The following is a 1,153,433-nucleotide window of genomic DNA, read 5'->3' as shown; positions in this document are numbered from 1 at the left end:
GACTGTGGTCAGGCAGGGCTAATTGGTTAGCCACACCTGCAGCCTGCAAAGGGGCTGCAGGTGTATACGTGGAAATCAAGCATCCAGAGGAAGAGAGAAGGAGCGCGACACAGGGAGCAAAGTGTGAGGAGGTAGCCGTGGTGGAACTGGAGCCGCACATGCCAGGATGCCGGCAAGAAACCCATTGGAGTTGGGGGACCTGATGCATATGGGCTGTGTGACTTCCCCAAGCCTGATAGCTTCCAGACCCCTGAGTGAACAGCAGGATCTGCAGTGGAGCCGGAGCAAAGAGGAAGCTGCCCATGTGCCGACCGAGGCACTGATGCTGCTGGTGTACAGAGAGAGGCACAAGGCAGGCGAGCTAGGCTCCTGCTGGTAAAGCACAGATGACCAGTGAGTGTCGGGAGGGCAAAGAGGTTCCGGGGCACTCCAAGAAGACCGCGAGGGAACACTGCTCTGCAATATGGAAACAATTATGTGTTTATTGAATATAGAACTAAAGAGAAACTTAACTTCGAACCATTACATGCTCATTGAATATCAAACTAAAGAGAAAGTTAATCATGAACAACTAAATGTTCATTGAATATCGAACAAAAGGGAAACTTAAACATGGAAACCAAAAGGAGCATACTGAATATGAATTGAATAGAACCTTAAATCTGAACAATAAAAGTGCACATTTTGAACACTGAACCAAATTAAACACATGTGGCACAACAATTTAATTTGAACATCAAAGTCAAGAGTATTAATAGGGGAAAAGAGCCAAAGAGAATGCAGTGTGAAAAGGCCACAGCTTGGCAGGAGGTTTGGGACACATGGTGGCAGGACCACGAGGCTAATAAGGAGAAGCCAAGGAAGTGCAGGAAGGCCCACAAAGCCAATAGGCCAAACCGTGGTCAATTCAGCCACGAAGACAATTTTAACGTGACCAAATCAGGCCAAACTTAAACCCCCCCACCGCCCCAATACACTCCGTCAACAACCCCCAACGTACCTTTTTGATGTCTGTTCATCTTCTGACCCTGCGGCGTCAGATCAGTCCCTCTTACGCGGTTCTTATCCGACACTGCAGGGTCCGCTTTTCTATTCTTTTTTCTTTTCATGTTCCCGTCCCCCGCTTCATAACCTCTGGAAACAGGGGACACCCATGTTGCCCCCAAAGGCCATCACTACCAAACATAGGGTGCGGTGGACACCCATGCAACCCTGGCTCTACATGTTTGGTAGTGATTACCCAACCTGATCGATTACAATCGATCGAATGGTACTGGACGAATTCGGACAGATTTACCATACGATCAATTGTAAACAATCAGTTTGGGTACTACCGTTTTTTTAAGACACTTTTCTTTGTAAAGACTATAACAAGTATAAGTGGCAGAATTGAAATCTTGGGGAAAGGAGCCCTGAGACTTACAAGAACCACACTTGTCTTGAGAGCAGAGTCTCAAGACCCCTTTTGCTTTTAGATTGTGTTACTTGAAACTTGGGGAAGGGAACCACAATGGTTGGTTCGGAACTATATCGCCTTGAACTGGGAAAAGGTAAACGTTGAGACTTTTTCATGGAACGTTCTTGTGCTTGGGGGAGGGGAGCTGAAAGTAAGCTGTGAGCTGGAAGAAGCTAGGAACTTTGAGTTGAACACTGTTTTCTTTGGCTTTGACATCCCTACACATTGGTTAATTGTAGTTGTGAGGGCAAGGATAGGTTTCAGACACAATCAGACTTTTAAGTTGAATTCTTTGATTCAGAATTACCTTAGTTTGGTTCAGGTAGAGAAATCCCACCTTAGCACAGGGCAAGGTAGGCCTTCAAAAACCCTGACATTTGAGTTAGTAAATATCTTTTGTTTGCACTTCAAGTCTGTTGTCTGTGTCGTACTTCATGGTACCTTCACAACTGCAAGACTTATCTTTGGCCTCAAGCCCAGGGACCGCATTGCTCCAGCCCTAAAATCTTTCCACTGGCTCCCAGTTGCTGCTAGTATCAAATTCAAGACCCTCTGCATCATACACAAGCTTTCTGGGGCCTGAGTCCCAGCAACATCCAACTCTCTCTCCCTAAATACCTCCCTACTAGAGCCTGTCAGTCTTCTAGCTCCGACTATCTGCAGATCAGACTTTTTCCAAGCAGAGGGTAGGGGGTAGATCTCTTTCCTTTGCAGGAGCCTCCCTCTGGAATGGCCTACCTGCCCCTCTTAGGCTTGAGCCGGATCTCCTTAAGTTCCGTAAGCTTCTAAAGACCCTCTTTCTTCCTTCCCTCTCCCCTTCCCTCTGCTGCTTTGTCTGCCTGCCTGGTTTCCCTCTGAGTCTTACAGGGCGCCAGGCCCTCCTCTCCCAGTCCACCCCTTTACCTCGTTCTCCACTGACCCCCCCCCATTCCTGCACTTGCCCTTTCACGCCCCCCACCCATGTACTAACCTGGCGGGGCCTGCACCCTTACTGAGCCTGGGCCAGCTCTGTCCTCGCACTTAGCATGTGGACCTTCCTTCCCTGCATTCTCTGCATTTCTCTGGCACGTGTCCTATCAGCCTTCCATAGCCCTCGGAAAGCCCAGGGGGCATCCAACCCCCTCAGCACTCCTTGAATTTCTCCATTCCTATCTGCACTTCCCTTCCCGTTACTGCACTTGCACGATTAGAATGTCACAAGGCCTAGCAGGACCGTTGTGGTTTATTTACTCCCCTGTTCCCTCCCCCTTTTGTTGTATCGGCGCCTTATAAATACCCAATAAATAAATAAATAAATGCATAAACTGATGAAACCAGGGAAAACCCCACCAAGATCAAATGTTTGCTGTTTTAGTGGAAACTGGAAACATGCCATTTCAATACCCACTGAATGCATGCTTTGTGCTTTGCATTTCGTGCATTTATTACCAGGAGTGGCCTGGAGGAGGGGTCTACAGGGATAAGAATCCCCTGATCAATGTTGTGTGCCAGTTCTTCTTAATCATCGGACAGGGTCACAAACCAGTCCTTCTTCTGTCCTTATCCCCTTGATCTTTCTGCAGCGTTTGATGCTGTTAACCACTCCAGTCTTATTTCTACCCTTTCCACTTGGTCTCTCTGGTTCTGTTCTTAAATGGTTTTACTCCTATCCCTCTCACCGCTCCTACTCAGGAACCTGGGTTGGCCAATCCTCTTCCGCCATCCCCTTCTTTATGGAGGGCCTCAAGGGTCTGTCCTTGGCCCTTTGATTTTCTCTCCTTATAAATCCTGCGTACTGCTCTCATTTCTTCTTTTAGAATCTCCTTTCACTTTTATGTTGACGACACCCAATTCTTTTTCTTTTTTTCCTCTTTCACTGTCACCCTTCACTCTACTGTCTCTAACTGCTAACTGCCCCTCTGGAGACCAAAATTGGATGACGGCATATTCCGTCGAAAACAGAGGTTTTATTTTTTCCTTCTACTACGATTCCTCCCACTATTCCCCCTTCGTCTCTTTCCCTCCCTCCTCCCTTCCTGTTAAGAGGTAAGGACATACACCATGGAGGCTCATAAAAGGTACAACAGTCCAAACCTTTATTTGAGTATGTGACAGGGTTCTTGGCAGCGACCTCCCAGCGGACCCATCCACCTAATCGACTTCCCTGGAACCTCTGCTCTACTTCAGACCACCCAGAGGTTCCAGGGTCTATGTGCTGGGACTCACTGTCACAATAACTATTTACACAGTAATTGCACACAATAGAACATCGTGTGCAATTACTACCATCTACGGTTCCGGAAGGACCTCAAAACCTTCCTCTTTGCTTCTGCTTTCTCTCTCCCTCTCCCCTGCTAATTCTTCACTGAATCTGCACCGAATCTGCAACTGGGCCACTCTCGCCGACCTCGGTCCTGGGCCCAGCCACTCTCCACTTGCACTGCCTCCCTGGCAACCCCTGCGCTGCGGGACTGTCTCTGTATCCCTACAGCCCCTGTTCACAGCACTTGTCTGCACTTACGTTGCACTTGCCACCAGCTGGCCCTTATTTATTTTATTCTACTTGCCTTGTACTGCACTTCCCCCTCCCCTCGCACTTTCTCCCTTCCCCATACCCCTGCACTTGCGCCATCTGAATGACACCTGGCCTAGTAGGATCGTTGTCTGTCTTCCCCTTGTTCCCCCCTCCCTGCCTCATCGCGCCTTGAAACACTTGAAACACTTGTGTATAGGCGCGTTACAAATGCCATATCATATCATATCATAACATCCGCAAGTAGAACATATATACATGAAATGCACTCCTAATACTTCCCTGGACCACCTCTGCTCACAACCTTGTGTAATCGTTGATCCTTCTCTCTCCTTCTCTCTGCATATCTCTTCTACCGCCCGATCCTGTCACTATATCCACCAGGTTGGGCCCTTTCTCTCCTTCCGTGCCACCAAGCCTCTTCTTTCCTACTTAGTCTTCTCTCGCATCGACTATTGATCAGCCCTTTCTTCTCAGCCTTCTCGTTCTGTCTATAATTCCTCTGTTTATCTCCCATTCTCTCTTTCCCCTCGATCTTCGATTACGCCCTCTCCACTCTCGATATCTCTTCTCCCTTTCAAATCTTATCTCCTTAATAACTTCCTCTCCATCGTCTTTAAACGCTTAGATGGTCTTGCCCCCCCTTGCCCCTCTTCACTTATCTCACTATAGTCTCCTCGCTGGGCTCTCTGTTCTCCGAATCAGTTCCTTCTCTGTCCATAAACCACCCTGTGCCTCCTCTCGCTTCTGCTCCTTTGCCTTACTTGCCCCAAGCAATGGAACGTTCTCCCTCTTTCTGCCCCTCTCTCTGTATCTTTCAAACCAATCTCAAAACCTAGTAGGGTCACTGTCTCTGTCTTCTTTCTGTTTCCCCTCCCTTTCCTCATTGCGCCTCGAAACACTTCTGTATAGGCGCATTATAAATGCCATATCATATCATATCGGGTGCTTTGCAATCATAGGGGGGATAACATGGTTAGGAAAGCAGAGAATAACCGTTCATCCTTCAGGGCCCAAAACTCCCAGGCTTCCTGCCTCCCTTCTCCTAAACCCTCACGCCGCTGCTGCACACTCTGGGATTAGCACAGCCTTTCTTCTACTTCACGCAGCCCACAGGTAGCTTTATCACACATTTAGGGAAAGGCGATCAATTGTTGTTTTTGCTTTTTCATTGAAATACAGAAAATAACAATTGGAGTCGGTCCTTTCCTTAAACCTGCAGTGAAGCTGATCTGTGCACTTTTAAAAATTAATCAAGGGAATGCAAGCCCACTGGCAACCAATGAGGAGGGGGAAACTACTGCTAAATCAAAATGCAGACTTATAGTAAAAGCCATACTTTTCGCATGCAGAAAATATTAGATTCCAATAACTTCATCCCCTGTGACTTTGGTGCTTTAACATGCCAGAGCACTAAAATCAGCTTTTTTGCATAGAATAGAGGGAAAATGTAAATGAATGACACACACATTCACATGTTTTAAACACTAAAAGACACACCCAGAATTAAAACAAAGTACACAATGAAAACAGGAAAACCCTAATTGTAGCCCCCTACCAGGCGCAATCTCGTGCCACTCCTTCTCTTTGCTTTGATCTTCTGCGAGCCTATCACAGGCGTGCTCCTCATTCTGTGGGTTTTATGCCTGGGCATTGTTGCTGAGCCACCTACTGGTCTCTGTTACCAGTAAGTGGACCTGGACTCCTAGACAAGAAATATGTAGTGTTTTTGATAAGGGATCCATGTCATTTCAACAAAGGACATTACTTCGAAAAAAAACTTCAGCGCCCCCTTCCTCTCCACTCCCACCCCCATCCCAATCCACTCACCGCCCCCTTTTACTCATTACCCCACAAACATATGTACATTTCAAAGTGTTTTGGAAGTCATTTCCGCAAAGTAAATTACATCGAAATCATTGTATCCGTGGAAACCACGGGATACCGTTGTTAGGCTTGCCAATTCCACCAATTCCGATTATCCTCACTACTGCCATGTTCCTTTAGGGGCTTTTAGGTTTTGGCCTCAACCGTTCTCGGCCCCAAGGCAGTAAGTCAGTCCTGTTACTCTGATGGCTCTCCACCTCAGGCCCTACAAACTCTTCCTCACTTTCACTGACCCGCACTCTATCATTTGGCCTTCTTTGCTTGACTAATGTAGGGTTTTCTTGGACCTCATTGTCCAGCCCATTGTTTTCCCACCTCCTCCTGACAATTATCTCTTTTGTCCTCCACTCCTCCTCCTTTCCTTTTTCCAAGTGGGTTCCTCCATTGCTCTACCTGGTGTCTCCCATCTCCAATGCCTCCCTTTCCTTGTTTATGGCTTCCTCCTTACACTTGATGGTTCCTGTACGCCTTCATCCTTCTACCTTCTTCCCTTCTTCCGCCTCCTACTCCTTCCACTTGATGGTTTCTGTACCTTTGCCTTCATCCTTTACGTTTTTCCCTCCTCCCTCCTTCTCCTCCTCCTCCTCATCTTGATGGTTCCTGACTCTTCATCTTCATTCTTCTCATTTCTTCCCTTCTCCTTCCACCTCCTCCTCCTTCTCTTGATGTTTCTTATCTCTTTGCCTTGCCTTCTTCATTCTAACTTATTCCCTCCTCCCGCCGCCTCCTCCTTTGTGCTTTTATCTTCATCGTTCTAACTTCTTCTCTCCTCCTTCCTCCTCCTTCCACTTGATGGGTCCTGTCTGTTTGCCTTCATCCTTCTAACGTGTCCCTTCCTCCTTCTGCCACCTCTTCCTTGTTTTGATGGTTCCTGTCTCTTTGCTTTCATCCTTCTCATTTCTTCCATTGTCCTCCCATCTACTCCTCCTTCTCTTGATGGTTCCTGTCTCTTTGCCTTCATCCTTCTAACTTCTCCTCTCCTCCTCCCGCCGCCTCCTCCTCCTTCGCTTGATGGTTCCTGTCTTTTGCCTTCATCCTTCTAACTTCTTTTCTCCTCCTCCCTCCGCCTTCCACTTGATGGTTCCTATCTCTTTGCCTTCATCCTTCTAACTTCTCCCTTCCTCCTCCAGCCTCCTCCTCCTTCCACTTGATGGGTCCTGTCTTTTTGCCTTCATCCTTCTAACTTCTTCCCTCCTCCACCCCCCTCTTCCTCTTGAGGGTTCCTGACTCTTTGCTTTCATCCTTCTCATTTCTTCCTGTCTCCTCCCATCTACTCCTCCTTCTCTTGGTGGTTCCTGTCTTTTTGCCTTCATTCTTCTAACTTCTTCCATCCTCCTCCCGCCTCTGCCTCCTTCCACTTGAAGGTTACTGTCTCTTTGTCTTCATCCTTCCAACTACTTCCTTCTTCCTCCCGCCTCATCCTGCTTCTCTTGATGGTTCTTGTCTTTTTGCCTTCATCCTTCTAACTTCTTCCCTCATGCTCCTCCTCCTTCTCTTGGTGGTCCCTATATATTTGCCTGCATCCTTCAAACTTCTTCTCCCCTCCTCCCGCCTCCTCCTCCTCTCGATGGTTCCTGTATTTTTGCCTTCTTTCTTCTAACTTCTTCTTCCCTCCTCCTGCCTCCTTCACCTCTTGATGGTGCCTGTATTTTTGCCTTCATGCTTCTAACTTCCTCTCTTCTCCTCCCCCCTCCTCCTTCTCTTGATGGTTCCTGTCACTTTGCCTTCATCCTTCTACCTTCTTGCCTCCTTATGCCACCTCTTCGACCTTCTCTTGATGGTTCATGTCCCTTCGCCTTCATCCATCTAACTTCTTGCCTCCTCCTCCCACCTCTTCCTCCTTCTCTTAATAGTTACTGTCTCTCTGCCTTCATCCTTTTAACTTCTTCCCTCCTCCTCCAGTTTCCTCTTCCTTCTCTTGATGATTCCTGTATTTTTGCCTTCATCCTTCTAACTTCTTCCCTTCTCCTTTCACTTCCTCCTCCTTCTCTTGATGGTTCCTATTTTATTGCCTTCATCCTTCTAACTTCTTCTCTCCTCCTCCCTCCTCCTTCTCTTGATGGTTCCCGTCTCTTTGCCTTCTTCCCTCTTCCTCCCACCTCCTCCTGCTTGTGACCTGATCGCCCAGGGTCTACTTCCTGGCCTCAGGCATGTTACTCCTCACACCAAGATCATCTCCTGTGTCTAGGGGCTCCAGCATGAGGGCCTTCTGGATCACCAGGACCACCTCCTGTGCTTTGTGTCTCCAGCATGAGGGCCTTCTGAATCGCCAGGGGCACCGCCTATGCCTAGAGCCCACAGTGGAAGGTTGTCAAGGGTTCCGCACACCCCCTTCTGTGCTTTGAGTCCCCGGCACAAGGGCCTTCTGGATCACCAGGATCACCTCCTGTGCTTCCAGTCCCCAGCATGAGGCCTTCTTAACCGCTGGGGGCACCACCTATGCCTAGAGCCCACAGTAGAAGGTTCTCAAGGGTTCCGCAGGCCACCTCCTGTGCTTCGAGTCCCCAGAATGAGGGTTTTCTGAATTGCCGGGAGCACCACCTATGCCTAGAGCCCACAGTAGAAGGTTCTCAAGGGTTCCGCAGACCCCCTTCTGTGCTTTGAGTCCCCAGCACAAGGGCCTTCTGGATCACCAGGACCACCTCCTGTGCTTTGAGTCCCCGGCACGAGGGCCTTCTGGATCACCAGTATCACCTCCTGTGCTTCCAGTCCCCAGCATGAGGGCCTTCTTAACCGCTGGGGGCACCGCCTATGCCTAAAGCCCACATTAGAAGGTTCTCAAGGGTTCCGCAGGCCACCTCCTGTGCTTCGAGTCCCCAGAATGAGGGCCTTCTGGATCACCAGGGCCACCTCCTGTGCTTCAAGTCCCCAGAATGAGGGCCTTCTGGATCACCAGGACCACCTCCTGTGCTTTGAGTCCCCAGCATATGGGTTTTTTGGGTCACCAGTACTACAATGTATGTTCCCAGGATGGTGCCCCATGGCTCACTAGGACAAAGACATTCTACCACCAGAGGCCCTGGTGTGAGGGCTCTGACTCTCCCAGGTGGAAGCACTCCCTGCAGTGATAAGCATCATGAAACATCAAAGTCCAGCCAAGACAGAATGCCTGTATAAAGCACAAGCCTAGGTGGGAGGCAATGGAGCGCTGTACATGGGGGGAGCACATGGGGTGCAGATAGGGACAGATGGAATGGGCAAGGGGATCAAGCAAGGGAGTTCTGCAGTGGGAGAGGTAGGGCTGAATGGACAGTCAGTGATTGGGAGATCTGCAAAATGGTCTGACATGAAGACGTAGAGACCTCTGTGAGAGGTAGAGACATCCCCTCAAATCGAACCAATAACCCCCACACCCAAGACCCTCTAAACCTGTCCTCCCTCTGTGAGAGGTAGAGACATCCCCTCAAATCGAACCAATAACCCTCCCACCCAAGACCCTCTAAACTCGTCCACCCTCTGTGAGAGGTAGAGACATCCCCTCAAATCGAACCAATAACCCCCCCAACCAAGACCCTCTAAACCCATCCACCCTCTGTGAGAGGTAGACACATCCCCTCAAATCGAACCAATAACCCTCCCACCCAAGACCCTCTAAACTCGTCCACCCTCTGTGAGAGGTAGAGACATCCCCTCAAATTGAACCAATAACCCTCCCACCCAAGACCCTCTAAACTCGTCCACACTCTGTGAGAGGTAGAGAACATTGTCGGGGTGATTCTCCCGGAGCCGGCAGAGCCGTCCACAGGCCTCTGGGCTGGGGAGGCCCCAACTCCTCCCGTGTACCCAAAAAGGAGTATGAGACACACACAAGAGGCAAGGAGGTTCTGCTGTTTATTACAACAATGGCAGGGACGGGTCTCGGATTGTATGCGTCCGATGAGACTCTCAATCTTAGTGGGGCTTGCAGGCCTTTTTTACGGTAGTATGACGCGCTACTCGCGTCACCTGGGAAAGTTAGCACAAAACCTATTGCCATTCAGGATTGGTTCCCCAAGTGGTAGGGTTAGTATAGGTAACATATGGAAAGAAATATTAGTGGATGACGATGGGTCAGGTGGTACACTTGGGTTGTCCCTTGCGGTTGTTAATTTAGAATTGTTACAGGGGGACCCTTGGTGATTGGTTAAGGGTAATGGCATCAGTAATAAGCCCCCCTGGATTCTGATTGGTTCTCCCGCGAGCCCCCAAGCCTGGGACCATCGTTGTTCCCAGCTCGCGGTGTACCTGTCATTAGTGCAACTATGTGTTTGTGCAGGCAACGGACAGGTCTGCTCATGGCTTGTGAGCGGGTCTTTCCCATCGCTGTAGGTGTCCATCTTGCCGCTTCGTTGTTGCAACCTGTGTCCCAGACGTGGGACCCTGGCGACTTTCTGTCTCTTGAGCTTGGCACTTTGTCAGTTCGGCTTGGTCACGTGTGTAGAGACCGTAGCTGGAGCAGAATTATGAGCATTAGATTTGTATTTCGTTTCTGTGGGCTTGGCATTTTACAGGTATAACCTTGGCGCTCTTGCGGCATGCAGGTTGCAACATTGTGGCCTTGGCTGTGAGCTCTCGCCGGGGACAGATGGAATGGGCAAGGGGATCAAGCAAGGGGGTTCTGCAGTGGGAGAGGTAGGGCTGAATGGACAGTCAGTGATTGGGAGATCTGCAAAATGGTCTGACATGAAGACGTAGAGACCTCTGTGAGAGGTAGAGACACCCCCTCAAATCGAACCAATAACCCCCACACCCAAGACCCGCTAAACCTGTCCTCCCTCTGTGAGAGGTAGAGACATCCCCTCAAATCGAACCAATAACCCTCCCACCCAAGACCCTCTAAACTCGTCCACCCTCTGTGAGAGGTAGAGACATCCCCTCAAATCGAACCAATAACCCCCCCAACCAAGACCCTCTAAACCCATCCACCATCTGTGAGAGGTAGACACATCCCCTCAAATCGAACCAATAACCCTCCCACCCAAGACCCTCTAAACTCGTCCACCCTCTGTGAGAGGTAGAGACATCCCCTCAAATTGAACCAATAACCCTCCCACCCAAGACCCTCTAAACTCGTCCACACTCTGTGAGAGGTAGAGAACATTGTAGGGGTGATTCTCCCGGAGCCGGCAGAGCCGTCCACAGGCCTCTGGGCTGGGGAGGCCCCAACTCCTCCCGTGTACCCAAAAAGGAGTATGAGACACACACAAGAGGCAAGGTGGTTCTGCTGTTTATTACAACAATGGCAGGGACGGGTCTCGGATTGTATGCGTCCGATGAGACTCTCAATCTTAGTGGGGCTTGCAGGCCCTTTTTACGGTAGTATGACGCGCTACTCGCGTCACCTGGGAAAGTTAGCACAAAACCTATTGCCATTCAGGATTGGTTCCCCAAGTGGTAGGGTTAGTATAGGTAACATATGGAAAGAAATATTAGTGGATGACGATGGGTCAGGTGGTACACTTGGGTTGTCCCTTGCGGTTGTTACTTTAGAATTGTTACAGGGGGACCCTTGGTGATTGGTTAAGGGTAATGGCGTCAGTAATAAGCCCCCCTGGATTCTGATTGGTTCTCCCGCGAGCCCCCAAGCCTGGGACCATCGTCGTTCCCAGCTTGCGGTGTACCTGTCATTAGCAACAATGTGCAACTATGTGTTTGTGCAGGCAACAGACAGGTCTGCTCATGGCTTGTGAGCGGGTCTTTCCCATCGCTGTAGGTGTCCATCTTGCCGCTTCGTTGTTGCAACCTGTGTCCCAGACGTGGGACCCTGGCGACTTTCTGTCTCTTGAGCTTGGCACTTTGTCAGTTCGGCTTGGTCACGTGTGGAGAGACCGTAGCTGGAGCTGAATTATGAGCATTAGATTTGTATTTCGTTTCTGTGGGCTTGGCATTTTACAGGTATAACCTTGGCGCTGGGCTTGCGGCATGCAGGTTGCAACATTGTGGCCTTGGCTGTGAGCTCTCGCCGGGGACTTGTTCTGCATGGTCAGCACTTGTACTCTTGTTCTGGGAGGATTTTCATTGCTAGGCTCCTGCCTGGGGACTCTTGCTTGCGGCCTACTGGAGCCTAGTTCATGGGTGGTGGTACATAATCCATAGTATGGAGGTCGCGGGTTGACAGGGTGTCACAAGCAGCATTAGATATACATGATGGTGTCGTCATAGGGGTGGGTGGCGGGAGAAGCGTCAGCAAGCATATACATGAGCTCTTCAGGCGTCTTGCGTTTCTGCGGTGCTGTAAAAAGGCCTATGTGAAAAATAACAATAATGCACGTCAGTGCGTGTGTCAGTCACCTATGTCATAGCACTGTGTATGCTCTTTGTGTAGGTCGGTGAGTGAGTGACCAGTGTGCATGGTGGCACGTGTGTTCTTGGCAGTTGGCTATGTCGTTATGGCATCTCTAACGTTGTGGATACTTGTGGCTGTTGCTCTAGCCGAGCTCATCCATGTCGCAGGCGTCGGCTTGAGCCGGGTGGGCTGGTGCCGGGCGTGCTGGTGGGAATACTCCTCTTATGTGTAAGTTTCTGAACCAGGGTATTTTGTCATCTGGTAAGTAGATGAACTCGTCTCATGGTGGGTGCCTGGGTCGTGATCCGCTAGGCCATGGTCTGGATGAGATTGGGGGGAGGGTATTGTCCCATTCTCCCACTTCAGTCCCCCCTCTGGTCGACTTGTCGACCACAAACTCTTCCTTTACATTATCTCCTTTCACTCTCCATACTTTAGTTATTCCAGCCAAGTGCCCATAATGGTTGACATGATCTTCAAATGACCAGTACATGTAAACGCAGCTGCCGCCCGGTCTGCAGTATACCCATCTTCCGATATAGCTCCTCGGGTTTCTTGGGTTCTCCACCTTCACAGATGGTGGATCCATGTAGTTGTCAAGAATCTGTTCGCGCAACCTCTCTCGTTCCTGTATTATCATGTCGGTGTGCTTGCCATCATCGGCCGGCAGTAAGGCGTGCATGCAGACCATCTCCATCATTTTGTCAGTTGTGCGTGCTTTTCTAGCTTTCCAGAACTTTATTACAATCAACACAGCTGCAGCTATTATACATCCTACTATTAGCTTCAGCCCATCTGACAGCCATGATGCCATCCATGACCATATGAACGAGAACCAGCTGGTATATTTCTTTACTCCTTTACTTTCATCCATCATTTTGGAGTGCATCAGGGGCAGTTGTGATACTGCCTCAGGAAGTGTTCCATTGTCTGCATCGTTAGCAGGGTTAAATGTGCAACATGATTGTCCTATTTTGGCACAAACCCCCCCTTCCATCACCGTGAGGAGGTCTAGCACATACCTGTTTTGTAGTGCTACCATTCATACCGCTCTCAGTTCTTCTTTTATGGCGTTAAATCCATTTACTGTCGAATTTAGTGTCATCATCAGCTACCATCTGGTGATCTGTAAGCATTTTGCATTTGCATATGCCTGTAGTCCTGGGTGTATTATGGATGAGAAGAACATTGCTGCTCTGCTAAATAGTCGGTGTTCTGGTGGGATTGAGGTGAGGGCTGTTTCCGATCTTCCCCACAGGTAGTTTCCTGTCAGTGGTTCCCCTTGTCTTTTAACTCTTGGCAAAACATTATTGTTGTTATCCTTGTTGCCTTCTTGTGATTGTGCATATCTTTTCCTCCTCTTGTTCCCTTCGTCCATCTTGGGGAAGTTGGCTATGTTGACATGTTTCTGAGGCAAAACCAGGGATGGCACATTGACATGTACCATAGTGCATATGCCATTCCATGATGGAGTCAAGGTGTGGTACGCCTTATCGCCGCAGGTCCAATAGTGGTCCATTAGAACTGCTGTGCCAGCACCCCCCTCAGGTATCTCTACCGTGCTTCCAACAGTTGGTGTTGTATCCCACATCCACATCACCTTTGTGTTGATAGCACAGTGTGGGTGCAGTCAGTGGTAGTATGATTATTGGATCTTCGTCCTTCTCCATCCACGTCAGCATCGGTACATATTTACCCCGCGTCGTCCAGCATCTGTCATTGTGCTCTTGTATGGTGGTAATATTTTCTCTTGTGATCATGTTGCTCCCAACCACTCCTATTTCCCATTCATTGTTCACATATATTTTTCCAGTTATTGTTATTAGCGGTCTTTCCCAGCACCCTTGTTCACCAGCAACTTCAGTTGCATACCAATCACACGGCAGGTATTGTAGCGTTAATTTCTTTGTTTCTCCTTTGTCGGGGCCATCCGTCATGTATCTGAAAGCTTCAGCATGTAGGCTTTGTTTATAGTAGCTCAAATAGGTTTTGAGAAAATTGTTTTCGTATGGATATGTGTCCCTTGTTTTCCATTGAAGTGTCACCACCGTCCCTTGGAATCGTCCTTTTGTTTGGAATAGTGCCAAATATATCAGGCATTGCACTGTTTTTGCTGGCACTTTGGTAGCCACAAATGTTCTTAATGCGCTCATAGCGGACGGGATCAACAAGCACACATAGCAGTTGTCCTCAGTTGTCTGCTTACCAATTTTGGTCATGTGCTGATACCACATGTTGGTCGAGACGTGTGCTGAATCGGTGAGATATGTGTCAATTCCCTTCTCTTCTCCATATGTGCTGCGTTTAACCCTATGTCCCTTACCTCTAGGGTTGCTTGTACCACCTGACATTCTGTTGCAGCTGTGGGGGGAGGTAGGTTAGTTTTGGGTGCAGCCATAATCTTTAAAGCATAGTTTTTCTGCCAGACAGAGGCAGCCAAGGGACTAGTGACAACCAACACACCTAAGATCTTTATTACAGTAGCTAATCTCACTGGCATTTTTGCTCTTACCTTTGCTGGGGTCCAGCAGCTTATTCTTGTGATGATAAAGATGCCCGCCTGAAAATTCTGAAGGTATGCGTTATTTCGGTTAGTGTTTTTAGTCAAGCTCTACCTATCAAATAGTCATTTAGTGCCCAGGTGAAAAGCTGCTCCCACGCTAATCTCAGTGACCTATTCCTCAGAGCCGGCAAGTGCTTGTGGAGATGGGGAAATGATTGTTCTATGGCCAAAACAAACGCAGTGTAGTACACGCGTATCCTTCTCCTTTTCAGATACTTTGGCCTCTTTATATGGTATACAAATTGGTGTGATAGGGCCTCGGGGGTGTTATCATCTGTGGGTAGCATTTACTTCTGGGCAGAACACGACCTTAGTTACTTCACCTTTTAAACAACACAGTAATGTACGGTACCTGCATGTGCGAGACAAAAGAAAAGATAACATACAAGTGTTTATATGTGTGTGTCTCATTCAAGTTTTTATACAATGTCCTTTATTCGGTGATGGCAGGGATGGGGCTGAGCGGGGCAGAGGTTTGTTTGCTTCAGGATCTCATGACCATGGGGTGAGCTACGAGCGATTGTCCAAAGTCTATGGTGGTGTTTGTGGCTGGGGAGGGGTCAGTGGCAGTGTCACAGTTGTCCTTTTTTGCAGTCGCTGTGTCTTTATCTGTCGCTGGCGTTGCTGATGCTGTTGTTTTTTCGGTGGCCCTGCCATCAACGCTAGGGCGGGTCTGGCCTTTGTAGGGCTTGACGTCATACAGGTGATTCCAACCTAGTTTGTCTTGTAGTTTAACGGCTCTAGGAGCCACTGCTTCTACCAAGTGGGGCCCCATAAATCTGGGGCTGTTCCGCTACCTGTTGAAATTGTGGAGGAGAACATTGTCTCCTTCCGCAATAGTCCACTCTTTTTGCTGCTCTAGTTGTTCATTTGTTGGGGGATAAAGGCGACACTAGTAATCAAGGAAGACACATATTGAGACATTTCATCAACAAAGACATTTGCAGTACTTTCATAATCTGTGAGGGCTCTTGATGTTGGCGTTAGTGGAAGGGCCATCTGGCGTCCAGTCACCACCTCTTGGGGAGTGAGGTGGTTATCAGACCCTGGCCTATTCCTCAGCTCGAATAGGGCCAAGGGAAGGCAGTACAGCCAGCTTCTCTTAGTTGTCTGCTGGATTTTGGCTATCTCCTCCTTTAGCAGGCCATTCAGGCGTTCACAGATTCCGTTAGCCTGTGGATGATATGCACATGCAAACTTGTGCAAACTTGTGCTTGATGCCCAGCAGAGCTGTGATGTGCTCAAACATTTCATGTGCAAAGTGCGGGCCATTATCCGACCACAGCACTTCGCAAACATCCCACCTGGGGAAGACCACCCTCACAAATAATTTAGCTGCTCTGAAAGCATCTGCGTGTGAGCAGGGTCCAGCCTCAAGCCACCTTGAAAATGGGCACACCACTACAATCATTTATCTTTGTCCTTGACATACGTTGATCATGTCAACGTAGTCAATGTGTAAGTGTAGGACTGGTTCTTCCAGCCGGGGTATAGTACCTTTTATCACTTGCAGCGTGTGACCGGCTGTAAACTGTTGACATGTTAGACAATTGCTGATAAAGTTTGCAACATGGGAATTTAACTTGGGACAGAACTATGCTTCTTTTATTTGCGCTGCAACCACTTCCTTGCCTGTGTGTGCCAGATGATGTAGCTGAGCCAGAGCTGTGTTCAACAGTGCCAGTGGCATAACCACCTTTCCTGTATTATTTTGATCCCACAGTGCATCTGTGAGACATGGTACACCCTCTTTTTACCCAAAGCTCCTTTTATGCCATTGGTGCAGCTGCCTGCAACTCCATTATCTGGGTTGCAGGGAGATGGGTGTACCCATCCTTCATCAACATCTGTCTTGCTATCAACCTCCCTCTGCCTCTCTCGGATTCTGGGGGGATCCACATTTCGCCAAACTATGCAGCATGTTTGGCATGTGCGTCTGCTGTTTCATTACCTTTCGAAATAGGGTCATCTCCTTTAGTGTGGGCCTGACACTTAACCAAATCTATTTCTTGAGGCTCGTTAATTACTTCAATCAATTCAGCCAGTAAAAGGGCATGTTGCACCGGTGTGCCATCAGCTCTTCTAAATCCCCTTCTTTGCCATTTTATTAATCCTGAGTGCACAGTTGATGTTACATAGGCACTGTCACAGTATATAGTCACTCTCTTGTCAAAGCTTTCTTTTAGTGCCAAAATTAGTGCTACCAATTCTGCTGCCTGAGCCGAATAATGCTGTGGTAGTTGGACACACTTCACTGGGACATACATCAAATCCTCCTTCATTCTAACCACTGCTGCTCCCGTTCTCCTTATCCCATCACTCTGATCAATAGTTGATGACCCATCAATGTACATTATCTCACCCCCTTTTAGGGCATCCCCCTCAACCTTCCTTATGCTGGAATACATTTCAAAAGCCTGTGTGCAATCATGGGTATAATCACCTTGCTCAACTACCTCTGCTATGAACCTAGCTGGGTTTACATTACTGCACCTGACGATTGTCATCTCTAGTTTCGATAGGATAATCTCATAACCCGATGCCTTCTGTGTGGTCAGGGTGGACTTGGGCTTGTTCAAAATTGCGAACAGTGCATGTTCCACAAATAGTGTGATGGGGCACCCATATTGATGATGATTTTTCCACCGCAAATGCTGCGGCTGCGAGACTCTGTTCGCAAAGGAAGTGACTTAACATGACAAGGTCCAAGTGGCCACTGTAGAAAGCTATTGGCTTGTGGCCCATGCTTGTTCTCTGAGTCAGTACTGCCTTCATCACAGCTGAGTCGCAATGTGAAAAAATGAAAAATTGGTGCTCATAGTTTGGAGTGGCAAGAACGGGCGCAGTGGATATGGCATGTTTCAACTCATTAAACGCCTCCTTCATTTCTCTTGTCCACCCCAACCTTTTGTCCCCTTTTTGCACTTCTCTTAGTGCTTCGAGCAGGGGTCCTATGTATGAACTGTAATCAAAAACCCATGCTCTGCAATAGTTGCATAGGCCCAGGAACTGCTGCAGTTCCCGCACTGTTTGTGGTTGTGGTGTGTTGGTTATTGCTTGTGCTCTCTGTGGGGCAATGTTTCTTCCATGCTGGGAAATGAGTTGGCCAATGTATAGTACCGGTTCCTGACAGTACTGTAACTTCTCCTTGTCCACCTTGTACCCCTTCTCAGCCAACACTGTCAGCATCTTTACTGAGTCTTCCCTGCACCTTTCTTCAGTGGTGCTGCAAATTATTATGTCATCAACATATTGCAGCACCGTGCTCTCCATTTCAATGTTTCCCAAATCCATTTGTATTACTCTGTTGAAGATGGAGGGGGACTCACAGTACCCTTGAGTCCCCCTCCCTTGAGGCAACCTTGGGTGCTTCCATTTTGTGTTCCTGTATGTGAAGCTTGTGAGGTCTTGTGAATCTGGGTGCAGAGGTAGCGAGAAAAAGGTGTTTTTGAGGTCAATTACGGTAAACCGTGATGCCTCTGCTGGTATTCCACACAGTATTGTGGCTGGGTTTGCGGCTATGGGGTACTCTGCCTCCACAATGTAGTTCAAGGGCCTAAGGTCCTGGATGAAACGCCAAGACCCTCCCTTCGCTTTTCGCACTGGGTACACAGCCGTGTTGCATGTTGATTCTGATGGTACCAATATGCCGTTGTTTATCAGGACTGTTATTGTTTCGTATATGCCCTCATCTGCCTCTTTTGATGGTGGGTACTGCTTCACCCTAGGTAATATTGCTCCTATTTCAACTTTATTTTCATTCCTCCAATGCTCTTTATGCAGCCCATGTTGTATGGACTGGTGATCCACAGTGATGCTGGAACTTTTGCCATGTCTTCCTCATAAAATGGTACTAGGGTAGGGGTAGGTGCTTCTAGTGCCACTGCCATCTTTAGGGCCACTTGCTTGTATGTCACTCTTAACCAGATGTCAACACTCATCATAAAGACAATCTCGCCTCCTTCTTTATCATCTGAGAAGAGCTCCTCATCTGATACCTTTGTGAGCCTGCACCCCTCAGCCAGTGCTATTACTGCTCTCCATGCCCTCCCTCCCTGTCTTGGGCATGAACCGCGATGTAATCTGCAGTTGCCATGATGCTCCCTATGCTCACTGAAATCACCTTCGCCTCTGGTTCGTTTGCTGGTGTCTCTGGTCTGAACAAATATGCTGCTGGCCTCCTCCAAATCTTGCCTTCAATCCCTGACATCCATACGAATGCTATGTCTGTTCCATATTGGAACATCTCTCCATCTACTGGCTCTGCTCGAGCTACTGTTTGGCCACAGTAAGCTTGCAGTATTTGTCGTGCTGTGAGCATGTTATTCCTGGTGTGGAGCAAATTATGCCATTCTCCATGAAGGAGATTTTCATGTTTAACCTGCTCATTATGTCCCTCCCAAGTATGTTTACTGGCGACTCCTTCGAGTACAGGAGCGGGACAGACATATAATTATCTCCTATAGATAAGGAGATGTTATCAGTAAAGGGAACCAACCCTCGAGCCCCAGAAAATCCTTGAGTGTGCATGGCCTCGCCTGACATCTTAAATGTACCCTCCCTTATGCAGAACCTAGTGGCCCCTGTGTCAACAAGAAAGGAACATTTTTTGTCACCTATCGCTACCTGTATGCGTGGTTCCTCCGCCCTATTAGGTGGTACCGATAGGATGGGACACATCAAGGACATCTGTGGGCTGTCCTATAGCGGGTACAGTCACTGGCCACCCCCCGTATAAGGGTTGTGCCCCAATATTGTCACCTTCCCCAATTGTGTCTGTTGTAGGGGTGCATCACTTGTTGATACTGCATTGTCCTGTATCTGCGTGAGCTGCTTGACTGGTTGCACTTGATGTTGTTGTGTTGGTATCGTGTGTTGTTGTGGTAGTGCGTATGTTTGTACCTGTGTCACTTGTTGCTGTGGTGGTACGTACGTTTGTATCTGTTGCTGCTGTGGCGAGGGTGTTTGCACTTGTATCTGCGGTTGCGGTTGTTGTAGTGGCACTTGTTGTTGTGGGGTGCACTGTTGTGTTCCTTGCTGTTGCTAGTATACTTGTTGCTCCACCATATGCCCTTGTTGCCACTGTTCCCCCCAAGCTGGTGGGGTGGGTCTAATCCTACATGTGCACGACATGTGCCCCACCATTCCACAAACCCAACATGTTGGTGGTTCTCTTGCCTGCATGGAAAGTTCCCCGTGTTATCCTGATACCGTTGTTGCCCATTTAGGTAGTGACCCCGGAACCCTCCTCCTTGTTGTTGTGCATGCTGGCCATACCCTCTCCCTCCCATCATTCCCCCCCTACCTCTGTAGCTGTTATAATATCCATTTCCCATTGGCATATATCCCCCCCTTCGGTTGCAGTGTTTAGTGGGGGTGGGGGCATTTGCTGTGTTACCATTTGTGCTGGCTGCTGAAGTTGTGCTACGTGTTGTTGTGCCGTGCCTTGTGCAAATATGGCCTGAGCAGGTGCTGGTGTTGCTACCACGGGCGCTGTCAATAATGCTCCTTCCATGGTGTATTTGGATAGTTTTCTCTGTACTAATTTAGCCTCCTCTGCCTTCCTATCTTCCTCCTTTTGCTTCAGCTTTTCCTGCCACATCCTACAGTGATATGCAATAGTTAGTTGTATTTCTGGTCAAGGCTTTACCTCCATCCCCACAATTTTCTTCAGCTGTCTCTGCACTGGTTCAGGGAGACCTTGTATCAGTATGTGGTAGAAGATGGCTAGTGTTTTATCCCACGGTTCCCTAGTTTCCAAGCGCCACTTCTCCTGAATCTCCTGGATGTAATCGACAGGAGCTTCATTCTCACACATTTTGCGTGACGTAATTGCCCCTATGTCAGACGTGTCTGGGTACTGGACCCTTAATGCCTGCCATAGTGCGTGCCTGAGTTGGCAAATGGTGCCCTGTCATGTGACGTGTCTGTTGTTGTAACCCCTGGGAAGCCTGCTCTTTTCCAGATGTCATCTGCAGCATCCCCTAGTATTGATATTAGGAGCCCTTTCACATCCCCTACCGCTAGTTTTTGTCCTGCGGTATGTTTCTCCATCTCATATATCCCTTTCCCAGCTCCACCACTTAGAGATGGGAGCCTGCACTTTATGTTTTCCTTATCGGCATGCTTCCATGGGACGTATTGTGGTCTGAGTGGTGGAGTGAGTGCACACCCAAATAGAGGAGATGTTTGAAAATATTATTTTGAAAACCACAGAGAGTGGTGTCGATACTTTTATGAGGTGCAGAGGAGGAAAAGAGGGTTTTGGCACAAAAACCCTATAGTAAATAAGAGCAGGGGAAGAGGACCCAGGGTTGGAGTCCTCCCGTCCCCTGCACACTCTAAGGCTACGCAACAAGGGCGTAGATTCTTAAGGATATAGTTTACAATATTCATTTTTAAGCACTCTTTAGAGAATTGATTCGACAATATTTATAACTTCAACAAGAGGAACAATGGTTTTTGTTTTTTAGGTGTTCAGGGATGAAGTGAGCACCTATTTATTTATACATAAAAATGTAGTGAAGACAGGAGAAATTACATAACAACATTATAATGTCAACATAATCAAAAGTTGATGGAAATTCCACTTTCAATGGCCTGACGCATTTCGAGGTGATACCTCTTCTTCAGAAGCCTCTGTGGATCTACTGTCTAGTCAAAATGCATTTAGGAAAAAAATCAACAGAAGGTATACTTGTAAGTTCGTCAACCAAATAAACAACAAGCAGCATTGCTTCATTCAAATTAAGTATCTACATGTAGTGTGTTAAACAGTGCAAACATTCAATTTAGTTTGACCAGAGTAACTATCTGGCCATGTTTTTTAAAATTCAAAACACTGTCTAGTATAATCCCGTGCACCTCTAACGGGAATCCAACCAAATAGAATATCAATAGTAATCTAAAATTGGAAGCCATAATGAAGGCTTCTAAAATTCAATTCAACAAATGAAACATATTCGAATTTAAGGACATATTCAACCAGTGTAAGTCTACTGTTAACCATGGTAAATACGAACTACACACCAAAAAAGTTTTTTTTTCACAAAGAGGATATTTTACATAAAAAATGCACTAACCTATTGAGGTTTAATGTTGTAGCAGGGAAGCCATCGTTGGCGAAAAATAAGTCCAAGGGGACATGCTTGCAGTGCCAAGACCTCGATTTAGGTGTTTTCTTGGTACAGAAAGGTACTTCAATACTTCTGGTAATCTCTGTGGATAGCAATGTTAATGCACGGGTCACTGTATGTGACTAAATATCTATTCACAAGTACAAGAATGCGTTCATTAGTGAGGAAATGACCATATACCTGCTGTAATTCGTGCGGTAGAGCACGCGGGTATGTTGCGGCAGGGTTCAATGTACGGCAGACGTGCAGGATTCCTCTGTGTTGCATCTAACGTTGCAGGAAGAACGGGTGCAGATAGATCTGGGAGCTCGTGAGTACGAATACTTTCTGTGGAGGACAGTGGGGTGCTAATGAGTATTCAAGACCATATGGATCATTGATCGCACTGTCAAAAACATGTACAGTATTCTATACATAGCGCGTACCTGTTCAGCCTCTATGTACATCCAGTTCTGCTTCGCTCTGCTCGTTGTTTGCACGGTGCCCATGGAAACGAGGGACCGTGTACAAACAGCCTAGTATTTGGCGGGCTCGATTCTGGGGGTAGGAATCAACAACGGACTAACCCGATGTTCGAGAAATGTGGCAGCCATCTTTAGCTATGTAAAGTGACCCAGTTAATAAAGGTGGTTACGTGTGTAAAATTCTGAAAGTCATCTTCTAACAACATAATCAAAATTCAATTAAGAGTAGCATAAGTTTGAACAATATAATGATAACAGCAGCGGTCGAAAAACAAATTTATTTTACCAAACATTTTCTACACATAGTGCTACTTATGCGTATGGCACTTCTGTATCATTCGAGTGTATCCAAACATCACAATATGTCAATTTACATCCCTTTATCTAATTTGCTGGACAATCTGATACATGGTACCAGATGTCCTCACATTCTTGGTTATGCACACTGTTTACTTGTTCAATATTACAAGTGGCAAATGTACATTGCTGTAAGTTTCATCATATACCAGGACTAACAGTTCTAAGTCCTAGCATGCAACAATGCATTAAAATATGCATAATATGTACCGTGGCGTGAAGAATGTTCTTCAATGGCTATGACCACATGATTAGTGCTGCTGATATATCAAATGTCTAGTTACTTCAATAGGGTGCCATTGTGATATTAATTATCCCATTCACTAGACAGTCAGTTGTGGGGACGTTGCTGCCCTCCCATATCCAAAAGCATAGTGAATTGTTGGTGCATAGTAGAGAGTGCAGGGTCTACAGGACAGAAATAACTAAAAAGTTAAAAGTATCTAAATGAAGCAGTTCAAGGATGTTTCCTCGTTGGGACCCCCTGGTATTTGGTGTCTAAAAGGTATATCCAATATTTTTCTCTTTGTGCCAATAGTCTCATGTAGTTGCCACCTCGCTGTGGTTTGCTTACAACTTCAACGACCTGGAATCTCAATTGACTGATGTTATGTTTTGCTTCCATAAAATGTCTGGCTACTGGTGATTTCTGGTTTTGGCACCGGATGGTGGACTTGTGCTCTGATATTCGTTCTTTCAAAGACCTCGTACTCTGTCCAATGTATAATTTGCCACAAGGGCATTTCAGAGCGTATATGACGCCTGCTGTTATACAGGTGGCGAAGCTTCTGATCTTTATCTTTTTGCCTGTTGATGGGTGAGAGATGGTATTACCCTTAATTACATTGTTGCAGTTGGTACAATTAAGACATGGAAAAGTACCCATTTTTTTTAGTCTGTAAAAGCATTTGTTTATCCTTATTTGGTCTTTCAGCTTTCACAAGTCTGTCCCTAAGTTTGCAGCCCCTTCTAAAGGCCCTCATTGGTACTCTTGGGAAGAGTTGTTTCAGGTGTTCATCACTTTGTAGTAAAGGCCAGTGCTTTCTTATAAATTTGCCAATCTGGAAACTTTGACAAGAATATTTGGAAATATGCATCAGTGGAGTAGAATTAGTTCTGGACTTAGGTGCTAAAAGGTCTTTCTGTGTTAGACGGTTCGATCTATCGTTGGCCTCGTGTAGAATGTCCTGAGGATATCCTCGTTTCTCAAATCGCTCAATTAGTTGAGTGCATTCACTGTCAAGGCCAGCTGGGTCTGATATGATTCTATTTAGTCTCAATATCTGACTGTAAGGGAGACTTTTTAGCATGGGTTTCGGGTATAAGCTGGTAAAGTGTCAGAGATTATTGGTATCTGTGGGTTTGTGGTAAATGGTGGTCACTACCTTTCCTTCATAGATCTTCAAGCTGACATCTAAAAAGTGGAGGTCTGGTTCTCCAACGTCCATCGTGAATTTGATTTTTGGGTGTACTGTGTTCATGTAGAGTAGAAACTCGTCCAATTCAGTTCTTGTGCCGCACCAGATTCCAAATATATCGTCTATGAATCGTTTCCACAGTATGATCTTACATGACCATATTTGATTATCTAAGACGTGTCTGTTTCAAATCTATACATAAAGGAGTTTGCATAGACAGGTGCCATAGCAGAGCCCATGGATGTGCCGGATATTTGATTGTAGAAGGTCTTTTGGAATCGAAAGTAGCTATTATGTAAGATGAGTTTAAGTAGTTCAATAATGAACTCTGGGTTACCTCGTATTTGTTCAGAGTTGGAGAGTAACCATTCCACAGCGTTAATGCCTTCATCGTGTGGTATAGAGGTATATAGACTGCATACATCCATACTGAATATGATGCAGTCGCTACTGATAGCCGAGATTTCTGCTAAACAGTTGAGGAAGTCTGTGGTGTCTTTGAGGTAGGTAGGAATTTCCTGGATTAAAGGCTGTAAAAGGCGGTCAACATAGATAGCTAGGGGATTGAAGATGCTCCCCGTTCCTGCAACTATGGGTCTTAATGGAGGTTTCTGATTCTCCTTATGGATTTTTGGAAGTCCATAGAATACTGGTGTTATCGGATGTTTATTAATGAGAAATTGACTGGTTTTAACACTTATCCAATCATTGTCGAGTGCATTGTCAATTAAGGTCTCGATAATGGTCTTTATACCCTGAAGGGGGTCGTCATTCAATCTACTGTAAATTGTCTGGTCGTTGAGTTGTTCGAGGCATTTAGTGGTGTAGTAATTCGTGTCCATGACTACTATGGCTCCACCCTTGTCTGCCGGTTTAATGGTGATATCTTCATCTTTTGCCAAGGTCTCAATGTGCTCAAGCAGACTATTCTTGATGTTGATCGGAGATAATTTGCGGTAGTTGATCCGTTTCAAGTCATTAAGTACATTTTTCTCAAATAAATCGAGTACAGGATTTTGGATAGGTGGATCGAACAGGCTCTTGGGTCGTAGTTCTAGATTGTCTTCAGGAGTGTCATCTTGTCCCAGATCATTTTCAAAAAACATCTTTAATCTAATCTTTCTCATAAGTCGGTGTAGACAGACATGCTCTTCAAACATAGATGTGTTACTTGTGGGTACGAATGATAGGCCCCGATTCAGAATAAACAGTTGGTCACTTGATAGATGTTTACTTGAAATATTCATCACTATGTTTTCAGTTACTTGTTTTTTGTTTTTTGTGGCCTTTTTACCTCTTCTGGTCTTTCTCTTAACCGATCTCTTAGGCCTAAAAAAGCCCCAGACGGTGTTGCTATTAGTCCCGTGTGTTGATCTATTGGTGTCTCTGCTCTGGCGTTCTCTATGTCACTCTGTGATGTTGTTGGTTGATGTCTTGAGGCTTGACTGATCGGATCTCCTATACTCCCACTGCTGCTATCGCTACCCGAATTGGGTGAATTTGGGTGTGGTGGTCTATTTCTGTTCTGGTTCCGGTGGTGGTAAAACTCTTGCCAGGTGTAGACGATGTTGTTCAAGTAGTCGAAGGTGTCTCTTTTGAACTTTCTTAGCTTTCTTTGTTCAATGTCCACCTTATAGTTATTTAGTTTTTCGTTAATGTCCTCCAGAAGACCTGTAAGTTCTTCCGCTGTTTTAAATTCCGATAGTTGCGTATTGTGGTCTGACCCCTCCCCTTTCTAGAAGTGGCATTAAGTTCCCCCCCTTCACTTCCCCTAATGCTCGTGGGGCTATGACAGTGTATTCGTCCTCTTCCTCCGTGTCATGTGATCCTATCAATATATCATTAAAGTTATCTGTTCTGTCGTCCCCTTCACTCCTCCTCCCTCTTATGTTACCCACGTGTTTCACTGCAGGCGTGCTCGTCCTGTCCTCCTGTCTGCGCCCCAGGAGATCTCTAAGTCTGTCGACATATGGAGTGTGAAGCTTTCAAGGAAAGACAATCTCCAGTCTGCTAGTCTTCCCCCCACTGTAACTGTCATTAAATCGATCAAGTTTGCCTCATTGCGTTCTCCTCCTTTAATGGTTGCCCCCAAGGTTGTAGGCACCTCTGAGTCCTGGCGAGTGTATGTTCTTACTTCATTCTCCGTTCTCCTATCTTCCTTCTCTTTTCCCTCATTTCTCAATATTTCACCCTGTATTTCCTCTCTCCTTTTGCGTAATTCTTCCATTACTTCGGCACTTACCTTTGCCAGTATTCTTTCGTCTTGTTCCCGTCTTCCCCATTTTGCCCCTCCTCTCTTCAATATGCTCTCTATTACTTTACCTTCGTCATACTTCCGTGTGCTTTCAGACAATATTTTATTTTTCCACATTTCCATTTCTTTTTCCTTTTCCTCCTCCTTCCGTTTCATTTCCTGCTGCTCCATTCGTGACACTCTTTCTGCGATTGCTTTCATTCTTTCCGCTTCTTTCTTTCTCTCCTCCAGTCTCTCCCTCATCCTCTCCTGCTCCTCCCTTCTCTCCTTTCTTTCCTTCTTTCTCCCCCGCGTTTCTTGCTCATACTGTCTAATCAGGTCACTTCGTACTTCTCTTAGTTCAGCCAACCTTTCCTCTAGCATCTCTTCCTCCACCTGTGACAGCCATCCTTCCTCTGTATTACTCACCTCAGTCCCTGTCAGTGTGTTTTCCATTCCCTCCTCTTTCGCTCTCCGCACCGCATCCTCTTCTTCTTCTGTTAGTGTCCCTCGGAGCTTTAGGAGTACCTGTGCTCTATCCACTCATCTGGTTCTATGCTTGCAAGTAGCTCCCCACTTTTCTTCCCTCCCCTGTACCAGCCTGTGTTGTGTTGAACTCCGGCACACCCTTTGCTGCCGCCGCCCCCCTCTGGTAGCTATCCTTAGGGGCGTAGGGTGGAGGGCTGTACGCGGGGTTCGAATAACCCTCAGCCGCTGTTAATTGTGGCCTAGCTGCTTCTCTTAATTCCGTCACTGTGTACAATCCTCCCTCCTCTTTTTTTACTACCTTCGCTAGAGGCATATCGTCTGTCCCTTCCTTATCCACCTTTACTTCTGGTACTGCAACCGGTCCTCCTTCCCCCTCCGTGCCCTCCTCCATACGTGGGGCATTGCTGCTCTCCTGCTCATGTCCCCATCTTCTTCCTTCACCTCCTTACCCTCCTTTGTCTCTTTGCTCCCCTTCTCCTCTGTTGCCCTTTCCATAGTAAACATCCCTGTTGCCCCTGGTCTCTATCCCTGGAACATCCTCCACAAGTTGAACATCTCGACATGATGAGCTAATTTCTTCCCTTTGTATGTGTTATGTATGTACGTCAACAGCGAGTGTTGGACGTATGGGTCGAAGCTGCCGTTAGGCGGCCCTGGTGTCATCATTTTGTTGTCTGTTCCTTGTGTCCAATCAATACTATACTTGATAAGTTTCTCCTTGTGGGGTGAAAGTGTCTTACAGATGTGTTGTAGGGGTGTAGTTAGAGTGTTTCCCCACTCCCCGGATCCTGACCCGTGAGACATTGCTAGGTTATATTTCAACTTCTTCGGTAACCACCTTCTTAACCTGGCCCCGTAATTGGGGATTTCCGACAGTCCGCTAAAAGGTAAGCCAGTGCAAATGTACAGTTCTTTTCCTCTACTTGTTTTTCCTTGTGTGTTTTTTTTTATATCACTCATATGGCCCCCTGCGGCCACGGTGCATGGAGCCCCCTGCGGCTGCTTGCCCTGTGTGACGTGCTAGTACAGCCGCCCCACCTTTCTTCTCCCCTTCTCAAACCTCTCCCTCCCCTTTTCAATCACCTTGCTCACGTGACCGGCATTCTCCGTGCGCGGGCACCTTTCCCCTTTCTGCCCTCCCCGTATCCAGGGGTGCCGGCGTTCTCTGTGTGCGGCCTCCCCACCTCTTCTACACCGCCCCCTCCGCGATACTTATTCCCTGGTCACCCCTTTTATCAACACGGTGTGGCTGCAGTGTCCTATGGAAGCCCTACGGGTGACGTCACCAACTTCTTCAACCTACTACCGGTAAGAACCTTTTATAACACTAGTGGAGCGCACAATATGTTTTATCCTCTGTCCCCCTCAAACGCACAGCTGTCCTCTCGCCTCGCCCAGAGCAAGGTATTCAACAAAAATTCTTATAATCGGACTGCACACGCTGCGTCGCCTCGCGTGTGATACGCCGCTCGCCAGGGGAGCTTAACCAGCCAATTATCTTCCGCACTTGGCAACAATCTGGCTACCTCCTACGGGAAAACGTCATCTACCTAACGAGCTTCAACCCTCAATTAGTAGGGATCCTCATCTACTCATTGATCTAAAATGCCAATTCATAGGAAAGCCACACCCCTTCCCTATAGGTGCTCACAATCTAGACGAACCAGTGCCTTCGAGTAACCGCACGTGGTGCCTTCTGGCTCCACCCACCCTGTTTCTGTGACGCAGTAGAAGACAGCCCTCGTGCCTGTCCCGCTACCGCTCACTTGTCGGTCAACACTTGTTAATCAAATCTTTACAACACACTGTAAAAACACCTCCCGCCGCCCTTATTACAGTTCCTCCCCCCTCCCTCACAATGTCACATTGCTTATTGGGTGTGTCATACTCACCAAGTTCCCTTGATGCGGGGCCGCTTGACTGCGTGCACCCCTCCAAGAGGGTCGCCACCTCCCCTCGTCTGGACCACGTCTGTACACTCACCAACCACGGGCGGGATACTTCTCAATCGGCTCCCGAGGGCCAATATCCGGATTGCGCTGTCCGATCTCACAGTTCTGCGATGGTCCTGTAGTCCTCAAAGGGGGCAACGGCAGAGGGGGCCGCGCTGCCGGGTCGCCTCGCTGAAAGGGCCTTGGAATGAAGTTCCCAGGAGATAGACCTCAAACAGATCTCAGCAGTGCCTCCAACCTGTCGGGGTGATTCTCCTGGGGCCGGCAGAGCCGTGCACAGGCCTCCGGGCTGGGTAGGCCCCAACTCCTCCCGTGTACCCAAAAGGAGTATGAGACACACACAAGAGGCAAGGTGGTTCTGCTGTTTATTATAACAACGGCAGGGATGGGTCTCGGATCGTACGCGTCTCAATCTTAGTGGGGCTTGCAGGCCCTTTTTACGGCAGTATGAAGCACTACTCGCGTCACCTGGGAAAGTTAGCACAAAACCTATCGCCACTCAGTATTGGTTCCCCGAGTGGTAGGGTTAGTATAGGTAACATATGGAAAGAAATATTAGTGGATGAGGATGGGTCAGGTGGTACACTTGGGTTGTCCCTTGCGGTTGTTACTTTAGAATTGTTACAGGGGGACCCTTGGTGATTGGTTAAGGGTAATGGCGTCAGTAATAAGCCCCCCTGGATTCTGATTGGTTCTCCCGCGAGCCCCCAAGCCTGGGACCATCGTCGTTCCCAGCTCGCGGTGTACCTGTCATTAGCAACAATGTGCAACTATGTGTTTGTGCAGGCAACGGACAGGTCTGCTCATGGCTTGTGAGCGGGTCTTTCCCATCGCTGTAGGTGTCCATCTTGCCGCTTCGTTGTTGCAACCTGTGTCCCAGACGTGGGACCCTGGCGACTTTCTGTCTCGTGAGCTAGTCACTTTGTCAGTTCGGCTTGGTCACGTGTGGAGAGACCGTAGCTGGAGCAGAATTATGAGCATGTTATGGGTGTCACAAGCAGCATTAGATATACATGATAATGTCGTCATGGGGGTGGGTGGCGGGAGAAGCGTCAGCAAGCATATACACAAGTTCTTCAGGCGTCTTGCATTTCTGCGGTGCTGTAAAAAGGCGCATGTGAAAAATAACAACGATGCATGTCAGTGGGTGTGTCAGTCACCTACATCATAGCACTGTGCATGTTCTTCGTGTAGATTGGTGTGTGAGTGACCAGTGTGCATGGTGGCACGTGTGTTCTTGGCAGGTGGCTATGTCATTATGCATCTCTAACGATGTGGATACTTGTGGCTGTTGTTCTAGTCGAGTTCATCCATGTCGCAGGCATCGGCTTGAGCCGGGCGGGTTGGTGCCGGGCATGCTGGTGGGCATACTCCTCTTATGTGTACGTTTCTGAACCATGGTATTTTGTCATCTGGTAAGTAGACAAACCCGTCTTGTGGTGGGTGCCTGGGTCGTGATCCTCTAGGCCATGGTCTGGATGAGATTGGGGGGAGGGTATTGTCCCATTCTCCCACTTCAACATCCCGTCAAATTGAACCAATAACCCCTGACACAAGACCCTCTAAACTTGCCCACCCTCTGTGAGAGGTAGAGACATCCCCTCAAATCGAACCAATAATCCCCCCACCCAAGACCCTCTAAACTCGTCCACCTTCTGTGAGAGGTAGAGACATCCCCTCAAATCGAACCAATAACCCCCGACCCAAGACCCTCTAAACCCGTCCACCCTCTGTGAGAGGTAGAGACATCCCCTCAAATCGAACCAATTACCCCCCCACCCAAGACCCTCTAAATGCGTCCACCCTCTGTGAGAGGTAGAGACATCCCCTCAAATCGAACCAATAACCCCTCCACCCAAGAACTTCTAAACTCGTCCACCTTCTGTGAGAGGTAGAGACACCCCCTCAAATCAAACCAATACCAATAACCCTCCCACCCAAAACCCTCTAAACTCGTCTACCTTCTGTGAGATGTAGAGACACCCCCTCAAATCACACCAATAACCCTCCCCACCCAAGACCCTCTAAACTCGTCCACCCTCTGTGAGAGGTAGAGACATCCCCTCAAATCAAACTAATAACCCCCCCACCCAAGACCCTCTAAACTCGTCCACCCTCCTAGCCAAACGAGCTACCTGACCCACCTCCTCTGCTTTCTAGATGTTCTGTTTCAAATAACACCCTGATCAGATATACATTCATGCAATACAACACACAGCGTGGGAAGAGGGACCCAGGAAGAGGGCCCCAGGAAGAGGGCTCCAGTCCGGTTATGAGAGGGTGAACCCTTTCTCAGTCCTGGAAGACAGGACCCCTCATTTCAGTCAAGGAAGAGGGTGATCCTTAGCATACGGAATGGAAGTCTCTGTGCTCATTATAGAGAGAGAGGGAGAGAAAGAGAGAGAGAGAGAAATAAAGAGAGAGAGAGAGAGAGAGAGAGAGAGAGAGAGAGAGAGAGAGAGAAAAAACATTGCTTGAGCTGAGACAGGAGACCCATAGCTCTGTACTGGGAAAGGGAGAAACCTCTGCCTTAGCCCAGGGAGAGGGAGAAACCTTTGCCTTCGCTTAGGAAGGAGATCCATAGCTCAGCCCAGGGAAAGAGAAAAACCTTTGCATTAGCTTAGGGAGGAGACCTAGGAAGGAGACCCATAGCTCAGCCCAGGGAGAGAGAGAAACCTTTGCCTTAGCTTAGGAAGGAGACTCATAGCTCAGCCCAGGGAGAGCGAGAAACATTTGCCTTAGCTTAGGAGCTCAGCCCAGGGAGGGAGAGAGAAACCTATGCCTTAGCTTAGGCAGGAGACCCATAGCTCAGCCCAGGGAGAGAGAGAAACCTTTGCTTTAGCTTAGGAAGGAGACCCATAGCTCAGCCCAGGGAGAGAGAGAAACCTTTGCCTTTGCTTAGGAAGGAGACCCTTACCTCAGCCCAGGGAGGGAGGGAAACCTTTGCCTTTGCTTAGGAAGGAGACCCTTAGATCAGTCCAGGGAGGGAGGGACACCTGTGCCTTCGCTTAGGAAGGAGACCCTTAGTTCAGCCCAGGGAGTGAGAGAAGCCTTTCCTCAGCCCAGAGAGAGAGAGAAACATTTGCCTTAGCTTAGGAAGGAGACCCTTAGCTCAGCCCAGGGAGGGAGGGACACATTTGCCTTCGCTTAGGAAGGAGACCCTTAGTTCAGCCCAGAGAGGGAGTACCCCTCAGCTGAGTCTAGGAAGGAAATCCTTAGCTCAGTCCAGGAAATGTGTAGCTCAGTCTATGAAGAGAGAACCTCAATAAGTTCCTAGGAGCAGACAGAGTGAGAGATCGATAAAGGCCCTCATCACATGTTTCTGTGTGGTACATTTTTGGCGGTAATTCTGTAACAGCACTTATTTAGGTGGTAAGTGAATTACTGGCAGCCTTACTGAACCACTGAATTCCATGTTTGGGGAAGTGGAGGATTTACCCCCAGCATAAAGCTTGCGGTACACCCCCCCTTACTTCCACACATCGGCAGAATTACAGCTCGCGGCAAACCCACACACATCCCCCTTGAGTCCTGTGGGCTATAAACATGGGGATTGTTGCCCTGATGGGCCTTTTAATCAACAGACAGGAGACCGGAGCTAGGGAACACGTCTTCTTTATTCAACCATTAACTTGGAACTTGCACGTTCCACCAACACTCCTCCATTTCCCCTTACATCACTGAACACTCCCCTCTTACTGTGGGTGCCTGTTGCCTTAAAGAGGCAGAGGCAGGTAACACCATCCCTGGCCAAAATGTTCACACTTCGGGGTTAACACTCTTCGACCAGCGAGTGGGCTTCCTAATCACACGCTGGGGTCTGGCACTCCCGGCGCCTGCTTCGCCCGGCTGCGACGTCTCAGCCACCACCAGCCTTCGCTGACCTGTCTCTCTAGGAGGAACACATAGGTCATCGCGTGGCTCCTTTGGTTCCGGGTCTGGTTCCGGCAGGAGCAGCTCACAGCTCTCTCGTCTCAGACGTCATTTGAACAGGGAGCTGTTTCTTGTGACTTCTCTATCTTCATTTTGGGCCGTCACCATCGACAGCAGCGCTTGGTGGTCCATAATGAGCGTACATTTTTTCCCAATAATAAAATTATGAAAATGTTTGCACGCCCAGACGGATGCCAGACTCTCCTTTTAGGCCTGTGAATACGCAGACTCAGGGGCAGACAAAGCTCTGCTTGTGTAGGCAACGATGTGTCTTGGGTGGGTGTCCGCGCAACTCGTCTGCACAAGATGGCCCCAAATCTGACAGGGCTGGCATCCGCAGTGATTTCAGTGTGCCAGCTGGGGTCAAAATAGGCCAGGCGGTGGGCCTCTTTGTCTGGCGCCATGCCGTCGGTGGAGAAAATGTGGGCAAAGAACTTTAGTTTGGATTTGCTGAACCGACACTTCTCAATATTGAGCGTCAGGCTGGCGTTCTGTATCGCTGTGCATGTGGCAAGCAGCACAGCGTTGTGTGCCTCTCTCGACGTGCCGTAAACAAGAATGTCATCGCTGTAATTCAGCGCCCCTTTAAAGGGTCTGATGATCTGCCTTATGGCCTCTTGGAAGATTTCCCCTGCTGACGAGATGCCAAAGTTTAAACGTCGGTAGCGAAATAGGCCTTCTTGAGTGGCAAATGTCGTGATGCCCCTTGACTCAATCAGGTCAAGCTTTGAGAACATCACTGATTTGTTGAGTTGTACAATCATATCTTCTATGCACGGGCCTGGGTGACGCTCCCTTTGGATGGCGGTGCTCGCCATCCTCATGTCCACGCATAGGCATAGTCGTCCTCCTTCTTTTGGCACAATGACTAGCAGGGACACCCACAGAGTCGTTCCCGTGGCTGGCACGATGATGCCATTGTTCAGTAGTTGGTCTAGTTTCCTGGAGACTGCCGCCTGGAGATGGAAACCGACCTGTCGGGTGTGCTGGGTAACGGGTCGCACCGATGGGTCGATGTGAAACTGGACAGCGGGACCCCACAGCTTTCCGCGTCCTGTGCACAGGTGGGGAAACTTTGCCAGACATCATCCTTGCTGATGAAATCATGAAGGACAAATGCATCAATCGTGCAGCAGTACCCTCCTGTCTGCAATCCTCCACAGAAAAGTGTATAATGTCACCTTCACAGAAGTGGATGTCGATAAGCCGCAGGCTCGAGGCTGTGTGGTAGTTTAGGAGGCACCGGCCTATCGTTGGGCCCCTAATGACGTGAATGGTGGTGTGCACCTTTAAACCTTTGTGGCGGAGCTGGCACTTGAAATGTCCGATGGCATGTAGGGGTAATGTCGTGCCCCACTGAAAAATTCTTGAGTAGGTGCTGTCGAGTGGTGGTTTGTCGGGGATTTTTAGGTATTCCTGTTCCCCCATGATGTTCACAGTAGCGCCAGAGTCTACCAAAAAATGTAAAAGCCTGTTGCCCATTTTGACTGTGATTCTCAGTGCTTCTCTATCTTCATGTATCAGGTTGACATACTCATCGTGAGGTGGTTGGTCGTATTGGAGGCATACTGGTAGGGCGTTGCTTGGCATGCGTCCTCATACTCCTGGTAGTCCCATGGGGGCTCCTTTTATTCATCCACCACGTCGGTGGGTTGTTCATGGTAGCCGTACTCTTGCGGGTAGTTAGGTGTGTGATGGTCTTCTAGGGCCGTGACGTAACGTTGTTGGTTGGAAATACCTGCCCTGGTAGGATTGGGGCTGTGGTGGCCGGTTGAACATCCTGTAGGGCAGCTGCAGCTTCGGGGTGAGGAACGGTCTCCCCTGAAAACTGATTGGAAATGTCCTTCCCTTCCGCAGTTCGCGCACCTCTGTGAGAGGGCCGGGCAAGAACCCTAGTGGGGAAATGCCATGCCGCACCTGTAGCACTATCGCTGTGGTCTTGGCCCCGGTGGGCCAGTCGGTCTGTGCGGCGTAGCCCCTCTCTCTACTGGACGATGGACTGTCTGCTGGACAGCAACAATGAGTTCAGCACTGTCATGCTTTGATGCTGGGGCGCCTATCATGGAGGCGGCTTGGACATCAACCCTTTCAAAAATGCTCACAAGTTTGCTGACTTCATCAATGGAAAGGAGTTTCTTGAGCAATTGCTTCTTGAGAGTGGGTGATAAGCAATCCTCAATGACTGGCAATCGGATGGCTTCATCAAGGGAGAATGCGTGAAATTGGCAGTGGGCCCCCTTGACCCTCAGGCGGGTAATGAACTCATCAACCGTCTCTTCCGCTCTCTGGGTGCATTGATTGAAAATATATCTCTTGTGGTCACTGTTCGGTTCAATCACAAGCTTCCTGTTCAGGGCGTCTATCAGGGATGTAAAATCTGGCTGGTCAGCTGCAGGAATGTCTTAACAATGGTCTTTATCTAGCTGCCCACTAAATTAATGAACATATCCTTCAGGTGGGGAGAGTCCCCTTCCACTGATGCTCTTACAAAGTGGTGGAAGTCTTCCATCCATTCCGTCCACCGGGGACCCTTGTCCGCCTGGGGAGTCATGGAAAAGGGGAGCGGCATGCGCAGCATAACTGCCTTGGCTCTGTGGACAGGAGGCGGCGAGGCCTGGTCAATCATGTTAGCTAAGGTGTCTTGCAACGCTGCAGATTAGGCCTGTGAGTATGCAGGTACTTGCTTGTTCTTAGAGTTTAAGGCGTGGGCACTTGAGGGGTGGTAGCGCAGCAATGTTAGTGGCGCCTAGCTTGTGTGCTTCTTTGCCACAGTCTCCTTGGTGTTGGAAACCAGGGCAGTTCCAGTTTGGAAGTCACGCAACAGTAGCTGGTAATCAGAGGAAACACCCTCCAGTGCTGTCCCCTTGGACAAACAACCCCGTAGGGCAAGCAGCGTACTCCTCGTGAGCTGCTGAACGTGTGTGGCATGTTTGTGGACGTTCGCTGGGCTCCAATGACTAGGGAAGTTTGGAATGTTGGGTCTACAACGTACGGGTCAGGGTCTGGGCTTGTGGGACGCACGTGCAGCGATGCGCTCTGTGGAGCGAAGGAGAGTCACCTTGCATCTGTAGGCGTCGCGTGAGGTGGGCCGCAGGAGCAATGGAAGGCGTTGGGTGAAGGAGCGTTGGTCTTCACGTGTGCGAGCAGTCTCGTGCATGCGGTCCTGGCAGCACGTGTGTCCTCGCATAGTGGAGTGCAGGAGCTGGAAGCGGAGCAAAAAGCTGCTGGTGGATTGCCGCGCGGCGCCCCACACGTGGGGTGACACCCGTCCCTGTCCATGCGGGTAAGGAAGCAAGAGCCAGCAGAATTGCTGGACACTGTGCCCGGGATTGGGTACTTCTGGCTCACGGAGGGATCGCCCGGCGGGCAAGCCGAGTACGCGGATTGCGTATCACGCTCGAAGGCGGACGCAGTGTGTTGGGATCACCAGCCGACAACTTAGCAGGAGCGCGGTGCGATCACCTGCTTGCAAGATTGGGCTCCGGTCTTTCGAAGACACCCTCGTCGCCAGTTGTTGCCCGGATGGGCCCTTTAATCAACAGACAGGAGACCGGAGCTAGGGAACACGTCTTCTTCATTCAACCATTAACTTGGAACTGGCACTTTCCACCAACACTCCTCCCTATCCCCTATCCCCTTACGTCATTGAACACTCCCCCTCTTACTGTGGGTGCCTGTTGCTTTAAAGAGGCAGAGGTAGGTAACAGGGATGAACTCTGCCTTACCACCACTGTAATCCAGCGTTACATGCAGGGGAGTGGGTGGCAGTGGCGGTAAGCCCATTGGGTGGGAGTCCCTGAGGAGAATGGCGGCATTGCCCCCACAGTCCAGCTGGAATGGCACCCTCCGCCTCGTGACTCGCCACCTGACTCTCGGTGGCAGCCTGAAGGGGAAACACGGGAGAGTTTGGCGTCACGAGCAAGTGGTGTGCTGGAGATGTTTACCAGAAAACAGAAGTGCAATGGGTACAGAAGGCCGAGGGCGCACAGCTCGGAAGAGATCACGTCAGTGCAGAGGAGCCATTGCATGCAGGGACTGTTTCACAACCAGTTTCCACAAAAGCAGCACAAAAGCAGGTTTGGTTTCTTGTGAGCCTACAAACAATGCAATACACCGTGCATTCTTACAACCCGCCACCCTGCTGATGACAGAAAATAGTCCTGCGATGGCCTGCAAGGACTCCTGGACCCCTCCCCACATAATGCCCCCCAGACCCTCCCTCCCACCCACTGCATAAGAGGCCGTGGGGCATCGCTGGGGCCAGTGTAGGCCTAGAAGCAGTGACGGGCGCCTGCCTGTCCTGGAGTGGTGATGGTGTATGAGTGAGATGAGAAGGCATAAGAGGCTGTGGGGCGTCACTGGGGCCAGTGTAGGCCTATAGAAGCAGTGACGGCCGCCCGCCTCTCCTTGAGTGGTGATGGGGCTTCAGGGACAGGCAGAGGCATAAGAGGCCGTGGGGCCAGAGGGAGCATAGTTGCTGCGATGGCCGCCTGCCTCTCCTTGAGTGGTGATGGCGCATGAGTGAGATGAGAAGGCATAAGATGCGTGGGGCTTCGCTGAGGCCAGTGTAGGCCTAGAAGCAGTGACAGGCGCCTGCCTGTCCTGGAGTGGTGATGGGGCTTGGACGAGAGGCAGAGGGGCATGAGAGGCCGTGGGGCATCGCTGGGGCCAGTGTAGGCCTAGATTACAAGCAGCGATGGCCCCGGCCTGCCCTTGAGTGCTGATGGCGCATGAGTGAGATGAGAAGGCATAAGAGGCCGTGGGGCGTCACTGGGGCCAGTGTAGACCTAGAAGCAGTGACGGCCGCCTGCCTCTCCTTGAGTGGTGATGGCGCATGAGTGAGAGGAGAAGGCATAAGAAGCTGTGGGGCGTCACTGGGGCCAGTGTAGGCCTAGATTAGACGCAGTGACGGCCGCCGGCCTCTCCTGGAGTGGTGATGGCGTAGGAGTGAGAGGAGAAGGCATAAGAGGCCGTGGGGCGTCACTGGGGCCAGTGTAGGCCTAGAAGCAGCGATGGCCCCGGCCTGCCCTTGAGTGCTGATGGCGCATGAGTGAGATGAGAAGGCATAAGAGGCCGTGGGGCGTCACTGGGGCCAGAGGGAGCATAGTTGCTGCGATGGCCGCCGGCCTGACCTTGACTGACGATGGCGCACAGAGTTGAAGGGTATCAGCAGTCACAGGCAGGCGCAGCAGGGATCCAGCTGAGGCCGGAAGTGTGTGTCTCTGTGTGTGTGTGTGTGTGTGTGTGTGTATGTGTGCACTCTCTACCCTCTTAAGAGGCCCCAGTCCAGTGTGGCTGAACATTGCACACCTTAAGCCTGTCCTTGAGCGGCCTATTGCAAAGTGCTGACAGGCCGGTCCGGCTAATGTGCTGCGTCACAGCCATTCCCTCAGCACTTCCTGCTCCGGGACTCATTAACCACACAGCAGTTCACTCATTCCCAGAGGTCGGCAGTACCAGACACAGTCATGCAGGGAGCGCGCTTTTTCATTAAGTTGGCCCTGCTGTGCATATGGCAGGAGCTTTCTTCTACCCCCGCCCCCTTAGCAGAGCTGAGGGGGTTGTGGGGCGCCCTTTGACAGCCTGTCTTCAGTGACGTGGCTGCAACTGTCCTCGTGCCACGCGTGGAGCCATAAGCCAGTCCTGGCTCTGCACTTGGCCTGCTGGATCTTGTAGTTTCGCGTTTCCTATTGTAGCTATGGGCTTCCAAGTCCCAGCATGCAAAGTGCATGGGCGTAATTTTAGGGGGGACAGGGGTGTTTGTCCCCCTCAACTTTCATGGCACACCATTTTGTCCCCATTCATTTGGCTGGGACACCTTTTCTTCAGATGTCATGTCCCACCCCAACTTTTTCAGCAAAGTTACTCCACTGGAAAAGTGAAACGGCAGGACTGGCACAAGCAGCCATGACATAGGGCGCTTGCCAGCTATGCAGGGATTCGGGTGGGATTCAGTCTCTAGGGGTGCCGACTGGATATGGGGGCTTAGCCCCTCATCCACAGAGCTGTTTATGGGGTACTCCGCCTGGTGCTTCTTCTCGGGCCGACTCGCTCAGGAATTGGGGAGCCACCGGAAAGTCTCTTCCAGCACCAAAGGCTACTGGTCATATGACAGGAGCTTCTCCATCCACTCCAGTGCTCCTGTGCAGGATCCACATCACTTATTGCAACTTTATGCAGTGGCTTTCCTATTAGTAGAAAAGGTATTTCATTTATTTATTTATTTATTTATTTACTTATTTATTTGTATTTAGTTCAAAAGAACGTTTACAAAATCAATAAATACACACTTACATAAACATAACTTTCAGTTTCTCAAACAACATATAACAATCAGGATAACATCCAATAATATACAGAGTTCATATAATAGAATTTGGTACTTAACTATAAAAAAGCCACGTAAAATGAGTAAACAAGTGCATATCATTCAAACTTGCATCACATGTTCACTTTTCAATTCTATTGATCATTACTTTGAGTATACAAGCAGTCTAGCATCATGTATGACGTAAAGGAATTAAAGGGTGGCACTCTACCCTTTGCTATCAAGAATCAGTGTGGTACCTCTTGGCCAACAGAACCTTCGAGCGGTTGTATCCAACTGGTTTTTTACGATACACCAGACTTATATGGGATGCCTCACATTCTGTGTTCAGGCAGTAGGCCCAGAACGCAAGGGTTTTCATGGAGTTGTAGTCAAGGGTGAGGTTGCCCAGACTGGCCATGTAAATGGGCCCCGTTTTACGCATTGAGTCAGCAAGTGCTTTGAGTTGTCCATTGGCCACCGCAGAGAGATCTCACGGGAGATGATTGGCGCGCAGCCATAGTCCAAACCCTCGCACATCAGGTCTGGGCATCGGAGAAGGTAGCGCTGGGGTTTCATAAACGTATGACTTATGGGAGCGGCTTGACCATAGTTCTGCAGCTTCTGGTAATACTCATAATTCATAATCCAGTCCCACTCGCTCCACCCACGAGAAGAAGCGTCTGTTCATGTTTTGAAATTTGAGCCACGCTGGAAATTGGGGACCCAATCGAGATTGTGGAAGAGGTTTTTTACCAATCTAATGAACCCACCTTAATTTCTAATATCATGTATTAGACAATAGTTAGCTCCAAACTTTCTAAGTAGGGGGCATAGCCCCCCTGTTCATTTAAGCGCCAGTGTTCTCAGCAACAGTAGTCCTAGTTCAAGTCAGATGAATTCTATGGACGTTGATGGCGGAAGACGCAGCACATATCGCCAAAAATTCCCCTCTAGTACCTTTAACCAGTCCAGATCATACAACTCAAGGGCCTCTAGTCCATATAAGACTACCGGGCAGAACCATTGCATAAATGCTATGTAGAGGGGTTGTAGGGTCTGGGGGAGACAGTTGAAGGCACTTTTACAGGAGAGAGTCATGCTGCCAACACTACAGCACTCCCATCTACTAACTTTATCTTAACCTGTAACTTAATAAAAAAAAAAGCTTCCTTTTGTACTGCACGTCTCCTGCCTCATCCTTACCTCCAGAACGACTCACCTGAATAATGATGACACTACATCCACCCCGGCAGGAAACGGAAGACACAGCCAATCAGGAGAGAGGACAAGAGCTGTGCCTTGATGGTTGGAGTCCTATTCTTAGCCCTTAACCTCAGGGCACAGAGCATTAATCGATCAGGTGGTATCGGCAGTGGTGTTGAGGAGAAGTGGGACTCCATCTTCATCTGTTTGGGCCTGGCAGACCTACAGCCAGGGCCCCTCCTACCTGCACCCCATCTAAGCTAAGGTAAGGTCATGTGTTTCACATGCTGCACTCAGCCCCCATAGTTACGCGTCCTCCAAACAGCCACTACTCACACATCTCACTCACTTGCTCCACCACACGCATACCCTTGCCACAAACGTCATGGGAAAGAGTAGGTTTCCCCCAACGTCTCCAGACTTCTCTGACGCCCTCATCCCCAGAAGCTGCATATTCAGGAGTCCTTGGGCTTGCCCACAAGACCTCTTGCACTAGATACCCGTAGAAAGCATCCTTGACTCAACTCGATGGAGACGGACAGTTCTCTCTGTCCCAATGTACAGACATATTCATCTTGTCCACGAGCATCCAGAGACCTACACAAGCTTCACCAAGAAAGTGAAAGGCCTGGAAACACTTGTGTACAGGCGCGTTATAAATGCCATATCATATCATATCATTGGTAGAAGAGCAACCACTCAAATAACATCTTCCTCTAAGAAGGCCGGCACTACCCAGGCGCCCACGCCATCAAGAACACCAAAGACGCCTTCTATGATATACTTGAAACTATGAACATAAAACAATGTACCCCCAAACCCACACCTCAAATGCAAAGCATTTGACCAGATACCCTCATCAATTTTCAAACTTTCACTGCCTTCATCGCCTACAATTCGAATTGACAGACCGCGCCACCGCGCCTCTCCACCTTAATCGCACCACCAGTGGAATGTGGATTAGCCGTCACTGACACTTTAAAAGCCCTATCAGGTGCTTAAGTATCAACCCTCCCTTTTAGGTTAGGTTGTAAAGAGCTTGGAAGCACCTGGGGTCTTTGGATCTAGCTAAAGAGATTTTGGGAAGAGCAATGGATGCTTGCAAAATGGCACAGACCTTCTGGCCATCGAAACCCTTTGCAGGTGGCCTGGACGGTGATCAAGGAGTCACACTTTAGTCTGAAGGACCCCCAAAATCAAGGGAAGGTGGGGCTAGATCAATTGACAGCAAGAAAAAGTCTGGCGGACATCACAAAAACAAGCAGATATGATTAGCATAAAAGTCCTCCACTCAGCTTGCAGAAAACTGACCACTGTGACCAAAGTCAGTTTCCACTCCTTAGTGATCTCCAAGGCATCCGATTAAAGCAGGGCCCTCTTCAAGGCCGTCCAATACCCGCATAATATGAGAAATGCAACACCACCAGTGAGCTCTTCACAGACAAGATAGACAAGATTAGATGATGCCCGAGACATCTTCAACCACGCCGCGGAGCGCTACCTTCCCCACTCCTCCAGGCACCATGCATCGCCCATTGATGGACTGTGTTCAGAGTCATCACCTTGGAAGACCTGACCAGCACATGCACCGTCTTCTAAGTCGACTCCTACGAAGACAACGCCCTTCCATCTACACAATGAAAGTAATCACTGACAAGCACTCTCCCTTCTTTAACACACCCTCAACACCTCCCTCGTGAAAGTCATCTTTCCTGACACCTGAGAGACCAGGCAGGTTTTTACCCTATTGAAGTAGCTTGCACTTGACCGTCGAAGTTCTGACTATCATTCAGTCACACAGCTCCATTGGCAGCTGGCATAGTCATCCAGTTATACTAAACACGTGTCTGGGGTTGCTGTTGGTACTCTTGTTCAGAGGAGAATTGGCTAGCATTTCTGTGCTGGGCTGCCCCCGTTGATGGGACAAATACTGATTTCCAAATGGATATTTCTCTTCTGTGAAGGGTGCAGTGAGCTAAAACGTGGTTATAGTCCCTCGTGAGTGGAAGAAATTGCATAGAACAGGGTATTTGACCCATGTTCGTTCTCAGTAGAGGGGCTCCTACACCCATGCTCAGTTATACGAAAGGACCACCGAACACGTCCTCCTTCAAGAAGACAATCCTCCTGAGATGCAGCCCAGAGATTGCCACTTTCCAGGTCTTTGATGACGTTCTTCAGATCCTTATCAAATGAGACCTATACCGTCCGGTTCTACTGCTTCAGAGGGTTCCGGCCAATCTGGCAGACAGACAATAGCTCAATGAAATGCAAACCAAAAATTCCTTAGACAGCAAAGGGTCCATCCTGGCCACACGGAACTTCAACCTCTGCATGGAGCCATGGAGGGAACTCTGTACATCCAGCTACACCAATGCGGACAAGACACAGCTCAATCTGAAGGTCAACTGACACCCGCCACGTGTTTTTCCCTCACACAAACCTGGACGGCAAGTGCCTGACTCAAGCTGAACTCAACAAGTGACATCCTTAAGATGAACCCCACAAAGACCCCATTCATCTTTCGTGGCAGCTCATCCAAACAACCCAGCCAAGTTCAAACCTAGCTATGCAAAATCCGGCTTGACTGATCCCCCCCCCGCCCTCCATCTTGTCACTGAGATGCACTACTGTTAGGAAAGATTTTTCTGACTTTAATTTTCCCTCTATATTATGGACCCCCCCAAACCTTTTGCTTTTGTTTCGCTATCCTGCACTGACTTTTTTTCAGTGGAGCACCGCTTCAGCTGCGCTCTCCTGGGCTTTTGCTCATTTGTTATGAGGAAACTGTCAGTACTGGGAAAGTATGTTTCCCTTTGTCTTCGACTATGTTGCCATTTCTTGGTAACTGTTTATCAGTGCACAAAGTACATTACTGCACCGTGCACTGGGGCCCTCTCGTTTTATGGCCTAGACACCCGCTAAGGAATTTTTGGCGAGTGGACAAGTGTGCCTATGATGTACTGTTGGCAGCAAATACTGTGATGGTATTTTTTCTACTTTTCAACGAACCAGACCGCGTTTACCATGGATGGCTCATGACTCTGGCCAGTGCCAAAAATGGCCATGCCACAAAGTCTTTTGTTCTGTCCTTTGGCCATCATGTGCCTTGGCCTTACCCCAGGTCGGGCTGACCCGGGCTTCCTTATTTGGGTACGAAATCTGTATCTTTCACGGGCTCCTGCATGTGTTAGTGCCCAGGAAGAGGGATCGGACTGTCTGGTCCCAATTCACACTACTGGAGCCAGGATGTCTGGTGTGCATGAATACATGAGGACCACCGTGGACCATGATTGGGCCACGACTGGCGTGCAAGGCAGCAGCTCTTCTATTGGTTGTCCAGATTCAATCACACACCGAACTTTGGATAAAAGAAGGGACCCTGCATCCATTCCAGGTCGATCTACAGTGTTTCATACTGAACTACGGAAGGAGACAAGTATCCTGTGAGCTGAAGCAGACCCGAGGACCCACGGGAGACAAGCTGGAATGTTTGGCACCCTGAGCATGCTACTATCCTGTTGGACCCCTGCTTTGTTGTCAACCTTAGAAGGCCTGCGAGGGCGATTCGACCCATTTGAGTAAAGGGAACAACTACTCTCGGCATCTCTTGATTTCCCTCCAAAAAGGGCCTTCTCGGATGTGTTCCTGGGCCGTCCAGTGAACTGACCAGCTGTGCCCAGGACATTGCGAAGGAGCGCAGCAGTTTTGAGTTGGGTCTGAAAACTTTGAAAATCCCTAGCTTATGGTTCTCAACGCTCTCCCGCCAAATTTCATAGGCCTAGCTTATCTGGGCCATGAATTAGGAGACTGTGTCATGCCACAAGCCTTTGCAGTCCCTGCATGACTGCATTGTGATAACAGTCATTGTCTGGGACTTTCCTGCCTTCTCTGCTGTGCCCTGAGTCCTGCTGCACCAGAATTTTCTTCATTCTCCCTTCGGTGTGGATGGAAGGGACAAACAGATCAGAGGCAAACGAAAGTGACGGGTGAGCAGCATGGAAAACATTGGTATGCGACATGTTTCACCCGTTGGGTGACAAACCCCCATGAACACTGGCTAGCCCCAACTTATAACCCTTAATCGACCAAAGATGTTACAAAGTCGAAAGTGGCCTGAATGCCACCCTATAATGCTATTATTGTTTACCACTGATGGGTCTCCTGCTGCGCTGCACATGCACGAAACAAATGAGTACTATAATGTCTGACAAGTGGCGAAAGTTGTTTGTTTCTTAATTTGTTTATTGTTGACACTGAAACGCTATTACAATGGTTTGAACACATTCAATAAGTTGTAAAAACGTTGATGTATGCACGACTGTATTTATATAAATGCCAATAAAAAAATGTTAAAATAAAATTCTTCATCCTCCCTTCGTGGACGGAGTTGGGGCTACTGTCCCATCACAAACTGGTGTCCTGTCCCGCAACACCTCGGAGCCAGATCCGAGAAGTAAAGGCAAAATTTACAACCTCAGATGACCTCGACTAAATTGGCATAGTTTGGTCTGGATTGAAGCAAGGGACGGTGAGTACATGCATAAGTTACCGGTGGCCCCGGGCACGTCCGTTTGTTTTTACGCACAAGGGTTCCTTGGAAAATCCTCTCTTTGACTGGGATAGTCCACGCTCCCTGGCCTGTTCCGAAAGTCGGGAACTGCTCTGTCTGCGAGGGCAGACCCTTCCCAGGCGGTTGGAACTTCTTCTATCCTCTTTAGGACCCTTACCTAACTTCCCCAGATTCTTGAAAAGGTACTGTTTTCACTTTACGCACAACCGCACGTTTTTACGCACTGCTGCACATTGAGCACAAGGCTCCCCACTTTGTCGGGTTGGACTGAATAAGTTAGGGTTTCCATCCTGAAGACTGCCTAATGCTATAAATCGTGTTAAGCCCCTTCTGTTGCGGGTTGTGGACGTTTTACTGACTTTATCGGATTAGGCTACAGTAGTTATGTAGATGTTACATAGTGATAAGCTTGTGTGGTAACTATTGCATTATTAGTTTGGTTATTCATGTCGTTTTATTGGGCGCACAATAAAAGTATATGTATTATTGATATACACCTGTCTAAGAGTATTCTGTGGTGTCTTTACTGTGTGTGCTCATTGTGGGCTTCTGATCACTCTCACCCCTCCTGGGACTTAGTCTTGACCGCTGCCAATGCTACCGTGATTGGTCTGGCTTGTCCTGGAGGTTCCCCTGTTCCACTAAACTAGGGTGGCCTCCTAAACATCTGCCTACCTGGTCAGAGTTTAGAGATCCATCCTAACAACTACACGTCAGCCTCTGCTTCAAGGGTCACATCTCCATCAAATCTCACCAAGCTGGGTAACATCTCACTCCCCTGTGCAAGATGAAGACCTACTTTCCTGCCTCAGCCTTCAGGACCAGTGTCAAAAATCCCTTAACTCGTCCCATTTTTTATCTCCATTCTCCGGCCATGTGCTTAGTAGAATGGTTTGTTCTGGGATTTTCTCCTATTCCGGTCCGGGTGAGTTTTTCTTCAAACAGGTTTTGGAAAGTGCTCCTGAGTCTCCCCCTTTCACCTAGGATCCCTTTCCAGTCTCAGTTTTGCTTCTGCTGACCCACTGTTGCCCAATTGTCTGTTTAGGTCTGGTGGGGTGGGTATTTCGTGCTTCAATAGCCAAGTCCATTCCCATTTTGGTGCACCATCCATTACTCTGGCTCCGGATTGGGTTTTTATTGGTTGGGCCTAGGTGCATTGTGGTACATGTAGTTTGCCATTTCCTTCCCTTGTTATTGTTCACTGGATCAGTGATACCTGCAAGACATATGAAGGCTCAGTTACTTGCAAGGGACCTGGCCCAGGACAGAGCTGAAAGTGAGTGTTTCACAGAGAGAGGCACCTATATGCCTGCACAGCTCCAGACACACTGGGGCACCCCTCTCCTTTGACAGGGTCTTTACGATGACCCTGCCACGCTATGCACCTATTACTAAAAGGAAATGTAAACCTTTGGCCATTCCTCCCTTTCTCTCGGACCTACAGTTCTCAGTCTCCTCCTTCATATCTGATGCCTCTTCCACTAACACTGCCTTCTCCAGCTTCAAACCGTACTATATGACTTATTCTCCTCTCAATTCCCACTGCTTACTTTCACCCCTAAGTCTCAGCTTCTTCAGCCATGGTTCACCCAATTCATACATGCTCTCTGAACAGACATCCGTAAGCTGCTGCGCAAATCGAGGTGTACACACTCGCATGAGGACCTTCAACTCTACCTCTCTGCCCTGAACTGAAAAGGCAATTCTGCCTAATCCTCATTGACTCTCACTCCAACCATCCTCGCCAGCTAAAGGGCACCCTAAACTCACTCTTCACTCCTCCTAAGTTTATGACTATCAACTACACTCTCACAGCTGATGACCTAGCTGATCCCTTTGCTACAAAAATGTCCACAATTATAGACTCTCTCCTGACCGTCCTCATACCCCCTCCCCCTACATTTTATAATCTGCCTACTCTACCATCATCCTGTGTCCCTATCTTGCACGCTAGTCACACTAATACTGATGAAGTATTATCTCTACTGATGAAGGCTAACCCAACTTGTGCCCCATCAGACCCTCTCGATCCCCAGGTAGTCAAGCCAATTGGCCCTTTAGTGGCCCCTCACCTCACTGAACTCTTCAACCTGGTCTTCGACTCTGCTTGCTTATCCCTCTATTTTCAAAATGGCCATGCTCAACCCTCGCCGAAAAAAGAAAGGGGCTGACCGGAAACTACTGGTGAACTTTTGCTTTGTGCCTCTCCTTCTGCACTACTCTAAAGGGCTCAAAAGGGATGTGTTCAGCCATTTTACACATTTCTTAGACATCCACAACCTTCGAGACAGACTTCCACTACTGTCACTCCACGAAACCTGCTCTCATTAATATCTCCAACTTCATCACCTCTGCTAAGCACTCCAACCTATCCTCTATCCTCATTCTCCTTGACCTGTCTGTCTGCTGCCTTTGACACAGTGCTGATCTCCTTAATACTGTTGTTCTGCTTGTGAATCGCGATTGAGCCCTTGCCTGGATTGAATCCCACCTTGCACCTCGTAGTTCTCTGTCTCCTGGAGCAACAACACCTCTCAGCACTGCTCAACTAACCCCTCTAACTGTTAGGGTCCGCTCCTTTTTATTCTTGGGGCACTAATCCACTCCTTTGGATTCTCATACCAACTCTTTATGGACAACACCAAAATCATCTTCTCTTTTCCTGAACTGTCCTCTGATCTCTCTATCAAAATGTCCAACTGTCTCTCTGCCATTAAATATTGGACGGCCTTGCACTCTCTGATATTAAACTCTACCAGAATAGAGGTGCTCTCTTCCTCTGCCTATCCAGTTCCCACCTAACACTCATCCCTACTCTTCTTCAGTTAGAAACCCCTGTGTCATCTATGACTCCTCTCATACCTTTTCTACTTTCATCTCCAAAACCACAACAGCGACCCGCCTCAACCTCCTAAGTATTAGTAAAATGAGGCACCTCCTTCCTTTCAACACGGCCAAGCATCTATTAACCACTCTTGTGCTCTCTAAACTGGACTACTGTGCCAGCATCGTCTTTGCTCTCCACAACTATGTTTCTGTCCTCTTTACAAGATCATTAACTACGCTACCAGAACTCTCTTTGAACTCCCTCACTTCCCACCTACCTCCTCCGCCCATCACCAGGGTGGAATGGACTATAGGGCAAGATTTTAATTCCTTCTCCTGGTTCACAAATCTATCCACGGTAAGGCACCACTATATCTATCCTCCTCTTTCCAACTCTACAAGCCTTCTTGTAATCTCTGCTTTGCCTGCTTGACTACCCTGGTGGCTCCTCTCCTTCCCTGTGCTTCCTCTCATCTGCCTTGTAGCTAACATTTTCCCTCGCCTCTAACCTGTCTCAGGCACATCCTAATAGCACTTCTTAAGTGGTCATTTAAAGTGTCAGCACCAGGCTGGCTCCCTTCCCTTGTTCTGCTGTGCAGAGGCCACTACTTATTATTTATTTAATTTGATATGATTGAAAATAATCAACCTTTCAAATATCACAACAGATAAAATCCAACACATCTATTACTGCACAGGCTAAAACATGCTAAAGGGGTGAAATAAAATATACAAATCATCAATTACAATACATCAATTAATTTATTCATTTATCAATTCATGAGTTCCTCAAATTAAATTCATCAACATTCTTAGTTCTACCTCAATTCATATATTCAAATTGTTAAAAAGAAATTCTAAGTAGCTAAAATCAAAGAGATCTACTGACACAAGAAAATCATCTAGCACATTCTTTCCTCCATAAGAGTAAGGTAATCTTTAAAATAATTTCACAGATAGAATTTTCTTTAGTGCAACCAACAATCAAGTGCTTCAATGTCTCAACTACTCCTTGGTTGTTACAGAAGCAACAGAGGCAGTACTTTTCCGGTAAACCGGTTCTTAAACCCAGCAGTTCCCTAGTATGCCGTAGATTAAGTCTCAATTTGAAGAAATGATGGCGACTCTTAGGACACAGGAATTTCATTAGGTATTTTGGTAGGTTACCACATTTTTGTGCTCATCCTTAAAATTCTTGAAGATCTCATATCACTTACATTAATTTATTGTTTGAATCCAATCCGCCTGCCAGTATTTCTTTTTAGTCTTATCTGGGAAATTTAGCAAGGTTTTCAAATCAATATCTGCTCATTTCAGATAGTCCAAACAATTGTGTTTCTACTTTGATAACATGTTTGCAGCATCAGTTTGTAAAATAGATTTCAAATTAGAAATAATTGAAGTGCAATTGGTCAGCCAACATTTCCTAAACAGGCGCAAAATCCACCAAAATATTACACCCCTTAAAGACAGCAAGCCATGTTTGAATCTAATGATCTGAATTGGAATAGCACCAGGGTGAAATAGTACTTTCTTCCAAAATAGGCCTTCATAATAGTTCCAATAAAAATGTTGGCTTATTACAATAGTTTCAGAACCATAAACCAGACTAGGGATCACCTTTTGTTTATAAAAAAAAAAGTGATCAGATGTATACATGAGAATTTACCAAATGATTTATAAATAATCAATGCCTGGCCAGAAAGTTTTGTTATTTTTTGTTTTAATTCCACCAAATACGGTAGGTCAAATCTCTTATCGTTAAAACAAATTCCCAGCTAACAATAATTATTGACTCTCAGTATCGGCTGTTCATATAAAGTCCATTTAAAATTAGGTTTCTTACCCCCAGTCTTAGGACATAACAATTAAAACATTGGATTTGTCCAAATTAAATGTAAGCCCATATATAGTAGCATATACCTCCAACTTGTCTAGCTGTTTTTCCCATCCAATCTGAGTTTGATCAACTAATACAAATCACCTGCATATAAAACGCTTGTGAGCACAAATGAGGATCCTTTTAGAGGGAAAGAACACACATTTTTCATTTCAATATTCAGGTACACCAAATATAGATTGAACAGGGGTTAAGTGACCATTATAATCCAGTGTAATCTGGGTGAAGGTATCCGCATATGAAGCCCTTATCATTCTCAGAAGATGTGGCGCATAACCCCATTTTGCCATCTTTCCCCATAACATTGATCTGTCTACTGAGTCAAAAGCTTGTTTAAAATCAATGAAAGCCAAGTAGATAGCTTGGCCAGGACAAAAGACCTTCTCCTTTAAAATTGGTAATGTAAACAGATTCACAAAGGTTCCCAAACCGGCCACAAAACCAGATTGACATATATCCATAGAGCCTGCATTCTGATTAACCCATTTCATGAGATCGGTCAATAGCACTTCACCTGGGGCATCCAATAAAGCTATTGGGGTGATAGTTTTTAGGGTCCAGACGGTCTCCTTTCTTATAGATAGTAATAATCGTTCATTTTTTCCAAGTAATGGGGAGAGTTCTGCTTTTTAACATATCAAGAAATAATAGTTCCAAGATATTCGCCCAGTCCCTAGGATGGGATTTAAACATTACATTAGTGAGAATATCTGGACCCGGAGCTCTTGAGTTACATAATCTGCTGATTATATTACAAATGTCCTCATTTTCAAAATCAAGGCACCATTCTCCCTGCTTTTCTACCATTCCACTGTTCCAGACAGTGTCTTCAATTGCAAAGAGATCAGTAAAATGATTTGTCCAAATACTCTCAGAAATTGGATTTAACTGTAAGGATATGTGTTTGACATTATTTGCATGGTTTAATAACTTCCAGATGTCAGTACTAGATTTATTTGAGATGGCTGCCATCATGGCTTCAGCATCTTTTTGCAAGAGCATACTTTATACCCCGTCTGCCAATTCCTGAATTTCTGTTTATCTTTTTTTAAATCAATTTGCCCTTTACTACCAGGGAAGATGCATCAAACCTTGCGGCTCAGAACGCAGACTCTGTTTTCCAGAATTTATGTCAGGGTAAAAAATATGTTTATGTACAAATAAAGGTCTAGTTGGTAAGTGATTTATCAGTACAAACAAGTTCAACACCCGTGTATAATCCCCCCTGCCATCAGAGAAGAGATCTACAGATGTTTACTTCAATTCAGCAGTGAGAATATTTAGGGAATGTTAATCCCATCTGAATCTATTTCTCCCTGAGTTCATCTCAAGATTTAAAGGGAGAACTTGATTCCTTTGACCCCCCCAGAATAGGGGGTAATACTCGTTCCGCTAAAAGGAGATCATTACCCTTATTGAAATGGCTCGAAATCCTGAAGTCACTAATCCATGAAAACATATTTGACGAGACAAAATGATAGTATGTAAGGCTAGAACGACCATCTCTACATCTAGGTTGGTCCAAGATATCTTTATAGGAAGCCCCATTTACAATGTTAAGGTCTCTTGTTTCCATTAAATCAAGTCAGAGCTTGGCATGTTGAGTTAAAGGGATATCATTTTGATCTAAACAGAGACAATTCATGTCTCCTGCAATGTTCACTGCCATAATCAAGGAATCAGAGGAGCAAAGATTTAAAAAATCAGCTACTGACTCCAAATAGGAGTCTGTGTTCACCAGAAGATTCCAATAGAGATTAATTAAAGCCAAGGTGGTTTCCCAATCACCTGGCTGTTTTCTCCATGATCATTTGGACAATTGTAGAAAGAAGTTTGGAGCGCACCATGGAGACAATGTTACTGGAAGGCCATTTGTACAGGCTGTCAAGAGACCCGCTATCAGTCTTCCTCACGCTCCTTTGATGGCAGGCAGGAAGGACACTGTAACCATCCAAAAGGGGTGAGGTTGTTAACCAGGTTTCTTGCAGGAAGAGGACATCCAGGGAACCTACAAGATTATCCTTCTCCATCAGGAGATGCCTGAAACCCCTTGTGTTCCATAAACCCATCCTAATCTTTAAATCCTCCTCTAAACCCTGATGTTAACACGCCTTTGGCTTATTCTGAAGGGATTTAGAAAGCCAAGACCAATCTACCATATTGATAGGGGGAACATTATTGGACTTAAACTCTACATGTCTATCAACTTCTTTAGTTCTAAGACACGTTATCATCCTTGAGGGAGCAAGAGATGGATTATGTGATTTAACTGCCACAATCTGTGTTCTAAGAGGCAAATCTTCTCTAAAAACTTCTGTGACTTCACATCCGCAAGGCAGAATGTATTTTCCAGCTTCCAAAATGACCTCTGCAATCACTCTTGATTAATTCTATCTAAAATCTCTTCCTCTACAAATTCTACAATTACACTACCTCCTGTGTGTATTGGTCACCAACTAGGAACCACATGAAACAAATTTCAGATGTTTGGCCTATTTAGGATCAAAACCTCTCCCCAATCGACTAATCGTTCCAACAACAAATATCTGCATGTGGAAGAACCTGGATGTTTTGGTATAGTGCCTTGATTTTATTGAGTTATGCTCTCTCTAGACCCTTCCGAAAATGAGGATCGTATTTTAGAATCACTGCTTAGCTTCCTAGGCTTTCTTTTTGTCTTGGGTCTCAAAGAGCCATTCAAATTAATCGAATTCCAAAAGCGAGATTGCTGATCCAAATAATCTGGCATACAAGAAGCTAATGAGCTCTATTACCTTGAAGCGTCTCTTGTGCTCGATGAAATGACCAATAAAAAACTCAGACCAAATAACTGTAAAGACTCCGAAAATATGGCAAAATAGTACTTTATTCTCAATTAAATAAAGCATTGCGAACTGGCAAAACAATGGACTGATGCTTGCACACTCACACATAAACTTGATTATACAGAGGTTATATACCCCAATAGGCATCATGTGTGATGTCATCCTACATGGTAAACTGCAAGGTCTATTGAGGGGGGTTAAGGAAACATATGCACCTATGCTATAAATAGGGGTTAGTACTTTATTGGTGGGCCCTTGGCTCTTCTGCATGCTTCAAACTACCTCTAAATACCTATAATACTGATTATAGAAGAGAAAATGGCAGTAGATTGCTCTAGGTAACATTGTATAGCAGGTTGCCCTTATAACCCTCTGAATGGTTGGCATTCTCACCCAACCTTTTTTCAGCTTGTTAGCAGCATGTAAGAGAAACGAAACCCAGGTGCCCGAGTCACGTTAGATTACTCGCCACTTTCCCAATTAATCTATCATCTCTCATCAGTCCAACCATAAGCCAAAGTTTACCATCTGCAGACGACCTTGTAGCTAGCTCGCTGTTCTGGGACATTTGAAGAACTGTAAGCACATCACTATCTCCATTTGAAGCTCAATGAATAGTCTTTGTTTTTGACTTCTAAATCACATGTGAAGAGACTGAAAATTTGTCAATTTCAACCTCTTATTTACTGCCATGTTATTTACTTATACTGGGTGTCATTGCTCCTCTTGGCCTCTAGAGGCTTGCTCACTCCTTCTTGTATAGACCTTATTCACTGTTAATTGTTCAACACTTGGCTCTTGCAAATTATTTCTTCTTCTTTAACCTAAGAGAAATATGTCTTACGTATATGGCTTATTCATCTGCCTTCCCTTGTGCCTTGCAATTACTCCTTAAAAAGCACCCTTGATCCCAGACCAACATAGACGCCTCTTTTTTTTGCACGCAAAGCTAATTCTCCAACGTCTCCTGACTCTGCACCCCTGGTCTGTCTCTGAGGTGGCTGGGTTGAGTTTTAACACGAGCCAACGTCCATCTTCCTTTCATGGCCGTTCTAGCCACGTTATATGTTGCTCTATAGCAAGCTTCTAGATATCTCATCTACCTTGTGTTACTGTGTATTTACACTTATCGGTCAGCAAATTATTTTATCTTCTTTTTATATATGATTACTTTGTCATTTAGTACATGTTTCTCTTGTCACTGCAGTTACATCGTTACTCTTAAGTATTTTCATACTGTGTCACATTGTCCTCGTATATCTTCTTCATGACATCACTCTGTCCTCATCAGATTTCACTCAACGCTTCATGGTGTCCAATGTTGCGTACTGACATCCTTCCACTCTTTCAGTACGAGGGTACATTCAGTATGGTTTCCTGAGTGCATATTGTCTCTCATACACTCAATGCAGTTTGGGGACAACACATGGGATCCCACATAGAGCTCTTCTCCTGCTGTTCCAATATGACGGCGGTGAGGGGTCAGGAGATAGGGGAAACACATCCACCTGATCCTCTACACTAACAGCTGGTGTGATCGAAGTCGTTTATCTTCCAAGGTTGACAAAACTTGAGAATGTGTCAGGTTTTGCTCCTTCTCCCGCCTTTGAGGAACATGCAGTGGAATAAGGTCCACAAGATCAGAAGAGTGAGATACAATAGATGGCAAAAGGGGGGGACACCTATTTCTTCTACTACATCTCCAGGTATGGAGTGAGCCGTAAAGTCTTCCTCTTCCAAAATCCAATCTGTAGCAGTTACATCAACATTTGCAGTAGCTCTGAATCTCATCTTGTTTTTTTATCCTTTTTTGATTTAGAGAGACCCGCCACAAACCCAGGTGAAGCCGGCGGCAGGGTTCAGGAACGCAAACATTGTCTAGAGCCAGTTTGATGTTTCCTGGCACCTTTTTGGTTTTTAGATTTCTATTTTTTTACAAATGGATAGAGAGTCTACCAGAGTTCTTTGAGAAAATTTTAAAAAGGGAGACCCGTGCAAGCTGTTCTTCCCCAGGATACTCCCTTAACACAACCCCAGCACTATCTTCCTCTATAGAAGCAGTCATTAAATCACAATGGACTATTGGAAGAGTCTCCCTTAACATGGCAGACGTAAACCCAACCACCATCGGGCTTCCAACCTGCTCTTTAGGAGGTGATCGCATAGAAACTGTTTGTGAGGCGGCCTCCACCATGGACACAGTTTTATTTGAAGTTAATAATAGAACCTAGGCTATCTATTTTGTTTTCCATGATCGAAAACCTTACACCGTGTGCATGAATGTACGAATGTCAGTGTTTGATTGTATAGTTTGCTTCGATCTGGCCGGGAGCATTGAAGGCATTGCGGTTTTCAGAGTGTAAGCATATGACATGCTCTCAACAATAGGAGTCAGATTTTCACTTACCAAATGGCTTCTTCACCAAAATCCTAGGACCCTGTATGCCCAGGAATTCATTTCTGGTTTCAAACACTGTTGCCACCGGCCCACCACCCATCAGCACTCACAGAGCACTCTCCGGGTGCGTGCCCGGCTCGCTACTTTTGTAGCTAGTCACCTGACGGGTAGGGAGAGCCAGGCGATTTACTGCAATGGAATCGAAACAGCGGCGTTTGACCCATTATAAATTTGCCGCAATAGAGTTTCCACAGTCCATCAGCAGAAGTGAAGATTGTAGAAATTCGAAAATGCAGCCACAAAATAGGTAATCCAGCAAGAAAGTAGTTCCAGCCAACAGCACTCACCGTGTTCGCACGCGCGGCTGCTCGCGGCTTGCTACTTTTGTAGCTAGTCCGCTGATGGGGGCGTGGCGGGACGATTTACTGCAATAGATTAGAAACAGCAGCATGTGACTCCTTAAAAATTGCAGCAATAGAGTTTCTAAAGTCCACCAAACAAATCACCAACAGCAGAAGTGAAGATTTTAGAAATTCGAAAATACATCCACAAAATAGGTAATCCAGCAAGAAAGTCGCTCCAGCCAACAGCACTCACAGAGCACTCTACACCTATCCTGGGATAATCTGCAGCCACTCAGCCTCTCCCTCCATTGCTTGATGTAAGATTTCATCCCGGATTTAAGGTGGGGCTGATTACAAGCTTATAGTCTCTTAGGAGACTTCAATGTTCCCATACCTCACTGCGGGAGTGGGCAGAGCCTCACATAGACCTCTTTAAAAAGTGTTACTTATCACCGACATGTTTGCCCTGCTTTTAGCTCTTCTGTGGGTGGGGGAGGGGGCATGGAATATGTTTGGGGAGTAATGAAGTTCAAGGCAGGGCTGATGTTACGCACCGTCAATTATAAACCCAAGCAAATCGCCCATTGGAGTTTGATGTATGCACCACCAAGCTGCCTGAGAGGGGGTAAGGCAGAGGGGGGCACCCAACGTCAATATCAACTAAGCCCCCACACATCTTCGCCCATCCCCAAAATCACCTATGAAAAAGGGGAGGGCGGGACCAATGGCACCAATGTAAGCTACTAGATGCTCTGCATAAAATAAAAGAGCATTTTGGGAACATAAGAATAGCCACAATTTTGTCATATTTGACAAATATGTCTGTGACAATGATTCAAGGCTGCATCCCTTCTGAGCACATGTCCCACACTGGCTGTGCTGCTCATTACGTTCGTGATAACACGCTAACAGTAACATGTTTACAAAGCTTGAGTCATATATGGCGATCTGGATAAGGCCTGAGGCGTTGGCTGGCCTCATGAGCTGGCAGAAGTCTCCTATGTGCCTTTCAGGCTTTTAACCAGCTCGCGGGCAGTTTTATTGAGACGTCGGTAAAGCAGGGCACAAGATGGCACGTTGTGTTATGCAAACTTCCTAAACAGACCAACAAACAATTATCTTACCCAAGATTGCAAATCACTGACAATTTTAGAAATGTTTGAAAATCTACTTTTTGCCAAATAACTGCCTGGCGTGGCGTCACTGCTGGTCCTGTGCCTCTCCAGGCTGCGTATATAGTGCCTTGTAGCACACATGAAACACAACAGGTATATATGTATATATATATATATATATATATATTTTCTTTTTCGTGGACATTTGTACGGCACCTATACACAGGTTTTCCAGGCGCGGCAAGACAAGATGGGGGTCAGGGTGGCATGGAAATCACAAAAGTACAGACAGCAAAGAAACTGTTATATTGGCCTTGTGACAATCCTACCGTGCACATGCATGACAAGGTGATAAGTGCAGGGGCTGGGGGTAGAGAGAGAAGTGCAGTTGCCTTCTCTCTCTCATAAGGGCAGAGAGAAAAAGCAGTTGCCAGCCCCCACCCATAAGGGTGGGGGCTGGCAACTGCTGGTTGGGGGAGAGGGAAGGAAGAGGAGAAGAGGAGAAGAAGAAACTCTTCAGAAGTTTCCTCGGGAACTCTATTAGATTCGGCTCAAGTCTGGGAGGGGGCTGTTCCAGAGAATGGTGCCAGCCGAGGAGAGGGATCTACCACCCACTCTCTGTTTGGAGAAATGTTTGACCTGCAGAGAGTTGGAGCCCGAAGACCGAAGGACTCTGGCCAGGAGGTATTTCGGGAGAGAGTTGAATGTGGTGCAGTCCCAGGCCCCAGACAGCCTTCTGGATGATGCAAAGGGTCTTGAATGTGATCATTGCAGTCACCGGGAGCCAGTGGAGGGATTTCAGCACTGGAGAGATTCGGGTCCTGGCCTTCAGGCCAAGGATAAATCTCGCAGTCCTGTTCTGGATTAGGTGGAGGGGCCAAAGGAAGGAAAGAGGAAGGTTGAAAAAGAAGCTCTTGCTGTAGTCCAGCCTAGAGAGAAACAGGGCTCTGGAGACAGTGAGCTTCTGGGGGAAGGCGAGGAAAGGAAGAATACCTCTGAGGAGGTGCAGCTGGAAATGGGACTTCTTGGCAAGGTCAGCGATGTGTGGAGAAAAGGAGAGAGTGGAGTCGAAGATGATCCCAAGGTTTTTTGCCTCACAAATGGGTGAGGGGAGAGTACCCAAGAAGGTTGTCTAGAGTGTGGGGGTGGAGGGAACAGGGAGCTGGTGTCCCAATGAGAAGGGTCTCTGTGTTACTGTAATAATGTAACACTGTGTAACAGATCGTGTTGGAGTGCTGTTCTGCGCCCGTGGCACTAGTTGCGCCTGATGAATACACGAGAGGCGTAGAAACATGCTGTAACTAGCTGTCCACGAGCAGCCAGCGGCAGCGGGAATCACGCACAGGCCACCTGCCGCAAAGCATTCCCCCCTGTATACTCCAGGGGCAAACCGGACTGGCCTATAGGGAAAGGGGAGGGAGAATACTCAAGTGGTCAGTGCATGACTGGCCTTTCTCTAGTCATTCTAGTTTCTCAAGGGGACCGGCCTGTGTCCCACGACACCCCATGGACCCCTGATGGTGGGGGAGGGGGGAGATTAGATCGTGCATTCCTACGCCACCCCCGCCTGAATACGGAATGGCTCATGCATTGAGTTAATAAGTTATTCCTCGTCCTCGGCCCCCCCCCCCCCCCTCTCCTTTAGTGCATTGTCTCTGTGCGTGTAGGGATTACAGAGCTGGGGAGCACCTGAGCGCTGCACGTGGGGGGATCACATCCTCAGCTAGAGCTCTCGTCTCGAGCCCCCAGCGCCTCGTGCCCCGCTGCAGGTGACTCCAGGCGCTGTAGTCCTGCCTGTTCTCCGGGAGACATGCTGGGTTAAAGATTGACCGCAGGGGCTCAGAGTGCAGCCGCCGCTGCTCGGGCGTGCCTGTGCGGTGACTTGAGGCGGCGCCTCCGCATTCCAGAGCCGGGGTCACCGAGTACCGGCTGGCTGGCGCGAGACATTCCTGCAGGAAGCCTAGCCCGGGATTGGAGGCCTGGGGGTGTTCTCCCTCCCGGGAAGCACTGGCAGTGCAGAACAGACTCCCGGATCGCTGGAGTGTGCGCATCGAGGCCCCTCCTGCACCCCAATATAGGCGTATAGGCTAAACTCTCCCACCCGAGGCCCCACCGAGACCGCCAGGGTGTGCACACACACTGCCCCTCCTGCACCCGGGGAGCGAGGGTGGATACTACACTAGCCCCCCCCACCCCCTGCACCCAGCTCACCAGTGTGTGTATACCAGGCCCCCCTGCACCCAGGGAGCCAGGGTGTATATAATAGGACCCCCTGCTCTGCACCCAGCTCACCAGTGTGGATATTACACCCCCACCCCCTGCACCCAGCTCACCAGCGTGGATATTACACAGCCCCCCTGCACCCAGCTCACCAGTGTGGATATTACACAGCCCCCGGCACCAAGCTCACCAGTGTGTGTATACCAGGCTCCCCCTGCACCCAGGGTGCAAGGGTGCATATAACAGGTTCTCCCTGCCCTGCACCCAGCTCACCAGCGTGGATATTACACCCCCACCCCCTGCACCCAGCTCACCAGCGTGGATATTACACAGCCCCCCTGCACCCAGCTCACCAGCGTGGATATTACACAGCCCCCCTGCACCCAGCTCACCAGCGTGGATATTACACAGCCCCCGGCACCAAGCTCACCAGTGTGTGTATACCAGGCTCCCCCTGCACCCAGGGTGCAAGGGTGCATATAACAGGTTCTCCCTGCCCTGCACCCAGCTCACCAGCGTGGATATTAGACAGCCCCATGCACCCAGCTCAGCAGTGTGTGTATAACAGGCTCCCCCTGCACCCGGTTCACGAGGGTGGATATTACACAGCCCCCGGCACCAAGCTCACCAGTGTGTGCATGACAGGCTCCCCCTGCACCCAGTTCGCGAGAGAAGATAGGGATAGAAGAGAAAGGAAGAGAGAAGAGGAGGAAGCACAAAGACTAAGGGACAAATGAATACAGAGATGAAGGGAAGAAGAGGAGAAAAGGGAAGGAGTAAGGAGAGCAGAACAAAGGCAAGAGGAAGAAAGATTTAGAAGGGAGGCGAGAAAGCAAACAGAATTAGATGAAGAAATAGTACAAGGGAGAAGACAGCGGGGTCTTGATACCAGTGTCATTCGTAAGGAACTAGTAAGGCCGAGCCCTGCAATATGAAGGGGTAGAACAGAAGAGTTCCTTCCAATAATGGAAGCAACGTCAGGAGCATCTAGAGTAGTATTGGAAGAAGAAAACGTCGATGCGGGAAGCATCCAGGAAAGGATTGTTACAGTCTCTCTAGAATTAAAGGAAGGTAGCAACTATGGAAGTCGAGGCAAGGGGGATCAATCCCTAGCATTTCAATCACGCAGTGAAGAAGATCTGTTCAGTCACAGACACGGAGCATTGTTCTTAAGCAGACTTAACCTAGACAAGGTGGAGGGGATGATAGGCAGACCAGATGGGGACAAGACATGTCAGACGAAGAAAGAGAGTCCCCCTCGAGGCAGGAGGAGGGAGGGCGTGCGCCCCCGAAGGAAGCTTGAAATTAGATAAAGAAGTCATATGGTCAGATCTGGAAGAACCTATGGATAGGATGCCAGATCCCATACCATATCCAGTACGTCCCCAAGGACGATCATATAGTGAGAAGGGAGAATCGCTGCCATATGTGAGCAGATTAAGGTCATTGATGGCAAGGAGGTGGACAGGCACAATCGTTCCTCCCACGGATAGACTAAAGATGGGAACCGACTGCAGGTTGGGGTTTACGCAGTTTCCTTTATTGGAAAAAGGGGGGGCAAGACCACAGTGTGTTCCATGGCCACAGATGGATAAGGATAATTTAAGGTGTAAGCTCCAGAGTTTGACTTCGGGCGCTGGGAAATGTCTTTAAGGGCATGTCAGTTTTACCATAACATAGTGAGCGAAAACCCAGCGGAGTGTAGCAGAAGGCTGTGCTCCACTGGCAAAAGTCAGGCTAGGCTTGTCAGACAACAGCAACAAGTTAGGGGGTACACAACTGGAGCGAAAATTACACATAAATGGAAATCTTTCCTAACACTCGCCCCTCCCCAGACTAAGGACAGGGGGAACTAATCCACCCCTGGATGAGTCTCATGTTCAGGTCGGTTAAACATTCTGGACAACCCATCAGCATTGCTATGTTGGACTCCTGGCCTATTCTCAATAGTGAAGTCAAAGCCTTGCAGGCTTATGGATCACCTAAGCAACTTTGGATTCTCTCCCTTCATGTTCATCAGCCACTTTAAGGGCTTATGGTCAGTTTGCACAGTGAAGTGGGTCCCATAGAGGTAGGGCCTCAGCTTCCTTAGGGCCCACACAACAGAGAAACTCTCTTTCTCTACTGTGGACTATCTGAGCTCTCTGTCCTTAAGCTGGCGACTAATGAAGCAAATCGAGTGTTCCTTACCCTTCTCGTCTACTTGTGATAGTGCAGCTCCTATCCCAGTGTCAGAGGCATCTGTCTGCACAATAAAAGGTCTTTGGTAATCAGGGGCCCTGAGAACAGGGGCCTGGCACAAGGAGTCTTTTAAGCCATTGAAGGCCTTCTCACAATCCTCAGACCAAGAGACCTTATTGGGTTTCTTTGGAGTTGTGAGAGCAGTCAGAGGGGCAGCTACGGTGCCATAGTCTGCCATAAAGTTTTGGTAATATCCTGTGAGGCCTAAAAAGGCTCTAACTTGGGTCTGAGTAGTCGGAGTAGGCCAGTCGTTTACGGCTTGTACCTTACTGGGTAGAGGCTGTATCCTCCCTCCACCTACTCCATGTCCAAGGTAGACCACTGATCCTTGTCCAATCTGGCACTTACCAGCCTTTATGGTCAAGTGGGCCTTCTGAAGAGCCTGCACCACAGTCCCAAGGTGTTTCACATGATCCTCCCAGGTGGCACTGAAAACTGTGATATCATCCAGATTACAAGACAGAACTCATCCAACCCATAAAGGACAAATCAGGTTTTGTGGCTCTTTTGGGAGGACGCTTTATCAGATCCCCCACCCTCTTTATGTTTGGACTTGTTCCCCTCCTCCTGCTTGCCAGGATGAGTCTTGTCCTTATGGGACACTCTGTGTGACACCCATAAATCTGCTGCAATGCCTAGCTTCTTAGTATATATCTCCTTACAGTCAGTGCTGCTTAAGCTCAGGGGAACACGATGCAAAAATATGTTCCAGCATGACAAGACATATCATACCCTCAAAGGTGGAGACCTTATAGCCTTCAACTCAGCCAGTCAAGTTCTTTAAGGAATCAGTAACATAAGACACCCAAGTGTTACCTTCTTTCTTTTTGTACTCTCTAAACCTCTTCAGGTATTGGGCAGGAGTCTTCCCAAACTTTAAGATCAGAGTCTGCTTCAAGTTTGCAAAGTGTACTCTATCAGCCTTTGACATCTCCATGATAGCACTGCAGCCAGAATGGGGTAGTCTGCTGAGCAGCCATGCAAACTTACCAGCATCCACAACCTCTTGGCCTTCACATGCAGACTCAAATGCAGTCAACCAGGCCATAATGTCATTGTACTCATCATATACATTGAGCAGATCCTTCGGAAACCTTGGAGGAGAGAGGACACAGACTCATGTCCAGATCCCTCGGGTGAGCCATTGGAAACTTGATGCTTGGCCAGATCCAACGGGTGATCCCTGCCCTTTTGTTTTTCTGCCTGCTCCACCTTCAGCTTAGCCATGTGGAATTCAAGCTCCTTCTGCTTAAACAGCAGCTCTTGCTTCTTGAATTCCAACATGGCCTCAGCATCAGAGCAAGCAGAGGAAACTCGGGACAACACATCATCCCTGTCATCATGGGGACCATGGACAAGTCCGGCGACAGAACTGTCAGTTCTGTCAGTGGGAGCAGCCTCAACCTTTTGCACTCTCATCTGATACTATGGCTAAGAGTTGGGAGTCTTGTCATTCCATGATCCTTTGGCTCATTTCACTCTTTGTACCTTGAGCAGGCAAGCCTCTCTCAGTACACATCATGCTCAATGTTTCTGACTTGGAAGCATTTAAGGTTATGTGTGTAACTGTGTCCCTATGATAAAATAGGTAATTTAGCTTTTACAGTACTTTACTACTAAGATCACTATGTGTCCTGGGTAGGGATAATCGGAAATGCCTTCACCAGTGTGCAACACTGGGTACCTACACCAATTCGTTAAGATGGATTTCTGAACCCTGACCTGACGGGCAGATGTTCAGAAGGCCAGCATAGTTTCTTGGAACAGGGTAACCTTCGGACAAGCCAGACCAATCAAGGTTGCATTGGCAGCGGCCAAACCGAGGTCTCAGGAGGGGTGAGGGTGATCGAAAGCTCACAATGAGCTCACACAGTGAAGGACACTACAAATTACTCCCAGTAAGGTGCATATCAAAAATATATATACATTTATTAAAGGCCTTTTAAATCAAACACAAGCCAAGATCAACAGTTATATTTAAACTAAAACCACACTACTATGGAACATATATACAGTTACACTGGCATGTGGTTGGGCAAAAACGGGGTCTCTTACAGGAGCTGTAGCAACTCAGGAAGGCGGGTGAGGCAGTGAAGAATAAGTTCCCAATATTCGAGGAGGGTCTCCCCAAGAGGGCAGAACATACTCAAAGAATTGGGAATAGCTCGATAGCGCAGGCTACCTCGATAAAGGTGAGTGGCCCTCAGGGGACACTTGTGCGTAAAAATGGACTGATGCACCAGGGGCCACCGGTAAGGGTTGCAGGTACTCACAGACTCAAGGCACACCCTGGACCAAACTTCGCCAGTCGAGTCCACTTTGGTTGCGGGTTCAAATGCTGCCAAAGTGCGGGTATGTGGCCTTCAGCACCTAGGTGTACAAAACTCGGCAGGAAAGTGCCTTCAGCCCGGTACTTATGATCTCCAGACTCTTAAGAGAGTTTACGCAAGACCGCAGCGGTAAGCAGGGCCAAGATCCTGCTCAAGCTGGTCAGTTCACTGGTTGGCCCAGCAACACTTCCAAAAAGGCTCACTAGCAGGTTAAGGTGGAGGTGCCGTGAGTAGTGGTTCCCACTATTCAAATGGTGCGAAGCCTTTGCAGATCTTCTAGTTCGATCAGACTCGACTCTGCTTCTTAGCTTCAGGATAGTTAAATCCTATCCTTTGTTTAGTGAGAACTCCAGAGATCGACATGGTATGGGTGTTTGGGGGCTTCTCTTATCCAGAATCTCCTTTGCGCCAAAATGAATAGGACCCAATGGGAGATCTGCTGACATACAATCACACCAGATGTGGACCAATCTCGGACCATGGTGGTCCCAGGCATTCACAGCACTCCAGACTCTCTGCCACCCAGGATGTGTATTGGAACCAGACAGTCCATCACACATCCTGGAGGCACACACACAATGCATGCAGAAGCCAGCGAAAGCTTGGCGTTTCACGGTTGAATGCATTACCAAATAAGGACTGACCTGGGTCCTGGGGAAGGCAAAGGGACAAGATGGCCAAAAGACAGGACAAAGGACCTTGTGGCATGGCCATTTTGGAGCCAGCCCACCTTCCTGTGCCAACCGCAATAAATGCAGTTCGCATTGCAAGAAAGGGTTAAAAATATGCTAAAGTAAAAGCTGCCATTAGCCCTGTTCATGGCACATATGTACTTCTACCAAATAATCCTTTCAGGGAGTCTAGGGCCTTTGAAAGCGATATAAAAACCCCAACGCACTGTATTGTAAGTTACATTGTGCACTGGTAACTTGTTGCAGAAAAGTTGCAACAATGGAAAGGACTAAGAGAAACAAAGTCTCCCAGTACTGACCATCTTAAGGGCATGCCAGTTTCCCCATAAAAAGTGAGCGAAAGCCCAGGAGTGCAGCAGAAGGCTGTGCTCCACTGGCAAAAATCAGACTATTTTATTTATTTATTTAGCACTTGTAGGGCGCCTAGGAGCGACTAGGAGTGTCAGACAACAACAAAAAGTTGGGGGGTTCACAACTGGAGAGAAAATTACACATAAATGGAAATCGTTCCTAACACCTATCATAACCCTTCATAGGTTTTTCTCATTTGCCACCTAGTGTGATATAAATGTGTTTTTATGTGAAATTTACGAGAGCTCGAGCGAACGTCCGTTGATGTGCGTTGAAACTCCCACTTCCTGTTTTAGACAATTGATAATAAAACAACAAAACCTTGCCATCTTTGAATTGGCTCGATTATTTGGTGTTGAGTAATTCTGCATCCCATCCATTACATGCCCATTACCCAAAGGGCTCTAAACTCATGTATATAACAGGTTGCCCCTGCACCCACATCACCAGCGTGGATATTACACGCCCCCCGCCCTGCACCCACATCACCAGCGTGGATATTACACAGCCCCCCTGCACCCAGCTCACCAGTGTGGATATTACATGCCCCCCGCCCTGCACCCAGATCACAAGCGTGGATATTACCCAGCCCCCCTGCACCCAGATCACCAGCATGGATATTACACAGCCCCCCTGCACCCAGATCACCAGCTTGGATATTACACAGCCCCCTGCACCAAGCTCACCAGTGTGGATATTACACAGCCCCCCTGCACCCAGATCACCAGTGTGGATATTACACGCCCCCCGCCCTGCACCCAGATCACAAGCGTGGATATTACCCAGCCCCCCTGCACCCAGATCACCAGCATGGATATTACACAGCCCCCTGCATCAAGCTCACCAGTGTGGATATTACACAGCCCCCCAGCACCCAGATCACCAGTGTGGATATTACACAGTCCCCCTGCACCCAGATAACCAACGTGGATATTACACGCCCCCCGCCCTGCACCCAGATCACAAGCGTGGATATTACCCAGCCCCCCTGCACCCAGATCACCAGCATGGATATTACACAGGCCCCCCTGCACCGAGATCACCAGCATGGATATTACACAGCCCCCCTGCACCCAGATCACCAGCGTGGATATTAGACAGCCCCCTGCACCAAGCTCACCAGCGTGGATATTACACGCCCCCCGCCCTGCACCCACATCACCAGCATGGATATTACCCAGCCCCCCTGCACCCAGATCACCAGCATGGATATTACACAGCCCCCCTGCACCCAGATCACCAGCTTGGATATTACACAGCCCCCTGCACCAAGCTCACCAGTGTGGATATTACACAGCCCCCCTGCACCCAGATCACCAGCATGGATATTACACAGCCCCCCTGCACCCAGATCACCAGCTTGGATATTACACAGCCCCCTGCACCAAGCTCACCAGTGTGGATATTACACAGCCCCCCTGCACCCAGATCACCAGTGTGGATATTACCCAGCCCCCCTGCACCCAGATCACCAGCATGGATATTACACAGGCCCTCCCTGCACCCAGATCACCAGCGTGGATATTACACAGCCGCCTGCACCAAGCTCACCAGTGTGGATATTACACAGCCCCCCTGCACCCAGCTCACCAGTGTGGATATTACACACCCCCCGCCCTGCACCCAGATCACAAGAGTGGATATTACCCAGCGCTTCTGCATCCAGATCTCCGGCATGGATATTACACAGGCCCCCTCTGCACCCAGATCACCAGCGTGGATATTACACAGCCCCCCTGCACCCAGTTCACCAGCGTGGATATTAGACAGCCCCCTGCACCAAGCTCACCAGTGTGGATATTACACAGTCCCCAGCACCCAGATCACCAGCGTGGATATTACACCCCCTGCACCCAGCTCACCAGTGTGGATATTACACAGCCCCCTGCACCAAGCTCACCAGTGTGGATATTACTCAGCCCCCCTGCACCCAGATCACCAGCGTGGATATTACACCCCCTGCACCCAGCTCACCAGTGTGGATATTACACAGCCCCCTGCACCTAGCTCAACAGCGTGGATATTACACAGCCCCCCTGCACCCAGCTCACCAGTGTGGATATTACACAGCCCCCCAGCACCCAGATCACCAGTGTGGATATTACACAGCCCCCTGCACCAAGCTCACCAGTGTGGATATTACACAGCCCCCCTGCACTCAGATCACCAGCGTGGATATTACACAGCCCCCCTGCACCCAGATCACCACTGTGGATATTACACCGCCCCCCTGCACCCAGCACAACAGCGTGGATATTACACAGCCCCCTGCACCCAGCTCAACAGCGTGGATATTACACAGCCCCCCTGCACCCAGATCACCAGCGTGGATATTACACCCCCTGCACCCAGCTCACCAGTGTGGATATTACACAGTCCCCTGCACCCAGATCACCAGTGTGGATATTACACAGCCCAGCTGCACCCAGATCACCAGTGTGGATATTACACAGCCCCCTGCACCCAGATCACCAGCGTGGATATTACATAGCCCCCCTGCACCCAGACCACCAGTGTGGATATTACACAGCCCCCTGCACCAAGCTCACCAGTGCGGATATTTCACAGCCCCCCTGCACCCAGATCACCAGTGTGGATATTACACAGCCCCCCTGCACCCAGATCACCAGTGTGGATATTACACAGCCCCCCTGCACCCAGATCACCAGCGTGGATATTACACAGCCCCCCTGCACCCAGCTCAACAGTGTGTGTATAACAGGTTCCCCCTGCCCTGCACCCAGCTCACCAATGTGGATATAACACAGCCCTCTCCCCCTGCACTGACATGACCAGGATGTGCAATGCAATCTGCCCCTGCACTGACATGACCAGGATGTGCAATGCAATCTCTCCCCCACACTGGCATGACCAGGATGTGCAATGCAATCTCTCCCCCGCACTGGCATGACCAGGATGTGCAATGCAATCTGCCCCTGCACTGACATGACCAGGATGTGCAATGCAATCTCTCCCCCGCACTGACATGACTGGGATGTGCAATGCAATCGCTCCCCTGCACTGGCATGACCAGGAGGTGCACTGCAATCTCTCCCTGCACTGACATGACCAGGAGGTGCACTGCAATCTCTCCCTGCACTGACATGACCAGGAGGTGCAATGCAATCTCTCCCCGCACTGACATGACCAGGAGGTGCACTGCAATCTCTCCCCGCACTGACATGACAAGGATGTGCAATGCAATCTCTCCCTGCACTGACATGACCAGGAGGTGCAATGCAATCTCTCCCCGCACTGACATGACCATGAGGTGCACTGCAATCTCTCCCCGCACTGACATGACCAGGAGGTGCAATGCAATCTCTCCCCGCACTGACATGACCAGGAGGTGCACTGCAATCTCTCCCCGCACTGACATGACCAGGAGGTGCACTGCAATCTCTCCCCGCACTGACATGACCAGGATGTGCAATGCAATCTCTCCCCGCACTGACATGACCAGGAGGTGCACTGCAATCTCTCCCCGCACTGACATGACCAGGAGGTGCACTGCAATCTCTCCCCGCACTGACATGACCAGGGTGTGCAATGCAATCTCTCCCCGCACTGACATGACCAGGAGGTGCACTGCAATCTCTCCCCGCACTGACATGACCAGGAGGTGCACTGCAATCTCTCCCCGCACTGACATGACCAGGATGTGCAATGCAATCTCTCCCTGCACTGACATGACCATGAGGTGCACTGCAATATCTCCCCGCACTGATATGACCAGGAGGTGCACTGCAATATCTCCCCGCACTGGCATGACCAGGAGGTGCAATGCAATCTCTCCCCGCACTGGCAGGACCAGGAGGTGCACTGCAATATCTCCCCGCACTGACATGACCAGGAGGTGCAGTGCAATCTCTCCCCGCACTGACAAGACCAGGAGGTGCAATGCAATCTCTCCCCGCACTGACATGACCAGGAGGTGCACTGCAATCTCTCCCCGCACTGACATGATGCAATCTCTCCCCGCACTGACATGACCAGGAGGTGCAATGCAATCTCTCCCCGCACTGACATGACCAGGAGGTGCACTGCAATATCTCCCTGCACTGACATGACCAGGAGGTGCACTGCAATCTCTCCCTGCACTGACATGACCAGGATGTGCAATGCAATCTCTCCCTGCACTGACATGACCATGAGGTGCACTGCAATCTCTCCCTGCACTGGCATGACCAGGAGGTGCAATGCAATCTCTCCCTGCACTGGCATGACCAGGAGGTGCAGTGCAATCTCTCCCCGCACTGGCATGACCAGGATGTGCAATGCAATCTCTCCCTGCACTGGCATGACCAGGAGGTGCAATGCAATCTCTCCCTGCACTGGCATGACCAGCATACCACTTTTTCCTTTGTAGAGCTCTCTGGCGCCAACTGAGGCCAGGTCAGCGCTTTATAGAACTACATAAAGAATAGTAAGTACATACAAATCTAAGATAACAATGTGTGTATATATGATACAGCCTCCGCCCCACCCCGGTCCCCAGGGTGTAGATTGCATCACCAGATATTCCCCGCCCCCCCAGCTCTCCATGGAGGAGATTCACCCGCAGGGCCTCCTCCAGGGCTTCCATCTTTAGAACATGTTTTACAGAGATGAATTCTTCTCACTCTGCCTTTGTCCCCACTTTTTCCTCCCCACTCCACTCTCATCCTTCTTGCCCCCTCACCCAAGGCTTGCAATCATGGGGTCCTCTTTCATAGCGACCTATGATGCAACAATTCATCACTACCACCACCTCTGCTGCTAACTCTCTCAACATTTGGAAAATGAATCCATGTATTAATCTACGAAAGCTCTAATCTGAACTCTCTTGCTCAGCAAACTCTACTGCTCATGCCTGCTCCTTGGTCTTCCTCTCTTTTCCTTTCTCCTTCTAGACAAAGTCCTCAACTTTGCTTCCGGCACTCTCTACAACCTACCTAGATCATCCTCCACATCTACCTTCCAACAAGATGCGGGTGCATTCCACCTGCACAAGCGTTCTCTTTCCAAGTTCCTTCTAGTCTGCAAAGCTGTCAAAGGCAGTCTTGCTCCTCAGCTGATGGTATCTCGGTCTTCTCACTATCCTGTTCCCTCCTCATCGGCACTCAACCTCTGTGTCTCGTACCTCCTCCTACTCACTATCCTGTTCACTCCTCATCAGCACTCAACCTCTGTGTCCCGTACCTCCTCCTACTCATTATCCTGTTCCCTCCTCATCGGCACTCAACCTCTGTGTCCCGTACCTCTTCCTACTCATTATCCTGTTCCCTCCTGATCGGCTCACAACCTCTGTGTCCCGTACCTCTTCCTACTCATTATCCTGTTCCCTCCTCATCCATACTCAACCTCTGTGTCCCGTACCTCCTCCTACTCACTATCCTGTTCCCTCCTCATCGGCTCACAACCTCTGTGCCCCGTACCTCTTCCTACTCATTATCCTGTTCCCTCCTCATCGGTACTCAACCTCTGTGTCCCGTACCTCCTCCTACTCACTATCCTGTTCCCTCCTCATCGGCACTCAACCTCTGTGTCCCGTACCTCCTCCTACTCATTATCCTGTTCCCTCCTCATCGGCACTCAACCTCTGTGTCCCGTACCTCCTCCTACTCACTATCCTGTTCCCTCCTCATCGGCTCACAACCTCGGTGCCCCGTACCTCTTCCTACTCATTATCCTGTTCCCTCCTCATCGGTACTCAACCTCTGTGTCCCGTACCTCTTCCTACTCATTATCCTGTTCCCTCCTCATCGGCACTCAACCTCTGTGTCCCATGCCTCCTCCTACTCACTATCCTGTTACCTCCTCATCACCACTCAACCTCTGTGTCCCGTACCTCTTGTCGGGGGGAAATTCTCCCAGGGCCGGCTGGGCCGTCCGCGGACCTCCGGGCAGGGAGGCCCCAACTCCTCCCGTATATCCCAAAAAGATAGAGTATGAGACACACGCAAGAAGCAAGGTGATTCTGCTGTTTATTAAACAAAACGGCAGGGATGGCCAAGGATCGTACGCGTCCGTCCTGACACTCTCTCGGCAGCGTGGGGCTCGCAGGCCCTTTTTACCTTAGCGTGACGCGCTACTTGCGTCACCTTAGCAAAATTAACAAAAAACCTATCGCCACTCTGGATTGGTTCCCCGAGTGGTAGGGTTAGTATAGCATACATATAGAAGACTTGGTTATTGGTCAAGGGTCAGTCAGGTGGTATACTTGGGTTGTCCCTTCAGATTGATACATAAAAATTGTTACATGAAGACCCCTGAGGATTGGTCAATGTGAATGGCGTCAATGATAAGGGTCCCATGTTCTGATTGGTTCACCCGCGAGCCCCCCAGTCTGGGACCATCGCTGTTCCCAGCTCGCGGTGCACCTGTCATTTGCAACAATGTTTCACTATGGGTATGTGCAGACAATGTGAGGACTTATTCATAAGCAGGAAGGCCGACTACTCCCACCGTCGCAGACGTCTGTTGAGTCGCTTAATTGTATCTGCCTGTGTCTTGAGACGGGGGATCCAGACGCCTTCTTCCTCCTGGGCTTGGCACCCTATCAAGTTCGGCTCGGTCACGTGAGGTAGGGACCGTGGTTGAGGCAGAATTCTGCATAATTAATATTATATTTTTCACTGTGTGCCGGGTTTATCTTGCAGGTGCGACCTTGGCGTCGGCTTGCGGTATGCAATTTTGCAACGTTGTGCCCTTGACTGTCTGCTTTCACTGGGCTCATTCTGCAGGGTCAGCAACCAAACCCTTGCTCATTCAATGTTCATGAAAGCTTTTGCTTGCGGCCTACTTGGGCCTGGTGCATAGGAGAAACCATTTAATGTAGGGCGCTGTAGGTTATGGTGTCGTGTTGTTCTATCTTCAGTATTGTGTCTTCGTTATATTCCTCATTATGGTACATGGTTTTAGAAGAAGCGTGAGCAAGCCTTTTTCATTATGCGTCTTGCGTTTCTGCATTTAAAAAGCCTTTGTTGAAAATAATAAAGATGCACGTCCGTGAGTATGTCCGTCGCCTACGTCATAGCACTGAGTATGTTCTTCGTGTGAATTGATGTGGGAGAGTCCGGTGTGTATGTTGCACGAGTGTGCTGACCGTTAGCTGGGTCGTCATGGCATCTCTAACGATGTGTTGATTTGGTGCTAGATGGTTTAGTCGAGTTCATCCATGCCGCAGGTGTCGGCATGTGCAGGGCAGGCTGGTGGGCATGCGGGTGGGCATGCGAGTGGGCACATTCGTATGTTCTTGTACCAGGGTATTTGGTCATCTGGGAGATGGGCAAACTCCTCTCGTGGCGGGTGTCTGGGCCGTGATCCTCTAGGCCATGGTTGAGAGGGGATTGGTGGGAGCCTTTTGGTCGCTTTTCCCACTTCAGTCCCCCCTCTGGTCGACTTGTCGACCACAAACATATCCTTTTCCTTATCTCCTCTTACTCTCCATATTTTAGTTACTCCTCCCAAATGTCCATAGTGGTTGACATGGTCTTCAAATGAGCAGTACATATATACACAGGTTCCTCCAGGTGTGCAGTATACCCATTTCCCTATGTAGCTCCTTGGGTTTCTTGGGTTCTCGATGTTCACAGATGGTGGGTCCAGGTGATTAGTGATGATCTGGTTGCGCAACCTCTCTCTCTCTTTTATTATGGGGCCTGCATGTTGGCCGTCATCTGCTGGCATCAAGGGGTGCATACCGACCATTTCGATCATCTCATCTGTGGTGCGTGCCTTCCGGGCCTTCCAAAACCTTATTAAGATAAGTGCAGCTCCAGCCAAAATAATGCATCCAACTATGATCTTCAGTCCGTCTGACAGCCAAGATGGCATCCATGACCATAGCGTCGAAAACCAGCTCTCGTCCTTTTTTACACCTTTACTTTCGTCCATCATTTTGGAGTGCATCTGGGCCAATTGTGATACTGCTTCTGCGAGTGTACCATTGTCAGCATCGTTAGCAGGAATGAATGTGCAGCATGATTGTCCTATCTTTGCGCAAACTCCTCCTTCCATTGCTGTGAGGAGGTCCAGTACATATCTGTTCTGTAGTGCAACCATTCTCACTGCTCGCAATTCCTCTTTTATTGCGTTGAATCCATTTACTGTAGAGTTAATTGTCATCATTAGATCCCACCTAGTTATCTGGAGCCATTTTGCGTTTGCGTAGGACTGCAGTCCAGGATGTATAATTGAGGAGAAGAACATAGCTGCTCTGCTGAATAGTCTGTGTTCTGGCGGGATTGAGGTGAGTGCTGTTTCCGACCTTCCCCACAGGTAATTTCCTGTCAGAGGTTCTCCTTGTCTTTTCCTTCTGTTCAGGACAGTGTTGTTGCCGTTGCGTCGGTTCTCTGGCCCTTTCCGAGGCTGTGCAGATCTCTTCTTCCTTTTGTTCCCTTCATCCATTTTGGGGAAGTTCGCCATATTCACATGTTTCTGGGGCACCACTAGTGATGGTACATTAACGTGTACTATTGTGCATACACCATTCCACAGAGGGGGCAGTGTGTGGTACGCCTTGTCTCCACAGGCCCAGTAATGGTCCATTACTACTGCTGTTCCTGCTCCCCCCTCAGGTAGCTCTGTCACACTTGCACAGTTGGTGTTGTATCCTACGTCTACTTCTCCTTTGTGTTGGTAGCATATCTTAGGTGCAGTCATCGGCAGTATCGTTATTGGGTCCTCATCCTTCTCTATCCATGTTAGCATGGGTATGTACTTGACCCAAGTCATCCAACATCTATTGTTGTGCTCTGCAATAGTTGTAGTATCTTCTCTCGTTACCATGTTGCTGCCAACCACTCCTATGTCCCATTTGTCACCCAGGTACACCTTTCCTGTTATTATTATCAGTGGTCTTTCCCAACATCCTTGTTTACCAGCAGCTTCAGTGGCGTACCAATCACATGGTAGGTACTGTAGTGTAACTTTCTTCGTTTCTCCTTTTTCAGGGCTGCTTGTTATGTATCTGAATGCTTCGGCATGTAAACTGGTCTTGTGGTAGCTCAAATAACTCTTAAGGAAGTTATTTTCGTACGGGTATGTGTCACGTGATTTCCATACCAGGTGTACCGTGTTCCCTTGAAACCTCCCGTTTTTTCCAACAGTGCCAGGTATATTATACATCGTGCTGTTTTTTCATCTATTTCCGTGGCAACAAAAGTTCCGGATGCACTCATGGCGTATGGGATCAATGAGCAGACGTAGCAGCCGTCTTCTGTTGTTTGTTTACCTATTTTGGTCATGTGTTGGTACCACATGTTGTTAGAGACGTGTGCTGAATTTTGTATGTAGTTGTCAATATCTTTATTCTCTGAATATGTGCTGCGTTTAACTCTATTACCCTTGTGTGGAATTTCGCTAGTACCACCTGGCGTAACACCTGTTGCAGCTGGGTGTGGGGGTATATTAGGTTTGGGAACAGCAAAAATATTGATAGCATAGTTGTACCGCCATATAGAGGCAGCCACAAACCCGGTGATCATCAAAATCCCTATCATCTTTATTACAGAGGCTAGTTTCACCGGCATTTTGCTCTTACCTTGCTGCAGTCCGGCAGCTAATTCTTGCGACGTTAAAGTTGCCCGCCTGAAAATTCTCAATATGCTTGTTATTAGTGTTAGTTGTTGTTTTCAAGCTCTCCCTATCAAGTAGTCGTTCAGTGCCCAGGCGAAGAGCTGTTCCCACGCCAATCTGAGCGATCTATCTCTTAGGACAGGCAAGTATGGCCGGATGTGGGGCATTGATTGCTCTATGGCCAAGAGGAGTGCTGTGTAGTAGACACGTACCCTCCTTCTTTTCAGGTGCTGTGACCTTTTTATGTAATAGACAAATTGGTGCAATAATTCTTCAGGGTAGTTATTGTCTGAGGGTATCTCTACTCCTCCTGGGCAGTGAACTTTGTTAGTTATCTGCTTTCTTAATAGTACAATAATACGACGTACCTGCATGTGCGAGAGAAAAAAAAGAGAACATTCACGTGTTTACATGTGTATGTGCAAAACAATGTCCTTCAGTTGAGTTATTATTGCAGTGGGTAGGGGGTCAATGGGCAGAGGGTTTGGGGTTCAACTGGTAGAGGTTTTTTTACTCTTTGAACGTGTGACCATGGGGTGAGCGGTGGTTGTCTTTGGGAAATCAGGGGGGTGGCATGGTATGGGGACACTTTGGCCGTTAGTTGCGGTAGAAGTCCCTTCCTCCGTTGGCGATGCTGTTGCTGCTCTTCCAATGGCCCTGTCAGTGACGCTAGGGCGGGTCTGGAGTTTGCAGATCTTTACGTTGTGCAGGTGATTCCAGGCACATTTGTCCTGTAGCTTTACCTCTCTCGTTGATACCTCCTCTACCAGGTGGGGGCCAGTGAAGCGTGGGCTGTTCCACTTTCTGTTGAAATTGCGGAGTAGTACGTGGTCGCCTTTGGCAATTTTGCACAGTTTTCTCTTTTCCAATTCTTGATCCGCATCTTCTTGTTGATCACTCTTAGACCTGCCCCGCGTGCGCTCGAGCTGTTGAGACACAAACACCACACTAGTAATCAAAGAAGACACATATTGGTACATTTCATCACCAAGGACATTTGCAGTGCTCTCATGGTCGGTAAATGCTCTTGATGTTGGCGTCAGAGGAAGGCGCATTTGGCGTCCGGTCAGCACCTCGTGAGGAGTGAGGTGGTGGTCGGAGCCTGGTCTATTCCTTAACTCAAATAGGGCTAGCGGAAGGCAATACAGCCAACTCTTCTTTGTTGTTTGCTGTATTTTTGCAATTGTCTCTTTTAATAGGCCATTCAGGCGTTCGCATATACCGTTGGCCTGCGGGTGATATGCACATGCAAATTTATGCTTGATGTTCAGTAAGGACGTGATATGCTGGAACATTTCATTGGCGAAATGCGGCCCGTAGTCTGACCGCAATATTTCGCACACTCCCCATCTGGGAAAGACCTCCCTTACTAGGAATTTAGCTGCTCGGAATGCATCTGGGTGTGAGCAGGGCCCTGCCTCGATCCACCTAGAGAATGGGCACACAACTACAATCATATACCTATTTCCTTGACATACGTTGATCATATCAACATAGTCAATATGGATGTGTCGGAAGGGTCCCTCTGGCCGGGGTATAGTACCTTTTATCACCTTCAGCGTGTGACCGGCCGTGAACTGTTGACATGTGAGACAATTGCTGACAAAATTTGACACATGGGAATTTAACTCGGGGCAGAACCAATCTTCCCTAATTCGTGCTGCTATTACTTCCTTGCCTGTGTGGGCTGGGTGGTGTAGTTGGCTCAGGGCGATGTTCAATAGTGCCAGTGGCATTACCCTTTTTCCAGTGCTACCCTGGCGCCATAGTGCGTCAGTTGGTGACATTGTACATCCTCTTTTTACCCATATTTCTTTTTCTGCCATGGGTGCAGCTGCTTGTAGCTCCATTATCTTTGTGGCTGGGAGATAGGTGTACCCTTCTCTCACTAATAGCTCCTTAGCTATTCCCCTCCCTCTCCCTCTCTCTGACTCTGGGGGGTTCCATACCTCGCCGAAATATGCAGCATACTTCGCGTGTGCGTCTGCTGCTGCATTCCCTTTTGAAATATGATCTTCTCCATTAGTGTGTGCGGTGCATTTTACCAAGGCTAATTCTTGGGGGTCATTTATTACTTCAATTAGTTCAGCTAATAAGAGGGCATGTTGTACTGGGGTGCCGTCAGCTCTCCTAAACCCTCTTCTCCTCCACTTGGACAACCCGGAATGGACAGTAGATGTGACATATGCACTGTCGGAATATATGGTCACTCGCTTGTCAAAACTTTCCTTCAATGCCAAGATCAGTGCGACCAATTCCGCTGCTTGGGCAGAGTAATGCTGTGGTAATTGTACGCACTTCATCGTCACACACACCGGCGCCTCTTTCATTTTCACCACTGCTGCCCCAGTTCTCCTAATCCCGTCACTTTGGTCAATCGTTGATGACCCATCAATGAACAAGAGATCACCTCCCTCTAGTGCATTCTCTTCAACCCTTCTGGTGCATGAATACATTTCAGTAATCTTTGTACAATCGTGTGCATAGTCTCCTTCCTCAATTGCCTCTGCTATAAACCTTGCAGGGTTGACTGTGCTGCATCTAACAATTGATAATTCAGCTCTAGATAATATAATCTCATAACCTGATGCCCTTTGCGTTGTTAGTGTGGACTTAGGCTTGTTCAATATTGCAAATAGTGCATGTTCCACAAACAGTGTGGTTGGGCACCCCATGGTGATTGCTGATGCTTTCTCTACCGCAAAGGCAGCTGCGGCGAGACCTTGTTCGCAAGGGAAATGACCTAGCATTACAGGGTCTAAGTGACCGCTGTAAAACGCTACTGGTTTGTAGCCCATGCTTGTTTTTTGAGCCAACACTGCTTTCATCACTGTTGAGTCGCAATGCGAAAATATGAAAAATTGTCGTTCATAATCTGGGGTGGCCAGTACTGGAGCGGTTGATATTGCATCTTTCAGTTCATCAAAAGCCTCTTTCATTTCCATTGTCCACCCCAACTTTTTCTCCCCTTTGTTAGCTTCTTTTAACCCCTCAAGTAGAGGTCCTATGTATGAGCTGTAATCAAACACCCATGCTCTGCAGTAGTTGCACAGGCCAAGGAACTGCTGTAGTTCTCTCACTGTTTGTGGCAATGGTGTTTTTAAAATTGCCTGTGCTCTTTGTGGTGCAATCTGTCTTCCATATTGGGATATGAGCTGTCCAATGTAAAGTACTTGTTCCTGACAGTATTGTAGCTTTTCCTTGTCTACCTTGTAACCCTTTTCAGCTAATGTTGTCAGCATCTTTAATGAGTCCTCTCTGCATCTTTTTTCATTTATGCTGCAAATGATTATGTCGTCAACATATTGTAACACTGTGCTTTCTACCTCAATGTTACCCAAATCCATCTGTATTACTCTGTTGAATATAGAGGGTGACTCGCAGTACCCTTGTGGCAATCTGGTGTGTTTCCACTTTGCGTTTCTGTAAGTGAAGCTTGTCAGATCTTGTGAGTCTGGGTGCAGTGGTATTGAGAAAAAGGCATTTTTAAGGTCGATCACTGTAAACGGTGATGCCTCTGCCGGAATGCCACACAATATTGTGGCCGGGTTTGCTCCTATTGGGTATTCTGCTTCCACTATATTGTTCAAGGGCCTGAGGTCCTGTATAAAGCACCAAGATCCACCTTTAGCCTTGCGTACTGGGTATAAAGCTGTGTTGCATGGGGATTCTGATGGGACGAATATGCCATTATTTATAAGGGCCGTTATTGTTTCACATATGCCCTCATCTGCCTCTTTTGATAGTGGGTACTGTTTGACTCTGGGGAGTATTGCACCTTTTTTCAGTTTTATTCTTACCCCCCTATGCTTTTTATGCACCCCACGTCATAGGGGCTAGTAGTCCATAATGATGTGGGTACTTTTGCCATATCCTCCTCAAAAAAAATAACTGGGGTGGACGTGGGTGCCTCAAGTGCCATTGCAATTTTCTGTGCCACTTGTTTGTATGTCACCCTTAACCATATTTCCACACTCATCATAAATACCATTTCACCTTCTTCCTTTTCACCTGAGAAGAGCACCTCATCTGACACCTGGGTAAGTCTACATCCCTCTGTTAGTGCTATCACTGCCCTCCACGCTCTTCCTTCTCTGTCTTGGGCATGCACTGCAATGTAATCAGCGGTTGCTATGATGCTCTCTATGTCCACCGAAATCACCTTTCCTTCTGGTTCGTTAGCTGGTGTTTCTGGTCTAAACAAGTAGGCTGCTGGCCTCCTCCAGATCTTTCCCTCTATCCCTGGCATCCATGCAAATGCCATGTCTGTCCCGTACTGGAACAGTTCACCATCTACTGGCTCAGCCCTAATCACTGTCTGTCCACAGTATGCCAGCATGATCTGTCGCGCCGTGAGCATGTTAATTCCTGGAGTGGAGCAAATTATGCCGTCCTCCGTAAAGGAGATCGTCATATTCAACCTGCTCATTATGTCCCTCCCCATTATATTTACTGGCGAGGCCCTGGAATATAAAAGTGGGACTGACATGTCATAATCCCCTATTGATAAGGGAATGTTATCAGTAAAGGGAACCGACCCCCTAGCCCCAGAGAATCCTTGGGTGTTCATGGCTTCACCTGACATCTTAAATTTACCTTCCCTTATGCAAGACCGGGTTGCCCCGGTGTCGACAAGGAATGATAATTTTTTGTCACCTATCGTTACCTCTATGCGTGGTTCCTCTGCATTATTAGGTGTTACCGACAGGATGGGACACACCAAGGTCGTCTGTGGGCTGTCCTATTGGGGGTATAATGATTGACCACTTCCCGTGTAAGGGTTGTGTCCCAGCACTGTCACCCTACCCAATTGTGTTTGCTGTAGTTGGGTATTGGTCGAGGTTATGTTATGGTCTTGTACTTGTGTAGGTGGCTGTACTTGCTGTGCTAGGGGTTGTTGTGTGATCGCTACCTGTTGTTGAGGCGGTAGGTATGTCTGTGGCTGTTGTTGTGTTACTAGTTGTTGCTGTCCATTTGCCTGTTGCAATGTCTGCTGTTGCTGGATGCCCTGCTGTTCCTGCGGGAGCTCTTGTTGTCCCTGTTCATTCCACAACGGTGTGCCTGGTCTCACTCTACACGTACGCGACATGTGGCCCACCAATCCACAAATCCAACACACCGGTGGTTCCCTGTTCTGCCATGGAAAGCTTCCTGTGTTGTCCTGATATGTTGGGTACCCGGTGGGGTAGGAATTCCTAAGGCCCACCACCTGTTGTTGTGTGTTAAATCCGTATCCTCTCCCTCTCATTACTCCTCCCCTTCCCCGGTTGTAATTATAATACCCAGCTCCTGGCATTGTGTATCCTCCTCCCATGTTAGTCGTGTATGGTTGTGGTGGCGGCATCTGTTGTGTTACAGTCTGCGATGATTGTATTTGGGAGGGGTCTTGTGCAGCCACTACCTGTGTGGGGCTTTGAGTTATTGTGGCAGGTGTAGTTATTAGTGCGCCTTCCATCGTGTATTTAGTGAGTTTCTTCTGTACTAGTTTAGCCTCTTCCGTTTTCCTATCCTCTTCCTTTTTTTTCATTTTTTTTTGCCATGTCCTGCAATGATGCACTATAGTCAGTTGTATTTCTGGCCATGCTTTTGCTTCCATCCCCACTACTTTCTTCAATTGTTTCTGGACTGCTTCTGGGAGCCCCTGTACTAGTATATGATAGAATATTGCTGGTGTTTTGTCCCATTGTTCTCTAGTTTCCATACGCCACTTCTCTTGAATTTCCTGGATATAATCAACAGGATCTTCGTTCTCACGCATCTTGCGCGAGGTAATAGCTCCTATGTCTGATGTGTCCGGATACTGTACCCTCAGTGCCTGCCATAATGCATGTCTGCAGTTTGCGAATGGTGCCCCATCGTGAGATGTGTTTGTTATTGTGACCGAGGGGAAGCCCGCTCTCTTCCAGATGTCATCCGCAGCATCCCCTAATATTGATATTAGAAGGCCCTTTACATCTCCCACTGCCAACTTCTGTCCTGTGGTGTGTTTTTCCATTTCATATATCCATTTACCCGCACCTCCACTTAATGATGGGAGTCTGCATTTTATATTTTCCTTGTCTGCATGCTTCCAAGGAACGTATTGTGGTCTAACCCCTCCCCTCTCTAGAAGAGGCATTAAGTTGTGTCCCGTTTTACCCCCTGGGTTCCACAAGATCGAGTCCTCACACCCCTCCTCTTCTTCCGTCTCTTCTACATCGTCATCTTCGTCCATATTTCTCCTGCTCTCCACTCTTTCTCCTCCACCACTTCCCCTTCTTTCATCATTTCCTTTATTTATTGTGGGCGTGTGTATTCGTTCACCCTGTCTGCGTCCAGGGAGGTCTCTAAGCCTTCCTGCATAGAGTGTCAGTTCTCTTGTGAAGGGCGCTAGTTTAGATGGGCATGTTGCACGTAATGAGCGTGGGGTGGTGGAGCATGCATGACGGGATGGTGACGGCGTGGCTTCACGTGTCTGCCCCTTCGGCATACCATGCTCCTCCTCCTCACTTCTCTGCAGTTCTTCATTTCTCCTGCAGATCCATGGTGAGTCTTTATTTGTCCGGGTGGTGTATAGTTTGTCTAGGCTTTCCCTTTCACTGTTTCTTCCTTCCTTCCCCATTTCTTCCTCTTCCTCACTACAAAAGTCATTCATAAATGGGGGGAAACTGTCTTTTTCCCCCCAATTGTTACTGTTTTTAAGTCTATTAGGTCCGTTCCTCCCTTTTCTTCTTTACTACTCGCTCCTCTTTGTGCCGATGTTGTTTCTACTTCTGTCCCTCTATATACCTTCCTCCTTACTTCACTCTCCCCCCTCCTATCTTCTCTTACCCCTTCTTCTCTCTCTGCTATTCCCCTACCAATTTCCTCTCTTTTCTTTTTTAATTCTTCCATTACTTCACAACTCATTTTTTCTATTATCTTTTCATCTTCTTTCTTCCTTTCCCATCTCTCCCTCTCCCTTTCTATTATACTCCCTATCATCCTCCCTTCTTCGTATTTCCTTGTCGTTTCTGACAGTAATCTCTTCTTCCATATTGCCATTTCTTTTTCTTTCTCCTCTTCCTCTTTTTTCCTGTCGCGCAGTACTGCTCTCGATACCCTTTCTGCCGCTGCCTTTAGCCTTTCGGCTTCTCTCCTTTGCTCCTCAGTTCGTTCTCTCATTTTACCCAACTCATTCTTACCTTCTTTCCTTTCCCGTGCTCTCTCTCTTTCCCCCCACTCTAGCTGCGTAATCAGTGCATTCTGTTCATCCCTTAATTCTGCTAATCGTTCCTCCAAAGTCTCTTCCTTTTTCCTTAACGGCTCTTCCCCCTTTCTTTTCCCCTCTTCCCTTCCATTTCACTCTCCCTGGCATTATCCTCTTCCATTTTCCTCACCACCTCCTTCTCTTCTCCTGTTAATGAACCTCGTAATTTTAATAATATCTGTGCAGCTACCCACTCGTCATTTCCTATGTCCGTAGTCTGCTCTACTTCGGTCCTCCCCTCCCCTACTATCATCTTCCCATGAGCTGACCCCGTTGTACTAGTCCGCTCCCCTCCCGTGTGGCCACCTGTAGCTGTATATGGAGGCGGGCTGTATGCTGGGTTCGAGTACCCCTCAGCCGCCCTTAATGGTTCTCTTGCTATTTCTCCTAGTTCTCTTAAAGGGTACAACCCCCCTCCCTCTGTTTTCAATACCTTCGCTAGAGGTATATCGTCGCTCTGTTCCTTTTTTATTTCATTTTCGGTTGAGTCGTCACTCTTTTCTCCTCCCTCTTGTCCTCTCCCCGTGTTCAGTTTTCCTTCATTTCCCTTCTCCCCGCTCTCTCTCTCCTCCTTAATCTCCTTCTCTCCTGTTGTTTCCCCTATAATGAACATTCCGTTTGGTCCTGGTCGGGACCCCTGGAACATCCTCCACAAGTTGAACACCTCCACGTGGTGCGTTAACTTCTTCCCCTTGTATGTATTGTGCAGATAGTTTAATAGTGAGTGTTGGGTATATGGATCAAAGCTACCATTAGGCGGCCATGGTGTCGTCATTTTGTTGTCTGTCCCCTGTGTCCATTCTATGCTGTACTTGATCAACTTCCATCTATGGGGTGATAGTGTTTTACATATGTGTTGCAGCAGGGTTGTGAGGGTGTTCCTCCACCCCACCGATCCTGTCCCCTATGACATAGTAGCCCTCCACTTGTTACCCTTCCCCTATTTGGTAGTGGTTATCTCACTAGTAGTTTACAATATATACAACCTTGTACCTTTACCTGGCCCCGTAAGTTTGGGGACTTGCGATAGTCCGCTAAGGAAAAATTAGTAAAATATAGTATTTACATGTTTATATTCTTTCTTTAGTTTCTTCCTTTATACAACGCCCTTACTGCCCCCTGTGGCCGGAGCGCACGCAGCCCCCTGCGGCTGCGTGCCCCTTGTGACGATCTTATACCGCCGTCCAATTTTCACTTGCTCCTCCTCCCTCCTCTACACTTGCCGTGGCCTGCGTTCTCCTCGCGCAGCCACATACCTCCTTTCGCCTTCCCCCGATCAACTCATTACCGTTTACCTCCGTTTCCACGCCCTTAACACAGCTCTCCTCCCCACCACTGAAAAATGGAAGATGCCTGGTTCTCGAGATGTCCTATGTAAGCCCTGCTGGTGACGTCACCGATCTCTTCAAACTATTGGTAAGTTCTTCATATATTCTTTAAGTCCAAAATACACTCGCAATCTACCCCCGTTAACCCCACAGCTGTCTTCCTGTCACTCCTGGAACAAGGTAATCAATAATATAATCGGACTGCGCACACTGCGTCGCCTCGCGTGTGATACGCCCCTCGACAGGAGGGCTTAACCAGCCAATTATCTTCCGTATTAGGCAACTATCTAGCTACCGCCTACAGGGAAACGTCATCTATCTATCGAGTTTCCTGCTCGAACAATAGGGATCCTCATCTACTCATTGATCAATAATTGCCAAATCGTAGGAAACCACACACACACACCCTTACACGTGGTCGCGACCTAGGCCAATCAGTTTCAACGAGCGGCCGCATGTGATGTTTTCGTGCTCCGCCCCCCTTTTCTCCCGTAACGTAGCGGACTGCTCTTGCACTCGTCCGGCTACCATTCATTTCATCGCCAACACTAAATTATCAAACCTTCGCCGCGCACCTGTGCAACACCTCCTGTATTCAATTCCTCCTCCCTCCCTCACAATTTCACATTGCTTGTTGGGCGTGGCATACTCACCAAGTTCTCTTGATGCGGGGCCGCTCGACTGCGTGCACCCCTCCAAGCGGCTCGCCACCTCCCCTCGTCTGGACTACGTCTGGACACTCGCCAACCGCGGGCGGGATTCTTCTCAACCGGCTCCCGAGGGCCACTATCCGGATTGCGCCGTCCGGTCTTCTCGCAGTTCCGCGATGGTCCTGTAGTCCTCAAAAGGGGGCAGCGGCAGAGGGGGCCGCACCGCCGGGCCTCCTCGCAACGGGAGTACTTGGAAAAATAAAAATAAAAGCGGACCTTAAACAGATCTCAGCAGTGCCTCCAACTTGTCGGGGGGAAATTCTCCCGGGGCCGGCTGGGCCGTCCGCGGACCTCCGGGCAGGGAGGCCCCAACTCCTCCCGTATACCCCAAAAAGATAGAGTATGAGACACACGCAAGAAGCAAGGTGATTCTGCTGTTTATTAAACAAAACGGCAGGGATGGCCAAGGATCGTACGCGTCCGTCCTGACACTCTCTCGGCAGCGTGGGGCTCGCAGGCCCTTTTTACCTTAGCGTGACGCGCTACTTGCGTCACCTTAGCAAAATTAACAAAAAACCTATCGCCACTCTGGATTGGTTCCCCGAGTGGTAGGGTTAGTATAGCATACATATAGAAGACTTGGTTATTGGTCAAGGGTCAGTCAGGTGGTATACTTGGGTTGTCCCTTCAGTTTGATACATAAAAATTGTTACATGAAGACCCCTGAGGATTGGTCAATGTGAATGGCGTCAATGATAAGGGTCCCATGTTCTGATTGGTTCACCCGCGAGCCCCCCAGTCTGGGACCATCGCTGTTCCCAGCTCGCGGTGCACCTGTCATTTGCAACAATGTTTCACTATGGGTATGTGCAGACAATGTGAGGACTTATTCATAAGCAGGAAGGCCGACTACTCCCACCGTCGCAGATGTCTGTTGAGTCGCTTAATTGTATCTGCCTGTGTCTTGAGACGGGGGGATCCAGACGCCTTCTTCCTCCTGGGCTTGGCACCCTATCAAGTTCGGCTCGGTCACGTGAGGTAGGGACCATGGTTGAGGCAGAATTCTGCACAATTAAAATTATATTTTTCACTGTGTGCCGGGTTTATCTTGCAGGTGCGACCTTGGCGTCGGCTTGCGGTATGCAAGTTTGCAACGTTGTGCCCTTGACTGTCTGCTTTCGCTGGGCTCATTCTGCAGGGTCAGCAACCGAACCCTTGCTCATTCAATGTTCATTTTGCTTGCGGCCTACTTGGGCCTGGTGCATAGGAGAAACCATTTAATGTAGGGCGCTGTAGGTTATGGTGTCGTGTTGTTCTATCTTCAGTATCGTGTCTTCGTTATATTCCTCATTATGGTACATGGTTTTAGAAGAAGCGTGAGCAAGCCTTTTTAGATAAGTTCATTATGCGTCTTGCGTTTCTGCATTTAAAAAGCCTATGTTGAAAATAATAAAGATGCACGTCCGTGAGTATGTCCGTCGCCTACGTCATAGCACTGAGTATGTTCTTCGTGTGAATTGATGTGGGAGAGTTCGGTATGTATGTTGCACGAGTGTGCTGACCGTTAGCTAGGTCGTCATGGCATCTCTAACGATGTGTTGATTTGGTGCTAGATGGTTTAGTCGAGTTCACCCATGCCGCAGGTGTCGGCATGTGCAGGGCAGGCTGGTGGGCATGCGGGTGGGCATGCGAGTGGGCACATTCGTATGTTCTTGTACCAGGGTATTTGGTCGTCTGGGAGATGGGCAAACTCCTCTCGTGGCGGGTGTCTGGGCCGTGATCCTCTAGGCCATGGTTGAGAGGGGATTGGTGGGAGCCTTTTGGTCGCTTTTCCCACTTCACTGTTCCTACTCATTATCCTGTTCCCTCATCGGTACTCAACCTCTGTGTCCCGTACCTCCTCCTACTCACTATCCTGTTCCCTCATCATCGGCACTCAACCTCTGTGTCCCGTACCTGCACCTACTCACTATCCTGTTCCCTCCTCATCGGCTCACAACCTCTGTGTCCCGTACCTCCTCCTACTCACTATCCTGTTCCCTCCTCATCGGCACTCAACCTCTGTGTCCCGTACCTCCTCCTACTCACTATCCTGTTCCCTTCTCATCGGCACTCAACCTCTGTGTCCCGTACCTCCTCCTACTCACTATCCTGTTCCCTTCTCATCGGCACTCAACCTCTGTGTCCCGCACCTCCTCCTACTCATTATCCCGTTCCCTCCTCGTCTGCACTCAACCTCTGTGCCCCATATCTCCTCCTACTCACTATAGTGTTCCCTCCACATCTGCACTCAACCACTGTGCCCCATATCTCCTCCTACTCACTATAGTGTTCCCTCAAAATCTGCACTCAACCACTGTGTCCCGTACCGCCTCCTACTCACTATACTGTTCCCTCCACCTCTGCACTTAGCCTCTGACCCACCACTGCCTCCAGTGTCACGTAATAAGGCCATTTTGGATATTTGTACAGCACTCCTCTTTAGTTGGAAACATTTGCCCCTCTGCGCTAATGTTACCTTTGTACGGATTTTTTGGGTTGTTCTGTCCCTGGTATAAATCCCACGTGTGTATAGGCGCGTTATAAATGCCATATCATTGCCATGGAAGGGAATGTCTCTGCCATCTGTCATGTGTTATTGTAAGTCATTTCTGATGGAAACTGACATCCCTGCTCTTGAAATAAGTGCCCATGGAAGCGAGAGGAATTGAGGGCCAGTGCTCGAGAGCTGGGGGTTCTCGGAGGCAGACGGATCTGCTCCTGGCTCCGCAAGTGGGTCAGAGGGAGGATGAGAACCGCCCCCCCTCTCCCTCCTGCCCCCCTCAGCCCTCAAAGAGTCTTCGTCAAAGGTCTCAGTGTGGATCTTTGGCCATGAGTCTGCCCTTCACTCGAAAATTGATCGCATGACCAAAACCTTGTACAGTCAAAGGGATTCTTTAATATGTGTTGTTTGCTAAAGTGTGGCCTGGGAGCTGGACAGCTCACCACATCTGAGCCGTGTGCACCGCGTGACTGCACCACTCGCCCGTGGTTAGCTCTCATTGAGAGCTAAGGACCAGTGGTTAAGCTGCTGATCAAACTGAGTAATGCACGCACCCTCGGGTCCGGGGGGGGGGGACTGGGGGGACTCTGGGAGAGCGTTGAAGCGGGCCCCAATTGAGGAGACCGCTTAGGAGGCCAGGAAATGGCAGAATTGAGAGCGCTTAAAAACAGACAGAATTGAGAGTCCTGAGACTCAAAGGGCAGCTTCCAAAAGGGAGAGACTTTCAAGTTTGTCCATGTATGTTATGAAAGAGAGACTAAAAATCCAAGGCCTCATCACAAGTTGGGCTGAGCGGTAAAAATGCAGCAGTAATGCCATTACCGCAACATTACCGCTCTGCCCAACTATGATTTGAGCGGAAAGTTGAGGATTTACCTCCAGCTCTGAGATGGGGGTAAATCTGCCGACCTTCCACTTATTTTTGGCACATTTACTGCAGCGCTGCGGTAATTGTGCCGAAAATGCCCCATTGGGTCCTATCGGCCCAATATAAATGGGTACTTACCGCCCCACTGCATCTTGGGATCTGGCGCTAATAGCGCTGGACCAAGTTGTGGTAACGCTAATAGCGTTGGGCGGTATCCCGGCAGATTTACCGCTGGGATATGGTCCACTCGTGATGAGGCCCCAAATATATTAGCCAAGAAGGCTACAAGACAGACCCATCAAAGGTGGGAGTGTGAGCAGGAGCTCACCCCCAAAATGTCCTGCCAGAAGAATATACCAGGCAGCTTTCAAGAAAAGCCATGGCAGGAGAGTAGGCCAGGCAGTTCCAAGTACAAGATTACAGGAAGCCCTGGTAGGAGAGTTCTACAGGCAAATGACAAGTGTGTATTATTCAAGAGAAGGCCTGGCAGGAGGGTATACCAGGCAGATGTAAACGTTTAAAGGAAATCTTGGTAGAGGAATACACCAGGCAAGTTGAAAGTCAGTAAAATCCAAGAAATAACCTGCAGACTGTGTTGGTTTAAGGAACTTGGGGAACAAATATCCTGGCAGGAGAGTATACCAGGTATCCTGACCATACTATGTAAACAAAATGCTGGTAGGGGAATACACCAGGTAAAATGGGAAGTGAATAAGATAGTGGAATCAGTCAGCCGGCTCTGTCGATTTAAAAGACTGGGAAACCCAAAATCTAACAGAAGAATGTATTAGATATAGTAACTGCATGGAAGTCAAAAGACCAAACAGTTCTGTAAAGTACCTACGGTGGTAAGTGGAGTACGATGAAGGGAAGCCTTGAGAAGGCTAGATCAGGACTACTTAAAGGCTGCAGTACAGAAGAAAGGTAGGACAGAAGCCTGGAAAGGGAAGGGAACCAGCTACCCCCTGGGACTAAATCTTCGAAAAACCTTCTGTTTTTGACAATTTTAACTTCTTTCGTATATAGTAAAGCTGTTGTCCCAAGGGTGACGGAAACCCAGGAAAAAGAAAACCATCTTTTAAAGCTAAGACATTTGAGAATTGCATGCAGAGAACATTTTGTTACTAAACTAAAAAGGGAACATCAAGAGTTAACGTTTGGAACCCAAGAAGACGACAAAGAATCCAGGGGAAGGGAAAACCCTCTGGATCAAGGAGATCTATTCTTGAGAAACTTCTTTTTGTGGAAATTATACATCTTTTTGTTTCTTTTTAACATGTACAAAACACTCAAGTCCAAAGACACAATCCTTTTCACTTTAGAATTCCTTTGTTTAGAATGTGGGGGTCAGAATAGTAATTTGGACACAGGATGGATTTGTTTTGGACATTCTGACACTGACAGATGCCTAGTTTTGAGTTTAGGTGGAGAAAATCCGCTAGTGCAGCACATTGGGGCCTTCTCCCAACCCTTTTTATGTTCTAATAAAAGTCTTTAATATGTCTGAGTTTTAATCCTGACTCTTTCCACTTGTTTCACTTTCACATACATACAGCAGCTTATACAGGCCACTGGCAGTCGGTGTGCCAGCTCCTGAATTAGACTGTGGCACACCACCTCCTAGTGGTGAGGGGCACCGCAGCTCCCGAGTCATAAGGGAGCTAGAATGGACCGAGCCTGGCAGTGGCCGTCTCGTATTCAACAAATGGGTCCAGGTCCCAAAACAACCTGCAATTTCATTAATACCAGCTTTAGCGTGTTCAACATCAGTAACAAGTACAAGACTGGAACACCACCTACAGGTGACAGGTGACACTGCAGTTCCTGTTTCAGGCTGCGTTATCCACCTCATATACATGAATACAGGTCCAGGTCCCAAGACAATCTGTGTCTGCACTGATACCAGCTTTGTTACCACCATCAGTTAACAAAGGCACGGTGGAATGTTGGAGAGAGGATTTCTCTGGCAGCGGGTTGCCCAGAGCGGCACCTTTTGACTCCTTACAGGAACCGTCGATGAGCAGGTTTATGCAAGAGGTGGTATGGGCAGGGCTGAGGGCCCTGTCCCGAAAGCTGGACTTCATCCAGGATTCGATTGCCTTTTACAAATACCAGAGGGCGATCAGGCCCAGATGAACCGCTGGCAGGGGGAAGGCTGCACCAGAAGGAAAAGGACCTGTAAGGCTGAGAGAGCCCTAACACCCTGGGTTCATCACAGGCAGGGCACCCCGTGGGCAAGCGTGCACGCTCTAAAGAGCGACAGCCACCGTCCAGAAGTCAGAGAAGGCATGGAGACATACCCTCCAGCTCGGAGGAAGAACAACAGGGCAGAGAGTCCTACGAATCATCGGACTATAGTGCGGAAAAAGATTGTCTTGTCTCCTTGAGCTCTGCGAGTGTGGACCATAGCGAGGACTAACCCTGCAAGAAGTGTAGGAAGAGCGTTAAGGACAGAAGGGAAGACTCCCGGACAACACTTTCGATCCGGATCTGTTAGTCCACTCAAGGTCTTCAGAATGAGAGCCCCCTAGCTAAAATTGTGAGCTACCTAAGTAGTCATCTGCGTACGCCTTTGAATAAAGAAGTCAGGAGTAGGCTCGAGGTGGAGTGCCTCAGGCCTTTGCTGGCAGATATGGTGGCGGGTGTTGCCAGAGGTCGACTCTAAGATGCCTACGTTCATGGCCAAATACAGCAGGGATCTCAAAAAATGGTCCTGGAGACCGTGCCAGAATAAACTCCTTGACACGGTGGCCCGGCTGACGAAGATTCTTCACTTGGTGGAGGAGGCCAAATAAAGCAACACCGTCGTAGACTCACTGGTATTAGCAGGGTGGGCCCAGAGAGTCATTTGCCTCATTGGACATGCAAATTGTGCAGTTGCGGTACAAAACCAGCCCCAGAGTTTTTGGTCAGACTGGCAGAGGCAGGGGTCGCTCAGCCAGCCAAGGACGGGGGCAGAGGCCTGTGAAGGCATCATGAAGTAGACACAGACAAGAGATGTATAGTTTTGGCTATAAACTTTTATAAAATGAAAATAAGGTTGGGAAAAAGGCCTAACTTGCCCTATTCTAAGGGGAATTTTCCCTACCTAACAAAAACTAAGGAAAGTCTGCGTCAGGATGTCCACATTAAAAGTTGTGTCTGTGTCCAAACCTAACCTGGTCCTCGCTTAATACTTGAAAAAATGTGCATGGGTTTAAATATCTAAATAATAAGTGTTTAATAACTGTTCAGAGCTTTTCCCAGCTCTGGGCTTGCAACAGGGTTCTGTTTCCCCACACTTCAAAACACTTCACAATGCAAAGGGATTCCCTTCCCCAAGCTTTCAAGTCTCTCAATTTCATCAAAACACAGTTCTCAGGGATAAGTTCCAGCTCCTCTAACTTGGTTACTTTTCACCGGTTTCACAAAGGTAGATTTCACAGAATTCACAAAGCAAAAGTTCCTTGACTTGAAAGGTTTCTCTGTTATTATTTGAGTGGCTTTTCTATAGGTATGTGTCCTCGGTCTAGGCACAGTTGTCAGACTACCCGGTCCACCCATTACAGGTCACGCAACCAATTCACATTACATGACACGTCACATTGGTTCCTTGTATACACAGCACCGCTGCTTTTCCACCTTTCGCCTGTTACTGCTTTCATGCATACATGTAGCGTTTGCCAATGTTCATTCTCTCAACTCATAAAGTTCTTTCAACGATTTAGAAAATGCTTTTTTCTGAAAAGTCCCCTTTCTATTTCTCATGGAGTCTTTAAATGGTTTCACAATTGCTCTTCAATATCTTCCCTTTAATTCGGTATTCCAAATGTAATTGTTTTTGTTCAAATTGGTATTCAAAAGTACTGGCTTTCATTCATATCAGTATTCAAAAACAAATGTCCTCACAGGTTTGAGCGCCCGTCTGCTGGACCCGGTGTCCCCCTTTTCTAGGCTGACTCACTGGTTGTTGGGCAGAGCGATAAAGTGAGGTTTCTGACCGCCATGATCCCTCTCTCTTTCCTTCCGCAGCGGCTCTCGTGGCTTCGCGTCTGCCACTGATGCGTCTCTTGCAGCTCGGGCTTCATTCCAAAGCTCTGCCTGGTCACGACTGCTTCCCCTCCGCAATCTGCCACGGCTTCCAGCTTCCCTCAGCTCTGCTTACCGCTACCTAGACTCTGCATCTGTCTGGTGGTCTCGAATGATTCATCTACCACGCTGCCTTCCTGTAAGGGTCTGCGCTCCTCCAGCAGTCCATGGACCTGCTGCCCCAGCTGATTACATCTTCTCTGTTCATATCCGTTTTAAACCTCCCATGATTAGTCCAAAAAAGATTAGACCGCTCACTACCTGTTTGGGAGTTCTGCATTGCTCTTGCTTGCCTCCTCCTCGCCCCACTACCTAACTAGTGTAGGTGATGGTGCTAGTCAATGGGAAAAGGATGCATTGATCTTGTTTGCCTCATCCTCGTCCCAGTACTTAACTGGTGAGTGTTAGTAGGAGACTCACTGAGACTATGGGGAAGGGAATGACAATAGCCTCCAAAGGCTTGGGAAGAGGAAAATTCATTATGAAAGGGAAAAGGGGATACCTCACCTCCTCTCCCCAAGTTACCTCCCCCCAGGTAGTTCTCCCTCGCATATCCACCCCCAGGGTCAGGACCCGGTAGCTTCAGCCTTTCCCTGGCACCTGGGTCGAAGCATTGCCAGAGAAAGGGATGAGGATACCCTCAGATTCCTCACCGGCCCTACAGCAGGAGCAGCTGCTGAATTCAGGAAGACAGGAAGCCAACACAGGTCAGAGCAAATCTGTGTATACCCAGCGCAACAGCGATTGCTCCCATTCCCGTAATAGACGGCAGGTAAGCAGCGCATCTGGGAATGTGGTGAGAAATTACCGGATATGCCTGAGTTCTGGAAGCAGAGCAGGGCTTTCAGCTGGAATCTTTTCAAGAACCCATTCAAGAGAGGCTGCAAAAACCCATTAATCCTGTCAGAGGTTAATGGACATGGAGGTCACAGAGATTCTAAGAAAACAAGCCATAAGGGCGGTCAACCAGGGGGCGCTAGGCTTCATAAGCAACCTCTTTCGAGTGAATAGGAAACAAAAAGTCAGGCCGGTTAATAATCTCAGAGCCCTCAATTCTTTCCTCATTTATCTGCATTTAAAGATGGAAGTGATCCATCTCCTGTGGGATATTCTACAGAAGGTAGATTGGCTGGCCTGTATAGACCTGCAGGATGCCTACCTAGCAGTGCCCATGTATGAGTCACACAGCAGTTCCTCAAATTCCTCTGGTAAGGTTGCAGTTGGGAATTCACTTGTCTCCCGTTCTGGTTGTCCTTGACTCCTTGGTGCATCACCAAGCTACTCAAAGCAGAAGTAACAAGACTACGTAAACAGAGAGGGAGACTAATCGTGTATCCCGACAATATATATCTGATAGTGCAGAACGTACAAGCTCAGGTGTCCAAAGTGACAAGGGTTCTGGAGGAACTAGGATTTCTCGTGAATTGGGACACATCCAAGATCAGGTCTTTGCAGAAGATATAGTTCCTGGAGTTCTTAAGAGACTCAGTTCAAGGGACTCTGAGTCTACGCTCTAGAAGGTCGACAATATCAAAAAGGAGATCAAGTCGGTCCTGTCCAAGGACCTGATATCCCTGAGGGAGCTAGTGAGGATAGTGGGCCACTTAGCATCCTCCATCCAAGTGATTTTCCCAGGGCCATCGCACCATTGTGCCCTGCAGCATCTAAAAATTCTGCATCTCAGGGAAGGATTATTGTATGAGCAACGAGTTCCAATGTCACAAGAGGTGAGGACGCAGTTGTCCTGGTGGGTCAAGCACATGGAGGCTTGGAATGGGAAGTCCATCTTCGGGTCCTCCCCAGATCTGGTGGTCGAGTCAGATGCCAGCTACAGAGGCTGGGGAGCCTGCTGTGAAGAGATCCTGAATGGGGACGCTGTTCCCCGGAGGAGTCGAAGCTTCACCTCAACTGCCTGCAGCTCCAGGCAGGCTCCTTTGCGATCAGGTATCTCACACAGGACAGAGTGCAATGTTGCATACTCTTGAGGTTGGACAACATATCGGCCATGCAGTACATCAACCGGCTAGGGAGAACGAGGTCCAGAATGTTAGCAGAACTGGCCAAGGATTACTGGAACTTCTTGGCTTGGACAAGGGCCTGAGCGTCACTGCAGAATATCTTCCCAGGCTAGCCAACCAAGTGGCAGATTGAAGCTCAAGGAATTCCAGAGACTGGCAGTTGAACAAATCAGTATTCCTCCAGTTGATGCAGTTGAGAGGCCTATGCAAAATGGATCTCTTTGCGTCCAGGCTACACCTCCAACTGGAGCATTTTTTCAGCTGGAGACCGGATACGGCAGCAGCTGCCACAGACGCCTTCCTGCAATGCTGGGGGCCACGCAAGGACTATGCATTTCCCCCCCTTTGCGATGATCCCAAGGACGCTGGCATGATGCCAGAAAGCAAAGCTAATTATGGGGATGCCAGCTTGGAGGAGCCAGGCTTAGTTCCCAGATCTCCTGGAGTTGTCTTGCAAAAGCCCAGTCCTTCTTCCAGATCTGGAGGACATGCTTCAGGATCCGGCAGAGCTCCCTCATCCCTTGGTCCTTCAGGGAATTCTAAGACTAGTATGTTGGTGATTTCAGGGGTGCCTGGAGAAAGCCAGGGCCTTCGGGAGAGGCTCATCGCCTTATTGGGGAGTCATTGGTCCCCTAGGACAACTAAATCTTACAGAGCAGCCTGAAGTAAATGGCACGGCTGGTGTTTGGCTAGGAATATACATCCCGCTACTGCAGATGTAAATCATGTGGTGAATTGACAGGAAGGCTTGGCCACGCAAGGCAAGGTGCATAGGACTGTAAATACGTTGAGATCTGCCATTTCTACAGGCCATGAATCTGTCTTGGGCGCGCTGATTGGGAAGCGCGCCTTGATTGCTAGGCTGCTCAGGGGTGTGAGAGCCATCCGTCTGCTGGCACCAAAGTATTTGCATTCATGGGATGTGAATGATGTCCTTCGTCTCTTTCTAAAGCTGGCCAGACAATGACGAGCTGACCAGAAAGGCTCTGTCATCAAAATTGGCAACGCTTTTATGTTTGCCAGCATGCAAGCGGGTGTGGGATGTAGGTGCCCTGGAGATAGACAGTAGGTCTTACTCTCTGGAAGGGGTTGCCTTGCACATCAATAGAAGAACCAAAGCAGCAATCAAAACTCTCCTCTTCTTTGCCTTCCTGGGCCAGCCCAAGCTTTGCCCGGTCAGGAGTCTGAAAATGTCTGAAGCTAAGACATGCGTTTCAGATGCATAGGAGAGAGCCGGGTATTCATTGCACTTCACAAGCCCTATCGGGCTGTGTACACAAGTACTTTAGCCATGTGGGTCAAATGGTCAGTGCAACAGTCAGGCATAGATATAACCTGTTTCAGAGCGCACTCCGCGTGAGCCTCTATGGCTTCTAAGGCCTTTGCCAGTGGATCCTGCCTGCAGGACAATCTGACAGCCACAGATTGGTCCAACGATTCTACGTTTAAGACTTTGTACTTCAAGCGGATAGATTAGGTAGCCTCGTTGGTGGTAAGTAAGCTTTGAACAAGCATAATACAAGCCTATGGTCTTGACATAGAATTCAGATTTTTGAGACTAACGTACAGGAAAGTCATGATTCTTTTAAAGACAAAGAGGGAAAGTATTATCCCACCCATGCAATCACTTATAAATAGAGTGTGCCATTCGATGCAAGGGCAGCGTAGCACGGCAGCAGAAAGCACTAGAAGCACGGCCAGAGGATCACGGTGCAAACAGTATTGTGATTGCCCACCTGAAGAATTGAACAGAGTCTGGTTTGTGTTTGTTGTCTATCACTCCAAGTGTGGAGGTTAAGCCAACAGGCTCCTGAGAGGTCTTACGGACGAGTGCAGAATCGAAACCAGCAGTATCCAGCAAACCAGAGAATTGTTTGTCGTCCCTAGTTCTGGTTATCCCGTTCCAGTCAGCATTCACGTTTTCGGTCATAAAGTTATAGAAGGCTGCAAGGGAGCAGCGAAAGAAAGAGGAAGGATTAGGAAGAACATGCGAGGCTATGGGCCATTAGCATCACGATTGGTGGATACTGTCACATGACAATACTTAGGAGTCATTCAAGTTTCAAAGCTTGAGAGACTACAGGTTTCAAGGATATGGTAGTTCTTTATTGAGTTTGTTGGTTAAAACTGTATTGGCTGTATTTGGTGCTCGAGTTTGTGAAGTAAGGAGAAAGCATAATACTTTGTCTCTACGTCTTTAATAGAATCATGACTTTCCTGTACGCTAGTCTAGAAAATCTGAATTGGCAAGCACAGAAAAGGACATTAAAGGCTCCATCATAAACATAAACTAGACACCATTGATCGGAATTGACAAGCACAATAGAAGAATGGATGCCAAAGTCAAAAATGGCAGGGTTTTAATAAATACGCCAGTTATATCTCCTTAAGATTGATAGGAAACTGGATGATCTAAAAATAGCAACTCAATACTTTGCATTAGAGAGACTACATTGGAGGTTTGAACCTGGAAACGTTATGTGGAAATATCAATATATTGATAAGGAAAGGAAAAAAAGAAATTTAAAATCCAATTATAATAATTAATATCACACACATTATGGACTATGATTTTTGAAATCAGGTTTCAGAAAGGATCTTGGACAGTCAAATGCTTGACTAACTGGATCCTAGTGAGACATTTGTCTAGACAATAAGACAGATCTTGAGTTCAAATCATGCTCTGGACCTACTTATCTCATTTGAATGTACAAGAAATCCATTATTTGGTGTATATTTGAACTCTCGATTTGCCAGTTGATAGCCTTGAAGAGGACCTCAGCGGTCGAAACATATGTTGGCTAAGGCAACTATGAGGCTAAAATAACCACACAAATTGGTTTAGGAAATACTAGTTGTGGTTGAACCATTATTGGGTTCAATACAATCCATAACAATTATTTGAAGATTGGAAATAGAAAGTGCTGAAAAATCAAAATTAGCTCTCATTATCATTATGAATTAAGTAGTGTGTTTAACAGATACTTAACAATGCCACATAAATTAATTGCACATTGGCGCACAAGATATATACTTACTTGGTTCCTATGTAATGTGGTTATGGGCATAACCGCATCACCAGCGCACACGCATCAATCGAAATATTCTTGGTATAATCTCCAATCTTGGCATAGTAAAATCTGTTTGGTTTTTGCCCATAGTTTTTTTCCCACCTAAACTCATATTTATTATTGTTGTTTATTAGTGCATATAAGTTATACTACTTTTGACACACAAAGAATACAAAAACGAAATCATTGAGAACAATTACAAAAATTAACAACAATAGCAGAACTATGAAAGATCAAGGTGGTAGAAATAATGAAGAGGCAGGGCAAGAAGGGGATCAAGGAGAGGAGGTGGTGAGAAACCCGTCCCTGCCACAAGAGGCAGTGAGGAGGAACAGACCAAGAAATAGACCAGATTTAATTATGGTAGTTCTAGATCAGAAGAATACTAAAGGGATAGAAAACAAAATAAATATGCAGATGCCTCTAATACATAAAGAAGTAGGGATAACGCAGTATGTGTCATGGCGTCAAATGGACAACAATAATTTGATTAAAGCTCTCCCCAGATTATAGACAAAGCTAGTAAATGGATATATGAATGTGAAAAACAAACAGCAGGGGTAGCCGTGGCACTAGGAGACTTTAAGAGTTTACTGGTCACCATAGCTGGGGACCAGGCTGGGGACATATGGGCAAGGGCTGGGGTAAGTCTTGTAGATAATGAACATGATGGAGCAGCCTTTGACGAGGTAAGGGGAAGGCTATGGAATGCCCTACGAAGGATGTACCCAGATACCCCTGACTTACATTCTTTAATGCAGTGCATAATGGGTGATGATGAGGACCCAGTTAGGTTTATTCTTAAGTTACAGGCAATGTGGAGAGAGAAGACAGTACCATTTTTCTACTTTATCGTAAAGACGAGACTACCAAAAGAGGTCCAGAAGGCACTAGATAAAATTGTGGGAATTGAAGCCAAAGGGTGGGCAGAGATACAAAGTATAATAGTGCACCATTGTAAGAGAATCAAGGAGCGGGACAGGGAGACAGCGCAGAATCGGCAAACAGGCGAGGCAAAACTAGTGGAAAGGAAACTAAATAAGGTTGTCGTTCAAGAACCAGTGAAGCCACCGGCTCAGGGGGAAGGACAGGAGACACTCAACAAATTGCGAATGCCACAATTGCGGCACTATGGGGTGAAGGAGGACAAGGACAATGGGGTGGGGGGCAGTACCTCAACCCAGAGTGGCAGTATGAAGGAGCACCAAGGGGAAGAGGAGGATTTCGAGGAGCAAGAGCAAGAGGCTTTGGGAGGATAGGGCCCCGGGGAGGAGGATTGGGACCATCACAGTGCTGGTATTGCGCAAAATGGGGGAATTTTGCAAGGAAGTGCAGGAACAGGCCAGAGATGAGATTTAATTATGGGCCATCACCTCCAGGGCAGGGATTCCAAGGGCCTCAAGGAAGGAGACAACAGCAATTTGGCTAGGGGGGGTCAAAATCAGTTCCCTTATGGAGCTGACAGGCAAGGGCAAAGTGGGCCACAACTACAGCAGGGCGAGGGAACACAGTTTAACAGGATGGCAGGGGGAACAGGCGCCCCATTCCAAGGAGTTGCAATGGTGGGGGTGGCCCTTTTTCATTCCCAGGACAAATACATATTCTGATTAGGACAGCCCACAGAAAGCATGTGCATGTCCAATCCTATTGATAACCGCAGACCCTGAAGAGGAGCCCTTCGTGGAGGTGAGAATAGGAAACAGGCAATTTATATTTATGGTAGATTCAGGTGCAACTAAATCATGCATCATGGAGGGGAACTTTCCATTATCAGGTAAAACTCTTTAGACGCAGGGATTCTCTGGGGCTATTTCTACAGTTCCATACACGGAGGAGCTGGAAATAAAAGTGGGAGGGGAGGTAGTACAAGCCCTTGTTATAGTCAGAGAGTTCCCCTGTGAACTTGTTGGGTAGGGATCTGCTCAGTAAAATAAATATAACTATTATTCACAGATCAAGGGGTAGTGTGTTCCACTCCGTGGGTGTGTGTAACTCAAGCAATGGTAATAATCAATGCAATAGCAAGGGAGTCAGTAGTACATGGGGTTCCTGTGGTCCTAGATATATATATTCTAATGGTATTAAGGTATTAGTAAATGCAGTGCCTCACATTGCAACAAAGTGTTGGCAAGTACCTACAGATTTTATTTTCCGACCCATGGTGCCAACCAAGATGTTAGCAGGGACAATAGTTTCATTAGATGTATAAGGACTGGTAGTATCAGACAAAAGAGATAGTCCTGATTGGAACAGACCAGGACGGGTGCGAGTGGCGCACAATATTATGTATAGACCCGACAGTACAATTAAAGGAAATGACGGATAAGGAGTTATTTGAGGACAGTGAGCAAAATGGGGAGATTATTTTGGGAATCTGCATCCCGTGTGATGTCATGGTGCAGTATAGGGAGGTACAGTGCCCTCTGATGGCAGTAGTAACTCAGATGTTTTTATTTTTGAGGAGGACATGGGATATGTGCCAGCATAATTATGGACTGTTAATCCACATCATGTTGGGTTACTGAGAGATGTGACCCCTGAACAGATCACATTGAGGTGAGGTGCCTAGCACAAATCATCCAGTATGTGGATGATCGGTTGGGATGCAGTGAAAATGAACATCAGTGCAGGAGGGATTCTGTTGCATTAATGTAATTGCTGGCTCACAAAAGGTACAAGGCAGATAAAAAGAAGCTATAATACAGCCAACTGGAGGGACTATACTTGGGACAACTCATTTTTGTAAAGGGGGAAAAAATAATTATCAAATAGGGCGGCGGAGGTACGCAACGCCCCTAGGCTCAGTACTGTGAAGGAAATGTACCAGTTTTTTGGGCTTATGTAATTATTGTAGGGCATGGGTCCTAGACTACGCATTATACACAAGTCTACTGTTACTAAGTCTCAGGGAAGGACAGATGCCTTACAAGTCCATTTGAATGGACTGACAAAATGACTAGACAATTTGAGGACTTAAACTATTTGCACAGCCCCTGTTTTAGCAACTCCGGATTACAAAGGCGTTGCCTGTTTTGCTTGATTCTTCTACCCTGCTCCCCCTGACCCACTCCAGCCTACTTCTGCAGGAGTCTGTCCTGATACATTCGGGTTTCATCATCACCGTCTTGTGGCCAATGCTGGATTTGAATTTTATGGACTTCATTGATTCACGGTGCATCAACTTTTCTCATGGTGGCCCTGAATCATGCTGTTCCCATCTTCATCTTGTATCCAGGATTACAACATTATGTGTTACTACTGACTTCTGCAATTGTATTCGCTCTCCCCTCTTGCTTCCCCACTCTTTTTGACTGTTTACTCTCTGTTCTCGCCTCCTCTCCCTTTCGCCCTTTTCCTATCTCCTCCCCTTACTTTCTTCTATGCACTTACTCTATCAGAATTGTCCCTGGACTTATTATGATAGCAACCTCATCTGCCTCCTCGGCCCTCCCCCTAATTGTTTTTTTCCTACCACCACTCCCCCCTCCAGCCCTATCTGTAATGTCGTCAGGCCTAGTACGATAGTCGCTTGTTTTGTTCCTCGCCTCCCTTTCTGCACCCCTCTCCCTCGCCTTTTGTTTTCTCCGGCTCTACCAGAAATGTCATCAGGCCTAGTACGGTAGTCACCTGTCTGTTTACATTTCCTTCCCACTCTCCACCTTTTTACATCCTTACTGTTCATGGCCTGTAAGAATGTCATTGTATTTGCCCTTGTTCCGTCTCTTGCCGTGAAGCACTTTGAAACACATTGTGTATAGGCACTATATAAATAAACTATCATATCATATATCATATCATACAGGAGTTTTATTTATTTTCCCACTTTGATGAATGGCTCATGCATTGACAGAAGTAGACATGTTATATGGTGATGGGTCATAAATAATTGACCAGGGGATGGGACGGAAGCACACAGGGGTGGTAGTGGGAAAACCATGGTAAAATGGGGGGAGAAATCGTGACCACCCCTGTAGAAAGCGAGACCATGGTTCCATACACAGCATTGCCCATATTACAACTGGACCATTATTATCTGGGGAACTGATCAGCCCCAGGTTTAAAGGTCCATATGAGGTGGTGTTCTTTACCCTCTCACTGTCCGTATGAAGGAGTTAGATATTGGGTGCATCTCTCGGATGTCCTAAGAGCACCTGAGACAAGGCAAAGTTTAGCAAGGGCATAGGATCCATGCCAGGGTGGTGTGCAGTGGCACACGCCTGCATTTTTCTTTTTTCTTTCTTTTTCCATTTTTTCTTGTTTTTTCTTATGTCAATTTTTATTTGATTTTTTGTTTTGAAAGGCCCAGGACCTGGTCGGCCCTGGTGGAAAAAGCGTCTTCCTCTTTCCCTCTCTCTCTCTCTCTCTCTCTCTCTCTCTCTCTCTCTGTCTCTCTCTCTCTCTCTCTCTCTCTCTCTCCCTCTCTCTGTCTCTCTCCCTCTCTATCTCTTTCCCTCTCTCTCTTTCTCTCTCCCTCGCTCTCTCTCTTTCTCTCTCCCTCCCTCTCTCCCTCTTTCCTTCCCTGTCTCCCTCCCTCTCTCGCTCTTCCTCTCTCGCTCTCTCTCTCTCTCTGTTTTGCTCTCTCTCTCTTTCTTTCTCTCTCTCTCTCTCACTGTCTTTCTCTCTCTTTCTTGATAACCTTTTTTCTCCTCTCCAGGAATAAGCAAAGATGGCTGACCGACCTCTCTGTTATGTAGGGATAATGATAATAAAGAGGTTATTTAGTCTAGAAATGTAGTATGATGATGTTTTGTATGGCACTGGTCATGGTTGTTGGGGTGGATGAAGGTATGTTTGTTATATGGGGTGGCCATATAAAGGGGGGGGGGTGCGTGGACAGTTGGAAAATAATGCCAGTATAAATATATGTATGAAACAAAAACACAATCACAAAATGTCTCACTTTTTGCCGGCCACCCCTACAGGTTTTTTTAGGCAAATGAAACAGGAAGTATGAATGACGTATGATTTATATAAGGGGCTGGGGTTTGACGCCATTTCTGACATCCAGCATTTAGAAAAATTGAATAGCTGGTACTTCGATATGCGCACTGCAGTAAGGAATGTAATCCATGAAAGCTGTTACGTGTGTGCACTTACCCTGCACGCATCAGGGGCTCCTAAGGTTTTTAGGTCCACATCCAGTCCTAACTAGAGGCACAATGCTGGGTACATCTTGCACTATGAAGGATAAAGGACACATGCCAGGCACAGAGCGTGCAGTTGAGGAGCATTGATCTAGACCCAGCGTTTATGCAATGGCAACACAAAATACCGCCAGTGTCTACAAGGAGGTTAGTCAAATGACAATGACAAATGTCAGTGCACCACAGTGATGTGCCTGGAAGATGGGCTGACCGAGTACAGCAGAGAAGCAAGATCCCAAATAGAGACTATGTGGGCGCAAATATGGTCCCAACACATCACAAGACTGACACAGATTGCAACAATGAAGAAGCCAATGCAAGTACATAGAGCCATAGACTCAATGAAGGAACAGTTCCTGGTGGCACAAACACACAGTGCAACCACACTCTTGTGATCCCTGGTATGACGAAAGGTACAGCAGCGGTGATGGATTACTACTGGGTTTGTGGCTGACAAGCCTACCTGCACCTCCTGCCATCTTGGAGGGACAAGTGTTCACTGGCTGTAAAGATGGACGGTGGGGGATGTTTGTACTTCTACTCTCTATATGGTAGAGGAGAGGCACAGAGGACCCCCGCCAAGATTCTCTATTATTGGTACGTGGTCGAGCAATCAAGGCCTAGCTTCTCAGGAGGTGATGCGGGCTGGTTCTTAAGTACAGTGTAGTCCCCAGGCCCCCACAAAGGAATGTCCTCACACTGTATCAGTTACAACACAGTCTTTATATAATTAATATTCAAAAGTATATACAATATCACGATAACTCACTTTGTACGCCGAAAATCAGCAATGGTAAATATATACAGTTCTAAAGTGGTACCACTAACGTTATTAAATCTCATTAAAGTGCATACGGTTAGAATGACACACAGATCAGAATAAAGAGGAAACCAGCAGTAGAGAGAGGAAGGAAAGCAAGGTGGTTGAGCAACGTGTAGAAGAAGAAAAATACAAGCCCAGTGTCACACACTCACCCTCACCCCTCAGTGCTCCTAGTGTTCCCCCTGCCCGTTCTCGCACCTCTACCCCTTCCCGTCCTCTTGCCCGGTTCCGGGACTCACTTGTGCTCTCCCCGAGTCCCCATGTGCCACCGCAACTGGTTCGACATGCTGCCTACTCGCGGAGACGCCCGTTCCATTGGCGTGTCCCTTGGCGATTGCGAGACCGGCTTCTTCCACGTCACATGACCAGCATCTCCCGCTCACGTGTTTCAAAGTTACGCTCACGTGATGCGGTTTCGACCCATGTGACCGGAAGGTAATAGGCAGCACCGGTATTTAAACAGCCGCATCGCAACACTTCGGTGCTTCACAGCTGTTTATTTGGACACCTGTTCGGCGCTACACTTATTCCTTCGGATTACTTGGACATTGACCTCGGATTACTCTACGGACTGTTATCGGATTTTCCCTGGCTTCTGGCTCTTGCTTCATTGGATTCCTTGTTACGATTCACTGACTGCCTCTTGGACATTCTACTTCCTTAATCCTTTGGTAGTACGTACTGCTCAGCTTCCTTGTCCGAATTCTGGCAGCAGGTGGGCCCGGCACACGGAGGTCAGTGACATCCACTGCCCTGCATAAGGAAACAGCCTTGCTGGGTCCCGGAACCTCCTCTATAGGTGCACCAGATACTCCACGGCCACTTATTGGTAAGATCGCTCCACTTCCTTGTTGTCTGGTTTGTTATTGCTGTCTTAGGCTTGTTACTTAACCAGTGCTTTCTTTACAGTGGTTCGGGGTTCCCAGAGGTCCACGGTTCCGGAAGATCATCTCCCACCTGTGGCCTCAAAGGTTGTACAGAGAGTGATTTAGATTCTCTCTGTGCGGCACTTGTGGACAGAGGACTCCTCTGACTACACAACAGACTGTGAAGCCATCCTGTCGTGTAGTCAATGGAGGGAGCCGCGGATGACCCCTTGGCCACTATGGTCCAAGCCATAACCGTGTTACTTACAGATATGGCCGCAGCAAACACTGCCATTCACCAATGTTTAGACAACATCCAAAGCACTAGACACCCCCTGCCTCCAGATGCTGAGTTTGGGGATGCTTCACCAGCGTCATCAGCCCCACACCCTGTCCAGCCTCCTGTTCCATCCCCTCCGAATCCCATGCCCGTGGTACTCCCCTCACCTTTTCCATTGGCTGCCCCCGAGAGGTTTCATGGGGATCCTATTAAGTTTAGAACTTTCTTGAATCAATGCAAATTGCATTTCTTGTGTAGGCCCCAAGCCTTTCCAGAATCAACCACTAAAGCAGCATTCACCCTCTCACATCTAGCCGGTACAGCCGCTGGCTGGGCTAACCCGCTCCTGGAAAATGATAACCCAGCACTTTATGATTTTGATGTACTGGCCACGGAAATGTCCCGGGTGTTCCACACTCGTCACAAGGTTCAGTTCCAAGATCTGGAACTTCTGGAACTGGGACAAGGGAGAGGATCCTTAATCGAGCATATAACAAAGTTCAATCAGCTTGCAGCCGAGACCTCATGGCCTGAAAGTAAAAAGGCTGTTGTGTTTTATAGAGGCCTAAACAACGCTATGAAGGATGCTCTTGCTGTTGTTCCCTCCTTGCCAACCTCTTACCAAGACTTAGTTGACTTAACCCTACAGTTGGACGCCAGGCGTTCTGAACGCAGGGCTGAGGCCGGTTTTGCTCATACGTCAAACCCATCTGTCACCCCTGCTACCTCCAACACCAGTCACAAACCCATGCAGATTGGGGGCATAAGGAGAAGGAGCCCGATCACACCCATAGAAAGGGAACGCAGGAGGGTGGACAATGCATGCTATTATTGCGGTGTAACTGGTCATTTCGTGAAGGAGTGTCCCCGCCGGCCAAAGCTCAAGTCTTCAGGTTTTTTCGCAGTGCTCGACCCTAGAACCGGGGGCTGGGTTGAGCGCTCCTTGTTACACCCCGAATCCTAGTCCTGCATTCGGTCGCGTCAGGCCCATACATGTACAGGCTATTCTTCAACCCACGCCTGATGTCTCACACCCGGTTACTATTATCATCGACTCGGAGGCCACGGGTAATTATATTGACATCGCGCTTGCTCAAACCCTGAAACTACCTCTGACCCTGAAACTAACTCTGCTAACTAAAACCAGGCCAGAACCAGTGCAGGCAGTCGATGGTACATCTCTGATTTCTGGGCCCATCAAACAGCAGACAACCCCTATGCTCCTGACCATACAGGCTATAGACAAGGAAACTCTGAGCTTTGATCTCATCTCAATGCCCCCGTTTGGCTTAATATTGGGGATACCTTGGCTCCAGGAGCACAATCCGTTAATAGATTGGAAAGCAGGTACTGTGCACTTCGAATCTGATCTCTGCCAACACTATTGTCTACCAGCAACCACTAGCAACAACACACCCGCTCAGGCTTTGGGGGCCATTGCTCACTTGACTATAGAGGATTCTACGATTTCCCCAACAGAACAGCATATAGTAGGACTGATCTCCACACTTGTTCCTACCCAATACCAGGATTACACAGGGGTGTTTGATCGAGGTTCATCTGAAGTACTTCCTCCACACCGTTCTTACGACTGCCCAATAGACTTAGTTCCAGGTAGTGCTATGCCCACAGGCCGGATTTAGTCTCTCTCTCCTACAGAAGACAGAGCCCTGAAGGATTACATCCAAAAGTCCCTCTGCCTAGGCCATATACGTCCTTCCACTTCTCCAGCAGCTAGCCCCATCTTCTTCGTCCCCAAAAAAGAGGGCGATTTGCGGCCTTGCGTGGACTATCGCCGGCTTAATGCCATCACAAAAAAGAACGCTACCCCATTCCTCTAATCACACCTCTGCTAGATCGCCTCACACACACAACTGTCTTCACTAAACTGGATCTCCGTGTTGCTTACAATGTAGTCCGTGTGCGCCCTGGAGACGAATGGAAGACCGCCTTTTGCCCCCGCTACGGGTTGTATGAATATACGGTCATGCACCGGCCACGTTCCAGAGATTCATGAATTACATCTTTTCCGATATCCTGGACGTGTTTGTCGTGGTCTATCTAGACGACATTTTGATTTTTTCCCAGAATATGAAGGATCACGTACAACATGTTTGGGAAGTGCTTTCTCGTCTACAAAGAGACTCCTTGTTTGCCAAACCCAAGAAGTGCCAGTTCCATGCAGATTCTGTGGAGTTTCTCGGTTTTCATATCACGTCCGGGGGGTTGGCCATGAATTCATCCAAGGTGCGGGCGGTGTTGGACTGGCCAGTCCCCAAAACCCTGAAGGCACTTCAGTCTTTTCTTGGCTTCGCTAATTTATATAGGCGTTTTATCTCTGGGTTCTCGTCTCTAGTGGCGCCCCTTACTTCTTTGACGAGTCCTTGCACTCTCTTCCTGTGGACAGATTCACACCAACGAGCCTTTGAGGCTCTCAAAACGGCCTTCACTACCGCCCCTATCCTACAACACCCGGACCCAGAACTACCATTCATCGTAGTGGCTGACGCCTCTTCCTTCGCTTTGGGTGCGGTTTTGTCACAGACCTGCTCTGCCACCGGTCGTCTTCACCCCGTGGCCTTTCACTCCCGCAAATTCACTGATGCCGAATCCCACTACACTGTGACCGAAAAAGAATTGCTAGCTGTCATGGATGCCTTCCGTGTTTGGCGACATCATCTCTTGGGTGCTAAGCATCGGGTCACGGTTTATTCGGATCATCAGAATCTGCAGGATCTAGCCTCCTTGAAATGCATCAACAGCAGGCAGGTCAGATGGCATGTATTCTTTGCGGCTTATGATTTTGTTATCAAGCATCGCTCGGGTTCAACCCACGGCAAGGCAGATGCATTGTCGTGTTCCCCTGGGAGGGTGGCCTTGCCGGTGTTTCCGGATACTCTTCTGGATGTCGGCAAGGTAGTTTGTTTGTGTACACCGACCTTACCTTTACTCGAAGCTGTTCGGAGCTGGGTCACACTACACCCAGACCAGTTGACCGAATGGGATCTTGTGATTCATGATGGACTACCCTTTGTTTCCGATCGCCTATTCTTGCCCACTGCAGATACCCGCAACATGGCCTTGGAGTGGTCCCACGATGCCCCTGTTCATGGACATCCCGGCCAGAAACGCACGTTGGCGTTACTGAAAAGATGGTGCTGGTGGCCGTCCATGAAGAGGGGCGTGGAATGTTATGTCAACACCTGTGCGGTTTGCGCACAATGTAAACATCGTAGGGGTCACCTGTGGGTCTCTTGCTTCCTTTACCTGTTCCTCCCAGGCCCTGGCACACCTTGACCATGGATTTCATCAACGATTTGCCCCGGGTCCAGGGCTTTGATACCTTGTGGGTGGTCATTGATTCCTTTTCTAAGATGGCTCGTTTTATTCCCTGCAAAGGCATTCCCTCCGCTCCTACACTGGCCAGGCTGTTTTTTGAGAAAGTTTTCTGTCTCTTCGGGCTTCCTTCGGTTCTCACCTCGGATAGGGGTTCCCAATTTACATCATGCTTTTGGCGTGCTCTGACCAAACTACTTGGTATGGATGTTCGCTTCTCCTCAGCATATTACCCCAAGATGGACGGCCAGACTGAGAGGCTCAACCAAACCTTGGAGCAGTTTCTACACTGTCTAACCTTGCAGATGCAAACATCCTGGTTGAGAGTGCTGCATCTCGCAGAGTTTGCATACAACAATGGTGTGCATTCCTCCACGGGTCTCTCCCCCTTCTACGTCCTGTATGGTCAGCAGCCCCGTATTCTACTCTTCACGGACCTACCATCCTCTGTCAACCCTGCTGCCGCTGCTTGTGTTAGGGACCTGTCCTCCATCCACGTGCAGGTCTTGACCCACCTCGTCGAGGCTCAAGCGTCCATGAAGGCACAGGCGGATAGGAAACGGGTGATGGCCCCGTTGTATTCCGTGGGGTCCCGTGTCTGGTTGTCTACTCGTCACTTAAGGCTGGTGGGTTCCCACAAGCTTTTGCCTCGTTTTGTAGGACCCTATGTAGTCACCGAGTTATCAATCCTGTGACCTACCGTCTTGCACTCCCGGGATCCTGGCGACTTCACCCAGTTTTCCATGTCTCCCTACTCAAGCCCTGTCCCGCTATTACGCGGCTTCGCGTCCCTGTGGCTCCGGTGCCTCTGTCTGACCCGGATGTGTTCGCGATCTCTGCTATCCTGGGTTCCCGTGTCTGTAGGGGTTGTCTTCAGTACCTTGTGGACTGGTCGGGGTATGGCCCGGAGGAAAGGTCCTGGGTCCCTGCTGTTGATGTCAATGCCCCCCGCCTGGTGGCACGGTTCCATAGGGACAATCCTTCATGCCCACGGGGTCGTGGGCCTTTGGGTGGGGTTCTGTCACACACTCACCCTCACCCCTCAGTGCTCCTAGTGTTCCCCCTGCCCGTTCTCGCACCTCTACCCCTTCCCGTCCTCTTGCCCGGTTCTGGGACTCACTTGTGGTCTCCCCGATTCCCCATGTGCCACCGTGCCTGGTTCGACATGCTACCTACTCGCAGAGACGCCTGTTCCATTTGCGTGTCCCTTGGCGATTGCGAGACAGGCTTCTTCCGCGTCACATGACCAGCATCTCCCGCTCACGTGTTTCTAAATTACACTCACGTGATGCGGTTTCGACTCATGTGACCGGAAGGTAATAGGCAGCGCCGGTATTTAAACAGCCGCATCGCAACACTTCGGTGCTTCACAGCTATTTATTTGGACACCTGTTCGGCGCTACACTTATTCCTTTGGATTACTTGGACATTGACCTCGGATTACTCTACGGACTGTTATCGGATATTCCCTGGCTTCTGGCTCTTGCTTCATTGGATTCCTTGTTACGATTCACGGACTGCCTCTTGGACATTCTACTTCCTTAATCCTTTGGTACTACGTTCTGCTCAGCTTCCTTGTCCGAATTCTGGCAGCAGGTGGGCCCGGCACACGCAGCTCAGTGACATCCACTGCCCTGCATAAGGAAACAGCCTTGCTGGGTCCCGGAACCTCCTCTGTAGGTGTACCAGATACTCCACGGCCACTTATTGGTAAGATCGTTCCACTTCCTTGTTGTCTGGTTTGTTATTGCTGTCTTAGGCTTGTTACTTAACCAGTGCTTTCTTTACAGTGGTTCGGGGTTCCCAGAGGTCCACGGTTCCGGAAGATCATCTCCCACCTGTGGCCTCAAAGGTTGTACAGAGAGTGATTTAGATTCTATCTGTGCGGCACTTGTGGACAGAGGACTCTTCTGACTACACGACAGTCAAGACACAACACCCAGTCCATATATTGTTCACACTAGACTTTCCATTAGTTCTGCAACCCCAAAGTACCTTGGCGTTGTAGCGTTCCTCGTCGGGGACTCAACGGCCCTTCTTGAGTGTCCTCCCTTTAAGGCAGGAGTCAAGGGTCGTCGAATGTCCAGCGGAGAACAGGTCGAGCTACGACGGTGAAGTGGCCGCATCGTTCCTAGCAGTGCTCATTGGTGGGGAAGCGTAAATGTCCTGCCAGGAAGATGCGTGTGGGGCACCTCGGTGTCGTTAGTTCTGGACCGCAAAGAGTTTGAAGAACTGTGGCCCAGCAAGGGCGTCGCGTTGTCGGCGTCTCTGTGGTCTTCGGGCGGCGGGAAACCCACCGGTGGATGCTCCTCGGCGCGTCGACGGTCAGGCCTTCTCCAGCAGGATACAGCGGCGATGATGCGGACAAGAGGTTCCTTGGATCAATGAAGTTCTTAGGCAAACGGGAGCACGGCGGATCCAGTCGGCGACGGCAGTCGTCGACAGTGGCGGACAACAGTCCGGGTGCTTTTCTTTGACGTTCCACAGCAGTCCCCGTATCGGGTCGGCAGCCTGTTGAAGGTCTGTCTACCAGGGAGCTTTGGCAAAGATCTGCTGGTGCACGAAGGTCCCTCGTAGCTCGGGAAGAGGGCGCCTTACCAGGTCCTCTCTGGGTCAGTCCTTGGCGACACAGCAGCTTTCAGATTGCGAAGGAGAGCACAGCAATTCTTCTCTTCCAGCAGGGCTTCAAGGTCAAGCGTCAGTGTCACTACAGTTACTCTTCGTAGTTTGGACTTCAGCTCTGAACACTTCTGAACACTTTTCCTAGCAGTGAGAGGTCCCCAGATATACTGTTGATCTCCCATTCATTCCGCTGGGTCACATTGAAGCATCCAATCACTACAAAGGGCATTCATGCAGGCAGGCAACCAATCGGCACACAGTGCATTCAGGCCATTCACTTCTCTCCAGATACTCACAACAAGTTATGTGTATTGGGACGAGTACCGAGCCATTCAACACTTCATACTGCATTCATACCGGTTTCGGGCAGGGCTGTCTCAGTCATTGTGTCAACCACCAGATACTAGACACCCACAACATAGAATGCATATTCGTTACACACTCCATTCACCCAGGTCCCACCCACAGGCGTACCCACAACATACGGTCGTTGGGAAGGCTCCAGCCAGTCTGGTCAGCACTTCCCCACACTACCATATATGGAAATTCCACCCAACAGCCAGTCAGGGGGAAGGGACAGAGGCAGGGCTTCCCGGGACTTCGGGAAGATCAAGGTAACAGGTGATGGAAGGCAAGAGGCCATGGGGGCCATTTTGTCTCCATCAGGAATCTACCGATTCCAATGACAGGGCCTGGGCATCCCAAAATGGAGGACGCTCAGGGCACCAGTCATTTCAGCACGGAGCTGCCACCAGCCCATACCCTGCTCTGTGGGCCACCCACAGGTGCCCAAAAACATACACTAGAGGCACAGGGTTGCACCCCTACCCATGGGTGCCATAAGGGTATCCCATGGGTCTGTTGACCAAACCATAAGAGAGAGCTGCACCGCCAGGAGTCCCACACAAACTCCTGTGTGGAAAACATGACAGAACACGATAAAAAGAAGTAAAGGACAAGGATACAGAGGCCCTGTCCCTCCGATGCATTTCCAGCATCACACTGGCCACCCTGCACTCAGTGCTACTAGTAATCCTGGAAGAACACCTGAAGGGAGAGGAAATGCCTGTCGAGATGCCAACAGCCACTCTAGCACCTAAAGAAGATTTCAACGGCGGGGAAGAAAGAAGAGATCGGTCTCAAAAGACTCTTCCACACTGTTCTTTTTGCTCAGCAGAGACTTTCTTTTTCATCTTTTTTGGCTCCTGGGGTACAAACAGCTGCTGCACTTTTCTACCCCTGGAGGTAGCTGAGAATGGGTCACTATCACACGTCATCAAGGCGGTGCACAATCTAGGTGTTCAAATGAAGAAAGAAGGTGGAGTTCAGAACACAGATTGGCTATCGCCTTTGATTGGGTCTCGCCATGGCTGGAGGCAGCAGTAAAACTACTGATTCCTGTGATAGTGCTCTTCTTGGTTCTTTTCTGTACGTGCCAATTGGGTCTCCGCTGATGTGTTCATATAGTCCCTAATAGTGCAAAGATGATGGTATCAATTGGGGGATCTAAAACACCTTGCCATACAATAAACACAAAAACTCAAGCTAATATTTCTGGGGTTGTAGATATGTCGGGTGGGGATGAGTTTGTTACTGTAGAAGTAACGAAAGGAGGGAATGTTGGGAAGGAGCTTAGTGCTTTTCCTTCATAACCCAAGTTTCCCAAGTGATTTAGAATTAGGCAAGACTTCTGTTAACTGTTTTCTAAGCACTACAAGAGTCCAGGGGGGGAGGAGGGTTACTAAATAAAGATAGTTAGGATTGAAATATAAGGCGCAAATAACTATTTAGGTGAATATATTTGTAAAATTGTTAGAATTGCTCAAAGCACACAGTGAATGCAGCCTGTGCTAAAAATAGGCTACAGGCATTGCGTCACCGAGGCTAGCTCTCGCAAGGGGCACACAGTGGCTGAGCCGCTGTCCCTGTCCATCACAAACCAATGGAGACTAAAAAAGATTCAGCACGACATACAACACTACTATGGGAAAACAGGGATTTTTTGTAGAAATTACTGGACCAGATAAAATATAATTTTATTGAGTGAAGTGTTGAGAGAATGGCAGGAAGATGTGTTTACGTATGAATGTTTATAACATAGCAAATGATGCTAAGTAAGAGCTACAATGTATTCCTGCACAGAGGAAAGCAGTATGTTAAAGTAGGTTGGTCTAAATGTAAACCTGCCCATGCAACACTGGACACCACAGCATCCCTTGTATGGCAAGAAGAACTGTTTTGGATGAGCTCTGCCGATATCCAGTGACCAAGTCAAGAGTATTTAAGCTCCAGGTCCAGCACCAGTCTTCAGGACCTGGGAACGGTTGAGGGACAGAATATACCACTCTGGAGCAGAGTCCTTTGCCCATCCTCACTTCTGTACAGATTAAATTTGTTATCTCTTGCAAGATAGACGCATGGCATTAAAATTCCCTAGAGCAGTGCATTTTCTCTGGTGTGAGCGTGATCAGGGGGTGCCCCAATGTATTTAAGGGGTACAAGTATGGCCTGTCTTTCAGGAGCCTGGGGTTATGCTCAGGGGAATACCCCAGGTGAGACGCAGTACTATACCAGGGACAACGGTGAGGAGGATGAAGTCCCTAAAACCTTTTTTGGTTATTCCACCTCTACCTCCCTTTCACCCAAAGAAGCTTCCGTAATAAAATCCAACCACCCCTACACCTCTGGTAAACCAACTAGGAACCCAAACCCTGCTACAGTCGAAAACCAATACTCCCAGAATCCTTGTTTTCCTGGTTTCTACCCCAAAACTCCCCATCCTTCTTCTCCACGTCCCTCTGATTATTCTTTCCTGAACTCCGAGTCTACTTTTTACAAAACACTACCATTCCCACAATCCCCCCTGTTCCTTTCACAATCATAATTGCAGTCATTCCTGTTTGTTTCACAAATCCTACTAATCACACCCTTTTGAGTTTTCCAAACACCCTCCTCTTCCGACACAAACAGTCTCTTACATTGTAAAAACCAATGAACAAATACTAGAACTGTTCACCTGACATGTCCCGACACAAGGGTCAGGCAGAGTCAAGCAATTAACCAGAATCACACACATCTGACGGCCCTTCCCTTTCCCCACAGGGATAAAAGGTGGAACACGAAAGCACAATACAAGCAAGGCAGACTGCATGACAAGACGGCTAACTCAGCACAGCAGTTCAAGAAGAGGAGAAAGACGTTACAAACTGAGAGGGTGACAAGGAGAGAAGCAACCTTGCCCTTTCCGAGCCAGGCCTGTGAACCATCCACAGAAGGAATCGTAAGACCGCGGAGAATAGCCAGAGTGTGTTGCAGCAGATGTCAACAGTACACAGGGCTCTCCTCCGCTGATAACCAAGCCGGGGAGAGACGCTTGCCACTGTGGTATTGGCCTTGACTCCAGAGACAAGAAAAGGCCAAGGGGTTCATCACAGCTGGTGAGTTGAGGGGAGAACCGATAAGGAACTGAACTGTGTTGAACAAAAGTAGCAAACGGCTAATTGAAGAAATACAAAGAAATGTGAATGTGAAATGGGAAAATCAGCTACAGAAGAGTCAGGTGCCAGGTGGGTGCTCACTCTGGAAATTCTGGGTGACTACCCTATTATTGAAACTACCATTACCAGAATGCCTTGGCAAAGGTGAGAAAGGCGAGAAAGGGGTCAAAGTGGTCATAAGGGGGTACAGACGAAGGTAAAGCTAAGGGAAGTGAATCCTGCACTGTGTGATTGGCAAAAGCTGACAAGAGTGAACCCGATGGATGCTGATGTAAAGGGCCAAAGCCTAAAACCCCCGATGAACAGTGTGTTAATAAAGTTGAACCCAACATAGGGTTGTCCACAGTGAACTATATAAAAGGACATTAAGATTTGTTAGTGCCATGAAATGAAATTGATGAAAGCCAAAGTGAACCTGACGGAGGGAGGCAAACATCTGAGAGGGATCTGAGCCCGGAAGAGGGGGATCCAGTTGGAGAGGGATCTGAGCCCAGAAGAGAGGGACCAAGGGGTTAGAAGCCATCACCCCGATACATGAAATACCACAAAGATTGTTTAAAATCTGTTGAATTCAAGCCATAGTAAACCCGACAGAGGGAAGCTGACATTTGAGATGGTTCTGAGAAGAATCATCACCCTAACAGAAATCAGAAATGAACTTTTGTTTATTATTTTGTACCTGTCAAGCCCTCGGCAGCAAGAAACTTAACCACTGATGGTCCTGATATCGATAAGAACTTTTGTGTGGATCTGAGCCCAGAAGAGGATGATCCAGGAGGGTGAAAAGTCATCACCCAAAGAACATTTGGAAAGGAACGTTTTGTTTCTTATTTGGAACATGTCAGGTCCTCGGAGGCAAGAGACTTTTTGTAGAAAACCACCGAAGGCCCTGAGAGTAGAACTGTTGGCTCGTGCTGGGAAAGCTCGAACGTTTGTTGTGCTCTGGAATCTCACCATGTCCCATGCTCAAAAAATGGGGAAAGGAGACTCACGGCTACCACATCCTGACTTATTATTTATCAACACTTCTTTCTTTTTTTGTGAATATTATCCCACACTCTTTTGTATTTAGTTGTAAGAATTGGCAATATGTTTTCCTTAGTATAGACTTTATTTATTTGACAAGACGCCACTAGGACAGCCTTATTTTTTATTTGATGGCCAAAGCTTGCTCCCATCTTAGATTTAGGTTTAGATTAGGTGTTTTTCCAACCTTCGTATACAGTTTAATAAACACCCATGAACTGTGATCACTTGTGTCTGTCTTCAATGTTGCCACCATCAGTTCCTTACAGTCTGTAAGAGGTGAATTAAGAAACAATTTAAAGCAGTGGTCATTCCTCCCTTGAAATCTGATTAATTTACGTACAAACACCCCATTTCAGCAGCCCAACTCTGGAGTTCCTGCAAAACTGAGCTTCCAAATATGTTACTAGTCAATTCCAAAAGAGAAATAGGCCTGTAGTTTTTAAGTAGCTTTCTGTCACTGTCTTATAAATTAAAATAATCAATGCCCCCCTCTAAGGCGGTGGTAGAGAATTTAGGGAAAGAATATTGGTAAATAATCCCCATAGGATTACTTTTCACAATACAAGCCTGCATCGATGGCAAGTCCACCCACATATAATCTTTCCCATTTACCTAACAATGGGGAAGCCTTGTGTTGGTACCAATCATTGAATATAATTCGGAAAAATGGTCTTCCCAAATTGAGGATGCAATGGGCTGAATATGAAGTTTACTTTTGGGTTCTGTAAGGAAGGCATGGTATCAACAGTAAGACAGAACACAAGTGACCACAGTTCAAGGGAGTTTATTGAACTTCAAAAAGGGTTTGAAAAACGCCTATCTAATCCTAAATCTACAGATGGGCGCAAGCTACGACCATCAAATAATAGTAATACAGTCCTAGTGGTGTTGTGCCAAAATAAAAGAGCCTTTACTAATAAACCTATTGCCAATCCTTACCTCTAAATACAAAAAGTGTGAGAAACAATGTTATGTAAAAGAAAGAAGTGCTCGAGAAATGATATGTCAGGATGTTCAGGACGTTGGCCTCCCTTTCCGTTTTTAACACCGGATAAGGCATTACACTTGAGCTTAGCACAGTCTATGGCTTCTCTAGCACGAGAGTGCAGTTCAATTATTAGCAGCAAGGCCTTTTTTTGCCCAAGTCTCTTTGCCTTCCAAAGTCTCTTCTTGCAGAGAGCCTGATGTGACAAACAAACAATAAATTCTTGCCTCTCAGAATTTCTCTGATTCACTATTCACCTCGGATCCCACTCAGCAAGTCTCCGCTCCCCTTTAATACCAACTTCGTAGGATTTTCATATGTCCAATTTCTCGGGTGCTTCACTATTTACCCCGGGTTCCCCTCAGCCAAGCTCAGATATGTTTTAACACAATGTTCAATCAGTCTCCCTCTGCCGGGCTCAGACCAATTTAATTTACTTTAACACAAACTTGCTTTATCCCAAAAGCTTTCAATTGATCTCCCTCGTTCTGGCTCGGACCAACTTTCTTTATTTTGTCATCAATTTTTCTAATTGATCTCCCTCGTTTGTGCTCGGACAAACTTTCTCTATTTTGTCATTAACTTTGCTTGGCAGTATCAACATCAAAGACGTTGGATTGTGCACAGGATTTTGCTTGACCCATCGCATGACCATTTCGATGTACAGTTCTTTGCCACTCTTTTACCTTTCTCAACTCTCAGTTGGCTACCTTACAGCAGTGGTCTTCAAACTTTTTTGGCTCGGGCCCCCCCTGTGCCAAGTTTGAGCAGGCCGGGCCCCCCCAAAAAGTGCCGGATGGACAGTATGTAGAAATCGCTATGAACATTTGCGTGCCGTCACTGCACCCTACTCCCAGTACAGACCTTGGGCTCTCCCCCACCCTACTCCCACCACTATCCCAGTGCTGTCCCCCATCCTGCTCCCACCACAGTCCCATAACACAAAAATACACACATCATACACATTTAAACAAAAAATAAATCGCCATAAACTTACCTTCTGCAGGGGTCTGCACGTGGTTGCTAAAATGCCCCGCTCCAGGTTGCTCTGCCCCTTATGTGTGAGGAGGCGCAGGAGCACCCCCTCGCACATACATACATGCAGTGCCCCAGCCAGCATTTCCAATGAGCTATGCAAGGCTGGCGAAGCAAAACACCCCCTGCGTTGCATGGCTCAGTGATCATGTGCGGCTGGGGAAATGAACTGTCAAAGGCAAACAGTGTTTCCCTTTGACAGTTCAGCCAGCCAGGGAGCACTCCCTCAGCTGGAAAAAGCAGCTGAGGGAGTGCTCAGTGTTTCACTGCGCTGGCTCCTCCATAATGGGTGAGGTGGCCAGTGGGTGGTCGCCTCCTCACCCATTATGGATGAGTCGGCAGGCTTGGACTGGCCTATAGGGCAATAGGGCGATGACTGTACCAAAAATGCAAAATGCTAGTGTAGGCCAATCAAAATGGGCCACTTTTTTGGCCAATGTGGGCCAGTTTGAGGAGTTGCTTCACTATGCAGCTAGTAGTTTTGACCATTGTTGCTGAATAAATATTCTTTAAATATCACAATTTGTTTACATTTGAATAAAAAACAACCCCTTGAGTACTATTCAAACAGTCTGTGACTAAAGGACTGAATATCCATTTGCAACTGCTGGCCATGTTTTCATTGGTGCCTAAGACCGTTTTATGGTCCATGTGAGCTTTTTTTTTTTTTTACACATTTCATGCTGGGCTCTGGCGCCCCCCCTAGGAGGCGGCCGCGCCCCTCCTGGAGGGGGCGCGCCCCACAGTTTGAAGACCTCTGCCTTACAGAGACCTTCAAATGAGCACACATGTGATGCCGGACCATTCTGCCAAAGATATTGTATCTTGGTTTCTAAGTTCAATCACTCATCTGTTCTTCAATTTTTACTCGCATTGATTTTCACATGCGTTTCATACACTGTTTGCTTTAGCGCTCACCATACAATGTTGCCTCTTGCAACCGTGGCTTCACCACAGACCAGTCTGGCATCAGTCTCCCCAACTCACCAGCTGTGTTGATTTCACTGCCACTGTTTTGTTGTAGGAGCCAAGGACAGTACCACGGTGGAAAGCGATTCTCCCTGCCTTGATTAGCGAAGCAGGAGGGCCCCAGGTACCTCAAACACACAATGCAGGATTCTTCAGGCTGGTTTCCTGGTCTTACGCCTTCTATTCTCAAGGGTTTGTGAAAGTAACAGCTCCTCGTCGAAAAGGTCAAGAGAACTTCCCGCCTTGCGATCCCCTTGTTTTGCAGTCTTTCTCTTGGTGTTAAACTGCCATCTTGGAACTGCTGCTTCCTTGTGTGTTTTGCCTTGCTTAGAGTGTGCTCTCGTGCTCCACTGTTTATCTGTGTGGGGGAGTGTAATGGAAGTCAGGTGTGTGTGATCGTCCGTAATTGCCTGTCCCTGTCTGACCATTGTGTTGGGACATGTCAGGTATACGGCTTGGGTGTTAGTCCATTTTCTCTCATAGTGAGCTGTCCCTGAGAATGTGTTTGTGTTTCTAAGTATCCTACCTGGTAGGATGGGGTAAAGGTGTTACTGGGGAGGGGGTACCACATCTCGCCACTCGGTGTCCCACTCCCCGAAGACCCTTCACCCTGTTGATCCTCCCGCACTGGTCCACCCCCAGGAACTGGATCCAAAAGCGATGGCCTTGTCCTGGCCCCCTGGATGACAGATCCCCAGGGACTAGCGGGTGAGACACCTTCTGGTTTCTCACAGTTTTGACACCTTAATAAGTCTCTAGAACGAGGATGAATCTTGTTTACTAACTGCACGTAACATAGGCTTCAGCCATATACAATTTGGATTTGGGTTTGAAGATCGAAGCTGAAATGTTCGAAGGAGAAAATACCGAAAGTTATTTTTCCAAAAATAACTTTTGGTCTTCTCTCCCCTGAATAATTCAGACTTTGCGCCTGCCCCCATCCCCTTAGTTACCTGTGGGCGGCACACCTCCTTATGTGCCGCCGGCGCCAACATCCCTCCGCAACGCCGGTTCCCTTCCCTTGCGTGTGTGAGAACTGGCGCTGCAGGGTCCGTTTTTCTTTTTTTTAATATATATTGTATTGAGTCAGGAGCGGGGGACAGCCCGCAACCCCCGCTGCCCTTCTTCACTGTAATGTTTTGTTTGGCATATTTGTTCGAATTTTTAGGCTACACAAGATTTTCGTATACACAAAATTCAGACAGACAAATATGCCATACAGTTCTTTTTCTGTCTTTTTGGACAATTCCTAAAATTTGGCCCAATACCCTTTGAGCCAATTTGTGTATGCTTGCTTCAGGACATTTACTTCCTTTCCAAAATGAGCCTCCGATTTATTAAGGCCTCTAATTAATTTTTGCAAGAGACGCTTCCTTTCACAAACCCCTTCGTTATCAGTATGCTTATGTGTTTTATGCCTCAAAGTAGCTAGACCCATCAGAAGTAGCTATTACAAGACCCTTAAATAGGTCTTGTACCACATACTCATAAGCAAAGGGGTCAAATACTGCATCCGTTCAAGTAGTATCGGCTCCTAATACAACGTTATTCAATCTGATTGCAATGCCAGGTTTCCATACCAATGCATTATTCCTTGGATTAACTTCCAAACATAAGTTCATCAGCTTTTCAAAGTTTTTCAATGCATCAATTTCAAAACTTAAAACAGGCAAACTATGATCACCCTTTTGTAGATTTAAAAGGTTAACATTCATACATACAAAATATAAATCATTGGACAAGAGTATATAGTCAAGGGTGGATTGAGCAAAACTATTGCACTGAGTTTATCATCAGCAAAGTTTCCATTTTCCACTGAGAGACCAACTCCTTGCTCTGGATTGTGATGATGCTGTTATTAATGGAGAAGCTGTTATATTCTGTGTTCAATTTAGATTTAGCCTGAGACGAGCCAAAGATCAGAAGCTTAGTCTTTCCTCCATTGAGGCACATCCAGTTTTCGGACATCCAAGACTCAATCAAGCTGTAAGCGTGAAGAAGTTTTGAGGAGTCTTGAGAAAAAACTCCACTTAGTTCCAGGACCAGCTGAGGGTCATCCGCATAGTTGGTACAAAAGAGGCCTGAATCCTCACGGAGTGTGCAAAGGTGTCTAACATATAAGTTAAACAACACTGGCAAGAGGCAGCCTCCCTGAGTCACACTGCATTGGATGGAGGTTGGGGGTGAGAAGGCATCGCCCCTGTGGATTCGGGACACACAATGTGCCGGGAACGACTGAAACCATTCAATTGCTTCCCTAGATCAGTTACCTATGAAACCGAGTGTATTCAGAAGACGCTGATGGTCGAGCAAGTCGAGAAAGCCACCGACAGATTGAGAAGAAGCAAAGGCCCGTCTTTAATTTTCCATAATACCTAGCATATGGGTTTGAAGGTCAATCAAGGTTGTTTCAGTACTGTACTGGCCTAAATCTGTATTGCCTGTTAAGCAGGTTGTTATTTGCTTCCACAAAGGATTGAAATTGTTGTGTTGCAACTTTGTCAAGGATTTTTAATAGAAAGTTGCAGTTTGTGATAGGACGAAGATTGGCCGGATCTATGGGATCACATCAATGTTTTTTTTAAAGGGGAGTAACTGTAACAGCCTTAATGGATGTGGCGACGTGATTGGCTCGAAAGGAGGAATTAACTAATCAGGTAAGAAAAGGAGCGAATAAGGTTCCATGCTCAAGGAGGACATTGGGCGTTAGAATATTTTCAGCACATGAAGTAGGTTTCATTGAGGAGAGTAATCTCTCCATGTCAGTGATTTAGATCGGTAATAGAGACTATTGTTGGAAATCATGGCAACCATGAGAGGGAAACAAATTTCCACTTGATCGAAGAGAAGTTTGGGCTATCGAGGTTTTGTCCCTGGCCTTGGTAATTTTAGCTTCAAAAGCTGCCTGGACCTCTGAGCAATCCAATGCTGTAGGTGCAGAAATAATGGATTGCATTTTTTGCTTCTCTGGGATTTAAGTATCTCGAAAAGTTTCCCGGGTTTATTTACTGCTTCATCAATCTGAGCATTAAAGAAGTTCTTTTTTGTTTCTACTATATTTTGTTTGTAGTGTTTGTCTTAAAGGAATTCAACTCAGGCGTGAACCACTTTTGATGCCCTAGATTGGCTCAAACTTCGATCATATCCTGAAAGGTATTAGTGTAGGAGTTAACTAGGAAATCTGCCAAGTCAGAATCAGATGTAGATGATACAATGGGGTGCTCAATGAAGTTGTACGTCGAGCATTCCTTATTCGCCATTTTGAAGAAACCTAAAAGCACGTTGAACAAACAAAGAGCGTCAGGATATGAGATGATCATTTCAAACCAGGTGATTAAAATTATTAGATATAGAGTGTGTAAGTCCAGCGACATTCATAGCAGAACCAGTAGAGAAGGAGGATGATGTACATGATTGCACAACGTATATTGAGTTTTATGATTATATTCCCCATGTTAAAGAAAACGCTCTAGGAGGGAGGGAAATTCTATCCATTGATGGGTCTTCAAAAATGTATCAAACAGGAGAAGGGCATACAGATCAGCAGTAGTGAAGTTAAAAAAGAAAGGTGAATTTGAAGTAGTGACAAGTGCAAGATTGCCTTCATAAAGTTCAGCACAGGCTGCAGAATTAGTGGTGCTTATTGTGCACTTCAGAAATATGAGGATGAGAATGTTACAGTGTACTCTGACTTCACCTATGTGATGTGCACAGTACAAGCAGGGTTATCACGCTGGAAAAGGAGGGGCTTACTCCGTGCAGACGTCACACAAGTGCAACATGCGCCGCTATTAGACAAACATATTATGGTACTAAAGCTCACATTGGCTATCGCCATGGTAAAGTGTGCAGCCCATACTAAGAGGGCAGACTTGATTTCTGGTGGTAATGAAGCCGCAGACATTGAAGTGAACAAAGCAGCATATTTTTGACAAATATTTCAAATTTTGCATAGAAAGTGTTAAGCAAATGTCAGAAAGATGTATGATGATGAAAGAAAGCTTTAAAATGTTATCCATTGTAGTTAATTGAGCTGCAAGGTCGAGCCCCACAAGAAGAACAGGATTCATGGAAAAGATGGGGGGATTGTTATCCCCACCTAGGCTATTTGGAGACAAGATAGTGCTGGAAAGCCAGTTATGCCTCTAGAACTAATGGTATTTATATTTTGTTGAGAGTTGCGCTGGATCAGCTTCCTTATCCTACGCACACAACCAGGGAGAATCTTGCTGCCATGGTCGCAGAAGACTGCTTTTCACCAAATTTATTAGAACACGTTGCACAGTTTATTGTGAACTACATTATCTGTCCGAAATTCCCAGTAGGGCATACTTTGCGAACAGTGAGAGGAGCAATACCCAGCCCCAATGGTCATTTTCAGCATCTGCATATAAATTATGTGGATATGTTGCAAACATTCAATTGTTATAGACATATGTTAGTAGTGGTGTGTTCTTTTTCCCCGATGAATTGAGGCATGTCCATGGCTGCCAAATATTTCATAGTTTTTTCATAGTTATTTCTAGGTTTTTCCTAGATGGGGTATATGTGAAGTCCTACAGTCTGATAATGGACCACATTTTTTTAAAGGAGATGTTTGAAAAAATCACTCTTCTATTAGGCATAAAGTATATGTTTTCATCTGCTTATCACCCACAGGTGAATGGTCCTTGTGAGCATTTAAATGCACTTCTTAAAGTGAGGATAGCCAAGATAAAGATGACTTTGAAGAAAGAATGGCTTTATTGCCAACCCCTGTCGTTATTTGCATTGAGAATACAGCCTGGCTCAGATCACCACCTGGCTCCACATGAGTTGGTGACTGGACGCCGCATGAGAGTACCCCTTGCTCTTCCCACTCTAATAGAAAGTGATGACCATAATGTAGCAAAAACATTGGGGGATGAGATGCATGATTATTTGACAAATATGACCGCAGGTGTTTTTTTAAATTTCGGAACAGATCAAAAATCGGTGGGACGGGTCGAAGAAGATTGAAGAAGACAGCAGCAGCCAAACGATCAACTCTATCAAACTATTAAAGCACAAAGTTTGTATCTAGGGGACCAAGTGCTTGTCAAGAACTTTGGCTGCACTTGGATTTAGGCCCGTTTTGAAGGACTGTAACTAGTAGAAGGTGTCACCCCCACTGCCGTGAAGATCCAAGTGGACAAGCTTGATTGCATCTTAGTGATGTAAAGCCTTACAAAGGAGAGACCCCCACCCCTCTGGCACCCGTTGACAGTGAAGCAAGAGAATGCAGTTCCGTGAATGCAGACTAGATCGGCTAGCAAGAGCCAACAAGAACAGATGAAATAAAAACAATGTAAACGTTCGGTCATTCCTAAGTTTCAAGGGGAACAAATACACATTTCAGTTTTCACAGAGCTAATCCTGCTAGGTAAAAGAGACAATGGGCCTCATTACGACCCTGGCGGAATGGGTTAACGGGTGCCGCAAATGGATGCGGACCCGTTAAACCCATTCCGCCTGATTACGAGGTCCCCTTGCGGGACCCGGTAAGGACGCCTGGTAAAACCAGGTAAAACCAGGCGTCATTACCGGGTCCCGCGAGGGGCCCCGGGAGCTAACAATGAGCCGGTCGTAATCGGCCCGTTGTTAGCTCCCTGGGCCCATTCCCATTGAGCTCTATGGAGGCTCGAATGGGAATGGGGAAGGTCCGGGCCCGGGTTCCCTGAGGGAGGAATTACCTGGCCCTCCAAACTCGGAATGGCCCGGTAATTCCCCATTCAGGGAACCCGGACCCGACCCAGTTTTGGAGGCAGCCATGCCGCCAATAGCAGCATGGCTACTGCCAAAGCCGTAATGAGGCCCAATGTTTTGAAAAAAGATCAAGAAAAAGAACGCACACAACACTTTATGCTGCCTATAACGTTGCACACATTCTTGTATATGGTTTTCACTTATATACTTTGATCCTATCCAGCTTTAGTGAGACTAAACGTTAATATGGTCACCTTTTTTGGAAATCCTAAGTGTCAGGTTTTACTGTTTATTTGTGGTTTGGTTTTGGAGTGGGTTCTGGTTGATTATGGGTGATTGGTTCAACTATTTGCATAATTAGGCTATTATCATATTTTATTTACCTTAACTCCTATTGTTCCCTAGGAGGGTTTCCCAAGCCATCATGGTGGTCTGGAGGCAGGGACCTGATTGGATGGGAACATTCTGCATGAGGATTGGAGGTTGAGTGATCTTGGAAGCAGTATGAACATTCTAAACTGCCTTTCATCTTCCACCTTGATTCAGGAAGGTCCTCTTTATGAAGTTCTCTTATGTAATTCCTTTCAAGCACCCTTTAAAAAATCCAATTTGTAAAGAAAGCAAATCCTTGAGCTGAGCTATGTGGGACAAGACATGCAGAGACACTGGTGGGAGCGCTGCGCTCCAGTTCCTAGAGAAAGACTGTTACAGAGACTTTGATCTTCATAAAAGAAGCCAGAGACAATTATTTTCAGATCAGCTCTAATTGGAAGTGTTTGGTTTGATAGTTTAGGTATTACGTTAGGAAGTATGAGCTAAGGATTCATTCTATGACTTTCACTGTATTTACAAATTTAAACATTTCCTTTTTATAACGTATCAATATTTGAATGTGCGCAATCAATTTGGAAAGAGACAATTCAGGCAAAGATACAATTCTGTGGGAAGTGTTCAATTAATGTTTCATTTGAATAGGAATACTACGTACGCAGCTAGAGACTGAGCGCCGCTCTCGATAGGAATTTTATAAGTTATCTGGTTGAGCGCACATAGCTTTTGGGCATACTTGTGAAGTTCAGACGCTTCTCTAAAAGCGTCTGCGCACGATCTGTGTTTTGAAAGGAACTGATTGTGCGTGCACAGGAGTGGGGAGTTAGTGACTCTCTCCATTGGTTCTTGTGTGCGCAGCGGTAATTCATTTTTGAGACCGCTGTGCACATGCGCAGAGATCAGTGAATCTCTTTATTAGTTTTCATGCGCATAGCCGTGAGGAGGCCGCAGCATGCATGTGCGAAGATGTGTCTTTGTAACATAGTTACAGTAGCATTACTTTTATTTCTTTAAGCGCTGAACAGTAATTTTTGGACATGAAAAGTTTTAAAACAATTTAGTTATAATATATTTCTTCAGTTCCTCTCAATATTCTCATTTGAAACTTTCACTGAAAAGCTTAAAATTCACAAGTAGAATGGAACAAACCACTTCAGTACAGGTTGATTCTTCTAAATGCAAGTGAGAAGATACAATTGAATTGTGCAGAAGAAAGAGACTTCAATACCACTTCCAGTACAGAGTATTTCTTCTTAAGCTAGTGGGAAGCAACAATTGAGTGGTGCAGAAGGCAAAGATTTTTATAAACCTCAAGGAATGTAATTCTGCGAATAAGAGGCATTTTCCCTTTGAACAAATTTTAGTTGTTAATTGGAATTGGTGAACTCAATTCTGGAGACAAGGTTCAGTGAAGATTCAACAAGGGAGGAGAAACTAATTCTTAAACGTCTTCCAGAGTTTCAGGAAGACATCACAGGTACTGATGTATTTAACTGTAAAGGGATTGGGAGGAACCTAAATGATTCAGAGAATGTTAATCTCTTGCTTTCTCATTCTCTGCAGGTGGAGCTCGGCTGGTTGAGAGTGAAGGAGAGCGACCTGTGTTCTGTTTTTATTTTATCCACTTTCCCCTTTCCCCTGGGGTTATAGAGACTTCTGCTGTCTAATACCAAGCAGTTGCCTACGCATCCTGGGGGGACTGTGGGGCTCAGCAGCTCCTGCGGATCAAGATTCAGGACCGGTCACTAAAACAGCCCTCAGTATTCGCAGGATCATCATTGCAATACTATTACAATTTCTTTTATTAAAAAAGTGTGGTTATAAAGAATGACAAGAACAACACGTTGATTAAAAGAAAATGGCGATCTTCAATTTTGTGAGAAACACATTGCTAGCAAGAAGACCGATTAATATGCAGAATGCAGTACGACGCATTAATTATTTTGCAATATTTCTTTCAGCCACGTTTTGTACAATGTGTAGTGTTTACTTCTTTATTCTTATAGCATTTCGTCAAATGATGGTTTACAATATAGATGAAGTGTCTAACGTGAGACAGCTGTTTCTATCCCTAACAAAAGAACGCATGATATTTTCTCTGATATTTCCAAACAAATTAATGGACTTAAGAGGGATGCTGGAGAAGATTATCAGGATATAAATACATACCTTGATAATTCAGCCCATTTAAAAAATAACATGCAGTATCAGCACATGAGTGAGGTGGGGAGAAGAACGTCAGATGAGAGCTGCTATGTGTGTTCTCTCATCCCTTATACCATGAGCACAGCCAGAACATTTACAGCAAGAGAAATACCTACACATGATGGGAAGTGTCTCCACCATCTAGCAGCATGCATGACAAGAGGACAATTTGAAGGGAAGTGGGCAACCCTATGATGGATGTCAAAGAGAACGTTCCCATATGAAGATGCCTACCTAAAAAAAGCAGAAGATGATAAAGGACCCGAGATGGAAGAGCAGAACGCTCCTGTACTCAATTAGTGGTTTGACTGGAAGACAGCGAGGATTGTTGAAAAAAAGAGACTAGATTGTGCTGACACATGGGGAACACCGGGATTGCCAGGATGCTGGGAGAGACCTCAGCTATTGGTATAGGGAGAAGTAGCCACCAGTACAGGATGGGAAGAGGGAATGCAGTGCACACCTATTGATTACAGCACCAGTAAAGATAGTGCAAATAGTAAATAATAATAATAATAAATGACAGATGCCTTAAGGAATGAGCCAAGTATTCGAAGTTACTAACATCGGTTGAAGATGAAGCAGAACCGGTATCCACACTGCCAATGAAGAATGTGACACTGTGTTTCAGAAACAGTGGCCTGACCAAAGTTGGAGAAAATAAAGGATGCATGCAAATAATTGATGTGCCAGGAAGGAAAGGAGGAAGTGCCGTGTTGATGGGCCGCTATTGGGCCTGTGGATCAAAAGCTACATATACACTGTGGATGAATATGTTCTATAGTGATAATACATGTTCCTGCGTTGGTGATCTCCCAAAGTGATCTCCACATCACCGACTTTCCGTAAATGGATGCACACCAAAGGAAGAAGAGGTCGCTCAACCCCACCCGACAGAAGAGAGAGAACTATTTTTCGGCAAAATCAATAGAGGCTTACTACGACATTCCAAATGAGCACAAATAGTTTGATAGGACATCAGTGATATTTACAGCCAGGAATTCAGACTGCAGCAAATGCCAAGTGGGTACAAATTACCAGATGGAACCTGCTACAAATGATTAATACAACAGTGAAAGCATTTAATGCAAAGACAGCGAAGAAAGCTGTTGGGATGAAGATAAAGATTGATGTGAATGAAGTGGCTAAGGAGCACACATAGACCGAAAACACCACCCGTGAGCACCTGAGAGAAAGTACCATGGCACCCCCAGGAATGAAGTTTCAGTATCCTAAGCACCATAGGAACGATGTGAGACGTTGGGTGTTCTATTCACCGACTGGGGAATGCTGATCTATGACCTGGAGTGTGGATGAACAAATAAAGAATGCAGGTGACCGGAGGGGGTGATAAAGATATGGATTTCGAAGGAATCACAGTGTGAAGAAAAGGTGAAGAAAATTGAGGAGGTGGCCAAGGAATCAACCAGAGGGGGGAATGTAGAGAGGCAGATGTACATGTCATTTATAGAGCCCACCCCCTCACCTCTGCATATTGGACGAACAGCATGAAAACACTGTGCATGACACCTGGTTTCATCCCAATACCACATCGAAGGTATGAGAGACGTTGTGCACTTAGACAACTGTATCGAATGTATTCCCGAACTGATGTGGTAGACAGGAGCCTGCAGACACCACTGGACATAGAAGAACTCTAAGTAAAGTCTGACAAGTGTGAAGTGCCGCCATGAAGAAGAGAAGATACGTGGGCGCATTAAACCTGATGTATAGTTTCTAGAGAATGAAGATCTGATTAAAGTGATTAAGTAAATTATATGCGAAGATGAAGAAAACCATATACACTAAGAAGATAAGTAACAGGAGATGCAGTAGATGTATATACATAGAAGTGCAAGGTAGATAAGACAATGCAGAAGCTTGCTAAAGTAGGAAATATAACATAAGTAAAGCAGCCTTGTCGAGAAAATGGACATCGGCACTGTATAATAGTAAATGAGAAGCCTCAAGAAGAGAGACCAAGGCTTCAGAGCTGCCAGGTGCTGGAATACAGATTTATGCAATAACAAAGGATGTTTGCTTGGCTCAGAATCAAGGATGTTGCAGAAAGAAGCAACTACAGGGCACAAAAGGAGTTGAAGAGTATAAGCCATGTACACAACACATATTTCTCTTAGATTAAGTAAAGGCGTGAACAATTGTGAGTGCCAAGTATTGAACAATTAAAGATGTAGAAAGCACATGCAAGATGGAGCAAACAGGTCTCCAGCGGCTGAGGAGAGTAATAGCGCCCAATATAATTGAATCAAATAGCATTAAATAAAAGGACAGAATGGGAAAAATCATGGTCTCTTCACACGTGGTGTAAGACCAGAAGACAAGGCCTATTCATAAAGCTCCAGACAAAGATTGCAATGTACCTTCACTCCCTTTAAAGTTCTGAGGAGGAGAACATGCAGCATGGTCAACTACAAAGAAGAAGCCCTGGCTTAGGGCCTAACTGATGAGTGATGGTAGGCTAATAAACTAAGGAGGGCAGTTGTCTGACATTGTTCCCATGAACCTGGGTTTCGTTGCTTACGTGCTGCTAACAAGCCGAATGTCCAAGGTTGGAAGAGAGTGACAACCAATCGGTATCCCTACATATTATCCCACTAAAAATATTGCCGTACATATGGTTGTTTGTCTCGCCATAGGCAATATTTTTGTGGGGGATCATTTGTGGGAGCGGGGGTTGCAATGGTGCCCCCCGCTCATTTCAAAATAATGCAGGGGTTGCAGGGGTGTCCCCCGCAGGGTCCATGGCTCAATATCGGTGCAAAAATATGGCGATATTTTTGTATCTCAATATTTTTGCAGGGATATTAACACCTGGAACCCAACCAATCATGAGGGCTTATGTAATGGTGGACCATACATTGTTGCAGAAGCCTATCCGCTTCTGTTGTTATGCTATTATCAGTATTTTACATAGTAAGAGGTTATTCAAGGGGCAGCCAATGATGATACTAACACTTATATAAAATATAGGTAGATATGTTCCCTTAACCAATCCCTCCAGTCGGTAGGTTTTTACTGTTTGCCAAGTAGGATGACATCATAGCTGATGTACATTAAGGTATAAAACCGTTTGCATAATTGAAATGCGTTGAGAGTATGTGAGCTACAATCTGTTTGTTCACCAGGGTTCCCTACTTTATTGATAATAAAGTCGTATTTTGCCATATTCTTTGAGTCTGTCTGGTAATTTAGGCCTGAGATCATTTATTTTGGTAATCCCATTCAGTACTTGCAACGCTCCAGGTGCTACAGCACAGCCCTATAGTCTATTTATCCATGACAATTTGATCAACTGGATGTCATCCCTATCAGTGTCTAGCTGTAGCATTTTGATTCCCACATTATTTTAAGCACACACAGCAGACCTACATAGGGTTGTCCCTGCATACCCTTTTATGCTTTCACGCAACAGGTTAGGAAACCATCCATTATATAAGTGTGAACTGTCCAGGTTTCCTGGAGACAAATTAACGTACCATAAGAATCTCATGTGTATGTACCTTTTGAGGTTCATCCGTGAAGTGTATTTAAAATAGAGCACCAAATCATGAGTGGGGCATGCTTTTTCAGAGCTTGAATCCAGTACCCTCCGTTCTTCTCCAAGCGAAGGAATACTACTGATTTTGAATTAACAACTCTGGAGACTCTTAAGCAACATCAGCTCAGCTGGAATGATACACTGGTTTATAAAGGTAACGGTCCGCAGCACATCAAAGCCCAATTGTAGCACTGTCTCAGCTTCCGCTAGCACCACATTTTTCACCATGCTGGAGTAAAAATAGAGTTTAACTAAACATCATTTTTCTTCCGTGAGAAGTTCCACCTGGGCTATATCTTCACCCTCATCGTTTGTGGCCTTTACCTCTTTTTCTTCGTATATGGCCTTTTAAAAAAAAGATCTTAGAGCTACCACCCGCTTAATCTGTACAGTGGGGCCGGAAAGCTCCCCCGGGGAATCTGAGAAGGGTGACAAAGGATGGGAGCTAAGTTTCTTCAAAAGGGAGGCTTTCTCTCTTCTTTCCTCCAAAGTTAGAAAAGGGGGGACATGGCCACCAACCCCCATTGAGGGGCCAGCCTCCAAAAGCACATTAGAAATATCATGACCCACCGCGTCATCTGTTTCCTGCAGATCGTGTGGCCGCGGCTTCCCCACCACACCATCCACTGCAACCGTCATACCTCCCAGGGAAACCTGAGACCTGGGAGAAAGATCGGAGCCAAAGGTCTCAAAGCAAGAGGCTTAGAAGCTACACTTTTGGCAAAACCTGAGGAGGGTGGCTTAATGTCAAACCTGGGGATGTAGACTCCTTGGACAAATGCACAAAAGGAAACTCAGTAACGTCAAGGACTTCCAAATGCTCTTGGAGTAAATGACTGGCAAATCTATCACATCACTATCTGAATAAGTTGCAAGGTCACTTATATTTAAATCTTCCGGCGCTTCAAAGTTCGGTTTCAGAAAGGCTTTGATGGAGCCCCTTTTTGTGGGAGAGGGCCACTTCAGAAGATGTTTTGATTTGCATATAGCCTTTCTTGGGGGTAATGGAGATGTCTGACTCGCGGTTTCTTTACCCATTTATGCGGCCCGGTGGCCATAAAAGCACGCACCATCTAAAACCAAAGAGGGATGCTACAACAGGCTCTGAGACTTGATATTCCTTAAGAATTTACGGGACCTTTTTCCCCACTGTTTTGAAAGGTTGTTGATGTTCTTAGTTTTCTTGCTTGTTAAATAACATACCACTGTTGTGTTAGTGCTTTGTCGTTTTCGGGACTAAAAGATACAGGTACAGCAACAGACAAGGGTTGTGCTGCGATAGTCGAAAGTGTAGAAATAGTTGTAACTGAGTGCGACTTTTCGACCCCCAATTCCACTACCCTCACTTCAGCAACTTCAGCAGTGCTAACGTGAACTTCTTCTTGTACATCAGTACGCTTACCCCGTCTAGTGCCCAGCGGCTTCTGCACCGAACCGTCAATAAAACACTCAAAAATTCCAATTTTGCAGCCATATAATTGAGTGTAGAGCGCTGCTCATGGAACTCATCCAAAATATTTTCTTAAGAATTTGCCAATTCAGAGAGGGTAGAGTTTAAATCATGCAATGCAGACCCTGGCGTAGGTGGTGGTTCTTTAGTCAAGGATCCCAAAAAGTAAGAACCTCCGGACTAACCGGGGGCGGGACCAGAGACGAGGCTCCATCAGAAGATCCTGTTTTACATGTATCGCCCAAGAACAAAGAGAGTGATCAAGACACATTTGTATCAGGTATGCTTCTGAAGAAAAAGATATTCTACGATCAGCAGGTTGCAAATTGTCAGATGCCACTTGGAGACCTAAAACAGGAGATATGCAGTCCAAAGAGTTACTGTGTTATGTAAGTATATTTAGGATTGTTTTATCAGTCAAGGAGATTTTGTCCATTGTCAAAATCTTATGATGCAAAAGAGAGCTCAACGGTCCAACACCCTGTGCACTCAAACAAAGCAAAGGCTCCAGCTGCGTCGATTCAGCAGCACACAATGCAGCTGATTTTTGAGTAATAACATCTTTGTGTGTCACAATGCTTTAGCTTTGATCTGCATGGAATAAGAGTTAATTTGCTGAGTTAAAAACGCCAAGGAGAAAATGTATCCAATTTCATACAAGTACCTAAATAATTAAACTTAACTGGAGGTGTACTAGTCACCACCATGTATCCAGTCCCACAGCAACAGAGCCCACGGACCACGGCACACTCCCACCACGCCGGTTACGCCGCTACTAAGCTCGCAGTGGGGAGTAATTGGTCTTGATTACAATAATAGTGTCTATTAAATCAATACCGACTTCAGTCAACTTCAGTCTTTTCACAATTGTTCCACCAAGCCACTGGATATATATTGTCAAATGTCCTTGTGCGGGGAAGGAGGAAGACCAATAGTGCTTACTGTTTACTCTCGCAGCGCAGCTTTTCTGTGTTTGGGCAGCACTCAAGTTGGCAGACCAGCAGCTCCACTCACGAAAGACTCCACGCCGCGCTCTGCGCAGAAAAGGAGCAGTGTTAGGCAATGCTGTGTTTCTGAGACCAAGGGTTCACCTCCAATAATAGAAGTAGCAAAGTTACTGCACAGGATCCACTGCAGACCAGCAGCACCACTCACGACCCACTCCCCGCCGCAATAAAGAAGGACTATAAAGTTTCAGTTATAAACTAGACACTATAGACCGGAATTGACAAGCAAAATAGAAGGACTTTAAAGGCTTATCCATAAACTAGATGCTCTTGACCAGAATTGGCAAGCACAACAGAAGAAGGACTTTAAAAGTCTCAGCCATAAACTATATGCCCTTAACGGGAATTGAAAAGAACAATAGAAAAAGGACTTTAAATGCTAAGCCATAAACTAGATGCCCTTGACCAGAATTGGCAAGCAAAACAGAAGAAGGAATTTAAAGTTTAAAGTCTCAGCCATAAACCACACACAATTGACCAGAATTGGCAAGCATACAGAAGAAAGGACATATCCAAGATTTCTTCTGTGGCATTTGTGGTATCTCAAACCTCTTATTAGGAGACATTCAGTGTTTAATTTGTGTGGGGGGGCTTGCAAGGGCTCAGCCCTGGCACTTATTTCTGAGTCGCTGCACTTATTGCTGATTCCAGCTTGATTATGTTGTGGTATTTTGGCAACTTTATTATTTTAACTGGCAGTCAGTCAGTCATAGTAATATAACCCGAACAGTGTGCACTGGCCAGGGTTCTGCGTGGGGGCGAGTTCATTGTTATTCATTAACCTTATGACCCAGGTTGGCTACTAATCCATTTTCATGAATATCAATGAGTTGGACGGTGACAATGCTGGGTACTGATGCGGGTCATGCCCACACACTGCTCCACCCTGCCTGCATGACATTGCTGAAAATTCTCTACTGTAATAGCCATCAGGGTGGGTTGCCAACAAATGGACAGTGACAAGCCAGCAGCTCCAACACAAGGGCCTGGTCAGTGAAAAGGCCAATATCCAAGAGGAGTTCCTGTCGTGAGTCACAACTTATAATCTTGCTACAGTGGGTGAAAGGCAAGTTCATCAGGAATGCTTTTACCTGCATTTGTCCATCAATTTACTGTAGGTGCAAAGTCTATTTTTGCAGTGCAAAGTTACTTGCATTGCCAAGAAACACTCTGAATCACAGATCGGTGCAAAGTGTATTTTTGCAGTGCAGAGTGACTTTGCACTGCCAAGAAACACTCTGAATCACAGAGCGGTGCAAAGTGTATTTTTACGGTGCAGAGTGACTTTGTACTGGTGCAAAGTGACTTTGCATTGCCAACAAACACCCTGATTCACAGAGCAGTGCAAAGTGTGACCTTGCACTGGTGCTTAAAGTTCCATGACTCAGGCCCCTGGTTTATTTCAAGACACAACTAATGTTATGGTGATTGATATCTGTAAATCGCACAGTTGGTCTATCACACTCTAACCGGTGGGAGTTGCAGCTTTAACCACAAATATGTTGACACAGTATGGAGCAGCCATGGGTGGTGTCAACAGTGGGTGGGCCGTTGCCCACCCTAATGGGTAACAAGCATGCTAGAAAATATGTGGGCCCTGGCATATCTTTCCGCATAGTGCTGGCGAGCAGGGGTGTTGCTAGGTCTGAAAAAGAACCAGGGCTATGCCAATGTCGGGTCTGTCGGGACGCAGGGCTAGCTAGCCTTTTGGTTGTAGCCCATGAGCTTCTATCCGTGGCTACAAACAAAAGACCCAGGGCTATAGCCCCCTCAGCCCCCACTCGCCCCTAGCAACGCCTTTGCTGGCGAGCCCAAATGATGGCCCTTTCTGATGGGGATGCTACTGGGCACGGGGTGTGTTTTTATCAGTTCCATGGCTTCTTCTGCTGACCCCCAACCATGACTCTGTTCAGCTTCTAGCCCCCGCTCTGCATCAGACAGAATCCTCGAACACTTTGCACACTGTCTCGCACCTCTTTGTACAGTTGTATTTGTTGGCACACTTATTGGCAGCAACAAGAGATGCTTCTGTTGACACTCTCTGCTTTGCACCTCATCTTTCCCTGCACTCACCCCATATAACAAAAGCTCTCTGGTCCCCCTGACTTTCCCACTCTTCCCCTTTCCCACTCTTCTTGGCCCCCTTTACTTTTCACCACTCAGAACATGCAGGGACGTCTTTTGGGGGCTGCTAGGGGTCGCAGCCGCAGCCCCTGCTGTCTCCCTTGCTACCCCCGCGGTCTCCCTTGCTACCTCTTATTTATTTTATTTTAAAAAAATCTGGCTGCAACCAGTGGTCAGTGGGTATTTGTCAAGGTCCATTGGGCAGGGGAACATGGTACCATACCATCTGGTGGTCACAACTGAAAGACCTTGGTAATATGGGCCTGTACACACCGATATTAACACTACATTTGGTGATGAAATCTATATCATATTGCACTGATATTGTAACCATATTTTTCTTAGTGTACTGAGGAACAATGCTATGTGACGCACTTCCTGTTTTGTCAAGGGGTGAAACGTTGAGTGCCATCACTTCCTGTCATGTCACTTGGGGGGCGATGTCACCAGAGGTCAAGGGTCATGTGATATCACGTCCGCTACCCCTGCCATTTTGGAGAACATGGTCTGGGCGCCACCTGGGGCTGGAATACAGTTTGCCTCTCCACGGTCATCGCTTTACCACTGGCTCGGACACGCACCAAGAATTATCTCAGGCACCTTTGGTCGCAAATGACAATGCATTCCTTTTGTGACTGAGTCTTTGAGTAGTACATGAGGAGGGGGTTGGTAACATGAGTTGCAAATTGTGCATTTTAAAGAATATTTGTTCAGTAGCAGAGTGAAGCAGCTAGCATTGAGCCACGTTACTGGTGCTCACTCACACGGTGGGTGGGCCTCCACTCTCCACGTCCGGCATCGCCCTCCTGCCCTGTAGGACAGTCTGGGCCTGCTTTAAAACCACTACGGCAGTGACGTGCACAGCATCAAAGACAAATAACATCACGTGCCGTAAAACGAGGAGGACGTGGGGGGCTCTTTCACAGAGGCGTTTGGCGCAGACGTCCATGTTGTGATAAAGCAGGGCCCCTGACCCCCCCATGTCTGCGCCACCCCTTCCACGTGTTGCTGCCCTCTCCGTCCTGCCCTTGAAGCTGAACTTCCGGCGCCCATGTCGTCGTGCCTTCACAATAGGGCCTTTCTTCAGAGCCGCTCATTTATAGATTTTGCTGGAAGCATTTTCGGGAGAGAAGCGGCTGTTATGACAACAGATAATATTCACTAGGCCTGTAACAAGAGAGTACATTCAGCAGGCAGAGGGTTAACTGCAAAGACAACACTTTTCTGCGGTTGTTCCAAATCTACTGAGTAAACCTGTTTGGGCAGTGTCTCTGATCCAGCAAATGCACCTCTCCAACCCAGCACCAGCGCGAGGCGCTGAGCAGGGCTCATGTTCATGCACCAGAAAATGCACCTCTCAAACCTACCACCCAACAAGCGCCAAGGCGCAGAGAAGGCCTAATGCCCCAGCGCCAGCCAATGCACCTCGGAAACCTACCACCAGCGCTAGGACACAGACAAGGGCTCCTGTCCCAGTGCCAGACAATGCACCTCTTAAACCTACCACCAGCGCCAACCAATGCACCTCTCAAACCTACCACCAGCGCCAGGACACAGAGAAGGGCTCATGTCCCAGCACCAGTCAATGCACCTCGGAAACCTACCACCAGCGCTAGGACACAGACAAGGGCTCCTGTCCCAGCGCCAGCCAATGCACCTCTTAAACCTACCACCAGCGCCAACCAATGCACCTCTCAAACCTACCACCAGCGCCAGGACACAGAGAAGGGCTCATGTCCCAGCGCCAGTCAATGCACCTCGGAAACCTACCACCAGCGCTAGGACACAGACAAGGGCTCCTGTCCCAGCGCCAGACAATGCACCTCTTAAACCTACCACCAGCGCCAACCAATGCAGCTCTCAAACCTACCACCAGCGCCAAGGTGCAGAGAAGGCCTAATGTCCCAGCGCCAGCCAATGCACCTCTCAAACCTACCACCAGCGCCAAGGCGCAGAGAAGGCCTAATGTCCCAGAGCCAGCCAATGCACCTCGGAAACCTACCACCAGCGCTAGGACACAGACAAGGGCTCCTGTCCCAGCGCCAGCCAATGCACCTCTTAAACCTACCACAAGCGCCAAGGCGCAGAGAAGGGCTAATGTCCCAGCGCCAGTCAATGCACCTCTTAAACCTACCACCAGCGCCAACCAATGCACCTCTCAAACCTACCACCAGCGCCAAGGCACAGAGAAGGCCTAATGTCCCAGCGCCAGCCAATGCACCTCAGAAACCTACCACCAGCGCTAGGACACAGACAAGGGCTCCTGTCCCAGTGCCAGCCAATGCACCTCTTAAACCTACCACCAGCGCCAAGGCGCAGAGAAGGGCTAATGTCCCAGCGCCAGTCAATGCACCTCTTAAACCTACCACCAGCGCCAACCAATGCACCTCTCAAACCTACCACCAGCGCCAGGACACAGAGAAGGCCTAATGTCCCAGAGCCAGCCAATGCACCTCGGAAACCTACCACCAGTGCTAGGACACAGACAAGGGCTCCTGTCCCAGCGCCAGCCAATGCACCTCTTAAACCTACCACCAGCGCCAAGGCACAGAGCAGGGCTAATGTCCCAGCGCCAGTCAATGCACCTCTTAAACCTACCACCAGCGCCAACCAATGCACCTCTCAAACCTACCACCAGCGCCAGGACACAGAGAAGGACTAATGTCCCAGTGCCAGTCAATGCACCTCTTAAACCTACCACCAGCGCCAACCAATGCACCTCTCAAACCTACCACCAGCGCCAGTCAATCCACCTCTCAAACCTACCACCAGCGCCAGGACACAGAGAAGAGCTCATTTCATGTCACAGCGCATGCCAATGCACCTCTCAAGCCTACCACCGGCGCCAAGACGCCAAGATGGCCTAGTAAATGGACTGCTCAAAGCTAGAACCAGAGCAAGGACCCAAGAAGCCCTAGTGTCTCTGCACCAGTAAACGTACCACGCAAATCAGGCAACATGATACTTAGAAGGCCGTGTGTTACTTACTACGCAAGAGCGTGCACTTCTCAAAACTACACCTCTGTCAAGACATTGAGAAGACTAGTGTCCCTGCACCAGGAAATGCACCACTCAAACCAAGAACCTGCGTCAAGATGCTAAGAAAACATAGTGGCTCTGCACCAGGAAAGGCACCACTCAAACCAAAGGCCTTCACCAAAAAGGTAAGACGGCTGAGTGCCCCTACACCAGGAAATGTTTCGCTGAAGCCAATGACGAGCCCCAAGATGCCAAGAAGGCTGCCACTTAGGTCTGACTAAAGGGCACAAAGCCGCTGACACCAGAATTCAATTGCCACATGTCATTGGTTTGCAGAGCCAAAACAGAGGGCATGAAATTCAAGTAGGAGAACTGACTCAAAGAAAGGTCTTGCACAAAGTTCTCTGCTTGGGTCCGTCTTGCCCAGAGCCCAATGTCCTCTTAAATACCCTGGTCTTTGCCTTTGTGTTGAGGGTTCCCAAGCTTCCTAAACCCAGTGCCATGGAGCCCCAGGCAAAGGCCTTCCTGGGCCCTGATGTCCTATTCTTGGAAAAGTGTCAGGTTCCCTTCCATGGATCCACTCTCCATAGAGGCAGGAAATAGAATTGATGGACCCTCCATTACTTGACTACCTCCCTTCTCCAAGGACCCCCTCACCTCTGGGCGTCTGCCCATCTCAGTAAACCTGTTCTAGTCTCCCTAACCTTCAGCAGCGTTACATCATCTTGTTCCTCTACCCACTGCTAGTGTCTTCTCTGGGTCGATCTGGCCCACTGGATCCTCCTTATTCCTAATATCTCATTAGGGATGGCTGCTCTCCTCCCTCCATCTTGGGCCATGCCATGCTATCTCCCCCTCTAGTGCCAAGGGCTCACTACACTCTCCAACCTCCTCCACATGATAGTACATTTCACTCTCTCCACCCTTGTTAATACAACTCTCCAGTCACACTTCTCCTTATCCAATTACCTTTCCCTTCCTCTCCGGGTCCACATAATATTTCTTTCCAAATGGGAACCTTTATTCTCCTATATAACTATCTATAGATGGAAATGTTCCTCCTTCAATATAACTCTCTATGGTTGGTAACCTTCCCCCTCCAATATAACTCTCTACGGTTGGTAACCTTCCTCCTCCAATATAACTCTCTATTTATGTTAACCGTCCCCCTCCAATATAACTCTCTTTTGGGTGGTAACCTTCCCCCTCCAATATAACTCTCTCCAGATGGTAACCTTCCCCCTCCAATATAACTCTCTCTGGTTGGTAAACTTTCTCCTCCAATATGGGGGGCGTGGCTAAGCGGCCGTGCAGTAGGACACGTTGCTGAGGAGTTCAGATGTGATCCGGCACAAGATCCTGTTCACCTACAGACGTTGGGATATCCGCTGCCCACCTGGTGAGAACCTGGAGAGAAATCAGATGGTGGATCGAGAGGCAAACCGCCGGAGAAGACATCGCCCTGAAGAAACAAAATGGCGGGCGTGAGAAGCTAGAGCCGCAGAGGGACCCCTTCCACGCAGCGTACTGTAAGCTGAGAACACAGGTGGAGAGCCAGTGAACGGACCCATGCGACCAACGAGAGGAGTGGCAGACACCGGCAGCGAGCGGACAAACGTGGCCAGAAGAAGATGGACGGTGAGGAGGAGCCCAGGATGCGGCCACGGAGACCGCAGCAAAGAAGAACTCTGGGTGCCTGCGCTGGCCCAGCCCATCAAGTCCGGCACTGAGGCGGAGCGCGCAGAGGTTGCTCGGGGTGAGGCGCCCCCCTCCCCAGCCTGGTAGACGGGGCCGCTCTGCGGCAGGGATCGGACGCGGGAGCGGTACATAAGTGAAACCGGAGGTGAGACCGGGCATGGCGGGGGAGGCAGAGGGCGCAGAGCGGGAACGCATTGACTTTTTAAATACCGATGCCGGACCCTGAAGCAGCATAACAATATTGGGCGACTGGGAGCACAACTACAGCCCGAAAAGAAGAGACTCCATCAGTGGCCCGAGTTGCAGCTCCCACTCAGCAAGGGAAAGGCGCCAGGGCCACAGCTCTCACCAAAAGGGCTGAACCACACCGGCCTGAATAAGACACGCAGTGGGGGCGATGACAAACACGTGAGTGGACCTCCATATGTGAGGCAAGGGAGTGGCGCATATCTGGACATTTCAGCAGGAGAAGCCCCATAAGAACACAAGATTGCAGTGAGGGGAACACACATAGGATAAAAATCCCTTGAAGGCACTCAAGGAACTGCAGCAATACAGACAGACGGGCCCAGTGAAGGGACATATATCAGCAGCCTGAGTTCCTAACAGAATCACGAGACACCCATACCACGAGGCGAGAAGTCATTAAAGGAGTACACATATCAAGGATCTGTACACACGTGAAAGGGGGAATGCAATTGGGTGGAGGAACCGAAAGCAACACCGAGTGGGACATAGCCAGACCTGGCACCAGCAATTTACACCGAGGACAGAACCCGGTCCCACACAGACCCGAACAGCAGGCAGTACTGTAACAATTAGGTACTCACGAATGTCCGGAAACAGCAGAGGTGTAGAATTGGCTTTGAAGTATATAGGTAATTCCCCCAAAGTGTTCAGAGGCCAGAAAACTGGACTCAGTGCACCCCGGGGGCAGTACCCTTGGGAAACCCTCGTGGGGAAGAAAACCCAATTGTGTCTCGTAGAGGATGGTGTCTCCCGAGTAGCAGTGGAAGAATGGTAAGTTCTGCAGGCTGAGGGAGGAACGGTTCCAGGAATCCGCTCGGTGAGAAGGAGTCGAGCAGCAACGTGGAAGGAAGACCGGTCGTGCTCAATGCTGTAGAAAAGGAGTAAAGGTAAGGAAGGAAACGAGGAAAGAAGTAGCGTAGAAAAGAAACCGCACGCGAGTCACGGGGAAGGAAAGCAAGAAGAGTAACAGGGAAAACGGAAGGTAAGGAAAAGGTAGAATAAGTCGAGACGGAGCTCAGATAGAGTGCGCAGAGCGCAGAATAGAGGAGAAGAGGCTTAGAAAAGCCTCAACGGAAGTACTGCAGAAAGTTTAGAAAAGCACCAGCGCAACAGCGAGGTGAAGCGAACAGAAGCGACGCGTCTTGCCCGACCACAGAGAGGAAGATATAGAACTGGCAGACGCGGTCGCCATGTTGGAAACAACTAGAACGGTAATCGTGGTGTGGCAATAGCACTGATAAGCCGCCATCTTGAGTTCCATTGTTGGTATCTTGAATGACTCATTCTCCATTTCCGCCAAGCGTGTCGAGCTGAATTCCTGACAGTATGCCCTCCCCGTGGGGTAATTGGTCCAGGTTTCCAGGGGTGAGAGCGATGGAATTTGTTTACGAGTTTGGAGGCATGAACTGATGAAGCATTTTCCCAAGTCCTGTCTGATGGATTGTATCCTTTCCAATCGATTAGATATTGCAACTTTCCGTGATAGTATCTGGAGTCGCATATTGCTGCTACTTCGTACTCAGGACCCTCTTGAGTATCCACTGGAGGGGGAGTATGATTGAAGCCCCTATTGAACCTATCCGGTATCTGTGTCTTGAGTTGAGAGACATGAAAAACATTATGAATTCGGTGCCAGGATGCTGGGAGACGGATTTTATATGCTACCTTTCCGATGGCCTCAATAATGGGAAATGGTCCAAAATACTTGGGTGATAGTTTCAATGGTACCAAATGTTTAGGAAGGTATTTAGAGGAGAGCCATACTAGATCTTTAGTTTTGTAAGTTGGTTCCTGTGAGCGTTTCTTGTCAGCTTGTTGTTTTACCCGGTCTCTGGTTTCAGAAAGGGTAGCAAGGGCTGTAGCATGCCCTTTCTGGATGTCGGAGACTAATTCATCTACCGCTGGGATTTTGGTGGATCGAGGAGTTACGGTAGGGAAACTGGATGGATGGAATCCATATGTGCATAAAAAAGGTGTCATTTTGATGGCTGTGTGAAAGGAATTATTATATGCGAATTCAGCATATGGTAGAAGAAGGCTCCAGTTGTCTTGAGCAGCTGACACAAAGCAACGCAGATACTGTTCTAAGGATTGATTTAATCTCTCCGTTTGCCCATTGGATTGTGGGTGATACCCAGAGGTGAGGTTTCTTTGTATACCTAAGGTTTTGCATAGTATTTTCCAGAAGGAGGAAACATATTGTGAACCTCTGTCAGATATGATGTATTTTGGAAGTCCATGGAGACGGAAGATAGTTTGTAAAAAACAGGATGCCATCATAGCTGCTGAAGGTAATCGGCTCATGGGAATGAAATGTGCTAGTTTGGTCAAAGTATCTATAGTCACCATGATGGTTGTATTGTTTGAAGAATGTGGTAAATCTACAATAAAATCTGTAGATATGCACTCCCATGGTTGAGTGGGAAGCTTAGGTTGTACCAACTGCCCTGTAGGCAGATGTCTAGGAACCTTAGATTGCTGGCAGATGGAGCAAGAGGAAACATAATCCTTGATGTCTTGTGTAACTCCAGGCCACCAAAAGTGTCTATTGATGAGTTCCAAGGTGGTTTTGATTCCTCTATGTCCTGCGACTTTATGGTCATGGCACATATGTAATACTCTCTTTCTTGATATACCTTCAGGTATGTATAGTTGGTTAGCTCGAAAGTAAAGTCCATCTTCCATTCTCAGGTCATGATCACTGATTTCTTTCTGATTCAGTTCTTGGCATTGTTTTCGTATAGTTTGAAAATAAGAGGATACATAGTATAGAAAAGTGGCGTGTGACCACATCTTTTCCGGGAGGAATGACAAAGTATTGTGTTAACTTCTGGAAAGAGCATCAGCGATTTGATTATTGGTTCCCGGTATGTAAGTAAGGACGAAGTCATAGGATGGAAAAAAATATGCCCACCGAGCTTATCGACTGTTTTGGCACTCCATGTTCTGTAACACTCTCAAGTTCCTGTGATCTGTACGAATTTGAACAGGATGTTGAGCCCCTAAAAGGAGGTGTCTCCATTCCTGGCAACTCCTTTTTATAGCTAAGAGTTCTTTTTCAAGTACGGTATAATTGCGTTCTGATTCTGTCAGGGATTTTGACATGTAGGCAATCGGATGTTCGATCTTTTCTTTCGAAACTTGCTTGAGTACTCCTCCTATGGCTGAATCCGAAGCATCGGTTTCCAATATAAAAGGTTTTGTCTGATCTGGTAACCGTAAAATCGGTGCTGTAGAGAAGGCTATTTTGAGACCTTCAAAGGCTTTCTGAGCGGTTGAATTCCACTCAAAAGATCTTCCTTTTTGAAGAAGAAGAGTGAAGGGTTTGATAATTCTAGAAAAATTTGGAATACATTTTCGGTAGAAGTTAGTGAACCCTAAGAACCGCTGTACCTCCTTTACGTTCTGAGGAGGTTTCCATTTGTAGATGGCTTCTACCTTCCTTGGATCCATGGCAGCTCCTTCTGCAGATAAAATGAAACCCAAATAGGGGATACTGGGTAGATGGAATGAGCATTTTTCAATTTTGGCAAACAATCGATTTTGATGAAGCCGTTCTAGAACTTCAGAGACATGGATAATATGTTCTTGCAGATTGTTAGAAAAAATGAGGATGTCGTCCAAGTATACGATTAGGGTATGAAGGAGTAAATCCGCAAATATGTGATCTACAAAACGTTGAAAGACTGAAGGGGCATTTGCTAGCCCAAAAGGCATCACCCGATACTCGTAATGTCCGAAAGGCGTGCAGAAAGCTGTTTTCCATTCATCTCCACTTTTAATTCTGATCAGATGATATGCCCCTCTAAGGTCGAGTTTTGTAAAGATAGTTGCGCCTCGGACAGCTTCCAGAATGTCCTGGATAAGGGGCAGTGGGTATCGATCTTTGTATGTAACTTTGTTTAGGCCTCTATAATCGATGCAAGGACGGAGCTCTTTACAATCTTTTTTGGGTATAAAGAAAAGTGAAGCACCTGCAGAACTTTTAGACTCTGTGATGAGACCATGACGCAAGTTAGTTTGTAGGTATTCTTTTAAGGCAACTTTCTCGGGAATAGAGAGAGTGTACATGCGACCAAAGGGTACTTGCGCATCTGGTAGTAAATCGATAGAACAATCGTCCTTTCTGTGGGGTGGTAATTCCTTGTATTCATCATTTGAGAAAACAGAGCTGTACTTGTGGTAACATTCCGGCAGTAGATTCAGGTTGGATATGGTAGATAATACCGGGTTTTTGTCCGGGGATGCAGTTGTAGTATACAAGCCCACCACTCCTTTGGGTAGGCAAGAATGCAAGTAGTGTTCGGAACCCAAAAACAATGTTCCTGCAGTCTAATTGATGAATGGGTTATGTTTTAACAAGCCATGGGAGACCCAGTATAAGTGGATAATGAGCGGCTTTTATCAAATCGAATGATAACTCTTCTTCATGTGTAGAAATCTTCATGGTGAGAAAAGTTGTGTTTTCTTTAATGGGTCCTGGTGATAAAGGATTTCCATCTACTCCTTCCACTGGCAACTCAGGGTTTTAGCCACCCGAGGTATGTTGTTTCTGAATGCCCATTCGGAATCCATAAACAATCCTGCTGCACCACAATCTACTAAGGCGGGTATTTGTTGGATGTGCTTGTCGAGAAATTGTAGAGACGCATTGATTACCACCATCTTATGGTGAGTTGAGGTTGTTTCCTGGGAACTTTGTACCAAAGACCCATTCATGGTTCCCTTCATGGGTGGGAGTTGTCGTTTCCCTGACGTCTAGGAGTAGTCAGGTGACAATCTTTTAGAACATGTTTATCGGAACCACAATACATGCATAATCCTAATGTTCTTCTTCTTTGTCTTTCTTCCGGTGTTAATGGTCCACGAGCTACTCCCAATTGCATAGGTTCCCTGGATTCTTGGTTCTTACTGGTCCTAGGAATATCCGACTTGTAAGGTCCTAGCAGTGGACGTGATTTCCCTTTCTTTCTTTCTAGATTTCTTTCTTGTATCCGGTAATCCAACTGGAGTACTAATGTAACCATTTCCGCAAAATAATGAGGTCTAGGAACTCTAGAGACTTCATCTTTAAGTTCTTCACATAGATTCCGGCAAAATATGGTCATGCCGTCTCATTGGCTAATTGTTTAAACTGTGTGATGAAAGTTAGGATATCACTGTTCCCTTGCTTCATATCCAATAGATTTTCTTGTGCTGAAACCACTAATTCTTTTCTCCCAAACATGGCTTGCAGACTGTTGGTAAATCCTGCGTAGGAATCCATTAGCTGATTGTTGGTGGTGACTAGTGGTGTAGCCCAGGCCGGCGAGATTAGATATCAGAAAACTTACTTTAGCTCTATCGTTTGGAAAAAACGACGCTTTCAAAGTGATTTGCACCAAACAAGAGTCCAATAATTCTTTTAGTCTTTTAGGGTTGCCATCGTATTTTCCCATGGGTAATGATCCTGGAGGGATTTCTGACCTGTTTCCAACCATTTGTCTCAACGTAGCATTTTCGTTTCTTAACGTCTGTACTTCAGTATTGAGACTCTGCATGGCTGCCATTACTTGTTGCATCTGCTGTTCCATCTTTTGTTTCCTTTTTGGGCGTCGCTTTCTGTAACAATTAGGTACTCACGAATGTCCGGAAACAGCAGAGGTGTAGAATTGGCTCTGAAGTATATAGGTAATTCCCCCAAAGTGTTCAGAGGCCAGAAAACTGGACTCAGTGCACCCCGGGGGCAGTACCCTTGGGAAACCCTCGTGGGGAAGAAAACCCAATTGTGTCTCGTAGAGGATGGTGTCTCCCGAGTAGCTGTGGAAGAATGGTAAGTACTGCAGGCTGAGGGAGGAACGGTTCCAGGAATCCGCTCGGTGAGAAGGAGTCGAGCAGCAATGTAGTGGAAGCCCGAGTACAGGAGGCTGAGGAAGGAACGGTTCCAGGAATCCGCTTGGTGAGAAGGAGTCGAGCAGCAACGTGGAAGGAAGACCGGTCGTGCTCAATGCTGTAGAAAAGGAGTAAAGGTAAGGAAGGAAACGAGGAAAGAAGTAGCGTAGAAAAGAAACCGCACACGAGTGCACAGGGAAGGAAAGCAAGAAGAGTAACAGGGAAAACGGAAGGTAAGGAAAAGGTAGAATAAGTCAAGACGGAGCTCAGATAGAGTGTGCAGAGCGCAGAATAGAGGAGAAGAGGCTTAGAAAAGCCTCAACGGAAGTACTGCAGAAAGTTTAGAAAAGCACCAGCGCAACAGCGAGGTGAAGCGAACAGAAGCGACGCGTCTTGCCCGACCATAGAGAGGAAGATATAGAATGGGCAGACGCGGTCGCCATGTTGGAAACAACTAGAACGGTAATCGTGGTGTGGCAATAGCGCTGATAAGCCGCCATCTTGAGTTCCATTGTTGGTATCTTGAATGACTCATTCTCCATTTCCGCCAAGCGTGTCGAGCTGAATTCCTGACAAGTACCAGAGGAGAGCCAGAAGAGGGCGGCATCTTGGGCAGGCTTAGAAATAATGCCAAACAGGAAAACGGAAGGGAAAACTAAGCAAGTTAGTATGGACACCTTCACCAAGACACCCGGGAATAAGCAGTCGACCCTATCAGACACGGCAATGGCTGTGACTAACACCTCACATCAGGCAGAAAGTGTGAATGAAGGACCGATCCTGGAAGCGATTGCCTCTCTGAAAGCATCCCTTGAAAACAAGATGGACACAGCAATAGGAGCCTTAAAAGAAAACAAATTGGTCACAGTTATGGTGGATGTGGGCCTCCTTTGCCAGAACGCAAGGAATTTGACAGATAGGGTAACGGCAACGGAACAGCAGGTGCAACAAAATACGGCAGGGGTCGCTGTAACGCAGACACAAATGTCAGAAGTACTGCAGAGAGTCAAGATCCTAGAAAGGAGAGTGGAGGATGGAGAGGAGAGGGCGAGAAGGAACAACATCCGCATAATCGGACTTCCAGAGGGTGAGGAAGGCAACAACCCCACGGAATACGTCGAAAATATGCTGCTCTAGGAGATTGGAGCCGGTACACTATCCCAGGGCTTTGTGGTGGAGAGAGCACACAGAGCCCTAACTAGAAGACCCCAGCCGGGTGCCCCCCCCTGAGGGCGATGATCGCCGGGATCATGACCTTTAAGGATAGAGAAAAGATACTAACATTCTCAAGGGGGCTGGGGGTGATCATTAGAAACTCCTCCAGGATCACCATATACCCAGACTACACGGCCATGGTCTAAAAACAGAGGGCACAGTTCGGCCCAACAAAGGAACGTCTCAGCGCCAGGACACAGAGAAAGGCTAATGTCCCAGCGCCAGTCAATGCACCTCTTAAACCTACCACCAGCGCCAATCAATGCACCTCTTAAACCTACCACCAGCGCCAACCAATGCACCTCTCAAACCTACCACCAGCGCCAGTCAATCCACCTCTCAAACCTACCACCGGCGCCAAGACGCCAAGATGGCCTAGTAAATGGACTGCTCAAAGCTAGAACCAGGGCAAGGACCCAAGAAGCCCTAGTGTCTCTGCACCAGTAAACGTACCACGCAAATCAGGCAACATGATACTTAGAAGGCCGTGTGTTACTTACTACGCAAGAGCGTGCACTTCTCAAAACTACACCGTTGTCAAGACATTGAGAAGACTAGTGTCCCTGCACCAGGAAATGCACCACTCAAACCAAGAACCTGCGTCAACATGCTAAGAAAACATAGTGGCTCTGCACCAGGAAAGGCACCACTCAAACCAAAGGCCTGCACCAAAAAGTCAGGGGGAAGGGACAGAGGCAGGGCTTCCCGGGGCTTCGGGAAGATCAGGGTAACATGTGATGGAAGGCAAGAGGCCGTGGGGGCCATTTTGTCTCCATCAGGAATCTACCGATTCCAATGACAGGGCCGGGGCATTCCAAAATGGAGGATGCTCAGGGCACCAGTCATTTCAGCACAGAGCTGCCACCAGCCCGTACCCTGCTCTGTGGGTCACACACAGGTGCCCAAAAACATACACTAGGGGCACAGCGTTGTACCCCTACCCATGGGTGCATGCTCCTGTTCCCTGCCAAACTCAAGGTGATACACCATGGCAAAACATGCTTCTTTGACTCCACCAATGAGGCCCATAGGTGGATGGACTCAAAAGGCATCCCCCAGGTGAGGCAGAGAAACGCCAATAACGACGGAAATCGACCCCAATGAGACAAAGTAAGAATAGCCAGGAACAAGGATGTCAAGCATTCCATAAGTAACAAATCCAGAAGAAAAGTACAAGGGAGCGATCAGCTCCCGTCTAGCTGAGTTGGCCAAGAGAAGCGGAGCCCCCGCATTGAGCGAACTGCTAGTTCGGATGTCAGTTTTGAGGTATCACGCTGCGGCAAGCCAGCCCCCCCTGAGGGGGCACAATGAGAGAAGCAGCGAGGCCCGAGCAGGGGGAGGGTGGCTGGGCCTTCGTTTTTCAGTTTTTGTTTGGGTTAAGGACTTTGACTGGTGTGAATGGGCGGCATATGGCACAGGCAGCGGAAGGAACAACACAAGAGACAACAAGGAAATTCAAGTACAAAGCGACTGGAGAAACATAAAGCAAAGAGCCTGGGGTAACAATCGCAGTTATACTCGAAAGAGATTTCCCGTAAGAAGGGCTCCAAGAGACAACCGTATCTGGAATTCACGGGGCAGTGAACAAGGACATGGCTGTGGGATAACGGAGCCAGAACGAAATAAGAGCGCATGGGGCTAGACGAACTAACAATAGCAACCTGGAACGTGAGAGGACGTAATGCGTATGTTAAGAGGCTCAGGGTCTACGCCTGGCTGAACCGGATGAAGATCAAGATAGCGATGCTGCAGGAGACTCACCTGACATCAGAAAGATATGCCAAAGTAGACAAGAAATGGGAAGGGCAAACATACAGCGCCACGTATTCGAACTATGCATGAGGGTATTAATGTGGATCGCCCCAGGGGTCCCATTCCAGCTACTTAAGCAGGAGACCGACCCAGAGGGGAGACTGTTACTAGTGCATGGTATGCTGGAAAACAGAGAGGTATGCCTGGTTAACACCTATGCCCCAAACCACGATGCAACGGATTTCTTCAAGAATTTCAGCACCTAAACTGGCCCAGTACAGAGAGGCGACGCTCATTTGGGCCGGTGACTTCAACTGCACCATGAACCTGCTCCTCGACAGGTCGGATGACAAGTACAGGAAGCCAGCACCCCCAGCCAAGGAGCTACATAGGACCCTTGATCGACTGCAGCTGGTGGACATCTGGAGGCAGGTACATGGAGAGCGGAGAGGCTACACACACTATAGTGCACCACACGGAACATTCACACGTATAGATTATATATTCACAGGCAGGGAATCTATGGAAGATTTTACGGGGATTACCAATAAAGCACATACACTTTCTGACCACGCCCCAATATTGGCGACTGTAAAGACCGGAGGGGGGGGGTCTGCACTTCCGCTCTCTATATGGTAGAGGGGAGGCACAGAGACCCCTGCCAAGATTCTCTATTATGGTAACATAGTCGAGCAATCAAGGCCCAGCTTCTCAGGCGGTGATTCAGGCTGGTTCTTAAGTACAGTGTAGTCCCCAAGCCCCCACAAAGGAATGTCCACACACTGTATCGGTTAAAACACAGTCTTTATATAATTAATATTTAAGGTCATATACACAATCATGATAATTCACTTGTACTCCGAAAATCAATGTACAATTCTAAAGTGGTACCACTAACGTTATTAGTTCTTATTCAAATGCATACGGTCAGAATGACACACAGATCAAAATAAAGAGGAAACCAGCAGTAGAGAGAGGAAGGAAAGCAGGATGGTTGAGTAATAGGCAGAATACTGGTAACTACCGTTAAACACAGCTCTGTGTGGAGATCCCCCCACCTGGGCAACCTGTAGAAGAAAGATACAAGCCCAGTCCATATATTGTTCACCCTTAGACTTCCCAATAGTTCTGCAACCCCAAAGTACCTTTGTATCGACAACCCTTCTTGAGTGTCCTCCCTTTCAGGCAGGAGTCACGGGTCGTTGAACGTCCGACTGAGAACAGGTCGAGCTACGACGGTGAAGTGGCCGCGTCGTTTCTAGCGGTGCTCGTTGACGGGGAAACGTAAACATCCTGCCAGGAAGAGGCGTGCAGGGCATCTCGGTGTCGATAGTTCTGGACTGCAAAGAGTTGAAGAACCGTGGCCCAGCAAGGGCGTCGAGTGGTCGGCGTCTCTGTGGTCTATGGGTGGTGGGAAACCCACCGGTGGATGCTCCTCAGCACGTCAACGGTCAGGCCTTCTCCAGCAGGATACAGCGGCAACGATGCGGACGAGAGCGTCCTTGGATCAATTATGTTTCTTAGGCAATGGGAGTATGGCGGCTCCAGTCGGCGACGGCGGTCGTTGGCAGTAGCGGACAACAGTCCGGGCGCTTCTCCTTGGAGTTCCGCAGCAGTCCCTGTATCGGGTCGGTAGCCTGTCGAAGGTCTGTCTACCAGGGAGCTTAGGCAAAGATCAGCTGTGCACGATGGTCCCTCGTAGCTCAGGAAGAGGGCACCTTACCAGGTCCTCTCTGGGTCAGTTCTTGAAGCACAGCAGCTTTCAGATTGCGAAGGAGAGCAACAGCAATTTTTCTCATCCAGCAGGGCTCAAGGTTAAGCTTCACTCCAGTTACTCGTCGTAGTGGACTTCAGCTTCTGAACATGTTTCCTAGCAGTGAGAGGTCCCCAGATATACTGTTGATCTCCCATTCATTCCGCTGGGTCTCACTCAAGCATCCAATCACGACTACAGGCATTCATGCAGGCAGGCAGCCAATCAGGCACACAAGGTATTCAGGCCATTCACTTCTCTCCAGACACTCACAACAAGTTATGTGTATTGGGACAAGTACCGAGCCATTCAACACTCCAAGCTGCATTCATACCAGTTTCGGGCAGGGCTGTCTCAACCATTGTGTCAAACACCAAATACTAGACAGTCACAACATAGAATGTATATTCGTCACACACTCCATTCACCCAGGTCCCACCCACAGGCGTACCCACAACATACAGTTGTTGAGAAGGCTCCAGCCAGTCTTGTCGGCACTTCCCCACACAACCATATACGGAACTTCCAACCAACAGCCAGTCAGGGGGAAGGGACAGAGGCAGGGCTTCCCAGGACTTCGGGAAGATCAGGGTAACAGGTGATGGAAGGCAAGAGGCCATGGGGGCCATTTTGTCTCCATCATGAATCTACCGATTCCAATGACAGGGCCTGGGCATCCCAAAATGGAGGATGCTCAGGGCACCAGTCATTTCAGCACGGAGCTGCCACCAGCCCGTACCCTGCTCTGTGGGTCACACACAGGTGCCCAAAAACATACACTAGGGGCACAGGATTGTACCCCTACCCATGGGTGCCATAAGGGTATCCCATGGGTCTGTTCACCAAACCAAAAGAGAGAGAGCTGCACCGCCAGGAGTCCCACATGAACTCCAGCGCAGAAAACACAACAGAACACACGATAAAAAGCAGTAAAGGACAAGGATACGGAGGCCCTGTCCCTCCGATGAATTTCCAGCATCATAGCGACATGGGCACATACCCATAGGAAAGCCCCGATACCAACATGGCGAATCTGGGCAGAGGCCCTGGGGGAGGGTGAGTTTGAGGGACACCTCCAAGAGACGATAGAGGACTACTTTGAGCATAATGAGGGCAGCGTTGAAAGTAATGCCATATTACGGGACGCGTTCAAAGTAGTGATAAGAGGGGTGGCGATAGGCAAAACTGGGGGACTAACAGAAGCAGCCACGAAAGAGCTCAGTGAACTCGAGAGGGAGATAGAATCAGGGGAACGACGGGCAGAGATAGCGGGAGAGGAACCTAGGGAGCTGGTGGAGTTGAGAACAAAATGTATGATACTTTGGAAAAAATTAGGGAGACTGAACTACGGGAGGTATTTACAGTGGCTACATGTGGAAGGGGACAAACCCAGCAGGCTTCTAGCATGGCTTACTAAGCAAGAAAGTAAAAAAGACCCTATAACAGTGCTGAAAGATCACACTGGGACAGAGATTAGAAACCAGGAGCACATTAATAACCTATTTGCCCGCTTTTACGAGCAACTGTATGCCCCTAGGTAGAGGTAGACCCAGAGGACATAGTGGACGCTCTGGCAGAAATAAGGCTACCAAAACTAGAAGAAGAACAGGCTCAGTTATTGGATGCACCCCTCACGGTGGAAGAAATAGAGAGTGTGATCACCGAGCTTCCCACCAGTAAATCCCTGGGTCCAGACAGACTCCCAGGGAAGTTCTATATGACATTTAAGAGCACCAATTCCCCGAAATTACTTGAGACATATCAAAGTGCATACGAGAATATACTACTGCCGACTAGTATGTCGGAATCAATAATTGTCCCGATCCTTAAACCAGGGAAATCGCCCATGAAATGCACCTCCTATAGGCCGATTTCCCTCATCAACCTGGACGCCAAAATACTAACGGCGATCCTAGCCAACCACTTAAAACAAGTAGTACCCACGCTGATCCATCCAGACCAGACGGGCTACCTCCCGGGACAGAATATGTCATGGAATCTCCATAGATTACACCACATGATAGAGAAGACAAATCAAAGACAGGGCAAGAGCGCAATAGTGTGCCTGGACGCATTCAAACCTTCGACTCTGTACGCTGGGAGTGGCTGATGAGTGGATGGATTAGACTGTTATACAAAGACCCCAGAGCAAGGGTGAAAACAGGACGATTCATCTCAAAAGATTGGAGAATACACAGGGGAAGCAAACAGGGATGTCCACTGTCGCCAATGTTGTATATCTTGGCTCTGGAACCGCTGGCGGTCTTTCTCAGAGCAGAATATGGGGACACTAGGATAGACATAGATGGAGTGCTCCACCAAATTTCGTTATACGCAGATGACATGCTGTTATTTGTAAAGAACCCGGCCACGAGCCTACCCTGCCTCTTAGAGGCGATCAGGGCATATACCAGACTCTCAGGTATAGCAATCAACAAAGAGAAGTCCCTGATCTTCCCCCTGGCAGATTTAAAGCGGGTCCCCCCGGATAGCCTCCCGGATCTGGGCCTGATATGGGCACCATGCTCCTTCAAATACTTGGGTATAGAAATACATCACAACACCGCTGACACCCATAAAACCAACACACAGGCTGCCCTGGAAAAAACACAGAAGTCAATGGCCTTCTGGGGAACACTTCCGCCTGGGGATGATGGGGAAAGCAGCCCTCCTGAAAATTGTGGTATTACCACGCCTACTATACCACTTCATAAACATTCCATACACCATTCCCAATGCCTTTTTCACCAAACTAAACAAGATAACACGGAACTTCTTATGGGGGTGAGGTAGAAACAGGATCCCTGCAGAGAGACTATGAAGAGAGACTATGAAGAAGGAGGTATCAGACTACCAGACTTCGAAAAGTACTATTTAGCGAGGCAGTTGCAATTTGTAGTCAAGTGACTGGGGGAGGACGAAACAATAGACACAATCATCTTTCAGCCAGCACTGAAGCTATATTACTTGAGAGAAATACCATGGCTTGACAAACCTCTACTCAAGACCCTACCGAACATGCTCAACCTCGCAGTAGGGCTATGAAACAGGGTGTGGAGACTCCAAGGGACAAAAGATCCATCCTCGGCACAAATCCCTTTAGCGGGTCTTTTAGGTGGGGACACAAATACACTAGCAGTTTATCGAGCGCAGTGGGAAGCCAACGGCGTAGCACAAATTAGGGACCTGAGGAGAGAGGAAAGGTGGGCGGACTTCCAAGAGATGGTGGAAGATCATGATATACATGAGGGCCAATTCATCTTATACAACAGCATAATACTGAACATTAAGAAAAGATGGCCAGAATGGACAGGCCATGATGATGAGATAACAACACTAGACGCATGGTACGATATATCAGAGGGAACACACACAACCTCCAGGCTATACGAACAATTGTTAAGAGCAGACAATCCACAGGGGCCAGACACAAGACAGCGCTGGAAGGAGGAACTTCAGAGGCCCTTCAGCGACCAAGAATGGACCAGGGTGCTAAAATACCCAAAGAAAGTGTCCAGAAACGCAAGGTTCAGACAGACACAGCTATACACGACACACAGAGCATACCTTACACCCAAAAGGATGAACAGGATGCAGATGGGGAACCAAAATAGGTGCCCCCGCTGCTCAGCAGATGAAGCCGACATGGTACATATGTTTTGGACCTGCCCAGGGATACAGGCCTTTAGGTATAAGATCAGAACCATGATAGCACAGAGTGGACTCCAAATTAAGGTGGAGCACCCTGAGAAGTACCTACTGGGCCTCTTCTCGAGAGGAAGCAGACATGAGTCACACATAGCGAAAATGAAAGACCTAATATGTATATTGGCCAAAAGGAGAATAGCAATGACAAAGTCAAGGGAGGGTCCGAACATAGAATCATGGTGGTCAGATCTCCAGAAGTGGGCACTGGCAGAAACCGCAGTGTGGATAAGAGCAGTGAAGAGAGGGGAAGGCGAAACGGTGCAAAAACTAACCACATGGAATTCCCTGTTGCAGGATCTGTTCAGACACGGGGAGGAGGGAGACAGTGAAGACCCCATGAGAACAGAGGACCAATAAGCAAAGGTAGAAAGGCTGTGCACAAAACCCTGGAGTAAAACAATGTAAGCACAAGACTCCGTAATTGCCCAAACATTGCCCAAACTGTTATGGTGATGTCTTAGGATAGTCTTCTATTATTGTGCTGAGTGGAACTCTGGTGAGAGATGCTATGACATGATGCTATAACATGCAAGTTCTGGAGCATTACTTGTAGAATGTTATTGCTTGACTAACCAGTCAGTTGATGACACACTGAGGAGATGGTTGGGGGTCTCTACTACCCAGTCTTCCTTGTAAGCAATAAACCATCTGTCTAACTTATATTGCGTGGTTCTTTGCTTCTACATATGGTGATGAGGATGGGATCGCTGTAATACTGTCTAGCTACGGAGCGACGACTGCAGCAGATTTTGTTTTTGAGGATTTGAGAGCCCCAACCACGAGGCCTGCTGAGGAGAAGCTGCCCCACTCCTCGCAAATCCCGTATGAGAAGAGACGCTCCTGCACTCATCTGAGTCTACCAGGAGGTATTCAGAGTGTAGATTCGGGCTGGTGTCTCCCTTTCTGGCGGTGGCTTGGTGAGATCCGCACTATCGCCTGAATTTCGTTCGTGGCAGCGTCCCCACACGCAATCCGCGTGTGAGTGTGCTGAGCGCCAGTTCCTGTGCTTGATCGTAGTCATTTTTGGGAAGAAGGTGTGCGGCGAGCACGATGGAAAGACACCGTTGTTGAGTCCGTAAAGAGTCACGTGCCCCATCACGTGTGCAGAAGGAAGGTCAGGAAGCAAATCTTATCGTTTATATCCGCCCAAGGCCACTTGTGGAAGGCGGCAACGTGGGATAGCCGTTGTGTATCAAAATATTGCTATCCAAAAGAATTCGGGACTTGCATATGGAGTTATTACTGAGGTGAGCATCAAGTAAGGAGTCTTCTTTGCTCTGTGGATTTGTGCGTGCCTTTCGGAAGTTTTGCAGACAGCATGGCTTTGTCAGGAATCCTGGGACCCCAAATGTTCCTACCTTCTCCTGGCCCTCCAAGAATCAAATGGGGGCCCTGGAAGAGAGGCTTCCTACATTATGTCAAGGCCACCTGTGGCAATGGTATGTCAGTAGAACGGAAGGTATCTATGCTCATGCATCTTCTGGGTTATGAGGGGCAGCGAATCTTTGAAACCTTGCCTAATTTGAGTGAATTGGATGTTGAAGAAGGTATGAATGAGTTTGATGCAGCATTGGCAAAACTAGACAAACATTTCGAGGCAAAAATAAGTACTGTGTTAGAACGCTATCATTTCGGCATGAGAACACAGCATGAGGGTGAGAGGGTAGAAGAATACATTACTGCTCTGAGACATTTATCGCTGAACTGCAAAGTTGGTGAAAGCTTAGATGAACATATTAGAGATCAATTCATGCTGCACTGTTCTAATGACAAGATTCGGAAAGAAGTGTGGCTAAAAGATGACCCTTGCCTTGATGAAGTTGTCGCTATTGCAAAAAGAATTGAACATACTTTGCTATGTGTGTCCAAGTTAGCTACAAAAGAATCCAAAGTTATTCAACAGGTTGAAGTTCTAAAAGTGGGAGACAAAAAGAGGGATGCTGTCAAAGACCAAATAAAACAGAAACGTAAAACGTCCAAACGTGGTGACTTGTACCAAGGGAAGGGTGGAAATGCAGCCCAGACAGCAAATAAGTTTACCCAAAAAGAAAATATTCCAGGGGGAAAAAGGAGAGAGGAACGACTGTGTTTTCGGTGTGGAAGTGCCCGTCACCTACCTACCTCCCCCATATGTCCTGCGAGAAGGGCGAACTGCAACATTTGTAAAAGATGGGGGCATTTTGAAAATTGCTGTAGTAATTACAATATTGGTGCTGGTAGGAGTATTATGTTTGTCGAGGAGGCTGATGATCCATCGTCAGATGATTGTGAGGTTTCAGAAAACGAAACTGTTACTGTGAACATGGTTAAATGTTCTGAAGTTGATGAGTGTGATCACCCTACTGGCTGGATTGAAGTGAATGGATGCCAGGTCAAAATGCTTGCAGACTCTTGCTCCAAAATCACTTTGATGTCTAAGGCTGTTTTTGAAAATGTTCAGGGTGGTAAGATAGATGATTTAAGCCCGTTGGACAAGACGCCTGGGGGCTATAATGGTGGGAAAATCAATGTATTAGGATGTTGTTTGGCAACATTCAAGTTTAAGGATAGAGTTACGTATGGCAAATTGTATGTCACCAAGAAGGGTGAGACATTGTTGGGATGGAAAGAGCAAAGGGGATTATGTATTAAGCTAGATCCCAATAACAATGAAGACTGGGTAGTAGAGACCCCCAGCCATCTCCTCGGTGTATCATCAACTGACTGGTTAGTCAAGCAATAACATTCTACAAGTAATGCTCCAGAACTTACATGTCATAGCATCATGTCATAGCATCTCTCACCAGAGTTCCACTCAGCACAATAATAGAAGACTATACTAAGACATCACCATAACACCCCCCCTCCCTTAATGAAATAAAAAAAACTATATACAAATATTTTAACTGATACCCACAAAAAAGAAAAATGTTAAAAAGATTGAAAGTTAATATATATGCATTGCATTTTTAATAACCTGAGAGAACATATATATACATTTCATCTCCTCACCTTGGTTACCCTTGATAAGTTCCACACCTGACCACTTTCAATCTTCCAGTCTTCCTTGTAAGCAATAAACCATATATCTAACTTATATTGCGTGGTTCTTTGCTTCTACACAAACAAATGTGTCAGACACGAACAATATAGTCGCTGGATAGTTCCGGGACAGTAGATCAATGATAAAATCTGTGAGAAGTGCCAAAATGCCAGTTATGTTATGTGTGTTTGCATGTTATGTATTTGGTGTTGTAAGAAAAATAATAAAAACATTTTAAAAAAAATGTCTCCTCCAATATAACTCTCTCCAGATGGTATCCTTCCTCCTATTTAACTCTCTCCAAATGTTAACCTTCCTCCTCCAATATGACTCTCTCCAGATGATAACCTTCCTCCTCCAATATAACTCTCTCCAGATGGTAACCTTCCTCCTCCAATATAACTCTCTCCAAATGTTAACCTTCCTCCTATATAACTCTCTCCAGATGGTAGCCTCCCTCCTCCAATATAACTCTCTCCAGGTGATAACCTTTCCCCAATATAACTCTCTCCAGATGGTAACATGTCTCAAATATAACTCTCTCCAAATGGTAACCTTCCTCTTCCAATGTAACTCTCTCTGGTTGGTAACCGTCCTCCTCCAATATAACTCTCTCCAGATGGTAACCTTCCTCCTCCAATATAACTCTCTCCAAATGTTAACCTTCCTCCTATATAACTCTCTCCAGATGGTAGCCTCCCTCCTCCAATATAACTCTTTCCAGGTGATAACTTTTCCCCAATATAACTCTCTCCAGATGGTAACATGTCTCCAATATAGCTCTCTCCAAATGGTAACCTTCCTTCTCCAATATAACTCTCTCCAGATGGTAACCTTCCTCCTCCAATATAACTCTCTCCAAATGTTAACCTTCCTCCTATATAACTCTCTCCAGATGGTAGCCTCCCTCCTCCAATATAACTCTCTCCAGGTGATAACTTTTCCCCAATATAACTCTCTCCAGATGGTAACATGTCTCCAATATAACTCTCTCCAAATGGTAACCTTCCTCTTCCAATGTAACTCTCTCTGGTTGGTAACCGTCCTCCTCCAATATTACTCTCTCCAGATGGTAACCTTCCTCCTTGTTAACTCTCTCCAAATGTTAACCTTCCTCCAATATAACTCTCTCCAGATGGTAACATTTCTCCAATATAACTCTCTCCAAATGTTAACCTTCTTCTCTCAATATAAACCTCTCCAGATGATAACCCTCCTCCTCCTCCAATATGACTCTCTCCAGATGGTAACCTTCCTACTCCAATATAACTCGCTATGGATGGTAACTGTCCCCACCCAATATAACTCTGGGTAGTAACCTTCCCCATCCAATAAAACTCTCCCCAGATGGTAAATTTCTTCCTCCTATTTAACTCTCTCCAAATATTAACCTTCCCCCTCCAATATAACTCTCTGCAGACGGTAACCATCCTCCTCCAATATAACTCTCTCCAGATGGTAACCTTCTTCCTCCAATATAACTCTCTCCAGATGGTAACTTTCCTCCTACTATATAACTCTCTCCAGATGGTAACCTTCCTCCTCCAATATAACTCTCTCCAAATGTTAACCTTCTTCCTATATAACACTCTCAAGATGGTAATCTTCCTCCTCCAATATAACTCTCTCCAAATGTTAACCTTCTTCCTATATAACTCTCTCCAGATGGTAACCTTCCTTCTCCAATATAACTCTTTCGAAATGTTATCCTTCTTCCTATATAACACTCTCAAGATGGTAACCTTCCTCCTCCAATTTAACTCTCTCCATATGTTAACCTTCCTCCTATATAATTCTCTCCAGATGGTACCCTTCCTTCTCCAATATAGCTCTATCCAAATGTTAACCTTCCTCTTATATAACTCTCTCCAGACGGTAACCTTTCTCCTTCAATATACCTCTCTCCAGATGGTAACCTTCCTCCTCCAATTTAACTCTCTCCAAATGTTAACCTTCCTCCTCCAATATAGCTCTCTCCAGATAGTAACGTTCCTCCTTCTATATAATTCTCTCCAGATGTTAACCTTCCTACTCCGATATACCTCGCTATGGATGGTAACTATCCCCATCCAATATAGCTCTGGGTAGTAACCTTCCCCCTCCGATAAAACTCTCCCCAGATGGTAAATGTCTACCTCCTATTTAACTCTCTCCAAATATTAACCTTCCCCCTCCAATATAGCTCTCTGCAGACGGTAACCATCCTCCTCCAATATAACTGTCTCCAGAAGGTAACCTTCTTCCTCCAATATAACTCTCTCCAGATGGTAATCTTCTTCCTCCAATATAACTCTCTCCAGATGGTAACCTTCCTCCTACTATATAACACTCTCCAGATGGTAACCTTCCTCCTCCAATATAACTCTCTCTAGATGGTAACCTATCTCCTATTTAACTAACTCTCTCTAAATGTTAACCTTCCTCCTCCACTATAACTCTCTCCAGATGGTAACCTTCCTCCTCCAATATAACTCTCTCCAAATGTTAACCTTCCTCCTATATAACTCTCTCCAGATGGTAACCTTCCTCCTTCAATATATCTCTCTCCAGATGGTAACCTTCCTCCTCCAATATAAATCTCTCCAAATGTAAACCTTCCTCCTATATAACTCTCTCCAGATGGTAACCTTCCTCCTTCAATATATCTCTCTCCAGATGGTAACCTTCCTCCTCCAATTTAACTCTCTCCAAATGTTAACCTTCCTCCTATATAACTCTCTCCAGATGGCACCCTTCCTTCTCCAATATAGCTCTATCCAAATGTTAACCTTCCTCTTATATAACTCTCTCCAGATGGTAGTCTCCCTCCTCCAATATAACTCTCTCCAAATGTTAACCTTCCTCCTATATAACTCTCTCCAGATTGTAGCCTCCCTCCTCCAATATAACTCTCTCCAGGTGATAACTTTTCTCCAATATAACTCTCTCTAAATGGTAACTTTTCTCCAATATAACTTTCTCCGAATGTTAACCTTCCTCCTCTATTATAACTCTCTCCAGATGGTAACATTTCTCCAACATAAATCTCTCCAGATGGTAACCTTCCTCCTCCAATGCAACTCTCTCCAGATAGTAACCTTCCTCCTAGTTAACTCTCTCCAAATGTTAACCTTCCTCCTCCAATATAACTCTCTCCTGATGGTAACCTTCCTCCTCCAGTATAACTCTCTCTGGATGGTAACCGTCCTCATCCAATATAACTCTCTCCAGGTGGTAACCTTCTACCTCCAATATACTTCTCTACAGATGGTAACCTTCCTCCTCCAATATAACTCCCTCTGGATGGTAATTTTTCTCAAATGTACCTCTCTCCAAATGTTAACCTTCCTCCTAAATAGCTCTCTCCAGATGGTAACCTCCCTCCTCTAATATAAATCTCTCCAGATGGTAACCTTCTTCCTCCAATATAATTCTCTCCAAATGTTAACCTTCCTCCTATATAACTCTCTCCTCTCTCTCCTTCCTCCTATAATATGACTCTCTCCAAACGCTAACCTTCCACCTATATAACTCTCTCCAGATTGTAACCTCCCTCCTCCAATATAACTCTCTCCAGGTGATAACTTATCTCCAATATAACTCTCTCCAAATTATAACTTTTCTCGAATATACCCCCTCCAAATGTTAACCACCCTCCTCTAATATAACTGTCTCCAGATGGTAACCTTCCTCCTCCAATGTTACATTCTCCAGATGGTAACCTTCCTCCTCCAATATAAATCTCTCCGGCTGGCAACCTCCCTCCTGCAATATAGCACTCTCTGGTTCGTAACCTTCCTCCTCCAATGTAACTCTCTCCAGATGGTAACCTTGCTTCTCCAATATAGTTCTCTCTGGTTGGTAACCTTCCTCCTCCAATATAACTCTCTCCAAATGTTAACCTTCCTCCTATATAACTCTCTCCAGATGGTACCCTTCCTTCTCCAATATAGCTCTCTCCAAATGTTAACCTTCCTCTTATATAACTCTCTCCAGATGGTAGCCTCCCTCCTCCAATATAACTCTCTCCAAATGTTAACCTTCCTCCAATATAACTCTCTCCAGATTGTAGCCTCCCTCCTCCAATATAACTCTCTCCAAGTGATAACTTATCTCCAATATAACTCTCTCCAAATTATAACTTTTCTCCAATATACCCCTCTCCAAATACTAACCATCCTCCTCTAATATAAATCTCCAGATGGTAACGTTTCTCCAATATAACTGTCTCCAGATGGTAACCTTCCTCCTCCAATGTTACATTCTCCAGATGGTAACCTTCCTCCTCCAATATAACTCTCTCCAGCTGGCAACCTCCCTCCTGCAATATAGCACTCTCTGGTTGGTAACATTCCTCTTTCAATGTAACTCTCTCCAGATGGTAACCTTCCTTCTCCAATATAGTTCTCTCTGGTTGGTCACCTTTCTCCTCCAATATAACTCTCTCCAGATGGTAACCTTCCTCCTCCAATATAACTCTCTCCAAATGTTAACCTTCCTCCTATATAACTCTCTCCAGATGGTAACCTTCCTCCTTCAATATATCTCTCTCCAGATGGTAACCTTCCTCCTCCAATTTAACTCTCTCCCAATGTTAACCTTCCTCCTATATAACTCTCTCCAGATGGTACCCTTTCTTCTCCAATATAGCTCTCTCCAAATGGTAACCTTCCTCTTATATAACTCTCTCCAGATGGTAGCCTCCCTCCTCCAATATAACTCTCTCCACATGTTAACCTTCCTCCTATATAACTCTCTCCATATTGTAGCCTCCCTCCTCCAATATAACTCTCTCCAGGTGATAACCTTTCTCCAATATAACTCTCTCCAGATGGTAACATTTCTCCAACATAAATCTCTCCAGATGGTAACCTTCCTCCTCCAATGTAACTATCTCCGGTTGGTAACCTTCCTCCTCCAATGTAACTATCTCTGGTTGGTAACCTTCCTCCTCCAATGTAACTCTCTCCGGATAGTAACCTTCCTCCTAGTTAACTCTCTCCAAATGTTAACCTTCCTCCTCCAATATAACTCTCTCCAGATGGTAACCTTCTACCTCCAATATAACTCTCTACAGATGGCAACCTTCATCCTCCAATATAACTCCCTCTGGATGGTAATTTTTCTCAAATGTAACTCTCTCCAAATGTTAACCTTCCTCCTAAATAGCTCTCTCCAGATAGTAACCTCCCTCCTCTAATATAAATCTCTCCAGATGGTAACCTTCATCCTCCAATATAACTCTCTCCAAATGTTAACCTTCCTCCTATATAACTCTCTCCAAATGGTAACCTTCCTCCTATAATATGACTCTCTCCAAACGCTAACCTTCCACCTATATAACTCTCTCCAGATTGTAACCTCCCTCCTCCAATATAACTCTCTCCAGGTGATAAATTATCTCCAATATAACTCTCTCCAAATTATAACTTTTCTCCAATATACCCCTCTCCAAATGTTAACCATCCTCCTCTAATATAACTCTCCAGGTGGTAATGTTTCTCCAATATAACTGTCTCCAGATGGTAACCTTCCTCCTCCAATGTTACATTCTCCAGATGGCAACCTTCCTCCTCCAATATAACTCTCTCCGGCTGGCAACCTCCCACCTGCAATATAGCACTCTCTGGTTGGTAACCTTCCTCTTCCAATGTAACTCTCTCCAGATGGTAACCTTCCTTCTCCAATATAGTTCACTCTGGTTGGTCACCTTCCTCCTCCATTGTAACTGTTTCCAGATGGCAACCTTCCTCCTCCAATATAACTGTCTCCGGCTGGCAAATTTCCTCCTCCAATATAACTCTGGGTAGTAACCTTCCCCCTCCGATAAAACTCTCCCCAGATGGTAAATGTCTACCTCCTATTTAACTCTCTCCAAATATTAAACTTCCCCCTCCAATATAGCTCTCTGCAGACGGTAACCATCCTCCTCCAATATAACTCTCTCCAGATGGTAACCGTCTTCCTCCAATATAACTCTCTCCAGATGGTAACCTTCTTCCTCCAATATAACTCTCTCCAGATGGTAACCTTCCTCCTACTATATAACTCTCTCCAGATGGTAACCTTCCTCCTCCAATATAACTCTCTCTAGATGGTAACCAATCTCCTATTTAACTAACTCTCTCTAAATGTTAACCTTCCTCCTCCACTATAACTCTCTCCAGATGGTAACCTTCCTTCTCCAATATAACTCTCTCCAAATGTTAACCTTCTTCCTATATAACACTCTCAAGATGGTAACCTTCTTCCTCCAATATAACTCTCTCCAAATGTTAACCTTCTTCCTATATAACTCTCTCCAGATGGTAACCTTCCTCCTTCAATATATCTCTCTCCAGATGGTAAACGTCCTCCTCCAATTTAACTCTCTCCAAATGTTAACCTTCCTCCTATATAACTCTCTCCAGATGGTACCCTTCCTTCTCCAATATAGCTCTATCCAAATGTTAACCTTCCTCTTATATAACTCTCTCCAGATGGTATTCTCCCTCCTCCAATATAACTCTCTCCAAATGTTAACCTTCCTCCTATATAACTCTCTCCAGATTGTAGCCTCCTCCTCTAATATAACTCTCTCCAGGTGATAACATTTCTCCAATATAACTCTCTCTAAATGGTACCTTTTCTCCAATATAACTTTCTCCGAATGTTAACCTTCCTCCTCTATTATAACTCTCTCCAGATGGTAACATTTCTCCAACATAAATCTCTCCAGATGGTAACCTTCACCCTCCAATGCAACTCTCTCCAGATAGTAACCTTCCTCCTAGTTAACTCTCTCCAAATGTTAACCTTCCTCCTCCAATATAACTCTCTCCTGATGGTAACCTTCCTCCTCCAGTATAACTCTCTCTGGATGGTAACCTTCCTCCTCCAATATAACTCTCTCCAGGTGGTAACCTTCTACCTCCAATATACTTCTCTACAGATGGTAATCTTCCTCTTCCAACATAACTCCCACTGGATGGTAATTTTTCTCAAATGTACCTCTCTCCAAATGTTAACCTTCCTCCTAAATAGCTCTCTCAGATGGTAACCTCCCTCCTCTAATATAAATCTCTCCAGATGGTAACCTTCCTCCTCCAATATAACTCTCTCCAAATGTTAACCTTCCTCCTATATAACTCTCTCCTCTCTCTCCCTCCTCCTATAATATGACTCTCGCCAAACGCTAACCTTCCACCTATATAACTCTCTCCAGATTGTAACCTCCCTCCTCCAATATAACTCTCTCAAGGTGATAACTTATCTCCAATATAACTCTCTCCAAATTATAACTTTTCTCCAATATACCCCTCTCCAAATGTTAACCATCCTCCTCTAATATAACTGTCTCCAGATGGTAACCTTCCTCCTCCAATGTTACATTCTCCAGATGGGACACTTCCTCCTCCAATGTTACATTCTCCAGATGGTAACCTTCCTCCTCCAATATAACTCTCTCCGGCTGGCACCTCCCTCCTGCAATATAGCACTCTCTGGTTGGTAACCTTCCTCCTCCAATGTAACTCTCTCCAGATGGTAACCTTCCTTCTCCAATATAGTTCTCTCTGGTTGGTCTCCTTCCTCGACCAATATAACTCTTTCCAGATGGTAACCTTCCTCCTCCAATATAACTCTCTCCAAATGTTAACCTTCCTCCTATATAACTCTCTCCAGATGGTAACCTTGCTTCTTCAATATATCTCTCTCCAGATGGTAACCTTCCTCCTCCAATTTAACTCTCTCCAAATGTTAACCTTCCTCCTATATAACTCTCTCCAGATGGTACCCTTCCTTCTCCAATATAGCTCTCTCCAAATGTTAATCTTCCTCTTATATAACTCTCTCCAGATTGTAGCCTCCCTCCTCCAATATAACTCTCTCCAAATGTTAACCTTCCTCCAATATAACTCTCTCCAGATTGTAGCCTCCCTCCTCTAACATAGCTCTCTCTGGTGATAACATATCTCCAATATAACTCTCTCCAAATTATAACTTTTCTCCAATATACCCCTCTCCAAATGTTAACCATCCTCCTCTAATATAACTCTCCAGATGGTAACGTTTCTCCAATATAACTGTCTCCAGATGGTAACCTTCCTCCTCCAATGTTACATTCTCCAGATGGTAACCTTCCTCCTCCAATATAACTCTCTCCAGCTGGCAACCTCCCTCCTGCAATATAGCACTCTCTGGTTGGTAACCTTCCTCCTCCAATGTAACTCTCTCCAGATGGTAACCTTCCTTCTCCAATATAGTTCTCTCTGGTTGGTCACCTTTCTCCTCCAATATAACTCTCTCCAGATGGTAACCTTCCTCCTCCAATATAACTCTCTCCAAATGTTAACCTTCCTCCTATATAACTCTCTCCAGATGGTAACCTTCCTCCTTCAATATATCTCTCTCCAGATGGTAAACTTCCTCCTCCAATTTAACTCTCTCCAAATGTTAACCTTCCTCCTATATAACTCTCTCCAGATGGTACCCTTCCTTCTCCAATATAGCTCTCTCCAAATGTTAATCTTCCTCTTATATAACTCTCTCCAGATTGTAGCCTCCCTCCTCCAATATAACTCTCTCCAAATGTTAACCTTCCTCCAATATAACTCTCTCCAGATTGTAGCCTCCCTCCTCTAACATAGCTCTCTCCAGGTGATAACATATCTCCAATATAACTCTCTCCAAATTATAACTTTTCTCCAATATACCCCTCTCCAAATGTTAACCATCCTCCTCTAATATAACTCTCCAGATGGTAACGTTTCTCCAATATAACTGTCTCCAGATGGTAACCTTCCTCCTCCAATGTTACATTCTCCAGATGGTAACCTTCCTCCTCCAATATAACTCTCTCCAGCTGGCAACCTCCCTCCTGCAATATAGCACTCTCTGGTTGGTAACCTTCCTCCTCCAATGTAACTCTCTCCAGATGGTAACCTTCCTTCTCCAATATAGTTCTCTCTGGTTGGTCACCTTTCTCCTCCAATATAACTCTCTCCAGATGGTAACCTTCCTCCTCCAATATAACTCTCTCCAAATGTTAACCTTCCTCCTTTATAACTCTCTCCAGATGGTACCCTTCCTTCTCCAATATAGCTCTATCCAAATGTTAACCTTCCTCCTATATAACTCTCTCCAGATGGTAACCTTCCTCCTCCAATTTAACTCTCTCCAAATGTTAACCTTCCTCCTTTATAACTCTCTCCAGATGGTACCCTTCCTTCTCCAATATAGCTCTATCCAAATGTTAACCTTCCTCTTATATAACTCTCTCCAGATGGTAGTCTCCCTCCTCCAATATAACTCTCTCCAAATGTTAACCTTCCTCCTATATAACTCTCTCCAGATTGTAGCCTCCTCCTCCAATATAACTCTCTCCAGGTGATTACATTTCTCCAATATAACTCTCTCTAAATGGTACCTTTTCTCCAATATAACTTTCTCCGAATGTTAACCGTCCTCCTCTATTATAACTCTCTCCAGATGGTAACATTTCTCCAACATAAATCTCTCCAGATGGTAACCTTCCTCCTCCAATGCAACTCTCTCCAGATAGTAACCTTCCTCCTAGTTAACTCTCTACAAATGTTAACCTTCCTCCTCCAATATAACTCTCTCCTGATGGTAACCTTCCTCCTCCAGTATAACTCTCTCTGGATGGTAACCTTCCTCCTCCAATATAACTCTCTCCAGGTGGTAACCTTCTACCTCCAATATACTTCTCTACAGATGGTAATCTTCCTCCTCCAACATAACTCCCACTGGATGGTAATTTTTCTCAAATGTACCTCTCTCCAAATGTTAACCTTCCTCCTAAATAGCTCTCTCCAGATGGTAACCTCCCTCCTCTAATATAAATCTCTCCAAATGTTAACCTTCCTCCTATATAACTCTCTCCTCTCTCTCCCTCCTCCTATAATATGACTCTCGCCAAACGCTAACCTTCCACCTATATAACTCTCTCCAGATTGTAACCGCCCTCCTCCAATATAACTCTCTCCAGGTGATAACTTATCTCCAATATAACTCTCTCCAAATTATAACTTTTCTCCAATATACCCCTCTCCAAATGTTAACCATCCTCCTCTAATATAACTGTCTCCAGATGGTAACCTTCCTCCTCCAATGTTACATTCTCCAGATGGGACACTTCCTCCTCCAATGTTACATTCTCCAGATGGTAACCTTCCTCCTCCAATATAACTCTCTCCGGCTGGCAACCTCCCTCCTGCAATATAGCACTCTCTGGTTGGTAACCTTCCTCCTCCAATGTAACTCTCTCCAGATGGTAACCTTCCTTCTCCAATATAGTTCTCTCTGGTTGGTCACCTTCCTACTCCAATATAACTCTTTCCAGATGGTAACCTTCCTCCTCCAATATAACTCTCTCCAAATGTTAACCTTCCTCCTATATAACTCTCTCCAGATGGTAACCTTCCTTCTTCAATATATCTCTCCAGATGGTAACCTTCCTCCTCCAATTTAACTTTCTCCAAATGTTAACCTTCCTCCTATATAACTCTCTCCAGATGGTACCCTTCCTTCTCCAATATAGCTCTCTCCAAATGTTAATCTTCCTCTTATATAACTCTCTCCAGATTGTAGCCTCCCTCCTCCAATATAACTCTCTCCAAATGTTAACCTTCCTCCAATATAACTCTCTCCAGATTGTAGCCTCCCTCCTCTAACATAACTCTCTCCAGGTGATAACTTATCTCCAATTTAACTCTCTCCAAATTATAACTTTTCTCCAATATACCCCTCTCCAAATGTTAACCATCCTCCTCTAATATAACTCTCCAGATGGTAACGTTTCTCCAATATAACTGTCTCCAGATGGTAACCTTCCTCCTCCAATGTTACATTCTCCAGATGGTAACCTTCCTCCTCCAATATCACTCTCTCCAGCTGGCAACCTCCCTCCTGCAATATAGCACTCTCTGGTTGGTAACCTTCCTCCTCCAATGTAACTCTCTCCAGATGGTAACCTTCCTTCTCCAATATAGTTCTCTCTGGTTGGTCACCTTTCTCCTCCAATATAACTCTCTCCAGATGGTAACCTTCCTGCTCCAATATAACTCTCTCCAAATGTTAACCTTCCTCCTATATAACTCTCTCCAGATGGTAACCTTCCTCCTTCAATAAATCTCTCTCCAGATGGTAACCTTCCTCCTCCAATTTAACTCTCTCCAAATGTTAACCTTCCTCCTATATAACTCTCTCCAGATGGTACCCTTCCTTCTTCAATATAGCTCTCTCCAAATGTTAACCTTCCTCTTATATAACTCTCTCCAGATGGTAGCCTCCCTCCTCCAATATAACTCTCTCCAAATGTTAACCTTCCTCCTATATAACTCTCTCCAGATTGTAGCCTCCCTCCTCCAATAGAACTCTCTCCAGGTGATAACATTTCTCCAATATAACTCTCTCCAGATGGTAACATTTCTCCAACATAAATCTCTCCAGATGGTAACCTTCTTCCTCCAATGTAACTATCTCCGGTTGGTAACCTTCCTCCTCCAATGTAACTATCTCTGGTTGGTAACCTTCCTCCTCCAATGTAACTCTCCAGATAGTAACCTTCCTCCTAGTTAACTCTCTCCAAATGTTAACCTTCCTCCTCCAATATAACTCTCTCCAGATGGTAACCTTCTACCTCCAATATAACTCTCTACAGATGGCAACCTTCCTCCTCCAATATAACTCCCTCTGGATGGTAATTTTTCTCAAATGTAACTCTCTCCAAATGTTAACCTTCCTCCTAAATAGCTCTCTCCAGATGGTAACCTCCCTCCTCTAATATAAATCTCTCCAGATGGTAATCTTCATCCTCCAATGTAACTCTCTCCAAATGTTAACCTTCCTCCTATATAACTCTCTCCAAATGGTAACCTTCCTCCTATTATATGACTCTCTCCAAACGCTAACCTTCCACCTATATAACTCTCTCCAGATTGTAACCTCCCTCCTCCAATATAACTCTCTCCAGGTGATAAATTATCTCCAATATAACTCTCTCCAAATGATAACTTTTCTCCAATATACCCCTCTCCAAATGTTAACCATCCTCCTCTAACATAACTCTCCAGGTGGAAATGTTTCTCCAATATAACTGTCTCCAGATGGTAACCTTCCTCCTCCAATGTTACATTCTCCAGATGGTAACCTTCCTCCAATATAACTCTCTCCGGCTGGCAACCTCCCACCTGCAATATAGCACTCTCTGGTTGGTAACCTTCCTCCTCCAATGTAACTCTCTCCAGATGGTAACCTTCCTTCTCCAATATAGTTCGCTCTGGTTGGTCACCTTCCTTCTCCAATGCAACTCTTTCCAGATGGCAACCTTCCTCCTCCAATATAACTGTCTCCGGCTGGCAAATTTCCTCCTCCAATATAACTCTGGGTAGTAACCTTCCCCCTCCGATAAAACTCTCCCCAGATGGTAAATGTCTACCTCCTATTTAACGCTCTCCAAATATTAACCATCCCCCTCCATTATAGCTCTCTGCAGACGGTAACCATCCTCCTCCAATATAACTCTCTCCAGATGGTAACCTTCTTCCTCCAATATAACACTCTCCAGAGGGTAACCTTCTTCCTCCAATATAACTCTCTCCAGATGGTAACCTTCCTCCTACTATATAACTCTCTCCAGATGGTAACCTTCCTCCTCCAATGTAACTCTCTCCAGATGGTAACCTTCCTTCTCCAATATAGTTCTCTCTGGTTGGTCACCTTCCTCCTCCAATATAACTCTTTCCAGATGATAACCTTCCTCCTCCAATATAACTCTCTCCAAATGTTAACCTTCCTCCTATATAACTCCCTCCAGATGGTAACCTTCCTTCTTCAATATATCTCTCTCCAGATGGTAACCTTCCTCCTCTAATTTAACTCTCTCCAAATGTTAACCTTCCTCCTATTTAACTCTCTCCAGATGGTACCCTTCCTTCTCCAATAAAGCTCTCTCCAAATGTTAACCTTCCTCTTATATAACTCTCTCCAGATGGTAGCCTCCCTCCTCCAATATAACTCTCTCCAAATGTTAACCTTCCTCCAATATAACTTTCTCCAGATTGTAGCCTCCCTCCTCCAATATAACTCTCTCCAGGTGATAACTTATCTCCAATATAACTCTCTCCAAATGTTAACCATCCTCCTCTAATATAACTCTCCAGATGGTAACGTTTCTCCAATATAACTGTCTCCAGATGGTAACCTTCCTCCTCCAATGTTACATTCTCCAGATGGTAACCTTCCTCCTCCAATATAACTCTCTCCAGCTGGCAACCTCCCTCCTGCAATATAGCACTCTCTGGTTGGTAACCTTCCTCCTCCAATGTAACTCTCTCCAGATGGTAACCTTCCTTCTCCAATATAGTTCTCTCTGGTTGGTCACCTTTCTCCTCCAATATAACTCTCTCCAGATGGTAACCTTCCTCCTCCAATATAACTCACTCCAAATGTTAACCTTCCTCCTATATAACTCTCTCCAGATGGTAACCTTCCTCCTTCAATATATCTCTCTCCAGATGGTAACCTTCCTCCTCCAATTTAACTCTCTCCAAATGTTAACCTTCCTCCTATATAACTCTCTCCAGATGGTACCCTTCCTTCTCCAATATAGCTCTCGCCAAATGTTAACCTTCCTCTTATATAACTCTCTCCAGATGGTAGCCTCCCTCCTCCAATATAACTCTCTCTACATGTTAACCTTCCTCCTATATAACTCTCTCCAGATTGTAGCCTCCCTCTTCCAATATAACTCTCTCCAGGTGATAACCTTTCTCCAATATAACTCTCTCCAGATGGTAACATTTCTCCAACATAAATCTCTCCAGATGGTAACCTTCCTCCTCCAATGTAACTATCTCTGGTTGATAACCTTCCTCCTCCAATGTAACTCTCTCCAGATTTTAACCTTCCTCCTAGTTAACTCTCTCCAAATGTTAACCTTCCTCCTCCAATATAACTCTCTCCAGATGGTAACCTTCTACCTCCAATATAACTCTCTACATATGGCAACCTTCCTCCTCCAATATAACTCCCTCTGGATGGTAATTTTTCTCAAATGTAACTCTCTCCAAATGTTAACCTTCCTCCTATATAACTCTCTCCAAATGGTAACCTTCCTCCTATAATATGACTCTCTCCAAACGCTAACCTTCCACCTATATAACTCTCTCCAGATTGTAACCTCCCTCCTCCAATATAACTCTCTCCAGGTGATAAATTATCTCCAATATAACTCTCTCCAAATTATAACTTTTATCCAATATACCCCTCTCCAAATGTTAACCATCCTCCTCTAATATAACTCTCCAGGTGGTAATGTTTCTCCAATATAACTGTCTCCAGATGGTAACCTTCCTCCTCCAATGTTACATTCTCCAGATGGTAACCTTCCTCCTCCAATATAACTCTCTCCGGCTGGCAACCTCCCACCTGCAATATAGCACTCTCTGGTTGGTAACCTTTCTCCTCCAATGTAACTCTCTCCAGATGGTAACCTTGCGTCTCCAATATAGTTCGCTCTGGTTGGTCACCTTCCTCCTCCAATGTAACTCTTTCCAGATGGCAACCTTCCTCCTCCAATATAACTGTCTCGGGCTGGCAAATTTCCTCCTCCAATATAACTCTGGGTAGTAACCTTCCCCCTCCGATAAAACTCTCACCAGATGGTAAATGTCTACCTCCTATTTAACTCTCTCCAAATATTAACCTTCCCCCTCCAATATAGCTCTCTGCAGACGGTAACCATCCTCCTCCAATATAACACTCTCCAGATGGTAACCTTCTTCCTCCAATATAACTCTCTCCAGATGGTACCTTCTTCCTCCAATATAACTCTCTCCAGATGGTAACCTTCCTCCTACTATATAACTCTCTCAAGATGGTAACCTTCCTCCTCCAATATAACTCTCTCTAGATGGTAACCTATCTCCAATTTAACTAACTCTCTCTAAATGTTAACCTTCCTCCTCCACTATAACTCTCTCCAGATGGTAACCTTCCTTCTCCAATATAACTCTCTCCAAATGTTAACCTTCTTCCTATATAACACTCTCAAGATGGTAACTTTCTTCCTCCAATATAACTCTCTCCAAATGTTAACCTTCTTCCTATATAACTCTCTCCAGATGGTAACCTTCCTCCTCCAATATAACTGCCTCTGGATGGTAATTTTTCTCAAATGTACCTCTCTCCAAATGTTAACCTTCCTCCTAAATAGCTCTCTCCAGATGGTAACCTCCCTACTCTAATATAATTCTCTCCAGATGGTAACCTTCCTCCTCCAATATAACTCTCTCCAAATGTTAACCTTCCTCCTATATAACTCTCTCCTCTCTCTCCTTCCTCCTATAATATGACTCTCTCCAAACGCTAACCTTCCACCTATATAACTCTCTCCAGATTGTAACCTCCCTCCTCCAATATAACTCTCTCCAAGTGATAACTTATATCCAATATAACTCTCTCCAAATTATAACTTTTCTCCAATATACCCCTCTCCAAATGTTAACCATCCTCCTCTAATATAACTCTCCAGGTGGTAATGTTTCTCCAATATAACTGTCTCCAGATGGTAACCTTCCTCCTCCAATGTTACATTCTCCAGATGGTAACCTTCTTCCTCCAATATAACTCTCTCCGGCTGGCAACCTCCCACCTGCAATATAGCACTCTCTGGTTGGTAACCTTCCTCCTCCAATGTAACTCTCTCCAGATGGTAACCTTGCGTCTCCAATATAACTCTCTCCAGATTGTAGCCTCCCTCCTCTAACATAACTCTCTCCAGGTGATAACTTATCTCCAATATAACTCTCTCCAAATGTTAACCTTCCTCCAATATAACTCTCTCCAGATTGTAGCCTCCCTCCTCCAATATAACTCTCTCCAGGTGATAACTTATCTCCAATATAACTCTCTCCAAATTATAACTTTTCTTCAATATACCCCTCTCCAAATGTTAACCATCTTCCTCTAATATAACTGTCTCCAGATGGTAACCTTCCTCCTCCAATGTTACATTCTCCAGATGGAACCCTTCCTCCTCCAATGTTACATTCTCCAGATGGTAACCTTCCTCCTCCAATATAACTCTCTCCGGGTGGCAACCTCCCTCCTGCAATATAGCACTCTCTGGTTGGTAGCCTTCCTCCTCCAATGTAACCCTCTCCAGATGGTAACCTTCCTCCTCCAATTTAACTCTCTCCAAATGTTAACCTTCCTCCTATATATCTCTCTCCAGATGGTACCCTTCCTCCTCCAATGTAACTCTCTCCAGATGGTAACCTTCCTTCTCCAATATAGTTCTCTCTGGTTGGTCACCTTCCTCCTCCAGTATAACTCTTTCCAGATGGTAACCTTCCTCCTCCAATATAACTCTCTCCAAATGTTAACCTTCCTCCTATATAACTCCCTCCAGATGGTAACCTTCCTCCTCCAATTTAACTCTCTCCAAATGTTAACCTTCCTCCTATATAACTCTCTCCAGATGGTAACCTTCCTCCTCCAATGTAACTCTCTCCAGATGGTAACCTTCCTTCTCCAATATAGTTCTCTCTGGTTGGTCACCTTCCTCCTCCAATATAACTCTTTCCAGATGGTGACCTTCCTCCTCCAATATAACTCTCTCCAAATGTTAACCTTCCTCCTATATAACTCCCTCCAGATGGTAACCTTCCTTCTTCAATATATCTCTCTCCAGATGGTAATCTTCCTCCTCTAATTTAACTCTCTCCAAATGTTAACCTTCCTCCTATATAACTCTCTCCAGATGGTACCCTTCCTTCTCCAATATAGCTCTCTCCAAATGTTAACCTTCCTCTTATATAACTCTCTCCAGATGGTAGCCTCCCTCCTCCAATATAACTCTCTCCAAATGTTAACCTTCCTCCAATATAACTTTCTCCAGATTTTAGCCTCCCTCCTCCAATATAACTCTCTCCAGGTGATAACTTATCTCCAATATAACTCTCTCCAAATTATAACTTTTCTCCAATATACCCCTCTCCAAATGTTAACCATCCTCCTCTAATATAACTCTCCAGATGGTAACGTTTCTCCAATATAACTGTCTCCAGATGGTAACCTTCCTCCTCCAATGTTACATTCTCCAGATGGTAACCTTCCTCCTCCAATATAACTCTCTCCAGCTGGCAACCTCCCTCCTGCAATATAGCACTCTCTGGTTGGTAACCTTCCTCCTCCAATGTAACTCTCTCCAGATGGTAACCTTCCTTCTCCAATATAGTTCTCTCTGGTTGGTCACCTTTCTCCTCCAATATAACTCTCTCCAGATGGTAACCTTCCTCCTCCAATATAACTCACTCCAAATGTTAACCTTCCTCCTATATAACTCTCTCCAGATGGTAACCTTCCTCCTTCAATATATCTCTCTCCAGATGGTAACCTTCCTCCTCCAATTTAACTCTCTCCAAATGTTAACCTTCCTCCTATATAACTCTCTCCAGATGGTACCCTTCCTTCTCCAATATAGCTCTCGCCAAATGTTAACCTTCCTCTTATATAACTCTCTCCAGATGGTAGCCTCCCTCCTCCAATATAACTCTCTCTACATGTTAACCTTCCTCCTATATAACTCTCTCCAGATTGTAGCCTCCCTCCTCCAATATAACTCTCTCCAGGTGATAACTTTTCTCCAATATAACTCTCTCCAGATGGTAACATTTCTCCAACATAAATCTCTCCAGATGGTAACCTTCCTCCTCCAATGTAACTATCTCTGGTTGGTAACCTTCCTCCTCCAATGTAACTCTCTCCAGATAGTAACCTTCCTCCTAGTTAACTGTCTCCAAATGTTAACCTTCCTCCTCCAATATAACTCTCTCCAGATGGTTACCTTCTACCTCCAATATAACTCTCTCCAAATGTTAACTTTCCTCCTCCAATTTAACTCTCTCCAAATGTTAACCTTCCTCCTATATAACTCTCTCCAGATGGTACCCTTCCTTCTCCAATATAGCTCTCTCCAAATGTTAACCTTCCTCTTATATAACTCTATTCCAGATGGTAGGCTCCCTCCTCCAATATAACTCTCTCCAAATGTTAACCTTCCTCCTATATAACTCTCTCCAGATTGTAGCCTCCCTCCTCCAATATAACTCTCTCCAGGTGATAACGTTTCTCGAATATAACTCTCTCCAGATGGTAACATTTCTCCAACATAAATCTCTCCAGATGGTAACCTTCCTCCTCCAATGTAACTATCTCTGGTTGGTAACCTTCCTCCTCTAATATAATTCTCTCCAGATGGCAACCTTCCTCCTCCAATATAACTCTCTCCAAATGTTAACCTTCCTCCTATATAACTCTCTCCTCTCTCTCCTTCCTCCTATAATATGACTCTCTCCAAACGCTAACCTTCCACCTATATAACTCTCTCCAGATTGTAACCTCCCTCCTCCAATATAACTCTCTCCAAGTGATAACTTATATCCAATATAACTCTCTCCAAATTATAACTTTTCTCCAATATACCCCTCTCCAAATGTTAACCATCCTCCTCTAATATAACTCTCCAGGTGGTAATGTTTCTCCAATATAACTGTCTCCAGATGGTAACCTTCCTCCTCCAATGTTACATTCTCCAGATGGTAACCTTCTTCCTCCAATATAACTCTCTCCGGCTGGCAACCTCCCACCTGCAATATAGCACTCTCTGGTTGGTAACCTTCCTCCTCCAATGTAACTCTCTCCAGATGGTAACCTTGCGTCTCCAATATAACTCTCTCCAGATTGTAGCCTCCCTCCTCTAACATAACTCTCTCCAGGTGATAACTTATCTCCAATATAACTCTCTCCAAATGTTAACCTTCCTCCAATATAACTCTCTCCAGATTGTAGCCTCCCTCCTCCAATATAACTCTCTCCAGGTGATAACTTATCTCCAATATAACTCTCTCCAAATTATAACTTTTCTTCAATATACCCCTCTCCAAATGTTAACCATCTTCCTCTAATATAACTGTCTCCAGATGGTAACCTTCCTCCTCCAATGTTACATTCTCCAGATGGAACCCTTCCTCCTCCAATGTTACATTCTCCAGATGGTAACCTTCCTCCTCCAATATAACTCTCTCCGGCTGGCAACCTCCCTCCTGCAATATAGCACTCTCTGGTTGGTAGCCTTCCTCCTCCAATGTAACCCTCTCCAGATGGTAACCTTCCTCCTCCAATTTAACTCTCTCCAAATGTTAACCTTCCTCCTATATATCTCTCTCCAGATGGTACCCTTCCTTCTCCAATATAGCTCTCTCCAAATGTTAACCTTCCTCTTATATAACTCTCTCCAGATGGTAGCCTCCCTCCTCCAATGTAACTCTCTCCAGATGGTAACCTTCCTTCTCCAATATAGTTCTCTCTGGTTGGTCACCTTCCTCCTCCAATATAACTCTTTCCAGATGGTAACCTTCCTCCTCCAATATAACTCTCTCCAAATGTTAACCTTCCTCCTATATAACTCCCTCCAGATGGTAACCTTCCTCCTCCAATTTAACTCTCTCCAAATGTTAACCTTCCTCCTATATAACTCTCTCCAGATGGTAACCTTCCTCCTCCAATGTAACTCTCTCCAGATGGTAACCTTCCTTCTCCAATATAGTTCTCTCTGGTTGGTCACCTTCCTCCTCCAATATAACTCTTTCCAGATGGTAACCTTCCTCCTCCAATATAACTCTCTCCAAATGTTAACCTTCCTCCTATATAACTCCCTCCAGATGGTAACCTTCCTTCTTCAATATATCTCTCTCCAGATGGTAATCTTCCTCCTCTAATTTAACTCTCTCCAAATGTTAACCTTCCTCCTATATAACTCTCTCCAGATGGTACCCTTCCTTCTCCAATATAGCTCTCTCCAAATGTTAACCTTCCTCTTATATAACTCTCTCCAGATGGTAGCCTCCCTCCTCCAATATAACTCTCTCCAAATGTTAACCTTCCTCCAATATAACTTTCTCCAGATTTTAGCCTCCCTCCTCCAATATAACTCTCTCCAGGTGATAACTTATCTCCAATATAACTCTCTCCAAATTATAACTTTTCTCCAATATACCCCTCTCCAAATGTTAACCATCCTCCTCTAATATAACTCTCCAGATGGTAACGTTTCTCCAATATAACTGTCTCCAGATGGTAACCTTCCTCCTCCAATGTTACATTCTCCAGATGGTAACCTTCCTCCTCCAATATAACTCTCTCCAGCTGGCAACCTCCCTCCTGCAATATAGCACTCTCTGGTTGGTAACCTTCCTCCTCCAATGTAACTCTCTCCAGATGGTAACCTTCCTTCTCCAATATAGTTCTCTCTGGTTGGTCACCTTTCTCCTCCAATATAACTCTCTCCAGATGGTAACCTTCCTCCTCCAATATAACTCACTCCAAATGTTAACCTTCCTCCTATATAACTCTCTCCAGATGGTAACCTTCCTCCTTCAATATATCTCTCTCCAGATGGTAACCTTCCTCCTCCAATTTAACTCTCTCCAAATGTTAACCTTCCTCCTATATAACTCTCTCCAGATGGTACCCTTCCTTCTCCAATATAGCTCTCGCCAAATGTTAACCTTCCTCTTATATAACTCTCTCCAGATGGTAGCCTCCCTCCTCCAATATAACTCTCTCTACATGTTAACCTTCCTCCTATATAACTCTCTCCAGATTGTAGCCTCCCTCCTCCAATATAACTCTCTCCAGGTGATAACTTTTCTCCAATATAACTCTCTCCAGATGGTAACATTTCTCCAACATAAATCTCTCCAGATGGTAACCTTCCTCCTCCAATGTAACTATCTCTGGTTGGTAACCTTCCTCCTCCAATGTAACTCTCTCCAGATAGTAACCTTCCTCCTAGTTAACTGTCTCCAAATGTTAACCTTCCTCCTCCAATATAACTCTCTCCAGATGGTAACCTTCTACCTCCAATATAACTCTCTCCAAATGTTAACTTTCCTCCTCCAATTTAACTCTCTCCAAATGTTAACCTTCCTCCTATATAACTCTCTCCAGATGGTACCCTTCCTTCTCCAATATAGCTCTCTCCAAATGTTAACCTTCCTCTTATATAACTCTATTCCAGATGGTAGGCTCCCTCCTCCAATATAACTCTCTCCAAATGTTAACCTTCCTCCTATATAACTCTCTCCAGATTGTAGCCTCCCTCCTCCAATATAACTCTCTCCAGGTGATAACGTTTCTCGAATATAACTCTCTCCAGATGGTAACATTTCTCCAACATAAATCTCTCCAGATGGTAACCTTCCTCCTCCAATGTAACTATCTCTGGTTGGTAACCTTCCTCCTCCAATTTAACTATCTCTGGTTGGTAACCTTCCTCCTCCAATGTAACTCTCTCCAGATAGTAACCTTCCTCCTAGTTAACTCTCTCCAAATGTTAACCTTCCTCCTCCAATATAACTCTCTCCAGATGGTAACCTTCTACCTCCAATATAACTCTCTACAGATGGAAACCTTCTCCTCCAATATAACTCCCTCTGGATGGTAATTTTTCTCAAATGTAACTCTCTCCAAATGTTAACCTTCCTCCTAAATAGCTCTCTCCAGATGGTAACCTCCCTCCTCTAATATAAATCTCTCCAGATGGTAACCTTCATCCTCCAATATAACTCTCTCCAAATATTAACCTTCCTCCTATATAACTCTCTCCAAATGGTAACCTTCCTCCTATAATATGACTCTCTCCAAACTCTAACCTTCCACCTATATAACTCTCTCCAGATTGTAACCTCCCTCCTCCAATATAACTCTCTCCAGGTGATAAATTATCTCCAATATAACTCTCTCCAAATTATAACTTTTCTCCAATATACCCCTCTCCAAATGTTAACCATCCTCCTCTAATATAACTCTCCAGGTGGTACTGTTTCTCCAATATAACTGTCTCCAGATGCTAACCTTCCTCCTCCAATGTTACATTCTCCAGATGGTAACCTTCCTCCTCCAATATAACTCTCTCCGGCTGGCAACCTCCCACCTGCAATATAGCACTCTCTGGTTGGTAACCTTCCTCCTCCAATGTAACTCTCTCCAGATGGTAACCTTCCTTCTCCAATATAGTTTGCGCTGGTTGGTCACCTTCCTCCTCCAATGTAACTCTTTCCAGATGGCAACCTTCCTCCTCCAATATAACTGTCTCCGGCTGGCATATTTCCTCCTCCAATATAACTCTCTATGGTTGGTAACTTTCCTCCTCCAATGTAACTCTCCCCAGAGGGTAACCTTCCTCCTCCAATATAACTCTCTCCAGGTGGTAACCTTCTACCTCCAATATACTTCTCTACAGATGGTAACCTTCCTCCTCCAATATAACTCCCTCTGGATGGTAATTTTTCTCAAATGTACCTCTCTCCAAATGTTAACCTTCCTCCTAAATAGCTCTCTCCAGATGGTAACCTCCCTCCTCTAATATAAATCTCTCCAGATGGTAACCTTCCTCCTCCAATATAACTCTCTCCAAATGTTAACCTTCCTCCTATATAACTCTCTCCTCTCTCTCCTTCCTCCTATAATATGACCCTCTCCAAACGCTAACCTTCCACCTATATAACTCTCTCCAGATTGTAACCGCCCTCCTCCAATATAACTCTCTCCAGGTGATAACTTATCTCCAATATAACTCTCTCCAAATTATAACTTTTCTCCAATATACCCCTCTCCAAATGTTAACCATCCTCCTCTAATATAACTGTCTCCAGATGGTAACCTTCCTCCTCCAATGTTACATTCTCCAGATGGGACACTTCCTCCTCCAATGTTACATTCTCCAGATGGTAACCTTCCTCCTCCAATATAACTCTCTCCGGCTGGCAACCTCCCTCCTGCAATATAGCACTCTCTGGTTGGTAACCTTCCTCCTCCAATGTAACTCTCTCCAGATGGTAACCTTCCTTCTCCAATATAGTTCTCTCTGGTTGGTCACCTTCCTACTCCAATATAACTCTTTCCAGATGGTAACCTTCCTCCTCCAATATAACTCTCTCCAAATGTTAACCTTCCTCCTATATAACTCTCTCCAGATGGTAACCTTCCTTTTTCAATATATCTCTCTCCAGATGGTAACCTTCCTCCTCCAATTTAACTTTCTCCAAATGTTAACCTTCCTCCTATATAACTCTCTCCAGATGGTACCCTTCCTTCTCCAATATAGCTCTCTCCAAATGTTAATCTTCCTCTTATATAACTCTCTCCAGATTGTAGCCTCCCTCCTCCAATATAACTCTCTCCAAATGTTAACCTTCCTCCAATATAACTCTCTCCAGATTGTAGCCTCCCTCCTCTAACATAACTCTCTCCAGGTGATAACTTATCTCCAATTTAACTCTCTCCAAATTATAACTTTTCTCCAATATACCCCTCTCCAAATGTTAACCATCCTCCTCTAATATAACTCTCCAGATGGTAACGTTTCTCCAATATAACTGTCTCCAGATGGTAACCTTCCTCCTCCAATGTTACATTCTCCAGATGGTAACCGTCCTCCTCCAATATCACTCTTTCCAGCTGGCAACCTCCCTCCTGCAATATAGCACTCTCTGGTTGGTAACCTTCCTCCTCCAATGTAACTCTCTCCAGATGGTAACCTTCCTTCTCCAATATAGTTCTCTCTGGTTGGTCACCTTTCTCCTCCAATATAACTCTCTCCAGATGGTAACCTTCCTGCTCCAATATAACTCTCTCCAAATGTTAACCTTCCTCCTATATAACTCTCTCCAGATGGTAACCTTCCTCCTTCAATAAATCTCTCTCCAGATGGTAACCTTCCTCCTCCAATTTAACTCTCTCCAAATGTTAACCTTCCTCCTATATAACTCTCTCCAGATGGTACCCTTCCTTCTTCAATATAGCTCTCTCCAAATGTTAACCTTCCTCTTATATAACTCTCTCCAGATGGTAGCCTCCCTCCTCCAATATAACTCTCTCCAAATGTTAACCTTCCTCCTATATAACTCTCTCCAGATTGTAGCCTCCCTCCTCCAATAGAACTCTCTCCAGGTGATAACATTTCTCCAATATAACTCTCTCCAGATGGTAACATTTCTCCAACATAAATCTCTCCAGATGGTAACCTTCTTCCTCCAATGTAACTATCTCCGGTTGGTAACCTTCCTCCTCCAATGTAACTATCTCTGGTTGGTAACCTTCCTCCTCCAATGTAACTCTCCAGATAGTAACCTTCCTCCTAGTTAACTCTCTCCAAATGTTAACCTTCCTCCTCCAATATAACTCTCTCCAGATGGTAACCTTCTACCTCCAATATAACTCTCTACAGATGGCAACCTTCCTCCTCCAATATAACTCCCTCTGGATGGTAATTTTTCTCAAATGTAACTCTCTCCAAATGTTAACCTTCCTCCTAAATAGCTCTCTCCAGATGGTAACCTCCCTCCTCTAATATAAATCTCTCCAGATGGTAATCTTCATCCTCCAATGTAACTCTCTCCAGATTGTAACCTCCCTCCTCCAATATAACTCTCTCCAGGTGATAAATTATCTCCAATATAACTCTCTCCAAATGATAACTTTTCTCCAATATACCCCTCTCCAAATGTTAACCATCCTCCTCTAATATAACTCTCCAGGTGGTAATGTTTCTCCAATATAACTGTCTCCAGATGGTAACCTTCCTCCTCCAATGTTACATTCTCCAGATGGTAACCTTCCTCCAATATAACTCTCTCCGGCTGGCAACCTCCCACCTGCAATATAGCACTCTCTGGTTGGTAACCTTCCTCCTCCAATGTAACTCTCTCCAGATGGTAACCTTCCTTCTCCAATATAGTTCGCTCTGGTTGGTCACCTTCCTTCTCCAATGCAACTCTTTCCAGATGGCAACCTTCCTCCTCCAATATAACTGTCTCCGGCTGGCAAATTTCCTCCTCCAATATAACTCTGGGTAGTAACCTTCCCCCTCCGATAAAACTCTCCCCAGATGGTAAATGTCTACCTCCTATTTAACTCTCTCCAAATATTAACCATCCCCCTCCATTATAGCTCTCTGCAGACGGTAACCATCCTCCTCCAATATAACTCTCTCCAGATGGTAACCTTCTTCCTCCAATATAACACTCTCCAGAGGGTAACCTTCTTCCTCCAATATAACTCTCTCCAGATGGTAACCTTCCTCCTACTATATAACTCTCTCCAGATGGTAACCTTCCTCCTCCAATGTAACTCTCTCCAGATGGTAACCTTCCTTCTCCAATATAGTTCTCTCTGGTTGGTCACCTTCCTCCTCCAATATAACTCTTTCCAGATGATAACCTTCCTCCTCCAATATAACTCTCTCCAAATGTTAACCTTCCTCCTATATAACTCCCTCCAGATGGTAACCTTCCTTCTTCAATATATCTCTCTCCAGATGGTAACCTTCCTCCTCTAATTTAACTCTCTCCAAATGTTAACCTTCCTCCTATTTAACTCTCTCCAGATGGTACCCTTCCTTCTCCAATAAAGCTCTCTCCAAATGTTAACCTTCCTCTTATATAACTCTCTCCAGATGGTAGCCTCCCTCCTCCAATATAACTCTCTCCAAATGTTAACCTTCCTCCAATATACCTTTCTCCAGATTGTAGCCTCCCTCCTCCAATATAACTCTCTCCAGGTGATAACTTATCTCCAATATAACTCTCTCCAAATGTCAACCATCCTCCTCTAATATAACTCTCCAGATGGTAACGTTTCTCCAATATAACTGTCTCCAGATGGTAACCTTCCTCCTCCAATGTTACATTCTCCAGATGGTAACCTTCCTCCTCCAATATAACTCTCTCCAGCTGGCAACCTCCCTCCTGCAATATAGCACTCTCTGGTTGGTAACCTTCCTCCTCCAATGTAACTCTCTCCAGATGGTAACCTTCCTTCTCCAATATAGTTCTCTCTGGTTGGTCACCTTTCTCCTCCAATATAACTCTCTCCAGATGGTAACCTTCCTCCTCCAATATAACTCACTCCAAATGTTAACCTTCCTCCTATATAACTCTCTCCAGATGGTAACCTTCCTCCTTCAATATATCTCTCTCCAGATGGTAACCTTCCTCCTCCAATTTAACTCTCTCCAAATGTTAACCTTCCTCCTATATAACTCTCTCCAGATGGTACCCTTCCTTCTCCAATATAGCTCTCGCCAAATGTTAACCTTCCTCTTATATAACTCTCTCCAGATGGTAGCCTCCCTCCTCCAATATAACTCTCTCTACATGTTAACCTTCCTCCTATATAACTCTCTCCAGATTGTAGCCTCCCTCCTCCAATATAACTCTCTCCAGGTGATAACCTTTCTCCAATATAACTCTCTCCAGATGGTAACATTTCTCCAACATAAATCTCTCCAGATGGTAACCTTCCTCCTCCAATGTAACTATCTCTGGTTGATAACCTTCCTCCTCCAATGTAACTCTCTCCAGATTTTAACCTTCCTCCTAGTTAACTCTCTCCAAATGTTAACCTTCCTCCTCCAATATAACTCTCTCCAGATGGTAACCTTCTACCTCCAATATAACTCTCTACATATGGCAACCTTCCTCCTCCAATATAACTCCCTCTGGATGGTAATTTTTCTCAAATGTAACTCTCTCCAAATGTTAACCTTCCTCCTATATAACTCTCTCCAAATGGTAACCTTCCTCCTATAATATGACTCTCTCCAAACGCTAACCTTCCACCTATATAACTCTCTCCAGATTGTAACCTCCCTCCTCCAATATAACTCTCTCCAGGTGATAAATTATCTCCAATATAACTCTCTCCAAATTATAACTTTTATCCAATATACCCCTCTCCAAATGTTAACCATCCTCCTCTAATATAACTCTCCAGGTGGTAATGTTTCTCCAATATAACTGTCTCCAGATGGTAACCTTCCTCCTCCAATGTTACATTCTCCAGATGGTAACCTTCCTCCTCCAATATAACTCTCTCCGGCTGGCAACCTCCCACCTGCAATATAGCACTCTCTGGTTGGTAACCTTTCTCCTCCAATGTAACTCTCTCCAGATGGTAACCTTGCGTCTCCAATATAGTTCGCTCTGGTTGGTCACCTTCCTCCTCCAATGTAACTCTTTCCAGATGGCAACCTTCCTCCTCCAATATAACTGTCTCGGGCTGGCAAATTTCCTCCTCCAATATAACTCTGGGTAGTAACCTTCCCCCTCCGATAAAACTCTCACCAGATGGTAAATGTCTACCTCCTATTTAACTCTCTCCAAATATTAACCTTCCCCCTCCAATATAGCTCTCTGCAGACGGTAACCATCCTCCTCCAATATAACACTCTCCAGATGGTAACCTTCTTCCTCCAATATAACTCTCTCCAGATGGTAACCTTCTTCCTCCAATATAACTCTCTCCAGATGGTAACCTTCCTCCTACTATATAACTCTCTCAAGATGGTAACCTTCCTCCTCCAATATAACTCTCTCTAGATGGTAACCTATCTCCAATTTAACTAACTCTCTCTAAATGTTAACCTTCCTCCTCCACTATAACTCTCTCCAGATGGTAACCTTCCTTCTCCAATATAACTCTCTCCAAATGTTAACCTTCTTCCTATATAACACTCTCAAGATGGTAACTTTCTTCCTCCAATATAACTCTCTCCAAATGTTAACCTTCTTCCTATATAACTCTCTCCAGATGGTAACCTTCCTCCTCCAATATAACTGCCTCTGGATGGTAATTTTTCTCAAATGTACCTCTCTCCAAATGTTAACCTTCCTCCTAAATAGCTCTCTCCAGATGGTAACCTCCCTACTCTAATATAATTCTCTCCAGATGGTAACCTTCCTCCTCCAATATAACTCTCTCCAAATGTTAACCTTCCTCCTATATAACTCTCTCCTCTCTCTCCTTCCTCCTATAATATGACTCTCTCCAAACGCTAACCTTCCACCTATATAACTCTCTCCAGATTGTAACCTCCCTCCTCCAATATAACTCTCTCCAAGTGATAACTTATATCCAATATAACTCTCTCCAAATTATAACTTTTCTCCAATATACCCCTCTCCAAATGTTAACCATCCTCCTCTAATATACCTCTCCAGGTGGTAATGTTTCTCCAATATAACTGTCTCCAGATGGTAACCTTCCTCCTCCAATGTTACATTCTCCAGATGGTAACCTTCTTCCTCCAATATAACTCTCTCCGGCTGGCAACCTCCCACCTGCAATATAGCACTCTCTGGTTGGTAACCTTCCTCCTCCAATGTAACTCTCTCCAGATGGTAACCTTGCGTCTCCAATATAACTCTCTCCAGATTGTAGCCTCCCTCCTCTAACATAACTCTCTCCAGGTGATAACTTATCTCCAATATAACTCTCTCCAAATGTTAACCTTCCTCCAATATAACTCTCTCCAGATTGTAGCCTCCCTCCTCCAATATAACTCTCTCCAGGTGATAACTTATCTCCAATATAACTCTCTCCAAATTATAACTTTTCTTCAATATACCCCTCTCCAAATGTTAACCATCTTCCTCTAATATAACTGTCTCCAGATGGTAACCTTCCTCCTCCAATGTTACATTCTCCAGATGGAACCCTTCCTCCTCCAATGTTACATTCTCCAGATGGTAACCTTCCTCCTCCAATATAACTCTCTCCGGCTGGCAACCTCCCTCCTGCAATATAGCACTCTCTGGTTGGTAGCCTTCCTCCTCCAATGTAACCCTCTCCAGATGGTAACCTTCCTCCTCCAATTTAACTCTCTCCAAATGTTAACCTTCCTCCTATATATCTCTCTCCAGATGGTACCCTTCCTTCTCCAATATAGCTCTCTCCAAATGTTAACCTTCCTCTTATATAACTCTCTCCAGATGGTAGCCTCCCTCCTCCAATGTAACTCTCTCCAGATGGTAACCTTCCTTCTCCAATATAGTTCTCTCTGGTTGGTCACCTTCCTCCTCCAATATAACTCTTTCCAGATGGTAACCTTCCTCCTCCAATATAACTCTCTCCAAATGTTAACCTTCCTCCTATATAACTCCCTCCAGATGGTAACCTTCCTCCTCCAATTTAACTCTCTCCAAATGTTAACCTTCCTCCTATATAACTCTCTCCAGATGGTAACCTTCCTCCTCCAATGTAACTCTCTCCAGATGGTAACCTTCCTTCTCCAATATAGTTCTCTCTGGTTGGTCACCTTCCTCCTCCAATATAACTCTTTCCAGATGGTAACCTTCCTCCTCCAATATAACTCTCTCCAAATGTTAACCTTCCTCCTATATAACTCCCTCCAGATGGTAACCTTCCTTCTTCAATATATCTCTCTCCAGATGGTAATCTTCCTCCTCTAATTTAACTCTCTCCAAATGTTAACCTTCCTCCTATATAACTCTCTCCAGATGGTACCCTTCCTTCTCCAATATAGCTCTCTCCAAATGTTAACCTTCCTCTTATATAACTCTCTCCAGATGGTAGCCTCCCTCCTCCAATATAACTCTCTCCAAATGTTAACCTTCCTCCAATATAACTTTCTCCAGATTGTAGCCTCCCTCCTCCAATATAACTCTCTCCAGGTGATAACTTATCTCCAATATAACTCTCTCCAAATTATAACTTTTCTCCAATATACCCCTCTCCAAATGTTAACCATCCTCCTCTAATATAACTCTCCAGATGGTAACGTTTCTCCAATATAACTGTCTCCAGATGGTAACCTTCCTCCTCCAATGTTACATTCTCCAGATGGTAACCTTCCTCCTCCAATATAACTCTCTCCAGCTGGCAACCTCCCTCCTGCAATATAGCACTCTCTGGTTGGTAACCTTCCTCCTCCAATGTAACTCTCTCCAGATGGTAACCTTCCTTCTCCAATATAGTTCTCTCTGGTTGGTCACCTTTCTCCTCCAATATAACTCTCTCCAGATGGTAACCTTCCTCCTCCAATATAACTCACTCCAAATGTTAACCTTCCTCCTATATAACTCTCTCCAGATGGTAACCTTCCTCCTTCAATATATCTCTCTCCAGATGGTAACCTTCCTCCTCCAATTTAACTCTCTCCAAATGTTAACCTTCCTCCTATATAACTCTCTCCAGATGGTACCCTTCCTTCTCTAATATAGCTCTCGCCAAATGTTAACCTTCCTCTTATATAACTCTCTCCAGATGGTAGCCTCCCTCCTCCAATATAACTCTCTCTACATGTTAACCTTCCTCCTATATAACTCTCTCCAGATTGTAGCCTCCCTCCTCCAATATAACTCTCTCCAGGTGATAACTTTTCTCCAATATAACTCTCTCCAGATGGTAACATTTCTCCAACATAAATCTCTCCAGATGGTAACCTTCCTCCTCCAATGTAACTATCTCTGGTTGGTAACCTTCCTCCTAGTTAACTGTCTCCAAATGTTAACCTTCCTCCTCCAATATAACTCTCTCCAGATGGTAACCTTCTACCTCCAATATAACTCTCTCCAAATGTTAACTTTCCTCCTCCAATTTAACTCTCTCCAAATGTTAACCTTCCTCCTATATAACTCTCTCCAGATGGTACCCTTCCTTCTCCAATATAGCTCTCTCCAAATGTTAACCTTCCTCTTATATAACTCTATTCCAGATGGTAGGCTCCCTCCTCCAATATAACTCTCTCCAAATGTTAACCTTCCTCCTATATAACCCTCTCCAGATTGTAGCCTCCCTCCTCCAATATAACTCTCTCCAGGTGATAACGTTTCTCGAATATAACTCTCTCCAGATGGTAACATTTCTCCAACATAAATCTCTCCAGATGGTAACCTTCCTCCTCCAATGTAACTATCTCTGGTTGGTAACCTTCCTCCTCCAATTTAACTATCTCTGGTTGGTAACCTTCCTCCTCCAATGTAACTCTCTCCAGATAGTAACCTTCCTCCTAGTTAACTCTCTCCAAATGTTAACCTTCCTCCTCCAATATAACTCTCTCCAGATGGTAACCTTCTACCTCCAATATAACTCTCTACAGATGGAAACCTTCTTCCTCCAATATAACTCCCTCTGGATGGTAATTTTTCTCAAATGTAACTCTCTCCAAATGTTAACCTTCCTCCTAAATAGCTCTCTCCAGATGGTAACCTCCCTCCTCTAATATAAATCTCTCCAGATGGTAACCTTCATCCTCCAATATAACTCTCTCCAAATATTAACCTTCCTCCTATATAACTCTCTCCAAATGGTAACCTTCCTCCTATAATATGACTCTCTCCAAACGCTAACCTTCCACCTATATAACTCTCTCCAGATTGTAACCTCCCTCCTCCAATATAACTCTCTCCAGGTGATAAATTATCTCCAATATAACTCTCTCCAAATTATAACTTTTCTCCAATATACCCCTCTCCAAATGTTAACCATCCTCCTCTAATATAACTCTCCAGGTGGTAATGTTTCTCCAATATAACTGTCTCCAGATGGTAACCTTCCTCCTCCAATGTTACATTCTCCAGATGGTAACCTTCCTCCTCCAATATAACTCTCTCCGGCTGGCAACCTCCCACCCGCAATATAGCACTCTCTGGTTGGTAACCTTCCTCGTCCAATGTAACTCTCTCCAGATGGTAACCTTCCTTCTCCAATATAGTTTGCGCTGGTTGGTCACCTTCCTCCTCCAATGTAACTCTTTCCAGATGGCAACCTTCCTCCTCCAATATAACTGTCTCCGGCTGGCATATTTCCTCCTCCAATATAACTCTCTATGGTTGGTAACTTTCCTCCTCCAATGTAACTCTCCCCAGAGGGTAACCTTCCTCCTCCAATATAACTCTCTCCAGGTGGTAACCTTCTACCTCCAATATACTTCTCTACAGATGGTAACCTTCCTCCTCCAATATAACTCCCTCTGGATGGTAATTTTTCTCAAATGTACCTCTCTCCAAATGTTAACCTTCCTCCTAAATAGCTCTCTCCAGATGGTAACCTCCCTCCTCTAATATAAATCTCTCCAGATGGTAACCTTCCTCCTCCAATATAACTCTCTCCAAATGTTAACCTTCCTCCCATATAACTCTCTCCTCTCTCTCCTTCCTCCTATAATATGACCCTCTCCAAACGCTAACCTTCCACCTATATAACTCTCTCCAGATTGTAACCTCCCTCCTCCAATATAACTCTCTCCAGGTGATAACTTATCTCCAATATAACTCTCTCCAAATTATAACTTTTCTCCAATATACCCCTCTCCAAATGTTAACCATCCTCCCCTAATATAACTCTCCAGATGGTAACGTTTCTCCAATATAACTGTCTCCAGATGGTAACCTTCCTCCTCCAATGTTACATTCTCCAGATGGTAACCTTCCTCCTCCAATATAACTCTCTCCGGCTGGCAACCTCCCTCCTGCAATATAGCACTCTCTGGTTGGTAACCTTCCTCCTCCAATGTAACTCTCTCCAGATGGTAACCTTCCTTCTCCAATATAGTTCTCTCTGGTTGGTCACCTTCCTCCTCCAATATAACTTTTTCCAGATGGTAACCTTCCTCCTCCAATATAACTCTCTCCAAATGTTAACCTTCCTCCTATATAACTCTCTCCAGATGGTAATCTTCCTTCTTCAATATATCTCTCTCCAGATGGTACCCTTCCTTCTCCAATATAGCTCTCTCCAAATGTTAACCTTCCTCTTATATAACTCTCTCCAGATTGTAGCCTCCCTCCTCCAATATAACTCTCTCCAAATGTTAACCTTCCTCCAATATAACCCTCTCCAGATTGTAGCCTCCCTCCTCCAATATAACTCTCTCCAGGTGATAACTTATCTCCAATATAACTCTCGCCAAATTATAACTTTTCTCCAATATACCCCTCTCCAAATGTTAACCATCCTCCTCTAACTTAACTCTCCAGATGATAACGTTTCTCCAATATAACTGTCTCCAGATGGTAACCTTCCTCCTCCAATGTTACATTCTCCAGATGGTAACCTTCCTCCTCCAATATAAGTCTCTCCAGCTGGCAACCTCCCTCCTGCAATATAGCACTCTCTGGTTGGTAACCTTCCTCCTCCAATGTAACGCTCTCCAGATGGTAACCTTCCTTCTCCAATATAGTTCTCTCTGGTTGGTCACCTTTCTCCTCCAATATAACTCTCTCCAGATGGTAACCTTCCTCCTCCAATATAACTCTCTCCAAATGTTAACCTTCCTCCTATATAACTCTCTCCAGATGGTAACCTTCCTCCTTCAATATATCTCTCTCCAGATGTTAACCTTCCTCCTATATAACTCTCTCCAGATTGTAGCCTCCCTCCTCCAATATAACTCTCTCCAGATGGTAACATTTCTCCAACATAAATCTCTCCAGATGGTAACCTTCCTCCTCCAATGCAACTATCTCCGGTTGGTAACCTTCCTCCTCCAATGTAACTATCTCTGGTTGGTAACCTTCCTCCTCCAATGTAACTCTCTCCAGATAGTACCCTTCCTCCTAGTTAACTCTCTCCAAATGTTAACCTTCCTCCTCCAATATAACTCTCTCCAGATGGTAACCTTCTACCTCCAATATAACTCTCTCCAAATATTAACCTTCCTTCTCCAATTTAACGCTCTCCAAATGTTAACCTTCCTCCTATATAACTCTCTCCAGATGGTACCCTTCCTTCTCCAATATAGCTCTCTCCAAATGTTAACCTTCCTCTTATATAACTCTCTCCAGATGGTAGTCTCCCTTCTCCAATTTAACTCTCTCCAAATGTTAACCTTCCTCCTATATAACTCTCTCCAGATTGTAGCCTCCCTCCTCCAATATAACTCTCTCCAGGTGATAACGTTTCTCCAATATAACTCTCTCCAGATGGTAACAGTTCTCCAACATAAATCTCTCCAGATGGTAACCTTCCTCCTCCAATGTAACTATCTCCGGTTGGTAACCTTCCTCCTCCAATGTAACTATCTCTGGTTGGTAACCTTCCTCCTCCAATGTAACTCTCTCCAGATAGTAACCTTCCTCCTAGTTAACTCTCTCCAAATGTTAACCTTCCTCCTCCAATATAACTCTCTCCAGATGGTAACCTTCTACCTCCAATATAACTCTCTACAGATGGTAACCTTCTACCTCCAATATAACTCTCTACAGATGGCAACCTTCTTCCTCCAATATAACTCCCTCTGGATGGTAATTTTTCTCAAATGTAACTCTCTCCAAATGTTAACCTTCCTCCTAAATAGCTCTCTCCAGATGGTAACCTCCCTCCTCTAATATAAATCTCTCCAGATGGTAACCTTCATCCTCCAATATAACTCTCTCCAAATGTTAACCTTCCTCCTATATAACTCTCTCCAAATGGTAACCTTCCTCCTATAATATGACTCTCTCCAAACGCTAACCTTCCACCTATATAACTCTCTCCAGATTGTAACCTCCCTCCTCCAATATAACTCTCTCTAGTTGATAAATTATCTCCAATATAACTCTCTCCAAATTATAACTTTTCTCCAATATACCCCTCTCCAAATCTTAACCATCCTCCTCTAATATAACTCTCCAGGTGGTAATGTTTCTCCAATATAACTGTCTCCAGATGGTAACCTTCCTCCTCCAATGTTACATTCTCCAGATGGTAACCTTCCTCCTCCAATATAACTCTCTCCGGCTGGCAACCTCCCACCTGCAATATAGCACTCTCTGGTTGGTAACCTTCCTCCTCCAATGTAACTATCTCTTGATAATAATATCTCCCCTTCTGGAATCGCCAATCGTAATAATGCTTTTGCTACAACCTCTAGCCTGACACACCTCACATACCTTCTTCCCAATAAACATTTCACACACCAATTCTCTGCAAACAGCCTCCTGCACTTACTACCAGGGATGTCATTTGGGGGTCGGCCTGTGACCCCTGTGGTCTCCCTTGCTACCCCTAACAAATGGAAGCTTATGGGCTGTGGCCAACACCATGTGGCTCTTTGTTTCTGGAGTGGCTGGCTTTCTTGTTCAGGCCTATTTAAAAAAAAAAAAAAAACAGGGGGTTCCACAAGTGTAACACTTTGAGCAGTGACCCCAAATAAGAAAGAATGGGAATAGCAAATAATTTGTCTTTCTGGAATTCGATACAATAATTGCTAGACTCATTAAGGGTTTATTTTAGGGACACTTCTGGGGTCGAGTTACTGATATAGTCTGTTCTTAAACACCTCAAATTCACAATGCATACATAAACGTCAAAAAAGCATTTAGAGTAGAATAAGCATCGATTTCGAACTATGTATTTTGCTTTTCACAAGTTGAAGTTATAGCATCTTTTTTCCTGCTGTTGTCTCTGTTACGATCATCACAAGATATTCCATCTCGGTGTCATCGGTCACTTGCAAAATCCTTGTGCCTAAAAGCTTGTGTACAGTGTAGAAAGGTTTGACCATAGCACATCAAGTGGCCCTCGATTTCGTTGTGCCAGAATGAATGCTTTGTTGTAATGTATCTTTCCCATCTCCCTGGCATGCTGTTCAGGAAGTTTGTTTGCCTGTATGAGGTAACGAGTGTCCAGAGAACGGGATGCTACTTCCCTGCGCTACTCTAAATTCTTTAATACACAGTTATGAACCCTGCCAATGGTATGTATTTTGCCAACCTCTGAAGCCTGGAAAGTAGATCAACGCAGGCTTGACATGTGGCCAACTTTGCACCAGATCTGCAGATGAACTGGCCTGCTGTTAAATCTCAGTTACCAGTTTAATGGTATCCACTACAGAGTGTAATTTGCTTTCTCACTTTGAGAACATTCATACTTGTAATTGCTAATTTTATCATTAGCTATAGTCGGTGTGTTCAGTGCTTGCTGCTGTGATGTCTGTGTGATCTGCAGGTTGCAGGTTCAAATCCCGACAAGACCAACTCGCGCTTTCATCCTTCAGAAGTTGATAAATGAGTACCAACATGGGTTGGGTGATATTGTATATATATATATTTTATATATAAAGCGCTTAAGTCTAAGCGCTATATAATACATCATTATCACGTGGCCTTGGACGCCTGCTTGCATTTACAGTAATTTGGTAATATGGGCCTATATACACTAATATTAACGATACATATGGTGGTCCATTCTTGTATGAAATGTTTATCACATTATAGTGATATCGTAACCATATTTTTCGCAGTGTACTTGGGGAATAATGCTATGTGATGCCACTTCCTGTTTTGTCAAGGGTGAAAGGCTGTGTTCCATCGCTTCCCCTGATGTCACTTTGTAGTGGGTCAAATTACATTACTTCCTGCAATGTCATCAAAGGTCAAGGGCCGGGTGATGTCACTTCCATTTCCCCTGGCATTTTGGTGAAATTACATCCCTGGCTCCTACTCGAGCAGCACCCCTGATTGACTGAGCAGGTTTGTTTTCATTGTCTGATCTGTCCTCCCCTTGTGCGATGCCTTGGGATTGAGACCGCACCCTTGACTGCGATGGGGATTGGCTTATGATTGGCTAGGGTTCTGGTCAGGACACTCGCTATCTTGGATTTTACTGGGACCCTGCATCTGTTGCTCGGGACTGTCCTGACAGAGTTCCTTCTTCCAACTTTTGAGCAAGATTTACGAACATCCTTTTGTGAGATGTGGAATCGTATTCTATTAAGAAAAGGCTGTTTGCATCTTCTGTCGGGACTTGTACGTCAACCGCTGTCTCTGCACCTTGGAGTAATTCCTGGCATCTCTCCAGACACTGAGAAGGCCTAGTGTCCCTGCACCGGGAGAAGCAATGCTCAAACCTATCACCTGCTCTAAGACACTGAGAATGCCTAGTGTCCCTGCACCGGGAGGTGCAATGCTCAAACCTAGCACCTGCTCGAAGACACCAAGAAGGTCTAGTGTCCCTGCACCGGGAGATGCAATGCTCAAACCTAGCACCTGCTCCAAGACACTGAGAATGCCTAGTGTCCCTGCACCAGGAGGTGCAATGCTCAAACCTAGCACCTGCTCGAAGACACCAAGAAGGTCTAGTGTCCCTGCACCGGGAGATGCAATGCTCAAACCTAGCACCTGCTCTAAGACACTGAGAATGCCTAGTGTCCCTGCACCAGGGGATGCAATGCTCAAACCTAGCACCTGTGCCAAGATGCCAAGAAGGCCTAATGTCCCTATACCGAAAGATGCAATGCTCAAACCTAGCACCTGCTGCAAGACACCAAGAAGGCCTAATGTCCCTGCACCGAAAGATGCAATGCTCAAAACTAGCACCTGTGCCAAGACACCAAGAAGGTCTAGTGCCCCTACACCGGGAGATGCAATGCTCAAACCTAGCACCTGGTGCAAGACACCAAGAAGGCCTAATGTCCCTGCACCGGAAGATGCAATGCTCAAACCTAGCACCTGCTCTAAGACACTGAGAATGCCTAGTGTCCCTGCACCGAGAGATGCAATACTCAAACCTAGCACCTGCTCCAAGACACCAAGATGGCCTAGTGTCCCTGCACCGGGAGATGCAATGTTCAAACCTAGCACCTGTGCCAAGATGCCAAGAAGGCCTAATGTCCCTGCACCGCGAGATGCAATGCTCAGACCTAGCACCTGCTCCAAGACACCAAGAAGGCCTAATGTCCCTGCACCGGGAGATGCAATGCTCAAACCTAGCACTTGTGCCAAGGCACCAAGAAGGCCTAGTGTCCCTGCACCAGGAGATGCAATGCTCAAACCTAGCACCTACTCCAAGACACCCAGAAGGCCTAGTGTCCCTGCACCGGGAGATGCAATGCTCAAACCTAGCACCTGCCCCAAGAACCCGAGAAGGCCTAGTGTCCCTGCCCCGGGAGATGCAATGCTCAAACCTAGCACCTGCCCCAAAACACCAAGGAGGCCTAGTGTCCCTGGACTGGGAGATGCAATGCTCAGACCTAGCACCTGCCCCAAGAACCCAAGAACGCCTAGTGTCCCTGCCCCGGGAGATGCAATGCTCAAACCTAGCGCCTGTTCCAAGACACTGAGAAGGCCTAGTGTCCCTGCACCAGGAGAGGCAATGCTCACACCTAGCACCTGTGCCAAGATGCCGAGAAGGACGAGTGCCTCTGCACCGAGAGATGCAATGCTCAAACCTAGCACCTGTGCCAAGAAACCGAGAAGACCTAATGTCCCTGCACCGGAAGATGCAATGCTCAAACCTAACGCCTGCTCCAAGATCCCAAGAAGGCCTAGTGTCCCTGCACTGGGAGATTCAATGCTCAAACCTAGCACCTGCTCTAAGACACCAAGAAGGCCTAGTGTCCCTGCACCGGGAGATGCAATGCTCACACCTAGCACCTGTGCCAAGATGCTGAGAAGGCCTAGTGTCCCTGCAGCGGCAGATGCAATACTCAAACCTAGCACCTGCTCCAAGACACTGAGAAGGCCTAATGTCCCTGCACCAGGAGATGCAATGCTCAAACCTAGCACCTGCTCCAAGACACCGAGAAGGCCTAGTGTCCCTGCACCAGGAGATGCAATGCTCAAACCTAGCACCTGCTCTAAGACACCAAAAAGGCCTGCACCGGGAGATGCAATACTCAAACCTAGCACCTACGCCAAGATGCAGAAAGGCCTAGGGTCCCTGCAGCAGGAGGTGCAATGCTCAAACCTAGCGCCTGCTCCAAGACACCAAGAAGGCCTGGTGTCCCTGCACCGGGAGATGCAATGCTCAAACCTAGCACCTGCTCCAAGACATCAAGAAGGCCTAGGGTCCCTGCAGCAGAAGGTGCAATGCTCAAACCTAGCACCTGCTCAAAGACACTGAGAAGGCCTAGTGTCCCTGCACCAGGAGATGCAATGCTCAAACCTAGCACCTACTCCAAGACACCAAGAAGGCCTAGTGTCCCTGCGTGGGGGATGCAATGCTCAAACCTAGCACTTGTTCTAAGACACCAAGAAGGCCTAGTGTCCCTGCACTGGGAAATGCAATGCTCAAACGTAGCACCTGTGCCAAGACATCAAGAAGGCCTAGGGTCCCTGCACCGGGAGATGCAATGCTCAAACCTAGCACCTGTTCTAAGACACCAGGAAGGCCTAGAGTCTCTGCACCGGGAGATGCAATGCTCAAACCTAGCACCTGCTCCAAGACACAAAGAAGGTCTAGTGTCCCTGCAGCGGGAGATGGAATGCTCAAACCTAGCACCTGTGCCAAGACATCAAGAAGGCCTAGGGTCCATGCACTGGGAGATGCAATGCTCAAACCTAGCACCTGCTCCAAGACACCAAGAAGACCTAATGTCCCTGCACCGGGAGGTGCAATGCTCACACATAGTACCTGTGCCAAGGTCCCAGGAAGGCCTAGTGTCCCTGCAGCAGGAGATGCAATGCAATGCTCAGACCTAGCACCTGCTCCAAGACACCAAGAAGGCCTAGTGTCCCTGCACCGGGAGATTCAATGCTCAAACCGAGCACCTGCTCCAAGACACCAAGAAGGCCTGATGTCCCTGCACCTGGAGATGCAATGCTCAGACCTAGGGCCTACTCCAAGATCACAAGAAGGCCTAGTGTCCCTGCACGGGGGATGCAATGCTCAAACCTAGCACCTGTTCTACGACACCAAGAAGGCCTCGTGCCCCTGCACCGGGAGATGCAATGCTCAAACCTAGCACCTGTGCCAAGGTCCCAAGAAGGCCAAGTGTCCCTGCACCAGGAGATGCAATACTCAAACCTAGCACCTGTGCCAAGGTCCCAAGAAGGCCTTGTGCCCCTGCACTGGGAGAAGCAATGCTCAGACCTAGCACCTGCTCCAAGACACCAAGAAGGCCTAATGTCCCTGCACCGGGAGGTGCAATGCTCAAACCTAGCACCTGTTCCAAGACACCAAGAAGGCCTAGTGTCCCTGCACCTGGAGATGCATTGCTCAGACCTAGCACCTGCTCCAATACAATGAGAAAGCCTAGTGTCCCTGCAGCAGGAGTTGCAATGCTCAAACCTAGTGCCTGCTCCAAGACATCAAGAGGCCTAGTGTCCCTGTACCAGGAGATGCAATGCTCAGACCTAGCACCTGCTCCAAGACGCTGAGAAGGCCTAATGTCCCTGCACCGGGAGATACAATGCTCAAACCTAGCACCTGCTCCAAGACGGTGAGAAGGCCTAATGTCTCTGCAGCAGGAGATGCAATGATCAAACCTAGCACCTGCTCCAAGACACCAAGAAGGCCTAGTGTCCCTGCACCGGGAGATGCAATGCTCACACCTAGCACCTGTGCCAAGACACCAAAAAGGTCTAGTGTCCCTGCACCGGGAGATGCAATGCTCAAACCTTGCACCTGCTCCAAGACACCAAGAAGGCCTAGTGTCCCTGCACCAGGGGATGCAATGCTCAAACCTAGCACCTGCTCCAAGACACCAAGACGGCCTAATGTCCCTGCACCGGGAGATGCAATGCTCAAACCTAGCACCTGTTCCAAGACACCAAGAAGGCCTAGTGTCCCTGCACCTGGAGATGCATTGCTCAGACCTAGCACCTGCTCCAAGACAATGAGAAGGCCTAGTGTCCCTGCAGCAGGAGTTGCAATGCTCAAACCTAGCGCCTGCTCCAAGACATCAAGAGGCCTAGTGTCCCTGTACCAGGAGATGCAATGCTCAGAACTAGCACCTGCTCCAAGACACCAAGAAGGCCTAGTGTCCCCGTACTAGGAGATGCAATGCTCAGACCTAGCACCTGCTCCAAGACAGTGAGAAGGCCTAGTGTCCCTGCAGCAGGAGTTGCAATGCTCAAACCTAGTACCTGCTCCAAGACACCAAGAAGGCCAAGTGTCCCTGCACCAGGAGATGCAATGCTCAAACCTAGCACCTGTGCCAAGACACCAAGAAGACCTAGTGTCCCTGCACTGGGAGATACAATGCTCAAACCTAGCACCTACTCCAAGACACCAAGAATGCCTAGTGTCTCTGCAGCAGGAGATGCAGTGATCAAACCTAGCACCTGCTCCAAGACACCAAGAAGACGTATTGTCCCTGCACCGGGAGGTGCAATGCTCAAACCTAGCACCTGCTCCAAGACACCAAGAAGGCCTAGTGTCCCTGCACCAGGAAATGCAATGCTCAAACCTAGCACCTGCTCCAAGACACCAAGAAGGCCTAGTGTCCCTGCACTGGTTGATGCAATGCTCAAACCTAGCATCTGTGCCAAGATGCTGATAAGGCCTAGTGTCCATGCCCCGGGAGATGCAATGCTCAGACCTAGTGCCTGCTCGAAGACACCAAGAAGGCCTAGTGTCTCTGCAGCAGGAGATGCAATGCTCAAACCTAGCACCTGCTCCAAGACAGTAAGAAGGCCTAGTGTCCCTGCACAGGAGATGCAATGCTCAAACCTAGCGCCTACTCCAAGACACCAAGAAGGCCTAGTGAGCCTGCACCGGGAGATGCAATGCTCAGACCTAGCACCTACTCCAAGACACCAAGAAGGCCTAGTGTGCCTGCACCGGGAGATGCAATGCTCAAACCTAGCGCCTGCTCCAAGACACCAAGATGGCTTAGTGTGCCTGCACCGGGAGATGCAATGCTCAAACCTAGCACCTGTGCCAAGACACCAAGAAGGCCTTGTGACCTTGCACCGGAAGATAGAATGCTCAAACCTAGCACCTGTGCCAAGACACCAAGAAGGCCTTGTGACCTTGCACCGGGAGATGCAATGCTCAAACCTAGCGCCTGCTCCAAGACATCAAGAGGCCTAGTGTCCCTGCACCGGGAGATGCAATGCTCAAACCTAGCGCCTGCTCCAAGACATCAAGAGGCCTAGTGTCCCTGGACCGGGAGATGCAATGCTCAAACCTAGCACCTACGCCAAGACACCAAGAAGGCCTTGTGACCCTGCACCGGAAGATGCAATGCTCAAACCTAGCACCTGCTCCAAGACATCAAGAGGCCTAGTGTCCCTGCACCGGGAGATGCAATGCTCAAACCTAGCGCCTGCTCCAAGACATCAAGAGGCCTAGTGTCCCTGCACCGGGAGATGCAATGCTCAAACCTAGCACCTGTGCCAAGACACCAAGAAGGTCTAGTGTCCCTACACCGGGCGATGCAATGCTCAAACCTAGTGCCTGCTCCAAGACATCAAGAGGCCTAGTGTCCCTGCACCGGGCGATGCAATGCTCAAACCTAGCACCTGTGCCAAGATCCCGAGAAGGCCTAATGTCCCTGCACCTGGAGAAGTACCAAGAGCACCAAGTCCGTGTGCAAGAATTCCAAAAGCCCTACTACCCCTGGACACAGGGGGCACTCCTTGCACCCGTCACTGAGAAGTTCCTGTGTCACTGTGCCATGAGTGGCCTGTTCATACCAAGTGCCCCTGGCACGATGCAGAGGTGGCAGAGAGTTCCTGAGGTAGCTGGAGCCCTGCTCAAGCCAAGTGCCTACATGAAGCTGTGGAGAAACCTAGGTCAAATGTTGTGGACTACGACCCCCATGGTTCCCGTCCACTGACTGGCTAAGGCTGATGGGAGCTGTAGTTCAAAAAGCTTCTGGAGAGACAAAGGTTGCAAACCTCTGGCTCGGGATCTTTGTGTCTATTAGTCCTGTTCCCCTTGAGTGTAAGAGCTCAGTACATACTGTTTATTTATGCAGTGTAACAGAGGGCGTGTAATATCCTGCGCGCGCTCGTAGGCGCGTTCCACGGCGTGAACGTGTGATGTCATGAGAATAATAGAGTGAGTGTTATGTGGGAATCGGTTGATGTTGTGCACAATGTCCCTATTAAAGCACTGACGTAATCAACACCGGCCGGCACCCTGGTGAGGCCTGTGTGTCAATATTTAATGGGCACTCAAAGTGCCTCCTGTGGGCGCCCGTGTGAGCACGAATCTTTGCCACTCTGCAGCAACTGTTACAAAGTAAAGGGGGAGGGGGTAAAGAATGATGACTGCTCGCTGAGGCCTCTTCCGGGCTGAAAGTAAATGCCAGGCCATTGCTTTGCAGTTCTATTGTGTGCTGTGTGGTGCAGTGCTTAGTGTGCTGCTGGACCATGCACTCCTTTCCCTTCGCGCTTTAGATCAATGCGCAGGACACCCTATTTATAAAGGTGAGCTGTGCCTACCACGCCTAGCCAGCCCCCTGGCAGACATTGCCGTCAGATCCACGTGGCTGCCGGGAGCACATTTCACAGTGACAGGCCCTTAAAAAGACTCACCCTTGAGCAATATTCGAAAATGGAAGACACATTCCTGTTCCTGTTTGGGAGATAGAAATGCAAGTGAAAAAGAGGTGGTTCACACCGTGGCTGCGCCACTTTATGAAAACTTCTGAACAGGTCTGAACCGCCACTCTCCTGCTTTGCGCATCGCACTGAACCGTTCTGAAAAAAAGCGCAGGTGAACGCGTCTCCTTCCTGCAGGTTTCAACATGCGTGCCATCTGTATCTTAGGGGTGTGCTGAAATGCCCCTGGATTTACCCAGCTGCTGTAAATGCTTGAAAGAGGGCATCTGAATGTGCCTTTGCGAATTCTGGGCTTTATTTAGAGCACATGTGAAGGTGGCGCAGTATCGCATCCCATCGCATGCTCCAATTAGTTTTTTCGGTGTCACTCCCTATACGCCTTGCAATATTCCATGCTCCCGGAGTCTATTAAGCATAGTGATTTGGTAGTTCACACTGCATTGCATTTTAAGCCTTATTCTGGTAATTGAGTAAGGTCCAGTAGAGCGCTCGGGGGGACCACCTCACCAGTCCCACAGAGATGCGCAGTGTGATAGCTGAATGGTGAGCAGTGATGGAGAGACCAAGAAGCTGGAGACAGAAATCTTACAAGAGGGGAGCACGCTAGAATGAACCGCCGGATGTCAACACCAAGCCACTCACAAACAGCTGGACCGAGAAAGAGCACTTCAGTAACAATTGTGAACGAGGAACGGAAGGCCGGACCTACACCGGAGGTGAGAAGTGGAGAACCGGCTGGAGGGAGAGAGTCAAACCCCTTGAAGAACAATACTGGTGGCGGTGAGCAGATAGGATGCAAGGTGACGAAGCAGCTGCGAGAAATGATGGCGACCTTTGAACCTGACCCAAAGGAACAGATACAAGAAGTGGAGAGAGGGTGAACTTGTAAACCTGAGAGACCAACGACATACCAATCAACTGTTTGAGTTTCCAAAGTGGTCAGAACGAAAAAAAGGTAGATGTGTATGGAAATGAAGTATAGGTAGTGAGGCAAAGACGTGTCCCAGATGTTGGCTTTCCTCTTTATGGGGCCAGTGATCTTCTTCTTTGCCTCAGCGTCTCGTGGGAGGTTAACATTTTGGAGCTGGATCTTGGGTCTGTGATTGAGGGGCATGATTATGAAAGGATTGGTGAAGTCATCGACAAAGCCTGTTGGTTCCTGGTGGTACGTCAGTAAGATAGGCCATTGGCTGGTAGGAATTGAAGGGACAGTGGTGGGACAGGAGGTCAAAGGAACTGATAGGTGCTGTTTCTTGGTCCACTAAAAGGTATATCCGTCTGCTAGTTGTGAGGGGTCAGCAATGCGAGGCAGAAAACTGATGATTATTCAAAACACAATTTTATTAGGATGAAAATAATAGTAAATGTCTCACGATCCCAACTCTGCTGAGGATTTCCCTGCCTAACAAAACTACACAGAGGATGTCTGGCCTGCACACGTAAATTACAATACAACGAAAAATATATGGCAATTCAATCAACGTAAATCAAGATGGATAGAGTTTCTTGTGAACCTTTTCAGTAGCCCGGGGGAACTCTCTTTCCCAGGACTCAAGGTTAGCTCCGCTCCACTTTTCAACAAATGAAAAAGAAGGGCATCCATGTAAGTAGCAAAGTCTTAATTCAGTTCTTGAAATTCCAGTAGCAAGATAACCAAAGTTCCAACAACTGTGAGAAACCTGAGGGTGTCCTCACGTCTTTTCCCCCTGGATCCTCCTCTCGGGTGGCCAGGGAAAGGCCATCCCTTTTGGATCCCGACCGTGGCAGTGGATATGCGAGGAAGGATCACCTGGGTGGAGGAGACTTGGGGAGCGTGGAGAGGACGTCGTTAGGTGAGACATGGTATCCTCCATGTCCGTTTTGTAATGAACCCTCTATCTCTCAAGCCTTTGTAGGCTATTGTCAACACTTTCCCTGTTCTATACCCAAAAAGTCACCAAGAAACACCAGCTTAATGCTGGGACGAGGAAGAGACCAACTAGGAAGGCACCTCCACATTTTGGTAATACAAACACATATCAGCCTCAGCTGTGTACTGGGATGAGGAGGAGGACAGCACGAGTAAGGAAGAACTACCGTTCCTATGGTGAGCGTCGTAGTCTTTCCTGGACTCATTATGGTGGAGTCAGCTGTGGAGGAAGTGAAACGGACAGCTACGTGCAAGCAGACCTCTCCAGATCACCGGTGTGGCAAGCAGAGTGCTCAGGATCCTTTCACAAATGCAGAGTTTATGCAGCAGGAAGAGAAGCGTGAGGATGCTGGAAGCCGGCAACAGACCGCAAGAGGGAGACCGGCACAGCCGAGTGTAGCGGTCAGAAGAATACAGAGCTGCTGGTGGGGCATCGTAGGGTGAGCAGAACCACAAGAAGCCGCTGGAAGAAAGAGCATGGGTCCGAACAGGAAGGAGAAACCCTGTGGCAGCCCAGGACCTCGCAGAAGAGCAGCAAGATTCAACCGGTGAGTGAAACCAGAAGGAGGAACACCAGGCTGGCCGGCACCTATGACAATCAGGCAATGAACATTGTTTTACAATGAAATGAAAGTAGAATAAGTACTTTTGTATACCGAATGAAGTAAAAAGCAAAACAAGTACTTTTGAATACTGAATGAACTGAACGCAGAATAAGTACTTTTTCAATATCAAATGAAGTCAAAAGCAAACATAAGCACTTGTGATTGCCGAACAGAGCAGATGCAACTTTTAAGTATTCTTGAACACTGAGCAGAGTTAAAGAAAGATTGGGAATCTGCCTGATACAAGGATCTGTGTATTCGATGAGCAAACAATTATTGGCAACAGCCAAGCACATTCAAGCTGGTTATATGAGAAACCAAGTATTGCCAGCAGCCAGGAGAGTGCAAGGAAGTGTTACAAGTACATGGTGGCTAAACTAGCCACAACACAGTGTCAGAAGACTGTGACACAGATGAATGAATCAAGCATCATTGTCAAGTTGAAACAGTGGCATAGTGTTAATGGAAAAGAAGCCAAGAAGCGGTAATGGTTGCGTGCCTTGTGATGGGTGGACTGTGTGGTCTGACAACTGTGCCTACCTAGACCAAGTGCACCTCTGTGTGGAAGAGCCACTGAAAACCCTTATAAACAAGCTTGTGTTTTACAACAACCTGTTATGTGTATTGTAGTCAAGGAACTGACTTATCTATGTGAGCTGTTGAAAAGTGCCAATCTCCTGAAAGCTCAGATGTGTCATGGGGAATTGTGTTGCTTTAAAAGCTAGAAGCTTTAAACTCTTGGGGAAGGGAACACCTGTGCCTTTTGAACTATTTTGAACTTGGGGAAGGGGAAGCTGATTACAAGCCATGAGCTGGAAGAAGCTAGGAACTTTACTTTGAACACTATTTATTTTGATGTGGACATCCCTACACATTGTATACAGTCAGACGTTAGGGCAAGTATAGGTTTTGGACACAGACAGACTTTTATGTTGGACTTACACAACAGAGTTCTTCTTCCTGCAGAAATACCGAATTTCCACTTCCTCAGAAAAACATCAATGTTATTTCCAGCCACGATGCTTATTCGCCACTTTCCAGAAGACTTGATACAGTTCAAAAGAAATTCAACTTCTAGAAGGTTAGTGGAACATGAGTCTTGGTTAACAGTACTTATGCTTCTGTTAAAAATTGGTATACAACCACAGCTTCAGTACTTTATGGTACAGCCACAGTTTTCAGTACCTTGTGATACAACCACCACTTCAGTAGTAGGCTTCACCGTATAAGTATATTTGTCAGGATGACTTCACAGTGCTACTGCTACTTCCACTTCAACAACTTCACTTCTGCTGTAGTTTACCAGGAAGACATTCTCCTTTGCCTCATAGCATTCCACTTTCTTGGGTCACAGAAAGTTTGCCTCCACTGACAATCAGATATACTCAAGACAGACTTTGACAAGACTCCCTTCATGGGACGTCAATACTTTCAAGTAGGCAAGGCACTCTTCCTCTGAATGACTCTTCAAAAAGGGCAGCCTCTTTGCCTCTTTTGCCTGTCTGCCAAAACAACAACCCAGGTTTGCCTTTATGACCCACTTCTCACCCACAGTCCTTGGCAGATTGGACCATCTTTTTATAATTTTTTTTATTGTGCATGTTAGTCAACCTTTTCGACTTTTTACACAAACATAAAAAAACATAAAAGAATCATCGTACAAAATATTTCAATAAAAACTTCTAAAACCCACAACACAGCGCGAGGAATAGAAAAAAATGAAAAGAAAAACACAAACAAACAATCAACAGAGGTTAAGAAAAAAGATAAGAAGGGACATCCAAAATATTTCATCAACCAGATAATCAAACCTTTTAGCCACATACTCAAATTTTACCACAATCAGTTACCCAATAACTTGGACCATCTTTATGAACAGCAAGTTCCCCTTCCCCAACTATACCTTCACTTTCTCTGCCAACTGTCAGCCAAAACAATTTTTTTTTAAAGAATGTTTATTGATTTTAGTTAAACAACAAAAGAACAACCAAACCAAATTTACAGTGGATGCATAACTTGCTGACAATTACTGTGACTGTTTTTGCTTTTGAACCCCCTTGTCCTCCCGTACCTCCACACTCTCCTCACCTGAACTTCCTGAGTTGTCTGTGTCTAGTAGATTTCGCCGGCTTAGGTAGTCTCTTCCCTTTTTTGGTGGCACTTGCCTGTCTCGGAGCAAAGCCACAGTGACCGCTGACTGGACAGCCGTCCTGGTACTCCTCTTCCGAGAGCAAGCCGGAAAACAGGGAAAAACCCACACAGGGGAAAAAACCCTTAGTGGGGAGATCGTAGGCAGGTAAGCAGGCGAAAGTCCAAGGCAGAACTTGCAGGCAGGAAGATGTGCAGAAATCCACCGGAAGGATAACCACCAAGGAATATCCGACGAGGAAAAAACTCCGGTAGCTGAGGAGATTACTGCGGGAGAGTTGAGGAATCCCTGCGAGGTAGGGAACAGGCAGCCGAGGAGGGAATGGTACCGCAGAACCACTGGGCCCCGGAGAACACGTCCCAGAGAGAAAGAGAAAGTATGAAGGGAAAAACTGGAGGACCGCTAGCGGAGAGGGAAGCGGCAAAGGGGAAAGACAAAGCCCGCCGCCGAAGCAGCGACCGAGAGGGGGAAGGAGAGAACACAGAGATCGCCGCAGGATCAGCGAGAGAAAAAGGAAGAGGGGAGATCCACTGCCGGAGGTGATGGCAGAGAGAAAGAAGAAAAGTAGAAAACAGTTCCGCTAGGAGAGCGAAAACAAGCCGGCACCAAGATCCGCTGCAGGAGCCGAAGCGGGCAGAGGATAACAGGAGGAGCCACAAAACAGAGCAAAGGAACTAGGGTAACTGGAGCGAGAACCAGCAAGGTTGAAACGCAGCGACTGCCGAGAGGAAGGAGAATATAACTCCCGGCAGACCTGCGCCCGGCCAATAGGCCTAGCCCAGAAACAAAGAAGGGACTGTAATCCCTATCTGCCGGTTCGCAGTCTCCAACGTGGAAGGAGCCGTAAACCGCGGTAGCGATTTCGGATGACAGTATGCCCTCCTCCCCACCTAGCCGCCCCGGGCTTCCCTGGGTAACGGCGGTGAAATTGGGCTAGCAGTCTTGGTGCATGAACCTGAGAAGCCCTTTCCCATGAGTCCTCCGACTCAGGGTAGACCTTCCAGGACAGAAGGTATTCGAGACGCCCACGATAAAACCTGGAATCGCGGACACGAGATACCTCATACTCATCCGACTCCGGAGAACGTGCCAGAGCAGACTTAGGAATGGGTCTGTGGTGAAGGTCAGGATTGTATGGCTTGAGAAGAGAGGAATGAAAAACAGGGTGAATGCGGCGAAGAGTGAACGGAAGCCGGAGACGATAAGCCACTGGATTCACCTTTGAGAGAATGGGAAAAGGTCCCAGAAATCGAGGAGATAATTTCGAAGGCCGTGTCCATCTGGGCAAAAGCCGGGTGGATAGCCACACCTGATCACCGGGCTCCCAGGCCGGACAATCTTTGCGGTGTCGATCGGCACAGGATTTCGTCTGTTGACAGCTGGCTTCCAGACTCCGGATAGCGGAAGCCTGGGCATCCTTGATGTTTCCTAAGACTTCTTCCGCTGCCGGGGAGTTGGTGTACCCGGGAACATCTGGAAACACAGAACGGGGGTGAACCCCATAAGTACAGAAGAAAGGAGAGAGTCCGGTGGCGGAATGCCTGGTGTTGTTATAAGAGAACTCAGCAGTCGGAAGTAATGAGACCCAGTTGTCCTGTTGTTGGGTGACGTAGCACCGTAAGTATTTCTCCAGAGTAGCGTTGAGGCGTTCCGTCTGACCATTAGATTCCGGGTGAAAACCCGAAGACAGAGCCCTTTCAATGCCCAACTGGTTGCACAAGGCAGTCCAAAATCTAGAGATGTACTGGCTTCCCCGATCAGAAATTATCTTATCGGGAAGACCATACAGCTTGAAGACGTCCCGAGAAAAACCTCTGCCATTTTGGCAGCAGTGGGCAGACCTGGAAGAGGGGAGAAGTGCGCCAGCTTGGAAGAAGCATCAACCGTAACCATGATGCAAGTACAGGCTTCAGAGACTGGTAGGTCAACGATGAAATCAGTGGAGATCAATCCCCATGGACGAACAGGAAGTTCTACCTGAGTCAACAGACCCAATGGTTTTCCCAGGCGATATTTGGCTCTGGCACAAATCAGAAAGGCTTTGACATACTCATAGGTTTCCTTCTTCGCGTTTGGCCAAAGAAAAGTTCTAGAGAGGGGCTCAAGAGTGTTATCGGCTCCTCTATGTCCGGCAGAGCGAGAGTCATGACTTCACTTCAGGATCTTAGTGCGTAGGCGACCTGCAGGAATGTACAATCTTCTTTTGTAGAAAAGCCAGCCCCCTTTTTGTTGAAAAGGAGAGGTAGGGCGTAAGGGCATTCGAGGCATTTCCTGAACTAGGGCTGTCTTAACCTCTTGAAGGAAAGAACCGATGAAAGCCAAAATCTGATTGCGGTTAAACATGGACTCATTACTGATAGCAGTGTGCTCTTTAGTGGAATCCTTGCGGGACAAGGCATCTGCCAAACTGTTCTGGGATCCAGGGATATACGTGACTTGGAACTCAAACTGTGCAAAAAGGTGTGCCCACCTAGCCTGCCTGGAATTTGAACACTCCAACTCTTGTAGAACCTTGAGATTCTTGTGATCGGTTCTGATCAGAAATTGATGTCTGGCTCCTAATAGCAGATGTCGCCACTCTTCACAGGCAAGTTTCATGGCCAGTAGTTCCTTTTCTAGCACCGAATAGTTGAGTTGACTGGAAGAAAGAGTTTTTGACAAATACGCCACCGGATGTTCTATACCCTGCATGGCCTGAAGAAGAAGGGCTCCTACCGCAACCGCTGAAGCGTCCGTTTCCATGGATAAATGGTCGTGTTTGATCTGGGTGCTGAAGAATGGGAGCAGAACAGAAAAGGCTTTTAAGATAACAGAAACTCTTTCCGGCCTCATCCGACCAGGAAAACGGGAATGCCTCCTTCTTGAGTAGTCGCGTAATGGGGTACACCACATCAGAAAAATTAGCGATAAATCGTCGATAGTAGTTTGCTAGTCCCAAGAATCTTTGGACCTCCCGAACAGAAGTAGGGGCCGGCCAGTCGAGAATGGCTTCAACCTTGGTCTGATCCATGGCAACCCCTTCTTCGGAAAGGACGAATCTGAGATAATGTACTGAGGATACTGCGAATTTGCATTTCTCGGCCTTGACTAGCAACTGGTTCTCCTGGAGCCGAGACAAAAGTTGAGTGACGTGTTTGACATGTTCCTTCATGTTCGGGGAAAAAACCAGGATGTCGTCAAGGTAGATTATGACTGAGACCGACAGTAGATCCGAGAACATCCTGTCCATGAATCTCTGGAACGCCACTGGTGCATTCACCAATCCGAACGGCATCACCCTAAAATCATAAAGACCGTATGGGGTGCGAAAGGCCGTTTTCCATTCGTCCCCTTCGGTTATGCGAAGCAGATGATATGCATTCCTGAGATCTAACTTGGTGAAAATCCGAGCTCCTTGCACCACTTCGATGATGTCGGTTATGAGTGGCATGGGATACCGATCACGGACTGTCACCTTGTTTAGACCCCGGTAGTCAATACAGGGTCTGAGATCGGTGGTGTCTTACTTTTTGATGAAGAATAGAGATGCACCGGCGGGAGACTTTGAAGGGCGGATAAGCCCATTCTCCAGATTTGTGTCCAAATAGCTCCTTAGTACCTTCTTTTCTGACTGGGTAAGCGAGAACATTCGTCCAAATGGAACCAGAGCATTGGGTTCGAGATCAATCGAGCAGTCTTCTGGCCGATGGGGAGGTAGTCGAGCGTGAAGGTTCTCTTGGAATACCTCAGAATATTCAGCACAAAAATTGGGGAGAGTGTGAATCCCCACATGATCATTGGAGAGAACCCTAACAGACTGTTGATCTTCCCTAGCTTCTGACGGAAGACAGTTGGCAGTACAGTAGGGGGAACAAAAGCTCAGTTGGTTTTCGGTCCAGTTGATGCGAGGGTTGTGCCTGCGAAGCCAAGGAATACCTAAAATGATGGGGAAATGAGCGGCCCTAATGATGTCGAATTGCAGGACCTCCGTGTGTCGATTGATGACCAAAGAAAGCTGCTCTGTGGTATGAGTGATAAGTCCGGAAGATAAAGGTGTACCGTCGACTCCTTCCACCTTCTGACCTTCCTTCCGGGATATCCGTGTTAGACCCATCTTATCTGCCCACAGAGTGTCCACGAAGTTTCCTGCCGCTCCGCAATCCAGTAAGGCCAGTGTTTCCACCGGTATACCCTTGAGGAGCAGGTGGACTGATAAAACCATCAGTCTGGAATCATCTTAAGATTCTGATGCCGACACTGAAAGAGTCACGTAGGGACGATGAAGAAGATCTGAATTCCCCCGGACACCGGTCCCTATTGGCGCCGAGGGTAATCGTTTCCCGCCTTCTTCTCCGGCAATTCAGAGCAGTCTTTGAGGACATGTTGGTCGGAACCGCAATAAGCGCACAGTCCTTTCTCTCTTCTTCGTCGTCTTTCGGCAGAAGACAGAGGTGCTCTTGTGGCGCCGATTTGCATCGGTTCGTCAGCTGGGTTGGAAGAGAAGCGCCCAGAGGAAGAGTGTGAAGGGGGGTCCACTGGAATTCCCGATCCTTTTTGTTTCCGGCGTTCTGTCCTTCTCTCTTGGAGACGGAACTCGATGTGTAGAGCAGCAGCGAGTAGATCAGAAAAAGTGGGAGAGCGGGGAGATCTGGCTAACTCATCCTTGATCTCCTCTCTCAGACCCCTCCTGAAAATAGCATACTGCGCCTGTTCGGGCCACCCAGCCCCTGCCGCCAGTGTCTTGATGGATGAGATGTATGTCAATACATCTAGAGTACCTTGTCTTACATCAAGCAAATCTTCACACGCGGTAAAGGATAATTCAGGGCGTTCAAAGGTCTGTTTTAATAAGTTCTGAAACCCAGAGAAGTCCTGCAGGATGACATTACCACTTGTCACCAATGGAGTGGCCCAGGTCAAAGCGTTCCCCGGCATATTGGAGATAAGAAACCCCACTCTGGCCTGGTCCGTTGAAAAAGTGTGAGGTCTGAAGGTGAAGAAGATGGTACAGGCCTCCAGGAATTCCTTCACTCTCTTAGGTGAACCATCGAACTTTCCTGAAGAAAGAGCCAAAGGGGGTAGTTCTGGAGCGTGGGAGGGTTCCCTGGCTGCTACCATCTGTTTAAGGAGGGCGTTCTCGGTCTTAACACCCTGTAATTCCAGCGACATTGCTTGGAAAGCCTTCCATAGCTCCTGGACTTGTTCTTCAGCTGACATCTTGATAACTCTTGGCGTTTCAATCTGTGACTGTTTGTGCTTTTGAACTCCCTTGTCCTCCCGTACCTCCACACTCTCCTCACCTGAACTTCCTGAGTTGTCTGTGTCTAGTAGATTCCGCCGGCTTAGGTAGTCTCTTCCCTTTTTTGGTGGCACTTGCCTGTCTCGGAGCAAAGCCACAGTGACCGCTGACTGGACAGCCGTCCTGGTACTCCTCTTCCGAGAGCAAGCCGGAAAACAGGGAAAAACCCACACAGGGGAAAAAACCCTTAGTGAGGAGATCGTAGGCAGGTAAGCAGGCGAAAGTCCAAGGCAGAACTTGCGGGCAGGAAGATGTGCAGAAATCCGCCGGAAGGATAACCACCAAGGAATATCCGAGGAGGAAAAAACTCTGGTAGCTGAGGAGATTACTGCAGGAGAGTTGAGGAATCCCTACGAGGTAGGGAACAGGCAGCCGAGGAGGCAATGGTACCGCAGAACCACTGGGCCCCGGAGAACACGGCCCAGAGAGAAAGAGAAAGTATGAAGGGAAAAACTGGAGGACCGCTAGCAGAGAGGGAAGCGGCAAAGGGGAAAGACAAAGCCCGCCGCCAAAGCAGCGACCGAGAGGGGGAAGGAGAGAACACAGAGATCGCAGCAGGATCAGCGAGAGAAAAAGGAAGAGGGGAGATCCAGTGCCGGAGGTGATGGCAGAGAGAAAGAAGATAAGTAGAAAACAGTTTCGCTAGGAGAGCGAAAACAAGCCGGCACCAAGATCCGCTGAAGGAGCCGAAGCGGGCAGAGGATAACAGGAGGAGCCACAAAACAGAGCGAAGGAACCAGGGTAACTGGAGCGAGAACCAGCGAGGTTGAAATGCAGCGACTGCCAGGAGGAAGGAGAATATAACTCCGGGCAGACCTGCGCCCGGCCAATAGGCCTAGCCCAGAAACAAAGAAGGGACTGCAATCCCTATCTGCCGGTTCGCAGTCTCCAACGTGGAAGGAGCCGACAACCGCGGTAGTGATTGCGGATGACAATTACACCTCATTGTTATATTCCGCCCACTGTATTTCCCGTCCCTCCCCCCTCCCGAGCCTACATTCCCACATTACTAGTCTCCACCTCTTGCGGTGGGGAATCCTCTTCCGCCATGCTCATTGAGTCGTCATCACTTGGTCCATCATACTAGGGCCCAAATAGTTCTGCTATCAGTTGTCCCCAACCCAATAGGGTTCCAGCTTCTCCTTCCACGTCCCCTTTACACGGTTCCTGCCATGCCACTGTTTCTGCCTCCGCCCACTTCTGCAAGTCCCTCCACCATGTCTCCACTTTGGGCCTATGACATGATTTCCAGCCCATTGCAATCCTTCTCTTTGCCAGGACATACGCTAGATATTTTAATTTACTTATATGTTTGAGCTTTCGCGGTCTGGGGAACCCTCCCAACAAACAGGCCCACATGGTATCCACCTTCATACAGATCCCCTTGTCTTCCATTTTCTGTGCTATGTCCCCCCAATATCTCGCTATCAGCGGGCATGCCCAGAACATATGCACCATACCTGCATTTTCCTCATTACATTTTGGGCACACTTGGCTTCCGGTGTTTTTAAATTTAGCTATCTGTAGTGGCGTCAGGTATGCTCTGTGAGTTATATACAGCTGTATCTGCTGCAGCCTAGCATTTCTCGATACTTTTTTATGATATCCTTGTGCCCTCTCCCACATCCCATCACTCATTGGGTCCCCTACTTCTTCTTTCCAGTCCAGTCTAAGTTGCACCACCTCCTTGCCCACTCGCGTCATTATCATCTCATACACTCTAGACGTTTCGTGCCCCCCTTCCGCTATATCATATATCATATCCAGTGTGGTGTCCGGTTCCTCTGCAAGTTCCACCTCGGACCAGGTAGCTTTAATTCGTTGCACCATCCCATGATACGTAATATATTGCCCAGCACTCAACCCCGTTTGTTCCACCAGCTCCTCGAATTCCAGTATTTTCCCCTCCTGCCACACATCCCCCATCGTTGCTATACCCACCGGTTCCCAGTGCTTCCTAATCATTAACCTTAATTGCTTTCCTGTTCCCGCCACTGTAACCAGTGGGATCTGCGAGGAGCACAGGGATGGCTTGTCCATCATCCGGCATGCCCTTTGCCACATTTCCCACCCAAGACCCAACATCCTTGGGCGACCTCCCAGCTCCCGCTTGGGCAACCATATCATCTCTTTCGGGAAATATGGGGCACAGTCCCCTTGATGCAGCCCATGTTCTAAGGTAGGCTCTTCGGAGAGCCATTTGGCTATATATTGTAATTGGCTCGCTATATAATAGACTTCCCAGTTTGGTAGTTTGATGCCTCCTTTCTCATGCAGATTTTGTAATTTCCACAGGGCTACCCTGGTCCTCATCCCGTGCCACAGAAATTTCCTACATATGCTGTCCAACCTAGTAAAGAATTTCCGAGGTATGGAGTATGGGATGTTCGCCAAGCAATGCAACAGTCTGGGTAATGCCACCATCTTGAGCATCGCCCCTCGCCCCATCATTCCCAAAGGGAGTTTCGCCCAGAACTTCATGCTATTCTCCAGTTTCTTCGCCGTTCTTTCCGTGTTATGCCTGTGTTCGGCTTCTACCGTATGGTATATGTCTATTCCGAGATATCTGAAGGTTGTGACCTCCCACGGTATCTGTAAAACCGGCAGCTTCTCCACCGGGAGCCCCCCATATCTTCCCAGCGGAAACACACAGGACTTACTTGGGTTCACAGCTATACCTGATAGTTCTGCAAACCTCCCCATCACTTCCAGTATATATTGGAGGTTCTCTTCTGGATAACACAAATACAACAACATGTCATCTGCATATAATGAAATCAAATGTGATGTCTCCCCGACAACAATACCTATTGCATCATACTGCTGCCTTAAGTAGATTACCAGAGGTTCCAACGCTAGGATATACAGCATGGGGGACCATGGGCATCCCTGTCTGGTACCTCTACCCAGTTGCCACCTTTCAGAGATCACAGTACCCGTCTTCACTCTCGCTAGTGGTGCACTATATAATAGATCTACCCAATGAAGATATCCTGGCCCCATACCGTAGTTGGCTAGGGTCGCCTTTAACCAGGGCCATCTGACAGAGTCAAATGCCTTGATCGCATCCAGTGATACTATCGCCATCTCGCCTGTATCCCCTTCCGTATGTTCTACCACCCGATGGAGTCACCTCAAATTATTCAAGATGTTTCTATTCGGGACATATCCTGTCTGATCGGGATGTATTAACTTATTGATGACCTTCTTTAGTCTATTTGCCAAGACCGCTGTTAGAATCTTACTGTCTTGGTTCAACATTGACAGAGGCCTATAGGATCCACAGTCACTACCAGGCTTATTGGGCTTGGGAAGTGGTATGATAACCGCTTCACGCAAAGATTCCGGTAGCTTCCCAGCTTCATATGCTTCGTTAAGCATCTCCAGCAGCGGGGGGAGTACCTCTGTTTTATATGCCTTATAAAATTTGCTGGGGAGTCCATCGGTTCCCAGGGTTTTACACGTGGGCAGCTGCTTCACCACTTCCTCTAGTTCCTCCAGGGTGATTGGAGCGTCTAACTCCTCCCTCTCCTCTGCGCTAATCTTGGGTAGTCCAATATCTTCCAGTATGTCCCCTAGTTCCTTTCTGTCGCTCTCCGTCTCGTCCTCATACAAACGTCTATAATATTCTGCAAATTCCTGATTGATCCCCTCTTGTGTATCCACTACGTTACCATTGTCTTTCACTATTGTTCTAATTGGGGGCCTAGGGGTCTCGTTTATAAAGAGCCACGCCAGGACTCTCCCTGGTTTATCTCCTTCAGCATGTTGTCTCTCTATATACTTTTTATAGTTGAGATTGCATAACCTCTCCCAATATCCTGCACATTTCTGCTGCAGGCCCAGTGCCATTTCTGTATCTGCCTTAGTGTTACTGCCCCGTTCCAGCAACTTTTCTAGTTCCTTTTCAGAGTCCTGCAATTCAGCCAGAATCCCATTCTGCAGCCCTTTAGACTTGGCTATGGCAATTCCCCTCACTACTACTTTAGAGGCTTCCCAGAGCGTGCCCGCTGTCTTGACACTGCCAGTGTTTATCTCAAAGTAACGTATTATTTCCTCTCGCATATCCTTCCTAAATACACTATCTTTGAGCGCTTCTGCACGCAATCGCCATGTGGGTATCCTTCTCCTTGGGGGTCGATATTGCCACACTAGCATCAGTGGCGAGTGGTCCGAGAGGACTCTGGCTTTATATTCCGGCTGCGGTATTTCAGTCATTAGTTCCTGCGTGACAAACACCCTCATTACGACCCTGGCGGAATTCGGAAAACGATGGCGGAAATGCAATACCGCCATCGAATAGCGCTCGGTGCGACTATGACCCGTCACCGCAAAGTACGAAGCCATTAGCGACACCGTAGTGAACGGCAACGCTAACTGCACCAAGCACGCGCGCGCGCCATGCCAAACCGTAAACACCACCATGGCGCAAGGGTACGCTAATTCCGACCCTAGCGGACATGTACCTAACGCCATCAAGCATGGCGGAATGTACCATTCCGCCATGGTGAGAAGTACGGCATCGCGAATCAACCGTAAACGGCCCCACTGAGTGCCTGTACACCGCTCCCTGCCCACAAAGTACAACTCCCCGTAGGTGCAATGAAGTCACAATGCAACCAGTGAAATGTACAAGTCACCCATGCATGCCAACGAACAAAAGAAACACAAGAGGGGCCAATGGGAGCTGCAGGGCACAGATGGCACGGATACAGAAGCCAATCCAATGGACATGACCACAGTCCCCCCCCCCCAAGAAACGCACGCAAACACAGGCACCTGTGACCAGCAATATTCCGAAAATCACATCATTCCACCAGTCCACCTGGCTGACCGGCATCTGTTACACAAAACCCAATCCCCCGCCCCTGAGCATGACAACATTCAAACAGTCATATTGGCAGCCCCCATCCCTGACCTCACTGGGCTTCGTAGGCAAACGCGCCCAGTACAGTACCACGCAACTAAACTCCGAAGCTGGAACCCAATGCAGATCTCCTCCCAATACATCGCTCCCCAAATAGGAATATGCCACATCACTTGCAAAGAAGAACGCTACACGGGCCAAATCAGAATAGAAATTTAATGCACAACAAAATCACCAAGCCCATACAGCCATTAGGCCATGAACTCCAAAACACATTTCACCATTGTGGGCTGCATCCGCAAGAAATGACCAGCCACTACTTGTGTGACGCCCTGTTCCATCATGGTACACAGAGCCACATTCACGTACGAAAAGGCAACATGGAAGCGCACAGAACCGCAGGGCCGTCCCAATGGGGAGGCACTAGTCCAGCTGAAAGGCCGAAATGTTGCTCCGAGCCACCAGTACTGCGTAAGGGCATGTGGCCCATTGGCGATCGTCCCATAAGATCGTGCTCCACTGATTAACACGAAGCAGCAGGTGTCGGGAGTAAAAGCCATCTGCAGGAGTGGCATACAGATGGCAGTGGCAAAAGGGGAGGAGATACCTGTCAACCAAAAGAAAAGAAAAAGAATAGAATGGCCATCAGAACTACATTCGAACAACTCACTTCAATGATCACACTAAATCCACAGCCATATGCATGCTAGCCCACTCCAAAGGATCATCACCACCCAAAAACCACTTGCGACTCATAACTATCTATATCGAGGTGTAAACACCATCACAAACGAGTGTACCTGTGCATGCGTCTGTCAAAACAGAATCCATCAGATGGGATTGGTAACGTGCATGGACACAAGTGTCTGAGGGCGCGTCGAGACAGGGAGGGCTCAACAAGGCCAGATAGACGATGGTCCCACTATGGCAGCCCTGCATCACATAGCGCAGGGGAGGCGGATAGATTCCAAGAAGCCCTGTACATGGCAAACTCTGTATCAAATCACCTGCCCATGCATCCATTCATCATTCCCTCATCCCGGGATAAAAACGCCTGAATATTTACTCACATAACATTAGAAATATCCATTGAGTCTGTGCGTTATGCAGCCTGCAAAATCCACAGTGCCCCAGCCCGTAATTCCAGTGTAGTGAAGTAACATGTATTTGGGAACGTCCGGCCTCATCGCCCACGTCGCTATTGCGCATCCCAAACCATTCATATCAATCATTGCATCCTCGCCATGGCCCCTGTCTCAAGGACATTGAACAATAGAACGTTATATTTGCAGTCAGACCTGTGGGCATTTCCTCGCCGCTAGCTGAAAACCGAAAGCGCCGCCCTTCGAATTCCTCATTTGCAACATCACGTCGAAGAGGCATCTGTGGCCGTTTGAAATCACTAATTAATCCATCTAGTGCGGCTGTGTGTGAAAATGGCAACTGCCTTCACCCACAAATGGGACGCCCCGCCCGTCGTTGCAACTCGGTACAGTGATGCATGAGGGCCCACCGTTACTCGAGTACTACGTACCACTGACCCTTCACAAGTCTGTTCGCGACTGCACAGATAGTATGTGAAACAATGGGACCACAGCAGAATGAACATATCAACCAATGTTACACGGCCATCGGGTACAAATACATGATTGCAATAGCAAGATGCCATTCCTCGAATTGCAGCGTTGTGTGCGGGACGTGCTCGGCCAAAGGGGAGAGCAGTTTGCACAGGTGGAATGAATCACCACAGGTGGAGGCCATACAGCCTGAAAACACATAAATTGCACACCCAGTCTCCTCCCACAACCACACCCACTCCGAAATGCTACCGGCAGGACTCGCGATGTTGGCCCTGGGGGACCTGATAGCACTGCAAGTACTCCAACTCCAAGAAGAAGACGAACACCAACTACAACCGGCCGCACGGAGGAGACGCAGGAGGAGGAGGAGGGCAAGGCAGGGCCAGCAAGGGCCGCCAGCACAGCCACTACCACCACGCAGGCAGCCCGCAATCCCACGCCTCCGAGCACACCCGTTCAACCTCACTGATGAGCAGATCCACACCCTCTACCGTCTGGACCGGGACACCATAGCCGCCATTGTGGACATGACACAGGCTGACCTTGTCAGCATGATAGATAGCCCAACCGCCATCCCACCCCTACTGAAGGTGGTGTCTGTACTCCACTTCCTGGCCACAGGCACCTACCAGCACACAGTCGGACAGTTGCATGGCATTTCTCAGCCACTGTTCTCACGGACACTATTGCAAGTGCTCGATGCCCTCCTGCAGCACGCAGACGACTACATCTCTCTACCACGCTCGGAGCAGGAAATTACCAACACAAAGTGGGATTCCATGCACTTGCCGGCATACCGGGTTGCATTGGTGCCATCGACTGCACCCATGTGGAATTGGTCGTCCCACATGCCATGGAGGCCCAGTACCGCAACCGAAAACAATTTCATTCCCTGAATGTACAAATGGTGTGTGACTCCAACAGGATCATTACACATTGTTGTGCCCGATTCCCTGGATCAACCCATGATTCTATGGTCTTGAGGAACTCTACAATACCACGCTACATGGAGCGACACGCAGGGAACAGATCCTGGCTACTCGGTGAGTCTCATTACATGCATGATAATGTGGGGTATGTGATTCGGCAATGACCTGGCAGGAAGGGGGGGGGGTGCGTACGTAGCAATGGCATTCCACATCATACGTTTATCGTCCACATACAGGTGATGCTGGATATCCACTGAAGAGATGGCTCCTCACACCAGTCCGGAACCCACGGGACCAGCATGAGGAGGACTACAACCATGCCCACTCACGTACCCGTGTAGTCATTGAACAGGCATTCGGCCTACTGAAGGGTCGTTTCCGCTGCCTCAGCAGGTCTGGCGGGGCACTCCTGTACCGCCATGAGAAGGTTGCAAAGATGGTGATGGCATGTGTCATGCTCCACAACATGTGCGTACGTAGAAATGTGCCCATGCCCCCTGACGCAGAACTGCAAGCACCTGATGATGGTCATGATGAGGGTGGGGATGTGGCAGCACCTCAAGGAGTCTGCGAGGCACCGGAGGGCCGTGGCATTCGTCAGCATCTCATTGATGCATGCTTCTAGCACTCACGCCTGGTGGCTGATACATGGACACGGGACTCGTGGCACTGTGTGTGTCTGGGACATGCACAATATGGACTGTACGCCTATGATGGCCTAGTACACAAAGATCAATGTCCACACATCTCATTGGTTGATCGTGCACTGTTTATGGCATATGTGATATCATGTTGAACACCCTATCGACCCGCCACCCAAGTGAGCCCAACACACCCCCTCCACCCTCCTACCTCCCCCCCGAACACCAGTGTCCAAAGATGCTCATTGTCAGTGGGCAGTCGTTATTGCAAGCCCCCTCTGCGGGTATCAGGGGCACCCCTGCCTGTGGAGCGCAGGTTCCTCCCAGATCTACGTTGGGGGCTGCCCTGGACGGAACTTGCAACGGATGATGTCTCTGCCTGCTCACGTCCATGCATGTCCCTAAGGGTTTGCGAGAGCTCAGTGAGCACACGGCGCACTGCGGCAAGTTCGGCACATACGTCTTTGGACGTCGCATGCAGTTCCCCCCTCAGGCTCTCAGTGCTTCTCTCCATTTGTGCCCTTAGTGTCTCTGTACCTCTCTCCATTTCTGCCCTAAGTGTCTCAGTTGATGTTTCTATGTCTGCCTTAGTGCCCCCACATTCATCGGCATGGTCCTTGAGGAGCGTGGCCAGTTGCTGCTGTTGCACGATTAACTGGTCGAGGGACTGTTGCCTCTGCTGGGCCATGGCCATTTGCGGGGGTGTCACAGAGGGGCTGTTGACCTCATGTTGCCTTGCCACAGGGCTTGTGGGGGATGGCCAGTCGTCGTCTTGTGGGTGCCCCTGCGTGGTATCCTCATGTTGTACGGGATGGGACAGACAGGGGGATTGGGACAGGTCATGGATGGATCTGACTTCGACATCCCCGTCTTCTGTGTCGGAGCATGCTGCCATCAATGGGGTGTCACCTATGGTGCTGCTGCCACCAGAGGCAGTGCCTTCTGTGGCATCCGTTGGGGGGACCTGTGGTGGTGGTGTTGTGGGCATGCTGGCTGCTGGGGTGCCTGTTGATGTTCCCTCCTCTGTGTTGCCACCTGATTTGTGCTGCTGCCGTGTCTTGATGCGTGCAGCTGAGGTGGAGGGTCTTTGGCCGTTGGTCTTGGCCCTCTTTGCAGGTGTGCTGGTAGGGGTGTCCTGATGCTCGTCGTTTGGATCGGACCCTGTGGTGGAGTAAAGGAGGGCGAGGGTTATTGATGGGTCTGTGGGAATTGGAATGGCATTGTATCACATGCATTGGGGTGGTACCTGAGGGTGATTTGGGTCGGGGCCTTGGAGGTGCTTTCATTTGTGTGTGGAGTGAGGGTGCAGTTGTTTGGCAGCCTGCAGTTAGGGTGTGCCTGCTGCACGTGTAGTGCGTGTTTTAGGGGTTTTTAATTAATTATGTATTTATTGTGGGTTTTAACGTGCGCTATCAGGCCGATGTGTGTGGACGTTCTCCTGGACATGTGTTTCTGTTGCACTATGTGGACACATGGTACTTCACATGAATGGACTTTGTGGATTTGCACTCCTTTCTCCATCCCTCCGACTCCCTCTATGCTCTCCATTCCGATGGTGGAGGCACAGATTTCTTCCCAGGGGGTCAACTTGATGGGTGATTCAGGACCTCCCCCGGTGGCTGTGGCAATGTTGCGGTTGGCAGAGAGTATGCTGCGGACGCGTATCCGCAGGTCGTCCCATCGCTTTCTGCATTGCTGTGGGTTGCGGGGTGCGGTCCCCACCGCACTTACCTGCTGTGCCACCAGAGCCCATATGGCCTTCTTGTTTGCAAGTGCCGTCCTGGTCATTTGCGTGGAGAAGACGACGGCTGCATTCTCCTGGAGGGTCTCTGTTAGCACGGTGAGTTCCTCACGGGAGAAGTGGACCTGCCGCTTGCGGTCGCACGCTTTCTTCGCTACTTTTCCCATTTTTCTTGGTTTCGCTAGGGTGGATGACGGGTTGGGGTGTGTCTCAGGGTAGTGTTTTTGGTGGTTGTGTGGTTTTAGTGGTTTTATAGGTGTACGGCGGGATGTTTCCCGTTCCGGGCCCATGTTTTTACTTCCATTTCCGGTCACCGTACTTTCCGGTAGGCGCACACTGCGGTGTCCGCTGTGATGGGTGGCGGTATTGCACCTAGGGCGCCGTACGGCGGCGGTGTGGGCCGTTTTGGGGTCATTTCCGCCATCGCGGACTTTGCACTTCCGCCATGCCGTGGTGCTCGTGCCCGATGGGTCGGAATGGGCCGCACTTTGCTCCTTCGTGCAATGGCGGAAACGCTATTTACGCTGTGGCGGTCCGGTCAGTCACTTTCCGCCAGGGTCGTAATGAGGGCCATAGTCTAGTCTAGTATATAGGCCCTGTGGGGCTGCATAATGTGAAACATGTCTATCCTGCGGATGGCGTGACCTCCATGCATCTATCAGCCCAAATTCCGCCAACAGTACATGCAGTGCCTTTGCATCCGGGGTGGGTCTGTCCACTTTAGTGTCTGATCTATCTAGACTGGAGTTCAATACACAATTGAAATGCCCCCCCCACAATACCGCCCCCCCCACGCTACCACTGAGTTTACCATACAGTGTCCTAAAATACTCCGCCGTGTCCTGGTTCGGGACATAAGTATTTACAATGCAGATCTCTCTATTTTCCACCAGCCCCTTCATAACCACCATCCTGCCATTTGCCTCTACCACGGAGCTCAGCAACTGGAACGGGACATGTGGGGCTACCCATGTAATTACCCCTCTCGCATAGGCAGAATACGCTGCCCCTACTACTGTCCCTCTCCACTTCTTCCGTATCACTTCCAGTTTATCCTGCGTTAAATGAGTTTCTTGTAACAAGGCTATGTCCATTCTCTCTCTGCGCAGGTACATCATAACCTTGTTCCGTTTCAAATAACTGTTGAGCCCTCTGATGTTCCAAGTGACTATCGTAAGGTCTCCCATGGTGCGTCTTGCTTTCCCTGGGGCGTAGGCTCCCCCATAACTCCTCCCCAACTACAACACACCACTGCATACAACCCCTTCCCTCCCCCCTCCCCACCGTACCCCAACCCCAACAAATGCCGAGCTCCATCCCTGGATCTCAGGCTCCCCCGTGTTTAGGCCTACCCTGGATCCCCAGGTTAAGACCCCAGCAGGGTGTCACAGCACTATCGGCGACCTAACTAAACACTAAATGGGGGTACGAAGATTGGCCCTGCAAGGCTCCCTAACAAAGCAATAGTCACAGTGTTCACGGATCATATTTCCCCCGCCTGGCAATACCCTTCAACGGGCTACTTCAGTTACTATAATCAAGTCCCATAGTCTGAAGTCCTGATACCCCCCAGTGTCCCCTTTGCTCGTTACTTATCTTCTACTCCTCCTTCTCCCTTCTGCGTGTCCGACTCCTGGGGGCAACCCAGCGTGTCGAGCCATCCCATAGCATCTTCCGGAGTTTCAAAAAAGAAGGTCCTGTTCTTGTGGAAGACTTTCAGCTTTGCCGGGTATAACAACATGTACTTGTGGCCCGCCTCTCGTAGTCTCCTCTTGACCATCCCAAAGTTCATACGGCTCCGCTGCACCATCAGAGTATAATCCGGGTATGCAGGTATTTTTGCTGTTCCTCTTTGTATCGTTCCACCCTTACGGAAATGTTCCAGGATTCTTTCCCGATCCCGATAGTTAAGGATCTTAGCAATCACCGGTCTGGGTGGGTTGCCCGGCGGTGGCTTCCTCGTTAAAGCCCTATGCGCTCTTTCCACAGAGAACCCCTGGGACAAGGCTCCCCCAGCTATCTCCTGCAGCAGCATAGATTCGATAAACTCTGTGGGGTTGTGACCCTCTGCTCCCTCCGGCAAACCAACGATGCGGATATTGTTCCTCCGGGCACGTCCTTCCGCCTCCTCCACCCTATTCTGTAAATTGCCCACGTGCTGCACCAGGGCGTGAAGTTCCAATTTGTGTGCAACACAGTCCGCTGTGTTCGGGCCCACTTCCTTCTCCAGGCTCTCAGTGCGCTCCGCCAGATACCTGACATCTTGTCGGAGAAGATTCAAGTCCTCTTGCACCGCCCCGACTTTGAGCTCCAGCGCTGTTTTAAGTTCTGTCACAGCCAGTTCAAGCTTGGTTTCCCAGGCTATCTTCAGGTCAGCGATCGCAGCAAGGACCTCCTGGTTCGTGCTCGTGGCGGCCACGCTCCCAACAGGGGCCCTGTCCTTACTCCTGGCCCCTTCCGGGCCGGGAGGTGTCCTGGCATACTCATCCAGTGTGGGCTGCTTGCCCTTCAGCCTTGGAGGTTTGTTTGACATGGCGCTGCAACCAGGATTCGTAGGCTGGCCCCAACTCTTGGGGCTTCTGACCCCAGCGGAGGCAAACCTCTGCTATTGCCCGGGCCTAGGGGGCCACCCAGGAGCACCCCAAAGCTACCCCCTGGGTGTAGGAATGGATTGTGTCCACCCACGTACCCGCTTGAATCTCACCTCCACGCTTCCTCACAAGCTGAATGGGCACTTTGCTTATTTGTCTGGCACAACCGCTTATTTTGATGCCCAATCAATGGGGCACTAGCCGTTCATTGTCCGGTCCAATCCCTTCCCTGTACCATCAGAGGCAGTCTGCAGTAGCCCTAGCGCCGGCCGCCTACCATCACGGGCTGTTCTCCGAGCCCGCACAAGATGGCGGAGACTGCCGGAGACACCGCATGGGGGCTGCAACGTCCTCCCAGTGGTGCGCGGATGCACACACGGCCCTTTCCGCGGCCGTCCACATCAATGTAGAAACCTTTGGAGTTCGTTGCGAGGTCCGCCATGCTCGCAAGCACGGCCGGGCCCTAGTGCCAGCCGCTCAGCTTCACGGGCTGTTCTCCGAGCCTGCACAAGTCAGCGGAGGCTACCGGAGACACAGCGTAAAATGTAATGTCACCCTAGAGGTGCGCCGATGCGCACACGGCCTGCTCCGCGGCCGTCCACCCACAGTATGCCCGTATCCCTTAGGGCCCTTTGTTCCACGCGGCCACCATTTTGTCCATGCCAGTCCGCGGCTCTGGGGGCTTATCACTCTCAAATCTGCTGTTCCCGGGGCTGCATGGATCTCGCGTCTTCAGCAATTGTTGCCTGTGCCTTCATAAGCGGATGCTTATGTTCGTGGCATCAGAGGGTTCCTGTAACTGCACTTTTTCATTGGATAAATGAAGGATCTCCGGGAGCTCTCCCACTGGCACGTCTCTTCACATGGCCTTCAAGCCACGCCCCTGTCAGCCAAACAATTACCCCAAACGCCTTGGTGCCACTCTCTTGGCTTCTGGTACTGCTTGTACTTTAATGTCTTAAGCAAGATTATACTTCGATTGGCCTTACAGTATGGATAGGGTTGCGTTCTGGCTCTGATAAAGACTGCTTTCAGCGTCAAATAGGGAAATTATCTTGGCTTAGGCAATGCTTGCTCTTTCTCTTCAGCCGCATATGCAATGATACAATGTTTAACCACTTGACTTCTTACACAAGTGATTGTTCGTGTGAATAAATTAATAAAGCATTAGATTACAGTAGTCCTTTGGAATTCAAAATTAGGCACTCTCAACCACTTCTTAATAGGTTTTACAAAGGTTAGAGGTTCAACAATGTCTTTTGCAATGTTATTCTGTATAATGGAAGACATGCAACCACTTCTTATGAGCTTTAAGGGTTTAAAAATGATCTTTGTAACATTTACTCTTCACGCGAGTGAAATATGAATTACTCGTTCACACAGGAATGCTACTTTCCCATTGTCCCTTGGTTTAAAGACTTCAACAAACACTTCCGCTCGCTTTAACTCATACGTGAGTGAATATTGGAACTGAATACTGTTGCCAGCAATGTTTGCGCAAGGAATCAGAACACCAGGTTTGACTCACCGGCTTCGGGGCTCCTTGTTCTGTGGATTGCCCAACTTCTGTGAATTTGTGCACAACTTCTACTGCTTGTGGCTTCACAGGGACTCGCACCCTTCCTCGCTGAAGGTGTCTTCGGTCCAGCCACTTGGTTTTGGAGCCCCTCTTGCTCCTGAGACCAGCAATTCACCAACAACTCCTCGCTTTGGTCTCCCACACGGCTTGTGCACAGCATTCATGGCAATCAGGCTCACATGGGGAAAGACAGACTCCCTGCATGTCTTCCGCTGCGCAACCTCTGCATTTCAGAGTTTGGGAAACAGGACCGTCTCAGTACAAACAGTTGAAATCTGCTGCATCCACATTCCGGCGTCCCTTTGGTTCTCCCACGTCTGCTTGATTTGCCGGTACCTTGTCTTCTTCCTTCTGTCTCTTCTGCTACATCGTTCACTCCAGCCACAGCTCCAGCTCCCTCTCATTGCCTGCGCCCAAGGGGGTATTTTATGCCTCCTAGGTGCCTTCAGGTGTAGGCTGTTAGGCTAAATTGCCTGACTACTGCCACAGCATGCCACTGCAGCCCTCTTCCTCGTCCCAGTACTTATGGGATTATGGGGAAAGTTAAACATGGGGCTTCCCAGTCTTCCCTGCCTATTCCCCCCCTAACCCATGTGATCCTCCTGCAGTACACCAACCCCAGGGCCGAGATCAGGAAGCATCTGCTTTTCCCTGGCCACATGAAAAGGATCCCAGGCCGGGTTTCTGGAAGGAATTATCATTAATTAATCACATAGTTTTGAGCAACAGATGATGAGTTTGTGTTTTCTGGGGTTCTATTTTGTACATCCTCCTTCACCCCTATCCTCCTTCACCCCTATCCTTTTCTTGCATTAACTGTATTAAAGTTAAGAAATAGAAACATTTTAAATGTATCAAAAGTCACACACAGCATAGTGCCATTTCACAATTGTCAATGTAGGTTACTCCCCCACCCCACCTTTTTCTATGCTCTGACCAGATCCACATCACATGGCGAGTCATAGCCGCTAACGAATGGTATCAGGCTGTTCCTTTCCAGGGAACATTAACGCAATTTTCTTAGTCTATGAAATGTTAGGTCCTTAATATAATATACTCCAGAATGTTTCCCACAATGTAATGAATGTGCGCAGTGGGTTTCGTGATTCATAAGTGAGTCCTTCTCTTAATAATAATGACCAGTCCTTTTTCCACCGTACCAGGTGACTGGGGAGCTCTTCCTCTCGTTCAGAAGTATCTATGCCTTTGCATTTCCCCATTCCTTTCTTCTGTAGGGTTCTACTTTTGGTGACTGTTAGGTTGTATTACATTAGGGCATGAGGGATGGTTGGAATGTTGCCTCGATCTCCTGACAGTTTGTACATTTCAGAAACTAGCACATGCATATTGTAATAAAACCAATAAAGGTTTCACTGAAATTCTGGAGGCCACCAGGGGGCGCACAGGCGATGGCTGCCTGAAGACGCTGCTCCCGCCGAAGCTGTGCTGCGACGAGGGATTGAGCCCCCCCCTCAACCCCCCTGTGGGATGAGCATGGTCCACTGAGGCAGCGAGCCCCTGGGGCCCCCCGACCGATAGAGCGACGCCGGAGGACCCCCGGGTGCCGGAGATCGAGGCCCCGCGGCCTAACGAAAGGAGCTACGAACAGCCTGAACGCCGTTTGGGCAACGCGAAGGGACGCGGCACACCGAGGCCGCAGGAGCTGCCGGGGCGAACATCCTCTCCCTCCAGCCCCGCTCACGGGCGCATCGGAGCAGTACCGGAGGACCCGCTAGTGGAGGCCCGCGTTGCTGGGGTACGGCACCTGTGCGACGCGGTACCCCTCCCCCCGGGTGGAAGAGCTCTACACCGCGGACCCGGGCCCGTTGACAGTGAGGACGCCCATCCGGCCTGGGTCCCGAGTGCCGGATAGAGCAACTGGGGCACCGGGACCCCACCCCAGGGACCCCGGGGAAGATCCCCGGATTGGGGACAGAGCGGATTTGACACGGGGGGGCGGCCGGAAGGATACCCCAGCTGCTGGGTTCTCATCCCCCCAGGCCCTCCTAAGGGGGCAATTATAGAAGGGGAAAAAACCCCGGACACACGGCACGACAAGGAATTGAAGGGGAAGAGGCCCCGAACACAGACTACACACAGGTGGTGGCCCCTGGGTCCCGTTCCCAGGGTGAGTGCCCACCTGGAGGTGAAGCTGGCAGGGACCACGGTCAGCCGGTACAGACAGACGCGCCTCGGGTGCTGAACCTCCCCCTTCACCAGGGGGAACATTCGGAAGCCCCACCAGGGCAGGATCCAGCACGAACTGTTGCACCCCTCCCACCACAGGAGCAGCAGGGGGACCCGGACGATCTCAGGCCAACAGAAAAGGGTGTGTGGCCCCCACTTGAGGCTGGTGGGGCGTGTGCCTGCCCAAAGGCTGTCCACAGGAAGCGATCTGCCCGGAGGAAGAGAGGGCGAACTCCCAACTTGGTCCCCTCACCTGGTCCCCGGGCGGTGCTGGCCGGACGGCAGGGAGGGGGGTCCCGGTGAGCTGGCGAAACACGCTCCAAGAATACCGCTACCAGGAGAACGGAGGAGAGAACCGTGGCCCGGGCCGAATGAGTGAGATGGCCCGGTCGGAGACCTCGCCCCCACCCACCCTCACAATGGAAAAGGGTTTTGCCTCGGTCCTGCAGGAGATCAGGGACATGCAGGCGGACATTGCCCAGAAGATGGAAAAAATGGACCAAAGGGTGGACAAGGTAGAGGACAGCCTCTTACAACTAGAGTCAAACCAATCGTCATCAGGGGCCCAAGAGATGGAAATAGCCATGAGACTGTCCGCTTTAGAGAAGAGGGACGAGGAGCGGGCCAGGCAAATGGACGATTTTGAAAATAGCGAACGGAGGAACAATCTCAGAATCTTTGGGGTTCCGGAGACGGAGGGAGAAACGGAGAGAGACCTAGCCCGGGTGGTGAGAGACATCATCACCCTCCTCTTCTCAGGTGAGATGACAACAGAACCAACGTTTGACCGGGTCCACAGAGCGGGAGGCAGAGTGGGTGGCCCCCGGTCTATCTTGGTCCGGTTCCACTATTACACGGAAAAAGCAAAGGTGCTGGAGGAGGCCAGGAAGGCCCGGGAGATAACATACAACAATGCACAGGTGACCATTTTCCAGGACCTCTCCTCGTATATGCTGGCCAAACGCAGGATGTGTCGCCCCCTGACACAGTTGCTAAAGGGAAAGGGAGTGTGCTACAGATGGGGGTACCCCTTCTCCCTCACGTTCGAGTACATGGGTCAGCGGATGACCCTGGTCACGGAGGAGGACATAAAGGGGGCCATCCAAGAATACGTGATGGAGCCGACCCTGCGGAGGGAACCCACAGGGATGGCCGTGGAAGGCGCTAGAGGGTGCAGACCACAGGGAGTGAGGAGAACGAAGACCGGCACTCGGAAATTTAAAAAGTTGAACCCGCCATCCCCGGCGACAGATAGGGGGGAAATGACCCTGAGTACGGAGAAGTGGGCCGGCCCGGCCCACAGGGGTCAGGGAGTTGAAAACCAATGTGGAAGTGAAGAAAGAACTCAGGGAACCGGGCAAGAAGCTCTGATCGTGGACGAAGAGGACTAACCCGGCCCCTAGACGAGTCGGCATCAGGGACCACGGGGTCCATGAACACACAGGGTCCCCTTGAACAGCAAGTATGCGGGGGACGCTGGGGAGGGGGGTTCGGGGGGTGCTCAAAGAAGAGTGAATTTTGGCATCAGCCCAGCTGGAGGCGGTAGGCAGGTGGTCCGGCCAGTTACCAGTAATGGTGGGACTATTTGGCTGGATGCCGGGGTGGGGGGAGGGGGTTGAAGGTACAGTTGGGGTTGTTAAATTCGAAGGGGGGACCAGGGGGCCGTTGGGGGGAAGTTCAAGGCCCGCCTGGGGGGAGGGGGGAGGGGGTAAAGGGGAACCAATCACAACCCAAACAGAGCCGAAAGGGAACGATGCTGGGAGGGTACTAAACGACAATAAGGAGAATCCGGACAATGGCTGATGACCTGCCTGCCCTGGGCGTGGGGTCCCTGAATGTGCAGGGGCTAAACACCCCAACCAAGAGGTCCTTAATCTGTAGAGAATTTAGGAGAGCAAGACATGACCTCCTCTTTCTCCAAGAAACACATTGGGCTCAGGGGAAGGAGCCAAGATTGCGGTGGGGGGGGGATCGGGGAGGTGCTCAGTGCTTCGCACAGAACCAAGAAAAGGGGGGTGGCCCTTTTGCTAGCAAGTGATGTTGGCTTTCAAGTAGATGCCAAGTTGAAGGATCCGAGGGCCGATACCTGCAGGTGAGGGGCTCCCTGCGGGGCTCCCCTCTGACTCTCGCGGTGGTCTATGGCCCCAACGAAGGCCAGGCGCAATTCTGGGAAGAGGTGAAGGACAGATTGAAGCTTTTTGTCCAGGGGATGATGTTGGTGGGGGGGGGACTTCAATATGGTCATAGACCCAGCGGCTGATAGGAAACGCCTGGGGCCTCAGCCCACCAGGGTTGCGGATGAAGCCATGGCCCGAACCTTCCAGAGGATCAACATGGAGCTGGGTCTGGTGGACACTGTACCGAGTCCCAGGACGGGACTCCCCTCTTTCACATACTATTCAGCTATACACGAATCATACTCCCGAATAGATTACATTTTAGTTGACAAGCCCCTGCTTCCATATGTCTCTGGCCACAGGGTTGACCTGGTCCCTTGGTCTGATCACGACCTGGTCCGTGTCACCATAGCGGGGGGATGGCTGTGTGGCCGTAAAGGGCGATGGAAATGCAACGACTCCCTGTTGAAGGACGAAGCCCAGGCCCAAGAGGTCCTGGACGCCATCACAGAGTATTTTGAGTTAAATGACAATGGCGAGGTGGGCACGCACGTGCTGTGGGATGCCTTCAAGGTGACCATGCGGGGGGTCCTCATTAAGTTGGGAGCTCAGAGAAAAAGGGAGAGAGAAGCCCAGGAAAGGTCCCTAAGAGATAAAATAGCCTAGCTCCAACCGGGCGGCCCCCCTGAGGAGCCCCTAGAGAGGGAGCGGGTGGCAGCCTTGGAAGACTATAAGCTCCAGCTGAAAGATTTCCTGCTGCACAAGACAGAACGTAGTCTTCAACTGGTGAGACAAAGTACTATGAGAAGGGGGATAGAGCAGACAGGATCCTGGCCTGGAAGCTAAGGGAGGTCCAGAGAAGCAGGACGGTGAAGGCAGTGAGGAACGAACAGGGGTCATTAGACCGTGGTACCCCAGAGATAGGAGTGGCCTTCTGCCGTTATTATGAACAGCTATACTCGTCTGAGTGCGATGGGGATGACACACAGATTGAGGGCTTCCTGGACTCCATCCGGGTCCCGACCTTGTCAGGCAAAATGGCAGAGGGCCTGGAGGGCCAGGTGATGGAGGAAGAGGTGGAGCATGTGATTAGCGGGATGAAGGTGGGGACGGCCCCCGGTGAGGACCGCTTCTCAGTATATTTTTGTAAAAGGTTCCGGACCACCCTAGCTCCTCACTTGGTAAGGATGTTTAACGCGGTGTTAGACGGGGGCACTCTGCCGGACACCATGATGAGGGCCATAATAGTGGTTCTGCCCAAAGAGGTTAAAGATCCCACCGACTGCTCCTCCTACCGCCCGATATCCCTTCTCAATATAGATGTCAAGATCCTGGCCAAGGTGGTGGGAAGACGGATGGAAGGGATAATGTCCAAGCTGGTTCACAGGGATCAAGTGGGATTCATAGGGGACAGGCAGGGCTCAGATAACATTAGGAAGACGATAGACCTAATCCATCATGCCCAGGAATCAGACCTCGAGACAAGCCTGCTTTCCCTCGACTCCGAGAAAGCTTTCGACAGGGTGGAATGGAGATACATGGAACTTCTCCTCCGAAAAATGCGTTTCGGGCACACATTAGGAACTGGTTATCCGCCCTATACAGAGCCCCAACGGCAAGAGTGCAGGTGAATGGAGAACTGTCCGGATCATTTCCCCTCATGCGTGGGACACAACAGGGATGCCCACTCTCCCCTTTGATATATGTCCTAACGATGAAGCCCCTGGCCATACCGGTGCGTGTCCACCCCGACATTAAAGGGATCCAAAGAGGCGAAGTGGAATTCAAGCTCTCCCTGTTCGCCGATGACATCCTGGCATACTTGGTGGAGCCCAGCTCCTCGCTCCCCCCCTCCTGTCCCTAATGGCGACCTGTGGGCAGTTCTCAGGGCTTAAAATAAATACTTCAAAGTCAGTACTACTCCCTATGAGGCTCCGGGGCTGGACCACTTAGATAGCCACAGGGGGATTGCGGTGGGGAAGGACTCCATTAGATACTTGGGGTTGCTCCTCACCAGAGACCTTGCAGATTTGGCCCCAGCGAATTATGGCCCCATAATGACAGGGATTACATCGGACCTGAGGAGGTGGGGCGGAATGATCCTATCCTGGTATGGGCGCATGACGGCGGTAAGAATGAACATTCTGCCGAGACTGCTGTACCTTTTTACAGCTCTCCCAACGGGAGTCCCCGACCAAACACTTTGGGACCTACAGAAGGCAGTACGGGAATTCATATGGCAGGGGAGGACCCCGAGGATAGGGAGGGCCACTCTAACGTTACCCAGGTAGGAGGGTGATTTCGGGCTGCCGGACTTCCTACTTTACTACCGGGCCGCCCAGCTGCACGTCCTTTTGGAACACATGAAGGAGGGGATGGGCACCTACTGGTCATACCTAGAGGACATGGACACCCACCCTCTAAAAGTGCGTGACCTCCTGTGGATGCTGCGTAAGTTCATCCCGAGCAGGCTGAAGACCCATCCAACCCTGGGAGTACTCAGGTCAATCTGGAAGGAGGGGCCCACAACCGCTCACCTCACTTCATGGCCCTCCCCGATGTCCTCGCTCTGGGGCCACCCGCTCAAACTTGGGAGCAGGGGTTTCAGGAACGCTCAATCTTGGTCGGACGGGGGACTGGAATGGGCAGGGCAACTGTTCAAGGAGGGCGAGTTCCTTGACTACGAGGAGTTGTGTGGGTTTCTCGGGCGGGGGTCCCTCTCAGTTTTCGAATACCTGTGCCTAAAGGGCGTTCTCAGTGACCAGACATGGGGCCAGAACCTGCGGAGACAGCTGATCCCCTTCGAAGAGTTGTTAGACACGGCAACAACAAGGAAGGGGGCAGTGTCCAAGATGTACCAAATTTTGAATACCGTAAACTTGGAGAGGAGGAGGGGATTTTGCGGGTTTTGGAATGACTTGGCAGGAGAGGTTCTCTCAGAGGACGCATGGTCCAGGATATTCAAAATAGCATTCCATGGTCCCGGGGTTTGATGGTGATTTTAACTCAATTCTCACAATGTACCCGGTTTGTTATATTGAAAAATGCTAATAAAACCAAAGTTAAAAAAATTAAAAAAGGTTTCACTGAAATTCAATGCCAACCTACATAATGCCTTAGAAATATCATGCATCTGGGAGGCTAGAACATGCCTGAGGCTAACTTTCACAACATAGACATTATAGACACAGTAACTCCTGTTGCCAAAGGAATAGAATGAGGACTTTTAGAGGGAAATGGTTCTGGTGGGCACTGCAACATTATCACTATCTGCATGAATGTGCGGCGACAGGTTCATGTTCTATAAAGCCGCAGGCCTTGCAAACTCCTTACAATCCCACTAAACCAGCGGGTTGACAAACTTAGTTCACTCACTGTCACAGGTGGCCTCAAGACCACACCAACTCACAGAGAAGGCTCAAGGGATTTTATTGAAGGTTTTGCAAAGGGGCTTTCTAAGGGCCATCCCACTCTCTCTCTTGTCTCCCCTAAACCCAACGTCCCTAAAACCCGGGATTGTCACTAGAAATCTGTAATAACACTTACTATCTAATAATGCCTGGCTGATTGTGATGGTCTAAAGGCAAACACCTTCTCCCGCTATCTCCCTCTGGGATGTCCTAGATGAATCCTATCCAGGGGTCTCTCAAGAATAAAAATGTGTTTCCAACGGGGCTAAGTGCCTTTCAAATACTTGGGCCCCACTTGCCCTTTCCTCTTATGCCCTTCACCCTGAGCGTCTCGGTCTCTATCCCTTGCCTTCCTCCTACTCTCTTCCCTTCTACTTCACCCGCAGTCTCTCCCTCACAGATTCTATTTTGTCCCGACAATGTTCCTTTCTCTTTACTACTCACCACTGTTATCCCCTTCCAGTACTCCACTACATTTCCCTTCCACTACTCTCTATTACATGCTCCTTCCACTACTCTCTACTACACTCCGCCATAACTACCCTCTGCTGCGTGCTCCTCCTGCTGCACTACTCTCTACTACACTCCTCCCACTCCGCCATAACTACCCTCTGCTGCGTGCTCCTCCTGCTGCACTACTCTCTACTACACTCCTCCCACTCCGCCATAACTACCCTCTGCTGCGTGCTCCTCCTGCTACACTACTCTCTACTACACTCCTCCCACTCCGCCATAACTACCCTCTGCTGCGTGCTCCTCCTGCTGCACTACTCTCTACTACACTCCTCCCACTCCGCCATAACTACCCTCTGCTGCGTGCTCCTCCTGCTGCACTACTCTCTACTACACTCCTCCCACTCCGCCATAACTACCCTCTGCTACGTGCTCCTCCTGCTGCACTACACGCTACTACATTCCCAGTGGCAGAGGCAGCTTTGAACGTAAGGGCGGGCGGATGGCCCCCGAGGGGGCACTAAGATTCAAAGTGATTCATGGGCGAGTCCTCAAGGGGTGGTGAATGTTTTCAGTATAGCAACGTAAATATTTCCTCACATAAGAGCGAGTAAACAAGTGCAGCGAGGGTGCCTAAAATATTTAAGTGCTTCGAGGGGATCCCCCCGAGAATGTTTTTTAACTAATGTACCCAAATGATGGATTTTGAAGCACATTTTTTAAGAAAGATTGGATCAAAAGCAATAGAATCTACAATTGGTTCTCTAGCAAAAGGCATGAAAATGTCATGATTCGCGCCCAGTCATGTTTGGTGAATACCTTTGGTGGAGGGGCCCAAATGTTTACTCAAATTAGTGCAAGGGAGCCCAAAATAATGAAGCGCTCAGGGGGAGTGTCCACTGCCGTAAGACATTTGTTGCTGAAATGATCCCTTTTGTAGCACGATTCTGGAGAAAATGGGGTAAACAGCTATGCAATTTACAATTGGTTCTCTGGGGAAACACATGAAAGAAACCTGTAATTGGCATGACTCACAGCCAGTCATGTCTGGTGAATATTTTCTCTAGGAATGTTTTTCAGACTGGTGTCCTCTGAGCCCTCCAGCTTCGAGAGACTAAGCACATCATCCTACCACGTTTTCTCTGCATTCCCCAATTCTTTCCCTTTGGCTTCTTCGTGGGAGATGTGCTCCAGGACATCATAAGGCCATGGTAGATCAAGGAGATATCAACTCAAGATCCCTAATCTTCTGCTCAAACCATTTTCTGGATTCCCTAATGGCCCAGGGAGAGTGGTAACATCTTCGTCATCACATGCACGCGTAGCAGTGCAGCTTAGCCTGTTTGTTCTGTTTGCACTGATTTGCACCAGTCATTTCTAAACATCCCATACATTGAGGAAATGGGAGGCTTGCCTGCTGCTCCCAGTCCCAGATGCAAATCAAGCAACTGTGTTGAATCCCACAATGTTGTCATTGCTTCCGAAGTGGGAGCCCCTTCCCATGAAGCAAGGGTGGTGAGGCCATTACCCGATAGTTCCCCTGGGTGTCGTACTCAGCAGGTGCATCTCTTGGGAGGGAAGCCCTCCATTGGACCAGTGATGACCACATCAGGAGAACGCGGTACCCCCGCCAAGCACATGACCCTGGTACTCCTTTCCACACTTACCTCACCTTTTCTTCACCTTCTTCCTCTTTAAACCTACCCTAATACCCTATGTACTTTTCAAAGGCAGTCCAGATTGAGAGTACTAAGACGAGGAGGGAATGCGGAGTAATACTGAGTAACCATTGGAACCCTCTTCAACAGTCTAGTGGTTCACGAACAGCGATTGGAGAAAACAAGATGAAAACCAAAGAAGGACTTGAAAAGCCATCAAGCCCTCCCTGGAGGAACCACAAAAGCCAGAGTGAGCCCGATGTGCAGGCGGGTGCTGACAGGGATGCTGAGAGGAAGTAGAGAGGGTCCGGGCCGGTCCAGGACGTGGGGACCTTGCGGCCTGTGAGCAGATCAAGACTTCAGATGCCCCAGAGAACCGGGGACCTGCGAGAGTGCAGAAATACACTCTCCCTTAAAGAAAGAAGACTGTGGAGCCGCCGCAGGGAAAAGGAAGCTCTGGAGAGTTACCGGAGAGCTACAAACGAGCCCAGCTGCCTCGAGAGAGCCACGGCACTCACACAAGCCACACCACAAGGTACACGGGTAACACAAAAGGCTCTGAAAGCTCAAGGAGGTGGTTGCAAGGCTGGGAAAGGAGGGCCTGGCACCCTAACAAAGTGGAAGGAAAGTGAGAACATACATGGACTTGTACTAAGGCTTGGCAGGCGAGTAGAACAGGTCTGTGGGACTGGGACTTGCACCATAATAAAGAGAATTGGAAGGTAGTGGAAAACCCACACAATACTTGGCAGGTTAGTGAACCATGTCTGTATGACCCACTACCATCCAGCAGCTCTTCTTCGTCGCAGTACTTGGTAAGAGGGCACCGGGTCTGCACCCAAGGGTCAAGGACCCACTACAGCTTGGAAAGAGCATCCAGGCTGTTTTTCTTCAGTACAGTACCCGGCTAGAGAAAGCCAAGGCGGCCAACCAGGCCTGGGACCCCAAGGAAGTAGTCAGATTCTTCAGAACTGTCTTTTGTCCTCTGGAAATCTCCTTTTGATTTAGTTAGCTTAGTGTGTAAGGGACTTTTACTTTGAACATTCTTACACTAGTTATTAAACCTGGGGCAGGGAAACCCCTCTTAGAGTTCCGGTGAGATAGGGTTTTCTTTTTCTTTTTACTCTTGAATAAATGTTTATAGCAAACAATATGACCCCTCCATGCCAGAGTCTTACTTCTGCACCCTAACACAATCCGCTTACTTCAGTTAGCTTAAACAATATATTGGGGATGTGGTGGCTGATCAAGAACGGTGTGTAGATCAAGTAGATGGGCCACCATCTGATGCATGCTCCACTTCTATGGGATGTGGTGGCTGATCCAGAACGGTGTGCTAGCCCATGGGCCACCATCTGATGCATGCTCCACTTCTACGGGATGTGGTGGCTGATCCAGTATGGTGTGCTAGTCCTTGGGCCACCATCTGATGCATGCTCCACTTCTATGGGATGTGGTGGCTGATCATGAACGGTGTGCTGGTCCGCAGGCCACCATCTGATGCATGCTCCACTTCTTCGGGATGTGGTGGCTGATCAAGAACGGTGTGCTAGTCCATGGGCCACCATCTGATGCATACTCCACTTCTATGGGATGTGGCGGCTGATCAAGAACGGTGTATTAGTCCATGGTCCACCATCTGATGCATGCACCACTTCTATGGGATGTGGTGGCTGATCAAGAACGGTGTGCTGGTCCACGGGTCACTATCTGATGCATGCTCCACTTCTATGGGATGTGGCGGCTGATCAAGAACGGTGTATTAGTCCATGGTCCACCATCTGATGCATGCTCCACTTCTATGGGATGTGGTGGCTGATCAAGAACGATGTGCTCGTCCATGGGCCACCATCTGATGCATGCTCCACTTCTATGGGATGTGGCGGCTAATCCAGAATGGTGTGCTACACCATGGGCCACCATCTGATGCATGCTCCACTTCTATGGGATGTGGCGGCTGATCAAGAACGGTGTATTAGTCCATGGTCCACCATCTGATGCATGCTCCACTTCTATGGGATGTGGTGGCTGATCCAGAACGGTGTGCTAGTCCATGGGCCACCATCTGATGCATGCTCCACTTCTTCGGGATGTGGTGGCTGATCCAGAACGGTGTGCTAGTCCATGGGCCACCATCTGATGCATGCTCCACTTCTATGGGATGTGGTGGCTGATCCAGAACGGTGTGCTAGTCCATGGGCCACCATCTGATGCATGCTCCACTTCTTCGGGATGTGGTGGCTGATCCAGAACGGTGTGCTAGTCCATGGGCCACCATCTGATGCATGCTCCACTTCTATGGGATGTGGCGGCTGATCAAGAACGGTGTGCTGGTCCGTAGGCAACCATCTGATGCATGCTCCACTTCTATGGGATGTGGTGGCTGATCAAGAACGGTGTGCTGGTCCGTCGGCCACCATCTGATGCATGCTTCACTTCTATGGGATGTGTCAGCTGATCAAGAACAGTGTGCTAGTCCATGGGCCACCATCTGATGCATGCTCCACTTCTTCGGGATGTGGTGGCTGATCCAGTACGGTGTGCTAGTCCATGGGCCACCATCTGATGCATGCTCCACTTCTATGGGATGTGGTGGCTGATCCAGAACGGTGTGCTAGTCCATGGGCCACCATCTGATGCATGCTCCACTTCTATGGGATGTGGCGGCTGATCAAGAACGGTGTGCTGGTCCGTAGGCCACCATCTGATGCATGCTCCACTTCTATGGGATGTGGCGGCTGATCAAGAACGGTGTGCTGGTCCGTAGGCCACCATCTGATGCATGCTCCACTTCTATGGGATGTGGTGGCTGATCAAGAACGGTGTGCTGGTCCGTAGGCCACCATCTGATGCATGCTTCACTTCTATGGGATGTGTCGGCTGATCAAGAACAGTGTGCTAGTCCATGGGCCACCATCTGATGCATGCTCCACATCTATGGGATGTGGTGGCTGATCAAGAACAGTGTGCTAGTCCATGGCCCACCATCTGATGCATGCTCCACTTCTTCCGGATGTGGTGGCTGATCCAGAATGGTGTGCTAGTCCATGGGCCACCATCTGATGCATGCTCCACTTCTATGGGATGTGGCGGCTGATCATGAATGGTGTGCTGGTCCGTAGGCCACCATCTGATGCATGCTCCACTTCTATGGGATGTGGTGGCTGATCACGAACGGTGTGCTGGTCCGTAGGCCACCATCTGATGCATGCTTCACTTCTATGGGATGTGGTGGCTGATCCAGAACGGTGTGCTAGTCCATGGTCTACCATCTGATGCATGCTCCACTTCTATTTAGATAATGCTGATAACTGCTGCAAACCCATGGTATTCAACAGGTAGTGTGGGGGCTCATTTGCAGGATTGGAGGGAGCAAGGGTGTGGGCTCCACATGTAGGAAAGAGTAGGTATCAGCACCTGATCTACAGGTGTGTACAGGGCTTGCTTCTCCTGAAATGCGCCTCTAACTCCTCAACCCAACTCTATGATTATTACTAAACATTAGCAACTTGGGACAGTGTGTCGCAAAGCCGAGGGGGGTTTCAATGAGACACGTATAATCAGAGAGTAACGTGAAGGGGTTTTATTTGTAAACAAAAGGATTCAGCTCATAGAAATAAAAGGATGCATTTTCATTGGGCTACAAACAGGGCAAACGAACAGGGCAGTTTTTTTACACGGGTTGGAAACCAGGCAAACTAATGCCAGGCTCTCCTTGGGGCAAAACAATACAAATAAACAGCTAGCTTCTTTTCAAGTTGAAAAAAGTAACCAAGAAGTCACTCATTATTACCTGTCTCAAAATCAGGGTCCCCCAGCCTTGCAATCCACAGGGGATAACAGTCGCTCACAGTCTGAGGTGGTTCGTCCACCAGTTTTCTGTTTAGCATGGTCTTCTCCTTTACTGCCGCTTAATCAGGTGAGTCAAGGGGTAGCACCCTGACGTGCTCCAGAGATGGGGTTGGTCACTCACAGGAGGGTGAGCATCACCAGACATAACCTGGTTGTTTCCTGCCTTGTTTTTAGCAGGTTACCTGTGGTCCTGGAAGGAGGGCCTTCCGCCTCTAATTCCGAGGCTCAATGATTACTCCCCAAAAGCTGCTGTGGCTCCTTCCACCTACATCTTGTACGTGGGAATTCCTCCTCTCCTCTGCTTCCACCTTCTCTACTATGGAACTATGGACTCGCGTTGCCTCGTCAGTGTTCCACCACATGCGTGCGCCTCCTCCCACCCCAATGGTTTGCCAGATGTAGGGGGTATCTCTGGGACCTCGTCTCACTGTCTCAACCTGTCTAGGTTTCTTGCTGTCCATCTCCTTCATTAATACATATGCTCATTCTCCTCCCCTCAACTTGAGGTCTGTCTCTCCCTACCCTCTGGGGTCTCGCTCATCCTGACCTCTAGAGAATTTCCCCCTTTTACCACTGGGGGTTATCTCTCCCACAACCTCTCAGGTCTGGCTCGCGTTAACCTTTGGGTGTCTGTCTCTTCAACCTCTAGGGTTCCTCTTCCGGTTCACTGGCGTATCACTTTCCTCAACCTGTGGGAAATCTCTGTCCTCTGCTAGCACAACCCCTGTGGTATCTTTATCACCAAACCCTGGGGTGTGTTTTTCCCCACCCTACAGAGAGATCACTCTAACCAACCCCTGAGGTGTCTCTCGCCCCAACTGCTGGAGTCTTCCTCTCATCTACCTCCCTCCAATATCCTTTTCCTCCCCCTTCCTTCTCCCAGGTCACTTACCCTGCTCCCCTCTTCCAATCCCATGCTCTCCTCTCCTCCAGCTTCCTCCAAAGCACTCTCTTTCTCACCTACGGTATGCGCCTTCTCCTTTTCTCTGATCTCACCAAGCTCCTTTATTGCCAGTTTCCTCTTTTTGCTTTTCCTACTCTCTGAGCCCAGCGTTGGGGTGTGGTTCTTGTGCTGTGCTATAAGTTTCAGGTGTGGATATTTAGGGCTTAGGGTTTGTTATGGGGCCAGGTCCCAACCTGTGTAGAACTTCCTCTGTGTCCAACTCTTTTAGCCTGACTCTTCCTGTCTGCTGACTGAGTCTTCTCAGAGTCGGTTCGCCATCTTGGATTTACAGACTGTGCATAGAGTCAGAGTGAATTGTCTGGCGGTACCCAGCCCCTTTGCTCTTTCTATCCCAAACCCTAGAGCAGGGCAGGGCACTTCCTCATGAGTGGTAGATGGTGTGGTTTATATTTCAGAACAGGGTCCAATGCCATTTTCCTACAGGTCCAAAAGTGTGTAAATGAACATGCCTCTGCTTGAGAAGGGATTTCCGGACTTCCAACAATAGCTGCACGCAAAACCATAAAAAAAAAAAACAAAGGAGCGCTTTTGTGGAAACACCAAAACATGCAGTGGTTTGTACAGCCTCTAATTATTTTGGAAAATGACTTATGGGCGTGCACTGTTTACTAGTAATAGATTACTCTAAGCAAGGCCTCCCTCGGGCGCCATAGGTGCTGCTCTGGGCCACTCTTTAGGGCAGTTGCTCAATCCCAGATGCCTTATGATATGTTGGGCTGCGCTGTTCACTGGTCTCACAGAGCCAGCGGTGCTCTACCAGCGACCGCGCTGGATACCCTCAAAATGTCTTCTGGGGTTAGTGCAGGAACTCCACACTCATGCTGCCAAGTTATACGTCCGCGTCATAGATGCGGGGGCACCCCACAACTTCCACCTGCATAAGGCAGCGGATGAGCCAGTGGCAGGGCATTTTAGAAATAATGCAGTGTGAGCCCCAGCCAGCACTGCTGATGGCATTTGCCTCTGCTGTCTTCTGTGATCTGCATGATGGCCCATTGGGAGGAGACATTCTGGCCAAGTTTGCGGTAGGATCTCAGGGCGCATATATTCCTAGGGTTACCATCCCAGTGCCGAGAGAAAGAGCCCACTTTCCATGAGGCCCAACTGAGCTGCCATCTTGGTACCAGGCTCGCGTTCATCTCTACCACCCACCAAAGAGCTAAATCCAGCAAAAATCACTAGGCAACCTATGACTTTAATGGTCTTTTTGTGGGAAGGAAGGATTCAGCCCCCAATAGAGACCAACATCTGGGTTTCAGCCTGGCGGTATCCAGTCAATATACCAGATCTTTGCAGTTATACTACAGAACTCCAAGCAGTCACATCCACTCATTATTGCAGCTGGCCATGCTCCCGTCTTCTGTCGGGCAGAGGACTTGGAGTGAACAGGCTCTTTATCAGTTGGCCAATAAAACACTCTGAGAAATCTACATATGTTGTGGACTTGACTTATTTTGCATCTTGATTACAGCGTTGTTTGTTGTATTAAGGGGGTCAGAGGTCATCAAGGATGTATGTAGAGGAAGATATGATATGATATGATAGGTTATTTATAACGCGCTTAATACCCAGAGGTTTCTAAATGCGGAACCAGGGATCGAAAGTGTGTTGCTCCATGTTGTCTTGCTTCCCAGGCAAGCATGTTGCCCCTGTGCTATCCTCCTGAGTGAGGAAGGTTTCTTTGATGGGAGTAGATCTATGGGCATTGAGATACAGTGTTTTCTCAGTGGTTGGGCTGTATGTTATTGTGAGGGTGTTGAGTCTTGGTAGATATCACTACCCTTAATGGGCAAGCAATAAGGCGGGAGTAAGCCACCAGGGAGGAACACAACGATACTCCGGCTAGGACTAGCAATGTCAGCCTTCCCTCCTGCCTCTCCCCTTACCTTTAGTGGTGGGTATACCTGATATAGGATGAGAAGTGTGGAAAGCCTACATACCCAATACTGCAACGGCAAAGTAGCAGAGAGATGCAGGCTAGATGCATGGAACAGTAGAGGAATGCATCCACAGTCTGAAATGGGGCCAATCGTGGAGAGACAATCACGGGTTCCACCTGATTCGAGGTCACAAGGAACAGCAACTCCAACAAACAACTCAAAACAAAGACAGTTTCCAACAGTCCAACCATCAAAGCCAATCCGAAAAACAAGGGAGTCCAGAAACAAAGAGCCTGTCCAAGGATATGAATCTGAGGTAGAAAATGAGGAAATCCAACCTAGGGAAACCGCAGACACGGCTCGCAGCGACAAACATCAGCTGTTCAGCGGTGCTCAGTGGTCTTGGAGGGCCTATATGCTTCTGCTTCTTTTTTTATTTTTATTTTAAATTTTCTTTAAAAGTTGTTTATAGTTTATAAATACAAATAAAACTTTTACAACATATCTTTTCAACATAAAATTAAAACAATTAATTTGTGTCCATTTCATATTCAGAAAAAATGACATCCTTTGTTCTATTGTCTTCCTCTTAACATCAACTATACACTTCTTTTCAGAGTATTTTGTCCAGAACTGTTTTACCACTCTCCCTATTAAAACCACCGTAGATACAATGCACAATTTTGACTCATTCAAACTTCCCATATTATATCATCATCCTACCTACAATGCAAAAAATATAGATTTTATTATACTCTATCTGGACTATTATTCATATTTTCAAAACCCATTAGTTCATTTTTCCTTAAAATGTCTACCTCGATTTTCAAGAGGATACGTGCCAACACCAAGATCAACCGCATACTGTTACCATACATACATCTTTCCCAAAACGTACATCTTGATATGTCTGTTTCCTGTGGTGCATACGTTCCCAATAATTTCCTTATATCCTCTTCAAAGTACACACAGTAAACTACTAGATGTTTCAAGGTTTGAGGCTGTGTTCCACATAAACAAAAGCAAAAACATACATTTCCTCTGCCAGCTTTGACCTGATGCCAGCTTTGAATGCCTTCTAATGTGTGGAACTGATTCAGCTTGAATCGCAGATATACATTTCTGACTCTGTTACAGGGACATTTGTTTAAATATTACAATCGCAATTCTCTCTTCCTTGATCGTGAGTCGTACTCAACATAGGTTTTACATGTTTTATTAAGGTCTATTGGAAAAGGCCTGTCCCGATCATATAGATTGCGCTAGATTTTTTGGTAAACCTAACATTAGGTCTCCAATAGAGGAATCAATATTATCTAAGATTTCGTTGATGTGATTTTTGAACCTTTCCATAGATTTAAGAGAACCCTCGCTTATTAACACATTAAGATCATTATGCTTCTGCTTCTACAAAGCTAGGGTCTTCACTGTGATGCTGGAAATGTATTGGAGGGGCAGGGCCTCCATGTCCTTGTCCTGTATTCCTTTTATCATGTGTGTTCTGTGTTATTTTCTGCACAGGAGTCCATGTGGGTCTCCTGGCAGGGCAGCTATTCCTCATTTTGGTTGTGGCGAACAGACCCTTGGGATACCCTTATGGCACCCATGGGTGGGGTTACAACCCTGTACCCCTAGTGTATGTTTTTGGGTACCTGTGTGTGGCCCACAGAGCAGTTTATGGGCTGGTGGAAGCTCCATGCTGAATTTGACAGGTGCTCTGAGAATCCTCCATTTTGTGATACCCAGGCCCTGCCATTGGAATCAGTTGATTCCTGATGGGAGACATGATGGCCACTGTGGCCTCTTGCTTTCCATTGCCTGTTACCTTGTTTTCCCAAGGTCCTGTGAAACCCTGATTCTGTCCCTTCCCCTGACTGGCTGTTGGGTGGAAGTTTCATATATGGTATTGTGGGGAAGTCCAGGCCAGACTGGCTGGAGCCTTCTCAATGAGTGTATGTTGTGGGTACACCCTTGGGGTGGGACCTGGGTGAATGGAGTGTGTGACCAATATACATTTTCTGTTATGCGTGTCTGGTTTCTAGTGTGTGAGACAATGAATGAGACCTGCCCAAAACTGGTATGAATGCAGTGTGGAGTGCTGAATGGCTGGGTGTCCCAATCTAAATTCCTTGTTGTGAGTGTCTGGATGAAGAAGAATGGCCTCAATGCACTGTGAACCTGATTGGCTGCCTGCCTGCTGAATGCCCTTCTGAATGATTGGCTGCCTAAGCCTGGCTCAGTAGTATGAATGAGAGACAGAACAGTATATCTGGGGACCTCTCACCTACTGGAATTGTTCAGAAGCTGAAGTCTAAACTTGATGCTTAACCTTGAATCCCAGCTGGAAGAAGAAGGCTTTGGCTGCTGCTTTCCTTCGACGCAATCCGAAAGCTGTTGTGTCTCTAAGAACTGATCCAAGAGAGGATCTGGCTAGGAGACCTCTTCCCAAGCTACGAGGGAACATTGTGCACCAGCTAACCTTCACCAAGGCTCCCTGGAGGTCAGTTCTCGAAAGGCTACTGACCGGAGACGAGGACCACAGAGGAATCTGAAGTGAAGCACCAGGGCGACCATCACCGCTGACTGAGGTTCGAAGGACCGCTGTAACCTCGTTGACCGGAGCCGCAACGCTCCATTGTCTAAGACACTTTGAAATCAACGACTCCCTTGTTCATCACCGTCAACTGCCTTGTCCTGCCGGAGAAAGTTGAGTTTGCAGACGAACCAAGAAGAATCCACCGGTGGGTTTCCCGCCACCCAAAGTCTACAAAGATACAGACGAAGATCCGAAAGCCAGCCGGGGTCGAGTCCCGATCGTCAGTGCCAAAGCTGATGACCGGACGCCCATGCTGGGCCTACGTTCTTCATTAAGTACTCTTTGCAGCAACAAACTCTCATTCATCGAGGTGTACCTCAAGCCTCATCTTCGCAGGACGTCCACGGCCACGATCAATCGCCAACAAGCAACGCAAGGCTGAAGCTGCTGCCTTGACGCCATTGTTCACCTTTTCCTTGAGGGATCCCGATGATCCGTGGCTCCTGCCTTAAAGGGAGTTCACTCAAGAAGGATCCGTCCACGACTCATCGAAGAATTCTGCTAAACCAGGTACATTGGGGTAGTAGAACATTTTTAGAAGGGAACAAGACTCTGCTAAACACTATATATGTATTTATTTTTTCTTTTTTTAATTGTAAACTTTAGTTTATTACAAACTTTATTTTACAGTTCATTGTATTTTTTTCCTTGTTTCTCTCTCCCTTTTTGTACAATTCATCTTAACACATACTATTACCTCCTAAAATTGAAACCAAGACTACCAAGATGGCCGCCGGCGCAGGGAGACACGCTTGAGTCTCACTCCTGCCGGGCCGCTAAAAAGCATCTCATAAAAGCTGATGATCCGATCGACCAACCTCTAGATTTCCATGCTGACTGCCTGCAGAGTCTCCCTGTGCTGAGGAGAAGGGAAAATGGCCTGCGGCGCAGACGGAGGAGAGGCGAAGAGAAGTGCTGTGACAAGGGCGTCCCTCCCCCTCCAAGGGCCGCTGCTGAGCCGCGCCGCTGACAGAAGTGACGGGGAGCATAGGAGGAGGCCGCAACGGGGAGCCCAGCAGAGTGGTGCGCACGGATCGGTGCCCGCCAGCGGGGCACAGCCCATCTCCCATCTGAGGTGCGGAGATCCCGCGGCTGCTCCGGCGCCCACCAGACAGAGCCTGGGCAGCTCGAGCACCGCGGATGGAAGACGCCGAACTTCGAGCTCGTGTAGAGAGGCACTCCGGGGACGGGCGCCGGAGGTGGGCGCAGAAGGTGAGCGGCTCCCCCCCTCCCCAGTGCCCCCAGCGCACAGAAGGCAAAGGGGAGGCGATATCAGGCACGGGACACCCCCCCCCACCAGCAAATACATAAGGCCTACAGCCATACCTGGGGAGAGACTCCCCCCTCTAAATCAATCAGCAAGGCCACAGACAGTGGGGGAAGGGGGGGAAGCACCAAAGAAGCATAAGGGAAGGACATCTGGAACAGAAAGCAAAGGACCCCTCCTTCCAGAACCACAGCCCCCAGGTCCAAGGGGCAGGAGAGGCAGTAAGTACCCTCTCCACTCGAGGCAATAAAGTCTGTCCCCCCTCCATAGCTCCTTCCCATCACAGCTGGAGGAGGGCAGTAAAGACAAGAACCCGAGGGCATTACAGAGACGTCCAATAAGGCGCCCAACATCATAAGGGGACCACGACACTACGGCTATGTCAAAGGCAAAGGGGAAAGGGGGCTCAAGCCAACCAAAACCACAAACTACCAAACAAGATGCTAACTTGATTCAAATGTGGTCATCTGATACCCCAGTAAACACCATGGGAAAGACACTGGAAGACCCCACAGCTGACAACATTTCCCCCAACATATGCAACCTCCCTCCCTCAAGGGATGACATGCATGCATGGTTTGTGGAGCTGCAAGACGAATTTATGTCTACGGTGCAAGACCAATTCACCACGATGAGGAATGACATGAAGCAGGTAGTCCAAGAGCTGAAGCTAGATGTGGCTAAACTGGAAGGAAGGACAGACACGCTCGAGAGAATTGTTCAAAACGCAGAAGAAGAAGCAATGCAAAACAGTGAGACGCAGGAGCACCTGGTGCGACTGACCCACAACCTTGAGATCCAATGCGAGGATTTAGAAAACTGATCCCACAGATCCAATATCCGCATTAAGAACATGCCAGAGTCGGATTTGGACAAAGATCTCAAAAATGCGGTCCGGGAAGTGTTTAGAGACATTGGAGAGGCGCAAGATGGGAATTCCATTGGGATTGACAGAGTGCACAGAGTGGGCCCAAAAAGAACGGGTGCCCCAGGGGAAAGACCTAGAGATGTGCTGGTAGCCCTCTCATCGTACCCGCAAAAAGAACAAATCTTAAGGAGGGCGAGGCAGGTGGACCACATTAGGATGAATGGGGTAGATATCCATCTATACCAGGACCTGGCTTCAGTCACACTACTAAAAAGGAGAGAGATGGCCCCACTGGTAAAGGAGCTGATGGCAAAGGAAATAAGGTACAAATGGACGTTTCCGTTTGGACTGCTGTTCGAGTGGGAAGGCAAGCAAAGAAGAGTGACAACCTGTGAAGAAGGGCTCCACATTATGGACCTGCAAGTAGAGGGGCAGAAAGCAGGGGCGGCAAGGCAAGGGGTGAACTTCACAAGAGGCGGAGAGGATGGGAAGAGGTACGGCAAAAAAAGAAACAAAATGGTAGGGGAGGCTCCAAGAAGACAACAGGGGACTAGAGGGAAAACGCAGCCAAGAGGGAATCTTAGGGGACAGAATCAAACTACAGAAGGCAGGAGAGATGAACACTGAAGGTCGATCGGAGGACGCAATACCCAGCGGCCTGGCAGGGGACCAGGACCTGGTACACAGTAAGGACTGAGGGGAATGCGGGGTTTAGGATCCCCTGCAAAGTTTAGCCCGAGTTCACTGAGGGCAGGGAGCAATAGGCTCAACGCCCAAGAATCCTTAGGTACCCGGGCCCTCCTCGGGATCATAGTTTGGTTCAAAGTCACGAGTTGGGGGGAGTTGGGGAGTTTGGGGGGAGGGCGGGGTGGGGAACTCTGGAAGGAAGTAGGGCTCACTACACTCGGGATCTTAGGGCACCCAATCCGGGCTAACGAAATGGGGAAACTAAGAATTTTATCATACAACCTAAGGGGCCTGAACTCTCCAGTGAAGAGGAAAAAGTTAGAGAGCATGCTCAGGAGGGAGAAAGAGGACATCCTGCTGCTCCAAGAAACAAACATAAGAGCCCAGGATAAAAAGAAAGTATATATCAGAGGGTACAAGATATGGGCACAATCTAATGCCATGGATAAAAGGGCTGGGGTGCTGATAGCAATAAAAGGGGGAGCGGACGCAGCTCTCATAGTCAAGCAAACTGATAGAGAAGGGAGGTTTGCATTTGCCAACTTTACGCTAGACGGTAGCCGGTTAACCCTGGCAGCAGTATATGCACCCAACACGGGCCAAGAAGGCTTTTTGCGGGATACGATGGGGAAGCTAGAAGGTTTTGCAAAAGGAGAGGTAATACTAGGGGGAGATCTAAATTTAGCCTGGCATCCACAGTTGGATAGGAGAACAGGGGGTCCCCATCATCAGGGGGCACCATCCAAACAACTCAAGCAAAAGATGGACCCGATGGCGCTATGTGATGTATGGAGGGAATTGAAGGGCCAAAACGGTGGATTCGCATATTATTCACATGTGTACAACACAATGTCGAGAATCGACTACTTCTGGGTGTCAGTGGGGCTGATGGGCAAAATTCAAGGAATGGAAATAGGCCCCATAGGGTTGTCCGATCACGCCCCGCCATGGTTGGAAATGCAGACCCCAGGGAAGGGGGGAGGACTCTGGCGGTGGAGGTTGCCACAAGATCTTCTCACAGACCCGGTAACGGGAGAAGCGATAAAGGATAAAATCGTAGTATACTTTGCACAAAACAATACAAGGGATGTCCCCCTGGGAACAGTATGGGAAGCTTTTAAATCAGCGATCTGTGGACACATGATAGCACTGAAAGCCTCTAAGGACAAGCAGAGGCACTGCTGGGAAAGAGAACTTGAAAAGAAAGTAGTGGACATCCAAGAGGAACTAATGACTCACCCCACCAGAAGTCTCAAGAAAGCTTTGAGACATGCACATGGGCAACTAGAAATGTTGCGCAACAAAAAGGCAGAGAAATCCCTCCTCTATCTCAAACAACGATTCTACATCAAAGCCAATAAAGCAGACAGACTCCTAGCAAGACAACTCTGCGCAAAACAAAAATCAATGACCATCATAAACATCAAAAATGCACAAGGAGAAACACAAACGCGCACCAAAGACATAGGGGAGGCCTTTAAGGCATTTTACAAAAGTTGTACGCTACGGAGGGCCCAGATGAAGGCAATCAAAACAGGTTCCTACAACCCCTCCCCATCCCAAAAATATCTGAGGAAGACAAACTGGCACTGGAGACCCGGATAAGTGAAGAGGAGGTGGAGAGGGCAATTGCGGGACTCCCAAACAACAAAGCACCCGGCCCAGATGGCTTCACGGCCCCCTTTTATAAAAAATATGCTGGCATACTCACCCCAGTTCTGACTAGGCTGTTAAACACCTTCAAAGAAAGCGGAAACGTTACTCCGTCCATGAATGAAGCCAAGGTTCTGTTGTTCCATAAATCAGGTAAAGATCCCTCCCTCCCTGGCTCATATCGTCCAATTGCTTTGATAAATTTGGACTCTAAGATTTACTCCACGATTCTGGCCACTAGGTTATCCCCGCTATTGCCTACCCTAATAAACACTGACCTATCAGGTTTTATTCCGGGCAGGCAAACGCATGACAATCTAAGAAGACTAATACACCTAGTCCAAAAGATTGGCATCACAAACACAACAGCAATCCTGCTTTCATTAGACGTCGAAAAGGCTTTTGACCGGGTCGAGTGGTCGATACTTTTTAAAACACTGAGGCACATGGGATTTGGAGATCAATACATTAATATGGTTAGAGCCAATTACAACTCCCCATCAATAAGAATAGCAATTAACGGTGAGGTCACGGACAGGGCAAAGATAACAAGCAGAACCAAACAGGGATTCCCCCTTTCCCCCCTCCTATATGCCATTTTTCTGGAGCCACTACTGATTAGAATCAGGGAATCCACTCAGATAAGGGAGATTGAAATGGCAGGTAGACAACACAAGGTAATAGCCTATGCACACACAATGTTGTTGGCCCTAGAAGACCTGGGGAGGACCCTTCCACAAACTATAAAAGAACTGTAGGCTTTTGGGGCGATGTCTGGCCTTAATATAAACAAGAAGAAATCGGAGATACTGAAGTTGGCTGGGGAGAGAAAAGCACTGGAAAGGGAGGCAGCAGCTCTAGGTTTAAAAATTGCTGATGTGGGTATCAAGTACCTGGGTATAACCCTCACACACAAGGTGAACTTGCTATATAAGGGAAACTATCCTCCGCTCTTGGAGCGAGTGAAGAGGGATTTGGAACAATGGTGCCCTTTAATGGTCTCATGGTGGGGTAGAATCCAATTGGTAAAAATTACTCTTCTCCCCCGGTTACTGTACTGCTTTCATGCTCTCCAAATATCAATTCCTAAATCATTCTTCAAGGCATTGTCAAAAGCAATCTCGTCCTACATTTGGAAGAGGAAACCCCCAAGGGTCGCCAGAGCCATCCTCAAGGCACCTATTAGAGCAGGGGGAATGTCCCTCCCACACTTCAGAAAATATTATCAAGCAGCGCAATTATGGGTGCTGAAGGAATGGCTGGGTAACGAACGATGTGGGTAACACAAGACAGGGCGGTCGCCAGAACTCCGTTAGAGGACGTTCTATGGAAACCTAAACAACATAGACACCCAAATCTTCGCATCAGAGAGGTCATGAAATCAACACTGGAAGCTTGGGATGAACAAACACGGAAGGGCGTCATGACCACAGTGGTAGCGCCCTTCACACCAATTTGTAGGAACCTCCAGTTCCCGCCAGGAATGGAGCGTGGGGCCTTTGAGAAGTGGGAAGTTGCAGGGTGCAGGAAAATAGGGGAAATGTTCCAGGACAAAGAAATAAGATCATTCAAAGAGTGCAAAACCTAGTTGAACCTCACAGAGGCGGATAGGTACAAATATGAGCTGCTCAAACATTGGCTGGTGACACCAGAGGTCATTAGAGCGGCTACAAGGGACTTAACTCCATTTGAAAGGTACCTTCTAACCAGCTCCGGATCCAAGAAATGAATCTCCTCTCTCTATAACTTCATCAACACACTAGATGAAGAAGTCAAATGGGCCTACATGATCAGATGGGAGAGAACACTTGGGTAAGAGATTTCTAAACAGCAGTGGGTGGAGTTGTGGACAAGCATACCAAAAATGACCCGGGCAGCGCACACCAGGGAAATGTGGCAAAAAATTTGCCCAATGGCACTACACACCCGAAAGGCTCAGCACTATGTATCTGGAATCCTCCGATCGCTGCTGGAGGGGTTGCTCAGAGGCAGGTACGTAGAAGCACATCTGGTGGGACTGCCAAGGGGTCAAAGGATTTTGGTCTGAAGTGAAGGCAGAGATGAAAAAGATGTTCCAAGAGGTGGAACAACTGGGGGAGAAAGTATGGCTATGTGGAATGAAAGACCAACAGGCCAAGAATTATAATAGGGTGCAATGGAGGAGTTTCATGGGCCTGGTCCTAGCGGCTTGGGCGACTATTGCCCAAAACTGGAAAAAGCGAGACCCACCTCAACTTTACGCATGGCTGCAGAAGGTCTGGTCTCAAATGACCATGGAAAAGATAACACATATCTTACAGGGCTCGAACGAATCCTTCACGAAGGAATGGGGGTGGGGGTTTTGGAATACCTACAATCAGCAGCAATTATTCAGAGTAGCTTCGTCATGTTTTAACAGCAACATTTCCTTAGTCAGAAGCAAATTCAGGCGGAGCCTTACATACTGGTCTCGATGATATCGAGATGGAAATTATTTGATTTACACCTTGTGCTTCATTCACCGTCTAAACCCAAACTGGATATAAGATTTACTCTTGTGTTATTAGTGTTGATCCAGTCGGAGTTTAAGATTTTTTTACTTGCTGCGCACAGATTGACTTGGAGTGTCTGGATATTTGTTCCAGTGTACGCAAGGTAAGCGAGAATTTTTTCTGTCCACTCTTTCAGCAGTCCCTGTTAGGGTTTTTCTGAAGACGATTTTAGTATTTGGTATGGAGTTGCTAATCACCTCATTGACATTTTTCGCATCAATGATAATGATTTCCATAATACTGTAGAAAATAAGGACTGTAGTCCTAATTCATACCGGATGGCGGCAATTGATACATTGTTTGGTAGTTGAAGTACCTTGCGCCAGAAGTGCCTTTCCAACAAATTCCAGGTCGCTTTCTCGATGTTGAAGCCCGCTCCGCTACCAAAAGTTATTGCAGCCACTACCTTTTGTCGGTAGAACATAATCACTGGTATGAGTGTGAATTTTCCAAAGGCGGAGTGTAGTTTTGCGCCTTGCAACTTTAAGTTCTTCATTTTCATCTTTAAATCCTCCATCCACTGCCATTTTCTTATGGACTTGTTGAACAGGATACCTAGATATCTGATGTTATCTGTTCTTTCGAGTTCTTTCCCTCCTGTAAACCATTTTTAATTTCTGCCTTTTTCCCAAGGTTTGAACCAAAGATGACAATTTTTGATTTTTCAACATTTATTTCCAATTCATTTCTTCGTAAATAGAGCACTAGGCCATTTAGCAATGCTGTAGTCCAATTTGAGTTGGATCAACAAGCACCAAGTCATCGGCGTATACTGCCCAACTTATCTGGTGACTGTTTATTTTGGCTGGGAAGCAGCAGCTTTCTAGAAGCACTACCGGTAGATCGGTGATGTATAGTTTAAATAATAATGCTGCTAATGGACAGCCTTGTTTGACGCCTCGTTCAGTTGTTATTTTGTCTGTCAACTCACCTTCAGCGTTGATCCTCACTCGAATTGATGTTGAGTGAAGTTGTTGAATTGCCTGTAGTAGGTCTAAGGGGCAGCCCCAGTTCATTAGTGTGCCCCATAAGATGTTTCTGTTCACACTGTCGAATGCTTGACGTAGATCGACAAACGCCAAAAACAGATTAAAACTATATGGACTGGGCTTGTCAGTATATCTTATTTACAGGTTGCCCAGGTGCGGGGATCCTCACGCAGAACTGTTTCTTGTGGTAGGGACCCAGTATTTTGCCAATTGTCTAACCCAACTTGTTTTCCTCCCATGTCTGGTGTTGGTTCACAGTGCTATTAGACTTGTATTTAATTTAAACTGTCAGCAGTTGGTTCATTTTAAAGGAGTCAAGAGTGAATTGTGGTACCACATAGATATTGTACATATTTATCATTTTAGTATTGCTCAAGCACAAAGTGTGTTATTGTGATTGTATATATTCTAAACCTTATTTATATAAATAACTGTGTTATCACTAACATAGTGTGTGGACATTCCTTTGTGGGGGCTTGGGGACTTCACTGTACTTATGAACCAGCCTGTATCACCTGCTGAGAGCTAAGCCTTGATTGCTCGTCCATTGCTACCAACAATAGAGAATCTTGGTTGGGGTGCTATGTGCTTCTACTCCGCAATATAGATGGCAGGGGTACAGATAGCACCCCCCCGGCCTTTCCACTGGTGGCAGCGGTGGGATGCTGATGGTTTTAAGAATGCGTCTGTAACCTTGCCACTTACAAAATATCCGCACTTTGTTGAAATTGAGGTTTAGTTGTGTACTAAGATAACTACATTACGAGCAATGGAACCTATTTCAAATGGTAAATTGACTAGGATGAGCTTAGAGGCCAGGGAGTTAGACTTTGAAGAGAAGTCTAGGGCTGAGCTGATATCTGTCAGAAGCTCCCTTCTTTCTCACCTTTTTATCCTTGTTGGCGTTCTTCCGGGATGTGGCTTCTTTCTTTTTCACAGACCGTGACTTGTATAAGCGGGAACGCGAGCCCTCGGGTTCCAGCGTGGAAGCCGCCTGCCAAGCCGGTAGCGTTCGAATATCCAGGAACAATGGTGATTAATCCAGGAAGGAGAATACGAAAGGTAAGGAATAGACGGGGGGGTTCCAGGAGTTAAGGAAGATAGAAAGCACGATACACAGGGAGCGAACTCAAACACGTCTAGTAACTCGTAGGGGTAGAGTTGAGACGCGCAGAGCCGCGGGGGTGTGCCGGTTTTCTAGGAAGCTGGCGAGTACACACAAAGGCTAGACCGCTGCAGTTCTGTGTCGGCGGCCATTTTGGATGGGTTGCAGAGTTAATGTCGCGGTGCATCCAGCACCATGAAGTCCAGAAGGGTCGAACCCGGCCATTCATGACAGCATGCCTCCTCCTGTGCCCAGATCTGCCTGGTTTGCCTGGGTGTATTCGATGAAACCTTTGCAGTAGACGAGGAGCATTCATGTTAGAAACTGGTTCCAGTGTACGCTCACTAGGGGGATTTCCTTTCCACTCCACCAAGTATTGTAATTGACCTTGGCCCTCATTACGACCCTGGCGGAAAGTGACTGACCGGACCGCCACAGCGTAAATAGCGTTTCCGCCATTGCACGATGGAGCAAAGTGCGGCCCATTCCGACCCATCGGGCACGAGCACCACGCCATGGCGGAAGTGCAAAGTCCGCGATGGCGGAAATGACCCCAAAACGGCCCACACCGCCGCCGTACGGCGCCCTAGGTGCAATACCGCCACCCATCTTAGCGGACACCGCACTGAGCGCCAACCGGAAAGTACGGTGACCGTAAATATACGGAAACGGAAGTAAAAACATGGGCCCGGAACGGGAAACATCACGCCGTACACCTATAAAACCACAAAATCCACACAACCACTAAAAACACTACCCTGAGACACATCCCAACCCGTCATCCACCCTAGTGTAACCAAGAAAAATGGGAAAAGTAGCGAAGAAAGCGTGCGACCGCAAGCGGCAGGTCCACTTCTCCCGTGAGGAACTCACCGTGCTCACAGAGACCCTCCAGGAGAATGCTGCCGCCGTCTTCTCCACGCAAATGACCAGGACGGCACTTGCGAACAAGAAGGCCATATGGGCCCTGGTGGCACAGCGGGTAAGTGCGGTGGGGACCGCACCCCGCAACCCACAGCAATGCAGAAAGCGATGGGACGACCTGCGGATACGCGTCCGTAGCATACTTTCTGCCAACCGCAACATTGCCACAGCCACCGGGGGAGGATCGGAATCACCCATCAAGTTGACCCCCTGGGAAGAAATCTGTGCCTCCACCATTGGAATGGAGAGTATAGAGGGAGTCGGAGGGATGGAGAAAGGAGTGCAGACATCCGAAGAATCCGGTAGGTGGCCCAAATAAAACCATGCCAAATCCACAATGTCCAATCATGTGAATCACCATAGCGCAACAGTAACACATGTCCAGGAGAACGTCCACACACATTGGCCTGACAGCGCACTTTAAAACTCACAATAAATACATAAATAATTAAAAACCCCAAAAACACCCTCTACACGTGCAGCAGGCACACCCTAACTGCAGGCTGCCAAACAACTGCACCCTCACTCCACACACAAATGAAAGCACCTCCAAGGCCCCGACCCAAATCACCCTCAGGTACCACCCCAATGCATGTGATACATTGCCATTCCAATTCCCACAGACCCATTAATAACGCTCGCCCTCCTTTACTCCACCACAGGGTCCGATCCAAACGACGAGCTTCAGGACACCCCTACCAGCACACCTGCAAAGAGGGCCAAGACCAACGGCCAAAGACCCTCCACCTCAGCTGCACGCATCAAGACACGGCAGCAGCACAAATCAAGTGGCAGCACAGAGGAGGGAACTCCAACAGGCACCCCAGCAGCCAGCATGCCCACAACAGCACCACCACAGGTCCCCCCAATGGATGCCACAGAAGGCACTGCCTCTGGTGGCAGCAGCACCATAGGTGACACTCCATTAATGGCAGCATGCTCCGACACAGAAGACGGGGATGTCGAAGTCAGATCCATCCATGACCTGTCCCAATCCCCCTGTCTGTTCCATCCCGTACACCATGAGGATACCACGCAGGGGCACCCACAAGACGACGACTGGCCATCCCCCACAAGCCCTGTGGCAGGGCAACATGAGGCGAACAGCCACTCTGTGACACCACCGCAAATGGCCATGGCCCAGCAGAGGCAACAGTCCCTCGACCAGTTAATCGTGCAACAGCAGCAACTGGCCACGCTCCTCAAGGACCATGCCGATGAATGTGGGGGCACTAAGGCAGACATAGAAACATCAACTGAGACACTTAGGGCAGAAATGGAGAGAAGTACAGAGACACTAAGGGCACAAATGGAGAGTAGCACCGAGAGCCTGAGAGTCCAAATGGAGAGTAGCACCGAGAGCCTGAGAGTCCAAATGGAGAGAAGCACCGAGAGCCTGAGGGGGGAACTGCATGCGACGTCCAAAGACGTATGTGCCGAACTTGCCGCAGTGCGCCGTGTGCTCACTGAGCTCTCACAAACCCTTAGGGACATGCATGGACGTGAGCAGGCAGAGACATCATCCGTTGCAAGTTCCGTCCAGGGCAGCCCCCAACGTAGATCTGGGAGGAACCTGCGCTCCACAGGCAGGGGTGCCCCTGATACCCGCAGAGGGGGCTTGCAATAGCGACTGCCCACTGACAATGAGCATCTTTGGACACTGGTGTTCGGGGGGGAGGTAGGAGGGTGGAGGGGGGGTGTTGGGCTCACTTGGGTGGCGGGTTGATAGGGTGTTCAACATGATATCACATATGCCATAAACAATGCACGATCAACCAATGAGATGTGTGGACATTGATCTTTGTGTACGAGGCCATCATAGGCGTACAGTCCATATTGTGCATGTACCAGACACACACAGTGCCACGAGTCCCGTGTCCATGTATCAGCCACCAGGCGTGAGTGCTAGAAGCATGCATCTATGAGATGCTGACGGATGTCACGGCCCTCCTGTGCCTCGCAGACTCCTTGAGGTGCTGCCACATCCCCACCCTCATCATGACCATCTTCAGGTGCTTGCAGTTCTGCGTCAGGGGGCATGGGCACATTTCTACGTACGCACATGTTGTGTAGCATGACACATGCCATCACCATCTTTGCAACCTTCACATGGCGGTACAGGAGTGCCCCGCCAGACCTGCTGAGGCACCGGAAACGAGTCTTCAGTAGGCCGAATGCCTGTTCAATGACTACACGGGTACGTGAGTGGGCATGGTTGTAGTCCTCCTCATGCTGGTCCCGTGGGTTCCGGACTGGTGTGAGGAGCCATCTCTTCAGTGGATATCCGGCATCACCTGTATGTGGACGATAAACGAATAATGTGGAATGCCATTGCTACGTACGCACCCCCCCCCCTTCCTGCCAGGTCATTGCCGCATCACATACCCCACATCAGCATGCATGAAATGAGACTCACCGAGTAGCCAGGATCTGTTCCCTGCGTGTCGCTCCATGTAGCGTGGTATTGTTGAGTTCCTCAAGACCATAGAATCATGGGTTGATCCAGGGAATCGGGCACAACAATGTGTAATGATTCTGTTGGAGTCACACACCATTTGTACATTCAGTGAATGAAATTGTTTTCGGTTGCGGTACTGGGCCTCCATGGCATGTGGGACGACCAATTCCACATGGGTGCAGTCGATGGCACCAATGCAACCCGGTATGCCGGCAAGTGCATGGAATCCCACTTTTGTGTTGGTAATTTCCTGCTCCGAGCGTGGTAGAGAGATGTAGTCGTCTGCGTGCTTCAGGAGGGCATCGAGCACTTGCAATAGTGTCCGTGAGAACAGTGGCTGTGAGATGCCATGCAACTGTCCGACTGTGTGCTGGTAGGTGCCTGTGGCCAGGAAGTGGAGTACAGACACCACCTTCAGTAGGGGTGGGATGGCGGTTGGGCTATCTATCATGCTGACAAGGTCAGCCTGTGTCATGTCCACAATGGCGGCTATGGTGTCCCGGTCCAAACGGTAGAGGGTGTGGATCTGCTCATCAGTGAGGTTGAACGGATGTGCTCGGAGGCGTGGGATTGCGGGCTGCCTGCGTGGTGGTAGTGGCTGTGCTGGCGGCCCTTGCTGGCCCTGCCTTGCCCTCCTCCTCCTCCTGCGTCTCCTCCGTGCGGCCGGTTGTAGTTGGTGTTCGTCTTCTTCTTGGAGTTGGAGTACTTGCAGTGCTATCAGGTCCCCCAGGGCCAACATCGCGAGTCCTGCCGGTAGCATTTCGGAGTGGGTGTGGTTGTGGGAGGAGACTGGGTGTGCTATTTATGTGTTTTCAGGCTGTATGGCCTCCACCTGTGGTGATTCATTCCACCTGTGCAAGCTGCTCTCCCCTTTGGGTGAGCACGTCCCGCACACAACGCTGCAATTCGAGGAATGGCATCTTGCTATTACAATCATGTATTTGTACCCGATGGCAGTGTAACATTGGTTGATATGTTCATTCGGCTATGGTCCCATTGTTTCACATACTATCTTAGCAGTCGCGAACAGACTTGTGAAGGGTCAGTGGAACGTAGTACTCGAGTAACGGTGGACCCTCATGCATCACTGTACCGAGTTTCAACGACGGGCGGGGCGTCCCATTTGTGAGTGAAGGCAGTTGCCATTTACACACACAGCCGCACTAGATGGATTAATTTGTGATTTCAAGCGGCCACAGATGCCTTTTCGACGTGATGTTGCAAATGAGGAATTCGAAGGGCGGCGCTTTCGGTTTTCAGCTAGCGGCGAGGAGATGCCCACAGGTCTGACTGCAAATATAACGTTCTATTGTTCAATGTCCTTGGGACAGGGGCCATGGCGAGGATGCAATGATTGATATGAATAGTTTGGGATGCGCAATAGCGAAGTGGACGATGAGGCCGGACGTTCCCAAATACATGTTACTTCACAACACTGGAATTACGGGCTGGGGCACAGTGGATTATGCAGGCTGCATAACGCACAGACTCAATGGAATTTTCACATGTTATGTGAGTATGGAAACAGGCGTTATCATTACGGGATGAGGGAATGATGAATGGATGCATGGACAGATGATTTGATACAGAGTTTGCCATGTACAGGGCTTCTTGGGATCTGTCCGCCTCCCCTGCGCTATGTGATGCAGGGCTGCCATAGTGGGACCATCGTCTATCTGGCCTTGTTGAGCCCTCCCTGTCTCGACGCGCCTTCAGACACTTGTGTCCATGCACGTTACCAATCCCATCTGATGGATTCTGTTTTAACAGACGCATGCACAGGTACACTCGTTTGTGATGGTGTTTTCACCTCAATATAGATAGTTATGAGTCGCAAGTGGTTTTTGGGTGGTGATGATCCTTTGGAGTGGGCTAGCATGCATATGGCTGTGGATTTGGTGTGATCATTGAAGTGAGTAATTCAAATGTAGTTCTGATGGCCATTCTATTCTTTTTCTTTTCATTTGGTTGACAGGTATCTCCTCCCCTTTTGCCACTGCCATCTGTATGCCACTCCTGCAGATGGATTTTACTCCCGACACCTGCTGCTTCGTGTTAATCAGTGGAGCAGCATTACGATCTTATGGGACGATCGCCAATGGGCCACATGCCCTTACGCAGTACTAGTGGCTCGGAGCAACATTTCGGCCTTTCAGCTGGACTAGCTGGACTGGGTCGGCCCTGCGGTTCTGGGCGCTTCCATGTTGCCTTTTCGTACGAGAATGTGGCCCTGTGTACCATGAAGGAACAGGGCGTCACACAAGAAGTAGCTGGTCATTTATTGCGGATGCAGCCCACAATGGTGAAATGTGTTTTGGAGTTCATGGCCTAATGGCTGTATGGGCTTGGTGAATTTGTTGTGCATTAAATTTCTATTCTGATATGGGCCGTGTAGCGTTCTTCTTTGCAAGTGATGTGGCATATTCCTATTTGGGGAGCGATGTATTGTGAGGAGATCTGCATTGGTTTCCAGCTTCGGAGTATAGTTGCGTGGTACTGTGCTGGGCGCGTTTGCCTACGAAGCCCAGTGAGGTCAGGGATAAGGGCTGCCAATATGACTGTTTGAATGATGTCATGCTCAGGGGCGGGGGATTAGGTTTTGTGTAACAGATGCCGGTCAGCCAGGTGGATTGGTGGAATGATGTGATTTTCTGAATATTGCTGGTCACAGGTGCCTGTGTTTGCGTGCGTTTCTTGGTGGGAGACTGAGGTCATGTCCATTGGAATAGCTTCTGTATTCGTGCCATCTGTGCCCTGCAGCTCCCATTGGCCCCTCTTGAGATTCTTTTGTTCGTTGGCATGCATGGGTGACTTGTACATTTCACTGGTTGCATTGTGACTTCATTGCACCTACGGGGAGTTGTACAATGTGGCCAGGGAGCGGTGTACAGGCACTCAGTGGGGCCGTTTACGGTTGATTCGCGATGCCGTACTTCTCACCATGGCGGAATGGTACTTTCCGCCGTGCTTGATGGCGTTAGGTGCATGTCCGCTAGGGTCAGAATTCGCGTACCGTTGCGCCATGGTGGTATTTACGGTTTGGCATGGCGCGCGCGCGTGTACTTGGTGCAGTTAGCGTTGGCGTTCACTACGGTGTCGCTAATGGCATCGTACTCTGCGGTGATGGGTCATAATCGCACCGAGCGCTATTCGATGGCGGTATTGCATTTCCGCCATCGTTTTTCGATTTCCGCCAGGGTCGTAATGAGGGCCCTTGTCTATACCTGGAATCACATTTCCTAGAGACCTCGAATTCGACTTGATCGTTGATGAGCACAGGATTAGGTATAGGAACTGTTTGATTGGATTGTACATATGGCTTCAATAAGGAGGTGTGAAAGACCGGATGAATTCTTTTCCAGGAGTCTGGTAGCTGAAGTCGATATGCCACTGGGTTAATGATTTCTTTGATGGTGAAGGGTCCGCAATACTTGGGAGCCAGTTTGTTAGGCCGTAGATGTCGAGGAAGGAGTCTGGAGAATAGCCAGACTTCGTCCCCTATTGAATAAGAAGGGCTAGGTCTTTGCTTAGCGTCTGCATATCGTTTAACAGCTACACTGGCCATTTCCAAATATTCTTTAGCATCCTTGTGAATGTTCACCAACTTTTGAATCCAGGAATCTACTGCTGGTACCGGGGTAGGATGTGGCAAAATAGATGGTAGAGCCGAAGGATGGAATCCTTGACTGCAGAAAAAAGGGCTTGTCTTGATGGCCGAATGGTCTGAATTGTCGTAAGTGAATTCAGCTACCGGAATCAATAGTGACCAATCATCCTGGACCTTGCTAGCAAAACAGCAGAGATATTGCTCTAAAGTCTGGTTGGTTCTTTCTGTGATTCTGTTGGTTTGAGGATGATACCCTGAAGACAATGCTCGCTAAATACCTAGTATTTGACAGAGGTATTTCCAGAACTGGGATATGTACTGGGGACCTCTGTCGGAGATGATCTTGGATGGTAATCCATGAAGTCTGAATATGTGTTCAATAAATATCCCGGCAAGTTCAAGTGAAGAGGGCAATTTGAACAGTGGTGTGAAATGAGCTGTATGGGTAAACAAGCCAATTGTAACCATTATGGTTGTATATCCCCTGGATGGTGGTAATTCCACAATAAAATCTGAAGCGATGAACTCCCAAGGACGTGTTGGTAATGTAGGTTGACGCAGAAGACCGGCAGGTTTTCTATTATTGTGTTTGTTTTGATTGCACACGGCACAGGATTGAATGTAGTCCTTTATGTCAGTGGTCATTCTTGGCCACCAAAATTGTCTCTGTATGAGCTGAAGGGTAGTAGTGATGTCTCGATGTCCTGAATGAAAGGTATCATGACAGAGGTTTGTGACTTTATTTCTCAGTCCTTGGGTAGGGATGACCAGTTGTTGATCCTTGAAGAGATAACCATCCTTTGTATTCAAGTTCCAATGATTATTCTGGGTGTATTCCTTCCAGAGATCTGAGGTAGAAGTGTGGGCATGGATGTCTTCCAGGAGGCAATTAGCTTGTACCACAAACAGAGTTTTTGGAAACATCTTGGGAAATGCCCTGACCTCCACAGATTCATAGTCAGGACGTCTGGACAGGGCATCGGCAACAATGTTATTGATTCCAGGAAGGTGGTTGTCCCGGCTGGAAGATTCTGTTGACTCCCGTTCCTCCCCACTCTCCTCACCTGATTCAAAATCATCTGGTTGCAGTTGCCTGTGAGAGCGGTATTCCTTCTTCTTTTTGTGTAGAACGTGTCTGTCTCGAGAGGAAGCCACAGTGAGCGCTAAAGTACAGCAAACCTGGGGCCCCCTTCCCGAGACCAGACAGTGCGAAGGGAAAAAGCCTGTTCAGGCAGAAAAAACCCTCCGAGGAGTGCAGCGGCTTGAGAGGATCCGGAGCAAGCAGTTGTAGTGGAGTTCCTGAGGCAGGTAGCTGATGGGAGCAGGCGAAGCCAGACATCCAAAGTAGAGAAGGACCCGGAGAGAAAGAGAGCCACCGGAAAGGGTACCAGCGGAGAAAACTACTCCAGAACAACAGGAACCAGGGCGGCTGGATGACAGCGCAGCCAAAGGTAAGGCAGAGAAGGCGGGCGCGGAAGACAGCGCACCGAAAGAGGACGCCAGCAAGAAGGTAAGGAGAAAGCGGAAAGAAGAGGCGAGGTGAGGAAAGGGAGAGAGAGGGAAAGGTAGTCCGATGGAGGCGGACCAAAGGTACAGAGAGGTGACCGTGGCGGTCGAGGCTGGAAATAACTAGCGTGTAAACCCAAAGAAGCGAGCTAGCGCAGTAAAGGGGGTTGCAACGCGGCGATCGCTGGAAGAGGAGGAAAGAAATACTTCCCAGCGGCGCCATGTTGGAAAACCACTAGACCGTAGGGTGCGTAAAGGAGAAATCACGTAGCGGAACCTCCGCTCGCCCTTCCAGCGCGTAACCGCCAACGCGGGTATATACGCCAAGCAGGACGGCAAATGACAGTGTGCCCCCTCCTAGAGCGTAGGACCCCCGGCTTAGAGGGGAAGCGGGCATGAAACTGAGCCAACAACCGAGGGGCATGAATGTTGGAAGCCGGTTCCCACGAGTCCTCCGACCTAGGGTAACCCTTCCAGGACACGAAATACTCCAACCTACCACGGTAGTGGCGGGAGTCACGTAAAGAGGAGACCTCGTACTCCATAGAGGAATCCACCTGAGGAAAAGGCTGGTCGGGAACAGCTCTCTGGTGGACGTCCGGAATGAAAGGTTTAAGAAGCGAGGCATGGAAGACAGGATGAATGCGGCTGAGGTAAGAAGGTAGTTTAAGTCGAAAGGTAACAGGATTTATCTTGGAAAGAATGGGAAAAGGACCCAAAAAGCGAGGAGAGAGTTTAGAAGGGCGAACCCATTGCGGCAAGAATCTGGTGGACAGACAGACCTTGTCCTGTTCTTTCCATTCAGGGCAAGGCCTACGATGTTTGTCCGCTTGGGTCTTGTTGTATTGATGGCTCTTCTCCAAGCACCTTCTGGCAGTGACGTGTGCATCAGAAACCGACAGCAGAACCTCTTCAGCCGTCGGGGAATTGGTGGGCGACGGAATGTAGGGAAGAAGAGGTCTTGGGTGTACCCCATAGGTACCAAAGAAAGGAGAGAGTCCAATGGCTGTATGAAATGAGTTATTATAAGTAAACTCCGCCGTAGGAAGCAAAGAAACCCAATTGTCTTGAAGACGATTGCTGTAGCATCTAAGGTACTGTTCCAGTGTGGCGTTAAGGCACTCAGTTTGACCGTTAGTCTGTGGGTGGAAACCAGACGACAGGGCACGTTCCATACCAAGGCGAGAACAAAGAGCCTTCCAAAACTTCGAAACGAATTGGCTGCCACGATCAGAGATGATCTTGTCAGGGAGACCATGAAGACGGAAAATATCCTGGGCGAAAACCGCAGCCATCTCAGTTGCGGTAGGAAGACCAGGTAATGGGGAAAAATGAGCCAGTTTGGTCATGGTGTCAACTGTAACCATAATACATGTGCAGGAGTTGGAAACAGGTAGTTCTACGATGAAATCTGTAGAAATCAGACCCCAAGGATGAGAGGGTACCTCAGGTTGGGTGAGAAGACCCAAAGGTCTGCCCGTTATGGACTTAGTCATGGCACAAACCGGGCAACTGAGTATGTATTCCTCTACATCCTTCTTGTGTTCTGGCCAAAAAAAAGAACGAGTAATAGATTCTGTGGTATTAAACTTCCCACGATGACCTGCAGTGAGTGAATCATGACACCAATTTATGATCTTGAGACGTAGTGGACCGGGAGGTATATATAACCGATGGTTGAGGTATAGCAAACCCTCCTTCTTGGTGTAGGATGTCTCTCCTCTGGGTAGTGGAACAGTACCTTCTGAAGCAACACCAGCTCGAACCTCTTCCAAAAAGGTTTTGGCAACCGTTAGGATCCTATTCCTGTGGAACATCGGCTCTGGGGTATGTCTTTTCTCCTCACATTTGGGACCTTTCCGAGAGAGTGCATCCGCAAGAGTATTGTTGGTACCAGGCAGGTAGGTAATTTGCAGATCATATTGGGCAAAGAAATATGCCCAGCGAGCCTGCCTGGAGTTGACACACTCCATATTCTGAAGGACCTTGAGATTCTTATGGTCCGTTCTGATGATAACGGTCTGCCTTGCTCCCATCAGTAGATGTCGCCAAGTCTCACATGCTTGTTTAATAGCCAGCAATTCTTTTTCCAGTACGGAGTAGTTGAGTTGGCTGGGAGTCAACGTCTTAGAGAGGTAGCAAATGGGGTGCTCCCGTTCCTCGAACACTTGTAGCAGAACAGCTCCAATGGCCATGGCCGAGGCGTCGGTCTCGACGATGAACTGTCTGCTCTGGTCGGGATGGCGCAGAATGGGAGCAGTACAAAAGAGGTTCTTGAGATCGTGAAAACTCTGTTCTGCTTCGGAAGTCCAGCGAAAGGGATTCTTGACCTTCTTGAGTAAAGAAGTAATACGAAGGACTGCTTCAGAGAAGTTTGGGATGAATGAGCGATAGAAATTAGAGAGCCCAAGAAACCTTTGGACTTCTTTGATCGATGTCGGGGAAGGCCAGTCCAGAATAGCTGCTACCTTGCTGGGATCCATGGAGATACCTCTTTCAGAAAGGTGATACCCTAGATAGGGCACTGAAGTAGCAGCAAAAACACACTTCTCCGGTTTGACAAGAAGTTGGTTGTCTTTAAGCCTTTCCAGAACTTGTTGGACATGGTTTTTGTGATCCTCTAGATTGCCGAAATATATCAGGATGTCGTCCAGGTATATGATCATGGAGACAGACAATAAGTCCGAAAACATCCGATCCATAAACCGTTGAAAAACAGCAGGAGCATTCACCAAACCAAAGGGCATGACTCGGTACTCAAATAAGCCGAAAGGAGTGCGAAAAGCGGTCTTCCATTCATCTCCTTTGGCGATGCGTAACAAATGATATGCATTTCTGAGGTCTAGTTTGGTGAACCATCGTGCACCTTGAACAGCTTCAATGATTTCATGTATTAATGGCATAGGATATCGATCCCGGATGGTAACCTTGTTGAGGCCTCGGTAATCGATACAAGGGCGCAAGTCAGTAGAGTCCCTCTTCTTGACAAAGAACAAAGAAGCTCCGGCAGGAGACTTGGAAGGTTGAATGAGCCCATTCTGAACATTGGCATCAAGATAATCTCTTAGAACCTTTCTTTCGGCTTGAGTTAAAGAGAACATCCTACAGAAGGGAACCAAAGCATTTGGTTCTAAGTCTATGGTACAATCTTCTGGCCTATGGGGAGGTAAGGTCGCTGGCTTTCTTTCGACGAACACCTCCAAGTAAGGGGAACAGTACAGAGGTAGAGCATGAACCCCAGCCAGCTGTTTGGTAGACCCCGTAACAATCTGAGGAATACCGTCGTCAGAAAAACAGTTGAGCTTGCAGTAGGAGGAACAAAATTGTAGTTGATTGTCCGCCCAATTGACATGAGGGTTATGCTTTCTGAGCCATGTGATGCCAAGAATAACCGGAAAATGGGCAGTTCGAATAATGTCAAACCGGATAGTCTCGGAATGTTGAAATATGGTAACCGATAGGTCCTCGATGGTGTGAGTAATGGGTCCTGAAGAGAGAGGAGAACCGTTGACCCCTTCTACCTTTTGATCTTCTTTGCGAGGCAGGGTGCGGAGACCCATTCTTTTGGTCCAGATGATGTCGACAAAGTTCCCGGCGGCCCCGCAGTCCAGAAGTGCGAGACACTCAACTGCTCTGCCGTTGACCTTTATAATAACAGGTAGAACCATAAGCCTGGAATCCTCAGGGATGTAAGGAGCCGAAATAGAGAGAGAAACATAGGGACTGGTGGATGATTCTGAAGTCCCTCGGAACCAGGTCCCTACTGGCGCCGAGGGAAACCGTTTCCCTGACGTTTCTGAGAAAGTTCAGTACATTCCTTGAGGAGATGTTGATCCGACCCACAGTAGGTTCCTTCTTCTTCTTTCAGCCGCGGAAAGAGGTCCTCTAGTAGATCCAATCTGCATGGGTTTGTCTGAAGTATGTGAAGGAGAGGAGGAGACGGTGGAGGATGAGGTGGAATCAGAAAAATGAACAGTTGTTCGTTGTTTTCGGCGTTCTGACCGTCGCTCCTGTAGTCTATATTCAATCTGTGAGGCTGCGGAAAGCAGATCCGGAAAAGAAGGCGGCCTGGATGCTCTGGCGAGTTCGTCCTTAATCTCCTCCTGGAGGCCTCGCCGGAATATGGCAAATTGTGCCTGTCCAGACCACCCAGCGCCCAAAGCCAATTTCTTGAACTCTGAAATGTAGGATAGAACATCCGATGACCCTTGTCGGATATCCAACAGGTCCTCGCAGGCGGTGTAAGTAAGTTCGGGCCTCTCAAAGGTTTGCTTCAACAGGGTCTGAAAACCAGCAAAATCGTGTAAGATGGGATTAGCCCCGGTAACCAGCGGAGTAACCCATGCCAGGGCATTGCCGGTCATGTTCGATATCATGATCCCGATCTTTGTCTGGTCGGTGGCAAACAGCCGGGGCCTGAAAGTAAAATATGTTAAGCAGGCCTCCAAAAACTCTTTGATTTTTTTAGGAGTTCCATCGAACTTTCCTGCCGAAAGAGCCATGACAGGAAGTTCTGGGGATTGTGGTTCACGGGCAGTAATCATCTGTTTCAAGACCACATTCTCTGCCTTAACAGTTTGTAACTCTTGGGACATTCCCTGAATGGCCTTCCATAGTTCTTGTATCTGCTCTTCTGCCGACATTTCTTCTGAATGGCGTTGCAATCTGTCCCGGCTGGAAGATTCTGTTGACTCCCGTTCCTCCCCACTCTCCTCACCTGATTCAAAATCCTCTGGTTGCAGTTGCCTGTGAGAGCGGTAGTCCTTCTCCTTTTTGTTTGTGTAGAACGTGTCTGTCTCTAGAGGAAGCCACAGTGAGCGCTAAAGTATAGCAAACCTGGGGCCCCCTTCCCGAGACCAGACAGTGCGAAGGGAAAAAGCCTGTTCAGGCAGAAAAAACCCTCCGAGGAGTGCAGCGGCTTGAGAGGATCCGGAGCAAGCAGTTGTAGTGGAGTTCTTGAGGCAGGTAGCTGATGGGAGCAGGCGAAGCCGGACATCCAAAGGAGAGAAGGACCCGGAGAGAAAGAGAGCCACCGGAAAGGGTACCAGCGGAGAAAACTACTCCAGAGCAACAGGAACCAGGGCGGCTGGATGACAGCGCAGCCAAAGGTAAGGCAGAGAAGGCGGGCGCGGAAGACAGTGCACCGAAAGAGGACACCAGCAAGAAGGTAAGGAGAAAGCGGAAAGAAGAGGCGAGGCGAGGAAAGGGAGAGAGAGGGAAAGGTAGTCCGATGGAGGCGGACCAAAGGTACAGAGAGGTGACCGTGGCGGTCGAGGCTGGAAATAACTAGCGTGTAAACCCAAAGAAGCGAGCTAGCGCAGTAAAGGGGGTTGCAACGCGGCGATCGCTGGAAGAGGAGGAAAGAAATACTTCCCAGCGGCGCCATGTTGGAAAACCACTAGACCGTAGGGTGCGTAAAGGAGAAATCACGTAGCGGAACCTCGCTCGCCCTTCCAGCGCGTAACCGCCAACGCGGATATATACGCCAAGCAGGACGGCGAATGACAGTGGTTGATCTGAAACTGGTACTGCGCAAAAAAGAAGGCCCAACTGCCTGACGACTGTTTCTGCACTCCAGGGATTGTAATACTTGTAAGTTCCAATGATCTGTTCGTACTTGCACTGGATATTTAGCTCCCAGGAGTAAATGACGCCAATCAGTGAATGCTTGTCGGATGGCCAAAAGCTCCTTCTCCAGGACCGAGTAATGGCATTCACTTCGGGTCAAGGTATGGGATAGGTAGGCAATTGGATGTTCCATCTTGTCCTCAAATTCTTGTTTTAGGACTGCCCCAATAGCATAGTCGGAAGCATCGGTTTCCACCAGGAAAATTCAATGTATGTCGGGTTGGGCTAGGATAGGACCTTCAGTGAACTTCCTTTTTAGATGTTGGAAGGCCTTCTCTTGTTCTGTAGACCAAACAAATGGTATATCCTTCTTTAAAAGTGCCATGATGGGTTGTACAATTGCAGAAAATGTAGGAATTAATTTTCTGTAAAAGTTTGCAAGTCCCAAGAAGGATTGTATTTGCTTCACAGCGGTAGGCGCCGGCCATGAAAGTATGGAGTCTATCTTGCCAGCGTCCATTCCAATTCCTTTGGGACTGAGTACAAAACCCAGGTAGTGAACGGTTTGGGTATGGAATAAAAAACTTTCAGGTTTGGCCAGGAGTTTGTTTTCTCGTAATCGCTGTAGAACTGCCTTAACATGCTCTTCATGAATCTGAGGGTCTTTAGAATAAATCAATATGTCATCCAGGTATACGATAACAAAAAGGAGCAACATATCCGAGAACACTCTGTCCATGAATCGTTGGAATACCGCAGGAGCGTTGGTAAGACCGAAGGGCATGACCAAATACTCGAAGTGGCCAAAAGGAGTTCTAAAGGCCGTCTTCCATTCATCACCCTCCTTAATTCTAATGAGATGGTAAGCACCCCTAAGGTCGAGTTTGGTGAATATAACAGCTCCTCGAACAGCCTCCAGAATATCTGAAATGAGTGGTAATGGATAACGGTCCTTGAGGGTATATTATTTAAGACCACGGTAATCCAAACAAGGTCATAACTCCTTTGTGTTTTTCATGGGAACGAAAAACAAGGATGCACCTGCGGGAGACTGTGAAGTCCGGATGGTTCCATTTGCTAAATTGGTATCCAGGTACTCACGTAAGGCCTTCTTTTCAGGCTCGGATAATATAAACATTCTCCAAAATGGAATCACAGTGGAAGGGTCTGCTTCAATGGCGCAATCCTCAGGTCTGTGGGGCGGAAGAGCTTGAACAATGTCTGTTGAAAACACATCAGAAAATGCCTGGTAAGTTTCTGGTACTTGGATAATGTTGGACACGCTTAAGGAGGGTGGTTCATGGTTCTGAGAGTTTACTAGAGGGATCCGGGATGTGTCCTGACATAAACAGTGTGACATACAATACTCAGAGCCAAGGAACAAGGTACCTGCTGTCCAGTTGATGTAAGGGTTGTGCCTCTGTAACCAGGGCATGCCTAGTACCATGCGATAGTGGGCAGCCTTTATGATGTCAAACCGTATTCTTTCCCGGTGGTTGTTTATTGATAATTGTAGTTCCTTTGTCTGGTGAGTAATAGGACCTGAAGACAAAGGTCTTCTGTCGATTCCTTCCACAGGTTGAATCACTTCTTTGAGCTCTCTCGGAATCCCATGAGCGGTGGCCCATTCATGATCAATGAAAATCCCCATGGCACCGCAGTCCACGAGAGCCAGGATGGGAAAGGATTCATTCTCTGTAGATGTCAGTACAGTTTGTAGAAGTACTAAGGTGTTCTGTCCAGGAGTATTCAAGGAAGGAATGGATGCGGAGCAGGCATCTCTCTCCCGAAGCTGTGCTCCGTTTAGGATCGGGAGCTGGCATTTCCCGAACGCCGGTGTGGAGCTATAGGACATTCTCTGACCAAATGTTTGTCAGAGGCACAGTACATGCAGAGACCAGTATCGAATCTGCGGAGCCTTTCTTGTGGAGAAATTGGTCCCCTAAAGGCACCTAGTTGCATGGGTTCCGGATCAGGGGTTCCTGGAGCAACGATCTCTTTGGTAGTTAAGTATTCCGTAGTTGTCTTTGGGGAGGTATTTACCTTTCTTTTTTCAGCCTTTCTTTCCTGGATCCTGAAATCTATCTGCAAGGAAAGATCCATAAGGTCCTGAAAAGTTGCTGGACGAGCCACTCTGGCTAGCTCATCCTTAACCTCATCGTTTAAACCTCTTCTAAAGAGCGTGAAACTGGCTTCTTGCAACCAATCTGCTTCTTTGGCTAGCTGCTTGAAGCGAGTGACATAAGAGAGCATGTCCTGACTCCCTTGTTTAAATTCAAGAAGTCTTTCTTGTGCGCTGTAGATGAGCTCAGGTCGATCGAACATGGCTTTTAGGGCATCCACAAATCCTTCGTAGTCATCCAAAAGCTGATCTCCAGAATTAACCAAGGGAGTAGCCCAGGTTAATGCATTACCCGTTAAGTGGGATATCATGAATCCAACCTTTGCTCGTGGTGTTGAAAAATAGCAGGGTTTGAAAGTGACGTGCACTAAGCATGAATCAAGGAAGGAACGTAGGGACCTAGAATATCCATCATACTTATCCACAACTCCGCCAAGCAGAACGCTTTCCTTGACTGCGGAATCCCGGGATAGGACCAGCTGTTTTAAAGCTGCATTTTTGGCCTTAAGATTTTGAACCTCGGTAGTTAATTCCTGCATACCTCTCATGAGGTCTTGGACTGCCGCTTCCATATCAATTTCTGTATCAGGTTCTGGGCGTCTCAATCTGTCAGAAGCTCCCTTCTTTCTCACCTTTTTATCCTTGTTGGCGTTCCTCCAGGACGTGGCTTCTTTCTTTTTCACCGACCGTGACTTGTATAAACTGGAATGCGAGTCCTCGGTTTCCAGTCCGGAAGCCGGCTGCCAAGCCGGTAGCATTAGAATATCCAGGAACAATGGCGATTAATCCAGGAAGGAGGATACGAAAGGTAAGGAATAGAAGGGTGTGGGGGTTCCAGGAGTTAAGGAAGATAGAAAGCACGATGCACAGGGAGCAAACTCAAACACGTCTAGAAACTCGTAGGGGTAGAGTTGAGACGCGCGGAGCCGCGGAGGCGTGCCGGTTTTCTAGGAAGCTGGCGAGTGCACGCAAAGGCTAGACCGCCGCAGTTCTGTGTCGGCGGCCATTTTGGATGGGTTGCAGAGTTAATGCCGCTGTGCATCAAGGACCATAAAGTCCAGAAGGGTCGGACCTGGCCATTTATGACAATAGCTACCCTGGTGGATTACCAGACTTAATGCAGGGGGGGACGCAACTATTGAGGAACCTGCCCCTGGGGTTGTTATTGAATCTGTTTCTGGGAATGCCACCACTCCTGCTGCCTCTATTGCGAAAACCCAGCAATGTTTCTTCACTGAATTCCTTGGAACTTGAATTATTGAGGATGAAATTGGCCTTTGAATATAAAAAGTTGGAAACTGAAGCTGAAATTAAGAAAGAAGAGTTGGCACAGCAAGTGATCCTCAACAATAGGGATCTTAAACTCAAAGACAGGAATCTTGAACTTAAAATCAAGGACACTGAATGTCAGAGAATCCAGCTAGAGAAAGCTAGAGTGGAGACTTCAGCCAAACCCGTTGAGAGTGTCAGGTACCCTGCCAAGAGGTTTATGAAAGATTTGGTTGGTGTGTATGTGGAGGGTTCTGATATCCTCCAATGGATTGAAGGGTTTGAGATGGCTTGTGGAATCCATGATGTTGATAAAAGAGATCAGGCTAAGTTTTTGTTAAGTAGAGTGCCTGAGACTGGTTATGGACTTTATTCTGAAACTGAGTATGGAAGAAAGGGGTCAGTATGAGTGCATGAAATCTGCTTTGATTAACAAGTTTGGCAAGACACCTACCCAATTGTCACGCTCACCTGAGTCTCTGCAGGAGCGATGGAGTCCACCGGTTCCAGTCCCAGTTTCTACTCCACCCGGGGTTGTGGGATGGCTACCTCTTAGTTTAGTATGGGGGGCTCTCCATCCTGCATCTGCAGGGGCGTTAAGGTCCTAAGTTCTGTGGCAGTTGCTTTACTCAGCACTGGGTTTGATTGCTGTCAACTGCTGTACTGCAGTGTATTGAAACTGCTGTCTGGTTGCTGCGAGAAGTCCGCTGTAGGGCGAGTGCAGCTGGTCTGGGAAAATGTCCTGATCCTTAAGATTGCCGCCCACCAGGTACGTGCCCCTAGAACCCAGTTACTGCACTCGTTTCCTCTGAGCTGTGGGAGAGGCAGGTGATACCAGATGATTCACTGGATTGTGCCGATTCTTGCCAGGTAAGTACGGTAAATATTGAGGTACCCAGTTCCCTCACTGGGTCTGTTGTGTGGACGATGCAGGTATGGTTTGTTAATTGTGAGCGAAGGTTGGGGCATGCAACCCATGAAAAAGTTCTCTAACCTGTTGCTCTTGTCCCCTTCGGCAGGTATCCGGGAGTTGCCGCGGTGCCGGATGGAGGGAGACACCGAAAAGAGAGGCAAAGCAGGAGCGATTCAGAGGTTTGCGCATCAAGGCAAGATCAGCTGGTGAACCCGGAGTTGTTGTTTCTGCGAGCGGGCCGCTGGAAAAGAAAGTATGAAGGTGCGGTTGCTTTGCAGCGATCTTCCTTCTTCTTTCCTCTCTTCTTTAGATGCCGGGAGTTTGTGTAGAGAACGCGTGCCTTGTCGGGGAGCGGGAGTTGTGAGAATGCTGGCTGAAGACACAGGAGCCCGGGACAGGTAAGCGTGTGCCAGAGGCTTACAGAATGCACACGAAGCACAGACTGATCTCCGGGGGTGGCTTATAAAGGTAGCCATGCTCAGAGACTAGAATGTGCAGCACAGTATTGAACTGGCCTATAAAGATCCATGTTGGATGAACAGGAAGTGTCATTCTATCTAACTGACGCAGTGGTTTCCATGGGGTGAAAAGATGGTAAGCTATTTCTGGCTCGCCAAGCCCTCACCCATACTGCTCCCACCTGCCTTCCCCTCCTGCACCATGAATTAGGAATGGAAGGGGCTTGGATGTGGAATCCAGGCCTGCAACCATGACAGTCCTCCCTCTCAAGGCCCCACCCAATGGTGTGTTCACTGGACTTGGTTTGCTGGGATTGTCTTGATGGAATTTGTGCAATAACTGGGGGGCATGGATGTTTTCACTTGGTTCCCATGACCTATCCTGGGGTCCATATCCCTTCCAATCCACTAGGTAGTACAGTGTTTTCCTCACAACTTTGGAATCTAGTATTCGCTTGACCTCATACTCTGGTTCATCTCCCTCTACTACTCTGGGAGCAGGAGGTGTCAGTATTCTAGTCCCAGGGTACACACTTTTTAGTAGGGAGACATGGAATACCGGGTGTATGCGCTTCTGCGGTGGCAACGCCAACCTCATGGCTACAGGGGTGATCACAGCCTCAATTGTGAATGGACCTAAGAACTTGGGTTGGAGTTTTTTGGCCCCTTTCAATGTGATGTACTTTGATGCTAACCATACGGAATCCCCTGCCTGGTAGTACAGGGCTTCTTTTCGGTGACGATCGGCATATCTTTTCTGTATTGCTTTAGCCGTCTTTAAATGTTCCACTGCATCTTTGGCTGTCTGAGTAATGCGTTCATGAAGGGTCTTGATGGCTGGCATTTCGATGTTCTCTGGTGGGTCATATGCAGAGGTCCGCGGGTTGCACCCATACAGAGTGTAGAAAGGAGTCATCTGTGTGGAGGCGTGCATTGAGTTATTATAAGCATATTCGGCCATCCACAGGATTTCCACCCAAGAGTGCTCTGTTTGGTGCAAAAGGCAACAGAGGTACTTCTCCAGAGTTTGGTTTGTGCGCTCTGTCTGTCCATCAGTTTGTGGATGATGGCTAGTGGACAATCAGATCTCTACTCCAGCCAAGGTGCAGCATTTCCTCCAGAACCACGACACAAACTGACTGCTCGTGTCAGAAATTACTACGGACGGGAACCTGTGTAATTTCACTATGTTATTGAAGAAGATTTGAGCCAAGGCCTTGGCCAACGGGATACCTTTTAAGGCTATGAAATGAGCCATCTTGGTAAACAGATCGACCGCCACTAGGATGGTGTTAAACCCGGAGCTGGGAGACAGGTCAGTGACCAAATCCATCGAAACGGTGTGCCAGGGCGTAGGTGGTAACGCTAGTGGTTGTAATAGGCCGGCTGGTCTTTGCCTCGAGGCCTTGTTCTGGGCACACGTCCCACATGAGTTGACGAATTCGGTGGTGTCTTGTCGCCAAGTTGACCACCAGTATGATCTTTCAATTTTTTCCGAAGTCTTTGCAACTCCGGGGTGCCCTTCTATGAGGGAGTTGTGATAATTTGTGAGTATTTTTTCCTGCGGAGCACGTGTTGGGAGGTAAAGGCAGTCTCAGTGATATGGTAGACCGTCTTTGATGGAAAAGCGGGTTCCTTTCTTGCTCCACGTCAGTAGTTCCTTTGAGGGCAGTCTATCTTTTATCTTTTTCTTGAATGCCTTCCACGAAGAGGACTCACCCCCGCAGAGACCTAGGATTTTATCGCCTGGGATGATGTCTACTGGTCGGAAATGTTGTAGGCGTGTTCCCCCTTGCCAATATGTGACAATGCGTCTGCCTTGCCATTTTTAACTCCGGGTCGGTAAGTGATCACAAAATCATACTCTGACAGAAACAGAGCCCAGCGTCGCTGTCGGGACGACTGGGCTTTCGCCGAGCGCAAGTACTGAAGGTTCCAGTGGTCAGTTATGATTGTGATTGTATGCTTGGCTCCGAGTAAGTAATGTCTCCATTCCTTGAGGGCCTCTTTGATCGCTAGCAGTTCCTTATCCGTGACTGCATAATTCAGTTCTGCAGGGGAAAACTTCTTCGGCCAGAACGCCACTGGGTGTAGGTGACCGGTGTAGGGATTCCGTTGGGACAGGACTGCCCCCATAGCAACGCTTGAAGCATCAGTCTCAACGATGTAAGGAAGCTCTGGTTGTGGATGTTGTAATACAGGGGCGGAAGTGCATTTGTCCTTTAGGGCATGAATAGCCTCTTCTGCTGCAGGGGTCCATTCAAATTTTCGATGCTTGCGTAGGAGGGAAGTAATAGGATGTACCATGTGCGTAAAACCAGGTATGAAGCGTCAATAAAAGTTTGAAAAGCTGAGAAAACTCTGCACTCCTTTTCTTTTTTTTATTGTGAAAATTGTTTTAGTTGATAAATCAACTTTTTCAATTATAGTACATAAAATCTCACATCATCAGTACATTGTTACATTAGAATCAAATAGATTTTGTAAAAAAAAAGATATATATATCTCATACATTAAAAATCCATTCCAGTGATGTTTAAGAGCAAATCAAATCCAGAAACAAGTCATATAATCGTCGGAAACCTATTTAAACTAATTATGTATCATTGAGTGCATAAGCTCCTACTAAGATTGAAAATCGTGATCCACAGTAAAAATATAGCAACAATTAAAAGAATTCAATACATTTCCAATTTCAGTTCCCTTAAGAATTTAACAGTGTCAATGTTTAGTGAGTTTTTAGTGGCATTAAAAACTTCATTCCACATTTGGTCTCTACTTAAAATTTCTCAGTATTTAAAATGCTTAAATAAATACATTCTTCTTAGGTCAACCAATTTATCACACTCCGGTATTAAATGGTAGGTGGTCTCTTCTTTCTCTGGTAGGTTGCAGTATCTACATGTAGACGTTGTTAATTTGTTTTTAGAGTACAGAGCGATTTTACTTTTAGTTGATAATAAATGTAATCTAAATCGAAAAAAAGAATCTGCGTACGCCCTGTCAGGAAAGACTTGTATATATTTGGGTACCTCACTTAATAGTTTAATTAGGAAGGCTCCTGCATTAAATGCTACATACTGTGAAAATGTTTCACTTGTAATGATCGAATCATACCTATATAGCTTAAGATTGGGTTTGTGAGGAAGTACCAAAAGTTCATCCAAGGGAATACTCGACTCTTTTCATAGGTTTTCACACTCGTCTTTCCATTTCGAAAGTACGCACCGTTTTTTAGTTTCCATCATTTCCTTAATAATTGGGAAAAGATTTCTTGAGGAATCTGAAGCAAGGAGTATTTTCCTATATAATAGTAGGATGGACCACAAGACCACTGACCTCATGGAAGTCAGGCCCAGTTCATAGCGAATTATTGAAATCGGGTGTCATGAACCGTTGTCTGCGTCTCTTGTGGACTTCCTGGTCCCTGACCCATAGGGGATTGAATACAGTGATCCTTCCAACATGGCCGCTTGAAACGGAATGCTCCTGGCTAGTCTCTACGCTCCACGCTGCACGCTTTACAAAACAGACACGCCCCGCGGCTCTGCGCGGCTCAACGCTACCGCTTGTTGTAGTCGGACGTGTGTTGCCGGAGTTCATTCGAGGCTCTCTTTTGATTCCTTGTTTCAGGTTCCTTGAAACCCCTGTCCTTCTTCCCAATCCACTACCTTACCTCTGATCTTCCTGGATTTCTTCCGCGCTCGGGTCACGCATTCCGTGCCTCCGAGTGCAAACTTCATTCCTTCCTGGTATCCACCCTGGACTTCTGAACGCTCCCGGAAGTTGGATAGCGAACCTCACGCTGGAATCCGAGGACCAGCGTTCGGGTTTGTACAAATCCCGGACTGTGAGAAAGAAGACATCACAGAAGGTCGCAAGCAAACAACAAAAGCAGGTGAGAAGGGGAGAGACTTATGACATCGGGCAATTTAGTGGGACAGGTAAAATAGCTATCCAATAAATTCCTTCCAGGTAATCCCAGTTAATCTGCTTGTTCAGGATTTTAGTCTGGCTGCCATAGGTAATTATGGGGATAACCTTCTGCAGATAAAACATTTGTGTGGGAATCAAGGAAAATGCCCCATACTTTCTTTGTAAAACCTTAGCCTGGATTGCTAAAAATGTCATTCTTGTGACAAGCTCTTCTTTATATGGTTTATCAGCAACATCAGAGCTAATATTCATTCCTAAATATTTGTATTGTTCAATTCGGACAAGCACATTTTTGGATAGGAACCTATTAAATGTAATAATGGCTTTCTTTGTCGATTGGGGAAATATTAGGGTGTTTGATTTTTTAGTGTTAATTTCAAGATGATTTACTTCGGCATAGCTAGATAGAGCCGTTTACTTCCTCTGGAGGCCTATAGGAGTATTATCAAACAGAACAAGATCATCTGCATATAATAAATATGGAATGTGCAGAGACCCAAGATGTGGAGAGAAGGTTCGAGAATTAATTAAGATTTTTAAAAAGTCACTAATATAGAAATTAAAAAGAATTGAGGCAAAAGGGCATCCCTGTTTCAATCCGAATTGGTTTTAATCGAGTTGGATAAAAGCCCGTCTAGGAGGGCAATGGGACGATAATTTATTGGATTAAGTCTATCGCCCATTTTAAAAATCAGAATTATAAACGCCTGTTGCCAAGAAGGGGGAATTTTCTTGGATTTTATAACATTTTTAAAAACAGAGATAAGGGTCTCAGCCCATGCCTCTGGATTAGTTTTAAGTATCGCATTGGTCAGCATGTCAGGGACGTGGGCTCTCGAGTTGCTCAATTTTTTAATTATTATTGTTATATCCAAAGTATCAAATTGGAGGGCTGACAGATTGGGCGTGCCACTGCTTTTAATAATTAGTTTCTCCGAGGTCTTCATGAGGACTTTTTGATAGTGGTTTGTCCAATTAATTTGATCTATATTGTTTAAATGTGTGGATCTATGGGCATTTGAAGTTGAATTATTTATTACCTTGCATATTTCTCCTGTAGATTTCGTTAATAGGCCTTTGAACATTAGTTCTTCTCAAGGTCACTACCAGATGATGGTCACTGGCTGCGGTAGGAATAATTTGAAAGCCAGTTATCAAAGTACTTCTTTTATTTGATGTAAATACGTAATTTAAAGTCGAATGAGATATACCTCTAAACCAAGTCAGTCTGGGGGGGATGTCATTGGCAAAAGTACAATTTATCATGAAAAATTGCCTAATCTTCATTATAGATAACCATTTTGCTGCCCTCAAATTGCTAGTTGCTTCAGAGGTCTGACACAGTTTCATGTTAAAATCGCCTATGATTATTGTATTCGCAATATTCGGATCAAGAAGACTTTGGTCTAGAACTTGTTCAATTTTGTCCATAAATTGCAGGGCTGTCAGAGAGGCCAGATTCCAATAGACATTTATGATCATCGTCATTGGGAAAAATGGATGATTAGGATTAGAGGGGCATATAATTACTGGTTGGAACCCTGAGTCTGGACTCTTCCAAGGAGTGATAGATAACTGCGAATCAAATCTTGCGGCTATTAGCAGGCCAGCAGCTGGTCTACCCTTGGAGGCTACGGAAGCAGGAATTGCAACAACTAGATGGTCTGGCCAGACAGGAGTCATTGTCATCCAATTTTCCTGAAGAATGACAAGATCATATTTATTAAGTAGCATGGGTCTAGAGGCTAGTAAATGTGAGATCCCGCGAGTATTCCATGACTATGGTACATTGGCGAAGATCAAGATTAAGTGGCTACGATTTTTATTGTTCAAGGTCTCTAGCATGGGATACCCACGACTATTTGGACTCCTTGGTCTGGGGCGGATTTCGTGAGCTTGTGCTGCAATTGCAACAGAGAGGATTCTCTACAGTCACGCCCGTTTGTTGCTTTGGAAGATGGGACGATAGTCGGGGTTCCTGTATCAAATGTTTCATAAGGATGGCTTCTAACAGAAGACCTTTCTGCAGAAGTAATTGCCTTTTCTGCCAGAGATAATTTTTTATTATTAATGAAGAGATCTTTATTTCTACAATGTCTTGGTGGGCTGGAATGGGATAAGCTACCCCATTAATATCTGACGAGTTGATATGTTTTAGTTGTGGAATAACATGAAATATGGTTAACAGTGTCTCTCTGTTCAGGAATGGGTCAGAGTAGACTCTATCAATCATAGTGAGTCTCAAGGTTTCATCCTTTAAATTCTCTGGTAACCATTCAACATCAGCATTCAGTGCTTTGTCTTGCGATAGAGATGAGACATCTTCGTGATTCGCTAGAGTTGCAGCCTGAATTTTACTTATATCCACTATGCCAGGGGCTGGAATATAATTTCCAGTAACAGGAGCAGATAATTCTACTTTCAATGGAGAACCTATAGAGAATGGTGATCATCTCACAAGTTTTTTTTCTGTTCTGTTCCAAGGTCATGAATGAATTAGAATCCTCATCCAAATTCACACAGAATATAGGGTTTCATAAGGCAGGTTGGTTCTTGCCATGGTGAAGACTATGATGTATTGTATATAGTATCGGGATATTATTATTCGAGTATACAGATAGATTCAAAAGATCTTCTTTAGATGGGGGCATGTTCTTAGCATCAGAAACATTCAACATTGCAGTGTTCCTTATACCAGGCATATTTGAATGAATTTCCTTACCTTCAAGTGACGACACGCCAACCGTGGGGGGGCCAGATTCTGAAGAAAGGACATCGGGAGTAACCGACTTTTCCTCTACAGGTAGAGTAATGTTGGCTACAAATCCTTTCATTTTTTATTTAGTTTTTTTGTTCGTATTTGAAATAATTTGATTTTTTCTTTTTTTTCTTTTATTGTTTTCAGATGGAGAGCCATCTTGGTCATCATCAATTTTGGTTATTCTTTTTGTATTCCTCTAACGTTTCCTTCTCTTATTCTGAGACGGACGGTAGAAAATGTCATATAGAGGATTAACCGCTTTCGACTGTTCCAGATCACTATGGGCGTCAACATTGTTTTTGTCAGTACTGTCAGAAGACGTACTAGACGAAGTGGGAGAAACAGAATTGGAATTTATAGCCTCAGATTGAGGGGCAATCCCATCAGGTATGTCGTCACCTAAGGTAGGGAGCCTAGTAGCAGGCGTCACAGTAGCAGACATGGGTAGTAAAGGCTCTGTTTGTAGCATAATTGGGAGAGTAAGGACCAACCAATCAAGTTTATTAATGGGAGCTGCTAGCAACCCTTCATGTGAGGTTGTTTGCGAGCAGAGGCGTAGGCAGGGTAGGGCCTGAGGGGCAAGGCCCACCCTAAATCTGTAAATGCCCACTCAGCAGCGCTGTGTGGGTATTTACAGATATTTTTGTCAGTGCAGTGGGCCCAACTACATTAGCATCAGGCCCCATTTGCTAGACAATCCTGGCTATGCCTCTGCTAGCGAGTCAAGCAGTTCAAAGAGTTTTGTTAGGGTAAAAATCGAAGTATTAATAGCAGTAAGTGCGGAATCCAAGGCTGGATTAATTATTGAAGGAAAACCAAAGGAAGGACAGGGCATGGGTTTGGGGAAAGATATAGCGGCAGAGACTCCAGATCCCTGGGAGTCAGGGGAAGATATAATATCGTTGGGACAATCTGTGGGAAAGAGCTCAGGGGAATTGGATAGTCTCGGGTGTCTTAACTCGCACATCATACCTTTTTTGTCATCTTTAGGGAGATTTTGATCTGCAACTGCAAGCTCAGCCTAGGTGGATTGGGCAACCGGGCGATGCAGAGTGACTGTTCCAGCTTTCATGTTGGAATCAAGAGGGACAAGGGAAGAGATTTCTTTCAATTTGTCTGCTCTATTTAGAATCTGGGAATACAGAAATGTCTGTGGGTGCGAAGGAATCCCCGGGTGCGAATCCTGATAGGACAGTGGAATGAAGCTAGGGGTGTAAAAACTTCCCTCACCTGGTGAAGCAGCTTGATCAATTAGACACTCCTGAATAGTTTTATCAGAGATGCAGAGGGGAGACCAGTCTTCTGTCGGCATAGAAGCGCAACCATTATTTATTACCAAATTAGATGATGATGAGGAATGAGCAAGACTGTGGCCTTACTCCTTAGACGCAGACAATTTAACTGAGCTTAGCCTTGGGGCGCCGTCGACAAAGGGAGGCAGCTGGAGCCCTGGGCGGATGTGAACAGGGAAGCGTGGAGCATAACAGGGAGGGGGAAAGGCATTTCTGAGGTGAGCCTAATCATGGTTTCTCAGAGGAGAAGAGATGAAGGACACCCTGAAGCTACTGAAAGGATTGTTATATTTATCCCGACAGCAAAGGGCCAGATAACGTTACGTGAATAGTGCGTATAATGCGCAGAAAGTAAGAATCACGTCCGCCTGTTGCAACAGTGTTCAGAGGTCAAGTGAGTTTTAATGTAGGAAACAAGCTCAGGCAACAGGTGAAATCTATAAAAAACTTAACAAAAAGAGAACAAAAATATTGGAGAGAATAGAGCGCTAGACAGCTGACAGTACTTGTGTGTACTTGCTGTGGTGCACGCTCGGGACCTTGTTTATATCGCCACGTAGCAGGGTGGGCGTGGCCAAACGGGTAGCAGTCACTGGGGCACACGTTGAATCCGATGAGTTCAGTCAGCGTAGGGGCACCGCCTCCAGTAGAACAGCTGACAGTACTTGTACTTGTGTGCACTCCTTTTAGGGACGTGGGTGATGGCAAGGTGAGAATAGCCTCCACTTTCCTGTTGTCCATTCTGATGCCCTGTGGAGACAGCACAAATCCTAAAAACTCCACTTCGGTGACATGGAAGGAGAATTCTTCTAGCTTGGCATACAAGTGGTTTTCACATAACTTGCAGAGGACTGCCTGTACATGTGACACGTGTTCCTGTAGGGTGGGCTAGTAGATGAGGGTGTCGTAAATGTACAATACAGCACACACATCTAGTCGGACATCGTTCATGAAGTTTTAGAATGCCGCCAGCGCATTACATAGCCCAAACGGCATCACACGGTATTCGTTTAGACCATACCTGGTGCGAAACGCGGTCTTCCATTCATCGCCCTCCTTTACGCGCACCAGGTGGTAAGGCCCTCTGAGGTCCAATTTTATGAAAACTTGTGCTTGTCTTACTTGATCAAGTAGTACAGGGATCAGGGGTAACGGGTACCTGTTCTTCACTGTAACTTGGTTTAGCGCTCGGTAATCAATGTATGTTCTTAGGTCCCCATTCTTCAGGGATACAAAGAAGAGGGGGGAGGCCACGGACGACTTGGATGGGCGGATGAAGCCATTCGCAAGGTATTGGTCTAGATAGTTCTTCAGATGAGCGTTCTCCCCTTCCGTCAGGGTGTGAATCTGGCTGCAAGGGAGTTTTGCCCCTGGTACCAAGTCAATTTGGCAGTCATAGGAACGATGCAGGGGCAACCTGTTAGCTTGTTCTTTGGTGAACACATCTTAGAACTCCTGGTATTCGATAGGCAGGGCTCCCAGTAATCCCAATACCGGCGCTGTCTTAGGGGATGCAAGTAGTGGATGTTTCGATGAATGGCCCGTCCCATAACAGTGGCTGCATTCCTTGGGAAAAGTTAACGTTCAGTCACGCCAATCTATTAGTGGGTGTGCTTCTCGAGCCAGGGTATGCCAAAGATCATCTGCAATTACGGAGCTGAGATGAGGTCAAACGAGATATCCTCCTTAAGTCTGTCTTGACAGAGCAAGGTGGCCTTTGATGTGCATTGGGTTACAGGGCCAGAGAGTAGCTGAGTTCCGTCTACAGCGGTTACATTGTCTATGGTAGCCTTTGAGCAAACTGGTAATCTAATCCTGCCTGCCGTTTCCAAGTCCATTTAGTTTCCGACGGCCCCACTATCCACAAATGTTTAGAGAGCGCGCATCTTGGAAGGCTGTTTGTTGATCTATGATAATCACTGGGATGGCAAAGTGTGAGGTCAGGTGGATCTTTGCTGTGCTCGACAAACCGACCTCTATGTCTGCCGAGCATTGGAGTTTTCCACCTCAGTTGCTTCTTTGCCCCCATTCATAGCTCCAACAGTCTTTCGAGGGGGCTTAGCCGGACAGTTACAGAGGAAATGGCCAGATTGGCCTCAATACAGGCATAACTTCTGTTGTCGTCTTCTGTCTTGCTCTGCCTTGGTGAGTGGCCCTAGGACACCGCCCAGTTGCATGGGTTTGGGGTGCGTTTCTGCGGGCTGATGAACAGGCGCCTCCTTGGGTTGTACGTAGAACGTTCTGCCCTCAGAACGGGTGCAGTCGGCTTTTCGGGTTCGTAGTCGATGATCGAGCTGGATGGCTAAGTCAATGTATTCTGCACAACCCTCCGGGGGGTTGACTACTTGTGCCAGAACGTCCTTGAGCTCTCCACTCCTCGCAGGCCCATGTAGAACAAGGTAGTTCACTTCTACTCGGGCCAGTTCGGCTCGACTACCAGGTGGTTAAATGTTGCCACATAAACCAGGAGGTCCTGGCTGCCCTGCCGGAGGGATAACAGCTTGTCATCCAAGGCCTGTCCTTGCGTACGGCGGGCAAAGAGCTTCTCTAGCTCACACTGGAACCCAGCGTAATTTCGGAGCAAGGGGTCATCCCTATTTACTAGTGGTACCGACCAATCTGCAGCATGGCCCCTCAAATACGATAACACAAAGGCCACTTTTGACTGGTCTGTTGGGAACAACCCCGGTTTGCACAGAAAATGTAAGCGACACTGGTTCATGAAGGTCCCATATTTCTTCGGGTCTCCCATGAACCTCTCCGGTGGCGCCAGCAGAATGTTGCCTGGGATGACTAACTGTACTGGAATGATGGGCTGAGGTTGTAGTGTTGGTGTTGACGTGGCCCCACCTGGCACGGGCTAGACCTGCCTGGGTCTGTAGTAGTTGACGGGCTATCTGTCGGTTTTGTCCCTATTTACCACCAACTCACGCCTCAGTGTGTTTGTCTCTGCACAGGCTGCATGTACCTCCGCCCGCAATTCCCCCAATAACTGTGGCAGCTAATCTACTTCCAAGGTCTCCATCGCTCAGGCAGAGGGGTTTAAGGAAGGCTTTGTGTTCTGTCACGCTCACCTGAGTCTCCGCAGGAGCGATGGAGTCCACCGGTTCCAGCCCCAGTCTCTACTCCACCCGGGGTTGTGGGAAGGCTACCTTTTAGTTTAGTATGGTGGGCTCTCCATCCTGCATCTACAGGAGCGCTAAGGTCGAAAGTTCTGTGGCAGTTGCTTTACTCAGCGCAGTGTTTGATTGCTATCAACTGCTGTACTGCGGTGTATTGAACTGCTGTCGGGTTGCGGCGAGACGTCTGCTGTAGGGTGAGTGTAGCTGGTCTGGGAAAATGTCCTTGTCCTTAAGACTACCACCCACCATGTATGTGTCCCTGGAACCCAGTTACTGCACTGGTTTCCTCTGAGCTGTGGGAGAGGCAGGTGATACCAGTTGATTCACAGGATTGTGCCGATTCTTGCCAGGTAAGTACAGTAAATACTGAGGTACCCAGTTCCCTCACTGGGTCTGATGTGTGGACGATGCAGGTATAGTTTGTTAATTGTGAGCGAAGGTTGGGGCACGCAACGTGTGAAAAAGTTCTCTAACCTGTTGCTCTTGTCCCTTCTGTAGGTATACGGGAGTTGCTGCAGTGCCGGATGGAGGGAGACGCCGAAAAGAGAGGCGAAGCGGGACCGACTCGGAGGTTCGCGCATCATGGCGAGATCAGCTAGTGAACCTGGAGTTGTTGTTTCTGCGAGCGGCCTGCTGGAAAAGTAAGTATGAAGGTGCAGGTGCTTTGCAGCGATCTTCTTTCATCTTTCCTCTCTTCTTTAGATGCCAGGAGTTTGTGTAGCAAATGTGTGCCTTGTAGGGCAGTGGGAGTTGTGAGAATGCTGGCTGAAGACACAGTAGCCCGGGACAGTTAAGCGTGTGCCAGAGCTTACAGAATGCACACGAAGCACGGACTGATCTCTAGGTGTGGCTTATAAAGGCAGCCATGTTCAGAGACTAGAATGTGAAGCACAGTTCTGAACTGGCCTATAAAGATGCATGTTGGAGGAATAGGAAGTGTCATCCTATCTAACTGGCGCAGAGATTTCCATGGGGTGAAAAGATGGTAACATATTTCTGGCTCGCCAAGCCCTTACCCATACTGCTCCTGCCTGCTTTCCCCTCCTGCACCATGAATTAGGAATGGAAGGGGCTTGGATGTGAAATCCAGGCCTGCACCCATGACACCAATACCTTAAAAGGTTCAGGGAATATAAGAAAAGAGAGAATGTGTCTTGGATTGACTGGGTGAGTGCTGCATATATGAACATGATGGGGTGCATTGATGGTTACAAGGTGAAAAACTTTGTTGAATTGTCCCACCTTTGGTTATTTGAGCATTTTTCGGAAGCCTGTTCATCAGAGCTGTGTCAGTATGTTGCTATCCAGAACATTTTAGATCCCTTTAAGCTGGCTAGGCTGGCTGACAAGTGGGTCTCCAAGTGTGTGTACCCAAAGGAACCCAGTGGGAAGGACATGCACAAAGAAAAGGGGGCCTCGCAGAAGTCTGAGGAGTCCCAAAAGCAGTCACAGTCAGGTAGATCTAAACCTTCCTCTTCTGAGACCCAAAAATCTAGTGGGGGTGAATCCGATGTGGGTGGGAGTAGGAGTAGTGGTCATCCTGCTGCTGTAAAGCAGGCTCCTAGTGTCTCCAGTACCGTACCCCGCATTCCTGAGCACTTGTTCTGACTGTGGTGCTCTGGACCACAAGAAGGGTGACTCCAAGTGTAAAGCTAAGGAACTTCGAGTCCAGCGCTCTCAGCCTGACCTACCCTTGTTTCATGCCTGAGGTGGAGGCCACTGTCCTTCCCTCCTCTAGCCTTCTACTGGTTTGAGAGACACTGGGGCGAGTATGACCATGGTGGACAGGACCCTGCTCATGCCAGAGGACTATGTAGGTGCTCCGCTGAGAATGACCAGCTTAGTTGGTGGGCCTCCCAAGTTATCTCCTGTTGCCCTAGTCACCATCACAATTGCAGACAAGACAGCAAAGCTTCCTTTCCTGATCAGGTCAATGTACCTGCTAACATTTTGTTGGGGAATGGTCTAGTGGAGTTGGAGTTGATCTCTGATAGTCTACCCCTGACTACTGCTGCAGTCACTAGGTCGCTGGTAACACCGGCTCAGACTGCGAGTCAGGTACCCAAGCCCAAAGGGAGACCCAAGGCAAGAAGGAAGAGCAAGAAGGCCTCCTCTGCGGAGGGGGCTCCTTCTCTTCCTGCTGCTTCAGCAGCACCCCCTGGGATTAATGCTCTGGACGGGCTGGGTCTAGTAGTTACCCGAGACTCAACTCCTGAGGGAGAAGAGCCAGAAGACCCTCCTGCGGGAGAGGTGCTCAACCCAGAGGATCATCCTAACCGTCAATGCCTGCTAGCTGAAGGGGGGCCCTCTCGGGGTGACTTCTGTAAGGGTCAGAGAGAGTGCAACTCTCTTGAGGGTCTGAGGAAACAGGCCCAGGCCCGAGCACAAGGCGAAGTGCCTAGGTAATTCCGGATTTATTGGAAGGGTGAGCTCCTTTGTAGTGAGCCCACTAAGCCTGAACCTGGTGCCCGCAAGAGGTTAGTGGTAACCCAGGTTTACAGGCCCTTCCTACTGCAGTTGGCGCATGAGGTGCCCTTAGCTGGTCATCGTGGGACCAAGAAGACTAAGCAGATGCTCTCTGCACATTTCTACTGGCCCCGGATGGGAGTAGAAGTGGAGTCCCACTGCAAGACCTGCCCCACTTGTCAGTTGTCTGGCAACACTGGAGGCAGTGTCATTGCCCCACTGCAGACTTTGTCCGTGGTTGGAACACCATTTGAGAGGATTGGCATCAACATTGTTGGTCCCCTTGACCCTCCTACTTCAGGTGGACACCTGCTCATCCTGGTCCTAGTCAATCATGCCACAAGGTACCCTGAGGCTATACCCCTTCGGACCATTGCGGCCAAGGTGGTTCCCAGGGCTCTCCTGGGCATTTTCACCAGAGTTGGATTCCCTAAAGAGGTGGTCTCTGACAGAGGATCCAACTTCTGTGGAAAGATTGTGTAGTAACCTACAAGTTCTCTACCTCCTACCATCCCCAGACCAATAGTCTGATTGAGAGATTTAATAAAACTCTAAAGGGCATGCTTTGGAAGAGCCCCTAAGGAAGACATGGGATCTCCTCCTGCAATGCCTGCTATTCGCTTACAGAGAGGTACCTCAAGAGGGTGTTGGTTTCAGCCGCTTTTAGCTCGTCTTTGGACATCCCGTGAGGGGGCCCCTTGCCTTGATCAGAGAAGGTTTAGAAGCCACCCCTCCAGGTCCTATCAAGCAAGTGGGGGACTATGTGTTAGGCCTCAGACGGAGGATGCCACAGATGAGGGCCCAGGTGACAGCAAATCTTAAGGCCAGCCAGGAATTGAACAAATACTGGCATGACCTTAAAGTATCACAAGTGGATTGGACTCCAGGACAGGGGATCCTTGTGATGGAGCCTACCAAGCCTCGAGCTTTGGCAGATAAGTGGACTGGACTCTTCAGGAAAATCTCCAAGATGGGCGAAGTCAATTATCTGGTTGACATGGGTGTCCCTGGGTTAGCCCCTCAGGTATTCCACGTCAACAGGCTCAAGCCTTTCCACAGGCGAGCAGAAGTCTCATGCCTGTTGTTAGCTTCAGAGCAAGAGGAAGATGAGAGTGTGGCCCTTCCTGATTTTCTGCATAGCAACCCTGAGGATGGCTCAATGGAGAGAGTGCATCTCTCTCCAGATCTGACACCAGAGCAGCAGAGGGCCTGCAGGGCTTTGCTCTGGCAGTATGCCCCTCTGTTCTCACTGACACCAGGCCTCACCCCATGGTGCAGGCACGAAATTGACACTGGTGACAGTTTACCTGTCAAAAGCATGTGCTACCGAATGTAAGACACTGTGAAGAACCACATCCAGGCTGAGGTCGCCAAGATGTTGGATCTGGGTGTTATTGAACCCTCAACCAATCCCTGGTCCAGTCAAGTGGTCCTTGTCCCCAACGCAAGTTCCCAGGCAGGTACCAAGGATTGGCAGTTCTGTGTGGACTACAGTGGGGCCAATGCCGTCAGCAAAACTGACACACACCCATTGCCCAGGGCTGATGAGCTCATGGACACCAGAGGTGTTGCCAAATTTGTGAGCACTTTTGACCTTACCTCAGGCTATTGACAAATAGCTCTGATGGACCATGCCAAGGAAAAGACTGCGTTCTCAACACCTGAGGGACTCTACCAGTTTACAGTCATGCCTTTTGCGTTGAAAAACGCACCTGCCACTTTCCAAAGATTAGTCAACCATGTGCTCAGTGGGCTGGATGCCTTTTGTGTGGCCTACTTAGACAACATTGCTGTCAACAGTTCCACCAGGGAAGAGCATTTGGATAAGGTGTTGCAGGCCTTGAAATGGGCTAACCTCACTATCAAGGCCACCAAGTGCCAGATAGCTCAGGGGAAAGTCACGTATCTTGGTCATGAGGTAGGAGGGGGTTGAATCCAACCCCTCACCTGTAAGGTACAGGGTGTACATGACTGGGAGACTTCCACTACTCAAACCCAGGTGAGAGCCTTTTTGGGCCTCACTGGGTATTAAAGCAACTTCATGGCGGACTATGGAACCATAGCTGCCCCTCTAACAGCTCTGACTTCACCCAAGCAACCGAGGAAGGTTAATTGGACGGAAGACTGTCACAGGGCCTTTAGTGGCTTGAAGGAAAGTCTGTGTAAGGCACCTGTGTTGTGTGTGCCTTACCACAGCAAACCCTTTATCGTCCAGACGGATGCCAGAGACACGAGAACTGGAGATGTCTTGTCTCAGTTAGATGACATAGGGAGGGAACATCCTATCATATTCATGAGTAGGCAACTCAAGGGTAGAGAACGTAGGTGGGCTACTGTTGAAAAAGAATGTTTTAGCATAGTTTGTAGCCTTAGGCGTTTTAGGCCCTACCTTAAAATGGCTTATGCAGATGAAGGGTGAAAACCCGAAACTGCTCAGGTGGTCCATTAGCCTGCAAGGGCTAGGCTTCACCATTGAGCATAGGCCAGGGAAGACCCATGATAATGCAGATGGCCTTTCCAGAAGGTATGTTGACCGTCTTGATGAGGGTATCAATCTCGTTGGAGATTAGACCACCCTAACCTCAGTATGGGGGGGCGACTGTGATGCTGGAAATGCATTGGAGGGACAGGGCCTCCATGTCCTTGTCCTGTACTCCTTTTATCATGTGTGTTCTGTATTATTTTCTGCACAGGAGTCCATGTGGGACTCCTGGCAGGGCAGCTATTCCTCTTTTTGGTTGTGGTGAACAGACCCTTAGGATACCATTATGGCACCCATGGCTGGGATTGCACCCCTGTATCCCTAGTGTATGTTTTTGGGCACCTGCGTGTGGCCCACAGAGCAGGGTATGGGCTGGTGGCAGCTCCATGCTGAATTTGACAGGTGCTCTGAGAACCCTCCATTTTGGGATACCCAGGCCCTGCCATTGGAATCAGTTGATTCCTGATGGGAGACAAAAAGGCCGCTGTGGCCTCTTGCTTTCCATAGCCTGTTACCTTGTTATTCCAAAGTCCTGGGAAACCCTGATTCTGTCCCTTCCCCTGACTGGTTGTTGGGTGGAAGTTCCATATATGGTATTGTGGGGACGTTAAGGCCAGACTGGCTGGAGGCTTCCCAATGACTGTATGTTGTGAGTATACGCTTGGGGTGGGACCTGGGTGAATGGAGGGTGTGACCAATATACATTTCCTGTTATGGATGTCTGGTTTCTAGTGTGTGACAAAATGAAGACAGCCCTGCCCAAAACTGGTATGAGTGCTGAATGGCTGGGTGCTTGTCCCAATCCACATTCCTTGTTGTGAGTGTCTGGATGGAGAAGAATGGCCTGAATGAACTGTGAGCCTGATTGGCTGCCTGCCCGCTGAATGACCGTCTGAATGATTGGCTGCCTGAGCCTGGCTCAGCAGTGTGAATGAGAGACAGAACAGTATATCTGGGGACCTCTCACTTACTGGAATTGTTCATAAGCTTAAATTGAAACTTGATGCTTGACCTTGAAGCCCAGATGGAAGAAGACGGCTTTGGCTGCTGCTTTCCTTCGACACAATCCGAAAGCTGATGTGTCTCCAAGAACTGATCCAAAGAGGACCTGGGTTGGAGACCTCTTCCCGAGCTACGAGGGAACATCATGCACCAGTTAACCTACACTAAGGCTCCCTGGAAGTCAGTCCTCAAAAGGCTGCCGACCGGAGATGGGGAACGCTAAGGAATCTGAAGTGAAGCGCCAGGACGTCAAGGCCATCGATGACTATCATCCTTCGACTGAGGTTTGGAGGACCGCTGTAACCTCTTTGACCGGAGCCGCAACGCTCCATTGCCTAAGACACTTTGAAATCAAGGACTCCCTTGCTCATCACCGTCGACCGCTTTGTCCCGCCGGAGAAAGTTGAGGTCCCTGACGAACTAAGGAGAATCTGCCGGTGGGTTTCCCGCCACCCAAAGTCCACAAAGATGCCGAAGATCTGAAAGCCAGCCGGGGTTGAGTTGATGCCAATGACCCGACCCCTTGCTGGACCTACGTTCTTCCTTAAGTACTCTTTGCAGCAACAAACTCTCGTCATCTAGGGGTACGGCACGGCTCACCTTCGCATGACGTCCATGATCGATCGCCGACGAGCACCGCAAGGCCGAAGCTGCTGCCTCGACAACATTGTTCACCTTTTCCTCAAGGAATCTCGATGATCTGTGGCTCCTGCCGTAAAGGGAGTTTACTCAAGGAGGATCTGTCGATGACCTAACGAAGAACTCTGATAAACCAGGTACATAGGGGTAGTAGAACAATTTTTGGAAGGGAACAAGACCCTGCTAAACACTATATGGACTGGGCTTGTCAGTATATCTTATTTACAGGTTGCCCAGGAGGAGGGATCCTCACACAGAACTGTGTCTTGTGGCAGGGACCCGGTATTCTGCCAATTGTCTAACCCAACTTGTTTTCCTCCCAAGTCTGGTATTGGTTCACAGTGCTATTAGACTTGTATATCATTTAAACTGTCAGCAGTTGGCGCATTTTAAATGAGTCAAGAGTGAATTGTGGTACCACATAGATATTGTACACATTTATCATTTTAGTATTGCCCGAGCACAAAGTGTGTTATTGTGATTCTATACATTCTGAACCTTATTTATATAAAAAAAAACTGTGTTATCACTAATATAGTTTGTGGACATTCCTTTGTGGGGTCGTGGGGACTACACTGTACTTAAGAACCAGCTTGCATCCCCTCCTGAGAGCTAAGCCTTGATTGCTCCTCCATTGCTACCAACAATAGAGTATCTTGGCTGGGATGCTCTGTGCTTCTAATCTGCCATATAGAGGGCAGGAGTACAGATAACCCCTCTCCAGTCTTTACACTCGCACTGCACCATTGGTGTAGAGCACACATAGTGCGATGACGTGCACCCCATGGAATTGTTGAGCTTATAGTGTTGCTGGCATCTTTCCAGCAAATGCCTAGGTAAGTGGCATCCATTCCATGGTGTGCAACGCTGGATTGCCCGTTGCAACCTAACTGGTACCCCCCTTGAAAGCCTGCAGTTCCGGCAGGCAATTGGGGTGCAAGGCATGGAATTGACACACCAATACAGGGCAAGGACATGCATAGCTGGTTCCCAAATCCTGAGTAACCGGCCTCTACGAGGACGTTAATCCAAAATCTCATGGACCTCATACTACCCCACCATACCGTGTCAGGCGCTGGACAAGCAGGGAGACAGGTGTTTTTATACCAGAGTTTGCGAAGGGAAGCAAGAAAAAACAGGGTGTATTTTCCAACATTTAGTGAACCTGAGCTTACATGTAACAGGAGTGATCACAAAGAGGATGATATAATGCCTGATAAACTGTGGATGCCTAATAAACCGTGGCAGTAGTTTTCGGTGTCTGGTTATATGTAGATAGAGAGTGGCCAACCAAACACAATCCCGGTGCTTGTAAACTGAAGCAGCCTGTTGCTTAGAACGGGCATGTGCCTGTTCCAGGTGTGACTGAACTGCCTTGTGTAACTCCTTGAGAATCCGAACCCGGGCGTCAGCTGCCATCCTCAGAGGTAAGGCACTTAAGGAAAGTGCGCTATGGTTTTGGCCGAATAATGTGAAACAAGGCGAATGCTCTGCCGTGCTGTGTGGGGCATTCTTATAGGCAAATTCAGCTGCCACTAACAGTGAGACCCACGAGTATTAGACAACACAGGTATCGGTCAATGGTCTGGTTCACACGTTCCGTCTGACCATCCGTCTTTGGGTGATAGCACGAAGAAAAACAGACATCAGATCCTACCAAAACCGGGACGTAATGTGGGGACATGTGTCTGAGACAATGACAAAAGGGCAGAATATGTTGGCGAACAGGTCAGCAAGAACAGGTGCTGATGGTATCACTTGGCATGGAAAGAATAGTGCCAGCTTAATGAAATAGTCGACAATCACTAGAATGGTGTCCTGCTTTGTACCGGGGGCAGCTGAACTATAAAAGACATTTCCCAATAGTGTTTCTGAGGAACAGGCAACCGGTACCTGGCCACCAACACCAGCTTTGAAGTAAAGTCAGCATTATCATTTGGTCTGTGTGTGCTGTGATTTTCTCATCATTGCACCAACACATTGCCTGTGTCTGTAGAGATTCTGTAGCTAGGTATAACCTTTCCTATTGAGCAGGAAGGCTGTGAATTATCGACAGGTTCAGGGATGTTCCATTTTCAGGATGCCTTCTGGTCCATTCTTTCAGGTCATTCAACATAATATGTGATGGTGCACAGAGGCACACCACACGTTCCGGCAAAATGACTGGAGTAGCTGCAATGGGATCGCTGGTGTTACCAAAATGTTGTGAGAGAGCATCAGCTTTTCCATGCATGGACCCGGGTCAGTAGGTCAGGACCTAGTTGGACATGGAAAAAACGGATACAATCGACTTCACTCCATTTGGAACAGACCATAGCGGCAAGGGCAGTAAAGTTCCTATGGTCAGTGAAAATTGTTACTTTGTGTTTGGCACCTAAAATGTGATGCCACTACGCTCGAGAAAAAGCCCTGATAGCTCAGAACTCCTGTTCAGTTGCTGTGTAGTTCTGTACAGCATGGGTTAGCTTCCGCCACCAAACGGCTACAGGGTGTGGAACCTGGGTTTTGGGACAACATTGTAACAAGACGGCACCTATCGCTAAAGGTTCTTCCGGGTCAGGATGCTGAAGAACCAGGGCTGAGGTGAAGGCCTGCTTAAGGCAATCAAAAGCCTACCTATCTCCAGGGCTTCTTGGGTATGGATGCATGAATGTTGTAATTTCATTCTTCCAGTCTTGGCGTACAGTAGGCCTTTTCTCTGTCTTTTATCCTTTTCCCCCTTCTAATCTCCCCATCCCCACCCATGCCCGCAATCTTGGCCTCCACATTGACTCCTCCCTCTGCTTCCCCAACCACATCTCTCTAACCTCTCGTGCCTGTTGGCACCACCTCTTCAACATCCGCAAGATCCGCTCCTCTCTCACCTTCCACGCTTCAAAACTCTTAATCTGCTCCCTTATTTTCTCCCACCGCTTCTACTGCTCCTCTCTCCTCTTTGGACTCCCTGTCTCTCATCTGACTCCCCTAAAATCCATCAACCACTCCTCTATCCGTACTCTAAGTCTTCTTGGCCCTCGAGATTCTATTACTACATCACTCTCTCAACTCGGCTGGCTCCCCTTGCTCTCACAACTAAAATTTCAATTCCTCTCTCTTGTCTACAAATCTCTCCATGATCTCGCCTCCCTATCTCTATTTGGTCCTCTCATTTTACTCTCCTTCCCGCCTTCTCCGCTCAGCTGATCTCTACCTACTAACTGTTCCCCCAGTTCCTTGTGCCTCCTCACGCTTCTGCTCCTTTCAACTCTTGCCCCCCCTTCACTGGAACTCCCTACCTCTTTCTGTCCGCTCCTCCACTACCTACTCATCCTTCCGCTCCTCTCTCAAGCCCTTCTTCTACACTCCCCCCTGACCCGCCTTCCCTACTTCTCTCCCCCCCAAGTCCCCTGACCCCCTTCCCTTCCCCTCACTCCTTCCCCCTCCTTCCGCTGACCTCATATCTGACATTGAAACCACCAGGAGGCGTAGGAGGTCACCAGGGGGCTCATTCCCTTCCCTTCCCATCCCTCCTTCCCCCCCTCCTGCTGACCTCAAATAAGACATTGAAACCTTCCTTACCTACCTCCTCTCCCATCCCCCCTCTCTTCCCTCCTTTTAAGTAAATTGTTCTGCATACTGTATCACTGGTTTGTTTCATGTTTGTAAATATGCTTCTTCCATTATTGTACCTTGTTGATATACAGTAAAGCGCTTTGGATTAAAGCGCTATAAAAACTCAATAAACATAAACATCCTGTGGACCCTCAAGTGAAGCATCGTCGGGAAGGAAAGCAGTGCTATTATCCTCAGCAGTTACACATACCAAATGATAATCTAAATAAGCTACAGTGCATTTCAGCAAACTGCGTAACATTATTGTAGGGGTCTATAGTTCCCCAAACCTGCCTATAACCACTACAGAGGAGGTATTGGCCACAGTACACAGGTCTGATGCTCTCTTTTGGAGTAAGAGATAATGTGATATAATTCAGGGCATGGCTGCGGAGATGGTAGGGGGTGCCAACAGCCGCTAACCTTTACTGGCTCCAGATAGCTCACAACTCTGGCTAAATTGCACTGGCAGACCAGCTCTCCTGTGCTGCACAGACCCATCAGGAACTGGAGGCAGGATCAGACCACTGGTAATATTGGGCACATGACCACTGTACATGGCTTATGGTGACAGTTGCAGCATTATGAGTTGAACCTGTTATATAATGGCTTTACCCAAAAATGTGGGGGTGTACCAAGGTGTGCGATGCTTCCTGAAGCTAGGTCTGTGATCAATAAATACCCCAACAATGATGGCTGTGACTGAGCACGAGGTTGCATGTAGATGGATTTGGAATATTCCTAGCTAACCATGAAGTATGAGGGGGATGTAAAATGAAGAGACCTTTTGGATTTATCAATGTGTATCTTTGTTTTGGCTCATGACATTTGTTTTCCTTTCAGGTTTCGAGTCCTGTTGCTATTGTTTATCTGACATACTCGAGTGTCTCTTATCCAGTCAGCTTCTTTCCTGTCAGATGTCAATGTTTTGGCTCTAGTTGCCATTGTTATCTGAAAGGATTCACAGGGCTGCGGCCAGTTAAGTTCTTATCAGGATTTGGTTGGATGTTTTTGCTGCTGGTTATGTTTTGAAGATTGGGTGATTTGATTCTTATGAATATAATTATTCTATCAGTTGTTTTTCTATCACGATTCATTGTTTTGCATTCCGTTGTTGAATTTTTTCTGTCATGGTTTTGAGTTTTCACTCCCCTTGGGGTTGGTTCTCGTGTCATGGGTCATTGCTTTGGTGTTTTGTCAATGTAAGGATTTTCTCCTCCGACTACACAATTATGACTCCTCTAAGTGCAGAGTTTTTCATGTCAAGATTTTCTATCTTGGCACCCATCAGTGTTCAATTTCATGCTCTCAGGATGTGGCATTTTGATCCCTTGGGATGTTCATTATTATGCAAGAAATCTGTGTTCTTGTTCCTATCAGTGTTCTTTTTTGTGTCAAGATGTAGTGTTTAATAGCCTGTATGTATAGGGTTGTTTTTGCGGTCTATAATGTATTCTGACTCCCGTCAGAATGTGGTGCTTGTCATTTTTTACTGTGTTTTGTCTGCTTTAGATGTTTATTTGATCTATCTACCATATTTTTCCTTTATCGTGCATTTTTTGTGCCTTTCCATATTGGTTTTCCTGTAAGATTCAATATTTTGGCTCCTGACTCCTTTAAGCGTTTTGGCGTCTGACACGGTTTAATTTCTGCAATGTTCCAATTTCAATGCAGCTTTCAGTATTTTGGTAACTGTTGGTTTTCCATCTTTCGGTTCCTGTGAGGGTGTTCTGACAATCAGTGTTCTCCACCTCCACCTTCCCCGCCAGAACAGGTCTACAAAATCAGACATATCCTTCCTCCTGACAACTTCTGCACTGCAGTCAAAGCACTGGTTCTCAACAAGTTGGGCTATGGACATGATCTCCTCACTGGACTTCCCAACAACACACTTGCCGGCCTGCAAGCCATACAAAACGCAGCAGCCAAACTCATCCACATCACCCCCGCTCTTGCCCAGCTCCACTGGCTCCTCTTGCCCCAGAGAATGCCTTGAAAGGGCTCTGCAATGTATTCAAAGCCATCCACCTCAAAACTCCATCTTACCTTCATGACAAATTCAGACCCATCATCCACAAATACCAGAAAAGCCAGCCACCACCTACACACGTGCGTGCCCCCCGGTCGCCTAGCAACGAGTTATTTTAAACTCGAACTTCCGCCGGCAGGCGGAATAGCCGGCGGCCAGTCAAAGGCCAGTACAAGGCCCTGTTTTGCCCCTGTAGGAGCCACTCGAGCTCCAGAAGTGGCGCGGGCAGGAGCCCCCACCAGCAGCCACCCACGCGCTCCAACTCCTGGAGGCATCGCAGCGACCGCAACAACGACCGCGACCGCAACGGGCCATCCCTCCCACCCAGGCTGGGAGGTGCAACTACCTGCCCTGCCAGGGCCCCTCCATCTGCCCACACTGCCCCCACATGAAGACAAGCACCGGTGACCCATCTGGGCACGCACCGCACCGCGCCGACATTTCCTTCCTGAAACAAAATGTCGGGCGCGATGCGGCATGAAATCGAGGCTCGGCTTCCCCCGGTCGCCTAGCAACGAGTTATTTTAAACTCGAACTTCCGCCGGCAGGCGGAATAGCCGGCGGCCAGTCAAAGGCCAGTACAAGGCCCTGTTTTGCCCCTGTTTAGCGCATGTGAGCGCAATACCAAACCTACATCCCGACCAAACATTCTGCTGTGTTGGAGAATCCAGTACAGAGTCGAGACCTTTCCTTGAGGGAGCAAGAAGGTTTCCTGACGGACCCCACTGAAAAAGAGACTAAATCTAACCAAGGAACAGCCTCCGCTATACCGAGGAGGACGCAGTACTCTCCACTTGCATTGTCTGGACTCAACCCACTGTGAGTAAAGCATAACACCCTAGTCGCTTAGTCTACCATACGTCCTCTTGTAAATGTCTACGGCTTACTGCTAGTATAAACATACAAACTCGGTGAATTCACTCTTGCTAACCACTTGTTACTTATGTGCACTAGGCTATTGCTACTGCTCTCATGTAACATATCGCGCCGCGCCTCACTAATGCCACCGCAACTGTGTTGTGCCCTCTGGTCGCTCATAGACCACAGTAATTGTGTTGTGCCCTTTGGTCGCTCATAGACCACAGTAGTTATATTGTGCACTCTGGTCGCCCATAGACCACAGTAATTGTGTTGTGCCCTTTGGTCGCTCATAGACCACAGTAATTGTGTTGTGCCCTCTGGTCGCTCATAGACCACAGTAATTGTGTTGTACCCTTTGGTCGCTCACAGACCACAGTAATTGTGTTGTGCCCTTTGGTCGCTCATAGACCACAGTAATTGTGTTGTGCCCTTTGATCGCTCATAGACCACAGTAATTGTGTTGTGCCCTCTGGTCGCTCATAGACCACAGTAATTGTGTTGTGCCCTTTGGTCGCTCATAGACCACAGTAGTTATATTGTGCCCTCTGGTCGCCCATAGACCACAGTAATTGTGTTGTGCCCTTTGGTCGCTCATCGACCACAGTAATTGTGTTGTGCCCTTTGGTCGCTCATAGACCACAGTAATTGTGTTGCCCATGTCCATATATACACCATACTGCCATCTGTCTGCGCCCTAGGATCACTACAACTTAACACCATATGCCTGACCTCACACACTAGATAACAACATAGCAGACCTAGCAGCTACTCTGCCTGCACTCTACCCAAAACTATAACTCTAGCCATCATTCTAGATACAGGATGCTCACACATTATACAATGCTCCTTATACTATCCTATCTAGTATACCTGGCCTCCTCACTCGCCCCTTGGGAACGTCTCACCATGTCGCCCCCTACAGCAACCACAACACAACGATCCACTACACAATGTAACATAGCTGACAGAAACCTAAGACTACGAGCAAGACTACCCAGAATCTTTGATCCACTCATCAAATACGGAACTAATACCATTCGAGCCAAAAAGGAACCCACTCGCAAACCATTCACCCATAACTACATTAAGTATAATAACTACCAAACAAACAAAGAAACAAATGCCCCTCCTAATGCCGCAATAAATACTGCTACACACCCTAACCACACACCGAAAATCAAAGGAGCCTTAATAAACGCTAGATCCTTAGTCGCCCACGCCATAGAAATATCTGAAATTATCTTGACAGAAGACTACGACTTCCTAGCCATTACAGAAACTTGGCTGCATGAGGCATCTGGCCCAGCACTATCCGTAGCTGTGCCCAACAATTATACTATCCTCAGATCGGATAGGCGCGGAGCTCGAGGTGGCGGACTAGCCATCATCGTCAAAACTAAACTCGGGATGAGACTCACCCCCTCACCAACCATTGAATCTTGTGAGATAATGTCCACCAAGACACCCACAGCTAACTCACAAACTCTTAACCTTCACTTGATATACAGACCTCCAGGTCCTATCAAGAACTTCATAGAAGACTTAACTACCATCCTATCAGAAAACCTCAAAGATACTACTCAATCAATACTACTAGGTGACCTCAATATTGGCTTTAATGATATCAACGACTTACAAGCCACAGCAGCTTCCAACACCCTAACAGAACTGGGTTACACACAAAGAGTGCTTGAGCCCACCCATATCAAAGGGAGAACCCTTGATTGGATTGCTGACCACAACTGCAATATAGCCAATCTCTCCATCTCACCCCAAATCTGGTCAGATCACCATCTAATTTCATTCTCCTTGGACACTACCACCCCCAAACTACAACAACCGTGTGCACCTCCTGCACTTACCAGAAACAAAAAAAACATGACATTAGACAAACTACTCCCCGGCATCATGCCCACTCTGGACGCTCTACCTGACAACCTTAACCCTAACAGCCTAGTGGAAGAATTTAACAACATCATGAACAAAACCCTTGACGACATCGCACCACTCAAGCTCAGAAACAGCAAGCCAAAGAGCCACCTGAACAACTGGTTCACCCCCCTCTTAAAAAATCTAAGACTAGAAAAAAGGAAATGGGAAAATACGTGGAAAACTAACCCCAGTCCAGAAAATAAACTGAAACTAGTCAACATCTCTTCTCATTATAAAAAAGAAATCATCCTAGCTAAACAAGAGACCTACAATAACAGAATCACACAAGCCAAATCAAGTACAAAAGAACTGTTCGCCATACTCAGAGAACTGGAAAACCCAATAACACCTCAAGATAACTGTCTCAAAGACAAAAAGTGGTGCTCTGAAATCCAGCAAGCCCTCTCTAACAAAGTCCGAAACCTCCAAAAGAAAATAGAACTAAAACGCGAGACCTTAGCACCCAATGTATTACCGCCTATTAAGACACTTCCTAACTCCAAACCCACTACGCAATTCCACTTCTCCAAAGTCTCCATACTAGAAGTAGAGAAAGCAATACTCGGTCTAAAACCGTCCAACTGCAAAGGAGACTTATGTCCAGCACAACTCATCAAAGATGCCGCACGAGATCTAGCACCATTTATCACTAAGTTAATTAATGCCTCCTTTACCACAGGCATTATCCCCAGTAACTTAAAAGAGTCCTGGGTGCTCCCACTCTTAAAAAAGGCTACTCTAGACCCCACTATACCCACTAATTATAGACCTATTACTACGGTTCCGTTCCTCTTGAAGATACTGGACAAGGTGGCATACATCCAAATCCAGAACTTCCTGGAACAAAACCAATTATTAGGCTCCCGACAATCTGGCTTCCGCCCTCTACACGGCACAGAAACTGCACTGATTGACCTGAAAGCCCAAATAGACAAAGTACGAGATTCTGGAAAACCAGCACTCCTCCTGCTACTAGACCTATCGGCCGCTTTTGATTTAGTGGACCATAAAGTCCTATGTAACCACCTAGATTCAGCAGCACACTTCTCCACTGAGGCTATAGCATGGATACAATCCTTCCTTAGTGACCGCACCATGAGGGTTTTCTCACCTGCAGCAGCGGCAGACCCCATCCCTATTACCTGCGGTGTGCCACAGGGATCATGCGTTTCACCAACACTATATAACATATTCACTAAGCCCCTGTTTGATGATTTGGACCATCTGGGTATCACGTATACTAACTATGCTGACGATACCCAGATCCTCCTCCCACTCACAGGGGTTTACGAAAAAGATCTAGCTATGGTGAACAAAATATACAGCATCGTTCAGGCATGGATGGCAACCCATGGCCTATGCCTGAACGATGATAAAACTGAGCTTCTTATCCTAGGCACCGCACCCCTCATCAATAAACTAAGTACAAATTACTCTTCCTTTACCATAGATGGGAACTGCATACAAGTTGCCAAAGAAGTTAAAACATTAGGGATCTACCTTGATTCTACCTTATCATTCTCCAAACAGGTAAACTCCCTAGCTTCCTCAACAGCCTACACATGCAAGCTCATTAGAGCAGGGAAACAATTCCTTTCTCAGCACAGTTGTCTAACACTAGCCAGAGGCCTTATCATCTCTAAACTAGATTATTGTAACGCACTATACATAGGAGCCACTAAATCCATCATCAACAAAATCCAGATACAGCAAAATAAGGCCCTCCGAGCAGCATTGAACATCCCCAGGAGAGAACACATTACAGCAATAAGAAGGAAACACAAATGGCTCTCCACCCATGAGAAAATCAGACTCAAAACTGCATCTCTCACACACAAATCTCTACATAACAAAGCCCCTCAATACCTAAAGGACAGATTCACTAGATCACACCCCACAAGACAAACCAGACTTGCCTACACCAATCGTCTACAAGTACCACGCTTTAAACTGACCACTATAGGCGGAGCTAGCTTCCCAGTCAAAGCTGCTCAATTGTGGAACGAATTACCCACTACCGCAAGGCTAGAATGCTCTTTTTCCAAATTCAGGCAAATTGTAATTAACTGGCTAACGACAGTAACTGCTAAATTGAACCTATGATAATGCTTACGCCTGTTTGCTACACAGCATTTGCACCATACGATTGTAAACTTGTATTGTAAACTTGCACCTGTAACTGGTAATTTCTGTAACTTGTAACTGTAACCTGTAACTTATGCTCTAAGCTGTACATATTCTTACTTTCTGCGCCCTTATACCCCAGGGTCCGGTGCGCATAATAAATACTAAACAAACAAACAAACACATCCAACTCTGCATACTCACATGCACACATAAACAAGCATTTACTCACTGGGCACACAGGGCACAGAACACCTTACCTATCCATATATGCACTGCATCCTCTATCACCACTTTCAGAAAGAGACTCACAACCCCACAAATCTTATCCCCTCCACTGCTATAGCTTGTCTAGCCTCATCTTCCTATCCTTTTCTGAAAACATTTAATTTTTTGCTCCTTTTCAATATTTGAACCACGTAAGGCGCTCCAAGACCCTCTGGGTAGGGACAGTGCTAAACAAAAATTCAAAGAAATATCCTAATCTTAATATCCTGAAAGCATTTTTGTAACTTCTATTTCACTGCCCACCTTTTCAACCCGTTAACCCTGTAAGGGGCTCTGAGACCCTCTGGGTAGGGCCAGCGCTGAACAAAAATGTTCCGGCTCCTGACTGTTTATTTTCTAGGTTAATTGTTGATTATCATGCCATTGTGACAGTTGCTTTTTTCCTGTAAATATTAATTATTCTGCTTTTGTCCATATACTTTTGGTGCAGCACAGTGTTGGCTTTTCTTAGTATTTAGTGTTGTGGCATTGCTTTATTTTTTGGAGTTCTTTTGGCTTCTATTAGTGGTTTCTGGCAGATTTGGTGTTTTGGCTCTTGCCAGTGATAGTTGTGATATCCGATTCCACTTTCTAGACCATGGCAGTGAGTGTTTCCCCGTCAGATGCAATGTTTTGACTCCTCTCTCTGCTGGTTTACGTGTCAGATTTGGTGGTCTTTTGGTCCTGGTGTTTTGGTTCCTGTTGGTGTTGGCAACCCAGTCAGATTAAGTGTTTCGGTTACTGTCAGTGTCTGTTCCCCTAACAGATTCAGTGGGCCTCATTAAAAGTTGGCGAGTGCAGAATTAACATGCCCATTATTGTTTCCGCGCCGGCCAACTACAAGTTTGCCAGCGACGTGGCAGAATGACCTCCAGCATTCCGCCAAATTGCTGGCAAAAATCACCAGTATTACAGACGTCTGTTATACCGGCAAACTCCCCATTTCATGGAGTAAATGGGGAGTCTACCGGTACTTGTAATCTGGTGGACCTTTCACCGGACAGGGCAGGTAATACAGTTTGCCGGTATTCTGGTGGATTTACCACCAGAATACTAGTAAACATGTAATGAGCCCCATCGTCTTTGCTCCTCTCAAGAGTTGGTTTTCCTGTCAAAATCTATGTTTTGGTGCCTTTTGGTGTCGAATTCCCTATCAGATTTGATGTCTTTGCTTCTGTCGGAGTTAGTTTCCCTGTCAGATTGGGTGTATCATTTCATGTCAGTGTCAACTCCCCCATCAGATTCATTGTTTTTGCTTGTTTTCCTGATAGGATCTGTATTTTGGCATCTGTAGCTGTTGGTTGTAGATTCAATGTTTAAAGTCCCGTTAGTGTTGAAGGCCCTGTCAGATTCATTGTTTTGGTTCCTGTCATAGTAGGTTTCCCGATCATGATGTGCATTTTGGTTCCTGTAAATGTTGGTTGCCCTGTCAGATTTGGTGTCTGGGTTCCTGTCATAGTTGGTTTTCCTGATTAGGAACTGCATTTTGGTTCCTGTGGATGTTGGTTGCCCTGTCAGATTTGGTGTTTGGGTTCCTGTCATAGTTGGTTTTCCCGATCAGGATGTGCATTTTGGTTCCAGTGGATGTTGGTTGCCCTGTAATATTTGGTGTTTTGTTTCCTGTCAGTTGGTTTGCTGATCAGGATCTGCATTTTGGTTCCTGTGGATGTTGGTTGCCCTGTCAGATTTGGCGTTTGGGTTCCTGTCATAGTTGATTTGCTGATCAGGATCTGCATTTTGGTTCCTGTGGATGTTGGTTGCCCTGTCAGATTTGGTGTTTTGGTTCCTGTCATAGTTGGTTTTCCCGATCAGGATCTGCATTTTGGTTCCTGTGGATGTTGGTTGCCCCGTTATATTTGGTGTATTGGTTCCTGCCATAGTTGGTTTGCTGATCAGGATCTGCATTTTGGGTCCTGTAGATGTTGGTTGCCCTGTCAGATTTGGTGTTTGGGAGCTTTCATAGTTGGTTTTCCCGATCAGGATCTGCATTTTGGTTCCTGTGGATGTTGGTTGCCCTGTCATATTTGGTGTATTGGTTCCTGCCATAGTTGGTTTGCTGATCAGGATCTGCATTTTCGTTCCTGTGGATGTTGGTTGCCCTGTCATATTCGGTGTATTGGTTCCTGTCATAGTCGGTTTGCTGATCAGGATGTGCATTTTAGTTTCTGTGGATGTTGGTTGCCCTGTCAGATTTGGTGTTTGGGTTCCTGTCATGGTTGGTTTTCCAGACCAGGATGTGTATTTTGGTTCCTGTGGATGTTGGTTGCCCTGCCAGATTTGGTGTTTTGGCTCCTGTTAGTGTTGAATGCCATGTCAGATTTGGTGTTTGGGTTCCTGTCATAGTTGGTTTTCCCAATCAGGAACTGCATTTTGGTTCCTGTGGGTGTTGGTTGCCCTGTCAGATTTGGTGTTTGGGTTCCTGTCATAGTTGGTTTTCCAGACCAGGATGTGTATTTTGGTTCCTGTGGATGTTGGTTGCCCTGTCAGATTTGGTGTTTGGGTTCCTGTCATAGTTGGTTTTCCCGATCAGGATCTGCATTTTGGTTCCGTGGATGTTGATTGCCCTGTCAGATTTGGTTATTGGTTCCTGTCATAGTTGGTTTGCTGATCAGGATCTGCATTTTGGTTCCTGTGGATGTTGGTTGCCCTGTCAGATTTGGTGTATTGGTTCCTGTCATAGTTGGTTTGCTGATCAGGATCTGCATTTTGGTTCCTGTGGATGTTGGTTGCCCTGTCAGATTTGGTGTATTGGTTCCTGTCGTAGTTTGTTTGCGGATCAGGATTTGCATTTTGGTTCCTGTGGATGTTGGTTGCCCTGTCAAATCTGGCGTATTGGTTCCTGTCATAGTTGGTTTGCTGATCAGGATCTGCATTTTGATTCCTGTGGATGTTGGTTGCCCTGTCAGATTTGGTGTTTTGGTTCCTGTCATAGTTGGTTTTCCCGATCAGGATCTGCATTTTGGTTCCTGTGGATGTTGGTTGCCCTGTCAGATTTGGTGTTTTGGTTCCTGTCATAGTTGGTTTTCCCGATCAAGATGTGCATTTTGGTTCCTGTGGGTGTTGGTTGTCCTGTCAGATTTGGTGTATTGGTTTCCGTCATAGTTGGGTTTGGGTTCCTGTCATAGTTGGTTTTCCAGACCAGGATGTGTATTTTGGTTCCTGTGGGTGTTGGTTGCCCTGTCAGATTTGGTGTTTTGGTTCCTGTCATAGTTCGTTTTCCCGATCAGGATCTGCATTTTGGTTCCTGTGGATGTTGGTTGCTCTGTCAGATTTGGTGTTTTGGTTCCTGTCATAGTTGGTTTTCCCGATCAGGATCTGCATTTTGGTTCCTGTGGATATTGGTTGCTCTGTCAGATTTGGTGTTTTGGTTCCTGTCATAGTTGGTTTTCCCGATCAGGATCTGCATTTTGGTTCCTGTGGATGTTGGTTGCCCTGTCAGATTTGGTGTATTGGTTCCTGTCATAGTTGGTTTTCCCGATCGGGATGTGCATTTTGGTTCCTGTGGATATTGGTTGCCCTGTCAGATTTGGCGTTTGGGTTCCTGTCATAGTTGGTTTGCTGATCAGGATCTGCATTTTGGTTCCTGTGGATGTTGGTTGCCCTGTCAGATTTGGTGTTTTGGTTCCTGTCATAGTTGGTTTTCACGATCAGGATTTGCATTTTGGTTCCTGTGGATGTTGGTTGCCCTGTCAAATCTGGCGTATTGGTTCCTGTCATAGTTGGTTTGCTGATCAGGATCTGCATTTTGATTCCTCTGGATGTTGGTTGCCCTGTCAGATTTGGTGTTTTGGTTCCTGTCATAGTTGGTTTTCCCGATCAGGATCTGCATTTTGGTTCCTGTGGATGTTGGTTGCCCTGTCAGATTTGGTGTTTTGGTTCCTGTCATAGTTGGTTTTCCCGATCAAGATGTGCATTTTGGTTCCTGTGGGTGTTGGTTGTCCTGTCAGATTTGGTGTATTGGTTTCCATCATAGTTGGTTTTCCCGATCAGGATGTGCATTTTGGTTCCTGTGGATATTGGTTGCCCTGTCAGATTTGGTGTTTTGGTTCCTGTCATAGTTGGTTTTCCAGACCAGGATGTGTATTTTGGTTCCTGTGGGTGTTGGTTGCCCTGTCAGATTTGGTGTTTTGGTTCCTGTCATAGTTTGTTTTCCCGATCAGGATCTGCATTTTGGTTCCTGTGGATGTTGGTTCCTCTGTCAGATTTGGTGTTTTGGTTCCTGTCATAGTTGGTTTTCCCGATCAGGATCTGCATTTTGGTTCCTGTGGATATTGGTTGCCCTGTCAGATTTGGCGTTTGGGTTCCTGTCATAGTTGGTTTGCTGATCAGGATCTGCATTTTGGTTCCTGTGGATGTTGGTTGCCCTGTCAGATTTGGTGTTTTGGTTCCTGTCATAGTTGGTTTTCCCGATCAGGATCTGCATTTTGGTTCCTGTGGATGTTGGTTGCCCCGTCAGATTTGGTGTATTGGTTCCTGTCATAGTTAGTTTTCCCGATCGGGATGTGCATTTTGGTTCCTGTGGATATTGGTTGCCCTGTCAGATTTGGCGTTTGGGTTCCTGTCATAGTTGGTTTGCTGATCAGGATCTGCATTTTGGTTCCTGTGGATGTTGGTTGCCCTGTCAGATTTGGTGTTTTGGTTCCTGTCATAGTTGGTTTTCCCGATCAGGATCTGCATTTTGGTTCCTGTGGATGTTGGTTGCCCTGTCAGATTTGGTGTATTGGTTCCTGTCATAGTTGGTTTTCCCGATCGGGATGTGCATTTTGGTTCCTGTGGATATTGGTTGCCCTGTCAGATTTGGCGTTTGGGTTCCTGTCATAGTTGGTTTGCTGATCAGGATCTGCATTTTGGTTCCTGTGGATGTTGGTTGCCCTGTCAGATTTGGTGTTTTGGTTCCTGTCATAGTTGGTTTTCCCGATCAGGATGTGCATTTTGTTTCCAGTGGGTGTTGGTTGCCCTGTCAGATTTGGTGTTTTGGTTCCTGTCATAGTTGGTTTTCCCGATCAGGATGTGCATTTTGGTTCCTGTGGATGTTGGTTGCCCTGTCAGATTTGGTGTTTTGGTTCCTGTCATAGTTGGTTTTCCCGATCAGGATGTGCATTTTGGTTCCTGTGGATGTTGGTTGCCCTGTCAGATTTGGTGTTTTGGTTCCTGTCATAGTTGGTTTTCCCGATCAGGATGTGCATTTTGGTTCCTGTGGATGTTGGTTGCCCTGTCAGATTTGGTGTTTTGGTTCCTGTCATAGTTGGTTTTCCCGATCAGGATGTGCATTTTGGTTCCTGTGGGTGTTGGTTGCCCTGTCAGATTTGGTGTTTTGGTTCCTGTCATAGTTGGTTTTCCCGATCAGGATGTGCATTTTGGTTCCAGTGGGTGTTGGTTGCCCTGTCAGATTTGGTGTTTTGGTTCCTGTCATAGTTGGTTTTCCCGATCAGGATGTGCATTTTGGTTCCTGTGGGTGTTGGTTGCCCTGTCAGATTTGGTGTTTTGGTTCCTGTCATAGTTGGTTTTCCGGATCAGGATGTGCATTTTGGTTCCTGTGGGTGTTGGTTGCCCTGTCATATTTCGTGTTTTGGTTCCTGTCATAGTTGGCTTTCCCTATCAGGATGTGCATTTTGTTTGCCCTGTCAGATTTGGTGTTTGGGTTCCCGTTAGTGTTGAATGTTGGTTCCTTTCAGGGGTGATTTCCCGGCCAGGTTGTGTTTTTGTTTGCCGGCTATATTCGGGGTATTGGTTTCCTGTCGCAGTCGGTGATTTTGATGCTCTCTGGGAGTTGTCAGCGGCGTGTCGGTTGCTGCCCGTTAATTGCCGTTTCGGGCAACTGTCGATGGCGGGAGCGGCTCGGGCTGCTGAGGGGAAAGTCTCCCTTCAAAGTGCGGAGGCGGTTGGGCACTTGGAGCTTCTCCTCAGGGGTTCCTGTGGGGGAGCGGTTGGGCGCTTGCAGCTTCTCCTCAGGGGGTCCTGTGGGGGAGCGGTTGGGCGCTTGCAGCTTCTCCTCAGGGGGTCCTGTGGGGGAGCGGTTTGGCGCGTGCAGCTTCTCCTAAGGGAGCGGTTGGGCACGTGCAGCTTCTCCTCAGGGGGTCCCGTGGGGAGCGGTTGGGCGCTTGCAGCTTCTCCTCAGGGGGTCCTGTGGGGGAGCGGTTGGGCGCGTGCAGCTTCTCCTCAGGGAGCGGTTGGGCACGTGCAGCTTCTCCTCAGGGGGTCCCGGAGGGGAGCGGTTGGGCGCATGCAGCTTCTCATCAGGGAGCGGTTGGGCGCGTGCAGCTTCTCCTCAGGGGGTCCGGAGGGGAGCGGTTGGGCGCGTGCAGCTTCTCCTCAGGGGGTCCTGTGGGGAGCGGTTGGGCACTTTGAGCTTCTCCTCAGGGGGTCCGGAGGGGAGCAGTTGGGCCTTGCAGCTTCTCCTCAGGGGGTCCTGTGGGGGAGCGGTTGGGCGCGTGCAGCTTCTCATCAGGGAGCGGTTGGGCGCGTGCAGCTTCTATTCAGGGAGCGGTTGGGCGCGTGCAGCTTCTCCTCAGGGGGTCCTGTGGGGGAGCGGTTGGGCACGTGCAGCTTCTCCTCAGGGGGTCCGGAGGGGAGCAGTTGGGCGCTTGCAGCTTCTCCTCAGGGGATCCGGAGGGGAGCGGTTGGGCGCGTGCAGCTTCTCCTCAGGGAGCGGTTGGGCGCGTGCAGCTTCTCCTCAGGGAGCGGTTGGGCGCGTGCAGCTTCTCCTCAGGGGGTCCTGTGGGGGAGCGGTTGGGCACGTGCAGCTTCTCCTCAGGGGGTCCGGAGGGGAGCAGTTGGGCGCTTGCAGCTTCTCCTCAGGGGGTCCGGAGGGGAGCGGTTGGGCGCGTGCAGCTTCTCCTCAGGGAGCGGTTGGGCGCGTGCAGCTTCTCCTCAGGGGGTCCTGTGGGGGAGCGGTTGGGCGCGTGCAGCTTCTCATCAGGGAGCGGTTGGGCACGTGCAGCTTCTCCTCAGGGGGTCCAGAGGGGAGCGGTTGGGCGCGTGCAGCTTCTATTCAGGGAGCGGTTGGGCGCGTGCAGCTTCTCCTCAGGGGGTCCTGTGGGGGAACTGTTGGGCAGGTGCAGCTTCTCCTCAGGGGGTCCGGAGGGGAGCAGTTGGGCGCTTGCAGCTTCTCCTCAGGGGGTCCGGAGGGGAGCGGTTGGGCGCATGCAGCTTCTCCTCAGGGAGCGGTTGGGCACGTGCAGCTTCTCCTCAGGGGGTCCGGAGGGAAGCGGTTGGGCACGTGCAGCTTCTCCTCAGGGAGCGGTTGGGCACGTGCAGCTTCTCCTCAGGGGGTCCGGAGGGGAGCGGTTGGGCGCGTGCAGCTTCTCCTCAGGGAGCGGTTGGGCGCGTGCAGCTTCTCCTCAGGGGGTCCGGAGGGGAGCGGTTGGGCGCGTGCAGCTTCTCCTCGGGGGGTCCGGAGGGGAGCGGTTGGGCGCGTGCAGCTTCTCCTCAGGGAGCGGTTGGGCACGTGCAGCTTCTCCTCAGGGGGTCCTGTGGGGAGCGGTTGGGCACTTTGAGCTTCTCCTCAGGGGGTCCGGAGGGGAGAGGTTGGGCGCTTGCAGCTTCTCCTCAGGGAGCGGTTGGGCGCGTGCATCTTCTCCTCAGGGAGCGGTTGGGCGCGTGCAGCTTCTCCTCAGGGAGCGGTTGGGCGCGTGCAGCTTCTCCTCAGGGGGTCCTGTGGGGAAGCGGTTGGGCGCGTGCAGCTTCTCCTCAGGGGTCCGGAGGGGAGCAGTTGGGCGTGTGCAGCTTCTCCTCAGGGGTCCGGAGGGGAGCAGTTGGGCGCGTGCAGCTTCTCCTCAGGGGGTCCTGTGGGGGAGCAGTTGGGCGAGTGCAGCTTCTCCTCAGGGGGTCCTGTGGGGAAGCGGTTGGGCGCGTGCAGCTTCTCCTCAGGGGTCCGGAGGGGAGCAGTTGGGCGCGTACAGCTTCTCCTCAGGGAGCGGTTGGGCGCGTGCATCTTCTCCTCAGGGAGCGGTTGGGCGCGTGCAGCTTCTCCTCAGGGAGCGGTTGGGCGCGTGCAGCTTCTCCTCAGGGGGTCCTGTGGGGAAGCGGTTGGGCGCGTGCAGCTTCTCCTCAGGGGTCCGGAGGGGAGCAGTTGGGCGCGTGCAGCTTCTCCTCGGGGGGTCCGGAGGGGAGCGGTTGGGCGCGTGCAGCTTCTCCTCAGGGGGCGGTTGGGCACGTGCAGCTTCTCCTCAGGGGGTCCTGTGGGGAGCGGTTGGGCACTTTGAGCTTCTCCTCAGGGGGTCCGGAGGGGAGAGGTTGGGCGCTTGCAGCTTCTCCTCAGGGAGCGGTTGGGCGCGTGCAGCTTCTCCTCAGGGAGCGGTTGGGCGCGTGCAGCTTCTCCTCAGGGGTCCGGAGGGGAGCAGTTGGGCGCGTGCAGCTTCTCCTCAGGGGTCCGGAGGGGAGCAGTTGGGCGCGTGCAGCTTCTCCTCAGGGGGTCCTGTGGGGGAGCAGTTGGGCGCGTGCAGCTTCTCCTCAGGGGGTCCTGTGGGGAAGCGGTTGGGCGCGTGCAGCTTCTCCTCAGGGGTCCGGAGGGGAGCAGTTGGGCGCGTGCAGCTTCTCCTCAGGGGTCCGGAGGGGAGCAGTTGGGCGCGTGCAGCTTCTCCTCGGGGGTCCGGAGGGGAGCGGTTGGGCGCGTGCAGCTTCTCCTCAGGGGGCGGTTGGGCACGTGCAGCTTCTCCTCAGGGGGTCCTGTGGGGAGCGGTTGGGCACTTTGAGCTTCTCCTCAGGGGGTCCGGAGGGGAGAGGTTGGGCGCTTGCAGCTTCTCCTCAGGGAGCGGTTGGGCGCGTGCAGCTTCTCCTCAGGGAGCGGTTGGGCGCGTGCAGCTTCTCCTCAGGGGTCCGGAGGGGAGCAGTTGGGCGCGTGCAGCTTCTCCTCAGGGGTCCGGAGGGGAGCAGTTGGGCGCGTGCAGCTTCTCCTCAGGGGGTCCTGTGGGGGAGCAGTTGGGCGCGTACAGCTTCTCCTCAGGGGGTCCTGTGGGGAAGCGGTTGGGCGCGTGCAGCTTCTCCTCAGGGGTCCGGAGGGGAGCAGTTGGGCGCGTGCAGCTTCTCCTCAGGGGTCCGTAGGGGAGCAGTTGGGCGCGTGCAGCTTCTCCTCAGGGAGCAGTTGGGCGCGTGCATCTTCTCCTCAGGGAGCGGTTGGGCGCGTGCAGCTTCTCCTCAGGGAGCGGTTGGGCGCGTGCAGCTTCTCCTCAGGGGGTCCGGAGGGGAGCAGTTGGGCGCGTGCAGCTTCTCCTCAGGGGGTCCTGTGGGGGAGCGGTTGGGCGCGCGCAGCTTCTCATCAGGGGGTCCTGTGGGGAGCGGTTGGGCGCTTGCAGCTTCTCCTCAGGGGGTCCTGTGGGGGAGCGGTTGGGCGCGTGCAGCTTCTCCTCAGGGGGTCCGGAGGGGAGAGGTTGGGCGCTTGCAGCTTCTCCTCAGGGAGCGGTTGGGCGCGTGCAGCTTCTCCTCAGGGGGTCCTGTGGGGGAGCGGTTGGGCGCGTGCAGCTTCTCCTCAGGGAGCGGTTGGGCGCGTGCATCTTCTCCTCAGGGAGCGGTTGGGCGCGTGCAGCTTCTCCTCAGGGAGCGGTTGGGCGCGTGCAGCTTCTCCTCAGGAGGTCCTGTGGGGAAGCGGTTGGGCGCGTGCAGCTTCTCCTCAGGGGGTCCGGAGGGGAGCAGTTGGGCGCGTGCAGCTTCTCCTCAGGGGGTCCTGTGGGGAAGCGGTTGGGCGCGTGCAGCTTCTCCTCAGGGGGTCCGGAGGGGAGCAGTTGGGCGCGTGCAGCTTCTCCTCAGGGGGTCCTGTGGGGGAGCGGTTGGGCGCGTGCAGCTTCTCCTCAGGAGGTGCTTGGCGAGGGCACGTGGAGCTTCTCAGGCATTGCTGGGGGGCGCTTAGAGCTTCTCCTCAGGGATTGCTGCGGGGGGCGGTGGGCGCGGGTCTTCTCCTCAGAGGGCGGCAGTCTAGTGTCGGCGGCGGCGGGAAGAGGCCTCTCGCGGGCCTGGCTTTTCACCTGCGCGGCTCGGCCTCTCCCCGCCGCCAGGCTGGCGCAGGCCTCCCGCCTCCCGCCTCCCCCTGCGTCACCGAGCGCCCTCACACCTGTGCGGCTCCTGGGGGCGAGTCTCCTCACCTCGCCGGGCGGGAGGCGGGCAGCGGCCCAGCCCCGGAGGCGGGCCAGACTCCACGGCCTCCCCCTCCCCCTCGGGGCGGACTCAGGTTCTCCTAGGCCGGCCGCCTGACTTCCCTCCCTCCCTCCGCACCTGCACGGCTCAGCCTCTCCCCAGCCAGCCAGCCAGCCAGCCAGCGGGCGGGCCAGAGCGGGAATGCGGAAGAGGCTCCGGGGGCAGAGCTCGGGTCGCCAGTGACTCACGAGCTCCAGCGGAGGCAGGCACCAGGCACCGGGCCGGCATTCAGCGAACGGCTCCGGGGGCGGCGGCGGCGGGAGTGGAGGCAGGACCGGCGGGAGCCGGAGCAGAGCGCACGCCCGAGGGTGGTAGCCCCCAATACTGAGGATCGCCCCCATCGCTCAGGATCTCACTGCAGCCCTGGCTATGACGCCCCGTACGTGAGGATCTCGCGAAGCGCCTGAGAGTAACCCCCAATACTGAGGATCGCACTCCATCCCTGCCTATGACACCCCCTGGATGAGGATCTCGCACAGCGCCTGAGGGTAACCCCCAATACTGAGGATCGCACCCCATCCCTGGCAATGACACCCTCTGGATGAGGATCTCGCACAGCGCCTGAGGGTAACCCCCAATACTGAGGATCGCACTCCATCCCTGCCTATGACACCCCCTGGATGAGGATCTCGCACAGCGCCTGAGGGTAACCCCCAATACTGAGGATCGCACCCCATCCCTGGCTATGACACCCTCTGGATGAGGATCTCGCACAGCGCCTGAGGGTAACCCCCAATACTGAGGATCGCACTCCATCCCTGGCTATGCTACCCCGTGCATGAGGATCTCGCACAGCGCCTGAGGGTAACCCCCAATACTGAGGATCGCACTCCATCCCTGGCTATGCCACCCCGTGCATGAGGATCTCGCACAACGCCTGAGGGTAACCCCCAATACTGAGGATCGCACCCCATCCCTGCCTATGCCACCCCGTGCATGAGGATCTCGCACAGCGCCTGAGGGTAACCCCCCAATACTGAGGATCGCACCCCATCCCTGCCTATGACACCCCCTAGATGAGGATCTCGCACAGCGACTGAGGGTAACCCCCCAATACTGAGGATCGCACCCCATCCCTCAGGATCTCACTGCCTATACCACCCTGTGGATAAGGATCTCGCACAGCGCCTGAGGAGGGCAACACCCCGTCGTTAAGGATTTCACTCATCAGTGAGGACCCAGCCACATCTCCTCCGGTTATTTCACCCTGTCCCTGAGGATTCCGCTCATTCCGCCAAGGATCTCCTCCCACGCCCGTGGGATCCTTCTTGTGTCTTGGATAAACCCCTTCCATAAGTGCGCTTGGGAATCTCGTTTCCCCTCTGATCCCGGCATTGCTGTCTTCTCTCTGGGTGACATATGCTCATGTGGAGCGAATTGCAATCTTGGGGATCCTATTACAGCTCCTTTCTGTGAGGAGTCAGTCACAGCATATCTCTACAGGGATCATATTATATGGATTTGGATAAGTTGAGTTGCATGACCAACTATGGGAATTTCCAATGGAATGCTTCATGCCGAAAATTCATAGTCAAGAAACTAGGAATTGGCTTGCAATCAACTAAGTAACACCTGCAAACAACAGGCACGTACACATCCCATCCGAAACCCACTTCTGAGACCCACCACGTTCCTGGACCCACGCCAAACAACATTGAACAAGAATCTTCTAATAGCACATCTAGAAACTCTTCCAAATGTAGTATACCAGTCAGCCACATCCTGTATAAGATTCCATCCATACCCAGCCTGACCCAAGGCCCCATCCTTCCTAGTACATATTCACCTCCAGACCCATCCTGTTTCATCTCATCCATTCCCACCTCAAACCAGAACCTTCCTTTGACTATTCTTGGCCCATACTCGCCTCCAGAGTATCGTATTCCTTAAGCTTCTCCAGACAACCACATTTCAGATCTACACAGACCCCTCCCCACAACTTTAACTTTATTCCGATCAGGCTACACCTGCTGAATTATCTGACCAATAGATTACTTTCATGTCCAACCTCAAAACTGCAAAGAAAGCCCCAACCTTGATCTGGATAGAGCACCTACAACCCATTGCAGATGTGCTCATCTGTGACTCCTTCAACTCCAAGTTGCAGCACCCTAACCAACAGTAGACCCTTTTGCACAACTGTTCTTCCTCATCCCTCCTGAATCAGACATCTCGTGCATCACACCATGATCCCTCCTGTTCACCAATGCTGACTTGCAAACTCTCTCTAAGTGCCCAGTGGACCACTACGTGTCGTGTCTGTTTTGAGCCCTTCTGGTTCTCTCAGGACACTTCTCACAAATACAGGTCCTCTTTGCCACTCCCAGAACCTATGCTCTTTGGTTTCCTTTGAGTTCGCACTTGGGTACTTCCGGGCTACCTGTGTGGTCTCGCTTAGTCCTGCTCCCTGTGCCAAAATGGAAACAACTTCTACCCTCTTCCTATGAGCAGGTCTCTTACATCGTCTTAGCACCACACTAACTCTTGCTTTCCATGTCGGAGCAGACCTCCACAGCTGGCCCTGTAGTTGAGGAGTCTGGGAACATGCCCCCAGGGCCTGCTGTGGATGAGGGTGAGCTGCCGGCCCCCAAGAAAAAGAAGGCCAGTACACTTCGTCGGGCCTTCAGTTGGCTCCGTGGACGTAGGAAGAAGAAAAAGGGCGATGGAGAGGCAACAAAAGCCAAGAAGCAGGAGGATAAAGCTAAAGCCAAAGCAAAGAGCAAAGGTAAGGAACAAGTGCTTGACAGGTTATCCTATCTCCAGTTCTGCTCTTCTCCAACTTTGGGAACACTACCTCCTCCCCACCACCCCTTTCTGCGGGTGTCCCTCATTGATCAGGCCTGGACCCACTTCTCTTTACCCTAGATACCGTGTCATTTGGCAAAATTGTTTCTTCTTTTGGCTTTAACTATTAGCTCTTCGCTGACAATGTTCTTCTCTGTTCCTCCCTTCCCATCCTGCAAGCTCCAAACGCAGAATCAACTGCCCAACTGCCATCCGCCACTGGATGGCTTTACTCTGCCCCATGCTAAACTCTTTCAAGACGGAAGTCCTTTTTCACCCTGCCTCCTTACCACCTCTTCTCTTGTGACCTCTTGACCCCCCTCGCCCATGGCTAGCAACTTAAGGATTATCTTTCAGAGCGAACTGGAACTCTACCAGTTCATCAGTGCCACTGAAGACAGACCCCTACTCCTATATATTTGAATAATCTGTCCACACTTCACACACCTCTTAACTAAAATGCTAAGCTCTACTCTTGTGCTCAGCAGGCTGGACTACTGCACAAGCCTACTTTTAGGCTCATCTATCCACTCTTTTGCTCCCCTCAACAAAGTCCTCAACTTTGTGACACTCGCCCTTTTAAACCTACCCTGATCCAACCCCACCACGGCTTGTCATTACCACGCTTACTGTCTGGCTATTCGTGCAGAAATCCTCTCTTTAAATTCCCGCAATTTATCTATAAATCCATCCATAGTCTTTCCCCCATTACCTCACCAAAATCGCTGCACTCTCCCTCTCAAACTCTTCACTCCTCGACTCTTCATAAACTATGCTGCATCCCACCCCCAAACCATCAAAGCCACCTGTGCAGTGGAACTCTTAAACCCAAGAAAACTCCACTTTCTAGCAATGGAATGAGTACCCCAAACACCTCCAATCTTAAAACCCAACCCACCTCTTCTGCAGTCTGCTCCCAGACTACGCTATGTAATTTGCAAATCTGTGAATATTCGTCTTAGGCTTCCATTGTTGAAAGGGGTTAATGTCCTCCGGTCCATGTCCGTGGTTTCTGTTCCTATCCCTACCCCTTTACCACCAGGCATATGTCCTTCAATGCAACAGTGTTCTTATGTAAGGCACCTTAATCTGGGATAGCCTCTGCGCTGTTATTGTTGGATTTGTAAGTAATTTTTATTCAAAATTACATTCTGTTCTTAAATATAAAATCCATACAAAAGTGACCTGTACAGAAATCTTGCTACTTCCAACAAGTCCTTCAAGCATCCCACAACAAGGGACACTTCTGTTTGCCAAGCAAATGCACATGGTCCTCCCACTCGCTTTGGTGTGTAAAAGCATGGACCATTGGAAAGTTGGTGCGGATTGAGTCCTAAGGGGAGGGCAGGTAATGGTGTTTAGTTGAGGTGGTCCAAGGGACGTGTCTCCAAGTCTAGCCTCCGAGAGACAAATCCGCACCTTTTTCAGGATGTTCACGCAAAATAAGTTTGAATACAAGGAATCGAAATGTGAATTATCTTCATAGTCAATGGTTAGCCTCAAAACTCATTGTGAGTGTTGCTTTCGACGACTAATATTAGAGGCCCCTGGTCAATGGTGGGAAACTGGCTTTCTGGGACACCTACTTCAGTGTAGAGTTGTCTTCATGCAACTGATCTACCAGGAATTCATGAAGCAAAGGAAGAGGACGTCAGACTCCTATTTATTTGCTTAAGCCCTCACTCCAGGGGATGTATTTTTCTTAGACTCTGTCTTGGAGACCCAGCCAGTCCCCTGGTCACTGGGATCTAGTGGGAGATACACAACTTAATTCTGCAGGGCGTCTCATGTGGACTTCTGTTCCAAATTGCAGAGTGAGCAAGATTTGCTCCAAAGACATTTTTCCCACGGCTTTCCCTGAAGGACCATAATCTAACCCCTCCCAGATTGTCATGTCCCCTTCCTGTGGGATCCGCCGATTTGTCCTGCCTTTCAAAGTGGATCCATGCATTGGCTATCCCCTGGTGTCTGTTCCAAATACAGCCATACTCGGCCAATATCCGTGCTCTTTGTACCTTTTCCTAGTACTATGCTAGAACGCCCTGTTCTCTTCAGAGACAGTGCACTTGTTTGCAGAACCCAAGAGCCTTTTAAGCAGAGGAACCAGGATGCAGGCACATTGCCCGTTATTGCTGGGTCTACAAATGGCGCTAGTGGTCACAATGGATGTCAACACAGGCACAAAGAAGGTTTTCTCCCATGTTGGCCTTTTCTATTCTTTGGCAAGGCCTTTGAAAACGTGGGCCTCCGCGTACAGATCCGTCTTCCCTAAAAGTTAGGGCAGCGCCCTGCCTGGGGCATGGCGGGCCAGGCAGCTGCCTAGGGCACCCTGCCATTAGGCCCCCACCACGCCAGCTCGGGGGGAGTCTTTCATGGTTTCCCACAAGCTGGCGTGGTGGGAGAAGGTGCGGCAGGCGCCCTATTGACATTAAATGCGCTCTGCTCTTGGGAGCCTATTGAAAAATGTGACTCCTGCTGCATGAACAGGGGTGCGTGAGGGGAGGGGTGCCACATTTTTGATTTGCTGCCTGGGGCGCTGCGGCCTCAATGCCGGCCTTGAGATGGGGCATTCTCGTTCAGTAATGTCTGCTAGTCGGAGTCAAAGGTCATGCATTCTAATCTAGAATGGAATCTTCCTTATGGCCACAGATCCATGTGAGATAAATGTAGTGGCAACTACTTTTTCTCCCAACTTGATTCAAGCGTTTTTATTTATTCCCCTGAATGGCACAGTCCTTCACATTGTTTGTCGCCTTGGGTAGGGCAGAGCACAGTCAGCCTCCACCCTTGCATGATAAGGAAGGCACGTTTACTGGTGCCCAGGGAAAGGCATTCTGCCAAGTATCGTTTTTGGCATTGAGACAGGCTACTGACTAGGATACCTCGATATGTGACCTGTAGATTCATAAAAGGAGTATTTTGCTTGCCTCGTTTCGGGGGAATCGATCAGATGCTCAGTGCAACAGGCAACCACGTGGAACAGCGACCTGATGAATGTCCTTTATGTCACTATGAGTTGAAGGTATGACGAATGATTACTCTGGCCCTGGGGTGGTTCTTTCTGATATCGGCCAGGTGCCCTACTGTAAGTGCTTCACATGGGAACAGCAAATCTGTGTTTCCGTACCATGCTGGACCTTCAGTATTTTAACCGCTCTTGGAGCATTTCAAGATGGTCGACCTGGTGCATATCTTAAAAATACTATGGCATTTATCCTGGCACCATTGATCTCCAGGAGGCCATTTTCAATATCCCTATAAGCAGTGTGAATAGTTTGAAATTGCAAGCTGCTAGCAAGGAATACATTAAACTTGCCCCTAGCATGACTGTACACGCACACAACATACCGTTTCTCCCTCACCAAGAGTGACCATTAATTTGCAGCTGGCAAGTGCTTATTTTGTGGCCCGGCTGTCAGATCCTTTCACCGCAGGTCCCTAGAATTGGCTGCGCCACTGTAGAGATTTTATTGGGCCCTCCGAGTAGGGCATCAGTTTACCGCTAGTTGATTTGAAGGATGCCACATGTGGCTAAGCCTCATTGCGAGGAAGTGACCACTAGGCACCTTCACTTTTAGTGGCTTCTCGAGGACAGGTAGGAGTTGTCTGGTAAGGTGGAGGTGACAGTAAGTTTTGTGTGCTATTGCTTTCATCTAGGGAAGGAAAGTTAGATTATCATCGAAGATCACCCAAAGTGTTGTTGATGCAAATCTGCTTGGTGCTGCTTTTCCATTGGAAAATTCCAGGATTACATGTACCTATTTCTTCCAGAATCGCTTAGTGATGGAAGAGGAATGATTCTTCTCTCCCAGAACAGGCTTCATCTTGAGGCCCGTCTGCAGTCGGTAGGTCACATCGTAGGACTGAATAGTTTTGCTGTGGTGATCCCAGTGTGGGAAACAGGCTACATCCTTTCCCCAGTTTGCCCGTTCTCTACTTCAGTTTTTGGAAGTGCTGAAAATCTATTTCTGTAATTTTCCTTATTGGTGTGGGGGCTGAGTGATTGTTGCCTTTCCTTTCTGGGGAAGATTTTCCTTCCGGGGTTGGTAGTGCCATGCCATACTCCATATGCAGCGGAGATGCTTCTTTTATTGATGGTTAAAATGGGCATCCCCCTAATGAGTTCATGTTTTTGTTGTTTTATGATGTGATTTATATTTTGTCATCAATTGCGCTATTTCTTTTTGTACTATTAATTTTAATGTGTTATGTTGCTTTCAAGCACATTTTGCTGTTCATGTATAATAATAGTGATGAAAAGGTAATAGAACAAGTTGTTCATGGTTCTCTGCTGGATCCTTCAGTTCATTGGGACGGCCAGCGGGCCCAGCAGTGGGATGGAGGTTGGGTCATGCAAGTGGATTCAAATGTTTAAGGACAAGGTCCCTTATGGGGGTTCTATCTGGGAAGCAATATTATCAGGGAATGGTTATGCTGTGACCACCTTGGAGGCAAACAGTCTGGAGCAGAAATTCTCTGCATGCTGAACTGTGTAGCTTCCAGATGAGTCTGGGATTGATATTTTTTCCCCGGAGTAGTCTTCTTGGTGCCCGAGTTATACCTCGTATATGGAAAGAGGTCGATCATCTTCTGCAGAGAGTATCCAAGTTCAGTGGTTGGCTTCGTTTTTGGTACCTTTCCGCCCATATCTGCAGAGTGGCTTCTAGTTTGTACAAGAGCTCGTCTGGATGTTAACTTTGGCAAACGTACTGTAGCACAACCCGAGTTTCGTTTAAGATGTAGTGAACCTGTTTGAATGACCCCGCCCTTGACCAGCTCCGGATTGCAATAGCCCTTCCCTTCGCTTACTGAGCTCGCTGCTTAAATAAGCTTTGTTGATATGATATGATAGGTTATTTATAACGCACTTAATACCCAGAGGTTTCTAAGCGCGGACCCAGGGATCGAACCTGTGGTGCTCCATGTCGTCTTGCTTCCAAGGCAAGCATGTTGCCCCTGAGCTACCATTCTATCACATGGGCCTTTCACACATGCCTTTATCCAGCTAGCAAAAAAAGACTCTAGGTTTCTTTTGGGTCCTATCAAAAAATCCATCCTGTGGCAGGATTCAAATGAGGTCGACAGGTAGTGCTGATGGAGTTGCCTGGAGGATCCAGGGAAATCAATTACCTGACATCTGTAGCAGACATTAAAAGTAATTCATCCATAAAGTAGTTTATTGTTACAGGTGTGAAGAACAGCTGATCTTGCACCATTCAACCTCTAGGTAGCGCTTTCTTCAAGGGACAACTGCTGGCCCTTGTTAGCGAGCGTATGCCTCTTCCAGAGACCTTGTCTAAGAGCTATAGTGGCTGCTTCTTCTGGGGGGGTGTGTGAGGGGTATGGAGAAGAGTGGGTGCTTCCATATGGGAAATCTGCAAATCACGTTGTGTAAATTCAAAAAGATGTAGAGGTTTCAGAAATGAGACTGGTAAGCGTGCAGATGTTTGTAGTGATGTAAAGTTAGTAAGACTGGGGGTATCCTTTTGTAAGTGAGTGAAGGGTGTAGGCAGCCAGAAAGTTCGAGCTGGATGATTACTGTATTTTATTTGTCTTGATTAAAACTGCTGAAAGAGCCAATCAAATAAACACCTCTCACAAGAAGAACCTCTTTCCTTCAAACCCATTGCTTTGTCGTCCTGAAACCGGCACAAGTATAGGGTGAACGCACGTGGACAGATTCCCTTTCGATGTGTTTAGAGAGGGCACTGAGTCCTTGATATACCTGCTGCGAGAGGAACGCAAGTTGACCCATTAGAAGTATAGGCCTGTGGAGCCAAGCTCTCCCCTGGATCCGGCAAAATATGTCTGTTTCTCTGATCCGGGAAAACCATTTACACCATGCAAGGGTGTTTTGATGTTTTTAGCAGCGTAATGCGAACAATATTCATGAAGTGCAGCTATTTCACAAGTTCATGACTTTGGGATCGGATGTAAAGATTCTTTGAATGCTATGATTCAAATAAAACATCATTGCATTTTTAAAATTCAAAATAAAATAAATGTCTTCAACAATAAAGTTAATACGTATTATCATTAGCAACATTTGTGGATTAAGTAGCGGCGATTGACATTATTGTTGAATTCATGAGAATAAATTGTTGTTCTAAGTCATCTGCTATCTTTTCCCCATGGTACAATTAAGTCTCCACAAACAGAGCAGCTAAATAATTCATAGTGGCTATTCTGAGAGTAATACTTGATGTACATAAAATCGTGCCACACAAACTCATGGTCACAAGTGCTAAAGTACTCCAGATGTTTCGAAAAGTATTTCACCCTGAGTGTAATGACCGCTGGGCATTGTATAATTAAATGTCGCAAGGTTTTCAGGTTTTATTCTCTATAGCTTTGATGAAGAGTTGTAAGTTGCTCTGTATGTAGGGCACATTTTGAACAGGTAGAAGGTAGCGTTGGTGAGGTATCTTTTAGCAGCTTCACATGTTGTTTGGATGGATCTTGAGAAATTATGAAGCCAAATGCAAATAGCTCAATTTTGGCTCTCCAGAGAGTGTTTTAAAACTACTCCCGATGGAATCCATAACATTACAATGGATAGATCGGTCTCACTAAGAAATTCAACCTGATTTATGTCCATAGATGTAATATCCTCCAATAAAGGTATCTCTTGAAAGATATTAATGATGCTAGACCTGCTCATGTCAAAGGACTCGTACGGGTCTGCTCGACATTTCATTATCAAAGAATGATGTAACATATTTATCTTGTTCTTGCTAGAGTGTGCGTTGCCTTGATTATCATGTATGTTGGTCTGTGCAAAGGAGAGTTTGTTAGTTGAGATTGTGCTTTGATTTTTATTGACTGCCATCACGTTTGATGAGGGCATATTGGGGCAAAGTCGTTGCACAGTATTTTATAATTATGCTCATGGTCAGTTCGATGCAGAGTCAAAGTTGGTGCGAGTGATGTTGAGTGAAATTTTAGAATTGGGTCTGTTTTTTGCTGGAATTGTCCTGACAAGTAAAGGTCCACTGCTTTCCTTATTTCAGTGTGACCCTGTTCTAATGACATAATGTATGCTGGTAGAGCAGTTAAATCAATTGAGGGTCTGATCTTGAGACCACCTTCCTTGTTTACAGCTAAAGAAGGGGCCTTTGTGGCTGATTGCTCTGATAATACTAATATCAGATCATCTAGGGGTGGGTACTCTAAACATGTTGACTTCTTCTGCAAAATTGGTTGTTTTGCTTCTTTCGTCAGTTTCTTATATTTCTTGGTAATGGCTAAAGAAGTATTTACTTTGTGTTTTTGAGCTAAGATAACAGCTCGTATAAACTGCGTAGAGCTGGTTCTAGCTTTCAAAGGGCAAGATTTAAAAATGTTTGGCTTTTTCTGCTGAGTCAATTGTAATGCAGTTTCTGTTGTGATCTTTGATTGCTTTCGCCTCTTTTTGTTAGAGGTGAATATGTCAAAGGGCTGTGGTGTACCAAAATCCTTGTTGGTGTTTAGGTGAAAGGATTTGGTAAATTGAGAGTCCGAGACTACAAGTATAGGACGATCAACTTCTGGAATCTCAACTGGACGAATAACTTTCGCAATAATAGGTAAGACCATTATTGTTTGAAACATTGTATTCTAACTGAATAGACTGACCTGAGCAGAGATGATGGTCTTGTTGTTCGCGATCTTTAGCGTGAGATCGATTGATTGGCTTGTCTTTTTGATCGTCGTTTAACCAGTTCACTATTTGCTGGATTTGAAGTGACTGTTGGGAAATGTTAGTGTCCAATGTTTCAAATAGTTTATTTAAACAAATAATGGTCATGTTCACGGATGTTAAAGTAATTTCCACCATGTTGCTTGATATCTGATAACTTCTTGATGGAATAATCGGTCTACGAGGAGTAGGATTAACATGTGATTCAGACAGTGAAGACATTTCGGGCGAGTCATGATTAAACAAGATCGGAGATTGTATTAGGTTTGGTTCACCATCAGAGTCTCGTAAACTGGCATGAATAGATATAGCAGGTGAGAGATCATCGACATCAATCCTTACTGCTTCCTTTCCAGGAGCCGCCTTTACATTGCTTGATGTCATAGTATTCGGACTAGTTGCTAATAAAGTCTGATCGGATATCATTTTTTGCAAGGCTTTAGGCAAAGTGGGCACTAAGGGAGGAACAGAAGATAGCCACTCCGTTTCACTGTTAAGAGAACAACCCTGACTTGGGACATGTTTGGCAGCCACTCGTGCATTGCGTTCAGTATGATGAATGAAATCCTCCATGCCTGGAGGCTGGGCGGGAAATGGTGTCGTTCTGTCAGGCGTGGGAGTCAGTTGTTGTGTGACTAAAGCAATCATCGGTTCGTTTGGGGTTTTTTCTAAGCTGATGTTAGATGTCTCCGTTGATTTGGGGAGAGGTAAGCGACAAAAACCTCGAATGTCAGCTGTCCCACAGTTGCGTGCCTGAGAGATGACTGGGGTCAGAACGGTCGCTTTTCTCAAGACCCGCCTAGAGCATGGGCTCGGGTTGGCTTCTGTTTTCAATGCTGAGATATGAGATTCCATATTAGATTTTAGAGTGTACATTTTTGCCGGCACGTGATAAAAGAAAAACAAAGAAACGCCCAGGAGCCTAGATGGAAGTATGGTAATAAACTAACCTCGGTTATGTAATATGCGGAATGAAGAGTTAGGTACCGGGAAGTAACCCACCACTCGCTGCTTGCACGATACTGACGGAGCGGCAAATTGGTACTTCCCAGGTATTTCCTGGTTTTTAAATTATAGCTGGCGTCAAGAAGGGGGCGGGAGCAATAAGATTGAAGGTTTTAAACAGTAAACCAAATGGTAAGAACACTGCAAATATCCACAATATTGACGGAGCGGCAAAGCAGTACTTCCTGGTATACTTTGCTTGCAACATCATATAATATGATATGGCATTTATAACGCGTCTGTACACAAGTGTTTCAAGGCGCGACGAGGCAAGAAGGGAGGAGGAACAGAGGGAAGACAGACAACGATCCTACTAGGCCAGGTGCCACTCAGATCGCACAAGTGCATGGGAAAGGGGGATGGGGGAAAGTGCGGGGGGGCAAGGGGGAGAAAACAGTGCAGTACATGGGGATAATAGAATAAATAACAATAAGTAAAGTCTGGCCAGCAGGTGGCAAGGGTAAAGGGTAAGTGCAGGCGTCAGGTGTCAAGTGCTGGTAGTGGGACTGTTGGGATACAGAAAACTATCCCCAAGTGCAGGGGTTTCCAGGAAGGCAGTGCAGGTGTGCGACTGGCGGGGGAGGGGACCTGGGCACGAGATCAGAGGGTGCCCAGGTAACCAGTGCAGTTTGAGTTTAAGCCAGGGAGACAGCAGGGGAGAGGAGGAGAAAAAGCAGAAGCAAAGAGAAAGGTTTTGAGGTGCTTCCAGAACCGGAGATGATTCCCTTCAAGTTTCAGGGGGTGGGGCGAAGAAAGAGATCTACCACCAACTTGTTGCTTGGAGAAGCGACTGGCCCTGAGGGAGTTGGAGGCGGATGAGCAAAGCGCTCGAGAAGGAAGAGGGAGTTGAACGTATTAAGGCCCCAGGCACCAAAAGGCCTTGTGGACGATGCAGAGGGGTTTGAACTTAATCCTCGCAGCCACTGGGAGCCAGTGCAGAGATTTCAGTCCTGGAGAGATACGATCCCTGGGCTTGAGGCCAAGGACAAGTCTCGCAGTCCTGTTCTGGATGAGTTGCAGAGGGCAGAGTAGAAGCAGGCAGATTTAGAAAGAGGCTGTTGCAAAAGTCCAGCCTCGAGAGAACCAGAGCTCTGGAGACAGCAAGCTTTTGGGGGAAGGAGAGGAAAGGAAGAATACCTTTGAGGAGGTGCAGCTGGTAGTGTGACTTCTTAGACTCTCCACCTCTCTTGGGTTATTTTCCAGGTGTCAATTAATCTCCTGAAATGGAAATGTTTTATTGTGGGTGGGTGTTTAGATAAATTCTTGCATTCGTCCGCATCCTCCCTACCCTCCCCTTACCCCACCGGCGGGATCACAGTTAATAATGCATATTTCCAGCACTGATATTTAGGCAATAACCCATGCTGCATTGGTGCCCTACTGGCTGGCCACGACTCGCACCCCAAATTAATAAGCCTGGGCAATGCAAGGTTCTTGAAAGAGGGCTACGGGCCGTTAACATCTGGTATAGCTGACGGAGCTGTGCTTTATTCCCATTAAAGTCACCAGATAAGGTCCAGAGTGGAAAGTGGAGGCTTCTGCCTTTTCTTTATTTTTTTCCCTTTGGACAACGGACACGTCTTGTAGCAGGAGGGTAAGATGTTTCTTCTGTCAAAAAAGGCCTGCAGTGGAAATGTCTGTGTTCTTGCAGAGTTCCTTCTGTTTATCCATGTCGGGGGGTGTCGGGAGAAAGGTTGGTAAGTGCAAAAATGAGGTCAAGGGGGGAGGCAACAGGGGGCAGGAGGAAGATGTACCTGGAGACTTGGGCGGGCGGTGGATCAGGGGGGGAAGCACGAAGGCAAATGGCTGCTAGTGAGTGGGAGGAGTTTCTGACAACCAACATGGACCACAGGATTTCACTGGTAAATAAAGTCTGCATTTCGAGCCAGCTGATTGGCTGGCACCTCCACCACGGCGCAGCTTCTAATGGCTATGTTGAACTACAAGTAGCATTTCTGCATAAAAAAATAACTTACAAGCTGCTGTTGCTGTGGTCAGGAAAGGCCCCCACAATCAAGCAGGGTTTCTGTTGTGTGCGCCATACTTTTGACTGGGGGTGCAGCAAATTGGGCGAGATCGTACAATTTCATATATATTCAGTATAGTTAAATGTGAACGGGATATGTTACTTTTTGGTTAAACTGATACATATTAGCTTTTCACGCACGTAGAAAGACAAATGCTAAAACCGCCAAATGAAATATGAACGAGATTCAGACATAATATGCAATGAAGTGCTTAGAAGCAGGCAATGCAGAGTTTTTATAATGCAAATGCGAGAAGGGGGGGCTGTCCTGCAAGAATCCACTATAAAGGAAAGATGGTATTTATTAAATATGCATGCACACTGAGAAAACATTTAAAGGGGATTTATAAATCTACATGTAGTGGGATTTTTATAAACCGATTAAAGCACGGCAGTCAGGGGTTGACTTTGAGAAACTGATTCTGCAGAGTTTCAAAGGTTAGAGGATGGGTGAAAAAGTAACTACGACCTAAGCGATGGTCCACTCTACTGAAGTAGCTGGCCATAGTATTTAGGGTCGGATAAATATCGCAGAAAGTAGATGTAATCTCTTGAATGCAGGGGAGCTTGACAAAGGGTTTTCGCTATTTGTTTTTGACCAGCAGTAAAACCTGGGGTGAGTTGATTCTCGAGGCTAGTAACTGAAACCCAGGAGTTTCAATTGTATTCTCAAGATGTGCTGTGTGTGATAAAATGGCAGTTATTTATATTAGAATGTTGCAATGGAGACAGGGAATCGGGGGATGAGATAGTTGAACTGAGGTTAAAAGGGGTGAGAGGGGAAGGTGGAAGGAGGTGATAAGAGTGTCCGGGAGGGGAGTGGAGAAGAAGAGATGTCAAGGAGACACGAAAAGAGGACTAGGTGGGGATGGAACGGATAGAGAGAGGAGGGGAGTTCAGTGGAGTGAATTGAGGTTCCTTCTCAGCCCTTTAAGATAGGTTAGCAATATAGATAGATGAAGGATGTAGAGGTTACTCAGACATCAATAATAGACACAACACCGGTACTTGGCAAAAGATACTGTTGTTATCTCAATTATCTAAAACGGGGAGTACAACAGACATCAACAGACATCCCCCATGAACTCTCTCAAGACTTCTCAACATAGTTCATAAAACATTACATTCTTATAGTGAAAAATCGTCATGACGTTTAACCTGCGTATTACTAACGTCATCCTACAAAAACCTAATGGTGAGTGTGATAGGTTCTACAAGGATCATCTAGGTATACAATCCATACTAGTCTAGGGCAGTGGAATTATGTGATAGGTCTCTTAACATCAGGTGGGTCAACTAAGCCCTTCCCTAAAATATGTCACTACAAACGTCACTAAATATACAACGTCTAATTGGTTACATAACTATAGGATCCCTGCTCATGCGGTCCACTATCATTGGTTACTTTCCAACCTCCGTCAGTGCCTTCTCAACCCACGTTGGCACGACGCAGGCTGAATATCCAGGTTCAGATGAGCTAGTCTTAACAATAGCTTCACACCAATTAACATATCCATCCATCATCACCTCAGTGGTCCACTGTCAATTAGGGTTTGAACTCGGCCTTGAACATGTTCTTTGCTCCGGGGAATTCAGGGGAATGAAGGCACGATCTGCCTTTGTGCGTAGGTGTGACCATCATGTTCTTCACACGATTTGCATCCAATGTCAGCTCACTTCAATTTGATAATGCATTGGCTTCTTGGCTCATCCAACCGTGCCTTTCTGAGTTTCCTCCTGTAATTCACTTGTTTTCTAACTGTGACAAATGAAAAACCTTGGTCTTCCCTCCTTTTGCTCAGCACTGCTATTATACGTAGTGGGAGCACCCATCCTTTACTGACTCCAAAATATATATGTGTATGGTTGTATGTACATGTTGGCGCATGCCGCAATCTATTCACTATAAAGCTAGCCTTTTAAGAATACTTCATCTGCTTGCGTTTATTTGCATGTATACACTTGTAAAATAGCTTGATCTCTCCCTTATGGCTGCAGCATACATTTCTTCATCTTGATCCCAAGATGTCCTCAGTATTGATACTTTTGTTATGATGTCGACATCACCATTCTTCTTCATCATTAATTTTCTCTGCTTCGTCAGGGATTTCATTCAGACGCCCATCATATTGTCTCGTATGCAGGTATGGTTTCCTCCATGGGAACCTTACCTCCCAGATTTTTCTAGGTATTGGTACCTTTACTGGAACTGCACGTGTTTCCCCCTCTGGGACCCAACATACAGGTGCTGCGGGTAAGATGGATGAGGTGGGGGTACTTGGCTCCTTCTCTACATAGTTCTCGCTAAAAAGAATAACTTGTTTACTCAGCCTTCCTCAAATTGCTTGAAGTAATTATGCGAACCATGTGCAATTAATAGTTAAGGTTAAAGGGCATAGGCCAGTTATTACTAGTAATAAATTATGTTTGCATACAATGTTTAACTGGTTGATGATTTTGTGGCCTACCACAGACAAATCCTAACAGGAGGTTTGTTCTGCACATGAGCTGAAGATGGTAGTTAAGATTACGGCTACCAATGAGAGTGTAGGAATTGGAGAAAGATGGGATTTCTTTGAAGAAGTTTTGTCTTATCAAATGTGGGGGGTGGATTGTAATGAAGTATCTGGGAATGTTTTAACTGTTGCAAAAATGTATCAACTGATGTGGTACGTGGAGACTTGGGTTAGTTTGGCTCCTCAGCACCATCCAACTGCTCCCTGGACGATTGTACAATGAACTTGCTTTATGTACAAAACATGCACTCATTCCCTAGGTGGTGGGCCCGCTTAGGTTGAGGTAATTAGGGATACGCCTGCCCCCACGCTGCTTTAGAGTGTGGCTTTAAGTCTTTCAAACAGGGGGGCAGATCAAGAGATCTCAAGTTGCTTGTTGTTTGTAAGTTGTTCAGCTGCAGTAATCCTGATGGCAACTGTCTCATTACTTTGTATTACAGTCCTTGTAGGGCTGCAGTTATAAAGGGCAAATAACACCTGTACATTATGTGAACTGAATATTATGAGTTAGAGGCCAGGATGTGTAGAACACTACTTTAGGGCTTTACATACTTTCCAAAAATCACTGTGATTGATCAAGCAGGACAATGTGAGAAAAGTAGGTAGTACTTTATCCACATTATTCATTTTTTGGGACTTCATGTCTTCTTCAGCAGCTGCTATACATTCAGATTACTTCCTCAGAGCAGAAGAAAAAACATGCTATTGCCATTTATGGGAATGTATTCCGCTGGTCCGGTACACCTCAATTCTCTTGCAATGTCCGTTATTGCCCTGCTGTGACTCTACTTCCTCAAATGTAATTTCTTGTGGTCTTACGCATTCCATATTCTACTACTTTTTTTTGGACATGAGTCTTGCCTTCATATGCTGTGAAGTTCAGTCTCCTAGTCCCGGTGTTGTTACCAGATGCATTAATTGTCTTGATATGCAGTGAAGTTCGGTCTCCTTGTCCCAGTGTTGATATCGGATGCGTTTATTGTTGTTTTAGCAGCGAAGAACGGTCCCTTTGTCCTGGTGTTGATATCGGATGCAAGCAGTGTCTTCATATGCAGTGAAGTTCGGTTAACTTGTCCCGGTGTTGATATCAGATGCATTAATCGGCTTCATATGCAGTGAAGTTCGGTCACCTTGTCCTGGTGTTGGTAACCAGATGCATTCATTGTCTATGTTTATGTTTATTGTGTTTATATAGAGCTTTACGCCAAAGCGCTTTACATTATAACAGGATACAATAAAAAACAGTAGAAGCAATTACAAAATATGAATCAAACCAGTAATACAGCAAGTAGAACAATTTTGCCAGATAAACGACGGGGGAATGAAGTGGGAAACAGGAAGAGGAATAAGCTGAGGAGGAGGAGAGGGGACTTAAGAGGAATGGAGCAGGGAGAGAGAGGAAAGAAGAGGAGGGTTAAAGGGAAGAGAGGGGAAGGTGGAAAGAGGGGATAAGAGTGTCAGGGAGGGGAGTGGAGAAGAAGAGATTTCAAGGAGACACGAAAGGAGGAATAGGTGGGGATGGAACGGATAGAGAGAGGAAGGGAGTTCCAGTGGAGTTGGGCAAGGAGCTGAAAGGAGCGAAAAAGAGAGGAGGCGCATGGGGATGGGGACACAGAGAGAAGGAAGAGACCTGCAGATCGGAGAGAGCGGGAGGGAGTGTATAATGAAATGAGAGAGGATAGATATGGGGGAGCACGATCGTGAAGAGATTTAAAGACAAGACAGAGGAAGTGGAATTTGAGTTGGGAATGAAAGGAAAGCCAGCCAACATGAGAGAGCGAGGAGGAGATGGAGTTGTGAGGAGAGAGAAGACGGAGGGTACGAATGGCAGATTGGTAGAGGGATTTGAGCGTGGCAAGATGGGAAGCAGGGAGTCCAAAGAGGAGAGAAGAGCAGTAGAAAAGACAAGTCTTTTTTTCTTCATATGCAGTGTGGTTTGGTCTCCTTTCACAGGTATCACCAGATGTATACATCAAGTCCCTCGTCGTGTTCTTGTGAGACCATGGGCAAGCATCCATGCCCATTCGCATGCACGTGAATCTAGTGATCCAGAGAGTTGTTATAATTGCCACTGCCCTTCCTGAAGCATTTGGTCAGACTGTAGTTCAATTATTTTCTCATTGACCAGTACCCTTTGACCTGCTCTATAGTCGGCCATGAGTCCCTGATGCGCGAAATGTGTGATGCAAGGTCCTTCCCACTCTTCTAGGTGGGACTGAAAACTGATCTAAATGTGTTCCCTCATGTGAGAGGGTCATAACCCTGTCGGAAAGGAGCAGGGAACCCTACCGACCTCATGTTAGAGGACTACCACAGGGTATACCAATACTCCTGGCGCAACACAATTGGTATAACTGGGCTCCAGCCCCCTCTCCCGTGAAATAATTGCACATTCATGAAGGGACCTGCTGATTTTCAGAACTATCATGAGCAGGACAAAATGTAGACGATAAACTGAGTCTGGGTCTGCAACTGCTTTCCTTTCTAAGGTGTGACTGTTTAGGCAGTTGGCACTACAATGGGGCATTTCAAACTGAGGGCCAACTGTCGGATCAAGTCCTAAAAAAAATATGGGGGACTTATTAATATGCCAATTGAATGTGGCGTCACCAGAAATTGGAATATCAAGGAGCCCTTCAAAAAAAGTGGGGGACTCGGTCCACCTGCGTGTACCCTTGACTTGAGCCTTGCCCCTCTGCAGCGCCAATTAACTAGCAAATCGTGTCTGCTTCAAGACAAAGGAAGCAACGCATTAAGGCCCCCTTTTTAAAGTTTAGTTTATACCCATGATGTCCGCTGCCTGGACAAATGAAAAAAAGGTCTTGGTTTTATGTGGCTATTAAAAGTTCTCATCAGGTACCAGCAAGCCGGAAGTTTGTGACGAACATTCTCTAGACCAGGTGACTTTCTTTTGCACAATTTCTTTTAGAACAGGGATCTTGTTTATTGCATAGCATGTGCTAAATGTATACGTGAAAAATGTATGTACGCTTTTTACACGGCTCATACTAAGGCAGAGACATTTAAGCTAGCCTTACATTTTCATGCTGGTACATATGATTTGGATGCTTATGGAATCTGACTGCCTTTTTTTATTGAGTTATCAAACAAAATGGGTACAGAGCAACTTCCAGAGTGATCCCCGTCCCCCCCACCTCCCGTGTGAAGTGCCACCGCCCCCTTCATCCATTAATCTCCAGCCATTTCCCCCAGATTTGCTCGTGTTTGTGGGGGCAACCTCTGTCTATATACACCTGTTGCTCCATCTCACCACAATGGTCCATTCCCTCCAGCCAGGTTGGAAACCTCTGGGCTGTCCCGCTTCCCCAGTTCACAGCAATGACTCTCCCGACCACTATCAATGCAGTCCTTAGCAGGCAGAGCTCCTTGCTGGTGAAGTCTGTTTCCCCCCATTTATGTAGTAAACAAAACCTTGGACAGTTTGGTATTGGTTTCCCCACTGCCTCCCCCACCGATTCCTGTACCCAAGTCCATGTAGTATGGAGAAAGGTGCCTGCGTCCTCCCCGCACCTAAGGCAATTGGGATCCATTGCCCCCCCCCCCATCCTGTGGAGCCTAACCATGGCGAAGTATGCCCTGCGTGTGAACTTAAACTGAACCAGTCTTAATTTACTAGAGATCCCAGCTTCCCTTGCCGAGCCCAACAACCCCACCCAGTCCTTCTCCTCAATTGCTCCCAAGTCCCCTTTCCCAATGTTCCTTCAGTGTACTCATGGGAGTGGTGGCAAAGGTGTTGATCGCCTGATAAATTGTGGTGACCACTTTTTGTATTTTTGTATTTGTTTATTATTTGTTTGTCGCACCAAACCCTGTGGTAACTGGGCGCTTAAGAAACTTGGTGGTTACATACAGAAGTGCAATACATTCATGTTACAGTCAAATATAAAAAAACAGAGAGGGACCCTGGTTACAGGTGGGCCCGGTATGAGATCAAAGGCATAGAGTTTGGTATGATATATAAATGATTAACAGATCATAAGTCATGACAGACAAGAGTAGCAAATCATAAATAAGCAGTGGTAAGTTTACGTGGTGAGGTCTCTTAGTGGAGAGACTTCTTGCTCAGCCAATTTTTTATGTTGGCTTTAAAGGTGAGGAAGGAAGGTTCCTGTCTGAGGGGGATGGGAATGGAATTCCAGCATTTGGCGGCATGTACTGGGAAGCTAGCTCCGCCGGCTGTTTTTAGATTGAATCTTGGTACCATCAGGTTGTGGGAATGAGATGATCTGGTAGTGCGTGTAGGTTGGTGTTTTCAAAATTTTTCCACCAGGTATTACGGAGCTGAGTTTGTGAGGCATTTGTGTATGATGGCCAAGGTGCATAGTGTGATTCTGTCATGGATGGGTAGCCAATTGGCTTTCTGTCTGTGAGAGATGTGGCAGGATCTGGGAAGGTTGAGGGCTGTTCTCAGAGAGTTATTCTGAAGTATCTGGAGTTTATTACTTTCTCTGGCGGTTTAACATCTAACAGATTAGCCTCCAACGGGGACTGCGCAGGGATGTCTCACTCCTTCCTACCCTCATGACTGAAGGCATGGTGTAGCCGCGGTATGTGAATTGCTTGTTAATGCCCATCCCTTGGGAAGCCTGCAAGCAGCAGAAGGGGACCAAGCGTTTGTGTTCAATGATGTGTTTCGTTTGTTGCACACCTGCTGCATCCCACCTGGGTGGATAGCCTAATTTCCTCACTTTGGGGAGGTCTTTGTTCCCTCAAATGTACGCTTCCCTTGTCACCAACCCCCCCGTCCCATCGCCCCTAGGGCTGCCGTCCACATCTCTGTCGTGCAGATGCCAGGCGGTGGCAGTACCACCCTCCTCGGGTGCCCAAAGAGCAGAAGTGCTGGTGGGCAGTTGCCCATAGTATGTTTCTGCACCTGGATATGTGAGCCCCCTGGTCGTCGTATACCTATTAGTTCACGAGCACTACCTGTGAGGCCCAGTAATATTTCCTGACATCCGGTAGCCCTATTCCACCCCCCAACCCTCCCCGAACGATCTGACCAGGGTGGACAGTGCCACTCTTGGCGTCTTATTGCCCCATATCACCGCTCTCTGAATTCCTTCAATGGTTTGGAATGTTTTGGCCGGGATCGTCACAGGCGTATTCTGGGGGACGTGTAGCATCCTCGGGAGAGTCACATCTTGAATAAATGTGCTCGCCCCAGCCTCAGTAATAGGAGGGTGTTGTAATGAAGGATGTCTGTCTTTGCTCTAGCCAGTAGCGGCTCCAGATTGTTCCGGAGCAAGGTGCATTATTCCTGGCCTTCACCTGAGCTTATGTGGTTCCCCAGGCATTTGATCGTCCCCTGAGCCACTGTTGGAGGACAGTCGTGTGACACCGCCTCCACCCCTCCCCTCACCCCGGCAACAGTTCTGATTTATCCCAGTTCACCTGTAGGCCACTGAAGTCCCCGAATTCCCATATTAGTCCATTAACCACGGGCCTGATACCCTGGGCTCCCCCAAATAGATAAGAATGTCAGCTTAGAGGGAAATCTGGTACTCCCTCTGCCGACCATCGGAATACCCTGATTCCGGAGTCTCTCCTTATCCTGGCCGCCAGGGGCTCCACTGCCATTGGGAACAGTAGAGGGAAAGCGGGCATCCCTGCCTAGTACCCCTTTGTAGCAGGAATTCCCGGGGTGCTCCCAGTTCACCCAACTCTGGCCGTTAACCCCATGTACAATAATTTCACCAGCTCTGGAAGTTCCAGATGACGCCCATCTTGTGTAGTACTGCCCACAGAAAACCCCATCGGATGAAGTCGAAGGCCTTTTCTGAATCTAAAGCCATTGGGGCGTGCGGCCAGTACAGCCTATTTGCCATTCCCAAAGCGTTATGTACTCTGCGGAGGTTCATCCTTGTGGCCCTTCCTTGTAGGAAGACTGTTGACCAGCACCTTAGCCAGAATTTTGGATTCTCCAGTGAGTAGGGAGATGGGCCTATAGGTCTCACAGCTCTCTGGGGGGAAGAAGTTCCTTCTCTTGTGAATTACCACTATATTGGCCTGGAGCAGGTCCTCTGGCAGCTGTCCAGCTTCCCGGCTACCCCAGAACATCCCTAACATGGCCTTGCGTGTGTGCAGTTGCCCAATTGCGAGCTGTATCTCCTCATCAGTCGGTTCTACCTCCAGGGCCGCCCTCTCTCTGTCCCCTGCCAAGGGCAGATTAATTGCCTCTAGGTAGGCCACGTCTCTTTTTTTTATTTCCCACCCTGCTCTCCGTACAGGGTCTGATAATACCTTGCAAAGAATGTCCGCTGCTTATGTTAGAGTGTTCCCTGTGTCGTCCCGGATTTCGCTGACCCACCGGTTCCCTTCATCCCTCCACTTCAAACAGGCTAGCATCCTTCCACATAAATCCCCCATCTCGTACATTCTGGGTTTCCTTTCCCAGAAGGCCGCCCTAGCTTCATCCCTATCCAACATGCAGAGTCATAGGATGCTCCTGATCATGGGCCTCCTACCGTCTCTGTGGGGTGTTCCACTTGGGCTGCTTCGGCCGCCTCTTCCTCCCGTTCCGCCATCTGTAGCCCCCTGAGCTGCTCATGATGCCCCACCACCGAAGAGATCTCTCCCTGCATCACAATCTTATAGGCCTCCCAGAGTACCAAGGGGCTATCCACTGATGTACAATATTCCTCGGATGCCTGAGCAATCCGTTCCGCTATTTCGGGGTTGCGTAACTGGGGTTGGTTCCCTCTTCCCTCCACCGTTACTACCAGAGGAGAATGGTCTGAGTTGCCCCGTGGTCTTGAGAACCCTTCTTATATTAGTGGATGGTACTAAGAGGTAATCGATTCTCGAGAAAGAGTTGTGCATTCGAATAGAAAGAAAATCCCCTCGTTGCCAGATGTAGCTCCCGCCAGGCGTCCCATAGTCCCAGTGTTTCTGCGAAGGCGTGACACCTCGTGTGGGGTCTACCCAACCCTCCAGTGTATGATGACATGCCCCACTCGACTGAGATTGTTTAGTTGAAGTTGCCCCCCAATATCGTAAGGTCCCCTGCATGGGTTGTCAGCAGGGATTGCACGCATGTCTGTCTCGGCATGTAGGTAGGAGGGGGGGCATATATCGAGACTAAGCATACTGCATACTGTCTCCCCACGCAATCAACCCGTGACCATCAGGTACCTCCCACCCTCATCCCGCACCACCTTCTCTACAACCATGGGGAAGGACTTCCTCACCAGTATAGCTACCCCTCTGGACCTCGTATAAACCCTGCATGTTCCACCACTGCAAACTTAGACCGTCCCAGAAAAGCACAGTTCGACCCCCAGCAAATGTGCTTCTTGCGTGAACACTATGTCTGCTCTATGCGCGGTAAGGAAGTTGGAGGCTAACCTCTGCTTTGACTTTGCCTAACAGCCTTTTGACATCTGCTCTCTTTCTCCTCTGCCCCCGCACTTGCCTGCCTTACTTGTGCCGCTTCCTGCGCGCTTGTCACCATTACTTGTGGAGCGGATCTCCAGTCCAATTCCCTGATGGGCTCCTGGTTAAATGTATCTGTGCTGTCAGGGCTTCCCCTCTCGTGTGTCCTTGCCAGCTACACTCCGGGGGGCCCTCCTTCTTTCACTGCTAGGGGGGCCTGGTGTGGGCCGTGCCTGTCTAGTGTGTGTTGGTTTTCATGTTTAGGGCCTTTCGCCAGTTGAATGTATTACAAGTTGTTTATATCATCCAGCAGGGGGCTGGAATCTCGGCCAGATGGATCATTAAAGTCTTGCAGTACAATACCTAATCCCCTGCACTATCGTGAGTGGGGGTTTAGATTCTATTAAAGACAAGGAGGCGAGTATTATGCCAACAATCTTTACTACTGACATAAATAGCAGCAAGAAAAAATGTTTTGTTCAACATTAACTTTTTCATTTAACAAAAGAAAAACACATCTCATCAGACACAGTGGAATAACCCAATCCAAGATGGAGGTTAGTCAACAGTCTATTATCCAATCAGGATGAACTCACACCCATAAATGTCCCCCCGCCAAGGGCAGATTAATTGCCTCTAGGTAGGCCACGTCTCTATATTTAGAAGTATACCCAATTGCATTTAGAAGTTGCGCCCAATAGCCTCTCTGAGAAATTGAATTTATAATTGTTCCCACTTACATTTAGAAGTGTACCCAACTGCATTTAGAAGTGTACCCAAATACATTTAAAAGTGTACCCAATTGCATTTAGAAATTACGCCCAATAGCATCTCTGAGAAAGTTGAATTTAGAATTGTTGCCACTTGCATTTAGAAGTGTACCCAATTGCATTTAGAAGTTGCGCCCAATAGCCTCTCTGAGAAATTGAATTTAGAATTGTTCCCACTTACATTTAGAAGTGTACCCAACTGCATTTAGAAGTGTACCCAATTACATTTAAAAGTGTACCCAATTGCATTTAGAAATTATGCCCAATAGCATCTCTGAGAAAGTTGAATTTAGAATTGTTGCCACTTGCATTTAGAAGTGTACCCAATTGCATTGAAGTTGCGCCCAATAGCCTCTCTGAGAAAGTTGAATTTAGAATTGTTGCCACTTGCATTTAGAAGTGTACCCAATTGCATTGAAGTTGCGCCCAATAGCCTCTCTGAGAAAGTTGAATTTAGAATTGTTGCCACCTGAATTTAGAAGTGTTCCCAATTGCATTTAGAACTGTACCCAATTACATTTAGAAGCTGCGCCCAATAGCCTCTCTGAGAAAGTTGAATTTAGAATTGTTGCCACTTGCATTTAGAAGTGTACCCAATTGCATTTAGAAGTGTACCCAATTGCATCTAGAAGTTGCGCCCAACAGACATTGAGAAAGTTGAATTTAGAATTGTTCCCACTTGCATTTAGAAGTTGCACCCAATAGCCTCTCTGAGAAAGTTGAATTTAGAATTGTTCCCACTTGCATTTAGAAGCATACCAAATTGCAGTTAGAAGTATACCCAATTGCTTAGAAGCACCAATTAGTCTTTGACTAGTTGAACCTAGAAGTGAGCCTAAACGCGTGAGTCACCGATCCTAGAACTACAATCAGAAAACCCTCCCAAATCAACCCAAAGCTCACACCAATCATGAGCGCACCAACTCCACCAGTGCCTGTCAGAAACGACTCCTGTGGACCTCCTCCACTCTCCGATCTGCCTTCCATCCCGCCCCCCCCTCCCAAGACAACCCACCCTCCTCCGCAATCCCTGCCATCACCCTCTCCAAACACCAAGCCAGGGGGGCACGATGGCGTGCCACTCACCCCAAGACCACTCATTCCCTGAACCACACCGCCACTCACCCCAAGGAGTATGGAGAGCAGTGGAATGTGGGGAGCGGAGGAGTGTGGGGAGCGGAGGAGTGTGGGGAGCGGAGGAGTGTGGGGAGCGGAGGAGTGTGGGGAGCGGATATATGTCAAGAGCGGATGAATGTAGAGAGCAGATGAGCGCGTAGACAAACAAAAGTACAAGCGCGGGGTAGACTGGAGTGCATGCGCAAGTAGGACAGGAGTGCATACGTATGGAACACATGAAGAACATACGTGAAGCACACTGGAAAATGAAGGACAGACTTGAGCACGCAAGGTGAACCAGAGTACATGAATATGTCGAGCAGACATGAATGTGTATGACAACCTTGAACACCTGAAATGAAAATGCATAGAACGGACCTGCCCGCACGAAACTGCGTGACATACATAATCTGTTTTGGAATGCAGGGAACACCTGAAGAACATACATCAAACCACATCCCACGCTTACTCTCTCCCTTACACCACCACTCAACTAGAACACAGAGATACTATGACACCATTCGGTATAACTGTTCTCATATCTACATCTCCCGCTCACTCCACATCACTCTAAGTAATCATTGCTGGTTTCACACCCCCAGCCAGGTGTTCTCCTCAGGCCTAACGCAGCCACACTTGTTCTGGATAATGCCGGCCAGAGCGAACACATACTCCTGATCTCTCAACCACCACACCTACCGCTAAGAAGCAGCTACCACTTGAATTCCACACCAGCTGCACACATACCTGGTGCGCACACGCACTTTTTTGGACTCTCTCTACTGACCCGAACTTCGGTTCCCAAGGGCGTTCAACCCACCAGCGCCTTCAGACCATACCAATGGTATATAAGGCGCTATATAATTGCAAAATAACATAACATAACATTTACTTGAACAGCAACTCCTCTTCTGAAGCTGCAATGACGCTTGAACAGCAAACATAACATGACCAAGTCTAACCAAAGAACAATCCAGCCATCATCTAGGCGTAGACTCCGAAGATCCTCCACCGATGAAATCTCCCAAGGTAATCAACCCGAAGCTGAAAAAGGAGACAGATGTTAAAAAACTGGGTGTGGGCTAATACTCGCCTCCTTGTCTTTAATAGAATCTAAACCCCCACTCACGATAGTGCGCGGGATTAGGTATTCTATGGCATGACAAGGAGGCTCATATTATGCAAGTTTAAAGCCCTTGCATCACATTGAAAACCACATGATCAATCCGTTTATGATAAAACGTCCTAAAGGTAGATTCCCTGGACCAGTCAGCTGCTTTAAGGATTTGCTCCAACCCTCCCCCAAGGAGAGCGGCCTTAGAGGCCATGGCGCCCCTAACTGAATGAGCTCCAAAGGAAGAGATGTCAATACCAGACTCTTGCATCGCCCATCGAACCCACCTAGCCAGGGTAGCTGAAGACACTGCCTTATAAGGCCTACGATAGGAAATAAGCAGCTGAGAGGTACCTGGGGGACGAAAATCCACAGTTCTATCTTCAAAACATTTCCAACAATGGACCACACATAACTTATCATTTTCAGGAAATGCCGATATGAAACAGGAGAAATCATACATTTAGTTCACCTAGTAATAAAAACGGTTACTCCCTGTGGCGAGAAGATCTTATTGTCCACATCCAGCGCTCTAATATCAGATACTCTCTTAATAGAGACCAGGCACAAAAGCATTCTTAACTTTGAAAAAAGCTTTTGTAGGGATCATTCCTGATTAGGAGGCCACGATGCAAACATATGCAGAACCTTATTAACATCCCCCAAAACTGAATATCTAGGTTTAGGGGGAACCTTAACCCTAATTGATTTGAGAACTTTCCTGACCAAGAAATGTTTACCCACTGGTTCTCTCTTAACCAGGACATGGCCAGCCGAAATCGCTGACCTAAACCCATTAATTGTACGATATGCTTTACCTGCCTTTAACAATTCTACCAGAAAATGTACTATGTCTACAGGAGGGGCAAAAAACGGGATCGAGGTGTCTAACCAAACAGCAGCTAACCCAGCGGCTCCATGCTGATGAATATCCTGCCTTGGTGGAGGCTGCCCAGGAATCCTTGATGACCCCAATAGAGTCCTGCGAAAGACCTCTGAAGCACCAGGAAGTGCTGAAATCTTCCAAGCCATAAGTGAAAGATGTCCCTGAAGGACCAGGTTGTGAGGGTGACCCAACGGGTCCGTCAGGAGCTGGGGATGAGACGGCAATAGGCGAGGAAAGTCCACTGCCAGCTCTAGGAGAGCGGGGAACCAATCCTGAGAAGGCCAGAAAGGGGTCACCATTACCAAGGAGGTTCGCTGCCTGCGTAGGTGACCCAGAGCCCTGGCTATCATGGCGAAAGGAGGGAACGCATAGGGAAGCGGGTCTGACCAATCTTGGAGAAACGCATCGGTGGCCAGAGCCCGAGGGTCCGGTCTCCAACTGTAAAACCGAGGAACCTGACAATTGAGCCGGGAGGCAAAAAGGTCCATGTGAATGGGACCCCAAAGAGACTGAATCAATGCAAATACACTCCTGTCCAGCATCCAGTCGCTGCTGTCCTGAAGGTGACGGGAATTCCAATCTGCCACAGAATTGCTTATCCCTGGAAGGTACTCTGCTTGAAGCAGAATATTTCTGTCCAGGCAATATTGCCAGAACTCCCTTGCCAAATCCGCTAGAGCCTTCGAGCGGGCCCCCCCCCAGGTGGTTGATGTAACGAACCACCGACACATTGTCCATCCGAAGAAGGACACAGCAATTGCCCTGACCGTTGAGCAGATTCTTGACCGCGAAGGAACCCGCTAGTAATTCTAGGCAGTTTATATGAAGAAGACTCTCCTGTTCCGACCATTTCCCCCCTGTAGAAATCTGACCTATTCTGGCCCCCCAACCAGATCTGCTGGGGTCTGACTCGAGAACCACATCCGGAGAAGGCCCAAAAATCGCTTTGCCATTCCAGGCATTCATATGCTTGAGCCACCAGACCAGTTCCAATCTGGCCTCCGGACCCAGTCTCACCTTTTGAGCATAAGACGGGCTCCTGCGCAGGTGCCTTCCCTTGAGATGTTGAAGCGCCCTGTAATGCAGGGGAGCTGGAAAAATAGCCTGAATAGAGGCTGACAACATCCCTACTACACTTACTAGCTGTCGAAGGGAAACCGCTCCCAGCCGGAGGATGAGGCGGATTTCTTTCCGAATTTTCAAAAGCCTTGCGTCTGGGAGAAGAAGGATGCACTCTTTGGAATCGATATCAAAGTCCAGAAATTGGATACACTGAGTAGGACAAAATATGGACTTTTTTGCATTTAGAACAAACCATAAATCCTGCAACAGGGAGATCGTCATATTCAATTGACCCTGTAGAACCCGGAGATCCTGAGCTAGGAGAAGAATGTCGTCCAGATAAATTATACTCCTGATCCCCTTCGACCTGAGAAAAGCCATCACCGGTTTCATCAGTTTGGTGAAACACCACGGGGCTGATGACAGGCCGAACGGGAGAGAGGCAAATTGCCAAAGGCGACACCCCCAATGGAACTGAAGGAACTCCTGGTGAGGGGGAAACACCGGGACTACTAGATATGCATCTTTGAGATCTAACTTGACCATCCAATCCCCGGGAATCAGAGTATCCCTCAGAAGATGAATGCCCTCCATTTTGAAATGATGATAAACCACAAAGGAATTGAGGGCTCTGAGATTTATCACCGGACGAAATCCTTCCTCGGGCTTCGGGACCAGAAAAACCGTACTGAGGAATTGGGAAGCTTTGAAAGTGGGCGGGACCACTGCACCTTTGAAAAACAGATCTTGGATCTCCGCATCCACCAACCTCTGCTTCTCTTGACTGAACACCAGAGGTGGAGGGTGAAAGAGTTGACAGGGAGGGGAGTAAAACTCTATCTGAAACCCTCGAACCGTCTGTAACACCCAAGGGTCTACCGTGAGATTTTTCCAATGATGAAGAAATCGTACCAATCTGCCCCCCAAACCTTTGTGGGAAGAAACCCTTATGAGACGAGATAATACCTGGAGCGGATCTCCCTCTACTCGAACCTCTGCCATTCCGACCTCTCCATTGATTTCCTCTCTGGGGATAGAAGGTTGTCTGCGCTCCTCGAGCAGAGGAAGAATGATGGGCCCCTCTAGAGGCGTATTGCTGAGATCTGGCAGAGCCCCTGAATGAGGAACGGCCAGAGGAGCAGGCTCTTCCTCTTCCGGCCTTATCAAAAATTCGGGGTGCAAAAACCTTTCTGATATTCGTTTGGGCCTTGTCTAAGGCCGTGAATGTATGTACGCAGGCTGATAGGTCCTTTATAAATTTATCACCAAAAAGGTTCCCCTGAGCTTTGGGACCAGCCTCCCCCTCCGCCATATCTTGAAGTTTGGGATCAATGCGCCTTAGAAGTGCCTTGCGCCTTTCTTTGGAAATACTGGAGTTAGCATTGCCAAGCAGGTAAATGGAGCACTGTACCCAGCCTCTGAGCGCTTCAACATCAATTTGCGACTCATGCATAGCCGCTTCTTCTGCCATTTCAAAAATTTGGGTCAAGGACCCTAAAATGTCTAGAAGTTTATTCTGACGGGTCTTAAGAGCTCCATCTACACCCTTCTTAGGATCTTTACCCCTCTGGGACAGAAAGGCCACCATGGATTGATCAATGCTGGGGGTCACACCTTGTCCGGGATAACAGGATGAGGGCATTCTGAACGAAGCTTACTCCTATCTTCATTGGGGAGAGCCCTCCTAATCCAATGGTGAAGGAAAGAGGACACTGCTTCAGAGGGACGCCACTCAGCCGACCTAGGGTGCTGAATTAGGGCAGGATCAAAAAACGGGGCCCCACTGTCATCTAACAATTGTTCTTCCACAGATTGTGACTTTCCCGTAACAGAAACCTTTCTTTTTCTCCTCTTAGGAGGTGAATCGGAATCCTGTGAGGACTCGGGGGAAGATAAAGGGGTAGAAGTCCCCCTAATAGGGGCGGAAGACTGGGACACCCCCTCACCAAACTTACGTTTTAGGGATCTAACCGGGGAATCCTGGGAAGAGGGGGGAACTCAAAACTGGGCTGATTTGCCCTTGTAAATGCTTAGTTTTTGACGTGCACTTGCTGGGGGCCGTAGAAGGTCCCTGAAGAGGACCCGGATGAAAATCCGTTATCTTATTAATGAGCCTGTCAAAGGCTGAGGCGAGGGTAGAATTTAAATTCCCCAGAGCCAAATCCATGGAATCCTTTATAGCCCTCGAGACTGACAGGGGTGGGACTATTGAGGCTTCCCCAAACCCCCTCATTACACTCTCCTCGCTGGGCCTATCTGTTTTCTTCGAAGCCACCCTAACCTGGGTACTGGCATCCACGGAAGGAACTCCATCAGTCCCCTTATTAGACTGCATTTTGAAAAAACAAAGCACAGAAAAAAAACACTCACACCCCCAAGTGCACTATGACTAATTTGAAAGCCAAGCAGGCCTGACAAAAATACCACCAAAACTATGTGGAAACATTATAATGTGCATAAATACATATAAATAAATGACCAGCCGATGCAGGCAGAATCGGGGTATAAACAGGCACCACTCAGAGGGACTGTTAATGTCCTCACAACCTCGCGTGAGCAACGCGGAACAGGGAACACGTGGGTGCCTGAGGCAGAAGCAGTGCGAGCGACGCCGAGCAGGCGAACGCTGCAGTCATAAATCAGCCTCCTTCACACGAGGCGTGACCGCGTAACACTTCCGAACGCTCGGAAGCCAGCTGACAGGATTGAATAAAATACAAAACACGCGCCGAGCAGGCGCGAACAATGACCGCTGGGGGAGCACGAGCAGCGCCGCCTCAGCACAGCCCTCGTCGAGCAGACGAGGCTATGAAGCAATGTGGGGGGGGAATAGCGAGGCGGGCAGCTGCACAAAAGGGGGCCGATTCGAGGCGTGACCAAGGCGGTTTAGTAGAACGCCTCACGCCGAGCGGCCACCCCAAGAAATAAAATGACAACGAACGAACGCTAATTGCAAATGTATCCACAAACACAATTAACCCAAGTAACAATGTAACACTAAACACCCTTTACATAAAAAAAGGACGAGCGTGTAACAAAGGACTTATCTTGTGCGTCAGCAGCAAAGAAAGACGAGTTGCTGTTCAAGTAAAGGACATTTATGGGTGTGGGTTCATCCTGATTGGATAATGGACTGTTGACTAACCTCCATCTTGGATTGGGTTATTTCACTGTGTTTGAGATTTGTGTTTTTCTTTTGTTAAATGAAAAAGTTAATGTTGAACAAAAATGTTTTTCTTGCTGCTATTTATGTCAGTAGTAAAGATTGTTGGCATAATATGAGCCTCCTTGTTGTGCCATAGAATTAAATGCAGAGGCTTTGCCGTGGTTGTGGCCACCATTTTGTCTGTTTATCTGAATGCAGCCTGATTTTTGGTGGCCTGTAGTTAGACCAAGCGTGTTTATGATTATAAGTTGAGATAACAAATTTCGCTAGTCCACTCTGTTTGCCCCTCCAGGGGGGTGAGGGGGAGCTTCTCCAGCTGCCTCCTCCCCTCCTCTGTGGTTCACTCGGTGTCTCTCTGCCCTCTGCCTTAATTGGGCCTGTAGGTCTGTGGTGGGGGCCCCTCCAGCACCTTCAGGCACTGCTGTAGTAGGGGTCTCCCCCCACTCCTCCACCACCCCTGCTGCTGTGCAAGATCGCTGATGGGTCTGGGCCGCTAACATTTGTTGCCAGTCTGCCCTATGTGCCAATCCCTGCAGTTCCAAGCTGGTCTTCAGTCACCTGCCGGCAGGGACCCGCTGCCCCTTGCTGCCGAACCTGGTCCTCCTTTGCACTCAGGTAGCCTACCAGTCGGGCCCACTGCAATCTTGCTCTGTGAAGGGGGGGCGAGGAGGCCATTCGTAACCTGGCTACACCCTCCTCCTCCCCTGAGACTGCCAGTGCAGCCCTCCTCCTCTTCAGCCGCTGATAACAGCTGCCATTTTTCTGCCACGGCCGCTGGTCACATAGCAGGGATTTCTCTCCGGGATTACAGTTGCCGCACACTTTCTGGGGACGGACTCCACTCAGTTGTTCCTGCACTGCTCCCCGCTGCAGTAGTTTGCAGTCTGGGGGCTCGGTATGACCCCGCCAATGGCCTGCCAGAGTAGAGCAAGGCAAGAAGCAGACTACTCCATTCCGCTGCGCACAGCGCCCCTGACTGCTTTTTAAACCAGCTAAAAGCAGGCCGATTCCAAAGAAATCCATTGCAAACACGGCCAGCCGTGCATACATGGCAAGTGGTACTTGTTCAATTTGTACTACTAAGTGAACAATCTAAGGCCTACAGGCGATTGCGTCTGAATTTACACCTTCATTTTGCACTTCATAGTGTAAATGGCTAAAGTTGCATGCAGGGGACCTGTTTCCACTTAAGGGCAAACGTGACGGGTCCCCTCTGTGCAATGTACAGTTTTAAGTATAAGGACCCCTTGTATTAAAGTGCTGAAAGTGCAGTGCTGTACAATGGGACATTTTAAAGGCTATCATTATTTTGCATTCTAGGACATGTAATTGTCCATTCAGGATATGAAAATGAAAGGTACAATGATATTATTTTGGCTTAATATTTATAGGTATTTACATATTATCAGTTTCTTTTTTATGGAATGTGTGTATTGTTCAACTAAACACTATAAAACAGTATTACTGTAGGCCTAGAAAGCCAAAACCTAAATATGTGTACCTAGTAGAGCTCAGAAGGTATTGGTGAAGTGCATAATGTGTAGAGGGGGTTATAATCCCAGGTTCACTGATTGAACAAAATATTGTATTGTAGTAGTCGATTATATAGTGCCTTTTCCCATTTATATGGCCTCAAAGTGCTTTGTGGTAGGAACGCCTTCTGGCCGAAGTCCAGGTATGGGAAAGTTAACATGCGTGTGTGTATTTCGCCAAGATTAGGATTTAGGAGGGCTGGCTAGGCTCCAGTAAGCAACCCAAGAGGTCAGGCACATGGGCGGGTGCTGAGGGAGGTCACGAAGAGCGATAGTGCAGGAGACTCGATTTGTACCCAGCTAGACCGACTTTGTCGTAGGTTGTTGCTGTATTCTAATGGAAGAGGTGTTGAGGCAAGTCTGGTTTTTCAGTGCGAGGCGGCCATTTGACCAGCTAGACCAAATCTTTCGTAGTCATAGCTGCATTCTAGAGCGCGTGTATAGATAGCCGTGCCTGCGGCAGATGTCCACCCAAGTAGTGCGTTTATACATACCTTAAGCTCGGATGCAGCTTATCTTGGATGTCGCTGTGTCATCCGATCATCTTCGGGCAAGAGAAAGCCAGGTACCTTTTTTGTAAACCTTTCTAGGCATTATGATGGACAGGCTACCCTTAAGTCTACCAAGTGCACTAGACTGGTTTTCCTAGAACATCTTCTAGGTGGGACAGACAGGCTACCTTAGAAACTAGGATAATGGGATTCTCAGAGAGCAATAGACAGGTTACCTTTATAGTCTCACTACATATCTTCCACGTTCTACAAACGCTAACCAAAGCAGTCTAATAAGCGCAATATCAAGGATACCTGCAAGTAACCACTGTGTGTTGCAATGGCTAACTTAAGCAGTTGTAAGTGCAATGGATGGTTACCAACATATATCTTCGAGCGTCATGTGCGGGCTAAACATTGTGGGTGTAAATGCTCCAAGAGTACCACATGCGTTAACCTGCATGCGCTTCTTCTAGCTGCAATGCCAGGCCACCTGCATTTCTAGGTACAACACCATGGCTCTCCATACAGGTATTGTAAGCAAGCTAATATCAAACTGTCGGGTCCAGTACCAGGGGCTAGGAGCAGTGACAAGCTATCCGGACAGATTTTCTGTAGCACAGTCGAGCAATCTCAATACATCATCTTCATGCAATTTACAGTCTGTCCTCAAAGGGCTTTAGGCCGGTTCTCCCTATGATCCTCCGAGTGCTGGGGACAGGACATCATCCTTAACATCTGCATGAATGGACAGGCTAACAAAACCATTCCTACCTTGGCTCCCCCATCCCCTCCTGAAAAAATCCCATCTAGGGGTAACACCCTTCCCACCTCAACAATCCATCTAAGTGTAACTCATTTCCTACCCCCAAAATCCATCTAAGTGCAGTACATAGATATCTCCCAACACATCTAACTGACTACAATGAAAGAACCACCCAGATTCAACTTTGGCAGAATAGTGAAAACCAGTTACACAAATGGGCTGGATGGGAAAATGCACCTAGGTTGCAGATACACAGCAGTTGGAAAATGCACCAAGATTTGGGATTCACAGCAGTTGGAAAATGTACCTAGATTTAAAATGTACTTAGATATAACAATGCACAGTCAACCACAACATCCTGATTACTCATCTCCACGAGACCCTTGCATCAATCGGGCTCTGGCGTGGCTGACCTCCTTCCTCCTGGACCGACCTTCCCAGGTTCAGTTTGGGTCCTTTCTCTCCACCATTTCTCTCTACACATTCCCCAGGGCTCTATCCTCTCTCCCCTGGCTCTTCAATGTCTATCTGCCCCCTTTGGCCATCCTGATCTCTATCTTTTCCTCTAACCTTGGCCTCCTCTTCGTTCATCCCTGTCTGTCTGTCAGCTATTCAGGCATGGTGTGCCTCTAACGATCTCTACCTTAATATCAGTAAGACGGAGATCCTTCTCATTGAGACCCTTGCTCCCACGTTTCCTCTATCACTCTGACCCTCGTTTGACCCTCTGCTCTCACCCTCTTATGAAGAAAAAAAACCTTGGGGTCATGTCCTACTCCACTCTCCTTCTCTCAACACATCACGAACCTTGCCAAGTGTAAGGAACTCACGGTGGCAACAGTAAAGACAGACACAAGTGATCACAGTTGAAGGGTGTTTATTGATGGGTGAGATAAACGCCTAATCTAAACCTAAATCTAAGATGGGAGCAAGCTATGACCATCAAATTATAATAAGGCAGTCCTAGTGGCGTCTTGTCAAATAAAAAGGGCCTATACTAAAAGAAACTATTTCCAGTCCTTACCGCTATGTTACAAAAAGAGTATGGGATAATGCTCACCAGAAAAGAAGGAAGTGTTCACAAAAAATGATATGTCTGGATGGTATGGCTGCGTCTCCCTTCCCCACGTTTCAAGCACAGGACAAGGAAGGACTTCTGAGCACAGCACACTCCTGGGCCTCGCCAGCATGAGGTTCACAGTTCAAGTTCAACGATATAGAAACCTTCAGAGGCGAAGTCACTTTTCTACAAAGTCTTTTGCCTTAGAAGATTTATTGCACCAAAACAACAAACCAAGAAAATGTCCCTAGGTTATCTTGCACCATGGGCGATTGCTCTTCGCTTCTTGGATCTCCCTCCGCCAGACTGGGATCCTTCTTGCAACTTGGGCCTCTCTACGTCGGGTTAACTACAGCTTTTCAAATGCAGCTTGCAATTTTCTAGAGTTTGAAGACTGTGGACAACCCTCAGCCGGGTTCCCTCTTGTCAGTCACACAGTTCAACTTGCTTAATCACAGTACAGGATTCACTCTCGTTGGCTCTCCCCTTGGCATCCTTCAGTCGGGTTCATATAGCCGCTCTAACACACTGTTCACAGTTTACTCTGCTTTATCTCAACCTGTCAACTTGGGCCTCCCTCTGTCAGGTTCACTATGGCCTTTCTTTAACAGAGTTCATGGACCTTTAACACAGTTCACATGTTGCTCATTTTCATTAGAAAGCGTGGGTTTCCTTCTCTTCGCTTTCTTTCGGCATCCCTCTGTCGGGTTTCACACTTGCCTTATTTCACAATGTTCACAATCTTTCTTAGAAAGCAAGGGGGTTCCATTCCCACTAGCTTTCTCTCGACATCCTTCTGTCGGGTTCCCACTTGCCTTAGTTTACACCTTTACGACAATTCGGAAAGCTGGGGGGGTTCTCTTCCCCTAGCTTTCCCTTGGCAACGGGTTAGAAACTTTCAATTGTACAAAGGATTTGACGTGATTTGACGTGACCCTTGTAGGACCACTCTGACACTTCGCGCCTCCCTCAGTTCCTCGCGTTCATAATGTTGCTACTTGCAACCTTTGAACCTTGAACTCAACACAGTTTGGTTCGCTATCAGCTCCTTCTGACTCGCGGGCTGTGCGAAACCCATTGGCTTATCTTTGCCTCTGGAGTCAAGGACGGTTTCACGGTAGCCAGCGTGCCTAGCTGCCTGGGTTATCAATGCGGGAGGCCCCCGTGCACCGTTGACATCTGCTACTCCTCCCGTCAGCTGTACATCCCTGTCTTATGTTTTCTCTTCAGAGGCTTTGCGGGTCTGGGCTGAAAAGGGCAAGCGCATCTCCCTCCTTGTCCTTTCAGGTCTTACCGCCTTTCGTCTCCCTTTAAACTGTCATCCTAAATTAGCTGCTTCCTCGTGCGGTTGTCCTTGTACGAAGGGTGCTTTCGTGCTCTGCTTTTATCCCTTTGGGGAAGGTAAAGGGCCATCAGTTGTGCGTGGTTATTGTCAATTACCTGACTCTGCCTGACCCGTGTGTTGGGACATGTCAGGTAAACAGCTCTGGTGTTAGTCCGTTGTCTGTTACGGTGTAAGAAAGTGTTCCTGTCAGAAAATGGGGTGGGAGGGTAGAGCTTCTAAGAATCCTACAGTGTAGGATGGGGAAAAGGTGTTACAAGGAAGAGGGTACCGTCTTTCATCCGTTGGTGTCCCACTTCCACTCCCCGAAGACCCCTCATCCAGGTGATGCTCCCCCACTGGTCCACTCCTAGGAACTGGATCCAATAGCGATGGCCGTGTCCTGGCCACCTGGATGACATATCCCGAGGGTCTAGTAAGTGAGACACCTTCAGGTTTCTCACACAAGCAGGCCCATTTCCAAGCTGTTCCTCCTCTGAGGTATTTTCCTTTTTCTCACCTTCCCCCAGAAGCTCACTGTCTCCAGAGCACTGGTTTATTTCTAGACTGGACTACTGCAACAGCCTCTTTCTCAATCTTCCTATCCCTAACCTTCGCCCTCTTCAACTCATCCAGAACAAGACCACAAGACTTATCCTTGGCCTCAAGCTCAGGGACCACATCTCTCTGGCCCTGAAATCCCTCCACTGGCTCCCGGTGGCTGCAAGGGTCAAGTTTAAGAGCCTCTGCATCTTTCACAAGGCTTTCTGGAGCCGTGGCCCTCACTACCTTCAACTCTCTCATCCCAAGTACCTTCCTCCTAGAGCCCTTTGCTCGTCTACTTCTAACTCTGTTGGTGAGTAGCTTCGTCAAGCAGGGAATGGGAGGTAGATCTCTCTCCTCTGCAGGTGCCTACCTCTGGAATGGCCTCCCTGTCTCTCTCCGCCTTGAGCTGGAGCTCCTTAAGTTCTGGAGGCTACTCAAGACCTCCCTTTTCATCTCTTCTTTCTTGCTCCCTCTCCCCTGCTAAACGTCCCTTGCTCTTGTACCGTCTGCTGACTGGCTGCTTGGTGTCCTCTGAGTCTTACAGGACATCAGCCCCCCCCCTGACCAGTGCCCCTGCACTTGCCGCCTGGCCCATCTTGCACTGCTGCTTGGCTAAGCTTGCACTACCGGGCAGGGATTGCCCTCCTGTAGTTCCAGCCTTCCTTGCACTTAACTCAGGGCCCTGCTGCTCTGGGTGCACTTCTCCCTTAACTCTCCCCCCTGCACTTCTTGTTGCGCACTTGCATGATCTCAATGACACGAGGCCTAGTAAGATCGTTGTCTTGTCCTTCCTTTGTTCGCCCCTCCCTTGCCTTGTTGCGCCTTGAAAAACTTGTGTATAGGCGCATGATAAATAACCAATCAATCAAGTGTAATGAAAGACCACTAAGATTAAACTTTGGCAGTGCAATGAGAAACCAGTTATGCAATTGGCAAGTTGCGTGTAGGTATAAGATAACTGGATATGCAGTAATAGCTGTACTCCCCACCCACACCACACTTTATCAGTCGCTGTTGGATGTCTGTGTTAGGTGTCCAAGGCGATCACGGGCAAACAGTGTGCGGCTGCTTAGTAAGGAGCTGCCCTTTGCCTTGTGTCCCTTAGCAGATGGCTTCCCGGGCAAGGATGCCCTGGCATCCTCTGCAAAGAGGGCTGCATACTGGTGCAAACACCAATCCAGAGCAAGAGGGCGGGAACAGGACAGGGGTGGGAGTGATATATGATATGATAGTTTATTTATATAGCGCCTATACACAATGGACCTCATTCCAAGCATGGCGGTCTGCGAACTATGGTACCGGTAAGCATGCCAGTACGGTAGTTCCCAGGCTGCCATACTACGGGCTGTGCTCGCGGGTGCCTGACAGCCCGCCAGGTTTTTCCTGGCAGGCTGACCGGCACCCGCGAGCACAGCACGTCGGATGCACCGGCACAACTCTGCATGTGCCGGTACATCCGACATTCCCATCCCCGTTCATCCCTATGGGGCAGAATGGGGATGAGGAGGCCCTTGATTCCGGCACCTGAAAATGGGCAAGTACCGGGTCCACCTAACTCTGCATGACCAGGTTCTTGCCCATTCACTGGTACCGGGAAAAAATGCAACTCTGGCAGCAGCTGTGCCGTTTTTAACGGCACGGCTACCGCCAGAGTTGTAATGAGACCCAATATGTTTCAAAGCTCTTCAAGGCAAGGGAGGAAACAAGTGAAAATACAATGACATTCTTACAGGCCATGAACAGTAAGGATGTGAAATTAACTATCGTACTCGGCCTGACGACATTTCAGATAGTGCAAGAGCTAAGACATAGATAAGGAGGGGAGGGGGAGAGTGGGAAGGAAATGGAAACAGACAGGTGACTACAGTACTAGGCCTGACAACATTTCTGGTAGAGCCTGAGAAAAACAAAAGGTGAGGGAGAGGAGTGCAGAAAGGGAGGGGCGGCACAAAACAAGCGACTATCGTACTAGGCCTGACAACGCTTCAGATAGTGCTGGGGGGGGGACAAATAAGGGGAGGGGAAGGGAGACAGACGAGGTTGCTATCATACTAGGTCCAGTGACAATTCTTATAGAGTAAGTGCATAGAAGAAAGTAAAAGGGGAGGAGATAGGAAAATGGAGAGGAGAGAACAGAGACTAAGCAGTCAAAAAGTGTGGAGAAGCAAGAGGGGAGAGCAAATACAATTGCAGAAGTCAGTAGTAACACATAATGCTGCAAGCCAGGATACAAGATGAAGATGGGAATGGCATAATTGGGGGGGAAGGAGGCTTGAAAGAGCACCGGTGGCGCTGTGAAAAGAAATACTAACCAGCCGAAAGAAAGACTTCCCAAAGCATAGAGGGCCTTACCAGGTGATCGCCCTCTCGCATGTCAGAGCGCAGTCAGAATGCCCTAAAGTAAAATGGCTGTTGGAGGCGGTATGCCTATTTTAGGACGCTAAAAGGCAGACTTGTTTTTTTGATGCAAATTTAATCAAATGTGTTTTTAAAATGGACAGTGTGTTGGAATGGAAGTGTGTCCATTTTCAGAGCAGGCTGCTGTGTTTATCTATGTTGTGGATGCTGCTCTCCATAAGGACAACTGCACGCACTGAAGATGTGGACACTGCCGTGTGCAGGCTCAGGAGAGAGGGTTTCACTTAATTGAAAAGGACAGACCTTCCATGATATAAATAGGCGATCATATTTATCCTGTACCTGGATCTCAACGAGATCTCAAATTCTGCCTGTATGCCTGGAAATCCAAGCAGAGCACCAAAGAAATGATTCTCAAATACCCAAATTCCACGTGTGCCTAATTAAAAATCCAGTTCCTTACATCGAAATGTCCACCAACTATTAATCTATTCTAGGCCCCGATTTTAAGCAGGCCAGTAAGTGGGTCAAATTGAGCATTCTATTTACCGAGCGCCTCATTTTAAGCGCCATTCTGAAACCGAACACATTGGCGCATGGCGAGCCCGCTCTGCCTGCCTTGCATCCGCTTCCAGGTGTAAAACAATTATATTTAAGGTCCACTCTCTTGCCTTCAGTGCCTTCTAGCAGCAAACGCCCTTAAATAGTCAGAGCCGCCCGTTAGGTAGCATCCCGATTTCAACAAATAGTTGTGTAATATCCGAGAAGTTCTGTGTTTCAGGGAGGGAGTCCTTGTATTTCACACCAGGCACCCTTGTCCCACACCTGATAAGCTTGCCTTGTTTACTGAAGTGTGCAATCGCACTGTGACTAAACTGGAGAACGTCGATCCCTTGGAAGTGATAAAGTTCACACTATTAAAGAAAAGACTAGCTTAAAGTGGGGCTGAGTTCATGATTTCGGCGGAAGAAAACGCTGTCTCATTCTCTCCTCTATTAATGGTATCCAAGTCCACCACCTAGAATTGTGTTATTGTTGCAGTGACATTCCCTCCGTTGCCATAGTACTTATTTTTTTAATGATATACAGTTTATAAAACCTTTTCACCAGCACAACATATACATAAAACATCTAAAATATATATATATATAAGTTCTTTTGAGCCAAGTCACACATTCCACAGCGCCAACTAGTAGCCATCGTTGGAAGTTTACCTCCAATTCTGAGCAACATCAGCAAGGCATTGTGGGTATGCAAAGTAACTGAAAGTAAACCCCTTTGACAATTTCCTGGAGAAAGGGTTTGCATTTCAGTTAAGTTGCATACCCACAATGCCTTGCTGTGGTGTATCAGAATTTTAGGCGAACTTCCAACGATGGGTACTAGGTGGCGTTGTGGAATGTGTGACTTGGCTCAAATGAACTTTACTATTTTCCCATTTCAGGTGAAAGGTTATTTTTCAAACCTTTTTTAAACCCACCATAGCTTTCTTGGTGTTCTGTGTGTGCTTGTGTGGGAAAATGTATTAGAGCCAAGTCATATATACAAAATTAAAACATTGTGTAAATATCCCGAATATACGGTTTTGGACATAGTAGGACCAGACCTACTCGAGGTGCACAAAGAGATGGTCGCAGGTGGTAGCATGCCTCAGTCTATGAGAGAAAGTATCATCACGCTCTTGTACAAACGGAAGGGAGAGAAGTGTGACCTCAAGAACTGGCGGCCCATCTCTCTCCTAAACGTGGACTACAAGATTCTGGCAAAGACAATGGCGACTAGACTCAGGGGTGCTATCGGTGAGATTGTCCACCCCGACCAGACCTGTGGGGTCCCTGGACGTAGGGTCGCTGACAGCCTCGCCCTGATCAGGGACACAATCCAGTATGTCACGGACCGCGCTTGTGTGCCTTGACCAGGAGAAGGCCTTCGACCGTGTCTCCCATGAGTTCATGGACAGGGTCCTCAAAGGGTTTGGGCTGGGGGAATTCTTCTGCAGTTATGTTGGAGTAATGTATAAAGACATATATTCAGTTCAGTCATGGTGAATGGTTGGAAAACAGACCCCTTTCCAGTAAAGTCTGGGGTTAGGCAGGGCTGTCCTCTCTCACCCCCTCTGTTTGTTTGCATTATAGAGCTCTTGGCAGAGTACATCCGGAATAACCCAGACATCAGAGGCATCCCGGCACCAGGAGACGCGAGAAGAGAGGTGAAGTGTTGGCTTTACATGGATGACGTCACCCTCTTCTGTGCAGACAGTCAATCGGTGTCAGAGCTTCTGAGGACCTGCGAAGACTTTGGCCAGGCATCGGCGCAAAGATAAATGCAGCAAAATCCCAAACCATGCTGTTTGGACAATGGGATAGCAACCAGGAGCCCCTTCCCTTCCCAATCGAGAAGGATTTCATCAAGATCCTTGGGGTCTGGTATGGGAAGGAGGGGGCAGCGCTGAAAAGCTGGAAGGAACGCCTGGCCAAGGACAAACAGAAACTGGGTCTCTGGAGTCTCCGCAAACTGAGCATGGAAGGGAAAGCTCTGGTGCTGATAAATGATGCGCTGCCTGTCCTGCAGTATGTGGCCCAAGCGTGGCCTCTCCCAGCCAGTGAGGCGCGGTCCATCAACGCTATGGTCTTCCACTTTGTCTGGGGCTCAAAGATGGACGGAGTTAAGAGATAATCCATGTACAAGGAACCGCGCAAAGGAGGGAAAGGAATCCCGGACCTCCCTACAAGACTGCGGGCCTGCTTCGCCTGCACCTGCGTCAGGATTTCCCTGGGCAACGGCAACAAGACCCACTCAGCCTACCTCCTTTTCCGCTTCTTCCTCACACCAACATGGAGGAGGCTGGGCTGGGATAAGTGGGAAAACACGGCCGCGTACAACTGGACGCTCCCTTGGTACTACAGGGAGATGGAAAAGTTAATCGCAGATTTTGGCCTTCAGGGGGTGGTGCCTGCATTGTGGAACCCGAGGACAATCCACAACCTGATCAGGACCCAAGACACCACAGACCCCATTGAGGACCTGCCAGCGGCCACAGTTACCCAGGTGTGGGAAAATGTGGCATCAAACAAACTCCTGAACATTCACAAGGACATTGCCTGGCTGACGGTGAGGGGGGCACTATCTGTGCGAGCATTCATGAATAGGCGGGGCCTCTGCCCACACAGGAGCTGCCCAAGGGGGTGCCCGGCAGAGGAAACAGCGTACCACCTCTTCTGGGCATGCCCCTTTGCGAGGAAACTGCGCAGGGCCCTGAACACTGAGTTGAGTGCTCACATCCCGCCCCAAGACATGATACACCAGTCTGTGCTGTATGGACTCTTTGCACAGACCCACACAGTAGAGGCAATCCAGAACTGCTGGAGGATCCTGTGCTGCCTGAAGGACATTCTCCTCTACGCAAGGAAACGCCTGGTCCTCATTGATGAGCTGCTGACAACCGAGGCCTGCCGCAGGATGGTCCACGGCCTGCTAAGAGACTACGAAATCAAAGACAGCCTGGAAGATGGGGGACCTGAGTAAAACCCCCAGCCCAGGCAATCACCCAAAAAAAGAACTCTTAGCCTACTCAGGCAAAAACACGAACATTGTGTAAACCACAGACTCTGAAAAGAAAATATATATGTACCCACCCAAATGCCCAAAGTAAAATTGAAACCACCCCTTCTGCTTTGAGGGCGGAATGTAATTGCCACAAAATTCAGTACAAAAAAGAAGGTGGGTGAGGCGCGCACTCCCGGTCCTGGTCAATTAAACCTGTTGCAAAAAATAGGTAGCTGGGTCACATCCCAAAATGGACAAATATTCACAGGGTTAGATCCCTTCTGCTGAAAATCAGGTACTCAGTATTAACAGGGTTAGATCCCTTGCTGCAAATCAGGTAGTCAGTAATAACAGGGTTAGATCCCTCAGCTGCAGTTCTGTGGTCTGTGGTTGTTCTCCTCCTAGCGCTTTCTTATCTCAAATAATCATCAGGGAGGCTGTTAAGCAGGTGTGTCTAATTAGACTCAAAGGATTCTGGTAGCTGTAGTGAAAAAAGTTTTTTTTCTGTTCAGGTTGCCAGCAACCGACACCCCTCCAAAGCACAAGTCCTTCTCAAATTTGGGGGAGGGGAGAGAACCATCTTTATGATTCTCCAAAGTGGGGCACAGTCACCCCGTGGCGCTGCCTCTGGAGCCCGGGACTCCCATAGCATTCAGTACAAAAAAGAAGGTGGGTGAGGCGCGCACTCCCGGTCCTGGTCAATTAAACCTGTTGCAAAAAATAGGTAGCTGGGTCACATCCCAAAATGGACAAATATTCACAGGGTTAGATCCCTTCTGCTGAAAATCAGGTACTAAGTATTAACAGGGTTAGATCCCTTGCTGCAAATCAGGTAGTCAGTATTAACAGGGTTAGATCCCTTGCTGCAAATCAGGTAGTCAGTAATAACAGGGTTAGATCCCTCAGCTGCAGTTCTGTGGTCTGTGGTTGTTCTCCTCCTAGCGCTTTCTTATCTCAAATAATCATCAGGGAGGCTGTTAAGCAGGTGTGTCTAATTAGACTCAAAGGATTCTGGTAGCTGTAGTGAAAAAAGTTTTTTTTTCTGTTCAGGTTGCCAGCAACCGACACCCCTCCAAAGCACAAGTCCTTCCCAAATTTGGGGGAGGGGAGAGAACCATCTTTATGATTCTCCAAAGTGGGGCACAGTCACCCCGTGGCGCTGCCTCTGGAGCCCGGGACTCCCATAGCATACTGAATGCCACGGGGTGACTGTGTCGGTTGCTGGTCACCTGAACAGAAAAAAACGTTTTCACTACAGCTACCAGAATCCTTTGAGTCTAATTAGACACACCTGCTCAACAGCCTCCCTGATGATTATTTGAGATAAGAAAGCGCTAGGAGGAGAACAACTACAGACCACAGAACTGCAGCTGAGGGACTTAACCCTGTTATTACTGAGTACCTGATTTGCAGCAAGGGATCTAACCCTGTTATTACTGAGTACCTGATTTGCAGCAGAAGGGATCTAACCCTGTGAATATTTGTCCATTTTGGGATGTGACCCAGCTACTTATTATATATTTTTTGCAACAGGTTCAATTGACCAGGACCGGGAGTGCGCGCCTCACCCACCTTCTTTTTTGTACTGAATGCTATGGGAGTCCCGGGCTCCAGAGGCAGCGCCACGGGGTGACTGTGCCCCACTTTGGAGAATCATAAAGATGGTTCTCTCCCCTCCCCCAAATTTGGGAAGGACTTGTGCTTTGGAGGGGTGTCGGTTGCTGGTCACCTGAACAGAAAAAAACGTTTTCACTACAGCTACCAGAATCCTTTGAGTCTAATTAGACACACCTGCTCAACAGCCTCCCTGATGATTATTTGAGATAAGAAAGCGCTAGGAGGAGAACAACTACAGACCACAGAACTGCAGCTGAGGGATTTAACCCTGTTATTACTGAGTACCTGATTTGCAGCAAGGGATCTAACCCTGTTATTACTGAGTACCTGATTTGCAGCAGAAGGGATCTAACCCTGTGAATATTTGTCCATTTTGGGATTTGACCCAGCTACTTATTATATATTTTTTGCAACAGGTTCAATTGACCAGGACCGGGAGTGCGCGCCTCACCCACCTTCTTTTTTGTACTAATTGCCACAAAAGTCTTATTATTGAATTGAATTTATTACCCTTGGATCATCTTTAAGCACTTAATAAAGATATTTTTACAAAAAAAAAAATATACGGTTTTCAAAGTTGTAAAATCATTACCTAATACTCATTAATACTCTAGCTCGTTTTCATAGAAAGCTGTGTGGTCAGCCTCAATACTCCATTTAGGGAGCACCATTACAATGGAAAGGAGATTACCATTGTTTATGCCCATCGTAACAATGTTCCCCTAAACGTTCATGTACAATCTTTTAAGAATCTCACAAGTGCTAGCTAGTATTAAAAAGGTAGAGTGCCCTTCCAACAGACTGTCCCAAAAAGCCTCCTGATCTACCATACTAGAGCTATACACAAATTTACTAAAGATTTGGATTCTCCATCCTGACTTTTTTTTGCAATTTGATGTTTCAAAGTTTCTAGATTTGGGGGCTCTAAACATAAACGGCACCCAAGATTTTCTTTTGCAATTACCCCTTATATGTCCCCACCGATCCATTGTACCCAATAAATTGAAGCGAATACACAAATAAATGTAATGTATAATCCTATTGGGTTAGCGGAGGTGTACAGTAGCACCTGGAGCGTTCTTTATACGCAGAATGGAATTACCATAAAAAATAGTCTTGAACCCAAATAACCGGAAAGTTTCAAGGAATATGGCAAAATACTACTTTCTTATCAGTTTAATAAAGTAGGGCAATCTGGCGAACAACGAATTGCAGTCCACACACTCGCAATGTAGGTTACTGAAAGGCTTTATACTCTGTGTGTCAGCTATGACGTCACCCTACATGGATAGGTTTAGGGATTGGTTAGGGGAACATATCTATTTACAGAGTCTATCAGTGCTAGTTACTTTATTGGCTGTTCCTTCTCTGGTAGACAAGTCTGAAACGTCCGTCTAACTACGTATAATAGAGATTATAACAGTAGCGGATTGGGTCATGCAACATTGTATGCTCATCGTTCCATAGGCCCTCGGGAGAGGTTGGCATCCTCTCCCAACCTTGGGCACTCGGCTCCTTGACAGCACGGACTACTACCCACTTGCCCAATTAGTCCATCATCACTCATCAGTCAGGCCGTCGGCCAAGGTCTCTTCTTTGTTGTTGACCTTGCAGGCTGTTCGCATCTCTGGGACTTTTAAGGGAGTGAAGGTACACCACTATCTTCGCCTGGAGCTTAATGAAAATGCCTTGTTTTTGAGTTCTGAATCACGTGTGAGGGGACCGCGATTTTGTCCTTTCGCCCTCCTATTTAGTGCTATTTGATTCAATTATCTTGGGTGTCGTTACTCCTCGTGGCCTCTGGAGACGTGGTTGCTCTGTCTTACATAGACTTTTCTGCATCTTTTATTGTGAATACATGGCACTCTAAGAGAAATATGTCCTGCGTTAGTTGCTTATCCTCGTTAACGCCCCTTGAACCTTTCAGTAGCTTCTTGCTGTGGCGTCTTTCATCTCTGGCCAACAGCTTATTCTTTGTTCATGCACGGATTTGTATTTCCAGCCTCTGTCAGCATTGCTGCTCTGGTCCCTCTGCTTCGAGCTCTTTGCTTACTATCCTTGAGAGCTGGCGTCCATCTTTTCAACATGTCTGATTCACCCGTTTTATGTTTTCTACTGCAGCAAACTTCTATATTGCTCTTTTACCTTGCATTTCTGCGTGTAGACGTACACTACTCATCTGTTACTTGTCTTATATATATATATATATATATATATATATATATATATATATATATATATATATATATATATATTCTTACTTGTATGTATGTTTACTCTTGTTTTTGTTTCTTTAGTTACTTCTTCATTCTAAAGTATTCTTATATCGTTTCGGTGCGTCATTGTATCTTCTCATGAAATCACCTTGCTTCTGTCAGATCTTCTTTACAACTCCTCAATATTCAGTGGTGCCTGCAAATCTCCTGCTACCACCTCAGCACAAGGGTACATTCGATACGGTTGCCTGAGTGCATAACGTCTCTCATACACTCGATGTGGTATTGGGATACCTAGTGTCATGCACAGTGTCTTCCTGTCACTCATCCAATATGACCGAGGTGAGGCTGTGGAGGCTATCAGTGACGTACACGTCTGCTCCTCTCTTTACAGAATATATAGCAGGGAAGGGATCCAAACCTATTTCATATTTGATGCCCTGCCCAATTTTTATAGAATAATTTGTGTCTGTTAACCTCCCAATCATGTAATCTGAATGTATATTTTACGAGAACAATATCTATTAGAAACACTTCACATTTACTTACAAAATTCGATAAGAAAGGGGAATCTTTGTTCGTAAGGACCATATTGAAATCTACATGAAGTTTTTCGTGGTGGATTTAAAAGTTTATAATAAATTAGTAACTTATTCCACTTTTTTTTTAAATAACATATTTTATTGGTTTTGCATAAAACATACAACAGACCCTTTAGGGGTCCAAAGCTTATCAACAAACAAGAGACAGTAGATTCAAACGATTCATTCATGATACATGTTACAAAACATACTCTGCATTGACACTTTCAGGTTGTACCCTGTCCAGTATTCGGGTCAAAAGGCTTATATGGCATCCTCCCAACGCTGCCAAATTTTTTCTGCTTTCTCCGGGCAACCACTAGCCCTATACACTGTGTTCTATCGCAATGCATATCTGCACGTCTGTGACCCATTGTTCAACTTGTGGCAGCTCTGCGGACCCCCATGATTTTGCGATGTTCCTCTTAATTACTGCAGTAGCGGTCGAGAAGCACAGCCTCTCATATCGGGACATATCTCCTTCACCCTCTGCTCCAAACAGCATTATTTTGGGGTCTCTAGGGATCGACTGCCTCAAAACATTCAACAGAACATCACAGCATTGCTGCCAGAAATGGCGTATATGCGGGCATTCCCATAGTATATGGAAACATTTTCCCTCTTCACTTCAACATCGCAAACAATTGGGTTCTGCCACTTTGCCCCAGCTTTACAGGGCCACCCTTGGGTAGTAGATTCTGTGCAGTCTCTTTAGTTGCACCAGCCGCAGCCTAGCAGAGATATCAGTCTCTCGTGGATACATTAGGATCTTAATCCAGTCTTCTGGCATAATATCTCTCACATCCCTCTCCCATTTTGTTTTCAGGCTCAACAGTTCAGGGGTAGCAAAGGAGGTGATAGCACTGTACATGACCTAGTGACTTTAGCATCAACTCGTTCCACAACTATGTTACGTTCTATCTGGGTACAGTCTGGCATGTTGGCTAGGGCTGGTAAGTGCTGCTGTAATGCATGTCAAAGCTGTGTGTAGTGGTACCTCTCCGTTGTTGGGAGATTAAACGTCGATGTTAGGTCCTCAAAGTCTTTAATATTTCCCACTGCTATCACATCTCTCACTTTATCTATACCACATGCTACCATTGGCCACTTAGGCAGCTTATTTACCTCAGGGGGTTCCCGTTCTCCCACAATGGTTGCACTGGTGTAACTTTCTTCTCCCAGCCTATGAAAGCATGGGTCTCTGCCCAGATTCGAGGTGTTTGTGACAGCATCATTCGGGGGAGTGGCGTGGGCAGTTTTGGGTATAACCTTATATCAGGTGATGCCCTAACGTGTGGTAGCGTTGCATCAGCGTGCAGTGCGTCATTGACCACCGACATTTGGGTAGCCAAATAGTACGTCTGCAGCCAGGGCAGACCAATAGCACCCTCCCATATGGATCTTTGCAGTGTTCGAAGTGCAATTCTCGGGTGCCCTCCGCCCCATAAGAGGGGCAAACGATTGCGAAACCCAGCCATTCACCCTAATTTCCGCCATCGGGAGGCTATAAAGCAGTTGGACCCAGCTCAGAAAATGTTCACCAAATCCCATCCTGCGCATGATCTCCCAGAGTGCCTCCCAATATATGAAGTCGAACGCCTTTTTGAAATCAATTGCGAGCAGCGCTAGTGGGTCATCTAGGGTCTGGGCACGTTCTAGCGCTATGTGTCGTCTACGTATATTCATTCTCGTGGACCTATCGGGCATAAAGCCGCATTGTTCTGGGTGAATCAGGGATGTTAAGACCCTCTGCAGTCGCATCGCTAATATTTTAGCTAGTATTTTTGCCTCGCTGTTAATAACATTAAGCTGCATTTATCCGGGGGTTTGTCTGCCTTGGGTATCACTATTGTAGTGGCCTTTCTGAGGTCGGAGGCAAACTCCCCAGTATCTTGGCCTGGCTATACATAATAAGGAGATGTGGGGCCAGTTCGTTACCACATATTTTTTTTTTCCAGGTCTCAATAGGGAAGCTATTTGGACCCGATGTTTTCCCAGCTTGGAGCTGCGCCATGGCCGACAGCACTTCCTCCTCTGTGATTTCTGCCTCTAAGGTAGTGTTTTGTACATCGTTTAGAGCGGGAAGAGTGATCGTCCATCTTGTCCAGTATGGACGGAACGACGCAGGAGGGATATTAGCTACTCGGTACAGTTTATCGTAATACCTTGCGAATCCTTCTGCAATATCCGCATCCGTTACGAGCGGGTCAGCATCATCTGGATTAATCACTCTTATCTGACTATGGCCCTCGTCTCGACGCTCCAACCACGCTAACGTCTTCCCTGCCCTGTCTCCGGTTTCATAGATTTTGGCACGTATCGCGTTGTGGGCCTGTCTAGCATTGTCTACTACCACGTTTTGAAATTGTTTTTGAGCCAGGGCTCTATACGTGTCCGGCTGATCCCAGGAAAGATGGGCTTCCTCCGCCGTCTGACATTCTTCTCCTCCTCCTGCGATTTTTTTTTTTTTTAAAGTGCGCTTTCTTTTTTGCAGCGGTCCAGGAGATAATCTCTCCCCAGAGCACCAGTTTGTAAGCTTTCCAGAGTGTTGCTGGGTTGTCCACTGACCCTTCATTTAATTCAAAGTATGTGGTAGCTTGCATGCGTTCAATTAGCTCCTGAGAGCCTAGATAGTAGCTATTCAATCGCCATACCGGTGGAGGCATTGGCTTTGATGTTTCAATCACCATGAAGAGGGGAGAGTGGTCTGATATGCCTCTCGGGAGAGGTTGCTGTGTGTATCACAGGAGCCGGTAGAAAAAAAGTCTAAACGTGACAAAGAGGTGTGTACTCCAGAGTGATATGAGTGTTCTCTTTTCGTCGGGTGTAGATCTCGCCACACATCCCGAAGTCCAAACGCTTCAGCATATGTGGCCAGTTTAGTACGGGCGTTGGGGTCTCTACTGCATATCTGTGTGCGATCCAATGTCACGTCAACAACCTCATTAAAGTCCCCCCCCCCATAATCGGGATATCCGCCGTGTCATTAACTAGTATCGGAGATATGTTGTGTATTAGTGTGGCCAGCGATGTAGGTGGAGAGTAGATCGCCATCAGGGAGATTGTTTTATCCCACAATGTGCCCATGAAATATGTGAACCTGCTTCCAGTGTCTTGTATTACTTTCGCTAGGCTTAGAGGGAGCCTCTTGTGCACTAGTACGTGCACCCCTCTGGAGCAGGGGACACGGCTCGTTAGTTCTTCCACGTCTTGCTGCCCCTTGGCTCGTCCGTTGCTCCCTGACGCGGTACCTCGGCACACTCACTGCGGAGAGGCGCGGTCCTCGCGCCACACAGATTCACCTTGCGGTAAGCGCCGGGCATCTCCTCTGTCTCCCGGACTCTCAGCACTCTCAAAGGATCGCTGCTCCCTTCAGTTGGTTCGGGGCTGCACCTCCTGCAATCTTCGTGCCCGCATCCCAGTGTTTAGCACCATAGGCTCGCCTCGCGCCTAGCAGCCATTTTGTCTTCCTCTGCCTGCTGCTCCTCGAGTCGCTCCGACAGCTGGGGTTCAGACCAGGGACATCGTACAGCTCGCCAGCTTTCCCCAGACGTGCCCCACAAGTTCATCCATTGGCATGGTTGTCTTTAGGTGGTTTTACCATGGTCAGCAGGGTATTTTATCAGGATGTTTGCTGCGGTCGCAGGAGCCACCGAGGCTCTCATCTGGATCTTTTGGCAGTTAGCCACGCCCCCCCACTTAACAATGGCTTCCAGGATTGTAGCCCCAATTCCATACATATCAAATTTAATGGGGAATTACTTTGAAGCCCTTGGGTGTTACATATCACTTAATTTGACAGACCAAAATCTAGTCTCACCAGCCAGTCACTTCACCCGCGATCATAGCATAGAAAGCTAACCTTAATTTCCGGCTTGTTGCTACCAGTCTCAAATTGCCTGGGCCATTCGGAGCACTACCCCAGATAAGAACGAGTGAAACTCTTTGCTATGCCCAGCTATGCTCTGCTATTATTCTCTCCTTTTCACTATATTATGGAGCTAGGGGACTAACGCTGGGCAGGGCAAGGATGCTTTGTTGCAATTTTGATGTCTGTAGATCTGAAAAGATAAGCCTGTCGGTAGAGTGTACGTTTTAGCTATTTTGTTGCTTGTCTAGAGCAGTGGTAAACTTGCGTTCCAGGATGCTCATGTAAATTTTGTGTGATTGATAGTGGTGTCGGTCAGAGTGGTGTTTAGAGTATGGAGAGTTGTGTTGGTGATTCTGTGGTGGATTAGTGTGTTTGGGGACATTTAGTGTAGACCTTTATCTTCGGTTTGTGTATGTTCCATTATGTAACTTGTGGTGTTTTGCACCGATCGTTGTGGGTCGATGTGTTGTTAGGCATTGAAATGCTATGTAAGGTGACACTGTGCCATGATGGAGATTCAGTGACCCAGAATAGAGAAAACTAGACAGTTGAGGCTCCCTTGTTTTCTTATGCTGGGGGAGTCCTTGTGGAGGTCGAGAGAGCCATAGGTACTGCCTTAGTCTCGCTCCCTTGTTTTCTGATACTTCTGGAGACTAGGGACACGTGGGTTATGCTGGGGGGATTCCTTGTGGAGATCGAGAGAGCCATAGGTACTGCCTTAGTCTCGCTGCCTTGTTTTCTGATACTTCTGGGGACTAGGGACACGTGGGTTATGCTGGGGGGAGTCCTTGTGGAGATCGAGAGAGCCATAGGTACTGCCTTAGTCTCGCTCCCTTGTTTTCTGGTACTTCTGGGGACTAGGGACACGTGGGTTATGCTAGGGGGAGTCCTTGTGGAGATCGAGAGAGCCATAGGTACTGCCTTAGTCTCGCTCCCTTGTTTTCCGATACTTCCGGGGACTATGGACACGTGGGTTATCTTGGGAGGGGTGCGGGGGAGTCCTGTGGAGATCGAGAGAGCCATAGGTACTGCCTTAGTCTCGCTCCCTTGTTTTCTGATACTTCTGGAGACTAGGGACACGTGGGTTATGCTGGGGGAGTCCTTGTGGAGATCTAGAGAGCCATAGGTACTGCCTTAGTCTCGCTCCCTTGCTTTCCGATACTTCCGGGGACTAGGGACATGTGGGTTATCCTGGGGGGGGGTGCAGGGGAGTCCTTGTGGAGATCGAGAGAGCCATAGGTACTGCCTTAGTCTCGCTCCCTTGTTTTCTGATACTTCTGGGGACTAGGGACACGTGGGTTATGCTGTGGGGAAACCTTGTGGAGATCGAGAGAGCCATAGGTACTGCCTTAGTCTCGCTCCCTTGCTTTCCGACACTTCTGGGGACTAGGGACACATGGGTTATCCTGGGGGGGGTGCGGGGGAGTCCTTGTGGAGATCGAGAGAGCCATAGGTACTGCCTTAGTCTCGCTCCCTTGCTTTCCGACACTTCCGGGGACTAGGGACACTTGGGTTATGCTGTGTGGGGGAGTACTTGTGCAGATCGAGAGAGCCATAGGTACTGCCTTAGTCTCGCTCCCTTGTTTTCTGATACTTCTGGGGACTAGGGACACGTGGGTTATGCTGGGGGGAGTCCTTGTGGAGATCGAGAGAGCCATAGGTACTGCCTTAGTCTCGCTCCCTTGTTTTCTGATACTTCTGGGGACTAGGGACACGTGGGTTATGCTGGGGGGAGTCCTTGTGGAGATCGAGAGAGCCATAGGTACTGCCTTAGTCTCGGCTGCTTGCTTTCCGATACTTCTGGGGACTAGGGACACGTGGGTTATGCTGGGGGAGTCCTTGTGGAGATCTAGAGAGCCATAGGTACTGCCTTAGTCTCGGCTCCCTTGCTTTCCGACACTTCCGGGGACTAGGGACACGTGGGTTATGCTGGGGGGGAGTCCTTGTAGAGATCGAGAGAGCCATAGGTACTGCCTTAGTCTCGGCTCCCTTGCTTTCCGACACTTCTGGGGACTAGGGACACATGGGTTATGCTGGGCGGCGGGGGGGAAGTCCTTTTGGATTCCGAGAGAGCCATCAGTACTGCCCTAGTCTCGCTCATACCAGTTTCCCTGATGAATGCATTTCATAATTATGAAACGCAATAAAGCTGCTTTTTCTGTGGATTATTGAGGCCATCTGTGCCACGCCACAATCACTCTTTCAAGTGATATTAAACCAGTGATATGAAGGGTTGTCATGCTGACTGAGGAGGCTCCCAACCTTGTGGTGCTAATGACACCACCTTGGTGAAAGATACGGACTGTCCTGCAATGTTGGTTTCCGGGTAAAGTTTTCAGAAGTGGGATGAGTGAGAGGGTGTTTGTAGAGATGCCTGGATGCTCAAGTGGTGCGTTTAGGGGAGTTGAAGGTCCTCTCCCCTCCACCCCTGCTAATCTATGCTCATATCATTGGCAAGAAGCCAGAAACCTCCGCCTTTTTAGAACCTGCCTCCATGAATAGTGCATTGGAAATAGCTCCGGGGTTGATGGCGGGTTCGGCCAGACTGATCTGAAAATTCTCGAACTGTTGAATTGCTTGGCTGCCCCCCCCACAGGTAAGAACAATTCTGACTTATTTTCAGGAGAGAGAAGGAAGCTATAGGCGGGGGTGGGGAGGCTGCATCCCATGCATAAGACTGAAAAAGCAGCCGGGGTAAGGGTGGTTACAATCCCTCCTATGATTTGCCCCCTTAAAGGGGAACTACAGTCCTTTATCTTTCGAAAATACCAGCTAAACTTCTAAAGACAGTAGGCTTGAATTATTTAACTCAAGGTTAATTCCTCAAGATATGTGCAGCGTGGATTGTGATTCCAGGTTAGCGTGTTGCAAGGAGATGCATCTGCGAGGCCAGGCACTATATCCAGGCATACTGCGGGTCTGGGACACCAGGGCAAGGTGCACGGGTCTCCTCGAGGAGAAACCAAAGACAATACTTTAAAAAGACCAGACGTCTTATTTTATGTTATAAAGTTTTATAAAGGTTGAGAACCTTGAGTCTGATGAAACCCACCACATGCGCTGAAAATGCCACCCCCACCCCAAAACTCATCTTGGAAAATGCCAAAATCTTTGCCTCCCCTCTAACCAAGATGTTGAACGCTTCTTTTCGTGACAGTCATGTATGTCCCAGAAAGCATTAAATCAGTCACTGTCACGCCATTAGCAGAGAAAACTGGACCTGGGTCAAAGAGATCCTAGTAACCTAAGACTGATAACAAACTGCAATGTTTTGCTTAAAGTACTCTATAGGATAGCCTCCGCCCAACTTCAGACATATGAGGAAGCTAACAATGAACTACATGGGCAGCAATCTGGATTTTACAGCTCATAGTACTGAAACAGCAATGCTGGACCTTCAGTCACACATGTTAAGCATTGTGGAAAAGGGGAACACCGGTCTCCTTGTACTGCTCGACCTCAGTGCCGCTTTCGATCTTCTAGACCACAATCCATTTAAGATCGCACTAGCGAAGGTCGTTAATTGCTCCCCAGAAGCAATCCGCTGGCTAATTTCCTTGTCGGATAGAAAATCCAGGGTCCATAGGGGCAATAACTTCTCATTTGAGGAGACTATTCGCTGTGGTGTGCGTCAAGAAGCTCGCTTGTTCCCACTGCTCTTTAATCTGTATATCGGATTCCTATGCTTTGTACTAGACAAATTGGGAGCCTTTTTCACCAACTACGCCAACGACACCCAGCTAGTGGTGGAATTGAGCGGGGACTACGCACAGGACAGCATTGGGGTGGAGGGAATCTACAAATCCATTGCGAATTGGATGAACAACAACTGGCTGTGTTTAAATGCAAAAAAGACAGAGTTGATGGTCTTTTGCTCTAACTATGCCAGGGCCAAACTTAATAACCTATATCAATCCTTTCTCATAAATGACTCCCAAATTAAGGTGGTAGACAAAGTAAAAATACTAGGAATGTACATGGATGCAACCTTGAGCGCAGAAGCTCATGTCCTGCAACTAAATAAGAACTGTTCATACCATCTTTGGCTCCTTAGAACAATCCGCCCCTACCTGAGCGAAACCAACTGCGTGACAATAGCCAGAGCTACCATCCTATCAAGGTTGGATTATGGCAATGCCCTTATGCTGGGAGCAAATAAGGGCCATATTGCCAAATGCCAAACAATCCAAAATAATGTGGTCAGGATCAAAAAAAGGAAAACGAGGAACAAATCTGTGACAACAGAAGGAGCCTAAACTGGTTAGCCGTCGAGGAAAGAATCCCATTCAAGGCTCTAACGCTGACAGACACATGCATTCACGGGAAGACCCCATCCTACCTCAAAAGCAAACTGGTCACCGATGTACCAAGACCGGCACTTAAGTCTGACTCAAAAGGCCAAATCGAGATAGCCAGATTCAAGAAAGCTAACGGATTGGGCAAAGCATTCCACATCAAAGCAGCCACGCTGTGGAATAATCTGCCCACTGCCATAAGGCTAGAACAGAAATATACAAGCTTCTGGAAAAAACTCGAGACCTACATCTTCAAATAAAACCCTTGGCCCGAGTGGCACATGCCCCAAAATTACATACTTGAGCGTCTCATCTCGGGATATTTGACTATTTGTCTTCATGTCAGTGCCCTGATGCTAGCGAGCTTTTGGCGATATATGAACAAATAAATAAAGCGTTCATAGGACCGAAGGCATCTTGGCACTAAGACATCAACACAGCTAACTGGTCCAGGATGTTTTCAGAAGAGAAGCATTTTAAAAAGCCACCTAACTTACAAATGGTACGGAGTAGATCTCCGAGCTGGTGGGAGCATATTCCAGAGTTTGGCGGCTGCCACAGAAAAGGCACGACGGCCCACTTAAGAAAGATGGATCCTAGGGACAGAGATTAAACCGGAACTGCCTTAGCGAAGGGCTCGGGTAGGGAGGTAAGGAGGGAATTTATCCCAAACATAGTCTGCCCCCATCGGATAGATGGACCGATGAACGAGACAGAGGGCCTGAAATTCTATGTGTCTGGGCACCATAAGGGTTGTTAGTGGCCATATTCTGCAACAACTGCAACTGGTGGGTAAACCCCACTGGCTGAACAAAGAACAAGGAGTTACAGTAGTCTATACGGCTCAGCACCTGTGAGGCCACCCCCAGTGATCTAAGTTGGCATGGCAAAAAGGGTAAGACCCTGCGCAGGATCCTCAGATGAAAATGGCGTGGTTTACACACTGCTCCAACCTGAGCAACCATCGACAAAGTATATGATGGAGTAACCCAAGATTTTTAACGGTCGACACAGAGAGAGTGAAATCGCCTAGTGCAGAAGGCCATAAAGATGGTGTCCAGAGAGCCGGTTTTAGGTGGGAACCCACCACCAAAACCTTGGTTTGACATGCTTGGATCGACTGCTGCTCGAGTTAACCATGGCAAGCTGCCATTTCGGCTTCTGCAGTGCTCTGCTTCAATAGCTAATAGTGTTCAAAGGCACCCAGTGCAGTTGGAAACCATGCCAGCAGAGATGAAAAAGCTGGGTGCCGTCTCTGACTCATTTCCTCCTGCAAAGTCAAACTTGGGTGGACACACACGAGCACAGTGAATGCCTAAGGGCAACTCCAAGTACATACAGTGTGCTCTTTTCTACCCAAACAAGTCTAGGAGGCCAGTACATCGCTACATGTCTGCAGGCCGCTCAGAGATGTGTGACATACATGCCAACGTGGCACATCCCTTTCGGAAGATGCAATGCTAGTCCTGGTTTTTACTTTGCATTCTGGGACTTGTAGGCCTGAATCTACTCTTTATAAATGCTGGTCTACAAGTCCCAGACTGTAAAGTAAAGCTAAGGTTGGACTACTATCTCCCTAATGGAATGGGGCATGTTGACATGGGTTCCATGTAATTTCATCGCGGTTTTTTGTTTCTCGAAAAAAAACATCAAATTTTGGGGTTGGGGGGAGGTCCCTGCATTCGATGGTTTTTTTCGAAAAAAATTCAGGGTAAAACATCCCGCGACGAAAGGACGTGCAGAGTAGTGAGCAAGGGCAGGACGTGGTCCCATTATAGCAGGTGTATGCTGTGGTCCTAGTACAGCAACTCTTGGACGATGGAGTGAACAGGTGCAGGCAGTGGTCCTAGTAAAGCCAGCCACTTGCAGAGGATGGTGTGAGCAGGTGTAGGCCGTGGTTCTAATACAGCCACCCATTTATAGATGATGGTGTGAGCAGGTGCAGGCCGTGGTCCGAGTACAGCCAGCCATCGCAGATGATGGACTCGGGGGTGGTCCGAGTACAGCCAGCCACTCGCAGATGATGGACTCAGGGGGTGGTCCGAGTACAGCCAGCCACTCGCAGATGATGGACTCAGTTGGTGGTACTAGTACAGCCAGCCACTCGCAGATAAAGGTGTGATCAGGTGCAGGCCGTGGTCATAGTACAGCCAGCCACTTGGATGATGGTGTGAGCAGGTGCAGACCGTGGTCCGAGTACAGCCAGCCATTCGCAGATGATGGACTCAGGGGGTGGTCCGAGTACAGCCAGCCACTCGCAGATGATGGACTCAGTTGGTGGTACTAGTACAGCCAGCCACTCGCAGATGAAGGTGTGATCAGGTGCAGGCCGTGGTCATAGTACAGCCAGCCACTTGGATGATGGCGTGAGCAGGTGCAGGAGGTGGTCCTAGTACAGCCAGCCACTCACAAATGATGGCGTGAGCAGGTGCAGGCTGTGGTCCTAGTACAGCCAGCCAATCGCAGATGATTGCGTGAGCAGGTGCAGCCCGTGGCCCTAGTACAGCCAGCCCCTTATAGATGATGGATTGAGCAGGTGCAGGCCGTGGTCTTAGTACAGCCAGCCCCTTATAGATGATGGATTGAGCAGGTGCAGGCCGTGGTCCTAGTACAGCCAGCCACTCGCAGATGATAGTGTGAGCAGGTGCAGGCTGTGGTCCTAGTTCAGCCACTCTTAGATGATGGAGTGAGGGGGTGGTCCGAGTACAGCCAACTACTTGCAGATGATGGTGTGAGCAGGTGCAGGCGGTGGTCCTAGTACAACCAGCCACTTATAGATGATCGTGTGAGCAGGTGCAGGGTATGATCCAAGTACATCCAGCCACTTATAGATGATGGTGTGAGCAGGTGCAGGCCGTGGTCCTAGTACAGCCAACCATCGCAGATGATGGCGTGAGCAGGTGCAGGCCTTGGTCCTAGTACAGCCAGCCACTCGCAGATGATGGTGTGAGCAGGTGCAGGTGGGGGTCCTAGTACAGCCAGCCAATCGCAGATGATGGTGTGAGCAGGTGCAGGCCGTGGTCCTAGTTCAGCCACTCTTAGATAATGGAGTGAGGGGGTGGTCCGAGTGCAGCCAGCCACTCGCAGATGATGGTGTAAACAGGTGCAGGCCGTAGTCCTAGTACAACCAGCCACTTGCAGATGATGCTGTGAGCAGGTGCAGGCCGTGGTCCTAGTACAGCCAGCCACTCGCAGATGATGGTGTGAGCAGGTGCAGGCCGTGGTCCTAGTACAGCCAGCCACTCGCAGATGCTGGTGTGAGCAGGTGCAGGCCGTGGTCCTAGTACAGCCAGCCACTCGCAGATGATGGTGTGAGCAGGTGCAGGCCACGGTCTTAGTACAGCCAGCCACTCCCAGATGATGGTGTGAGCAGGTGCAGGGTGTGGTCCTAGTACAGCCAGCCACTCGCAGATGGTGTGAGCAGGTGCAGGCGGTGGTCCTAGTACAGCCAGCCACTCGCAGATGATGGCGTGAGCAGGTGCAGGTTGTGGTCCTATTACAGCCAGCCACTCGCAGATGATGGTGTGAGCAGGTGCAGGCTGTGGTCCTGGTACAGCCAGCCACTCGCAGATGATGGTGTGAGCAGGTGCAGGCTGTGGTCCTGGTACAGCCAGCCACTTGCAGATGATGGTGTGAGTAGGTGCAGGGTGTGGTCCTAGTACAGCCAGCCACTCGTAGATGATGGTGTGAGCAGGTGCAGGCCGTGGTCCTAGTACAGCTAGCCACTCGCAGATGATGGCGTGAGAAGGTGCAGGCCGTGGTCCTATTACAGCCAGCCACTCGCAGATGATGGTGTGAGCAGGTGCAGGCCGTGGTCCTAGTACAGCCAGCCACTCGCAGATGATGGCGTGAGAAGGTGCAGGCTGTGGTCCTATTACAGCCAGCCACTCGCAGATGATGGCGTGTGCAGGTGCAGGCCGTGGTCCTAGTACAGCCAGCCACTCGCAGATGATGGCGTGAGCAGGTGCAGGCCGTGGTCCTAGTACAGCCAGCCTCTTATAGATGATGGTGTGAGCAGGTGCAGGCCGTGGTCCTAGTACAGCCAGCCACTCGCAGATGATGGCGTGAGCAGGTGCAGGCCGTGGTCCTAGTACAGCCAGCCACTCGCAGATGATGTCGTGAGCAGGTGCAGGCTGTGGTCCTAGTACAGCCAGCCACTCGCAGATGATGGCGTGAGCAGGTGCAGGCCGTGGTCCTAGTACAGCCAGCCTCTTATAGATGATGGTGTGAGCAGGTGCAGGCCGTGGTCCTAGTACAGCCAGCCTCTTATAGATGATGGCGTGAGCAGGTGCAGGCCGTGGTCTTAGTACAGCCAGCCACTCGCAGATGATGGTGTGAGCAGGTGCAGGCTGTGGTCCTAGTTCAGCCACTCTTAGATGATGGAGTGAGGGGGTGGTCAGAGTGCAGCCAGCCACTCGCAGATGATGGTGTGAGCAGGTGCAGGCCGTAGTCCTAGTACAACCAGCCACTCACAGATGATGGTGTGAGCAGGTGCAGGCCTTGGTCCTAGTACAGCCAGCCACTCGCAGATGATGGTGTGAGCAGGTGCAGGCTGTGGTCCTAGTACAGCCAGCCTCTTATAGATGATGGCGTGAGCAGGTGCAGGCCGTGGTCCTAGTACAGCCAGCCACTCGCAGATGATGGCGTGAGCAGGGGCAGGCCGTGGTCCTAGTACAGCCATCCTCTTATAGATGATGGCGTGAGCAGGTGCAGGCTGTGGTCCTAGTACAGCCAGCCTCTTATAGAAGATGGCGTGAGCAGGTGCAGGCTGTGGTCCTAGTACAGCCAGCCACTCGCAGATGATGGCGTGAGCAGGTGCAGGCCGTGGTCCTAGTACAGCCAGCCTCTTATAGATGATGGCGTGAGCAGGTGCAGGCCGTGGTCCTAGTACAGCCAGCCACTCACAGATGATGGTGTGAGCAGGTGCAGGCCGTGGTCCTAGTACAGCCAGCCTCGTATAGATGATGGCGTGAGCAGGTGCAGGCCGTGGTCCTAGTACAGCCAGCCACTCGCAGATGATGGTGTGAGCAGGTGCAGGCCGTGGTCCTAGTACAGCCAGCCACTCGCAGATGATGGTGTGAGCAGGTGCAAGCTGTGGTCCTAGTACAGCCAGCCTCTTATAGATGATGGCGCGAGCAGGTGCAGGTTGTGGTCCTAGTACAGCCAGCCACTCGCAGATGATGGTGTGAGCAGGTGCAGGCTGTGGTCCTAGTACAGCCAGCCACTCGCAGATGATGGTGTGAGCAGGTGCAGGCCGTGGTCCTAGTACAGCCAGCCACTCACAGATGATGGTGTGAGAAGGTGCAGGGCGTGGTCCTAGTACAACCAGCCACTCACAGATGATGGTGTGAGCAGGTGCAGGCTGTGGCCCTAGTACAGCCAGCCTCTTATAGATGATGGCGTAAGCAGGTGCAGGCCGTGGTCCTAGTACAGCCAGCCACTCGCAGATGATGGCGTGAGCAGGGGCAGGCCGTGGTCCTAGTACAGCCAGCCTCTTATAGATGATGGCGTGAGCAGGTGCAGGCTGTGGTCCTAGTACAGCCAGCCTCTTATAAAAGATGGCGTGAGCAGGTGCAGGCTGTGGTCCTAGTACAGCCAGCCACTCGCAGATGATGGCGTGAGCAGGTACAGCATGTGGTCCTAGTACAGCCAGCCTCTTATAGATGATGGCGTGAGCAGGTGCAGGCCGTGGTCCTTGTACAGCTAGCCACTCGCAGATGATGGTGTGAGCAGGTGCAGGCCGTGGTCCTAGTACAGCCAGCCTCTTATAGATGATGGCGTGAGCAGGTGCTGGCCGTGGTCCTAGTACAGCCAGTCACTCGCAGAAGATGGTGTGAGCAGGTGCAGGCCGTGGTCCTAGTACAGCCAGCCAATCGCAGATGATGGTGTGAGCAGGTGCAGGCTGTGGTCCTAGTACAGCCAGCCTCTTATAGATGATGGCGTGAGCAGGTGCAGGTTGTGGTCTTAGTACAGCCAGCCACTCGCAGATGATGGCGTGTGCAGGTGCAGGCCGTGGTCCTAGTACAGCCAGCCACTCGCAGATGATGGCGTGTGCAGGTGCAGGCCGTGGTCCTAGTACAGCCAGCCACTCGCAGATGATGGCGTGAGCAGGTGCAGGCCGTGGTCCTAGTACAGCCAGCCACTCGCAGATGATGGTGTGAGCAGGTGCAGGCCGTGGTCCTAGTACAGCCAGCCACTCGCAGATGATGGTGTGAGCAGGGGCAGGCCGTGGTCCTAGTACAGCCAGCCACTCGCAGATGATGGCGTGAGAAGGTGCAGGGCGTGGTTCCAGTGCAGCCTGCCACTCGCAGATGATGGTGTGAGCAGGTGCAGGCCGTGGTCCTAGTACAGCCAGCCACTCGCAGATGATGGCGTGTGCAGGTGCAGGCCGTGGTCCTAGTACAGCCAGCCTCTTATAGATGATGGCGTGAGCAGGTGCAGGCCGTGGTCCTATTACAGCCAGCCGCAGATGATGGTGTGAGCAGGTGCAGGCCGTGGTCCTAGTACAGCCAGCCATCGCAGATGATGGTGTGAGCAGGTGCAGGCAGGGGTCCTAGTACAGCCAGCCAATCGCAGATGATGGTGTGAGCAGGTGCAGGCCGTGGTCCTAGTTCAGCCACTCTTAGATGATGGAGTGAGGGGGTCTTCCGAGTGCAGCCAGCCACTCGCAGATGATGGTGTGAGCAGGTGCAGGCTGTAGTCCTAGTACAACCAGCCACTCGCAGATGATGGTGTGAGCAGGTGCAGGCTGTGATCCTAGTACAGCCAGCCACTCGTAGATGATGGTGTGAGCAGGTGCAGGCCGTGGTCCTAGTACAGCCAGCCACTCGCAGATGATGGTGTGAGCAGGTGCAGGCTGTGGTCCTAGTACAGCCAGCCTCTTATAGATGATGGCGTGAGCAGGTGCAGGCTGTGGTCCTAGTACAGCCAGCCTCTTATAGATGATGGCGTGAGCAGGTGCAGGTTGTGGTCCTAGTACAGCCAGCCACTCGCAGATGATGGTGTGAGCAGGTGCAGGCTGTGGTCCTAGTACAGCCAGCCACTCGCAGATGATGGTGTGAGCAGGTGCAGGCCGTGGTCCTAGTACAGCCAGTCACTCGCAGATGATGGTGTGAGCAGGTGCATGCTGTGGTCCTAGTACAGCCAGCCTCTTATAGATGATGGCGTGAGCAGGTGCAGGTTGTGGTCCTAGTACAGCCAGCCACTCGCAGATGATGGTGTGAGCAGGTGCAGGATGTGGTCCTAGTACAGCCAGCCACTCGCAGTTGATGGTGTGAGCAGGTGCAGGCCGTGGTCCTAGTACAGCCAGTCACTCGCAGATGATGGTGTGAGCAGGTGCATGCTGTGGTCCTAGTACAGCCAGCCACTCGTAGATGATGGTGTGAGACGGTGCAGGCCGTGGTTCCATCCAGTACAGCCCCTCTCAGGCTGCTGTCCTATTGCAGGCCCCCTTAGATGGAAGGGGAAGTATCGGCCTTGGTCCTATCGGAGACCCTCATAGCTGGATGGATAGGTGCAGTGTCACAGATTACCTTCGATCCACAGTCAAGGATGATGGGGTTACAGTGACTAAAGGTTAAGCGAAAAAATGTTTTAATTAAGTTGGGAAGATTGAAACTAGGGGGTCCCTACGGCTCCCTCGACCCCCCATGGGCTCCTTCCACTAGTGCTTTAAGTGGGTTGAGAACTTGAGGCGGGGGCTCTCATTTTGGGGCGTGGCTTAAGTGATTGGCGTGGTCTAAGAACTGATGTGTGTGTGTGTGTGTGGCCTAAAAAACACAAGAACACGGAACATGCAGCAACCATGTGAAGTGCACAGGCATTGCCTGCCCTCAGCCCGCATTACAGAATATTTTTTAATAACGCATGCAAAGTGCGTTTATTGTTTTAGACTCCAGTCTCAGTTTGTCTCCCCACGTGCTCCACCTCCATACCATCCAACAAAACACAGGAGAGGTGTGGTCCTGCAGCACCATCCAGGATTGCAAAACACAGGAGGGGTGTGGTCCTGCAGCACCATCCAGGATTGCAAAACACAGGAGGGGTGTGGTCCTGCAGCACCACCCAGGATTGCCAAACACAGGAGGGGTGTGGTCCTGCACCACCACCCAGGATTGCAAAACACAGGAGGGGTGTGGTCCTGCACCACCACCCAGGATTGCAAAACACAGGAGCGGTGTGGTCCTGCAGCACCACCCAGGATTGCAAAACACAGGAGGGGTGTGGTCCTGCAGCACCATCCAGGATTGCAAAACACAGGAGGGGTGTGGTCCTGCAGCACCACCCAGGATTGCCAAACACAGGAGGGGTGTGGTCCTGCACCACCACCCAGGATTGCAAAACACAGGAGGGGTGTGGTCCTGCACCACCACCCAGGATTGCAAAACACAGGAGCGGTGTGGTCCTGCAGCACCATCCAGGATTGCAAAACACAGGAGCGGTGTGGTCCTGCAGCACCATCCAGGATTGCTTTATTTCTGGTTCAGGGGCTACATCCCTGCAAGGGAAAACGTTCCCGTCTCTTCCCTCTCAAGCCAGGGGCTGCTACAACTGAGACACACAAGTACTATCCCAAAGAAGTAGAACCGAAAGACCTACAGCAACTCCCTCCTACCTACAGTAACACTCCAGATGGATGGTGGCCGCCCAGACGTACCCTTGACTTGAACCTTAAAATCAGCACAAGGCCCAAACCAATGAAAGCAACCTCTCCATTCTCCAAGCCAGCAACCCTCGTTCCAAAGTCCGGGACCTGGTAAACCATCATGACTCACTTGCCCTCTTCTAGTCTAGCCCCCCACCACCCGCGTTTTGGCTTTGAACAACTCGTTTTATATAGAGCACTTGAAAAGTACCAAATCAAAATACAGTTCTCTAGCACATATTTAAATACTGTTTTCAGCCACACAATGGGATGTTTTTAAATTGCTGTTGAGCTGGGAAAAAGCGCATCTGGCCATCGTGCGTCTGGCATCTAAAGGGGCCGGCTCAGCTAACTGAACTTGCCTTTGCTGTTTCTCGGTGGTGGCAGCAGGACCAAGCCGGGATTCCATTTAATAATGGCGCTGGACCCGCCGCAGGCCAATTTATCCGGTCTATGGCAGCGAGGGGATGCAACTTCCTATTCCGGTCCATTACACACCTTCCAAGGCTTTCAGTGCCTGTCCGGAGCCCGTCTGAGACCTGCATGAAACCAATGCCAGAACCCCTGCCCCCCCGCCTACCAAGCTGAATCCGTTGCTAAGAAGATGTCCCCTGACGCCCGACTGTAGCACCAAGCGTTATCAACCACCGGCTGTTAATCCCGCCACTTGTGTGCACATATCCGATTTGCTCTAATACAGCGGTATGTGCTAGCTACTAGTAAGTGCCTGTAATTTACGACCACACCCTGCCTCACACGCAGATGAACATTTTCCTTTGTTTAGTGTAACTGTGCATACCAGTTCCTGAACGCTCATCCGCGGCACCTTTTGAATCAAAAACAACTCGAACCTACCCTCCACCGGTACAAGCTTAGAGCTACTAGCGTACCCTACTACAGGTGAACCTTGCATATAACGCCTAAACTGTATGATATGACACAACCTAGCGGGTCTCGTTTCTAAAACTGACATAAAAGGCGCCTATTGTGCATTATATTTACAAATTGAAACCAGACGGTGCCTCAACTGCATTATACTGTACTATTCACTGTGCATTATTTCTAGAAAACGAACTAGCCTACAGTGCCTGGTTGGTCTATACTCTCTGCTTATTGTGCTCTATTTTTGAAAAACCGAAACTAGCTTATTGTGCCTCAACTGCCTTATACACTATTGCTCTCTGTGCATCAGTTAAAAATCGAATCTAGCCCATTTTGCCTCTCGTCGCAGTCTACTTCTCCTGCTTACTGTACCGTATCTCTCTAAACTTGATTCTAGCCGCCTGTATCTTACTGCAAATATGACTATGAGAACCACCCTTCAAACCTCGCTAGCAATTACTATTATAATAATTATCTACCAGACCACCCTCACCAACTGCCTCACAGCAGGCCCCCCTAACTGCGACCATGGCCAGCATCAGATCCTTACCATGCTCAGTCATAGAAAGGAACAACAAACTTTGAGCTAGGTTACCCCGCCTCCACGAACGAGCATCCCACCTAATCTGGACCACTATCCAAACAATAGCCGCTCCAAATCCAAATTACCCCACTATCCTGATAAACTAGCCCCAACTACAATGCAGAAACTAGCCAAAACTAAATCTAGCCTACCTAAATCCACAAACACCCGTACCCTTGTCAACCTCGTCAACCGTAACATGGCCCTAATAAACGCCAGATCTATGGTAGCACATGCCACAGACATAGCCAACCTAATCACCTTAAATAACCTCAATCTCTTAGCAGTCACTGAGTCATGGCTACATGACGCAGCAGGCCCAGCCCTTGCTCTAGCGGTCCCGGAAAACTACCAAATCCTCAGATCGGACAGAACCAACGCTAGAGGAGGAGGTATCGCATTCATTGCCAAAACACAACTAGCAATTGGGCTAATACCATCACCTCCAATTACATCCTGTGAAATTCTCACAGCGAAAATACTAATATCTAACTCTAAGACACTAACAATCTATCTAGTGTACAGGCCTCCAGAACCCATTGGATCCTTCGAGGATGACATCTCAAGTAACCTCTCCAACAATACAAAAGAAACCTCTGAGGTACTTGTAGAGAATGTTATTTATAGAACGCTGGGGCACGCGAACCAATCTCCTTGTTTTCGTACGGAGCTTGGTTCGCGTGACCCAGTGTACCGTTGGACCAGTTGAAGTGTAGAAGGGCACGGCGGGCCCCTTTCCATAATAAACTTATCTGCCTTCAGCTCACCCTGCCTCCGCCTGAATTCTTACATTGGCGACGAGGACGAGGGGGCCTGCCACGGAACACAGACGGCCGCGGCGAGCGAGAAGGAAACTCGCAGTCGTTGTGAGAGGCCGCCCACAGCACCACCCCAGCCCCTCCCTGCAAACGGGCCTCGCCAGCGTGGAAGGCTGGATGCCCAGGGCTGGGTGGAGCGGCAGCGCTGGTGAAGCTGCCGGACCAGCATCCGGGACCCTGTGCCTTCAGCTCACCCTGCCTCCGCCTGAATTCTTACAGTACTCCTACTGGGGGACTTCAACCTTGGTTTTAATGACCACAAAGACACCAACGCCAAAGCTATCGCCAGTATGCTCCTAGAACAAGGATTTACCCAAAAAGTGAATCAACCAACACACACAAAAGGCAGAACCCTCGCCTGGGCGGCTGAAATTGTAACCTCTCCATTAACTCTACCTCCCCACTACCTTGGACAGATCACCATCTGATTGCCTTTACTATGGCAATAGACAAACAGCCACAAACGACTACGATCATAGCCCCTCCTCAACCTACCAGGAACAAAACAAATATCACAGTGGACAGGCTTCTACCACTCATCCTGCCTTCACTGAATCTATTATCGTCATCCTCTGACCCCAACATAATAGTTGACACCTATAATACAACTATGTCCAAAGACTTGAACTCCATCGCACCTCTCAAAATAGGCAAAAGCAAACCACAAGCACATCTAAACACTTGGTTCACCCCAAATTTAAAAGTACTTGGGCAAAAAAAAGAAAATTGGAAGTCTTATGGTGCCACACCCCATCAGTAGAAAATAAAACAAACCTGGCCAAATTTGCTGACCACTACAAAAAAGAAATAATCTGCACAAAGAAAGACCTTTACAACGACAGGATTGCTAAGGCCAGCTCCAACACAAAGGAGCTCTTTAACATACTATGAGAAATTGAGGCTCCCGTCCCCCAGCTGACAACATAACTAAAGACAAAATCTGGTGTACCAACATACAGAATGCTTTTGCCAATACAATTGTACTCCTTCAAGGAAAGATTGCAAACAAGAAATCCTCTCTTACCACACAAGATGCTCACACTCTGACCCCCAAAATACCAACTAACAAACCAGATCAATTTAAATTCTCAAAAGTCTCTATCCTTGAAGTGGAGAAAATAATTTTTTCCCTGAAACCATCTAGATGCCAGGGCGACAACTGCCTCCAAAATTAATCAAAGACACAGCTAGAGACCTGTCACCATTTATCTCCAAACTCATTAATGCATCATTTTCAACCAGTACTGTCCCAAGAAATTTGATTGAAAGAATCTTGGGTCTTACCGTTACTGAAAAAACAAACATTAGATCCAGCCCTTCCAACAAACTACAGGCCCATTACGACTGTGCCTTTCCTTCTGAAGATACTTGACAGAGCAGCGTACCTTCAGATAAAACAATATCTGGAAACAAATCATCTCCTCAGCACCCGCCAATCAGGTTTCAGGCCACAACACGGCACTGAAACTGCACTGATTGACTTAAAAACACAAATTGAGGAACTTGCAGACAAAGGGAAAACTGCCATGCTACTCCTTGTTGACCTGTCAGCCGCCTTTGACTTGGTGGACCACGAAGTCCTTTAACACCTTGCCTCGGCGTCTCACTTTTTTAAAGACGCAGTAGCATGGGTACAATCATTCCTTAACAACAGAACCATGCAAGTCTTCTTCCCCTCAGACTCAACAGACCCAAACCCCATAACATGCGGCGTTCCACAAGGCTCTTGCGTCTTGCCCACCATGTACAACATCTTCACAAAGTCATTGTTCGACAAATTGGATGTCACCTACACTAACAATGCAGATGACACCCAGATCCCAGATTTCGGGCAATTACATCACTGATGCGGCTCTTCTGAACAAAATGTACCTCCTCATTCAGGCATGGATGGCCACCCATGGCCTCTGCCTGAATGACGACAAGACTGACCTTCTAATACTAGGAACCACGGCCAACCTCAAAAAACTTAACGATTACTCCTCTTTCAACATTGATGGTAATTCTATCATGGTTGTAAGGGAAGTAAAAACTCTTGGATTCTACCTTGCCTCCACGCTAACCATGAGCAAACAAGTCCATTCCTTAGTGCCCACATCATCATATACCTGCATATTAATCGGGGTCTGCGGACCCTACTTCTCCTCAGCCAGCTGCATCCCCCTAGCAAATGCCCTCATACTTTCAAGATTGGATTACTGCAATGCCCTATGCCTCTTTTTATTAATTGTGGTGCGACAACTTTCAGGCATCCCTTTCTCTTCTTTGAAGAGATGCAACAATCGCCACACTCTTAACCGTGGGCGTCCCCCTCTCCCTACTCGACAGACGACCCTACAGCAAGCAAAGGCATGTTTTCTTTAGGCTGAGTCACTCGTGCATATGAGAGAAATCGGATTGGGATGATTTATGATTTGTCTCGTATTCGCGAGAGGCATCATGAAGTAAAAACACCTTCTTGGGCTTGTAGCAACCTGATCAGCTCGGGCTAATAGGGGACTTTAAGGAGCCCTGGCAGCACCCCATCCTAGAATCAATTTTTGGATACTGCCAGGCCTCCGCCGGGCTAGCACCGGCACACTTTAAGCCTTGCAGATCCCCACAGATGGGTAGGTGCAGGCCGTGATCCTATTACTGAACTCTTAGTCCAGTGGTCTTCAGAATGTGGGGCTGCACAGGGCAAAGCTCTTTAAAATAAGATCACAGTGACTGTTTTTAATGGAAAATGAAAGCATCCAATAGAAAATGTAAGCATTTATGGCTTGTGAGGGGGGACCAAGGAATAATAATTTTACACAAAGGGGCTCAGCACAAAAAAGTTTGAATAACACTGCCTTAGACGGATGGGCAGGTGCCAACCGTGGTATGTGTGTGCAGGGTGCAGGGTGCATATGAGGAATTAGAGCATCCGCATGGCGGGTGTGCACTCACCTGGGCTTTTTTGATGTTTTTGTAGAAATTGAATGATGGGAGATCAACCTCGGAAAATATGTGGGGCTAATCCGCACACATTTTCCTATGCTCACCGCACAACAAAGACATAGTCACGTGTACTCTGGGTGGACGCAGCCTACAGGCGCAGTCCTCCTGTCATGTTCAGTTGGAATGTGACAGCCAGGAGAACATGAAAGCAGCAAGAGGAGGAGAGCAACACTTTCCTCATGCCATGGCCAGCCTAATTAAATTTCAAAGGCTCCATGGATCCGCCCTATCCTTTGTCCGCCTGCTGGTGGCAGTGCATACTGATGAGTTAATTGAAGCAGGCCTGCGGGAGGCCTGCTCGTGGACTGACAAATGACTGGATACCCAACACCCTTTTGATATGCATCAGACTTGAAGTCAGCTCCCGCCCTTATACGAACGAAGAGCATTGAATGTCATGTCTGGGACAACTGTTTACAGTGGCAATCCCCGCAGGGGGACCTCATTCCGGAAGGTACAAGTATGTGATTTGATGGAGACAGAAAGTCTGTTCTCGCCATAACTTCAAGGGAGATCGCGCTTTGATCAGGAGCCACAGAGAGCTCAGTTAACCAGAGAAACACTTTGATCCACAACAGACAGTAAGATGGGTGGGACTTAAAAGTACATGTTTTCACCCCTTTACCTTTCCTGTTGCAAAGCACTCTGGTTATGACCTCGCGCATAATAGAATATTTTTGGTGGGGACCCAGGATTGGTTCATTAAGGTAGGCTTAGCCTGAAACAATCACTGGGGCCCATTTGGCTTTAAAAGAGGGTTGAGCCCTATCTTTTGGCAGATCATCCGATGACTTTGAAAGGAGTAAGAAAGAGGACTCATTTGAACCCTGGTTGAAGGTGCAGCCTGCCTTATAGCTTCTGCCAGGGAAGGAAGGCCAGGCTTTCCAAGACGGAAGCAAGATTGCTCCCCTAAACATCTCCCAGGGAACAGAGAGAGATACGGACCTCGGAGGACCCGTCCAGCAGATCCAGAACCGGTACCCAGCCAGCACACAGCGTGCCCTGTTAGGTTCTGCCATCAAGCTTCCTAGGTGGGAAGTGCAGGAAAGTCCTTGAACAAAGGACAAGGCCGTTGCCTGCAACCACTCTCCTCAGCTTTGGGCCGTCCGCCTTAAAGGACGAAACAAACTCTGCGAAGGAGCTAGATGGAGTGCCTGGACGAGCATCAACCAGCGTCCATCTTTTAAGGACGTTTCCATGGCAGTCGAGCCCTCGAACCGTGACAGGCTGCACCACTGACTGTTGTCATGCTGCAGTCACTAAAGCTGTCCGTGACACCTTGACCAGCGTTCCAGATCCACCCACCAGCACAGAGACAACGAATCTTGACCCAGAGCTGCCGTGTAGGCCAGCCTACAGCTTTCCGTCCAGCCTTGCTTGCCGAACTGCCTGCTGCCTGATACCCGCACCTGTCTCCCGTCTTGAACTCTGTCGCAGTTGCTGCAGAGCATCCTGGAACCGACTTGACCCTGTCGAGCATCATGATCATGTCAAGCACCAGGTACATTGTGGTTCTGTCCCCCTCGTCCTTCTCCAAAGGCCCCTAGTGACATTTACGACCCCTTGCTCCCTTGGTGCTAAAACCAAATAACTATGAACAGTTAGGACTGATTGCTTTACCGACTACCCTCATGTCAGTATCCAGAGTGCATCCCTTTCCTTCGTGAAATTGTCTGTCCTCTGTGTTCCTTTACAGGGTGGGTTGTATTATGTAGTGTGCTAGAACTGTCTGTTCATACAACTTTGAACGGACAGTCCCTTTTATCATTGGGTAATAATTGTATTTTCGCTTTGTTGCAACTAACCAACCGTCCACGACTTTGCGCCGATAAGCCTGCCGCTCCGTCCACGTTACCAAAATTGGACAAGGACGTTTATAATTTACTTGTGCTTCCAACCTGTTCGGATCCTGTCTGGTGTACTAGAGGTGTGGGGCTGATTGATGGTTTAGAAATCAATATTCATCCCTGAACCACTGGTGCCCCGGAAGTTGATTCGTCACAGTGTACCTGCAGTGTTAAGGGCCCTGCACATGCAGTCGTTGATGTACTTGGGAAGAAGGTGTGGGGTGTGTGCCTCCACGGACATAGTGTGTGTATAGGGAACACCTGCAGTGTTAATTAAGGGCCCTGCACATGCAGTTTGTGATCTACTTGGGGGGGGGGGGGAGAGGGGAGTAAGGGGAAGGTGTGGGGTGTGCCGCCTTAGCCCTGCCCAGAGCCCTCCAGAGGTCGAGGTACCCGGGGGAGAATGATGTGCGCTTGTGTACGGCCCTGAGCCTTGTATACGTGCGTGTGTGTCGTGTGTGACGTGCCTGGTGCCCACATGGATGCAGATTATAAAGGATGGTCCCTTTGGTTTCCTCGGGGGTGATTCGGCCTGCGTGGGGCTCCCTGCCACGTCTTTGGCGCATAGCGTGCCCTGGGTGGAGCCCTGTAAGTGCCATGCATTAGCAGCGCTGATTACAGCTTCCGTGGCTCCGCGCTCAACGCTCATCTGACTCGGAGCAGTGCAATCCGGCGATCCCCGAGCTCCAACTGCCCCCACTATGCTCGGCCCGGATGATGCTTTGCTCCTCCACGCATCTACCCCACTCTCTCTGTAAGGAAGGAAAGGTCCAGAGACTGCTTGGGGCCCCCTCCTGTATATTCCTCACCCTCTGTAAAGGCTGGCATGGCCCATAAAAAGCATTAAACCCCCCCCCCCTCCGAATCTCCCCAGCCCTTCTAAGGTATCTCCCCCACACTCTGTAAGGTAGGGAAGAGTTCAGAGAAAGCTTAAGGGCCTCATCTCCTCCTCACCCCCCAACCCCCCCCCGTCTCCCATCCCTATAGGGGGAGAAGGGCCCGAGAATGCTTAGGGTGATCTGCTGCTCTCCCATCCCTATAGGGGGTGAAGGGCCCGAGAATGCTTAGGGTGATCTGCTGCTCTCCCACCACCTGTAAAGGCGGGAAGGGGCCAGAGAATGCTTAGGGTGATCTGCTGCTCTCCCACCACCTGTAAAGGCGGGAAGGGCCCAGAGAATGCTTAGGGTGATCTGCTGCTCTCCCACCACCTGTAAAGGCGGGAAGGGCCCGGAGAATGCTTAGGGTGATCTGCTGCTCTCCCACCACCTGTAAAGGCGGGAAGGGCCCCGGAGAATGCTTGGGGTGATCTGCTGCTCTCCCACCACCTGTAAAGGCGGGAAGGGGCCCGGAGAATGCTTAGGGTGATCTGCTGCTCTCCCAACACCTGTAAAGGCGGGAAGGGCCCGGAGAATGCTTAGGGTGATCTGCTGCTCTCCCAACACCTGTAAAGGCGGGAAGGGCCCGGAGAATGCTTAGGGTGATCTGCTTCTCTCCCACCACCTGTAAAGGCGGGAAGGGCCCGGAGAATGCTTAGGGTGATCTGCTGCTCTCCCACCACCTGTAAAGGCGGGAAGGGGCCCGGAGAATGCTTAGGGTGATCTGCTGCTCTCCCACCACCTGTAAAGGCGGGAAGGGCCCGGAGAATGCTTAGGGTGATCTGCTGCTCTCCCACCACCTGTAAAGGCGGGAAGGGCCCGGAGAATGCTTAGGGTGATATGCTGCTCTCTTACCTCCTGTAAAGGCGGGAAGGGCACAGAGAATGCTTGGGGTGATCTGCTGCTCTCCCACCACCTGTAAAGGCGGGAAGAGCCCAGAGAATTTTTATCCCCCCCTGATTCTCCTGCACCCATGCTTGGACTCCCCTGTATCTCATTCCACCTGCTGTACAGATGGAAGGGCCCAAATAATGTTTGGAACTGTCCAGTATCTCCCCCACTCTCTGTAAGGGGGGAATGGCACAGAGAATGCTCATCACCCATGCCCCTCCTCCACCCCCAGAATCCCCCCGCTCTCTGCAAGGAGGGAAGGGCCCAGAGAATGCTTGGGAGCCTCCAGCATCCCCCCACCCCCTGTAAGGAGGAAGGGTCCAGAGAATGCTTAGGCCCCTACTGATTCTGCTCCACTCTTTACAAGGGGGTGGAAGGGCCCAGAGAAGGCTTGGGACCCACTAGTATCTCTTGCCATCCTCTGTAAGGGGTGAAAGGACCAAGAGACTAGTTAGGGTCACTGCTGTATTTAGCTTCTCCTCCCGACTAGGCCAAAACATGTGTATGGGGTTGCTGGTGGCACTCTTGTTCAAGGGAGGTTTGCCAGGCATTTCGGTGCTGGACTGCCCTTGAGGACCGGACAAAGACTGATATGCAAATGGATATTGCTCCTTTGTGAAAGCACAGTGAGCAAAACGCGATGGCTGCGGACTCTCAATTTGGGGAAAAAACACAGAACCGGTTATCATGCCATGTTCTTTCTAGAGAGGGGCGTCTGCTACCTTTTTTGTATTTCTAACTGGGTATGTCGGTTACTTACTTCAACTGGTTATTAGAACAAACGCCCCACGCACACACCTCTTTCCTCGTGCCTGCCGGCCTCAGTACTTTTGATTTGATAGACATGTTCAAGAAATGTTAATAATCGTTTGAATTAAAGGAGCATACCTTTTAATCCAAGAGAGCAATACATTTATGCTTGTGGAGCATGCTTTGTCCCCAGAAGTCTGTGATTGTATTTAACAGTAATCGGTGGTAACTCGCTACACTCGTTCACCATACAATGATAATGACGGTTACTCGTGGAACAAAGCATTCACTCTAGGCCTCAAACGCTATTTTGCAAAGTCTCTTACACCATAGCCTGCAGCTTGTCTCAGCTGACTTCAACCCATTCTTATTCAAGCCTTAATTCCTTCTTTTATACTTGTCTTGCAGACTGCACACTTGCATAAACACTGCAACAAAAGTAAGCTTTTGGGGCGAATGCATGGGTGATGGTGAGAAAAGAGCATGTGTGTTTGAACACGTTTGCCATTTAAAACACTAGATGTTGAGAAATGTGCAGACGCGCACCTTTTGTTGTTGCAGTAGGATAAAAGTTCACTTGAACGCGTCGACCAATAGATAATCGCGGCTCGCCGCCTGCAGCACCTAGAGTGTGATTGCTCACATCTAAGGGAACATAAAGCAATATTCCAGGTACCCAAATCAAAGCACATCACGGGTCGGCAGGTGACGCCAAACGGTCAAGCTAAACGCATTCAGCATTAGAAACCTGCGTGTAAACCGAAACCAAATAAGTTAACTAAGAATGCCAACAGGTGAAAACGCCTTTCCAATGCGTATTTAAAACGTGCATTTACTCATTGAGAGACTGCACAACTGTGTGCAACATGCGCAAAAATAACTTCAAAGCAAGAGAGGGTATGGAGACGCAATGAAGTAGATCCAGGAAAAGCAAAAAAGATCATTCAAGCAGAAGCTTCACCACACACGGTGCCACGGGCTAGGGGTGGCCCAGCCTCCTTGGCAAGAGAGGGGATAAAAAGAACCCGGAAGGCTAAAGCACTGGCGCAAGCCACAGAAGGTACACAGCAAAGGTTCACCACACACGGTGCCACGGGCTAGGGGTGGCCCAGCCTCCTTGGCAAGAGAGGGGATAAAAAGAACCCGGAAGGCTAAAGCACTGGCGCAAGCCACAGAAGGTACACAGCAAAGGTTCACCACACACGGTGCCACGGGCTAGGGGTGGCCCAGCCTCCTTGGCAAGAGAGGGGATGAAAAGAACCCGGAAGGCTAAAGCACTGGCTCAAGCCACAGAAGGTACACAGCAAAGATTCACCACACACGGTGCCACGGGCTAGGGGGTGGCTCAGCCTCCTTGGCAAGAGGGGATGAAAAGAACCCGGAAGGCTAAGCACTGGCTCAAGCCACAGAAGGTACACAGCAAAGGTTCACCACACACGGTGCCACGGGCTAGGGGTGGCCCAGCCTCCTTGGCAAGAGAGGGGATGAAAAGAACCCGGAAGGCTAAAGCACTGGCGCAAGCCACAGAAGGTACACAGCAAAGGTTCAGCACACACGGTGCCACGGGCTAGGGGTGGCCCAGCCTCCTTGGCAAGAGAGGGGATGAAAAGAACCCGGAAGGCTAAAGCACTGGCTCAAGCCACAGAAGGTACACAGCAAAGGTTCACCACACACGGTGCCACGGGCTAGGGGGTGGCTCAGCCTCCTTGGCAAGAGGGGATGAAAAGAACCCGGAAGGCTAAGCACTGGCTCAAGCCACAGAAGGTACACAGCAAAGGTTCACCACACACGGTGCCACGGGCTAGGGGTGGCCCAGCCTCCTTGGCAAGAGAGGGGATGAAAAGAACCCGGAAGGCTAAAGCACTGGCGCAAGCCACAGAAGGTACACAGCAAAGGTTCAGCACACACGGTGCCACGGGCTAGGGGTGGCCCAGCCTCCTTGGCAAGAGAGGGGATGAAAAGAACCCGGAAGGCTAAAGCACTGGCTCAAGCCACAGAAGGTACACAGCAAAGGTTCACCACACACGGTGCCACGGGCTAGGGGTGGCCCAGCCTCCTTGGCAAGAGAGGGGATGAAAAGAACCCGGAAGGCTAAAGCACTGGCGCAAGCCACCGAAGGCACACAGCAAATAAACGCACCTCTCTTCCAAAAATACAAATCTGCAATAAAATGCAGTCTGACAACCAGAGAGGGTCCGCTTATGTGTGAGCAACTGCCAATAGCACATAACCTATCGGCCCCCACCAACGTGCCCCAAAAGGGTACCTATACTATGACTCGAACCAGATACAAGTTTAGCAGTACAGGCTGGCAAATTAAAGGGGGCTGGGGAAAGGTTTTTTTTTAACCGGAAGCTCGCCTGCAAGAGGCTGCTTTCGGACCCCATCAGCAAAAGAGGATGGGGAAGATACCACCGCTGGTTAAACAAGCCAAACACCCTTCCCACCCCCAATAAATACATTGCACAAAAATACGTATGTAAACGACCTCTTTCGCACACAGCTCGCTCGTGTTTCCAGGCGCGGCACCGGAGCAGCACTGCTCTGCCTGGTTTCAGATGGGCTGCCTTGCATTAAGGGAGATCCGGAGTCCCAGCACTCACTCCTGCCGCAGCACTCACTCGCAACCGGTATGGCTGAGCATGCGAGCACCGAGGATTCCGTTGGATTTGAGATCCCACCGCACACACCTCACTCTTGTTTCCAGGCATGGCACCGGAGCAACACTGCTCTGCTCACCGAGCCTCAGTAGGCCAGCACCCATTTCCAAGGACACTATTAAGCCGCTACTATGTCCAGTTGTTCCACAGTGCACCTGGGCCTCTTTTCCTTTGCTTCCCTTCCAGGCTAGCCATAAAGTCACAGCCACATAGCCACATAGCCCTGGCACACGATCCAGAAGCCCCCACAGAGGTGTTCCAGCGAGGAATCCTCTTCTCCCCCAGACTAAACATTTCCATTACCCGGCTCCGTCTAGCAAATAAATGCGCTCCCATGGCTGGGACTGGAAAATACAGGAAACAAAATGTCTTACTTAGAGAAACGCACACTGCACAGCCAATCAAGTGCTCCTTACATCAAAAACATTTGACCAATCCCCCACAAGTCACTAGATGTACATTTTCAATGCCATTTCCAAACAAAACATACTATTACACTACACTCTTTATTTTTTTTATAAAATGTGTAACATAACTTGAAAGCTACTAAAAATATATTTTAAAGCATCAATCAAGTCAATTAACTTTGTGTGCTTAGAAGTGTGCCCAATAGCCTCTCTGTTAAAGTTGAATTTAGAAATGTGCCCAATAGCCTCTCTGTGAAAAGTAGAATTTAGAAGTGTCCCCAATAGCCTCTCTGTGAAAGTAGAATTTAGAAATGTGCCCAATAGCCTCTGTGAAAAGTTGAACCTAGTAGTGTCCCCAATAGCCTTTTGTGAAAACTGACTTTAGAAGTGTGCCCAATAGCCTCTTTGTGAAAGTTGGATTTAGAAGTGTTCCCAATAGCCTCTTTAGAACATTTTAGAAAACATTCGAATGACCATATAACCCACCATATGCCTACTCTCTCGTTTACACCACCACTCAACTAGAACACAGAGATACTATGACACCATTCGGTATAACTGTTCTCATACCAACATCCGTCACATACTCCACATCACTCTATGTAAACACTGCTGGTTACACACCCCCAGCCAGGCGTTCTCCTCAGGCCTAACGCAGCCACATCCGGTCTGGATAAATCCTGCCAGAACGAACACATACTCCTGACCCCTCAACCACCACACCTACCGCTAAGAAGCAGCTATTACACGAATACCGCACAAGCTGCACACATACATGGTGCCCACACGCACCTTTGACTCTCTCTACTCCCTCTACTGATCTGAACTTCGGTTCCCAAGGGCGTTCAACCTACCAGCGCCTTCAGACCATACCAATGGTATATAAGGCGCTATATAAATGCAAAATAACAAATGACTTTAACAGATGGCAGCCACAATTTGGGAAGTATAAATGGCTGACAAATTCACTACACAGTAGAAATTCACCCGAACAATGCAAAAAGAGATTTGGTGTGAGGGGAAATGGGTGGTAATGGGTGGAAATTCCTATACATTTCACTTGGTAATGGGTATTAAACGGGTAGGACACATGGCCAAACTACATAAATCCATCCCCCTATGCCACTTGCATTGAAAAGAATTACAAATCTATATTTAAAGCCCCTATTTCAAGCTCTTATGTTAAAGCTCTTATTTTAATGACAATAGTTTTGGCTCCATAGGTAGCGCTTTCAGTGCCACCTATACGCCAAATCTAAAAAGGGGGACAGGTTAAAAGTTTTACTATAGGGCAATAATGCTTTTGGACGCTGATGGGCAACTTTTTGCGGCCGCGATTTTGAGGAAATTGGAAGAATGGGAGAAGGATAATGGTATACTGAGTAAATACCACAGGTTTTCGCAGGGACGTAGGAACTGATTGCAACACCTTTCTTGTGTCCTGTATTCAAGGTATAGCCTGGACTAGTAATGAGACACCAATCAATGCATCCGCTTTGTATCTTACAATGACCTTCGATTTTGTTGTTGGTAACCTGTTATGGGAAAAGCTCTGTGACTGCCCCCCCCCTCAGGTTTGCTTTAATTCTGATCTATTTACATAAAAATTCCAACCACCATTCAAGTATGACTAAATATTGATGGAATGATGTCAAGAGAAGTCCGTACCTGTTCGGGCCTAAGGCAGGGGAGTTTGTTTATGTTTATTATTTGATAATGCGCACAAAACCCAAGGGTGCAAGGTTACTTAAGCTTAGGTTACATACATACGGAGTACAGTGCATACAAGTCAATACAAGCAATAGAGATGAGAGATAGCAGGTTACAATGTTAGGAGTACATGTATACAGTGAAGTAGGACGGTAAAGGCAAAATAGTCATAGAACCGGATTTCAGGGGTATCACAATAGTTAGGTGCGACGAAAATTACTTGTCGTTGGACCAGAGCCAGGTTTTGACCTTTCTTCTAAAGCTGGAATAAGATGGGGTTGCTCTGAATGCAGTGGGCAATGCATTCCAAGCCTGGGCAGCTCTAACAGGGAAGCTAGCTCCTCCCGCTTTGGATCGTTTAAATCTAGGAGTTTCTAGCAGGAAATGATTAGTAGCTCTAGTGTAGTGACTGGACGATTTTCTGGTCAGTCTAGCCGAAATGTAGGGGGGTGCAGTGTTGTTGATCCCTTTGTGTGTGAGAGATAGTGTCTTGAGAAGGACTCTATCGCTAATTTTTAGCCAGTGGTGATCTTTCCTGATGTTGGAAATATGAGCTCTACGTGGTATGTCGAGGGCTGCTCTGAGAGCGTTATTTTGAAGGATTTGCATTTTATTAATGATAGTTTTATTGGCTCCTGCATAGAGGGCATTACAGTAGTCCAACTTTGACATTACTAGTGCGTTAGCTAGCGTAATGCGTTAGTTTTGGAGAGGTAAGGTCTACAGGTCCTGATTAATTTACAGGTGTACGCTTGTAGAGGATGCCAAGGTATTAACTTGTTTTTTGAGGGATAGAGTGGAGTCAAGGTAAAAGCCTAGTGTTTTTACCTCAGTTGCTACTTTGGTTGTGTTACCATCTATGTTGAAATTGCGATAGTTGGCACTGAGTTTTTTTAGAGTAGAGTCGGAACCCAAAATCAGTATCTCAGTTTTATCGACATTTAGGCAGAGGCCATGGGAGGCCATCCATGCCTGAATGAGGAGGTATATTTTGTTTACTAAGGCTGTGTCTTCGACAAAGTTGCCTGATAGCGGTATGAGAATCTGCGTATCGTCCGCATAATTAGTATAGGTTACCCCTAATCTGTCAAGTTTGTCGAAAAGTGGCTTAGTAAAGATATCATACATTGTTGGGGAGACACATGAGCCTTGTGGGACACCACAAGTGATATGGATTGAGTCTGCTGCAGCTACAGGGGAGAACACTCTCATTGTACGGTTAGCTAGGAAGGATTGTACCCATGCTATAGCTTCACTTGAGAAATGGGCGGCAGACGCTAAGTGGTTGCATAATACTGCATGATCCACCAGGTCGAAGGCCGCTGATAGGTCAAGGAGGAGGAGCATAGCTGTTCTACCATTATCCTTCAACTCGTCGATTTGTGTCTTGAGGTCGATTAGGGCCGTTTCAGTACTGTGAAGTGGTCTGAAGCCAGATTGTCGTGAACCTAATAGTTGGTGTGACTCCAGATAGTTTTGAATCTGGAGGTAAGCTACTCTATCGATGATTTTAAGGAGAAAAGGGACCGTAGTAATGGGCCTGTAGTTAGTGGGGATTGCTGGGTCCAGTGTCTGTTTTTTTAGTAGGGGCAGTACCCAGGATTCTTTGAGGTTTGTGGGTACGGTACTCGTATTGAAGGAGGCATTGATTATTTTCGAGATGAAAGGAGCTAAATCTAGCTGCATCCTTGATGACTTGCGCAGGCCAACTGTCGCCTTGGCAGTTTGATGGTTTGAGAGATAGAATAACCTTTTCAGTTTCCAGTATAGTGATGTTAGTAAACCTGAAGGGTTTACCATTGTTTTGGGTGGGAGTGGGTATCTCTTTCATTGGGGTAGTATGAGTTCCACTAGAGCTCAAGGCGGCTTTTTTCTTAGCAATTTTAGATTGACTGGTTGTGATTTTATTGGCTAGGGCATTTTGAATGCTAGTGCACCAAAGTTTGTCCTTGGAGACATTGTCTGTAGGGGCAATAGGGTTTTCCAGTTCCTGGAGAATAGTGAAGAGTTCTTTGGAGTTCGAGTTGGCTTTACTGATTCTTTCATTGAATGAATCTTTTTTTTGTTTGAATTATTTCCTTCTTGTAACTTTTGGCAAAGTTGGCAAGTGTAGTTTTATTGTCAGCAGAAGGGGTGTGCCTCCAGATAGCGTGAAGTTTGCGTTTTTGGATACGCATTTCCTTGAGTTGGGGGGTGAACCATGAGTTAAGATGAGCTTCGCGTTTACTTTTATGGGATTTGATTGGGGCGATCAAGTCCAGGGCTTTGGTCATGGAGTTGTTAAATGACTCAACTAACTCGCTAGGGTTAGATTCACTGGAACTGGCAGTGATAGCTGGTAGGAGTAGTGGGAGAAGTTTTTCAACCGTGATTTCTTTTTTGCTTCTTGTTGGTTTGGGGGGTGCTATTTTGTTCTTATTGGGTTTAGGAGGTTCTATGTTGGCTGTAAAGCATATAAGATAGTGGTCCGTCCATATTTGAGGTAGAATGCTAGAGATAGTGATGTCACAATTATGATTGGCTATCCAGTCTAGTGTGCGTCCTTTTATGTGTGTGGGAACTAAAACCATTTGGGTAATGTCATGATTGACTAAAATGGATTGGATAGATTGGGCTTGTTTGTCCTCAACGTCGTTAAAGCCCAGGTTAAAGTCTCCTAGTAGGAGGAGCTGGGTGGAGTCTTTAATACTATTGGTAAGGAGACTGGATAGGTCTTCTTCAAAGTTACGTAATGGGCCTGGGGGTCTGTACACTAAGAGTATCGTTAATGTGCAATTATTGGAAATCGGTATTTTAGCCGAGAGTAGTTTGCATGATGTAATTGCTGGGTGTGGGGTAAGTCTAGCAGCTAAATGTGTTTTGGTTATGATGGCCAGGCCACCACCTCTAATATTGGGCCGATCGACTCTTAAGATATTGTAATTGTCCGGTATGGCGGTCATGAGGGCAGGGCCAGCTGCGTCATGGAGCCAGGTTTCAGAAACAGCAAGGATATCTAAGTTGTTAATAGCCAGTAAGTCAGCTATTTCAGTGTTGTGTGCTAAAATGGACCTAGCATTAATAAGGGCTCCTGATAAAGTAGGAGTTATGGTGGGGTCTTTGACAGATCTTCGACTGGGGTGGTTAGGTCTCCTCTGTTTGTGATATGGGTCCCTTTTCTTGGTCACTTTTCTTTTTTTATTTATATGTGGCTGATATTGGTGAGACTTTGGAGAAGGTGGCCTTTGTGAGTCCTAGATTTGGGAAATTGTGTATAACATGGCCTGCATGTGCGGATGATTTTATATTTTTGAGAGAACCCCCAATAGGGCTTCAGCGTCTTTTGTACCTTTTAAGTAGATGGAGAATTTATTTGAAAATGAATCCAGCAAAATCGAAAAATTATTACATTCTGTAAAACTAAGAAAAAAAGTAGTGCATGTTGACAGGGAAAATTTGGAAACTATATCGTCAATTTTGTATTTGGGTGTCCCAATGTTGGCTAACCCTAATAAAATGTTTTTAAGAGATTGGCTAAAAAAAAAAAAACTTTACTCTTAGCATGACAAATTAGCGCAGCAGATGGAAAACTTGGCAAATTATTACTATTACCAGTGCTAACATTTTACAGTGGAAAAGTAATCCCTAAATTATTATATGCTTTGGAAGTACTTCCCTTTCGGCTATCAGACAAGGTGCTATATTATGAGTCTCTAATCTAGAGGAAAGTACTTTCTTTTTTTTACCCCTGTGTATTGCAATGGAAGTTATACACTATGAGTTGGGTATGGTATCCTTACAGAGTATTATTGAGTGGCGACGTGTGTCACTATATCTGAAATTCGTATGTTCTCCTGATGACACTTTATATAACCACCTAGGTAAATTGGTTGGAGACATAGGTGGTGGCTTTCTAAGATCCCTTGCAGATTATTGTGTGAATATAATGGAAAATGTAGCAATACATGAAGAGTTACTGATTCGTGATCCGACTTGAGTAAAAAATACAATTGCTCAAAATGACTGGCTATCCGTGTGAAATCAAATAGGGGAAGATTCCTTATATGCCAGAGTGTGTATTGCGCATGAAAGGTGTGGGGTGGTCGAGAATTGGGTTTTAAAATTTCCGGATCAGGCTTGGCGCAATATGTATATAAGATTCCGTATGAATGTCATTAATACAAATTAAATTATGTGCATACGACAAGGTCTGCCAAAACAATTGGCTTTTGTAGATTTTGTAAAAATCTTTATTACTGAGGATCTGAAACATGTAATGTTGTATTGCACTGAATTGGAAACATATCGTATCAGGTTGTTTGGTAAATCTGTACATAATTTGGCTTTGGTGGATGGAGAGAATTTGTGGGTATACATGTGGGGGGGGGTTTCATCTGTTTCTACGTCTATTGCGATTGTTCATTACATGCATTTTTTATGTGATGTATTATTGATAAATTGAAAATGTTACTTAGGACATTTTTTATTTAGGTCCTCTTTTAATGTAATGTGATATGAATTGTTTTTGCGGAACCTTTTCTGTTTTTATTGTAAAGGTTTAATTTAAACCATATACAATAAATAGAGTATATATTAATAGGAGGTGGATATCTAATTTTGACAGGTTTGTCTTGAATATTTAGTATATATTGACACCTTATAAATGATCAAATTACTTTTGTTATTTATTGATAATCTCCTATCTATTTAGAGAACGCCTGAATTTAGAGAGTCAATCTTTCTGGTAAGGGATTACCTTGCAACATGTTGAAGTTATCGTGTTAAACAAAGTTGAATTTTGTTATTTACGTTTAGTACAATTCATGAACGAGCTGTTAGACTGTAGTTCGAATTAGAACACATTGGGCCTCATTACACGGACGGCGGTAAGGGTTAACGGTCACCGTTAATGGCAACGGTGACCGTTAACCCTTACCGGCGTACTACGAGGTCCCTTAGCGGGTTGGTGCTTTAACGCCTGCTTTTTGCAGGCGTTAAAAACCAACCCGCTAAGGGACCTCGGAGCTAATTACGGCACTGCAAAATTGCGGTGCCGTAATTAGCGCCTTCCCCATTCCCATAGAGCCCTATGGGGCAGAAATGGGAATGGGGAAGGGCAATGGCGGAAGGGGGATTTACCGCCCCACCGACCTTGGAATGGGGCCGTAAATCCCCTTACCGCCAAGGCGGTGCTGGTAATTTACCGGCATGGTCCAGGGTGCTAATAGCACCCTGGATCACCGCCTTCCGTGTAATGAGGCCCATTCTCTTGAATTAACTCAGATTCATGGGTGTGTTTCAATTGCCGATTTAATATTGAGTGTACTTTGAACAGAGACTATTTGATTTGTATTTTGATTTTTTTTTTACACATGAAAGATTACTATGTAATTATTACTGTATTGAACAGTATCATTAAGTGTCAATACATTATTTAAGGTTCATGGAATAATTGTTTTCAATTTTTTTCCGAAGAGGCTTGTCTTGTACGTGAGTGCAACATTACTCCCTTAGATTTCACAGGCGGATTTGTTTATTTCAAACCCAGAAGCTTCCCATACTGCTATGATCCCCACAACAGAGGATTCACTTAATGTGCTTCTACCCAGGATTCAGGGGCTTGGGGTGTATTTGTTGAGCAGCACCACACTACATGCAGTGATGGATCATGTCGCCCAAAGTCATTATTAGCTGCATTTCAGGACCAGGCCATCACAACAGGCATTCGGTAATCCGAGAAATGGGCCATGGATACCAGTTCCCTGATCAGGTCATACAGAGCAGTTCACCCCAGAGGCTGACTTTGTTGCCGAAGAATGTACTTGGTGCTTCTGAGAATAAAGGGAATTCAGAGGGGTGGTCCGCCTGCCTTCAAGCAAAGCTTCTGCTTAGGTCCAGTGCCTGTCTGCTTTCCTACCCTAGCTAAAAAGCTGCTACTTGGTGTAGCTAGGTCAGCACCCCAGAAACATGCAATAAAGCTTACCAGGTAAATGCCTAAAGCTGGTATTTACCTCTACTATCATAGAAGACTCTATGTAGAGGCAAACACTGAGGGCCCTCAGACGGAGGCTGCTTGAGCACCCTAGGTCCAGCTCAGGGTGTCTACTTCACCCCGAGGCATACTAGCACCCCTTTGCAGATGTCTCCACCCCTAGGCACACTAGCACCCCCTTTACAGATGTTTCCTTCACCCTTGGGCACACTAGTACCACATTTACAGGCATCTCCTTCACCCCTGGGCACACTAGTAGGTCCTTTCCAGGCGTCTCCTTCACCCCTGTGTACACTAGCACCTCCTTTAGGGGTGTCTCCTTCACCCCTGGGCACACCAGCACCCCCTTTCCCGATGTCTCCTTCATTCCCGGGCACACCAGCACGCCCTTTCCAGATGTCTCCTTCATTCCTGGGCATACTAGCATTACCTCTAACAACAGCAACTCTTTCACCCTTGGGGACCTCGTTTGTTCAAAGCCTAATCTGGAAATAACCCAATAATCTCAGAACTACCCAGGGACTGTTTTAAAGCATCTGGACAGAACCACAATGGTTCTGATGCGGACACTCTGTACAGAACATTACATTCTAGTCGGATATTGGCCCATTGTTGCACAGCAGAAGGCCAGTCCTGCCTCTTATTAGTTTTTGTCTTGTAAGATTTTTCACCCGGGTATATGTTTCTGCTGTGTACTATCTATAGAAAGATGAAATAGCTATTCCTTCTTAAATAAACCCGTCTGACTGGAAGTTGCTTATTTTATTTTTTGCTGCATTTCACGCTACCTGCGTTACAACTCGGCCTTGTACTAAGCAAGGAGGCTGAGTCCCTTATTTCCTAAACAAGTGATTTAGTATAATTGCTAGGCTGTTGGGGTTCTCGGCACCACCTCTAGAACTACGGGACCAAACCTCCACCCCAGTTCTGACATACCTTACAGAGGGTGAAGGGCCTTCAGGGTACAACATTGCTGGGAGCTATTTAGCTCCCGATTATAGCCTAGTTGAGCCTGGTTAGCTTGACATGAACTGCTACCAGGAGCTACTTTGGTCTCCTAGCTCATCTGGTGCCATACACACACAGAATGATGTCCAATAGGCATGTACTTGGGAGCGTGCGCATAATGGACCCATGGGGTACATTTCAAACATAATGGATCCTATATAATCAATAAAGTTATGTTTTGCATGTCATGAGGATTTTCGATTTACAGCACACTATGTACTAGATCCTTGTTCCCAAGAGGTAGCTTTTGCTTACTCTTGGATGCCAGATACCCACCCATGAGATGCTCGAACTCCTGCTAATCAAATCCTTATTTCGATCCCTGGCCTTGTAGGGGTTTTGGGGGTTCAGAATTGACCCAGAGGAACAAGTGTTGAACCATCTTTTGTTTACAAGAGGCTTGAGGGGTACAGAGGATCCCTGGACCTGCCTCTTTGTGCAGGGGGGATCCTGTAACACCCAGAGGAACCCTTCTTGATCCATATTCCCTTTGTTGGAGATGGATGGGGCCCAGAGGATGCATCGATCCTTCTTTGATTTGACCTTTCCATTTTAGGGAGTACGGTGCCTGGAGGAGGTTTTGGACCCGTGAGATCAGCCCCGTGAGATCAGCCACTCACAGGAGGGGGTGAAAGATCCAGGGTTCCTATTGGATTTAACATCTGATGCCCCCACCCCCCGCACTAATGATGAGGCATGCAAAGGACCCATTGGAGCCCTCATGAGGTCTTGTAGAAGGTCTAGAACACCATTGATCCCTGCTCGCATGGGGTGAAATGCTCAAAGGTTAATTGGACCCCTGCCAGATGCCCCCCTAACTCTTGGTGAGGCATGGGAATGACCCATTGGCAAACTCCTGGGGCTGCCTCCCTCCTGTAGGAGGTGACGGGCCAGAACACCCATTGGATCCCTGCTTGCACAGGGTGAAAGAAAAAGGTTCATTGGACCCCTGCCAGACGCCCCCTCACTCCTGGTGGGGGTGGGGTGGTGGAAATGACTGATCCCTGCTTGCACGGGGTGAAAGGCTCAAAGGTTAATTGGACCCCTGCCAGATGCCCCCCTAACTCTTGGTGATGTATGGAAATGACCCATTGGCAAACTCCTGGGGCTGCCTCCCTCCTGTGGGAGGTGACGGGCCAGAACACCCATTGCACGGTGTGAAAGGAAAAGGTTCATTGGACCACTGCCAGATGACCCCTCACTCATGGTGGGGGGGAGGTGTAAATGACTGATCCCTGGCGCACGGGCTGAAAGGCTTAAATGTTGCATTGGACCCCTGGCAGACGCCCCCTCACTCCCGGTGAGCGCTCGGACTGACCCATTGGAGCGCTCCTGGGGCCGCCTCCCTCCTGGAGGTAATGGGCCAGAACACCCATTGGATCCCTGCTTGCACAGGGCGAAAGGCTCAAAAAAGCTTAATTGGACCCCTGCCAGATGCCCCCCTAACTCTTGGTGAGGGCTGGCATGAGCGCTCCTGGGGCCGACGCCCACCTGTAGGTGCCGGGCCAGAACACCCATTGGATCCCTTCTTTCACGGGGTGAAAGGCAAAGGTTCATTGGCCTCCTGCCAGATGCCCCCACACTCCTGGTGGGGGGGGGGGGCTGGAAAAGACTGATCCCTGCTTACACGGGGTGAAAGGCTCCAGGGTTCATTGGAGCCCTGCCAGACGCCCCCCCACTCTCCCCCCTGAGGGCTGGGAATGACCCATTGGAGCGCTCCTGGGGCCGCCTCCCTCCTGTAGATGATGGGCCAGAACACCCATTATATCCCTGCTTACAAGGGGCGAAAGGCTCAAAAAAGGTTGCATTGGATCCCTGGCAGGTGCCCCCTCACTCCTAGTGGGGGGTGTGACGGACCCATTGGACTGCTCCTGGGGTTTCCTCCCTCCTTATAAAGGTTCGGAGCCCAGAGAACCCACCAGATCCCCGTGCAGAGGAGAAATGGCACAAGACCCGTTGCCTTCTTGGCATATCGAAGCGCTGCCGGATCCGGCCTCAGCCTGGCAGAAGACGTGGAGCCCTGGATCGGCCTGCTCCCTGCCTGTTCTTGGCAGGTTGCCAGGCTGGGCCTAGTGTGAGGCCGCGTGTGCGAGCCGTCTCCTTCCTGCCACGCCCAAGGCCTGCGATAGCCGAGCTGCGGGAGGAAGGACATCCGGCCCAATCCTACCTAACTGCCCGCCCGCCTCTGTAGGGGTCCATCCCTTGTGTATGGCAACACCTGCCTGCCAGCAGGTATTGTATGCAGCTGGTGACTGGTATACAGAGTACTTGAAATCCCTCTCGCCCAGTCTGTTGTATGTAGGCTGCCCCTTGGCTCCTATTAGGTGTCGCTTTAGCACCAACTTGGGTTGGGATGACGCATGTAAATATGTTCTATGTACAGTGCTTAGGCGTAAGTGCTACATGAAGAACAAATCATTACCTAGAAGCTGAAACTCTTGCATTGGAGTACCGATCCGGGGAAATGGCATATGAGGAGGGACACACAGCTTGTAGGTGGTGTTTGGTTATTTGCCCACCCATCGACTTGCCATGTCCATTTCTGCCTCTGCCCCCCCAAAACATCTCATGGGAAGTCTTGGAGCTCACTTTAATCACTTTAAGGAACGGGGCAGTGGCGGAGGCTAATGTAGTTGGGCCCACCGCAGTGACATTAACATCTGTAAATGCCAACACAGCACGGCTGAGTGGGCATTTACAGATTTTGGGTGGCCTTGCCCACTCAGGCCCTACCCTGTCTACGCCTCTGGAACGGGGGCAGTGGTGCTGAGAATGGAGAAGTATGCTGGGGACCAGAGAAAGGAATGGGGCAGTGGTGTTGAGAAAGCAAAGGTATGCTGGAGAACGGGTAAGGAATGGGGGAAGTAGTGCCGAAAAAGTAAAGGTATGCAGAGACCAGGCAAAAGAACGGGGACAGTGGTGCTGAAAAGGGAAAGGTTTGCTGGGGACCATGGAAAGAAATGGGGCAGTGGTAGTGGCAAAGTAAGAGTGAAACGTGAGACCAAACACTGACATGAAGGCACCATTGTTGCTAGGACAGCAGCGGAAATCTGGAGACCTTAGCCAAGCATAAGAGAATTGTTTCGAGAAAGCAATCTTCGCTCTCAGCACCAGAAGCTGCCATTGAAAGTACAGAACACTGAGAAAGCAGGAGACTAGGAACAGATGCAGTATTACTAGTACTGAGATTCCAAGCCTGCGGCTCTAGACATGGCACTGTGTCATTGGTAGCTATAAATCTACAGGAAAGCCCCGGACTCGGGACAAACTGTGAACCATAAGGAGAAAGCAAAGGGGGGGGTAGACCCCATGAACAGGGTGCTAACCGCAAAAAAGCAAAGGGGAAATCTGGAGACCAGGCATACCACATGGCACGCATACTGAGAAAGCAGAGGGAAACCAGGAGACAGGAGACATACACTGCACAGTACTAGGAACGAAGCAAAGGGGAAAGCTGGAGACCCGGCATATCACATGGCATGCATACTGAGAAAGTAATGCGGAACCTGGAGACCAGAGACACACCCCGCACAGTCCTAGGAACAAAGCAAAGGGGAAAGCTGGAGACCATGGACATTCACAGGGCAGCAATAGTGACAAAGTAAGAGGAAAGCTGGAGACCAGGCGTATCACAGGGAACGCATACTGAGAAAGCAGAGGGAAACCAGGAGACATACACTGCACAGTACTAGGAACGAAGCAAAGGGGAAAGCTGGAGACCCGGCATATCACATGGCATGCATACTGAGAAAGGAATGCGGATCCTGGAGACCAGAGACATACCCCGCACAGTCCTAGGAACGAAGCAAATGGGAAAGCTGGATACCCTGGACATGCACAGGGCAGGAATAGTGACAAAGTAAGAGGAAAGCTGGAGACCAGGCGTATCACAGGGAACGCATACTGAGAAAATTTGAAAAACCCAAGGGTATTCTCGCAAGCAAACCTCGAGGATGGCTTCATTCAGGTGGCCAAAGGAAGCTTGACATGCTCAGATCCCAGCCGTGGGGGCGAAAGAGCAAAAGGGAATCTGCTCTGGAGATTGCCCCAGGCGAGACACAGTATTACACCAGGGAATGAGATGAGGAAGACCAGGTCCACAAAGCTTTTATGGGCTGTATCAACTCGACGTCCCTTCCATCCGATAAACTTCCTTTTCTAGAATCCATCATCCCCTCCGCCAATGATGAATCCATTACACACCCCGCTGGCTTCAGAAACCATCTTTTCCAAAAACCCTGTTTTTCTGTTCCCAGTCATTCTTCTTCCAGTGCCTCTGATTATTTTCTGCACTCCCAACCTGCTCAGGTAAAATACTCTAGTTCCCACAACCCCTCCTTGTTTATTTCACGATCCTAGCTATTGACGTTTATCCAGCAAACCCTACCAATCCTGTCCCTCTGATTGTCACTTTCTGAAATGCCAGTCGAAAGTAACCCACAATTACAATTTCCGCCATCCCCTATGTTCTGTTCAAAATTCTGGTCATTCTTGTCCATTTAAAAAACCCTCCAAAACCTACCCTTCTGAGAACATCCCAAACCTAAATATGAAGGATAGGATCCTCATACAACACCTTTCCCGTCTGACTCTGTAGGATGTTCTGACATTCAAACTTCCCCCTTTTCTGACACAAACACCTTTTATGCATCCAAGACAACAGACTTGTAATAACACTGTGTACCTGACATGTCCCAACCCGAGGGTCAGGCAAAGTCAGACAATTGACTTAAAACCTACACACCTGACGGCCCTTCCTTTTCCCTACAGGGATAAAAGGTGGAGCAAGAGAGCGCAGTACGAGAAAGAAGAGTACAGCAGACAGCACGACGAGACGGCTACCATGCAGCAGTTCAAAGGAAGGCGGCAGGAATCAAGAGGGTGGCTAGGAGAGAAGTGACCTTGCCCTTTTCGTCCCAGGATCACAGTACCTTTGTGGAAGAGAGCCTAAGACCGCAAACAATAGCACAAGTGTCCTTCAGCAGATGTCAACGGTACACTGAGCAAACCTATGCTGATAGGCAGGAGCGAGGGAAGGTCCTGCGCCCGTGGTACCGGCCTTGACTCCTGAAAGGCAACAGCCAAGTGGTTCGACACAGCCGGTGAGTCGAGGGGGGGAAACTGATAAGATCCGGGCTGTGATGAGTGGGCATCACAAAGTGGCAAGTTTTGAACCAAAGGTGATGAACTTTGAATGAACTGTTAAAAGTGTGAAGGGGAGACCAGCTACAGATGGAAAGCGGCACCAGTTGGGTGCTAACTCGAGAGACTCTGGTCGAGCCCCATATGAGAGAAACTAAAAGAACCAGGATGGCCGGTGAAATAGGTCAAAGTGGTCATGCAGAAGGTCAAGCAAAATGTCAGTACAATCGAAAGACTTTGATCTCCCAGCACTCTGAAAGAAAGGTAAGTGAATCACAGTGATATTGGACAAAAAAAGAATATGAAGTAAAGAGGGGTCCGAGCCCGACCCTGGGTGATCAGGGGCGAAGCCATCCCCCAAGAAAGATATTGAGAAATTGAGGGAGAAGAAATCTCACAATAGGAAAGAGGGGTCCGAGCCCAACCGAGGGAGATCCAGGGGTGAAGCTGTCACCCAAAGTTGATTGATAAAGGAACTGTGATACATTTTGGAATATGATTGAGAAGGATCAGCACCCAGAAGAGGGGGACCCAGGGGTGAAACCATCACCCAGCGAAAATTAGAAAATAACTTTCATTTGTTAAAGGAACATTTGTTTTTTGTTGTTTGAACACGTCAGGTCCTTGAAGGCAAGAGACTTTCAAGTGAAACAACACTTGGCCATCGATGGCCCTTATAACTGAAAGCTCGAGGGTTAAAAGCTGAACTATCATCTTGTGCTAGAAAAGCAAGAGAGTGTGTTCTTAGAGCTGCCATTGGAACTGTTGTCTCGTGCTGGAGAAGCCTGAGACTGCACTGTGCTTCAAGCTCCCATCTTGCCCCGTGTCCAAAATGTGGGAAATGGAGACCCAGGCTACTGCATCCTGGCATATTATTTAAGAACACTTCTTTCTTTTTTTGAGATCTATCCCACACCCCTTTTTGTATTAGTTGTGAGGTTTGGCAATATGTTTGTTTTTGTATTTGTATTTTATTTACAGAGCGCAGCCTTGCCCTGAGGCATCTGGGCGCGTGGTTACAAGAAAGTGGTTACAAGCAGGCATAGTATGTTACACCAGTGACATAGTCTAAGTCAGGATAATACAAAAGGCTTAACATAGCTTAAAAATACGATACATGATAAACATAAAAAGGGGACTGAAGCTGGAGTCGGAAAGAAAATTAAAGGTGAGCTGTGCTGAAGTAGTTGGGTTTGGTGCCTATGAAGAGCGTGTAGTAGGCTCATCAAGCTTGTGAAGCCAAAGTTTGTTTTTGTTTTTGAAGGAGAGGAACGTGGGTTCTGCTCTGAGCGTAGCAGTGTAGTGTTTCTTAGTATATGCCCTTTTTTGTTTTGGCACGATGCCACTAGGACTGCCTTATTTTTCATTTGTTGGTTGACGCTTGCTCCCATTTTAGACTTATGCTTAGATTAGGCGTTTTTCCAACCTACATACCGAATTCATTGTTCAATAAACAACCTTGAACTGTGATCACGTGTGTCTGTCTTACTTGTTGTCACCATGAGTTTCTCACAGAAAGCAAAGGGAAACCTGGAGACTAGAGACATATGCAGCAGCGTATTAGGAACAAAGCAAAGAGGAACGCTGGTGACCCGGCATATCACATGGTACGCATACTGAGAAAGCAGAGGGAAACCTGGGGCCAAGAGACATACACTGCACAGCACTAGGAACGAAGCAAAGGGGAAAGCTGGAGACCATAGACATGCACAGGGCATAATAGTGACAACGAAAGGAGCAAGCTGGAGACCCGGCATTTCACAGGAAACGCGTACTGACCTAGAGACCAAAGACAGACATACTACACAGTACTACGGGAACTCTGACGCCCCCGGGCAGAGAAAAGGATCGGTAGTATTGAGACATTTGGATGAAGGCTGGGCCCCAGGGACGGACAAAATAGCACAGAGAAAGCAATACAGAACTGGAGACCAGAAATGTACGCACAGCAGTACTATTGATCTGTGTGGCAGATGGGACATGGACAGCAGTGATGGACGTGGCCGGCCATCGAGCAATCTGGCTCCAGTCAAGGAAATAATTAGTGACTCCATTAACTGCACAGGATCAAAGAGGGCCTAGTGCAGGGCTAGGGTGGTTGCTCATCACAGGTCATGTCAGATTTCGGAACAGGTGAGATTTCGGAACAGGTGAGGCGTTCATTGTTTGCCTTCATTATCTGAATGGGCTTTTAATATGGAAGTCCAGACACACTCTAACGATGCCCTGCCGCTCCAGAGTACTGAGTAGTCCCATACCTTGGAGTATATTAGCAGTTCCCTACTACTACTAAGAACCGTCAGTTCTCAAGAAAGAAGTACGCTTTCTCTAAGTAGAGTGCTCACCCTAGGCATCGATGATTGTGCCACCTTCCTATCAAGGCTAACAATGGAATAAATGAAATCCAACCATGTACCTCTAATATGTGACTCTAGTTCTAATCCTGCTTAAAACCATTTCAGTATTTGTTCTTTGTCTATTCAGAGGGAAATGCCATTTCTAGTGTTGTGGCGAACCAGAAGTAGTCTGACAGCTTTCAAGGGTTTTCATTTAGAATGAAAAGAAAACCTTATCTAGCCCTGCCGCTATATGTGAAGTTCCCTGCTTAGCAAACTAAAACTGTTTTGTGCTCGTCAGGTGTCCTAAAAAAAATAGTCCTTTATTCAAATCCTATTCCGATAACTGCCCCTGCCACTTAGGAAACCTTAACAAAAAATGGAAGCCGGAGCAATAGTCTCTGTCCTTGGCAGTTGCCTTGCCCAATGGTTTGTATCTCTCTCCAAACAGAAGGATTACAAGTTTATCAAGTTCGGGATCTCTTTCCAAACAAGGTTTTAAAGGAAAGTTTGTCAAAGTTCATCAATTTATTGTAGCACAGTCCCCCGCCTCTCTGTAGGTTCTGCATAGCCCCTTTTTAAGTCTTTAGATATACTTCTTACGGTTTCCTCTTCCTCAGGAAAGACAAGGTTTTCGTAACACAACTACATCTGTTTCGACTTGGTACCCATCAATGATTCTGTTTTATTCTTGAGCACTTGAGCCTTCCAGCTGCTCTCCCCCTCGATTCTGTGCGTTATCTTTGGGCTTTATTGGACTCCCCAAGTCGTCTGACAGGCTTGTTTTATCTTGTCTTTGATAGGTCATTTGAACTCCCAGTTAGGCCCCACTTGCCAAGGCCCCTGGCGAGGGTCTTGCTGAGCGGGTTTACCTCCGTAGCCTGAAAGGGGGTGGCTCCACACTGGGCAGAAGGGACGACTTGTCCAGATTTGGTATAGTGTGTATCATTTTTAGTGAAAAGAAGGAGAAACATCTGAATAATATAAAGATGTTTTCCTATGATGGTCAACCTGTTTCTGCAAATTAGTTATGTTGCATTCTTCAGGACCATGCAAGATTTTTCTCTGGTTCCACTTTCTTCCGCTTACTTCTACTATTTGGTAAACCTCTTTATTTCTCTGAATTTCCCCAATTCCTTTTTCTGGCTGTATTTTGCATGTTTGTTTGTTTATTTATTTGGTAATGCGCACCAAACCCTTAGGTAGATGGGCGCAGCAGTTACAAGGATACTTGAAGCTTAGTTGCAGAATACAGATAGGTACATACATCATAGAAACATATTACATATTTACAATTTGGTTGGGTATGCGCAATACATAGTCGATACATTGATCAGGCAAATGGGAACTGATATATATACACAAACGCAGGTTTATACAAAGATCCAATGTCCAGCTGATATTGGTTATCATTGGTTCGCAGCCAGGTCTGCAAATTTCGCCTGAAGCTAGAATATGGTTGTTCCACTCTGATGTGAGTGGGCAACGCATTCCAGGAAAAAGCAGCTTTGACAGGGAAGCTCGTTCCACCTGCTTTGGAAAGTCTGAAACTAGGAATTTCTAGGCAGCGGTGGTTGGAGGCTCTGGTGTGGTAAGTTGGTATTTTTCTGGTCAGTCTGGCAGAGAGATGAGGGGGAGCAGCGTTATTGAGACTTTTGAAGGAGAGGGATGCCATTTTGAGAAGTATCCCGTCACTAATTTTTAACCAATGCTGGTCTCTTCTATGGTTGGAGATATGTTCACGTCGTGGTATATCCAAGGCTCCTCTCAACGCATTATTTTGTAATGTTTGAATTTTATTAATGATACTTTTGTTAGCGCCGGCATATAAAGCATTACAATAGTCTAGTTTAGACATTATTAATGCATTGGCAAGTTTAATGCAGCTGGGTTTGCATAGAAAGGGTCTACAGGCCCTAATTAATTTACAAGTATAGGCTGTAGATGAGGCCATGGAACTAACTTGTTTTTCTTAGTGCTATTGTGAAATCCAAGTAAAAACCTAGTGTTTTTACCAGAGTGACTACTTTAATAACGTTGCCATCAATGGTAAAAGCAGTGTAGTTGGGGCTTCATTTTTTTAGGTTGGAGTCATAACCCAGGATCAAGATCTCGGTTTTGTCGTCATTCAGGCAGAGTCCATGTGAGGCCATCCATGCCTGAATGATGAGGTATAGACTGTTTACCAGCGCTGTATCTTCGACAAAGTTGCCCGAGAGGGGAATGAGGATCTGAGTGTCGTCAGCATAGTTAGTATATGTGACGCCCAATCGGTCAAGTTTGTCAAAGAGAGGCTTGGTAAAGATGTTATACATTGTCGGTGAGACTCATGAACCTAGTGGAGCACCACAGGATAAAAGGATTGGGTCCGCTGAGGCTGATGGGGCGAACACTCTTATCGTACGGTTGGCTAGGAAGGATTCAACCCAAGCTATAGCATCACTCGAGAAGTGTGCTGCTGATGCTAGATGTTCGCATAACACTGCGTGATCACCAGATCAAAGGCTGCCGAGAGGTCGAGGAGGAGTAGCTTAGCTGTTTTCTCTTTAACCTTCAACTCATCGATTTGTGTTTTTAAGTCAATTAACACCGTTTCAGTCCCATGTTGTGGTCTGAATCCAGATTGGCGTGATCCTAGTAGGTGGTTTGCCTCCAAGTAAGTTTGAATTTGGAGGTAGGCTACTCTGTCAATAATTTTGAGGAGGAAGGGAACCGTTGTTCTAGGTCTATAGTTGGTGGCGTTGGACTGGTCAAGTGTCTGTTTTTTAAGAACTCTTTACACATTTTGTATACTTTTGAATCACAACTAGGTTGGCCAGCTTTTCTGTTTCTTATTTTGCATTTTTAAGGGTAGTGGCCAAAGCCTCCTTTTCTTGCTTTCGGTCTGGCCGGGTCATCTTTCAGGTCCACTTTGGAGTTCCTCATTGGGGCTTTGCCGAACAGAAAAGGGCACTGAAAGTGGCAGCATGTTCATGGGTATTGGAATTGGAGATATTGCCATGGTATTGGGGGTGAGGGGTAGCAAGTTGCAACTCATAGTTGCAAATGGCATTCTAATATGTGCTGGGAGTGATTGTATGATGGTGTTTTCTGGGTGGTGGTATGTTCAGGGGTACTCTTGGGTGTTCAGGGCGGTATATTCAGGGGTACTGGAAGGGAATGTCTGGGCTTAGGTGTTGTTCTGGGTGGTAGCTAATAGCTGCTATGAGTGATGGTATGGTAACAGGTGTAGTTGGTGGTATATTCAGGGGTACTGGAAGGGGAGGTATTGTATTGGATGTTCTGGGTGGTATGTTCAGGGGTACTGGAAGGGAGGTATTGTCTTTGGTGTTCTGGGTGGTAGCTAATAGCGGCTATGAATAATGGTATGGTAATGTGTGTTCTGGGTGGTGGTATGTTCAGGGGTACTGGAAGGGGAGGTATTGTCTTGGGTGTTCTGGGTGGTGGTATGTTCAGGGGTACTGGAAGGAAATGTATGGTCTTGGGTGTTCTGGGTGGTAGCTGATAGTTCCAAATGGTGTTCCAGTAATAGATGCTGGGAGTGATGGTATGATCATGGTTGGTGGGGGTGGCAGTCTGAGCTTAGGTGTCTGGTGGAATGCTTGCTATCCCGAGAGTGTGCCCAATGAGATGCAAGTTTCTGAACCCCACACCTGTGGAATGGCCAGCAATCCCACATCTCCACCCTGCAAATCACTTCTACTAATGCGCTTTCTGCTCCATACTGCCCTACCTTCTTTTCATATCCCATCTTTCTTTTTGTTTGTTTATAGATTTGTAGTGCGCAACCCGGTACCCGAGGGCTTAAGGGCACAGACAAGGAGACAAACGCCACAAAGAACATAATCTAAAGAAACTGAGGGGCTCACGCACTAGCATGAGTAGATTATATCGGTGGGCAACGTAAACTAGAATAGTAGGGCCTCAAGTAAATTCGATAATTCTAATATCTGGTGGCAGGGCATTCCATGCTGCTGGAGCTGTGATACTGAATGCTCCATTCAAGGTTTTGGCCGACTTGCAACGAGGGATGTTTAAGATGTTTGTATTATTTGATCTAAGTGATCTTGTGTGTTTTCTTTTTAATTGCTTCCATTAAATATAGAGGTATTGGACCTTTAAGGCATTTATGAATAAAAAGAATCAACCTGAAACGTACTTGTGCCTGCACTGGTAGCCAATGAAGGCTTCTTCTGGCATCTGAGACTTGATCCCTCCGCCCAAGTTCTTTCACCGCTCTCACCTCTGCATTCTGAATAACCTGGAGACGGCGGAGGTCACTTTGTGCAATAACCACGAAGAGACAGTAGCCATAGTCCAATTTAGAGCCAATAATGGCTCTAACTAGGATCTCTGCATTCTTCTCGGAAATGAATGGGCGAAGATACCTGAGCAGTTTTATGAAGTATGACGAAGATGGAAATAAGCTGTTAACCTGGGCCTTCATGGTCAGATTCTTGACCAGGTAAACGGCCAGCGTCTTGACTTTCGTCATAACCTCCATCGTGCAATTATCTAAACTAAAGTCTTTATATGATGGATCAAGTTTGGCCAATCTTGAATTAGTCCCGACTAACAGAAGTTCAGTTTTTGAACTGTTCAAAACCATGCCATTCATAACCATCCAAGTTTGAATGGCTCTTCCACATCTCTATCACCGAGGCTGTTCACTCATCTTTGAGCCCCCATGGTCGCTGATTCTAGTACCCATGCATGTCCCCCTTGCATGTGAGGCCCCTCCCCTATCCTCGAATGACAGTGGCAGCCCCAGGGTTAACTGTCGTGGAACTTGTATGTCATACCATGGTAACCTACTTTTCATCCCTCTCTGATCACTTGCCTCTTCTACCCCCTATTCCCACCTCGGTGGCAATGCCCCTTGCCTATCAATGGTTCCCCAGGAGTTGCTCGTCATGTTCCCTGCTCGGGAGCCCTTCGCTTCTTCACCGTTGTCCCTTTTGGCATGTTATCTGCTGGCTGTAGATCCCAAATACCGCTCATAGTTCCCAAACGTGTTGTGGTATGCCAGAAAAAGGACTCGGACCAGAGGATGTACGTTTCAAGGGTTTTTATTTAAATAAAAGAAAATGCCTCCATATCCTTATTGCTAGAAGGAGATTCCTTACCTACTAAACTAAGGTGCTCGTTATTGGTCAAAAGAAAAGCCAAAACAGTCCTCTATCCATACATGTCCACTAACTGACCCTACCACTTAATAAAATCGAACAGAAAAGATTGAGTACCCTGTACTCGCGAGTTTCTTCATATAGTTTCTCTTAAGTGTTCCAGGCTTTTCCCTGGATGGTCTTGCCATTCTACTTCACTGTCAATCACTCACTGGTTTCCAAATGTTCTTTAAGGAATGTTTTAAACACAAAAAAGTCTTCTCTGGGGAAAACAAAATGCTTCAAAGTTCGTAGTTGAAGGGATATTTTCTCTATCCTTTTCCTCCACATATCTGGATTCTTTAGTATCCTCAAAACCGGAGTATTTGTGTAGTTCCCACTTAACTGCGTTTCTTTGGAAATTGATTACTGCCCTGGGTTGTATGGTTAATATTAGTCTCTTTTCCTCCCCACTAGTTTTCTCTCTTTTCCAAGCCTTCAAGACCCAGGCAACCTGCGTACCTTGATACTTGAAGGGACTCTCCTGAGCGGTTACCCACGGCTTCTAATCCTTCTCACTCGTATGCGAACGGTTGTGGCTTTCCGTTCCTCTGGACACCCTTGCTCCCCTTTCCTTTCTCATCTGAAGCGCGGAGGTTCTTTTGCTTCTGCAGCTCAGCACAGTATTAGTAGCCTCTTAGCGAGCAATGAGATCACTCCGCTCTCCTTCCCTGGCTTTGGCAGTTGTTTGCGGGCTCTTGGCCCACCACGTTCAGATTGTGGTTGTATCTCCAGGTAGGTGTTGGCTTGGCTCGCCAGTTTCTCTCTGCTCAGCCTTCACTTGATAATTGCACAGCAGTGTCAGTCCCTGCTGCCCGCACCCTTCTCGACCACCACTGGCTCCGCACAGCTCTTCCTCTCGCTGGCGTGGCTACGTCAGTGCTTTGCCTCCGAGTGTGCTCTCTCCTCCTCCATTCTAGCATCTCCAGCACTTTGTGTTCATATCTGAAACGAACGGGGAGGTTTGTTCACCACAAGATGTAGAATGCAAAGAAAGTTCCACTTTTTTCAAAGTACTAGTGGTTTAGTTCATATCAGCTGTGTTCTCATACACGCAGACAATAGTATTTCTGTGGGGAGTTTAACACAGGGAATGGAAGTCCTTGTCCCCTACAGAGAAGTCACGCCCAGTGAGGTCCCACTTTCCCAAAACCCTATGGAGGGTTTCGCTTAGCGGGCTCACCACCCTAGCCTCTAAGTGGGTATGTTGGGGAGAATGTTCATTTCTATGCCGATTCCCTTTAACCTTAGAGACCCCCAGCTATTTTGCTGGACTCTGGGCTTTTTAATTTTTACTCCTGAGTGAGTGGGACCTTTTTCTCCCTCGTGTATTTTTTCTGACTAGGATTTTTGTGTGGTTTTTTAAAAAATATGTTTATTTTAAACAAGGCAGGAAACAAATACAGTAGTACATTACTTTGGCCGTCCAGGCCTCATCAGTCACTTACGAGCATTCTATCCCTCCTTCTCGCCCCCATCCCCATCCCGAACACCCGTCTGGATTACACTCCCGAGGTTGGCGCTCCTTCCCCTCCCCCTCATGCCTCGCCCCCCTTATCGGAAGTGTCGCCACTGTCCAGAAACCGTTTGGCTCGTTGGGGCTTGTAGGTGAGAGCCGGGAATTTTTGGTCATAGTCAAGAAAAGGACCCAAATGTTTTGGAATCGGTGAAGAGTCCCTGCCTTCGCCGCTGTCACCTTTTCCGTGATGAGGATATCCCACATTTTGGTCCACCATAGGGGCAGGAGCGGTCCCTCTTTAGTTTTCCAGGAGTGGGCGACTGTTATCCTTCCTGCTAGAAGGCATTGGGACATGAGCTTGGCTTTGGGCCCTGACCTCGAATATATTCCCGGAATAGGAGCACCTAGCAAGACAGGTTCAGGCTCTAGGAGGAGCGTCGTTTGAGTGATATCTTCAATAATATTCAGGCATTGTTTCCAGAATTGTTGGGCTTGTGGGCATGTCCACCACATGTGGAAGAAGGACCCCGTGTGTCCACATTGTCTCCAGCATGCCGGGTCCAGGGAATTGTTTATGTGGTGGAGCCTCAGTGGGGGGGTAATATCAGCGTAACAATATTTTAGAGGCACATTCCCTGTTGGCGATGCAGGCTCCGGAGGAGTGTGCTTGGGACCATAGGTCTAACCAGGTCTGGTCTTCTATGGGATGGCCCAGGTTCGCCTCCCACTGCGCCATGGCGCAGGTTTTAGAGGTGAGTTAGTCTCCCTGGAAGGGTTTGTATTGGGCTGAGATTTTACCTCGGGCCGGGAGGTCCAACATGGTTAGTTCCAGAGCTGTGGGTGGGCGGACTGCTGCGAGACGGGTTTGTGGGTGGGAGCACCAGTGACGAAGCTGGATATAGGAAAACCTGTCGGCCTCATGCAGATGAAAGTGTCCTTTCATTGTGTAAACGTGCGGGGCTCCCCCCCTTCAAACAATTGCCCCAAAGACTCCAGGCCCCCTGCGATTCAGTTCTTAAAGTTCCCAGGGTTCATACCCGGAGAAAAGATAGGATTAAGAAAGATTGGCGATGAGGGGCTCAGCCCTCTGGGAACCCCTTTTTTCCTTAGTGCTTTATGCCATGCGTCCACAGTGTGTCTGGTGGCCAGCAGTAGCCTCTCTGGCTGTCGCATAGGGGGTGGAATGTGCGGAAGGAAGCGCAGGGGGAGGGCAAGGCGAGACTGTTCGAGTTCGACCCATCTACGTCGGTCAGAGGACACCCGCCAAGCCTGGGTGATTGCCAATTGTGCTGCCATCTGGTATCCCTGTAGGTCGGGTACTCCCAGGCCGCCCAGCCTGGTGTTCCCCAGCATTGTTTTCAGGGGGATTCTGGGTTTTTTCCCCCGCCAGATAAAGCGCAGCACATTCCTCTGGAGGTCCCGAAGAGCCGGGGGTAGGATAGGCACCGGAAGCGAGGAGCAGGCATACAGGAATCTGGGGAGAAGGTTCATTTTACAGGCGGTTATACGGCCCATTAATGAGATTTCCTGCAATTTCCACTGCTTCAGGTCATCTGCTAGTTTCTTAAAAAGAGGGGGCAAATGTACGCGGTAGACCTCCTTTGGGTTTGCCGGGATTTGGACCCCAAGGTAGGGGATCGTCTTGGTTTTCCACTGAATGGGACAAAGCGGGGTCAGGGTTGCCTTTTCCAACGGGGTCAAGCCTATCCCTAGAGCTGTGGATTTGTTGAAATTAATAGTGAAACCGGCGACTCTTCCATAGTCTTTTATCTCAGCCAGGGCGTGTTCCAGTGAGAGGGAAGGCTGTGAGATGGTGAGTAGGACGTCATCCGCATATAAGGCCACTTTATGTTAGGAGGATCAACCTGGAACCCCCTGATAGTCATTTAATCTAATCCTTTGGGCAAAGGGTTCCATAACCAGGGCGAATAAGAGTGGAGATAGGGGACATCCCTGCCTGGTTCCGCTGGTTAGAGGGATTGGGGGGGAAAGGGAGCCGTTAACTCTTAAGAGGGTCTTTGGGGATCTGTAATTCGCCAGGACCATGGTTCGAAACTCCGATCTGAAGCCAAAAGCCTCCAGAGTGAGATTCATAAAGGTCCAGTCCACTTTATCGAACGCCTTGGTGGCGTCGAGGGCTAGCAATGCCAGGCCTTGGGAGTTACGGTTGGCCAGGTCTATTAGGTCTAGTGTTCTGCGAATGTTGTTGCTTGTTGCTCTGTTTCTGATGAATGCGGTCTGGTCTGGGTGGATTATGTCGGGCAGGATGCGAGAAACATGCATTGCCAGGACCTTCGAGTAGATGTTAGCATCGATATTCAGCAGTGCAGTAGGTCATAGAAGAGGCTGGATTTGCTGGGTCCCCCCCAGGTTTAGGCAGGAGGATTGTAATAGATTCCTGCATGGAGGGGGTTATCGTGCCTGTGCTCCGGAAAGAGTTAAAGAGGTTCACCAATGGTGGTGGCAGTTGGTGCCTGAAGAGTTTGTAAAATCTGGTGGTGTATCCGTCTGGTCCGGGGGCTCTGGGTTTGAGGGTGTTTTTTTGACCTCTTCTGCCGAGATTGGGGCATCTAGAGTATTTCGGGCTGAAAGCTTCAGCTAGGGAAGGGCGGCCTTTTGTAGGTATGCAGTCTGCTCCTGTTGGTTGCACGGCTGCGCAGACATTTCTTGTACAAGGTGTTCGGCTGCTAAGCGCAGTTTCTCCGGCTCCGAGTATTGGGTTGTACCCTGAGGATCACGCAGACCGATGATGGTGGTGTTCTTTTTGATTTTGGCAAGCTATGCTACCATTAGCTTGTTTGCTTTGTTGTTCCTGACATAATAAAACTGTTTGGTTTTCGCTAGGTGTGCCGTGTGCTCGGCATAGTGCGCCTCAATTTTCATCCGCGCCGTTCGGAGCGCTTGTTGTATTTTGGGGGACCAACCTTTTTCTTTGTGCCTAGCATCCACTTCCCGGAGGGCTTCCTCGAGAGCCATGCGGGTCTGCCTTCTGCTTCTATGATATGTCACCCCAGGTGCCATCAGTTCTCCCTGGATGACTGCCTTCATGGCATCCAAGGTATTGGCCGGGGAGGTGTCCTCGATGGGGTTTTCCTGGAAGAAGTTCGAAATTGATGTCGCTATGGCGTCCCTGATCGACATATCATCCAGCAATGGGTCATACAGTGACCATCTGCGGCAGGCAGTGGGGGTAGAGTCATGGGCGCGGTATTCCAGGGTTACCGGGGCGTGGTCTGACAGTATTCTTGATCCAGTGGACACCTCATTCGTGAAGGCCAGGACCTACGGTGATGTCAGCAAGAGGTCAATCCTTGTGAAAGTTCTGTGGACGTAAGAGTAAAAGGTGAAATCTGTTTCCGAGGGGTGCAGCACCCGCCATGAGACGACCACCTCCAGGGCCCTGAATAGTCGTAGCAGACCCAAGGGCCAGGGTGGTGTCTTCGGAGGAGGCCGGGTGTGACTTGTCCCTCGAGGGGTCTGGCACTCCATTGAAGTCCCCACCCAACGAAGGGAATCAGAGCGGAGGACAGGGCTTCGTAGAATGCGACCTGTCCCGTGCTCGGGGCATAGACCGAAATGAAGGTGTATAGCTGGTTCAGCAGGAGACAGTTCACTGCCACAAATCATCCCTATGGGCAGAGTTTAGTGTCCAGCACATGGGGGTTCAGTCCCTTCTTAAAGAGGACTGCTGTGCCTCCTTTCTTGTTGCCTCCTGAGGCAATGAATTGTTGGGAGTGTAGGCGCCCGAAGTCTGCTGGCAACAGGTGGGTTTCCTGGAGCAGGGCCACTGCTGCTTCCTCGTCCTGAAGCTTCTGTAGAATAGATTTGCGTTTGGGGGGGAGGGGGGAGTTCAGCCCCCTGACATTGGGGGAGACGATTCTCAGAGTGCTATGATCCCGAGTAGGGGGGGGGGGGTCTCTGGAGGGTTCATGTGAGAGGTATAGGTTGGGTTGAGGCCAGCCATTGCTCGAATCGGTAGGAATGATCATTATCCTGCTCTTGGGTTTTTAGTCCCCGCCTCCAACGGGGAGGTGGGTGTTAACTAACGGGGGGGACGGCGTTGTGAGGCCGGTGCCACCCCAGGCCAACTGGGCCAAATAACAGAAGTCAGCCAACGTGGCTGAAACTTGTGGCCAGTCTATGGCTGGCATTCCAAGGATCTGTAGGTGTAACCTACCTTGGAAGTGGGCAGGAGCCGTGGGGGGGCCGCTTCGGTGGATGTATGATGGTCTTTTGCGGAGGTACAGTGTATGGCGTTACCCCAGGGTCAAGGGGAACCGGGGCCAAAGAGGAACGGAGTCGCGTTAGGTCGGGCTCTGAATGTTCGCTTCCCGGCCTCCTATTTGTGCGCCATCTTGCAGTGTACGGTCATTTCCTCCTTCTGTCCCTCGGGACTCTCGTCCACGTGTTTTTGTTTTTCTTTTGGTGGGGGTACTGGAGTCCCTTCGGCGACGCCCCTGGACGCCCCCGGACGCCCCCGGAGAGGTCATCCTGGGTGAGGGTGGGCACAGTATTTGTGCGGCATCCTCCAGGTGGGTAATTCTTCGTAGGGTGCCTTTGTAGGAAAATTGTAATGCTGTTGGGAAGAGCCACCTGTAGCGGACTCATTGGCCCTGAAGAAAGAGAGCCAATGGACGGAGAGATCTTCTTTTTTGCAGGGTGAGAAGGGAAAGGTCCTGGTAAATTTGGAGTGGGGATCCTTGAAAAGTTATTTCGTTTCGGGTGCGGGAAATTGATGCAATGGCCTCTTTGGTGGTGAAAAAGTGCACTCTGGTGATAACGTCGGGAGGAGAATCTGACTCCACTCCACGGCGCGGGCGTAACCTGTGGGTGCGGTCCAGTAGAAGTTGGGCCTTGTCTAAGTCTGGAAGAAATCCCCGAGATATTCAGTTAGTTTTTTTCGGTCCGGGACCGAGGCGGGAACACCTCGAATTTGTAGATTATTGCGCAGAGCTCGATTTTCGAGGTCCTCCTGTTTGAATTCCAGGATTTTACATCTGTTTTGTAATGCTGTGATGGACTGCTGGATTCCATCTATATCCGTGGCGTGGTCCTGGGCCTGGTCCTCAACCTCCCCCAGTCTTTGTTCTGCCTCTGTTACTCTATGGTCTGTGTTCTAATTTTGATGAGAGCGCAGTCATACAGGACCGAAATTCAGCTTTAATGTCAGCCATAAAGGCCAGTAAATCGCTTCTGGTTGTGAGGTGTTCCTTACCCTCCTGGTCCGCCTGTGTGGTACAGCCGGGTGGCTCTTGTTTCCTCCCCTTATCCGCTGCCAGCAGCATTGTGGCAATGTCTGTATTTTTCGTGAGTTTTGGTTGTTTTGACATGATGCCCCTTTCTCTGGACAGGCAACGGAGTATGGGGAATCGCTGAATGGGCCGGGGCGCCCCAGGAATAGTGCTGGAAGTCTTTAGAGGCCAAGAGTCCACAGGCCGTAGTGGGATGTAAACGGGCGAGGGCCTCACAGGTCTTGGGGACAAGGAAAAGGCGTACCACACTGCAGGCGGGAATGGGAGATCTCGGGGGTGCCCTGATCATGGGCGCTGGGAAACCAAGACTCATGTGCGGGTCACAGAGGTGAGAAAGGTGGAGGGGGGGCGGATCCCCTCCCCCGGTGCTGCAGGTCGTCCGGGAGTGTCCCAGGATGGGGGGCGCCCCAGGAGTGGTATTTAGGTGCCAGGTGCCCCAAGGGAGCCTGTTGGGTCTGCAGAGTCCAAGGAAGGCCAGCGTTATGACGCTTTGTGATTGGGGCAGAGTGCCCTTACCGGGGTGCATGTGTGTTACGTTGCGGGGTGCCGGTTCATCCACATCGGTTCCCCTGACGGTTGTACTCCTCTCTCCAAAGGCTGTGGGAAAAAAAGGGGGGAGAGGGTTCCCCTCGCCCCACGTCGCTGCAGGCAGTCAGTTGGCTTGTGGGTGGGCCAGGGCGCCTCATGAGATGGTGGGGGGATACTGCCCCACAGCTGTTTCCGGGTGCAGGGAGGCCTTAGGTTCAGGCGGGAATCGTGTTCGGGGTTGGGTGCCCTCGATTGCTGCAAGCGGAGCGGCTCCCGCGTGGTGTGCAGCGCGATGGTGAAGACCGCTGGCCTCGGGCTCCAGCCCCCTTGTAGCCGCCGCTGCCCCCGATCCAAGTGGGCTCCCGGAGGGAGGCTGCCGGCCCCAGCGATGGAAGCCCCACAGCCGTTTCTGGATGCAGGTCGGCCCCGGCTTCAGGCGGGGGGGAATCTTGATGGGGGCTGGATGCCCTCCGCTGCTGCCGGTGAGGCTGGCCCCGCGGGGCACGCAGCACGACGGTAAGTCTAAAATGCAGGCTTTCGGCTTTCGAGTCGCTGCCGCCGTCTCCGACCGGAGCAGACTCTCACGAGTGGCAGCCGGACCCGCGGTGCGGATCCGGCCTGCTGAGCGTCCCGGCCGGGCGCCGTCGAGCCCCTGAAGCGACGCTCAAGGAAAGACAGCAGGCGGGGAGCAGGGCAGCATGGCACCAGAGTCTTCTGCAGAGTCGATGTAACGGCAGATGCCCTGCTCACCGTGTGGTGGGTGGGGGCAGCGCCCGTGGGATCTCTGTGCACGCCGTCCGTAGGCAGCAGGTCCCCTCTGGTCGTGTGGGATGTAGGACCCCGTGAAGCTGTTGGGCCATGGGATGTTGGGTCTCATCTGCTCCTCGCGCTGTTGCTGCTCCTCCCCCTCCTCACCGGGACGCCCATATGCCATCTTGGGGCCTCCGAGGCCAGCGGGCCGATTCCTCGTGCATCAGTTTCGGGGCTCAGGAGGTGCGATGGCTATACATTTTTAGCCCCCAATGTGTCTGGGGTGTTCCGACAGCGGCAGCCCCGCATTCCACTTCTCGTACCCCGCGGGAACCGCCTAATTTTCCATACCACAGCATGCTCCCCGCGGAGGCTGTTAGAAGAGCGGCCACATCGATGGCGCTCTTGGCCACGCCCCGGATTTTTGTGTGTTACTCTTTTATGGAGTCTGATAAACTCCATAGGCATCTGCTTTTGCATAGTGACGCACAGCACCTTTTGTGCAGTGCCACTAAGAAGTCCCCTGGACTTCTTAAGGTTTAACTACATTTTCTTGGGTGAACTACTGTTCCCAAGAATAGTAGGATGACCTCTGTCTTACTTAACTTTACTTTATGGGTCCAGCACACACCACTCTTACCTCCGCTGCAGTGCTGCACCCAAGGGTGACCATTTTCTCAAAATGGCCCCTGTCTTCTTTTTTTGCCATTTCTTTTTAGTTTGCTTCTTTCTGGGCTTTTACTTAGTTGTTTGCATCAGGTTTCAGTCCTTTGTGTAGTTTGCCTTTGGTGGGCTTCAGCCCTGAAGCCTGCCCAGGCTCCAGTGTGTCTGGAAATGCAGGAAGTCAGGGAGGGTCCCGAAACTTCCCTGTCCTTTGTCTTTAGGTGTGCCTGAGTGACACCAGTTCCAGTTGGAGGACAGCCACCCTGATGTGTGATTGACAGCCTAGGGCTGTGAATGAATGGGAACTTGCTTAAAAAGTGAGCGTTTTGGGACTAAGAGCTGAGTCAACCACTGGAGGACAACATCCGAAGCAGAAGATGAGAGGAGACACCAGCAGCACCCGCATGGACCGCGAGTTGCCCAGTGAAGCCCTGCAGCTGATGACTTCCTCCCCTTGGCTGGTGGGGCCAACTAGCCACGAGACAAACTCTATTTTGGCTCAGCCCCCAACTTGCTGCAACTTTCCAAGGATGCAGAAGCCCAATACCCGGGGTACCTCGAACACTTGGGAGTGCATTGGCGTCCGAATCCCTCCAGATCTTCGTGGGCATCCAGAGGACCCTAAAGAAGCAAGAAATCTGCATCCAGAGTCCCCTCACCAGAGTCCAGGATGGAGGGATCAAGGAAATCCTAATCAGAGTTTTTCATTCTTCTTTGGTGCTGAGAAAAAGGTACCAAAACCACAAAGAGCCGCTGAATCAACAGAAATCCATTGCTGCAGAGTCCCTCTCTCTCGGGTGCTGCCGCAGGAGCCCGCCAGACGTCCTCCCTTTAGTCGCCACGACCAAGGACTAGGAACAAGGGTCTACTGCATTGCATTGAGAAGGCAACCAGCTGGAACACTCTTCATTTTCAAGATACTGTGGAGCTTAGGGTATTTAATCCTTTTGCCATTTGGGGTGCTTCCTATCTTTGGCAGTGCGCTTTAACCATAAACTAAGTTCACCTCAACTTACCTGCATTGGCCTTACAGCTTGTGCTTTCTAAAGGTGACACCACTTGAGTTGCTGTGATTACTCTTTTGAACACTGACCATGTAAGAACATTGTTCTAAGAAGAAGAGCATCAGACCTTTGACTTTGTTCATTGACTTTGGCTGTCCTGGCTCCCTAAAGGCCTCCTTCTGAACCTATTGGCTTTGGCAGTGCTTGTTCCCTCACAGGTTTTAAATGTTTAACACTTTAATTCTGGGATAAGAGCTGCCTGTATCCCTTAGGGGGAATTTAACTGTACTTATAACCGATCAGTCTGTTCTGATCCAACCCTAACCTATCCTTCCTTAAAAACTCAATATTGCAAATGTGATAATATATAAATGCTATAGTGACCTCAAATGATGTCCCCTCCGGGTGCTGGAACATGTGTAACATATGCATGAATTATTCACCTGCTGTATTGTTCACTTTTTTAATTGAATCCTACCTTGGGATTAATGTTCCAGCTAATTACTGATTTTTAAAAGAATGCTTTAATTATCTTTGTGTATAAATAAATCTATATTTATTATATAACTTTGTGTTTAATTGGATACTTCTGTTTACTGGTTTCATTGCACAGCTCTACAGCTCACATTGCCCCTCTTAAAATAAGCTTGGCTGCTCAGTCATACTACCAACTTGTGTAGTACAGGCCTATATTAAAAGGTGGGTTACCTAATACCAAGTGATAAGTCTTGTGTAATCCCACGCCAGTCGGACTGCACTAATTCTTACCTAACAGGGTGGCTCCCCCTAAGGGAGAAGGGATGAAACCCTGGATTTGCCACATACCTCTCTCGTTAAGCGAGAGGCCTCCCCTTTGGCAGTAAGAGAAAAACGGCTGAGAAAATCCATGTTTCCTTGTTCTTTTTCCTTCCGATGTTCTACTGAAAAACAAAAGGGTTGTAGGCCCAAGAACCGCCTCATAACTCAGGCCTTGGAATCCTTTTGCAGACTCATTCAGGTTAGAGGGAAATGATCGGTCACCAGCCGAAATCTTCTTCCAGTTATATGATAGCAAAGACTGACTATCGGCAATTTGCTCACCAAAGGTTCCATTTCTATAGTTGTACAGGATTGTTCCCTTGGGAATAAATTCCTGTTTGTAAACAAGACTGGGTGTTCTAGTCCATCATGCTCCTGAGAAAGTGCTGCCCCCAAGCCCACGGTGGAAGCGTCTTGTCTGCAGTAAAAATTCCTGGTTAAAGTCTGGCATTTTTAACACGGGTTCCTGGCAGAGGAGTATCTGCTTCAACCCTTCAAAACTTTACTGGTCCTCCTTCCTCTACGTACGGTCTTGGGGTTGAGAGTTCTTTAGTTCATCTGTGAGACCAGCAGCTAGGGTGGAGTAGTTGGGGATGAGTCTACGATAATATACGGCTAGCCCCAGGAAGGCTCTTAAGATCCCGTCTGGTCTTGGGAAGGGGGGGTGGCTTGTATGGCTTTCACCTTCTCGGGTTTCAGGTTGAATTAGGCCATTCCCTACAAAGTATCCGAGATACTTTACTGTCGATTCTAAAAGTGGCATTTTCGGGGGGTTTACCCTCAGACCTGCTTTCCTCAGGGCACGAGTGACCTCCTGTTCGTGCTGCATGTGTTCTGGCCATGTATTACTATGGCTAGCAAGGTCGTCGAGGTAAGCTCCTGCGAAGTCGGAGTAAGGTTTTGGTACTCTGTCCATTAACCTTGGAAAGTGGCAGGTGCCACGTGTAAGGATTTAGAACTGAGACAAGCCCTGTGTTCTGGTAAAAGCTGTCTTCTCTTCATCTGCTGTGTTTAGCAGGACTTGCCAGTAATCCATTGTTCAATCTAGGGTGCCTATGTATTGAGCTGGCCCCAGTTTCTCTATAAATGTGTCTATGCGTGGCATCAGGTAATTATCGAAGCTTGAGATCGAGTTGAGCTTTCGAAAGTCTATGCAAAACCTCCAGCTCTCATCCGTTTTTGCTACTAAAACCATTGAAGAGGACCAAAGTGTATCTGCGGGTTCTATAATATCTGCCTTCAGCATGGAGACGGGTTCCTCCTTGATAATCTGCCTCTGATATTCGGTATGGCTTTAAGTTTACTATTTGACACGGAGGGATATGGATGAAGTGAAAGAAATGACATACCCGACCGGGCTCTTTGGAAAAGAGCTCCAGAAATTGGACTAGTAAGTTGCAGAGATCTTCTTTCTGCTGAAGGGGCACATTACTAGGGATGAGAGCGTTCCCTTTCTTGGACTGTCAGAGTACCATAGTGATCATAGTCTTTTCTACTCTGATCAACATTCCATCTTTTCAACAGGTTCGCATGGTATATTTGGCCTTTCTGCTGCCGACCTGGCTGAGCGCTCAAATAGTTTAGGGGACCTTTCTTTTCCAAAACTTTGTAGAGGCCATGCCATTTTGATATCATTTTATTCTTAGAGGTTGGCAGCCACACTAGCAGAGTCTCCAACTGAGAATGAGCGAGTTACAGTCAGTCTATCATGCAGTGCGTTTTGGTGTCCCTAGGCTTTACTGAGCTGACATTGAACAATTTCCCGGATGGTCTTCATATGAGCTTTTAGCTTTTGGGCTGTCTGATAGGTGGGCAAGGTAGCTTCTGGCCAAGTCTCCTTCGGCATATCTAAGACATCCTGAGGATCTCTCCCATATAATAACTCTAAGGGTGAATATCCTGGGGACGCATGGGGAATGTTCCTAATGGCGAAGAGCATCAATGGAATCCTATCCCAGTTATGGCCATCTGCCTCTACTAGTTTGTGAGGATTCTTTTGAGAGTCTGATTAAAACGCTCCACAGACCCATCTGTCTACCGGCGATACCCTGTGGTGCGTAAGGTCTTCATTTTCAGGATTTCCTTCACCTCTTGCATGAGTTTTGACATGAATGTACTGTCTTAATCGCTGAGGATCTATTTAGGGAAAGAAAAGGGAGTAGTTGTTCGAGGATTTGTTGATTGGTATTATTCCTCAATGGAAATGCTTCAGGATACAGACTAGCGTAGTCAACTATAACCAATATAAATGTTTTTCCCAGTTTGGATGTCTCCAAGGGTCCTAAAATGTGCATCCCTTTACGGGAGAAGGGAATCTAAATTTCGAAGGGATTGTGTCCTCCGACGTATTCCTTATCTTAGATATCTCTTTCCAGCTTTGCTGGCCTCGGAAATTTTTTCTCTCTAGAGGGCGCTGCGCGTTGACGTCCGCCGAGTCGATGTCCCTCGACAGCTGCCATGTCGACGTCATCCTGCCTATAAAGGCCGCGCGCAGCGTCCGTTGCTCAGTTCCGTTTTTCCGCGCTTACTCAGTGCCTCGGAATATCGTTGCTCAGTTTCGTAGAGAATTATTCCATTTTCCTCAAGATATTCGATCCATACTCGGTGGCTTCCTCGTCTGAACCGACGACCCCTCGGTCCGGCTTTAAAAAATGCAGAGACTGTGGTGTTTGGGAGCTGAACACCATTGTTCGGAGTGCGAGGACTGTATGTCCATGTCAGCTAAGGCCCTGAAGGAGCGTAGGGGGAAGCTGGAAAAAGGTAAGACTTCTAAAGCTTCTTCTTCCTCGACGAAGTCGAGACATTCGTCTCCTCGTCACCATTCGCGCTCCAGGTCTCGAAGCGGGTCCCATCACTCCTCGAGATTGAAGCACTCGAAAAGGAGACGCCGAAGATCCCCTTCTTCGTCCTCCTCTTCCTCTGTTTCACCTAAGAGAATCCCTTGCCCCACGAAACATAGTTCCCGGGCTGAATGGGAGGAATTTCGAAAAAATATGATGAGCGTCTTCGAGAAAGCGGCCTCGACCCCCTCGAAGACTGCCGAGAGCGATGCTCTGGTCGAAAGACCCGAAGGTCCAAAACGCCGCGAGTCGCAGCACCCGGCGAAGGAAGCTTCTCGAGCGCGTCACGAACCCTCGAGTAAAGCAAAGACCTCGAATCCTTCTTCGAAGGTTCCGTTGACGGCGCCGACGAAGGTTCTGTCGACGCCGAGGTCGGTGTCTGCCGAAGGGACCTTCGACACACGGGTCTGTCGACTCAACGCCATCCTCGACACCGGCGTCGACGCCAAGGAAAGTCACGGATGCGGCGCACCCAGTGGCTATTCCTAGGTCTTCGATGACGATGTCGTCGAGATTGTCGATATCCTCAAGCAGAATTCCAATTCTATCGAGGACCTCGAGGCCTCCACCTTTGTTTTCGACGCCACGTTCGAAGCCTTCGGCGTCGACGACATCAACGTTTTCGAGGCCGATTACAACAAGTTTGGCACCCTCTGCCTTGGAGATGGGTTTCACACCCTTTGTGAGTTCAGACCAATTGAGAACAATGTCCTCAATTATGGAAGAGGGAGAACTGTCTGACCAAGAAGAGACATTTGTGTTGCAGGGATCTGCAACCCCAGTTCAAGAGGAGTTATTCTCAGAGGAACGCAGATTAAAGGAACTCCATGATTCTTTACATGAGGCAAGTGGTTTAGACACTTCCCCAGAGGTGGAGTTCGCTAGGCCAGACCCGGGGGAGCATGCTGAGACCCCTTATAGGGCCTTAATGCCCAGGATTACAGAATTTATGGGGTGGCCAACACCTTCACAGGCTTTCCAACAGGATGAGCTCACGGATATTCTTGATAAAGGTCCACAGGAGGATCCTGTAGTACCTTTTCATAAAGCTCTTCAAAGAAAAATAATGACGAACTGGGAAACCCCAAATGTCGTCCCGGCAGTAAATTAAAAAACTGTCTACTAAATATAGGGTATCTTCTGCAGACCCTGAGTTTTTGTCCAAACACCCATCCCCAGAAAGTCTGGTGGTACAGGCAGCATCTTCTACTGACATCAAGACTGCTTACCCTACCGTCCCACAGGACAGGGACGATAAAAAATACGATGCTATGGCTAAGAAAGTCTTTTCGGCATTAGCATGGCGTTAAAATCTATTAATGCTACTTGCACCCTTGCTAGATTTAGCCATACACTTTGGGAGTGTGCTTCTACAGCGGCTGACTGCATCCCGGAGGGAGAAGAAAGGGAGGCGTTCCTAAATATCATAAAGGACGATAAAGTCGCTATGTGCGAATCCCTCCAGACGGGCATTGATTCGGCTGACAGTATCAGCAGAGCAATGGCGGCAAGTACAACAACCAGGAGATTTGCTTGGTTGAGAAAGTCTGGTTTTGCCCCAGATGTGCCAACCAGGCTCTTGAACATGCCATTTGATGGCTCTTCTTTGTTTGGGAAAAAGGCGGATGACAGTTTAGAAAAACTGCAAACATCAAAGGCAGCAGCAAAATCCCTAGGCACTGCAATCCGTCAGACACCTTTTCGTCCCACAGGAACCTCTGCGAGAGGCAAGTCCTTTCGCTTCTACTCTGCATTCGGAAGAGGTAGAGGACGACCGGTTCAAAGGGGACAAAGAAGAACTACCCGAGGTGGACGGGGTAGATATTCAAAAGCCGCAGCAACAGCAGATGCCTCTTTACCATCGGCATCTGCATCAGCCGCCCCAAGACCACTCTGAGGACTTCCCTCACAAGACACCTGTAGGAGGCAGGTTAACTCAACATCTGGCGGAATGGCAGGCTATCACGTCAGATACTTGGGCATTGGAGACAGTTGCACAAGGTTACTGCCTGCCTCTCCTACGCATACCTCAGAGTCATCCACCGGGGATCAGCTCTCAAAAAGCTCCAGATCCGCTCCTCTTGCAGGAAATTTTAGACCTGCTAGAGAAAGGTGCCATAGAACCGGTACCTGTAGCGGAGAGGAACAAGGGCTGGTACTCCCCTTACTTTCTCATACCAAAGAAAGACGGAGGACTGAGACCCATCTTGGACTTGCGAGAATTGAACAAATTCCTCAGGAAAGACATTCAAGATGGTAACTCTCTCTCAGATCCTTCAGGCCCTTCAGTTCCAGGACTGGTTGGTATCTCTGGACCTTCAGGACGCTTATTTCCATGTGCCAATCCATCTCAAACACAGGAAATACCTGAGGTTCGCAATTGGCAACTCTCATTATCAATTTCAAGTGATGCCATTTGGGCTGACCTCTGCCTCGAGGGTCTTCACCAAGTTAATATCGGTAGCGGCTGCAAGTCTAAGGAGGGAAGGGATTCACGTCTACCCCTACCTGGACGATTGGTTGATCAGAGCTGTATCTTCGGAACAAGCTCAGATCCAGCTAGATCATGTTTGCCACTCCCTTCACAGACTGGGCTTCTCCCTCAATTTAAAGAAGTCACAAATTATACCATCGCAGAGACTCCAGTTCATCGGCGCGATCTTGGACACTTCCCTGGGAAAAGCCTCGCCACCAGAGGTGAGGGCTCAAGATATTCTACAGATGGTCACCAAATTTCAAAATGCCCAACGTCTCCCAGCCTTCGACTTTTTGAGGTTGCTAGGCCTCATGGCATCCTGCATTTTCCTAGTGCCAGAGGCTCGCCTGAGAATGAGATCTCTCCAGTGGGCACTGAGAACTCAGTGGTCACAATTCTCAGGGAGAATGATAGATCTTCTTTAGGTTCCCGACAGGGTGGCTCGAGACCTTCAGTGGTGGGCCTGTCAGGAGAACATTCTGAAAGGAGAGCAGTTTTGGCAACCTTGGCCGGAGATAACAGTAGTCACGGATGCCTCACTCACGGGGTGGGGAGCCCACGCCAATGACTTGACCATCAGCGGTCGTTGTTCTCCATCGGAGTCCAGACTACATATCAACCTGTTAGAGCTGAGGGCCATCAAACTTGCTCTGAAGGCTTTTCTGCCATCTGTACAAGGAAAGAATGTCCTGATAATGACGGACAACACAGTGGCCATGCATTACCTCAACAAAAGAGGAGGCGTAGGATCACTACCTCTGTGCAGAGAGGCGATGCAGCTCTGGTTTTGGGCAATCCAAGAAGGAATCTCTCTATCGGCAGTTCACCTAGCCGGAGAGAAGAACTTGACAGCGGACGCTCTGAGCAGGCAGAGCACAGTCTCCCACGAGTGGGAACTAGCTCAGGAAGTCCTTCAAGAGATCTTCGCCCTTTGGGGAACTCCTCAGGTGGATCTGTTCGCCACCAGTGTCAACAGGAAGTGCGATCTGTTCTGTTCAAGGGAATTTCCACCGAGAGGAGCTCTGGGAGACGCGTTCATAGTGGACTGGGAGTTTCCACTCCTGTACGCGTTTCCACCGGTCCCTGTCATTCCTCAAATGATCAGGAGGTTGAGAAGATTCCGGAACACCATGATCCTAATTGCCCCGGATTGGGCCAGGAGAACGTGGTACCCGGACCTTCTAGACTTGTCCATCTGCCCTCCAATTCGACTTCCACTCAGAATCTGCTCTCACAGAAGGGAGGTCAGGTTCTCCATCCGGACATCAAAACCCTCAACCTTCACGCTTGGCTTCTGAAAGGCTGAGGTACAAGGATTGGGACCTCCCTGATGACGTTATGGAGGTGTTGCTTTCGGCAAGAAGGCCAGCAACAAAATCTTTATACCTCTGCTGTTGGAACAGATTTTGCAGCTGGTGTAGGGAAAAGAATATTGATCCCTTTTCATGTGGTACACCAATGGTTTTGTCCTTCCTACTTTATTTAGCGAATTCAGGCCTTCAAGTTGGCACCATCAAGGGCTATCTCGCAGCACTATCCATCTTTAAGCGCACTGCGGAAGAACCATCCTATTTCAAGTTACCCTTGGTAATACAGTTTCTAAAGGGGTTAACTAACGTTTATCCCCCAAGACCATTCCAGGTTCCCCTATGGGATTTAAATTTAGTCCTAACTTTCCTGATGGGCACACCTTTCGAACCACTCCACTCTTGTTCGTTAAGATTTCTTACCCTTAAGACTGTTTTATTAGTAGCACTTACATCTGCTAGAAGGGTGAGCGAGTTACACGCTCTTTCTTGTAAACCCCCTCATACAATCTTTCACAAAGACAAAGTTGTTCTGCAAGTGAAGCCTAATTTCCTCCCAAAGGTGGTTTCTGGATTTCATATCACACAGAAGATTACCCTTCCATCTTTCTATCCTCCTCCCCATCCGGGGAAAGAGGAAGAGAGGTTACACAGGCTGGACCCAAGAAGGGCTTTAAGTTTTTACATTAGTAGACTGGCTAGAATAAGACAAGCAGACCAGCTGTTTGTAGGCTACGCAGGTCACAAGCTGGGGCTACCGATAACTAAGCAGACCATTTCCAGATGGATTATTTTAGCCATTTTGGAATGTTATAAACTGGCAGGAAAAGAGCCCCCTCAAAATCTTAGGGCTCATTGGACCAGAGGTATCGCAGCTTCATCGGCCCTCAAAAGAGGAGTGCCGGTTCGAGACATTTGTGCGGCTGCCACATGGTCGTCCGTCCATACCTTTACACGGTTTTACAACTTGGGATTCCTCCTCCAGTCACGAAACTAGGTTTGGAAGGGCAGTATTGCACTCTATTCATCAATAAAAGGAAGCATGAAGTCAGTACTCCCACCTCCAATAACAGAATACTGCTATGGGAGCCTATCTAAGATAAGGAATACGTCGGAGGACACAATCCCTTCGAAGAACAAGTTACTTCTTACCCTGTAACGTTCTTTCGATGGGATGTTCCTCCGACGTATTCCTTATCGACCCTCCCATCCATCCCCGCAGTACTACTTCCCTTGTTGTTGCAGCTTACGCTCCTTCAGGGTGATTAGTTGAGTCCAGAAAGAATTATTGTGGGCTACAAAACGGAACTGAGCAACGGACGCTGCGCGCGACCTTTATAGGCAGGATGACGTCGACACGGCGCCTGTCGAGGGACATCGACTCGGCGGACGTCGACGCGCAGCGCCCTCTAGAGAAAAAAAAATTCCGAGGCCAGCAAAGCTGGAAAGAGATATCTAAGATAAGGAATACGTCGGAGGAACATCCCATCGAAAGAACATTACAAGGTAAGAAGTAACTTGTTCAATCGGTAGTAGTTGTAACATGCCTGGGGGTATCCTGAGTATGGACCGTTTTTTGGCAGATATCACATGTGGCCACATATTTTTTTTATGCCCAAATATACCCCTGGCCAATAGAATCGGGACACCACCTCACTTTGGGTCTTCGCTGTCCCCTGGTGAGTGGCAGTCAGATGTGAGTTTGCCAATTCTAGATCCATCCGGTGATGACTCTGAGGGACTACAATTTAGGTTCTGGGTAGACCATTCTCTTGGTATCCATTCGATAAAGTAGCCCATTTGTGATAAAGGTGAAAGGCGCGGCCGGACTGGCTGCGGCCTTTGTCTTCAGAAATGATCCTCTCAAGGGCTTCAGTAAGGACAGGGTCTTTTCTTTAGGCAAAGGCTAAGTCGGGGAATGGGAAAAGATCGTCACCTACTGACCCACCAGTGCTCACGGATATTGTGTCTGCCTCTCCAAAGCCTAGGGACCCTCTTGCAGTGTCGGTTAATCCTTCCACCTCCTGGGGAATTGGGAGGATAGCTTGCTGTAGGATTCCCTGGGCTACTGCGTCCCTGACTTTAACCACATATGGCTCAGGTCCATGATTATGTAGAATGATTTGTATTCCCCCCCCCCCCGATAATCGGGGTCTATTATCCCTGCTGCGACATCTAATGAGTGTCGCCAGGCTAGGCCCAATTTACTTGCTAGTTGAATATAGGTTCCAGCAGGTGGGGAAATGCTCACACCTGTCGGTATTAAGCGGCGTTCGCAAGGATGTATGTGGACCTCGACACTAAACCGGTCGAATCATATGGATTGGCCAGTAGCCTGAGTGGCAATTTTGGCAGTCGGCTGTACATGCCGAACTTTCATGGATTCCATCCTTGTGTCAGGTGGTACGGATCCCACTTCTAACATCATATGTGGTATGCCAGAAGAAGGACTCGGACCAGAGGATGTACGTTTGAAGGGTTTTGATTTAACTTAAAAAAAGGCCCCACTATCCCTATTAGTAGAGGGAGATTCCGTACCTAATAAACTAAACTAAGGTGTTCGACCTCAGTCAAAAGAAAAGCCAAAACAGTACTCTGTCCAAACCTGTCCACTAACAAAACCTAACAGATCAGATTGAGTACCCTGTACTCATGGGTCTCTTCATATAGTTTCTCTAAGTGCTCCAGGCTTTTTTTTCCCTTTACAATGTTCAAATGGTCTCAAAGTTCTGCTTCAATGTCAATCACTCACTGATTTCCAAATGTTCTTTTATCTTTTTATATGTATTGTATAGGTTTGTAAAAACCTTATAGAAACAAAGACAAAGCTCAATAAAAACATTAATTTGACCAAATGAAATGGAAACATCAGGAAAGTTGATCTAAGTGGGGGTTGGAAGGTTATGTAGGTTTGCTAGTGTGGAAAGTGTTGATCTGAGTGGGGGTTGGAAGGTTATGTAGGTTTGCTAGTGTGGAAAGTGTTGATCTGAGTGGGGGTTGGAAGGTTATGTGGGTTTGCTAGTGTGGAAAGTGTTGATCTGAGTGGGGGTTGGAAGGTTATGTAGGTTTGCTAGTGTGGAGAGTGTTGATCTGAGTGGGGGTTGGAAGGTTATGTAGGTTTGCTAGTGTGCAAAGTGTTGATCTGAGTGGGGGTTGGAAGGTTATGTAGGTTTGCTAGTGTGGAAAGTGTTGATCTGAGTGGGGGTTGGAAGGTTATGTAGGTTTGCTAGTGTGGAAAGTGTTGATCTGAGTGGGGGTTGGAAGGTTATGCAGGTTTGCTAGTGTGGTGTTGGGCCGCTTGGCCTTAGGCATATTGGAGAGGTTGAGGTTACCCATTATGATGGCAGGAACATCAGCTGGAAGCGTTTGGACCAAGAGCTCAGGATCAGAGGAAAAAGGTTGAGGCGTGGGTAGTAGATGAGGATAGTAAGAGGAGTGGAAACACGGAGGGGAGGGGTACCGCTGGTGTGTCCTTGCGAGTAATGAAAACAATGCTGCAGTCTTCTTTTTCTTTGCGAGAGCAGGCGAGGCAGAGAAGGTGGTGTGCGGGGCTGCATCGGCAGTGGAGTCCTTAACAAGAGTTTGGGGTGTTGGGATTCTAAATGATTAGTGAGAAAGCAATCTGTATGCAGAGGGAGGGTCATTAGAGTAAGTGGGGGGGTAGAGCGGTATAGGAGGGAGGCAGCTCGGCTCGGGTGGATGTGATAGGGAGAACCGTTCTGTATGAAGGATGATGGATGAGGGGACTGGGTGGACCAGGGTTGGGGGAGGCAGAGGGAAAGAACGTCGGTAATGGGAATGTTTGCGCTCTGAACACTTGTGTATAAGCGCATAATAAATAAATAAATAAATTAGCGGAGCTAGAGGCGAGGTAGAGGCAGTCATCGGCAGTCCGCGGTCATGTCTGCGGTCCATGACCCGCCGCCGCCGCCAACAGTGAAACACCTCGCTTCCAGTGAAAGATTTACCTTTACACTTCAAGACTCGCAAGCTTTGCAAAAAGTGCCTTTAGATTCCACACCAGAGCAAAGACTCCTTAGAAGCAATTTTAAAATCCCTGATGTGACGACGACGGCAAAGCCACCTGGTGCGAAACCAAAAGTCTCAAGGATTATAACGCTGACTCCGGTGGCTAGTGGAACCCCTGGCAGCACCACGCTACCCCGGGAAACATGCTTTGACTTTGACTTGGAAAACCCTTATAGTAACCAGCCACCTCGCCTTTCCTCGGGGTCTTTAATGGAGCGGGCTGGCAACATTACAAAGGCTACCAAAGCAGACGATTTTCTACCTAATCCACCTAATCCTCGGCTCGACGTAAAAAACCAAGAGGCACTTACCTTGGAGGCCCGCGCAACACCGGCTGAGAGGGGCGGCGATGGGGATGGCTGTGCGGATCCGTCGGATCGCCGGGCTGCGGGTTCTCGTGCGGCCTCCTTGCTGTCTCCCTCGGTGGGCCCTGTTTTCCCCTCCCCTTCCCGTGCTGACGCTCAGTCTGTCCAGCCTCACCGCCTGGCCACGGCGAGAGGTGCGGTCTCTACGGCGGTCGGAGGACCGCCGGAGCCTGCACCTGTGCTCGCGGGCTGGGTGATCGGCCGGGAGGGGGCGGAGCATGAGGGTTCCCAGTCAGGCGACGGAGGCACTGCCAGGAGCGAGATCATGGAGATCATGGACACAGAGGTTCAGACGCGGGGAAGGCTGCGAACGCCTTCGCCCCCTGGTGGCTCCCCGCCTCTTGCAGCGGCAGCACTTGCTATAGCTGACGTGCAAATGATCGATCTAACAGACCCCGGTAAGAGTCCGCAAAAAACTATGGAAATGTACGACATGCATCGGTCTCCGGTTTCAATTCTAGCCCAAATCCATGCCACCAATGAATCTTCCCCTACAAAGACCCAAAAGAATGAAAATAAGATTGACACTCATTCAGGTCCCAAAAATCCTTCGGTGCATGGTACTTTCAGACCCCTTAATGCCAATGCTGCGATGGAACACATCGAGGAAATAGTGGAAGAACTGCCCCTGGAACTTCTAACACCGAAAGCAATCGCTAAGACATCATATCGTGAGGACCAACCAAAAAAAACAATAAACCTTAAAAAATATTTTAAAAAAAGATGCAGGAAAAAAAGGCTTGCCCCGTCCACTGCCATCATCAGCGTTAAAAGATTTCTTTAAAAAACAATGCAAAAGAAAATTGGACGAAGTCAACGAATTATCGGACGCTGAAATTTTGGAAGCAATTCAAGACCTTCCCCCGGCCACTAAAGCAAGAAAAACTTCCTTGTTTGTCAAAAAAACAATGGATCCTCTAGATACCACCAAAAAAGATCTACACTTAGACAACTCTCAAAATAAAAAAACTACCTCCTGTAAAATCCAAAGTAGGAATTATTCAAACAAACGTAAATGCAAGCACCCAAAACCCTATTTTTAATCTAGGGAAACCAGCGGAAATACAAGTACTAATGTCGACTAACTTAGGTCAAATGGAGGCATTAAAAAATACCAAAGCTCCTATATCTTTGAATGAAAAAGATCAAACTGGTGGTTTACACCCCCAACCCATCGACCGATCTCCGGAAAAAAATCTCGACAATGGAAAGGCTCTTCCCTCTTGTCGAGATCTATCCAATCAACATCTTTTGGAGCCACAATCAGAGTCGCAGCCGTCGAGGGAGAAACAAACACAAAAAAACCAAGATCAATTCACTCAAACTGATGAATGTACATCCTCTTCGGAACAACCTTCATCCCTATCCCCACGTCCTCGCTCACCACCAAGGAATATGAGGCTTAGCGAAATAATTCCCCCTAATTCAAAGGACTCTCCCTCAAAAAAAAACGATCTAGCAACCATTATGTCGGCGATTACAATATCTTTGGCTCCCTTTGGGAAGCTCTACGAAAATATAAATGATTCACTAAAGGACAGCACCACGGTGTCGGCAATGATGCATACAAAATTGATTTTCGTAGAAGGATTCATCACCGCCTTGGAGCAAACTAACAAGATTCATAGAGAAACCTGGGATTCAAAGTTATCAATCTTGGAAGAAAAATTGAGGTTGTTACAAACTACAAATCCCGGAAAAAGTTCTCTGGCTGAGAAAGAAGGTTCGATTTCACCGCAAATACATCCTACAAAAATAGCCCCGCTTTTTGTTAACGAAAAATCCAATTTTTCTCACAGAAAAGCTAACCCACCTAAAACAGGGTCGGCAAAAATAAATCCTAAAAAAATGTCATCTTTACCTTGCTCCCAACCTCTCCTGAAGTTAACAAAAACTTCATTACCAGACTGTTCCGAAAGCCACATTGAATCCACAACAGAGCAAACATCACTCGCCAAGGAACCTCCCAAACAGACCAAAACCAAAATAATAGACAAGGAAATGGAATACGAAAATGGTCTCACTGACCTAGTCCAGCCCATTCAATCGCCTCGCTCTGTTGAGGAGTTCATCTGTCAAAGTTCATTGATAGACGTTTCTCAGCATGATGACTCATTAGAAATCTTTGAACCTGATACTACGAAGGGAGAACAGCCATCCCGATAAAACCAGATCCCCACCAAAAAAGGAAGAAAGAAATTTACCTACACTTAGCCACGCGGGCAAAGGTGTAACAGATGTAAAACAGGTGGGGGATTTGAGTATTGATCAATTGTATGAAAAATTAAAATCTACCAACTCTTCCGTCTCAAACAGATCCCGCCCGAACAAGGAAAAACTGGCTAAATCTATACATCAACAGGAAACCTTTGTAAGAGCCAATGAAAAGACTCTAGACTCAGTGCGGCTCTTCAAGATTGAACAAAAATCAGCTGAGGATCACTATACGATCTTGAACAGGAGAACCGTCCTTAAAATTTTGAAAACGGTCGACATACTAAACTCTTTGAAATCTGATGATTTCGTCCTCATTGAGCCGTATCCTAGAAATAACCAAGCAAAGGCCTACCTTCACATCAGGAACTCAGCTCTTCTAGCTGTCCCACAAGAGGCTTACGCAAAGGTGGCACAAGAAGGTTTTATCCTTTCGGAGATTACGCCGCAAAAAACCATCAAGAGTCAGTTGGAAAACACTGAAACCCTGGCAGCAAAAATAAAAACACATAGATATAAATCACAGACGGAGGATCTTTACAGATCAAAAAGACGGGAACGTACACCGTCCCGCTGGGAAAAACCAGCTTCCCACGAATCTAGAACGTCGAGGCCAGCACAATCAAGATCCGCCCATTCAAGGCATTATCGATACGTAAATGAAGGAAAGGCGGACAGAAAAGACCTAAAATACTGGAACGATCACAGAAGATCAACCCCACCACCAGATACAGCGCGCCGACGAAACCAACGACCTGCTTCTCCAGCAGACAGTCCACGAGTCAAACAAGATGCCGTCCAGTCTGCTTCACATCGGCACGGCACAGCCATAAAGGATACGTGGTCTTGGCTGCGTAATGCTTTTAATCCGGGACATAAGAAATAGCAGCAAACAAGGGAAGTCTCCCATTCCCATCGGCGACCCGACCTCACAAACCAAGATCAAATAAACGACAGAATATCTATAGCGTCCTGGAATACGAGAGGCCATACGCATCTTACTAAGATCGGCAGCTACAATCTGGGAACCCATGATATCATTTGCCTCCAGGAAACGTGGCTCTTGAACAAACCGGCACTTGACGGCTACACGATTGCGATCTCGCCGGCGCTACAGGGCCCCTTTGGCAGACCGTCCTCGGGCCTCCTAACAGCCATCCGGTCTGGATCCAATCTTCAACTTCTTAAGATAATTGCAGCCACCTATGCCTTTTTGGGAGTGCTTGTAAGAATAACCCACGGAAACGACGCTGAGATTTGGGCAATTGTCAATACATACTGGAACCCTCAAAGAATGTCCACTGACAAATTTTGTGATGAAGCCACAAAGATCATCGACGGAATTATGATAGAACACAAACCTCTTCCTCATCTGTGGTGATCTGAACTGCAATTGCCAAAAAGAATCTGAGTCAACGCCCGCAGCTAAAAGAGGTTCGAAGTGGCTCGACCTAATGAACTCCAAAAATCTACGCAATGCGGCAAACTCGACAAACCATTCCATAATTCCTACTTGGGAGCGGGATCAATCGTCAGCAACTCTGGACTATATTTTTGTTGCAGAAAATATCGATGCAAGTATTACGACCTTTGAAGTAATCAGAACGGAAAAAAGCGATCACAACCTGCTACATCTTATATGTAGAACGAAGAGAGGAGTCCAGCAATTTTACACCACAAAACTTGAATCAAACGCCCAACGTTCTCGTTTGCGTATGACGGCAAACGACGTCAAATACCTGAGCAAGGAATATGAAGCACTCACTAGAGATACCGAAGCAAACGAAGAAACATCTAAGAGCAGCTACATTCCGTTACTTTTGCAATTTAAAAAACCTGGGAAAAAAGTGACCAACAGACCTGAAAATGTAAACCACACTTATAACAGGGCCTTAGTGCTTAGACGGCGTAATTTAAGGAAACTAAAAAAAGAGGCATTGATGATGAACTCTATTAACATATGGGAGGTATACCAAACAGAGCTCAGATCTTATAGACAGTGGCTTAGAAGTAATAGAGCTTCACTCTATCAAGCCGATGCAGAACGCATGATGACAACTATGGCCAACAAAAGATCAAGGGAATTTTGGAAACTGATTAACGACATGAATCATCATTCGAACTCGTTAATGACAAACGCTGTGCCGGAAGAAAGCTGGTTCAAACATTTCTATAAACTATTTGATTACCCTCCTTCTGATATTGAGAGGGTACACCGGCCATTTAAATCTAAAGCCAACTGGGTGGACCTATCCGATATAGATGACATAAAGGCAATCATCACGAAATTGAAACCTTCACGGGCCCCGGGACCGGACGGGCTGGCAAACACCGATCTGAAGCAACATCCAGAAGAATGGTCAGCAGTCCTGAGCCTGATTTTCAATCACTGCATAGAACGAAGGATAATCCCCAGCTCCTGGACGCGAGCTATTATCGTTCCGATATTCAAAAAGGGTATGAGGGAAGATCCCTCTAACTACCGCCCAATTGCCTTACTGGACGTAATTGGAAAAGTCTTCGCCACCTGTTTGTTGAAACATTTTCGGAACTGGACAACAAAATCTCCGGCCATGGACATACTGCATACAGGTTTCCAAAAAAATGCCAGCACTGCAGTTAACGTAATGATTCTTAACATCTTAAAAGAAAAAGTTCTACGTGGTTCGCCGAAAATCTACCTTGCATTTGTCGACCTGTCCCAAGCTTTTGACAGAGTAGACAGAGACAAACTGTGGGCCAAGCTGAACAAGTGGAAGTGCCCCAACCAGATTCTCGATCCCATCAGGGCTTTGCACACGGATACTGAAATATCGGTCAGGCTAAACAACAATGGCCTACTCTCCAACCCAATAACTTCAAACCGAGGAGTCAAACAAGGCTGTCCCTTGGCTCCAGCCCTCTTTATCTCTTTTCTTGGAGACTTTCAAACAACACAAAATTCTATCAGATCGTTTCCTCCAAAAATAGGAACTACTACGATTCCGAGACTCCTGTATGCAGATGATCTTATTATTCTAGATCAGACGAAGGTGGGTCTCCAACGTCAACTGGATAACTTGCAAAAATATATGGGAAAAAACAACCTGGAGATAAATAACAATAAAACGAAAATTCTGATCCTCCAAAAGCAATGACGCAAGAAAAAAGATTTGTTAAAGTGGGCGTTGAACCAATCACAAATTGAAGTAGTATCCTCATTTAAATATCTGGGAATAACCATCGACAGCTCAAAAAAATCTCTCAGTATGCAAAAAATTCTGTGGACCAAAACCAAAAACTTAACAGCCCAATTACATGCAGTGGACAGAAAGTACGGTAAATTCAGTCTTCTCCCTGCAATTCAATTCTACAGATCCAAAATAGTCCCAGCATTGACATACGGCATGGACGCGAACCTCTCCATTCCAGCGACCCTTTGGGTTAAGCTAGAAGGCTTTATTTGGAGAACAACTTTAGGTCTGCCAAAATCAACAGCTATGGCGCCGATAAGACGTGAACTTGGGCTGCTCTCTTTGGAGGCGGTTGTTGCACAGTCCGCGATTCAGTTTTATAGAAAACTGCGGAACAAAGACAGCTTGGAAATATACAAAGTGATTTCTGAAGAAATATCAAAGGGAACTAACAAATCCCTCATCGATTGGGCAGAGAAACAAAAGCATACGCTACAAGAAATAGCCTGCTCAGAAGAGGAGCTAATTCAGAATCCAATGCGAATAAAATCAAAAATGGAATGGCTAGATTGGATAAGGACAAATGACAGCGCAATTGCGAATAAGCTACTAGTCCATCTGTCGCCAATCCGCAACAAACTGAAACAACCAATGGAGTATTGTCTGAAATACCCGAACAAACGTTATATGAGAACTCTACTTAAAGCCCGCATAAACGTTCTGCCGACACAAGAAGTCTTGGCAATTCGGTTCGTATCAAAAGAAAAATCTTGCAGACTCTGTAAAGATCCTAAAACAACAGAAACCATTAAACATCTTTTGATGGCGTGTCCATCTATTGATTACGAAAGAGAAGCCTTCCTTGGACACATAGTCAAATCATCTTCCTATGTTATTGACTATAATACATGGTGGAACCGTCTGATTACGGGTGCGAAAACAAGCTGGTTAATAACTGCATCCACACTAATAGATATTGCTTTGGAGAAAATTCGGCTAACACAAGAAACTGAAACTGAAAGTGTTTGATCCTTATGTCGTTGCGGTTTGAACATTTCTTTAGACATAGGAGATGGTTGACTAATCTCTGTAGTAGATGACTAACTAAGAAAGTTCCTGTTCGACTTTTGTAAAAATCTAATTTTGATTATATACAAATAAAAAATAAAAATAAAAAAAAATAAAAATTATCATCCAATCAACTGCTGCTAGAGGATTGGGGTATAAGGGCATTAACAATGGGTATGTTGCAAGTGGAAAAGAAAATAAGTAGGGCAGGCGGGGCGGGAAAGAAAGGGTGGACCCGAGGGCTAAATCAAGCCATAGAGGAGACCGGGCCACAGACGGACCGCTTCCGTCACTCCTGTTGAGGAACCTCCTCGGGGAACCATTTATGACTGGCATTTTTTTCTGGTGGCCCGCTATCGGCAATGCTCGCATAACGTTTAGCACACATTTGTCTGTGGTGCTTGAACGTACGTGATATGTTGCCGAGTAGCAATAATGCTCTCGGATATTGCAGTCGATGGTGTGCAGTCTTGGAATAGTTATTATTCGCTTTTCGGGGCTACCCGTTTGGCACATGCTTGGCACATGGCCCGAGGAAGTGCACCATTTGGCAATTTGTTTCCTTCCAAACACCAATGATCTTAAGGGGGGATCCCAGCACCTATGGACTAGCTTGTTCCTAGCAGTATGGCGCCGCTATTGAAAGCCATGTGCTTGAAAGGTCACCCAGCAGCCAGTAGCACCTGAGAGCTGGCACCTTCCCCGCCCGGCCACGAGAGGGCAGTGGCGATCCATGCTCCGAGCACCTTGCACACCTCTAGGCAGTGCACTTTCCTGGCACCGAAATGTTGGCACCTGGAAGCCGCGCTGTGGGACACAGGGTGGCAGTGTCGCACTGCAGGCGCGTACAGCTGTTACATGTGGTGGGGCCCGCTGGGAGAGATGCATGAAGCATACGAGAAGGTGCAAGTTGTGCATGTGTATATTGTTTAATTAATGTAGCCCAAACCACCAACTGAAATCTCCCACGATGCTTTTAGGTGTTCTTGTTACCCAGCCCAAAGGGGCTTCATTTATCGACCTGTCGGTCTCCCTCCTGGCGTTATTTATAGCTGCATGCTTTATAATAAACCTTTACTATATACAAAACTACGCACACACCAAGTGAGGAGACGCATCATCTATCATCATCACCACCTCCACCACAACTCATCTGAAGTTGATACCATATTCTGCACACACAAAAGATAACCGGCATTACATTCAGACAGCAGCCACTGAACCCGCTGAGCTATTCAACCGTATACACGGTGTAAACTGGAGCGTCTGGGCTCATGGGGGCGGGGCTGCGAGTGAAGGTGGGGTTTCTGTTCCTTCTCAAGCTTCAGGTAGAACTTGTCTGAGACTTGTGTGAGGGGGGGGGTTATTCCATAGGTGGGAGACCCGTCTCCTGCCCTGTTTTACAGGCCTTGAGATGATGTCCACGTTCAGGGCATTTAGGTTGTGGGCAGGCGAGTCTCTCCAAGATGTGAAGATCAAGCTTTGATTGGGTAAAAGAGATGACATCAGTCAGGGCGCTCCAGGAACTCCATTGGCTGAGAGCAGAATTATTTCTTAGGTAGACTGACTGTATGGCCCCGAGAGAGTGCCATTTCAGGTGTGCACCCTAACTTCATCATAGATAAAACGATCACTACCCTGAGCTCACTTGGCCGTTTGAGCTTTCTCTGTCCAGGCCTCCGAGACCTGGCCCTCCCTCCTGTGTTCCAGCCGATGCACCTTGCTAAGCTGTTACAGTACAATCCGTCTGCAGAGGTGCCTGTGGTTCCGTGTGAGCCCGCCTGCAGCAGGGACTCGTGATACCCAGTGAGTCAGCCTGCCACCGTGTGTTTGCAGAAGGTGGTGGACTTTGACATGGGCCCCGCATACACTGTGAGACAGCAGTGGCAGTTTAAGGCAAACGGCTCAGTGGACAAACATGACACAGGGCCCCGGTGGGCGTGTCATGGAGGCGGAGCCTAGAGTTGGCGGGGTTGCGCAATGATGAACTTTAGGGACAAATGCTACTAAGTAGCGTTTTTTATAGTTTCCTGTGTTGGTGTTGGTGTGGGTGGGGGCTGGGTCCTGTCTCTAGTTAAAGACAGCTGGGCCTCCTCGCAAGATTTGCTGTCACTGGTGGTAATATTAAAAGATCCAGCCTGAAGCTAATGTTGGAAATTATAGGGTTCAAGGTAATGGAAAGGGACGTTACAGGAGATGCTATCACGGGATAATTCCTACAGCATGCAGAACCATTTTGTGCATGTCCCCAGTGTTCTTACCCAACACCCTTGAAATGTCAGTGAACACCACAGACTTAAAGGAGTTCACCCTTTAATCTCAAAACATATTGGGGTTACCTTTTTTGTTGGTGCTGCTTGTGGCTCTTGAAAGACCCCTTAACCCCAACCCACCTCCTCCATATCCACAGGGCCCTGCTGCAGTGCATGGAAATGGGGAGGTGATACGGTTAGGATAGTGAGGGAGAAAAGTAGAGACAGGGCAGGTAACATAAACCCCGATGCGACAGGAGAGTGCAGAATGAAGGAGGCCAGAATTGCGAGGGAGAGCTTGAGAGGGAGGGAAGATCGGAAATAAAGTGATTGAACAGAGCCAGGTGAGGGTGAATGGGTACAGAGAATGAACAAGGGCAGGAGAACGGGGCAATAGTTAATAAGGCACATGAATGAGAGGAAATGAAGGGTGCAGGGAAATAGAGAGCAGGGGGCTCAGGAGTGTAAGGAGAATGGGAATAATGGAGGTCTAAAGAGTCGGGGAGAAATGAAGAGTGAGGGAGGGCGGCAGAGAAGAGAGGCACGTGAGCGAGGAACGGGCAGTGGAAGGGCTGCAATGCAAAGGCAACTGGTGAGACTTGGCTAAAACAAGGGAGGGAAAAACAGTGTAGGAAGGCATGTGAGGATGATAATATCAGCAACGCGTTGAAGAGAGCGGTATCTTTATAACAAAGAACCGTTGGCATAAATGCAGAAAGAAAAGGCGAGCAGAGGATTAAGGGAATCGGGCAAGAACAGAGGATGACCGTGTTCAAAAAGAGCAGGAAAGAGTGGGATAGTAGAGAGGAAATTTCTAGTAAGAAAAAAGGAGGGCAAAAAAACAGCTGTATGGGAGAAAATGGAAGTAGGAGGGGAAGGAGTAAAAGGGGCATATATTTGTGATGCGAGGTGGGTAGGTGCTTGACATCACTGCCCACATATACGCAGTCACAGCTGCATCACCAGTTCTGAAAGCTCCCATGCCCGCACCACCCATTCCAATGCCTCCCCTCAATTCAACTTCCAAGACATGACAGAATCAGAGGTCTTCTCATTCCTCCAAACCATCAGACCCTCCAACTGCAAAGGAGCCGTCAGTCCAGCACAAGCCATCAAGGACTGCGCACCATCCTAGCCCGATCATCACGGCATTCATCAATGCCTCTTTTCGCACCGGCTCCGTCCCACTGGGCCTAAAGGAAGTGTGAGCCCCCCTGGACTCCGCCTGCCCAGGCAACTACAGGCCCATTACTACGGTACCCTTTCTACTGAAAATACTGGATAACGCAGCCTACCTGGGTGTCTTCTTAGAACCTGACGTGACCATGAACAGGCAGGTTAATGCCATAGCCTCCACGTCAGCCTACCACTCCAAGCTCATCAATGCAGTCAGACCTCTCCTAGCCCAACAAAATTGCCTAACCATCGCCAGGGCCATCATTGGATCAAGGCTCAACTACTGCAATGCCCTATTCATAGGCACTTATGCCAAGAATGTGGCAAACTCCAAATTGTTAAAACAATGCGCTCAGAGCCGCCATGGGTCTCTTGCGTAAAGAACACCTCTTAGAGCTCAGGAGACAGGTCCACTGGCTTCCGTTTAAACAAAGGATCATCTTCAAAGCCCTAGCTCTGACTCACAAGGGTCTCCATAACCTCGCTCTTCCCTATTTAGCACAGAGAATTATCAAACCCTCTGGTAGGCAGAATCCTGTGCAGTTCCCTTAGGGCGCACTACACAAGATTAGGACTACAGGTGAGAGCAATAAATCCCCTTTGGTATCAGTCTGTACCACAAAGATTTAGTTGGTAGCTGTGGCTGAGCAGTCAGACTTATCTCAAGAGGGAGATGAGCAGTATTCAGGGTTTACACAATAGGCCTTCAGTACTATGGCACAAGAAAACACTGACCAAAGCTTTGTATTAAAACGTAGTTATATATTTATTTTATACACTTCTAATAAAACACATGTATCACAGTCATCAAGCAAGTTAAATTAAGTCAAGGGAAAAATATACACACCCCCAAGTTAAATTGTAGACCAAGTGAACCAGAGTGAAAACTGAGTAAAACGGCACAGTGACAACTATCCACAAGGGCTCCTCCAACAATTCCTCACAAGTGAGGGAAAGCACAAGTTATATAGAAATAGGTTCTTACACAGCCTAGCAACACTTACCATCAGTTTGTGAACCAGTTTAAGCAAGGCCGTGCATCAGTATAAGCAATACTTAAATGAAAACTGAGCAAAATGGCATTTCACAAGGTTTAAAAATGGGAATAAAAGGGTAGTTAAAAGAAATGGGTGCACCACACAGTTCTAGATGAGAATCGATCTAAAGAAGGCAGATCTAACAAATGTAGCCAGAGTCAATAGGCCTGTGCCAAAGTCAGTGGCACAGGGCAAGGGCCCAGGAGCAAAATGCTCTTGTAGCTGCAGTCAAGTCTTTGGTTAACAAAGTTGAAAAGGTGGATGCAGAATTTGAAAAGACAATGTTAGGAGAGAGGGGCGGCCTTCCCAACAGGTAGGTAAAGGATTTAAAACACCTTTAGTGCTACCGCAAAGAAAGGACGGCCTGGCGGAACAATGTACCTTTAAATGAAGAAGTGGCTCCTGCGGTGGCGGTTGTTCCTGGTAGTTCCTGCAGTTCGGGTGATCCAGCAGAGGAAGAGAGGCTCTTGTCGTGGAGGAAGGTTCGAGTTACTGCACTACCCAGGGATGAAACCAGCCGCAGTGCTGCCCGACGAATAAAAGGTACGCTCCTTTAAATCGCGGTCCGGGTGGACTGGTGCCTGGCTATCTGGCCTCCGAGTACAGGGTACGTGAGATTCGACCAAGGCAGGTCCGGGGAGGCAATTGGCAAACTGGTTGGCCACACCAGCTCAAGGGAAGAAGGCTCTTGCAGGTGAAGATCTTCTCTCGTCGTGTGGAGAAAAGTGGTGAGACGCTGCAGCAGGGCTTCATCGGTGGTTCAGTCGTTGCAGATGTCTTTGGCTTCTCTCCTCTTCGGCTTCTTAGTTCCAGTGGCGACGTCTTGCTCTTCCAGTCCTCAGGACCCTGCTTTTATGCAAAAAGTGCCCCATTCATACAGCCTAGCTGTCACTCACACAGTGGAGTGGTCATCTTGGTGGGAGACCCTCCAGCCTATCAGGATAGAGTGTGACATGGGTTGCTGAGGCAACCCTGTCCAGGGGTCCTACTCCCCTCCCACACAATGGACCCACCTCAGACTCGGTGGCACCGAAAGGAGGGCTTCTTGGCAGAAGCCCGCCAAAAGGACGAACAAAGGATCCCGACCTGGGTTAGGAGTTTAGAGAAAGACACGAGAAAGAAGTTATATTAAAGTTCTGGCAAATAAAACCTACCGGAGTAAAGTTAATATTAAAATGCACCGGCGGTATGTTAGAGGCTGTCAGAAAAAGTGGTAGCCTCGAACAATGGGTAAATCCCATAGGGAAATATTCGCGGTCGAATATTTATGGTAGTAACCACTGCCACCAGCCAGAAACTTTTGAGAGAGGGACTGTACGGTACTCTCTCGAAAATGAACATAGATGAAAAACTATTAACCCCTTCCAATACCTCCATAGTAAGATGGGTTGTACTGGTTTAGTTAATAGGATTTGACTAGTAAAGTCAATGGGGACTTTACATGCCCTGGGAGACAGTAGTCAGTCCCAGGGTATGGAGTCTATGTTTGGGGGTCGCTACGAAACCCCTGTGTCACTGCACTGAGGGTGCTGTTTAACACATGTGAATAAAGATGGTTCCTATGGAGTTGAGAAAGATCCCATAGGCATTAAACACAAAAATAGCCTAGAACACACATAGCAAATATGCCTAAGAGTGGGAAAAAGAGTCTCACTCTTAGCAGGTAAAAAGAAACAAACCCTTCAAATCCAGCAAAGCTGCTCGGGGACTCCATAGGTAAGGGAAATTAGCCATAGAATGAGAATTCTCCCTAACACTCTCTGCCTCCAAACCATCCAGATCTCAATACACTAACCTGCTATCCGTCCCTGGAACTCGCAAAGCCCGTGCAGGTGGCTCTAGCTTCCCTTCAGTCGCACCCACTCTGTGGAATGCCCTCCCGCCACACCTCAGGCTCATTGACTCTCACTCAGCGTTTCACAAAGCAGTCAAAACGAACCTCTTTGTCTGATGTATTTTGTGTTGTAATCCTGTACGCTCAAAAAACATGCAACCCTGTATCATGAACAAGTTCTCTCATGGGCGGCTTCAGTGTAACCCTTAAGTAAGCCTGCTTTAGCTCTGATACAGCGCCTCGATTCCTGCGGGCTGCTAGTGCGCTCCACAAATATAAATACATTAAATAAATAAATGTAGATGTAAACAATTAAAATGCAGCTCCTTATATAAGAATGTATGCTCCACCAGCACCCCCAGTTTCAGCTTTGTGTCACCCTGATTTCAGTAAACCGGTTAGAAGTTGATGATCCAGACACAGGCGCCTGTGTAAGGACTGTTGTCCCTTCGAAGATGCAATTGTTGGGTGATAGTAAATGGGAGGGGAGTATAATGCTGTGTACTATGATTATAAATGGGAGGGGAGTATAATGCTGTGTACTATAATGGCTCAAGCAGATTACCTCATATTGAATTCTCCTTCACTGTGAATACCTTTATTTAAACCAAGTGATATTGTGTTTAGGTCCACATTCCTTTGCAGGCTGCTACTGCAATTGTGTGTTCAAGGTAGTGAAAATAAAGCTACACATTTATTTTAGCTTGACCTATTTCTGTAACAAAGTATGCAATGTCAGGTTGGTTTATTATGTGATTTGTGTACTTTTCAAGGCCTTGATGGAAAAACAAATGATTTCCTTTTTGGAAATCCAAACATTAAAAAAAATATGTAATGATAATGATGCCTTAATCGAAAGCGCTTTACAGAGCACATATTTACATACAATATCACCCAACCGAAATTGGTACTCATTTATCGACCTCGGAAGGATGAAAGGCTGATTTGTCCTTGCCGGGATTCGAACCAGCGACCTGCAGATCACGCCCAGATCGCAGCAGCGAGCGCTCAACCCGTTGAGCTATCTTACCGGCTATTACTATGTTTTACCTATTGCTGGGAAGATATGTAGTCAAGTGCTCAAATCACAGCCTGGGTCCAAATACTTATTTCCCCACTCTAACAAAATGTTTGATCCTGGCCAAATCATTTAATCTCAGGGTGCTTAATCTGTTGACATTGGGTGTCGAGAGAAATTAGTTTGCTTGCAATTTTTGCCATGAAGAAAACCCCTCATGGTTTTACTAAGCTATTGAATTGTATATTTATAATAGTGAATATGAATATATTGTACAGCATATGATTCTCTTGGCTTACAGATGAAATGTTCTTTCACTGTCTTTATCAAAGGTATCCTAGAGTCCTGAAGAATGGTGTCACCACTTGTAATGTTATTTACTGTGATGTCGCTACTGATCATGTCAATCCATAAGTTGCAAATTAGGGTTCTGTATTTATTTTGCTTGACCGGCCCGGAAGACAAATCAGAACATATCAGTGCCTTGAACGCCTAACAGTCCCACAGTGTTGTGAATTTGTTGTGCTGTGTATGGGTTCAAGAGCCCCAGGGAGATGGGCCCACACAGCGTCCCCTATTTTGGCTGTCTTGCTGCACAGCAACCTGTTTCTTTCATGGCATTAAATGTGTATTTTGACTTGTGTGCATGTTACAGGCTGGCCTTTTCTGGCTGCTGTCACCTTAACTCGGTATTCAAACTTTTTTCATACCAAGCCCCTTTGTTTTAGGGGGGCAAAGGATGTCCAGGGGGGCGGGGGGCAGGCTCTTTAAAATATAAGCAGATTTTCTACTGCTGATATTTTATATTAAAAGCAGTCACCTTAATCCTTTTTTATATTAAAAACATTAATCTTAATCTTATTGTAAAGAGGCTGCCCGGACATCCTTCGGACCCTAGTTTGAAGACCACAGCTTTAACTGAAGACTTTAAATGTGTGCTTGGCAGCAGGTTACAGATTTCCTTTGATAACATCCAGCAGTGTTTACACCTCTTTGCCTTTACTCTAAGTTCATTTGCGTTAGCACCTTGCTGACAGAGAAATTACTAACTTTTCAGTGTCAGTTTAGTGTTTCAGCTCGCCACTGGCTGCATGCCCCATGAGAATAAAGTACATTCTTTTGTATCCATTATTATTTAAGCAACCCAGGGGTGCCACAGACTGTGTCCTCCCCTCCTAACTGCAGGCAACAGGGGGCGCAATCATATTGAAATGGGCCCCACCCCGAGCCCTGACAAATGTTTAGCGGGGCCCTGTGAGCGAGCGCGAAAGTTGCTCTTTGTTGTTCCAATGTGCCTGACTGCCAGCAAGGAGGGAGAAGGGTGTGTGTTGCGGCTGGTGTGATGAGATTGGAAGGTGTCTGACCAGGACACAGTTGCCTTTTGTCTGTCAGCCGAGTGCTACATTTGCCTCTGTGAGACAGCCTGCCTGCCTTACCTCTGCAGAGGTGGACCCACGATATGCTGTGGGACAGCCTACCTGATCTCTCCAGAGGGAGGTGGATCCGGACCAAGACCCAGCATCCAATGTAAGGCAGCCTGCCTGATGTCTGCAGAGGAGGACCCATGATACGCTGTGAGGCAGCCTACCTGATATCTTCATAGGTGGACTGGTGGTTTACTGTGAGCCAGCCACCCTGATCTCTCCAGTGGGAGCTGGGCCCAGACCCAGGATGCACTGTAAGGCAGCCTGCCTGATGTCTGCAGAGCAGAGCCCAGCATACGCTGTAAGGCAGCCTGCCTGATGTATGCAGAGGTGGACCCATGGTACGCTCTGAGGCAGCCTGCCTGATGTCTGCAGAGGTGGACCCATGGTACGCTGTGAGGCAGCCTACCTACCTACCAGCAAGGAGCTGGCCAATCCTGCTGCAGCCTCTACCTCTCCTGTCCCCTCTCAAGCTCTCTGCACAGCCTTGGCTTCCCATTTCATCTAAAAAAAAGCAGGACATCCTGTCCCACCCTCTCTACCTCTGGCCTTCCTGAAGCCATCCCTCCTCCTCCCTTCTCTCCCTTTCCTTTGTTCACCCCTGACAAGGGTTTCTAGACAAGTCCGATCTATGAAAGTCTCGTCAAAACAGGTTCTTCCCTGTTCTTCCAAAACCATCAAGGACCACATTGACACCCTCGCTCCAGCCTTGGCGGACTTCTGCAACCACTCTTTTCCACTGGAACCTTCCCTTCCCACCTGAAGCACTCCCTTGTGCACGCTCTTCTCAAGAAACTCTCAGCTGACCCCTCCTGTCTGGCTAACTATCGCCCGATCTCCATTACTCCTTTCCTGGGCAAACTCTTGGAAAAGCTGGCCATCTCCCAGCTTGATGTTCACACTGAATCTGTTGGTTGTCTCCATGACCATCAGTCTGAACTGCTCTCCTGAACATCCATGAAGACCTGCTTACTAACCTGGAAGCGAACCACCCCTCTGTCCTCATCTTACTCGATCCCTCTTCTGCCTTTGATACGGTCAACCATGCCATCCTGCTCAACCGGCTGCGTGATAACCTGGGTATCACCGATCAGGCCCTGGCCTAGCTGACCTCTTTCCTGTCTGACCGACCCAGCCAGGTCCAACTTGGGTCCTTCCTCTATCTTAATCACTGCCTGTGGTGTACTCCAGGGGGTCTAATCTTTTTCCTTGGCTGTTCAACCAATACCTGGAACCTCTTGCCCAACGCATAGCTGCACTCTGTCCATCTTTCGGTGCTATGCGGATAAGACTCACAGCTCGCTGTCAGGCTCCCCTCAGCTGGTGCCTCACCCTCTCTCATCCCAGATTGTCTCTCCAAGAGTGGTGTGCCACCAATGATCTCTGCCTTAAAGCCAATAATAGCGATCCTCCTCATCGGCTCACCTGCACATTCCATTCCTGTCACTCTCTGGCCACCCACCCTGGGCCCTGTTCCTGCTTCCACCTGTGAGGCTAAGGACCTCGGGGTCATCTGCAACTCCACCCTCTCCTTCGCTCCTTACATCTCTGACGTCTCTAAGAAGTAAAACTACCAGCTGCACCTCCTCCGAAGTATTTTTCCTTTCCTCACCTTCCCCCGGAAGCTCACACTGTGTGCAGAGCTCTGGTTCTCTCTTGGCTGGACTACTGCAACAGCCTCTTTATAAATCTACCTGCCTCTACTCGCCGTCCTCTACAACTCATCCAGAACAGGACTGCAAGACTTGTCCTTGGCCTCAATCCCAGGGATCGGATCTATCCAGCCCTGAAATCTCTCCATTGGCTCCAGTGGTGGCAAGGATCAAGTTCAAGACCCTCTGCATTGTCCACAAGGCCTTCTGGGTCCTGGGACCACAAAACCTCTAACTCTGTCTTCGGAAATATCTTCCTACTCAAGCTCTTCAGTCTTCCTCCTCCAACTCCCTCAGGGTCGGTCGCTTCTCCAAGAAACGAGTTGGTGGTAGATCTTTCTTCGGCTGGCGCCTTCCACTGGAACAGCTTCTCTGAAACTTGAGCAGAACCCTCTCTGGTTTGGAAGCATCTCAAGACCTTCCTCTTTGCTTTTGCCTTCTCTCTGCACTGGTCACCTGGCTACCCTCTGAACTTGGGCCCAGGTCCTTGCCCATCCAGTTGCACACCCGCACTGCCTCCATGCATCCCCTGCACCGTGGTCTGTATCTGTAACCCTACAGGCCATTTCCTGCACTTATTGACACCTGTTGTCTGCACTTTTAACACTCGCACTTGCCACCTGTTGGCTGCACTACTTGTATTGATTCCATGACCTGCACTTGCCCATCCTTCCTCCCACCGCGGGACTTCTCTGCTCCCCTGCACTTGCGCGATATCGATGTCTCTAGGCCTAGTAAGATCTAAGTACGTTTTTTGTCCTCCCTCTGTTCCCCTCGTCGCTCCTTGAAACACCTGTGTACAGGCACGTTATGAATTCCATATCATATATCTTGTTTGAAGAGGTGGACCCATGGTACCCTTTGAGGCAGCCTGCCTGATGTCTGCCGAGGTGGATCCATGGTACCCTGTGAGGCAGCCTGCCTGATGTCTGCAGAGGTGGACCCATGGTACCCTGTGAGGCAGCCTGCCTGATGTCTGCAGAGGTGGACCCATGGTACCCTGTGAGGCAGCCTGCCTGATGTCTGCAGAGGTGGACCCATGGTACCCTGTGAGGCAGCCTGCCTGCCTGATGTCTGCCGAGGTGGACCCATGGTACCCTGTGAGGCAGCCTGCCTGATATCTGCAGAGGTGGACCCATGGTACCCTGTGAGGCAGTCTGCCTGATGTCTGCCGAGGTGGACTCATGGTACCCTGTGAGGCAGCCTATCTTATGTCTGCAGAGGAGAACCCAACATACGATGTGAGGCAGCCTACCTGATGTCTGCAGAGGAGGACCAAGCATATGCTGTGAGGCAGCCTGCCTGATGTCTGCAGAGCAGGACACGGCATACGCTGAGAGGCAGCTTGCCTGATGTCTGCAGAGCAGGACACAGCAAACGCTGTGATGCAGCCTACCTGATATCTTCAGAGGTGGACCGGTGGTTTACTGTGTGGAGGCCTGCCTGATATCTCCAGCGGGAGGTGGACCCAGCATACGCTGTGAGGCAGCCTGCCCGATATCTCCAGAGGTGGACCAGTGGTTTACTGTGAGCCAGCCAGCCTGATCTCTCCAGCGGGAGGTGGACCCAGACCCCGGATTCACTGTAAGGCAGCCTGCCTGATGCCTGCAGAGATGGGCCCATGGTACCCTGTGAGGCAGCCTATGTGATGTCTGCAGAGCAGGAACCAGCATACGCTGTAAGGCAGCCTGCCTGCTATCTCCAGCGGAGGTGGACCGGGCATACACTGTATGGCAGCCTGCCTAATATCTCCAGAGGGAGATGGTGTTAGGAAGGGGCGTGGCCTACCAATGCACAAGTCACCTTGGTGAGCAACGTGTACTTTTGCTAAGAGTCGGGCCATTGGTAGCTGAACTAGGCTGAGTTTAAGGTGCCTCTTGTCTTCGCTCACTGATGGTTGAGCATACTGGGCTCATTCCGGTCATCAGTGGTTGGACAGAGCTGGGCTGACGAGTGCTGTGCTGGAGTGCCTGATACTTTAACTAGCTGTGCTCAGAACGCCCCCTTTCTCTGCTGGTCCTTTACGGTTGTAGGCCTGTCTCGGGAATTGCCATAAGTCGCTGATAATTTAGCAGGCCGCTGCGAGACTGCCAGATTGATGGGCAAGCTCCAAAGACTCCACTTGATCTCCATGTAGATTCTGAAGACAGAGGGTTTCAAGAATACGTGGTTCACCTTTTGCTAGCGAGGCATAACTGTGGACAGCATGGGTGTAATTTTAGGGAGGGCAAGGGTGTGTGTCACCTTCCCTAACTTTTGTGGCACACCATTTTGTCCCAATCCTTTGGCAGGGGCCCCCTTTCATTTAGATGTCCTGTCCCCCCAACATATTCAGCAAAATGACTCTGCTGGTGGATAGGCTGACCGAGATTACAGCAATAATATGGCTGTAGCCTCAATACTACGTATATGGGGTGCAAAATAGTGTCAAATGTATAATCTTTTAGTCACAGAAAAATTACCTTTTATTTTAGGAAACCTACAACTATTAAATGGCAATGGAATTGAGTGGGTGTGTGTGGGACATTTCTTAAAGTAATGGCAAAAATAGCATGTACTGGAGCATTTTACTCCCGTGCCCTGAGCTTATTACCACTGACCGCGATTAGAATAGTGCATAGCCGAGCTGGAGACTAGGAATCCTTGAGGCAGTCCTGGCCAGTGGGAAGGGCAGCTGTTATGGCACTGGTGGGGGCTTTGGCACAGCCTAGCCATGATTCTGCAACTATTGGCCAATAGAGTCAATGTACGAAAGGCGGCACAGCAGAGTGTAGGTTCATGGTTCAAGTGGCATGCCCTTAAGAATCTCGGTCATAGGGAGGGCGCTTATGAAAAAGGTGGCAGTCTGGGTTTCCACCAGGCACTACTCGCACCACGTCTTCAAATGAGGTGTTTGGAGGAGTGCTTGTAAGGATCCCAAAGCTCATGTCTCTACTCTCTCTCTCTTTGTTAAGAGGAAGCGACAGCCCCATCAAGGCCACCAAGAAGACTAGCTGCAAACACATAGAATATGGAGGTCTACTGCAGTCTGCCTTTATTGTGATAAAAAGGCTGAAGGCATGAGAAAACAAAGCCGAACTGAAGCCCGGCACACGTGTTTGTGGCGAGGGAATAAGGAATCGATTAACTTGAGTGGCATCCCACGTGGAGGAGACGCGCCTTATCCCATCACCAACAGCCTTTAAACAAGACCTTGACCAACGATGGGGAGAGGACACCTGCAACTACCAACCACTGTAGAGCTGGAAAAACACAGAAGGTCCAACAATCCCCAGACAACCACGTCCACACCAACGTGCTGGTCCCGATATCCCCATATGCCCAGCAGAACTCAGCGTACAAGGCACCATCATGGTGCCAATTTCACCGAGCACCCTACTGGTCCTGTATCCAGGCATGACCAGGCTCTGCACGACTGGCCCTTATACAGCAAGGAGATGTAGCGACTGTGGCTTCTCGGAGGGGACCCCAAAAGACAGTGCTGCTAGGTAGAATCAGTGGCGTCTCTGGATCAGAGTGCTCTTGAAGCATCTGTTTGGTAAGAGATTCTGGATTGGACTCGAGCTCTTTGAGAGGCAGGGAATTTTCCTCAGGGTCCGATATCCACAAGCCGAGACTAATTTATATCAGGGGGCTGGCAGTCTAGTAATGGAAGAGAACTATCCTCTCTCCTAGAGAAGTAGGGTGTGTTGCTACCTCTGAATCGACTCTGCAGTCTCCAGGAAGCGTCAACCTCAGACATATTGCCAAGTAGCGCTTCGTAGAGAGCAGACACGCAGTCAGCTCGCCTTTCAGTGACAGGAAAACTACTTTTACAGGGATGTTCAAAGTGGATCTACAGTAGCAACTGTGACTAATTGCAGATATTCGTCCCTTCTCCCCAAACGGCAGCCTCTCCCTGTGAGGCTAGGGAGACGAACCCGCTCCACAAGACCCTCCCTAAGCGGTCGAGGCAAGTGGGACCTCACCTGGGAGAGACTCCCCCATTGGAGAAAATGACTCTTGTTCCTGTGTGGAACTCCCTAGACCACCTATCACAGCCGCATACATGGGACTGTCTCCTGTAAAGAATAGTGTGGCATCCTTACATTTGACTGAAGGCAATGTAAAAAGACAGGAAGGTCTCTTTAACTAGGACGAGTCAAAGCAACAGAGATGAAGGAGAGGGCTGTGCACAGGGGAAGCCCCCAACATCATCACGCCTTGTGGAAGTGGAGCTGATGACAGTAGCGAAGCATGATCATTTCAACAAGCTGCAGAGCGCCAATGCAAGACGCAGGAGTGCCAGCATCTGCAACTGCGAGGAGAGCATTATGAGGAGTAAGAGAACCAAGGAACCTGGTGGTGCCATGACCACACTTGCAGCGTGGTGGGCAGGACACCCGAACAACGGCACTGAGACTACCGACCCTGGAAACGTGAGTAGCTTCCGATCGACAGTCCCCGAACATGGCAGTAACCCGACTATGAATGGAGAGCCAGCGAATGGAAGCAGCGAGAAACCACACTGAAGTGAGAGACGAGGCCTGCAACCTTCCCCTGCATACAGAGAGGTACCGTGGGAACTGGGAAAAGCTGGAGGCTGCCGGGGCATCATTCCACCCGAGAAGAAACTTGTCCTAGTACTAATAACGAGAAATTGAATAGAAGTCTGTGTAACCAGAATTGTAAAAACACGAGAAAGCAAGTAAGAAATAACCTGTTGGAAAAGGCGGATATCTTTTGAAGGGTGAAGCTCGTCCCATTCCTGTGAATGAGATATCATTAAAGAGAACAGTTAACCAGAGAGGTGAAAAGCAAAAGAGATCTGACCAACCCAGGTTGGGAACCAACAGACTTGCAACAAATCCCTGGGAGGACGGGAAGCTACCCTATGCCATCAGATTGAAGGCTGGAGAAAGCACCACCTAGAAGCATCTAAGGAAAGACAAGAAATAAAGATGTCAAGGGAACAAGGTAAGAGAAGATGGCCTTAGAAATTGAATCCTTGACGAGAACAGTTTAAAAGGGAAACAAAATATTTCCAAATCCGGAAAGCCTGAAGTAAAAGACTGGGAAGAGTCTAATATGATAACAAGTGATAACAAGAGGGTGAGGCACTATTTGAAGGACATTTATTTTAAACCTAGGACCACAGAAAGCACGAAACCCAAGAGTATTCTTGAAGAACTACAAGAGCTGATTACAGATATTTCCCAGAGAAAGGTTACATTAAGAAATATATGTAACGTAGAAAAACATAGAAAGAGACGATCAGAAGAGAAGAAAAGACATGGGGAAGAAAAGACATTCTATTGGTCTATATCATTTAGTTATAAATATGTGTAGGGTATTCCCTCTAGCAGTAGGGAAGGTTAGGCCTTATTTTTATAATTTCAATAGAGATAACTGTTACTGACGAATTGAGGGAATTCGTCCCTTCTTCCAAGGCCCCTGGCCCTCCCATGAGGCTAGGGAGGTGAGCGCGCTTTGCAACACCCTGCCTAGGGGTTGAAGCAAGTGGGACCTCACCGGGAAAGACTCCCTCTTTGGGGACAAAGACTCCTGTTGCCTTGAGGAACTTTCTGATGGCGTATATGGTCTTATACAATACACCAAACTGTTGTCAAAGTCATGAAGATAACATGAAGTTATATTATGAACGACAAGAAAAGAAAGATATCCCTTTTAATTCAAGTATCCAATGGACTACAACAAAGAGGCTGAAAAGGGCTGCGAGACCAACAAGTTACAAAGAAGAGGCTGAGAGATCACGAAGACCCGAGAGACTAGAGGAAAGCTCCATGTGCGTAATGGAGCAAAAGAACTTGGGTCTCTGGGAGAACGCAGCACCAACGTGTGACCGAGTCGCTTCAGCACGGAACCAGAAACTCTGAGCAACCGGCATGCGAGAGCGAAAGAAAACCAAGCAAGGCAGAGGAGAAAGAGCAGTGGTGGCATGACCACAGAATCAGAGTCGTGGGCAATTTGCCCGTACAACAGCGCCAAGACCATCCAGGGGAGTAAGCAGCTCCCAGTCTGAGACACAATCCCTTTGACGTCCCAAAAATGAGAATGGCACATCCAGTAGGCGTCGTGGAGAGAAAGTCATGGGGTGGCGAGGGGAAGGAAAGCAAATCCAAGTGCCTGCAGGTACTGCCGACGTTGCCCCGGAACTCAAAAGGTAAAACGGGAAAAGGGAATACCGGCAAACCAAGCAGGACTCATAATTAAGCGATACTTGTCCCAGTACTAATGGGAAAAGTATTGGAAATAATCCAGTGAAACAGAACTGTTTGAGTGAGATAAGAAGAAATATGGAAACCGTAGAGTGGGAAACAAATACAAGTGGAGGCTTATCCCTTTGGGAAAAAAAGGCACAGCCCACCTAGATCTCAAAGACCGAGTGCACCAGAAGCGAGACATTTAAGGAGAACAAACGTTTAAAGCCAGGAAGCCCAAACTCATACGTGAAACGGCGCCCTGGGAGTGGAGAAATGTAATGGGAACTTGAGATACTATAAAAGAGAGAAGAAGAGTGTAATAGAGATTCAGGAACCCTGCAATGGGGAGAAAAGGAACCTATATAGACTTAAGCTGACCAGGAAGAATAAGGACCAGCGAAACACCAGTCCCTTAAAAGAACTGCAGAACTTGATACAGTGGAGGGCAAGGGACTATTTGCATATAGTCTACTGAAAGGAGCAAGGGAGTGAGAAGAAACGTATGAGAAAACACAAGCAACAAGAGAAGGGAGTCCTTATGACCTTAGTTATTGATAATAGTGGTAGGGTCAGATAGCTTGGATTTTGCCAGAGGACAGATTTGTTTTTGGACATTCATCCAGACTGACGAGCACCTTTGTTAGAAAGATAGACCGGGAATACCCCATAGTTATAGGGAGAGAGGCCTTATTTTACATTAAATAAACGGCCCAGTAAGTACATGCCTTTACAGTGTATGTGTCCTTCTGATCCTCTGTATAACCTAGAATGACATCAGCGTGTCGGAATCTTTCTTCCAACTCGCCACACAACCTACAGTGAACTGGCCCCTGTCTTTGGTACTCGCTAAATTTTCAGAGAAAAGGGCACACCAAGAGGCGGGGTTCCCCTCAGCAGTAACTCTTGTAATATTTACATCCAAATGTTTTCTTAGAGGTCTATGGGAGTTTGTCAGGGTAGAGTGGTCTGCCCGCTCTTCCATCCTTCTGGACACGTAAAATGGTTGACCCGCCCACCAAACTCTGCTTCTGTACTAGACACATCTGTACGCAGTGGGATCGTAATGCACAACCACTAGCTGGAGGAAAAAGCACCAAATGGAGAACAAAACGTCTGTCCGCAGAAATCAGTCGTCACTGTTAGATTGTTCACAGTCTGGTGCAGTGGCGGTTGTAGGTCAAAGTTTCGAATACAAGGGATCGAATTACCAAAGGGTCGAATCAAAAGGACCAAAAACCAAAAGGTCGAATTTTTTTTGTTTTTACATTTTTTTTGGGGGGTGGGGGAGGTTCCCCCAAGCCCCCTTTTTTGTGGTAAAAACTACTTTTTTTTCCAAAAACGGAAACCCAAAAAAAACCTATTTAACAAAAAAAACATTCGACCCTTTTGTTTTCAGTCAAATTGACTCTCACCTTTGGCATTCAATCCTTTTGAATTCTGTACTTTAACTGGACACCTGCAGTGGCGTTGCTAGGGTGGGTCCAGGGGGGGCACGGGCCCCTCCTCTAAAATCCCATGACCCCTCTTGTGCCCACCCCTTGGGCTACTCTCTCTGCAGTGCTGCCAGTTTCTCGGGCCGAGCTTCCAGCTTTGCTGAGGGAAGCAGGGGGCTCGGTGATCTAATATGCTGTCCTCCTTTCCCCAGCTGTCACACAAATCCACCAATTCATACACAAAATCTCCTCTGGATGTTATTCATGTTATTTGTTAAGGTATACAGCAACAGAAAATGGTGTCATGAGGACATCTGCTACTCGTCATTGATTGACAAGGGCAGTAGCTTGTCCTGTGAGATGTGACAATGTGAAGTGCTACAAAAAAGGAAACCATTTCTGTGTTTCTCACACAGCGATGTTATGTTAATAAGTTAATCCATTTTAAAATAAAGATTAATTGTGTTGGACAATTAGATTGCTAATTCTATATATATTGGAGCACGAACTGCAAAGCCAATTGCAGTTACTGTGGAGCAGACACTTTATCCGTAACTCCCTGTGTTGGTCTGACTGAATTGCTTGCACCTGCGGAGGAGGGCTTACTTCATTAAGGTTTTGGTGCTGCACAAAGTGTGCCATGCGAAGTGCAGCTCCAAGTGCCGTTATTGAGGCGAGGACACTTGTTTTTTGTCTTATGTTGTTGGTCTGACTAAATTGCTTGCAACTATTGGAGGTGTGGTTGATCGCTGCTATAGCGTGCACACTGACGCAGACTGTGCTCCTCTAGTTCACATCCCCTCTGGATATTCTCAGTGCTCTTGCTTCATTTGCCCTATAAAATGTCCACACAATGACACTGCTGAGAAAGGAACCCACAGCCCCTATTGCGAACTGTACAGACTACCAGAAAAGCACTTGCAGCCAGATGCGAGATGCACAAAAAGGCATTGCGAACCGTGGGTATTATTGGCACACTTTGCCCCTTACAGCAGATGCGATCGGGACACAATATGGACACTGTACCATTTCAAAGTGCATAAAATGGCAGTTTTCCATTACCAGCCGATGACCACAAGCAACATCTGAACAAATTGCTCATGAAGGCCCAAAACCAGGAGTGAACTTAACTGGTGCTGTGTGTGTGCTTTTAGAATAAAAATGACCCATAGCATTTCTTAACACAGAAACATTAAGAACGTCTTGTCCAAAAGAATGGTCTCTTAAATGGGCCATCACTGGTAAATCGCTCCCATGATAAGCTGTCATTAAGGCCCCTCCCCACCCCTGTGCCCCCCCGCAGCGCCTGATTCTGCGAGGGGGTATTTGTCTTTAGAGAGTCAGAGTAGGACTGGGCGATATATATCGAGTTTTGGAGATACATGGATATATATTTTCAATATGGATATAGGATGAGACAATATCGTTAACAAGATATATACATGTGTCCAACAGAATTGCTTGCTGTATAAATGCATGATTGTTACCTCCCGCTGGCCCTTTGGACTACTTTGCCTGCGTCAATTTGGGGAACGCATACACATTGTCCCCTACTTTTGTCTGTGGCCCCCTCTGTGCCCCCTTACATTTGATTCCTGGAGACACCACTGCTTTGGTGGAGGATGTAAAACCACCTCTACCTGTGGTGTTCCCAAGGGGTCTAACCGCTCTCCCTGGCTGTTCAACCAATACCTGGCACCTCTCGCCCACTGCATTGCCGTTCTCTGCTCCAACTTTCAGTGCTATGCGGATGACACTCGGCTCGTTTTCAGGCTCCCTGCTGCCATCTCCACTCCTTCTCTTATCTCCTACTGTCTGTCTGCTATCCAGGAGTGGTGAGCCGCCAACGATCTCTGCCTTAATGCCAGTAAGACTGAGATTCTCCTCAACGGCACACCTGCATTCTCCTTTCCTGTCACTCTCTGGCTGGCCTCCCTTGGCCCTCTTCCTGCTCCCACTTGTGAGGCTAAGAACCTCGGGGTCTTCTTCGACTCCACACACTCCTTTTCTCCTCACATCTCTGACATCTGTAAGAAGTCACACTACCAGCATCACCTCCTCAGAGGTATTCTTCCTTTCCTCTCCTTCCCCCAGAAGCTCTCAGTCTCCAAAGCTCTGGTTCTCTATAGGCTGGACTATTGCAACAGCCTCTTTTTAAATCTGCCTGCTTCTACTCTCTGCCCTGTGCAACTCATCCAGAACAGGACTGTGAGACTTGTCCTTGACCTCAAGCCCTGGGATCGTATCTCTCCAGCACTGAAATCTCTGCATTGGCTCCCAGTGGCTGCAAGGATTAAGTTCAAGACCCTCTGCATTGTCCACAAGGCCGCCTGGGGCCTGGGTTCTCAATACCTCCAACTCTCTCTTCGTAAATACCTTCATACTCGAGCTCTTTGCTCCTCCAACTCCCTCAGGGTCAGTCACTTCTCCAAGAAACGAGCTGGTGGTAGATCTTTCTTCAGCTGGGTCCTCCCTCTGGAACAGCCTCCTTGCCTCTCTGAAACTCGAGGAGAACCATCTCCGGTTCTGGAAGCACCTCAAAACCTTCCTCTTTGCTTCTGCCTTCTCTCTTCCTCTCCCCTGCTGAATTCCTGATACTGCACTGGTCACCAGGCTACCCTCTGAACTTGGGCCCAGGTCCCTGTCCATCCATTTGCACACCTGCACTGCCTCCTGGCATCCCCTGCACTGTGGTCTGTATCTGTAACCCTACAGTCCATTTCCTGCACTTATTGACATCTGTTGTCTGCACTTTTAACACTCGCACTTGCCACCTGTTGGCTGCTCTACTTGTATTGATTCTGCACTGGTCACCTGGCTACCCTCTGATTTCGGCCAGGTCCTTACCCACCCAGTTGCACACGCGCACTGCCTCCCGGCAACCCTTGCACTTGGGTCTTATACACTTACTCTTGCACCCTGCCACCTGCACTTCATGTTATTGTGATCCCATGTACAGCACTGCCCCCTCCCCCTGGCGTGTTCAGAACGTTACTGAAGCAAAAGCGTGTGCCTTTAGTCCCAAGAAAATGAAAGTGAGCCAGTTGTCCCCACCAGGCCTCTGCCGAGGTTCCTCTACTCTATCAGGACAAGTGGTGTGTGTACATCTCTAACCTGCAGCACCACCGAGGCGTGCCACTGGCGGAGCCCCGCCCCCACGCTGTCACTCTTCTACCTGACGCCGGGGGACACGCCCCCTCCGCAGGGACAGCAGCTCTCCGCTTGCTGCTGCAGGATGGGGGCGTGTGTGCGCTGCTTCAGACCCCGCCCCTCCGCAGGGACAGGTCTCCGCTTGCGGCTGCTGGATGGGGTCGTGTTCCCGCTGCTTCAGACCCCGCCCCTCCGCAGGGACAGGTCTCCGCTTGCTGCTGCTGGATGGGGGCGTGTGTGCGCTGCTTCAGACCCCGCCCCTCTGCATCTCTCCGCTTGCTGCTGCTGGATGGGGTCGTGTTCCCGCTGCTTCAGACCCCGCCCCTCCGCAGGGACGGGTCTCCGCTTGCGGCTGCTGGATGGGGGCGTGTCTCTGTTGCTTCAGACCCCGCCCCCTTGTCGGGGACCGCTCTTGCGTAGACTGGTTGGGGGGCGTGTCCCTATAGCTTGGAGGTGTTGCAGGCGTGGCCTTCGACCCCGCCCTGTTAGCATGGTGCCCCGCCTTGGCCCCGCCCACACTGGGCGGGGCGCACTGGGGGAGCTCACAGGTTGTTGCTGCCGAGCCGCTCGGGCCCAGGTAGTGCAGGCGCTGCCCCCCGCGCCATGTGAGAGCCCCCCCCCCCCACCATGGGCAATGCCCAGCGCAAGAGGAGGAGCCCGGAGCCCTGGGGGGGCTTTTGGTTCTTCGGGAGGAGGAAGCCAGGTAAGCTGTGCCCTCGGCTCACCTGAGCCCCTTCTAGAGCCCTCCCCCATTACTGGGCCTGGGGGAGCAGGGGCCCGCGGGGCTCCGGTCCTAGAGCCCGAGTTCTGTAAAGGCTACGGGGAGGAGTTTGGGCCCCTGCATCAGATTTACAGCCCCCCCCCGTGCTACCCACTTCCAGGCCTGTTAACTGTTTCTAGTCCTGCCCCTCCCACGTCGTCTTAGCCCCTGCAATGAATTCTCAGCCCCCCGTTTCCAGTACTACTATTGGCTCTGTCCGCTCCCATCACGCCCCCCACGCCCTTTTTCCACTCACACCCGTTTGATCGTGTCCGTCTGCACCTCTATCTCACTCTACCTTCTGGGCCCCCAACTAGGGAACCCTGCCACCCGCAGCAAAAACCAGTTTCTAAGTGTGCTAATATCTTCTGACTGCCACTCCCCTCAAATCTGGGTAGCGGTACCCCCTGGAAATGCACAAGTTGGTTCCCCTGCCCCCATCTCTGAGCCACACTATCAAACCCTCGAGCCCCAACTTCCTCATTCGCCTGTTGGCCGCTCTCTGCTTCTGCCTGTAAGCGGTTAATGAATTATTTCAGGGGCCGGGGTGACCTTCAGGGAGTTCTGAAATTCTCTGGACGACGGGCACATTAGGCCCTGGTAACCCAGATCCTGGGAGAGGAGGGGGGAGGTCGTGTGTCCTCTGCCTGCGAGTTCCTTGCACCTAGTGTAGCTTTTCCCAGGGAAAGGGTGGCACGGGTTTGCCCAGGTGCTGCGATGGAAAGGAAGTGGCAGAAACCTGCTGCCCCCGAGTGCGTGCACTGCTGGACATTGGCGGGTATCCTCTCGGGTCATCTCACGGCTACCTTGGCTGAGGCGGGTAGAGTGGCAGGGTCTGGCAGGAGGGCCAGTGCTTCCTTCCTCCGCGGGACTCCCCCCAGCTCATCGTCTTCCCCAATCACCTGCACGCAGCTGGTGCCTGGGCTTGTCGGCTGCAATCTTTCGGGATGACTCAAAGCTGAGCAGGTGATGCCAGATCCGCAAGCTCTGCAGAAAGCGCCCCGAGCCTCGCTGGCTGCCAGAGAGCATAGCCTGGCATGTCCGTCCTGGCACACAGTCCAGTGTCTGGCAGCATAGCCTGGCATGTCCGTCCTGGCACACAGTCCAGTGTCTGCCATGAGTGCATAGCCTGGCAGGTCGTCCTGGCACACCAGTATCTGGCAGGGCATCGGTGTCTGCCAGAGAGCATAGCCTGGCATGTCCGTCCTGGTACACAGTCCAGTATCTGGCAGGGCATCGGTGTCTGCCAGAGAGCCTAGCCTGGCTTGTCCGTCCTGGCACACAGTCCAGTGTCTGCCATGAGCGCATAGCCTGGCAGGTCCGTCCTGGCACACAGTCCAGTATATGGCAGCATCGCTGGCTGCCTGACAGCTTAGCCTGGCATGTCCGTCCTGGCACACAGTCCAGTATCTGGCAGCATCGCTGACTGCCAGACAGCATAGCCTGGCAGGTCCGTCCTGGCACACAGTCCAGTATCTGGCACAGTCCAGTATCTGGCACAGTCCAGTGTCTGCATGCCTCCCTTGTAGCTGGGCTTTAAGTGGGCCATGGACAGACGGGGCAGAGTCTGAGGTAGGGCGCTGGCAGGGCTCCCTAAACTCCCCAGGGAGCCCCAGGCGATCAGGCCACCAGAAGCCAAGGCCGTTTTGTATCGAAAGCCTGAATCTCTCTCCCATAAGCAAGAGCTTTAGGCTGCTTTACCAAAACATGCCTGCACTTCTAGCCTCCGTCTTTCCCTTTGCTTCTTAATGGTGGTGCCGACTCCCGCCAGGCATGCCTTTAACTGAGATGCAGGGATCGTCACCCCCGCACCTCGGGTGAGAGGGCGATGATCGCTGCAAAGGGATGCCTAGCCGGATGCCTCCTTTACGAGCCTCTTCTAAATGTCGCATGCCACTGAGTCTCTCTGCAAAACCTTGGTATCTGTCCCCCTGAAGGACAAAGATGCCTGCAGGCCCAGACTGGCCCATCCTGCCAGCCGGGCCCTGTCTCAGGAGCATGCTCTGCTGTGCTCATAAACCAAAGGAGCACATGATTTCATGTTCTATCACCTTGGCCAACTCGCCCAAATGTCACCCTTCATTTTCAATAGTTATGCCCGTTATTGGCCCACTTTCCTTTAAAATGTACTATGTGCGATAAGTGACAACAGCAGGCCACGAAACGTTAACTTGCCTGTAGCCACTGGTGGCGATGAATGGCGGGCCATGTACGGGCGGCCATCTGGCATTCACAAACCATGGCAGGCGACTTGTATGCCCACCTAGGAGCACACGGGCGTCGCAGTGTGCTCTGCAGTCATTGCGCTGCACTCATCTTATGGCGCCTTCCAGTCCGACCCTTCTTTCTGGTTGGGTGTAGCAGTGGGTTGGTGCATGCTGGTTTGTGCCTGTGTGTGATCGTACAGTTGTTTTCCCTGGTTATTTTGTGTCCACCCGCAATTTGTTTTTGTTTATTTACTGTTTTAAACGCGAACTTGTGGACTATGGTAAAGGGTTAACGTTTCCTGCCTTCTGGGGCCTGCTTAATGACATGACACCTGGGCTGTGATAGGATGCGCTTTGCCCTAGGACACAGTGTGGTCTAGAGTGGTTTTGTAGCAGGTGGAATTGGCAGTGGGCAGCACCAGTGACAAAACAAGCATTGGCAATGCAAACAGTTTGGGCTTTTGTGTAGGCATGGGAAAGGCACTTCCCAGACACACGGCTGTAGTGGTATTATTTATTTATTGCGATTCTGGTTGAAACCAGTCCACCTTACTCAAACTATATAAAGATTTGCAACAATCAATACAATGTATTAACCCCGATATAAATGAACTTTAAGCATACACAAACCAGAAGAAAAAACAGGAAAACACATCACATTATTACCAGAGAATTATCTAAATATCACTCTTAAGATAGACCCATATAAGTCCAAATTCTATTGTCCAAATTCTATTCCACCTAAAACCTAAAGTGCAGAGTCCCTGAAAAGGAAATGCTTAAAGAAATCATACTGTACCACATATTATACCAGTTAGAAATGTAATTTTTTTTTATTGAGTTTTAATCAAAAAGATTTTTTTAATTTTACAAGGGTCTTTTTCTCAGGTCAGAACCATGCGTTTTTTTAAGAAGTTCCATTGTCCAGTCCTTTTGGCCCCTGGCTAACTCTTCCGCTGACATGTTGATGTCGTTGTTTGGTCTGATCTAAGGTCCATCTTTAAGTGTTTCAATGTCCCCCCTCTGGGGTTTTTGTTGGATCTGCTCCCTCTGTCGGTAAGTGGGGGATCATTTTGAAGGCTAATTCTATTAATTTCACCGTTGTTAATGTCCATCTTGTTGTCTCTCCTGAGATTAACCTGTTCCACACTGTCTGTTCATCTAGCGTTACTGCCCCTTGTAAACAGGATTGAAGATGTTTATCTCTGTGTTGGTGTGCTTTAGGACATCTTAACACTAGATGTTTCAGTGTTTCCACTTGCTCTTTATCTTTACTTAGGCAACGGCTGTTGTCTGTCGTCGGGGCCCGAATTGCAAATGTAATTTCAATATTGCCAACCTTAACTGCCCTCTGGGCAAAATACGCACTGAAGAATCGAACACACAGGCTGATATGTATTAAAACGCTCCATCCTTTGCTAGTCAAGGGATTGATAACTTTGCAGATCGTCTCCACTCCCCTCCCCTCTCTGTAAGTATATGGTGCCTTTAATTGGCTATTGATGGTAGTAGGAGCAGACTGGTGTCAGTACCCGGACATCTAAAAGCAGTGCCTGGCATACACCTAGTACTTCTACACAAGCCACAACGGTTAGCTTTGCCCATTCTTGTTTTTAACAGGTCGCCAGTGAATGGCTTATAAATTAAGTGGCTGCAGGCAAACCCGGTTAAGACATTTTTTATTACACCAGTATCTCGTTGACGGCTCCAATTAAGTCATTAAATCCCGTTAGACAGCTTTGAGAAAAGACTGGCAGGCACTGCCAATGCACAGTTTGATGGTACTGCTTAATAAACCTAGCTCAGAGTTCCCATGAGGAGGTGTTTTGGGCAGGGAGGGGCAGGAATTGGGTGGGAATGGGCAGTGCATGCGTGGCGTCCCTTCCCATAGTCCATTTCTCCCTATCTGTACTCCAGTGCAATAGTTTCCGCGTATAGTGGGGGCCTGAAGCGCCCCCTAATAGCATAGCTCAAAATAAACACACATCTGACAGCTGAGCTCGGACTCCTGGTGACTGCCGTTCTCCATGTTGGCTGTCGGGAGGTCGCCGGAGTCAACGGGACCCAAATATTGCTGCAGCCTATAGTGACCCTGCACGGGATAGCCGCTGTCGCGTGGCCCCTGTTTATTGGAACCAGGGGCCGGGAACACAGATGGAGGCCACCTCAGCCATGGGGTTGGAGGGGAGTGCTGTCCGCCGCCTCCGGTAGCTCGTCGATCCAGCCCTGATAGGCTGATTGTGCTGGGCTTCCAAGCCCCTACCCAGGCCGTTTCCTGTTCCTCAGGCTTAATAAGTTGACTTCTGGGATCAACCTGCGTTTGTACGCCCTCCTAGGGACATTCTTAGGCAGCCTTGCAACCTCGGCCCCAGACCAGGTGGTTCTGCACTGGCCCCCATGCGTGTCTAGAAACGTATATCCAGGTTACCTGCTGGGCTCTCGCTACCTGCAAGTCCTTGCATGGAGGTGAGCATCATTAGGTCCACCCTCGCCACTGCCTTAGTTGCATGGATTGTGTCATTATTGCATGTGTTTCAATGCACGAATCCGAATAAATGTACGTGACTGAGTTGTAAGTGCTTTCCCCCTCACCTCCAGTGGCTCTATCACAGGGTTCCCCCGAAAGCAAGGGGGATATATTTATTCAATTGACTTTGTGCACCCCCCATAAGCGAGCGAAACTGTGAGCTTGTACGGGCTGTTTTCATTGTGTCCAACTGAAGAGAGCTCGGTCTTCTTTGAAAGGCATCATTTCCACATTTGTAGGCAGGGTTCACAGAGATGCGACCCTTGCCGTATCGCATGACCGCGCCGCGGAATCCTCTCCAGAACTGATGTGTAGGTGGGTTTTGGTGCATGTCTTGGTCTTAAATTCCAGTTTTTTTGAAACAAGTGGGGAGGCGTCCTGCCACTTACTTTAGGCCCATTTACCTATATGGTAAAGGCTGAATTTCTTTGCATGCTAGTTATGACAGTGGTTATATTATTTAGCTGACTGTCATAGGTTTTCTAAAAAGATGAGCAAGAGATAGACCCTTATGGAAATGCATCATAGCATACTTTTATTATTCTGCTAGTGCTAGTAGGTACACAACATATTTTATGCTTTTAAAGTTTTTTCAAAGATATATGTAGAAGATGCTATTTCATAATATGCATCTTAAATCAGAGTACATTCATTTTGTTTTACAAATGCATTGGAAAAAAGAGTGAGTGACAAATATGGTTGTGACAAACATTCAACAAATGCACTAAAAGAGTGTAACAAATGTGGTATACAAAATCACCATTAATATTGTTTGTTCGTGTCTTGAATAGAACATATATACAAGACTGTATGGTGTTTGTAAGCTCTAGAGGAGACAGGGACCTAGTCGTTGGTCAACGTCAGGAATCAAATCAGATTATGAGACGGGACTGTGGGAATGTAGCCCACAAAGTTATGTGGCCCCGTGACGTTTCGGCAATGAGCCTTCTTCTTGGGCCTCGACTTGGTCTCCCCTGTGTGTGGAGAAAAGGAGGGAAAAAATAAAAAAGATTCTAAGTAAAATTCAAGGGCAGACTTACTACAGAGTACATCTAAAAAGAAAGATGAATCTGAAGGTTGTTTGACCTGCATGCATTAAACATTAATCAGGACCAATATAGGTACAACAATGGAGTTGTCCTGGTGCTTGCTGGACACTTAGGTACTAACCTGAAAAAATACAGGGTTCTAAAGGTGGCTTCACGGAGATGGAGGCGGGGAATACTGTTAGACTCTCCAACATCAGGTATCTGGTAATTCGAGAGTTGTACGTGGATTTTGTGGTTACTACAAATACTGGAAGGGAAACAAGGAGACAGAAAAAGTGTCTCTCAGTCATGTGTTGGGATTTAACATACACTGGCTGCTGTGAAAAATAAGTAGACAGAGTAACCATGCAGTACCTGGGGTATCTTGGTGTTAAGCCTGCAGAAGCTGTTGAGCTGAGTTCTACGGGGAGGCAGTCCTCTATACACGATGCCTTGGTATTAGATATCAGGATTTGGAAGGGCAGTCACACATCCGGTAACAGGGTGCTGTGGACAGCTGTGGGCCGTTCTTTTGATTTATTGGATTACCCTGTTAAAAATAGGACGGCAACTGATTAGTGGAGGTGGCGAAGTACGAGAAATCCACACGTGCGACTGAAAGCGCACGTTTATTGCACAGCCCGTGTGTTCTGGTTGCTGGTGAGGATCAGCTAGTGGGGCCAGGAATATAGGGTCAGAATTTGACGTTCCTGATCCCCACATGGTCTAACTGCCATGGGTCTCTCACCTGCGGTGTATGGCGCTGTGATGTTTCATCTGGCCGGGGGGCTGCTGCTACGGATGCGGCGGCTCGCGTAGCTGCATACAAAAGGAAAGAAGCTGTAACTCTATCTAAACAGTGCGCATGTGCAGGGAACCTCTGTTGTAGTCTCTGCGCATGGAAAGGGAGAGAAAGCTGTAACCCTATCTTTGCAGTGCGCTTGCGCAGGGAACCTCTGTTTTAGTCTCTGTGCATGCGTACTTTGTGCGGTGTCTATGAGTTGTCATGGCACCCGTAAAGGAACTAGCTACTGTACGCTTGGCCGTGACCCCTCGTACCGTCTTAGGTTGTGTATTTGGACCGTGTGTGCGGGTAGGTACTAATGGGGGCTGGACATCCTACTTCTTAGATGTTGTTTTGACGTCTCATGGTTCATAGAACGGAGGAAAAAAGGAAAAGAGGCAGGGTAATGGACACATTGGGAGTGTGAAGCAACGAAAAATGAGAAGTGTTCACAGGGACGGGTGCATGTGTAATGAGGGATACACGTTAAAGAGTCAAAGGCGTAATTAGATTGGCTGGTACCACATATAAACGAGGTGACAATAAGATATACAGTGTTCAAAGTAAAACACAAATTTGGTGGAAACAAAGTCACAACTCATTTAGATAGACATTATTCTTGTAGTCGCATATTGTTAATATTTATCACAAAGTGCAAATATGTATAGAGCCCCTGGGTAGTTGTTGGTAGCCTAATAGACACTTCGAGATATATGTCAGCACTTCTGGAAAATACCTTCCCTTGTGGGATGATTCTGTGTGCGAAGTTGGGACTGCCAGCCAGTGATTGAATTTCTCTTACTGTGACTTTGTTTTTGGCGCTTAATTCTTGGATTTTCCACATGAGTTCTGCTACTTTGGTTTGTGGGATTCTGCATACACTTTCTGTAGAGTCTATCTCTATTCCCAGAAAGATAATGCTGGTGGATGGCTTGGTTGTCTTCTCTGGTGCCAAGGGGATGCCCCATTGGGCGGCCATCCCTTCTAACTCTGCCAGAGCCCTCTTGCATTCTCCTACATCTGATGGTCCTGTTACCATGAAATCGTCAAGCTAATGGACTACCTTGGCCCCTGGTAGTTGTTTCTTAAATACCCATTGAAAACTGACCTGCTCAAATAGGGCGCAAGACACTGCGCACCCATGGGGGGGAGGCATCTGTCGACATAAAATGAATTTTTGAAGGTAAAGCCTAGCCATTGCTGTGAATCTGGGTGGACTGGTAGGAGACTGAAAGCGGATTCAGTGTCCAGTTTGGCCATCAGGGCGTTCCTACCACAGTCCTGTATCAGTCTCACTGCTTCCTGGAAAGGTGTGTAGGAAACTGCAGATTCAGTGTGTGGGATGCCGTTGTTCAGTGATTGTCCTTTTGGGAAGGACAGGTGGTGAATTAACCTCATTTTACCAAGTTCTTTTTTGGGGCTGTAGCATGCGTTTCTCACACACAGTGCAGCAGTATTCCTTGTTACCAAGAGTAAAACATTGTGCTAATTCAATCCCCATTTCTTAACAAATAGTTCATTAAACAAAGTTAAAAGAACGTAACGCATGGCCAGGCGTTTCCCTGCAGCGTTGATCTGGAATGCTGCCGTGTTAAAGTGGGAGGGTTTTTAGGGATCAATGCATCACTTTTTCCACTTTCATTTACATAGTAATTGCAGAATTGATTAAAAAAGAATCTATTATACGTATATTTTATTTTTATTTATTTACATTTATAAAGCGCACACCAGCCCTTGGGCATCTTGGCGCTGTAACAGAAGTCTTACTTAGTTGCATAAATGCTTGCAAAACATACATGTTGCCTAACCCCATGTTGCAGGGCGGCGGCATACTTAGTAACATAAGAGCTTGCAAAAAACGTACATGTTGCCAAAGCCCCATGTTGCAGGGTGGCAGCAGTTTACAAATGCAGAGAGTCACTTTAGGTGACACAAACATGTTCCCTAATCCCATGTTTCAGGGTGGCAGCAGTTTACAAATGCAGAGAGTCACTTTAGGTGACACAAACATGTTCCCTAATCCCATGTTTCAGGGTGGCAGCAGCATACAAATGCATAAGGTCATTTTAGGTGGTACAAACATGTTCCCTAACCCATGTTGCAGGGCGGTAGCAGCATACAAATGCATAAGGTAATTTTAGGTGGCACAAACATGTTGCCTAACCCCATGTTGCAGGGCGGTAGCAGCATACAAATGCAGAAAGTCTGTTTAGGCGGGCATGGCTTAGAGGAGAGTGAAAAGGGGGAGGACAGCGAGAGTGAGGGTGGGGGGCACACAGAGCATCACTTGCTACCAGGGGTGGGGTGGGAGGCACACAAAACATCAAAGGCGACCAGGGGGGCACACAGAACATGACAGGCGACCTGGGGGGTGGGTCGGGGGCACACACATCATCACAGGCGACCAGTGGGGGCTCACCTCACGATCCGGGTAACGACCAGGGAAACAGACCGGGGCCTTGGAAAGTGGGCCTTGTGAGGAGGCCGGTGGTCACCTGCCGGCGTTACGATTGGGCATTTTCAACAGTGGAATGGCCAATCACGACACAGCAGCTGTTGTAGTAGGAAGTCTAGAGGGGAGAGCAGATTGCAGGCAGCCATCATAGAAGGTGTTAGAGGAACAAAGGCAGAAGTATATCGTGGCAAGCATGGTCATGCCCATGGCGCGCACTCGCTGTGCACACTGTTAACAACATGTAGTTGGAAAGGCAGTGCGCGCCATACAAAAAAACTGGGAGAATCACCAGCTGCCATCTAGCTCCAAACGGAGCCTACCTTTTATCCACAATGCAGGCTGCAGCCCCCGATGTAAGGTGGCCTCCTAGTGGTGTCGGCGGCGGTCCCACAAAGGACGAGGTAGAAGGGAGGGTCCGGTAGAGGAGAGGAAGGCAGTGAGGGAACAGGGAAACGCAGGGGCCTTAGAAAGTGGGATGTTTATAAAGAAAAATAAGGAGTCTCTGCATATAATGGTTACTCGGCACATGATGACTTACCTCACCATCCAGTGCTAACAGCTGACACAACCTATGAAAAGGCATATAACAGCAGCGCCTGGCAAGCCAATGCAGAGGCCAGAAACTTCCCTCATGCCTGTATTGGTAGCTGCTGTTGCTTGACGGATAAATCCAATCCATATATTGCCATATGGTTTCCCATGTGCCGCAGCACCGTAATCTGCATGTAACACAGGTTCTGATTTTTCCAAAGCTAGTGACGCAGGCACACCTCTGCCCACTCTCCTCACCCACTGCTTCATATAAATGGGCTGAAACCTACCCAAAGCTAGTGACGCGGCCACATCTCTGCCCGCTGCTTCATTCCCACTCTTTCATACAAATATGCTGACACCTCTCCAATGTTAGTTTCGGAGGCACACCTCTGCCCGTTCACCCACTGCTTCATTCTCACTGCTTCATATTAATTAATGGGTTAAAACCTATCCAAAGCTAGTGAAGCGGGCACACCTCTGCCCACTCTCCTCACCCACTGCTTCATATAAATGGGCTGAAACCTATCCAAAGATCGTGACGCGGGCACACCTCTGCCCGCTCTTCTCAACTGCTGCTTCATACAAATGTACTGAAACCTAGCCATGGCTAGTGAAGCGGGCACACCTCTGCCCACTCTCCTCACCCACTGCTTCATATAAATGGGCTGAAACCTATCCAAAAATCGTGACGAGGTCACACCTCTGCCCGCTCTTCTCAACTACTGCTTCATTCCCACTGCTTCATATGGGCTGAATGCTAGTGAAGCGGGCCCACCTCTAGGTACACCTCACCGGTTAGCAGATTATACAGTAGACGGCGTGTATTTCGTTCATGTCTGTCCGGGGTACTTGACTTTCTACTGCTTTTCCTTGACTTCCATTTCAAAGGTCTGGCGGATGGTTCTAGCACTGGTCCAGTCGCTGCTAACTCGGGATTGGGGCACCTTTGGAAATGGGTACGGCCAAGCTTCAAAATGTGTACTCACAATTAGCGACGGATGAGTGACTCTTGGCGAGTAAGAAATGGGGTGCTTTGGGCATGTAGAGATATCGGCGGTTTATTGACTTTTTTGCAGAATGCACCTGAGACAAGTGGGCCATTCTGAACTTTTGTGAAGTCCATGGCCCCGTGCTCGTGAACAGTCTCCTTCCCTCTGAAAATAATTGTATTTTTAGCTAGAGTCTCCTCTTAACTTTGCTGCCTTGGAAAGAGGCGCTCTTTGCCCAGAGGCCTCTGGGGTCCTCGTATCGGTTGCTCAAAACAGAGGTGCTACTGATGGTTGATGTTATCCTTCTACTGCGGGTCACTTGTCGGTACCATCTTGTAAGCCTTTTATTCAAGCTGTGTCTTTCTCATCCGTTGTGGACCGTTTCTTGAGATCCGTGGTTATGTGGTCCTTGTATCGGCGATTCAGTCAGGGGCATCCTTAGTCATTATGATCGGCCGGGCGTTTGTTCTACTCGGATGCTTGATGTTCTCCTTCTACTGCGGGTCACTCGTTGGTACCATCTTGTAAGCCTTTTTTTTCAAACCTGTGGCTTTCTCACCCGTTATGGATCGTATCTTGAAATCCGTGGTTATGTGGTCCTTGTATCGGCTATTCAGTCCAGGGCAGTCTTAGTCATTATGATCGTCTGGAGGCTGTGCTTCTTGGATGGTTGATGTTCTTCTACTGCGGGTCACTTGTCGGTACGGTACCATCTTGTAAGCCTTTTATTCAAAGCTGTGGCTTTCTCACCTGTTGTGAACCGTATCTTGAGATCCGTGGTTGTTATGTGGTCCTTGTATCGGCTATTCAGTCCAGGGCATTCTTAGTCATTATGATCTGCCGAGCGTTTGTTCTACTCGGATGCTTGACGTTCTCCTTCTACTACGGGCCACTTGTCGGTACCATCTTGTAAGCCTTTTATTCGAAGCTGTGGTTTTCTCACCCGGTGTGGACTGTATCTTAAGATCCCTGGTTGCTTCGCGATCTCCTTATTGAAGGTTCTCCACTGAGTTCTTCTGCTAATTCCGGCTTGGAAAGTCTACTCAGCTGCTTGCATAAAGAAGGTACAGGGGCTTGAAGGCCATTGCGTGATTCGAGGAGTAGCAGTTGCGAGCCAGACAATTCATGGGTAGGGCAGAGACAAGTCAAGGGTATGGCTTGGGTGTAAGTGTCCAAATCGAGCTACATCAGCAAAGGAAGGCCTGTGTAAGGCCTGATTTTAAATATTTCAGAGATCACAGGTGTACGTTTTGAGGGGTGGGGGGGTGCTGACAACCTTTGAGGGGGGGCTTAGAAGACCGCTTAAAGGGGTGTTCTAAATTGTCCCTCAATGTCTGTTAGGTGTGTCTACAAACATTGGCTGAACTGTGCCCTTAAGTAACTATTGCCCCACCGTCGTTCCCCTACACACCCCATCATGTGCGTGCCGCTCAGCAGTGTCTGCATGTGGCGCAGCTCCACACTACAAAGCACTACCCCCTTACTCCTACGTACCGTCCCCTTTCCTCCATACTCATGGGACATCTCTCCGTCCTGTGGGACGGGACCGGAGCACTTTGTAAAAAGCATCAACATTTTTTCCAAAAATGTGTCCTTCCTCTCTTTCTTGCGCGGGGCCCGGCATGCGCCGTAACCCCGCCCACCTTGGCTCCGCATCGCCCATCAGTCCTTTTCTCTGCTCGATCGGGGGCGAACGCACTTGCATCCTCGGAAGTTTTTCTTCACTTTTTTCCTCTCTGGCTCTCGCTAGCGTTAGTTTACTGGTCTGTCTGTCGTTCAAGCTAGACTTTCCTGATTGTTCATCGTGTCACTGTTGCTTCGCGAGGGCAGATCCCCATCCTCTTTGTTTAGAGTGTTTGGGTCCGGATCACTGTTGGGACTCCTGTTTTTACTGTGATTCCCTTTCGGTCTGGGCACATCAACGTCGGTTGGAGCGGTGGGAGGGGGTGTTCCGACGAACTCCTCCTTCACATTTTCAGGCGTTCATCGACGAGAAGAAGAAACGCCCGGTAAATTCTTTACTTTTCAGAGCACCCTGACCGGGGGATACCTTCCTGGGTTCCTCTCGGTCCGGGAGGGGCGTTGATCGCTCTGTTACCGGGGTTCGCCCTGAGGTGCCCGTTGGGCCTAATAATTGTACCACAGTTTTCTCTGAGGGTCTCCGTAAGGGGCATGTGAATACCGGAATACGCTCCAAGGCCCCTCCTGTGGGGGCTGTTTGTAGACCCAGTTCTACTAAGTCGTGTGGCACCGGAGCTCGCTCTGCGGCCTCTCTGTCGGCTTCCCTCAAAGATAAGACCGGGGTTCGCCCCGAGGCCTTGGCTGGGCTTGTTGTTACCGAACAGATGTTCGAGGCCCACGCAGATAAGGCTTTTACCGGACCTGGGTCCGAGGTCCCTCGTTCAGAGGCTAAAGCTACCAACAGTTCTGAGAGGCCGGTCAAGGCTTTGTTGGTGAAAGCTGTCGCTCACCGTTCCCGCTCTTGTGGTGACACCAGACCTGTTGAGGGGGCAAAGAAGCAAAGTTCTTCTTTTACCGGCAGTGCCGAGGTCCTTCCTTCGAAGGCTCAGTTGGCGGTTGGTATGTCACAAAAACATTCCAGGCCTCATAGTACCGGCTCTGCCGAGGTTCCTTATGTTAAGGCTAAGGTTAAGACCCCTGATCCATCGAAGGGGACCCCTGCCTCACTACCTCACGTGCCACAGTTCCCCTCAGATGAGGACAAAATGGTGCCTGTTCCTGCCACGACCACGGCGGCCATTTTAGGTGCTACCCCTACAACTACGCCATCGGCTTCTGGTGTAGGGCTTGGTCCCTTGGGTGGACCTAAGGTCCCTTGTGCGCATCCTTACCGGCCGGTTTATGGTTGGAACGCCCGGATGCCTCTTCCGCACAATGTTTCGTTGCACGCGGGGGCGGCACCTTTGATTTATGTGGTTACGTCAGTGGAGGGGCCGGTGTGGCACCCTTCCCCGCTACGTCCTTGGATTTGTCCACCTCATGAGAGGCCTCCTCAGGTTCCGAAACAGTCTCCGGAGGACGCCTTTTTCGGTAAATTTCAAGCGCTTATGCGCACCGAACCCATGAGGGAATATTTCAAAGGGCTTTTCACGGAGATATGTCCACCTACGCCTTCGGCTCCACCCGTTCCTCCGGTGGTTCCGCCGGGGCCTCCCTTGCCCGTGGTGCCTCCCCCAGCTCTTCCGCCTTTGCCTCCATTGTCCCCAGTGGACAAGGCAGTGCCTGACACGGCCCAGCAGGATCCTGAGCTGTCAGATGACCCTCAAGGCGATCAGGACAACAAGGACCTTCCCCGCTCTATCAGAGCTTTTCATGACCGGGTACTGGACATGAGTTTCTTAGATGTGCCGGTGCCCGAGGCACCCGCTCTGCAGGAGGGCGTGCTTTCTGGGGCGTTCACCCTGTCTCCCTTGGAGCGTACCGGCCTGTTCCTGCAGAAGGATGTTCTGGCCGAGGTCCGAAGAGTCTGGGAAAAGGCACACTCTGACTTTTTGTCAATAAGAAGATTGACGCGAGGTACAGGCTACATTCTTCGGAAGAGGTGGCTCTGTCGTCTTGTCTGCCTCCGTCCTCCACAGTGGTGGCTGCGGCCACTTTGCAATCCAGACCTGCAGCATCCTCTTCCACGATGGCTACTCAGGTCCTGGGTAAGGAGGACAAGCTCCTTGACTCCCTAGGGAGGAAAATCTTTGCCAACTCGGCCTTGCAGCTCAGGCAGGCCAATGCTGAGTTGATATTAGCGGGGGCTAATATGTGGATGTGGAAAGGTCTGTCGGAGTTTGAGGAGCACATCCCGGTCGAGAAGTTGGAAGACTTCAAGGGTGGCCTATCCGATGCCAGGGTCTTGGCCCAGGAGTTCCTGGAGTCTGCGGCTCATCACATAGACACCTCAGCTCGGGGCCTTATGCTGTGGGTTGATACCTCACGGCAGGCGTGGCTGCATGCCACAACATTTTCAAAAGAAGTGCAGGACAAGGTGTTGGACCTTCCGTTCGATGGTAAGGAGCTCTTTCATTCTACAACAGATGTAGAGCTCACCAAGACGAAGGATAGCACTCGGACAGCTAAGTCATTGTCTGTCCTAGTTAAGGCTCCTTTCAAAACCCAGAGACTGTTGTCAAAAAGTTTACCCTCCTCTGGCTTTAGAGGCTTTCTCGCAGAGTGGATACTCCTGTGGGGAATAACCACCGTAGGCAACAACGGACGTGGTTTTTCTCCCGCTCTTCAGCCTCCTCCTCAGGTGGCACCGCCACCGATAAACCTACTAAATGAGGGTTTTCCGCGCTCGCACGAGACCCCGGTGGGAGGACGCATTGCGTCTCATTGGGAGGCGTGGCAGACCATCACAGAAGACAGATGGGTCTTGTCAGTCGCTCGAGCGGGCTTCCGCTTACCTCTACCCCCTACCCCACCCCGCAACCCTCCTTTTCAGCTGTCGGGCTCGCCCTTCCTCAAATTCGACGTTCTGAAACTTCTGGACCTCAGTGCTGTGGAACCCGTTCCCCTCTGGGTTCGAGGGGCGGGGTTCTACTCCCGGCTGTTTATGGTGCCCAAACCCAACCAGGCTGGCCTGCGCACCATCCTAGACCTTTCGCAGTTCAATCTTTTCCTACCCCAAGAGAAATTCAAAATGATTACGCCCAACCAGATACGCTCCTCCTTGCAGACGGGCGACTGGCTCAGCGTTGTGGATCTTCAGGACACGTACATGCAAATCCTGATTTGGAACCCACACAAAAGATATCTCCGCTTCTCTTTGGGAGAGGAGCACTTCCAGTTTCGAGTGCTTCTTTTTGGCCTCAGCTCGGCGCTGCGTGTCTTTAAAAAGATGATGTCGGTGATTGCGGCCTATCTTCGTCTCCAGGGTATCCATGTGTATCCGTATTTGGATGACTGGCTCTTAAGCAGCTCTTGTCCGCTAGCAGCAGCGGGCAATCTCCAGTCTCTCCTTCAGCTCCTGTTCCATCTTGGGCTGTCGGTGAACTGGCAGAAATCTTCCATGATGGTCTCGCAGGACCTGATTTTCCTGGGTTTTCGCTGGAACACGATCGACTGCAGAGTGTACCTGACCGGGTACAGAATGGCGGATCTGTTAGCCACGTGTCAGATGTTTGCACAGTCAGAGAGCATATCGGCCTGGTGGTTCCAGAGGCTTCTGGGCCTCATGGCCTCGTGTGTGCTGGCTCTTCCTCTTGCTCGTCTCAAGATGAGACGGACCCAGATGGCTCTTCGGAGTTCCTGGCGTCAGGCTGTGGACCCGGATTCCAAGCGGATAATGATTCTGGATTCCATGAGTGGACCTGGACTGGTGGTCATCTCTCCGCAACCTGTCGGTGGGTGCGGGGTTTCAGGACCCAGCCCCCACGGTGACGATCACGACAGACTCCTCCCTTCTGGGGTGGGGTGCGACGTTAGATCTTCTTCAGGTCCCAGACCTCTGGTCACCTCAGGACAATCTCCTGCACATTAATCATTCGGAGCTTCTGGCGATCTTTCTGGTGCTCAAGGCGTTCAGACCGCTCATTGCCAACAAGGTGGTCCGCATACGCACAGACAGTGTTTTGTCAATGTATTACATCAGCAAGCAAGGGGAACAAAGTCTTCCCCCCGCCCCCTCGTGGACCTGTCTATCCAGATATGGGAGTGGGCCGTGCTTCATGGTGTCTGGCTGCTTGCAGTACACATCCCGGGCCAGCTGAATGTCACAGCGGATGCCCTCAGCCGGCGGACAGTGGTCAGCTACGAGTGGGAGTTGAAGGCGGAGGTCCTCTCATGGATTTTCTCGCTTTGGGGCACACTGGAGGTGGACCTCTTTGCTACGGCTGGGAGCCTCCTCTCTGGAGGATGCTCTCAAGATTCCATGGCACAACATGAGAGCTTACGCCTTCCCGCCTCTGCCTCTAGTTCACTGGGCAATTTGGAAGTTGAAGAATTCGGTGAACTGTTCCCTTCTACTCATAGCCCCGTGGTGGCCGGCCAGGTTTTGGTTCTCGGAGCTTCAACACCTGTCGGTGTATCCGCCGATCAGGTTACAAGTAACTCCCGATCTTCTTCACCAAGGGGAACAGCAGCTGTGGCACCCCTCCCCTCAATCGCTCATCTTGGTGGCATGGTGCCTGAGTTCAAGTCTTTAGAGCATCTGAATTTGTCTACGGATAACATGCGTATTATCCAGGCAGCCAGGGAACCCTCGACCAGATCTCAGTACAAGAGTAAATGGCTCAGGTTCTGTCATTGGTGTTTGGAGAAGAAGTTGGATCCAAGGGTGGCCACGGTTGACACAGTGCTGTCCTTCGTGTCCTCCCTAGCAGAGTCAGGGGTTCATGTTCTGTCATGCAGGACTTATCTCTCAGCGGTTTTCGCTTATCTTTCTACAGACCAGTGTTCTTATTCCCTGACTAACCCAGTGGTGAAGAGGCATTTTTCTGGCTTGACACGCCTCTACCCTCCGGTTCGTAATCCGCACCCGTCGTGGGACCTAAATGTGGTCCTGACGGCGCTGTGCCATAAACCCTTTGAACCAATGGCTACTGTGGACCTCAACTACTTGTCATGGAAAGTGTCCTTTTTGGTCGCCGTTACGTCAGCAAGGAGAGTGAGTGAGCTCCAGGCATTGTCGGTGGAGCATCCTTTCTTGGTCTTTCACAAGGACAAGGTAGTCCTTCGGACAAACCCGGCCTTTCTGCAGAAGGTTGTGACCGAATTCCATCTGAATCAGTCGATTTCCCTGCCGGTCTTTTTTCCGAACCCTGCCTCTGAGGTTGAGAGGGTTCTACACTGTCTTGATGTCCGAAGAGCTCTTAAGTTCTACCTGGACAGGACTTCCGAGCTTAGGAGTTCTTCTCAACTTTTTGTGACCTTCGGTAACCCTCAGGGCAAGCAGGCGTCTAAGGCAACTATTTCTCGGTGGATCGTCGCCTGCATCACAGAGTCTTTCACTGTCCAAGGGCTGAAACCTCCTAAGGGTATTCATGCACACCTGGTGCGGGTCAAAGCAGCAGCGGTTGCTTTTCAGAAATATGTCCCCTGGGAGTCCATCGCTAGGGCAGCTACTTGGGCCTCCCCATCTGCTTTCTGTAAGCATTATTGTCGCGACATGAGCTCAAGGGCTGACGCTTAGTTTGGTCAGGCTGTGCTGAAGAACCTGTTTCAGTGAGGGGTATTTCCATCCACCCGTAGTTCCTGTAAGGAGTGCTTGGGAATCTCCCATAAGTATGGAGGAAAGGGGATGGGACGTAGGAGTATAACCAGGTTACTCACCGTAGTGACCACCTTACTCCTAGTCCATAGTCCCCTTTCCTCCATACGCCCGCCCGCCGTCCCCTCTAATAAGGTTCCTCTGTTATTGCTAATGGGTCTTTGACCTGGCAATTGAAAAGGACTGATGGGCGATGCGTGGGGCGGAGCCAAGGTGGGCGGGGTTACGGCCGTGTGCCGGGCCCCGCGCAAGAAAGAGAGGAAGGACACATTTTTGGAAAAAATGTGGATGCTTTTTACAAAGTGCTTCGGTCCCGTCCCAAAGCCGGATAGATGTCCCATAAGTATGGAGGAAAGGGGACTATGGACTAGGAGTAAGGTGGTCACTACGGTGAGTAACCTGGTAATTCTCATCCTCACTAGAGAGACGCAGCAGGGGATGAGCTGGCTCGCAGGCCCTGGCTTCTTTTGGCACATGCCATTTTTGCTATCTTTAAGAATGCTGGTAGTTTGTAGACATCAGACTCTTCCTTCGGCTGGAAACCTCCCTCTGGAACCTCCTCCCTGCCTCTCTGAAACTTGAGGAGAACCTTATCATATCATATCAAGTACCATAGTGCAATATGAAGTGAGCCTGAAAACCAGGACTGCCTGTTTATTCCACACTGGATGTACGCTGTTATCGCCCGCAGGCATCTTGGTGGTGTAAACGTAGACCTACCAGGATAACCCTGACCCCTCTACTCCCCTCCCCCCCCAAAGCTGTTGCCAAGTTTTTGCTTTCTTCCCCCTACCCCCCCCTGCTGTTGCCACGTTTGTGCTTTCTCTCTGGTGGTGAAAATATGCTGCTACAGTTTTTTGGGCAATAAGTTGGTGATAGGGCATACACTGCCACCTGCTTTCATCATGGTTTTACACGGGCTTGCAACGTGTGCATGTTCTGAAGGATATGTGCAGTGCCGCAAAAGTGAGCCCCTTTCCCTGTATTTACCCGTCAAGCACCACGGGTCTAGCGAGCATTAGAGTGTAAAGAAAGTGTTTACTTTGTGTGTGTGTGTGTGTGTGTGTGGCACAGTAATTGCTCTCTGCGTGAGTTGTGCCTAACGCTGCAGAGCAGACTTGGCACCAGTGGCGGCTCAGAAGTAGGGCGCAGACTCTTGTAAGACTTCAAGTGTGTGTTTATTATAGAAAATGATAATGCCCACCACTCCCTATTCCTATCTGGTGTTCCCTACCTAACAAACTCGCTAAGGTGCTCGTCGGTCGTCACGGTCTGTTTTAGGAGTCTGTCTACCGTCCAAACAGGCCCTAACTGACCCTACCGCTATAACCACTAAAGGCCTTCTCCTGCGGGTTTTGCCTCTTGGAAACTTCTGTTCAATAGTTTATTTTCATATAGTCACTTGCGGTCTCTTTGATTGTTTCATACAGTTCTCTCAGTACTTCACTATGCCTTTGCTTTCTCTCCGTATGAGTCTCCTTGACCCGAGACTGATATTTTCTCGCTTGTCAATGATTTCTGTTTGCTTGCTATTTCTCTCTTTAGTTCTACCACAAATTGTTATTCATTCCTTTCCCCAGGGTTAGGTCATCCAACCTTTGTGAGTCTCTATTGAGATATATTTAATTTTTGGATTGTTCATGACTTTCGCTCTCTGGGTTATTTTGGTCTTTTAACACAGAACTCAGTTCGGCCTTCTTTTCAGGCTTTTCAAATATACTTTCACTCTCTTCCTTAATGACACCTTCTTTACTTTGACTGTGACGAATAGAAATACTTCTATAACGATTATCATCCACTTCTCTTACTTTTTGTGGTGTACTCTCGGTATCTCTACTGTGTTGAGTATGACTAGTCCCATAATGATTCTCGGTCTCCCTCTTGGGTCACCAATTTTCCCCGTTACCTGATACTCTCTTTGATAACGTCACCAGGGTTTCTCTTCGTTCGGGTTCGGCTCTGTCCTTCGGCCTTCCTGCTTTGTTTCTCCTTTCAATATCACTTACTCTGTGGCTATCTCTTGGGTTGCCTTCCGGTATTTCGGGTACTGGGACATTACGCAGTTCCAACCAAATAGTAGTTTTAGCGGAGTTGCAAGGACTGCCAGTCCGCCACAGTATCTTCGTGGTCACGCTGCGCCTTGCTGCTTTTCGCTCTCTCCAGCTTCCAGGGCGTCCCGCTTCCAGCTCTCGGTTTTTGGCCTGGCAGCCGGTTTGTAACTCGTGTGCTTCCCAGTCTCCTCCCCTTTCAGGTGCAGCGTAGCTGTGGGCCTTCCCCAGCGTAGCTGTGTCTCTCTCCCCTCGTCTTCCTCATTCATCCTCCTCATCTAATCTAAATGTAGTTTCACATTTTAAAGGGATATTCACATTTTCTGTTTTACAGTAACATATACTTGTTCCTACTTCATATAAGTCTTTTCAGGCTACGTCTTAAGAGATAATGTTGGGAGGATCTTTAGGGAGTTGCTCACAGGAACGAGAGTCCTTGTTCCAACACAGGGGTCTTTCCCAGTGAGGTCCTGCTTCCCTCTACCTTTTGGGAGTTACCGAATGGGCTCACCTCCCCAGCCTCTCAGAGTGCAGGGGGGGGGGGGGGCTCCCCCTTTCGGAGAAGTGACAAATTCATGCGTTTCATCACATACCTTGCACTGGTGTGCGGAGGGCTCCCTGATCACATGGTTTCAAATGAAGGGTGTTCATTGGGAACATGTCTGCATCTGCACGACCCACAGACAAACGAAAGCAAAATGCTGGGGCGCACAGTGAAATGCATGGGAAACGTTTGGGCTGGCGTGCACAGCAGAGAGCCCTTTCTTCCAAGTGACCTGGTTTTGTACACATGGTAGCACGTGGTGAAGTTAGGAGAGGTCCTGCATTGCCTCTTTTTGCCTGGACCAGCAGCTGTCCTAAGTCCAGGGCTCCTCGGTGTACAGGCATGAGAAGTGACACTGAGGCACCTGGCTAGACCGATGGAATAAAAACCCATTACCTTGCTCTCAGTCACACTCCAGATGAAAAATCCCATTGGCTGATGTGGATGTATAGTCAAAATGATGCCAGACTTGGCACTGTACACAAGGCGGACTAGCATTTTGAAATGGCTGCAAGGAGACATGTAGCACATAATTTGCCCTCATCCATAGCAACCACCCGTCAACTGCATAACCACCAAACAGCTTTCGCCCATTAACCACCAGCCAGAATCTTTATAACTGAGTCATTGTCGGAAGGTGGTGTGCCGCCGAAGTTTCGTACCTGATTTGGTGTGGTGATCCGTTCCAGACGTGTTGCTTTGGCGATGCAGGGTATCTGCTTCACAAAACCCCCCAAGGAATCTGGTACTTGGTTTGCCAACCCAACTCCCCACACCACGTAAGACCTCCCCTGTATTTTCGTGGTGTGAGGACAGTCCGAACAGTGACAGGGGAGGCACTGGTAGGAATGATGGCGTGTGGGCAGGGTTTGCCTGACTGCTGGTCCAGTAATAAGGGTGGTGGTAGCAGGAGTGTGAGCAGGGTTTGCCTGGCTGCTGATCCAGTAATAAAGGGGGGGTAGCAGCAGCAGTGTGGGCAGGGTTTCTCTGGGTGCTGGTGCAGCAATAAGGGCAGTAGTAGCTGGAGTGTGGGCACGGTTTGGCTGTGTGTCAATGCAGTAATAAGGGTGGTAGCTGCTGCAGTGTGGGTAGGGTTTGGCTGGGTGCCAATGCAGTAATAAGGGTGGTAGCAGGCTTGTGGGCAGATCTTCCATGGACGATGATTCCGTAATAATGGTGGTAGCTGCAGCAGTGTGTGCAGGGTGTGCCTGGGTGTCAATGCAGTAATAATGGTGGTAGCTGCAGCATTGTGTGCAGGGCTTGCCTGGCTGCTGATCCAGTAGTAGGGTTGGTTGCAGCAGGAGTGCGAGCAGGGTGTGCCTGGGTGTCAATGCAGTAATAATGGTGGTAGCTGCAGCATTGTGTGCAGGGTTTGCCTGGCTGCTGATGCAGTAATAAAGATGGTAGCAGCAGGCGTGTGGGCAGGAGTTGGCTGTGTGTCAATGCAGTAATACGGGTGGTAGCTGCAGGAGTGTGGGCAGAGTTTCCCTGGGTGTCAATGCAGTAATAAGGGTGGAAGCAGCAGGAATGTGGGTAGGGTTTGCCTGAGTGTCAATGCAGTAAAAAGGGTGGTTGCTGCAGAAGTGTGTGCAGGGTCTGCCTGGCTGCTGACGCAGTAATAAGGCTGGTAGCAGCAGCACTGTGGCAGGGTTTGCCTGGTTGTCAACGCAATAATAAGGATGGTAGCAGAAGGAGTGTGTGCAGGGTTTGGCTGGGCACCAATGCAGGAATAAGTGTTCTCGCAGGAGGAGTGTGTGCAGGGGTTGCCTGGCTGCTGATGCAGTAATACGGGTGGTAGCAGCAGGAGTGTGGGCAGGGTGTGCCTGGGTGCTGATCTAGTAATATGGGTGGTAGCTGCAGTGTGGGCAGGGTTGGCCTGGGTTTCAATGCAGTAATAAGGGTGGTAGCAGTAGCAGCAGGGTGTGCAGGGATTGCCTGGCTTCTGATGCAGTAATAAGGGTGGTAGCAGCAGGAGTGTGGGCAGGGTGTGCCAGGGCGCTGAGGCAATAATAAGGGTGGTAGCAGCAGGAGTGTGGGCAGGGTGTGCCTGGGTGCTGATCCAGTAATATGGGTGGTAGCTGCAGTGTGGGCAGGGTTGGCCTGGGTGTCAATGCAGTAATAAGGGTGGTAGCTGTAGCAGCAGGATGTGCCTGGTTGTCAATATAGTAATATTGGTGGTAGCTGCAGTAGTGTGGGCAGGGTTTGGCTGGCTGCTGATCCATTAATAAGGGTGGTAGCAGCAGGAGTGTGGGCAGGGTGTGCCAGGGTGCCAATGCAGTAATAAGGGTGGTGGTAGCAGTGTGGGCAGGGTTTGGCTGGGTGTCCACGCAGTAATAAGGGCGGTGGTAGCAGCAGGAGTGTGGGGAAGGTGTGCCTGGATGCTGATGCGGTCATAAGGGTGGTAGCAGGAGTGTGGCCAGTGTTCTCTGGGTGCTGATGCAGCAATAAGTGTGATAGCAGCAGGAGTCTGGGCAGGGTTTGCCTGACTGCTGATCCAGTAATAAGTGTGGTGGTAGCAGGAGTGCGGGCAGCGTGCGCCTGAGTGTCGATGCAGTATTAAGGGTGGTAGCAGCAGGCGCGTGGGAAGGGTGTGCCTGGCTGTCAATGCAGTAATAATGGTGGTAGCAGCAGGAGTGTAGGCAGGGTTTGCCTGGCTGCTGATCCAGTATTAAGGGTGGTAGCAGCAGGAGTGTGGGCAGGGTTTGCCCGGGCGCTGACGCAGTAATAAGGGTGGAAGCTGCAGCAGTGTGTGCAGGGTTTGCCTGGGTGCTGATCTAGTAAAAAGGGTGGTAGCTGCAGCTGTGTGGGTAGGGTTGGCCTGGGTGTCAATGCAGTAATAAAGGCGGTAGTAGCAGGAGTGTGGGCACGGTTTGGCTGGGTGTCAATGCAGTAATAAGGATGGTTGCTGCAGCAGTGTGGGCAGAGTTTGCCTGACTGCTGATCCAGTAATAAGGATAGTAGCAGCAGGAGTGTTGGCAGGGGTTGGCTGTGTGTCAATGCAGTAATACGGATGGTAGCAGCAGGAGTGTGGGTAGGGTGAGCCTGGGTGCCAATGCAGTAATAAGGGTGGTAGCTGCAGAAGTGTGGGCAGGGTTTGCCTGGGTGTCAATGCAGTAATGAGGGTGGTAGCAGAAGGAGTGTGGGAAGGGTTTGGCTAGGCACCGATGCAGTAATAAGGGTGGTAGCAGCAGGAGTGTGGGCAGGGTTTGCCTGGAAGCCGATAACGGCAACGGTGAGGTATTGGATCAGGTGGAAGCCTGGAAATCCTGCTCACATATTTGTGTGGTTCCTCCCTCCTCTCCATGGAAACCGGATGGAAACCACAGGGACTGGATTTGTATTGTGTCACTTCAGCATTTTCCAGTCTGATGAAATCTACAGGGCGAGGGGAAGGGTCACTGGACCAGCAGTCGCTCAGCACAAAAACAACCCTCTCTGTACTGTCAAGCTACGTTTGCCCTCTGGCACAGTGCAGTGTACCTTGCCACCAGGGGACTTGTACAGCAGCATCCATTACCAGGCACAGTGCAGCATACCTTGCGGTCCCAGGCCCAGCACAGCCACCTTTCCACTCGGGCACAGTACACCGATGCCGAGTTCCTTCTCATCTGCTAGATAGGCTGAGTAGTGTGGGTTCACTTTGCTGCTCTTACCATATCCCTACTTAAGTAATAAATTACAGACAACTTATGTGTATGGAAAAATTGTAGGCGTAGGCATTTTATTTTCTTACAGAAAATCCAACATAACACAAAACATTATATAGCCATATGCTTTTGGGCACATTGTGTCCAGATCCGAAGCAGCTCAAGGCTCCTTCTGAGTCCTTGTTATCCCTGAGCCTTCGTTCCTGGGCACATGCCGCCTACGACGTCTCTTGGACCATGTACCGAAAGAGTACTCGGCGTTCTTTTCTTCTGCCTGCTCCTTCTTTTCTTGGACCGTGTACCGAAAGAGTACTCGGCGTTCTTACTTCCGCTTTGCTCCTTATTTTCGTACCGTGTACCGAGAGAGTACTCGGCGTCCTGGCTCCTGCCTGCACCCCCACTTCTTCCGTTTCTCTTGTAGGGTGGGTTGGGTGGCAACGTTTTTCCTTTCCCTTCTCCAGGTACCAAGAGCCTACCCGAGAGAGGTGAGCTCTTACCTGGTTTGTGCCGCCTCTCCTTTTCCCAGACTTACTTATACCCCCCCGGCCTTTTGTTCCTTCCTGGGGGCGGCCGGGTTACCCCCTGACCTCCTGCTGTTATATTTCGCACCTTCCCAGGTGCCATTTCCTGCCCTTCCTGGGCTTTTGTTTCTTGTGGCGCCATTCGGACGCCCCTCCCTACGCTTTTGCGCCGTTTTCCCCCCACCCCGCGCCTAAACTCCCAGACCCTCTATCGTCCCGCATTTCATGCGGCCCGGGGCCTGGGTCATAGGCTGAGTAGTGTGGGTTCACTTTGCTGCTCTTACCATGTCCCTACCTAAGTAATAAATTACAGACAACTTATGTGTATGGAAAAATTGTAGGCCGTAGGCATTTTATTTTCTTACAGAAAATTCAACATAACAAAAACATTACATAGCCATATGCTTTTGGGCACATTGTGTCCAGATCCGAAGCAGCTCAAGGCTCCTTCTGAGTCCTTGTTATCCCTGAGCCTTCGTTGCTGGGCACATGCCGCCACACCTGAGTGGGTGTTCCTTACGCCCGCTCAGGTCCCCCCCAAAAGCCCCCTACCTACAGCCTCTTGCCTGAAGTGCCCTAAAAATGTTGTCGGAAAAAACCCCCATCCCAACCTTTGATAGGTGCCACTCCATCTTGGTGAAACATGTCTGGGTTGTTCCGGTGTAAGCCATGTCTTATGAAATGCAATCCTGTACTCTTGCAGTACTTCTCTACTGATTTATTTAGTTTCTTTCTCGCTATCTCAATTGTGTGCCTCTTTTGTGCCCCGTGCCAGATCCTTCTGGGTATTATTTCTGACATAAAAATCTCTGTCTTCCACCAGCTGCGGGCTATGCTATGCAGTGACTCGCAGATATTTCTTTGCAATTTGCCCCTGTTCGTGCTCACCAGATCGTTCCCCCCTAAATGTATAACCAGGTACTCAGGGGGGGGGGCTGGTGTGGGGGGATGGGGTGGGGGGGGTTTCCCTGAAACCTGTTAGGTCCGATAGCCTTTCGTGGATGTCCTCCCAGTGCATCCCCGGGAGGCCCCACCATGACGTAATTGTGTTCCTGAAATGTAATCCTTGTTTCACCTCTTCCAGCCACCTGCCTGCCCGGGTCACAAAAGAATGCCCCACTATCCAGGCCGATTTGTAGGGTCCGACCTCTGTGGAAACGGGGGAGATAAGTGTCATATCAGTTCCTCCCTTATGTATTTCTTAAAACATTGTGACTTCCATCCCCCAATTCGTCTCACCCCCTTTGCTCCCAGGCCCCCCGCCGACGCAGAGGTTGCTGCCCCTATCCTGAAAGAGTGTGTCCCAAACTCGGCTGGATCCTATCCCGCTTTCGCCACCGCTTGTTTCAATACCGCCTGAAACTGGTGCCTACTGAGCGCGCTGCCGTCCCTATGGATCAATAACTGCCCGTCGACTTCTGGTCGCAGATCTAAAAATTCCCTGGTGATGCATCTGGAACAGTGGTCCTTCCCTTTGATGCAATTGAGATCTATCGCTCTCCCCCTCCTCCCTTGGTCTGTCTTAGATTTCCTTAGCATTATCGACATCCCCTTGATACCCATACTAATGTCTTTCCTTGCCAGGCCGTCTCCTGCCACCGTATTCTTGGCCACCAGTTTCCCTATTCTGAAAGCCCCATAATAAGCTAACGCAAATGCTGCCCTGAACAGCGCAGTTTCGTATGTGCTGCTGCATGTATCTTGCAGTACTTTCAGTAAAATTATCAACTTCCCAAAATTGACCGGCCTTCTGCTATCAGGTTTCTTCCCTTCTAACTTCGCCCATCCCCTCATAGCATATTTTATCTTAATGCTGTCAGTCGGGTCCGGTATGCCCGCCACTTTTGTGGTATATGCCACCGCCGCCAGGTGCGCTGCTGCCCAGCTTTTTTTTTTTTTACCTTTGGCAAATGCTCCTTCAAGAAATTCACAGATTTTTTCCGTTGATATTTTTTCCACCTCTTTTACACCTGTTTCCAACAACACATCTTTTACATGCTTTGCGTACTGCTTACCCGTCTTGTATGTCAGGGCATTTCTGGTCAGCTTGTCGATGACCCTTTCCTTTTTCCGCTCTTCTCCCACCTCTTTTGAGTCGACCTTGAGGCCAACCATGCTTTCCTTTCTAGTGCCTCCAATGGGACCCATGCCTTCCGCAGTGTGGGCGTTCTTTCCTGGTCGGCGTCCGGTCTCTGCTCCCTGAATCTCTCCCACTGAAAACGAGAGATTGCATCAGCCACCACATTTTCCTCCCCTGCGATATGCCTCGCCTTTATGCATGTATTTAATTTTAGGCTTTCCAGTGTGATTGCCCTCATCAATTCCAATACTATACTGCATGACGCACTTCCCTTGTTTAACACATGCACTACTGCCATGTTGTCTGACCATACCGCCAACTCCTTGTTGCCTAGCTCCTTCCCCCAAGCGCATAGCGCAACCCATATCGGGAAGAGCTCCAGCAGCGTTATGTTCTTTGTCCATTCCGCCACCTGCCATGATTTTGGCCACTTGTCTGCACACCATTTTTTCCCCAGTATTGCTCCAAAACCAAAGCCACCTGCTGCGTCAGTGAACAACACCCTTTTACCTTCCTCGTTCACTGGTGAGCGCCATATCACTGTTCCCCTGAAGTTTTCCAGAAAGTCTGCCCATACTTCTAGATCTCTCCTGATTCCCCCTCCTAGCCTGACCCTGTGGTGCCCTTTGGTAGCACCCCTTGTTTTCAGCTCGATCCTTCTCTGGAACACCTTCCCCTGCGGTATGACTCTTCCTGCGAAGTTCAGCTTCCCTGCCAGCGCTTGCAATTCCCTCACTGTTGCTTTGGTTCTTCCTCGTAGTTCCTGTATTGTCTTGAGCAGCTCCGTCACTTTGTCCTCTGGGATCCGACACCTCCCCTTGTTCGAGTCGATCTCTATACCTAGGAATTGTATAACCTGTGTTGGTCCCGTCGTTTTCTCCTTTGCCAGAGGAATACCCCACTCACTCGTTATTTCTACGAATTTGTCCAGTGTTGCCTTGCACATGTCTGCACCTTTGGGGCCGACGAATAAAAAATCGTCTAGGTAATGCACCATCATGGACTCCCTCATCTCTTGTGCCACCGCCCATTGTAAAAATGAACTCCCCCTCTCGAAATATGCGCATGAGATGGCACACCCCATTGGGAGGCATTTGTCGATGAAGTATTCCCCCTCCCAATGCATACATAGCCATTTTTGTGATCTGCTGTTGACTGGCAACAGGCGAAATGCCGATTTAATGTCTGCTTTCGCCATCCATGCCCCTTACCCTGCTTTTCTGACCAATTCCACTGCCTCTTCGAAATCTGTATATGTTACTGTCGCTTCGCTCTGAGCGATGCTGTCGTTCACCGATGCCCCCGGAGGGTAGGACAGGTGGTGTATCAACCTGTATTCCCCCTCTTCTTTTTTTGGCACCAGCCCTAGCGGGGAGCACAAGAATTCTTCGAATGGTAGGGCCATGAATGGGCCCTCCACCCTCCCCATTTCTACTTCCTTCCTGATCTTACTGGTCACTATCTCCCTGTTTTCGACTGCTGATTTTAGATTCCTAGGAATGTCTTGTGCTCCTTGCCCGGTGAACGGGATGTTAAAACCCTCCTTAAAGCCTTGCCTGATCTGTTCTGCCGCTTCTTGGTCGGGGTATTTTCAGAGCCACCTTTCCATTCTCTCGATCTTTACCGGTGTGGCCCCTTTCCTGCCCCAGCTCTTATTTCTGCGTCTCGTCTCTTCTGCTGCTCGTAGCTGCGGCCCTTGTGCACTTGGAGCTGCTGTGGTCACCCTTGCATCTCTCGCACTTGTGGCTGAATTTGCACTTCCATCCCCAGCTGCATGGTACTCCTTTTTCAAAGCTCCTGCATTGCCCTGGTTCCGCTCGAACCGTGCCCGTGCTCCCACTGCCCCCACCCTGTGTTGTCGGGGGCAGGCTGCTCTGCCATCCTCTCTGCGGCCCGTAATTTCTGCTCCGAAAGCTCTGTTCCCTATTCCTGTCGTAGCTGGAGTCGTACTTTCTGCTACTGGATCTATAATCTGTCTTGTAATCGTTCTGCCAGTACTGCCTTCTCTGCTGTCCCCCTGTGTTCCGCTCCCTGGAATCCCATTTTTCTTTCAGCACATTAAAAATGTAGAGGTTAAAGTTTTCCTCGTCCCAGCCCATATCCGGAAAGCAGTCCATCTCCTTTCTGAACTCATGGTCGTACTCCAGCCATGCGTCCCCACCAAATGCTGCGTGGACCTTCAGCACCCTCTGTTGATAAGCAACTAACGCTACCCCGTCTTCCGGGAATTTCTGTAATATGATTGTCGACATTATGGTGAAGGCCGACATCCAATTATCGAAGTTCCTTACTACTGGCCCCTTTTTGAGTAAGCTTTTTTCATCCTCTTTCATGTCTTCGACTGCTACATTCATCCCCCTTTTTTGGCAATCTAATAATGTAAATATATCGATCAACTCTTTTCTCCAAATGTTTTCCTTTACTTTATCATTTATGTACCAGGCCATCGCTTTCATTGACCTGCCCTGTGCGTCTTTACCCATGGTTGGCCTGCCATATTTCGTCATGAGTGGTGCCTCATTTTCTACCGCTGCCCCCGGCGGTGTGGCCCCTGCCCCTATGTTTGGCCCTACGGTCGCAATTTGTAGTGTCGCTACAATTGGCGCTTCTTGGGGCACCGGAACTTTCTTAGGCTCATCTGGTGCCCCCTGTGGGGTAGGGACCGGGGCCTCTCTGGGTTCTATCCCTGCCCCCCCTACCCCACTCCGCTTTTCCTTGCTCACCACTCCTCTCCATTTTACCTAAGCCTTCGTCCTCACTGCTGGATTCTTCTGATGAATCTCCCAGCCATTCCTCCCTGCTTTTCTTCCCCCGTCTGCTCTTTTTGTCGTTGGTTCTGGGCGACTTACCCGAAACCGTGACGCAATTTTTTAACATCTTTACTATTTTATTCCCCACATTATTATTCACAGTACCTTTCTTTTTATCTTTCCTCTTTCTCTTGGTCGTTGTCTCTGTCTGTTCCTTTGTTCTTTCTGATTCCGCTCTCCCCCTCTTCTGTCCTTGTGGCACTTCGTCTTCGCTGCTGCTGTGTTCGATGAACAGCAGGGGGGATGTTGCCTTCGTTCTTTCTTCTTTCTGCATTACTTCTAGCACCCATTGAGCTCCATACTCCTTCTCCGCCTTTCTTGCCCATTCTGAGAATTCTCGGGCCCTCTTCGCTCTTCCATACGCCATCCTTCTCGTCTGAATTCTGTCGGTCACGCTTCCGTTTGGCAACAGGTATCCCTCTCTCTCGCTCCGGTGCCGTTTCTGTTGCCGCGGTAGTCTCAAGCGTCTAGCGATGTAGAAAATGCATGAACCCGCAAGAGCTCGGTTTATAGAAGGGTAGAAAGCGCGTGAGCCCGCAAGATCAAACGTTTTTCCTTTCCCTTCTCCAGGTACCAAGAGCCTACCCGAGAGAGGTGAGTCTTACCTGGTTTGTGCCGCCTCTCCTTTTCCCAGACTTACTTATACCCCCCCCCGGCCTTTTGTTCCTTCCTGGGGGCGGCCGGGTTACCCCCTGACCTCCTGCTGTTATATTTCGCACCTTCCCAGGTGCCGTTTCCTGCCCTTCCTGGGCTTTTGTTTCTTGTGGCGCCATTCGGACGCCCCTCCCTACGCTTTTGCGCCGTTTTCCCCCCACCCCACGTTAAACTCCCAGACCCTCTATCGTCCCGCATTTCATGCGGCCCGGGGCCTGGGTCACAGCCCTCGGGCAGAGTGCAGCCACGCTGCCCCTCTCAGGCGTTCCCTCGCGGGCACAGTATAGCGAGTAGCGGCTTCTCATTTTTTAATTGGAGGAGGGACGCAAATGCTTGCCCCGAAAATGCAGGAGCGACCAAGTGTAGCGAGAGAAACCGAACCAATGAAGGAGCTGCACCACCAAGATTTTTTTGTTTGAAATAATAGGTTGAAATGGTGCATTTTACAGCACTTTCGGTGAAATAATGGTTTAAAAGATAGTTTGCGCATGAAAAAACCCTGTAGATGAGTCACCAGAGGGCACAAGAGCATTTTCATCATGGCTTTTCCCACATATGCCAGGAAAAAAAAGAAATGCTCATGCTGGGTGTGCCCACACATGTATATGCAGGCTGCAAACATATATGCGATTATTGCCAGTAAAAAATGCCATGCCACAGAAAGAAAGTATATCCAGACTGGTTATCCCAGTATTGCTTATTCCGCCACAATACTACTACTCCACCCCATCTTTTACTCGCACTTCCATTTCACATTCACTCCCTGCCCATCCTCTCCTAACACACTTGCCACTCTTTCGCACACTCTCACAGAACCAATTGCACCCAAACTTTCCAGAAAAGGCTAAAACTGCTCTTATTTGAACAAATAACTTCCTTACTCCCCATGAATATATCTGCGCCCCTTCATATTTGCTAGCCTCTCATTGTTTGTTAGCATTGTCTGTCTGTGGTCTTTCGTTATATGGGCGCCCTGATGCCTGCAGGCTACGGCACGTTATAAGTGCAACATAACATAACTCACTAATCAATTCTTCACCTGCTTCAAAAATGGCCTCTGCAATCCACTCCACCGTCTTTCCTCTTGCTGATCTCTTGGTCTGCCACCTCCACCGACCTTAACCTACAATCCACAACTGCCTGCTGCCTCTTCTAGCCCCCTTCTTATCTCCTTATTGACTTGGGTCAGAGAACCAATCTAGCCGTATCTTCTCCGGCCGGGAGCAACTGGAGTTACAGAGTGGGTTGAGCCCCACTCCTTTTTTCCACACTGGCCTCAGTACTGCAGGAATGGCAGCCCACACTGCAAAGTGTTTATGTCCGTGTTTAGGGACCACAGTGCAGTCCCCCTTATGGTTAGCCTAGTCTGTTGCTCTGTTTCTTGTTGCAGGTGGTCTTAGGGGGCTGCCTTCCGCTCTTCTTCTAGCATCCTGAGGTTGGCGTGCGGTGCACCGCTACATGTACTGCTGCATAAGAGCTCAGGTTCCAGTCTATCTTTCTTTCCCTGCCACAGGGCTTATTTTACTCTGCTCCCACAGGTTGGCTGTAGGGGAAATCTCCCTCTCCCTCAGGATTCTCCATGTGGGGCGCTGCTGGTTCTTGGACTTGTGGGAGGTTGCTTTCCCGGTTTGTTTGTTTTCTGAAATGAAAAGGAAAACATTTGGGGTCATAGGCATGAGGTGATGCAGTTTGGTATGACCTATGGGGAGGGGACAGGAATTTGGGGCCCTCTCAATGGTCATAATCCCCCTGTGGGGTAGGGTTGTCGCCCCAGACTGAGGGGGTTCCCTTCCCCTCTTGACAGCGTCAGGGTAGTGATCTTGTCAGTTAGCGTGGAGCAGGTAACAGTACAGCGGTGGTGCTCAGTGTTTAATGAATGAGGGTTGTAAAAGTGGTAGTTGAGCATTCAGCTGCATGGTGTGAGGAGTCGGGAATGATACCCGGAGCCAGTGGCTTCATGATTTTGGCCATAACGCCTCTCTGTCCCTGCTCTAAGAGGTATTTTCCCTATCGAAACAAAACAATTGGGTCAGTCTTTTGTCCGAATATACGAAACAACCAGTCCTGTGTCCAAAGTCCTATTCTGACCCTCACATTCTAAAATCGGCTTTAAGATGAAAGGGAAATGTCTCTGGCCTTAAAGTGTTCAAATGTTCAAAAGAAGAAATGTTTAATTCCTCACAAAAGTTCCAGGTAGATACGGTTCACTTATCAGAAGGGTAATTCCCTTCCCCTTCACTCAATAGCAGTTCCTTGAGTTTCTTTGAATCAACAGAATTAGTATAGAAGTAACTGGATTGCCAATCTGAACCTTAGTGGACTGCCTGGTGTACTCTCCTGCCAGGAATGTTCCACTCCTGTATATGTTTCACTCGCACTCCTCGGTTATCTCTTGTCAGGATTTTCTCATGTAATCTTGTTTCATATATTGTCTGGTTTGATCTTGCCTGGCACACACTCTTGCTGGGGCTTGTCTTATATGTAAACACGTCTGATTTGCGAATGACTGATAAACCTCTCCTGCCAGGGATTTATTTGTATGCAAACCACTATAATCATATACTTGTTCTCATTCATAGGTGACTTGAAATGCCTGGTATACTCCCCTTACAGGACTTTCTTTACTTGCAAAACATTTGTAAACGTGTCAGTCTCTTATTATATTTTTGTGTTTCTTTAAGACATATGGCACCCTTCGATATGTTTCATTTATATCATTTACTGGTACCATGGACGGTATGCCCCGGTATCCCCCCATCCTTTTGGCAGACACACTGGGTTTCTTAGCGGGAATTGGCTTTTGTGTAGTGAACCGGCAACGGGCTGTCGGCGCCAGCTTGCTTCTTTCAGGTTTGCTGCCTCTGCCTTGTAGTTCCCATTCTCCTCGTGGCTCTTGCTTGTCTGCTGCACGTTCCCCTGGGCTCCAGTAGCACAGAGGCTCTCCGGTAAAGCTGCATACCAGGAAGCCGTCCTTCCTGCTCTGGCATTCCTGCTTCTTACCAAGCTCGGCAGTGTGGTTCCTTTCTTGAGCCGTTTGGCTCCTAGGACCTCGGTTCCACATGGCAGTTCCTTGGTCGGCACCGAGGAGGTAGGAGTTCTCCTGGCAGGCTCTTCTGTCCCGCATACCAGTATGCGCTTGCCACAATTGGAGCGCAGCATGTGTTCCCGGTCTTTCATGATCTTCATTACCTGGCTTCTCTTCCTCGTGGCAGTATTTCCAGCATTAGATAAAGTAGAGTAAGCTTGTGATAACTTACAGGTAGAGTCTGGGCTAGTGTCTTCAGTGGTTTTAGATAGTAAACTTGACGACTTGTATGCAGAGATTGTAATGGTATTTCCAGTGGTTTTAAATGGTAAGTTAGGTTTTAGCTAAATCGGTGGAGACAGTTATTGAGTTATCTGGGGTGTAATCCTCGGTACTTCCGGCCTCTTCATTCATCTTAGTGGCCTGCATATTCTCCCTAGTGCCAGAGGTCTTCACACTGTGGGACGCGCCCACCCAGGGGGGCGTGACCGCATCCGAGGGGGGGGGGCGCGAGAGCCCAGCATGAAAATTTGTATTTTTTTTATTTATTTTTTTTAAGATTGAGGATATGAGCAGGGGCAGCTTGCATCGTCGGACTGGACCAGTCTCCGGTACCAATGAAAAAGTTGCCCACAGTTGCAAATGGATATTCATTCCTTTAGGCACAGACTCCGAGGGGGTGCTTTTTGTTAAAATGTAAGCAAATTGGGATATTTAAAGACTGTTTATTCAGCAACAATGATCAAAACTTCTAGCTGCATAGTAAAGTAACTCATCAAACTGGCCCACATTGGCTATAAAAAGTGCCCCTTTTTGACTGGCCTACACTAGCATTTTGCATTTTTGGTACAGGCATTGCCCTATAGGCCAGTCCGAGCCTGGCAACTCATCCATAATGGGCGAGGGGGCGTTCACCCAGTAGCCCCCTCAATCATTATGGAGGAGACGAGGAGCCAGCCCAGTGAAACACTGAGCACTCCCTCAGCTGCTTTTTCCAGCTGAGGGAGCACTCCTGGGCTGGCTGAACTGTCAAAGGGAAACACTGTTTCCCTTTGACAGCTCAGTTCCCCAGCCGCACATGCTCACTTAGCCATGCAAGGCTGGGGGCGTTTTGCTTCGCCACCCTTGCATAGCTCATTGGAAATGCTGGCAGGGGCACTGCATGTCTGTGCAAGGGGGAGCTCCTGCGCCTCTTTGCGCATACGGACAGAGCAACCTGGAGTGGGGCATTTCAGGTCCCTGCAGAAGGTACGTTTATGTTAATTTTTTCTTTTAAATATGTTTATGGATGCGTGTATGCTTGTGTTATGAGTGAGTGTTTGGGGATGGGTGCTTGTATGTTTAAGTGATTGCTGTGTGAAGATGTGTGTGTGTGTGTGTGTGTGTGTGTGTGTTTGTTTTGTCCATTGAGCTGATTTTGGCAAGTGGGGGTAGAGGGGAGAAGGAGGATTGTACAACAAAGGCATTTTAAAAAGGACTTTGTTGCACAATCCCCCTACCCACCTGCCAAAATCAGCTCTCCTTCTGAGGCGTTATGGAGTCCAGGGGACAGGGATTGTATTTTTTTAATCCATCATAGATGTCCAGTAAAAAATACCATGCTTTCCCTCTTGACCCCCCAGCGTCAATTGCAAACTTTTTGGCTTTTTACCCATTTTCTTTTAAAGTATGCTCTAAAATGCACCATTTTAAACCCATTATTAAAAAAAAATGAAAGGGGGGAACCCCCCCAAACCCATCTTGATTGATTCGGTCTCCCTTGCTGTGCTCGGTTGCTATGGCATTTCTGTGGGAAATATTTATGCCCCTCCACTTAAAAAATTCACCAGCTCCCACTGGCCCTCGGACTGTGTTGGGAACTGGGTAGGGGGGGACCAGGGACTGTGATTGGAGGGAGCTCTGGATAGTGGTGGGAGAAGGGAGGGGAGAGCCCAGGGTCTGTGATGGGGTGGGTGGGAAGAGCCGAGGGACTGGGTAGGAGTGGGATGAGGGAGCCCAGCAGCTATACTGGTGGAGGAGCCCAGGGACTATAGTGGGGTGCAGTGACGGCACACAATTGTTCATAGCCATTTGTACATACTGTCCATTTGGTATTTTGGGGGGTGGGGGGGCGGCCTGCCCAAATTTTGCTCCGGGGGGGGGCGGCCCAGGGCAAAAAAGTTTGAAGACCACTGCCCTAGTGGGTGTTTGGAGATTAAACATTCCAACCCTACACTGAGGTGGGAAATGAGGAAAGCAACATACCATTAAGGCATGGGGAACTGGGGAAGCACCCTTTAAAGAAAAAACAGGATATGCGATTTCCTTCTTCACTGATGTCATCGGGTTTCTCTGGGTTACCTCCCCCAGGTGGTCCTCCCTCATATAGCCGCCACCAGGATCAGGGAAAGAAGCCATGACTTCCTTGGATTCATCACAATGGGTTCGGAGGAATGCAGGGGGATCGGGGCGAGTCTCCATATTATGGGGATTAGACTGGGACCCCTCGATTATTGGTTCTTTTCTGACGTTCTTATGGCCTGATTTGGTGACTTTGCTTGGCAGGCAGGAGGGAGCGTGGATGGTGACTGGCAGGAATCCGAATGCAGGACTATATAAGGACGTGCTTTTTTTGTTATTAACTTTTTCTGGGCTTTTGAGTGCCTAGAATCCAGTATTGGCGGGCGTTTCATTTCACACCTTCTCCCATATGTGCACAAGCTCTGTCCGGGTTCCGTGTCTACGTTCTGGCTCTTCTGGCACCTTGCAGATCAGACAGCCGAAATGTGACAGCTGGCTTATTTACCTGAGGCGGTACTCTGATGCCACACTCGTCACTACAGGAGTGGACATTGCCTGCAAAGACAGACTTTGTGCCAGTCCCAGAGAAGAACTCTCACCGAGTAATTAGAGCGGGGCGGTCTAGCAACATGCATCATTCTCTGGCCGGAAGCGCTACCTGTAAGACCTCGTGGTACAGACCCCCTCAGCTGGGCGGTTCAAGAGGAAGCCCGAGGGGCCTTTATGTCAACCACTCACTCTTCTTTATCAACCCCATGCTTCAATGAATGGCCACAATGACTGTGAGCAAATGCGTCCACAGGCTGCGAGTCCACATAATACACCTTCACCACTGCCAAGAGGAATCCTTGGGAGCTAGGCCTTGCTCCTGACCCAAACCGGCCTGTAGGTCAACGGGGCAACGCCCCAGTGCCAGCCCATGATTTTAGGATGGGCCCGTTTTTTTTTACCGAATGGACCACTTTTTTGGTCACAGTAGGCCAGGTTCATAAGTTACTGCGCTAGTTTTAACCTCTGTGGCCGAGCACATGTTCTCACATGCATTCATTCCAGCATATTTTACCCCATAACACCCTCTTGAATAGCGTTCTGTTTCTTCTGGATAGTAATGAACTGTAAGGTGCGGTTGTGGGTCACTTTTTCATTTGTACCTGGACTGTTGTTATGCCCCAGTCCCCGACCCTGCCTTTCCCACAATGGTGGACCTGGAGGCCATTTCATGGGGTGGGCGAGCTGCCCCGCAGGACGTCCAAGGCTTTAATGCAAGTCTTTACCACTGGTTCGGAGCAACTTTGCATTCTATTTCTATCTATTTTATTTATTAACCGTATACTACAGTCAGAAAGACCCCCAATCGCATAGCATGTAAAATTGTCAGTATATGATTGCAGAACTTTACCATCTAAAAGTTACATTCATTCCCTTCCATAAAAATACCCCACACGTCACATTGATTCATAAAAATAGTGACATTCCCATGGGATCTCTAATAAGAGTTACGTATTTCGCAGTCAACCAGGAGATGCTTGGTGCATCCAATGCAATGAGCCCCACGCAGTCTATGGAGGCAAGGAGCCTGCCAGCTCCAACTCTGATCGTGTTATGAGCTGGAAAAGCTTTCATGTAAGCAGGTAATCCCTGAATAAAATGCCCACGATTTACTTTAGTAGCCAACCTAATTGTCAGCCTACTTGTCGTAGTCCCACATCCAGGATCCAAGATTTCGCCAAGGATTTCACTCTCTCGAAGTAATCGGCCTTGGAGGTGTCGCACATTTTACAGTAGGCAACCCACAGTCTTTTTAATAAAATGTTCGTATGCGTTTATACCATCCTATTCTTATATGCCACAGTCGTTGCAAGGGACTGTAATCAAAATTCAAGATGTATGTATCCCACAGGACTAGACAGGCATTCTAAACAACGAGTTAGAGTTTTCCCCTTCATTCGTTCGAGCTCCCTACTGAAATTGTGAGCCCAGATCTCGGCCCCATACAATAACAATTGAAGTATTTTAGTTCTATACAGCATTGGCAGACCGCATTGAGTAGGCTGCTGGTCACGTTACCAGGCCCTGCCATCAGAGACGTTGCTAGGGAGGGGGGGGCGCTAAGGGGGCTATAGCCCCTGGCCTTTTGGTTGTAGCCCTGGATTAGAATCTCAGGACTACAACCAAAAGGCTAGCTATCCCCCAGTCCCGACAGTTCTGACATTAGCGTAGCCCCGGGTCTTTTCCAGACCCAGCAAAAAACCCATGCCTGCCACTCAGTTGCACCGCCCACGTCCAGTTTACGAACCCTCCATGTCTCTACGTAAGGACTCTAGGGCAGCTGCAGGCATACAGCATTGAGTATGCTGCATGAGAAAACCTGAGGGTATCCTCATTCCTACTCCCCCTGGATCCTATTCTCAGGTTGCCAGGGAAAGGCCATCACTATTGAATCCCAACCCTGGAGGTGAAGAAGCGAGGGAGGATCACCTGGGTGGAGGGTCCTTGGGGATTGGGAGTGGGGTGCCCACAGGCGAGACATGGTATCCCCCTTTCCCTGTTGAGGACAAACCTAACCCTCCCCCAGCCTTTATAGGCTACTGTGAAACAGCTCCCCTCATTTCCCCACATTTAACCTCTAACAGTACTGGGACGAGGAAGAGGCAACAAAGTAATGAACACTCAGACTTTTTTTCACCACTTTGGTACTGGGACGAGGAAGATGCCTACAAATTACTGTGAGGGTCAGGCATGTCCCTTTAACTATGGTCCGGTAAGTCTAATTGTGAGTCCACACCGCCAACCTGTTGAGTGGTTGTAGGTGTATAAAGAGAGACCAGTGGAACTGCAGAAGGAGCAACAGGGAGGCCTGTGCAGGAGCGATTAGCATGGGACCCATGACGTCAGGAGGCAGCCATGGTGGGGCCTTTGTCGAAGCCAGGACGCTGGTCGATGCCCAGAGGACCTGTGGTTTCCCAGGCCAATTGGCCCATTAGGATGCCACGGGCGTGGGATCCTCTGTATTGGGATGCGAGTAGCAACACCTGCGAGCAAGCAGGAAAGAAGGGATGCCGTCCTCATCCATGCAGAGGAGGCGAGGCTGCCAGTGTATGCAGGAGAGCACCCGGAGTGTGTGCGGGGCTCGCAAAGGCTGGCCTGCCGACTCGAGAAGCAGGAAGAAAGCGGCAGGAGCTGCCGGAGTGGATGCCGAGGACCGGTGCTTGTCTGCAAAGCCACTTGGAGCCGGGGCACGTCTAAGGGGCTGCGAATAAGTAACGCAGATCCGTCTGGTGCTTATTGAATGCTGAACGGAATGAAAACTCGAAAAATAACGGAAGTATACATATTGAATACCGAGTTGAATGAAAACTCGAAACCAAGATATATGAAGCATATGGAATATTGGACTGAAGAATGCTTTCTGGGCAAAGCTGATAACAGATAAAACCAAGAGAGAAAGTGCCCATTTTAAAGCAGCCTACAGAAAACAGCACAAGTGTGAAAGAGTGTAACAAAAGGTGGGGTATGAACCAGATCTCCACAAAGTTAACTTTCTCGGAGAATACAGTGTGGCAAGGCCAAAGACTTGCAAGAGATGTATGACACGCTGTGGCAAAGCCAAGCGTCTAACTTGGAGATGCTAGGAAAGTGTGAAAGTGCCCATAAACTCAACAGGCGGAGACTTGACAAGTGAATGTGAACCTGTACACAGAGCACAGTACAGAATAACTTGTGTCGGCTGGAGAGCCTAGGGCTCCTGGTTTCGTGACGAGAGTTGGGTGGAAACTGCACCTAGACCAGTGAGCCCTAAATTGTAAAAGCTAAAGACATTGTGAAATAAATCAAGGAGAAGCACTGTAAGTGAACTGGTGATGCCATCCAGCAGGAGGGCCAGGTTGACCAAGAGTTGTGTTGAAAAACTGGAACAAATACCAGCTGTTACGTTGAAGTCTTGGGGAAGGGAACCCTGAAACATGATGAATTTCAAATGCTATCTTGAGGACTGAGCCTCAAGACCCCTTTTTTTTGTACTTTGTTGCCTGAAGCTTCGGGAAGGGAACACCGAGGATTGTGTGGAACTGCATTACATTGAATTTGGGAAAGGTAATCTTAACATTTTTGTGAGACTGTCTTGAACTTGGGGAAGGGGAGCCGAAAAGGAAGCTAAAAGCTGGACGAAGCTCAGAACTTTGTTGATCACAATTTCTTTCATTATTGACATCCCTACACATTGTTTAGCTTAAGTTGTGAGGGCATGAATAGGTTTTGGACGCAGACTTTTAAGTTGAACTCTTTGACTCAGACTTTCCTTAGTTTTGTTCAGGTAGGGAAATCCCACCTTAGCATAGAGCAATTTAGGCCTTGGAACATCCTGCCATTTAATTTAATAAATCATTTTGCTTTGAACTTTGAATCTGTTGTGTGTGTCTTGCTTCATGATGGCTTCATAGCTGCTGGTCACGGGATCAGGCCCTGCCACTCAGTTGCTCCGCCCACCTCCAGTTTTCACGCCTTCCAAGCCTCTACTTAAGCACTTTAGACCAGCTGCAGGCATACAGCATGGAGTAGGCTGCTGGTCACGTGTCCAGGCCCTGCCACTCAGTTGCTCCGCCCACTACCTATTCAGTCCTCTTTAGGCGTCCTCATTGCTGCACCCCTATCAAAGGACGGTCGATGACGAGGACCTCACCTGTTTGTGCATGTTAGGCCCAAGGGCCTGGCCTGCTAAACTGTATTTCACCTACAAACGAATCGCTACTACTGCTACGCACCAAAAAATATCCCAATGTGTATCCTCCCTCCACAGCCAAATCCCCACTCCCACTAGGGTTCGACTGGCCAAGTGCCCAGGGTAGGCCCAGCAAGTTACCTGAGCAAACCTCATCAATATTGCCCTTGCTCCATCCAACACCCACTGACCACATGCCCTCTCACATTGAACAATGCTCGCTCAGCAGCTGCTCACGCTGCGGAGATCACTGACCTCATCTCGTACAACAACCTTGATGCCCTGTTCATCACTGAAATATGGTTTAACCCATCCTCTCCACATGTTTTCGATGTCCTCCTACTGCAAGGCTAATGCATCCAAAATGCCGACCGGCCAGGAGGCGGAGTGGAAATCATTCACAGGAGCAATTGGCCGTGCTCCATGACCCACTCTCCCAGAACAAGCTCATTTGAATCACTCGCCTGCTGGTTCCCTCTATCGCACAAGGAATCCATCACCTTCCACCTCATCTACAAACCACCTCATAGGAGTGACTCTCTTATTGTATAAATCTCCAACGTACTCTCCTCTGCAACATTAGCACATAATAGTAATGTCTTTCTTGGTGATTTTAACATCCCTGAGTCACAGGCTGACAACCACACCAGCAGCACGCTTTTCACACTGACCATTTCAATGGACCTTAAGCAAATTGTGCTGTCCCCCACGCACAACAAAGGCAGCACCCTTGCACCACCTGTGCAAACCCTAGCCCACTTGACTGGTCTGACTACGCCACCATCCCATTATCAGTCACCCACTCGATTAGATCTCATAAAGGTCAGGCTAAACGCCCCATCACTCAACACCGCTCCTTCAAAACCTTCCTGGTCAATGAGCTCGACGTCATCTTTGCAGACTTCCCCACCACAGGGAATGCCTCGGGCCTCCAGGAATTCTAGAGCAACTCTGCTATGAAACCGGTGGACACTCGTGCCCCCCTAAAATCCAGCCATGCTAAAACCGAGACATCCGCCTCGTGGTACACCCCCAAGCTAACCTCCAACAAATGTTCAATCAGAGCCCTAGAGAAACAGTGGCACAAACACCATAACTCGGGAGATCTCACCAACCTAAAATCACTATACACAAACCGCAGGATTCTGATTACTGAGGCAAGAGTTGCTTACTATTCTACTACCATTGAGGCAGCCTCCACAGGAGCAAAGCCCTCTTTGAAGTAGGAAATCATTGTACCAAACTCTCACCCAGCCCTGAGGTACCAACAACTCATCAAATCAACCTCTCACAGCATTAGCATTCCCTGCACCCCGCCTTCAAGACTGAATTCTCTTCTCTCTTTCCCCCAGATCTCCTAAAAATGATTGCCTCCTTCAAACTTACTCTTACTATATAATTCTGGCCTCCGTCATTAAATAGTGTTGGGCCTAAAATCCAGCCCTGTTTAACCTCACGCCCATTGGGAATCCAGTTTGTGGCATGGCCCTTGCTATTTTAACCCTTGTATCACTATAGAGTAACAGTATCATGGATAGTAATCCACTAGCGAATTTCCAAGATATCAATTTCCTCCATAGTAACTGCCTGTTGATGGTGTCAAACGCTACCCTAAAATCTACATACGCTGCATAAACCGGCCATTGACAAACATTCCATGAGTGTTCTCCTGAAGAGATCAAATTATGGAGGGTGCCAGAATGTTTCCTGAAACTGATTTGGTTGAATGCAAGTACATTGTTGTTCTCTATCCAATGTCTAATTTCCTTCAGGAAAAAGATGGCGAAAATCTTTGCTGGAATATCCAACATAGCGAGTAACCGGTAATTACCAGGCTCCTGCCGGCTGCCTTTCTTCTGGATTGGGATCCTGGTATGCCTCCTACACTACCAATACAGCTAAGCAGTCTCTGGAATGCAGTCAACCATAACTCGTGATTCCTTTTAATGAATGTGTTACATGAGCCATCTGGGCCAGCTGGCTTTGAACGTTTTAAATTCTTTATCGGCTTAATAAAGCCAGACACAGATGCTACCCATTCCCAACTCCTAGGCGAATGCCACCCTGCAACTTCAGCGTCCAGCGCCAGTATTACCAGCCACTCTGCATTGGAAGCACTGTTCATGTTACCTCCTCTTGCCCAACACTGGCTATCTTCATTATTTAGCAAATGGCCCGCCAGTTGCAGCCACTTCTCATTTTTCTTCCATCTTAAATATTCTCTTATTTTGTCTCAAGATCCACCATACTGGTGTTAACCGTTTATTACGTAAAATGGCTTTTATGTGCACTCGGACTTGTGGTTTGGCCTGCTGGATAATGTATGAAATTGCCTTGCTGCCTGCATTGTCTTCGAGTAGGGGTCTGTTCTCGACTTGTTTTAATGACTTCCCTACAAGTGGCAAAAGGTTTAATCGCGAACACATCATCCCAATGACCACCCGTACTGCCAGTGCCGCTGCATCTGCTTTGCCCAGATTACTGCATTTCCACATAATCCGGTTCTTCCCTTCACGGATAGTTACACAACTGATATTATCCTCGTCGAGTAAACTTTGCTCCTTTTCTAATACTATACATTCGGTAAGTGGTCGCTCTCTTCTCTTTTCTGATCGTCAAGGACATGTCCATCACCGTTTCAAAAGCGGCTCTGTGCAGAATATGTAATCAACCTGCAGCACCAAAATCATACAAATATATAAATCTTCCAGGAGACCACCGTCTACACTATAATGAGCAGAACCCCGAAAATTCCATGAACATACTAAATCATTCTGAGTCTGCTCCTAAAAGAATTTGGGAAAGCATTGAGCAACCATTGCCAGTAACCATCCACTCCCATTTCCCTCTTCACTGTTCAGTTCACCATTATTTTGCCCTCTACACCTTTCTGATCAATTAACCAAACACCCTCCCCCTCAGAAGCTAGTTTTATCATCCTTTGTCTCAACTTCCCATTTTCCCTCCTGTATCTTTCATATTTGTTTGTCGGTAGCATTACCATTCTACAAAAATATCCCTTTTTGAATAGCTCTTCCTCATAATGCAAAATTAACTGAAAGATGTTTTCAGATACGCAGAAAACCTGCAGGTTGCTAGATTTACCTCCTCCATCTGATGCACTATTTTAAAATTCTCAGACGTTATTACCCGTAACGGCACAATACTCCTTAGGATCTGCAGCAAAATGGAGCGGTTAATCGGAGGGTGCTGGCGGAAGAGGACACTGCCTGTATCTGCAGGGTTTTTGGATAATGGACACTGGCAAGCTTTTGTGACTTTAGTACAGGCTCTGCTATTCCTTCCACTGGTGGTCTGATACGCATCCTCGTTTTGTCCTCTTCTGATTATTTCTGGGTTGTCCCGGCCTGTTAAATCAATAAAGGCTTAGCAAGTTTTGGTGCATCTTCCACTGTGTGTCCCATTTACTATTTGAAGTCCGTGAAACAAAGGTTCTAACCCCTCCAACACTACTTCTCCTTCCTCCAACATCCTTCTCTTTATTGCTCGGTCTTACCACACTGCTGTCTCGAGGTTTCCTGATTGCCCTGTCCCTTGAAAAGGGAGCATATATCGTTACGGCAGTTCCTTACTTTTGGAGTGCCATCGCAATGTCTCTACTCAGCCCTTCCTCACTTCATTTTATTCTGTACTCTTATTGCTTTTGCATAACCTTCTCAGCCTCACTTTCTCCACTGCAACTTGTTTTTCACCAGACTGAGTTCCCTCAGCTATGTCCTAGTCCGATATAGGACCAGACCATAGTGACCCTTTTCGTTTTTAGGAATTGTGACTCTTCTGGGCTCCACAATCACTAAATCTGTCTTTTTCTTCAACTTGTTATTACTATACATTGCAGCTTGTCTTACTACTTTTCTTAGTCCTCACCTTTTTTCCTTCTACGGACCACATTCTTCCAAACTCTCGGGGAATTTTAATAATTTCACTGACCTCCGCCTCCCACTACGGGAGATTCCTGATCCGATGGTCGCCCTTCTTATGGCGCTTTCCTTCCATATTAACATCCACACATCACTCGGACACTCCAACATAACACACCTGCCCTGCCTGACTGACTTCCCTACCCGCCCATGGATGTCTATCCATCCATTTAGAGCATAGATAATTTAGCGATGTTTTGACTTCTTCTTCCATTATATCTTTCATCTGGTCTGTGCTCTTAGAGAAAAGTAAAAAAACATATCCAAACCAGTGCTGGTGACACCCCTAAGCAAGCGGACATTTCTAAAGTGACCCAGCGTCATGGGGGTTGTATTGAGATGTAGCCTGGCACCCCAGGTCCAGCAAGCTCTTACAGAACCCATGCTGACTGGAACTGGTTTAGATGCACAACATTGGTCTGTCACTATAACCAGTGCCCCATTGGGGCTTTCCTTCCTATAGAAAGAAACACTGCGAGGTCCTCTTGGTCTGCAGGTTCCCCTGTGCCTTTTTGTGGTGCCCGTCCCACGTAGACTGTGTCTGCTATACAAGGATAGTAAAGGTCTCCACAGGATTAAGGGCGGCTCCACCAAGACTGGTTCCCACCAACATTAGAGGTGTAGCATTTGCAGTGCCTGGGCCGTTAAGAAATTCCACCCCACCTTTCTGGACTCCCTCTTGTTGATATTGTGAGTCCCATCATTGGAGCCAACATTCCCTGCTGCAATGCATTGTGTGGGATGCACGCAACCGCCATAGTGAAAACTGCAAATACTTGAAAGCCAAATTGCCTGATGCATGTCCCAGCACTCCAACCTTATGTAGACTGCATTGGCTTCCAGTTCAAGCCTGCATCACTTTTAAGATCTGTGATGGTCCATACATGCATTTATCACACCCACACCCACTCCCACTCCCTCCTTCCCTGCAGCTCTCTGGCCGGCCTCTCTTGGCCGTCTTCCTGCTCCTACCTGCAAGGCAAAAAACCTCGGGGTCATCTTTGACTCCACACTCTCCTTCTCTCCTCACATTTCTGACGTTTCTAAGAAGTCACACTACCAGCTGCACCTCCTCAGAGGTATCCTTCCTTTCCTCTCCTTCCCCCAGAAGCTCACTGTCTCCAGAGCCCTGGTTTTCTCGAAGCTGGACTACTGTAACAGCCTCTATCTAAATCTGCCTGCCTCTACTCTCCGCCCTCTGCAACTCATCCAGAACAGGACTGCGAGACTTGTCCTTGGCCTCAAGCCCAGGGACCGTATCTCTCCAGGACTGAAATCGCTACACTGGCTCCCTTTGGCTGCGAGGATTAAGTTCAAAACCCTCTGCATTGTCCACAAGGCCTTCTGGGGCCTGGGGCCAAATTACCTTCAACTCTCCCTTCCTAAATATCTTCCTTCTCGAGCACTTCGCTCTTCCGCCTACAACTCCCTCAGGGTCAGCCGCTTCTCCAAGCAACAAGTTGGGGGGAGATCTCTCTCCGCAGCAGGGGCCTCCCTCTGGAACATCCTTCCTGCCTCCCTGAAACTTGAGGAGAACCATCTCCGGTTCCGGAAGCACCTCAAAACCTTCCTCTTTGCTTCTGCTTTCTCTCTCCCTCGCTAAATCACTGAAACTGTACTGAATCAGCAACTGGGCCACTCACCAATCTCAGTCCTTGGCCCAGCCACTCTCCCCTGCACTGCCTTCCTGGCAACCCCTGCACTGCGGGACAGTCTCTGTATCCCTACAGCCCCCCTTCCCAGCACTTGTCTGCACTTATCTTGCACTTGCCACCAGCTGGCCCTTATTATTTATCTTGTTCATTACTAACCCTGTACTGCACTTTCCCCTCTCCCTTTCCCCCTTGCACTTTTCCCGTCCCCCCCTACCAATGCACTTGCGCGATCTGAATGACACCTGGCCTAGTAGGATCGTTGTCTGTCTCCCCTTGTTCCCCGCTCCCTGCCTCGTCGCGCCTTGAAACACTTGTGTATAGGCGTATTACAAATGCCATATCATATCATATATCTGCCAACTCCTTTCATTGTAGTCTAGAATTCCATTGTGTGCTCCAACAAGACATCGGTGGTCCGCAGATTCCCTTCCTTTAGTAATTCCAAGGTGCAGTCTTAAATCGGCAGGAGGCAGAACCTTCTCTGCTCAGGGACCTGGTATCTGGAATTCCTTGTCTGTTGAGCTGCGAACTACAATCTGGGGGAGTTCTAGCGGTAAGCAGAGCCTAAAGTGGGAAAAGTGTGGGTGAAAGTGTTATAGAGGGACTGAAGTTGGAGAGTGGGACAGAGAGAGTGGTATGGAGAGCCTGAAATGGGGGCGTGGAAGTGGTACGGAGTGCCTGAAGTGGGGGCATGGTGGTGGTATGGACGGTCTTAAGTGGCGGAGTGAGACTGGTATGGATTGCCTGAATGGCATTGAAGTGCTTTGGTGGGACCTGAAGTGGGGGCATGGAAGTGGTATGGGGGACCTGAAGTGTGGTGTCGTGAGAGTGGTATGGAGGGCCTGAAGTGGGGGCGTGAGTGGCATGGAGGGCCTGAAGTGGGGCCGTGAGAGTGGCATGGAGGGCCTGAAGTGGGGGCGTGAGTGGCATGGAGGGCCTGAAGTGGGGGCGTGAGTGGTATGGAGGGCCTGAAGTGGGGGCGTGAGTGGTACGGAGGGCCTGAAGTGGGGGCGTGAGAGTGGTACGGAGGGCCTGAAGTGGGGGCGTGAGAGTGGTACAGAGGGCCTGAAGTGGGGGCGTGAGAGTGGTACAGAGGGACTGAAGTGGGGGCGTGAGAGTGGTACAGGGGGTCTGAAGTGGGGGCGTGAGAGTGGTATGGAGGGCCTGAAGTGGGGACGTGAGAGTGGTATGGAGGGCCTGAAGTGGGGACGTGAGAGTGGTACGGAGGGCCTGAAGTGGTTGCGTGAGAATGGCACAGAGGGCCTGAAGTGGGGGTGTGAGAGTGGTACAGAGGGTCTGAAGTGGGGACGTGAGAGTGGTACGGAGGGCCTGAAGTGGGTGCGTGAGAATGGCATGGAGGGCCTGAAGTGGGGGTGTGAGAGTAGTACAGAGGGTCTGAAGTGGGGGCGTGAGTGTGGTACGAAGGGCCTGAAGAGGGGGCGTGAGAATGGCATGGAGGGCGTGAGAGTGGCATGGAGGGCCAAAAGTGGGGGTGTGAGAGTGGTAAGGAGGTCTGAAGTGGGGGAGTGAGTGGTACAGAGGGTCTGAAGTGGGGGCATGAGAGTGGTACGGAAGGCCTGAAGTGGGGGCGTGAGAGTGGTACAGAGGGCCTGAAGTGGGGCCGTGAGACTGGCATGGAGGGCCTGAAGTGTGAGCGTGGCATGGAGGGCCGAAAGTGGGGGCGTGAGAGTGGTACGGAGGGTCTGAAGTGGGGGCGTGAGAGTGGTACGGAGGGCCTGAAGTGGGGGACTGAGAGTGGCATGGATGGCCTGAAGTGGGGGATTGAGAGTGGTACAGAGGGTCTGAAATGGGGGAGTGAGAGTGGCATGGAGGGGTGTTGCCAGGTCTGGAAAAGACCCGGGGCTACGCCGATGTCGGAACTGTCGGGACTGGGGGCTAGCTAGCCTTTTGGTTGTAGATCCTGAGATTCTGTCCGGGGCTACAACCAAAAGACATGGGGCTATAGCCCCCTCCCACCACACACCCCCTTCTAGCAACGCCTCTGGTGGCAGGGAAGGCCGGAAGTGGGGGCGAGAGAGTGGTACGGAGGGTCTGAAGTGGGGGCGTGAGAGTGGTACGGAGGGTCTGAAGTGGGGGCGTGGGAGTGGTACGAAGGGCCTGAAGTGGGAAGAGTGTGGGTGGTGTCGGGTGGGTTGCACTGGGAGAGAGGGTACGTGGCCTTAATGGGAGCCTCGTGCAATGTACGGAACGGGTTCTTGGCGACTGTAAAGTTTCCTTCTGAGAAAGGAGACTGGCTGGGATTTGAATAGATTTCTGTACCTGCGCTCTTGGCTTGACGCTTTGGGGTTGGTATGTGTCCTTCTGCATATTTATGTCTTTCTATATTTGAAGTGTGTGTTTAGTGGGTCGGGGTGCACTTCTAAGAAGTTACTCCCAACTGACAAAGCCAGCAAACGAGCCGGGAAACCCCATCTATATGTATGTATGTATGTATGTATGTATGTATGTATGGAATGTATGAAGGGGACACCAGCTGATACACGGCGCTTGCACCCAGGGGTTACACGTAGCATGCAGGGGTCGCAGGGGAGGGAGCAGCCAGTTAGAAGAACCCTGCTCCTTGGGTTTTATTGGCGGTCTGCCGCTTCTGCCTTCACTTGCTCCTCACCCAGGGCCTGGGGGACGTCTGGGCTGTGCTGTGCTGTGCACTGACTGTCCTGGGACTTGGCGGCTGGTGGGTCTGACCTCTGCCCCTTATTACAGACCCTGCCTCCTTATTATTATTACTACACTGGGGAACGGAGGGGACACCAGGACTCCAGCTGCTCTGCTGTTGGACACAGGTTGCTCCATGCTCATGGGAAGCGGCGTGTGCAGTGGATCGCTGGCTCCTCGATCAGCCAGTCGACCCAGAGATCTGCTCTGATCTTATTCTGCTGAGCCATACTTCTCTGAGCAGTGCCAGGGGACGGAGTTTTGGGACCCTCTATACAAAACATTTCGGTTTTAATAACTGGATAGAAACTGCCATAATGGTACTAACTGCCCATTAATGATAGCAGAGGCAAAATGGAGCGAGTACCTGGACATTTAATAGCTGTGCCTGGCAAATACTTATGCACAAGCCAAAACGGTTGGTTTTGCCAATGTTTTTTTTTTTTAAAACGGGGCTTCAATGAAGGACACACACATTGCTTATAAAAGTGGCTGAAGGTAGACCTGCTTAAGACATTTTTATTACACCAGTAGCACGTTTACAGCTCCAACTAAGCCATGACCTCTCGGAAGAGTGCTTTGAAATAACAAAGTCAGGCACTTGAGTGTAAAGGATGATCTCACGGCTTGGGCATGCTAGCTCAAAGCGTTCCCAGGAGGAGGTGTTTTGGGCGGAGAGGGGCAGGAAGTGGGTGGGAATGGCCATGGGCAGTCAGTGGTGAGCAAATAACCACGTTGAACAGTTCGAGATGCCAAGAGTTTGTAAAGATTGTCAAATGGAAGGAAAAGTTATAAGAGGGAGGGAAGAAAGAACAAATCTTCGTGGAGGAAAAGGGTTCACCCCTTATCCGGCTGGTCAGACGGAGAGAATGACCAAGTGTGCACAGTACCGTATTCCGTTGTAGAAAAGCTGGTGCCACGGCAGTTGTTCCTGGTAGTTCCTGCAGAGTCATGGTTCCTGCAGCTTCAGTCATGGGTACAAGAAGGACGACGTCTGGAGCGATGTGCACTACCCAGAGATGAGGCCAGCAGCAGCGAGAAAGACAACGATGAATAAAAGGTGTGCTCCTTTAAATCAGGAGAGGGCTCTTCTGATGGCTATCCGGACCACTACAGCACAGCAGTGATTTTCACCCAGGAGAGGATTCTCTGACTGAAGAAAAGACGAGCTGGTTGATCCCACCAGTTCTCAAGGGAAGAAGACTCCGGACTGGATCTTCTCTTAGTTGTTGAAGGGGTAGATAGCTCAGGACTGCAGCAGGGCTTCACCGGGACTCAGGGTTGCAGCAGCCGTCTTCTTCTCCGCACCTCTTCGGTTCCTTGTAGTTCCAGAGGCGACTCTGCTTTCTACCTCAAGAGTCCTGCCTTTTATGCCAAAATCCCCCATTCACACAGCCTGGCTCTCAATCACTCAGCAGGGGGGTTGTCCACCCTGGACAACCACCTCAGCCAATCAACACAAAGTGCGATTTGGGTCTCCAAGGAGACCCTGTGCAGGGGGTGACTACACCCTACCCTCACATTCAGCCCATCTAGACACCCAGACGCCAAAGGAGGGCTTCTGGTCAGAAGCCTGCCAACGGTCGGCGAACAAAGGAGGCAAACCTGGTTTGCCGCACAAAGAAAGTCCCAAGAAGGATGTTAACAAAAAGAAATGGCAATTAAACCCAACCGGATCCGTAATAAAAAGTATTTGGGATAGCAGGTTTAAAGTTCGAGGCTACTAAAATGGCCTAAAACAATGCCACGTTATGTAATATAATTGCGGTAGGAAAATTAGGGTAGATACCACTGCCACCAGCCAAGTCTTAATGTTAAGGGACCGAAACAATGCCCCAAGAGGTACAGATACAAAGGGCTAAGAATTAACCCTTTCCAATACTCCATGTAAGATGGGGTGTACTGGATCGGTGGTTAAATGACTATGTAAAGTTAATGGCAACTTTACCCTTTTCTGGGGGACAGTAGTCAGCCCCAGAAATGGAGTCAGTGGGCAGTCTAAAAGACAACCCTGTGTCACTGCACTGAAGGTGCTGTGTAACACACCAAGAGTGGGGCTACTAATGTGGTGTACTCCAGAGTCCACAATCACAAAAACCGATGAAATACACATGGCAAAACACAGGTAATAGTGGGGGAAAAGCTCACACTCTTGCCAAGTGGAAAAAAATAAACTCCAGAAATCCAGCAAAGCTGCTGAGAGACTCACTAGGTAAGGGAAATTAGCCATAGAATGAGAATTCTCCCTAACATCTGTGTAGGCGGGTTGCAGTGCCTTAGGTTTTAATGGGAGTATGGGCTCTGCATGGAATGACTGATGCAGGAGAATGTCATATGGATAGTAAAACCTGGGTCCAATGAAGCAGCAGAAAGTAACAGGGAGCTGAAGGTTAGAATCCCCCAGGATGCTCTGTGGACCCCAGCCTATGTAAACAGAACTGAGCGGCGCAGAGGACCCAGGGAAACCCTCTGGGGCATAGAACCCTGAAGTCCTGATTGTAGATCAAGGTATCTTGAGGTGATGGTGTCCAGGTATGTTGCGTGCAGTCTGGAATTTCCCCTAAACTTCAAATAGAGCTGTAGTGCAACGGTTCCCATATGGGAAAATCTGGAAGGACTGTAACGTTGTGCTAAAAAACAGTAATAGAGACAGTTTAGTTTGAGAATAGGAAAGGAGAATAGGTAATGAGAAGTCGAGCGGGAATTAACCTGTGTAGGGGTCTCTGGATTGCTCAAAGGACAGAAATGGCAGATTGAGCTCGAAGCCCCAGACACTTGTGCTTGCTAGGATTCTCACAGAAAGTACGTGCAGGCTGTAATTATAGGATACGTTGGTATGATTCGCAAGGCTTGTCGAACCAAATATGAAGATGAACCACTAGCGCCTACCCCAAAACGGACGAGACGGGTCCCGCCTGCGAATGGAAGGCATAAACAACTTTGGGGAGTATGACTGATCGGAAGCAGCCGGTCAAACTTAGAGCGAGGAAAGTACCAGTCGGAAGGCTAGGTAGTGTGTATTTGTTCTAAGCCGCCGGCAGAGGATTCGGAGGAGTAGCGTCTGAGAAAGGAGTAGCGACGGGTCCAGCCGCGGGCATCCACCGTAGATATTCCGGATGCACAGGCCGCTGTAGTGAAAAACCGCTGGTGACAAGTGCGTGTGCACTACTGAAAGAAGGGAACAAAGAGGCGGCCATCTTGGGAGCGTCATACTGTAGACAAGACCCATGGCTAGCACCCACACGGAGCAGCCGCAACCAGCGCCTGCAACGGTTCATGACCAAGAAGGCTCCATACATGGCTCTGTACTGGGTCTTTGCATTTGAGTCCCGGGTGCCCTGTGTAGGTGGGTTGCAGGACTTTGGTTTCTGCATGGGATGGCTGATACAAGAGAGCACCAGACATGACGGCGCTGGGTTTTTGCATTTGAGGCCTGGGTGCACAGGTGGGTTGCAATGTCCTAGATTTTGATGGGACTCTGGGTTCTGCATGGGATGGCTAATTCAGGGAGTTCCAGACATGACTGTGCGCTGGGTCTTTCCATTTGAGCCCCGGGTGCCCTGTGCATGTGGGTTGCAATGTCCTAGATTATGATGGGACTTTGGGTTCTGCATGGGATGGCTGATGCTTGGAGTGCCAGATATGACTCTGCGCTCGTTCCTTGCTTTTGAGGCATGGGTGCCCTGGATAGACGGGTTGCAGTGTCCTAGATTTTGATGGGACTCTGGGTTCTGCATGGGATGGCTTATGCAGGAGAGCTGCGGATATGACGCTGCGCTGGGTCTTTGCATTTGAGCCCCGGGTGCTTTGCACAGGTGGGTTGCAATGTCCTACATTTTGATGAGACTCTGGGCTCTGCATGGGATTTCGGTATCAGGAATATCATTACCCAACAGACATGTGACAGGGATGGAGTCTTTCACCGCTACACAGCGCTGAGTCGTTTCACCTTGGCAGCTAAATTCTATCGCCAAGGGGCCCTTACTCTTTCCGTCAAACCCACCGATGCAACAATCAGGCCCATCAATATACTAGCCTGGATGTACCCACTGCCGGGTGACAGCCGCGGTGCCTGGAACCGCAGGAGTTTTGTGTCCATTGATATACACATGTCCTAGAAAGAGTTGAGTATTATTGGGAACTGGATCTCTTCTGTAGATTCAGTACCGTTCCCACTCAATGTAACCAATCCACATTCGGCCACTCCCAGCCTAGTGGGACGTCCTCCTCTAAGAGGCCCACACTAATGATGGCCTCTTCCACAAGTCCAACATTCACTATTGCTTGCTTGGGTAAGCCCTTGCAAGCAGGATACCCTTTCCTATGGGCCAGATCCTTACATACGAAACAGCTTTTGGGTGGTGATAACGTAGGTGTCCCAGTGTTAGGGGTGCCTGTGCTCCTCTTTTTATTGTGCATGGCTGAACTAGAGTTGTAGGATTTCCCTTCATTCTTTTGGGGACCTGACTTCGAATAGGATTGGGTTGGTCCCGTCCTTGTTTACTTTTTTGTTTGCTGATTTCTCTTCCGGTTTGTTCTCGCCTGAGCCTTTTTCTGGACTTGAGTACTCAGAAACCTGTCAGCAGCCTTTGCATGCTCTCTAGGGTCTGTGATAGTCTTGTCGACAAGATGCTGGTGTAGGTCAACCTCACAATGTTTCAATACATGCTCACACACAATCAAATTGTACATCCCTTTAAATGTGCCAACTTTGTTATCAGTCACCCACCCGCTTAGATATTTCAACAAGTATGTGAACGCTTCAAATGGCTGTCCACTTTTCTTTCTGAACTCTCTGAAGCTCTTCAGATACTGTTCTGGGATTTTACAGAACTTTCTGAGGAGGGTCGCCTTCATGCTCTTATAAAGGGGCCTTTCCTCAGGAGTTAACTGAAGAATTGCGTCAGTCCATGGTGTCGGTAAGCGACTCATCAGGGCTGCACCCCACAGTACCTAGTCCACCTCCTGTAGCTAGAAGGCCAGCTCGAGTGCTTCAAACCAGTCAAAAATATCCTTACCCACTTCATGAGCCTGCACTAGGTCTTTGGGAATGTGTCGCCAGAGCTTATCCCGGGCACTCTGGTTTGGGCCACTACTGCTGCTTTCGCTAAAGGTAGATCTGTTGGCCGCCTTCTCTTCAAGCGCCAGTTTGCAAAGCTCTATGGTGACCTTGTCCCGCTGTTTCTGTTCGTGTAGTGCTGGTCTCTTCTCCTCGAGCAGGAGCGTTCTAGCCGCTACCTCAATAACAGCTGGAACAATTACTGGGCCACTTAACTGTCTTGAGGCCTGGGACCTGCGGGATGCCGCACTAGCCCCTGTCCTCACTGACCCTCTCGAGGGTTGAGAATCCATATTTGCCCCCAAGCGGGATAATTGGTGAGAAACACTGCTCATGTGGTTGTCCCCCCGGAAGATCTTGTCCGTTCGGGTACACAGTGCCTAGCCCATCCCCTGCGGTCTTCTCCCCAACCGCCATCGCTTCTAACCAAGCTTGGAGGCTGGTCAGAAACTCTGGTTTATTAACCATAGTGCTGTGGGGAAGTCCCCTCTCTTAACTTAAGACGTGCAGGACATTTTAGGTCATGCCTTTTACAGTCTCCACATCGAGATCCATGACTATTACTAATACCTAGGAGTGACTAAACATTGCCTACAACAGTACTTTTATCGTTGGTGACTAAGCTGTGTGCAAGGTTCCAACTGATTCCCACCTGTGCCGCCAATGTGGCGAATCAACTTCTGAGGGAACCAGTGGTCCAAGGAGGAATATCGGTTTCTAAACCATCAATCAGCTCCACACATCTAGTACACGAGAAGGGATCAGAACAGATTGCAAACACAAGTAAATAATAAACCTCCATTTCCAATTTTGGGAACGTGGACACAGGCTTATCTGCAAGGTTGTGGATCTTTAGTTAATTGCAATACAGCGAAAATGCAATTATTACCCAGTGACAAAAAGGGACTGTCCAGTCATAGTTGTCTAAAAATATTTACTTTATTATTATTACAACAGACAGTTCTAGAACACTATAAAATACAGCCCACCCTGTAAAGGAAGACAGAAGGTCAGACAGTTTCACAAAGGAAAGGGATGCACTCTTGATACCGACAGAAGGGTAGTCGGTAAAGCAGTCAGTCTTAACTGTTCAAGGTTATTTGGGTTCAGCACCAAGGGAGCAAGTGGGCCGTTAATGTCACTAGGGGCCTTCGGAGAAGGGCCAGGGGGGCAGAACCACAATGTACCTGGTGCTTGAGATGTTCTTGATGCTCGACAGGGCTGAGTCGGCTCCAGGGCGCTTTGCAGCTCCTGCGACAGAGTTGAAGATGGGAGACAGCTGCAGGTATCAGGTTGCAGGCAGTTCGGCAACCGAGGCTGAACGGACGGCTGCAGGCTGGGCTACACGGCCGCTCAGGGTCAAGAATCGTTGTCTCTGTGCTGGTTGGCTGATCTGGAACGCTGGTCAAGGTGCCTCGGATGGCTTCAGTGACTGCAGCCTGACAACAGTTAGTGGTGCAGATGGTCGCAGTTCGAGGGCTCGACTGCCTGGAAAATGTCCTTAAAAGATGAATGCTGGTGGATGCTTGTTGTGGCACTCCTAGCTTCTTTGTAGGACTTGTGTCGTCCTTTTAAGGTGGACTGCCCAAAGCTGAGGAAAGTGTTTGCAGGCAACAGCCTTGTCCTTTGTACAGAGAGATTCTGGCACTTCCCATCTAGGAAGCTTGCTGGCAGAACCTAGCGGGGCATGCTGCATGCTGGCTGGGTACCCGTTCTGGAGCTGCTGGATGGGTCCTCTGAGTTCAGTATTGTAAGGAAGGCATGGTATCAACAGTAAGACGGACACAAGTGACCACAGTTCAAGGGTGTTTAACGAACGTCACAAAAGGGTTTGAAAACATCCATCTAATCCTAAATCTAAAGATGGGAGCAAGCTACGACCATCAAATAATAATAACGCAGTCCTAGTGGTGTCTTGTCAAAATAAAAGGGCCTATACTAATAAACCTATTGCCAAACCTCACCTCTAAATACAAATGGTGCGGCAAACAATGTTATGTAAAAGAAAGAAGTGTTCAAGAAATGATATGTCAGGATGTTCAGGCCGTTGGCCTCCCTTCCGCACATTTTCAGCACGGGACAAGGCGGTACACTCGAGTTTAGCACAGTCTCTGGCTTCTCTGGCACGAGGGTGTAGTTAAAACCTTATCATCGCAACCTTCTCTGCCAAAGTCTCTTTGCCTTTCAAAGCCTCTTTCTTCAGAGGGCCAGATGCGACAAATAAACAATACGTTAGTTTTCCTCTCGCAATTTCACACATACTCAATTTCTCAGGTGATTCACCATTAATCTCAGATTCCCCTCAGCCAGGCTTAGATCCCCTTTTTACAAAATTAGTAGAATTTCCATGTGTCCAATTTCTCGGGTGATTCACGGTTCACCCCGGATCCCCCTTGGCTGGTCTCGGATCCATTTTAACAAAATGTTCTATCAGTCTCCCTCTGTCTGGCTCAAACCAGTGCAATTCACTTCAACATAAACTTGCTTTTTCCTAAAAGCTTTCAATTAATCTCCCTCGTTGGGCTTGGACCAACTTTCTCTATTTTGTCATCAACTTGTCAGCGTCATCATCGAAGACGTATGATTGTGCAATGGATTTTACTTGACCCGTCGCAGGACCACTTTGATGCACAGTTCTTTGCCACTCTTTCACCTTTCTCAGCTCTTAGTTGGATAATTTACAGAGACTTTCGAATGGGCATGCACGCAGTGCCGGATCACTCTGTCAAAGGTATTGTATCTTGGTTTTAAAGTTCAATCACTCATCTGTTGTTCAACTTCACTCGCATTGGTTATAACATGCGTTTTAACACACTGTTCGTTTCACCATTCACCATACAAAGTTTCTGCTTGCACCCTTGGCTTCAAGACAGACAAGTCTGGTATCAGTCTCCCCTACTCACCTGCTGTGCTCTTTTCACTGGCACTGCTTTTTTGCAGGAGCCAAGGACAGTACCACGGCGGCAAGCCATTCTCCCTGCCTTGATTATCGACGCGGGAGGGCCACGAATACCTCTGACACACAATGCGGGATTCTTCAGCCTCGTTTTCTGTTCTTACATTTTCTATTCTCGAGAGTTCATGAAAGTAACGATTCATTGTCAAAAAGGTCAAGGGCACTTCCCTCCTTGCGATCCCCTTCTGTTTTGCCGTCTTTCTCCTCATGATAAACTGCCATCTTAGAACTGCTGCTTCCTCGTGTGTTTTGCCTTGCTCAGTGTTCTCTCGTGCTCTGCCTTTTATCCGTGCGGGGTAATGTAACGGAAGTTAGGTGTGTGTGAGGGTCAGTAATTGCCTGACCGTGCTTGACTATTGTATAGGGACATGTCAGGTATATGGCTCGGGTATTAGTTTGTTTTGTCTCATAGCAAGCTATCTGTGAGAAAATGTTTGTGCTGTGGGGTGCGGGGGGTCTTTTGAGTTCTAATTATCCTACCTGGTGTAGGATGGGGTAAAGGTGTTACAGGGATGGGGATACCGCGTCTCGCCATCCGGTGTCCCTCTCTCACTCCCCAAAGACCCCTCACCCAAGTGATCCTCCCGCAACTGGTCCAACTCCAGAAACTGATACAAAAGCGATGGCCGTGTCCAGGCCACCTGGATTACAGATCCCCGGGGACTAGTAGGTTAAACACTTTCAGGTTTCTCACAGTGTCTCCCTCTGTTCCCTGGGGGGAGATGATTAGGGAAGGGTTCTTGCTTCCCTCTTGGAAATCCTGGCCTTCCTTCACTAGCTTAATCTGTAAGGCAGTCTGTACCTTCAGCCAGTGTCCAAGTGAGTTTTTCTTCTTACTCCTTTCAAAGTCGTCGGATGATCTGCCAAAAGAGGGGCTCAAACCTCTTTTAAAGCCAAATCAGTGATTGGTGCAGGCTAAGCCTACCTTAATAAACCAATCCTGGGTCTCCACCAAAAATCTTGTTATGCGTGAGGTCATGATCGGAGTGATTTTCAACAGGAAATGTAAAGGTGTGACAAAATGTAAAGGTGTGACAAAATGTATTAATAAGTCCCACCCATCTTCCTGTCTTGTGGATCAAAGGGTCTCTCTGGTTAATTGAGCTCCCTGTGGCTCCTGATCAAAGCCCAGGTCTCCCTTGAAGTTATGGCGAGAACAGACTGTCCGTACTTGTACCTTCTTCAATGGGGTCCCCATGCAGGCATGACCACTGTAAACAGTTGTCTCAGACATGACATTCACTACCCTTCATACTAAGGGGTGCGTGCTGACTTCAAGATGACACAGATGCATATCAAAAGGGTGTTGGGTTTCCTGTCTCCTTTGTCAGTCCTGCCACCAGGCCTCCCTGCAGGCTTGCTTCAATTAACTCATCAGTATGCTCTGCCACCAGCAGGCAGGCAAAGGATAGGGTGGATCCATGGAGCCTTTGAGATTTAATTAGGCTGGCCATGGCTAGAGGAAGGTGTTGCCCTCCTCTTGCTGCATTCATGTACTCCTGGCTGTCACATTCCAACTGAACATGATGGGAGGACTGCGCCTGTAGGCTGTGTCCACCCAGAGTATTGATACTGAAATTTAATTTCTATTGCGCTCGTACACAAGTGTTTCAGAGCACGACAAGGCAAGGAAGGGGAACAGGGGAGAACAAAAACAGCGATCTTACTAGGCCCACTGACATTGAGAACACGCAAGTTCATGGGAGAGGGGGTGGGGAAAAGTGCATGGAAGGGGGGAGAAGTGGAAAGTGCGAAACAGATAAATAACAATAAATAAATAATAAAGGCAACAAACAGTGGTAGTGCAGCCAGCAATTTGCAAGTGCTAGGTTAAAGGCAGCAGACGGGGTAGGTCTGATTAGTGCAGGAAGAAAAAGGGGGGGGCTGTATGGGTACAGATATAGACCCCAATGCAAGGGGTGGCCCGGAGGCAGTGCAGGAGGGTGGCGGGGTGAGCTGGTACCTGGGCCCAGAGGACAGAGGGTGGCCAGGTGCATGGTGCCAAAAGAGAACAGATCAGCAGGGGAGAGGGGGAGCGAAGGCAGACGAAAAGAGGAAGGTCTTGAGGTTCTTCCAGAACTGGAGATGGTGCTCCTCAAGTTTTAGAGTGGCAGGTAGGCTGTTCCAGAGGGAGGCCCCAGCCGAAGACCGAGATCTACACCCAGCTCATTTCTTTGAAAAACGACTGACCCTGAGGGAGTTAGAGGTAGAGGAGCGAAGAGCTCGAGAGGGGAGGTATTTGCGGAGGGATAGCTGAAGGTATTTTGGACCCAGGCCGCAGAAAGCCTTGTGGCAATGCAGAGGGTTTTGAATTTAATCCTTGCATCCACTGGGAGCCAATGGGGAGATTTAGGAGCTGGAGAGATACGATCCCAGGGCTTGAAGCCAAGGACAGGTCTTGCAGTCCTGTTCTGGATTAGTTGCAGAGGGCGGAGAGTAGAGGCAGGTAGATTTAGAAAGAGGCTGTTACAATAGTCCAACAAAGAGAGAACCAGAGCTTGGGATACCATGAGCTTCTGGGGGAAGGAGAGGAATGGCAGAGTACCTCTGAGGAGGTGCAGTCGGAAATTTGACTTTTTAGAGACCTCAGAGATGTGGGCGGAGAAGGAAAGGGTGGAGTCAAAGATGACCCTGAGGTTCTTAGCCTCGCAGGTGGGGGTAGGAAGAGGGCCAAGGGAGGCCAGCCAGAGAGTGAGGGTAAAGGATAGTGAAGGTGTGCCGATGAGGAGGATCTCCGTCTTGCTGGCATTCAGACAAAGATCATTGGCGGCACACCAATCTTGAATGGCAGTTAGGCAATCGGAGATGAGAGAGGGAGAGGAGGTGGCAGAGGGCAGCCTGAAAATGAGTTGTCATCAGCGTAGCACTGGAAATTTGAGCAGAAAGTGGCAATGCAGTGGGCGAGAGTTGCCACGTATTGGTTGAAAAGCCAGGGTGAGAGGTTAGACACCTGAGGAACACCACAGGTAGATAGGAAGATAGATGAAAGGAAGGACCCAAGTTGGACCTGGGAGGGTCGATCTGAGAGGAAAGAGGTCAGCCAGGCCAGAGCCTGATCAGTTTTCACGGAGACGGTTGAGCAGGAAGGTATGGTTGACCGTGTCGAAGGCAGAAAAGAGATCGAGGAGGATGAGGACAGAGGGAATGTTAGAGTCAAGGTTGGAGAGCAAATCTTCACGGATGTTCAGGAGAGCAGTTTCCTTGCTTCTGGCAGCTCTGAAGCCAGACTGGTGGTCATGGAGACAGCCAACACAATTAAAATGAAGGTTAAGCTGAGAGATGGCCAACTTTTCCAGGAGTTTGCCCAGAAAGGGAGTAATGGAAATTGGGCGATAGTTAGCTGGACAAGAAGGATCAGCTGTGGGTTTCGTGAGAAGAGGATGCACAAGGGAGTGCTTCAGAGGGGAGGGGAAGGATCCTGAGGCAAAGGAGTGGTTGCAAAAATCAGCGAGGGTGTCAATGTGGTCCTTGATGATTTTAGAGGAACAGGGATGAACCTGTTTTGACGAGGCTTTCATAGATCGGACTTGTCTAGCGACCTCGTCAGGGGAGAAAAAAGTAAAGGACGAGCAGGATGGTGGGGAGGTGGCTAAAGGAGGGTCAGCAAGCACAGATGGAGAGGGGAGAGGAGGGGTGAGGGTGGAGAGAGTGGACAGGATGTACTGGGTTTTTGAAATGAAGTGAGAGGCAAGGGCATTGCAAAGAGCCTGGGAGGCAACAGGAGAGGTAGAGACTGCAGCAGTGTTGGCCAGCTCCTTGCAGATTTTAAAGAGTTCGGCCGAGTTGTTAGATGCTGCAGAGACACGAGCTTGAATGTGGACTCTCTTCTTGGTGAGGACAGAGAGTCGGTTTTGCCTTTGTAGCAGGCGACAGGCCAGTTTGTCAGTGGATGAACAGGAAGTCCTCCAGTTCCTCTCAGCCGCCCTACACTTACGTTTAAGTGTAGCTAGGTCAGAGTCATACCAGGAATTGCACTTGGCTTTGGACTTCAAACGGATCCTCATGACAGGGGCAAGAGCATCACGAGTATCAGAAATTGAAGAGTAGAGCAGAGACAGGGCGGTGTCGGGATGTGAGCCAGCTAAAGGTGGAGGGGGGGGGAGAGAAAGTGGCGGCAAAAGCCTCAACTGACACACGCTTCATGGGCCAGATGTCCGAAAAGGTAGGTGGCAGTGTTGGGGTAGGCTTGGCTTGGGGGGGAAGAGGGAGAGGGAGAGATGAGAGGAGGGAGTGATCGCCCCAGGAGAGAGGAGTGGTCAGAGGGATGGAGATGGAGAGGGAGAGGTCAGAGGAGATCAAGACATTGAGTGTGTGCCCTGCAGAGTGAGTCAGGCCAGAGGGGAGGATGGACAGGGAGAGGGAGTCACAGAGGTCACGGAAGAGTACAGAGGACGAACAAGGAGAGTCTAAATGTATATTGAGGTCACGGAGGAGGAGGAGTTGAGTGGTAGAGGCCAAGAGGGAGGAGGAGAGGTCTGCCCATTCGGAGGGAAATGAGGTGATTTGACCAAGAGGCCGGTAGATGGTAGCCACAGTAAGAGAATGGGTAGGCGAGAGAGAAAGCCTACAGACAAGGCATTCGAAAGAGGAGTAGGTCTGAGGGGGAATGATAGTGGCAAGAATCCACTCAGGAAAAATCATGGCTACCCCCCCCCACACCGGACCGGGAGGACCTGGGTGCTGAGAGGATCTTGTAGCCATCAGAGAGGAGAGTGTCAAAGCTTGTGACAGAGCTGCCCGTGAACCATGTCTCAGTAAGACCAAGGACATCAAGGTCTAGTTCTTCAAGGAGGTGGCAGGTGTCAGAGGAGTGTTTGACAGCAGAGCGAGAGTTGAGAGTGGCAATATGAAGAAGGTTGTCAGCCTTAAAGACCTTCCGGGGAGGGGTGCAGATCAGAGGTACGCCCTGCGGAGGAGAAAGAGCCCGAGGAGGAGGAGGAGCAGAAGGAGGAGGAGGAGGAGAGAGACGGCAAGGTAGCCAAGGGGGTAGAGGAGGGGACAGCAGGAGATGAGAGGAAATTGATGAGGCGCAGGAAGCGCCTATCAAAGATGAGGAGATTGGCCTGAGGGCCTTGGACCATGACAGTGCCATTTAGGTAGACATTAATAATGACTTTAGAGGAGTCGAAGGAAGCCATGAGAACTTCCCAGCGAGTGCCACTATTAATGGGAGAAGAGGAGATGGGGCAGAGCACGGAGACCATATGAGGAGTCCATAGATCTGGCGAAGGAACGACAAAGAGGATGTTGGTAAGGGTCTGTCTGGCGGAGGCATTGGAGTAGGTGTCAGCAATAGGGAGACCAGGGTTGGAGGCAAAGATCTCCTTTTTTTTTTTTTTTTTTTAAAGTTTATTGATTTTTCAACACAAACAAAAATACAAACCAAACCGTAGTGCAATTAACAATATTACAATAAAGCATTTAATCATTAGTGCGCACTACCTCCCTGATCCCTCCCCCCTCGCGAGCCAGTTTCCATGTCACATTCCGTATCTGCCGCACATGAGCGGGCCTCGTTGTCATCCGACCCTCCCGAAGCCATCCCTGTCCCAAATATGCAAGATATCAAAGTCCTCCATGCCATCAAAGAGGCCAGTTCCTCCTCCCAAGACATACAACTCGCCTCCTGCCACACTGCTGTCTCGGCCTCCGCCCATTTCTGTAGGTCATTCCACCACACCTCAACCCGTGGCTTGCTACATTTTTTCCAGCCCATGGCTATTCTCCGTTTGGCCAGCACATACGCCAAGTCTTTCAGTTTACACACATGTTTCTGCTTCCTAGGTCTGGAAAACCCACCCAGCAGGCATGCCCAGGCGGTGTCTATGGCAAGCGTGACCCCTTTCTCTCCTAGCTTGCGTGCCACCTCCCTCCAGAACCCCTCGATCACTGGGCATGCCCAGAACATATGCGTCATGTCCGCATTTTCTTCGTCGCATTTAGGGCACGCCTGTCTGCCCGCATTCCGAATTTGGATATCCGCAGTGGGGTCATATACGCTCTGTGCGTGACATATAGCTGTACCTGCTGCAGTCTGGCATTTCGAGATACTTTCCTGTGATATCTTAGAGCCCGTTCCCACATCCCATCTCCCATCTGGGTCCCCACCTCGCACTCCCATTCCAATCGTAGGCCTGTCAATTCCTTCCCAACCTTCAACATCACCATCTCATACAGCCTAGAGATCTCATGTCCCCCTTCCGTCGTGTCGTATATCCCTTCCAGCGTAACCTCCGATTCGTCTGCCAAGGTAAATTCAGGCCATAGTTCCCGAATTTTCCTCCCCAATCTGTGGTATGTTACATATTGGCCACCATGTAATCCAACCTCCCCGCTAAGTTCCTCAAACGCTCTGATGGCACCCTCCTGCCACACATCACCCAATGTCACCAACCCCACCGATTCCCAATAGGTCCTAATAATCCCCCTCAGCTGTCCGTCTACCCCCGCCAGGGCAACCAGTGGAATCTGCGGAGAACACGGGAGTGGGTCTCCCATCAGTTTGCATGCTCGTCTCCACACCTTCCATCCCAGCCTCACCATCGCCGGGTACTTTCTCGTAACAGTCTCGGGCAACCAAATGACTTCCTTCAGGAAAAATGGGGCACAATCATGCCCGAATAATCTAAGTTCTGGGGTCTCTTCGTCGGAAAGCCATTTGGATACAAACTGTAGTTGGCTCGCTATGTAGTAAGCCTCAAAGTTTGGGAGTCTAACTCCCCCTTTTTCATGAGAGTTCTGCAACTTCCAGAGTGCCACTCTGTTTCGAGTGCCATGCCACAGGAACTCTCTGCAAACCCCATTTATTTTAGCAAAAAAACCCTTAGGGATCATGTATGGGATGTTACTAAAGTAGTGTAGCAGCCTAGGCAGAACCACCATTTTAATCATTGCTCCACGCCCCATCATCGCCAGGGGCAACTTCTGCCAGAAACTCATGCATGCGCGTATCTTCTCAACAGCCATCTCAGTGTTACACTTATGTTCTTTCTCTACCGTGTGGTAGACATCTATTCCCAGGTAACGAAACGTGTTAACTGCCCAGGGCACCTGTAGCACCGGCAGCCTCTCTATGGGGACACCCCTATAGCAGCCCAATGGGAAAATGTTCGACTTCTGGGGGTTGACCGCTATGCCTGACAACCTCGCATATCTCCCCATCACGTCCAGGATATACTGTAAATTCTCCTCCGGGTGACTCAGGTACAATAACAAGTCGTCCGCATACAGGGATATCAGATGCTTTTCCCTCCCAATCTCAATACCCACGATGTCGTACTGCTGCCGCAGGTACAGTGCCAGGGGTTCCAGGGCCAGGATATACAGCATCGGGGACCAAGGACACCCCTGTCTAGTGCCTCTGCTGAGTTGCCATCTCTCGGATATGATTGCCCCCGTCCGGACCCTGGCCAGTGGAGCACTATACAGCAGCTCCGCCCATCTAACGTATCCTGGACCCAGTCCGTATTCTCTCAAGGCCGTCAGCAGCCACCCCCAATTAACCGAATCGAAGGCCTTTACAGCATCCAACGACACTATCGCCATTTCCTCGTCGCTAATGGATCCCATCTCTATCACCCGGTGGAGGCGTCTGTGGTTTTGGGTAATATTCCTCCCCGGGACATACCCTGTTTGGTCCGGGTGTACTAGTTTGCCTATCACCCTCCGCAGTCTGTTTGCCAGGACAGCCGTTAGTATCTTGCTGTCCTGATTCAGCATAGATACTGGCCTGTACGACCCACAACTATGCCCGGGTTTATTGGGCTTAGGGAGCGGTACAATGACCGCCTCTCTGAGCGATTCCGGCAACCTCCCCGTCTCGAACGCCTCATTGAGCATATCAAGCATCGGGGGGAGCACTTCCGCTCCAAAGGTTTTGTAAAATTCGCTGGGCAGGCCGTCCGTCCCTGGGGTCTTGCTAGTGGGTAGTTGCCGGACAACCGCCTCCAACTCTTCCAATGTTATCGGGGCATCTAATTCCTCTCTTTCTTCCGAGCTTATCCTGGGCAGCCCAATATCTTGCAGGGTCTCCAGCATATCCTCCCGGTCACCGCCACCCGGATCCCCGTACAATTCCCTATAGTAATTCACAAATTGTTCGTTTATGCCCTCTTGGGTATCTATCTGCTTCCCATCCTCTCTAGTAATCGTCCTAATCGGGGGTCTCGGGGTTTCTTTCTTATATAGCCATGCCAGGAGACGGCCCGTTTTGTCTCCTCCCCGTGTTGTCTCTCAATATATTTTTTATAGTTTAGGTTACAGAGCCTCCCCCAATGTTCCGTACACTGCTGTTGCAGTTTAAGCACCAGCTCGTTGTCTATGGGCTCGCTCTTCAACGCCCGTTCCAACTCGCTTTCTGCCCTCTGTAAATCAACCAGGACCCCATTCTGCAAGCCTTTCGATTTGGCAATCGCCACCCCTCGCATCACAACCTTAAAAGCCTCCCACAGAGTTCCCGCCGAATCAACGCTGCCAGTATTGATATCGAAATAACTGGCTATTTCCTCCCGCATATCTTCCCTGAAAACCTGGTCTTTAAGCGCCTCTGCGCGCAGACGCCACATCGGGATCCGCGCTCTGGGGCGGCCATATTGCCAACCCACCACCAATGGCGAGTGGTCCGATAGGACCCTCGCTTTATATTCCGCCCTGGACACCTCTATCAAGACATCCGATGTGGCAAAGATATAATCAAGCCTGGTGTGCAACTGCTGCGGGGCCGAGTAGTGTGAGTACTGTCTCACATTGGGGTGCTTAGTCCTCCACACATCCTCGAGCTCGAAGTCTCGCAGCAGCGTCCGCAGCGCCCGGGCTGCCGGGGCGGGCCTAGTCACTTTATCGTCGGATCTGTCCATCCCCGGATCCAACACACAGTTAAAATCCCCTCCCCAGAACACTGCACTCCCAACACACCGGCTCAGGCTGGCACTCATAGTCCGATAGTACTCTGCCGTGCCCTGGTTCGGGGCATACGTGTTCACTACACACATCTCTTTATTCTCGATTGTCCCTCTTACCATAGCCAGGCGCCCCTCAGTATCCAAGATTTCCTGCCTCAGTTGAAACGGGACATGTGGCGCCACCCAGATCAGTACACCTCTGGCATAAGCCGAGTACGTGGATCCCACCACCGTTCCACCCCACTTTTTCTTCACCAGCTCCAGTTTATCTCGGGTCAAATGCGTTTCTTGCAACAATGCGATGTCTATCTTTTGCCTTCTCAAGTATAGCATGACTTTATTCCGTTTTAGATAGCTATTGAGACCCCTGACGTTCCATGTTAGCAATTTTAGCTCCCCCATAATTCACTGGTATCCTGCCCACTCCCCCCCAACCCACCCCGCTCATCCGTGCCGTCCAGATATCTCATCCAAAATGTACTCCCAGGGCTCGCGGTCAAACTTAAACTCCCCAACGCTATGTACACCCCAACTTTCCCCACACCCCCCATTCCCCCCACCCGTCCCCCCAACACCCTCCCCAACTGTTGCCCAGCTCCACCTCGGGAACTCAGGCCCCCCCACATCTAGTTCTGGCTGTTACACACAGAGCCCAGTAGGGTAAAGTCGCCCTAACGGCCACTTAACTAAAAAACACTAAATGGGGGTGAATGGACTAGCCCCGAAAGGCTCCTTCGTATAACCACAGGTACGGTGCAAACAGTGCATTGATCATTCAGTTCCAGGCCCGACCTCCCCGGCCATAACAGTAACTATATTCAAGTCCCATAGTCTCTGGCTGCACTCTTTATCGTCGTAGCGCACTTAACTCTTATTGCCACCTTCATCAGTCTGGACCTCCGGCTCCTGGGGGCTGCCTTGCATGTCCAACCAACCCATGGCTTCCTCAGGCGACTCGAAAAACAAGGATCTGTTGTTGTGGATCACCTTCAATTTGGCCGGGTAGAGGAGCATATACTTCTTCCCCGCCTCTCTAAGTCTCCTTTTGACCGCTGCAAAGTTCATCCGACTCCTCTGCACCATCATGGTGTAGTCTGGGTAGGCCGTTATGGTGGCCTCCCCCCTCTTGATGGTTCCTCCTTTGCGAAAATGCTCCAAAATCCTCTCTCTGTCTCGGTAGTTAAGGATTTTGGCTATCATTGGCCTGGGCGGACCGCCCGGCGGAGGCCTCCTGGCCAATGCTCTATGCGCTCGCTCCACCGCAAAACCCTGCGACAGCGCACCCCCAGTGATCTCTTGGAGCAACATATTCTCAATGAAGTCCGTGGGGTTGTGACCCTCCAATCCTTCCGGGATGCCCACTACACGGATATTATTCCTCCGGGCACGCCCTTCTGCTTCTTCGGCCCTGTTCTCCAGGTTGCGCACTTTCTGTTCCAAGACATGCAGGTCGGCCTTGTGTGAGGCGCAATCTACCGTGTTGGCGCTCCCCTCCTTTTCCAGGCTCTCTGTGCGCTCCGACAGAGTCCTCACATCTTGTCGAAGTAGGTTCACCTCCTCCCGAACTTCTCCCACTTTGAGGTCAAGCACTGTTTTCAGGTCCGCCACCACCATTTCGAGCTTGGCTTCCCAAGCGGTTTTCAAATCCGCTTTCAATTCTGCGAGCGCAACTAACACGTCCTGATTTGGGCTAGCGGCGGCCATGCCGCCTGCAGATGGCTTCTCCTTGCTCCGAGCACTTTCTGGGCCTGGTGGTGTCTTGGTAAACTCATCCAATGTGGGTTGTTTCACTTTCTGTCTGACGGATTTATTCGCCATTCCACCACCACTGTATGTCGCGGGCCCGTACACTCCCGCCTCACCCCCACCCCGGGAGAGAGGAGCCCACCTTCCGCTCGCAATGGAGCGAGTCGCTTCACCCGCACCAAGTGTACCTCCGCAGCCACTCCTTCCGCCACTCGACTGGGTCCCTACCAGCGAGTTCCTACACAGTGTGGGCCCTCCGTCCCAAGGCTGCCGCGTGACCAGCACGCGATACTCCGGCACCTAAGGTGGATGGTCCGTTTCACTGGTCAGCTCGGGTGGGTCCTAGTGCCGACCGCTGACCGTCACTGTCCAAAGCCTGTGATAAGTAATCGGTGCCCACCGAGACTCGCCGGTTCTCTCCCAGAGGCCATTCTCACACTTCACAGCTTACTTTGCCACCGATCACTACGAGAATGCCTCTTCTTCGCCCCGCATGTATCTCCTCCGTTGTCCGGCATGGCCGCCATTTTCCCTCCGTCCGGGCCGTGACTCCCGGATCTTCGATCGCAATTTTCTGTTGTTGCCGGGCTTACGAAGGATTCAGCTCCTCAATATTTATGCAGCATACATTCATGGATGGGTTCCTTCGTTCCTGACTCGCGAAAGTTAGTCTCAATGCACTTTTACACAGGATAAATGCAGGATCTTCAGGAGCTCTTCCAGGAGCGCGTCCTCTCACATGGCTTCCAAGCCACGCCCCAAAGATCTCCTTTTTGAACTTCTTCCTACCAGACTTGGTGAGAAGGGAAGGATAGTCAATGGAGATGCAGTTGGAAAAGATAGGAGAAACAGAAAGCGCCAGGGGGGTGGAAGCGAGGAGAGGATAGAGGAACTGGGGGGGCTAAGGCAGGTAGGTGTGGGACAAAAGAGAGTGGTGAGGTCACTGGGCTGGCATGTTACAAAGAAGTATCAGTATACAAGCAAAATACAAAGAATTTTGCAATGGGCAGCAAGATTTGACTTTAGCGCAAACCAAAAACAGCAGGATTTGACTTTTCAATCTTGGAATCAGATGTTAGCAAGGGGTTATAGGAAGCACTGCGCATCAGGATGACAACATGGGAGTAACAAGCAGAAAGAACAGGGATAGTCAAAGGCGGTAGGAGTGAGCCCATAAGGGGGGAACTAACCGAGAGTTCTGGAGGAGGCAAAGTCAAGGCAGTCCGGATTTCAGAGAGGAGTGAGGTGGCAGCATCATTGTGGTTAAGGTGCAGGGAGGACCCCTATTAGCGTTCCTGTGTTTGATGTGCGGTGAGCATAGTAAAATGTGTGCAGATTAGCCCTACACATTTTCCGAGGTTGATCTCCCATCATTTAATTTCTTTAAAAATGTCAATAAAAGTCCAGGCGATTGCACGTCCGCCGTGTGGATGGTCGAATTCCTCACAGCTGTGCTGTGTAGTAGTGCTAGGGCTGTACTGGGTGTCTGGCAGACCTGGGCTGTGCTGGGAGCTGGGGGTCTGGCTGGTGGGTCTGGGTACTTGTTTGTGTCTAGACTTCAGCCACAGTAGAAGCAGGTGGTGCCTTCTCTGTGATCACGAAAGTGTTTGGAGGTCGATGCTGGGATAAAACTCCAACACTATCGCCCCCCCCTCTCCCAGATTCCAGCGCCCTCCCCCCCCAGCTCGCTTGCCCCTTCAGGCAGGTGACCCAGACCCCTCTGTGTGCCCCTTCCCAGTTTCTCTGTACCCGTTTATGTTCCTGTATCTGTCCTCTTCCCCCAACATTACTTGCCCTCGTGTCCCTCTCTGCCCACTTTCCCTCTCTGTCCCTCCCTCTACCCCCTCTCTTGGCGATCCCTCCCCTCTTTGTGGTCCCTTTCCACCCCTCGTCTGCCTCATTTATTCTCTGCCTCCCTCTGTGCCCCCCCCCCCCCTCAACACCCTTCCCACCTCGTTGTACCCACGTGCCCTCTGCGCCCCCTCCTCTGCTTGCTCGAGGGCCTGCCTGCCTTTTCCGGTCTTCGCCCCCCCCCCACACACATGTTGGCACTGGGCGCCCCCACGCGGATTCCCCTACCTCCTGCCGTTGCCTGGAGGGAGGGAGGGGCGGGGGCGGGGGAGGCGTGTCCTGCTCTCAATGGAGAGACCGCTGTGGGCCGGGACGGGACGGTGCAGCACCTGCCGCCTCTTGGAGCCCCCCTCACCAACTCCCTTTCTCTGCCTTTGTGCTCCATCTTCCGCTGGTGCCCCCCTCCATCTGTCTCCCCACCCCCTCCTCACCCTTCGCACTGGTCAGGCATCCCCACTCTGTGGCCCTGGGTCCCCCTGTGAGAGGCCGAGTAGCCCCCTGGCACCACAGTCCTGGCGATGAGAAGGACGGTTGCAGGCTGACCTCGGTAGCAGGATGGCCACCCCCTGATCACGGGGCGCAGCTCACGGCCGGGACATGGTGGTGTTCATGGGCAGGAAGCTTGCCTCGCTGTTTGCCGCCTTTAAGAGAAGGGGTGAGTACCAGGGCCATGCGGGGGTCTGTACCAGGCCGGTAATGTAGGCAGGTGGACACGGTGACTTTGAGCCGAGTGATGGAGCTGTGGGTATGGGAGGCAGGCGGGGAGGCCGGATTCAGTGCGATGCTGTGCTCTGTGGTAGAGAAGTGGGAGGCAGGATTCAGTGTGATTCTGGGCTTCGGACTGGAGCAGTGGGAGGCAGGATTCAGTGTGATTCTGGGCTCTGTGGTAGAGAAGTGGGAGGAGGCAGGATTCAGTGCGATTCTGGGATCTGCTGTAGTGCAGTGGAGGCAGAATTCAGTGTGATTCTGTGCTGGGGCAGTGGCAGGAAAGATTCAGTGAGATTCTGGGCTCTGCTGGAGCAGTGGGGGCAGGATTCAGTGTCATTATGGGCTCTGCTGGAGCAGTGGCGGGCATGATTCAGTGTGATTCTGGGCTCTGTGCTAGAGCAGTGGCAAGCAGGATTCAGTGAGATGATGGGCTTTGCTGGAGCAGTGGGTGGCAGGATTCAGTGAGATTCTGGGCTCTGCTGGAGCAGTGGCAGGCAGGATTCTGTGCGATTCTGGGCTCCGTGTTGGAGCAGTGGGAGGCAGGATTCGGTGCCATTCTGGGCTCTGTGCTGGAGCAGTGGGTGGCATGGTTCAGTGTGATTCTGGGCTCTACTGGAGCAGTGGAAGGCAGGATTCAGCGCAATTATGGGCTCTGCTGGAGCAGTGGGAGGTATGGTTTAGTGCCATTATGGTCTCTGCTGGAGCAGTGGGAGGCAGGATTCCGTGTGATTCTGGTTTCTGGACTGGAGCAGTGTCAGGCAGGATTCAGTGTGATTCTGGGTTCTGCTTGAGCAGTAGCAGGCAGGATTCGATGTGATTCCGGGCTCTGCTGGAGCAGAGGGGCGGGGGCAGGATTCAGTGCGATTGTGGGTTCTGCTGTAGCAGTGGGAGGCAGGATTCAGTGTGATTCTGGGCTCTGCTGGAGCAGTGGGAGGAAGAATTCAGTGTGATTCCGGGCTCTGTGAGCAGTGGGAGGCAGGATTCAGTGTGATTCGGGGCTCCGTGCTAGAGCAGTGGGAGGCAGGATTTAGTGTGATTCTAGGCTCTGGCGGAGCAGTGGCAGGCAGGATTCAGTGTGATGCTTGGGCTCTGTGCTTGAGCAGTGTTAGGCAGGATTCAGTGTGATGCCTTGGGCTCTGTGCTAGAGCAGTGCGAGGCAGGATTCAGTGCCATTCTGGGCTCAGTGTTTGAGCAGTGGAAGGCAGGATTCCGTGCGATGCTGGACTCTGTGCTGGAGCAGTAGGCGGCAGGATTCGGTGCCATTCTGGGCTCTGTGCTGGAGCAGTGGCAGGCAGGATTCAGTGAGATTCTGGACTCTGCTAGAGCAGTGGGCGGCATGGTTCAGTATGATTCTGGGCTCTGCTGGCGCAGTGAGGGGGCATGATTCAGTATTCATTATGGGCTCTGCTGGAGCAGTGGTAGGCTGGATTCAGTGTGATTCTGGGATCTGCTGGAGCAGTGGGGGGCAGGATTCAGTGTGATTCTGGGCTTGTTAGGCAGAATCCTGTGCAGTGCCCTTAGGGACCACTACACACAATTAAGACTACAAGTGGTAATACAAATTCACCTTTGGTACAAGCCTGTACTACACTGTTAAAGTGGTAGCAGTAGTGGAGCAGCCAGACTTCTTTCAAGAGTAAATGAGCAGTAGCAGAGAATACACAAAGGACCACAATTACTGGGACTCAAGCAAACACTGACTCAAGGTTTCAGGTAAAAAATAGAAGTACATTTATTTTTAAACCATCTGTTATAAAACACAACACATCTATAAATTCGAAACCACACGTAAAATACACTACACAACCAATTCCACTTCTTCCAGCAAATTCAAGGTAAGTACATTAGGATTTGACAGACCGGTGTTGCGATACTAACGCGTACCCGCGGATAGAAATGCTCACGAAGTTAAAACACACTTTGTACTTAAGAATTTCCAACAAGGGAAAAGTGAATAAAATCATAAGCAATACTTTTTCAAGGCAAGGAGACTCGAGGACTTATTCAAAGAAACAGATTCAAGTCAATAGGCCTGCGCCAGTGTCAATGGAGCAGATTCTCAGTTGCCGAGGATCACACGTTGAACAGTTCGAGATTCGAGGTGCCAAGAGTTCGTAAAGATTGTCAAATGGAAGGAAAAGTTATAAGAGGGAGGGACGAAAGTACAAATCTTCGTGGAGGAAAAGGGTTCACCCCAATTCCGGCTGGTCAGATGGAGAGAATGACCAAGTGTGCACAGTACTTATTCCGTTGGAGAAAAGCTGGTGCCACGGCAGTTCCTGGTAGTTCCTGTTCCTGCAGACTCACGGTTCCTGCGGCTTCAGTCGTGGGGACAAGGACGACGACGTCTGGAGCGATCTGCACTACCCAGGGATGAGGCCAGCAGCAGCAAAAAAAGACAACGATGAATAAAAGGTGCGCTCCTTTAAATCAGGAGAGGGCTCTTCTGATGGCTACCCGGACCACTACAGCATAGCAGTGATTTCGACCCAGGAGAGGATTCTCTGACTGAAGAGAAGACGAGCTGGTTGATCCCACCAGTCCTCAAGGGAAGAAGACTCCGGACTGGATCTTCTTAGTCGTTGAAGGGGTAGATAGCTCAGGACTGCAGCAGGGCTTCACCGGGACTCGGGGTTGCAGCAGCCGTCTTCTTCTCCGCTTCTCTTCGGTTCCTTGTAGTTCCAGAGGTAACTCTGCTTTCTAGCTCAAGAGTCCTGCCTTTTATGCCAAAATCCCCCATTCACATAGCCTGGCTGTCAATCACTCAGCAGGGGGTTGTCCAGCCCGGACAACCACCTCAGCCAATCAACACAAAGTGTGACTTGGGTCTCAAGGAGACCCTGTGCAGGGGGTGACTACACCCCGCCCTCACATTCAGCCCACCCAGACGCCAAAGGAGGGCTTCTGGTCAGAAGTCTGCCAAAGTTCGTCGAAGACCCAAGAAGGATGTCAACAAAAAGAAATGGCGATTAAACCCAACCGGAGCCGAAATAAAAAGTATTTGGGCTAGCGGGTTTAAAGTTCAAGGCTACTAAATTAGCCTAAAACAATACCACGTTATGTAATATTATTGCGGTAGGAAAATTAGGGTACATACCACTGCCACCAGCCAAGTCTTAATGTTAAGGGAGCGAAACAATGCTCAAAGAGGTACAGTTAAAAAGAGCCAAGAATTAACCCTTTCCAATACTCCATGTAAGGTGGGGTGTACTGGATCTGTGGTTAAATGACTATGTAAAGTTGGTGGCAACTTTACCCTTTTCTGGGGGACAGTAGTCAGCCCCAGAAATGGAGTCGGTGGGAAGTCTAAAAGACAACCCTGTGTCACTGCACTGAAGGTGCTGTGTAATACACAAGAGTGGGGCTACTGAAGTGGTGTACTCCAGAATCCACAATCACAAAAACAGAAGAAATGCACATGACAAAACACAGGTAAGAGCGGGGGAAAAGCTCACACTCTTACCAAGTGGAAAAAATAAACTCCAGAAATCCAGCAAAGCTGCTGAGAGACTCACTAGGTAAGGGAAATTAGCCATAGAGTGAGAATTCTCCCTAACAGGGCTCTGCTGGAGCAGTGGGAGGCAGGATTCAGTGTGATTGAGTTGTGCCAGGCAGCAATATCACGTTCGGCATAAGACGCATGTTCGGAGTCATGGAGGCACTAGATCCCTCGCACCAAGCGGTGGCTGTCCTATTGGACGTCGAAAAGGCATTTGATTCCATTGAATGGTCATTTCTCTTTGCGATTCTTCAGAGACTGGGCCTCAGCAAACGGTTCCTCCAACTAACAGCCCCATTGTATAATCAACCCCGCTCCCACATCATCCTAGGAAAAACCAGATCAATGGAAATCAATCTCCAGAGAGGAACAAGGCAGGGGTGCCCACTTTCCGCCCTGCTCTTCGCACTGGTGATGGAGCCCCTTGCCTCGGATCTTCGAGCTAGGCATATACAAAGGGGTCTGTCCTTCGGTCCCCATAAATTAATAATCTCACTATACGCAGATGACATCGCTCTTTATATACGAGACCCGACAACAAACCTAAATCCAGTAATTCGTGATATAATCAAATTCGGCAACTTCTCCGGCTTAAAGATCAACCACAGTAAGTCAGTCATATTCCCACTCACCCCAGAGTCCCATAAATTCCAAGACGATTATGGCTTCAAATGGGAATGCACAAATGTGCGCTACCTGGGCATTCACTTAGCCAGAGACCACCAGACCCTGTTCCAAGATAACTACGGCAAAGTAATTCAGTCACTACAGGGGAAAGTAGACATATGGAAATCATTGACACTCACCCCATGGGGCCGAGTATCGCTGGTGAAAATGGTGATACTCCCCAAACTTATCTATCTATTCGTAAACCTCCCTCTACTAGTACCCCAAAAACAGCTCCAGCATCTGAGGAGCATGATCCTGGAACTACTCTGGGCGGGCAAACCAGCCAGAATAGCCTACAAGTCACTAATGTAGCCAGTAAAAAAAGGCGGAATGGCACTCCCCGATGTGGAACGCTATTACTGGGCAGCACAAGCCTAATTCCTTGGGCATTGGTACGCTACACAATTCATTTGTCCCCGTGTCCAACTGGAGCGTGCCTTGGTATCCCCAAATTTGCTCAGCAGCTATTTTAGGCACGACACAAACCCTGCACCAATCCCTAAACCCGGTACTCTCCACAATTGCTATATTGAAAAAAATAGCGCTAAAATGTCAAATTCAAACCAGGTTCTCTCCCTTACTCCCGGTAAAATTAATTCCCGGTGTCCCACTGACCGCAGAGAAAGTCTACCTGAATTGGGTGGACAAGCTACAATTCAAAAATATAGGCGATCTCTTCAAAACGCGCGGGGCCTCCACCGCCCTTGATACGTTCATCTACTTCTGCCTCAGAGGCACCCTACAAACCTCACTACCCTTGTTTCCCCAACAACCCGAGACTTGGCAACTACTCCTCGGGGTCATCCAATCACAAGGGGAGGGTAAGCCGGTCTCAATACTATATAAAACCCTCATACCCGACAACAGCCAAAGTGAGATGGGAGAGAGCCCTCCAGACCTCATTTTCAGACAAAGATTTGGACTATATTCTAGCACAAACTCAGAAGGTATCACTAAACACAAGATACAAACTAATCCATTTAAAATTCATTAACCAGGCATACCATACCGCTGCCAGAATCCACCAATACCATCCCTCGACCCGCCCACAGTGTGGCCGCTGTGGTACACCATCAGCAGACTTCCTCCATCTCGCATGGGGCTGCCCACCAATACAGCATTTCTGGGAATCAATATTGGAAAAGACGGCTGCAATAGTAGACATACCCATTGAACCCGACCCCAAGGTCACTCTATTGGGACTCATCAAACACCTTCCCCCCACAACGCGTAACCTAGGAAGGCTACTGCTACTGTTGGCACACAGAAGAATAGCAATGTCTTGGGGAAAGGGACCCACACTGACTACACAGCAGTGGCTGAAAGACATAGCATACTGTCAGGACACGGAAACAAACTTCATCAAGCTATTGCCCCAGCACACCCGACATCTGGGGCCCATATATCGGTTATTTGTTGTCCACTGAAGGCAGTGACGTGCAACCCCAGAACCCCGAAAGAGTCTCACAGACGCGTGTCCCAACACGACCAATGCAACCAACCGCGGACTATTACTATCTCAGGCTCGTGTCTGATCCGGTGGGTTGGGGGCGGGAGAAGGGGAGGCGGGATCAGAAGCACAGTTACTTCCATGTATGTTATGTTTTCGTTTTTCTTTCCAATTTGTAAATACCAAAAATACATTTTTTTTAAAAAAGGATTCAGTGTGATCCTGGGCTCTGGACTGGAGCAGTGGCAGGCATGATTCAGTGTGATTCTGGGCTGTGCTGGAGCAGTGGCAGGCAGGATTCAGTGTGATTCTGGGCTCTGCTGGAGCAGTGGGAGGCAGGGTTCAGTGTGATTCTCGGTTCTGCTGGAGTAGTGGGAGGCAGTATTCAGTGTGATTCTCGGTTCTGCTGGAGTAGTGGGAGGCAGTATTCAGTGTGATTCTGGGCTCTGTGCTGGGGCAGTGGCAGGCAGGATTCAGTGTGCGTATGGGCTCAGGAGGAGAGTGTGGACCAGTGGGAGAGAGCATGACTCGTCGATGGGGTAGTGTAGTCGGAGGCAGGATTCAGTGAGGATAGGCTCAGGAGGAGAAGTGGACCAGTGGGAGAGAGCATGACTCGGCGGTGGGGCAGTGTAGTCGGGGGCAGGATTCAGTGAGGATGGGCTCAGGAGAGTGAACCAGTGGGAGAGAGCATGGCTCGGTGGTGGGGCAGTGTAGTTGGAGGCAGGATTCAGTGAGGATAGGCTCAGGAGGAGAGTGGACCAGTGGGAGAGAGCATGACTCGTCGATGGGGCAGTGTAGTCGGAGGCAGGATTCAGTGAGGATAGGCTCAGGAGGAGAGTGGACCAGTGGGAGAGAGCATGACTCGGCGGTGGGGCAGTGTAGTCAGAGGCAGGATTCAGTGAGAATGGGCTCAGGGGAGAGTGAACCAGTGGGAGAGAGCATGGCTCGGTGTTGGGGCAGTGTAGTCGGAGGCAGGATTCAGTGAGCGGATGGGCTGGTGAGGTGTGTGGACAAGTGGGAGGGAAGCATGACTCGGCGGTGCAGCAGTGTAGTCGGAGGCAGGATTCAGTGAGAGGATGGGCTAAGGGGGAGAATGAACCAGTGGGGGAGAGCATGGCTCGGCGGTGGAGCAGTGTAGTCGGAGGCAGGATTCAGTGTGAGGATGGGCTCAGGAGGAGAGTGGACCAGTGGGGGGGGAGCATGGCTCGGCGGTGCGGTGGGGCAATGTGCTGCCTTTCTCTGTGGCTTTATCACTGTTTTTGCTCATCTCGAAGATGAGTCTTTCATGTCGATCAATTCCATTCCCTTTCTCCATTGACGTCAGACGCCCGATTGTTGTGAAAGAGCAGCATTCGAAATTAAGAATTGATGAACAGGAGCTAAAACCAGCTCCTGGGAGTCGGGTATAATGCAGTGGGCACCGAACAGGAGCTTCCGCTGGGCATCCAGGAGCGAGATCACAGTGCGCTGCAAATCTAACTTGCCACGTTCATGCTCACTTTAGCATTTTGACCATTATGTGTGTCCGCTGTATTTAAATGTCTGCTAAACCGTGTTATAATAATTCTTGATTAACATTTTGAAATACTGAAAGTTAATGTCACATGTGCATGTTTGTAAGGCACCAGTTGGCCTGGGGAGTCGCACGTTGCTCCTGGTCGCTGTTGCTTTCAAGCCAATCGGGCTCCCCTAGGGTCGAAACAGTAGTTAAACAACTCCCAGCTATTTCGAACCCTAAAGAGATAATGTTTCAGTGCAGTGTAAGCCCCACATTCTGGGGCAGTGTTGGGCGCCCAGGCGGTGACGTCGAGGGCTTGGGGCCGTTACTCCCCAAAGCTGCAGGGTTTGACGATCTTCTGGTGTGACTGTTTCATTTGGTGAATTAAAGGATTGCCCTGATAGTGGACATGTGGGGCTGTGACCGCTCATGGACGGGAAGATCAGTCCATTTAAAGATGGCCGCCTGGATGTGCATTGGGGGCCTTCATGTTATGCAAGGTGGTGAACAGGGGGCGCCAGCACTTTGGCGAAGGCTGGGTGCAGGTGCAGGAATCCAGAGCCAAGTGCACGGCAGAAAAGCAATCAGGTAACCTCACACGCCGGGCGTCGGTCCAGCGCTCCAGCATGCTGATTGGCTGGCACCCTTGCGCCAGGTACTTATGTGACTGAGGCTGTTGCTGCCAGGCGTGCCACAGGGATCGAACCTCGGAACCCTTCCTGCTCAACCTCTTCACCAACGACATCCCGACAGATCTCCACAAGACCGACCTGGCGCTGTATGCAGACGATGTTGCAGCCATCTCCCAGTCATTCAGCGAAAAGGAAGTGACAAAGAACCTGCAAGCTTCATTGGATACCATCGCAACGTGGTACAGCGACTGGCGGATAGAACTCAGCAAGACAACTGCAACACTGTTCTCCAGAAAGAAGATCAAGGAGCACCTACACATCAGCCTCAACGGGGAGACCATCAAATGGGAGAGCAGCAGCCGCTACCTCAGCGTGACCCTGGACAGCAAACAACTGGGAAAGCCACATCGAGAACACTCAGCAGAAGGCAACAGGAAAGATGAGTGCACTGTACCCACTCCTGAAGACCAAGTCATGCCCCTCCGGACAAAGATCAACGTCTACAAGGCGATCATCAGACCAACCCTGATGTATGCCTCCCCAGCGTGGATGACTTTCCATGAGCGACACTGGAAGAGTCTTCAGATAGTCCAGAACAAGGCCCTGCGGATATCGTCTGGAGCTCCAATCTTCACAAGGATAGCAGACCTTCACAGAGACCTAGACATCGAGATGTTGGACGAACATCTAGCGAAGCTGAGTAAGAACTTCTGCCAAGGACTGGATCAGAACCCAAAGAGTCACTGCCACCACTGCAAACCCCTTCGACCGCTACCCGTGGCCCATCACTGGAAAGACCCTGTGAAACCAGCCCTATTGTGACAAGACCACACAGACCAAGAAGAATACAAACCCACGACTACATACTCAACCCGAGAAGGTTGAGTAATGAGGCTCAAGCCTCGGTATCCAAAATCAGAGCTGATGGATAAAAATCTGTCAGCAAGAAGAACAACAAGCGCTGCCAGTTGTAACATTAGCAATCGCGAGCTGCTCGCCCCCCACTTGTCAAGACAATATCCTGTTGTAGCCCCTCCACCCCCCTTGGCTAAATAACTGAGGCCAGACCAGTTTTCCTCATTTGTGGCATAACAAGGACGCAGTTTATTTATACACGTTTCACACTATCACATTACATATTACAATCTCAGTCTGCAGCACCTTTCTGTTTACACCTTCTTTGGCAACCCCCTTTTCACTTTTCTCTGTCCATTCATTTATTTCCAGTCAGCTCTTTTATTGATCCATTGGTTTCCAGCATACTTAGACCACCACTCCCCGAACCTTGCCTCGATCTGGGCAACACTTATTGGCTGGTGTCACCAATGGGCTGCAGGGAGTTGCATTATGCTTTTCATTTTCCACCAGCCCAAGTTATACGCTGACTACCACAGGGGTTCCCCTCCTCTTTATACCTTACGGCCGCTCGCCCTGTTAGGTTACCGGGGAGCCATTGACCCTTGGTCCTTTTAAACTTCAGGTTAGTTTAAGCATTGCTCGATCGCCTGAGTTACCGCCAAAGCAAAAAGGGTTTGCCGTCCCCACTTCAAAAACCCCTCCCTCCCCGTGACCCTAGGAATAATTCCTGACCACGTCCCTTCTCCTTCGTCTGCGCTCTCTGCTTGGGGACATGCTGCTCCTGACTCCCACACTGGGCAGTCGTGTGGTCTCCGCCGCATATGCTGCCCGCATGCCTGCACTTGCACTTGGCACCCCATATGCAGTTCCCTTTCTCAGATTTCCAGCAGGAGGTGTCCCTCCCCAATCTGTTGTCCCTCTCGCCATTCTGATAACTCCCGTCCCCGCAATCCGGGGATTGACTCCTCCCTGGCCCCTGTGCCTCCACCAGCATGCTCCTGCACCTATTGCTCGATATCATTTTATGAATGTATACTGACACATTCTTGTCGTCCCAGTTCATGCTGGGAAACATCAGAATCGTCAACCTAAAGCCCTCATCGTGTCTGAGCCAAGCGTCCCCCATACTCCTCCTGTGCCTCGTGAATGCGCTGCTCGTATATGATGAGCACAGCCGCGTCACCTAGAAACTTTTACACCATGATGAAGGTGTACCTCCTAAAGGCATAAATCAATTCATAATGTTCCTTTCCTTCTTCACTCTCTTCCTATCATCCTTCCTGTCGTCCTCCTTCTTGGCCTCTTTTACTATGTCCAGCCCCACCTGCTCTTGTTCGAGCGAAGTAAATATGTTGATGAACACCTTGCTTCAAATTCTTTCCCAGACCTCTAGTGACATGTGCCACACTAGGCCCGCTTTCCTTGTAGTCATGGGTGTACACCCTGGGACCCTGCTGACCCCCACTGCTGAAACAAGCAGGTCTACCAGCCTTTCACGCCCTTGGTTGACCATTTTTTTGAGCCTCCAGGCCTCCCCAGGCAAGCCTGCAGGTAGGAGACTGGCTACCACCCTTGTTCCCTGTTCACCCCTATTTAGGATTGGGGTTGCACCCCCTTCCCACAGCGACAGCTGAGTAGGTGTTGCTGGGCTCCTCGCCTTCATCTCACCGCCCCCCATGGCTGCACCATTATTAATTATAATTATTATTGCTTCCCCCTATGGCGGGCCTGCCTTGCTCCCCAAGCTTGTGTTCCTCTCCACATTTCACCCGGCCTGCAACACATAATGATCCCTTCCAAATTTCTACATGATCAAACCACCTGCTGTCATGTAAACCCCTCGGCACTCTTTCCACATGCATCTCTAACAATTTTACGATCCTCTCCCCCAAAGTGTTCTGCTTTGCCACCACCGTTAAGGCCCCTAGCGGCTTCTTAGCCCTGGAGTTCGCCTTCTGCCCTGGCCGAGTCTGTGTCCCCATTAGCTTCTGCCGCATTCCGAGATGACTTCCTGGATCTCTGTGGTATCTTGGGTGCTGGTGGGTCGCTATCTTCCGCGCCTTTCCTCTTTAGAGCTGCGTTCGTTCTCTCTGTCATTTCTGAGTACTCCCCCCAGTTCTTCACTTCCCTTCTCCTTGAGCTCTGGGTCCGGGGGGGAGGGGAAGTGGGCAGGGATGTCTGGCACATAAACCTCATCCTCAATATTGTCTGGCATCACCACAGTCTTTTTCTCATCTTAGCTAAGCCAGTCCACGCCTCTGTCCTTTGCTGCTGCTCTGATTCTCCTTACTAGGTCCACCATCTCTTCCGGACTTTTCATTCTCCCTTCTCTTCTTTGATCTTTATTGCGATATTCCTGCACACAATTCATGCCCGTTTCCCCCAAACAGGCCGCTGCTCACTCCCCTCCAAGCGCGGTCCTGCTTTTGTTTTTGCTGTCCCTGTATGCTGGTACCTAGTGTCTGTTGCTTGCAGCTCCTCTCAGTATTTATGCAAGCACCTAGCAATCGCTTATTTATCCTTTTCCCCAAAGTACTGCGACGAGGAAGATGAATGGCCTTGAAGATGAGGCACCCAGGTTATTTGTGTCCCAACAAAAAAATGGCCGCCACCGAGCCCCCATGTGGTAGTCCTTCTTCTGTTTCGTTTACTTCTACACCAATCTTCCATGATGGGCACCACGTTCTGTTCCTTGTTCCTCTTTCATCTCCTCCGCAGCATTCCAATAGTCCCTTATCCATTTACAAAGATGTCTGCCATGTAGGGCCACGCTCATGTGGCCTTTCCTCTAACCTCACTGATGGCTGGGCTCTCCTCGGGACCCTCCATTGTGCCCTTAATTCCTGGCTCGCTCCTAGGATGGCACCTCACTCCCGCTCCCCTTTTGCTTCCCTGCAAGTGCGGCAGTGGCCACTGCCATGTCTGCTGCCTGCCACTCACCCGCTGGACAGTGTTGTAATGTGTGTTTTGCTCTAAGTGGAATTTTACCTTGTAGAATTCCACTCTTGCTCTGATGTCTGTTCATGGTTCTACATTCTACAGGGATCCGTTGATGAGTTGAAGTGAAGAGGTGTTGTGTAGGCTGAGCTCTGCTGGGCCCAGGCTGGTTACTAATAAAAGATCTTCACTTACCTGCAGTGCCGCTTGGCCGCCCAGCAGTTGCCTGCATTCCTCTTCCTGCGGCCTGCTTCCTCGGGGGACGGCTTGTCCTGCGCCGCTGCCAGTTCCTGGTGTTTGGCAGAGTGTCTGCGGCCGAGGTGGTGCGCAGGGCCCATGAGGAGGGCAGCCCTCCTGCTGACACAGTCCGCGTCGAGCAAGTTGTTTCCTGATCGGGTGAAGAGGCACGTCCAGCTTATCCTGCCTCTTCATCCCGCGTGCAGTTGCGCACATTCCCAGTCGGCTGCGGCGCCAGAGAGGCCGGACTTTCACCTTCCCTTCGCTGAGGAGAGGAGGTTCCTCCACGCACGTCGGCACTGGGAGCCGACTTGCTTACAGCCTGCGCTCCCCAGCCGGGGTCGAGCGCGGGGCCTCCGCTGCTCGAAGGATTCAAGGTGAGGAGGGAGAGGGCTCTCTGCTCACCGCTGCATACTGCTCCAGTGCGGTGAGCGGGGGGGAGGGGCCCGGGGAAGCAGAGCAATCGGCTCTGTGTGCCTGCCGGTCCCCGTTTTGATACTGGATGCCTACGCCAGCCGGAAGGGGGAGGCGTTTGAACGCGTGGACAGCTCACCCCCTATCCGCACGCAGTGCTATCAAGGGGGCGTTCCCTCCAGGGAAGAGTGGGAAAGTTAACCCCGTATGAACACTCGAGGGGTTTTGTGACTGTGTTGAGCTCCAAGGTGCTGCAGAATTTTACTGTAGTGCTCATAGCACGTTTTTGTTTGAAGAGTGACATTCAGGGATTGGTTGCTTCTTGCCAAGCACAGGAGCAATGTTATAAAGTGGATGTTGGCTAGCTACAAACCCTGATCCAGCCCCTCCTCAACATGCAGCACAACAATGCACATCCTCCGCCTGCATTTCTGGCCAGTCCTGGTGAACCGGAAATTGTATGGGACTTGTGGGTAGACACCTTCAAGGTGTACCTCAGGGCTGCAGGTGGCGCAAAGTTTACGGATGATGAGAAGGAAGCGGCTTTACTCAATTGTTTGGGAACTGAAGGTCTCAGGTTGTTCAGGCATCTTCCCGGCCCCAATGTGCATGCTGCCCCCGGAGAAGGCAATGAGGGTGGTGATGCTGTACCAGGAGTGGTGCTTGCTTATGAAACAGCTTTGGGCAAGTTGGAAGCGCGATTTGGCAAGAGGGCCAACGTTGTACTTGAGAGGTACCATTTCTTCTCGAGAGCTCAGGGCTCCTGCGAGGGAATAGATGCATGTGTGACTGCCCTGCGCACTTTGATAGCAACATGAAAGTTCACTGGTACTATTGATGAGTATATATGTGATCAAGCTATGATGCGGACGTGTGATGTACGCGTCAGGGAGAGACTATGGATTGAAAAAGATCCACCCCTGGAAAAGGTCATTGAGATAGCCCGTGCAATTGAAGAATCCAGGAAGAGTGTAAGAGAAGTGGCAGATAAGGGGGAAGCTGTGCATACTGTGATTCCCCGCAGAACTGTTGATGCCAAAGCAAGGAACAAGGACAGCAGGGTGATGTTCAAGGGAACTGTGCAGGAGATGCGGTTGGCGTGGACACGTGGCAGGCGCAAAAGAATGTCCTGCTGCCAATGTGGAATGTAGGAGATGTAAAACCAAGGGACATTATGCCCGCATGTGCAGGGGTGCTGCGTCCACTAAGGAGTCTGTGAAAATGGTGGACACTAATGATGATGATGAAGAGGAGGTGACAATAGTGGGGTACATGGGTTGTTCAGACAAGGATAATGGTGGTACGTCTGAAGGATCATTGTTGAGCGTGGGGAACTGCAAGAAGATGGCTTTGGCAGCGCTCATGGTCAGTGGTGTCCCTATGGAGTTGATGGTAGACACAGGGTCTCCATACACAATGATATCCCCTGAACTATATGTGTCCAAGTTCCACAAGAAAGTGTTTGATCTGTCTTCTTCTGATATAAACCCGTGTGCTTATGGGCGAGTACCCATCAAGGTTCTAGGGTTCGAGTGGGCCAATATTGAGTTTGAGGGCCGGGTGGCTAGGGGAAAGTTGTATGTGGCTCACAAAGGTGACCCTGTTGTAGGGTGGGACGAACAAGCTGCCCTGGAGTTAGAAATAAGACCAGGGAAGCCAGTCCCTGTGATGAGTGTGAGTAAGGGTAAAAAGGGTGCTGTGTTGCCTATGGGTCTCACGGCGGAAGTTCTGGAAAGCAAGTTTCCCTCAGTTTTTACTTCTAAGTTGGGCAAGTTGAAAGTTTTGCGCACAAGATAGTTCTCAAGAGAGGTTCTGTGCCTGTTGTCCATAAAGTCAGGAGGATTCCGATTATGGCTTGTGATGCTTTGAAGGAAGAGCTTGCCAAACTCAAAGAGTCTGGGGGTCATTGAGGAAGTGGAGAGCTTGGAATGGCTGGCCCCAGGTTTCTGGCATGAAAAGGTGATGGGGGGGCACGAGGATGTGCGTAGATCTCAGGGATCTTAATTCAAGCATATGGGTTGACAGAGACCCCCTGCCCAATATCAATGAGATGCTTTCCTTAGTGTATGGTGCATCCTGTTTTTCTACGTTTGACCTGTCGTCTGCTTATCATCAGATAGACCTGCATGTTGAATCCCGCCCCCTTACATCCTTTGTTACCCCTTTTGGCGCATTCCGTTTTTGTAGGATGCCCTTCGGATTGGCCTCTGCTTCAGCAGTTTTTCAGAGGGCAATGCAGAAACTTTTTGCAGGCATTCGATGGGTGGAATGTTTCCAAGATGACATTCTGGTGTGGAGTAAATCTCAACTTGAGCATGATTCTAGGGTTCTTGAGGTGATGAATATCTTGAAGGGTAGCGGTCTCACTGTCAAACTTAGCAAATGTAAAGTGGGTGTTCCCAGCGTGACTTAGCTGGGTCATTCTCTGGGTGTCAAGGGTATTCATCCTAAGAGTGAATTGGTGAAGGCGTTGAATGACGCACCACCCCCAGCAAACAAAGACCATGTTAAGATCGTTCATGGGTCTTGCAGAGTATTACAGTAGGTTTGTGCCTTCGTATGCCGACATAACTGTTGGTATGAGGTCATTACTGAAGAAAGGTGTGCATTTCGCATGGTCTGATCAGTGTCAAACGGAATTTCTCAGGTCGAAAGAGGAGATTGAGCAGGCCCCATCCTTGAGTTCCTTTTCTCCGGTCAGGAAAACTTTTCTTACCGTTGACGCGAGTGAGTATGGCATAGGTGCTGTGTTGGAGCAAAGATTGGATGGCCAACTTCGGCCCATTGCCTTTGCATCCAGAGTGCTCAGAGAAGCTGAGGGTAGGTACGCCGTCATAGAGAGGGAAGCTCTTGCTGCTGTGTGGGCTTCTAAATATTTTAGAACCTTTCTGTGGGGAATTGAGTACACCCTTCATACTGACCATAAGCCGCTGGTACATGTTTTGACGACGAAGGCGTTGTCTCATGCATCTTCAAGGATCATGAGATGGATGGCCGACATGACAGAGTTCAATTTCAAGGTTGAGGATGTCCCGGTGTGAGGAATGCGGTGGCGGATTGCCTATCGCGTTTTCCGAGTACTGGTAGTGCTGAAGAGGTCCAGGGAGTGGTGGGGAGCGATTGTACCTTGGTTGCTAGTGTAGTGCCCGCTGTGTCGGAACCAGAATGGAGCGCAGAATGTGCGGCTGATCCTGAGTTGGTTGAAATTAGGACGGCACTCAGGAGTGGTGGTGTTAGTACAGCATTGTCCAAGCTTTAGAGTCATGTGTGGCAGGAATTATCTGAAGGTCCATGGGGTGTGGCTAGAGGTCTGAGGTTAGTTTCTCCTCGTTCCCTTAGGGGGAAGCTTGTCGGTTTGGCCCATGAGAGGCATTTAGGCAGGTCCATGACTAAAATGAGGCTTAGAGAGGATTATTGATGGCCCAGAATGGACGCTGATGTGGAGGATGTGGTGAAGGATTGTGCGACCTGTTCTGCCAATGATAAAAGCAAAGCTCCTGCTCCCCAACCTATTTATCCTGTGGAGATGCCCCGTGAGGTATGGTCCAAGGTGGCGCTTGATCTAATGGGGCCCATGGACTCATTGGGGGGTGGTCTGAGGTTTGTTGTGGTTATGGTGGCCTATACGTCGAGATGGGTCGAGGCCACTGGCTTGTCTACGGTTACAGCCGAGAAACTTGTGGAGTTCCCCTCTGCAGTGTTTGACAGGGAAGGTGTGCCTGCCGGCTTAGTGACCGATAATGGGTCTCAGTTTGTGTCACATTACATGCAAAAAATTTTGGATGATCTAGGTATACGTCATCATAAAGTTGCGTTGTATAATCCACAGGCCAACGGTCTGGTAGAACACATGAATCGTTTTGTCAAGGGGGCCAGTCAGTTGGCCATTGCCAATGGTCTTCTGTGGGGAAGAGTGGTGTCGGAGTCGCTCAAGGCTTACAGGCTGACTCCTTCTCTTTCCACTGGTCATTCTCCTTTCGAGTTGATGCGGGGGAGGAAGCCCGGCTCCAAGTTGAGGGTCCGGGCGCTGGGTGGTGGTGTCCAGTCGCAGGTGGATATGCAAGGGGTTTTGGATCGAGTGCGGGGTAGACGGCAGCGGTTTTTGAAGGAGCAACTGGCCCGTAGGAAGCCCTTGCCAGTGAGGATTGGTGATTGGGTGTAGATCAAGAATCCCAGGTTTGTGGCACAGGGACTCAGCAGGTATATGCAACCACAAGTGGTCGTCAAGTGTGGTCGTGGTTACGTGAAACTCGATGATGGGTCCAGATGAAGTCTCAGGTTGTGTGGTAGTGGTAGATAAAGACAAAGTGGATTCTGCTGGTGGTGTGTCGAGGGAACCCGGTTGCGGTGTAAATGATGCTGGGGCGGTGTGTGGAGGCACGTCAAATTGCTCTTCTCACCTAGTGAGGGGCAAGTTGACTTCCAGCCCACGGATGTCCAGGAGGATGAGGTGCCTTCCATTCCTGTTCATGACCTTGATACCACCGAGAGTCCGGTGGGTGAATGTGATGAGGGGGTGTCCGCTACTGGGGGCGGCTGAGTCTGTCCAGGGTAATGCCTGTTCTGTCAGGGAGAGGAAGGTTCCCTCCAAGTACAAAGATTGACTTGGGAGCCATAGTTCGTTAGCATTTGTTCTGCCTTTGCCCTTTTCCATATTCTTCAGGTGAGATCTGCGGTTGGTGTGTGTGTGCTTGTGTGTGTGTATGTTTGAGCGTGTGTGTATGTGATTGGTGTGGATGGATTTGTGTCTGTTGTTGGGTAAAGGGGGGGAGAAGTGTTGTAATGTGTGTTTTGCTCTGAGTGGAATTCTACCGTGTAGAATTCCACCCTTGCTCTGATGTCATGTTTACATCTGTTCATGGTTCTACATTCTACAGGAAGCCGTTGATGAGTTGAAGTGAAGAGGTGTTGTGTAGGCTTAGCACTGCTGGGCTCAGGCTGGTTACTAATAAAGGATCTTCACTTACCTGCAGTGTATGCTTCCTTATTACAGACTGCTCCCTTGCTGGTATGCCGCACTGTTTTGCTGTCCACTCTGCAGCCGACTCACGCTGCCCCCTCGGCTGGAGGCGTAGCTCGCTGATCACTGCTGCCATTTCAATCCTTACTTCCTTCGTGTGGACACTCCTATTCCCCTTGATTGCAGCCTCTCTGTCCCGACGGACTGCCTGACTGGCTGGAGTTGTCACGTTTTATTACACGGCACACGCCAGATCGGGAACTCCTACAATGTATTTGGAGCACAATAAAGCGCTTTTCATTTTGAATGTACTGCAGATTCTTTTGAGTAGCCCTCCAACCCGTCTTGCACCCAACCTCCACAAACACCCCGTGTCACAATGGCCCAAGAACCAGGCCGGTGTGTGTATTAAGATATTTCATTATTTATTATTCAATGTAAATGAGGATAATTAAAATACAACATCCACCAAAAGTGTGGCAACACAAATTCAATATCATATCTAGAGCGACCAAGTGGAAATGGGCTGTTACATTTGCTTTTGTTATAATGACAAAACAGGAAAATACAATCAGGTTTAAATAGACTGTTTTACACTCGCTTTTGTTTTAATGACAAAACAGGAAAATAACAATTCCATGCAAAGTGATAGCACCAACAACTAAGGACTCCCCCCGGCAACAAATGCTCCTCCACCCAAACATCCATTAAACTTGTTTCCTTTGAATGGAAGGAAATGAAATGGAAATCGGATTTGGGGTGAAACCCACCACCACAAGATGGGAAGCCAGCAAAGAAAGGGAAGACCCATTTTTGGAGCAAAATGGAAGAATGGGATTTTGATGGAACGGAATAGAAGAACATTTGTATTGCTTACACTTAGGAGATAGACAATGTTTTAGAGAATACTAATCAGCACACCGGGGCAAAATAGAAATGAAGTAGGAAAATCAGGTTTGAGAAAAAACAAATGCAAAGGGAAAATACGGTGGAAAATGGAAATTAGTTTATACTGGGGCTTACAATGACAGGCAGCTCAGGGAAGAGGTTTAGCTTACAATAGGAAAATCGGTTTTCATTGACAAGGACAGAGGCACATAACCGGTAGACTTCTAGGCAACGGGATTGATCACAATGGGAAAACGGTTTGGGTTTAATAGGACAGATACAAATAGGAATTTGTTCGGTAATGCACACAATACACAGACAAATTCTTTTGAGGCAACACTTTAATGAAAATAACAATTAAATAAAAACACCAGGAACAAGATGTTTGATTTCGAATTGCACAATTTTGAACCGTGAATTTCAATGGGGGAATTAATTGATTTAATTAAAATAAATACTGAGGATTTACACAGACAACTGAAGTTTTTCAACGGAGATATGCTAACATAGACATGCAAACAAGAGAATCTTCTTAGGGGAGATGACTGAATTACACTGGCAATTTGGGATTTTCAATGGGAAATATTGGATGTACCACTACAAAAATGAAGGGATTATGCAATTTAGGACTGGGATTATATGCTATTTACAAAGCAAGCCTTGGTTTAGGATTCAGGGATGCCAGCTGGACCTCAGGACACTGGACAGATGGGACAAGGGGTCTGGTCACTCCACTCTCAAAGATGGTAAGGTTTCCGCAGCCTTCTCCCCGTCCTCCTTCTCCTGTCTCCCCATTGTTTGTGTGTCTTGAGTTCTAGTACAGTCCCCTTTATATAGCAGAAATGACATCACTAATTTTACAATCTAGGGGGAGTACCCTGTTTATCCATGCTGCTCGGATAGGACAGTTACCATCCCTCTATCCGCCCCCTGTCAGGATTGGTACAGGAGAGGAGAGCACAGTCTGTCTGTTTCCATTTATGACCCTCCTTTGTTCTCATTACAACATTTTGGCAAAAACGAGTTATATATCATAACTTCATATTATCAGCCACTGCCATATAAAACAGATATTTGGTTAGCTGGTCATGGGGAATTAGATAAGCTGATCACCAAATCCGTACGGTGTAGCATGGCCATGTGGCACATTTTTTCATTTTCATAAAATGTACAACAGTTATGAATTTACAAATGATCAAGAATGTCACATTCGTCACATGTTCAGATCAGTCATAAAACAAGTCTAACTGGCCATTACAGTTCCCAGAGTCCCAGGCAAATGCATTTTATATCCTTAAAACCGCATTGGAAATCTCATGAAAAATGGCATGAAATGGAAATAAATCCTTATTCTGATGGCTGTGCAAAATGCCTAAGAATGAAATTGTCTTTTATATGAATGATGAGTGTGCCTGTCAGCAAATGGGCTGGCTGCCCCATCCCCCACATCCATGTGTTCCCCTGGGTCAGCCTGTGACCAGACGGTTTTTTATGAGTCCCTTTTAAATTGGCAGTTTGCTCTTTGAAGTGGGTGCTACAATGAATCTCCTTGTCATGCCTCAGCCACATTTTGCTTTCTTTGAAATCTCTGGGTCATGCCATCATGTATGCAGAATTTGGAATGTTGACGCCCTCAGCAGCATCACATTTTATTGTTGGATTGTCAGACGATAGGTGTGATGTCCAGCAGGATGTGGGGCTTGTCAGGGTCAAGTTCCTGCCTCAGCCCGAACCGTTTTTTCCTGAAGTAAGTGTCTCTTCAAAGGTGCCTGGAGTTTTGTGGGTGAAACATAGACATTTGCTTTGGTCACCTCCCCCACCCCCCATCTTCTGTTTGGCTTCCCTGACATTATCTGTGAGAGCAGTGATATTGTTTTCCCTTGTGGCTTTCAAAGCTGTTTTTATTTGGAACTACATGTGCAGGCCGTTTTTGCTTTTAATGTTTAAAAACCCTGGTTTGCAGGTCACAGGATGCTTTGATTTCTCCTTCTTGGGTGACCTTAGATTGCTGCTTGTCCATAGATGAGGATCAGTAGGCCCCTTTCAACATGGTTTTTTAATTTGACATGAACAAAAAGCAAAACATGGAAAGCAAAAGCCGTTTTTGGTTGTAGTGTATAACTTCTTGCTATTCATGTAAAATGAAAGCAAAGCGGGCCATTTTTGGTTGCAGTGTGGACATTCTTGCCACTCATGTGACAGGGAAGGCAAACAGGGCTGTTTTTGGTAGCAGTGTTTAAATGCAGCTGTTAAGGTGAAAGGGACTACTGTTTGGGGCCTTTAAATGCACCCCACAAATCCCCCCTTCCTTTTCCATGACTCTTTGTTGGGGAAGAGCAGGGTAGAGGGGGGGGGTTCCCTTCGGTGTAATTTTCCTTCATCAGGGAGTGGGCACTCCAGCATCCCCTTCCATATTTGGGTTGGAGGGTGTGCCCCCCCCTTTCTTCCCTCCCTTCCAGGTCCCCAGGGGTTCTCCTCTCTAGGCTGGAATTTAAGGATGTTAGTTCTCTAATAGAAGATAAAGTTTCACAATTTTTTACCCAAATTTATCTTAATTTTTTTTCTTCATTTGTACAATAACACCAAGTAAATTACTTGAGATAGTAATATATATATATATTTCTGTCTGTTTTTTCATCCTTACTTTTCATTCTTCAGATTGTTCCTCTGCTCAACTCTCATTTGGCTCATCAATCGGTCGCAAACCTTGTCTGGGATGACAGCTTTTCAACTGATTGATGTGGACCCATTTTTCTTCTGTCTGTTCTCCCTTGGGGATGCAGATCTTATAGGCGACAGGTGAGAATTTGTCTACAATTTCAAAGAGGCCACACCAAGAGGGAAGGAATTTCCGCTCCTTGGTCTGGTTCCTCTAAAAATTGTACAAGTAGACCCTGTCTCATAATTGATATTCTTTTTTAGTGGTCTTTAAATCGTAGTGGGTTTTTATCCCCTCTGCCACTTTTATTTCCAGATTCTACTGAGCATACGCAAAAGCAGGGGTTTTCTCAGATTCTCAATATATTCATGTGTCGTGGACGCGTTAATCAGGGTCTGCTCTTGTGTTCTGAGGAGCAGATGCTGGGTAGCACCATTTTACGTGCAGTCATTAGCTCGAATGGAGACATTTTGGTCGCAGATGATGGTGTAGACCTGATGGCCATCAGGACAAGCGGTAGTCGGATGTTGCAACTAGCCCCAGAGTCCACCACAAACTTCTTAAGAGAATGCTCACAATCGTTTAATTGTACCGCTCAACTCCCCCACTCGAGGCTAGGTGGTAGGCAATATGGAGTTTTCTCTTTACCCCAAGTATCTCCCACATCTGTGTCATCACCTCGCAGGTGAAGTTACTTCCTCGGTCCGACTCAATCCTTTGTGGAAGGCTGAAACGCGAGAAGATGTGGTTGATCATCAGGGTAGCTGCTGTTTCTGCCTTGCAATTTGGGGCCGGGCGACATTCCACCCATTTGGTAAACAAGCATGTTACTGTTAACATGTACTTGTTTCCTCTAGAGGAGCGAATCACGGGCCCGATGCAATCTACTTGTAAATTTGACCAAGGCAGTGTCATCCCCCTTTTCTGTAGGGGAGATCGGCGTGTGAGAGAACTTCGCTGAAATTGTGCACGCACAAGACACCCCTTCAAGTATTGGTCAAGGTCCTGCCTTGTGTGGCCAGTATGCGACCCCTCGCAAGATTTCCAAAGCAGTATGAAACCCTGATTGCCGGCTGTGGCCACGTCATGGCCGTGACTCAACATCATGCTTCGTAATGAGGTAGGTACCACCCACTGGTCACATCCAGAGATGGATCTCTGTACCAACAAACCGTCTTGGATTGAGAACATTTTGGGAAACTTCATCAACACCCGAGATCCTCTTTCCCGATGTAATTGGCTTCGGTCAGAGGAATATTCACGGGGTCTTCAATGTGTTGATATGATAAAATTTCCCAATTATCGGATCCCCTTTTTGTACTGTGATCAAATCAGCATCTGGGGTCTCCTTACTCCACTGGGCAGTTGCGAGGTCATTTTGGGCAAGTGTTTGAGACCTGGTGACAGCAGCGACCTGGATTTACCCCAACAGGGACTCGATCTTGAGGAGATTCCCATGGATGGCTCCAGTTTTGGCCAACTGGTCAGCCAGGTAATTTCCGATTTTGTTTGTTCCCTCTATTCTGGAATGACCCTTGATCGTCTTCCAGTAGATGGTCATCTCATTAGAGGTGACCAGATCATCAATGGATTGTATTAGTTTTCCATGCTTGAGTGGTTTGTTTGCTCACAGCATGCCTCAGGTTTTCCAATTAATCAGGTGCTCCACGAACCCGTTCCGGACATAATCTGAATCCCTGTCTATGACCAGTTTGTGGAGTCGGTGTTGCACAGCAGTGAGGATGGCCTGATGAACTGCCATCAACTCCGCCACCTGACTATTTCGGGGACCAATCTTGCACCCGGCGGAAGGCTCCGTGACATCATTCAACCAGGTATTCTCAACGCCGGCCACCAGTTCCCTTTCCCCGTTATTATCAACATGGTAGGAGCACCCGTCCACATAAATTGTGGGCATCCGCTGGCACGGCTCTTCTTCATAGACTTTGTGCGGGCAATTCAGGTACGCCTCCATGTTGTCTTGTGTCTCGAGACTTTCGTCCTCGAGACAATTTTCTCGAGCACTATCATGCAAGCCAGCCAAACCTTGCGCGAGGGGACTCTTCTTGTTTTGGCCATATCTGACCTCCACAGGAAAGTTTTGCATGGACAGAATTCAGGAAGTAATTCTGAAATTGCTCACATTCCCTGCCCGGATTCTGTCACTTTGGAGGTATTGCAAAGGCTGGTGAGGAGTCTCGAGGATGATGTGCTCCCCCAGGAGGAACATGCGGTAATTTTTCAATGCCCACACCGTTGCCACGAGTGTCTTCTCACAATCGTAACATTTTTCCTCCAAAGAGGATAAAGTCTTACTCGTATAGGAGATTACTTTATTGACCTTGTCATGCTTCTGGTATAATGCTGCTGTTAAGCACTTATTTGAGAACCCCTTCTCCAAGAAGAGCTCCTTGTTTTTGACGGGGTAAACTAGACAAGGCGCTTGTGAGAGGCTTCTTTTCAGTTGTTCACTGCCTCTGCTTGTTCTGGACCCTACGCCCACTTGACCCTGGCCTTTAGTAAATGGACCAAGGGTCTTGTGACCTCTGCATAGTCTTCTATGAACTTTCTACTGTAATTAGTCAGTCCAAGATGGCTTCTCAGTTCACGCAGAGTTGTGGGTTCTTTCAGTTTTAGTAATGCTTCCACCTTTTTTGCCTGGGGACAGAGGCCCTCAGGGGTGATTTCATGCCCTAAAAAGCTCACGCAGGTGTTACACCACTGCGCCTTCTGGAAGGACCGTTTTGCTCCGGCTTCCTTCAACTGGGTCAGAAAATAGTGGATTTCTGCTATATGTTCCTCCACAGTTGGGCTTTCAATTAGGACATCAACTACATAGGCCATGTTTCCCCTGTCACCCAAGTCGGGCATGGCCTTGTGAAGAAACATTTTAAATTAATTCCCTGAGGGAGTTTGGGTCCACGTGTACTGCTGCCCCCAAAGGTAAAGGCCAGCTTGTACTGGTCTTCCCTACTCACGGGTACTGTCCAGTATCCATTGGTCAGGTCAGTGGCGGTATACACCATTGACCCATGGATCTGGGCCAGTACCTGGTCAATGTAGGGACAAGGCCCTCAGGACATGTGGACCTATTTGTTCAACTTCCTAAGGTCTGCGCATATCTCCATTGGCCATTAGGTTTTAGTATCCCCAGTACCGGATTAATGGTACTGTGGACTGGACGAATGATCCCACGGGACTCAAAGTTCTTTATGATTTCAGTGAGTGACTTCATGGATGCGAGGGGCAACCGATATTACTTCACGAATACGGGAGTCATCCCAGGGTCCGTGGGTATGGATGTAGAATGTATCTTGGTGCGACCACAGTCGAAAAGTCCACCGCAAAGATTTCTTGGAAATCTAGAAACACCTGCTTCAGCTTTTGCTTTTGCTCCTCGATCTCACAGGCATCAGCGAGGGTGACCCATTCCTCAACCATCTGCCTGAATCCTGGAAAGACCTCAGGTTTTGCAATCTCTGCGCTATCCTCCAAGATCTCTGGTTATGGTGTTGGTCTGGACAAGAGGTTTCAGGTAGGAGAGGCAGTCGCTGTGGACCTGAAATACTATCTCATCCTTCCTGATATCACAGGTCACCCCCCCCCCCACGTAAGGTCATTCCCACTCCTGGACTGAGACAAAAGATCTCAAGCCTATGCCACAATACTTTTCGTTCAGGACATTGTGGCATAACCAACACTCTCCATCTAATACAAAGACAGTTTTGGTGGCCAAAGATGAAGGATGATGTCAAGATCCATATCCAAACATGTGCAGTCTGCAATCAGAACAAAAATGATAACAAAAAACCAGCAGGTCTCCTGCTCCAACCAACAATACCAAGAAGACCTTGGGAAATCATTGCCACAGATTTTCTCGTGGAACTACCCTCTTCCACGAGCTACACAACTATAATGGTTACCATTGATTTGTTCACTCATATGGTCCATTTTACACCTTTATACAAACTGCCATCCTCATCTGAACTTGCTGGAATTTTCCTGGAACACATATTCCGGCTTAATGGGCTACCATCCAAGATCATTTCTGACCGGGGACCCCAGTACATATCCCAGTTCTGGAAACAGTTATGTCGTATACTGGGGATCCAACGTGCCTTGTCTTCAGGTTATCACCCACAGACCAATGGATCCACTGAACGAGTAAACCAAACCCTGGAACAGTATCTTCGTTGCTTTGTCACCAAGGTACAGGATGATTGGTCACTTTTAATACCTGTGGCTGATTTCGCATACAACAATTCGGATCATTCAGCTATCAAAACCAGTCCTTTCTTCTGCAGTCAAGGATTTCATCCTTCAGTTCTACCGTCCATTCTTCCACACCCTACCCCAGTACCTGCGGTTGATTCCTGGATTGAAACACAAATTAATGGGCACGAAGAAGCTAAGGAACACCTTGAAAAGGCCCGAAGAGACGTTAAATATTATGCAGACTCCAAAAGAAGACCTGGGCCTTCCTATTCAGTAGGCGATAAAGTCTGGTTATCTTCAAAACTCCTTCCCCGTCACCTTCGACCAAATAAATTGGCTCCCAGGTATTACGGGCCCTTTTCTATAGAAGAAATAGTCAACCCAGTGGCCATTCGACTTCGACTACCAGAATCGTGGAAAAGGATCCATCCAGTCTTCCACACCTCTCTGTTAAAACCATATGTTCAGCCCTCTCGAACTGCTCCAAGATCTACCCCAGTGATTGTCAATGACCAACTCGAATATGAGGTCTCCAGAATCTGTGACTCTAGGTACCGATGAGGTCAATTACAATATTTGGTCGAGTGGAAAGGCTACCCTCCCAGTGAGCGCACTTGGGAACCCGTGTCAAACATGAATGCCCCCAGGCTGATTCGAAGATACCATCTTATCCATCCAGGCAAAACCGGAGGACCTGGGCTTCAGAGGAGGCATACTGTCATGAACAGTCGCCTACGTCCTTTCTGGACTTCGTGCCTGAAACATAGGGGATTGAATACAGTAATCCTTCCAACATGGCCACCGGACACGGAACGCTGTTTGCCAGTCCTTGCGCTCCACTAAACAGACACGCCCCCGCTGCTCTGCGCGTCTCAACGCAACCGCTTGCTGTAGTTGGACGTGTGTTGCCGGAGTTCGCTTGGGGCGTTCATCTGCATCCTGTTTCCCGTTCCTTGAATTCCCCCTTCCTTCCTTTCCTCAAAACTTACCTTCGAACTTCCTGGATTTCTTCGAGCTCGGACATTGCTCCTTCCTGGTCTCTGTCCTGGACATCTGAACGTATCCTGGAGTTGGATTGTCATCCTCACGCTGGAATCCGAAGATCAGCGCACTGGTCTATACAAATCCCGGACCGTGCGAAAGAAGTCACCAAAGAAGGTCTCGAGCAAACAACAAATACAGGTGAGAAGGGGAGAGACTTGTGACAGTGGCAAGGAGTAGGAATATAGGGGGAGAAATTTGATTTGGGGTGAAGCCTACCACCACAAGATGGGTAGCCAGCAAAGATAGGGAAGACCTGTTTCTGGAGCAAAGTGGAAGAATGGGATTTTGATTATTTCTCACAAGAACAACATTTTGTATTGCTTACACTAAGGAGATAGGCAAAGTTTTGGAGAATACTAATCAGCACACAAGAGCAAAATAGAAATTAAGTAGGAAAATCGGTTTTGATAAAAAACAAATGCCAAGGGAAAATACGGTGGGAAATGGAAATTCGTTTACACTGGGGTTTACAATGACAGGCAGCTCAGGGAAGAGGTTTAGCTTACAATAGGAAAATCAGTTTTCAGTGACAAGGACAGAGGCACATAACATGGAGACTTCTAAGCAAAGGGATTGCTCACAATGGGAACAACGGTTTGGGTTTAATAGGACAGATGCAAATAGGAGTTTGTTTGGTAATGCACACAATACACAGACAAATTCACGGACACAGAGAATAATTCTTTTGAGGCAACACTTTAATGACTATAACATTTAAATAAAAACACCAGTAACAAGATGGTTGATTTTGAATTGCAACAATCGGGGAATTTGTTGATTTATTAAAAAAAAAACTAAGGATTTACACAGACAACTGAGAGGTTTTTCAAAGGAGATATGCTAACATACACAGGCAAACAGATTCTTCTATGGGGAGATGACTGAATTGCACTGGCAATTTGGGGTTTTCAATGGGAAATATTGGATGTACTACTACAAAAATGAAGGGCTTATGCAATTTATGGCTGTGGTTATATGCTATTTACAAAACAAACCTTGGTTTAGGATTCAGGAAAGCCAGCTGGATCTCAGAACACTCTGGACAGATAGGGCAAGGAGTCTGGTCACTCCACTCGCAAAGATGGTAAGGTTTCAGCAGCCTTCTCTCTGTCCTCCTCCTGTCTCCCTGATTTTTGTTAGTCTTGAGGCCTAGTACAGTCCCCCTTATATAGCAGAAATGACATCACAAATTTTACATTGTAGGGAGAGTACCTTGTAATTATCCCTGCCGCTCGGATAGGAAAGTTACCATTCCTCCCACCCCCCCACCCCCCGTCCGGATTGGTTCAGGGAAGGAGAGCACCATCTGTCTGTTTCCATTTATTACCCTCCTTTGTTCTCATTACAACTTTTTGGCAAAAACGAGTTATATATCATAACTTCATAATACCAGCCACTGCCATATGAAACAGATATTTGATTTTAGCTGGTTGTGCGGAATTAGATAAGCCGATCGCCAAATCCGTACGATTTAGCATGGCCATGTGGCACATTTTTGTCATTTTCATAAAATGTACAACAGTTGTGAATCTGCAAATGATCAAGAATGTTCCTAATTCCATTTTCCATCTTTTCACCAACTGTCACGTTTGTCACATGTTCAGATCAGCCAGGCAACTAGTTTAACTGGCCATTGCAGTTCCCAGAGTCCCAGGTAAATGCAATTTCTATCCTTAAAACTGCCTGGAAATCACATGAAAAATGACATCAAATGGAAATAAATCCTTAGTCTGATGGCTGTGCAAAATGCCTAAGAATGAAATTGTCTTTTATATGAATGATGAGTGTGCCTGTAGCGAATGGGCTGGCTGCCTCATCCCCCACATCCATCTGTTCCCCTGGGTCAGCCTGTGACCAGAGGTTTTTTTAATGAGTCCCTTTGAGATTGGCAGTTTGCTCTTTGAAGTGGGTGCAAGAATGACTCACCTTCTTGTCATGCTTCAGCCACATTTTGCCTTCTTTGAAATCTCTGGTCTCATGCCATCATGTCTGCAGAATAGGGAATGTTGACGCCCTCAGCAGCATCACATTTTATTGCAGGATTGTTAGAAGATAGATGTGATATCCAGCAGGATGTGGGGCTTGTCAGGGTGAAGTTCCTGCCTCAGCCCGAACTGGTTTTTCCTGACGTGCCTCTTCAAAGGTGACTGGAGTTTTGTGGGTGGAACATAGACACTTGCTTTGGTCACTCCCGGACCCCACCTCCTGTTCTGCTTCCCTGACATTTTCTGTGAGAACAGTGATCTCTTTTTCCATTGTGGCTTTTAAAGCCGTTTTTGCAACTACTATTGCAGGCCATTTTGCTTTTAATATTTTAAAAATCCTGTTTTTCAGGTCACAGGATGCTTTCATTTCTCCTTCTTGGGCGACCTTAGATTGCTGCTTGTCCATAGATGATAATGGGTAGGCCCCTTTCCACATGGTTCTTTAATTTGACATGAACAAAAAGAAAAAAACAGCCAGTTTTTGGTTGCAGTGTTTAAAGGACTGCTGTTCCTGTGAAAGGGAAAGCAAAAGCTGTATTTTGTTGTAGTGTATAACTTCTTGCCATTCATGTGAAATAAAAGCAAAGCGGGGTCGTTTTTGGTTGCAGTGTTTCAATGCTGCTGTTCAGGTGAAATGGACTTCTGTTTGGGGCTTTTAAATGCACCCCACAGAGACGCACGGTTGGTCCTCTCCACAAGTGTCTTCCTCCACAGATGGGCAAGCATATGGTGAATTACTCCTATGGGTGTATGGTGGGCTGATTGATTTGCTATGACCTCTGTTATCCCCCGCATTCAAGACTCAGGACAACACAACACTGATCCTGCTGCAGGTTGAGAGGATGCGCAAAGAGGCTGCACCCCGTGCGCAAGTACCATATTTAGGGGCCATGGTATATGGCCCCACTTTTGTCCTGCCCTTGCCTTACTAGTGAGGCATCAGGCGGGGTCGGGGTGGCGGCGAGGGGGCTCGGACCCTCCGCCCTGTTATGCCTTGTCGCTTCAAGCCCCTTTGGGGCAGCACCATGTTCTTCTAGTTCGAAGGATGGACATCGGCTGCTTGACTAGTGGAATACGTCATCAGGTTGCCACTGCTGGCTCCTGTTAGGGAGAATTCTCATAAATGTGCTAATTCCCTTCACCTTTTTGCTGGATTTTTGAGGACTTGGTTTTCTTACCTGGAAAGAGTGGGAGCCTTTTTTCCCCACTCTTTCATGTATTTTGATGTGTGTTTTACCCTTGTGTTCTTTGATTATGGAGTTTTAGATAACTCCATAAGCATCATCTTTTCATGTGAGTGACACAGGGATGTCTTTTAGACTTCCCAAAGGTTTAAATACCTTCTCTGGGATAAACTACTGTTTCCCAGAGAATGCAAAGTGAAATTGACTTTACTAGTCTTTCCAAATTCCTAGAGCCAGCACACCCCATCTTACAATGGAATGCTGGAGGGGTTACATAGTATCCCCTGTGTCTAAATCCTCATGTGGCAATCAAATGCTACCCTTTCAAATCGAAAAAGGCTGGTGGCAGTGGTTTTACAATGAACTACCATGATTTTACCCGACCGCGAACACCGGTAGCTAAAAATCGCGGGAGCCAAGTTTTTCAAGATGGTGCCTTAAGCCTGTTTGTTTAAACGGGTCCCGGTCTTCTTTTTTTGCCATTTCTATTTGGAAAGGTCCTTCCAGTGTGTGTCTCTGCGTGCCAAACCAGGTTTGGTCCCTTTGCTCGTCTGCCTTTGGCGGGCTTCAGGACTGCCTCTGGCGTCTGAGAGTGGGGAGGGCAAAAAGTGAGGGAGGTGCCCGAAACTCCCTGTGCTTAGTCTCCTAGGAGACCCAAATGCACTCTGGCGTAATTGGCTGGCTGACCGTCCGGCAAGGACAGCCACCCTGCTGAGTGAGTGGCAGCTAGGCTGGAATGAAAGGGAGAAAACTGTTTAAAAGGCGAGTCTCTAGGACTGGAAAGCAGAGTTGACAACTGGAACGAAAGAACCGAAGACGAGCTGGAAGAGGACGGCTGCTGCAACTCCTGGACCTTTGGTTTGGCCGGTGAAGCCCTGCTGCAGGTCCGAATTAAGCTCCTTCAATGACGCCTTCTTCTTTTGAGTTGGTGGGACCAATCAACTTATAAGACACCTGGATACCATTCTCAAGGCTGGTTAGGATTTACCAGGGAGAGGGACACCAGTTTGTGTTCTTGAATCTACAGCTACTGGAACTGAAGTGACTCCATCTTGTTTGCTTTCTTCAACGATCCTGTGCAGTGCAGGAGTCCCCCGACGTCCTCCCTCTTGTCCCCACGACTGAGGCTCAGGAATAGCGAGATCTGCAGGACCTGCCAGGAACCACGACTTCAGCAACATTTGTTTATTCATGCAAAGGTACTGTGCCAACCCGACTGAGAGAACGCCACTCTCGCAGTGAAAGTTCGTGAAACTTTCCCAACTTGCAGGCCTAATCAGTTTGTGACCCGACAAATTATTCTTTTTCGTCTTGACTACTTCAGAGAACTTTGCAAAGCCTTTACCGTTTGATACCAGTTCTGCTCTTTCCTATCCAGAACACTAACCCATTGACTTTGGCATGGCCTATTGACTTGAATGTAACTCTTCTGGTGAACTGAAACTATCTGAATTGCCTAGGAAGTATATGTGATATATTCTAATTACTTTTGTCCGTTTTGCTCACTGCTAAGTAACTGAACTGCCATTTGGCTCCTATTTCAGGGGAGCTCAAACTGTCTCAAAAGCTTAGAGTTGTGTGTTGAAGTGTATGGTATATAATATTAAGTTGCCTCCTTCTAGTGAAATGTTTTCTAAATGATTGATGTAATAAATTACTAAGTGTTTTTACCAAGAAACCTTGATTATAAGTGTCTACTTGAACCACTGTGATTGAAAGTTCTCTGTGCAACTACTTGTACTGCTCCCATTCATTCGTGAGATAAGCCTGGCTGCTCAGCTCGCTACCAAAAACTGTATGCTACAGACTTATACGAAAGGTTGGTTTTGCTTACACCTGTAGTCCTAATTGTGTGTAGTGGTCCCAGAGGGTACTGCCTGCAAATCTGCCTAACAGCTCCGAAGGCCACTGCCTACTTTGACCACCCGAGGGCACGTGTGTACGTTGGCTCGTGAAGTGTTCACCCTTTCAGGACACGTGCTTTTAAAGGTATTGGAAAGAGTTTTCACTGGTTGATGGCAGGGGACAAGTCATGGAGACAGCTGGTCAATGTGCCGGATCCTGCCGCATCCCGGCATCAGATGTCTGGCCGGATATGGGACCCGGCCTGCTTCAGCCCTGTCAAGGCTTTACCCAATCCCCCCCTCGAACCTCCCCCTGCTCCTCTGCCCAGCCCTCATTCTTGCATTTCGGCTCCATTTTCATTACAGGAGTAGACATACCCCCAGCTCCACCTTGAATATAAGCAGCGACCAGCCTAACCCATCCCCATCCCCAGGCCAAACACATTTTAGAGCACTTGTTTTTTTATAAGGAATTGTAAAAAGTAATTTGACTAACAACCAGTTTTCAATACAGAACATCTCAGCAACGGTCTCTCAAACTGCTGAGCTACCCTGCTATTTTTCTACTGTAGTGTGTCTATGGACCCCCTTAGTGTGCTAAAATTAACTGCATTACCATCTGTATTTTGGGTGCACCACTGTCATAGAAGTGATTTAAAGTGGAATTGATGTGGAGTTTGGAAAGAAGCAGCATGAAGGACATTGTCCCATTTTTAAACTATTAAATAACATTTCCTTTGAGCAGAGTCCAACTGCCAGCTTCGCCTCTTTGGAACTATGCCCCTTCAGAACTGCTATCCTTCGTCCAAAATCCATCTCCTGTGGGATCCCCCTTTACATTTTTTCCATTAATAAACTCATGACATGTATGGAAATGAAACTAGATGGGTGACTAAAAGCGATTGGACGTTTGCATAGTTTTGGTGTTTTGACCAGAAGAACCTTTAACCAAGAGAAGGGAGAGCAGAGCCTCCCTTATTGGCCGACAGAACCTTCATGGCTGCAATTACTAGTGCGGTGGTGATAATGCATTCATTCATGTGGCTGCGTTCTGATCTTGAGATGTGCTCATGGCGGGTGCTACCAATTCATATGGAATTCCCTGCCAGCCCGCAGAGGTGGGGGGGTCACAAAAGGCGAGCAGGACAATGAAGCTCCCTACCCCTACCCCGAGCCATAGCAGAGAAGAGAAATGAAGGGTTGCCCTGGCATGCAGTGAATTGGTACATAAGCCACTGGAATGCATTCTGAGAGGAGTCCATTAGAGGCGAGGGACAGCTCTGGGGGGCCACCTTTCCATTACATGGCCTGTATGCAGAGATCGTCGGGCACCTTACGCACCTGCTGCCAGACCTTCCTGCGCTGCCCAGGTGTCTTCAAGTGATGCCCACTTGCTCCGTAGGCCATGAGCAGCCAGAATTCATTCCTGGACGGGAAATCTGGGAAGGACTGTGGGCGATCTTCCATGAGGCTCCAAGGGAAACAAGGCCCTGTACTAGGCCTGCTAGTAACTTTATGGGGATGGTAATCGTGGTGTGGGAGATCGGATTCCTCTCGGCCAGAGGATGGGATTGAATCCGCATAATCCAGCTGGCTCTGCCGTTCTCAACTAGGGCTGCAGTTACCTGTCCTTTTGAACGAGGGCAGCAGTGTAATCTTTGCTTCAGAAGGGTTGTGGAGCCTGCCTTGCCTGTTTACGTTTTCAGGGATATGTTGGGAATTGTCGGCCTTTTCCTGAACTTGGTGCCGCTATCTTGTTTGATTTCTTGGGGTGTTGGTGAAGTGCCACATGGCACCTTCTAGCTGCTATGCAGCCCTTGTTGCCATTTTACAGAACAGAGTGATGTGAGGACGGGGACACAGCCTGTGTGTGTTTAGATTTTTATCCAGGTAGCCATGCTAATCTCTAGGACCATTCCCACTCGCTACCTGCCACTTTTACAGCAATATCTTTGTGCTGTATATGGCCTGCCGGTGTTATTTCTAAGCGGCCTTCTGAGAGTTAATGGTTTAATTGGTACTATACATACTCCTGGTATAATAACATTTCCCAACAAAGTGTTCCTTTCAACCACTTGATTTATAAGCAAGGTGTGCCCTCGCACCTGTTCCTTACACCTATATCCTGCTACAAAACAGTATTGGATAAGCCAACAGTTGTGGCTTGCATATAGGTGTGGGTAGGCATGTCAGTGCCTGGTACATTATGCGCCTAGGTACTTGCGCCATTTACCAGTTATCTTCTGGACGGGTTTGTGCCATTATGTCAGTGCCTGGCAAATGCCTATCCCATGCCTATGCAAGGCTTTGGCCTTCTCTCTTACGATGGCTAATTCAGCTTGCACGATTTGCTTTTTTGTCGTTGTCTTGCACAAATGTATGTCCTCCACACGGAACCACAAACAGTATCCTGGTACAACACAGAAGTAAAACTGCTTGCATATTCCTTGGCCCCACTCATCTTACCCAGCACCTCTTTCAGATCACCCAGAGTGCCTGGAGGCCCTGGAAATGCTAGCGGTGTGTGCTATAAATCCCAGTAACATAGCATAGCATGTCCATGTTTTCTACCTATGCTTTGAGCACCTCCAACTGTTGAACAGATCACCGGTAATGAGCGGTTATTGAAGGAAATATTTAGGGTGGCAGCAGAAAACAATGGGGAGTGGCGGGGGTGACAGGGCTGGATGCCCGGCGACTGGGCAACCACACACGCGAAGGTCTTTAGAAAATGTGGGGGAAGAGGCAGAGGAGTCCTCCATGCCACCACTGCCGGCGTACGCAGAGTTGCCCTCCAGTACACGTGGGGAGTAGTAGGAAATATCATTGGGAGGGGGCAGAGGGGCTACTGATGACCTGCACCTCTATTTGCATATATGAACCCTTCTGGCACTCGATTGGAGTCAATGGGAGTGGCGCTGCAGGGGCAGGACAAGGGCATGCATCATACTTTGGCACAGTGCCCAAAGGGAATGTCAGCCACTGACCTGGTAGTACAAGAGGAAAAGCTGTGTACTTTTCCTTTTAGTGAAGTAGTCTTGTGAGCATCAGGTCTTGAAATGGTTTCAGTGTCCGCAAACTGTATTTTAGAGTTTTTCCGTTTATATAATGAGTATATTTTGTTTGTGTCACTGAGTTTAGTGTTCTGTGAGCTTAAATCTAAAACGCTCCTTACAAGGTGAATGTAAATGCACCATTTGCTACGGCTACAGTCAGTGTCGGCTGCTGGAGCAGTGTGAGACTATGATATGATATTTTTATTTTTTGTTTATTGGAATTTATAAAGCGAACAGCGGCCCTGAGGCATCGTGGTGCTGTTACAGTATATTCACTTAGATACAGCTTAAAACAGACTCCTCAGACCGGGTTGAGGAGGTTAAACAACAATAACGCAGTAGGGATGTTGCATGGTTACAGAGGAACAACATTCAAGTACAGTCTGGTTGAATAACTTGGTTTTTAGCACCTTTCTGAACGTCATGATATGATATGATATGGTTTATTTATATAGCGCATATAAACAATGTGTTTCAAAAGGCTTGGCCAGCTGCTGGAGCCAGTGTGAGATTATGCCCATGGCCAGCTGATGGAGAAGGGTTTGGCTGTGCTATGTGTAAAGTGATGGGGGAAGTTGTTGTTTAGATTTTTCCCTCATACTGCTGCCATGTGCATGGTCTTCAAGCGCCCTGGCAGATCTGGAAGAGAGTGGGTGAGTTTGATTAGTTGGAAATTGAGGGAAAGGCAAGATGGCAGTGCTTTGTGTTGTTGCAGATCAGGAGTACCCTGAGAGCTGCCTGTTTGTTGACTTTCTAGGTGAGCAGTGTGATTTAAGGCTTTGGGCCTCATTACAACCCTGGCGTTAAGGGGTTAACGGCGCCGTAAAAGGCTGCTGCGCCGTTAAACCCTTAACGCCAGATTTACACTTTAACGCCTGCTTTTTGCAGGCGTTAAAGTCCAACCCGCTAAGGGACCTTGGTGCTAATTACGGCTCCGTAATTTACGGTGCCGTAATTAGCGCCTTCCCCATTCCCATTGAGCCCTATGGGCCAAAAATGGGAATGGGAAAGGGGCCATGGTGAATGGGGATTTACCGCAATAGCACCATGGTCCAACGCCAGGGTTGTAATGAGGCCCTTTGTGTCTATTGAGTAGGTATTGTGTGTTGGCCAGGGATCGTGGGCCTTGTGTGGGCATGTATTGGCCAGTGGCTGAGTCTGTTGGTTGTAGTTAGAGGTGTGAATTTGTGTTGTTCGAAGTTTGGCGATAGGTATTTATTGAAGCTGTGTACAAGTATCTGGGTTGTTTTTTTGGTAAACGGTAGGGAGTGTTGTTGGTGTTTACCAGAGTGCCTCCAAAAGATTGGTCTTGCTGTCCATTGCTTTAGCTTTATGGTGAGGGGTGGGTGAAGATGCCCTGTGTTCAGGTCTAGCTATTCTGGGAGTCTGGGAAGTTTTTCCTCTGATGGTTTTGGTAGTGCTTCAATGTGATGTCTTCTAGTCTTTACAGGTTCCTGACCAGTGTCATGTGGTGGTCTGGGCGTACGGGCAGGAGCCGGAACGGCATTCCCTTAGCGTAGGCCTGCATATGAAAGGTGAACTATTGAGGCGTCTCGTTTCCAGTTGGGTGTAGATTAAAAATTGTTATCCAATTAAGAGCCAGGTTTTTAGAATTTTCCTGTTTTTCAGAAACTCCTGTAGGGTGCGTTTCAGTTTTTGGCCACCATAGTGGAAAAGGTGGCGCCTCCATGTAATAGTCTGGCGTTTCTTGATCTTCTGTTTCTGGTTGGTTGCTAGAGTGAGATTTTGTTTTGGATGAACTCTGCTCCTTAACCTTCAAGTGCTCTGTGGGTGATGCAGACGGCCTTGATATGTGCGCAGGGAGTTTTCGGTAACTCTGGTACCTGATTGAGCTGTTCCCAGCTCCGGTCTGGAATTCACTGACCGCCCAATCAGGAGTTTAAGGGATGTGAGCTGGATGCTCCCAGTCAACCTCTTAGTTGTGGATTCTGTTTCTCCCGACCCCAATATGTTGTCCTATATAGGTTATGGAAGTGTTAGGCCCGTTTTTATGCCAGGTGATGGGGCAGTGTTAGGCTGGGCTCTGTGTGAGGGGATGGGACAAGCATTGGACTGGGCTCTGTGTGAGGTGACAATGAAGTGTTCGGCTGGGCTCTGTGTGAGATGACTGGGAAGTGTGTGCCAAATCAACTTCTGGGGCCCCAGTGCTCCAGGGATGAATATCGTTTCTGAACCATCAATTGACCCCACACCTCTAGTACACCAGAAGGGATCCGAACATATTGGAAACACAAGTAATTATAAACCTCCTTGTCCAATTTTGGTAACATGGACTGAACGGCAGGCTTATCTCTGCAATGTCGTGGATCGTTGGTTAGTTGCAACACAGCGAAAATACAATTATTGCCCAACGATAAAAGGGACTGTCCAGTCAAGGTTGTATAAAAATATCTACTTTATTATTATTACAACAGACAGTTCTTACACACTACAAAATGCAACCCACCCTGTAAAGGAACACAGAGGACAGATGGTTTCACAAAGGAAAGGGATGCACTCTGGATACTGACAGGAGGGTAGCCGGTAAAGCAATCGGTCTCCACTGTTCAAGGTTTCAGCACCAAGGGAGCAAGGGGTCGTAAATGTCACTAGGGACCTCCAGAGCTGGGTACCGGTTCTGGAGCTGCTGCACATGTCCTCTGAGTTTGGTTTCTGTTCCCTGGGAGATGTTATGGGGAGGAAGCTTGCTTCCTTCTTGGGAATACTGGCCTTCCTTCACTGGCAGAAGCTGTAAGGCAGACTATACCTTCAGCCAGGGTCCAAATGAGTCCTTCTTACTCCTTTCAAAGACATCTGATGATCTGTCAAAAAAGGGGCTCAACCCTCTTGTAAAGCCAAATTGGCCCCAGTGATTGGTGCAGGCTACGCCTACCTTAATGAACCAATCCTGGGTCACTACCAAAAATCTTCTGTTATGCGTGAGGTCATAACCAGAGTGCTTTGCAGCAGGAAAGGAAGGGGTGACAACATATACGACTAAGTCCCACCCATCTTCTTGTCTGTTGTGGATCAGTGTCTATGGGTAATTGAGCTCTCTGGCTCCTGATCAAAGCACATGTCTCCCTTGAAGGTTGTGATGAGAACATATTTTCGTCTCCATCAAATCACTTACTTCCCTCTGAAAGGGGGTCCCCTTGCAGGGGTTGCCTACTGTAAGCAGTTGTCCCAGACATGACGTTCCCTGCCAATCATACAGAGGGGTGGGAGCCAGCTTCAAGCTGACACATTTCATGTCAAAAAGGGGTTGAGGTTTCCTGCCCTTTGTTAGTTCTGTGACCAGTCCTCTTTGCAGGCCTGCTTCTATTAACTCATCTATATGCGGTGCCACCACCCAGAACTACAATGGGCTGGGCGGATCCATGGAGCCATTGATATTCAATTCGGCTGGCCATGGCAGGAGGAAGGTGTTGCCCTCCTCCTCTTGATGGTTTTCATGTACTCCTGTCACATTCCAACGGAATGTGGCGGGGAGGACTGCCCCTGTAGGCTGTGTGTCCCCAGAATATACTTGACTAAGTCTTTGTTGTGCGGCGAGCATAGAACAATGTGTGCGGATTAGCCCCACACATTTTCCAAGGTTATTCTCCCATCATTCAATTTCTTAAATTTTAAAAAAGCTCAGGTGAGTGCACACTGCCCGTGCAGATGGTCAAATTCCTCACAAAATGTTAGACTAGGCTCTTTGCGAGGTGATGGTTCAAGTGTTCGGCAGGGCACTGTTTGAGGTGATGGGGAAGTGTTAGGCTGTGCTCTTTGCGAGATGATGGGACAAGCGTGGGAGTGGGCTCTTTGTCAGGTGACAGGGATGTGTTAGACTAGGGTCTGTGTGGGGTGGTGGTGGGAGGAATTATTAGGCTGGGCTCTGTGTGAGGTGGTGGGGTAGGTGGTAGGCAGGGCACTTTTTGAGGTGATGGAGCAGTGTTAGGCTGTGCTCTGTGTGAAGCGATGGGGCTTTGATAGGCCAGACTCTGTCACAGGTAGTGGGGCAGTGGTAGGTTGGACTCTGTCATGTGATGGGGCACTTGGGCTGGGGGGTGTGGGTTTGTGTGTGTGTGTGTGTGTCTGTCTGTTATGTGATAGGAAAGACTTAGGCTCCGGTTTGTGTAAGGGGATGGGCGGTGTTAGACTGGTGTGTGTGGTGTTAGGATGGGGTGGGTGGCTGGGGGTTTTCTGTGTCAGATGATGGGGCAGTTTTGGGTTGGCGTGTGAAGCAGTGGGGCTGTGTTAGGCTGCTGTGTGTGTCTGGTGAAGAGATAGTGTTCGGCTGGGCTCTGTGTGAGGTGATGGGGCAGTGTTAGGTTGGTGAGCATAAGGTGGTGGGGCAGTGTTATGCTGCGTGTGGCAGGTTGTCAAGTAGTGTTGAGCTCTGTGTGTGGGGAACAGGGGGTGGAGCAGCGTAAAGCTGTGCTGTGTGTATGCGTGCGGGGTAGTGGGGGAGGTGTTAGGCTGGGCTTTGTGCTAGGAGATGGGTGAAGTGTTGGGCAGAACACTGTAAGGTGATGTGATGGACCAGTGTCAGCTGATGGGGCATTGTTAGTCTGCTGTATGTCAGGTGAAGAGACAGTGTTAGGCTGGGCTTTGTGTGGTGATGGGGTAGTGCTGAGCTTGGTTCTGTGACGGGTAGTGGGGCAGTGGTAGGCTGGATTCCGAGGTGATGGGGCAGTTAGGATTGTGTGTGTGGTAATGGAACAGTGTTCAGGTAAACTCTGTCAAGCAAGTGGGCAATGTCCTGCTGGTGATGGGCAGTGTCAGGCTGGGGGGCGGGTGTGTGTGTGTGTGTGTGTGTGTGTGTGTGTGTGTGTGTGTGTGTGTTTTTGCATGTCAGGTGATGGGGCAGTGTTAGCTTGTTGTGTGTGTCAGGTGATGGGACGGACAGTGTTAGGCTTGAACCTGTCTGAGGTGATGGGGCACTGTCCGGTAATGGGTAGTGTTAGTCTGAGCTCTGTGACAGGTAATGAGGCAGTGTTAGGCTGGTGTGACACACAGTGTGTGTGGGGCTGGTGGTGGGGCAGTGTGTTAGGCAAGATTGTATGCAGTACCCTGTGGGAGATTGCACCAGCCTTGCCCTCTTGGCAATAGTTAACACAACCTTTGGTATAAGCATGTACTATACAAGTTGGTTGAGTGACTGAGCAGCCAGGTTTATCTCAAGAGGGGTCAATGTGAGCTGTAGGGGAGTTTCACAGAGATTCACAGTGACAAGTATCCAAATATACACTTGCACTCAAGGTTTCTTGATTAAACAATTATTTAACAGTCCGTTTGAATAAGCCTTCTTTCGAAGGGAGCAAATATATATGAAACACAGAAATATACTTCAAAATACACACTCTGTTTCTTTAAATCAGTAAATACCCATTTGGGATGACACACAGATTCTTCCTACACCCTGAGGTGACTTAAATAACTAGGACACTATGGACATTAATATATCACTTGTACATTTAGAGCAATACTGAGGTTAATTTCAAAAGAAGTTGTTCAGGGAATAAAACAGTGGTTAACAAATATTCTTAAGCAGGTAGGTGCATTTTGAACCCTCTAATGCAAAGTAAATTAACCCTTTCCGGGGGAAAGGCAAAGCACAAAGTCAGAGGTAAGAAAAGTCTTTCAGGTAGCCAGGCCAGCCAATGTTAGTTGAGCAAGTCTAGGTGAGCTGAAGCACTTCTTGCAGGTAGATAAAGTCTTGCACAATGTTTTAGAAGTTTATGTATAAAAATGATATCACTGTAGGGCCACAAGCTGGGAGGCTTGTGAAGGGCAAAAGCTGCAAGCAACTCTGCAAGAGCAACCAAGACAAGTCTCAACTGAGAACTAGTAAGGCTACACAACAAGAGGTATGTCCCCTTAGTTTTACAGTACATTTGGTTGGAAGAAATTGGTTCCAGCTGGCTTCTGCTCCTGTGTAGGTCTGAAGATCCTGTTGTTCCTGGGCCTCATTTGTGGGTACAAGAGGGAGGACGTCTGGGGACTCCTGCACTACGAATTGAAGATCGCCAGCAGCAATGGGAAAACTTCAGATCAGCTGCACTTCGCAGTTTCAGCTTCTCGCGACCCTCGCAAATAGCACCACTGCGGTTCTCGGATGCCTTAATGGGATTTTCTCGCATCTGGGGTCCAGCACTCCGTTGAGGTAGCTCAGGCTTGGTTAGTCCTGCTTTATGGGAGTCCGGAGGATCTTCCTGGAGCTTGTGTACGACTTTCGATTTTGGTGTTCCTCTCCCTGGCAATCGGTTCCTGCAGCAGCAGTGGAAGCACAGCCAGCTCCGAGAGGATTTCCAGATGAGCTTGTCTTGGGGTCGATTGGTCCCACCAACCCAAGGGGAGAAGTCGTCCTTTGCAGGTCTTCTATAGTCGAGGCGAATCGGAGCTTCAGCACTGCAGCAGGGCTTCACTGGGCAAACCAACGGTCCAGGAGTTGCAGCAGGCGTCTCTTCCAAGTTCTTCTTCGGATTCCTTCGTCCAGTGGTCTCTCCCTTCATTCGCAGCCTGGTTGTCAATCACACAGCAGGGTGGCTGTACTCCAAGAACAGCCCTCCAGCCAATCACCCTTGGGTGCATTCCTGTAACCAAGGAGACTAATCACAGGGAGTTTTGGGCACCTCCCTCACTTCATGCCCTGTCAGACACGCTGGAGCCAGAGGCGGGCTTCACCAGTGAATCCCGCCAAAGACTAAACGAACAAAGGGACCAAAACTGGTTTGGTGCGCAGAGTAAATCTCAAGAAGGACCATTCCAACAAGAAATTGTGAAAAAAGATCAGGGCCATTTTGACAACATGGACTCCCTGGGGTACTTTACTGCAGCTGCAATTGCAGCCTGCAGTTTAAACACAATGGTAGGAAAAAGTGAACCACTGCCACCAGCCATTAATTGTAGAAAGGGTAACATACAAATGTTACATGAGAAACTAGACAAAGGGGATACTAAGTAAACCCTCCAGCACCCTATTGTAAGATAGTGTGTAGTGAGTCTAGAAAGTAACACAATGTAAGTAACGTCAATTTCATGTCACTGCTCTTGGAAAGAGTAGTTTCACCAAGAGAAGGTATTTAAACCTTTGGGACATCTAAGAGACTTCCCTGTGCCACTGCATAGTCATAAGAAACCGAGTCCAAATCACATAAAAATACATGAGAGAGTGGGGAAAAAGGTCTCTCTCTTAAATCCAGCAAAAAGAGCTGGGGGTCTCTAAGGTGAAGGGAATTGGCACATTTCTGAGAATTCTCCCTAACAGTGTTAGGCTAGGGTGTGAGACAATTGGACACAAAAACGTGTGTGTGTGTCAGAAGGTGGGGCAGCGCAAGGCTGTGGGGTATGTGTGTGTCAGGTGATGGGGCAGTGTTAGGCTGGGCTCTGAGGTGATGGGCAGGGTTAGGGTGGGATGTGTGTGTGTGTGATGGATGGGGCAGTATTAGGGTGGGTGTGTGTCAGGTGCTGGACAATGTTGGGTGGTGGTGGGGCAGTGTAAGGGTGGGTGTGTCTGGTGATGAGACATGAGGCACTGTTCAGAATAGAGATTCAAATAATAGAGGGTCTCTTCTGAATAGCTGGAAACAAGACTGTAGAGAGGTGCTGAATAATTACACGACCTGGTACATCGTGAAAAATCCAGAAAAAGTAAAAAATCATATTAGGAGGCGAAACTTGATTGGGATCCAAGCTTGAAGATTAACATATAAAACCGCCCTTAAATTAGAGTTGGACAACAGATCTGTTAACCAAGTTCCAAGGTACCTTTCGAAATTTCCAAGTCCCAAGTAAAGGGATTTATTCATGAGATCGAGGGTAAAAATCTTACCAACAAAAGAGGTATTAAACAATAGAGGTACTGCAAGGTTCATGGGGTCATTGAATCAATAAAACATCTAATGATAGAATGTCCCGAACTGATCTCATTGAGAATGAAGCACCTGTCTGACTTTGGAAATCATTTCAAGAATGGTTGAATATGCTCTTAATAGGGAAAAACCAGTCAATGATGTTTGCGGCTTTGAAATGTATGGACATTGTTTTAATGATGTTGCTAACTTTGTAACTACTTATCCACTGTTTGTAATGAATTGGATGGAAATAGTGTAATGATGAGGCGGAGACGGATGAAAGTAAGATTTCTTAGTAGTTTATTTCTTAAGAGCCCGCCGGCAAAACCGCTCCTTATCCCTCTCTGTATCAACCGTCATTCCCGTCATGCAAACTCCAGTCTCCAATAATAACAGAGCGGCAGGAGTTCGCGTGACAACGCGCGCGGCTCAGCACACGCAATAATTGCTAATCTCTACATATCTTCCCCCTTTGGAAGAAAAATGAACATTTCACACACAAAACTTACATAAGAACGTATTTTGTCAATGAGAAAAAATATCAGGATATAAATGCTAAAGTAAACTGTGAAACAAATCTAAGATAAGGTATTTCATATAACACTGCTGTATAACAATTTGACGTAGTCTTTCAACCAGATGGGTTGAGACCTCAATCTGCCTGGCTTCTTGATTTTGTCCTCATTCCACTCAGCTTTCTTCTCACACTCATCTCTACCACGATTCTCTACCTTCCCTTCTCTCTCATTCACTCCATGCACTTTCGCAATTCTTCCTTTAGACCACACTTCTCCACCTTCCAAAATTACTACAGACTTCTTTGCTGCAGATATCTTCTTAGGCCCCAAGTATTTACTCTCTAAGCATTTGTTCACCAACCTGGTGTTCTTCACATACACTCTCTCCCCTACTCTCCACTCACGTTCCTTCATTTTCTCCCAAACATTGAAATATGCTATATTCCTTTCTTGGCTGGCATTTATGAGTCTCATTATCTGTGCTCTATCCACTTGAACCACCTTGGCCACACCTAACCAACCCGGACACAATTTTTTTCCTGGTTCCCTCCCTTTGAGGGATACAAACGGTGACACTCCTGTCACCGAATTTGGTGGTGTTACATAACTCCATGTCATTACATTCAAAACCTCTCTCCATGGTTGTTTCCCTATCATTGCCAATTGTAAACCTTCTTTCAACCAACGGTTTACCCTCTCGACAAGACCATTCGCTCTAGGATGATGCAATGCCGTTTTGATGTGTCTTATACTGTAACTACCAAGACATTTTTTCATAGCTTCTGACACAAATTGAACACCTTTGTCCGATGCCAGTTCAGTTGGAACTCCTTCTCTAAGAAATATCTTTTCCAGAAATGCTATCAACTCTCCTGCGGTGACTTTTGACCGCTTCCCACTCAACCCATTTTGAATGATAATCAACAAGTACAAACAAAAATCTTAGACCCCCACCTAACCCTCTTATAGGCCCCATGATATCCACTGCAACTTTGGACCAAGGTTGAATAGGAACAGAATTGGGAACCAATGGGGTCTCACGCACTACTTTGGTCTTGTCACTCGCTTGACATAACATACAATCCTTCACCCATCCCTCAGTCATTTTGTCAATCTTAGTCCACCAATAATCTTTTCGCAGTTTCCTTTTCATGGCACCCTCACCAGGGTGACCCTCATGAGCCAGTTCTAACAGATTACATCTGACCGACTCTGGAGGAACAAACCACCTCCCTCTCCTCAGTTTATTCTCATAAATGTTCAATTCCTCTTTGAGTTTCCACCAAACATCAAATTTTCTCTCCAAAGTTTTCTTTTGAGGCCATCCCTTCAGAGTCCACTCTTTAACCAACTTAAGTTCCAAATCAGATTCTTCTCCTTTTGACCACATCTCTTCGCTAATTGCACCCAAAACTTCAGCCACAACTGATTCCTGAATTTCGCTCTCACCCACATTAACAGTATTGTTCTCCATGGGTAGCCTGGAGAGGCAGTCTGACACTACATTTTTTTTTCCCGGCAGAAAACTCATCTCAAAATGATATGCTTGTAATCCCAATCCCCATTTGCTTATCCTGGGAGAACCTAAAGCCCACCTTCCACTCTCAAATGATTGTACTAGAGGCTTGTGGTCAGATCTAACCGTAAAACGTCTGCCCCACAAAAAATATTTAAAGTGCGTGATGGTCCAGAACATGGCTAACGTCTCTCTTTCGATGACGGAGTATTTACTCTCTGCTGTCTTCAATGCCCTGGATGCAAAAGCAATTACCCTTTCGTCATTTCCTACACCATATTGTATTAATGTCGCTCCTAGTCCCTACACACTAGCATCTACCACGAATACTGTTTTATCTGATTAATCGAATTTTCCAATCGAGGAAGCTGCGCTAATTGCATCCTTAAATGCTGTACTACACTCCGAGGACCATTCAAATCTGGCACCTTTTTTCAACAACATTCTTAATGGGCTAGAGACCATCGCAAAATCTTTAACAAATTTATGATAGTATTCAGCAAGGCCCAAAAAGGACCTCACTTGATCCTTATTGGAAGGTACAGGTGTGCTTTTTACCGCTTCTACCAAACTTTTCTTAGGTCTCACTCCACATTTATCAATTTCGTGTCCAAGATATTCCACTCTATCAACTCCTATTTTACATTTCTCTCTCCTTGCTGTCAAACCCACATCAGACATTCTGCTCAACACTCTCGACAACATCTCATCATGTTCAGTTACAGTGTTTGCATATATAAGTACATCATCCTGGAATTTCATGATGTTCTCTATCCCTTCCAATATGGTATCCATCACTCCCTGAAACACAGAGGCTGCAGAAGCAAGCCCAAATGGCATTCTGCAATATTTGAAAGATCCAAAGGGCGTTATGAACGCTGTGAGATGCTGGCAGTCTTCCTTCAAAGGAATCTGGTGATATGCGTGAGAAAGTTTGATCACCGAAAAAACTTTAGCTCTTAAGTGTTGATAATGTATCTCCAATTATTGGTAAGGGATGCCTGTCAATCAGAATCTTCCTATTGATGTCTCTCATGTCTACACAAAGCCTTATTTGTCCATTGGGCTTCATTGCCACCACAATAGGAGACAAACATTCTGAATTCTCACTTTGTTCTATGATACCCTTCTGTAACAAAGTCTCAATTTCCGCCTTTAATTTTTCTCTCAAGTCATGGAGTACAGGTCTTACTTTATGTACTCGTGGTATTGCACCAGCTTTCATTCGTATTTCATGCTCAAATGCTTTAAGCATCCCCAACCCTAGTTGGAATACCTCCGGATATTTATTTTCCCACTTGTCATTAACTTCTGCAACAGTTACTGGCTCCTCCTCATTTGCTTGTATACGTATAACCAGTTTGTTGCTCACTCCACCATAACAGGGAGGATCCTTCTTGTGTCACACATGCCTGACTCACAACTTCTTCCTTTGTACTCGACAGTTGCCTGGAAGCTTCCTAAAATCTCAATTCTCACATTGCCATATGCATATGGTTCTATGCTGTGCTGTTTAAGATCACTGATTGAGCCCTGCAGACAGTTCTCATAAGTCTTTTTGGATACTAAAGTCCAAGGTGAGCAACTATCCACCTTAAGCGTGACAACTCTTCCATTTATCATGAATACATCAGTAGGAGAATTCCCTTTGTTTGATACTTCCGCTATCGCCAACACATGTTTCGTTTGTAAGTTTTGATGTAGACTTTCACTTTCTTCCTGTTCTGGCACCCTTATCCCTGGTTCAATATAGTGCACTTGATTTGAACCCCTGCATACTCTAGCAAAATGCCCTTTCTTATTGCATTTCAAACACGAAACATTTCTTGCAGGGCAAAATGCGCTTGTGGAGATATGCCGATTGCTGCCACACTTGTAGCACTTGGTCTCTTTATTCATATTGGTTCTTTTGACTCCTCTCACAGCTGCCACTTCACCTTCTTGTTTTTCTCCTTTTATGGTCGCCATGTACTTATGAGTTTGCTCCATCCTCTGGCAGTCTCCACCGCCACCTCCAGAGATGCATCTTTTGTCAACAATCTCTCCTGTATGTTCAAGTTACTAGTGCATCTTACTAACTGATCTCGTATCAATGAGTCTGTTAATTGACCAAATTCACATGTGTGACTCAAAGACCTCAATGCCGCAATAACATTCTCCACTGGTTCACTGGGATCCTGTGTCCTCTGGAAAAACTCGTCTCTCGAACGTTATGTTTTTCTTTGCTTCAAAATGAATTTCCAGTTTTTTTTTCTGCCAAGGTATACTGATCCACCTCACCTTGGCCTTCTTGAGGAGGTTGTGGGAGACCATCATATACACTGCGACCCTCCGTGCCCAAATTGTGTAGAAGTATTGCTTCTTTTCTGGACGCAGCAAATTTATCCCCTCCAATTGCCTCTGAGTAAGTGTCAAATAGTTTCTTCCACCTGTCCCATCTTATTGGTGGGACACCAGGTTCCATCAAGAAAGGTGGAGGCGAGGCCATGCTAGCTGCTGCCATGTTTGTGAAGCTCTGGCAACCCTAGTTTCCACTCAAATAAAAAGATGATTATGTTGCTCTGTATGTTATTTCTACAATTTTGGAGCAGTGCAGACAATATAGTGAGATTTTTCTCTTTTCTTTTTCCACTGTGTTTCTGGCACAACTCTAACTCTTTTTTCTGTGAAAAACTGCAAACTCCTACTCTCGGTTCAAATCCAAAAAGAGAGCCTCTGTTTATTTACTTTTTCTCTTTCATGTGGCAATTGGGCATGTTTTGTCCCTGGTCATGGGCGTGTCAAAAGAGGCGAGGCAACGTAATATTGAGCAGCGCCGCCGCAATCACTCTCTTCCCGATCGGTCTGCTCTCCTCCCCGCTCCCCCTGCACTCCTCCTCACCTGTCAGCTGTCGGAGGACGGGGAGCGGGGCGGGGTTCTTGAAGTCGCTGCCAGCCGTGAGTGAGCCGTTAGCAGGCTCTGCCGGCACCTCACACTGTGCTCTCTCCCAGTCAGAGACACAGGAGGCGCCGGAGCTCACCAAAGTGTGGCCTTGCAGGGGATCATGCTCCGTCGCGGGCTCTCTGTGCGTTCTTTTCCCTTGTCGCCAATTGTAATGATGAGGCGGAGACGGATGAAAGTAAGTTTACTTAGTTTATTTCTTAAGAGCCCGCTGGCACAACCGCTCCTTATCCCTCTCTCTATCAACTGTCACTCCCGTCACGCGAACTCCAGTCTCCAATAATAACAGAAAGGCACGCGCAGCTCAGCACACGCAATAATTGCTAAATCTCTAGAAATAGGTTTTCTTCATTTTATTTTTTATGAAAGGTTTGTAATAAACCAAGCCATAATAATAAAAAATGTTTTATTTAAAAGTTGTGCTCCGAGACAGAGAGGCATTGTTAGGTTGCGTGTGCTTAAACAAAAATGAGAGCCTGCTGCTGCAGGTTGATACCTAGATGGTTAACTGATTCAAAACCTTATTGTATCAACCAATGATTTAAATAATGATTCAATCAAAACAAAGTTATTTAAGTGCCGGAAAACACACACAGACTGATGACCGATGTTCATAAAACATAGAAATGTTGTTTTACTTATTTATATCTCTGAGAAAAGATGATACATAGCATTTCAAAATGTATAGGCCAGATTGTAAACTTAAATGCTCAACACATATCTAGCATTGTAGATATACGTCTACAGTATTGAGTATACTGTAGTCGCCCACAAGTAAAAGTAGAGCGGATGGGTACATTTTGAAAGGTGCAAGAGACCCAGTGCTGAAACGGATGTGAAGACCTAGAGCTGGCCGTCACAGAATACCAAAGAGGAAAAGATACATTCATTTGATTCGAACGGACCGTGTCCTCAGTCCTGCCGTTCAAAGGTATATTTTAATCTCAATTTTTAACGAAAAAACACAAAAAGCTATCTATTTAGAGACAGAATGACCCTATTTGAATGGCAGATCATAGTAGCATTGCCTAGACCATAGTCCAACACATTGTGTGCGTCTTTCTATACATTTGGAAAAACCAGTTGTTGAATGTGAACAAGACCCTTCCTAATTTGACTATGTTTCAATGCTGTTTTCTCAGCTTTGGAAGTGTATGCCAGAAAGGGTCTGCCAACGCAACAAGGGGCAGACACATGACAGAAGAAGGAAACTTACGCTGGTTGCAGAGTTGGTCCAACAACAGGACCACATATGAGCCCCGGGAGGTTGCGTTCCGCGGCAATGTAGTAGTGCGGTCTGCTTTCATCAAGGCGTAATTTGAAGACCCTATGGAGTACATATATAAATGAAAACAGTATTAGGGCTGCATGTATATTCTGGCACCTCGAGATACAAAGCTCAGACACAAGTTATGAATATTGATATAATTGTTGGCAAACATCAGAGCCGCTCAAGGTAAAATAGGCTTACCAAGAGAGTCTGTGATCCCCCATCTTCACAGGTGGAGCATGACGGGGAAAGGTTTCGCCGTAGCTGCCGGGCCCAGGTCCAATGGGGATGGAAAGGGATCTGGTGCTCCAATGGATATTTCTTAGTGTTCCAAAAAAGTGAAGACGGCGTCCAGCCTGACTCGAGCTTCGGGCTGTAAAAGGAGAGGGGATAATATTGATGCAGCTGAAGGCACTACTCGTGTCCTAAGAGGCCGTGCAGAGCGGCGGACAAAGTAATTGAATTCCCAAGAAAAGTCTTACCTGAACGAGATGGGGGAATGGAGGGATAGAACAAGTCGGCGTCTGGCGATCTGAAAAGGGCGCTTGACTGCTTGCTGTCTAAAACTTTGTCATAAGCGCTGCTTGGATGTCCAAACTGGTATGGGCACGGGTCAAGCGTGAAGAGGACACACGAGAGAAAGGAAGCATGGATGCGGATTAGTGAATAAGAAATCACGCGCTTGTCGATCTGTGGTGTGTGCAGAGAAAAGTCGGATTATAGATCGTGTGCTGTCTGACTTACCCAGGTAACGTAGTATTTATTCAAGTGTAGCCTGGCAAAGTAGGTCACATTCCAGACAGAAGTCCTGGAGTTCTAAGTGAAACCGCCCAGTAATGGCGCTGGAAATAGGAGAGCCGGTGCCGTAAGAAAACGGCGCGCCTGCTTCGACGGAAATGAAGCTTTTGCGTTGTCCGGGAGACCTAGGGCACCCTTCGGCATTCTTAGGAGACGGCATGAAACTCGGCGGCCGAGGCACAGGGTGTGTCAGTGTAGAGCCAAAACCCTTCACGGTACTGTGGCGGACTACGCCGAAAAAAGATGAATTATGCTACAGAAACAACCCTGAGTTGCGCAGGGTGTGCAATTTCAAGGCAATGTGTTGCTTGGATGGTCCAAAACATGTGGTTTACTTTGGCAAACTGCGCCGAAAGTCGTCAATTGTGCAGCAGGAATAGCCCTAAGATTGTCCGGGGGGTGGGGGTGTAAATGCTCGAAGGAAAACCTCTATCTTAACTGACCCGTGTAGTTAGTGTTGGGATGAAACACTTTCCGAGGTGGCCATTACCCGGACGCGGGCACCCCCAGTTGAAGTAGCTTACTGGGTAATAGACAGGGTTGTATTGGAGGGGAACATATCCCGCAAAAAGCTCCCCATATTACTTTGTATCCCTGTTCTGTAGGGGGTGGTGGAATAGTCCAGAAGAATATGGAAGTCACACGCACGAGAAACGAGATGTGTGCAAGGAATATTATTGGCTCTGACAGAGTGGTAGTGTAGGGGAGAGTATACCCCATGCCCGATGGCTAGAAGCTGGAAAACTTGGTGTACTTAGGGTCATGTCATTAAAACCTATGTGGGGAGGGTGGGTAGAAACTGCTCATTCAGGCCATGGTTAAATGTATCCAGCCTATGTATCCACCTACATTTCGAGGTCCAGTAGGTGTCCTTGTATGTTGGGACCCGCCCTGACTCTCAAGTACCCACCATATCAAATCATTGGGTGTATGGCGGCCTTTAGGTAATGTTCCACAAGACGAGAGGACACATTTTTGCATCTAATCCTCGATCGGTGTTCTGAGATTCTAATGCTTACGCTACGCATAGTCTGACCCACATAACGTAGCCCGCACGGGCACTCAATGCAATAGACAACCTGGTTTGATTTGCAATTCGTTAGATGTTTCAAAGTCTAGATTGCTTGTCCGATTGAACATTTTGGAATTTTCTTTGTGCATTGACGCACAGAGCACGAACCACATGGGTGGTGCCCTGTTATAGTGTGGAGGTTCCACAACCCTACCCGGGGGGGCCTCTTTGATGAATAGGGAATGAACCAGGTGCTCCTTTAGATTCTGTGACCTTTTGAAAGCAAAGCGTGGCTTCGATTCTTCTGGTATTTTCAAGCTGGCCAAAGGCCAATATTTGCGGATACGTTTTTTAATTTAAAAAGTGTGAGGGCCATCAGTGATAACACACAAGTCTATCTTTCTTCTCCTGTTGTTGACCCTCTTGTGGAGTAAGTAACAGGTCGCGGTTCGCAAATCTGGCCCTTTTTCGGACTGTGATTATACATTTTTTCGGGTAACCACAGTGGCGTAGTCTCTCGCGAGGAATGAGGCATTTTGGTAGATGTGCAATTCCTCCGTATTGTAAATTCTTCTTTATATGGTTAGGATGATTGCTCGTGTACTGTAGAAGGGTGTTGCGATCAGTCGATTTCCGAAAGAGATTACATGTGAGTTTGCCATCATGGTAACTGATCTTAAGGTCTAAAAAGTGTATAGTGGAGTTGTTGTAGTCCATAGTGAATTGTATGTCTGTATTGCAAGTATTCAACCAGGTGAAGAATGCTTTTAGGGAATCTTCATTGCCCTCCCAAATGAAAATGACATCATCAATCTAACGTCGCCACTGGTATTCATCAGCCAGGGGTTGAGTTCACTCGAAATGTACTTTTTTTCAAATGTAACCATATATTGGGCCTCATTACGAGTTGGGAGGTAGCCATGCCCTTAATAAGGGCATGGCTGTCTCCAAACTCTGGTCCGGGTCCATGGTCCCTGAATGGGGAAATACCGGGCCATTCCAACTTTGGAGGGCCCGGTATTTCCCCATTCAGGGAACCCGGACCCGGACCTTCCCCATTCCCATTTGAGTCCCCATAGGGCTCAATGGGAATGGGGAGGGAGCTAACAACGGGCCCGTTAATAACGGGCCTGTTAGCTCCCTGGTCCCCTCGCGGGACCCGCAAAGGACGTCTGGTCTGACCAGACGTCCAGAGCGGGTCCCGCAAGGGGACCGTGTAATAGGACGGAATGGGTTTAACAGCACCGGCAGCTCTACCGGCACCGTTAAACCCATTCCGCCAGGGTCGTAATGAGGCCCATAGAATTGCTAAACTTGGGGCGAAGGAGGTGCCATAGCCGTCCCTTCGGTTTGCAAGTAGTACTGGTTATCAAATACGGATCTTTTTTTGCAAAAGCCCAGGTTCATCAACTCCATGATGAATGAGGGGGGACGTGTGATTGTAAATTGGTCTCTGTAAGGTGTTTGTAGACACAGTCAATGGCGGCCAGCTGAGGACTACTAGGTATTGGGTTGTAGGGTCGAAGTCAAGATTTTCAAAGAATTGTATACCTGTAGTGTCCCTGAGATAGGAATCTGTCATCATGCTTATGGGTTTCAGAAAGAAATCCACGAACTTGCACAGGGGTTCCAATGAGGAACCGCAACCTGAGACTGTGTCTTCCTGGTGGATGTAGGGCATCCTTGTGTATTTTGGGTAGAGCGTACAGACACAGGGTTCTACCTTGTGATGTAGTAAGAAAAGCTGCCTCTTTGTCAGTGATCAAACCGCGTTCTGAAGCGAAGGACACTATTTCTGAGATTTCAAGTTGCATCTCCTTAGTTGGATCTTTTCTGAGGTGGGTATAGCTTTCTCTGTCATTCAATAGAAGCATAACCATACTTTTATATTGATTAGTGGTCATGATGACAATTCCTCCCCCTTTCATCAGCTGGTTTAATTGCCAGATCCCAGTTTGCTGATAATTGTTTTAAGGAATCGCTCTCCCCTCCTTAGCGATATTCTGATGTATTCTCAGTTTTTCACTCCTGAGTTTCTTAATATCTCTCAGGATGCATCGCTCAAAGGTTAGTAGGTCACTAGTGATTTGGTTGTCAGAGGGGTTGAAGGAGGATTTCGGATGCAGCCCAGTGTCGGGTTCAGTTTCACCTTCCACCCTATCTTCAAAAAACGTACGCAGCCTAACTGCGTAATACACGCTGTATCTCTAGCTCCGTATTGTAACAATCTGTGCGTATGGTGGGCTCAAAGGAAAGTCCTTTCGACAGAACCGAGACCTGAGCTGGCGCGAGGTCTGCTTGGGCTAAATTGAAAATCGGCAGGTGTGTCTCCCCGGTGATGGGGCGGTGTTGGTGTTGGTGTGTGTGTGTGTGTGTGTTTGTGTCAGGTGACAGGGCTCTGTTTGGTGGTTGGACAGTGTTAGGCTCTGTGTGAGGTGATGGGGCAGTGTAAGGCTGGTGTGTGTGTCAGGTGATGGAGCAGTGTTAGGCTGGTGTGTGTTTGGTGGTTGGACAGAATTAGGCTCTGTGTGAGGTTATGGGACAGTGTTAGGCTGTGCTTTGAGACAGGTGATGAGGCAGTGTTGGACTGCTGTGTGTGTATGTCAGGTGGTCTGGTCGTGTGTGTGTCTCAGGTGGTGGGGCAGTGTAGGGCTGTGATGAGTGTGTGTCTGGTGATGGGACAGTGTTGGTGTGTGTGTGTGTGTCAGGTAATGGGCAGTGTTAGGCTGGGCTCTGAGACAGGTAATGAGGCGGTGTCTAAGGGGTCGAGGGCAAGATTGTTGGATTAGGATGAACCTGCTACTTCATTGTGCTGGAGGTGTAAACGCCACCATTGTAGATGTTTAATTTGCTCAGAAGAATGGCCATATTGCATTTCCTGGTATTTCACCAACTCTTTAAAACAGAAAAAAGTATTTGAACTTGAGAAAACACTTCCATTCCTGCGGTGGAGGGTTTTTTGGGGGTTGTGGGTGGGTGTGGATTGGAGGAAATCCTATTTCCCTCCGTGGTTTTTAAGGAAATGAAATGTTATCTTTATTCCTTTGTATCGTTTGTCCTGTGGCTCTCAAAAGGGATGGTTTTATTATTTTAACTTCAAAGGTGCGGCGGGGCCGAGAGGCTGTTTTCATCCTTGCCGAATAGAGGGTGAAAGCCGAGTCTGCACGGGCAGGAAGGGCAGGAAGGGGTGTCCAGGTTCTACATTTATGCCTAGTAGACACCACCCTCGACTCAGACGAGAGCTGCCGATTCTGGCAGCAGGCTGGGAGGGACTCGTCGCAAATGGAAAGGTTGGCAAGCCCTCATCTGTATCGCTTAGGTTCTTGTTGGTACTGGTAGCCTGTGGGGGCCTTTGTCTTTCTTCTGCAGCAGTGTGTACGGACGTGCCTTGCGGCGGCTTCTTGTTTTCCAGGTTCATGCACCCTTTTGCTGGATGTTGGGTGGCACAGAATGTGTATACTTGTGGGATGGGAAATTGGCGCCACTAGATTAGGTCTTCCTGCAGCCGTCTGGTAAATCGATCACCAATTGGCACCATTGGTAAACTAGGTCTTGCTGTGTTATTTGTGATCCAGTCTTGCATCATGAAAGCCATCTGGGAAATATATCACCAATTGGCACCATTGGTAAGCTAGGTCTTGCTGTGTTATTTGTGATGCCATCTGGTTAATTGATCACCAATTGACACCAGGCGTGAAGTCCACATCTTGCCTTTCCACCGAAGACCCAAGGGGAGGACCTTTTCAGACTCTTGCCATAAGGTAAATGGATTGGCCAGCAGTGCTGGAGCTTTTCAATGGGCAGATTAGTTCAGACTTCCTGGGAGAGAGCAGAGAGGGGCTACTTTTCTGGAAATTGCAGCCTTTTGGTTTTGTGTCGATTGTGGAGGGCAGATGTTTTGGGGCTCTCGGAATTGTTGACTATTTTGCTACTAAACCTGCAACCCACTAAAGGACTTTTTAGGTTTAGTGTGATGTAAACCAAGTAATTCGTTTCTTGTTGCGACTTATAACTAAATTAGCAGGTAAAGTAATGTAAGTAATTGAGTAGCCACAAACACCAGAAATTCTGTTGTAGAACATTAGTTGTGTCAATGAGTTTACCTGGTTGAGCTGCAGTGACTTACCTCACATTCTGTAGGTGCCTGTGCAATGTTCTCTGGAATGGAGGAGGTATGAGGTTCTCGAGAGGATGGTTCCGGAAGGGGCTGCAGCGGTCTGGAAGGATGATCGACATTTATACAATAAAGAACATCTTCATTTACAATAGGGGCTCTGGTGTATCATAGCGTTTTATGTAAGTGTTTGGTTGTGATGGATAATGTTTTTCCCTTTTTTGAAACCCTCTGAATGTTCATCCAGGCATCTCCTGATTCCATAAGAATGCCGGATGTCTGGGTGCTTGTCTCCAGTGGATAATGCGAGTTGTAGGCGACGGGCAGTGGGAATTGCAATAGTGAGGATGCGTTCTTGTCGAAATCATGCAGCTGATGGAAGATAGCATACGTGTCTAGTTTCCTTCAGTTATCCCCGCTGACTCATAGACTTACTGTAGAGGGGAGACTGGAGACATGATCAGCCTTCCTGGTGCATATTTTCACATCCTAATATGGTCTCCACATCGAATAGTTCTCCAATTTAAAGGGGACTGGAGAACATTACCAATACAATATTGTTGTCATATTAATGACTGATACAACAGTGTTTCCCAAAGTGATTGACACAATGGTGGTCTGTATGCCTTTTATCACCTGGAGAGGAAGGCAACGCCCCCAAAAGGTTCTTTTTTACGGCCATGTCACCCACCTTGGGACTCAGTCGCTGCTTCAATAACTACAACAGGAGAGCGGGACAATGTTTTCATCCACCTGTTGAGCAGAGGATAAACAGGGACTACAGTGGCAAGCAAAGTGAACTCACAGAACCCGTTACCCCAAGGGCTGTTTGTGAAAGCAAAACCAGTGGCAGAGTGCCCACGATAAAGATGTGAGTTGTGCCTGCTGAGTGGGGAAGGGTGCCATCAGCTGGAAACCAGTGTACCAATGGTGAGAATGTTGCACCACATGGAAGCCAAGTGACCTGCAAGTGAAAAACCTGCTTGTACAGATGAGGGTCGTAGCGAAATCCAGAGAAAGAGGCAGACAAAATACAAATACAGGGTCTGGAAGTAAGAGTGAGCACCTTCATACAAAATGCAGTAGAGCGTTAAGAAGTCGTTTGTTAAATGGTGCCTGCTGTGAGAAAGTCAGAAAGCCCAAATCTAATAGAAACGTGATTTATTGATTATGACCCTTGTAAGGAAGGCATGGTATTAACAGTAAGACAGACACAAGTGACCACAGTTCAAGGGTATTTATTGAACTTCAACAAGGGTTTGAAAAACACCTATCTAACCCTAAATCTACAGATGGGAGCAAGCTACGATCATCAAATAATAACGCAGTCCTAGTGGTGTCTTGTCAAAATAAAAGGGCCTATACTAATAAAACATATTGCCAATCCTTACCTCTAAATACAAATAGTGTGGGAAACAATGTTACAAAAGCAGTGTACACAAGATGATATGTCAGGATATTCAGGCCGTTGGCCTCCCTTGCCCACGTTTTCAGCACCGGACAATGTGGTACACTGGAGCTTAGCACAGTTTCGGGCTTCTCTAGCACGATGGTGCAGTTCAAACAGCATCAGGGCCTTCTGTGCCCAAGTCTCTTTGCCTTCCAAAGCCTCATTTTACAGAGGGCCTGATGCGAGGAACAAACAATACGTTATTTTCTTCTTGGAACTTCACACATACTCCGTTTCTCAGGTGACTCACTATTCACCTCGGATCCCCCTCAGCCAGGCTCATATCCCCTCTAATACAAATTTTGAAGGATTTTCGTGTGCCCAATTTCTCGGGTGATTCACTATCCACCCCGAATCCCCCTCAGCCAGGTTCATATCTGTTTTAACACTATGTTCAATCACTCTCCCTCAGCCAGCTCGGACCAATTCACTTTAACACAAACTTGCTTTATCCCAAAAGCTTTCAATTGATCTCCCTCGTTTGGGCTCGGACCAACTTTCTCTATTTTGTCGTACACTTGTTCATTTGATCTCCCTTGTGCGGGCTCCGACCAACTTTGTCTATTTTGTTATCAACTTGTTTGGCAGTATTAACATAAAGCACTTTCGATTGTGCACAGGATTTTGCCCCACCAGTCACAGGACCACTTTGATGTACAGTTCTTTGCCACTCTTTCACCTCTCTCTGCTCTGTTGGATACCTTACAGAGACCTTCGAATGAGCACACACGAAGTGCCGGACCACTCTTGTCAAGTATATCGTATCTTGGTTTCAAAGTTCAAAAGTTCAATCACTCATCTGTTGTTCAATTTTTACTCGCATTGGTTATCACCTGCATTTCATATACTGTTCGCTTAAGCGTTCACCATACAATGTTGCCGCTTGCAACCTTGGCTTCAACAGAGACCGGTCTGGCATCAGTCTCCCCAACTCACCGGCTGTGCTGGTGCTGCTCTATTGTAGGAGCAAGGACAGTACCACGGCGGCAAACGGTTCTCCCTGCCTTGACTATCAATGCAGCAGGGCTGTGGTACCTCCGACACACAATGCAGGATTCTTCAGCCTTGTTTCCTGGTCTTACGCTTTCTATTCTTAAGGGTTTGTGAAATTAACAGTTCCTCATCGAAAAGCTCAAGAGCACTTTCCTCCTCTTACTCCCTTCTGTTTTGCCGTCTTTCTCCTTGTGTTAAACTGCCATCTTGGAACTGCTGCTTCCTTGTGTGCTTCACCTTGCTCAAGGTGTGCTCTCGTGCTCTGTCTTTTATCCGTGTGGGGAAGTGTAATGGAATTCAGGTATGTGTGATGGTCAGTAATTGCCTGACCCAGCCTGACCATTGTATTGGGTGATGTGAGTTATACGGCTCGAATGTTAGTCCGTTTTCTCTCATAGCGATCCGTCCGGTTTTTTGAGTAGGGGGATGACCCAAGCGTCCTTCATGTTGTCAGGGACGATGCCTGTGTTGAAAGAAAAGAGTTTATAAGGGCGTTGATGAAAGGTGCTAATTCGTGGGTGGCCTCTTTAATGATGGGGGCTGTGCAAGTGTCACCCTGGCAATTGGAGGGTTTGAGTTTGCTGATGATGTTTTCAACCTCTGTAATACTTAGTGGTGAAAAGCTGAAGGGTTCAAGGGAGTGCAGAGGAGAAGCCGTTTTTCCGAATGGGATGCTGTACTGAGAATTGGTAAGACTATTTTATTTGGCATTGATTTTATCTTGTAGTGTGGCGATTTTGTCGAAGAGCGCTTTTTGAATATTGGAACACCAACTACTGTCTTTACTGCAGGTGTCAGGTGGGGCTGCCGGTGATTCTAGTTCTTTCAAGAATTTTAAACAGCTCTTTGGTGTTGGATTCTGCTTGCAGAATACACTTGTCTTTTTTGGCAAGGAATATTGCCTCTTTGTAATTGAGGGATGTTATGATAAGACAGTCTTTATTAGCATCAGAGGGATGGCTTTTCCAGCGGGCCTCCGTGTTTCTCTTTTCCTTGCGTAGTACTCTCAAGTGTGCTGTAAACCAGGTTTAAGTTTCCGCAATTTGATTGGGGCAATAGAGTTCATGGCTTTAAGTATGGTTTTATTGAAGGTGTCGACTAGGACTGTAGGGTCCGTGCATGCCACTGAGGCATTATTTAGTATAGGTAGAATAAGAGGGAGTAGTTTCTCCCTAGTTATGTCCCTTTTGTTTCTCGTGCTAATGGGAGGTGCGATGTTCTGTTTAGAACATTGGTTCGTGGCTTTGATGTTAAAGGTAATTGTGTGATGGTCAGACCAGTCACAAGGTGTGATCGACGCTGAGTCAATGATGCAATTCAGATCGACCAGCCAGTCAAGGGTTCTCCCCATGTTGTGAGTGGGTTCCTGGATATGATGGGAGAAGCTCAGATTAGTTAAAGTACTGGCAATGTCTGATGCCTTATGGTCATTAGGATCTTGGAAGCTGAGATTGAAATCCCCTAGTAGGATACCTTGTGAATTAGGTTTAGTGTTAGCTGCTAGGAGGGATGAGATGTCATCTGCAAAGGTGGAGACCGGTCCTGGGGGTCTATATATGAGGTGCATGGTGATGGTTTGGTTAGGTGAGATAGGTAATTTGACAGACAGTAACTCTGCAAAGTCGAAGCACGCAAGCCTGTGCTCTTTAATGAGTCCCGTATGTTTGTCCATGTATAGGTTATTTGGCGTTTATACTGCGAGTGTCACCAATGTAGTGGTCTTAAAGCACTGAGTTTTTGTCCGTGGCTGAGAGAAATGTGACCCCGTCCAGGGTGTTAAACCAGGCTCAAGTCTGTGAAGGAGGCCACAAAGTTGACCAGTAACAGGGAAAGAGGGTGACGCGGGACAATGGGCCGAGGAACACAACATGGATGTGAAACAAGGAAGACTGGCAGAGAAGGGAGAACAGCGCGAGAGAACTTGCTGCGAAAGGACAAAGTGGTGCAGAAAGCAAAGAGGGCACAGCAGAGCACGGAACATGCCAAGCAGCAAAGGAATCGGGTGGAACATTGGCCCTGATAAAAGGTTAATGCATCCTAGAAGTTACAACCCATTCAGCCTCATATTCAAAAGCACATCCCTGGAGATGCCCAAGACGCTCTCAGAAGTATGGGACCTGGACACACTCAGATGAAGAACAGGACGCGGCACACTGTACACCCAAAGAGCCCCACCTGCCTTTAATCTGCATATTAAAAAGCAGAATTAACCTGGGACAACGGGCATCTTGATATTCAAAATCTAGCCAAAATGTTCTTCAGCATGGCAGCACCAATTTGAGTGCCTAGCTCTGAAGCCAACACCTGGCACGTGCTGCTAACGAAGCGCCAGATGCAGCTCATGGAGCCGCGGCCTTGGATCTCTCTGCATGCACCTGCATGCCTTCCAGAGAAGGCGCTTCCCATTGGGTTAGCCTTGCTAATGCATATAGACGCTTCCAAAGCCTCTTCCTCAATAGAATCGATCCAGGCATGAAGGGAAGGACTTGCAGCTCCAACACACGGGCGAACCCTCAGCTAAAGGGAATCTGTCCAATCCAGGATCACCTTTCAGGAAAGCACTGAATGCCTAGTCAAGTAAGATGGCACCGAGAGGCCCATTGGCATTTTATGCCAGCCAGCAACTCGCGCACCCAGAATATACTCGCTCATTAAGCCTCACTCAATCATCCAGGAAATGCCATTTCATAATGCAAGGCACGTAATGACCCTCCCTCTCACCGAAGTCAGCTGACCTCATCTCAGATGCCTCGTAGGTTGGGCCTACTGAAGTCAGCTGACCTCATCTCAGATGCCTCGGAGGTTGGGCCTACTGAAGTCGGCTGACCTCATCTCCGATGCCTCGGAGGTTGGGCCTACTGAAGTCAGCTGACCTCATCTCAGATGCCTCGGAGGTTGGGGCTACTGAAGTCGCTGACCTCATCTCAGATGCCTCAGTGGTTGGGCCTTTAAGTGCGCTTCTGAAAGGATGTACGTCTTCCTTGGCAAAAGTACTATTTTAATGACAAGTTATTCTTCTGATTGGTTGGACAGACTGGGTGAATATGCGGATGCCTCCATGTTTGGGTGCTACACTTTTACACCAGGTGCTTCAAGGATCCTGGAGAGGTAGCGCTTCTTCCTACTCACAGGGGTAGTGGGAACATTCTGACACCCTTTTATTTGCTCCCTGTATTTCCTTCAAAAACCTATGTTGAAGCCACCAAGGTGCCCACCTCCTCTGGCATCTTTGGCCTGGTGCAACAGTTGTTCTTCTGGGCTCAAATCTGGTTGGCCTATGCTTTGCTGCTTTCTTGGCTTGACCTGGCAGGCACAGCTGTCTCGGGTATGGTTCTCCTGGCCCTGAAGGTAACTAGATCCAATGCCTTTGTGTGTTTGTGGCTTGGCAGACCTCGCTCTCCTGGCCCCACAGCATTGCTAGCCTGGATTGCTTTGGGAACCTGCTCACAGGGCCAGACGGTGGTGCCTGTACATACAGCACCATACACTAGGGGGTGAGAGTCGACAATTTTTGAATCCTTCCCTCCAGGAAGGACGACGTGACATCCCGCACTGCCTGTGCGATTCAGCGTTCAATAGCAGTTGTAGGCTCGAGGGCGATTCCTACACTCAGATGAGGAGTCCCCGGACATTGTATCCCATTGGGACCACTACCCGCCACACGCCATCTGCCCTCCTTTGACACCCTAGACTAATATGCGCATTTTCCTGCGCACTTCCTTTGAAATCCCTTTCCGTGATTCGTGCTCGCCGGGAGGACTTTCGCAACAGGTGCAGTGACCCTGGGATCTACGTGTGTGACAGGAGAAGGGGACACTAAGCTCTCGTGACAAGTTTTTCCCTTCCCCACTAGGTTACCACTAGGTTACCACTCTTGCCCTGAAGAAGGCGGCCATTTTGCATTATCTTGCCGCCAAAATGCTATAGTGCCAAGGGGGCATGTACCAGCTCAGTCTGTCCCAGTGTACGGCTTAAGACAGCTTCCAACTATGAACTATTTTTGGCCTCCTGTAGCGTTGGCTTAAAACTGCAGGTGCCCACAGTATTTGAGCCAGATGTGAACTTTATTTTCTCTTGTAAGAGTTTCCGGACATATTTCCTGTGTGACTCCCATATGAACTCCTGATGTAAAATACAGGAGACTGTAACTCTAGGTGCCTTCAAACCTTGAGTCAGGCTTAAATTGTACATATTTGAAGAATTTTCAGATCTTCCCTCTTTTCTCCCTGACCCTCATACTAACTCCTGATTTTCTTTGATCAATGGATAGGAGAGCAAACAAACCAAATGATAGTGTCTATTGGCGCACATTGTGATTAGGTGCTGGATTATTATTATTTTTTTTTTAATCACCTTTATGAACCATTTCAACTGAGTGCTATAGTACCTCTGTAGCATTGACTACAAAATAGTAATGGTTCTCCCTCTGAGGATTTGGTGGCTGTTTTTCAGCCATGTTATTTCTCACTTCAGCTTATTCAATTGTTTCAAGTGGACAGCCTTCCTTATGTGCGTTTTCCTTTGCCTCCAACTGATTCATTGGTTATGCTTATTTCCACTACTTCTATATGAACTATCTGAGATTGTTTTAATCACTCTTTAACTGTGTCCGGCATTCATATTTACTTATTGTCACAGTTATTAATGTTTTGTTGATGTCTTTACCCAAATTGCTACAATATGACCAACATTAAGCTAATATTATAAACTTCTTTTTTAATCGATTTGGCCTTCTGTGCACTTCCTTCTTGGTACCTCAGAATCAGTGACTAGATCATTTTTGGATTAGAATGGGGTGACCAGAATAGGCTCTAAATGATTAGCCTTGCTACCTTCACCCTGGGTTAGCAGCGCCTTCTTTTTCTGCTGTAGATTTTTCGCTAGCCTGGATTGGGCCGGTATGTCCTACTAGCCTTGGTCAATATCGTGTTCCTGGTGTCACAGGTTCGGCAGGTCTGGGTCTCGAGTTAGCCAATTCAGCGGGTCTAGTTCTCCAGTGACCCAGTAGTCTGGCCAGCCTAGGCCTGGCAGGCCTCGGCATTCCGAGACTTGCCTGGGTAGCATTCACCCTTCAGTGTCCCCTTACCCCAGCTTTGGTTGGCCACTCCCATTCCATCCTCTATGGTCTGGTCGGCCTAGGCCTGGCAGGCTATCTATCCCCATGGCGCACACTTCTGACCTAGCTAGGGGAGTTATATGGGTTGGGGGCTGACAGGAGGTAATGGAAGCAGATCACTGCCCCCAGTTGCATTGGCGCTGGGATGGCAGTGTGGTGACGTACACTCCCTCCCGCCCCCCCGCTGGGGTGCACGCCGGCACTGAGGGGCGGCCCAGGAGATCCAGTATGTTCGCCCTCCCGGGCCAGTGCCATGGAGCGCTGAATGGCTGGCTGCATGGTTCGCCTTTATTTCACCCGGACTCGGTAGAATGGCGCCCTGGATGCACGCCATTTCCTGTCTGTGTTATTCTGAGAGGTCAGGGAAAGTGGGGGTCACCCTGGCACGGCCGGGCCCGGCACCCGTCCAGGTCTTTGATTTCGCCTCCCTGCTCCAGGGGTGGGGGCAGGAGGGCCGTTGGCTGGTTTCTGTGTGTTCAGCAGGTGCGTTATCTGCTGTCATGTGAGCCGCCCTGGGGAGCTTTCGCTTATTCAGTGACTCGGGCCTTTAAAGGCACAGTAACCCTGTGTAGAGCCCCCGCCCCCTCCCTTTATGGAAGCCTTTTAGGGAGGCCCTACCGTTCTGGAAGCAGTTTACAGTGAGGGACACCTGTGCGGCCATCACCTTCCCATAAGAACATCCTCACTCCCACCCCCCCATTCTAAGAAACAGAAATGGAGACCAGGGTGTTCTCATCCCTGGGAGCTTTCTGCACCCCCAGAATTTAGGACAGGGGTGTGCAACCTGCGGCTATTGCAACTCCCATGATTCCAACATTGAATCTGCTAACTGCAATCTAAAACGATAACGTGATTATAACGAATTGAGAAATAACGAATGCAACTTGACCGGGAAAACAAATTAATTATTTTATTTAATTGGAAGGGGGGGTTTAGGGGGAGCACCGCCCGAATCCCCCGTTTATCCATGCTTCTAACCACACCCCATCCACCCACACCTTTTAACCCCTTACCCCCTATATATGTAGCATTCGGTATATTTTTCGGTAAATTTGCATTCGTTATTTTCTATTCGATAGAATAGCTGCATACCGTCCAAAACCTTTGCAGAGCCAAAGGTTGCCACCCCCCGCACTTGGGTATTGAGGGGTGTTGCCAGTCAGCTCATTGGCCCCTCTCTGACAACCTTCCCTGCCCCTCTCTGCCTTCTATTCCCTGCTGCCCTCTGCCCGTCATTCCCTGCTGCCCTCTGATCGCCATTCCCTGCCCCTCTTTTCCCGCCCCCACTCTGCGTGCTTGTCCCTGGCCCCCCTGCCTGCCTTTTCCTGCCCTTCTGTCTGGTCTTCGTTATCCCTTTGCTTGCCTTTTCTTGCTCCCTTTTGCACACTGCCTCTTTAGAACGCACAAAAAAACCACGCACAAGCTTGCCAGGGGTTTGGGGGAAGCAAAATAATATGTCACATTCACTCCTTTCTTTCCCTCATTCACTGGAACACCTTTTAAAATGGTGTGCTATAAATTCACACTTTCTTTCATAAGGTGAGGACGTCATGTGACAGTACTACCCTTCACCAGACCCTGTACTATTTTCCTATTTTTATTTTCATGGCCGCACCACACACTCCTTAGTCCCGCCCCAAATATTGCTTTGTTGTAACCCACCAATTTCCTATTCCACTTAAAGCACTGGCCACCTACCCTCGCTGGCATGCATGAGAAGGGCCACCTTCATGCATACGCAGAAAGACTGATTGATTCACGTGATCCTTTCACAAAATGAAGTGACCGTGTTGTGACCCATGATCACTCATCCCTTCTATAAATGTTCTATTCATACACATTTTGCAGGCCGGGTGGTTGGACAGATTCCTTGTAAAGCTTTGTTGGGGCCTTGATGGATCAAGTAGCTTTCAGCACTTGCAGGATATGATGAGGGTTCCAACATAGCCTCTATCCTAATTCTCCTTGACCTTTCTGCTGCCTCAGTCTTATCTCCTTTAATACTCTCTCTCTTGGGATTCGCTATCAAGCCCTTGCCTGGATTTAATCCTACCTTGCACCTCGCCAGTTCTGTCTCCTGGAGCAACAACAACTCTCAGCTCACTCCTCTAACTGTTGGTGTTCCACAAGGCTCTGTCTTAGGTCCGCACCTCTTTACACTATACACCTCTGCTCTTGGGGCACTAATCTCCTCCTTTTCGGTTCTCGTAAAGTCTTTCCAAATCTTCTCTTTTCCTAAACGCTCCTCTGATCTCTCTATCAAAATTTCCAACAGTCTCTCTGCCATTAAATATTGGATGGGTTTGCACTCTTTAAGCATTCATACCAGATCCGGCGGGCTGGATCCGGTGTTATCAGCCCGGGGCCTGAGTTAAAGGCCCGAGCGTAGTATGGCATTTAATGAGGGCCCCCGGGCTGATAACACCCAACCCGAAAAGCCAAAGAGGGTATGAACACTATTAGCACCCCAGGTTGCCAATCTGGTAACCTGGGATTGAGAGCATAAGTATTTTGATTGAATGAATGGGACACATCATAGTGTCCTGTTGGTTCAAACAAAATACTTTAGGAAGATGGCCATCACGTAGCTGGAAGACGGGGCTTCATACAGCGCTCCTGTTCCTTTTCCATGCGGCCAGCGCGGACAGTGGGAGAAGGCAGCACAGAAATCGGTTGAGTGGGTCTGGGGGATTAATAGAAGGGAGTGTGGAGGGTAGATGATGATGATGATGATGATGATGATGGGGGGGGGGGGAAGCAGCCAGCAGGTTGCTCAGACTGTTGACTTAGATCGGTAGATTCAGCCCCTCCCAGTGGTGCTAGTTGATGTTAAACTTAACCCAAAACAGAGGTGCTCTTCTTCCCTGCCAAATACTCTCTGAATCTCTTCCCCTGCCTATCCAGTTCCCACCTGACCTCCCCCCCACTCTTTTTCATCTAGAAATTCTATGTCCCTTCTCACCCTTCTCTACTTCTAATCTCCAAACCTGCAACAGCAGGTCGTCTCAACCTTCTAAATATTAGGAAAATCGGGCATCTCTTAGCATCTCTTAGCCACTCTTGTCTTCTCTAAACTGCACTACTGTGCCAGCATCCTTTTTGGTCTCCCCAACTATGCTTTCTGTCCTCTCTACAAGAACATTAACTTCACTACCAGGACTGTCTTTGAATTTCCCTCACTTCACACCAATTTCCCGGTACCGTCACCAGGCTGGATGGCTGACAATGCAAAACAAGGCCAGATTTACATGTCTTCTCCTGGTTCACAAATCTATCCATGGCAAGGCACCACTGTACCTATCTTCCTCACCCAACTCTACAAGCCTTCACATAATCTCTGCTCTGCCTCCTTGACCACCCTTGTGGCACCTCTCCCTCCCTGTACTTCCTCTCGCTTCCACTCTCTCTCGTCTTGCTCCATTTGCATGGAATTCTCTATCCCTGGACATCTGCAAAACAGTCTACACCGATTTGTTCAAAACCAAACTAACGACTTATCTCCTTGCCTCAGAGATACCCTCGTAATCTACCTCTCATCTGCCATCCAGCTAACCTTTTTCCCTCGCCTCCAACCTGCCTATGTGCCTAACTTTCTCTGCCTCCACGCTACCACTTAATCCATCATGGTTGAATCCCTAACACAGCTGGCTGTACCGCCTACCTGCACTTAAAATATTTCCAATAATGGTTATCCTTAATCTATGTAAATCCACCAATGTAATGTCCATGGTGTCTATTCAATTTACTCGCCTCCACAACCTGGTCAGACTGTCACTGAAACTCACCTCATTGTAAGAATTTCACTGGTTCCTGTCAAATCTGATTTTCTTCTCAATTGCACATTCTTTTGTGTTCAAAAGTGAAGCGCTATATCCAAACACTATTTCTTAGGATCATAAATGATTCTTATCTCAATAGCCCCCGAGGTTGATGAGGCCACAATTTCTAAACACTGGTGGCTGAACTTCTTTGGGAACAGTCTGCTTGCCTAGAAGACTTTTAAACATTTTAAAGGTTCCTGAAATAAGAATCAGTTAACTTCCAATGAATGGCTCCGGTAGCCACAGGTAACCGACTATGGATTTACAGGGAGCTGGCTAAACGTACATCATGCAGGGAAATGGGCACCGGACAGAGAAATGGTTGAACCACTACAATGGACACCAACGTCAAGAATTCTGCCAAATATGATATAAGGCATTTATAACACGCCTATACACAAGTTTTTCAAGGCGCAACAAGGCAAGGGAGGGGGAACAGAGGGAAGACCGAGACAACAATCTTACTAGGCCAGGTGACATTCAGATCGCGCAAGGGCAGGGCAGGGCAGGGGTGGGGGGAGCCGTAATGGTGCAGGGGCAAGGGGGTAGTGCATAGGATAATCCATCAAATAAATAAAGACAATAAATAGAAGTGTGGCCAGCTGGTGGCAAGTGTAAGTGCAGACATCAGGTGTCAAGCGCTGGTAGGGGGCTGTAGGCATACAGAACAGTCCCCAAGTGCAAGGGTTGCCAGGGGGGCAGCGCAGGTGTGCAAATGGCGGGGAGGGGACCTGGGCCAGAGATAAGAGGGTAGCCAGGTAACCAGTGCAGTTTCAGTTTCAGCCAGGAGAAAAGCAGGGGAGAGGAGTAGAGGAAGCAAAAGCAAAGAGGAAGGTCTTGGGGTGCTTCCGGGACCTGAGATGGTTCTCCTCAAGTTTCAGAGAAGTAGGGAGGCTGTTCCAGAGGGAAGCCCCAGCAGAAGAAAAAGATCTACCACCATCTTGTTGCTTGGAGGAGCGACTGACCCTGAGGGAGTTGGAGGCGGATGAGCGAAGAGCTCGAGAAGGAAGATATTTAGGAAGAGAGAATTGAAGGTATTTAGGCCCTAGGCCCCAGAAGGCCTTGTGGACAATGCAGAGGGTTTTGAACTTAATCCTCGACGCCACTGGGAGCCAGTGCAGAGATTTAAGTCCTGTAGAGATACAATCCCTGGGCTTGAGGCCAAGGACAAGTCTCGCAGTCCTGTTTTGGATGAGTTGCAGAGGGCGGAGAGGAGAGGCAGGCAGTGTTGCAGTAGTCCAGCCTAGAGAGAACCAGAGCTCTGGAGACCGTGAGCTTCTGGGGGAAGGAGAGGAAAGGAAGTATACCTCTGAGGAGGTGCTTCTGGTAGTGTGACTTCTTAGAGATGTCAGAGATGTGAGGGGAGAAGGAGAGTGTGGAGTCGAAGAGGACCCCAAGGTTTTTATCCTCACAGGTGGGAGCAGGAAGAGGCCCAAGAGAGGCCGGCCAGAGAGTGACAGGAAAGGAGGGATCCGATGAGAAGAATCTCCGTCTTCGTGGCATTAAGGCAGAGATCATTGGCGACACACCACTCCAAAGATGTGGGAAGAGCCCCCGATCGTGCTTAACACCACACAAAAGCTTCTGCTGGGGTAAAAAAGATAAACCAGGTACCCCTTGTGATGGGAATGTTCCTGAATACCGCACCAGCTGCACACATACCCGGTGCTCACACACACACCTTTGACTCTCTCTACTAATCTGAACTTCGGTTCCCAAGGGTGTTCAACCTATCAGCACCTTCAGACCATACCAATGGTATATAAGGCGCTATATAAATGCAAAATAACATAACATAACATAAAATCCGTATAAATTGTCGTTTTCCAGGGACTTGAAAAATAAATCACTTTCTTAAGGTTTTGTAAACTACGAATCCCCAAAAATAGTGTGACCACATCCAACTACCACCCCAGTAACCCACAAGATGAAGGAATGAGTCTGGGTAGAGAAGCTCATCCATACTCTGTTATACACACACACACAACAGTATCAGAGTTGCAACCCAAGCTCTGGAGGCCATCTCCAAAGGGAGTGAGGGGAGTCATCTTGACAAGGTGCCCCTCCTGGTAAAGATATGGGCTTCTGATCCCACCAGTTTTACTGCCTCAAGCGCAGCTTATGCAACACAAGTCCAACTCTGTTGACTGCTCCGCACAGTGACCGCAGGAACAGTCTAAGGCTTTGCACTTGTTGTCGTTCCCACTGTTTACACCTTTAATAGTGTGCTTTTTAAGGAGACACCAGGAACCTGCGGAGGGATGACATCGTCCCCTCTGTAGAGTCCTTTCAGCTCCTCCATACAATCGTACCAGGAAACTGCTGAGAAATCGCAACCAAACGTTGACCTCTATTGTATGTCCCTTTCAGCCGCTCTACGGCAGAAACCTGCAGAAATCTCGCTCCCTCCCCCTCCCACGTTTAGCACTTTTTGTTCCTCTGCACAGGGATAGTGGTATCCTTCTGAGGGATCTCACCTGGTCTTTCATCAAAACTCTATTTCAAATGGATTGTGTCCTCCCACGTATTCCTTATCTTTGATATTTCCAATATCCAGCTTGCTGCCTCTGAAAAAATGTTTCAGTAAAGGGCGCTGTGCGTCAAAGTCTGGTCGAGTCGATATCCACTGGAGGCCTCCATCACAATGTCACCGCAGGTATAAGTAGCACTCGCAGCGCCCGTTGGCCTTAGTTCAGTTTTCCCCCGTGCTTCACAGCTTCGGTAACATAACTCTTTAGTTCCTAGTCAGAAAATTCTTCGCGTTTTCGATGCAATATGGCATCTTGATCAGCGTCGTCTACTCCTCGGTTCAGTTTAAAAAAAGTGCCGGGACTGCAGTGCATGAGACGGACCCGCACAGTATCTGCCTGTGGTGTTTAGGGTCAAACCATCCCTATTCAGAGTCCGAGGACTGCTTGTCGATGATGGCCAAGGTCTTGAGAGAACGTAGAGGGAAAATGGAGAGACGTAAGCCTTTAAAATCCCCTTCTACTCCGTCTAAACTTAAATCATCAAACGAGTCTAGACCGACGTCTCCTCGTCAAAAAAGATTCAGAAGTGGTTTGCACCATTCCTTGTCTTCTAGGCATGGGAAAAAGAAGCGTCATAGGTCGCCGTCCACTTCGTAATCCAGTTCGCCCGAGCAGGTTGCTTTCCCTTCAAAATCTAATACCCCAGCTCAGTGGGAGGAATTTTGACTGTATGATGAAGGTGTTCAAGAATGCGGTCTTGCCCCCCTCCAAAACACCAAGAGGCGATGCACCAGTTGAAAGGCGTAGGAAGCATAAGAGCCGTACATCTTTGGACCCTGCCATTGAACCTCCTCAAACGATCACATCCCTCGAATCGAGCAAAAGCCTCCTCTAACCATAAAAAATAGACGTCCCTGACGCCGAAGGAAATCCATACGGCAAGCCAGATATGTGCGCCTTCGGCGCTGCGTTCAAAGGAGAAGCCAGCGACGCCTCGAGTGTAGACCTCCCCAACGCTGTATGTGCCAATACCTTGGACATTATCGTCAAAGACCTCAACGCTTACGTCCAAGCCATCGACGGCATCGTCGAAACCCTCAAAGCCATTGACAATTGTGTCGAGGCCATCGATGTCAACATCGACGATTTCACCATTGTCGGCTCCCATTATGACTGCTATAACGCCTTCATCATTTGAGAGGACATATACACCACAACCTCGTTCAGAGTATTTTAAAAACACACTCTTCAATTTATGAAGACGCAGAGGAGTCCTCTGGTGAAGAAAGGCCATTTGGGCTCCAATATGGGACACCTTCTGTACCGGATGAACTCGTATCTGAAGAGTCTCTCATGAAAAACCAGCAGGAATGTCTTCATGAGGCGAGTGGTATTGACACGTCTCCTGAAGTTGATTTTGGTAAGGCAGACCCAGGAGATCATGCCAAAGTGAAGTAAAGACAACTCATGACAAGGGTCATGGAGTATATGGGATGGTTCAGACCCACGCCTGTTTTCGAACAGGACGATTTAACAGACATACTGGAGAAAGGACCACAGGAGGACCCAATTGTCCCATTTCATCAAGCTTTGCAGAGAAGGGTGGCTTCCAATTGGTAAACACCCAAGGTTGTCCCGACCATACATAAGAAGCTTATAGCCAAATACAGAGCTTCTAGTTCTGACCCTCTGTACCTCTCAAAGCATCCTACACCAGAAAGCCTGGTAGTGCAGGCAGACACTTCTTCAGGAAGACACAATGCCTATCACACAATACCGCAGGACAGGGATGATAAACGCTATTATTCAATGGTGAAGAAGGTTTTCTTGGCCGGCAGTATGGCTTTAAAATCTGCCAATGCCACGTGCACGCTAGCAAGATTTACCCACACACTTTGGGAATGTGTTTCTATGGCGGCTGACCATATCGCGACGGGGAGGAGCGAGACGGGTTCCTTAACCTTGTCAAGGACGCTACGTGCAAGTCCCTCCAGACTGGTCTCGACTTTGTTGACCGCATCAGCAGAGCCATGGTGGCTAGTACGGTAATTCGCAGATTTGCTTGGTTGTGGAGCCCCAGACGTACAGTCCAGGCTTCTCAACATGCCCTTTGATGGCATGCATCTATTTGGAAATAAAGCTGATGAAAGTTTGGAGAAGCTGCAAACTTCCAAGTCGGTGGCTAAATCCCTTGGCGCTGCGATAAGGCAAACTCCACACCGGCCCACAGGTGTGCCCTAGCGGGGTAGGTCCTTTCGCTATTACTCTGCATTCGGAAGAAGCAGAGGACAGTCAGCTCAAAGAGGACATAAAAAAATTCCCCTGTGGTGGACGGGGGAGAGGTACTAAGACCGCAACAGCAGCGGCTGCCTTACCTTCAGCCACTGCGTCAGCCACCCCAAAACCTCTCTGAGGTCTTCCTACCCAAGACTGCAGTAGGAGGCAGGTTATCACAGCATCTGACAGAATGGCAGGCTATTACTTCAGATGGTTGTGCATTGGAAACAGTTGCCCAAGGTTACTGTCTACCTTTCCTGCAAAAACCTCAGTCATCCACTTCGGAACAACTCTTTGAAAGTTCCAGATTGGCGCCTTATGCAGGAAATTTTAACCATGCTAGGGAAAGGTGGAACAAGGATTGGTACTCCCCATATTTTCTAAAGAAGCGCGGAGGATTGAGACCCATCTTAGACTTGAGACTTGAACAAGTTCCTCAGGAAGGATAAGTTCAAGATGGTAACGCTTTCTCAGATCCTTCAGGCCCTCCTGCTGCAGGATTGGATGGTATCATTGGACCTTCAGGATGCTTATTTTCATGTGCCGATCCATCTCAAGCAAAGAAAATACCTGAGGTTCGTTGTTGGCAGTTTCGGGTTCTGCCATTTGGGCTGACCTCCGCCCGAGGGTTTTCACCAAGCTAGCGGCGGTAGTGGCAGCGAGTCTCAGGAGGGGGGGGGGGATTCAAGTCTACCCCTACCTGGACGATTGGTTGATGAGGGCCAGTTCCTCAGAACAAGCCCTGGAACATCTTCACCTGTCACTCCCTTCACAGTCTGGGCTTCTCCCTCAACTTCAAGAAGTCCCACATGATACCATCACAAAGACTCCAATTTATCAGAGCAGTCCTGGACGCATCCCTGGGGAAAAGCCTCTACACCAGAGGTGAGGGCTCAAGACTTTCAGCAGATGGTGACAAAATTCCAGAATGCCTAGCGTCTATCGGCCTTCAATTTTCTGAGGTTGCTCGGCCTCATGACATCCTGCATTTTCCTGGTGCCAGAGTCTTGTCTGAGAATGTGATCTCTCCAGTGGGCTCTCAGTAGCCCGTGGTCACAATTCTCTGGAAGGATGTCCGCTCTCCTACAAATCCCAAACAGTCACACTGGATCTTCAGTGGTGGGCCTGTCGGGAGAACATCTTGAAAGGAGAACCGTTTTGGAAACCATGGCCGGAGATAACAGTAGTGACGGACGCCTCACTCATGGGGTGGGGAGCACATGTGAATGATTTGACCACCAGTGGTCGTTGGTCTCCATCAGAGTCCAAACTACATATCCTTTTTGAGCTGATGGCAATCAGACTAGCTCTGAAGGCCTTCATGCCATCTGTACGGGGAAGGAATGTCCTGATAATGACGCACAACCAGTGGCCATGTACTACCTCAACAAAAGAGGAGGTGTAGGGTCACTACCACTGTGCAGAGAGGCAATGCAGCTCTGGTTCTGGGCAATACAAGAAGGAATTTCTCTGTCGACAGTTCACCTAGCAACACGACGGCAGATGCACTTAGCAGGCAGACCACAGTCTCCCACGAGTGGGAAGTAGCTCAGGAAGTCCTTCTGGAGATCTTCACCCTTTGAGGAACCCCTCAAGTGGATCTGTTTGCGACCACCCGTGCCAACAGGAAGTGCGAACTGTACTGTTCAAGGGAATTTCCTCCCGAGAGGAGCTCTAGGAGACCCATTTGTGGTGGACTGGGATTTGCCACTCCTATATGCGTTTCCTCCAATCCCTGTCATTCCACTCGTTATCTGGAGGTTCAGGAAATCCATGATCCTAATTGCCCCAGACTGGGCAAGGAGGACGTGGTACCCGGACCTTTTAGACATGTCCATATGTCCTCCGATTCGTCTTCCACAAAGAGAGAATCTTCTCTCATGAGAGGAGGGGCGGGTTCTCCATCTGGATATCGGGACTCTCAGCTTTCACGCATGGTTTCTGAAAGGCTGAGATACAAGGATTAGGACCTCCCTGGACGACGTAGTGGAGGTGTTGCTTTTGGCCAGAAGGCCAGTAACCAAATCTTTATACCGCTGCCGCAAGTTCTGCTGCTTGTGTAGAGATAAGAATGTTGATCCCTTCTTATACAATACACCGATGGTTTTATCTTTTCTATTAAGTCTTGCAAATCTGGGACTCCAGATTGGTACCATCAAGGGATACCTAGCAGCGCTTTCTATTTTTAAGTGCACTTTAGAGTAAGTCTCCTATTTTAAAATTCCTCTGATACTACAGATCTTAAAGGGTTTAACTAACGTTTACCCTCCTACCCCATTCCAAGCCCCCTCTGAGATCTCAACTTGGTTTTGAACTTTTAGGTGGGCGCTCCTTTTGAACCGCTACATTCTTGACCATTAAGACTTCGTACTTTGAAAAACGTATTCTTTGTGGCAGTTACATTAGCCCGAAGGGTGAGTGAGCTACATCCATTATCCTATAAGCCTCCTCATACTGTTTTTTACAATGACAGAGTGGTACTAAAGGTGAAGCCTACCTTTTCTCCCCAGGGTCGTTTCTGAGTTTCACATTACTCAGAAGATAACATTACTTTCTTTTTATCCTCCACCTCATCCGGGGAAAGAGGAAGAGATACTTCACAGACTCGACCCTAGGCGCCCACTGAGCTTCTACATTTCTAGATTGGCGAAACTGCAGCAGGTTGACCAGTTATTTGTGGGCTATGCAGGCCACAAATTGGTCTAGCCATCACCAAGCAAACTATCTCCAGATGGATATTTGTAACTACATCGGAATGTTACAGACTAGCAGGCAAAGACCCTCCAGAACATCTGAGGGCTTATTCGACCAGTGGTGTTGCAACTTCGTCTGCTTTGCAGAGGGGAGTTCCAATAAAGGACATATGTGCAGCTGCCACATGGTCGTCTGTGCACACCTTTACTAAATGCTACAGTCTAGATTCCCCCACAAGCCATGATTCTGCTTTTGGGAAAGCAGTATTGCACTCTGTGCATACGTGAGCACGTTAATTTTTACTCCCTCCTCCAAATTAAGTAAACTGCTTTGGGGGTGTATCAAAAATAAGGAATACTTGTGAGGACACAATCCATTCGAAGAACAAGTTACTTACCAATGATAACGTTCTTTCGACTGGATGTTCCTCCCACATATTCCTTATCGCCCCTCACAACCTTCCCCGCAGTAAAACCTCTCTTGCGATTGCAGTCTACGTTCTCTCAGGGGGAGTAACCGTTGGACACAAGGCAGTATTCTGTGCGTGCTACTTATACCTGTGGTGACGTCGACATCGTGATGGAGGCCTCCGAGGGACATCGACTCGACCAGACTTCGATGCACAGCGCCCTCTACTGAAAAAATAATTTCTGAGGCAGCAGGCTGGATATTGGAAATATCAAAGATCAGGAATACGTGGAAGGAACATCCAGTCGAAAGAACGTTACCATTGGTAAGTAACTTGTTGATCCTATTTAACTGCTCTGTACAATCTCATCAGGAACTTGCTGTGAAGTTGCACCTGGACATTGGGCTCCCCGTAGAGCCCTTTCAGCCACTCCACAGAGTGACATCAGGCATCTATTGAGAGATTGCCCTTTGATTGCACTTTAGCTCTTCCACGCAGGGACTCCACGGTCATGTTGAGGGATCTCACCCAGATATATAGCCTTACTGCTGAACTCTGAGCAGCTTCTAATGGCGATACCTGGAAACTACCAACAGATCTCTCCCAGACATCTTCCCTTCTGTCTAACTTTCTGTAGCTCAGTTTGACGATAACCGCAATATTCTGAGTCGATTCCGCCCGGTTATCCCTTCTGTACTGGACTCTCAGCAGCTCCTTATGACATCTCAGCCTGCTTAGGGATCTTTCCTCGATATCTCCCCTTCTGTATTGGAGTTTCAGCAGCTCCTTATGACAACAACTGGAACCTGATGAGGAATCTACCCTTCTGTATTTGGCTCTTAGCTGCTCCTTGTGACATCTGAGCCTGCTGAGGGATCTCTCCTTGATATCTACCATGGCGAGTCCGCAGAAGGACACATACTCTCAGAGGACATGATTGAAATGAAATAGAAGTCCTACCTTTCCCTGTGTCTGTCGGTGGTCCCTGTCTATTTTAATAGCTAAGGTACTTGTCTGTCAGTCAGGAAGGTCCAAAAGAAACCATTCAGCTGTCCAAAACTAGCCTAACTAACCCTACCACTAAGAAAAACTAACTTGAGTCAGGAGAATGACTCCCTTATCCTGAGTTTACTGCTAGTACCAGTCTTAATTCGCAAATAGTCTCTTGTGACTTCTTTTATTAGTCTCTTGTATTCGCCTATTGGGATGTTGCACTTCCTTTCTTTACCTTGGTTCCCTTTTGTCTCTCTCTTGGTTGGTTTAGGCTTTTGATCATAAACCTGCTTGTACCCTTCTGAGGGAATATAGTTTTCTTGGATCCGTCTGGTTTGTGTCTGGTAAATGTCTGTAGGCTCTGATTCTTCACTCACTCTCCGTCTTTAAAATGATTTTCTTTTAGTTGAATTCAGGGTGGCACTTTGTTCTCCCCCTTTCACAGGGTACTTTATCCCACCGGTTCTCTCTTATATGTGCAGGTCCTTATCAAGGTTTTTCATTTGACTTGTGATGTTCATTTTTGCTTAGCTGCTAGGTTAACTCTGTTTCATATATGTTACTGTGATAAGTTAACTCTGGGTTATAATCATTCTCTCTTGATTTACAGTCTTGGTGTTAATTTGTTTTTACAGTAAAATCTATTCGAGGGGATTGGGTCCTCCGACGTATTCCATATCTTTGACAGTAATCACCAGAGCTGTGCTGCTTCGGAAAATCTTTCTGCGTCGATGACGTTGATACGCCGTCTTCGAGGACCTCCGCCGACGTCACCGGATGTTAGAAGTAGGACGCACGACGCCCGTAGCCTCAGTTCTGATTTTTCTGCGAACGTGTTAGCTTCGGAGATCTCGGCGCGCCTCGACTCTTTGGAGTTTCTGTTCTTTCGGTTCTTCGAACCTGTTAGTTTGTGAAGTTTATCGGGATGTCTTCCTCTTCTTCCACCCCGCGTCCGGGCTTCAAGAAGTGTGGGGACTGCAGGTCCAATATGTCGGTGACGGACTCGCACAACGCCTTCCTCTGGTGCCTCGGGGAGGCCCACAACACGGATGATTCTGTCGACTGCCAGTCGCTTACGTGCAAGGCCCTGCAGGAGCGTAAGAAGAAGAAGAAGCGGTCGGTCGGTAAGGTGTCCAAGCCCTGGAAATCAAGGTCCACTGGGCTTTCGACGGACTATTCGAGGGGCGACTCTCCGCATCGTCGTCGTAAGTCTAGGGGGTCTCTGTCCCGGAGTGGGTCCCGCCACTCCTCTGCCTCTTTGAGGCACTCACGGAAGTGCCATCATCGGTCGCTTTCCTCGTCCGAGGACTCCGCCTGTCGGTGGGTTTCTTATCCCACCAAGCATGCGACTCCGGAGGAATGGGCTTCCTTTCGGTATGAAAATGTTGGTGATTCTTTAATCGCAGGGCACCGGTTTGTCCGCGCCTCCGAGTGGGGTCGGGCGTGACCGTACTAGAGACACCGCTCGTATGCCTTTGGGCTCGGGTGGTCGGCACGATTCAAGGGAAAGGTCCCGCTCGGACAAGGGGAATCATTCTAGTCACGCCCGTTCCAGGTCCCGGTCCTTGACGCGCTTGAGACTGTGTGCACCTGTGAAGTCTTCGGAGAAGACGTCAACGCCTATGGCGCCGAGGTCGTCGAGGGACTCTCTCGAGGCTTCGCCTCCGAGGAAGTCGTCGACGCCATCGGCGCCCAGTCTGTCGAAGGACACACTCGGGGCTCCGCCCTCGAGGCCTGTGTCGAAGCTGTCAATGCTGTCGGGGCCGCGCTCGACGTCGACGCCGATTCACTCGACACCTTTCGAGGCTGTTTTGTCGGAGGTACCCCGTGGCACGGTGGAACCCCCTAGAAAGGCTATGGCCAAGGCAAAGAATGTCTTTGTCCCCTATTCTGTGCCCACTTTCCACCATCTGGAATATATTTCTGAGGTGGATGAGGGTTCTGAAGATGGGTTGGTTCCTATTTCGGTGCCAGACGAGATTATCTCTGGTCATAGCCAGATTGAAGACCTGCGTCAGTCACTGCACAACGCCAGTGGTCTGGACACCTCTCCGGAGGTGGAGTTCTGTAGGCCTGAGCCTGGCACCCATGCCGAGTCCTCGTACAGGCGCCTGATGTCGAGGGTCACCGAGTACTTGAGTTGGTCTGCTCCACCAGGGGATTTTCTGCAGGATGACCTGACGGATATCCTCGACCAAGGTCCACCAAATGACCCAGTACTGCCATTCCATATGGCTCTGCAAAGAAGGGTGGCAGCGGCTTGGACTGCTCCGAAGAGTTTCCCGGCAGTGGGCAAGTCTTTGCCGCGAAAATACCGCCCAGCCAGTAGCGACCCCTGCTACTTGACCACGCACCCCACTCCGGAGAGTTTGGTGATGCAGGCGGATACGGCCCCAGCAAAGCAGGCGTCGTATCCTACCATCCCTCCTGATAGGGACGACAAGCGTTTTGATGGTTGGGCAAAGAAAGTGTTTTCTTCAGTGGGGTATGGCTCTTCAGGCAGCCAACTCTGTATGTGCCTTGTCACGTTTCACGCACACTCTGTGGAACTGTTTCCTTAGTGGCTGAACATATCCCCGAAGGGGACGAACGGGATGGTTTTCTTGCTTTGATACAGGATGCCATGTGTGAGGCCGTTCAGTCGGGTCTGGACATGGCACCTTGCGTCAGCCGGTCCATGGCTGCGAGCACCGTAATACGCAGGTTTGCGTGGTTGCGGAAGTCGGGGTTTGCTCCTGATATGCAAGCCCGGCTCCTCAACATGGCCTTTGATGGTGTACATCTTTTTGGCAGCAAGGCTGACGAGAGCCTTGAGAGGTTGTAGACCTCAAAAGCTGCAGCGAAGTCGTTGAGCACTGCAGTTCGACAACCTCTGCCTTTTCGTCCTAGGGGACAGCAATGGAGGGGAGGTTCCTTTCGTTATTACTCATCCTTTAGTAAAGCGAGAGGAGCTGCTAGTCAAAGGGGCCACCGTAGGAGTGCCAGAGGTGGAAAACAAGGTACACAAAGGTGCCAAGGCCGCTCGGGCAGTTGCCTCTTTGCCCTCAGGCAACGCCGCAGCCGCTTCAGCTCAGTCATGAGGCCATGTCCCATGGTTTGCCGGTTGGGGGAAGGCTGGCGCAGCATCTTGTAGAATGGCGTGCCATTACTTCAGATGTGTGGGTTCTGGAGATCATAGCCCACGGTTACTGTCTTCCCTTTCGGCAGAGGCCTCACGACAATCCATCAGGGAATCTCTCTTTGAAGAGTCCGGATCCGCTCCTTGCGCAGGAAATTCAAGCCCTGCTGGAGAGAGGCGCCATAGAACTGGTGCCTGTAGCGGAAAGGAACAAGGGATGGTATTCCCCTTATTTTTGTATTTCAAAGAAAGACGGGGGATTGAGACCCATCATGGACTTACACGGTTTGAACAGACTCCTCAAGAAGGACAAGTTCAAGATGGTTACTCTTTCTCAAGTCCTACAGGCCCTTCAACTTCAGGACTGGTTGGTGTCTCTCGACCTCAAGGACGCTTATTTTCATGTGCCGATCCATCCAAAGAACAAGAAGTACCTGAGGTTCGCGGTTGGTGACTCGCACTTTCAGTTTTGGGTCCTGCCGTTCGGTTTGACCGTCACCTGCCACTCCCTCCACAAGCTGGGCTTCTCCCTCAACTTAAAGAAGTCCCACTTGACGCCAACTCAGCGGCTCCAATACATCAGAGCAGTGCTAGACACGTCCCTGGGGCAGTGTTTTCCTCCCCAGGTGAGGGCTAATCAAATTCAGCAGATGGTGCACAAGTTTCAACATGCCCAGAGTCTCCCAGCGTTCGAGTTCTTGAGGTTGCTCAGCCTCATGGCATCCTGCATTCTTCTGGTGCCAGAGGCTCGACTGCGGATGAGAGCTTTGCAGTGGGCACTCAAGATGCAGTGGTCACAATCCTCCTGCAGGATGTCGGACCCCGTTCAGGTGCCACCCTCGGTCGCCTAGGACCTTGTGTGGTGGGCCATCGAAGGCAATCTGATGAAGGGGGCTCTGTTTTGGCTTCCCTGGCCAGAGGTGACGATCGTGACAGACGCATCCCTCACGGATGAGGAGCTCATGCCAACGAGTTGACAGTCAGCGGTCGGTGGTCTGTCGGAGTCCAGACTCTATATCAATCTGTTGGAGCTGAGGGCCGTCAGGCTTGCCCTGAAGGCTTTTCTGCCGACTGTGCGAGGAAAGACTATCCTGATCCTGACGGACAACACAGTGGCCATGCACTACCTCAACAAAAAGGTGGGGCATGGTCACTTCCTCTGTGCAGGGAGGCGATGCAGCTCTGGTTCTGGGCAATCCCGCAGGAGATTTCGGTCTCGGCAGTTCATCTGGCCGGAGACGAAAACGAGACGGCGGACGCTATGAGCAGGCAGAGTGCGATCTCTCATGAATGGGAGTTGGCTCAGGAGATTCTCCTGGAGATCTTTGCCCTTTGGGGGGACCCCTCAGGTGGATCTCTTCGCCTCCGGTGTCAACCGGAAGTGCGAAAGGTTCTGCTCGCGGGAATTTCCTCCAAGAGGAGCCTTAGGAAACGCGTTCGTGGTGGAGTGGTCATTCCCACTGGTGTACGCGTTTCCTCCAGTCCCCGTCATCCCGCAAGTGCTGCGCAGTTTACGGAGGTACGGATCCCGGATGATCCATATTGCTCCGGCATGGGCCAAGAGGACGTGGTACTCGGACCTTCTCGACTTGTCCAACTGCCCTCCACGTCGTCTTCCCTACCGAGACGATGTGCTCTCACGGGAGGGGGGGGTCAGGTTCTCCATCCAGAGGTCAGATCCCTCAACCTTCACGCTTGGCTTCTGAAAGGTTGAGGTATAAGGATTGGGACCTCCCTGAAGACGTGATGGAGGTGTTGCTTTCGGCCAGACGGCCGGCAACAAAGTCCCTGTACCGTTGCCGTTGGAGAAAGTTCTGCGACTGGTGCAGGGTTAAGAATGTGGATCCTTTTTCATGTGACATTCCTGTGGTTCTGTCTGCAAGGGCCTGCAAGAGGGTACCGTTAAAGGATACCTGGTGGCTCTGTATTAAAAGGATTCTCTCTTGATGCACAGTTTTTGTATCCATTTAAGTTCAAAGCCAACTCTATTCCATTTGTTCTACTGAGACGAGTTGGCTGTATGGTATATTGATTCACCGGAGTCTCCCTGTACCTCCTGTTCACCCGGTTATTTTCTTTCCTGGCGGGTAACGTCATTGGAGGGTTTCGCTCTCTAGGTCTCTCCTCCTTACTGGGTGCCTCAGACGCCATCTTCTCTCCGGTGTTCGCGTTCTAGCTCTTTGCCTTTTTCGTGGTGCCGCCATCCTTGACTGAGCTCACGGACACACTGTTCTACTCTGCTGTCGGCAGTCTGTGATGTTCCTCGGACCAAGGGTTGACCACAGGTTTGCTCCCGTGGTCTCCCCACCACCTCTGTTTCGTCTTGGGCTCCTGCCCTCTTGATTTCTCATGTCTCTGGATTGCTGTGACTCTGGTGTCCCGAATAGCTCCTTCAAGCGAGTTTGAAACTCGCAGGTTTCTGGCTCTCCACTCTCGTTCTCTGTAGTGTAGCTTGGGATCTCCCATAGCCTACGCTTGTGTTCCTCTAGTCTCCTGCTCGTTTCCCACTCCTTGGCAACACGTCCTTTAACATCCTCGTCTCAGTAAAGTGGATGTCCTGATTTAAAGGGAAACCACCTTTACTCCCAATAGCGATATCCTTTTGGAGTTTATTCATCGCAGTCTTGACAATTCATGTTTACTTATGTTTTAACACATCCCATGTAGGCCATGGTATGACTAGCTTGAGGGAATTCCTCGTGGAAACTGGAGTCATTGTCCCCAAAAGGGGATTCTCTCCTGATGAGGTCCCACTTGCCTCTACCACTAGGGAGGGTATTGTGGAGTGGGCTCCCCTCCGTAGCCTCACAGGAAGGAGCTCCACCTTTGGGGGAAGGGAGGAATTCACTTGATTCGTCACACTACGCTTCTGTATTCGACTCTCAGCAGCTCCTAATGATGTCACTTGGAACCTTATGAGGGATCTCACCGGATATCTCCCCTTCTGTATTGGACTCTCAGCAGCTCCTTATGACGACACCTGGTGCCTGCAGAGGGATCTTGCCCGGATATCTCCCCTTCTGTATTGGACTCTTGGCAGCTTCTTGTGACTATACCTGGTGCCTGCTGAGGGATCTCTACTGGATTTCTACCCTTCTGGATTGGACTCTTGGCAGCTTCTTGTGACGACACCTGGTGCCTGCTGAGGGATCTTGCCCGGATATCTCCCCTTCTGTATTGGGCTCTCAGTAGTTCCTTAAGATGACACCTGTTGCCTGCTGAGTGATCTTGCCCGGATATCTACCCTTCTGTATTGTACTTCTTGACAGCTCCTTGTGACGACACCTGGTGCCTGCTGAGGGATCTCTAGCGGATATCTCCCCTTGTGTATTGGGCTCTCAGTAGTTCCTTAAGATGACACCTGGTGCCTGCTGAGTGATCTTGCCCGGATATCTCCCCTTCTGTATTGGACTCCCGGCAGCTCCTTGTAACACCTGGTGCATGCTGAGGGATCTTGCCCGGATATCTCCCCTTCTGTATTGGACTCTTGGCAGCTTCTTGTGACTATACCTGGTGCCTGCTGAGGGATCTCTACTGGATTTCTACCCTTCTGGATTGGACTCTTGGCAGCTTCTTGTGACGACACCTGGTGCCTGCTGAGGGATCTCTAGCGGATATCTCCCCTTGTGTATTGGGCTCTCAGTAGTTCCTTAAGATGACACCTGGTGCCTGCTGAGTGATCTTGCCCGGATATCTCCCCTTCTGTATTGGACTCCCGGCAGCTCCTTGTAACACCTGGTGCATGCTGAGGGATCTTGCCTGGATATCTCCCCATGTGTACTGGACTCTCGGCAGCTCCTTATGACACCTGGTGCCTGCTGAGGAATCTTGCCTGGATATCTCCCCATGTGTACTGGACTCTCAGCAGCTCCTTATGACGCCAGCTGGAAGCTTCTAAGGCATCTCACTTGGATATCAATTCCTCTGTGTAATGCCTTCAGTGGCCCAGCATGGTTGTACCAGGAACCTGCTAAGGAATGGCACTTGCGCTTTCCCCATCGCTGGTCATATTCCATCTCTCTGCACCATGCCTTTTCTCTCGTCTTGTGCCATCTCGGCTGTTCCGAGATGGTGTTGCTTTCTGGAATGGCCACAAGCAGTGAATCTGTGTTGGAAATGTAGCCGGCTGCAGGTTTTTAATGCAAGACCTTATTTGCTGCTCAGCTTCACCTTTTGGTAGCCTCCAAGGATGGGACCAGGAGTACTTCCTTCTTTTTAGAGGGGTCTCCCTGCTATGTCTTGGTGGTCTCTGCTCAGCCCTGCCAAAGGCTTCCTATTCAGCTCTCGCAATTGCTTTTTACCTGGCAGTGTGAACGAATTAAAGGAACAGGTTCTCCTATATATTACACGAGTGTGGAGGGGGAGAGGGCCTCCATGAGTACCATGAATTATTTCTGACTCATTGGACCCTCTGCACGTCTACATATTATGACAAGCTGTCTTGCTTTAACTGTTTCCTTGGTGTAATGTAAAGTGGTCTTGTAGCGCCATACTGTGTGCTTTGTTAGCCTTCGTATACTGTCCCCAGAGAAAAAGAGCCAGGGCAGGAGGCGCTAGTTTCCCCTACCTTGCCTCCCTACACTGGAACGCCCTTCTCACTCAGTGCCTTCTGCAAAGCCATAAAAACCACTCTCTTCACCTGCTCGACACCACAGTCCCCGGGGACTACTCACCACAGCTCTTGATAAACTTGCAAAAGTAACTGCAACTAGCTGACTGTATTCATTTGCTACTATTGTAAAATATGTAAAACATGCATTCTGCACCTCCCTGCAACTAACCTCCCTACAAGTAACGGTGCCACGATGCCCATGGGCTGTTTGTGCACTATACAAATGTAAAAATAAATAAATAAAATATACGTGGCTCTATCAGAAAGAGGGGAGGTTTTATTAGTCCGTTGGCCTCAAAGACAGATGTCAATCCTGCACTGTTGATGGGCGCAGGTCAGAAGTCCTGGATATTGGACTATCATTCTGATAGTATGGGTTTGGCAAACACTCTTAAGAGAATGTTGGGGGAGAGCCCACGATCATATGAGTGTTGGTCACCTGCGATGGGGCTAAAGAGGGGAGTTTGGTCATCGTCCTATTCGTGTTGACGTGCTAACGGCTAGGGCAGCAAACAATGAGGTGATGGGGTCCGGGACCAGAATCCCTGCTAATTTCTCCAAGAGATCTACCATAGTATCTTCCACAGGCTTTAAACCCTGTGCACCTAGTGTCCATGGCAACAGGGCAAAATGAATCCCGCCACCCCCAGCCACCACCACTGGTCCCCCACTCACAGTGTTGGGGTCAGCGCGTAACCTCAATTTCAGAATGATGCTAAAATCCTGCAGGGGGTTCTTCTGATGACGTGATGAGCAGGGAGTGTGGCTTCTTCCACAAAGCTGCAAATGGCATCCCTGGTTCGAGGGTGGCTGCCGTGGCTGCAGGAAGGCGATTAGAAGCATGCAGCCCAATAACACTTCCATCTGCAAGTTGCTGCATCTCTGGCACGTTGCCATGTCATGATCCCTGCCCAAGCTGAGTGGAAAGCTTTGTGCAACTGGTAAAGACAGAAACCAGGGCATCCCATTTGGAGGGCTGCCTTCCAGGCATGGGGAGGTAGTGGTGTCGGGGATTATTCTACGCTCTCGCTGTGGGGTCTCCTGGAGCCAGGAAGGCGCCCTTTCTGGGGCGAGGAGGGGCAGACTGTTTTATATCCTCCCTGTTGTGTATGATTTCTAGGGGGAAGTGTCAACGTTGTGTGTGTTGGGCCTCTTGCCAGACAGTGAAGTACACTTTATTTGACCACTCGCAGTCTGATCAAAATCATGTTATGATAATGATAAAAATCAGCCATCCATAAAAACATGAATGCACAGTACTCCCCTAAAACCGGGACACACGTCAAAGTACCAAGCGGGTGGTTGGCGTCCAACCCGGGGGGTGTTTGTAAAATTTAAAAAAATAAAATTGAAATACTTGAAGGGAGCAGGGCTGCGACTGGGATTCGAACTCCTGTTATACAATTGGCCTATCATGAGGCACTGAAATGTCTCATATTGCCATTCTGCTATACACGACATATTTTGTTATTGACTCTGGGAACTAAAAGGTGCGTACCTTTTTATAGTTTGTCAGCAGTAGAATAGGACAATATATCCCATTGGCGAATGTTTACTTGTCCTGTGCAGTTGAATGAAATCTGCATATCTAACTCGCGAATGTTTCTAGTTATGACGTCAGGTCCATATGGCCATACCAGAGTCGCCCACTTTTTGGGGGACTCGAGCCTGAACTATGTATTTACAATAATTGACTGGAAACGCCACCTATACGCCGTAACTATTGCATTAGAGTACAGAGGGGGAGAAATGACATATGAGGAGGGATACACAGCTTGTAGGTTTGTGGTTATGTAGCCACCCATTGGCTGCCCTTGCCACGCTAATCCCTATAGCCATTGCCACCCAGTTCATGCCCCTGCCCGCCCAAAACACCTCCTCACGGGAACTCTTTGAGCTTGTTTTATTCAAGCCTTACCATCAAACTGTGCACGGAAGTGCCTGTTGGTGTTTTCTCAAAGCTGTCTAATGAGAGTTAATGACTTAATTGGTGTTGTAAACACACTACTGGTGTAGTAAAAATGTCTTGATGGGTCTGCCTTCAGCCACTCGATTTATAAGCACTACCTGTGTCCTTCAGTAAAGTCCTGTTAAAAAAAAGCACTGACAAAGCCAACAGTTTTGGTTTGTGTATACATATTTGGCACTGCTATTAGATGCCCAAATATTCCACCCTTTTGGACCTGCTACCATCAATGGCCAGTTAATACCACTATGGCAGTGCCTGGCAAGTGCCTTTCTCATGCCTACATAAAATCCAAGCTGTTGGCATTGCCAATCCCCCCGCGCTCTACTGAAAAACGCAGATCTAAAGTGAAATTTGGCAGAGAACAAGAAGGGCCAGCGCGCCAGCAATTCACCGGACCATTGATTCTGGCCCCTATGCCTGGAGGCAGAGTATGAGACCATTGCTTGTGGCCCCTATCCTTGGAGGCAGAGTATGAGACCATTGCTTCTGGCCCCTATCCCTGGAGGCAGAGTATGAGACCATTGCTTCCGGCCCACCCCTGGAGGCGGAGTATGAGACCATTGCTTCTGGCCCATCCCTGGAGGCGGAGTATGAGACCATTGCTTCTGGCCCATCCCTGGAGGCGGAGTATGAGACCATTGCTTCTGGCCCATCCCTGGAGGCGGAGTATGAGATCATTGCTTCTGGCCCATCCCTGGAGGCGGAGTATGAGACCATTGCTTCTGGCCCATCCCTGGAGGCGGAGTATGAGACCATTGCTTCTGGCCCCTATCCCTGGAGGCAGAGTATGAGACCATTGCTTCTGGCCCCTATCCCTGGAGGTAGAGTATGAGACCATTGCTTCTGGCCCCTATCCCTGGAGGCAGAGTATGAGACCATTGCTTCTGGCCCCTATCCCTGGAGGCAGAGTATGAGACCATTGCTTCTGGCCCCTATCCCTGGAGGCAGAGTATGAGACCATTGCTTCTGGCCCCTATCCCTGGAGGCAGAGTATGAGACCATTGCTTCTGGCCCCTATCCCTGGAGGCAGAGTATGAGACCATTGCTTCTGGCCCCTATCCCTGGAGGCAGAGTATGAGACCATTGCTTCTGGCCCATCCCTGGAGGCAGAGTACGAGCAAGCGCTCTGGTAGTTATGGAGGCTCCAGGGCTATGTCCTTCAGAAGGCAGATTCTCATCGCAGGTCTAGACCTCGCATCCAACAGCCGAAAATGAGCTCCACAAATCCACGTGCTTGTGCATATCCTTGGAGACCTCGCCTGGGATAAGGACCCTTTCCCAACTTGGGGCCCTCGCTTTGTTTTGGACACTAACTCCCTCGGCCATGACCTCTTCCTCAGTCTGTAATGCCAGCACCCCAGAGCGACTGTATAACATCAGGTGTGGCCGGGCGCTCTGCTCTAGGGGAACTGGGTGGGGAGGGGGCTGATGTGTGTCACTCTGGGGCTCAGCTGTTGCTTAGACCGTATACACTGCTCTGATCCTGGGGTGTAGCATGGCCTGGCCTGGAAGTCCCAGGCTTGCCCTGAACTTTCCTCGCTTAATGGGCCAGGGTCTGCCAGTACGTTGGCAGCTGCTCTCTGGACACTGGATTGGGCCACTGCTTTTGGTAAACTATGTGGCCATTGTGTACATTTGCCCAGAGTGGGTAGATCTTTTGGCAAGTGCTGGGCCGATCATTCATTTGGATTCAGGGGGCATACCAGAACAGGAAGGGACTGGCACAGGACGTGATGCCCTCCCAGGCTGCGAAGCTTGGAAAGCCACACTGTCACATCGGGGGCCAGAGTACAGAAACGTTGCACTAGATCAACGTTTGCCCTCATGCAGAAGACATTGGGGCCCCATTAGAGAACCTTTGCAACATGACCAGTGCACTTTTGTTGGGTATTAGCAGTAGGGTAAAGTTTGCTCTTTGACAAAAAAATGATTCTCTCGATGCTCTTCCGCTTTAGGGCAATGTCTTCCCTAGTGCTAGTAGCGTGCATAATTGCCTTTGCACTGGTGCACGGTGTCTGTGATCTGCCCCCTGCTGCTCCTATGCGTCTTCCATCAGTATTTGGACGGTCGTTCGTGCAGTGAGAATAGAGTCTGCACGACCTTGGGGTTCCAGATCGGATCAGGAACGGCAGACAAAGGGGCATGTTTTTGTTGCGGTTTGTCCTTGGGGTGGGACAGGAGGCCCGGCCATGACATGGAGCTCACAGAGGGAGGAGAAAACCGCAAACCCAGCTCCAGCCTGGACCGCAAGCGCGCGAATGTGTTTAGCAAACACGCAGGAATCTGTTTATGCGCCACACCCTCTTGCTGGGGTTTGCATTTAACTCTGCACATGCTGCCTTCCCAGCAGTGCCAGGCCGGTCTCTTCTGATGGCGTGTCTGAGGGCCCCAGAAGTGTAGGCCCGTGGGCTCTGCTGCTTGCAATGCACCGTCTAGACTTGGAATGGGATGAACGGGCACCACAAGAATCCATCTAAACCACGGGATGGAGCCATGTAGTGGTGGCCCCTAGCTGCCTGCTCCTCCCTGGCCCTTGCTGGCTGCTCCTCCCTGGCCCTTGCTGGCTGCTCCTCCCTGGCCCTTGCTGGCTGCTCCTCCCTGGCCCTTGCTGGCTGCTCCTCCCTGGCCCTTGCTGGCTGGCTGCTCCTCCCTGGCCCTTGCTGGCTGCTCCTCCCTGGCCCTTGCTGGCTGGCTGCCTGCTCCTCCCTGGCCCTTGCTGGCTGGCTGCCTGCTCCTCCCTGGCCCTTGCTGGCTGGCTGCCTGCTCCTCCCTGGCCCTTGCTGGCTGGCTGCCTGCTCCTCCCTGGCCCTTGGCTGGCTGCCTGCTCCTCCCTGGCCCTTGGCTGGCTGCCTGCTCCTCCCTGGCCCTTGGCCGGCTGCCTGCTCCTCCCTGGCCCTTGGCCGGCTGCCTGCTCCTCCCTGGCCCTTGGCCGACTGCCTGCTCCTCCCTGGCCCTTGGCCGGCTGCCTTCTCCTCCCTGGCCCTTGTCAGCTGCCTGCTCCTCCCTTCCTTGCCGGCTGCCTGCCTGCTTCTCCCTGGCCCTTGACAGCTGCCTGCGTGCTCCTCCCTGGCCCTTGCCGGCTGCCTGCTCCTCGCCGACTGCCTGCTCCTCCCTGGCCCTTGCCGGCTGGCTGCCTGCTCCCCCCTGGCACTTGCCAGCTGGCTGCCTGATCCCCCCTGGCACTTGCCAGCTGGCTGCATGTTCCCTGCCTGCTCCCCTGGCCCTTGCTGGCTGCCTGCTCCCCCCTGGCCCTTGCTAGCTGCCTGCTCCCCCCTGGCCCTTGCTGGCTGCCTGCTCCCCCCTGGCCCTTGCTGGCTGCCTGCTCCCCCCTGGCCCTTGCTGGCTGCCTGCTCCCCCCTGGCCCTTGCTGGCGGGCTGGCTGCTCCCCCCTGGCCCTTGCTGGCAGGCTGGCTGCTCCTCCCTGGCCCTTGCTGGCGGGCTGGCTGCTCCTCCCTGGCCCTTGCTGGCGGCTTGGCTGCTCCTCCCTGGCCCTTGCTGGCTGGCTGGCTGCTCCTCCCTAGCGGGCTGCTCCTCCCTGGCTGCTCTTCCCTGGCCCTTGCTGGCTGGCTGCTCCTCCCTGGCCCTTGCTGGCTGGCTGCTCCTCCCTGGCCCTTGCTGGCTGGCTGCTCCTCCCTGGCCCTTGCTGGCTGGCTGCTCCTCCCTGGCCTTTGCTGGCTGGCTGCTCCACCCTGGCCCTTGCTGGCTGGCTGCTCCACCCTGGCCCTTCCTGGCGGGCTGCCTGCTCCTCCCTGGCCCTTGCTGGCGGGCTGCCTGCTCCTCCCTGGCCCTTGCTGGCGGGCTGCCTGCTCCTCCCTGGCCCTTGCTGGCGGGCTGCCTGGCCCTTGCTGGTGGGCTGCCTGCTCCTCCCTGGCCCTTGCTGGTGGGCTGCCTGCTCCTCCCTGGCCCTTGCTGGCGGGCTGGCTGCTCCTCCCTGGCCCTTGCTGGCGGGCTGGCTGCTCCTCCCTGGCCCTTGCTGGCGGGCTGGCTGCTCCTCCCTGGCCCTTGCTGGCGGGCTGGCTGCTCCTCCCTGGCCCTTGCTGGCGGGCTGGCTGCTCCTCTCTGGCCCTTGCTGGCGGGCTGCCTGCTCCTCCCTGGCCCTTGCTGGCGGGCTGCCTGGTCCTTGCGGGTGGGCTGCCTGCTCCTCCCTGGCCCTTGCTGGCGGGCTGCCTGCTCCTCCATGGCCCTTGCTGGCGGGCTGCCTGCTCCTCCCTGGCCCTTGCTGGCGGGCTGGCTGCTCCTCTCTGGCCCTTGCTGGCGGGCTGGCTGCTCCTCCCTGGCCCTTGCTGGCAGGCTGGCTGCTCCTCCCTGGCCCTTGCTGGCAGGCTGGCTGCTCCTCCCTGGCCCTTGCTGGCTGGCTGGCTGCTCATCCCTGGCCCTTGCTGGCTGGCTGGCTGCTCCTCCCTGGCTGGCTGCTCCTCCCTGGCCCTTGCTGGCTGCTCCTCCCTGGCCCTTGCTGGCTGCTCCTCCCTGGCCCTTGCTGGCTGGCTGGCTGCTCCTCCCTGGCCCTTGCTGGCTGGCTGCTCCTCCCTGGCCCTTGCTGGCTGGCTGGTCCTCCATGGCCCTTGCTGGCTGGCTGGCTGGTCCTCCCTGGCCCTTGCTGGCTGCTCCTCCCTGGCCCTTGCTGGCTGGCTGCTCCTCCCTGGCCCTTGATGGCTGGCTGGTCCTCCCAGGCCCTTGCTGGCTGGCTGCTCCTCCCTTGCCCTTGCTGGCGGGCTGGCTGCTCCTCCCTGGCGCTTGCTGGCGGGCTGGCTGCTCCTCCCTGGCCCTTGCTGGCTGCTCCTCCCGGGCCCTTGCTGGCTGCTCCTCCCGGGCCAGTTTGCAGCAGCGAGAAAAGAGGCGATCCTGCTGCACAATCTGGGAACCGAAGGCAGAAGTGTCTATGATGGATTACCTGATCTTCCACAGCAAGGCCAGGGAGAGGTGGACCAATATTCCATGGCAGAAAAGAAGTTGGAAGTTCATTTCGAAGCCAAGAAAAATATAACATTTGAGAGACACAAGTTCTTCCAAAGAGTACAAGATCTGCAAGAGCCGGTGGAGAACTTCATTGCAGCGTTGAGGTCTCTTAGTCATACGTGTGAATTTGGGCTGCTCACTGACTCTCTTATAAGGGACCAATTTGTTTGTTGCACAAATAACATAAAGGTACAAGAGAGGCTACTATCTAAAGATGCATCGCTGGAGTCGGCCATAGACATGGCAAGGAGTATGGAACAGACCCATAAATATATGACCACTATGAAGGGAGACAAGTCGGAAGGAGAAGTGGCTGCTGTGAAGGGATTTCGCAAGGGAGTCTCCAACAAGGAAATTAAGTGTTACAAGTGCGGTAGTAACCGTCATATTTCCACAAGCATGTTTTGTCCAGTAAGAAATATCTTGTCTAAAATGCAAAAAGAAAGGGCATTTCGCGAGAGTTTGTCGCGAATCAGGGACAGTGCAGAGCATTGAAGCAGGTGGAAGGATGTCGGAACAAAGTGAGGATCTGGAAATGGGAAAGAGCAACCAAACAAAGGATGTATTGGAAGTAGCAGAGGTCTCAAGCAAGGGAGGTGCACCTACAGATGTATTCATGGTCGATGGAAGGGTGGTGACAATGAAGGTGGACAGTTGCTCACCATGGACATTGATGTCAAAGGCGACATTCCTGAGTTGCATGCAAGGAGACGTGACAAAATGGAAGAAGCACAACATAGAACCGTATGCGTATGGAAACGTTAGAATTGGAATTTTAGGGATGTTCCAGGCTTCCATCAAGTATAAAGGGAGGAGCTGCGAAGCAGAGGTGTACGTCACCAAAGAAGGTTCTTCACTCCTGGGATGGGAAGAACAGTGGAAGTTGGGAATTAGAATACAGGCGACGCGGAGAGACCAGTTGATGTAGCTGAACTGAAGGATAAACGGGAAAAGGAGTATCCCATGGTGTTTCAGGAGGAACTAGGGACGTTGAAAGGTTTTGAACATGAAATTCAACTAAAGGCAGGGGCCAGTCCGAAAGTGCACAGGGTGAGGCCGGTACCTCATGGATTGAATGAGAAACTCAAAGATGAAGTGGAGTCGTTACTCCAAAGGGGAATAATAGAGAAGAGTGCAAGTTCGGAATGGCTATCGCCGGTAGTAGTAGCAGCTAAGGCCAATGGAGACATTAGGCTATGTGTGGATCTGAGAGATCTGAACAGGAACATATTAGTGGATAGACATCCTCTACCAATAATAGGTGACCAGCTATCAGTACTGAACAATGCCAAAGTGTTTTCGGTTATTGATCTCTCACAAGCTTACCATCAGATTCCGCTGAAGGAGGACAGCATTTATCACAGTGTTTGGTTCATTTAAATACTACAGGATGCCATTTGGGCTTGCGTCCGCGGCAGCCGTATTCTAAAGGGTCATGGAGACGATGTTGAGTGGAGTAAAGAACATTATTGTGTTCCAGGACGATGTGTTGATATATGCTATTTCTACTGAAGAACATGATGAAGTGTTGAGACATGTGTTAAGCAGATTGAGTGAGGCAGGGTTGACGGTGAAGAGGAGCAAGTGTAAGATTGCGGTACACAGTGTGGAGTATCTGGGACATGAGATAGATGAGCAAGGGGTGAGACCTAAAAAGAACTTGGTCGAAGCAGTGAGATGTGCACCCGTACCCAAAGATAAAGAGCAGGTGAAATCATTTTTAGGTTTGGCCGAATATTATCATAGGTTTGTAAAGGATTTTGCCAAAGTATCAGTGCCCCTCAGAATGTTACTCAAAAAAGGAGTGAAGTTTGAATGGTCTACAGAATGTGATGTGGCTTTTGAGTGCATTAAGCAAGCAGTGGGTGAAGCACCATCCATAGGTAGATTTGACCCTAAGGACAAGACTGTTTTGGTAGTAGATGCGAGCATGTTGGGACTGGGCGCGACGTTAGTGCAGTACAACAGGGACAATACTGAGAGAGTGATAGCATTTGCGTCTAGGACGCTGAGAGGGGCAGAGAGCAAATACTCAGTCATTGAAAGAGAAACGTTGCCCATGTTTTGGGCAGTAAATCATGTTATCTTCTTCTTGTGGGGAAGAAGATTTGTGGTCAGATCGGACCACAAACCCATGGTTCAGATGTTTGAGAGTGGCAGATGGGCCATGGGTTCTCCAAGAATAAGCAGGTGGGGTCTGGGGCTCCAGAACTTTAACTTTGATGTGAGCTATTTGCAAGGGAAGCGGAATGTTGTGGCAGACAGCCTTTCCAGACTACCTCTCAGGGGTGAACCTATGGAGGACAGAGAGACAGAGGAGGAGTTAGTAGTAGCGGAGGTACAAAGTGCGGTCAGTAAGGAGGAATGGGCAAAAGAAGAAAATTCTGATAATGATCTCAAGCTAGTCAAAAGTTGGACGGTGAGGGGGTGGCCAGAAAGAAAAAACTTGGATTGTAAGTTCAATACAAATGAGTTAAACCTATGTGAGGATAGGTTAAGGAGAGGGAGGTGCATTGTTCCTCCTCATTCCCTTAGGTCGGTACTAGTTGAGCTGGCTCATCAGGGGCATCCTGGAGAAGCGGCTATGAAGAGGAAATTGAGGCAGAATTATTGGTGGCCGGGAATTGACAGGTGTGCGGAAAGGTATGTCAAGGATTGTATAATTTGCCAAACGAGTGACAAATGCAGAGTGGTGAGAGATGTGGTACCGGACCAGCCGTGGAGCAAGTTAGCAGTGGACATAATGGGTCCTGTAGCGGGTCTGGGAGATGGTTTGACGTTTGTGTTTGTCGTAGTGGATTTTCATTCCAAATGGTTTGAGTGGGAAGCTGTAAAGGAGGTCACGGCAAGGGAGTTGATTGGATTCTTGGAAAAAGTATTTCTTAAGGAGGGGGTGCCAGTTGAAATTGTGTCGGATAATGGGGTGCAATTTGTGTCTGGGGCAATGAAGAAGTTTCTTGCGGGATACAGTATAAAACACACAAGGACTGCTCTGTATAATCCTAAAGCCAATGGACTTGTTGAAAGAGTTAACAGGTACATAAAAGTGGGCCTGCAGATGGCCATGAAATCGAGGCAACCATGGAGGGAAGTATTAAGGATGCTGACATGGAATTATGTCACTACGCCACATTCTGTGACAGGAGTATCTCCATTTGTTTCGATGAAGGGAAGGGAGCCTGGGACAAGGCTTTGTCCAGGATGGCAAGGAATGGCCAAAGTGGTTAATGTTGATCGGAATCAGATTATGAAACTTATAGCATTGAGTCAGGAAAGAAATGAGGAACTGTTTGATGACAGGATGAGAGTGAAAAAACGTGAATGGAAGGTTGGAGAAAAAGTATATGTCAAAAATCCTAGACTAGTGAACAAGTGTGTGTAAAGTAGATTTCTAGGTCCAAAGAAGATATGTGCAGTAAAAGGTAATGTGGTTTTTCTGGAAGGTGGTGAAGTTTGGTCGAAAGGAAGGTTGGCGAGGGCGGGTGATGGGGAAAGGAGTGAATGTGAGGAACAGTTGAGGAAGGTGGAGGAGGATAATCCTAAATTGAATGAGAAGATGAAAGGAGGGGTGCCGGATGAGAACATGGAAAATACAGGTGGGAAGGTCAGAGAAGATGACCTTCAAAGGTCAAAGAGGATTCTTCACATAGGGCTAGGTCTAAGCCGGTGAGGGATTACGAAACTTGACTCTGAAGTGCTCACGTCATGTGTAAGAAATCCATTATGTAAATGGACACTGAGGTTTCTCAGGTCATGTGCAAGCTGTGCATTACTGTCGACTTTCTATTATGTCCAGTTCAGACAATTTTTTGCTGATTAACTTTTCTGAATTGTTGTTAAGTTTTACATTACTGTTATAAGCATTATTGAAAGTATATTTGCCCTGTTTGGGGGGGAGATGTGTAGAGAATGTTAAGTGTCTCGCAGCGGTCGCGCATGCTCTCGTGTTATCCTTTGGAATGAGAGTCGCGTGACCGCAGCGGACAGCGGCAGTTGGGGAGAAAATGAAACCAAGCTCGGAGTGAGGAGGGCGACCGGCGAGCTCCGTTATAATAAACTACTTACCTGTTCCATCGGTGTGGCCTCCCTTCTTCACTGCTCCTCCCTGGCCCTTGCTGGCTAGCTGCTCCTCCCTGGCTGGCTGCTCCTCCCTGGCCCTTGCTGGCTGGCTGGCTGCTCCTCCCTGGCCCTTGCCGGCTGGCTGCTCCTCCCTGTCCATTGCTGGTTGCTACTCCCCCTAGCCCCAGCTCCCCTCTGGCCCTTTGGCAGCCGCTCCTCCCTGGCCCATGGCTATCACTCCTCCCTGGCCCACCGCTACTCCCTGACTGCCGCTCCTCCCTGGCCCGTGGCTGCTCCTAGGCCTTGCTCTGATCATTCTTGTTCCCAGGTGCATTCTGGTCATTGATGATTTCACGCCCCTCAGCTGTTCTCTGCTCCTCAGGGGTTTGGTGGTGTGGCAGGCGGGTGGGGGATGGGGGGCTGCGTGCCTGCTCCCTGGTCAGCTGGTACTAGAAGCGCATAGGCAGTGTCATTGTGTAGTTTCTGTTGCTGTTCCTTGTCTATGTTCTTGGTAGTTAATTTGAAGTTGCCTGAGAAACTTGTTTTTATGATCTCTTTGGACGGCAGTTGACTCTTCTTTTTTTTGTTGCAGCTGCCATCAAGACCGAGGAAGACAAGAGGCATGCAGCACAGCACAAGAGCGGGGACCGGCAGCAGGAGAACGTCTTCTTCCCAAGTACCCGCCCGCCCGACCTGGAGGAGCTTCACAACCAGGCAGCCGAGGGGCTCAAGTCTAAGCAGAATCAAGGTACAGTCACGAGAACCCTGGCACCCTATGCCATCACAGATACGGACGGGCTGCATATACACACATGTGCATGCACGTGGCCTCGCCCTCTGCCAGATGGAGGTGTGCATGTGCGCTGCACAGCTTGCGCGGTTTCTTGTATTTTTTTCATCTGTTCTTCACTCGTCCTCCAGCACTCAGGGATGCTTTGGCTTCCCTCGACTATGCACCCTGTGCATGCTGCCAGAGGCAGGTACACGTCACGGTTACCCATTGACTGTGTCTGGAGTGCTTGGTTCCGTAGCACGAGGGTGGGGCACTGCTTGTGATACACCTTGTCGTTTCGCGTGCTCACTCTCCGCCTTCAACCTTGGGAACTGTCTTCTCCAGGCCCTTTGAGTGCATATTTCCTCTGGTGACCAATTCAATGCCAATTACATCGATAGATATGACTATACTGCTTGCTTTTTTCTATGCCATACATGCCGTAAATCAGAGCAGCTCCAGCATTGTTCCTTAGCCCATGGTAGTCTAAAGTATTCAGCTCCTATGGTACTATTAGATCCCTTTAGTCACCTTGCTGACTCCATTTCAGCTAGCCCTTACCACTAGTAGCCTTTTCATACTAATGACCCTAGCATAATTCATAAGGTGCACAGTCATGCATATGTTACTACATCCTATAGCCTACACCTTATTCTGCCTTATGACTACGTGTATGTCCTCTGCGGCCTCCATTAGAAGTAGTCACCTACTGCCTACAATGTATCTTTGCTCCACTCCCAGAATGCCAAGTGTCCGCATATCCATGGCACCAAGCCTACCCTCATCGAACCACATACCACCTATAGGTTTCCTACCTCCCTGTCTGCAAACAACACCAAAAGCGACACTCATCACACTTCTGAGTCTGCCCCCCTCAGACCTTCCACTTCCACTAGGCTCTCCACAGCCCTATCTACCGACGACTCTTAATCTCTCACCACCCGTACCAACACCCACAGACAACCTTACTTGCTTCACACCGACCCTAAGGTATAGTCAACCTATCTTAACACATACAACCAACCTCCCATGCTCAATAAAATACAGGAATTCTCAGGCTCCAGATTCACTCTATTGCACACCTCGCCTATTCCCAAACACACCGCCAATGCAGCCAACTCTTCAAAGAAATCTTTAGTTAATGCACCTACGCCCAAACGCAGCCCCTCACAATCAAATGTAAATTGGACAACTCCCCCTCCTCGATCAAAGGTGCTCTCATCAATGCTAGATCATTGCCAGCCCATGCGTTAGACATTGCTGACTACATAACATCACATGACCTCGACCTTCTAGCTATTACTGAGACTTGGCTACAATGCTGCATCTGGACACCCACACCCCCTCTTCTCTTGCTATCCCTGACAAATACTCGGGGGTATCGCCTTTATTTTTAAAACATCACTTGGCCTAAGGATAATTGCAAACCAAACCTTGCCCTCAGCAGAATTATCCATTAAGCTACCAATCTCACCATCTTGCACAATCGCCATCCATCTTATCTATAGACCCCCCCCGCCCGGCCCCACTTCCACATTCGAAGACGATATATCTCTCCGACTATCGACCAACATCAAGACAAAATCCCGACTTATCCTTATGGGTAATCTGAATCAAGACTTTCAGGACCCCAAACACCTAAAGGCACATGTCCTTGCTAACACTATAACAGAACTTGGATTCCTACACCGCAGAACCCTAGACTGGTTAGCTGACCTCAATTGCAACATACATATCCTGTCCAATACACCATCCGCGTGGTCAGACAATCACCTTATCTCTTTCATCATAAAAGAAGAAAAACCAGCCCAACCAACAGAATCTTGCCCCTCCTATGAGAACTAGAAATAAACACAATAAAACAGTGAAGAAACTATTGCCTCTACTTGAACCTATTATCAACTTCTCAACGTCACTCACGGATCCCACTGCCTTAGTCGACCTTTATAATCACACTCTACTCAATGCCATTAACACAATAGCTCCATTAAAACTGCGCACATCTAAACCAAGGGTGCACTTAAACTCTTGGTACACCCCGCACCTCAGATCCCTACGGAAACTGAAAAGAAACTCAGAAGCATTTTGGAGGATTCTCCATTCAACAGCTAACAAGGATCATTTCTTACTAGCTTACCTCAACTATAAAGAAGCTATTATCCAAGCCAAAAAAGACAATTACGACTGCATCACCAAAGCCAGATCTAGCAGCAAGGAACTTTTCAACATCCTCAACGAACTAGAATCGCCTGCCCCACCACCAGACACATGTACTCAGAAAGCATTAAAAGATAACATCTCAATGCTTCAAAGTAAAATAGAATGAAGAAATCTCTCCATCTCCAACGCATCCTCCACACTTAAGCCCACTACTCCAGACCAGAATACCCACACCCAATTTAACCTCTGCCCCTATCCATTAAAGAGGTTGAGGACATTATCACGAAACAAAAACCTTCCAATTGCCAGGAAGATATCTGCCCGTCTCCTATCATTAAAGAGGCAGCGAAAGAACTCACCCCCTTCATCACATCCCTTATCAATGCATCTTTCAAATCCAGTATTGTACCCAATAACCTAAAAGATGCCTGGTACTTCCGCTTTTAAAAAAAAAGCCAACGCTAGACCCAACCAATCCCTACAATTATAGACTTATTACCACAGTACCTTTTCTGTTGAAAATACTGGATCGAGCAGCTTATTTGCAGATTCAACCTCTTGACTCCCATAATCTTCTTGGTCTTAGATAATCAGGGTTTAGACCTAGACACAGGACTGAAAATGCGCTAATTGACCTTAAAACGCAAATCCAAGCCCTCAAAGACCAAGGCAAAATGGCCCTTCTCTTGCTACTAGACCTGTCGGCAGCATTCGACCATGTCGACCACAAAGTCCTCTGCAACCATCTAACGCCTGCTGCATTTTCAGATAAAGCCAAGGCCTGGATCCAGTCTTTCCTTAATAATAGCTCCATGAGGGTCTTTGCACATTCAGACTCCACGGAACCAACACCGGTCCCTTGCTGTGTCCCCCAAGGATCATACGTGTCACCAACACCATATAATGTGTTAACAAAGCCACTGTTTGATGACCTTGATCATCTGGGTGTCACCTATACCAATTACGCTGATGACACCCAGATACTCATTCCTATCACTGGCGACTATGCTTAGGACAGCAAAACACTCAATGACATCTACCTCATCAAACAAGCCTGGATGGCCAAGCATGGACTCTGTCTTAATGATAAGACAGAGTTGCTCCTCCTTGTTTCCCTAGCAAACCTGAACAAACTAGATGAACAATTTACCTCCTTCAACATTGATGGTAACTTAATCAAAATCTTTAAGGATGTAAAAACCCTAGGCATTTACATAGATTCTGCTCTCTCATTAACAAGACAAACCAATGCAATTGCCTCCTCATCGGCCTATACTTTCGAACTAATTACTGCCTGCATACTATTCATAACTACGGCAAACTGCGTCACAATAGCCAGAGCTTTAGTCCTGTCAAAACCTATTGCACTGCACTATATCTAGGAACCACCAAAGGAACCTAAACAAAATGAAAGTCATCCAAAACAACGCCATCCGATCAGCCATGAATATCCTGAGATCTCAGCACAGCTCTGACATCAGACGCAACCTGAACTGGCTCTCCGTCAAGCATAGAATTGCATTTAAATCCCTGTCACTCACTCACAAGTATCTCTCCGATCTTGCGCCTAAACACTTGACCAACAGTCTTGTACGCAACATACCAGCCCCCCCCCCCCCCCCCCGCCCCCACTAGAACTGCTCAGACACACTGCCTTAAGATCCCCAGGTTCAATCTACAAAGAGCAGGAGGGACTAGTTTCACTGTTCTAGCTCAAAAAGTTGGAACGCCCTCCCCTTAACACTAAGATCAGAGCCTGCCTACCATTTGTTCAGAAAAAACGTAAAGTTATGGCTACTCGAGCAATAATGTAGCAACTCATCATGACATTGCCCGCCCTGAACTGCTATACTCTTATACTGCAACTGTCATTTGTATAGACCCACATATAACTAACTATTGTAAATATTTAATTTAGTTAGGCAAGCCCTACCTGTCAATTCTACTGTTCGCGTGCAACACCTCTGTTTAAATTTAACTGCATATATGTAATATTGTATATTGTAAAATGAGTGTTTTGTAACTATGCAACTTGTAAGATAAGCGCCCAGATGCCTCAGGGCTAGGTGCGCTCTACAAATAAATGAACTAAACTGAGTTCCTGACAGCAAAGAATTGACTGGAGATAAGTGATTCACACCCCCCCCCTCTCTATACCCTCCAGTCTGGGGATTCCTTTCTCGGAGTCCCTGTGTCTGGGAGGGTTTCAGAAACCCTTGACCTCCCAGAGGTTCCTCCGAGGATTCCCTTTCAGGGGCTAATTCCGCGGGAGACACCAAGGTTTCCCTGTCAGAGGCTACTTTTGGGCAGTGATCCGAGTATCTGCATTCTGGAGCAAAGTTTGAACAGTGACCCAAGGATCCCTCAAAGAGGCCTGTTCCTCCAAGGGGGTTGCGGCAGAGATCTGTTCCGGTACGGCCGAGGTTCCCTGCAAGGCTCACAAGCGCAGATATGGCAATGCTCTCACAAGATGGTGGTTGATGCCAAAAGTCATGAAATGGGGACCACCACAAATGTCTTCCAACTCAATTGTTGCCTCGGCTTTCGGGCCTGTGTTCTGTGCCCGCTTAGCATAAGTGTGCTAACCCTTTTGCTCTGAGGGTTTTGTTGCCAGTCCCAAGAGGCTGTTGCTTCCTCCAACACTTTACCTACCCCCACCTCATCCTCCATCATGGTGTTCTCTGACTTGTGGCTTTGAGGGTACACAGGGCACTCCTGGGTTCCGGGCTTTGAGGGTACACAGGGCACTCCTGGGTTCCGGCCTGTCAGTCAACCTTGTCGCCAGTGCCGACTCTGCCTTTCCAGACCCAGAGACCTGCTTTTTATGTAGTTTTCCCCCATTCACACAGCCTGGCTGTCAATCACACAGCAGGGTAGCTGTCCCGCTGGGGCAATCACCACAGCCAATCATTTCAGAGTGTGACATGGGTCTCCAAGGAGTCCCTGTGCAGGAAGTCCTAATCCCCTCCCTCACATCTTGCCCCCTACCCCCAAGACATATAGGCACCTAAGGAGGGCTTCCGCGTAGAAGCCCACAAAAAGACGGTGAACAAAGGAACCAAACCTGGTTTGGCGCGCAGAGTAAAACATGAGACAGAAAAAACAGAAAAAATGGCGAATAAACCCAGCCGGAACCGTAATAAAACATATATGGTCTAGCGGGTTTAAGTTCGAGGCTACCAAGATAGCCTAAAACAATACCAAGGTTATTTAAGATCACTGCGGTAGGAAAAATAGGGTAGTTACAACTGCCACCAGCCAAGTCTTGATGAAAAGGGAGCGAAACAATGCTCCAAGAGAAACAGACAAAAAGGGATAAGTATTAACCCTTTCCAGTACTCCATGTAAGATATTTTGTGCTGGGTCTGTGGTTTTACAGAGGCTAATAAAGTTAATGGCAAGTTTATATGTTCTGGGAGACAGTAGTCAGTCCCAGAAAATGGAGTCTGAGTTGGGAAGTCTAAAAGACAACCCTGTGTCACTGCACTGAAGGTGCTGTGTAACACACAGTAAAAAGATGTCTGTGGAGTAGGTGAGGCTCCACAGTCTGTGAACACAAAAATGTTAAACACACACAGCAAAACACAGGTAAGAGTGGGAAAAAAAGGCTCACACTCTTACCAGGCGAAAAAATTAATCCTAGAAATCCAGCAAAGCTGTTGAGGGACTCAGTAGGTAAGGGAAATTAGCCATTCTGGAGAATTCTCCCTAACACATTCCAACCTATCCTCCCTCCCGAGCTTCCCTGATGCAGCTCATAACACTTTCTTTAGCATCCGAGGACCTAAAGGTCCTGAATCTCCTGGACATCAAGCCTGTGGAGAGGGAAAGTTTATTTTTCTAGGCTGTTAACAGTGCAGAAGAACAGCCAGGCAGGTCTGCACACCATCCAGAGCCGCTCCTCCTTCTAAACTTTCCTAACCTTGGAATGGTTCACCATGATTAGACCGGTGCGAGTCCGATATGCCTGATATCAGTGAAATTGGGTCTGTCCAGTGAATCTGAGGGATTCCTACCTGCATGAACTCGTTGCAACTGCTACATTTGGGATCCTCCTCATTTATTTATGATTTATAAAACGCAAACTATGGCCCGAGAGCCTCAAGGCTCTCACTAGGGCTTTCTGACAGAGAAGTCTTTGGACATTTTCAGGAATTTAATGTCTTTTTTGACTATTTCGTCAACCGCAGATTGGTGGTTCCAGAAGCTGCTGGGCCTCCTGGTATCCTGCATCCTGAGCTTGCCCAAAGCTAGGCTCAAGATGAGGAGCCAGCTTTACCTAACATATGTATGAGCTCAGTCATCTCACCCTCTTGTGGTGTGGCAGAAGCCACCGCACCCCCTTTCCTTAAATCCAGATCTAGGATGATGGAGCGATCGTGCCAATCCTATGAGGGGAGGTAAGTTCTCACACCCTCTCCCCTCCTGGACTAGCTCTATAGGTTCGTCCCTGGTGGGCTGGGCACCGACTCCGGACAATCCATGCATGTACGATTTATGGCATTCAGACCAACACTTACTCCATATCAACACCCTGGAACTACAGGCTATTTGCAATGCCTTTCTGTCCATCATTAAGAAGGATTGTGTTCCGTTTCTCACATACAATACAACCACATGTTTTATTTGGATAGCGGTTTCGCCAGCTCTTAGCTCTAGCAGATGAGCTGTGAGAGTTGGCCATCAAACATAACACAAGCTCCCCACCTTCCGGGGGGAGCAGAAGATAGAAGTGATGCCCTCAGCAAGCTGGAGATCACAGTCCATGTGTGGGAACTTCATACAGACGTGGTGCAGGACATTTGCGAGGTGGAGTCCCCCTCCGGGGGACCCCTTTGTGATTACCAGAAATACAAGGTGTCCCCACAGGGTAGCCACAGGAACTCAATAGGAGATGTTCCTTTATGCAACACCCACACCTCCCTCATCCGCAAGGTACTCTGGATATTCAGGGAGTCCGGGCCTTGCTCGATGATTCTGGTGGCGCCTCTGTGGCCAGCCAGATTCTGATTTTCAGACCTGAAGACCCTCGCTCATTCCTCTCCTGACCAGTTTCCCCTCAGGCCACACCTTTGTCTCCAGGGGCAAGAAGGATTTGGCAGCCCCCACTTCAATCTCTTCAGCCTGATTCCTGAGGGGGTGATCCTGGGGCATCTGTGGTTGTCCAGAGGAATCTTGAAGGTTATCGCTGCTGTTCTCCCACCCTCTACAAGGGCACAGAATGAGTAAATGAACCCTTTGTTTTGCCAATGATGTCTCAACATGCGGATAATTCCTATGTCATGAGGCCTGGACCCAGGTCCTGTCATGATGCCTACCTCCAAGGAGCCAGGTCCGACCCAGCAACCCCAGAGGCAGGCATCATTTCCCCCGGGGGAGTGCCAGCGGGCCCAAGCTGGGGCCCTTTGGACTCAGTCCTGGCGCCTTAGGCGCCAGGCTCATGTTGGACCTCGGTCCTGGCGCCTTAGGCGCCAGGCTCATAAAGCTAGACATGTGTTCAAGTGTTTTAATGTGCACTTACCTGATGCAGACCATGCTGCCACATCCAGGCCCTCTTGAGGCCTGAATAGGAACTACTTTACCTGTGGGACTACTTTCCACCCGGGTGTGGTCCGGGAAGGATACATACCTGATTGGAGGAAGGATACACACTTGGAACCTCTTCCAAAGCTATTTAAACCACACCCGATCAGCAACTCACGCTTCGCGTTTTTCTGCTCCTCGCAGCTGGACGCTCACCGTGTCAGCTCCTGCATCTGGACTTCAGCCACGCCTGTCAGCATCCTGGGTCACCTGCAAAGGGAGACAAGAGACCTACCAGCTAATCTGCACCACAGAGACATCACCGACGATCCTGAAAGGGAAGACATCATTTTTAAAAGCATTTCGTTACGATCGCTGCAGCGCTGCATTTCACTCACCTTTCCTGGGTTCCTCCATCTTCAGCAGCGATCATCCGGATACACAGCCACTTCCCAGAGCCTAGAGCAAAAGACAAGAATAAGAGGTGAGAGAAGGAAGGGAATAGGAAAAGCTCAGTTTCCTTCTAAGACTTACCTGTTGGGTCATTCCCATTTCATTTCGGGTCTTGCTGCTTCCAAGCAGGACCCCGGCCCCTATGGGGAAAAAAGACAAAGACATTAGGTGAGCGAATGCAAAAACATTACCTGAGCGCTCATCTAGGATTTACCAGATTTTTACTGGAACTGCACGTTTCACTTCGGGTCGGCGCCATATCTCCGGCATTCCGAACCCCGGCCCCTATGGGGAAAAGACATCAACATCAGCGCTTTGTTGCAAGAAGTCTCCAAAGGAATCTTCATTCATCACCTGAAAAAAGACAATGAACATTATTATTTAAAGCTTGAACTTTTGAACTTGCATCAGAACTTTTACAGCGCCTTACCAGTATAATCAAGCTTACCTGAACTCCCATCCAACCTCAATCCGGTGAAGTAACTGGGTTCAATGCGCCCCTGCGTCAGAAGCAGGATGGAGAGCTCGTCCTTTCAGACCCTAAGGTGAGACTTCACAGGGAATCGTGGAAGGGTATCGTGGAGGGTTGGAAGAGAGTGGGAGGCTTGAGCATAACTCAGTCAGTAGGTAATACTCCCTTTTCACGCACAGGGGAATATTCCTGCGAGCCGAAGAAGCCAGAGTAGAGGGCCCTTCCTGTCCATCTTCAGAGTCCTGCGCTTCACCATTGAAGAAGCATCAGCACTCGAAGCCAGACCTGCGCCTCCGTGGGAATCAGGTGAGCGTTACAGAACGCGAAGCCTACCCACAATTTCCCACCCGGGCGCTATGGAGACTTCCGAGACTGACCAGCTGGCCCAGCTTTTGGGGGAATTACGGGCAGAGGTGCGCTCAGCCCGCCAGGAGACTAACGCTTTCAAAAGAGAACTGATCTTATCTAAGGAAAGAACTGATGACCTAGCCAAAAGGTTATTACAGGCCCAGGCAGGGCACACTCCTTTACCTAATTCCGGAGACATTTCCACATCAATGGGTTTGAGTAACCCGGTACAAATTAATCTACCTGGACACATGCCTTTGGCCCCGCCTGAACGTTTTGCGGGGGATCCCAAGAAATATGCCGTCTTTATGAACCAATGTCGTTTACACTTTCTATGCAGACCCGGAGCCTTCCCTAACGACCAGACCAAGGTAGCCTTTATACTATCTTACCTCAGTGGCAGTGCTGCCGATTGGTCTATTCCATTGGTAAATCAGGATGATCCCATTCTCCAGAATTTTCAGGGCTTCCAGGCCAGCATGGAAAGATTGTTCGCTCGACACTCTCAAGGACAGGCCCTTGATAACAAACTGCTATCCTTACGACAAGGTAATCAGGATCTTCTGTCCTACATAGCCACCTTTAACAGACTGGTTGTGGAAACTGGATGGCCAGAAAGCAAAAGGATCACATTGTTTCATCGAGGCCTGCGCGGAGAGCTTAAGGATGTTCTAGCTCAGATAGTAAACCCACCCCAGGTCTGCGCAGACTACATTGACTTGGTGGTTCAACTTGATCACAGACTTCAAAATAGAAAAGCAGATCGGTTCAAGTATGAAAACCGCGCACCGATCAAAACCCACGCTACCTCCAAGAGTACCGACGTATCTGAACCTATGCAAATCGGTGGTGTTAAAGGACCTTTAACGCAGAAAGAACGAGAGAGAAGGCGGCAAATGCAACTTTGTCTGTATTGCGGGACTTCCGGTCACTTTCTTCGAAATTGTCCAGTTAAACCACTTAAGAAGGTGGTTGGAGCTACTGATAATGAATTAGAGACACCTGATTCGGGAAACGACCTAGCCCGGCAAGCGTAGGGGTCCGCTTGCCGAGCTTGAAAACTAACTCTTTGACCTCGCATTTCGTCATGCCAATGGTGCTCGTGGACCCAAAACAGCCTCAGCAGTTGCATGCTATAAAAGCATACATCGTCAGTGGAGCTATTGGAAATTACATAGACCGTGAATTGGCTTCCAGGATTAAGCTTCCTCTCCGCCCGAAAGTAACCCAAGATGTCATTACTACAGTAGATGGAACCGAAATAGCCTCAGGGCCTGTAACGCATTCCACTGTTGAAGTGACACTGGTGGGTCAGGATGGACATCGGGAAGCAATCGTGTTTGATGTGATCAAGGCCCCACAATTTCAAGTAATTCTTGGAATTCCTTGGTTAGAAACACATAATCCCAGAATTGACTGGCGAGCAAAGAAGATAAATTTTCCTGATTGTGAACCAACTTGTTATCCAAGAAATCCAGCTATGGGTCTAGCCACAGCAACTTCCACCCCTGTACAGCTACCGTCTGAATACCAAGAATTCCAAGACGTTTTTCAGAAAGAACAGGCTATCACGTTACCTCCCCATAGGTCTTACGATTGCCAGATCGATCTGGTACCCAATGCTCAACTACCTTGTAGTAGGATTTATGCTCTTACGGAACCTGAGAACCTGCATTTGCGTCAGTATTTAGATCAGTACCTAGCCAATGGTTTTATTCGCCCGTCCAAGTCTCCTGTCTCTTCAGCTCTGTTCTTCGTGCCAAAAAAAGAAGGCGACCTTAGAACGTGTATAGACTATCGCGCCCTAAATCAAATAACGATTAAGAATCGTTATCCTCTGCCCTTGATCCCTGAGCTTATCGACCAGGTGAAAGACGTTTGTGTGTACACCAAGTTAGATCTCCGAGGAGCTGATCACCTGGTGCGCATAAAAGAAGGCGACGAATGGAAGACTGCATTCCGCACCAAATTTGGGCTCTTCGAATATCAGGTGATGCCCTTCGGTTTGTGCAATGCACCTGCCGCCTTTCAGTACTTTATGAATGATGTTCTTCGGGAACTTATCGATGTCTGCGTCATTGTTTACATTGACGACATCCTGGTGTACTCTTCTTCAGAATCTGATCACAGAAAACATGTTAGGGCAGTTCTTGAGAAACTGCGCCAGCACAGACTATTTGCAAAACTCGAAAAATGCGTTTTTCATACCACAGAAGTTGAGTTTCTCGGATTTATCCTGACACCTCAAGGAGTCCGAATGGAATTGCGAAAGGTGGACGCCATCCTCAAATGGCCATCTCCAAGCTCGGTGAAGGGAGTTCAGAGCATGCTCGGCTTTGCCAATTTCTATCGAAGATTCATCCCAGAATTTTCCCGAACAGTCCAACCCATCACCGCTCTCCTAAAGAAAAACAAACGCTTCGAATGGACTCTTGAGGCCGAACAAGCCTTCCAGGACCTGAAAACCAAATTCACCTCTGCACCTGTATTGAAGCACCCGCACCCAGATCTCCTGTACATAGTGGAAACCGATGCTTCCAGTTCGGCCATGGGAGCTGTCCTGTCGCAAAGAGACCCAAAAACTAACCAACTACACCCAGTGGCCTTTTGGTCCAGAAAATGTTCTCCTCCTGAAATCAACTACGCAATTACCGATAAAGAGTTACTGGCCATCAAATCTGCTTTCAAGGCTTGGCGTCACTACCTTCTCGGGGCAAGACACACCATCACCGTAATTACGGACCACAGAAACTTACAGTATTTAAAGACGGCCAAAGCTCAATCTTCACGACAACTCCGATGGGCTCTATTCTTTGCAGAATTTGATTTTGTAATTACCTATCGCCCTGGCTGCAAGAATGGAAAAGTAGACGCCTTATCCCGGATTGGCATGGAAGAACCTAATTCGAGCTTAGAACATGTGCCCATCATACCTGAGCAAAGAATCATAGGCTTAACTTCATTGCAATCTATTGAGGATATCCAAACGCAAGTAAAACAACTTCTAGACTCTTCAACCTTACTGGAATGGAGTCAAAAGGGTCCTCATTACACCGTTAAGGATGACCTACCCTACTTCCAGGAGCGGTTGTTTCTGCCAAGTAAAGAATTGCAAGAACTTGTTATTGCCCATCATCATGAATCTTTAATGGAAGGACACCCTGGTATCGCTAAAACGGAGGAACAAATCAAACGCCACTTCTGGTGGCCTTCTTGGAGAAAAGACATAAAGTCTTTTGTACTGTCTTGTGGAATTTGCGCCCAAAACAAGGCTCAAAAGAAAAGGCCAGCCGGCCTACTTCAACCCTTGGATATTCCACCGGCACCATGGCACACCCTGTCAATGGACTTTATAACAGATCTGCCTCCTTGTGCTGGTTACAGCACAATCCTTGTAATTGTGGACCTATTCTCCAAAATGGCCCACTTTATCTCTTTAAAGGGTTTGCCTTCAGCTTCCACCTTGGCCAAGGAATTCCTGGAGAATATAGTTCACATACATGGTTTCCCTTCCATTTTAGTATCGGATCGTGGAAGTCAATTTATCTCACATTTTTGGAAGAAGTGTTGCCAACTAGCACAAATAGATGTGCGGTTATCCACCAGCCACCACCCCCAGACCGACGGACAAACCGAGAGAACCAATCAGACTCTCGAGCAATATCTTCGGTGCATGTTACACCAATCCGAGTTAAATTGGAAAGACATCCTTTGGATTGCAGAATATGCATACAACAATTCAGTGCATTCTGGAACCGGACAAACCCCCTTTTATACTTTGTATGGTCACCATCCTCGGACCTCTGATCTAGATCCACCTCTGACCCTGGAAATGCCTGCAGTAAATCATCTGCATTCCACAATAACCCGAGCCTTCAAAGAAGCTGCAACTCATTTACAGCAAGCCAAGAAAAAGTATAAAGAAAACGCTGATTTGCACCGAAGTAAAACTCCTCCTTACCAAGTAGGAGACCAGGTATGGCTAGCAACTAAACATTTACCCCTCAAGGGCCCGCGAACCTTCAATCCCAGATTCATAGGACCTTATCCCATCAAAGCTATAATCAACCCAGTGGCCTTTAAACTGGATCTACCGTCCAACATGCGTATTCATCCAGTTTTTCATTCATCACTTTTGAAGCCAGTACAACCAGGAACCCGATTGTCCAAGCCTCCAGATCCAGTTCAAATGGAAGGGGAATTAGAATTCGAAGTTAAAGACATTTTAGACTCCAAGGTGGTAAAGTCGAAACTCTTCTATCTTGTTGACTGGAAGGGATATGGACCTCAGGAGAGATCGTGGGAGCCTAGTAACCATGTCCACGCACCTCGATTAGTACAACGGTTTCACCGGAGATTTCCGAACAAGCCCAAACCCCCGGAGGGAAGAACCTTGGGAGGGGCCTTGAGGGGGGGTACTGTCATGATGCCTACCTCCAAGGAGCTAGGTCCGACCCAGCAACCCCAGAGGCAGGCATCATTTCCCCCAGGGGAGTGCCAGCGGGCCCAAGCTGGGGCCCTTTGGACTCAGTCCTGGCGCCTTAGGCGCCAGGCTCATGTTGGACCTCTGTCCTGGCGCCTTAGGCGCCAGGCTCATAAAGCTAGACATGTGTTCAAGTGTTTTAATGTGCACTTACCTGATGCAGACCATGCTGCCACATCCAGGCCCTCTTGAGGCCTGAATAGGAACTACTTTACCTGTGGGACTACTTTCCACCCGGGTGTGGTCGGGGAAGGATACATACCTGATCGGAGGAAGGATACACACTTGGAACTTCTTCCAAAGCTATTTAAACCACACCCGATCAGCAACTCACGCTTCGCGTTGTTCTGCTCCTCGCAGCTGGACGCTCACCGTGTCAGCTCCTGCATCTGGACTTCAGCCACGCCTGTCAGCATCCTGGGTCACCTGCAAAGGGAGACAAGAGACCTACCAGCTAATCTGCACCACGGAGACATCACCGACGATCCTGAAAGGGAAGACATCATTTTTAAAAGCATTTCGTTACGATCGCTGCAGCGCTGCATTTCACTCACCTTTCCTGGGTTCCTCCATCTTCAGCAGCGATCATCCGGATACCCAGCCACTTCCCAGAGCCTAGAGAAAAAGACAAGAATAAGAGGTGAGAGAAGGAAGGGAATAGGAAAAGCTCAGTTTCCTTCTAAGACTTACGTGTTGGGTCATTCCCATTTAATTTCGGGTCTTGCTGCTTCCAAGCAGGACCCCGGCTCCTATGGGGAAAAAAGACAAAGACATTAGATGAGCGAATGCAAAAACATTACCTGAGCGCTCATCTAGGACTTACCAGATCTTTACTGGAACTGCACGTTTCACTTCGGGTCTGCGCCATATCTCCGGCATTCCGAACCCCGGCCCCTATGGGGAAAAGACATCAACATCAGCGCTTTGTTGCAAGAAGTCTCCAAAGGAATCTTCATTCATCACCTGAAAAAAGACAATGAACATTATTATTTAAAGCTTGAACTTTTGAACTTGCAACAGAACTTTTACAGCACCATACCAGTATAATCAAGCTTACCTGAACTCCCATCCAACCTCAATCTAGTGAAGTAACTGGGTTCAACGCGCCCCTGCGTCAGAAGCAGGATGGAGTGCTCGTCCTTTCAGACCCTAAGGTGAGACTTCACTGGGAATCGTGGAAGGGTATCGTGGAGGGTTGGAAGAGAGTGGGAGGCTTGAGCATAACTCAGTCAGTAGGTAATACTCCCTTTTCACGCACAGGGGAATATTCCTGCGAGCCGAAGAAGCCAGAGTAGAGGGCCCTTCCTGTCCATCTTCAGAGTCCTGCGCTTCACCATTGAAGAAGCATCAGCACTCGAAGCCAGACCTGCGCCTCCGTGGGAATCAGGTGAGCGTTACAGGTCCCTCATTCATTTCGGATTTGGCATCTTCGGGGAATGAGGTGTCAGTGGAATCCTGCCTTACATACCTGTTAGTGGTTGTGGGCTACAAGAGCATGGAAGGAGGATCCTTCTATCTATCCAACACAGTAGTGAAACAGCATTTTAAGTTCTTCAAGCGACTTTCTGCCGGTGAGAAGCCCTCGTGCCTCTCGAGACCTCAAGATAGTACTCACTGCTCTGGCATCGCACCTTTTGAGCTTATGGCTACAGTGGGCTGGAACCTGGTTGCCTGGCAGACTTTGTTGTGGCGGATACCTCAGCTTGAAAGGTCATTGAACTGCAGGATCTGTCTAGTTGAACCTTTAATTACTTTTCACAAGGGCAACATTTCCACATTAATTAAGCTATCTCCGGAGGCCACTAGAAGGCGCTGGGAAGAGTGCGACCATCTAACCGAGCTTCGACACCTCCTTCTCCTTACTCAGCAGAAGAAAGCAGGGGTCGAGCCATCGGATGATGCCTCCATAAGGATCCATATTGCATCCTGCATTCGCAGTGCAGGCCAATGTAGTGCGGGCAGGCCCAGACGTAGTGCATGGAGGCGGGCATGCACAGGCAGTCCAGTGCAGAGCCCTGGGGAAGCTACCTCACCGCCCAGACCCATGCACACATTGGGCCGCTCGCAAGGAGCGCAGACTCGGCAAGTAGGACTTGCGAGCCCCAGATGGCAGTGACCGATGGGGCGCTGACAGGGCATGCCCCGGGGAGCAGCCCGGTGAGTAGAATGGAAGGCAGAGAAGTCCAGGGAGGTGAGTGAGTCTGTGCTGCAGTGTAAGCTCAAGGTTGTGGGGCTAAGCTGCCGCTCCAGCTGATGGACGGAGCGGTGGCTTTAAGAATATGAACAGCACTTTAAGGCATGATTCACTGTGCTTCCCACATGCTTCCCAGAGAAATGCATTTATGAGGTAAACTATATTATTTATAGGTTTATCTGGCGGCAGGGTAAGAGGACAAGGGTGGGGTGAAAGATTCTAATTTTACCCAAAGACGAAAGAGGCTTTGGTTTCCAAGACTTTTAAAACTATTAGAAGGCTGCCCAGCTTGGAGATATGTTAGAACATATGATCGATGATATGAGGACCTATTGGTCTTACATGGAGGATTGTGCCACCCACCCAAGGGAGGTTGAAGATCTATTATGAATGCCTTGAAAGTGGACCCCTCAGGAGATTCAGAGACACCCTACTTTGGGGGTTGTATGCGACCTTTGGAGGGATAGCAGGGTAAATAAAAAAAAATAGTCAAGTTGGCCGTCCCCTTTGAGTTGCTTATGGGACCCTCTGCTTGAGTGAGGCCAACTAGGAATGAGAGTAACTCAAAAATGGTCAGATTCAGGATTCAAAAGAGTGAGTCAACTCCTTTGTGAGGAGGAATTTAAGGGCTGTGATGAAGTGTAGGACATGCTGGGTAATGACTACGCGCACAGCTTGAATCCTGAATGAGCGAGCAACCCATTTGCTGTGTAATAGAGGACTCCCCACAAACAAGGAACTAGGGAGCCTGCACGTGTGTTAACATTAGTGTCTGGAGAAATGGAAATGGGGGGTGTCGGGGTCTTTCACTATGACACATGAATGCAAAGGTGTTTGCCTGATTCGAGAGATGCTGAGCCAGATACCGGAGTACACGGAAGATAATGACAGAGGTATCGGACGGGGAAATCCAGCAGTCCTGCAAGGGCTGCACATGAACTGTCATCTTAAAGCTTGGCAGAGCGGGGGTTGGCATGTATGGAGTGAGCTTCAGTCTGGAGGCGGTGCCTGTGCGACATATCATGGTGTCTGTCAAAGTCTGTATTTTGGACGTTTAGTACACCTTTGTAAATTCCCCTGGGAGACCTTGGACACTGGAGTGGTTAGGGTTCTGAAATCAAACTTCACACAGAAACCACGTGAAGAGTGGAGTTCATCCACCACCTTTTGTAATTGATATGGTAGGAAGGCCTCAAGCAGACAGGACCCAGGCTTCCCGCCAGGTTGCCCCCTTCTCTGAAATGCCATCGACTTCTTTATCATAAGTTATAAAAGCAATTTCCCTCCAGCCGAGCAAGAATCTGGGACTTTCCATGTAAGTGTTTGTGAGCAGGATATCCATTCTCTGCACTACTGTACACACCTTCTGCAACCATTCCACCCAAGAGGTGTTGGCCAATCCGTCATTCTAGCACAGTAGTCTTCAAACTGTGGGGGATGCCCGACAGATGTCCATAGAGGCTGAGGGGGAGGGAAGTGAGGCCCTTTTAGAAAGGAATTTTGGGCCTATTTCTAATGGAAAATGTAAGCATTTAATAGAAAGTATAAGCAGTTATACCAATATTTGTTGACTAAGGGGACGGTGTGCTCTGTATAAAAAGTTTTGAATACCACTGTTCTAGCACAAATGCATTAGGCCTGGCTTACATCCATGCAACCCTCCTGCCCGAATTGTGTTCCATGCTCTATAAAATAGTTCAAAGTAGGGGCGTGCCTAATGGAAGATTAACAAACTCCCCTATTATGCAGTGCCAGTATTCTTTCTAGACACTCTCCCAGATTACCAACTCACCTCTGCTAATATTACGGTCCTGCTAACTCCACATCTAGCGACAGGTGGGGGCACAGGAAACATACAAGTCATGGAGAGAATAGCAGGATTGAAGGCCACTCGTGCACAGTAGCAAATGCACCTTCTTTTAACAGTTTTAAAGGAAGCTTGAAATCCTGCTACATGTGTGAGCAGTCCCAAGTAGTGGGGTCCCTATACAGGTCATTCACATCCTAGCCTGTTTACAAAAGCGTGACTGGTTTGCATACCTCACAAGTAACAGGTGTAGGTGCAACCGTCTTTGCTCTAGTCTTACTCTTCATCATTTGCACTTTCTTAGAATCCAGGGTTTGCGCTCCCATGACAGCAATGGCTGTATTCTGGCCTTGCACATCTGACGCACAAAGGCGATCCCAAAACCATTGTGACTCTGGTCTTCCTGCATTTTTCAAATAGCGAAGACTGGTCTCTTGGGTGAAATGTCTGCCTGAATGCCCAGTTTCCTGGATACTTACTTCTCTCCCTCCAGAGGCACGTGCCTGCATAGATGGATGTAATCCCGGATGCTCCGTTCCCTCGCTCCAGGGACAGTCGCCAGCTTCTGGCATTCTGAATGCTCGTTCACTCCTTCCTAGGGCAAAGTGCCTGCATGGATGGCTGTAATCTTGTGGAGGCCGTTCTCTCCCTCCTTGGGGACACATGCTTGAATACCTTGGGTATCCTGAATGCTCCAGTGTCTTCCTCCTGGGGGAAGCATTGCTTGAATGCCTGGTATACGGGATGCTCCATTGTCTTCCTCCTAGTGGAAGCATTGCTTGTATACTTGGGTTATCTTGGATTCCCCATTCTCTCACCCCTTGGGAAAGCACCTACTTCAGTGCCTCAGGTATCCTGGATGCTCCATTGTCTTCCTCCTGGGGGAAGCATTGCTTGAATGCATGGTATCCTGGATGCTGTGTTCTCCCCCTCAGGGATATTCACCTGTTTGAATGCCTGGTATCCTGGATGCTACGTTCTATCCCTCTTGGGGGAACTGTAAGGAAGGCATGGTATCAAACAGTGAAGACAGACACAAATGATCACAGTTAAAGGGTGTTTATTGAACTTAAATGGGTTGGTTGAACGCCTATCTAAACCTAAATCCAAGGATGGCAGCATGCTACGACCATCAAATAATAATAATGCAGTCCCAGTGGAGTCTTTTTAAAAATTAAAGGGCCTATATTAATAAACCTATTGCCAATTCTTCTAAGTACAAATGGTGTGGGACAACAATGTGTGCAAGAAGAAAAGTGATATGTCGGGATATTTGAGCAGTTGGCGTCCCTTCCCCACGTTTTCAGCACGGCACGCTTGAGCTTCGCACACACTCTGGCTTCTCTGACACAACGATATATTGCAAAGCATAGTTATCAGGGCCTTCTGTGCCAAAGCCTCTTTCCAAATAAGTCTCTTATTGTAGGCATGACGTAACAAAACAAGCACCAACGTTCCTTTCTTATCAGGATTTTCACATTCACTTTCTTGGGTCCACTGTTCACCTTGGATCTCCCCCTTTCAGGTTTAGACCCCTTTTAGCATAATGTTCACAATTGATCTCCCTCATTCGGGCTCGGACCCCTCAACCACAATGTTCACAATGGGTCTCCTTCGTTCGGGCTCGGACCTCTTGAACACAATGTTCACAATTTGGTCTCCCTCGTTTGGGCTCAGACTTCTTTGTATCACAAAATCGAAGACTTTCGATTGTGCGATGGATTTCTTCTTAAGCCATCGCAGCACCACGTAGATTCACTTAATTCCTCATTCTCCTTCTTTTACCTTTGCTTCTGCCACTTCTTGGCTGGATACCTCAGAGACCTTCGATTGCGCACACTCGCGGTGCCGGACCACTATGTTAATGGTATTGTATCTTTCTTCGTTCTTTCACCCTCTTCAGGTGAGGCCAGGGACGCATTCCCGTTTCGCACAGGCCGGCGCACCTTCGTGGGACACCTTCCGTCCTAAGCAGATTCAAAATCTGCACTGCGCACTATAAATCACTGTGAGCTGCATGGAGACGGCGTTTCAGAAAATCATTTGTATTGCATTTGAAATTCGCTATTTGGTTCCGGACTCCATTTGCCTCCATGAGGCAGTTGCCTTTACATGATGGCCGCCCGAAAATCTGCCCTCGAAACCACAGCCCTCTGCAGGCTAGATTTGCTGTGATTGGCTCCCTGAATCCTCTTTAGCCAATCACCTACGCCGCCAGGCGAACGCCGGCCCACCCACTAAGGCTGACCAACAAGGCAGCCCTGTCCTGAGCCTGTCCAGAGTCGACAGAGGCCGGGCCAGGAACTCTGCATCTTTCAGCCTTGTCCATCCTAGTCTGTGTCTAACGCTGCCCACCTCTGAACTGATCCGGGTAAGCATTAACTTGCGCTCTTATTGATTGACTTGCATCAGCTTGATCCCAGTTGTGCGACACGTAACTGGCGTTCAGTAACCAATAAGTACTTTTCTGAAACATGTGTTTCCCCCCCACTCCTAGTCGCCTTGTGGTCTCCCCAGGCCTACCCTTATCACAGTTTGCCCGCGCTTACTGCCCCAAACCAGTACCGTTGTGTCTGTATGTTTGCCAATGATCCGCACTAATAATGTTTATGCTGCCAACATTGCTTTATACTATCGCTTAATGCTGGCTTACTACTGTTCGCCCACCCTACTGCATTAGCCCCGTTACATTGAATTGTTGTGCCCTGGTACTTGACTCCCACTCGCAAGTAGTTCCGACCTTAGTGATCCGCTTCACAGGAGTTTACCCTTTGCTTCTTAACCAGCAGCATGCTCTAAATGCTTGGTACTTTATAATCCCTTGTGTCTTGCTCGTCAGGACGTCGCATTGCTCACTATTGTCCAGGCTGAATGTTAGCTTGCACCATCACCTCTACCTCATTACAGCATATTTGTAACACCATTCGGGTGCCTACGACTTCCGTGGCAAATATATTGATTGCCCCAGTAGCCTAACCGCACAGATACAACTGTCTTAGCCTACCTTGTAATTTGCGCTAGCCTGCACCAAACTGTATTTCGGTCAGTGTGCCCCTCTATACCTCTGCCCACTTCTGAACACCACCGATACCGAATAAATTCACATGGTTGTCAACACTATTAATATGATTGCATATATTGATTGCATGTACTGCCCTGTGCCTGCCTAATGCTGCCCAGTGCTGCCTATGATTGCATATATTACCAGTGCTGTTCCAATGTTGACTCTATGACTGCACGTACCGCATGCACTGCCGCCCAAATCCGATCTTGTCACCTATGTCACGCTCACGTTGACAGTAACTACTAGATGCCAAATAGGCACCCTCACTAACTCTCTGGCACCTTGTATTAGAAGCACTGCACCTCCCCACGGCCAAGATCCACCCACTTATTAACCTTACCCAGATATTCCCTGCCAGCTATCTACTCGCTAGACCCTTGACTCTACCTTCTGCCACTACCTTGGAGTCCTATCTCCCATGATGGCCCCCCCTAAGAGGAGCCACATTGACCATGGCAACGCTTAGCCATCCCTGATAACTATAACATCATTCGTGCCGACAGAAAAAGGAGGAGGTGTGGCAATCATTGCTAAATCTAACCTAAACATCAGAGAAGCATCTAACACAGCCCTTCCTTCAGCCGAACTCCTATCCATCAAACTTCCATTATCGAACACCCAAACCATTCTCCTACACATTGTATACAGACCACCAGGCCCCCTATCCACCTTTGAAGAGGATATCGCTCTCTTGCTCACCACTAACACTAAACCCAAGTCACAAATTATCATCATGGGTGATTTCAACCTGGGACTCAATGACCCGAATGACAATCAAGCTACCTCTCTCAATTACACCATTACTCAACTAGGCCTCACTCAACACATTAACAATCCAACACATACAAAAGGAAGATCCTTAGACTGGCTAGCAGATGCCAACTGCAACCTCTCACTGACACACATCACACTGTGTGCTTGGACCGACCATCACCTTCTCATTACCCAGAACTGCTCCCAAAACGACACCACCCTCCAGGACACCACAAATAATTTCCAGAAACAATCGCAACATCACCATAGAAAACCTTAGACCACTCATTATGCCCATCACTAAAGCCAACCTTCCCACTCAGAACGACAACCCCTCCACCTTGGTAGACCTTTACAACAACACGCTGGAACTAGCCCTCTACCAGAGAGCTCCACTCAAACAACGTAAAGCCAAACCCATGGCCCATACCAACAAATGGTTCTCAGCAGAACTAAATGTTCTCCGCAACATCAAAAGAACTGTGGAATCGGGGGTCGCTGTTGAGCAGCCGACAAGATGGCTGCCTAGCTCTTTGGCTCCGAGCACTGCCGCTCCATATTTGAAGACATCTGCGGTCAGCCACTCCTTTACGCCTACATTCCCGTCCCCCTGCCTAGCTAATATTTAGGGCTACGTGCCAATGAAATCTGGGCACGAATCGGACCTCTGAAGCCGATAAACGGCTCGTTTGGCTTACCTCGGTTGCGGGCCAGGCCCTCGAGGCTACAGAGACATGCGTTGGCCCCGTGTGACCTCTGCCTGTGCCACCCTCCCGCTGTGGCCTGGTTCGTCCGCCTGCCCAATCCACTTGCTGCAACTGCCTGATCTGGCTGCCCGGTGACCTGTGCCGTGTGTGTTACGCACAATCCGTCTTCCAGACCGGATGCGCCGCGGGTTGGGCTGCCTCTGCGCTGAGAACGGCGCTTACATCCTGGAGCTGCTGATTGCCTCGGTTCGCACTGGCCTGTGCCCCCACGCTATTACCAAGGCCGCTCGGCAGCGCTATGCCTTGGCCCTCATCTGGATGAGCCTGGAGCCGAGGGAGCCCCCAATCATCCCACGCCCACTCCACCCTGCTGCTGCTGATACAACACGTCCCCTAGCCCTCTGGGTCGTGTGGGTGCATTTGTGGGACTGCGTGTGCCACCCGTTCGCTGCGGGCGGCTCCTAGGGGCCCCCCCCCGAGGATCCAGCTACTCGTGGCTTGAGCTGCAGGCCGCGCTACAGGTGAGGAGCTGGAGGGGCTGCTGCATGTTGACCTCCACTGCCCCCTCTCACCTAACTGCTGCCGGCCATCCCCTAGCGGAAGCAGATCTCTGTGGTTCTGCAGCCCTGAGACACTACCAATGCACACTTACTTTGTTCCAGTCACCATGTCTGTGCCCTGGGTGTCTAGTCAAATGGTCGACAGACAAATGGTCGATTTTTTTTTTTTTAATTTATATATATATTTTTTAGGTTTCGTTTAGGGAAAAAAAGGGGTTTTTAGCAAAAACCCTCCCCACCAAAAAATGTGAAAAAAAACCATTTGACCTGTCGACCTTTTGGTGTCGACCATTTGTCCTGTCGGCCATTTATTTTCGACCAAATGACCTAGAACCTGTGCCCTGATGTACTACTGTTGAGTGTCGCCCCGGCAGGCCTTTGTTTGCCTCTCTGGCACTGCCTCCATTGATCCCTGGCTGCAGGCAAAATAAGCTCTCGCACAACAGAGCTGCGGCCCATGGCTGGTTAATTAACAAAGGGGCTGCTCTAAACCAGGGGTGGCCGCCCTACTACAATGCCCTCTCCTTCATACCATATTCGCCTTCTAACCCAGCATTTCTGCACAGGCGTGGCTCTGTGATACCACTTGACATTGTTCGTACTATACCAAATCAACAATAATTGAAAACGGTTGCTCGCTGTACAAGCTTCTCTGACCTTGTGCTCTCATTGCCCACCCTGCTTGCCGCATTGACTCTGGGGCCTGCCCATAGATTGGTCACATTCACCGTGGTGGAACTATCCTAGCAGCATATCCACACCCACACCCCCCTGACGCCGGTGGCCTTTCCGCCCCGCCTAAAATTGTCTATGCGAATGTTGCGACTACTGATCTGCTCCACTAACCTGTGTCTCCCCAACTGAGGTGCTTGTGGTGGGTCTTCCCCCTTACCTCTACACCACGCGGCCTCCTGGGTTAAAATACTCGTACGAGATCCTGCTCGGAGCACTGAGCGCTCAGATATCGTCCTCTACGATGTCCAACAGATCCAGGAATACCAATAAAACCAGGGCCATGGACAAATTCGCTAAGGTCACCCCGAGGTCTGACTCGGCCCACACATCAGGCGATCAAGTGGACAACACGCTCCCTGCAGAGGCACCTGTCACAGACCTGACGGTGATGATGGAATCAATGGCTAGAAACTTTGCAGCCTTCCATGAAAAGCTTGACAACATTAACGCTAAAGTGGCGTTACTCAGAGCCAAACTAGATCAGCAGGGAACGAGAATCACAGAGGCTGAAAACAGGATTGGAACCAATGAAGACAATATAGCCACACTCCAGGGCACTGTGTCCACTCTGGTCACTGACATGAAGGCGGTCAAAGCCAAATGTGATGATCTCAAATCCAGATCACGTAGAAATAATATACGTATTGTTGCAGCCCCAGAGAATGCACTGGAGGGCCGGTTTGAACTGGCAGGTGAGAACCTTTTGAAAGATCTACTGGGCAATCCTGACATGTCCCCCTTTTTCACCATCGAAAGGGACCATAGAGCGCTGTCGCCGCGGCCCAAACCGGGAGACTTCCCAAGGCCCATTATTGCGAAGATTCTGAGCTTAAAAGATCGTGACCAGATTCTCCGCCTTGCATGGGAAAGGGGAGATCTTAGAATGGAATCGCAAGTGATCAGAATGTTCCCTGACTTTTCAACAGGGGTGCAGCAGGAACGTCGCCAATTTCTCGGAGTGAAGAAACTCCTCAGAGAGAGGAACATCCCTTATGCCATACTATTCCCCGCATGCCTGAAGTTCACATTCAACAACAAACTGTATTTTTTTACGGTGCCATCTGAAGCTGTGAAATTCATAGAAGCACACCTACCCCTACAACCTCCTGATGACGACCTCATGGGCAATGATTGAACTCTAAACTTGGCCCGTACCCTCTAAATGCTATACTTGTATGTGGACCAAAAATCTCACCAGTCATTGGTCACACCTACGATTAACTACGCTTCTGTATTCACCCTGATACATAGCTCTACTATACACATCTCACCTAGCATCCTGGAGATACGCACCACGGAGCTAATGCAATACTAGCCCGTTTATCCTTTCACACTTACTGTTTATTGTTGTAAGGACCCAGACATGGGGAACCACACAACCCAGGAATATGGAAAGGGGACCTACGGGCTGGAAAAAGAATCAAACGCGACCTGTATGATAGGCGAGTGGTGGGAACACACAGGCAAACTCAACCTACTCCGTACAGAGGATCTAAATGAGTGGGAGAGCACAAGATCAGTGATTGGTAAGAACCCCGAACAGCCGACCATGGATCAGCCCGCAGAGACAAGGTTACCGAAACGTCCTCGCGAGGACGAAAACCCCGACTCCACGGGCCGAGAGACAGAGAGCTGTGTCCAGCCGGGAAGGACCCGCCTCGCCAGAGCGACACTGAAGGCAAGACGGAAGGGTAGCCGTCCCCGCTGGAACGAAGCCCCCAAGTTCTCGGAGCGAGAAGCAGAACACCGAGTCCAGCTGGGGAAGACTCGCCTTGTCAAAGCGGCACTGACGACCAGCGGGAGGGAGGAAGGAAACTGTAGCCGCGATGAGAAGCTGACTACAACCGGCCACCGGATGGAAGAAGCCCAGTCTCCGCATGGAGAGGCGGTCTGCGTGTATTACAACCGCGAGCAGGACACCAACCACGTGTCCCGCAGACTGGAGGAAGCCGATCCGCTTCCGCAAAGACAAAGACCCACAAGGGGAGTTCTATTACCGGGGATACATAGCCCGAACATGGAGGCAACCAAAACAGCAGACACTTACCTTGGCGGCAGCAGGACATCCAGGGGAACAGGGTCAGGGAAGAACACGGAGGGTGGCTCACAAGGAAAAGGGGGCGGGGCCTATGGGGGTTTTTATGCTCCAAGACAGGAAGTAGACCCTGATTGGCCCATTCTTACCTGCCTATATAAAGAGCCAAATAGTTGGAAGATGGGTGCTCATTCTTGTTCTCCTTGCAGAACCGATCAGACCTGGATTCCGGAACGACGGGAAGAACCTGGGCGTATGAGGACTAATTGGAAGAAGATTGTCAGAGGTCCTTATAGCGTACCCTACAAGAAAACACAGGAAAACGTTTGCTCCACAAAAAGAACACCCAGAAGGACTCTGGGAAAATAATTTAATTTTGCTAACCTGCATTATTTGGTTAAATCTGAATAAAGACCAACATTTTTTTCCCTTTAACCGCCTATTTTGCCTCGTCTAAAATGCAATGCTCTAATGTTTCGTCGGCAGGCCTCCATCTCCCACTTAAAGATACAGGGCCATGCACTACATGACTGCTAAGACTGCTTGTTTTGTAACGGAACAGTTATGGTTCATATGCAAATCCTGGTTTCCCACTCAGAAAGGCAGGGGCATGCACTATATGACCGCCAACACTGCTCGTTTTGTAACGGAACCAATTGGTTCCAAGCGTGCTAGTGCACGGCAATGGCGCACCCCACTGCGATTGTACTGTTCTTGGATACACCTTTGTTGGGCTTTTGGACAGGTTGTGCCAAGTTGGGGACGGCTCAGCTGTGTACAGTTAAGGGTGGGTGATGTTCACACTGCTAATCTCGGGTTGGTGGTGAGGGTGGTGGGTGGGAATGGGGTGTTACTCAAAAAAGGCACACTAGGTTTCACAGCACGCGCATTGAAGGGCCATGAGTGCACTTTCAACTCTAATTCTGGGAGCTCACACTATTGCTGGGCCTGGGATGTTCACTAAAACATGTAATATGGGATTAGATATCTGTCACTGAAATGTCTACCGTCATAATGTCCTGGAACATCCGGGGATTAAGCAGTCACACCAAGGCCCGTAAGATCATGGCCTATGCTAATAGGCATAGCTGCAAGGTACTATTTCTACAGGAGACACACTCCAATGGTCACATGCCAAGCACCATTGCCCCGTCATGGGGCCCCGCTAGATTCTTCACTTCCTATTCTACCCAATCCAGGGGCGTCCTCACGATGATCCATAAATCAATTAAATGTATACTGCATAAAAGCTACATAGGACGCTACGTTCTACTGCACTGCACACTGGTTAACAAAGAATACCTACTTGTCAATACCTACTGCCCCAACGTAGACTCTCCTGAGTTCTTTGACACTGTAACCGCCATACTGCTAGGCTATGTAGGAATTCAGGTTATATGGGGTGGAGACCTGAACCTTATTCTAGACACTGTTCTGGACAGAACTGGCACTGCTACCTGAGCCCTGTCCAGTGCTGCACGCAGGCTACACGGCCACATACGGACACTTAACATCTGTGATGTCTGGAGGACGCTACACCCCCACAGACGGGAGTACACTTATTACTCGTCCATGCATGACAGTTAATCCAGGATAGACCTGTTCTTTGTGTCGAGTGAAATCATGGGCAGGGTGGAGGGGTCCTGGATCCTACCTCGCACATTGTCAGACCATGCTCCAATTACATTATCTGTAGGGCTAGGAATACCCTCCCGACATTCAGCACCTGGCGCTTTAATTCTGAGGCCCTCAAAGATATTGTGTTCAAGGCCGAAATTCTGGCGGACATCGAATCTTTCTTTGAGCACAACTCTCTTCAGGGCACATCAGCTGCGGTTAGGTGGGATGCCTTCAAAGTGTATATTAGGGGAATGTCTATTTCCCAGGAGGCTGGGGTACTGAAAGCAATCGGAGCCGCCCTCGGCCGCTCCGAAGCCAAACTGAAGCAATTGGAGCTGCAATGCTCCACTGGTGCTGACCCCGCTATACTCGCCCAAATCAGCGATGAACTCCAGGCATACAACGCACTTGCTACCAACGAAGTCCAATACTTAAGCCGCCCACAGGCCACCAGGAAATATGGTGAGGGGGACAGACCGGGGAAAACGTTAGCGACACTAGTAAGAAGGGAATCTTGCCGGACTCAGATTACCTCCATCAAAGATCAACATGGCAACACACAGTGGGCGGACCAACAAATCTTAGATATATTCACCGAGTTTTACAGGTCCCTCTACTCCCACCTGCCGAACAACACCTGCGTGAGCTGCTTGACCAGATCCCTACTACAGAAATCTCCCCTCCTACGGGACCAGCTGGACTCCCCAATCGCATTAGACGAGATAGTAGCGGACATCTCGGACTTGCCCAAAGGTAAGGCGCCGGGCCCTGACTGGCTCACCACCGAATTCTACGAAGAGCACATCGCCATACTAGCCCCCAGGCTGCTTGAGGTCTGGGACGAAGCACTCTGTGTCTCTATCCTTCCCCCTTCCATGCGTGAAGCTGTCATCACGGTGTTGCTCAAGCCTGGTAAACCCGACGACGAATGCATGTCTTATAGACCTCTCTCCCTCATGAACCTTGACACAAAAATCTTTGCAAAGATCATAGCGATTCGCTTTCTGCCCATTATGCCATATTTAGTCCATGAAGACCAGACAGTCTTCGTCCCTGGTAGGTCCACCTCCCACAATATCAGGAGATTGTTTAATGTTATGTTCCGTATAGACCAGGACGTCCAAGCTGTAGCGGTCACGTCGGACGCTCAGAAGGCCTTCGATATGGTCTCTTGGAGCTGTATGTGGCTGGTGCTGGAGACAATGGGCGTCGGCCCAAACATGATTGGGTTCATCAAATTACTATACACCTCCCCTGTGGCGCGAGTAAGAGCTAATTCATTGACATCTGACCTTTTCACACTCTCCAGGGGTACCCGACAGGGACGCCCCTTCTCCCTGATTCTTTTTGCACTAGCAATAGAGCCGATGGCGGATTATGTCCGTGCACGCCACGCCCGTAAGGGAATAAGACAGAAAGATGACCCCGAAATTATATCCCTATTTGCGGACGATGTTCTACTATACATCAGAGATCCCACAACCCATCTTGACCCTATACTGAGAGATATCACTCGCATCGGCACTTACTCCGGATTCTCAATTAACTATTCAAAGTCTGAGATCTTCCCGCTTACTAAATCTACTCAACAACCCACCACCGAATACCCCCTTCGTTGGTCCCCGGATGGTGTCAGATATTTGGGTGTGCAGATATCCCTAACCAAATCCACCCTGCTTGCTGATAATTACTCGGCGGGAGCACAAACAGTTGAGACTAAGATCTCACGGTGGCGCACTCTTCCCTTATCCATGGCTGGCCGGCTTTCCCTCATTAAAATGATTCTGCTCCCCAAGCTCCTTTACACTTTCAGCAACCTACCCGTATGGCCTGGGAGGGAATACTTCGCTAAACTACACACATTATGTGCACAGTTCCTATGGCATTCTGGTGCAGCGCACAAGAAGTGGACTGACATGGTGCTTCTATACAAACAAGGGGGACTCACAGCTCCGGATCTGACACTTTATTGGACTGTGGCCCAGGCCCAACACGCCACTCATTGGTACCCTGGCTCTCCAGCGCGTCCGCACGTCAAATTGGAGCGGCTAGCAGCCACTGGCACCAACATAATGTCCCTTATACTGTATCAGCATTATACACCTGACTCTCCTATTGATCAAATCAACACGACCATTCATGGCGAGATGCATGATGAGTCCGTCCCATACTATAAATGGCTCCCTGTGTGGGCCTTCCCTGGCCTGGAACCCACCTATGACACTGCTCTGGCCGACACTGGGGGGCATTGAGATATCAGGCGTTGTCTGACTTCTACCCCGAAGGCAGGTTCATTGACCACCAAATTATGGAAACGGGGGCACACCAGATCCGCCTTAGAGATCCTCCATTATTATAGACTCCGGGCTGCGTTCCACACTAAATGGCCCTCATTCCTAGATGAGCCCCCAGATAATCCGGCGATCGCATATATTGCTAACTCTGGTGGCACTCGTGGCGTCGTCTCCTCATTATATAAGATCCTACAGGACACTACCACGACCCCAGCTCTCAGGGCATGCGATGAATGGGCAGCTGAACTGGGCCTAGAAATATCCGACAAGGTCTGGGGGGAAATGTGCCTACACACAAAAAAAGTCTCCCTCAATTTCCGCCACCGCGCCATGCAGTACAAACTTCTAAGCAGGCTTTATTATACCCCACACAGGACCTCGAGGTTTACCCGCACCACGTTGCACCCCTGCCCTCGTTGCGGGGCGCAAGAAGCTGATCACTTACATATGTTTTGGACCTGTAATGGACTGTCTGAATTTTGGGAAAGCCTTTTGAAAACACTCACTGTAATTACTGAAACTGTGGTTGACCCTGATCCTTTAGCAGTTCTGATTGGGGCTTGGAGAACGAATGATACTAGACGCCTGGCTAAATTTCTGAACATAAGTTGTATGATAGCCAAAAAATGTATACTCCAGAGTTGGAAAAGCCACCCCCCGGTCTTTCAGAAATGGCTGCGCTTGCTCACTTGGTCACGAAACTGTGAGGAAGAATACCTGACCATGCTCCCCGCCCACTTTCGCCCCAAGAACATCTGGGTTGAATTCAACACTTATCTCAACAATCAAAGTGAGGGTACACCCAAGTCTGGCTTGTCCCCTGCCCCATCAGGGACTACTCCTACATCATGAAGCCTTATATCCTCTCTGGTGACGCTCTGATGCAATTGCTGTGATTAATGTACTGTGATCAATGTGTTGCTCCACGATATACCTGTTATATACATTTGTTGCCTTAATGTCTGTGCCTTTGTGAACCTCTGCCGTCAAAAATAAAAGTTAAAAAAAAAAGTACTGCGGAATCTAGCTGGAGAAAAGCTCATTCTCTCTCACAAAAGACCATTTCGAAGGGATCGTGTCCTCCGACGTATTCCTCATCTTAGATATCTCCTTCCAGCTCTGCTGGCCTCGGGAAATTTTTCTCTAGAGGGCGCTGCGCGTCGACGTCCTCCGAGTCGATGTCCCTCGACAGCCGCCGTATCGACGTCGACGTCATCCTGCCTATAAAGGCCGTGCGCAGCGTCTGTTGCTCAGTTCCGTTTTTCCGCGCTTACTCAGTGCCTCGGAATACCGTTGCTCAGTTTTTTGTCAGGATTTAATCTATTTACCTCGAGTTATTCGATCCGTACTCGATGGCTTCTTCGTCGGAACCGACAACTCCTCGATCCGGCTTCAAAAAATGCTGAGATTGTGGGAATAGGATGTCACTGACTGACCCTCACAGAGTTTGTCTGTGGTGTTTGGGAGCTGAACACCATTGTTCGGAGTGCGAGGACTGTATGTCCATGACAGCTAAGGCCCTGAAGGAGCGTAGGGGGAAGCTGGAGAAAGGTAAGACTTTTAAAGCTTCTTCTTCGTCGACGAAGTCGAGACATTCGTCTCCTCGTCACCGTTTGCGTTCCAGGTCTCGGAGTGGGTCCCATCACTCCTCGAGATCGAAGCACTCGAAGAGGAGACGTCGAAGATCCCCTTCTCTGTCTTCCTCTTCCTCTGTTTCACCAAAAAGAATCCCTTGCCCCACGAAACATAGTTCCCGGGCTGATTGGGAGGAATTCCGCAAAAAATGATGAGCGTCTTCGAGAAAGCGGCCTTGACCCCCTCGAAGACTGCCGAGAGCGATGCTCTGGTTGAAAGACCCGAAGGTCAAAAACGCCGCGAGTCGCAGTACCCGGTGAAGGAAACCTCTCGAGCGCGTCTCGAACCCTCGAGTAGGTCTATGACCTCCAAACCTTCCTCGAAGGTGCCGTCGACAAAGGTTCCGTCGACGCCGTCGACAAAGGTTCCGTCGACGCCGAGGTCGGTGTCTTCGACGCCGTTGTCGAAGGGACCTTCGACACATGGGTCTGTCGACTCGACGCCAGCTTCGACACCGGCGTCGACGCCAAGAAAAGTCACGGTCACGACACACCCAGTGACTATCCCCAGGTCCTCGATGTCGATGGCTTCGAGATTGTCGAGTAGAATCCCAATTCTGTCGAGGTCATCGAGGCCTCCGCCTTTGTTTTCGACGCCACGCTCGAAGCCTTCGACGTCGGCGTCAACGACATCAACGTTTTCGAGGCCGATTATGACAAGTTCGGCATCCTCTGCCTTGGAAATGGGATTTACACCCTTTATGAGTTCAGAACAATTGAGAACTATGTCCTCAATTATGGAAGAGGGTGAATTGTCTGAACAGGATGGCGCATTTGAGTTGCAAGGACCTGTAACCCCAATTAGAGAGGAATTTTCCTCTGAAGAACGCAGGTTAAAGGATCTTCATGATTCCTTACATGAGGCAAGTGGGTTAGACACTTCCCCTGAGGTGGAGTTTGCTAGGCCAGACCCGGGGGAGCATGCTGAAACCCCCTATAGAGCCTTAATGGCCAGGATCACAGAGTTTATGGGGTGGTCTGCACCTTCACAATCTTTCCAACAAGATAACCTTACGGATATTCTTGACAAGGGCCCAGAGGAGGATCCTGTGGTGCCTTTTCATAAAGCTCTTCAGAGGAAGATTATGACGAACTGGGAAACCCCAGATGTCGTCCTGGCAGTAAATAAAAAACTGTCTACAAAATATAGGGTATCCTCTAGAGACCCGGAGTTTTTGTCAAAACGCCCATCCCCAGAAAGTCTGGTGGTACAGGCAGCATCTTCTACCGATGTCAAGACGGCTTATCCTACCGTCCCACAGGACAGGGACGATAAAAATATGATGCTATGGCAAAGAAAGTTTTTTTCGGCATGTAGCATGGCGTTAAAATCTGTTAATGCTACTTGCACCCTTGCTAGATTCAGCCATACACTTTGTGAGTGTGCTTCTACAGCGGCTGACTGCATCCCGGAGGGAGAAGAAAGGGAGGCGGTCCTGAATATCATACAGGATGGTAAAGACGCTATGTGCGAATCCCTCCAGATGGGCATTGATTCGGCTGACAGTATCAGCAGAGCAATGGCAGCAAGTACAACAACCAGGAGATTCGCTTGGTTGAGAAAGTCTGGTTTTGCCCCTGATGTGCAAGCCAGGCTCTTGAACATGCCATTCGATGGCTCTTCTTTGTTCGGGAAAAAGGCGGATGACAGTTTAGAGAAACTGCAAACTTCAAAAGCAGCAGCAAAATCCCTAGGCGCTGCAATCCGTCAGACACCTTTTCGTCCCACAGGAACCTCTGCGAGGGGCAAGTCCTTTCGCTTCTACTCCGCATTCGGAAGAGGTAGAGGACGTCCAGCTCAAAGGGGACAAAGAAGAACTACCCGAGGTGGACGGGGTACATATTCAAAAGCCGCAGCAACAGCAGGTGCCTCTTTACCATCGGCATCCGCATCAGCCGCTCCAAAACCACTCTGAGGACTTCCCTCACAGGACACCTGTTAGAGGCAGGTTGACTCAACATCTGGTGGAATGGCAGGCTATCACGTCAGATGCTTGGGCATTGGAAACAGTTGCCCAAGGTTACTGCCTGCCTCTCCTACGCATACCTCAGAGTCATCCACCGGGGATCAGCTCTCAGAAAGCTCCAGATCCGCTCCTGTTACAGGAAATTTTCGACCAGCTAGAGAAAGGTGCCATAGAACCGGTACCTGTAGCGGAGAGGAACAAGGGCTGGTACTCCCCTTATTTTCTCATTCCAAAGAAAGACTGAGGACTGAGACCCATCTTCGACTTGCGAGAATTGAACAAATTCCTCAGGAAAGACAAATTCAAGATGGTCACTCTTTCTCAGATCCTCCAGGCCCTTCAGTTCCAGGACTGGTTGGTATCTCTGGACCTTCAGGATGCTTATTTCCATGTGCCTATCCATCTCAAACACAGGAAATACCTGAGGTTCGCAATTGGCAACTCTCACTATCAATTTCGAGTGCTGCCATTTGGGCTGACCTCCGCCCCGAGGGTCTTCACCAAGTTAATGTCGGTAGTGGCGCCAAGTCTAAGGAGGGAAGGGATTCACGTCTACCCCTACCTGGACGATTGGTTGAACAGGGCTGTCTCTTCGGAACAAGCTCAGATCCAGCTAAATCACGTGTGCCACTCCCTTCACAGACTGGGCTTCTCCCTCAATTTAAAGAAGTCACAAATGATACCATCACAGAGACTCCAGTTCATAGGAGCGATCCTGGACACTTCCCTGGGAAAAGCCTCGCCACCAGAGGTGAGGGCTCAAGATATTCTACAGATGGTTACCAAGTTCCAGGATGCTCAACGTCTCCCGGCCTTCGACTTTTTGAGGTTGCTAGGCCTCATGGCATCCTGCATTTTCCTAGTGCCAGAGGCTCGCCTGAGAATGAGATCCCTCTAGTAGGCACTGAGGACTCAGTGGTCACAATTCTCAGGGAGAATGACAGATCTTCTTCAGGTTCCCGACAGGGTGGCTCGAGACCGTCAGTGGTGGGCCTGTCAGGAGAACATTCTGAAAGGAGAACAGTTTTGGCAACCCTGGCCCGAGATAACAGTAGTCACGGATGCCTCACTCACGGGGTGGAGAGCCCACACCAACGACTTGACCATCAGCGGTCGTTGGCCTCCATCGGAGTCCAGACTACATATCAACCTGTTAGAGCTGAGAGCCATCAGACTTGCGCTGAAGGCGTTCCTGCCAGCTGTACAGGGGAAAAACGTCCTGATAATGACGGACAACACGGTGGCCATGCATTACCTCAACAAAAGAGGAGGCGTAGGATCACTACCCCTGTGCAGAGAGGCGATGCAGCTCTGGTTTTTGGCAATCCAAGAAGGAATCTCTCCATCAGCAGTTCACCTAGCCGGAGAGAAGAACTTGACAGCGGACGCTCTGAGCAGGCAGAGCACAGTCTCCCACGAGTGGGAACTAGCTCAGGAAGTCCTTCAAGAGATCTTCGCCCTTTGGGGAACCCCTCAGGTGGATATGTTCGCCACCAGCGTCAACAGGAAATGCGATCTGTTCTGCTCAAGGGAATTTCCCCCGAGAGGAGCTCTGGGAGACGTGTTCATAGTGGACTGGGAGTTTCCGCTTCTGTACGCGTTCCCACCGGTCCCTGTCATTCCTCAAATGATCAGGAGGTTGAGAAGATTCCGGAGAATCATGATCCTAATTGCCCCGGATTGGGCCAGGAGAACGTGGTACCCGGACCTTCTAGACTTGTCCATCTGCCCTTCCACTCAGAGAGAACCTACTCTCACAGAAGGGAGGTCAGGTTCTCCATCCAGACATCAAAACCCTCAACCTTCACGCTTGGCTTCTGAAAGGTTGAGGTACAAGGATTGGGACCTCCCTGATGATGTTATGGAGGTGTTGCTTTCGGCAAGGAGGCCAGCAACAAAGTCTTTATACCGCTGCCGTTGGAACAGATTTTGCAGCTGGTGTGGAGAACAGAATATCGACCCTTTTTCATGTGGTACACCAATGGTTTTGTCCTTCCTTCTATATTTGGCGAATTCAGGCCTTCAAGTTGGCACCATTAAGGGCTATCTCGCAGCGCTAGCCATCTTTAAGCGCACTGCGGAAGAACCATCCTATTTCAAGTTACCCTTGGTAATACCGTTTCTAAAGGGGTTAACCAATGTTTATCCCCCAAGACCATTCCAAGTTCCACTATGGGATTTAAACTTAGTACTAACTTTCCTGATGGGCACACCTTTCGAACCACTCCATTCTTGTTCGCTAAGGTTCCTTACCCTTAAAACTGTTTTATTAATAGCACTTACATCTGCTAGAAGGGTGAGCGAATTACAAGCTCTTTCTTGTAAACCCCCTCACACAATATTTCACAAAGACAAAGTTGTCCTGCAAGTGAAGCCTAATTTCCTCCCAAAGGTGGTTTCTAAATTCCATATCACTCAGAGGATTACCCTACCATCTTTCTATCCTCCTCCTCATCCGGGGAAAGAGGAAGAGAGGTTACACAGGCTAGACCCTAGAAGGGCTTTACGTTTTTACATCATTAGACTAGCCAGGATAAAACAGGCAGACCAGCTGTTTGTAGGTTACACAGGTCACAAGCTGGGGTTACCAATAACTAAGCAGACCATTTCCAGATGGATCATTCTAGCCATTCTGGAATGTTATAAACTGGCAAGGAAAGAGCCCCCTCAAAACCTTAGGGCCCATTCGACCAGAGGTATTGCAGCTTCATCGGCCCTCAAAAGAGGCGTGCCGGTTAAAAATATCTGTGCGGCAGCTACATGGTCGTCTGTCCATACCTTTACACGATTTTACAATTTGGATTCCTCCTCCAGTCAAGAGACTAGGTTTGGAAGGGCTGTACTGCATTCTATTCATCAATAGAAGACAGCGTGAAGTCAGTACTCACTCCTCCAATAATAGAATACTGCTATGGGAGCCTATCTAAGATGAGGAATACGTCGGAGGACACAATCCCTTCGAAGAACAAGTAACTTCTTACCTTGTAACGTTCTTTCGACGGGATGTTCCTCCGACGTATTCCTCATCGACCCTCCCATCCATCCCCGCAGTTCTACTTCCCTTGTTGTTGCACCTTACACTCCTTCAGGGTGATTAGTCTAGTCCAGAAAGTATTATTGTGGGCTACAAAACGGAACTGAGCAACGGACGCTGCGCGCGGCCTTTATAGACAGGATGACGTCGATACGGCGACTGTCGAGGGACATCGACTCGGAGGACGTCGACGCGCAGCGCCCTCTAGAGAAAGATTTTCCGGGGCCAGCAGAGCTGGAAGGAGATATCTAAGATGAGGAATACGTCGGAGGAACATCCAGTCGTAACTTGTTCTTCTCTACAGCTGCCTCCACCTACAAATCTGCTATCTTAAACACCAAAAAAGAGATTTACAACACGAGAATACTCAGTGCCAAACATGGTACAAAAAAATTATTCTCTATACTTGGAGAACTTGCATCACAATTACCACCCACAGAGGACTGTAATAAGGACAAGGCCTTGTGCAATAATATCCAACTAGCCCTCTCTAACAAAATCGCCCTTCTACAAGCAAAGATCGAAGCCAAAAAAGCCAACCTTGCCGCTAAAGACAACCTCAATGGTAAAGAAGACCTCACCATTCCCAACTGCCCCCCTTTCCACTTCTCCCAGTCACTGAGGAGGAAGTAGTTAAGATAATCGCTAGCCTTAAACCATCCAATTGTAAAGGTGACTTGTACCCTGCCTCCGTCGTCAAGGACAGAGCCAAAGACCTAGCTCCTCTCATCACCTCACTGATCAATTCTTCCTTCAAGAATTCAGTGGTCCCCAACAACCTCAAAGAAGCATGGGTTCTCCCCCTTTTCAAAAAACCTATCACAATGGTCTCTTTTCTCCTCAAAATATTAGACAGAGTAGCCTACCTCCAAATACAACAACATTTGGAAGAAAATAACCTCCTAGACCTGTGACAATCCGGCTTTAGACCTAGGCACGGGGCAGAAACCGCCCTCCTGGATCTAAAAATCCAAATGGACGAAGCCAAAGACGAGGGCAATCTGGCCATTTTGCTCCTGTTGGATCTCTCCGCTGCCTTCGATCTGGTTGACCACCAGATCCTTACTCAACACCTCTGTTCGACTGCTGCATTCTCCCAGAATGCCACCAATTGGATTCAGTCATTTCTTTCTGACAGGTCGACTAGGGTCTTCGCCCCTTCAGCGGCTGCTGACCCTATCCCAATCCAATGTGGAGTCACCCAAGATTCCTGCATCTCTCCCACACTCTACAACATCTTCACTAAGCTTCTCTTCGACCGTCTTGACGATCTGGGTGTCAGCTACACCAATTACGCTGATGACACCCAGGTCCTCGTCACACTCACTGGTTGCTATGAAGAAGATGTTGCAAAGCTAAACGAAATCTACCTAGAAATTCAAGCCTGGATGGCCGCACACAGTCTCTGCTTCAATGACAATAAAACAGAACTGCTTATTGTAGGATCCTAGGTCCGCCTCAATAAATTGGACTCCAGGTACCAATCATTCACCATTGATGGCAACATTAGAAAAGTTTCCAAAGAGGTCAAAACACTAGGTGTGTATCTCGACTCCACTCTATCGCTGAAAAAACAAATAAAGGCCACCATCTCATCTACCACCTACACCAATAAACTTATCAATGCCTGCAGACCTTTTTTATCCTCCTCCAGCTGTCTCACCTTATCCAGAGCACAGATATTGTCTAAATTAGACTATTTAACACACTCTTCCTGGGCACCATGACAAAAAATCTGAACAGACTCCAGTTTCTACAAAACAATGCCTTAAGATGCGCTCTTAACCTCCCGCGTAAGCCTCACATCTCCACGGCCAGCAAAGAAGTCCACTGGCTCCCCATCCGTGACAAGTTAAGTTAAGAACCCTTGTCATCACACACAAATGCCTGTCACTGTCTGCCCCACACTACCTATCTGACAAATTCTCTAGACACAGCACCTCCACAGCACCTACTAGAACTAGAGATCCCCAAATTCAATATATAAACAGCAGGAGGCTCCAGTTTCCCTGTTCTTGCAGCTCAATGTTGGAAACACTCCCTCTTGCAAACAGATTGGAAGCTTCCTTCTGGCCATTCAGAGCTATGGTGAAATCCTGGCTCTCTGCCTAACACTTTGCTACTTACTTACGCACCATCCTTGTCTCCTCACTCTACCAATTTGTACTGTACGACTTAACCATACTTTGAAACGGAGCACCATGTAACCCGGTCCTTCACTCTCTATTGTATTTGCTTCTCTCACTGTACCCCTCTTTGTACCATTGAATGTATGTAACCTTTTTGTTTCGCGCAACGCTATGTAACTATGTTGTCCACATGATTATGCGTCCAGCTACCTGAAGGTTCGGCCGCGCTCTATAAATAAATAAACAAATTAAACTAAACATCCATCAGCAATTTAAGCTTTCCTCACGTATTTCATCATGCGCGTTACCAATCCTCATTCTTCGCTCTTTATACAATGTTGCCGCTTGTAACCTTGACTTCAACACAGACCGGTCTTGCATCGGTCTCCCCAACTCACCGGCTGTGTTGATCTCTCTGGCGCTGCTTTGATCTTGAAGCCAAGGACGGTATCACAGCGGCTGTTGCTCCTTCCCCGACTCGATCAGCCATGCAGGATCGCCCCGGGTATCTCCGACACACAATGCAGGATTCTTCAGTCTGATTTCCTGGCCTTACGCTTTTCAATCTGAAGCATTTAGCAAGTCAAGGTTTCTTGCCGGAAAGGTCAAGGGTATCGCCCTTCTAGTTTTGCCGTCTTTCTCCTCTCGTCCAGCTGCCATCTGGAAAACGCTATTCCTTTGTGTGTTTTGTCCCGCTCAGAGTGTGCTCTCGTGCTCTGCCTTTTATCCGTTGGGAAATTTATTGGAAGTAGGGTGTGAGTGGTTACCAGTAATTGCCTGATCTTGCCTGACCGTAGGAATGGGACATATTGGGTACAATGCTCGGGTGCGAGTGTATTTTCTCCTAGAGCGGGCTGTCCATGTGAAAGTGTTGGTGAAGGAAAATGGGGAGGGGAGATGAAGATCCCAAGTACCCTAACGGGTAGGATGGGGTAAAGGTGTTACAGGGAATGGGATACTGTGTCTTGTCATCAGGCATCCCACTCCCCGAAGAACCCCCCCCCACCCAGGTGATGCTCTCTCACTGGTGCACCCCCAGGAACCAAGTCCAAAACCGATGGCCGTCTCCTGGCCACCTGGATGACAGATCCCCAGAGACTAGCGGGTCAGACACCTTCTGGTTTCTCACAGAAGCACCTGCTTGAATGCAGCTTGTATCCTAGATGCTCTGATCACTCCCTTCAGGGGGAAGTATTGTGAATGCCTGGTATCCTGGAAGCTGCATTCCCTCCCTCCCCCCAGGGGTAAGCATCTGCTTGAATGCCTGGTATCCTGGATGCTGCATTCCTTCCCTCCAGAGGTTAGCATCTGCTTGAATACCTGGTATCCGGGATGCTGCGTGCTCTACCTCAGGGGTTCTAAGCGCCTGTATGTATTTTCAACAACAAAAATATATGAGGAATTATTCAGCACCAGGAAAAAGAAACCCTATTTTGACTCTTCTACCAAAACCAAACGTGGCAAGAGAGGAGGAATCAAACGCAAACATAGAAGAAAAAACAAGAGTACAGACCAGATCTCAGACCCCATTACCCCAACGGAAGACCTAGTCATCAACCTTTCAAATTTGGAACTAACGACACCACTAATTCAAGCACTCAATAAAGGACTCACCTTTTGTCCAGATCGTAATTATGATTATTTCAACACAGTAGTTGATCTCCACAGTTTTTGTAGAAAACTCAAACTAAAAAAATATTTTGCAAATATGGAAATCAAAAGACACACCACTGAAACAACACCAGTACCATCGGAATTAACAGTCAAACATGTGGAACTGACAGTCGATCTTCTTAACATCAATGATGAGACAGATCCCTATACTAAGGAGAAGTTCATGGAAGAACAAAATATACCATTGGGATTAGCACAAGAAACCAAACTTAAAGAAAAATCCAAGTTCACACCAATCTTACCTCCAGAAAATGTTATTGATACTTTCTGCAAAGTAGTTCAAAAAGAACTCAGAGACATCTACATCAACAATAAAATGAACCAACATGCAAAACTCAAGATAAGGAATAATCTCACACCCAACCAAACTCAAGCATTAAACAATCTCAAGAACAATCCTGAGATTACCATAAAATCATCAGACAAAGGTGGAAACATTGTGCTACTCAACACAGAAGACTATATACACATGGCACTCACCCATCTAAAAGATCATAAATGTTACGAAACAATCAAAGAAAACCCATTCATCAAAATCAGCGAACAATGGAAAACCATGAGCAGTCATTGGAAAGACTTGGAACTACTTAATGAAGATGAATACCGATATGTGATCACAACTAATCCGATTACTCCAACAATATATTTTCTACCTAAGATTCATAAGAAATACATCAACCTACCAACAAGCAGACCAATCATCAATGGTATTGGATCAATCACAGAACACATTTCAGAATATATAGATCATCAGCTTCAACCATTAGCAAATTCATTGGCATCATACATCAGAGACACCACGCACATTATCCAATTGATCGACAATATACCTTGGAATGACAACTATTGGCTAGTAACAATGGATGTAACAGCACTTTATACAAGTATCTTGCATGAAAAAGGACTTCTAACCACAGAATACTTCTTGAAAACACGATCTATATCTCTCAACGACCACAACAATATGATTTTAGAAATGTTGCAATTTACCCTTGAAAACAATATTTTCATCTTTAACAACATTCTTTATCGACAAATACAAGGCACAGCCATGGGAGCAAAATATGCGCCATCATATGCCAATCTCTACATGGGACATTTTGAGATAGAATTTGCCTGGCAACATCAATCATTCACACACCTAAACAACATAATTTTTTGGGCCAGATACATTGATGACATCTTTTTGATTTGGAACGGACCATTAACAGCATTTAAAGATTATTTCAACTATCTAAATCACAACACCTATAATTTGAAACTAACCACAGAATACAGTCAAACTTCAATCAACTTTTTGGACATCACCTTCTATATCGATAACAATACCATCTGCACAACACTGTACACTAAACCTACATCTGTTAACAGTCTACTACATGCCTCAAGCAGCCACCCCAAACACATCATCTACAATATACCCTATGGTGAAATACTAAGGGTCAAAAGAAACTGTTCAAAAATTGATGATTTCAAACAGAAAGTGACATCCACAATGAGCAAATTCATCTCAAGAGGATACCCAAACAAACTTATCAAAAACAGCTATCAGAAATCTTCAACTAGGACCAGACAATCGTTGTTACAAGTAAGACCTAAAATCGACAAAACTGTGATCGATCCACACAGAACCATCAATTTTACCACGAACTATAGTTCTAACAATTCAATCATTCGGAAAATTCTTAGCAAATACTGGAACATCCTCAAATCAGATTCTGACCTTACAACGATCCTGGAAGTCAAACCCACCATCACTTTCAAGAAAGCAAGCAATCTCAAAAAAATGCTCAGTCCGTCACATTTTGAATTGAAATATCCTGATGAAAAATCCACTACACAAACAATGTGGCTTCAAAAACCTATCAAAGGCTATTACAAATGTGGTCAATGCTCCATGTGCCAATATGCAGAAAATGGTAAAACAACCGTCATCAAACCCAATGGCACCAACTTCACCATACAACAGCTGATCAACTGCAATAGTCAATTTGTTATATATATCATTCAGTGCGCATGTAAAAAATTATACATTGGGAGCACGATCAGAAAACTCAAGACAAGAATCAGTGAACATATCAGGGCCATTACCAACAGAGATACAAGATCACCAATAGCCAATCATTTCACAGAATCACATCATCCTTCTCAGATCAGTCAGATAAAATTCTACGGAATAGTAAAATTGAAACCGGCCCCAAGAGGAGGGAATCTACAATTAAGACTTCGACAACAAGAAGCAAGATGGATTTGTATGATGGACACTTGCCATACAGGTCTTAACACAGACCAGGAGATATGTCATTTTTTGTAAATCATAATAAGAGATATTTACCTCTATATTACTTTGTAAATCTTGCAACAAATATAAGACTACAGGAACACTAGAATTGGATCGAGCAAATATGGCGCTCTTAAAAAGATAAACAACCATTAGATACGTGCGCGTGACGTCATTACGTGATGCAACGTGCGAATGACGTCATTCCGCACGCGACACACGCATGACGTCACTCCGCACGCGACTCTATGTGAAACCCATTCACAACATGTGGAGTTCATCGACCACATCAGACAGTATCGAGAGAGCGGGGAAAACACCGTTCACATGGTAAGCAAGGCCTTTTTACAACTATTTACAATTCTTAAGAAAACTTGGTATTTAGACTAACTTCGTTGCTTCGAACAGTCTTTAAGCTCAAAGTCCGCACAAGTAAATTTAGATACAAAACCAAACCGCACTGTTCCAAGGCAACATATGAGTTCATTTACATTGTCACAATCCAGGAATCAGAACTTTTGAAGTATAACGAATAAGGATGATTATGACTAGATCTTTTTGGAAAGTACCTTTGACCCAGAGATACAAATATAATACTAGATGCTCTTCACTCTTTCAGACCAAACCGGATGGAATTAATAATATTACCTACATCAAAGGAACCATCATATACATGAACAAGATTTGATATTTAGTTGTAAGTATCTTACTCAACATTGACTGTATAAACGCCAACATAAGACACTCTGCTCAAAATTGCCCATTTTTCTCTTTATTCCCACCTTTTTCCTCTCAGATCTTTCCATTTGCCTATCTACCTACAAATTCCTCCTGAAGAACCGCCATAAACCATGTGGCGGAGAAACACGTGTTGAGGACAATATGACCTAGTGAATTAAACTAGGGCTTCGCGAGGATAATATTACCTAGTGAATCAAACTAGGGCTCCGCAATTTTCGAGCAACAACGTGAAGACAACATTGATTAAACTTTGAACCAATTCAAATTGAGGCCAATACTGCCTAGTGAATTAAACTAGGGCTTCGTAACTTTCTAGTGACAACGTGGGATACAGCAACTTAGTGAATACAACTAAAAACTTAGAACCAATTTAAATTTTGAATTCCTTTGTCTCTCCATCAACCCAAATGCCGAGTAAATTATACTAAGGCTTTGCAACTTTCAAGTGACAACGTGGGACACAACAACTTAGTGAACTCAACGAAAAACTTTAAACCAATTTAATTTTTTGCATTCTTTTGTCTTCCCATCAACTTATATGTTATGTTCAAGAAGTAAAAAGGAATCCCCATCTGTTTACAGCACAATTGAATTCTCAATAAAAATGACAAATGAAACCTAAAAACGAGAAAGTCTTTATATTATAACATTTAATTTTGGAGAAGCGCTAGAGGAGGGCTTCTTTTCGTTTTAAGCGCCTGTATGGATGGCTGTATTTCTGGATGCCCCATTGTCTTCCTCCTGGGGGAAGCACCTGCTTTAATACTCAATATCCCGGATACTGCGTTCTCTCCTTTCTGGTTAAAGTGCAGGTCTTGGTGCTATGACCACTTCCTTTCTGCAGCTACGACTTTGCGGAAAAGCACTGTGGAAAGATTTTGTCACAATTGGTGATTCTTGGACTGAGGGTGTCCAATGAACTTGGTCTCAAGAGACGTTTTCATGATACCTCAACTTGCCAGTACTTGCGACGGCCAGAGATGCCCTACATAAACTTCTGTCATTACTTCAAGGAAGGAGTGCCATCTTCTCCACCAAAACACAGCACATCGTTGAGTGTGTGTTTTTCTAAAAGATGCTAGGTATGTTTGGTTGGCCATCGAGGGTCAATATTACGCCCGTGGGCCTTTTTCATTGGTATCGCGTGAACTGAGACTCAAAGCACAAGAGTTACAGGACAACGTTCCAAGCAGTACCTCTGTAGTCAAGGGGACAGCAGATAAAGCTACATTGCGATACTATGCCTCCAAGAGAAACAAATCACCCTTAGATTGGCCCATGACTGAAACAATAGGAGCGTTTCTGAAATACTATCAAGTGCTTAAAAGGGGAAGGGATTGATCTCATGAGAGATACTGTTTAGCTCAATAAATCCCACCCCTAGCAATAAAAAGTAAATGAACAAACCTGCTGAAGCTTTACTGTATGAATAAGTCTAGCTCCTGGACAGTAAAGATGATGCTTGTGGGAGAAGGGCAACAGGAACATGCCAAGAAGGGGTCAGAGTGGGGAGGGAGAAGAGGTCGGCACACCAGGGAGTGTGGAAGCGGATCCCCAGTCCACCTAAAAGGAAAAGCAGCCAGAGGTTCAGTGAGAATAGGAAGGGTGGATGTGTTCTAGAGCGTGGAAGAAAAGATAGCAAATTTGACGGAAAAAGAGAAGCACAAGGAAACTTTAAAATAGAAGGGGGGAATGGGGAAAGTGCTGTAACACCCCAAAAAAAAGGAAAGCATTACATTTCGAGCAATGCACCGTTGAAGGGTGTTGGTGAAGCCTGCGTAACCATCTAACCTTTTCAGTTGTTCGTACAAAGAATTTAGACCAGACCTCTTCAAGATATTATTGGAGGCAGAGCAGTGAGGACTAACTGCAGGAGGAAGGAGGGCTGATGGTGTACAATTTAGTCCACTGTGACAAATCGTGGAGATTCGTTCCTTCTCCCCAAGGGCAATGGTCTCATACAGCCCCAAAGCGAAAATGTCAAGGCCGTGCAGCAAACTCCTCCTCCTCCTAAGACCAATAGGGAGTTGCAAGCCTTTCTGAGGCTGACCCGATGTTACACAGGTTCATACCTAATTACTCGAGCATAGCAGCGAATCTCACTGACAAGCTGAAAAATGCCCAACCTCAGAAACATTGATGGAACCTGGAAGATCAAGCCAGTTTCGAGGGGTTGAAGAAAATATTATGCAGTGAACCCGTGTTGAAAATGCCTGATTTTAACAAAGACTTTATTCTTCAGACCGATGCCTCCAGAACAGGAATAGGTGCTGTTCTATCAATGATGGTATTGAACATCCAGTGTTGTATACAAGTCGGAGGTTCTAATACCCTGCAAGGGGGAGGATGCAGGCAATTGGGCATTTATGAACCCTATGAACGGAGGCCAGATCCTGTGTGGAGTATTTCTAAACCCTGAAGGGAGAGGACGCAGGCAATGGGGGCATTTATGAATGGTGCACCAGGATGCCAGAATACGTGAGGAGTTTTTCTAACCCCTGTGACGGTGAGGTCCCAGGCAGTGAGGGTATTTTCTAACTCTTCAGTGGTGGAAGGGACGTAGGCAGTAATTATCATTAATCTTTTATAACATGCTTAATACCAGAGATTGGCTTCTAAGGGCAAGATCAGGATTCTAACCTGTTGCGCTGTGTCGTTTTACCTCCAAGACAAACACATTGCCTCTGAGCTATCCCTCCTCGCCAGTAGGAAGCCCATCTAAGCATTTTACTGTAGAGCAAAGTTATGCCACCATCTAACTTGAGGCCCTGGTAATAAAATGGGCGATCACCCATCTAAAGTATTACTTGACTGGTTGGGAATTTAGGTTGGTCACTGATCACTCTCCATTAACCTCGATGAGTATAAGAAAAGACATCAACGCCCAAATTATGAGATGGTTCTTAGATTTTCAGCCGTTTTCTTTTGCTGTCCAACATCAAAAGCGACACGAACAAGGAAATGTGGATTTCTTAAGCCGGTTTCAAGACCACAAAGAAGGGGAAGCCACATACTTGAGAGGGGAGGGTATATGACGAATCGCAGGAATTTGTCCCTTTTCCCCAACGGAGTTAACCCCCCCCCCACACCCCTGGAGGCTAGGGAGGTGAAACCACTCCTCAATACCTCCCTTAGGGGTAGAGGCAAGCGGGACCTCACCTCCCTTTGGGTACAAGGACTCCCATTGTCAGCAGGAACTCCCTAGAAGACCCTTGAAAGTAACACCAGTATATCTACCTGATGACAAAACCTCTGAAGAACAAGTTGAAGGGTGTAACTGCCAACCTGAAACAGAAAATGTTTCATTATATTTCATTTCTACTGGGACGAAGAGGAGACCTTTTGGAGGAAGAGGGAACCAAGTATAGAAGGAGAAAAAAGAATGGCTCCCTACGCAGGGAAGCCCCCCAGCTACGTCATCTCAGGGGGGGGGGGAGTCTGGGGAAGCAAAAACACAGCCAGTGAAGTTCAGAGTGAGTCACATGCTGACTGCAAGCAGCAGAGACGAGATGTGCAGCATACTGCAGTTGCGCAGAGCCATGGGTGGCTGTCAGAAGTGCTATGGTTGGTAGCAAACGGCCCAGCAGGAAGGAAAACGGATGCAAAGTGTCTTGAAGAGATAAGAGAGTGAACAGTACAGAGTGGTGGCGTGGCCACAGGGACTCTGTAGTGGACCAGGAATCCAACCAACAACGCAGATACCATCTCTGTAGAGGGGGTTTGCGAAGAGTGGAAACCCTAAGTACCAAACCGCCCATCTGGAAGAAGCAAGGAAACAGAACCTGGTTGAGGTTTGCGAGATGAGAGAGGAAAAGAAGGCAATCCTGAATCTGTGAAGAACCCTGGGACGTTAACCCTCACCACGAAAGGTAAAAATGTAACCGGACACCCGTGTTAAGCATTGTGAATCATTACTGGATTGCTTCGACTCGTCACAGTCATGAGAGTAATGGCATTATAAGAGTGAATGAGAATCCTCAATATAGTCAAGAAAGAGAAAACTGTACAAACAGTACAAGGTCTTAAAGACAGACCAGGGTCAGTCATACAAGACAACTGTGATAACAAAACAAACTTTGGGAAAGTGCGTCAGTAACCTGAGAGTGGAAGGTTCAAGGCAACTGAACTATTAAGATAGATTCCTGAGGGAGACAGTAGCAGCTTTGCAAAGGAGCTAAGGGCCAGAGAGAAGAATCAGTCAGTCTATGGAATGTAAGGGATAGAAGTACAAGCATGAACTGATAGAAGCGACTACTAGAGATTATCTGAAGACCGTTTATTGAAGAGTGATTAACCATCAAGTCAGGAAACCTCATGAGAAGAGAAACCTTCTCTGTCTAAGTTGTTAAGAACGGTGGGAGGGTTCGATAGGATAGAGCTGGACAGTGGACCGTTCTTTTAGACATTCACCGACGACTACCCTAGTTAGTTTTGTGAGGTAGGAAAGCCTTTCAGAATGGGGAAAGATATGCTTTCGGTTATTCTTTCATAAAATAATGAGTGGAATGTCTAATCTGAGTCCATGTGCTCCTCCTAACCTACCACAGCGTCAACCAATGAAAATACTGACCCTGGCATACCGAAATATACACTTTATTATTAAATTACTCAAAGACTGCCTATCAGGTAAATGCAAATACTTGGAGCAACACACATGCCCGTATTCAGAGTGTTTTCCTATGGGGTTTTGCCATTATAAACCACTTCTGTGAATTAGGCCCACAGTGAATGTAAAACAAAATAGTAAACGCCAATCAAGACTCTATCCATGACTAGCCTAACATGTAAGCCCACTAATGCACAAGGAGTGTGACGACTCGGGAAAACCTAGATTCTGGAACGCATAGTAATGCCGTCACAGAACTGGGCATCATCCAATCAATGTAAGACTGAGGGACTGGGAGGAAAGCATGCCTAGCAACATAAAGCCAGAAGCCACCTAAAGTCTCATAGGCAGAGTGTAAAGCAAAACTTTAAAGATGCATATCGGTGGCCGTAGCATAAATTTGAATCTTTGGTCTAGAACTAGAGTGACTCAAGGGGGCGGGGGGCACTCGGGAAACATGTCCTGAGGGAGGTGAGTACCTCAAGAGTAACTTTGGGAGAGTTTGATTGAAGTTTAAAAGAGTCCCCCATTAGATTAAACTATTAGTCCCAGTTCTAATGTACAAGTACAGAGATGGCGGCTACCAGCCCCAGGCGATGCCAGAGGAGACCCTCAAGAAGAGCTCAAATGCCAGGTTCAAGACCTAGTAGCACCAGGAAGATATGCAGCCCAGCACAATTTAGACCAGTTAGGTCTGTGGCAAAGCGCAGTTTGAGGACACCTGCAGAGATCTTCGAACACAGACAAGGGGGACCCCTGGTTGTAAGTATCACGAATAACCCACCAAACAAGGGAGCATGGGTAAGAACTCAGTCTTGGTTTGTTTTATTTTTTTATTGTTTAAAGCGCAGACCTAGCTCAAGAGCAGCAAGCACAGCACAAGGTTTGAGTAGCCAGCGTTTGGGCTGGCAAATGTTAACAGTAGCCCAGTACTGCGAGTTTCGTTCTGTGCATCCATTGGATGGTTTCCCCAAAATATGGCTCAGGTAGGAGGAAACCACCCAGTGAATGCAGCGCTTCTTTACAGGATCCTGTCATCCAGGGATGCACCATCGACCAATGACTTCCCAGGTGTCAGAAAACAACCAAAAATGTCCTACACTGCAGTGGGACCCACAAGGCAGAACTTAGAGCAATGGCAAGGGTAGCTCCACAGCAGCATAGGAACTCAACCAAGCAGGTTCAGTGGCTTGGATGAGAAAGGTACGCAGCCAGCCTGCAGAACTCAGCCTCAAAAACAAGACGGTTGAGGCGACCCAAGACAACCCAAACCCACAGGAGAGATGCGTTGGGGACCGTACACCTTGCAAAGCGTCCCGCATCAAGGGAGACGACCAAAGCTGTAAAACAGGAAGACCATGGTAAAAGGGCCCAGAAAAGTTCCCAAGTCCCAGGGCAGCACACAAGGAGGACCAGGTGGAAGAATATAGGCTAGAAAACCAAAGGGAAAAAGCAAAAGGTTTCGGGGTCTCTAAACTGAGACAGCAGACTCCCCAAAAGGAAACTCTGCCCTAAAAAATGGGTAAGGAAAAAGGGAAATTAAAATAGGTGCCGTAATACCCGAAAATCAGCATAAAACCAAGCAGTGCGCCAGGAGCAATATAGTCACATTGCTGTTTCGCTTTTTTGACTTCTCGCGTTCGGGCCAGCTAATTATGGTAAGTTGTATATTTGGGGAATAATACCACATTGGCAGAAGCACGTTTGCCTGTAATCTCCTCTCCTTCACCTTCCCAGGTCCGCTAGTCGAGTTACCCACAGGGTGGACATCTTGCCTAAAAAGATGGCAAAGCAGGTACAGCCTGCTCGACTACTCACAGACGCTTCGAACACCCACTTACTTGGTGCATGTTTTAAGGTATTGTGATTCGCACTGTTAACCCCAGTCTGCAATGCTTTTTGCAACCTGTTTAGTTCTCTGGCTTTTACAAGCTACAGTGTGTTCTAACATGACTTCCATCAAGGATTGAAATTGCATACCCTAACATATGGGCCTGCGTTCAAGCCTATGCGTACACCCGTTTTGATGTGGAAAATGCTAATGCTAGAAGAATACATGCCCGGTACAGCCCGAACCTTCCAGAAGGTGCTCCTTTTTATTAGCTGTTAGGAGAAAAATAACCCTACTATATCTAAAAATGGCCTTTTCTATTTCTGATTTTAACTTGGATCAGTCTCTTTTTTCACTTTATTGCTCGTGCTGTGCAATCCACTGATACTAACCCTGCCAAGAGCTCTCGGTGCTTCCAGGATGGCACACAGATTGGGACATAGTCCCCTTTGCATGTATACTTGAGTTGTAAAGGTACAGGGTTTCTAAATGTTATTGATTGGATTGTTTCTTCTCTTATGATTTGTTACCAATAGGTCAGCTGCCATTTGCCTCGCAATTATTTCAGGAGGCCTTTGAGGCTTTTTTATGGTCCTTTTCCTCTTACTGAGACTTGCCACTTTGCCACATGGTGCTCCGTGGCACCTCTTACAGGCACCTTTACTAGCCTGTAGGTGATTGTCTAATGTGGAAAGGGTGAGTGACTGAGACACAAGTGAGCTTGCCTATCCTCAGAAACTGGCAGCACCAATAGCTTCATTAATCACATTGAGGAGGACTACTTAACTAACTATGTAGAGTAATTATGCGATTGCAAACTGCCTTAGATGTATCAACCTGGCTTTGGACAGTGGAAATAAACTATTCTTGGTATGTTTCATAAATGTCCGACCATCCCAGGGCTGTAACTCAGATGGGCTTCATAGAGCTCAATCACTCTTTAGATGGGTTCATAAACACCCCTACTGGTGAGGGGGGGATAGCTCCGAGGCAATGTCTTTGTCTTGGAGGTAAGACAACACAGCGCAACACAAGTTAGAATCCTAATCTTGCCCTTAGAAACCAACCTCTGGTATTAAGCATGTTCTAAAAGATTAATGATAATTACTGCCTACGTCCCTTCTGCCACTGCAGAGTTAGAAAATACCCTCACTGCCTGGGTCCTCACCGTCACAGGGGTTAGAAAAACTCATCACGTATTCTGGCATCCTGGTGCACCATTCATAAATGCCCCCATTGCCCGCGTCCTCTCCCATCAGGGTTTAGAAATACTCACATGGGCTCTGGCCTCCGTTCATAGGGTTCATAAATGCCCCCATTGCCTGCGTCCTCCCCCTCGCAGGGTTTACAAATACTCCACACGGGCTCTGGCCTCCGTTCATAGGGTTCATAAATGCCCCCATTGCCTGCGTCCTCCCCCTCGCAGGGTTTACAAATACTCCACACGGGCTCTGGCCTCCGTTCATAGGGTTCATAAATGCCCCCATTGCCTGCGTCCTCCCCCTCGCAGGGTATTAGAAATACTCCTCACAGGCTCTGGCCTCAGTTCATAGGGTTCATAACCGCCCTTGTTGCCTCTGTCCTCCCCTAGCAGGGGTATTAGAAATACTCCTCACAGGCTCTGGCCTCCGGTCATAAGGTTCATGACCACCCTCGTTGCTTGGTCCTCCCCTAGCAGGGTATTAGAAATACTCCCCACTGGCTCTGGCCTCCGGTCATAGGGTTCATAACCGCCTCGTTGCTCGGTCCTCCCCTAGCAGGGTATTAGAAATACTCCTCACAGGCTCTGGCCTCAGTTCATAGGGTTCATAACCGCCCTTGTTGCCTCTGTCCTCCCCTAGCAGGGGTATTAGAAATACTCCTCACAGGCTCTGGCCTCCGGTCATAAGGTTCATGACCACCCTCGTTGCTTGGTCCTCCCCTAGCAGGGTATTAGAAATACTCCCCACTGGCTCTGGCCTCCGGTCATAGGGTTCATAACCGCCTCGTTGCTCGGTCCTCCCCTAGCAGGATATTAGAAATACTCCTCACCGGCTCTGGCCTCCGTTCATAGGGTTCATATATGCCATCATTGCCTGGGTCCACCCACTTGCAGGGTTTAGAACTACTCCCCACATACTCTGGTCTCCTTTCGCAGGGTATATAAATGCCATTATTGCTTGGGTCCTCCCCATCGCAGGGTATTAGAAATACTCCTCACAGACTTTGACCTCCTGCCGCAGGGTGCATAAGTACCCCTCACTGCCTCAGCTATCGCCCTCATAGATTTCCGAAGAGACATCTGCTACTTTATCTCTCTCCTTCACAGGATGTAGAAATATCAACTACTGCCTCATTCCTCACCCATGCTATTTTGTAATAAACCTCACTGCTGTGGATACTTGTCAGCTGTTTAATGTCTTTTGTGCTCATGAAGGGCAGCAAAAAACATTATGTGGGTGGAATTATCTGGTTATGAAGCATGCATGATGCTGGAATTATGTCACCTGTGTCCTTTTACTTTCAGAAAAACACAAACATCATAAGAATGGCAAGGATGACATGGACACCAACAGCATTATGGTGAGTGTGATTGAAGCAGTGAGGGCTTAGTTGATGCACCATGATGTCAGTGTACACAGTGCTCACCTCATCCCCTCTTTTACTTTTTCCCCTGGAGTTGTTTCCCAGTGTCCCTGGTGCTCTTTCTTGGACCTTGGACATGAAATGGCACACGCTCTTCTTGCACTTGTTTTCTGTCTCATTCTTTTGCCATTGCCGCACTTGCTCAGTATTGTCCCCCTTGGTCTGTCTGTGTCTTTCACCCCTCCCTCTGCCCCCTCCTTTCTGTGCCTGGGACACCCCACCTCAGTCTCTGTGTGTCTCTTCCAGTCCCCTCTGTCTGTGCCATGCCCCCTCCCCCGGTATTACCCCTCGCTCCCCATTGGTCTCCGTTTGTCAGTCCCATCTCGCCCTCTCAGTGTGTGTTCCTCGTGCCCCATGCCCTCCTTGGCCTCAGCCTGTGTCTCGCTCTCTCTCTCTCTCGTGTCTCACTCTCTCTTTCGCTGTCACTTGTTCACTCTTTGTCACTCGGCCTTGCTCAATTGCTCGTTCTTGCTTCCTCTTTCTCTATTGATCGATCTTTGTTTTTAACACTCTTTCTCCTATGCCCCGTCCCCTTTCCTACATACTTCTGGGTCATTCTGTCATATGGGATGGGACTGGAGTGTTTTTTGTAGCATCACACAAAAAATGTCATTTTATTTTTGCGCCGGTCTGGTACATAGCTCGCCACACCAAGCCCAGCTTCCTGGCCCCAACCTTCAGTCCTTTTCTCCATGGGATAGCGATCAGATCCTTTCTTTTCTCTGTCTTTAATTACTCCTACGTCCCGTCCCCTTTCCTCCATACTTATGGGACATTCCTCCGTCCTGTGGGACGGGACCGGAGCACTTTGTAAAAAGCATCATGTTTTTCAAAAGTGTGTCCCTCCTCTCTTTACGCGGGTTACTGCACCTGGCCGTAACCCTGCCCTTCTTAGCTCCACCCAGCGCATCGCCCATCAGTTCTTTTCTCCGCTCACTCGGGAGTGTACGCACTTGCATCTTCGGAAGATTTTTTTCTTCCAGTTCCTCCTCTCTTACTCTGGTTTAGCGGTTGCGTGGTAGTCTGTCTATGCCGTTTCAGCTAGACTTTCCAAATTGTTGTTGTTGTCAGCGACGATTCGCTAGAGTGGTACCCATCCTCTGTGCTTAGTGTTTGGGTCCAGATCACTGCTGGGACTCATGCTTTTATTGCAACTCCCTTTCGGTGCGGGCACCTCAACATCGTTTGGAGCGGTGGGAGGAGGTGTTTCAACGTACTCCCACTGTGCTTTTTCAAACTTTCATCGACGAAAAAAAGAAACGCCCGGTGAGTTCTTTACTTGTTAGAGCACCCAGGCCGAGGGACTCCTTCTCGGGGTCTTCCCGGTCCGGAAGGAGCGTCCAAAGCTCTATTACCGGGGCTAGCCCTGATGTGCCTTCCAGGCCTAAAGATTCTACAGAGTTTTCTCCGAGGGCATCCGTAAGGGGCCTATTGACACCGGATTGCATTCCGAGGCCCCTCCTGTGGGGGCTGTTTGTGTGCCTAGTTCTACTGAGGCATCGGGTACTGGAGCTTGCTTCGTATTTGTATTTGTATGTATTTATTTGTATAGCGCAAACCAGGCCCGGAGGCTACCGGGCGCATATCTTGAAAGCAATGGTTACATAAATTGCATACAGTGATTATATAACAGTCAATAAATATAGCATAGAAGTAGGCATAGGTAAGTAGTGCAGCGATACATGGTTTGTCGAATAGTACATCCATACATAGGTTATTGCATCACGTTTTAGAATGTAGCTTGGGCATTGGTAGTGACAAGCCAACATTTGGCTCTGTGTTTGAATAGGTTGAAGGAGGGGAGGTTTCTGATAGTCAAGGGGACAGTGTTCCACAATTTAGCTGCCAGGACTGGGAAGCTAAATCCACCAGCTGTTTGGAGCTTGTATCTAGGTATCAGTAGGCTCTGGTTCAGGGTAGATCTAAGTGAGCGAGCTGGGGTGTAAAGCGTGAAACGTGTGGAGAGATAAGTGGGGGCCAGGTTATTCATGCATTTGTAGGTTAGGGCAAGCGATTTTAGTGAGATACTTTGGGTGATTGACAACCAATGAAGGTTCTTCCTGGTATCCGAAATGTGTGCAGATCTGGGTATGTTGAGGGCTGCCCTGATGGCGTTATTTTGTATGATCTGGAGCTTGTCTAGGTTACCCTGATTAGTGCCCTGGTACAGTGCATTGCAGTAGTCCAGTTTGGACATGACCAGGGTCCTAGCAAGGGTAGTACAGTTGTGCGTGGAAAGAAAAGGACGACATGCTGTGATCAGCTTGCAGGTATAGGCGGCGGCGACCACAACTGCATCTGTTTGTCTGTGAAGGGAGAGGGTGGAATCGAGGTAGATTCCCAACATTTTGGTATCTTTGGAGACTTTATTAGATTTCCATCGATGTTAAAGGAACTGAACATAGGGTTCAGCTTGTTTAGTCTTTGCTGAGTGCCTAGGATGAGGAGCTCTGTCTTGTCATCATTGAGACAGAGCTCATGTTGGGCCATCCATGTTTGAATGACATGTAAACGTCATTTAAGGCTTTTGAATCTACTGTGTAATCACCCGTGATGGGGATGAGTATCTGGGTGTCATCAGCATAGTTTGTGTAGGTGACACCCAGATAGTCAAGCACATCAAATAAGGGTTTAGTAAATACATTATAGAGGGCAGGGGATACACACAAACCTTGGGGGACTCCACAAGGGACTGGTGCGGGGTCAGCTGCGGAGGTGGGCGAGAATACCCTCATCTGTCTGTTATCCAAGACGGATTGAATCCAGTTTGTGGCCATGTCAGAAAAGTGAGCTGCAGTTTTCCGGTGGTGACAGAGGATTTGGTGATTAACCAAATCGAAGGCAGCCGATAAGTCTAAGAGTAGTAAGAGGGCTAGTTTCCCTTTGTCTTTGAGATCCTCGATTTGGGTTTTGAGATCGAGGAGGGCAGTCTCCGTGCCGTGCTTCGGTCTGAAGCCGATTGTCTCGTGCCTAGTAGGTTGTTTGATTCCAGATAGTTCTGTATCTGGAGGTAGGCTGCTCTATCTAGGATTTTTAGCAGAAATGGGACCGTTGTGATGGGCCTGTAATTGGTTGGAGCCTCTGGGTCTAAGGTGGTTTTTTTTAGGAGTGGAATGACCCAAGCATCCTTCAGGTTATTGGGGACCACTCCCGATTGAAAGGAAGCATTAATAAAAGTGGTGATAAAAGGGGCGAGGTCATGAGCCGAATCCTTAATGATCGTGGCTGGACAAGCGTCCCCTTGGCAGTTCGAAGGTTTTAAGTTGCAAATGATTTTTTCAACCTCCAGAACGGAGAGCGGTGTGAAGCTGAACGGCACCGGGGAGTCAGGGGTAGTTATTTTAGGTGGCCTGGTATTGCTAAATATAGGGGTGTGGAGGGTATTTTGTTTGGCGTTGATTTTGGATTGGAAGGTGGATATTTTGTTAAGAAGGGCGTTTTGTATATTGTTGCACCAGGTGCTGTCCTTGGTGCACGTGTCCGGGGTGGGTGAGGGAGATTCTAACTCTTTGAGGATTTTGAATAATTCTCTAGTGTTAGATTCTGCCTGGGATATTCGTGAATTGTATGTCTCCTTTTTGGCTTGTAGTATGGCCTCCTTATAATTAAGAGAGGTAATCAGAAGGGAGGCTTTATTAGTTGCGCTAGGGTGACTTTTCCAAAGGGCTTCGGCCTTGCGCTTTTCTTTGCGCAGAGCGTTGAGCTGCGGGGTGAACCAGGAGTTCAGGTGGGACTGTTGTTTGGCTTTGCGGATCTTTAGTGGAGCTATGCTCTCAATGGCAATGGTCATTAGGCTTTTATAAGTGTCTACTAAGGCAGTAGGGTCCTTATCTTTGTGCTGTGCAGCAAGAGTGTTCAGACAAGGGAGGATGAGAGGAAGGAATTTCTCCCTGGTGATATCTTTTTTATTTCTGGTAGGTATAGCGGGGGCTATGGTAGGTGTGGGCTGGGGGTTGGTGGCTGGTAGGAGGAAGGTAATAACATGGTCGGACCAGGCGCAGGCATCGTTAGAAGTGACATTGCTGTTACAGTTGAGGTTGGCTAGCCAGTCGAGCGTTCTACCTTTGATGTGTGTGGGGTCACGAATGCGCTGCTGGAAGCCTAGGTTGGAGAGGGTGGTGTCTACTTCAGCGGCCATGTGGTCCTTGGGATCTGAGAGGCCTAGGTTGAGGTCGCCTAGTAGCAATATCTGAGAGTTGGGCTTAGTGTTAGTCGACAGGGTGGAGGCAACATCATCAATGAAAGAGCCCAGTGGGCCTGGAGGTCTGTATATAAGGTTGAGTGTTGCTGTATTGGTAGGGGAGAGCGATAGTTTCACTGAGAGAGATTCTGCAGAACTAAGTTGTGTGTGGGGAGCAGCTCTCATAACGATTTTGTCACTATGTATAAAAGCTCTCGAGGTCTCCTTGGTTGGAGCTTCCCGTAAAATCACCGGGGTACCCCCTGAGACCTTGGTTGAGGTTGTTGACTAAGAACGGAAGTTCGATGTCCCTCTTGAGGATGCTTTTACTAGACTGGGTCCGAGACCCGTCATTTAGAGGCTAAGGTGACCAACAGTGAGAGGCCTGATAAGGTCTTGTCGGTGAGGAGTGTTCCTCATCGTTCATGCTCTTGCGGAAACCCCAGTTCTGTTGAGGGTGCATGGAGTGAGGTTTTGGACCGTAATCCCTCCGTTACCGGCAGTGCCGAGGTCCTTCATTTGAAGGCTAGTTTGGCTGTTACGATGTCACAGAAACATTCTAGACCACACAGTTCCGGCTTGGCCGAGGTTCCTTGTGTTAAGGCTAAAATGAAGACCCCTGACCCACCTGTGGGGCCCCTGCTTCACTTCCACACGTGTCACAGTTTTCCTCAGGTGCCGACAAACTGGCGGCCGTTCCCGCCAAGACCACGGCGGCCATTTTGGATACAACCCTTACAACTACGCCATCGGCCCTAGGTGTAGGGGGTGCTTTTTCAGGTGAACATCAGTTTCTTTGTGCACATCCGTTTCGTCCAGTTTGACTGGAACGCTTGGATGCCTCTACCGCACAATGTCTTGCTTCCTGCGGCATCAGCGCCCTTGTTTTATGTAGACAATGGTGGGGAAGGGCCCTCTTGGCAACCCTCTACCTTAGGCCCCTGGAATTACTCTGCTCACGAGAGGCCTCCTCCTGTCACACCTAAATCATTGGCGGAGGATGCCTTTTTCGGCAAGTTTCAAAAACTGATGCATTCCGACCCCATGAAGGAGTACTTTCGAGGCTTGTTCAGGGAGATCTGCCCGTCTGCGCCGGCGGTCCCAGCTGTGGTGCCTGTGCCTCCGTCGGCGCCGCCTTTACCGGATGGGCCTCCCCCAACTCTTCCAGCCCTGCCTCAATTGTCCCCAGTGGACAAGGCTATTGTGGTGCCGCATGTGACTCCACCTGATCAGGATCTGTCGGAGCTTTTCATGACCGGGTGCTGGACATGATGTGTCTGTTAAATGTTCCAGTACCTGAGTCACACGCTCCGCAGGAGGCTGTACTTTCGGGGGCATTCACCTTATCTCCTTCGGAGCGTACCGGCTTGTTCTGGCAGAAGGACATTTTGGCCGAGGTCCGTAAAGTTTGGGAGAAGCCACATTCTGGACTGTTTGTCAACAAGAAGATTGACGTGCGTTACAGGCTCCATTCTTCGGAAGAGGTGGCCTTAGCGTTGTCTGCCCCCCTCCTCCACGGTAGTGGCGGCAGCCACTTTGCAATCCAGACATGCGTCATCCTCTTCTTCGACGCCTACACAGGTTCCGGCACAAGAGGATAAGCTTCTTGACTCCCTTGGGAGGAAGATTTTCGCTAACTCAGCTCTGCAGCTGCGTCAAGCCAATGCAGAACTGGTGTTAGCGGGGGCGAATATGAAAATGTGGAAAGGTCTGTCGGAGTTTGAGGAGTTTATTCCCGCTGAAAAGTTGGACGGACGCCAGGGTCTTGGCACATGATCTCCTGGAGGCTGCGGAGCACCACGTCGACACCTCGGCCCAGGGCCTTATGCTTGGTGTGGATACCTCTCATCAAGCTTGGCTGCATGCCACCAAGTTCTCCAAGGAGTTGCACGATAAGGTTTTGGACCTGCCTTTTCATGGCAAGGAGCTTTTTCACTCTACAACATATGTGGAGCTGACCAAAACTAAGGACAGCACTCAGACCGCCAAGTCCTTGTCTGTCCTGGTTAAACCTTCTTTCAGGACACAGAGATCGTTGTCAAACCCTCAGCCTTCCTCTGGTTTCAGGGGTTTTTTAGATCGGAAATCCTGCAAGCTGACACCCCTTTGGGAAATTCCCGCCAAAGGCAGCAACGGAATAGTTTTTTCTCCCGCTCCTTAGCCTCCTCCTCAGGGTCAGGTGGTGCTGCCACCGACAAACCAACAAAATTAGGGTTTTCTGCGCTTGCACGAGACTGCGGTGGGAGGACGCATTGTGTCTCATTGGGAGGCGTGGCAGACAATCACCGAGGACCGTTGGGTCTTGTCAGTCGCTCGGGCGGGCTTCCACTTACCCCTTCCCACTACCCCACCCATCAATCCTCCGTTCCAGCAGTCGGGTCGCCCTCCCTCAGAGCCGAGATTCAGAAGTTAGTGGATCTCAGGGCGGTGGAACCCGTTCCTCTAGGGGAGCGAGGGGAGGGCTTCTATTCCCGGCTGTTTACGGTGCCCAAACCCAAGCAGTCTGGCCTGCGCACCATCCTAGACCTTTCCCAGTTCAATCTCTCTCTACCCCAAGAGAAGAAATTCAAGATGATCACGCCCTGTCAGATAAAGTCCTCCTTACAGAAGGGCGACAGGCTCAGCGTGGTGGACCTCCAGGATGCGTATATGCATATCCTGATCTGGAATCGGCATCAGAGATACCTATGGTTTTCTGTGGGGGAGGAGCACTTTCAATTCCGAGTGCTCCCTTGTGGCCTCAGCTCGGCACTGCGTGTCTTTACGAAGATGATGTTGGTTATCGCAGCTTATCTTCGGCTACAGGGTGTCCATGTGTATCTGTATTTGGATGATTGGCTGCTGTGCAGTCTTTGTCCGCTGAAAGCCTCAAGCAATCTTCAGTCTCTCCTCCAGCTCCTGTTTAACCTTGGGCTGTTGGTGAACTGGCAGAAATCTTCCATGATGGTCTCTCAGGACCTGACTTTCCTGGGTTTTTGTTGGAACATGATCGACTGCAGAGTTTACCTGACCGGGGACAGAATGGCGGATCTGTTGACCACGTGTCAGATGTTTGCGCAGTTGGAGATCATGTCAGCCTGGTGGTTCCAGAGGCTTCTGGGCCTTATGGCTTTGTGTGTATTGGCTCTTCGCCTTGCTCGACTCAAGATGAGGCGGACGCAGATGGCTCTTCGGAAGTTCTTGGCGTCAGGCTGTAGATTCGGACTCCAAGATCATATCGATTCCGGCTTTCATGAGAATGGACCTGGTGGGGTGGTCGTCTCTCAGCAACCTATTGGTGGGTGCAGGTTTCCAGGACCCCGCTTAGATGGTGACTATCACGACGGACTCCACCCTTCAGGGGTGGGGTGCGACGTTGGATCTGCTTCAGGTCTCCGACCTCTGGTCTCCACAAGACAAGTTCCTTCTGGCGATTTTCCTGGCGCTCAAGGCGTTCAGGCCAGTCATTGCCAACAAAAAGGTTTGTGTCCGCACGGACAATGTGGTGTCCATGTTTTACATCAACAAGCAGAGGGGCACCAAGTCTCCTCCTCTTGTGGATCTGGCCATTCAGATTTGGGAATGGGCGGTTCAGCATGGTGTCTGGCTGGTGGCACATCCCGGACCAGCTGAACGTCACGGCAGATGCCCTCAGCCGACAAACAATGGTCAGCTACGAGTGGGAATTGAAAGCGGAGGTCCTCTTGCAGATATTCCTGTGTTAGGGCACTCCGGAAGTGGACCTCTTTGCGACATCGGCAAACAAGAAACTTCTCTGTATGCCTCCAGAAACGGGCTGGGAGCTTCCTCTCTGGTAAATGCTCTCAAGATTCCATGGCACAACATGAGGGCCTATGCTTTCCTGCCTCTGATTCATCGGACGATTTGCAAGCTGAAGAACACAGTCAATTGTTCTCTTCTGCTCATAGCTCTGTGGTGGCCGGCCAGGTTGTGGTTTTCAGAGCTTCAACATCTGTCGGTGTGTGCTCCGATCCGGCTTCTGCTAGTTCCCAATCTCCTTCACCAGAGAGATCGACAGCTGTGGTACCCCTCCCCACAATCGTTCAGCTTGGCGGCATGGTGCCTGAGTTCAGATCTTTAGAACATCTCAACCTGTCTGCTGACAACATGCGCATAATTCAGGCAGCCAGGAATCCTTCGTCGAGGTCGCAGTATAAGAGCAAGTGCTTCGGTTCTGTCACTGGTGCTTAGCCAAACAATTGGACCCCAGGGTGGCTACTATTGACACAGTGTTGTCCTTCGTCTCTCATCTTGCATAGTCGGGCATTCATGTCCTGCCATGTAGGACTTATGTTTCGGCCGTGGCCGCCTACCTATCCATGGACCAGTGCTCTTTCTCACTGTCAAACCCAGTGATTAAATGGCATTTTGCGGGTCTTATGCGTCTCTTCCCTCCTGTTTGCAAACCGCATCCGACGTGCGATCTGAACATGGTTCTTACAGCCTTGAGGCCTAAACCTTTCAAACCAATGGCTACGGTAGGTCTTAAGCACCTTTCTTGGAAGGTGGCTTTCTTGGTCGCCGTTACCTTGGCAAGGCGAGTGAGTGAGCTCGAAGTTTTGTCGGTGGAACATCCCTTCTTAGTTTTCCACAAGGATAAGGTTGTCCTTAGGACGAATCCTTCTTTCCTACCAAAGGTGGTTTCCGATTTCCATCTAAATCAGTCAATCTCGCTGCCTGTCTTCTTTCCAAACCCGGCTTCGGAAGCTGAGAGGGTTTTGCATTGCTTGGATGTTAGAAGAGCTCTTAAGTTCTATCTAGACAGAACCTCTGAATTTAGGAGTTCTTTTCAACCTTTGGTAACCTTTGGTAACCCGCAAGGCAAGCAGGCCTCCAAAGCGACTATCTCCAGATGGATTGCTGCCTGTATTACGGAGTCTTACACTGTTCAGGGTCTACAGCCTCCTAAAGGGATTCATGCACATCTGGTACTGGGCAGGGCAGCTGCTGTTGCCTTTCAAAAGTATGTCCCCTGGGAGACCATTGTGAAAGCGGCTACTTGGGCCTCCCCATCGGCTTTTTGTAAACATTACTGCTTGAACTTGAGCTCCAGATCTGATGCTCAGTTTGGGCAGGCTGTGCTGAAAAACCTTTTCCAGTAAGGGTTTCCATCCACCCGTAGTTCCTGTGAGGAGTGCTTGGGAATCTCCCGTAAGTATGGAGGAAAGGGGACGGGACGTAGGCGTATAACCAGGTTACTCACCGTAGTGACCACCTTATTCCTAGTCCATATTCCTCTTTCCTCCATACGCCCGCCGTCCCATCTAATAAGGTTCCTCTATTATTGCTTAAAGGTCTCTGATTTGGCGATAGAAAAGGGCTGATGGGCGATGCGCTGGGCGGAGCTAAGTAGGGCGGGGTTACGGCCTCTTGCGGTACCCCGCGTAAAAAGAGAGGAAGGACACATTTTTGAAAAATGTGATGCTTTTTACAAAGTGCTTCGGTCCCGTCCCACAGGATGGAGGAATGTCCCATAAGTATGGAGGAAAGGGGACTATCGACTAGGAGTAAGGTGGTCACTACGGTGAGTAACCTGGTTATTTTTCTTTTCCCTCGTCTCAGGCATTGCAGTTGTTTTCTCACTGTCTATGCTGGGGCAAAACAACTTTGCTTCTTTTCTTTCTTGCAGGCGTAACAATGCAGCGTATACGTACACGCTATAGATAGCAGAGTTCAAAGTGCCAGCCTCTGCATTGCCAAGTAGCCAGAGGAAGTTCAGGGAGGACAACTGTAGTCTTGACATGCAGGAGAAAATACCAAACTCCAGAAATATAGTCTGAATGGGGGTCCGTGTGGGGAGCCAGAACAGCCTCTTGAAGAGAGGGAATTCCAGGTTTGCCATTCCCACCGTGTTGCCAGCCTGCCACAGTATGGTGCCATACATCAAGATGTGGCTGATCTTTGCAAGGAATAATTTGACTAGAATCCCCAGGGAGTATCCTCCACCCAAGCGAGCAATTGTTCCCAGGGCCCCCAAAATACGGGAACACCTAATTCTGGTGTTATCTAGGTGGCAGCTGCCATGTAGGCCCTCATCAAATAGGACACCCAGATATTTGTACTCTTGGACTAACTATAGCCTTTCCTCCTCCAAGTGCCAAGGGATGATGGTCTTTTTTTGGCCAAATGGGTTGAATACCATAATCTGGGTTTTACAGATGTTAATCGCCAGTTCCAGTGAGTCAGAGTAAGACTTCAAAACCTACAAAGAAGCCTGGAGGCCAATAGGAGTGAGGTCCAACAAAATGATGTCATCAGCAAACCACATCCATTGAAGGGGAGGGTCACCCAACTTGGGGGAAATCGAGATAGTATTCTCCAGCGCTGCACCCATATCAGCAGGTATAGGTTGAACAAGAGAGGGGCCAGTCTACAACCTAGTTTCAGGCCACGAGACGTAGGGATCCAGGGGGTAGTGCTGCCCAACTGATCCAACCAGACTTTGACCCGAGTACCAGAGTGGAGGTGTATAATCATGGCCATTAGACCTGCCGGGATTTTCCAAGCTGAGAGTTTACACCAGAATTGTTGCGATTGACAAAATCAAAAGCCGCGCTGTAGTCTATCAACGTTGTATAGACCGTATACTTTAGTGAATCAAGCGTGCTGGAGAACGGTCTGTAGGACAAGACAGTTAATCATGGTACTGAGGCCCTTTTGGAAGCCAGTTTGGTTAAGCTTAAGGTTGGCTGCTACCGCCCAAGCCCAAGGAGAATACGGGCACATTTTTAGAGGAAGCATCTAGCATTGCAAGGAGCTGATAATTACCCGGATTTACACGGGCCCTCTTCTTCCAAACAGGCACACTGATGCCATTGCACCAAGAAGGTGGGATAACCTGAGCTTCTCCAATCCACCGAAAGTGGCAGTCCAGAGCGATAGCCCAATGGTCCGCATCCCTCTTAATGATCGTACTACAAATACCCTCAGGGCCAGGGGCCCTGGAGGACTTGCTGCCAAGAATGATCTTATAGATACCATTCTGATTGAGGAGGTGCTGCCATCGGCCCAAAGTTCAACAGCTGGCAAACGTACCTACCACTCCTCCACCCAGGGTGTTAGCGATGTAATCGACCCAACCATTAGCAGGTACGCCAAGCAATGCGCGTGCTGGTTGATAAGACATCAATTGCCCTCCAACAGTCAAGCAAACTTTCTTTAAATTTTTTTTATTGAAACTTCAGCGCAGCGAACCTGTTGGGAAGCCAACAAGTCGCCAAGCTTTTGTTACAACACATCGTCATATGTGCCTTGTTATCCATTACAGTGTCAAAGAAAATAAAACAATCAGTAATCCAGCATATAAAGTTGTATCATGTCATCGTATTAATAACAATTTAAGAGTTCCATACAACATCATTTTTCAGTTAAATTTAGAGAGTCCAAGAAGTTCACAATTGCGCAGGTCAACTTAATGTCATGTCCGGCAACCGCATAAGACCACCAATTTTGATTGTCCGATTCAACAGTGGTAAGGTCTCCTAAGTGATGCAGTCGACATAAGGTTAACGCATGGCATCCGGTAATTAGATGTTCGATAGATTCGATTTGAAGGTTGCAGAATCTGCAAAGATTGCCATTTGCTTCGTTAATGTGTCGTAGAAATTACATTTCCCTGGTATTTAATGCATTCAAACACAGCCTCAAGAATTGGTCACGATGATGTCGCGAGGGGCAAGTTACCAAGTAGCGACAATAAGCATTGAGTTTGTGTATGCCTAATCCCGATCTCAAGAATGTAGACTTCGTTTTCAGCAGATCGTAATTCTGGATTCAACACCAACGGTCAAATTTCTTTTTTACGCACTGAGGTTGGCTGAGCAAGTCAGCTATGTTCAAATCAGCATTGTTTAGAGTGGCTTCCAGTAATTGCTGCCAGTCTCCAAGAAGGCCCGGTCGCCCACAGCCTGGACAATTTTCAAAAAGTTGGTATGACAGAGGCAGTGGGTGCAGCTTCATCTTTCGTAGCACCATTATTGATTTCCACATGACGCAACTATGTATTGAATTTATTGATAATTCATATTGAAGAGACACCATTGAAATGTACAAGGGTAGATGCAATACCCGACGCCAAAATAAGCCTTCAAGCTTCTGCTAGAATAGGGCATCATTGTTCCAGCCTGATTCAGATCCAAACGTAATAGCAGGTATTACCTTTTGAATGTAAAAAATTAGTACCGGTTCAAGAGTAAATTTGTCATATTGCTTATTTATTTTTGAGGCTTGAATACTGAATTGAATCATCCGATTTGTGAGGTCCAACTTCCAGTGATGTTCATTGATAGAAGTGTTGAAAGTTATTCCAAGGTATCAAATTGAATTCACAGAACTCAAAGAGATTCCATTGGTTTTCTAGGAGAAGGATTTATTTTTTCTGGAACCACCAGCACCAATGGTCACGATCTTTGTTTTACCTGTATTTAATTCAAGATCATTCCTATTAAGATACTCACACAGACTTGTTAGCAAACATTGAAGACCAATCGGTGTAAGATCTACTAGGACGAGATCGTCCGCATAAGTTATGCAGCGAATTTCGATGTTTATCTTTGGCGAGAAACATCTGACAGCTTCCAGATGTTTCGGAAGGTCAGAAATAAACAATTTGAAAAGTTCGGCTGCCAGGGGACATCCCTGTTTCACTCCCTTGTTGGAAAAGATTTTCTTCGATAGGTCTCCTTGATTATTTAAACGAATCTGGATGGAAGTTTTAGAATGCAGCGCCTTGATTGGTTGGAGCAACTTTTGAGGACAGTTCCAGTTTGACAATTTCTGCCAGAGCTTGACATGATTGACACTGTCAAACGCTCCTCGCAGATCGATGAATGCCAGATGTAGTCGCCATTTTGCTTTTAGGGTTTCTGATTTCAATATGTTTAAGATCAGTAGGTTAACCTGAACTCCAACTCCTTTAGTAAAGCCAGTTTGACGAACGTCTTAGATTTCATCTCGCATGGACCACTGTGCAAGTCGTTGACGTAGAAAAGAGACAAATAACTTGCCTATCGTATCTAACAGAGCAATCGGGCGATAGTTGTCGGGATCCGCCAGATTGCCTTTCTAATATATAGGTACGATGATGGCTTCGCGCCACGATTCAGGAATAGTCCTTGATGAGGATAGTGAACAAAACAAGGCTTCTATGAAGACTGACCATTGCGTTTTGTTTTGTTTTAGCATTGTGTTGGATATCATGTCCGGACCAGCAGCGTGTGAATTCTTCAGAGCGTGTATTGCAATTTTGATGTCATCTAGCTGGATTTCCAAATCCCATGGGTCCACGTTATCAGGTGGATCAGGCGGTCCTTCACTCAAGGGAGTACTAAGTATTTTCACAAAGTGAGTCTCCCATGTGACTGCATCAATTGCATTTAGCACAGAAGATGAATGACGCAAATTTCCTGTGTTCAGAATCCTCCAAATTTCACGTGAATTTTTAGTAAGCAACTGTTTCATCATTAGTTCTGCTTTGTCTTGTTCAATAATCATTTTTGCAGACTTTAGCCAGTTACGATAAGTTTGGCGTCGTGCTCGAATTGCACTTTCAAGATTGTTGTCGCAAAAGCTAGTGAGGGATGACTTTTTCATAGCTCTTATATCACAACGCATCTCCCTTTTTGTTGTAGTTTGTAGTGACGATGTGAGATGCTTGTGGGAGATTCCCATCACTCTGTCTGCAGATTTGACAATGATAAAATTGACTAAAAGTGGTGCATACTCAACCGACTGTCCTTCCTTCTGATTGAATAATTGCTGACTCAACAAATGAATTTGAGTCTTTCATCCGAAGAGGGTGTCCCCCTGCATTCACTGATAACGGAAGGGCACACTGCCTTGCACATTGTGACCATTCCAAAATACAAGAGAAGCACAAAAGGTTGTGATCACTGTCAGGCATCTTGCGAACTTCGAGCTTCAGTTCTTGGGCAAAAAAGGTTTGGGATACCCAGAAATAGTCAATAATGGAACTTGATTTTTGGTTCGACCACGTTGCACATATTGGTTGGTCACCTTTCACGTTACCGTTAACCATTTGACAGTTTCTGTTTTGCAAAGCCAAGCTCCACATTTGGCCTCTAACGTTTACCTCGTCGATCGGTAGTTGCAAAAAGTGCTTTGATTTGTGGTCGATTTTTGAACCAGGAGCAATTTAGATCGCCACAACATATGATCGTGATATTCAAATACGAGGTTATAACTTCATCTATCATACATGTGACCGAGTTTAGGAAGGCCTTAGTGCATATTTTTTCCGGATTCCAATATCCATTTATAATTAGCAGATGTTTCCTTGTAGATATATTGACATCATCAGACCGCATCAAAACCATCTGGATTTGGACAGCAAGAAGTCACAATTGACCACCAGGTATTGATTTTTACTAGGGTTAACAGACCAGATGATGGTCTCCCTTGTTCGTTTTTAATAGCTGGATTCATTACAATGACAAAGCCGTCTTTTGTAGGTACCTCGCTTAACCAGGTTTCCTGGAGACATATTACGAACACATTTCCCATTGGAACATCAAACCTGTTAAAAAGATGGCTGAATCCCCTTGTATTCCACGACAAGAATTCACATGTTTGATCGCATGTGACTTGTTGTGGCTACTTGGTGGATGCTTTATTCTTCCAAATGTCATTGGTGTAGGAAGTACTCCTTTGGGAAGTCGTATTTGATTGACCAAGATTAGCGGAAACTTTCATAGCTTTGCGTAGTTCGCAAAGCAAATTGTTGGAGGAAGCAAAGTAGACCAAATTACGCCAACGGGCAGATTCAGTAGAATATCGGTGGAACTTAACCCACGAGCGATAGGTACTCTTGGCTTTATTGAACTTGTGAGCGCGCACAGAAGATCCAATTGCATTCCCATAATAAGGCGCAGTTCAAGGTAGTTCAAGGCACAAGGCCTTCCTCTGGACCGCCCCAGCGTCATCGTAGGGATGGTGGTGAGGTGGCAGTAATATAGCAGGCTGCTTGGTAATTGGTTTGGATTTGTTAAAGATAGAGGATACAGAAGCCTCCATCATTTCGCCAAAGTCCTCAAGCACCATATCTGGGTAATCCTCAAGGCACTCAGTAGCACCTGTCCCCCAACGCTCAGCAAAGAGGCGTAGGCCATGGCGCAAGCGTGCAGAGAACTTGTCCAGTCGGTGCTCAGTACAAGAGATGCAATTGATGGTAGAGTTGTCCCAAAGGGCTCCAGTGCTCACAGGCACAACACAACACAACACAGTGTGAAACTAGTTGTTAGCACGAGGGGCAGATGATCACTCTCTAAGCGAGGATAAAAACCCATATCCAGGACCACACAAAGGTCAGTTAACAGAAACCCAAAGTCCAGGATACTACTGTCATATGGGATGGGACTGGAGTGGTTTTTGTACCACCGCACAAAAAAAATTTCATTTTATTTTCCCACAGGTCTGGCACATGCCCACAGGCTCGCCACACCAAGCCCAGATTCCAGGCCCAACCTTCAGTCCTTTTCTCCATGGGATCATGATCAGGTCCTTTTTTTTTTCTCTGTCATTAATTTCTTTCTCCCCTCATCTCGGGTATTGCAGTTGTTTTCTCATTGTCTATGCCAGGGCAAAAAAACATTGCTTCTTGTTTTTCTTGCAGGCGTAACTTCATCGTCGGATCCTTCACTCCGTTTGGAGTGCTTGGGGCCTGACCACTGGTGGCACCAGTGGTCAAAGTGAGCGGGAGTGGTGCTCCTGTACTTTTTTAAATTACCTTTTACAGCTCCTATACTTTTATTTTAAAAAGAAACCATTCCGGAATGGTTTCGTTTTAAAATAAAAGTGTAGGAAGAAGTTGAAACTTGCACTTTCAATGCACTGCATTGAACGTTCCCCTAAACAGCAGGTGCAAGTGTTTGGGGGTGTGTATTGTGTGTGGGAGGGGACGTGGGGATGGGGTTTGTGGGGAGTGCGTGCAGGCCAACAGGGAACATAGTTCCACTACTTCTTTTCGTACACTTCGACCACTGGGTGGCACGCATGCTTCTTCTGTGATGCCCTCCCAGTTGACGGCTTCTATGCCGACAGGATGTCTTTCTTCATCCAACATCATAGCACTTTTAGTCCAGGAGAAGACGCTACGACTGGTATAAGTGACCTTCTTTACAGAGTACCGCCAAACCAGAGGTGGATCTCCAGTCACAGGAGGGGTTGTTTAGGTCCTAGTACTAACAGGACTAGTCCTGAGGCCTTCAAAATGGAGGCTGTTTTGAATGCTGGCGCATGCTCCTAGGTTTCCCATTCAGGGGTTATACCCAACACCGGGCATGCTCAGAGGTTCCCTGCTCAGGACCTAATCCACACACTGCAAGACCAAGGTACCCCCGCCGGGAGTTCATTTCAGTTAAGTCTCCTCAGAGGATCCCTCAGTGAGGTCTAATTGCTTTACCAGCTGCACTGAGGTTCCTCACCAAGGGGCTAAAACTACGGGGACTTACCCTGATGCTCCCTCACTGAGGGCTAAATCTATTACTGATGCAGCTGAGGTTACCTCGAACAGGCATCATTTCACCAAGGTGCAGTCTTTCGGACCAATTTTAGGCATTGACATCACACAGCGCACCTACGGAGGTAATTGTGGTGATGCAGTTTGAATTGTAGCAGCCTGCGAATAGGCGTTCCACGTTCCCACTCAGAATGGAACACGCTGCCTCCTCCATTGCTTCCACCTCTTCAGTAATTGCCTCTACAGAGACATGCCCGACGTCCACGCCTAGCGCTTCTTGAGGCCGCAATACTTTTATACCTAGGGTACAATGGTCGGCACCGACTCGCATGTCCGTGCCACTTTTTTTTTATTTTTTTTTTTAGCAATTTCTTTATAGAATTTTTGAACAGTTGAACAGCTTATTACATTACCCGCCCCTCCTCCCCATCCCTTCCATTCAGGGTGCCATTATAACACAGCCCATTCCTATCGCATTCCACTTGGCAGTTGATCACTGTCATCAGTTTCTTTCCTTGTCCTTGCTTATCTCAAAAGTAATTCACGGGGGTTTCAGGTCCTGAGTGGACGTGAGTTCGTTCAGTACCTATCCCAGTCCATTACCACAGTGTCCTCCCCCTTTGGATCACTGTGTATGTTCAGATAATCTACCTCCGCCATGCCCCATCTACGCACATCTTATAGCCCTTGCCTTAATGATGGGCCTGCTAGTCCCTTCAGCGCCATTGCTATTCGTCGTTTGGCCAATATCAACAGAAATGTCATGATTTGATTACTCGTTTTGCATCTCTTTGACCCGGGTAAAAGTCCCCATAAACATACCTCGTATTTGCATTCATATCTACTTCCCAGCAGAGGGTTCAGTCGCTCCTTCACTGCCCTCCATTATTTAGGAATAACTGGGCATTCGCAAATCATGTGCCAGAATCCAGCCTGGTACCCTCCCACCCCCACACCTCGGGCAAGCATGGGGCACGGTTTGGTTTATTGCATGCATCGTTTCGGGTGTTAGGTACGACCTGAGCAGATAATAAAATTGGGTCAGTTGAAATTGCGCAATCCTAGAAGCCTTTCTGACTTGCTCCTACATTTGGTGTAGGGACCCATATACCGGTGACACCTTCCCCGAGGTTGAGTAGCGTTTGCATTAGTGGGTGTTCTTCCGGTATGCCATCCCATAGTGCTGCCAGGCATCTAACCACATTTGCATACGTGAGAAAGTGTCCACTTGCTACCTGGTACGTGTGCCTCCATTCCTCAAATGTCAGCAAATTACCCCCCTCAAATAGATCCTCTAACGTGGCACAATGCCGGTCCCTCAATGTCCCAAGTCCTATGCTTCTTAACGCTGTCTGGTGGCATCGAACCCAATGGGTAAGTCTCTGCTATACAGTCTTTTGACCCGCATCTTACCTAGTAGTTTGCCCCATATTGCCTGTACCACCCATAAGATATTAGTGTCCCCTTTGCCTCCTGTCTGTCCCCCCAGCAGTTCTATACCCTGCCTTTCCTGTGGTATTCTGCCAAGCAGCCCTATCGCCTCTCCTCCCGGACCGGAGTACCAGTGAGCTATTGCCTGTAATTGTGCTGCCATAAAATAAAGTTCGAAGTCCGACATGTTAAGCCCCCCTGTTCCTCCCACCTGCGCCGCAACGTGTAATGCCACCCGGGTATGCCCTGTATTCCATAGCAGTTCCCCCTCTGTCCTATCCAACATTTTAAAGAAAATTCTCTTGATGACATACTGGATTGTTGTGAAGAAGTACAGGAGCCTCGGGAGGACTACCATTTTACACAATGCCACTCTACCCATCAGTGAGAGGGGTAACTTCTTCCAAAACTGTACCGCATCCCCTATGCGGGAAAGTGCCCCTCCCCCCCGTGTATTCTGTAAAAATGTCTCCTCCACGTTGTGAAAGATCCTTATTCCCACGTATGTGAACAATTCCCACTCCCAATGGAGCCCCCAATCTGGGAGGGAGTCCCCCCACTGTGCCCTGACCGTGCAATCGGAAATAGCAGTGACTTTTCCTTGATCACTTGAAATTCTGACATCGTACGGAAACTGTCTAAGAATCACTGGCATGTTTTCCTGTGGATTATCCACGTACAATAGGATGTCATCAGCATAAAGCGAGATCTTGTGAACCACCCACTCCCCCGCCCCCTCCCCAGATCCCTGTTTCTGGAATATACATCCTAAAATACCTTGCCAACGGTTCTAGCACCAAGGCGAATATAATCAGGGATACCGGGCAGCCCTGTCGTGTACACCGCTCTAGTGTCCACCCCAGCGATACCCATACCCCTGTTTTGACCCTGGCTGTCAGGCCATTATACAGCAGACCTAGCCATTTCAAGATCCCTTCCCCAAACCCACACGTTTCCAATACTTTAAACAGCCATGGCCGTTCAAGTGAATCGATGGCCTTGACAACATCCTTCTCTATCTCTCCCTACCACATTATCTCTGCTATTCTATGTGGACTTGTGCATGTCAAGGAAAGCATGGCGACCAATGTCGACTGAGTCTTGGTCCAGGCTTTGGTGCCTCAAAGACCAGTGTCTCAACCACAGCCCAGAACCAACCAATAGTCGCAAGACTTCTTTTTTTCCAGGTTCCAGGCACTAATGAATTCTGATCCTAAAAACCTCAGGAACCAGTGAAGCCTGCTGGCACACCTTCACCTCCACAGCCTCCTGAATCACCGGAAGTGCCTCGGGCTCCACATTCACCTCATCCCGATACTACCCTGGATATAAAGGCACCTGCATGGCAACCCATGGAGCACCAGAAGAACCGCCAGTGAAAGATGAGGAGGAGGAGATTCCTTCCCCTGTGAGGGCTTATGGATCTGCTGGGGATCCCCCATTCTGGAGCCTCCACCATCTGAGGTTGGAGTTCTGGCAGGGGCCATCTCCATAAAACATCAGCAAGATCAGGCTTGAGCTTGCAAAAAGATGTCCTGGCCGAGGCAAGAAAAATGTGAGTTCAACCACATTCCATATCGCCTACAAATATTGACGCAAAGTGACAGCTGCTGCAGTCCGAGGAAGTAACCTCAGCCTCTTCATCAGCCATCAACTTCAGTGGTTGTTGGTGCAAATATGTTTTTGGAATCAGCTTCCTCCTTTTCCTCCTAGTTTCAAATTCTCAGTTGGAAGGACCATGCACTTGCAGTTCTGGGGGTGGGGTTTGGGGGGGGGGGGGGGTCTTCACCAACTCTGCATTCCAGCAAAGGTAGGCTAATGCTATTTCTATTTTGGCAGCCGTGAATCGAAGACTATGGGCGGACGTTTCAGAGTCTGAGAGGTTTATGCCCACATTTAGAGCAGTCCAAATGCAGCTTTGCAGATGCAAGAACCACTGCACAGGATCTGCTGCAGGTGGCCCCCCAACATGTTGATAGCTCTTTGAGGGGGGTAGCAATTGCTAGGGACACCTTTTAGACAAATGTGGTTTCACACTACGAAGTTCACAAAAGAAGTGGAAGATGAGGTTTTCCACCTCCCATTTGATTAGATAGATTAATTTCACAGAACGGATGAGTAGCTTACTAAAAATAAAGCAAGCACTCTTGCCATCAAATCCTTATTTGTCTTAACCAAGCAGCTCTGGGTTGGAGTCACGTTCCTGATCTTCTCAGGATTCAGTAGGTTCCAGGAGTATAAGGTGATGCAGCAAGACAGGTCACACAAAGGAATGAGCAGCAGAAGACATCAGGAAGGAGTTTTCTCTCCCTCCGAAGCCTCACCCGCCATCTCAGCACCTGGCAAGTCCTCTAAGTGGTGGTGCTGCTCTAGCCCACAGGACTCCGGGTTGGAGGAGTAGGAGGGTGGGGGGGGGGTCTTTCCTTGCACATTGTGGCCTGGCGGACCATGACCTCCGATCCTTGGATGTTATCGGTAGCCAGCAGAGGATTCCGACTTCCCCTCCCGCCATCCATCCATTCTTGCCGTCTCTTAAACAATTTGGAGTCTCCCTCCCTGAGGCAGGAAATCTCAAAGCTCATTGAGACGAGCCATCAAGGAAGTGCTGAATTCAGAAATAGTCCAGGACTTCTACTCCATCTTTTTACAGTGACAAAATCAAACCAGATAGGCCTATGCACCATCCTGGATTTGGCAGACTTCAATCTGTCTTTACCCCTACAAAAGTTCAAGATGATCATTCCGACACAGATCCAGTCTGCTCTTGAGAAGCAAGACTAGATCTGTGCAGTGGATCTACGGGATGAGTACCTATACATACCGATTAGGCCTCCACATTGAAAATTCATGAGGTTTTCTGTGGTAGAATTCCACTATCGGTATGGGGTCTTCCCATCTGCTCTAATTTCAGCACTATGGGTGGGGACTGTTGCAGCCTTCCTTCGTCTCCAGGGCTACTGTGGATACCCATACTCGGATGACTGGCTGCTGATGGCCCAGTCCCCAGCGTTAGTGGATGTGCAGCTCTGCTATCTTCCTGATTTGCTCTTCGATCTGGGTTTATCAGTAAACTGGGAGAAGTCCTCTTTGTTGGCCTCACAATTCCTGATCTTTATAGTACTTCTCTGCGATTCTTGACTATCCAGGATCTTCCCTATGATAGAAAGGGTCAAAGACATTCAGAGCATATGTTTGTTATTTCTCAGCTTCGACAGCAGTAGTGCCTGATGGTTTGAGACTGCTGAGCCTCATGGCATCATGTGTACAGGTGGTTCTCCTGGCCAGGTTAAAGATGCGCAGAGTCCAACTTGTGCTGCAACAGTCTTGGTCTCATGCTTCAGACCCTCAATCACAACAAATGCTGATTCTCTGGAGTTGGATTAGGATTTGATTTGGTGGTCCAACCATCAACATCTAGCGCAAGGAGTTCCCTTCCGAGACCCCCTCCCCAAACACGGTCATCGTGGCACATTCCTCCCTGTTAGGTTGGGGGCGACCACTGAAGACTTTCCTCCCCAATATTCAGAACAAGTCTGTGTCAATAAGAACAGACAACTTAGTCACGATGTTCTACATCAATAAACAAGGTGTAACCAGATCATCTCAGCTCATCCTTCTGGCTTTGCAGATATGAGAGGGGGCCATCCATCATGCTATATGGCAAGAAGCGCTTCATCTACCTGGGAGGACGATAAAGACAGAGGCGGGTCAATTGAACTGCTTAGCGTAAGCCAACCTCAAATGGCTATTGCATGGTAGGGTGGTATTGACCCTGTTCACCATGTGGGGGGGTTTTCCTCAAGTGGATCTCCTTGACACAATTTTGAACAAACCGTCCTCTATATGCATTCAGAGGGAGTATGGGAGACAAGCTCTCTCTCTAGGGGTCTCCCTGGAGATCTTGTGGGACGAAAATGGCTTACACCTCTCCTCCTCTACCACTGATTCACAGAGCCCTTTGGAAATTCTGTGAAACAACATCATGCTCCCTCATTTTTGTCGCTCCAAGGTGGTCGCCAAGGTTTTGGTTATCTGATCTGTTGACCCTATCCAGGGGGTCTCTGATCTCCCTCCCGGAACTGCTGGACTTGCTATCTCAGGAGGAGGGGGAAGATCCAGCATCCCCGCCCATGATAGTTCAATTTAGCAGTTTGGTACCTGAGCTCAGGCCCCAATGCCATTTGGGACTTTCAGAGGATGCAAATGAAAGATTCCACCAGAACACAATACAAAATGAAGTGGCTCAGATTCTGCCACTGGAATTTTGACAAACGGGATAATCTGCTCACTGCCTCATTGGACTATGTGCTTTCCTTTATTTTGAGCCTGGCCGCCTCTAGTAATAAGGCAGAAACATGCAGAACATATCTATCGGTGCTAGGAGCATACCTCATATGGGATGAACAATGTTTCTCAATCTTGAATCCAGCGGTGAAACAACATTTTGATGGCTTGTCGACTTTTGCCTACGGTTAAGCCCCCACATCCCAAATGGGATCTGAATGTGGTTATCGCTGCACTGTCAGAAACCATTTGAACCAGCAACATCAGACCGAAGACTGGTTTCCTGGAAAGCCGCTTTCCTGGTGGGGATTCCGTCAGCCAGAAGGGTAAGCGAGCTTCAGGCTCTAGCCTCTGATGAACCCTTTGCAGTCTTTCATTGTGACATGGTGGTTCTACACACTCGCCCATCCATCATCCTCCTGAAGGTAGTGTTGGAGTTCCATATTAACCAGGAGATGTATTGCTTCCCAACCCGGGCTAATGAGCCTGAAAGTCCTTCACTCATTGGACGTTGGAAGGGCCCTAAAGTTGTATTTGACTTGAGCCAAATACTACAGAAAATCCTACCAATTGTTTATAACCTTTGAGGGAGCAAATAACTCCTACCTCTAAGGCGACTATTTCCAGATGGATTGTGGTGTGTATCTTAGGGAACTACACATAGCAGAAATGACCACAGCCTAGCAGTCTTCATACTCAACGAGTCTCAGCAGAGGCGGCTGTGATTGTTTTTCAAAAACACATCCCCTTGGACTATCTGCTTCCCTGTTGGCCTTCTGCAAGCACTACTGTCTAGACAGACGTTTGATGACAGATACTCAGTTTGAATAGGTAGTTCTTAGGAACCTCCTTAAAATGGGAATAAGACCTTTCAGCCATATGGACATGTGCTACTCTACCCCTAGTCCATAGTCCCCTTTCAAATGGATTGTGTCCTCCAATGTATTCCTCATCTTTGATATCTCTAATATCCAGCTTCAGCTACTTCGGAATGAAAATTCGGCGGAGTGCGCTGCGCGTCGATGCAGTGGACTCCATATCCCTTGGGGCCTCTGTTCCGAGGATTATGTCATCGAAGGCATATATAGCACGCGCAGCGCCCGTTGGCTCCAGTTCCGTTTCCTGAGTAAGCTTACGCTTTGTGAACTACGACGCGCTTGTGAAATATCCTCAAGTATCACAAATTGTCTTCGTCTTCGGCACCGTCAACACCGAAGACCGGGTCTGAAAAGTGCCAAGACTGAGATGTCAAGATGTCGCTGACGGATCCGCATCGAGTATGCTTGCGGTGTCTCGGTGGGGAGCACAAGACCTCGGCCTTTAAAGTGTCAATCGATGACCGAAAAAGCTCTGAGTTGAGCGTATGGGGAAATTGGCGTTAGGTAGACTCCCTAAGAAATCCCCTTCGACTACCCCGCTGAAAAAGCTTTCTTCCAATGAAGCAAGAGGCGGCTCTCCTCGATGAAAAATGGCAACACGGTCCAGGTCATGGAGTGGCTCCCACCAGTCCCCGTCGAGGAAGTTGAAGAAAAGGCAACACAAATCGCCTACTTCAACATCCTTGTCCGACTCCTCTCCTGAGAGGACTATATCTTGTCCTACTAAGGCCTCCACTCCAGCTGAATGGGAATCATTCAGGCAAGAAATGTTTACAATTTTCGAGGGCCAGAAACCCCTGAAGCAAGTAGGCCATGCTCCTACTGCGCCTTCTGAAGCCGGTAAGGAAAGGGCTCTAGCCAAATCCTGCACGCCCTTGAGCACGTGACAAAGGCCAGATTCCCGTTGAGAGCCATCGAGGCCTTGTCACGGTGAAAAATCGAGGAATCCTTCGAGCCAAAAGGCAAGTCGATGTCGAGGTCATCGACACCAGCGGCACCATCAAAGCCACTGGTGCCATCGACGTCAAAACCGTCTTCATCAAAGTCATCGACGACTCCATGGGCATCTGGCTCGAAGCCTTCGACGCCTCTACCTGAAATACAGAAAACCTTCACTCCTTTACCATGGAAGGATTTCTTTAAGTCGCTCACTTCTATTTATGAGCACAATGAGCCGTCTGATAATAATCGTGCGCCCTTTGGTTTGCAGTATGGCACACCAAATTTCCCTGATAGTTTCATATCAGAAGAATCCAAGTTGAGAGACCTGCATGAAAATTTACAGACAGCCAGTGGAGTGGACACGTCACCAGAATTGGAATTTGGAAAGCCTGAATCAGATGAGCACGCAGATGCCTTTTACAGGCAGTTAATGACTAAGGTAGTGCATTATCTGGGATGGAGTAGACCTTTCCTCTGATTTGAACAGGATGACCTCACAGATATCCTGTACAAAGGTCCTCAAAGAGATCCTATCCTTCCCTTTCATTTCGCTCTTCAAAAGAGAGTAATTGCTAATCGGGAATTACCATCAAGTCTGGCAGTAAATAAGAACCTGACAAAGAAATACTGACCTTCAGGCAGTGATTCCAGCTACTTGTCAAAACACCCTACCCCAGAAAGTCTGATGGTGCAGGCAGGCACCGCTATCTCCAAGCAAGCTGCTTATCCGATCATCCCACCGGATCGGGATGATAAGAGGGTAGATGACTGGTCAAGGAAAGTATTTCCTTCTGGGAGCATGGCTCTTAAATCGGCCAACTCCACATGTGCCCTTCCGAAATTCACGTACTCTATTGGACTGTCTTTCCATGGCGGCTGAGCATATTCCCGAAGGGGAGGAAAGAGTGTTCTTGGCCATTGTAAAAGATGGCAAAGAGGCCATGTGCAAGTCTCTTCAGTCGGGTCTGGATTCTGCTGACAGCGTAAGCAGAACCATGGCGGCAAGCACCGTAATACGCAGATTTGCGTGCTTAAGGAAGTCTGGTTTTGCACTGGACGTGCAGTCTAGACTCCTTAACATGCCTTTTGACGGGTCTCATCTTTTTGGCAGCAAGGCTGACAAAAGGCTTGAGAAGCTGTAGACCTCGAAGGCGGCAGCCAAGTCTTTAGGTGCCGCTATTAAGCAGCCTCTGCCTTTTCACTCCAGTGGAACATCTTGGAGGGGTAGATCCTTTCGCTACTCCTCATCAGTTGGATGAGCGAGAAGGATGGCTGGTCAGAGAGGCTAAGGAAATGTCCCTTGTAGTGGGCGAGGGAGAGGTGCAAAACCTGCTAAGGCAGCAGCATCTTTACCAACAGCCGCTGCTTCAGCAGCTTCAAAACCTCTGAGGTCTTGACTCGCGACACTGCAGTGGGAGGCAGACTGTCTCAGCATCTGAAAGAATGGCGAGACATTACTTCGGATGCTTGGGCACTACAAACCACAGCCCAAGGATGTTGCCTCCCCTTCATTCAGAGACCTCCGAACCATCCACCGGGGAGTCATTTATTTAAGGTTCCAGATCTGTTCCTTTTGCAGGAAATTTTGAGCCTGCAAGAGAAAGGTGCTCTAGAGCCAGTACCTGTAATGGAGAGGAACAAAGGATGGTATTCTCCATATGTCCTAATCCCCAAGAAGGACGGAAGACTGAGACCCATCTTGGACTTGAGATACTTGAACAAGTCCCTAAGGAAGAACAAGTTCAAGATGGTCACACTTTCTCAAATCCTTGAGGCCCTCCAGCTCCAGGATTGGATGGTGTCATTGGACCTTCAGGGTGCTTATTTTCATGTGCTAATGCATCTCCAACACAGAAAGTACCAGAGGTTCGCCATTGGCGGTACTCGTTATCAGTATCGAGTTCTGCCGTTCAGGCTGACCTCTGCCCCGAGGGTATTCACCAAACTGATGGCGGTGGTGGCAGCAAGTCTCAGGAGAGGGGTTATTCACGTCTACACCTACCTGGACGATTGGCTGATCAGGGTGCGTTATTCCAAACAAGTCCTGGATAATCTGTGTCACCTGCTACACTCTCCACAGACTGGACTGCTCCCTCAATTACAAGAAGTCCCACATGATACCATCTCAAAAGCTCCAGTTCATCGGGGCTTTACTGGATACATCCTTGGTAAAGACCTTGCCACCCGAGGTGAGGGCTCAAGACATACTGCAATTGTTCACTAAATTTCAGAGTGCCCAGCATCTCCCGGCCTTTGACTTTTTGAGGTTGCTCGGCCTCATGGCATCCTGCATTTTTCTGGTTTCAGAAGCTCGCCTGAGAATGATATCTCTTCAATGGGCTCCCAGGACACAATGGTCTCAGTTCTCGTCAGACCTATTTCAGGTTCCAAGCAGGGTCGCACATGGTAGCCTGCGGTGGGCCTGCAAGGACAACATTCTGAAGGGAGAACCCTTTTGGCAATGATGGCCAGAGATAACAGTAGTGACAGACACCTTACTCACGTAATGGGGAGCCCACGCCAACGATCTGACAATCGGCGGTTGTTGCTCTCTACTGGAGTCCAAACTATATATCAATCTTTTGGAGCTGAGAGCAATCAGACTTGTGCTGAAGGCTTTTCTGCCCTCTGTATGGGTAAAGAATGTCCTGATAATGATGGACAACACAGTGGCCATGTACTACCTCAACAAGAGAGGAGGTGTAGGGTCACTACCACTGTGCAGAGAGGCAACACAGCTCTGGTACTGGGCAGTTGAAGAAAGCATCTCCCTGTCGGCAGCTCACCTAGCCAGGGAGGAGAACACGACGGCGGATGCTCTGAGCAGGCAGAGCAGTGTCTCCCATGAGTGGGAACTAGCTCAGGAAGTCCTTCAAGAAATCTACACCCATTTGGGCAACCACTCAAGTGTATATGTTCATGACCAGTGCCAACCAGAAATGCGAACTGTATGCTCCAGGGAATTTCCCACAAGAGGAGCTCTAGAAAATGCATTCGTAGTGGACTGGGAGTTTCCACTCCTGTACGCGTTTCCTCCAGTCCCCGTCATTCCTCACGTATAGGGAGGTTAAGAAAGTTCAGGAAATCCATGATCCTAATTGCTCCGGATTGGGCCAGGAGGATGTGCTACCAAGACCTTCTGGACATGTCCATCTGCCCTCCAATACGTCTTCCACAAAGAGAGGAACTTCTCTTGCGAGATGAGGGTTGGGTTCTCCATCCAGAGGTCAATACACTCAGCCTTCACGTACGGTTTCTGAGAGGCTGAGGTATAAGGATTGCACCTCCCGGATGGCGTAATGGAGATTTTGCTTTCGTCCAGAAGGCCAGCAACAAAGTCTTTGTACCGCTGCCGTTGGAACACATTCTGCAGTTGGTGCAGAGACAAGAATGTGGACTCTTTGCTATGCAAGACACCTGAGGTGTTATCCTTTCTATTGTATTTAGTCAATCTGGGGCTCCAAGTTGGGACCATTAAAGGTTATTTGGATGCGCTTTCTATCTTCAAGCGCTCGTCTGAGGAAACTTCATATTTTAAGATGCACTTGGTGGTACAATTTACGAAAGGACTCACTAATGTTCCCTCCAACTCCTATTCCCATTTTGGACCTTAATCTTGTGTTAAAGTTTCTTATGTGTGCACCATTTCAACTGCTCCATTCATGTCCTTTAAGGGTACTAACACTCAAAACCATCTTGTTGGTAGCAATAACATCAGCCCGTAGAATGAGTGAGTTGCAGGCACTATCATCTAAACCACAGTTTACAGTACTTCAGAAGGACACAGGCTCGACTCATGAAGGGCTCTGATTTCTACATTTCAAGGTTGTCAAATTTTCATCTGGATGACCAACTATTTATAGGATACACAGGTCATAGGCTGGGACATGCTGTAACAAACAGTCCTTGTGTAGATGGATTAATCTATTTATTTCCAAATGCTAGAGGGTGCCTGGCAGGGATCCCCCAGAATGCTTGACAGCCATTTTCACTAGGTGCATGCCTACTTCTTCTGCTTTGGTGTTCCTATTAAAAACTTGTGAGGCAGCCACTTGGTCTACAATTCACACTTTTACTAAGCATTACTGCCTTGATTCCACGTTAAGCCAGGATGAAAGCTTTGGAAAGGCAGTCCCTCATTCCATTCATGGAAACCATTGATGATAAAATTCTTACGCCCTACTCCAAAATTAATAATGCTTTGGGAGTCTATCAAAGATAGGTGGAAGGACACAATCCATTCGAAGAACGAGATACTTACCCCGGATAACGTTCTTTCGACTGGATGTTCCTCCCACGTGTTCCTCATCACCCCTCCCAGCACGCCCCTTAGTGGAATTTCCCATGTTATTGCAGCTTATGCTTCTTCAGAGTCTAGTACGGTAAAATCCGCTTTTATGCTTGTAGTTCTACTTGAGAATGACACAAAAAAACTAAACTGAACTCAACAGGCGCTGCACGTGCTAAATATGCTTTCATGACATCATCCTTGAGACAGAGGCCGTCGAGGGACATCGAGTCTACTGCATTGACGCACAGCGCCCTCTGGCAAAAAAAAACATAGGAGGAATATCCAGTCGAAAGAACGTTACCAGGGGTAAGTTACTTGTTTTTCTTCCATATGCATCACCCTTAAATGCTTTAGCTTTCAGTCAGGAGCCAGCCTAGATGGTTTAAAAAGGACTAACGGGTGGGGCCCAGAGGTGGGGTTTAGGGTGGTGAAGACTTTGGCCGTACACGTGCCCAGCCACATAAAAATAAAAGGATGACACTTTTTTTGCTACCAAAAATACTTCGGTCCTGTCCCTTCCTATAAGACAGAATGTCACAGAAGTATGGTGGAAAAGGGACTATGGACTTGGAGTACAATAGTGGTTACGGTGAGGAGCTTTTTCTTCGTCACTTCATCTCTTTCTCGCTCGCTCACCTCGCTTTTTCTGACTCACTCTTTCTTTCTTGCACTTTGTCGCTCCTTCCTCTGGCACACGCACCCTTTCTCTCATTTTCTCTTTCCCATCTCCTTTACAGATCCGTCCTTTCACATTGTGTGCTTTTTGAGAAAGTGTTGATCACTCAGCCTTGTTAAGTCTTTCTCTTTCCCGTTCAATGAGCTATTCCTTCACAGCCTCTTTAATTTTGTCTGCCTTTCTGAAATGTAAAATAATTGCTCTTTCCCCATAGTAAGGCTCTGACAGAACGCACTACCCCACTCAGCCTCTGAAAGATTTGCTCCTGCTCTCCAGCACTCACCGTACACTCATGCTTCATGCTCGTAGAAAATCTGGATATATCTCGACCCTAGGCAGAGACTTTCTAATGGTACTCCTTTTGCCCCCAATAGTCCTCACCTGTGCTGCTTGTTCCTGCCGATGAGGATGACGTCGGCTTCCGCAGTCGGTCTCTGTCATGTGCTACGGAACACACCTCTGAAGATACGTTATCCATTCGCTCGGAGATGATTCAGCGTACAGGTACTACACAGATCCCTCCCAAATCCACAGCTCTGCTTCTATTCCATGACTTAATGACACTTGTGTATGCTATCTGACTTTCATGGTGCCGCTCCTATCCTGTTACATTAGGTTACGGGCCCTCAAATAGAGATCTCGGTCATGGGTTGTGTGTAGGCATTGGAGGGGTCTTTCTCCATGGAGGTATAGGATGGGGCTATGTGGGCTTTGACGGTTGCATCTCTCCTCCAACGGCATATCATTCTAATCCTAGTCAGAATTTAAGGTAGGTTGGTAATTAAGTGTTTGTTATTTTTGCCCCACATAAAAACCAATTCTTGGACAAGGGATTCTGTGTGAACTTTGAGGGAGGGGGTGTCTATTGCCTGTCCGATTACATGAATTTAAAGGCTCTCAATCTGAGCCCTGGCGTCGAGGTCCTTCTGTCCTAATACATAAAGAAATATTTCTTCATCCTGGGATGTTCACTGATATACATAAACTTTGAATATCTTGCCCATGTTTGGAATCCTGCAACCCTTACAAATAAATAACCATTAAAATACATGTACACCTGCCTGGTATAATGATTTCTATCTTCCAAATGTTACTCCATAAAAGAAAAGCAGTTGTTCTCAACCGCTTTTCTGCAACTCTTCTCATGGTAAGCTAAAGAAAACCGAGCCTGCTAGGCAGTCGTAATGAGCAGGTAATGAAGTCCCTCACACTTTAACCCATCACTCTCTGCACTGGCACTTGTGCTGGGAAAAGTGAACCTCTGAGCACATTTTTATTTCTCTCACTGTAACCCAAGCTTCTAAGTGATGATGGGAGGTTGTGTGTAAATGAATGTAAGTTACCCAGATGATGAACTGCATTTAAAAGTTATAACTATTACTTCTTCTTTATCTTGGTTTCTTCATAAACATTGCCTAGAACACCAGGCTCACTCCCTCATCAGCAGGAGCACAGTAACAATAAACTCCCCATAATGAACAAACCACTTATGCACACCCTCAAAAGAACACCAGCGTTTCTAATGGAGGGGAGGGAAATCTAGTCCAACAGATTCTGTAGAGAAGCGTGCCCTACACATCCAGGTCTAGAAAGTGATAACCAGAGAAGGTCAGGACTGACTGACTAGCAGGTGGCAGCCTTGCAGATTTCTGTCAAAGTAGTTATTCTCAAGAACTCCACATTAGCCACTTGTCCAGTGAGAGACCCATTTGCATTCTACTATTGATCTTTAATACAATTAGGTTCTTTTTTGATTTTCCATGTATAGGAGAATTTTCTCTCCAATGTTAACAACCGTTGTAGGATTCCATGCATAAGCAAATATATTCCATTTTTATCAAATCAATAAAGATAACCAGGATGCAGAATTGAATTTACAGGTAACTAACTATTCCATTCCCAACCTAAACTCTGAGATAAGGGGCTCTGTGTGCAGGTCTCAGTGCCCATATATGGGTTTTGCTTTTTTAAAGGATTTTTGCTTTTGGTTTCAAAATTATCTGGTTTGGGAAAGTTAATGTTTTATGTCTTTGGATCTATACATGGTTTTGTGTTATTTGGGTTTGTGTATTGCGTTTATGGCGGTCAGTTCTCCATTCGACTTGAATATGGGCATAGTCCTGTTTTTATTTGAAGGGTCCCACCTTATTCCTCCGTTCTTGAGTTTTGCAAATGCTTTCCCGTTTAACTCCGGAGGTTCTTGAAGGCTCTGGTTTTAGATCCTTATTGTAGAAGGTTCTCCGAGGCGTAAAAGGTTTTCTGAAGCCGAGTTTCCCCAAAATGTGCAAATTTTTATAAATCCTCAAAATAAATTTCAGTGGTTTTCTGTCGGTGCATTCCTTAAACTTGCGTGGTATTTTGAGGTCTTCGCTCTCTCCAGGAAAGAGGATAAGGACTAATATCTGAGGTTGTTAAGGTTTTTTCCTGCTTCATGTGAATGTTGGTTGGATTTTCATTAGTTCTTAAGGTAACTCAATGGGTTGAGTAGTCCCTGCTGAGATCTGTGATCTGCAAGTCTCGGGTTTGAATCCCAGCAAGTACAACTCTGCTGTCTATCTTTCCAAGATTGATAAATGGCTACCCATTTGTGTGGGATAATGCTTGCGGTATACTTCAGGTGAGAGTTTCAGATTGGTCTCTGTGGTTGCAAAGGTGAATGTTTGTGGCAGTCTCAGGAGTTTCATGAAGACTTGCTTCAGCGCTGGGCTTGGAAACAGCTTTGTTTCTGTTTGTAAAGTTTGTGAACATTCCTTCAGTTCTTTAGGCTTCAGGTGGTTATTGGTTCCTCTATGTGCTTTTTTAGCGTCCTACGTTTTATATATTTTTGGTTTAGGCAATGTTTACTTTCTTATGGGTATTCGCAGGTTCCACCTTCAGACCTCATGATGCTGCCAAGAAACCGTCAGAGCGAACGGGAAAGAGGAGGAAAGAACGACGGACAACGGTTGTTGGCGTCCCTCAGCACATCCAGAAGGAACTGGGTAAGAACTGCTAGAGTTACCTATGAATTATGGGGTATCCTGGATTTCTGTTCCGTGGATGTGGGCTGAGGGCAGCGTCTGTTAGGACAGTTTTTCTGAATTCCAACTAAGGGCTTAGTAAAACAATACAACTCCACTCTTAGTATAAGGCTGTACCACCTGATTATTTGGTAGCGTAGACTGAGCAGCCATGCTTAATTTAGGAGGGAGAGAGGGCTGTAGGAAGGTACAAAGAACTTGTAGCATACCAAGTGTTCAACAGAATAAATTACAAATATTATAAAAAATAATGACTTATTATAAATACAGTTAGGCCAAGTTAAGCCTTGGGGTAAGTACTTTGTCTTAGAGTCATAAACACATTGTAAAAACACAACACAATGCTTGAAGGTACACTGACCAAAGCATAAACCTTCTTCAGAATAACTAACAGTAATTCTAGGGAGGTCAGACCTTATCATACACGTTTAGTATAGGCCACACATATTCATGGGCAGTAAAACCATAAGTTACTTTCAGATTACCTTACAGTAAATCCAGGGTAGTAGACCCTGTCAGACATGCAGTGACACTCAGTTAAGGAATCACTTAGTACACCAACCCTGTTATCAGGATACTTTTCTGAATGGTGGAACACAGATTCAAGAAACAGTATAAACCTATAACTGCATTGAGGATAACACTCAGTTATACCTGGTGAGTAAGACCTTTGGATGTAATATACAATTATTGTTGCTTTTCAGATCCGTGGAACACAGACTAAGGTCAGCCATAACGCTTTAACTTATTTTAGGATGGCACACAGCTATTCAATGTAAGTAAAACCCAAGGCAGACTTATTAAAGAGGCCCAGTTGGTAAACTTATACACTAATATTCTGAAAGAAATAGTTGAGAAGCCAACACTATTGCTTTTTGGAAAGATGCATAACTAATTCACAGGTGAGTAAAATAACCTTGCATATACTTTTCAGAATGGCAGAACACATTCAAGGTAAGTAAGAACATTTGTAACTGCTCACTCTGAGGGGCAGTTACCAACCAACTCTTTCACAAGTAAGTTACTTTTAAAACACTTGCTATACTTTTCAAGGCAGAATCCTTTTCTTATCCAGTCCCGCCCCAATCTTTTGCATGAGTTCTCTCAGATGCAGAAGAGGGACCCTAGTGGTCTAGGAGCCCGCTGTAGGCAGGGTGAGATAGGGTTCAGTTGTAGTTCCTCAGGAAGTCTCTTACAATTAAGTAATTCACTTTAGAGTTAGTTCAGGTCCAGGGACTTCAAAAAAGACACCCTAGGCGGATTCCAGCACTGGGCCTGTGTGAACTGGATGAGACGACTCCCAATCACAGAAAACACCCCAAAGCTGCACAGGAATCACAAAAGCTTAGGATAAGTAAATACCCCAGCCAACACAGTACCTCAGCACAGAAGGAGGAGTTTGCAGCGGGAGAGACTTCAGGATCTGCAGCCAAAAACCCGGTCAATGAATTCCTTGTCATGAAGACTGAAGACAGAACACTGGAAGGGATCAAAAGGAAAAGGCTCAATGCAAGAATTTCTTCACGGCTGATTGCAGCTCTGTGGTTTTGGCACCCTTTTCAGGATCCAGGAGGAGATTGAATATCGCTGGTCGGGTTCTCGTTTCTAATCTGGTCCAACACTCTGTTGAGGGGACTTAAATCGTTTCTCTGGAGAGCCAGGAGGAGACCACTAAAGTTTAAGCTCGATTCGGAATTAGGAAGACCATGCACTGCATAATGACTAGAGGTCCCAGGGTATTTGAGTATTGCAGCCCCGCAAGGTCGTAGCATGACGTGGGTTGGCTCAACATGCAGGTCATCTTGAGTCTAGTGGATCTCCCTGGGCTCTGGGTCGTCCTTTTTGGGATTCTCAGGTCGATTGGAAGGAAGGGTTACAGCAGGTTGTGGCTACACAGCAGGCTCTCTGGAAATCGCTACGGCCGTCGTTTCTTCATCGTCCTCTTTGGTTTCAGCTCCAGTGGTCGACTTGTCAGAAGCTTCCAGGTTGGGAGTATTTAACAGAAACTAAAGCACAACTTCTGCAATCTCTGCCTGCGTTTTACAATAAAAGGGGTGGTCTGGCTGTCCAATCAGGACAGCCCGCCCCCCATTGAGAATGGGCTCCTTTCAGGCAAGGTGAAAGACAAAGGGCTGCAGAGGTTTGGACTCCTCTCTCGCTTCCTGCCTTCTCGGACACACCGGAGCCTGGGCAGGGAATCTAAAGGATTCCTGCCGAAGACAAAACTTCCACTGAGGTAGTTCCCACCTCGAATGGCAGGGGAAGACCTCAGAAACAAGCAAGCACAAAAGAAATGGCGAAAAAAGGAGCCCCCCATTTTTGAAAAATGGTGGCTCTTCTGTGCATTACTAAGGCCGAATTAACAGCCTGCGAGCAATAAAGACTAAAAGTCATGAAGATAAAACCACTGCCACCAGCCTTTCATGTAAACTTAAAATTGTAGCAAATTTTCGTACCAAAATGAACTTGTTTTGAATTTGAATTTTACAAAATGTTACCAGGTAAGTAAGAAAGGGGAAACATTGTACCCCCGGCAATCCACATAAGGTGGGGTGTGCTGGCTCACTTGTATAAAATGTAAAGGGGATGAGAGGGTGCTAGAGAGCCAACCAAGATGGCGGCTCCCCTGTAAGCTCTCGTCTACCTCCCATATGAATCCTGTTTAATTGCGGCAATCCTGAGGCGAAATCCCCAAATACGCAAGAATTACAGTATTCCAGTGCGGCACTTCATCCCTGCCGAAAATCCGGAGCAAATCGGACTCGCCTTCCGCAAGATTTCTGCAGCGTAGTACAGGCCGCACAATTGCGAGCCGCGGACTCAACTGCGAGAGCTGCCGGGTCCAGCAGCAGCAGGGAGGAGGCACCGGTGGGCAGCACTGCTGGAGTTGGCCCGCTGCGTGCAACCCTCCACGAGCTGCGGTGCCTCGCAGCACCAAGCGGCTCCGCAGCTTCCGCCCGCGCCAATCCGCACACAGCCTGTCATCCTGAGCGCACGGAGGAGACGCGCGGGACGGCGGTGGCACTTCCCCGGCCTTGCGGAGAAGCTACAAGGTCCGTGCCCACACTCAGCACATAGAGGCACACAAAGCAAACAGGAAAATAAGCCAACACCACTAAGCAAGGCTGGCAAAAAGGGGAACACCCTGCGGAGGTCCCCGCTCCCCGAGGCACTTCCGCCGTTTCAGCTAAGCGACGGGCCATAAAGACACTTCACGCAACCCGGTCCAGGCCCCTCCTAGTGTGGCACGCAGCGGCAAAAATCTTCTTGCTTAACACCAGAAGCCAGCGCAACCCCCACAGGGATAAGAACCTGTTCTAAAGACGGACAGCTACTAAATACCACCAGTCCCCCATGTGAAATTGTCCCAGCACAACTGCACTGCGGCCCATCAACGGTGCACGCTTTGCCAGCGCCCCACAGGGCACACGCAGTAACCGGACACATCCGCAAGTGCTGACACATCTAATCCTTCCTGTCCCATGTACAAGGCATAAAACGCAAAAAACTGGCGTTCCGTCCATGCCTCTGACAGCACAGGGCAAACAGCCGAACGGCACCCACATATCCGCCAAGGCCAAGATGGGGAAGACGGACAAGTCCCAGAGAAAACTCAACATTGATGCGGGCCCAGCACCAAAAACGCCCAGATCGGATAACCGCCCAGAATCCCCAACTAATCCCTCAGAGGAAGAACACCCGCAACAACCAGACAGGGAGATCTTAATGGACCTAAAAGCAGGGCTAGGCGGCATAGACAGCAAGATGGACTCGCTCTCGTCCAAGGCGACCTGCTGCAACACTGCCTCGATAAACACAGCGACAGGTTAGACTCCGTTGAACAAAGGGTCTCTGATCTGGACGACGGCGCATCAGTACTCGCCACCCGAGTCTCCATGCTTGAGGGCCAAATGAAAACTGTTCTGGCTAAAAATGAGGACTTGGAAGGTCGCTCCAGTTGAAATAATATAAGGATAGTCGGAGTCAGGGAGCAACAGCTACCAAACAAAATGGAGGAGCACATCGAGAAACTATGCACTGAGCTATTTTGCCCCACTGTTCTGTTGCAATTATTCGTAGTGGAAAGAGCCCACAGGATCCCTGCAACCAGACCCATCCCGGGGACACCCCCCCCCCGCCCGATCATAGCTAAGCTCTTAAGCTATAAGGACAGGGACACGATTTTAAGAATGGCAAGAGAGAAGGGCAAACTCCACTACGACGGAGACGACATTCAGTTTTATCCGGACTTTTCTCCATCAGTCCAAGCCCAAAGGAGGTTGTTCACCCATGTTAAAGACAGGCTGTGCGACCACCAAATCACTTACACGGACAATCCCCACCAAATCACATGCGAAACTACGCATTCAACATGAGAGAAATACACATTTCTTCAACTCCCCCGAGGAAGCCACACTGTTCCTCGACAGGCTGGGATGTAAACCCGCAAACCAAAAGGCCGGATCTGCAAGAAGAGAAAGGGCGGGGAGAATCCCGCCTTGATGAACACCCGTAGCATTGATCCAAAGCAATATGGAAACGAGCCATCAGGTCAATCTTCGCAACTGGGAGGTGGGGGCCTAAGTCTTGGAAGGCCACCTGTGCCCCGTGCACAGCACGTTTTGTGTTCTAGTTGGGGGGGGGGGTTCCAAACGGACAAGTTGGGGGTTGTCCGTGTAAGGAAAGTTGTTATAATGTTGTTGCTGTTCAAAGTGTGCGCATGCACTGCTGCCCAGCCACCGGCCTCGCCCTGGGCCCCGCGGCCGCCCCCGCACACCTTCATGTCTAAAGAAGATCCCATACGTCGCAGTAGGCCCACGCACCGGGACATCACCAAGGAGAAATCTACCGCTACACCCTTAAACGGGTTCCATATAAACCACCATCGTGCCAATTCAAAGTAGCAACCTGGAACATTAGAGGGGCAATATCCCAGCCAAGACACCTAAGATCCTGCAACTGCTCAGACGGCACAAGATAGAGGTGGCAATGATTCAAGAGACCCACCTTCTGCCTCAAAATGAACACCTCTGGGCCTGCAATTGGGGATGCCACCGTTACTTCTCTTCTTACTCATCCTACGCCAGGGGAGTCGCAATCCTCATTCACTCTTCGCTGTGTTTTCGCTTGATCAAAACAGAAAGGGACAACGATGGAAGAGCACTCCTGGTACAGGAGATTGTGGAGGGAGAGGAGGTGGTATTCATCAATTCCTACGCCCCTAACACAGGCGGCGCAAACAATTTCAACTGGGTGCTGTACCGCCTAGCGCAAGTGCGCAATGTAACAATAATCTGGGGAGGTGACCTGAATACACATCTCGACCCACAGAAAGATGAGTCACAGCCAACAACAACAGCGAACCCATCCAAGGCCAGCCTACAAGTGCAAGAGATCTGCAAAGCATTCGACCTATCTGATATATGGAGAAACCAGAACTGGGAAATCAGAGACTACACATATCACTCAAGCGTCCATAATACAAGTTCTCGTATCGATTACCTGCTAGACTCCGCACACAGCAATTGGCAATGGGGCAGCTGCCAGATACTCCCCAAAACATTCTCGGTTCACGCCACTGTAATACTCGAATGTTGCCTACCGGCTACCAGACCACGGCCTCCCCACTGGCGCTTTAAACCCAGATCACTTGCGGATCAAGTATTTGCTACAGAACTACGCAAGGAAATCAGCACCTTCCGTGAAATTAACCAGGGGACTGTCAACTCTGCAGGGGCGCTGTGGGAGTCACTCAAATGCTATGTAAGGGGCGTCTGTCTGTCTAAGGAAAACAGAATTCTGAAACTAATCTGACGAGAACTAGGCGCCAGCGAAACTCACCTGAAAGGCCTGGAAAATCAGCAAGCCATCACTAATTCGGACCACATCCAGGCAATGTTGAAAGAAGAACTTCTCAACTTCAGAAACCTTTCTAGGCCACAATCACAAAATTGGACAATATGGCGAAGGCCAGAAACCTGGAGCTCTCCTTGCACGTCTCATAGCTGCAGACAGGAAACCAACAAGGGTGGATAGTATCCGATCACTGCAGGGAAATATACTACATAAAGAAGAAGACATAGTCGAAGTGTTCAGAGCATTCTACCAAGAGCTATATAGTGCCAGGCACCCAACAGAGACAGAGGCGATTCAGAACTATCTCAACGACACAGAACTGTACTAGCTGGAGAGGGAACTCCGCGAGCCACTGAACGACCCCATCACACTAGATGAGATCCAAGAAGCAATAAAAAGTCTACTGCCATCCAAAGCCCCAGGACCCGACGGGTTAACCGGCAAGTTCTAAAAATAATTCCACCCCAGTCATAGCCCCACTCCTCCTAAATGTCTTCGAAGAAGCGATTGAATCCGGCATCCTCCCACAAACACTAAGGGAAGCCAACGTAATTCTCCTGCACAAAAAAGACAAACCTTCCGAAGAATGTAAATCCTATCGCCCAATATCACTAATCTTGATAATAAAATCCTGGCAAAGATTCTCGCAAACAGACTACTCCCACTAATGCCCGCTTTGGTACTTGCAGATCAGGCAGGATTTGTGCCTGGCCCAAACACAACATTTGGGATATGTAGAATGTTCAGGGTTCTGGCAGCAGGCAGTAGCAGTGCTGCTGGATGCCGAAAAAGCGTTTGATTCCGTCGAGAGGCCCTTCTTGTTTGCTGTGTTGCAGCAGCTCGGACTCGGGAAACAGCACATCAAGCTGGTCTCCCTTCTCTACAATCAACCCCAATCAGCAATCACCTTTGTGTCGACTCGGTCGGCATATATAAATCTCCAACGTGGCACCAGGCAGGGATGCCCATTATCCGCCATGATATTCGCCCTAGTGATAGAGCCCCTAGCGGCTGGCCTCCGAGAACGCCAAATTCGGAGAGGGCTCAAAATAGGACCTCACCATTTGATAATATCCCTCTATGCCGACGACATAGTTCTGCACATGCAAAACCCCAGCGAAAACCTCAACCCGAGCATGCGTGAAATAATAGTTTGGGTTGGTATCGGGGTTGAAAATTAATCAAACCAAATCAATCGTATTCCCCTTCAACACTAAGACCAGAATATTTAAAGATGATTTCAACTTTCATTGGGAAAAAGCTCACGGCCCATACCTGGGAATCCTGATGTCCCTGAACCACCAGGACATATTCAAAGACAACTACGAAAGCACACTGAGAACACTAAGGGAAAGGGTGAACAGATGGAAAACTCTCCAGCTCACCCTCTGGGGAAGAGCCTCGTTGGTGAAGATGGTAATTCTCCCCAAACTTCTGTATCTATTCTCCAACATCCCTATCTTGTTGTCACGTCGCTTCCTGGGAAATCTGAGAAGTCTGGTTCTAGACCTCATCTGGGCAGGCAAACCCGCAAGGGTGGCATACACGTCCCTGGTACTCCCTGTCACAAAGGGCGGCCTAGCGCTACCCGATTTGCAACGGTACTACTGGGCGGCCCAAGCCCAGTTTCTCAGTCACTAGTATGACTGAGAAACTGCGTGTATGCGCACAAATGTATCAACCTATCTGCACCCTCATACCTGTCTGACATCCTAGTCAGATCTCGCTCCTCCAGACCAACTAGGCAATGCCACTCCAACCAGCTCAGGGTCCCACGCATCAAACGAGCTAGAGCAGGGGGAATAAGCTTCCCTTACATTGCCCCTAAGCTATGGAACGCTCACCTAGCACACTCAGAGCAGAAACTTCTCTCATTGCCTTCCGAAAACAGCTGAAAGCCACCTTGTTTAACTAATTCCTCTTCCTCTAGTTCGCTACGCTCTCCTCTTCTATCCCCTCTCCTCTCTTCCTCTCCTGTAGCTATTTCTCGTTCTCTTGCAACTAAGTAAGCTATTTCTCGTTCTCTTGCAACTAAGTAATGATTTCAATGTATGCACAACTAGCCATTTCTCATAGCTGCAATCTTCTCCTGCAACTAATTAATGACTTCAATGTATGTACAACAAATCATATCTGTAACAAGCTCCACGATGCCCCCTGGGCTGCATGTGCGCTAAACAAATGCAAATAAATAAATATGAGCCCCAGTTCGTAAGATCACATGTACAGGTTGAACGGGCATTGGCCTCCCCAACCTGCTGAGGGCCGTGATCATCAGTAAACAGGCCGTGCTACACTTGACACTGAACATAGTGCAATCCACATACACAATATGGTGGAAAATGGCCCAAAGGTATAAGATACAGTTCAGATACTCGCCTCTACTCCCCGTCAAATTCATCCCTGGGGTTCCACTTACTGCTGAAAAAGTGTTCCTAAACTGGGGAGACAAATGCAAAATAAGTACACTAGGCGACCTTTTCATACAAGAAACCTTCATAACACCCCAGCAAGCGAAGGAGAAAGGTTGCTCCCTAGATATTTTCAAATACTTTAGAGTTTGATGTACCCTACAAGACCTCATCCCATCGTTCCCACAACAACCACCCACTTGGCAGCTTTTGCACGGAGTAATTCAGTCACAAGGGGTGGGCACATTGGTCTCATCTCTCTACAAAAGCCTGCTCATGGACACACTGCCATCAAATCCCAAAACAAAAGCAAGATGGGAAACATTGCTACAAACGCCCATCCCAGACGAGGACTGGGATTACATACTTCAACAGACTCAAAAGTGGCACCTAACTCACGCTTCAAACAAATTCACTTCAATTTTCTGCACCAAACATATTACACCCCCAAAAAGAGAAACAGACATCACCCTGAGTCAAACGCATCATGTGACCGATGTGGGACACCCGACGCTAACTTTCTGCACCTAGCGTGGAGCTGCCCGACGGTGGCCAAATTCTGGTCAGATGTACTTGATGAAACCGAAGCAATAATCAGCGAGGGGATGGAGCACGTCCCAATGGTGGCGCTCCTAGGGTTGACGAAATCCTTATCTCCAGTTAGAAAACTAGCAAGCGTACTATAGGTACTGGCGCGTAGAAGAACAGCCATGGCATGGGGACAGGGTCCATCCCCTACTCTAGCGAGCTAGAGAAGAGACATTCTCTATTGCCAAGAAACAGAAACAGAATTCATAAAGACACTGCCCCTCCATGCGAGGCCCCCGGACATTTGGGACCCATATATCTCATACTTCCTCTCCAACGCCGTCTCCACTGAGTCACCAGCTCAGTCACCACAAACTGCACCCCAGAGGACTAAAACTCAATAGAAGCTCGCTGCATAATGGGACTGATGGAGCGAAATGTACACGTCGGGGTGCGGGGGGTGGGGGGGAAGGCGGCAAGTTAGCAGCCCACTGTTTGGGCTTGTTATGTATGCATGTTCCACCAAAATGCAAAAATAAAGTTTAAAAAAAATAATAATTTAAAGGGGATGAAATTCACTCTTTACTACTTGGGAACAGTAGTTCACACCCCAGTACATGAAAGAGAAATTAACAGGGGAGCCCAAAGGGACAAACCAGCCTAAGCCCAAAAGTTGTAGGAAACTAGAACTTGAACCATACACTATGGAGAGTCATAAAAAGGTCACACATAAAAAGGGTAAAGGACTAGGTGCGGGGGAAAAAGATTCCCCCTCACCTAGGGACAAGGTAAAATAGTTACCTAGTTAAAGCAAAAGGTTTTGGGTTTGACACAGGTCAGGAAGATTTTTCTGAGCTATGACAAGGTTACCTAAAGCGTCTGCTACTGTATAATTGGGCAGAGTGCTGTGGTGATTAGGGGGGTTAAACTGCATTTCTGGATGGAGAAACAGGGACTTGTCATAGGTTGAAATTTCTGGGTTTTACATGCAACCACAGAGATCCTGACACAGCTGTCTTCTCTGGTGTGCTTGGGTGAAGCCATCTCTTAGGCATTTGAGGTTTGTTCATGGAAGCACCAGCTGCATTGCTACTCCCATAAAACCACATGTTTTTGGGTGTGTTTGGTGACTATGTTGGGGAGCATGGCACCAGGAGGGCACCTCGGCTCTCCTGGTCTGCAGGGAGGCTGCTGCCCAATTACATACATTGCTTACCTGTGCTCCGCAGAGTGCTAGCGGAGGTTGGTACGCCTTAAGGAGAAAAGTACATTTGTGACACAGCTACAGTGGAAGGATCCAAGTATGGGCCTGAAAAGAAATGCTGTGGCCCTGGGATGCTGCAGTGCTATGAGCACAGAAGGATTTTTGTGGACATGATGGGACTGGTTAAAGTGTAGTCCTGTAGGGTACATAGTGTTCCCCAGATGCCCAATGCTGTCCCAAGGCATGGAGGAGTGTGCAGCCCAGGAAAGCAGACCCTCCTGGGCTTTGGAGACAGGGCTGTGAGCTACCTGAAGGCATTGAGGTTCCCCTTCCTAGTCCATGCCCCTACTTGATCTGGGAGATCTTACCTCTGAAGACTTGATCAATGCTGAGTTATATTTACCCTGTTCATAAAATGCCTATATCCAAGAGGAAGTGGACCAAATGAAAGTGAGATGCCTGCGGTTGCCCATAACTGAAGTTCCATGAAGAAATGTGTGAGGCACTATATCCATAAAGGATTATCTCAGTACCTTGTCCCTTGGAGCAGGAAGAAATGAACAGGCCGCTATATCCCTGAAGGGTGAACTCAGTAACTTGTCCCTTGGAGCAGGAAGAATGAGCAAGACGCTATATCCCTAAAGGATTAACTCAGTACCTTGTCCCTTGAAGCAGGAAAAAAGTAGCGAGGCACTATCCCTGAAGGATGAACTCAGTACCTTGTCCCTTGGAGCAGGAAGAAATGAGTGAGGCGCTATATCCCTGAAGGATGAACTCAGTACCTTGCCCCTAAAGCAGGAATAATTGAGCAAGGCACTATATTCCTGAAGGATACACTCAGTACCTTGTCCCTTGGAGCAGGAATGAGCGAGGCGCTATACTCCTGGATGATAAGATAGCAAGCTGTATACTATACCACCATGACTGAATTGGGCAACGCAGCATGGTGTTAGGTGCCGGATCCCTGAGACTATTTGGGACAAAGAAAGGAGGTTCAGGATCCCTGCGGCTATTTAAGACAAAGAAAGGAGCTGGGTGCCATCTCCCTGTGTTGAGAGAAGAGATCCTCAGGGAGACGAGACCAGTATCATTTCTAGAAAGAGAACCCTGAAAAACGGATCCTCCTTTTGGGCATTCCAAGATTAGAAGCTGCTTCGTTTGGTCCTGGATAAACCTATAGGTCACATAAGCATGTATTCTTTATGCACTCCTGATCCAATAGAAGAATTGAGAAACCTACTACAAGGTCATACATCATGGATAATGGGAGGACCCCAGCAAACACAGTAGACTAAACATCCAGTAATGGGCATATAAATATTATAACCCAGGACACAGAAGAGAGATTTTCAACACTAACAGGAGAGATTTCCATTTTTACCAGCAACCATGCAAATATTTTATCCTGTACCCTGCACCATTTTGGAGAGCTGTGTGAAGAGTCGGGAATGACCGTCGGACACAATTTAGACATGGTTTTGGCTAAAGACCTTTATTGATTAAATAAAAGGGGTTGGGAAAATGCCTTGCTGTCCCTGTACTAGAGGTGTTTCCCTACCTACACTTAAAACTAAGGATCTATTGGTGTCAGAATGTCCAAAACAAAACCTTCCTGTGTCCAAAGTACTTTTCTGACCCTCACAAGGATAATGTATTTGGCCTCCAGTGTTTCAAAAGGTTTCATAAAGGAATAAATAACTCTAATATAAAGTCTCTCAAGGATATTGTTCCTTATTCCAGAGGGTGTCTCCCTTCCCCTGGATTATTCACAATTTTATGACAATAATAGTTCTCATCTTTTCTCTTGTTCAATATCAGTCACGTATGTTTTTATATTTTGGGGTTGTCACGATACCTCGAATACTTTCTTGCTATGGTTTCTCGGTTTCCCAATACTCGCACACTTGCGATTGCCTGGTATACTTTCCTACCAGAGCTTCTTGTATTTGCACACTTGTTGTTCCTCTATATTCACACACTTGTAATTGCCTGTCGTACTCTTCTGCTAGGACCTCTCGACTTCGCACACTTGTAATTGCCTGGTATATTCACCGACCAGGGCTTCTTGTTTCTACACACTTGCTTGCTCCTAGTGTTCCCGCATGGAATATTTTTTGCGTCGTCCTCTGCTGCTCACTGCAAGAGCTGGTTGGCTCCAAAATTCCCTTTTCGGGTTATTCGGCAACACAGAGAGCTACAGGACTATTCCTCCCCCCACCCCCTTATCCTCACCCCCCCATCAGTCTGCCATTTCTTCTGGTGATCTTCTTTTAAACATCTCGGGCACAGATGTATGCTCACAACAACTAGAGCATTTCCTGTGCTCAGGGCTTTCTCTGCTCTGCATTCCTCCATGCCTCTTCCTTGCTGTAATTGAAGGTGTGTCTGGCAGTAGTAGTTTCTTTTTACTAACTTGCATGTAAATAGTGGAGGAATGGTTTTATCATATTCTGAGGGCAAGTCAAGGTTTGAGAATGGCTCTGGAGATTTGATTGAGGGAAATTCTGCACTCTCCCTCAGGGAAGCAGCAGGGAAGGAACCACAATAGGCCATTAAGATGTTGTGCATGGGAGATTCATCCTGCTTTGGGAAAGGGGGATACCATGTCTCATCCGTGGACACCACCACTCACTCCCGACGGTTGTCTCCCCTCATGCGATCCTCCCACATTTAGCCTCCCCGGGGGCAGAATCAGGTAGTGGCTCCCGTCCCCTGGCCACATGGGGGAGGTCACCGCGGGAAATGAAGTAATTATGCCATCTGATTGATTACAGCTGTGTCTCATGAGTTCCAGGGGGGCCATTGCACTGTGATAATTTAAGCCCTTGCTCCCTCAGTTCTTGAAATTGAACGCCTTGATTTTACAACATGCTTTTGTGCCATATACCAGACCAGGGTCCAGTGTGGCCTTCCAAACCCGGTTTATGTTCCAGGTTTTGAATGCATCATGGTCTATATTCTGCAGTCCTAGAAGGAGACTGCCAGGAGCCCCCTCCTTCTTACCCATCCAGGAAGGAACGAATGGCAAACAGTAAAATCATCCTTGGGTCTACCCGACTGTGAAGAACGCTTGCATTTGGGTTGTTGAGTAAAGCTGCACCCTCACCTGCCCATGCTGGTCATTCACCTACCTTCATATTTCTCAGTCTTCACATGGGTGCCTGCATGCTGGTACACTCAACAGACCTCCTCAGCAGCAAACCACAAAAGGGATTCAAATCTAGAATTCTGCCCATCTCTGGGGTGGCCTCCATACTGCAACCACCTGGGGGTTTCCCTCAACTTCTTGCTTTCTTTATTTATTGTACGATATTCCTTATAACATGCTTTTCATACATAAAAGAGAATACAAAATACAATGCTAAAAACAAGAAAATTATATAAATTCATACAATACAGTAAAAGAACAATTTCATAACACTAGAATAAAATCTCACAATTCGTAACACAACCTACTTCAACATACAATTTTCATTTATAACAGAGGATAAAAAGTGTATAGCAGCAATACAAAGAGAAGGGGAGGGATCGCATAACAAACGTTGCCATAGGATATTAGACAAGAAATCGCAAACACGCGATTACGTAACTGATCCAATTCCTTACATCCAACAAACAAATGTTCTAAAGTTTCCACCTCTTTTTGGCAAAGGCAACATAACCATACATTTTTTATTTTATTGTGACTGTTTTTTTCAAAGTTTTCACAAGTTAAAATCCATATCTAAAGTCATCAATGACATGGGCAATTCATCCTAACACATGATCACATAAAAATATTAAAACAGCAGACAATCCAGAGGGGCCTTAATGCAAAAGCACATTCTTTAATGGGGGGGCCCTGGGGTGACTCATGTAAGGTGTTAACAAAACCATTACCTAAAGTGGTAGGTGTATTACCCTGAGAAGCCTGGGGTAATATGATAGAAGAAGCTGAGGAAACCTCAGGCGGGTCCCCCGCTTGAAATCTATGTAATTAAACCTCCTCTTTAGAATCCTCAACCCCAAAGGAGGCTCGCCTAGGACCAAGGGATGGCTGTACTCGTTTAGCCAGCTCAGTAGAAATGGGTGGAGACCAAATGGAAACATCTCAAATAAGATCTGCTATAGGACAGTCTAGAATATCGTCGGGATCTAAATGTTCCCATGATTCAGACTGTATATTCATCACACCAGCATCCAAAAGTGTGGACCCCTCTAAATTCACAGCTGCCATAAGTAAGTCATCAGATGTACTTGAAGTCCGCATAGAAGGTGAAACCATAGTACCAATGGAAGAAGTTAAAGGCTGGTTTGCACGTCCACCTTGAACAGTGTCTCCCACATCTTCTTGGTGAACAGACAATTTCGGGGATAGAGTACTTGTGGACAAGCTTCGCTTTATAGTCAAAAAGCCAGTCAATGTTGTCTGCATCTTTTCTTTGCTGACTAGCGTTGGGGAAGTAAGAAAATAACATCATTGGTTTGTTCCTTAACTTCCCACTCCTTAAATCATAAACCATTCAACTCCCAGTAGAGTCAAACCCACCACCCAGCGTGTAGCAGGGAACGCCTGTTAAGATGGATTTCTACACTCTGACCTGGTGGGCAGACGGTTAGGAGGCCACCCTAGTTTAGTGGACATGGGGAACCTTCTGGACAAGCCAGACCAATCAGGTTAGCTTGAGGGCAGTCAAGACTAAGTCTCAGGAGGGCCGAGAGTGATCGGAAGCCCACAATGAGCGCACACAGTAACGAGCCACAGATTACTTAGACAGGTGTATATCAAAAATACATATACATTTATTATAGGCCTTATAATCAAACCCGAATAACCACAGTAATAGGAAACAATTACCACACAAGCGTATCACTATATTACATATATACAATTGCTTTTAGCCTAATGCAAGATGGGGGGGCGGGCCTTAAACAGTCTAACGCTACGAAGTGTGGAGCCTTGCGCTCAAACGTACAGCAGTGCGTTTACAGCGGGCAGTCATGATCAAGAGCGAAAACGGTACCTTTTCAGGGTGCTGTAGCAGTTCAGGAAGGGGCTTGAGGTGATGAAGAATAAGGTCCCTTTATTCGAGGAGGGTCTAACTTTGCAGGCAGGGCGACCGTTGACGTTTGGAAATAGCTGGGGAGCGCAGGCTAGCCCTGCCAAAGTGAGGATCTTTTAAGGGATTCTTGTGTGTAAAAATGTATCAGTTGTGCTAGGGGCCACCGGTAAGTGAAGCACGGCCTTTTTGGCACTGTCCACTGTCTGGGACCAAACGCGGTATGGTGCGATAAGTAGAAGAAAAAATACCAGTAAACTGCTGCCACCAGTTTGTCCTAGGCACACTTGTATAACCACCTTAGAGGGTGTCTAGGGCCATAAAATGAAAAAGACCCCTCTGTGCGGTACCGTAAGGTACTTGGTGCACAGATAAAAAGTTACCAAGAAATGGCAACATAGTCAAAGACTAGGGGAAACATAGCTTCTCCAGCATGGGGTCTGGCATGGATTCACATGCTCATGAATATTCCCCGTCGTCAGGACGGGAATCCTCGGTATAGAAAAAAATCAGTATCAGTTTCGTTTCTGATCTGTCTTTCTTAGTAGTAACCAATCACTGGTCTCTGGGTCATACTGCCCCCAGCCAATGACTGCCCTCTCCCTAAGCCCCGCCTCCGGCAGCCATCCTCAGATTTTTACCGCACGTTCAAGTGTTGGGAGTCCTCGTGCTGTAGCTCTCGAGCTTTTGCTGCGTTTTCGCGTTTTTTCAGGAGATTTTTCTCATTTTTCGGTTAAATAGAGCCTCAAGCTCCACCGTTTCTACATCCGATCAACGGGGATCCATTTTGGAGTTTTCTACGCCCCTCAAGGGTGAAGATTTCGTCGAGTTAAGCTTTTGGAGGATTCCAGAAGTTCCAAGGCCTACCCCGGACATGGCCCAGGAGAAAGGAAGCTTGACGCCCGGGAAGCTGTTCAGGACCTGCCCTGGATGCCAGCTTCAGAATGTTTTCAAGGAGGACGAGCATTCGTTATGCCTCTACTGTCTCCATGAGGACAAGACGCACAAGGAGAAGGACTGTGGGCCTCATTAGGACCCAGGCGGTAAGGGGTTTACGCCGGCGTAAACCATGGCGCCCCTTACCGCCTGAGTACGAGTTCCCTTAGCGCCATGGTGATTTTAACGCCTGCTTTTAGCAGGCGTTAAAATCCATGGCGCTAAGGGACCTTGTTGTTAATTACGCCACCGTAATTTACGGTGGCGTAATTAACGGCTTCCCCACTCCCATTATGCCCTATGGGGCCAGAAATGGGAATGGGGAAGGGTAAATGGGGATTGGGGACTTACCGCCCCGCCAACCTCGGAATGGGGCGGTAAGTCCGCCAACCCCCATGGCGGAGTTGGCAGCTTAGCGCCATGGACCATGGTGCTAATAGCGCCATGGTCCTCCGCCAAGGTCCTAATGAGGGCCTGTGCGTTTTGTGGGAACATGTCGGAGCGGACCATGAAGGATCGCCACCTCCGTCTCTCCAACTGGCTGGAAGGGAAGAGCCCGTCAGGCGAGAAGAAGAAAAAGAAGTCCGAGTGGTCTTCTAAATCCTGTGAGGGTGCCCCGGCGACGGGGGCCCAACAAAAGGCTAAGCACCGCGAGTCCGCGGGCACCAGGAGCGCCGAACGGTCGGGCTCCTTGGTTGCCAGGCAGGGCGCATCCTCCCCAGCACCATCAATCACGAGCCAACGCTCTGGCTCGGGTAAGAGGAAGTCCGAGAACCCGGCAAAGCTTCTGGAGAGGCCCCGGTCGATCTCGAAGATTCCGGCAGAGGAGGAGCAAGGCTCGGACCCTCCCCCCAAGGTGAAGGCCCCAGGCGTCCAGAAGGTGACGATGGCCTTAATTCACCCTGCTAAGACCTCGATTGAGGATGTCGCCGCGGCCCTGGCTCAGCCTGTGGAGGCTACACCAGTGGAGGCGCCCTCAGGACCCAGAGTCTCCCTGCCACCGCGGAGGGAGTCGTCTTTCAGGCCCATTGAGAAGACCCCCACAAAGTCCTCGTTGGAAAAGGTGGGGGAGGGGCTGGTGGCCATCGTGGATACGGACACGACTTCTGAAGAAGAGCTCATCGAAGTCGTGGAAGAAGCCCAGCCCATCGGGAGGGATCCCGACGAGGGTGACGACGAGAGCGACGGTGTCGCCGACAAGGCTCCTCAAGAGCCCTCGCGCCCGTCGTTTCCGGCGCCGCAGGACACCTCGGCGGCTATTTTGTCAGCGATTCAGTCCTTATGCTCGGAGATAAGGACAAGGTTGCCCCTTCCCCCGACGGAGGTACCTGAGCCAGACCCGATGGGGGAACCGGAGCCAGGACCTTCGGAGAGTCCACCGCATAAGAGGAGGAGGACGCCTCCTACGCCACCTCCCCCAATTCTGCGGCATGTTCTGCCTTCCCCCCGTTCTACTACCCACGGGGATGATACAGGCACGGACACGGCTACGACAGGTACAGATGACGACGGAGGCGACGACGGGACGTGTCCCCCGTCGCCCCCTGCTCGGGCGTCCCCGCCCGACGAGTTTGGATCCTTTCATGCCATGATTTACAGGGCATCCGAGCTTTTTCAGCTCTGCCCAGAAGAAAAGAAGAAAGAAGGGTTCCTTTACCAACGGCGCGAGGCTAAAAGGAAGACTGTCCTCGCCGCACCGCTTCTTGATGACATCTGGGATGAGGGGCTCGCCCGCCTCAAGAACCCTGCCACGGCGCCGGCAAAGAGGGACCGGTACGAGAAGAAGTACCGGGTCCCCGACGCTGCCCCCTTGTGCCTTCGGGCACAACCTACCCTGGATTCAGTCGTCTCGGCGGCGGCAAAGAAGAAAGCTGGGGGGCATCGGCCTCGACATCAACTTCCCCGCCGGACGGCGAGGTCAGGAAGTTGGACACAATGGGACGACGGATCATCTCATCCGCAGCAACGACTATCAAGGCAGCCAACACCCTGGCTATCGTAGCCCGCTACGACAGGGAGTTGTGGTTCAAAATCGCCCCTCTGTTAGACTTCCTTCCGGGCGCCAAAAGGGCTGAGGCCCTTGAAATCCTACAGGAGGGGGAGATTGCTTCGGACCAAGCCATCACGGTGTCAACGGACATCGCCGACACCGGTTTCCGTCAGTTGGGCAACGGTGTTTGCTTGAGACGACGAGGATGGCTCAAGGCCACGGATTTCCGCCAGGACGTACAAACCAAGGTTTTGGACATGCCCTTCGACGGGAACAACCTGTTTGGGAAGGCGGTTGATGAGTCCCTTCAGGCCATCAAGACAGACACAGAGACTGCCCGGGCACTGGGAGTGCTCCAACAACGACGGCCGTCCTTTCGGAGCTCCGGAGGCAGACAAGGTGCCTCCAAGGGATCCGGCAATGGCTCCTCCACTTACCGCCAAGCGGCAAGATCTTCGTCCCAGGAAGCCTACAGGGGACGCGGCAAGTCAGGTGGTGCCCGTCGTCGTCGACAAGGAGGTCAAGGAGGCAAGGCGGCCTCCAAACAAGATTGAACCGACCGTGGGGTCGGGCCACCGCCGAAGCACCCCGGTGGGAGGCCGGCTGGCGAGGTTCGTCAGCGTGTGGGAGTCCATCTCCACCGACCGTTGGGTGCTGGACGCCCTGGCCCAAGGGCACGCCCTCGAGTTTCAGAAGAAGTGCCCTCGCGTTCCACCTGTGGCCAGGAAGGAAAATCACGTCCCTCAACTACTGTTGGAAGTAAGGGCGATGCTCAAGAAGGGTGCCATCGAGCTCGTCCCAAAGAGGCTTCGGGGCTCCGGAGTTTACTCAAGGTACTTCCTCGTAAAAAAGAAGACGGGAGGATGGCGCCCCATCCTGGACCGACGACGACAGTACATCAAGGCACAGAAGTTACGTATGGTCACCCTCCAGCATGTGCTGGGACAGCTGGAGGAGGGCGATTTCCTGTCATCGTTGGACTTGGAGGATGCGTACTTCCACATCCCCATTCTAAAAAGACACCGAAAGTTCTTCAGGTTCATGGTCCAAGGGCGGCACTACCAGTTCAAGGCCCTCCCGTTCGGATTGAAGTCGGCACCCAGGGTGTTCACCAAGTGCCTCGCACCGGTGGCGGCGCGGCTGTGCCTACAGGGGATCCACGTCTACCCCTACCTGGACGACTGGCTCATCCGGGCAAGGACAAGGGAGCTCGCCGTGGAGCATACTGCGAAGACAGTCCAGCTGCTCACGGACCTGGGATTCTCCATCAACTTTCCAAAATCCCACCTGCTTCCGTCGCAAGTCGCCCTGTTTCTGGGAGCCAAGCTCGACACAGTGGCGCGGCTGGCCTCGCCGTCGGAGGAAAGGACCAGGACCATTCTGGGCAAGGTGCAGCGTCTGCTGGCCACGGACATGGCCAGGGTAAGATCTATCAAGTCCCTCCTCAGGATGATGTCCTCCTGCATTTATCTGGTGCGCCTTTGCAGGCTTCGGATGAGACCCTTACAGGAGTTCCTCGACGCCCGCTGGATCCAGTCGACAGGCGATCCGGTGGTGGGGTACCCGCTCCCATCTGTCGGCGGGCACAGACTTTCAGACCCCAGCTCACCAGGTGACGGTGACGACGGACGCCTCCCTGGAAGGTTGGGGAGCACACTCCGGAGATCTTCACGCGAGAGGCCTTTGGCACCCGGAGGAGAAGTCTCTCCACATCAACATCTTGGAGCTCTGGGCAGTGTTCTGGGCCCTCACGTCCTTTCTTCCGTCCCTCAAGGGCAAGGTGGTGAGGATCTTCACCGACAACACCACCACGATGTTCTACATCCCGAAGCAGGGCGGGACCAGGTCCCCGGCCCTATCCAAGGAAGCCCAGGATCTGTGGCATTGGGCCGTCGCCCAAGGGATGTTTCTGGTGCCTCTTCATCTGGCAGGAATAAAAAACACGATCGCCGACTCACTCAGCAGGGAGCTGCGCTCGTGCCCCGAGTGGGAACTACGCCAGGATCAAGTGGATCGACTCTTCCGACGATGGGGCGAACCCCAAATCGATCTCTTCGCAACGGCGACGAATTCCAAGTGCCGGAGGTTCGCCAGCAGGTTCCCCCAGCTGAGGAGCATGGGCGATGCTTTCTCGTTCCCCTGGGACGGCCTTTTTCTTTATGCGTTCCCTCCGCTGCCGTTGCTGCTCCGGCTCATCAACCAGCTCAAGAGGTCCCGGTGCAGGATGATCCTCGTCGCACCGGCGTGGCCGAGGCAGATCTGGTTCCCTGACCTTCTGGACTTGTCAACGTCCCCACCAGTCAAGCTGCCGACAGACGCAGACCTTCTCTCCAGAGAAGGAGGCGCCATTCTTCACCACAACCCAGAGTCACTGAACTTGCAGGCCTGGCTCCTGCAGCACTAGAGTTTGGAGGGTACGACATCCCGGCCGACTGCAGAGAGGTTCTTGCAAAGGCCAGGGCGTCCACAACTCTCAAGTGCTACGGACATAAATAGAAGAGGTTCTCCAGCATGGGGTCTGGCATGGATTCACATGCTCATGAATATTCCCCGTCGTCGGGCTGGGAATCCTCGGTAAAGAAAAAACCAGTATCAGTTTCGTTTCTGATCTGTCTTTCGTAGTAATATCCAATCACTGGTCTCTGCGTCATACTGACCACAGCCAATGACTGCCCTCTACCTAAGCACCGCCTCTGGCAGCCATCTTCAGATTTTTACCGCACGTTCATGTGTTGGGATCCTCGTGCTATTGCTCTCGAGCGTTAGTGCTATTTTTTCACGTTTTTTCTCAAAAAACTTCTTGTTTTCGGTCAAAAGAGCCTCAAGCTCCACCGACTCTCCATCCGATCAACGGGGACCCGTGTCGGATTCGTCTGCGCCCCTCAAGGGTGAAGATTTCGTCGAGCTACACTTTTGGAGGACTCCAGAAGTTTCTCAGGCCCGGACATGGCCCAGGAGAAGGGATGCTCGACGCCCGGAAAGCTGTTCAGGGTCTGCCCTGGATGCCAGCTGCAGAACGTCTTTAAGGAGGACGAACACTCCTTTTGTCTCTACTGCTTACATGAGGACAAGACGCACGTGGAGAAGGACTGTGCGTTTTGCGGCAACATGTCGGAGCGGACCATGAAGGACCGCCATCAAAGTCTCGCCAACTGGCTGGAAGGGAAGAGCCCGTCAGGCGAGAAGAAGAAGAAGAAATCCGAGCGGTCTTCTAAGACCTTTGAGGACGCCCCGGCGACGGGGGTCCAACACAAGGCAAAGCACAGCGAGTCCGCTGGCACCGGGAGCGCCGAACGGTCGGGCTCTACGGGCGCCAGGCAGGGCGCACCCTCCCCGGCACCGTCAACCACGAGCCAACGCTCTGGGTCGGGTAAGAGGAAGGCCGAGCACCCGGCGAAGCTCCTGGAGAGGCCCCGGTCGAGCTCGAAGGCCCCATCGGAGGGGGAGCGAGGCAGTGTCCCCCCCCCCTCAAGGATAAGGCGGTGAGCGCACCTAAGGTGGTGAAGGCCTTAATCCATCCGGCCAAGCCCTCTATCGAAACTTTCGCGGCGGCCCTGGCTCAGCCTGTGGGGGCTACACCAGTGGTGGCGACCTCGGGGCTCAGAGTCTCCCTGCCACCTCGGAGGGAGTCCTCTTTTGTGCCCATCGATAGGGCCCCCGTGAAATCCCCCGTGGGGAAGAAAAAGGGGGGGCAGGGCGTCGTCGTAGATTCGGCTTCAACCTCGGAGGAGGAGCTGGTCGAAGTCTTAAGCCACGGCCTCGGCGTGGAAGAAGACTGGCCCGTCGGGATGGATCCCGACGCAGGCGACGACGACGACATCGAGGGTACCGACGGGGCCCCTGATCGCCCGTCGGATTCCCCTCTGCCAGCGCCGCGAGACAGCTCGGCGGCCATTTTGTTGGCTATACAGTCCTTATGCTCAGAGATAAGGACGAGACTACCGTTGCCGACGGAACCTCTCCCGTCGGGGGACCCAGAACCGGGACCTTCTGGTGTTCCCCCTACCAAGAAAAGAAGGATCCACCCTCCGCCTCCTTTTCAGCCGTCGCGCCCCTTCCAGCCCTTTTCCCCGTCCACCCGAGGGGATGATACGGGGACTGACACGGCAGCGACGGGTACGGACGACGAGGTATACGACGAGGATGTACCGTCGTCGCCTCCCACCAGGGCTTCTCCGCCCGACGAGATTGGATCGTTCCACTCCATGATCACCAGGGCATCCGAGCTTTTCCAACTCTGCCCTGAGGAGAAGAAGAAGGAAGGTTTCCTTTATCAGCGGCGCGAGGCCAAGAGGAAGACGGTCCTCTCAGTGCCTCTATTGGACGACATTTGGGATGAGGGCCTCACCCTCCTCAAAAACCCTTCCACGACGCCAGCTAGAAGGGACCGGTACGAGAAGAAGTACCGGGTCCCGGACACGGCCCCCCTGTGCCTCCGGGCGCAGCCTACCCCGGACTCCGTCGTCTCCGCGGCGGCCAGGAAAAAAGCGGGGGGGGGTGCGGCCTCCACATCGACTTCCCCACCGGACGGCGAGGGAAAGAAATTGGACGCTATGGGACGCAGAGTCGTCTCGTCTGCGGCGACGACGATTAAAGCGGCCAACGCCTTGGCTATCGTGGCCCGCTACGACAGGGAGCTCTGGTACAAACTGGCTCCCCTACTGGACTTCTTGCCGGACGACAAGAGGGCAGAGGCCCTGGAGATCCTGCAGGAAGGTGAGGTGGCTTCGGACCACGCCATTACCGTTGCGACGGACATCGCCGACACCGGGTTCCGCCAGTTGGGCAACGGCGTTTGCCTTAGGCGGCGTGGATGGCTCAAGGCTACGGACTTCCGTCAAGACGTTCAGACCAGAGTCCTGGACATGCCCTTCGATGGGAACAACCTGTTTGGGGAAAACAGTGGACGATTCCCTTCAGGCCATTAAAGCGGACACCGAGACGGCCCGGGCCCTTGGAGTTCTGCAACAACGACGGACGCCCTTTCGGAGCAGCGGAGGCAAGGGCGCCTCCAAAAGTTCAGGCGGCGGTTTCTCCACCTACCGTCAAGCGGCCCGCTCGTCGGCTCAGGAGGCCTACAGAGGACGAGGCAAGTCTGGCGGACCCCGCCGTCGTCGCCAAGGAGGTCAAGGCGGCAAAGCCTCGTCGAAGCAGGATTGAACCGACCGTGGGGTCGGGCCCCCACCGAAGCACCCCGGTGGGACGCCGGCTGGCGAGATTCGTCAGCGTGTGGGAGTCCATCTCCACCGACCGTTGGGTGCTGGACGCCTTGGCCCGGGGCCACGCGCTCGAATTTCAAAGAAGGTGTCCGCGCGTCCCCCCCGTGGCCAGGAAAGAACTTCACGTCCCTCAACTTCTCCTGGAGGTAAAGGCGATGCTGAGGAAGGGCGCCATCGAACTCGTCCCAAAGAGACTTCGGGGCTCCGGAGTTTACTCGAGATACTTCCTCGTGAAGAAGAAGACGGGGGGATGGCGCCCCATCCTGGACCTGCGACGTCTGAACAAGTTCATCAAGGCGCAAAAGTTCCGGATGGTCACCCTCCAGCACGTCCTGGGTCAGCTGGAGGAAGGAGACTTCCTGTCGTCGTTGGATTTGGAGGATGCCTACTTCCATATTCCCATCCTAAAGGGGCACCGAAAATTCCTCAGGTTTGTGGTCCAAGGGCGTCACTACCAGTTCAAAGCCCTCCCCTTCGGACTACGGTCGGCCCCCAGGGTATTCACCAAGTGCCTTGCACCGGTGGCGGCGCAGCTGCGCCGCGAGGGGATCCACGTCTACCCCTACCTGGACGACTGGCTCATCCGAGCCAAGTCGAGGGAGCTCGCCCTGGATCACACGGCAAGGACCGTCCGACTTCTCACGGACCTGGGATTCTCCGTGAACTACGCCAAGTCTCACCTGGTACCCGCGCAAAACGCACTGTTTCTGGGAGCGAAGCTCGACACAGTGTCTCTTCTGGCCTCCCCGTCGGAGGAAAGGACCAGGTCCATCCTGGGCAAGGTACAGCGGATGTTGGTTTCCGACGCGGCCAAGGTGAGGTCCATCAAGTCCCTCCTCGGAATGATGTCTTCCTGCATCTACCTCATTCCCATGTGCAGGCTCCGGATGCGCCCGTTGCAGGAGTTCCTGGACGCGCGCTGGATCCAAACGACGGGCAGCTTCGAGGAGAGGATCACACTCGACGAGAGTTTCCGCCGAGCAGTCCGGTGGTGGGGCAACCGCACGCATCTGACGGCGGGCATGGACTTCCAGACCCCAGATCACCAGGAGACAGTGACCACCGATGCCTCCCTGGAAGGGTGGGGAGCGCACACCGAAAATCTGCACGCGAGAGGCCTTTGGCTCCCGACGGAGAAGTCCCTCCATATCAACGTCCTGGAGCTCCGTGCAGTGTTCTGGGCCCTCAGGTCCTTCCTTCCGTCCCTCAAGGGCAAGGTGGTGAGGATCTTCACCGACAACACCACCACCATGTTTTACATCAGGAAACAGGGCGGAACCAGGTCCCCAGCGCTGTCCAAGGAGGCACAGGACCTGTGGCATTGGGCCGTCGCCCAAAGGATGTTTCTGGTGCCGTTTCATCTGGCAGGGATAAAAAACACCATCGCCGACTCACTCAGCAGGGAGCTGCGCTCGTGCCACGAGTGGGAACTACGGCAGGATCTAGTGGATCGCCTCTTCCGACGGTGGGGCACACCCCAGATCGACCTGTTCGCGACGGCGATGAACTCCAAGTGCCGAAGGTTCGCCAGCAGGTTTCCCCAGGCGAGGAGCATGGGCGATGCCTTCTCGTTCCCCTGGGAGGGCCTGTTCCTCTACGCGTTCCCTCCTTTGCCACTGCTAATCCGGCTCGTCAACCAGCTCAAGAGGTCACAGTGCAGGATGATCCTCGTCGCACCTGCGTGGCCGAGGCAGATATGGTTCCCGGACCTTCTGGACTTGTCAGCGTCCCCGCCAATCAAGCTGCCGGTGGACGCGGATCTTCTCTCCAGGGAAGGAGGCGCCATCCTCCACCACGACCCGAAATCGCTGAACTTGCAGGCCTGGCTCCTGCAGCGCTAGAGTTTGGAGGATACGACATACCGGCCGACTGCAGAGAGGTTCTTGCAAAGGCCAGGGCGTCCTCGACTCTTAAATGCTACGGACACAAATGGAAGAGGTTCTCTGTCTGGTGCCACGCACAGAAGATTAACCCTCTACGGATTACGGCTCCCCAGGTACTGCCGTACCTGCTGACGCTGGCCAAAGCTGGACTGGCACACGCGTCCATCAAGATTCATCTTGCTGCGATCTCCCGATACACCAGAACCACGGGCCGGACGTCCTTGTGGTCTCATCGTCTGGTGAAAGAGTTCATGAAGGGACTGTTCAGATCGTTCCCGCCGGTGAAGGCTCCGGCCCCGGCGTGGGAGCTCAACGTGGTGCTGACCAAGCTCATGGGACCTCCGTTCGAGCCTCTGCACTCGGCCCCGTTGAAGTTTCTGTCGTGGAAAGCAGCGTTTCTTGTGGCCATCACCTCCGCACGACGGGTGGGAGAGATCCAGGCCCTTTCATGCAAGGCCCCGTACTTGACTTTTCACGACACGAGGGTAGTGCTCAGGACGCACCCCTCCTTCATGCCCAAGGTACCGTCGGACTTCCATCTCAACGAACCCTTGGTGTTGCCTGTGTTCTTCCCGTCGCCTTCGTCGCCGGCTGAGAGGACTTTGCACTCGCTGGATGTGGCTAGAGCGCTGAAGTTCTACGTGGACCGCACGAAGTGTTTTCGGAAGACGTCACAACTCTTTGTGAACTTTGGACCTGTCAATCAGGGGAAGGCTCTCTCGAAGGCTTCCATTTCCAGATGGCTCTCCGGCTGTATCATGTACTGTCATCGGTTGGCAAACCGACCGCTGCCTGGCCGTCCGAGAGCCCATTCCACCAGAGCGATCGCAGCTACCACGGCGTTCCTTTCTGGTGTGCCCCTGCTGGACATATGCAGGGCTGCTACGTGGAGGTCGACGCACACCTTCACGAAATTCTACTGCGTCGATCGGGATTCCAGGGAGGAGTCCAGGGTCGGCCAAGCAGTGCTGCGCAACCTGTTCGCCTGAGGTGAGCCTGGTGAGGAGGTAAGATGCTTAATGTTGAGTTGGATGTACTGCTTAATGTTGAGCCTTTGCCACCTCCCGTGGTTGTGCATGTGTGTACTGCTATGTATTCTTTATTCATGAGCATGTGAATCCATGCCAGACTCCATGCTGGAGAAGGAACAAGTTACTTACCTGTAACTGTTGTTCTCCAGCATGGGTCTGGCATGGATTCACATGCGAACCCTCCCGCCTACCCCTCTGCGGCTCTTCACTTGGTCATACTGCCACTTCACGTGCTTCCAAATCTGAAGATGGCTGCCAGAGGCGGTGCTTAGGTAGAGGGCAGTCATTGGCTGTGGTCAGTATGACGCAGAGACCAGTGATTGGATATTACTACGAAAGACAGATCAGAAACGAAACTGATACTGGTTTTTTCTTTACCGAGGATTCCCAGCCTGACGACGGGGAATATTCATGAGCATGTGAATCCATGCCAGACCCATGCTGGAGAACAACAGTTACAGGTAAGTAACTTGTTCCTTCTCTGTCTGGTGCCGTGCACAGAAGATTAACCCTCTGCGGATTACGGCCCCTCAAGTACTGCCGTACCTACTGTCGCTGGCCAAAGCTGGACTGGCTCACGCCTCCATCAAAATACATCTGGCTGCAATCTCCCGATATACCAGGACGATGGGACGGGCGTCCTTGAGGTCTCATCGCCTGGTGAAAGAATTCATGAAGGGACTATTCCGATCATTCCCGCCGGTGAAGGCTCCTGCCCCGGCGTGGGAGCTTAATGTGGTGCTGACCAAGCTCATGGGGGCCCCATTCGAGCCTATGCATTCGGCGCCTTTGAAGTTCCTGTCATGGAAGACCGCTTTCCTTGTGGCCATCACCTCTGCACGACGAGTGGGAGAGATCCAGGCCCTATCTTGCAAGCCTCCATACTTGACTTTTCATGACACGAGGGTGGTATGAGGACACACCCATCCTTTATGCCCAAGGTGCCGTCGGACTTCCACCTCAACAAGCCCTTGGTGTTGCCAGTTTTCTTCCCGTCGCCTTCGTCGCCGGCTGAGAGGACTTTGCACTCGCTGGATGTAGCTGGAGCGCTGAAGTTCTACGTGGACCGCACGAAGAGTTTTCGGAAGACGTCACAGCTGTTTGTGAACTTTGGGACTGTGAATCAAGGGAAGGCTCTCTCGAAGACTTCCATTTCCAGATGGCTCTCCGGCTGCATCATGCACTATCACCGGTTGGCAAACCGACAGCTGCCCGGCCGTCCGAGAGCCCGTTCGACCAGAGCGATTGCTGCTACCACGGCGTTCCTGTCTGGTGTGCCCCTGCTGGACATCTGCAGGGCTGCGACGTGGAGGTCGACGCACACCTTCACAAGATTCTACTGCGTCGATCGGGACTCCAGGGAGGAGTCCAGGGTCGGCCAAGCAGTGCTGCGCAACCTGTTCGCCTAAGGTGAGCCTGGTGAGAAGGTAAGAGTTGCTTAATGTTGAGTTGTTGTATTGCTTAATGTTGAGCCTGTTGCCACCTCCCGTGGTTGTGCATGTGAGTACTGCTATGTATTCTCTTATTCATGAGCATGTGAATCCATGCCAGACCCCATGCTGGAGCAGGAACAAGTTACTTACCTGGAACTGTTGTTCTCCAGCATGGGTCTGGCATGGATTCACATGCGAACCCTCCCGCCTACCCCTCTGCGGCTCTTCACTTGGTCATACTGCCACTTTACGTGCTACCAAATCTGAGGATGGTGCCGGCGGCGGGGCTTAGGGAGAGGGCAGTCATTGGCTGGGGGCAGTATGACCCAGAGACCAGTGATTGGTTACTACTAAGAAAGACAGATCAGAAACGAAAATTATACTGATTTTTTTCTATACTGAGGATTCCCGGCCTGACGGGGAATATTCATGAGCATGTGAATCCATGCCAGACCCATGCTGGAGAACAACAGTTACAGGTTAGTAACTTGTTCCTTTCCAGTACTGACAATCTGAAGGACATGTCAGTTTCCTCATAACAAATGAGCAAAAGCCCAGGGGCGTGCAGCTGAAGGCTGTGCTCCACTAGAAAAAGTCAGGTTAGGTCAGACAAACAGCAAAATATTTGGGGGTCCATAAAATGGGGGGAAAATTAAACTTCGAGAAATCTTTCTGAACACTGCCTGACTGATTTAAGGGGCATGCTGAGGCCCATGCCCCTCCCCCATGATGCACGCTGTGTGGAAAACGGCTGTAACTGTAGACCAGTACTTACAAGAGCTATAATAGGGACACAGCAACACGTACAGTGACAAGGAGCAAGGAGTAGAGATGAATATTTTAAAAGTCCACACTCTGCCGGGACAGCGAGAAAGCACTTGCCCTCAAGCACTCTTCCGAATGGATCTAACAATGACCAGGATATACAGATACACCAGAACACTCTTGCAACACTCTTGCTTTATTTGGTTTTATTACACAAGGTCACAGAGAAGGCTTAAAGATTGCTTCCTAAGATTAGAAGTCACTGACCCATTCCACCCTGTTTGACTTCTACCCCCACTTCTTAGTAACCATTGTAGGGTCACATGGTATCTCACAGGTATAGTCAAGCAGTTGTATCGCCTCAGGAAGACTCCTCGTGGATCCTTTATGCACAGATTGGAGTTTTCATATATTGGACCATGCGCTTTCGTCTAAGCTCTTAAGATTTGGTGCAGCCCTGGGGGGCTGTGCTCGCATGGCTTACAATAGCAGTCTCTATATCAGCCCAAGTTTTACTAGGAACACTTTTATGTAATCTGTAGACGAGAACAGCATTTTTATTCTCGTTTCTGGGTCTGTTTCCATGTCAGCTTTGTAATGTTGCCTACTTCTAACCCCACCCAGCGTCGCACTCTTGCTGCATGCCGTCAATGCATCTCTCTCTCAGCTTTGAATGTGCCTGATAACTTGTTATGGGAGGAGGCAAACATGGGGCTGGGCAGTTTCCCTGGGTTATGTTGCTTATCTTCATGATCTCCATTATCAGCCACTGATGCAAAGATCCGTTCGATTGATTCCAGGCATCAGGCAGTGACTAGAATATCGTGCCCTGTGGGGAGGGAGGGCTTTCTCTCCCAGAGACCCTGATGAGGCAGAAGGCCGCCTGTTGCCTGGGCACTGCTTCAATTCTGATGGCATTTGAAGACTTGTTCCCATCCTGGCGCAAGTGTAGCCCCCCCCCTTCCCTAAACACCTCCCTACAACTTTAGTCTCTCAACCTACGTTTACACTGTACAAAACCCAGATAAAAATAAGTTGATGCTTTCCTGCCGAGGACAGGAAGCATGGCCTCATTGCTGCACTTTTTTCCTTTCCAACCTCTCAGATCCTTCTGCCAGCCCAGGACAGATCATTGCCCCTCCTATGGCTTCAAGGTGTCTTCCAAGGTGGACCATGGCACCTCTTGGGTCTGCATGATGGGCCATCCTGGTTGCACGTAGTATCTGCCAGGGAAGATCTGCCAACCCATGACCGACCATTGCCCCTCCTCAGGCTGTATTTTCTCTTGCATTCCAGACCGAGCTATAGGTGTCACTGGGTTTGCATTATGTCTTGCAGGGCAATTCATGACACGTCTTTGGGCTATATCGCCATCCTCAGTCCGTCAGGCAAAACTGGCTATGGCCTCTCCCGGGTTTGGAAGGAGGCTTGCCCAGGTTGGACCAGAGCATATGCTGGGTCTGCCTGGTGCTTGCAGGCCCAGGATGGGTTGTGCCCATCCCGGGTCTGCCTGCTGTCTGCAATTTTAGGACATATGATGGCCCCTATTAGGTCTGCATATCATCTACCTTGACTGACCATTGCCCCTCTACTTGAGGTCTGCCAGGATTAGCTTGCTGTTGTCCCTCCTGGGTATGAATGGTGTCGGCCAGGACTATCCATTACCCCGCATGGGTCTGCCTGGTGTCTGCCCATGGTGGTCCATCACCGGGATCTCTTGCATGGCCTACGAGTATGTGCAAAGCCCTTCAGAGTCCGCCTTTCAGTCTTTAGAAGGATTCCACTAGATGCATGTTCTTCTTGGCGCACACCCCAATGAGGCTGCTCTGGGAGATTATCACCTCCCCTGGCAATACCTTAGCTTGCCAAGTCTCTCTTACGCAATCCCCCCCAGTACCCATCAAGGCGATCATGTGCAGACAAGGGCCGAGCACAGTACAAGTTCTCTGTCATGGATCCAAAGCACTTCAGCTGCACTTACCATTGCATAAGGGGTTCATAGCGAGACTCGCGCTCACAAAGTCATCTTCGCCACATGGGACCCATCGAAGCGATGCATGCATACTTTATCTGGTGGGGGGATTTTCTCTGCGCTGCAGTGGTCATCTTGAGTGCCTTTTACTCGAGTGGCAACTGGCAGTGTCTGTGCTTAAATGTTAACAGATGTTTGTACCCTGCAGATCATCAGTTTGAATTGTGTCAGGGCCTTCTCAGCCTTTCCCAATTCTCAGACTAATAAAATAAGGGCCATTGATTTGGAAAGGACTTTGAATATTTTAGTAGTAACTGCTTAATAATGTCCTTTGTCATAGCCACATTTTAGAATATTTTCCCTGGACTCAAACTGCAAATATTTCTGTTTTTGAATTGCCAATATGCATCTTTTCAGGCTCTTTGCAACCCGCAATGTATTTCAGCAGTTGAGCATCACTCTCCCCCCACCTCGCAGAAATATCCTGTTCATGAGTGTCTTTGTGTGTATTTGAAGGTTTGTGCTTGTGCTATTGATTTCCACAGGCGTCCACAGTCTGCCTCAATCCTTGATTTGATCAACAGAGACCTTCTGACAATAGGAGGCTGCCATAAGTCATGACAAACCTGAGCCCCGGCTAGGGGCACACTTGACATGGGCATGCTTGCGTTCATAGAAATGGGGCAAGGTCATGATTGGCAAAAAAGTTGTGTTTGGAGAAGGCTTCCAATTGAAACAATCAATTTTTCCTACTTTTGGTTCCACAGTCACCCAGAATTCCGGGGCTCCCAAGGCATTGATGTGCTTATCGGCCGGCATTGGTAGATGTGTTCATTTGGCTTTTGCAGGCACATTACGTCATGATTTTGAACTGGCTAGCTTGGGCTCCATGACACCTACGGAATCACCTGAACTCTATAAAGCTGGTCTTGGTAGCCTAGCACCAGAAGACTGGGTGGATCGCTTGGTCTTCAAGATCTAGCAAATCGGAGCATATGAAGTATCTGCAGGTGGGACTTTGGTAGGCACAAGATATGGCCGCCCATAAAGTAACGAAGGAAAGGCTCAAAGGGGCCATTTGCTGAGATGGTCCTCAAGCTGAAAGAATACCAACGGAAAGGGCTCCGATATAAGAGACCAATGTAGGTAAGAAAGGGAACCGCTATAGCAGTCTCTTAGTAGACTATGGGTGGGTCAAGTTTACAGAGCCAGGGAGTGAGTAGCACTTGGTGAGTATTTGCTGTCCTCCTGCTTAAGCGTTTAAGTGGGGGGAAGCAGATCCCTAGGGCAGATTCTTAATAATTCGTCATCCTCCAGGGAGAATACCTAACTCTGGTAAACACATGTGCTTAAAGCTACATGGGAGCTGCCTACCATTGTGAACTATCTATTTGCTGATATGCTCACAGACATCACCCCTGTGCTATATACCTACATGGGAGCCACAATACTGGGACCAGGCTCGCCATGCAGAAGGCTTCCAAAGTCCTTCATTAGGTATTGGACGAACTACATCTGCTGGATTTCTGGAGGATGAAACCTAGGGGAACTAGGGTGAATGCTGAATTACACTGGTCCTAGAGCAGGATTGATCTGAACCTGTGCAACTGCATACGATCCCTCAATGTATCTCTCGGGTCATGTCTTGGTGGGGTTTCCTTTGACTAGGGTCCGATGGCCAAAGAGAACACTGGGGGTGATTCCTTCATCCAGTGGATACTCAAATGGTACAATGCATTACTGACCCAGACCGGAGATGGTGTTAACTCCTCCCCCATTCTGCCACAGGGCACATTAAAGGCAGATTAATTTCCCATTCCCTATTCACCAAATACAATGACAGTAAAGTCCTGTCAAATGCACAACCTGGCAGTCTTCCTTGACAGTTAACTCCTGACGGGGAATGGGGAGAATGGGGTGAATTCCCATTCAGCTAAGAGGAACTCCAAATGGTCCTCGGGGTGTCTCGCTGGCGAATGCTCTGGAACCAGATGCCTACCCAAAGGATTACCAGAAGATGCTTATTAGACCCTCGTGCTCTTTTAGTAGATGACTCGATTTATTCTGAGTACACCACTTCCTGGAGAGTGGACACGTGTGCTACTACAACAGTATTTTCAAAAGCAGGAATACCAGTGTAGAGGTCCGTTTCGTACCAGCCTGTCTTCCTCTTAAGTATTGATTACAGAATGTACACAAACCTAATAGTCAATTGGTTGAATAGCAAGTTCACTTCCCTAACCCACTTCGATTAATAGGGGTTTAAAGAGGAGGCTATGGGCTAGGATAATGCACAACGGACCATGCACCACCCAAACCTTGGTCACCTCTATATCCAAACAGGTGCTTGTTCTGTGTCTGGATGAAGAGAAGGCCTTTGACATGGTGGGGAGGCCATGCCTTTTGTGGGCACTGAGCAGAATTAACCCCCCAACTGCTCCTTCTCTGATAGGATGAGGTGACTGGAAGTGGGACCCTCTTCCTGCGTGACTGGATATTTTTAGAGTAGTTTGCACCATGGAGGGGGGGGGCATGCAGGGTTGCTCTCTGCCCCCCTTCTATTTGTGACTGCCATTGAACCCCTTGCAGATGCTATCTGGGAGGATCCAGGGTAGTGAGTCTATTCACCTCTGGCGTTGAGAACACAATCTCTTTGCTGACAACAGTCACCTCTGTGTATTGCAACTGAAGACCATGCTCCCAGTCGTAGACTAAATCATTGCAGCACTAGACCGAAGGACTAGGGCTACGAGGATCAACAAGCTTTGCTTCCTGGAACACAAAAGGCTTTCACCATTTGATTGAAAAGTTAAATAAAGAAATTCTAACTGCAGATATTATCTGCATTCAAGAGTGCTGGCTTCAAGAACAGCCATACATACATGAAGGAACTTGTTACTTGAATAAAGCTCTCAAAGGAAAAAAGGCAGACCTTCTGCAGGCTTATTAACTATCATAAAGAATACATATGGTGGAAATGTAATTCGCACGATCCACCCCTCACCATTGATACAAATAATAATTCTGCAACAAGAACCAAAAGGAAGTGACACACAAAAAGAAAAAATACACTAATCATTTGTAACCTATACTGGAATGCAAAAGCAAAAGACGGCCAAATATTCTTGGAATTACTAACCAACCACATAGACTAATTGAGGTGAGAATACAATAACCCGGCATTAATTCTGTGTGATGATCTAAACATCATCTGTGGAAAAATCAAAAATTCACAGCCAAATACGTCCAGTTACAATCGACAAAAACAATCAAGAGCAAGAGAATGGCAGATGGAAATGGAGAACCGTGATCTCTTGCAAGTAAATGGTAATGTCCAAGGAGACCTAGAAGGACAAACCTACATGGTCATCACATAATTCATGCGCAACATTAGACTACTTTTTTGTTGATCGAGAAATTTTTGGCAGAATAATCTCCCTAAAAATCATACCAACAAAAAGTAGCGATCATAAAATTCTAATCCTCACATGCTCAGACCCAGCAACAGTGCATAAAAGGGATGTGGTACCAAGGAGTACTTGGCCTACTGAAGTTAGTGCAAATGAGGGGCGAAACAGACTGAGATTAACAACACAAGTGATTCCCATGCTAACAAATTCAATAAACAAATGGGCAACCTCAACAGGAAAAGATGTGGAGTGGAGTATGAATCTTGTCTCAGAATCTTTAAAGTGACCACCGAAACAAATAGAAGAACCACAAAAATCAGGGCGCATGACTTCAATACTGATATAGCGGAAAAAAAAACGACAGCTGGCTAGAGATTTAAGAGCCTTGAAAAAACAGAATATGATGACATGCAAACAAAAAGAAAATAATTGAAAAAGGTTATCGAAATTGGGTTAAATCCCATAGAGCCCTATTATTTCAAAAAGACTCTGAACATATGCTAATGGCGATTCGAAATAAAAATGCAAAATATTTATGGACATTGCTAAACCAAAAAGGAAATCAACAAAGTGAGGAACAACTTAACCCTATACATGAAACAACGTGGGAACAATACTTTCAAGAAAAATATAATCGCGAGCTTGCAACAGATCGACTGCCCCAAGATTTCAGAAAGGAAAAAGATTGGGACATTAAATTCAACTTAAGTGAAATTTTGGTATTGATCACAAAAGCAAGCAGATCGAGAGCCCCAGGGCCGGATAGCCTCAAGAATGAAATCTTAAAGCAAGCACCAGAGGTATGGGCACACATGTGCTTTGTACTATTTACACGAATAGTAAAAATGGGTCATATCCCAGAATCCTGGACAACATCTATTATTCCGATCCATAAAAAAGGAGACAGAGCCTGTCTGGAGAACTATCGTCCAATATCCTTGCTGGACGTTTTAGGCAAACTCTTTGCTGGCATACTCTTAAAAAGATTAAAGGAATGGCTACAAAGATCTGGCAACTTCGATCATAGACAAGCGGGTTTTGTAGAAAACGTAGACTGCAGTCGAAACCTTCTAATTTTCAACCTTCTAAAAGCAAAGACCATTCGTGAAAATCAAAAACTGTTTATTGCCTCAATAGACATGGCGGCAGCTTTTGACAGAGTAGACCGCCAAATTCTCTGAACCAAAATGAAAGAAAAAGATTGTCCACCAGACCCGATAGAAGCCATCAAAACTCTCCACACAAATACATTGATGCGAGTGAGACTGGACCAAAAGGGAAACCTAACGAAGGCAATAGCAACAAATTGTGGGCCAAAACAAGGATGCCCACTAGCGTCCATACTCTATAACTTCTATATTTTAGAAGTAAAGGACTGCTTGGAACCACCAAGAGCGTGCTGGCCTAAAATGGGAGAAATGAAAATTGGTCATCTCTTATATGCTGACGATCTCATAGTGATGGACAAAACTCAAATGGGTCTACAGAAAAAACTGGAAGCTCTAATTACACCTCTAAAAGAAATCAAACAAAAAATCAATCCAGAAAAATCAGTCATAATGATCATTAAAAAAGCAGGTCCTGCAAGTAAAAAAGCTTTTAGATGGCACATAGAGAATGACCCAATAACCGTACAAAATATAAAATATCTGGGAGCAATTGTAAGTGCCAACTGGAGTGACCAACCGTGGATTGAGCATTTGCAGAGGAAAATGGATCAACTAACAGCACAGGCATTAATATTGAAAAGAAAGTTTTGTAAATTTTCTATGCGCCCGATTGTGGAATTCTATAATGCAGAAGTCATCCCCACTGTAACATATGCTGGCCCTTGGGAAACATGGGGTAAACTTGAATCCAGATTCTGGCGTAAATTGCTGAAAATTCCCATATGTGTTCCGATAAGCATTATACAACATGAGCTGGGATTGTACTCAATGCAAGTCTGAATCGTCTGGAAAACATTGGCCACCTACAGAGAAATAACTCTGGAAAATTGTCCACCTCAATACCAAATATTGAATAAGGAAGCAGGAAAAATGCCCTTCTGGCCACTGGATGAATGGAAAGTGAAATGAAATGAGCTGTTGCAAAACTTAAAAGTTACGACAGAAGCCCTTCTGAAACACCCGAAGAGGGTAAAATTACTCTTATTATCAATTGACTGGGCAGAAACAGAGTGTGCAGGAGTAGCTTCGAACTATCATACCTTATCTGATAAGATAACTAGATGCCCACAGTTATTGCCTGGAGACCTAGAAAAAAGCGCCAATCGGAATCATAGAGACTTAATAATGCGCTTTCGTCTGAACATTTTAAGAACAAAGATCAACCTGTTCAGATATGGCCTGGCAAAGGAAAAACTATGTAGACTATGCAAACAAGAAGAAGAATCGTCTCGACACTTAATGCTGTTTTGCCCTGAATTTAGATATGAAAGGGGTTGTTTATTACTACCAATACTGTCACCATCATGCGATCTGGATCCTGATTTATGGTGGTCAGCTCTATATGATGACCCAATTAAGAAAACCATCAAAGGCTTGGGTATTTTCCTGGAATCTATGCTAAAGAGACTGGAAGGGAATTAAGACCATTATTAACAAGGAATATCGAAAACACATAGCCAAACCTGGACTGAAACCAACGTAAAACCAAGAAAGAAGAAATAGGAGAGGTTTGGCTTGTGCAGGGGGAGGAGGGAAAATTGTACATAAGCAAAAGCTTGTATTTTTTGTACTCCGAATGCTTTAAATAAAAAATAACAAATAAATTGCAGCACAAGTTATGGTAATAAACGTTTGAGGATAAAACAGATGTTCAGAATTGAAGACTGTGAGGGGTGCAGATGCCTACTCTGCCAGATAAGAGGCTCTTCAAATTAGAGCTCAGAAATCTCTCCATAAAATATCTAGAAGCAAGCATTGTGGCTCAGGAGCAGAGGTTGTTTTCAGAATACTAAAAAATCCAAAATGACCTGCACAAGCAAAGCCTGTTTCTCCACTCCACCAGAGGCTGAATTAAAGTAATCAAAATGAATGCACTTCCAAGTATTTTCTACTCGTTCTGTCCCACTCTTGTGCTAAGGCTATAGAGAATTGGACAAGTCTTCAAAGTATACATGGGATGGAAAGAAACCAGAAAAAACAAGCACCCAACACTCCTCAAGGCATTGAAGGTTGGTGAGAGGGCCTCATGTCTTCCAGGCCACCACCTTTACTAAGAAGCAGCACAATTGCATTATGCGGCGAGATGAGTGAGGGGGTCAAGGGAAAGGCATGGCAGTCAACATCAGAGCCCTCCCTTTTGCCAGTCTTGTAGAACAAAAGGGTCACGTGCAAAACCGTATAGCAATAAGTCTACCACACTTGGAGGTTGGCGCAGCATAGTGCGTAAAGGGGCATTCCAAAACGTGGCTCCACTAATGGGAAAACCTGACTTGAATGAGAACTCGAATTATAAGATTCTGGATCAGGGGGCTCACAAGGCCTTCAAACATACCGCACATGATGGCAGACAGCGTGGTCAAGACTTTGGAGGTTTAAGCAAGGAATTTAGTCTGCATTGCACCTCTTTATACAAATCCCACCAACTTCAACATTTAATCCAGGCTATATCAACTATAACACCCCCACCACTATTGATGCTCATAGATAATGTGTTTATACAGGTTTGGTGACCAGAAATGTGGCTTCCCACCGGGCTCGGCTACAAGACGAGAAGGGTCCACTCCAGCTGCTCAGACAGCACAGGTGTGAGAAACCAGGTGTCTCACCCTCTAGTCCCTCTCCCTCATGTGGCTAGGGCACGGCCATCGCCTTTGGATCCCAACCCTGAGGGTGGACCAGAGCGGGAGGATCACCTGCGTGAGGGGGCCGTGGGAGTGTGATACCGGAGGGTGAGACGCGGTATCCCTCCCTCTGTAACACCTTTTTCCCATCCTACCAACAAGCATACATGGGAACTCCACCTCCTTTCCCCCTTTCCCTACACGAACACTTTCACACCGACATCCATCTCTGGGAGAAAACGGACATCCGAGCAGTACACCGGACAGGTCACACTACAATGGTCAAGCGAGGTCGGGCAATTACTGGTGATTACTCACATCTGACTCCCATTAAACTTCCACACACGGATAAAAGGCAGAGCACGAAAGCACACTCTGAGCGAGGCAAAGCACACGAGGAGACAGCAGTTTCGAAATCGGCAGCTGAACGACTGGAGAAAGACTGCAGACCACGAAGGGTTCGCAAGGAGGGAAATACCCTTGACCTTTTTCGCAAGAAACAATTACTCTCAAGAAACCATTGACAGTGAAAGCGGAAGGCCAGGAAACCAGGCTGAAGAATCCATTGTGTGTCGGAGATATCGGAGGCACTCCCACGTAACTGAGCAAGGTAGGGAAGAGCAGCAGCTGCCGTAGTATCGTACTTGGCTCCAAGAACAAAGTAGAGCCAGAGAGATCAACACAGCTGGTGAGTTGGGGAGACCAATGCAAGACCAGTCTGTATTGAAATCAAGGTTGCAAGCAGCAACTGTGTATAGTGACCGCAGGAACGCACATTGTTAAACGCGTATGATGAAAGATGCTTCGAAAAGCAATTTGAATGAACTCGAGGCAACCTTCTCTCCACGTTGGTGGGCGTTCCAATGCAAAGTGAAATCCAGGTATTTTCTGGCCCTAGCAATAAACAGCAAAATGGATATGTCTTTTTTAGGAGAACATGGTTGCAGGGGTGCTATTCACTAGGCACGCAGCTTTAGGCAAAGTGGTTCAGAAACATTTGAGGTGGTTGGAAGGATGACGCTGAATTTAACAGATAATTTCAAGATACCACAGCCACAGCATTTAAATTCATTACAGTGGTGGGTGACACAGGAATCACCCACCACAGAGATGGGGTGGGAGGGCAGCGATTAAAGAACTTGGAGACATTGAGCATATTATGCACGAAGTCCATCTTAATCAGTCCCTGTTTGTAGACCAGTGAGGAACAAGTCACTGTAGGGAAGACCTCTGACAGACGGGGAATTATCACATGTTTAATTCCTTGGACGTCTGCCTCGTCCAGCGGGCACAGGGGAGCCATTCTGCCTCGTCCAGCTTACAGAGGAGTAGCACAGTGGAGCGCTTACGCCTCGTCCAGCAGGCCTAGAGTAGCAGCACTGGGACACCCTTCCACCTCGTCCAGTAGGTACAGAGGTCTAGCGCAGAGAAGCCCTTCCACCTCGTCCAGCTGGCACAAAAGAGTAGCACTGGGAAGCCTGTCTGCCTCGTCCAGCAGACACAGAAGAGTAGCACCGGGGAGCCTTTCCTGCTCGTCCAGCGGGCCCAGAGGTGTAGCACAGGGAAGCCTTTGCAATCATTTTGAGATTCTTGAAATGAACTGTAAGTTCCAAAAAATAATAATCTTTCTCATTTTTTGAAGTTGTGGACTGGTAGTCTCCTTTTGATTTATATTTCAAATGTGTTCAGTGTTGGGGTCATATCACTAATGTGTTACTCGAAAAAGGAGGTCTTTCGAGGGGCACTTAGAAAGCTGAAATGTGGTTTTCAAGGATACTAGAATCAGGAATTTAGGAACATAACGATGATAAGAGAGTTTTACATAAGAAATGTCTGCGATAGTGATTCTAGCATGAACCCCTAGAGCCCCTCATGCACTCTGGGTACTAATCTCATGAAACGCGCCTCCAGGCGAGGGAGCAGATCTCCACCCGGCCCACCTGAAGCTTCTGGCCTCCACGGCACAGCACTCTGGCAACTAACATTTTTCTGCAGCACAACTCCTGTTCTGACCCAAATCCCTTGCCGGGCGCCTCTACAATGCAGGGCAGAGTTGCAGGGTAATGCCACCTGAGGAGGACAGATTCTGAGATTGTAGGCGGCGGTAACAGTTGCCTTTCCGGGTGTGGAGGCCATGGCTGGTGCGACAGGACAGATGCACTTCTCAACAATTGCAGAGTGGCATGGGCAATGCTCTGTACAGCGTATGGGCACACATGGAGGGCTCCACTGAGTAAAATCTAGCACAGCTGGCCATTCGTCCAGTAGTGACCCGGTAAATGTAATAGCCATGAGTGTCTACGGTTACCCGGAAGAAGTTATTTCATGTTCTGGGTCACTTGAGATCCCCTATACGCTAACTTTTTACTGCCTCGTGTTGCTCTGAAGGGTCATATAACCTGGCCTTAAATGAGGGTAGCGCTGCAGCAGAGGGTCGGTGGGTCCCCGCCAGAGCTCAGATAAGGCAGGGGCCACCAGGAATCCATTGTCTGGAGCAGGGTAGTAGGCTCGGCTCGGCTCGTGCCGTGGTGGGTAGTTGCACCTGCGCTGTGCTCCGCCTGGCCACTGCCCTGCAGACCCAGCCGCTTGTCCAACCTCTGGTAGATGGGGGCCCTGGATCTTGCACGCTTTCCGCTCCCAGCTTTGCGAAGCCTTCTTAGCAGCGCATCTCAAGGGGGTGGGTGGCCTCTCCTCTGCGGCGTCTTTCCAGCTGTGCACCGCCCACGTGCACTGCTGTGTTCCTCTCCGGCCACACCCCACTTGCTGAATCATATGCAGCGGCTCATCGGTGGCCCATGCTTGCATGTGCTGTGGACGCTGGCGCCAGTGCACGGGGCGTTTTGGAAATTGAGTTTTCAGTCTCTTCTGAGGAACGTGTTCTCCTTCTTTTGTGTAACTGGGGGCTTAATGGCGGAAAGCCTCTTTCTGGCTCGTCTGGATACACTTTCGTCTCCGAAAAGTCTGGACCACGATGTCATCTTTGGCTGCCCAGAGGCCCATGGGGTAAGAGTATGACGTCCGTCGGAGCGTCTGAAAACCTTGACACAAGGGCGGGAACATAGAGCCGGCGGGCCAGGCTTTTAGAGAGTGAATGGGAAGAGGGGATGTGTTCTGGACTGCGGAAGTTCCCACTGATAGCGGTAAGTGACTGAGTGCCCCGCCTCTCTCCCAGTCATCGAGGAATGAATGCTCCCTGCGTGGCTGGGTCTGGGGGACACATGGTTTTCTTCCTAGACTAGCCTCGACTCACCTGAGTTGCTGGTGAATTGCGACTGCTTTCCTATTCTGGGTCCACCCGACTTTCCATGCCCCATGGCTCTGGGCACAAGGGAAAGCTGTTTTCTGCATTGCCCTCCTCTCCCCAGGGTGCTGTGGGAGGCAACTTCCTGTCTTACTGCCTCTTTACTCTGTGAGCTCTGTGCCCTCTGACTGTGGAGGCCAATGGTTTGACTTCAGGCCCTTTACTCTGTGTACTTTGGGCTCCCCGCCCCTAGGCCGGCCTGATCTGTCACTGTGTCTCTATTGCTTGACTGCGGGTAACTGGCCCTATACCCGACTCCTGTACCCTATGCAGTGACCGGTCTACACCACCGTGTACTCGCCCCCACCTCGCTGAGCACTTTACTCTGTATCCACTTCCCTTAGTGCAAAGTGATGGATACTGCAGCCATGCTTAGTCTGGGCAAAATGACCAGCCCAGGATTCCCAGGAGCCATTGCATGGCTAGAGCCTTACCTCACACTCCTCTCCACCCCCTCAAACATGGCTTCTGAACTCCATGCACACTCCGCTCCGGCTCCCTTTGCATTCTGCTACACGCCCGACCTGTGATCAGAGCCGCCCTCTGGATCCTTTTCCTATAACCCCCCAATCGCACCTCTTTCTCACCTGTCCCCCGGCCTCTCCCTGGGCATGCTCCGGCTCAGTCAGTCATGTGCTGCCATTGTAAGGCACCCGCTTACGGGCGTCCCTGGCCACAGTGAGGCTCTTCAAATGCACCTCATCCAGCACCATTAGCTAATAAATGCAACATTTCCGGAAGAAGACCCTACAATAGAGAGTGCAGCGAACCCCCGTTGTCTTCTACAGAACATCTCCTTCATGGCACCCGACATCATGCCAGGCACATGACGCCTCCGTGCTTCCTGGAACGTGTCCCAGTGACGGGCGTCCTGGTAGCCTTGTGGGCCCTTTGCTTTGTTTATGGTTCTCCTGCTGGAATGTTCAGGACAGGGAATGACCCATTTGGACACATTGAAAGGGGCCTGTAGGTCAATCATAATTCTGCGACAATTTAGGGATAACAGTCTAAGAGAGAATGTGACCCACCCCCATTCTCTAATGGTGGGGCCCGGTCGTTCTGCCCTTTCCCCAAAGGTGGGGGCATGTCTGGTCTGCACTTTCTCCAAATGTAGGGCCCGTCAAGTCTGCCCTTTCCCCAAAGGGAGGCCCGCCCGGTCTGCCCTTTTGGACCCGTCCGGTCTGCTCTTTCCCCAACGGGGGGCCCCGTCCGGTCTGCCCTTGCCCCAATGGGGTCCCCATCTGGTCTGCCCTTGCCCCAAAGATGGGACCGGTCCAGATTGCCCTTTCCCCAAAAGTAGGGCCCGTCCGGACAGCCCTTTCCCCAAAGGTAGGGCCCGTCCGGTCAGCCCTTTCCCCAAAGGTAGGGCCCGTCCGGTCAGCCCTTTCCCCAAAGGTAGGGCCCGTCCAGTCAGCCCTTTCCCCAAAGGTAGGGCCCGTCCGGTCAGCCCTTTCCCCAAAGGTAGGGCCCGTCCGGTCTGCCCTTTCGCGAAATGTATAGCCCGCCCGGTCTCCCCTTTTCCCAAAGGTGGGACCCATGGGGATTGCCCTTTCCCCAAAGGTTGGGCCCGTCCAGTCTACACCCTTCCCCAAAGGGGGGGCCCTGGCTGGTCTGCACCTTTCCCCAAAGGGGGGCCCTGGCTGGTCTGCACCTTTCCCCAAAGGGGGGGGCCTGGCTGGTCTGCACCTTTCCCCAAAGGGGGACCCTGGCTGGTCTGCACCTTTCCCCAAAGGGGGGGGGGGCCTGGCTGGTCTGCACCTTTCCCCAAAGGGGGGGGGGCCTGGCTGGTCTGCACCTTTCCCCAAAGGGGGCCCTGGATGGTCTGCACCTTTCCCCAAAGGGGGGCCCTGGCTGGCACCTTTCCCCAAAAGAGGGGCTTCCCATCTGGCCTGCACCTTTCCCCAAAGGGGGGGGCCTGGCTGGTCTGCACCTTTCCCCAAAGGGGGGGGGCCCTGGCTGGTCTGCACCTTTCCCCAAAGGGGGGGGGCCTGGCTGGTCTGCACCTTTCCCCAAAGGGGGGGGGGGGCTGTCTGGTCTGCACCTTTCCCCAAAGGGGGCCCTGGATGGTCTGCACCTTTCCCCAAAGGGGGGCCCTGGCTGGCACCTTTCCCCAAAAGAGGGGCTTCCCATCTGGTCTGCACCTTTCCCCAAAGGGGGCCCCATCTGGTCTGCACCTTTCCCCAAAGGGGGGCCCCATCTGGTCTGCACCTTTCCCCAAAGGGGGGCCCCATCTGGTCTGCACCTTTCCCCAAAGGGGGGGCCCCCAGTCTGGTCTGCACCTTTCCCCAAATATAGGGCCCGTCCGGTCTCCCCTTTCTACAAATATAGGGCCCGTCCGGTCTCCCCTTTCTACAAATATAGGGCCCGTCCGGTCAGCCCTTTCCCCAAAAGTGGGACCCGTCCAGATTGCCCTTTCCCCAAAGGTGGGACCCGTCCAGATTGCCCTTTCCCCAAAGTTAGGGCCCAACCGGTCTCCCAATTCCCCAGAGGTGAGACTCGCTTGGGCTTCCTTTTCTCCAAATATAGGGCCCGTCCAGTCTCCCCTTTCCCCAAAGGTGGGGCCTGTCCGGACTGACCTTTCCCCAAAGGTGGGGCCTGTCCGGACTGACCTTTCCCCAAAGGTGGGGCCTGTCCGGTCTGCCCTTTCTCCAAAGGAAAGAAGGGCCCCCCATCAGGGGTGGAGCCAGCATCAACATTTTGGGGGGGGCTGGATGGCAGTTTTGAAAAGTTAGTGAGACGGGACATTAAACCTATTGGGCTACTGATTACCCCCCTAACCTCCCCGTCCTACCGCCCCCTCCCCAAGTCCAGGAGGCTGAGGAGATTTCCCTTTGGCCCATTAGATCCGTCTTTCACTCCTCCTCACCAGAGGCGCAGCCATGATTCTGTAACAAGTGGGGCCTGGAGCTCATGTAGTAGGGCCACACTAAGAAGAGCCTGTAGAAGGAAGAGGGCTTGTTTGCCCCCAGCCAATGCACAGGAGTGAGAGTAGTGAGCGAGGGCGAACCAATCAAGGGGGGTGGGGAGTTCTTCCCTTTAGAAAAAAAAACGTGTTTAATTAATGCGTTTAAATAGTGAATTTTTCAGTACACTTTCTATGATAAATTAGGTAAACAGCCACACAGTTTACAATCGGTTTTGTAGGGTAAGACATTAAAAGCCCATTAGATGCCAAGCCACCAACAATGCACAGGAGCATTTTCACAATGCCTTTGCCCACTATATGCCAGGACTCAGCAAGTGTAAAAAAGCATGTTCATATCGATTGTGCTCACACATGTCCATTCTGGTGCACCGATATATGCCACTATTCCAACATAGGAAAATACTCCTGTTTGCTTTGTCCATAATGCCAGTAAGGATACTATAAGAAAGCATGTTTATGCCGGCTCTGCCAATACATGCCAGTATCCCCGTGTAATAACATTAATGCCAGTGAAAAAAAGCCATGCCGCAGTAAGAAAACCTATCCTTGCTGGCTACACAAATCCCCCACCACCCAGAGAAGAACTCTCATCATGATGTATTTTCTCCCTAACGCCAGTACAAGATGTCATGCCACAGTAAAAACAAAACATTGCCTTGCAGGCTGCACAAATGCCCCCACCCAATGTAAGAATACCTATGTTGCCTTTGGCATTGACACCAGTAATGAACTGCAATGCCACAGTAAGAAAACCTGCTCTTGCTGGCTAGCCGGTAAGATAGCTCAGCGGGCTGAGTGCATGCCAGTGTAATCTGAGTGTGATTCGCAGGTTCAAATCCTGGCAAGACCAACTCAGCTTTTCATACTTCAAAGTGACCCCCCTGAACTCTACCCTCCTCTACGGACCATGTACTATTATGTTGCTTTTGCACCTTGTTACCTCTCCCTTACTCTGAGCTGTACTGTGTTTTCCCTGCTCACCAAGTTGTACCAGCACCGTAGTACTTATGGGTTTTGGGCACTGTCAATAAATAAATAAACAAAGCTCATTAAATGAGTGCAAACTTCGGCTGGGTGATACATTTTATGTAAATATGTTCTTTGTACAGCACTTTGGCAAAAGCACTGTATAAATGACATATCATTACACATTTCTCCCCATATAAGAAAACTTATGTGGCACTAATCATGTTATATTCTTCCCCCTAAGAATGTTTGTTTAATTTGACCGTAATACCAGTAAAACAAAAAGCCAAGTCAAAATAAGAACATATGCCCTCCCCATGTAAGAACTCTGATGTTGGCTTTGCCCTTAATGCGGGCACAGCCGCACTGCAGTATTTCCCCCAACCCCTCCCCGACCCGATCATCACATAAAAACATTCAAGTTGACTTTAATTTGTCCAAAAACGGCCGTAAAACATGGTATGCCAGTGTTTAAAATGTTCATGCTCCAATGTTCCTCCCCAAGTCCCAGCGTGCATACACACAGATAAACCCACCAGTCGCGCACCCACACAGCTGATCTGTCATTCACTGGAGCACCCATAACATTTATACTGTGGCTCATTAATTGGTGCAGTGTACACCATTCACACGGCATTCATTCATAGGTGTGCACTTGCAGACACCTCCTAGCATACAAACATGCACCCACTTACACACTCCCCCGCATGCATGCACGCCTACATACATTCATGCACGCATACCCACTTACACGCTCCCCCACATGCATGCACGCCTACATACATTCATGCACGCATGCCCACTTACACACTCCCCCGCATGCATGCCTACATACATTCATGCATGCATGCCCATTTACACACTCCCCCGCATGCATGCACGCCTACATACATTCATGCACGCATGCCCACTTACACACTCCCCCGCATGCATGACGCCTACATGCATACATACAATCCCTGCATGCAGGCAAATGCACTTTATTTTAGTTCATGGTAATTACTGAAAGCATGGGCCATGCAAAAGCTGAGCTAGCAGTTAAGCCTTTAGCTGCAACATGGGAGGGTGGGGGGGGGGAATACTGATATCCCCATGGCAGGCGTTTGCCCTCTGCCTTCACCTTCACTGCAATGCCCGTGTTCTCACCTCAGAGAGGGGTGCATTTGCTTAAGTAAATACACTGCTCTCCAGGTGAGAAATGTGACTGGTTCTAGTTGTGAGAGTCTGGGCCGTCGTAACAGCAGAGTGATGCCAGCTGTCGAAGAGTGTGGGGGGGGGGGGGGGCTTACGGACTCCCAAGCCCATTCCTGGCGCTGCTCTTGCACCCTACCCCATCCAGTTTCAACATTCCGTGCAGGTACGGTACCCCCTTCCCCGTCCCATCTAGTTGGCCTGTTCCATTGCTCCAAGGGCTCCCATGCCCACTCTTGCTGCCCATTCCACCATACGTTCTGCCCACTCCCCAGAAGTAAGGCGGTGGTCCCGGCAGTGGAGTCTACTACCCGCCCCCGGCTGTATCCCGTCGTTCGTGACCGCCGCCGCCAGCCCCTGACCTAGCCCTCTGCTGCCATCTGCTGGCTGCATTCCGAATACTTCTGGAACGCAATCTGCGCGGCGCCGTTTACAAGATCCCCCAGTGCCTTCCCGGAACCCTAACGGCGTGTCCTGCGCGTTCCTGTCCCTCCCCTCTGCCTGCTGCATCGCCGCATTCTGGGGGTGTCTCTGCGGGTCAGGGGAGTTGCTAGGTCTGGAAAAGACCCGGGGCTAAACTGATGTCGGAACTGTTGGGACTGGGGGCTAGCTAGTCTTTAGGCTGTAGCTCCTGAGATTCTATCCGGGGCTACAACCAAAAGATCAGGGGCTATAGCCCCCTTAGCCCCCCCCCCCCTAGCAACGCCCCTGCTGCAGGTCCTCCCCTCGGCCCGGGGGTGCCGAGGACCCACAGCTGAGCCTGGCCGAGGGCCCTTACAGAGCTCTGAGCTTCCATGTGTGAGTGTCACAGGTGTCTCCTGCAGCCAATCACGAAACCCCCCATATGGCCGATCCTTCGCACACAAGTGCTTAACCAATGAATCCAGTTCTTTCCAGTTGTTCCATTTTTAAGATAATTTGGCTAATTGTCAACCTAATCTGACATGAGTAAGTAGCAATTTGCCTTGTATGGAGAGTAGCGGGTCTCGCAACCCATGCAGGTACTTGATCTGTGGATTGGTGCCGTGCGTGGCATGTGATGTGGCGGAGATTGGTTATGCGATCACAGGAAGCAGCGCGCGCGCGCCTCCGGTATTCGGGTATTTCATGACTTTGCACGCGGTTCCTTTTAGCTGATAGCCACACGCCCTCAAGCTTCTGAGCACATCACATCTGCGCTCCCTTCTTCTCGAGCATGTTTTCACTGTCTGTAGATTAAGTTGCGTCGAGACTTCACTCTTCCTTTCTGCCAAACGCCATTTATTTTCTTTTTCACCCCGATGCTAGCAAACAGCCTGATTCATGGAATTATTTGCACCGAAAACGCAGATTTGCGTGCCTTTCTGCCTTAAAATCCCCATACTTCAAACAGGGAGTTAGGAGTTTCAGAATAAGTAGAGCGAGAAAGGAAGGGTTTAACCTGTAATGCAAGCTTGAAGCTAGGAATCTCAGAATGAGGAGAGCGAGAAACTGAGGTTCTACTGAGGTTCTACCCTGTAATACAAGCTTGCTGCTAAGAATATCAGAATGAGGGGAGCGAGAAAAGAAGGTTGGAACATGTAATGCAAGCTTGCAGCTAGGAACCTCAGAACAAGGAGTGAAAGAAAGGAAGGCTCTAACATGTAATGCAAGCTTGCAGCTAGGAACCTCAGAATGATGAGTGAAAGAAAGGAAGGTTCTAACATGTAATGCACGCTTGCAGCTAGGAACCTCAGAACGAGGAGTGAAAGAAAGGAGGCTCATGCAAGCTTTCAGCTAGGAACCTCAGAATGAGGAGTGAAAGAAAGGAAGGCTCTAACATGTAATGCACACTTGCAGCTAGGAACCTCAGCTCGAGGAGTGAAAGAAAGGAAGGTTCTAACATGTAATGCAAGCTTGCAGCTAGGAACCTCAGAACGAGGAGTGAAAGAAAGGAAGGTTCTAACATGTAATGCACGCTTGCAGCTAGGAACCTCAGAACGAGGAGTGAAAGAAAGGAAGGCTCTAACATGTAATGCACGCTTGCAGCTAGGAACCTCAGAACGAGGAGTGAAAGAAAGGAAGGTTCTAACGTGTAATGCAAGCTTGCAGCTAGGAACCTAAGAACGAGGAGTGAAAGAAAGGAAGGTTCTAACATGTAATGCACGCTTGCAGCTAGGAACCTCAGCTCGAGGAGTGAAAGAAAGGTTCTAACATGTAATGCAAGCTTGCAGCTAGGAACCTCAGCTCGAGGAGTGAAAGAAAGGAAGGTTCTAACATGTAATGCACGCTTGCAGCTAGGAACCTCAGCTCGAGGAGTGAAAGAAAGGTTCTAACATGTAATGCAAGCTTGCAGCTAGGAACCTCAGCTCGAGGAGTGAAAGAAAGGTTATAACATGTAATGCAAGCTTGCAGCTAGGAACCTCAGCTCGAGGAGTGAAAGAAAGGAAGGTTCTAACATGTAATGCACGTTTGCAGCTAGGAACCTCAGAACGAGGAGTGAAAGAAAGGAAGGTTCTAACATGTAATGCATGCTTGCAGCTAGGAACCTCAGCTCGAGGAGTGAAAGAAAGGAAGGTTCTAACATGTAATGCACGCTTGCAGCTAGGAACCTCAGCTCGAGGAGTGAAAGAAAGGAAGGCTCTAACATGTAATGCAAGCTTGCAGCTAGGAACCTCAGAATGATGAGTGAAAGAAAGGAAGGTTCTAACATGTAATGCACACTTGCAGCTAGGAACCTCAGCTCGAGGAGTGAAAGAAAGGAAGGTTCTAACATGTAATGCAAGCTTGCAGCTAGGAACCTCAGAACGAGGAGTGAAAGAAAGGAAGGTTCTAACATGTAATGCACGCTTGCAGCTAGGAACCTCAGAACGAGGAGTGAAAGAAAGGAAGGCTCTAACATGTAATGCACGCTTGCAGCTAGGAACCTCAGAACGAGGAGTGAAAGAAAGGAAGGTTCTAACGTGTAATGCAAGCTTGCAGCTAGGAACCTAAGAACGAGGAGTGAAAGAAAGGAAGGTTCTAACATGTAATGCACGCTTGCAGCTAGGAACCTCAGCTCGAGGAGTGAAAGAAAGGTTCTAACATGTAATGCAAGCTTGCAGCTAGGAACCTCAGCTCGAGGAGTGAAAGAAAGGAAGGTTCTAACATGTAATGCACGCTTGCAGCTAGGAACCTCAGCTCGAGGAGTGAAAGAAAGGTTCTAACATGTAATGCAAGCTTGCAGCTAGGAACCTCAGCTCGAGGAGTGAAAGAAAGGTTATAACATGTAATGCAAGCTTGCAGCTAGGAACCTCAGCTCGAGGAGTGAAAGAAAGGAAGGTTCTAACATGTAATGCACGTTTGCAGCTAGGAACCTCAGAACGAGGAGTGAAAGAAAGGAAGGTTCTAACATGTAATGCATGCTTGCAGCTAGGAACCTCAGCTCGAGGAGTGAAAGAAAGGAAGGTTCTAACATGTAATGCACGCTTGCAGCTAGGAACCTCAGCTCGAGGAGTGAAAGAAAGGAAGGCTCTAACATGTAATGCAAGCTTGCAGCTAGGAACCTCAGAATGATGAGTGAAAGAAAGGAAGGTTCTAACATGTAATGCACGCTTGCAGCTAGGAACCTCAGCTCGAGGAGTGAAAGAAAGGTTCTAACATGTAATGCAAACTTGCAGCTAGGAACCTCAGCTCGAGGAGTAAAAGAAAGGAAGGTTCTAACATGTAATGCACACTTGCAGCTAGGAACCTCAGCTCGAGGAGTGAAAGAAAGGAAGGTTCTAACATGTAATGCACGCTTGCAGCTAGGAACCTCAGCTCGAGGAGTGAATGAAAGGTTCTAACATGTAATGCAAGCTTGCAGCTATGAACCTCAGCTTGAGGAGTGAAAGAAAGGAAGGTTCTAACATGTAATGCAGTAATGCACACTTGCAGCTAGGAACCTCAGAACGAGGAGTGAAAGAAAGGAAGGCTCTAACATGCAATGCACGCTTGCAGCTAGGAACCTCAGAACGAGGAGTGAAAGAAAGGAAGGCTCTAACATGCAATGCACGCTTGCAGCTAGGAACCTCAGCTCGAGGAGTGAAAGAAAGGTTCTAACATGTAATGCAAGCTTGCAGCTAGGAACCTCAGCTCGAGGAGTGAAAGAAAGGTTCTAACATGTAATGCAAGCTTGCAGCTAGGAACCTCAGCTCGAGGAGTGAAAGAAAGGAAGGTTCTAACATGTAATGCACGCTTGCAGCTAGGAACCTCAGAACGAGGAGTGAAAGAAAGGAAGGCTCTAACATGTAATGCACGCTTGCAGCTAGGAACCTCAGAACGAGGAGTGAAAGAAAGGAAGGTTCTAACATATAATGCAAGCTTGCAGCTAGGAACCTCAGAACGAGGAGTGAAAGAAAGGAAGGCTCTAACATGTAATGCAAGCTTGTGGTTAGGAGTTTCAGAATAAGTAGAGCGAGAAAGGAAGGGTTTAACCTGTAATGCAAGCTTGAAGCTAGGAATCTCAGAATGAGGAGAGCGAGAAACTGAGGTTCTACTGAGGTTCTACCCTGTAATACAAGCTTGCTGCTAAGAATATCAGAATGAGGGGAGCGAGAAAAGAAGGTTGGAACTTGAAATGCAAGTTTACAGCTAGAAACCTCAATGAGGAGGGCAAGAAAGGATGGGTCTTCTCTGGAATGCAAGCTTGCAGCTAGGAACCCCAGCATGGGGAGAGTAAGAAAGGATGGGTCTTCTCTGGAATGCAAGCTTGCAGCTAGGAACCCCAGCATGGGGAGAGTAAGAAAGGATGGGTCTTCTCTGGAATGCAAGCTTGCAGCTAGGAACCCCAGCATGGGGAGAGTAAGAAAGGATGGGTCTTCTCTGGAATGCAAGCTTGCAGCTAGGAACCCCAGCATGGGGAGAGTAAGAAAGGATGGGTCTTCTCTGGAATGCAAGCTTGCAGCTAGGAACCCCAGCATGGGGAGAGTAAGAAAGGATGGGTCTTCTCTGGAATGCAAGCTTGCAGCTAGGAACCCCAGCATGGGGAGAGTAAGAAAGGATGGGTCTTCTCTGGAATGCAAGCTTGCAGCTAGGAACCCCAGCATGGGGAGAGTAAGAAAGGATGGGTCTTCTCTGGAATGCAAGCTTGCAGCTAGGAACCCCAGCATGGGGAGAGTAAGAAAGGATGGGTCTTCTCTGGAATGCAAGCTTGCAGCTAGGAACCCCAGCATGGGGAGAGTAAGAAAGGATGGGTCTTCTCTGGAATGCAAGCTTGCAGCTAGGAACCCCAGCATGGGGAGAGTAAGAAAGGATGGGTCTTCTCTGGAATGCAAGCTTGCAGCTAGGAACCCCAGCATGGGGAGAGTAAGAAAGGATGGGTCTTCTCTGGAATGCAAGCTTGCAGCTAGGAACCCCAGCATGGGGAGAGTAAGAAAGGATGGGTCTTCTCTGGAATGCAAGCTTGCAGCTAGGAACCCCAGCATGGGGAGAGTAAGAAAGGATGGGTCTTCTCTGGAATGCAAGCTTGCAGCTAGGAACCCCAGCATGGGGAGAGTAAGAAAGGAAGGCTCTAACATGTAATGCAAGCTTGCAGCTAGGAACCCCAGCATGGGGAGAGTAAGAAAGGAAGGTTCTAACATGTAATGCAAGCTTGCAGCTAGGAACCCCAGCATGGGGAGAGTAAGAAAGGAAGGTTCTAACATGTAATGCAAGCTTGCAGCTAGGAACCCCAGCATGGGGAGAGTAAGAAAGGAAGGTTCTAACATGTAATGCAAGCTTGCAGCTAGGAACCCCAGCATGGGGAGAGTAAGAAAGGAAGGGTCTTCTCTGGAATGCAAGCTTGCAGCTAGGAACCCCAGCATGGGGAGAGTAAGAAAGGATGGGTCTTCTCTGGAATGCAAGCTTGCAGCTAGGAACCCCAGCATGGGGAGAGTAAGAAAGGAAGGGTCTTCTCTGGAATGCAAGCTTGCAGCTAGGAACCCCAGCATGGGGAGAGTAAGAAAGGATGGGTCTTCTCTGGAATGCAAGCTTGCAGCTAGGAACCCCAGCATGGGGAGAGTAAGAAAGGATGGGTCTTCTCTGGAATGCAAGCTTGCAGCTAGGAACCCCAGCATGGGGAGAGTAAGAAAGGATGGGTCTTCTCTGGAATGCAAGCTTGCAGCTAGGAACCCCAGCATGGGGAGAGTAAGAAAGGATGGGTCTTCTCTGGAATGCAAGCTTGCAGCTAGGAACCCCAGCATGGGGAGAGTAAGAAAGGATGGGTCTTCTCTGGAATGCAAGCTTGCAGCTAGGAACCCCAGCATGGGGAGAGTAAGAAAGGAAGGTTCTAACATGTAATGCAAGCTTGCAGCTAGGAACCCCAGCATGGGGAGAGTAAGAAAGGAAGGTTCTAACATGTAATGCAAGCTTGCAGCTAGGAACCCCAGCATGGGGAGAGTAAGAAAGGAAGGTTCTAACATGTAATGCAAGCTTGCAGCTAGGAACCCCAGCATGGGGAGAGTAAGAAAGGAAGGGTCTTCTCTGGAATGCAAGCTTGCAGCTAGGAACCCCAGCATGGGGAGAGTAAGAAAGGATGGGTCTTCTCTGGAATGCAAGCTTGCAGCTAGGAACCCCAGCATGGGGAGAGTAAGAAAGGAAGGGTCTTCTCTGGAATGCAAGCTTGCAGCTAGGAACCCCAGCATGGGGAGAGTAAGAAAGGATGGGTCTTCTCTGGAATGCAAGCTTGCAGCTAGGAACCCCAGCATGGGGAGAGTAAGAAAGGATGGGTCTTCTCTGGAATGCAAGCTTGCAGCTAGGAACCCCAGCATGGGGAGAGTAAGAAAGGATGGGTCTTCTCTGGAATGCAAGCTTGCAGCTAGGAACCCCAGCATGGGGAGAGTAAGAAAGGATGGGTCTTCTCTGGAATGCAAGCTTGCAGCTAGGAACCCCAGCATGGGGAGAGTAAGAAAGGATGGGTCTTCTCTGGAATGCAAGCTTGCAGCTAGGAACCCCAGCATGGGGAGAGTAAGAAAGGATGGGTCTTCTCTGGAATGCAAGCTTGCAGCTAGGAACCCCAGCATGGGGAGAGTAAGAAAGGATGGGTCTTCTCTGGAATGCAAGCTTGCAGCTAGGAACCCCAGCATGGGGAGAGTAAGAAAGGATGGGTCTTCTCTGGAATGCAAGCTTGCAGCTAGGAACCCCAGCATGGGGAGAGTAAGAAAGGATGGGTCTTCTCTGGAATGCAAGCTTGCAGCTAGGAACCCCAGCATGGGGAGAGTAAGAAAGGATGGGTCTTCTCTGGAATGCAAGCTTGCAGCTAGGAACCCCAGCATGGGGAGAGTAAGAAAGGATGGGTCTTCTCTGGAATGCAAGCTTGCAGCTAGGAACCCCAGCATGGGGAGAGTAAGAAAGGATGGGTCTTCTCTGGAATGCAAGCTTGCAGCTAGGAACCCCAGCATGGGGAGAGTAAGAAAGGATGGGTCTTCTCTGGAATGCAAGCTTGCAGCTAGGAACCCCAGCATGGGGAGAGTAAGAAAGGATGGGTCTTCTCTGGAATGCAAGCTTGCAGCTAGGAACCCCAGCATGGGGAGAGTAAGAAAGGATGGGTCTTCTCTGGAATGCAAGCTTGCAGCTAGGAACCCCAGCATGGGGAGAGTAAGAAAGGATGGGTCTTCTCTGGAATGCAAGCTTGCAGCTAGGAACCCCAGCATGGGGAGAGTAAGAAAGGAAGGCTCTAACATGTAATGCAAGCTTGCAGCTAGGAACCCCAGCATGGGGAGAGTAAGAAAGGAAGGTTCTAACATGTAATGCAAGCTTGCAGCTAGGAACCCCAGCATGGGGAGAGTAAGAAAGGAAGGTTCTAACATGTAATGCACGCTTGCAGCTAGGAACCTCAGAACGAGGAGTGAAAGAAAGGAAGGTTCTAACATGTAATGCAAGCTTGCAGCTAGGAACCCCAGCATGGGGAGAGTAAGAAAGGAAGGCTCTAACATGTAATGCAAGCTTGCAGCTAGGAACCCCAGCATGGGGAGAGTAAGAAAGGAAGGTTCTAACATGTAATGCAAGCTTGCAGCTAGGAACCCCAGCATGGGGAGAGTAAGAAAGGAAGGTTCTAACATGTAATGCAAGCTTGCAGCTAGGAACCCCAGCATGGGGAGAGTAAGAAAGGAAGGTTCTAACATGTAATGCAAGCTTGCAGCTAGGAACCCCAGCATGGGGAGAGTAAGAAAGGATGGGTCTTCTCTGGAATGCAAGCTTGCAGCTAGGAACCCCAGCATGGGGAGAGTAAGAAAGGAAGGGTCTTCTCTGGAATGCAAGCTTGCAGCTAGGAACCCCAGCATGGGGAGAGTAAGAAAGGATGGGTCTTCTCTGGAATGCAAGCTTGCAGCTAGGAACCCCAGCATGGGGAGAGTAAGAAAGGATGGGTCTTCTCTGGAATGCAAGCTTGCAGCTAGGAACCCCAGCATGGGGAGAGTAAGAAAGGATGGGTCTTCTCTGGAATGCAAGCTTGCAGCTAGGAACCCCAGCATGGGGAGAGTAAGAAAGGATGGGTCTTCTCTGGAATGCAAGCTTGCAGCTAGGAACCCCAGCATGGGGAGAGTAAGAAAGGATGGGTCTTCTCTGGAATGCAAGCTTGCAGCTAGGAACCCCAGCATGGGGAGAGTAAGAAAGGATGGGTCTTCTCGAATGCAAGCTTGCAGCTAGGAACCCCAGCATGGGGAGAGTAAGAAAGGATGGGTCTTCTCTGGAATGCAAGCTTGCAGCTAGGAACCCCAGCATGGGGAGAGTAAGAAAGGATGGGTCTTCTCTGGAATGCAAGCTTGCAGCTAGGAACCCCAGCATGGGGAGAGTAAGAAAGGATGGGTCTTCTCTGGAATGCAAGCTTGCAGCTAGGAACCCCAGCATGGGGAGAGTAAGAAAGGATGGGTCTTCTCTGGAATGCAAGCTTGCAGCTAGGAACCCCAGCATGGGGAGAGTAAGAAAGGATGGGTCTTCTCTGGAATGCAAGCTTGCAGCTAGGAACCCCAGCATGGGGAGAGTAAGAAAGGATGGGTCTTCTCTGGAATGCAAGCTTGCAGCTAGGAACCCCAGCATGGGGAGAGTAAGAAAGGATGGGTCTTCTCTGGAATGCAAGCTTGCAGCTAGGAACCCCAGCATGGGGAGAGTAAGAAAGGATGGGTCTTCTCTGGAATGCAAGCTTGCAGCTAGGAACCCCAGCATGGGGAGAGTAAGAAAGGATGGGTCTTCTCTGGAATGCAAGCTTGCAGCTAGGAACCCCAGCATGGGGAGAGTAAGAAAGGATGGGTCTTCTCTGGAATGCAAGCTTGCAGCTAGGAACCCCAGCATGGGGAGAGTAAGAAAGGATGGGTCTTCTCTGGAATGCAAGCTTGCAGCTAGGAACCCCAGCATGGGGAGAGTAAGAAAGGAAGGTTCTAACATGTAATGCAAGCTTGCAGCTAGGAACCCCAGCATGGGGAGAGTAAGAAAGGAAGGTTCTAACATGTAATGCAAGCTTGCAGCTAGGAACCCCAGCATGGGGAGAGTAAGAAAGGATGGGTCTTCTCTGGAATGCAAGCTTGCAGCTAGGAACCCCAGCATGGGGAGAGTAAGAAAGGATGGGTCTTCTCTGGAATGCAAGCTTGCAGCTAGGAACCCCAGCATGGGGAGAGTAAGAAAGGATGGGTCTTCTCTGGAATGCAAGCTTGCAGCTAGGAACCCCAGCATGGGGAGAGTAAGAAAGGATGGGTCTTCTCTGGAATGCAAGCTTGCAGCTAGGAACCCCAGCATGGGGAGAGTAAGAAAGGAAGGTTCTAACATGTAATGCAAGCTTGCAGCTAGGAACCCCAGCATGGGGAGAGTAAGAAAGGAAGGTTCTAACATGTAATGCAAGCTTGCAGCTAGGAACCCCAGCATGGGGAGAGTAAGAAAGGATGGGTCTTCTCTGGAATGCAAGCTTGCAGCTAGGAACCCCAGCATGGGGAGAGTAAGAAAGGATGGGTCTTCTCTGGAATGCAAGCTTGCAGCTAGGAACCCCAGCATGGGGAGAGTAAGAAAGGATGGGTCTTCTCTGGAATGCAAGCTTGCAGCTAGGAACCCCAGCATGGGGAGAGTAAGAAAGGATGGGTCTTCTCTGGAATGCAAGCTTGCAGCTAGGAACCCCAGCATGGGGAGAGTAAGAAAGGAAGGCTCTAACATGTAATGCAAGCTTGCAGCTAGGAACCCCAGCATGGGGAGAGTAAGAAAGGAAGGTTCTACCATGTAATGCAAGCTTGCAGCTAGGAACCCCAGCATGGGGAGAGTAAGAAAGGAAGGTTCTAACATGTAATGCACGCTTGCAGCTAGGAACCTCAGAACGAGGAGTGAAAGAAAGGAAGGTTCTAACATGTAATGCAAGCTTGCAGCTAGGAACCCCAGCATGGGGAGAGTAAGAAAGGAAGGCTCTAACATGTAATGCAAGCTTGCAGCTAGGAACCCCAGCATGGGGAGAGTAAGAAAGGAAGGTTCTAACATGTAATGCAAGCTTGCAGCTAGGAACCCCAGCATGGGGAGAGTAAGAAAGGAAGGTTCTAACATGTAATGCAAGCTTGCAGCTAGGAACCCCAGCATGGGGAGAGTAAGAAAGGATGGGTCTTCTCTGGAATGCAAGCTTGCAGCTAGGAACCCCAGCATGGGGAGAGTAAGAAAGGATGGGTCTTCCCTGGAATGCAAGCTTGCAGCTAGGAACCCCAGCATGGGGAGAGTAAGAAAGGATGGGTCTTCTCTGGAATGCAAGCTTGCAGCTAGGAACCCCAGCATGGGGAGAGTAAGAAAGGAAGGGTCTTCTCTGGAATGCAAGCTTGCAGCTAGGAACCCCAGCATGGGGAGAGTAAGAAAGGATGGGTCTTCTCTGGAATGCAAGCTTGCAGCTAGGAACCCCAGCATGGGGAGAGTAAGAAAGGATGGGTCTTCTCTGGAATGCAAGCTTGCAGCTAGGAACCCCAGCATGGGGAGAGTAAGAAAGGATGGGTCTTCTCTGGAATGCAAGCTTGCAGCTAGGAACCCCAGCATGGGGAGAGTAAGAAAGGATGGGTCTTCTCTGGAATGCAAGCTTGCAGCTAGGAACCCCAGCATGGGGAGAGTAAGAAAGGATGGGTCTTCTCTGGAATGCAAGCTTGCAGCTAGGAACCCCAGCATGGGGAGAGTAAGAAAGGATGGGTCTTCTCTGGAATGCAAGCTTGCAGCTAGGAACCCCAGCATGGGGAGAGTAAGAAAGGAAGGTTCTAACATGGAATGCAAGCTTGCAGCTAGGAACCCCAGCATGGGGAGAGTAAGAAAGGAAGGTTCTAACATGGAATGCAAGCTTGCAGCTAGGAACCCCAGCATGGGGAGAGTAAGAAAGGAAGGCTCTAACATGTAATGCAAGCTTGCAGCTAGGAACCCCAGCATGGGGAGAGTAAGAAAGGATGGGTCTTCTCTGGAATGCAAGCTTGCAGCTAGGAACCCCAGCATGGGGAGAGTAAGAAAGGAAGGTTCTAACATGGAATGCAAGCTTGCAGCTAGGAACCCCAGCATGGGGAGAGTAAGAAAGGAAGGTTCTAACATGGAATGCAAGCTTGCAGCTAGGAACCCCAGCATGGGGAGAGTAAGAAAGGATGGGTCTTCTCTGGAATGCAAGCTTGCAGCTAGGAACCCCAGCATGGGGAGAGTAAGAAAGGATGGGTCTTCTCTGGAATGCAAGCTTGCAGCTAGGAACCCCAGCATGGGGAGAGTAAGAAAGGATGGGTCTTCTCTGGAATGCAAGCTTGCAGCTAGGAACCCCAGCATGGGGAGAGTAAGAAAGGATGGGTCTTCTCTGGAATGCAAGCTTGCAGCTAGGAACCCCAGCATGGGGAGAGTAAGAAAGGATGGGTCTTCTCTGGAATGCAAGCTTGCAGCTAGGAACCCCAGCATGGGGAGAGTAAGAAAGGATGGGTCTTCTCTGGAATGCAAGCTTGCAGCTAGGAACCCCAGCATGGGGAGAGTAAGAAAGGATGGGTCTTCTCTGGAATGCAAGCTTGCAGCTAGGAACCCCAGCATGGGGAGAGTAAGAAAGGATGGGTCTTCTCTGGAATGCAAGCTTGCAGCTAGGAACCCCAGCATGGGGAGAGTAAGAAAGGATGGGTCTTCTCTGGAATGCAAGCTTGCAGCTAGGAACCCCAGCATGGGGAGAGTAAGAAAGGATGGGTCTTCTCTGGAATGCAAGCTTGCAGCTAGGAACCCCAGCATGGGGAGAGTAAGAAAGGATGGGTCTTCTCTGGAATGCAAGCTTGCAGCTAGGAACCCCAGCATGGGGAGAGTAAGAAAGGATGGGTCTTCTCTGGAATGCAAGCTTGCAGCTAGGAACCCCAGCATGGGGAGAGTAAGAAAGGATGGGTCTTCTCTGGAATGCAAGCTTGCAGCTAGGAACCCCAGCATGGGGAGAGTAAGAAAGGATGGGTCTTCTCTGGAATGCAAGCTTGCAGCTAGGAACCCCAGCATGGGGAGAGTAAGAAAGGATGGGTCTTCTCTGGAATGCAAGCTTGCAGCTAGGAACCCCAGCATGGGGAGAGTAAGAAAGGATGGGTCTTCTCTGGAATGCAAGCTTGCAGCTAGGAACCCCAGCATGGGGAGAGTAAGAAAGGATGGGTCTTCTCTGGAATGCAAGCTTGCAGCTAGGAACCCCAGCATGGGGAGAGTAAGAAAGGATGGGTCTTCTCTGGAATGCAAGCTTGCAGCTAGGAACCCCAGCATGGGGAGAGTAAGAAAGGATGGGTCTTCTCTGGAATGCAAGCTTGCAGCTAGGAACCCCAGCATGGGGAGAGTAAGAAAGGATGGGTCTTCTCTGGAATGCAAGCTTGCAGCTAGGAACCCCAGCATGGGGAGAGTAAGAAAGGATGGGTCTTCTCTGGAATGCAAGCTTGCAGCTAGGAACCCCAGCATGGGGAGAGTAAGAAAGGATGGGTCTTCTCTGGAATGCAAGCTTGCAGCTAGGAACCCCAGCATGGGGAGAGTAAGAAAGGATGGGTCTTCTCTGGAATGCAAGCTTGCAGCTAGGAACCCCAGCATGGGGAGAGTAAGAAAGGATGGGTCTTCTCTGGAATGCAAGCTTGCAGCTAGGAACCCCAGCATGGGGAGAGTAAGAAAGGATGGGTCTTCTCTGGAATGCAAGCTTGCAGCTAGGAACCCCAGCATGGGGAGAGTAAGAAAGGAAGGGTGTAACCTTTAATGGTATGATAGTTTTATTTGTATAGGCCCTATACACAATGTGTTTCAAAGCGCGTCAAGGCAAGGGAGGCAACACGGGAAAAATACAAACCGTGAACATTCCTACAAGGCCTTGAACAATAAGAATGTGAAATGTACTATCGTACTCGGCCTGGCGGCATTTCAGCAAGAGCTAAGACACAGATAAGGGAGGGAGGAGGTGGGTGGGAAGGGAATGGAAACAAACAGGCGTCTAACGTACTTGGCCTGACAACATTTCTGATAGAGCCGGAGAAGAAGAGAAACGAGATGGGTGGGGGGGGTGCTCGACAAACGATGTAGCTATCATACTATGTCCGACAACAATTCTGATGGAGTAAGTGCATAGAGTAAAGAAGGGAAAGGAGGAGAGGAGAGTGGGAAAAGGAAGAGCGAGAGAAGAGGACAGAACAGAGCGAGCAGTGAGAAAGAGTGTAGAGGCAAGTGGGGAGAGACTAATGCAGTTGCAGAGTCGGTGATAACACATAATGTTGCAGGGAACAGCAAATGCAACACAGGATTCAGGATGAAAATGGCACATCATGATACTAGAGACAAGAGTCCACAAAGTCAAAACTAAGTATTTGCAACAGCCCAGTGATGGTAGAGCAACAGTGCATCAAGACAACATTCCTGCAGTGGTATGATGTGTGGGGTGTGGGGGGGGGGGGGCAGAGGGAGAGGGCTAAGAGGGATGGGAAGGCAGGAAACACAAGCAGACAAGACGGGCGGGGGGCATGGGAACGGCACACAACATCACAGCATGCTTACCTGCTGTCTGAGCAGGAGTTCGGGCCGTGGGTCCTCCTGGTCGGAACAGGTCCAAACAGGAATTGCCCTTTTCTTTGTCTGCCCTTCTCTTCAGATGCCCGGGCGAGAGACACCGTTGATCTAAGAGTTAATAGAAGGAAGGAAGAGGCTAAGAAGGTGGGTGGTGCTTGGGCCAGGTGACCTAGACCCACTTACACCTGCTCCCCATCTGCAAAGGAAGAGGGGCTGGAGGGCTCCTTAAGTATGGAAAAAGAGCGGCAACCAGGAAGGCACCAGGTAGACAGGCCTTGCTAAGTGGGGAAAAAGCAAGGAATCCCATAATGAGAGCAAGAAAAGAAAATTCTAACCTGTAATGCAAGCTTGAAGCTAGGAATCTCAGAATGAGGAGAGTGTAACAATTCAGGACAATTCCCAGTCCAAACCACCTTGTCTGCCTGAGGACGTGGAAGAAACTTTAATATCTCCTGCAATGACTATGTTCCAGAAAGATCCTTCTTTTCATGTATTTGCTACAGAAAATGCTGAATATAGCCTGACCTCTATATGCAGCAAAGGACACAGTTCTGTTTATTCCAGTGACGTGTATAGGAGAGGAAACTCCTATGGGAACAGGAACCGATACGAAGAGGCGAGCCTCCGCATCATTGACATACTGGAGCAGTGGATCTTAGCTGGGCTCCAAAGCCAGTGGCAGCAAGGAGGGACGAGCAAGCAGCGAGATGAATGCCTGAGGGCTGGTGTTCTACCCGACTGAGGAAACTAAGTCCGAGTGGGAGCAGAGACAGGAACACCCCCATTTCATCTCGTGCCACGAACACAAACAAGCTGTTGTGAGACGGTAACCGACGCAGATCATTAGGAGTCCCAGTCGTCCGAACTCAGCACACTTCGACACAGATCATTAGGAGTCCAAACCGTCCGAACTCGGCACACTTCGTACCGCAGCTACTGAGACAGGTAGCCGCAGAGAAAGGCTACAAGGTTACGGGAGCCTGAGGAGCTTAACCGAGAGTCTGCCATTTCAAGGTACGAACATTGTGGTTAACGGCTGTGAAAGCCATCAAGGGTGTGGGAGCCTGAAAAACCAGTGTGTGCAAATAACCTACAAAAGGGGGATTGAACAAAATTAGAACATTGGAAATAACAGCTGGGAAAGCTATCAAGGTTACGGGAACCTGAGAAACCAGTGGGTGTAAATATCCTATGAAATGGGGATTGAGAAAGCAAGAATTTTTTGACTAATGGCTGGGAAAGCTATCGGGCTTACGGGAGCTTGGGAGCCCTGAATGTACAACTACCATGTGACAGGGGGATTGAGAAAGGGATATGGACACTTTGAGTAAATGTTAAGAAAGCAACACAAGGTACAGAACTCTGCTAAAACAGGATGAACAGCCACCCTATCTGAAACAATGTGGATAAGAGCCCCTGTATGCGGATCACAGAACTTTGGGGGAACACTGAGAAACCTGAAGGAGTCTCACCCGCTAGTCCCCACAGATCTGTTGTCCAGGTGGCCAGGACACAGCCATCGCTATTGGATCCAGTTGCTGGGGGTGGACCAGTGGGGGAGGATCACTTGGGCGAGGGGTCTTCAGGGAGTGGAAGTGGGACTTCGAGAGTTGAGACGCGGTAACCCCTTCCCTGTAACCCCTTTTCTCTGTCCTGCCCTGTAGGATATTTAGAAGCTCTATTCGTTCACACCCCCTTTTCCCGCATGAACACTTTCTTACACTGTAACAGACCACTAACACCTGAGCCGTTTACCTAACGTCCCAACACACGGGTCAGGCAGAGTCAAGCAATTGACAATAATCACGCACACCTGACGGCCCGTTACCTTCCCCACAGGGATTAAGGTAGAGCACAAAAGCACACTTAGAGCAAGGCCGAACGCACGAGGAGACAGCTACACCAAACCGGCAGTACAAAGGAAGAAGAAAAGCAGTGAGACCTGAAAGGATGACCAAGGGAGAATTGCCCTTGCCCTTTTCAACTCAGACCCACAAAGCCTCCAGAAGGGAAATCGTAAGACCGGGAGTTACAGCTGGCGTGCAGAGCAACAGAGGTTAATGCGGCACAGGGCCTCCTGCTTTGAGAACGCAGACGGAGAGGCAAGCTGGCTACCGTGATACTATCTTTTGACTTCCGAGAACAAAGAAGCCAACGGGAATGGGTTCAACACAGCCCGATGAGTCGGAGGAAGCGGATATCAAACCAAACTGTATTAAACCCTAGGTTGCGAGTAGCAACATTTCGAGGGGATTGGATCCTCTGACGTATTGCATACCTATGATAGTAATCACCACAGCGGTGCTGCTTCGGAAAATCTTTCTGCGTCCTGCGTCGATGACGTCGATACGCTGTCCTCGAGGGCCTCCGTCGAGCCAACATCACCGGATGTTATAAGTAGGACGCACAATGCCCGTAGCCTCAGTACTGTTTTTTCCGCGAACGTGTTCGCTTTGGAGATCTCGGCGCGCCTCGATTCTACTGAATCCTGTTCTTTCGGTTCTTCAAACCTGTTTCTTCATTGCTTTTGTATGATGTCTTCAGCTTCTTCCAGTTTAAGAAGTGTCGGGTGTGCGGGTCCAGGGTGTCACTGACGGATATGCACAACGCTTGCCTCTGTTGCCTCAGGGAGGACCATGATAAGGACGACTGTCGACTGCCAATAGCTCACATCGAAGTCCTTGCGGGAGCGTAAGAAGAAGCTGTCGGTCGGTAAGGTGGCCAAGCCCTGGAAGTCGCGTTCCACTGGTCTTTCGACGGCCGATTCGCGGGGCGAGACTCTGCATCGTCGTCGTGAGTCCAGGGGTTCTCTGTCTGGGAGTCGGTCCCGCCATTCCTCTGCCTCTTCGAGGCACTCCAGGAAGCGCTGTCACAGGTCGCCTTCCCCGTCCTCTTCCGAGGATTCCACCCGTCGGCGGGTTGCTTGTCCCAACAAGCATGCCACTCCTGAGGGATGGGATTCCTTCCGAGATGAGATGTTGGCGATTTTTCAATCGCAGGGCTCCGGTCCGTCCATGCCGTCTGAGGACGCCGGTCGTGGCCGTGCTAGAGACACTGCTCGTCTGCCTTAGGGCTCGAGCAGTCGTCGCGACCATCGGGCGCCTTCGAGGTCCCGGTCGGACAAGGATGGTCGCTCTAGACATGCCCGTTCCAGGTCCCGGTCCTCGAGGCCCTCGAGACCGCGAGAACCTGTGAAGTCTTCGAGGAAGACAGCGACGCCGAGGTCGTCGACAGACTCTCGAGGCCCCGCCTCCGAGGAAGTCGTCGACGCCATCGGCGCCCAGGCTGTCGAGAGACACGCTCGGGGCTCCGCCCTCGAGGCCTGTGTCGATGCCGTTGAAGCTGTCGGCGCCGCGCTCAACGTCGACGCCGATTCCTTCAACGCCTTTCGAGGTGGCTTTGTCGGAGGTGCCCCGTGGCACGGTAGCACCCCCCCAGGAAGGTGCTGGCCAAGGCTAAACATGTCTTTGTGCCTTTTTCTGTACCCTCTTTCCAGCCTCTAGATTATATTTCTGAGGTGGATGAGGGGTCTGAGGAAGGTGAGGTTCCTGCAGGGGTTCCTGATGACATTGTTTCTGGTCATAGTCAACTTGAGGACCTGCGTCAGTCGCTGCACAATGCCAGTGGTCTAGACACCTCTCCGGAGGTGGAGTTTGGTAGGCCGAAATCTGGCACGCATGCCGACTCCTCATACCGGCGCCTCTTGTCGAGGGTCACAGATTACCTGCGGTGGCCTACCCCCCCTGGAGATTTTCAGCAGGCTGACCTGATTGATATCCTGAACCAAAGCCTCTAACTGACCCGGTGCTGCCATTCCATATGGCCTTGCAGAGAAGGGTGGCGGGGGCTTGGACTTCTTCGGAGAGTCTCCCGGCAGTGAGCAAGTCCTTGCCGAAGAAATATCGCCCAGCTAGTGGCGACCCCTGCTACTTGACCAAGCACCCTACTCCGGAGAGTTTGGTGGTGCAGGCGGCTACGGCCCCAGCAAAGCAGGCGCCGTACCCTACCATCCCTCCTGATAGGGATGACAAATGTTTTGACGGCTGGGTGAAGAAGGTATTTTCTTCTGGGGGAATGGCGCTTCAGGCTGCCAACTCCGTTTGTGCCTTGTCTCGTTTCACGCACACTCTGTGGAACTGTATTTCCCTAGCAGCTGATCATATTCCCGATGGGGAGGAACGGCATGGTTTCCTTGCTCTTGTGCAGGATGGCAAGGATGCCATGTGTGAATCCGTTCAGTCGGGTCTGGACATGGTTGATTGCGTCAGCCAGTCCATGGCGGCGAGCACCGTAATACCCAGGTTTGCGTGGTTGCGGAAGTCAGGTTTTGCTCCTGATGTGCAAGCCCGCCTCCTCAACATGCCCTTTGATGGTGAACATCTTTTTGGCAGCAAGGCTGACGAGAGTCTTGAGAGGTTGCAGACCTCCAAAGCTGCAGCGAAGTCGTTGGGCGCTGCAGTTCACCAACCTCTGCCTTTTCGTCCTAGGGGACAGCAATGGAGGGGAGGTTCCTTTCAATATTACTTTTCCTTTAGTAAATCGAGAAGAGCTGCAAGTCAAAGGGGCAACCATATGAGTGCCAGAGGTGGAAAACAAGGTACTCGAGGTGCCAAGGCTGCGCAAGCTGTTGCCTCTTTGCCCTCAGGCACTGCCGCAGCCGCTTCAGCTCAGTCATGAGGTCCATGCTTCTCCGGTTGGGGGAAGGCTGGCGCTGCATCTGGTAGAATGGCGTGCCATTACTTCAGATGTGTGGGTTCTGGAGATCATAGCCCATAGCTACTGTCTTCCTTTCCAGCAGAGGCCTCACGACAATCCACATGGGAATCTCTCTTTGAAGAGTCCGGATCCGCTCCTTGCGCAGGAAATTCAATCCCTGCTGGAGAAAGGCGCCATAGAACTGGTGCCTGTAGCGGTGAGGAACAAGGGATGGTATTCCCCTTATTTTTTGATTTCGAAGAAAGACTGGGGATTGAGACCCATCATGGACTTGCACGGTTTGAATAAGCTCCTCAGGAAGGACAAGTTCAACATGGTTACTCTTTCTCAAGTCCTCCAGGCCCTTCAACTTCAGGACTGGTTTCTGTCTCTCGACCTCAAGAACGCTTATTTTCATGTGCCGATCCATCACAAGCACAAGAAGTACCTGAGGTTCGCGGTTGGCGACTCGCACTTTCAGTTTTGGGTCCTGCCGTTCGGATTGACCTCCGCCCCGAGGGTCTTTACCAAACTCATGGTGGTGGTGGCAGCGTATCTCAGGAAAGGGGGATTCACGTCAACCCCTACCTGGACGATTGGTTGATCAGGGCGCGCTCTCCCGAGCAAGTCCTGGATCATCTGTACTTCACCTGCCACTCCCTTTACAAGCTGGGCTTCTCCCTCCACTTGATGCCAACTCTGCGGCTCCAGTACATCGGAGCAGTGCTCGACACGTCCCTGGGGCAGTGTTGTCCTCCCCAGGTGAGGGCTCACCACATTCAGCAGATGGTGCACAAGTTTCAACATGCCCAGAGTCTCCCCGCGTTCGAGTTCTTGAGGTTGCTCGGCCTAATGGCATCCTGCATTCTTCTGGTGCCAGAGGCCAGGTTGCGGATGAGATCTCTGCAATGGGCTCTCAAGCTCCAGTGGTCACAGTCCTCCGGCAGGATGTCGGACCCCGTTCAGGTGCCGCCCTCGGTTGCCCAGGACCTTCTGTGGTGGGCCGTCGAAGGCAATCTGATGAGGGGGGCTCCGTTTTGGCTACCCAGGCCGGAGGTGACGATCGTAACAGACGCATCCCTCACGGGATGGGGAGTTCATGCCAACGAGTTGACAGTCAGCGGTCGTTGGTCTCTGTCGGAATCCAGACTCCATATCAATCTTTTGGAGCTGAGGGCCGTCAGGCTTGCCCTGAAGGCTTTTCTGCCGACTGTGCGAGGAAAGAATGTCCTGATTCGGACAGACAACACAGTGGCCATGCACTACCTCAACAAAAAGGGGGTGGCAGGGTCACTTCCTCTGTGCAGGGAGGCGATGCAGCTCTGGTTCTGGGCCATCTAGCAGGAAATTTCGATCACGGCAGTTCATCTGGCCGGAGACGAAAACGAGACGGTGTTAGGGAGAATTCTCTTATAAGGCTCATTTTCCAAACCTAGGGAGTCCCCCAGTAGCTTTGCTGGATTTTTGGGGTTTGTTTTTGTCTCCTGCTAAGAGTGAGACTATTTTCCTCCCACTCTTAGGCATGATTTGAGGTATGTCTTTGACTTTTTGTGTGCTTATGAGCTATGGGGTCTTTTACTCCATAGGGTATCATCTCTTTTAGTGTATGTGTTACACAGCACCCTCAGTGCAGTAACCCAGTGGTGTCATAGTGACCCCCAAACATAGACTCCATACTCTGGGACTGACTACTGTCTCCCAGGGCATGTAAATTCACCATTGACTTTACTAGTCCAAAATTGTGAACAGAACCAGTACTAACCATCATATTGTGGAAGTACTGGAAGGAGTTAATTAGATTGCCCCTGTGTCTGTTTCCAAGGGGGCACTGTCCAGCCCCCCCTGTCGAGTTTCTGGCTGGTGGCAGTGGTTACCACGCAAAATATTCCACCTGAATATTTCCTATGGGATTTTCTCATTGATTTTAAACGCACCACTTTTTGGTGCAATGTTAAAGATACCGCTGGTTTATTTATTTAATAAAAAATCACCGGTTGGGTCTTTTCGACAGAACTCTTTTTCTAAAATGGCGTTTGTGTCCGTCTCTGTAACTCCAACCAAGGTCGGGCCCTTTGTTCCACTTTTTGGCGGGCTTCTCCACAGAAGCCCTCCAACTGGTGCCACTCTGTCTGGGTTCTGTTCTGATTGGCCCACTTAGCATGTATGAGTGACAGCTAGGCTGTTGAATGGGGGTTTTTCTGCATAAAAGCAGGGCTTTTGGGACTGGAACTTCAGAAGTCGCCACAGGACCTAAGAAATCCGAAGAGGGGAGAAGCTGAGCCATCTGCAACGACGACACCACCGGTGGAGCCCTGCTGCAACGATCTCACCACTTTCCCGACGACAAGAGAAGATCTTCTGCTGAAAGAGTCTTCTTCCTCTGAGCTGGTGGGATCAACCATTTCGCCTTCCAGGACGTCTCTTGGTCGAATAGCCCGTGCCAAGCAGCCCGGCGGCCGGATAGCCAAGCTTCACCACTGTGACCGCGAATACCAGGAACGCACCTTTTTAACCGACGAACTCCGCGGCTGGTTTCTTCCCTGGGCAGTGCAACAACTCAAAGTTTCCTCCTCGACGAGATCCTCTCTTCCCCTGGTCGAAACCACGAACTGCACCCGCTGCCAGGAACAACTGCCACCGCTGGAGCTTCCTCAACTTTAATGGTACTGTGTTCCACCTGGCCTCCCTTTCTATGGTTTGCTAAAGGTGACCCTTAAATCCTTGGCTTTCCAACTGGTTTGGCCCCCAGACCTTTTAACTTTACCTTCGGAATCAACACAGCCGCTTTTGAACATTTTTACAAAGACTTGAATGCATTTCTAAACTGTGTGATCTTGGGTACATTTTACCTTGCTCTATTTAAAGTGGGCCTGGCCTATGAACTTTGGCTTTACAGTAGACTCTGCCTTCATTAACTTGTTTTGGTCTTATAAAAGTGTTGGGAACTGTTTTATTTTCATGACCTGCCTTTTTCTCCCCCTTTTACTTAATTACGTGTGTGTTAAATAATGATATACTTTTGATAACAAGCTCTGGTCAGTGTTTGCTTGCTCTACTGTGTTTTTGGCCCTATTGTGTATCCTCTGTATACTGCCCTACTCTTCTTGAGAGACGTCTGACTGCTCAGCCACAGCTACCAGGTAAATCTGGGTGGTACCGACTGCTACCAATTGGGTTTACTGCTTACTCCTGTAGTCTTAATCTGTTTGCAGTGTTCCCCAAGGGAACTGCACAGGATTCTGCCTAACAGACGGCGGACGCTCTGAGCAGGCAGAGCGCGATCTCTCACGAGTGGGAGTTGGCTCAGGAGATTCTCCTGGAGATCTTCGCCCTTTGGGGGACCCCTCAAGTGGATCTCTTCGCCTCCAGTGTCAACCGGAAGTGCGAAAGGTTCTGCTCGCAGGAATTTCCTCCAAGAGGAGCTTTAGGAGACGCGTTCGTAGTGGAGTGGTCCTTCCCACTGCTGTACGCGTTTCCTCCAGTCCCCTTCATCCCGCAAGTGTTGCGGAGGTTACGGAGGGTCAGTTCCCGGATGATCCTCATTGCGCCGGCATGGGCCTGAAGGACGTGGTACCCGGACCTTCTCGACTTGTCCATCTGCCCTCCACGTTGTCTTTCTTACCGAGACGATCTGCTCTCACGGGAGGGGGGTCAGGTTCTCCATCCAGAGGTCAGATCCCTCAACCTTCACGCTTGGCTTCTGACAGGTTGAGGTATAAGGATTGTGACCTCCCTGAAGATGTGATGGAGGTGTTGCTTTCGGCCAGGCGGCCGGCAACTAAGTCCCTGTACCGTTGCCGTTGGAGAAAGTTCTGCGACTGGTGCAGGGTTAAGAATGTGGATCCTTTTTCATGTGACATTCCTGTGGTTCTGTCTTTTTTTCTTTCTTTAGCCCACAGGGCTTGCAAGTGGGTACCATTAAAGGTTACCTGGCGGCGTTGTCCATATTTAAGCGCTCGTCTGAGGAGTGTTCTTATTTTAAAATTCCCTTAATTTCTCAGTTTCTGAAAGGGCTCACTAATGTGTTCCCTCCGTCACCTTTCCAGGTGCCTGGTTGGGATTTGAACCTTCTTCTCAAGTTTCTAATGGGTGCTCCATTTGAGCCTTTACATTCTTGTCCTTTGAGACTGTTAACCCTTAAAACTGTATTTTTGGTTGCGGTCACTACCGCTCGCAGAGTGAGTGAGTTACAGGCACTTTCAGTTAAGCCACCCTTCACTGTGTTTCAGAAGGACAGGGTTGTCCTTCGAGTTCGTCCTTCCTTTCTTCCGAAGGTGATGTCGGAATTTCATTTAAGCCAGGTTATTCTTTCGGCGTTTTATCCTCCTCCACATCCTGGTAAGGAAGAGGAGAGGCTCCATAGGCTGGATCCTAGGAGAGCTTTAAGTTTCTACATTTCACGCATGTCCCAGGTCAGAGTGGACGATCAGCTCTTTATTGGTTACTCTGGAAGGTGTTTGGGACAAGCTGTGACTAAGCAGACTTTGTCTAGATGGATTGTTTTGGCAATTTTCGAATGTTACCACCTGGCGGGTAAGGACCCTCCGGTAGGCTTACGGGCCCATTCGACTAGGGGTATGGCTGCTTCTACTGCTCTGCAGAGGGGTGTTCCTATTCGTAACATCTGTGAAGCAGCCACTTGGGCTTCGGTCCATACTTTTGTACGTCACTACCCCCTAGATTCTTCCCATGGGCTGGGCAGGATCTGGCCTTTGGCAAGGCAATCCTTTACTCTGCAATTTGATTGGGCATTCTAAATTTGTGTATTCTAAATTCTTTTCCCACCTCCTTACGTTGGTACTGCTTTGGGAGTCTGTCATAGATATGGAATACGTCGGAAGACCCAATCCCCTCGAAAGAACAAGTTACTCGCTTACCTGGTAACGTTCTTTCGATGAGATGGTCCGACGACGTATTCCATATCGCTCCCTCCCTGCCTTCCCCGCTACAGAATTTCTTATGCGATTGCAGCTTACGTTTTCGCAAGGCTTTCTGTGGTCATACTGGCAGAAGATTGGTGCCACACGTTCTGGGAAAAAACTACAACTGATGCTACGGGTGTCGTGTGTCCTACTTATAACATCCGGTGAGGTCGGCTCGATGGAGGCCCTCGAGGACAGCGTATCGACGTCATCGACGCAGACGCCGAAAGATTTTCCGAAGCAGCACAGCTGTGGTGATTACTGTCATAGATATGGAATACGTCGTCGGATCATCCCATCAAAAGAACGTTACCAGGTAAGAGAGTAACTTGTTCTTTGAATGCAAGAAGAAAGAACTTGTGTGTATGTTTGAACTTTAAAGAACGCACAGTTGAGGTCCAGGTGCAGAGGGGTCCATCGCCACGTGGGCGCTCATTCGAAAGGCTCTGACCAGGACCTTTTTTTGTTTGAAACTACAGCAAGCAGAAGGCCCTAGGAAAGGGTGACGTGAGGCATTCGAGCGGTCTTATAAGGGTCACGTCAAATCCCTTATACAATCGAAAGTCTCTGACCCGTTGCCAGAGAAAAGCTATGGGAAGGGAACCCCACTTTCCACTACAATTTTGAACTGTGATAATTGGAATGTGTGAACCCGACAGAGCTATGCCAAAGGAAAGTTAAAGAGAAGGAAACCCTGCCTTCTGATAACTGATTTAAACATGAACTGTGTAGAGGAAAGGCTGTAGTGAACCAGACGGAGGGAGGCCCGTTTTTGTAAGGAGGATCCGAGCCTGGCAGAGGGAGATCCCAGGGGCGAAGCGCAATCGCCCAAAGAACATTTGTTTGTCTTTTGTGAAACACCACAGGCCTTCTGAGGCAAGAGACTTTTGCAAGAAGGAGACTTAGCCTCTGAAGGTTATTGATATTGTTGAACTGAACTGTGAACCTCGTGCTGACGAGGCCAAGGAGTGTGCTGTGCTTGAGAGTCCCGCCTTGCCCTGTGCTTCAAACGTGGGGAAGGGAGACCCGACCATACCATCATGACTTATCATTTTTTATTTTAGTATAGGCCCTTTTTTATTTGACAAGACACCATTTGGACTGCCTTATTTTTATTATTTTTTTTATAATCTCTTTTTATTAATTAATAGGGATCTCAACAGATACAGCAGAGCCATTCCCATCTTGTATTCAAATCATCACACAGATACATTTCATAAACACACTGTTACATGGCAGTTTCATCATCGGAGAGCATTTCACACAAATACATGCAGAAGGGACCCCATATGCCCTTTGGTCGACTTGCGCCGGGTTGGGTCAAAACACATTGCGCCTCACACTTGTTGACATAGGTCAGTTTGCGAAGGAAATGATCATGCTTGGTGGTGTAGAACCTTTCCAAGTCTGTAGGATACACTTCTTTCCTACCGCACATGAGACATTGAATAGTCTTCTAGTTTTCTCGGAACACTTACCAATGTCTCCGAATAGGTATTTCTGAGGGGTCAACTGTGGGGGTATCTGCGTAATTTCCGTCAGCATCTCAGCCACCTTTCCCCAGAATCCCACCAGTGCTGGACACTCCCAGTACATATGAAAGGAACCCACCCGTGGGGAACCGCATTTGGGGCACTCACAAGTACAATCTGTTGCAAATTTGGCCACCGTAGCCGGTGTGTATTGTAATCTATTTAGGATTTTGAATTGGATCAGGCGCAAACCAGCGTTTAGTGAAACTTATTTTTGTAAGTGCACAATATCTATTCCATTTATCCTCGGGAATGGGCACCTGCAAGTCTGTTTCCCATTTATCTTTGACCCGGTTCGTTTTACGGGTATGGGTCTGTACTGATAGATACAATTTAGAAATTCCCAGCCCCCCTCTTGTGGTAATGAGTTGTGTATAGGGAGGTGGGGGGAGGGGGCGTTCGTCGGGGAAAAGCGGCCACCTCTTCTGAAACGCAGCTCTCATCCTATAGTAGTGTTTTGAGTGGCCCAGCGCTCTCGTGAAATCCTCCGGGGTTGCAAATGTACCATTTATGAACATATCACCCACCCTTATCTCCATATTGGGATCCCAGGCCTCCTGTATACTTGCATCAAATGTCGGGGGGGGGGGATACCCGGAAAGTTCCACAGGGGGGGGCTCAGGGTTATAAGATGTCTCTAGTTTCAACCTTTTAAATATTGCTCTCCAGGCCCAGACCGTACAGCTCACCGGATCGTATCTGCATGTGTTCTCGTGTCGTAAATTGAAGATAACCAATTTTATATCTGTTGGGGGTGTAGTGTGCGCTTCTATCCACGTATGTGGCGATCCATCAGCCTCCTCATACCAATGTTTCGCAAACTGTGCCTGAGCGACCAGATAGTAGAGCTCAAAGCCAGGGGCAGCTATACCCCCAGTGTGGTAAGGCTCTGTCATTTTTTCCACCCTATTCTGGCCGTTTTCCCATTCCAAAGGAAGGTCACTTCCCTTGATCGTAGTTTGGAGAAGAAATCCCTGCAAGGCCATATAGGCACGTTTACAAAAAAATACAGTAGCTTGGGGAGAGCTATCATTTTAGGGAGTGTGATCCTGCCATTTAGGGATATAGGGAGGTGCCTCCAAATCTGTAGCTTAGCAGTAAGTGTTTGTAGTGCTTGGTCATGATTGTCAATGTACAGGGTGTGTCTGTTTCTGGATACTAGAACCCCCAAGTATCTGATATGATGATCCGACCACTTGAGACCACAAGTAACGGCTAGGCATTTAGTAGAGGGGGGAAGTGGGAATATTTCCGATTTAGCATTATTTATGGTGTATCCAGAGTATTCAGCGAACTCATGTATGTTGGCCATTATGGGCGCAATGTTTTTCTCGGGTTCTCGGACCTATAGAAGCGTGTCGTCAGCATATAGTGAGATTAATTGGGTGGAGCCTTTTTCATGTTTATTCCCTTATCTTCATGCCTCAATCTGACGGCTGCAGCCATGGGTTTTATGGTTAAAGCAAATAGTATGGGTGAGAACAGACATCCCTGCCGCATGCTCCTACCCAGTTGGAATAACTCGGAGGTGGTTCTGTTAGTGCACACTCTGGCCCCAGACGCGGTGTACAGCAGTCGTACAAATCTGATGAAGCCAGGTCCCACTCCAAATGTTTCTAGTACCGTAAGGAGGTAGACCCATGAGACAAAGTCGAACGCCTTTTCGGCGTCAAGGGCCACTGCGACTGCGCTTCTATCTGGATCTATCTGTGCCACTACACCAAACAATCTACGAAGGTTTAAGGCGGTAGACCTTTGGGGGATAAATCCATTCTGGTCCGGGTGCACCAAAGTGGATACTACGGGTAACATTCGATTCGCCAAAACCTTCGCAAATATCTTGGCATCAGCATTAATGAGCGAGAGGGGTCTGTATGACGACATATCACAAGGTGGGTGTCGGGGCTTGGGCAAAACGGTTATTATGGCTTCTTTCATTGTCGGGGCAGTATGTTTTCCTCTAGGGCTTCCTCCCAAGTTTTCATCATTATGGGAACTAGTTCTGCATAGAACTCCTTAACGAATTCTGCACCTAGCCCATCAGAGCCCAGTGCCTTACCTGACGAGAGTTCTTTAATTGGCTCATTAATTTCTTCTGCAGTGATTGGCTGATCAAGTGCCATTTTATTTTCTAGCGGGAGCTTCGGGAGATCCAGTGTCTCCAGATAGGTCTTTATCTCAGTGCTAGTCTTCCTATCCCTGTTTGCATAAAGTGTTTGATAGAATTTGACAAATTCCCCATTTATACCTTCCTCGCTCATCACAACCTCACTTTGTGCCGTTTGTATACTGGTAATCGGGTGTGGTTGCCTCTCATGCTTAATCAGGTTGGCCAATGTTCTACCCGCCTTGTTTCCCTCGCCATATCTGCGTGCCCTAGCAGGGGGCACGCAGGGGCTAGCAGGGGCTGCAAAATATTGTATTTCTCTAACGGCCAGGTCATCGAAATCCCTTATGAGTTTGTGGATTTCAGCTAGGGTGTCCCTGTCATGGCTGTAGGCTTCCTCTAGGTTGTTTAATTTATTTTCTACCCCTTCAAGCTCCCTTCTTACTTCTTCTAAGAGACCAGTGGCAGTGGATTTCAAAATCAGGACTCCCCTGACCCAAGCCTTAAAGGTCTCCCAAACCGTGGAGACCCATTCTACAGTCCCAACATTGTTAGTAAAAAAATCAACTATATTGACACGCAGAGACTCAACCACATTTGGGTCACCAAGTATCCCACCAGGCATTCTCCATCTTCTAGCCGGTCTGGGGGTGTTTCTTAGCCTAAGCCCAGCAGCACAGGGGAGTGATCAGACAGCGTGCGGGGCAGGATTTCGCAGCTATTCAGCGTCTCAGACATGCTCAAGGACAAGAACCAGTAGTCTAACCGTGACTCATTGTCATGAACGGAAGAATAATAGGTGTATCGCCTGGCATCATGGTGTAGTGTACGCCATGTGTCTATCAGTGACATTTGTGTGAGAAGGTGACCTAATGTTAATATCATTCTGGTGGGTGTCCTCATTTTCGTGGTGGATCTGTCTAATGTGGGGTCAAGAGCTATGTTAAAATCTCCTCCCCATATTATGTTCGACGCATCTAGCTTATTGAGAGTCACAAATATATTTAAGTAAAAGTCCGGATCCTCAATGTTGGGGCCATACGTATTGACCAGTGTTATTTGTTTACCCGCTATTTCCCCCCTCATACCAGAACATATCTTCCACGTGGGTCTATCTTATGCCCCTTGGTCTGGAACCCCAGTGAGGGGTGTATGAGTGTGATCACTCCCCTGGACTGGGAAGAGTAGTTCGTATAGTATCATAATTTTCCCTATTTGGGCAACATGTTCATGTTTATAGTTCCCAGTGCGCGAGTCTCTTGTAGCATCAAAATCTGAGGGCTATGCCTCGTAACATAGTTCCCAACCTTCCTGGCCTTCATCGGGTTGTTCAGCCCTCGCACATTCCAGGATAGCAGGGGTATCCTCAGTCCATCTGTTGCACTGCACATATGTGTATTGTGAAAGGCCATTGTGTCCAATAATTCCCGTACCTACGTGGCAAGAGCAGCAACCGCATTCGCGAGACCACGTTACTTTTAAACCTTAAACATAAGTTGCCCCATCCCACCCTCCACAGACCCAACTCAAAAACATGTCCAAATTCCCCCCTTCCCATATAGCTCAACATAGCTAAACATTCTCCGGTGTCTTAACCCCCCACCCGCATCATCTCCCCGAACTTGATTATGCTGCCCGGTCACGCTCAAAACTTGCCCCTTGGGCATTCCTTTGAACTTAACCGCCCCCCCCACCCCCCGGCGCATTTTCAAATTTTCATCTATGAAAAATAGAAACGCCCGGTGAGTTCTTTACTTTTTAGGGCACCCCGGCCAGGGTACTCCTTCCCGGGGTCTTCCCAGTCCGGGAGGAGCGTCAAAAGCTCTATTACCGGGGCTAGCCCTGAGGTGCCTTCCAGGCCTAAAGATTCAACCAGAGCTTTATCCGAGGGCATCTGTAAGGGGTCTATTGACACTGGATTACATTCCGAGGCCCCTCCTGTGGGGGCTGTTTGTGGGCCCAGTTCTAGTGAGGCATCGGGTACCGGAGCTTACTTCGAGGTCTCCTTGGTTGGAGCTTCTTGTAAAATAACCGGGGTACGCCCTGAGACCTCGGTTGAGGTTGTTGACACCGAACGGAAGTTCGAGGCCCCTCATGAGGAGGCTTTTACTGGACTCTGGTCCGAAGCCCGTAATTTAGAGGCTAAGGTGACCAACATTTCTGAGAGACCTGTTAAGGTCTTGCAGGTGAGGGATGTTCCTCATCGTTCCCGCTCTTGCAGAGACCCCAGTTCTGTTGAGGAGGCATGGAGTGAGGTTTTGGACCGTAATCCCTCAGTTACTGGCAGTGCCAATGTCCTTGTTAAGAATTGAAACACAATGGATACAGGAGAATGATTCAGAGGTTCTCGTAAAAGGATACAGACTGGTAGCAATAAAGGATACACTCGAAGTCTTCTTCTACCGGAAGATGTCAGAGGTAGGGCGTAGTGTATCAAAAGAGAACCTTCTAACTAATGTCACTCTCTGACTAGTAGAACCCACAGTCAGATAGAGCTATTAGTGGGAAGGGCGTGAGTGGACCAAGATTCACCAGGCTGTTGATAAAGAGGAACGAATTTAGAATGATGATTGGAATTGAAGGACAATAAGAACCTATGTTGAACACACTAACCTGGAGGTGTAGCCAAGGAAACCTGGGTGTGTAGCCAAGGAAGTCTCAAGAAGTCTGAAGAATCCAAGGAAACAACGGCAAGGAAAGGGTAGTGAGGGATCCAACCCGAGCGGAACGAGGGCCGCACTAGAGACTGGTTGGTGCACACACAGGAAAGCGTCCAGAGTCCAGTGCACGTGTAGAAGGAGAGTATTAGAATCTTGATCCAGGAGGTAAAAGTCTTTAATACAGTAGAAGTTCGATGAACGGAGGATCTTGGTAGATGGAGGCAGAGCCGTAATCTGCAGGGTGTTGTTGCTGCCGCGTAGACAGCCGAAGTCTCTATACAGCAATAGGAAGCTGCGGTGTGGAGCAACAATGCGACAAGCTTCCAATAGAAATAGCAGGAAGATGTCGCGGGTAAATGGTGGGACTCCGTTTGAATGAGAAGTGGAGAACCGCGTGCGAGCGCGGAGGAAACATGCAGCTCAACAAAAGTTGTCAGTTGCCGAGAAATGCGTCGGAACGCGGGATGGCAACCGTACCTTAGGAAGTAGACGAAAAACGTCTGCGAAAGGCAGAAGTAAGCTCCGGAACGCGAAATGAACAACAAACGATCAGAAGCGCGGTTGCAAGACTTCCGCTTCGTTAAATGGAGTCAGCTGACGTGCGTAGGACACACGTTAACGTAACGTCATCGCGTTGGTCATGTGATCCATGCATTTGGATTAGCGCCTCCCAGATAACTTCCATTGAGTGTAGAACGGTCTAGCCGTTCTCAAGGCTGAGGAAGCCGGAAAACAGGAACTTTTGGGTTTCACGACAGAGCCAGCTGGAGAGGACGGAGAGGGCGGACAGGTAGGCATGACAGTGCCATCCCCCAAAGGGCGTCCCACACCCCTTGTTGCATGGAAGCGACGTAACAAAGCAGGAGCATGGATATTTGACAAGGGCTCCCAGGACCGGTCTTCCGGACCGTAGCCCTTCCAGTCAATAAGGTAGTGAGGAACCCCAGCTCGCATCCTCATACCTAGAATAGCACAGACCTCATATTCATCAGTGCCCTTCACCAAAACCGCTAAGGGTCGAACATGCAACCGGGTCCTTGATGCACATGGCTTGACCAATGACACATGAAACACAGGGTGTACCCGCCAGCGTGTGGGCAGATCCAGCCGTATAGCAACAGGATTGATCACCTGTGTTATTTTGTACGGCCCAATGAAACAAGGCAGTAGTTTTCTTTTCCCAGGGATCTTTAGGTTTTTGGTAGATAACCAGACAGACATACCAGTGGTGTATAGCCGAGCAGCCGACCGATGTTGGTCGGCATAGTATTTAGAACTTGTTTGGGGCTTTAATAGATGCCCCCTTAGTCTGGTGTGAAGAGCGGCCAGAGCCTTCAATTTGTCAGTCGACTCAGGAACTGTCGGTCGGCTCTAAATCCACTGGGATGGACCGTGGGTGTTGCCCATAAAGAGCATAGAACGGAGACATACCCGTGGAGGAATGGCAAGAGTTATTGTATGCGAACTCAGCCGCCGGTAGCAGTGAAAACCAAGAAGACTGGTACTGAAGACAGAGACAGCGTAAGTATTGTTCCATAGTACCGTTAACCCATTCTGTCTGCCCATCAGTTTGAGGATGGTACGCACTGGACATGCGATCCTCCATAAGCAAAGCAGAAGTCAGTGCTCTCCAGAACCAGGATGCAAACTGCGAGCCCCTGTCAGTAATAACAACTGAAGGCAAACCAAAGAACCGAAAGACGTACTTTAGGAACATATCAGCCAGGATCTTAGCAGTAGGAATACCTTGGCAAGGTATGAACAACGCCATTTTAGTGAAATAGTCGACTACTACCCAGATCGTGTCATAACCATGAACAGAAGGTAGTTCGACTACGAAGTCCATGGAAACCATAAACCAAGGCTTGTGAGAAACTGGTAATGGATGTAATAATCCCATAGGTTTACTGGATGAGTTTTTGCATTGTGCACATAAAGCGCATGACGAAACGTAATCCACGACATCTCTGGACATCTTGGGCCACCAGCACCAACGTCGTAGGAGTTCCAACGTTTTCTTTTGACCCGGATGAGCCGCGACCAAAGAATCGTGACCCCAATGCAAAGCTTTGGTACGTGTTTCTTCTGTCGGTAGATACAGGAGTCCATTCATGAACGGAAGCCCTTCTTTAACATCAAGACGAAGGTCATGTATTTCCCGTGGATTAAGTGTAACCCAATCAAGGATATCCTTCTTCAATGAGGGTTGAACCGAACAACCACAGACCACGTGGTCAGCCAGTAGAAGTGGTTTGTTAATATCTCCACTGTCTACACCAGATTGCAGACGGGATAACGCGTCTGCTTTGGTGTTTTCTCTTGCGGGTCTGTAGGAGATGCGGAAGTCAAACTGGGCAGAAAACGAAGGCCAACGGGCCTGGCGGGCCGTAAGGCACTTCATGGTTTTGATGGCCTGTAGATTACGGTGATCGGAGTAAATGGTTACCAAGTGTTTTGCACCAAGAAGGTGATGACGCCATGTGAGTAACGCGTCTTTGATGGCCAACAATTCTTTCTCAGTCACTGTGTAGTTCTTTTCATATGGGGCCAGCTTGCGGGAGAAAAACGCCACTGAGTGTTCCACGCCAGAGTCCTTGCATACCTGAGAAAGGATCGCACCTATGGCCTGATTAGAGGCGTCCGCCTCAACGATATAAGGCAATTCAGGATCAGGGTGCTGCAGAACCGGAGCCGTGGTAAACGCCTCCTTGAGTAGATCAAAAGCCCCTTGAGCCTCTGTTGTCCAGTGGAATGGATTTTTTGGGCTGGTTAGTGCAGTAAGTGGTGCCACCATTCTTGAGAAAGAATGGATAAAACGTCTATAAAAGTTTGCAAATCCAAGAAAAGATTGCAAGGACTTGATAGAAACAGGGACTGGCCAGTCTAGGATGGCTTTTACCTTGGAACGGCTCATTCTTACACCATGATTAGTAATATCATAGCCCAGGAACTCTACCTCTCGGGAGTGAAAGACACACTTCTCTGCTTTGACAAAGAGATGATTCTCTCTTGGCCTTTGAAGTACCTTGGATACATGTTGTACGTGTTCTTCTAAAGATGCTGAGTAAATCAAGATATCATCCAGGTATATGACCACGAATTGGTCCATGTAATCGCTGAATATATCGTTCATGAAAAACTGAAAGGTTGCGGGGGCATTACAGAGACCGAAGGGCATGACGAGGTATTCATATAAACCATATCTGGTTTTGAAGGCGGTTTTCCACTCGTCGCCTGCCCTAATCCTTGCAAGATTGTAAGCGCCCCTCAAATCCAGTTTGGTGAAAATCACTGAAGAGCCCAATTGATCCAACAGGACGTCAATCAAAGGTAGGAGATACTGGTTTTTCACTGTTATGACATTGAGGGCCCTGTAATCAATGCAGGGTCTTAAGTCCCCTTCTTTCTTAGGGACGAAAAACAAAGGGGATGCAGCCGGAGACTGAGAATGACGTATAAACCCAGTCCGGAGTGCTTTATACACCAATAGGTAGCTGCGGTGTGGAGCAACAATGCCGCAAGCTTCCAATAGAAATAGCAGGAAGATGTCGCGGGTAAATGGTGGGACTCCGTTTGAATGAGGAGTGGAGAACCGCGTGCGCGCGCGGAGGAAACATGTAGCTCAAGAAAAGTTGGCAGTTGCCGAGAAATGCGTCGGAACGCGGGATGGCAACCGTACCTTAGGAAGTAGAAGAAAAACGTCTGCGAAAGGCAGAAGTAAGCTCCAGAACGTGAAATGAACAACAAACGATCAGAAGCGCGGTTGCAAGACTTCCGCTTCGTTAAATGAAGTCAGCTGACGTGCGTAGGACACACGTTAACGTAACGTCATCGCGTTGGTCATGTGATCCATGCATTTGGATTAGCGCCTCCCAGATAACTTCCATTGAGTGTAGAGCGGTCTAGCCGTTCTCAAGGCTGAGGAAGCCGGAAAACAGGAACTTTTGGGTTTCATGACGGAGCCACGGAGAGGGCGGAGAGGTAGGCATGACAGTCCTTCCTTTGAAGGCTAGTAAGGCTTTTAAGATGTCACAGAAACATTCTAGGCCACACAGTACCGGCTCGGCCAAGGTTCCTTGTGTTAAGGCTAAAATGAAGACCCCTGACCCACCTGTGGGGACCCCTGCTTCACTTCCACACGTGTCGCAGTTCTCAGGTGCCGACAAAATGGCGGCCGTTCCCACCAAGACCACATCGGCCATTTTGGATACAACCCTTACAACTACGCCATCGGCCCTAGGTTTAGGGGGGTGCTTTTTCAGGTGAACATCGGTTTCCTTGTGCACATCCGTTTCATCCAGTTTATGACTGGAACGCTCGGATACCCGCACAACGTCACGCTTCCTGCGGCATCAGCGCCCTTGATTTATGTAGACAACAGTGGGGAAGAGCCCTCTTGGCAACCCTCTCCCTTACGCCCCTGGAATTACTCCGCTCATGAGAGGCCTCCTCCTGTCACACCTAAATCACCGGCGGAGGACGCCTTTTTCGGCAAGTTTCAAAAACTGATGCGTTCCGAACCCATGAAGGAGTACTTTAGAGGCTTGTTCAGGGAGATATGCCCGCCTGCTGTGGTGCCTGTGCCTCCGCCGGCGCCGCCTTTACCGGCTGGGCCTCCCCCCAACTCTTCCGCCCCTGCCTCCATTGTCTCCAGTGGACAAGGCTATTGTGGTGCCGGATGTGACTCAACCTGATCTGGACCTGTTGGATGATGTACTGGGCGATAAGAACAGCGAAGACCAGCCCCGCTTCGTCAGAGCTTTACATACCCAGGTGCTGGACATGATGTGTCTGTTAGATGTTCCAGTACCTCAGGCTCCCGCTCCGCAGGAGGGCGTGCTTTCGGGGGCGTTCACCTTAGCTCCTTCAGAGCGTACCGGCTTGTTCTTGCAGAAGGACGTTTTGGCCGAGGTCTGTAAAGTTTGGGAGAAGCCACACTCTGGACTGTCAACAAGAAGATTGACGTGCGTTACAGACTCCATTCTTCAGAAGAGGTGGCCTTAGCATCGTGTCCACCCCTCTCCTCCACGGTAGTGGCGCCAGCCACTTTGCAATCCAGACCTGCGTCATCCTCTTCTTCGACGGCTACACAGGTTCTGGCCAAGCTTCTCGACTCCCTTGGGAGGAAGATTTTCCCTAACTCGGCTCTGCAGCGGCGTCAAGCCAATGCAGAACTGGTGTTAGCGGGGGCGAATAGGAAAATGTGGAAAGGTCTGTCGGAGTTTAAGGAGTTTATTCCCACTGAAAAGTTGGAAGATTTCTAAGCGGGTTTGTCGGATGCAAGGGTCTTGGCACAGGATCTCCTGGAGGCTGCGGCGCACCACGTCGACATCTCGGCCTGGGGCCTTATGCTTGGTGTGGATACCTCTCGTCAAGCTTGGCTGCACGCCACCAAGTTCTCCAAGGAGGTGCAGGATAAGGTTTTGGACCTGCCCTTTGATGGCAGGGAGCTTTTTCACTCTACAACAGATGTGGAGCTGACCAAAACTAAGGACAGCACTCAGACCGCCAAGTCCTTGTCTGTCCTGGTTAAACCTCCTTTCAGGAGACAGGGATCATTGTCAAACCCTCGGCCTTCCTCTGGTTTCAGGGTTTTTTTAAATCGAAAATCCCGCAGGGTTGACAGCCCATCGGGAAATTCCCACCGATGGCAGCAACAGAGTCGGTTTTTCTCCTGCTCCTCAGCCTCCCCTGACGGTCAGGTGGTGCTGCCACCGACAAACCAACAAAATGAGGGTTTTCTGCGCTTGCATGAGACCCCGGTGGGAGGATGCATTGCGTCTCATTGGGAGGCGTGGCAGTCCATCACAGAGGACCGGTGGGTGTTGTCAGATGCTCGGGCGGGCTTCCGCTTAACACTTCCCCCTACCCCACCCATCAATTCTCCCTTCAAGCAGTCGGGGGTCGCCCTCCCTCAGAGCCGAGATTCAGAAGTTACTGGATCTCAGGGCGGTGGAACCCGTTCCTCTAGGGGAGCGAGGGGAGGGCTTCTATTCCCGGCTGTTTACGGTGCCCAAACCCAACCAGGCTGGCCTGCCCACCATCCTAGACCTTTCCCAGATCAATCTCTCTCTACTCCAAGAGAAATTCAAGATGATCACGCCCTGTCAGATAAAGTCCTCTTTACAGAAGGGCGATTGGCTCAGCGTGGTGGACCTCCAGGATGCGTATATGCATATCCTGATCTGGAATCGGCATCAGAGATACCTACGGTTTTCTGTGGGGGAGGAGCACTTCCAGTTCTGAGTGCTCCCTTTTGGCCTCAGCTCGGCACCGCGTATCTTTACGAAGATGTCGGTTATCGCAGCTTATCTTCGGCTACAGGGTATCGATGTGTAGCCATATTTGGACGATTGTTGTCCGCTGAAAGCCTCAAGCAATCTTCAGTCTCTCCTCCAGCTCCTGTTTCACCTTGGGCTGTTGGTGAACTGGCAGAAATCTACCATGATGGTGTCACGACTCGCTCCCTTCGCTCCCGTTCCCACCACTTGGGGGCATGATTTGGGGTTTATTCCCTACTGGACCTTTCCTCCGAACCTTATGCTACAGTGCTGTGATGAATTGGGAGCGCTAAATCCCTATTTTCCAAGCTACTTCCCTTCCGGATCCATTCCAGGTTTTTGGCAGCCAGCATGCTTCTTTAACCAAATGACTATGCTTCCCAGAATGCCTGGCCCACTGCTCCACCTCCACCCTTGCAGGACAAGGTTGGGTGGAGGATAGGTAACAGCTGTGGCTGCAGGTGCAGCAATCTGCACACCTGAGGCATGTGCTCGTTAAGCAGCTTTAAAAGCCTCAGTCTTACTTCAGTCCAGCGCTGGTCATCGTTTGCAGTGTTCCTGTTGTGACTAGTCCCTTGTTCCTTGCCTTTGTAGCTAGTTCCTAGTTCCTGTCTTCTTGTTCCTCCGCCCTGAATCTCGGATTCATGCGCTAATTGATTTCTGCTCCCTTGATTCCCTTTTTGTCTTCCTCTGTTTGCAGGCAGCATTTCTCAGTGCTTTCCCCTTTTAGATGCAGCCCAGTTTGTCTGTGTTCTATATTTCTTTGACTCTGTCCTTTGCTGCTGTAAACCCGTATGCCTTAGCCTTCCTCTTAGATTAGCTTCCTGTCTTTTCCTTGGAGGGGTAGGGAGAAGTTTGCATTGGTTATTTCGTTTTTTCCCTGCTCCTGATCCTTACTTTCCATTGGGATCCATTCCATGTTTTCCATTGCACTTCTGCATTTATTTCCCATTTGATTATTAGGTGTGGTGTGCTGTTGTAGCTAGCTCCTGTGTGAATGCTTATGTTTTCCTCACTAATTTGTAATCACTATTCCAACTTAGGTATTTAGTTTTCCTCCCATTGCTGTTATAGCCTTTCTGGGTCCCAGTTTCATCAACAGGATTCGTGGGCTAGCTGACATTCAAGAGGTTTATCTCGTCCTCGTGAGTACTATTCTTTAGTTCCCTTATTTAATACCATCAAGAGTGTTAGTTCACAGATCCTGTCATTGCTTGCCCTCCACGTGGGTTTAGCGCTGTCAGTACCTGTAACAGCAATTGGGGGTAAGGCGCTTGCCGACTTTCCTCGCGGTCAGGTGCTTACCCCACATCCCTTTTCATATATTGGTTTTGTTGTCACACTCTATTTGCACTCCTGGGTTCTATCATACATGAGTCGTTGTTCCTGTGTGCACGTAGTTTAATTCGAAGCTATTCACTGTGTGATTTAGTGCACATTTCCCTTGCCATATTCGCTGCCTTTGTACTCGCCTGATTAATCCTGACAGATGGTCTCTCAGGATCTGACTTTCCTGGGTTTTCGTGGAACACGATCGACTGCAGAGTTTACGTGACCGGGGACAGAATGGCGGATCTGTTGGCCACGTGTCAGATGTTTGCGCAGTTGGAGATCATGTCAACCTGGTGGTTCCAGAGGCTTCTGGGCCTCATGGCCTTGTGTGTATTGGCTCTTCCCCTTGCTCGACTCAAGATGAGGCGGATGCAGATGGCTCTTTGGAGTTCTTGGCTTCAGGCTGTGGATCCGGACTCAAAGATAATATTGATTCCGGCTTTCACAAGAATGGACCTGGTGTGATGGTCGTCTCTCAGCAACCTGTCGGTGGGTGTGGGTTTCCAGGACCCCACTCGGATGGTGACTATCGCAACAGACTCCTCCCTTCTCGGTGTGGTGCGACATTGGATCTTCTTCAGGTCTCCGACCTCTGGTCGCCACAAGACAAGTTCCTTCATATAAATCATCTGGAGCTTCTGGCGATTTTCCTGACGCTCAAGGCGTTCAGGCCAGTCATTGCCAACAAAGTGGTTTGTGTCCGCACGGACAATGTGGTGTCCGTGTTTTACATCTACAAGCGGGGGGGCAACAAGTCATCTCCTCTTATGGATCTGGCCATTCAGATTTGGGAATGGGTGGTTCAGCATGGTGTCTGGCTGGTGGAAGTACACATCCCGGGCCAGCTGAACGTCATGGCAGATGCCCTCAGCCGACAAACAATTGTCAGCTACGAGTGGGAATTGAAAGCGGAGGTCCTCTTGCAGATTTTTCTGTGTTGGGGCACTCCGGAAGTAGACCTCTTTGCAACATTGGCAAAGAAGAAACTTCCTCTGTATGCCTCCAGAAAAGGGCTGGGAGCTTCCTCTCTGAGACATGCTCTCGAGATTCCATGGCACAACATGAGGGCCTATGCTTTCCTGCCGCTACCTCTGATTCATCGGACGATTTGCAAGCTGAAGAACACGGTGAATTGTTCTCTTCTGCTCATAGCTCCTTGCTGACCGGCCAGGTTCTGGTTTTCAGAGCTTCAACCTCTGCCGGTATGTGCACCGATCAGGCTTCCGCTAGTTCCCGATCTGCTTCACCAGAGAGATCGACCGCTGTGGCACCCCTGCCCACAATCGTTCAGCTTGGCGGCATGGTGCCTAAGTTCAGATCTTTAGAACATCTCAACCTGTCTGCTGACAACATGCGCATAATTCAGGCAGCCAGGAAGCCTTCGACAAGGTCGCAGTATAAGAGCAAGTGGCTTTGGTTCTATCACTGGTGCTTAGCCAAACAATTTGACCCCAGGGTGGCTACGATTGACACGGTGCTGTCTTTCATCTCTCATCTTGCAGAGTCGGGCATTCATGTCCTGCCGTGCAGGACTTATCTTTCGGCTGTGGCCGCCTACGTATCCACGGACCAGTGCTCTTTCTCACTGTCAAACCCAGTGATTAAACGGCACTTTGCGGGTCTTATGTTTTTTTGCCCTCCTGTTCGCAAACCGCATCCGACGTGAGATCTGAACGTGGTTCTTACGGCCTTGTGCCATAAGCCTTTCGAACCAATGGCTACGGTAGATCTTAAGCACCTTTCTTGAAAGGTGGCTTACTCCTACGTCCCGTCCTCTCTCCTCCATACTTATGGGACATCTCTACGTCCTGTGGGACGGGACCGGAGCACATTTGTAAAAAGCATCCAAATTTCTTTAAAAAATTTGTCCCTCCTCTTTCCTGCGCGGGGCCCGGCACACGGCGTAACCGCGCCCACCTTGGCTCTGCCCCACGCATCGCCCATCAGTCCTTTTCTCCGCACAATCGGGGCCGGACGCACTTGCATCCTCGGAAGATTTTCTTCCCGTTTTTCCCTCTCTGGCTCTCGCTAGCGTTCGTTTAATAGTCTGTCTGTCTTTTAAACTAGATTTTCCAGACTGTTCATCGGGTCACCGTCGCTTCGCGAGTGCGGATCCGCATCCTCTTTGTTTAGAGTGTTTGGGTCCGGAACACCGTTGGGACTCCTGTTTTTACTGTGATTCCCTTTCGGTCCGGGCACTTCAACGTCGGTTGGAGCGGTGGGAGGAGGTGTTCGGACGGACTCCTCCTTCTCATTTTCAGGCGTTCATCGACGAGAAGAAAAAACGCCCGGTAAGTTCTTTGATTTTCAGAGCACCCCGGCCGGGGATACCTTCCCGGGTTCCTCTCGAGCCGGGAGGGGCGTTGATCGCTCTGTTACCGGGGTTCGCCCTGAGGTGCCTGTCGAGCCTAATAATTCTACCAGAGTTTTCTCTAAGGGTCTCCGTAAGGGGCCTGTGATCACCGGAGTACACTCCGAGGCCCCTCCTGTGGGGGTTGTGTGTAGACCCAGTTCTACTGAGTCGTGGGGTACCGGAGCTTGCTCTGAGGCCGCTCTTTCGGGTTCCCTCAAAAACAAAACCGGGGTACGCCCCGAGGTCTTGGCTGGACTTGAAGTTACCGAACGGATGTTCGAGGCCTGTGCCGATAAGTCTTCTACCGGGCCTAGATCCGAGGTCCCTCGTACAGAGGCTAAGGCTACCAACAGTTCTGAGGGGCTGGGCAAGGCCCTGTCGGTGACAGCGCACCGTTCCTGCTCTTGTGGTGACACCAGATCTGTTGAGGGGGCAAAGAAGAAAGTTTCTTCTTTTACCGGCAGTGCCGAGCCTCTTCCTTCGAAGGCTCAGTTGGCGGTTGTTATGTCGCAGAAACATTCCAGGCCTCATAGTGCCGGCTCTGCCGAGGTTCCTTATGTTAAGGCTAAAATTAAGACCCCTGATTCATCGACGGGGACCCCTGCCTCACTTCCTCACGTGCCGCAGTTCCCCTCAGATGAGGACAAAATGGCGCCCGTTCCCGCCACGACCACGGCGGCCATTTTAGGTACTACCCCTACAACTACGCCATCTGCCCCTGGTGTAGGGTTCGGTCCTTCGGGTGAACCTAAGGTCCCTTGTGCGCATCCTTACCGGCCGGTTTATGATTGGAACGCCCGGATGCCTCTTCCGCACAATGTTTCGTTGCCCGCGGGGGCGGCTCCCTTGATTTATGTGGATACGTCGGCGGAGGGGTCGGTGTGGCACCCTTCCCCGTTGCGTCCCTGGATTTGTCCACCTCATGAGAGGCCTCCTCAGGTTCCGAAACCATCTCCTGAGGACGCCTTTTTCGGTAAATTCCAAGCGCTTATGCGCACCGACCCCATGAGGGAATATTTCAAGGGGCTTTTCAAGGAGATATGTCCACCCACGCCTCCGGCTCCACCCGTCCCATCGGTGGTTCCGCCGGCGCCTCCCTTGCCCGTTGTGCCTCCGAACTGCGCTTCCGCCTGTGCCACCATTGTCCCCAGTGGACAAGGCAGCGCCTGACTCGGCTCAGCAGGAGCCGGACCTGTCAGATGACCCTCAAGGCGATCAGGACAACGAGGACAAGCCCCGCTCTACCAGAGCTTTCCATGACCGGGTACTGGACATGATGAGCTTCTTAGATGTTCCGGTGCCCGAGGCACCTGCTTCGCAGGAGGGTGTGCTTTCTGGGGCGTTCACCTTGTCTCCTTTGGAGCGTACCGGCCTATTCTTGCAGAAGGACGTTCTGGCCGAGGTCCGAAGAGTTTGGGAAAAGCCACACTTGGGACTTTTTGTAAATAAAAAGATTGATGCGAGGTACCGGCTACATTCCTCGGAAGAAGTGGCCTTGTCGTCTTGTCCGCCTTCCTCCTCCACAGTGGTGGCTGTGGCCACGTTGCAATCCAGACCTGCAGCTTCCTCCTCCGCGATGGCGACTCAGGTCTTGGGAAAGGAGGACAAGCTCATGGACTCCCTAGGGAGGAAAATCTTTGCCAATTCGGCCTTGCAGCTCAGGCAGGCCAATGCAGAATTGATTTTGGCGGGAGCTAACATGCGGATGTGGAGAGGTCTGTCGGAGTTTGAGGAGCACATTCCGGTCGAGAAGCTGGAGGATTTCAGAGGAGGCCTTTCCGATGCCAGGGTCTTGGCCCAGGATCTCTTGGAGGCTGTGGCTCATCACGTAGACACCTCGGCTCGGGGTCTGATGTTAGGGGTTGATACCTCGCGGCAAGCATGGCTGCATGCCACTAAGTTCTCGAAGGAGGTGCAAGACAAGGTTCTGGACCTTCCATTTGATGGTAAGGAGCTTTTTCACTCTTCTACTGATGTAGAGCTCACCAAAACCAAAGACAGCACTCAGACGGCCAAATCATTGTCTGTTCTGGTTAAACCTCCCTTCAAGACTCAAAGGCCGTTGTCGCAAAGTCGACCTTCCTCTGGTTTTAGGGGCTTCCTCGACCGCAAAAATCGCAGAGTGGATACTCCTGCGGGGAATAACCGCCGTAGACAACAGCGTACGTGGTATTTCTCCCGCTCCTCAGCCTCCTCGTCAGGTTCAGGTGGCACTGCCACCGATAAACCTGCCAAATGAGGGTTTTCCGCACTCGCATGAGACCCTGGTGGGAGGACGCATTGCGTCTCATTGGGAGGCGTGGCAGACCATCACAGAAGACAGATGGGTCTTGTCAGTTGCTCGAGCGGGCTTCCGCTTACCTTTACCCCCTACCCAACCCCTCAACCCTCCTTTTCAGCTGTCGGGCTCACCCTTCCTCAAGGCCGAGGTTCAGAAACTTCTGCTCCTCAGAGCTGTGGAACCCGTTCCCCTTGGGGAGCGAGGGGAGGGCTTCTACTCCCGGCTGTTTACGGTGCCCAAACCCAACCAGGCTGGCCTGCGCACCATCCTAGATCTTTCCCAGTTCAATCTTTCCTTATCCCAAGAGAAATTCAAGATTATCACGCCTGGCCAGATTCGCTCCTCGTTGCAGGCGGGCGTTTGGCTTAGCGTGGTGGATCTTCAGGATGCGTACATGCATATCCTGATTTGGAACCCACACAGGAGATACCTCCGTTTCTCTTTGGGAGAGGAGCACTTCCAGTTTCGGGTGCTTCCTTTTGGCCTCAGTTCAGCGCCGCGTGTCTTCACGAAGATGATGTCGGTGATCGCGGCCCATCTTCGTCTCCAGGGTATCCATGTGTATCCCTATTTGGACGACGGGCTCCTATGCAGCCCTTGCCCGTTGGCAGCAGCGGGCAATCTCCAGTCTCTTTCAGCTCCTGTTCCATCTTGGGCTGTCGGTGAACTGGCGGAAATCCTCCATGACGGTCTCACAGGACCTGACTTTCCTGGGTTTTCGTTGGAACACGATAGACTGCCGAGTGTATCTGACCGGGGACAGAATGGCGGATCTATTGGCGACGTGTCAGATGTTTATGCAGTCGGAGAGCATGTCGGCCTGGTGGTTCCAGAGGCTTCTGGGCCTCATGGCCTCGTGTGTACTGGCTCTTCCTCTTGCTCGTCTCAAAATGAGACGGACCCAGATGGCTCTTCGGAGTTCCTGGCGTCAGGCTGTGGACCCGGATTCCAAATAGGGGTGTCACGGTATTAGTTTTATGACGGTACAATAACCTTCTTGCCAAATGACGGTTGTTAGGGAGAATTCTCTGTTTAGGCTGAATTTCCTAACCTAGTGAGTCCCCCAGCAGCTTTGCTGGATTTTTGGGGTTTATTTTTTTTCTCCTGCCAAGAGTGAGACTCTTTTACCCTCACTCTTGGACATGATTTGAGAGTGTTACTGTGACTTGCTATGTGCTAGGGGGTATTTTTTCCCCATAGGCTATCATTGGTTTTTGAATGTGTGTTACACAGCACCCTCAGTGCAGTAACACAGGCGTGTCATAGAGACCCCCAAACATAGACTCCACACCCTGGGACTGACTACTGTCTCCCTGGGTCTGTAAAGTCACCATTGACTTTACTAGTCTTAACTTAGGAACTTAACCAGTACAAACCATCTTACTGTGGAAATACTGGTGGAGGCAATCAGATTGCCCCTGGGTCTGTTGTCGAGGGGGTACTGTCCCGTTCCCCCCTCGCCGAGTTCTGGCTGGTGGCAGTGGATACCACGGAAATATTCCACCGGAATATTTCCCAATGGGATCTCCCATTGTTTTTAATGCACCACTTTTTGGTGCAATGTTAAAGATACCGCCGGTTTATTTATTTAATATAAATTCACCGGTTGGGATTTTTTGCCAGAACTCGCCGCCAAAATGGCGTCTAGGTTCACTTCAGTAACCCTGAACCGTAGTCGAGCCTTTGTTCCACTTTTGGCGGGCTTCTGCACAGAAGCCCTCCACAGTGGTGCCATTCTGTCTGGGTACCACAGAGGGTGTGGGAGGGGGTTTAGGCACCCTGGACTGAGTTGCCTTGCCAACTCATGTCGCACTCTGGTGTGATTGGCCCAAGTGGTGAGCCACCCCGCTCACCACTTAGCATGTTTGAGTGACAGCTCGGCTGTATGAATGGGGGTTTTCTGCATAAAAGCAGGGTTTTTGGGACTGGTTTTTCAGAAGTCGCCACAGGACCTAAGAAGCCGAAGAGGAAGAAGCCGAGACGACGTGCCAAGACGACACCACCGGTGAAGCCCTGCGGAACCGTCTCACCACTTTTTCCGACGACAGAGGAGATCTCCCGCCGGAGAGTCTCCTTCCCTTAACTGGTGGGGACAACCAGTTGCTGCCTTCTTTTCGCCGTCCCGAAGCATCTCGTGGCCGCCTTGCCTGTGCCAAGCACCCCGGCAACCGGGATACCACTTTTTACCTCAACCGCGAAAGAGGGGTAAACTCCTTTGTGACCGGAAAACTCCACGGCTGGTCTCATCCCTGGTAGTGCAACCACCTGCAGCTTTCCTCCACGTCGAGATCACCTCTTCCCCTGGACGACACCGCGACTTGCAACCACTACCAGGAACAACTACCACCGCTGGAGGATCCTTTCCACTTTTAAAGGACTGTGTTCCGCCCGGCTTCCCTTGCCACCGATTGTACGGGGTAGATTTAGCCCTCGGCTCTCGACCCTGGGTAAGCCTGGGACACCCTAACTAAACTTTTTCTAAACTCAGTAAAACCTTTTCTACTCACCTGCAAAGACTTGTGAAATTGTGTGATCTTGGGCATATTTTCGCCTGGCTCTCTCTAAAGCGGGCCACAAACCAATTCTCCTTGTTCCACAGTTGACTGCCTTTGCTAACCTTAGGTGGAAAGTGTTTTACCTTGCTGCTTTCATTATTTCTGCTTTTTCCCTCCCTTTTCTAATAACTTGTTGGAGTGCCATCTGACGTTAAGCGCTCACCTCTGTTTGGAAATAAGTGGTGTTAACTTAGACTAGTCCAACAAATGACTAGGGATGTACATATAAGTAATAGTGACTGTGTTTTGACTTACTTACCTTTTTCTGTGCTAGTGTAATTTATGAGTGTGCCTTTAAAATAAATAAGTATATACTTTTACACCTAGCTCTGGTCAGTGTTTGCTTGTACTACTGTGCCTCTGTACCTATCCTGTATCCTCTACATACTGCCTAACTCTTCTTGAGGGAAGTCTGACTGCTCAGCCACAGCTACCACAGTGAATCTGTGTGGTGCAGACTGCTACCAAGTGGGTTTACTGCCAACACCTGTAATCTTAAATCTTTTGCAGTGGTCCCAGAGGGAACTGCACAGGTTTCTGCTTAACACTGGTGTACAGCGGTGGGATTTGTATTGAGTATACACTTTAGTGTACTTTTGAGATACCTTAGTGCAACTAACCACAAAGCTTAAGCACAAGAAAGAAAAAGTCATTTTCTAACCTGTCTACTATGGAAAGTTATAGTCAAGAATCCCTTGCTACAAAAACTGCTGATTGTCTAAGACTTCTCTGTAAGCATAAGAATCTCATGACTAAAGGAAAGAAAATGGAGCTAATAGAAAGGTTGTTAGAAAACCAAAGTCTGGATGATGGTTCAGAGGAACCTATCACTCCAGCAAATGTAGAGAACAGCAATGATATTGATATTGAACAAAGTATTGATGATCTTGGTTCAGAACCAGAAGAGGAGGATGAAACTGTTGTAGATGTTCCCTCTAGGCCTCTGTCTGCTCTACCAGCTGTACCTACTGGACCTTTGCCAGGTCCCACATTTAACCCTCAATACTTTGAACTGGAGAAAATGAAAATTGAATTAGAGTACCAGAAACTTAGTGCTCAAACTGACAAAGAACTAAGGCTAAGGGAAATGGAGCTTAAGTATGAGCTAGAAATGAAAAAATTGTCTGTTGAGAATGCTTCTCTCTCTGGCTCCTCTAGAAGTTCCAGTCCTAAAAGACCCAGGATGCCTAAGGAATTGATTGGTATGTATGAGCCTAAGTTGGATGTGATGGATTGGTTGTCTATGTTTGAGTATAATCATGGGCTCCAGAACATCACAGGTAATGAGTTACTCACCTGGTTGTTCTCTAGGCTTCCCCCTGTTGCAACTGATGCGGTAATGGAGTTGGGGGAGGAGGATAGGAAAGAGTATGAATGTGTGAAACTAGCTTTGATAGCTAGGTTTGGGAAGACCCCTTCCCAGTATCTTAAGAGGTTTAGGAGCCTCAAAAAGCATGATGGTACCCCTTGGGCTACCTGGGTGTGTGAAGGGTTGAAAAACCTAGAGGGATGGATTAAGGGTTACAAAGTGAACACTTATGAAGGAATGAGAAATCTTGTAATGATGGAGCCAATTTATGATGCCTGCTCTCCTGAGCTCAGACAGCACTTGGCTGATTCACGGGAATTAGATCCTAGGAAACTAGCTAAGGCTGCTGACTTGTGGGTTGCCAACAGGGCTACTCACAAGGATTCTGGGGTAACTCGGAAGAAGGATGAGGGAAGACAGCCTAAGAAAGACTCCAAAGAGAATTCTAATAATTCCAATTCCAAAGAGGGCCCCAAACCAAACCATAAGGGTAAGCCACCCGGGAAACCACAGCAGAGTAGTATACCTTCTGGTGCTAAACCAGAAGGAGGTCAGAACAAGCCTCGATTCCAAAGGACCTTTGGGGCCTGTTATGTTTGTAAGGCTACTGACCATGTGAAAGGAGATCCCAGATGTAAGGGTAAACCTTCAGGGGTCCAACTTGTCTCCTTAGCCTTCGCTCCAGAGGAGGAAGTCACTATGGCAAGTGGAAACTTTCTACTACTGGCTGATGAACCCACTAGAGTCTCAGCCAGTGTTTCTTTAGTCTCTCTGGGGTTGTGGGAACAACAGAATTTAGATGTGTATAATTCTATCCCAGATAATACTAAAGAGTATTATAAGGACAGTGTCTACGTGAATGGTCAGGAGACTCCTGCCATCAGGGACACTGGGGCCAGCATAACTGTGGTGGATTAATCATTTTTCAAGGCAGAGGATGTTGCTAAGGCACCCAAATGCCTCATCAAGTTAGCTGGAGGGCCTGTGCAGATGTGTCCCCAGTTACCAGTTCTCATCCAGTGTAATGATATGGCTGTGAAGATACCTGTCAGTATACAATGTGAAGTGCCAGGGAGGGTTCTGTTGGGAAATGACCTGAAAGCTCTTGGAGTTGTGTCACATACCCCCAGACCTCCTAGTAAAAGGTTACAGGAGCTCACCAAACCTGCAAGAGAGAAAACCCTGCGAGGTTTATCTCAGGAGATGATGACAGAAATCACTCCTCTTCCACTGGAGCAACTTACTGCAGTAACTACCAGATCAGGAGCAAAGGGGCAACCCAAGACTCCTAGGAAAAAGCCTACAGCAAGCACCCCAGTGCTTCCAACAAGGACTTCCCCGAGGTTGTCCAAAGTTACACCTGTAACTACACCTCCAGCTGAGGCTGAGAGGGAGGTACAACCCTGTCTGGTTGAACTAGACTCTGAAGAAGAGCTAGTAGGAGGCCCAGAACTTATTGGAGACCTGGACCCGGCTGACCATCCTGAGCTGCAGTCTTTACTGGCAGAAGGTGGACCCAGCAGGACAGCTGTTCGTAAGGGACAAAGAGAATGTCCAACTCTGGAGGGTCTCCGCCAACAGGCTGCTTCTCAGGCTGATGGGCAAGAGCCTGGGAAGTATAGGTTACACTGGGAAGATGGCCTCTTCTACAGTGAACCCACTGAATCTGAACCTGGAGCCTACCAACGCCTGGTAGTGCCCCAAGAGAACAGACAACAGTTCTTGCAACTAGCCCACGAGATTCCTTTGACTGGTCACTTGAGTTTAAAGAAGACCAAGGAAAGGCTCTCCCTCTACTTTTATTGGCCAAAGATGGGGGCTGAAGTAGATAGATATTGCAGGAGCCGCCATACCTGCCAGACTTCTGGTAAGGTTGGTTCCAAGAATGTGGCACCTTTAGTGCCTCTCCCAGTTGTGGGAGTCCCATTTGAGAGGGTAGGGATTGACATTGTTGGTCCCCTTGATCCTCCAACCTCCTCAGGCAACAGGCTTATCCTTGTTGTAGTAGACCATGCTACTAGGTACCCTGAGGCAATTCCTATGAGGACTGTTACAGCTCAGGGTGTGGCTAAGGCCCTCCTTGGTATCTTTACCAGGGTTGGGTTTCCTAAGGAGGTGATTTCTGACAGGGGGTCAAATTTTATGTCCAACTACATGAAAGCCATGTGGAAAACCTGCGGAGTCACCTACAAGTTCTCAACCGCATACCACCCTCAGACAAACGGGTTGGTAGAAAGGTTTAACAGAACTATGAAGAGCATGATAGGTGCTTTAGAAGAACCCCTTAAGAAGAAGTGGGACCTTCTACTGCCATGCCTTCTATTTGCTTATAGAGAAGTCCCTCAGGAGGGAGAAGGTTACTCTCCCTTTGAACTTCTCTATGGCCATCCAGTCAGAGGCCCCTTGGCCCTGATTAAGGAGGGGTTGGAGAGTGCTCCTTCCCCCAAGCCAGTCAGAGTGACTGACTATGTGATAGGTCTCCGAAGGAGAATGTCACACATGATGGCAGAAGCAAGTGACAACTTGAAAGCTGGCCAAGCTCTGATCAAACATTGGCATGATCAGAAGGCTAACACGGTTGAGTTTACTCAAGACCAGCTAGTTCTAGTTATGCTTCCAACAAGGCAGAGGGCCTTGCAAGACAAATGGATGGGACCCTTCAAGGTTGTGGGAAAACTTGGAGAGGTCAACTATCTGGTGGATCTGGGCAAACCCAGGGAAGCTCCCTGAGTCTTCCACACCAACTGCCTCAAAGCCTATGTCTCTAGACCAGAAGTAGGAGCCTTGCTTCTAACTTCATCAGAAGAGGAGGAGGAGAGTGAAGCTCTACCTGACCTCCTGAGAGGCTTACCTTTGGACGAAAAGGTGGAAGGAGTTAATCTCTCTTCAGATCTGACCCCTGAGCAACAGGAGGAGTGCAAAGCGATGTTAAATCAGTTTTCCCCCCTGTTCTCACTTTCACCAGGCTTGACCCCTTGGGGACAGCATGATATACTCACTGGTGACTGTCTGCCAGTCAAAAGCAGAGGATATAGAATGTCAGAACATATCAGAACCCACATCAAAGGTGAGGTCAAGAAGATGCTTGATCTCGGGGTAATAGAGCCCTCTACTAGTCCATGGTCTAGCCCAGTGGTGTTAGTACCAAAGGCAGGATCCAAAGAGTTGAGATTCTGTGTGGACTATCGAGCTCTTAATGCAGTCACCAAGACTGATGCCCACCCTTTGCCAAGGACAGATGAGTTGGTGGATAAACTTGGTGCAGCCAAGTACCTCAGCACACTGGACCTTACGTCAGGCTATTGGCAAATAGCCCTGACAGACCATTCCAAGGAGAAGACTGTATTTTCTACCCCAGTTGGCCTATACCAATTCAAGGTTATGCCTTTTGGACTGAAAAATGCACCTGCAACATTCCAAAGGATGGTGAACCAAGTTCTAGCTGGGATGGAAGACTTCTGCATGGCATACTTGGATGACATTGCAGTCTTCAGCCACTCCTGGGAGGAACATGTGTCCCACTTAGGACATGTTTTGCAGGCTCTTGAGCAGGCCAATCTGACCATAAAGGCAAGCAAATGCCAAATTGGACAGAGTAAAGTGGTCTACCTTGGAGATGAGGTAGGAGGTGGAGAAATAAGGCCTTTGCTCAGCAAGATTGAAGCTGTGCAAAATTGGACAACACCTACTACTCAGACCCAGGTGAGAGCCTTCTTAGGCCTCACTGGGTACTACAGGAATTTCATTGAGAACTATGGGACCATAGCTTCTCCTCTGAATGTGATCTCCTCTCCAAAATTCCCAAAAAAGGTCAAATGGAATGAGGAATGCAATCAGGCCTTTGAAAACCTGAAGAAAGCTCTTTGCCAAGCTCCAGTACTCAGAGCTCCTGACTACCACCAAACTTTCATTGTACAAACTGATGCTTCCAATGTAGGTATAGGTGCAGTTCTTAGCCAACTGGATGAGAAGGGTTGGGAACACCCCATTTGCTTCATCAGTAGAAAACTGAAGGATCCTGAAACAAGGTGGGCAACAATTGAAAAATAATGCTTTGCTATTGTGTGGGCACTGAAGAAGTTTAGGCCATACTTGTATGGTTCTACTTTTGTCATTCAGACTGACCACCAACCCTTGAGATGGTTAATGCAAATGAAAGGGGAAAATCCAAAACTATTGAGATGGTCAATCTGCCTCCAAGGGTTTGATTTCACCATTGAGCACAGGTCAGGGTGTCACCATCAAAATGCTGATGGACTCTCTAGGATGTATATCATCGACTAGAGGTATGAGGTTCATCCAGGAGTGGATTAAATCCTCCTGTCCCCTCGTCTGGGGGGGGGGGCGAGTGTTAGGGAGAATTATCTGTTTAGGCTGAATTTCCTAACCTAGTGAGTCCCCCAGCAGCTTTGCTGGATTTTTGGGGTTTATTTTTTTTCTCCTGCCAAGAGTGAGACTCTTTTACCCTCACTCTTGGACATGATTTGAGAGTGTTACTGTGACTTGCTATGTGCATATGGGCTAGGGGGTATTTTTTCCCCATAGGCTATCATTGGTTTTTGAATGTGTGTTACACAGCACCCTCAGTGCAGTAACACAGGGGTGTCATAGAGACCCCCAAACATAGACTCCACACCCTGGGACTGACTACTGTCTCCCTGGGTCTGTAAAGTCACCATTGACTTTACTAGTCTTAACTTAGGAAGTTAACCAGTACAAACCATCTTACTGTGGAAATACTGGTAGGGGCAATTAGATTGCCCCTGGGTCTGTTGTCGAGGGGGTACTGTCCCGTCCCCCCTCGCCGAGTTCTGGCTGGTGGCAGTGGATACCACGGAAATATTCCACCGGAATATTTCCCAATGGGATTTCCCATTGTTTTTAATGCACCACTTTTGGGTGCAATGTTAAAGATACCGCCGGTTTATTTATTTAATATAAATTCACCGGTTGGGATTTTTTGCCAGAACTCGCCGCCAAAATGGCGTCTAGGTTCACTTCAGTAACCCTGAACCCGAGTCGAGCCTTTGTTCCACTTTTGGCGGGCTTCTGCACAGAAGCCCTCCACAGTGGTGCCATTCTGTCTGGGTACCACAGGGGGTGTGGGAGGGAGTTTAGGCACCCTGGACTGAGTTGCCTTGCCAACTCATGTCACACTCTGGTGTGATTGGCCCAAGTGGTGAGCCACCCCGCTCACCACTTAGCATGTTTGAGTGACAGCTAGGCTGTATGAATGGGGGTTTGCTGCATAAAAGCAGGGTTTTTGGGACTGGTTCTTCAGAAGTCGCCACAGGACCTAAGAAGCCGAAGAGGAAGAAGCCGAGACGACTTGCCAAGACGACACCACCGGTGAAGCCCTGCGGAACCGTCTCACCACTTTTTCCGACGACAGAGGAGATCTCCCGCCGGAGAGTCTCCTTCCCTTAACTGGTGGGGACAACCAGTTGCTGCCTTCTTTTCGCCGTCCCGAAGCATCTCGTGGCCGCCTTGCCTGTGCCAAGCACCCCGGCAACCGGGATACCACTTTTTACCTCAACCGCGAAAGAGGGGTAAACTCCTTTGTGACCGGAAAACTCCACGGCTGGTCTCATCCCTGGTAGTGCAACCACCTGCAGCTTTCCTCCACGTCGAGATCACCTCTTCCCCTGGACGACGCCGCGACTTGCAACCACTACCAGGAACAACTACCACCGCTGGAGGATCCTTTCCACTTTTAAAGGTACTGTGTTCCGCCCGGCTTCCCTTGCCACCGATTGTACGGGGTAGATTTAGCCCTCGGCTCTCAACCCTGGGTAAGCCTGGGACACCCTAACTAAACTTTTTCTAAACTCAGTAAAACCTTTTCTACTCACCTGCAAAGACTTGTGACATTGTGTGATCTTGGGCATATTTTCGCCTGGCTCTCTCTAAAGCGGGCCACAAACCAATTCTCCTTGTTCCACAGTTGACTGCCTTTGCTAACCTTAGGTGGAAAGTGTTTTACCTTGCTGCTTTCATTATTTCTGCTTTTTCCCTCCCTTTTCTAATAACTTGTTGGAGTGCCATCTGACGTTAAGCGCTCACCTCTGTTTGGAAATAAGTGGTGTTAACTTAGACTTGTCCAACAAATGACTAGGGATGTACATATAAGTAATAGTGACTGTGTTTTGACTTACTTACCTTTTTCTGTGCTAGTGTAATTTATGAGTGAGCCTTTAAAATAAATAAGTATATACTTTTACACCTAGCTCTGGTCAGTGTTTGCTTGTACTACTGTGCCTCTGTACCTATCCTGTATCCTCTATATACTGCCTAACTCTTCTTGAGGGAAGTCTGACTGCTCAGCCACAGCTACCACAGTGAATCTGTGTGGTGCAGATTGCTACCACGTGGGTTTACTGCCAACACCTGTAATCTTAAATCTTTTGCAGTGGTCCCAGAGGGAACTGCACAGGTTTCTGCTTAACAACGGTATATCATGGTTATCCCGGTATAGCAGGTGGAGTTAACTAATCTTAACAAATATTTTCTAAAAGGTCATAAACTGTCAGGTTTATCATCACAAACAAAACCAGGCACCCAGGGCCAGAATTGGGCTTTTCAACATACTTTCCACTGAAATGCCACCCCTTGCTTCCACTAAGCTGCTGCAACTGGCAAAGCAAACTGAATAGCTTTTCTTAAATGGTCCTTTAGGCTTTTAGCTCCCCCCACTGGCTACTGGTGAAGATGAACATGTGCCATCTTGATAACCTGCATGCCACAGATCAATGGAGTCTGATGGTAGTATACGCTTGTGCGCATGCACACACACTCTCTCTTTACATTACAGCCTTTAGTTTACTTCCGGGCCACAAGGTGTTCAGTAATCACGGACATGTTACCCTTTGGTATGGCAGCAGGGAATATCCACAGAGATGATTACATTTCGCAGTGTGACTTATTATATGTAAATTCAATGAAAGAACCAGGCAAATCCCCCATTGTCATATGTTTAGAAAACATTATCCATTATAAATATATAAACCCCAAAGCCACCAACCCAAAGTCCCGGGAGGATAGCTCAGCGGCAACGTGCGTGCCTTGGAAGCAAGACGACACGAAGCAACACAGGTTCGAACCCTGGGTCTGCGCTAAGAAACCTCTGGGTGCTTAAGTGAGTTATAAATACGCAACGAAGACAAAAACAATTACGCAACTAAATAAACAAAACCAATTTCTTTAACAGTGCCTCGATGCCCGCAGGCTGTGTGAGCGCTTTAAAAAAAATGTGCATAAAAAAAAAAACCTCTTCCTTCTTGGCACTGTATTTATTCTTCCTATTGCTAACATATTGCTTTTGTGTCAGGCACGTGTGGTTTATGGAATGGCATTAAAAACTGCTCAAACTGAAACTACTTAGCAGACGGCACATCCAACAGTGCAAGACCAAGACTGTGCAGCACTTGCTTACTGCAGCCTTTCCAAATCGGATTGAAAAGCCCACTTAACGGTATGAACGGTATACCAGTATAAACAATGTGACGGTTATTATTGTTCAATTAAGTGGTTCACGGTATCTTTAACGGTATACCTTAATACCGTTACATCCCTAATTCCAAACGGATAATGATTCCGGATTCCATGAGTGGACCTGGACTGGTGGTCATCTCTCAGCAACCTGTCAGTGGGTGTGGGGTTCCAGGACCCAGCCCACATGGTGACGATCACGACAGCTCCTCCCTTTTCGGGTAGGGTGCGACGTTAGATCTTCTTCAGGTCTCGGACCTCTGGTCACCTCAGGACAAGCTCCTGCACATAAATCAATTGGAGCTTCTGGCGATTTTTCTGGCGCTCAAGGCGTTCAGACCTCTCATTGTCAACAAGGTGGTCCGCATAAGAACGGACAATGCGGTGTCGATGTACTACATAAACAAGCAAGGGGGAACGAAGTCTCCCCCTCTCGTGGATCTGTCCATTCAGATTTGGGAGTGGGCCATGCTTCATGGGGTCTGGCTGCTTGCAGTGCACATCCCGGGCCGGCTGAATGTCACCGCGGATGCCCTCAGCCGGCGGACAGTGGTCAGCTATGAGTGGGAGTTGAAGGCGAGATCCTCTCATGGATTTTCTCGCATTGGGGCACACCGGAGGTGGACCTCTTTGCCACGGCGGTAAACAAGACGCTTCCTCAGTACGCCTCCAGAGGGGGGCTAGGAGCCTCCTCTCTCTATGGGACGCACTTGAGATCCCATGGCACAACATGAGAGCTTACGCCTTCCTACCTCTTCCTCTGGTTCATCGAGCAATTTGGAAGTTGAAGAGTTCTGTCAACTGTTCTCTTCTACTGATAGCTCCGTGGTGGCTGGCCAGGGTTTGGTTCTCAGAACTTCAACACCTGTCGGTGTGTCCGCCGATCAGGTTACCAGTAACTCCCGATCTTCTTCACCAAGGGGAACAGCAGATGTGGCACCCCTCCCCACAATTGCTCAACTTGGCGGCATGGTGCCTGAGTTCATTGCTCTAGAGCCTTTGGGTTTGTCTGCGGATAACATGCGCATTATCCAGGCAGCCAGGAAACCCTCGACCATATCCCAATACAAGAGTAAATGGCTCAGGTTCTGTCATTGGTGTTTTGAGAAAGAATTGGACTCGAGGATGGCGACGATTGACACAGTGCTGTCCTTTGTCCCCTCCCTAGCAGAGTCAGGGGTTCATGTCTTGTCCTGCAGGACTTCTCTCTCGGCGATTTCCGCCTACCTCTCTACAGACCGGTGTTCTTATTCGTTAACTAACCCGATGGTGAAGAGACATTTTGCTGATTTGACACGCCTCTACCCTCCGGTTGGTAATCTGCACCCGTCTTGGGACCTAAATGTAGTCCTGACGGCACTGTGCCATAAACCTTTTCAGCCAATGGCTACGGTTGACCTCAAGTATGTGTCCTGGAAAGTGTCCTTTCTGGTCGCCGTTACGTCAGCGAGGAGAGTGAGTGAGCTCCAGGCATTGTCGGTGGAGCATCCTTTCTTGGTCTTTCACAAGGACAAGGTAGTCCTTCGGACGAACCCAGCTTTCCTACTAAAGGTAGTGACCGAATTCCATCTGAATCAGTCGATTTCCCTTGCGGTCTTTTTTCCAAACCCTGCCGCGGAGGCGGAAAGGGTTCTACACTGCCTGGATGTCCAAAGAGCTCTTAAGTTCTACCTGGACAGGACTGCCGAGCTTCGGAGCTCTTCCCAACTGTTTGTGACCTTCGGTAAACCCCAGGGCAGGCCGCGCGTCTAAGGCATCCATTTCAAGATGGATTGCTGCCTGTATCACAAAATCTATCACCGTCCAAAAGCTGAAACCTCCTAAGGGTATCCATGCACATCAGGTGCGAGGCAAGGCAGCTGCGGTTGCTTTTCAGAAGTATGTTCCCTGGGAGTCCATCGCTAGAACGGCTACTTGGGCCTCCCCATCTGCTTTCTGTAAGCATTACTGCCTCGATATGAGCTCTAGGGCTGACGCTCAGTTCGGCCAGGCTGTGCTGAAGAACCTGTTCCAGTAAGTGGTATTTCCATCCACCCACAGTTCCTGTAAGGAGTGCTTGGGAATCTCCCATAAGTATGGAGGAAAGGGGACGGGACGTAGGAGTATTACCAGGTTACTCACCGTAGTGACCACCTTACTCATAGTCCATAGTCCCCTTTCCTCCATACGCCCGCCCGCAGTCCCCTCTAATAAGGTTCCTCTGTTATTGCTAATGGGTCTTGGACCCTGCGATAGAAAAGGACTGATGGGCGATGCGCGGGGCGGAGCCAAGGTGGGCAGGGTTACGGCTGCGTGCCGGGCCCCGCGCAGGAAAGAGAGGAGGGACAAATTTTTGAAAAGAATTTGGATGCTTTTTACAAAAGTGCTCCGGTCCCGTCCCACAGGACAGAGAGATGTCCCATAAGTATGGAGGAAAGGGGACTATGGACTAGGAGTAAGGTGGTCACTACGGTGAGTAACCTGGTAATTCCTGGTCGCCGTTACCTTGGCAAGGCGAGTGAGTGAGCTCCAAGCTTTGTCGGTGGAGCATCCCTTTTTAGTTTTACACAAGGATAAGGTTGTCCTTAGGACGAATCCTTCTTTCCTACCAAAGGTGGTTTCCGATTTCCATCTAAATCAGTCAATCTCGCTGCCTGTCTTCTTTCCAAACCCGGCTTCGGAAGCTGAGAGGGTTTTGCATTGCCTGGATGTTAGAAGAGCTCTTAAGTTCTATCTGGACAGAACTTCTGAACGTAGGAGTTCTTTTCAACCTTTGGTAAACTTTGGTAACACGCAAGGCAAGCAGGCCTCCAGATGGATTACTGCCTGTATTACGGAGTCTTACACTGTTCAGGGTCTACAGCCTCCTAAAAGGATTCATGCACATCTGGTAGGGGGCAAGGCAGCTGCTGTTGCCTTTCAAAAGTATGTCCCCTGGGAGACCATGGCGAAAGCGGCTACTTGGGCCTCCCCATCGGCTTTTTGTAAACATTACTGCTTGGACTTGAGCTCCAGATCTGATGCTCAGTTTGGGCAGGCTGTGCTGAAAAACCTTTTTCAGTAAGGGAGTTTCCATACAACTGTAGTTCCTGTGAGGAGTGCTTGGGAATCTCCCATAAGAATGGAGGAAAGGGGACGGAACGTAGGAGTATAACCAGGTTACTCACCGTAGTGACCACCTTACTCCTAGTCCATAGTCCCCTTTCCTCCATACGCCCGCCCGCTGTCCCCTCTAATAAGGTTCCTCTATTATTGCTTAAAGGTCTCTGATCTGGCGATAGAAAAGGACTGATGGGCGATGCGCTAGTCGGAGCTAAGAAGGGTGGGGTTACGGCCGCGTGCAGTACCCCGCGCCAAACTAGAGGAAGGCCACATTTTTGAAAAATGTGATGCTTTTTACAAAGTGCTCCGGTCCCGTCTCACAGGACGGAGGAATGTCCCATAAGTATGGAAGAAAGGGGACTATGGACTAGGAGTAAGGTGGTCACTACGGTGAGTAACCTGGTTATTCTCCAGCATGGGGTCTGGCATGGATACACATGCTCATGAATAGTCCCTGTAGCCATGCTGGGAATCCTCGGTAAAACAACAAAGTTTCGCTTGCACTTTAAAACTGTATTTCTCCTCCAAACCAATCACTGTCCTCTGGGTCATACTGCCCCCATCCAATGACAGTTCTCTCCCTAAACCCCACCTCTGACAGCCATCCACAGATTTTTACCACATACTTCAGTGTTGGGCGTCCTCGAGTTTGCTCTCCGAGCTATTTATTAAGTTTTTCCAGATTTCTTTGTGGAAAAGTTGGATTTTTTTGTGTCCAAGAGCCCATGTGCTCTTTTCCTCATCGGCCGGCAACAGGGATCCGTTGTCGGTGAAGTTTCCAGAAGGCCATCTTCGGCCTACTTCGCGCCCTCAGACCATGTTGGAGGAGAAGGAGGGAAGGACCTCTTCAGGCCATGCACCAAATGCGGGCTACGGAATGTCTTTGTGGAAGGCAAGCATCTGCAGTGTCTTTACTGCCTGCACCCGGATCACAACGAGGATGGGTTCGATATATGCCTGGGCTTCTTGAATGAAGAGCAAAAAGGACAGGCATAGCAGGCTGGCGGCGTGGCTCAGTTCGAGCAAGGCCTCTGCCCTGTGCTCCGAGCAGGGGCATGCTCGACCAGGACCAGCCGGTCCGAAAAGCGCTCTTCTAAGTCCTTTGAAGTCACCCGATCGTGGGTGTCCAAGATAAGGCCAACAGCCGCAAGTCCACCGGTTTCGATGCTGCCGCGGGTCCCAGGTTGGATATGCTATGATCACCATCGCCTTCCGCCTCCATAGCCAGCCTGTCATTGAGCTCCTCCTCAAAGAGGAAGTCGTCCATCCCAGCCAAGTTATGGGAGAAATCAGACAGGCCTAGGCTGGAGGAAGAGAAGAAGGCAGCGCAGCCCAAACAGGTTCCACAGGCCCAGACAAAGTCCTCGTCGGCCGCTTCGTCAACATCTACTGTGACAACTACGGCAGCAGTGGGAGCCGATCCTACGACGGTGGCTCCTGCAGCGCAGGGGGTATCCCTGCCCCATCGGCACGACACGGCCTCAGAGGCATCAGCAAAGCCTGCAAGTACCCCTGGAGGGGTAAAGACACCAGTCCAGGTCCCGGGATCAAGGCCCTCAAGGTGGGAAAAGGGTTGTGGGGCACGAGGAGGCCCCGAAACAGCCCTCCAAGGTTGGTGTTCAACCCATGGACATTTCATCCACGGACGACGACCAAGATTCTGTTCATACGGTACAAGAAGATGACAATGACGACAGCAGCACAGGGCCAAGCGAACCCTTGTTACATCCTCAGCCAAGGGACATTTCCGTGGACATTCTGTCGACTCTCCACACCCTAGTGTCAGAGATTCAGCAGAGGTTTCCCCAAGCACCGACACCCGTAATGCTGCAGGTTCCTGATCAGCCTCAACGTAAAAAGAAAGCATCATCCAATGCCTCCACATCGGGCCCCGACTCCTTCAGTGGACCCGGTTACGGACCCTGGTACGGATACAGCCACGGGAACCGATGAATATGAGGACTTTGTGCTGGCGGAGGATGAGTTGCCGCATTTAGATGCTCCTCATAGTGTTTCTCCACCAACGAGGTGGGATCGTTCCACTCCATGATCTCCTGACACTCCGAGCTGTTTCAGCTAGCGCTCGAGGAAACCAAGAAAGAGGGTTTCTTGTATCCGACGAAAGTCCAAGAGGAAGACTATCATGGCAGTTGCTTTTTGGACGACATTTGGGAGGAGGGCCTGGCACTCGTGAAGAACCCATGCACGGCTCCAGCCAAGCGAGACTGGTTGGAGAAGAAGTACAGGATTCCAGACTCTGCACCCAAGTGCCTGAGGTCTCAACCATCGCCGGACTCGGTATTGTCGTCTGCCGCAAGGAAATGATCGGCTAACCCAGCCTCATCGTCATCAGTTTCCCCGGACAGTGAGGGAAAGAAGATGGACACCATGGGTAAGAAAGTCATTTACACAGCGGCATACACAATCAAGGCAGCAAATGCCCTGGCTATCTTTGCCCGGTACAACAGGGAGCTGTGGTACAAGCTGGGTCCAATCCTGGAGTTCCTCCCGGATGGCAAGAAAATGGAAGCTCTCGCCTTCTTTCAGGATGGGCAAGTGGCATCGGACCATCCCATTACGCTGTCGGTGGACATCGCCAACACAGGTTTCCAGTAGATGGGGTACAGAGTCTGCCTTCGTCGACAGGGATGGTTGAAGGCCACTAACTTTCGTCAGGACTTCCAGGCAAAGGGGCTGCACATGCCCTTCAACAGTGAAAATCTGGGAAGGTGGTCGACGAGTCCCTCTAAGCCATAAAGACCGATACGGAGACGGCACGTTCCCTTGGCACCCTTCAGCAACATCGCTCATCTTCTTTTTGCTCTTCCAGAGAAAAATCGAGCAGATCATCCAAGGGATATACTCTGCTTTGTACAGACAACCTCCCCGATCCTCCACACAAGAATCCTACAGGGTCGCTCCCAGGCCTATGTTAGCGGAGGGCAGCTTCACCGTTGCCCAAAGGGCAGGGCACCCAAGCAAGCCTGAACCGGCCAGGACGTCGGCCCCCACACGTGCACCCCTTGGGAGGCCGGCTGATGAGGTTTGTCAGTGAGTGGAAAAAGATCACCACAGACAGATGGGTGCTGGATGCTCTCGCGCAGGGACACACATTGTATTCTCGTATTCCACTGGTTCCCCGTCAGCGTAGTGCGAGCCATGTTAAGGAAACGGCCGATAGAGCTCGTTCTCCAATGGCTCCGGGGCTCCGGAGTCTATTCCAGATATTTTCTGGTAATGAAGAAGACAGAGGTTTGGAGGCCCATCCTGGAACTGCGGTGTTTGAACAAGTACCTAAAGTCCCAAAAATACAGGACGGCCACATTGCAGCACGTACTCGGCCAACTAGAAGAAGGGGATTTCTTGACATTGCTGGACCTGGAGGACACGTGTTTCCACGTCCCTATTCACAGGAAACATCGAACGTTCCTACGATTTGTGGTTCAAGGCCAACACTATCAGTTCAAGGCCCTACCATTCCGCTTGAAGTCGGCCCCAAGAGTGTTTACAAAATGCCTGGCTCCGATGGCAGCCCATCTGTTTCTACCGGGCATACGCATATACCCGTATCTGACTGGCTGCTATGCGTGTGCTCTTGGTAGCTGGCCGACGAGCACACAAAGGAGACTGTCCGACTGCTGACAGAGCTGGGATTCCCCGTAAACTAGCCAAATTCCTGCTTAACCCTGTTGCAGAATGCGCTGTTTCTTTGCGCCAGACTCGATACAGTGACTTGTCTAGCGTCACCATCAGAGGAGAGACTAGCAGCCATTCAAGGATAGGTGCAGCAACAGTCTTGGGTGAACACGGCCACGGTGTGGGCCCATCAAGTCATTGCTGGGCATGATGTTCTGCATCTACTTCATCCTTCTCTGCAGGTTGCAGATGCGACCCCTACAGGAATTCTTAAATGCACGTTGCATACAAGTATCCAGGAGTTTTTTGCTGACAAGATCCCTCTCAACGATGAGTTCTGGCGGGCGATACGTTGCTGGAGGGAGCGCTCCCACATCGCCCACGGGGGATGGGTTTTAAAACCCCACCATACCAGGAGACGGTCACCACGGATGTCTGCAAGGTTGTGGGGCTCACAGAGGCCTGTGGCTCCCAGAGGAGAAGGATCTGCACATCAACATCCTGGAAGTAGGGGCAGTGTTCTGGGCCCTCAAGTCTTTCCTACCGTCTCTGAAGGGCAAGGTGGTGAGGATCTTCACAGACAATATTACCACCATGTTCCCCGGTGCTCTTCAACGAAGCTCAGGACTTGTGGCTTTGGGCCATTGGCCAGGGGATGTTCCTCGTCTCGCTCCATCTGGCATGCGTCCAGAACACCATCGCAGACTCCCTCAGCAGGGAACTACGCTCTTGCCACGAGTGTGAACTTTGTCAGGATCAGGTGGACCGCCTGTTTGTCAAATGGAGCAGCCCCCGATCAATCTCTTCACCACTGCGGCAGACTCCAAATGCCAGAAGTTTGCCAGCAGACTCCACCAGCCGAGGAGCTTGAGGGACGCGTTCTTCCCGTGGGAAGGTCTGTTTCTGTCGGTGTTCCCTCTCGGACAGTGTCGATGCAAGATGATACTCATCGCCCCAGCGTGGCTGAGGCAGATTTGGTATCCGGACCTTCTCAGCCTTTCAGCGTTGCCTCAAGTCAAGTAGCCAGTGTTTATGGACCTGCTTACCAGAGAGGGAGCCGCAATCCTTTATCATGACCCAGGATCACTGAACCTGAAGGCATGGTTCCTGCAGCCATAGGGTTTGGAGGTTGTTACCAGCGGACTGCAGGGAAGTCCTCGCCAAGGCCAGGGCATTATTGACTCTGAAGTGCTACAGCCATAAGTGGAAACATTTTGATTCATGGTGCTGGTTGCAGAAGATTACCCCTCTGAGGGTCACGACGCCACAGATTCTCCCATACTTGCTGTCCTTGGCGAAAGCTGGGCTGGCACACGCATCCATCAAGGTGCATCTGGCAGCCATCTCGCACTACACCATATCCCCAGGGAGACCCTGGCTGTGGTCCCACAGCCTTATCAAGGAGTTTCTCAAGGGACTTTTCCGAGGCTTCCTTTTCAAGGTGGCTCTCCGGCTGCATCATGGACTGTCATCAGCTGGTGAACTGCTGCCGGGCTGTCTAGAAGCCCACTCCACCAGAGCCATTGCTGGACATCTGCAGGGCTGCTAAGTGGAGGTCCACGCACACCTTCACAAAGTTCTACTGCGTCGACAGGGTTTCCAGGGAGCAATCCAGAGTCGGCCAGGCAGTGCTACGAAACCTGTTCACTTGAGGTGAGTCTGTTCTGTTGAGCCTTGCCACCTCCTGGGGTTGTGTAATGTTGTACTGCTGTGTATTCATTATTCATGAGCAAGTGAATCCATGCCTGACCCCAGGCTGGAGAAGGTTTAAGTTACTTACCTGTAACTATTGTTCTCCATCATGGGTCTGGCATGGATTCACATGCAAACCCTCCCTCCGGCCCTTCTTGGTCATACTGCCACTTTACGTGCTTACCAAATCTGAACATGGCTGCCCAAGGCGGGGCTTAGGGGGAGGACTGTCAATGGATGGGGGCAGTATGACTCAGAGGACAGTGATTGGTTTAGAGGAGAAATGCAGTTTGAAAGTGAAACAGTTTTTTCTTTTACCAAGGATTCCCAGCCTGGCGACCGTGAATGTTCATGCGCATATGAATCCATACCAGACCCATGCTGGAGGACAGCAGTTACGGGTAAGTAACTTAAACCTTCTAAACTATAATTTGATCATGCACCTATGAATATTCAAAATGAGGAAAGCAAGAAAAGAATGTTGTAACCTGCAATGCAAGTCTGCAGCTAGGAATCTCAGGATGAGGAGACGGTTGTGAATAAAGAATTGTACCATGGACCAAATGGCTCAACATCATGACCTTCGAATGGCTTGAAAACTAAGACAACTGTAGAGTTAATGGGCCTCATTATAAGTTTGCCTGTCTGGCAAACTACAAGTTCTGCTCGCGGGTGCCTTTTTCGCCCGCCAGGTCTGACCTGGCAGGCGTACCGGCACCCGCAAGCAAAGCATGTTGGATGCACCGGCACCATTCACGAATGATGCCGGTGCATCTGGCTTCCCCATTCCCATTGAGCCCTATGCGGCTCAAATGCGAATGGGGAAGAATATTTTCTGGTGCCCGCGAATGGGCATTTACCGGGTCCGGCAAGGCCGTAATGACCTGGTAATTGCCCATTCGCGGGCGCCGGAAACAAAATGATACCGACGGCAGCCGACTACCGCCAGTATCATATTGAGGGCCAATGTCCTTATGATTAACAGGTCTTGTTCCAAAGTCCCTCTGTTGAGGTCTGCAAATTGTTACATTTCAAATACATCAATCGTGTTGATAGTGCGAGTACAACAAACGTGTGACTCTGATGCAGACACCAAGGCATGAACCCAGTGCTACAGGCAGGTGTCTTCATCTTTATTATATCCTTCATTCATTGTATGCACGTGTATGTTCCAGAGTCTCATCTCACCCTTCTTGGCTGCAAACCATTCAGTCTCTGTTGTCCTGTCTCTGGACTGCTCAGGATGTGGACTCCTGTATCTCACACAACAGAAGCCCTCATTTGGCCTTACTGCCCTTTCATGCGGCTTCAGCCACCTGAAGCCTGCCAGAGTTCAGTGTGGTTGTAAAGGTTCTTGGCAATTCTTGTTCACGGTTGTGGTCTCACATGATTTATTGTAAGTCAGTATTTCATTCTCTGCAGTGGTGTGACGTTATGCTTTTCATCTACCTTTTTAGGTATTCACAACAGCCGAGTGGTCCGAAGGGGAACCTTGGATGTTTTTGATGCTCGTCAGCCGTCACGAGAAGAGGGTAGTCCTCAACAATCTCATGTTCAAAACGGAGGTGAGCAGGGCCAAGAAGTGGTCTTCATACCGACAGTTGATGGAAGCATGGAACCGCTCAGCCCAGCTGAAGGGGGAGTCCGTGTATCGCTCCATGTTTTGGAGGGCGGGCGAACTCGAAACGAAATAGAGGCTGATGAAGCATTCCAGATACACATGCACAAAGTGTACTATGACGACACAAATCTGGGCAAGAAAACGAGTGTGAAAATGTCTCCTTTCTTACGGCCCAAGTCTCTGGCTGTGCCAGGGATGACAACCCATGGTGGACAGAACGAACTGATGGGACCTGTGATGTCTATCTCACCGCAGGGGACCTATATGTCGAAGATTATACCCAATGCCATCCTACCACCAATGGTGGATGTTATTGCCTTAACTAAGAACAAAGTGCGCACACTGAGCCGCTGCAGCCTGGCCACGGCTAGCCCCGCATCAGTGCGATCGTCACTGCGTCATTACCGCAGTCGACAAAACTCTTCATCTAGTGAGAACTGGAGCCACTCTCAGTCAACGGAGACCATTGTTTCAAACACTTCCACTATCTCATCACGGGGTGGATCCACTAACACACTGCCTAACGATAAAGAAGAACTTGGGCGAGAGTGTGACTCCCATACACCACTGGGCGAGGTCAAGAGCCCACGACCCTCAGAGGATCAGCTGAGCCTTTCTAGCTCCATTGGTTCCAGGATGAATGGCAGTGCCATTGCCCACTCACCAAACTTTCTGACCGTGGTGCATCCCAGTGGCAGAGTGTCTCCGGCATACAGCATTGGCAGTGCAGCAGATGCATCCGACACAATGAGTATTGCAAGCGACCGGTCCTCCGTGAGAAATGTTTCTCTCCGCAAAAGCAAAAAGGCACCAGCCCCACCCCGGAGGACCTACTCACTCCAACAGCAAAAGGAAATGGGCTTACCCCCAAAGCCAGAGAGACGACCACCCAGCAAAGCTGTGGGAAGCATTGCTGCCAAGGATCCGTGGGTGAGGCGCACAGGGAGCCGCAGCCCTGGAGGGGAGGATGAAGTATTCAACCCATCCCTGCAAGGGGAAGCCGTTGCTGTGTGGTCTGAAAGCCCAGCCTATTCCGTCGATGCTGCTTCTCCTGCTATAGCACAGATTCCTGGAAGCCCAGCTTCCAGCAGTCCATCTCCCGGCAAACGGGAAATTCTAACAGAGCTACAGCCCAGCACGAGCGATGTCCCAGGGACCAAACCCCGCTCCCCTGACCGGTTTGAGCGAACAACATCACCCTCCAGTGGCTACTCAAGTCAGAGCGGCACCCCTACTCTCTCCACCAAGGGCTTGTTGGACTACTCATCCTCTCCACACCTAAGGAGGCCTCAGCCAATAAAGCTGGAGAGAGTTGAAACTGTGCCAACTAATGACATTTCCATTTCATCCTCATTGACGTCCTTATCTTCCTCCACCTCCGACTCCTCTCGCCAACAAGCAGCAATGCCCACCACTTCAGGTTCTGTGAGTGAGGAATTAGCGATCCCTCCCCACCCTAAAGTTCCTGCTCCTCTCTTTCCCCCACCTTCTAAACCCAAGACTCTCCTTCCTACCCCATTAGTGGCTGCTTCTGCACCACAGGAACCAACTTTAAGCAGGGCAACAGACAGTGTTTCTGGTTTCACAAAGACTGGTAACTCGCCCCCACCATCTCCGCCCCCCTCCTACCATCCTCCACCTCCTCCCGCAAGGAAGTCCGAATCAGATAGTGAAATCTCACCATCTGCTCCGGCTAAGGATTCTTCTTGGCCACCCCCTCCTCCTCCTGACCATGATGAGCATGACTTGTCTATGGCAGACTTCCCTCCCCCAGAGGAGGAGTACTTTGATGCCCCTCCACCTTCCTCCAATCCAAGGCTGGGGGCAGTCCCACCAGAGGTTAACCCTTCTCCAGTCGTTTCACTGGCGTCTGCAGAGCCCACACCAACCCGTATTCCTGCCCCAGCAGCACACTCATTCTCTGCTAGAGTTTCCTCTAGAATCCAACAACAGGGAGGGACACACCTGCCACAACATCCATCTCCTGCGGGGGACAGCCCACAGCTCAAGTCACATGTGGCTCCTGTTACTCCATTACTCATCTCAGGCGCTTCTTTGCTTGAGAAATCCACAGTCTTTATTAATGCTGCTCGTGCTGGCTCTGCAGCACCCCCAACTACTGATCCAGTCGCTGTTGTTGATGCTCCAATACCAAAGACTGCCCCTGCAGCCACGCCTCCCCCACCTTCCCCAGCACCTCCACCTGCGCCTAGAGCCCCTGCACTTAATGCCATGCCCCTGAACTTCAGGCCTACACAAAGTCTTAAGAAAGCAGGTACCCCGGCTGGAACCGAAACCAAGAAAAACATTGCAAGAAGTAAAAGTATACAAATTACTAAGGAAGATGCCAGCCTACCCATAGTTACTCCCTCACTGCTGCAGATGGTGCGACTGCGCTCAGTGCAGGCAGGACGGCATCCACCAGCAGAACCAAAGAACCCGCCACAGCAACAAAATGAACCACCAGTGGGCACGCCAGCCCCCCAGAAGCCTATCCGCAAGTCTCTGTGCTTGCGATCTCCTCCAGCTAACATTGACACTGTGCCTTGTAACCCACTTCACCAAGCTGTCCAGCTAAAGGCTTCCACGCTGTCTTCCAATGAGTCCCCAGAGTCCCAATTTGAAAAGCCAGCCGGGAATCCTGCCAATACAACACTGGCAGTACCAATTAACACTGCCTTGGCCTCAGAGTCCAGTGAGGCGAAAGATGGACAGGCCTCTCCACATCGCAAGTCCCCAGCCAATACCGCCAGCTTCATATTTGCCAAGAGCCCAAAGAAAGTAGTTATCGACCCAGTTACATCTCCGGAAGGTCAGGCCGGGCTGCAGAAAAACCTGGTTGCTGAGCTGATGTCCTATTCTGCACCCCGAAACCCAGACTCAGTCCAGCAGAGCCAGCTGGTCAATGGCAAGCCTATGCTGCAGAGAAAGCCAAGCAAAATCCCACCACCTGTAGCCCGGAAGCCATCACAAAGTACACCCAGGTCGCCTACGAGCCCTCAGCCCTGGGCGCCTCCAAGATCTCCACTGGGTCCTCAGCCCTGGGCTCAGCCAAGGTCCCCTACCAGGGTCCAAGCACCAGGCGGAGACAGTGCTGCCTCTGGCCCCCAGGACATTAAAGCTACATGTGCACCTAAGGCTGAAACCCAAACTCACACTGTGTCTTCTGAACCCAAAGATCCAGCCTCTGAGGTCGGCAGAGCTGTGCAACTGGCAGGCCAGGATCCACAGCCAGGGACGCCGGCAGCACAAGGTAGGCCACAATTTTCAAAACATTGTATTCATGTGGGTCTTGCATAGCTGATGAGTACAACGGCCCTGACATGCTTGGATCGAGCCTCAACGCCATTATTGTATAGCACTGGAGTGACAGCGCACACGGCTCTGCTGGTGTACCTCGCTGCACACCTATATTACAGATTCTGCTAGTGCACCTGTCGGCTTGCATGTGGTCCTCTGTGCGATTGCAGTATTCACCAGACCCCAATTCCCCAAGCTCAGTTAGAGCACCTCTGTGCTCCTATGTAGTCCTCATCCAGCCGGTGTGCATCTCTACTGACCTCTATTAATTCTTGTAATTGCAGTCCAGACAAACATGCATGTGTGCCAGTGAACGTGTATCTACAGAAGCCCCTTCTATATAGAGGCTTATCTGCGCCAGTCTACCTTAGCTCTCACCTGTAGCAGCCTCTGTCATTGTACTGTACATTCCACTCCCTCTGCTATAACCACATCTCTCATTGTACTAAAACGTGCACGCGTGCAAACCCCAAACATAATGGAACACCCCTGCCGTTCTGAGGCTTGCTTAGTTTTGCTGATAGAATCAGTCCTACATCCTTCTACAACTATTGTCCTTACCTGTATCTGCCACTTTCACTAATTGCTGACGCTCCTGGTCATTGCAGTACACAGTATTCACTTGTACACCACACTGTTCACAGGCACCTCAGTTCTCTCCATCAGTACCCGCACTAGTCCCGTAGTGTGATGCTACCACGACTCTGCTACTGTACATTATACTACATCAGTGTGATCTTAGTGGGCCATGTCCCAAGGAGAACCAAGGATGTGTACACGAAATAAAAGCGAGTAAACCTAATTTTATTTGGGATTAACCAAAGCAGGATATAAATAGTAGGAAAACAAACTGCCAAACCTGAACAGAACTTGGCCTGGTTGACTGTACCAAACCAAGAGTATTTTCCCAGGTGTGTGAGGTATGTACCGCTATCCTCCCCGTTTGTAAAGGTAATTCTCTCCTGCTTAAGTCTCTTGTTATTGGAGCATCGGTCATCATAGTCAGTTTCCCTGAACGCTCTTCTTTTCCTACATTCGTCTTCTAGGATCAGGACAGGGTGAGACCAACTTCGAGAGGAACAAAGCATGAGCAAAAATAACACAAATAAGGCTCCTTCTCTAGGAAAGATCCCAGGATGGAAAGGGCTAAGGACATTTTTCTACTTCCCTTTGTTGAGAAAACTGCAAATACTGGCCTTAAGAGCGCCGCACAAACCTGGCAAGAGGAAGCCAAAGCTCCCCTAAATGCAGGTAATCTAGACATAGCGACAAGGCTTAACTCTCAGGTCAGGGTAGCAGGCTGACACAAAGGTACAATAATTCCACACACCCATAGAAACATGCAACAATACTGATCTTAATATGTTAATTAACACACATTCATCCCCTCGCACACCACACCTTCATAACCTAGAGGAAGGTACAGGCTCATTCCACACACACTGCCCTCACATATAACACTGACACTACTGTACAACACCTGTGCCATTAGAATGAAGCTACCTTTAATGACAAAAATTTGAACTGTAGTTTCTCACATACTTTTCTATCTCCTTAACCACAATCCACCCTGTTTAGTTTATAGTATGCCTCTGCTGCGCCCAGCCACATGCCATTTGGACATAGGTGACTAGCAGGGTCTGGGTCACCCTCACATAACTTTAATGGCTGAAATGCACACACTCATAATAGCACGGGCCAACTTCTCCCAAAATTGTACTGCGGTCCCTCCTAGGGCGTTCGACCAACATCGCGTTGGGACCGTAATTTTGGTGAAATGTGCTTTACAAATGACAACAAGAATGAATTATTACAGATCTAACAGGTCACATAGGAACTTAAAGTATAATGCATAGTATTAAAAAGATACCCAGTATTTCTTGCATAGTATTAAAAAGATAACCAGTATTTCATAAAACATAGCAATGGTCTTAAAGGACTCTCCTTATCCAACTGCCCATATCTGGGTCCACTACCACAGCTGGCAACAGCTTCCCAACATAAATTAACAAGCAGGGAGAGAAGAACAAGGGAACCACTTTACTTTACTTAGATTTATACTGCGTAACCCAAAATGAAAGCCCCATAGGCATACGGGCACTAGAGGAGTAAATCCTTCGAGAGTGAGAGAAAATATACAACATGCAACAAATATTTCTCACAGGGCAGTGTCTGAAATAGAGGTGAGGCAGAACTGGCTCAAGGACACAAAGTTACTTAAAGAGAAAGGTCTTCAGTTTCTTCTTAAAGATACTTAGGATTTTATGCTTCTGAGCTCTGACGGGATGGAGTTCCAAAGTCTGGGTACTGCCATAAAAACACACTTTTATTGACTTGGGATAACTTTGCTCTCGGTACAACAAGCATGTTCGTGTTGTCTGATCTCGGATGTTTGACAATGAGCTTCCTTATTAACCTTTCTGCCAAGTATTGCGGGTTCGCTCCCTCCAGACGTTTATGCACTATTTCTAACAGTCGAAAGTGTATTCTGGCATCCATGTGGAGCCAACATAGGCCCTACTGTGCTTCTGAGACATGTTTGTATTTTTTCAATCCAACAAGAGCTCTAATAGCATTATTTTGTATAACTTGAGTCTTGCGATTTCACCTTTGTTGACTCCCGTCAGAAGGCTGCTGCAATAGTCTATCTTGGAGCCTATAATGGCTCTGGTGACTATCTCACAGCTCTTTTCTGAAAGATATGGGCGGATGTGTGAGGGTAGGCTGATATAATAGTAAGGTTTTGCCACAACGCTGTTAACTTGCGCTTTCAAATTCAGTTTTTGATCTAAGAATACTCCCAGGGTTTTGATCTTCTGTTTAGTAGCAATTTTGCACTCTGCCCTGTGAGACACCTGAAAGTGTCTCACTCACTAGTCCCCAGAGAGCTGTCATCCAGGTGGCCAGGACATGGCCATCACTATTGGATCCAGTTCCTGGGGGTGGACCAGTGGGGGAGGATCACCTGGATGAGGGGTCTTCGGGTAGTGGAAGTGGAACACCAATGGGTGAGAGGTGGTACACCCTTCCTTGTGACACCTTTTCCCCACCATACCCTATAGGACATTTAGAAGCTCTGCCCACCCGCCCCTTTTCCAACATGAACACTTTCTTACACTATAACAGACAACTAACACCAGAGCTGTTTACCTGGCATGTCCCAACACATGGGTGAGGCAGAGTCAGGCAATTGACAATAACCACGCACACCTGACGGCCCTTTACCTTCCCCACAGGGATAAAAGGCTGGGCACAAGAGCACACTACGAGCAAGGCCGAACGCACGAAGACACAGCTATATTGGACCAGCAGTTCAAACGGAGGAGAAAGGCAGCGAGACATGGAGGGACGAGAAAGGGGGAACTGCCATTGCCCTTTTCAACTCAGACCCGCCAAGCCTCCGAAAGGGAAATCATAAGACCGGGAGTCACAGCTGATGTGTGGAGGAACAGATGTCAACAGTGGACGGTGGCCTCCTGCATTGATAAGACGGGCGGGGAGGCACGCTGGCTACTGTAGTACCGTCCTTGACTCCAGAGGCAAGACAAGCCAACGAGTTCAACACAGCCGTTGAGTGACATTATATGAACACAAGTAACTTGAGAAGAAAGAACTTGTGTGTGTGTTTTAACTTTTGGCAAGAGCCAGCTGCCGAGAGGTCAGGTGCCGCAGGAGTGCTCAGTCGAAGGACTCCAGCTGGCATCTTTTGTTTTGTGTTGAAACTGCAAGTACCAGAAGGCCTTAGGAAAGGGCGGCGTGAGATGTCGTAGGGTCACGTCAAATCCCTTGTACAATCAGTCTCTGACACATTGCCAAGAGAGTGCTAGGGAAAGGGAACCCTGCTTTCTGATAACATTGTGAACTGTGGAATAAGGCAAGTGTGAACCCGACAGAGGGATGCTGAAAGAAAGTTAGAAGGGAACCCACGCTTTCTGATGAAAATGAGCAAATCATTAACTGTTATAAATGTATGAACTGTGTTAAAGAAGGCCGTAGTGAACCCGACGGAGTGAGGCCCATTTTGCAAAGGGGATCCGAGCCCGGCAGAGGGAGATCCTAGGGGCGAAGAGCAACCTGCCAAGGTGCAAGACCACCGAAGGAACTTTTGTTTGTTTATTTTGATCCAACAGGCCTTCTAAGGCAAGAGACTTGACCCGTGAAGATTCTGGTATCGTGAAATAGACGTGTAAACCTTGTGCTGCAGAAGCCTAGGAGTGTTCTGTGCTCAGGAGTCCTGCATTCTCCCGTACTAAAAACGTGGGGAAGGGAGACACCACCATGCTGACTTATAATTTAGTGAACGCATCTTTCTTTTCTGGTGAACATTATGCAACACTCTTTTTGTAACTTAGTGGTAAGGATTGGCAATAGTTTTTTATTTTAGTATAGGTCCTTTTTATTTGACAAGACGCTACTAGGACTACCTTATTATTATTTGATGGTCATTGCTTGCTCTCATCTTAGTTTTAGGTTTAGTTTAGGCATTTTTCTCACCTTTGCATACAGTTTAACAACCTTGAACTGTGATCACTTGTGTCTGTCTTTACTGTTGCCACCATGAGTTCCTTACAGCTATTTTAAACTCGAGGTATTCACTCCCCAATTTTGATGTTCTGGGGAGTTCAGTTTTCTCATTATTTAGCACAAGCCCACTGTCCCTCATCTAGTGCTGAATGAGATTATATATCTTATTGATCGCAAGAGTATCGTCCATATAGTTCCCAGTTGGAGGGATGACGCACTGCATATCGCCTGCATAACTGGAGAAACATGTATTTTTGCTTTCCAATATTTGGAACAATGGAGCCGTACAAATATTGTACAAAGACAGTGACAGGCATGCTCCCTGAGGCACACCATAGGGCAGTGGGGCTGGGCTAGTCTCCGAGCTGCCACACTGCAGACCGTAACATCTTCCAATCTCTAAGAGTAGTGGGTGTTCCACCAGATAATACGCAGCTGATAGTCAACTACCATCACCAGCATTGTTTGACCATTGTTCATGTTACGCATCATGTTTGACTTTAGGTCTAAGAGGGCAGATTCAGTACCCAACCCCGGTCTGAAGCCTGACTGACATTTATTGAGGACATTATGCTTACTCAAGTGGTCTAGTATTTGTTGATTGGCCACCCTATCCAGGATCTTTAACAAAAAGTGGAGGTGGGAATTGGTCTGTAATTTCCTGGTACTCCTTGGTCTAGTCCTGTTTTTTTCAGTAACAGCGTAATCCATGGCACATGGCATTCCAATAGTGAAGTATTAACAATATTAGTAAGCGTGCTGATGAGTGATTCGGAGCATTCTTTAATCATCATAGCTGGCCAAAAGTCCCCTTTACAATTTGTCGGTTTGAGCTTGCTTGAAATAATATGAAGTTCTGCTTCAGTAACCGTTCCAAAGTAAAAAATGGGTATTGTGTAGACCGCTAGGGTGCGGTCCAGGATGGTCGCGTGAAGACATCGCTCCGCTCTAAGCCGTTGGGCCTGTGAATTTTTGCTCTTCCCCCGGTGGAGTGGGTGTGTGGCCCAGCGCAAACCCTGGAGCGTCCTCGGCCCAAGGAGAGTTGACGGCAGTGGTACCCCCTTGCTCAACTCGGAACCAGAGGAGTGTGGCGACCTGGTGAGCCCAGGCAATGAGAGGAGCAAACCTTGCGCGCAAGGCAAAGAGTGTTCCGACACCCCATCCCCCATAGGAAATCGGTGAAGGGAGCGGGACTAGAACGGGGGTCGGAACGGTGACCTGCGACCGCTGCAGGTCTGTGAGAGGCCTCAAGCATTTTCCTGTCTGGAGGCCGACGTGTGGACCCTGGGGTGCGGAGGGAGCCAAGGAGGTGGGGGATTCCCCACAGGGATCTTGTCACTACAACATTTCCAGAGACACACTGTGAGTACCCGGGGAGGGACCCCCTCCAACCCACACGAGATGGCGGCCAGAGAGGGCACACCCGCCCCAATCCTGACTCGAGAAGACCTGAAGAACATATTTCAGGAGATCAAAGCAATCAGGACGGACATTCAAGCATCTATTTGTGATCTCAGGGCCAGGGTAGACAAGATGGAGGGGATGGAGAACAATAATGTACAAATAGGGAAGCACGTTTGTCAGACAATGAAATGAGGGAGGAAGAAACATTGTTGAAGTTGGGTGACTTAGAAAACAGAGAGAGGCGCAGCAACCTTCGCATTCTGGGAGTGAAAGAACAGAAAGGGGAGTCAGCAACCGAAGGAGAACAGAAAGTGCAGGGCCTGATAAACCAACTGTTCGCCGTGGAAGGAGGCAATGAGGTGCAGCTGGAAAGGGCTCACAGAGGTGGAGGTGGTAAAGGCCCAAGGTCCATAGTAGTCTACTTCCTCAGATACAGGGAGAAGATGGAAGCTCGAAAAAGCGAAGCGCCTGGGGAGCTTTCTCTACAAGGGCGACACAATCAAGGTGTTCCAAGACCTGTCGGCCTTGACGCCCCCTCACGCAATGGCTGACCGACAGGGGCATCCGATACCGGTGGTCCTTTCCCTTTGTCTTGACATTTGAACGTGGAGAAGTAGACTACCGAGTAACCAGTGGTCAAGACGCATAGCAGGTGCTCCAGGTGCTGAAGGGCGTAGATATGGCTGGAGAACAAGAGGGGGCTGAGGCGGCTCCACCGGACCGGCGGGGGTCCCTGGGCCCACAGATTATAAAGAATTTGTTGCAAGGTGGCAGAAAATAATACCCCTCCACAGAAGGAGAATGGAGACAAGAGATGAAGGACAGGGAGATGCAGTTCATTTGGAAGGAGGAGGTTAAATGTGCTGAACTTCCTCCGTGGGGAGATGAGGTGGTATTGGGGACAACGGAAGGGACGTGTCTTCATCTTTAGCAGCACATCTTAAGGTCGGTCGACGTCTCAGGCAATGTAACTTTCAGGGGGGCTGAGGGGGGCAGGGCGGAATCTATACAGGAAAAGGCAGATCTAAGACACAAATGGAGAAATCTGACCGAGCGGTCGGGAGGGGAAATCATGGTTCTGAATGGCGCACCTTGAGAAAGGGGGCCAGGTGGAGATTCTCAAGATGGGTTCTTTGAATGTTGAAGGGCTGAAATCCCCCACGAAACGTTCCTTGCTCGGGAAAGAAATGCGCAACTGCGAGCTAGACGTACTCCTGGTGCAGGAGACTAGAATGGTACATGAGGAAGAAAGACGTATCCCAGGGGCACATATCGGACAGGTCTTCTGGGCATTGGGGTCCCTTAAGAAGGGAGGAGTGGGGATCATATTTAATCGGAGAACGAAACTGACGGACCCAGTGGCTTGGGGTCGCGCTAACAGGTGGGTACTGGTGGTTTCGGGGACCATAGAGAACTCTAAACTAACCGTAGTATCCATTTACTGCCAGAATGTTGGCCAATTGCAGTTTTTGAGAGACGCCATGGCTCAGATACTGGACAGGACAGATAGCCTCCTCATCGTGGTGGGGAGATTTTAACATGTGGGCAGACAGAGAAATGGATCATAGCGGAGGGCACATCCCCTCGGGCCAGGGGTGGATCTGCAGCCAGAGGGCTAGTGGATTACATGTGGGACCAGGGGCTGATAGATGTATGGCTGATAGATGTATGGTGGGACTCTCACCCAACTACGAGGGGCTATACCTTCTTTTCATCAGTCCATGGATCCAGAACAAGGATAGATTACCTGTTCATGCAACAGCAGGATATCAGTAGGGTTAACAAATGCAAACATCTCCTGATTAGTTAGTAGGATCATGACATGGTTGAAGTGGACGTATCCCGGGAATCCCTTTGGCGATGCAATGACCTCCTCTTAAGAGACACTGTCGTTGTGGAGGAAATTAAAGGCACCATTGAAGAATTTTTCTGACTTAATGACACAGGAGAATTTGAAAAGGGAATTGTGTGGGATGCAGCGAAAGCAACATGGAGGGATCTCCTTATTGGGCAGGATGCCTCCAAAAAGCAAACCAGAGCCCTACTGTCTCGAAAACCTCCGGTGGGAGATTTGCCTCCTAAAAAGAGTAGAAGGTAAGGAGGACAGGGAGAGGGGAGAGGGGAGAGGGAAGAGGACCTCAAGTCGGCAAGGGGAAAACGTCAGGAATTACGGGACATAGAGATGGAAAAGGTGCTGGCTAGTTTACAATACCTGAAACAAAGATATTATGAGAAGGGGACAAGGCAGACGTGCTATTGGCGGCGAGACTCTGAGACCAGAGAACGTAGAGGCGGGTGGCCACGATTCAGGAAGAGGGGGGGTTCAGAGATGCTCCGAAGCAGAGGAAGTGGCCGGCGAATTTGCTGCATTCTACGAGCATCTGTACAGGAAAGACGGGGTGTCGGACGATGAAACACTAGGAGCATATCTGGCGTAGGTACCCATTTCAAGCCTCCAGAGCAGGGAAAGTCTTGAATTAGATAAGCCAATCACACAGGAGGAAGTATTGAAAGCCATAGTGGGGCTAAAGCTGGGGAAGGCACTGGGGGAAGATGGCTATACAGCAGGGTTCTACAAGACCTTTACAGGGCCAATGGCGCAATATCTGGCAGGCCTATTCACTAACATCATGGCCACTGGGACGTCCCCCCGTCCTTTGGAAAGGCATTGATTACGGTTATACAAAAGACCCGCAGAGCTGCAAATCATATTGACCCATCGCCATACTCAACGTTGACGCAAACATTTTTACCAGGATACTTGCCACACGAATGGAGGGCCTTATGCCGAGACTAATCCACTCAGATCAAGTGGGATTCATTCGTGGCAGACACCCTGTGCAACACACCACACCTCATGGGGGCTGTTTTTGGGGGATGGAGGGGAATGCAGTGCTGGTGGCCATAGATACCGAGAAGGCCTTTCATCGTGTGGACTGGTGCTTCCTTTATGGGGTACTCGATTTTGGCAAGGGGATCCAGCAGGGCATTCAGGCGTTATATGCAAACCCGATGGCCATGGTTACAGTCAAAGGGAGGACGTCGCAGACCATTTTTGATACAAAGGGGGGTGAGGCAGGGGTGTCCTCCATCACCCCTACTGTTCACTTTAACAATGGAAATACTGGCAGAGTATCTGAGAAGAACCGCACAGATCGAGGGCATCAGGTCTGGTAATAGAGAGTTTAAAATTGGGCTATGCGCAGACGATGTCATGCTACACCTAATGAATACAGTCCAGTCCATCCCCACGGCCATGATGGTAACTGAAGAGTTCGGGAGGTTCTCGATATTCAAGATGAAAATAGGAAAATCAGTGGTTTTCCCACTTGCTTTTGATGGTGTTAGAAAGGTAGAAAAATTGGAATCTCTTGGATTGCAGGTCCAGTTGGAGGGGGTGAAGTACCTTGGGGTCAACATCGTTCGAACTGGAAAAGACCTGAGCCATGCCAACTACCCTCCCTTGTTTGATAGGTTGTTTTCCGAAATGGATTAATGGGGCAAGGGGCAGCTGTCGTGGATGTGGAGGCTCATTGCGATAAGAATGAATTTCCTACCAAGGGTATTGTACTTGTTCCAAATGCTGCCGATCCAGGCGCCGGAAGCACACCTGAAAGAAGTTAAGCGACATATGCTGAGGTTCCTCTGGCAGGGGCGGAAGCCCAGGGTGGGATATGGGATGCTCCTATTACCAAAAGGAAGGGGAGGGGTAAGCCTACTAGATCTGTTGATGCACTACAGGGCGGCACAACTCGGGGCACTGGTCCCGTACTTGAGGGAAGACCCAGATAAGCAGTGGGTATTCCTGGAAAATCAACATTTACTGCTGGCAACATTGGGGGAATGGCTCTGGGTCCCAAAGAACAGCCTCCCGAGGCGAATTAGAGACCATGCAATCTTGGGAGTTCTCTGGGAAGTACTGGCCATGGGGGGAAAGTGGGCGGGAATTACTACCTGGCCTTCCCCGATGAGCCACATTTGGGCAACACCGGTTAGAGATGCAATACCCGAGGTCAAACGTTACCAGTCTTGGTTTGAGGTGGGACTGACCAGGGTGGGTCAATTAGTGAAAGCAGGGGAATATATAAGGATACAGAAGCTGAAGGAGGCATTTGGCATGCTATATCTCAGGCTGAAAGGAATTTTCATGTCAGAAAAGTGGAAGGAGCGTATTCAGAGGGACCTTATGCCAGTCGAGGTGGTTCTGGATGGTCATGCAGATGTGAAAGGCCTCATCTCACGCCTCTATGGGGCATTGTTGGAACCCAGGGCTGGGTTTATACGGGGACTCCGAACACGATGGGAGAGAGACTTGGGTAGGTATGGTATTAGGGAAAACCTGTGGCAGCTGATGTGTAGGAGAGCTTTTAGACGTCCATTTCATGCCAGTACAAGATTCATGCTATAAAATTGATACATCGCTGGCAATATGACCCAATGCGTCTGTCCAGAATGTTCCCAACGGTGGACCCCCACTGCTGGCATGGATGTGAAGCCAGAGCTGACTTCTGGCACATGTGATGGGATTGTCCCAGGGTGCAGGTGTTTTGGGCCGAGGTCTGGGGGTGGATCAAGAATGCAGGAGGGGGAGTGTACAGGTTGGACCTTTTGCTTGTATTGTTTGGACTAGAGAAGTGTGAAGATCAGTGGGGCATGCCCTTGTTTTTGGTGCATTTTCTATTACTGCCGGCACAAGTGTGTCGGGCCAAATAATGGAAAAGGGGGTTCCTCCCCACCGCGCAGGAGTGGTTGAGCAGCAAAGCACAAATACTCAATGGAAAAGATCACAGAAGCAATCCACTGGGGTAGCTCCTCAGTGGAAATTGAATGGTTACAGTTTCACAATACATTTCGGTGAGGGTAATGTGGGCATGGGGTCCAGAAAGAGGGAACCACCCCGGCAAGATAATAAGCACGAGTGGTGCGCCATATACCCTGAGGAGACGGGGACTAAATCATTAAAGTTCACTCGGTCAAGGATTTGCATGTAAGGCCCCGTTCAGACTTTCGACTGCCAAAGGAAGAGGTTACCTGAATAAAGGGGGCTGGGGGAGGGCGGGGAAATAATGGGGTGGCATGACAGGTTGTCTTATGTATTCTTAGAGGGTACATCCCTCATGTTGTTCAGTTTTATTGATGCTTGACCTTGCCTAAACCCAATTAAGAGTAATTTACAAAAAAATGAAAATGGGTATTGCCTGCCTTTGTAGGAAAACTGTCATGGATTTCTTCTCTGCCACATTGCTGTAAGTATCTAGAATCTTTCTGCGACATGGCGTTATGTATGTTCTGTTTTATTAAGTCCAGGTTTTTTATCATAGCATCCTGAATTAAGGTGCACCCGGCAGTGTCTTTGACTGGACCCTCTTGTGTGTTGTCCTGGGGCTTCTCTAGTTCCTTTAGTATTTTAAATAACTCCTTGTAATCATGCTGTGCTTTTTCTATTCGTAATTCAAAAGTATCTTTTTTTGCCTGTATCATTGTGAGTTTATGCTCTTTGGCAGCCAGGCTATAAATAATCTTGTCTGATTCTAATTGAGAGTATTTCCACGTATAAAAACATTTTCTTTTGCATATTCTAAGAAACTTTAATTTAGGAGAAAACTATGCTTTGCTTTTTTTTTCTGAGTCACAAGTTTGGTATTGAGAGAGGCCAGAGTGTTCATGGCCTTCTTTTTTGTTTCTTGGTATGATTTGATTAATTGTTCGGAAGTATGCAAATTGGGTAGGTTGTTTTTTGTGGCAGGATCCAATCTTGCATATTTTCTGGCTTAAGTTTCTAAATAGTTCTGGAAGTAGTCTGTGTTTTAACTACTGAGGCTTGCTTTATTTGGTTAGGGAGGCGTATGGTGCAATGAATAAAGGAGTGGTCAGACTAAGGTCAAGGAGTAATTGTGGGTTTGCTTGACGTGATGTTATATGTCGCAATCCTATCTAGAATATTGCCCTTTGTGAGTGGCTTCTTGGAAAGAGGCCAGGTTAGAGAGCATATTTTCTAGCTCTTTAGCTTGCACATTGCCCTAATTTCCTTTCCACATCATCATAAATCTTGAGGAGTGTTTCAGTAATGGGAGTATCACGTTACCTATCTGTGTTATGAATTCGGCCATGGGAAGAGGGGGCCTATATAACAACATGATATTCACTGCCCTAGTGGCCTCTGTCTGCACCTTTATGAGTAAAGTTTTACAACCATCGTGGCTGGTAATATCTGTTTCCCAGACATCCAAATTAGATTTGTGAATAAATGCAACGCCTCCACATACTTGGTTCTACCTATTCCTATATCGAATGGTATAGTCATTGGGCGTAGCACATATCATGGAAGGGCCGACTAATGTCCACATCATATTCTGAGATGTGGTTGCCTACCTCTGTGGTATGTTTTACTAAAGATCTACTATTAAGTAGTAGAATATTCAATTTGTGATTTTTTTCTATTTTGTTATTCTTGTCTTTAGGTGAATCCACCTTATATTAATCGCAACATCTGCTGGAGGTGGGGTTAAAGAAGAGACTTTATTATTAACCTGTAAAGTATCCTCTGTCTTGATGCTTTTAGTTCCCGTTTTACATGAAATTTTTCCCTTTCGGGGATCCCATTCTGTGGCAACACGTTACTGGTGAGAGCCTACTTTTCTGTATGTACCTTATAGTTTGGTTAATAAGCGGCGCAGTATTCAAATAGCGTCTGCAAGACGTAATGATCCACTGGACAGGATTGTGCTATTGCCGCAAGCTGCTTCCAATGCTTCAAGTGGATGCAAGATATCTCGGTTTTAGGTGCAGGATGCAAAAGAACAAAAAGCCTCACCTGTAAAGAACCGGGGCAGCGACAAGGACCAAAGACTGGCTTGGTACTGTCGCGCCGGCGCTGTCTCGCGCCTGTAGGGTGATAAATACTAATGAACTACAACTCTGATGGGAGTTGTATTTCGAACAAGCAGCCAATCAAGATGCCTAATCCAGGAAGAGCTTTTAAGCTAACGAACCACACAGCCTAACAAGCTGGTAAAGCCCCCTATGACCAGAAACATGATGGAAGATTTCAAATTAATCTGAACCACTGGTATTGCTCTGGACAACGTTCCACACCACAGTTTTTTAGCCCCTGTGCGGCCATTGCAAACGGCGTCCAGCCATATGATAATCAGTCAGGTACTGCCACCAATGAGAGCAGCCCAGCCTGAACTGCTAGGCCAGATCCCCCCTGCACTGAAACACAAGTGACCCCAGACATGTTTTGGCCTTGTTGGGCCTCATCTGTGAGGTGCAGCTTGGTTCCCTATGGCGCAATGAACAAGGTGAAGAACGATGGTGTGGAGGGTTTCCCAGAGCAATGCCAGAGGTTAAGATTTATTCTAAACCTTCCAGCCATCACCTCTTTTGTTTTGCTGTAGTCACATAAAGTCCCCTTTTGTCCTGCACATTCAAGTAAATGTCCTACAGAGACAGACCCACTGTTGGAGAGATTTATCATGATTATGCTTAATCCCCTCTCCTAGCGAGACTCCCAGCACATTTTGATGGACTTCCAGAACTTTTTCTTTGAATTCTAAATAAGTGGAGTCTTTTTCCACTCATTCATTCTTTTAGGCTGTGTCTTTTGGAATCTCTATTCTTTGTATTCTACCTGTACTATTGAGTCTGTCTGCTCCATAGCTCTTAAAGGCATCTGTGTTTTTACTACTGCAGCACACCGCTCCCTATGGGCATTGTTGCTGGGGATCGTTAGGGTCCCACTTTAATATTATTTTTTAATATTCCCAAGTACCTACAGTTCTCAGGGATAGAGAGATACTATGCATCTCTTCCAAAGCTCTATGGTCTGAGAGATTGGCAGTGGAGTGCCAAAGGGATACCTAGTTATTCCCCTTCTCTCTACCCCATGACATTTTGGTCACATTGACAATCACCTAGTTCTGGCTGGTGGCAGTGGACGTGTTCTACTAACTATTGTGTATTTTTTTGGTACCGCAGGCTATGTCCATAGCCACGGTGGTGCATAGTAAGGGCACCCAAGTGCAAACTTGGGACCATCCTTTTTTCACCATTACTAGCGTGGTTGTTCTTTGTCAGCCCTTTATACCTTTCTGGAAGGGGGAGGCCTGTGTTTGTTTTGCCTTTGGCGGGAACCTTGGGTATTCCTGCCTAGGCTCCAGAGTGTCTGGGCAGGCAGGAAGTAAGGGAGGAGTTTTCCATCGCCCTGTCCTTTTTCTGCAAGAGTAAGTCCAGCTCCGACAGGGGGTCTGGCTGTAAAATGCTGAGAGAGATTGCAGAGGAGTGTGTCTGCTGGAACTGTAAAAGGTGAGGCTTCTGGAGTGAAAAGCAAGTCGACCACTAGAAGCTGAAGTAACCAAATGTCATGCCTGCTGGACATATCTCTGGACCAGGAACGACCTCTCCATACAAAATGAGTTACGCCCATAGAACTACTAGACCATTCTACTCAAAATGGAGGTTGTTCGATGCATTGCCTGGAAAACGACGTCTGCATTTTTCACGTCGTTAAAATTCACGTGACTTAGTTCCGTCACGTGTATCACGGCAGTGCGTATATAAGTAGCGTAGAAACTCAGATCGCTGCTTCTGATTAAGTCCATTTTGGCGTTTTGTAGCTGAACTCCGAACCTGCGTTCTCGCATTCTCTTCAGCAACTTCTATGGCCTATTTTGAGCGTGTTTTCCTCCATACGCTAATTCCTGAGCTGCGTGTATCCTGTTCGCGTGCCAAATCTCCACGCGGACGTTGTCTGCAAGCGTGGCTGTCCTGAGCTGCGTTTATCCAGTTCGTGTGCCAAGTCTCCACGCGGACGCTGTCTGCAAGCGCGGCTGTCCTGAGCTGCGTGTTTCGTGTTTGCGTGCCAAATCTCCACGCGGATTCTGTCTGCAAGCGCAGCTGTCTTGAGCTACGTGAATCCTGTTCGCATGTCAAATCTCCACGCGGATTCTGTCTGCAAGCGCGGCTGTCCTGAGCTGCGTGAATCCTGTTCGCGTGTCAAATCTCCACGCGGACGCTGTCTGCAAGCGCAGCTGTCCTGAGCTGCGTGAATCCTGTTCGCGTGCCAAATCTCCCGCGGACGCTGTCTGCAAGCACGGCTGTCCTGAGCTGCGTGTATCCTGTTCGCGTGCTAAATCTCTACACGCGGACGCTGTTTTCAAGCGCGGCTATCCTGGGCTGCTTGTATCCAGTTTGCGTGCTAAATCTCCACGCGGAAACGCTGTCTCCAAGCGTGGCTGGCCTGGCTGCACGTGATTTTCTGAACTACTTTGAACCTTTGGTACCTCTGACAGTTAACAGGTGAAATTCTAATTTTTGTTCTTCGTGGGAAAGGAAGTATTTCATGAACTATTGGAAGGTGATTGTGCACAGTACTTTGGACGCTATCCTGTGGTGCACCAACCCGGTATCTAGCGAGAGCCTCGTGCCGTTCGGGATAAGTCTCCCTTACTAATATACCCTTCCTTTGTCGTTTTTTCAACTCCTGGTTTTCTTCAAGAAACTTTCGTGGATTACTTCAGTTTTGCCATAAGGTCAGTGTCTGAATTAATGCTAATACTGTGTTATTTTAGTAATTCGATTGGGACAGTTTCTTATGATACTTTATCTATCCTAGGCATACTTCCTACACAATTCCCACACCCTTTCCAGTGATCCATCTCTCTGCCTGTTTCATTCAGTCAGAGAGTTGTATCATTTGGAAGGTCTAAATCGACCTACCTACAATCAAGTCGTGCGAAAATAGGATCCGGAAGAGCCCTACCAAATTGTATCCTTTTTTGGTTACTGTATCCTTTTCAGTTGATACATTGGTGATTTATGACACCAAAGAAGACGACGACCAGAGACGCCTGCAGACCCTTTGCAAGACTGTGAAGAGACCAATGCTGTCTTGATCCTGTTTTCTGTGCGACGGAGGAGCTCCGAAGAGGACTCCTTCCCTTTGGCTGGTGGGAACAACCAGTCCCAAGACAATGCAAAGGGCCTAAGGTATACCACTACCTCAGGGCCTCCACACCCTTTGAATCACTTAGCCCCAGAGTTCAATGCAGAAAGTCTATGCTATCCAACCACCTCCGGGCCTTCAGTCTCTTTGGGTCACGTAGCCCCAGAGCCCAATGCGATGAGCCTATGCTAGACCAGCACTCAGAGCCTCCAGACCCTTCAGATCACTTAGCCTCATGGTAGTTTTATGTCCCAAGCACGCGTCTTTGACTTGACCTTTCCCATGAGTTATCACCTCAATGAACTCCTACCCGGGCAACCCCGGTTCATCACAACGTCTGCTTTTGTGGTCGCTTGATGCTTTACCAAGGCAAGACCTATACTTTCCCATCTCCAACACACTAGTGGCAAGACCTATAGCTTCCCCTCTGGTGTCTTCTGGTTAGTATTTCTACCCCCTCCGAGCTAGGTATTTGTAAGGAGGTCATTTTGACCCCACCTGCCAAAGGTTGCTCCAAGGATGTAAGCTTCTTTAGTTCTCAATGGTGGCTTTGGCGTTTCCACCAGTATCTGGGTTAGCGCCCTCAGCAGGCTGCCATTCATTTTCTAATGGATGCCTTACTCTCACAGATTGCTCATCTTAGATATATAGTCAGTGTTGCTTCAGAAACTTTTTCAGCCACCGGGGTCATAGTTGAGTTTAGTTTTGGCTCTGCATCCTAGGTGCTTACGACTCCGGATTTGACGTCATGGGCAGTATACACGGAAAAACTGCATGCAAACTGAGTGTGTCAGGAAAAATGAAAGGAGTTCATGAGGGGCAACGCCTCACTCCTTTTTTTTTCTCACACACTCAGTTTGCTGCTTCTCCAGCATGGGGTCTGGCATGGATTCACATGCTCATGAATATGAATATTCCCCGTCGTCAGGCTGGGAATCCTCGGTAAAGAAAAAACCAGTATCAGTTTCGTTTCTGATCTGTCTTTCGTAGTAATAACCAATCACTGGTCTCTGCGTCATACTGACCACAGCCAATGACTGCCCTCTACCTAAGCACCGCCTCTGGCAGCCATCTGCAGATTTTTACCGCACGTTCATGTGTTGGGATCCTCGTGCTATTGCTCTCGAGCGTTAGTGCTATTTTTTCACGTTTTTTCTCAAAAACTTCGTTTTTTCGGTCAAAAGAGCCTCAAGCTCCACCGATTCTCCATCCGATCAACGGGGACCCGTGTCAGATTCGTCTGCGCCCCTCAAGGGTGAAGATTTCGTCGAGCTACGCTTTTGGAGGACTCCAGAAGTTTCTCAGGCCCGGTCATGGCCCAGGAGAAGGGGAGCTCGACGCCCGGAAAGCTGTTCAGGGTCTGCCCTGGATGCCAGCTGCAGAACGTCTTCAAGGAGGACGAACACTCTTTTTGTCTTTACTGCCTACATGAGGACAAGACGCACGTGGAGAAGGACTGTGCGTGTTGCGGCAACATGTCGGAGCGGACCATGAAGGACCGCCATCAACGTCTCGCCAACTGGCTGGAAGGGAAGAGCCCGTCCGGCGAGAAGAAGAGGAAGAAAGCCGAGCGGTCTTCTAAGACCTTTGAGGACGCCCCGGCGACGGGGGTCCAACATAAGGCCAAGCACCGCGAGTCCGCTGGCACCGGGAGCGCCGAACGGTCGGGCTCTACGGGCGTCAGGCAGGGCGCACCCTCCCCGGCACCATGAACCACGAGCCAACGCTCTGGGTCGGGTAAGAGGAAGGCCGAGCACCCGGCGAAGCTCCTGGAGAGGCCCCGGTCGAGCTCGAAGGCGGAGGGGGAGCGAGGCAGTGTCCCCCACCTCAAGGATAAGGCGGTGAGCGCACCTAGGGTGGTGAAGGCCTTAATCCATCCGGCCAAGCCCTCTATCGAAACTGTCGCGGCGGCCCTGGCTCAGCCTGTGGAGGCTACACCAGTGGCGGCGACCTCGGGGCTCAGAGTCTCTCTGCCACCTCGGAGGGAGTCCTCTTTTGTGCCCATCGATAGGACCCCCGTGAAATCCCCCGCGGGGAAGAAAAAGGGGGGGCAGGGCGTCGTCGTAGATTCGGCCTCAACCTCGGAGGAGGAGCTGGTCGAAGTCTTAAGCCACGGCCTCGGCGTGGAAGAAGACCGGCCCGTCGGGATGGATCCCGACGCAGGTGACGACGGCATCGTCGAGGGTACCGACGGGGCCCCTGATCGCCCGTCGGATTCCCCTCTGCCAGCGCCGCGAGACAACTCGGCGGCTATTTTGTTGGCTATACAGTCCTTATGCTCAGAGATAAGGACGAGACTACCGTTGCCGACGGAACCTCTCCCGTCGGGGGACCCAGAACCGGGACCTTCTGGTGTTCCCCCTACCAAGAAAAGAAGGATCCACCCTCCGCCTCCTTTTCAGCCGTCGCGCCCCTTCCAGCCCTCCTCCCCGTCCACCCGAGGGGATGATACGGGGACTGACACGGCAGCGACGGGTACGGACGACGAGGTATACGACGAGGATGTACCGTCGTCGCCTCCCACCAGGGCTTCTCCGCCCGACGAGATTGGATCGTTCCACTCCATGATCACCAGGGCATCCGAGCTTTTCCAACTCTGCCCTGAGGAGAAGAAGAAGGAAGGTTTCCTTTATCAGCGGCGCGAGGCCAAGAGGAAGACGGTCTTCTCAGTGCCTCTATTGGACGACATTTGGGATGAGGGCCTCACCCTCCTCAAGAACCCTTCCACGACGCCAGCTAGAAGAGACCGGTACGAGAAGAAGTACCGGGTCCCGGACACGGCCCCCCTGTGCCTCCGGGCGCAGCCTACCCTGGACTCCGTCGTCTCCGCGGCGGCCAGGAAAAAAGCGGGGGGGGTGCGGCCTCCACATCGACTTCCCCACCGGACGGCGAGGGAAAGAAATTGGACGCTATGGGACGCAGGGTCATCTCGTCTGCGGCGACGACGATTAAAGCGGCCAACGCCTTGGCTATCGTGGCCCGCTACGACAGGGAGCTCTGGTACAAACTGGCTCCCCTGCTGGACTTCTTGCCGGACGACAAGAGGGCAGAGGCCCTGGAGATCCTGCAGGAAGGTGAGGTGGCTTCGGACCACGCCATTACCGTTGCGACGGACATCGCCGACACTGGGTTCCGCCAGTTGGGCAACGGCGTTTGCCTTAGGCGGCGTGGAGGGCTCAAGGCTACGGACTTCCGTCAAGACGTTCAGACCAGAGTCCTGGACATGCCCTTCGATGGGAACAACCTGTTTGGGAAAACAGTGAACGATTCCCTTCAGGCCATTAAAGCGGACACCGAGACGGCCCGGGCCCTTGGAGTTCTGCAACAACGACGGACGCCCTTTCGGAGCAGCGGAGGCAAGGGCGCCTCCAAAAGTTCCGGCGGCGGTTTCTCCACCTACCGTCAAGCGGCCCGCTCGTCGGCTCAGGAGGCCTACAGAGGACGAGGCAAGTCTGGCGGACCCCGCCGTCGTCGCCAAGGAGGTCAAGGCGGCAAAGCCTCGTCGAAGCAGGATTGAACCGACCGTGGGGTCGGGCCCCCACCGAAGCACCCCGGTGGGAGGCCGGCTGGCGAGCTTCGTCAGTGTGTGGGAGTCCATCTCCACCGACCGTTGGGTGCTGGACGCCTTGGCCCGGGGCCACGCGCTCGAGTTTCAAAGAAGGTGTCCGCGCGTCCCCCCCGTGGCCAGGAAAGAACTTCACGTCCCTCAACTTCTCCTGGAGGTAAAGGCGATGCTCAGGAAGGGCGCCATCGAACTCGTCCCAAAGAGGCTTCGGGGCTCTGGAGTTTACTCGAGATACTTCCTCGTGAAGAAGAAGACGGGGGGATGGCGCCCCATCCTGGACCTGCGACGTCTGAACAAGTTCATCAAGGCGCAAAAGTTCTGGATGGTCACCCTCCAGCACGTCCTGGGTCAGCTGGAGGAAGGAGACTTCCTGTCGTCGTTGGATTTGGAGGATGCCTACTTCCATATTCCCATCCTAAAGGGGCACCGAAAATTCCTCAGGTTTGTGGTCCAAGGGCGTCACTACCAGTTCAAAGCCCTCCCCTTCGGACTACGGTCGGCACCCAGGGTATTCACCAAGTGCCTTGCACCGGTGGCGGCGCAGCTGCGCCGCGAGGGGATCCACGTCTACCCCTACCTGGACGACTGGCTCATCCGAGCCAAGACGAGGGAGCTCGCCGTGGATCACACGGCAAGGACCGTCCAACTTCTCACGGACCTGGGATTCTCCGTGAACTATGCCAAGTCTCACCTGGTACCCGCGCAAAACGCACTGTTTCTGGGAGCGAAGCTCGACACAGTGTCCCTTCTGGCCTCCCCGTCGGAGGAAAGGACAAGGTCCATCCTGGGCAAGGTACAGCGGATGTTGGTTTCCGACGCGGCCAAGGTGAGGTCCATCAAGTCCCTCCTCGGAATGATGGCTTCCTGCATCTACCTCATTCCCATGTGCAGGCTCCGGATGCGCCCGTTGCAGGAGTTCCTGGACGCGCGCTGGATCCAAACGACGGGCAGCTTCGAGGAGAGGATCACACTCGACGAGAGTTTCCGCCGAGTGGTCCGGTGGTGGGGCAACCGCACGCATCTGACGGCGGGCATGGACTTCCAGACCCCAGACCACCAGGAGACAGTGACCACCGATGCCTCCCTGGAAGGGTGGGGAGCGCACACCGAAAATCTGCACGCGAGAGGCCTTTGGCTCCCGACGGAGAAGTCCCTCCATATCAACGTCCTGGAGCTCCGTGCAGTGTTCTGGGCCCTCAGGTCCTTCCTTCCATCCCTCAAGAGCAAGGTGGTGAGGATCTTCACCGACAACACCACCACCATGTTTTACATCAGGAAACAGGGCGGAACCAGGTCCCCAGCGCTGTCCAAGGAGGCGCAGGACCTGTGGCATTGGGCCGTCGCCCAAAGGATGTTTCTGGTGCCGTTTCATCTGGCAGGGATAAAAAACACCATCGCCGACTCACTCAGCAGGGAGCTGCGCTCGTGCCACGAGTGGGAACTACGGCAGGATCTAGTGGATCGCCTCTTCCGACGGTGGGGCACACCCCAGATCGACCTGTTCGCGACGGCGACGAACTCCAAGTGCCGGAGGTTCGCCAGCAGGTTTCCCCAGGCGAAGAGCATGGGCGATCCTTTCTCGTTCCCCTGGGAGGGCCTGTTCCTCTACGCGTTCCCTCCTTTGCCACTGCTAATCCGGCTCGTCAACCAGCTCAAGAGGTCACGGTGCAGGATGATCCTCGTCGCACCTGCGTGGCCGAGGCAGATATGGTTCCCGGACCTTCTGGACTTGTCAGCGTCCCCGCCAATCAAGCTGCCGGTGGACGCGGATCTACTCTCCAGGGAAGGAGACGCCATCCTCCACCACGACCCGAAATCGCTGAACTTGCAGGCCTGGCTCCTGCAGCGCTAGAGTTTGGAGGATACGACATACCGGCCGACTGCAGAGAGGTTCTTGCAAAGGCCAGGGCGTCCTCGACTCTTAAATGCTACGGACACAAATGGAAGAGGTTCTCTGTCTGGTGCCACGCACAGAAGATTAACCCTCTACGGATTACGGCTCCCCAGGTACTGCCGTACCTGCTGACGCTGGCCAAAGCTGGACTGGCACACGCGTCCATCAAGATTCATCTTGCTGCGATCTCCCGATACACCAGAACCACGGGCCGGACGTCCTTGTGGTCTCATCGTCTGGTGAAAGAGTTCATGAAGGGACTGTTCAGATCGTTCCCGCCGGTGAAGGCTCCGGCCCCGGCGTGGGAGCTCAACGTGGTGCTGACCAAGCTCATGGGACCTCCGTTCAAGCCTCTGCACTCGGCCCCGTTGAAGTTTCTGTCGTGGAAAACAGCGTTTCTTGTGGCCATCACCTCCGCACGACGGGTGGGAGAGATCCAGGCCCTTTCATGCAAGGCCCCGTACTTGACTTTTCACGACACGAGGGTAGTGCTCAGGACGCACCCCTCCTTCATGCCCAAGGTACCGTCGGACTTCCATCTCAACGAACCCTTGGTGTTGCCTGTGTTCTTCCCGTCGCCTTCGTCGCCGGCTGAGAGGACTTTGCACTCGCTGGATGTGGCTAGAGCGCTGAAGTTCTACGTGGACCGCACGAAGTGCTTTCGGAAGACGTCACAACTCTTTGTGAACTTTGGACCTGTCAATCAGGGGAAGGCTCTCTCGAAGGCTTCCATTTCCAGATGGCTCTCCGGCTGTATCATGTACTGTCATCGGTTGGCAAACCGACCGCTGCCTGGCCGTCCGAGAGCCCATTCCACCAGAGCGATCGCAGCTACCACGGCGTTCCTTTCTGGTGTGCCCCTGCTGGACATATGCAGGGCTGCTACGTGGAGGTCGACGCACACCTTCACGAAATTCTACTGCGTCGATCGGGATTCCAGGGAGGAGTCCAGGGTCGGCCAAGCAGTGCTGCGCAACCTGTTCGCCTGAGGTGAGCCTGGTGAGGAGGTAAGATGCTTAATGTTGAGTTTGATGTACTGCTTAATGTTGAGCCGTTGCCACCTCCCGTTGTTGTGCATGTGTGTACTGCTATGTATTCTTTATTCATGAGCATGTGAATCCATGCCAGACCCCATGCTGGAGAAGGAACAAGTTACTTACCTGTAACTGTTGTTCTCCAGCATGGGTCTGGCATGGATTCACATGCGAACCCTCCCGCCTACCCCTCTGCGGCTCTTCACTTGGTCATACTGCCACTTCACGTGCTTCCAAATCTGAAGATGGCTGCCAGAGGCAGTGCTTAGGTAGAGGGCAGTCATTGGCTGTGGTCAGTATGACGCAGAGACCAGTGATTGGATATTACTACGAAAGACAGATCAGAAACGAAACTGATACTGGTTTTTTCTTTACCGAGGATTCCCAGCCTGACGACGGGGAATATTCATATTCATGAGCATGTGAATCCATGCCAGACCCATGCTGGAGAACAACAGTTACAGGTAAGTAACTTGTTCCTTATTGGGCCACCACTAACTCATCTAACAATTTTTCAACTGTCATGTCTAACTCCTCCTGCCCCCCACAGGATCAGGCCTCAGCTTCAAGTCCAGCATGGGTTGTATGAAGAAGAGGTCCATGTCTAGCCTGCATAAGGTGTCTCTTTGCTGCCTAGGGAATGGACACCACACACAGGGCTGTGGCTCCTGTCAGTTTATGCACTGGAGTGTGTTGCTAAAATCTACTCTTCACAAGGGTGGGAAGCACAGCCCATCAAAGTAACTGGCTTTGGAGCCTTCAACCAAGAAGACGTGCGCCTCCAAAACTGAAATGTAGTAGCCCTGCTCACATGGTAAAAACAGAAAAGACGGGAATAAGAAGCACCAGCTACGCCTCAAAACTGCATTCTTGATCCTCTTCCTAGAGTAAAGAAGCAGCCGCTCCCCTCTCCAGCACTTATGGTACCTCAGAGAAGTCATCAAATGCAAAGGAAGTGAAGGTACTATTCCTCACAAGCTCCTATACTACAGAGTAGTATGAGACATTCAGATGCCAGATGCTCGACGTCGGCAAAGGTGCAGATGGTGGAGCAAGGAACCACTGTGCTTTTTGAAGCTAGATAAGACGCATCTTTTGATTGCCGGCATATATCTGCTGGACCGATTCCGTCCCGCTGGCGGAGACTGTTGCTCTCCAGTATCACCCAGTTCTGCCTTCAGGCACCAAAGCACTCAGCACAGCCTTCCTCTGCTCCGACACCTCACTCGTCTCCTGCTCTCAATTCCTCACAAAGATGAGCCAAATCTTTGAAGTTGGGGATGCTCCTGACTGCCCTATCATCCAACTTTAACAACACCAGGGGGTTAGACACCTCACCAGAGATTGATTTTATGCAAGCCTTGGCTTGGGGAAACCCAGTGTGCCCTTTCAGAGAACAAGTGCCAAAGCTGTGGAAAAACTTAGACTGTCCGCTGAAGAAAGATTCTGGTCAAGTGGAACCTTATGGATATCATGCAGTAAGTGTTAGACAGAAACCTGTGCAGTTCCTTCTGGGACCACTGCAAAAGATTTAAGACTACAGGTGTTTGGCAGTAAACTCACTTGGTAGCAGTCTGTACCACCCAGATTTACCTGGTAGATGTGGCTGAGCAGTCAGACTTCCCTCAAGAAGAGTTAGGCAGTATACAGAGCATACATAATAGGTACAGAGGCACAATAGTACAAGCAAACACTGACCAGAGCTAGGTGTAAAAGTATATAATTATTTATTTAAAAGACACACTCATAAATTACACTAGCACAGAAAAGGTAAGTAAGTCAAAACACAGTCACTATTACTCATATGTACATCCCTAGTTATTTGTTGGACAAGTCTAAGTTAACACCACTTATTTCCAAACAGAGGTGACCGCTTAACGTTAGATGGAACTCCAACAAGTTAGTTAAAAGGGAGGGAAAAGGCAAAAGAAGTGAAAACAGCAAGGCAAAACACTTTTCAGAGATTCACAGTGAGTGTAGAAAGGCAGTCTTTTGAGGAGCAAGGAAGTTCGGTTGCCAGGCACACACTAGGGAAAGCCAGGCAAAAAGATGCCCAAGATCACACAATGTCACAAGTCTTTACAGGTGAGTAGAAAAGGTTTTTCCCAGTTAAGAAAAGTTTAGTTAGGGTGTCCCAGGCTTACCCAGGGTCGAGAGCCGAGGGCTAAATCTACCCTGTACAATTGGTGGCAAGGGAAGCTGGGCGGAACACAGTACCTTTAAAATGGAAAGGATCCTCCAGCGGGGCAGTTGTTCCTGGTAGTGGGTGCAAGTCGCGGCATCGTCCAGGGGAGGAGAAGATCTCGTCGTGGAGGAAAGCTGAAGGTCGTTGCACTACCAGGGAAGAAACCAGCCGTGGAGTTTTTCCGGTTAAAAGGATGTTACCCCTCTTTCGCGGTTGAGGTAAAAAGTGGTATCCCGGTTGCCGGGGTGCTTGGCACAGGCAAGGCGGCCATGAGATGCTTCAGGGCGGCGAAAAGAAGGCAGAAACTGGTTGTCCCCACCAGTCAAGGGAAGAAGACTCTCCGGCGGGAGATCTCCTCTGTGGTCGGGAAAAGTGGTGAGACGGTTCCGCAGGGCTCCACCAGTGGTGTCGTCTTGGCAGGTCGGCTCGGCTTCTCCCTCTTCGGCTTCTTAGGTCCTGTGGCGACTTCTGAAGAACCAGTCCAAAAAACCCTGCTTTTATGCAGCAAACCCCCATTCATACAGCCTAGCTGTCACTCAAACATGCTAAATGGTGAGCGGGGTGGCTCACCCCTTGGGCCAATCACACCAGAGTGCGACATGAGTTGGCAAGGCAACTCAGTCCAGGGTGCCTAAACCCCCTCCCACACCCCCTGTGGTACCCAGACAGAATGGCACCACTTTGGAGGGCTTCTGTGCAGAAGCCCGCCAAAAGTGGAACAAAGGCTCGACTCGGGTTCAGGGTTACTGACGTGAACCTAGACGCCATTTTGGCGGCGAGTTCTGGCAAAAAATCCCAACCGGTGAATTTATATTAAATAAATAAACCGGCGGTATCTTTAACATTGCACCAAAAAGTGGTGCATTAAAATCAATGGGAAATCCCATTGGCAAATATTCCAGTGGAATATTTCTGTGGTATCCACTGCCACCAGCCAGAAACTCGGCGAGGGGGGACGGGACAGTACCCCATCGACAACAAACCCAGGGGCAATCTAATTGCCCCTACCAGTACATCCACAGTATGATGGTTTGTACTGGTTAAGTTCCTAAGTTAAGACTAGTAAAGTCAATGGGGACTTTACAGACCCAGGGAGACAGTAGTCAGTCCCAGGGTGTGGAGTCTATGTGTGGGGGTCTCTGACACCCCTGTGTTACTGCACTGAGGGTGCTGTGTAACACACATTCAAAAACCAATGATAGCCTATGGGGAAAAAATACCCCATAGCCCATAAGCACATAGCAAGTCACAGAAACACTCTCAAGTCATGCCCAAGAATTGAGGGTAAAAGAGTCTCACTCTTGGCAGGAGAAAAAATAAACCCCAAAAATCCAGCAAAGCTGCTGGGGGACTCACTAGGTTAGGAAATTCAGCCTAAACAGAGAATTCTCCCTAACACTCGCCCCCCCCCCCCCCAGACTAAGGGACAGGAGGATTTAATCCACTCCTGGATGAACCTCATACCTCTAGTCGATGACATACATCCTAGAGAGTCCATCAGCATTTTGATGGTGACACCCTGACCTGTGCTCAATGGTGAAATCAAACCCCTGGAGGCAGATTGACCATCTCAATAGTTTTGGATTTTCCCCTTTCATTTGCATTAACCATCTCAAGGGTTGGTGGTCAGTCTGAATGACAAAAGTAGAACCATACAAGTATGGCCTAAACTTCTTCAGTGCCCACACAATAGCAAAGAATTCTCTTTCTATGGTTGCCCACCTTGTTTCAGGATCCTTCAGTTTTCTACTGATGAAGCAAATGGGGTGTTCCCTACCCTTCTCATCCAGTTGGCTAAGAACTGCACCTATACCTACATTGGAAGCATCAGTTTGTACAATGAAAGGTTGGTGGTAGTCAGGAGCTCGGAATACTGGAGCTTGGCAAAGAGCTTTCTTCAGGTTTTCAAAGGCCTGATTGCATTCCTCATTCCATTTGACCTTCTTGGGGAATTTTGGAGAGGATATTACATTCAGAGGAGAAGCTATGGTCCCATAGTTCTCAATGAAATTGCTGTAGTACCCAGTGAGGCCTAAGAAGGCTCTCACCTGGGTCTGAGTAGTAGGTGTTGTCCAATTTTGCACAGCTTCAATCTTGCTGAGCAAAGGCCTTATCTCACCACCTCCTACCTCATGTCCAAGGTAGACCACTTTACTCTGTCCAATTTGGCATTTGCTTGCCTTTATGGTCAGATTGGCCTGCTCAAGAGCCTGCAAAACATGTCCTAAGTGGTTCACATGGTCCTCCCAGGAGTGGCTGAAGACTGCAATGTCATCCAAGTATGCCATGCAGAAATCCTCCATCCCAGCTAGAACTTGGTTCACCATCCTTTGGAATGTTGCAGGTGCATTTTTTAGTCCAAAAGGCATAACCTTGAATTGGTATAGGCCAACTGGGGTAGAAAATGCAGTTTTCTCCTTGGCATGCTCTGTCAGGGCTATTTGCCAATAGCCCGACGTAAGGTCCAGTGTGCTGAGGTACTTGGCTGCACCAAGTTTATCCACCAACTCATCTGTCCTTGGCAAAGGGTGGGCATCAATCTTGGTGACTGCATTAAGAGCTCTATAGTCCACACAGAATCTCAACTCTTTGGATCCTGCTTTTGGTACTAACACCACTGGGCTAGACCATGTACTAGTAGAGGGCTCTATTACCCCGAGATCAAGCATCTTCTTGACCTCACCTTTGATGTGGGTTCTGACATGTTCTGACATCCTGTATCCTCTGCTTTTGACAGGCAGTCACCAGTGAGTATATCATGCTGTCCCCAAGGGGTCAAGCCTGGTGAAAGTGAGAACAGGGGGGCAAACTGATTTAACATAGCTTAGCACTCCTCCTGTTGCTCAGGGGTCAGATCTGAAGAGAGATTAACTCCTTCAACCTTTTCGTCCAAAGGTAAGCCTCTCAGGAGGTCAGGTAGAGCTTCACTCTCCTCCTCCTCTTCTGATGAAGCTAGAAGAAAGGCTCCTACTTCTGGTCTAGAGACGTAGGCTTTGAGGCGGTTGGTGTGGAAGACTCTGGGAGCTTCCCTGGGTTTGCCCAGATCCACCAGATAGTTGACCTCTCCAAGTTTCCCCACAACCTTGAAGGGTCCCATCCATTTGTCTTGCAATGCCCTCTGCCTTGTTGGGAGCATAACTAGAACTAGCTGGTCTTGAGTAAACTCAACCATGTTAGCCTTCTGATCATTTCAATGTTTGATCAGAGCTTGTCCAGCTTTCAAGTTGTCACTTACTTCTGCCATCATGTGTGACATTCTCCTTCGGAGACCTATCACATAGTCAGTCACTCTGACTGGCTTGGGGGAAGGAGCACTCTCCAACCCCTCCTTAATCAGGGCCAAGGGGCCTCTGACTGGATGGCCATAGAGAAGTTCAAAGGGAGAGTAACCTTCTCCCTCCTGAGGGACTTCTCTATAAGCAAAGAGAAGGCATGGCAATAGAAGGTCCCACTTCTTCTTAAGGGGTTCTTCTAAAGCACCTATCATGCTCTTCATGGTTCTGTTAAACCTTTCTACCAACCCGTTTGTCTGAGGGTGGTATGTGGTTGAGAACTTGTAGGTAACTCCGCAGGTTTTCCACATGGCTTTCATGTAGTGGGACATAAAATTTGACCCCCTGTCGGAGATCACCTCCTTAGGAAACCCAACCCTGGTAAAAATACCAAGGAGGGCCTTAGCTACAGCCGGAGCTGTAACAGTCCTAACAGGAATTGCCTCAGGGTACCTAGTAGCATGGTCTACTACAACAAGGATAAACCTGTTGCCTGAGGAGGATGGGGCATCAAGGGGACCAACAATGTCAATCCCTACCCTCTCAAATGGGACTCCCACAACTGGGAGAGGCACTAAAGGTGCCACATTCTTGGAACCCACCTTACCAGAAGTCTGGCAGGTGTGGCAGCTCCTGCAATATCTATCTACTTCAGCCCCCATCTTTGGCCAATAAAAGTAGAGAGAGAGCCTTTCCTTGGTCTTCTTGAAACTCAAGTGACCAGCCAAAGGAATCTCGTGGCCTAGTTGCAAGAACTGTTGTCTGTTCTCTTGGGGCACTACCAGGCGTTGGTAGGCTCCAGATTCAGATTCAGTTGGTTCACTGTAGAAGAGGCCATCTTCCCAGTGTAACCTATACTTCCCAGGCTCTTGCCCATCAGCCTGAGAAGCTGCCTGTTGGCGAAGGCCCTCCAGAGTTGGATATTCTCTTTGTCCCTTACGAAAAGCTGACCTGCTGGGTCCCCCTTCTGCCAGTAAAGACTGCAGCTCAGGATGGTCAGCCGGGTCCAGGTCTCCAATAAGTTCTGGGCCTCCTACTAGCTCTTCTTCAGAGTCTAGTTCAACCAGACAGGGTTGTACCTCCCTCTCAGCCTCAGCTGGAGGTGGAGTTACAGGTGTAACTTTGGACAACCTCGGGGAAGTCCTTGTGGGAAGCACTGGAGTGCTTGCTGTAGGTTTTTTTCTAGGAGTCTTGGGTTGCCCCTTTGCTCCTGATCTGGTAGTTACTGCAGTAAGTTGCTCCAGTGGAAGAGGAGTGATTTCTGTCATCATCTCCTGAGATAAACCTCACAGGGTTTTCTCTCTTGCAGGTTTGGTGAGCTCCTGTAACCTTTTACTAGGAGGTCTGGGGGTATGTGACACAACCCCAAGAGCTTTCAGGTCATTACCCAACAGAACCCTTCCTGGTACTTCACATTGTATACTGACAGGTATCTTCACAGCCATATCATTACACTGGATGAGAACTGGTAACTGGGGACACATCTGCACAGGCCCTCCAGCTAACTTGGTGAGGCATTTGGGTGCCTTAGCAACATCCTCTGCCTTGAAAAATGATTCATCCACCACAGTTATGCTGGCCCCAGTGTCCCTGATGGCAGGAGTCTCCTGACCATTCACGTGGACACTGTCCTTATAATACTCTTTAGTATTATCTGGGATAGAATTATAGACATCTAAATTCTGTTGTTCCCACAACCCCATAGAGACTAAAGAAACACTGGCTGAGACTCCAGTGGGTTCATCAGCCAGTAGTAGAAAGTTTCCACTTGCCATAGGGACTTCCTCCTCTGGAGCGAAGGCTAAGGAGACAAGCTGGACCCCTGAAGGTTTACCCTTACATCTGGGATCTCCTTTCACATGGTCAGTAGCCTTACAAACATAACAGGATCCAAGGGCCTTTGGAGGCTTGTTCTGACCTCCTTCTGGTTTGGCACCAGAAGGTATACTACTCTGCTGTGGTTTCCCAGGTGGCTTACCCTTAGGGTGTGGTTTGGGGCCCTCTTTGGAATTGGAATTATTTGAATTCTCTTTGGAGTCTTTCTTAGGCTGTCTCCCCTCATCCTTCTTCTGAGTTACCCCAGAATCCTTGTGAGTAGCCCTGTTGGCCACCCACAAGTCAGCAGCCTTAGCTAGCTTTCTAGGATCTAATTCCCGTGAGTCAGCCAAGTGCTGTCTGAGCTCAGGAGAGCAGGCATCATAAATTGACTCCATCATTACAAGATTTCTCATTCCTTCATAAGTGTTCACTTTGTAACCCTTAATCCATCCCTCTAAGTTTGTCAACCCTTCACACACCCAGGTAGCCCAAGGGGTACCATCATGCTTTTTGAGGCTTCTAAACCTCTTAAGATACTGGGAAGGGGTCTTCCCAAACCTAGCTATCAAAGCTAGTTTCACACATTCATACTCTTTCCTATCCTCCTCCCCCAACTCCATTACTGCATCAGTCGCAACAGGGGGAAGCCTACAGAACAACCAGGTGAGTAACTCATTACCTGTGATGTTCTGGAGCCCATGATTATACTCAAACATAGACAACCAATCCAACACATCCAACTTAGGCTCATACATACCAATCAATTCTTTAGGCATCCAGGGTCTTTTAGGACTGGAACTTCTAGAGGAGCCAGAGAGAGAAGCATTCTCAACAGACAATTTCTTCATTTCTAGCTCATACTTGAGCTCCATTTCTCTTAGCCTTAGTTCTTTGTCAGTTTGAGCATTAAGTTTCTTGTACTCTAATTCAAGTTTCATTTTCTCCAGTTCATAGTACTGAGGACCAAATGTGGGACCTGGAAAAGGCCCAGTAGGTACAGCTGGTAGAGCAGACAGAGGCCTAGAGGGAACATCTACAATAGTTTCATCCTCCTCTTCTGGTTCTGATCCAAGATCACCAATACTTTGTTCAATATCAATATCATTGCTGTTCTCTACATTTGCTGGAGTGTTAGGTTCCTCTGAACCATCATCCAGACTTTGGTTTTCTAACAACCTTTCTATTAGCTCCATTTTCTTTCCTTTAGTCATGAGATTCTTATGCTTACAGAGAAGTATTAGACAATCAGCAGTTTTTGTAGCAAGGGACTCTTGACTATAACGTTCCATAGTAGACAGGTTAGAATATGACTTTTTGTTTTCTTTTTGTGCTTAAGCTTTGTGGTTAGTTGCAGGTATCTCAAAAGTACACTAAAGTGTATGCTCAATACAAATCCCACCGCTGTACACCAGTGTTAGACAGAAACCTGTGCAGTTCCCTCTGGGACCACTGCAAAAGATTTAAGACTACAGGTGTTTGGCAGTAAACTCACTTGGTAGCAGTCTGTACCACCCAGATTTACCTGGTAGCTGTGGCTGAGCAGTCAGACTTCCCTCAAGAAGAGTTAGGCAGTATACAGAGCATACATAATAGGTACAGAGGCACAATAGTACAAGCAAACACTGACCAGAGCTAGGTGTAAAAGTATATAATTATTTATTTAAAAGATACACTCATAAATTACACTAGCACAGAAAAGGTAAGTAAGTCAAAACACAGTCACTATTACTCATATGTACATCCCTAGTTATTTGTTGGACAAGTCTAAGTTAACACCACTTATTTCCAAACAGAGGTGAGTGCTTAACGTTAGATGGCACTCCAACAAGTTAGTTAAAAGGGAGTGAAAAGGCAAAAGAAGTGAAAACAGCAAGGCAAAACACTTTTCAGAGATTCACAGTGAGTGTAGAAAGGCAGTCTATTGAGGAGCAAGGAAGTTCGGTTGCCAGGCCCACTTTAGGGAAAGCCAGGCAAAAAGATGCCCAAGATCACACAATGTCAAGTCTTTACAGGTGAGTAGAAAAGGTTTTTCCCAGTTAAGAAAAGTTTAGTTAGGGTGTCCCAGGCTTACCCAGGGCCGAGGGCTAAATCTACCCCGTACAATTGGTTGCAAGGGAAGCCGGGCGGAACACAGTACCTTTTAAAATGGAAAGGATCCTCCAGCGGGGGCAGTTGTTCCTGGTAGTGGGTGCAAGTCGCAGCGTCGTCCAGGGGAGGAGAAGATCTCGTCGTGGAGGAAAGCTGAAGGTCGTTGCACTACCAGGGAAGAAACCAGCCGTGGAGTTTTTCCCGTTAAAAGGATGTTACCCCTCTTTCGCGGTTGAGGTAAAAAGTGGTATCCCGGTTGCCGGGGTGCTTGGCACAGGCAAGGCGGCCACGAGATGCTTCAGGGCGGCGAAAAGAAGGCAGAAACTGGTTGTCCCCACCAGTCAAGGGAAGAAGACTCTCCGGCGGGAGATCTCTTCTGTCGTCAGGAAAAGTGGTGAGACGGTTCCGCAGGGCTCCACCAGTGGTGTCTCTTGGCAGGTCGGCTCGGCTTCTCCCTCTTCGGCTTCTTAGGTCCTGTGGCGACTTCTGAAGAACCAGTCCCAAAAACCCTGCTTTTATGCAGCAAACCCCCATTCATACAGCCTAGCTGTCACTCAAACATGCTAAGTGGTGAGCGGGGTGGCTCACCACTTGGGCCAATCACACCAGAGTGCGACATGAGTTGGCAAGGCAACTCAGTCCAGGGTGCCTAAACCCCCTCCCACACCCCCTGTGGTACCCAGACAGAATGGCACCACTTTGGAGGGCTTCTGTGCAGAAGCCCGCCAAAAGTGGAACAAAGGCTCGACTCGGGTTCAGGGTTACTGAAGTGAACCTAGACGCCATTTTGGCGCCGAGTTCTGGCAAAAAATCCCAACCGGTGAATTTATATTAAATAAATAAACCGGCGGTATCTTTAACATTGCACCAAAAAGTGGTGCATTAAAAACAATGGGAAATCCCATTGGGAAATATTCCGGTGGAATATTTCTGTGGTATCCACTGCCACCAGCCAGAAACTCGGCGAGGGGGGACGGGACAGTACCCCCTCGACAACAAACCCAGGGGCAATCTAATTGCCCCTACCAGTACTTCCACAGTATGATGGTTTGTACTGGTTAAGTTCCTAAATTAAGACTAGTAAAGTCAATGGGGACTTTACAGACCCAGGGAGACAGTAGTCAGTCCCAGCGTGTGGAGTGTATGTTTGGGGGTCTCTATGACACCCCTGTGTTACTGCACTGAGGGTGCTGTGTAACACACATTCAAAAACCAATGATAGCCTATGGGGAAAAAATACCCCATAGCCCATAAGCACATAGCAAGTCACAGAAACACTCTCAAGTCATGCCCAAGAGTGAGGGTAAAAGAGTCTCACTCTTGGCAGGAGAAAAAATAAACCCCAAAAATCCAGCAAAGCTGCTGGGGGACTCACTAGGTTAGGAAATTCAGCCTAAACAGAGAATTCTCCCTAACAGTAAGCTCCTCCCACACGACACTACTGACGTGTAATACTGCCGCAGCTGTCCTTGTGAGGGTGTCATGGCAAAAACCTGCTCCGGCCAGGAACTTGATTTATATTCTGTAAGGAAGGCATGGTATCAAAGTAAGACAGACAGAAATGATCACAATTCAAGGGTGTTTATTAAACTTTAACAAGGGTGTGATTAATCTACAGATGGGAACAAGCTACAACCATCAAATGATAATACAGTCCTAGTGGAGTCTCGTCAAAATAAAAGGGCCTATACTAAAAAAAAAAAAATATATTATCAATCCTTACCTCTAAATACAAATAGTGTGGGGTGTAGTTGTCATGAAAAAGAAAGAAGTATTCACAAAATGATGAGTTAGGATGTTTAGGCCGTTGGCCTCCCTTCCCCACATTTTCAGCACGGGACAAGGAGGTTTACTCGAGAATAGCACACTCTCAGGCTTCTTCGACACAAGGACACAGTTCCATTACCAACTTCAGGGCCTTCTGTGCCCAAGTGTCTTAAGTTATCAAAGTCTCTTGATTCAGAGGGAGGGCCTGATGTACCAAAACAAACAAAGTTCCTTTACAAGTACTTAAGTAAGGTGATTCACTCTTCACCCTGGATCCCCCTCAGCCGGGCTCAGATGCCTTTTATACCACAATCTTTACTTTGGATCCCCTCTTCTGGGCTCAGATCATTTTCTCCAATTTTTATTGAATATCTTTTCTCGGGTGACTCACGGTTCACCCCGGATCCCCCTCAGCCGGGTTCAGAACCTTCCTCTTACACAATAAGTCTCCTTGAGCCGGGCTTGGACCAATTGCAGTTCGTATTAGCTATCGAATACTTTTGAATGTCCACAGAGTTTAGCTTGACCCATTGCAGGACCACTTTGAATTCACAATTTACACTCTCAGTTGGATACCTAACAGACCTTCGGATGAGCACCCACGTGGTGCCAGACCACTCTGTGTATGTTATCTAGGTTAGCTTCAAAAATTCAGTAACTCCTTGGATGTTCAAATATATTCGCATGGCTCAGCACAAACACTTCACACTGTGTTCTTTGCAGATTTCTTCATACAATGTTGCTGCTTACAACCTTGGTTCTTACACAGACCAGTCTGCTATCAGTCTCCCCAACTCACAGGCTGTGCTACCTTTTCTGGCGCTGCTTTGTTGTAGGAGCCAAGGATAGTACCACGGCAGGAATCACTCCTCCCCGCCTTGGCTATCGATGCAGGAAAGCCCTGATTACTTTCGACACACAATGCACCTTTCTTCAGCTTTAATTCCTGGGCTTGTTTCTTATTCTTGAGTGCTCATGAAAGTAGCGTTTTTTCTCTGAAAAGGCCAAGGGCTCTTCCCTCCTTGCAACCCTCTCTGGTCTTGCCGGCTTTCTCCTCGTATTAAACTGCCATCTTGGAACTGCTGCTTCCTATGTGTCTGTCTTTCTCCGAGTGTGCTTTCGTGCTCCGCCTTTTATCTGTGTGGGGAAGTGTGATGGAAGTCAGGTGGAAGTCAGGTGTGTGTGTAATTCTCAGTAATTCTCAGTAATTGCCTGACTCTGCCTGGCCCTGGTGTTAGGACATGTCAGGTATACGGCTCAGGTGTTAGTCTGTTTTCTCTCACAGTGAGCTGTCCGTGAGAAAGTGTTCTGGTTTCTCACAATTTATAAGCACTGTGTGTCTACACCCTGATGCGAGACCAGAGAACATATTTTTATTATAGGGAGATAACTCTTTGGAGCAATGGCTAAATGGGCAGTACAAATCATGAATGTCAGGAAGGAGCACTGTTCCTTTAAGACTGATGGGTTCTGGACTTCCATTATGCACCCTAGTGGCAGTTACAACCAGTTATTTTTCCACCTTATAAGGAAAGACCTGGAGAGCTGTGATGAATCTGATCTCATTGCTTCTTTTCCTGAGGTAGCCTCTCATGTGGTCAGGGGATGGCAGGCGCTACCTGATCCTGACCCTGGGGGTGGCTGTATGAGGGAGGACCACCTGGGGGAGGTGAACCTTGAGGAAAGTGAACCTTGAGGAAAATGGAATGGCATCGTTGGAGGAAGTCGCATATCCCCGTTTCCTTTTAGGGATGTTCCTTCCATATCACATGCCCTGATGGCATATTGCAACCCTCTCCCACCTGTCAAATCCACTCATAATATTCACCCATGGACTACAGAGAACAATATGTTAACTGGGATGAGGAAGAGAGCAGTAATGATTACTCCCTATAGCACTCTATCTCAGCTTCCTCCACGTTACCTGAGGAACAGCATGACCTAAACTGGGACGACAAAGAGGGCTGGAGCAATGAAGATGACCAAGGCCGGGAAACCAGCGCAGTGATCTAGTCTCTGTAGATTGCTCAATCATGCCGGTAATTTTAAATGCGTTGCAGCTGACAGACGCGAAGTCAAGGCAGAGGAGGAACATGAACCAAAGGGAGAGAGGGAGCTGGAGAAACCGCAACCGGCTCCGACACCAGTCATATCGCCGAAGGAAGGAACACTGTGGCAAACAGCTTTATGGCGAATCAAGAGCGCGAGGAGAGAAACTGGGCAGCTGAAAGCCCACCACCTGACAAAATGAGGCAGCAGGAACTGTGCCCAGTGAAGCAGGACACTGGGAAAACTCAGCAGCTAACAGGATGCACACCGAGCCAGCAGAACAGCAACACAGAAGCGGGAAGAACACAGACCGCATCCAGTAAGCCCAGGGAAGTCGAACGGGTTACCGGGTTGCTAGAAGGTGCATGCCGTTTCAGAGAAGTATGACCCCATATTTAAAAGAAAACAATGCCAAAGTGATTATTGAAACGAACATTGGTGAACAAAAGTCAATGGGGCCAACATTGGGCTAATATTGTTCTATGTTCAAAAGAGAAATTGGAAGTCCTGGCAGGTGAGTATACCAGGCAAAGCAAACGGTGTGAAAGAAACTTCAAAACAAATATTTAAAAGACTGCATGCTGCATAAAAGTCCTGACAGAAGAGTACACCAGGCAACATCCATTATATGTTATAAGTGAATCTCAAGCAAGGTCCATGCCCTTGAGGTTGAGGAGACTGAGACCCGGCAGGAGAGTACACCAGGCAAAGCCAAGTGTGTGTGACAAGCGAATCTCAAGGAAGATTCTTGCACTTAAAAGTGTTGTCAAGGTAAAGAAAATAATGCCGAATACTCATTTAAATTTGTTTTCAGCTGTTGCCATGGGGGGAGTGCATTTCTAGTACGTAAACTAAGTTACTCAAACTGCAGGTCTAGGAATTTTAAAGAATTTGCAAGACCGGAGTCATCTGTAGCGGAGGTATGGTATCACAAGCATAGACTGACACAATGGGTACAATTTGTAAAACTTTTATTTAAATGGTTGGGATTGGAAAAACTCCTATTCTACCCTATAACTAGGATGGGAGTAGTCTCGACTATCAAATAATAAAATAACGCAGTTCTAGTAGAGTTTGTCAAATCAAAATGGCCTATGCTAAAAAACCTAATACCTGCACAATCACTGGTACAAAATGTGTGAAAAGGAAAAATTAGTGTAGGCCTCATGGAGTAAGGCGATCCTTGTAGGCAGGATGACACACTTTAGCTCGGTTTTCAACACAATGTATATAGTTAAAAAAGCTGTGGTCTAGCCCACCTGGCCTTTCACGCTAGGGACTCTTTCTCTTTTTCTCAAGATAATGTCTTATCCAAAACCTTCCCAAAAGAGCCCCCTCTTCCGACTCAGACATTTCACCATTCAGTTCTTTTTGATCTCCCTCTATCGGGCCCAGATCTCCTACAATAAAGATCAACACAAGTTGCAAGGGGGGATTTGAGGGGGCGTCTCCCTTCCCCAAGCTTATTTCACTTCGGGTCTCCCACTGTTGGGTTCGGACCCCTTTCGGATGTCAAAGACTTTCAAATGTGCGTGGCTTATTTATCGGACCACTGCAGAACCACTCTGTCTCAAAGTTCACTGTTACTTTCACTCTTCCCTTCTCTAGGAATTAATCTTCTTCCTTTTACTTTTACTGTTCATTCGTTTTCCTTCTTTAACCAAGTACCTTTCACAGAGACTTTAGAATGGGTTACCTCTTCAGCATTGGATCTTTCATAGATTCACATGCTTGAATATTCCCCGTCAACATACTGGGAATCCTTGGCGATTAAAAAAATAATTATTTATATACATTATTTCCCATTGGAAAAGGCAATGAGAGTTGCCCATTATGTCTGAGACCTTCACTTGTGTAGTACCTCCACCTCACTTTGGTCCTTTATGATTCCAGCCAATGAGGTGGCAGGGCTTAAGCTCCACCCCAGGCAGCCATCTTCAGATTTGTCACTGCAGTCTACCAGACAGGGGGAATCCTCTTAGCTATCTGAGCTTTCATAGTTTGTTCCTAACATTAATTATCAAGCTACAACTTGAAATTAATCTTTTCTTTTTCATCCAGTTAAGGACTACCATTTGTGCCTTTCTGAGCTCGGTAGACGCAATTTTCTTGACCTTTTTTCGTCGAGTGACGATCAATCTCACACCATGACTGAGGAGACATCAACTGCCAAAAAGCCCTCCTTGTTTAAGGATTGCAGCAGATGCAGAAAGAAGTTAGTATACATGAGGGATCATCATGAGCAGTGTATTTACTGTCTGTATCCCCAGGATATTAATCAGTGTGAGATCTGTAAAACTTTCACCAACAAGACTTTACAGGACAGGCACAGAAGGCTGCTGTTACATCTGGAGTCCAAGTGCCATTCCTCGGATGAGGAATCTGCCAAAACAGCCCCTGTTATTTCTCACAAGACAACTGAGAGACAAACTTCAAAAAGAAGTGCCTCATCAGTGGAACGGGGACTCTCCCCTGCTCACAAGAGCAAGAAAAAGGTTGAGAAAAGTTCCCTTTCACCTTCTATAAGCTCTGTGGAACAGACAAAGCATCACAAAGAAGACAAAACTCCTTCAAAAGGTAAGGGGAGGACTTCTAAACTTTCTTCTGGTGAGCGGCCGTCTACGGAAACACCGTCTTCGAGCAGTAATAACAGTAAGACTTTGTCGTCGACGTCCAAACCGTCCACGAAGGAGAAAGTCTATGATCACATAGACGCTCCAAACATCTTCGTCGATGAGCAAGTCCTCATTGTTCAAATCGTCATTGATGAGAGTGGTCAATGCAGGCAAAGGAATCACACCATTCGTCCATGAAAATCTTGTTGACGGAGTCAACTCCACATTTGTCCACGGAAGCCTCGCTGACAAAGACAACACATCACTTGTCGACAAAGTCACCAAATACTGTGTTGATGGAAAAGAACAGGCCAGAAAAGCCGTCCACGAGTTTCCCCGTCAACTGCAAACCCACCGTCCATGGAGGAGAGTGCAAAAGATACAATTTCTTCGACTCCAGGAGGCCAGGAAGAACCCGTAACAATACAATTATCACCAATAAAGGAGATGGTGGAGTTACCAGATATTATTTTGCAAGAAGAATATTCGGACACTAAAGTCATGGGTGAACAACCCATTTATACTCCGAAAGAGAATAGTCCACCTTGGCACCCTACTATTGAGGACATCGCGGACCCATATGATCCTACACTGATGAAGCCCATGCCAAGAATCATGAAGGAGTTCAATAGACGCCAAAGAACTCGGCTTTTGGCGCCCTCTGTTCCCTGACGGAGAAATACATTGGCTAGCACAAGGGGCTCAAGATCGCCACAAAGAGACAGGTCACCACATTACACTACGCCAAAAGGCTCCCCCTCTAGCAGTAGAACCCGTAAATGCCCAAGTTCCCCTGAACCGTCACACAGTGCTTCACCAACAAGAGTCTCACCTCCCAAGGTCCTCACCTAGACCAAGGAGAATTTACCGTCAAGGGACCCAACTATGGTACCTTCAACTATGTCAGTATCGGATTGGCAGGAAAATCCATTCAGGGACTTCACCAACACAGAAGAACCAGAGGAAGGAGAGATCACACACGACCCAGACACACATAGTGAATGGGATGACAATGTGATAGAAAAACAAAGAATACGTGATTCCCCAGGGGAAACATCACCTCCTGCTGACTTGGTATCCTTTCACACCATAATTGCCAAAGCAGCAGACCTCTTCAAACTACAGGTTACTTCAGAAGAGAAAAAATCAGAACGCTACAAACGCAGGGATAAGCGAAGAACTGTCGCAACGATCTTACTGCTAGGCACAATCTGGAGGCAGGCGTAAGAATTATATCCACACCTCTGTCTACACCTGCTTTGGTATTGCGACCAGAGAAAAAATACAAGGCTCCAGATACTGCCCCTCTATGCTTAAGCGGTCATAAACAGTATGACTCAGTCATCACGGTTGCGGCTAGAAAAAATCTGGCAACCCCCTCGTCACCTCTGACAGTACCACCGGACAAGGAAGGCCAAAAACTCAAAGCCATGGGCACAAAGGTCTTGTCATCTGCATCTCTTACCATTAGATCAGCTAATGCCTTCGCTATGACAGCTCGTTTCGACAGCGAACTCTGGCTACGGATGTCAAAACTACTAAACATCTACCTGCAGAGTTTCAAGAGGAAGCAAAAGCAGTAATAACCGATGGGGAAGCCACCTCCAATCGCATGATCGATGCAGCTGTAGACGTTGCCGAATCAGGGTTTCGACAAATGGCCCACGGAACGGTCCTCAGAAGACCGGCGTAGATGAAGGCAACAAATTTCAGGCCAGAAGTCCAAGCATAAATCCTAGACATGCCCTTCGATGGATATGACCTTTTTGAAAAAAAGATCGATGACCATTTGGGAGGCATTAAATCGGACACAGACACAGCTGGAGCTATTAGCTCGCTTAAAGACAAAGATAAGGACCGCCGTTCCTTTCGGGACTCATCCTCAAGATCTATTGGTTACAACAGACCGTCCTATGGTCAGAGAACGCAAACCACCACGTTTCAGGACAATAAATACCACCAGTCCATGGCCAGATTCAACACCCAAAGTGGCAGGCGTGGCTCCGGACACTCGAAAACACGATCGAAACAGAACTGACACTCCGGATACATCCCTTCCACAGAACACCCCGGTGGCAGGAAGGATAAGCCAACATTACCATCATTGGCGAAACATTACATCAGACAAGTGGGTGTTACAGGTTATTCGCGAGGGGGACACCATCGAATTTATAGACCATCCCCCCTCCCTTCCACCTCTACCTCGCAAAATCCACTTAATGGAACATCTAAAAATGGAAATTTGCAAACTTTTCCAAAAAGCAGCCATAGAAACAGTTCCAGTGAACCAAAGTGGACCAGGTTTCTACTCCCGATTCTTCCTGATCAGTAATAAGAACGGCCAGTGGCAACCAATATTGGACCTAAGTGCGCTAAACAAGTCCGTCAAGCGCATCAAATTCAAAATGACCTATTTGCAAAATGTTCTACCATGGCTAAACAAGGACTATCAACCCTGAATTTGGAAGACGCGTACTTCCATATCCCCATCCACCCTTCTTACAGAAGATTTCTCAGGTTCTCAGTGGAAGATGCACACTTTCAATTCCGAGTTCTCCCCTTCGGACTAAGGTCGGCACCAAGGGTCTTCACCAAATGCCTGGCACTGGTGGCAGCAAACCTCAGACGCTCGGGAATAGAGGTGTTTCCCTACTTAGACGATTGGTTAATAAAAGCAAGTTCGTACAACCTCGCAACCACTGTGTTTGCAAAGACAACAAACCAACTAAGCTAAGTCCTGGCCAATGCCGGCCAAGACAGCCCTTTTCCTAGGAGCAAAGTTGGGCACCTGCATCCCCAAAGTACAAACCTCTGCAGGCAGAGTATCCACGATGCTGCAACTTATCACATGGTTCCGTGACAGTACAACGACCATGGTGCGATCTTTCAAGTCGCTCCTGGGCATGATGTCTGCATGTATATATCTCATACCCAACTGCAGACTACGGATGAGACTGATACAAGAGACCTTGCACCACCAATGGGCTCAAGCACACGGGTCATGGGAAGATGTCATCCAACTTCCACCAATCTCCCACAAAGCACTTCAACTGTGGGGGGCCCCACAAAATCTGACACAGGGGATGCCATTTCAAGCTCCTGTGTCTACGCTTCTCAGAACAGACGCGTCCCTTTCAGGCTGGGGAGCACACTTAGCAGAACTACAGACAAAGGGCACGTGGTCAACCCAAGAGTCTCAACTACACATCAACGTCCTGGAGCTGTGCTAGCAGGGCAAGTAGTAACGATACAGACGCACAACAAAACCTCCATGCATTATACCAACAAGCAGGTATGCACAATTTCAGAGATGCTATCCAGAGAAGCACAGAACCTATGGACATTGGTGTTACAGCACAAGGTCAAACTGAAAGTAGAACACCTGCCAGGAGTAGACAATGTCCTAGTGGACAAATTAAGCAGGGATTACACGACCTCCCACGAATGGGAGCTAGATATAGAGGAGACTCAGCCGATATTCTGCATGGGAGGACAATCAGAGATCGATCTCTTCGCCACCAGTGACAACAAGAAATGTCACCTCTTTGCCTCGAGATACCCAGAGGCTCTATCAATGGGAAACGCAGTCTCAATGAAGGGATGGTTCCTGTACGCATTTCCACCGACCCCGTTGATAGTACGAGTGCTACGCAGAGTGAACGAGTAACCGTGCAAGATATTACTCATAGCTCCGGAATGAGCGCGACAAATGTGGTACCTGACCCTCCAGCACCTCTCCCAAGTGTCACCCGTTTGCCTCAGAGTAATCAGAGTTTGCTGACACAACACCACGAACCGGCGAGCCTGTCGCTCAAAGCATGGTTCCTGAACAGCGACAAATTAGCGAACCTTACACTACCTTCGGAATGCTGGGACATCATTAGAGCGCCTAGAGCACCATCCACACGGACCACATATGTTTAGAAGGGGACCCGTTTCACTAAATGGTGTGAGACCACACATATAGATCTGCATACTACATCAGTGGAACAGGTGTTAACCATATTTGCTACATCTGGAAAGAGCAGGACTCTCCTTATCCTCCATTTAAGCACACCTATCCGCCATATTGGCTTAAACGACAAACCCTAGTCAAGTGTCATTACATACCAATCCAGCGATTAAAAAATTTCCTCAAGGGATTGTTACTATCTTCCATCCAACGCCAGAACCGGTTCCCGCTTAGAGCCTAAACACAGTTTTGTCGGCACTCATGGAGGCACCCTATGAACACATCCATAGATGCGACCTCAAATTCTTATCCTGGAAAGTTGCCTTTCTAGTAGCCATCACATCTGCTAGAAGAATCGGTGAACTCCAGGCCCTCTCTTGGGAACAGTCTTTCACCCTATTCCAGAAGGACCGTGTCATCCTCAGGACACATCCTCATTTTTTACCTGAAGTAGTATCGCAAATGACACTCTGAGAGCGTTTTGTGCGGCCTACTTGTTTCAGCAACCACACTTCAATGGCAGAAAGAGCGCTGCACTCGCTAGATGTTGCACGAGTCCTCAAATTCTATATTCAAAGAACCAAGGAGTTCCGTGCACCACCCAAGGCTTTTCGTGGCATCCTCGGGTCGCACGAAGGAAAAATATATCTCTAAACAAGGCCTCTTGCACTGGGTGACAAACTGCATCAGCCATTGCCATCGGTCTAAAGGTGACCCGCTCACTAGACCTCCTACAGCTCACTCCATCAGGGGAAGAGCAGCATTGGTCGCTTTCCACGCAGGAGTAGCGATAAAAGACATATGTAGAGCAGCTACCTGGAGCACGCTACACACATTCGCCAAGCATTACTGCTTAGCAGAAGACACCAACAATGAATCAGCAGTTGGGCTGGCGGTCCTCCGCCATCTATTTGTTTAAGGTAGGACCTGCCTTTTCTCCCACCTTCCCTAGTATATGTGGCTTAAGTTAAGTTGCTATACGCTAGAGATACTGAAGTTTAACCTTCAGCGTGTAACCATTTTGGACATGCTTATCTGCTTGGTATTCTATTCAAACATGTGAATCTATGAAAGATCCAATGCTGGAGAAGTCTTAGTTACTTACCTATAACTGTATTTCTCCAGCATTGGTATCTTTCATAGTTTCACATGCGCCCACACGCCTCACCTGAGATGCTGCTCCAAGGCCCGGCAGTCATCATATAGGTAGTCTACATACGGCTCAAAATCTGAAGGTAGCTGCCTGGAGTGGAGCTTAAACCCTGCCACCTCATTGGTTGGGGTCTTAAAGGACCAAAGTGAGGAGGAGGGACTCCATAGGTGAAGGTCTCATTAGACATAATGGGCAACTCTCATTGCCTTTTCATCTGGGAAATGTATATAAATTTCTGAGGCTTGTGGAATCTGCTTAGATCACATGCTGTGCATAGGCCGACATCTAGTGGAAGCTGCGGAGTATTACAGTTTGTTTTTAGAAACTCGAAAATGGGCGTCGACACAGGCGTGCCAGTAATACTATCCCTAGTGTGACGTCCACTGTACCCAAGATCCCTCACGCGTCTGGGATCCTCAGATTGTTTTTTTCCGCCATACTGGTCGGAAGCATCTTGCGGAGTCCCCTGGCCTTAGCCATACTTTTGCTAATTATAGAAGTTTAAAATTATTTACTGACATCCTTCCCCACCCCAACGTCGACCCTCGACACTCGCCGACGGCTGGAGAAGACATCGACCGTCGGCTGCTGCACGACGGATCTGGGCCTCGGAAGGCCGCTGGCCTCGGCCCGGGCCTAGTAGGCCGCTGGCCTCGGCCCTGCAAGTAGGGAGAGTGGGGGGTGGTACATACTCTTCACTCTTGGTATATAGGTACACCTTATATATTTCCTACACTTACCAGCCCGCTGCCTCAAGGTGCGTATGGAGGGTACCCCTTTCCAATTCTGCCCCAAGTGCAACCGCAAATACCCTTGGGTCGACAGGCACGCCACGTGCAATCTCTGCTTGCCGAGGGACCACCCCGAAGCGAACTGCAGAGCGTGTAGTAGGTTTAAGCCTAAGACACTTAAGGACCGTTCGACAAAGCGTTGGGCCCACCACGCCAGGCAGGCGGCCATGGCAGCGGAGGGCGCCTTCAGCGATGGCAGCGACACCGTACTTTCGGACGGCGAGGGCATTACGGCGTCGAAAGACTGCCGAGCGCAGGTCCACGACCTCGGAAGGTTGTCCGGCAGGGCGGCTATGGGGAAGACCCCCGGCGACGCAAGCGCTACACACCCTACACACACTAAGCACACTAAGTCCAACCGAACCTCGACGACGTCGACTTCTCGGAAAGAGGCACAAATAGAACGGTCCGACTCGGTGTCCTCTGGGCGCTCTCGATCGAGATCGCCTCATGACGCAAGGCAATCATCCACTCTTGCCAAGAGTGCCTCGCTCCCTAGATTAACGGAAGTTCGATCGTCGGAAGACGAAGACGACTTCCACCCCCAGGCCGCGCTCCAGGAGACCGAGGCAGCAGTTAACACCAGCGAGGCCCCACGCTCGAAACAAGATACCTCTCCAGACCCTCGACGCCAGGCGTCGAAAGTCTCTGGGGCCTCCAAGGGGCAGGGAAAACATTTTTCCACGCACGGGGAGGGGGGGAAACAGCGGAAAGCACAGCCTTCCACTCCTGTAAGACCATCCTTCCACCCTAAGCAGACAGACAAACATAAATCTACTGGGACATCAACATCCAGCAAAGGTACCCTTGATAAGTCCTCTAAGTTGCCTACTAAAGTCATTCCCTGTTCCAAAGAATGGTCCAGTGAAGACATAGACAGGGTCATGTCAAGGATGTCTTCCTTAGCTGATTTTTATGACAAAAACCCAGAACATTTCCTTTCGTATGACCCTCAAGGGGCCACACCCTCAGGCTCCTCTGATCCTATCCCCCTAAGTAAAAAGGCCCGGTTCGAAAGACCTGAACCCTTCGAGGTGCAGCCTTTCTCTACTCCATACTCTACTCCACACCCCAGATACCAAGGACAGCCTTTCCCTGAAGGGGACCAGGAGTTTACAATTATGGAGGAACAAACCGGGACTGAATACTATGCGGATGATGAGGACCTGGAGGAGGTAGAAGATGAACAGGAAATTTACAGAGTAGATTCCCCGGTAGAGAGCGAAGCCCAAGTTACCGACTCGCCAGTTGATAACCAGCCCCTCCTTAATGAAGTTCTCGCTCGCGCAGCAGAACATTTTCACATCGACACCCACGGTGTACAAGAGGAAAGGGACTTCGCAGAAGAGTTGGTGGGAGAGAGGAGGCCGGTCGCTCAGACCATCTCTATCCTTAAATCCATCCAACGTAGAATAGATCCATCCCTGGTGAATCCTAACCTCACCAGAGCTGTCAACCCCAGAGTCGAAAAACTTTTTCAGGCAGCCCAGTCTGACCCTCTTTATATAAGAGGCCATCTTAAACCAGACTCCCTAGTGGTTACCAACACTCGGAAGAGGGCTGGGACACCCTTATCGTCGTCAGAAGCTCCTCCCGACAAGGAGAGCAAAAGACTGTACGGGTTTGGCAGGAAGGTAGCCTCAACGTCCGCCTACCAAGCAAGGATTGCAAACTCCACCACCCTGTTGGCTAGTTACAACTGCCATCAATGGGAAGAGGTCGCGGCGCTCATAGCCTCTGCTCCTGAACCGTTAAAGGGCCAGTTGGCTTGGATCTCGGCAGAAGGGAGAGCCGTGTCTGGTTGCATATTAAAAGCAACTTTCGATGCCGCGGACAACGCAGGAAGATTGATAGCAGAAGGTACTGTTATCAAAAGACATGCGTGGTTACGGCAGTCGGGGTTCAAAACAGAAACCCAGGCTTCATTAATAGACAAGCCGGTGGAACCCGATCTATTGTTTGGGAAAGCGGTCGAAGACGCACTTAAAAATGCCAAGGACGAGTACAAGACTCTCAAATCCCTTGGCCAGCTTACCAACAAACCCCCTAACCAGAGGGGGAATAGTAATTTTCGTCGCCCACGCGGCCAAAATTCACAAAGAGGCAACTATGCCCAAGGACAGGGTACACAATGGAACAACAACCAGCAGTCTACCCAAAGTTACGGCAGGGGTAACAAGAGAGGTCGTGGAAGAGGCAGAGGCAGCCCCAACAAGGGAGGTGGCACGCCTCCACCAAAGCAGTGACGCTCAGTTCAGGGTCCCTTCTCACGCAACCCCAGTAGGGGGATGCATTTCCAACTTCACCCAGGCTTGGGAAGGGATCACCTCAGACAGATGGGTGCTGTCAACAGTGTCCACAGGATATTGTATAGAATTACTGCAGCGTCCCCGGAACCCGCCTCCACGACAAAGAATACACTCCTTAAAACATCAGAAGATCCTTCTCGAGGAGATCGCCATTCTGCTAGAAAAGGACGCGATAGAACTCGTCCCAGGACACCAGGTAAACAAGGGTATCTATTCAACTTACTTCCTTGTGCCAAAGAAAGATTTGACAATGCGCCCAGTATTGGACTTACGGCCTGCCAACAAGTATGTCAAGCCCCAAAAATTCCGTATGACCACGCTACAAGAGGTAATCCCCCTCCTAAAAAGGGGGGATTACATGGCAACCTTGGATATGAAAGATGCTTATTTTCATATTTCCATGCTCCCAGCGCACAGAAAATACTTGCGCTTCAAAGTGGACAGTCGCCACTACCAATTCAAGGTACTGCCCTTCGGGATAGCTTCAGCACCAAGGGTATTCACCAAGGTACTGGCGGTGGCAGCTGCACACCTACGCAGGGAGGCAATCCCAGTGTACCCTTATCTGGACGACTGGCTCATAACGGGGGAAACCCCAGGAATTTGCAGGTCAGACATTCAGAGGACTATCGACCTCCTCCACGAATTAGGCTTCTCTATCAACGAGAAGAAGTCAAGTCTGGTGCCAAGCACCTCAAAACAGTTCCTAGGAGCAATCCTAGATACTCAAAAAGGGTTGACCTTCCCTTCGGAAGAGAGAATTCGGAATATACTACTGCAAATTCCACATTATCAGTCAGGTCAACAAATAACGGTACGCAAAGCAATGCGGTTACTGGGCATGATGGCGTCATGCATTTACCTGGTACCCCACGCGCGTCTGCGCATGCGTCCCATGCAGGAATGGTTGGCGAAACAGTGGTCTCAGGCAAGTGGTCAGTGGGACGATCTAGTGGTCGTTTCGCCAACACTCGTACAGAGCTTACACTGGTGGACAAGAGAGAATCTCGCAAGGGGAAAACCCTTTTACGATCCCGAAGTACAGGCAGTGGTGACTACAGATGCATGCCTGACTGGGTGGGGAGCTCACCATCTCCACCACACAGCTCAGGGTCTCTGGTCTCACTCAGTAGCCAAGAACCACATCAACCTGCTAGAGCTTCTGGCAGTATTCCGAGCGCTTCGGGCGTTCGAGCCCCATCTGCTAAACTTGTCGGTGCAGATCCGGACGGACAGCACGACAGCCATGTTCTATCTGAACAAACAAGGAGGGACTCGTTCGCCAAATCTGTCCAAGCTTGCCCAGAAAATCTGGATATGGGCACTCAGACGGAACATCTTCCTGTCATCACAACATGTTACAGGGGAGCTCAATTCCCTAGCGGATGCCCTAAGCAGAGACTCCCTCCCAGAAGAACACGAATGGGTCCTTCACAGAGATATCGTAGAAGATCTCTTCTCTCAGTGGGGTGTCCCCACTATAGACCTATTCGCCACAAGCGAAAACAAACAATGCCCAGGATTTGCATCCAGGTTCCCCCAGCCAGACTCCCAAGGGAACGCCCTGTGGATGAACTGGTCAGGGATGTTTGCGTACGCTTTTCCACCAACTCCTCTCATCAGGAAGGTGGTGTACAAGATGAACAAGGAATCGATGACGCTCATCCTAGTTGCTCCCATGTGGGCGAGACAACCATGGTTTCCACACCTACGCAGGATGGCGGTGTGCGAGCCCATCAAACTCCCAGCCTGGTACAACCTACTGTCCCAGCAACAAGGTCAAACAGTGCACCAGGAACCCAACTCAATGAACCTGGCAGCATGGCTCCTGAGGTCATAGAGTTTGGGCATCTCAATTTACCACAGAGGTGTATGGACATCCTAAAAGAATCCAGGAAACCAAACACAAGGCACTGTTACTTTGACAAGTGGAAGAGATTCGTTATTTGGTGCCAGAATAAACAAATCAACCCAGTTGATTGCACTCCTTCCAACGTTGTAACATACATGCTCCACCTGCTGGACGCAGGTTTGGTTTTTAACTCTCTGAAAGTACACCTGGCAGCCCTCTCGGCTTACACCACATCCCATAACAAAGTATCGTTATGGAAAGTACCAGTAGTTAAAGCCTTCATGGAAGGAGTAAAGAGACTTCACCCTCCTATTTCGAACCCACCGCCAGGATGGGACCTCAATGTGGTGCTAGCTAAGCTCATGGGCCCCCCTTTCGAACCCATGCATAAAAGTAGTCTCAAACACCTGACTTATAAAACGGCCTTCTTAGTAGCCATTACCTCTATAAGAAGGGTCAGTGAAATTCAGGCTCTGTCAGTGCAGGATCCTTTCTTTACTATCCACAAAGACAAACTGGTTTTACGCACACACCCTAGGTTCTCACCTAAATTTATATCTAAATTCCATGTAAACCAGTCCATCGAGCTTCCGGCTTTCTTCCAGAACCCGCAAAGCTCAGCTGAGGTGAAACTACACACCCTTGATGTGCGTAGGGCGGTCCTCTACTATGTAAATAAAACCAGACCGCTAAGGAAAACAGATCAACTGTTTGTCTCCGTAGCTACAGGCAGAGAGGGGGATCGCGTCTCTAAAGGCGCGATCTCGAAGTGGATTATCAACTGTATACAGCTGTGTTACTCTCTTTCTGAAAAAACTCTGCCTTTTACGCCAAGGGCCCATTCTACTAGAGGCATTGGGGCCACTCTGGCTTTCATTGCAAATGTTCCCCTCGACACCATTTGCAAAGCAGCTACTTGGAGCTCTATTCACACTTTTACTCAGCATTACTGCATTGACACTCATTCCAAGACAGATACACAAGTGGGACAAGCGGTTCTAAGACACCTGTTTGCTCATGACCCTTCTCACATCCCACCTCCTTCTTCGGGTACTGCTCGCTAATCTATGCACAGCATGTGATCTAAGCAGATTCCACAAGCCTCAGAAGGGATACATTACTCACCGTAATCGTATTTCTGATGCTTGTATCTGCTTAGATTCACATGCGACCCACCCTTCCTCCCCTCCGAGAGAAGGCGCATGATTGCTTGTAGTCTTACCTTTCTGTCTATCTGCTTGGATTATCTGTACTCACGCTACTCCTCATGCTTCCTCATGTCAGAAAAAATACAATCTGAGGATCCCAGACGCGTGAGGGATCTTGGGTACAGTGGACGTCACACTAGGGATAGTATTACTGGCACGCCTGTGTCGACGCCCATTTTCGAGTTTCGAAAAACGAACTGTAATACTCCGCAGCTTCCACTAGATGTCGGCCTATGCACAGCATGTGAATCTAAGCAGATACAAGCATCAGAAATACGATTACGGTGAGTAATGTATCCCATATATATATATTTTTATTCCCGGATCGATGACGGGGAATATTCAAGTATGTGAATCTATGAAAGATACCAGTGCTGTAGAAATACAGTTACAGATAAGTAACTAAGACTTTCTTTCACCAAGCCACTCCGTTAGTATCGCTGATTTCCCAGCTGTTCTTTACATCGCAGTCCATTCACAGGTCTGCTGTTCTTAGCGTCTCACCCACACACGTGCACCCTTCACTTCTGATATCATGTTGCTACTTCATTCACTTTAATGCACACCGGTCTCTCAGGTCGCTCACCAACTCACCGGCTGTGTGCGCTTCTTTCTTGTTTGGCGTTTATCCACTTATCGAGTCAAGGTTGGTACCACAGGCTTAACCTTGCCTCCCCAACTCTGCCGTTCACCCGGGAGGGTCGCTTGCGTCCTTGAAACACAATGCAATCTTCCCTTGTGGCAATCTTCACTGGCCTTGTCCTTGCGTCCTTTTCGGCCTGCCTGGGGCAACAACCTCCATAAGGGAAGCGTTGGGGCTTGTGGCCCACTATTCTTGTCCCTTGGACTGTTGCTCTGCTCCAGTAGGTGTGCCTTCGCCCCGGAAGTTTTGCGCGTTCTGATATTCCGCCTTGCTCAGAGTGGTCTTTGGTTTCTGCCTTTTATTCGTGTGAGGAGAACTAATTGGTATCAGGTGTATGCATTTAGGATTAAATGCCTGACTTTGCCTGACCCGATTAGCAGGACATGACCAGTACGAAGTATGCAAGTCAGTGTTATTCTCAGTCCTCTTCCTCGGCCCAGTGTTTGTGTAAAAAGGGAGGGAGGGGGAGTTGGGATCTCGGACCATCCTAAAACATAGGAGGGGTTTGATAAACACAATAAGGGTAAATAACGTGTCTCGCCATCGGCTATCTCGGCTATCTCACCCCCACTTCCCGAAGACCCCTCACCCAGGTGATAATCCCGCACTGGTCTGGTCCACCCCCAGTGTCTGGATCCAAAGGCGATGGCCGTGCCTTGGCCACCTGACAGATAGAGAGAGAAAAAGAGAGATATCTCCGGAACTAGTGGGTGAGACACCCTCTGGGTTCTCACACATCTCACTAATGTTTTACTTGAGCAGTACACAACACTTCTGTATTGTTGCCCACTATATTGTTGCCCACTTTGTCTTGGGAACAAATAACTTCTGGTAACATTAAAAATATTAGTACAACATTGCTAATCAAACGGAGTTGTTTGCCATACAAAAACATGTTAATTAGCAAACTCTCCTAATCAATTTTTGAACTAATTTATGCTTTGGATTTGACCACTTTGACAATCAAAGACAATATTCTTTGCACCGTAGAGTTAGTTTTTGAGTGTGAGGGCCAGAATAGGATTACGGACACAGATTTTAACTTTATTTTGGACATCTTGACAAAGGACAGACACCTTAGTGTTTGTTTGAGGTAGGGAAATGCCTCCTAGGTTAGGGATAGTGAGGCATTTTTCAACCCCTTTTTCATTTAATAAAATGTTATAACCAAAACCATGAGTCTTCTGTGTCCGCGCCTTGTTCCTTGCTCCTCAGAGAACACTCTCAGATTCTTTGACATTTAAACTGTTTTTTGGGAGAACGGTTACTTTCACTCAATGGATTTTACTGTTGTATACACAGAAATATGTTTCGAAGGGATTGTGTCCTCCGACGTATTCCTCATCTTAGATATCTCCTTCCAGCTCTGCTGGCCTCGGAAAATTTTTTCTCTAGAGGGCGCTGCGCGTCGACGTCCTCCAAGTCGATGTCCCTCGACAGCCGCCGTATCGACGTCGACGTCATCCTGCCTATAAAGGCCGCGCGCAGCGTCCGTTGCTCAGTTCCGTTTTTCCGCGCTTACTCAGTGCCTCGGAATACCGTTGCTCAGTTCTTAGTCAGATTAATCCTATTTACCTCAAGTCATTTGATCCGTACTCGATGGCTTCCTCGCCGGAACCGACAACTCCTCGATCCGGCTTCAAGAAATGTCGAGATTGTGGGAAAAAGATGTCGTTGACTGACCCTCACAGAGTTTGTCTGTGGTGTTTGGGAGCTGAACACCATTGTTCGGAATGCGAGGACTGTATGTCCATGACAGCTAAGGCCCTGAAGGAGCGTAGGGGGAAGCTGGAGAAAGGTAAGACTTTTAAAGCTGCTTCTTCGTCGACGAAGTCGAGACATTCGTCTCCTCATCACCATTCGCGCTCCAGGTCTCGGAGTGGGTCTCATCACTCCTCGAGATCGAAGCACTCGAAGAGGAGACGTCGAAGATCCCCTTCTCCGCTTCGCCAAAAAGAATCCCTTGCCCCACAAACATAGTTCCCGGGCTGAATGGCAGGAATTCCGCAAAAATATGATGAGCGTCTTCGAGAAAGCGGCCTCGACCCCCTCGAAGACTGCCGAGAGCGATGCTCTGGTCGAAAGAACCGAAGGTCAAAAACGCCGCGAGTCGCAGTACCCGGCGAAGGAAACCTCTCGAGCGCGTCTCGAACCCTCGAGTAGGACTATGACCTCCAAACCTTCCTCGAAGGTTCCGTCTACGCCGTCGACGAGGGTTCCGTCGACGCCGTTGTCGAAGGGACCTTCGACACACGGGTCTGTCGACTCGACGCCAGCTTCGACACCGGCGTCGACGCCAAGAAAAGTCACGGTTACGACACACCCAGTGACTTATCCCCAGGTCCTCGACGTCGATGGCTTTGAGATTGTCGAGTAGAATTCCAATTCTGTCGAGGTCTTCGAGGCCTCCGCCTTTGTTTTCGACGCCACGCTCGAAGACGTCGACGACATCGACGTTTTCGAGGCCGATAATGACAAGTTCGGCACCCTCTGCTTTGGAAATGGGATTTACTCCCTTTATGAGTTCAGAACAATTGAGAACTATGTCCTCAATTTTGGAAGAGGGTGAATTGTCTGAACAGGAAGACACATTTGTGTTGCAGGGACCTGTAACCCCAATTAGAGAGGAATTTTCCTCTGAAGAGCGCAGGTTAAAGGATCTTCATGATTCCTTACATGAGGCAAGTGGGTTAGACACTTCCCCTGAGGTGGAGTTTGCTAAGCCAGACCCGGGGGAGCATGCTGAAACCCCCTATAGAGCCTTAATGGCCAGGATCACAGAGTTCATGGGGTGGTCTGCACCTTCACAATCTTTCCAACAAGATGACCTCACGGATATTCTTGACAAAGGCCCACAGGAGGATCCTGTGGTGCCTTTTCATAAAGCTCTTCAGAGAAAGATCATGACAAACTGGGAAACCCCAGATGTAGTACCAGCAGTAAATAAAAAACTGTCTACAAAGTACAGGGTATCTTCTACAGACCCAGAGTTTTTGTCTAAACACCCATCCCCAGAAAGTCTGGTGGTACAGGCAGCATCCTCTACCGATGTCAAGACGGCTTATCCTACCGTCCCACAGGACAGGGACGATAAAAAATATGATGCTATGGCAAAGAAAGTCTTTTCAGCATGTAGCATGGCGTTAAAATCTGTTAATGCTACTTGCACCCTTGCTAGGTTCAGCCATACACTTTGGGAGTGTGCTTCTACAGTGGCTGACTGCATCCCGGAGGGAGAAGAAAGGGATGCGTTCCTGAATATTATACAGGACGGTAAAGACGCTATGTGTGAATCCCTCCAGACGGGCATTGATTCGGCTGACAGTATCAGCAGAGCAATGGCGGCAAGTACATCAACCAGGAGATTCGCTTGGTTGAGAAAGTCTGGTTTTGCCCCAGATGTGCAAACCAGGCTCTTGAACATGCCATTCGATGGCTCTTCTTTGTTCGGGAAAAAGGCGGATGACAGTTTAGAGAAACTGCAAGCTTCAAAAGCAGCAGCAAAATCCCTAGGAGCTGCAATCCATCAGACTCCTTTTCGTCCCACAGGAACCTCTGTGAGGGGCAAGTCCTTTCGCTTCTACTCCGCATTCGGAAGAGGTAGAGGACGTCCGGCTCAAAGGGGACAAAGAAGAACTACCCGAGGTGGACGGGGTAGATATTCAAAAGCCGCAGCAACAGCAGGTACCTCTTTACCATCGGCATCTGCATCAGCCGCCCCAAAACCACTCTGAGGACTTCCCTCACAGGACACCTGTAGGAGGCAGGTTGACTCAACATCTGGCGGTATGGCAGGCTATCACGTCAGATGCTTGGGCATTGGAAACAGTTGCCCAAGGTTACTGCCTGCCTTTCCTACGTATACCTCAGAGTCATCCACCGGGGATCAGCTCTCAGAAAGCTCCAGATCCGCTCCTCTTGCAGAAAATTTGGGACCTGCTAGAGAAAGGTGCCATAGAACCGGTACCTGTAGTGGAGAGGAACAAGGGCTGGTACTCCCCTTACTTTCTCATTCCAAAGAAAGACAGAGGACTGAGACCCATCTTGGACTTGCGAGAATTGAACAAATTCCTCAGAAAAGACAAATTCAAGATGGTCACTCTTTCTCAGATCCTCCAGGCCCTTCAGTTCCAGGACTGGTTGGTATCTCTGGACCTTCAGGACGCTTATTTCCATGTGCCTATCCATCTCAAACACAGGAAATACCTGAGGTTCGCAATTGGCAACTCTCACTATCAATTTCAAGTGCTGCCATTTGGGCTGACCTCCGCCCCGAGGGTCTTCACCAAGTTAATGTCGGTAGTGGCTGCAAGTCTAAGGAGGGAAGGGATTCACGTCTACCCCTAGCTGGACGATTGGTTGATCAGGGCTGTTTCTCTGGAACAAGCTCAGATCCAGCTAAATCACGTGTGCCACTTCCTTCACAGACTGGGCTTCTCCCTCAATTTAAAGAAGTCACAAATGATACCATCGCAGAGACTCCAGTTCATAGGAGCGATCCTGGACACTTCCCTGGGAAAAGCCTCGCCACCAGAGGTGAGGGCTCAAGATATTCTACAGATGGTTACCAAGTTCCAACATGCCCAACGTCTCCCAGCCTTCGACTTTTTGAGGTTGCTAGGCCTCATGGCATCCTGCATTTTCCTAGTGCCAGAGGCTCGCCTGAGAATGAGATCCCTCCAGTGGGCACTGAGGACTCAGTGGTCACAATTCTCAGGGAGATCGACAGATCTTCTTCAGGTTCCCGGCAGGGTGGCTCGAGACCTTCAGTGGTGGGCCTGTCAGGAGAACATTCTGAAAGGAAAACAGTTTTGGCAACCCTGGCCGGAGATAACAGTAGTCACGGATGCCTCACTCACGGGGTGGGGAGCCCACGCCAACGACTTGACCATCAGCGGTCGTTGGTCTCCATCGGAGTCCAGACTACATATCAACCTGTTAGAGCTGAGAGCCATCAGACTTGCGCTGAAGGCGTTCCTGCCAGCTGTACAAGGGAAGAACGTCCTGATAATGACGGACAACACAGTGGCCATGCATTACCTCAACAAAAGAGGAGGCGTAGGATCACTACCCCTGTGCAGAGAGGCGATGCAGCTCTGGTTTTGGGCAATCCAAGAAGGAATCTCTCTCGGCAGTTCACCTAGCCGGAGAGAAGAACTTGACAGCGGACGCTCTGAGCAGGCAGAACACAGTCTCCCACGAGTGGGAGCTAGCTCAGGAAGTCCTTCAAGAGATCTTCGCCCTTTGGGGAACCCCTCAGGTAGATCTGTTCGCCACCAGCCTAAACAGGAAATGCGACCTGTTCTGCTCAAGGGAATTTCCCCCGAGAGGAGCTCTGGGAAACGCGTTCATAGTGGACTGGGAGTTTCCGCTTCTGTACGCGTTCCCACCGGTCCCTGTCATTCCTCAAATGATCAGGAGGTTGAGAAGATTCCGGAGAACCATGATCCTAATTGCCCCGGATTGGGCCAGGAGAACATGGTACCCGGACCTTCTAGACCCTTTTTCATGTGGTACACCAATGGTTTTGTCCTTCCTACTACATTTGGCAAATTCAGGCCTTCAAGTTGGCACCATTAAGGGCTATCTCGCAGCGCTATCCATCTTTAAGCGTACTGCGGAAGAACTATCCTATTTCAAATTACCCTTGGTAATAGTTTCTAAAGGGGTTAACCAATGTTTATCCCCCAAGACCATTCCAAATTCCCCTATGGGATTTAAACTTAGTACTAACTTTCCTGATGGGTACACCTTTCGAACCTCTCCATTCTTGTTTGTTAAGATTCCTTACCCTTAAAACTGTTTTATTAATAGCACTTACATCTGCTAGAAGGGTGAGCGAATTACAAGCTCTTTCTTGTAAACCCCCTCACACAATATTTCACAAAGACAAAGTTGTCCTGCAAGTGAAGCCTAATTTCCTCCCAAAGGTGGTTTCTGAATTCCATATCACTCAGAAGATTACCCTACCATCTTTCTATCCTCCTCCTCACCCGGGGAAAGAGGAAGAGAGGTTACACAGGCTAGACCCTAGGAGGGCTTTAAGTTTTTACATCAGTAGACTAGCCAGGATAAGACAGGCAGACCAGCTGTTTGTGGGTTACGCAGGTCACAAGCTGGGGTTACCAATAACTAAGCAGACCATTTCCAGATGGATCATTCTAGCCATTCTGGAATGTTATAAACTGGCAGGGAAAGAGCCCCCTCAAAACCTTAGGGCTCATTCGACCAGAGGTATTGCAGCTTCATCGGCCCTCAAAAGAGGCGTGCCGATTAAAGACATATGTGCGGCCGCTACATGGTCGTCTGTCCATACCTTTACACGTTTTTACAATTTGGATTCCTCCTCCAGTCAAGAGACTAGGTTTGGAAGGGCTGTACTGCATTCTATTCATCAATAGAAGACAGCGTGAAGTCAGTACTCCCTCCTCCGATAATAGAATACTGCTATGGGAGCCTATCTAAGATGAGGAATACGTCGGAGGACACAATCCCTTCGAAGAACAAGTTACTTCTTACCTTGTAACGTTCTTTCGACGGGATGTTCCTCCGACGTATTCCTCATCGACCCTCCCATCCATCCCCGCAGTTCTACTTCCCTTGTTGTTGCAGCTTACGCTCCTTCAGGGTGATTAGTTAGTCCAGAAAGTATTATTGTGGGTTACAAAACGGAACTGAGCAATGGACGCTCCGCGCGGCCTTTATAGGCAGGATGAAGTCGATACGGCGGCTGTCGAGGGACATCGAATCGGAGGACGTCGACGCGCAGCGCCCTCTAGAGAAAAAATTTTCTGAGGCCAGCAGAGCTGGAAGGAGATATCTAAGATGAGGAATATGTCGGAGGAACATCCCGTCGAAAGAACGCTACAAGGTAAGAAGTAACTTGTTCTTCTTTTGTAGAAGTGGGGTTTTTATTGACTTTTCTGCTGTGCCTTTCTCTCGTTCTGAGCCACAAAGTCACTGTTTGTCAAATGTCCTCCCGTGGGGGATGATCACATGCCTGTGCATTGCTTGTCTCTGTAATAGTTACTTTGTCTAGGAGTTTCATCTTTGGCAGAACATATCTGGCACTGGAATCATGAGACCTTTTGAGCAATTGAGAAAGAACCGAAAAAATGCAGACAGAAGGGGGAAAGGGTGTTTATTCCCAATACTTCATAGTAACGAAAAAAGATCCAGAAGAGATGCCTCATCCTAGAATTCTGCAGACAAGTTCATCATGAAGCAGAAATTCAGAATGCTGGCTCTATACCAGATTTATTCGCATTTAGTAAAAGGATACTAGTCTTGTTCAGTTGACCTCCAGGATGCCTACTTTGACATCCCAGTAGCCAAAGAACAGTGCAAGTACCTGATATTTGTGGTAGAGAAGAAGCATTTTCAGTTCAGTATTCTCAAAGTACATGTCAATGGTGTCAGCCCACCTGAAAGGAGTCCCCAACATAGCGGTTTATCCATACCTCGGCTTAACTGGCTGCTCAAAGCCAGTTTGCCAGAAGGTAGCCAGTGTTTTATTACAGTGAGAGCTGCACTCTGGAAAGTCTAAGTCTCCAAATCAGCATTAGAAAATCTGTCTACTGTTGTGCCCCCCCTGCGGCCCTTCATCCTGAAGCCTTGTCCTTGGTGTCTTCCCTGCCCCTAGTTTAAGCTGATAGCTATGTGTGGGGAGGGCAGAGCGTCTCGGGCAAACCCATGAACTACCTGCAAGGCGTACAAGATTGCAGGAGGCTTTCTCTGACCTCCCGCCAGCGCCCAGTGCTCCCATCTCTTGAGGTTTGATCCAGGTTACCTTGTCATCGCCATTACTCCACTACCCACTCTCTTGCTCGTGCTCTGGTGCATGTGCCTACACGCTCCAGCTCAGTGTTTTCATCTAGGCCCCCTCCCTGTAGTGCATGTGGGGGTGCTGTGGGACCTTTCTTTCCACCCTATCCCATATACCCCAGTGAAGTGTTGCCCAGGTAACTGTCTCCCAAGGCAGGGTGAAGGTCAATGTAGTACATCTCATTCTCCGGTCACATTTGCAAGCCTTGCCGGTGAAGCTAGTCCTTAAATCCTTGTCCCTGCACACACACCTGCCCATTGTTGACTGTGTAACCCGCTCTATGAAGTGCATGCGGGACATGGAATGGGAGGGGGCTTAGTGATCTGTTCCACAATGATACCCCTAACATACTCCTTTTGTATTCCTTACAGAAGAGGCTGGGAGCTCGGCGCCTTGAGGCGGGATGCTGCTGTGTCCATTGGACGAACATCAGGAATGAATTCTGCACGGGGCCGAGAAGCCCCACCACAAAGCACAGACCAGAAGAATCCTTAATTTAATGCGAGGAAGAAGCAAGCGCCTTAGCCAGACGTGGCCTTGATATTTATGCAGCAAGGGTGTGGGGCTTTCCCTTTCTTACTGCAGCTTTCGTTTCACATTTTTATTGTTAACTGGAAGAAAATAATCTTAGAAAGACTTGGACTGTTGCACAGTGGCCCTTTTCTTGCTTCAAGAATGTTTCTTCCTTGAGGAAGTTATGAGGGGTACATTAAGCAGGAAAGACTCCTCTTGGGCAGCTTCCTGCACCCCTCTATCTTGTGGTAAGGTGCTGCACGCTCACCGGCTTGCTTTAGGGCTGACTCCTTTTATGTTTTGCCTTTTATCAATTTACTTTTGTGTATTTTAAAATGTTCAAATGTTTGGGAGAATAAGCTCTGTAATCATGCACCTGAAAAATACAAATCTGAAATGAAAGCACTTTTAAAAGAAATCTGTTTCTACTCCCGCCTCTACGTGCGAGATTTCTCTTCATTCCTCAGGGTGTGTGTGGGAAGTTGGGGAGCTCTACCTTTCGGGTGTGAGGGAGCTCTACCTCTTGGGTGCGTTTAGCAGTACTGCCGCATCTGGGTGGAGGATTTCTCTTCATTCCTCAGGGTGTGTGCCGGAGGTGGGGGAGCCCTAACTCTCGGTGCGTTTAGCAGTACTCCCGCCTCTGGGTGCAAGCTTTCTCTTCATTCCTTAGGGTGTGTGCGGGAAGTGGGGGAGCTCTACCTCTCGGTGCATTTAGCAGTATTCCCGCCTCTGGGTGGAGGATTTCTCTTCATTCCTCAGGGTGTGTGCCGGAGGTGGGGGAGCCCTAACTCTCGGTGCGTTTAGCAGTACTCCTGCCTCTGGGTGCAAGCTTTCTCTTCATTCCTTAGGGTGTGTGCGGGATGCGTTTAGCAGTACTCCCGCCTCTGGGTGCGAGATTTCTTTTCATTCCTCAGGGTGTGTGCGGGAGGTGGGGGAGCCCTACCTCTTGAGTGTGTTTAGCAGTACTGCCGCATCTGGGTGGGGGATTTCTCTTCATTCCTCAGGGTGTGTGCGGGAGATGGGGGGAGCCTTACCTCTTGGTGCGTTTAGCAGGACTCCTGCCTCTGGGTGCGAGATTTCTCTTCATTCCTCAGGGTGTGTGTGGGAAGTTGGGGAGCTCTACCTTTCGGGTGTGAGGGAGCTCTACCTCTTGGGTGCGTTTAGCAGTACTGCTGCATCTAGGTGGAGGATTTCTCTTCATTCCTCAGGGTGTGTGCCGGAGGTGGGGGAGCCCTAACTCTCGGTGCGTTTAGCAGTACTCCTGCCTCTGGGTGCAAGCTTTCTCTTCATTCCTTAGGGTGTGTGCGGGATGCGTTTAGCAGTACTCCCGCCTCTGGGTGCGAGATTTCTTTTCATTCCTCAGGGTGTGTGCGGGAGGTGGGGGAGCCCTACCTCTTGAGTGTGTTTAGCAGTACTGCCGCATCTGGGTGGGGGATTTCTCTTCATTCCTCAGGGTGTGTGCGGGAGATGGGGGGAGCCTTACCTCTTGGTGCGTTTAGCAGGACTCCTGCCTCTGGGTGCGAGATTTCTCTTCATTCCTCAGGGTGTGTGCGGGAAGTGGGGGAGCTCTACCTCTCGGTGCGTTTAGCAGTATTCCCGCCTCTGGGTGCAAGCTTTCTCTTCGTTCCTCAGGATGTTTGGAGGAGCTCTACCTCTCTGTGCGTTTAGTGGTACGCCCGCCTCTGGGTGCAAGCTTTCTCTTCATTCCTCAGGGTGTGTGCATCAGTTGGGGGAGCTCTACCTCTCGGATACATTTAGCGGTACCCCCGCCTCTGGGTCCAAGCTTTCTCTTCGTTCCTCAGGGTGTTTGGGGGAGCTCTACCTCTCTGTGCGTTTAGTGGTACTCCCGCCTCTGGGTGCAAGCTTTCTCTTCATTCCTCGGGGTGTGTGCAGCAGTTGGAGGAGCTCTACCTCTCGGGTGTTTGGGAGCTCTACCTCTCGTGTACATTTAGCGGTACTCCCGCCTCTGGGTCCAAGCTTTCTCTTCATTCCTCAGGGTGTGTGCGGGAGGTGGGGTGCTCTTCCTCTTTAGTGGGTTTAGCAGTACTCCCGCCTCTGGGTGCGAGATTTCTCTTCATTCCTCAGGGTGTGTGCGGGAGGTGGGGGAGCTCTACCTCTCAGGTGCGGTTAGCGGTACTCCTGCCTCTGGGTGCAAGATTTCTCTTCGTTCCTTAGGGTGTTTGGGGAAGCTCTACCTCTCTGTGCGTTTAGCAGTATTCCCGCCTCTGGGTGCAAGCTTTCTCTTCATTCCTCAGGGTGTGTGTGGGAGGTGAGGGAGCTCTACCTCTCGGGTGCGTTTAGCGGTACTCCCGCCTCTGGGTCCAAGCTTTCGCTTCATTCCTCAGGGTGTGTGCGGGAGGTGGGGGAGCACTACCTCTCAGGTGGGTTTAGCAGCTCTGCTTTCTTGGCTGTCATCAGTAGTACAGCTTTTTTAATAAAAGCGGGAACAGATCCAGGACTTCTTCTTAGAAGAATGGGATGCATGTGGTGCCCCTTAGTAGCACTGTGCAGAAGCCCCAAAATGGAGTAACATGTCATAGGAAAGTCTGGAACATGGTACTGGCCTGGGAGTAAGGCACTAGAATTGTAAGAGAGGGGCGTAGATGATTGCAGGGTCAGCACAGGGTTGCAAACTGGGGGCTACGTCATGTTGGAAAGTGACTACAGACTCATGCTTGAAACTGTCATGGACACGAAAACAACCAGGAGTATTGAACACCAGATACATCTAGTAGTGTACATGAGGGCATCTGGCAACCAGAAAGGAATTGTGACATACCCATCAACAAGTCCTTCATGCCTGCTGTAGAGGTATGTCAGAGGGTGGGGGGGGGGGCATTACTGATCCAAAGATGCCCTTCTGGCAACTACTGTGGCAGCTCCGAGATGTTCAGCATGACTCATCAAAGGATGCTGCATATTTTACAACATCACCCAACCCTCATTGAACTGCACTAGCTCCCGTTGCAAGCAAGTATCATCTTCAAATCTTGCGGCATCATCTACAAGGGTGTCGCCATGAAGTCCCAAGCTACCTCAAGTGGAACTCGGTATATCCAGAGTCCTACAGTCCACCAAAAGTAAGGCCATGTGCGGACCTGAACTTCGCCATTGCATAAAAGAAAAAACCAGGAGACAGGCATTTGTCTACTCCCAAAGATTCTGGACTCCCCTCCTCCCTGTCAACACCAGACTCACCTCGTTCCTTTTAGATTTCAGGAAGGAGCTCAAGAGCCTCCTCTTCAAGGAATGACCCTCCCTAACACCTAAATCCACACCCTCCACTTGCCACCTAGTTTGAGACTCTACGTTCTCCACTGGTTACTTGTAGATCCCTTGCTGCCAAACTGTTCATCCTCCTCAGCCCCTTGCATCTCTGCGTCCATCATTGTGTCCTCCTCCCTATGATTTGTAGAGCTGCGTTGCTTCCCGCAGCTAGGTCCGCGCTGAATAAATACCCAAGTAATAATCATGTGCAGGTAACCTGCTAATCTTGTTTCAGGACTTTAACCTCAATCACATGGAGCAAACATAGAACAAAGTAATACTTTAAAAGAAATATCAAGGCCAGGAGAAATGCACGCCCTAAATCCTTAAAATGAAATGATCTTACAAAGGGAAAAAGAAAAGCGGGGATGAAGACAGCAGCTTTGCACAAAGCCAGGAGACATGGCTTAATGCAAAGCACAACGAGATGGCGATGCAGCGTGGCCTAGGGGAAGGCATGGGTGACTCCTAACCAAAGGTTGCTACCAACTCTGCACACACATGGAGCTAGACATGGCCAGAGGCAGGGAGTGCTCAGCTGGCACAGGAAATGGGCAGTGCCCACAGAAAGTGAGCAGTTGGCACATCGACAGGGAGGTCTTAGGACCTCTCTGAGGTGCTGTGATGTGGCCGTGGAACCTCAGGAGAGGGAGCCAGCTTGCTACAGAGACTGCAGGAAGCAGAACCGTGCCCCACATCACCTCAAATCACAGACCAGGCTGTGTTGCAGAATACAAAATCCAATGACCAAGAGTTGCAAGTATTTGAACTCTCCTCATCCTGTGTCCCTGGACTGTGGGGTAACCAAGCATGATGCTTTAAAGTCAGCCCAGATATTGCCGAGTTTCTTTCTGGAAACCATTGAAGTGCAGTGTCTGTTCCCAACTTGCTAACATAAACCAAGTCATGGAACCAATCATCTTGCTGAGGTAGAGCATTACTCATCCTTTTTCGCCAACACAAGCGCAACCCTTAAAAAGCATGGTCTTGAGATAGTGGAGTGAAACCACCTCAGCGGACGGCCCGCCCTGAGCTCCACACCGAAACCACCACCATGCATACAGGACCTCATCCCAGAACTGGGCCCTGCCACAATTTAAGGACAAGTGCATTCACCCTGTTTGTCAATTACAGGGACACTAAGTATTTGTGATGAATGGGCTGACGGATCTGTTGTGTGACAGGGCACGTAGCAAGGACCATTGTTAGAAGGTGGGTGGGTCTCCATGATGTGAAACTGACAGTACAGTATTACAATGATTTAGTGGCTACAAAGTCTCCACCAGTAAACATTTGCAGGCTTTCTGGGCAGTGAAGGCCAGACTGCCTTTAGCGTGTTTTATTCTAATATAGTATTGGAGCACAATATTTGAGGATTACCCTACAAAGCCCAGCAGCAAGTATTTTGCCTTAACCTCGCCATATGCAGCCACATGCCGCTACTCTGTAATGCCTTCATCTTGCCGTTTTTCCACACATTTCTGTCTATAGTGGTCACCTGACACTCGTATCTGTCATGAAATAGGCTTGGTGTCGCCAGACCAAGCACATACTTCCATCTGGATGCAAGTGCCCATGTCTAATCCTATGAACCTCTGATAATGGTGCACACCTTCCTTGCCCAAATGTGGGGCACTGCACCATCGCAGAACCAGCATAGGAAAAGGGTGCTTCTGAGATTGGTTAATAAGCATACAGATTTAGCACTGCCAGTTCTCCCTGTCCTTGTGGTCTAGTCAATCCCTCCCTCTTAACACTGGTGGATTTCCCACACCAGACTCCACAGGTGGATTTAAGTTCACTGATGACTGTTGGAGGGATGTATAGGCACTATAAAAATACAACTGATAGCCACTGCAGCTCCGCAGATCAATGGAAAGTGTATCCGTTCATCACCCTTTCCACTGGTACCAGGGCACAGCTACTACATTACTATCAAACCTGACCTTTGCGGAAGTGGCAATCCGAAGACCGCGGTATTTAACCCTATTTGGACACGTAGACTCAATAATAGTAGTAATACACAGTGCTGTATGAATCAGGCAATGAGGACCGATTTCCGCAAATAATGTGACATCCCTCACTATATGCTCCATCTACGGGGTCCAGTACAGACAGTGCCCTATGACCTTCGTAGAATGAGATTACAGGTTTGCAATGTTGACATCATTCCGGCTATGTTTTTGCTGGTGAGTCACTAGCTTTGCTAAAGCATCAATAGCCAGAAAGATGAGGACTGGACATGGCAGGCATACCTCACTTGATCGCCTCTCCAATGCAAACCTGAAAACTGATCTCTATTGGACAGTGCTGTAAATTGTATAGTAGTTTGACCCAACCCTCCAAAAGTGCTCTCACAAGAACCCCCACTCCATTAAATCTAACACTTTCTCGGTGGCCAGAAAAGCAGCAATATCATTCTGGCACATTGGGTAGAGAAGATTGTATATTCTAAGCAAACATCACCTTGTGGAGTGTCTCAGATTGGCCCTATCCAGAACGTTCATCCAGACCCTGCAGGCAATCCCCTTGGAAAATATTTTAATATCCACATTCACCATAGAAAATAACTGGTAGACCCACCTACATCCAACCAATTATCGTGAGCAATCACAGAATTTTATTGGCCTCAGTTGCAAGTCTGATAAGGATACCTTACCCAGCGATTTGGTGAACATCATAAATAGCCAAGCGACCCAGTGTGTTTGTTATTGGGCCCAGGGGATCCATGATTCTCTGCTCAATTTCTCCCAGACTATTGGGCTCATCTGGTAAATTCCACACCTCGGATCACAGCAGTAGCAGCACAGTATCGCCTCGGAACCAGGTCAGCTCCCTTTTGCCGCTCTACTACAGCTTGGCATAAAAGCTGTGAATTACCCCATTTATATGTAATGGTGTTCCTTCCCATTTCACTGTTAACCAGCCATGTAAGAGACTGGCTAGGAGGCAAGAACTGGCCTGTATGAATATTTGACTGTATTCTGCACTGCCAGCAAAAATTGTTGGAGCAATCGTGCGTCATTGGCCACATACCTTGGTCCTTCTCCTAGCCTACAAACTACTAAACCCCTGCTGCAATGCGTCTTGTCTCTGATGTATAACTCTTGTTTGCCTGGGTCAGCTTTAATCCGTAGATGAGCCAGTCAGAATGCTTAGAATGTGATCTGTAACTCCGAATGTGGACTGACTTTTGAATCCCTCAGCCAGCAGTGTTTGCGTTAGTTTCCTTTCACTCCCACACTGAACCCTGCACTTGGCTCTCTTTTCTCTCCAGCACCTCCTCCGTTCCTCTTGGTTGGTTTTTGTCATCCCCTTTTGGCTGCTGTCCTTTAATTTCTTTATAAACACTGTATGGTGAACTTGTTTATCACAGCAGCTGATTGCAATTTGCTTGATGGCCATCATGGAAGTGAATTGGTTTTCTGGAAGAAAAAAAGGGGATGGGAAGGTTGGGATTGTTGTCGCAATATGTGGCTGCATTCATTGTTACAATGTATGCAGTGCTGCTGTGCCTGTCCACAATAGAGATTTTCCCTTGTATTATCCATACATTGAATCAAAATCAACAAAAGTATTGTGTCCAGCAAACAATGGAATTACTGAGGACATAATATTAATAAATCTGTTAGTGTTTCAGTACTTTTTGTTATCACTATTATTGCTTATAAATCCTCAAGTTTAATTCCTTAATGTCGAGAAACGGACCTCAGCAAACATGTGTTTCAAGCAATCGGCTCTTCATCAGGGCTTCAGATTTGTGTGCCGTTGTAACATTCAACGTGTACATCAAATCATGATATCAGTATTTCTGAGGCTTGTGGAATCTGCTTAGAACACATGCTGCACATAGGTCGACATTTAGTGGAAGCTGTGGAGTATTAGTTTGTTTTTCGAAACTCGAAAATGGGCGTTGACACAGGGCGTGCCAGTAATACTATCCCTAGTGTGACGTCCACTGTACCCATGATCCCTCACACGTCTAGGACCCTCAGATTGTTTTTTTCCACCATACTGGTCGGAAGCATTCCGTGGAGTTCCCTGGCCTTAGCCATAATTTTTCAAAAAATCATATTATTTCCCTGTTTTCTACATCCCAACATCGAGTCACCGAAGTTCGACACTCGACGCCGGCCCAGAGAAGAAAACAACCGTCGAGAGCTGCACGACAGACTTGGGCCTAGGAAGGCCTCTGGCCCCGGCCCGGGCCTTGGAAGGCCTCTGGCCTTGGCCCCTACAAGTAGGGAGAGTGGGGGGTGGTACATTCTCAACATTATACATATATATATATATATATATATATATATATATATATATATATATATATATATATATATATATATATATATATATATATATATATATATATATTCCTACACACACTAGCCCGCTGCCACAGGGTGCGTATGGAGGGTACCCCTTTCCAATTTTGCCCTAAGTGCAACCGCAAGTATCCTTGGGTTGACAGACACGCTACCTCTGCTTGCCAAGGGACCACCCTGAGGCAAATTGTAGAGCGTGTAGTCAGTTTAAACCGAAGACTCTAAAGGACCGTTCGATCAAACGTTGGGCCCACCACGCCAGGCAACGAGAGGCCATGGAAGTGGAGGACGCCTTCAGTGATGGCAGCGACGCCATCCTATCGGACGGCGAGGGCAACGTGGCGTCGAGAGACAGACAAGCACAAGTCCCCGACCTTGGAAGGTTGTCCGGCAGGGCAGCTATGGAGAACACCCCCGGCGACACAAGCGCTACCCACAACATATCCACTAAGCACTCGAAGTCCAACCGAGACTCGGCGCGCGCGTCGAGTTCTCGGAGAGAGGCACGCAGAGAACGGTCCACTGAATCGTTGTCCTCTGGGTGTTCTCGATCAAGATCGCCGCATGACACCAGGCAACCATCCACTGTTGCCAAGAGTGCCTCGCTCTCTAAAGTAACGGAGGTTCGATCGTCGGGAGACGAAGATGACCACCATCCCCACGCCACACTCCAGGAGTCGGCGTCAGCAGACCGCGTAACGGCTGATCCCGTGTCCGACTTCCACTCGCTAAGGAAAGGGACACTACCCCCGAATCTCGACGCCAGATGTCGAAGAGCTCCGAAAAGGTGAAAACACCGGGGAAGCACTCTTCCAGTCATGGGGGGGGGGAAACAGCAGAAAGAGCATGCTCAGCCTTCATCTGCACCACAGACACATAAGGACAAGTCACAATCTTCTGAAAAAATATCCAAGACCCCTGCACAAGGCCATAGGTCCAGTCAGGATATAGCAGGGAAACACTCCCAGGAGAGGGTAATCCCCAGCTCTAAAGAATGGTCAAGTGAGGATATAGACAGTTATGTCTAGAATGTCATCCCTAGCAGACATCTATGCCAAAAATCCACAACACTTCCTCGCCTATACCCCTGACGGGGCAACCCCTTGAGGGTCTAAGGACCCGCAACCCCCTGGTAAAAAACCTCGAGGTGAGGCGCCAACACAAGGTAGGTCTTCTGACCTTTTCCATGTCCAGCCATACGCTCAATATGGCGAGGATCCATCTTTTAACGAGGATCCAGAATTGGCCACATTGGACGTCCATCCTGGAATGGATTACTATGGGGATGACGAGGCCCAAGATGACGACGAGGATGACCCAGAAGTCTGCATAGTAGACTCCCCAGTAGACCAAGAACCTCCGGTTACCGACTCTCCTGTCGACAATCAACCTCTTAAATGAGGTTTTATCTAGAGCGGCTGAACACTTCCGCATTGATACACAGGGAGCACAAGAGGACAGGGACTTTGCCGAGGAACAAATGGGAGAAAAGAGACCTGTTGCCCAGGTCATCCCTATTCTCAAATCAATACAAAGGAGAATAGACCCTTCTCTTCTCAATCCCAACCTCACCAGGGCCCCAGGATTGAAAAACTGTTCAGGACAGCCCAATCAGACCCACTCTACATAAGGGGGCAACTGAAGCCGGACTCCCTGGTAGTGACTAATACCCAAAAGAGGGCGGGAACACCCTTGACATCATCTGAAGCTCCCCCCGACAAGGAGAGCAAGAAAATCTATGGTTTGGGAAGGAAGGTAGCCTCCACTTCCGCCTACCAGGCAAGGATTGCCAACTCCACCACCCTACTGGCGATTTACAACTGCCATCAGTGGGAAGAAGTTGCGGCGCTCATTGACTCCGCCCCGGAACCTTTAAACAGCCAGTTGGCGCAGGTTGCGTCGGAGGGAAGAGCCGTGTCCGGTTGCATCCTTAAGGCAACCTATGATGCGCGGATAACGCCGGCAGACTGATAGCAGAGAGCACTGTTATCAAAAGACATGCTTGGTTAAGACAATCTGGTTTTAAACTCGAGGCACAAGCATCTTTAATAGACAAACCGGTGGAGCACGATCTACTGTTTGGTAAGGCGGTAGAGGACGCCTTAAAAAATGCGAAAGATTAATACGAGACTTTCAAATCCCTGGGCCAGTTAACTAACAAACCCCCCAATCAAAGAGGGAATGGCAATTTTCGTCGCCCACGCGGCCAAAACTCACAAAGAGGCTCCACCTATTCCCAGGGGCAGGGTACACCTTGGAATAACAACCAGCAGTCTACCCAAGGTTATGGCAGGGGTAACGAGGGGACGGGGTAAGGGTAGAGGCAGCCCCAATAGAGGCGGCGGCACGCAACCCGCAAAACAGTGATGTTCTGTTCAGGTTACCTTCTCGCGCATCCCCAGTAGAGGGACGCATTACCAACTTCACCCAAGCTTGGGAAGGGATCACACAGATGGGTGCTGTCCACAGTGTCCACAGGATACTGCATAGAACTGTTAGAGCGTCCCCGAAACCACCCTCCACGTCAAAAAGTACATTCATTAGACCACCAGAAGATCCTCCTCGAAGAGATCGCCAATCTTCTAGCAAAGGACGCAATAGAACTCGTCCCGGGACACCAGGTAAACAAGGGTATTTATTCAACTTACTTCCTTGTGCCAAAAAAAGATTTGACAATGCGCGCAGTATTGGATTTACGGCCTGCAAACAAGTATGTCAAGCCCCAAAAGTTTCGCATGACTACTCTCCAAGAGGTAATCCCCCTCCTAAAAAAGGCGGATTACATGGCAACATTGGACATGAAAGATGCCTATTTTCATATTTCCATGTTCCCAGCGCACAGAAGATTCTTGCGCTTCAATGTGGACAGTCAGCACTACCAGTTCAAGGTACTGCCCTTCGGTATGGCCTCGGCTCCAAGGGTATTGACCTAGGTATTGGCGGTGGCACACCTACGCAGGGAGGCAATCCCAGTGTACCCTTACCTGGACGACTGGCTCATCACGGGGTAGACCCCAGTAATTTGCACATCAAATATTCGAAGAACTATTGTCCTCCTCTTCGAATTGGGTTTCTCCATAAACGAGAAAAAGTCAAGTATGGTGCCAAGCACCTCCAAACAGTTCCTAGGAGCTGTCCTAAACACACAAGAAGGGTTGGCCTTTCCATCAGAGGAAAGAATTCGGAATCTAATGCTGCAAATTCCGCTATATCAGGCCGGTCGCCAGATAACGGTGCGCAAAGAGATGCGTTTGCTGGGCATGATGGCGTCATGTATTTACCTGGTCCCCCACGCGCGCCTGCGCATGCGTCCCATGCAAGAATGGTTGGTGAAACAGTGGTCTCAGGCAAGTGGTCAGTAAGACGATCTAGTGGTAGTTTCGCCAACACTTGTACAAAGTCTTCACTGGTGGACAAGAGAAAACCTGTCAAAGGGGAAACCCTTTTACGATCCCGAGATACAGGCTGTAGTCACAACAGAAGCATCCCTGTCAGGGTGGGGAGCACACCTTCTCCACCACACAGCTCAGGGTCTATGGTCTCACTCAGTGGCCAAGAATCGTATCAATCTGCTAGAACTTCTGGCAGTATTCAGAGCTCTTCAAGCGTTCGAGCCCTACCTGTTAAATCTGTCAGTGCAGATCCTGACAGACAGCACAACAGCAATGTTTTACCTGAACAAGCAAGGAGGGACTCGTTCGCCAAATCTGTCCAAGCTTGCCCAGAAAATTTGGATATGGGCATTCAGACGGAACATCTACCTGTCATCTCAACATGTTCCAGGGGATCTCAATTCTCTGGCGGACGCTTTGTGCAGGGATCCCCTTCCACAAGAACACGAATGGTGTCTACACAGTGAAATAGTAGAAGATCTCTTCTCTCAGTGGGGTTTCCCTACTATAGACCTATTCGCCACAAGCGAAAACAGACACTGCCCAGGATTTGCATCCAGGTTCCCCCAACCAGACTCCCAGGGGAACGCCCTATGGATGAACTGGTCAGGGATGTTTGCGTACGCTTTTCCACCAACCCCCCTCATCAGGAAGGTGGTCAACAAGATGCACAGGGAATCGATGACGCTCTTCCTAGTTGCTCCCTTGTGAGCGAGGCAACTGTGGTTTCCACACTTACGCAGACTAGCAGTCTGCGAACCCATCAAGCTCCCGTGCTGGTACAACCTACTGTCCCAGCACCAAGGTCAGACAGTACATCCTCAACCCAACTCAATGAACCTGGCAGCATGGCTCCTGAGGTCATAGAGTTTGGACATCTCAATTTACCTCAGAGATGTATGGACATCCTAAAAGAATCTAGGAAGCCAAACACGAGGTATTGCTACTTTGACAAATGAAAGAGATTTGTTATCTGGTGCCAGAATAAGCAAATCAACCCAGTTGATTGCACTCCTTCGACTACAGTCACCTACATGCTCCACCTGCTGGACGCAGGGTTGGTATTTAATTCACTGAAGGTACACCTGGCAGCTCTGTCAGCGTACACCACCTCGCATAACAAGGTATCGTGGTGGAAAGTACCAGTGGTTAAAGCCTTCATGGAAGGAGTAAAGAGTGTCCACCCTCCATTTTCTAACCCACCACCAGGGTGGGACCTTAATGTGGTGCTTGCTAAACTCATGGGCCCTCCCTTCGAGCCCATGCATAAGAGCAGTCTCAAACACCTGACATATAAAACTGCCTTCTTGGTAGCCATTACGTCTATAAGAAGGGTCAGTGAAATTCAGGCTCTGTCAGTGCAGGACCCTTTCTTTACTGTCCATAAAGATAAACTGGTTTTACAAACACACCCTAGATTCTCATCTAAGTTTATTTCCAAATTCCACGTGAACCAGTCCATTGAGCTTCCGGCTTTCTTCCAAGACCCACAAAGCTCGGCTGAGGTGAAACTACACACCCTATATGTGCATAGGGCGGTCCTATACTATGTAAACAAAACCAGACCGCTGAGGAAAACAGACCAACTGTCTCTGTAGCTACAGGCAAAGAGGGAGATCACGTCTCTAAAGGTGCCATCTCTAAGTGGATTATAAACTGTATCCAGCTGTGTTACTCCCTTTCTGAAAAAAACTCTGCTTTTCACGCCAAGAGGCATTGGGGCCACTCTGGCTTTTATTGCAAATGTACCCCTTGACACCATTTGCAAAGCAGCTACCTGGAGCTCTATTCACACTTTTACTCAGCACAACTGCATTGACACCCATTCCAAGACAGATACTCAAGTGGGACAAGCGGCTCTAAGACATTTATTTGCTCATGACCCTTCTCACATCCCACCTCCTTCTTCTAACACTGCTCGCTAATCTATGCACAGCATGTGATCTAAGCAGATTCCACAAGCCTCAGAAGGGATACATTACTCACCGTAATCGTATTTCTGATCCTTGTATCTGCTTAGATTCACATGTGACCTGCCCTTCCTCCCCTCTGAGAGAAGGCGCATGGATGCTTGTAGTCTTATCTTTCTATCTATCTGCTTGAATAATCTGTACTCGCGCTACTCCTCATGCTACCTCATGTCAGAAAAAATGCAATCTGAGGGTCCTAGACGCATGAGGGATCATGGGTACAGTGGACGTCACACTAGGGATAGTATTACTGGCATGCCCTGTGTCGACGCCCATTTTGGAGTTTCGAAAAACAAACTGTACTACTCTGCAGCTTCCACTAGATGTCGGCCTATGCACAGCATGTGAATCTAAGCAGATACAAGCATCAGAAATACGATTACAGTGAGTAATGTATCCCTTATAAATTATGATAATTGTACACAAATATATCGTTGTGGGACTTCTTTAGTATCCTTTGCCACTCAAAAAATTGTGAAATTCTATTCAATTGTTTTTGTTTCTCAAATGTAATTCAATTATCAAAACACGTGGCAACTGCTGTTCCTTGCACGGGTTAAAGATGACAGAAGGACTGTTTGATTTGGAGTGAGAAGCCAGTAGAATCAAGACCAAGAATCGATAACTAACATTGAGAAAACTAAGACGTACACGATTTTCATCATTGAATTACTTTTTTAAAAAACAAAAATAACTTGATAGTGGGGGCGTGGCTAACTGCGGGATGGAGTAGACGTGCATCTGCTCGGCTCCCGCGGCCGCACTAACATCCTGATATAAAAAAGCCTGTTTTCAGGGGTAATAAGAGCTGGAAATACTCCGATACGATAGCGAACAACCTTGGGCATTCCTGGAGCGAAGATCGAAGAGAACCGCAGTCTGATTCCCTGGGGACGACCGTGTGAAGTTTTCTAGCGACAGCAGCCGGCCTGCTTTCAAAATGGCCGCAGGCGCACGCAGCTGAATGTCCTGTGCACACCCAGCGAGGCCGCGCTGAGACGGTGGCCGAAACGCAATGGACTGATCGATCACAGCGGGAGAAACGTGCAGACCCGGGGAGGCCCCGATCGGCGGACACGCTCCCTGCAGGACAGCACAGACAAGAAGGTAGCGGGAGAGCCTGCCAAAGGGTGGACCCTAGGCCTCCCGCGCTGGCTCCCGCCCCCTCGGGGGACTGGCTGGAGCACCATCACTGGCCGGGAAGTCAAGAAGGCCTGCAAGGGGAGAGAAGACCGTGCACCCCGATGAGCCCTGCCCTCCGTGAGGCGACCCCAGTATCATACGCGTGGACCCGTAGGCCGGTGTGAGAGCGAAGAGCACGCCTTGCCCCGGGAGGCACGCTACTGCCGGGCGACGGGCGGTTCCGTTGGCCATGGAGGGTGGACATATCCCCAGAGCACAGCAGCTACGAAGGGTGCGATCTGCCGACAAGGTAAAAGAGACAAGGGGCACACCTGGCAGCGTGGTGCTCGGGCGAGGCTGACCACATCAGCCCACATAGCGTACACGGTGGACAGGGCGCTATGGGGAAAGACAGGCCGACGAAGCTCCACGCCCAAAGCAAAATGGATCAATACACCATTCCTCCTCCCCAACCCACTGAACTCTCAGACGACATGGAGACGGACCAAGGAATATCGCTCAAAGACATCATGGCCGCCATTACCGACTCCCGCACGTCCATGGAGCAAAAAATGGACGAAATTAGCATGGATGTCTCCCTCCTCAGGCACGACCTCCAAAAACTGACGGCACGCACCGGGGAAGCCGAGCAGCGCATTTCTAATACGGAGGACAGAATGAACACCGTGCAACAACAACTTCATAACACAATGTCCAAACTGAAGGTGCTGGAAGACAGAATTGAAGAGGGAGAGGGCAGGTTCAGGTGCAATAATGTATGCATCCTGGGTATACCCGAAAAGGCAGATGGCCCCTGCATGGAACTCTTTCTAGAACAATGGCTCTCTGACCTATACGAGCCCGATGCCTTTTCCAAGTTCTTTTCCATAGAAAGGGCACATAGGGTGCCCACAGGCAGGCCACCGCCTGGAGCCCCTCCAAGAACTGTGATAGCACGATTCTTAAATTATAGAGACCGCAACGCCCTGCTGCAACATGCCCGCGCCAAAGGAGCGGTCACGTTCAATGGCTCCAAAATCGCCTTTTTTCCAGATTACACGAGGGAAGTGCAAAGGGCAAGGCAATCCTTTGACTCCCTGAAACGACAGCTACACACGATGGGCGTGAAATACAGCCTGCTCTTCCCTGCACAACTCAAGATTTACTATAAAGGCACAACAGTCCATTTTAGTGACCCTACGGAGGCTTGGTGTTGGGCCGAGCAAAACATAAGAGGGAGACTGGCCCGCCCCCCGCGAAAATAGGGGGAGAAACCGAAGACCTCCGCCAGACCAGCGGCGAGAACCCCGCCGACCACCACCGGAAGACCTAGGGTGGTGATAACCCCCTAAACAATCCTTTGTCCATACGGAGATACGCAAGTCAGACCATAGTTCTTCTCACAGTACACGCACACACACAATGATAGGCTGCACACATCCACCTGTAGCGGCCGCGGTACGCCCTAGGCACTACGATAGGAAAAGAGCCCTCCCCCCTGAAAGCGCAACAAATCCCAGGTGTAGTTTACGCATGGATTGCCATTGGGGATCACCTCCTTTAGAGGAGTACTACCCCCCCCCCCCCCGCCCCAGGGCTCTCCCTAGAGGGGGAGCACTTTTGTTTCATATTAAGTTCGGTGCATGTTAGGTGTCCGGTTGACACCATAGAGTTTTTGTTTGGGCGACCGATGCTTCTAGTTGGGAGGAGTATGGGGTGGGGGGGGTTTCGGGTTTGAAGCACAGCTACATCAGGGACCTATCAAGCTAATGGAGGAACATGGCCAGGAAGGTCGCCAGTACACCACTGGCATGTTTCCAACAGGCGCATAACGCTGCCGGTGACAAGCAAGGCAGCCACCAACACACACTCACATGGCAGAGTATCGTAATAAGGTCGACACTCTCAGAACACTGAGGCTCATGTCGTGGAACGTCAATGGCCTAGGCAATGCAATTAAGTGCCGCTTGGTGCGCCAATTTTTGAACAGACGGGGGGCTGACATAGTGTTCCTGTCCGAGACACATCTTGCAGGCACAGAATGCACCCTATTTAAGCGTACAAATTATAAGCTGATATTTCACTCGGGCTTTACGATAGGCTCAAGAGGCGTTATGATCCTGATACACAAAAACCTGCCCCTCCACCTCTACACAGTGACCCATGATACAGGAGGCAGATACATATATGAGACGGGCGATCTATGGGGGCAGTCCATTGCACTGATAGCCATCTATGCACCACCGACCCTTCTAGAATCACTGCTCACTGACATTACCCCGTTAATTGCTAATGATACCTCTGACTGCTTGATACTTGGTGGTGACTTCAATGAAGTCATGAATGTCACCCTGGATAGATCCCCTATATGAAATAGGAACACCAAAGTCCCCACTAGGCTTGCTACGTTCGCCAACGCACTCGGCCTGTGCGATGTGTGGAGGGAACTGCACCCAGATGCTAAGGCGTACTCTTTCCACTCAAGGGCCCATGCCTCGCTCTCTAGACTGGACTACTTCCCGCAACTGACCTACACAGGGCACAGGAAATAAACATACTACCTAGAGGCATCTCTGATCACTCTCCGCTAGAAATGCTACTTATAACGTCCCGGAGGGTCCCACCGCCATGTTGGCGCCTGAACAGTTACTATCTGGGAGACCCAGTGCTGATAGATAAACTACAGGAGACCACTACCTCATACTTTGAGTTAAACACACAGACTGCAACGAACCCTGAAATGCTATGGGAAGCTTATAAAACAGTGCTGAGGGGCGAACTAATATCCTGGACGGCGGGCCAAAAAGAGGCTGCACATGAGTAAGATCCTTGAAGCAGAGCTCCAAGTCAAACAGGCAGAGGAGAGGCACGTAGACGAAAATACGCCGGCCTCTAACCGGACGTTGCTACTTGCACAAAAATGACTGCAAAGCATAGCGATGGACAATGCGCGCCAAGCGCACACTGCAATGAGAGCAAAGGTCTACGAAACCGGTGACAAGGCGGGTAAGATGCTGGCATGGCTGGAAAGGAAGGAGCAGGGACGTAGCCGTGTCCGGAGACTTGAAGCGGACGGTTCGAACGCAAGGGTGACGGACCAGGAAATAACCCAGGGCTTTGCGGACTACTACGCAGAGCTATACAGTGAATCCACAACCCCGATGGACGCCACGATAATGGATCGAATTGAAACCCCTACCCTGAATGAGACGCAAAGGCAACGACTGGAGCAGGAGATCAGAGGATGAGATCCTAGCCGCCATTTCTGGGCTCCGGACCGGTAAGACTCATGGTCCAAACGGCTTCCCGGTAGAGCTATGGCGAAGGGTGGGCACTAACGTGATAGCCCCCCAGCTCCTGCAAATGTACCTCCATGCTCGTGAAAAGGGCATTCTCCCGCCAGATCTCTGAGAAGCAACAATCGCAGTGATCCCTAAGCCGGACAAGCCCCCAGACAGATGTAGCTCGTACAGGCCCATCTCACTCATCAACTCTGAAACTAAAATACTGGTGAAGCTTCTAGCGGACCGTTTACAAGAGGTAATTCCCTCCTTGATCCACCCGGACCAGTGCGGTTTCATGCCACAGAGATCAACTCGCATGAACCTCCGCAGACTATTTGCAGCTTTGGAAAGAGCCGGCAGCATACAGGGACCACTGGCCCTGTTGGCAATTGACTTTGAAAAAGCCTTCGATTCGGTGAGATGGGAGGCTGTCTGGACCATTATGCGCCGCATGGGCTTTGGAGAGAACTTCATGAGTTGGGTGAAGCTACTATACGAATCCCCGGTTGCTAGGACCAGGGTCAACGGTTGGCGATCAGAACTCTTCGGTCTGAGAAGGGGTAGAAGGCAGGGCTGCCCACTATCAGCCATGATCTTTGCTATTGCGATCGAACCCCTGGTGATCCTGTTACGAAACGACCCAACATGGTAGGGTTTCCGATGGTCCGATACCTGGGAAGACAGAATATCCCTTTACACAGATGACCTACTCATCTACCTGAAGGACCCAAGTACCTCCTGCCCCAGAGTCGTGCAGCTGTTGGGCCAATATGAGGCATTCTGTGGACTACGCGTGAACTGGTACAAGTCCATCCTTTTTCCTATAGGGAACACTCCATCGTCCTGTCTGGCGACCGGCCCCTACCAAATCGAGAAGGAACAATTCAAATACCTGGGGATACACATTACAATGCACCTTACTGAATATACTGCCCTGAACCTGTCCCCCTTGATGGCAAAATTTGCAGACGACACTTGCCACTGGATCTCCTTGCCGCTGACACTGATGGGTAGGGCAGCATTGTTTAAAATGATCGCCCTCCTGAAATTTCTATACATCCTGCAAAATGCGCCATTACATATCGATCACCGGGACTTCCAAAAAATCGAAGCACCCTCCGAAAACTGCTCTGGAAAGGTGGCCACCGGAGAATTGCTCTTGCGACCCTTCAGAGGTCTGTTTGGGGGGGGGGGGATTGGGCTGCCCAGGATGCAATCATACTACTGGGCCAGTCAGATGGAGGTAGTAAACGACATGCTTCACGGTGACAGGAGTCTCCCGCATACCAAGGGCTTCCATTGCAACTCTACAATCAAGCCAATAGAGCACCTCTACAGAGACTTGGACCGCCCTCCGAAATCTGACATGGCATCCCACATAACGAGAATTTGGAAGGAAGCGCTTCGATTCTTGGGCTGGGGCAGGAAAACAACACTGGCCCAGCCATTGTGGAACAATTGCAACCTCCCCGAAGTACGGAAACTGCCGAAATGGCCCGAATGGACCCAGCGTGGAATCTCCACCGTTGGAGATGTGGTACAGGTAGACAACCTGGCAACATTCGAAATGATGCAAGAAAGGTTCTCCCTGCCGGACACGGAAAGGTTCCACCACATGCAGCTAAATCATGCCTGGACAGCCCACTGACGGACCATGCAAGATCTGCCCGAAAGCTCCCCGCTTGAACGAAGAATAGTTCTGGATCGGGTAGAGCTGAAGGTCACCTCCACCATGTACAGTGTACTAACCTCCTTCGCAACATCAGAGCTATCCGACCTGAAAACAAAATGGGAACGAGATGTGGGCCCCCTCCTTCCGGAAGACTGGACGGAGGCCCTGATGTACCCGCGTGAAACCACCATCTTTTCGAGACTCCGACTCGTCCAGCTGAAGATCCTGCATCGCACCTACTACCCGAGAGTGGCTCTCTTCCGATGGGGCAGGGCCGTGGACACAAAGTGCCTACACTGCAAGAGAGAGGAAGGTACCTTTTTTCATATTCTGTGGGAGTGTAGCAGTATTCTGTTGCTCTGGCAGAAATGCTGCGATAAACTGTCTAACGGTCTGGGAAAGACGATACAGAGGTGCCCGAAACAATTGTTTCTGGGGGTCTCCGGGGAAACTGACTTATCTCGATATGAGAAACTGCTGTGGTCAACCGCGTTCGCAGTCCTTGGGCGGAACATTGCACAACTGTGGGGTTCGGAGTGCACACCCAGCTATGATCAGTGGGTCACGGACGTGGACATATGTGCGATAATGGAGCACCGGGTGTACAAAGCAAGAGGGTGCCCCCATAAAGCAGGGAAAATATGGAGAAGATGGGAGGAGGACAGCTGAAAACCGAGGCCGACCCTGTATCCACTGTGACTGTGTGAGACTCATTGAAAGGGAAATACTAACTCTGTTAAGACCGCCCTGTGCCATGAAATCATCCTATGTAAAAATTGATGGTCTGTTGGACCAAGGTCCCTGTAGCTGAGTTTGTAACGGTTAATGCTGTTTCTTTTGATTACATTGTTCTCTCCCCACCACACCCCTGCCTTGACACTCCCCCCTTCTCTCTCCCCCTCTTCCTCCCCTTCCTCTCCCCCCCTTCCCCCTGCCCCCCCCCTCCTATGCCCCCTCCCTGGAATGTTGAGAGATGTTTGTAATGATGATTAACCTTGAAAACCAATAAAATCTTTGATAAAAAAAAATAACTTGATAGAATTTCAACATACTGTGAGCGGGGGAGGATGCCAAACGGAGTCCAACAATGATATATGTGTGTGCAATGAACCTAATTTAATACTGATATAATGATTTGATGTATGCACTTCACGTTACTAACCGCACACAGATTTGAAGCCCTGATGAAGAGCAATTGCATAAAACGTATGTAGGCTGAGGTCTGTTTCTCCACATGAAAGACTGAAATATGATGGTTATGCAATATTAGTGATAATAAAGGCTACTAAAACATTAGGCTGAGGGTTGTTTCTCGACACTAAATAATGAAGTATGATTTATGTGCAATCACAGTGGTAAGAAAGAGTACTAAAACACTATTACAGGTTTATACAGAATGCAGGGTCATGTATCCACAATGTCTTTTTTTTATTTTGGAATTGAATTGATAATGTTTTTTACCCTAATTATTTACTCGTGTGCAAAGTAGAAGAAATAGGGGATAATACAGAGGTGCTCTATAGATTATACACTTCTGACAGGGTCTTTGTATAGTGGGATAATGCCATTTTCCTGCATATTGGCCTCGGGCAATACCTTGGGCGGTGGGCAATATCTCATGAGACTGCGGTATGCCCAGCTCTTTGGCCATACACCCACCACCCCACACCCTCTTATACAAACACTTGGTGTATTCTCATTTTATTTAAATACTATGGCAAATTAATTAGCCACTTCCTGCCTAAACACAGTCTGTAAGCACCCCGTGCTTAAACCTGCACAGCGGACTATTACTCATTTAGAAAGCCATTGATAATTTAATAGATTCACAATCGAAGCATATGCACCATAAGTTTGCAATTGATTACCCATTTACCATGCTCCTGAATGAATAGTCAATCCCAGAGGCAGTGTTGCATTCTGTTGAGTAGTAGAGAACCATCGCTTGATCAGGTGGAAATTCCTCCAGAAATCATATTGGATAGTCTTTGCTGATATATTACGTGGTATAGCTTTTCCCTGGCTCTATCCGGTTCAGAGTTCCATGTATCCATGTAACATTCTAATCCCATCTCCAATATCACAGGGAGTTCATGGAGGTCAGTCAATATTGGGTCTGTATGTGTTTATGATCCATAGCCTATCCTGCGGCAGGAGTCGAGATACCACCACAACGCTGCCATCTGGATTATTTACTGTTTCGATCAATTGAAAATTAGATCAGCTGATCAAGAAAAGGGCTCCTCTACCTGACTAGAATAATTTGTCTTGCATCTGTGGAAGCCTCAAGCTTTACCCATTACCTTGTGCTGACTTGCCCATGGTGTTTCCTGCAGGCATGGTATCTCAATCCACAGTCTGTTGGCATACACCATATGGGAGCAAGGTTTCCTACATTTTCAGACCTATTATGAGTTGACAGAGCTCTCCTTTCTAATATGTAAGAGGGGGCTATTCGCAAAGGTCTGAGTCAGTCCTATCCGATGTGCAGTCCCGAGTGCAGGAGTGGGATTCTGCAGACATGATAGAATACCATCCAGTCAACCAGGGTGTCCAAAATCCCTCTATCAGTGTTATTTGAACCAATAGCCCCAACGGAGAGTAGAACATTAAGAAACATGTGGCTACTTCTTGAATACTGAAGATGTCAAACATGAAACGCTCTGCCTTCTCGGATGTATGTACAGAGGTCAAGGATTCTATAGGCTATGAGCCCTGAGCTTGCCCGATTAGTAGAGGGCGGAGGCCAAAGGACCTTACCACCCAGTTGTTAAAAGATGCTGCAGGAGACCATGTGCCAGTCTGTGGAGGATGCGGAATGCTGCATACTCAAAAGTTACTGTGAGAGATTCCAAGATGGCGCAGATGTCACATAGTGCCTTTTAGAGAAGTCGAAACAGGTGAGACAAAGTCTCACCGCGAGCAGATATCCATTCCATGCAGCTGCCTGCAGTGGATATTGCGCCTTAGGACACTTCGATCATCAGAAATCCACAAATTCTAGGCAGTGACTTTTCCCCTTCTCAGCTAGTCGGGCAAAAACCTATTACACCTCAGTGTACAGAGGGAGCGGAGGAACTCGAAAGTTCGGTGAGGGATGGCAGCGCGATCTCTACTAAGACGCCGCCTTCTCACATCTCCCCACCGCAACCAAATCTACCTCCCCCGTCTATTTAGCCAGTGCTTGAAACCGCTTCTGATTCCAAAAAGGATTGCACTATCCCCGCCATAGCGGCCCAATCGGAGGTGACAGAACAGAAATTCCACTTGATGAATGGCGTGACAGCCCTTGTCGACTGAGTCAAAACAACAAAGATATGACTCCCAAAGAGGTTCTGCCAAGATCTAAAACGGCTTCCAATAATTTAGGTAAGAAATGGAAATGGTCGGGTGTAATACCCCAAAAGGAGTCGAAGGGTGGGGGGGCCAGGTAGGAAAACCATAAATGGATGGAACTTCCCTCACTGTGAAGGAGCCATCGGACAGAGAGATCCTGGAGATCCTAGAAAATCTCGACACTAGAACTACAGACATCAAAGGAGCTCCGGAGACAGAACATGGATTAACGACGAGGGCCCTGTCTAAAAGAAACCACGTGTAGACTCTTCACCATCCTACACTGAGTCAGCAGGTGCAATTACCATATCTCATCAGGTCTGATTTGACTTCTCCCAGCAGAATGAACCTTTTGAACAGACTAGGCTGATTTCATTAGGGGAGCCGCCGGGCATTCTAGTAAGGACACCATTGTTTCCTCAGTCTGTGACCATGCAAAGAGAAGACTCGGAGAAGGAGCAAGAGGAACTTCCAGGGGATTCTCCTGGAATTAGGTCAGTCCCTGTATGAACCTTAACGGTGGGTTGCAGCCAAGTAAGATCGATGGCACCCCTTGCTGTTTCAGGAAGCCGATCCCGGTTAGGTAGAGATGATTTCTTCAGAGTAGATTCATTCTTAACCAACCCTGCAAACCAGATTGGCTGCAGCGCGGAACAGTCTGTCAAGGCCCACTGTCTGGCGGGGGGAGGCAACAAGCAAAAAGCAAAAAAAAACACCTGGGAAAGCAACCCATGACCATTTCACCCAGCTATCAGTTGTAACCATAGCCATGGCTCCTTTTATGAAGTTAAATGAAGCGATAAACAATATCCTAAAAGACCACACAACGCTACTCTCCATGCTACACTCAAAGATTATTGAATGATTTATTGCAGCAAGTTCCCAGCAAAGAGACTGCAACAAGCAAGCTGAGGTCCCTCTAGGAGGTTCGAGTAACACCATCAATCTGAGCGAGTTACCTAGGGTTCAAGTCGTAAATGTTATGGCATTGCCGCCTGTTGCACAGTCTGAGAAAGAAATGTCAGATGAGGGGGCTCCCCCTCACCCTGGAGAGTTACCACCAGTAAATCCAACTAATGCCTCAGAAATGCAGGTTAGAGAGGGGGTGACTTCCCCCACTGCGCTTGAATGAGTGGCTCCCACTCCTCTGAAACTGGTGAACTCCCCTGTTGACACCTTTCTTCTCTTTGCTAATCCAAAGAACGGAGCAACACCGTCCACTAAGTCGGTAAAACGGGGGGCCAAACGTCCAACAGTAAGATCTAAACCCCTTAAGAAGCTGCAAGAAAAGTCTAGTTTTCTTCAACTGGAACTTCTTCCACAAAGGAAAAGGAAATTTCATCTAAAGGCTCAGGTCCGTGTGCAAATGGTGCAGATTTAACAAGTCTCCAAGAAGAGAGGCCGGCGGGGGAAAGGTCGGCTGTAGACCATTTGATCTCTTTTTCAACTCTATCAACCCTGTCCAATAATTATGCAAAACGTGGGTATAATCGACCATCTGCAAGACCTGAATCCCCCAGGAAGCCGCATTACAAGTCTACTCTAATACACTCAGAATGTTTCCCCTCAAAAAAGGAAAACTTCATCTAAGGGTAAGGGGCAGCCCTCAGTTGCTGCAGATGCTACTGGATTTCAGGGGGAGTCGTCCGGGCAACGATCGGGTGAAGAGGATGTGCTCCCCCTTTCCAACCTATTATTCGAAGGGATTGTGTCCTCCGACGTATTCCTTATCTTTGATAATTTGTCTCCAGCTTGCTGGCCTCGGAAACATTTTTCTCAGTAGAGTTCGCTACGCATCGGCGTCCGTCGAGTTGGTGTCCCTCAACAGCCAACGTATCGGCGCCGCCGTCACCATGCCCATAAATAGCCACGCACAGCATCTGTTGCTCAGTTGCGTTTTTCCGCGCTTCGTGGTGCCTCGGAATATCGTTGCTCTGTTCTTCAGTCAAATATACTTCATTATTCCTCGAGAATACCGACTCGTACTCTATGGCTTCCTCATCCGAATCGACGACTCCACGGTCCGGCTTCAAAAAATGTCGAGACTGTGGAAAGAAAATGTCATTGATGGATCCTCACAGGATCTGTTTGTGGTGCCTGGGAGTCGAGCACCATTGGTCGGAGTGCAAGGACTGCATGTCCATGACGGCGAAAGACTTGAAGGAGCGTAAGGGGAAGCTCGAGAGAGGTAAGGCAGTTAAAACTTCTTCGAAGTTTCCTCGGCGGAGTCGAGACACAAAAGACATTCTCGTTCTAGGTCTCGAAGCAGTTCCCATCACTCTTCGAGATCCAAGCATTCAAAAAAGAGACGTCGAAGATCCACTTCCTCGTCGTCGTCGTCTTCCGTTTCCCCAAAAAGGGTCTCCTGTCCCACAAAACATAGCACTCGGGCTGAGTGGGAGGAATTCAGGAAAAAAATGTTTAGCGTCTTCGAGAAAGCGGCCTCGACCCCCTCGAAGACTGCTGAGGGTGATACCCTGGGTGAAAGACCCGAAAAATCAAAACGCCGCGAGTCGCAGCACCCGGCGAAAGAAGCTACTCGAGAGCGCCACGAACCAAAGGCAAGGTTGCGTCTTCGACGCCATCGTCAAAAGTCCCTTCGACGCATAGATCTGCGTCTTCGACGCCATTATCGAAGGGTTCTTTGAAGCACAGGTCAGTCGATTCGACGCCGAGAAAGGACAAACCCACGGCCACCTCACAGCCAGCGGCCATACCCAGAGCCTCGATCACGAGAATGTCGTCGACCACCTCGAGTAGAATTCTGATACTCTGAGTTCCTCGAGGCCTCTACCTGCTTTCTCGACGCCTTTTTCGATTGCTTCGAAGCCTTTAACGTCCGCGTCAACGACGTCAATGTTTTCTCAGCCAATTATGACGAATTTGGCCCCTTCTGCCCTGGAAATGGGATTTATACCATTTCCAAGATCTGATCATCCCAGAGCCTTATGTATTTATGAAGAAGGGGAGAATTCGGATCAGGAAAGACCTTTTGAGTTGCAGGGATCTGCAACTCCTGTACCAGAGGAGTTTACCTCTGAGGAAGGTAGGTTAAAAGACCTCCAAGAATCCTTACATGAAGCAAGTGGGTTGGACACTTCCCCAGAAGTGGAATTTGCCAAACCAGACCCAGGGGAACATGCTGAAACCCCTTATAGAACCTTGATGACAAGGATAATAATAATAATAATAATAATTTGGCATTTATATAGCGCTACGAACCCTCAGGTATCTGAGCGCTGCTTATTATTACCCACGGTGTGTGGTGCTCATTTATCGACCTCGGAAGGATGAAAGGCTGAGTTTGGCCCTGCCGGGATTCGAACCTGCGTTAGCAGGCTCTGCACGAGTGTCAAAGTGAGCGCTCTACTCGCTGTGCCACTTGACCGGATAATAGAGTTTTTGGGGTGGTCTACACCCTCAACTGCTTTTCAGCAAGACGACCTCACAGACATTTTGGTTAAAGGTCCACAGGAGGATCCTGTGGTGCCATTTCATGCGGCATTACAAAGGAAAATATTGGCAAACTGGGAAACCCCTGAGGTTATCCCGGTGGTTAACAAAAAACTATCAGCCAAATATAGGGTGTCTACTGCTGACCCTGAATATTTATCCAGACACCCAACTCCAAAGAGTCTGGTTGTTCAGACAGCAACTTCATCAGGTAGTAAATCTGCTTACCCTACTGTTCCACAGGACAGGGATGACAAGAGATATGACTCTATGGCCAAAAGAATATTTTCTGCATGTAGCATGGCGTTGAAATCCATCAATGCTACTTGTACGCTCGCAAGGTTCAGCCACACACTTTGGGAGTGTGCTTCATCAGCGGCTGACTGCCTCCCGGAGGGAGAAGAAAGGGAAGCGTTTCTAAACATCATTAAGGATGGTAAAGATGCAATGTGCGAATCCCTTCAAACTGTCATCAATTCTGCTGACAGCCTCAGCAGGGCCATGGCGGCAAGTACAACAACCTGGAGATTTGCTTGGTTGCGAAAGTCTGGTTTTGCTCCAGATGTGCAAAGCAGACTCTTGAATATGCCCTTTGACGGCTCTTCTTTGTTTGGTAAGAAGGCGGATGACAGTTTAGAAAAGCTACAAACATCAAAGGCAGCGCAAAATCCCTGGGAGCTGCAATCCGTCAGACACCATATCGCCCCTCAGGAACCTCTTGGAGAGGTAAGTCCTTTCGCTTCTATTCCGCAGTCGGAAGAGGCAGAGGACAGCCGGATCAAAGGGGTCAGAAAAGATTCACCCGAGGTGGATGGGTTAAAAATACAAAAGCCGCAGCAGCAGCAGGTGCCTCTTTACCCTTGGCATCTGCATCAGCCGCCTCCAAACCGCTCTGAGGACTCTCCTCACAAGACACCAGTAGGGGGCAGGTTAACTCAACATCTGACGGAATAGCAGGCTATTACGTCAGATGCTTGGGCATTGGAGACAGTTGCCCAGGGTTACTGCCTGCCTTTTCTACGCATCCCTCAGAGTCATCCACCGGGGAACAGCTCTCTGAAAGTTCCAGATCCACTCCTCTTGCAGAAAATTGTAGACCTGCTAGAGAAAGGTGCCATAGACCCGGAGCTGTGGCGGAGAGGAACAAGGGGTGGTACTCCCCCTACTTTCTCATACCGAAGAAAGACAGAAGACTGAGACCTATCTTGGACTTACGAGAATTGAACAAGTTCCTCAGGAAGGACAAGTTCAAGATGGTAACTCTCTCTCAGATCCTTCAGGCCCTCCAGCTCCAGGACTGGCTGGTATCTCTGGACCGCCAGGATGCTTATTTCCATGTGCCAATCCATCTCAAACACAGGAAATACCTGAGGTTCGCAATTGGCGGCTCTCATTATCAATTTCGAGTTCTGCCATTTGGGCTGACCTCCGCCCCTAGGGTCTTCACCAAGTTAATGTCGGTAGTGGCTGCAAGTCTAAGGTGGGGAGGGATTCATGTCTACCCTTACCTGGATGATTGGCTGATCAGAGCTGTATCTCCGGAACAAGCTCAGATCCAGCTAGATTGTGTCTGCCACTTCCTTCACAAACTGGACTTCTTCCTCAATTTAAAGAAGTCACAGATGATACCATCACAGAGACTCCAGTTCATTGGAGCGGTCCTGGACACTTCCCTGGGAAAAGCCTCGCCACCAGAGGTGAGGGCTCAAGATATTCTGCAGATGGTCACCAAGTTTCAAAATGCCCAATGTCTCCCAGCCTTTGACTTTTTGAGGTTGCTAGGCCTCATGGCATCCTGCACCTTCCTTGTGCCAGAGGCTCACCTGAGAATGAGATCTCTTCAGTGGGCACTGAGAACTCCGTGGTCGCAATTCTCAGGGAGAATGACAGTCCTCCTTCAGGTTACGGACAAGGTGGCTCGAGACCTTCAGTGGTGGGCCTGCCAGGAAAACATCTTGAAGGGCGAACTGTTTTGGCAACCATGGCCGGAGATAACAGTAGTCACAGATGCCTCACTCACGGGGTTGGGAGCCCATACCAACGACTTGACCATCAGCGGTCATTGGTCTCCATCGGAGTCCAGACTACATATCAACCTGTTAGAGCTGAGAGCAATCAGACTAGCGCTGAAGGCTTTTCTGCCATCTGTACAGGGAAAAAATGTCCTGATAATGATGGACAGCACAGTGGCCATGCACTACCTCAACAAAAGAGGAGGCGTAAGATCACTGCCACTGTGCAGAGGGGCAATGCAGCTCTGCTTTTGGGCAATTCAAGAAGGAATCTCTCTATCGACAGTTCACCTAGCCGGAGAGAAGAACTTGACGGCGGACGCTCTGAGCAGGCAGGGCACAGTCTCCCACGAGTGGGAACTAGCTCAGGAAGTCCTTCAGGAGATCTTCACCCTTTGGGGAACCCCTCAAGTGGATCTGTTCGCCACCAGTACCAACAGGAAGTGCGATCTGTTTTGTTCAATGGAATTTCCCCCGAGAGGAGCTCTAGGGGACGCGTTCGTAGTGGACTGGGAGTTTCCACTCCTGTATGCGTTTCCACCAGTCCCTGTCATTCCTCAAATGATCAGGAGGTTGAGAAGATTCCGGAGGACCATGACCCTAATTGCCCCAGACTGGGCCAGGAGAACGTGGTACCCGGACCTTCTGGACATGTCCATCTGCCCTCCAATTCGCCTTCCACTCAAGGAGAATCTTCTCTCACAGAAGGCCGGTCAGGTTCTCCATCCAGACATCAGAACCCTCAAACTTCACGCTTGGCTTCTGAAAGGTTGAGATACAAGGATTGGGACCTTCCTGATGACGTCATGGAGGTGTTGCTTTCGGCCAGAAGGCCAGCAACAAAGTCTTTATACCGCTGCCGTTGGAACAAATTTTGCAGCTGGTGTAGAGAAGAGACTATCAACCCCTTTTCATGTGGTACACCAATGGTGTTATCCTTTCTACTTTATTTAGCAAATTCAGGCCTTCAAGTTGGCACTATCAAGGGCTATCTCGCAGCGCTATCGATCTTCAAGCGCACTGCAGAGGAGCCATCATATTTCAAATTACCCTTAGTAATACAATTTCTAAAGGGATTAACTAATGTCTATCCTCCAAGACCCTTCCAAGTTCCCTTATGGGACTTAAATTTAATCTTAAATTTCCTGATGGGTACTCCTTTCGAATCACTCCACTCTTGTTCGCTAAGATTTCTCGCCCTTAAAACTCTTAAAACTGTCTTATTAGTGGCACTAACATCTGCTAGAAGGGTGAGCGAATTACAAGCTCTATCTTGTAAACCCCCCTCATACAATTTTTCATAAAGACAAAGTTGTCCTACAGGTGAAGCCTAATTTCCTCCCGAAGGTGGTTTCTGAATTCCACATCACTCGGAAAATTACCTTACCTTCATTCTATCCTCCTCCCCATCCGGGGAAAGAGGAAGAAAGGCTACATAGGCTGGACCTAAGGTTTTACATCAGCAGACTTGCTAGGATTAGGCAAGCAGACCAACTGTTCGTAGGTTACTCAGGTCACAAATTGGGACTACCGATAACAAAACAGACCATTGCCAGATGGATTATTTTGGCCATTCTGGAATGTTACAAACTAACAGGGAAAGAGCCACCTCAAAATCTTAGGGCTCATTCAACCAGGGGTATCGCAGGGGGGTTCCGGTTCGAGACATATGTGCGGCTGCCACATGGTCGTCCGCACATACCTTCACAAGATTTTACTACCTGGATTCCTCCTCTAGTCAAGAGACTAGGTTTGGCAAAGCCGTATTACATTCTGTTCATTCCTAAAGGGAAACATGGCGTTTTTACTCCCACCTCCAATTATACACCACTGCTATGGGAGTCTATCAAAGATAAGGAATACGTCAGAGGACACAATCCCTTTGAAGAACAAGTTACTTCTTACCTGGTAACGTTCTTTCGATGGGATGTTCCTCCGACGTATTCCTTATCGCCCCTCCCATCCATCCCCACAGTAATACTTCCCTTGTGGTTGCAGTTTACGCTCCTTCAAGGTCGATAACCAGTTCATGCAGGACATATCTTATGCTACAAAACAGAACTGACCAACGGCCCGATACGGTGGCTGTCGAGGGACACCAACTCGATGGACGCCGATGCGCAGCGCCCTCTACTGAGAAAAAAAATTACGAGGCCAGTAAGCTGGAGACAAATTATCAAAGATAAGGAATACGTCGGAGGAACATCCCATCGAAAGAACGTTACCAGGTAAGAAGTAACTTGTTCATCTATTCCATAGATGATGAGATGGAAGATCTGATCGACGCTTGGATTACTGGCCCCCATGTTAAATGAGGGGGGGGTACAAAAGGGTTCTACGTGATTTCGCCGACCTATTTTTGGTTGTGGTACTTTTCATCGCCGACCCTTTCATCGCCAACATTTTTTTTAAATGTATTTATGTGGGGGCTGTGCCCCCCAAATCCTCCCCTTACTTAATCATACCCCAACCCGCACAAACACCCCCCCTAAAAAAAAAAAATAAAAATAAAAATGTTGGCGATGAAAGGGTCGGCGATGAAAAGTACCACAACCAAAAATAGGTCGGCGAAATGCGTGTATACCGTACAAAAGGGCTAAGAGGAGGGCAAGCCCATTCAGGACCCTTGCCGAAAGAAGAGAACTATCAGTAAAAAAATCATGCTAACGGCACGGCAGCTAAAAGGACCAACACATCTCGCTGTGGGCGAACTAAGACCAGAGCTAGCCCGGGGTCGAACTGTGCAAGCAAAGCGCTGTATCAGAATGGTCCATCCCAGCCCAAACTGTGGTCACCAAACTTTTTTTAATTGACTGATCGTAAGAGAAATTAAGAGAGATATGTGCCATGATCAAGGGTGGTAAAAGGATCCCTAAAGGCCCAGTTTGACCAGGCCAGAGACTTGATCCGATGCATAAGGCTCAAAAGAGTACAGGACCTAGGTCGACAATGTATCTTGAACAAATACAACATCATGAAGCTGTACCACTGTGTTCCGCTTCTCGGGCAAATAATATCAGAAGACTTCTCAATAATCGAATTTCCTAATGAAGATCGCACAGATCTGGTCCTGCTTCATCTCTGTTGGTCAGTGGTAAAAAGCCTACTATTGGAGGCGGCTGCAAGCCTTTTAATTCTAGGCTTTGACGTACATGAGATACGAGGCAGTGTTCCCCACGTTGAAGATCCCTCCAAATAGGACCCCTCGCAGAGATCTAGTGGAAAGGAATGTGTGAAGATTTCAAAAACACAAGTTGACGAGCCAATGCCAGAAAGATGGCATTCCCCCCCCAACTCAATGAAAGACTTCCTAAAGGCCCAAGTGTAAGAGCCTCTTCTAGCCCAAAAAAAGAGAAAATCTAACCTTGACAATCAACACGGCAGGGTCTCTCCACGTAAGAAGGTCTGTCACCTTTAAAACCTTACCTTCCAACCTGAATGACCCAGACAGTCGGGTGAGGCTACCTGAATCCCTGGCGATGGAAAATCCTGTCTAGCAAACAGTAGGTGAGGAAGCACCCATGGACCCCCTTACTTTGGTTTCATGAAACACAAGAGGATTCTCCCGCTTGATGGAAAAGGGGCCAACTAACTAGGATGATGCAGACTTTATCTGTCTTCAAGAAATATGGCCATCAAGGAACCTGGCCTTAGATGGTTTTGTATCCTTCCTAAAACCCAGCAATTCCTCACTGTGGGGGTCGGCCCTCGGCTGGGCTTTTGACTTGGGATAAAATTTCAAACCTTTGTCCTCAACTAACTACGGCCTCTTTATTCAACTACCTGTCTTGAAGCAACTTCTCAAATCGCTCCCGGCATCCTACCCAGATAATGAACACCTAGCACTGATCAATATGAACTGGAACCCAGAGGTAGAAGATGCAGACCTTATGATGAAAGACACTAGGAGGGTAATCGATGAGGCATATAGCTGGGAGAATGTCTCAATCTTCCTAGGACCTAAACCTGTCTGCAGAGGAACACCATAAAAAAGATTTAGGTGAGATATTGAACATCTCGGAGGTGAAATTACAAAGAGGCTCTCACTGGACCCACTGATGAAATCTCATGACCTACACCGCCTCAATGGTGCTTTTGAAAAGGGGAAGAAATGTAAACCCACCTGACATCGTCGGCAGCAATAATCAGTGATAGATTTCATCTTTCCTTATAGAAGCCTGATTGGTGTAATTAAATCTCTTGAGGTCTGCTACACGGACCAAAGTGATCATAACCTGCTAAGAGTCGTTTGGTACTCAGAAGAAACTTGACTGAGGCAGTTCCATCAGTGTGCCTTGGAGTTGGAAAATAAGGGTTCCAGACTCGGGTTACAGAAACGCGACGTAGCAAAACTGAGCCTAATCCTGCAAGCTCAAGCTAAGAATCGGGACATAGTAAAACTTTCATCCATGGTAAACTACACACCGCTGTTGGCGGTCCATTGGGAACCTAATCGGGGATCACACGACTTGCAAAGAGTCTACAAACATGGCTATGCATCTCAGCAAGGAAAAAATCTACCTTGAGAAGAGAAGTGAAACTTTACTATATTTATAATGGGCGCCTGGGTACCCATAGGCTTAAGTGCACAACATACATACACAGAGAAAGAGACAAGTCCACAGAACCAGGCAACCATCCAGAGGGGAACATCTTGTCAATCATCAGAACAGTAGTGTCTTTAGTTTTGTTCCTGAACAAGGCTGTAGAGCTCAGTTCTGAGACCAGGAGGGATAACATTCCAAGCCCTGGGAGCTGCCATAAAGAATGCACATTTGGATGTCTGAGTAAGAGTGCATTTAGGGATCTTAAGTTGGTTGGTCTTATTGGATCGTAGGTTCCTCGTGTAGGATTTGTGTCACGACCCTCAGCCCTGATCCCCACTGGCAAGCCCATTGGCCAGGTGGAATCAGGGCTCGGATCACTAATAAGTCCTTGCATCCACTTCTCAGGCCCTCTTGGGGCCAGGCTCAGTAGTAAGGAAAGACATCTGTTTGAGGAACTACTTTATTTAGGCTTTCAGCCAACATGGAGGCATCCACATAGCTTGATTCCTAGAACCAAACTATGCAGTCTAGTCTTTTGGGTGTGGTGGCCTAGGGACTACTTTACCTGGACTACTTTACAGTGGCTATTTAAAACACACCCGAACAAGACAACACGCTTCGCGTTACTTTGCTTCTAGCAATGTGACGCTCACTGTGTCCAGCTTTCTCACGAGCCTGGTGAATTCCAGACCTGCAGAAAAACCAAGAACATAGTTAGCAGCAGAATCTTACCTACATTCATCATCCTTCACTGCTCGCAGCTCCTGGGCAGCTCTGTTGGTGGAGTTCACCTCCCGATCGAAGGACCTGAGAAAAGGAGAAAGACATCATTAAAGGAGGTAGTGGAGACATTACAACCACAAAGCGCTTAAAGACTTACTTGGTTGGTTGCTTTTCCGCCGGCATAGCTCCGGAACTCCATCTGCGCTGGGAACTCACTGCAACCTACGAAAAGAGAAAAGCACAGGTTAATGAGGACAAGACATCGCTACGCAAAGCGCCTCCTTACCGCATCATAGCGCTATAGCGCGCCATCATCTCCCGGTGAGAACCAGCATATCCAGTTCTCCAAGCGGACACTCCGCGCTCCTAGGTAGATAAAAAAGAGACATTTAGAACAGAGAAAAGGCATGCAAGAATTACTACGCCATCAATCGCAATAAGACCTACCTGAAAGACACTACAAGGCCAGCAATCAGTGAAGTAACTGGACCGTCTGCGCCCACAAAAGACAACGCGCCCTTGCCAAGAGAGCAGGAGAGACAGCCCACCTATTCCGACAACCAGGTGAGAAGAGAACCTGGATGGGCTGGAAACACAAGGGAGGTGGGGGAAAACTTACCTTGGTTGCCCAGTCCTAATAGTCTTCATTTCCAGGCGGAATCCCATCGACACCGAGACCACACCAGTTAATCATTAGGAACGGCACCAATGCCCAACTGGCCCCGTGGATACCAGGTGAGCGTAACAATTTGTTGATCAGGGTATCTTTCAGATATAATGGACTAGAGCCAATCATACATTTAGGAGTGATCACCAGGTCGTCGAAATTCAATCCTGGCCTTGATGGGGAGCCAATGTAGGCTGCGTCTAGCATTAGAGACATGGGTCCTCATTACAAGTCAGCCGGTCCGGAAACAACGGTGGCGGTAAATCCGCTGCCACCAATGTTTATGGACCGGCTGATTCCAAGTCCTGCAGGCGGGAGGTGTCACTCCCGCCAGGTCTGACCTGGCTGGAGTAACACCACCCGCCTGCAGGTGGACATGGAAACGCCGGCTCTGTCATAGACGGAACCGGTGTTTCCATGGTCCCCATCCCCATGGAGTCCTGTCGGACTCCATGGGGATTTACAGCATTCCGCCTCCAAAATTACCGGGTCACCGGGGTTGTAATGCCTCAGTGATTCCGGCAATCACGGAGGCGGAATGGTATTACGGGTCCGGCGGCAGCCTGCCGGTTTTTCCACCACGGCTACCGCTGGACTCGTAATGAGGCCCTTGGTCTCTCCTACCGAGACCAGTAATTACCCTAATGCCACTATTCTGAATAATTTGTTGCCTCGAACATTCTGATTTGTTGAGGCTGCTACAATAATCGATTTTGGAACAGATGATGGCCCTGCCCATAGTCTTGCAGTTGGCTCGTGAAATGAACGTGCAAAGTTGTGCTAGTAGCTTTATATAGTAGGTTGTGGAGGAGACCAAGCTACTCACTTGGGCATGCATATTCAGATTGTGATCTAAAAAGATGCCTAGTGTTTTAACTTTGTTCTTAGTTTCGATTTCACAGCCTGTTAGCCTAAAGGCCTTGTAGTCTGGTCCTATTTTCAAAACTCTTTTCCGTACCTACCACCATCAGTTCAGTTTTATCTTTATTAAGCGCTAGGCCATTCTCAACCATCCTCGCTTGGATCAGATCATATATTCTGTTTATATTCCTAACATCTGCCTCATAGTTGCCAAATGGTGGGATGATAAACTGCGTATCATCAGCATAGTTTGTAAATCCGATACCTTGCTTCTCCAGCCGGGCAAAGAGAGAAACTGAAAAGATGTTATAGCGGGCGGGTGACAAGCAAGTCCCCTGGCACCCCCATAGAACAATAGTGCCAGATGAGCCTCTGCCACCTCACTGCAAACTCTGTTGTTCAAAAAGATTCAATCCCACCCACAGTCCTATCTGAGAAAGCAGCCACCTCTTTGAGTCTGATATGATATGTTATTTATAACGTGCTTAATACCCAGAGGTTTCTAAGCGCGGACCCGGGGATTGAACCGGTGCTACTTCATGTCATCTTGTTTCCAAGGTGAGCACGTTGCCGCTGAGCTAAACAAAAACGAGACAAAAAGAGTGTGATCAACAAGATCAAAGGCCGCGGACAGATCCAGCACCATTCATGAAACTGAGCCGGCTGAGGTGAGGCTGCAAATGCCATCGAGTTACTGACGAAGATATATAAAAATGGGCAAAAGGCCACAAGAAAGTAACGATCAGGAGAGTCGCCCAAACGATGTTGAGAATCCTGGAGAAAAAGAACAACTCAATGGAAATGTGGTCAATCATCAACTCAACCGGCTTTAATCAGAAACTCCCTCTGATAAACAGGATGGATTGACTTCCTTGAGTCCTTATTCGCAGACCCGAACCCTAACTAACATTCTCAGGAAAATCATCAACCTTGGCTCTTGAGTTACAATCGTACCGAGTTAATCTCCCTGATTCAGAAAGCTAAACCTTCTAGAGCCCCTGGTCCTGATGGCCTATCAAACAAAATGCTGAAAGATAACCCTGAGGAATGAGCAGGGGGGGTAGACTCAATTCTGAGGATTATGGCCACCGAGACCATTCTATCATCATGATCATCATGGAAGAGTGCGATTGTAATCCCAATCTTTAAAAGCCCAGATGGCATTGACCCAATAGGTTATCGTCTGATAGCATTGCTTGAATACTTGGGAAACTCTACGCTTCACTTCTTCTAAAGAGATTGAAAGAATGGGTCTCTGAACAAGGCCGTTGCGACAATCTCCCGAACGGTTTTGCCAAGGGCCTTGGGACCGCTAAACCCTTCTTTCTGCTTACGCTTCTCAAAAACAAGATGCTAAAAACATCTCAAAATCTCTACCTGGCCTTCGTAGACTTCTCAAAAGCTTTTCATAGCATTACCAGACATATGCTTTGAGAAAAGCTGAGGAGTTGGAACTGTCCAGAAGACCTACTGGACCAGGTAAGGGAACTGCATACGGATATCTTCATTGGGGTTTGGCTAAATTCAGCTGGCCTCCTCAGCGACAAAATAAAAAAGTAGCGTGGTGTAAAGCATGGATGCCCGCTCCCCCCGTATATCTTCAATCTTTATATATCTGATTTTGCGGTATTCATAAAATCCTGTAGAAGCTTTCTTCCAAAAATCGGAGGGATGGAAATCTCACATCTCCTATATGCAGATGACCTAGTCCTGCTTGACAGAACGCAAATTGGTCTTCAAAGACAATTAGCAAGACTAGAAGACTACACCAAACAGAACAATTTGTCAATCAATATTGAAAAAACAAAGATTGTTCAATTTCAGAAACAAAATAGGAAGACCCAGTCATTCTGCTGGTCCATTGGTACAAGGAAACTGGACTGTGTAATGGGCATTAAATATCTAGCGATCCAGATCTCTTCAAATGGTCTGGAAAGGGACAACTTGCTTGCTTTGAAAGGAAAAATCAGGACTCTGACCAACCAAGCAGTAATATTAAAACAAATGTTTTGCAACTTTACTCTACAACCTGTGATCAAATTCTACCGTGCTAAGGTGGTTCTTATCGTAACCTATGGAACGGAGGCAATTATATGCCTAAAGGATAATCTCTGGCCGTTGTAGAAGGGAAATTCTGGAAACGATTGCTTGGCTTAACCAGATCTGTTCCTATTCGTATAATAAGCAGGGAACGGGGCCTGATTTCACTGAAGGCTGTAGTTGATTGGAAGAGACTATCCCTTCTTGGGGAACATGAGAAACCTGATTCAGCTACAAGCTTGAAGCAATTAAAACTGAAATAGCTAACGGAATAAATGTGGCTGGTACAGTTTGGGATCAATTGTATAAAATCCTCTTGAACGACCTTGAGGTGTCAGTTGAAGATCTCTTGTTAAACCCGGATAGAATTAAGAAGAAAAACTGGGGGGAAAAGACTGGATTCATATCTGAGAAATGGCTAATAAATATAAACTTTTCCAACAATTGGCTCACGAAACCAAACCGTTTTGCCAAACTCTGCCTTACATTATGAAATTCCCCAACCAGGCTTACAGATCTAAATTAACGAGAATGAGGTTTAACCTCTCCCCTACAATGGAGATACTAGCGGCAAGATCTAAGTGGAGAAGTCTACAGCCTACTTGCAGATTCTGTAGAGCACTAGACTGAGTGGAGACCTTACAACACCTGTTTACAGAAATGATATCAAAGTACTTTGACAAATTGGTTGAATCAACAGCGTCCCTTTCTGCAGGTAGTGTTGGTCGGTATTTCTGAGAGGGGACCGAGTGGGTCTAACAATTGCCGTCGTAAATTTCCTAAACGAATGCTTGGGCTTGGAGGATTTTGTGCCATAACAATCAAACAAACCCATTGTCCTCGATTGGCACCAGGAACACAGGCCCAAGATCAGGCCATTTGGACATTTGTAACTTGCTTCTTCTAGCCTCTAGAGGAATTGGTATGAGACGGGATAATCTGTTTTCTTTTTGCTAAAAGGTTTTTAGCAAACTAAAGATGCAATAAAAAAAACACCTCCAATGTGGAGCGTTCATGGAGGTTTGCTGAGATTTGCAGGTGGACGAGGCGGCGAGGACTAATTCACTCCCAAAGAACGGAAGCCGTGGGTGAAGTCGAACGGAGAGGCGCCCGTCCACATTGTCCGGATCGTCAGCACGATTTTCCAACAAGGACCAACCACACATTACCGCCTTGTTAACAATCCAAGGTAGTGGGTTCAACGCTTACCGCCCAGCTTCCTGGCTTGCAGACCAACGTAGAGGTGAGTGATTCAACTACGCTCACCGATAACTATAGGGAAAACTTCACACCGCAGTTGACGGACAAAAGCAGCCCGAAGTGCTTCTAGGTACCCGAGCGTGTGTTCTGTTCGACATTTCAGTCGACCTAACTGCTGGTAGCGCAGTTTATCGAGAAACAAAAAGCTGACTTGCCATTGACAAATGAATGTGGAAATGAACCCCGGCTGGCGGAGACAACATCGTCGCCCAAGGGATTTGATCCTGAAGCGAACCCAGGTTCTGGTTCAAGATTCTCCTGTGGGCAACTTTCGAGCAAACTTCTACTAAGTGCAGCGAGCTCAGCAAGTATATTGACACCAAGGAACGGTCCAATTGTACAGTCCAATGTGCAAAGTAGTAGAGAGGGGTTTGTGACAAAGGCTGCCAAGGCCCATGATCCATCGAACACGACCCTATTCAGAAGAATTACCAGGTTGACTGTCCAAGGAACGACCAGCAAGTTAAATGAAACTGACTGTCGTCCGCTCACCAATAAATCAATATGGCACCCGATGGGCCTCACAATTAGTGAACCATTTAAAAACCAAAGATTCCATTATGGGAACCTACAATTAGTGGTAATTTGATATGGAAACCCATCGGGGGAAGGAGAAATGGATGAGGTGCCAGACTACGTCCTGTTGGAAGGTATTAAAAACATAGAACAGGACAGACGGAACCAGAACATACCACAAACCCAGGGAGACACTAGCAACTATATCGTATTCACTGGAGAGAAAAGAAAATTGTTAGTTCCCAGCAGGATGGCTGATGACCTTGACAAGTGGCACAACATTTGACACACAGCCCAACCACAGAAATTTCTAACCTGAAAAACCTGAATGATTATCACAACTTAGAAAGCACTACTAGAGACTGCGATGTTTTGGACTCAAGTGGTGAAGAGAACAGCAGATGAACGACCCCATTACAAAGAAAAACTAATAAAAGACCTAGGGTCTCAAGTAAAGATTGGGGTTCATTTACATCGAAAGAGGGTAGTCCCTCCCCCAAAGAATGACTGTATCGCACACAAGTGCCAATGTGGTTCCTTCACGTCGGAGACGGCCGATTCTGCGTGCGGCCTGACGTGGCTTAGTCCCAATGCAGGATCCTCTCCTCTAACCTCACTACAGTGTTGCATTGAGACCGTCCGCGAGGACTACAGCATTTTGCTGTGTCTTCTCCCTCTCGAGCCTTAGCTCTTCGCCGTAAGTGCTCCCTGGTGGCGACGGCTGGTGAGGGGAAGGGCACTAACGCCAGTGTCGCAGTCAGAGATCCGGCTTGTTTTCTTAAGGTCTCTTTTGGTGTCTGATGCTTTCGTCTGTGGGAGCCTTGGTAGCGTTTTACTGAGCATTTCTCATCCACAAGATCCAAGCTTTGTTGTGCTCCGTGTAGCACTTTCTGGTAAGCGTCTGTTCCCCCCTCTATTTGACTGCGCCTGTGCTCTATTTCATCTTGGCCTCTTTAACCACTCCTTTTATTGAATATGCCAGCCACAAGGCTATATATTAGGAATAGCAGAGATAAGGGGACAGACCTTCTCAAAACTGAATCTGAATTCACTTCTAGCCCTGCATCGATGCCCCATATTATCCGTTCCGATGCCTCGGGCAGGGTGGAACTTGCCCTACAATCACCACCCCTGGCTTCTAAAAGGAGTGGTAACCGTTTATCGGAAGTATTCGCTCTGAGTGCTAAAAGGAGACAAAGGCTACAAAATAAAAATCTCCTGCTCACTAACAAAGATCACCAGCGTGATGCCAGCAAAGCTTATCCCCTTCCTTCCACCTCCACTCATACGCAATCATTGATAAGATGTCTGATCCTCATGGTGTTCATGGGGGGGGTAACCAGAAAGTTAATAGAGGACAAGGTATCTGATAATTCAGAGGACTATGTGCGCATTGACGCACATATATCTTTACCCTGAACCAAAAAAATAAATAGGGGACTGGTCAGGAGAAGGGGCCGTAGCAAATGTTGGTAAGGGGGCGGGTGATTGAAAGGAACTTACTAGCTGCTTCTTAAGGAATATATCCTGCGTGACCTTGATGCATGTTTAAATGCTGAGGATGTTCAGGCCCGGGTGGTGTCCGTAGACCCGAAGACGCATGCGCCATACCTGTTAACCTTGCAGAAGTGCACTCAAACAGAACTTAAAGAAGTTGAAAAGTCCTCTCAAACCTGTTTTCAGAATGGATTCCATCAGGGCTGCCAAACTGACTTTAATGAGTCTATACTTAAAGGAATGTCTCAGCAGGTGAAAGTAGTATTTCCTGATCTCTGCTCAGTGGGCAAAGTGCCATCGGGGGTAATTGTTCCCCCCACCAAGCCTGCCGCTTCATCTGCCCATTTAACTTCCATGGACATTTTCTTAAAAAACCAACAATGGCAAAAATTGTGGATCCTAATCGAAGGAGTTTTGTGTCTGACTCTAGAAACATTATCATCACTAATGTTGACAAGCCGAGGACATTTTAATCGAGGGAGGCACTCAAGAACAAAATCCTAGCCTGGCTCAACCAAAAAGTGTGCTATAACTGTGTTAGAACTCAAGATTTAAAAGTCCTCCGTAGGTTACAGATTAACAATTGGTGTTCCATTGATAACACTGATTGTATTATTATTGGTTGTGGCTCAAGTAGTCTACCTGTCTTTTTGAACAAAAGCTCAAAACATCAGAATACGCTTTCCTCCACCAAGTTGAGAATTATTGTGAACTGATTTATCTCACTCATTATATATGTTCTTTCATAATACACCTTGCTGTTACTTCTTTCTTGATGTTTTTAAACTGTCTATGTATCCCTGATTTTGTGCTCAGTATATGGGCTATTTATTATTGGAAATTTTTTGATGGTGCCCTCACGCCTCAGTGTTTATGGTGCGCGGTGCAAATAAAATCCAATCAAACTGACATCTGCCACTAACAATCTAAAGGCCTTTCCTAACGTTCAGGCAAATATTGATGCAAATATGGTAGCAGCTTTGTCGGTCACTATGGCCCCGTTTATTAAGCTCTACAAAAACTTCAATGATCAATTAAAGGACCAGACTGCCATGATCGCTATGACTCATTCAAAGATGCTGTCCGTTGAGGGTTTCATTACAGCTATCTAAATCAATTTGGATAAAAGTGCGGCCCAGGTCACAAGTGTTCTGCACAGTATATTGGATCCTAGACTGACAAATGTCTACGCTGCAGAAGGGAAAGTCAGAAGCAATGAGGACAACCAATACCATTACAAACCAGGATATGACCCAGAGAGATAAATACGTACTAGACATATCAACAGGAGCTGATGTAAGCTCACTTACAGTGCAAAATGGGGAGAAGGTTGTGTTTATAGACCTACTGAAGAGCGGTAAGGAGCAGAGGTGTTGCTAAGGGGGATTAAGGGGGTTATTGCCCTTGGTCTTTTGGTTGTAGCCCCGGATAGAATCTCAGGAGCTACAACCAAAAGGAAAGCAAGCCCCCAGTCCAGACAGTTCCGACAGCGTAGCCCCTGGTCTTTTCCAGACCTAGCAACACCCCTGGTGAGGAGCAAACTATTGACCTTCACATTACACCGATCAAGAAAGTGGAGAGGGGAGAAGTCGACCTACAGGACAAAAACTACGGTTCAGACAATCTCAAGAATATAACCTCACAGAAACAGTACATAATATTCACACAAAAAAAGGGGAAAAATAAGACCTCAACCACCCCCTCTAAATCAATTTGTAAAAAGAGTGTCGACACAAGAGAAAACACAACAAAGGATGTGTATGCTGAAACTATGCAAAAGAAAACACAGAACCAAAAATGGCAAAAAAAGATTGATCGAATAAATCCCGCCCCTTTATGAAAAACCTCATACGCCCAGGGGACTTGACAAACGTGCAGCGGACCAAGTAAAATAAACTCTCACACCTCAGAAAGAAGTACATGCTGGCACCAAACCAGCAACGGATAAACAAGGACAGCCAGATCCCATCTAGACATTATATCGGCATCGAGGAAGACCTACTGGACTTTTCTATCTACGCAATGTCAGATGGAGAGGATGGTATAGACGGGGAGTTCTCAGAAAGAAAAAATGAAGAGCAATCAACTAATATAAACACTTCCACCCTACGGAGGATCATGAGCGTGACCGGATAAGGGTGGCAAATGACATACCACTGGTGATCGAATCCCTGCTGAATATATCAAATGAGGTCAGAAAACAAGAACTACCAACCTGCTGAATATATCAAATGAGGTCAGAAAACAAGAACTACCAACCCAACTATATCAACAAGTTAGTTCTCCGACCTCAGCTAATGGATTACATAAAGAACGAGCTTGTACCACCATAAGACCTTTTTGCACTATGCAGCAAATAAGGAACATTTTACATCCCCTTCCGGAGGGAATGTTGCAGGGTAGTACTTCCCTTATTCAGGAGGTTGATTCTAAAAGAGCAGAATTGGAAGTATCGTTCAGCGGGAAGCATGAAATTCATTCAAATGACAGATTAGTGGACCTGACTAAAATTGTGGAGAGAAATGCAGATCCCATTATACAGAATCCATGATGTAAGACCCGCGGTCCACACTAATTCAATACAAAAAATGATTGCCAAATAGTACATTCCGGCAATACCTCACAAAGGAGATAATTACAGGACCAGAATCTAGAATCCACCATAGTCTGACACGTCAGCCGATACTCTGTTGACAATATGGATCATAAGCAGAATCCTAGATTTGGTATAACTGTGCTTAAACAACAAACCGGACCTGGGGACCAATATACTGAAACATTTAACCACTCAAGCCTGTACCTAGAGAGTGAGGAGAAAGAAATAAACAAAAAAAGGGTTTAGGCAAAAGTAAACTTCAAATCACCGTCTGGACCAGTTGTGAGAAAAAGATTGACTTCACCCTTTAGAACGCTGGAACAAAAAAGTCACGACTTGGCATCAAGATGGGGAAAAAACTAGAAATGTAAAAGAATCTACAAAACGAGATCTAACTAGATACAAGACTGCAAGACACAATAAACAAGAACAAAAAAAACACTAAATACAACTTGTTTGCTGCTAGAACGGATCCTACATATAGACAATGGTTTAATCGTGAACCAAAGAAATGTTTTTAGGCCATTACATCACAGCCCAAAATTATGATCGGTGACAACAGAGGATCTAATAATAATTAAGAAGAAAGGCTTGACAAGGTCATAATATACCTTGCGTCTAGCCTGGTGAAACAGCTCTTGCCACACCTGAGTTCAATAAGGACCATAGGAGAAAGCAAAACATGCAATCTAGCAAGCACGAAAGAGGGGATCATGTGGAGAGTGGGAGGCGTACGGACAATCAACTAGAGAACAGGAATCATGCAAACCAAGAAACCAGATTAAGGATCACATTGAAAGGCACACAATGGGCAGAAGGGGGACATTCGGGAACACTGAATACAGACCAAAACAAGGAGGAAGAAAACTGGAATTGGCTGGCAGACGCCTTGATACTTAATAAGGATGTTTTATAACTGTCCCAACCCAGCACTATAAACAACTTAGTACTGGGCAGTTGGAACACGAGAGGGTTCAGGCACTTGTTTGGAAAAGGTGAATTGAACTATGATCATTACGACATCATCTGCCTTCAAGAAACGTGGATGAGGAAAGCTCCTCTCCTAGACGGATTCACTACATACTTGAACCCGGCAGTGAAAGGATTGAAAGTAAGATCAATGTCGGCCTATTCATGGCCATAAAACAGGAAGTTAACATGGAGGTATTATCAGTTCAGAACCCTACCGCATATATTCAGATTCTAAACGCACAAATTGAGGGTGACAATCCCAAAGGTTCGGTCATAATGGTCTTATTCAATCTATATTGGAATAGTGTGTCTGCTGGAGCTGAGCACTTTATAGACACCGTAATGGATCTAGTAGACACAATGCTTGTAGGTCTACTGACCATGTGAAAGGGGATCCCAGACGCAAGGGTAAACCTTCAGGGTTCCACACTTTCTCCTTAGCCTTCTCCCCAGATGAAGAAGTACATATGGCAAGTGGAAACTTTCAAGTACTGGCTGAAGACCCCATTGGAGTCTCTGCCAGTGTTTCTTTAGTGTCCCTGGGTCTGTGGGAACAGGAGAATTTAGATGTCTATAATTCAATTCCAGATAACACAAAAGAATATTACAAGGACAGTGTACTTGTAAATGGTCAGGAGACCCCTGCCATTAGAGACACTGGGGCCAGCATTACAGTAGAGGATGCATCTTTTTTCAAGGCTGAGGATGTTGCTAAGGCACCCAAAAGCCTCACTAAACTTGCTGGAGGCCCTGTCCAAATGCTTCCTAGACTACCAGCTCTCATCCAGTGCAACAACATGACTGTCAAGATACCTGTTATTGTACAGAGTGAGGTGCCTGGGAGAGTCCTGTTGGGGAATGACTTAAAAACTCTTGGAGTTGTATCAAGCACCCCCCAGGCCTTCCAGCAAAAGGAACCAGGAGCCGACCCGGAGGGCCAGGGAGAGTACCTTAGGAAGCTCTCCAGAGGATGTTACAGAGGTATCTATAAAACCTAGCCCACAGGATTTACGGACTGCTATTTCAAGGAAGAATGAGACAAAGGGGAAACCCAAGATCTCAAAGAAAGAAAAAGTCAGAAAGCACTCCTGTGCTACCAAGGACATCCCCGAGAGGACTGTCCAAAGTCACACCTGTAAATACTCCACCAGCTGAGTGTGAGGAACAACCAGGAAAGGTTGAATCAGCTGCTGAAGATTCAGAGCTGGAAGAAGACCTTACCCCTGTTGGAGATCTGGATCCTAAAGACCATCCCGAGCTGCAGTCTTTACTGACAGAAGGTGGCCCCTGTAGGGCAGACTTCAGCAGAGGTCAAAGAGAGTGCCCTACTCTTGAAGGTCTTCGCCAACAGGCAGCTTCCCAGCTGGACAGGCAAGACCAAGGGAAGCAAAGGTTGTACTGGGAAGATGGCCTCTTCTACAGTGAACCAACTGAGTCTATCCCTGGGGACTACAGAAGACTTGTAGTGCCTCTAGAGACAAGACACCAGTTCCTACAGTTAGCCAATGAGATTCCTTTGACTGGTCACTTGAGCTTCAAGAAGACCAAGGAAAGGCTCTCTCTATATTTCTACTGGCCTAAGTTGGGGTCTGATGTAGATACATTCTGTAGGAGCTGTCACACTTGTCAGATTTCTGGCAAAAGTGGAACCAAGAATGTGGCACCTTTAGTGCCTCTCCCAGTGGTGTGAGTCCCTTTTGAGAGGGTAGGAAACGACATTGTTGGTCCCTTATACCCTCCAACCTCTTCAGGCAATCGATTTATATTGGTTGTAGTAGACCATGCTACTAGGTATCCTGAAGCCATACCTATGAGGACTGTTACAGCTCAGGCTGTGGCTAAGGCCCTCCTTGGTATTTATACCAGGATAGGTTCTCCTAAGGAAGTCCTCTCTGGCAGGGGATCACATTTTATGTCCCACTACATACAGGCCATGTGGATAAACTGTGGAGTGACTTACAAGTTCTCAACTGCCTACCATCCCCAGTCAAATGGATTGGTAGAGGTTTAACCGTACTATGAAGAGCATGATGGAACACCTTAGAAGAAAATGGGACCTTCTACTGCCATGCCTTCCATTTGCTTATAGAGAAGTCCCTCAGGAGGGAGTTGGATTTAGTCCCTTTGAGCTTCTCTATGGTCATCCAGTTAGAGGTCCATTGGCCCTAATTAAGGAGAGGTTGGAGAGTGTTCCTTCTCCCAAGCCAGTGAGAGTCACTGACTATGTGTTAGGTCTCCATAGGAGAATGACACACATGATGACAGAAGCATCCGATAACTTAAAAGCAGGTCCGGCTCTGGTGAAGCATTGGCATGGCCAGAAGGCCAACATGGTTGAGTTTGCTCAAGACCAGCAGGTTTTAGTTATGGTTCCTACAAGGCAGAGGGCATTACAGGACAAATGGATAGGACCCTTCAAGGTTGTGGGAAGACTTGGAGGGGTGAGCTATCTGGTGGACTTAGTCAATCCTAAGGAGGCCCCCAGGGTCTTTCACACCAACCGTCTAAAAGCCTATGTCTCGAGACCAGAAGCGGGAGCTTTGCTTCTAGCTTCAGCTCAAGAGGAGGAAGAGAGTGAACCTCTACGTGATATCCTCAGGGGACAACCTTTAGATGAGAAAATAGGAGTTAACCTCTCTTCTAATCTGACACTGGAACAACAGGATGAGTGCAAGTTTCTGTTAAATCAGTTTGCCTCCCTGTTTTCACTATCACCAGGCTTGACCCCTTGGGGCCAGCACGATATTCTCACTGGTGACTGTTTACTTGTTAAAAGCAGAGGTTACAGGATGTTAGATAATGTCAGAACCCACATAAAGGAAGAGGTCAACTAGATGCTTGATCTCGGGGTACTAGAACCCTCTACCAGTCCATGGTCTAATCCAGTTGTTCTAGTGCCAAAGGCAGGATCCAAAGGGTTGAGATTCTGTGTACACTATAGAGCTCTAAATGCAGTCACTAAGACTGATGCCCATCCTTTACCTAGGACAGATGATCTGGTGGACAAACGTGGTTCAGCCAAGTACCTCAGTACATTTGACCTAACGTCAGGCTATTGGCAAATAGCCCTGACAGACCCCAGCAGGCCTCTACCAGTTTAAGGTAATGCCTTTTGGACTAAAGAATGCACCTGCAACATTCCAAAGGATGGTTAATCAAGTTCTGAATGGGATGGATGACTTCTGCATGGCATACTTGGATGACATTGCAGTGTTTAGCCCTACTTGGCCAGAACATGTTGACCACTTAGGATATGTTTTGCAGGCTCCTGAGCAGGCCCATCTGACCATAAAGGCAAGTAAATGTCAAATTGGTCAGAGCAAAGTGGTCTACCTTGGACATGAGGTAGGAGGAGGTGAAATAAGGCCATTGCCTAGCAAAGTACAAGTGGTACAAGAATGGGCCACCCCTACAACTCAAACCCAAGTGAGAGCCTTCTTAGGTCTCACTGGTTATTATAGGAACTTCATAGAGAACCGCGGGTCCATAGCTTCTCCCTTGAATGTGGTCTCCTCACCCACATTTCCTAAAAATGTTAGATGAATGAGGAGTGCAACAAGGCATTTGAAGGACTTAAGAAAGCCCTTTGTCAAGCTCCAGTTTAAGAGCTCCTGACTACAGCCAAACCTTCATTGTGCAAACAGATGCTTCCAATACAGGTATAGGTGCAATTCTGAGTCAGCTGAATGAGAAAGGTAGGGAGCACCCCATTTGCTTCATCAGCAGAAAGTTGAAGGAACCAGAAACAAGGTGGGCAACCATTGAAAGAGAATGTTTTGCTATTGTGTGGTCACTGAAGAAGTTTAGACCATACTTGTATGGATGGCTGGAATGAATGGGAGAAAACTGTTTAAAAGGCGAGTCTCCAGGACTGGAAAGCAGAGTCGACCACTGGGCGTATTTATTTAGAAAGATTCACGTCTCGCAAAAAGAAGGCGTTACAACAATATATAATGACAGGCAGTCTGGCAGTATGAGCCCCATTGGCAGGGTTCATCAATATCACACTCCAAACCTGATAATAATGCTGCTTTCTAATTGGCAGCCATGAATCCCGCCACCCCAGTATCTGGGCATTGAGCCAGGAGGTAAGACACCCAGGGGGGCCCCAGATGGTCTTTGGTCTGGTCCGCGGCCCACAGAGAGCCAAACCAAATCATCCAGCCAGGTTAGAGTAGTGAGGGTGGGGGGAGCTAGTCCTTTGCATCAATACGCACCTGAGGCACTATCGTGCTAGTCGACAGGAACCTTCAGCCAGGGCCCGGTGCACCAGGAAGCCAACCAAACGTACAGCATAACAGTTCACAGGGCATGTCATAAACCAGCTGGAGACACGACCACTGCATCTGAAGGAAGTCAGCCAGGCTCGCCTGTCATAACGGGGTCGAAGGTGCAGCGGGGCAGGTGCAAGGTATACCCTATGAAGAGTCTAAGCTGGGTCAATGCGAGGCAGGTATTGAACGCTCCGTTCTGGGACAGCTCACATAGCATCGCCTGCTGCTTGTCTGTAAATGTGGACATATCTTTTTCCCAGTGCTGTTTACATTTCAAGACCACTCGGAGTCTTGTTGCACCTGACAATATGTGGTGGGGACAAGCCGCTTGGCCGAGTCCGAATTAAGGAGACATTGCAATATCGGGAGGTGAGGGAAGGGAGGGGGGATTCTGGAATGTAGGAGACCATGCTTTAAAGGCGGCCTGCACACAAAAATACTGCCACCTCCTACGGAGGCCATCCCCATTTTAGCCGTGAACAACTCCCGAGATACAAACACCCCCTCTGGATACAAGTCGGCCATAGTGCCTATCCCCACCCCTCTCCATTTCTGAACCAGGGTAGCATCACAGGTACAGGTGTCGATTTAGAAAGACTGCTCTGTGAACTTTGAAATAAATATCCAACGCTACTTTTAGTCAGGTCCCCTGTAGCAAAAAATTCTGAATGCTGCGTTTACAAATATTTGTCCTCTAGTTAATTTGAGTTATTGCAAGCAATGATTTTGAAAGAATGTTGTTTGGCACCCATACTTCCATTTGGCACCATTCTACACCAGATAAACATTTTGGAGTCCATGTGGAGAGAGGGGCCCAAGCCAGTTACCTTTTTCTTAGGGAGAGCTTGGGGGTCAAACAAGTTTGAAGACCACTGCCCGTAGTTATCAAGAAAATATATATTGTTTTTAAATGGCAAAAAAACGAATTGCTATCTTGCTGGCACCGCTATATGTTGCATATATTTTGATTGCTAGTTTGGATGAGCACTTATCCTCCCTTGTCCCTAGGGGACAGTGCACGTGTGGACTTAAACGGCATAAGCTTAAAGTACTAAACAAACCTTTGCAAAATCCCTGGTTGCTTTAGTGTGGTCCATGAGCGAATGAGTGCTTATGAAAAAAGGGGTACGTAGAGGGGTTGAGTGCGTAGGGGGGTTGAGTGCATAAAACAGGTGAATGGGGTGAGTGCGTAGAGGGGGGGCATGCGTAAAACAAGTGAATGCATAGTACGTGTGAGGGCATAAAGTGGACGAGTGCCTGGAGCGAACGAGTGCCTGGAGCGAACGAGTGCCTAGAGTGAATGGACGTGTTGCGTAGAAACGACGAGTACGTACAATGAACGAGCACAGATTGCATCCAGTTCTGACGAGTGCGTAGAATGGATGAGTACGTAGAGCTACTGAATGAGCGCATGCGTGGGGCAGACAAGAGCGCATGCCTGGGGCAGACAAGAGCGCGCGGGGTGGGCTGGAATGCATGTGTGCGTGGAGCAGACCGGAGTGTGTGGAGCAGACGGGGGTGCACGGAGAGGATAGGAGTGCCCAGAACGGACTGGAGCGCATATAATTGTGTGACGTATGTAGTATGGCTTGGAATTCAGAGAACGTTTGAAAGAGCATATAACCCATCATACCACCATGCTTACTCTCTCCTTTACATCACCACTCAACTAGAACACAGAGATACTATGACACCATTCAGTATAACTGTTCTCATACCAACATCCGCCGCTCACTCCACATCTGCTGGTTACACACCCCCCAGCCAGGCGTTCTCCTCAAGCCCAATGCAGCCACACTCGATCTGGATAAATCCTGCCAGAACGAACACATACTCCTGATCTCTCAACCACCACACCTACCGCTAAGAAGCGGCTATTACCCACCAGCTGCACACATACCCGGTGCTCACACGCACCTTTTGACTCTCCCTACTCTCTCTACTGATCTGAACTTCGGTTCCCAAGGGCGTTCAACCTACCAGCGCCTTCAGACCATACGAATGGTATATAAGGCGCTATATAAATGCAAAATAACATAACATAACTGGAACGAAAGAACCGAAGACGAGCTGGAAGAGGACGGCTGCTGGACCGTTGGTTTGCCCGGTGAAGCCCTGCTGCGGGTCGAATTGCCAAGTTCATCTCAACAGAGAAGCCCCTTCAAGGACGACTTCTTCCTTTGAGTTGGTGGGACCAATCAACTTATAAACCACCTGGATACCATTCTCAAAGCTGGTTAGGATTAACCAGGGGGAAGGACACCAGCTTGTGTGCTTGAAGAACAGCTACTCGAACTGAAGTGACTCAATTTTGTCTGCGTTTTCTGATGATCCCGTGCCGTGCAGGAGTCCCCTGACGTCTTCCCTCTTGTCCCCACGACTGAGGCTCAGGAACAGTGAGATCTGCAGGAACTGCCAAGAACCATCGTCTTCAGCTGCATCTTTTGCTTCATACTAAAGTACTGTGTCAACCAGATTGAGAGAACGCTTCTCTCGCGGTGAAAGTTCGTGGAACTTTCCCAACTTGCAGGCCTAATCGGCTTGTGACCCAATATATGATTCTTTTTCGTACAAACTACTTTTGAGAACTTTGGCAAAGACTTTACCGTTTACTTCAAGAACTGCTCTTTCCTATCCAAGACACTAGTCCATTGACTTTGGCCTATGCCTATTGAACTGAATCGAGTCCTCTAGTGAACTATAACTATTTGCACTGCCTAAGAAAGTATTTGTGATCTATTCTGCCAACTTGTGCCTTTTTGCTCCCATTGAAAGTAACTGAAATGCCATTTTGCTCCTTTTTCAGGGGAGCCTAATTTGTTCAGATACATATTGGTTTGCTAATAAAGTGTGTTTGTGTATAATATTAAGTTGCCACCTTTTAGTGAATGTTTTCTAAATGATTGTGTAATAAATTAATAAGTGTTTTATCGAGACCTTGAGCATAAGTGTCTACTTGAACTACTGTGATTGTAAGACTTCTGTGTAACCTCTTGTACTGCTCACATTCCCTCTTGAGATAAGCCTGGCTGCTCAGCTCGCTACCACAAAACTGTGTAGTGCAGATTTATACCAAAGGTTGGGTTTTGCTTACACCTGTAGTCCTAATTGTATGTGGTGGTCCCACAGGGTACTGCATGCAATTCTGCCTAACAACGCTCATGAACCAGACACCAATCAAATATATACTGATATAGAAGGCATTTGTATGCCGTCTGATTCAGCGGTTAAAGATCTGTCAAAACTCATCGTCCCTTTGAAACATTTTTCTTGCTTCAACTCGAACAGAAGCACTAAAGACTTGTTTAAACGCTGTGGGCATTTGAGATCATACAAGAAGGCCCAATTCCGGGGCCGTGGCCCAGGGATCTCTCGTTCAACTTCTAATACCCTCAAAGAAGGCCATATATTGCGGGTGCAAGTACCAATAGACCTATCTGATGCAGAAATGCTAGAAAGCATCGAAGACCCTGCCCCCTCTAGAGAGTCCAGTTCACTGTTCAATTTTTGTGCCTTCAAATATACAGACAATAATAGAGAGACCTTCAGTTTACCAACATCTTGGGCAGCTAGGAATCACCCCTGCGTCCTCACTGCAAAAATCATGACGGACGACAATACGAGTCAAGGATTTTACTCAAGGGTGAACATTGTCATGGAGGCACCCGACATTCAACATAAAAGCCAGATGTCGAGCTCACAGGAATGGATAGCAATGAAAGGATCCAGGATCAGTGCGTTGATTCTCTACAAACAACCCTGGATCAGAAGAGACTGTTGCACAGAAATTGATAACGGAGGAGAGGCAATCAATTCTAAGTGAATCTCCGAGAAACATCCTAACAAATAATGTGGAGGAATCGATGCATGAAGGAAACAGGGGGCCGCAAAAAGAACAATCTCTGACCTCATTGAACTCAAGAAGTGCACGACCGAGTGGCCCAAATTTAACACTGAGGAACTCTAATAGCATTCTTTCAAACGATTTTCCTCATGAACAGGATGACAGTTCATAGCGAGAAGAAACGTTGAAGCAAAAGAACATAAACCAGATCTCTTGGCTTGATGTCGACCATAACCATCACCTCAGCGCCGTTCACGAAGTTGTAGGAGAACTTGAATGACACTTTGAAAGATCATACCACTTTATTGGCTATGACGCACTCCAAACATGTCTTCTTGCAGAGCTACGTTACGGCCAACAAATATCGTCCATCAGTTGATCAGCTGGAAACGGATTCAGGAAGAGGACTATCAAAGCTCCTCGCCAAACAACAATTTAGCTGTTCCTGAGGGTCGCAGACAACCCTGGGAGTACAGCAGGTCGTCCTAACCACGGAGGCCATCGATTATCGTCCTGTGTCCATAGAAGACGTGTCGAATATGCCTGTGCCACAGCAAAAATCAGGGACTCTGAACAATCGCCACATCTCAAATAATGGCAATCAGACACTCTGTTAGCCATTATGGTGCAGCTAGAAGGGTAGAACCGTGTGTTTTACCTGAGCACGTCTCTAATGAGATAGTCTAGAAATGTTGATTTAAGAGAAACGGAGAACCCCGCTGTTGACATCTTTGGCGTGAAAAAAACACATTTGGCTGAAAAGGCACATCAAGAGGACACAAAATTCTGAGGTTGTTCAACTCATAAAAGCCCTGGTCCTACTTCTTCCACAAATGAAATCCAAGAGAGGCACTCCTAAACCAGCACAAAGGAAGATTCTCCCAAAGAAATTAAAAGATACGACAATTGACTCTGTGTCAGCGAGTTTAAATACTAATGGGCGGCTGTGCACACCCAAGGCCACTAGAAACAAAGTGAGTCTCATCTCGCAAACATTACTGGACCTATCAACATATTCTCTAGACCACTCTTCTTGCGACCTGTATAAAGTGCGAGACCTGCATGAACAACCTGCTGCACAAGAAGATTGAGCAATACACCCAAGAACCTTGCCACTCGAGTTACCTACATCGCCTTTTATCACTTCATCAGGAAAGAGGAAAAGATGCCATTTGTTCCGCACTCAAAAAGAACGACTAGAGGTTAGCGGTTTTAGAGACTTAAGACCAAAAATCGAAACACGGAGCGGCAAACAGGATCGCACACCAGAAAAAAACAGACCACATATTAGTGAGCCGCAAACCTCGTCTCGTGGCCTAGGAAAAATTATCGGTACTCTGCCTTCAAGCATTGTCCCTGCTCGATGTGAATTACAAGCCAACAACGTCACTAACCTGTCGAATGCCAGAGAGACCAGTGTCAGGTCTATGGTGGGTTGGCCAAGTAAGGATCGAAAACCCCCTCCACGAAAACCAGACTATCGAGCATTCAAACTTGAACGAATTTTAGATACTGATGATTCTTTCATTCTAAATAGAAGAGCAGTACTGGAACTCTTTCAACATATTCCCAACTTGCGTCAATTGACTTCAAGTGACCTTAAAACAATAGAGTTCGTGGACGATCAAAGAACAGACCAAATATACTTACATCCCCAGTATTCAAGAACATACTGATGAATGCAACCAAAATCTTTCTAATGTTAGGCTTTGATCTGACCTTAGTCGCGACCTCAGAGAGAGACAAACTAACGTCTCATGAAAGACCAGCACAAACCGAACCTGAGCTTAAGGACTCCACGAGAGAAGCTTCTACTGGAGTCGAACAGATAAGAACTAAGGACTTGTATCTGCTTCAGGTTGGGCAAGTTCCAACTGGCCCGAGACAAAAAGACAACGTCACGTTTCAAACAAACTGTTCGACTCGTTATATTAAGATCACCAACGTACATTCCCCTGCTAGAGGAAGCCTTGAGAAACAACGGGGCTGGTCGTGGTTATCAAGAGCATTAACAGCCCGGAATGTACTTTAGCAACCCAATAAGCCGACATTGACTGAAACCCGATTGCCCTGTACAACAAATGAAAAATGTTACAATTAAAATTGGCCTCATGCAACACTTGTGGCCATATCCATCTTACCAAAGAAAGTGACATCAACTTAGGCCTTTTTGATGTCCTTTGCCTACAAGAGACATGACTCTGCACCAAGCCGACCTTGGATGGCTTTGAGATTTCATTGAGCGTGGCGACAAAGGGCAAGAAGGGACGACCGTCCTCGGGTCTGCTGATGGCAATAAGATCTGAAAGTCCATTAAGATTAGGGAAATGTATATCAGAGTGTGCCTTGTCTCAGGAAATTGTAATCAAATGGGGAGTGAACACAAACTCTCAAGTGTCAGAAGCTTCAGCGAAAGTGGTAGTGATCAATGCATACTGGAATCCGGCATTGACAACGAACGAAGAGTTCATCGACCATATAGCTGACCTAATTGATGATACATGTATGTGGAGATTTAAAAACCTCATGTATTGCTAATATCGCAGACTCTTGAAGTACAGTCCACAACTTCTCCAGACATTCGAGAGCCAAAATATGGAACAATTTGATGGCCCACAAAGACATGCACATGATAAATGGGAATATAAAACAAGACATGCCACCTCAGATGACATGCAAAGGCATGGGCTTCTCTTCTATCATAGATTACGTTTTTGTTTTGCAACTCTTCCTACCACTTGTGACATTATTTAAGGTAGTTAAAACAAGAGAAAGCAACCACCATTTGCTATGCATGGAGTGGCTGGAAACCATGAGTAATTTGTTTTTATTAAATGCTGGCTAATACAACTGTGAGTAACGATGGGCTCAGACTAAAGTTAATGCACCGAAACATCGTAAAAATTGGCAATAGACCTCGAAGCTGAGCGATCGATAGTGGACTGCACTCCACTTCTAGAACCACATTGCCTCAATGCATCCAACAAACGACAGTTGTCTAGCCACCATCTTCATACTTACAACCAGGAGCTGGTGAGTCAGAGAAAATCGATGAGAAAATTAGAAAGAGTGGCTAAGAATTCAAGACTTACAAACCGACTAGGAAATCTTCCGTATGGAGAAGAGAAACTATAGGAATTGGTAGTCTTCCATGAGGTTCTCGTTACGTCAATCCGACTCGGAAGCTATGCTCAACACTCTGGTATTCAAGAAAACCAAGGAATTTTGGGCACTAATAAAATCAGAGTGCAACCAACAGAAGAACAATCAAGTCCTTTTAGCAAAGCCAGGTGGATGAAGCACTTTGTAAAACTATTCATGGCACCTCAACCTATCAGCACGACAGACCACCCGCTAGAAGGTGCGGAGCCGTGGGTCTTTGCGTCAAGTCTTGATGACATTACACAGCGAATCACTCAGTTAAACAACTCCAGAGCACCAGGACCAGATGGACTCACAAATTTCATGCTGAAAGAACATCCAGCAGAGTGGGCCTCATTTATATACACTCTGCTAATGCGGCTTTGCATCACGCACAAAATGCCATCCTCCTGGAAGAGAGCGATTATCGTCCCCAGTTTCAAAAAGGGAGATAGGGACAACCCGAAAAACTATCGCCCCATCGCACTCTTAGATGTCATCGGCAAATTGTATGGTGCAATCATTTCAGATCACTTTTGCACATGGTGTGCAAAAACCGGGGTCAACGACCCACTCCAAAAGGGATTTGTGAGGGGTGTCGGAACCACAGCTAACAGCTTTATCATCAATATATTAAAAGGACGTGCCCAAAGCAAGAAAGCCAAAATGTATATGGCCTTCATAGATCTGGTCCAAGCCTTTGACCAAGTCGATCGTCGAAAACTGTGGACCAAATTGAAAATGAAGAAATGTCTGAGATCCATTCTCAAAACAATAACAGCCATGCATCAAGATACCTTGTTACGTGTTCGAACTGAAAAAATTTGGCCTGCTGTCTGAAGAAATACCTGCAGCCAGGGGAGCCAAGCAGGGATGCCCAATGGCCTCAACCCTATTTAACTTCTTTGTGCAGATTAGAAGCACACAGACCCTAAAACAAGAATTTCCCCACCAGCATTGGGTGGAGTTCCTCTACCGCGTCTACTTTATGCCGATGACATTGTCTTAGTAAATCAAACACCAGTGGGGCTCCAACGGCAATTGAACATCCTGCAAACTTTCCTCACTGAAAACAGCCTCAAAATCCGTAAATCAAAGACCAAAATCCTAACGTTTGGGAACTCAAATAGAGGCGAAAATGTCTACTCCTGGACACTGGATGGTGAACACATCGAGCAAGTCACTATTTTTAAGTATCTGGGGGTCTGGTTGAGTCACACTACATCGGAGACTCCCGTGGTGTGTCGGTTGAAAGCTACAACTAAGGCCTTGTCTACCCAGACACGGGCCGTGAATCAAATCTATGGGCGGTTTTCCGTCTTACCTGTTCTCAGGTTCTATCAAGCAAAAGTTGTACCAACATTAACTTATGGAACAGAGGCAATGGCAAATATTCCAGAAAATATGTGGTGCCTCCTACAGGGTCTCTTTGGCCTCCCCCAATCTGTTCCAATTCAAATTAAATGAAGAGAGTTGGGTCTTCCTTCATTAAAATCAATTGTCCTTTGGAAGAGCCTCATTCTTTTCAGAAAATGTTTTGCTTTTTCCCCGACCAGAGATCTTGGAAATTTGTCACAAAGAAATCATGGCATCCCAGATTACAATGTTACAAAAGTGGCGAGGGAAAATGTGTTCCGCATTGACAGAAATCGGGAGTTCACTCAAGGCGTTGATCACCAACCCCAAGCGGTGTAAGAGTAAACCAAGGCAATTTGACTGGATTAACACCGTCGAGTCTGCAGAAGGATAGCAATCAGATGCACCTGTGAATATCCGAAACAATTCCCAGATAAAAGACTAAGAGAACAATTTCTGCGTATTCAACTCAATCTTCAGCCGACGAATGAAGTTACGGTTATTCTTGGGCTCTGTGTAAGCAATACCTGTCGTTTCTGCAAGAATGCAACTGAGATAGAGACCCTGAAGCATTGGGTTATTTCTTGTCCAGCCCTCATAGAGAGGCGCACTATCTTCTTTAACCATCTACTCACTGATTTTCAAAATCAGGACATGGATGCATGTTGATTGCAGGGAACAAAACGAGCCATGTGATTGCGATGACAACATTTTTGGAACCCTTGTTCGTTTGACTTTCATGGCTCAACAAGCCACCCTCATTCACGTGTCTCTCCTTGATTTGAAATTGTCCTGAGTTTTTAGGAAACAGTTAACAACGGAAACTCAGTTTCACGATAAGTTGACCACTTGCGTGGAATGTGATTTTGTTTGTCGTTTTCATGGTTTATGTTTTACCGTTTATGGTTCATGTTTTATGTTTTATGTTGTGCCGTTTGTGTTCTTTGCCAAAAAAAAATTCAATTTATATGCAAATAAATAATTTAAAAAAATGTGTATACCTTTTATTGGACTAACTGAAACCATTATGCTGAGATGACAAAATGCATTACCTTTCAAAAGACCCATACCTTTCTTCATCAGCTGGTAGTCACACAATAAAATGAGCAACACAAAACACAGTACTGGACAAAACTTTTTTACACAGAAAGAAAGGAAGATACAGGAGAATTGTTTTGTATTGTGACCAACCTGAGGTGTCACTTTTCCCCGAGGGGGAGCCCCTTCCCATTAGGCCAGGGTGGTGAGGCCGCTACCCGATTCTCCTCCTGGGGGGGTGGTGCATAGCAGGAGGATCTCATGGGGAGATGCTCCCCCTCTGAGGACTAGGATAAACATCTAGGGTGAACGTGGTATATCCTCCTCCCAAACACCCTTCCTAACCCTGCACACATTGTACACCCCAGTACCATACCCAGTCACCCCATGTACATGTGTAGAGCCAGTGACACAATCATAACTGGGATGTAGAAGAATCCAAACCACCCACAGGGGATGTGCTGTAGTAGTACTAGGACGAGGAGGAAGTACAGAGCCATGAAGATCACAGCAAAAACTAAGGGTGAGCGCTCTAGTGGTTACCACACAATCATTGAGAATCTGGAAATAAAAACCAAGAAGGATGGCAGAAGTTGGCAAGTCCTCCTTGGAGGAACTGTGAGCAGGGGAGTCTTCCGGCATGGAAAACAGAAGAGGCAGCTGACCGTGATGCGAACGAGAAAGCATAGGCATCCCTATCAGGGCCGCGGTGGACATACTAACTTGAAAGGTGGAGAAGCAGAGGTCCAGGCATGTGAGGCAGCTGGTCCATGTGGTCGAGGGAAGATGTGCATTCTGCGAGGAACCAATGGCTGCAGATCTGCCGCACCGCACCAGACAGCAGGAGAAGCCTGAAACAGAAGCCGGAAGAGCCTAAGACCGACGGGAGTACGCCGGTATGGACCCTAGAAGTACATGGGTTGCCGGGACGATTGGTGAGGGCACAACAGAGACATAGAAGATGCTTAACCCACAGAGCAGTGGTGAAGAGGGAGCCCCTGGGGAAGAAGCAAAAATTGAAAGCCCCAAAGACAGCACAAGAGGAACACAGGTCTGGGACCCGCACCCATAAAAGAAGATCCCTACAAGTCATCTTCTTCATGCAGTACGTGTCAGGAGAGTGAACCAGGTCTGCCAGAATGAAACCAGTGAGACACTCTGGTCTGGGACCCGCACGCACAAAAGAAGATCCATACAAGTCATCTTCATTGCACTACCTGGCAGGAGAATGAAACAGGTCTGCCAGAACAAGGAGATGGAGAAACTTGGGTTTGAAACTCGTAAAACCCAAAGATGAGCAATACAAGTCATCTTCTTTGTGGAAGTGCCTGACAGGAGAGTGAAACGGGTCTTCCAGAGCAAACCAGTAGAGTGTTGAACTATGAAAACAAGGTGAAAGAGAAGCCAGGGGAAGGAAGTCACTCTCCCTGGTTAAGAACTTGCAACCAGAACTCTGCTGTCTCATCCAGGAGAAGGGAGTCATTCTGCTTGACCAAGAACATTGACGCTACCTTCGAATTTAGTTATAAGTGGAATAGAGGCCAGAGGAAAGGAATCATTTCCCCTGCTGGTATTGAACTGTGGAAACAAGCGAATAGACACACCAGGAGAAGGGAGTCATTCTTCCGGTGATGCAAAGCAACAGCAAGCCTGGGCAACCTGGGAAAGGGAGTCATTCTCCTGGTGATGCTAAGCAACAACAAGCCTGGACAGCGTGGGGAAGGGAGCCATTCTTCTGGTGATGCAAAGCAACAGCAAGCCTGAAAAGCCTGAGGAAAGGAGTCATTCTCCCAGCATGGTGAAGCAGAGTATTTCTCACACCAAAGTGCTAGAGGATATACATCGGGAATACCAAGGAAGAAATATTGGAACTGTTTGTGTTTTGGAATATCTTGACCAGGAAAAGGGAGTCATTTCTCCTTGTAGAGACCTTTGGAGCTGTGTGTTTGAAGGACAATTTACAACTAGGGAAGGGCAATCCTGAAAGTGAACATTTACCCCAAGTCCAGTGGACTCTTTAATTTACAAGCAAGGTTGTATAACCACAGGCACAAATAAATAAAGAAATGCATTAAAAAAAATGTATTTACAAGGCCATTCTGACAGACCGATCAGCACTTTATTTGAGATGGGTAAAACCTTCATAAAGATAGGGAAAGTTTGGTTTTCTCTTTATTTTTTTTGTGAATAAAAGTCTATAGCAATCACTGTGCGACCTATGTGTCAGTCTCCTCCTCCTACGCCCTTACAGTATGCAAGGAATTCTGCCTTTAGATGCCCCTTATCTACAGGGCAACACGTTTGGGTAAAGAACAGACACATCATTTATTTATTTGAATTTATAAAGTGTGCAACGGCCCTGAGGCATCGTGACGCTGTTACAGAATATTCTCTTGGATACAGATTACATAGAAACACACTGATAAGTAATCGTTACAGGGGTTCTCAACAATAATACAGTAGGTATGTTCCATGGTTACAGGGGAACCTCTTCGAGCACAATTTAGTTGAAAAGCTTGGTTTTCAATGCTTTTCTGAACACAGTCAGGGAAGTTTCCTTTCTGAGTTTAAGTGGTTGTGAATTCCAGTTTTTAGGTGCTAACACCTCAAAGCTCGCACCACCAGCTTTGACTCTTTTGAATGCAGGGACAGAAAGTTGGTGTGAGTATTGGGCACATTTGGGTCTATTCATTGGTGCTTGATGAATTTGTTCTGCCAGAAAAGGAGGTGCAGACTGAGAGAGACATTGGTGTGTGATATTGAGGGCCTTGAATAGTATGCGCTCCTTGACTGGGAGCCAGTGGGAGTCTCGTCTAGACTGAGAGATATGCTCTCTCCTGGGAATACTTAGAGCCGCTCTGAGAGCATTGTTTTGCGTCATTTGCATTTTGTTCAGGTTTTTGGAAGAGGTGCCTAGGAGTAGGACATTGCAGTAATCCAACTTGGCACCAATGGTTGCTCTTGCTATGTTAAGGCAGTTTTTGGGCGAGAGGTGAGGTTTTACTGCATTAATGATTTTAGTTGTGATAGCTGCAGACGATGAAATGCCACTGACTTGCCTTTTCATTGAGAGGGTGGAGTCAAGGTAGATACCCGAGGTTTTTACTGCAGCAGAGACTGTGATTACAGTATTCTCAATGCTGAAGGTGCTGTATTGGCTGTCTAATTTATTCAAACTTTCCTTAGGGCCTACCAGTAGGATTTCTGTTTTGTCCCCATTGAGACAAAGGCTGTTAGTCGCCATCCAGGCCTGGATGAGTGCACAGGTCTCCTTGAGAGTGTTGAGATCTTGCTTGTAAAAGCCAGATAGAGGTAAGAGAATTTGCGTATCATCGGCATAGTTGGTGAAAGCTATGCCATGTTCTTCTAGATCATTAAAAAGGGGTAGAGTGAAAAGATTTTAGAGGGTGGGAGTGAGTGCATGACACTTGTGGGACTCCACAACCAATGGGGGATGGAGTGGCGGAAGCCTGATCAGAAAAGACCTCATGACTCGACCCTCCAGGAAGGACATTATCCAGGTTGTAGCTTCTCGGGAGAAGTGAGCAGCCTCCGTAAGGTGTTTACATAGGATCTTGTGGTCGACAAGGTCGAAGGTAACCGACAGATCTAGGAGAAGGAGGAGTGCAGGCTTGCCATTGTCCATGGTTTCAAGTAGTTGGTACTTCAGGTCAAGCAAGGCTGACTCTGAGCCATGACGAGGACGAAAGCCGGATTGTCTTTTGCCCAAAATATTATGCAGTTCTAGGTAGGACTGGATCTGCAGATATGCAGCCTTGTCTAGAATTTTCAACAAAAACACAACGGTGGTAATTGGTCTGTAGTTGTTGGGAGAATCTGGGTCAAGGGTAGGTTTTTTTAATCAGTGGCCGAACCCATGCTTCCTTGAGGGGTGGAGGGACGATGCCTCAAGCAAAGGAGGCATTGATAAATGCTGTGACGAAAGGCGCTAATGATTCTGCACAGTCTTTGATTAGGCTAGCTGGCCAAATGTCCCCCTTGCAGAGAGAAGGTTTGATATGTTTCATGATCAATAAGACTTCTGCTATTGTTACATCCTTAAAAGCAAAGGGCTGATTCCAAGATGGCTGCCGGGGTGCTGAGCCGCGTCTAAACCGCGCTCTCCCCGGGCCGCCAAAATATGCACTTAAAAGCAGCAGAACGTGAAAATCCACAGTGCGGATTACCTCCCCCTCACCCCCTGAAGCCTCCGATTCGAAAACTGGTCCGAAACGGAGCAGGGGAAGCCGGGGAACCGACGGCGACCGCCCATTCCCCCCTCGGGAAACCACGCCAACCGAGCCGGCATCGGTGACGAGCCGAGGCCTCGCCGCACACGCAAGCGAGGAGGAGGAGGCGCTGTGGCAGGGACGGGCACCCTCCCCCAGGCGGGTCGCCGGGGCTCTCTCCCACCGGAGACAGAAACAGAACGAGGCGGCTACAGAGGACCGTGGAGCGGGCGCATCGGCCCCTCCCCCCAATCCCGGGGGAGCCACCAGGTACCGGGCACACAAGCGGCATATGTGGAGGCATCCACATCCAGCGGGGGAAGTGCACACTCGGCGCTGAGGGAAGACAGGAGCCTCCCGCTTGGTGCGGGTGCAGAGGAGGCCGGAGAAGGGAATGCAGGCGGGGAATTTCCCCGAAGGTGAACGCAGCGGCTGAGGGAATGAGGCCCGGGAACTCCTCGGTGCCAGCCGGAGATCAATAGCCTCGCAAAGCAAGGGGCGCCGAGCCGGTAACCCGCAGAAGAGCATAGGGGAACAATATCTCCCCATAGAAGACACCCGGCACCGGACACTCGGAGCGCGGGCCCGCTAACAATACGCGAGGCGGTAAAAGGGACACGGCGCCCAAAGAGTGTGGAGCAGCAGACACATACGCAGCCACCGGGGACAGCGCGCACACAGCGCTGAAAGAAGGTGGAGGCCCACCCCAGAGGCCTGAGAGGTGTGCGCCGGTTGGAGAGAGTCCCTGGGGGGAGGTAGACCTTGGGATGTGAGGTCTCCCTCTGAACCCCACAGCACACAAACGGAACAGCAACCGACTCACAAGAAGGGGCGCAGAATCGGTGGCCCGCGGAGGGGCCTGGAGGAACGAATCCGTCGGCAGTAAGAAAGGCGCTAAAGCGGATAAGGCCTAGAGACTGGGGGGACACAACAACAGGGTGGAGAGAGACCCAACCAAATCTGTGAGTCCTGCACGGAGCCTCTTGGCTGTCGTGACGGGAACGAAGGGAGTGACACACATAGGGGTAAGGCCTCTCTAAGCAGGTCCCACCAGACGCTAACTCCACCGGCGGGAGTAATCGAGAATCACCAGCAGCACAGCAGAGTGAGGGCCTCAGAGGAAACATATTACAGTTCGCAGGGGCAACTCAGGAGCCCACGCCTGCCCAGGCAAGCTAACGGAACATGTCAAGGGCAAAAAACAAGAACATTGCCTCCCAACAGACCCCACAGTCCGCAAGGCAAGAAGCTAACATATTACAATTATGGTCAACGGACTCTACGCCACAAGCTAAAGGGAAGCCGCAGGACAATCAACAAGGCGAAGCCATGTCGCAGACGAACCCACACCACCCACCTTCAAAGGATGACATGCAAGCATGGTTCCAGGATCTGCAAGAAAAATTCATGTTGACAGTTCAGGAACAATTCACGACGATGAAAAACGACATGAAACAGGCGGTTCAGGACCTCAGGGTGGATGTGGCGAAATTGGAGGAGAGAACAGACATATTGGAGGGAACGGTCCAGGGAGTGGAAGAGGAAACGCAGCAGGCAAGCGAAACTCAGGAACACCTGGTGAGACTTACCCATAACCTGGAGATACAATGCGAGGACTTGGAGAACCGCTCCAGGCGATCCAACATCCGCATCAAAAATATGGCAGAATCAGTGCTGGACAAAGATCTAAAGACTGCGGTGACGGAGGTGTTTAGAGACATTCTGGATGCCCCGGATACAGATATAATCGGAGTGGACAGGGTCCACAGGGTAGGACCAAAAAGATCCGGAGCACTGGAGGAAAGACCACGAGACGTCTTGGTGGCACTATCCTCATACCCACAAAAAGAGCAGATACTGAGGAAGGCCAGAGAAATGGATCACATCAGGATGAATGGACAAATTCTACTATAGCAGGACCTGGCCCTGATCACACTGCAAAAAAGAAGAGCGATGGCCCCACTCGTCAAGGCTCTGGTGGCAAAGGAAATCCGGTACAAGTGGACCTTCCCATTTGGGCTGATCTTCACTTGGGAGGGGAAACAGCGAAGAGTAACCTCCTGGGAAGAGGGCTTCAACATAATGGGGCTCCAGGACGAGGGGGAGGAAGCGGAACAAGCAAGGTCCAGTGGGGAGCAAAGGAGAAGACCTAAAGGATGGGAAACGATCAAACAAAAAAGGCCAAACGCGGGAAGAGAAGGCCTTAGGAAAATGTTGTGATCGGAGACAGAGAAGAGGAATGCCGGGGACCCCCACGAGGCACCCACGGAAGACAACAGCGAGGGGGGAAGGTGAGAATAAGGACCGCTACATAAGAGGCAGAGTCGGCGGCCCGGGACGGGCCACCATGCTTGGAATCCGGTAAGAACAATCGGTAATGTGGGGTTTAGGATCCCCCACAAAAATTTCCCCCGAGAGGATGAAGGGCAGGGAGCACTGGGCGCAACACCCTCGCTACACTAGGGACCCTCGCCCTGCTCGGGAGCATCTTGTTTGGTTTATGGTTAATTGTTGGAGTGGGAGTTCAGGGGAAAGGGACAAGGAGAAGGGGGACACAAAATCAGCATAGTGGCAAAGATAGGGACACCAAGCACAATGAACATATGCCTTACTGAATGGGGAAAATCCGCATAGTAACTTATAACATAAGGGGGATGAACCACCCCACGAAAAGGGTAAAGTTGGAGAAAATTCTCAAAAGGGAAGGGGCGGACCTCCTGCTACTACAGGAAACCCACATAAGAACAAAGGACAAACAGAAAATCCGTATAAGGGGATATAAAATTTGGGCCCAGGCCAACACGACTGAAAAAAGATCGGGGGTCCTTATAGCAGGGAGGGATGGAAGGGACGCTAAACTGGAGGACACCATGGTAGATAAGGAGGGAAGGTTTGTGTTTGCCAACGTGGTATTGGAGGGGCAGCGGCTCACTCTCGCGTCAGTATACGCGCCCAATGTGGGACAGGACGTTTTTTTGAGAGACACTTTGGGAAAACTTGAATCCTTCGCAAGGGGGGAGGTGATCCTGGGGGGCGACCTGAATATGGCATGGGACCCACAACTGGACAGGAGCACGGGTTGTGCACACGGTCACGGGGCACCGTCGAAACGCCTCAAACAACAGATGGACCAACTTGCCCTGAATGATGTGTGGAGGGAATTGAAGGGGGAGCAAAGAGGGTTTACATTCTTTTCACATGTACATAACACTATGTCAAGAATTGACTATTTTTGGGTTTCAGTTGGGCTTATGGGCAAGATCCAGGGGCTGGAAAAGGGGGCAATTGCACTTTCAGACCATGCACCCCTGTGGCTTGAGGTGAAACTCCCGGGGAAACCTCAAGGGCTGTGGAAATGGAGGCTACCGGAGGACATTATCCGGGATCCGGTTACGGGGGAATCCATAAGGGAAATGATTGAAGAATATTTCACTCAGAATGACACGGGGGAGGTCTCTATGAGCACGGTCTGGGAGGCGTTTAAAGCGGTGATCCGCGGGAAGATAATGGCACTGAAAATCACAAAGGAGAAGCAGAGGGCTATGTGGGAAAAGGAACTGGAAAGATCAATAACAGAACTACAAGGGAAAATCGTGGCACAGCCCTCTAGAGACCTGAAGAAGATGCTTAGACATACCCAAGGTCAACTTGAGATGCTACGCACAAAAGGTGCGGAAAGGAGCCTACTTTACCTAAGACAAAGGTACTACATAAAAGTTAACAAAGCAGGTAGGTTGCTAGCGAGACAACTCCGCGCAAAACAGAAAGACACCACGATCAAATGCATCACAGCCACGACAGAGGAACTTCACACGCGCACACAAGACATAGGGGAAGTGTTCAGAGAATACTATCAGGATCTCTATTCCACTGACCACCCACAGGCAGACGCACAGGACACATATCTGAAATCCCTCACCTTCCCACAAATCTCGGAAGCAGACAGGCAGACCTTGGAGGTCCCAATTAAAGAAGAGGAAGTCAAAAAAGCAATAAATAACCTCCCAATGAATAAAGCCCCAGGCCCGGATGGCTTCACGGCCCCCTTTTATAAAAAATATGCGGATCTTCTGATTCCAGTCCTGACCAAGCTCCTAAACTCATTTAAAGATAGTGGCACAGTGACCCCCACAATGAACGAGGCGAAGGTCCTAGTATTTCACAAACCAGGGAAGGACACTATATATCCGGCTTCATATAGACCTATCTCCCTTATAAACATCGATGCAAAAATCTACACGAAAATTTTAGCCACCAGGCTCTCCCCTCTACTCCCGAAGCTAATACATCTGGACCAGTCGGGCTTTATCCCAGGAAGACAAACTCACGACAATCTGAGAAGGATAATTCATTTGGTTGAAAAAATTGGAATAAAGCAGACCCCGGCTATTCTACTCGCAGTAGATGCGGAAAAAGCCTTTGATCGGGTGGAGTGGACCATGCTCTTTAAGACACTCCACTCCATGGGATTTGGGGAGAACTTCATTGCAAGAATAAGAGCGAACTATATCGCCCCAACTTGCAGAGTGGCCGTTAATGGGGAGGTAACACATAGCCCGTGGAACAAAGCAGGGATGCCCGCTCTCCCCGTTGTTATACGCTATCTTTCTAGAACCCCTACTTCTGAAATTAAGAGAAGCTACAAATATTAAAGGGATAGACATGGCAGGCATACAACACAAGGTAACCGCATATGCAGATGATATGCTGCTTGCATTAGAAGAACCGGGCCGAACATTGCGGCAACTGTGGGGGAGCTAGAAGTATTTGGGAGCATCTCAGGCTTAAAAATTAATAGAAATAAATCGGAAATTCTAATTTTGGCGGGAGACAAGGGGGAGATTGTCAGAGAAGCTAAGGCACTAAATCTCAAGATAGCAGAGGATGGCATCAAATATCTGGGAATTACATTTACACACAGGGTGGAACAGCTTTATGGTAAAAACTTCCCGAAGCTCCTCACGAGCATTCGTAGGGATATGGAGAGATGGAACCCTTTGCTGATATCGTGGTGGGGCAGGATCCAAACGGTAAAGATGACCATCCTACCAAAACTTCTCTATTATTTCCAGGCCCTCCCGGTAGGGGTACCCAGATTATTCTTTAAAACACTGCCCCAGGTAATCTCAGCCTTTGTGTGGAAGGGGAAAATGCCAAGACTGGCTAGAGCGGTCATGTCCACACCAACCAGGGAGGGGGGCCTGGCGCTCCCTCACTTCCAGAAATACTATCAAGCGGCACAGTTAAAGGTACTATGGGAGTGGCTAGGCGATGATCCACAACCGATTTGGGCAGCACAGGACAGAGCAGTGGCAAGAACCCCATTAGTGGAACTACTCTGGAAACAGAAACAGCACAGACACCCCAACATAGGGATAAGCGAAATAATGAAAACAACGATGGAGACGTGGGACATGCAAACTCGAAGGGGCATAATGACCACCACGCTAGGCCCATTCACCCCCATTTGTAGAAACCCGCAGTTCCCTCCGGGGATGGAGCAGGGGGCATACGATTGTTGGGAGGAGGAAGGAATAACGAAAATTGGGGAAATGTTCATCAACAATGAAATTAGGTCATATGAATCCTGCCTCCCACTCGCAGCACGCTCCACTCGGGAGAAATACAGACACGAACAACTCAAACATTGGTTGAGATCCCCGGACATAACGAAGGCAGCAACGAGAACTCTCACCCCATTTGAGAAATATGTTACGACGAGCTCAGGGGCAAAGAAATGGGTTTCTACTTTATATTCCTATATCAATACACAGGATGAAGAAATTAAGTGGTCATATATGATTAAATGGAACAGCACTCTGGGGTGGGAACCAACAAGGAAACAATGGGAGGACCTCTGGACTCTAATTCCAAAAATGACCAGATCTGCTCAAACAAGAGAAATGTGGATAAAAATAGTTACACAGTGGCACTACACCCCAGAGAGACTCCACACTATGTTCCCGAAAACATCAAGCTTATGCTGGAGGAAATGCAGAGAGGTGGGAACCTGGAAACACATCTGGTGGACTTGCAAAGGAATAAGGCCTTTCTGGGAAGAAGTTAAGGGAGAAATGGGCAAAATATTTCCAGATGTGAGACTATTAGGAGAGGGTGTCTGGTTGTGTGGAATAAGAGATGACATGGCAAGAAGATATAATAAATCACAATGGAAAAGTCTTATGGGTCTCCTTATAGCGGCATGGACAACAATTGCCCATAGTTGGAAAAAAAAAAGACACCCCGCTGATTTTCGTATGGCTCCAAAGAGTCTGGGCCCAGATGGTGATGGAAAAAATCACACACACAATCCAGGGAACGAGAGACAGGTTTGCAAAGGAATGGTGCAGAGTTCTGGAGTACCTCCAATCAGACTATATGGAACAGTGGTGCCCACACAACATCAAGATCTCAGATATCTTTAATGCATAATGTAATCCCTGTACTAAAGCACACGTGTCCCCAGGGAGGAAGGGGGGGTGAGGGGGGATGTTGAAGTTATGTTACTAAATTGTTGTATCTTGAAAATAATAAAGACAATTTAAAAAAAAAAAAAGCAAAGGGCTTTGGTTTTTTTAGTAGGCAATGTGTCCCCTAGAATTGGCCCATTGCCTGTAGGGGTATTGTGGGAGGCAGCGACCTTAGACAGGTTGCTGAAATGAGACTTAATTTTTTCCTGAAGGGTGTTGATTTTGTCTAGCATGACGTGTTGAATGTTGTTACACCACTTTTCATCTTTCACTGTTTGTTGTGTAGAGGTGGGAGGTACAACCAGTTCATTGAAGATGACAAACAATCCCTTGGACTGAGATTTGGCTTTGTCAATTCTGAGGTTATATGCAGCGGCTTAGGCTGCTGAGATGGCCTTTTTATATTGTCTGGCAACTGTCAGGTAGGCTTCTCGTGTGGAGACAGAGGGGCTCGATTGTTGTTCGGTCAACGCTGCACGTTTGAGGGCTCTTACGTCTAGTAGCTCTTGTGTGAACCATGAATTTGCATGTTTGAAGCACTTCACACTTTTGTTCTCTAATGAGGCAACAGCGTCTACTGCTTCTTTGAGAGTGACGTTGTAGAGCTCTACCAGTTCTGTAGGGTTGTTTGAAAACAGGTGTTTTAGTGCTGAGGCTTCTAAGAAAGGTCTAATTCTCTCTTTAGTAAGTAGTCTTTTCGATCTAGCCATAGCAGATCACTGTTATTCTGGAAGGTAGATGGAAATTTAGGAGATGGTGGTCTGACCAGGGTCGTAGAGTGTTGGAGCTGATGTCCGCTGCACAGTTGTGATCATCTATCTTGCCCAGTATGCAACCTTTGCTGTGGGTCGGGTTATCAACCTTTTGGATATAGATATGTATAGGAGAGCTTTAGCAAAGGATTTGCCTTTCTTATCTTTGGGATCGTTGTATCCAAGATTGAAGTCTCCTAAGAGAATTACTGGGGAAACATTTCTCAATTCCAGCAGTGCTGCGATATTGTATTTACAGCAGGACCACGTAATTTACCCAATTCTGTTTTTGTAAGGTTCCCTGACAATTGTGTTTTTGTAAGATTGAATTGTAGGCTTATCCACCTTGATTCGGTTTTGGAATAGGCAGACAAATTTGCAGTTTTTTTATTTTATTGAAATTCCCTTTGAACTGCATTTTGTTACCTACATCTTGTTTGCTGTGATAACATCTTGTGCATGTTATCAGAAAGAGCCCCACTTTACTCGCACGGCTCACTGGCTGGGCTGGGAACTCCATTTCTCAACTGTCGGAAGGTGTTTTGTAGTACTTATCTGGAGACGAGGTTGCCGTACCACGCTCGAAGTCTGCATTGCGGCGTACGCTTCTTCGCATACATCAGAGCTCTGGGTAACTTTGTTCAAATCCTAGTGTTCGATGTGCACGTTATCTAAAGGACTCTGGGGTATTTTTCAGTCCCGGACACTCGCCAGAATGTGCTAGTTGGACGCGGGCTATGGTTAGCTGGAAACCTTTTGGAATACTGCATATACTTTCTTCTTTGAGACAGTAGGTTTCCAAGAAGCAGCCTCAGTACTGCTTATATCATGCTCTCATACGGAGATTGTCACCCGTTTTATATGATGAGCCATGCAAATAGCCCAAACCTTCTATTGGCAGACCAGAAGGCGAACCGCTTGGTAATTGTGAATAAATATCTATTGTTAAAACGAAGTGACTCACCGGTTTCCACTCTTGATTTAGGCTTTTCCAACTATCGCCAAACCACTATCAAACATGCCGTGCAGCCCGTGTCTTGTACCACGCCCAATGAAGGAAGCTCAGCTCTGCTGATTGCTAGTACAAGAGAATTACAAGCCACTGAAGGGCCACCCAGCAGCTTATCCACTGTGACCGCCCCAGAACAGGATAAACAACTGCTATCCACCAAAGTCCACGACACTATGAGCAACGATGCCCCTATGAGAAATTCCCCTATCTCTAGCCAGGGACTACACCTTCAGGCTTGAAACCTCAACAATGGAACTGCTTTCCCAGGCCATAAGCTTATAAATGACTCTAACGTGGTAGTTCCACCGCAAGTCAAAGTAAATGAGACCCTTAAAATGGCCCTCCTGAATACCAGATCCCTTAACAAACACGGTCAGGACATTCATAATTACATCATTGATTGGTTCCTGGACATACGATGTCTGACAGAAACATGGATTACAGAGGCCACTGGACCTCTATTTTCTGTAAAAATAGGGATTCAGGGGAGGTGTGGCTTCTTTACAGCCACGAGCCAATGCCAAAATTGTGAAATCCTCCATCTGAAAAAGACCCCAACCCATTGTAGCTGCATTAACTTTATTTTTTATTTATCGTCCACCCTCTGAGATGCCTGTTTTGAATGAGGAAATCGCATAGCTCCTAGGTAGATTTAATGGACCAAATTGCTCAACCCTATTTGGGGGTGATTTAAATCATTGGCGTAGTAATACCTCTGACAAGGAGACCATTTGTCTGGAATTGGGCCGCAATAACATCCACCACTTCAAAAAATAACGTGCTGGATTGGGTGTTGGTAAGAAACCTAGTTGTGCATGTTGACAGGACCACCCTCTGCATATGGTCACTTCACTATGTTATTGATTTCCACATCCAATTTGAGGACCCTGCCACGAAAACCAACAAACCTGTAAAAAAAAAAAAGTTCTCAGTCGTAATTTCCAAAAAGTGCAGCCTTCTGGTCTTCAGAGCTGCCTTGATGAGATTATGTCCAGTACTTCTGACCTAGACTCCGCCGAGCACCTTGTGACATCCTGTATCTCTGCCCTGACAGGCATGCTAAACAGAAAGGCCACCTCAGAAATTAACTAGACGGGATAATGTTTGACATAAAAACTGGTTCACCCCAGAGCTTAGCCTTCTGAAGAAAAACATAATCAATCCCAGTGGCTAAAATGCCCCTCGGATGCCAATAAAATCATATGGGAAAAACTGGAAAAATCGTATAAATCCGCCATCATGGAAAGTAAGAAGAACTTCTATAATAAACCGATTGATGAGGCCAAGAATAGCTCAAGAAAATTATTCGAGATTTGATAATGTATGGAGAAACCAAAAGCCCAATCTGCTTGATTCTAACCAACGATCCAGAATTGTGCAGAAGTGCAGGTGGCTTTTGCAGCAAAGGTGGCTAAATCTCGTCATCTAGTGAACAAGCCACCAACAAATACAGAACAGCTGAAATGTAAGCTTACACCCATTACCGTCGTAGACATGGAGAGAATGCTTGTCACCGTGAGTCCTACGTCTTGGCCAGAAAATACTCTCCCACCTAAAACGATCTTGGATCATAAAGAGGTATTTGCCCCGTTCTTTACCGATTTGTCAATGCCTCTTTCCGTGACAAACACGTCCCGGATACCTTCAAGGTTGTTACAGTCGCCCCTTTGGTAAAGAAACCTGGTCTGGATCCTAAGGATGCCAATTCCAACTTCCTTCTGAAAATCTTGGATAAAGTAGCCATTCACAGCATTCAAGCCAATGGTTGTTCACACAATAGTCAGTCTGGATTCAGACCAGAACACAGCGTGGAAACGATGCTCATTGACCTCCAAACGCACATGCTGGAAGTCAAAGGAAGGACTGGACTGCTGGTCCTCTTTTACTTCTCAGCGGCGTTCGACCTTCTCAACCACGAGCGCCTTCTTTACACCCTAGGAGATCTAGGTAACTGCTTGAAGGAAACAACCGAGTGGGTCCAGTCCTTCTTGACACATGGTATGTCTAAAATCTGCTGTGGGGATGCTTCATCCTCGCCGGCCCCCATCAACTGCGGCATGCACCAGGGAGATTGTAGGTCTCCTGTCCTCTTTAACTTAACTTGAGGAGAATCATCTCTAGTTCCGGAAGCACCTCAAAACCTTTCTCTTTGCTTCTGCTTTTTCTCCTCCTCTCCCCTGCTGACTTCCTGGCTGAAACTAAAACTGCACTGGTAACCTGGCCACCGTCTGATCCCGGGCCCAGGCCCCGACCCCCGCCAGCCGCACACCTGCACTGCCTTCCTGGCAACCCTCGCACTTGGGGACTGTTTCTGTATACCTACAGTCCCACTACCAGCACTTGACACATGTTGTCTGCACTTATTCTTGCCACTTGCTGGTCGTACTTCTACTTACTGTTATTTATTCGTTCATCCCATGTACTGCACTGTCCCTCGCCCCCGCACTCTCCCCCTTCCCCTTTCCCATGCACTTGCACGATCTGAATGACACCTGGCCTAGTAGGATCGTTGTCTGTCTTCCCTCTGTTCCCCCTCCCTTGCCTCGTCACGCCTTGAAACATTTGTGTATAGGCGCGTTATAAATGCCATATCATATCTTATATATCAGACCGCTTTGTGGACTCCTTGAGGAAATGGGTTTATTTTTTATGACTTACGCTGACAACACACAGCAAATCTTGGAGATCAGTGGAGACCATGACCTTGATATGGGTAACCTCCAACGCACAAACAGTATAATTAAGTCATGGATGACCAATAACTGGATGTACCTTAATGGTGGTAAAACCAAACTATTGATCTTCGGTTCTCTTCAGGCCAGAACCATATTGAGCTCGGACTATCTGAGCTTCAAAATCCAGAGTTGAAGCATCCCAGTACTAAGTAAAGTAAAAACATTAGGCATCTACCTTGAACCCTCTATCAGCGCAGAAGCCCATGTAAACCAGGTCGCTAGGAATTGCACGTACTACCATCGCCTTTTTTAAAAACATCTGATCTTTCCTTTTGGAGAAGAATTGCATGACCAAAGCCAGAGCAATTTCACCGTCAGGGCTGGATTACTGCAATGCCCTCCTGATGGGTGCAAACAACACGTCTTCAAAAATGTCAAATCATCCAGAATGATCCCGTACGAATGAATCATAAAAGGAATTCCTAGGAGAGAACTATCGCCAATCATAGAAAAGACCAGCATTGGCTTTGGGTGCGTGCACGCATACATTTCAAGGTAGCCACCCTTGTACTTTGATGCCTCCATGGGACAGCCCCTCTTTACTTGAAATCACTGGCGTCTCGCTACAAACCTACCAGGACCCTGCGCTCATCAAACCTGGCACAGGTTAATTGCCGTAGCTTTAAACGTACCAGCGGCCTAGGAGGATCCTTCCCTGTCTGTTCAGCCAAGAACTGGAACTGACTTCCCCTCAATTTAAGACCGGAAGTAAACATAAGGGCGTTTCACCGATCTTTAAAAACTTACTCTTTAAATAAAATTTCCGACTACCATCTGCTGGGCTCTTTCGTTGCTCTCCTTTTTGTCTGGTCTCTGTGTTTGTAAACTTGTGTAAGTGTGAGCCCTGATGCCTGTGGGCTGCCGACGCCATACAAATAAACAAATGCATGCTTCTACGTGCAATGTGTGCAACACTAAAGCACACGTCTCATATGTGGCACCCAGCAAGAAAGGTGAAACCTCCTTGGAATGTGCAGAAATCTGAGAAGGAAAGATTCAAAGACACACTATTGGGAAATGTACTGTGTTGTTTCACACCTTCCCAACACAGTCTAAGGGTATTTGTCTTCCTGTCCCAGGCATCTAGGCCTAAGCATGGCACTCTGCACGGTTACTTCTGCCTGCTGGCCTCTGTCTCGGGATACCAATAGAGAAATGCCCCCAAGGTTCAAATAATGCAATGATCGGGGGCCGCATTCTCGACAGTACCTTACTGGCCTGCCGCCAAACTGGAAAAGTATGTAACAGCAATGTCAAGAGTTAGCACAGCATATCTCCTGCTTGAAAATATCTGACGGTCCTTGACTAGGACATCCAAGCTTGCAGTGTTTGGCATCTTGCGTGCCCCCCCTTTCGGGGCTCTAAAGCCTTCGTCCCGGTACTGGCAGGTTGTCTTCTGGCACTATTGATGTGGCTTAAAGTTGCCATATTGTGTCATAAGTCCTTTATCTGTGTTCAGACTGGCAGTTTGTACGTTGATGATCGTCAAGTAATTCAGCCCCAACATTCATTGTGTGTTATTTGAGAAGCCATCCGCCAATACCATCACAGGGAAGTCCTGTGTGACGTGCCAAGCAACTAGCGTTGTTTCGGTTTGGTGGTTCAAGATGGCGCGTCTGTGCAGGTATATTCTTTGACGTCTTGCCTGCATCCTTTGCTGCATCCTTTGCCTGCAGGCATGTACTGCATTGAATGCAGTATACAGCTTTGGATGATTTGCACCTGTGTTTACGATTTGGTGTTGTGGTCATTGCGGCAGATCCGGTGCAGCTGTGTTGACAGGCTTTGCGTACCCTAACATGGTACTGGGTCAGGGATCAGGCTGGATATTGTATTTGTATTTTGATTTTATTTCTGAAACACTGTACGCCAAAGAAAGGGGTTTCCTTGAAAACATCCCTCAGCTCCCTACCAATATTGATTGCAGTTGCTAAACAATTCCATTCATTTGGGTTGATGTTGCATAAGAAGTGACAACCAAAGGTATTGGCTCTGCAGTTTTCACCATATTGTGGCAGGTCGTCGGCGGGTATTTTCAATGACCCATCAAATTGCCTGTTAATTGGTCTGGCTGAGTACCACTTTTGGCAGCAGGATGTGCAGAGCAAGGCATGTTGACCATCACTGATCTTTCTCCTGAAGCATATGTCTTGGCATCGGATAGCCTGACTGTAAAACTGCTTTTGTAAGGATTGGAAGGAATCTTGTGCTGTGCAGGTATTTCTTCATGTCTGTCGCTTTCCTGTACAGATCTGTTTTTAATGGGCAGTCCCGTCCAACATAACTAGTTGTGTTGAGGAAGTGTTTGCTCTCCCTGGCATGTTCCACAGTGGAAGCCATTAAGGGCTTCATGGAATTGTAATGGACTATTTGCTTCTGTCCTAATAAAGAGTATTTCATCGATGTGTTGGAAGTATGTTAATGGTTTCTGGGATTGCTGTTGTACATTTCCGCTTCTCGGAGTCTGTCATGTATCATGTAAAGGTTTGCATCCTGAGGTGCTGTTTTTGTGGCCGTGGTCATTCTCATCTCTTGTACAAAGGGTCTTCCATTGATGAACCTCATGAGATCAGTGCTTGCCTTTTTTGCTCATTGTATCGTGTGACCACCATCTGATGAAGTCTATGGCACCTGGAAAGCTTATGTATTTTACATTCTCAGCACATTAAAACTTGAATCTGTGTGCTTTTTACTAGACTAACGCAACATCAAATATTTTTTATATGACAAAGAAAGGCAGGCAGGGGGTAGTCTTAATTAAGGCCGCCATGATTAATGCACGGTCCCTTGCAGCTCATGCCCTGGACATTGCTGACCTCATCACGACTCAGGAGCTTGACTTCATCGCCATCTCCGAGACCTGGCTGCACCCTGCCTCCGGCCCGGCTCTCTCACTGGCTATCCCACCAACCTATTCCATCACTAGATGCGACCGTACCTCCAGAGGTGGTGGCATCGCATTCGTATACAAAAACTGACTAGGACTCAGAACCCTACCGAGCACTAAGATGGAATCCGCAGAGCTACTCTCTGCCAAACTCACGTTATCGGCCAACCAAACGGCCACTATCCATTTAATATACAGACCTCCAGGTCCCCCCACTTCCTTTGTGGATGACATCTCCGCTCTAGTACTAGACAAAGCGAAAACCAACTCGCAAACTATTATCCTCGGTGCTCTTAATTTAGGTCACCAAGATCCCAATGACCCTGCGGCCCTTGATCTTGCCAATACCTTAACTGATCTAGGTTTTTTCACCACATACAAGCCCCCACTCACATCAAAGGACGAGCCTTAGACTGGCTCAGCGACACCAACTGCAACATCCGCTTACTCTCAAACGACCCTTGCGTCTGGTGGGACCATCACATTATCACTTTCAGCATTGAAGCAGCCTTACCACCAACGCCGCCTGTCACCCCAGCTACCCTCACCAGAAACAAAAAGAACATAACTGCTGAAAAGTTACTCCCCCTCATTCTCCCCACCCTCAACAATGCCACTGACTCCTGCTCGGACCCCACTATCTTAGCTAACATTTACAACCAGTCAGTTCTTACAGCATAAACTCCATCGCCCCACTCAAACTCAGAAGACCCAAACATGCGCACCTTAACGCGTGGTTCACACCACAGCTCAGAGTGCTTCGCAAAGAGAAACGTAGTGCTGAGGCACGCTGGAAAAGTCACCCCACTGACACCCATAAGGATAGTCTCCTATTAGCCACCCTTAACTATAAAGAAGCTCTACTCCAGGCCAAAAAAGATTCTTACAACAACCGCATCACGTCAGCACAATCAAATGCAAAGGAATTATTCAAAATTCTCAAGGAACTTGAGACTCCCGCAGCCCCCCCTGATTCCTGTCCTAAAGACTGCAACTGGTGTACGAATATTCAGACAGCACTCCTAGGCAAAATCGCCACTCTCCAAACCAACATCAAAGATAAACAAAAGTCTTTACAGTCGAACCAGCCATTGCCCACTTCCACACCTAGCACCCAACACCAAGCCAACCCCGCCGTTAAACCATTCGCCTTCTCCCCTATTACCATCCTTGAAGTAGAAGGAATCATAAACAACCTCAAACCATCTAACTGCCATGGGGACCCTTGCCCGGCTCCTATCATTAAGGAAGCCTAACACCACCTTGCCCCTTTCATCACATCCTTTATAAACGCCTCCTTCAAAACGGGTACAGTCCCTGACAACCTCAAGGACGCGTGGGTAATCCCACTACTCAAAAAACCGTCCCTTGACCCCAACATCCCCACTAATTTCAGACCAGCTTACCTGCAGATCCAAGACTACCTTGAGTCCAACAAACTCCTGGGGCTAAGACAATCAGGCTTCCGCCCCAAACACCGCACCGAATCAGCCCTGATTTATCTGAAAACCCAGATGGAGACATTAAAGGACAATGGGAAGCTAGCGCTACTCCTCCTCGATCTCTCCGCGGCATTCGATTTGGTCAACCACCAAATACTCTGACAACATCTCAAATCGGCTGCCTACTTCACTGACTCTGCCAATGCCTGGATCCACTCGTTCCTCAGTAACAGATCTATGTGGGTCTCCTCACCCTCAGCATCAGCAGACCCCTCTCCCATTCTCTGCGGCGTCCCTCAAGGCTCTTGTGTATCGCCTACATTGTACAATGTATTCACCAAGCCACTTTTCGATGTGCTTGACTATTTGGGTGTATCTTATACTAATTACGCGGATGACACCCAGATACTCATTCCCATAACTGGTGACTACACAGTCAATACCAAAGCTTTGAATGATGTCTACTCGGTCAAGAGGTGTCAAACCTGGAGTGAGTGTAAACAAGGGGGTATTCCCCACTTTCGGACGGCTTTAGGAAGGAGAGGCAACCCAAGCCAAGGCAAGGCAAGGACCACAAGGGATCCTTTGTGCGTAAAAATGCAATGGATGAACTAGGGGCCACTGGTAAGTGGTATGATTACTCACTGCCCTTATCTCACTCTGGGTCCTAACTTGGCAGGTCTGGAGAGAGCCGCCTGGAGTATGAATTCCCACCCTTGGTTTAGCTTCATAGTGCACAGGCATGCGGGTGCAGATGCGGGTTCAGTTTACACCAGGAGCTGTATCTCTCGTCTCACAGTGTCGCACAGTGACGCAGGGGCACCCAAGTGTCACGGTCTGGCACGTGCTTCTCTCTTGCGACCCAAAACAGCTCAGATGGCAAAAATTGGCAATATGGTGCTTTGCAGTGCGAACTATGATTCTTCCAAAGTTCAAGGCAGAACTCGATAAAACAACTTTCTTTCGCAGGTGCCAAGGTTAAAGCTGGTCAGTCCACTGCAGGGCCCAGGGACACTTCTGAGAAGGCTTGTTTGCAGGGCAACAAGGAGGCGTTGAGAGTGATTGGTCTCACCACTCCAAGGGATTGAAGTGCCTTTGCAGGCCTTCGGAGATCGAGCACAATGCAGGGCTCTACCGGGACAGCAGTGGGCTCAGGGTGCCAACCTTCTTCTGCGCAGTTCAGGATAGTCCTTGGGTCTGATTGGCTCTTCTGGATACTTGACTCTGCGTATACGTCAATTCAGACCTATTGGTGATCTGCGATTCGGCATTCAGGACCCCTCCTCATACCCACAAGTCCAATGAGTGCTCGCACGGAGCTGGCCAATGAGGAGATCTGCCCCAATCATGCACCCCAGCAGTGGTCCAATCAGGGATCACTGTGGCTTTCATGCCCTCGTGCACACCAGACATCCTGGCACCCCTAGTATGGATTGGGACCAGACCGTCCCGGACCACTTCCTGGGTACCTACACACGTGACATGCATTAGCCTGCAAAAATCGCTGGCTTTCGCATTTGAATGCATGCCCAAATAAGGACTCCCTGGGTCACAAAGACCAGGAGGATGGCCAATGGACAAAATGGCCAAAGAAAAAGGCAAAAGACCTTGTGGCGCAGCCATGATTGACACTAGTCACAAGCCAAACGAGGTAAGCACAGTATGGCTCAGTAACAGTTAATAAAAATACATGAAGAGGCTTCTGCTGCCACCAGTTTACTCCTAGGCACATTGTCCAGTTACCAGAAAATCGTTAACGGATGTCTAAGGTCCGAAATCGCATTGACCCCTTTGCGCAATACTGTAATGTACTTTGTGCATTGAAATGTAGTTGCCAAAAGTGGCAACAAAGTCATAAGACTAAGAGAAGCAGAGTTTTTCAGTACTGACTGCCTGAAGGATATGTCAGTTTCCCCATAATGATGAGCGAAAGCCCAATGGAGCGCACCTGAAGGATGCGCTCCACTAGCAAAGGTCAGGACAGCAGGCTGAAACAAAAGCAAAAAGATTGGGGGGGTCTGCAAATGTAAAGGTGAATTAGCAGTAAGTGAAATGTTGCCAACACTCACCCCTCCCAGACTAAGGACATGGGGACTTAATCCACCCCTAGATGACTCTCATGTTCAGGTCGGTTAAACATTCTGGACAACCCATCAGCATTCCTATGTTGGACACCTGGCCTATACTCAACAGTGAGGTCAATGCCTAGGAGGAGGCTAATGTACCACCTGAGTCACTTAGGATTCTCACCCTTCATGTTCATCAGCCATTTTAAGGGCCTATGGTCAGTCTGCATAGTGAAGTGGGTCCCATAGAGGTAGGGCCTCAGCTGCCTTAGGGCCCTCACGATGGAAAAATATTCTTTTTCCACATTGGACCGCATTAGAACTCTCTGTCCTTAAGTGGCGACTGATGAATCCAATAGGATGTCCCCTACCTTTCTCATCTAGCTGTGATAGAACTGCACCTATCCCAGTGTCGGAGGCATCTGTCTGCACAAAAGAAAGATTTCTGGTAGTTAGGGGCCCTGAGAACAGGGGCCTGGCATAACAAGTCCATTAAGCCTTAAAATGCCTTCTCACACTCCTCAGACCAAGATAACTTCTTGGGTTTCTTTGGAGTAGTGTGGGTAGTCAGGAGGAGAGCTATGGTACCATAGTCTGCCATGAAATTCCTGTAATACCCAATGAGGCACAGGAAAGCCCTCCCTTGGGTATGTGTTGTGGGGGTAGACCAGCTTGTACCTTACTGGGTAGAGGCTGAATTCTACCTCCACCAACCTCATGGCCAAAGTAGACCACTGAACCCTGACCAATGTGCCACTTGCTGGCCTTTATGGTCAGGTGGGCCTCCTGAAGAGCCTACAACACTATCCCTAGATGTTTCACATGTTCCTCCCAAGTGGGGCTGAAGATTGCTATAGCATCCAGATATGCAATGCAGAATTCATCCAACCCATTCAGAACATTTTTAAACAATTTAGTTAAATGTGGCAGGTGCATTCTTCAATCCAATGGCATTACCCTGAACTGGTAAAGCCCTTCTGCAGTTGGAAATTAGGTCTTCTCCTTGACATTCTCTGTCAGGGATATTTGCCAATATCCTGCAGTGAGATCACAGGTACTGAGTTACTTGGCAGCACCCAGCTTGTCTACCAATCCATCTGTTCTTGGTGTGGGGTAAGCATCTGTCTTGGTGACAGCATTCAGAGCCCTGTAATACACAAATAACCTCAACTCAGAGGTTTGGCACCAGAACCACAGGAGTGGACCATGGACTACTGGAGGGTTCAATCACCCCTAAATCCAACTTCTTGTTGACCTCAGACTTGACGTGGGACCTAACTTTGTCTGACATCCTATAGCTCCTACTTTTGGTAGGCACGATATCTCCAGTGTTAATGTCCTGTTTGCACCAAGATGTCAAACCTTGAGTGAGTGTAAACAAGGGGGAGAATTGCCTCAGTGAAGAGCTCACCTCACCTTGTTGCTTAGGAGACAGCTGAAGGGCCAATTTGAAAGCCTTGATGGATCCATCAGAAGGACTGCCTTCGAACAGATCAGCGACGGGTTTCGATTGCTCTTCCTCTCTGTCTGATGCCAAGAGCAGAGCAGCCATTTCCAGTCTATTTACATGGAACACTTTTGACCAGGCCTTCCAAGATGCACTAAATAGTTCACCTCACCAAGTTGCTCCACAACTCCATAAGGGCCTGGCCATTTATCCTCTAGGGCCTTAGGCCTTATGGGATTCATAATCAATACTTCTTGGCCTGGGGGAAAGTGTATAGGTAAAGCTTTCTTATCATACCAATGTTTGACCAATGCCTGACCAGCCTTCAGCTTGGAACTGGCCTGAGCCATCAGTAAAGCCATCCTCTTTCTCATTCCTAACACATAGTCTGCTACATTGGTAGTGACAGGAAGAGTGGGGGGCTCCCACCCTTCCTTGACTATAGTTAAGTGTCCCCTGACGGTGACCAAAGAGAAGCTCAAAGGGACTATATACAACCCCTTGTTGAGGGACCTCTCTATAAGCAAAGAGTAAGCATTGTAGGAGATCTCACTTTCTTCTCTGGGGCTCCTCAAGAGCTCCAATCATGCTTTTGAGAGTTCTGTTAAATCTCTCAACTAAGCCATTCGCTTGTGGATTATAAGCTAGTGAAAACCTATAGGAGACCCCACACTCCTTCCACATGGCTTGCATGTACTTGGACATGAAGTTGATGCCTCTTGTAGACACAACTTCTTTAAGGAAGCCAACCCTAGTGAAAATGCCAAACAATGCCTGTCTTCAGTGGGATGGCTTCAGGATATTTGCTGGCATGGTCAACTAACACCAGAATAAACATGTTGCCAGAGGATGTTTGAGGGTCAAGGTGACCATAAATGTCAATCCCTACCCTCTCAAATGCTACATCCACTACAGGGAGTGGTACCAATGGAGCCTGAATTGTTGCACCACTTTTACTAGAGATTTGGCTAGTGGCACAACTCCTACAGTATCCTACCTGGACCCCCATTTTGGGCCGGTAGAAGTGCATGGATAACCTCTCCTTAGTCTTCTTGATACGAAGATGACCTGCAAGTGGGACCTCATGTGCCAACTGCAGGAGGAAGAATCTCACTTGAAGGGGGACCCTTCAACCTCCTAAGGTCTCCTTCGGTGGACACTGTGGGCTCACTATATAGTCGCCCATCTTCCCAATGCATTCTTTGTTTCCCAGGATGTTTAACCCTCAAGCTGGGAACAGGGCTGTCTCCTAAGGCCTTTCAAAGATGGGCACTCGTGTTAGCCCCTACTGAACTCTTCCCTATCATGGCCACCTTCTGCAAGTAAACTCTGCAATTCTGGATGGTCATGTGGATTAAGTATTTAGCCAGCCCCTCTTCCTCGTCAGGTTCAGGGGCTTGGCCAACTACCTCAACCTCCTTGGCATGTGAGTTGGGGGAATATTATCTTTGCCTCTCTTTTGCTTTCTGACTCCTTTAGCCTTGGTTTTCACCTTTGGCTTTGGCTCAGCTTCGCCTTGGTATATGACCTAGTGTAGGGTTGTTTTGCTGTATCACCCACAAGACCTAAGTCTCTGAGATCATTTCCCAGCAGTACTTTCCCAGAGACTTGCCTCTGAACACTTACAGATATCCTTATTACTCCACCATTCACAGCTAGAGTTACAGGCATAATTGGAAACTTGAGAGGGGGTTCATCAGCCAACTTAGTGGGCATCACAGGCGCTCTGGCTAGCTCCTCTGGTTTTACCAAAGTGGAATCCACTACAGTTCTGCTGGTCCCAGTGTCCCTAATGGCAGAGGTGTCTGCACCATCTACCAAGACACTGTCCTTAAAGTAATGGTTTGTATTATCAGGGACGGAGGCATATGCCTCAGCTACTCTAGGTTCCCAGGATCCGAAGGAAACTAAGACTACTTCTGATCCTATCCCACGGGGTAAGGAATCAGAAGGTAAGGATGCTACTGTGAGTATTTCTTCCTCATCATGAGAGGAGGCCAGATTCACAGAGTGGACCCCCAAGGTTTTGATCTTACATCTGCGATCCCCTTTCACATGGTCATTTGCTCCACAAGCCACACAAGGACCACTGGGTCTTGGGAAATAGGGAGGCTTAGAATAACCAGAGTTGTGCTTGGGATAATTAGCCCCACCACCCTGGTCATGGTCATATGATGTACCATTCTTGAACTTTTTCTGGCCCTGTTGGGATATAAATTCTTTAGATAACCCACCCTCTTCCTCTTTTGGCTTCTTTCCCTCTTCCCGTTTACCAGAAGCAGGCTTGTCCCTATGGACACCCTGTGGAATATCCATTAATCTGCTTCAGTGGCTACCTGTTTAGGATCTTTTTTATTTTATTATTTGCATATGGTTTATTCAAACCTTTACAAAACATCAAGACAAGTATAAAAACATTTAAAAGTTCACAAAGATAAAAAAAGGAAACAGATTCCAAGTCATCTGCACCATCAATACAAGCAAAAAAAGATGAAAAATACAATAAAAGAAAACGAAAATATTGAATACAATAGTCATTGTACCCAAACCTTACATACAATCGTTTCCAACTGATTAAATACTACAGATGCAAAAACATAATAATAAATTATACCTAAAACATAAAAAAGAAAATGAACCTACAAAATGGGCAAAAAACAGAAAAACAGGGAGAATAACAAACTTTGCTCCATATTATAAATGTAAGCGTTTAATAAATCTGGATAGACCTAAGCCCCCATGAATAGTTTGAATGTTCAGACATCTTTTCCATGCCAACTCCTCTTCATATGTAATGGAGTTGACATTTAGGGGTTCCAGATATTTAACCCTAAGTGGATATAGTATCACACACTCCATAACCAGATGTTTTAAAGACTTCTCATTTGCCAGGCAGAATCTGTATCTCGCAAGGTCCCCCGAGATCAGCCCTCTTCTGACTAAGATGTCTCTAGTGGGGAGGATGTTCCATCTAGCCCTAAGGACAATACCTCGATATCGTCTGTTAGGAAAGATTTCGTAATTGTAGGTAATTTTCCTTCCATGTGGAAACCCCTAAACTTTTTGCTGTTGTTTTTCACCTTGTTCTCGACTTTGCCAGAGAAGTGCAGCCTTCTGCCGCACTACTTGGGGCTTTCGCTCCTTTCTTACGGGGAAACTGACATGCCCTTAAGACAGTCAGTACCGGGGAACGCTGTTTCCCGTAGTTTCTTTTATCATGCTGCGGCTTTCGTGCAACATGACACAAGAGGGCACTGTAAGCTAAGTTACAGCTCTCTTGGGTCTCTAGCCTTCTACAGGCCCTAGATACTCGTTTAGGATTGTATCTGATCGGTGCAAGTGATTCAGGGACGGGAATGGTGGCAGCGATCGTTTCTTGTGTTTTTAGCTCCTTTTGGCGTTCTAAGCGCGTTTTCCGCGCTTAACCCAAAATGGTGGCCTGGCTCCCAAAATGGCCAGACCACGAGGCTCCTTTGTCCTGTCCGCTGACCGTCTTGCTCCCTTCACCTTCCCCAGGTCGAGCTGACCCGGGGCCTTCCTTATTTGGGCATGTACTTTCCCGCGAAACACGGATGCTTTCGCGGGCTTCTACATGTCTTGTGTGTGCCTCCAGGATGTGGGCTGGGATGTCTGGTCCCAATACACATCCTGGGTGCCAGAGAGTCTAGGGTGGTGTGAATGCCTGGGACCACCGTGGTCCGTGATTGGTCCACGAATGGTGTGAGTGTTGATGAGCGGATCTCCCAATTGGGCCCCCCCGTTTTGGCGCGAAGGGAACCATGGATAAGAGGGGGCTGGAAACACCACTACCATGTCGATCTCCTGAGTTCTCACGAACGAAGGAATACAGGAGCCAAGTATCCTGCAACCAAGAGGCTGGACCGAGGAATCGCTGGTGACCCGCTGAAGGACTTCTCCTCTGCACTGCTGTCGCCTTGTGAAACCCTTTTCACCTTTGATCGAACCAGAAGGCCTGTACTGGTACTTCGACCCTTGGAATAGCAGGAACAGATATTCTCGGCATCTTCACCATCTCCTGCCAGTAAGCCTTCGGAAGCGTCTCTGGGCCATCCAGCTGACTGACCAGCTTACACGGGAGTCTTGCTCTGTAACCGCCGCCAGGTTGTGTAGTATTTCGAGTCCTTGTCACTCTCACACGCTTCGTACACTTGGCGTTCCCAGGTCTGAAGTGAGTAGTGTACATTTGGCTCAGATACACACGGCCGCTCCGTTGCCCTGCTGTGGTAACAAACTGTGCGGGTTTCTTCGATTGGGATGTCTTTTTACTCAACACGACGACGAGGCGTTCCCTGCTCTTCTGAACCTGCCAGCTGCTGAAACTGACGCGGAGAAGCCTGGGTCTGCTTGCATCGGGGACCGATGAGTAGCATAGCTAGGATCTGGTCGCCCTCCTGCAGGAGCCCATTACTTTTCCCCGCTGTGTCAAAACAGCACCCTTTTCCGTACTCACGCTCTGCTTCTGCCCACTGTGGAGGCTGCGCTTGAGTCGCGGAACTTGTTCTTCTTCTTTTGTGCACTAAACTGAACTGCCTGATTTCCCTCGAAGAGCTTCTCCTTTTGCCCGTTGGCACCAGCGCGTGCAGGTACTTTTGAGCACAAGGCTCCACTCTTCGCAGGGCTCGGACTTCCATCTAGTTAGGTGCCTCTGAAGGCCAACTGGGTCTAAGCATTATTGCGCACTGCCTTTTTTCCCTCCCTTTTAGGTGGACTACACATTTCGTGCATATAACGCTTGAGACTTGTATTTGTATATATATTGTGTTGATATGGTATGTGTTGGTTTACTATTGTTATATTGTGATTTTCTCGCTACGGTCATTGTTTAAAAGGCCTTGGAATAAATGTGTATATATTTTTAATATAACAACTGTTTGGAGTAGTTTGTAAGTGATCTTGCTTTGTGTGATCATTGCGGGCTTTCAGTCACCCTCCTCCCTCTTGAGACCTAGTCTTGACCGCCGCGATCGCTACCTTGATTGGTCTGGCTCGTCCAGAGGTTACCCTGTTCCAAGTAATTAGGTTGGCCTTCTGAACTTCTGCGCCACCAGGACAGAGTTCAGAAATCTGTCTTAACATCGTCTATCCGGAAATTGTAAAATTACCTTGGTGGGAGAGCCACGGGCTCTAGGTTCATGATTCAAATGCAGTAGTGAAGGATGAGAGTGAAATTTGTCAACAGTTTGACACCAATCAAAATTAAATAATGCACGTTTTACAGACATAGGGGCACAAATCAAAGTCTCAATGGACATCCCAATCTCCTCAAGTATGGCCTCTGATCGAACCCTTAAAGAAGTCAGTGTGTACGAGAAATCCAGGTTTCTATCCAATAGATGATACAGTGTGTTCGGCACTCTGGTTTTCATTTTTGAGTACAGGGATATACAAGCCCACTGTATCCATGCCCACATTGATACAATACCCAATTCGAACCTGATTTCAGCGACCGGGATCACATTCGGCATACCCAGCAATCTTCTCCAGATGCGGCCCTGCAATTCAGTGTATCACTCACTCTCTCAGGAAGCAATTCCAGGCCATAAATTAATTTAGGAATGATTTTCCTCTCATAGAATATCAGGACAGGTTTCAAAGAAAACGTACCAAATTTTCGATCAATCCTGACCACCTGCGCTTCTAGCAGTTTTGCCTTATGCAAGATGGGCTCAATTAATACCTTAGAGCAAGGATAAACAGAGAAATTGAAACCCAAATATCGCACTGACTCAACCAATTTCAGAGGAGTCTCACCCAGCTTACTGATGTAACCGGAAGTCTTAACCCTCGCTTTTCGAAAAGATAGAATTCGAGTTTTAGAGGGATTCATTGTTAACCCATTGGTTTTAGCATATGCTTAAAAGTTACTAAGAGACCGTTGCAGCCCCACCTTGGTGTTATCAAAGATCAATAGATTATCGGCATATGCAAGCCAAATAATTTTATCCATGCCGATCTTAGGGGCAAGGAGTCCTTCTTTAGCAAGCGAGACGGCTACATCTAAAAAATATTGGTTGTACAGCCAGGGTGCCAATGTGCAACCCTGTCTGGCCCCCTGAAAAGATCTAATTCTCCTCGAGAGATCTCTTCCTTCATTCAAGCGAACCCAGACCCCACAGTTCTCATAGACCCCGCTAATTAACCTCAAGAGCCCTGCAGGTAGGCCCCAACTGGCTAATTTTAGCCACAACCTGCCCCGGGCGACCCGGTCAGACGTGGCCGTCAGGTCGATTGAAGCCATATACGTGCAGCCACCTGCTGTCAACCATGCCGCCTCTTGTACACACTTCAGGGCAAGCCCGTTAATATTGGTCGAGTGGCCCCTTCTAAAACCCGTTTGGAATTGATCCAGCGGGTGACACCTGTGAGCCCACTCCTCCAAGTGTGACAGCAGGATCTAAGAAAATATCTTGCAGTCGATTAATGAAATCGGACGATAATTCGCCTGATCAGTCCTGCTGCCACACTTGAAGGGTGGGACAACATGAGCTGTGTTCCAAGATACGTGGCTCACCCCTGAGGACAATTTGTCACTGAACTCCAGGCGCAATAACTGGGCCCATAAATGTGGATTATCCTTGAAGGTGTTATTTGTGAGGCCGTTTCGACCCAGGGCACTTGAACGCTTACATCTGAAGATCAGTTTTAAGATGGTTTCTAATTCAACTTGGGGATTCCACCTGTCCTCTCTAGTCCGGTCCAAAACCAGTGGGGGCCAATGGAGGATTTCCCAAATCTACTCTCCAAAAACTCAATCCAGTCTTGTTCTGATATCGAGTTTGACTGACAGGTTGTATACTTTGGGTCCTGCCCATTTACCAAGTATGCACTTACATCTGCCGCAATTAGGGTCCCAAGCATCCTTTCTGAATCTTTCTGAACTATTACAGATTTAATAGACTTGCAGTAGTTCTTATGTGAGTTTCCCAATTAGCTTTCTTCGAGCTTCTTCGTCCTGAATGGTTCTCTGAATCTGCTTCACTGATCTTCGTAAGATCTTTTTTGCAGATGCAACATCGACATTACAGCAGTAGGCATGCCTAACTTGACCGGAACCAGTTGCTCTCATCCTCAGGGCCATTTTGTCAGTCATTGGACCCACAAACAATTGGAACTTGGATGCATTGAAATTTTGGAGTTTCCAATCATAAGTCGAGCAGTTCAGTACATGATATATACGGGAGTTCAAAGAACGAATGTTCGGTTCAGTCCATTTAACAGATGTGTGGAGAAAATGAAAGCGTGGAGTCGAAGATGACCCCAGGGTTCTGGGCCTCACAGGTGGGTGCAGGGAGAAGGCCAAGGGAGCCAGGCCAGAGAGTGACAGGAAAGGAAGGTGCAGGAGTGCCGATGATGAGGATCTCTGTCTTACTTGTGAATCCGGAGGTCATTTAAGACGAGGTAACACTCTACAGGGTGGAAGGGGATGCAGAAATTACTGAAGCATCAATAATAAAACCGACTCAGGAAGTTGGCAAAGATGTTAACTCTTTTAATAACAATTATCTAAAACAGGGATATCATGAATGTCATGCAGTAAAATCTCAGTTATTACACAAAAATAGCACTTATATACTAAAAACTCATCACCATTGATGTCATACTACATAGCAAACTAAGAAAACTTATGTGGGATTGTAATTGGGTAACAGGAAACATATAGGTATACTTTCTATGATTAGCTCTCTACTGTCAGGTGGACAACTCTGCTCACCCCTAGTGCAAGTCATTGTGAGCATCATCAAATACACAACGTCGTATTGGATCACTAAACTATAGGGCTCTTTGATACTTGGCCCTTGATAATTGGTTGGCACGCTTGTACCCTTCTGGAATATTCCACTCATTAGCAGAATGCAAGCTAGTAACCCAGGTGCTGGTGGGTCACCCTTGACCAGGCCTGCCCACCCAATTAGCCCATCATCTATCATCACTCAAGCGGTCTGCCATGAGAATAGTCTTTTGAACTTGGCCTTGCAAGTATTAGTATGGGAATAGAAAGGAGTGTGAGCATGTTCTTATCTTCTAGTCTCGCTGTAGCATGCCCAAAGTCTATTTTCATCTGATCATATGACTGGAGACACCTTTCTGAGCTCCTTCGTTGTATTTAATACCATTTAATGAATAAAACTTGGCACTCATTGTCCTTCTGCCGTTCCTTAACAGGAGCTCATCTCTCACTTTTTATTTCATTGCCTCTTTCCACGATAGATAACTAGTTTCTTGGCCGCCCCAATCCTTGACACTGGGCCAGGTAAACCTTCTCTATTCTCCTTCCATCTCCAGCCAGGCTTATTCAAGTTCTTCCATTCGCAGGGTTTTCAGTTTTCTAAAATACGATGTGGAACTTCCAGATTCCTATGCATATATATACCTTGGCGGCACCGCCTGCACTATTCACTACATATAGCCACCTTATGATTACTTAATCTACTTGCGTTACTGCGTCTGTACAATTATAAAATGGTTTTCATTTTCTTCCGTGCTTTTACACGTGCAATCTTCATTCCGCATATGAAAGTTTACTCAATTCGCACTTCGTCATCAGATTCTATATGGTCTATTCACCTTCTCTCTTATCATCTCTTCTTAGACGTGTCACTTTGCTTCATGTGACATCACCAGTCTCATCTTTCATCTGTCTTCAAATGCTCTTCAGGAATCTTTCCCAAGAGGCTGTCAGCTTTTCGTGGATACATAAAGAATGGTCTTGTCAATGGATACTTTTCTTCGATGGCTGCTCGTGTTAAAGGCATAATCACAGATGTTGCCTTTGTCACTATTTCTGGTTCCCAGTAAATAGGCAAGTTAGGGGGGGGTACTTCCAGTAGAGGCTTTTGGCTCCTCCTCTACACTCCCCCCTCTGGTTGATTCAGCAATCACTCTCTCACCAGACTCCACATCTAGACATCCTCTCTTGAAGAAGTGTTTCTTTGGAGTCTATATCTTCATCACACCTTTCAAAGATCGTGCTGATTTTACATGTTCGTCAACACTCCAGGTCATGTGGCTATACTGTCCACTCGGGCTGCAGTAGATCCATCTTCCCACATACCTCTTGTGGTCACTTGGGTACAGGAACTTCGTTCCCTCAGGTGCATGGATGCTAGCTTTTATACAGTCTCTGATTTCTTCATAAGTCAGCTCTTTGGGCTCAAATCCAGATTCAACATCAGTCATGATCTTCATTCCTACTGCTTTCTTTGCTTATCTTGATCACACAGAATCCAAACATTATCATCGGCAGTAATGCTCCAAGGAACTTGAAGATATTCGCCATCCATAGTGGTACGTATGACAAGATTGATGCAAACCAGCTATCATCTATAATATCTTCTACTTCATCCTCCATCTTGGTATGCAGATTTGTCAACAATGATATGGCCTCTGTCAAGGTCCCATTCTCTTCATCGTGAGCAGGTATGAATGTGCAACATGATTCTCCGAGTTTGGCACAAACACCTCCATCCATGGCTGTAATCATGTCCAGGACATATCTATTCTGGAGTGTTATCAGTCTTATAGCTCTCAGCTCTTCTTCAATAGCATTGAATCCCTTTATGATAGTGTTTATTGTCTGCAGGAACTCCCATCTGGTTATCTGTAACCATTTGGCATTCGTCATCCTCTGGGTCCTTGGCATTAAGATTGTTATGATAATTGCTGAAGTCTGACTGAACAATCAGTGTTCATATGGAATGGCGTCAACAGCTCCTATTGATTTAGCTGAGAAATAGTTCTCCCTCTTTGTTCTATTGAGAAACTCAAGTGATTTCTTCTTCCTTAGATGAGCATCAGCCTTTGGAAACTCCCCAATGTTCAAGTCACTTTTCAGAATCACTGGTGCTGGAACGTGAATATTCACTATGGAACACAGTCCTCCCCAGTCCCTGGGTAGCTTCATATAAGCTCTGGATCCATAAGCCCAGTAGTGGTCCATTATCACTACTGTCCCATCCTTCATTCCTAGTACATCAAAGATTCGATCGCACTGTTGGTTCTCTCCAACTTTCTTGTGCCATTGTTTCTGACGAATAGCTCTGCACTTACCATAAGCACTATCTCCACTGGGTCTTCTCTATCTTCAACCCATGTCAGCAGCTTGGCACGCATCGGCCAGAAAGGTTTGCATCCCTTCTCCACACGATCAGTAACTGGTTTGTGATGTCCTGTTACTGCCACAATTCTGCTTATGACTATGCCTTCGTCCCAGCCATCTGGTGAAAGTACTGTTCCCCAGATTTGCATCTGACCTCTCTGCTTGCATCTTCGTATTTCTTCATCAGCCCTTCCTTGACAATTGAGCTTTCTGTTTATCTCCCATCTGATTCATGCTCCTTTCATTCTAGACTGTTCATATCTTATCACATGATCTCTGGTGTGTGGTATTGCTCTTGTTTTCAAATCTTGAACATAATCATCTTCTTCAGGTGCTGACCATTCTTTCACCCATACCAAGGATTCTGTTTGACCCTGGAATTGATCTCTCGAATGGCAGAGTGCAAGGTGGGTCAGGCAATGAGCTGCCTGAACGTATATTTCTATAGCTAAAAATATCTTAGAATTCCCCAATGCATAGGGTAGGAGAGCTCGAACATAGCAACTCTCGGAGGTTCTTTTTCCCAATTCTTTCATGTGCTTATACCACATGTTGTTCCCCAAGTGTGCTGTACTGTCTAGATAATTATTTAACTCATAATCATCTTCTCTTGCACTTCTCTCGGGCCTCTTTCTTATATAGTGAGTGTGTGCATAATGATCATGGATCATATCGAAAACGGACCTTCCTACAGGAGGAATCATAGGGAGACTTGTCAGAGAAATCGTGACCTTACACGTACCACTGGTGTAGGGATAATCACATATGGTATTGGTCTTTGTGTAAAAGATATGTCTGCAAGGGTCACTGATGAGGGAAGGATCAGGGGGACTGTTGCTTTCTCTGGACCAATAAAATAAACAGCGTGTACCAAAAGAATGAGAAAAACAATGTTGAATGCTGTGCATGAATATATTATACACCAATACATTAGGCCCCACCAGCGGCGATTTCCCATACGTCACTGAGCTTGCTGGTTTCTCGCCACCGTATCACTTTCAGGATTCCATATTATGCCTGTCTACTACTTTTTAAGGAAGGAAAAGACCTTTTAATCAGGAAAATGTGTTAAGTGCTCCGGTAATTGCAAAATGGTCTCAATGATTGCTGAGCTCAATCTCCTTATTGCTGAACCATTTTTAGGATTGTGCAGGAACACACGAATGTCAGTATTTCTCCCCACAAGTGCAGGATATGTCTGAAGAATAAAAATAAAAACAATAAGCAAGAGCCGGTGAATGTCGACATAAGATGGGACCATTTGGGGGTCCAAAGAGAAATTCATTGAGGAATGAGTCTGCAAACTGCTCCTTCTTCCACTTGTTAACCAAATGTTGTCGTTCAGGCATAATCTTGATAAATGCACAACTTTCTAACGTTCATTTTCAAAAGATTCCTGTGGCTCAAGAACGATTGCTTTTCACACTCCTGCAATAATATATATAAAGAGTGTCCCATGAGAGAAACAGTCCAAATTCACACTTGCATTTATTCAACCAATAGTTTCAGCGTCCTTCTTCTTTGTCATCGATCGAGTCTGCAGGTGCTGAACTACTTCGTGCTGACCTGCTTCTGAATCAGGTGGGGGTGTTCCGGTCGCACCAGCATATGGTTTGACATTACTGAGGGTATTCCATGCGCGTCGTTCTCTGACTTATACTGCACAGGAAGTGATATTCTCCATAATGTAGGGTCGACTGAATTGAGGTTTGTGAAATACTTCTTGTGCAAGTGGCGTCAGGGTGTGTACATGGACCAGCTTCTATCCATCTTAAAAAGGAACACACCACCACTATCATATACCTGTATCCACTACATACTTGCAGCATGTCAACATAGTCAATATGTAAATGCTGAAAAGGACCATTCGGTCGAGGAATTACTCCTCTGATTGTTCGCAATGTGTGCCCAGCAGTAGACTTTTGACATACGATGCAATTTACTACATAAAATGTAATGTGTTATACCAAATGTTATACCAAATTTGGTACGAACCAATCCTCCGCAATAGTTGCTGCGAGGCTTTCCCTAGTTACATGCGCAGGGTAGTGCAGCTGTTCAAGTGCCACCCTTAATAATGCTAATGGCATTACTGGCTACCTAGTGCTATCTTGCCACCATAATGCTTCAGAAGGGGATAAAGAGCACCCCCTCCATTTCCACAATTCACGCTCTTCCTGCAGTGCACTGCCTTGAATTTCCATTAACTGTGGTTTCAGCAAATTATTAAAACCTTCTTGCATTATCACAGTCATAATTTCCCCCTTTTTTATATAAGCAGTATAAAAACTGGAAATTTCGGAAGGAGTTGCAACCCTTTTGGCATATTCGTTTGCAGCTTCATTTCTGCATGAGATAAAATCAGTTCTCTTAGTATGTGCTCCGCATTTAACTATTGCAATGGCTGCTGGGAGCTGTAGTGCCTTAATAAGCCTGTCCAATAATGCTGCATGTTGTACAGGAGTGCCGTCCGCTCGGAGGTAGCCCTTCCTTTTCCAGCGTGCTAGCCCTGCGTGCACGGTTGTCACATAGGTGGAGTTACTGTACACCGTCACTTCTCCCCTTTGTATTTCTCAAGCGCGATAAGCGCCACCAATTTTGCTGCTTGTGCCGAAAAGTGAGATGGCATCCTTATGCTTGCCACAATTTCAAATTCCCCATTATCACTATGCCTCACTGCAGCTGACCCAGCCAGTCTTTCTCCATTATTTTGATTGATGTTTGATGACCAATCAATAAAAAAAATCTCCCCTCCTGACAGTGCTTTTTCTTTGACACGCAGTATGTGGTCATATGACTCTTCATAACTAGCGCAGTCATGCACATGCTCACCCTCTGCCACGGGCTCAGCTACAAATGTGGCAGGGATTACTATTTTGCACCTAACTATCTTAATCGCAGGATTAGATATAACATCTTCATATGCAGATGCTCTCTGAGAGGTCAATGTACCCTTAGGTTTTTTCAAAATGGCAAACAAAGCATGCTCAAAGAATAATGTCATAGAACATCTCATTAAAATGCTCATAGATTTCTCAATGGTGACCGCGGCTGCTGCCAGCGATTGTTTACAAGGAAAGTGTCCTCTCATAACTGGATCTAAAGTTCCACTATAATATGCAAGAGGTTTGTACCCCAACGTAGTTCTCTGTGTGAGTACTGCTGTCATAACTGTACCATTCGTTTGCGAAAACAGATAGAACTCCTCAGAATAATTAGGAATTCCTAAAACTGGAGGTGTACAAATTGTTTTCTTTAATTCTTCTAACCCCTCCTCCATTTCTTCAGTCCATTCTATTTTATCCTTGTTTACCCGTGCATTTTTTAGAGCCAGCAAAAGTGGTTTTGTGTATGAACTATAATCAAATCAAGTCTCGGGAGGATAGCTCAGGGGCAGTGTGCTCGCCTTGGAAACAAGACGACACGGAGCAACACAGGTTCGATCCCCGGGTCCGCGATTAGAAACCTCTAGGTATTAAGCGTGTTATAAATAACCTATCATATCATAAATGACCATGCTCTAACTTAGTTGCATAATGCGAGGATCTGCTGCATTTACTTTGTGTGTGGTTTTGTTGTAATCATAATTGCCTCAGCCCTTTCATGTGTGATCTTTTATCCCTCATGTGAAATTAACTGGCCTATATACAACACCTCTTCTTGTCAATACTGTAACTTCTCTTTGTCCACTTTATATCCCTTATCTGCTAGGATAATCATTAACTGAATTGAGTCTTGCCTGCACTCATCTTCTGTCGTGCCTCAAACCAAAATATTTTCTACATACTGCAGCACAACACTTTTCAATCAACTGAAGGACCCTTTTAAAGATTGATAAGGACTTGCAGTACCCTTGAGGAAAATAATTGCTTTTCAAATTAGTCTGACAAAAAGTAAATGACGTCAAATCTTGGGAGTCCTTATGCAACAGGATTGAGAAAAAAAAATGTTCAAGTCAATAACCGTGAAATATCGTGCCTCAACAGGGATACTACATAGTATCGTCACAGGATTTTAAACTAGATTAAATGCTGCCTCTACAATCTGGTTAATCGGCCTGATGTCCTGAATTAAACGCCATGACCCCCCCTTCAATTTTTTCACAGGGTACACTGCAGTATTGCACAGTGACTCTGACATCACTAAGATACCCTGTGCCATTAGTGCAGAAATCGTTTTAAAAATGCCTTCATCCCCCATCGCGAAACATGGGATAATGACTTGCTCGAGGTAAAATTGCTCCTGGCTTCAGTTTGATCCCAACTACTCCTACCCCCTTCAATAGCATACGTCATAGGGGCCGGTAGTCCATAATGAAGCTGGCACTTTTTCGAAGTCCTCGTCAATATATGCTGGCCACTGTTGCACTATAATTGGTTGCTGTGGGACCTCTCTTTTCTGTATTCTGATCCAATATGTGATATTTGTTTGAAAGACTACTTCATCTTCTGCTGGATCATCTTTAAACATATCCTCATCTGTGACATCAGCCCGTCTATACCCTTCTCCAATGACAATCACTGTTCTCCATGGCCTGCCCTTGTCAAATCCTTCGAGTATGGCCAATCCCCCTCGCACTATGGCTGCAACTAGTTCTAACGGAATAATCAGTTCCCCTTCTTCGTCCATAGGTATCTGTGGCCTGAATAGAAATTCATCAGGTATTCTCACAGGGGGTCATTACGAGGTTGGAGATTAGAAACAGTCCTTACCGGCATGGAGCAAATACCGTGTCCGTGTAGGAAGGAGCCCGCTAATAGTGGGCTATTACGAGATTGCGTGCACGTGCTTAGTGGCATGCCCCTTACCAGCATCATGGAAAGCGCAGACAGCACTACCGGCATTAATGGATATGGCATTAGCGGGCACCGCTATTAACGAGCACCGCTATTAGCGATGACCGCTAATAAGCAGAACCGGAAGTAACGTCATTGCGCCGGAATGGGAAAGCACACGTTGGCCATCTTGAAAATCACAATCCATTGCAATCCCATGGCTACAGACACTGAAATCCAAAACTGAGATCCCAGCCTGCCAGAAAATGACACAGTCCACCCTCAAAGGCACACCTCATCTGTGCAAACAACGTTTCTGTGACGAGGAGCTAAACATGCTGGCTGTCACCCTGGTCCAGCATGCAGATGTGGTGTTCATCAAAGACCTTCCCTGTGCGACACAAATCAAGAAGAAACAGATCTGGGAGGAGGTAGCCCAGAAGGTGTCCGCACTGGGGACAACCACACGCAATACAAAGGAATGCCGGAAAAGGTGGGACGACCTGCAGCTGCATGTCCGCAACATACTGACTACCAACCGTCAGCAGGCCCAGGCAACAAGAAGCGAACCATCCACGCCCATCAAGCTAGCACAGTGGGAGGAAACATGCTGCTCCCTGATACACATGGAGCCATTGAAGGGGTGAGGCGTGCTGAGACAGGAGTTACATCGACTGATGAAGGTGAGTGAGCGTTGGCACTACACAAAAGTAAACACACAAAACCAACCCAAATCCAATGGCTGAGTCCAAATGGCAAGTTGATGACAGCAAGTACATTGCCCATCACCACCCACCTAATTACTGCCCAACAGAAATGCCACAATACTGTCACGGACACACGCAACCAACCCCACTGACACAAACCACCAGTGTCCAATTCAAAACCCAAGTACCATCAGCATGCAGACACACACATGCAGCACTGCAGAGAAGAAGGCCCCACCAGTGTCACATCCCACTGCATGGTGCAGACATCTCCACCACCAAGCGTACACCAGAGCCCTAGAGACACATCACTTGGCACGCACACCCTGAGGCATGTACACTGCACGCAATCCATGACACACCCGTAATCCACCAAGAAAACTGCATGCACAACATGGATGCGCTAGAAGGACGCACAGACACTGCACCACACACCCAACACCTGTAAGCACCATGTCTGCTCCTCCAACATGCGGACAGCAATGCACAGGACCCAGAATGTACTTACATTAATATATGTTGGATGTCCCTACACCCATGACTCATGCCCTGCCTCTCCATCCCACACAGGCACAGTATCAGACAGCGATGACAGGGCTACCGCCGAAAAAAAGCCAAAAGCACCAGGCAGAAGCAGAGGGGAAGATGATGGCACCAGGCCGTCCACGTCAAGGGCCGGGTGGATGAAAACCAGCACCCCCATGCCACAGTGGTCCGGTAAACAGGGGTCACAGGCAAAGGACCTGATGAGCATCCACCCCCAACACATGGGAAGGTGCACCGGCCTGGGAAATTGGGTGCCATCACTGTACAACTGCCACAAGGCACACCGGCCCCCAAGCCCACAGACCAAATGACCCCTGCCCCACTGCAGCCAGCTCATGTGGACGAGGAGGGTACACCAACGGCCAGCAATGGTGAGGCTCCTCAGTCACCGGCCACTAGTGACCCAGGGGAGGTGGTCCAATCCACAACAAATAGTGTAGAGGGTGAGGTCCTACAGGACGAGGCTGACACGGCAGGGCAATGCATGTCGGAGGACATTGAGGGAACACCATCCATGGGGCACACACCACAGCACTCCCTGGGACATGGGTTGTGTGGAGGTAGCTCCGGGGAGGAGACGGCTGGACCCGCATTCAGCCCTCAAATCAATCCAACTCCACCTCCTATGCGACCACCAGCAGTCAATGACATTCGTGACCTAGAGGCCTGTATCACCTGCATGGAGGAGCGTCATCATCCATGGGCAATTCATCACAGTAGGGGAAGCGACATGCCAGGCCCACTGTGACAGCACACAGGCACTCATCCGTGCTGTGAACCGCATTGCCAGGCGGGTGCGCCAGGGCATGGAATCAGTCACCCAGGCACTCGCACATTTGGCTGCCACCATGGCACAATGCCCTGCAGTACCTGCTGAGTCACAACCCCTGCCATCCACGAGCAGTACCCCTGTAAGCTCAGCTCAGACAAGCCCAGTGCGTAGGTCGCTGCGCACCATGCGGCGGCCAGGGGAGCCACAGCCTCCATGCAGAAGGGGCCGACTATAGCCGGACAGACATGCGGATGGAGGCTGTTAGAACTCATAATGTGTGCCGGGACGTGGGTGTGTGGGGGAGTTGAGGGATGGGGGTTGTTTGGGGGTGGAGGGGTTAGAGGGATGAGTGGTGGAGGGTGGTGGGAGGGGACGGGGTGAGTGGGTAGACTCAGTTGCATCGTTGGTGGGCTGTTCATCTATGTAAATAGTTTCATTGATGATTACATCTCATTTGGAAACAAATAACATGACTGGACATTGCTTATTGAGTGTGTCAGAATTTAATGCCAAACATTGTACAGTGCCCAGAGTCCCCCGATCCCAGTGCACAGCGAGTGGGAATTGATGCACCCTCTTCATCACAATGCATCAAACGTAGATGTCCATCACTGATTGGCGCACAACACGTCCCTCATGGGCATTGGCACATGGCTGATGTACTACTCTTATCTCATCCCCATCTTCACCTGGTGGTTGCTGGACAATGTCAGGTGGCGGGAGTAAGTTCCACCGAATGCACATGTTGAGCAGTATAGCGCAGACCATGGTGATCTTATCCACCTTCTCAGGCCCGTAAAGGAGTGCTCCACCAGACCTGCCGAGGCAGCGGAAACGTGCCTTCAACAGGCCAAAGGTCTGCTTGATCACAACACGGGTACGAATATGAACCCGATTGTACTCCTCTTTGTGCCTGGTCTGCGGGATCCGAACAGGGGTGAGGAGCCACGGATTCAAGGGATAGCCACCATCACCTGCATGGGAGCACAATGAGGTATGTGTGAGTCAATTTCTGGCATTACACCTGTAGTAATCGCTGTCATGGCTGCAGCTATTTGATGTTCACATGCACATGTCCTTGGATGTATGCGTATAGGTACATTTGTCGCAATGTGTGCTGGACAATGGTCTGCAGGTGTGGATTGCGTTGTCCAGATGTTGCAGGGTGTTCACTTGCATGTTCTTGCAGATGTTCTGTATTGTGCTTTGCTGCATTCATGTGCGTTAGGCATACTCACTGCATGTTGCTGGATTGTGTTGTAGAGGGTATACTCAGTTGATGTGCAGTGGCCGCGTTGAGGGATGTGGTCTGCTTCTACGTATGGCGTATCGTCATTGATGTGAAACATTGGTCTTATGTAAGGCATTGTTGGGTCTCGTTCATGTCGGAAAATGTAGGGCTACAGTGTTATGCTGTATGTGCTGTCTCCACTCACCCCCCAATCACACTGAGGTGGAGTATTCATCCCCCCCAACGGCACTACCATGGGCCTGTCAGGTGACTTACCAAGCAGCCAGGCACGTCATCCAGCATGTCACTCCATGTAGCAGGGTAGCAAGGAATTCCGCAGGACCATTGAGTCATGAGTTGATCTGGTAAATCGGGCACAACAATGTGTGGTGATCTTGCGGGCGTCACATACCATCTAAACATTGATGGAGTGGTATTGCTTGCAATTGCGGTACACCACATCCATGGCATGCAGGACCACCAACTCCACGTGGGTGCAGTCGAGGGTACCAATACAATTTGGCATGCCTGCCAGTGCATGGAAAACCAACTTCTGTATCAAAGATCTCCTGGGGAGTCTGTGGTAGGGATATGTAGTCCCTTGTGTGCTTCAGGAGGGCATCCAGAACTTGGTTCAGCATGCGAGAAAATAAGGGTTGTGATAAACCATGCATGTGCCCCACTGTGTGCTGATAGGTGCCTGTGGCCAGGAAGGGGAGCACCGACACTACCTTCAGTAGAGGGGGGATGGCAGTGCGTATTTCTATGAGGCTGACAATGCCGTCGTGTATCATGTCCACAATGGTAGTGATGGTGTCCCAGTCCAGACGGTACAGGGTGTAGATCTGCTCTGGGGTTAGGTTGAATGGACTGGCTCTGATGCGAGGGATTGGGGGCTGCCTGCGTGGTACCACTGGCTGCACTGGTGGGGCATGCTAGGCCTGTCTCACCCTCCTTCAACTCCTGCGTCTCCTCTGTGGAGCCTGCTGTTCTTGTTGTTGTTGCTGGTGTAGCAATGCAAGCCTGTCCTCCAGCCCCAGTATTGCTACTACTAGTGGAATCATTTTGGTGTGGGATGGGGTGTGGTGTGTGGGTGTGCTCCTTTTGTGCTGGCCCAGACTCCATTGCCTCCACCTGTGCTTATTGTGTGCACCTGTGGCAGTTGGGAACACTGCACATAGCAGTTTACGGGTGGTTCGCGATGCCGGTATTGCCGGCATGCCAGTATCCCGTATTATCGCCTTCATGATGCCAGTATTTGCATGTCTGCCTGACTTGTGTTGTTCTCCTGTTAGCGGCATTCCGATATTGCCGGCCTGAAGGCCTGCATGCACGCACCCCTGCTGCTATTGGTGGCAACGTTTTTAGCGGTGCCTCTAATAACGGGTTTCTTGGGTCGGAATAGCCCTGAGCGGTATACAGTGCCGGTAATCCTTTACCGGCATTGTTTTTCCATTACCTCCAACCTCATAATGACCCCCATGATCTTTCCCACTTAGCCGGGTAGCCAAGTTACCAGAATACACATCCCATAAAGGTAGATTTCAGGTACCATTGGCGCTCCCTGCAGGGCCATGTGCCCTGTAAATGCCATAATATATTTGCCCAAGTTTAAATAGTGTATCCCTGGAGTAGAACACACTATGCCATCATCAGTGAAAGAAATTGTCATATTAAGCTGTGTCATTAAATCTCACCGCAGAATATTAACTGGTGTCTGCCATGAATACAATAATGGAACAAACATGTCACACTCTCCTATTGAGACTGGCAATTCATCAGTAAACGGAACTCTTCTTGTGACTCCAGAGACGCACTGAGAGTTCATGGAATTACCCGATAACATACATTTTTCCCTCTCATATACATGAGCGAGTTGCCCCAGTGTCTGCTAAAAAAGAAAAAGATTTGCCTCCTATCGTCACATCAACCCTTGGTTCCTCTTAGGGGTCTGGTGTTACCGATAGTACTGAACACATGAAGCCACCCTGTGAGCTGTCCTATTGTGGATATATGTTCATCCCTGTACCTGTGAAAGGACTTCCTCCCACCACAGAAACACCCCCTATTATAGGAGTCAATTACAGCCCTGTGGTTGCGTTCTGCTGTGTCTGCATGGGTGCATGCTGTGACTGTCCTTATGATGGATTCAATGGTTCTTGTTGTGGCTGTTGTGCTGGCTGTATTTGCGGCGCTTGCACTTGCTACACCGTCTTTGCATATTCTGATTATCATTCTGCATATTCTGAAATCCACCTTGATTATTTTGAAAATGACCTCTCCCTCTGAAGCCCATTCCTTGGCCTCTCGGCATGAACCCATTTCTTCCTTGGTCCATCTGGCATTGATTATTTGCCTGTGATGCAGTCTTTGCTTGTTACTGCATTCCCAGACCTTCTCCGCTTGTCAATACCGCACCTTCTGGCTATCTCTAGCTTCCTATCCTCTTCCTTCTTATTTTTCTCTTGCAGTAGTCGACAGTGGTGCACTATGGTCAACTGTATCTGCCCAAGGCCTTGCTTCAGTCCCACAAATTACTTGAGCTGTCTCTGTACTTGCTCCGGTAGTACATAAAATTGTACTGACATAAAATGTGGTACAATACTGCCACTAATTTCCCCCGCAGTTCTCGAGTTTCCAAAGTCCACTGTTACTAAATATTTTGAATGGAAGCAAGCAGATATTCGCCTTCTTGCATCTTATGTGCCATAATTACACCCATATCTGACGTGTCAAGATACTATACCCTAAGAGCTCTCCACACGTCTGCTCTACAATTATTAAATGGCACTCCATCATTAGCAGTATTCTGTGCCGTGACACTTCAGTAGCCTGCTCGTGTCCAAATGTCATTAGCCCTTTGCCTAAGAATGGCTGCTAGGAGACCCTTAATGTCTCCTATGTCTAGGGTGTTTCCTCCTGTCATTTTTCATAGTTCATAAATCTATTTTACTGCACCCGTCGTTAAACTAGGGAGTTTACATCTTAAGTTATCCTCATCCATCTGTGGCCATGGGATATACTGTGGCCTAGCTCCTTGCTTCTCCAATAATGGGAACTGTGTCACCCCAAATTCGCAATCAGCTCCCATTGTTTGCCTATCCATAGCAGGGACAATGGTTCTGCATTGCCTTCTACCTGGCAATGACCTTACCTTGCTCACATATGTTGGCGATTCTCCTTTCTCACAGTGTGATCGTCCTTCGGGGCGCTTCGGATATGCTTTGGGATCTGGCATCCTATCCTTAGGTTGTTCCAGATCAGACCATCTTACTTCCTTGTCTGACAACATGCATCCTTCAGGACCACATGCGCTTTCTCTCTCCTCCCGATAAGGAAGGTTACTCTGTGTTCGTCTGACATATCTAGTGCCCAACTAGTATGGCTTTCATCCTTATTTAAAGTTAGCCTGTCTAGAGACAAGGCTCTATGCTCAAGACTAAACGGTCTTCCTTCTTTGCCTCGTGATCGGGTAACTAGAGATCGATCTTCTTTTCCCCTGCTTCCCGATTCACCTTTTGCCTTCATCTCTTGATAAGCTTTATCGATCCTATCTCAAAATTATCATGGTTCACCCTAGCTGTTCCTGGCATTACTCTTTGTGGCGGGAGAAACTCCTCTCAATGCAATCAATGTTGTTTCTTCATCTAATTCCCTTTGCACGTTTACTCTACGCACCTCCTCGTATTTTCGTCTTTGCATTCTTTTACCCCGTAATCTCTGAGCCTCTTCCTCTTCTCTATTCTTTTCTAGCCTTTCTTGTTCTTCAACTGCTGTCTGCCTGTTGTCATACTTTCTTTGTTATTCTGCTCTTTCTTCCTTTCTTTGTTGTTCCTCCTGATACATCTGCTCTCATCTTTGTCTATTATTTCTCTTGTTCTCATCTTCCTTCAGTCTCCTTTCTCGTTCCCTGGTCTTTTTATCTTGCTCGTCTTGGTCTTCCCCTTGCCTTACTCCCTCGATACTCTTCCCATCAAGTTTAAGCAATATATGTCCACCTATATATTTGTGCTGCACAAGCATAATCTCGTCAGCTTTGTCCTTTTCTCCTTTCCATCTTTTAAGCTCTCGTTCTATTTGAGCATTCACTTTTCTCTTCCTTGCCCTGCTAGACCTTAAAGATCTCTTGCTTTCTTTTAGTCTCTTCTTGACTATCGTCACTACAATAAGCGGGCGGTTCATATATCGGGTTACTATAACCTGTCGCTGCTTTCAATTCCTTTAATGGAGCCAATCCTGCATCTTCCGTACTATCACCATTTATTTCCAGCGGAGTAAGGGGAGCAGAAGGCTCATCACCTTCCTCGCTGCTCTGGTTAAGCATCCATTCTACAGGGGGCGGATCTTCCTGCTCCTCCAGGTACATTTTTCAGAGCTCTAAAATAGATAACCTTTTCTCCAATGTCTTTCCCGTATATGCTGCATGCAAGTATGTGGTCCTGTGTTGTAACACTGCTTTTGCCAATGATCCCCGTTGTGGCCATGGTATGAACATCTTGTCTGCTGTGCCTTTTACCCATTCTGCATTGCGCTATTTAATCTAGGGCATATCTTTCGGTAGTGTTTTACACATGTGCATCAGTGGTGTAACTTCTCCCATTATGACAAGTCTCTATTGACTGTTTATACTTACCAGTGATTTTACACAAAATATGTTTCAGAAAAATAACAAATATGAGCGTGCCCTCACCCAGAACAACATAATAGAGCCATAAATGTGAACATGTGGCCACGTACCACAATCCACAAACGTAACATAGGAAGGGTGTTATAAAGAGCAAACCATAGCAAACTTAATGTGCAACACGTGCAATGACCTACACCATATGGTAATGTACACATCATCTCACTTCTGTTGTTCTAAAATATGCAGTTCTACCCTACCCACTTCTATGCACATTGTACTTCAACACTGCACCCAGTGGGCACACTGCAGGACTGGTCAATCCGTCAGGTCCAGGCATGGACTAAACACTGTAGGATGTGCTAACAATCCCCACACCTTTGGAACCAACAATGTATGCAATGTTACCAAACCACACACACAAGGCAACAATGTCAAACCTACTTGTAACTAGGGCACATAGTTATCGGTACAAGGCCTCCTATTCACATAGCATTGTATCACTGCCAACTCAACCACAACATTTTCACAACAGTGGCCCTGCTCCCAGCACTCTATTAAGTGCAGAAAACCCATACTTCATAGTGCAGTACAGTAGTCAGCACTCTGCGCAATGGAGAGTACCCAAGCCGATAAAATATGCAGTTCAACCCTATCCACTTCTATACACACAGTACTTCAACACTGCACCCAGTGGACACACTGCAGGACTGGTCACTCCATCAGGTCCAGGCATGGACTGAACACTGGAGGATGTGCTAACAATCCCCACACCCACGGAACCAACAATGTATGCAATGTTGACACACCACACACACACAAGGCAACAATGTCAAACCTACTTGCAACCAGGACACATAGTTGTCGGTGCAAGGCCTCCACCCATGCATTGAAGGAGCTACGGGCTTACCACACGCAACACACCATTGTACACTATATGTTAAAATGTTCATGTCGTGTGCAATGCACTCCCCTTCTGCCATTGATCTGCCAGCAGTCACCACGGAAAGAGGTTGCCACACCAGCTATCGTGCCGTAAAGCAGGCTGCCTGCATTCACCATACAAGGTAGTCGCTTGTAGAGGTACATGCAAATTGGCGCAATACGCACGGATACTGCAGGCACACCACCTTTTTCTTCCACCGAATGAGATGTATCAGATGAACCACTTCCCACTTCCCCACCCTTTCCATCCCTTCTTCCCACCACCACATGGCATAAAGTATGTTTTCCAGGCCCTTCCGGCACTGCACTGTCCTCCGATACACCATGGTGGCGTTTCCCAAAAATGTTGACACACAGCAAGCTTCCTTCCAACCAACCACTGGCCGCGCCCAATGTTCACCGGCATCACAGCGTACTGGACGCCAATGAGACTTTTGCCCACAGAGTGAACAGGGAAATGGGTCTGCGGTGCGGAGCCAAATATCACGGATTTTATGAGACGTACATTTCAGTTATTTGCAACAAAACTACTGCTCTGATTTCCACCAAAAACACAAAACCACGCTTTTGGAACCAAGCCCCTGCTCCTGTTGGAATTTTGGTTAAAATCCGTCCAGCCGTTTGGGCTGTAGCCGTGCACAAGGTTTTCCCTATTCAGTCTATGGAAAAAAAATGTGGGACCCCCCTATAACTTTGCCCACCTCCACGAAACCTCACCCAACTTTTCAAAAAAATTCATCAGGCTCCATATACTTTTTGAGCAAAGTTTTATCCGAATTCGTCCAAAGGGAGTAAAGTTATAAGCTGCAGAAAAAGTGGTCTTCCTATGGGTTTAGCAACCGTGGGCCGTGTAATATGTATATATTACATGGCCTGCTGTAGCAGCCATGTAGTTATGGTTAAGTTGCCAAACACATAGAAAGAGCACTTTTTGGGTGGCTTATAACTTCGCTCCCCCTGGTCGAATCCTCGCCAAACTTTGCAAAAAAAGTAAATGGCCCACATTGAATTTTCAAAGTTTGGTGAGGTTTGGTCAAGGGGGGCAAAGTTATAGGGGGGACCCAAATTGTTTTTTTTACCCATAGACATAATGAAAAAAACCTTTGCTCACGCCTACAGCCCGAACTGGTGGACGGATTTCCACCAATTTTGCGGCAGGAGCGGCGGCTTGGTCCCGAAAGCGTGCTTTTATTAATTTGATGTAAATCCGTCCAGTATTTTATTTTTTAAACAACCAAAACATTAGGCAAAAAAAATGTGTGGTATCTATGTGCGCTCTGCAGACTCACTTCCGAACGCCCACCATCTTGGATTCGCAGACTTTTGTGGGGACCGCGGACAGCGCAGTGAAAACAGTTTTTAAAAAGCAACATTTCACTAGTTAAACTCAACAAACAATCTCTGGGGACGTGGGGGGATGAGGATTGGATTGGATATGGCCATAAGAAGCCAAAAAATGGGTTGTTTCACCCCCTGAAAGTCTGCAAACACTCCAGATGTCCTGGGGCAGTCCTGTGGTGTGCGCGGACACTCCTAGGACAGCTGTACCTATTTCTGCATTACAGGGTTGTGGAAAAGCAGTTTTTGGATGGCTTATAACTTTTGCGTCACTCAGTGAAACTGCATATAATTTTGCAATTTTATTCTACAACTTATCCTGAATGGTTTTGCAAAGGTTTGTGGGATTCTGTCAAGAGGGGGCAAAATTAGAGAAGGGGTACCAAAATATTGTAAAGGCATATAAATGTGGTGGCATTTGACGAATCTGCACAACATTTGGCAAAACGATTTTGGATCTAGATATAAATGCTTTTCTAAAGTTTGGGGCGAAATTAGAGGGAGGGTCTCAACATTTTTAGATGGCTTATAACTTTGTTGGTATTTGACGAATGTGGACAAAAGATTTGAGAAAGATTATAGAGCCAACCTTCAATGTTTGTGTAAAGTCTGAATGGATTTTGTCAAGTGGGGGCTAAGTTATATGACTATTGAATGTACATATATTTTGACACTTTAAAAAAAATAAAACATGGGAGGATTTCGAGCAAACTCGTGAGGAGCATTGGCAAGGACATTAAAGCATGGTTTTGCAAATGTGCCTGTGTTTTATTTTTTGACAAGTGTAATAATGTAGGTACAAAGAATAGTCATATACATTTGGTGACTGAGGTATAGCCTATGGCCGTGGGCAGTAGCCAGATTGTCTGGGTCATGGCATAAGGTCATGACGCGGACAATCTGGCTACTGGCCATAACCGCTAGGGACGAAAAATGGTGTTAAAGTGTCAATGTCTACCTGGGACCGGCTATGTGGTAAAGTTATTCGAAGGTAGGATAGGTTAAAAAGGGAAAAAAAGTGCTTGTGGTAATATGTTCATAGGGTTTTGCAGGCTGCCATGGCTAGGGAAGAGGGGCTGTGTACGCAGCCATGCCTTCTCTTTCCATGTTGGCTGTCTTGGAAAAGGATTTTCCTTCCTTCTTACAGCGGGATGCTGCAGGCGTCCCGCTATAGGAAGAAAAATCTATGTTTTAGCACCTTGACTTCCCGCTTTTAAGATAAATAGCAGTTTTGATAAAATTCTTCCAAGTATGTACTGTGTACTAGATTGGTAATGGATAATGAGTATGAAAAGGTGTAGGAAGCGTGCAAGGGAAATTTTGAAGTTGAAAGTCCCTAGATCAGCAGAAAATGCAGTTCCGAACTGTCCGCGAAGGACGGATCTTATTGTGAAGTGCGGACGGGTTCTCGGACACGTCATCATGCCGCACGACAGCGTATGGTCATGTGGCACTGTCCGGAAGGTCCGCAATGAAGTCAGATGTTCGTAGACGTCTACGGATGCAAAACAAATTGAAATAGTGCAAAAAGTGTTTATAACTGTTAAAAATAATTCTAGAAGGTGGGAAATGGCAGAGTTCTAAGGTGACACTTTGTAAATTGGACACAAATATTGTTATATTTGGTATGTATGATATAAGTAAGTTGTAGGAAAATAGCATGCACCGATAAAAACCCATGAAATACACTGAAAAAACATTGTTAATGGGACGTTATAGTTAAGTTGCACTAATAAAAAACCTATGAAATTCAGTGGAAAAACATTGTTAAAAGGACGTTATGGTTCCAAGTAAAATCGAAAAACCCCTTGAAATTCGCCAGTTATGATAAGTTAAGCAACCATAACTCGCGCCACCACCGTGCACTGCTAAGACTAACACCCAGAACATCAAAGATGACATCACAAATGTCATTGATGACATCACTGATGACATCACATTTCTGACTCCCTCTTTTTTCCTTTACTGACATATCTAGTCCAGTAACAGTCAGGAGCTAAAAATTCAAAAAGTACTATATTTGTAGATTTATAGTTCAAATATGCTTTTACAGTAATTCACTTGGGGTCCAGTCACAGCATATGAAATGTATATATAGGGGAAAACACAGACTTGAAAGATAGCAATGCTTTCTGTGTATGAAGGTAACGTTTCTTTAGCATAGTGTTTTCAGTAAAGGGGATAGGTTTTGAGTAGCACAACTTAACCATAACATCCCTTTAACAATGTTTTTTGTTTGTGAATTTCATAGGTTTTTAATAGGGCACTGTAACCAGAACGTTGCTTTAGCATAGTGTTTTCTGTAAAGGTGATAGGTTCTTGGTACCACTACTGAACCATAACGTCCCGTTAACGTTTTTTGCACGGATTCCTTGGCTGCCCTCATGATGAACTTGTTGAAAGCCCAAATTCCCCAGTGTATTTATCCATTTTTGCTACCCCTTCCCTTTGCTAATAGTGTTGGTGTATCCTAGAAATTAAAGATGTACATGTTAAGTGTTGGTGAGTGTTTGAGTGGTTTTTCTTTTTGTGTTAACATTGCATGGTGTGTCTGTGGTGCACATTACTGTCCGAGATGGCTAAAGGTAAGCAATATGGAGATTTCCTAGGGAGACTGCACCTGGCTGGCGTATGTGCAATCGCGATGCAGGTATCCGTAGAACAGCAGTACTGGCGGCATGGCCGCATCTTCTAATGCATGTTTAAATAGTTGTGGGAGCGCAGCTATGTGCATGTGTAGGGAATACTCTGTGTGCGGGTAACACTGCCCCTGTCGGTACCCCTATGGATTCATACGTTAGGCTACCGCATTTCAAGCAGTCCTGGCGACTACCTGGGTTGCTGTGCAAAGCTACCAATTTATAGCTGCAGCACGCCTGGCTGTATGAGGCCCATTGGAAAACAAGGAACAGAAACCTTCAGTGTACGTTGGGCGTGTTAAATGTCACATTCATTTGATTGATGTGCTGCTTTCTTTTCCATGACCCGTGAAGCAGACGTACCATCTCTGCACTGAGCACTGTGACGGAAAGTGTCAAGGGTTCGCCTGTGGGTCGTGGGGTTGGAGAAAACATGTAACTGCAGGTGTGACAGTTTGTTGTGAGTCTGCAAAATGGCAAAGCTGGTGCGGCCTGGTCACTCACATACAAGTGCATGAAAAGAGAAGTAAGCAAACAGCACATTCTTCAGAGCGCAAAGAATATCAGTGGTGGTTAGAAAAGTACTGTAGCCACATGGGCCTCACTGAATAATGATCTTCCTGCTCCACATAATGAAGCTGTGTTTCTCCTTGTTGTAAGAATTCTTGTATTTCAGAAATTATTCATCTCCGTGAATGCTGGTCCTATGGTTAATGCCGAACCATGAAGTGTCCGTACTGCATGTGACGAGAACTGAAAACGAAGCACAAGGGACCAGTGGGCAGGGTACTGCCCTTCCAACAATGCAGTAGAGTAATTTCATGTACAGCATTCTCCCCAATCAGCTGCGGCCAACAACAGGTCTCCCCAATCAGCTGCGGCCAACAACAGGGAAACTCCTATAAGGCAGCGGATCTTTAAAACATCCTTGCAGACCATATGCTGCGCTACAGACCCTTACCTTGCAAAGGGCATTGTATTCTGCATGTACTGCGACGCGCTACTCTACAAAGGGAAGTTACTTGGAAGTGCTTCGGAAGGGTCGGTCCGGGAGCATGACAATGACTGCCGTGTATTTAGGTGAGGGCCGCCCAACATTTGCCTCTCTCTGCATGTCCCCTATGTTATCCCTATATGTGCTGCCCCTTCCGTACTGGCCATTACCTTCCTTTCCTTCTGTGTCATGTGTTACAAGACCAAAATAAAGAGAAACAAACTGGAAAAGGAAAAAAGTTAAAATAATAAAACCTCCTTTCAGAGTTGAAAAATGGAATTGCCAATGAACGGATGCAGGGCGCCGTGCTTCGTATACGCTCCACAGAATGGGCGTTAAATGAAGGGAGGCGTGGCTCTGTAGAAAACACTGTAGTGGAATTGGGTAGAAAGGGCTGGTTGTAAAAAGATTTTTTTTCCATGTTGCAGTGCATTTTGAAGTGTTTAAGTGCGCAACACCTACTACAAAAATTCTTCCTGTACTTCCAAGAAGGGCAGCAGGCCTTTTGGATAAGTCGTGCAAAAATCAGAATATCAGGAATAGTAAAATGAACGCTATTTGTGGGAAAACTCTTTGTGGGTGCTGTGAAATGTCATATTCCCATTTTTTTAGTACGACATTGTCACATGTCGTAAAAAGGCACAAATAGACTTCTTCACAATGTACCACGATTTCTCCATTTCCGGACCAAATGAAAATTGACGCAGCCACATCTGTGTCTGAGTAATAATAAAATAATAATTTAGCATTTATATAGCGCTACGAACCCTCAGGCATCTGAGCGCTGCTTATTGTTACCCACGATGTTTGGTGCTCATTTATCGACCTCAGAAGGATGAAAGGATGAGTTTGGCCTTGCCGGGATTCGAACCTGTGTCAGCAGGCTCTGCACAGATGTCAAAGCGAGCGCTCTACTCGCTTTGCTATGGGACCGGCTCGTGCAATAAAAAAAAATATGCAGGACATCGGAAACATACGCATGACCTGGGCAAGTGCCTCCTTCATAGCGAACGGCACTGAAAGTCCGGTAACATGTTGTGAACTTTTGCCTCCAAAATGAAGAAAAGTAATGCTGGCATGATCGCGTGTCACCAAAGTCTCACAATGGCAAACTAAAATCAGTCACTTCATTGCAGGTACTCCATACCAGTACAAATCCACATGATATAATCCAAATTGAGCAGTCACTGCACAGTGTTTTCCATTCACTTTCAATCAATGTATTCAGAACTCCCCCAAAAACCGTACGCTGTGGATCGTGAAACACACAGCCATAAACACACCTTATGCATTTCTGTTGACCAATACACTGCGTACCATAAGCTGTGCATACAAACCACACCCAGAAACCTTATTGAGCAATCCCGTAGCCTCCACAGGCCCATTTCTATTGCTGCCATCTGCAAAAGGGCCCGATGTGACACATGCAACCCTGCAACTTATCGTGTTATACGCGCAGGAGTGGGGGAAGAAATTTCAAACAGGGTAGGGGATTTCATTTGTACTCGTGGCTCTGAAAAGAGCCTTTTTTTCTTTATTTTTTTAAAGCTGCTTCCATAGAAACACCTTTTGTACGGTTTTTATAAGTGTTTTTGTGTTTTGTAGTATGCCTCACATTCTTACAATAGGGTCTTCAGTGCAGTGTGTAGATTGCAAAACTAAATATCATTGCCACTGGTCGACAAAGACATGCCATTTGTATTGAAAAGGTGTATATATCAAGAACAAATGTCATTCGCTCAGGAGAACATCCCAGCAGCACTCAAGAAAATACACATGCTTCTTTTGATAAGACCCCTTCCAACCTCTGGCTGGCGACAACAGTCATTGGAATAGTTCCATACTATTCTTGGTGGTATACATGAGAAAAGCATCTTCGCAGTGGGAAAAATGTGCTTCACTGCTTTCATCAACTTCTTAAGTTGACAGTACACACGTCAACAAGCCATGGAACCCAAATGCAAGGCTCCATAATGCACGACCACAACATGTACAGTTCTGAAAGTGGCCACTCGTCGACATCTGCAAGCACAACGCCGCAACTGCACGCATCGACACTGCACCACAAAGCCTCCACTCCTTTCAAATCGAAATTGCTCTAAAAGCCTTTTTCGACGGCATACTGGAACAGATCTTCCACAAAGGCATCACTCATGATGAAAACTGTGCGTCTACCCATCTCTGCCAGCCTCACTACACAGAGTAATGAAAAATAAATATTGCCGCCCTTTCCTGTGATGCACACACTGAGCACATCATTGTACAATCCCCGCAGTCCCATTTCCATTGGCCAGCATGGTTAGAAGCACAGAATGTGGCACGTGCACTTCCCCAAGTACCGTGGGGGCCATGCCCCAGTAAAGCAGGAACAGTCCTTCTTCACATTCCACTAATTTTTGTCCATCCCTACCTCATTGGCTACTGTTAAATAGTCACACACGCATCCACCAATTGCATCCAAGATGTTAGCATCTAACACTATCACTTCTGTACAACACTTCATATGTACCGTTACACATTCAGCCTCCAAGTGTCGTGTCATTGGAAAGCACGTCCAGTACAAAGTTCAGTAAAAGAATGGTAGATTTGTACAAACACATTCATCCACATGAGCACCCATCACCACAAAGTGGAGGTATGAATATTTTTTCTGCAGTATGTTTACAACTCCGTTATAAGTGCCTGTGCGCACGCTATCTGCCACTGAGCGTCCATTACGTTCTTAAAAAAGATACTGTTTTTTTCTCCCATTCACTACCATCAAGTGACACTTCAATTGTGTATGCTTGCTACGTTTCCATTTACCCATATCACTCGTAATTTCGAAACAGAGACTCTATTGTTTCCTTCTGACAACACTATACATTTTTCCCCACTAACCCAGCTCCTACATAAATCGTAAAAATATGACACCAAAGAGGACTGCGCACCTAGTCCGTGGCCTCAAGCCCAGGGATGGTATCTCTCCAGAACTGAAATGTCTGCACTAGCTCCCAGTAGCTACGAGAAATAAGGTGAAAACCCTCTTCATTATGCACAAGGCCTTCTGGGCCGTGGGGCTTCAATCCCTGCAACCCTCACTTCCTAAATATGTCCGTGCTCTAGCTCTTCCCTCATCTGCCTCCAACTCCCTCAGGCTCACTCGCTTCTGCAAACAACCAGTTGGTGGTAGTTCTCTTTCTTCAGCTGGGGCCTCCCTCTGCAACAGCCTCCCTGCCTCCCTGAAACTTGAGGAGAACCATCGCAGGTTCCGGAAGCACCTCAAAACCTTTCTCTTTGCCTCTGCTTATTCTCCTCCTCTCCTCTGCTCACTTCCTGGCTGAAACTGATTCTGCACTGGTTACCTGGCCACCCTCGATCTAGGCCCCAGGCCACCTCCCCTCGCCAGTCGCACACTGCACTGCCTTTCTGGCAAACCCTGCACTTGGGGACTGTTTACTGTATCCCTAACAGTTCCATCACCACCTAATGTCTGCACTTATCTTTGCACTTGCCACCATCAGCCCATATTTTTACTTATTGTCATTTTTTCTTTTTCCCATGTATTGCACTTTCTCCTCCCCCCTCCCCATGCACTTGGACAATCTGAGTGACACCTGGCCTAGTAGGTTAGTTGTCTCTGTCTCCCCTCTGTTACCCCTCCATTGCCTCGTGGCGCTTTCCATAACTTGTGTATATGCACACTATAAATGGCATATCATACAATATCACATCATATCATATCAGACACACATTGCATTCATTTCATAACAGGATGCCTGCCACTTACCTTGCACACTTTACAGATTTTTTTTCCACAGCACCACCGTTACTACAGAGTTATGAAAAATTATTGCATAAAATCAGCAGTGTATGTTTGGAACTTCAAACAAGTACATACAGTGCATGCATGCAAACAGGATGCCTGCCCCTTACCTTGCACACTTCCACCATAGCCTTCTGCATTTCTCTGTACACAGAGACCTTCTTCCACAGTTTTTCCGTACACACCACCACCAGAAACCTTATTGAGCAATTGCTTAGCCTCCACAGTCCCATTTCCATAGCTACCATCCTGAAAATATTGTGCTAGGAAGGGGGGTGAGGGGGGGTAGAAGTGTGAAACAGGTTAGTGGATTGGTTCTTTAGTGGTCCCTCCGAAAATATTTTTGTTTTTTTGGTGTTTTTTTTGGTATTTTTTTACGTACTTACAAAGATCCTTTTTTGTTTTTGCTCTTTATCTGAGTTTCTCTTTTGTTTGCCTCCTTACATTGCTACAGGATTGTCTTCAACACTTTTTGCACAGTGCAAAAAAAAACAGAATTACCAATGTTGGTGAATAAAATGCCATTTGCATGGAACCAGTACAAATTTCGCTCATTAATGATGTCCTAGTCGGTGGAGAACATCCCGGCAGTGCACATAAATTGAAACATGCTTCTGTTTATGAAACAGCTTCCACCTCTAGCTGGGGACAAATTACACCGGCATGGTGCCATTCTCCTCTTGGTGGTATGCTTGAGAAAACCACCTTGGCAGTGTGAAAAATCTGCATCACTTCTTCCATCAACTTCTTTAGGCGACGGAGCAAACGTCCACACGACATGTACCGCAATTGTACAGCTCTGTAATGCAGCACAACAACATCAATAGTACCAATAGAGACCACACATCTGCAAAGGGCATCCATCCAAAACTGCCCTCATAGACAGTGCCCCAGAAAGCCTCCACTCCTTCCAACGCAAAATTAGCAGCCATGTTCTTTGCGTGGCATACCTGTACATATCTTGCACAAAGGTATCACATACTATTAGCACTCTGCGTCTCTCCATCTCTGCCTGCCACCCTCACTACACAGACTGATGGGGAAAAATAGTACCGGCCCTTCCTGTGAGCCACACCCTCGACACCTGATTGGCTAATTCCCATAGTTCCATTTCTGTGGCCACCATGCTTAAAAGGGTAGGATGTGGCACGTGTGCTTTCCCACCTACAGCTAGCGCTGCGCCCCACTAAAGCAGGGATAGTCCTTCTTCCCTTTCTACTCCAGCCATGCATTCAAGGCGCTAGGCCCTCACCACACACAACACACCATGGTACACCCTATGTTTAAATGCTCCTGTCATGTGCAATACACTCCCTATGTGCAATTGAGCCTTCCATCTTTCACCCTGGCCACATATTTGCATGCATGGCTGCAAAACGTTGCATTGGGCGTGTTGAACGGTACGTAGGTAGCTGTGTGCATTGTCCATATTTTACATGTGTGATGCTGAGCACTTCCTTTCATGGTCTTGGGAGGATAGCTCAGCGGCAACGTGCTCGCCTTGGAAGCAAGACGACATGGAGCAACACAGGTTCGATCCCTGGGTCTGCGCTTGTAAACCTCTGGGTATTAAGTGCAATATAAATAACCTATCATATATCATGGCACAATATTTTAAAGCACTTTTTAAAGCAAGGGGCTTATAAGGGTCAAACCATAGCAAACGCAAATGGTCACATGTGGCTCGCTAATGTGCAACAGGTACAATGATCTACACCATATGCTAATGTACGCATAGCAGCTCTCTTCTGCTGTTCTATCAAGTCTACAATGTCCTCCACAACAATTGTTCCAGCTATCATAATCCACAGACATACCACACTGTGTGGCACCACTACCCACTTCCATTCACATAACATTGTATTACTGCCAACCAAACCACAAAATCTTGACAAAAATTGGTCCTGCTCCCACCACTCTAGTAACTGCATGCAAGCAATTCTGCAGAATGTAATACAACACTTACTAATCTGTGCAAAGCAGACTCACCAAACACATATCAAATCCACGTCAACCGTACCCTCTGCTATACGGACAGTATTCCAACACTGCAGGACTGCTCAATGCAGCATCGGCAGCCATGCACCGACAACTGTAAGATGTTCTAACAATCACCACACCCATGGAGTCAACAATGTATGCAATGCAGCCAAACCACACACACAAACCAACAATGCCAAACCTACTTGCAACCATTGGACTTACTCGTCGGTGCAAGGGCTCCAGCCATGCATCCAACGCAACATCGGAAGGGTCTTTTAAAGGACATACCCTAGCAAACGGAAATGGTCACATGGGACTCCCTAATGTGCAACACGTGCAATGACCTACACCATATGCTAATGTACGCGTAGCAGCTCACTTCTGCAGTTCCACCAAGTGTACAATGTCCTCCACAACCATTATGCAAAGGTCCCCAACTTCGAAGACATGCAGAGTTACAACTGCATGGCTGCATTATGTTGTGGCGGCTGTGGTGAAGGCCTAAACTCTTGGGTGCATGGCCTACGGCATATGCCTTCGGCCATGCACCCCGCAGTCTAGGCCTTGCCCACACCCACCACAAAATAACATAGCCATGCAGGCAAACATGTAGCCATGTGCTAGAATTCACAAAGGCAACATAGGCACCGGCACGTCTACCCAACCCCTGCACCATAATACAGGGATGCAAGCAGACCTGTTCCAGTTACCTTAATCCACAAACATATCACAGTGTTTGGCACTGCTACCCACTTCCATACACAAAGCATTCTATTACTGCCAACCAAACAACAAAATCTTGACAACATTGGTCCTGCTCCCAACATTCTAGTAAGTGCATAGAACCAATAATGCATAGTGCACCACAACACTTACTAATCTGCGCAAAGCAAACTACCCAAGCACATATAAAAAACAGTTCAACCGTACCCGCTTCTATATAGACACTAGTCCAACACTGCACCCAGTGGACACACTGCAGGACTCAACTGTAAGATGTTCTAACAATCAACACACCCATGGAACCAACAATGTATGCAATGCAGCCAAACCACACACACAAAGCAACAATGTCAAATCTACTTGCAAGCAATGGACATACTTGTCGGTGCAAGGGCTCCAGCCATGCATCCAACGCAACATAGGAAGGGTCTTACGAAGAGCAAACCTTAGCAAACGCAAATGGTCACATGTGACTCCCTAATATGCAACATGTGCAATGACCTAGACCATATGCTAATGTATGCACAGCAGCTCACTTCTGGTGTTCAACCAAGTGTACAATGTTCTCCACAACCATTGTGTAAAGGTCCCCACCTTCGAAGACATGCAGAGTTACAAGTGCATGGCTGCATTATGTTGTGGTGGCTGTGGTGAAGGCCTAGGCTCTTGGGTGTATGGTTTACGGCCTTTGGACAGGCACGCGACAGAGTAAGGCTTGTCCACACTCACCACAACATAACAGAGCCATGCAGGCGGACATGTAGCCATGTACCAGAATTCACAAAGGCAACATTGGCCCGCATTTCTACCCAACTGCCGCACCATAATACAGCAATGCATGCAAACATATTCCAGTTGCCATAATCCACAACCGTACCACAGTGTTTGGCACTGCTACCCACTTCCATTCACAAAACATTTTATTACTGCCAACCAAACCACAAATTCTCCACAACATTGGTCCTGCTCCCAACACTCTAGTAAGTATATACAACCAATACAGCATAAGGCAGTACAACACTTACTATTCTGCACAATGCAGACTACCTAACCGCATATAAGAAGCAGTTCAACTGTACCCTCTTCTATATGGAGACTATTGCAACATTGCACCCAGTGGACACACTGCAAGACTGCTCACTGCAGCATCTACACCCATACACCGACACGTGTAGGATGTTCTGACAATCACCACACCCATGGAACCAACAATGTATGCAATGCAGCCAAAACACACACAAAGCAACAGTGTCAAACCTACTTGCAACCAGAGGACATACCTTTTCAACCAGTGAACATACTTTTCTGTGCAAGGGTCCAGCCATGCATCGAAGGGGCTATAGACTTACCCCACACAACACACCATAGTACATGTTTAAATGTTCATGTCATGTGGAATGCACTCCCCTTCTGCAATTCACCCTGCCACCACTCATCACAGAAAGAGATTGCCGCTAGAGCTGTCATGCCATAACGAAGGCTGCCTGCAATCACCACACAAGGTTGTTGCCTGTTCTGGTAACCACGAATTGGCATAGTATGCACGGATACTGCTGGCACACCACCATCTTCTTCTATAATGTGATATATCAGATGAACCACTTCTCACTCCCCCACCCTTTCCATCCTTTCTTCCCACCACCAGATGCCATAAAGTATGTTTTCCAGGCCCTTTCACCGCTGCAGTGTCCTCGGATACAACATGCCAGCATTACCCAAAACCTCTAATGCACAGCACGTCACCGCACGCTGCAGTGCAATTCAATTTTTGACTGCGCAGCGAACAGGGAAATGGGACGCTGTAGCGGAGCCAGATATTACTATTTTTAGTGGGCACACTGTTACGTAGAAGAGCCCCAGCCATGCTCAAAATGCCTTATAGGGCTTGGCACACACACCACAACACTATTTTTTATTTTATTTTTTTTATTTTATTTAAATTTGTATAGCGCGCAAGCAGCCCAGGGGCATTGAGGCGCTGTTACTTGCATGAGCTTAGTTACAGGCATGGTATCAATAAGAGGCATATTACAGAAAGGAACAAGCAAGGTTATCATTGCAGTTTATGCGGTTGGTCAATACAACTTAAGCAGTGGGTCCTATGGTTGGTATTCATGCTGCTGCGAGGGACCTTATGAGAAGAGGGTGGTTTTCAATGCTTTGCGGAAGGCTAGGAGGGAGGGCTCACTGCGGATGGTGGGAGGTAGGGCATTCCAATGAGTGGGTGCGAGATAGAGGAAGCTGGATCCACCTGCTCTGGATCTTTTTACAAGTGGCACAGAGAGCATGTTGGTGTAGGGTGATCTTGTTGGCCTTGTAGAGGCGACGGAGTGGATTCTTTGTGAGAGGTAGTCGGGGGCAGTGAGATGGATGCATTTGTGTGTCAGTGTGAGCGCTTTGAAAATTATTCTCTCCTTAATTGGGAGCCAGTGGGCTAGTTTTCTGGCTTCTGAGATGTGGTCCCTTTTGGCAAAACCTTGGGCTGCTCGGAGAGCACTATTCTGGATGACTTGTAGCCTCTCCAAGTTTCTTTTAGAGGTTCCTAGGAAGAGTATTGAGACTATCCTCCAATACACCATGGTGGCGTTTCCCAAAAATGTTTACGCACAGTACGCTTCCCTCCAGCCAACCACCAGCCGCGTCCAATGTTCGCTGACATCACGGCATACTACAAGCCAATGAGACTTCTGTCCGCAGAGCGAACAGAGAAATGGGTCCGCGGAGCTGATCCAGATATCACACGTTTTTTGAGACATACATTTCAGTCCTTTGCAACAAAATTTCTGGTCGGATTTCCACCAAACGCACAAAAGCATGATTTATGAACCAAGCCCCCGCTCCTGCCACAAATTTGGTGAAAATCTGTCCAGCCATTTGGCCTGTAGCCGTGTGCAATTTTTCCCCATTTAGTCAATGGAAAACAAAAAAAAAATGTTGGGACGCTCCCAATAACTTTGCCCCCTGCACGAAACCTCACCCAACTTAGTGAAAAAATTCAAAGCAGGCCATATACTTTTTAAATAAAGTTTGGTGAGGATTCCTCCAGGGGGAGCGAAATTATAAGCCGCCGGAAAAGTGGTCTTCCTATGCATTTAGCAACTTGACCCTAACTACATATATATATATATTTGAAGAAAAGGGGAAAACAGCCGGACCTCCTGCACTCCAATCGATTTGCACGGTCCTCTGTGCTGCGCCAAATCTTGAAAAACCAGCCTGACTCGGTCAGATTCCTCACAATGTCCAAAATGTATTAAATTATTTAACCATTTAAAAAAAAAATATAAGAAAAAGAACGCTCGTATGGCGCATTTTGCAGCGTGCTCGCTGCTTGTTCACATACAAATGTTTAAAGCACCAAGGGTGATACATATACTCTTACACACTCTAAGTCTCTATGGTTTCCACTCCACGGTTGTCTTTTTTCTCTTTTTACTATTTCCTCTTTCCTCCACATTCAATGCATTGTGTTTGATGTTTTAAACACACATACCATGGTGGCCATTTTAATCTGGTTTCTAAACCACTAGTGATATACTTGTAAAACTCTTATGTAAGCTTGATTGCGGCATGCTTTCTTGCTAATAAACACAATTGGCCATTTTAAGAGGCTATTTTGCTGTGGAGAAAATGCAGTTTTTCAAAAAAGAACATTTTTTATGTAGCTAAATACATCGGAGCCATGACAACAACAATTGTTATTTATCCAATAAAGGGCATAGTGCTTGAAAAGTGCTTAGTTCGTCAATAAGGTCATAGCAGCCATTTTTTTTTACTTTGTGATCATAAAGTGCTTAATGCATAAGAAAAAGATCATAACTGTCCATATTTTCATTCAGATTATAAAGTGCTTAGTGCAACAGAACCATAACAGCAGCAGTCTCTATTTCCATAATAAAGTTCATAATGCTTGAAAAAAGTGCTTGGTTCGTTAATAACAACCTAGTAGCCACCTTTTTGTCATTGCGATTATAAAGTGCGATTATAAAGTGCTTGATGCATAAGGGTAAAAACATAGTTCCAATGTACCATAACTTACACGAGCACGTGAGAGCATATACTACAAATTCTGTGTTGCATGTTGCATGTAATTCTTGCTTTCAATTGATACTATATGTCCCAATAGTGAATGTATATAAGTGGTACTGTACATGGCATATTGACAGGCTTTACAATTTGAACACTTGAAGAACCCATTTCCATTCCCGGTCATCCATGTAACGGTGTTTAATGTTTTCGTTACAGGGGGCATATAGTAAATCTTTGATGGAAAAAGACTTTCTGTATGCAATGTTGATCCTTTCTCCTAGGTTTGATGAAAAAACTTCATCCAATCGTAGCACATTCCAATGTCGCTGGAGTATCTTGCGTATGGCACCAGAATGTGTGCCATACGTTAAGATGAGCGAAAAGCATTTTCTTTGTCAGTTTCTTCTAAAGTTCGATTTGTTAGAAGTAGCTCTGTTCAGTTCAAATTTCGAGCCTTTAGATATGCTCTTTCTAATATGGCTTTTGGGTATTTTTCTTTCCTGAAGTTTGTTGCAGTTAATATACATTCTTGTTCGAAGCAGTCCAGATTTGAACAGTTTTGTCGAATTCTAACAAACTCGCCATATGGGATGCTCCATTTTAATGCAGTAGGATGGTTACTGCTTGCTAATAGCGGCATATTGGAGCTAGTCGGTTTCCGATGAAGTTCAGTAATTATTTCATGTTTGTTTGATTTTACTACAACATCAAGAAAAGTGATTGACTCACGACTATGTGTTTCTGTGTAGTTTCAGATTGTTAATATTTAAAATGTTCACAAAGTCAAGGCAATCTTTGTCATCACCATTCCATAGGATAAAAAGATCATCAATAAATCTTAGCCAAAGGACCACCTGATCTGTGTATTTGTTGTTGATTTTGGTCCATACGGTTGTTTTTTCCCACCAGCCCATTGTTAAATGTGCTTAGGGTGGAGCAAAGCTGGTCCCCATGGCCGTGCCTCTCAGCTGATTATAGAATTTGTTGTTGAATAAAAAGACATTATTGGTTAAACATAAGTCTATCATTTCCATAATCATTTGGCCATGTGAGAGATAGTTAAGTGATCTGCTGTCCAAAAAATGTTTGCACACGGTTTTTCCGTCACAGTGCTCAATCGCTGTATATAACGACACTACGTCTAGTGTTGCAAACATGTAATCCTCCTCCCATGTGACTCCATTGCTTTTACTGAGGAAATCCTGTGTGTCCCGTAGGTACGATGGTAGAGTAAACACCAAGGGCAGAAGGGTCTGATCAATATACTTGGACATGTTTTCCAAAGCTGTGCCATTTAATGTAACAATGGGTCTACCAGGAGCATGTGAAAGATTTTGTGCACCTTTGGCAGGAAGTAAATAGTTGGTATTGTGGGGTATTTATTGAATAAGAAATTGCAATCGTCATCGGTGAGACTATCTAGGTCCAGCCATTTGTCAAGTAGACCCTTTACTTTCATTGTAATTTGTTCAGATGGATTAGTTGCCAATTCCTCATAACATATATTTATATATATATATATTCAATGTAAAAACTTTGTTAAAGGGACATTATGGTTAAGTTGCACTCATAAAAACGTATGAAATTCAATGAACAACTTTGTTAAGGGGACGTTATGGTTAAGTAGTGTTACTAAAAAGCTATGAAATTCAGTAAAAACATTGTTAAAAGGACATTATGGTTACAAGTAAAATCGAAAAAAACCCTGAAATTCGCCACTTATGGTAAGCTAAGCAACCATAACTCGCGCCACCACCGTGCACTGCTAAGACTAACATGATATTTGTGATGTCATCTTTGATGTCCTGGGTGTTAGTCTTAGCAGTGCACGGTGGTGGCGTGAGTTATGGTTGCTTAGCTTACCATAACTGGAGAATTTCAGGGGTTTTTCAATTTTACTTGTAACCATAACGTCCTTTTAACAATGTTTTTTACAGAATTTCATAGGTTTTTAGTAGCGCAACTTAACCATAATGTCCCCTTAACAAAGTTTTTTCATTGAATTTCATAGGTTTTTATGAGTGCAACTTAACCATAACGTCCCTTTAACAAAGTTTGTTCATTGAATTTCATGAGTTTTTACCAGTGCATGCTATTTTCCTACAACTTACTAATATCATACTTACCCAATATAGCAATATTTGTGTCCAATTTACAAAGTGTCACCTTAAAACTCTACTATTTCCCACTTTCTAGAATCATTTTTAACACTTTAATACACTTTTTGCAACTATTTCAGCTAGTTTTGCATCCGTGGACGTCTACGAACATCTGACTTCATAGCGGACCTTCCGGACAGTGCCACATGATGACGTGTCTGAGAACCCGTCCGCACTTCACGATAAGATCTATGCTTCGCGGACAGTTCAGGACTGCATTTTCTATCTAGGAACTTTCATCTTCAAAATTTCCCTTGCACAGCTCCAACACCTATTCATACTCATTATTCATTAACAATCTAGTACACAGTACATACTTTTAGCAAAACTGCTTTTTATGTTAAAATGGCATCAGCTAATGCCATCCCTCCTCCCTAAGAGCCACCACCACTGCTGTAATCAAGGAGCATGAGAAACACTGCCCCGTACCTTAGAAATAACACACGCGCAACATTTTCCTTTGTCCATCTACCCCTCCATATTAGTGTTTGGTTCCTCTTCCCTCATTTCCCTCCCCAACTTTCGTTCTCAGATCTCCTGCCAAAAAAAAACAACACATCCAAAAACAACAAAAGACATATTCCTTTAGGAACCACCTTTCACAGTTAAAAAATAGAACTGAAAAAACATGTATAGACTCCATCTACTTTATATTTCTCAGTAAAGTACATAGACTCAATAAGATTTTCCAACATTTCCATTAGCATTTTGTGTTATGCTAATGGGAATATTGTGGCATTCATCCTCCGTTCCAGGGACTGGAACGGTGGATACCGGCCCAGCAGCCCAAATTATTAGCCCAAGCAAAGTGAGCGTGGATAACGAGGTCTCTGGACCATTATCCCCCCATTCCAGCCCCTGAAATAGGGGATGAAGGCCATTAGCACCCTAAATTCCCAAAACGGGAACCCAAGGTGCTAAAAAAGAGTATTTTTCTTCCTAAACCGGGACACCCTCTTTGCGAAAAAGAGAACCCTATGACCATATTACCATGGGGACATTTTTCTTCCCTTTCAGAGCTATCCTAATTTCGAATAACTTTACCACAAAGCCAGTCCCAGGTGGACATGGCCACTTTAATCCTATGTTTTGTCCCTTGTCTTCTTGGCCAGTAGCCAGATTGTCCGGATCATGACCTTATTTCATGACCCGGATAATCTTGCCACTGCCCATGGCCACAGGCACCCGCTCAGTCACTAAAGGTATACTGCTATTTTTTTGTAGCTACATTATGACACTTGTCAAATAATAAAACACTGGCACATTTGCAAAACCATGCTTGTAGGTCCTTGTCAATGCTCCTTATGCAAGTTTGCTGGAAATCCACTCATGTTTTGTTTTTTCAAAAGTGTCAAATGTATGCACATACAATCGTCATATAACCTAGCTCCCACTTGACAAAATCCATTCAGATTTTACGAAAATATCTAAATTTAGATCTATAATCTTTTTGCAAACCTTTGTGTAGATTTGTCAAATGGCACCACATGTATAACCCTTTACAATATTTTGGGACCCCCCTTCTAATTTTGCTCCCTCTTGACAGAATCCCATCAAACGTCGCAAAAACATGTATATCTTGATCTATTATCAGTTTGCCAAATGAAGTGTAGATTCGTCAAATGGCACCTCATTTATAAGCCTTTACATTATTTTGGGACCCTGTGATGCTGGAAATGCATCAAGGGACAGGGCCTCCGTATCCTTGTCCTTTACTGCTTTTTATCGTGTGTTCTGTTGTGTTTTCCGCACAGGAGTTCATGTGGGACTCCTGGCGGTGCAGCTCTCTCTTTTGGTTTGGTGGACAGACCCATGGGATACCCTTATGGTACCCATGGGTAGGGGTACAACCCTGTGCCTCTAGTGTATGTTTTTGGGAACCTGTGTGTGACCCATAGAGCAGGGTACGGGCTGGTGGCAACTCCGTGCTGAATTGACGGGTGCCCTGAACGTCCTCCATTTTGGGATGCCCAGGCCCTGTCTTTGGAATCGGTAGATTCCTGATGGAGACAAAATGGCCCCCATGGCCTCTTGCCTTCCATCGCCTGTTACCTTGATCTTCCCAAAGTCCGGGGAAGCTCTGCCTCTGTCCCTTCCCCCTGACTGGCTGGTGAGTGGAAGTTCCGTATAAGGTAGTGTGGGGAAGTGCCGACCAGATTGGCTGGAGCCTTCTCAATGTCCGTATGCTGTGGGTACGCCTGTGGGTGGGACCTGGGTGAATGGAGTGTGTGACAAATATGCATTCTATGTTGTGGCTGTCTAGTATCTGGTGTTTGACACAATGGTTGAGACAGCCCTGTCCGAAACCGGTATGAATGTAGCTTGGAGTGTTGAATGGCTCGGTACTTGTCCCAATACACATAACTTGTTATGAGTGTCTGGAGAGAAGTGAATGGCCTGAATGCACCGTGTGCCTGATTGGCTGCCTGCCTGAATGCCCTTAGTCGTGATTGGATGCTGGAGTATGACCCAGCGGAATGAATGGGAGATCAACAGTATATCTGGGGACCTCTCACTGCTAGGAATCGTGTTCAGAAGCTGAAGTCCACTATGACGAGTAACTGGAGTAACTGAAGCTTGATCTTGAAACCCTGAAGAATTGCTGTTGCTCTCCTTCGCAAATCTGAAAGCTGCTGTGCTTCAAGAACTGACCCAGAGAGAACCTGGTAAGGCGCCCTCTTCCTGAGCTACGAGGGACCATCGTGCACAGCTGATCTTTGCCTAAGCTCCGTGGTAGACAGACCTTCGACAGGCTGCCGACCGATACGGGGATTGCGAAGGAACTCCAAGGAGAAGCGCCCGGACTGTTGTCCGTCACTGTCGATGACCGCCGTCACCGACCGGAGCCGCCGTGCTCCCATTTGCCTAAGAATTTCATTGGTCCAAGGACGCTCTCGTCCGCATCGTTGCTGCTGTATCCTGCTGGAGAAGGCCTGACTGTCGACGCGCCGAGGAGCATCCACCGGTGGGTTTCCCGCCACCCAAAGACCACAGAGACGCCGACGACTCGACGCCCTTGCTGGGCCACAGTTCTTCAAACTCTTTGCGGTCCAGAACTATCGACACCGAGGTGCCCCGCATGCCTCTTCCTTGCAGGACATTTACGCTTCCCCGTTAACGAGCACCGCTAGGAACGAGGCGGCCACTTCACCGTCGTAGCGCGACCTGTTCTCTGTTAGACGTTCGACGACCTGTGACTCCTGCCTGAAAGGGAGGACACTCAAGAAGGGCCGTCGATTCCCCGACACGGAATGCTACAATGCCAAGGTACTCTGGGGTTGCAGAACTATTGGAAAGTCTAGTGGGAACAATATATGGACTCGGCTTGTATCTTTCTTCTACAGGTTGCCCAGGTGGGGGGATCTCCACACAGAACTGTGTCTAATGGTACGGGCCAGTATTCTGCCAATTGCTCAACCATCATGCTTTCCTTCCTCTCTCTATGTAACGCTTACCTTAGACTCTGCGGGGACACCACTAAATGCTGATAACTTTCTTCTCTGGGTGCGTTGTATTCAACTATCTCTTTTATTGCTACTCTTCTTCTTGAACCTTTTGTCTAGTGAGAGAACCAGGGACAGCTATTAGAAAACCTTTTCCTATAACTGGATATAGCTATTGATTTCCACTGTTCTTTATTATTACCTTAGGTTCTTATTTGGTGAGCTCTCCATCCTGTGACTGGCAGGGGCGCTTGTTCTGGAGACTCAGGGAACGGGAGGCTAGTGACATCACTGAATGGAAGTAGCTGACTGGAAAGCTGACAGAGGTCTGAGAGAAACACGGAAACAGCCAGAAGGACTCACTATGAATTCTCCTGAACTGCTGTGTGGACAATGAATTAGTTCAATTCATATTAGTGACACACAACTGCGGGGGAATGCTAAAAAATATTTCAAAATTTCTTCACAGAAAAATGCGCGCCTAATGTGCAGTAGGAAAATAATTCTGCACCTAAACTAGTCATGAAAAAAAAAACATGTGCGCATGGTGCTGAAAGAACACTAGCCAATGACGCGTAACTAATTCCTAGAATACGTGTGCCTGCTGAGGAGAAAAACAAAACATGTGCGCGTGGTGCTGAATGAACACTAGCCTGTGAAGCGTAAATAAATACTAGAATACGCGTGTCTGCTGGGGAGAGCGAATTTACTGAGAATCACAACGACTTGTCCTAAATTAACCATAATGGCACAATTCAAGGCGAAGCGCATAAGATTCACTGGTGCACCACAAACATTCCAAAACTAACTTAAAACCTAGGTTACCTTGAAATTCAGTGATTGAATAGCAAGAAAACTGAATCTTCAACAACTCCCAATAAGGGAAACAATACTTGCAGTGACTGTGTAACCCTCCATACTCCGGTTTCGACTGAATTTGACTAACTTGCTCTCTGTGAAAACTCAAACAGGATAATACCCGGAAAAAACAATGACATGGGCAGGACAAAGGGCGGACAAGGTTGAGAAAGGAAATACGGGCAAAAGAAGGGAAAAATACTGAGGGAGCGCTGCAGGAATTCCGAACCGCGGTAAGCATCTCTGAAGAAAAATCAGACGCGAAGCGCGGAACGAAAAAGGGGAGGGGCTTATATACCCAGTGAGCTGTGGGTGATTGCAACTGGACTGGGAATTCCATTTCGAGGAATTTCGTTGGCAGCCATGTTGAAATCTAATAAGTGTTCTACAAGTAACTATCACAGACTATTTCAGCATTAACCCACGAATACCCTGCTGCACTGGAACCAAAGAAAATCTCTGAAGGGAAACCCAGTGATCATGACACTCTACTGCTGGTTTCCTCTTTATTCTGATCTGTGTGTCATTCTGACTGTATGCACTTTAATGAGATCTAATAACGTTAGTGGTACCACTTTAGAAACTGTATATATTTACCATTGCTGATTTTCGGAGTACAAAGTGAGTTATCGTGATATTGTATATACCTTTGAACATTAATTATATAAAGACTGTGTTGTAACCGATACAGTGTGTGGACATTCCTTTGTGGGTGCTTGGGGACTACACTGTACTTAAGAACCAGCTCGCATTACCTCCTGAGAAGCTAGGCCTTGATTGCTCGACCACTACTACCAATATTAGAGAATCTTGGCAGGGGTCTCTGTGCCTCCCCTCTACCATATAGAGAGAGGAAGTGCAGACCCCTCCCACCGGTGGTTTCTTTACAGACCCCCCCTCTAATTTTGCCCCGGCATGACAAAATCCCACCAAACATTGCATACTCACTCGGAATCAGCACAGAAATATACATGCACAATTTCATGCAGTTCCATTAAGTGGTGCCAAAGTTATAAGCCATCCAAGAACATTTCACCAACCCTGTAATGCTGAGGTGTCCGCAAACTTTTCAGGACTGTTCCCGAACATCCGAAGTGTTCGCGGACCTTCACGGCAAAAAACACCTGTTTTTTTGCTTCTTGCAGCCATATCCCATCCTCATCACCCCTCGCCTCCCCAGAGATTATTTGATAAGTTTGACAAGTGCAATGTTGTGTTTACATGTTTTTACCGTGATGTTTGCGGACACCGGCAGATGTCCGCAAATCCTAGATGGCGGGCGTTTCCAAAAATCTGACGCACTTCACGCTCTTCACCATCCAATCAACGAATACGTTGCATGTCTGCGGACATGACGCAAGCCGATCAGCCAATCAGGACACTGTCCGGGGATCAAACAGGGAAGTGTGTCCGCGGAGTGGACATAGATATCACTAATTTTTTGTGACCTACTTTTTGGTCATTTTTTTAAAAACTACTGGACGGATTTTCACCAAATTTACAAAAGCATGCTTTCGGGACCAAGCCGCTGCTCCTGCCGCAAATTTGGTGAAAATCCGTCCAGCGGTTTGGGCTGTAGGCATGAGCAAAGTTTTTTCCCCATTCAGTCTATGGGAAAAAAAGACAATTTGGGACCCCCCCTATAACTTTGCCCCCCCCTGGACCAAACCTCACCAAACTTTACAAAAAAATTCAGAGTGGGCCATATACTTTTTTTTGTAAAGTTTGGTGAGGATTCCTCCAGGGAAGGCAAAGTTATAAGCCTCCCAAAAAGTGCTCTTCCTATGGGATTAGCAATTTAACCATAACTACACAGCCACTACTGTGGTTGTGTAATAACATGGCCTGCGGTAGCGGCCATGTAGTTATGGTTAAGTTGCTAAACCCGTAGGAAGAGCACTTTTTGGGCGGCTTATAACTACGCTACCCCTGGACGAATCCCCACTAAACTTTGCAAAACAAAGTAATGCCCCACTCCACATTTGTTTGCAAAGTCTGGTGAGGTTTGGTCAAGGGGGGGCAAAGTTATAGGGGGTCCCAAAAATGTTTTCCCCATAGACACAATGGCAACAAACTTTGCTCACGCCTACAGCCCAAACCGCTGAATGGATTTTCACCAAATTTGCGGCAGGGGCGGCAGCTTGGTCCCAAGAGCGTGCTTTTGTTAATTTGCTGTAAATCCGTCCAGTCATTTTTTAAAAAAATGACCAAAACATAAGGCAAAAAAATTAGTGATATCTATGTCCAGTCCACGGACTCATTTCCCTGTTCGGTCCACGGACTGGCCTCTGATTGGCCCAGAAAATTTTGCTGACTTTTGCGTGGTCTGCGGACATCGGGACGCAGTCGCTGATTGGGTGGTGAGAAAACGTGAAATTCGTTGGTTTCAGCGAAACACCCGCCATGTTGGATTGGCTGACTTTTTTGGGGTCTGCGGACAGCGCAGTGAAAAAATTTTAAAAAAGCAGCATTGCACTTGTCAAACTCAACAAACAATCTCTGAGGAGGTGGGGGGATGAGGATGGGATGGGATATGGCCATAAGAAGACATAAAAGGGTTGTTTCATCCCAACAGTCCGCGAACCCTCCAGGTGTCCTGGGGCAGTCCTGTGGTGTCAGCGGACACTTCAGATGTCCTAGGACATCTGTACCTATTTCTGCATTAGAGGGTTGGGGAAAAGCAGTTTTGGATCAATGAAACTGAGCCAACCTTCAATATTTGTGTAAAGACAGAATGGATTTTGTCAAGTGGGGGCTACGTTATATGACTATTGTATGTACATACATTTTGACACTTTTGAAAAAATAAAACATGGGTGGAATTCGAGCAAACTTGTGAGGAGCATTGGCAAGGACCTTAAAGTGTGGTTTTGCAAATGTGCCTGTGTTTTATTTTTTGACAAGTGTCATAATGCAGGTACAAAAAATAGTTATATATCTTTGGTGACTGAGGTATAGCCTATGGCCGTGGGCAGTAGCCAGATTGTCTGGGTCATGGCATAAGGTCATGACGCGGACAATATGGCTACTGGCCATGAACGCGAGTGATGTAACATGGTGTTAAAGTGGCCATGTCCAGCTGGGAACGGCTATGTGGTAAAGTTATTCGAAAGTAGGAAAGGTTTGAAAGGGAAAAAAAAATGCTTGTGGTAATATGGTCATGGGGTTCTGCAAGCTGCCATAGAAAGGGAAGAGGCGCTCTGTATTGAGCACCGCCTTCTCTTTCCATGGTGCCAATCTTGGAAAAGGAGTGTCCTTCCTGCCTGCAGCGGGATGCCGCAGGTGTCCCGCTGTAGGAAGAAATGTTTTAGTACCCCGGGTTCCCGCTTTGTGCATTTCACTTTGGTATCTTAAACCTTTGGTACACTCCCAACAGTGGTAAAGAACTGCCACACCCATGATTCTCTCTTGGTGCTAGAGGGAGGCACCTCCTCTACCTCTTCTTCTTGGTCCTCTTCATTCTCTTTGGAAGTACTGTGCTTTTTCTGTTGTGTCTTTCCTCCAGCTGGTGGTGGCGGTGGTGGTGGCTCTTGGGGAAGAGGGAGGGCAATATCTGATGCCATTTTTAAGAGAAATAGCAGTTTTGCTAATATTCTTCCAAGTATGTGCTTTGTACTAGATTGTTAATGGATAACGAGTAAGTATAGGTGTAGGAGCTGTGCAAGGGTACATTTTGAGCATAGAAGTTTCTAGATCAGTCGGAAATTGCAGTTCAAAACTGTCTTCCAAGCATGGACCCCATTCCGAAGTGCAGACGCCTTCGCTGACACGTCATCATGCTGCGTGCGAGCGCATGGTCACATGGCACTGTCCGGTCTGTGATGATATCAGACGTTTGCGGATGTCAACAGATGCAAAAACAGTGGAGAAAGTTGCAAAAAGTGTATGGAAGAATTAAAAATGATGCTAGAAGGGGGGAAATGGCTGAGTTTTAAGGTGAAACATTGTAAATTGGACAGAAGTGTTGCTATATTGGGGTAAGTATGATATTAGTAAGTTGTAGGAAAATAGCATGCACTGGTAAAAACCCATGAAATGCAGTGAAATAAAACTGTGTTAAAGGGATGTTATGGTTACAAGTAAAACCGAAAAACCTCAGAAATGAGCGAGAATGGTAAGCTAAGCAACCATAACTCGCGCCACCGCTGTGCACTGCTAAGACTGACACCCAGGACATCAAAGATGACATCACAAATGTCATTGATGACATCACTGATGACATCACATATCTGGGCCACTTGTTTTTGTTCACTGACATATCTAGGCCAGGTGGTTTTGTATCTAGACGTTAACCTTGTCATATGTTCTTAAAGGACGGTTCATATGGTTTAGTCTCAGCTCATGGTGCACATACATGGGGCAATAAGCAGGTCTCAAACACACATTTCATTTGTATACATGAAGATAAACTTTAATGTTATTAACATTTTCTAATGATGCTGTTTCTTTCTTCCTTACTTTAGTTTCCCTGCATGCGCCTTTGATTTATATGCATTGTGGGTCTTCATGTGTATTGTTTGTACTAGCAAAAGTGTAGTAAGTCTTGAATTGTTAGCTAGTTATTACATGTCTAACATTACTCTAAACTCGCATAAGGTAGAATTCATTGTTGTACTTTCCAAAATTACAACACTATAAATATTGTACTTCTATGATGCATGCTGTAGCCATTGCCTATGTTTATGTATGATTAGGCTCCTGTATTAACAACAACACTCCAATACAATGTTGTTTAGATGAGTACATTCATCTCCCGATCACCCCTGACATCTTGTTACTAACATTATAAACACAACCCCTTGTAGGGACTTTTCATCAAAATTAATTTCACATGTGATGTCATCAGTGACATTTGTGACGTCATCTTTGATGTCCTGGGTGTTCGTCTTAGCAGTGCATGGTGGCGGCACGAGTTATGGTTGCTTAGCTTACCATAACTGGTGAATTTCTGAGGTTTTTTGGTTTTACTTGTAACCATAACGTCCCTTTAACAAAGTTTTTTCATTGAGATGTATATATATATATATATATATTGGATACACTCTCTGTTTAACAAACTAACACAGTCCAGCACTCGCCATTAACCTGGAAAATTGCCCATCTCACTGCAATTCAAATAGAATGGAAATAACCCAAGTGATACCGCCAGTCTTCAATCATATGTTCTAAACGCCTCCTAAAGATTGACTAAATGTATGTGGCAATAGATATATTCAAAACACCCCAAATTTACTCACCACATATTGATTTCATTATCACGCAAAAAAGCCCTTATCCATTTTAACATGTGACCCAGAGAAAGCCTTCAATGTTGTATGTTGAGAGTGCCTGATGTGCGACCTCCCCTTCAAAAATGCTTTTTTCTTAATATGTGACCGTCTAGAAATCCCAAATGGTCATTAGGGCCGCAGTCTGACACATTTGCTATTGAGATGTGAACATGCTGTGGTCAGTGGGGCACTCTCCCCAAACTCTTTGCCTTGATTAGTGAGCCATTAGCACAGATTCTTCGATCATCGCCCTGTTTACTTTTAATCTTAATGGGAAGGTGCAGGAGTACCCAGATGATTTCATTATCTATTGATCTTTGCCAAAGAAGCAAACCACAAATGCAACTTCCATTCTAGAGGCATCTGGAAGAATTTCACCAAACAAGACCAACAAAGCAAGTGGAACAAGAGTGGTGTTGCAGTGGTTCCCAGAGTCTTTTCGATGCTTCCATTGAGAAGGAAGCACTGTGCTGCTGACTTTGTTTTCACCACTACAAATACCTGCACCCCTTTTCAGGCCCGAACGTGTGCCCTCGACACTGGCCATTGGTGAGTGCCAGTGGGCCCATGGCGGGTAAGACATATGTTGTGCTGTGTGCATGTGGCGAACAGAAGGGGCAAGGGACTTTTCATGCCTGGCTAGTGTTTACCCCTGCACCAATGTCCCAGAGTCCTCTCCTCGCCAACCTGTGCTCAGCACCGCCACATGGGAGGCCAGCCATGCTAAATAGCACGTGTTTCAATGTATCTAGTGGCTGGGCACCCCCCTCCCTAATAGCCTGGCTGAGTATATCTCCCACACCCCCTACACTCTAGGCCCCACCTACCCGCACCCCGTGCACCCAGTGCGCCCCAGCCTTCACTCCTTCACCCCACTGGTCCCCCATCGCTGGTACTCCCTGTGCACAGACATGGGGACCCGTCTTTCACAGGAGGGAGTCCAGAGGGCCACCATCCCAGATGCTCTTACATCTGGGGGGTGTGTAAAACCCGGAACATGCCGGAACGGTACCCTAATATATAAAGCAGCAGCGAAACTCACCTGAAAATTATGCAAACACATGAAAGGTGCACCAATATGCTGTCTTTAACCCATTACTTCCCAAAACCTACATTTTATCACGAAAAAGTACCTGAACCGGGCCGGAATGCTACCCTAATATATATAAAACGGCAGCGAAACTCACCTGAAAATGTTGCAAACACACATGAAGAACATTTTGAAATGAGAAAGGTGCACCAAGATGCTGTCGGTAAACCAATACTGCCCAAAAGCTACATTTTATTACCAAGAAGTACACGGAACGGGCGGGAACGGGCCGGGATGGTACCCTAATATATAAAACAGCAGCGAAACTCACCTGAAAATGATGCAAACACACATGAAGAACATTTTGAAATGAGAAAGGTGCACCAATATGCTGTCATTAACCATTTACTGGCCAAAACCTACATTTTATCATGAAAAAGTACCCGGAACGGGGCGGAACGCTTCCCTAATATATAAAACGGCAGTGAAACTCACCTGAAAATTATGCAAACACGCATGAAGAACATTTTGAAAAGAGAAAGGTGCACCAAGATGCTGTCATTAACCCATTACTGGCCAAAATCTACATTTTATCACGAGAAACTACCCGGAACGGGCCGGAACTTTACCATAATATTTAAAACGGCAGTGAAACTCACCTGAAAAAGATGCAAACACACATGAAGAACATTTTGAAAAGAGAAAGGTGCACCAATATGCTGACATTAACTATTTACTGCCCAAGGCAGTGGGTTTGGTACTCAAGAATGGACACAGTGATAAGGGATGATGTCAGGACATAGTGATAAAGGAAACATGTCTGGACATAGTGGCCTATTCTGATGGAGGTGTAATTCATGGGCAAATTCCCCATTCGGAATGTACACCTGTTTTTTACACCTGTTTCCTATCTTCATAATGGGGCCTATTCTGCTAGAGGTGTAATGTCCCCATGGGGTTGTTCCACCTCTAGCAGAAGAGGGCCCGTTATAAAGATAGAAAACTGCTGTAAAAAGCAAATCAATATTCTGAATGGGGAACTCACCCATGAATTACAACCCAGGCAGAATATGGCCCTAAGGGCCCAGGGTGTGTTACTCCTCTAGCAGAATTGGCCCCTATGTTCCACACTATATACTAGAATGGGTCTCTATGTTCTGATAACCAGTAACCTGTGTGTATCAATGGGGTAAACACCATCTCTTCAGCAGCCTCACTAGAAGCCCTTCACACTGATTCCTCTAACGTTTCCTAATTTATCTCACTGTTTACCCTAGAAGGATGGCAGGATGGGAGGTCTTCTGATCAGTAAAGACACGCCATCTACCTCTCTCCCCAATTACTTAATCTCATTTTCTTTTGAGTATGTTTGTATTCAGCTCCTTGCTCCACCTCCTCTTGCATAATTCTCATCTATTGACCTCCTTGAGTCTTCAATCTCTCTTTTCCAATGACTTGGACCTCTTAATCAAATCTCTGCCACTGAACTCCTGTCAATTCAACCTGCCGTAACATGACCACAGCCACTGTATTCACCTTGACTCCTAATACTCTGACCATTTTCTGGTCACCCTCCACAATCAGTCGGCCCAATTTTGCTGAAACTCACTGGAGTAAATAACTCCTCATCTGAATAAAGTCAGGCCCTTCCTTTAGGTGGTCTTTCCATCTGTTACCAACTCCATTGAGGCGGCCTTCCCAGGTTTCAACCTAGCACTAGTGCTCTCGTTGAGTACCGTTATCCCTCTTGTCCGTGTCCTGAACCTTGGATTTCCCCAACCATCCAGCATCTCAGAACCTATTGTGAGGGGTAAGAAATGTGAGGCGGACAACTTTGTAAATAGTTTTCAACTTTAGCATTTTATTAAATAAAAAGGTAGGATAAACGCCCCTCTATCCCAACCCTGACACAGATCTTCCTGCCTAGAATAAACTAAAGAAAATACTCTTACAAAAGGATATCTGTGTCATGATGCCTACCCCCGGGCATCCGTACCAGGCCCATCAGTCCCGGGATCAGGCATCCAGATGCTTAGAAAAAGCCCAGCAGCCCTGGCTAGGGGCTATCTGGGTACAGTCCTGGCGCCGTAGGCACCAGGCTCATAGAAGGGGTCAGTCCTGGCGCCATAGGCGCCAGGCTCATATGCTTACACTTACCTCATGCAGACCATGCTGCTAAGAAACCAAGCCAAACCAACCATTTCAGGGGCTATTTTCTTACTCGGGTGTGGGCTTGGGGGAACTTCTTACCTGGGACTACGTTGAAGGCTATTTAAACCACGCCCGAAGAGCAGCACACGCTTTGCGTTATTCTGCATTCAGCAGTGTAACACTCACCTTGCCTGCTAGTCATCCAGCCTTCTGCCACGCCCGCCTCGAGTCTGGAGCTCCTAGAAAGAAGGAGGAAAGATTAGAACAAGAACATTACTTCTACTTCTCACCTGATTCCGTATCCATCGCGCCTTCAAACAAGGAAAGAGACGTTAATTCTATACGCGTCGCATCGCCCAGTGTAGCACAGCAATATTCTCACCAGCCTTCGCAGCACCTCCACGATCCGCCGCAGTCTCCATCACATCTTCGCCGAACTCCGGCACCTAAGGGGGACAAAAGAACAGCAAGTTGAGCCGAGAGAATAAACAAAGGCAATCTCTGTTACCACCATAGAATTACCTGATTTTACCGCCGGAGGCATTTTTCAGCTCCACGTTCTGGCGCAGTCTCCATCTCATCTTCGCCGAACTCCGGCACCTAAGGGGAACAAAAGAACAGCAAGGTGAGCCGAGAGAATAAACAAAGACAATCTGTTTACCACCATAGACTTACCTGATTTTACCGCCAGAGGCATTATTCATCAAGACGTCATAATTTCTCACGCCGCACCTGTAAAAGGAGGGAAAGCAACAGATTAAACACAGGTATCATTTACCGGACAGTGTTGGGTAATACAGACTCTTACCTAAACGCTACTAGCTGCCACGAGGCAATCTTCTCTTGGGTCAAGCTGCAAGATAAAAGGAATCGGACAAGAGTGAATATCAGACATTTTTGAACTCTTACGAACTATATACTTACGGTTCCTCGCCAGGGACCTCAGAGTCAATATTGGTCTGGAACTCTCCCAACTCCTTCGGACCAGTGAAGTAACTGGTTATCTACGCGCCCCTGCATTCCACGCAGGATGGAGAGCTCATCTTTTATAAACAGAAGGAAAATACTTCTACGGATCAAGCAGATGAAATTAGGCGGGCCAGTCCAATCTGTCATCTCTGCACTACGCATCACATTGGTGGAGACCGCAGCTGTCCGGTTCCGATCAACGCCCCTGTGGGATCCAGGTGAGCATAGCAATCTGTCCCTCACTCTTGTTTACGCAATAAATCAGTAAGGAAATGTATGGCAGTTTAATCCAACAATTATACATAACATAAAACCACACCCACAAGGTGGCCACTGCCTCTTTTCATAACCTGGGTTAATTCCCCTTCCCCCGGTTTGAGCAAGGATTTGCTCCACAGTTCAAAAGAAATCAGGAAATTCTGTTTTGCCACAAAGTTCCAACACAGTTCTTTCGGATTCAAAATTTGATAATAAAAAGTTCAGTTGTATCAACAATGTACAAAAAGAAGTGATAGGTTCCAACTCCTCCTGGAGTAAGAGCAGGATGTACATTCATCTCCTTCAATTAAACAACAACTGTCTTTGTCAGGATGATATGCCATTGTGTCGGGAGCATAGCTCTGGGGCAACGTGCTCGCTTTGGTAGCAAGACGATGCGGAGGAACACAGGTTTGATGCCCAGGTCCGCGTTTAGAAACCTCTGGGAATAAGCACGTTATAAATAACCAATTACAATTGTGGGTGACTTTAATCTTAAGGTCAATGAGGTGAAAAACGTTAAGGTTCAAAGCTTTACTGTACTCTATGAAAGAACTCTCCCTCCCCCAGCAGGTACATGAACAGACCCATTCCTTAGGTAACACCTTGGACCTGATTTTCTCAGCAGATGCAGAGATCACTCTTTTTGCGGCCTTTCAAATCCTGTGGTCTGATCATTTCTTTGTTCCCTTTACCTGGGGCATTAAGGGCCCGCCATCTGCTCCACCAGACAAATTAGTCCAGCTGCGTGGATGGCACTCAGTATCTAAATCTGATATGACCTCTTTTATACTTGCCCGACTTTCAGGGCTGTCCCCTTTGGACGTGAATTCTTTAACTAGTACTCTGACCGCAGTTGCAGACTGCCTTGCTCAGCTCACGGTATCTAGGTTATCTTCACGCCCCTCTCAGCAGTGGTTCATGGACAAGCTGCATGCCCTTTGCCTACAACACAGGCAGATGGAGTGAAAGTGAAGGCGCTCTTATACCCCCAGGGAAACGCTTGCCTTGTCTCTGGTCACCTCCCAGTATCACCTTGCCATTTCATGTGCCAAACGTGTCTACGTTGCATCTGTTATTGACACTTCTGTGAATCACCCCAGGGAGTTGTTCAAAGCGGTTCGTAATCTCTCTACTAGCTTACCGCTTCCTCTTCCCTCCTCTCAGGCCCTCTGTAATTCCTTGTCCACATGTTTTATGGGTTAAATCATTTCTATTCAATCGAAAATTGCTGTTACTCACCTTCCTTCTGAGTCTCATATGTATATGATATGATATTTTATTTGTATTACACCCATAGACAAGTGTTTCAGAGCATGAAGAGGCAAGGGAGGGGAAACAAGGGAGGACAAAATAACGATTTTACTAGGCCCAACGACATTAAGAACGTGCAAGTGCAGGGGAGAGGGAAGGGGGAAGTGCGAGGGGCAGGGGTGGAGTGGAAAGTGCTGAATACGTGATAGTAGAACAACAACAGGTAGTGCAGCCAGCAGGTGGTAAGTTCGAAAATAAGGTGTAAACAATGGGTGTATTACAAGTGCTCGAAGGGTACTGTAGGGTAGCAGATACAGACTTAAGTGCAAGGGTTGCCAGGAGGCAGTGCGGGTGTGTGACTGGGAGGGCAGGGATCTGGGCCCGATATCAGAGGGTAACCAGGTGCCCGGTGCCAAAGCAGACAGTTTAGCAGGGGAGAGAAGAGCGAAGGCAGAAGCAAAGAGGAAGGTCTTGAGGTGCTTCCGGAACCAAAGATTGTTCTTCTCAAGTTTCAGAGAGGCAGGGAGGCTGTTCCAGATGGATGCCCCAGCAGAGGAAAGGGATCTACCCCCAACTCGTTGCTTGGAGAAGCGACTGACCTTGAGGGAGTTGGAGGTGAAGGAGTGAAGAGCTCAAGTAGGAAGTTATTTACGGAGGGAGGGTTCAAGGTATTGCAGAAGCAGGCCCCAGAAAGCCTTGTGGACAATGCAAAGGGTCTTGAATTTAATCCTTGCAGACACTGGGAGCCAATGAAGAGATTTCAGGGCTGGAGCGATACGATCGCAGGGCTTGAGGCCAAGGACAAGTCTCACAGTCCTGTTCTTGATGAGCTGCAGAGGGCGGAGAGTGGTTGCAGGCAGATTTAGAAAGAGGCTGTTGCAATAGTCCAGCCGAGAGAGAACCAGAGCTCTGGAAACAGTGAGATTCTGGGGGAAAGAGAGGCAAGGAAGAATACCTCTGAGGAGGTGCAGTTGGTAGTTAGACTTTTTTGAGACGTCAGAGATGTGTGGAGAAAAGGAAAGCGTGGAGTTGAAGATGACCCAGAGGTTCTTAGCCTCGCAAGTGGGAGCAGGAAGAGGGCCAAGGGAGGCCGGCCACAGAGTAACAGGAAAGGAAGGTGCAGGTGTGCTGATGAGGAGGATTTCTGTCTTACTGGCATTAAGGCAGAGGTAGTTGGTGGCTCACCACACCTGGATTGCAGACACACAGTCAGAGATGAGAGAAGGAGAGGAGATGGCAGAGGGTAGCCTGAAAACAAATTGGGTGTCATCTGCATAGCACTGAAAGTTTGAGCAGAGAGCAGCAATGCAGTGGGTGAGCGGTGCCAGGTATTGGTTGAAAAACCAAGGAGAGAGGTTAGGCCCCTGCGGAACACCACAGGTAGAAAGTGAGATAGAGGAAAGGAAGGACCCAAGTTGTACCTGGGAGGGTCGGTTGGAGAGAAAGGGGGTCAGCCAGGCAAGGGCCTGATCATTGTTATCAAGGTTTACACGGAGGCAATTCAGCAGGATTATATGGTTGACCGTGTGAAAGGCAGAAGAAAGATTGAGTAGGATGAGGACAGATGGGATATTAGAATGTAGGTTGGAGAGCAGGTCTTCACGGATGTTTAGGAGAGCACTTTCCATGCTTCTGGCAGCTCTGAAGCCAGACTGATGGTCATGGAGACAACCAACAGAATCGGAGTGAAGATTAAGCTGGGAGATGGCCAGCTTTTCCAGGGGTTTGACCAGGAAAGGAGTGATAGAGATTGGGTGATAGCTAGCCGGGCAAGAGGGGTCGATTATGGGTTTCTTGAGAAGAGGGTGCACAAGAGAGTGCTTCAGAGGGGAGGGGAAGGCTCCAGAAGCAAAGGAATGGTTACAGAAGTCAATGAGAGCAGAAGCAAGGGTGTCGATGTGGTCCTTGATGGTTTTGGATGAACAGGAAATAACCTGTTTTGATGATACTTGCATAGATTGGACTTTTTGGAAATCTCGTCAAGGGAGAACAGAGGAAAAAATGAGAAAGATGGAGGAGAGGCGGCTGCAGGGGGTCAAAGGTTGTGGAGAGAGAAGCGGGAGGAGGAGGCGAGGACAAGAGGGTGGACAAGATGTCCTGGGTTTTTGAGATGAAATGAAAGGCAAAGGCCATGCATGGCCTGGGAGGCGACAGGAGAGGTAGAGACTGCAGCAGGGTTGGCCAGCTCCTTGCAAATTTTAAAGAGTACAGCCAAGCTGTCAGATGCCGCAAAGATGCAGGCTTGGATGTGGGTTCCCTTCTTAGTGCGGACAAGGAGCTGATATTGCCTTTGAAGCAGGCGCAGGCCATTTTGTCAGAGGTTACACGAGAATCCCGCCATTTCCTCTCAGCCACCCTACACTTGCGTTAAAGGGTAACCAGGTGAGAGTCATACCAGGAGTTGCACTTGGTTTTGGGCTTCAAGCGGATGTTCATGACAGGGGCAAGAACATCAAGAGTATCAGAGATAGAAGAGTAGAGAATGGAAAGGGCTGTGTCAGGATGTGAGTCAGCCAGAGGAGGAGGAGGGGGAGAGAAAGTGGAAGTGAAAGCCTCAACTGACACATGCTTCATGGGTCGGATGACTGAGAAGGTACATGGCAGTGTTGGAGTTGGCTTGGCCTGATGGGTAGAGAGGGAGAGATGGGAGGAAAGGAGAGAGTGATCACTCAAGGAGAGAGGAGTGGTCAGAGGAATAGAGAGGGGGAGGTCTGAAGAGATCAGAGCATCCAGAGTGTGACCAGCAGAGTGAGTTGGGCCAGAGGGGAGAATAGAAAGAGAGAGAGAGAGTCACAGAGGTGGCGAAAGAGTCTAGAGGAGGGACAGTAAGCATCCAGATGGATGTTGAAGTCTCCAAGAAGGAGGAGTTGAGTGGTTGAGGCCAGGAGGTAGGAGGTGAGGTCCGCCCACTCAGAGAGGAAGGAGGTGATTTGAACAGGTGGCTAATAGATAGTAGCCATGGTAAGAGAGCGGCCAGGAGAGAGAGAAAGCCTCAGACAAGGCATTTGAAAGAGGAGTAGGCCTGTATAGGAATGACAGAAGCAGGAATCCACTCCGGGAAGATCAAGGCTACACCCCCTCCAGAATGGTTGGATCTGGGCGCAGAGAGGATCTTACAGCCATCGGAGAGGAGAGTGTCAAAGCTTGTGACAGAGCTGCTGCGACTCATGTGTCGTTGAGACCGTGGACATCTAGGTCAAGTTCTTCCAGGAGGCGGCAGAAGTCAGAGGAGTGTTTGACAGCTGAGTGAGAGTTTAGAATGGCAATATGGAGAAGGTTGCCATCCTTGAATGACTTCCGGGGAGAGGCACAAATCAGAGGTACGCGTGTAGAAGGAGTCTGAAGGGGGGCAGAAGAGAAAGGAGAAGCGGGCAAGTTAGCCAAGGAGGAGGCAAAGGGGGGGCAAGGAAGCTGATGAAGGGATAGACGGGACAGCAGGAGAAGAAAGGAAATTGATGAGGTGTGGGAAGCGTCTATCAAAGAGGAGCAGGTTGGCCTGAGGGCCTTGGACCATGACGGTGCCATTAAAGTAGACATTAATGATTACCTTAGAGGAGTGGAAGGGGTCCAGGAGTGCCTCCCACCGGGTGCCACCATTAATGTGTGAGGAAGAGAACGGGGAGAGCACAGAGACCATATGAGGAGTCCAATGGTCTAGCGAAGGAACGACAAAGAGGATGTCGGTGAGGGTCTGTCTGGAGGAGGCGCTGGAGTAGGTGTCAGCAATAGGGAGACCAGGGTTAGAGGCCATGATATCCTTTTTGAACTTCTTCCTACCAGACTTAGTGTGAAGAGTAGCATAGTCAATGGAGAAGCCGTTAGAAAAAATAGGAGAGACAGAGAGTGCCATAGATGTAGTGGAGGAGGGGGAAGACAAGAGTGAGTAGCGGAGGGGGGTTGGGGCGGGGACAGGACGGGGAAAGGCAGGATCGGGAAAGGCAGGATGGGGGTAGCACAGGGTAGTCACTGGGCGCAGCCAAGGTCAAAAACGCAGCAAATGGTACTCATAGCTCACTTTAAAATAGCAGCAAATGGTACTAACAGCTAACTTTAAAATAGCAGTAAATGATATTGAGCCATGTGATCCTCCGCCGACCGCTTCTTGGTCTGTGTTTCCTACTTTCTCTGTTCTGGAGGTGACCACTGCTGTTACTAAGCTCAGGTCATCATCCACTCTTGATCCTATTGCTCTTCATTTTATTAATGATATCCTTCCTCACATTGCTCATCTGTTGACAGAAGCAGTTAATGCATCCCTCTCTGTGGGAGTGATCCTGGCCTCCTTTAAACTGGCCACTGTGATCCCACTGTTAAAGAAACCCTTGCTGGATCCACTGATCCCTTCTAACTTCGGTCCTATCTCTCTTTTAGCTTTCCTGAAGAAACTTCTTGAATCCGTGGTCTGTCCACTACTCTCCACTTTTCTTGAGGAGTCCTCTTTCTTTCACCCCTCACAATTGGGGTTTCGCCCAGGACGTCGGAACGAGAGTGTCCTGGTCTCTGTCATGGACGACTTGGCGAGGACTCATGACGGGGGCAGTGTCAGTGCTCAGATTCTATTGGACCCGTCAGCCGCTTTTGACACCATCGATCGTGGAGTCCTGCTAGGCCACCTGGCAGGTGCCGGCCTCTCGGGCACCGTCCTTGGTTGGTTCTCTTCCTTCCTCACCGACCGTTGTCAACTTCTATCACTCCCTCCTTTTTTTCCTGCGGCTATGGCTAGATCATGTGGGGGTAGTCCCTGTCTCGCAATTCTGTCTACTTGAATGTGTGGTAATTCTGTATTCCCATGCAGCCCATCATTTATGACCGCCACTTGGCTGGCCCAGTAGTACGTTTGTAGGTGGGGAGCCCAATACCTCCTTCCCATACAAAACATTGGAGCGTACGCAGCGCTATTCTCGGGTGTCCTCTTGTCCTGTCAATTTTATGGAATTCAGCCGTGGAAATGTGTAACGGTGCGTTTTGTAGGACATATAAGAAGCGAGGAAGGGCTAGCATCTTGAACAGCACTGCTCTTCCCACTAAGGTTAATGGCAACGCAACCCACTGACATACATCTTCTGCAAATCTACTCATAATCTGGTACAGGTTTCTGGTCACATACTCTTCAAGATTAGCTGTAATTTGAATATCTAGATATCAGAACCGCTCCGATTCAATTCGGTATGGGCAGTGTTCGGGAGCTATATCTCCTATCCCTTTGATGTGAAACAGTATTGACTTACTCCAGTTTACTCTCAGTCCGCTGAATAATCCATATCCCATCAGTATTTGAGTGACTATGGGACAGGAGTCAGCTGGGTTGCCTAAATCTGGCTAATTTTACCTAATCTGGCTGTACTAGGCTAGTTTGTGTCTCTTATTATCGTCCACATGAGGCATATCTTGCTGTATCTGGACGTGGTCTATCCCTGCCATTCTCATTCCTTCTTTGTGGCCTCTAGTCTCCTTCCAGGTGTCGCTCTGTCCAATTCCATGCCTTCCTGGGTTCCGTAAAGTGTACGGTCGTACCATTATGGTATATTTTCAGTTGTGAAGGGAATAGGAGCCAATATTTAATGCTGAGTACCTGAAGGCACTTTTTAAGTGGATCAAAAGATTGCCTTGCCTTTTGGACCTCTCTGGTGGAATCCAGAAAGAACGTGATCCTGGAGCCATTATATGTCATGGACCCCTTGGTTCTGGCCATCTGAAGCACAGCGCCCCGATCCCTGTAATTCAGTAGTTTGGCGATAAATGTGTGTGGGGGCACTCCGGGAATTTGTCTGCCAGTTGGCACTCGATGGGGTCTTTCAATGGAAAAGAATTTCGAGAAGGTCCTGGGGGCGAACAGATCCGATAGCCATTGCTCAAGGAATAGTTCGATACTCGGGCCTTCTGTGTTTTCAGGCAGTCCAAGGATCTGGATATTGTTGCGTCTCGATCTCCCTTCCCCTTCCTCCACTCGCTGCTCCAGTGTTTTGAGGTGTTCCAGTACTCCGGTCATTTGTTGACCCACAGCTTGTAGACCAGCCTCTGTTTCTGATATGCGAGTTTCAGTCTCTCGCGTGCGGGAGGTACGTTTCTGCAGATCATGGCATAGTAGGGACACCTCCGCACTTATGCCGTCAATTTTTTTCTCCATGGAGGTTTGTGAGCCCACTATAGCGCTCATTACATCTTTGAGGGAAATGTTGTCTTATGTGCCTTGCGCATCACCGGACTTAGCGTGTTCCGGTGGAGGGTTTAGGGTGGGCGTTGTGTATTGCTCTATTTTGCTCTGTGTGGTAACTTTTTTTGACTCTGTCTTTACCCATGCTAGGCTAATCAGTGGTTGCAGCGTATCTGTCCCGCTTGTTGTGCACTAACCTTTTTTATCTTCTAGTACTGGAGCCGGTCTGCCCAACACGCGTCAGTACTGTATGTGCGAGGTATTTGCAGTGTACTGCTACGTTTACCGTCGGTGCGGCACCGTTGTGCTGAGATGCATATGGGCTTTACAACCAGTATTTATTCCTGCATGAGATTGTGCCACAGTCAGATCTTGCTGATATTCAGGTTGACCGCACAGTCTCTCAAACTACTGCCGTTATTGAGTACTTCTATGAATCTGCCGGGCCGTTGGGTGTATCCACACACTCTCACATGTGGGCTTCCCTTGTCATGGTGTCAAGAGCTGAGCTTGTGCCCCCAAGTTGTTTTACCCTTGGATCTGTTGAGGGGGGTACTATCTGTATTCGGCACTTGTTCTGTATAGAAAACAGTCCTGGGTGACTCATGTACGCCCACACACCCTGTCTCATGTGCAGCAATCGGGGAACTGCTTGTGATGTACTTGCACTTTGCTTGTGGGTAGACAGTTGCATGTGTAAGTGGTCAGGGGGCTTCCGTTTGTTCTGATCAGGACAGGGGGGACATGGTTGTAGGCAGGACACAACGTGTGCATGTTCTGGATTCCTTTCAGTCAGGAAATGAGCTTGTGTCATAGTACATCACACTTTCCCAGGGTTATCTTTGAGTACCGCTGGTCATATCCAATGTCGGTTATATATAGTCCCCAATCGCAGCTCAGCCTCACAGATCTTACATTGCCATCTTAATGCTTATAGTTTCAACACCCTGGTACCACACTCAGCGTTTTGTCAATGCTGACTGCTTACCTCCAGGTCTCGCTGCTATGCCTGCTCTTAAGGTTGCCGCGTGTTCTGCGTAGATCCACCAAGCCTGTAGGTCTCCGGTGCTGGAGTCTATTCTGTGTTCAGCATGGTTGAAACACTTCCTGTCCTCTGGGACTGTCATGATGCCCGCTCCCGGGGAGCGGGTTCAAGCCCTGCGTCCCCGAAAGCGGACATCCAGTCCCCAAGGAAGGACCCAGCAACCCCATATAGGGGCCCTTTGGACAGTGTCCTGGCGCCTATGGTGCCAGGCTCATAAAAGACATCAGTCCTGGCGCCATAGGCGCCAGGCTCATTATGAGAGTGCTTGGGTGCACTTACCTGATGCAGACCATGCTGCAGGATCCCGGCCTCCTTGAGGCCTGAAAGGAACTACTTTACCTGTGGGACTAATTTACCATCCGGGCGTGGTCGGGGAAGGATACATACCTGATTGGAGGAAGGATACATACCTGGAACTTCTTCCAAGGCTATTTAGACCCCACCCGAACAGCCACACGTGCTTCGCGTTGTTCTGCATCTAGCAGCTGGACGCTCACCGTGTCTGCTCCTGCATCCTGACTTCTGCCACGCCTGCCAGCATCCTGGATCACCTGCAAAGGAAGAGAAGAAGAGAACAGAAGAAGGAAAAGTCCTTACCTGCTAAAACCGCATCCCGGAGACATCTCGCCGACAATCCTGAAAAGGAAGACTTTTATTTAAAAGCACATCGCGTCGATCGCTGCAGTGTCGCATTCCACTCACCTTTACAGGGCGCCTCCATGTTCAGCAGCGATCATCCGGATTCGCAGTCACGCCCCAGCGCCTAGGGAGAAAAAGACAAGAAAAAAAGGTGAGAGAGAGAAGGGAATAAGGAAAGCTAAATATCCATGTTAAGACTTACCTGTTGATTCATTCCCTCTTCATTTCGGGTCCGCGCCGCATCCTGGCATTTCCGGACCCCGGCCCCTAAGGGGAAAAAGAGACATCAGCGTTAATGAGCGAATGAAAAGACATTACCAAAAAACGCTCATTAAAGACTTACCTGATTTCTACAAGGATTTCACCTTTCATCTCGGGTCGGTGCATTTTCCCCGGCATTCCGTACCCCGGCCCCTATGGGGAAAAAGACACTAGCATTAGCGCATTAATGCATGGACACAAGGGGAATCTCTCATCAAAAAAACTTACCTGGAAGCCAAGTAAGTTTGGTTCTCACCAATCCGAAAATCCAGTGAAGTAACTGGATACCAACGCGCCCCTGCATCAGAAGCAGGATGGAGAGCTTGTCCTTCCAAACCCTAAGGTGAGACGCTACGGGGAATCACAGAAGGGTTTCGAGGAGAGTGAGAGGGGAAAGTGGGAGGCCGATTGCATTACCCCGCAGACAGTCAATCCCCTATTTTTGCCTACAGAAGGGTACATCTGCGAGCCAGACAGTCAAGATTTGGGGGGCCCGGTCCAGTCCGTTTTCCGAACCCTAAGCATCACCTTAGAAGAGGTCACAGCAGCGCAAACCAGGCAAGCGACTCCGTGGGAGTCAGGTGAGCGTCACAGAACGCGAAGCCTTCCTACAAATTCCCACCCAGGCGCTATGGAAACTTCTGAGACTGATCAGTTGGCCCAATTACTGGGGGAATTACGGGCCGAAGTACATGCCGCTCGTCAAGAGACTAATGCCCTCAGGAGGGAATTAATAATATCAAAGGAAAGAACTGATGACCTGGCAAGACAGCTTTTGCAAGGTCAAGCTGGACAAACTCTTCTACCCGGTTCCAGAGGGAACCCCGCTCCTGTGGTTTCCACTAACCCTGTGCAGATTAATCCACCTGGAAACATGCTGCTGGCCCCACCCAAACGCTTTGCTGGGGACCCCAAACGATTTGCCGTATTCATGAATCAGTGTCGTTTGCACTTCCTATGCAGACCTGGGGCCTTCCCTAATGATCAGACCAAGGTAGCCTTTGTATTGTCATATCTCAGCGGCTGCGCTGCTGATTGGTCAGTTCCACTGGTTACTCAAGATGACCCGATTCTCCGGGATTTTCAAGGGTTTCAAGCAAGCATGGAAAGGTTATTTGCTCGACACTCTCAGGGGCAGGCTCTGGATGACAAACTTCTATCCCTGCGACAGGGCAATCAGGACCTCTTATCCTATATTGCAACCTTTAATAGACTAATTGTGGAAACGGGATGGCCAGAGGATAAAAGAGTCACGTTGTTTGATCGAGGCCTACACAGAGAACTTAAAGATGTCTTGGCCCAAGTTGTAAATCCGCCCCAAGAATGCACAGAATATATAGACTTAGTGGTCCAATTGGATCACAGACTTCAAAACAGAAAAGCAGATCGGTCCAGGTTTGAGACCCGGGTGTTGGTCAAGACCCATGCTAACCCCAAGGGAGTTGATGTCTCTGAGCCTATGCAAATTGGAGGGGTTAAAGGACCCTTAACTCAAAAGGAACGTGAAAGGAGGCGGCAGTTAAAATTATGTCTTTATTGTGGGAATTCTGGACACTTTCTACGAGATTGCCCGGCAAAACCGCCCCGAAAGGCGGTAGGAGCCGCTGATAAAAACCATGAAGACTCTGTTTCGGGAAACGACTCCGCCCGACAAGCGTAGGGGTCCGCTTGCCGAGCTTGAAAACTAACTCTCAGACCTCGCATTTCATTGTGCCAATGGTTCTCGTAGATCCAGAACAGCCTAAGCGGTTGCATGCAATAAAGGCATACATCGATAGTGGGGCTATTGGAAATTATGTGGATCGTGAATTGGTCTCTAGGATTAACCTCCCTCTCCGTCCTAAAACCAGCAAAGATGTCATCACCACAGTCGATGGAACTGAAATTGCCTCTGGACCGGTAACACATTCCACTACTGAGGTGACTCTTATTGGTCCCGACGCCCATCGGGAGGTTGTTGTGTTTGATGTAATCAAGGCTCCACAGTTTCAGGTTATTCTTGGAATCCCCTGGTTAGAGACACATAATCCTCGAATTGATTGGCGAGCTAAGAGAATAACCTTCCCGGATTGTACACAAACCTGCTACCCAGAAAACCTGAAGATTAATTTAGCATCTGTAACCTCTGCCTCCATGCAACTACCTCCGGAATACCAAGACTTTCAGGACGTCTTCTAAAAGGAACAGGCCAACACGTTACCTCCTCACAGATCGTACGATTGCCAAATCGATCTGGTGCCCGGTGCACAACCCCCTTGTAGCAGGATTTATGCCCTTACCGAACCTGAGAACCTGCATTTGAGACAATATTTGGATCAATACCTAGCTAATGGTTTTATTCGCCTGTCAAAGTCCCCGGCATCCTCGGCTTTGTTCTTCGTGCCTAAAAAAGAAGGCGACCTTAGAACTTGTATCGATTACCGCGCATTGAACCAGATAACGGATAAAAACCGTTATCCTCTGCCTCTGATCCCTGAACTCCTTGACCAGGTGAAGGACGCTTGCATATACACCAAGTTAGATCTCCGGGGGGCTTATCATCCGGTACGAGTTAAAGAAGGCGACGAATGGAAAACTGCCTTCCGTACTAAATACGGATTATTCGAGTACCAGGTGATGCCTTTCGGATTGTGTAACGCGCCGGCTGCCTTCCAATACTTCATGAATGATGTCCTTCGGGAACTCATCGATGTTTGTGTAGTCGTATATATCGATGACATTCTGGTGTACTCCTTTTCGGAATCTGATCACAGAAAACACGTCAGGGCAGTACTTGAAAAACTGCGCCAACACAAACTATTTGCTAAATTGGAGAAATGTGTTTTCCATACCACAGACGTCGAGTTTCTAGGTTTCATCCTGACACCCAAAGGAGTCCGAATGGACACAAGAAAAGTGGATGCGATCCTCAAATGGCCATCACCTAGCTCTGTAAAAGGGGTTCAAAGCATGCTCGGCTTTGCAAATTTCTATCGCAGGTTTATCCCGGAATTTTCACGCGTGGTACAACCCATTACTGCACTCTTGAGGAAAAATAAACGTTTTGAATGGTCTGAAGAAGCCGAGCAGGCCTTTCAGGATTTAAAAGCTAAGTTTACCTCTGCACCTATATTGAAACACCTGCGTCCAGATCTCCCTTATGTCATCGAGACTGACGCATCCAGCCTAGCCATGGGAGCTGTCCTGTCCCAAAGAGATCCCGAAACTAACCAACTGCATCCCGTAGCATTTTGGTCCAGAAAATTCTCGGCACCCGAGGTTAATTATACAATCACTGACAAAGAACTGTTAGCCATTAAGTCCGCTTTTAAAGCCTGGCGGCATTATCTGCTTGGCGCTCGACATACCATCACAGTGATCACTGATCACCGGAATTTACAGTATTTGAAAACCGCCAAGGCTCAGTCATCACGGCAGCTCCGATGGGCTTTGTTTTTCGCTGAATTTGATTTCGTGATTACCTATCGACCTGGCTGCAAGAATGGCAAAGCAGACGCCTTATCCCGAATTGGAATGGGAGAATCTGATACAAACTCAGAACCAGTACCAATAATTCCCAAACAGAGGATTCTAGGCATGACTTCGTTACAGACGCTTGACGACATTCAAGCCAGAGTGAAACAACTCCTGGACCCTACAACCTTACAGGATTGGATACAAAAGGGATCAGACTTTACCATAGATAATGGTTTACCTTATTTCCAAGGACGCTTATTCCTGCCACATAAGGAATTACACGATCTAGTTATTTCCGGTTATCATGATACATTAATAGAGGGACACCCCGGTATTGCCAAGACAGAGGAAAAGGTGAAACGACAATTTTGGTGGCCCTCTTGGCGAAAAGATGTTAAATATTTTGTGATGCCCTGTGGTGTTTGCGCCCAAAATAAAAGTAAAAAGAAAAGACCAGCCGGTCTCCTTCAACCTCTAGACATACCGCCAGCACCCTGGCACACCCTATCAATGGATTTTATTACGGACCTGCCTCCTTGTTCGGGGTACAATACTATTCTGGTAATTGTGGATTTGTTTTCCAAAATGGCCCACTTTATTCATTTTAAAGGTTTACCTTCAGCTTCTGTCCTAGCCAAAGAATTCCTAGAAAATATTGTTCGGCTACATGGATTCCCATCTATAATAATCTCTGACCGGGGAAGCCAATTCATTTCCCACTTCTGGCGCAAATGTTGTCAAATGGCGCAGATCGACGTAAGATTATCGACCAGTCACCACCCTCAGACCGATGGTCAGACCAAGAGGACAAATCAGACCCTTGGGCAGTACTTACGGTGTATGTTACAGCAATCTGAAAGCAACTGGAAAGACATTCTTTGGATAGCTGAATACGCATATAATAATTCGGTACACTCTGGAACTGGCCACAGTCCTTTTTATACTTTGTTTGGGCATCACCCTCGAACCTTAAACCTTGACTCACCTCAGAACCTCGGAATGCCTGCAGTAGAACATCTGCATTCTACAATTACCCAAACCTTCAAAGAGGCAACTACGCATTTACAACAAGCCATGAGAAAATACAAGGAGAATGCTGATCTACATCGGAGTGAAGCACCTCCGTATCACATTGGGGATCAAGTGTGGTTAGCTACCAGACATTTACCACTCAAAGGGCCTCGAACCTTTAACCCAAAATATCTGGGACCTTATTCTATTACGGCAATAATTAACCCAGTGGCTGTTAAACTTGATTTACCAGCTAGTATGCGAATTCACCCTGTTTTTCATGTGTCACTTCTGAAACCAGTGGTACCCAAAACCCGACTACTCAAACCTCCAGAACCTATTCTAATAGATGGGGAGCCCAAATTCGAAGTGAAGAACATTTTAGACTCAAAAATGTTTAGGTCAAAACTGTTCTACCTAATTGATTGGAAGGGGTACGGACGTCAGGAGAGGTCGTGGGAACCCAGCGACCATGTGCATGCACCTCGATTAGTCAGGAAATTCCACCGACTCTTCCCAGACAAACCAAAACCCCCGGAGGGAACAACCTTGGGAGAGTGCCCATAGGCGCCAGGCTCATTATGAGAGTGCTTGGGTGCACTTACCTGATGCAGACCATGCTGCAGGATCCCGGCCGCCTTGAGGCCTGAAAGGAACTACTTTATCTGTGGGACTAATTTACCATCTGGGCATGGTCGGGGAAGGATACATACCTGATTGGAGGAAGGATACATACCTGGAACTTCTTCCAAGGCTATTTAAACCCCACCCGAACAGCCACACGTGCTTCGCGTTGTTCTGCATCTAGCAGCTGGGCGCTCACCGTGTCTGCTCCTGCATCCTGACTTCTGCCACGCCTGCCAGCATCCTGGATCACCTGCAAAGGAAGAGAAGAAGAGAACAGAAGAAGGAAAAGTCCTTACCTGCTAAATCCGCAGGAGGGTGAGAGGGGAAAGTGGGAGGCCGATTGCATTACCCCACAGACAGTCAATCCCCTATTTTCGCCTACAGAAGGGTACCTCTGCGAGCCAGACAGTCAAGATTTGGGGGGCCCGGTCCAGTCCGTCTTCCGAACCCTGCGCATCACCTTAGAAGAGGTCACAGCATCGCAAACCAGGCCAGCGCCTCCGTGGGAGTCAGGTGAGCGTCACAGGGACCGATGTCTCCGTGATCTTGCTCTGTTTTTGTCTGCCTTTTCCACTGTAGGTGTCACTGGCGAGTTTCTGATATTGCAAGATATTTCACTTCTTGTGGTAGTCGGCGGGCCAGTTTACCAAGAGCAAACGATCTAGGTAGCTCGCCGCTGGGATATGTCCTTTTGGCCTGTTATCTCAACCCATCAATGCCTCCTGCTTGTCGATCGGGTCCCCGGGGGGAAGAGGGGGCGATGGGAAGAATGCCGTGCCTGGTCTGACTTTCCTGGAGTGCCTCCATTAACTGTATCCTTCCCGCCACCGGTTGTTTCGGACCGTGGGCTGTGGCACGGCGCCAGGTGGTGCCGCTCTGTCGGTGGTCTCCGCTATTGTTGTTGGGCTCATGCAGACCGCTTCCACGGGCGTCAGGTTACCTGCTCCTTCACTGCTTTTGCCAGGGTTCTGGCTGGGCAGGCTCAAAGTTTTGCTGCTATCCAGCCGACATGTGGAAGGCAGTTCCAGGTGGATCCCCCTCCTCGTTTGAGTCCGGCTAAAGTCGGTGCCAGGGTCAGCCCCTGTTGGCGCTTCCGACGAGCGTTGGGTAGCACCTCTAGAGACTGCGGTGTCTCTGCTTCTTTCCACTGCCGTGGGTTATGTGTCTCCGGAGGTCGAGGGATATTACTTCCACTCACACACGTTCTATCTCCTACTCTTGCAGGATCACAGTCTCAGTGTGCATCTGCATCACAGGGTGTCAGCCGCCAAGTGGCCCTGGTCTCGTCATGTCGTTCTTCCCCGCCTCTTCGATCTGTCGGCCATTTTGGCTATCACACGCCGCTGACTGCCTCCTTGTTTCATGCCGAATATCTCCTTGTTTGCACTCCGGTTAGGGTCCACACCACAGCGTACCATCGCAGTGGTGTTCCGCTGCTAATAGGTGCTTATTTCAGAAAATTATCTTCATAATATACAGGATTTTGCCAGGATTTAGCTGGCGGCCCCGGGAGCAGAGAGGATTCACATCCTCATTGTTTGCTTGCTGGCCAAGTCCCTTCCCAAGCATATTCAATTCAAGGCCTTTGCCTTGTCCACCGAGCTTTATTTGGTCAGGGAGTGGAATACATCATGGCAAACTTCTCGTCCTACATCCCGAGCCGAGCTCTGGGGTCAGCTAACGCTTGCTTGCTGACTGTTCCATCGATCCGGTATAGCTGCATTGGTGGCCGCGCTTTCTTAGTGGTTGCGGCTGTTCTCTGGAATTGAAAAGGCAGGGTGGTCCTACATTTGTCAAAGTTGCTGCCGCCAAGCTTTTCTATAAGAAATGTTCTGGTCAGTATGAAGCAATGCATTGTTGCACTCTCATGCTCAAGGCTTGCAGAGAGAGAAAACAACATAAATCTGGCCTGTATCTAAAGTAAAGGTGATCATCACAGACAAGATGAAATATATATAATTTCCCTTCATTTCAATCAAATCAAAAGGGTTACAATTCTACCTTTATGTGACTACAGTATATTTAGGGAGATGAGGATTTTCTAGTACAATATAGATGTCATCACAAAGTCCCTCTTTGAGTTTACTTATTAGCTGCCTTTTTACTGCAGAAGCTTTTGGGCAGTAATTGGTTAATGACAGCACATTGTTCAACCTTCCCCATTTCCAAAATGTTCTTCATGTATGTTTGCATCATTTTCAGGTGAGTTTTGCTGCCGTTTTATATTTTAGGGTAGCGTTCCGGCCCGTTCCGGGTACTTTTTCGTTTGAAAATGTAGATTTTGGCCAGTAATGGGTTAATGACAGCACAGTGTTCAACCTTCCCCATTTCCAAAATGCTCTTCATGTGTGTTTGCATCATTTTCAGGTGAGTTTTGCTGCCGTTTTATATAGTAGGGTAGCGTTCCGGCCCGTTCCGAGTACTTTTTCGTTTGAAAATGTAGATTTTGGGCAGTAATGGGTTAATGACAGCACATTGTTCAACCTTCCCCATTTCCAAAATGTTCTTCATGTGTGTTTGCATCATTTTCAGGTGAGTTTTGCTGGCGTTTCATATATTAGGATAGCGTTCCGGCCCGTTAGGGGTACTTTTTCGTGTGAAAATGTAGATTTTGGGCAGTAAAGGTTTAATCACAGCCCATTATTCTACCTTCACCATTTCCAAAATGTTCTTCATGTGTGTTTGCATCATTTTCAGGTGCGTTTTGCTGCCGTTTATATAGTAGATTAGCGTTCCGGCCCGTTCTGGTACTTTTTCGTGTGAAAATGTAGATTTTGGGCAGTAATGGGTTAATGACAGCACAATGTTCAGCCTTCCCCATTTCCAAAATTAGGGTAGCTGCCGTTTATATATTAGGATAGCGTTCCGGCCCGTTCCGGGTACTTTTTCATGTGAAAATGTACATTTAAGGCAGTAATGGGTTAATGACAGCACATTGTTCAACCTTCCCCATTTCCAAAATGTTCTTCATGTGTGTTTTCATCATTTTCAGGTGAGTTTTGCTGCCGTTTTATATAGTAGGGTAGCTTTCCGGCCCGTTAAGGGTACTTTTTCGTGTGAAAATGTAGATTTTGGGCAGTAAAGGTTTAATGACAGCCCATTATTCAACCTTCACCATTTCCAAAATGTTCTTCATGTGTGTTTGCATCATTTTCAGGTGAGTTTTGCTGCCGTTTTATATAGTAGGGTAGCGTTCCGGCCCGTTCGGGTACTTTTTCATGTGAAAATGTAGATTTAAGGCAGTAATGGGTTAATGACAGCACATTGTTCAACCTTCCCCATTTCCAAAATGTTCTTCATGTGTGTTTGCATCATTTTGAGGTGAGTTTTGCTGCCGTTTTATATATTAGGGTAGAGTTCCGGCCCGTTCCAGGTACTTTTTCGTGCGAAAATGTAGATTTTGGTCAGTAATGGGTTAATGACAGCACATTGTTCAACCTTCCCCATTTCCAAAATGTTCTTCATGTGTGTTTGCATCGTTTTCAGGTGAGTTTTGCTGGCGTTTCATATATTAGGGTAGCGTTCCAGCCAGTTCCGGGTACTCTTTTGTGTGAAAATGTAGATTTTGGGCACTAATGGGTTAATGACAGCACATTGTTCAACCTTCCCCATTTCCAAAATGTTCTTCATGTGTGTTTGCATCATTTTCAGGTGAGTTTTGCTGCCATTTTATATACATTAGGGTAGCGTTCCGGCCTGTTCCGGGTACTTTTTCGTGTGAAAATATAGATTTTGGGCAGTAATGGGTTAATAACAGCACATTGTTCAACCGTCCCCATTTCCAAAATGTTCTTCATGTGTGTTTGCATCATTTCCAGGTGAGTTTTGCTGCCGTTTTATATATTAGGGTAGAGTTCCGGCCCGTTCCATGTACTTTTCCGTGCGAAAATGTAGATTTTGGTCAGTAATGGGTTAATGACAGCCCATTGTTCAACCTTCCCCATTTCCAAAATGTTCTTCATGTGTATTTGCATCATTTTCAGGTGAGTTTTGCTGCCGTTTTATATATTAGGGTAGCGTTCCGGCCCGTTCCTGGTACTTTTTCGTGTGAAAATGTAGATTTTGGGCAGTGATGGGTTAATGACAGCCCATTGTTCAACCTTCCCCATTTCCAAAATGTTCTTCATGTGTGTTTGCATCATTTTCAGGTGAGTTTTGCTGCCGTTTTATATACATTAGGGTAGCGTTCCGGCCTGTTCCGGGTACTTTTTCGTGTGAAAATGTAGATTTTGGGCAGTAATGGGTTAATGAAAGCACATTGTTCAACCTTCCCCATTTCCAAAATGTTCTTCATGTATGTTTGCATCATTTTCAGGTGAGTTTTGCTTCCGATTTATATATTAGGGTACCGTTCTAGGCCGTTCCGGCCTGTTCCGGGTTTTACACCGTTCCTTACATCTGTAAATACTGAAATGCATTTACCGTGAGTGGCTGCTATACTATCTCTCTTTCCAGAACCTTCCACATCACCTGCTGCATGAATGTATTAATCAGGATAGGGTTGTAAAGCCCCCAGCAATAGGGCCTCGTGCAGAGCTTCTGGGCAAATCACTTGTGATACTCATTAAATAAATATAAATGTTGCTTGGGCCCAGGTCGCAGGAGGCCCGTGAGGGGAGGTGCTAACTCCTCATGCCATTCCACTGAGTCACCCCATTGCACTGCTCGGTAATTATGGTACAATAAACTCTTATAATGGACCGGGCATTAATCAGACGTTAATGGCCCACTCTGTGCAAATGTATTCCGATAGAATAGATGGGCCAGGGTTTGATGGCTCCACCGCGGCCAGTGCAGATAACGTTCAGCAGGTGGCACCAAACACCAAGTATGTGTCCCCAGCCAGTAGCGTAACACAACATTTGGGGGCCCCCTGCGAGCCATGCTGACGGCCCCCCCCAGTTCGGCAAAAAATCATGGATCGCGCCACACTCTGGCCCGGCCTAGCATGCTGATACTACACACACTAAACACATTAGTCCAACCGAGACTCCACGACGTCGAGTTCTCGGAAAGAGGCACAAACAGAACGGTCCGATTCAGTGTCCTCTGGGCGCTCTCGATCAAGATCGCCGCATGACTCCAGGCAATCATCCACTCTTGCCAAGAGTGCCTCGCTCCCTAGGCTAACAGAAGTTCGATCGTCGGAAGATGAAGACGACTTCCACCCCCAGGCCGCGCTCCAGGATTCAGAGCCCGCAATCCAATAAATGCAAGTCACCAACAGTGAATAATTGGCTAAAACACCAGAGTGTTTGCAATTGTTTTGTAGGGTAACACCAATCCAATAAATGCAAGTCACCAACACTGCAAAGGAACATTAATGCTTTGCTATTAAAAATGCCATGCCACAACAAAAACATGTCCAACTGGCTGTACAATGTAGACCAGTCTAGACACGTAATAACATATTACAGTAAAGCATGGCAGGCAACATTTAGACATACCTAGACAGGTTGCACCAAAATGGCAGTCAAAGCAATAACACTTATCATGGTTGTTTTATCACAGATTGTAGGTTTGCCCTCCCGGCCCCTGCCTCTGTCCCCAATCATCCCGTGCTCCTCGGTTCCCTTCCCTCCCTTCCCCCACCTCCCTGCCCGCCCGTCCTGTGATTGGCTATGGGCAACCAGGCTTGGATGGAGTTTGCCAGCGCTCTCTGCACGCCTGATTCCATCTCAGCATTGCAGGTGAGCGCAGCACTCCTAGGACCCTCGGCTCCATGCCTCCATTTTAGTGTTTGCCCCCCCCAGCCCCTGCCTCTGTCCTCAATCATCCCATGCTCCTAGGTTCCCCTTCCCTCCCTCCTCCCACCTCCATACCCACCCCCTCACCCAGATTGCCTCTTTTCAGTACTCTTAAGCCACCTTCCAAGGGCAGCCCCCTGCCCGGCAGCCCCTGCAGCTAGGGGCCCCAAGGCAAAGGGCGGCTCCAAGACGTGTCTGCATTTGTCCGCAGGGGAAGCCAGTGAAGCCAGCAGTTCATAGAATAGACACCAACTGTAAGTGTGGCATGGGTGGGGTGTAGAGCAATCACTCTACACCAGAAAGCCACCGCCACTCTACCTTACCTTCCCATAACATAGACTGCCATAGACGTAGCCCATGCATACTTAGAAAGATTTGTGACCACCAGCCTGATCTTACCCATGACAGTCTTTGAAATGTTACCTTGCACTGCATCCTAACATACTAGTCAATGTTACCAAATATCACACCTGGAGGCATCGCATCTGGGTAGGTTTGTGAATGTCAGCATTTGCCTCACTTATATGGAATTAGGAAGGTTAGCATATACCACACTTGAAAGAACTCTGAGATAAATGAGAATGTTGGCATGCGCCACACTTAGACTGAATTCCTAACTTTGGCCTGCGTTGCATCTAGATAGGATTGTGAATGTTACCATGTGCCATACTTAGATGAAAATGTAAATGTTAGCATGTGCCACACTTAGACTGAATTCCTAACTTTGGCCTGCGTTGCATCTAGATAGGATTGTGAATGTTAGCACATGCCACACCTAGATGAGATGATATGATATGGCATTTAGGAACTTGAATGTTAGCATGTGCACACATAGAGGGAATTCTTTAGCCTAACATGCGCCACATCTAGATGGTATTGTGAATGCTAGCATGTGCACACATAGAGGGAATTCGTTACCCTGCATGCGCCACTTCTAGATGGAATTGTGAATGTTAGCATGTGCACACATAGAGGGAATTTGTTAGCCTAGCATGCGCCACTTCTAGATGGAATTGTGAATGTTAGCATGTGCTCACATAGAGGGAATTTGTTAGCCTAGCATGCGCCACATCTGGATGGAATTGTGAATGTTAGCATGCGCCTCACTTAGTTGGAATCCTCAACCTAGCCTGCGTCGCATCTGGATAGAATTGTGAATGTTTGCATGTGCACACATAGAGGGAATTCTTTAGCCTAGCATGCGCCACATCTAGATGGTATTGTGAATGCTAGCATGTGCTCACATAGAGGGAATTTGTTAGCCTAGCATGTGCCACATCTAGATGGTATTGTGAATGCTAGCATGTGCTCACATAGAGGGAATTTGTTAGCCTAGCATGCGCCACATCTAGATGGAATTGTGAATGCTAGCATGTGCTCACATAGAGGGAATTTGTTAGCCTAGCATGCGCCACATCTAGATGGAATTGTGAATGTTAGCATGTGCCTCACTTAGTTGGAATCCTCAACCTAGCATAGGTCGCATCTGGATAGAATTGTAAATGTTAGCATGTGCACACATAGAGGGAATCCTTTAGCCTAGCATGCGCCACATCTAGATGGCATTGTGAATGTTAGCATGTGCACACATAGAGGGAATCCTTTAGCCTAGCATGCGCCACATCTATACGGAATTGTGAATGTTAGCATGTGCACACATAGAGGGAATTCGTTAGCCTAGCATGCGCCACATCTAGATGGAATTGTGAATGTTAGCATGTGCACACATAGAGGGAATTTGTTAGCCTAGCATGCGCCACTTCTAGATGGAATTGTGAATGTTAGCATGTGCACATATAGAGGAAATTTGTTAGCCTAGCATGCGCCACATCTAGATGGAATTGTGAATGCTAGCATGTGCTCACATAGAGGGAATTTGTTAGCCTAGCATGCGCCACATCTAGATGGAATTGTGAATGTTAGCATGTGCCTCACTTAGTTGGAATCCTCAACCTAGCCTGCGTCGCATCTGGATAGAATTGTGAATGTTTGCATGTGCACACATAGAGGGAATTCTTTAGCATAACATGCGCCACATCTAGATGGTATTGTGAATGCTAGCATGTGCTCACATAGAGGGAATTTGTTAGCCTAGCATGCGCCACATCTAGATGGTATTGTGAATGCTAGCATGTGCTCACATAGAGAGAATTTGTTAGCCTAGCATGCGCCACATCTAGATGGAATTGTGAATGTTAGCATGTGCCTCACTTAGTTGGAATCCTCAACCTAGCATAGGTCGCATCTGGATAGAATTGTAAATGTTAGCATGTGCACACATAGAGGGAATCCATTAGCCTAGCATGCGCCACATCTAGATGGAATTGTGAATGTTAGCATGTGCACACATAGAGGGAATTCGTTAGCCTAGCATTCGCCATATCTAGATGGAATTGTGAATGCTAGCATGTGCTCACAAAGAGGGAATTTGTTAGCCTAGCATGCGCCACATCTAGATGGAATTGTGAATGTTAGCATGTGCCTCACTTAGTTGGAATCCTCAACCTAGCCTGCGTCGCATCTGGATAGAATTGTGAATGTTTGCATGTGCACACATAGAGGGAATTCTTTAGCCTAACATGCGCCACTTCTAGATGGAATTGTGAATGTTAGCACGTGCACATATAGAGGGAATTTGTTAGCCTAGCATGCGCCACATCTAGATGGAATTGTGAATGCTAGCATGTGCTCACATAGAGGGAATTTGTTAGCCTAGCATGCGCCACATCTAGATGGAATTGTGAATGTTAGCATGTGCTTCACTTAGTTGGAATCCTCAACCTAGCCTGCATCGCATCTGGATAGAATTGTGAATGTTTGCATGTGCACACATAGAGGGAATTCTTTAGCCTAACATGCGCCACATCTAGATGGTATTGTGAATGCTAGCATGTGCTCACATAGAGGGAATTTGTTAGCCTAGCATGCGCCACATCAAGATGGTATTATGAATGCTAGCATGTGCTCACATAGAGGGAATTTGTTAGCCTAGCATGCGCCACATCTAGATGGAATTGTGAATGTTAGCATGTGCCTCACTTAGTTGGAATCCTCAACCTAGCCTGCGTCGCATCTGGATAGAATTGTGAATGTTTGCATGTGCACACATAGAGGGAATTCTTTAGCATAACATGCGCCACATCTAGATGGTATTGTGAATGCTAGCATGTGCTCACATAGAGGGAATTTGTTAGCCTAGCATGCGCCACATCTAGATGGTATTGTGAATGCTAGCATGTGCTCACATAGAGAGAATTTGTTAGCCTAGCATGCGCCACATCTAGATGGAATTGTGAATTTTAGCATGTGCCTCACTTAGTTGGAATCCTCAACCTAGCATAGGTCGCATCTGGATAGAATTGTAAATGTTAGCATGTGCACACATAGAGGGAATCCATTAGCCTAGCATGCGCCAAATCTAGATGGAATTGTGAATGTTAGCATGTGCACACATAGAGGGAATTCGTTAGCCTAGCATGCGCCATATCTAGATGGAATTGTGAATGCTAGCATGTGCTCACAAAGAGGGAATTTGTTAGCCTAGCATGCGCCACATCTAGATGGAATTGTGAATGTTAGCATGTGCCTCACTTAGTTGGAATCCTCAACCTAGCCTGCGTCGCATCTGGATAGAATTGTGAATGTTAGCATGTGCACACAAATATGCAATTAAATGACTGATATATTACTCTCCTGCTTAGCAAGGACCTCGCGTGCAATCATGAATCAATAACCAACCCACTAACAACTCCACCCCTCTGCATACCCCTCTCAAACTCAAACCAAACACAACCACAAGCCTTAACACTGCAAACCGCACAAACTTCACTACACTGCAACAACAAAACAAACCGCACATAGACTTGCACAACAGCACACAACGACTCCCAACCGTAAAACACCCCAAGCCCAGTCAACTGACCCACCGGGCTGAGGCTGCCAACAGCACTGCTCTCTTGCACTTCTCCAGCTCATTCCCACTAACTCACCCCCCTTCTCCATTTTTCAGAGCCGCCAGAGTGCCAGGGGACCACTCCGGTGGTGATAGTGCGTGGTACAAATATCCTTTAACATTAACATAATTCCAACGCAGCATGGAGGAAGAGTGGTTTTGCAGTGGTTTCCAGTCTTTTCGTTGTTTCCATTCAGTAGGAGGAGCTGTGCTGCTGACTTTATTTTCACCACTACAAATATCCCATTCCAGCGCGGAGCATCGTGCGGAGTGGAGCAAGAATGGTTTTGCAGTGGTTTGGCAGGGGTTCCTGAGGTTCGGCGGCCCCTGCACAAAACATCATGGACTTGTGGAAGTGCAGAAACAAAGAGGGGTGAGTGAACGAGCACACGCTAAACACCCAGCACATAATTCAGAAGTGAAGTTTGGAAGCGCCAGTACAAGCGCATCATATTATTGTCACAAGGGTGAATTAGCGGCTGGAAAAGTAATGCAGGAGGGGCTTAAAGCGGTGAATATGTTGTCGGGCCGCACACAAAGCCAAGCTAAGGTGAAGCGAACATCCCTGTATCTAGAACACGGACCAAATATGGCTACTCTGCATACATCAAGATGTCTAAGAACGGAGGACGATACATAAAGGTTCAGACAACATCCTGCGAGCTGCACAGCTTCAAAGTGACCTTGATAGTGCACGGCGAGTGTTGATCTTGATAGTGGAAATTGAAGATGAGGGAGATCCAACCGAGCTAAGAGACAAACACATTAAATAAATTAGACCATAAGGAAGAGAAAAATTTAAACAGGTCCTAAAAGAAAGTTAATTGGTGATTTTACCTTATACCACTAGCAAACACCAAGAGGAACAAGAAGAGGGAACCCCCTCCAGCAAACAGGCTTCACTAAAAGAGGTAGAGATGGAAGGAGAATTAACCGTAATTGATCAAAAGGGTCCCATGAGAAAACCCTGAGAGGATCGGCTAGAAGGTGATCAAGAGACTAACAAGAGAGGAGAGGGTCAATCACCATCAGGAGACGATTTAAACCAGCAGGATGGTCAGGGGGAGGAGAACCCTCAAATGTATTACCCATTGAGTGCATCCGTAAAAAAACAATCATTGCCAAGGGACCCCCAACGGCAAGAGGAAGGAAAAGAGGCTGGTCCTCTGTGCCACACCAGGAGGGAGTAGGGGGTGAGCAACCTCAGAGTACTATGTCCAAGGTGGGGTCCCCTCAAAAAAGGCCAAAAACTGGTCAGAGAAATCTCCAAAGAGGCGCTTCTTTTATAACAAGACTGGCCAAGAAAGATCCCTTACTGAGACCAAAGGGATACATTATAGTGAGAAACTCTTGTAAGAAAGTCACAAGAAAGGCCCAGTGAATAGAAGCAAACTAGAATTGACAGCCTTGGAACTCTTAAATATTTCAACTAAGTTCGATTCAATTGCACCTGAAGCAAGGCGGAGAAAGTTTCAGTCATGTGGCACCAAGTTGAAGAGACCAGTCAGGGGGTCCAAGAGATGGCAAATTTAAGCCCATCCATGGATCCACCGAGGTTGGAAATAACTTTAACGTCAAATAACATCCCCCATCCAGGTTTGGATGGGAGTTCTTTGCAATCTAAACCAAAGGGGAAGGAAAGATTAGACGAGGAGGCAAGGCCTCACCTTCAAAGCTGGAAGCCCCAGTTGAACACTGAGGCAGAGGCAGTTTTGGAGAAAGGGAAAAGCTGGAGACTGGGAGGGCACATAAGGAGTGAGATGACCGCCCAGACAAAGCTTAATGACCTCAAAGAGAAGGCCACGCAAACACCTATGGAAGAGAAAGTGAACGAAACATTGAAAATTGGAGAGAGAAACAGCTGTGTAAACCCTTATACAATGGCACCCTTGACCATAGTTCTGGCTCCATTCACAAGATTGTATGAAGCCATAAGTGACACTATAAGCGAGCAGATAACCTGTAACGCTCACCTGATTCCCGTAGAGGCGCCGGTCTTGACTGGGCGTATACCGTATCTTCAAAGGTGATGTGTAACACACGGCTGGCTCTTTGGGCTGGACCTCTGTGCACTGTATGTCTGACTCGAAGGGTAAGATGTCTGCAGATAGAAAATATGGGATTAAGGAACTGGGTTATTGAATGTCTCTCTCTTCTTCCCTTTCTCTTCTCCTGTAGAACCCCAAAGGTTAACGCTCTCACCTTAGGTAAGTGAACGCCGTGCTCTCCATCTGCCTCGGGGCAGGGTGCTGTAACCAGTTTCTTCACTGGATAAGGGGAGCAGGCCTCTTGACTTCAGAGGACTGCTGTCCGTCGTTTACTGCACGAACGGTAAGTTTCGAGTAATTCTAATGTCTTTAAAGTCTTTAGTAATGATGTTTCTTGTTTTGCAGGGTTCCGGCGATGGCGGATGACGGGCTGAAGTGAGTTGAAGATGGAGCCCGTGTGATGAATAGAAGCGCCTGGAAGCACGTAAGTAAGCACTTGTTGCCTGCTTCACGATGCGCTCTAACTGTCTTTTTATTTTGCAGGTACAAGTTCGGAGCGGCTGCAGGGTGGCGGAATACCCACTGGGTTAGATGTGGAAAGGAGTAATGGCACGTGAGTATTAAAGTTCCCCAATGTCTTTAAACGCACCTTGTTTTGTCTTTCAGATGCGGGATGCAGCGCCGAAGGCCTCCGGAGCGTGCGAAGAGTTGGTAAGCTTTTGTCTTTCAGATGCCGGAATGCAGTGTGAAGACCTCCGGAGCGCACGAAGAGTAGGTAAGCCTTTGTCTTTCAGATGCCGGAATGCAGCGCGAGGCGTTGGTGACAGCCGATGGACCAGGTAAGTGAAGAGCTGTCACTGAAGACCGTAATGCTAACCTGTTCTTTCTTGTCTTTATAGGTGTTGCTGAAGACTGGATTCAGGATGGTAAGCCTTTTTCCTTAGGCCCAGGATCAGATGCAGAAGACACGATGAGCGTTCTACTGCAGAGGATGCAGAATAACGCAAAGCAAGATTCATCCATCGGGTGTGGTTTAAATAGCCTCCTGTAGTGCTTAGGTGTCTCCTTCCACAGCCACGCCTAGGTAAGAAAAGAGTTCCTGCTTTCCAGAAGAGTTCCAGTGTTCTGAATCTAGGGAGTGGCTCCTGCCCCACCCAACAGGAAAAGTAGTTCCAAACAGAAGAGGATCAGAGGCTCAACTGGCAGGCAAGTAAGCAGCATGGTCTGCTGCAGGTAAGTCCACCCAAGCATTATGAGCCCGGCGCTTCCAGCGCTGGGACTGGGCATATTTATGAGCCTGGTGCCACTGGCGCCAGGACTGGGTCCAAAAGGTCCCAATTGGGACTGGTTGGCACTCGGAACCTGGGTTATGGATCTGCTTCCAAGGGAGTTGGGAAAACCCTGACCTTTTGGAAGCAGAGATCATGACACAACCCTTCTGGTGATGATGCTATATGTGGAAGGTTTTATAACAGCGGTCCAGGGAAACTTGGACAAGAACTTGGACTGACAGGTGAAAGCCATCCAGTGCATCTTGGACAATGTGACTAAAGAACGAGAGGAAAGGAGGACCTCAGCCTTGCCATTGATGACGCCGACATTGGAGAAGACTATGGCAAGTGCAGGTCCTTTGGAGGATTGGCCAAGAGTACCCCCGCAGGAATCCATCCTCACAACATCTGCACTAGGGAAGACTATAGCAAGTACTGACAAACCAGCCGACCGTCCAAGAGTCTCACCACAGAAATCTGTCCTCGTGAATCAGGCGGATGTCTCTGTACACACTCTGGTAGAGACAGTGGTGATTGAGGAAGGTGGGGTTGGGACCAGGGAGAGGAGGTGGCAATACTTAGCCTTCGGGAAATGCCCGTTAATGACTCTACGGTGGAAGAACAAGTGTAGGTGCAAGGAGCAAGAAAGGGAGGAAGCAAACCAGTACCCAAAGAGCAGTCACTGGCAGATGCAATCTTCTCACAGCCAAGTAAAACTGGACTAAAAAAGAAAACCCCCCAAAAACAAATATGAAAAGATGAATAACATATTGGAAGAGATAACATCTAAATCTAATGCGGCAGTAAAAGCAATAAGGCAACTTTCAACCCCTTCTCCCCACCCCCATCATCAAAGGAACTAAAGGATCTTGTGGGGGGCAGCAAAGCAAATCACTCACAGAGGGAAACATGTAAGAGAGGAAGAGAAGAAGCCGCACCTTCGAACGTGAGTAACGGGGAGAAGAAGATTCCCAAGGGCCAACTTTTCATCAACAGAAAACATGAGGGAGCTCCTAAACCTGTCAACTGATTCTAATGATCAAGAGGGCTCTGTTATAGCTTGTTGCCCGATCCTGGGTTAGACCAATCCCTTTGAAACATCATCAAGCCGAGACACAGTTGAAGTAATGAATGGAGTGACCAGTCAACTGGTGGGTAAAACACTAACACTAACACTAACAGTGTTGAATTCATGACCTGGAACAGCGAAGAAAGAGCATCGCAAGTACTGGGTTGGGAGTGCCCAGGTTGAATCTGAAGGGTTGGTTCGAGAAGAGAGGGAGGGGCAGAAGACAGACACAAGGGCCCCCCAGATGCCTGGTAATAAAGAGAGGTGTGTTCGACCAACCATGATATTGGACATAAAAGATAGAATGATCCTAAACAGGGGAAATGTGTTGAGGTTGTTCCAGCATCTACCCAGATTACGTGCAGTTTGTTCGAAAGATATTGAGTCGGTGGAGTTTATGAGTACCACGCAAACTGAGAACGTAAAATTATGTTTGGCCTCCAATTTTGTGAAAGAGAGGCTGCTGGAGGACACTGCCCTTCTCCTGCCCTTGGGCTTTGACCTGACTGAAGTTCTGTTAGAGAGGGAGGAGTGGCAAGAGAGGGAAGAGGGGATGGTGGGAAATGAAAATGGTAGAGGGCTCCTGTGAAAACGGGACATGGAAAAGGATCAAAAGGGAAAGAGGAGGGAGGAGGGGATGGATCAGATGTGCCAAAGAGTCTCCTTTAAGTGGGATGGTAAACCTGCTTTCAAAGTAAGCATTAATGGCCGAGATGGCAGGACAGTTGAACCTTTTACTGAGAGTGCAGGGTTATAAGAAGGAGAGGAAAGCTGAGATTGGCTAGCAAGAGCATTGGCCAATGAGGGTGGAAAAGGATTGCTAGACGTGGGGGATGGTCAGAGTAGTTGAAGTCTGTGCTCTTGGAATACGAGGGGTTTTGTTCACCTGCTTGGGGAGTGTGACAGCGATTTTACTTCCTATGACATCCTGTGTTTTCAGGAAATGTGATTATTTAAAAAACAAACTTTGGATTGCTACTCAGTGTTCCTGAACCCAGCAAAGAAAGGGGAAAATGGGTAGGCCAATGTTGGGACTCCTGATAGCTGTTGGATCAGGCTTGGAATGGAGATTGATGGCCGTGTTCAACCCCAACCTATTTGTCCAGGCTCTTTTGATTAGAGTGTAAGACTCTCTGGGGGTAGGAAATGGATTTACTCATATCTAATATATACTGGCATGTGGAAGCCATTTCCACCCAACTATTTCTGCAGGATCTGACGAGTATGTAGAGCGGATGAGTGTGTAGAGCGGATGAGTGCGTAGAGCGGATGGGTGCGTAGAGCGGATGGGTGCGTAGAGCGGATGAGTGAGCAAAATGAATGAGGGCATGGAGGAGATGAGAGCGTGGAACAGATAAGAGCGTGGTGCAGATGTAGGTTGTGGTGCGAAGGTACGTTGTGTGAGTGGTTAATAGAGTGGAGCGGATGTATGGTGTTGAACAGATTTATGGTGTTGAGAGGATGTAGGGCGTGATGGTCTCAAACAGACGTAGGGTGTTGAGCGGAAGTAGTGTGCGGTGGTGTTCAGCAATTGTAGGGTGTTGAGCGGATGTAGAGTATGGTGTTGAGCGTGGAGTGGGTGTAGAGCGCGGAGCGGGTGTAGAAAGCAGAGCGAGGAGAGGATGCTGAGTGTGGAGCAGGTGTAGAGCGCGGAGTGGGCGTCGAACGTGGAGCAAACAGGGGATGTATGTGGATGAACGGGTGAAGTGGTTGGAAGGAACGGATATAGTAAAGGGAAGATACGGGCAGTGTATGGCAGGAACGGAGGATGGATCTGGAAGAACGGGCGATGTATATAGATGAGACAGGTAAAGCATGAAGAAGGAACAGGTGAAGTGTGTGGACAAAATGGGTAAAATATATTGAATAGAACGATTGAAGTATGTGGATGGAACGGGTGAAGTAGATCGATCAAATGAAAAATGTAATTAGAACAAAGAAAGTATGGAAGTATGGGGTTGGAACAAGTGTAGTATGTGAGTGGAACCAATGAACTGGGTGGAACCAATGAACCGGGCGAAACGAATGACCCAGGAGAAACGAGAACGAATGGAGTACATTGAACTTCTGGAGTAGACCCGATCTCAAACACCTTATCACATCTCCACGCTTACTCTCTTATTTACACCACCACTCAACTAGAACACAGTGATACTATGACACCATTCGGTATAACTGTTCTCATGCCATCATCTGCCTCATACTCCACATCCCTCTAACTAAACACTGCTGGTTACACACCCTCCAGCCAGGCGTTCCCCTCAGGCCTAACGCAGCCAGAATAAGTCTGGATAAAAACCTGCCAGAACGAACACATAGTCCTGATCTCTCAACCACCACACCTACCGCTAAGAAGCAGCTATCACACGAATGCCACACCAGCTGCACACACATCCGGTGCTCACACGCACTTTTGACTCTCTCTATTGTCTCTACTGACTTGAACTTCGGTTCCCGAGAGCGTTCAACCTACCAGCGCCTTGAGACCATACCAATGGTACATAAGGCGCTATACAAATGCAAAGTAACATAACATAACATAATATTTGATGCCAGCACTGAACTATCCATGGAGTGGTGACTTCAATATGCCCTGCACAGGAGAAGAGTTGGGAAGTAAGTTACTAGTAAAACGGAGGGGTAGGGGGTGGGAACGAGAGAGAGATAGAATGGAGGGAGGAGGTGGGGTGGAAAGAGGGGCACTTCCTAAACGGGTCAGTCTTTGCCGATGTGCCAACCAGGCCCACCTGGAAGAGAGAAGAGTCTAGCTCAACCATCAACCACATTTATGTCCCAGCCATTATTTTCTCTTGAGTGACAACTGTGGAGGTCCTGGAGATGGTAAATAGTGATCACAATTGCCTGAAAATGGTTTGGGGAAGTGCAACTTAGGCAAAAATGGAATGGGGCCCAAGAGATCGCGAGGTGACACAAGGGCGCACTAGATTGAGACTTAGCGAAGGAAAAATTTAACACATGACAAAGAAACTTAAGTGGGAGGTGGAGATGGGCATGGGAGGGACGGGAAGCTTGTTTGTCGACTACCGGGCTCTCTTGGTAGAGTTGAGGAAAAAACAGGGGTGAACAGACAAAATGTTTTTTTATTTTTATACTTGTATATGACAGGGAAATAGTCCTGGCAAAGCGCTTACTAAGAAAAGACATGAAGGAAATAAAATCCCTACCTTCAGTGCTGGCCGAGGAGAAGAAGATATTCCAATATTCCAGAGGGTCAGGAGCCAAGTTTAGGGAAATTGGTCCCGTTCTAGGCGTACCTTACAAAAAGATACAGAAGCTATGCTAAGGGAAATAGCAGCCAAAAACCCCAGAGAAATTTGGAAATTGATCTATTCACTTGGGTCCTCCCAACAGTCAATTCAATTGAATGCTGTGTCAGAGAAAGCCTGGACGGACCATTTCTCAGAAATGTGTGATATAGTCCGGGAGCCAACAATACCAACACGATTTGAGAGAAGAGGGGGTTGGTTCATAGATTTTGATAAAACCGACATCATGATGCTCTTAAAAAAGGCGAGCAATTCGAGGGTTCTGGGGCCAGATGGGAACACTAACAGCAGGCTAAAAAGAAACATGATGGCATGGGCAGGGTTCATAATGATTTTGTTTAATCAAATCTTGGCAGTAGGTCGGGTCCCAGCCTCTTGGAAACAATCGATCACGATTCCGATCTTCAAAAAAGGAGACCGAGAGGACCCTGTGAACGATAGACCGATTTCTCAGCTGGGCATAATAGAGAAAATCTGTGCATGCTTAGTCTGGCAGGGAATAGAAGAATGGGTCATAGAGAAGGGGCAATTCGACCCTCTGAACTTCCTGTAACTTTTTACTGCTTAGTGTTTTGAAAGCTCAAGCCCAGTCAGAAAGGACAATGTTCTATTTGGCCTTCATAGACCTGGCACAGGCCTTTGGCTCGAGTAACAGACAAACACTATGGCAGGAATTGGCTAGATGGGACTGTCCACGTGATCTGGTCTCTGCCATAAGGGTGCTGCAGCAGGGTAAAACTCTAAGGGTCAGGGTGAATGGTGCAGGTTTACTGTTCGTAACCATAGAAACATTGAGTGGACTTAAACAGGGGGTGCCCATATCTCAGATATGGGGGAAGCACTGGGTGAGGTAAGGGGATTTTCCCCAAGAATAAGTGGAGTGCCAATAGGCCTCACAGTGTAGGCAGACCATGTGATTCTTCTGGACCAAACCCCCGTGGAAAACTGGACGCACTCTCTAAATATGCTTAAAAAAGAATGGGTTCAGCATTAATCCATCTAAGTCCAGGATCCTTGCTATGAAGCCTTTGTAGGGGAAAAGGGCGAAGATGAGAAATTGGTTCCTAGAGGGCGAAAGGCTCACAAGGGTGCACCCCTTCAGGTACTCGGGAATGTCCGTAAATAGCAGTAGAAATGATGCACCAAGGGTAGAGTTATTGAGGGCCAAAATGAGAATGGACGGATGCGGTCAAGGAAGTTTTGCAAGTTTACCCTGCACTCCATGGCAGATCTGAACGAGGAGGCATGTGTCTGCTCCACTGTTTGTGCGGACTCCCAAACGCTGGATGCATCCAGCTGAAGGCCTCAAGAGTCGCAGGTAGGTCCTGGGTGTGGTAAGTGACTGCGTTGGCGATAGCCTTGCCCGTGCAAAGGACATTCCGACGCTTAAAATGTGTCTCCTAAAGGCCAGATCGCTGGATATGCACACACTGGATGTCAGGGATTGTATATTGTATTTGTATTTATTGAGTTTTATATAGCGCTTTTAACCAAAGCGCTTTACAGAGAATAAGATGGAATACTTGAAATAAGCAATGTGAGTCAATATTGGATCAAGCTATTGACATCATGGCCATTACGGAGACCTGGCCATCAAGTCAAGTGGCCCTAATGCTCATCTGGCCACTCCTCCCGGATATACATTTTTTGGGCAAAATAGAGAGTAGTAGGAGGGAGGGGTTGCAGCTATTGCACGCACTCATCTTAACTTGTTTCAGACTCCTATCACCTGTAAGGGGTGTGAAATTCTTCCAATTAAAACCACCCCCACAGCCATTAACTGTGTCCATATCATTCTGTTATATAGCCGCCCGCTCCGCCGCCCCCACGATATGGACACTTTCTGTGATGAGCTAGCGGACATCCTATCCTCTGCACTATATCCACTATAGCATTGGGTGACTTTCACAGGTGGCTGGGAAACCCGCTGGATATAGAAGCTACACGGTTGGCTCAGTTCTTTACACTTAATCACTTTGTCATCGGGAGTGGAAGCAACTCGACACACAAGTTAGGGAACGTGTTGCATTGGGTAGCCAGTAAAAACCTGCCATTAGGTCACGTGGATACTCAATCCTGTGTGGTTGGATCACTTTTTTGTTTCCTTTTGCTTCATGTTGCCACATCCGCTAGCTCATAAAAATAATCCTTTCCCCTCCATATCTAGCCGAAACTACAATAAAATTCCACAGAGAGACCTTGACCTCTGCCGTAGCTTCCTGGCGGCATCTGCATCTGACACCGATCCTACGGACCATTTGGCTTTAGAATTTGACAATCACTTTTCCAGAAAACTTTTCCAGAACCTTAGGGATCTTGAAAACCCCAAAGCCATGCTTCACCAGAATGCTCCCTCAGACTCAGATTGTGAAGCCATTCAGAAGGCCTTTGCCTCAGAAATATCAGCTGGACTATCTTAATCAACTTAGCTAACATGGAGCCTATTGATCCGCACGTAACTAGTACCAGGCTAGATCGAGGGGCAAAATCAGTGTCCTCCTTTAGGGACACCTCGGAAGAGGCCTTATCGAACATCATGAAGAAAATGAGGCCCACCACACATCTAAAATTATTCTGAATAACAGAGAACTAGTTCTCCCTTTTTCCTTGTTTGTCTTATTAACGCTAGCTTTAGAGAATCTTGTGTGCCTATGGCACTGAAGAAGGTCTCTGTGACCCCATTACTAAAGAGGCCAGGTTTGGATCAGAAGGTGCTTACCAATTTAAGACCTATTTCTAATGCCCCCCTCCTGTTAAAGATTTTGGATGAGCTGGCAACATCCCAGTTGCAGGAGCATTTGCAAACCTCTGGAGCCTTACACTCAAGACATTCCGGCTTTCGAGCCTGTTACGGCACTGAGAGTGCATTACTGAATATGAAAAATGAAATACTCCAAATGGTGGACAATGGCAAGGCGGGGCTGCTGATCTGTCAGTAGCCTGTCGACCATGAAAAACTGTTGTGTGGGTTCTCTTCAGAGGGCTCCTACTCTACCCAGCCACGGCCTGGATTAAATCCTTTCTGACCGGGCGCAGGCCTCGGATTGTTTGGGGCAAAGCAGACTTGTCAGACGAGCTGTTGGAATGTGGGGTCCCTCAGGGTGCTTGTCCATCCCGTTCTCTATTTAACATCTACTGTCGCCCTCTTTGTGATCTCTTGGACAGGTTGGGTGTACACGTCACTAATTATGCTCATGACACCCACCTTGTCTTTGAGTTGAGCGTCATATATACAGAGGATGTGAAGTGCGTTAATAAAGTTTATGCAGCAATTCAATACTGGATGGCTAATAATGGGATGTGTTTGAATTCCACTACAACTGAGCTCATGCTATTCAGCTCCCCCCATAGCCAATATGTAGGCCTCCGTATTGAGAATCATTTTATTAAAACCATTGACAAAGTTAAGACATTGGGTGTGACTTTTGAATCTTCTTTGATCTCTAATGTGCACATCGAAAATGTCTCTAACAAAGCCCAGTACCTCCTCAGGCTCCTCAGACGAGTCAAACCTTATGTCGCTGGGGCTAACTGCTCCACCCTTGCGCGTGCCCTGATAATGCCATGGATTGACTATTGCAATGCCTTGATCTTCAAGTTCTGCAAAATGATGTTGTGCGCATTGTTAAAAGGGTTGCCAGACATGACCCTATTTCCTCTCACAGAAGGAACTTGAATTGGCTCCCGGTGGAAGCGCGGATTCGTTTTAAAGACATGTCTATTGTCCATAAATGATTGTATGGTCAAGCCCCCGGCTATCTGAAAAAGTGTAATAAAGTTCACCATCAGGGTAGAACTACCAGATCAAGTGACGCGGTCTGCCTATCCGTTCCTAGGAGTAAGCGAGCTAGGGGTATGGGCAGATCCTTTGCTGTCCACTCCACTACCAACTTCCCAAAGAATTGCGCTTACAAATAGACTTACTGAAATTTAGGGAAGGGTTGAGAACCTGTATATTTGAATAAAGTGGTGGGTTTGTTTCTATCCTTTCTGTCGTCCCACTCCTTGTCTGTTTCTTCTGCGCCCTGAGGCCTGTGGGCTCTGGGGCATCATAAATGTGTATAACATAACATCTTTCCACTGATGACCTTTTATCGGGTAAAGGTCATTACAACAGTGACCTATGGAGCGGAAGGCGAAGTGCATGCACCAATGAGTATGTGAGGGAAATTTGGGGGGGCTTTTTTGGAGGAAAGTCCTGAGGCTCCCGGGAGGAGTCCCAATCCAGGTTATCAGGCAAGAATTGTAACTATTATCCTTGGAAGCCATGGTAACTTGCGAAACCCTTTCCCTTTGGCGAAAATGTATAAGGGAAAAAGCAGATAGAGGTTTTCAAATCATGGAAGAGGCAATCACAAAGGGCACTGACCAAATGTTGGTAAAATGGAAAGAAGTATGCCTATCCCTCCCAAGTGAGCTGGAAGTGAATAAAGAAATTCTGGTGCAAGATCTCACGCTGGTTAAAAAAAAGGTTATGGAAAAGGGATTGGGTCCAAACCTGGCAATAAAGAGTGGGCTTTAAACTCTTTCCGATAAGATCTTGGGAATCGAGAGGGAGGGATGTCTTGCCTAAGTATTTGGAGAAAATGCCCTGCAGTTTGGTGCACGAGAATTTCCTAAGATTTTGATAAAATCTGTTTCCCACTAAGGAAGTACTGTTGGCAAGGAAACAATGGAAAAGAATCGACTCGGATTGCAGATTTTGCAAAAGAAGGGAGGTAGGAGAACCACTAGGGCATGTAGTTCTGGGTTGTCAATGATTGAATATCTTAAGGGAAAGATAGCTGGGGAAATTCCTGAAGGAAGTCTCTACATTGAGGAGAGAAGAGCTATGGTCATGGGTCCGTGCGGGGGAAAATATCTCCCTGGTTATTGGGGTTTTAGGATTTCTGGAACAAGTGTTTGACATGCAAGACAATAGAACTAATTCAGAGTTCATATACATCTCGGAAGAGGGAACGTCGGCTAAGACTTGTAGACGGGGTCGCGGTCCAAAATCAATGGTAATACTTAACAGTGAAATCTAGTTCAATATCGAGGATTGTGCTAAATAATGGTATCTGATTTTTATGTGATGCTTTTTACTTTTTTTTAATGTTAAGGATTGTGTTCAAAAAGACTTTTGTAGTAAATGTGACGGCAAGAAATGTCAAGTCTTTTATATTCATGTTGCATTTGCAGGCCAAACACCGAAATAAATAAATTAATTTTAAAAAACAAAGGAAAATTCAAACTAACGCAACCGACTCGTCTCTTGATAGACCATTAGACAAATACCAGATAAGGAACCTGGGGCGCAGCGTCCAAAGAACAAGGAGCATTGATCACGTATCAACAAAAACAGGCAACTCCTTTAAAAAAATGGAGAAAGAGCAAACTTTCACTAGTAATTGTGCACAGAATGGTTGTCATGAAAATGATCATATTCCCCTGAAACCATCTGAATACATTTGCAAAACTATTAATTTTCAAAGTTACAGGGCTCTTTTATCTCATTATATAAGCAGGATGTTTGCAGAAAAAGCTCAGCAGGTCTACAATGGAAGGAGGTTGAGGTGTATTAGACTTCATCTCTACCCCTGGGTTGCTCGGGATGGGTCACGACACACTGATCACTAGGGCCATCCCGTATGAGCCAAGGGGATTTATTACAAAGGCCAAAGCCCCAGATTTTTCAAGAAGTTAGACTTAAGACCCTAGGTGTTGGCCCCCATCAAGGAGGGCTAGAGAAAGCTATCACTACAAAAACATTCAGAGATCTTTCCCATAAGCAAAGCAACGCTCTTCTCAGCCTAATAATCAGCGGTGATCTATAAAGATTGGGTGAGATTTACCCATGGAAGCTACACATGCCATCCAGAGTTCTAAATGCTAACTCTGGGGGTACGTTGAGTATATTTCAATATACCCCAAATCAAATGCTGTGAAATGGAGAGACAAAGGTTATGGTGGTCATCAGTAAACCCCAACTTTGAGCATGAGTTTATTATAAGGAAGGGAGAAAGAAAATAACAGTCTGGTACTTTATGGGCAACGGAAGGAAACTCAGGAGAGACTTGGCCACCGCAGAGGTAATCTACGATACGCTATCAAGACACAAGCTCTGAAGTGATCAAATCAAGCACATGCAAGAAACATTAGTGTTCTGTGCTTAAGAATCTGCAATGTATTCCTTTGAACATGTCCAGAATAACAGGCAAGAATAGAGAGGGTGTGTGGAAGGTATGCTCTGATCTTGCCCCAGTATAAGGTATGGAAATAGAGATATAGTCCGGGCTAGGAAGGGCATGTTATCTCCAGTCCCAATGACCTCGGGAGCAGAAGGGGCCGCTCTGGACGAATGAACAGAGGAGCTGTTCTTATGTACGAAGATTCCAGCGGAAGGCAAGTACCCAGGCCACCGAAGAACTCGCAGATTCCCACAGGCAATGGGGTGGGATATCCAGGTGATTAACTTTAAGGTAAAGGTTCCAGGACGGAGTCGAGGTGAGAGGCTGCTGGCTCCTGTTCGACGCACAAACACAAAGGACTTCATAGAGGCGCTCATGAAAGACACAGAATTATCATAATTTATGTCTCCATACAATTTAAGAGTGTCTTTTAGACCTTTCTCTGAAAATATAGAGCACACATTTAACCTTTGTCCTATCTTCAAGGTTTAACGTTTCAACGTCACAGTTGTGTTTTGGTTCACACTTGTTATAGAAACATCTGGGTGATATTTGACCGCTAGCTTCAAATATAGCCAGTAAGGAAAAGTGCGAGAAGGCTTAAGTGCTCGCACACTCTGGCCTATTGATTTTTTTATTTTTGCATTACTATAGCACGCTAAGCCCTCGGGCATCAAGGCGCTGTTACATGACCAGTTACTCACAAGAACAAAGTGCATACATTTTAGCATAGCAGATATCATTGAATAGTTGATTATCACAGTACATTCATCATATTAAATGAACAGCAGTGTTTTTAGCGCTTTTCTGAAAGTCCAATAAGAATGCTCGACTTGCAAGATGGGTGGGAGAAGGTTCCAATGTTTGGCTGCAGAGGCCGGGAGGCTAGAGCCTCCAGCTTTAGCCGTTTGAATTTGGGCTGGATGATGCTGTGGGCTTAGGCTGTTCTAGTAGGTCTGGTGGAGGAGGCTTCTCTAAACTTTGGAGATGGGTAAGGAGTGGCATCCTTGGATAGGCTCCTATCCATGATGGACAGTTTTGAAGCAGGTCCCTTCACGAATAGGGAGCCAGTGGACTTTTTCCATCGGGCTGCAGTAATGTGTTGAACTCTGGGGATGTTCAGGGCTGCTCTAAGGGCGTTGTTTTCGAATGTTGTATTCTGAGGTACCTGCAAAAAGGGCAATGCCATAGTCAAGCCTGAATCCTATGGTGGCTCTGGCAACTGTCAGGCAACTGTCAGGCAACTGTCTGGGAAGAGGAAGGGTCTGGAGGCGTTCATTAGTTTAGTCGTGTAGGTGGCCAAGGAGGCAATGGCCCTGACATGTCATCTGAGCGAGAGGGAGGCATCTAAGTATACGCCCAACGTTTTCACAACGGGTGAGACTGGGATCGGGGTATCGTCAATCTTAAAGGAGGAGTATTGTGGTTCTAGTCTTTTGATCATTGATGGTGGTCCCAACAGAAGTATCTCAGTATTTTCGTCGTTCAGGCATAGACAGTGAGCAGCCATCCAGGTCTGGATGGTTGTGTAGACGGAATTAAGGGTGGAGGAGTCCTTGTGGTAATCGTCAGAAAGGGGGAGGAGAATTTGAGTGTCGTCGGCATAGTGTAGGATATGCCGATTGAGTCAAGGAGTGTAAATAGTGGAATTGTGAATATATTATACAGTGTTGGGGATACACACGATCCTTGAAGTACCCTGCAGGTAATTGGGGGGAGGGAGGGCACTGAATATTTCAGAGCATACTCTCCTGGCTCTGTCCCCTAGGAAAGAGGAAATCCAGGATGTGGCCTCAGGAGTAAAGTTTGCAGAGGTGCATAGGTGGTGACCCAGAATTTTGTGATCCACCAGGTCAAAGGCTGCTGATAGATCAAGCAGTAGCAGCTTCTCTAATTTCATCAATCTGAATTTTAAGGTCAAGTAGTGCCGATTCAGTCCCATGGCCTGGGCTGATCCCTGACTGGTGTATTCCTAAAATGTAGTTGGCTTCTAAATGTCGTTGGATTTGCAGATAAGCTGCTCTATCCAGAATCTTTAGCAAGAAGGGGACTGTAGTGATTGGGCGATAGTTGGTTGGGATGGTGGGGTTTAGGGACTTTTTTTGATACAGTGGAGCACCCACGCTTCCTTGAGGCTAGTGGAGACTATGCCAGAGGAAAAGGAAGCGTTGATGAAGGCGACAATGAGGGGTGTTAGGATGTTAGCACAGTCTTTGACAAGACTTGCTGGACAGGTGTTTCCTTTACAGCGTGAAGGTTTAAGACTTTTTAAGATGGATATGACTTCAGCTACAGTGACATTTGTAAAGTGGAATGTGGAGAGATTATTAGGGTTCCTAATGGGGGGGTGTAGGGGATGTAGGTGAGTCTTGTAAAAGTTTTAATAAAGATTGTTTGGTATCGATTTTCTTGTGGAGGGAGTCAATTTTAGTGAGCATGGCGTCTTGAATATTGGATATAGTGTTGGGCAGCATGGTGGGGTTTTCTAGCTCCCTAAGTATAGTGAGGATATCTCTGGTGTTGGATTTTGTCATTGGCAATGTGGGCATTGTATGCAGAGGCTTTGGCAGAGAGGATGGCTATTCTGTAGTGTTTGGCCGCTGTTGAAACAGTAACATTTGGCTTCTGAAGTTGATTTCTTCCGGTTAGCTTCTGCTGCCGTTTGTTGGAACGGAGTGTTCGAAGTTCTGGTGTGAACCATGAGTTTCGGTGAGCAGATAGTTTGAGTTTATTTAGTTTAAGTGGGGCAATAGTGTCACCCGTAGGGGTGAGGATTTTGTCATACAAGTTTACAAATGTATTGGGGTCTTTGTCGAAGGGGGGCTCAGGTAAGAGTGATCGAAGCAGGGGAATGAGGCGTTCCTTGGTGAGGTTTCTAGAGCCTTGTGCAAGTGTGGGTGGCAAGGGGCTGGTCGTGGGTGGGGTGTGCACAATGGGTGAGATAGTAAAGTGTATTATGTTATGGTCCGACCACGGGTAGGGGGGGGTTTGAGTGGATGGCCACCTGACAGTTAAGGTCTGTGATCCAATGTAGGATGTGACCTTTGTTGTGCGTGGGGGTCCTGATGCATTGTAGAAAACCAAGAGCAGTGAGTGAGTTAGAGAGAGATATGGCTGCTGGGTCATTAGGGTCATTATACCCTAGGTTGAAGTCTCCCAGGAGGATAGATTTGAAGGTGGGCGCCTAGGGTGTGTAGGAGGTTCTCCTCAAAGGACAAGACTGGGCCCGGAGATCCGTAAATGGTACGAATGGTGATGGTGTAAGAGTCAGAGAGGGTCAGTTTAGCTGACAAAATGACGGTTTTCAGCCGGGGTGGAGCTCAGTTCTCTAATGGAGAGTACGTCTTTCGCTATAATTGCTACCCCTCCGCCTTTAGCGATAGCTCTGTCAGCATGGAAAATTGATGACCCTTGTGGCAAGGCAACAGAGAGTGCCGGGCCCGAGGCAGCATGTAGCCACGTTTCTGTGGTTACTAGGACATAGAGGTCTAAGGTAGAGATGAGATTGTGTATGTTGAGGGCTTGTGCAGGAATGGATCTTGTAAGGTAGAGATGAGATTGTGTATTGTCAGGGCATGCGCAGGAATGGATCTTGTAATGTAGAGATGAGATTGTGTATGTCGAGGGCATGTGCAGGAATGGATCTTGTAAGGTAGAGATGAGATTGTGTATGTCGAGGGCGTGTGCAGGAATGGATCGTGTAAGGTGGAGATGAGATTGTGTATTGTCAGGGCATGCGCAGGAATGGATCTTGTAATGTAGAGATGAGATTGTGTATGTCGAGGGCATGTGCAGGAATGGATCTTGTAAGGTAGAGATGAGATCGTGTATGTCGAGGGCGTGTGCAGGAATGGACCTTGTAAGGTAGAGATGAGATTGTGTATGTCGAGGGCGTGTGCAGGAATGGATCTTGTAAGGTAGAGATGACATTGTGTATGTCGAGGGCATGTGCAGGAATGGATCTTGTAAGGTAGAGATGAGATTATGTGTGTCGGGGCATGTGCAGGAATGGATCTTGTAAGGTAGAGATGAGATTGTGTGTGTCGGGGCATGTGCAGGAATGGATCTTGTAAGGTAGAGATGAGATTGTGTTTGTCAGGGGCGCGTGCAGGAATGGATCTTGTGAGGTAGAGATGACATTGTGTATGTCGAGGGCGTGTGCAGGAATGGATCTTGTAAGGTAGAGATGAGATTGTGTGTGTGGTAGAGATGAGATCATGTGTGTCGGGGCATGTGCAGGAATGGATCTTGTAAGGTAGAGATGAGATTGTGTGTGTGGTAGAGATGAGATTGTGTATGTCGAGGGTGTGTGCAGGAATGGATCTTGTAAGGTAGAGATGACATTGTGTATGTCGAGGGCGTGTGCAGGAATGGAGCTTGTAAGGTAGAGATGAGATTGTGTGTGTGGTAGAGATGAGATCATGTGTGTCGGGGCATGTGCAGGAATGGATCTTGTAAGGTATAGATGAAATCATGTGTGTCGAGGGCATGTGCAGGAATGGATCTTGTAAGGTAGAGATGAGATTGTGTGTGTCGGGGGCGTGTGCAGGAATGGATCTTGTAAGGTAGAGATGAGATTGTGTATGTCGAGGGCGTGTGCAGGAATGGATCTTGTAAGGCAGAGATGAGATTGTGTGTGTCAGGGGCGTGTGCAGGAATGGATCTTGTAAGGAGGATATGAGATTGTGTATGGCGAGGGCGTGTGCAGGAATGGATCTTGTAAGGTAGAGATGAGATTGTGTGTGTGGTAGAGATGAGATCATGTGTGTCGGGCATGTGCAGGAATGGATCTTGTAAGGTATAGATGAAATCATGTGTGTCGAGGGCATGTGCAGGAATGGATCTTGTAAGGTAGAGATGAGATTGTGTATGTCGAGGGCGTGTGCAGGAATGGATCTTGTAAGGTAGAGATGAGATTGTGTATGTCGAGGGCGTGTGCAGGAATGGATCTTGTAAGGCAGAGATGAGATTGTGTGTGTCAGGGGCGTGTGCAGGAATGGATCTTGTAAGGAGGATATGAGATTGTGTATGGCGAGGGCGTGTGCAGGAATGGATCTTGTAAGGCAGAGATGAGATTGTGTATGTCGAGGGCGTGTGCAGGAATGGATCTTGTAAGGCAGAGATGAGATTGTGTGTGTCAGGGGCGTGTGCAGGAATGGATCTTGTAAGGCAGAGATGAGATTGTGTGTGTCAGGGGCGTGTGCAGGAATGGATCTTGTAAGGAGGATATGAGATTGTGTATGGCGAGGGCGTGTGCAGGAATGGATCTTGTAAGGCAGAGATGAGATTGTGTGTGTCAGGGGCGTGTGCAGGAATGGATCTTGTAAGGAGGATATGAGATTGTGTATGGCGAGGGCGTGTGCAGGAATGGATCTTGTAAGGAGGATATGAGATTGTGTATGGCGAGGGCGTGTGCAGGAATGGATCTTGTAAGGCAGAGATGAGATTGTGTGTGTCAGGGGCGTGTGCAGGAATGGATCTTGTAAGGAGGATATGAGATTGTGTATGGCGAGGGCGTGTGCAGGAATGGATCTTGTAAGGCAGAGATGAGATTGTGTGTGTCAGGGGCGTGTGCAGGAATGGATCTTGTAAGGAGGATATGAGATTGTGTATGGCGAGGGCGTGTGCAGGAATGGATCTTGTAAGGCAGAGATGAGATTGTGTGTGTCAGGGGCGTGTGCAGGAATGGATCTTGTAAGGAGGATATGAGATTGTGTATGGCGAGGGCGTGTGCAGGAATGGATCTTGTAAGGCAGAGATGAGATTGTGTGTGTCAGGGGCGTGTGCAGGAATGGATCTTGTAAGGAGGATATGAGATTGTGTATGGCGAGGGCGTGTGCAGGAATGGATCTTGTAAGGCAGAGATGAGATTGTGTGTGTCAGGGGCGTGTGCAGGAATGGATCTTGTAAGGAGGATATGAGATTGTGTATGGCGAGGGCGTGTGCAGGAATGGATCTTGTAAGGAGGATATGAGATTGTGTATGGCGAGGGCGTGTGCAGGAATGGATCTTGTAAGGCAGAGATGAGATTGTGTGTGTCAGGGGCGTGTGCAGGAATGGATCTTGTAAGGAGGATATGAGATTGTGTATGGCGAGGGCGTGTGCAGGAATGGATCTTGTAAGGCAGAGATGAGATTGTGTGTGTCAGGGGCGTGTGCAGGAATGGATCTTGTAAGGAGGATATGAGATTGTGTATGTCGAGGGCGTGTGCAGGAATGGATCTTGTAAGGTAGAGATGAGATTGTGTATGTCGAGGGCGTGTGCAGGAATGGATCTTGTAAGGTAGAGATGAGATTGTGTGTGTCGAGGGCGTGTGCAGGAATGGATCTTGAAAGGCAGAGATGAGATTGTGTGTGTCAGGGGCGTGTGCAGGAATGGATCTTGTAAGGAGGATATGAGATTGTGTATGTCGAGGGCGTGTGCAGGAATGGATCTTGTAGGGTAGAGATGAGATTGTGTATGTCGAGGGCGTGTGCAGGAATGGATCTTGTAAGGTAGAGATGAGATTGTGTGTGTCGAGGGCGTGTGCAGGAATGGATCTTGAAAGGTAGAGATGAGATCGTGTGTGTCGAGGGCGTATGCAGGAATTGATCTTGTAAGGCAGAGATGAGATTGTGTGTGTCAGGGGCTTGTGCAGGAATGGATCTTGAAAGGTAGAGATGACATTGTGTATGTCGAGGGTGTAGGGGAGGAATGGATCTTGTGTTGACGAGGACGCATTGTAGCAGTAGGGTAGATTCATGTCTATTATGGATGGCTGGGGGAGCCTTGATGGAGTCCTTCTGCTGGGTAGTACATTTTATTGGTGTGCAGACGATCTGGGTGGTGGTTTGCTTGGATCTGGATTTCAGGGGGGTTGCTGTCCGCACTCCTAGGTGAGTGTTTTGTGGGCAGTGGTTTGGGGGGTGCTCAGTATCAAGGTTATAGGTCTGTAAGGCAGTTGACAGTCCACAGATCCAGAGTGTTCTGTATTATGGGCATGGTCTAAAAAGTACACATATCTCAAGACCATCCTACGCTACTTCCATCTCTCTAAGGGTCAGACGCTTCTCCAGGCAGAGTGGGGGATCGATCTCTTTCCTCTACAGGTGCCTACCTCTGGAATGGCCTCCCTGCCCCTCTAAAACCTGAGCTGGACCAGCTGAAGTTCCGGAAGCAGCTCAAAACTTTCCTCTTCTCTGCATTTCCCTTCTCTCTCCCCTGCTGAACTACCTGACTGCTGTACCAACTGAATACTTGGCTACCCTCAGAGTCTCGCTCATTAATCAGTCACCCTTGCACTGCCTCCGGGCCTACCACGCACTTAGGGGCTGTAACTGTAACCCTACAGTCCCTTGTTCTCCCTGTATTACCCAGAACCGCGCTGACCTGGCTGCACATACTCAAAGCATTGCTGCCCTATTTCACCTCCACACCCCCTTCCACTTGCACCCCCCCTTCCTTTCCCCTTGCACTTCTCGCACTTGTATGATCTGAATGACACAAAGCCCAGTAATATCGTTGTCCTCCCTCTGTCTTCCTGCCCTGGTCTTGTCGCGCCTAGAAACACTTGCGTACAGGTGCATTATAAATGACTTATCATATCATATTCCATAATAAAACAATCTGACAAAACTTCCAAAGTATGATTGTGTTTTTATTTTCCCTATCTTGATTGGACGAGCACAACTACATGTAACGTGAGCCTAAAAGATGTCCTCTGCTTTTGCGAATGTTTTTCAATGATAACAATAATTATGTTCTTATATAGAGCTTCGTGTTAGATGTCTCCTGCTTCTAAGCACTGCAATAGCAGTTGTATTGTCCCCATTATATGGTACATGATTTATCAACCTCAGAAGTATGACGGGCAAAGTGCACGTGTCTGCTCTCCACCCTCAATAGACTTCGACACAAGAGAATGCGCGCTGTGTGATTAGGTCACCTGCTTGTGGTCATTGAATGGGAAAATAATGCTACACCTTTATCAAAAAGGAAACCATGGTATGTGAAATAAGAACACACTAAAACGAGAGGCAGTTTACAATCTTACTCCTACGTCCCGTCCCCTTTCCTCCATACTTATGGGACATTCCTCTGTCCTGTGGGACGGGACCGGAGCACTTTGTAAAAAGCATCAAAACATTTTGCAAAAATGTTGTCCTTCCTCTCTCGGCTCCGCCCATCTCGGCTCCGCCCCGCGCATCACCCATCAGTCCTTTCCTCCGCTCGTTCGGGACTGGACGCACTTGCATCCGCGGAAGATTTTCTTCCCTTTTTTCCTCTCTGGCTCTCGCTAGCGATCGTGTACTAGTCTGTCTATGTCGTTCAAACTAGACTTTCCAGATTGTTCATCATGTCACCGAAGCTTCGCGACGGGGGACCCCCGTCCTCTTTGTCTCGAGTGTTTGGGTCCGGACCACCGTTGGGACTCCTGTTTTTACTGTGATTCCCTTTCGGTCCGGGCACTTCAAAGTCAGTTGGAGCGCTGGGAGGAGGTGTTTCGACGTGCCCCTCCCTTGTATTTTCAAGCTGTTATCGGCGAAAAGAAGAAACGCCCGGTAAGTTCTTTACTTTTCAGAGCGCCCCGGCCGGGAGATACCTTTCCGGGCTCTTCCCGAGCCGGGAGGAGCGTTAGTCGCTCTGTCACCGGGGATTGCCCTGAGGTGCCTTCTGGGCCTAAAAATTGTATCAGAGTTTTCTCCGAGGGCCTCCGTAAGGGGCCTGTGGATACCAGAGTACACTCTGAGTCCCCTCCTGTGGGGGTGGCTTGCAGACCCAGTTCTACTGAGTCGTGGGGTACCGGAGCTAGCTCTGAGGCCTCTTTATCGGCTTCCCTCAAAAATAAAACCGGGGTGCGCCCCGAGGCCTTGGTTGGGCTTGGTGTTACAGAACGGATGTTTGAGGCCTGCATTTGTAAGGCTGTTACCAGACCTGGGTCCGAGGTCCCTCGTACAGAGGCTAAAGTTACCAGCATTTCTGAGAGGCCTGGCAAGGCCTTATCGGTGAAAGTTGTTTCTCACCGTTCCCGCTCTTGTGGCGACGCCAGAACTGTTGAGGGGGCAAAGAAGGAAAGTTCTTCCTTTACCGGCAGCACCGAGGTCCTTCCTGAGAAGGCAAATTTGGCTATTGGTATGTCGCAGAAACATTCCAGGCCTCATAGTACCGGCTCTGCCGAGGTTCCTCATGTAAAGGCTAAAGTTAAGACCCCTGATCTATCGACGGGGACCCCTGCCTCACTTCCTCACGTGCCGCAGTTCCCCTCAGGTGATGGCAAAATGGCGGCCGTTCCCGCCACGACCACAGCGGCCATTTTGGGCGCTTCCCCTACAACTATGTCATCGGCCTCGGGTGTAGGGCTTGGTTCTGTGGGTGAACATAAAATTCCTTTTCGCCTAGTTTACGACTGGAACGCTCGGATGCCCCTTCCGCACAATGTTTCATTGCCTCTGGGGTTGACACCTTTGATTTTGGTGGACACTTCAGGGGATGGGCCTGTGTGGCAGCCCTCCCCATTGCGTCCCTGGAATTATCCTCCTCATGAGAGGTCTCCTCCGGTAGCTCCAAAATAGTCCCCGGAGGACGCTTTTTTCGGCAAATTTCAGACGCTCATGCATACCGACCCCATGAGGGAATATTTCAAGGGGCTTTTTAGGGAGATATGCCCACCCGGTGGCTCTGCAGGCACCGCCCTTGCCTACGGTGCCTCCCCCGACCCTTCCGCCATTGCCCCCATTGTCCCCATTGGACAAGGCAGGGCCTGACATGGTTCAGCAGGATCCTGACCTGTTGGATGAGGCGCAGGCCGATCAGGACAATGAGGACCTGCCCGCTCTATTAGAGCTTTTCATGACCAGGTACTGGACATGATGTGCTTTTTGGATGTTCCGGTGCCCGAGGCACCGGCACCGCAGGAGGTTGTGTGTTCTGGGGGGTTCACCCTGTCTCCTTTGAAGCGTACCGGCCTGTTCTTGCAGAAGGACGTTTTGGCTGAGGTCCGTAGGGTCTGGGAAAAGCCACACTCTGGACTTTTTCGTCAATAAGAAAATTGAGGCGCCATACAGGCTGCATTCTTCAGAAGAGGTGGCCCTGTCGTCTTGTCCGCCCCCCTCCTCCACAGTGGTGTCTGCGGCCACTTTACAGTCCAGGCCTGCAGCATCCTCTTCTATGACGGCTACTCAGGTTCTGGGGAAGGAGGACAAGCTCCTCGAATCCCTTGGGAGGAAGATTTTCGCTAACTTAGCCTTGGAGCTCCGGCAGGCGAATGCAGAACTAGTGTTAGCGGGGCGAATATGAGAATGTGGAAAGGTCTGTCGGAGTTCGAGGAGTTAATTCCAGTCGAGAAGCTGGAAGACTTTAAGGCGGGATTGTCCGATGCCAGGGTCTTGGCCCAGAATCTGCTGGAGGCTGAGGCTCACCACATAGCACTTCAGCTCGGGGCCTTATGCTGGGAGTTGATACCTCCCGACAGGCGTGGTTGCATGCCACCAAATTTTCAAAGGAGGTGCAGGACAAGGTGTTGGACCTTCCGTTTGACGGTAAGGAGCTGTTCCATTCTACAACGGATGTGGAACTGACCAAGACAAAGGACAGCACCCAGACAGCTAAGTCCTTGTCAGTCCTGGTTAAAACTCTTTTTAAGACCCAGAGACCATTATCGCAAAGTTGGCCCTCTTCTGGTTTTAGAGGGTTTCTAGACCGGAAATCTCATAGAGTGGATACCTCTTCAGGTAATAACCGCCAGAGGCAGCAACGGACTCTGTGTTTCTCCCGCTCCTCAGCCTCCTACTCAGGTGGTAACACCACTGAAAAGCCTACAAAATGAGGGTTCTCTGTGCTCGCACGAGACTCCGGTGGGAGGACGCATTGCGTCTCAGTGGGAGGCGTGGCAGACCATCACCGAAGACAGGTGGGACTTGTCAGATGCTCGGGCGGGCTTCCGCTTACCCTTACCCCCTACCCCACCCTTCAACCCTCCTTTCCAGCAGTCGGGGTCGTCCTCCCTAAAAGCCGAGATTTAGAAACTTCTGGATCTCAGAGCTGTGGAATCCGATCCCCTTGGGGAACGATGGGAGGGCTTCTACTCCTGGCTGTTTATGGTGCTCAAACCCAACCAGGCTGGCCTGCGCACCATCCTAGACCTTTCCCAGTTCAATCTTTTCCTACCCCAAGAGAAGTTCAAGATGATCACGCCCGGCCAGATACGGTCCTCCTTGCAGATGGTGATTGGCTCAGCGTGGTGGACCTTCAGGATGCATACATGCATATTCTGATTTGGAATCCACACAGGAGATATCTCTGCTTCTCTGTCGGAGAGGAGCACTTCCAATTTCGAGTGCTTCCTTTTGGCCTCAGCTCGGCGCCACGTGTCTTAACGAAGATGATGTCAGTGATCGCGGCCTATCTTCGTCTGCAGGGTATCTATGTGTATCCGTATTTGGACGACTGGATCTTGCGCAGCCCGTGCCCTTTGAAAGCCGTCTGCAATCTTCAGTCCCTCCTCCAGCTCCTGTTCCACCTTGGGCTGTCGTTGAACTGGTGGAAATCTTCCATGACGGTCTTTCAGTACTTGATTTTCCTGGGTTTTCGCTGGAACACGATCGACTGCAGAGTGTACCTGACCGGGGACAGAATGGCAGATCTGTTGGCCACGTGTCAGATGTTTGCGCAGTCGGAGAGCATGTCGGCCTGGTGGTTCCAGAGGCCTCTGGGTCTCATGGCCTCATGTGTGTTGGCTCTTCCTCTTGCCCGTCTCAAAATGAGGCGGACGCAGATGGCTCTTCGGAGTTCTTGGCTTCAGGCTGTGTATCCGAACTCCAAGTTGATGTAACGCTCACCTGGTTCCCACGGAGGCGCAGGTCTGGCTTCGAGTGCTGATGCTTCTTCAATGGTGAAGCGCAGGACTCTGAAGATGGACAGGAAGGGCCCTCTACTCTGGCTTCTCCGGCTCGTAGGAATATACCCCTGTGCGTGAAAAGGGAGTATTACCTACTGACTGAGTTATGCTCAAGCCTCCCACTCTCTTCCAACCCTCCACGATAGCCTTCCACGATTCCCCTTGAAGTCTCACCTTAGGGTCTGAAAGGACGAGCTCTCCATCCTGCTTCTGACGCAGGGGCGCGTTGAACCCAGTTACTTCACTGGATTGAGGTTGGATGGGAGTTCAGGTAAGCTTGATTATACTGGTAAGGCGCTGTAAAAGTTCTGTTGCAAGTTCAAAAGTTCAAGCTTTAAATAATAATGTTCATTGTCTTTTTTCAGGTGATGAATGAAGATTCCTTTGGAGACTTCTTGCAACAAAGCGCTAATGTTGATGTCTTTTCCACATAGGGGCCGGGGTTCGGAATGCCGGAGATATGGCGCCGACCCGAAGTGAAACGTGCAGTTCCAGTAAAGATCTGGTAAGTCCTAGATAAGCGCCCAGGTAATGTTTTTGCATTCGCTCATCTAATGTCTTTGTCTTTTTTCCCCATAGGGGCCGGGGTCCGGAAAATGCTTGGAAGCAGCAAGACCCGAAATGAAATGGTTATGACCCAACAGGTAAGTCTTAGAAGGAAACTGAGCTTTTCCTATTCCCTTCCTTCTCTCACCTCTTATTCTTGTCTTTTTCTCTAGGCTCTGGGAAGTGGCTGTGTATCCGGATGATCGCTGCTGAAGATGGAGGAACCCAGGAAAGGTGAGTGAAATGCAGCGCTGCAGCGATCGTAAAGAAATGCTTTTAAAAATGATGTCTTCCCTTTCAGGATCGTCGGTGATGTCTCCGTGGTACAGATTAGCTGGTAGGTCTCTTGTCTCCCTTTGCAGGTGACCCAGGATGCTGACAGGCATGGCTGAAGTCCATATGCAGGAGCTGACACGGTGAGCGTCCAGCTGCGAGGAGCAGAACAACGCGAAGCGTGAGTTGCTAATCGGTGTGGTTTAAATAGCTTTGGAAGAAGTTCCAAGTGTGTATCCTTCCTCCGATCAGGTATGTATCCTTCCCCGACCACACCCGGGTGGAAAGTAGTCCCACAGGTAAAGTAGTTCCTATTCAGGCCTCAAAAGGGCCTGGATGTGGCAGCATGGTCTGCATCAGGTAAGTGCACATTAAAACACTTGAACACATGTCTAGCTTTATGAGCCTGGCGCCTAAGGCGTCAGGACAGAGGTCCAACATGAGCCTGGCACCTAAGGCGCCAGGACTGCGTCCAAAGGGCCCCAGCTTGGGCCTGCTGGCACTCCCCTGGGGGAAATGATGCCTGCCTCTGGGGTTGCTGGGTCAGACCTGGCTCCTTGGAGGTAGGCATCATGACAGTACCCCCCCTCAAGGCCCCTCCCAAGGTTCTTCCCTCTGGGGGTTTGGGCTTGTTCGGAAATCTCCGGTGAAACCTTTGTACTAATCGAGGTGCGTGGACATGGTTACTAGGCTCCCACGATCTCTCCTGAGGTCCATATCCCTTCCAGTCAACAAGATAGAAGAGTTTCGACTTTACCACCTTGGAGTCTAAAATGTCTTTAACTTCGAATTCTAATTCCCCTTCAATTTGAACTGGATCTGGAGGCTTGGGCAATCGGGTTCCTGGTTGTACTGGCTTCAAAAGTGATGCATGAAAAACTGGATGAATACGCATGTTGGACGGTAGATCCAGTTTAAAGGCCACTGGGTTGATTATTGCTTTGATGGGATAAGGTCCTATGAATCTGGGATTGAAGGTTCGCGGGCCCTTGAGGGGTAAATGTTTAGTTGCTAGCCATACCTGGTCTCCTACTTGGTAAGGAGGAGTTTTACTTCGGTGCAAATCAGCGTTTTCTTTATACTTTTTCTTGGCTTGCTGTAAATGAGTTGCAGCTTCTTTGAAGGCTCGGGTTATTGTGGAATGCAGATGATTTACTGCGGGCATTTCCAGGGTCAGAGGTGGATCTATGTCAGAGGTCCGAGGATGGTGACCATACAAAGTATAAAAGGGGGTTTGTCCGGTTCCAGAATGCACTGAATTGTTGTATGCATATTCTGCGATCCAAAGGATGTCTTTCCAATTTAACTCGGATTGGTGTAACATGCACCGAAGATATTGCTCGAGAGTCTGATTGGTTCTCTCGGTTTGTCCGTCGGTCTGGGGGTGGTGGCTGGTGGATAACCGCACATCTATTTGTGCTAGTTGGCAACACTTCTTCCAAAAATGTGAGATAAATTGACTTCCACGATCGGAGACTAAAATGGAAGGGAAACCATGTATGCGAACTATATTCTCCAGGAATTCCTTGGCCAAGGTGGAAGATGAAGGCAAACCCTTTAAAGGGATAAAATGGGCCATTTTGGAGAATAGGTCCACAATTACTAGGATTGTGTTGTAACCAGCACAAGGAGGCAGATCTGTTATAAAGTCCATTGACAGGGTGTGCCATGGTGCCGGTGGAATATCCAAGGGTTGAAGTAGGCCGGCTGGCCTTTTCTTTTGAGCCTTGTTTTGGGCGCAAATTCCACAAGACAGTACAAAAGACTATGGGCCTCATTACGACCCTGGCGGAAATCGAAAAACGATGGCGGAAATGCAATACCGCCATCGAATAGCGCTCGGTGCGACTATGACCCGTCACCGCAAAGTACGAAGCCATTAGCGACACCGTAGTGAACGCCAACGCTAACTGCACCAAGTACGCGCGCGCGCGCCATGCCAAACCGTAAATACCACCATGGCGCAAGGGTACGCGAATTCCGACCCTAGCGGACATGTACCTAACGCCATCAAGCACAGCGGAAAGTACCATTCCGCCATGGTGAGAAGTACGGCATCGCGAATCAACCGTAAACGGCCCCACTGAGTGCCTGTACACCGCTCCCTGCCCACAAAGTACAACTCCCCGTAGGTGCAATGAAGTCACAATGCAACCAGTGAAATGTACAAGTCACCCATGCATGCCAACGAACAAAAGATTCACAAGAGGGGCCAATGGGAGCTGCAGGGCACAGATGGCACGAATACAGAAGCCATTCCAATGGACATGACCACAGTCCCCCCCCAAGAAACGCACGCAAACACAGGCACCTGTGACCAGCAATATTCCGAAAATCACATCATTCCACCAGTCCACCTGGCTGACCGGCATCTGTCACACAAAACCCAATCCCCCGCCCCTGAGCATGACAACATTCAAACAGTCATATTGGCAGCCCCCATCCCTGACCTCACTGGGCTTCGTAGGCAAACGCGCCCAGCACAGTACCACGCAACTAAACTCCGAAGCTGGAACCCAATGCAGGTCTCCTCACAATACATCGCTCCCCAAATAGGAATATGCCACATCACTCGCAAAGAAGAACGCTACACGGCCCATATCAGAATAGAAATTTAATGCACAACAAAATCACCAAGCCCATACAGCCATTAGGCCATGAACTCCAAAACACATTTCACCATTGTGGGCTGCATCCGCAAGAAATGACCAGCTACTACTTGTGTGACGCCCTGTTCCATCATGGTACACAGAGCCACATTCACGTACGAAAAGGCAACATGGAAGCGCACAGAACCGCAGGGCCGTCCCAATGGGGAGGCACTAGTCCAGCTGAAAGGCCGAAATGTTGCTCCGAGCCACTAGTACTGCGTAAGGGCATGTGGCCCATTGGCGATCGTCCCATAAGATCGTAATGCTGCTCCACTGATTAACACGAAGCAGCAGGTGTCGGGAGTAAAAGCCATCTGCAGGAGTGGCATACAGATGGCAGTGGCAAAAGGGGAGGAGATACCTGTCAACCAAAAGAAAAGAAAAAGAACAGAATGGCCATCAGAACTACATTCGAACAACTCACTTCAATGATCACACCAAATCCACAGCCATATGCATGCTAGCCCACTCCAAAGGATCATCACCACCCCAAAACCACTTGCGACTCATAACCATCTATATCGAGGTGTAAACACCATCACAAACGAGTGTACCTGTGCATGCGTCTGTCAAAACAGAATCCATCAGATGGGAATGTTAACGTGCATGGACACAAGTGTCTGAAGGCGCGTCGAGACAGGGAGGGCTCAACAAGGCCAGATAGACGATGGTCCCACTATGGCAGCCCTGCATCACATAGCGCAGGGGAGGCGGATAGATTCCAAGAAGCCCTGTACATGGCAAACTCTGTATCAAATAATCTGCCCATGCATCCATTCATCATTCCCTCATCCCGGTATAAAAACGCCTGAATATTTACTCACATAACATTAGAAATATCCATTGAGTCTGTGCGTTATGCAGCCTGCAAAATCCACAGTGCCCCAGCCCGTAATTCCAGTGTTGTGAAGTAACATGTATTTGGGAACGTCCGGCCTCATCGCCCACGTCGCTATTGCGCATCCCAAACTATTCATATCAATCATTGCATCCTCGCCATGGCCCCTGTCTCAAGGACATTGAACAATAGAACGTTATATTTGCAGTCAGACCTGTGGGCATCTCCTCGCCGCTAGCTGAAAACCGAAAGCGCCGCCCTTCGAATTCCTCATTTGCAACATCACGTCGAAAAGGCATCTGTGGCCGTTTGAAATCACAAATTAATCCATCTAGTGCGGCTGTGTGTGAAAATGGCAACTGCCTTCACCCACAAATGGGACGCCCCGCCCGTCGGTGCAACTCGGTACAGTGATGCATGAGGGCCCACCGTTACTCGAGTACTACGTTCCACTGACCCTTCACAAGTCTGTTCGCGACTGCAAAGATTGTATGTGAAACAATGGGACCATAGCCGAATGTACATATCAACAAATGTTACACGGCCATCGGGTACAAATACATGATTGCTATAGCAAGATGCCATTCCTCGAATTGCAGCGTTGTGTGCGGGATGTGCTCGGCCAAAGGGGAGAGCAGCTTGCACAGGTGGAATGAATCACCACAGGTGGAGGCCATACAGCCTGAAGACACATAAATTGCACACCCAGTCTCCTCCCACAACCACACCCACTCCGAAATGCTACCGGCAGGACTCGCAATGTTGGCCCTGGGGGACCTGATAGCACTGCAAGTACTCCAACTCCAAGAAGAAGACGAACACCAACTACAACCGGCCGCACGGAGGGGACGCAGGAGGAGGAGGAGGCCAAGGCAGGGCCAGCAAGGGCCGCCAGCACAGCCACAACCACGACGCAGGCAGCCCGCAATCCCACGCCTCCGAGCACATCCGTTCAACCTCACTGATGAGCAGATCCACACCCTCTACCGTTTGGACCGGGACACCATAACCGCCATTGTGGACATGACACAGGCTGACCTTGTCAGCATGATAGACAGCCCAACCGCCATCCCACCCCTACTGAAGGTGGTGTCTGTACTACACTTCCTGGCCACAGGCACCTACCAGCACACAGTCGGACAGTTGCATGGCATTTCTCAGCCACTGTTCTCACGGACACTATTGCAAGTGCTCGATGCCCTCCTGCAGCACGCAGACGACTACATCTCTCTACCACGCTCGGAGCAGGAAATTACCAACACAAAAGTGGGATTCCATGCACTTGCCGGCATACCGGGTTGCCTTGGTGCCATCGACTGCACCCATGTGGAATTGGTCGTCCCACATGCCATGGAGGCCCAGTACCGCAACCGAAAACAATTTCATTCCCTGAATGTACAAATGGTGTGTGACTCCAACAGGATCATTACACATTGTTGTGCCCGATTCCCTGGATCAACCCATGATTCTATGGTCTTGAGGAACTCTACAATACCACGCTACATGGAGCGACACGCAGGGAACAGATCCTGGCTACTCGGTGAGTCTCATTACATGCATGATAATGTGGGGTATGTGATTCGGCAATGACCTGGCAGGAAGGGGGGGGGGGTGTGCGTACGTAGCAATGGCATTCCACATCATACGTTTATCGTCCACATACAGGTGATGCTGGATATCCACTGAAGAGATGGCTCCTCACACCAGTCCGGAACCCACGGGACCAGCATGAGGAGGACTACAACCATGCCCACTCACGTACCCGTGTAGTCATTGAACAGGCATTCGGCCTACTGAAGACTCGTTTCCGCTGCCTCAGCAGGTCTGGCGGGGCACTCCTGTACCGCCATGAGAAGGTTGCAAAGATGGTCATGGCATGTGTCATGCTCCACAACATGTGCGTACGTAGAAATGTGCCCATGCCCCCTGACGCAGAACTGCAAGCACCTGAAGATGGTCATGATGAGGGTGGGGATGTGGCAGCACCTCAAGGAGTCTGCGAGTCACCGGAGGGCCGTGACATTCGTCAGCATCTCATTGATGCATGCTTCTAGCACTCACGCCTGGTGGCTGATACATGGACACGGTACTCGTGGCACTGTGTGTGTCTGGTACATGCACAATATGGACTGTACGCCTATGATGGCCTAGTACACAAAGATCATTGTCCACACATCTCATTGGTTGATCGTGCACTGTTTATGGCATATGTGATATCATGTTGAACACCCTATCGACCCGCCACCCAAGTGAGCCCAAAACACCCCCTCCACCCTCCTACCTCCCCCCCGAACACCAGTGTCCAAAGATGCTCATTGTCAGTGGGCAGTCGCTATTGCAAGCCCCCTCTGCGGGTATCAGGGGCACCCCTGCCTGTGGAGCGCAGGTTCCTCCCAGATCTACGTTGGGGGCTGCCCTGGACGGAACTTGCAACGGATGATGTCTCTGCCTGCTCACGTCCATGCATGTCCCTAAGGGTTTGTGAGAGCTCAGTGAGCACACGGCGCACTGCGGCAAGTTCGGCACATACGTCTTTGGACGTCGCATGCAGTTCCCCCCTCAGGCTCTCGGTGCTTCTCTCCATTTGGACTCTCAGGCTCTCGGTGCTACTCTCCATTTGGACTCTCAGGCTCTCGGTGCTACTCTCCATTTGGACTCTCAGGCTCTCGGTGCTACTCTCCATTTGTGCCCTTAGTGTCTCTGTACTCCTCTCCATTTCTGCCCTAAGTGTCTCAGTTAATGTTTCTATGTCTGCCTTAGTGCCCCCACATTCATCGGCATGGTCCTTGAGGAGCGTGGCCAGTTGCTGCTGTTGCACGATTAACTGGTCGAGGGACTGTTGCCTCTGCTGTGCCATGGCCATTTGCGGGGGTGTCACAGAGGGGCTGGTGACCTCATGTTGCCTTGCCACAGGGCTTGTGGGGGATGGCCAGTCGTCGTCTTGTGGGTGCCCCTGCGTGGTATCCTCATGTTGTACGGGATGGGACAGACAGGGGGATTGGGACAGGTCATGGATGGATCTGACTTCGACATCCCCGTCTTCTGTGTCGGAGCATGCTGCCATCAATGGGGTGTCACCTATGGTGTTGCTGCCACCAGAGGCAGTGCCTTCTGTGGCATCCGTTGGGGGGACCTGTGGTGGTGGTGTTGTGGGCATGCTGGCTGCTGGGGTGCCTGTTGATGTTCCCTCCTCTGTGCTGCCACCTGATTTGTGCTGCTGCCGTGTCTTGATGCGTGCAGCTGAGGTGGAGGGTCTTTGGCCGTTGGTCTTGGCCCTCTTTGCAGGTGTGCTGGTAGGGGTGTCCTGATGCTCGTCGTTTGGATCGGACCCTGTGGTGGAGTAAAGGAGGGCGAGGGTTATTAATGGGTCTGTGGGAATTGGAATGGCATTGTATCACATGCATTGGGGTGGTACCTGAGGGTGATTTGGGTCGGGGCCTTGGAGGTGCTTTCATTTGTGTGTGGAGTGAGGGTGCAGTTGTTTGGCAGCCTGCAGTTAGGGTGTGCCTGCTGCACATGTAGTGGGTGTTTTAGGGGTTTTTAATTATTTATGTATTTATTGTGAGTTTTAAAGTGCGCTATCAGGCCGATGTGTGTGGACGTTCTCCTGGACATGTGTTTATGTTGCACTATGTGGGCACATGGTACTTCACATGATTGGACATTGTGGATTTAGCATTGTTTTATTTGGCCCACCTACCTGAATCTTCGGATGTCTGCACTCCTTTCTCCATCCCTCCGACTCCCTCTATGCTCTCCATTCCAATGGTGGAGGCACAGATTTCTTCCCAGGGGGTCAACTTGATGGGTGATTCAGGACCTCCCCCGGTGGCTGTGGCAATGTTGCGGTTGGCAGAAAGTATGCTACGGACGCGTATCCGCAGGTCGTCCCATCGCTTTCTGCATTGCTGTGGGTTGCGGGGTGCGGTCCCCACCGCACTTACCCGCTGTGCCACCAGAGCCCATATGGCCTTCTTGTTCGCAAGTGCCGTCCTGGTCATTTGCGTGGAGAAGACGACGGCAGCATTCTCCTGGAGGGTCTCTGTTAGCACGGTGAGTTCCTCACGGGAGAAGTGGACCTGCCGCTTGCGGTCGCACGCTTTCTTCGCTACTTTTCCCATTTTTCTTGGTTTCGCTAGGGTGGATGACGGGTTGGGGTGTGTTTCAGGGTAGTGTTTTTAGTGGTTGTGTGGATTTTGTGGTTTTATAGGTGTACGGCGGGATGTTTCCCGCTCCGGGCCCATGTTTTTACTTCCGTTTCCGTATATTTACGGTCACCGTACTTTCCGGTTGGCGCTCACTGCGGTGTCCGCTAAGATGGGTGGCGGTATTGCACCTAGGGCGCCGTACGGCGGCGGTGTGGGCCGTTTTGGGGTCATTTCCGCCATCGCGGACTTTGCACTTCCGCCATGGCGTGGTGCTCGTGCCCGATGGGTCGGAATGGGCCGCACTTTGCTCCTTCGTGCAATGGCGGAAACGCTATTTACGCTGTGGCGGTCCGGTCAGTCACTTTCCGCCAGGGTCGTAATGAGGGCCTATGTCTTTTCTCCAAGAAGGCCACCAGAAGTGGCGTTTGATTTTTTCCTCCGTTTTAGCGATACCAGGGTGTCCTTCCATTAAAGATTCATGATGATGGGCAATAACAAGTTCTTGCAATTCTTTACTTGGCAGAAACAACCGCTCCTGGAAGTAGAGTAAGTCATCCTTAACGGTGTAATGAGGACCCTTTTGACTCCATACCAATAAGGTTGAAGAGTCTAGAAGTTGTTTTACTTGCGTTTGGATATCCTCAATAGATTGCAATGAAGTTAAGCCTAAGATTCTTTGCTCAGGTATGATGGGCACAGGTTCTAAGCTCGAATTAGGTTCTTCCATGCCAATCCGGAATAAGGCGTCTGCTTTTCCATTCTTGCAGCCAGGGCGATAGGTAATTACAAAATCAAATTCCGCAAAGAATAGAGCCCATCGGAGTTGTCGTGAAGATTGAGCTTTGGCCGTCTTTAAATACTGTAAGTTTCTGTGGTCCGTAATTACGGTGATGGTGTGTCTTGCCCCGAGAAGGTAGTGACGCCAAGCCTTGAAAGCAGATTTGATGGCCAGTAACTCTTTATCAGTAATTGCGTAGTTGATTTCAGGAGGAGAAAATTTTCTGGACCAAAAGGCCACTGGGTGTAGTTGGTTAGTTTTTGGGTCTCTTTGCGACAGGACAGCTCCCATGGCCGAACTGGAAGCATCGGTTTCCACTATGTACGGGAGATCTGGGTGCGGGTGCTTCAATACAGGTGCAGAGGTGAATTTGGTTTTCAGGTCCTGGAAGGCTTGTTCGGCCTCAAGAGTCCATTCGAAGCGTTTGTTTTTCGTTAGGAGAGCGGTGATGGGTTGGACTGTTCGGGAAAATTCCGGGATGAATCTTCGATAGAAATTGGCAAAGCCGAGCATGCTCTGAACTCCCTTCACCGAGCTTGGAGATGGCCATTTGAGGATGGCGTCCACCTTTCCCGAGTCCATTCGGACTCCTTGAGGTGTCAGGATAAATCCGAGAAACTCAACTTCTGTGGTATGAAAAACGCATTTTTCGAGTTTTGCAAATAGTCTGTGCTGGCGCAGTTTCTCAAGAACTGCCCTAACATGTTTTCTGTGATCAGATTCTGAAGAAGAGTACACCAGGATGTCGTCAATGTAAACAATGACACAGACATCGATAAGTTCCAGAAGAACATCATTCATAAAGTACTGAAAGGCGGCAGGTGCATTGCACAAACCGAAGGGCATCACCTGATATTCGAAGAGCCCAAATTTGGTGTGGAATGCAGTCTTCCATTCGTCGCCTTCTTTTATGCGCACCAGGTGATAAGCTCCTCGGAGATCTAACTTGGTGTACACACAAGCGTCTTTCACCTGGTCGATAAGCTCAGGGATCAAGGGCAGAGGATAACGATTCTTAATCGTTATTTGATTTAGGGCACGATAGTCTATACACGTTCTAAGGTCGCCTTCTTTTTTTGGCACGAAGAACAGAGCTGAAGAGACAGGAGACTTGGACGGGCGAATAAAACCATTGGCTAGGTACTGATCTAAACACTGATGCAAATGCAGGTTCTCAGGTTCCGTAAGAGCATAAATCCTACTACAAGGTAGTTGAGCATTGGGTACCAGATCGATCTGGCAATCATAAGACCGATGGGGAGGTAACGTGTTAGCCTGTTCTTTCTGAAAAACGTCTTGGAATTCTTGGTATTCAGACGGTAGCTGTACAGGGGTGGAAGTTGCTGTGGCTAGACCCATAGCTGGATTTCTTGGATAACAAGTCGGTTCACAATCAGGAAAACTTATCTTCTTTGCTCGCCAGTCAATTCTGGGATTGTGTGTTTCTAACCAAGGAATTCCAAGAATTACTTGAAATTGTGGGGCCTTGATCACATCAAACACGATTGCTTCCCGATGTCCATCCTGACCCACCAGTGTCACTTCAACAGTGGAATGCGTTACAGGCCCTGAGGCTATTTCGGTTCCATCTACTGTAGTAATGACATCTTGGGTTACTTTCGGGCGGAGAGGAAGCTTAATCCTGGAAGCCAATTCACGGTCTATGTAATTTCCAATAGCTCCACTGTCGATGTATGCTTTTATAGCATGCAACTGCTGAGGCTGTTTTGGGTCCACGAGCACCATTGGCATGACGAAATGCGAGGTCAAAGAGTTAGTTTTCAAGCTCGGCAAGCGGACCCCTACGCTTGCCGGGCTAGGTCGTTTCCCGAATCAGGTGTCACTAATTCGTTATCAGTAGCTCCAACCACCTTCTTAAGTGGTTTAACTGGACAATTTCGAAGAAAGTGACCAGAAGTCCCGCAATACAGACAAAGTTGCATTTGCCGCCTTCTCTCTCGTTCTTTCTGCGTTAATGGTCCTTTAACACCACCGATTTGCATAGGTTCAGATACGTCGGTACTCTTGGAGGTAGCGTGGGTTTTGATCGGTGCTCGGTTTTCATACTTGAACCGATCTGCTTTTCTATTTTGAATTCTGTGATCAAGTTGAACCACCAAGTCAATGTAGTCTGCGCAGACCTGGGGTGGGTTTACTATCTGAGCTAGAACATCCTTAAGCTCTCCGCGCAGGCCTCGATGAAACAATGTGATCCTTTTGCTTTCTGGCCATCCAGTTTCCACAACCCGTCTGTTAAAGGTGGCTATGTAGGACAGAAGATCCTGATTACCTTGTCGTAAGGATAGCAGTTCGTTATCAAGAGCCTGTCCTTGAGAGTGTCGAGCGAACAATCTTTCCATGCTGGCCTGGAAGCCCTGAAAATTCCGGAGAATGGGATCATCCTGATTTACCAATGGAATAGACCAATCGGCAGCACTGCCACTGAGGTAAGATAGTATAAAGGCTACCTTGGTCTGGTCGTTAGGGAAGGCTCCGGGTCTGCATAGAAAGTGTAAACGACATTGGTTCATAAAGACGGCATATTTCTTGGGATCCCCCGCAAAACGTTCAGGCGGGGCCAAAGGCATGTGTCCAGGTAGATTAATTTGTACCGGGTTACTCAAACCCATTGATGTGGAAATGTCTCCAGAATTAGGTAAAGGAGTGTGCCCTGCCTGGGCCTGTAATAACCTTTTGGCTAGGTCATCAGTTCTTTCCTTAGATAAGATCAGTTCTCTTTTGAGAGCGTTAGTCTCCTGGCGGGCTGAGTGCACCTCTGCCCGTAATTCCCCCAAAAGCTGGGCCAGCTGGTCAGTCTCGGAAGTCTCCATAGCGCCCGGGTGGGAAATTGTGGGTAGGCTTCGCGTTCTGTAACGCTCACCTGGTTCCCACGGAGGCGCAGGTCTGGCTTCGAGTGCTGATGCTTCTTCAATGGTGAAGCGCAGGACTCTGAAGATGGACAGGAAGGGCCCTCTACTCTGGCTTCTCTGGCTCGTAGGAATATACCCCTGTGCGTGAAAAGGGAGTATTACCTACTGACTGAGTTATGCTCAAGCCTCCCACTCTCTTCCAACCCTCCACGATACCCTTCCACAATTCCCCTTGAAGTCTCACCTTAGGGTCTGAAAGGACGAGCTCTCCATCCTGCTTCTGACGCAGGGGCGCGTTGAACCCAGTTACTTCACTGGATTGAGGTTGGATGGGAGTTCAGGTAAGCTTGATTATACTGGTAAGGCGCTGTAAATGTTCGGTTGCAAGTTCAAAAGTTCAAGCTTTAAATAATAATGTTCATTGTCTTTTTTCAGGTGATGAATGAAGATTCCTTTGGAGACTTCTTGCAACAAAGCGCTAATGTTGATGTCTTTTCCCCATAGGGGCCGGGGTTCGGAATGCCGGAGATATGGCGCCGACCCGAAGTGAAACGTGCAGTTCTAGTAAAGATCTGGTAAATCTTAGATGAGCGCTCAGGTAATGTTTTTGCATTCGCTCATCTAATGTCTTTGTCTTTTTTCCCCATAGGGGCCGGGGTCCGGAAAATGCTTGGAAGCAGCAAGACCCGAAATGAAATGGGAATGACCCAACAGGTAAGTCTTAGAAGGAAACTGAGCTTTTCCTATTCCCTTCCTTCTCTCACCTCTTATTCTTGTCTTTTTCTCTAGGCTCTGGGAAGTGGCTGTGTATCCGGATGATCGCTGCTGAAGATGGAGGAACCCAGGAAAGGTGAGTGAAATGCAGCGCTGCAGCGATCGTAAAGAAATGCTTTTAAAAATGATGTCTTCCCTTTCAGGATCGTCGGTGATGTCTCCGTGGTACAGATTAGCTGGTAGGTCTCTTGTCTCCCTTTACAGGTGACCCAGGATGCTGACAGGCGTGGCTGAAGTCCAGATGCAGGAGCTGACACGGTGAGCGTCCAGCTGCGAGGAGCAGAACAACGCGAAGCGTGATTTGTTGATCGGGTGTGGTTTAAATAGCTTTGGAAGAAGTTCCAAGTGTGTATCCTTCCTCCGATCAGGTATGTATCCTTCCCCGACCAAACCCGGGTGGAAAGTAGTCTCACAGGTAAAGTAGTTCCTATTCAGGCCTCAAGAGGGCCTGAATGTGGCAGCATGGTCTGCATCAGGTAAGTGCACATTAAAACACTTGAACACATGTCGAGCTTTATGAGCCTGGCGCCTAAGGCGCCAGGACAGAGGTCCAACATGAGCCTGGCGCCTAAGGCGCCAGGACTGTGTCCAAAGGGCCCCAGCTTGGGCCCACTGGCACTTCCCTGGGGGGAATGATGCCTGCCTCTGGGGTTGCTGGGTCGGACCTGGCTCCTTGGAGGTAGGCATCATGACAGTTGATAACGATTCCGGCTTTCATGAGAGCATACCTGGACTGGTGGTCGTCTTTCAGCAACCTGTCGGTAGGGGCGGCGTTTCAGGACCCAACCCTGATGGTAACGGTCACGACGGGCTCCTCCCTTCTTGGGTGGGCTGCGACGTTGGACCTTCTTCAGGTCTCAGATCTTTGGTCGCCTCGGGACAAGCTCCTTCACATAAACCATCTGGAGCTTCTGGCGGTTTTTCTAGCGCTCAAGGCGTTCCGACCGATCATTGCCAACAAAGTGGTCCGTATCCGCACGGACAATGTGGTGTCGATGTATTACATCAACAAGCAAGGGGGAACCAAGTCTCCCTCCCTCGTGGACCTGTCCATCCAGATTTGGGAGTGGGCGGTTCTTCATGGTGTCTGGCTACTTGCAGTACACATCCCGGGCCAGCTGAATGTCACAGCAGATGCCCTCAGCCGGTGGACGATGGTCAGCTACGAGTGGGAGTTGAAGGCAGAGGTCCTCTCATGGATTTTCCTGCATTGGGGCACACCGGAATTGGACCTCTTTGCTACAACGGCAAACAAGAAGCTTCCTCTGTATGCCTCCAGACGCGGGCTGGGAGCCTCCTCTCTGGGAGATGCTCTCGAGATTCCATGGCACAACATGAGGGCTTATGCTTTCCCGCCTCGGCCTCTAGTTCACCGGATGATTTGCAAATTGAAGAACTCGGTGAACTGTTCTCTTCTACTCATAGCCCTGTGGTGGCCAGCCAGGTTTTGGTTCTCAGAACTTCAACACCTGTCGGTGTATCCGCCGATCAGGTTACCGGTGACCCCCGATCTTCTTCACCAGGGGAAACAGCAGCTGTGGCACCCCTCCCCACAATCGCTCAACTTGGCAGCATGGTACCTGAGTTCAAGTCTTTAGAGTATCTTGGCCTGTCTGCGGATAACATGTGTATTATCCAGGCAGCCAGAAAACCCTCGACTAGGTCCCAGTACAGAAGCAAATGGCTCAGGTTCTGTCATTGGTGTTTAAATAACCAGTTGGACTCAAGGGGGACTACAATTGACAAGGTACTGTCCTTTGTATCCTACTTAGCAGAGTCGGGCGTTCACGTTCTGTCATGCAGAACTTATCTTTCGGCGGTTTCCGCTTACCTATCCACAGACCACTGCTCTTACTCTCTGTCTAACCCAGTGGTTAAGAGGCATTTTGCAGCCTTGACGCGCCTTTATCCTCCGATTCGTAGTCCGCACCCGACGTGGGATCTAAATAGAGTCCTGACGGCGCTGTGCCATGAACCTTTCGAACCAATGGCCACGGTGGACCTCAAGCACCTGTCGTGGAAGGTTTCCTTTTTGGTCGCCGTCACCTCAGCAAGGCATGTGAGTGAGCTCCAGGCTTTGTCGGTGGAGAATCCCTTCTTGGTCTTTTACAAGGATAAGGTGGTCCTGCGGACAAATCCTACTTTCCTGCCGAAGGTGGTATCTGAGTTCCATCTGAACCAGTCAATTTCCCTGCCTGTCTTTTTTCCGAACCCTGCCTCAGAGGCAGAAAGGGTTCTGAATCGTCTTGATGTTAGAAGGGCTCTTAAGTTCTATCTGGACAGAACATCCGAGCTTAGGAGCTCTTCTCAACTGTTTGTGACCTTTGCTAACCCACAAGGTAAGCAGGCCCCTAAGGCAACTATTTCTCGATGGATCGCTGCCTGCATTATGGAGTCTTACACCGTCCAAGAGTTGAAGCCTCCTAAAGGTATTCATGCACACCTGGTGCGGGGCAAGGCAGCCACGGTTGTCTTTCAGAAATATGTCCCCTGGGAAACCATCGTAAAGGCGGCTACTTGGGCCTCCCCATCTGCTTTTTGTAAGCATTATTGTCTAGACATGAGCTCAAGATCTGATGCTCAGTTTGGTCAGGCTGTGCTGAAGAACCTTTTTCAGTAAGGGTTTTTTTCCATCCACCCATAGTTCCTGTAAGCAGTGCTTGGGAATCTCCCATAAGTATGGAGGAAAGGGGACGGGACGTAGGAGTATAACCAGGTTAGTCACCGTAGTGACCACCTTACTCCTAGTCCATAGTCCCCTTTCCTCCATACGCCAGCCCGCCGTCCCCTCTAATAAGGTTCCTCTGTTATTGCTAAGAGGTCTTGGACCTAGCAATAGAAAAGGACTGATGGGTGATGCGCGGGGCGAGCCGAGATGGGCGGGGTTACGGCCACGTGCCGGGCCCCGGGCAGAAAGAGAGGAAGGATAAAATGTTTGCAACATTTTTGGATGCTTTTTACAAAGTGCACCGGTCCCGTCCCACAGGACGGAGGAATGTCCCATAAGTATGGAGGAAAGGGGACTATGGACTAGGAGTAAGGTGGTCACTACGGTGAGTAACCTCGTTATTCCTTTCTGTGTTATTAAGTTTAATTGTTGACAGCAAAGAAAGTGTGAAAGTGTTCATGGAAGGCTGTGCCAGGGCCTGGTGACTTTGCTAGAATGTTCTTCGAGGCCCTGGTGACTTTGCTGGAATGCCCTGCGAGGCCCTGGTGACTGCTGGAATGCTCTGCCAGGCCCTGGTGATTTTGCTGGAATGCTCTGTGAAGCCCTGGTGACTTTGCTAGAATGCTCTGCCAGGCCCTGGTGACTGCTGGAATGCTCTGCGAGGCCCTAGTGACTGTTTGAATGCTCTGCCAGGCCCAGGTGACTTTGCTGGAATGCTCTGCCAGGCCCTGGTGACTGCTGGAATGCTCTGCCAGGCCCTGGTGACTTTGCTGGAATGCTCTACCAGGCCCTGGTGGCTTGGCTGGAATGCTCTGTGAGGCCCTGGTGACTTTCTGGAATGCTCTGTGAGGCCCTGGTGACTGCTGGAATGCTCTGCCAGGCCATGGTGACTTTGCTGAAATGCTCTACCAGGCCCTGGTGGCTTGGCTGGAATGCTCTGTGAGGCCCTGGTGACTTTTCTGGAATGCTCTGCCAGGCCCAGGTGACTTTGCTGGAATGCTCTGTGAGGCCCTGGTGACTGCTGGAATGCTCTGCCAGACCCTGGTGACTTTTCTGGAACGCTCTGCCAGGCTCTGGTGACTTCCCTGAAATGCTCTGCCAGGCCCTGGTGACTGAGCTGGAATGCTCTGCCAGGCCCTCGTGACTTTGCTGGGAGCAGTGTCCAGAAACCGGTCTCTGATAGGCATCCCCAAAGGAAGGCTGTGAGTGCCCCCCCTGCCTTCCAGCTGCCCAGCACCATCTCCCTGAGTGGCCTTAAGGCCCAGGGCCACAGCACAAGGGACTAATGACTTCCGCTGTCCCTGAATTTAGTAACTCTGAAATGTGCTGGTCTAGTGGGTTTAGCAGTCAGAACACGGGAGGTGGCAGGGGGGAAAGGGCACCCTTGTCTGCCTCTCACACCTCAAAGGCAAACAGCCCTGGCTGCACAGCCCCCCCCCCCCACTGAGATCTGTTTAACAGTCTCAGCAAGCAGACCATTTACAACTGGGGGTGATCAGTCATGTTAACAGCTGTCTCCCCCAGTGACCATATGCTGTGGCGCTCTTTTTCTTCAAAAGCAATGTTGGGTGATTAGACATTATGGGGGTACAGAACAAGTTGCAAGCAGTGTGAAGCAGTGGCCCTGCCATGCGGGCTTCTTCTCATCTCACTGCTGCATCAATGTCTACCTCACGGGCGCAGTCCTGGTCCAAGGACCTCAGGCCAACCCCCTTCTCTTTGAGTGGATTCTGCCATCTCTGATCAACTTCCTTACTTCCCCTGCCTCTCCCCCTTCTAACCCCTCTGCTCCATTACTCCAGACAGATGCCCCATGTCCTGACACTCCGCCTCAAAAAACATTCAAAGTCAGTGATCGTCTCCACCTGGTGACCATCAACTCACGCTCAGCCATCAAACGCTCTGCTGACATCTGCCTTCTCCTTGGAGACACCGACCTGGACATACTTGCACTCACTGAGACTTGGTAAAATGCCAGCTCAGTTATTACCTTTGACTCACTCCTCCCAGATGGTTTAAGATCACCTCAAAGCCTTTACCCCACCGTGCTGGCGGTGGGGTTGCCTTACTCTTCCCAGAGTGGATTCCTTCCTCCATCCTACCCAGTCAGCACTATTCGTCCTTTGAGAGCCTAGTGTGCGAATTGGTCATCTCTCCTTCCTCCACCTTGACCATTGCTACCATCTACCGGCCCCCTGGCACTTCTTCTATCTTCCTATCTGAGTGGGCAGACTTCTGTTCCTCTCTACACTCTACCACCTTCAACCTGCTACTACTAGGTTTCAACATCCACCTAGACTCCCCTTACACAGCAACCACCCTCTTCACTGACCTCTGCTCCTCCCTATCCCTCTCCATTCTTCCCTCTGGCCCTGCCCATTCTGCTGGACACACGCTAGACGCCATCATCCACTCCGACATCACTCTCTCTACTCCCCTGGTCACCCCTCTCTTCTGGTCTGACCACTCTCTCCTCACCTCTCACCTGGGTCCCTATGGCCCTTTGACAACTCCTCATAAAGCTCTGACAACCTCGTTCACAAACATCCGTCCAATCAATGAAACGAGTGTCAGCTGCCACCTTCTCTTCCACCTTCATTCCCCCAACACAGACCCAACCGCTGAATCTGCCCTCAGCAACCTCTATCTGCCCATCACCAACACACTTGACATCATTGCCTCAGTCATGAGGATCCGCCTGAAACCTGCCTCCAAATGTAACACCTGGTACGACTCCGATCTTGCAGACCAAAAACGGAAGTGCAGTGCTGCTGAACGGAAGTGACACACTTCAGGTTCATCCTCTGCCGCCTGACCCAGAGACACTACAGACTCTCCATCCGTGCCCCACTGGCCTGCCGCCTGGTCCAGAGACACTACAGACTCTCCATCCGTGCCACACTGGCCTGCCGCCTGACCCAGAGACACTACAGATTCTCCATCCGTGCCACACTGGCCTGCTGCCTGCTCCAGAGACACTACAGACTCTCCATCCGTGCCACAATTGCCTGCTGCCTGCTCCAGAGACACTACAGACTCTCCATCCGTGCCACACTGGCCTGCCGCCTGCTCCAGAGACACTACAGACTCTCCATCCGTGCCACACTGGCCTGCCGCCTGACCCAGAGACACTACAGACTCTCCATCCGTGCCACACTGGCCTGCTGCCTGACCCAGAGACACTACAGACTCTCCATCCGTGCCACACTGGCCTGCCGCCTGACCCAGAGACACTACAGACTCTCCATCCGTGCCACACTGGCCTGCAGCCTGCTCCAGAGACACTACAGACTCTCCATCCGTGCCACACTGGCCTGCCGCCTGCTCCAGAGACACTACAGACTCTCCATCCGTGCCACACTGGCCTGCCCCCTGCTCCAGAGACACTACAGACTCTCCATCCGTGCCACACTGGCCTGCCGCCTGACCCAGAGACACTACAGACTCTCCATCCGTGCCGCACTGGCCTGCCGCCTGACCCAGAGACACTACAGACTCTCCATCCGTGCCGCACTGGCCTGCCGCCTGACCCAGAGACACTACAGACTCTCCATCCGTGCCGCACTGGCCTGCCGCCTGACCCAGAGACACTACAGACTCTCCATCCGTGCCGCACTGGCCTGCCGCCTGACCCAGAGACACTACAGACTCTCCATCCGTGCCGCACTGGCCTGCCACCTGCTCCAGAGACACTACAGACTCTCCATCCGTGCCACACTGGCTGTAACGCTCACCTGATTCCCACGGAGGCGCAGATCTTGACTGGGTTGTTACCGTGTCTTCAATTGTAAAGCGCAGGACTCGGCTGGTTCCCTGGGCTGGACCTCTTCTCACGGTATGCCTGACTTGAAGAGTGAGGTGTCTGCAGGCAGAAGAACAAGGGGTTAATGAACGGTGGTTGGACGGACTTCTCTTCCTCACTCTCTCTTTCCTTGAGGCCCAAAGGATAGGTGTGCTCACCTTAAGTAGGTGAATGCTGGGCTCTCCATCCTGCGACTGGTGCAGGGGCGCGGGTACCAGTTACACCACTGGTGATATTGTAAATCGCTTACTTGCAGAGGACAACTTTGAGCGCGAGGCCGTCGTTAACTGCACGATCGGTTCCTTATATGTATCTGAACACCTTTAATGAAGTCCTTTTCTCTTACAGGCTTTGGATGCGGTAGGCGTTGTTTAATGGACGCCAAAGTACGTGCAAGCGCGTAAGTAGGTGGATGGCGCGCGTGAAGGCACGTAAGTTGAATGGCTGCTGATGGTTTTAAATGCACTCTTTAATGTCTCTTTTTCTCTTGCAGGTTTTGGATGCGGTAGGCGTTGGTTCATGGACGCCAAAGTTCGTGCAAGCGCGTAAGTAGGAAGATGGCACGCGTGAAGGCACGTAAGTAGAATGGCGGCTGATGGTTTTAAAAGCGCTCCTTACTGTCTTTCTTTATTTGCAGGTGCGGGTATGCAGCGCTTATTGGAATCCGGAGCGTGCGTCGCACAGGTAAGCAGATCAAAATATGCAAAATGACTGATCAATGTTCTTTGCCTTTACAGGGATCGATGGACTGCCAAGGAATGCGGCGTGAGGATTGGAAGATGCCGATGGATCGGGTTAGTAAAAATGCTGGCTTTTGGCTTTAAGTTGGCTTTTGCTAACCTGTTGTTTTTTTGTGCTGCAGGTGCGGCTGAAGACAGGATCCCAGGAAGGTAAGAGTTTGTTCCCACAGGTGCTGGAGCTGGAGTTTTCACTTGAAGACTGGAGCTGACTCGGTGAGCGTCCTGCTGCTGATGCAGAATAAGGCGAAGCACGTTGCATCAATCGGGCGTGGTTTAAATAGTGTGCAGGAGTGCTTAGGCGTCTTCTTCCACTGCCTCGCCTAGGTAAGGAAAGAGTTCCAGTTTCCAGAAGAGTCCCAGTGTTCCTGATCCAAGGAGTGGAGCCTGCCCCACCCAGGTAAGAAAGTAGTCCCTGTCAGAAGAGGATGTGGACGTCATCTTGTTGGTGAGTATGCAGCATGGTCTGCTGTAGGTAGGTCCACCCAAGCACTTTTACACATCTTATGAGCCCGACGCTTCCAGTGCCGGGACCGATGATCTTTATGAGCCTGGCGCCACCGGCGCCAGGACAAGGTCAAAAAGGTCCCAATAGGGGCCGGCTGGTGCCCGGAATGAAGGTTATGAGCCTGCTTCCAAGGATGTTGGGCAGGTCCTGCATTCTTGGAAGTAGTGATCATGACAGCACCCCCCCTCAAGCCCCTCCCAAGCTTGTCTTCTCCGGGGGTTTTGGTTTGTTGGGGAAAGTTCGATGAAACCTTTTGATCAGCCGAGGTGCGTGGACATGTTCTGAAGGTTCCCAAGACCTTTCCTGGGGACCGTAACCTTTCCAGTCTATCAGATAGTATAGCTTCGAGTTGGAAATCTTGGAGTCCAGGATATTTTTAACTTCGTATTCAAGTTCTCCATTAACTTGAATAGGTTCTGGAGATCTGGTCAGTCGGGTCTCAGGTTGCATAGGTTTTAGGAGGGATACATGGAAAACTGGATGTATCTTCATGTGGGAAGGTAGGCCCAATTTAACTGCCACTGGATTTATTATGGCTGTGATAGGATAGGGTCCCAGGTATTTCGGGTTGAAGGTGCGTGGTCCTTTTAATGGTAAATGTTTAGTGGACAACCAGACTTGGTCTCCCACTAGATATTGGGGGGCCTCTTTTTGATGTTGGTGTGCTCCTTTTTTGTATTGCTCCTTAGCCCGTTGAAGATGAGTAGTGGCTTCCTTAAAGGCTTGAGTGATAGCAGAATGTAGATGGTCTACGGCGGGCGTTCCGAGATCCTGGGGTGGATCAAGGTTGGAGGTTCGAGGATGGATTCCATAAAAGAGGAAAAAAGGGGTCTTTCCGGTTCCAGAATGGATTGAATTGTTATAAGCGTACTCGGCGATCCAAAGGATGTCCTTCCAAGTGCCTTCTGACTGCTGCAGCATGCAGCGTAAATACTGTTCCAGAGTTTGGTTAGTCCTCTCGGTCTGTCCGTCGGTCTGGGGGTGGTGGCTGGTTGAAAGCCTTACGTCAATTTGAGCTAGCCGACAGCAATTTCGCCAAAAGTGGGAGATAAACTGACTTCCTCTATCAGAGACCAACACTGAGGGGAAGCCGTGCAACCGAACAATGTTTTCGAGGAATTCTCGGGCCAGAACTGAAGCTGATGGAAGACCTTTCAGTGGGATGAAGTGAGCCATCTTGGAGAATAGATCCACAACTACTAAAATTGTGTTAGATTCGGAGCACGGAGGTAAGTCAGTGATAAAATCCATGGAGAGGGTATGCCAGGGACATGGTGGAATGTCTAATGGATGTAAGAGGCCTGTGGTCTTTCCTTCAGACTCTTATTTTGGGCGCACACACCACAGGAAATTACGAAGTCTCTAATGTCCTTCCTCCAAGACGGCCACCAGAAGTGTCTTTTGATTTTCTCGGAGGTTTTGGCAATACCGGGATGCCCTTCCATTAAGGAATCATGATAACAAGAGATTACCTGTTTTTGTAACTCTGCACAAGGTAGATATAGTCGTCCTTGGAAGTACAGTATGTTCTTATTCACCGTGAAGCTTTCTCCTTTAAGTGGCCAGTTCTGTAAATCTGCCGGAGTTACGAGTTGTTTGACTTTTGCTTCAACGTCTTCAATGGATTGCGCGACGACCAGACCTAGAATTCTTTGTTCGGGAATTATAGGTACGGGTTCAGGATTGACCATGTGTTCATCAACTCCCATCCGGGAAAGGGCATCAGCTTTGCCGTTCTTGTTGCCTGGTCGATAAGTGATCACAAAGTCAAACTCAGCGAAAAATAGTGCCCAGCGGAGGTGTCTCGAGGATTGAGCTTTGGCGGTCTTTAGATACTGTAAATTGCGGTGATCTGTGATTACTGTGACTGTGTGTTTGGCTCCCAGAAGGTAATGCCGCCAGGCCTTGAAGGCGGACTTAATAGCCAAAAGTTATTTATCTGTGATGGTGTAGTTGATTTCGGGAGCCGAGAACTTGCGGGACCAAAACGCCACGGGGTGTAACTGGTTAGTTTCTGGATCTCTCTGCGATAGCACTGCCCCCATTGCAAGACTGGAGGCGTCAGTCTCAACGATGTAAGGAAGCTCCGGGCGGGGATGTTTTAAAACCGGTGCGGAGGTAAACTTGGCTTTTAGTTCCTGAAAAGCTTGCTCCGCTTCTGCAGACCACTCGAAACGTTTGTTCTTTCTTAAAAGGGCTGTAATGGGCTGGACTACTCGGGAAAAGTCTGGAATAAATCTGCGGTAGAAGTTGGCGAAACCCAACATGCTTTGGACTCCTTTTACAGAAGTTGGTGAAGGCCACTTGATGATTGCGTCAACTTTTCTTGAATCCATGTGGACTCCGTTGGGTGATAGAATAAATCCCAAAAATTTGACCTCGGTAACATGGAAAACGCTCTTTTCCAGCTTGGCAAAAAGTTTATGTTGGCGAAGCCTTTCAAGAACTGCTCTGACGTGTTTCCGATGGTCTGCCTCAGAGGATGAGTATACAAGGATGTCGTCAATGTAAACAACTACACACACGTCTATAAGTTCATTAAAGACGTCATTCATGAAGTACTGAAAGGCGGCCGGTGCGTTGCATAAGCCAAAGGGCATTACTTGATATTCAAACAGCCCATACTTGGTGCGAAAGGCCGTCTTCCATTCATCGCCCTCTTTAATTCGTACCAAGTGGTAAGCTCCTCTTTAGATCTAACTTCGTATAGATACAGGCGCCTTTAACTTGGTCAAGGAGTTCAGGGATCAACGGCAGAGGATATCTGTTCTTTACGGTGATCTGGTTCAGGGCACAGTAATCTATACTGGTTCTAAGGTCCCCTTCCTTTTTCGGGACGAAGAACAGAGCTGAAGAGGCTGGGGACTTTGAAGGATGGATGAACCCGTTAGCCAGATACTGGTCCAAATACTGTCTCAGGTGAAGATTTTCTGGCTCGGTAAGGGCATAAATTCTACTGCAAGGAGGAGTGGATCCGGGTATCAGATCTATTTGACAGTCCTAAGACCTGTGAGGAGGTAGAGAGTTAGCTTGATCTTTCTGGAAGACGTCTTGGAATTCCCTGTAGTCTGGAGGTAGTTGGGGATCCTCGGAAGTAGTTGCTGCCAGCTTAATGTCGAGCCGAGGATAACAAGTAGGGACGCACTCCGGAAACCGAATTGTCTTTGCTCGCCAATCAATTTGGGGATTGTGTTTCTCTAACCAAGGAATTCCCAGGATAACTTGAAACTGAGGGGCCTTGATCACATCAAACACGATCACCTCACGATGTCCATCTTGGCTTAACAACGTCACTTCCGAGGTGGTATGAGTTACTGGTCCGGAAGCTATTTCCGTGCCATCCACTGTGGTAATAACGCCTTTAATTGCCTTGGGACAAAGAGGCAAATTCATCCTGGATGCCATTTCGCGGTCCACATAATTACCGATTGCTCCGCTGTCAATGTATGCTTTAATAGCATGCAAACGATCCGGTCGCTCTGGGCTTATGAGGACCATTGACACTATGAAATGCGAGGTCAAAGAACTGTTTTTTACGCTCGGCAAGCGGACCTCTACACTTGTCGGGCGAGGTCGTTTCCCGGCTCTGGCTTTTCGGTACCATTATCGGAAGCACCCACTGTCTTCTTCGAAGGTTTCACTGGGCATTCTCGAAGGAAATGTCCTGAGTTTCCGCAATAGAGGCACAATTGCAGTTGTCTTCTTCTGTCTCGTTCCTTTTGGGTTAATGGTCCTTTTACGACCCCTATTTGCATAGGTTCTACGGTATCAACTCCTTTGGCGGAACTCTGTGGTCTTGAAAAAACTCGAGCTTCGAACCTGGAACGATCTGCTTTCCTATTCTGTAATCTGTGGTCCAGTTGAACCACCAAGTCAATATATTCAGAACAGTCTTGTGGAGGATTCACTACCTGGGCTAGAACATCTTTGAGTTCTCCACGCAAACCTCTGTAGAAAAGCGTAATCCTCTTATCCTCGGGCCATCTGGTTTCAACTACTAGTCTGTTGAATGACGCAATATAAGCCAGGAGATCCTGATTACCCTGTCGTAATGAAAGGAGTTCATTATCTAAGGCCTGCCCCTGTGAGTGTCTTGCAAACAGTCTCTCCATACTGGTCTGGAAGGCCTGGAAATTACGGAGAATTGGGTCATCCTGTGTTACCAGAGGAATTGACCAGTCTGCAGCACTGCCACTAAGATATGAAAGCACGAAAGCTACCTTAGTCTGGTCCGTTGGAAAAGCAGCTGGTCTACACAGAAAGTGCAAGCGGCACTGATTGATGAACACTGCAAACTTTTTTGGATCACCTGAGAAGCATTCGGGCGGAGCCAAAGGCACATTTCCGGGTAGATTAATTTGTACCGGATTAGGTGAGGTTGCTGAAGTATAACTTCCCCCCGAAGCAGGCAGGGGTGTTTGACCCGCTTGCGTTTGTAACAGCTGTCTAGCGAGATCATCTGTTCGCTCTTTGGATATAATTAACTCTCTCCTCAGAGCATTTGTTTCCTGACGGGCTGCCTGTACTTCTGCTCTTAATTCCCCTAATAACTGGGCTAGTATGTCAGTGTCTGAGGTTTCCATTACGCCCGGGTGGGAGATTTGCGGTGAGCTTCGCGTTCTGTAACGCTCACCTGATTCCCACGGAGGCGCAGATCTTGACTGGGTTGTTACTGTGTCTTCAATTGTAAAGCGCAGGACTCGGCTGGTTCCCTGGGCTGGACCTCTTCTCACGGTATGCCTGACTTGAGGAGTGAGGTGTCTGCAGGCAGAAGAACAAGGGGTTAATGAACGGTGGTTGGACGGACTTCTCTTCCTCACTCTCTCTTTCCTTGAGGCCCAAAGGATAGGTGTGCTCACCTTAAGTAGGTGAATGCTGGGCTCTCCATCCTGCGACTGGTGCAGGGGCGCGGGTACCAGTTACTCCACTGGTGATATTGTAAACCTCTTACTTGCCAAGGACAACTTTGAGCGCGAGGCCGTCGTTAACTGCACGATCGGTTCCTTATATGTATCTGAACACCTTTAATGAAGTCCTTTTCTCTTACAGGCTTTGGATGCGGTAGCCGTTGTTTAATGGACGCCAAAGTACGTGCAAGCGCGTAAGTAGGTGGATGGCGCGTGTGAAGGCACGTAAGTTGAATGGCTGCTGATGGTTTTAAATGCACTCTTTAATGTCTCTTTTTCTCTTGCAGGTTTTGGATGCGGTAGGCGTTGGTTCATGGACGCCAAAGTTCGTGCAAGCGCGTAAGTAGGAAGATGGCACGCGTGAAGGCACGTAAGTAGAATGGCGGCTGATGGTTTTAAAAGCGCTCCTTACTGTCTTTCTTTATTTGCAGGTGCGGGTATGCAGCGCTTGTTGGAATCCTGAGCGTGCGTCGCACAGGTAAGCAGATCAAAATATGCAAAATGACTGATCAATGTTCTTTGCCTTTACAGGGATCGATGGACTGCCAAGGAATGCGGCGTGAGGATTGGAAGATGCCGATGGATCGGGTTAGTAAAAATGCTGGCTTTTGGCTTTAAGTTGAATTTTGCTAACCTGTTGTTTTTTTGTGCTGGCAGGTGCGGCTGAAGACAGGATCCCAGGAAGGTAAGAGTTTGTTCCCACAGGTGCTGGAGCTGGAGTTTTCACTGGAAGACTGGAGCTGACTCGGTGAGCGTCCTGCTGCTAATGCAGAATAACGCGAAGCACGTTGCATCAATCGGGCGTGGTTTAAATAGTGTGCAGGAGTGCTTAGGCGTCTTCTTCCACTGCCTCGCCTAGGTAAGGAAAGAGTTCCAGTTTCCAGAAGAGTCCCAGTGTTCCTGATCCAAGGAGTGGAGCCTGCCCCACCCAGGTAAGAAAGTAGTCCCTGTCAGAAGAGGATGTGGACGTCATCTTGTTGGTGAGTATGCAGCATGGTCTGCTGTAGGTAGGTCCACCAAAGCACTTTTACACATCTTATGAGCCCGACGCTTCCAGTGCCGGGACCGATGATCTTTATGAGCCTGGCGCCATCGGCGCCAGGACAAGGTCCAAAAGGTCCCAATAGGGGCCGGCTGGTGCCCGGAATGAAGGTTATGAGCCTGCTTCCAAGGATGTTGGGCAGGTCCTGCATTCTTGGAAGTAGTGATCATGACACTGGCCTGCCGCCTGACCCAGAGACACTACAGAATCTCCAGCCATGCCGCACTGGCCTGCCGCCTGACCCAGAGACACTACAGACTCTCCATCCATGCCACACTGGCCTGCCGCCTGCTCCAGAGACACTACAGACGTTCCATCCATGCCACACTGGCCTGCCGCCTGACCCAGAGACACTACAGGCTCTCCATCCGTGCCACACTGGCCTGCCGCCTGCTCCAGAGACACTACAGACTTTCCATCCATGCCACACTGGCCTGCCGCCTGACCCAGAGACACTACAGGCTCTCCATCCGTGCCACACTGGCCTGCCGCCTGCTCCAGAGACACTACAGACTCTCCATCCGTGCCACATTGGCCTGCCGCCTGACCCAGAGACACTACAGACTCTCCATCCGTGCCACACTGGCCTGCCACCTGCTCCAGAGACAGTACAGACTCTCCATCCATGCCACACTGGCCTGCCACCTGCTCCAGAGACACTACAGAATCTCTGTGCCAAAAAAAGAGCCCACATTCAGGCAAAGGTGTGTAATGCGTCCCACAACATGGCTGAACTCTTCAAAATGTGCAGGGAACTTGTCAACCCATCTGCATCATCTTCTGCCCCTACTTCTTCCCAGGCCCTCTGCAATGCACTCGCCTCTCACTTCACTTCCAAAACCCAGGACATACTGAACAGCCTTGCCACGCACTCTTCGAACCTGACCCTCCCACCTCTTCCCCCCCCACCACTCACCTTCCTCCTTCCTCTCCTCCCCCTCCTTCACTCCTGTCTCCCCTGAAGAAGTCACCAGAGTTGTCAACTCCATGAAGGTCTCCTCCAAACAGGTTACCCCTGCTCCTCCAGAACCATCAAGGACAATATAACATCTCTCGCTCCTGCTCTCGCGGATCTCGGCAACCACTCCTTTGCTACTGGTTGTTTTCCATCTTCCCTCAAGCACTCCCTTGTGCGCCCCCTCCTTAAAAAACCCTCTGCAGACCCTAACTGCCCTGCCAACTACCGCCCCATTTCCACCACCCCCTTCCTGGTGAAACTGCTCGAGAAGCTGGCTCTCCCCCAACTCATTTCCCATACCGAACTTGATAGCGGTCTACATGACCACCAGTCTGGTGTCCGAACAACCAGGGGCACGGAAACTGCTCTTCTGAACACCCGTGAAGAACTGCTTGCCTCTCTTGACTACAACTCCCCTGCTGTCCTCATCCTCCTTGATCTCTCTTCTGCATTTCATGAAGTGAAACATTCCATCCTCTTAAAAAGGCTCCATGAAACCCTTGGCATCTCGGAGTGGGCACTGGACTGGCTTACCTCCTTCCTAACTGACCGTTCCTACAAAACCATTCTGGGCCCTTTCTCCTCCCCTACTTCCTCCTCCACTTGTGGCGTCCCCCAGGGCGACCATTCCTTCGTCCTGGCTCTTTAACATATACCTTTCTCTGCTGGCATGAGTCATTTCCCCCTTTTCCCCCCAACTTCCAGTGCCACGCTGGCGATACACAACTTTTCTTCAAACTTCCCACCAACGCCCTGGCACCCTCCTTCATCCCTGACTGCCTCTCTGCCATTCAGGCCTGGTGCACTGCTAATGAGCTCTGCCTCAATGCCAGCAAAACAGAGATTCTCCCTTGGGCCCCCTGCACCCAACTTCTTCCCTGCACTTTGGCCTTCCTCCATGGGCCCCCCCCCCCCTCTGAATCCTGGAATCTCTGAGTCATCTTTGACTTCTCCCTTTCCTTCATCCCTCATATTCAGGACATTGTTAAGAAGTCCCACTTTCAGCTCGTCCTTCTCAAAGGAACTCTACCCTTCCTCACCTTCCCCCAGGCACTCAATGTTACCCGTGCTCTGGTTCTCTCCAGGCTACACTACTGCAACCGCCTCCTCCTTAATCTTCCTTCCTGCACCCTGCGACCCCTCCAGCTAACCCAGAAGACGGCAGCAAGACTTAACCTTGGACTCAAGCCCAGGGACTGCATCTCTCCTGCCCTACAAAGCCTTCACTGGCTCCCGGTCTCAGCACGGATTAAATTCAAATCCCTCTGTATCATCCACAAGGCTATCAGGGGTCAGGGACCACTCTATCTTCAACGCTTCCTGACCAAATACTCTCCCCTTCTAGACTCCTCTGTTCCTCTGGCATCAACTACCTGCAGGTTAAGCGTTTTGCTAAACAGAGAGCTGGTGGGCGATCACTTTCCTCAGCGTGCTCCCCTCCTGTGGAATAGCCTCCCTCTCCCTCTGCGTCTTGAGCAGGACCTCCTTAAGTTCCGAAAAAGCCTCAAGACCTTTCACCTTACCTCTTCCTTCTCCTCTCTTCCCTGCTAATCATACAGCAGCGTGACTGATGTGCAGGGCCCTTATGTGTCCTTGGGGCCTGACACCCCACATCTCTCATCCCAGCCACTGTCTTTCTACTGCACTTACTTAGACTCACCCTACTCACGGATGGATGCACTTACATTCTTCTCCTATTAGCACTTACTCTGAGCCCTTCTCCATGAGCACCACAGCACCTATCCCTCACTCCCCTCCCATCTGCACTTGCTCGATCTGAACACTCACAAGGCATAGTAGGTTCGCCTCCCCTCCTTTTTATTCTCATTATTTGTTTGTACTATTAATTCAATTATTTATCTTTGTTGCAATTTATTGTCTACCTTCCCCTGTGCCCACCCTGTTGCCCTGTGGGCGCTTTGAAACAGTTTTGCTAATTGTATAAGCAGCTAACAAGTGACAAATAAATAAATAATATTTAGTGGCTGGCGACATTTGCGCTTTTCTAGACGGATAGTGGAACGTTGAATTGTAAAAGGGGTTTCACCTGTGTGTTACTATTTACTTTTCCAGTAAGTAGTGGAAACAATTAAATTTGCATGTTGGAGACCTTTTGCACCAAAGTGCAAACAGAATTGGTCCAGTCTGTGCAATTTAGGATTCAAAATAAAATGAGCCACATGAACCTTTTTATAAAGATGTTTCTAGAATGAGCTATACATTGACATGTTCATGTGACTTGGGCATTCTTAAAGTCACCTGCGTACAAAACAGACTATTAAATTAGGTCTTCAAACCCAAACATGAATACATGTTTGGACCAACTGGAGCAGGGGGAATATCCGTTCAAACACCTTCATTTCAGACCAGGCTCGAATCCCGGCTTCGCCACTGAACCAAAGTGTGTGATTCTAGACAAATCATTCAATCTCCCTGTGCCTTGCCTGCCAGCATTAGGTGCTCCTAGAAGCGCTTTAGTTTGCAGAGTACAGTATTGCCAAAAAAGAACACTTTTAATAGCTAGTTTTGCTCCATATATAATACCCCATTTGTAATAACAGATGGTGACACATATGGATTCGCCTCTCAGGCTCTTGTCAGGGGTCTTTTCACTGTTCATGCTGTGGCAGAGGGAGCTTTCCTTGTGAGGAAGGAGAGAGTGGGTGCAAGGTCATGAGAGTAGTGGATCGAAGATGAGAAGGGTGGGGTCAGATGGAAGGTGAAAAGAGTAGCGCGGGAGGGGAGCATGTGATTTCAGAAGTAATGAGCGGATGGAAGGGGAGAAGAGATTTTCCACTTGAACAAGTCGAGTGATCTTGGACAAAGCACTTTATGTTAGAAAGACCTGGTGGGGTGACAAGGCTCTGTCCAGCCCGCCAGGCCCCTGAACAAACAACTTGAAAAGGAGAAAAGAGAACTTACAAAACATGGAATATGTGTCTCTAAAGTTCATCAATGTCATACTTGTGACAGCCATGAACTCCTCCCATCCTACGCTGCGCCTACGCGGGGCCCCTGTCAGTCTTGCCCAGGGGGGCCTTTGCCTTAATCTGCGTTGTACAGGAGGGGAGGCAGGGTTCAACTAACTCCCAGGCCAAGTGAAAAATTGCCTCCTTATTCCAGCGCAGCTTAAAGTTTGCAAGCTGTCAATAGAAGCAGCTATTCATGTCTTCCCCCAGCGTTAGAGGGTCACGCAAAATGCATAGGTGGTGATGTTCTTTTAAAGGCCGAGTTTTTCCGGAAAAGAATCACGGAAGGGAACCAAAAATCCTAAATTCTTGCTACTTCCGAACTTTGGAAATATATCATGGGCTGCTTATATTGTGATGGGTAACAATTGAATCTCTATTCTCTGGGATTGTTTGAATTTGATTCTAGTTCTTAGCCATGTTTGTCGGATGTTTTATGGATAATTGATCATTTATTCATGAATTTTATAATAGGTTTCTTACGTAAAGCAAAGCACGTGAATAAATAAATTAAAAAAATGATATATTCCTAAAGTCGACTGACCAACTGTTGTTTGTAATTCGGTCAGTAGAGGGCGCTTCAGTGCAACAAATGTCTTCCGAAACAGATTGTCTTGAATCATTGTAACGTGAATGTAGGGCCTCGCCCCTCCTGGGTTTGGCCTCTCTAGGGCCTGGCCTCTCTACTCTCAGCCCAATTCCCTTCCGAAACAAGTGCCATGCGAGGTCAGCTGGAGCCCCCAGAGCCGCCCAGCCCCACCCCAGGACTTGCCCACTGTTGGCTTCGCTCTCACTTCATTCACTCCTGCATGCTTCAGCCTACAGACAGGAGCCATTTGTAGTTCCATCTTTCCTTTATTCTACTCAACTCCTAACTTCCCAACGTTCCTTTTTGTCCCTCCCCTTCCGCCCTCTTCCCATCCTGGCGTGCTCTCCTCTCTTGAAGGAGCCGCCTTCCTTTATTCACTCGTAACATCTCCCCAGTGCTTAGCGTGAAAGCTGGGGGTCTGCATTTGCTTGATGAGCCTAGTGGGTCTCTGCACAGTTCTTTGGGATCTGCCTGGGGACTCTCTGGTTTCACCAGCTGTTTCAGTCGGAGGGCTTACATTCTCTTCAAGTTCTGGGCCCGTTATCATACTCTCTGGTGCTTCTGGGTTCTCGAGGTACAGTCTTTTGAAGAATGACGGGTTCCGGGTTATCTCGCCTGGCTCTCCCATTGCTGTTATCATGGGTCCTTTTATGGCAGTGATAACTCGGGGTTCTGGGCTGTAGCGAGTATCCGTTTTCCTCAGTCGAGCTTTGATTCTTTTGCGTTCCTTTTCTTGTCGGCCCATTCTTTGGCCTTTGCTTTCTTCTCGTTCTCTTATGGCTGCATCTTGTTCCGGGGTATAGTCTTCCCATTGAGGGATGCGGGTTTGTGGTTTGTATTTTACCATTAGCTCCGCTGGCGTTTGTCCTGTCGCATCATGCGGTGTGTTCCGAAAGCTCCTGAGCATGCAGCAGATTGCCTGTGGATGTGGCATTTGATCCGCAAGGGCCTTCTGTCGGGTTAGCTTTATGGTCGCCATGAAGCGTTCCGCCATTCCATTGACCTGTGGCCAGAGTGGCATGATCTTTTGGTGACGGAAGTGGTCTGCCAGTTTGGCGAATTCGCGTCTGTGAAATGGGTGACCGTTGTCAGTCTTTACGATGGTTGGAATGCCCCATTCGCTGAATAGTTCATCTATGATTGGCGCTGTCTCGTAGAACGATGTCCATGATGCCTGCTTGACAAATGGAAATCGTGAGCACTCGTCAATTGCTACGAGCAGGTATCCTCTAGAGGTCTGTAAAAGTCCATTGCAACCCTTTGACAGGGTCTTTCCGGGAGTGGTATCGGTCGCATCGGATTTGGGTCTGTCCTTTTCGCCGCTTGCTGGCAGGGTCTACAGTGTGCCAGGATGTCCTCTACTATGATGTCCATGTAGGGGAACCATATGTGGTTTCTTAAGATTTTCTTGGTATTCTCAAACCCCCTATGTACCTCGTGAGCTATTGTTACTAGTGTTTTCCGGAGGTCCTTCGAAGCTACTAGTCGGTTGCCCCGTAACAGTATGCCTTGGTCTGTGGCTACTAGCTCTGAATGTATCTTGGCTATGCGGTTTAGGACCTTCTTGTCTGCCCCTCCCCTCCATTACCTCTTTTTGTATGTTTTTCCATTTGTTTGTGCGAGTGAGGTGTAAGGCAGTTTTGACGGTGGGGTCAGCCTTGCTTCTGGCTGCAAAGACCGCTGTTGAGATGGTGGGAGGCATGGCATTGGAGGACAGTGAGCTTTCATTGTCTGCTGTTGGGTGTCGTGACAGGTAGTCAGCCGGGTTGGCATCTGCTCTTCGTTTGTGTATTATGCTGTAATTGTCTTCTTGAAGTCTTATCCCCAAACGTTCTATTCGGGGGGCATTTTCGTTTTGGGGTTCCCGAATAGGGATAGTAGTCCTTGGTGGTCTGTGACCAGTGTAAATCTTTGACCAATTAAGAAGTGGTGGAATTTCTCACAGGCCCATACAGCTGCTAGGCTCTCTCGTTCTGTCTATGAGTAGGCCTTTTTGGTGGGGGATAGGGCTCTGCTGGCGTAAGCCACTACCGCATGTTGGGCGTTGTCTTTGGGGCTGGTTTGGGCCAGGATGGCACCAAGGTCGACTGGGCTGGCGTCAACTGTGATGATGGTGTTCCATTCAGGGTGTAAGTACGCCAGTTGACGATGGTTGGCGAGGCTTTCCTTGATTGTTTGGAAGGCTGTCTGGCTTCGTGAGTACCATTCGAAAGGGGTGTCCTTCTTGAGGAGAGTCCGAAGTGGATCAGTGGTGGTGGCGTAGTTATTGAGGTATTGTGCGCAGTATTTTGCCATTCCTAGAAATGACCGTAGTTCTGCTGTTGTTGTGGGGGCGTGAAGGTCAATGATGGCCTTTATTTTGTCAGGGTCGGCTGTAATGCCTCTATCAGAAAATATGTGTCCGGAAAAAATCTAAGACTGGTTTTATTGATGTCACATTTGGGCCCATTGAGTGTAAGGCCGGCGTCTTGTAGAATCTTGCATACCGCCAAGAGTGCCTTGTCATGTTGGTCTCAGGTTTTCCCACAGATGAGGAGGTCATCACTGTAGTTTAAGGCGTTGACCTCTGATGATATTAGCCGTCTGATAGTCCCTTTAAAAATGTCAATGGCTGAAGATATGCCGAAATTGAGGCGTTTATATCTGAATAGCCCTTCATGTGTGGCAAAGGTAGTAATAGGTCGAGAGGCTGGATCTATGACGAGCTGGTGGTAGCCTTGGTTGAGGTCTAATTTGGAAAAGTTCGTCGCTTGGTTTAGTCTGACAAGCATGTCCTCTAAGCTTGGTCCGGTATGTCTTTCCTTTGGATGGCAGCATTGGGAATGCGCATGTCAACACATATGCGTAGTCATCCGTTGTCTTTGGGGACTATTACAATGGGGGATACCCATGGCGTTGGTCCGTCGGCTTTTTCAATGATGTCGTTCTGTAGTAGAAGTTGTAGTTCCTTGGACACTTGTGCTTGGAGGTGGAATCTCACTTTGAGGGGGTGTTGTGGCACTGGTGTTACTGTGGGGTCAATGTGTAATTTAATGACGGTGTCCATGAGCATCCCTACCCCTTCAAATAGTTTGGGGAACAGGGTTTTTAGGGCATCTTTGTCAAGGGGCCGGCAGGTTATTGCCAGGATTTCATGCCTGTCCGGCGGGTAACCCTTTATTATCTCCGTTGGTTCATATTGTAAGTCTATGAGTGCTAGGGCTCTGGCTGTTCTGTAGCTGAGGAGTCATCGCCCTACTGAGGGACTCTGAATGATGTGTATTGTCATTGGTATTGTGAGGCCTCTCTGGGTTAGGTCACAGAGGAATTGTCCTTTGGATATCAGGGGTAGTGCCGCTCCCCACTGGAAGATGTGTGTTTTTGACTGGCGTAGGGGGTAGAGATCTGGTATTAAGTGGTGCAGTTCCTCGTTCATCACGTTAACGGTGGCTCCGGTGTCGACAACAAATTGGTTCCGGGTGTTCCCCCATTTGTACTGTCACTTTGGGAGCAGGTGTGTCTTCGGTGTTTATGCTGAGGAGTCTGACGTACTCTCTATCATAGCCATCTTGCAGGTATAAGAGTTGGTGTTCTTCTGCAATTAAAGTCCTTGGCGGGGAGTTGTTGTATGGGGCATAGTCTGATGTTGTAGGGGTCATGCTGCTTCCTTGTTCCTGGGCTGTCGCATGCTCCCTCGTATAGGCCCCATCTAGGGTGGTCATTTGGGTTTGGTCGTAGTATTGGTAGTCATACAGTTCATGAGGTTTCCTCTCAGGGTCTATTTGTAAGCCCTCCAGGGCTCTTACGGTGTTTCGGGCATTGGTGGGCCATCGTGGGGTATGTCATTCCTCTCTCGACCAGTCGTTGGTCATGTTGTTCTCTTTGTGGTTCTGGGAAGCGGCCGGGATTTTGTGGATTTTGTTGGCGGCCAGATCCCGTTTCGGGTAGTTGTTCGTTGCACATAGCTTGGAAGTGATTTTCTTGGCCACAGCGCATGCATGTTTTGCCTATTGCAGGGCATGGTCCTCTGTGGGGGTATTCAAATCTGCATCAGTAGCATTGCCTGTCACTCTGAGGTTGTTGTGGGGGGTTCCTAAAGGGTTGTCGGCTCTGTGGGCTTTGGTATCTGGTTTACGGTGTCATAGCTGCGATGGGGTTTTCGATGGCCGCGGCCTGGACGTCTATCCTTTCATATATTCTGGCTAAGTCAAGGATTTCTTTGAGGGATAGAAGTTTTTTCAGAAGGTGCTTTCTAAACATTGATGATATGCACCCTTCGATTATCTGCAGCCTGATGGCTTTGTCGTCGCTGAAGTTGGCAAAGTCACATTTTATAATTTTCCTCTGAAGGGGGATGACAAATTCACCAATGGATTCCTGAGCTAGCTGGGCACATTGGTTGAAGGTATAGCGTTCGTAGTCTGTATTGGGCGTTATTACCAGCTTTTCATTGATGGCTTCTAGGAGACGCTGATATGTGGCACGTTCTTGCGGTGCAATTGTTTATATGATATTTTTGATTTCTCTTCCTGCAACATTGGTAAAGATGCTAATCTTGTTGGGAAGATCTTGTGTGCCAATGGCACCTACAAAGTCTTCAAATTCCTCCACCCATTCTTCCCACCGTTGTCCCAATCATGGTGCGAATTGAGGGTAAATGGGTTTGGCCTTCTCATGAGGCTGGCGTGGGATGTGGGGCCAGCGTTGGTGGTTGGAGGTGTTCCAGGTTCAGCTGCCACCTGTGCTTGTTCTGTCATGGTTGTTCGGTTGGTGGTGCTGAATGTGGTGGAGTCAGTTGCCAGCCCTTCTGTCTGTTGGGGCTCGTAGCGGTATTCAAATGTAGGGGCCTTTTGCGGGTGTTCCTTGGTGTCCCGCGTTGAGTGTGTTCCTTTTATCTTCTTGTGTGACACTCTTGTGTGACGCTCTTGTGCTACAGGTGTCATTTGTTGGTTTGTTTCTGCGTTTTGCGTGGTATTTATGGTCTATCGTTCCCTGGTCCTGGGTCTTCTCCAGGCCTTGCGTGATTAAAATTACTTGTGTGGGCTTCGCGCAGCTTTAGCTGCTGGTGTGTGGGCGTGCGCATGTTCGGGCCTCTGTCTATCTGCAGTTCTCCCGCTGGCCTTTGTCTCGCATGCGGTGGTGGGCTGCGTCCTCACCTCTCCTGTCCTTTTTCGGCTGCTGGTTTCTCCTGGCTGCAGGTCTTCACCACCAGCAGCTGTCTCTGCACTGCTGCCGCCCCCTTCTCTAGAGGCATGCCCTCTTCTTACGTTTCTCGGCTTCCTGGTGCCTGCTGGGCCTGTCGCCGCTGCAGCGCCCTGCTCTGCTGCAGTCTGGGTGTCCGCTACCCTGCTGCTGGGCGTACTGGCCGTCCTGCGACTGCTACTGTCCGGCGCTGCTGGGCTCTTCTGCCCTCCTTAGGGCCGCCGCGGCTTTTCCCGTCTGCTGGGCTTGCTCCCCCGACCTGCTGCACGCCGTGGGTACGGCGGCTACTCCGGTGTCCTGCTGGGCTCATCCCCAGTTGTTGGCTTCGCACTCACTTCATTCACTCCTGCATGCTACGGCCTACATACGACAGGAGCCATTTGTAGTTCCAACTTTCCTTTATTCTACTCAACTCCTAACTGCACAACGTTCCGCTTTGTCCCTCCCCTTCTGCCGTGCTCTCCTCTCTTAAAGGATCTGCCTTCCTTTATTCACTCGTAACACCCACCACCGATCCCCTGGAACTCTCTGTGCCATCAACTTCATACGAACCCCAGTGACAGGGGGCACAGGAGGCTTCCTCTGCAGCGATGCCTGCTTGCGTGCAAGTGCAAGAGTGACAGGCTTCCAAGGCCCTCACTTACCTGTACTGCCACTTACCTGCTGTGGGCATGAGCGGTGTCCCCTGGCTGCACCTGCCAATGTTCTCCAGAGGTCTGGTGGAGGAGGTGAATGGCAGGAGGGCACACCATTGCAGAATGCCCCATGCCTCTCTGAGGGGTACTGCGCTTACAATGGCACTGGGGCAGTCTCAAGCAAGCACTCGCCGCCCATAAAATCCACCTCCCTCCTCAACTTGCCAGTGCTTCTCTGGACCTGCCTGCTTGCAACAGTGCCATACTTACAGCCAGGGGTCTAGCCAGGGCCGGGCCCAGGGGCCCGAGACCAGACTCCCATGGCCAATCATGAGCCGAGCCAGGGAAATGGCTGTGTGGAAAGTAGTCAAGGCCGGGCCAGGGGCCTGAGACCAGGCTCTCATGGCCAAACATGAGCCGAGCCAGAGGAACGGCTGCCAGGGGAATGACTGTGTCCAAAGTAGCGAAGGCTGGGCCCAGGGGCCCAGTCCAGGCTCTCATGGCCAAACATGAGCCGAGCCAGGGGAATGGCTGTGTGGAAGGTAGCCAAGACCGGGCTCAGCGGCCCGAGACCAGGCTCTCATGGCCAAACATGAGCCGAGCCAGAGGAACGGCTGCCAGGGGAATGGCTGTGTGGAAAGGAGGCAAGGCCGGGCTCAGCAGCCCGAGACCAAGTTCTCATGGCCAAACATGACCCGAACCAGGGGAATGGCTGTGTGAAAAGTAGCCAAGGCAGGGCCTGAGGCCAAGCTCTCATGGCCAAACATGAGCCGAGCCAGAGGAACGGCTGCCAGGGGAATGGCTGTGTGGAAAGGAGGCAAGGCCGGGCTCAGCAGCCCGAGACCAAGTTCTCATGGCCAAACATGACCCGAACCAGGGGAATGGCTGTGTGAAAAGTAGCCAAGGCAGGGCCTGAGGCCAAGCTCTCATGGCCAAACATGAGCCGAGCCAGGGGAACGGCTGCCAGGGGGATGGCTGCGTGGAAAGTAGCCAAGGCCGGGCCCGGGGCCTGAGACCAGGCTCTCATGGCCAAACATGAGCCGAGCCAGGGGAACGGCTGCCAGGGGAATGGCTGTGTGAAAAGTAGCCAAGGCAGGGCCTGAGGCCAGGCTCTCATGGCCAAACATGAGCCGAGCCAGGGGAATGGCTGTGTGGAAGGTAGCCAAGACCGGGCTCAGCGGCCCGAGACCAGGCTCTCATGGCCAAACATGAGCCGAGCCAGGGGAACGGCTGCCAGGGGAATGGCTGTGTGGAAAGTAGCCAAGGCCGGGCCCGGGGCCTGAGACCAGGCTCTCATGGCCAAACATGAGCCGAGCCAGGGGAACGGCTGCCAGGGGAATGGCTGTGTGGAAAGTAGCCAAGGCCGGGCCCGGGGCCTGAGGCCAAGCTCTCATGGCCAAACATGAGCCGAGCCAGGGGAACGGCTGCCAGGGGGATGGCTGCGTGGAAAGTAGCCAAGGCCGGGCCCGGGGCCTGAGACCAGGCTCTCATGGCCAAACATGAGCCGAGCCAGGGGAACGGCTGCCAAGGGAATGGCTGCGTGGAAAGTAGCCAAGGCCGGGCCCGGGGCCTGAGACCAGGCTCTCATGGCCAAACATGAGCCGAGCCAGGGGAACGGCTGCCAGGGGAATGGCTGCGTGGAAAGTAGCCAAGGCCGGGCCCGGGGCCTGAGACCAGGCTCTCATGGCCAAACATGAGCCGAGCCAGGGGAACGGCTGCCAGGGGAATGGCTGCGTGGAAAGTAGCCAAGGCCGGGCCCGGGGCCTGAGACCAGGCTCTCATGGCCAAACATGAGCCGAGCCAGGGGAATGGCTGTGTGGAAGGTAGCCAAGACCGGGCTCAGCGGCCCGAGACCAGGCTCTCATGGCCAAACATGAGCCGAGCCAGAGGAACGGCTGCCAGGGGAATGGCTGTGTGGAAAGGAGGCAAGGCCGGGCTCAGCAGCCCGAGACCAAGTTCTCATGGCCAAACATGACCCGAACCAGGGGAATGGCTGTGTGAAAAGTAGCCAAGGCCGGGCCCGGGGCCTGAGACCAGGCTCTCATGGCCAAACATGAGCCGAGCCAGGGGAACGGCTGCCAGGGGAATGGCTGCGTGGAAAGTAGCCAAGGCCGGGCCCGGGGCCTGAGACCAGGCTCTCATGGCCAAACATGAGCCGAGCCAGGGGAACGGCTGCCAGGGGAATGGCTGCGTGGAAAGTAGCCAAGGCCGGGCCCGGGGCCTGAGACCAGGCTCTCATGGCCAAACATGAGCCGAGCCAGGGGAATGGCTGTGTGGAAGGTAGCCAAGACCGGGCTCAGCGGCCCGAGACCAGGCTCTCATGGCCAAACATGAGCCGAGCCAGAGGAACGGCTGCCAGGGGAATGGCTGTGTGGAAAGGAGGCAAGGCCGGGCTCAGCAGCCCGAGACCAAGTTCTCATGGCCAAACATGACCCGAACCAGGGGAATGGCTGTGTGAAAAGTAGCCAAGGCCGGGCCCGGGGCCTGAGACCAGGCTCTCATGGCCAAACATGAGCCGAGCCAGGGGAACGGCTGCCAGGGGAATGGCTGCGTGGAAAGTAGCCAAGGCCGGGCCCGGGGCCTGAGACCAGGCTCTCATGGCCAAACATGAGCCGAGCCAGAGGAACGGCTGCCAGGGGAATGGCTGCCAGGGGGATGGCTGCCAGGGGGATGGCTGCCAGGGGAATGGCTGCGTGGAAAGTGCACAGATATTTATGGAAACTAGAGCTAGTGCTGGGAAGTTATCTGATACAATTGGAGGCTAGGCTCGAATCTCGGGTTCACCCCTTAACCAAATTGTGTGATTCTGGGCAAATCATTTAATCTTATCTTTTTGGCTCGAGAAGTGATTCACTTTGCAGATTATGTTTTAAAAACAAGTCTCACTTATGAGAGCTCATTTTCAATTGGGTGCAACATAAATAGAAGGCATAAAAGCCGCACGTAAGGCCTTTACTCCTTAGATCAACGACATGCCCCATTTTTAATCATTTGTGGCGTAGAGGAGGGTCGGAACGCAACTCGCATTTTAGCCGCATCCCTTTCTCTCCACGTACAAATGCCCCAGCATTTGCCCCCGCATTTGCCCCAGCATTTGCCCCAGCATTTGCCCCCGCATTTGCACCGGCTTGTTTTTCCGTTCCAGTGCAAATGCTGGGTATTCATATGGAGCCCGATGACGTTATGCACCAACATAAAGCAAGTGACCACATAGGAATCCATTATAAATGCTGCCTGCCATACAGACAGGCAGCGTTTAATTGTAATTGTAAATACTGCATGCCATGCAAGCATGGAAGGCAGCATTTACTCATTTCTACAGCGGAGTGCAAATGACCAGGTCAAAAGGCGGCGAACACGTGTGTATACCGGCTTTTGCCCGGCACATTTGCAGTCTACCGTGGAAATTACCAAAATTCGGCAGCAGGGCCCTGTTCATGCCAAAGTGCTTGAGTACAGGTGCCCCCACCGAATAACGCCGGGAACTGAAAATAAGCTCCTTGGTATACTAGAATATAGAGCTGATCCAGCCATATAGAATCGTGACCATTCCAATACTGGCCACCACAAAAGTATTGCCTCTTGGCTTACTCATGGCAACTTCTTCAATCAGGGCAACATTTGCATTCCCACAGCCCTGAGGAAGGGGGAGGCAGGGGTGGGACGAGAAACACGCATGGCGTTCTGGAACGGGGTGCAAGGCCAGCAGCGGTCTATGTATGTTCAGTGGGGGCAAGGATACTGCTCACTGCTCTGGGGGCTGATATAGGGTGGTGGGGGTCAGTGTTGGTATGGGGTGGAGGGTGCATGGGAACAAGAATGGGGAGCACCAGTATTTTTGCATGGAGGCCGTGGATCCTGGAGGAATGAAACAGTAACTGTGTGCAGGGGGAGACGAGAAGGAGCGCTGGATGTGTGGAGCCTGGACGGGCATCTCGGCACATGCCTCCAACTTGACAAAGGTTCAAGTCTCTACGAGCCCCAGTTTGCTCACCAATTGTCTCCACTCCTCCACAACCGAAAAGTGACTTCCTGTACTGCCCCAGCCAATCATTGTGCAGGATGGAAGAGTGTGACGGGAAGGCATACGTCAAGCCTGGAAGTGTAGGTGTTTTTTGCAGACCTTTTCCTGTGGGATAGGCCGAGAACTTCCTTTCTGGGCAGATGGGGCTCGTGGCTGGGTTCTTGCTTTCACCTGACGCCAAAAAGAAACAAGGGTCACCATTTTAGCTCCGGCCAGCCCAAGCCTGGCCGGGCTTGCCCAGTTCTAGCCAGACTGATACTTTGCTCTTGCTGTGCAATCTTCCTACTGGTGCCAGCTCGCTTGGTCTTGCCCCCAAGTATTCCCTGGGCACACCTCCCTTGGTCCACTTCCGGCCTGAGCCTTAGTAGGCGCCCCTTGTGCTGCCACCACAATGTTGTTAGTGCTGTGTTGCTGAAGAGCAAACACAAAGGGGTGATGGCTGGAAGGTTTAGACTGAACCTTAACCACTGGCATTGCTCGGGACAGTGCGGTTTCAGCCAGATGTCAAAACCACCTGAAGTTCTGTCCTACCTCTCTTAAACCTAGACTTCTCCACCTGTCCTAGGAGCCTTGTTCCAGCTGTGCTGAACGTACCTAGACTTCTCCACCTGTCCTAGGAGCCTTATTCCAGCTGTGCTGAACGTACATAGACTTCTCCACCTATCCTAGGAGCCTTATTCCAGCTGTGCTGACCGTACCTAGACTTCTCCACCTGTCCTAGGACCCTTATTCCAGCTTTGCTGACCTTACCTAGACTTCTCCACCTGTCCTAGGAGCCTTATTCCAGCTGTGCTGACCATACCCAGACTTCTCCACCTGTCCTAGGAGCCTTATTCCAGCTTTGCTGACCTTACCTAGACTTCTCCACCTGTCCTAGGAGCCTTATTCCAGCTGTGCTGACCATACCCAGACTTCTCCACCTGTCCTAGGAGCCTTATTCCAGCTGTGTTGACCGTACCTAGACTTCTCCACCTGTCCTAGGACCCTTATTCCAGCTTTGCTGACCTTACCTAGACTTCTCCACCTGTCCTAGGAGCCTTATTCCAGCTGTGCTGACCATACCCAGACTTCTCCACCTGTCCTAGGAGCCTTATTCCAGCTGTGCTGACTTTACCTAGACTTCTCCACCTGTCCTAGGAGCCTTATTCCAGCTTGCTGCCCGTACCTAGACTTCTCCACCTGTCATAGGAGCCTTATTCCAGCTGTGCTGACCTTACCTAGACTTCTCCACCTGTCCTAGGAGCCTTATTCCAGCTTTGCTGACCATACTTAGACTTCTCTACATGTCCTAGAAGCCTTATTCCAGCTGTTCTGACCGTACCTAGACTTCTCCACCTTCCTAGGAGCCTCATTCCAGCTGTTCTGACCGTACCTAGACTTCTCCACCTGTCCTAGGAGCCTTATTCCAGCTGTGCTAACTTTACCTAGACTTCTCCACCTGTCCTAGGAGCCTTATTCCAGCTGTTCTGGCCGTACCTAGACTTCTCCACCTGTCCTAGGAGCCTTATTCCAGCTGTGCTGACCGTACCTAGACTTCTCCACCTTCCTAGGAGCCTTATTCCAGCTTGCTGCCCATACCTAGACTTCTCCACCTGTCCTAGGAGCCTTATTCCAGCTGTGCTGACCTTACCTAGACTTCTCCACCTGTCCTAGGAGCCTTATTCCAGCTTTGCTGACCATACTTAGACTTCTCTACATGTCCTAGAAACCTTATTCCAGCTGTTCTGACCATACCTAGACTTCTCCACCTTCCTAGGAGCCTTATTCCAGCTGTTCTGACCGTACCTAGACTTCTCCACCTGTCCTAGGAGCCTTATTCCAGCTGTGCTGTCCGTACCTAGACTTCTCCACCTTCCTAGGAGCCTTATTCCAGCTTGCTGCCCGTACCTAGACTTCTCCACCTGTCCTAGGAGCCTTATTCCAGCTGTGCTGACCTTACCTAGACTTCTCCACCTGTCCTAGGAGCCTTATTCCAGCTTTGCTGACCATACTTAGACTTCTCTACATGTCCTAGAAGCCTTATTCCAGCTGTTCTGACCGTACCTAGACTTCTCCACCTTCCTAGGAGCCTTATTCCAGCTGTTCTGACCGTATCTAGACTTCTCCACCTGTCCTAGGAGCCTTATTCCAGCTGTGCTAACTTTACCTAGACTTCTCCACCTGTCCTAGGAGCCTTATTCCAGCTGTTCTGACCGTACCTAGACTTCTCCACCTGTCCTAGGAGCCTTATTCCAGCTGTGCTAACTTTACCTAGACTTCTCCACCTGTCCTAGGAGCCTTATTCCAGCTGTGCTGACCGTACCTAGACTTCTCCACCTTCCTAGGAGCCTTATTCCAGCTTGCTGCCCATACCTAGACTTCTCCACCTGTCCTAGGAGCCTTATTCCAGCTGTGCTGACCTTACCTAGACTTCTCCACCTGTCCTAGGAGCCTTATTCCAGCTTTGCTGACCATACTTAGACTTCTTGTAATATCCTTTCATCATTTCATCACGAGACCCTGCGTGAGCTCTCATGATGGAAGGGTGAATAGAATATAAAGATGTATGTTTGGAATGCGAGTTTCAAACCCGCTTCATGTCAGTTGCTTTCCGCGGTCGGTGGGGCCGAATCACTATCACTTAGCTATAAATGTAAATAAATAGCCTGTTAATCAATCACGTCTTCCTGCGTGTATTTGGTCACTTCAAGTGGCGACGAGGATCTTCAGGCCCCACCGCCCCTTTGTGTGCCCCAGGCTTTCATTTTACCCGATTCTGTTTACCATCTTCAACGCTCGTTTTGTCAGCCGTGATTTATGTGCGTGAGCAGGCCCTGCAGCTGTCATAAAAGCTGTGGCCGCTCCGCTCCACTTACAATCAACTCGACTTCCAGCGACGCCAGTCAAGGTCAATTAAGTGAGTGGTTTTCTTTAATCCTGCTTGTGTTTACTTTCAATGTATGCCGTCCGGACATGCCTCTTGGCCTGTGCTGTTAATCTTACCGTATTTCACAGAATAGAGGTGCTTTTTGCCTGTTACAAGTTTTTTCATCTACCGTAATTCCCAGTATAAAGGCGCAATCACATGGAAAGTGAAGGTACACATAAATTTGAACTGACAAGCGTTTAAACTGCAGGAAGTCATATGTTTGGCTGATAATTAACTATTTTCAAGCCTCCCACCAATATTCTCAACTCATTGTGCAAGTACATAAAAAAAAAAAAACAGAGAATTAAGGTGATACATTATTGTGCTGCAGCAACTCCCTGCATTCGAATCTAAAAGAGACATTAAGAGGACCGAAATTCGCAATTTTGGTCAATCCTTTCCAATTTTGTGGCACATACACATTTTGGTCAGCATGTCTTTCAATAGTGTACCACTGCCAATGTTCTTCCTTTCGGATGTTGGTGATCCAGCTATTCCATGGAAAAGATGGATTAAATCATTTGAACATTACGCTGGCGTTGTGTGTGGTCAGAATTGCAGCGTGGAGAGGAGGAAGTCTCTTTTAATGCATTGTTTGGGCCCGGCTTTGACTTAAATGAATATGAGCGGTCAGTGAAGAAGATGGGAAAACATTATGAAAAGAAACTGAGCACTATTTTGGAACGTTATAAATTTGGGAAAAGAAATCAAGGAGAGGGTGAGAGCATAGAACAATACATCACTAGTTTGAGAAAGCTAGCCAAGACATGCAATTTCAATACTCAGTTGGACGAGAGGTTGAGAGATCAATTCATGCTGGAGTGTAGGAGTAGCAAAGTAAGAGAAAGATTATGGGCTGAGGACGACCCCAACTTGGACACTGTCTTACGTGTGGCCAAGGAAGTGGAGCACACTGAGAAATGTGTTAAAGAATTAGAAAGCAGGATACAAAATACTGATATTAAACATGAAATTTCCAAAGAGAAGTATGCAACACTTACCACAAGTAAAGAGAATGAACCCATTGCTCAAATTTCAGGAAATCCCAATAGGAGATACAAATCAGAAAGGAACGGGAGATTACTTTGGAATGATGATAAAAGAAAAAAACCAAGTTCCAGAGTTAATAACAGTGATGTGAGAAAGAAAAGTCCGCACAGGCGAGGAGACGACCCTAGAAGGAAGAGTACAGGGAGATGTTTTAGATGTGATAGCATGGATCATTGGGCGGATAACCCGGAATGTCCTGCTTTGAAAATTATATGTGGGAAATGCAAAGGCAAGGGGCGTTACGCCCGATGTTGCAGAATGCAAAACACTTCCACTAACTGGATAGGAAGCGATGAAAATAGTGATGAAGATGGAGAAGAATGCGTGTTTGTCGTGACTGACGAAGAAAATGAACAAGAAATAGAAAGCCCCAAGGCCGTAGTTTGTGTTGATGGAACCAACATGCACATGATGATTGATTCAGGTGCAAAATATACCTTGATACCACAAATCTTCTGGGACAGGAAGAAACATGAATACCTGCATGAACCAGACATAAAACCCAGGGCATATGGCGAAGTTAAAATAGATGACATTGGATGGTTTTGGGGAGCACTCAAATTCAAGGAGAGGAAAGCAAATGGGAAAATATACATAACAAGGAAGGGGAGAACGCCTTTGTTAAGTTGGACTCACCAATGCAAACTCAAAGTGAAGTTAGATGCTGCGTCGGATGAGTCTGTATATTCGGTTGAAAGCAACGCTGGAGGAATTCAAGGAAACAAAGTAATCACCAAAGAGGCTGATATGATGAAAGAAATTTTCAGGAAAGAAATTGGATGTCTGCGTGGGTTTGTTCATGAGATCAAAATGAAGCCAGGACATGTTCCTGTTGCACAGAAGTTACGCAACATTCCGCTCTCAATGAGGGAACAAGTAAGAAAGGAGATTAAATTATTGGAAGATCAGAAGATCATCGAGAGAATAGATGCCAGTGAATGGGTTTCACCATTAGTTGTATTAAGAAAAAAGTCCGAAAAATTGAGAATATGTGTAGACATGAGAGAATTAAATAAGAGCGTGATCCCGGACAGACATCCAATCCCCAATATTCAAGAGATTGTATCCACTATTGGGCCCTCAAAGTATTTTTCCACTCTGGATCTAACATCAGCATACCATCAGGTTAAACTTCATAAAGATTCTAAGAAAATGACGGCCTTTATCACGCCAGATGGGCTGTATCAATGCAGAAGATTGCCATTTGGGTTGGTGTCAGCTGCTTCAGTATTTCAGAGAATCATGCACAAACTATTTGAAGGTGACGAAGGGATTATTTGTTTTCAAGATGACATATTGGTACACGCCGTCAACCAGAAGGTGCATAATGAAAGATTACAACATGTCTACAAGAAGTTATATGAAGCAGGTATGACCCTTAGTAAAGATAAATGTAATATAAATCGTAGCGAAATCGAATATTTAGGACATACCATATCTGCTAGCGGCATAAAACCAAAGAAGCAACTTGCTGATGCCATAATGAACATGCCAAGACCAGAGTCAAAGGAAGGCGTGCGTACGTTCATTGGAATGGCGGAGTACTATTCTAAGTTTATAAAGGATTTTGCCATACATACTGTTCCGCTACGTGAACTTTTAAAGAGGAAGTCATTTGAATGGAACAGGGAGTGCGAAGAAGAATTTGAAAATATCAAATCAGAATTAAACAGAGCACCATCATTGAAGAATTTCAAGAGTGGGAGGAAGACTATAATAACAACAGATGCAAGCAACCTAGGGTTAGGAGCTGTTGTCACACAAGAAGTCGAAGGAAAAGAAGTTCTTATCGCATTTGCATCTAGATTGTTAAAGGGTGCAGAAAGATCGTATGCTGCAATAGAAAAGGAAATACTGGCCATCAAGTGGGCAACAGAAAAGTTCAGGAATTTCATCTGGGGAGTGGAGGTGGAGATTCGCACTGACCACAAACCATTGATACATGTCATTATGAATAAAGGTTTGGACAATGTATCTAACAGGATTAAAAGATGGGTTGTACTTCTGCAAGAGTACAACTGTACCGTACGATATGTACCGGGAGTGAAGAATCGTGCTGCTGAATGTCTGTCGCGACTTACCAACAATTCTGAGGTAGATAATGAAAGTGAAAACAATCCAGAGGTTGTTTTGAACGTTGAAGCGCTATCCATATCCAAAACTGAGTGGGAAGAAGCAGAGAGACAAGATGATAATATAAAACAGTTGAAGCAAATTATACAAAGCAATGGAAGTCTAAAGAAAGTTATGTTTGAAGGGTCCGGTCTCATCGAATACTGGAGAGTTGCAGATGAACTCAATGTAGCAAGTGACAGAATTATGAGAGGAGATCGAATAATTCCGCCTACAAGTCTGAGGCAAAGAATCATTGATCTGGGCCACGAAGGTCATCAAGGAATTGTGAAGACTAAACAGAGAATACGCGATGATTTCTGGTGGCCAGGATGTGACCTGCAAATCGAGAGAACCATCAGAGAATGTATCCTTTGTAATCAGAGTGACAGGGCGTGTGTGAGTGTGAAATACCCTAGGAGCCTTATTCCAGCTGTTCTGACCGTACCTAGACTTCTGCACCTGTCCTAGGAGCCTTATTCCAGCTGTGCTAACTTTACCTAGACTTCTCCACCTGTCCTAGGAGCCTTATTACAGCTGTGCTGAACGTACCTAGACTTCTCCACCTGTCCTAGGAGCCTTATTCCAGCTGTGCTGAATGTACCTAGACTTCTCCACCTGTCCTAGGAGCCTTATTCCAGCTGTGCTGACCGTACCTAGACTTCTCCACCTGTCCTAGGAGCCTTATTCCAGCTGTGCTGACCGTACCTAGACTTCTCCACCTGTCCTATGAGCCTTATTCCAGTTGTGCTGACCGTACCTAGACTTCTCCACCTGTCCTAGGAGCCTTATTACAGCTGTGCTGAACGTACCTAGATTTCTCCACCTGTCCTAGGAGCCGTATTCCAGTTGTGCTGACCGTACCTAGACTTCTCCACCTGTCCTAGGAGCCTTATTCCAGCTGTGCTAACTTTACCTAGACTTCTCCACCTGTCCTAGGAGCCTTATTACAGCTGTGCTGAACGTACCTAGACTTCTCCACCTGTCCTAGGAGCCGTATTCCAGTTGTGCTGACCGTACCTAGACTTCTCCACCTGCCCTAGGAGCCTTCGTCCAGCTGTTCCGACCGTTATGACTAATCCACGCATTTTGACGCAAACATTGTACAGTTCTTTGAATCATTTCTTCGATGACAAAATGAATGACCCAGGAAGGGATATGGTGGACTGTGAACCCCACCTCTACCCTGACCTGCCACAAAGAAAGATATTTATACGATTATCTCGATTTGTACACATCTGCTTCACCCTTAAGATTTCTCCTGCAAAAATGCTGGAACTATTTCCAGATGTTAATACCCCTGATCTGAACCTAGCAGTCAAAAGTTTGTACTCTTTTTGTAAAATTCCCCATGACTTATAAAAAGCTTGTGCTCTAGCACTTTGAAGCATCACATGTGCTCGATGGAATTACCAATGAAGAATTTGCACCCAAATAACCGGACAGACTTAGAGAATATGGCAAAGTACTACTTTATTATCAACATATACTAAAGTAGGACAATCTGGTACTGTCCACACACGCACAAACAAGCTTGCTAATACAGAGGTTTTATACCTCAATGTACGTCATTTAATACGTCATCCTACATGGAAAACTGTAAGACCTATTGAAGGGAGGGATTGGTTAAGGAACATATATACCTATAGCATGTATACGTTTTAATGACACCACTGGCTGCCCCTTATCTGTTAGGCATGCCTCGAACCACCTCTAAATACGTATAATACTGATTATAGCAGAGAAATGGCAGTGGGTTGGTCTATACAACATTGCATAGCACGTTGCTTCATAGACCCTCAGATTGGTTGGCATGCTGTCCCAACCTTGGACTTTGGGCTTGTTAGCAGCTCTTAAGCAGATTGGGTGCCAGGTGCTTAAAGTAACGTCAGACTACTCCCCACTTTCCCAATTAAACCATTGTCTCTCATCAGTCCGGCCCCAAGCCAAGGCTTCTTGTTTGTAGTTGACCTTGCAGCCTGTTCTCTTTTCTGGGACATTTAAGGGAGTGTAGGTACACCAATATCTTCATCCAAAGCTTAATGAATAGCCATTGTTTTCGACTTCTGAATCACGTGTGAGGAGACCGCAAATCTGTCAATTTTGACCTTTTATTTACTGCTATTTGATTCAGTTATAATGTGTGTCATTACTCCTCTTGGCCTCTGGAAACTTGCTCACTCCACCCTGTACAGGCTTTGTGCATCTTTAATTGTCCAATGCTTGGCTCTTGCAGATGTTTTCTTGTTTCCTTAATATAAGAGAAATGTGTTTTATGCACATGGCTTATCCTTTTGACTCCCCTTGTGCCTTGAAATAGCATCCTTGATCCCAAGCCAAATAGACTCCCCCCTTTGTTTCTAAAACTAAGCTGTTTTTCCAATGTCTCCTGACTCTGCAGCCCTGGTCTATCGCTGAGGTAGCTTGATTGGTTTTAACCTCATTAGTGCCAAGGACGAGGTATCTCGTCCTTGGGATTCCCTCCCTGTTGCCAAGGACGAGATACCTCATCCTTTCAGGCACTCTGTTTTGTGCAATCCCTGCAAAGTATGGATCGCACAAAACTGTAATCCAACCCCCGGGCTATGTGAGGGAGAGGTCGTCCCCCTTCACTGCCCGGAGGTTGGATTACCTTCAATTTCACGTCGGACATGAAATTGAAAGTAAATTCACTGTGGCAGCCATTTTTCGGCTGCCGCGGTGAAAACAGAAGGTGAGTGTTCACCTTACTCTGCCTCAATCTCCAGCTGTATTTCAAGCCAGAGATCGAGGCAGGTATCGCTGGAAAGGGGAGATTCTCCCCTTTCCAGCTATACCTTGTGTGAGCACCAGGGATCTGTTTTGGGAGTGGGGGGGCTGCCTCCTAGGTAAGCGGCCCCCTCTCCCCCAAGTCCCCAAAACATGGCGCCACAGCGCAGGAGACCCCTGGGGGCAGTGAGCATCTTCCCCCAGGGGTGAAGATGAAAAACAAGAAGAAAAAAATTGAAGGGATGGGGGAGGGGGGAGGTGGTAGGGGGTTTGGGGCCCTGGGGCCCACTACACAGATTTTTGAAAAAATGGTGTCTTTGGAAACGGGAGATTCTCCCCTTTCCAAAGACACAATTTTTGACGCATTGCTGGTCACGGATGGGAGCAGAGCGCTCGATCCGTGACCAGCAATGGCCACGGGACCACCAGGGATAAGTTTGTGATCTGGGGGGGGAGGGGGGCTGCTTACAGTAAGCAGCCCTCTCCCCCCCGGCCCCCAAAGCATGGGGGCACATATCTAATAAACCCTGGGGGCAGATGGCTGATCATCTGCCCCCAGGAAGGGGCAAAAAAAGAAGGGACTTTTAGGTGGGAGTGGGGGGGCCACTAGCCACCAGGTATTTATTTTACAGAAAAGGGGGGTGGGCCTCTCCCCCTCACCCCAAGGGGAAATTGGGGCTCCCCTTGTAACCCTCCCTGGGGCAGATATCTGCTCCTAGGAAGGGGCATCTGACCCCAGGGAGGGCTGCATGAGATGCCCCCCTCTTATCTGCCCCCAGGGAGGGCTGAATGAGATGCCCCCCCTGCATTTGGTGTGGGGGGGTAGAAGGTCACCCCCCATTACATTAGAAAATTACCTGGCGGTTTAGGGTGCCCCTCAGCCCGCCCTAAAGTGTAGTGTACCATTTTCCATTTTTTTCTTTGTTTACAAAACTTGCCTTGGCACAGAGGGGCCCATTGGTGTGCCAATCTGGCGCCAGGGTGGGGGGGCCTGTCCCACCTTTTTGGGGGCCCTCTCCCAAATGGAGGGGGGGTGTACCTCACTGTTAGGCGGAAACCTGTGCAGTTCCCTCTGGGACCACTGCAAAAGATTTAGGACTACAGGTGTTTGGCAGTAAACCCACTTGGTAGCAGTCTGTACCACACAGATTCACTTGGTAGCTGTGGCTGAGCAGTCAGACTTCCCTCAAGAAGAGTTAGACAGTATGTGGAGTATACAATATAGGGCAATCTACACAGTAGAAGAAGCAAACACGGAACAAGGCTTCGGTGTAAAGATATAAAGGCATTTATTTATAACAACACATCTATAGAAAACACTCTGGCACTCTTACGGTAAAATAACTTCAATCACAAATTACTATACGAAGAAATAGATCAATCCCCCTAACAATATTTCGACAAGTCTAGGTTCACCAGCATCACTTATTTGCAGACAGAGGTGCATGCGTTACCGTAGATGGCACTCTAGTATTCGTTAGGACGGGAGAGAAAAATAATAAGGCAAGTTATGAAATCAACTCGGTACCAATACTTTACGGACAAATGCAAGGCAAGTAAGGCAGGTTACTGCAGATCACAAAGTTCAGAGGCCAGGCCCACTCCGAGAGAGGCAAGGCAATATGTCCAAGTCTTTATCGCAAATTGTTATGGAAAGGTTGGACCAGTTCAGAACAGAAAAGTTAAAGAAAGCTTGGAGGCGACCCAAGGGAAAGTTAAAGAAACCTCACTCGATCCGGCAGAACGGGAAGCCAGGCTGGTACGGTACCTTGTTTGTGGAGAGACAGCTCCGGCGGGGGCAGTTGTTCCTGGCGGTGGATGCACGTCGGGCCTTTGCCAAGAGTAGAGAGGATCTCGTCGTCGAAGAAAAGTGAAGTCCGGTGCACCACCAGGGAAGAGACCAGCCGCGGAGTGCTCCGTCACAAGGCACCACCTTTTGGTTGTGGTACAGGGGGAGTGGCTATACGGTTGCCGCTGTGCTCTGCACGGTTAATTCGACCACTGCGTCCTGGGCGAAGAAAAAGCAAAGGTGACTGGTTGTTCCCACCAGTCAGGGGAAGAGACTCTCCGGTAGGGAGATCTCCTCTGTCGTCGGGAAGTGGTGAGTCGGTTCAGCAGGGCTCCACCGGAGGTGTCGTCGTTGCAGGTCGGCTCAGCTTTACGCTCGTCGGATTCTTAGGTCCTGTGGCGACTTCTGAAGATCCAGTCCCAAAAGCCCTGCTTTTATGCAGAAAACCCCCATTCATTCAGCCTAGCTGTCACTCAAAACACACTAAGTGGTGAGTGGGGAGGCTCACCACTTGGGCCAGTCACACCAGAGTGCGACCGGAGTTGGCAAGGCAACTCGGTCCAGGGTGCCTAAACCCCCTCCCACACCCCTGTGGTAACCCAGACAGAATGGCACCACTTTGGAGGGTCTCTGTACAGAAGCCCGCCAAAAGTGGAACAAAGGGCTCAACCTTTGGTTTAGGAGTCACAGAGACGAACACAGACGCCATTTTAAAAACCGAGTTCTGGCAGAAAATACCATCCGATAGACTTATTTAAGATAAGTAAACCGGTGGTACGTTAGAGATTAACGGGAAAAAGGTATCAATCGTTAACAATGGGAAGAATCCCATAGGGTTATACTCGGGGTCGAATATAACAAGTAGTTTCCACTGCCACCAGCCAAAACTCGACGAGGGGGACGGGACAGTGCCCCCTCGAATAACAGACCCAGGAGTAATCGAATTACCCCCACTAGTACGTCCACAATAGGATGGTTTGTACTAGTTCTGTTAGTAAATTTAGGTCTAGTAAAGCCAATGGTGACTTTACATGCCCGGGGAGACAGTAGTCAGTCCCCGGGTATGGAGTCTATGATGGAGGTCCGCTAGGACACCCCAGTGTTACGGCACGGAGGGTGCGGTGTAACACACATAGCAAAAACACATGAGACCCTATGGAGTAAAAGACCCCATAGCCCATAGAACACATTGACATTTCAAGGAATTTCACACATTCATGTCCAAGAGTGGGAAAAAAAAGAGTCTCACTCTTGGCAGGATGGAAAAAACAAACTCCAGAAATCCAGCAAAGCTGCTGGGGGACTCACTAGGTTAGGAAATTCAGCCTAAACGGAGAATTCTCCCTAACACTCACGCAGCCGTTTGTTGAAGGCCCAGGGAGGCCTGCATGAGGTGCCCCCGCCACCCTTTTAGAGTAAGGGGGGAGAGGGCCCCCAAAAATGGTGGGACAGGCCCCCCAGTGGGTGGGGCAGTAATGGTTTGGGCACCCCAGGGCCAGATTGGCACATCAATGTGCCACTCTGCACCAAGGGGAGTTGGGTTACCAAAGGAAAAAACTGAAAATGGCGGAACGCTTTTTAGGGGGGGGCTGTGGGGCACCCCAAAGGGTCGGGAATTTTCTAATGGGATGGGGCGTTGACCCCCCCACCCGCAATGGAGTAGGTGCCATGTCATGCAGCCCTCCCTGGGACCAGATATCTGCTCCTAGGAACGGACGCCTGAGCCCATGGAGGACTACATGAGATGGGCCACCCCTCCAATTGGGGTGGGAGTGGAGAGGTGCACCCCCCTTCACATTAGAAAATTCCACAGCGGTGTAGGGGGCCCCTCCGCCCCGCTAAAGGGCAGCCTGCCATTTTGAATTATTTTCTTTGTTTACTCTACCTGCCTTGGCGCAGAGGGGCACATTGGTGTGCCAATCTGGCGCCAGGGTACCCAAACATTACTGCCCCACCCACTGGGGGGCCTGTCCCACCATTATTGGGGACCCTCTCCCCCCACCCCAAATGGAGGTGGGGTGTACCTCATGCAGCCGTTTGTAGAGGCCCAGGGAGGCCTGCATGAGGTGCCCCCGCCACCCTTTTGGGGTGAGGGGGGAGAGGGCCACCAAAAATGTCCTGATTGGTACCCCAGGTCCTGATTGGCACACCAATGTGCACCTCTGCGCCAAAGGGAGTTGGGTTACCAAAGGAAAAAAGGGAAAATGGTAGAACGCATTTTAGGAGGGGTGGGGGGGCACCCCAAATGGATAGGGAATTTTCTTATCTGCCCCCAGCGAAGGCTACATTTTGCTGGTGTGCCCGTAGGTAACACATGTTTTTTGTTTTGTTTACAGCTTTTTCTACCAGAGCAGCTGCATCGTTATGTGAGTACTGTTTTTTATTATTCTATGGTTAGGGCCCACTGCAGTGGGGTGGGTGAGACTGGGGCTGGATTGTTGGTGGTGTGGGTGGGAATCGCCCGTCTGGGCAGATATGTTGGTGGGGGCTGGGACACAATTGCAGGGGCAGGCCACAAATTTCCCCCAGAACATTGGTGTTTCCCTGGGATCTGATCCCTCCCATGTGGGTTGTCAGTCTGCAAACCCAGGCTCCACCTCTGGCTGTGCTACGTTACAGATGTCACCTCTGGGGTGGAATGGAGATCCTGCTGGGGCTCCCTGGAGCTGCTGCTGTGCTTAGGGGACAGTACACCCACATGGTACATGGATGTCCAAGGCCAGGGACATCACCTCCAACTGTCCTGGAGTTGCAGCTGGGCTTCTGTTATGCTTGAGCTAAAACATGGCGCTGGTGCGCAGTGTATTCTGGGGGCACTCAGAGCCATAATGGATATTTACTCCATGTCTCAGTGAAAAGCTGTACTTACTTTGCTGAGAGCTGAATTTACTTTGATGACGAAAACATGCTTTCCAAACCTGGTATGCAGTCAAGGACATTCTGCTGGGAAAGCTGGTTTTGTTATGTCTTGCTATGAGTTATGGGACTGTTTTCCGTGGTGTTTGTTCTTAGGAGAGGGAAACGCTTTGCTCCTTGAGGTTACTGTCGGTTGACCCAGCTGGCAACCAACGGTTACCCATCAATGCGCAAGTGCATTGCCAGAAGGTTCGAGAAATTACTACCCCTTTTTGAGGAGTGCATATATGCAGAACCCCTCAATGGTCAGACGGGACAAGTACAAAGACCTCAGTCGGAAGGGGGTTACCCTTTTACCTTTGCGCCCCCGGTAGGTGCACCCACACATGTGAGGTACCTTTTTCATTGGGACACCTGTGGGAACGCGAGAAGGTATGACATGTGTTGTTGGCGACGTGTTTCTGTGAGTGGACACAGGGAAATGTCTCTGAAATTGGCTGGAAATGAAGACAATTCTCAGACATTTCGCTCTAGCCACCCACCGAAACACACCGCCAACAACACATGGCCTACCTTCCCGCGTCCCCACACGTGACACGTGGGAATGCACAGAGGTCTGACTTCCGCGAAGCGGCCCAGAATATATTATCCAGAACCCCAGACAAAGTGAACATTGTGTTTTTTCCCCACCAAATATAACACTTTGTCGGGGATTGTGGCTAATAAAAACTGGGGCAATTTGCGCAAGGCAGACCTCTGTGGATTCCCACGGGTGTCCTCTTTTGGGAAATGCATGGGGTTCCCTGTTTTCCTTGCTGGCTTCAACGCCCTAGGCCCAAATCTGTAGGTTGACCACATGAACAAAATGGGCAGTGGCGAAAGGCTTGGGGTTACCAGTGGGTTACCCTTTTCCTTTTGCGCCCCCGGTAGGTGTACCCACACATGTAAGGTAGCGTTTTCATCGGGACACATGTGGGGACACGGGAAGGTAGGCCATGTGTTGTTGGCAGTGTGTTTCAGTGGGTGGCCAGAGCGAAATGTCTGAGAATTGTCTTCATTTCCAGCCAATTTCAGAGACATTTCCCTGTGTCCACTCACCGAAACACGTCGCCAACAACAGATGTCATACCTTCTCGCGTTTCCACAGTTGTCTCGACAAAAAAGGTACCTCACATGTGTGGGTGCACCTAGCGGGGGCACAAAAGGAAAAGAGTAACCTGCTGGTAACCCCAAGCCTTTCGGTGCAGCCCATTTTGTTCATGTGGGCAACCTTCCCATTTGTGCCTAGGGTGTCGAAGCCAGCAAGGAAAACAGGGAACCACATGCATTTCCCAAAAGAGGACACCGTGGGAATCCACAGAGGTCTGACTAGCGCAAATTGGCCCAGAAACTACTACCCAGAACCCCCAGCAAATTCCAAATTTGAGGGTAAAAAACACAATTTTCAGACATTTCACTCTGCTCAACCACAGAAACACGCTGCCAACAACAGATGTCATACCTTCCCGCGTTCCCACAGGTGTCCCAACAAAAACGGTACCTCACATATGTGGGTTTACCAATCTAGCCACGAAGGGAAAAGGCTAACCCACTGATAACCACAAAAGGGTTTGCGGAGATAACCCACAGATTTGGGCATAGGGTGTCCAAGCCACCAAGGAAAACTGGGAACCCCATGAATTTCTGAAAAGAGGACACCCGTGGGAATCCACAGAGGTCCAACTTGCGCAAAACGGACCAGAATGTTTTACCCAGAACCCCCGACAAAGTGAAAAATGTGGGTTTTTTCGGCACATTTCAGACTTTGCCGGGGCTTCTGGGTAATATATTCTGGGCCGATTTGCGCAAATTATACCTCTGCGGATTCACACGCGTGTCCTCTTTTCGGAAATGCATGGGGTTCCCTGTTTTCCTTGGTGGCTTGGACACCCGAGGCCCATATCTGTATGATGTGCCCGTCTGCAGAGAGTGTCAAATTCAGGTGTGAAAACAGACTTGGGGTTATTGTGTTTTAGGCTTTCCCCTTGGCGCCCAGGTAGGTGCACCCACACATGTGAGGTACCGTTTTCATCGGGACACCTGTGGGAACGCGGGACGGTAGGCCATGTGTTGTTGGCGGCGTGTTTCTATGGGTCAGCCGAGTGAAATGTGCGGAAATGTGTTTTTTCCCACATTTCGGACTTTGCTGGGGTGTCTCGGTAATACATTCTGGGCCGATTTACGCAAATCATACCTCTGCGGATTCACACGCGTGTCCTCTTTTCGGAAATGCATGGGGTTCCCTGTTTTCCTTGGTGGCTTGGACACCCGAGGCCCATATCTGTATTATGTGCCCGTCTGCAGAGAGTGTCAAATTCAGGTGTGAAAACAGACTTGGGGTTACTTGTGTTTAGGCTTTGCCCTTGGCACCCAGGTAGGTGCACCCACACATGTGAGGTACCGTTTTCATCGGGACACCTGTGAGAACACAGAAAGGTATAACATATGTTGTGTTTGTGTGGCTTTCATAACGTTTTGATGCATTTGCTGGTGCCCTTTGTAACACAACCCTTTCATTTCCCAAATGTGACCTACATTTAGTCGCTGCTTTAGCCACCATACACTTTTGTAACCTGCACAAGTCACCTACCCTTGAAAAGGTCTGCCTGTGCTCTTTCAAAAAATGTATGCTTGCCGTTCCTCACCACATTGGTTTTCCCGATATACACATGCTAAGTGCGTCTGTTCAGGCCGTGAGCATTAAACTCCTGTGTACCATGACTCAGTGTTTGGCTTGTGGTATTGCTTGTTTTGTAAACACTACAAAAAATGTGTGCTTTCCTAACTGCAAGAGTCGGGGGAATGTAGCAGAGCATTGTTTTTCTCAAAACTCATAGAAGCCATTGCCGTACCAAGCCAACCATGTCCAACACATTCCTTTTTTTTCGGTCATTTTCCCGCTTTTCCCCCAATCTATGGCATTTTCCCCTACCTAGTTGTTGCCCGACCTACGCAAATCACCCCTTTCTAAACTTGGAATGATGTCTACTTTTCAGAAATATATGCCTTTCTGTCCTCCAATTCAGCTTTCCTCCCTTTTCTTCCATTCCGTCCATGCATGTCCAATTGGCAAAAATGGCCAAAATTGTCTACCTCTCACAAAACGGTTGATAACCACAACAAAATAATGATTTTTCTTTTCCACTCAACCTGTTCTTGAAAGCCAGGAAATTGGGGAATTCAGCACAGCAAACCATTTGTTCCTAGCTCTTACAAGGAAAATAACACAGGCTTCTTTGTACATCATTTTATTTGCATTTTTTGAAAAACACACAACATTTTTGCCCTTTTTGGTTATTTTCTCTCACTCCCATACAGCAACCTAGGATTCCTGGATGGCGTTACGACCGCCTACATGTGGGAAAAAAGGAGCCAAATTTGGCCAAGATATCTCATGTAACAAAAAAGTTACAAGGCTTTGAATGGCCACATACCGAAATCACCAAAAAAGGCCTTGGCACTGGGGGGAAATACCCATGGCAGTTGAAGGGTTAATACGAGTCCGACGTCTATCTTTCCGTCATGACCATCCTAGCCACATTACGTTTTCCTCTGCAGAAAGCTTCTATATGTCTCCTCTCCCTCGAGTTTTCGCGTCCATACACTTATTAGTAAGCAGGTTACTTCATCTTCTTTGTATATATGATTCTTTCATCTTTAATTACATGTTTCTCTTGTTACTTCAGTTACATCTTTTTTATTGAGTATTTTTATATCGTTTCAGGGCGTCTTCGTATGTCTCCTTCATGACGTTACTCTGCCCTTGTTAGATTTCACTTATAGCTCCATGATGTCCAATGGTGCATCTCAATATCCTTCCACCCTTTCAGTGCGAGGGCACATTCGTTATGGTTGCCTGAGTGCATATCGACTCCCATACACCAATATGTTATTGAGATGATACCTGGTGTCCCATATATGGCTCTTCTCCTGCTGTTTCAATATTATGGTGGTGAGGGGGTGGTAACCAGGGATGACATGTCCACCTGCTCCTCTACATCCCCCCACCCCTGGTCGTGTCCCGGACCACCTTCTCTTCAATCTTCTCTTCATCTGTGGCTTCTATGGGATCCTTTTATTTGGGAACCATATATTTGTCCCCCTCCTCAGGTGACCTGCATTCTTTATATGGTCATCCACATTCCAGGTGATATGACGGCAATCTCCAGATGGTGGACAGAATATCCAACATCCTACATATTTTTTATGATCCTTAGGATAATAGAACTTTGTTCCTGTGGGTGAAAAGGGGACTTTTCTTTATATTCTCATGGACACTGCTCTCATTCCGCATCTGTTCACCAGTTTCAGCATCTATATTGATCATTATCTTCATCCCAATAGCTTTCTTGGCTGTCTTCTGGCATTGTCCCAAAAGTATCCTTGTAAGACAAAATCCTAGCAATACCAACTCTAGTATTGATCCAAGTAGCTTGAAGGTATTCGCCAGCCAGGTTGGAATCCACGAAAAACAGAGATGAAAACCAGTCATCTCCTGCTGTCTCATCAACTTGATCCTCCATCTTCGTATGCAAAGTTGTCAGCATAGTTATTGCTTCTATCAGGGTTCCATACTCTCCATCATGGGAAGGTATGAATGTACAGCAAGAAGGCCCGACCTTGGCGCACATGCCTTCTTCCATTGATGTAATTAAGTCCAGAACATAACTGATGGCCCTCACATTTTCTCTGATTATATGAAATCCTTTTATTGGTGCATTGATCGATTGCAGAAACTCCCACCTGGTGATCTGTAGTCACTTGGCTGTCACTCACTGGGTGGTGGTACTGGTGATTCTGTAGAGACCTCACCGGACTTGATAGGAGAGCCCTTAGTTAGACCTAAACCAGGGTCTCCTCTCTGTTGAGGGAAGAAACTCTTTTTAGCGATATGCCCCCAGACTGTTCAGTATAGACCGTCAAGTGAGGTTGATCGCTCAAAAGAGCGGGAACACACACCGCTATGAGCACCAGCTGTAAAGAAAACACAATGTTTTAGTATCAGGTGAGGACAACAGGTCAAACACTGTTTTAAGTAGACTAAGTAATACCTGAACTAAATAGCAGCTAAGGCTTCCTCTAGGTAATCTGACCCTGGGGAAAGAGTGGACAGATTGAATATGTTTGAGTACAAGTATGGTTGGAACAAAATCAAGGAGCAAAAAGGTATCCGATAATGAGGGTCACCGTTCTTACCGTGTTGTAAAGACAGGTAGTTTATGAAGGCAAGAAAGTCCACAACAAATGGTACAAAATAATAAATAGGCAGTGTTAGTATGGGTGCTAACCCCGATGGCACGCGGAATGCACTAGGGCCGGGTGGTGCACATCCCCGCAGAGAATCCCCGGGTGCACTTGCAGCAAGATGCTGAATCCAAAGGGGTTGAAGCTACGAAACTAAGTTCAGTGGACACAAGTATGCTTGTAGGAATGGGAAGATAACAAAGTAGAGGTAAACCCAGGTAACAAAAGGTATACTTGTGGTGTGTTCTTTTGAGCCGCCGCAGTGAGAGAAAGATCCAAGCCAGTCCGTATAGCGGGGCGTGAGGTCCGGTACAAAGGAGTTGGTAACTGAGGGGAAAATCAGATCCAAAAGGCAGTCTGTAAGCGGGCATAGGGTCTGGTACACAGGAGTTGAGAACCAATGACAAAAAAGATCCAAAAGGCAGTCCGTACGCGGGCGCAGGGTCTGGTACACAAGAAGTTATAACTCAGGTAATACAAATCCAAACAGCAGTCTGTGGACGGGTGCAGGGTCTGTAGAACCGGTGATTGGAAGCAAGGAGGAGCCAGAGGAATCCGTAAAACAGGCAGAGGTTCAGTACACAAGGGACGAGGTTTTGTGAGGAAATGAAGACGAAACTTCACAGAACAAACCTTTGTAGCAACTTCAATAGGAAGCAAGTTTCCACATACCTCACAGGGTGAAGTACAGATCAAAGAGAGGGTCCATGTTCCCTATTGGAGGAAACAGAACGGACACCCAAGGATGATGGGAATTGTAGTTCTGACGCGCTATGACCCTTGGTTACTGCAGTTTCCAGCGTCTGTGGAACGGGGCTGCGAAGGGCCGAATTCTCTGAAACAAAAAGGTGCCATGTCCGGTAGACCGTTTCCGGACATCAGAATGGCTAAGTGCAGATGTACCACGATGGGCCGGCACCCCCCCGCATCATAACATTGGCATTCGCTGAAGTCTGGGATCCTGGCATGAACATAGATGTCATTATCCTTGCTGTCTTGCTGAATAGTGTACGCTCATCTGGAATATCGTTATAGGCCTCTATTGATTTTGATGATAAACAGTTCTCCCTCTTCAGCTGACAAAGGTTGAGCGACCTCTTCTTTCTCTGGTAATCATTCATTTTTGGAAATTCATCAATATGGAGGTAATTTTGGGGAATTACTAATGCAGGAACATGTAGTACTACAATGGAGCATACTCCTCCCCACTGTTTGGTTTTGGGCAACTGCCTGTGAGCTCTGGATCCAGAAGCCCAGTATCGATCCATCAGTACGGCAGTTCCTTCATTCATTTATGGACCCTCGCGTATCTGCTTACATCCTTTGTTTTCTCCAACCAGGATCAGGCCTTCATTCTTGAAACATGTTGTCGCATTCTTTAGTGGCATTGTAGATACTGGGCCTGCTTCATTGTCAACCCATGTTAGTAGCTTGGAATACTTGGCCCATGACTCTAAACACATGTCATTCACTATTTGCGCTATGCTTACTGGTTATTTCTTCAATAAGTGTAAAGGGCAAGATAACATTCCTTCTTCCCATCCTGTTCTGGTGGCAGCTCGTCTATATACCAATAGCTGAGGTCTCTCCCAGCATCCTGGTACCCCTGATCTTTCCACTATGACTGAGCATTCCACCCTCTTCATTTCGACAACCTTTATTCGTTCTCCAATATGGAATGGATACATACTTTTTATGCTTGTACAACCCATTGTGTTTTCCATCCTCTTTGTTTTCACATAAGTATCTTCATATGGAAATGTTCTCCTTGATCCCCAGCATAGGGCTTCCTATCTTTGTTCGAATTGCCCTCTGGTTGTACATGCTGCGAGATGACTGAGACACTTTGCATCATGTGCAGACATTTCTTTTGCAATGAGTGTCCTTGCTGCGTTCATGGCATAGAGGATGAGCGAACACACGTAGCAGCTTTCATCTGACATTCTCTCTCCCACCTCTTTCATGTGCTGATACCATAGGTTATTCTTTAAATGGGCCAAATTGTCAAGATATGTATTTACATCTTCATGATTCTACGCAGCATCACTTTTAAATCGAACAATTTGTTTAGTAAAATCAGGAAAAATGCAGTTCATGCTTTTATTGGGGATTATAATAAATGTTTCATTGTCACCCACTATATCTGTATTTTTTATTATTATGTGTCTAAATGCCAACATAATAAGAAAAAACAGATCATAATACAGAATGACATCACAATTATTATTCCAGAAAAACTAATTGATATTCTTGATGGCAGTCAGCATCTTATATTTTGAAACCTCCTCATCTTGTTTTGCTTCAATGTATAATTCTGTTATTCTTTATGAATCACCCTTTTATATCAAGAACTGTAAAAGGATTGCCACAACAATTCTGAAAATAATGAGATTGTTTTTAGGATTGCCGAGAAATGTCATAATGTCCACATGTCGACTTATCAGAGCTGGGGTAAGACTGTAATATGTAAGTAAAAACAGCATACAAAAATGTCTATAATGTTATTACGATGGGTAGCCTAGGAGATGCAGTGTGCTCCTTTTCTTTTTTCTCCGGCACATTAACACATTGTTCTTCGTACTTCTCTGAAAAAGTTCTAGGATAACTGCAAGTCCGTTCATTCCTTATTAAATTTAAGAGATGTTGATCCCTAGCTCAATGTGTTTTTGTGCTCCATAGCTTCCTTATCCTTGCTCTTGGTCATCGAGCGTGTCTGCATGCGCAGAATTTTTCTCTTGCTTCACTGTTGGCAGATGCAGGAGGGGTCAAGGTCTCTCCTTTGTACAATTTGATGTCGCACAGGTGCAGCCAGGCTCTTCTTCCTTTTAGTTAAACAGCTGTGGGGTAAATTCTTCCACATCATAGGGTGCTTCAAAGTGGGGGCTATTCCAAGGTCGGACAAATTTGCGTACCCGCACCTGGTCCCCCGGATATGGACTGGGTTGCTTTAGTAGGTCTACTCAATCAATGGGTTGACATTCTGTGTCGCTCGTCTTTGACCCCTCCCTCTGGTTCTTGACCTGTTGAGACACAAACTAAACACGAGTGGCCATAGTTGTCAATAAATTATGCATCTCCTCGACTAATGTCTTAGCTACACTATGGGCATCAGTTTCTAACCTAGTTGGAGAAGCAAGAGGTGTTCTGATTCAGCGTCCAGTCACCAACTCATGAGGAGTCAGGTGGTGATCTGAGCCCGGCTGATTTCGTAGGGCATATACTGCAAGGGATAGGCAATCTAAGCATCCCTTCGTTAAAGTGATCTTTATCTTGGCTATACTCTCTTTGAGTAATCCGTTTAAACATTCACAAATCCCTTTTTTTTTAACATTTTTTAAAATTAAATGTGTAATCTGGCTATTGAACAAGCCTTAAACACAATAAAATAACCAAACAATAAAAAACGTAATTAATGCATAGTTAAAACACATTATAGTTAAAGGGGGAAAAAACAAAAATTTCATGTCTACAAATAATCTGTTCAAATGTTGCAAAAACATATGGAAAAAAGATCTTAATCATTCCATCAGTTTCAAAAATTCTTTCCATACATAAAAGGCCGAAGAAGTAACAACTAGTGAATCAGCTCTAAACAAAGTATTCCAGAACTGATCTGAGTAAATCCATCTGAAATCTATATAGGTATTAGAATACCCTATTTTATAGCTGCTCTCCATCTTGTGGCAGGATGTTAAAACATGTCTGCTTGTCTCGACAGCTTTGCAGCATAGTCGACACTGACGCGCTTCACGGGGTACCCCACGCCATGCTCTCAATTGATCGATAGTGTCCAATAAATTAAGGCGGAGCCTTAGAATGAAACGCTTTAGCGTTTTCGAGAATAACTTGGAATAAGTAGGAGAAAGATATATCAGCCATAAAACTCTGAGTTTAATATCCTGCATATCTACTAGTATTAGACGGTTTTAGAAAGGTTCCTGATTCTGTCTCTCGTTTTGGCTTTTCTTTTCAATGTTAGCTCTATAGAAGAGTTTGACAGTGCTTCTTCTAATGTGATTTCAAAACTGGACAGATAGTCAATAGTGAAGGTCCTCAGTTGCACCCCTAATGTGATTTCAAAACTGGACAGATAGTCAATAGTGAAGGTCCTCAGTTGCACCCCTACCTGCACGTTTGGACACCTGCTGTCTGCACTAACCCTTGCACCTGCCACCTGCTGGCCGCACTGCCTCCTCCCCTTTCCCCTGGCACTTTTCCCCTCCCCTCCCCTGTGCTTGCACAATCTCAATGTCACTTGGCCTAGTAAGATCGTTGTCTCTGTCCTCTCTCTGTTCCCCCTTCCTTGCCTCGCCATGCCTTGAAACACTTGTGTATAGGCGCGTTACAAATACCATATCATATCTCATTATTATTCACTAAGTGGTCCGCAGTACCCATCATAGTTAATAGTTTGTTGGTATTGAGCTTACTAGGCAACATTTCTAGGTAAAGAAATATACGTTGGACTGCCCAGTTAGTAGTAAGCAAAATGAGGTCATACTCCTACCTCAAAGCTTCAACTGAGGTAGAGGAGGGGAGATTTATAATACTTCATAAGATTTTCCCTTCTATTTTACTAATCCAGGCGACATGGGTTTGAGGCAAAGATGCCAGACCATACATTAGCCTTGGTATAATGCTTACCTTGTATACCTCTAAGAGAGCCAGAATATTAGAGCCCCCACTTTTACCAATATATTATTTTGCAGCCGACAATTTTCTCGAAATACGTGGTACACACATTTCTGCATGATATATGATATGATTTGCTCAGATTCATTTTATCATTAAAACCCAAATAACAATAATGATCAACTATCTCAAGAATGTTATAATTTAATTTCCAAGTAAATTTGTATTCCCTTGAAGCAATACCGTTCAAAAGCACGACCATGGTCTTTTCATTGTTAATGGTCATATGGCTATCTTTTGCATATAATGCTAGTGCAGTGATCGATCTTTGTAGCCCTATTGGAATAAAGTCAAATAGGACAGTGTCATCCACGCATGCAAGCCAACTTATGGTCTCGGAAGGATAGCTCAGCGGCAACGTGCTGGCCTTGGAAGTAAGACGACACGGAGCAACACAGGTTCGATCCCCGGGTCTGCGCTTAGAAACCTCTGGGTATTAAGCGCGTTATAAATAATCTATCATATCAACCTATCATGGGGATACCATTTATTTGGGGGAGGGAAATTCCGGGTCGAACTTAAAGCAAGAGGGAGGTCAGCCACATATAGGTTAAATAAAATGGGTGCTAGAGCACAGCCTTTTTTCAAGCCACGATTGGTACTACAAGGGTTAGTCATTTCAGCCCTTTGATTCTCTACGTATACAGACAGAGGTATTAGTGTATAGTCCCTTAATATAATCAATGGGGATTTATTCCGCATTTCTCAAGTTTAGACTATAGCAGTGGGTGAGATACGCTGTCAAAAGCCAGACAGCAATAGAGGTCTCTTTTCCCTTTGCTAAATTTAGAATTTGCCATAAGATATTGTATCAGTAGGATATTGTTCATGGTTCCATAGTTTTTACAGAAACCCGTTTGGAATGGTTTTAGTAGCGCTTTCTCAATTACCCATTTCGTCAGTGTTCTCAACAATATTGAGGCAAATATTTTCTGACTCGAGTCCTGCATCGCTAATAAGCGGAAGTTAACAGGATCTAGTTTTATGCCTTTTTAAAAAAAAAAAATGGGGATAAGTATGGAGTAGTGTCATGTATCAGTGGGATTATGTCTGTATCCTCTATTGACCAAAATACGTTATAGAGGATTTCTGGCCAAAAATCCAGGTCCCCTCTGTAAAGTATATTAGGTATACCATCGGGTCCCGGGGCACCTGAAGGTTCAATTGGAGGATGGTATGTCTTATATCATCGATGTAATAGTCCATAAAGTTAGAACAACCCTTGGTGTTAATTAAATCGTCCAGGGGCAAAGGGTCTTCTTTGGTAAAATACAGTTTATTGATATAGTGTGCACAGCATGAGCAATCAATGAGGTTTAATTCCATTGAGGTAACGGTAGTCTTACCCTCATTTAAGCGTTGCCAGAATGAATTTATTTTTATTCTGGGATTTAAGTAATACCAGAAATAATAGCCATTTAGCACTATTCTGTGATTGTTTGTGTTGGTGAAGCCAATTCTTATGTCGCGTCCTCAGGTTTATGATTTTAATATTTTTCCGGATATTCTGGCAAATAGGCCTCACCCCGTACACTAGCCCTAGCTCTCCTGTAAGAGGAATTGCCCCGTACGCTAGCCCTAGCTCTCCTGTAAGAGGCATCACCCTGTATGCTAGCCCTAGGTTTCCTGTAAGAGGCATAACCAGGTACGCTAGCCCTAGCTCTCCTGTAAGAGGAATCGCCCCGTATGCTAGCCCTAGCTCTCCTGTAAGAGGCCTCATCCCGTACGCTAGCCCTAGCTCTCCTGTAAGAGCCATAACCATGTACGCTAGCCCTAGTTCTCCTGTAAGAGGCCTCACCCCGTACGCTAGTCCTAGCTCTCCTGTAAGAAGCATCACCAGGAACACTAGCCCTAGCTCTCCTGTAAGAGGAATCACCCCGTACGCTAGCCCTACCTCTCCTGTAAGAGCCATAACCATGTACGCTAGCCCTAGTTCTCCTGTAAGAGGCCTCACCCCGTACGCTAGTCCTAGCTCTCCTGTAAATTTCCTTGTCTTCATGGATCAGGAAGGCATAAGGATTTATATGTACTTTATGACATTTATCAGAGAATTCCAACTTCTCCAGGTGAGTACAGGACTTCATGTTTTGCGCCAGGGTATCCATCTGCCAATCACTTTGCTTCAGTTGAAACATTTAAGATTTACTATTCGCCAACAGCTGACTATTCATTTCTTTGACTTTGGTGGCTGTCCATCTAAGGCAGTTACCCTGACTAGTAACTTCAAGCCTTCCCCGGAGACGGTTGGGTCTAGAAAATACTGGGATGCCAAACTGCCTGGAGAGAATGCTGTGGTCACTTACGTCATTTTCTAATAAATCTATAGGATGATATCTATTATTTTCCACAGTATTGACAATAACAATCTATATGTGAATGGCTCATGCCATTCGACCATGTATAGGTTTTCACATTAGGATCCTTCAGTGTAAAGGCTAGGCATTCCAAATCAAATGAATCCAGTGACAGATTCCATGTTTGTCTTCTAGTGCATAGATTACTTTGAGGTACATGTAGGGCCTTTACATTTAAGTCATCTGCGATTATTAACCCTCCCATGGGGTTAGACTCAAACCAGTGGAATAATAAATCTTTAAAGACCCCTAAAATGTAATCTTTAAAAAGGCCCAAAGGAGGATCGTAAATATTAAAAAGAAGGTTTTTGGAAAGGGAGGAAGATGTAGTCTGGAATACTGCTGAGAGGACATCGTGGGAACTGCTAGGGCCTGTGTACGCGCTTATGAATAGGTGGGCCTTTCAACCAATTGCTAACCCACCACTGGCTTTAACCTTAACAGAAGGGATAGCGGGCCACAAAGTAGGGTACAAGCATCTATGAAAAAGGGCTCCGTCAAGTAGGTTTCTTGGAATAACAAGAGGTCAGCACTCGATATATAGATAAAACCCTCTGGTTTCCATAGAAAGGAACCATGGCCACAGGTATTCCAGGACATAGAATTCAGCCTATCTTTCGTCATAGATTGTCAGTTACCACTACGTTGCACAGGCTCAGATATCCTGTGATACATGTCATTCTCTTTTACAATAGACCGGTTAGAGCGCATACGCACTGATTTCTCTGAGCTTTTACCACCTTTTATCAAACCTAAATAATACTCAGTGCCCTTCACCCTGTGGATGACAGGCTGAAGAGAACTTGTGCTTTATCCCTAATAAAAGAGTAACTTGTTCAAATAATTAATTTACAAAATGCGGTCCATTGCCAGACCACAGGACCTCGCGCACACCCCATCTTGGGAACACCACACGCACAAGGAATTTGGCAGCTCATGTGGCATCGGGGTGCGTACATGAACCTGCCTCAATGCATCTAGAAAAAGACCATACCTCGGCCAGCATATACCTATAGCCGCTGCATGTCTGCAACATATCTATATAATCTATATGTAGGTGCTGAAATGGGCCATTGAATCTAGGGATTGCTGGTCTTACTGTTTGCAAAGTGTGCCCTGCAGTACATTTCTGGCACACAATGCAATTTACAATAAACTGTGCCACGTGTTCTAATAAATTTGGTGAAAACCAATCTTCTGCAATTGTAGCAGCAAGACTCTCTCGAGTCGTAGGCACGGGGAAGTGAAGCTGCTCCAGTGCCACCCTCAATAATGCTAGAGGCATAACTGTCTTTATAGTGCTATCCTGCCTCCAAATTGCCTCAGTGGGGGGATAAAGAACACCCCTTGTTTTCTCTATGAATCTTGCGCCTCCTGTGAGGTTCGACCTTGTATCTCAATTAACTGAATAATAAACAGCATGTTAAAGCCCTCCTTTACCAACATGCACCACTCTCTCATCTGTTTATCACTTTGTATTTCAAAATCAGAAATGTTTGGGAAATATGCTGACTTTTTGGCTTCTAAATCTGCAGCTTTGTTTCTGCGAGAAATCATGTCTATTCTTTTAGTATGGGCTGCACATTTTAGTCAATGGGAGTCTAAACGTCCCAATAAGCTTATCCAATAGGACCGCGTGTTGTACTGGAATGCCGTCTGGAGGAAGCCCCTCCGTTTCCATCATGACAAACCTGCGTGTACAGTTGATGTCACATAGGCGGAGTCAGAGTACACCGTCACTTCCTCATTCTCATATATTTGGATTGCAGCGATAAGTGCCACTAATTATACTGCCTGTGCTGAGCAATGCGAAGGCAATCTCACCCTCACCATTCAGCTTTACTACTGCTGATCCAGTATGCCTTTCACCAGTCGTTTGATCAATTTATGAAGACCCATCAATGAAGAGAACTCTCCCCACACCCCACCGAGAGCATTTTCTCTGACACAGGGAAGGTCATCATAGAATTCAATGTACGTTGTACAGTCATGTACCTCCCTTACTGGTTCTGCTATGTATGTTGCTTGGTTCACTTTCCTGCATCTAACAATTTTGATTGTAGGGTTCGAGATAATTATCTCATACCCTAATGCTCTTTGTGTGGTCAATGTAGTTTTGGGTTTCTCTAGAATGGCAAATAATGCATGCACAACAGTAATGTTACTGAACACCCGATTGTAATACTTGAAGTTTTTTCAATCGCGAATACAGCAGCAGCTAAAGCCTGTTCACGAGGGTAATGTCCTTTCGTAACTGGATCTAAAATTCCACTATAGTAGGCTAATGCTTTATGCCCATTTCCCAATGTGTTTATGAGCACTGCTGTCATAACATCTCAATTTGAATGGGAAAATAAGTACAATTCTCATGATAATTTGGAATTCCTAACACGGCTGTACTAATTGCTTTTTTAAATTCCTCAAATCCTTCAGTCATCTTATCTGTCCATGTTAACTTATTCTTGTCCACCTGTGCTTCTTTAAGTCCTTTTAAAAGTGGTCAAATGTATGTACTGTAATAGTTACTTAGGCCTACAAATTGTTGCATTTCCCTCACCGTTTCAGTTTCTGAAGTTTTCATAATTGCTTCTACTCTTTCAGGTGTCACTTTCCTCCCTTCTTGAGAGATCAACTGTCCTATACACAAGACCTCTTCCTGACAGTATTGTAGATTGTCTTTGTCCACCTCACACCCTTTCTCTGAGAGTATAGTCATGAGCTGAACTGAGGCTTCTCTGCATCTTTCTTCTCTCTCACTGCATACCAAAATGTCATCCACGTATAGGGCTTAGTGCTATTGCACTTTCGAGCTGAACATTACCCAGATCCATCTGGAGGACCCTGTTAAAGATTGAGGTGGACTCACAGTACACCTGAGGCAAACAAGTATGTTTCAGGTGGATATTTCTATACGAAAAGAAGGTCAAAACATTAAACGTTCTCATGAAGGCATTTTTTAAATGGGTTACTGTAAACTACTTGGCTTTCGCTGGGATATTGCATAATATTGCAGCTGGGTTTGGAACTAGAGGAAACTCAGCTTGAACAATATTTTTTAAGGGGCGGAGATCCTGAATAAATCTCCCCAAACGCCTAGTTGATTTCTTTACTGGGTACACAGCCGTGTTACATGGAGACACAGATTGCACCAACATTGCTTCATTCATTAAAGTGGAAATGGTCTCAAATATACCTTCATCCGCTTCTCTGGACATGGGGTATTAGTTTGCTCATGGCAAAATGGCTCCTGGTTTAAGCTTGATTTTAACTGCTCCCACTCCTCTCAATAGACCCACATCATTTATATAGACTTGTGTTCCATAAAATATTTAGCACTTTCTCCAAATCGTCCTGAAAAAATGGCAGTTTCTTTTTTTTACCGTCGTCATTCTCTGCAGTATTTCTCTATTCTCTACTTGAATCCAATAGGTGAGACCAATTCTTCATCTGAATAACCATCACTAAAAAGCTCCTCGTCTGTCAAGTCTGTCAACCTATATCCTTCACTGAGTGCTATCACTGCTCTCCATCATCTCCCCTTATCATCTGTTCCATGGACAACCACCCTTTCCTCTCTTACCACTGCTGTTTCTAACTCCAAGGGGATAATCTGCCCTTCGTCATCATCTATAGGAATCTCTGGTCTAAATAAGACCTCATCAGGTATCATCAATAGTTTATCTATCCGTCTGTATAAACACAATAATAAAACAGTCACTCCATACAAAAGTACTTCCGGATATACTCTTCATAGTGCCATCTGGCCTGTGAAGGCTAATATAAACTCTCTCACATTCATATCATGTATCCCCGAAGTGGAGCACACTATTCCTTCATCAGTTAAAGATATCGTCATGTTAGTTTTTGTCATTAAGTCACTCCCTAATATGTTGACTGGTGTCTGCTGAAAGTATAACAAGGGCATAGACATATGTTCTCCTATAGAGATTGATCATTTGTCTGTAAAAGGAACAAAGCTCATCGCCTCAGAGAATCACTGCGCATTCATGGCAATGCCTGGCATTGGGAATTTTCCCTCACGGACACAGAAACGAGGTACTCCAGTGTCCACAAGAAATGAAAATGTCTTGCCTCCTATCGTCACGTTGACCCTTGGTTCCTCTTAGGGGTACGTGTCACTGATGGTACTGAACACATTAAGTCGCTCTCTGTGCTGTCCTGTTGTGGATATAAATTAATCCCTGTAGCTGTGAAATGATTTCCTCCTACCATGGTCACACTCCCTTGTCTAGGTGCTCGCAGAGCTCCCATTTTCATATTTCAATATGGTACCATGGCTTGCTGAGGTTGCCCTTGTGGCGCTTGCATTTGTAATCGGGCTTGCTGTGTCTGCTGTGATTGCAATTCACATGTCTGAGTCTGTGTGTAATCTTGGGCATAACACTCCTGTGGTTCTGTGTTACATTGCGGAACATAGACCCCCCGACCCCATCTCCCTCCTGGAGTTTGCCAATTCTGCTGCATGTCCCCTCTACTTCCTCATGTTCTGGCTATGTTTCTTATTCTTTCACAATTCCAACATTGTTGTGGCTGTCCGTCATTAAATCCTCCTCCTCCCTGAGGGTTCTGAAATCCACCTCATCCTCCTCCTTTAGGGACATTACGTCTTCCTCTTGGCCAAACATTCTACCCACTCTGATCTATAGGATACACTACGTTGTTTTGCTGTGCTGGTCGCATCTCTTGTGTCACCACACCTTCACTACTCGTCAATACCGCTCCCTGTATGGCTAGTTTGGACAACTTTTTCTGAACTAACTTCACTTCCTTATGCTTCCTACTCTTGGCTTTCTTCTCATTTTTACCCTCTAACAATCGGCAATGATGCAGGATAGTGAATTGTATTTCTGGCCATGGCTTTGCCTCCATCCCTACCTGTTTCATCATTTGTCTTTGCATTGGCTTGGGCAATCCCTAGCATATAAAATGTGGTAAAATAATGCCACCCTTTTATCCCAAGGCTCTCTTGTCTCAAGACGCTATCGCTCTTGGATGTCTTGAATAAAGGAAACAGGGTCTTCATCCTCCCCCATTTTCCTTGTCATAATCGCAGCCATATCTGATGCATCAGGATATTGTACTCTGAGCGCACGCCATACATCTGCTATGAAATTATTAAATGGCGCTCCATAGTGGGTTGTGTTTTATGCAGTCACACCCGCATCTCCTGCTCTCTTCCAAATTTCATCAGCCCTCTCTGCAAGCAAGCCTTTTATGTCACCTATGGCTACCGTCATCCCTGATGTCATTCTCTCTAACTCATAAATTCATTTTATCACCCCGGAAGTTAAACTCAGTAATTTACATTTTAAATTATCCTTCTCCATTTGTGGGCATGGAATATATTGTGGTGGTCCTCCCCCTTTCTCTAAAAATGGGAATTGTGAAAACCCCGATCCATAGTCCTACCCACCTACACTTCTCTTTTTTCCTGTGATATGGTCTTGCCTATTTGTCTCCATCCTGGTAGTGCCCTTAATGTACTTGCATAAGGCGGGGAAACATCCCTGCACTGGTCGATCGTGCTTGCGGTCACTTAGTGTATGAAATCCATGCTAGTGTTTTCTCTTTAAGGTCCTCTAGATATGGCAATTTTACCCCTTTTTCTACACTTGACTCCCTTGAAAAGCTGCATGCGCCCTCTCTTCCTGCTCTCACGTTTTCTTCCTTTTCTTCATCTGACATCATTATGCCCCAGCTTGTATGACTGTTGTCCCTTTCCACAAGATTTAATCAACTTAAAAACAGCTTTCCGTTGTTGTTGTCCAGCTTGTCTATTATGATGTCATCTGACCTACCTCCTCTTTCCCTCGATAGAGATCCTTCAACATGTTCTTGGGTTTTATACCCACTCTTATCCCTCATTTGTCTATATAGATTCCCAATCCTTTTCCATCTGCCTCATGCTCATCAGCCCATGTCTGTATTCTCGGTATCCCTTGCAGTTCTGTGAATAGTCTTATGAGAAAGAATCCCAGGTACAGTAACACTAGTATTGCTCCAAGTAATTGAAAGGCATTTGCTAGCTAGGTTGGAACCCACACGAATAGAGCTGAAAACCAATCTTCATCTTTGGTCTCATCTACCTCTTTCACCATTTTCATATACCGAGTTGATGGAATAGTTATTGTTTCCATCAGGGTTCCATTTTCTTCTTCATGGGCAGGTGTGTATGTACAGCAGGAAGGCATGATCTTGCCACACACACCTCCTTCCATTGCTGTGATCAACTCAAAACATATCTGTTCTGGAGGGTCAAAAGCCTGATGGCCCTCAATTCTTCTCTGATTGCATTAAATCCTTTTATGGCTGTATTGTTTGTAGCAGCTCCCACCTAGTGATGTGTAACCAGTTGGCGTTTACTGCAGTCTGAATTCCTGGCATAAACATGGTTGTAAATATCACTGTTCTCCTATCAAACAGCTTGTGCACATCTGGAATGTCATGATGAGCTTCTACTGACTTTGCAGAGAAGTAATTTTCCCTCTTCAGTTGGATGAGGTTGAGCAATCTCATCTTCCTTTGATGTACAGTCATTTTTCGAAAACCATCTATGTTGAGGTCACTTTCTGGGATCACCAATGCAGGAACATGTATCATCACAAGGGAACCTACTCCTTCCCAGTTGTTGGGCAACTTCATATAAGCTCTAGATCATGGGTGCACAACATACTGCCCACCATGCCGTTTTGTCCGGCCTGCCAGCAACAAGACTTTCCTAATGGAGGGCGGCCCGCAAGCAGCATCGGCCGCCCTTCATTAGGAAAGTCTTTGTTGTCCTCCGGGCCAGACAAAACACTGCCCTCATTGGTTCAGTGCACACGAACCACGCAGCTCCTACGAGCCACGTAGTGCGTGTGTGCTGCACCAATGGAGTGCCAGCACTACGGCTGGCGTGGCCAGTAAGGCTTGATGCCGGAAGGCATTTCAGCCTTGTCATGCCCTCACCAGCCGTAGTGCCAGAAGCCTCGCCAGCGTTCCAGCACATCTGGGTAAGTACATGGTGGGGCGGCTGTATGTTTGTGTGTGTCTGTTGTAGGGGAGGATTGGTCCAAAGGACCCTCCTCACCCACGTTTTCTCCTCAGGTGAGGACCATGGCTCATTGGGTGACCCCTCATACCACCCGAGCCCAGGTGGTGAAGGGTCCACCTGGTGACGACATTGCCCACACGTATCAATTACATATATATATATATATATTGATATTAGCTAGGCCCAGAAACCATTTTCGCCTACCAAGGATGGGGTGAGCTCAGCGCACTGTAGCGCGGCCCCCACCTTTGGAGGGTTTTTCGATTAAGCCCTGTTGACGCAGCTCCCTGGCAGATCCGCTGCAAGCACGTTCCCACGAGCAAGACGGACATGAGCTAGCACAATACACTGACACTATCATTTCACCGTCCGCAGTGCATCACTGCTCCCTGAATGGCCCGGTCGGCAGGGCCTGGGTGATGGGAAGGTCTGCTGAACGGTCCTCTGAGAGAAGAGGAAAAGTACCCAGATACGAATGTAAAAAACTACTTGTTGTCTTCTCTCCATACACACCATGTATACCAAAGATACCTGTAGAATTGTGTAGTTAGTATATATAACACCAGCCATGAAGGACCCATACCCCTATAGGGGTGTGCCAATGACAAAAGCATTCCAGGGGAGTGGTCCTTAGATGTATTATTAAAAACAGCACACCCTGCGGTCCCGCGCCATAACTGAACTAATGCTGCTAGAGTACACAAGAGAACGAATGTAACCATACGGGGGGTGCCTGTGAAGGGTGTGCGGGAATGTACTTGTCACGCATGAATGTTCAAAGCCCCTTGCGTGCCACCACCGTCACATACAGTGGCGGTTCATTTTCTATGTACTACACCAACCTCAATGCTACCTCACTTACTGCAATTGTATATGCATATAGCTAAATACTGTAGTTGTCGAACCATAGTGTACGGATAAGGTGCTTAGGCTGGATATAAACTAAGACACCTCCAGCAAAGTGAAATGTATGTTTTCAAGTAATTCAAACAAATATTATAAAGTGTTCTAATGATTGTGATGTTTCCGCCTCTAAAAGCCGGCAACACGCGAGGAAGATACCTTTGTAAGAATGTGCAAGGCCATTTTCCCTCCCACCCTGCAGAGGCTGCCAAACATGAGAGCAGAGGCCCGCGCCGCGCTGCCCCACCTCCCCCAACCAGACTGGAGCCGCTTCAATGATGTGCAACCCCCTCTGCCGCACCCAAGGCCACGGGCCGCCACCTGCATTATTTACAGCACAGCAGTAAACCTCTGCCTGAACCCACACTTCCAAGGGAGCCCCCTCGTAAACCCCACAACCCACCAGATCATCCTAGACTTATGGCCCTGTGCAATCAGGACACCCAACACTGTGGCAACACACCGCGGCACATTTATAACCACATCTAACAAGACAGGGAGGCTTGTACCGTCCGTCCCATGCCCTGAAGCTTAGCCCCTCAACCTATGACACCGGTCAACAGGACACTGGTAACCATGCCCTGATGAACGACCATTAGACCCCTTCCAAGGTGCATTCCTCCTGTGTTGAATTAACCTGTAGAGTAACCTATTGGAAGATTTACTAAAGAAGACAATATTGTAGTGACTGAATGACTGCGGTGTGCATGGCCTAGGGCAGATAAGTCAGGAAAAGACATTCATCTCTGACACGGGCCGCAATGACACACCAACACCGCCCGGATGAACTCTGCCAACCTGCCAAGCCCAGCCCAACCCACGAGGCTGACCAGTGACGTTCTCCAGCCACGGCCAACCGCATCGCAGAAGCACCTATAGTTGGTCATCCCCACCCAATCCCATTGTATTTGTGCCCCCTATAGTATGTAGGTTCTTATGACGTTTTTTGTAAATATATACGCCTGTCTTTGCTATTGTCAGACAGAGCGCTCTGGGAGTTTGCAGAGTTCTTTGCATGCCCTATTCTGATTGATAAACTCCCATTTAAGCTCACCCGCACTCTGTCTTGGCTTTTTTCCCTACCTGGGAGAGTCCTTCATTGTCTCTCATTGCGGGGAGGATCGTGCTTGCTGGGGACGCTTGCTTTCAGTGGTGACCCCGAAAGCGTGATATTTATTATTATTTCTTCCCAATCTAACGCTACCGTCCCCTTTTGGCACGAGAATCTCCGGTCGAAAAGGGATACGCACGGTGAGCCGGCTCCGGGAGGCTGGCCGCCAACGGCGACCAGTACACTAAGAAGTGCGCACTCAAAAGAGAGGGGGTACGGGATCCCAGTTGCAAAATCCCCTTTGAGTACCGCTCGCCGGGGCGGACTGTTGAGCTGACGGCGACACTGCCTGGACGGACCCAGTTTCGGAGACTATTGGTTCAAGACGGGCACGTGAGTATTGAGTGCGAGCGATTGTAAAGGGAGTGGGGGAAGGAGTGTAGGACAGGGAACAAAGAGGGGGTGCGCAGATCTACTAAGGATCATTCTAAAATTTTCTTGCTTTTTCTCCACATATGGCCATTAGGATTAAGAGGTGAATAAGAGATAACAGTGACGGGAACCTAGCTCCGAAAGGGGGTGGAAGGCGGCGCTGCATAGTGCTATCTTGACTAGTACTGGGAATATATGAAGAAGTGGAATATAAGAGAAAAAGTGTTCAGCAAAAGGGGGCACTGAGAATATATTAGAAACCGCTATTACTTCTTTTCTTTTTCTTTAAGGTTAGGGGGGAAAAATAAATGTGAAACTAGTACAAAGCTAAGGGGGAAAATAAGAAGGAGAAAATCCTATTACAAGAAGGAAGAGGAGATCAATATATATATATATATATATGGGCATCCATTTACTGGAATAAGAAGGATAGGGACAGCCGGCTAGGGAGGAAAGGGAGGGCAGCTTGAATTGTGAACAGAGTGTTACTGGGAGGTGTGTGCACCTCGTATGTGTCAGGCGACAAGTTGATGTTGTATGTGTGTAAACTGGCCATAAATGTACAGAAATGGAATGGTCATGGTAAGTGTGACCAGATAAAATTCCTGCTGAAAAGATAAAAACAACAAGGGGGAGTGAGTGTGTGCCTATTTTGGTTTCCGGGTCGATGTTGTCAAAATAACTGATGGTTTGCTCTTGTACGTACCCCCTCCCCCCAAAGAGAAGAGAATAGCGACTGTGTATAGCCAATTGAGTATTGCGCAGGGAGGGGGCAGAGCACAGAGGAGCTCACTATTGAATGTAAAAAAGGAAAAAACAAAAATAATATTGGTAAGAGGTTTACATTGTAACTGTGGACACGCAGGTAGGAGCAAGAGCTAGGGGAACACACAAGATGGGGGCCGAGACACCCTTATCGCACATGTGTAAGAATTTACCAAGCTACGCGGAGCGGATCAAAAAATATCATGACCAATGGGTGACCGAGTTAAAGGGGGAGGGGTTACCTCAGATTTGGCCAGAGGGAGGGTCATTTGATAAAAGTGTTCTAGATACGGTGGCCACATGCATTTTCCTAAAGTACAAGGGGAAGCAGTTGCAGAACAGAAGAGAGGTATTAGACCTATGGAGGTTATTTGAGGAGATACCACCTCCTAAAGCACCAGTGGTAAATCCTGACCTCCCGTCCACCACCGACAACCCGTTGATGATACAGAAAGACGTCAACGACATATCAAGTGTAGCGCCGCCAATGGAGGTAATAAGTTTGTAACCGATACTAAACAAGCCTGTGCCCGCAGAAGGGTACAGTGACCCCACTTATGTACCTCCCCCGACAGCTACTACACCCCACCGGCCCACGGCACCCCCGCCATATGAAAGCACAAGGGAGCGCGCCCAGGCAGGCGCACAAAGGGGAGACATAGAGAAACTTACAAATGATTTACAATCAAGACTTTCGATAGCAAAAGATGAGCTCTCAAGGATAAAAGACATATGCGAACGAACAGCATTAGATGCAACTGGAGCAGGGCGCACGCCTAGAGCGCCAGGTGAAAGTAGAAAGCCCGAAGAGGGGTGGAAAAAGGGCGAGATCCTGTTCAGAATTGAGGAAGAACCGACACGAATAATAGAAGTAGGGGCACGAGAGGGAGATGTTGATAACGAAGAAAGGCTTGGGGGGATTAGAGAGGAATTACTATGTGATATAAGGGACGAGCTAGAAGAAAGCGACAGGTTGAGTATGGCGGTGGGAGGGGGAAGCGAAGGGGAGGAAGGTACATGTTCGATGAGAACATTGGACGATGAGTGGACTGGGCGATTAAGGAACAGGGTGGGGAAAATGGCATCACTGGGTACGTCAGCGATCAAAGCGGGTCCAAATGAAACGACAAAAGGAAGGCTACAGCTCCCATTGATACATAGGGGAGGAGGGAGGCCTAACTATATCCCATGGGCTCAGATGGATAAAGCCAATCTACTAAAGTTGTTGCCCCCGTTGTCAGGAGGGGCAAGCAAGTGGATATACGCCTTTGAGAAGCACACTGCCGGGGTACCCCTAGCAATAGGAGACGTAAAGAGCTTGCTTGTCTCAGCGGTGGGGGATCAGGCTGAGAGAGTATGGGTTAAGGCCGGTTTCCCGGGAGTAACACTAGACTGCGACCACCACGATGGAGCCTCCTTTAACACAGTGCGTGCAAGGGTGTGGGATGCCTTGCGGGAAACGTTCCCGGATACGCCAGACTTACAGTCCGTAATGCAGTGTACAATGAATGATGGGGAGGAGGCTATGGATTACATTTTTCGGGTCCAAGAGATGTGGAGAGCAGAAACGGGTACGCCCTGGTATCAATCGACATCCTTATTCTATTTTATTATAAAAAGAGGGCTCCCCAAAGAAGTGCAAAAGGCGCTCGATAAGATAGCTGGTATTGAAGCAAAGGGGTGGCCTGAGATCCAAAGCATAATAGTACACCATTGTAAGAGAATAAAGGAACGGGAGAAGGAAGTGGCACAGAAGAGATTGGCAGATGAAGCAAAGCTAGTACAGACAAAGTTGGTGAAGGTCGCAGCGGCTGTAGCCGCACTCCCCCACTGCAGGGAGGGAGACGAGGAGGAGGAGGGGCTAACAGCAATACAAGGAAGAGTGGCAACTAATTGGGCAGGAGCAGGACAGCGGCAGTGGAACGAGCAGGAACAAGGTGGAGGTCCGCAGTGGCAAGAGTGGACCCCTCGAGGGGGACGAGGTGGGTACAGGGGCCGAAGGGGAGGTGGAACGGGATATGGAGGAATGGGGGGAAATGGATGGCAGGGCCCTAGAGGTGCGCAAGGGAGTTGCTGGAACTGCGGACGATGGGGGCATTACTCTAGGGAGTGCAGAACCAGGCCCAACAATGGGTTCCAAGAAGGAGGACAGTACGGCCACCCCCATCCGGGGAGCCCATACGGTCTTCCCATGGGACAGCAACAACCGAGAAACCCAGGACAAGGTAACACTGAGCAGCAGCAGGGGCCCCAGTATAGAACACAGGCCCACCCACAAAATAATGACAATATGGAATACACGTCAGGCAACCCTTTCGCAATAACAGCAAACGGAGCCCCTGCCCCAGCACCCTACAACGGAATGTTGGTGGTTTCAGGAAATGTCTTTAATCAAGGGTTGGCGATGAGACATCCCGCATAGGACAGCCCACAGAGAACACTTGCGTGTCCAGTTCTATCTACAACCTACAATGCCGCAGAGGAACCATTGGTTGGAGCGCAGATAGGAGACAAGCAGTTCATATTCATGGTCGATTCGGGAGCGGAGAAATCATGTATTAGAGAGGGCCGGTTCCCGTTATCTAACAGGAAGTTAGAGACGCAGGGGTTCTCTGGGGCTGTAATTGAAGTTCCTTATACAGAAGCATTGGATGTAACGGTGGGGGGGTAAAACTGTGAAGGCACCCCTACTGTACTACGAACACTCACGTATAAATTTATTAGGGAGGGATCTCCTAAGCAAACTTAACATGACCATATCATTCACTGAGAGAGGTATAGTGTGCTCTACACCCGGGATATGCTCCTTGCGTGCAATGTTGGTAGTGCAAGCCTATACGACCACACTGGAAGTACGAGGATTACCAAAAAATGAGGAAATGTTTATTGAAGGGCTAAAGACATTGGCCCTCATAATTCCAGAACTAAGAAGAATGAACTGGAGGATTCCAGCGGAATTCCTCTTCCGTCCCATAGTGTGCCCTGATACCGCACCCGGAGCAGTAGTACCATTAGACTTGCACGCTGTACAGGTATCAGCAAAAAGAATTGCTGTGATTGGAGTGGATAGGGAAGGATGTGAGTGGCGCACAGTACTATGTACAAATGCCAACATCGCCCTACGGGAGGTAACGGATGAGGATCTCTTCAGACACAGAAGGGGATGGTGAGATAGTAATGGAAATAGCGATGCCCTGTGACATTGTAATTCAAACCAGGGAAACCCCCGCCCAACTGATGGCAGTGGTAGGAGCACCACCGTCATTCTTTGATGACGACATGAGGCTCGTACCAAAGAACTTGTGGACAACAGGCCCCCATGATGTAGGGCTGTTGCATGGAGTACAACCTGTGGTAATAAAACTAAAGCAAGGAGCAATTTTACCCCGAGTAAAACAGTATCCATTGTCCCGTGAGGCTGAAGAAGGGATAAAAGACACCATCAATGCACTATTAGCACAAGGAATCATAGTGCCCTCGACCTCCCCATGTAACACATGCATTTATCCAATTAAAAAAGCAAAAGGAGGATCATGGAGGATGATACAGGACTTACGCCCCTTAAACGATGTAATTCAGAAAGAGTTCCCTTTGGTCCCTAATCCTGCATCCATATTATGCAGCATTCCAAAGTCGGCATCACACTTCACAGTAGTGGATTTGAAAAACACATTTTTCTCAATACCCCTTGCCGAAGAGAGTAGATACCTTACAGCCTTCACACTAGGGGGTAAAAGGTATGAACACTGCAGACTACCACAGGGATACTGTGAGAGCCCGAGCATATTCAACCGCATATTGCATGAAGACTTGGGAAACCTATCAGTTGAGAGTACAATCATTCAGTACGTAGACGATTTGTTAGTGTGTGCACAAGATGAAGAAGTGTGTAGAAAGGACTCAACAACGCTCCTGACACTATTGGCCGATAAGGGGTACAAGGTAGACAAAGATAAATTACAGTATTGCCTGACAGAGGTCTTATACCTGGGACAGCTGATATCAAAAGATGGAAAAAGAATAATTCCCGACAGGGCAGAAGCGATAAGGTCAGTAGCGGAACCCACAACAGTAAAAGAGATGCAGAAATTTTTGGGAATGTGCAACTATTGCCGAGCTTGGATATTAGATTATGCAGCATACACCAGACCCCTACTGCAAGCACTTAAAGAAGCACAACAGGACAATACAAAGATCAAATGGTCAGAAGAAATGAGCACATCATTTCAATCGTTAAAAACGTTAGTTTCAAGCGCTCCAGTGCTAGCTAACCCTGATTATGGACGCGAATTTTACCTATTTTCACACTGCAAGGGAACACTCATGACAGCTGTCCTGACACAAAAGACATCCCTAGGACACAATCCCTTGGCGTACTATAGTGGTACTTTGGATGCTGTAATGCAAGGCCATTTCGCATGCGAGCAATCGCTCGCTGCAGCCGCGATTGAGAAAAGTGCCACAATAGTAATGGGTTGCCCAGTAACATTGTTTGTGGAACATTCATTGTTTGCAATACTTGAGAGGTCAAAAAGCACACTAACAACACAGCGGGCAACAGCATATGAAATAATATTGTCCAGCCCCAACATCCATGTGGTAAGATGCAAAACAGTAAACCCCGCAACATTCATTTCAGAAACCTGCACATTAGAGGACATACAAGCCCACGATTGCGCAACCTACACAGGCGAAAGAGAGGGGGACACAGTGGTGTGTGAGAACGCTCTAAGCGAGGGGGAAGTGTACTTCGTGGATGGGTCTGCATCAATTAATGTGGACACGGGAGAAAAGCATGTTGGGATGGCGGTGGTGAGATTAGAAGACGGTGAGTATGAAACACTAGTGCAGTACCGCCTCCCATCACATTACTCCGCACAAGCAGCAGAACTGATTGCGCTCATAGAAGCGTTACATGCAGCAAAGGGATGCGCAGTAACCATATACACGGACTCAGCTTACATGACTACAACAGTACACGGAGGTCTAGCAAGATGGGGGCGGAGGGGATTTCGGCGGGCAGACGGAACACCAGTACAGCATGCAGAATTGCTGAAGGAATTAATTGAGGCCCTACAAAACCCTACTGCAGTGGCAATAGTTAAGTGCCAAGCACATACGTCCAACACAGACGTTGTGTCTTTGGGAAATGCGGCAGCGGACGCTGCCGCCAAAGAGGCTTCCTATTTTCAGAAATATGAAGCAGGTGAGTACATGATGAAGCACAAAGCGAACGAAGAGCCCCCAGAAGGGTACAATATGATGCCCATATCCCAAATGCTAGAATTGCAGGACGGGGCTAGTGAAGACGAAAAGTTGACGTGGACAAAACGAGGGTGCAGCAAGTCGGGAACAGACTTATTGTGGCGGCAAAATAACTCAGGAAAGCTAGTAATGCCAATGAAGCTACTAGAAATTGCGTTCCAGCAACTACACTTCCCTGCGCACAATACCAAACAGCACATTGCAGCCGAAATACAAGAAGAATGGTACGTACCCTGTCTCCAGGAGCACGTGTCTCGACTAGCAATGGAATGCACAACATGTCAGATCTATAACTCAGGAATGACATTACGAACACTCCGGGGAACTATCCCAAAACCCATTGGCCCATTCAGAGAGCTGCATATTGATTATGCAGACATGGGGGAAAGATGTAATGGCGCACGGTACATGATCGTGGTTGTGTGCCCATTTTCAAGGTGGGTGGAAGCAGGCCCGTGTGCACGACCTGATGCCAAGAGCGCTGCAAAATTCCTGGTAAGGGAAGTGATCCCGCGCTGGGGGATTTGTGACGTAATCCGCTCAGACAACGGCACACACTTTGTGAATGAACTGTTCAAGGAGGTGACAACATTATTGGGTATAAAACATAAATTGTGTTCGATTTATCATCCCCAAAGTAATGGCGTAGTAGAAAAGATGAACGGACTGTTAAAGGGCAGGCTATCAAAACTATGCTTTTCATTGAAAAAGAACTGGATCTACTGTCTGCCCCTTGCACTATTTGAATTGAGAAATCAGCCGAGTAAAGATCACCATTTGTCCCCGCACGAAATCGTGACTGGGAGACGAATGCACACAGCACACTCCCCGCTACGCGAACACTCAGATGCACATAGAAGCGCTGCGATATTAGGAGAAGAATTCACGGACTATTTGAAAAAACTAACAAGGGCAGCGCGCGTAATATCAAGGCAGCTCTCCCCACCCTTCACTAGAGAGGAGGGAAACATAACAGGATCTATCACAGAACCTGAGCAGCAACTACAGCTAATGCCAGGCGAACTAATATATGTCAGGAGTTTTGTGCGTCGATGGAATGCACCACGGTTCCACGGCCCATACGAAGTAGTGTTCTGCACGCCCACAGCTGTAAAAGTAAAGGGATTGCGCTACTGGATACATTTGACGGATGTGCGAAGAGCTTATATTAATGTGCAAGAGGAGGCAGATGAGGAGGCACAGACAACAGCAACCAATTTAAGTGAACAAAATGTCTGAAAATAGACTTGTGTGTGTGCGTCAGCAGTGAACACGAATGGGAAAGTGTCTGGAAAAAAAAAAAAAAGATATTGTTGCATTTTTGTTTGATTATTTGTGTGTTTTTTTGGTGTGTTATCCCATTATGTGATTAATGAAATGATCAAATTATAACTTGTTACACCCTTGTCTGTGAATTCCCCTCCCTACAACCCTACCCACCTCCATTTCCTGTCAACATATAACGGCCCTAATGGTGCCAACAAAACGTTTACATGCATGCACTTAATGCACTTTTGTATCTTAAACAGGAACTACCATGGCATCTAACAGGCAGCCTGCAACGGATAGAATTAGTAGAATGAGAGAAATATTAAATGAGAGATGCAGATATTCGTATGAGTGCGGATTATCTATATGTATTACGATGTTTTTTATGCTAATGTTTGGCTTGGTTACATATTGGTTTATAGCGTTCATCTCTATCGAGATGAACGAGGGGGGAGGGATTAACAGCACTGGGATTAACAACACTACTGGGACCAATGTAACTGTAAGTGTCAATATGAGGGAAGGTGATTTTCTGGTATGGGACGGAACTAAACTTGTGTGGGGTTATCACACCACACCATCCAACACTGTCATATCTGAAAAGAAAAGGCCACAGGGTGAAATGCAAAACAACACAATGTCCCCACCTGGGATGCAGAGGTTTAATGCTCGTAGTTTAAATGACCGAAACCCATCCGCTATATCATGGTTGTACAATACGCCTACCAGTCAACCAGCCCCCGTCTTAAAAACAACCTGCAAGAAAAAGTAAAAAACGAAAGTGAAAAAATGCTAGCAGCACACAAAATATTATACGAGGATTGGGCCAAGGGGGGCGGGAATGAGAAAGGGGGGTCTATCCTACCCATCGCCCAGGAAGTTGGGAAGTACATGAGCAACAGACGAAAGAGGGAAGCAGGGAGGAGGAAGTATGATGAGTACTATGGGTTAGGCCTAGATAAGATGGAAGACCCACGACACCCCCACCAAGCAAATAAGTGGTATGCAGATATGAGTGCCACGGCTAAGCAAACAACAAACGAGAGCTGTTATGTTTGCTCCCTCATCCCGCATGCTTCAGGTACACCCAAAGTATTGTTACCCAAAGAGTTGCCAATTATAGATGCCCAATGTCTCCTTCATCTCACGTTATGCAGAATTAAGAACACCTTCCAGGCACACGAAGTTTCTTTTCAAATGCTGCAGAACGAGAAAACATGCTACCCAAAAACGGCAGGGGTAGTATGTTTGACAGAACCATTTTTTGTAATACAAGGGACACTTTTTTCGGATAACAAGTGGAAGGATGAAGAAGTAATGTGCAAGGCGGAGGCACTGAGAGGTGTGGCACCAGAGAAATTGCAGTGGATAGAAGAAACATGCACACCGGTATGGAAAGAACACATTTCAAAACTAACTTGGGTAACCGCCATCGAAAAACCTTTCAAACTACAGAACCAAATAGACTATGAACTGTGTTTCAAAGGGGAGGGGAAGACCTCCATGGGAACAAACAAGAACTGTAACAAGACCCTCACCATCCCAGATCTAAGAAAAGGGACAGCAGCCCTTATGGACACGTACTGGGTATGCGGCAACCAGGCATACCTGCATCTCCCCCCGTCGTGGAGTGGCAGCTGCTCAATGGCCACTCTACACTCAGCCCTAATGGTAATACCGGAGAGCCACATCGACGGGAGCAAAAAGACACAGGAACGCCAGCAACAGAGTGCAGCCCAGCCAACTGCGGAGTCGCAAATGTACGTCCTATCTTCCGGAAGCAAGGGAGAAGTGCTCCCCCGTAACAGACGTGCATCGAACTACATATCAAAGGAATCATCAGAATTGTTGGCCCAGATCCCAGATAAATATAGATTATTCAGCTCAGCAGAAACATTCTTTGCCTCACTGGTCTCAAGTGTCCAAACAAGAGCAAATGCAAAATGGCTCCAGATAACACGCTGGGAACTAATTCAGCTGGCGAACGACACTGAAGAAGGGTTTGACGTAATCAAAGTGGAACTAAGAGCTTTACGACTGATGACCATGCAAAACAGGTATGTCCTGGACCTGTTAACGGCGATAGACGGAGGTGTTTGCCGAAAAATAGGGAGTGCCTGCTGCACTTTCGTACCTTCTGAAGACGCGGAAAATGGCTCCCTATCCCATGTGATCGAAGCAGTCCATAACCTAGGAGAAAAAATGAAAATGGAAGGTGGGGCAGAAGACAGTACATGGTTCGATAACATCTTCTCCTGGGTCCCCTCATGGCTTGGAACAACTGTGAAATTTTTGATGCCAGCTGTGGTGTTCCTCCTTTTAATTTTTTGCCTGTGCCAGGTGGGTCTTCGGGTTTGTGCTAACGCAGTACCGAATGGTGCAATGATGATGGTGACAATGGGCAACACCCGGGGTACAATGCAAGCCACGCAGGAAGTACAGGTACAAACAGGGACTGATGACACACCTAGGTATCAACTAGTGCCTAGATACCACGACAAGGATATTATAGACAAACTATGGCACACCACCATCAGAGAGCCACGCATACTAGAATGGTATGAGGAGGTATGGGTAGACTTGGAAGGAGACAGCGGATGTATATACCTGACCTGTACCCCAGATGAATATGCTAGGAGGGGTGAGAGCTTAAGGGGGGTGTGCAGAGCCTGGATGCCCATAAAAGGCACACCAGCATGGGATGAGGCAGTCATGAACGAAGAAGAGTGCAGGAGACTGAATGAGTTAAAGGATTTGTTACGTAAGTAACGAAAGGGGGGAAATGTAGGGGAGGATTGGTCCAAAGGACCCTCCTCGCCCACGTTTTCTCCTCAGGTGAGGACCATGGCTCATTGGGTGACCCCTCATACCACCCGGGCCCAGGTGGTGAAGGGTCCACCTGGTGACGACATTGCCCACACGTATCAATTACATATATATATATATATATATATATATATTGATATTAGCTAGGCCCAGAAACCATTTTCGCCTACCAAGGATGGGGTGAGCTCAGCGCACTGTAGCGCGGCCCCCACCTTTGGAGGGTTTTTCGATTAAGCCCTGTTGCCGCAGCTCCCTGGCAGATCCGCTGCAAGCACGTTCCCACGAGCAAGACGGACATGAGCTAGCACAATACACTGACACTGTATCATTTCACCGTCCGCAGTGTATCACTGCTCCCTGAATGGCCCGGTCGGCAGGGCCTGGGTGATGGGAAGGTCTGCTGAACGGTCCTCTGAGAGAAGAGGAAAAGTACCCAGATACGAATGTAAAAAACTACTTGTTGTCTTCTCTCCATACACACCATGTATACCAAAGATACCTGTAGAATTGTGTAGTTAGTATATATAACACCAGCCATGAAGGACCCATACTCCTATAGGGGTGTGCCAATGACAAAAGCATTCCAGGGGAGTGGTCCTTAGATGTATTATTAAAAACAGCACACCCTGCGGTCCCGCGCCATAACTGAACTAATGCTGCTAGAGTACACAAGAGAACGAATGTAACCATACGGGGGGCGCCTGTGAAGGGTGTGCGGGAATGTACTCGTCACGCATGAATGTTCAAATCCCCTTGCGTGCCACCACCGTCACATACAGTGGCGGTTCATTTTCTATGTACTACACCAACCTCAATGCTACCTCACTTACTGCAATTGTATATGCATATAGCTAAATACTGTAGTTGTCGAACCATAGTGTACGGATAAGGTGCTTAGGCTGGATATAAACTAAGACACCTCCAGCGAAGTGAAATGTATGTTTTCAAGTAATTCAAACAAATATTATAAAGTGTTCTAATGATTGTGATGTTTCCGCCTCTAAAAGCCGGCAACACGCAAGGAAGATACCTTTGTAAGAATTTGCAAGGCCATTTTCCCTCCCACCCTGCAGAGGCTGCCAAACATGAGAGCAGAGGCCCGCGCCGCGCTGCCCCACCTCCCCCAACCAGACTGGAGCCGCTTCAATGATGTGCAACCCCCTCTGCCGCACCCAAGGCCACGCGCCGCCACCTGCATTATTTACAGCACAGCAGTAAACCTCTGCCTGAACCCACACTTCCAAGGGAGCCCCCTCGTAAACCCCACAACCCAACACTGTGGCAACACACCGCGGCACATTTATAACCACATCTAACAAGACAGGGAGGCTTGTACCGTCCGTCCCATGCCATGAAGCTTAGCCCCTCAACCTATGACACCGGTCAACAGGACACTGGTAACCATGCCCTGATGAACGACCATTAGACCCCTTACAAGGTGCATTCCTCCTGTGTTGCATTAACCTGTAGAGTAACCTATTGGAAGATTTACTAAAGAAGACAATATTGTAGTGACTGAATGACTGCGGTGTGCATGGCCTAGGGCAGATAAGTCAGGAAAAGACATTCATCTCTGACACGGGCCGCAATGACACACCAACACCGCCCGGATGAACTCTGCCAACCTGCCAAGCCCAGCCCAACCCACGAGGCTGACCAGTGACGTTCTCCAGCCACGGCCAACCGCATCGCAGAAGCACCTATAGTTAGTCATCGCCACCCAATCCCATTGTATTTGTGCCCCCTATAGTATGTAGGTTCTTATGACGTTTTTTGTAAATATATACGCCTGTCTTTGCTATTGTCAGACAGAGCGCTCTGGGAGTTTGCAGAGTTCTTTGCATGCCCTATTCTGATTGATAAACTCCCATTTAAGCTCACCCGCACTCTGTCTTGGCTTTATTCCCTACCTGGGAGAGTCCTTCATTGTCTCTCATTGCGGGGAGGATCGTGCTTGCTGGGGACGCTTGCTTTCACTGTCTTGGGTCCGTCCTGACTGTGTTTTTTGTTTTGTATGTATATTGAGATGCAGAGGTGGGGGGGTGTGTTGGGTGTGTATGGGTGTGTTTGTATTTGTATGTCTGCAGTGTATATTGAGATGCGGGGGCGGGGGGAGGTCGGGTCTGCTTGAATGCGTTTGTGTGCAAGTGCAGTGTGTGTTGAGATGCTGGGGGGGGGTGGTGTCGGGTCTGCTTGAATGTGTTTGTGTGCAAGTGCAGTGTGTGTTGAGAGGCGGGGGGGGTGTGTGTCGGGTCTGCCTGAATGTGTTTGTGGGCAAGTTCAGTGTATGTTGAGATGCGGGGGTGGGGTGCGTGTTGGGCATGCCTGAATGTTTGTTATTGTGTGAAAGTGCATGTTGAGATGCGGGTGTGGGGTGTGTGTCGGGTCTGCCTGAATGTTTGTTTTTGTGTGCACGTTGAGTCTATGTTGAGATGCGGGGGTGGGGTGAGTGTCGGGTCTGCCTGAATGTTTGTTGTTGTTGTGTGCACGTTCAGTGTATGTTGAGATGTGGGGGTGGGGAGTCCGGGTCTGTATGCATGCATGCTTGGGAGTTTGTTTGGTGAGTTGGGGAGTGGGGGGGTTCAGGTCTGTATGGATGCATGGTGTATGCTTGTGAGTTTGTATGGTGAGTTGGGGGTGCGGGTCTGTTTGGGTGCATGGTGTATGCTTGTGGGTTTGTGTGCTGAGTTGGGGGGGTTCGGGTCTGTATGGGTGCATGGTGTATGCTTGTGAGTTTGTGTGCTGAGTTGGGAGTGGGAGTTCGGGTCTGTATGGGTGCATGGTGTATGCTTGTGGGTTTGTGTGCTGAGTTGGGGCTGGGGGTGCGGGTCTGTATGGGTGCATGGTGTGTGCTTATGTGTGTGTGCCGAGTTGGGGGTGGGGGGTTCGTGTCTGTATGGGTGCATGGTGTATGCTTGTGGGTTTGTGTGCTGAGTTGGGGGTGGGGGGGTTGGGTCTGAATGGGTGCATGGTGTATGCTTGTGAGTGTGTGCTGGGTGGGGGGTTCGGGTCTGTATGGGTGCATGGTGTATGCTTGTGGGTTTGTGTGCTGGGCTGGGGGGTGCATGTCTGTATGGGTGCATGGTGTATGCTTGTGGGTTTGTGTGCTGAGTTGGGGGTGGGGGTTCGGGTCTGCATGGGTGCATGGTGTATATGTGTTAGTTTGTATGCAGGGGTGAGGGGGTTGGGGTCTGTATGAGTATGTATGCATGGTGCATGCTTGGTGGCATGGGGCATAGTGTTTGCATGAGGGGTAGGTGTCATGGGGCATAGTGTTTGCATGAGGGGTGGGTGTCTTGGGGCATAGTGTTTGCATGAGGGGTGGGTGTCATGGGGCATAGTGTTTGCATGAGGGGTGGGTGTCTTGGGACAGTGTTTGCATGAGGGGTGGGTGTCATGGGGCATAGTGTTTGGTCGGGGAGTGGGGGCCATGCATCATAGTGTTTGCCTGAGGGGTGGCTGTCTTGGGGCATAGTGTTTGCCTGAGGGGTGGCTGTCTTGGGGCATAGTGTTTGCTTGAGGGGTGGGTGTCATGGGGCATAGTGTTTGGTCGGGGAGTGGGGGCCATGCATCATAGTGTTTGCCTGAGGGGTGGCTGTCTTGGGGCATAGTGTTTGCCTGAGGGGTGGCTGTCTTGGGGCATAGTGTTTGCTTGAGGGGTGGGTGTCATGGGGCATAGTGTTTGGTCGGGGAGTGGGGGCCATGCATCATAGTGTTTGCCTGAGGGGTGGCTGTCTTGGGGCATAGTGTTTGCCTGAGGGGTGGCTGTCTTGGGGCATAGTGTTTGCTTGAGGTGTGGGTGTCTTGGGACATAGTGTTTGCTTGAGGGGTGGGTGTGTCGGGGCATAGTGTTTGCTTGAGGGGTGGGTGTCTTGGGGCATAGTGTTTGCCTGAGGGGTGGCTGTCTTGGGGCATAGTGTTTGCTTGAGGTGTGGGTGTCTTGGGACATAGTGTTTGCTTGAGGGGTGGGTGTGTCGGGGCATAGTGTTTGCTTGAGGGGTGGGTGTCTTGGGGCATAGTGTTTACATGTGGGGTGGGTGTCTTGGGGCATAGTGTTTGCATGAGGGGTGGGTGTCTTGGGGCATAGTGTTTGGTTAAGGGGTGGGAGCCATGGGGCATAGTGTTTGCTTGAGGGATGGGGGCTATGGGGCATAGTGTTTAATAAAAATTGGGCGTTGGCAAAGTCTCTTGCCATGCCACGCCCCACCACGCCTACCGCCCCACCCACATTTACTTTTTGGCCCACTATAGCCATCATGTAAGGTACTTTCAGCCCTCTGTCAAAATCAGTTGTGCACCCCTGCTCTAGATCCTCAGGCCCAATAACGATCCATCAATACTGCAGTTCCTCCTGTCATTCCTGAAACCTCAACTGTTTTCTGACATTCTTTGTTTTCTCCAACTTTGGTCAAGCCCTTGTTTCTGAAACACAGCGTTGCATTCTTTATGGGTATTATAAACACAGGTCCTGCTTCATCTTCAACCCATGTTAGTAATCTCTCAAACTTGGCCCATTCCTCGAGACATCCATCATTCACTTTCTGTACTACATGCACTGGTGATGTCATCAGTAGGTGTGCACTGCATGCTAACATTCCTGCATGCTTCCCATCTCGCACTAGTGGCCACTTTTGAATATACCAATAGTTGCGGTTTCTCCCAGCATTCTAGCAGTGCTGTTCTTTGCCATCCATCTGCGTAATTCAGTCTCATTTGCTCAATTACTGTTATCTGTCCTCCAATCAAGCCACTAAATGAATAATGGAGCATTCTATTCTTCCAATTTGGATCCTTTTCCACCTTTTGTTTCTTGATGTAAGCATCTTCATATGGGAAAAGTTTCTTTGATCTCCATCATAAGGTCTCCCATTTTCCTCCAAATTGTCCTCTGGTCAAGCATGCTGCAAGGTGGGCAAGACATATTGCATCATGAGCAGGTATTTCTCTCGCTATAAATGTTCTGTGTTCATGGCATAAGGGATGAGGTAACATGCATAGCAGCTTTGGGCAGACATCTTCCTCCCCACCTCACTCATGTGTTGACACCACATGTTATTCTTTAAATGGGCTGAATTATCAAGGTTTGTATTTATATCTTCATTATCCTCCCTAGCACCTCTCTTAACTCAAACAATGCGCTTAGAAATATCGAGGAAAATATCAATCACTTGTGCTTTTATTAGGGACAAAAATAGATGCCTCATTGCCAAAACACTTGATTTGAATTTCTTTAAGCATTTTATGCCAGAATGCCATAACAATGAGGAAGAAAAAAAAGCAAATCATTGTACACAATTAGGTTACCAAAAGTATTCTGAAAAGACATATCTCTTCTTTCTGGCCATATGTCTGTTATTACCTGGAGAATTCCCATGTTTTAATTCAACGTGCAATTTTTATCACTCTTAAGAAAACACACTTTTTTAAGGGGAATTGTAAAATTACTGCAATATTCTAAAAATAATAAAACTGTTTTTAGGATTCCCAAAAATGTTAACAGTTAACGTAATGCCTCACCACAGCTGGGTAAGAATGAAAGTAAAAACGGCATACAGAAATGTGTGCAATGTTATTATAATAGATAACATAGAGTGTCCTGGGTGCTTCTTCTTTGTATTTGATTCATAAACACATTGTCTCTTGAGCCTAACTAGAATTGTCCTGGAACTGCTGAAAAGTTTTTATTTCCCTTCAAACATGGCAGTGGCTGAAAAACACAATTGTTTTTATTCGGATTAGTCTTTGTTTTGGCTTTTAGTAGCCGTTCTTATCATATACAGAACACCTTCTCTTGCTTCATTGTCAGCGGGTGCCAGAGGGGTAGATGTCTCTCCTTTGTAGAGTTTCACATCATTCAGATGCAGCCAGACTCTTCTTCCCTTGAGTTTCACTGCAGTCTGAGTGGCCCCCTCTACTGCGTGTACTAGGTACAGTCCTTCACAGTTGGGTTTATTCCTAGTGAGCACACATTTCTTTATAAGCACTTGGTGCCCTGGATATAAACTTGGCTGTCTAAGCAAATCACTGGGATCAATTGGTTGGCTGTCTTCATCAATCTTCTTTGACCTTTTCCTCCGATTTCTGATAAGTTGAGAAATAAAAAACACTAGCAGTCATTTTTGTTAAATAATCATGCATCTCATCACCCAAATGTTTTTGCTACACTGTGGGTATCAGTTTCTATTGGGGTGGGAGAAGCAAGGGGTATTCTCATGCGGCATCCAGTCAGCAACTCATGAAAAGTTAGATGGTGATCTGAGCCAGGCTGATTTGTAAATGAAAATAAGGCAATGAAGCCATCCCTTCTTCAAAGTCATCTTGAGCTTTGCTATCCTTTCTTTAAGGAGTCTATTTAATCTCTCACACATACCATTCACTTGTGGATGATAGGCAGATGAAAACTTGTGTTTTATGCCCAATAGAAGAGTAACATGTTCAAATAGCTAATTTTCAAAATGCGTCCTATTGTCAGACTGCAGGACTTCGCACACACCCCATCTAGGAAACACGTCACACTAGAGAAACTTGGCAGCACCTGTAACATGGACCTGCCTCAAACCATCTGAAAAAGGTATATACTACCACTAACGTATATCTATTACCGTTGCATGTCCGTAACGTGTCCACATAATCCATATGTAGATGTTGAAAAGGATCATTAGGTCTGGGGATCGCTCCTCTCACTGTTCTCAAAGTGTACCCTGCTGTGAACTTCTGGCATACAATGCAATTCACAATAAACTGTGCCACATGTTCTAATAAATTTGGTGAAAACCAATCTTCTGCAATTGTGGCAGCAAGAGTTTCTCTAGTTGTGCGCGCATGGTAGTGTAGCTGCTCCAGCGCCACCTTCAATATTGCTAGAGGCATAACTGGCTTTCCAGTACTATGCTGTCTCCATAAAGCCTCAGGTGGGAATAAATAACACCCCTGGTTTTTCCCATGAATCCTATTCTTCTTGTGGTGCTCGACCTTGTAATTCAATGAACTGTAACATAGGCAACCTATTAAAACATTCCTGTACCATCATACACAGTCCTGACATTTGCTTCACACTGTACTTCAAAATCAGAAATGTTTGGGAAATATCCTGCCCTTTCTGCTTCTATATCTGTGGCTTCGTTACTGCGAGAAATCATGTCTGCCCTCTTAGTATGAGCTGCGTATTCACCACGGCAATAGCAAGTGGGCGCTTTAGTGCCTTGATGAGTTTATCCAATAGAGCCACATGTTGCACTGGTGTGCCGTCTGCGCAAAGGAAGCCTCTCATTTTCCAGCATAAGAATCCTGCGTGTATGGTTGGCATCACATAGGCGGAGTCAGAGTACACTGTCACTTCCTCATATTTTTGGAGTGCAGAGATAAGCGCCACTAATTCTGCAGCCTATGCTGAATAATGTGGTGGCATTCTCGCACTTGTCACTACTTCAAATTCACAATTTTTTAAAACTTCACTACTGCCATTGTGTATGTCTTCCATAGTTTGCTCAATTTTTGAAGGACCATCAATGAAAAGAATCTCCCCCCCCCTATTCTAGAGCATTTTCTCTAACATGAGGAATATCGTCATAAAATACATTATGCGTTGTGCAATCATGTACATAGTCCTCCTTTCCTACTGGTTTTGCTATGAATGTTGCTGGATTTACTACCCTAGATTGATCATTTAGATTGCTGGGTTCAATATGATTACCTCGTAACCTGATGCTCTTTGTGTAGTCAATGTACTTTTGGGTTTCTCTAAAATAGCAAATAAGGAATGCTCAAAAAACATCATTGAGCACCCCATTGTAATACTTGCAGCCTTTTCAATCGCAAATGCAGCAGCAGCAAGGAACAAGTTACTTACCTGTAACTGTTGTTCTCCAGCATGGGTCTGGCATGGATTCACATGCTCATGAATATTCCCCGTCGTCAGGCTGGGAATCCTCGGTAAAGAAAAAACCAGTATCAGTTTCGTTTCTGATCTGTCTTTCGTAGTAATAACCAATCACTGGTCTCTGCGTCATACTGACCACAGCCAATGACTGCCCTCTACCTAAGCACCGCCTCTGGCAGCCATCTTCAGATTTGGAAGCACGTGAAGTGGCAGTATGACCAAGTGAAGAGCCGCAGAGGGGTAGGCGGGAGGGTTCGCATGTGAA

At 48.4% G+C, this 1,153,433-nt stretch overlaps 1 protein-coding gene across 3 annotated transcripts; it reads left to right on the top strand.

Moving 5' to 3' along the window:
* Window positions 1–307,107: 307,107 nt before the first annotated feature.
* NHSL3 (NHS like 3) lies at window positions 307,108–874,078 on the top strand. Of its 3 annotated transcripts, none has more exons than XM_069622456.1 (7): window positions 307,108–309,891; window positions 618,551–618,706; window positions 670,342–670,397; window positions 699,992–700,121; window positions 702,482–702,598; window positions 811,790–815,206; window positions 873,519–874,078. In XM_069622456.1, exons 1-7 carry the CDS (start codon window positions 309,660–309,662, stop codon window positions 873,542–873,544), a joined length of 4,134 nt encoding a protein of 1,377 aa, XP_069478557.1. In that variant the 5' UTR covers window positions 307,108–309,659; the 3' UTR covers window positions 873,545–874,078. The 3 variants fall into 3 exon arrangements, with proteins under 3 accessions (XP_069478557.1, XP_069478558.1, XP_069478559.1); XM_069622457.1 differs by lacking the exon at window positions 307,108–309,891 and adding an exon at window positions 455,178–455,360; XM_069622458.1 differs by lacking the exon at window positions 307,108–309,891 and adding an exon at window positions 524,585–524,925.
* Window positions 874,079–1,153,433: the final 279,355 nt, after the last annotated feature.

Source organism: Ambystoma mexicanum, chromosome 11, assembly GCF_040938575.1.
Source record: "Ambystoma mexicanum isolate Mex_15411 chromosome 11, UKY_AmexF1_1, whole genome shotgun sequence".
In the NCBI taxonomy this organism is placed as follows: domain Eukaryota; kingdom Metazoa; phylum Chordata; class Amphibia; order Caudata; family Ambystomatidae; genus Ambystoma; species Ambystoma mexicanum.
This window is presented reverse-complemented; position numbering and strand designations above follow the sequence as displayed.

Coding starts and splice junctions, on each gene's coding strand:
- NHSL3 (XM_069622456.1), top strand. CDS start 309,660: ATGTCGGAGCAGACCTCCACAGCTGGCCCTGTAGTTGAGGAGTCTGGG. Junction 670,398..699,991: donor TGGACACCAACAGCATTATG/GTGAGTGTGATT, acceptor TGCCCCCAATAG/TCCTCACCTGTGCTGCTTGT. Junction 815,207..873,518: donor AGGGACGCCGGCAGCACAAG/GTAGGCCACAAT, acceptor TATTCCTTACAG/AAGAGGCTGGGAGCTCGGCG.